At 40.8% G+C, this 1153433-nt stretch overlaps 2 protein-coding genes across 6 annotated transcripts; one reads left to right on the top strand and one right to left on the bottom strand.

Annotated features, from left to right (window-relative positions):
- Nucleotides 1-171690: 171690 nt before the first annotated feature.
- Nucleotides 171691-739298, top strand: MAST4 (microtubule associated serine/threonine kinase family member 4). 5 transcript variants are annotated; one of them, XM_030322252.1, is made up of 29 exons: nt 171691-172047; nt 318317-318470; nt 346805-346929; nt 464330-464361; nt 623886-623974; nt 662693-662762; nt 667951-668029; nt 674579-674736; nt 676731-676806; nt 678784-678993; nt 684095-684196; nt 686822-686954; nt 690904-690971; nt 693924-694009; nt 701335-701543; nt 702914-703052; nt 704629-704761; nt 705627-705792; nt 707639-707740; nt 712341-712463; nt 712887-712999; nt 715068-715195; nt 715538-715728; nt 719909-720109; nt 722401-722630; nt 723160-723282; nt 732458-732594; nt 734538-734719; nt 735062-739298. In XM_030322252.1, exons 1-29 carry the CDS (start codon nt 171691-171693, stop codon nt 738940-738942), a joined length of 7797 nt encoding a protein of 2598 aa, XP_030178112.1. In that variant the 3' UTR covers nt 738943-739298. The 5 variants fall into 5 exon arrangements, with proteins under 5 accessions (XP_030178112.1, XP_030178123.1, XP_030178118.1 ...); XM_030322263.1 differs by lacking the exons at nt 171691-172047; nt 318317-318470; nt 346805-346929 and adding an exon at nt 389004-389127; XM_030322258.1 differs by lacking the exons at nt 171691-172047; nt 318317-318470; nt 346805-346929; nt 464330-464361 and adding an exon at nt 573417-573875.
- Nucleotides 739299-746562: 7264 nt separating this feature from the next.
- On the bottom strand, nt 746563-764773 carry CD180 (CD180 molecule). Its single transcript, XM_030322284.1, has 3 exons — nt 764562-764773; nt 756517-756683; nt 746563-752332 (listed from the first exon to the last, which is right to left on the bottom strand). The coding sequence occupies exons 1-3, from the start codon at nt 764649-764651 to the stop codon at nt 750604-750606; spliced, it is 1986 nt and encodes a 661-aa protein (XP_030178144.1). The 5' UTR covers nt 764652-764773; the 3' UTR covers nt 746563-750603.
- Nucleotides 764774-1153433: the final 388660 nt, after the last annotated feature.

Raw genomic sequence — 1153433 nt, forward strand, 5'->3', positions numbered from 1 at the left:
TTGTTTCTTGTTACCTTTATGTAGGTTCCAGTTTTCATTCTTTGTGCTAATAAGTGAAAGGGATAAGTTTACACAGGAGGGAAGTAATAGGAGGAAGTCTTGAATGTTGATCTGGGGAACATCTTCTCAGAATCCTTCACAGAATTCTCTTCTTCTGCCTCAAGGTCATGTCTTTCCTCAGGTTTTTGCTCTTCCCCGTTTGCGGAGAACAGATCTCGCTGATGGAAGGTCACTCTGGCTTAAGGCAGTACTTCCAGCTCCCAACTGATTGCTTAAACATTCTGTATAATAAAAATTCAGTTGAAAAACAAACCTACCCCACACTTAACCACTTCCCTGAGGAATCTAATCTTACTGTTTGTTTTATGTCCTTCTTGATCAAGAATGTATGCATATATAACTCTATTATTCAGTTAGTAGTGTAGTATCCACATGGTTGAGTTTTCTCCCTTAACAATGTATACTGGATGTTGTTTCGTATTAGCAGATATTAATCTGCTTTACACTTGTTGATAGCTGTAGAGTATCCTTTAAGACTCACACTCAGGACACACTGAATAATTCTGGCTTTCTTAGCACATGATTCCTACTCATCATGAGGAAGTTTTTCGTTTTTTGTTTTAATTTTTTTCATTTTTGTTTCTTCCATATGTTCTCCTACCTCATGGCTCGCTTGAGTAGTCAGAATCCCCTGAAGGCCTTGTAAGGGGCAGAAGACAGCGCCAGGACTGATCCCTTTCGCTGAAGATGAAAGAGAAGGTCATAGTTCTTGCTCAGACCTCTGTCTGTCCAAGCTTAAAGTGCAGGACTGTGTGAAACATGGCTTTGATTATATGATAAAACAGATATTATAATGGGAAAGGAAGTTATGTAAGGGAAAACAGTACTCCAGACATCTTCATTTTCTCTCCAGTGCCCTTTGTACCACAGGAAATGGAAACACAGACGATACCAAAGTGTGTTTTGTTTTGGCCTACCCAGAAGGTTGGCTTATACAGCTGGCTTCACTTTGTACTTAATATGTTTTCCTTAAAAACAATATAGTTCCATCTGAGATTGGGACAAAAGATAAGTTAACAATATCAGATAGATTAAATAAATAAATTCAAGAAGAGTTGAGATAGACCATTGGAAGTTTTAACCTTAGTGAGAGAGATGGTTAAAACACAAATCTTGGATCTGATCTCCCAACTTTTATTTATTATCTTTCATTCATGAAGGCAAATAGAAACTTCTCCAGGGGGTTATTTGGAATGCTTTCCCTGGTGAGGTAAGGCTCTTTCTTCCCTGTGGTGCTTTCACATGGAGTAGGATTCAGCATAAGCAATCTCCACACAAACCTTCTACATTGTTGCCTCTACATATTGCGGATCTGTTGGTTGTAGTGGGAGTGGGGGAAGGTGGGCACTCTTATTTAAAAAGATCTTTAAAAAAATGTATTAGATGCACTTACTGTACACCTGGCACTGTGCTGAGCATTTTACCTGCATTATCTTATCTAATTTTCCCAAACATCATGATGAAATAGATAAGAGTCTAGGATCAAATTCTAATTCTGCCAGCTCTTAATTCTTGGCAAGATTGTTCAACTTCCCTGCCTGTTTTCTCATGTATGGGGGGATGGGGAGGGATAGTGCCCATCTCCTAGAACAGTGTGAGGATTAGAGGTGATGGATGGAGAGCATCCTAGTCAGCACTCATACATTGTCTGATTATATTCGTATTATTACTCTTATAAATGAAGAAACAGGGGTCCACAGAGGGAGAGTCTTTTGTCATGTCACCCAGCCATTAACGTGGAGCCTGGCCCCAGACCCTGGTCTGGCTGATTGCAGAGACTGAGCTTTTAAACACGGTGCTGTCCAGGGGCGCCTGGGTGGCGCAGTCGGTTAAGCGTCCGACTTCAGCCAGGTCACGATCTCGCGGTCCGTGAGTTCGAGCCCCGCGTCGGGCTCTGGGCTGATGGCTCAGAGCCTGGAGCCTGTTTCCGATTCTGTGTCTCCCTCTCTCTCTGCCCCTCCCCGGTTCATGCTCTGTCTCTCTCTGTCCCAAAAAATAAATAAACGTTGAAAAAAAAAAAAAATTTAAACACGGTGCTGTCTGGATTCTTCATCATGCCCAACATCAAAGCTCAAATTTGGGGCTCAAAGCTCTTTGGGATCCCATGTACTCTAACAACACAAAATGCCTTTGAACTTCCAATAAGAGATGCATTGCTAACAATTATATTCATGTGGAATCCTGGTTTTCCTGCTTTCATAATATGAATAATTTTGTGATTGTGCCTTTCTTTCCTGTTCAGTATTTTCATTCAAAGACTCATAAGCACATTTCAATCCTATTTCACTCTCTGGGATCTGTATTATTCTTTCAGAGTTCTCAACTGTTTACTATAGAATTAAGCCTCAGCTGCAGTAACTCATAGGAGGAACTCAGTAACCATTTCTTAAATATCAGTTGGAATCTCACTAATAGGTGTCCCTTCACCAATTAGTGCATTATTATTCTTATAAGTGTTTTGCTTAGAACAAAAGATTGTTTTCTGTGAGGCCAGGTTGGTATTTATGTAAGAATGTTGTTTTTGTTTTGTTTTTTTGGAAGTGTGTAGTTATATAGACAAGAATAAAGATTTTGTTATTTAAACACACTATATCTTTTAAAAAAGATAATGCTTCAAATAAAGGGAAGCACAGTTGATTCTCATTTTTGAGGTAATTATATTCTATAAAGTTGTCGCAGACACTGAATTAGTGAATACTGAACTGTCGTTCCTGGAGAAATATGGGGTAGGGTTCTTGTGAGCCTCTGGTCACATTTTCATTAATCGATCAATACATAACCTTGTTTTAGATGTCTTTCTGGTTAAAGGCACCTTATTTAATATATATTGTTGACTTACTAACGTTGAATTCATGTCCAACAGCACTGTAACTCATGCCTGAATGAAGCTTATCTAACACATGTATTTTTTCCTTAGGTCACAGCACAGCCTTCTTGTGGTTAGGAACACTGGACGGCGCTTCAGCACTTTTAAACAGTGAAGTCACCAATAGAATGCAAAAAAATGTAGCATTAAACCTTCACTTGACCCTTGAACAATGTGGGAGTTAGGGGTGGTGACCCCTCATGTAGCTGAAAATTCATATATAGTTTTTGACTTCCCCAAAACTTAAATACTTGTAGCCTACTGTTGACTAGAAGCCTTACCGATAACATAAACAGTCTTTTAGCATATGTATATTATTATATACTGTATTTTTACAATAAAGTAAGGTAGAGAAAAGAAAATGTTGTTAAGAAAGTCTTAAGGAAGAGAAAATACATTTACAGTACTGTATTCATTGAAAAAAATTTGTGTTTAAGCAGACTGCATAGTTCAAACCTGTGTTCTTCAAGGGTTAGGTGTATTATGAAAAGGACACTTGCTTGCAGTGTGACAGCTGAAACAAGAAGGCAGAGTATCACTTGTTCCATCTCAGCAGAGGGAGCGTGTGCACTGGGCAACTTAAAAATTTCACCACTCTGTGCATGTATAGGAATGACAGCATGAGTGCCCCCAGGTATTGATTTTGAGGTTATGGACAAATTTTAGCAAGTAGGCAAATTTGCAAAGATGCAATCTGCAAATAAGGAAGATCAACTTTATTTTGCTTTCATAATGTCCCTTCTTGATCAGTTCAACTTTTAATTTGGCAACTGTGGTAGATTGATTGCATTAATGGCCTCCATGTTGGTCTCCCAGTATTAGGCTCTCTGTTTCATAACCCTTGGTTCCTTCCTAGTTTAATTCTAGGCTTAGCCATGTGACTTTGCTTGGCCAATGAGATGCTCACAAACCAGGTGCAAGCAGAAGCTTGAAAAGCATATACACATTCCCTCTTTCTCCCTTGCGCCCCTGTCACCAACATGAGGACATGCTGGGCTTGCCCATAAGAGGGGTGTGAGACACACATGGAGGAGAGCAGAGTTGTCTCAGACAAGGCCATTTAGACCAGCTGGCCCACTAGCTGACTGTAGATGGAGAAGAAAGCCGAGCGAAGATCAGCCAAACTTGGCTCAGATCCACCAGCACCCAATCTGTAGACCACAAGAAATAATCAATAGTTTTTATTTTAAGCCACTATACTTGGGGCTGATTTGTCATTATCTAACTGCTGCAGGGACTTGAGTATCTTCAGTTTTATTTGCAGACTTTAGCGTTCTAGAGCTTCCAGAAGAGCATCATGCAGCCACTTCACCTGAAGATAAATCATGTGGGAGGTGAAAAACATCAGTTATTTCAACACAGACCAGAGAAGATAGAAGAGAAATACTGGTAAAGAAGGAAGGGCATTCGTCTGGGGCAGTACTCAGAGTACAGTTTTCACCTCCACTTTACCATGTCTTGATGTGTAGCTGCCCATTCTCTTCATTTAACTGTGGCTTGGTTAGAATACAACCTGTTTGCTCTCTCTCTCTCTTTTTTTCTCCCAAATTCTTCCACTGGTAAGGGTGGTTATTTTATTTACTTTACACTGAAAGAAAAAAAAAAAAGCAGCAAGGGAGAAGGAGGGGTAGAGGTGGAAAGAAGGGAGTGAATTATGTACAGAAAATAATTTCTCTTGTTTCAGCCTCAGAACATGAAGGGAAATTCACAAGGGGTGCAATACATCAATAACTACAGTATATTCCTCTCGAAAAGCTGCTGGCCCCAAGGCATAATAAAAGTTACACTTAAGAATACCATAAACCTTTTAAAAGTCACATTTTGAATCAAAATAATTTCCTTATAAAATATTAATTCTCAAAATGAGTTGTAAATTATGAACACAAAATAGCTGAGGCTATTTTTATTTTTGGCAATAAAGCAAAACTTTCTTAGAGGAAATGACAGCTACTAGAAGGTAGTTCTGAGAGTGAATGAGTGCAAATGAGTGTGAAATTCCTTGGCTTCTGTTCTCTCTTTCAGTCAACCATCCCTGAACAGGACCCAGGCTCTGCGCTAGGCCCTGCAGGGGACCAGACTTTCCAGAGGAAAGTCTTAAAATACACAAGGAACTCAAAATGCAGTGCCAGGGTAACTCATCCCTCTTGGGTTGTTCTGAACTTATTTCCCAGATCCTGGCTTTTAAATATGAAAAGATAGATCTGAGATCATGATATAAATTATAGACAATTATTTAAAAATGTAGAAAAGAATCAACTTACTTACTGAAGGACAGCTCTGAGTAGAACTGAAAATTCTGTAACTAACTGACAATTACCTTATGGAAATTTATGCTAATATAGTACTTTACAGTTAATGGTAAAAGGATCAGTTTCCTGATTTATAAATTTCACTGTTGAGATTTTTGGTATGACAGATACTGGTTTTACAGTATATTCCTATGATAGCATGGAGTCAGATTCCCTGGGTTCAAGTCTTTACCACTTAACTACCAAAATCTGTAGTTTTAGGTAAATTGTTTAAGTAAATCCTCTCTGTGCCTCAATTTCCTCATCTGTAAAATAGTGACAATATCAGCGGCTTCATATGTTTGCTGTGTGGATTGAATGAGATCGTAGGTCGGTTACTAATCAATATATATGTTAGCATCAACTAGGAAACCATCTGGCATTTCCCAAATCCATCCCCTGACCTATCTCCAGTGCTGGTTCCAGGTCTACTGACATTCATGTCCTCCTCTTCTTTTTCCCAGTAGCAGGCAAATTTCAGGTGTGATCATTAGAGTCCTTTCCCACCAGGAACACTGCTCTCCTGGAGAAAAGCAAAATCAACACAAATCCTTCCAGATCTGGCTGACTATGCCTAATGCAGCTTCTTGTGTGGGAGACTGGAGGATGCTGGTTATTGAGCAGCTATTCCCAAGCTGCTGCTGGATCCCATAACACCACTCTCCTGTTATTCGAAGCCCTCCCCATCACCTCCTGCCTTAACTTCTCTGCTCATGTGCTACAACCTAGAAATTCCCTCTGGTTCCAGATTTAAGAAATTCCTGCCTTATCAGGGCTGGGCCCTGGTGATGACATTTTCTGGGGCCATTTAAAGTATTTGCTTACATTTCTGTGCTGTACTCGAAAGTAACTGCCCCATAATGCTTCATAAATTTGTGCATTCGTATTTTCCCTACATTAAAACAACCTGCTTATTTACAACTCCAAATCTCTGGGGATTTCCTGCTCAACCCTAGGAAATCCTATGCACCTGGTAGACTTTGCCCCCCAAGTAAACTAAATTTCCATCCTTGTTTCCCTCCTACCTCTTTTTCAAATCTAAGTACAGTTCTGGCCCAGAGCCTCAGGCAACTCCCTTTCAGAGTCGTAGACCAACCTCCTGATTGACGGTCAATAGATCAATTCTCATCTCGCCTTATTTCACTCATGCTCTTTTGAGCTGTTGTTACACAAACAACACAGAGTGTGGGGGTCACCAGGGGTAAGGATAATTTAGAGTCACAGGATGAGGTGCAGCTTGGAGAGGCTAAACTTCAGCTGACCCAGCCTCCAGCCATAATTCTACGTCGCCATCCACACTGACCTTCATCAATCTTTTCTCTTCCAATTAGCCCCCTTCCCTAAAGAACAGTGACTTGCTCACAGCTACATGGTGCCCAGTACCAAAGGTGATTAGGAGTTAGGTCTCTAAGTAGTTCTTCCTTGCCCTAGGAAAAAATTCCCCGTTTCCAGAAAATGCAGTTTAAAACCAAGCAAACAGAAAAATCTAGGAGGGAACATAATGACATTGCTGTGAGACAGAGCCACACATGTAGGATGCTTGTCTGGGGGAGATAAAAAGTATAGAGGAAGACTGAGCTAGACTGCATGACATTATTTAAATAATAATAGTAACAGTGAGGGCTAACATTTACTATGCATATACAGTACACCACACATTGTGGCAAGAGGTTGCCATATTTTAGCCCATTTTGATCCCCCTGACAATCTGTTATTCATTAAAAGGCCTATATGCTTGCCATGTGCTCAAGAAATAAAAAAGAATATGGGTGTGACAGCGATAATATTTTCAACAGATTAAGCCAGTGTTTTTGAATTTTTCTCCCCATAGTGCCTGGCAGCCATTCTCTCCCCCAGTCTAGCTGAGAAATGGGGATATGGCATTGGAAAGTCAAGGATAGAAAGGAAGAGAAAGTGGAAATCCTATTCCTTCCATCCCTGGAGGCTATGGGAGGAAGAGAGGATAAAACAGGGGACTGAGTTTATAAAAATATGTGGGTCCTGACCCTGTTTCCTCTGGCCAGAGTCTGGGGGGATATCCGAATGCTTTTTTTTTTTTTTCAAGTTTATTTATTTATTTTTTAGAGAGAGAGAGAATATCCCAAGCAGGCCATGTGCTATCATTGCAGAGTCCCATGTGGGGCTTGAACTCATGAACCATGAGATCATGACCTGAGCTGAAATCAAGAGTCAGACACTTAACTGACTGAGCCACCCAGGAGCCCCTATGTGAATGCTTTTATAGGTAGGGGATGAATGTTATGTGGAGGTGCAAGTTGGTAGCAGAAGAGATGTTGCTGACATATTCTGTTTAGGACTCATGAAGAAGACTTACTTGCAGAGTCAACTACAACCTGGGGTTGCTTGGCTGTGGGGCAAAGAGAAGGCCAGGTGAGAACTCTGGAACCCTGAATAGGAAAACATGGATGCAGAAGTTTCTGTAGGTTAGTGGAGATGGCTGGCTGTCTCTCTACTTTTAATTTCTTTGTTTTCTTGAAGTAATAGAATTCCAATTTCGGAATAGAAATGCACCGAGTTGAAAGACTATATTGCAGTTAGATATGACCATAGAACTAAATTATGGACAACGAAATGTGAGCAAATGTTTAAGTGGAACTTCTGTGATGGCTTTATAAGGGAGACCAACCCAGCAGGGAGACACTCCCTGTCCTTTCTTCCATTGCTTGGGAGCTGGACACAGTGGCAGGAGCTCCAGCTGCCATCCTCTAACATGAGGTTATCTGGAGCATAGAAGCATGCTCAGCAAAGCACAAACATGCAGGAAGCCTAGGTCCCTGGTGATTTCATGGAGCTACAACCCTGGACTGTGTACTTTTAGGTTTTTTTAAGTGAGATAAGTGTAATCCTAAGAGTATTGAGAATCTACTTTGAGTAAAACTGGAGAGACTGGGAACAGGTGGGAGTGAGGAGACAGATCTACAGTGGTTATGGTGAAGCGGAAGTGCAGCTATGAAGTGTGTGACTGGCTTCTGAGTCTGTGGATGAAATGGGAGTCATAGCCAGATTTCAGGAGTTCACAGTCACAGCTCACCCAGCTGGGCTTCTCAGCAGAGAAGGTCCACCAGGCCACGATTTAGCTAAGAGACCTTAGCACAACACAAGAAATAGGCAGAAAAGGGAGACCGGAGGAATCAATAGATACAGGTTGTAGTGCAGAGACATGCACAGGTGCCTATTAATTCTCCAGAGAGCTCTCTAAAGGCCAGCTGTCATGTGGGGAGGACAAACACAAGGAAAATGAAATGCTGGAAGGCTGACTATTTATCTCTTCTAAGTGTTTAAGTGTAGGATTGAGTTGACTGTCACTAGATTGGATTACATTTTCTTTCTTTCCTTTTTTTTTTTTTGGCAATAGAAATTATGAGAAGAATCAGATCAGATTTGGGGGAAAAAAAGATACTAACTACATTTGTTTTGCAGATATGAGTGTAATGCTTGCATTGGCTTTACCACAATATGGGTACTAGTATCCCCATTTCACAGATGAGGAAACTGAAACTTGGAGCAGCTCAATGACTTTAAAGTCATATGGCTATTAATTATGTTCACATTGAATAATTCTATTTTCAACACACTTTAGGTGTAGAGCTCCATGGGCTTCAGTCCAAGAGAAGAAGGACTGATGGCTGCCACAGTCATGGTCTGCTGTTACATGCATTCCATGTCGGATGGTGGTCAAACTAGAACTCATTTTCAGAGCCTCGCCAATTTCCAAACTGTTTTTTGCTAGATCATGCAGCATGTAGGAACTGAGTGGTCTGGATCTGACTCCAAAACATACCAGCATACAGACATGAGCCTATCATTCTTGGCTACTGAGACTGTCAATGTATAATTGATTTTTGAAATGAAAGCCAAAAGCTATAGATCCACGCACAAAGTGTGAAAACTGAGTCTAATAGATTTAAAGGGTACTTATTCATCAGGGTGCAGCAGAAAGGAGGTGTTAATGGCCAAAACTAAAACACTGATCTTGGATCCTTGAGCAAGTTTTCATGGTTTGTTCAATGTTTCATTTCATTGGTTTGTTCAAATGTTTCATTCATTTGTTCAATCATTCATTCATTCATCAGATATTTTTTTGAGAGCCTATATCAAGCCAGGCTCAGAATGAATGAGGCAGAAAATAACTGGCTATGTAGAAGCTGATCTGTCAATGCTCTCCTGTGCTTTTATTAGTCTGCCACTTTTCCTACCTCAAATAACCCAGTTATTCCAGAAAATTGTATTCAACCCCCTAAAATAGAGGCCATCTAAAGCACAAACATCCTGTCAACTAAAATGTCTAGGGTAAGTGAAAAGATATGAAGAACGTATCTATAGTTCCTCCCAAAGGACTGATATTTTTCATTTCTTAATTTCTGGAGTTTAGTTCTTTAAGCCATTGATAAGATTTATATTTATCATTTATACCTAGCTGTATTTATCTACAAAATTGTTAAATGAACATACCCTTTGACCCAGCAATTCCACATCTAGGAGTTTATCCTTATGGATATACTTGACTCTGTGCTGAAATGTAGACACACACACACACACACACACACACACACACACACACACACACTGTAGTATCGCATAAAATAATAAAAGTCTGGAAAACACCTAAATGCCCATGCATATGGAACTGATGGAATAAATTATAGCATATAGTGGAATATTCTGCAGCCATTAACAAAAGTGAAGTAGAACTATAGATCTACTGCTATAAATATACCACAGCATAGTTTAAGAGATGGGAGTATGAGTACATACTATTATTTTAAATAATAGTTCACTGGGTGGAAAAATTTATAGAAGGAACCAAAAATTAAAGAGAAGATTTTTTTCCTTATAATTGTTGGAAAACATATGCTAGGTGAAAAACCATGAATTTGTGCGATATGCCCTGAAGGTGTGTCTGAAAACAAATTGGCTCCCTATAATAATACTGACAGTTACAGTCAGCCACAAGTTTTAGTGCTGATGACATGGTTGAGGTAAGCAAGGTTTAAGCCGTGAGTCCAGAGATGCGTGGCTGCTGCCATATACTGTGCTTGCTCTTCATTGGATGAGGTGGGAAGGTGTCTGGGAAAATACTGAATAGAGTTTAAAATTTGGAAACCAAGGTATGGAAGGAGACAGGGAGGCACAGTGAAAAATCATGAGTTGAAGACCCTGGACTTCATGGGGAGGGGTGGAGAGCCCCCTTTCTCACTTCTTTCTTGTTTCTTTAATTTTTTAAAAATGTTTATTTATTTTTGAGAGAGAAAGAGACAGAGTGCAAGTGGGGTAGGGGCAGAGAGAGAGGGAGACACAGAATCCAAACAAAGCAGGTTCCAGGCTCCAAGCTGTCAGCAGAGAGCCCAATGTGGGGCTTAACTCATGAACCGCGAGACTTGGACTCATGAACCACAAGATCATGACCTGAGCTGAAGTCGGACGTTAACTGACTGAACCACCCAGGTGCCCCACTTCTTTCTTGTTTCTTTTCCTGATATTCGGTCGGTAAGGAAGGCTCCCAGGAGAGAGGAGCTGCCCCATCATTCATGTTTGGAGATGAGGAGCTGAGGAAGGGGAAGGAAGAGAAGACAATAGCTCCCTTACCAGTTACCCTCTGAGAGGGCAGTCTCCCCAGTGTCCTCATGGCGCCAGCCATCTCTGTGTGCCTGACACTTAGGATTCATTAATCATTCCATTGGACAGATTCACGATGGGCCAACAGTTCAGAGTCACCATCTCTCTTATGACTAGAATGTGAACAGAATTAAATATTTGCAAAAGGCAACAGATGGCTACTTAGAATGGTCTCACTTACAGTCATTAAATGGGGTCTTTTGAAACTGAGCACCTGGAATACGGACATTCCCTTTCCAGGAAGGAATTATGAGGTTTGCCACACTATCCAGAGCCTGGTTCCCTATGTTCGTCCAGAGTCCCAAGCAATTTTTCCACAATTCTTTGCACCAGGTCCCTGTGTATCTCCTCGCTAGCATTGGTGAATCCACCACGAATCCTGCTTTCTTCCTCTCTCTGTCTCTGTAGCAAAAGGGACTCCTCTCATACGGTTGAGATGGGCTGATCTCATTGGTATGCACTAATGTGGGCTGATGCACTAATTGTGAGCTCCAGAGAGTAAAGGTAGGCATGCCAGCTGTGGGGCATCTCTAAGGGACACCTGTTTTGTGATGAGAAGCTTCGGCTGCTTTGGGTGAGCAGAACCGTGGGACACAGAGCCAGGAAAAAGGCCAGGGTTCAGAGGTTCTGCCCAATTGCTATCTTCTTAGCATCATAGAATCTTACCACAGGGAAAGATTACAGACACCAGGACTCAATCACATACTCAGTGTTTCATATCTTTGACCTACTCATTCAGTATCTGCTTGCATACTTCTAGTGATGGATATCTCACCACCTAGGAAGGAAGTCCCTTCCATTTTGGATCCCTCTCCTGCTATCATTTAAAATTCATCTCCTTGTGACTTTTAATTGATATATGTTCTATTCATGAAATAATACAGAACAGTTTTTTTTCCAGATGATAACCCTTTAGGTATACAAAAGGAAGAACAAGTTTCCTCCATCTGTCCCCACCCCTGAAGTCTCCTCTAGGCTGTGTATCTTTAGTTTCCTAGACATCTCATTTGGACACACTGCATTTATCAAGAGTATGAGGTATACCTGTGTGGCTCAGTTGGTTGAATATCTGACTCTCGATTTTGGCTTGGGTCATGATCACAGGGTAGTGGTATCGAGCCCTGCATTGGGCTCTGCACTGAGCAAGGAGCCTGCTTCAGATTCTCTCTCTCTCTCTCTCTCTCTCTCTCTCTCTCTCTTTCTCTCTCTCCTCCCTCCCTCCCTCCCTCCCCCTCCCTTTGCTCCTCTCCCCTGCTCATGCTCTCAGTCTCTCTCTAAAATAAAAAAAAAAAAGTGACAGAGTATCATATAGTGGACAAAGCATAGGCCTTGGAGTCAAACAAGGGCTCTGTAACTACATTAATTTCAGAGCTTCAGCATTAAAAAGGTCTCTCATATCCATCGTGTCTCTCAGCACTGTCTCCTTTGTGAATCTGGGACTTCACCCTTGTCTGACAACTTCCAGCCCTAGGAAGAACCTTGCTAGGGGTGATGGTTTGTTTTATGTGTCATCTTGATTGAGCCATGGATGTTGAGATATTTGGTCAAATATTATTCTGGGTGTTTCTGTGAGGGTGTTTTTGGAAGGGATTAACACTTAAATCTGTAGACTGAGCAAAGCAAATTGGTCTTCCCAATGTGAGTGGGCCTTATCCAATCGGTTGAAGGCATGAATACAACAAAAAGGCTGACCCTCCCCCCAGTAAGAGAATTATTCTTGACTAACTGCCTTTAGTAGACACAGGCTTGCTTTCTGCCTTCAGACTCCATCTGAAACATTAGCTCTTCCTGGGTCTGAAGACTGCCAGCCTGTAGACTGGACCCATACCATTGGCTTTCCTGGTCCTCAGACCTTCAGACTCTGATGAAAAGAAATCATTAGTTCTCTTGGGTCACTGACTTACAATGCAGATCATGGGATTTGTCGTTTCTATAATCATTTGGTTCAATTTCTTATAATACATCTATCTATCTATCTATCTATCTATCATCTATCTATCTATCTACTAAAATCCTGTTTGTTCTGTTTTTCTGGAGAACCCTGATTGATACCCAGGGGAAGTTGCATTCTACATTGACTGAGAATCATCATTCAATACACTAAAAGAGTGGTGAGCAAACAATGGCTGTTTTTCTTTTTTTCTTTTTTAAGAGAAAGAGAGGGGGCTGGGGGGGGGGGAGAGAGAGAGAGAGAATGAATTGGGGAGAGTCAGAGGGAGAGGGAGAGAAAATCTTAATCAGAGAATCTTAATCCATTTTGGGCATCATGACTGAGATTATGACCCAAGCCAAAATCAGGAGTCAGATGCTTAATAGACTGAGCCACCCAGGTGCCCCCACTGCCTGTTTTAAATAGAGTTTTACTGCAACACAACCATGTCTATATATCTATATATCTATGTATCTATTTATATCTGTATCTATGTATCTATATATCTATATCTATATATGTATATGTATGGCTTCTTTCACATTACAGTGGCAGAGGTGAATCATTTTGGCATAAATCATGTCTTCTGCAAAGCCTAAAATATTTATTATCTGGATTTTTCCAGAAAAAAATTTTGCTGACTTTTGTTCTACAATATAGTTGTTTGGTCTACCTTGCCCTTTCATGTTCATTTTCTCTTTTTTGACTTGCTTCTTTTCTTTATTGTCCATCTCTAAAATATGGGCATGTCCATCTCTGACCTTGGAGCATTTAGCTCCAAGCTGGTTTCTGGCATGTCACTTAGGAGTCACTGCATTAGAGAAGATGAATTATTTCTAGAACCATTTGCTTATTGGTCTAGAATTCCTAGTTCTACCACTATCAACTATAGATCAAAATATGAGGAGACAGACTTACGGTAAGCTGAGAGATTGAGGTGAGATGTAAGAAAGAACTTCTCAATGATATTGGTACCTACAGGTATCATTACCTTCTGAAATTCAGGAATTGTACCTAGACAGCTTTGAGATTGGCTCAGGAGTAATCTGCATCATTTAATTCACGTGTGATTCTGTTCTGAGCTGGAAGAATAGATTAGATCTGTGTTTTCCAAAACGTAGTATGGTTTGCATCCAACTAATAGTATATAAGATAATTTTGGATAAGTGGATCAACATTCCTTATTTTAATACTAATATCCTAATTTTAATTAATAAAGAAATATTTCAATTTTAATGTATATTAGGAAAAAGTCTAACTTGGCCATCTAAGCTTTAATTTTATGGTGATTAATGCCTAGAAGTGGACTAGATAAAAACTAATCAATATGCAATTGATTTAAAGAAAACAGTAAATAAATAAAATTATAGGTATTATGCAGAAATGGCAAAAATCATCAAGGTAGAGCACAAATGAGTGAGGCTGGGGAAATACTGGACTCAGCCAAAGGGCTCCTACACTCATCTCTTGCTTCTGTGACCTTGATAAGAGTTTCAACATAATATAGGTCTTTGAGGTCTCTTTCTTCCCCACCCCCATTGGAGTGATTGGAGAGATTTGCCTGGCTAATGTGATTTTCTGGTGTTTGGTGCTGAGGCCCTGCAGCCGACCTGGGTAATGAAGAGCTCATCTCCCTGGCAGTGGAGGCAGCTTATCATCTGCGGTAAGGCGAGTGATGCGCGGCGGCTGATGAAGATCGAATGGCCAGGCCTGCAGTGTTATTAATGCCAGCACTGGATCTGTGTGCATCTGCAAGTGGAACAAAGTGAGATGCCCTTCACTTAAGCCCACGAGGACAATGAAAGCCCGCATGCTGCTTGGATGGAAGCCAGAATGGGGCCTGTTGTCAGAGTTAAGAAATTCATCAGAGATCTCTTAGCAAGGACTGAAAAGAAAAGGAAAGATGGATGTGCATTGCTCAAGCGACAGCAAATTAAAACTTCGTCCCTTGCTCTAGAATGCACTTAGGTCCCTGCTTCTCCAGAAGATTTAGGATACAGAGGCCTGAAAGGGTCCTGTGAATGCCTGTGATTCTCTGGCCACAGCACGGCCTTTCTCCTGAGCCATGGGCCTGCTTGCATTCTAGGGTCAGACACAAGGGCTCTCAGGACATTTCTGTACAGATGTTAGAATTCTGAACGTGGGGATGTGTTGCCAAAAGAGGATCAAAGTGTGAACACCACTGACAGGGTAAAGCGATAGTGGGGATCCAGATGATAGTAAGATACCTGGTGCAAAGTTTGCAAATTTAAAGGAGTGGGGGTGGTAAGGCAGTTCACATAATTTGAAGTGGGTCAGGAGTGTGTGGCAATGGGAAGTGCTAGAGGTCATGGCATCCTGGGCGCCTGTGCCCCATTTAAAGTGGGCAGCCATTATTTTTTGTTTTTTGTTTTTATTAATTTTTAAATTTTGATTTCAGTATAGTTAATATGCAGTGTTATATTAGTTTCAGGTATACAGTGTAGTGATCCAACACTTCCATACATCACCCAGGGCTCATCATGACAAGTGTGCACCTTAATCCCCATCACTTACTTCATCCATCCCTCCACCCACCTCTGCTCTGGTAACCATCAATTTGCTCTCTATAACTGAGGTAACCATCTGTTATTTCTCTCAAGTTTTTCTCTATAGTTGAGAGTGTATTTCTTGGTTTGTGTCTCTCTCACTGTCTTTTTTCCCCCTTTGTTTGGTTTCTTAAATTCCTCAGATGAGTGAAATCGTATGTTATTTGTCTTTCTTTGACTCACTTATTTGACTTAGCATTATACTCTCTAGCTCTATCCATGTTGTTGCAAATGGTAAGACTTCATCATTTCTTATGGCTGAATAATATGCCGTTGAATATATGTATATATATATATATATATATATATATATATATATATATATATCACATCTTCTTTATCCATCTATCAGTGAACATTTGGGCTGGTTCCATATCTTGGCTGTTGTAAATAACACCAGCCCATTGTTATGAAGAGGGAATCCAGGCCCTTGTTCCTATATCTCCTGAGGTTTCAAGAGAAGCCGTATTAAAAAATATATAAAATATCTCAATTAAAAAAAATTGTTTTAAGGAGTAAAGAAAAATAAAACACAAGGCTGATGACACAAAATATGTACATGGCTTATGTATGACCTGTGGGTCTCTGTGGTAAACAGAAGGTTGGCACCCCAAGATATCTCTGTCCTAATTTCCAGGACTTGTGACTATGTTATGTTACATGGCAAAGGAGAATCAAGATTGCAGATGCAATTAAATTGCTAATCAGCTGAATTTGAGATGAGGAGATTATCTTGGAGTATCATGGTGAAGCCAGTGTCATCACAGGGGTCCTTAAAATTGGAAGAGGGAGGACAGAAGAGTTGCTGTCCAAGTGATAGGTGTGAGAAAGAACCAGTGTGATGTTGCTGGTTTTGAGGATGGAAGGAGACTAGGAGCCAAGGACTGGAGGTGGCTTCTGGAAGCTAGAAAGAGTAGATCTGAGACACACAGCTCTGTCTTGGGGGCAGTTTTGGAGCAACAACCCATAGGATTTCTGGGTCAGTAGTAATTAGCTTACCATGGTGGAGATTCCTCAGTGCTCAGCTGTATTTCTCAGTCTCCCTTGCAGCTGGGTTGGGGTCACAGGGCCAATGGGATGTACGCTCAAGTGATACAGGCTATTTCCAGGCCTGGTGCTTCAATAAACCCAAATGATGTCCAGCTCCTCTCTCTCTTTCTCCTCTTTCTCTTTCTCTCCCCCCCCCCAACCCCTGCTACTATGGTGACCCTGGAGGCTTTGCATTCTAGATGATATAGTTATGAGATGGAGGAGGGCTGTCCTTCCTGTGTTGTGAACAAGAAATACACTTTCATTTTGTTGAACCAGTAACATTTTAGGATTGTCTGTAGCAGTGTTACCTACTCATCAAGTATTAAGTCCAAATATGGACCAAATGAGATGGGGGAGTGAATGTGGACAGATAAGTGATTTGGGAACCCAGGAGGGAGTATGTGTGTGATGTTTCAGAGCATAACCCTGATTTCCAAGTGTGACCTATAAACCTCTAATAGGAACAGAGCATATGTATATGGGAAATAGAAGAACACTTTTAAACTTTAATAGGCATACATTTATTTGATTATACATTAGAAAACATTTTACCCAGTGTGTATGCCCACTCTGTAATTTCACAGATATTTTTTGCTTACGAATCAACTAGAAGTAGACTTAAAGAAAAATATTAAATAATAAATATGCAAATGATACATGGAAATGGAATAAAACTGTGAAGGTGGCATTTGAATTACTGGAATTTAGGGACTATGAAAGTAGGCCATAGGAAAACAGAGGAGGCTTGGTATATATTTCTGAAAAGAACAGGCAGCTGCCATGGTTTTTGCTATGGGTAAGTCACATATTTAGCTCTAACATTTGAGGACTTAAGGGGGACCTAAAATAACCAGCTTCTTGTTGCCTTTATAATGATGCTTAACTTCCTCAGGCTGGCATTCAAGACCTTCTAGATGTCTAGCATATAACAGTAACTTAACTTGCCAGTTTAATTTCTATTGGCCTCTGTCCATGATTCTACCACTTAATTCCACCCACCTTGCAAGCCACAGCTCAAATTCCATTTCCTCCATGAAGTTTTACCTTATTGCCCCCAAGTAAAAATGATCTCACCCTCTTTAAAAGTCTTAGGGTGCCTATTCCTGCTAACCACCAGACATACTCTCTTGAAGTAGAGTTATTTGTATAAATGTCTTGCCTTCCCATTTAAATTATAGGCTCCTGGATAAGATTGAACTTATTCTTACAATATTTCTTTGAATCTTTCACCCTTCCAGATAATTTTCAGTAACATACAATCAACATGTTTGTTGTAACTTTTTGTTGTAAAACATCTGTTTCTCATGCTTCAGAGATTTTCAGAGCACAAGCCAAAAATTGCTGGATATAGCAGAATGGAGCTGTACTATGACATGAGGGTGATTTAATGAGCTTTCTGTTTGAAGAAACTTCTAGGCTCTAATGAAGATGTCTGTTGGGAGCGCCATGACGCTTGCTAGTACCTCATTTATTCAAAGGGTCATGTTGGTGAAATGCTTTCAGGCAGGATGTTAAAGTAATGGTAAAGTAATGCTGAAACAAATAGACTTCAAAATTAAATAATAGAATTTTAATCTCACTTATATAATAGTGACAGCAAACCAGCTCCTCATCCTGGTTATCCAGGGACCAAAATTCCTTCCATTGCTTGGTTTAGCCATTCTCTCAGTCATGTAATCATCTGCATCCAGTTGGAAGATTATAAAAGAGAACGAGGGGCGCCTGGGTGGCGCAGTTGGTTCAGTGTCCGACTTCAGCCAGGTCACGATCTCGCGGTCTGTGAGTTCGAGCCCCGCGTCAGGCTCTGGGCTGATGGCTCAGAGCCTGGAGCCTGTTTCCGATTCTGTGTCTCCCTCTCTCTCTGCCCCTCCCCCATTCATGCTCTGTCTCTCTCTGTCCCAAAAATAAATAAACATTGAAAAAAAAATTAAAAAAAAAAAAGAGAACGAGAAGCAGGTACTCCCACTTTTCAAAAACTGTGGTCAGGAAATCACACACACACATGATTCAAGCTCGCACCCTCTGGGTGAAAACTTGTCACATGGTCATATCTAGATGTCAAGGGGATAGGATAGTAACCCCTAGGTACTTCTTATCAAAATCCTTAATTAAGGATTGGAGAGTCTGGGTGGATGGCTAACTATCTCTGGCACACAGCTAGGGCTAGCCCATCAGCTGTCTTCCAAGTTTGGCCACCACTTAATTTGATTTACAAGAAAATGTGGAAGAGTTTGGGAAATAACAGGAACAACAGATGAAAATGCAGTGGAATAGGATTACCTGAGAAATATGTAAAGCATAAACAAAGCCCATCTGGGTCCCTAAATTCCTGTCTTCATCTTTTACGAGATGAAGAAAGACCTAGCACCAGTCCTAGCACCCAAGTATGTTGAATTCTGGAATAGGGAAGCATGGTAGAGTGTGGCTCTTCTAACCTGTGTGCTTCTAAGAAGAGTCATTTGGGGATTTTGGCCAACTGGGAGAGCACGGTTGCCAGGCACTTCCATCTGACTGCTGGCCATGCTCCACTGCTTCTGTGACTGCTGGGTATGGGAGAGAAGAACTGATAGCATTCACTGACTTTTAGGGGGAATCCTGTATTTTTTTTATTGCATTTTCACCTGTTCTCTTATTTGAACTTGGTGATAATTTGGTTTAATAGGGAATATTACCATTTAATAGACTAGAAAAGTGAGGTGTGGAAATGACCCAAGACCTCACATGAGTGTCTGAGTCAGGACTAGACCCTAAATCTTCTGACTCTATATTCAAGGCCCATTTCATTACGACACAATCTTCCCTCTGGGAAACAGGTGACTTCTGGTAAGAATGTGAAGTAGGTCAGTTCTGTCCTTCAGTCTTCCACATTTTCTTTTCTGTGACCTTTTGCTCTCTCAAATATCAGTTCCCTAATTTTAATCAAAACTTGCTCTGATCCCTGTGTACTATGCCTCTCCTGGAGGCAGTGGCATTTTTTCCTGGGCTAAATAGAGATGTGGCTCTATTAGTGGGCATCCTGTGGGAGGACATTGGTGAGCCTGAGGGCCTGTCCCAGTGCCTAGGAAACACAATTAAACATTCGCAGGCTTCATAAAGCCACTCTGGCTTCAGCCACCATTATCGTAACCATCATTACTTGTCAGAGCATAAATCACAGAAGTCAAATTTCATAGCTGCGAAGGATTTTAGAAATTACCCAATCCAGCTTTTTATGATTGGGTAATAAATATTTGAGTACTTGAAAAAGCGCTCACTCCCAGTAGTGATCAGAGCAAAGCAATTAAAACAATAAGACAAGGTTTGTCCCTATCAGGTTGGGAAAAACAAAAACATGTCCAGTATTAGCAGGCATGTGGGAAAATTTCGCTCTCTTGTATAGTGTTGTATGAGTGTAGATTAGTAGCAACTTTTGCTGGTACAATAGCACATTTCAAGGCAAAAATTGGATCAGTGAAAAATGAAAAAGCGTAATTTTAAATAGCAAAAAAATTTAAAGCAAAATTAAATTGGCCCACCAATTACATGTGCATGAATCCCTATACCTGTGGAGGTATACAAAGTTATGTGTTCATGAATTATCAAGATTAATTGTAATAATGAAAAAATAAAGAAAATATAAATATATTTTAATAGAGGATGTGTTAAATTCATCAGTGAACATTAATATTGCTGTGCTGTGGGATATCGTGTAGTTATTAAAATTAATGAATTAATTTATTAAAAATAATGAATTAGAAATGTAAAATGGATAACACTTGGCATTTCCTCAGAAACTTGAACAAAGAGTTACCATATAACCCAGCAGGATAGACCCAAGAGTATTGAAACATATGTTCACATAGACATTCACTTGAATGTGAATGTTCACAGCAACATTATTCCTACTAGCTAAAAAGTGAAAATAACTCAAACGTCCATCAGCTGATGAATGGGAAAGCAAAAGGTGGTATATTCATACAGTGGAATATAACTCAGCCATAAAAAGGAACGAAAGCATTGATTCATGCTACGTTTATGCTAAGTAAAACATTATGCTGAGTAAAAAAAAAGCCAGACACAAAAGGCTGCATATTGTACGATTCCATTTATATGAAATGTCCAGAATAGACAAATCCACAGAGATAGAGAAGTAGAATATTCATTTTTAAGGAATGGGAAGAAGGAAGAAATGGAGAGTAACTAATAATGAATCCAGGGTTTCTTAGGGCAGTGATGAAAATGCTCTGGAATTAGGTAGTGCTGATGGCTGCAAAACCTTGTGAACAATATAGTAAAAGCCACTGAATTGTATACTTAAGAGGATGAATTTTACGTCATGTGAATTATTAAAAGAAAAAGGATGTGTTAGATCTATTCGTCTAAAATACCAGGTTGTCCTTGGGGCGCCTGGGTGGCGCAGTCGGTTGGGCGTCCGACTTCAGCCAGGTCACGATCTCGCGGTCCGTGAGTTTGAGCCCCGCGTCAGGCTCTGGGCTGATGGCTCGGAGCCTGGAGCCTGTTTCCGATTCTGTGTCTCCCTCTCTCTCTGCCCCTCCCCCGTTCATGCTCTGTCTCTCTCTGTCCCAAAAATAAATAAATGTTGAAAAAAAAAAATTTAAAATACCAGGTTGTCCTTGATACCCTGTAGGGTTAAAGAACAAGTGGTTGAACAATATATAGCTTACTTTTATGACATAATATAACATAACAAAACTATATCAGTTATTGTCCAACCAGAAAGATATAAAACTCTACAAATATTTAAAAGAGAGGGAGTTTAATATAGGGCATTTCTTACAAAGGTAAAAATCACCTTTATATTGGAGAGACAAAGTTAAGAGACTGTATTACTAGAGCCCAGGTGCTAGGTCTCTAATGTGGAGGTCTGTTCCATGGGTGGGGGCTGAAGCCATAGAGGAATTAAAACTATCAGAGATGCCAGTGGGAGCAGGGTGAGTGGGGGAAAAATACTTTGGCTTCTCTCTTCCCACCTTCCTATCTTCTCCTATCATCACCTATTGGTCATTTCTACTCAGGAACCAGGAGGAAAGAGAGCCTAAGAAATGTTGTAGCTCCAGAAGTACAGAATAGAGCAACAGAGGAACAGAGTGGATATTAAGAAAACAGGCTTAACCTGTATGGTATGTTTCTTTTACAACCTGGCATCCATCTTCTTAGATCTGACACAAGGCACGTGTCATATAAACCAAAGATGTTCTCCCTCTCTCAACAAGGGGAGACTCAAGTCCTGTCAGTTGTCATTATCCATTTCAAGTACATACGTTCTAGTTGATATTATCTTTCCCAAAGGTATTGACGTGGCTTCTCATACTCTGGTGGCTTATTGACTTAATTGTAAAGTTAAACACCACCAACAATTATCCTGAAGGATAGGAGAATATGAAAAAAAGGAGAAATAAATAAATAATATAACTAAATATTCAACCATCATTTCTGTAACTGGTCATGAGACCACCGTTGATATTTATCATGGTTGATATTTATCATTCTTCCACCACCCATACCCTCTTGACTTCCGCCTAGCTAGCACTCCACCGGATTGGGGGTCTTGTCCTATTGGGGTGACAAAAATCACAATTCCTAGTGGCTCCGACTCTTTAATGGCCACTCCTTTATTGGATTGCTGTATTCTTCTATTGGTTTTTATTTGGAAGCACTAATAGGCATCCAAGATTATCCTCTCCAGTGATGGCTTATCTGCCTCCCAATTTCCCCTTGGTTTTCGAAATCAACCCCATTCTCTGTCTGTTGACCCAGTGACAAGAGGAAATGCAAATAACTGGATGGCAGTCTCCCCTTCTTTTTCTCTGTGGAAGCCTTGGAAAAAACTCCAAGATTTCAGGGACAGGAAGAAACCTCTGGAAATGGATATAATAGTGAATGGGACCAGTCCTCACCCCTCAGTTCTCCAGCCCAAGTGTTCTGGCTACAGGGAAAGAGCATCAGCCATTTATTGCAGTGTAAAGCATAAATTGGATCCTATAGGATGGTACCCAAATTCACAGGATGCTGTCTCCCAGCTGGCACTCTGGGTCTGTAACAAACCATTCTATCTGGCCAGCTTCTTCTGGTCAATTGAATTCCATGAGTATGAAGCCATTGTTGCATCCCCTTCACTATAAAATGTATTACTTGCTCAGAATGTATGAAATACCATGTTGATAAATGAGGCATTCCCTAAATCCACGGACATTGGTTCTGACAAATATGCAAAGCTCATTACACCAGGGAAGTCCGAGCATCTTGATGTAATTGAATGTAGGCAGTTGAATCCAAGTTTCTATCAACCAATCAAGGAAACTGTTGGAACTGTTTTCTGCTACATGATTCAGATCATTAAGTCTGGAATCTTGAATAAGTGTGCTCTTATTGACAATTCAGTTTCATCTGATGTTAGTTTTTATTCCTTGGCTGTCACCCATAGAATCTGATTGCACACTTGTTCTCCAGGTTCCCACTGATAAGAATTATCAAGATCTTACTTTTCCTCTGATGTATAAAATATCTTTTCCCAGAGCATTCTTTGTGATTCTGCTCCTAGTGGGATTGATTCCCATTTATGAATCCAGAGGCAACAAGAACTAGTAGGAGTGGTGTTGAAGAGAGCAATATCCCATTGCAAGAAGCTTCCTGGGGTGAGATCATTACATTTAAGTAGGGGAAATCTTGTTTCCACAGATAGGGGAAGATGGACTGTCTCCACAGGAGAGGGAAGTTGAGAGGGTTTGATGGTTCAAGGTTCTAAGTGTGTCAACCCATCCAAATGTCACCTCTCAAGGGTCAGGATCCCAGTCATTCTCAAATAATGCTCTGACATTAACATATGAGACATGGCTAGGTTTCATGTTCAGCTTACAATGTGATTCTGCAACATGTGCAGTTAGATTCGGGCCCAAATCTTCACACATGTCTACCCAGTGGCTAACGCAAAGTAAGAGATTCTTTTAAATACACCAAAGTAGCTCATTGGTTCTGTAGCTGTGCCCGAGCTTATAGTTTCCTTCTGTAAGCTCTCAGCACCTTTGGAAGCAGAAGGCCACCTAACAGCTTGTAACCAGTTGAGTGAGGGAGTTATTTGATTTCCCAAAGCCTTGTCTTTTTAAATTTTTTTTTTCAACGTTTTTTATTTATTTTTGGGACAGAGAGAGACAGAGCATGAACGGGGGAGGGGCAGAGAGAGAGGGAGACACAGAATCGGAAACAGGCTCCAGGCTCCGAGCCATCAGCCCAGAGCCTGACGCGGGGCTCGAACTCACGACCGCGAGATCGTGACCTGGCTGAAGTCGGACCCTTAACCCACTGCGCCACCCAGGCGCCCCCCAAAGCCTTGTCTTAACTGGCATAATGTCTCAGGCAAATTTCAGTTGATAATTTAAGTAAAGATGTTGCCAAATGCATGCCACATATTACTTCCATTTGCAACGAGATCATCACTATATTCATGTTCTAACAGGTAACAATCCAAACCAGAATTCTATTATGAGAATTTGTTTCTTAAAACTACCAAGAGCTTGGGGCGCCTGGGTGGCGCAGTCGGTTAAGCGTCCGACTTCAGCCAGGTCACGATCTCGCGGTCCGTGAGTTCGAGCCCCGCGTCGGGCTCTGGGCTGATGGCTCAGAGCCTGGAGCCTGTTTCCGATTCTGTGTCTCTCTCTCTCTCTGCCCCTCCCCCGTTCATGCTCTGTCTCTCTCTGTCCCAAAAATAAATAAATGTTGAAAAAAAAATTAAAAAAAAAAAAAAAACTACCAAGAGCTACATCAGTCAGGAAAATAGAAACTTCTCGAGTTTTTAAAATAGAATGAATTTATGATAAGATAAAGTACTGAACACTGCTAAACTGTACACTTAGAAATGGTTAAGATGATTTTGTAACTGGGGGCGCCTGCGTGGCTCAGTCGGTTAGGGATCCGAATTCAGCTCAGGTCATGATCTTGAGGTCTGGGAGTTCGAGCCCTGCATCTGGCTATGCTGACAGCTCAGAGCCTGGAGCCTGCTTCGGATTTTGTGTCTCCCTCTCTCTGCCCCTTTCCACTCACACTCTGTCTCTCTCTCTCTCTCTCTTTCTCAAAATAATAAATAAACATTTAAAAAAGATGATTTTATAAGAGAATCTAATACAGAGAATTGGCTTCATGAGATGGAAGAACAGAGAAACAAAAGATTTCGAGCTCATCCAGCGATTAGCAACCATGGGAAGCTGCTACCATCTCTCTGCTAGAGAGACAAGGACAGAAGACAATATTGACAGGTCTTCAGAACTGAAGTCCTACTCTGGGAGCTGAACGTGGTGGGCTTGTCACGTGGGTCCTGAAGCTATGGTTAAGATGCCATAGGAAGCAGAGGGAGGCTTCTTCCTGCCCCCCTCCTTCCAGTCTGCCACCAGTGCCTTCCATTGGCAGAGCTGACAAGATGCCCACAAACAGAGAAGCAGAGCAGGGGAAGGACAAAGAGGCAGTTGACCTGTGTATGTGTAAATGCATAGAAAAAAGTCTGGAAGAAATATAATCCAGTAACAAACTAGACTTCATCTCTCAGAGGGGTGCAGAGACTTGAAGACAGTGCCTCTCAGAGCATCCCCGGCCTATGAAGAGAGCACCCTGTTGGAATGCCAAGGGCAGAGGCCACTCTGGGCGGGCAGACACATTTGGCCAAAAGGAGTGGTGAGTGGGCATGGGAGTCTCCAGTCAAAATGGGTCATGCATGACCCCCTGTCTTCTGTGATCTAGCTCTGGCCCAGGAGGAACAGAGAGTGATGATGGCAAGGCCAAAAGCAGAAGAGGAAGGTGGCTGTGCTTAGTGGTGAGAAGTGGTTTTATGGCTCGGAGAAGAGTGAGTCCAGGAGCGGGTGTAGGGAAGAGGGAGGAGAGGGAAGAGCCCAGTACAGATCCACCACTGTCTGTGTGTCAAATCCCAGCCCATCTGTACTGCTCAGGAAACAAGAAGCAGCGGGGGGGGGGGGGGGTCTGGACAGGAGTGTGGATGCCTCACAATATTTGGCCCTCCTTCTATTTGGCTATGTCAGTTCCAACATGTTCACGTCACTGTCTTTTACGGCAATGCAAATCAAATATTCTATTGGGTCAGTGCAGAGCAGTCATTAAGTGGCCCGCCTCGGGGGGATTGGATGCATCTCTGTCATCGAACTGGTGCTTTCCTGTCAAGCAGGCACAAGTCTGGCCACAAAGGCACAGTTATTTCATGACCTAGACTCCACCACGGGCAATGACAGAGGTGTCCTTGTAAATGCCAGTCTTTGCTCTGCATAGATCAGCACTTGGCATTAATTGAATTACGTAAACATTCTTTTTTTAAATGTAATTATGAGGCAATTGCTGATGCAGAATACATCTATTTTTTTGTGGCTCTTTGTCCTCTGTGTTTAAGGGGTCACAGCAAGGTAACCCTCAAATACTTTGCCATCTTGGGAGTGCCCTGAACAGGAAAATTGTCTGAAGAGCAGGAAGGAATCCCCTCACTTTGACAGGTCTGTGGGATCCCTCTAGGGCTTAATTACTCTTGTCCTGTGTTCCCCTGTCGCTGGCCAGGAGCTGAGGTGAGGACAGACACATGGCCTGAATGTGTGCCTTCCCATTATGGCCCCAGTTGAAGGAGAAGGAGCTCGTCCCTGGGTCCCAGGAAGACCCGGTAGGCCTGGCCCAGCCCCCACCCCCCAAACCTGGTGCGGTGGGCCACTGAGGCCTGTCCATCTGCCACACTGCCTTGGTTTTAACGACATTGGTCCATGTGCTGCTGTTGATTCCTAATGATGTGCTCGAGCCCGGCTGGCTGACGTGTTTATTCTGTGGCTGCCAGGCTGGTGGAGATGGGTCTTTCATAAAGAATCACACTCCTTTCAAGTTTAGTTTGCTTTTTGCCCATCATTTGTTTTTGCAAACATTTCGGGATTAATTGAACACTCTTCCCCCTTCCAACCAAAACACATGCTCGCCTTCCCTGTGCAATATGGCAATCTTGGCATTTGAGTATCTGCACTCTTTCATTTCTGAGTCCCCAGTGCTGACAGAAGACTGGTCTCAAGTAACCCCAGGCTGCTGTGTTGGAAAAAATGGTGTTTCATTTAAGATTAGCCTCTTCAGTTTCTATCTCTGAAAAGCTCATTTTCTATAAATCTAGGCTTGGGTATCTTCAGGCTCACCTCGAGCATGCGACTGCATATCTTTTGCTCCTCTTTTTAATTATAACTATGGGTTTGGAAGCTTCATATAACATGTCATGTTTTGAGTAAGTGAAGAAGGGGAAAAGAGTCAGCTCTGGGCATCTTTAAAAGGTGTCAAGTAAAAATTGTTCTTCTCTGACACTTTTGCTATTAAGACTTGCTGGAAAAAAGGAGCTAGGAATTGAAGTGAATTGTCTTCTTTATTTCTACTATTGCACACCCCATTTAAAAAATAAAGCAAAAAACTATCAACTCCACTATCATCCTCATTCTCCACTCCATCCTGGCTGCTCAGGAAAATCATCTGGAATGTTTAAAATTTTATGCATGTGTGGTAATCTGAATAATAGCCTCCCAAAGGTGGTCATTTCTAATCCCCAGGGCTGTTACCTTCCTGTGATTAAGTTGAAGGATCTTGAGGTGTGAAGACTGTTCTGGGTTATCCTGGTGGGCCCTACATGTAATCCTGAGGGTCTTTAAAAGTGGAAAAGGGGAGCAGAGGAAGAGAATAAGAGGGAGATATAACTATGGAAGAAAAGAACAGAGAGGTGCAACATTGCTGGTTTTGAAGATGAATAAAACAGGCCTCAAGGAGCAAGAAAACAGATTTTCTCTGAAGTCTGTAGAAAGGAAGAGAGCTGTGCTGGCATCTTGATTTTTAGCCCATTGAGGCCCATGTCAGACTTGTGACCTACGGAATTGTGAGATAAATTTGTGTTGTTTCAAGCCATTAAGTTTATGATCATTTGTCACAGCAGCAAGAGAAAACTAATGCATCATGTAAATTCATTGTGGTCTAATCAAACCTCAATTTGGAGAGGTGATCCCAGGTATCGATAAGTTTTAAAAGCTCTGCAGGTGATTCTCACATGTGGTAGGATTGAGCACCAGTGGGTTGCACTGTCTTCATGTCCTCACATTTCTTTGCTCCTCAGTCCCCTGCAATCTGGCTGATGCTCCCACCACTCATCTGAAACTCTTCTGACACAACTGTCACCTCCTTGTTGACAAATCCAGTGAACACTTCTCCCTCCTTACTTTATTCAACACTCGACACCATTGGCCATTTCCTCGTACTGAAACATGAAGATTCTACTAGAGAATCTTTGGCTTCCCTGATGCCTTTCCTGTTTGCCCTTTTACCTCTCTGGTCTTCCCTGTGATTCTCTTCGGCGACTGCTTTTCTTCAGCTCAATCCTTAAGTGTTGGTGCTGTGAGGGTTCCATCCTAAAGCCCCATCTCTTCTCACTCACTCTCACTCATGCTCTTCCCAGGGTGTTTCATTTATCACTTTGGCTTCTATAATGATGCATACCTAATCTAAATCTTTTGCCTAAATCTTGTATTTTACTTTCTAAACCATATATTCAAGAGTCTACTTCAAACTCAGTATGTCCAACACCAAACTCATTTTCCCCATCTTAATTCCCTTTCTCTGTGTGTGGCCTTCTTATCCATGCTGAAATTTAAGCCAAAAACCTGGGAACCATCCTGTCTCCTCCTTTGCCCTCACCTCTTCCTTCCCTAAGTCTAATTAATTACATCTTTCCATCGACTCAGTATCATCCTGACTCAGGCTACTTTCGTCTCTTCCTGATTATCACAACAGCCAAAGCCATCTCTCAAAAATGAAAATGTTATAACTCTACATACAACACTTTAACATCTCCCTCATCCTTAGGAATCAACTCCAAGCTTTTCACTCATCTTGGAGGCACAGTGTCACCTTGCTCCTGTTTTGCTGTCTAACATCATCTCCTCCCATTCTTGGCCTCTTTATACCTGCCCGCCATCTCTCCAACTCTATGCCACAGCCATTGGACCTACTTTAGTTGCCTAAATGCATCATGCTTCCTCTTGTCCCAGACTTTGCACATACTGGTCTTTCTGCTTTAAACATATTCTTTGCTCACTCCAAGACTAGCCAAATCTTCCTCATGTTTCAGCTTAGCTGTTGCCATGGACTTTTGTCATTTTTGGCTGTATTCAGCCTCTCTTTAGCAATCAAATTGCTTTCTGGATAAGAAACCTTATTTCCTGTGTGTCTCTTTGGTTATATGGTAAAATGAAATGTCTGCCCCCATCACAGAACCTAAAGGGAGTTAACTCCCCTCTCATGGCTGTGGTACAGTCACATAGGTGAACTCTGACCTAAGCTGGTCAATCAGATGCTTTCTTCCAGGACTGTGAATCTCGTATAAATATGAAAGAAATAGGATGAAAGAAACAGGAAGTCCTTCATGCCCCTGGCAGGGCTCTGACTGGACTGTTCTGTTCAGAGACTCTGCCTGGGTTCCTATTTCCAAACTCTTCAAAACTGCCTTGATTTGTCTCCATAAGCCTGCTATTCTAGCTGCTCCATTGATTCTGCTTGTGTTCAGTATCACGAACTGTGAGATCATGACCCGAGCCGAAGTGGGACGCTCAACCCACGGAGCCACCCAGGTGTCCCTACATTTCTTTATATTTAAGTTAAAGTTGGTTTCTGGGTTTTTTGTTTGTTTGTTTCTGTAAAGTATTTTATGTCTCCTTCGCCCTACTATGGGCTCATCTTTATTATAGTAGTTACTATAATGTATTAAAATATCACTGTACTTTTCCGTTTGGCCAAGCAGACCATAAATTTCTTGAGAGCAGGAACAATACTTTGTTCATTAACTGTACACCCAATCCAAGTGCAGTGGCTTATGTATAATAAGCATTTAATAGCAGTTGGGGAATATATGAATGCAATTCATTCTTCGATATGAACAGAATAAATGTGGAAAAGATTCATCGTCTATTGATTTCAATGTTTCCCATACAGGCTATTGCCAGCTTATATATCATCATCAGAAAGTTTAATTAAGGCTTCCTCTGCCAGGTGGCAAAAACATTCAGGTAATTGTGCATTATCTGCACAATGAAAGCCCAAAGCAAAGAAATTAAATCCAAACTAAAAAAACCAAAACAAAGACTTCCCCTTCTGGGTAGCTGGAGAAGACATACTTTTCCCTATGCTACCTACCCCTAAGTACAACACATATTTCTAGGAAAACATCACTAATCATTAGGGAAATGCAAATCAAAATCACAACAAGATATCACCTCACACCATCAACAAAAAGATAAGAAATAACAAGTGTTGGTAAGGATGTGGAGAAACTGGAATTCTTTTTTTTTTAATTTTTATTTTTTTTATTTTTTTAAATTTTTTTTTTCAACGTTTATTTATTTTTGGGACAGAGAGAGACAGAGCATGAACGGGGAAGGGGCAGAGAGAGAGGGAGACACAGAATCGGAAACAGGCTCCAGGCTCTGAGCCATCAGCCCAGAGCCCGACGCGGGGCTCGAACTCACGGAGCGCGAGACCGTGACCTGGCTGAAGTCGGACGCTTAACCGACTGTGCCACCCAGGCGCCCCGAGAAACTGGAATTCTTATGCACTGTTGGTGGGATTGTGAATGAGTGCAGCCAGTATAGAAAACATGGGGAGGTTATTCCAAAAATTGAAGTCAGAACTACCATATGACCCAGAAATTCCACTTCTGAGTATATATCCAAAGGAAACAAAATTACTATCTGAGAGAGATATCTGTACTCCCATAATCCTTGCAGTATTATTCACAATAGCCAAGATGTGAAAACAACCTACTTGTCCATTTGGAGGAATGGATAAAGAAAATGTGAGATACATGCACACACACACACACACACACACACACACACATAAGAAAAAGGACATCTTGCCATTTGTGACAACATGGATGGACCTTGAGGGCATGAGCTAAGTGAAATAAGTCACAGAAAGATACTGTATGATCTCCTTATATGTGGAATCAAAAAAACCCAAACTCATAGAAACAGAGATCAGATGTGTGTTTGCCAGGGGTGGGGGGAAGGGGGGAAGGGGAGCTGGGGGCTCAGGAAATGGGAAGGTAACCAAAAGGTACAAACTTTGAATTATAAAATAAATAAGTTCTGGGGATATACCATACACATGATGACTATATTTAACCATATTGTATTGTATAATTGAAAGTTGCTAAGAGAATAGGTCCTAAAAGTTCTGGTCACAAGAAAAAGAATTATCATATGAGGTGATTATTGTGATCATTTGACAATGTATACATATATCAAATCATTACATTGTATACCTTAAAATTATACAATGCTTTATGTCAATTATATACCAGCAAAACTGGAAAAACATAAAAATGTAATGGCATACATAAAAATAATGTGTAATTAGTTATTAGGGAAATGAAAAAATGCTGATGAGGATGTGGAGTAATTAGAATTCTTATACATTGCTGGTGGGAGGGTAAATTGCTGCAATTATGGAAAATGGGCAGCTTTAACTAAAGCTAATCATATACATATATTATGACTATAAATAAATGGAGAGACATACCATGTTTGTGGATTGGAAGAATCAACATGATAAAGATGTCAGTTCTCCTCAAACTGATACACAGATTTCAAACAATTTCTATCAAAATCCCAGAAAAACTTTTTTTTTGGTAGATATAAACGAAATTATTCTAAAGTTAATATGGGAAGGAAAAGAAATTAGAATCGCTAAAACAATTTGGAAAAGAGTAAAGTGAGAGAAAACAGTCTGCATGATTTCAAGATTTACATAACTACAGTAACCAAGATTGTGTGGTATTAGTGGAAGGATAGACCTACAGATCACAGACCCACAGAATAGAGAACTCTTAAATGGACTCACATAAACATGCTCAAATGACTTTGACAAAGTTTCAGTAGTAATTTAATGAAAGAAATATAGCCTTTTCAACAACGGCTCATTGGATCTTGGATATTCATGGGCAAAAAAAAAAAAAAAAAAAAAAAAAAAGACTTATCCCAAGTTTTCACACCTTAATATAAAACTTAACTGAAGACATGGATAAATTAAAATTGAGAGCTAGAAAAAGATATATCATGCAAACAATAACATAAAGATGGAGTGGCTTTATTAATACCAGACAAGGCAGCCTGGAGAACAAGGATTACTACAAGCAGTAATGGGTCATTATATAATGATAAAAGTATCAATTCACCATGAAGAAATAATTGTAAATGTGTGTTCGGGTTTTGTTGTATGTTGACAAAATAAGTAGTTGGTCATCATTATTAGTTTTAATAGCTTCAGCATTGTAAGCAGAATCTAAAAGAAAGCTATCTTTTGATAGCTCCTAGTTGTTTCTCAGTCAACGAAACATCTCTCGGAATCATGTATTCTTCTGCCATCATGTAGGGTAGGAATCTTGAGCAAATATGGCAAATCGCTTCTGACAGGCTGGCTCCTGATTTCTGACCCTAAAAGGTATGAGTGTTTGAAGCTATAACTCAAGCCTGGAGTGAGCAATCATAAATGACCTCACACTTATTGCCCTCAGTCCCAGTTTGCAGCATGCTTTTTGCCTTCCAACTTAATGAAAAAAAAAAATCTATCATCTCTATCTCTATCTATCTCTATCTCTATCTCTATCTCTATCTCTATCTCTATCATCTCTATCTCTATATATCTCTATCTAGAAACCAAAACAATGACCTTAGAAATTCTCTGAACTCCCTGCGTCCACAGCCCCCTCCTTATTGGCAGAAGGAGGCCTTGATGAGTGAGTCTTCACCTGATATGCTGCTAGGAGGCATTTCTTAAGTTTCCTTCCTTCATGGGATGGAGAGTCATTACCTGATTCTGATTCCTTTTGTATTTCCTCACAGGCCAGTCTATTGAGTGGCTTCTGGCCCATCTGCCAAATGTTCCTCTAAATCACAGAACGGAATATATGGAGGAATATCAGTACCAAAAAGATGTTGGTAGATCGCTGCAATAAAATGAAACCATAAGATGAAATTATTAAGAATAAACATCAAGTCAAGTATTTATATTTAAGAGATCAGTTTCTTTGTAATGAGCATATAGGAGGCCAGTGTAGGGAACCCCTGAGGAAACTGGCAACATGGTCACTATCTGAGAGGGAAGCTAGTAAAATTCAACTTAAAATGCACGAGGACAGAGATCACACATGTATCACACGTACAGACAGACCCACAGACCACCCTTACTCATGACAATCAATGCAACAACCCCCGATAAAATACATGCAAACAGACAGCATGTTAAAAGATTAATATTATGTGGTCAAAGGAATTTATTATATAAATCTAAGTCTGTTTTCATTATTTATATATTTATTAATATATTTCACATTAATTGATATAAATAGAAAAATCATATGTTTATTTATTTCTATGAGTGCTGTAAAGGCTTTTGAGAAAACTCAACATCCATTCTCCACTTTTTAAAAAAAGAGTTTAACAAAATGGGAATCAACAGATTCTCTATTATGCAAAACCCAGTATTATGCATAACAGACAGAGTGGAAGCATTCCTATTGGAATCAGAAACAAAGAAGACACTGCCACTTGTATTATTTCCCATGGTCTGGGGGTATTCTTCAGCACAATTAGAAAAGAGAAAGAAATGAGTGGTTTAAAACTCGAAATAGAGGACATAAAATTACAGTTATTATAGTTATTAGCAGATAACCTAAGTATTTGCCTCAAATATCCAAGGGAGAGTACATTGAAATTCTGTTACTCTCAGGGAATTCTGAACAAAGATAACTGAACAAAGATCACATATGGAAACCACTAGCTTTCACATGTGCAAACTATAATCAATCAGAACAAGAGACCCCAACAACAAACACAAAATATACAAAACACTTAGAAATAGCCTTAACAAGAAATGTACAAGATCTATGGAAAGAAAACTTTCAATACTAGTGAAGATCACAGTAGGACATTTGAACAAATGAACCATGTATTGAATGAATAGATAGGGAATTTTATCACCATAAAGGTATTAATTCTCCCTAAGATGTCCTAAAATTGTAATACACTGCCAATAAAATATAAATCGGAGTTTTTTTTTGGAACTAGGCAAGCTAATTCTAAAATTTATATAGAAAAATAAATAATTCAGGAAAGCCAGGAAAATTCTTTTCTTTTAAAAATTAAAAAAAATGTTTATTGGGGTGCTGGGGGGGCTCAGTCAGTTAAACCTCTGACTTCAGCTCAAGTCATGATCTCGGGGTTCACAAGTTCAAGCCCCAGATCAGGCACTGTGCTGATGGCTGGGAGCCTGGAGCCTGCATCAGATTCTATGTCTCCCTCTCTCTCTCTGCCCCCTCCCTCTCACACTCTGTCTCTCTCTCTCACACGTTTGCACATGTGAATTAATATTTATTAATGTTTATTTATTTATTTTTGGGAGAGAGAAAGAGAGAGAAAAAATGCAAGTGGGGAAGGGGCAGAGAGAGGAGGACAGAGGATGGGAAGAGGGCTCTGTGCAGATAGTAGCAAGCCCTATGTGGGGCTCCAAATCAGCAACAGGGAGATCATGACCTGAGCGGAAGTCTGACACTTAACAGACTGAGCCACCCAGGGGCCCTGCTAAGAAAATTCTGAAAAACAAAAACAATAGGAGGAGACCGTTTCTGCCAGATATGGAAACAATATTCAAAACTGACACTGAACCTTAAACAGACTAATGGAAAAAAAAAAAATAGAGAGTCTAGAAATAGACCCTCCACACATGGGGTTTATTGTGTGATAAACATGGCTTTTCCAGTCAGTGGTGGGCTGAGTGTTAGCACTCAGCTCCATTCTTAACCTTCCTTGCTCTCATGTGCTGGAAGTCAGTACCCAACATTTGCAGACTCCCTCATCATCTTCCCTTGGTTCAGTTCTGTGAATGGGTGGCATTGGTCGGGTTGAAGAGGCAAGAGTAAGAAGAAACCAATTTTGTGCTTCTAGTGCCTCTTCTGGTTGTGGTAATACCATCAATGGCAGGCAATTTGGGCTTCCTCAGTATCAGTGAGAGTGGTAGCGGTTTCAAAAACATCCTTAAAGTTTCTGGATTCCTGCTCAGTGTTTGCAGTGAGATTACAAAAACGCAAATGACTGGGTTGCCCGCAGTTCAGCAGCAAACATCGACCTGTGGTTTCCAGTCCAGGGCACTGGTGGCTTCATGACCCCTGAGTAATATCCCTTTTCCCTTTGCTTCTTCAGGCCATCAATGTCTTTGTCACTAATTCATTGCATTAAATTTCCCTCTGCTTGAAATCTCCAGGGTGCTTTTGGATTTCCTGGCAGGACACTAAGTGATACACAGAGAAAATAACAAGTATTCAATAAATGATATTGGTGAAAATAGGTAGTCAGCCTCTGAAAAAAAATAATAAATAAGTGTGGTTCCCTACATGACATCTTATCAAAATAGGTTTTAGATGAATCAAAGATTTGGATGTAAAAGAAGTTAAGTCATAAAAGTACAGAAGAAAGCCTAGTGGATTTCAAAAATAATAAACTCAGAGGGAAGATCTTTCTAAGACATTCCAAATTAGAGACATTTGAACAATTTAATTCCATAAAAGATGTTGGCATGCCAGAAAAAAAATTCCCAGCACAAAGGAAATCAAAAAACAGGAAAAATATTTGCAATGGATATCCACAGACAAACACCAGCACCCCAATAGAAAATTCAACAAAGGTCATGGACAGAAGGTTTGCAGAAAGGATAGATGAATGATTTTTAAACAAGTCAGAATTCAGTAGCGAAACCATCTGGTTCTGGGCTTCTGTTTGCATGGAGGTTTTTAATTGCTGACTCAATCTCTTCCCTCATTATCAGTGTGTTCAGATTCTTTAGTTCTTCTTGATTCAGTCTGGATAGATTGTGTGTATCCAGGAATTTATCCATTTCTTCCAGGTTGTCCAGTATGTTGGTATATAGCTGTTCACAGCAGTCTCTGATGATCCGTTTAATTTCTCTGGTGTCAGTGGTAATGTCTTCACTTTCATTTCTGATTTTATCCACTTGGGCCTTTTCCCTTTTTTTTTTTTTTTTTTTTTTTTTGTAGTTACTCTAGTTAAGATGTGATAATTTTGTTTGTCTTGGACGGGGTTTGATGTGTCTATTACCTCGATGATGGTGATGGGATCCTGAGTGTGTGCATACGACCAGGAGTGTCTGCAGATGTCCAAACTCCTCACATTGTACACATTAAATATATGCAGTCCTTTGTATATCAATCATACTTCAATGAAGCTGTTGGAAAATACTCAGTCTCATAATAAGTAAATGCACACTAAAATCACAGTAGATACCATTTCCACCTATCAGATTGGCAAAACAAACAAAAACAAAACAAAACAAAAAACAAAGCTTGATAATGCACTCTGTTGATTTTAAAATATAACCACAAATTCTTTGATACTCTTTCCCCTATAGAGAGGGAACTTAATTTTCCTCCCTCTGAGGAAAGCCCGATGTCAGCTGGTGTTAGTGACTCGCTTGTAATGAACAAAACACAGTAGACATGATGGTTTGAGACTTCTGAGACTAAGTCATGAAAGGTCATGAAAGGCTTGGCTGTTTCCTACTTGCTTTCTCTTTCTTGGGTCCTTGCTCTGGGGAAAGCCAATTGCTGTGTCATGAAGACACTCAAGGAGCCCAATGGAGAAGGTGACATGGCAGAAACTGAGGCATCCTGCCAAGCAGTCAGCAAGGAACCAAGGCTTTCTGTCCATATTCATTGAATGAGATATTTTGGAACTGGATCACTAGGCCCCATTAAGCCTTTGGATGACTGCAGCATTGGCAACAATGTTGTGAGTGGCAGCAAGGCAGAACCACTAAGCTAGGCTCTTCTTACATTTCTGTCTCATAGACACTGTGAAACAATACATGTTCTTTTAAGCCATTAGGTATTGTGGTAATTTGTTACACAGCAATTGATAACTAATGAACTCACTCCTGAGTGTGTGGGAATTGGCACCCTCATAATTTGCTGGTAGGAATATAAATTGTACAATGCTATGGAGATATGTAAGACAATACTAAGTAAAATGAAAATGTAATTTCACATTTAGAAATACATCCAGAGATATACTCACACAGGTGTGAAATGTCAAAAGTTTATTATTTAATAAATCTATGCTTATTTAAATTTAACACATTTAATAGAAGTCCCATTTATTACAGTATTGTTTGTAATGGCAAAGAGTGAAATCTACATGTATGTTGTTATTGGGACTATTTAAACATGATACATCCACATGACAGAATTCTACGCAGCTGTTAAAAGGAATAATGTAATTCTATAACAAGGAACAAAACAACACATATGGTACTATTTGTGTGATACAGAAGAAGAGAGTATGTATAGATTTTCCTTGAATGGATATGCAAGAGACTGCTAACAGTGGGGATGGGGATCAAGGAGTGTGAGAGAACTTTTTACCATAGGTTCTTTTTGGCTATCTTTAGAAAAAAAATCTTACCATGTGCATGCATTACGTATTCAAATTATTAAATAATTGGAAAACCAACATAGATGAATGGTCATCCACTTAAGAGATAGTTTCTAAATGTGTAGCTGATGTAGAACTGGAAAACCTTCTGCTACAATCATGAAAGTGGGAGAATATTTTCAAGCCTGGAATCTAACTTCAGAGAATTATAGGCTAAGCCATTGTATTTCCTTCTGTTTAGAGAAAGAATAGATTTATAGGAGGTGAGTAGTCTGCTTCAAGTCTAGCTAAAGAGAAACTGGAGAGCAAAGATTTGTCAATATTTACTCAGACCAAGGGAGAAAGGAAGTATTTAGTAGACATGCATAGTTTAATACTGGGGAGGAATATTTTATATGAGTCAAGCAGCATTCAGTTCCCTTGGTTTAGATTCTGTGCTCAATCGAGCAAACTTTCAATTACTAATAATTACTAATTAAGCTTCCCTAGGTTTTTACAAGAGATCCCTTTCATATTAGACACAAGTATTGTTATCCCTATAGCACTGTAGATCTCATTAAAAATTTTAAAAAGGCATTTTAGGTTATTGTATCAATCTTTGAAGAGTTAGATTTGTGTGAATCAGGCCCCAGAGCCTCAACAGCAATGGCTACTCTGACCTGATGAAGTTTCTTGACACACAAAATTGAGGGGAAGCATCCACTTAGGTGCCATCTTCTTCTGTGGCCAGTGGAGTGGCCAGTCTCTCTCTCTTTTGGACAGATGAGTCTCTTATTTTTAAAGATTTTATTTTTTAATTACTCTCTACATCCAACATGAGGCTCAAACTCACAACCCTGAGATCCAGAGTCACATGCTCCACCGACTGAACCAGCCAGGTGCCCCAGATGAGTCTCCCTTTTTGAAATGTAATAGGGATATACAAAGCAAAAGGGAGAGCATGCCAATAACAGTTCATATGAAAAATCCCTGTGTGATCTGATGGTATGGCCCAGCTAAGAAAAGAAGGCTGAAGGAGAGCTCAGTTCCACAGTTGTCAGAGACCAGATAATGAGAAACCATCAGCTCCTGGGATTCCTTGGTATTCATTCGGAAAACTTTCACCTTTACAATTTGAGAGGAATATGACCTAATATCCTTGCAAGTTCCCAGAATTACTGAAGCCATGATAGGATATCATTTGCGCTTTAAAACACATGCATAATAAAAGTCAAACTGAGATTTGAATACTGGAGTATCAGCTAGGCACAATCACGAGCTAAATGATTTAAATGATGTAAATGTCATACCAACCTGGTAGCATCAATCCAGATTTTTTTTTTTTTTTTTTGCCATTCCCAACGGACAAATTACTATAAGGTATGTGCCTTTACAGTCATCACGAATAGTTAAAACTGCAAGGGTCAACTTGGTGACTGTCAAAAGTCAACTGTACTTAGTCCAGGTCTGGGCACCTCACTTAAAGAGGATTGCTGACTGACCTGAGAGGGTGGGAAGGTTGGAACTGTGTCGACCCAAGCATCTACCCATCCATTCACTTACTCATTTATTTAACTCACATTTGTTGAATATCTCCTATTTGCTAAGTGCTGTAGTAGGTTTTTGGGTAGTCTGTTATGGGAACTCTAGATATACTACCAAAAGAGAAGACTTTAAGGGGACATGGAAGCTATGTGAAGAGGGACGAGGCACATCTGTGTTCTTCCAGAGGGCACAACTAGAGACAGTGAGTAGCGGATAAAGAGCGTCACACTTGGCATAAATTGCAAATGAACTTTTTGACTTTGGATTGAGGTGACCAACAACAGAATCCACTGCTTTGCAAGACAGTGATCTTCCGGCCAGTCAAGGGAACTGTCAGAGCACAGATACAGAAGGAGGGGCCTGGAAGGACTCAATGAGCTGAGCAAGATCCCAGGGCCCAGCACCCTTGGCACCCGGAATGTGAGTCAGCCCGGCCAGCCCACCCTTATCATGTAGTGATATCACTTTTAAACTCAAAGCTCCATGATAGGTTGTAATTTATAATTTTGATGAAACACATGCTTCAAGGCTGACATGTGGGAGTGAATCTCTGAGCTAGCAAGCAAATACCCACATCTGAAGGAAACTTTGAAGTTTGAGGCTGGTGGAGTGTGGTCACTGTGGTCAGTGCTTCTGGTAATGAGCAAAAAAGGGGAGGTTCCTATCAGCAATATGAGGTTTCAGATAAATTAGAGTGGCAGTTAAATTCAGGGGTGATGTGGATCCATGATATGAAATTGTTTCACTGAACATTCTACAGTTTTGGCAATCTGCCTCAGAGGTGTGTGGGGATATGTTCAAGAAGGACAAGAATATTTTATACTCATTCAACTATATTCCTCAGTGTCCCTTGATCTTTGTCTGTAAATAATTTGAGCAATACCGGTTATGAAAGAAGGAGAAGGGATCCTTAATAAAAATCTTACCACTCAGGTAAGAAGTATGGGGAAGCAATTTCACAGAGTCTCATGATCCGTGGTTTCCCTGCAGGTCTGTACAGGAAATGGAAGAATCTGGCTCCATGAGACTTGGTATTCCAGGGAGGTGTGCTACAGTACAGGCACATCCAAGCCGTTTCAGCCTTTCTTTTAAGGAACAGGCCTATTCCTGTCATCTCTAGGCCCGAGGGACTGTTTCAATGTGAACAGTTTTTCCCAGGATACCGAAAGCAGTTCAGGCTTAAATACTGAAGACATAGCCAGACTTTCAGGGGATGACCCCAACCTCTTGAGTTTCCCTTTTATAAACGTTCTTAAAGCACAATTCTTGGACCACCAGCATCTGCATCACTGGGGAACTTGTTAGAAATGCAGACTTCCAATCCTCCCCACTCTCTCCCTTCCAGATGTACTGAATCATAAACTCAGGGGGTAGGAGGGGTATTAGCAATTAGTGTTTAACAAGCCCTGCCGGTGATACTGATGAGCGCTAGAGGTGAGGAATGGTAGAAGATGTTCAAGACCAGGAAGGTTGACTTGGCTTTAATGGTTGGTTTATGTCCAACCTGGTCTGTCCAGGCTCTGTGCCGGGGAGGAGAGTGCTCAAGGAAGCCAACAGTGACCCACACCATCTCTATTTGCATCCAGAATCTACTGGGTTTTCCGGCATTTCCTGGAACACAGAACAGTAAATAGAAAATGTTGTTAGAAGCTTTCTGTTTGCAGGCTCCTGGGTGGCTCAGTCACTTAAGCATCTGACTCTTGATTTTGGCTCAGGTCATGATCTCACAGTTTGTGAGAAGGAGCCCTGCATTGGGCTCTGCACCCACAGAGCCTGCTTGGGATTCTCTCTCTCCCTCTTTCTCTGCCCCTCCCCTGCTCACACTTTCTCTCTCTCTCTCTCAAAATAAATACATGAATATTAAAAAAAAAAAAGAAGAAGAAGAAGAAGCTTTCTGTTTGGCTCCCTGTGGCCTTGCCAAGGTTGAAGTGGCACCCAGACTTTTCACAACTGGAAAATGGAGATGTCAGCACACCCATGATAAGTCCTGACCAGTGATTCAGTTTGCAGAAGTGTGCCGAGACCCCCAAGCCAGCTGCTTTTTTGCGTATTTCTACCTGTGAAGCTGTCAACACAGCACTTTTTGCCAGCTCCAGTTTTAGTTGGGAAAGCCAAAGCCCAACCCTGTATATGATTCATATCTTTTATTACTAGAATTTACCAAATTAAATGTTTCATAACTAGAATTCTCTACCTGTGTGTGTGTGTGGGGGGGTGTGAATGTTGTTCACCTAGTAAATTTTTCAATCATAGTCATTTTCCTCCTCCCTTAGACACTTCCTTCTTGTTTTTCTTCTTTATTGCAGGCTTTGTTTATGTGACAGCTGTTTTACATTGAAATAAACAAGCACCCCACTTCGGGGGGGAATAAATGTCAGGAGAACAGCAGGAAGCCTGTTTCTTCCTGTTACATCCTATCCCTGCTATAAATGTGTGTGACCACTAATGACAAGTCCACACCTGGAAGCTAAGAGGTTGCCCACATTTCCCAAAAGAGCCCAGGGATGGGGGAGGTCTGAAGTATAAACCTCCAGTGGACCTTCCATAGCAGCGATTGATTCCACCCACTCATTGTTTATGTTTTCAGTGTGTTTGTGGAGTCATAAACAGAGACTGCCCAGAGGGAAGGGCAGGCTGAGGAGGGGTGTGGAGAACAGGAGGACTTGCATTTGGGTCTGCAGCCCCTATGGCAACAGGTCCATAATAGAGTGGTTTGTGACATGGGGGAGAAGTCCCTGACACCGCTGGATCTCACCTGCTTAAAAACATAGACTATTTGTCAGTTCTCAAGTGTCATATTTCCAGGTGGTGCTCTGGTTAGCAGATGGTTAACTGCTTAATGAAGTCTGTTTCTGTTTTTATTGATGGCAGCTGATTTCAGACCTTAACCCTGTAATCTCTGCTCTCTTTCCTACAGTCTGTGGGAAGGAAATAGGAAAGGAAGGGAAAATAAAATACCAAAATGCCTAGAGTATGCTCAGAAATTCTAATTTTGGAGTCCTCAGTACATACTCTTATTAGAAAATGAACCTTAAAAATTTGGGATGTGGTTCCCTCTGGTTAGAGAGGGGTGGGGGAGGTTCCCTGGCATGCTCCCCTCCTCTTTCCTGGGTGGGGTTCTGGGGGCCAGTTGAGGAGCCGGCCCTAGTTACACTGCTTAATGGATCTGTTGTATCTGGGCTTATGGATAAAAGTGGGTCTCTTCCTATAAACCTCTGTCTGGTAGTTAAAGAAAGGGCAATCTTGCATGAATAGAACAATGTGGATTGGCCTTTACCTGGTACACCGACCTCATTCTAGTACTGTGTGTGTCTTTATACAAAACGTCTGTGCGATAAATAAAGGTCAACAGAGCAGTAGGCAGCCTGCTTCATCCCATTATGTCCTTGTCTCATCACAAACCAGTTTAGCCTCCAGACCTTCCTGACGGTACAAAGCTTTCAGGGTGGCTTTGACTCAGAACTCTGGGTGGTACGGCTGTCCCACTGCTCTATTGATAGTAATTTTCCTGAACAGCATTCAGGATCCTGGTGGGAGCTGGGGTGGGTGAGATTGTAGCTAAATAGTGGAGCAGAGGCTGACTCAAGTTCTTGAAGGGTCTTGTGCCTGCCCCTACAGGCAGCCCTAACATGGAAACTGCCCCCTTCCAAACAAAATGTGGGAGGTGTGCTGGAGGTGGGGGGTTGGGGGACGGCTGGCAGGGAGTTGGCTGGAGGAAAGATGCATGATAGTATATAGGTATGAAATGGAGGCTATTCCTAAAGAAATGGAGTCCCCAGAGCACATCAGTGTGTTATGGCTCCCAGTATTCTCCCATGTTAAATCCCATTAGGATGAATCACAGGGGTGGGTCTGAAGGTAACAGGTATTGAACCCTTGCTATGTGGTAGGCATTGTTCGTAATACATTGTGTGCATGGTCTCTTGGAGTCCCTAAAACAATGGATTCTCTCATTTCATCCTCATAATAATCCGCTGATGTAAACAGTCTTATTGTCTGAAATTTCACAGAAGAATGAGTAGAGGTTCAAGAAGGTTCCTGGAGTCACACTGGTGGTTTAAGTGGAGAACCAGGGATTCTAACTCAGATGCTATAAATCCAGACTGTACACTTAACCACCGTGAAGAATCAGTCTCAGACTTCAATGTGTATCCAGATCACTTGGAGATCTTGTTAAAAGCAGAAACTAATTCCACTGGTCTGAAGTAGGGCCTGGGATTCTGTATTTCCTTTTTTTTTTTTTTTATAACATTTATTCATTTTTGAGAGACAGAGAGTGTGTGATGGGGGGAGGAATGTGTGTGGGGGTGGGGAGGAAGAGAGGGAGATACAGAATCCAAAGCAGGCTTCAGGCTCAGAGCTGTCAGCACAGAGCCCGATGTAGCTCTAACTCACCAACAGGGAGATCATGACCTGAGCTAAAGTTGGATGCTTAACCGACTGAGCCACCCAGGTGCCCCTTCTTTTTTTTTTTTTTTTTTTTTGGATAATTTTTTTATTTTTAAGTAATTTCTACTCCCAATGTAACGCTCAGACTCACAACCCCAAGGTCAAGAGTCACATGTTCTACGGCCTGAGCCAGCAGGGCACCCCTGAGATTCTGTATTTCTTTTTTTTTCTTTTTTTTTTTTTTTTAAATTTTTTTTTCATCGTTTATTTATTTTTGGGACAGAGAGAGACAGAGCATAAACGGGGGAGGGGCAGAGAGAGAGGGAGACACAGAATCGGAAACAGGCTCCAGGCTCTGAGCCATCAGCCCAGAGCCCGACGCGGGGCTCAAACTCACGGACCGCGAGATCGTGACCTGGCTGAAGTCGGACGCTTAACTGACTGCGCCACCCAGGCGCCCCGAGATTCTGTATTTCTAACAGGCTCCCGAGTGATGCTCGTGCTTAGTGGGCTGCTCCAGGCTTTGGGCCACCCTTAGACAGGAGATAAATGATTTGCCTATGAGCCCAGGGCCTGGACTCCCGTCTCCGGGAACGGCAGCCTGTTTCACATTGCGCCACCCGCCCTGGCCACTCTCTTCTCCAGGAAGGAGACTGGAGAAGGTATTTCTGGAATTTCCACTGTGACATTCGTTCCCAGGCTGCAGAGAAAGCCTTGTATCCATGACCGTGCAGCTTCCGCCTCCCTGTTTTCATAACCGTAGGGGCCATAGTGTGCAGCAGCAAGAACATAAGAGCCATGCTGCTTAGAGCTGTAGATTCACGTCCTCGATCCCTACCCTCGGCTCTGCCCTTAGAGTCTAAATTCTGTTTTATGGCCACAGAAGACATTTTTGTGTGTCTCTTGTTTGTACTAGTGAAATGGAAACAGTCCTGGATGGGAAGGCAGCGGCTTGAGTTCCATCCCCAATTTACTTCTTCATTTGGTCAGTGATTGGAAGCTAGAAGCTTAGCCTTTCTTCGTCTTCATTTTCTATATTGCTAAATGGGGCTAATAAAACTAATGCCCAATCTGTAGTTTAGGAATACTCCAAAGATTAAGGAACTTGCATTTATAGAGCAATTTGAGCTCCCTTGGAAATAAGTTCTTATTATGGAAATGTATAAATAATAATATAATTATGGCCCAAATCTGTGAATGCTTTCTGTGGCATTCAGCCATTCATTAGGCTTAATGACCAAGCCTTTCTCTTTGGTTTTAAAAACCTCTCCTCATTACAACATTTCCCTGAAGTAGTCAAAGGAAATGGCCTGCTTGAAATTCACACTCAATTTCACCATCAGTCAAACCCCACTTAAGTGCCAAGACACTGCATTTTTAGAGGATTCCACGTCACCCATCCAGGCTGGAGCAGTGTGTGTGGCTGGGCTTCCAAATGGAAACAGTCAGAAACGGATGCACTCAATGCAGACCGGCTACAATGGAACTCAGACTGTTTCTTTGTTTCCCTGAGAATAGCCCGTCTTTTGGTCAGTTCCCGGCGGGTTCATATTTGCAATCGCCAGTTCTGCGGGCTGCATTACTTGGAACAGCCAAGAGAAAATTCTCTCGGCGGGCATCCAGAGCCTGGGAAGGACGCAGGCTGTGAGAACACGTCTGACAGGCACTTTGAATCTGTTATCCAAAGTGCCACTTCTCACTTGCTCTGCAATACACAGAGAAATTGTTCTTGTCTTAGGGCAAGATTGCTTTATTCTGAAAGGCAGAAGTTCACCTGGCGTATTGTCTGCCAGGGAATCAGGCAATCACGTTGAGACGATATTTTATCTTGTACATGGGCTGTCTTAACCATCTTTCAATCACTTCATTTTACCATCTTATGTTTTACTTCCCCTGTCTCCTGACATGCAGCATGGACTTCTCATGCCTTTTCCCATTTGATTTTCATTTGTTCCCCTGTCACATGCATTGTGAAGCGAGGGGTTCACATTGCTGGTGACCAAGATGAGGGTTCAGAAATCATTTATACTGAATGATACATTTAGTATATCATTTATCCACAGCTGGGGCAGGGCTGTGCGAATCCTAGTGCACTCAGAGACCTACAGCATGGATTGGTTTGTTTGTCTCCTGCCAAAGAGATTATCTGTGATTTTCATGTAAAGGGATGAAATGGTGAATGGAGTCCACAGCTCTCCCAGTGACACTTTGTCTAAATAGTCCTTCTCATGCGGACTATCTCCCGAGGCTGCTCATTCTGGTCTCTTGTCCCATTTGTAGTTTTAGTCTTGCCCTTCCTCTAGGTCCCTTCTGCTTCCCCTTTTCCCTACTTTCTTCTCTTTTTCTTCTTCCAAGTCTTCGCTTTGTATCTGGGAAAGCTGCCCATTTTCCTTGCCACTGTACTTAGGATTCTGGTTTCTGAACTGTCTTCCAGTAAATCCCATCACAGAAATCTAGATGAAATCCACTGTGCCATCCCAACATGGCCACCTCGATTGCCCTCCCCTCTTTTGTTTGCAATCAAATCTTGAATAGTCCAATCAAATCTTGAATAGTCAGAATTGACTGTTACTTTTCCTGGTAGGTTTGAATCCATCATGGTGCTAGAAATACGAGAATATGCCTACAGGTGCTGTGGAAATGAAATCAAACACTTTTATAAAGGGCAGAAGTATCATCGCACCCAATCTGAGTTCTGGTTCTGCCTAAATTGGCCAGTGCTGTGCTCTCCTGTTCCTGCCCTGCCCTTTCCAGGGAGGTAGACAGTGAAGGCCCATGGGGAATTTGTTTATTCCAAAGTTCAGTGTGGCCCATTCTTTTTTTTTTAAGTTTATTTATTTATTTTGAGAGAGAGAGAGAGACAGAGAGAGAGAGAGACATTGAGTGTGAGCAGGGGAGGAGCAGAGACAGGAGAGGCAGAGAATTCCAAGCAGGCTCCATGCTGCCATTGCAGAATCACATGCCAGGCCTGAACCCATGAACCATGAGATCATGACCTGAGCTGAAATCACGAGTCAGATGCTTAACTGACTGAGCCACCCAGGGGTCCTGCAGAGTGGCTCATTCTTGCTGGCTGGCCAGAATCTGACTCTTTCTTGAAAAGTTTTCTCAAGTTGCCTGCTTCCTATCACATGGAAACATGGGTTTTGCAACCAGCAGGGAGGTTCTTCTTCTTAATGGCTGTTAGACTTTGAGCTTTGTTCCCCCATCTATAAAATGGAAATGATACTATGTGCCACATGGGATTGCTGTGAGGCTAAAACAAAATAATCTATGTGAAATATTTAGTATAGAGTCTGGCATATATTACGGCAATGCTAATTTACTAGTTCAGTCATCAAGTACCTACAAAGTATGGAAATGAGTTCCATTTATGACATAAAAGTCCCCTTGCCCACCCCTCCTCCACAGCAGTCCTTCCTAACTATACTGAGCTGCATGAAGTATTCAGTTCACACATCACTCCTCCCTTCCCCATCCCCAGCTTTTGTTTCTGGTCCTGGATACTCATCTTTTCCAACAACCTAGATAGAGCTTGATTTGACTGTATATGATCCAACTCCTGCAAGAAAATATCTCTTTTTTTCTTGACAGTTTTTTTTTTTTTTTTTTGCGTGTAAAGAACCATAATAATCATCATTGTTATTATATGAACAAAAACCCTCTCAAGACTTTTGGGGAGGGCTTTGCCTATGTGGCTTTGAAATGCCACATTTATATCCACAAAGAGTTGACATCAAGCAAACAGAATATTTCACATTTTCTTCACATTAAGGGACTTTCTCTCACTTAACTAATTCAGTGCATTTGGTAAAACATATTTTCAAGAGAACTTTTCCAACACTAAAGCCAACTGCTAGATAGTTTATATTTCTTCCTAATAAAAACACGACACTGGCCTGGTTCCTCATTTATATGTTCCTGCTGGTAATATATACTTTAGAGGCACTGTTTCATTTTCAATTTAAGTGCTTTGGATTTTAGGGAATTGAGTTTTGTTTTGTTTTGTTTTGATTATTTTTTTTTTAGGTGGGGGTGGGGTGTGTGTGTGTGTGTGTGTGTGTGTGTGTGTGTGTTACTGCCTGCCAACCAGTCTGCCTTCTTCCCTGCCTCTCTCCTTTCTTCCTTTATATCCTTTTTTTCTTAAGTCTCCTGTTCCCAAATAAATGGATGGTAGTTGTATGCTTCTCAAAGCCTCAGCAAGATTCAGCATCTATTAAACTCCACAAAGTCCTTCTTATTCATTTAAAATATGGATGATTACAGCATGGTCTGATGTCAAGCAACCTGTCCTAGCTCTAAATCAGGTGATTCAGTGGTCAATATACTGACCATGTACGGGTCATTTGCCCCATAGCCACCAAACCCTTGATTTTATTTGACTTACCTAAATCAATTATTTGGCTTCAACAAAGCCAAATAATTTTTGTTTTTTCCATTGGCCATGGCTGTGGAGGCAACCATTTAGAAAACTATTGAATAGATGTACCAAGAGAATGCTTTTAAACCTGTCTGTCAAAATTAGAGTTAGTGTCAGAACAAGTCAAAATTGCTTTGAATGAAATCCCTGGGTTGGTCATTTTTTTTATTATTGATTTGACTGCTTGGCTTGATCAAAATACCTATCAAATTGACCAAGTGACCAATTTGACCAATATGGTACACATGACCCTGAATTGACACAGGAGTTTATTCAAAATGGTCACTATAGCAACTACATTTATTCATTCATTTACTCACTCATTCAACACAAGTTACTGAGCATCTTTTTTTGTTCTAGGTGTTCTGGGAACTGGGGATGTAATAAGGAACAAAACAGTCCCTGCCCTCATGGAATTACATTCAAGTGGAGATACAGACAATAAGCAAGAAAGTAAACAATCCATTTAGCAATTTTAACATAAAGAAGTGCTCTAAAGAAAAACAAATTAGGACATTAGAGAGCAGTAAAGGGGATCATTTAATATTGAGTGGTAAGGGGTAGCCAGCCTGGGAAGGTCACATTTGAGCCAGCCACCTTCAAGTATGGTGAACCCACAAGGCTGTTCTCCTCTCTCAGCCTGCCCACACTTTTCTGGAAGGAAGCCTGGAAATGTAAATTTTTAATCAATTTCTCTATCATGCAAAAGAAACTACTTCTAAGCTGGCCCACCATTACTGTTTCTCAGAGCTTTCATTTCTGTGGGTTTTTACAAATTGTAGAATATGGTATGTATGAGCAGATTTTTCTGAAAGCCACAGAAAGTATTTTGTGATCTCTTCTTTGTTCATTCAAACATGACTTCTCTCCTTTTATTCCCTTTTTGATTTAAGAGCCTCTTTCATTTTCCCACAAAATAATGGCCACTGTAAACAGAATTTAAGCAAGTACTCAGGCAAAAATCCATTTCAGGAAGTAGAGATGAAACAGTTGTACCACAAATAAAGTCTCTTCCTTCCCAAATCCCGTTTCTCAAATGGCATTTTAGTCAAATCCCCCAAACCTTGCTCCAAAAAAGCAAATGCCTTTGAAATTCTTCTAGTTCCAACCATGAAATGTGTCTTTTGTGAGTTTTTGGTTTCATTTCAAAGATTTTTTTTCCCCTCTCTCATTGAAATCCTCTAAATAAAGTATCTGAAGCAGTTGGGATTTTTTCCAGTTTGTTTAGTTGAACTGAAGATGCTAATTGAATTTAGGAGTTTTTCCAAGAAGAGATCATGGTTGCATGAATGCATCATTGCCTGCCCATGTAGATTCAACACGTCTAAAGGAGCAAGAGACTTAGTTCCATGGGTATACGGAGGTGGATTTGCCCACGGTCTGGGTTATTCTTCAGAAATAATATTAGCAAATAATATCTATTAGTGATTTTCATATGCCAGCCATTGTTCTGAAAACTTTTTAAAACTATGTTTTACAACTCTGCGATTATCCTCATTCTGTAGATAAGGAGACTGAGACACAGAAAAGTTTAGTCACCATCCCAAGATGACACACGTAGAAAGTGGCAGGACCAGGAAGGAATAAATCCCAGGAAGAATGGATGTGAAACCTACCCTCTTAACCTCTACCTTGCTCTGCTCCTCATTGGTAATCAGTGAGAGTTTTGGGAGGTAAATAATCAGCCAGTACGCACTAGTGTGAACTTGTAGGTTGATTATGTACTAGCATTCCTCCTGATTGGTTGGTTGATGTCCCATTCTGATTGGTTGGTGCCCATACTACATCGATGGTTAAAAACTTTGGTTCTATGGTGGCTTTAATCCATTTACATCATTCTCCAGATAGAGACAGAAAGGTTTTTTATTACATGATATCCCATCAAAGCATCTTGAGATATTGCCAAAATGGTTGATTTCTGTGATACTGCTTTACCTAGTGTTACTGATCAACCTTCTTTGGTCTTCGTGCATTCCCCCCCACATTTTCTCTCTCTGTGTAGATAGATAGATGTAGATACATATATAATCATATCTGTGTATCTGTCATGGAATATAATGATGCTCTCTGTGGGTCCAACCTTATCTTTTGCCTCAAAGAATACATTCAAATACAATCTCCTGGATAACTTTCAACTGAACTCTATTCATTAAAAAATTTTTTTTAATTTTTTAATGAATTAAAAACATGTTTACTTATTTATTTTGAGAGAGAGCACATGAGGGAGGGAAGGGCAAAAAAAGAAAGGGAGAGAGAGAGAATCCCAAGCTGGCTCCATGCTGTCAGTGCAGAGCCTAATGTCAGACTCCATCTGACAACTGTGAGATCATGAACTGAGCCAAAATCAAGAGTTAGACATTTAGCTGACTGAGCCACCCAGGCACCCCTTACCTCACTTCATTGACCACTGACACTGAATGATCTATAACTATTTCTATGCTTGTCTTCTCTTCTAAGATACTGACCCTTATTCCAAGCTGTCTATTGTATTGCCTCAATAGCTCAAGCTCAACAGGCCCAGAAATAAAGTTCATTATCTTTCCCCCAAATCAGTTCTTTCTATAGTATCCTTCCTCCGTAAATCTCATATTGGTTAATGCCGACATTATCAACCTGACATCCCCAACACTGATGCCTGTCTCTGTTACTCACATTCTAGTAATTATCAAGTTTTGTTAATTTTACTTCTGAAATCTCTCAAATCTGAGTTCTCCCCCCTTCAACTTTAATGCAGAGCTCCTCATACCTCCTATCTCTCCTGGATTTCTCTTTAAAATGTTTAAGTATAATACACATATAGGAAACTACACACGTCATTAGAGTACAACTGAACATACCCATGTCACCAACATCCAGGTCAAGAAGGTCACTGTTACAGCACAAACTTGCCTTCTCCATGGCTGTAGTCCCAGATTCTCCTGTTGATGTTAAATCATATCATGGCTCTGATACTTAACAAAATTCAAATATCTAAGGTTGTATAGCATTTTAAGCCATTATTAGTTTTGTATAGTGTGTGTGAATCATCTAAGAATACAGTTTAGTAAATGTGGAGAGGGGGAGTATGGGCCACTGGGATTGAGAGAAGAGAATTTATCTGAGGGGTGAATTTTCTGAGAGAGACGTGGTTGGATGCCGAACTTGTCTGCCAAAGGCAAGCTGCCTGCCCCATGGCTTTGCAGGAGATGGGCTGCTATGGGAACTAAATAGGGTAACAAGACTCTCTTCCCCTCACATGTTCTGTTCCCTGTTTGGATTCAGTTATTTGTTATAAAACTGGAAGGAGTCAGAAATAATAACAGCAGGAAAAAAAGTCAGAGTGAAACTCATGAGGCCTTCAAAGTCAGAGTAAGTGAGACCAAAGAATTGAAAACTCACTTTGGTTAGTTTATCTAATTCAGTTTAGAGCAAATTCATTCTCAGCCTCCTAACACATCAAAGTTTGATTCTCTGAATTGAACAGTTTGAGGTGAGAGCCTGAAAGGTATGTTCCTTACCCTTAATTAGGTCCACAGGAGAAACCTCTCAGAGCGAACTTTCTGTAAGTTCATCATGGCTCTTCTGGAAGGGCTCTTTCTTTAACTTTAGGATTGCAGTTTGCACCCTCTGCTGGAGTAAGGCTTTTGACGCTTACTGCTACTGTTCCACCTAGTTAAATATGTATTTGTTGAGAAAAACTCTGTCTTTCTTTATGGCCATTAGAAGAGCATTCAGATTTATTTTTGATTTCTAGAAAATAGAGTAATATTACTGGTCAAAAATTGTTTAAAAGGGCCTCCCCTAGGCTAGCTTGAATGGAGAGAACAATTGTTAAAATTGTTGCATGCCATGGAGTTATGTCATAATAATTTTTAAGCTCAGTTGAATGGTGAGAAGAGATTTTAAATTGGAATTTTGTTGCTCTCAATTCTACCAGACACTATTCAGTTGCCCTTGAACATGTCAACAAGCAACTCAATTGCCTCCGATTTCTTCAGGAACAATTAAATTGCTCCTGAGTAACTCAACTAGCTCTCACTTTCTCAGAGCTCAGTTGCACAGAAAATGAAGGACATGTGGTTAAAGAAATACTCAGTGGATGTCAGGTAAGAATTCATCAGGTGCCTTCTGCACTGCGAAGTTGTCAAGCTGGGGTTGGCAAAGAAAACACTGAAAGTGCGGTAATGCTTATATACCACTGTGCTCACCAGGTGCTGTTCTAGGGAGAAAAGGGGAGGCTAGGTATAAAGACCATAGTCTTTTACTTCCCCATCTCAATTCTTTTTGTGGTTATTGTCTCTGACTTGGGAGGTGGGGAATCCACTTTCCGTTCTGGATCTATGTAGTCTGTTGGGGGCCTGCGGGGAGGGCATTATCCCAAGTTTTAGAGGTGGAACATATGATCATGGTTTAAGCCAAATTACTGCATCACATTTCCCTGGCCAGAGTGATGGATTCAAGAGATGTATGTGATCCAATCTGATCCAATTAGAATGAAAATCAGCCTTTTAAGAGAGCTTGGCAAAAAGACTCTTGCTTTTTCTGCTATCTAAATAGACTCTTGGTTTTTGTCTACATGAGAGGTTTTAGCTGCTATGTGCACTTAACCACCATAGGGAGAGAGAGAACTCAAGCTGTCAAAGGTCATCATGCAGTTTGAGCATTAAGCCAATGCAGCAAGAGGCTCAGCCAAGGGATGGTGAAAAACAGTTGAAATGAATTATTTTATCCCTGAGTCTAATTGTACCTGAAGCCAGCTCTGTACCCCTATATCTTATAGCCCCACACCCAATTTTTTGTTAATAGATCAGGGTGAAATGCTCAGTAGATCTTGACAAAAATAAATAAATAAATAAATAAATAAATAAATAAATAAATAAAAAGGTTGAGTCTCCAATCTGAATCAAGTCAGAATGAAGAAAATTGAGGCTGGTAGAAAGAGAGCTATAGAACTAGTACAATATTTATGGGGGAAGGGGTGGTTGGATTCTTCCTGTGCATACTCTCCATTTTCAGGATGATACTCAGCTGGATGAAAATTAAAAACAAAACAAAACAGTAAAGATTTCCAACTGCTTGGCCCCAAGTAACCAACACAGTTCCCAATTTTTTAGTGAATCGATGTGCTGTGTGAGTGACCTGGTCAAATCAAGTAGAAACAGACTTAAGTCTTAAGAATGCAAAATACATAAAAGGTAACCAACAGCACTGAAGGATCTTAATGTGAAGCAATGGAATGGAATCGAGAACCCTTTATTTCAACCCAAATTGTGGCTTGCCTTGAGAAAGAAAAAGAGCAAGAATTCCATGGAATACAATTTGAAGCAGAAACAACAGAGGGCTTGGTTGCTGAGAACAGCCTGGAGAGACTGTGGGAGAGGCTGATTCTGGGATACAATGTGAGGGCCACAAAGAAAGTCCCTTCTCGGACCTTAAGGTTTTGCCAGGAATTTGGGTCTGTTGAATGTGACAGGCAAAAATGTACTACCCAATAACAATCTAATAGGAAGCATGAAATTGTGAAGCCATGTTACTTGGCTCCAAATACTGCTACATGTTTTATATGACAATGAGAACCACTAACTTGTATGTGTGTGTGTTTATCTACATACAGATATAGATCAAAATGCCCTTGTCATCATCATCTTTATCATGGTGGGCAATATGAATGATTGCACTCAAATTCTCTTTCTCTTCTTGTTTGCCTTCCGATTCTTCAGATGCTAGAAAGCTACAACCAGTGTTTTGTTAAATAATTCTTAAATTTAAGGTTTTTGAATAGAGGTAGGTTTCTTTAACTAGATGCACCCAAATGAGATTTGAAAGGCAAAAATGATGTATTGGACACCTTCTGTTTTTGCAGTATTTTGCTGATATCTACACTTGGGGAGGGACTGGATTTCTCTGCAGCAAGATTCCAGTGTCCAGTCACGGCTTCATGGGTATTGAGAGGTAGGTGATCAAATGTCTATTTTTTTTTGTTTTTGCCAGTTCAGATATAGTGGGCCTTGGTATAATCTTAGATCTTCCAGTTGCAGCAGCAGTGACAACTTCCCAATTCCTAGATCCAGTGAGGGTGCTGTTTGGGAAGTCAGCAGTTCCATTTGGAGCCTTGTGAGTCCCTGTCTTGGAGACTGAAGCAGCAACTTCCCTGATGGCTGAGTCTGCAAGGTTGTTCTTGGAGGCCCAGCCTATTCCCACTACTCTAAACTTTCTTGTTGCAAACACCTTTGACCCTCTATCATATCTGTTTCTACTTAAGATAGCTAGAGACATTTCTGTCTGCTGACCCTGATTGAGACAATCACCATGATCAAAAGCAATTATGAAGAAAAGCTTCACAAAACTCTTTCTCTTCCTTTGAAAAATTCATACTCTAAGACAAAGAACAGATACATGCCGAATTAAATGGGATGAAAAGCAAAATTGAAATATTATGTATAGATCAAGGAGGTAGAGAATCAGTGCGGAAATGCAGAGAATAGAGAAAATGTCTGAATTTGGTTTCCAGGCTGAGTGGGATGAGGAGAAATAATTATGACCAGGTAATCCACAAGAAAAAAATGAAATTAGATTCTTACCCTACAGCACATACAAAAATTAACTTGAAGTGAACCAAAGACCTACATGGAAGGCTAAAACTCTGCAGTTCTTAGAAGAAACAGGAAAAATTTTCAACATTGGATTTGACAAGGGTTTCTTAGACAAGGTACCAAAATCACAGGCAACAAAAGGAAAAATAAGTAAGTTGGATTTTATCAGAATTAAGTTTTATATGTTAATGGACATTATCCAGAGTGAAAAGGCAACCTATGGAATGGGAGAAAAAATTTGCAAGTTGTATCTAATAAGGGATCGATATTGATAATATGTAAAGAACTCCTATAATTCAATTATAAGAAAAAAACTGATTTAAAAATAGACAAAGAACTTGAATAAAATTTCTCCAGAGAAGAAGAACAAATAGGAATAAGCACATGAAAAAATGTTCAACATCACTAATCATTAGTGAATGCAAATCAAAACCACAATGAGCTATCTCCTCACACCCATTTGGCTATTATAAACAACAACAACAGAAAACAAGTATAACAAGCATATGGAGAAATTGGAACCCTTGTGCTTTGCTGGTGGGCATGTAACATGGTGAATCCCCTGTGGAGAACAGTATGGTGTTCCTCAGAAAATTAAAAATACAGTTATTATATAATGAAGTAATTCCACTTTTGGGGCATAAACTCAAAATGAATGAAAGCAGGGATTCAAACTGAGACATGCTCATAGTAGCATTATTCACAATAGCCAAAAGGTAGAAGCAACTCAAGTGTTTATTAATGAATGAGTGGATACATAAAATGTGGTACGTGCATACAATGGAATATTATTCAGCCTCAAAAAGGAAGGAAATTCTGACATACACTACAACATGGATGTACTTTGAAGACATTATGTTCAGCGAAAGAAACCAGCCATAAAGGCATGAATGTTGTATGATTCCACTCTTACCAAGTACCTAGAGGAGTCAAATTTATAGAGGCAGAAAATAGAATGGTGGTTGCTAGGGATTGAGGGGAGGGGTAATGGGAGTTCATGTTTAATGGGTACAGAAAATTCTGGAGATGGATAATGGTGATGGTAAATACAATGTGAATGTACTTAGTGCCACAGAATTGTACATATAACAATGGTGAAAATGGTAAATTTTATATGTATTTTACTACATTTTTTTAAAAAAGGAAAAATTTTAAAGATGGGTTTCATTAGAAAATTGTGGAAGAGGGAAATGCCAGGGTGGTGTGTAGAGAAAGGAAGAATTAAGAGGCAGAAAACAAAATAGTGGTAGATATATTTAGGAGGTAGCTTGGGGGTGGGTTTTATTATTTCAGAGTTGTCTTGTTTGAGACTCAATTATCACTAAACTTTCAAAAAAGCAATATATGCGTAAACTTCAGTAGTGTTTTTTTAGATGATAACTAATACATTCGCCCAATGTTGATGATACATGTTACACTCAAGGCAGAAATTCATGAATCTCTCATGTCCATTTTGAAATCTCAGGTTTAATTCCACAGTAGGACATTTTAAAATCCATTTTATAGTGTAAAGTAATAATAAGAATAACATTTGGAAACTGACTTGAAGTAATTGTCCAGGTTATCGTGTATTTTTATTGCTCTAATTTGTCTCTGGGACATCATGGTGAAAGTTTGATTCACTTATGGAAGATAATCTGTTAGGAAGAAGTGCCAATGATGTTTAAAGGAGCCGTGTGTTCAGGAATACTTTGATTTCAAAGTAATTAATTCCAAGGGGAACCTTTCTGAGATGAAATAGGGAGGTTATTTGGTCATGAGAGGTTTCATAGTCCTGAAGAAAAAAGGAAGCACAATTCTTTTATTAAATTGACATTGCACCAGGAAAACAGGCTAAAAATGATTGATTGCAAATATAATGTAGGGGATAGAAGCATCTGGTTCAGACATAAATAACAAAGGCTCTTCAACATATGGCACTAATTTGCGTTTATGCCTATGTAATCTCACCTTTTCAAATTGCTCTTTCTCAAGATGGGCTGTTCTGGGAATCAGTGTGGAGCCCTAGCAGGGGAGAACAAGTATCTCCTTGGCCTGTTTCTGAAAGGAAAAGCATTCAGTCTTATTACAGGGACTTGTGGCAAGTGTGTGTTTCTGGCTCCAATTCACCCATAATCACAGCTGCCAACCCAAGACTGGGATAGTATTAATTCTAGTGGCCTTGATTAGAAATCAGACTGCAAGTGCTAAGTGCAGAAGTGCTTCAAGGTTTAATTGAAGCTTAAACTCTCCTTATTTCTAATGCAAAACTGAAAATGGAGCTTTGGCAAAGCTTGAAAACATGGGGCTTTTTAGACCTGCATCTCCATGCCAAAGGGAGTTAGGCTGTATGTAGCTTTAAGCAAACTGCAGAGGACTCAATAGCCCTTTCAAAGTTGGTAGCATTAAGTTGGCCCTTTCATTGGTGACTCATCCAGAAAAGGGGAAGTAAGATTTCCTTACACTTTTGGGGTATGCTGGTCTTGAGGACTTTGTACTCCCAGACATCGATGTGAGCTCCAGGCCTTGGTCCTCTGCCCTCTGCTCCTAAGAGCTCACTGAATAAGGAAGCAGAAGACATACATTTGCAGAGAAGATGATAGATGTTCAGGTGACCTCAGATAATAGAAAATAATTCTGCCTTTGGATTTAACTGTTGAGAAAATGTCCCCTCACTCTTTCAGGAGATGCTACGTTTAAACCTTCCTTCTCTCACTTTTCTGAGAAAAGGGCTCTAACCCCTGCCATGATCCAGAGTGCTTCACTCTCTGCTTGACCCTGATTCAGGGCAGCTCAGTTACTCAGCCCATGGCCGTCTGCTGCCATAACCTTCTACGCCATTTCAGGTTGCATCCTTGAGAATAGCAAGTCTTGTTCTTATGAACAGCCATTCTGTTTTCTCCTGCAAGAAACTGTTCAACTTTTTGTGACCCTTTTCTCATAAATCTGATTTTTGTATTAAATTTTTCTTGATAAAAACAGTTTCTTTCTGGAGCTGAATGGTTTCTTCCTTGCCTCTAGCCAGCTGCTGACCGTTACTTGGAGTGGAAGTCTGACATGGTGCTCTAAGTGTTTAGGGATAAACATGGAGCTTTACTAACTCTAAATTGTTTTATATAGATTCCTTCTAACTTTTAAAATAAATATATTTTCATTTTTCAGCTTCCTTGCTTTACATATGAATTTTCTTGACAATAAATTTCCATGTCTTATCTCTTTGCTGGCACAGGAACTTCTATTTCATGTACTGATCTACAGAAACACAGCAATTGACTTAATAGAATTTTTCTCCCTCAGAAATGGCTTGAGTGGGTGTTTCAAGAATGTGTAGATACAACATACAGTTCCTCCATTTTTTTTTCATACTTGAGAAACCTCATTTTGGTGGCTAATAAATTTTAAAATACTGATTTTAGCTCAGATCTTCTAATTAGGTAGCTCATCCCATATTCTAAATTTATCTTCCAAAGATTTGTTATCTCCCTGAAAATCAGTCAGCTGAATAGTAGATGAAAATATGTTTTGGATCCATAACAGTTCCCTGCTGCAAAGAATACAAACAACCAACTGAAATACAAACAAACCACACTTTTATGTCCAAAATATTTTTACCTGTAAATGTGATGGTTACTAAAACAGTTTCATTCCTCCAGGACACTGCTTTTCACAAAGAGTAATACCCAATAGGGTGAGAAGGACTGGGACTGATTTAAAGAACGAAAGATGAATTAAGGAGTATTTGTGTGAAACTCTGTGTGACTAGTCTTATTCTAGAAACTGAACTATATTTACCCAATTTATAAAGTGTGGCCGTTTGCATCTATTTCTGGCAATATTTTGGAAATGCCAAATTATAGCAGCTAGAACTTTCAGACTATAGACTGAAAACACAGTCAAATGCATCTGGTAAACATAACGGCTACTTTTTGTCTCTGTGGTAGCAAAGGTTGTTGAAAAATCTGCAGGGAGACGGAAGATGGAAGGCTCTGGGCACTTAGTGTTTTCTGCAATGGAGTTGAGAAAGCCAGAAGCAGTTGTCGTCCTGGGAAAGAGGGGGAAAGTGCCTGAAATACACTCAGTCTGTGTTCTTTCATTGTGATGTTTCATGTGATTTAGCCTTATGGAATGAGTTGTTTAAAAAAAAAAATGTTTGGTGCCAAATCTTTGATTTGACATAATGAAATGAGATCTTTTTTATGTTTTAAATATTTTAATTTTATTTTTGAGAGAAAGAGAGAGAGAGAGAGACAGACAGAACATGAGCAGGGAAGGGGCAGAGAGAGGGAGACACAGAATCCGAAGCAGACTTCCAGGGTCCGAGCTGTCGGCACAGAGCCCGCCCAATGCTGGGCTCGAACTCATGAACTGTGAGATCATGACGTGAGGCAAAGTCAGATGCTTAACCGACTGAGCCACCCAGGTGCCCCGTGAAATGAGTTTTTTTTTTAAAAGTAAATGTTTTTACAGGAGTTTTAAAGGTTATAAAGATTATCCTTTACCAATGATGGCTCTTCATTCATTTAATAGTATTTGGGGGACTTTATATGTTTACTAGGAGGTAGAGAGAGCACTTTGGCTTTTGTAAGATGTCTAATTTTTTTTTTCTTGTTCTTCTTCTTGTTTTGAAAAAGAGGCACCAAACCATAAGATAGATAATGCGAGCAATACCTAGGCATAGTTTGTATATAGACAGCTTGACAATATGGGAAATACAGGTAAACAAATTAAAACACGACTTAGGTAAATAATCAGTAACAGATGAACCCTGGGGGTAAGTTCTGTTTTCTTTTGCTTTTTGCTTTCCTGCCCCTTTTTTTTTTTTTTTTTTTTTTAATTTTTTTTTCAACGTTTATTTATTTTTGGGACAGAGAGAGACAGAGCATGAACGGGGGAGGGGCAGAGAGAGAGGGAGACACAGAATCCGAAACACGCTCCAGGCTCTGAGCCATCAGCCCAGAGCCCGACGCGGGGCTCGAACTCACGGACCGCGAGATCGTGACCTGGCTGAAGTCGGACGCTTAACCGACTGCGCCACCCAGGCGCCCCAGCTCCTGCCCCTTTTTAATTCCTCCCAGATTGTCTTTTCTTCCTGTCTTTGCCTGTTAATATTACACGATAGCACAAAACATGAACCTTTAGGAGGCCATACATGATCTCCACCTCAGATCTCTGTGGAACCTAATTTCTGCCACTTATTCTACAATGGTTTGCATTAGAGTTGATGTGACCTGGGTCCTGATTTGACTGGGCTGTCCAGACTAACTGCTTTTCCTAATAGCCCTCTTTATTTAGCATTTGTCCCAGGTTTTTTGTTTTTTGTTTTTAACAAAATCTTAACAATTAATAATGGTGTTAAAATAAGCCAGGATGGGTTTGGTAGACTTCCATTTTGCACTTCCCTCTTCTTCCCAGGTCTCATCTAGTAGCGTGTGTGATATGCCTGCCCTGAACAGAGTTCTTGTTTTAACACACAGTTAAGTATGAATAGGACTAGCAGTAACCCCTCTTTTCCCGAACAGTTTTAGTTACGGTGTCAAGTAACATTTCCCTTTCAAATACAGCAAGCAGGACATTTATTGATAAAAGCAGGCGCTTGGGAATACAAGTAGTGAAGGACAGGCTTGCTCATACCAGCTCATGGTGGTAATGAAAGTGATTGGTGCTGTTGTTCTAGCTGGACACTGGTATACCAGCCAGTGGTGCCATAGCCTCTAGGAGCATGGGTCAAGGGCTCCACGCCACTGGGCAGGATGGTCAATGGGAAATTGAGAAAATTATAAGTTGTACCACAAATATGTCCAGAAAGCAAGCTGAACGATCCTGCAGAGTGCCTACAGAGAAGATTGTTGGAATGCTTTTGTTGCCATACTTCTCTCATTTGTCATACGGTACAAATCAACGTTAGTTTAGTTTATTGTTTGGGAACACTTTTCATTTTGCAAAAAAATCTTGTTATTGCGTGAGCTTTATTATTAATGAGCTAAAATCCACATGAAACTCACCATTTCAATGAATTTAAAATACCTAATTCGTTGGATTTTAGTACATGCACAACGTTGTGCAACCATAAACACCATCTAATTCCAGAACATTTCTCTCACCCCTGCTGTTGTCTGGCAGCCATCATTCTACTCTGTGTCTTTATAGATTTGCCTATTCTGGATATTTTAAATACATAGAGTCACAGAATATGAGGGATTTTGTGTCTGGCTTCTTCTATTTAGCATAATGTTTTTCAGGTTCATCCACATTGTAGTATATATCAGTACTTCATTCCTTTTTATAGTTGAATAATATTCCATGGTATAGGTTTACCACATTTTGTTTATTCATTCATCAGTTAATGAACATTTGTGTTGTTACCATTTGGGGGCCATTACAAGTAATGAGCTATGAACATTTATGTACAGGCATACCTCAGAGATATTATAGGTTCGGTTCCAGACCACTGCAGTAAAGTGAATATTACAATGAAGTGAGTCATATAAATTTTTTGGCTTCACAGTACATATAAAAGTTATGTTTACATATATTCTAATATACTCTAGTCTCTTAAGTGTTCAGTAGTACTGTGTCTAAACAAATACACCTATCTTAACTTAAAAAGTACTTAATATTAGGGTGCCTGGCTGACTCCATCAGTAGAGCATTTGACTCTTGAACTCAGGGTCATGAGTTCAAGACCCACATTGGGCATGGAGCATACTTAAAAAAATACTTTGTTATTAAAAAACACTAACTATCATCTGAGCTTTTACCCAGTTGCTATCTTTTTGTTGGTGGGGGGTTCTTGTCTCAGTGTGGATGGTTACTGACTGGTCAGGGTGGTGGTCGCTGAAGGCTGGGATGGCTGTGGGAACTTCTTAAAATAAGACAACAGTGATGTTTGCCATGTCAGTAGACGTGTCCTTTCAAAAATGATTTCTCTGTAGCTTGTGACGCTGTTTGGTAGCATTTTACCCATGGCAGAACTTCTTTGAAAATTGGAGTCAGTCCTCTCAAACTCTCTGCTGCTTTCTCAACCAAGTTTATGTCATATTCTAAATCCTTTGTTGTCATTTCAATAATCTTCACAGCACCTTGCCTGAAGTAGTTTCCACTTTAGGAAATGATTTTCTTTGGGGCACCTGGTTGGCTCAGTCGGTTAAGCGTCTGACTTCAGCTCAGTTCATGATCTCACAGTTTGTGCGTTTGAGCCCCGCATCGGGTTCTGTGCTGATGGCCCAGATCTTACTTTGGATTCTGTGTCTCCCTCTCTCTCTGCCCCTCCTCCACTCTCTCTCTGTCTCTGTCTTTCTCAAAATAAATAAACGAACTTAAGAAAAAAAAAGAAACAACTTTCTTGGCTCATCCATAAGAAGCAACTTGTCATCTACTGAGGTTGTGTCAGGAGATTGCAACAAGTCAGTCTCATCTTCAGGCTCCACTTCCAGTTCTCTTGCTGTTTCCACCACATCTGCAGTTACTCTCTTTGCAGAAGTCTTGAACTCCTTCCTCTAAGTCATCCATGAGAGTTGGAATCAACTTCTCCCAAAGTCCTGTTCATGTGGATATTTTGACCTCTCTACATTAATTGCAAATGTTCTTAATGGCATCTAGAATGGTGAATCCTTTCCAGAAGGTTTTCAACTTATTCTTCCCAGATCCATCACAGGAATCACTATGTATGGCAGCTATAGCCTTATGAAACGAATTTCTTAAATAATAAAACTTGAAAGTCAAAATGACTCCTTGATCTGCAGACTGTAGAATGGATGAAAACACCATTAATCTCCCTGTACATCTCCGTCAGAGCTCTTGGGTGACCAAGTGCATTGTGAACAAACAGTAGTATTTTTAAAGGAGTCTTTTTTTCTGAGTAGTAGGTCTCAAGAATGGGCTTAAAATATTCACTAGAACATGTTGTAAATATGCTGTCATCCAGGCATTGTTGTTCCATTTATAGAGCCCAGGCAGAGTAGATTTAGTATTACTTTTAAGAGCCCTGGGATTTTCAGAATGGTGAGTACTGGCTTCAACTTAAAGTCACCAGCTTCATAAACCCCTCACAAGAGTGTCAGCTTGTGCGTTGAATCTTTGAAGCTGGGCATTGACTTCTCTAGCTATGAAAGTCCTAGATGGCATCTTCTTCCAATCTGCTTCATCTACACCGAAAATCCGCTGTTTCCTGCGACACCTGGGTGGCCCAGTTAGTTGGGCATCTGACTCTTGTTTTTTGCTCAGTCATGATCTCAGTGTTCATGAGATTGAGTCCTGCATTGGGCTCTGCCCTGACAGCACAGATCCTGCTTGGGATTTTTCTCTCTCCTTGTCTCTCCGCCCCTCCCCTGCACACATGCCCATGCTCTCTCTCTCTCTAAACAAATAAACTTTTTTTAAAAAAATTAAAAACAAAGAAAATCTATTTAATGTAGCCACATTGGTTAATGATCTTGGCTCTACCTTTTGGATAACTTGTGCAGTCTCTACATAAACACTTTCTGCTTCACCTTGGCACTTGTATGTTTTGGACTTGGTGTCATTCCTTAAATCACATGAACCAAATTTTGCTAGCTTCAAACTTTTCTTCGGTAGCTTCTTCACCCCTTTCAGTTTTAATAGAATCGAAGAGAGGGCCTTGCTCTAGATTAGGCTTTAGTTTAAGAGAACGTTATGATTGGTTTGATCCTCTACCCAGACCACTTAAATGTTTTTCAAATCAACAGTAAGTCTGTTTGGCTTTCTTATCATTCATGTGTAAACTGGAGTTAACACTTTTAATTTCCTTCAAGGACTTTTCCTTTTCATTTACCACTTGGCTATTTGGTACAAGAAACTTAGTTTTAGGCCCATCCTAATGTTTGACATGCCTTCCTCACTAAGCTTAATCATTTCTAGTTTGTGCTTAAAAAAAATTTTTTTTTAATGTTTATTCATTTTTTTGAGAGAGTTAGAGCATGAGTGGGGGCAGGGAAGAGAGAGAAGGAGACAGAATATGAAGCAGACTCCAGGCTCTGAGCTGTCAGCACAGAGCCTGATGCGGGGCTCGAACCCACAAACTGTGAGATCATGACCTGAGCTGAAGTTGGACACTTAACCGACCAAGTCACACAGATACCCTTCTAGTCTGTGCTTTGAAGTGAGAGATGTGTAACTCTCTTTTTCCACTTGAGTACTTAGAAGCCATTGTAGGGTTATTAATGGGACTAATTTCAGTATTGTTGTGTCTCAGGGAATAGGGAGGCTTGAGGAGGAGAGAGACAGAGGAATAGCAGATTGTCGGAGCAGTTAGAACATATACAACATTTATTAATTAAGTTTACTGTCTTATATGGGTACAGTTCCTGGCACTCCCAAAACAATTACAATAGTAACAACAAAGATCACTGATTATAGATCAGCATAATAAATATAGTAACAATAAAAAGATTTGAAATCTTATGAGAATTACCAATATTTCTACCAATGCTGTTGGAAAAATGGCACCAATGGACTTACTCAAAGCAGGGTTGCCACACGCCTTTTTATCTTTTTGTAAAAAAAAAAAAATGCAGTCATCTGTACAGTGAAACTAGGTATGCCTGTACAAGTAATTGTGTACATATATTTTCTATTCTTGTGGATATATACTTAGGAGTGGAATTGCTGGATCCTATGGTTACTTTCTAAGGAGCTGCCAAACTGTTTTCCAAAGTAGCTCTGCCATTTTACATTCCCACCAGGGTTGTAAGAGAGATCCAACTTCTCCACATCCTCATCAGCATTTATTGTCTGATATTTGATTTTAGCCATCCTACTGGGTGTGAGCTGGTATTTCATTTTTTCATTTTGATTTGAATTTAGCTAATGATAATGAATTATGTTGAGCATCTTTTCATGTGCATATTGGCCATTTTTGTCTCTTTTGGAGTATTATGTATTAAAATCCTTTGCTGGTTTTTAAATTGGGTGGTTTGTCTTTCTATCATTGAACTGTAAGTGTTCATAACATGTCTGGATATTAGACCTGTAACAGATATTTATGAACATTTTCCTCCATTCTGTGGGTTGTCTTTTCACTCTCTTGATAGTGTCCTTTTGTGCACAAATGCTTTTCATTTTGATGAAGCCCATTTTATCTATTCTTTTGTTGTTGTTTTTTTGGTGTCATAGTTAAGAAACCATTGCTTAATCCAAGGTCATGAAGAATTACACATATTTTCTTATAAGCTTTTATAGTTTTAGCACTTAGATTTAAAATTTTTATCTATTTTGAGTTAATGTTTATTTATGGTGTGATATAATGAACCAAATTCATTCATTCCATGTATGGATGTCTCAGCACTGGTGGTTAAAAAAGCTGTTCTTTCTCCAGTGAATGGTCTTGACATCCTTTTCAAAAATCACTTGATCATGGTTATAAGAGTTTATTTCTTGACTCTTTCCTTGTGCCGGTACCACAGTATTTTGAATGCTATAGCTTTGTAGTCTGTTTTGAAACCAGGAAGTGTGAATTTCCTAACTTTGTTCTTTTGCATGGTTGTTTTGGCCAAAGTCCCTGAATAGCCTTTGCTTAATGTTTAGGTATTGATGGGACAGGGATTTCCTTCAATGCCTAGAACCAAAGAAATCACCTAGTCTTTGCAGAGGGGTTTTGTTTGTGTTGGGGAATGCCTTCAATACTTAGTGGGAAATTAACAACCCTGTCTCAGCGTTTACTTCTTGCTTCTGCAGAGACTCAAATTCATTCAGAGGTGAGGGCTTAGAGCCTTCTCAGGTCTTTCCTGAGCCTGAACACAGCTGAACCAGAGTGTGACCTGGGCATGCATGTGACTTCCTTAGTTCCCTGGGATATGTCAGATCTTTCCTAAGCCCTTACTTTTTTAAAAGCATCTTACTCCAAGACTTTCCTCCCAAGCTTTTTGGTTCATCTATCGTTTGCTCCAGCTGCTACTTATTGAACCAGGCAATAGAGACTAAAACATTTGCCTGTGAATATTTTCTGCAGAGTCCTTGCTTCCTTGCTTTAGCACAAGATGAGGGTTCCAGTCAGGTCAGATGAAGACAAACCTTTTGAGAAACTCCTCCAGAGAGTACCAGCTAGATCAACTAAGAACAATGTGCAGACAATGCCTGTCCATTCTCTCCTCTACTGTTACCAGGAAGGTAGAATGTTATTTTCAGGGCTACTGTTGAGCTAGTGACTAGAAAACAAGCACAAAGTGAGGTTACACAAGCTCACTGTTCTTACTGGGATTCAGATAGTTTCTTGAATAAGTGCTTCCTGGGTTGCTGAAAGCCTTTGGTTAATTTCCAATGAGCTCAAAAAGTTGGTTATGTTTTTGCCCGTATTTTTGTTGCTTTTATGGAAGAGTGAGCTTTTGGAGTTCCTTATGCCCCTATTTTTTCTAGCAATAAGCTTTTTAAGTGCACATGTTTAATGAAAAATTAAAAACTGAATTTTAGTTTCTAAAAAAAAAAATCAATGGTAAATGTGTGATGTGAGCAAAAATAATTTTCAGTTTTACCATTCACCATGGGGTCAGTGGTGACATCTTTGACCACTGAAAAACAGGAGACATGTATTTGCCAAAGAGCTATCAACCTCTACTTGAAAAGTTGATAGTTATTCCAAGAATACCATGTTTAAAGCCAGTTTAACATGTATAGCTGCAGAAAGTGTGTTTATACATCACTCTGTGAAGTGTGATTTTTCTTTGTATAAAATGACTCTTTCTATAAATTAATTTCTCTTTTTTAATTGCAAACTCTCTTATGCATATACAAAACAAATGAAGCGATAACTGTCAATGTGTCATGTCCATTAACAAAGAAAAAATTTGGAAATGGATAACTGATGCCTATTTTATGTCCATGACATCAGATGCTTCAGACAAAATCAGCTGAGTTAATACCAATAAGGCTTCATTTTTTACATAAAATTAATGGAGTAAAAGTAAAGGTTTTAGAAGGTTGAATTTGAAATATCTGACATCATAATGAATTTCACTTGTAAATACAGTTCAAAGATTTAACATTGAAGAGAATGATTTGTTTTTGTAGTCACAATACAAATACAAATTTTGGTAAGGCACAGAATCATAGCAATAACATTGTTCTTACTAAATGAGGAAACTATGGAGCAGAAATGTATTTGGAATTGGTTGTAAACATGCATAATTCATCATTGTGTATTCAAACAAGCCGCAGTGCCCTACCAATAAAAATAGAAGTTGTAGTTGTTAAGATTTACAAATATTTTTATATATGCAGAAGGAACTGAACTACAAAATTTTTTGTGACAAAGCTGGTGCTGAATTTAGAAAGATATTTTAGTCTGGTTGTATGTGTTTTCTGTCTTTATTGTCCATCATCAAAATTTTGAGCCTTTGGAGAACTGCAAATCCACATAAGTGACCTACAGTGGTATTATATTACTTTGTAAATGACTCCTTTAAATCTTGGTTGCATTTAAAATAGCATTTTTAAAATAAAATAGCTTTAATAATAAACAATGTATTTGACAAGTTTTATCCTATAAAATGGTCAAAAAAATTACTCTGAACTGAGACAAAAAGGAAACATATGTGAGAACATGGGGCTCAAATATTTATAACATTTCAATATTAAAAAGTAGAATTAAGGGGGCATCTGGATGGCTCAGTTGGTAGAATGTGTAACTCTTGATCTCACCGTTGTGAGTTCAAGAGCCATGTTGGGCATGAAGCCTAAAAATTAAAAAAAGTAGAATTGAGAATACCTTTCCTTTTAAAAGAATTTGCAGTGAGCTTCTCATCTACCTTACCCCCTGTATAGACTGTATTTTATCATGTAAAATTAAAAAAATACTTTAATGTTTATTTTTTGAGAGAGAGACATACACACAGAGTGAGAGGAGGGGTGGAGAGAGACAGAGACACAGAATACGAAGCAGGCTCCAGCCTCCGAGCTGTCAGCACAGAGCCTGATGCAGGTCTCGAACCCACGAGCCAGGAGATCATGATCTGAGCTGACATCAGAAGCTTAACTGACTGAGCCACCCAGGCACCCCTCTCATCTAAAATATTATGACCTAGAGAGAAAAGTCAGTTGATAGTGTCAACATTTTCAAATTTAGTAACTATAAATACAGTTTTGAAAATATTACAGTAAAATGTTAGGAGAATTTTAAGAATAATTATGCTAAATAATTACACTTTAAGCTAAAAAGCTTCCATACAATGAAGGAAACCATTAAAATGAAACAGCAACCTACTGAATAGGAAAAAATATTTGTAAATCGTAAATCCAATAAGGGGTTAATATCTGAAATGCATAAACAACACCTACAACTCAACAGCAAAAAAGCAAACAACTCAATTTAAAAATGAGAAGAGGATCTGAATAGACATTTTTTCAAAGAAGACATTTGAAAAGATGTTCAACCCTATGAATTACTAAGGAGATGCAACTCAGGACCACAGTGAGATATCATCTTACACCTGCCAGAATGGCTAGTATCAAAAAGACAAAAATTAACAAGTGTTGGAGAGGCTATGAAGAAAAAGGAGCCCTTGAACCAAGTTGGTGGGATTATAAATCTTTGTAACCACTATGGAAAACAGTGTAAAGAGTCTTCAAGAAATTAAAATTAGAACTACCATGTGATCTAGTTATTCTACTACTGGGTATCCAAAGAAAATGAGAATACTACTCTGAAAAAACCAGATGTTCCCCTATGTTCATGGAAGCATTATTTACAATAGTCAAGGTATAGAAACAACCTAATTATCCATTCATAGATGAATGGATAAAGAAGATGTGTGTGTGTGTGTGTTTGTGTGTATATAATAGTGGAATATTACTGAGCCATGAAAAAGAATTAAATCCTGCCCTTCGGGAAAGCATGCGTGCACCTTGAGAATATTATGCTGAGTGAATTATGTCAAAAGGAAAAAGAAAGTACCGTATGATCTCACTCATGTAGAATCTAAAAAAAACCACCCCCAAACAGGAAGCAAGCCCCCTAAAGCAAAGTAAAAACCCAAATGATCAAAACAAAACAACAAAAAGTCATAGATACAGAGAACAGATCAGTGGTTACCAAAGGGTGAGGAAGTCAGAGGGATATGCAAAAGAGGTGAAAGGGGATTCAACTGGGAGGTGATGGATAGTAACTAGACATTTGGGGATGATCACTTTGTAGCATACACAGATGTTGAATTATAATTTGTGCACCTGAAACTTATATAATAAAAAAGGTATATTCAGAAAGGTGATTGTGACATTATTAGAAACAGATAGGACTAAAAAACTGAGTAAAGTAAATGAAACTGTCCCAGAAATCCTTATGTGATTTTTTCAATATTCAGGTGATCAATATAAGGAATTGTTAAACATTTAAATTTAAATGTACATGGATATGTAATTTTATTTTGGATACATTAATCTAAATTTTCTTGAAAGTTTTTATATTGAAAAATAATTTGGTTAGATTTTTTTGTAGATCCACTACTATATCAATTTGTTAATAAACAGTGTCTAAAATTATATAATAGTAATTTTTTTAGAGACTCTTTCACTCTCAGTGATGTCCTCATTTGGATGACAAATTACATAACCCTAATTATAGTATTAATCATGTACTCACCATACCTGGACTTCTGGGTTATCATTGTAAATCGATACATTGTGTTATCTCTTATCCTATAAATTCCACCAAAATGACTGTAAGGGAATAAAATGCTTTAAAGCCAGAAAGCTAGATTAGAAGCACAGAGACACAAAAAATGTGCAATAGCAATAAATTGCTACAAGATTTAAAGTAGATGGGTGCAGATATCTGATTAAAAAGAGTCCAGAGGCTTCAGCCTAAGTGCCTACTGAGGGGCAAGCCTGTCCTGTGCAGAACCCTGACAGCTGCAGGACTCATAGGAAGATGGGGTGAGTTGTGGGGCTGAAAACCAGAAGAGAGTCTGAGAGTCTTGACATGCAGTCATTACCAGCCTTTCTCACGTAGAGTTCTGCAAGAGAATTAGGTCCTACAGAGAATAGTTTGAGTGACTAGTCTTTCAGTTCTTCCAAGAATGGCACACAGTGCTATTTAAAAAAATTTTTTAGTTGTTTATTTTTGAGAGAGACAGAGGGAGACAAAGAGCAAGCACAAGTGGGAGAGGGGCAGAGAGAGAGGGAGACACAGAATCTGAAGTAGGCTTCAGGTTCTGAACCATCAGCATAGGGCCTTGTGCGGGGCTCAAACTCAAAATCATGACCTGAGCTGAAGTCGGACACTTACTGGGAACCAGTAGCCAGGCACCCCAGTTAGTGCTATTTTTATGCATAAGACAGAAGTTCCTTCATTAACTACAACAGATGTCTTAGTGCATCAGAGCTTGAGTGTCTTGCAGTGTCCAGCTGAGAAGGAACAGCTGGACTCTCCAGGGCTTTCTGTACCCTGAGCAGTCACTACTGAAAACACTGACTTCTCAGGCCCTCTGACTCTTTCTCCACCCGTCGACCATATTTATACTTTCTGAGGCAGAAGATTAGAAGATGATTCCTTGGGGAGATTGAAAAGCCACAGAAGAAAGAACTACAAATATTGACAGTGAAACCTAGTCAACAAACCCTGTCAGACCCAGAGTATTTCCAAGCAGCATTTTTGTATCTCTTTCTCACGTAGGAGCAATTGTACTGATCAGAGCTCTCTAGAGGAACAATACCCAGAGATGTGTGTGTGTGTGTGTGTCATGTGTGTAAAGAGATGACTTAAAACAAATTAGTTGACACACACACACACACACACACACACACACACACACACACACCCCACCACAGAGATGAGCAAGTCTCAGGATCTTCAGGGGGACTTAACAAAATGGAGATCCAGAAGGACTAATGGTTTAGTTCCAGTGTGTGTCTGAAGGTCTGAGAACCACGAAAGCCAATGACATAGTTCCCAGCCACAGGCCAGCAGACTCAAAGACCCAGGGAGAACTAATATTTCAGTTGGAGCCCAAAAGCATGAAAGAATGACCTGTTACTGGAGGGAAAGTCAAGCCACTTTGTTCTACTCAAATTTTCAACCAGTTTCATACCAAAAGCATGTGATAATTCCTACGACTGAAGGACTACATCTCTAGACATAGAGGGTCCATCAAGTTCACTGCCCAAAGAATAACAATATTTTTTAAAAAGATCCACATCAGTGTATATTAAAGGAGGGAAAAAGCAGGTCACATACAAAAGATCAAGAGTCAAAATGACATCAGGTTTCACATGAGCGTCTAGAAATCTTGAAGTCACTGGAGCCAGACCTTCAAAATCCAAGTAAAAGTGACTATCAGCCTAAAATTCTTAACCCTACCAAATTACCAATCAAATGTGAGGGTAGAAGAGAGACATTTTCAGACGCTTATATTCCATGCACACTGTCTTAAAAAACAACCGGACGATGTTTTGTAGCAAAATAATGGAGCAAAATAAACAAAATCAAGACAGGAAAGGACAAGGGTCCAGGAAATGGATCCCAGGGGAACAGTGAAAGCCTGGGTGTGAACCAGCTCTGAAGGGGAAAAAACCAGGGGATGTCAGGAGGGAAGTTTCCAAGGAAGAAATGGGACCAATAGACGACATGGTGAGGTTGACCTAGTGAAGAAGAACACTGAGAATGATTCTGTAGAACTGTTAGAACTATAGGAAGTATCCGTGAAAGGTATGTGAGAAATTAAGCAAATAGAAAAACAATGAGATCAATGAAAGAAAATTAGACACATTAAGTGGCTGAGCAATACACAGGGTTTATGCATCCATAATCGTTGGCAGATGGACAGTAGAAGGGAGGAACCACAGAGAAATACATATGTTTGTAAAAGAAATATATTCAGCAGTAATTTCCCAGCTCCAGGGGTGCATCAAGCTCTGTGCTAGGCTAGAGACAGCAGGTGAGGAAGATGTGCCTGCAAGGATCGTGCAGCCCAAAGGGTTAGATGGAAAAGTAATTTTGCTAGTAGGATGTTCCCAGACTTTTCCTCAGCCCTTGCTTACAGGTGTGCCTGGTTCCTTTTTGAAAGCCTTGATCTCTTAAATGGTTGGCAATTTACACTTGAAAAATGATTCTTGGATTTTCACTGCAGGGTTCTCATCATTGGGAGCTTCCATTCTTTACCTATTTGTTTACACACCATTAAGTGTTGCGTAAAGTGAGGTATTACTGGAATTCTAAATTTCCTCCCCTGACGAGAGAGAGAGAGAGAGAGAGAGAGAGAGAGAGAGAGAGTACTATATCTTCGAATCTGTAATATGCTCCCTCAATTGTTTCACTGTCCCTTCCCTGCTCTTTACTTATCTTCTGGCAGAAGGTGAAGAAGCTCCTTCAGGCGTGCCGACTTCCTTAAGTCTCTGGGGGTACAAGCGTTCCCCCGGTATTCATTCATGTGAGGCAGTCATGATGGGTCTCACAGGGAGGCATATCTGATCCACTTGATTCAGAAACAGGATGAGTGTCCTTCTTGAATACACCATTGGGAGGAGGACTGGTGAGGCCTGACGGTGGATGACATCCTTAGCAAGAGAGAAGGACATTTGGTGAAAGGAAAACACGATAGAATAAAAGCATTCATGCTCTTCTTCAGAGAAGGAAATCTAGAATAACTCTGTCTGGTAGAACTTTCTGTGATGTTGGAAATGTTGTGTGTCATCCAATACCTTAGCGGTGGCTATTGAGTACTTGAAATAGGGCTTGTGTATGGGGCCTGGGTGGCTTGGTCAGTTAAGTGTCTGACTTTTGATTCTGGCTCAGATCTTGATCTCGTGGTTGTGGGATCGAGCCCTGAATTGGGTTCTGTGCTTACAGTGTGGAGCCTGCTTGGGACCGTCTCTCTCAAAATAAATAAATAAACCTATAAAAAATGTTCTTCAGAGAGACTAGAGATTTTATCTTTTCTCTGTCCACTCTTTCAGTTCTTATACTAGAGAATTACATGGGTCCAGGTGCCTGTATAGTCACATACTTCCGTCAGTCAGTGTCATTTGTTGGGTCTGTCCTTTGTGCCAAAGTGCAAACTGACACGGTGAGAGGGGTTCCACAGAACGCTGTGCATTCAGATCTTCCTCTCAAGGAACTGCATATGAAAAGAAATGAAAGCATATTCATAGAATAATATAGTGAGAACACATGAATAGAGTAAAATCTCTAGGTACATAATTAATGAAGGTTCATTAAGTAGAGAGATTAAGAGAATTGGGTCGCATTAATCAGGGGAAGTTTGTAGGGAATGATCCAAAGCCAGATTTGGAAGGTGAGAGAGAGTTTAATGGAATGGCATGGGAATGCCTCCCCCATGGCTTGCCCATCTTGTCTGAGGATAGGTGTGGCTGGGGCTTGTGTATCTAGTGTTACTTGCATTGGTTGTTGGTGTGACTGAAGCAAGATGGCATTACAGTGCAGGTCCTGTTGTGTTGAGTACAGGGGAGGCAGGGGGCAGGGTGGTGCTCTAGGATCCTTCTTTTTGAATGCCAGTTTCCAAGCCGACTTCAGATCAGACAAGGGTACAGATCCTTCTGCAGAACAGAGTCAGGTTGTGTGTTTTGAAACAAATGACTTGCTGAAGAGCAGGTCCCCTTGCAAGCGCCAGGAAAGGAAGCAGAGCCCTTGGGGGAGAGGGGCCCCTTGTGGACCACTGGGTGGTCAGGGAGGGTTAGGGATCCAGGCGTTGCCTACAAGGGGTGGGTGGAGGGGTGTTGCCCACAGGATGGCTGCTGCTTTCAAGGGGCGGCGATGGGGCTGGGATGGTGGGCGGTGGAGAGGGGCATGAGTTCACGCAGTTAGGACATGGTGTAGCAAGTCCTGTGGGGGGAGGGAACACACTGGGGCCCCGGTGACAAATTTTGCTGAGGGCACATGTGAAGACTTCACAGAATTGTGAGTGACATGCGACTTTTGAATTGGGTCCTGAGGACTGTGCGGTGGTTTTCTAGGTGGGAGGGCATATCAGGCAGTGGTACAAGTTGGTAAGAAAATATAGTAGCATGAAAAGGACGATGTGTCCAAGGAGGCTGAGTCTGCACTTTGGCGGAAAGGCCCTTCCTCGGGGGCTGGAGAGAGAAGGAAGACATTCTGGTTTCCAGACTCGTTTAACTTCAGGAGCAGAGAAAACCCAGATGCTGCTGCTGCTGCTGCTGCTGCTGCTGCTTCTTCTTCTTCTTCTTCTTCTTCTTCTTCTTCTTCTTCTTCTTTTTCTTCTTCTTCTTTTTCATATGAAATTTATTGTCAAATTGGTTTCCATACAACACCCAGTGCTCATCCCAACAGGTGCCCTCCTCCATACCCATCACCCACTTTCCCCTCCCTCCTACCCCGCAACAACCCTCAGTTTATTCTCAGTTTTTAAGAGTCTCTTATGATTTGGCTCCCTCCCTCTCTTTTTTTTTCTTTCCCCTCCGCTGTGGTCTTCTGTCAAGTTTCTCAGGACCCACATAAGAGTGAACACATATGGTATCTGTCTTTCTCTGTTATGACTTATTTCACTTAGCATAACCTTCTCCAGTTCCATCCACATTGCTGCAAAAGGCCATATTTCATTCTTTCTCATTGCCAAGTAGTATTCCATTGTATATATAAACCACACCTTCTTTATCCATTCATCAGTTGGTGGACATTTGGGCTCTTTCCATACTTTGGCTATTGTTGAGACTGCTGCTATAAACATTGGGGTACGAGTTTGAAAGTGCTGCTATAAACATTGGGGTACAAGTGCCCCTAGGCATCAGCACTCCTGTATCCCTTGGGTAAATTCCTAGCAGTGCTATTGCTGGGTCATAGGGTAGATATATTTTTAATTTTTTGAGGAAACTGCACACTGTTTTCCAGAGTGGCTGCAGCAGTTTTCATTCCCACCAACAGTGCAAGAGGGTGAGAGAACCCAGCTTCTAATTTGTAGGAAATCTGGCAGTGTGCTGTCAATCCAGACTGTGGCAGACTCTCCCGGCCCAAATTAGTGAGCTCTTCAATTATCGTTTATAAGGAAAAGAAAAGGATTGAGGGGGTATTTGCAGGTTTAAAGGGACTTAAATACATCTTTTTTTTTTTTTTAAATAGGCAAGACTAAACTATAGTTTTATCACATGGGTGAAAATCTGAAGGAACCAAAAAAAAGACTTCTCTAAAAATCAGAATGGTAATTACTTTGGGAGAAATCAAAGGGCTTTTGACCAAAGCTTCTGGGGTAGCTAGCACATTTCTGTCTACTGACCTGAATGGTAGTTATAATGGTGTTTGCCTTAATGATTTCACTAAGGTATACATTTATTTTGGGGGGTTTCCTGAATTCCTGGGTGAGAAGTTTTAAAAATGAGTGATGCTTCTCCAAGAGTGAACTGACTTTCCCGCCGAGGTGGGTGTTACAGATGGAAGAGATCTTGCTGGCACCAACCCCAGGTCCATCTTAACTGAGCCAAAGTGACAGGGACAGGCAAGATGGGGCATGCTGACTATGACAGGGATCAGCTGGGCGGCATCCTGGCTGCCCAGAGCTCTGGAGCTGAAGCCATAGTGTGCTTTGCCTGGGGAGCCATTACCTTCCAAACTCACCTTTCCAAAAACAGCAACTTGTATTTAAAAAAAAAAGGGGGGGGGGATAACAAACAATATCCAGGACGTCAGTTTCTCTTGGCCAAAAAGCCTCAGATCTGTGCATCCTACTTTGCATGAATAACTTAATTTTAGGTAACTTGGCTTCAAGTATATCCATTCACTCTTCAGTTTGCCTTTAAAAAAATTTTTTTAATGTTTATTTATTTTTGAGAGAGAGAGACAGAATGTGAGTGGGGGAGGGGCAGAGAGAGAGGGAGGCACAGAATTGAAAGCAGGCTCCAGGCTCCAAGCTGTCACATCAGCACAGAGCCCAACGTGGGGCTCAAACTCACGAGCTGTGAGATCATGACCTGAGCCAAAGTCGGATGCTCAACCGACAGAACCACCGAGGCGCCCCTTCAGTTTGCCTTTTAAGATGGAGATTGATGTGGTCCTGTGGCAGGAAAAAAAAAAAAAAAAAAACAACCCATCCATGCAAACCCTCTGCCTTTTTCTTTTACTAATAATCTATGCATCGTGCACGCCTGGTGTTAAGTTTCAGATCACATCTCCCAGTTCCTGAGACCCTCACATATGTTTGTTTTGTAGCAAGGAGTTAAGCATTTCACTGTGGATTCCGGCATGGAATGTACATGACCACAACTACACTACCGATATTAAACAGGAATAATAATATAGCCATAGGTAATGCGGTTAAACAAATAGGTCTCCAGTTCTTTGTCTTCTTCAAACACCTAATGCAGAGGTCTCTCTCTTTATTAGCCGAGTGCTTTGCTTCTCTGTCTGCCCTTCCCCTGGCATTAGTAGAAGCAATGTGTCTTGAAGAGTGCTTTCCCATAAGGAAGGCTGTCAGGCTCTCTTAAATATAAACAAGTGAAAGTAAGGACTGTTTTTGTGCATGTGGTGTTTTTGATACTGGTCCCTGTAGTAATTCAGGCTTACTTGTTTTAATGAGTAAGGTTTGGACCTTGCTCTCCCCATATGTATATTAACTCCTCACACAAAGGCAGGGTGGATATGGTGTGAATAACAAATCAAGGATCAGAGGCTGCAGGTCAATAGGGCCTTCACAGATGAACACTGTTCAATGTTACAGCCAAGGTCAATTGAAACCGTAATGCTGCTTGGCAGAGGAAGACAAGACCAAGAAAAGGCCTTCAAAGTTGTAAAGAGATTAGCTGTCAAGAGTTAACCAGCACGTGTTAGCTATTTTAATAAAAGAGAGCTCGCTTTGTCTCCCAGTTCATGGGTTCAAGCCCCGCATCAGGCTCTGTGCTAACAGCTCAGAGCCTAGAGCCTGCTTCAGATTCTGTGTCTTCCTCTCTCTCTGCCCCTCCCACACTCATGATCACTTGCTCTCTCTCTCTCTCAAAAATAAACATTAAAAAAGAGGGCTCACTTTGAATACTTTTCATGCAGAACTCTTATGTAGAATTTGTGGAAGACTAAAATCTCCATTTTGTAAAATCTAGTTTCTTTTGGAATGGGTCATTCCAGATAGCCAAGCATTCTGAATAGCCAGATATTCATCTAGTTAAACACAAAATATTTTTTAAACCATATTGGTTGATAAACTTTCTGGAAAATGTTTTACACAGTCTCCTGAATGGCCAATTGAAAGAATACACACTTTGGAGGGTAAAAGAGCCAGAATACTCATAGTCCCATTTACTCATTGAGTGTCCTTGGTTAATTATCCGTACTGAGTCTCATTTTCTTAATATGTGAAACGGGTATGATTGCACTATGTAGTAAGCATTAAGCTAATCGCACTACATTGTAAGTACTCTTCACTATTGGCTTCTCTGAGGCCACCAGCCTGGCTCTAATCTTCCATGTGTTAGATAAACATCTGGGAGAACACCAGTACTTAGAAGTGGCATAGAAAGTTTGAAGAATCCTTGATTTGAGAGGTTTTAGAGAAGACTGGTGTGGTTTGGTAAGCCTGGCTCTAATGACTAAGTAGGCAGCATCTCTGTGGTGTGATTGAGAAGATTGCCCTACCCCCACTCTTCCCCATCTACCTAGAATAATTCGGATGCCTCTTTTGAGATCAGATTTTGATTCTTCAGAAATTTCTTCTTAAACAGAATCTTGGAGGATGTGGCAGACATGACAAATCACCAAAGAGTTAACACTTGAAACTAGGTCTCACTGCCCAGCTTCAAGGAGTGTCATTAGTTATAGCTTCCAGCGGTTCTGAGAAAGGAATTTCTGTTGTTTGTAAGACATACAGCCTGTGGCCTTTTGTTATAGCAGTGGAACGGACTAGGACACCAAGAGTGGGGCAGAGAACTCTACCCAATTGAATGAGGACAAAAAAAAAAAAAAGTGGTGAAATTTCCAGGCAGCCAGGAGACAGTTTCAGGAATTGGAGTTGGAGGGAAGGGAGTGGTGCAGGTGAACATGCCTTCCACAGGCTGAGGACTGGAGTTTGAGGGGATCCCCTTAGGGACAGAGACAGGAACAGAAACAGAGGGAGCAAAAGAAATAGCTGAATAATGCTTTACATAGATGATCTCCAACCTTGTAACAACTCTACAAGTTTGATACAAAAAAGAAAAAAAGAATGAGCCTCACAGGAGTCAGGTAACTTGCTCAAGCTAGTGAATGGTGCAGTTCTGTCTGAAAATAGATCCCTTGCATTGAGAAGTCTCCGGAAAGAATGAGATGAAAATTTATTACTTTTTTTTTGTCTGCTTGTCATCTTTAGCCTTTGGAAATGGGCTGTCATGTAATTACCTTTCTCGTTATGGGGGTGGTGATGGGAAGGGAGGGCCGGGCTTGGGCCAGCCTATCAAGTGACTCAGAATCCTTAGGCCTAGTGAATTTTCTGGGGGGGCACGTGACCCAAGGGGACCATAGTTTTCAGTGATTGATACGGATGTTCGAGGCCTGGGGGTTCTCTTTCTTTTTACTGGGATTGGAAGCCAAAAGAGGGTGTAAACCTGGAGCTACTGGGGGCATCTTTCCCATCATATGGAGAAAGCCTGTCTGAGGATAAAGGCTTCATGATGCTAGAATTTGAGGACACTTTATTTTTATCTTTTCTAATTTGAGAACACTTTGGGTACATGAGAAAAATGTATTCTTTTTGATTCCTTGAACTATTTTTGAATCCCTTCTATTTATTATTGCTGTGTGTTTTGACTAAAACAATGCCAGTTGCCCACATCTATCCTGTTGCTAAAACTGATATTGCCTCTGAAAAGTGTTCAGCTGCTAGTTGAAAACTAATGTGATTTTTTGAAAACAAACATCTGTTTCAAGAAAAGATGGCCTAATACGGTTTACTTCTTAACGAGAGACCAATTATAAACTTGTTTGTGAGTCAAAAATAGCAATTTCTCTTCCATTTCTCAAGTTCCATAATACCTTATTCTGATGTAGGGTATTTTAAAAGAGAAATACCTAATTTTGCAAAAAGTTGAGCATTACAGAAATATAATTGCATTGTGACCATTGGGTAGCCACACCGAACAGGGTTTCTCAGGGTCTGAGAAAAAATGAAAATGAAGATGGTTTTAAATTCTAAACCTCTCCAAAATGATGTACTTATTTCTGATAAGTTAAAACCGTGTCACCCTTTGCAATTGCTCATTAAAGTTAGGGAGAAGTAGACATCTGGGCAAATCATCCCAGGAGTTGGTCTGCCTAGGAAATGATCTATTAGTGGCAGTAACACACAGACCCAGGTGTTTCCTACTTTCAGAAAGGGTTTTAGGTGATTCCCTTCAGAGGAACCTATCAATCTGATAACAGTACCTGTTGTCAACAGATACTCTGTAATTTTGACAATGGGGAGGTGCGAAGACAAGTCTTAATGACTCAATACAGAATATTACAGAAGAAAGGTGGTTGAATATTAATCTCTACATGGGATGAAGACGCTGTCTTCAAAGCATCAAACCATTTTCTGGTTTGCAGGTGGTTGCTTTTTGCAGTATGTTCACAGAGTGAAGAGAGAAAGAGAGCTAGATCTCTGGTGTCTTATAAGGGTAGTCTCCCATCATGCACACTCCACCCACACGACCTCATCTCAACCTGATTATCACCCACAGGCTCTACCTCCAAATATCATCACATTGAGGGGTGAGGTATCAACGTGTGAATTTGGAGGGGAGAGAAACACTCTGTCCATAGCACCATCTTTTGGAAATTCTAAATTTCCTTTGTATATATTGAGACTATGTTGTTAGATGCATATTAGTTAAATTTTTAAAAACATTTTATTTAATTTTTTTCTTTTATCAGAGCATAATGGCCTGTTTTATCCCTAATATTTTGCCTTATTTTGCCTTAAACTTTATTTTGTGTAAGAACAGTATTGTCACCCAACCTTTCTATTAGTATTTTCTTAGCACATCATTTCCATCTTTTTAATCTTTATTTGTTGTTAAGTTCTAGGTGTGACTCTTTCTAATAGCTTATAATTGGATTTAAATATTATATTTTTTAAAACACAACCTGAATACTCTTGTCTTTTAAACAGAGAAGTTTAACCCATCTATATTTGATGCAAATTCTTATATATTTAAATGGATTTCTGCCTCTTATTTTGTGTTTTTAATATATTATTCTTTTGCTTTTTTTGTTTCCTTTTCTGACTCCTATTGGATTTCAACTTTTAAAGCAATCAACTTTTCATCCTTTTACTCATTTCGGAAGTTAAACATTTCATTTATATTCTTGTGGGTTTTTTTTCTTTAAAGTTTTTGACATGAACACCTGACTTAAAATCTAAATTATTGTTGGCTGGTATCTTGGTTCCATTCTATTTTAAGAACAGTTAATATCATTTATTATTAAAGCATATTTTTTAAAAAAATGTTTATTTTTGAGAGCACAAGCTGGGGAAGGGAAGAGAGAGAGGGGAACAGAACATCTGAAGCAGGCTCCATGCCGACAGCACAGAGCCCAATGCAGGCTCAAACTCGTGAACCATGAAATCAAGACCTGAGCTAAAGTCAGACCCTAAAATGACTGAGCTACCCAGGCACCCCTATTAAAGCATATTTAATTTGCCTACAGAAAATGAGTCTCTGCTCATCATTGCACCCAACTCCTTCTCTGTGGATTCACTTTCCTTCTTTCTGAAGTATGCTTTCCCTTGGTCCTTTCATCGAGGGCTTGTTAGTTGAACACTTTTTCAATATTTGTTTTAAAATATCTTTATTTTGGCCTCATTCTTGAATTATAGTTCCTTTGGGTATACAATTATAGGTTGCCTGTTATTTTCCTTCAGATCTGTGATATGATCATCTTGGATTCTATGTGTTAGTGATGAGAAATGTACTATCTACTGTTCTATTATAGACCGTCTGTTCTCCCTGGTTGTTTATAAAGTTTTTCCCTTGATCCTTGCATTCTGAAATTTCATTACACCGTGATTCAGTTTACTTTATTTAAATTTATTTATATTTAATTTCCTTGGGGCTCAGTATGGTTTTTCAGCTTAAGGATCAGTAATTTAAAAATTCAGGAAAATTAGGGGTGCCTGGGTGGCTCAGTCTGTTAAGCATCCGACTTTGGCTCAGGTCATGATCTTATGGTCTGTGGGTTTGAGCCTGTGTTGGAATCTGCTGACAGCTCAGAGCCTGGAGCCTGACTCACATTCTGTGTCTTCCTCTCTCTTTGCCCCTCTCTTGCTCACACACTGCCGCTCTCTCTCAAAAATAAATAAACATTAAAATTGTTTTAAAAATCAGGAAAATTAATCTACTCTTGTCTCAGATAATGGCTTTCATCCATTATCTCTAGACAAGTGGTCAGTAAACTATGGTTCATGAACAAATCTGGCCACTGCTTGTGCTTGCCAATAAAGTTTTATTGGAATACAACTACACCTATTTGCTTACCTATTGTTTATGGCTGCTTTTGTACTACAACTGCAGGTTTGAGTACTTGTGACAGAGATTATATGGCCCACAAAGAATAAAAGATTTACCATTTGTAAAAATTTGCCAGTCTCTGCTGTAGATTTTTTTTTCTGGAGCTTATACTGGACATAAGTGGACTTTTCATTCTATCTCTTGGGTCTATTAATGTCTAGTTCTACATTTCTACAACTTTATTTCTCTGTGCTGCATTCCGGGTAATTTTTTTCGAGTTCAGTATTTTTCAGTGTGAAGTTCAGTATGTTGTATTTTGTGTAACGTTTCTGTGAATGTGTATCAGGATTCAGGGCTGGTTAGCTCAGTCTGCCAGGTTTCAAAACCAGAAGTCTGCCTAGCCTGTAAATACAACATGCTAACCCAAGCACTAGTGGCAGTCATCAACAAATAATCTATCTAATCATCTGATGTATTAGAGTTCTCCAGAGAAACAAAACCAATAGGATATTTGTTTGTTTGCTTGTTTGTTTCTTTTATAAATTGTCTCACAAAATTATGGAAGGTAGCTAGTCCAGAATCTGCAGGGTAGGCCTGCAGCCTGGAGATTTGGTGGAGAGTCAGTGTTGCAGTTCAAGTCCAAAGGCAATCTGCTGCAGAATTCCCTCTTGCTCAGGAGCAGTCAGTCTTTTGTTCTTTTCAGGCCTTTAACTGATTGCATGAGGCGCACCTACATTTTGGTGGGCAATTTGCTTTACTCAAAGTCCACCAATTTAAATGGTAATCTCGTCCAAAAACACCCTCACAGAAGCATCCATAATAATGTTTGATCAAATAGTGAGCAGCATGGTCCAGCCAACTTGACATGCAAACTTAACCATCTCAAGTCCACCTTTTGTCAACTTGGCACCCATATTCATCTTCTTAAATCATGTTTAATCTCCAAATAAAGGTAATAAGGTCAGACTTATGCTTAACATGACACAGCTATCCTGCATGCAATCAAAAATGCACTAACCCTTTCCCCAGAAAATGATGCAAAGTCCATGGTAATGTGTATTCTTCTCTTTGATAATCCATAACTGAGATATTATGATGTAAAGTTAACAATTATTAAATTCTATGATGTAAAGCCAATATATCTTATGTGATAAGGGAATAAGAGAAGAAAGGCAACAAAGACGTTTATTATACACACACACAACATTATATGTACACACAAACATATTCATAACAAAGTAAAGAAATTCTCATTTATAGTCCTTGTTTCTTTAACTGGTCACATAATTATAGCTGATATTTAGAATATTATCTTTTACTACCCATTCTATCTTCCCTTCACTCTCAGCAAATACCTCATCTAGTCATGGTTCTTGGCTTCGTGGGATGATCCAAATCTTCATTCCTGAGTGATATGAGCCATTAGTAGTCCTTCTTGGATTAGATTGTTGTAGTTTTCCATTGACTGTAATCACAACACATGGTAACTCTAAGAGATATCCTAAAGGATCTCCTGTATCCCAGGAATTCTTCCTAATCTACAATGTGGAGTAGCTGTCCAATTTCTCCTTGGTCATCAGGATCAGTTGCCCCAGTCAGATTTCTTTCTTGCTTGTTGATTTAGAGGCCAGAGTAACTGGGTGGCACTCTTCATTTCTAGTTCAGTGCCTAGATCATTATTCAGTGCACAATCATTATTGTGCTTCCTGGTGGAAGTGTTCCTCCTGTGGGAATTAAAACATCTAGATCAGCAGAGCACAAAGTTGTAGAGACAGAAATAAAAAATTTTGCTTATCATTCTCCTGGGGTAATACTAAAAGGTACCATCCCATTTCTATCCCTGATTCTTGGACCTGTGAATCTTGGTGATAGGACAAAAAAATATCATATATTGGAAACTTACACACAGCATGTACAGCCTTTTGGAGAACCTTTCCCCAGCCCCACAAGATAATGCCATCTAGCTGGTGCTGTAACTGAGTCTTCCAAAGGCCATTCCTCTGTTCTATCACACCAGGTGCTCCAGGATGGTGGGGAACATAGAGAGACGTGGATTTCATGAGGATGGGCCCATTGCTACATTTCATTTGCTGTGATGTGATTCCCTTGATCAGAAGCAGTGTTGTGTAGAATACCATGACAGTGGAAGAGGCATTCTATAAGGTCATGGGTGGTAATTTTGGAAGAAGCATTGTCAGCAGGAAGGCAAATATGTATCCAGGGTAACTGTCTCTTTTTTTTTTCCTCCTGGAACACAATGTACTAAGTCAAGTCTCCTTTCTAAAACTGTGTATAATCATAAACACAGCTGGTGGACTTGTTGCAGGTACCAGAAATAAATGGGAACTATGGGAAGCCCATGAAAGAATTAACACTATTCAAAAACCAGGAAAAATGTACTAAGTCTACATGATACCACCGAAGTCACAGAAGTATTGAAGCATTCATATTCCAAAAATCAATCTGAGCTACAGAAATGATTAAGTAAAACCTGTACAAATACATACTCATTTCCCCTTGCACTAAACATAGCCATCTTCTAAAAGGAAATACCAGTGACCCATATTTATAAATGCAAATACTACTTTTAGTCAAAAATCAAAGTCATTTAAAGCAGCTGATGAAAATGCCATTTAAGCCATTACAATGGGCAACAAGATCACAAAATCACTGTCAAAGTAGAAGCTGTGTGTGAAGCTTCTATATCATCCCAAGGACTAGTAGACTGGTCAGGCTTCATAGACATCAGATCATCATTACATCCTCACATTTCAGGGTCCTAGTTCTTTTCTGAGCAACACTGCAACAAAGAAGAAAAAGCTGTGGTAAGGAAAATATACTATACCATGATAAGGATTGGTCTAAAGTGTTAGGTGTAAAAGTTTAGTATTGCTGTATAGATGTAAGCCATTTAGGTCGAGTACCTACTGAATACTTGCATCTGTTAGTGTTTTGTGGGTGACTCTGGGGAAGGACAAGAGACATTAAATACTGTGAGATGCTTCAGCTGAAAAGATTTGGATAGCCAACCATTAAAGCCCAAGATGGTGTGCATCTCAGGGCTCAGTCATGCAGTATCAGCTAGTAAGGAGTACGTGTCTTCTACACAACAGAGCACTGATTAGCAGAAGAGGCGGTGATTGCAGCAGAAAGTGGGGAATTGTGGGGTGCTGACCAGAAGGCTCTCCACCTTTAGTAGCTCACATCCGGAGCTCATCCAGGGCTGAGCTCACATCTGGAAATATTATATATTATTTGATTCTAATTTGGATAAAATCTTTTGATCATTGAAACCACCAAGTCATTCTGCTGCCTGGAGTAAGAACTTCCTAGGAGGCCTAGCCCTCCTTCCCCTCTTCACTGATAAATGCCATGCCCCATGGGGCTCTTAATCTTTCTTTGGCTATAAGTACATACCTTTAAGGCCTGGACTGGGCACCCTGGAGAGGTGGTATAAAGGGTGTGAACGGATAGGATGACAAATAGCTTCTGCTCTGGGAGCAGCAGATTTCCTCGTGTGTCCTCCTGGCCAGTGCATTCTCCCTAAGTCTGCATTCCAGGCATCCCTGTGCCTGGGACTTTTAGCTGTGCCTCATCCTTTCTGCGTCTCCTGTTCTCTGCTTGCTACTTGCTTGACTGCTGAGGTAGGCCTTGTGCTTCCAACTCTGTCCATTGTCCTTGATGGCTTTCATGGTTTCTCTGAACTGTGATACCAACAGATCTTTCATATTAGTGGGACTTTGAATCTTAAACACCACTGACACCTGAATTCCCTGGATTATTTCACTGGGGAAACTGGCACAGGAAGATAGTCGTTGAAGTGGTGCCCTCAGGTGCATAGGGCTGGCATTCTGCTCTGCTCGGCCTTTCCATGTGGCTATTCCTCAGAGCCCTGTTCTCAGCCAACTTCTTTGTCACCTTGACCTAATTTAATCTCATTGACCCCTGTGGCCTCCACCTCCATCTTTTCTCTTATGGATCCCTAGTCCCTCCTTCAGGTTCCAGATGATGAGCTGGCCAGGGACCCAAGTTATAAGCCACACAGGCTCACTCAAGCAAAATGTAAATTACCAAAAATACATTGTGTAGCTCCCAGAGTTGTTGGAAAATCTAAAGAATAAGACTCAGCAAGTGGGCTAGAAGAAAGGGAAGCCAAAGTTGAGCAGCATTGTGAGTCTAGGGAGGTCCATGCTGCCCCAAGTACTGGACACTGCTGTTTGCACCACCAGAGAGCATTTTACCTTGGAAAATGGGAATTGTTGCTGTCTGCAGAGTGAACATCATTGTCCTTATTTCTTTAAGTTACTCATTCCTAATTCAAAGTCTCAGGTGGGTGCATTTGATTGGCCAAACCCATCATGGGTACATATCCTAGGTATAAGGGGGCTGAAAAAGCAAAATCTGACCCTTTAAGATTTTGTACTAGGATGTGAGCTGTCTCTCATTGGGACTCATACAGTGGGGAACTTACCTCTATCCAAAGTAGGAAACATGACAATAAAAATAAGGAGGAAAGGGAGAGGAAGGTACGAGAAAGGAAAAAAAAAAAAAAACCTACCACAGAGACATAGGTCCAATTGCTTTTCAACTGTTCAACTTCATTAGATCTACAAACACCGTGGATTATATTTGAGGTGAAATCTCCATCATTTATCCCAAAATACTCTCTTTCCTTCCACTGTCTTTCCTTTTTTGATATGTAATGGAAATCATTCATCTAGCCACTCAAGCCCCTATACTCAGGGTTATTCTCCCTTCTTAAACCCCCTGGTCATAAAATCCTATGGGCTATACATTACAAATGCTTCTTAAATCATTGTTTCTTGCATAGATTACACAGGCACGCCCTAACTATTCTTCCAACCTCTACCATCACATCATGGCCCTTGACACCATTGCCACCCCATTTGTGAGATTATTTACTGTCTGCTCCTCCTCATCTCTAGTTCTGCTTTGCTCTGCTCTGTTAATGCTCTCTCTTCAGTCTAAGAGTGGAACAGTGAGAGGACCATCTATAAATAAATAGAATTAAGTTGTGTGATCACAACTCACATCACCACTCTTGGCCTTTTCTCACTCTGAGGTGAGGAATGTTGGGGAGTGGCAATACTCTTCTGTAAAACCGACTCCCAGGAAAGAGTAAATTGCATAAAAAGGATGCGAGGCCAAGTACATCAAATTTCTTACCAGGCCATGCTGACTTCTCTCGGCTCTGGCATGGTGCTTATTCATATTGGTCAGCTAGGGATTTGGTAATAACCTCTTAGATAGTGCCCAGAGGACCATACCTTCTAGTATATACCCTTTTATGTCTCTAGCTCATTGAATCTTGGCTGGACTTTTGCTTCCCTTTAGCCAATAGAAGTTGGCAGAAATGACCTGATGCTAGTCCTGGGACAAAGTCTTAGAAAAACTTGGTAGCTTCTACTTCTGTGCTTTTGGGAAACCTGAGTTGCCATATTCGATCTGTGGTTACCCTACTGGAGAGACCTCGTGGAGAGGTTGTATGGGAAGAGACAGGCTTTGAGATTACTTGGGAAGTTAGAGAGTTTCCAGCTGTATCCAATCTTCCACCTGCCTCCACCAAGGCACCAGTTCTTATGAGGGAGCCAACTCGGATGATCCAGCTTCCTCTTGCCCCCAGATGACTGCAACCCCAGCTGACATCACGTAGAGCAGAACTGCCTCTGAGTCCAGTCAGCTCCCTGAATCATGAGGGCAATAAGATGATTGTTGTTTAAATCCACTGTTCTGAAGTGGTTCCTTACACAGCAATAGATAACTGAAACAGGGGTCATTGATTATGTGTGTGGTCTTGTTTAATTATTCATCTAACTGAACTCCACTTCTAGGCATTTAGTACATTTTCCTGTGGGCTAATACTAGCTCTTCAGTGCAGAACTCCTTTAGTTCACTGTCAGCACAGGGCTTTGATTTTTTAAAAGATGGACTCATTCCATGGCCCTTATCGATACTTGAAGCCCAGAAAAGCACACACATGACAAAACTACAAGCTTCAGGCTATAAATTGAATGGGCCAGTGTCCTCCTGCTCTTTTCTCCCTCAGACTTAGAATAGCACAATTACCTTGACCAGTGAAGATCGTTGTTTAAGACCCTGAAAGAGATAGATCTAAAATTCCTTTGGTGAGAAATAAGAACAATGATAGGAGATGAGGGGCGTTTTAATTTGGAGAAATTTGATGAAATAAGAGGGGAATAAAGGAAACCCTCCATGTCAAATAATGTGCGTCATGTTTAAAGATGCTATCGTAAGACCCATTGGCAGCAAGGAATGAATCCTGTATTATGTTGATATTATATTCCCCCTGACATAGAATAAGGCTGTCACTGGGGAACAGTTGTCTGACCAGGGACTGTAATTCCTAGCACTCTCTGCACCTACGTGTAGTCCTAGGGCTGGTTCTTGTGAATGGACTGCCAGCAGAAGTGATGTATTACTCTGAGCCCAGGATTTTAAGAAGTCGTTATGCCTTTTCCAGGCTCTCTTTCTACTCGTGCTAGCTGGACATGAATGGCTTCAAGGTTCCAGGGGATGAAAAAAATTCCAAATGGAAGAGACCTCGATGTATGAGTTCCATCTAGGAACACTCACTGGAAGTGTTACATGGGAGAAACAAATTTTTACTGTGTTTGGGCTTTTAAAAACTTTAGGCTTATTGTTACAATAGGTGGCATTTCCTTAGTGAATGTGGTTGTTCATTCTTTTAATTTTTTTCATAGATGAGACCATTACTAGTTTTGAAATTGTGGGGAATTTAACTCATTTTCCTTAGCCTCTGTTCTCACATCTATAAAATGGGGCTAATGCTGTGTATCTCATTGGATTATTATCATGCTAAATTAGGTATTACAATATCCCATCTATTACAAATTGTCCTGTACTAAGTGCTTTATAGTTATCAAATCCTTCCAGTAACTATGAAATAAATTCTGTTAGTATCTATGTTTCCTAGGTGAGAAAAGGGAAACTTGGAGGGCTGAAGTTTTTGTCTGATGTTACATGACTAGTGACTGCAAAACCAGGATTTCAACCAAGGCAGCCTGACTTTAGAGGCCACCTGCCTAAGCACTAGACTGCTATCATTAGGCCCAGCACAAAGCCCAACATAATAAATACACAATAAACACAATCTCATTTTCCTTCCACTTCAAGGAAAGAAGCAAGACAAAACCTAATTATCAATATGTATTGATAATATGTGTTAATACCTAATATGTATTGTCAATACATATTATTAGTGTGTATTTGTGGCTAAGTGTACAACACACACAGGCACACACAGAAACTTGTGTGACTTCGCCTTTATTCTCATTCAGTTTGGTGTGTTCAAACGGGAAGCAAACTAGAATTTCCTCGCGGTAACTGCCAATGCTGCCACTAGCACATATAGGCCCTGTCAACTGGGAATGTTATTTCGTGCTCACAGCCCAGCTGCAGCTGCATGGTCAAAAGGACCAGCAAGAACACTGAAGAAATGAATCCCAAAATGACTAATGCATTTTAAAGTTGCTTGTGAAACATTCATGCTATCGACCTGCTGGAGGAACATTGACAGAAAACCCAGCTCCGGATGAACATGACTGCAGGAAGTGGAGGGAAGGCCGGGTCCCTAAAGTCTTTCTCATTTCGCTTATTATACCACGTATTTCTTGAAGCAAACTAGTTGCAAGCATCCAATCTGAGCTATAGCTTGGAAATAGACTGACCTTCATAGTTTTGGTCAGGTGGCATTTTATATACGTGAAGTACTTTTTAAAACATTACAAACCATGATAGGAGTGCCACTGCTTTCTCTAAAGTCATATCAGCTATTATTAGATTGTCTACAGAACCAAGCTCAGAGTGCTTTTTCAAAAAGGTACAGCAATTTCCCCCATTCTAATTGCTGTACCAGGAGTAATTTGTCTTCTGGGCTTTGGAGCTACTGAACTACTTTCTTCTTTCGCCTGAAGTTTTATCAAGGCAATATGCTTAATCAATGTTTGCTGATGTTTATGGTCTAATGCTTACTGACAGCAGGTGCAAAAAAAAAAAAGTAAATTCCCATCTGCATAAAAATCTTACTTAAATTCACCCGCATGCTGTTTTGCTGTAATTTTAGCAGACAGGTGATTTTTCATGGCACCTTCATGCGTTGTATCCCCTCCGTGGCTGGCTCCATTTCCCTACCTGCTGTTCCCGGAAGCTGTGTTCTTAGCTCCTTTCAGATTGTCCAAACGGCGTGTTGATGAACTTTCCTTAGTACTTGGTGTTGATGTGCTGATCCAGGAAATAGACACCCTCCCTGAGTAATTTAATTTAGACTCTGTTGCTAATCCATCAGTTAAGCCAAGCTAGAGGTAGGCTATGGAATTGTACCTTTTGGAGAATAGCAGAAACCCTAAAATAGCTTCATTGACCCATAGGATCTATTTCCAATGGTCTACAATGGAAGGGAATTTAACCAAGGGAAGTCCATTAACCTTGATGATAGTCACTTGGCTAATTATCCATCAAGATCTTGGAAATGGGCACCTAACCACAGCTTCCTCGTCATCATTCTTTGTTTACTGAAGCAAGGGAGGTGGCTCACCTTTCTGGTCCCCATTAGAGAAGGGCAGTTTGTAAACTGAAGACAGCAAACAGTGCCCTAGGCAGGCATTTTTTCACTTTGGCGTCATTTCAGTTGGCCTTCGATTCTTTTAGGCAAAGGGAATAGTTTGTCATCCATTTCTGCTGAAGAGTAAGGAAAAGGGGGAGGGCTTGGCCTCCTGGAGAGACTCCTCTTGGCCCCTCTGGGTTATCAGTGCCCTCTATCAGCTTGCATGTCTATTCCTGTCCTACCCATATGCAGGATTGTGCTGCAAATCATGTGAGGTCCAATGTAGATCTTAAATTTTAAAGTGTTATATGAAGTTAAGGCATTATTTTACTCTGTAGAAATAAAATTTAGTGGCACCATGCAAGGACAGCCTTTGAATCTCAGGCAACTATAATAAAGACAGAAAAATGAAACCACAATACTAAGTGACTGTTTAGTTTGCTTGTTCTTAGAGAACTTACACAACTGCCCTAAACAGAAGCACTCCAAAGACTCTATGAGAATATTATAGTTATATTTAAATGTAACTGAGTTGTTAATACACCACTGCTGTTTCACTACAGCTGCTTTCCTCTCCCCACCATACATTGTTTCTAAAACTCTGCACGACAATCATGCTAAATCAGCTTTAAAAAATAAGAAAAAAAAAGGGATGAAAGAAGAAGATATCAAGCCCCTCTGGGGGTTCAAAGGCTAGACATAAAACGACAAGCAAGTGAGAATTAAACAAAGCTCTGTGAGAGAAATCTCAAAACAAGATGCATCAGAACCAATAGAAATTCAGGATCAATTGTGTCTGCAGATCAAAGACAAGACCTAGCCTAGTGAAGAGCGTTAACTATCATCAGGGGAGATGCATCCTACTTCCTAGAGTGAAATAGATACTTTCCTTCTCTATGGTGATCAGTCTGCTTTTGGGTAAAGATATCCAAATTGAGGAATGCACATACATGTACCCATAGATTGGGGTTAGAAACTGAGAAAAAGGTAAATTAGCTTTGTAAAAAGCATTCTAGAGAGCTTAGATCCTAAAGATTATAGAAGCTAGTGTTGATGTCCTTGTTAAAGGAGTTATCCTACCTAAGCAGGATGTATACCCCATCGGCAGGTATTTTGTAGGAAGCTTTCTTCTCACTGTGCTTCAATGAGTAACCCTTGCTGCTTATCTGGCAGATAAGCAAAAAACCTGTTCCTCAATTTTAATTTAGCAGACTTAAATAAATGCATTGTTGGCTGAGAATCAGGACCATGGAGTGATGGTAGCAGTCATGGTAGAAAGACTTGGCAGGAGTAAACTGCACAGATTTGTCCAGACTCTATTTAGACACCTGCATTAGATGGAGGGTGATAGACTGCCAGTACCCTGCCTGGCTGCCAGGAGTCTATATTCATCTCAGTACTGGAACATTTAAAACAATGCTCAAAATGAACCGTCCTATCCATGCAGTACGAGTGATACATATACCTACAAAAGTAAAAAGCTTACAAGTATAACTATAAAATTGAAGTCCTCTGAATGTTGATCTTTTTGGTTAAGGTAAGAAACAGTACTCTTTTATCAAGATAAGACAAGGGCCCATTTTCTTGATGGCTCATAGTCAATAGTAAAAGAATTGTTGGTTCCTAAGGCAAAGGATGGTGTAAACAGAACTAAAGCCTCATGAACAACAAGCACAATTAAAAGGGTGATTCAGACTGCAGCTAAACTTTCATATAGTGGTTATTAAGTAGAATAGAAGAAAATAGGAAAATGGGACAGATTAGCTGTCAACTGAATTTTTGTGTAAACTCTGTATGGATCGTGAGAAGGAAATAAATTATTATCACCAAGGGGTACTTGAGAAAACAGACTCCGTCCGAGAAGTAAGACCAGCTAACCTGCTCTATGGGACAGACAGGTATGTCTTGGGTGATAATTCCGTTTCTGATCGGTTGGTCACCTCATTGTAACATAGTGCCTCACTACTGTTAAATATATGTTTGGGGAAAAATTTTTTATAGAGATAGTCCTGTAAGTATGTAAATAGGTTGATGTGGAAAATTATGACATTCTAGGCAGCTAGTCTTTCCTCAGCCTTTCTAAAAAATTTCACCATCAGTAGAGTTTAAGTAGAGGATGGGTGAGAAACCCTAAGAATTCAGGTAAAACTTGGACCTCACCTTAGTGTCTCCGCCTTGAACAAAGAGCAAATGGTATTATTATCAGTTAGAATAATTTTTCCTGTAGAGAATGTATTCCATTCACAGCAAGTCACCTAACACAGTTCTTGCTGAATGAGGATATAAAAGACTTAAATGAATAAATGAGCTAACTGATTCTCAGAGAATTTTAAAATCTCCCAGTCTGATTGTGGCTTTATCTATTGCTCCTCGAAGTGCTTTAAATTTTTGCTTTATATATTTTAACACCATATTATCATATGTATACAAATTTAAAGCAATTTTTTCTTTCTGGCGAATTGAACATTTTATCACTATAAGGTGTCACCCCTTATCTCTAATAATGCTTTTTGTCTTAAGACTTACTGTCTTTGACATTAAAATAGTCATGGTATTTTTATTTTGATTAATGTTTGGATGTTCTATATTGTTCCATTGTTTTACTTTTCATATTCTTATATTTTTGATGCTATCTCTTATAAGCATCATATCCACTTGCTTTCTGTAAACCCTGACTGGTTATCTTTGTCTTTGAACTGAGACATTTGGTGAATTTAATGTAATTGTTGTTATATTGGGATTTAAATCTACCATCCTTTTATATTGTTTTTCTTCCCATTCTTTGGCCACTTTTGGGGGTTGATTTGAATAGTTTTTGTTGATTATGTTCCTCATCGTACTTCTTCTGATCATCTATTGTTACATAACAAACCACCACTAAGATTAATGCCCATTTTAGTTTGGTTATGATGTGAGTTGGGGACTCAGAAGGACTTAGGTGGGCAGCCTTTTCCTGATTTCTGAGCTGGTTGTCTGCATCTCATCCCAACTCCATATTTACTGAATAATGTTGACAGCTTGAAGTCAGTCTTGGTGGCAGTGTTTATACCATGAAAATTGGCAAATGCTACTATTCAGGGCTTCCTCCTCCTTCCACGGAGAAGTAATGTATAGAACACTATTTTGACCATCGTGTTTAGCAGAGAGACCATACAGATCCCTTTGTAGGATCCAGGGAACAATAAGTTTCCACATGGTTTCTGGTTGATGGGGTTAAGGGTCCATTATAGAGGAATCACATAGTAACTGGTTCACTTAGAAGGGTATGACAAATAAAACTGGTGTTTCCCTATATACATGTTCCTCAGTCCAGTCATATTGGGGCCAACACTAAAAAAAATTATACCTGCAGGGGAGGGAGTGTATAGCAGAAGCTGATGAACTCTTAAACACAAATGTATTTTAAGTATTCATAGAAATTAAAGTCAGGGAAGGAAAAGGTAGACAAAATATATCATTTAGAATAAGAATACTTTCATTAAAGACTTAGTAAGTCCTTAGTGTTAGTTAAGAGCCCAGAGAAATCAGTACAGTAAATGGTGAGTTCAGTTCCTATTAAAAGACTATATATGGTTTATTTATTGGCTCTAGACAAGCTTTGTATTTTTTTTTTTTTTTTTTTTTTTTTGCCTCACATACTTGCAAAGTAGGACTGAAAATAGCTTTCACCCACCTTACTGCCTCACAAGTTCCATAGCATGTTGAGGTAATAAATTAGGTTAAAATAGAAGTTCATAAGTATCTGTGAATTACTTTGATTTAGGAAGAAATACCTGTGTGTAGTATATTGTTATATGCATCCAGAGCCCTGCGTCTTCTTTGAGTGGATTCAATTCCTGTAATACCCAATTAGGGAGTCTCATAAGTATATGAAGGAAGTAGATTCTATGGAAAACCTCACTGAAGCACCATGGGAAACAGCAGAGTGGTTGACTTCCCTCACCCCAACAACATGGCTATAGTCCTAGATTATACAGAAAAAGTCCTATTTTATAGCCACTACCTGTGCAGTGTCTGTTCTGTAGTGAACTCAGGGCTTTTCCTTACTTCTCCTGGGCCTTTGTTACATTAACATTTGAAAACCTATTTTAGGAGGTTGAACTTTAAGCTGCTGTCTCAAGGAACCAGTCATATTACATGTATTCTCTGTTCTGATTCAAAATTACAGAAAAAAGCCAGTTACAAAACAGAAAATATGATCCCAAGTTTACTAAAAACATAGATGTTGTCAAAAATATGGGAGGCTAGTTTCCAAATATTTCTATGATTATTTCAGAGCAGTGGGATTATGGGTGACACTAATTTACACACACACACACACACATACACACACACACACACACACACACACACACACACACACATATATATATATATATATATATATATATATATATATATATATATATATTTGGATACCCTAAATTTCAAAAATGAAGATGTATTATCAGAAGAGAACAACGCCCACACAATGCCCCATGTTTATGCCTGGCACCTTTCAGCAGCCCCAGATGCCCTCAGATTCACAAGATAGTACCTTCAGAAAGGAGGGGTAGGCATGTGATTTGATTGTCCATCAGTAGTGTTAAAAATTTCATATCTGAAATGTATTCTGAAAGCATCTCCCATATAATACTCCTCACAGCTCTACAAGAGGCTTTCCCTGAGACGATGAAGTTTTAGGATGAACTGATGCATTGAGTCTCTGTTGACAGTACAGGTTTTCCATCTCGGTGTCTCTTACTTACTCTTCTGGTTCATGCTGCTTCTTTCCATCCTTAAAATCCTATGGCTTGTGCACACACAGCTTGCCAGCTGGACCAGAGTTATGGCAAACTAAACATTGACATCATCTGGCCAAACCCATAGCCAAGGAAATGAACATGCCTGATATATGTGTGTCCTGATTTACTTTGGAACGCCATTCCACGGCTCACAAAAAAGTCAGTTGTACTTTTTCCATATTGCATCCCAAAACCCACATACTCCTGGCCAAAGGTTAGGCTGTTTTAAGTGGTTAAGGAAAGCCAGAAAAACCTGCCACATCATATGTACTCTGAACTGTCTGATTAGGGAGAGATTATGTATTTGATGCTATGTTTTGAATATTTCAACTCCAGGATTTCCATTCTAGACTGTGTGACTTCACCTGGTTATAATTTGCATTTTACTGAAAGAGTCGGCAAAGCGCTAACCCCTTTGGAGACATTACCTCATCAATCCTCCCTTAGTCCTTGGGGAGAGATGGGGTCAAGCGTGATAGGGAAGAGAAAGCAGACATCAAGCTTTTCTCTTCACAATGTGACTCAGAGGCATGGACCCTGGTTCAGAGAGGAACGTGGACTCCTGAGTCCATGGTGGGGCTCCTGCACCTGTGAGAAGGCATTAGGGAAGTAGCTCCTTTCTTACAGTGAACCCCCTGTTTGTGATCCATACGGTGGATTCAAGGACCTTCTGGTGGTAGTTCTGTTCTTTGTCTCTCTCTTTCCCTATAATTTCTTTAATTTCCCAGCATATCCCAGATCCTTTTAGAGTTTAACTCAAACATATAAACTATCTTATTTTGTCCCCTCAATGTCATTTTGTGTTGTGCATTCTCTTTGTCTAAACTGTAAACTTTTTATGACACGGATGGTACTTTATGATTTTTGCTGCCCAGCACGGCACAACACCTACCCACCTCTCACTACCTCACCCCTCCTCCCTCTACTCAGCATGATTCTTCTGACTGCTTAGTGTGTGTCGCCCCCTGTAGATTGCAACTTCCTTAAAGGCGGGGAATTTTGGTTCATTTTTGCTTCTCAAGTGCCTTGAATGGGGTCTGGTACATAGCCTAGGAGGCCTTAGGAATGACTAAGTATTCATGGAAGGAAAGAATGAATATTTGTAGGAGGAGCTCAGTTACAGTGCAGATGTGTGCTTGCTAAGTGACCCAGCACAAGATCACAGTTGACAGCTTTTGGGTTTATAGAGATGGCGAGCCTATTTTATTTTATTTTGTTTTGTTTTATTTTTTTGTTTGTTTTTGAGAGAGAGAGAGAGAGAGACTGAGAGACAGAGCACAAGCAGGGAAGGGGCAGGGAGAGAAGGAGACACAGAATTTGAAGCAGGCTCCAGGCTCTGAGCTGTCAGCACAGAGCCCGACATGGGGCTCGAACCCATGAACCGTGAGATCATGACCCAAACCAAAGTCAGATGCTCAACTGACTGAGCCACCCAGGCGCCCCATGATGCACCCATTTTAAATAGAGAATAGATGAAGGAAGCACAGAAATATAAACTGAATGTTGCCTGGCATGGAAGAGGGCTTTTCATTCCAGATGATGTAGAAGAATGGACCATATAACAGAGGTACTAGGGAGAATGCCATTGAAATGCAAATACAGAATAGGACACTGTGCATATGCATAGACTGGAAGAGTCTCAACATTAGCAGGATTCTAGGTGAGTAAACAGGGTTTCAGAGAGATGCAGTAATTTACTTAAAGTGCCACAGCTAAATAACGTCTGAGCTGATTTCTAATCAATACAGCGTATTAAATGATCTTTAAGAAATTTTAACTCAGGGGCGCCTGGATGGCTCATTTGGTTGAGCGTTCGACTTCGGCTCAGTTGGTGATCTCGTGGTTCATGAGTTTGAGCCCTGCATTGGGCCTTGCACTGACAACATGGAGCCTGCTTGGGATTCTCTCTCTCTCTCCCTCTCTCTCTCTGCTCCTCCCCAGCTCGCATTTTCTCTTTCTCTCTCAAAATAAGTAAATAAACTTAAAAAAAAGTTTTAACTTAAAAATATATCTACTATGGCCCACATCTGGTAAGCTTCCATGGTTTCTCAGAATCCCCAAAGTATCTTAGCTAATTCTATAGTTAGTGATTGTGTAAAATCAAGTGCGGCATTTTGTACAGCTTCTGGCTGTATCCATTCGAACCAAGTTAACCTGGTTTGGGTAAACAAGGCAAACCTTACAGAAAGACAGAAGTTCCAAAAAAATAAATGAATAAAATTTAAAAAAGAAGAAGGCAGAAGTTCCTAATATTAAAGAGTACCTAGGTACCAATCCATCTGAGCCAGGAGATGCTAAGAATTGCCTACTGCCTGTGAATGCACGAATAATCACCCTGGCAGGGTGCTCTTCAGGGCCTGCTTTGTGGCTGTCTTTTGAAAAGCTGAGCAGGGATAGAATCAGGTGCTTGCTACCAGGCTGACAGCTTGAGCACTGCTTCCTGATAAGGAGCAGGGCAGGATTGCTGTGCACTTCCCCTGTGTGGGCTCTGAACTAAGGGTAATGATTTCCTTCTATACTCAGAGCTCATGGTAATCCCTGCCTGTAGCATGTCTTTCTGATCTCCTCTCCTCTAAGGCTGGTCGTGTGAACAGAAAATAACCCTGGAGTGAACCCAAGAGGTTCCCAAACAAAGTAAAACCTCCCTTTCAACAATTGGAATCAAGTTGATACTCTTTGTGTTAATACACTACTTATACTATGAAAATATTAACTTTGGTATTATAGGTTCATTCTGGAATAGAGTACTAGAAATACGTCTTTCTTAGTAGGAAAAGTTAGTGCCAAGGGACTGTTCATTACCAATGGTTCCTTGTTCCTTCTCTCTTCTCTGTATTCACCCTTTTATCCATCCTTTTCTCTTGATGCCCCTTTCCTCTTTGCCTTCCCCTCTTCCCCCCTCCCACTTTCCCTTTCCACTCCACTCTCACCTGAGTCTTAGGTCTGCCTGGGACACTCACAGCCACTTGAAGTCTGTCAGCAGCAGGCAGAGAAGTTCCTGGCTTCTCCATTTGTCACAATGTGCTTCAGTAGGGTACTTTCTCTTTATTCAGATAGAATATCCAAGGCTGTGGTCTCCTGTTGCTGCTGTCCCAAATTACTACAAACCCAGTGGTTTAAGACAACACAAATTTATTATCTTATGTGTGGAAGAAAAGAAGTCCTAAAAATCAAAGTATCACCAGGGCTGAGTTCCTTCTGGACAATCTATCCCTGTGCCTTTGCAGCTTCTAGATGAATTTCTTGCCTTGTGATCCCTTCATCTTCCAAGCCCGTAGTATAGATCTTCAAATTTCTCTCCCTCCCTCTCTCCCTCTCATTCTCTCTCTCTGCTTCCGTCATCACATGATGGCTTCTCTGGCTCTAGCCCTCCTGTTTCCTTCTTATAAGAAGGAAGAATCACATTTGTGATTCTATTGGGTCTACTCAGATAAGCCAGAATAGTCTCCCAGTCTCAAATTCCTTAATCACATCTGGAAACTCGGTTCTGCCTTGCCACATGGATATCTTTGGGGGCCATTATCTTTTCGACCACAGCTATGAAGCCAGTGGCCTCACAGGCAGGTTACTGACTTGAACATTCTCATTTAAAGAACAAGCAGCTTTACATCCTCTTGTGGGAACAAGCTCAGTTTCTGACAACAAAACAGATGAAACACATGAGTAGGGTCTTGCCAACAGACAAGACTGTAGTTGCCTGTGGGTGAATTTCAGTCTCCAGTGGTTTGGTTTGGGGAAAGATGGAGCAGCAAGTATGGTCAAGCAGAGCTTTGGAATAACCCGGGCTCCGTGTTTGAAATCTAGCTCTCTGGCATCTGCTATAGGATCTTGGGTGTGTTTTCTTAATTATAAGCAGAACTCTGCTTAATTACAAAATGGGTATGGTAATTCTTTCCTCATAGGGTTGGAAGACTAATACAATTATGTATATAATATGCCTGCTATGGCGCCTGGCACATAGAGGATGTTTCATAGAAGTTACTTCCTTTACCTCTTTCTTTGGTGATTCGATTAAAGGTCAAGAATGAAATTGCAATGTGGCCCAAAGTAATGAGGTTGAGAGTAATCAAATAGATGCTGAGCAGTGGAATTTTAAAATAAACTCAGAGGATATACTTACACAATCCAATGGGAACTGACGAAATCTATTTCTTCTCCTCTGGCTTCATTCTAATTACATTTTATGTCTCTAAATTGAATGCGGATATGTAAGGGAAGACTCGACCTGTCTCATGTCTATACCTGAAGAATTGTAGACACATAACAAGTATTTCTCACTCTCAAGTTTCACAGATACACAACATCTGAAGATTCAGTGGGTCTTTAGGAAGCATCCAGAACAACCTCTCAACAAATGTCCGCACTCTTTACTTGTCTTTATTTAAATGCTTTCTGCAATAAGAAGTTCACAACCTTTTGAGATAGTTCATTGCATTGTTGGCCAATTCTTATTAGAAAGTTCCTCTTGGGGTGCCTAGGTGGCTGAGTCGGTTCAGCGTCCAACTTCAGCCCAGTCATGATCTCACAGTTCATTGGTTCATGCCACACGTTGGGCTCCACGATGGTGGTGCTTGGGATTCTTACTCTCTCCTCTCTCTCTGCCCCTCCACCATTCATGCTTTTACTCTCTCTCAAAATAAATAAATAAACTTAATAAAATAACAGTTTGACAAAAGCATACACCATTAGCCTTGTCTTTTCTAAGTTAGAATTCCAGGGTTTCTAAAACTTACTGTCATTTACTATTCTTTTTAGGTCTTTCCAAATCTTATGGTTGCCTTTCTGTTACTGTGCCCTAGTTTATCAATGTCTCCCATAAAATAAGTCATCCAGAGCTAAACAGAGTATTCTAGATGTGGTCAAATTAGTGCACAGTGTGCTGAGACTTTCATTTTTATTGGATCTGGCTGACCTTTCCGTTGATGAATTGTAATTTCATCAGTTTTTAAAACATTAGTCTCATAGTTCTGTCATTTGCTTTATTCTGAGCTTGCAGTGAATCAATGCTCTATAAACAAGCATGTCTTTTCCCCTACCCTTACTTGCCCCATTGATTTATTATAGTGTTTGTTGTACAAACAATATTAAAGAGGGTGGGGATATATGAAATAGGTGATCCAGCATCTTACCATGCCAGCATTTGCAATTTTCAATTGTCCATACTCTTTTTTCCTTAAAATAAATTTTTTTTATTTGAGAGAGAGAGTGTGAAGAAGGACAGAGAGAGAATCTTAAGCAGCCTCCACACTCAGCATGGAACCTGATGTGGGGCTCAATCCTATGACCCTGCGATCATGACCTGAGCTGAAATGAAGGTTGGATGCTTAACCAGCTGAGCCACCCAGGTGCCCCCGTCCATATTCTTTTTAAGTCCTCACTCATAAACTTCTACAAATTTTATATAGTTTCCAACATTACCTAGAAAAATTTTTATATTCCCACTTTAAAGACTAACATGTTAACAACATTTTCCATGCCGTTACATTATTTTTATACCCAAAAATACATTAAATTCCATAGTAAGATGTACCATATTTACTCAGACATTCCCTATCTCAGACCTTGAAGTGTACATGTACATATACATAAAATGTTTTGCCTTGGCGAGATTTTAACATAGTCCTTGAAATCAATGACTTTTTGGACCCAGATCAGGATTTTATGTTTCTCTGTTTTAAATATCCTTCTTTTTAGTTTTTATTCCTTGTGCAGATCACTTCTCCAGTCCCTCTGCTCTTAATGTCACCTTTCAAGTCTAAACAAATATTTGAGAGAAGTAAGAATAAGACTTTAGGTTTTAATATCCACACTAATTCTACTATTACTTCATAACCGTCTCGACCGGCAATAGAAGCCTTTGTCAGTGCCAGCCTAAGAGCTCCTATTTCAGGGGCAGTTAGGAAAACCATCCCTACCCTTAAATGCTCTTTTCTTACTGGCCAGCTGATGCCTGTAATTAATGGAGGCTGAATGGTTAAGTTCCTTGGCCGGGCTCTGGGTTACTTTCACTTACTACATTCCAATCTTGTTATGGAAGGCTCTCAGTGAATACTTAGTAGTAGAAGGAATGAAAAAACATAATTAAAGATAAGACTTAACAATTTAAATCAGCCTGGGGAGATACCGCTTCATTCACACTAATGAGTAAATTGCTGGTATTAGATATTTCCCTGGGCACAGGTTTTACTACAAGAAAGAAAGATTGTGAAGCAGTCTAGCTCTTTTGGAGAGAAGACAGTAATGTTTTGGGACACCTCAAACAGGTACATTATAATCTTGCCCAGGGCCAACCTTGGACTTTACAAACCCAGACTATTAGGGCTGTAACTAACCACAGAGACTTGGCATTTGTAAGACTCTTGGATACTACCCTCAAATGCATGAGACGTTTCACGGCCTTTTACAATTTTTGACTTACCTGTTTCACTTGGGCTGATGCTACCAAACAAGAGAACTTGCCTTTTGTATTACTACAGAAACATCTAGTTGGGGGAGGGGAGCAGGGAGAACAATGGGAAATAGTAAAGACTTGGTAGCATCTATACTGAGCTCTGCTACATCTTTACTCAAGAGCTAACAGGGTACAGATGGTGGATAGATATCCTTTCCTGGTATTCATCATTCAAGTCAAGGCCTGACTTTTGAAAAGGAGTATTAGAGTGACCCACTGTCAGAGTTTGCCTAGGACTTTCCTGGTCCTAATCCTGAAAGTTCCACCTACCTGGAGACCCTCAGGCCTGGGCAATACTGGAACAGTAGGTCACCTTGTCTGAGAGCTACCAACAGTCCTGACTGGATTCTCTGGGAATTAACTTGAAAAAAAGCCAAACTTGCCCCATTTCTGTTGCCTGTTCTCAGCCTTCTGGCTGTGTCCCTTGGCAGTGGCCTATGGAAGCTAAAGGGAAAGTTCTTCTCTACCTCCCCTTTTCGGGTTGACTGTTAGTTTTGTATGGTGTGACCTAAGAAGTTGTGCCAAAAGAAACTTCCCTATCCAAACTTGTGTTCTCTACTGATCTGTCAACTTGACTGAGATACCTTTGGAGCCTAAATGATCATTCCTAGAAAATTATTTCTAGAGAATCGTCGAGAATCATCACAAGTGCTACTGCAGGTTAAGTCATTAGTATTCCCATTCAGATTTGTATGGGTAAGTTTTACAAACCATCACCTAAACAATGTTCTGAAATTAGGGGACAACAGATAGGAATATTTTAATGGGCCAAAGCAATTAGTAAATCAGGGAATGGTGCTCTAGTAGAGGCCTCAGTGGTACTTTCTGTCTGCCCAGGGCAAGAAGAGGCACTGGCTCTCTTGCAAGAAAGTTATCAATTAATTATAATCCAACTTATAATGTATGTTGACTCTTCTTTAAGTTACAGAATAGAGATACTCTCCATGTTACCAGCTCAGACTTTGAACATTTACATGATTAGTCAGATGGTGTTTTCCCCTCTTAGCACTGCACAGCTTCACTGCCCGCTTTGTGTGGGTCTCATTGATTAGACTAACGTCAGATAACCTCCTGGTGGCCAGCTATGTCTTTCTCTTCTTTTCTCTTTCCCTTCTGTTTTTGCTATTCGTAGACTAATTTATTTCTTCTTCCCTCTACACATACTCTTTGTAACTTCTTCTCTTTTCTTCATTGACAGTTACCTCAGAAAAGTCTTTTTTTAAATATTTTTTTTAATGCTTATTCACTTTTTGAGAGACAGAGACAGAGTGCGAGCAGGAGAAGGGCAGAGAGAGAGGGAAACCCAGAATCCAAAGCAGGCTCCAGGCTCTGAGCTGTCAGCACAGAGCCCAACACGGAGCCTGAACTCATGAACTGTGAGATCATGACCTGAGCTGAAGTTGGACACTCAACCGACTCAGCCACCCAAGTGCCCTGAAAAGTATTTTTTTCTTTTGATGTATTATTCCCTTTCCCTCCTTATGTCCCTTTACAAGCATATACATTCCTGTATATGTATGTGTAGACATGAGATTCCATACACACACACACACACACACACACACACACACACACACACACACACACATACACACAGGGATATCTATATCCTCACAGCTTGCTCATATATATCTGTTTCAAGTAAGAATGAGGGGCAGAGATTTGAAGTTAAATTCAACAAAATAAACACTCAAGCCCTTCTATTTCTAGAGTATTGGAAAGTGCTCAGGAGCTTTTCTTCACAATTTTTATGAAAATCTTCATCTGCCCCTTTATTCTCTACTATTTAACCAGCTTTTCCTCAAGCAGTAGTACTCAATAGAAATAATTTCCTACTCGTTTTTCCTTCTTTTCTTTTTTTTCCCTTTACTTAAAAAATGATAACCACCATCGTAGCAGCAACTTTTTCCTCTTTTTGTTGTAAATCTAAGGCATATGCAGCAATATTGCATGTTAAGCAAGGTTTTGTGGACTAGGTGGAGATATAAACACCATTTTATTAGGAATGCTGAGAAACAGGGAAAGCACGGGGTGAGGTGACAAATACAATGGGACAAGATGTTTGAGATACTAACAGACACATGCACATTAGGCGTTTGAGCTGCGATCCTTTGCTTTTGGAAGCACCTCAGAAATCTAGAGACCTCAAATCTGGCATGGGCTTGAAAATAGAGGGTGGAGGATTGGAGCACCTGGGTGGCTCAGTTGGTTGAGTGTCTGACTGTCGCTCAGGTCATGATCCCACGGTTTGTGGGTTCGAGCCCTGCGCCGGGCTCTGTGCTGATAGCTCAGAGCCTGGAGCCTGCTTCAGATTCTGTGTATCCCTCTCTGCACCTCCCCTCACCCCTGCCGAGCTTGTGCTCTGTCTCTCTCTCTCTCTCAAAAATACATAAACATTTAAAAATTTTAAAAAAAGAAAGAAAGAAAAGAAAATAGAAGAGAGGGCCCCAGTATGTTCTGGCAAGTTCTCTCATATTCCACTCATTCTGGCCTGAGATCATAACGTCTTCCAGACCATAAGGAAAAGGGGTATGTTGGTCTTGCCCTTCCCTGGGGCCCTGGCTGCTGGAGTGAGGAGGGCAGCTCTGGGCCATCTGGGTTCCAACCAATTGATTTAAATCACATTTGTATGCCAGAGACTTTTTGTATTTTACAAAGGTCTTTTTATTAATTCACATGGCAAACCTGTAAAATGTAGCTATTATCACTATTTTATAGATGCTAAGTAATTTGCCCAAGTTAATAGTATATTTGACTTTTCTTTCTCCCTCAGCTCCAAAGAATCAAAGCCTTGTTGATTTTTGCGTCAGCAGACCACTCATGCTCGTTGATTCCTTTTCATTCCACTGTTACCCCTCCCCCCATTCCAGGCCTGGGTCACTTCATGCCTCCACCCCTACAGCCTCCTACCCACCCACCTGTCTCCATCCTGCCTTCAGCTTCAATGTGTCTAAACACCCAAATGTTGCTGCTAGGGTTCACTGTTAGATTCATTGTCATTATACTGCTCTAGCTGTATCATTTCCCTCTTCACACATTCGAGGACATCACCATCCTGCTGCAGGATCGTGACCAGACCCTTCAGCCTGCATTCAGGGTCTCCTGCGGCATTTCCTCAGCCTACTCTTGCAGACTTTGCTCCCCACACCTGGCCTGACAGTCCAACTCTTCCGTTCTTTTTACCTGAAAACTCTTGAACTCCACATTCATACTTCTGCTTATTATGTTTCCCGGCTGAAATTCCACCTCTTCTCCCCTCTACCCATCTCAATCTGTGCAGCTCAGACCTCACCCTTCTGTAAAAAGTCACCCTTAGGGTCTATACCAGCCTCGAGTATTAATCATGTAGCTCCGACTGATATCTCTGTCATTTCTGTTTAATATTGTTACTTTCCTCTTTATGGTTATGAACTTTTCATGAATTTCCCCATTTTTCTTGTTTTTCCAGTTATATAGGCACCTTGGAGGCAAGAATTAGGTTTTCTACTGTTTTGATGTAGCAAGATAATATCTTGAAATATTAATCTTTGTGCTTTTGTTTTTCTCTTGTCCTTGCAAGTGACTTTCCCCCTCTCAGGCAGAGGCATCTACATGGCCTTGGGGAGAAAAATAGAAGCAAGAGAAAAATCCAGAAACTCTTCATGTTCCAAGTTTCCTTTTTAACTTCTGAAACAGATTTTTTGAGACTCAAAAGGGGAATGCTTTCTACTACAGCCAGAGTTTATACCATGACAGTGGAATTGGAAAGAGGGCCGGGCATATCGCCCATGGTCCACTTGGCACAAGGAGGCCTGCATCTGCCTCAAGACTCTTCTGAGACCTAGGTAAAATGCTCTGTGTAGATACCTTCTACCAATACCGCGATCTGGGACACTCCTAGAAACATGAACCCTGAAGGAGGGTGGAGAGCTTTGATACCCCGGGGGACATGGAGGTGGGAAAGGAAAAACCCAGCACGGAGACTTGGGAGGACACACATTGGGAAGCTCCTCCCTGTTACCTTGTATCCTGTATCTGTGCTCACCAAGATGGTAGCCACTAGCCACGCATGAGTGTTGGATACTTGAAATGTGGTGTGTGTGACTAAGGAATTGAATTTCAATAACCACATGTGGCTAGCGCTTACCATATTGAACAGAGCAGTTCTAGAGTGCCTGACCACAGTCTGTCTGATTCCAGTGATTCACGGTGTCTAGCACCATTCCTGATGCATAGTAGGTGCTCAATAAATATTTTTAGTAGGAATTAATGATTCACACATTTTAAAAGTAATACATACATGTTGACCACCAGTTCAAGATAGACCTAAAGTCTCTCGGCTTCAATGTTCTCTGTTCTACTGATCATACAGAAGCTCCTGTGGTTTGGTCCATTTAAAAAGCTTTATAGGAATTGATTTTTCTAGAGGTGTATAATTCCCAAACCATTGACATCAAAAGATAGCTAGCTATTTAGCCTGACAATCCCTCCACTGCTTTGAATCTGAAAGCACCTAGACCAAGCTTGCCAAAGCTTTAAATAACTCTCTCTGTACAACCCTAAAGGGAACTTGGGTAACATACTTTTTCACTCTTCCTGGTTGAGTTCAGTTTTGTTTCCTATTATATTTGTGACCTCATTGTCCCAGTTCTTCCCAGTCTGTGCATAAAGAGATAAAGTCATATTGATATTCAAGTGATAGCAGTGGCTTCAGCCCCTTGCTAGGTCTCTGTGTCCTTATCATGATTTCTACTGCCTTATATGAGAACACTCTTGAACCAGGCATAGCCACTTGGCCTCAGGACCACTTCAAGCCCCTGGGAATGTCCAGGCTCCAACATGGAACAGTGCTGATCTTTGCTTTTCTACCTGGTCTCTGAAGCAGCTGCTGATACTCCAAGTCCCAATACAGGTTTCATTTTGTTTTGTTTGTTTTGTTTCAGGGAACATATATCTTTCAGCTTCTGGCTCTTCCCACTCCTTTGGGGATCCAAACCAGTTCTTTAGGCAGAAGGATGAGAGTAAATTAAATAATCAACAAATAGCTGTGGATTCTATTATATATAAAAACTAATTTTTTTTCAGTCAGTAGATATTAAATATGCAGCATGCTGACTTCTCAGGCAAGACATCTTCCATGTCTGTCTTCTTCATGCAGGACACCAGAAACTCCAGTATGTCTCAGTTCGTGAGAAGATAGAGAGAGACCCATAAGGGTCATGCCAGCAGCCAGAGGATGAAACTTAGGTGGGGCGCATCTGGGAAGAATTACAAATCATTCCTTTAATCCAAAGGTGATCAAATCTTAGTGTGTATCAGAATCACCTGGAGGGATTATTATAACACACATTGCTGGGCTCCACCTGCAGAAGGCTCCACCTTGTTATGTAGTAGGTCTTGGGTGGGACCCAAGAATTTGAAGTTCCAACGAGTTCCCAGGTAGTACTCATGCTGGTCTGGAAAACACACTTGGACAACTACTGCCTTCATCATTTGGTGACTAGCTTTCTGGAAAATCAGCGTATGGAAGCCTGACAATTCTCCAACTTCACTTCATCTTAGTTTTCTCTTATTCTAAACCTTAGTCCATAAAGACCTTTCTTGCCTGAATCCAAGAAGACAACAACTTGGACGAGAATTCTCAGTACCTTCATTCTCAGTTCTAAAAAAATTGTCAGTTTTTTTCAGGGTTTCTTTAAGCTCTCAGACATCTTGGTTTGTAGGTGGTAGAAAGCAGTGATTCACTGACGAATCAAGGCATTGAGCAGTTTGAGTAAATCTCTGTAATCTCACGGTAAGGACTTGACTAATTAGGCAGAGCTCTGCCCTATGAGCCCACAGGAATGAGTCCACTGTCAGATGGACATTGTTATCCTAAATTATTCCAGAACAAGATTGGACAATAGGACTCCCATGCTTGTCATAATTTGGGTAAAATTTCCCAAAAGCCGCAAAACGTTTACAAGGTTTAATTAATCCATTAGAAAATTCAGTTATCTTACAGATGTTTTATCCACATGACTTTAAAGGGTCAGCTGCGTAAAATTTTCAATATCACCAAATGTTTTTGCGACAGGAAAACAAAGCTTCACTTAAAATGTTTTAAGAACCTAGATTTTTCTCTATGCCTAATCACTCTTCTGGTCAATAAATTCCACTTTCCGTGATCAAATGTCACTGTTGCAATTTAAACTCACTTCTTCTTGTTTCTATTTCGTATAGTGGGGGTGAGCACTACTGTTAATTATCTATTGGTAATTACTCTTAATTTATTTGAAGACAGCTAGTCACTCTTTATCTTTTCCTTTTTCATGCAAAATTACCTCCAACCCTTTAGAAAGCGTACCTCATAGATCCTAATTTCAATCTCCTTAATTTGTTCATAACTGTCCTCTAAACCCTATTTTTCCCAGACCTTTTTTAAAAGCCCAGACCCAGACAGTGAATCCCTGCCTCCCGACAGATGTGCCCTCTTCACATTGGCCCTGAGGAGTGAAGGTTCCTAATCCTGTGATTCCTGCACTCCCTGCCTTGTTGTGCTAAGACTCTATCCCATGCAATGGTCGAGCGTCAGGTTTGAGGATCGTGGTGATGTTGCAGAATTCTGTTTTTTTTTTCCTAGTCATTTATTTTTTTATTTATTTTTTCAATATATGAAGTTTATTGTCAAATTGGTTTCCATACAACACCCAGTGCTCATCCCAAAAGGTGCCCTCCTCAATACCCATCACCCACCCTCCCCTCCCTCCCACCCCCCCCATCAACCCTCAGTTTGTTCTCAGTTTTTAAGAGTCTCTTATGCTTTGGCTCTCTTCCACTCTAACCTCTTTTTTTTTTTCCTTCCCCTCCCCCAGAATTCTGTTTTTAATAAGTATTTTTTAAAAATACTTGAATTCAAAGAATCTTTTGGATTTATACAAATTGGTTCCATTTGCCATTAAGTAAAATTAATATTCATTTCGATTAATGAATGCAAATTTGGTGCATTTTCTTTCCTTTTTTTTTTTTTGCCGTTTATTCATTTTTGAGAGAGAGAGAGATGCTTGTGTGTGAGTAGGAGAGGAACAGAAAGAGAGAGAGAGATAGAGAATCCAAAGCAAGCTCCACACTGTCAGGGGAGAGCCTCATGAAGGACATCAACCCACAAACCATGAGATCATGACCTGAGCTGAATTCAGACACTCAACTGACTGAGCCACCCAGGCACCCCATGTCTGGTGCATTTTTTTGCTGGGTCATTCTGATTTCTTTTAAGGTGTTTTTCATAAACAAAAGTGAAGGCAGCTCTCATGGGTATATGATTTTATATATATATATATATATATATATATATATATATATATATATATTGTGAGAAACCTATTGGTCTAGGCTTTTCTCCTAGGGAAAAATCAAGATATAGGTAACAATTGCATTGTCCTTCATCCTACCCCCTAGTTACACCTCCTAAACCTCCTAGTTACACCAGCACTACCCCCTAGTTACAGCCTCCTCTCTCCAGCAGGTTCTGTGTGTTTCAAATCCATTGACAGCAGTTAACATTCTTCTGTCATTTTCCTGTTGTGAGAGAACAGGATGCAGAGGAGGTTTCTTCTCACAAGTTACACTTAGATCAACATATGGTCTAAAATGCTTACAACGGGTAACTTCATTTCTGCTTACTCATCTTTGGTGCTATTGTTTCCAATTTTTCTTCTTCATGTATGTATATATTTTGCATTTTCAGAATATATTGATATTACTGTTATTTTAAACAATTACTTTTTGAAAAAGGATTTTTTGAAAGAGAAAATAAAATCCTTTCCTTGTATCTGCATATTTACCATTTCTGGCTCTTTCTATTCCTTTATGCATTTCCATCTGCTATCATCTTCCTTCTGCCTGAACAACTTCCTGTAGCATTGCTTATAATTCGTGTTGGCTGGCAGGGAGCTCTGTTTGTCTGAAATATCTTTAGTTTGCCTTCAGATTTGAGGGTGTCTCATGGGTAACAAATTTTAGATTGCTGCTTTGTTCCTTTCATACTTTAAAGGATGACTTTCCATTGTCTTCCGACTTGCATAGATTCTGACCAGAAGCTTGCTAAAAACTCTTCCTCTTCCTCTTTACATACAATATCTTTTTCCTCTGATTTAAAAATGCATTTCTTTCTCACTGGCTTTAGCAACTTGATTACAATGTGCCTTTCTTTGTGCTTATTCTGCTCTAATTCATTGAGCTTCTTGAGTCTGAGTTTCTAGATTTTATCCGATTTGGGATTTTTTTTCCATTTTTTCTTTTAGTATTTTTTGTTCCCTCTCCCCTTTTTGTCTGAGACTCCAACTGCACATAAATTAGCCCCCTTGACAGCGTCTTGTGTGTCACAGCCGCTGTCTTTGTGTTCTTCCAGTTAGCTTTCTGTTTCATTTTGGTTATTTTATTCATAATCACTGAACTTTCCTCTTCAGTGTCTAGTCTTCTATTAATCACATGCAATGTATTTTTCATTTCACGTGTTTTTTTTTCTCCTTGAGTCTTTGGATCTTTTTTATATGTTCCTTTTTGTCCCCCATATCATGGTCATAATTTCCTTTACCTTCTTAAACATATGTAGAGTTTTACAACAGCTGTTCTAATGGGTTTTTTGTTTGTTTTTGTTTTTTTTTTTTTAGATTCTTGTCTGCTACTTCACTCTCTGTGTCATTTCTGTGTCTGTTTCTGTTGATTGAATTCTCTCCTGGCTTTAGGTCTTATTTTCTTATTTCTTTGTATGCCTGCTAATTGGTTAATGGATGCTAGATGTTGGTGAATTTTGCATTACTGATGGCTGGATTTTGTGGTATTCCTCCAAATAGTGTTGGATTTTGTTTTGGCGCCCAATTACGTTACTTGGAATTAGTTCAAAGCTTTAGAGAGTCTTCCTTTTAAATTTTATTAGGGTAAGTCCAGAACAGCTTTTAGTATAGGCTGAAGGATATCTGAGGATTCTACTGTTATGTCTTATAGGTTATGACCACTTTCCATTTTTGCCCTGTGTGAACTCTAGAAACTATTTTTCTTCCTTCTTCCTGATGGTTATTTCCCTGAATTCATGTAGTTTCTGCTCAGACATGCACAAATTAGTCCTTAGCCAAAGACTCAAGGGGAACCCTCAGATTCTGTGAGCTTTATCTTTGTGCATATAGTTCTCTGTCTCCTAAATTCTTACTGCCTTGATTTCCCAAACTGTTCTTTCTGTACCTTCACCTTGTGGAGACACTGGACTCGTTTGATTTCCCCTTTGTGCCCTGCAGCCTGGAAGTACTTCCTGGCAGTAAGTAAAACAGTTGTTTACCTGACCTTGTTTGTTTCCCTTCTGTTAGAAATCACAGTCCCTTGATATTTATTGTTTAATGCCTGCGTGGTAAGCAGCTTCTAGGGTGGCCCTCAATAATCTCCACCTTCTGGTATCATATTTTGTGCATCCCCCTTCTCATAGGTATGGGCTGGATCTGGATCTAGTGTCCAACCAATAGGATGTGATAAGTATGACAGAATGCCCCTTCTGTGATCACAGAAAGCTACAGAAGACTATGACTTCCTTCTAGCTGGCAGGCTGTCTCTTGCTTGCTTTGATGAAGCCTACATGGCAAAGAACTGAGGACAGCCTCTTGCCAGCAGCCAGAGAAATGGAGGCCCTAAGTCCACTTGTCCACAAGGAACTGAATCCTGCCGGCAAGCACATGAGCAAGCTTTGAAGTGGATCCTTCTTCCACTCTAGCATTCAGAAAAGGCCACAGCACTGGCCAATACCTCAGCTGTAGCCTGAAGAGATACCCTGAGCTAGAGGCTCATTCTTGGTGTTAGTATTGTGGTAATTTGGTAATAGTTAAACCATGACTGGATTCCTGAAACACAAAAACTGTGGGATAATAAATGTGTAGTTTTATAAAGCTGGCACATTTGGGGGATAGCTGCTCAGCCATAAATAACTAATATAGTCTGAAAATCATTGTTTCACATATACTGTTTTTGTTCTGCCTTTTAAGGCAGGAAGATAAATTAGGTCTTTGTTACTTCATTATGCTCAGAAAGAAGTACAGATTATTCAAATGAGAATCTCTAGAAGTGTGACCTAGACATCAATAGCACATAAAACTTTTCAAGTGAATATTCCATTACTCAGTATTTACCCAAAGAATATGAAAACACTAATTAATTCCAGAAGCTATAATGCACCCCCTAAATTTACTGCAGCATTATCTACAATAGCCAACTCACGGAAGTAGCCTGTGTCCATCAATCCATGAATGGATAAAGAAGATATGGTGTATATATACAATGGAATATTACTCAGCCACAAAAAGAATGAAATCTTGCCATGTTCAGCAACACAGATGCATCTAGACAGTATAACGCTAAGTGAAATAAGTCAGTCAGGGAAAGACAAATACTGTACGGTTTCATTCATATGTAGAATTTAAGAAACAAAGCAAACTAACAGAGAAAAAACCAGACAAACCAAAAGATAGACTCTTAACTGTAGAGAACAAACTGATGGTTACCAGAGGGAAAGTATGTGGGGGGGGGGGCAGGAAATTCATGAAATAGGTGAATAAAGAGCACACTGTGATGGGACACTGAGTAATATACAGAATTTTTGAGTTACTGTATTTATTATACATCAGAAACTATACTGTAATTAAAATTTAAAAAAGGAAAAAACTTCCAGGTAATTCCAGTATACAGCCAACTATGAAAGCCACTGTCTTAGATTAGTAATTTTTACCTTTTAATGTTCATGTGAATCACTTGAGGATCTTGTTAAAATCAAGTGTTTGATTTAGTAGAAATGGAATGGAACCTGGGATTCTGCCTTTGCACCAAACTCCCAGATCATGCTCCTGGTTTGTGGACTACACTTAGAATAGTAAGGACTTAGATTATTGGGTGCCTTCTGTTTATTCCATCTATGGAGAAACTTGGAACAAATTTCTAGTATCTGTACCAAAGAATATTTGAGTAGCTCTACCCTCCTGTTTAAAAACACCCCTCTTCAGGGGCACCTGGGTGGCTCAGTTGGTTAAGCATCTGACTTCAGCTCAGGTCATTATCATACAGTTTGTGAGTTCAAGCCCCGCATTGGGCTCTGTGCTGACAGCTCAGAGCCTGGAGTCTGCTTCGGATTCTGTGTCTCCCTCTCTCTCTCTGCCCCTCCCCCACTTGTGCTCTGTCTCTCTCTCTCTCTCTCAAAAATAAATAAATGTTTAAAAAAAACCCTCTTCTTTAGCTGATGTCTCATTCATAAATTCATTAATTCAACAGATATTTATTTTATATTTCTTGTATGGCAACTGCTTTGCTAGATGAATGAGACACAGCACCCTTCTTCTCCCCCCACCCCACCCCAGCTCCCTTGCAATCTGAAGCATTCTGTTTAGTGGAAGAAGTAGATAGGTGAGAAGGTATATGACAAAGCAGGTTCATAAGGGCATAGATAGAAGCACAAATTAATTACAAATTCTCTTTTAGGGTGCAGAGTTCAGGAAGACTTCTAAAAGAGGTGATATTTGAAATTTGGAGTTATGAGTGGCCTTCCATCCCTGTATGTACGTTGGGCAGCAGCTTTTGAGAGAGCGAATCCTAAAACATTTACCCCTTCCTCCTTTCTCTGCTTGAGAGCCTTTATCTTGGTATCCCTTGCTCTCATGCAAATTGGGTTCCTAGTGGTCCATGCTGAAGTCCACACCCTGAGAGAGGCATGCAGATTAAGTCCCTTCTGTAGCCCTCACTGTCTTTACCCTCTTTATTTAAGCAAACAAATTTAAGAAATATCTTTATTTTTTCCTCAAGTCAGTTTTATTATGGAAAAGTTTCAACTGCCAAAAACTACCATGTTTCATTTTTATCTCTACTCATTTCTCAGAAGGTGGGATGAGGTGTGGAGTGGATAGACAATGACATGTTTCACATTTATTTTATCCCATAGCTGAGTTCCTGACTTTTCCCTCTAGGGGAATTCCTTGTTGTAAAACTTCTTTCAATGCTCTCCTGAAATATTTCTGATTAACTAATGAAAATAACAGATGAATTTAACTATGTAGAAAACAAGGCAAAAATTTCTAAGCTTCATTCAGATGGGATCATAAGAGATTATTCGTTTATTTTTTGGAATAACCGGTGCAGTCTAGGCTTATGAACTGAAAAACAACAGAGTTTTTCCCCTTGAGGTGGAAAGATCAGTCCCTCAATATTTCTCCACAATTAAAAAAAATTTTCTTAATGTTTATTTATTTTTGAGAGAGAGAAACAGAATGTGAGGAGGGGAGAGGCAGAGAGAGAGAGGGAGACACGGAATCCGAAGCAGGCTTCAGGCTCTGAGCTGTCAACACAGAGCCTGATGCTAGGCTCAAACTCGTGAACTGAGAGATCATGATCTGAGCCAAAGTCAGATGCCACATAGGAGCCCCCACAATTTTTCAATAAATACTGGAGAGAAGAGCAAGACACCATCCTCCTCATAGAACATGAGGCCCTTTGCCATTATTTTGTATTTGAGTCTACATCAAACTCAGCATCTCCATTAAAGGTATGGCTAAGGAGACAAGAGAGCTGGTAAGTGGTCCAGCAGATTCCTTATGCCCACTCACATATTATAAGAGTATTGGAATCATAGAACCAAATAAGAAGCATCCAGGTTTGGCAGATTTATTTTTACCTAGCTGTATGCAGTCACTGGTTGACCCTCCTAAAGTCTAAAGAAAGATTACAAGTGAATAATTGCTGTTTGATGTCCATAACCCTGATTGTGATCATGATAAAGAGAATAAGTAGGGCAGTGTATCAGTTAGCGTTTGCTGTGTAACAAACCACTTCACAACTTAGTGACTTAAAGCAATAAACATTTATAATTTCTCACTACCCTGTGGTGGTTTTCTGTTTGTTTGTTTGTTTGTTTGTTTGTTTTGTTCTTTCCTTTGGGTTTTATGGGCCACTTCTTACTTAGGTCAGCTTAGCTGAGGCTGGGTAATTTAGGCTGGTGTTGGTCAGATGTCTGAATGATTTAGGAGTGGCTGGGATAGAGCCTCTGTCCATTAGGCCTCTTATCCTCCAGAAGGCTAGCTTGGGCTTGTTCATACAGAAGAGTTCCCAGAGTACAGTAAGAGATGTAAACTCCAAAATGCAAGCAGTTTTCAAGCTTCTGCTTGCATCACATTTGCTAATGACCTATTTGCTAGTTACATGGCCACGCCCTGATTCAAACAATGAAGAAATAAATCCACCCTTGATGGGAAGAACAGCAAAGTCCTATTGAAAAGGGCATGCATATAAGGAATTATAATGTATCTAAGGCAGGCACATCTTCTCCTGTTTTCAACACCCTGGTTGAATCATCCCATGCCTCAGTTAGTCCAGGCAGCCATGTAAGTACAAACTGGCCACTAATGGTAACTTTCATAGTTACTTGCTCTTAATCTCCAACCATATACCACTAGGCTTCTTTTGCACCTCTTGTCTTTTGGCAGAAACATCTAACGTCTCTGGCCTCTGCATTAGGCTGGGAAGCCCATCTACGACATAGTCATCAAATGAACCATTCATTAGTGTGTAGGCTAATCCCTAGTTTACGTATCACTGCTCTTGAATTTTTTCATGACCTCTTCAGGTGGATGTAGATGAATTCTTTGCTCTATGGTCTCAGATCTTATTGTTCATAATTCTAGGTTGCCCTGTGATGTCACATAGAAACCTTTTATCTATCACTCCCATTGAGCCATAACGGAAAGGCATCTTGTCACATTCATCTTGGTATTCCTGGTGCTTAGCCCAGGGTCTGGCTCACAGTAGGCATCCAGTAATTGTTGACTGAATATATGATACACAGCCTAAATAAGCTGTACTCGGGGAGTTTATGATTTGGTTGGAAAGACAATACATTTAACAGAAATCAAAATAGATTTCTCTCATGCTGGAAGAAAGGCCTGGGAAACATGTAGAGAATAATATAAATTATTTGCTGTAAGAATCAAGAGAAGGGGAAAAAATAGTGCCTGATTCAGTTTGTAGCCTCTTAGCCACCTTAACCCATTCCTTTCCCAACATTAATTTTTGTCTTGCTCTACCACCAGATCTCATCTGTCATCATTTTCCATGGCTCTGGAAACAGCCACTTTGTGTCCTCATCCCCACCCCAAACAAGTTACTTAATCTCTGAAAGTCTCAGTTTCCTCATCTGTTTTCTGAGGATCTGAGAGGATTGAATAAGTTAGGACACCTAAAATCCCTTGGCATGGTGCTCAATAAATGACAGTTTTATTAATGTTCATAATATTGTTACTACATTTCCATCTCTGGTCCTGCTTCTGTTAGGCCTTGCTCTTCCCTTCCTTGACTATTAAAATCACCTTCTCAAGACTTTCCCCTAATTCATCCTGTAACTTTCTCTGATTGTCTTCTCTCTCTTTTTTTTAAGACTTTATTTATTTTGATAGAGAAAAGGAGAGAGAGGAGAGAGAGAATGAGTAGGGGAGGGGCAGAGGGAGAAGAAGAGAGAGAATCTCAAGCATTCTCCATGCCCAGCATAGAGCCTCCTGCAGGGCTCAATCTCAAGACCATGAGATCATGACGTAAACTGAAATCAAAAGTCACATGCTTAAACGACTGAGCCACCCATGTGCCTGTCTTATTATCTTTTCTAAAGGATATATCTGACCCCTTCTTTTATATGCTTTGAAACTGTTTTCCCTTCCCTTTGCCTAAAGAATCAAGTTCAGACTTCTCAGCTTTCCTCCAGCAATACTAGACAATTTTCAGTTCTTTGAATATGCCCTGCTATCTTTTTTTTTTTTTTTAAAGCTTTGACATAGAGAACAATCACAAAGAGCGTGTACTTGAGAGTGTGAAACTTAGAATTTTTTTTTTCAACGTTTATTTATTTTTGGGACAGAGAGAGACAGAGCATGAACGGGGGAGGGGCAGAGAGAGAGGGAGACACAGAATCGGAAACAGGCTCCAGGCTCTGAGCCATCAGCCCATAGCCCGACGCGGGGCTCGAACTCACGGACCGCGAGATCGTGACCTGGCTGAAGTCGGACGCTCAACCGACTGCGCCACCCAGGCGCCCCTGCCCTGCTATCTTAAACACCCTTGCTTCGCACAGAGGCAGATTTGCAATGACGACATGAGGCTTATGCTCCAGCCTCTTGTTTGCACAAGTACCTTCCAAAGCTTGGAATGTTCTTCAGGCTTCGGGGAGGAAGGAGCCGCCTAGCTAGGAGCCTGAGCCAAGGAGTACTGTTGTATCAGAGGGTGGTAGTACTGGGACCACAGTAAGAGCCAGCGTGCTACTCCCCCCCCCCCCCCCCCCCCCCCCCGCCACGTCTCCATCTGCCCAGACCTCAGTGACAGTTTGCCCCTGGCAACCTCACTGCGCCTCTACCTTCTCTGTCTTTGACCCCCTGGAGAAGACCTGGACTATGAGCCACTCCACTCTGCTTGCGGGGCATTATGACTCAAGCTCCTCCTTGCATTCCTACCCCAAACCCAGGGTCACCATCAGGGAATGGGGAGCCTCTCAGGCTTTCCTCTGGTTGAGCATGAAGCCATAAAGCAAGTTACAGATGTGGCATGACTGATAACAAAGTTATGAAACCAAAAGAAACTTCTAAAACCATTAGAAACAAAAAACAGATGTCCCTCACTCATACCACAGGAAAGATTGAATTGTCTTCCCAGTCTGTCTGCAGAAAATATAAAATCAGTCAGACTAGGGGGCCAAAATATAGGGGGGAAAGTATCATAGAAGTGGGTTAGGCAGTTAATTCAGGAATAATAATAACAGCAATAGAACCACATGAATTTGTGATGTTCATGGTATTTAGCAGCTTTTGAAAATTTGAAATTTTATCTACTTTTATATTTGTGAAGTTGCTTTCCTTCTTAATAGAGAACCCAAAATGCATTATTAACTTTAGCTCCCATAAACGGAATCTGCCCCTATAGCACACATGGGTTCCTTGTTTATAAGGTACTTATTTTTTCTGAAGATACAATTCAAATGTTGTCACCTGATATCCCCTTTCCTGCACTATCACTGAACCTTGTACATGTACCATTCCTGCTATACATGCACATTCATCAAAAGTCGTTTATTCTCTCCACTTCTTCAAAGCTGGGAGGCTTCTTTGACCCAGGTTTGTGTTCCCTACGCCTAATGCTGTGTCTGTCACATAATTGCTTCATCAACGTTGAATACATGAATGAATGAATGAATAGCTGGATAGACTGGACAGGGAGTGGACATAATCACAAGGAGTTTCACAAACATCTGGAATTTGTGTGATAGATGATTACCATTTAATTTTGAAGTGAAGTATGAACATTCTAGATAGTGATGTCAGCATAAACACAAGACTTATCGGGGGTGGGGAGGGTGGCAGGAAGAAGGGATGACAATAAGGATCTTTCTGGGATGCTGGAAATGTTCTGTCTTGAGTATAGTGTTGGCTACCTGAGTCTGTACATGTGCTATCATGTGTTAACATGTGTCAACTGCATATCAAAAGAAAGAAATTTTATGAAATGATAATTTTTAAAATGAAATTTGCTAAGGCCAGACACAACTGGGTATTTGTGACAGACAATAAGGAAATTAATTTGATTCAAGTAAGTATTAAGCTTTATTATTTACATAATCCAATTTTTAAAATAGAATGAAGCAAATGATTTATATTGGGAAATGGTGGGAGAGAAAACTGAACAGGCACAATGATCGGGCCTTAAGTCAGGACTGATATCTAACTTTGATCCACTATGTAGCAGAAAGACATGCAGGTTAGGAAATCAATCAGAGATCACAATGAGCTTAGATAACAGAGATGCCATTAGCAATACAGTGAGAGTCAGAGAGCAGACACAGATTGAAGGCAAGAGCTGACAAGAATTTAAAAAGTTTTTGGATGTAGGGAATGGAGAGACAGTCAAAGAAAACTTTAAGCTTTCGGATGTGCAGAGGAGCAATGAGACTGCTCTTGGGAAACATGGTAGGATTGAAATAGAAGGTGGTTTGTGAGAAGAAGAGAAGGAAGCTGGATGGGGCACCTGGGTGATTCAGTAGGTTGAGTGACTCTTGCTCTTGGCTCAGGTCATGATGTCATGATTCATGAGATGGATGGAGCCCCGCTTCGGTCTTTGTGCTGATACCATGGAGCCTGCTTGGGATTCTGTCTCTCCCTCTCTTTCTGTCCCTTTCCCGCTCATTCTCTCTCTCTCTCTCTCTCTCTCTCTCTCTCAAAATAAATAAATAAATAACCTTAAAATAAATTTAAAAAAGCAAGTCATTCAAGACAGTTCCTTTCTCACTGGAGTACTTATTATGTGCTGGGCTGTGTGCTCAGCACCTCACCTGCCCCACACCTCCTTTAATTCTTCTCAGTAATCCCATGAGGCCCATCCTCTTGTTATCCTCATGTTGGAAATAAGGAAATTGATGCTCAGAGAACTTAAGTAATTTGCCCAAAGTTATAGCTCAAGTTTTTTTATTTTAATTTTTAAATTTACTTCTTTATTTCGAGGTGAGGGGTTGCAGAAAGAGAATCCCAAACAGGCTCTGACCTGTCAGGGCTCCAACTCATGAACCGTGAGATTATGACCTGAGCTAAAGTCAGATGCTTAACCAACTGAGCCACCCAGACACGCTTTAAACTCTTTTTTTTTTTTTAAATTGAAGTGTAGTTGATGTATGGTATTAGATTAGTTTCAGGTGTACAAGAGAGTGATTCGACATTTAAATATATTATGAAATGATCACCATAGTAGGTGTAGTTACCATCTGTCACCATACAAAGTTATGACAACCATATTGACTATACTCCTTATGCTGTACTTTACATACTTGTGACTTTTATAACTGGAAGTTCGTACCTCTTAATCCCCTTCACTTATTTCATCCATCATCCCACCCACCACCCATTCTAGAAACTACCAGTTTGTTCTCAGTATTTATAAATCTCTCTTTTGTTCTCTTTGCTCATTGTGGTTTCTAGATTCCACGCATAAGTGAAATCATGCAGTATTCATCTTTCTCTGATTTATTTCCCTTAGCATAATATTATCTAGTTCTATCTATGTTGTTGCAAATGTCAGAATTTCATTCTTTTTTAATGGCTGAATAGTATTCTGTGTGTATTTGTTTATTGATGGACACTTAGGTTGTTTCTGTATTTTGGCTATTATAAACAATGCTATAAGAAACATGAGGGTGCATATATCTTTTCAAATGAGTATTTTTTGTTCTCTTCAGATGAACATCCTGAAGTGGAACTGCTGGGTCATATGGCATTTCTACTTAATTTTTTTGAGGACCCTCCACACTGTTTTGCATATTTGCTATACTAATTTACATTTCCACCAACAGTGCACCAGGCTTTTTCTTTTCTTGACATCCTCCCCAGCACTTGTTATTTCTTATCTTTTTGATACTAGCCATTCTGACAGGTGTGAGGTGGTATCTCATATTTAGTTTTGAATACATTTTCCTCATATTTAGTGATGGTGAGCATCTTTGCATATGTCTGTTGACTCTCTGTATGTCTTTGGAGTGTCTTTTTACATCCTCTGGCCATTTGTTCATCAGATTGATTATTGGTGTTGAGTTGTATAAATTGTTCATGTATTCTGGATACTAACCTCTTATTGGATTTATCATTTGCAAATATATTCTCCCATTCAGTAGATGGCCTTTTTGTTTTGTTGATGCTTTTCTTTGCTATGGAAAAGGTTTTCAGTTGGATGTTCCCATTTGTTTATTTTTGCTTTTGTTGCCCTTGCCTGAAGAGGCAGATCCAAAAAGAGTTCTTTGAACTCTTGGAGCCTCTGGATGGCTCAGTCAGTTAAGCATACAACTTTGGCTCAGGTCATGATCTCATGGTTTGTGGGTTCCAGCGTCACATCGGGCTCTGTGCTGACAGCTCAGAGCCTGGAGCCTGCTTTGGATTCTGTGTCTCCCTCTCTCTCTGACCCTCCCCCGTTCATTCTCTGTCTCTCTCAAAAATAAATAAACATTTTTTTTAATTAAAAAAAAAGAGTTCTTTAAACTCTTAAAGTTGACTAGTACTTCTTACCTCTCTCCAATAACCTAAAACTACTTTTAGGTCCTATTTGTTTAAAAGTATTATTAAGAAAAAAATGTCTAACGTGGTATACAATGCTTAACAGCATTACTATTACATTACATTACAATTTCAAGTGGCTCTTGTTTACTCTTGTTACTCCATTTTGTACCAACCTTGCTTAGTTTAATGAAGTAGTTTTTATTGTCTTTTATACACACGGTGCATGGTGGAGTCTTTTCGCTGGAACCCAGGTGCTTACAATTTAAATCTTTCTAGAACTGTTTGCATCTCTGTCAAAAGGATCCATTTCCCAGAGTTCTCTGTCGTTGGCTCTTTGGAGATGGAATGCACATTCTGTGCGAAGTATGAATGTGCACTCTTTCTCTCTGGCCCAGGTAGGCTAACCAAAACTATGTCTTGCTTGGCTTCATTTCTCTCGGTATGTGGCTTTCTGTCTTTGCCAAAGCCAAGGATGAGTGAAGCAGTGAGTCACATGAATGATCATTAATGTTTTCTTGACACATTGGAAGGGAACTCACACATGCTTATGTTTCTTTTAGCTGATCCTTCTTACATAAAGCAAGAGATCAGGGCAAAAGGATGTGAATCACTTGGAAATGATGAACAGTGGCCTCTGGCCAAGAAAGGGGTATGTCAGGTGTGTGGTTTTTCCAAACCTAAAATATTTGCTTTCAATGCACTTAGCAGGGTTGTAATTGTAGGGTGTTAAACTCTTAGAAGTGTCATGTCTACCCAGCACTCCACTTGATGATAATAATAAAAAAAATAACAGCTTTATTGATATATAATTTACATACTTACAAAGTGTGTTATCATTATCACTAATTTAGCCAGTAGTTGTCACTTTCCATTCCTTCTTCCTCCAGCCCTGGCAACCACTAATCTACTTTTTGTCTCCATGGTTTTGCCGACTCTAGATATTTCATATAAACGGAATCATATGATATGTGTTTTTTTGTGACTGGCTTCTTTTCCTTAGCATATTGTTTTCATGTTGTAGCCTGTATCAGTAGTGCATTATTGTTTATGACAGAATAACATTCCATTGTATGGCCATACCATCTTTTGTTCATTCATTCATTCATTGATGGACATTGAGTTGTTTCCACTTTTTAGCTATTAAGAATAATGCTTCAATGAATACTCGTGTACAAGGTTTTGTGTGGAAATTCTCCTGGATGTAGACCCAAGAGTGGTATTGTTGGGTAATATGGTATCTCTGTTCAGCTGTTTGAGAAACTGGATGTATCATTTTACATTCCTACCAACAGTGTGTGAGGGCTCCAATATCTTTACATCCTTACCAGCCCTTGTTATTATTTGTCTTTTTTATTATGGTCATTCAGTAGTTGTGGAGTAGCACCTCATTATGGTTTTTAATTTTATCATGGTAAAATATACATAACATAAAATATACCGTTCTAACCATTTTTAAGTATACAGTTCAGTGGCATTAAATGCATTCACAATGTCAAGCGACCATCGTCATGGTTCATTTTCAGAACTTTTTCATCATCCCAAACAGAAACTACCCACTAAATAATAACTAATCACTTCCCTCTGTCCCTTCATCATAGTTTTTATTTTTGTTTTCCTAACAGCTAATGTTTTCCTAATGGTTGATCATCCTTTCATATGCTTATTGGCCATTTGTGTATCTTCTTTGGAGATATGTCTGTACAAATCCTTTACTCATTTGTAAGTTGGGTTATTTGTCTTTTTATTGTCAAGTTATAAGAACTCTCTTATATATTCTGGGTACAAGTCCACAAGATATATGATTTGCAATATTTTCTCTGGGCTGTCTTTTGCTTTCTTGGTGGAGAAACCACAAAAGTTTTAAATTTTGAAGAAGTCTCATTTACCTATTTTTTCTTTTGTTGCTTGTGCTTTTGGTGTGGTAGCACAGAAATCATTGCCTAATCCAAGGTCACAAAAATCTACCCTTGCGTTTTCTTCTAAGAGTTGTATAGTTTTAATTCTTACATATAGACCTATGATCCCTTTTTAGTTAATTTTTGTTTATAGTGTGAAATAGAAATCTGAGTTTATTGTTATATGTGAATATCCAGTTGTCCCGGTACCATTTGTTGAAGGCCATTCTTTCCCTTATTGAATTGTCTGACACCATTATAAAAAGTTAATTGATTATAAATGGACTTTCACAATGATTCCATTGATCTACATTCATGTTCTGCCAGGACCACACTGTCTTGATCATTGCAGCTTTGTAGTAAATGCTTAAATTGGGAAATGTGAGTCATTCAACTTTGTCCTTTTTCAAAATTGATTTGACTCTTCTGGGTTTCTTGCATTTTCACATGAATTTTATCATCAGTTTGTTAATTTCTGCAAAAAAAAAGTCAGCTGGGATTTTGATATGGATTACATTGGATCTATAGATCATTGTATGTAGTATTACCATCTTAATAATAATATGTCTTTAGATTCATGAAGGTGGGGTATCTTTTCATTTACACAGGTCTTCTTTAGTTTTTTCAGCATTATTTTATAGTTTTCAGCATAGAAATATTGTACTTCTTTTGTTACACTTATTATGAAATATTTCTTTCTCTTTGATGCTATTATAAATGTCATTGTGATCTTAATTTCATTTTTGGATTGTTCTCTGCTAGTGTAAAGAACTATAGTACCCCACCTGCCCTCTTATCTGAAGTTTCATTTTCTGCAGTCAACAGTACTCCAGAAGCAGGTGTTTCTCCTTCTGACCTATCACCAGAAGGTCAGTAGTAATGTGACACTACATCACAATGCTTTTGTCGTTCACCTCACTTCAACTAATCATGTGGGCATTTTATCATTTCACATCATCACAAGAGGAGTGTCGTACAATGTTTTGAGAGAGGCCACATTCACATCATTTTTAGTAAGCTGTATTGTTATAATTGTTCTATTTTGTTATTGTTGCTATTCTCTTACTGTGGCTAATTTATACACTTTATATGTATAGCAAAAAACAGCATATGTAGGGTTTGGTATTATCTGCAGTTTCAGGCATCCACCTGGAATGTATCCCTCTCAGATAAGGGAGGACTAGTGTACAATTAATTTTTTGAATACTGATATTGCACCCTGCAACCTTGCTGAGCTTATTTATTCTGACAGCATTTTTGGCAGATTCTTGAGGATTTTTTATGTATAAGATCAAGTCATCTACCAATAGAAACAGATCTACTTCTTTTCCAGTCAGGCTGCCTTTTATTTCTTTTTCTTAAATAATTTCACTAGCTCAATGAGTGTTTCAAATCCAATTCAAGAAGATTCAAAAGAATTTAGAATTTCTTTTGCCAGAAGAGGAAAAGATCAGGAAGGGCAAGACCAAGAATATCTAGGAACCTACTGTCTTGCTAATAAATCTATTTGTTGATCTTCCTATTTCCTCATTTCCCACTTAAGCCATTTCTTCTCTGACCTCCCCATTTAGGAAGCAAAGTATATTTGAGGCAGGGGACTTTTATCTTTTCTTTTAAAATGTGTGTTATTGGAGGGGTGTCTGGCTGGCTCAGTTGGTTAAGCATCTGACTCTTGATCTCAGCTCAGGTCCTGATCTCAGTGTTGTGAGTTCAAGCCCTGTGTTGGGCTCCATGCCCAGTACAGAGCCTACAAGAAGGAAGAAAGGAAGGAAGGAAGGAAGGAAGGAAGGAAGGAAGGAAGGAAGGAAGGAGAGAAGGAAGGAAGGAAGGAAGGGAGGAAGGAAGGAAGGAAAGACAGAAAGAAAGAGAGAGAGGAAAGAGAGAGAGAAAGAAAGGGAGAAAGAGAGAAAGAAAGAGAGGGAGGGATGGAGAAAGGGAGGAGGGGAGGCAAGAGGGAGGGAGGGAGAGAGAAAGAAAGAAAGAAAGACAAAAATGTGTGTTTTTGAATATTACCCATATCCTGGTGACCAGCATTCGTTCAGTTCTCTTTTACCCCCTATCTCCTGTCTTAACCTAAACCACCATACCGGATACAAAAGACAAGAAAATGTAAAATTTAAACAGTAGAAACCAATGACCTTGGTTGGGTTGCTTTTCATTTATATGCCTGGACTGGAATCCCCAACCATCAGAATAATGAATATCAGTTTTTCATTTTTGGGTTTCTCACCCTGATTTGGGATATCTCATTTTTTATTTATATTTATTCCCATCTATGTCAACGTTAGGAAATAAACATCCCAACTTGGAGGCTATGTTTACAATTGGGCCTCTTCCACACATACATTATTTAGCCTCCTCATTACCTGGCCAACGTAGAGGATTTAAAGCATCAACATAAATCTGATTTTAATTTTCTCCCAATAAGAGCTGAAAAATATGTCTAATTATAAGGATGCTGTAGAGTACAATGGGAGAATCCTCAATTCTTGCTAATAACCCTGACAAGTCTGAAATACTGTGTTATTTTTGGAATCACTATATTGCACTTTGAGCTAGTTTTCAGGGAAGGAGCTATACAATAAAGGCAAGAATCACCTGCTACAAGGGCAGTCCTGGGTTCTGGTTCTTCTGCACTTAGCTAGCTGCGTAGCCTTGGCTAAGGTAAGTCACTTGAGATCTCCAGGCCTGAAATGAAGGGATTAGACTCAAGAATCCCTGCAAGCTCTGACATCCTGTGAACCTTTGATTCACGTGTGCTGCACGCAAGCCGAGTACCATGTCATTTCAAGAGGTACGTGACTTTCAGAAAGCGGAGTGTGCATGTGGTGTGATCACAGCTGGCAGGGCAGCAGAGGCTCTTGAAGGAGGGCACATCTTGGGTTTGATTTTAAGTCTGTACCTACAAGTCTGTACAGGCTTTACCTTCAAAGACCACAGAGGAGGGAGTGACCATATGACAAGATGTCATGAAGTACGTTCTACATGAGAATTGTTTTTTCCAGATAATTATTGTTTTTAATTTTTAATGTTTATTTATTTTTGAGAGGGGGGGAGGGAGAGAGAGGGAGATAGAGGATTCGAAGCAGGACCAGTGATGACACTATAGTCTGGTGCTGGCCTCAAACTCGCAAACTGTGAGATCATGACCTGAGCCAAAGCTGGACACTTAATCAACTGAACCACTTGGGTGCCCCCCTTTCCAGATAATTCTTAAGAACACAGTTCATCTAAGCAGAAGGCATTGTAAACTTAAAATTTCCTGAATATTTCTGGCATACAGCCTAGAGATCTTCTCACTGATGTTCCTCAGTCTAATGACCACTCTGAAGTAGGAGCTGATGGGCCAGGTGAGGGTCGCAAGGAAGGGACCGTAGCTATGGGCTTAGAACTCCTGCTTACTGTTAGGTAATTGCACATCCCCATTTGCCCAGGACTGTCTGTTACCCCAGATAAATTATTATCTGTTACCCCAGATAAATTATTAATAGGGCCCTTTTCCTCTCTAAATTCCCCTGGTTTAGATAATAAATTATATAATCACCATAAGAGGATATTTATTCCTAGGTCCATTTGCTCATGCGGGTTTTTTAGTAGTAAAACAATTTAAATGTTATTCAATTAAGTTCCTCACTTGTTTCATTTTCTTGCCTTAATAGCCATATTAGCTTCCATTTATTCACGCAGCACACACTGAGCCAAGATTTTATGTAGGAAATCTTATCCACAGCATCTCAGTAGAGGGAGAATTATTCACCCTCATTACAAATGAGGAAACTGAGGCTCTGAGAGGAAAAGCAGCAGATCCAGGATTTGAACCAAGGTCTATTGGCATCAGAAGTCTTTTGTCATTGTGCCTCTGTGAGTTCAAACGAAAGAATATTTTTAACTTCAAGAAATGAAAATGGTCTCATTTTATTTATTTATTTACTTACTTTTTTTAGTACTATAAAATCCATTTTATAGTACTAAATCCAGGGACCTACATGGCTCAGTCAGTTAAACTTCTGACTCTTGATTTCCACTCAGTTCATGGATCTCATAGTCGTGGGATCAAGCCCACACTGTTCCACGCTGAATGTGGAACCTGCTTGAGACTCTCTCTCTCTCTCTCTCCCTCCCTCTGCCCCTACCCTTCTTCCACATATGCGTGCTCTCTCTCTCTCAAAAAAAACCCAAAAAACCCAAGTTAGTTAGATTTATAAGTGAGTTTTGTCACATTTTAAGGAACACATGGTTTCAGTTTTATATAAATTGTCCCACATGATAGTAAGGATGAAAAGCTCTCTAATTTCTGTTATAATCTTGATAACATACCTTCCACGACATGGCTGTTTTTCTACCTCTAGAGGTGCAGTTTGTTCTCTTGGTTCTCATATCAGTTTCTTGGGGGTTCAGAATGATTTGATATTTATCTAGCTGTTCGAGGGACAAGGCAAGCCTCGGATCTCCCTACTCCTCTACCATCTTAGCTCCTTCTCCTTCACTTGCAATTTTAGATTCAGAATGGTGATAATAAAATGAATGAAGCACTGCTAGGAATTTACCCAAGGGATACAGGAGTGCTGATGCATAGGGGCACTTGTACCCCAATGTTTATAGCAGCACTTTCAACAATAGCCAAATTGTGGAAAGAGACTAAATGTTCATGAACTGATGAATGGATAAAGAAGTTGTGGTTTATATATACAATGGAATACTACTTGGCAATGACGAAGAATGAAATATGGCCTTTTGTAGCAACGTGGATGGAACTGGAGAGTGTTATGCTAAGTGAAATAAGTCATACAAAGAAAGACAGATACCATATGTTTTCACTCTTATGTGGATCCTGAGAAACTTAACAGAAGACCAAGGGGGCGGGCAGGGGGGAAAAAGTTACAGAGAGGGAAGGAGGCAAACCATAAGAGACTCTTAAAAACTGAGAATAAACTGAGGGTTGATAGGGGATGAGGGAGAGGGGAAAGTGGGTGATGGGCACTGAGGAGGGCACCTGTTGGGATGAGCACTGGATGTTGTGTGGAAACCAATTTGACAATAAATTTCATATTAAAAAAAAAAAAGAATGAAGCACTTCAAATCCTGGCAACAACACTCATTGCGTATTCTCTCTGTTCCTCAGTCTCCCCTTCAGGAAAATGGGGCTGTTAATAGTTCCTACCCCATACAGGTATTGTCAGGATTAAGAGCTAATACATGTAAAGTGCTTAGAACAATGCCTGGCACCGTGAAATCTCTCAATACAAGTTAGTGATTCCATCACCATCATCATCATTATCACCATCATCATTGATAATTGAATGTCTTCGCTATTACAATTTCATTAAGTACAAAATATGTAAGAATTTTATGTTTTTACTGTGTAAACGTATGTTTTCCCTCTCCTTATGAGCTGATTTATCCTTCTTCGAAAAACTAAAGGGGTCTGTGAAAGTTATAGTCTTCCGATGAAGAATTGGTAGTTAACTATTGACTTGATTCAGCATCATAACGACTGAAAAACCTGAAAAGTCATTGAGAATCATGTAGAAAAAGATTTTCAAGTTGTTCTACTTTTTAAGTAATCTCTCTGCTCAACATGGGACTTAACTCATGACCCAGAGATCAAGAGTCGCAGGCACTATTGACTTGAGCCAGCAAGGCGCCCTGAAAAAATTTTAAAGTTAAAAATAACTTTTTCCTTATTACCCAGATGAATAACATGTTCATTGTTATATAGATTCTTTGTGTGTATTTTTTTCATATGTAGGTATACATATACGTATCAATGGAAATGAGATTAAACCAAAATAGTTTTTCAGTCTTTTCCCACTTTGCGGGGTATTTTTAACCACTTTCTGTTTCAATAGTACTCATTCCATTTCCAACTATTTTTGGCAGCAGAACTAATTTTCCAAAAGAAACTGATAAAATTGAAGCTTTTGATGTTGAAGCAGGAATGTGAGACCCAGGGCCCCACCTACTTAGGCTCCCATTGGCTTTTATCCTTTCCCACCCTTTACCCAATCACCCCTGAGGCACCACCAAGGAATCCTGAGGCTGTGCCATAATATATTTAACCAGTATCTCTTCGTTTAGATTATTTCCAACTTTTTCCTGTTATAAAACACACTGCAGTGAACATCTTTGTAGCTCATCTTGGCACATATGCTTATTTATATATGTATTTTCTTCGGGCGTTTTTTAGAAGCAGGAATTCTGGGTCAAAGGATATATGTATTTTAAATCAAATTTTTAATCACTATTGCACAAACTGTCTTTTAGAAAGTCTGTACAAATTAACAGGCTAACCATGGGTATTTTCATAAAAAGGAAAATCCAAGGAAAATCAATGTATTGATTAATGGCAAAATCAGAAAATTTACAACCCATGCCAGGTATCTTTAAATTAGTACAGGAAATTAGTACAGGAAGGAAGAAACCTCCCACTCCCAAAAGGATTTCGTTCTTAAATGCTTACAGAGAACTTAAAAGCAAAGGCCCTACCCTTATTTTATAGTGAAAATAAAAAATGGGGAAAATTTTGCTCATTCCTATGAACTGGGCTTAGGACAGTTTTAACACAGCAAACACTCTTAAAGTAGGAATCCAAAAGAGCCAAGTAGCCTGAACATCGCTGGCATTTCTATGGACATTGCTGGTAAGACCAGATACATCCTGACCATATCATGTAACTTCACCCAGCTTGATGATCATACATGATACTTACTGGGTCCTGAGCCCAGGAAGTGGTCTCACTTCAATGTAAGGGAGAGTCCTTGAAAAAGCCATCTAGGACTCCTTCCATAAAATCACTTTTGGCTACCTGAAGGTGCTGTCTTTCTTCTAGTCATCTGCCACATCATCAGCCCTTTAACCCTGAAATGCTATGGTGTTGGTGAAGTCACACTGGATGGGGACAGCAGCCTTGGGTGGTGTAGCCTTAAAGCATCATCTCATTCAAGTTGGGTAAAATTTTGGCTTGGGGCACCTGGATGGCTTCATCATTTAAGCATATTACTCTTGGTTTTGGCTCAGGTCATGATCCCAGGGTTGTGGGATTGAGCCCTGTTTGGGGTCCTGTGCTGGGTGTGGAGACTGCTTAAGATTCTGACTCTCTCTATCTTTACACCTCTCCCCTGCTCTCTCTCAAAAAAAAAAAAAAAAAAAAAAAAAAAAAAAAAAAAAAAGAAGAGATTGGAGATTGGCTTAATTTCTCCAGGAGATTCTTAAATTTGTTTGTTTGTTTGTTTGCATTGACTATCTTTAAAAACCAGTGAAATCTCTTATAGATCTCTCTGCAGAGAGAAACTAACTTGTTGAAAAAGTTGGTATGGGGTACCTTGGGTACATAGCAGTGCTATACTTTTATTTGATTCCTCTTGTTACAGTAGGTTACTAAGAGTCCTTGTATTAGCATTGTGCAAAAATTTGGAAAGTATTTTTAATTAAACCAAGTGAAAGTCTTGCCATAGATAATTTCCTAGGTATAAATGATCCTTTGGTTTCTCTTATGTCATTGCTGTAAAAGACGCCCACCTCCAGGCCCCATACTGCGCCTGGTCGGGGGTACTAAACCAACTGCCTTTCTGAAGACTCAAGGAACATCACATCAACTTGACTCTGCTCTCCTAGAGTGTCAGCCCTGGCTGCACACTGGAGTCTCTTGGAGAACTTTGCATACAGATACCTGGATCCAGTCCCAGATCTTCTGACATAGTTGGCCTGGGATAGAGCTGGGCATGGGATTATTTTAGGGGCTCCCTAGATAATTCTCATGTGCAGCCAGGATTGAGAATCCAGACTTCTCTGATTTCATAGGTTTGTCTAAGAGTTGGATTGAATGTAAGTCAGTTGGATGAAGCTGGGAAAAAGAAAAAGAAAGAGATTGGAGGAGAAATAATTTCTCTATTTTAAGAATATCTGTTTCAGGGGCACCTGGGTGGCGCAGTCGGCTAGGCGTCCGACTTCAGCCAGGTCACGATCTCGCGGTCCGTGAGTTCGAGCCCCGCGTCAGGCTCTGGGCTGATGGCTCAGAGCCTGGAGCCTGTTTCCTATTCTGTGCCTCCCTCTCTCTCTGCCCCTCCCCCGTTCATGCTCTGTCTCTCTCTGTCCCAAAAATAAATAAACGTTGAAAAAAAATTAAAAAAAAAAAAAAAGAATATCTGTTTTGCTCTCCTAAAATAAATACTGGGGCAAGATCAGGGTTCTTTGTCATCATCAACTTAACTCCCCTGGAGGGAGGTTGAACATCAGGGCAAAGACATGGGCAGTGTGGGAGGAGGTCATTTGAAATTAGTTATCAGTTTAACATAAGTAACGCCTTCTTACGGCATCATTGCTATATGGCCAGAGTGGGTAGAACTTGGAAATCATTCCAAGCTAAATTCTTGGTAATTCAGAAGAAGGCCTTTATCCTCTGAATCAAGCGCTTAATGATTTAATTTGTCTTGGATCTCATTGTGGAGCTCATTACTAAATCCATCAGGACCCAGAGGGTGTCAGAATGATTTAGCAGTCTTATAAATTTCTCTATATTCTCTGGTAATTCTCATCGTATGTTAAATGCTGCAGAATGGCAGGAAGATGTAACTTATCAAAATGACTGGGGATGACTTTGAAAACATCTTTTTTTTTTTTTCCTAGAGGAGAAAAGAGCTGTGGAAAAAAAATCTTTAAATCCCCAAATTAATATTTAACTAAGTTAGCAGTGAACCTGTTCTCATTCAAGCCCTTGATTGCTTTGTTAGAAGTAATTGCTTATCTCAGTTTGAGAAGCTTGGTTGAAGGAGGTTACTCCCTTTCATGTCCTATTCATATAAACTTTTTTGTTAAGTATTTTAAATGCACTTTAGCTCTTAAAATTTTGTGAATTAGATAGGAACCTACAGAAGGGAAGAGGTATGCTTTTTTTTTTTTTACATCAATATATTACTCCTATTAAAAATAACATTCCCACTAATGTCAAATGGTCTTTTGGTACCTAATGATCTTGACAAGAACAAATACAACTGTGCAGACTTGGAATTGGGAGAGAATATGGTCATTTATCTGTGGTGCTGTGGGAGAGGCATTTTCCTTTTCAATTTTCTCCCTCCATTTTCTTATTACAATTACTGTTTGGGTTCATTATGACAACTTCCATCATTATGACTTTCCCAGCTCACAAGCTGGAGAAAGATTAATGGTAGAAGAAAATACAGTCTTTGGCAATAGAGCTACAGCTAGCTGTTAATATAACAGAAGTACATGAAATCCATTTATAAGATTTATGCTTGTAATGGAGAAAGTGGTATAAGGTCTACCTTATGTTAAGATATAGAACCAGAACTATTGACAGAAAGCATGTACATTTCATGCATTCATTCACTCATTCATTCAACAGATCTTCAGCATCAGTCATCTGTGCATGTCACACGCTAAGATAGAAACAAACCCTAATAAGACCCAGTCTGAAAGGGATGTGAGGTGAGGAGGATGCACGGGGTCAGGGGGAGGCAGGGAGAGAGGGTTTTGCCCCTTACATGGTTTTGCCCATTCTGAAGGTTAGAATTTTGATTCTCATTATCTGGCAGGAATCCTTGGATCTAGGTCTATATTAATAGACCTAGATGTTGTTTAACACAAAGCTTAGTTGAGAATAACTCAATCTATAAATGAGACTGTGTACTAATTCATCCTATAGTACACAAGGAATAAAGACCCTACGGTGAGTCCAATAGGAGTCTCTAATTCCTTCTCACCAAAGAAATTGGTAATCCTTTTATAATTTTCGCGACAGAAGAGTTCTGGTCCAGACTGGGCTATTTTCTTCTAATGTAGATGTGTATCTATGTGGTATCTTTTTTTTTTCCTTAAATTTTTTTTTTTCAACATTTATTTATTTTTGGGACAGAGAGAGACAGAGCATGAACGGGGGAGGGGCAGAGAGAGAGGGAGACACAGAATCGGAAACAGGCTCCAGGCTCTGAGCCGTCAGCCCAGAGCTTGACGCGGGGCTCGAACTCACAGACCGCGAGATCGTGACCTGGCTGAAGTCGGACGCTTAACCGACTGCGCCACCCGGGCGCCCCTATGTGGTATCTTTTTGTGACGAGTTTGAAGGTGCTGCAGGTCTCTTATTAGTAGCCCCAGAGAGTTAGTAGATGTTGTTTCTTCACCTTGGGAGGGAGTGCTCTGGGCCTTGTTTACAAGAGCTCTCCACATGTTCCCTCTGTGGGATTTTCTTTCTCAGCCCTATGGTTTTGGGTGGGGCATTTAAAAAAAGCTTTGAAGCAGAAGAGTCATATCCTACTTTTAGGTCTCACTGTAAATGCCTATGTCATTGCTCAGCGATGGGGAGTTGGGGACAACTGTTGTGCAACGGCATTTAACACCTTCCCCGGTGGAAATACTTTGGGAGTAAGCTCAGAGATGTTGCCCTTAAATCACTTCTTGCTCAGTCTCATGTAGGTTATAGTCATTTCCAGCTGGGCCCTGGAAATGCAACAATAAACAGCAGCATCCCTGTCCCCAAGGATCTCACAGTCCAGTGAGGAAATCAGACAATTGTATAAGTGTGTGATCAGTGCTGTGATAGAGGTATGCAGGTGGTGGTGGGCTACTGTGGGATCACAGAGAAAGGTTACTTAATCCTGAAAAGCTAAAAACATTAAAAATTATGTTAAACAGCACAATTGTAAGAAAGTTGATCATTCCAAAATGATCTTTCTCCAAGATTTTATAGTTCTAGTTTAAAATATAAAACTGGTCAATCTTGTACTATGTTTGTTGAGGTCATATCTTGTTATCATTCAATTTCATTAACTCTTAAATGTGAGGTGTATTAGGAGGTAGTCAGGAATGATTTCCTACAAGAATCCTATTAAGGCAGGGGCTTAAGGAAAAAAGGACAGTAAACCAGAAAAAAACAAGAAGTGGATAGGAAATGTTCTCTGCAAAGGAAGCAGTGCTCACAAAGGCCAGGAGAGAAGAGGTGATGGGTCAGCAAAGTTGGGTCAGTGCTTCCCATGTGGCATTGGGGAAGGTAGCTTAGGGCAGAAAAAGAATGAGACTGGAAAGGGGAGCAGTGTGTGATTATGGAGAGCCTTAAGTGCTGAGTAAGGGGTTCAGAGTTTATTTTGAAGACAATGGAGGAGTGGGGGATAATAAAAGCCTTTGAACAGGAATAGGACAAGATCAGAGTTGTATGTTAAATAAAACATTCTCGCAATACCCTGGAGGAGAACTTGAAGGGACAAGGCTGGAGGCAGGAAGACCGAGGGCAGGCTGATGCTATAAACCAGGGAAGGGAAGCTGGTGGCCTAAGCTTAGGCAAGGAGAGTGGTGGAGAGAAAGAACTGAGAAACTAGGCAGATTGTTACTTGAACTAGATTTGGTGACTGGTGAATAAAGGGATGAGGGAGAGGGCAACATCCTCCTCAGGCATGGCCATCAGCCTATGGTTCCTGAATGTGACAAGAGGAACAGTAAGCATCCACTAGAAGGAAATCAACTATAACAAGCCAAATAAACAGAGATGCTCCCACCCTTTATCACGAATACCACAATTTTAATACTTCTACGTTATCCCTTGTCTTTTAAAATTTTATTTGGGGGTGCCTGGGTGGCTCAGTTGGTTAAGCATCTAACTCTTGATATTGGTTCAGCCTGTGAGCTCACTGTCATGAGACTGAGCCCTGTGTCAGACACTGCTGAGCGTGGAACCTGCTTGAAGTTCTCTCTCCCTCTCTCTCTCTCTCTCTCTCTCTGCCCCTCCCCCACTCAGGCTCTCTCTCCCTCTCTCTCTTTTTCTCTCAAAATAAATCAACTTTAAAAGTTTGTTAATTGTTTTGCACAAGTAACATAGTCGCATGGTTCAGAAATTAAAAAGCCTCAACAAGGTATACGTTGAAAAGCCTCCTTCCCTCCCTCCCTCCCATTTGCTTGTTTCTTGTGTGATCTCTCCAGGGACTTTATGCAGATGCCGGGAAGTGCAAGCAGGTATCATTCCTTTTTTCCACAAAAGCCAGCAGCATACTTTACACTGTGATCTGTACCTCGGTCTTTTGTTTTGCTTTGGTTTGCTTTGGTTTGTTTTGTTTTTTAACTGAATAGTATATCCTACATAACTTTCCATATCAATGTAAATGGAGAACAACTTTCTTATTTTTCTATTTATAGGTGTATGGTATTCATGGATATATAGTTGTTTATTAAGCCAGTTCCCTGCTGTGGACACTTGGATTGTTTTCTTGCTATTATGAAAAATGCTTCAGTAAGTATGCATTCATCATTCTGTACTTGGGTGTATGTATCTGTTGAAATGGGCTTGACATATCACAGAGAAAAAGCATTTATAAATTTGTTAATAGAACTAAATTTTTATTTTATTTTATTTAAAGGGAAACTGAAAAAAATTTTAATGTTTATTTATCTTTGAGAGAGAGAGAGAGAGAGAGAGGGACAGATGTGAGTGGGGGAGGGGAACAGAGAGGACGAGAGAGAATCCGTAACAGGCCCCAGTCTCTGAGCTGTCAGTCCAGAGCCCGACACAGGGGTCAAACTCATGAACCGTGAGATCATGACCCAAGCCAGAATCGGACACCTAACTGACTGAGCCACCCAGGCGCCCTAAAAACACTATATTTTAAAAGTTGATCACTCCAACACAGTCCGGAAACTTTCTTCAAGATACTTTGTATTCGTGTATTAAAATATAAACTTATAAATCACACACTATGTTTGGAGTGGTATCATACTGTTACTGCTCAGTTTATTAACACCAAGTGTTAATACTGCTCCACTTTAAAAAATTTTTTTTAATGTTTTTATTTATTTTTGAGACAGAGAGAGACAGAGTATGAGCAGGGGAGGGGCAGAGAGAGAGGGAGACATAGAATCCGAAGCAGGCTCCAGGCTCTGAGCTGTCAGCACAGAGCCCGACATGGGGCTCGAACTCACGGACCGCGAGATCGTGACCTGGCTGAAGTCGGACGCTTAACCGACTGCGCCACCCAGGGGCCCCTTGGTTTCATTCTTAATAGTTCCCTACTGCCACAGAATCTGAGGCAGTTTCCAGGCTCTGAGCTGTCAGTGGGGCTCAAACCCACGGACCATGAGATCGTGACCTGAGCCAAAGTCAGACGCTTAACCGACTGAGCCACCCAGGCGCCCAATACTGCTCCACTTTATTAACACAAAGTGGCACATGTGTTATAGCAAGTTGATAACATGTGAAAGTAATTTGGGATATCCAGTGCTTCACGGAACGTGGACTTGGAGTCCCTGATAGCCTATTTTTTGGTACTAATAAATGGTAGCTTTAAGTCACCATTTTAGGTTTTTTCCCTCATATTCCTTAAAACACGCAACTTTTTAAGAGATAACAGTTCCTTGATGTTTGCAAGTTGTGGGCATGTAGGAGGAGATACATTCATTATATGTTCAATATCTCAAGACTGCCTATGCTAGTATTTTTTAAACCAGGAGCTGATCAAAACAAACAGAAACAAATATAAAAAAATATTTCCTTGGATCTGGGCTGTTTTTATAGATACAAATGAGTTTTAGATAAATGTGTCTGATTTTACATATTTTTGATAAATCTTCTGTGGAGACAAGACTGCTTTTCCATTCAAATCTCTGCTGTGTGGAACCCACCTCTAGCTTAGATCTCAGAATGCAATTCCCATGAGGCATATACCTCCCCAAAAGTGTATCTGTTCTTTCTACCAGTTGGCATGAGTTTGGGATATTGATATCCTATGAAACAGTGACAGTCTGTCTGCCAGCTGAAGCCACACAACCCTTCCTTTCTGGCCATACCCAAGTCAAGGAACCTTGCCTATCTTAACTCTAAGTCTGGAATTTGAGCCTGTTGAGTCTGTGGTAGTTTCATTTGCTTTTGCTATTTAGTCAGTAGGAAAACTGAGAGGATATTGAATGTCCCTTGGTCTTACTTAGAAGCATAGATACTACTTGGGTTATGAATATTCTCAAGACTTTAACAACAGAAGGAAAATGCTGTGGCAAAAAGTCTTCCTCCATATTGTCTTGCTTATTGTTAACATAAATCCGCTGCATCCCTGCAGATCTACTCAACGTGGTGTCTATTGACCATCATTGGGTGCCAACTCGTCTTCCCCACCCCTCTTATTCCAGAAGTTCATACATGTTGTCTCTCGCTATTAAACTGTCCCCTAACTCCCTTGCTCTCCCTGCTAAACTGTCCCCTAACTCCCTTGCTCTCCCTGCCATTTTTCTGCTATTGTGTTCTCTCCACAAGACAATGACTCTGCTCTATCTTAGCAATTCACAAACCTTATTATGCTTCAGAATCACTGGGAGTGCTTGTTAAATCTCAGTCAGGGTTTATAAATCTGCATCTTAATCAGCAGGCTCCACCTGGCTCCCCAGGTGATCCCGACTTGATGAGGAGACCACACTTAGAGCAGCCCTTCACTCTACTGCAGGAGAACAGCACTGCTCTTCGGTTAAGGAGACCTGGGTTTAGGTCTACCCCTGCCAGTCCTATGGCTTTGGGTAAGTCACACCAATTCCCCGTGCTTCTACTTCCTCCTCTGTAGCATGGAGACCAAGGAGAGAAATTGCGCTGGAGTTCTTCAGCTCCTTTGCCCCATTGACCTTCCTTCTCACCTGCTTAGGAAACCCCAACTTGGAGTGGCCTTATCACCTACCTTTGCTTCTGGGCACCCTGGCTATTGAGTGAAACTTGAGAAAATCACAGATCCAGGCTGACTGGTGCTGCTCACCTGAGCTCGCCACACCTTGCAAACACCACAGTACTCCAGCCACTCTCTTGTTCTGCACAAGGACCGTTCCAAATGTACCTTTCTCTCTTCAAACTTCAGAGTGAGGAAGGGGTTATGAGCTAAGGAATGCAAGAGGCCTCCAGAAGCTAAGAAAGGCAAGGAAACAGATTCTCCTCTACAACCTCCTGAAGGAAACAGTCCTGCAAACTTGTTGGGTTATGCTTAGTGAAACTGATTTTGGACATTTGGCCTCTGCACCTACAAGAGAATAAATCTGTTTTGCTTAAAATCATTAAGTTTGTGGCAATTCATTATAGGAGCAACAGGAAACAGATGCCACAAAGTGAGATCACTTAGGAAGCATTTGTGAAGAAGTCTCTTGAAAGCTGTTGCCTCTGTGTGGTTTTGTCTTCTATGGATCTACAGACAAGGCACTGGTGCTGCATCTGAGACCACCACTGGGTTGTCCTCAAGACCGGAAACAGGAAGTGCTGGATGTTGAGAGAAGAGCTGGAACCCACTAGACAATGTGTCCTTTGCTATATCTGACCAGAAACACTTTCAGAAAGCAATGGCAGCTTTGTCACTTTTGCCTTCTGAATCTCATAGAAGTTCTTGTTTTGGCCAGCTACAACCCAGATAGGGAACAGAAATCATAGTTCTGGGACCTACAGTTCCCACCTTAACCAAGCTGGTACAACACATTCATCCTCAAATGACCTGATTTTATAGGTTTTCATCTGCGCTTTTCCTCTCACTTACGTTACGGCGAGAGCATTTTCCTGTCATTGAAAATTCTTCCAAACTAATTTGGAAGAAATTCTGATGACCCATAATTTATTTAACCATCCCTCTGTTATTGGTGACTTAGGATGTTTTCTTTTTTTTTTTATTTTTTCCTGTGTTACTAATAGTATGGCAGTAACTCTCCGTGCATACAAATCTTTGTCAGTATCTCTGATATTTCCTGGGAATGGATTCCTAGAAGGGGGATTACTGAATTAAAGGAAGTCAATTTCTACAAATTGTGATGATTCCTGCCAAACTGCTCTCCAGAAACAGTATATCAGCTTTCACTCCTATTAACTGGGCCCTGGCCAGCATCGAATATTGTGTTTTAAATCCATTCAGAGAGGCACTTCTTGACAATATCTGATGCTGGTGATCATTATAGCTCAAGACTTGGAAGTGAGGTGAGTTGGCCACAATATTCATCTGCAGCTGGCTGGAGAGGCTGGTGACACTTCCTTCCTTTACCTCTGTGGGCACCTGCATCTTCAGAAGCTAGACTCGTGGTGAAAAACAACCTGCTGCAATAGGCAATACAGCACTTTTCAGTCAACAACTTGGGGAAATATATTACTTACAATTAAGTATGACCTGAAGAAATGCTAATATAGAAGGAAAACTATTCCTTTCTCACAAATAAAGAAACACATTAAGTGAGCACCAATGATTTCTCTAGCTCTAGCAAGTCCCTAACAGATTAATAGTTAGCATTCACTTCCCTGAAGTTTTCAATCATTATTTAGGACATTTCGAAGCATATACATTGTACCAAAAACTAGATTCTGCGTCTAATATGGGAAAAGCATACTCTCTGGTTTACAGTTAAAACACTAAAACACATTACCTGGCTAATTCCCATTGCAAATATTTGAATTAATAAGGATGGTTTTATGGCATGCTATTTTAAATCCTCTTTTTGATTCTCAGCTTTACTGCAACAGAAATGAAAAATAAAACATGATTGCATATTGCTGAAGTGACCCAAGGAGAAAACCTATTACATCAGAGAATTTCGTGCAGGGAGTGATTAAACAGTCTGTCTACATGTTTTCCCAAATTTGTATTTCAGCTGAAATGTAATGGTTAGATGGATAAGCAGTAATTGGTATATTGAGAAAAGAAATTAATACTGACTTATCTTCTCTCCAAACTGCAAAGTTTATTTTTATATACAATCTCAGAATGCTAATAAAATAATCTAGTTTCCATTTTTTCAAAATTAGAGATGCCTGAATTTGTGATGACAGTTTTGCTTTATGAAAGCCTATTTTAGAGTTATCAGACTGTCTGAAATCTTTAGAGAGTCTCTGCATTAAGTAAGCCAACCAACAAATAACCTCTCAGCAGACAAAATCACAGAAAGCTGAGCTACAAGAACATGGCCGAGATGATGAGCGGTTCTCAGAGTGGTCCCTAAACCAACATCAGAATCACCTTGGAATTGATCAGAAATGCACATTCTCAGGGCCCTGCTCAGACCTATTGGATCTGAAACTCTGGGGAGTAGGACTGGGCAGTTTGTGTCTTAACAAGCCATCTGCTACATGCTGAAGTTTCTTTAAGAGCTACTGATCTACAATGTTGCTTTCGTTGGGCTGAGAAGGAAGCCAAAGCCCAGAGAGGGCTATTACTCTGTGAATCACAGGAGAAGTTAATGGCATCGTAGGACCGGACTGCCTAGTCTGTAGACAACCTCAACAGTCCTTTACAACATGTGGCTTGTCTGAGATACCCAGTGAGGATGAAAATGTATTTAGCATGCTCTGCCAGTCAGGCAAACTGTGTGGCAACTTTTTCTAGAAAGGAAAACTTAATGCTACAAGAAGCAACCTATACAAAGCTTAGCTATAAAGAAAATTTACTACTGTGAAACAGCCAACCAAGTCTTCAATGAACTAGATGCATGGACTATTACTATACCTCTTGATTGGATATTTTAATCATAAGTATTAGGGAAATTTCTCTGTTGAGATCACAAAAATTCTCATTGAAGTCTGTATAAAATCTAGCCAGTATCCATCTTGTAAAACATAAAAAATAGTGCAGCTATATGCCTTGAGGGAATTTCTCTGTTCAAATGGCCTTATTCATTGGAGGCAGATGAAAAAGTAGGGAAGGTTTGCCAAATTACATCTGCATAGTTTATCTCTGTGATTTCTAACGAAAGGGAACTTTTCTATTTCTAAAAGGAAACTCTTGATATACTATCAATGGGAAGAGAATATGATGTAACTGATTTTTGTAGTATATTAAGAAACTCATAAATGAAAAGGAAAAGATCAAATAATTTTAACTCATATTTGACCTTATTAAATAATTAAGTTTCTTTTCATTTAATCAAGTTGTGTATCACCAGATGGAAGAAAGGATTTATTTGATTGAAATTCCTTTGCAGTCAGCAAGGACATCTTCAGCATCACAAACATCAAGGATATGATACCTCCATTTCAACAAGTTCCCAGTTCAGCAAGGCTCAAATGATCCATGTGGCATTGTCTTTGCTAAAATATAGGTTTATCTGCACAACATAAACACATATTGAAAATATGCAACACATTAGCACTTTTCTTGATGTTGTGGACATGACCTATGCCTTAAGAAATATTTGGAGTGAATGCCTATGAAATTCTCATATACATTCAAGAGTACTGACACAATAATGATGAGACTATGAACAGACCATTCGCCCAGTCCAATAGAAATAGAAAGTGAAAAAGAAGGAGAAATGGAATGTGAGCCACATATGCAATTTCAAATTTTCTAGTAGCCATTTAAGTACAAAGAAACAGGTGAAATTAATTTTAATAATAGTTTCATGTAAGTCACTATATCCAAAATATTATCATTTCAACATGTAATCAATATAAACATTCCTAATGGGATTTTACATTCTTTTTTGTATTCTTTGAAATCCACTGTGTGCTTCATACATACACACGTGTCATCTTGACGAGCCACATTTTAAGTGCTCAGCTAGTCACAGGGGGCTAGTCACTACAGTATTGACGACATGGGTATAGACTCAGTAGTCAATTTACCTATTTCTAGATGCTTCCCTTAGCTTACTTTCACCCAAATCCTAACTTCCAAAGTATCAGCCTTACCCTCTGATGTCTGTAAGGGACTCTTTTGAAGTACCTCTTGGTTTCATTCTCTGTTCCTTTTTTCTCCAGTTTCTCCTTAGGTCCTCAGGCTTTAAATGCTAGCCATAAGCTGATAACTCTCACATTTGAGTCTCCACCCTAGACCTCTCTTCTGAGCTCCAGATTCTCATTTCCAACTATACACTCAACATTTCTTCTTGGATATTGAATAAACACCAAAAGTGTGATGTCACTAAAATAAGCACTGACTACCAACCCTAGCATAACCATCATATTTGCTTCCCCATAAGCTTCCCTCTTGACAGTAAATGGCACTACTACCTTCACAGTTGTTCAGTTAGATACCTCTCTGTCCCTCACACCCACACCCCACATCCAATCCTTTAGTCAACTCTGTTGGCTCCACCTCCACAATGTATATCTATTCAAACTCCTCCCTACCTCCATTGTTATAACCTGAATCCAAGACGCCATCATCTCTCTCTGGATCACTGCAACCAACTCCTAACCGGTATCTTGCCTATAGTCTAGCCACCATTAAGCCACCAGATTGAGCTTTACAGCATACATCATATCATATGTTCCCCTTGCTTACAACTTCTCCATTGCCAGAGCGCCTGGGTGGCTCAGTCAGTTAAGTATCCGACTCCTGATTTCAGCTCAGATCATGATCTTACTCTTTGTGGGTTTGAACCCCACGTTGGGCTCTGTGCTAGCGTGGAGCCTGCTTGGGATTCTCTCTCTCCCTCTCTCTCTCTCTGCTCCTCCCCCATTCATGTGGTCTCTGTCGTTCTCTCTCTCCAACTTAAAAAAAAAAAAAACTTTAAAAAAATGTTCAACGTCATTAGTCGTTAAGGAAATGCAGAGAAGCCTACAAAGGAATACTATTTCACATACTAAAAAGTGTCTATCACAAATAAAACACACAAGAGCAAATGCTGTTGAGTTTGTTGAAAAATGGGAACCCTCATGCCTTACTGTCGAGAATATAAAACGGTGCAGTCACTCTGGAAAACAGTTTGCAGTTTCTCGGAATGTTAAACATAAAACAACCATACCACCTAGCAATTCCACTTCTAGGTATCTGCCCCAGAGGAATGAGAACATTTTTCCACTAAGAGATTTGCATGCAACTGTTCACAGCACCATCATTCATAGTAGCTAAAAACTGGGACAACCTACATATTTATTTACAGGTAAATACATAAACAAATGGTAACACATGCATACAGTGGAACACTATTCAGCAATAATGAGGAGCAAACTACTGACATGTGCTATGGAACCTCAAAAACATGCCAAGTGAAACAAGCAAGACACAAGAAACTATATATTGTATGTTTCCATTTATAGGAAATTTCCAGAAAAGGCAAATTTAAAGAGGCAGAAAGTAGATTAGCAGTCGGATAGGGCTGAAGATGGGAACAGGGAATAACTATAAGTGAGCCATGAAGAATCATACTGGAAATATGGGAATGATCTGAAATTGATTTATGGCAAAAAAAAATTGATTTATGGTGATGATTGTGTCCTTCAGTTTAAACATTTAAAAATCTTTGAATTGCACCCTTGAGATAGGTGAATTTTCTGATATGCAATATATGCTTGAAAAAAAATGTTTTATAAAAACACAAAAACCTCCCCTTACACTGAGAATAAAACCCAGACTCCTTACTGTGCTCTACAAAGCTCTACGTGATTGACCACTACCCATCCCTCAGACCTCATTTCTTGCTAACCTCCTTTTTCTCATCATACCCCGTGTAAATTGGTCCTTTGTTCTACCTCTCTAACATGCCAAGTTCATTGCTGTCTTACTTAAGGTGTTTGTTGCTCTGCTATTCCCTCAGTTTACATGCCAGCTTCCTTCTCCACACTCAGGACTCAGTTCACAGCACTTCCTCATCTCCACCAGAGCCAAAGCAGAAGCCCTTACTAGTCACAGCCAGAGTTCTGTGCAACATTACTAGTTTCTTGTCTCCACGGCCATGACCAGTACCTGACATTACGTTATCTGCACTTACAGCTGTGCTCTGAATGTGCCCCTTTCCAAATTCATGTGTTGAAATCCTAACCCCCAAAGGTGAAGGTTCTAGGGAGGTGGGAACTTTGGGAGGTGCTTAAATCATGAGGGTGGAGCCCTCATGAGTGGGATTAGTGCCTTTATTGAAGAGGCTCCAGGGAGACCCTTGCCCCTTCCACTATGTGAAGGGCACAGAGAGAAGTCTGTGGTGTAGAAGACCGCAACCACACAGGCACCCTGATTTTTTCCTTCCAATCTCCAGAACTGTGAGAAGTAAATTTTAGCTGTTGATGAGCCACCCAGTCTGTGGTATTTTGTTATAGCAGCACCCACAGACTGATACATGCTTATGACACATGTTAACCACATGTCTCCCCTTGTAAGCCCCCATACTCCTAGTTGAGGGACTTGTCCGCCTTTTGGACCCTGTTCAGAACACGACATGCTGACACACAGGAGGCACTCACTAAGCCAGACCGATTGATTGACTTGCTAAATGTTTGGATGTTTCATTAAATGCTCTGATCCTCAAATTATTCTTCGGTAAAATAATAGATAATAATTGTATCTATCCTTCTTGTCTCACAAGGCTGTTTGTGAGGGTTAAATCAGAATTATGTGAAGCACTATGGACACAAACCTAACTGTTCTTATTTTTACGAGAAGATCACCTCATGATTCCTTTGGACCATCCGCCTGTTTATATAGTTTGGAGGCAGGAAACTACTGTAAGTGAAAGACTGAGTTAAACACTCTGTGTACTTCAGGGAATGGGAGATACAGCATACAAACAACCATTCTATGCAGTTATCCAAGGAAGCCAATACTCTACTGCCATGTAAGATAAACAGTGCCCTTTCCTGTCCCCTAATTCCATAAATGAAAGGCAACTTCATACAACCTCATAGGAAGCCAGCTATTCTGGTGACAATGAGGAATCTGTAGGGAAGTAGGTCTGTTTGCTTGCCCTTTGCCCTTCCCATGTAAAGGGGGACAAGGGCAGATCACTTGCCATATTAGCTAAGAGTGCAAAACCCAAAATTCCACATATAGGAAACTGGACTTCAAAACTGGCTCATTTCACATAAGTTACTAGACAGATATCGGAGGGTAATAACTTCTTGCTGCCTTTTAACTAAGCTGCTAAATATGAAGTTATCCTCAATTCCCCTTCTCTCTCTTTCAGTTTTTCATTGTTTTTCTTTTTTCTTTTCTTTTGTTTTATATATATATATATATATACACACATATAGATATATACAATGTAATACATATATACATTATATATGTATATAATAATGTTACATATAGCATTATATATTATATAGTATTACTTAATTGTGTCTATACATTATATATATAATATATATAAAGACTTGATTCACTTAGAGCAGTTTTATGTTCACAGCAAAGTTAAAAGGAAGGTCCAGAGATTTCCCATATAACCCCTGCCCCTACACATGCGTAGCTTACCCCATTATCAACACCCTCACCACAGTGGTATGGCTGTTACAACTGGTGAACCTGCACTGACACATCACAATCACCCAAGGCCACAGTTTACATTAGGTTTCACTCTTGGTGTTGTACATGCTATGAGTTCAGACAAAAGTGTAATGACCTGTATCCATCATTGTAGGATCATACACAGTATTTGCACTGCCCTAAAAATCCTTTGTGCTCTGCCTATTCATCCCCTCTGATCTTTTTACTATCTTGAAAGTTTTGCCTTTTCAGAAAGTCATCTTGTTTGAATCATACAGTATGTAAACTTTTCAGATTGGCTTCTCTTACTTAGCAATATGCTTTTACATTTCTTCCATGTCTTTTCATGGCTTGATAACTCCTTCCTTTTTATGAGTAATATCCCATTGCCTGGATGCACCAGAGTGTGCTTATACATTCCCCTGGACATTGAAGGACATCTTGGTTGCTTCCAAGATTTGGCAATTATGAAGAAAGCTGCAGTAAACATTCACATAGAGGTCTTTGTGTGAATGTAAATTTCCAACACCTTTGGGTACATATCAAGGGATGCAGTTGCTGGGTCATATGGTAAGAGTGTGTTTACTTTTGTGAGAAACCATCAAACTGTCTTCCAAAGTGTTTACCGTTTTGTATTTTCACCAGCAGTGAATGAGAGTTTCCATTGCTCCACAACCTCTCCAGCATTTGATGTTGTTACTGCTGTGGGCTTTGGGCACCTAATAGACTTCTAATGGCGTCTTCTTGTCTTTTTCATTTGTATTTCCCTGATGGCCTATGATGCGGGGGCGGGGGGCATCTTTTAACACACTGATTTTCCATCTGTGTATCTTCTTTGGTGGGGTGTCTTCTCAGGTCTTCGACTCATTTTTAAATCTGGTTGTTTTTTTGTTGTTGCTGTTGCTTTTGTTGCATTTGAAGTGTTCTTTTTACATTTTGGATAACAGACCTTTATCAGTTGTGTCTTTTTTTTTTTTTTACATTTATTTACTTTTGAAAGACAGAGGGAGACAGCCTGAGCAGGGGAGGGCAGAGAGAGAGGGAGACACAGAATTAGAAGCAGGCTCCAGGCTCCGAGCTGTCAGCACAGAGCCCAACGCGGGGCTGGAACCCACGAACCATGAGATCATGACCTGAGCCAAAGTCAGACGCTTAACCGACTGAGCCACCCAGGCACCCCTCAGATGTGTCTTTTATAAATATTTCTCCCAGTCTCAGGTTGTCTTCTTATTCTCTTGATTTTGTCTTTTGCAGAACTGCAGTGTTACATTTTAATGAAGCCCACCGTGTCAATTGTTTCTTTTGTGGATCATAGATCGTGTCTTTGGTGTTGTTACCGAAAAAGTAATGGTCATACCCAAACTCATCTAGGTTTTCTCCTGTGTTCTAGGAGTTTTATATTTTTGCATTTTACATTTAGGTCTGTGAGCCATTTTGAGTTGATTTTTGTGAAGGGTATAAGGTCTATACAAGATTCCCTTTTTCACATGTCAGTGTCTAATTGTTCCAGCACTATTTGTTGAAAAGTCTATCTTTGCTCTATTTCTTTTCCTTTCTAAAATGTACATCTTTAGTAGTTTTGTTGAAAGTTCTCTTGAGAATTATTTCAAAAGCAATCAAAATCCTTCTTTCTCTCAGACTAAATACAATTTCCCAACCACCTCAACATTTTAAAACTTTAATCCCTGTATAAATTCTTTAATGCAACAAGAGCTTCTTGCCGTTAAAATTGTCATTTTCTTGTTGCCCTTTAACTCAAATCTTAGTTTTTTAGGAACAAAATAACTCTGCTCAAAATATTTTCCCCTTAAAAATTGAGATTTTGGGGGTGCCTGGGTGGCTCAGTTGGTTGAGTGTCCAACTTCGTCTCAGGTCATGATCTCATGGTTCGTGACTTGTGCTGACAGCTTGAAGCCTGGAGACTGCTTTGGATTCTGTGTCTCCCTCTCTCTCTCTCCCCCTCCCCTGCTCACTCTCTCTCTCAAGAATAAATAAGCATTTAAAAAGTTTTTTAAAAATTGAGATTTTCTAGTGTCTTTTAGCATTCAGTGCTTCTAATGTCAATTTGATACCCAATCCATTCTCAATGTACATCATCTCACTCACTCTGGAAACTTTCTCTTGATCCCTGGTACTCTAAAATTTCATCAAGATAGATCTGTTTCAATCTGTTTAGTGTTCTGTGGGTTCATTCAGTCTGAACACATGTACTTTTATTCAGCTTTGGGAACTTTTCTTACAGTATTTATTTGATGTTTTGTCTCTGTCTTTTTATTATTTTTCCATTTTGGAGTTCCTCCTAAAGCACCCCCACTTTCTTAGTTATATTTAGTCTCCATGATGTGGGCTGTGGTTTCTTCTACCAATGAGATTACATCATCTTTGTTTTTTCAGGATTTCTTCAAAATTTCTGGAGTACAATAACATACTATTTCTACTTTCCCAGGGCTGATTGTGTGTGTGTGTGTGTGTGTGTGTGTGTTTCTTGTGATTTGAGGCTGGAGGTTAGAAATACGTGACTAATCTGTCATATCAATCTAGGCTCCCAAATGATTATTTCTATAAGGCTGGAATTTGTCTGTTCACAAGTGGAAGTTCCCTGTTGGAGATTTCACAATGCCTTCCTCAGACAAAATTTTGGAAGAAGTATAATTTTTATGGATACTGAATACAGAAGTTATTCCTTTATTTCTGTGGTTTCATGTAAGTCAGCCATGTCCGTTCTAGTCTGCCACACTCCTTCCCAGGTTCTACTTTCTGTTAATGGTTGTGAGTGCTTTCCACATTCTCTTATTTTATGTGGAATATAAATGCAGTCACCACGAGGAGGCTAGGTTCACCTTCTCATCCTGTAATTCTTAAAGATCTTGAAAAGAAACGGTCTTTAATGTGGTTCAGGGATGGAGGCTTTTTAAAACATGCTGCTTAGAGAATTAACCTTATGTCAGTGACACCTTTCCAAGTTCTGAACATTTTAAGGGGAAGAGAGATCATTAAGGAAAGAAAGAGGTCATGCTTTCTACTCCATAGTCCTGGGAACCAGTCAAAGGAATAATAATGTTCCAGCCAGAGTAATCAGAGCAGATATGGCTAATAGGTTTCAACTTGAATTGAAATAAATGATTGATAGGGGCTGCCTGGAGCACAGCTGTGTTGGAAAAGATTGTGAGGCCACATCTGGGTTCACAGGACAAAGTGTGATTAATGATGTCTGCCATGGTTATGAGAGGAGGTGGTGGTGGTAGCCATGCCATGTATATTTAATCCCTGAATAAGAGTCTTCTGATGAATAGAACTATTCATCCATGAGGGTGCCAGATTGCAGTTAGAAGATTATGGGCATGTTCTGACAGCATGGAGGTAAGATGCTAATGCTATTTGGACTGATTTTATTCAGCTTGTAGTCAGAATGATTTCCTGAGTTAGCAGTGCCAGTAAGTTGGAAAATAAACTGTGTCATATTTGTACATCTCCTGCTTAGTTAAAACTTAAGCACAGGACCATGATGCATCCCAGTACAGACAGAGATGTGATGTTACAGAAAATTGGGATAGTAAGCTACTTGAATTATCATTCTAATAAAATCTTCCTGTGTCCTAAAAGGCAGGGGTGGATCCTTTTTCCTTTTTCTTTTTTGATGTTTATTTTTCAGAGACAGAGACAGCATGAGTGGGGGAGGGGCAGAGAGAGAGAGAGAGAGAGAGAGAGAGAGAGAGAGAGAGAGAGAATCTGAAGCAGGCTCCAAGCTCTGAGCTGTCAGCAGAGAGCCCAACGCAGGGCTTGAACTCAAGAACGTCAGATCATGACCTGAGCTTAAGTCGGACGCTTAACCGATGGAGCCACCCAGGCGTCCCTGGATCCTTTTTCCATTTGCTTTATTTTATACTTCATTAAGGGGTGCCTGGGTGGCTCTGTCGGTTGAGTGTCTGACTTCGGCTCAGGTCACAGTCTCACAGTTCGTGGGTTTGAGCCCCGCATCAGGCTCTGTGCTGACCGCTTGCTTAGAGCCTGGAGCCTGCTTCAGATTCTGTGTCTCCTTCTCTCTCTGCCCCTCCCCCGCTTACGCTTTGTCTCACTCGGTTTCTTAAAAATAAATAAATGTAAAAAAAATTTATTTTATACTTCATTCAGTCATTATAGAAAGATATAAAGAGGAGAGTGGTATTTACCCATGATACTGTCAGAGATAATATTGCTACTATTTGGGTGTAGAACCTTCTAGACTCTCTTCAACGTATATGATTGAAATTAAAGGGGTCATAGTGTGCATCCTGTTTTCAGCCTAAATTTCAGCCTCTTTCTAAGTTAATATTATACCTGCATAATAGTATGTAATAGATCATTAATACTTTGTTCGATCTATGTATCATATTTATTTAATCAAGCTTCATAGGTTGTTTCTCATACTTTGGTATTGCAAATAACATTTTGGTGAATATCCTTGTACATAAATATTTGTGCACTACTTATTCCCTTAGGATAATTTTCTAGAAGAGTATTTCCTGGGCCAAATTAGTAAATTTTTGTTTTCATTTTAAGAGTTTTGTTACTGTCCTCCAAAAAGGCTAACAATATACTTAATAAATCTTGAAGAGAATGACATAGAAAGCACAATAAAGTTGTTAAGATCACTCCCCCGAATGAAGAGCCTGAACTATTCCCCACCCACACAGCCTCTTTTCCTACTTCATGGATGTTTACATCTCTTGATCATAGAGACCGTTATAGTTGGAACTACAGCAGCCGGTTCAGAAGCAGGGAGAAGCGTTCGGGGCCTGTGGAGTGGAGCCAGATATGGTCATAGGGAGGGCTTCCTTCCATCCACCAAACAGCTGCACGGTTCCAGCTGTCCCAGGACTGCTGAGCACCCGTGAAGGACTGAGCATTCTTTCCTGTACTTCCTAGAACATGCCAGGCTCATGCTGACACATTATGAAGGTCCCCAGTTACATCCTATTGATTAATCTCTGAGGTTACCTGCAGGCATGCAGAGTTTGGAAGGCTGGCAATTGGAGGGCTGGTGGAGTCTGGAGGAAGACTAGGCTGCTGTTCCTTAAGCGGGGAGGCGGAAAGCTGTCCCTCAGCTGGAGTGAATATTATAGGAAAGTTGAAGTTCATGACTTCCTTCTGAAAAGGCTTGAATTGTTAATGGGTCAGGATGGCGTTTTTTTTTTTACCTACATACATTTTCTTTCTTCATCCTGAGACACAGCTCTTTATCCCATTCCATCATCTTCTTTTTTCTTGAATTTCTTTTTGACCTTTAAGAATCCCCTTTGTCATTTGTGGCACTTGAATGAGTATTTGGTATTGTGAGGAAACACTGGAATAAATAAATCACAGTTAATGACATCAGAAATCATAGTTCAGATTATCTATAACAAGTAGGAAATTAAACTTCAAATAACCTATACCTACATGGTTTAGGGGAGAAGTTGTTTTTGTTTCATTTTCAAATAATAGCACTACTATTTAGTTATTCCAGCTTCAAAGGTTTCATTCTCCCCATAAATTGTCGTATTGGTGCCTTTTTGAAACTAGAAACCAGAGCAGCTGGGACAACTCCTTGTGCATATTGGAAAGCATAGTGAGCTAGAAGGCACAAGGGGCAGCTGCTGGCTCACAGGATGTGCAGATGTGTTTCTAAACACACCCAGTCTTAGTAGGTGGCATGAACAGCCAATATCAGTGATAACAGAGCTTAGTTTCAGACCTAGAAAATTCTAGTGGGCAAATACACACACACACACACACACACACACACACACACACACACCTCCCAGGAGACTAAAAAAAAGTCCATTTACTCACATTCCATTTGTTTTTTAAAAGCATGCTAATTGTAGAAATTTGTTCTTTCTTTCAAAAATAAAAAGTAAAGAATTTAAGAGTAGGAAAAAACCAAAACAATTGGGGAATCAGAAATATATTGAAATTTATTTCTGGAAATGTTTTGCTCTTCATTTTACTTTGAGAATTGTAAAGATTTTCCTCCATTTACAAAAGTAGTACCTATGTGTTCATTGCAGAACATTTGGAAAATATGGAAGTTTTAAAAAAAATTTTTTTTTTATGTTTTACTTTATTTTTGAGAGAGGGGGAGGAGGGGCAGAGAGAGAGAGGGAGACACAGAATGCGAAGCAGGCTCCAGGCTCTGAGCTGTCAGCACGGAGCCAGACGCGGGGCTCAAACCCACGAACCCTGAGATCATGACCTGAGTCGAAGTCAGACACTCAACAGACTGAGCCACCCAGGAAGTTTAAAATTACTTACATTCCACCCACCCAGACACCACTCACATATAGGCAGTTTTGTTTCCTCTTCTTTGTATCTAAATATGTAAATAAAATTTCTCCTCCTTCGTTATCTTCTTTTAAGTTTGATCAGATTTTTTAATGTACTTTTGATTCCTATTTTCTTCACCCCAAGTTTTATCATGAGCAGTTCCTTGACGTTTTTGGTATTTAGTTAGCAATTATTTATTGAGTGCTTACCATGAGTCAGGTATTTTTCCAGGCACTGGAGATATAGTGAAGAAGAAAAGAAACGTGGCACTTGTTGTCTTGGACTTTGTAGTCAAATGGGAAGACATGTGGGTAAAAAGCGACTATTATGGAATAAGGTAAGTATCACAATGTGGAATAGAAAATATAGGCTGGTAGCACCTAACTGGAAAGACTTTCTTGAAGAACAGAGCAGACACCTAAAGGTGGAGAAGGGTTTGCCAGCAATATGATTGCTTTTATGGCTACATAATATTCCGTAGCATGAACATGCCACTGTTTAACTAGTCTCTTATTGGACAACTAGATTGCATCTGATTCCTTGCCATTATAAATAATAATGAGAAAGTTGCATTTAAGACTTGGTCAACATTACTGATATTTCCTAGTATCAGATTTCTAGGAATTTCATTACTAGGTGGAAGAAAGCAAACCTTATGCAATTTCTTGATACGTACTGCTAAATTGCTTTTCAGAAAGACTTCTCTACACTCACACCTAGGACATGACATTACCCGTGGGACTACTCTCTCGCTGCGGTTGAATATTAACATTAGTTTAAAATACCAAATTGATAGTCGAAAAATATATTTTACTGTGCTTTATTTTTTTTAATTACCAGAAAGGTGAAACATTCTTTTCTGTATGCATTAGCCTTTTGGGTTCTCTTTTAGTATCTCTTTATGCCTTATACTCAAGTTTTCTATGGGAGGTTCATTTTTGTGTATGTTTTGATCTTTGGAAACTATTTTTATATTATGAAGTATTTGGTGTGTGTGTGTGTGTGGGGGGTGATTTTAGGAATGTTTGCTTTCCAGATGTATCATATTATTCAGATCATTTTTTTCCTGTCACCAAGAATGGAAGTTTATTTAGTGAGCATATACACAGAACAAGGTTAGTAAAAAAATATGCACTTGAGCTATCATCTTGCTTTAGATTCTCCTGTTCCAAGTGAATGACCATGGAAAGCTATCTAAATAAAATGTCAAAATTCCCATACTGGGCAAATATGAAGACAGAAAGGGATTTAAGATAAAAGTGACTCTTTATTTACTGACCTATCTAGGTCCACTGCCTATCTTTACACACATACAGGGAAAGAAAATGCCTACCTAAAAGTATCTCCCATTTCTGACGGGTCATGAGTTGCAAGCCCCAGGGCCAGGTCTCTGGGTTTGTCTCGACCACCAAGACAGAGGTTGGTAAGTTGCCCCACCTGGAAGTAGCAGCTGTGGGGCTCAAGAAAAAATTGGACATTTAAAGTAGGTCATTAAAATGTCACACATCATGAAGCTTCAGCCTGGGACTGAGGACTCAGGGTGGGGACCAAGAGAGTAATACTGGGAATTCTTTATCTACCACAGTGCCCAGGACAGATTCTGCTTTACAGCCTGGATCAGAAAGTCTAATACAATGGTGGTTTAGAAAAGAACTTAGAAATCAGCAAGAGTGCTATATAAATTTTCAATCTGTGACTTAATCCTAACCTAAGAATAACTATAACCCAGATAATTTCTTTCTGCTTCACTTGTTGGCCCTATACTCGAAATTTTGAAATTCCTTCTTACCAAGCTACACATAGATTTGAATCCTTTTTCAATAAACATGGACTATGATATATAGAGTTTGGTAATGTGCCATTTAACTTGACATCATTTTAAAAACATTTTCCAATTCATTAACTATTCTCCAAACAATGTGACTGTATAGTTTTCCACTAAATAGACCTATCACATTAAGTTGACCATTTTTATTTTATTTATTTCTTTTGTTTCAGGTTTTTATTTAATTTCTAGTTAACATACAGAAAATTGACCGCTTTTTAAACTTTAATTTTTTTGCATTCTTTTTTTTTTAATGTTTGTTTATTTTTGAGAGAGTGCAAGCAGTGGTGAGGCAGAGCGAGGAAGACAGAGTATCCAAAGGGGGCTCTGTGCTGATGACAGTGAGCCCTATGTGGGGCCTGAACTCACGAACTGAGAGATCATGTCCTGAGCAGGAGTCGAATGCTCAACCAACAGGCATCCAGGTGCCCTATCCCATTTTTTAAATTATAATAAATTCTATACTGAACATCTGTGTGAGTACTTGTTTTAAATGCATTTGTGATTATTTTGTTAGGATAAAAATTAAAATTGGGTTAACCTGGAGAATTTTATCCCAGACATTTATATTTTTAAAAAATTGGTGTTAGGGGCGCCTGGGTGGCACAGTCGGTTAAGCGTCCGACTTCAGCCAGGTCACGATCTCGCGGTCCGTGAGTTCGAGCCCCGCGTCAGGCTCTGGGCTAATGGCTCAGAGCCTGGAGCCTGTTTCCGATTCTGTGTCTCCCTCTCTCTCTGCCCCTCCCCCGTTCATGCTCTGTCTCTCTCTGTCCCAAAAATAAATAAACGTTGAAAAAAAAATTAAAAAAAAAATTGGTGTTATACTGTACATATTTATTGTCACTCAGATGTTTCACTTGGCAAATTGGGAGCATTATTCCATGACATCAAATATTCATTAAAAACATTTTTCTTTAGTGAGCCACCTTGGTGGCTCAGTGAGTTGAGTGTCCGACTCTTGGTCTCAGCTCAGGTCATGATCTCATAGTTCGTGGGTTTGAGCCCCACATCTGGCTCTGCACTGATAGTGCTGAGCCTGCTTGGAATTCTGTCTCTCCCTCTCTCTCTCTCTCCCTCCCCCCTCGCTCAAAATAAATTGATAAACTTAAAAAAATTTTTTTTTCTTTAGTGGCCGTATGATAGTTCGTTTTGTGAATATGCTATCATTTATCATTTTTTAGCCATTCCCTATTATTAAAGAATCCCATTATTTCTACTTTTTTTGGTGTTCTAACATCTTTATATATACATTTTATCTAATTAAGAAAACCGAATAGAATAATGAACTTTGTCATCCTATTATCCAGCTTCAAAGATTATCAGCACATGGCCAATCCTGTTTCACCAGTAACCTTCAAATCCCTGTTTCCCCGTGGCATATTTTAAAGCAAGTGTCCCAGAACATTTTTGTTTCAGAAGCCATAATAATAAGGGGATCATTTGTGGCAGGTAACAACTTTACAGGGGGTTTTGTTGTTGGACATTTCTCAATTTTTTAACTCAGTAACTTGTTAGAAAAAACATCAGGAGATTGACAAGAAGTAGAAAACAACATGGTTGAAAAACATGGTTCTCAACTAAACACACTGTTCTTAATTTTAGTTTAGTAAATTTGAGGTTATGCCTGAGGGCACAGGAGTCATCACTTGGATTCTCTGGCCACAGGCTGTCTGAAGTAGAGGAAGTAAGAGCTTCTCTTCCTAGATAAACAAGTGTCACCTCTGACTTTTCATTAATGGGAAAAAGAGGAAATGCTGAAAATAGCTGGAAGATGTTTTTACTTTACAACGTGTAGAAAATTTTCTGTAAATTCATGGTATGCTTTTAGCACTGAAACTAGCAAGAGAAGAGAGTGAAGGGGTGGTTCCTATGAGGAGAAAAATTGTTCACAGTAATCCTCTAGAAAGTCAGTAAGAGGCTTTTTAGAGTGTGGTATACCACATACCCACCCACTTTGAGCCATGCGGGGGAGACCAAAGCTATAAACACATCCCTAAAATGTTTTAGTACGTCATAGGTCAGATATCAGTAACAGCTCCCCTTCTTGGAATTCAGCAGAATTATCTCTGCACAGAAAATCGTCCCCTCCTTCCTTATCCACATACTTGGACTTCCTCTAAGAACCTCCTTCCTCACCTTTTGTTACTCAGCAAATATGTGTTGATTACTCATAAGAGACCCAGCAAAAGATGAACTGATTGCTTTTAAGTCATTTATTTTTTGCTGTAAATATTATAACCAAATTACTTTTAGAAGCATAGGACCAATATTTCTCTGGTTCTGTTTTTTCAATCATCCGTATGCTTCCTTCTTCCCTCATTGACTTTAAATGCTTCAATTTCTCTTGGAAGCAATCAGATTCAGTCTTCCTGTCTTCTCTTTTTCTTTTTGTTTTCTTGTTTCTGTCTCCCACCATTCATTCCTTTTCTCAACTTTGCTGTATTGTTAGGCCACCATCTAAGATGTGATTGGATCTTACCTTCTAATGAAACTCTTTAACTTCTCTTTCTTGTAAAAGTAAAAACAAAAAGCACTGTCAAGAGCGTCTTTCACCCTTGAAATTATTGCTTTGGTCTTCTGCTGGTCGAAAGTTAGCCTAACTAAGGTGACATTATTTTATCTCTTTTTTAATAATCATAGGCTCTAACTAGAAAAGGAAATTTTGATGAGCTTTGCTTTGTAAACCTAGCCCCTTTTCAAAGGAGCTTTACGTATGAAACCATGGTTCAGTATTGATTGCTAGATAGAAGCCAGATTTCCTCATAAGAGAGGGGGTTGGAGAGGTGGTAAGATGGAGAAATTTCTCCTAGATTGGGGAAGATTGTTCCCCAATGTAATTGCAGAGGTAGTACATGTCTATATATACATACATATATTTTTTTTCCTCACTCTCTCTCTCTCTCAATTTCCACTAAGATTTCTGAAAAAAGAACAGAACAGAAAAAGAACAAGGATATGCTTTAAAAAGAAGAGAGTTAGAACTTGTGGAAAATTGCTTTAGCAGTAGCCTGGAAAAATAGGCAGTTACAGGAATATTCCTTAATCAGAAATAGCCAAAGGTGTGCCAATTGGGGAAAGTGGTCCAGAAGTTTGAAGTTTGATTCTTGGGAACATAAAGAGTTAGTTAATTGTGTTTGAACTCAGGACAAACCCAGGATTAAATTAAGCACTGATTGATTAACAACAAAGATTATGAGAAGGGAGGACATAACTGTATCTAGAGTCTTATATTTCTTTAAATGGCTTCCTACTTATATGTCCTATTTAAATAGCAGTTAGTTATATTAGTAAATATGTGTGCTTGTATGGTTGAATAGTTTTACTTTCATATAAAGAAGTATAATTACTGGGGAAAATTAGTATTAATTTTTATTTCTCATTTCATAATGCCTATGGGACATTATTTTGGGGGAGTGGCAAAGTCATAACCACCAATAATTTTCTGACACCTGATCCTGTTTATAGTTTAAATGTTTATATTTTAAGTGCTATTAATGGAATAAAAAGTCCTTTAAAGATTGACCTTGGAAACCCAAAGTTACAAATGATAGCAAATGTTAGGCCGACAAAGTTGCCTTTTTCATAACAAAAATCATCAGCAATATTTTAAATTATATGATTTGATCCCATACTACGCATAGCCAACATAATTGGGTAATACTTTTGAAATATTATCTGATGCATTTTTTTGGTTCTTGGACAATCTTAGTCCTGTTTTCTTCCCATTGTATCAGTGGCATTTCTTGGTAGGAAGTATTAAATTCAGTATAGAATAAAGTAATTTTCACTTTCAAGAAAGTTATTAAAGTCCAGAGCAAAGAGAGTGGTCTGAAAGCCAAAACATTTTTGATTTTCAAGAGCTCTTAAAGCTCTTATGATAGAATAGGTTTGGAAGAGTCTGAAAATTTGGCTTTGTGTATGACGTTGATATTGTTGACATAATTGATATTGTTGACATAATAAGAAATACATAACAGTATGTGTTCTTTTTGGTATAAATTTAGAGAATTTGTACCATAAACTCTAAAATAGCTCCATGTCTACTATGGCCCCGTGGTGGTAGACCAGGAATGACCGAAGGAAATGTCCAGGGTTCTCAGGATTCTGCCTACCATAGTGGAGGATAAGTAAGCAGCTAGGTGGAGAGTAAAGGAGTGATTAGCAGATCGAGAAGGATCAGAGATATTCAGGTTATGTCGGTCAACAACTAGAGACTGTGAAGGGCTTCGGATGTTAGCAATGGATATAATGAAGGCAGAGTTTCACGTTCAAGATCGGGAAGGATGAGCTACACTTGAGCAGAATCCACTGTGAGCACTGGACACTAGAGGAAGCAGTCTCCCTGCCAGGATCACATATTAGCACCCCTGGAACCTGGACCATTTCTAAGGGAAGTCAAAGAGGAATGAGTAGAATTCTGGATTTTAGCATATACCAAAAAAAAAAAAAAAAGTTTTAAAATAGAAAAAACTACATTTACATGAATGACGGCAGATTAAATCTGCCATAAGCAGAAATGGGGACCCATCGTTCATTTCAGTTAACAAAAAAATAGTTTTCGCTTTACACATACGAATCTTATAACTATGTGAAATTCAAATTTGCAACACAAATAATCTCTGTCCACAAAGAGCTTACAACTTTAGAGAGACCTTTACACCTAAAAGTGTTCTCCAATAACAACCCAAGACCAGAGTGAAAGGGGCATCAGAGACATTCCGATTATCTACATGAATGTTATGTTTTTTTCTTATTTGGACCCTGAAGTGTTTGGCACATCTGACTCCTCCCTGTTTCTTGAAACAGCCACCGGCATTGATCTGGGGATCCAGAGATTTTGCTTTCCTTGCTTTTTCTCTGATCTTTCTTTTCTTTTGAAGGACACTCTTTCTTTGTGTTCCTGCCTGGGTTCTCTGCCTTTTCCACCCCTGTCCCTGGGGAATCTCATCCATGCTTTGGTTTTTCACTACTGTCAATGTGTTCTTGACCCTCAAAGCTCAATCCCCAACCCACTTCTCTCTCTGTTCAGAATCCCAGACATACATACTCAGTTGTCTCTAGAATAATTTTGCCTCAGTATGCCACAGCCTATGAAAATGATTATTTCCAAACTCATCTCTCTATGACAGAGTGCCTGGCACAAAATAGGTGTTCACATATTTACTGCGGACATCATGTATTATAATTGCCTGTTGTGTTGTCCTTCTCTACCAGATTCTAAATATCTTGAGAGCACAGATAATGTCTTTCTCAAAACCTGTTGCCTCCCCAGCATCCAGCACAGTGTCTATCACTTAGTAGATGCCTCAATGCTTCCTGAATGAATGAGGATAGAAAATAAATCCTTGGAATTTAAAGAGGGAGAAGTGATCCTAGGACAGAGGTCAGAGAGAATCTATGGGAGCATTCTAATTACTGTTGTTGTGTAACAAATGATCCCCAAACATAGTGGCTTAAAACAACCATTTATTTTGCTTCTGATTTGGGAATCAGGAATTGAGCAGGGCTTGGTGGGGCAGTTCTTTCCTAGGTTGACGACTAGGGCAATCATCTGCAGGTTCTGGAATGAATATCCAAGATGTCTCTCTTGACCGGTAATTATGCTAGGGCACAGGTGGGTTGTCAACCAGAGTGTCTAGACATGCCCTCTCCAGCATGGTAGTCTCAGGGTTTTGGGGCTTCTTACTTGGTGCCTGGCTGCCCCTAGAGCAACTATTCTAAGACAAGCAGGTAGAAAGTACAGGCCATTTATCACAGGGTCTTGGAAGGCATGGAGCATTCCATTCCCTGTGTTGTATTCTAATGGTTAAAAGCAAATCCCTAAAGGTCAACCTAGATTGGAGGGTAGGGGACCTCTACCCCTCCTCTCAGTGAGAGAATTGATAAGAACTAGAGGAAATGTTTTAAAGTTGCCATGAGGGAGATTGGATTTTAGTTAAGTTTGAACGTATATATAGAATTTGAGTAGTTGTTGAATTTGTATGTGTAGAAAGGAGGCTAAATAAGATTCTATGTACATAGAAACCCAAGGGGACAAGAGTGTAGTAGAGGCTGAGTTATAAACAGTGAATAATCCATTTTGGCATGAGCATAAGGTTTGTGGAAGGAGGTTTGGAAGGTGAACCTGGAAGGAAACTCGGGCCTTGCATGCTAGGCTAAGAATTTTGGCCTTTATCTTATTGACATGCAAGAGAGTGTGGCATGATCAAAGTGCTATTTCTGGAATATTAATCTGGCATGGGGATATGCACTAAGTTTGAAGGGCTATACTATAAGCTAGGAAATCACCTAGAGGGCTATTGCAGTAATCTCAGAGGTCATGAGGACCTGAGTCAAGGAAGTAGAATTTAACCTGGGAAAGAAGAGATGAATGGGAGAGTTATGGGAAAGAAAAATCAACAAGACTTGATAACCAAATGGCTATGGAAGGGTCTTGACAGCTGGAGTGTTGTGTGATTCTTATAGGGGAAATATAATGTATCTTGGGTCTCCTGTGTTGGTGTTGATGTGAAGAATTCTTTAACACCTAGGAAGGTAACTCTTGCTCCTACATTGGGCACTTAATTGAATAAGTACAATTAAGGGATACCTGGGCAGCTCAGTCAGTTAAGAGTCTGACTCTTGATCTTAGCTCAGGTCTTGATCTCAGGGTTGTAAGTTTGGGTTCTGTGCTGGGCGTGAAACTTACTTTAAAAGTAAATACATACATACATACATACATACATAAAATTAATATTCACCCAAGCAATTTAATACGCAAGATTAAGTTTTGAAATTACAAGCTACAATATTTGGGAGAAAACATCAAGCCGAGGCTTTCAAAATTTCTCCCTTATCTCTTTTCCCTCCCTGTCACCTGCTTAATAAATATCATACTGAATTCTTGTATCAGATACCACCATAACTGTGAATTCCTCATGTTTTTCTATATGAAGATCACTGAAAATAAAACCACACACACACACACACACACACACACACACACCACAACACAACAGTAACAGAAAGCATAACAATCAACAATTGAACCTCATACCATCTGGCCTTTTACCCTATTTGAGAAGAGCTGTTGACTTCCCTTGTTGACAATCTATATTTCCATTAGTATGAATGAGCTGAGCTACTGAAATCACTCAATGTTTTTATTTATGGCCTATTCTACAGCTTTCAAATTAAGCTTATATTTGGTATTAGTAGATATTCATTACCTGTCTAAAGTGCCATTTAAAAAACTGATTGCTTGGGGATTAGATGGCAAAGAAGGGAACATGTCACACTCAGATGCTTCGCCCTATTCATAAAATGTTACAGTTAGACCTTCTCCTCTATTTTGTATACTGCTGCTTCTACCAGTGGACCAGGCAAACTGTCTTTGGATCTTTCTGTTTTAAAACAGTTATCAAGGGGCACCTGGGGGGGCTCAGTCAGTTAAGTGTCCAACTCGGCTCAGGTCATGATTTCGTGGTCGGTGAGTTCAAGCCCCGTGTTGGACTTTGTGCTGACAGCTCAGAGCCTAGAGCCTGCTTCAGATTCTGTCTCCTTCTCTCTCTGCCCCTCCCCAACTCGTTCTCTCCCTCTCTCTCTTAAAAAATGAATAAACATTAAAAAATTTTAAAACAGTTGTTATCTTGTTTCTTGGGTAAAGCTTTTGCTTTCTGTAAAATAACATGCATGCTGACAGAAAGACATAAATAATGAACCACTAAAGCAACATTCTAGCTAGCTAACACAATTTAAGAGACTTATTTATGCTGGATTTTTTTATTAAAAAAACAGGCAATAAATGGAAAGGGGGAAGAAGCAACCCACTAGACATGTAAAACTAAGAAATAAACAAGTTGTTCCCCACAAAGAACGTCCTGTGTACGGATGCCTGTGAGGCTCAGAAATCACTCAGTACTGGAAGCTATAAACCAAGTCTTCTCTGAGGTGCTTTTCTTCTCCCCAAAGAAGTCATAACAGGTATATATACAGATCTATAATGCCTTTCTGTTGGGGAAATGAAAGTACTTCCAAAACAATCTCATAACGTTGTGATGGAGGAAATGATGGCAGGTTTTATATTACCCCCATCACACAGGTGATGGAGGCTCTGATAAATGGCATCAGTGACAAAGTTACAAATAGATGCTAGGTCTTCTGATGTACAGCCAGGACTTCAGAAGTTAAATGAAAAATGTGTTCCTATTTTGTTCAGCCCTTCCTCATCTTGGAGAGAGAAACTATCTCATTGGTTTTAAACCCTGCTCATTTCTACACAGATATGTATCCCCCCCCCCACCCCAAGAGATAGGCCTCCTGACTCAGATTTAAAATTTTTTTTTTTAATGTTTATTTATTTTTGAGACAGAGAGAGACAGAGCATGAACAGGGGAGGAGCAGAGAGAGAGGGAGACACAGAATCTGAAACAGGCTCCAGGCTCTGAGCTGTCAGCACAGAGCCTAACGTGGGGCCCAAACTCACGGACCATGAGATCATGGCCTGAGCCGAAGTCGGACGCTTAACCGACCAAGCCACCCAGGCGCCCCTCCTGACTCAGATTTTAAACTTGAATCTTAGATTGCAAAATGATATCACAATCAATAAATGCTAAGATAAAAAAATTAACAAATACTTGGAGGGTTCCCTCCACTTGTGTAACAACAGCTTTATGATCATGAGCTCATCTACCAAATCTTTGGGTAGTATAGTTGTTCACTCCTGCTTGGAAGTCATATACCCCTTTGGAAATCTGGTAAAAGCTGTAGGTGACCTTCCCCAGAGAAATGCACATTCACAATTACAAGAACTCTCGAAGCCAGTACTACCTTTGAAAGGTCCATGGATGCCCTGGTTAGGAACCAAATATAGTAGAAAGAGCATAACTTGACCAAGACCCCGAATTAAATCCTAGCACCACCTTACTGTGTGACTTTGAGAAATACTATTTAATTTCTCTTTACTAATTTCTTTATCTGTAAAAACAGGAATTGTACCCTCAAATTGGGCTTATTGAAGAGATTTTAAAAATAATGCATATAAAGCATTTGGTACTGTGTCTGGCATATATCGTGTGCTCAGTGCGCAATTCTTTTCCTTTACGAGATAACTAGCAGGGAGATGACTGATGTTTGGAGCAGCCATCCTGAAACTGATAGTCACGCCCACTTCTACCTGATGGCTGCAAACAGCACGCAGGGGACAGATTAGTACAATTAATCAAGAGCTTGAGAGTTTCAAAGTCTGAATCATTGTAGTTTACTCTGTTAGCCAAATCAGTTGATACTCTTCTCACATTATGATGGTTCCTCGGGGTGTGAATTTCATCTTCCCAAGAAAGAATGCACAGCCCCCACCTTTCTGTTTCTTTTGCCCTCAGGGTACAGTCATGTGACTTAGGCTCTGCTAATCAAATGTGCAGACCGAGATGTAGATGCAGAAGTGATTTATGGGAGGAAGCAAGTTGGGGCAGGGCATCCATTTTGCTGGTGCAGATGGTGGGAGAGGCAGTGTGGTTCTGAAATCATCAGGAGTGGCAATCCCCTTTCCAGCTGGTTCTGTGTTGAGGTTCTGGGGGTTGATCCTACACACTCCAGAGCCTGTTTCTTCAGTGCTTCCAAAGACTCTTTGAACATTCTGTCTTTTGAATAAGTCACTTCCTACCTTAACCAGATAGAATGGATTCTCTGGATGGCTTCTAAGAACACTGGTTTTCATATACTGCCATGTCCCACCATTTCATTTCATCTTCCTCCCTGCCTGAAGAATTCTTTTGCACAAAGTTTGCAACATGGCTAAGTGCTATAAAAGATCCTAATATTCTTACATAGGAAGGGGGTTTCCATATGAATGGAGTTTTCTATAAACAAGGCCACAGACTCTTTCCCACCATGACTAGTGCCCTGAGTCGTATTCTTGGGTTCTTGTAGCTTACATTCACCTTTCCTGCCTTGCCAACAGGCTGGACCAGTGAGAAATCTTAGGTGCTTCTCAAATGTTCCATCACCTGATTCACATCACATGCAGGTCGTTCTTATTAGTTTGGCTGTTTTAGGAAGGCAGATAGTTGGGAAGAAACTTCAGTGAGCATGACCGCGATAGCGATTTGAGCTGACGATTTTTAAGCACTTATTATTTTATTAAAATGAGGCACTTTTTAGGAATGAAGCCACCTTATTACATAAATAGATTTCTTCCCCTCCTCCTAAAATGTTTTGGCTTCTAGTCTTAGACTGAGCAAACTGTAAACACAGAATTTTAGCACAAGTGCTTTAAAGTCATGTGATAGCAACAGTCCCATGCACTTACTCATTAAGTATTTATCTTGAACCCTTCTATGTCAGACATGGTGCAAGCTGTTGGCACAAGTAAGGTGCTAGATAAATAACATTCTTTAACCCTCAAGACCCTCATAACCTAGTAGGAAGACAGACAATTCTGACATAGTATGGTGTTAGGATCTATTTCTGCCATAACTGGAAATATTATTTTTTTTTTCTGTCAGGTCACTCTTTTTCTCAAGTATTAACCTCCATTAAGAGAGACCCCTATGGCGCCTGGGTGGCGCAGTCGGTTAAGCGTCCGACTTCAGCCAGGTCACGATCTCGCGGTCCGTGAGTTCGAGCCCTGCGTCAGGCTCTGGGCTGATGGCTCGGAGCCTGGAGCCTGTTTCCGATTCTGTGTCTCCCTCTCTCTCTGCCCCTCCCCCGTTCATGCTCTCTCTCTGTCCCAAAAAAATAAATAAACGTTGAAAAAAAAAAAAAAGAGAGACCCCTATGTATACCTGCAACATTAATGGTTTCCTAAAATCTAATGGAAGGGGTACCCTTATTGAGGTCAGGAATACGTGTTGAAGTTTAGTATTACTCATCGCTTTCAATGGCATACAGATGCCTTCTTCCCACCTGGACTGGGTGACCAGAGCATTCAGATCAGCACACCTGTATTTTTTAGAGTTCTCTGGTAGCAAGGAGTAGCTAATTTTAGCTAATTCATTAAGAAGAAAGTTTTTTTTTTAAGTTTTTTTATTTGAGAGACAGAGAGAGACAGAGAGAGAGAACAAGCAGGGGGAAGGGCAGAGAGTGAGGAGAGAGAACATCCCAAGTAGTCTCTGACCTCTCGACACAGAGCCCAATGTGGGGCTTGAACTCATGAACTGTGAGATCATGACCTGAGCCAAAATCAAGACTCCAACGCTTAACTGACTGAGCTGCCCAGGTGTCCCTCAGAAAGAAAGAAGTTTTATGGGTAGTTCAGAGAATCAAAGGAAAGGCCAGAGAATAAAACTTGACAAAGTACTGGAACCCCAGCAGCTCTGGACCTAGTTAATGGGAGATAATTGAGAGCTTTCTCCAGACACCACTGTCCTTAAGTTATTCTTCTCAAGATTCAAAGTTCAAGGATATCCAACTCCAGGATTAAGGCCATCAAGGCTGCTCAAAAGGAAATAGGTGATTCTTAAAAATAAATTGGGATGCTCTTACCAAAAGGAGGCAGGAGGGGTATAGGGCAGCCAGATACCAAATATGTCTACCATTATGTTTATGTTCCAAGTATAAGGTTCCCATGGCACCAACCATGGATGTTTTCCTGGGCATAGCATTGATGTTGTTACTTACAGTTGTTGCCCTTTACCTCAGCTACCCCACACTAGTCCATTTGTTGAGGTCAAGACAGGAAAAAAACATTTCCCTTGAGTAGGGAGAAAGGGGTTCGGTGACTGAGGGCTGGAATTGTTTTCTATTTTGGCTGCGATTAGATTCTCCTAGGGACTCTTGCTTTTTAACAGTTTATTTTGTTTAATCTAATTTTAGATTTAAAGAAAAGTTGTAAAAATAGTACAAAGACTTCCCTAATGTCTCTTACCCTGCTTACCCTAAAGATAACAGCTTATATAACCATAGTAGAATTATCAAGAAGAGGCATTAACATTGGTGCAATATTATTAACTAAACTACAGACATGATTCACATTTCACCACTTTTTCCACGAATGTTCTTTTTTTTGTTCCAGGATTTTTTCCAGGATCCCACACTGTATTCAGTTGTTACTTCGTTTCTGTAACAGTTGCTCACACTTTATGTTTCATTACCTTATTTCTGTTGAAGAGTACTGATCAGTAATTCTGTACAGTGTACAAAATTGGGGCTTGCCGTATTTTCTTATGATTTGCAATTTGCATTTTTGTTAAGAGTACCACAAAAATGATGTGTATTATAGCAAGGGGTTCAGAATGTTGATATGTCTTACTATAAATGATATTTAGTGAGTAGGTTGAGGGGTGCCTGGGTGGCTCAGTCGGTTAAGCGCCCGACTTCGGCTCAGGTCATGATCTCGCGGTCCGTGAGTTTGAGCCCCGTGTCGGGCTCTGTGTTGACAGCTCAGAGCCTGGCGCCTGTTTCAGATTCTGTGTCTCCCTCTGTCTCTGACCCTCCCCCAGTCATGCTCTGTCTCTCTCTGTCTCAAAAATAAATAAACGTTAAAAAAAACCGAGTAGGTTGATGTCTGAGGGGTTTCTCCACAGCACAGTTACTATCTTTAACTTTGTATTGGTAAGTATTCCGGGGTGGGGGCAGTAGTTGGAGTCTATGCAAATCCTTTTTCTCCTCAAACTTCAGCTTGCTCATTTGAGCACACACATTTGAGTCTTACCTGCAACAGTTATTCCTTTGGTGTTTGTGTATTGGTGATCCTCTATTTCCCTCTTTGACAGTTGTTAATTGGTGCTCTATTGTGAGGTAGTACTTTTCTCTGTTCCTTCATTTAATTTTTTTATTTCATTATTTGTATGAGTTTGGACCCATGGATATTTATTTTATTCTATGGTTTATGATCCAAAACGATCATGATTTATTTTGTTGCTCAGCTTGGTCTAGGTTTTGGCTACCGGGAGCACCTGTGTTCTTCTGACAAGGTCCTATGTTTTTTTTTTTTGTTTGTTTGTTTGTTTTTCTTTTGAGCATTTTTTAAATTTGTGGGACCATGAGTTGGTTCATCTTGTATTTCCCTGTCTTGCACTTCCCACCTCGGGAACTTGTTAAATCTTAGTGTCCAAGCCCCAACCCAAACTACTTCAATCAGAAAATCTTAGGGGCGCCTGGATGGCTCAGTCGGTTAAGCGGCCGACTTTGGCTTAGGTCATGATCTTGTGGTCCGCGAGTTCGAGCCCCACGTTGGGCTCTGTGCTGACAGCTCAGAACCTGGAGCCTGTTTCAGATTCTGTGTCTGCCTCTCTCTGACCCTCCGCCATTCATGCTCTGTCTCTCTCTGTCTCAAAAATAAATAAACGTTAAAAAAAATTTAAAAAAAACATTAAAAAAAAAGAAAATCTTGGGGATGGGACACGAGTATACTTTAAAGTTCTATAGGTCATTCCAATACACAGCCAGGTTTGAGAACCACACGGGAACAGTATTTTTGTAGCTTTAATATGGCTACAAATTCCCCATGAATCTGTTAAGATTCTGATACAGTAGGCCTGGGGTGGGGCCTCAGATTCTGCATCTGTAATAACCTCCTAGGTCGTCTTATTGACAAACCACACTTGGAGGGGAGAAGGACTAGAACATACTATTTCCTCAAGTACAAAAAGCCTTCAAAGTTAACCCTAAGGTTGCAAACTGGCTCATGGCTGTGGAAGGAGTTGCTACTTCCTAGGTTAATATTCAGCATCATTTTTATTTTCTAATTAGTTGGGGTTGGTGGTGGAAGGAACTACGTGCCATGCAATGTAGACAGAGTCAAGGAAATTGCTGTAAGAATTGAAAATGGAAAACAGAACCATTTGACTCTGACAGCAAACCACTATAATGAATAAAAATGAGTAAATGTGTTTGTGTGTTTTCTGTTTCCTAAACAGGCAAAGAGTACTGAATAAATCTTTTTGAAAAATGAAGAGTGATAATAAAAGAACATTTCATGCTGAAAGCATAACAAAAAAATCCCAGATGTGAGTATCCATCTTGTCCATCTTGGAAAGACAGATGCAAAAGATTGGAGTCTTCTGTGGGAAATAGGTCACCATTTTGAATTCTGTTTAAACAGAATCCTCAAGGGAACATCATCCTCCGTTCTTTTTGTATATTAGCTCAGGTTTTCCAGCTGTTTCTGGAACATGCATATTCCTGCCCAGCTGCTGAACTGTCTTGGTCTCTCCCAAGGTAGTTGTATTCTAAGAGAAGGGGAACAAAGTGGTCCAAAGAGACGCACACTGCCATCAGTCAGGCTTGTTCTAGTCACCTTCTACAGACCCATGCATGTTTGCAGCATAAAGTGGCCCTTTGATCTCCAAGTTAGGAACATCTTCAGTAATCCTTAAGTTTTAGTGTACTTGATACTTTCTTGGAATGGAGCTGAAAAAATGCTGATTCCCCAGATCTTGGGTGGGGCCAGGGAACCAGCATCCTTTGTTCCCTTGCTTGCCTCCTGGTGATGTGATGCAAATGTTCTACATACAATGCAGTGAGAAACCTTGGTCTAAGAGATCAGATCAGCAGCATCCTCCCCTTGTGGTCCATTGTAGGCTTATTTTAACTTGCTAACATAGCTTAGTTTCCCATTCTTCTCAACCTCTAGGTCAGAAACTCCAACAGCTGCAATTCGAGTCATTACTCTTCTGCACTTACACTTTACAGCCATCATTTAAACATTTTCCTACTTATCTTCTGGAACCTTGTACTGTAGCCCTTCCTTTCCTAGAGCCTCAGACACAAATAACAGCCTTAGAAACTGTGGAGCTTTTCCTCCCAGCTGAGTGGTCAGAAACAGCCATGGTCTGTATTATGCTACACCTTCTGGTATAAATTAGAACCCCCCAGCCTAGGCCACTTCAGTACCACCTTTTCACTGGTGTTTATTTTGTCTTGAAATTGCATTTCTTTGGTCAAGGATCAGGCACATCCATCACTAATAGTGATAATTTAAAAACCTACCAAAAGTATAATACCATCATCTTCAAAACCCAAAGATAGTATGATATTTAGGAGTTTTTAGTGTCGTGAGCAGGAGCATATTTATTTGTCATTTTGCAAAAATGTTTATTTGAAGTTGGTGATGCTCTAATTTCACGTAGGTAAGACAAAGGAGAGTTGATTTCAATTTTATTAAATCCTAACCCTAATCCTTAGGAGAAAGGTCAAAACAATGAGACTGGACTATGGGTGTGATGACTTTTCCTCCAACATTCTCCATCTCAGAGAGACAGAGCTTGATATTCACATAGCCTCACCCACAGAGCAGACTGGCAGAGACAACAGAGACTCCCAGAGGCAACACCTCCTGTTACCTCAGAAAACTGAGGCAAGTTTTAATCACTGAACACAATGGACGCTTATTCAAGTGCCTGTCCTTGAACCAAGCACTTGGGATCATGTCCAGCACAATGTATGGACACTGATGACCTTGTCCTTTCTAATCTGTAGGCTGGTCTGGTTCTGTCCTAGGAAGCTACGCTATTGGCTCCCTAAGAGTTATGACTAAGTCATTTTTATTTTTCTGGCTCTTGCCTACAGTGACAGGACAGAAAAAAAAAAAAAACATACTTTTATACCTAACATTAGGAGCACTTATGAGATGTGCTTCTGGTGGGGTACTTTCTTTGCCACTGAGGATGATGATTATAATTTATCTGATAAGAAAGGTGAACCACAGGATTCTGGAAAATCAAAACTGATTTTGTTCCAGTGGTTTGGCCATACCTCAGCGTTTGTCTCTAGGTCTAATTGTGATATTTCAGGGGAATTGGCCTGACTTTCTGATCACCTTCCATTTTTAGAATCATCCTTTGAGTTTGCCCATTTCTTGTCTGGAAACTCTCAGCCTGAACCACAGTCATAGTTTCCTTGTGGGGCAGCTGTGGAGATGACTAGGTACACTGATTTCGACTGCATGTGACAGAATGGAGTGTGAAATACATTTAGCTGATCACAAGTAGCATTTTTATTTTCTTTTTTTTTTTTTTTTTTTCAACATTTATTTATTTTTTGGGGACAGAGAGAGACGGAGCATGAACAGGGGAAGGGCAGAGAGAGAGGGAGACACAGAATCGGAAACAGGCTCCAGGCTCTGAGCCATCAGCCCAGAGCCTGACACGGGGCTCGAACTCGCGGACCGCGAGATCGTGACCTGGCTGAAGTCGGACGCTTAACCGACTGCGCCACCCAGGCGCCCCAGCATTTTTATTTTCAATAATATAACAGAATTCCAGACTTCATTGCTTATAGGAACTTAGTGTAGATATTATTTTGTGGAATTTTATTTGTATTTGTACTGATATGTGTCACAAGTTACAAAACAGGTTATGCAGGGTTAAGGTTTAAAAAGTTAAATACTGATCAGCCACTTGATTTTGATCTATAGAGGCTAAAAGCACAAACGGTGGGGTCAAACTGCTCAAGTTTGAATCCTGGCTCCATCACTGGCAAGCTGTGTGATTTTGGGCAAATTACTTAACTTTTCTGGGCTATAGTTTCCATACATTTCACACATGTATTATGAGAATAATAATAGTGGCTACCTCATAGGGTTGATGTGAGGATTAAGAAAATTACCATTTGTAAAGTGCTTGAAACACATTGTAAGTGCTTTATAAATGTTTGCGGGGGAAAAACAATCTGTTCTCCACATATCCTTTCATATTCTTTTACATATTGAATCAAGACAACAACATTCCTTCTCTATGGATTTTTGTAATGTAGCATATAAATATGTACTTGAAAAAAGTGGTCTGTTCTGAATTGCATTTTACTGGAATGTGTAAGAGTTCCTCAGAAGCAGACCGCTGGGTTCAAACCCCAGTTCTGTCATTCACTTGCTGTGGGACATTTGGCAAGTTATTTGACCTTGCAGATCCTCAATTTCTTTATCAATAAAGTAGGGCCAACACAGTCTATCATCTTAGGTTGCTGCCAAGGTTAAATGAGACCATCCATAGACAGTGTTTAGGGTTCAAGCAATAATAGCTATCATCATTTCTCCTGTTAGGAATTCAGATCATGTCATTGCCTCTTCTTTCCCGATGCACTGAGAGGCACCCCCTCCTTCTCTTTCATGTGAATGGTTTGCTTAAGTCCTCATTTCACTTTGGCTGTGGTGAATCAACCACATACGGGCTCGGATAAAGACCAATACTCCCGAGTAGAAAAGCAATTGGGAGGCCCAGGGCTGGATTCTGACCACCCCACTGTGCTCTCTCTTCAGCCTTGCTGTCACAACTTAGCCAAGTCACTAGAATTGCCCTTTTGCCTCAGCAGGTACTCACATCCCCGCAGATAATCCTCAAGTGTCACAATGCAAGCCTGACAGCCAGAGTCCCGCTTTGCAGTATGGCTGTCCATGGCAATAGGGTTATGCTATATTTCTTTCCCCTTCATCTTGGGAGGAAACTGATCAGGACAAAGCTTGCTGTCCAATATAATGAAGTGCTTTGTGTGATGTATCACTTGTAAATACCGTGATAGCATAAAAGGGCTCATTAGCTGAAGGGGCTATCAACTGGAGTCCTTCAGTTCTTAAGGATATTGGGCAAAACTGTTCTGATAAAGAGAAATCTGAGATTCTTGAGGATTTGTTCACTGTTTTCCTGTAACTCCTCTCTCCTGCCATGGCACATTGTTCTCATAGCACGACTATAGCTTTACAAAATTAATAATGGAGGTATATTATGCTTCATCAATCTCTTTTTAAAAAGATTTTTTTAATGCTTTATTTATTTTTGACAGAGACAGAGCATGAGTGGGGGAGGGGTAGAGAGAGAGAGGGAGACACAGAATCCAAAGCAGGCTCCAGGCTCTGAGCTGTCAGCACAGAGCCCGACGCAGGGCTCGAACTCACAGACTGCGAGATCATGACCTGAGCCGAAGTCGGACGCTCAACCGAGCCACCAGGTGCCCTGCATCATCAATCTCTTGCTTGACCATAAGCTCCTGAAGGGCAGGGGACCTGTCTTACTCACCTTTGTACCCCCTGCAAGCACCTGGCACACATCCCAATCACTGTCTGTGGAATTTAATCAGGTTGAATTTATAGCTCAGGTTGCAGTGCCAGAGCTCAGAATAGGGCTGGAGCTGAAGGCACGTTGAGGAGTCATTTATCTACCACTGCTGCACCAAATGCTGGCTTCCAAGAAATTTAAGTCACCCAATCACCCTGCAGGATGCATTCTCCAGGTCCAGGGAGGGCCTTAAGGCAATTCTTGTGCCTTTGGTGCAAGTTCTTTCTTCTAGTTCTTAGAGGTAAGGAAAGCGAAGCACTTGTTTTTGCATCCTGCTGGTTTAGAATCCAGGGCTAGCAGACCGTCAACTGGAAATTGTAAACTCTTCATGCTGTTTAGCCGATGTGGAGAGGCAGGCAATGGTTAGCGCCACAGAGCCCTTTCTTTTTTTTTTTTATGAAATTTATTGACAAATTGGTTTCCATACAACACCCAGTGCTCATCCCAGAAGGTGCCCTCCTCAATACCCATCACCCACCCTCCCCTCCCTCCCACCCCCCATCAACCCTCAGTTTGTTTTCAGTTTTTAACAGTCTCTTATGCTTTGGCTCTCTCCCACTCTAACCTCTTTTTTTTTTTTTTTTCCTTCCCCTCCCCCATGGGTTCCTGTTAAGTTTCTCAGGATCCACATAAGAGTGAAACCATATGGTATCTGTCTTTCTCTGTATGGCTTATTTCACTTAGCATTACACTCTCCAGTTCCATCCACGTTGCTACAAAGGGCCATATTTCATTTTTTCTCATTGCCACGTAGTACTCCATTGTGTATATATACCACAATTTCTTTATCCATTCATCAGTTGATGGACATTTAGGCTCTTTCCATAATTTGGCTATTGTTGAGAGTGCTGCTATGAACATTGGGGTACAAGTGCCCCTATGCATCAGTACTCCTGTATCCCTTGGATAAATTCCTAGCAGTGCTATTGCTGGGTCATAGGGTAGGTCTATTTTTAATTTTCTGAGGAACCTCCACACTGCTTTCCAGAGCGGCTGCACCAATTTGCATTCCCACCAACAGTGCAAGAGGGTTCCCGTTTCTCCACATCCTCTCCAGCATCTATAGTCTCCTGATTTGTTCATTTTGGCCACTCTGACTGGCGTGAGGTGATACCTGAGTGTGGTTTTGATTTGGATTTCCCTGATAAGGAGCGACGCTGAACATCTTTTCATGTGCCTGTTGGCCATCTGGATGTCTTCTTTAGAGAAGTGTCTATTCATGTTTTCTGCCCATTTCTTCACTGGGTTATTTGTTTTTCGGGTGTGGAGTTTGGTGAGCTCTTTATAGATTTTAGATACTAGCCCTTTGTCCGATATGTCATTTGCAAATATCTTTTCCCATTCCGTTGGTTGCCTTTTAGTTTTGTTGGTTGTTTCCTTTGCTGTGCAGAAGCTTTTTATCTTCATAAGGTCCCAGTAATTCACTTTTGCTTTTAATTCCCTTGCCTTTGGGGATGTGTCGAGTAAGAGATTGCTACGGCACAGAGCCCTTTCTAATTCAACTTTGTGTAGGATTGGGCACAGTACTAGGCACATTCTCATTCCCAATTAAATACAGGGGCATGACTTAAACTTCAAGTTAATAGACAAAAATAAATAGTTTTTGGAAAACTAACCATGTGTCCAAGCCAGGCTCTCTGCTGAAGCTTATATACATACACATAAATATTTGCTCTAATTCTGCCTATAGCCTGACAAGACAGGTATTAATGTAATGTCTCTATTTCCAGCTGAGGAAACTGAGGCCAAACGAGTTTAAACGGAGACACCAGGATTGGAAATCAGGTCTGTTTAGATCCATCCACTCACTATACCACGAAGTTTTCCTCGTTCCCCTCCAGCAGTCTAGTGGGTGCGTGTGTGTGCGTGACTGTGTTTCCTTTTAAATTTCTACTTCTGGTCAGTTTTCTCAATTCTACTTTTTCGAAACAAAGTCCAGTTCTTCTCCAAGGTCTCACCGCCCCCTCAGCCATCTCTCCCTGGCGTTCCAAGGCCGGCCAGCTACTCCTCCGCTAAGCTCGGAGTCCAAGCCTTTGGCTCCGATTCCAAGCTCCGGGTGCCCCCTCCGCCACCGCCTCTCGCCAGTCCCGGGGGCCCCAGCGCTCCTCCGGATCCCGTAGCCCGCGCCTCGCCCCGCCTCCCCTACCTGACGCCCGTGCGGCCGGGGGCGCCGCAGCCTCCGCCCACCGGCGCGCCTGCCCTGCCATTGGCTCCCCTGGCTGCCCGTCTCCTCCGCCGGCCCCGCTCCTGCCCGGAGGCAGGTTTTGCTGGCGAAGCCGCAGTCCCGGCGGCGCGGGCGCAGCTCGCTAGGATTGTGGAGCGTGGAGCGCCGGCTCGAGCTGGCCTGTCCCCGCGCGCGGGAGCCCCGGTCGGCCGCCAAATCTGGGCGGCTGGTAACTTGGTGGCGGGCTCCCGCGGCCGTGCCGCGGCCATGTAGTCGCCGGCGGGGCTCCCCGCAGCCCGGGAGCGGCAGCGAGAGCGAGCCGGAGCCGCGCAGCCCGCAGCTTTCCCTGGAGACGCTGAGTGCCCGCCGCGTCCCCGCTGCCCCTCGGGCTGCACTTTGGGCCCGAGAGGGAAATGGGGGAGAAAGTTTCGGAGGCGCCGGAGCCGGTGCCCCGTGGCTGCAGCGGCCACGGCGCCCGGGCTCCTGCCCCTGCGGTGGCCGCCGCATCCTCGCCTGGCGCTTCCTCGGCCGAGTCCTCCTCGGGCTCAGAAACTCTGTCGGAGGAAGGGGAGCCCGGCGGCTTCTCTCGAGAGCAGCCGCAGCCACCGCCGCCGGGCGGCGCCCTAGGCGCCCCGCCGCCCGCCGCGTGGGCTCCCGCGCGCGTGGTGCTTGAGCTTGGAGTGTGTGCGCCGCCGCCGCAGCTCCGCGGAGGAACCGCGCCGCCCGCGCCGCGGGGCAGCAGCGCGTCCCAGGAGGAGCAGGACGAGGAGGTGGGCCCCGCCTTCCCCCGCTCGCCCCCCTCCGGGTCCCTGCTGTCGGGAGACCTCAGCTCTCCACTCCGCGCGCGGCCCACGGCTGGGCCGGGGCGTGGAGAGGGGGAGGGACCCCAGGTGCTCTGCCCCGAGCCCGGGGTGCTGGCAGTTAGGAGCCTCCCTGTGGGTCATTGACTTCTCATGGCTGTTACCTCCGTGTGTGTGCCTTCATGTGCGGCCTGATCGTGTGCTTTTTATGTCAAAAGAGCAAACTCCTTAATGTTTGTGTCTGCTACGGTGGCTCTGTGAATGAGTGATCTGGACGCCCGGCTGGTCCCCACAACTAAGATCTTCTTTTCCGAAGTGGGCGTTGCTTCCCGCCGAAGCTCTCGGGCGGAGAGGGAGTGTGGTGAGGGGATGGGTGTGAGGGGAAGAGACGGTGTGTCTGTCCTGGCGGAAGAGTGGGAGCGGTACCCGTGGAGTTTCACCGGGGCGTGTCAGTGACGCCGGCTCCCCGGGATCACCTGCGGGTGGTTTTGGCTGGTCCCCGCAGCGTCGGTCCTCTGAGAGAGCGGGACTCCGAGCTCTCGGTCGGCGCCACTGTCGTGCACGCCTGCATCTCTCATTCGGACTTGGTCCTGGGTGTCCAGATGCGCGCTGGTTGCCAGAGTGGATAGAGAACCCCTGATTTTCTTCCGGGAGACTGTTTCCATCCTGGTCTCCTGGAAGAACGTTCATCCAAAACTTGTTGGTCGCGTCCTGACACATTGAGTGTATGACTTTGGTGTCCTCTAGATAGCTTTCCTTGGCTTTTTTTTTTTTTTTTTTTTTTTTTTTTTTTTTTTGGCAGGGGGTATGTTGGGGGGGCTTTGGAGCACAGTTAGAGAAGCATAAGGTTCTTCATTATCTTTTAGATTGTTTGCTTTGGAGAGTTGTGCCTAAGTCATCTTGTTCAGGCAGGGCTATAAATAAAACATCGTCCTAACGTAGAGTACTTGTGAAGTTAATTCCTCAGTGCCAGAGTCCTATTTTTTCTTCTCCTGGATGGGGTTAGCTTTAGTAGGTAATTGTCTTTATCCCTCAGAATGTGCATGTTGAGGTCAGTGTCCTCATTCTGAGTGGCCCCGAGGGACCTCATTCTGGAGGCAAAGAGTGGATCTGGCACAGGGTGAGGGGAGTGATGTCCTGGCGAGGCAGAGATGGAGCAGCGCTGTTTGGTCGATGGCCAAGCTTCTGGCAGTAACCATGATCGATTTTCCAGTGCCCTGGAGAATTGCAAGGATCCTGGACAGGTGTTGGGAGACTTGCTTTCTGAGGTCTGAGTTATGAGCCTTAGGCAAGTGGTTTCATTCTCTGAGGTATGGTTTTATCTGTAGAATGAGGGGTTTGAACCAGGTAACTTCAAGTTCATTTCCACAGAAATACTCTTTTTTGCTGATCAGGAATTTAGGATGTATCAAATGTTCAGATTGATCCTAGGGACAGAATGCCAGGAGTTAAGCTGAGTGCCATACCTGCCACAGAACTGTCAGAGTCCCTCAGTGGTTGCATCTCATTTTTAAGATGTCAGGCATGTGCCAGGTGTTTATCCTGTGACATCTGCCTCAACTTTCAAGATGAGCGCACTTGTCATTGGGAAGCTGGGGGTATGCCCTAATTCACTGATTTACTAGTAGATTCTAATTTAGTGTTGTCATTGGTCGAGAAGATGCCCAGTGTTTTCTCTGTAGCTAGGAGAGGTTGCTCTGGGGTAAATGACACAGTCTTGCATATGGGTGGGGCAAGCAAGGAGCTTCTCACTTTTGATCCCAATTCTGTAGCTGATTTATTGCCTGGCCTCATGGTGACAGTGTTTTACTTCCTGGGAAGAGATATAATGATAGCTTATTTCTCAGGCAATGCAGTGAGGACTGGTTGATTGAAACACATTTTGGAAAGTGGAATGACTAAATAACATTGGTCACTATTTGTGAAATCTCAGAATTGGATGTAAACTGATACAGTATTGCAATTTATTGTGTAACTGACTCTGTGGCAGAGGTTGCTGGAAGTTATCCAGGAGTGTAAATCTTGACTTGGCTGTGAGAATTTTAAAGTGAAATTGTTAACTGTGGAGTTTTTTTTTCCTCGTCAGGAGCCGAGAAGTGGTAGTCTTGGTGAAAGGCGTTAAAGTCCAGTGTGCATTTTCTGGTTTTACCTGGGTGATGGTATGGTGCAGTGATTTTTAACCTTTTGTGGGATGGTAGGCTTCTTTGAGAATCTAATGTCAGCTCTCCACCGGCTCCTCAGAAAATGCACACAACTACGAGCGCCATTCCAGAGGGTTCAGTCAGGAACACTGGGTTGCAAACACTAAGTTTAGTGGGAAGACATGGGTGTGCTTCCCAGCTCTGCCGCATTAACTGGCTGTGGGATTGTGGACCATTCAATTAGTTGTAGCCCCAGTTTTTTCACCTTTAAATGGGAATCACAACAGTAGAGTTGTTAGGCATTTTATACCTGTGATTTTATGTAATCCTAGCACACTAATATATAGCATGAAGTGCTAAGTAAATATTAATTTTTCAAGTTCATTGGTGATGAATATCTTGTGACATGGAAGTACGAACTTGGGCTGGCTTGTTATTTTTATGCGTAATTAACCTGCTACTTTAAGAGAACCTGAGGCTGTGTCTGCTCAGGTTATTCTCATTTTATTAGCATAAGCTGGGAAACAGATTTCATTTGAATCAGGTCGTATTATGGCAAGGCACTATTAGAGTAATGTCCTACTATGGCAAGGTGCTGAGTATAATGCTTTAAAAGGCTTCAGTGCAATGCATAAAATGGAAAGAGGTTCATTTAGATCTTTAAATTGTTGTGTCTAGCTTGGGAGAGTCATTGTTTTCCAAAGTTTTTTTTTTTTTTTTCTCATAATAACTTACTGCATCACTTTTTATTTATTCATTTATTTTTATTTTTATTTTTTTCTGCATCACTTTTTAAAAAGCACCAAAATTCTAGACGCCTGTGTGGCTCAGTCGGTTAAGCACCCGGCTTCTGCTCAGGTCATGATCTCATGATTTGTGGGTTCCAGCCCCGCCACAGGCTCTGTGCTGACAGCTTAGAGCCTGGAGCCTGCTTCAAATTCTGTGTCTTCTCTCTCTGCCCCTCCCCTGCTCATGCTTGATCTCTCTCTTTCAAAAATAAACATTAAATAAAAAAAAAAAACAGCAAAATTCAAGTATGTGGTGTATAATTGCAGTGCTAACTTGTTTTTGGCAACCTTGTTGAAGCTGATTTGAGTATATCAATAGTGTTTGACCTATTATGTATTTTATCTTACTATCAATATTTGTGTGAACTTACTAGGTATCAGAGACTTAAATCAGCCCTTTACACTTTTGTTGCTTAAAAACAATAAGAAGGCAGTGTTTGCATTCTTCTGTATTTAAACACCTGGGAGTTAGAGATGGTGCATATCACTTAGTTTAATAAACTGCATCTAACTTCCTCCGCTGCTTCCCTAAGCCTGTGCATTTGGAGTCTGCGGCTGTTGAGGGTTGGTGGCTCTGTCGATCTACAGGCATCTATCTAGATTGGGGGACTGTTGCTGTGACCACATTTCTGAGATTTACTTATAGGCAACTTTGTCCTGTCTTTTCCCAAAGTACCGTGTGATGACACTAATGAAGTACTCAGGTACCGTTTGCTGTCTATCACTGACCTCCTCGGGGGCAGGGATTTTGTCCTATATGCCTAGCACAGTACCTCTAGTATATTAGTACCGACTCAGTGAGTATATATTGAATGAATGAGGAAAAAAGGACATCTTTGAAAATAGTTATGCATTTGATTGAACGGTGACTGTGTGTTTTCATTTGTTGTGTATGTTGTGAATTATGCCCAGACCTCTAGATCTCTTATCAAAAATACCTCATGGATCCAGGTAAAAAAAAATTTTTTTGATCCAGGTAAATTTTGAACAAAGCTAAATCACTGAGGATCCACTCAAAATACCTTTAAAGGGACTTGTGTATTAAGTCCGCTTTTCACTGTGTCTATTAGAACTTGAAACTTGGAAGGATTCTTAGAATTGCTGAAAAAGAAAAGGCTTAGTGGTTAAAAGGATTTTCAACTCCATATATAAAGTGGCTCATTTATACTCTGCTATACTAAAAGGTTTGTTTTATTGACGTACGTTGGGGAACAGTTTCTTGCATGACGATAGGCACAGTCATGGGATGTCTTTGAACTGTTCTATTGAATGGTGTTTGAGTGCTGCTCTTAATAATACCTGGGATGTGTTTGTGGGATTCCTGCACACAGTAGTGATGCAGTACATGAATTTCTGCTGTTCATTGTTTAAGAAAATAAATAGCGAAAAACAACTATGAATTCAGTAAAGCTTTTCATTGAGTTTGAATTTTATTTTATTATTTTATTAATGCTTATTTATTAGAGAGAGAGAGAAAGCATGAGCATGGGAGGGGTAGAGATTAGAGAGAGAGAGGGAGAAACAGAATCGGAAGCAGGCTCCAGGCTCTGAGTTGTCAGCACAGAGCCCTACAGGGGGCTTGAACTCACAAACCGTGAGATCATGACCTAAGCCGAAGTTGAACGCTCAACCGACTGAGCCACCCAGGCGCCCTGAGTTTGTATTTTATTAATCACAGCAGCTACGTAATTTGAACAAAAGCAGTGCATAAATCTTGGTGCATTTATTATTTTGTCTACTTTTTTGACTCACCATTTCGATAAGAGAGTTGAGAAAATCAGTCAACCAATATATATTGCATGAGACTCTAGTGACGCATTGGCCTCAGCATTAAGGACATGAAAGTGGATGAGACAGAGATAGTTTGGACCCTACAAAGCTTCTAGTGTAGTTGAGGGAGATGGTCACACAACACACGATTATTAATTAGCTGGTTTCAAAGGAAGTAAATGGAACAGAGGAGCAGGCTGTGAGGGAGTGTGTCTATATCATGGAGCTCTCTTAGTCTGGGAGGTGAGAACTGCCTCACTGAGGAGGTGATGTTGAGCTGAGACATAATGGATGAGCGGGGAGATAGCTGGGAGATACCATGGGTAAGAGCCATGCAGGTACCTGGACGCCCTAAAGTGGGAGAGAGTATGGTGGATCTCCGGGTCGTTTGGCATGGAGGAGGGGGGAGCATAACATCAGATGACACTTGAGAGTGATGCAGCAGCTGGTGCTGAGAGCCGTTGAAGGATTTGAATCGAGATAGTGGTATGGTGAGATTTGTGTTTGGGGAGGGCAGGAAGCACGAAGCCCACCTGTTGGGAACTGCTTGTGTAGCCTGCTTAAATGTTCCAGGATTGGAGCTGATAACCTAGAAGAAGGCATCTTAATAAATGATGTGTACATGGAACAGGGGGCTCATTCCTGGTAGTTCAAGTGCCCCAGGTAAACACATGGCAAATACTGTAGAAAAAGAATTGAGCTCTCTTCAAGAGAATACCATAGTGTGAATATTAATGCTCCTTTTCACTGTGATGTTGCCTTAAGCCTACTATTTTCTTGAAGGAAAAACTTTATTAATGGGAATGGTGACTGAGAAGAGGGCCTTGGAATAACTCATTTCCACAGTAAATTACAGAGAAATATTTACCCAAGGTGAATACAAGGGGAAATTGCCCTGAGATTGTATGAGATTCCTTGTCGGTGGGAAGTGTGGTGTTGGTGAGCTAATACACATTATGAGAATCTAGCTTGTTTGCCTGTATCTTCCTAGGGAAGGGCTGATCAGCATCAGAGAACTAAGGATTTTGCCTTTTTCACCTCTGGTCTGAGGTATTCAAGGGAAAGGTCATATTTATATTTTGCCACTGTTTTACAGTTGGTGACAAACCTATGTATTAACTATGTATTACAGTCAGTGACAAAGCTGTGTATTAGATTTAGTGGATACAGTGTATGAGTCCCATTGTTTCTCACTTTGTCCCTTGGAGGAAGGTTGTGGAAGAACTATAGTGCGGGGTGCAAACATGATACAGTGTAGAAAGAGCCTTCTCACAATGAGAAGGATCCATAATAGGGTGGCCTGGCATTGAAGAAAACTGAGTGGGTATGTGTGTGTGTGTGCGCATGCATGCACGCACATGTGTATCTTAAAAGAGATGCTTGTACTTTTTATACGAAAGAAACCTCATGTCATTTATAATCACATTCTTGTGTTCTGTAGTGTTGTCAGGAAAGGGCATGTGCTCCTCTCCTTCATCCCTTAAGGGCTAGCAGCCAGTTTTTCTCTGCCCTGGGTGAGAGTCAGTAGTGCCTGAAGGTACGGACTGATGACACTGAGCCACTTACAGGTTGTGTGACTTTGGAAAGGTTTCTAATACTGAGACTGTTTCCTCATCGGTCAAATGGACATGGCAACATTTATTGCAGAGGGTTGTTAGGAGAATTAAGAATTATACTTTATATGAAGTAGCCAGCATGATGCCTTGCACATAGTATGTATTCCGTAGCAGCATTTGTTATTACTGAGCATGAGGAGCTGGTTTATGCAGAATGGCTATGACATAGCCAGGAATAATTAGAAGCCTAGCAGTCCCTTCCCTGATGGATTATGCTACTAGCATGTTTTGTTGGTAGTCATGACAGGCCCTTTCATTCATGAGTAGGTAGATGTGTAGCACAGTTATCACTTTTAATTTCATAGAGCATTTCTTATAATGTACTAACAGGAAAGCTTTATGGTGTATGGTTCATTAACCCTTCTATTAAGATATGATCTCTCTTTTACTCATGGAACTTGCTCTTAGTGATCATTTATTAATAATATCCTAAACAACTGTATGAACATGTAAATTACTGGCTTTGCCCAGGGATTTAGTCAGAAGGCAGCATATCAGTTGTATGGTGAGGCTGGTGAGATGATGACCATGCACTTAAGTATCCAAGGTAATGATTTGGAGGCTGAGAATGGAGTAATAAGACCAATCAAATGATTTTTTGGAAGCCAGCTTTGGTTTATATATGAGTTAGGGTGGAGTGGGGCAAGGCAGGTGGTCCAAGGGCCACCCCAACTTTACAGAGAGGAAATCTATTAGAAGTGTGATTGTACTTTTAAAAGTACAAGAATTAAGATATGTAAATTGTTCCCCGCCCCCCCCCCATTCTGTTGTGTCCCTTTGGGGCAGTGTAGACATGTCAACCTTTAAGGCAAAAATAAAAACAATCTAGGAGCACTTTTGATAAAATTCAAATGCTACTGCAGGGACTGCACCTCTCACCAACCTGGTGCTCTGTCTTATGAACCTGTTCAGGCTGCTGTTTATACAACTTTGCATTGTTCAGAGATTCTTGTTCTCTTTTATGTCTCTGATATTTTGTCTGGTTTCTTGTCTGGTACTGTTCTCCTGGGTTAAAGCAGAACATAACATAAGATTCAATAGAAGTCTTATCCTCCACCAGCTTCTGTGTACTTGTCTCTTTCATTATCTGTCTCCATGAACTCTCACCTGGTTCGTAATTCCTGGGAAGGAAAGGAGAGAAAAGCCTTCCCCCAAAGGGGAAATGTTGGTTCAGGACCGTGGTCAGCGGCACACATACATCAAAGTCACATTTCAATGTATAGAACTTGTATGCAGTTTCTGGTGGTCCCTCCCACTTAATAAGGAGCATTCACTGCTAATTTAATGATTTGAATTCATAACTAGCCACATGTGTCTGTGAGACAGCCTATGAATTTGTACCCTAGACTTGTACTCTTTTGCCAGCTCATCAATTCCTCTCTTGGACACAGTCGATATAATTTTGATTATGATACTTATTTCCACTGAGCCTTTCAGCCCCAGTGGTTTGTACTGATATTGGGGGCTGGGATGAGGTGGGGATGTGTGTGAGAGAGAGGAAGTACTGTTAGATTGGCTTTCTTTTCTTAACTAATTTCATAGGCTATCATGTCGAAAATGAAAATTTAATTTTATTCTTGACACTGTAATTTAGTGGTATTTTCAGTGGCTGGCAAGCTCACAGGTGCACCCAATTTAGTTTGGGTAGTTGAATGTACGTTAATAATTGCACATTGGGTGTGGGTCCTTTGGCCTCTTAGAACTTGGTCAGCTACATTTTCGATAAGCTGAGAAGTTAGGTATGTAGGTCGCTCCTGTCTGATAATTTTGTGCCTTTCTGTGTTTTAAAAATAATGCCATCATATCTCTGACTTCTGGTGTTAACATTTGTCGTTTAGGCATTTCTTTGTGCAGAGGTGGACACACCTTCTGCGATGCGGGAAGGGACCTGGTGCATCATCGGCGGGAGGGAAGTAAAGTAAAATTGGGTTAGAATTGGTTAAAATTTTATGTCACTGAACATGTCATTGAGACGTATATTACAGAAATTAAAAATTTAAAATTGCTTCTTAGGGCAGTCATTGCTACCTAAACTACATTAAGGTGTTGAAATGAGATGCATTGATGATGAAATCTATTTCGTGTATAAAAGGTTAAAGGATTATTTTCACAAACAAGTTCATTATGAATAAATTGGCTCTGTAGGAGTGTTTATAGCCCCTACACATGTAACATAAACTCAGAAAATCTGCTTTGTTACTCCCATAGTTTTAGCTGGAGTGTTTAGTTGAAATCATCTGAAGCTTAATTGAATTTGTTTGATGCTTATTTGAAGTCATCACCTCAGGCTTGTGGTTTTATTTTTTATTTTTTGAGGTTTATTTATTTATTTTGAGAGACAGAGGAAGCGGGGGAGGGCCAGAAAGGGGGAAAGAGAATCCCTAGCAGGGTCTGAGCAGTGCAGAGCCTGATGGGGGCTTGAACTCACGAACCGCAAGATCATGAGCTGAGCCGAAACCAAGAGTTAGAGCCTTAACGGATTGAGCTGCCCAGGTGCCCCTTGTTAGGCTTGTTTTAAGAGGGCTGCTCTGGGGATTCTCAGGTGTAGCCAAGATGAGGAGAATGTTTGCTCCAGGCAGAAGGGCAGCCCAAGAAAAAGGACCATTGAGAAGTTTTACCTAGGGAGGAAAACTTCAGTCTCATCTCAAATGAATAGAGTACCTATCAGGAAGACTCAAGAAAATGCTGACCTTTCATTTTTGTGGCTCTCTTGTGACTAGTGAGTAGAAGTGCCAGGTAAATTTGGTGCAGTTTTAAAGACTAAGCGAGTGCTGTGTGAGCATGGGAGAGTGATGGAGAATGTGAGGGAAACTGCCTGTCAAATAAGAAAAGACTGTCTTCTCTTTGCCTTGTGTTATGGTACTTTAACTTATTCTTTGAAATAGTACTTTTGTAAATTTTATTTAATGTACCACTTAATTTCCTTGGAATTTCTTGGCATTTTGTTCTTCGTACACTGTTAGTTATCCGCACAAGCTGTTAACTGCTGGCTAGGAAGAGAAGTACAGGTAGAGTGGTTCTAAGATCTTTTAGACTAATTTCAGTCTGAGGTGACGGGTGGGTTTTAGGCATGGTGCAGATTCACTATTAGAAGAAAGAAAATGCAAATTACAACTTTGAACTCTTCTTTAAGAACAAACAAACCCTTTTCATGAGTTGCACTTTGGAAATTAGAACGTTTCCACCTGGAGCAAGCTGAGTGTAACGATTTTAAAATTAGGGAATGAGACCAACTGGAAGGAGTTATGCCGGTAGAGAAGCAACTTGACCATTTGGCAATTTTTTCTTCCCTTTCCTCTGTAGCTTGGCTGCTGGCATTTTAAAAAGAACATGACAAACCATGTTAGTTGGGAGATTGTAGTAAACCTTTAGTTGAACAGAATATTTGGGGGAAAGGCCTTTCTTGGTTATGGAATTGTATGACTCAAAGAATTTTAAAGCTCTTTTTGCTCTCACTTTTTCTGCTTTTCCCCCTATAACGTCCTGGTGTGGTTTTCCTGCCTTCCTATTCTGTGAACAAGGTACTTTTTTTTTTTTTTTTTTTTTAATCATTTGACATCTTGTTCTACTTTAGGGCTCTTGCTTTGGGCATCAATCATCTTTTTTTTTTTTTTTTTTTTTTTAACGTTTATTTATTTTTGGGACAGAGAGAGACAGAGCATGAACGGGGGAGGGGCAGAGAGAGAGGGAGACACAGAATCGGAAACAGGCTCCAGGCTCTGAGCCATCAGCCCAGAGCCTGACGCGGGGCTCGAACTCGCGGACCGCGAGATCGTGACCTGGCTGAAGTCGGACGCTTAACCGACTGCGCCACCCAGGCGCCCCGGGCATCAATCATCTTTGAAAACCATTGAAGATGTAAAAGTGTTTAAGCGGAGGTAGTGAGGATAAAATTGCATGTAGTCTTGATTAAAGTAGACAATATTTTTTTTAATTTTAAAAGTTGAAGATAGTGGACTATGTTGTACCTCTGAAACTAATGAAACATGTGCATCATCTCTCCTTCCATTTAGAAACAAGTGGAAGGTAGCAGCAGAAGTTCTTTTTGTGAGGATTGTGCTGCACCTCTTTGTCTTGGGTTGTGCCAGATCTCGTCTATATTGTTAATATCTGTACAGCACTTAAGTTTGGATAGCATTTTCTGCTATTTCATTGGTTTTCTCATTGTGAGTTCCTCTGAGTGGGAACAGTGTCCTGTCAACTTGAATCCCCTCAACAGGGAGAGTGAACAGTGTAGAGTGAACAATAACATGTTGCACAAAATGGTACTTGAGCCATATTATGTGTTAAGACACCATTCTGAGGGCTTTACATGCATTTATTCGCTGAACTTTAACCCAGGTCTTTTTTTTATTTTTGAGAGAGAGAGAGAGAGAGAGAGAGAGAGAGAGAGACAGAGAGAGCGTGAGCAAGCATGAGCAGGGGAGGGGCAGAGAGAGGGAGACACAGAATGTGAAGCAGGCTCCAGGCTCTGAGCTGTCCGCACAGAGCCCGATGCGGGGCTCAAACTCACGAACTGTGAGATCATGACCTGAGCTGAAATCGGACACTTAACGAACTGAGACACCTAGGTGCCTCTACCAAAGTCTTTTAAAATCTATTAATTTGGTTGGTTTGCACTACCCTGCTGTAGCTGTAGCTCAGTGACCTTCTCGATGTTAAACAAGGGAGGAAAAGGATGGAACAGGTTTGAGGAGACTGTTGAAGAACAGTGGACCCTTAAGGGTCCCTGTTTGTTCTCTGTGTATCCAAGATCCTAGCACAGAGCCTTTGATGCTCTGCCAAGAATAAATGAATGATCGTTAATGAAAATGCCACTTAGCAGCGGGGTCCCTGTGCCTTTGCCATGAAGAGTTTGGATTAAGTGTCTCTGGAAGTTAAAGTCAGGGCTAGGATTTAAAGCTATGATCTTGGGTTTTAGGTCATCAGTTAATAGGCTGGGAGAGTTTCTACAAATGAAGGTTTTAAACCATAAACCAGTTTTTATTTTCTGGTTGGCTTTGGGAAGCTGAACAATCACAGTTGCAGCAGTAAGCCATTATTGGCCACATGTTTAAAGTCATTATTTTAATTTCTGATGAAATATTGATACCAGCCTTAAAACATTAACAGTGATGCTGGGCTGTACTCACTGGTGCTTAGGCAAAAGCTGCTGTCAGTGCATATGTGTTGTAGGAATTCTGGCAATTGTATAAGTAGTGGCTGAGTGTTAGCTGAGAATTTGGGAGGTCTGAACACTGTCTTGGCTTCTTACTGGGTGGATTATAGCTTCCAAGGTTTTCATGTATGGTGAAGTAAGATGTCCTTTTTAGCTCTAATTTTTTGTTTGCCTCTAATACAGAAACATGAAAATTTTACTGTTGTCATTAGCATGTAATTTGTTCTAAAAGTATTTTTTTTTTTTTTTTTACAAACTTGGTAGGCAAATGTGTTTTCTGATCTGTGGATAGGCACATATTCTTGAAAGGAATTCTCACAAGGATGTTTGCCCATAGATCCTTCCTTTCAGATTATGCTGATTTGAACATACAGAAAAAAAAAGTTTCATGTTCCTCTTTTATTCATCTTTTAAAGTTATTTGGTATGTTTCTGTCATTCATCAGAATAAATTGAGGGTACTACCTCTTATCTCCCAGTCTTGCAGAGGAGTGTAACTCTGGATAACAAGGTCAGTTTTGTTATGTTTGGGCCATGTTTGGGCCACATGTCCCATCATAAGTTTATTATTCTGATGTCCTAGACCAGCAATTTCTGATTTGATAAAATTTTTTGATTTGAAAAGTTTGTATGGTCTCTGCCTTACCTGGCTGCCAGGGCTCTCTCCTGCACTGTTGTGGATCCTACCTGCCCAGCCTTTGGAGTAGACTATTTTTACTTACTTACTTACTTACTTATTTATTTAAAGACGGTGGTATCTCCAGCCTAAGCTGTTAGCCTTAGCTGTCAGGCCTTTTTTCTAAGTTTGTTTGGAAGTCCATTGTTTGGAACTTGAAGTGTGAAGTCCCATAGAGATGTAGTTTTAAAAGGTGATTGGGTTTCCAGCCTATAGAAGTATAATTAACCCCTAGAATGAATGGGATACTGGGGAGGGGCCTCTTTTCCCTATGGTGTTGGGGGCCGTATAGCAGCTTCTGGAGGTGGATGCCTGTGGCACAAGTAATCATTGGTGTTAATTGTCAACATCTGCCCATGTGGCTGATCAGGGCCCTAGTGAGCCAGGGGAGCACTCTCAGCCTGTGCTCTGGGGCTCCTCCTGGAGGTGTGGCAGTGACCTTACTTTGTCTTAAGGACACTGTCATGGACGCCCGAGACTCCGTCACATACCGGGAGCAAATCATCTTAACTAGAAGCAAAATGTCCCCTGGCAGTTTTCAGTTCATTTCTAAGGGGGTAGACATGTGAAGGCCGAGAATATAAGGTAGAAGGTGGTTACCTCAGAAAACCCATCAGAATACCTTTTAAAATAAGCCAAGTACTTTTAATAGAAATAAGGGAAATGGTCTTTTTTTAAAAATTCTGCTGTGCTTTTTCTTTTAGTTTAACACCCATCACAAGAATTACCTAGTTCCTGTAGATGAGGTTTTTAGTAATTGCACATATCCTCCTTCCACTGGGGAACTTGCACATAAATGTGTGATTTCTGGGGCCTCTTTCTTTTCTGAACCTGACTCTATAGTGTCTGGAAGGGTGGCTGCATCCCTGCAAGTAGAGGATGTTTGTCTTCCTAATGTCTAGAGCTGCTGGTTTTCTCTCTCCCATGTGTCCACCCTCCTCTCAGGAGAGGGTGACAGCTAGGTTCTGGAATTCATGCAGCTGGTTCATGTCAAGAGATGGAGAAGGCCCCCAAAGAATCGCTCGCAGCTGAGTTCCACCAGTGGGATGGTTCCATCAGAGATAGTCGGTGGTAATTAAAGAGAAAGTGAAACACGGACTTTAACAAATGATAAATACAGGTTTACCAAGTGATAGGAATAAGCCCTGCTGAGAAATGTCAGGGGGTGCTCACTTTATACTCTTGAAAATCCTGTGATCACGTGGGCACGGTCTTGAATTGTTCAGATACTATTACCTGCGGTTCTTAGGAATTTATTTTGACACTTAAGGACGTCTAAGAATGTAAATTTAATTACTGCTGCTGTTCTGTCTGTGGGCTTGGATGTAAAGTGGCAGGTTATGTAACAAAATTATCATGAAATTAAAAAAAAATCTTGAACAGACTAATTTGACTTTCAGGGGTGGGGCAGCTTTCCATTTGTGGGTAAAACAGCTGCTCATTTAGGATCTATTAGGAAACTAGGGCCTGTTGTAGTGGTTTGTGGAGGGAGGCTTCTTTTGTTTAATTAAAAAATTTTTTAAATGTCTTATTTATTTTTGAGAGTACAAGCAGGGGAGGGGCAGAGAGAGTGAGACAGAGGATCTGAATCTGGGTCTGCACTGATAGCAGTGAGCCCGACACAGGCTTGAATTAAAAAACCAGGAGATCATGACCTGAGCCCAAGCCAGACTTTGAACCGATTGAGCCACCCAGGTGTCGCAGGGGAGGCTTATTTTAATGTGAACTTGCAGGCTGGGGCTATATTTATTATTCAAGTATAGGAATGGTGCCTCTCTTGCTGTGGCCTATTGGCCAGAAGGGGAGGAAATACGGGGGGAGGGGGGCTGGATGAATGGATGGACATAGAATCTTGGAATGTCCAAATGTTGTCTTAGTATGTTTTGATAATAGGTGCTGGTGAAGATGCCCTTGGAGATGGGATGTAGGACTCCTGCCTGGTACCTTAGTTGCTGCTGACAATTCTTGTGGTGGGGTTGAGCTGGTGTGCAAGGAGATATTTGTTGAAGCTGCTTTTTGCAAAGCTCTGTAGGAGTTGGCAGGTGGGAGGGAAGGAAAGGATACGCAAAAGAAATGTAAAAAATCTGGTCCGTGCCCAAAGCAACACAGAGTCGATTTAGGAGACAGCATAAGTGGAGTGAGTTGGTGTGAATGTGCAGTACACTATCGACACGTGAAAATGTGGGTCAAAGTAAGTAATGTCAGTAAGGAGAGTGAAAAAGAACTACAGAATCACCCTGATGGGATTTACCCTACAGGGTTTTCCTGGTGCCTTGAAGATGGAAATAAGAAGAGGGGAGGAGAAGGTTGTACCAGATAAAATAATTTGCCCAACAGATGTGTTCACTAAGAAGGAATAGGAACTGGTAGGTGGTTTTTCCCTCTCCTATGATTCATTCCTTGTGCCCGTGTAATGTAAAATTACTAGTAAAAAACACTACCAGGATGGTAGTGTTTTCCTTAATACCAGTTTATTTATAGCTTCATAACTTTCTAATCAAGATTATTTTTGTTTTAAAGATTTATCTTTCCCTACATAATTAAGCAATGTTTGCGACTAATGCTGTTTTAGTCATTGTCTTAAGGAACTTGGTGTTTTTATTGGTGAGGACAGAGTTCAGGGAGAAAGTAGGTTTGGTAAGAATTTACCAGATAAGCCCTTTTGGGTCCTGTCTCTTGAGGATACCGCTTTATTTCCTTGCTTTGGGATATCTTTTGATTACTCTTTCCTTGAAATTTGCCAAGTGGAGAGCAATGATGTTTTTGGCTCAGCTGGAGTTTCAGACATTTCCTCAATCTTTTTTTTTTTTTTTCTTCCTCTTCAAAACGCCCTTGCAAAGCTTGAAGAAGCTCTCACCCTCTTGGTTTTTGGCAGGAATCATGGCCTGTGTGTGTGGGGCTCCTGACATAGCTGAGGATTTGTCCTGGCAACCCGTGATCCAGGAGCTTTTTGAAACTTCTGAGCTATGTGGGCTTGTTTCAGGGTCTCAGCACCCCTTGGTGAACTGGTTTTATGAGGTGGACCCTGTGATTTTATAAGGCAATTTCTGCAGGCTGGTCAGGGGAGCTAGTTGGAGGTGCGGAGGGAAGTGAATCTCCTGCGGATAAAACCTCTCTATAAAACTCAGGGGACTTGATGTCTCCTTCAGGATTCTGTAAGCATGGGAGGAAATTGCTTCTCTAAAGAGTTAGTGATTCTGGTCTACTGGTGTGGGGACCATGTGTTATATGATGGCTGCTTCCGAAAGCCACACAAACTTAGAAAGCAAGGCAGCAGGGGGGACTGGAGAAAATGAGTGGACTTCAAGACTGGGGAAAGCTTATAGGAGGTGGTATTAAAATGTGCAAACCAAGGTGGAATGATGAGGGCGGTTGTGCTTTTATAAGGAACATTAAGCTCCCAAATGAACCTTCTCTGAGCTCTGTTCTCTCTTTCCTGGCCCAGAGTATCTTCCCCTCACTCTTCCCTCAGGAAAAATACCTAAGCAAGCAGTCTGCGAGGCCCCGGGTGTGTGGCCAGTTCCACTAGACCTTCAAAGATTCTCTGTCATGGTCATTTTTAGCATAACCACAGTGTGTGCTCTGGATTTGTGAAATTTGCAATTATAGCTATGCTATTAATTTTAACTCCGAGAACCATTCACTCTCCTTGCACAGGGCTTGCAGACAGCTGGTCAATGCATGAAATGATAGAGCCAAAGCTCTTCCTCTAAGAGCCAAAGCTCTTCTTGGAGTTGTCTGGCCTGAAAAATCAAGGAGTTTATTGGCCCTTACTGAAATGATAATTTGGGATCACTGGAAGTCTTTGGCTCTTGAGGAGGGTGATGATTGGTCCCCATCTTTGTTTTCTAAGGTTAATCTGTCTTACTAGAGGTTATCTGTGTTGCAGAACAGAAACCCATTCAGGGAGCCCTGGTCTGTCCATTCTTTGAGAAGGTCCTCCTGTTTTTTTGAGCTGGCCGATTTCTTGTGGACCAAAAAGGTGTGGTACTTTGCACACCTCCCACCATGAAGGTGCTTCTTGGACAGTGTTTTGCGGAGAACGGAAACCTGATTGTCCACCCTCTGGGAGAGGTCTGCTGACCCCTCCAGGTTCGAAGTGGTGGGGTGCTTCTCCTGGGGATTCTGTGTCTGTAGCATCTTCTGCTTTGTTTGTGGGGGGCACCTGTTGCAAATTAATCTTAAAGTGATTAAAACTGTCTTGCTGTGCTTTTTCTCTCCTCTAGTATTTGAAGCAGGAACTGAGGCAGTAGTGATTTCTTGCCTTGCATGTCCTTGCCTGGGAGAAAACTGAAGCAGTTTGAAGTAGAGATGCTTCTCAGTCTGTCTATAAAAAGTCTTAATTTACAGAACAGAGAGTGTTGACATGCCTCTTGGGATAGAGGGTGCGTTCCATTGGAGAGAAGGGAGAGAGAAAACAGGCTTTCTTGGAGGGGAAGGGAGCAAGGCTGGTATCCTTGATCGTCTTGTTGGCAGCATGAGGCCAGGGAGAAGGTCACTGGCCACCGGGTGGGCCTGGGGAGGCTGGATTTTTAGACAGCGGGTTTCCTGCCTTGACAAGGATTCTGGGTGCTACCTGAGGGGCATGGAATCATGAGTGTGTTGGATTTCAGGGCCCTCAGGGTCTGGTTGGCAATGAGGATGCAGTAGCAAGCATGATAGACTTTGCTTTGTGTGACATGACTTGGAGGGACCAGTTTTTCACCAGAGGCCCTGGACTCAATTTGATTTCAAGAAAATACTTTTTTTTTTTTTTTTTTTTGGTATGTCTGACTTCGTGAGTTAAGGTTTTACACCTGCTCTACTCATCAGCAAAACGTTGGTTCCTGTAAGTGTTGTAGCCCCATAAACTTAAAATTTTGGTTCTGCCATTTGTACGATTTTACTAAATATCCCAGTATTATAGTCCAGACCAATAAGGCACCTAACACTTCCTGTCTTTTTGCTCAAAGGTCTTGTGCTTCCTTCCAGCCCTCCCCTTTGCTCATCCCCAGCAAGTCGGTGGCTTATGGCGTAGGGTATCATCCACACTGAGCGTGCACTGAGCGTGTTGCATTACAATGTCTTCCTTCGCCAGACCGGGAGCTGCGTGAGAGCAGAGACCCTGTCTTGTTCATCTACGTACTCACAGCTGCTGCATTCCAATATGTAGTAAATCTTTGAGTCAATAGGTGTGTGGGAGAAGTTGACTCTGCAGCTCAGGAGAAGTGGAAGCTCTGTGACCAGTGGCAGCAGTGAAAGACTGAATTTCAAGCTAGAGCCTCCTCAGCTTGCCTTGACGATCATGGGTGGTGTAGCGTGTCCGTCTCTCATTTATTCTCTGTCCCCATGTCGAGGTGAACAATTGAATTCAAAGAAGAGAGGACTTAAAAACAGGGTTTTTTTGTTTTTAAGTTTTAAATATTGTATGTTCAAGTTTTATGTCAGAATTCGTTTCTAGAAGTCTGGCCCTGCTGGCCGGCCAGTTGTCACTAATGAGGCAGAACTGCCTGGAATAAGACCAGTTCAGCCTGGCTGAACATCTGAGTCCATTGCCTCCGGGCTCCCGGTTTTCTCCCCTGAGAGTACTGGTCCAGGAGAGGGTGAAGACCAAGGCTTCCTTGGATGTGAACCACTTCATTTCTGGATTGACCAGTTTTGTGAAGCTCCAGGAAAGACAGGGTCTTGCTTTCTCAGGCTCCCAAGATGAGTGGCTGGCAAGGGCTTCAGTGTATTTGGGTGGGGGTGCTGTGTCTCCGTCTTCTGAATGGGCAAACGTTTAAAAATGTTTGTGGAAGCAAATTCTGGAAAGAAGACCAAGACTTGATTGTGTAAATAGTTGGTAAATACTGCTCCTTTCTTTCCTTCTACTAATTAATTTCCCTGACAGCTTTCCTGGCAGCTCTTATCCACAATTGGTTGCTGAATTGCAATGCTCAATTATCTGTGTAATAACATGCTATAAAAACATATAAAGCCAGGAAAAAATGGCTTCCACCAAAGAGGCTGAGCCTTGAAAATAGACACCTTGCACATTCACATCTGGACTGAAAAGAAAACATCAAATCTGTCGTTAATGATTTAATTGAATTTCTTCTTCCTAAAGGTAAAAGAAAACTTTAAATTTGAGTGTGAGATACTTAAGTTACCTAGAGATAAAACCAGAATCAGTAGCTCATTAAAATATGGGGTTTTCCGATGCTGTTCTGTGTATTCTATGACAATCTTGAATGTTGAGAATGTATTTCAGTCTAGTACTTATTGAAGGCCTACTAGGTGCTGGGCACTGTGCTGGTGCTTTGCATACATTACATTTTTAATTTTTTGGAATTAAATTTTTTTTAAGTAGAGAGGGATGCCTAGGTGGCTCAGTCAGTTAAGCGTCCAACTCCTGCTCAGGTCGTGATCTCATCATCCATGAATTCAAGCCCTGCATCGGGCTCTGTGCTGACAGCTCAGAACATGGAGCCTGCTTTGGATTCTCTGTCTCTCTCTCTGTCTGTTCCTACCCCGCTTGCGCTCTGTCTCTCTGAAAAATAAACATTAAGCAAATAAACAAATGAAAAAATAAAACACCGAAGCAAACTTATAAAGGGAGAAAGACCGGGGCGCCTGGGTGGCGCAGTCGGTTAAGCGTCCGACTTCAGCCAGGTCACGATCTCGCGGTCCGTGGGTTCGAGCCCCGCGTCAGGCTCTGGGCTGATGGCTCGGAGCCTGGAGCCTGTTTCCGATTCTGTGTCTCCCTCTCTCTCTGCCCCTCCCCCGTTCATGCTCTGTCTCTCTCTGTCCCAAAAATAAATAAACATTGAAAAAAAAAATTTTAAAGGGAGAAAGACCATGCTTGAAAAGTCTGGGAGCACAATAAGCAAACAGCGGTTGTGGTTGAATAGGGAAGTTGGTGCTATGGCCATATTTGTGGTCTCAACTTGGAGCACATCTGATTCCCCTGTGGAGCTTTCAGATGACAGGGTTCAACTAGGAGATGCTGATTCTGTGTGCTTGTGTCTGTTCAAGGCTGCCAGGTTGTTCTGTGAGTGGCCAGGGGTGTAGGGGCATTGGCTTTGTCCCTGTTGGCTTGTGGAGAAAGATGTGGAGACATTTCCTGAGAGCCTCTTATGAACATGAGCTGTGCTGGATGGCTTGCATGTATCATCCTTTTCATCCTCACTGGAAGTCCACAAGGTTTAGTTGCCTCATTTTACAGTGGAGGAAACAGGTGTTACAGAGAGCTCACTGTTGGAGCCTGGTCTTGTAGTTAGTGACTGGTACAATTTTTACTCCTCTGTTGCCATTCAAGTGTCTAACTTGTGGTATTTGGATTTTTACTGACCTTCAGCTTTGACCCAAGGGCTTTGCATAGAGGACACTGACCATTGTCTTCGGAATAACACCGGATTTGGCATATTTGACTCTCTTTACATTGTTCATGCATATTTTGTAACCTGAAGGTTCCAGGTTTTGTGTGTGTGTGTGTGTGTGTGTACCAATATGAATGTCTATTTACAAAAATGAACACTCCAATTAGCTGGATGTGAGTTTGGATATTTACCCTGATGATTGTTGAGTGGATCTTCAAATAGCAAGGCAGCTATTAACATGTGTAATTCCCATTAGAATGATTGTGCTTTTCATTTTGTTTAGTAGTGTAAGAATTGCTAGTGAACATTTAACAAAAAGAGAAACATTTTTTTACTTAATTTTGTTGAACTGATGACTATTTTGGACTATGAGGAGAGAGGAAATACAGAAGGAAGCATACCTGTCTGCCTTTGTAGGACATCGGTGTCTTTGTATGGTGTCCTAAGTTAGGGAAGCTTTTATGAAAGCACATTCCCTTCATGACAGTGCTCTGAGTGCCAGCCTTTCCCCCCAAGGCAGGCCTGTGACTCATGTGAAGGGTGATAGAGGTAATGAAAATAGTGGCAAGAAATGCAGAGAGGTAGAGAGTAACACTTGTCTAGTATATTTTTGTAGTCATTAACAAGTTTTTTTTTTTTTTTTTTTTTTAGTTATTTATTTTGGGGGAGACGCAGTGAGAGCATGAGCAGGGGAGGGGCAGAGAGAGAGAATCCCAGTGCAGAGCCTGACTTGGGGCTCGAACACATGAATCATGATTTCACAACCTCAGCCAAAATCCAGAGTTGCACGCTTAACCGACTGAGTCACCCATGCGCTCCAGTGTTGTGATCCTCTAACAGAAGTATGACCGTTAGGTGAGAGTAACTTTTATAGGAATAACAATAGTAGTTGGTGTTATACTTGAGAATTAATGGGGTTCCTGCTTCTGAACCTAGAGCCCCTCATTGTGACAGGGGCTCACTGGATTCTGAATTCGGGCCATGCCACCTGTGCAGCTGGGACTTGGTGAGCAGGGCCCCAGGGTGTATGTATTTCACTTCCTCAGAGCTGTCATGTCTTATCAACCTTTCGTTAGCAATATTTTTCCTCCCTGAAAACTCATAAAAATTCATGCTGTAATATCAATGCCTGCAGGATCCTGTAGAATTTCGTTGAGCTGCTTACACCCTTTTCTCCTAATAGATAATGTTGTTGTGTTCATATACAGGGATACAGATGTGTGCTTGTGAATCCATATAGGAGGCTCATGTATATGCCTGAGAATGTTTTCTGAGGGAAATAAACTCATTCCTCCCCACCGCCCCCCCCGGTTCAATGTGTCCAAGACAATTGTATGCATATTCTCAAAACATTGGATTCTGGTGAATGTTTTAAATTTCATTAACCTTATATATATTTTACCAGATAACTTTCAGCATATCTGTTTATTACCGTAATGATGCTTCGCTTACTTGTGTATCTGGAGAGAAATAAAATGAGTGTACTTAATTTTTTTAATGATAAATTTCTTTATCAAGGTCACCTTTTATGTTAGAAAAGATTTGTAAACTCTTACCAACACTGTGTACATTCTTGTGCCCTTAAATTAAAAAAAAAAAGTGTGTTGTTAGCCTACCATATTATACCAGAATTTTAGTATTTTAAATATAGGTCATAAATTGCAGGAAACATTTAGTTGATTACCGTTTTCTCCGTTTGATAGAATGAGGAGAGGGACAGTATTTAAAAAATAAATGTTACCCTGTAATTTTAGCTCACCATTACTGACATAGTTTGTGGGGAGAATCATATGCCATTATGCTTAACTGTGTAATATGAAATCTTGATGAGTATCCAGTGGGTAGCTTGTCCTTTTTTCCGATAAAATCACTTTTATTTTCAAGTGATTATATCCTGTGGGTGTGTATATTTGTGAATGGGGAAAATATGTGCAACTCAACAGTGCTAATTTTCTTCCACCCTAAAACCATATGGTTAATAGGCCTGTAAGTACATCTTAAAAGCTTAGTAAAATTTTGAATAAAGTTACATAAGCCTTAACCTTTATTATGGATAAAGAAGTTATACTGTGAAATGAGAATGGGGCAGATCAGTGTGTAATACTTGGTGTTCTAGCAGGCAGCCCTAACTAATGACCTTTGGAAAAAACAAAATCCTTTGTAGTGCTTCTGGTAATAGAGAAGGACTTAGCTCTGTGGCTAGTAATTTCATTTAGGACACATTAATGATATATAAAATGTGACAACATTTCTATGAACTTTATGACAAAATATTGTTAGTACTTTTTTCTTGAATCTTTTCTTTATGACTCTTTGTCCATTCTTTTTTCCTACCTCACATGAGGCCAGTTCTGTTTTTATGGGTCCCATTTCCCTCCCGCCTCCCCCCTCCCCCAGGACTCAACACAAGTGATAACTCATTTTGTTAGAATGGTAGTGATCTCAGAAGTGGAGGATTATGACTCTACTTGGGGCTTAATCAGCCTGAGCAGGTGCATTCTAAGGAAGAGAGATACTGTTTTTAATGCAAATGTCCCCCCTTATTCAGAGGAAGGGAGACATGGATAGGAATTGACACAGGAGTTAAGTTGGAATTGTTTCTAAATAGATTGTTTTTTTTTTTTTTTCCCCTGAATTCTCTGGACACCAGCAGCAGTTTTGTTAATAAATGGAAGTGAAATATAAAGGAAGAGAAGTTGAGGGTGACTGTCTTAATTTTTTGCTCTAAGGGATCACAAAAACTTAAGAAAAATGAAGTCAGAGGCTTACATAAATACAAGAATCCTAAGTGGCATAGCATTCATTTTAGAATGGAATTGGATTTGGGATCCTAGATAAGAGGGGATGGTTATATTAAACTGCCCAAAGCCTTTCTGGAAGGCAGCTTAACTTAAAGGGTCTGAGCCTTCACCGTGAGGGTCCAGAATTTTTCCTCTTCTTCCTTTGTCCTGAAGTGTGCTACTGTAGGAGAAGGCAGACAATTTTTTGAATAGTGTGGAGGAACTGTAGTAGGCTGAATAATCTATGGCTCTCTGTTAGGCAAATACATTAACTTTGGATTTTAGACCATATTTTTGACTGAAATGGCATTAGCCATGTTCTTGTTATTAGGAAGTGGTTACATGAATGTTTAGAATTATTTATTGCCGTCTATATTTATGTCACTGATTTTTTTTTCTGTGCATTTCAAAATAAAAATTATTCAAAGAGAAGTCACCAATGTGTCCTTCCAAACTTAACTATATCCATATATTACTCATTAATTCCTTCCTCCATCTGCTCCAGAAGTTGTTATTGAGCCCTTACTATGCCCTAGGCCCTGGTAGTGGTACTGGGAATACAGTAATAAATAAGTAAAAGTCCATGACCTCTTGCATAGAAGGGAGACCAACAAAACATTAAACAGGTGTTAGAGGGGACATCTGCAAACTTGATCTGTAAGGCTCCAGATAGTAAATATTCTAGGTTTGTGGGCCAGGTGGCTTCTGTCACAACTACTTGACTCTGGCTTTGTAGTGTGAAAGCTGCCATAGGTTATGGGTATGGGTATGGCTGTGTTCTAGCAAAATGCTATTTACAGAATGAGATGGTAGGCTAGATTTGGTCCACAGTCCCTAACTTGCAGACCCCTGTTAGAATGTAAGATGCCTTGAGAAAGAAAATGAAAGGGAATCTGGGGTATTGGGTGGGGGCAAGGAGTGTTGGCACTTTTGAGGGGTGGTCAGGGAAGGCCTGGCTGAGAAGGTTACTTAAGAATAAGATGGTGTGCTCAGGCATGTGTGTATCATGACTGTGTATCAGTCATGTCTATCTGTATCATGTGTGTGTATGTGCGGAGGATGATCCATACAGAGGGAACAGCCGGTATAAAGGCCCTGAGGTAGCAATATACTTGGAGAATTAAAGGGATGGTGAGAAGGCCAGGGTGTTTGTAGCTGAGTGAGTGAGTGAATGATAGAATGGGAGATGAGATGAGATCAGACGCAAAGGTGGGGGCTGAGGGACAGGGCCACAGTGTGATACCTCATCGGGCCTTTACAATTAAAAAACTTTTTTTGTATTTGTCACTTGGGTAGTTATTGGAGCATTTTGAGTAGAAGAGTGAGTTATGCATTTTAATTTTAGCAGGATCACTGGCTTCAGGGTAGGCAGTAGATTGTTGGGGAGCTTGAGTGGAAACCTGGCAGACCAGTTAAGAAGGTTATCAAGGTAATCCAGGTGGGAGAAGGTGGTGCTTGGACTAGGCTCCTGGTGCTGCAGGTGGTGAGAAGCAGGCAGGTCTTGGAAGTCCATTGACCCATAGACCAACAGCATTTGCTCATAGACTGGAAAAGACATACGAGAACTGGAGGAGTTGAAGACCCCACGGTTTTTGCCTAGGTAAACTGGAAGGGTGGGGTATCATTTACCGAGTGGGAAAGATGGCAGAAGGACAACCAGCTGGACAGCCAGCCTGTACAGCCTACATTCTACCTGCATAGAGTCCCTGGCCCGATGTAGCACATAGCCTGAGATTCAGGGCTAAGCATACTTAGGTTCGCATGTGCCCTGGGGGCCACCACTGTCCATTTAATAAGGATGCATTATGTGGCTGTCCATGCTAGGGTTTGCTCACAGCCTCCTGTTTGTTGAATTTGTGCTTGATGTTACTGTGGGCTCCTGAGAGTCCTCGGCTTCTAAGGGGCAGGTGAAGATTCCACATACAAATTCTTTGAACTTTTTTTTTTTTATATAATTTTTTTTTTTCAACGTTTATTCATTTTTGGGACAGAGAGACAGAGCATGAACGGGGGAGGGGCAGACAGAGAGGGAGACACAGAATCGGAAACAGGCTCCAGGCTCTGAGCCATCAGCCCAGAGCCCGACGCGGGGCTCGAACTCACGGATCGCAAGATCGTGACCTGGCCGAAGTCGGACACCTAACCGACTGCGCCACCCAGGCGCCCCTTGAACTTTTTTTGATTCATAAAGTTGGTAGAAGAAATGGTGATATCCAGTGGATCATGATGCAAGCCCTCATATACGGGAAGGTATGTGGACTGATGTTTGGTGTCTATTATCTTTGTGGATTTTGTAAAAGAGTCATGGATTCCACATAATATTGATGGTTCTCACTGTGCTGCTTGGACAGAGTGCAACACCCTCCTGCTCCACTGTTAGTGTGCATATAAATAACATGTAAAATTCGGTGCCAAGAAGCAATTGAGGACAGTCATGCCTGCTTAGAATGTTCTGTAAATTGTCTGCTGAAACATCTGCGGTTTGTTTCATGAGTGCATTGCCAAATTTATAACAGTTAAAGGGCAATAATGATTTGAAGACTGTAAGTGGTGGTTCTTGTTCCTAATAAGGCAGATGCTTTGGCGTTGATCTTATTAGGGAATTATGCCATCAATATTTAAAATGCTCTGCTGTATATTATAGAAGGTATTATGTCCTTTCGAGGGTTGGGGTTGAGATTTCTAGTAGACATAGAAGTGCCGATGTCAAGAAGGTCGTCAGATAATTGCTTCTGGAGGTGAGGAAAGATATCAGGTAGGGAAATACATTTGGGAAGTCATTCATGATCCATAAGGTTTTGGAACCAGTAGGATTCCTCAGGGAGTTAGCATAGGTAGAAGAGAACCAAATCCTGGGGTACTTTTGGAGCTTATCGGTTAAGAAGGTGAATTAAGTAGTAAAGGAGATGAAAATGAATTGCCAAAGACGAGATTGAGGAAGAAAACCAGTGTTGTCCTGGAAACCAAGACAAGATAGTGTCTTGAGGAGGAGGAAGTCTTCAGCCACATCCAGTGATGCTGAAAGATTGGGGAAGGTGAGACAGAGTGTCTTCACTGGCATGGAAATCCTTGATAACCTGCATTAGAGTAGGGTGGATAGAGTGGTATATTCATCAGCTTTTTAGATGGATGGCTGCAAGTAATTAAACTAAGCATGTACACTTTGGGCAGCTGTGACCCATATTAGTGATTGCCATTTTTTCTTCTAATCCTGTATCATCGTGATTTTAGTATTAGGTAAAGAAAAACAACTTTCTAGAGTGAAATGCAGAGCTTAGTGACTTAAAAAGCTGATCAGGAAGGTTTAAAGCTTCTTTTACAAAACCTTGGTCTTTCCCCATTGAGCCATGTGACTTGGGGGTCCTGTAGTCACTACAGTGTCAGTGATTCATACCATGCTATTGCAGATTTCCTGGTAAGTTGGACAGATTTATTAAATAACCTTCAGCTTCCCTTGGACACGGTGCCATCTGTGCATTTTTTTTTTTTTTAATGTAGACCACAGAGCTATGAAATGCGATTCTTGTCACTAGACCAAAGGTGGGGCACTTGTTGTGCATCTGTTTAATTAAAATCACATGTTGATTATGTACAGTTAGATCATAACATGGTCAGGTTGGATTTCTTCCTATTGCTCTTAGGGGAATTTTTCCATGTGCTTAGAGGGATGAGTTAATAGATCAGGAAATTGGAGCAAAGGGCAAATTAAAGGGAAAAGGGAAAAACCCTAAAAGTCACGGAGTGGTTTACTATACAAGAACGTATGATAGCAGGTCTATACAACAGCTGGAAGAGGGCCAAAACTTGATTCTGGATTTCGTAGCATTATAGCAGCCTAGGCTAAGAAAGTGGAGCCTTCCTTGGTATTGAGCTCTGAAAAATTTTCCCGTAACATAGGAAGCCTTGAATGATGAGTGCGCAAAATCTTCAACAATGTGCATACAATATATGTTCCAGTTAACTAGAATTGTATCTAACATTGAGGGAAAATGGGAAAAACACGATTACATTAGGGGCCCAAACAATGCTGTCATTGGTAGAGAAAACCTGCCTAGTGATATTCATTGTTGTTAGTTTATGTTGTCTCTGTGTGTTTTGACAATGGAATACAAGCTGAAGATTTCTTTTAGACATTAAGAAGCCTACTGGGGCATTGTATGTTTGCATGGATAACCGCCAACATGGGGGTGGTGGCAGCGGAGGGCAGGGGGTGACGCAAGAGAGGTCTGTTCTTCTTACCGGAATCCCTTTAGATAAAAACGTCCTTGGCATATAAACAAAAGCTCTCCCTTCCCTCAGATTCCGTCAGAAGGCTGGTCGAAATTCTAGTTTTGACACTGATGGTTTTGGTACAGACTCAAAGGCGAAAGTGTGAAGAAACACATGTCCAGCAAGGTCCTTCATCTGATAGCTGTGTGTTCAGCCCTGTGGTGAGTCTGGCAGAGGTCAGTTACATACCCACCTGTGGATCGGCCTCTTTGTAAGCCTTTTTTCTTTCCAGTCCTAGCTGTCTACCTTCCTTCAAGTTGTAGCAAATTACTTAAAACATTTCATATTTAACATTATGAACAGTTTCCACCTGGGCCCATTCAGATCCCCATTTATCTCAGCAAAAGAATTTCAGATAATGCTACAGTCTGTTTTACAGCATATGCAGCACCTGCTCTCTGCTGGTCTATCATTGGTTGCTTTGGGTATAACTCAATATTCCCTGTAACACTAGTAGATATTGTCACACCACTGAGAATGGTCTGCTCCCTTGTCCCTGCCTCCTGATGGTTACATTTGAATATATTTTAAAGGTTATTTATTTTGAGAGAGAGTGTGTGCAAGTGAGTGGGGGAGGGACAGAGAGAGAGAGAGGAGAGAATCCCAAGCAGGCTCCATTCTGTTAGCATGGAGCCTGATGCAGGGCTCAATCCCATGAACTGTGAGACCATGTTCTGAGCCAAAATCAAGAGTCAGATGTTCAACCAACCGAGCCACCCATGTGCCCCTAAATAGGAATATATTTTTATTTACTAACACTTGAATTATTGCCTCAAGTATCATGGATAGAATGGCAAGCCTTTTCAGAATGGGGTGGAGAAATGAACATCAATTTTTAACCTGCTAGGTATGATCTTTTAAAAAAAAATGTTTAGTTTGAGAGAGAGACATTGCGTGCACATGTATGAGTATGGGAGGGGCAGAGAGAGAGAGAGAGACAGAGAGAGAATTCCAACCAGGTTCTGCACTGTTAGTGTGGAGCCCAATGTGGGGCTTGAACCCACTAACTGGGAGATCATGACCTGAAGCAAAACCAAGAGTCAGACATTGAAATGACTGAGCCACCCAGGCGCCCTACAGTGTGATGTTTATTGATGACAAAGGACAGTTTGAGGATGGTAGCTATTCTCTCTGGCCATCATTTGAGTTTTGAGTAAAAGAATTCCCCAGCCCCACCCCATAGCAGTTAAATCCTTTCCTCTGGGGTGGATCCTGGGTACCGCTTAAGTCCCCAGATGATTCTCAAGCACAGCCGGTTTTGAGAACCGCTGCTCAGAATGTAGTGATATCGAACCATAACTGGTTATACAGAGTTGATGGACCCTTAAAGTGATCATTTTTTTTTTCTACATCCTGCATCCTGTTTCCATGAATGTACATAGGAAAAAGATAACAGCTCTACACATTAAGTGAGAAACAGTAGTAATTTGAATTTTCTTATTTTGGCGGTTTGGGTAGGCCATAGATTGACCTTTATCCCTATTCCATCTTGAAAAAGAGACTTTGATACAACATGAGCACTACCAACAAAGTTGTAGGGGGAGTTGAATATAGATGATAAAACAAATTTGTAGACACTTAGGAGCATATATTGAAATTCAAACTAAATATGGAGTTATTTGTGTATTAAATCATTTCTGTGAAGGCTCTTTGAGATTATACCTGAAGACCTCATCAACGGGTTTTTAGCACAATATACATACAAATTTGGACTATTGGGACTGTTGATTATTCCAGGATCTCTGTTTCTTCATTCGGCTCAGTTTACCTCTGTAGAGAGCATCAGAACTTAAAGGGGGAAAAAAACCTGGTTCCAGAAAGTAATCTCTCTAAACCTCTGCTTCCTTTTAGATTGCTAAGGCTGCTGACTCAGAGCCAGCATTACAGACAGAGTAACCTTGCTGGACCTTAAAGGTGTTGCATTCGGGAGCAAGAGAGAAGGTGTGTAGGGCTGTCATCCTCTTACTTAGTACTCTGAGACTCCTCTGCTTTGTTGTTCTGTATTTCTGTAGCTTTCTCCACCCCCCCCCCACTTTAATTTGTTGCTTTTAATCTGCCATAGACTTGGAAGTCAAGGGATCAAATTAGATTTGCAGATCAAATAAGAGTAAATAGATGGCCAGTAAGGACCTAAGGACCTTTCTAAAGAATAAAATCTGGGGGGCGCCTGGGTGGCTCAGTCGGTTAAGCGTCCGACTTCGGCTCAGGTCATGATCTCGCGGTCCGTGAGTTCGAGCCCCGCGTCGGGCTCTGTGCTGACGGCTCAGAGCCTGGAGCCTGTTTCAGATTCTGTGTCTCCCTCTCTCTCTGACCCTCCCCCGTTCATGCTCTGTCTCTCTCTGTCTCAAAAATAAACATTAAAAAAAAAAAAGAATAAAATCTGGGAATTGCAGGGAGTTGCATCTAGAAAGATGAGTTTGGTTAATTTCCACATGGTGTTGGGGTGGGGGTAAGGAGTATGTAAAGCATTGTAGTGGGGCCTTGGAATGAAAAACATTCTGGAATTTGGAGTTGCCATGTTTTATATATACTTGTATCTATAAATCTGAATCCTGTGTTTCAGCCTGAAGTCTTCGTGAGTGTGGGAGACCCAAGTTAGGAGAATGAGTATGAAGATTTATTTAATGACCTTTTCATGATAGGTATTGTTCTCCATGCTTCACATGTAGTAAATCCCCACCCCCATCATGTGTTCTAAAGTGTAACTTCAGATTTAAAGCCATTTGGTGATGGTTGGCAATAAGGAGCCAGACTAGTGACAAAGACTGGGAGAGGGTCCTAGAACACATCCTTCCCTGGTGCTTCCAGAGGGAACGTGGCTCTGCCATGGCTTTGATCTCAGACTTGGAGCTGCCACAACTGTGAGAGAATACATTTCTGTTGTTTAAGCCACTATTTTTGTAGTGCTTTGTTACATTGGCCTGAACAGTTTTTCCTGTATTTTTTTTTTTTAATCTGTATTAGGAAACTAAGTGTGAAGTAGTTTTTAGTGTAAAGTAGTTTTAAAGTGTAAACAGTTTTTATCTGTATTAGGAAACTAAGTATAAAGTAGCTCTGCTGGAGTGACAGAGATGTCGGAGGCATTAAAAAAAAATTTTTTTTTTAACGTTTATTTATTTTTGAGACAGAGAGAGACAGAGCGTGAATGGGGGAGGGTCAGAGAGAGGGAGACACAGAATCTGAAACAGGCTCCAGGCTCTGAGCCGTCAGCACAGAGTCCGACGCGGGGCTCGAACTCACGGACTGCGAGATCGTGACCTGAGCCGAAGTCGGCCGCTTAACCGACTGAGCCACCCAGGCGCCCCAAGGAGGCATTTTTTAAAAATACCAATGATGCCATTGATATCATTAGTACAAATGATGGTAGTATTACTGGGGGATGACAGTGGTTGTCCACTTACCAACATGTCGGTAAGTATAAAATGAGGTCTATTTTACATATACGTGTGTTTTACACATATTTTAAATTTCTGTTGTAAGTGAATTTGAATTCGTTCCCTTAACCAATAATTGATACTAAATTTCCTTGCCTTCTCTTTAGATTTCCTGAATTAGTGATCATGAATGCTAATTCCTGGGGTTTGGCAATATACTTGAAAGCTCCAGAATTTTGTTTGACAAGGTCTGTTTTTACCTCCAGGACTACATAAATTTTGCTTTCTATCATACATATAATATTTGAAAAAACTTTTGAAGGACTGTGTACTAGTCTACACTGGATGTCTTTGATGTCCCATGTTCACTGAGGCTTCCCTGTGCACATCACCTAGCACGCACCATTGGGGTTCAAGTACCTTCCTTTGAGAAGCCTGATTCTGGAGCTCTGGATTTCCATTTTCCCTTGTATGGGAAAAACCCTCCAGTTAATTTTTTTTTTTTTTGGAGGGAAATATGGCCCTGCCATTTCCATAGTGGCTATTTCCATAGCAGCTGTTTTTTAATCTTTAAAACATTTTTATTATTTCTTAAATGTTTGTTTATTTTTGAGAGGCACAGTGTGAGCTGGGGAGGGGCAGAGAGAGTCGGAGACACAGAACCCAAAGCAGGCTCCAGGTTCTGACCTGTGAGCACAGAGCCCGACTCATGAACTCTGTGAACACAGGCCTGGACTCATGAACTCTGAGATCGTGACCTGAGCCGAAGTCGGACCTTCAACCCACTGAGTTACCCAGGCGCCCCCCTCCCCCCTCCCCTGCCTCCTAGCAGCCCTTTCTGACTTCTGCAGAAAGGTGAGAATGCTTTCTGTTTAGGGACAGGCTCCTCTGTACTAGCATCTTTAACGCATCACATTTTTGTGTTTGAAGGTAATTGAGGTACCAGGTACTTAATGGAGAATACAATTAGGAATTAATAGCCATTCATTGATGTAATGCTAGATCAGGAACATAATAGTTACAGAGAATTTTTGAAGAATATGTAGTCAGTCTAGTTTTTGTAATTAAAACTCTTTTGTTATCCTCATGCCTTTTTGGCACATCATTTGCTCCAATTTACTTTATGACCAATTGAATATTGGCCTGAGTTAGATGTTTCCAAAGAGCCCTCGGACATTCTAGTGGATTTTGATGGTGAAAATGTTAAATTTTTAATAATCTAAATAATAATTTAAAAAATTTCAAATATAGTTTCATGGAATTGGAGGCTAGGTTATGTCCACCCCCCCCCCACCAGGGTATCTACTTTATTAAAATTTATTAATATGTGAATCTCTAATTCTTGTAGTCTAAAATTTGTTGCTGAATCTCTTTAGCTCACCAGACTGAGTTTCTGAAAACCTACTTTAGACCCTTGGAATTGGTTGTTTTTAATAGTCCTTTGGTTGGAAGCTGTCAGCTTATACCCAGACACACTCTTGAGAAAAGTCCCTTGAAACTCCTACTGACAGTAAGGATTGTGTTGCACAGTGGCCTCATTATGAGGACACAAGGGAGCAATTTCTCCCTGGTCTGGGTCCTGAGAGTTGTGTTGCTTTAGAGTCACCAGTTTGTTTGTTTTTTATGAACGTTGCTTTTCATGTAACTGATCTGTTGCTTCCTCGTGTTGCCTAGGAACATTGTAAAAAAGCCTAATTTGTGGCCTTGCTATCTATAGTGCGTAGAACCTCAAATCCTAGGGTGTTGTGTTTCGATTTTTTGAAAATTAAACTCAGTCTTGGCCTCATTATTTTAAAAAAAAAAAATCCTTATCTCTTTTCCCTTGAACTGATTTTTTTTTTTCTTGGAGAAAAATGTACACACGTTGTGAACTGCCTTAAAGTGCTTTTTAGGATCTACATAACCAGGGACAAAATAGTCCTAGGAAGCACGCAGCGACTGGAAGCACATTCGTTGTATTCTTCTCAGCAGTGATTAACAGATGAACAATATTTGATGGAAGCTGTTTGTCCCTCTCTTGTACCCCCTCCCCGTAGGTGAGAGTGCATCTGGGCTGGGCCCAGGGGATGGCCTGAGCAATGGACCTAGACTCTGACCTGTTATCCAGTTAGCCCAACCAAGTCCATGCTTCCGAAACCCAGCCTGAGCCTGTCTGCTTCCCTATCCTAGACGGTGCTCTTCAGTGCTCCCTCTCAGTGACCCTGCCCCCAGCAGTGGTCCACATATCGCGGGACGTGCTGAAAATCCCAGCCTACCACCAGGATGCAATCGCTGCCAGCCCAGTGTTGTCTTAGAACATCTTGGGGTCTAGGTTCATGAGTGAGAGGTCTGTAGGTTCTTACTCTTACACATCAGTCCTTTTAGGCTGGATTATGCTGTAGATAGAAGCACCACCTGGTCTTCCCAGCTTAAAGCACTGTCGGCCCGTTGCAGGGCCATGGGGACAGCCTGAGTAGCCTCTGTTTCCAGGCTTGCTTGTAATGGTTTCCAAGAGGAACAGAGCTCAGGCGGTTTCCATGGGCAGTTAAATGTGCTGATCTGCAAAATGATACATGCCACTTCTGCTCATATCTCCTTTTCTAGAACTTGTTAGCTGGCCTACAACCAGGAAGTGGAGTGCTGTTAATAAGTGCCTGGAAGAGGAGAAAACTGGAAATGTATGGTCAATCGCGTTAATGACGATCACGCTAAGTACAATCACATTAATGACTATCATGCTAAGTACAGTCACATCAATGACTGTCACACTGAGTTGTGAAATTAGTATGATGTTTTGTTTATATTCCTCTTCCTACCTTTGCTCCCCCCCGCAACCCGGCGGGGGGAACCAAATCACTTTTCTAGAATATGTGCTTCAGCAAAACAATGTAAAAAATCAGTAAAGGGATGTGAACTGGAACCAGGTGTGCAGTATTGCAAGTGTATACCAAACGAACTGTCTACTGGTTGAGGATGGGTGTTAGATGGGAAATTAAACTGGTTGAAGCCCATGTGAAACCAGACCCTGGGAAAAGGGAACTTGGTCCATAAGATGGGGGTTCTTAACCCGGAGTCTGGGGAGATGTCTGTAAACTCCCTGAAGTAACCAAAGAACAATGTGTGCCTATGGTGAAAGGAGTCAAGGCTTTCATCAAGTGTTCAAGGGCATATAGGACCATACCTCAGACATAAGGTTAAAAATCACTGCTGTAAGATAAATACAGACCTTAAGTCAGACCAAGCCCTGTGGACTTGTGATGCTAAGCCCAGGCAGGAATTCTTCCCAGGTGACCCCTCTTGCTCTCATTTGGAATGGACACAGGTGAATTTCATAGCCATGGTTATTATAACAGTGCCCAGTACAGGCTGATGGACTATTCCACCAAAGCTAATTCAGGGAAAGCAAGTCCGTGAGGGCCTGGAATGGTACTGATGTACCAGCGGTGGCTCTTTGGATGCTAGGTTATGAGCCCAAACTGCTTCTCTGTTGATCTGGCCTAATCTAGCTGCAGAACAGCAGAGAAAAGTTGTGTTTTATATCCTTGAGGTTAGGATCCCTGAACCTCGTTTTTTCTCACCCAGCTTTTGAGAAGTATTTGGTGGTAAGAGTTTTGAGATTGTAATTGATGACAGCTGGGGTACTGATTTTCTGTGTTGTATTTTTATTAAGACACGTAGGGTCAGGAAAATACTAAGCAGAAGGCTGTGCCGCCTTGATGTGGAGGTAGCTGAAAGTGTGTCTGGGGAGACACCCCCAAGATTGTTGTTAGAATTCCCACCTAGAGGTGGTAGTGCTCTGGAAATCCTGATGGCCTTCTAGATTTTGTGTACAGGTATATACTTGAAAAACAAAACAAGACGAGTCTCAGAGTAGACTTACAAATTAGTGGTTTTTCTACTTAATAAATTTTAAGCTTTTTCATGTTAGAACTACTCTACTTCTGTTTTAAGTGATTTCCCATTGTATGAATATATTATAATGAATTTCTTTTTGGATAAGTGGATTGTTTTCACTTATTAAAAAAATTATGATTGCACACCATGCTGTGATCATACTGTGACATAAATCGTGGCTCACATGTATGATCTTCCTCTCAGGACAAATTCCAAGAAGTTGCATTGCTGACATAAAGAGTAGATACATTTTGGAGATGTTGGATATGTATGCCATATTGACCTTGAGAAAAGCAATATAATGTTTGAGTATTTTTCTCATATTTTTCTTTTTTGTAATGGTATTATCTTTGTTTAGAATTTGTTAACTTCATAGATGAAAGTATTATTCCATTGTTTGAATTTGAATTTTTTTAATACTAGTGAGGTTGAAAGTTGTGTGTGTGGGCAGATGATTAGTTTTTTTCTCTAACTTGATTATTTATGTCTGTTGACATTTTAATAGGGTCTTTTTCTTACTGGTTTGTAGGAATTGCATATATGATTACAACAAGGGTCGTTTCCTGTCAGTTTTAGTGACATTAATACATTAATGGGATATATTAACAATTTTAATGTATTTTGAAAATATTTTTATTTTAAAACTTTATTACATATCTACACCTTTTCTTCTGTTTTCGTCAAATTTTTAGGGATTTTTGTTTCTATATCAAGGACTTGAAGGGGCACCTGGGTGGCTCAGTCAGTTAAGCGTCCAACGTCAGCTCAGGTCATGGTCTCACCCTTATTGGCCTTACTGCTGTCAGCACAGAGCCCGCTTCTGATCCTCTCTTCTCCTCTCTCTCTCTGCCCCTCCCCACCTCTAAATAAACAAACAAACAAACATTAACAGCCCCTTCCCCCCAAAAAGACTTGAAATTAGCTCCCTAATTAGTTTTATGAATTTTCATGTTGTCCTTACTGTTAAACTGTATGGAAGCTCCTACTCAGGGATTCTTTAACCTTCTGTGTGTCATGAGCTGCCCTGGCAGTCTGGAGAGATGAATGGGGTTCCAAGGAAGGCGTGGTGGCTGCGATTGACTTAGGGAAATGGGAATGTATGACCTGAAGAGAATTAACAACAACAACAAAAAGTTACTAAAGCTGACAAAAAGTCTGTCTCCTTTTTATTGTCACCATGTGCTGCCATTTCTGAGCAAGTCAGAGAATGAATGCTTTTCCCTACCAGGGTGGATCTCTTCTACCTCTTACCCTTTCATTATATCACTAGGATGTGGACCATTGCAAAACTTGAAATGCATAAAACAAAAGAATTACAAAGTAAACCAATTATATTGAGATACAGATGTCAAAATAGTAAAAAAGTATAATATAGGAAAAGATTTGCTTTATTAAAGCATTGACAAGTTTTAGCGGTGTGTTTAATAATTGTAATTTCAAGGTACTGAGGAGAGTAAATGAGATTTCAAGATACCAAATTATAATGAAATCTGAATATTTCTATTGGTGACAAAATCCCAGGCATTGAAACTCGTACTATAGTTTGTAGTCCACCTTGATAGTAGAAAAGCTAAATTTCAGAGGTTGATTGGGGTGGGGGGGAGGGTGGAGAAAAAAAGGTGGAGTTTTATCATCCCAGTTCATGGCTCCCTGAATTCTATATTGGGGTAGCTTGGGGGTCTACATCCTAAAAGACCCTTTTCTGAATGGGATGCTTAGTGTAGCTTTCATTATAAGGAGTATTTGTCAGCCACATGATACAGTGAAATAAGATCAAGAGTTGGGCTGAATGGTCTGTATTTTTGGTTAGAGAAGATAAAAAAATCAAAGTTGCCAAGCGAGGTAGAAAGAGATAAGAGATACTCTGTGAGGCTGGGATTCAATCTGCCCATGCCCAGTGAGTAGTGTCCTGCATACTGTGCATTATGCTAGCCAGTGCAGGGACCAGGAAGCAAGGCTCAGGGCCTATATCAAAGAGAAGTTAGTATGGTGGGAGGAGGTGACATTTAAGCAGAGACCTGAAGGGATGAGGAAGAGCCAGCCATCTAAAGAATGGGAGACAAGTTCGGTGAAGAGTTTGTAGGCACTGAGAACCACATGGGCTGAGATTATAAGGTAGAGGGAAGACATTGGCACATTTGAGGGTGGGCAGAAGGTCATTGTGGTTTAACCTTGGGGGGGGGCGGGCAGGGAGGAGGAGAATTCAATGGAAGAGAGTTGGAGAGGAGGCAGGGCTGATCACAGAGGACCTTTTGGACCTTGAGAGGATCTTTAAATTATGGAAGAAGGCCCTGGTGCATTTCACACTTGAGGGTCATGTGTTCAAATTGGTCTTGAAAAGCACCACTGTGGATTCTGGGTGATGAATTGTGTGGATGGGGGTATGAAGCTAGGAGGTCGGTGAGGAGGCCATTGAGGTGCCTAAGTGGAGGGGAGTAACACAGGAGATGCAGAAGATGGGACTCAGAGTAGAAAAAGAAGACTCACACTAACAAGACTGAGTAGCGTGTGTGAGGCAGAGGCAAAAATCAAGGATGATAATTGGTTTTCACTTGGAGCCATTGGGTGTCATTTACGGACATGGTGAAGAGGAACACTTTTAGGGGGAGCAGTAGTTCTTTAAGGTTCTGCTTTGTACATATTTAGGGCACTCGTTAGAAATTCAAGCATGGGGGCCCCAGGGTGGCTCATTCAGTTGAGTGTCCAACTCTTGATTTCAGCTTGGGTCATGATCTCATGGTTCATGACTTTGAGCCCTGCTTCAGGATCTCTGCTGACATGGAGGAGCCTGCTTGGGATTTTCTCTCCCTGTCTCTGTCTCTGTCTCTGTGTTTCGCTCTCAAAAAAAAAAAAAAAAATTCAAGAACCAAAATTCATAGATAATTGGGTACTTGAGTCTAGTGCTCAGGGGGAAAATTTCTGACTGGAGATAGAAATTTGTCACTAGCATATAAATAGTGCTGAATGGCATAAGAATAGATATGTTATGGGGCACCTGGGTGTCCCTGTCCTATGAGCTTCTGACTCTTGATTTTGGCTCAGATCATGACCAGGGTCTTGGGATCAAGCCCTGCATTGGGCTCTGTATTGAGTGGGGAGCCAGCTTAAGATCCTCTGTCTCCCTCTGCCCCTTTCCCTTGCTCATTTTCTCTTTCTCTCAAAAAAATAAAAATAAAAAACATAAAAGAAAAAGATACTTTGCTAGATAGAAGGCATAGAGGTGACAAGTGGTCCTGGTTTGAATCCAAGGACCTCCAGGAGGTACATGTTTGAGAGAAAGGAAGAGGGAGCAGAGAGATAAGGGAAACCTGGAGAAGATGATGTCTTAGGAGCCAGGGGAGGGTAGTGTTTCAAGGAGGGAATGGTCCATGGGGACTCCTACTGAGAGGCAGCTCATGTTAAAACTGGGAGGAAAAAAAAAGAGTTTGGGGTGTGAGGCAAGGGAAAGTAGAAGAAACATACATCTTGTTTTGTAGCTTTGACTTGGGAATGAGCTAAATGTTTTACATAAATGCAAAGCTAAGTTAAAATTTAAAAATGATTGTGCCTGTAGTTAATAACGTATTATGCATCTAAAAAGTTAAAAGGGTAAAAACTCATGTGTTCTTAACGCAGTAAACAACAAAAACCCTTAAAGATAGAAAAAGTAATTATGTATCCTGCCTTTACAATTGAATTGGACCTCAGGATACCCAAATGATTGATATTTTACTTTGTAAAAATATTTTAGCCTTTGAATGCGGAATAATTGCCCGATATAGAATGTGACCATTTTGCATACACTAATAAATTAAAGGATTCAGTAATTATAAATAGCTACTAACGTCACAGAGGCAGTCAGACGTTATGTACTTCTTGATGGAAGTTGATGACACCACCTAGGAGGTATTCTAGCACAAAGGAAAAAGAAAATAAAACCTTGATTCTTTTCAGCTCTGGATCTGCCATTTTATAAGAAGTACAGCGGAGAGAGGGACCTGTTAAATGACACCAGAGCAGTGCAGTCAGCAAAATCTAAACCATGGGAAACTGTATACAGGATGAATGATACTGTTTCTTCAATAAATTGCAATAAATTACAACATGGAGTAGTGAACTAAAAATTGAAGAAATATTTAAAAATGCATCAATCATTTGCAGTGTATCAATGTTATTTGCATCTTTTTCATACAAACTAAACTTTTTATGAAAACTGGGGAAATTGAGCATCCACTAGAAAGTTATTAAACAGTTGCTGTTCATTTTTTTAGATATGATGACATTGTGGTTAGGTTGAAAAAATTACCTTTTAGAGAGAGATACAGAAATTTTCATGGATGTAATGAAATGAAGCCTGGGAAGGTGGGAAGTCATCAGGGACAGAGGAAACTTGAATGACCATGAATTGATAATGGCAGCTGGATCACTGTCTTTTCTATTTTTGTCTAGATTTGGAATTTTCCATTTCTTTAAAAAATGACTATTATCTATCAAGAATTACTAGATATGATTTTGGTGTTATTATGCATAGTTCTACATTCTGAGAATAGTCAATTCTGAGAGTATTCAGATAAAATCAGTGGCAGAGCACTTAAATACTTTGAATTGCATTGCACTGTCTCTTACAGTGTCTACTCCCCACTACTCCAAGGAGTTTAGGATGGACATGGCATCACCAATACTTGAAGTACCGTGTTCTGTGGTTTCTATGTTGTTATTACTCATGTAGGTAGAAAGCTGGAAAGAGGAAACACCATGTCCGTAGTTTAAAACTGAACCTATAGATTTGTATGTAAACCATTATGTAAATGAGGATTTCTGAATGAGTACCATTTTATTTCTCTTTTAGTGGACTGAATGATTTTAAAAAATATGTATATTATTATGCACACAGACAAACACACAGTTGACATAGGTTTCCGTAGTGATTTGTGTTCTGGGAGAAAAATGGGTTTTGCTTTGGTCACATATCTGGTATTAGAAAATTAAATATGAGAACACTTAGAAAAAAAGCTACGTGGTAAGTTTTTGTTTGCTAGTCCTAAAATGTCAGGGGAAGCATATTTTCTTGGAAGAAGGTACCATTTGGACTCCTAGGAGTGCTGACTTAGGAAGTCTTTGCAGAACTTCTCTTATTATTGAGCTAGTATCTGTTGGAACTATTGATTTGCCCTATGTGAGATTGTGTGTTATGATATGCACATCTCCTGTTTACAAAGTTTGTTTCTGAACGTTAGTTACAGTCACACGTAAAGTTGAATATCGTAAAAGGAGTCAAAAGGAGTGAGAATCTAAAAAGTGAAATGAAACCAACTGGATATTTGTGGACTTGAGTGAGAAGTGTTCCTCTGTGTTAAATGTTCTGTTGTGCAGAGAACGGGTACCCCATAATCCATTACCCTCAGACCGGGCATCAGGCCATCAGGCTGCCGTGTTTTGAAATTTTTCTTCGATGATAACTGGGTCTTTTTGATGGTTGTGTTTCGTTCTTTTAAACAGATTTTCCCGGGGCGCCTGGGTGGCGCAGTCGGTTAAGCGTCCGACTTCAGCCAGGTCACGATCTCGCGGTCCGTGAGTTCGAGCCCCGCGTCAGGCTCTGGGCTGATGGCTCAGAGCCTGGAGCCTGTTTCCAATTCTGTGTCTTCCTGTCTCTCTGCCCCTCCCCCGTTCATGCTCTATCTCTCTCTGTCCCAAAAATAAATAAACGTTGAAAAAAAAATTTAAAAAAAAAAAACAACAACAACAAAAAAAAAACACAGATTTTCCCTTTTGACATACTTTTTGTTTTGCTAGTCAAAATAAGTTTTCTTTCTTTCTTTGTTTTTTTTCTAAACCTATTCCTCTGGGCTCAATCTACCTCAAAAAAATTAAATTGTATTCCTTCTGTTTAAGTCATCATTAAGTATAAATGCAAATGGAAAATCCATTTACATTCCTAAATTGTTGCTGATGTTTCTAAGGGATTTAATGGAAAAGAAAGAAGAATACGGCTTGATTTTTATCATATTCAAGAGACCCCAATAGCTTCCAGAAGTAGAAAATGAATTTCTACCAAGATTTGTAATACCCACCATTTTCCATGAGTTACTGTGTTCTGTATTCTAGAGCCCTTTATGTAAACAAAAGTGTTCATTAAGAAGACTTTTTTTAAGCTATGCATGCACTTTGATTTTTTAAAAATTTTAATGTTTATTTTTTGAGAGAGGCAGAGCGTAAACAAGGGAGGGCCAGAGAGAGAGGGAGAAACAGAACCCAGAGCAGGCTCCAGGCTTCAAGCTGTCAGTACAGAGCCTGACATGGGGCTCAAACCCACAAACCAGATCATGACCTTAGCTGAAGTCGGACGCTTAACCAACTGAGCCACCTAGGTACCCCTGCACTTTGATTTTTAGTACTTAGAGTGTAGTTAATAAACTGTCGGGGAAAACTTCAGTGTGACTTTTTCCTTTTTTCAGATTTGAAAGGAAATATTAAGATTCTGTTAGATAAATGTATGAACAATACCAATAGCTCTTAAATTGTTGGAGTAGTTGCAAACAGCTTTATGTAATAAGGATCTATTGATCAGACTCTAATTTTGCTGAGGCTTATATTTGAACAATATTTAGGAGATTATTGACTATTTATTGCCAGTTTGCATGTAGGTAGAGGAAAGGATGGAAATGGTTATTTAAAAACATTTGTTGTGTCAAAGCATTTTCTGTGGGTGGTCTCTGTTCACACATTCCTACCTTCTTAGTCTAGTCTCTTTATTAAGTTACATTATTGAGAGAGAAATCTCATGGTTCAGTTCAGTTTATGGATTGTGTCTCTCTGACAGAGGTAACTTTGTGGCTTTATTCCTGTCCAGAATGGGGACATCTTTTTGGATAGGGTTGACTTTCAGGGGCTGTAGGTAGGGATTGTCAAGCCTATAGCTGGTAGAATCGAAAGTATCCAGAATCCAGTATAGGTCTGGAGCTGTGCAAGAAGGCACGGTTCTAATGAGTTAGTATTCTTTGTTTTAGAAAGCTACATTTGAAGTAGTTGATTGCTTTTTAATTGAAATGGAGTAAGATGTCCTGTATAGGACATTCCCTAGTTCTTTGAAATGTACTTGACCATGTTCTAGCCAAGTTCTAACCTCTTAGCAGTAGGCTGGCATGGCACACTCTTCATTTTGGGAGGTGATTTATCAAAGGGTAGTACATGGATGACTGTATCAGAGGATGGGAACCAGCTGGGACCTTAGAAATCCTCCAGAACGGGGATTATAGGTGGGGATTGATGAGTGGGTTTCAGGGATGTGGGTGGTGACTCACCTCCCCATACTCACACATGAGTTGTTAAGCATGGGTCTAATTTGTTTTTTTGGCAAGAAAAGATTCTGGGTATTTCATTACAAATGTGACTAGGAAAGGTTAGAATCACTATAAACCCAGCTCTTTGGTGTTACAGATGATGAAACTAAGGCCCAGAGAGATGAGAAGCCATAGTTGAAATCATTTTTCTGAGTCATCAGAAAAATCTGGATTAGGATCTACATTTCTCTTACTCCTTGTTCATTGTTTCTACAGACACATTGACTTTATAGATCATTATGTAAAATGTGGCTTCCTAAATTTAGTTCTTTTAGACCGTCAAGTGGAAGGGAAAAAAGTTACACTAGTTTCGCAGAATGAAGAGCAAAGACCATGACTAGGCCAATGTTAGTTTAATATGATGAACACTGAGCTAGGAGTGGTGGACTGTTGGGAGTTACAGGGTATTTATTTCAGTTCGATGCTTTTCAAGTACATGTTCACTATCTCAGCCAGTGGAACATGGTTAGACAAGCTGTTTGATGCTTTCACTAACTTAGTAAATGTCTGCATGTAAAGAGAGACTTGTATGCAGTTTTTTGCCCCAAGTAGTTAAGTGTCTTTAAAAAAAAAAAAAAAGTTTTTTTTATGTTTATTTACTTTGAGAGAGAGTGCGCATGGGAGGAGCTGAGAGAGGGAAGAGAGAGGGAGAGAAGAGAGAAAGAGAATCCCATGCAGGCTCCACATTTTCATAGTGTGGAACCTGATGCAGGGCTTGAACTCATGAACCATGAGATCATGGCCTGAGCCAAAATCAAGACTCGATTGCTTAACCGACTGAGGTATGTAGGTGCCCCTAGTTAAGAGTCTTGAAAGTGCTCTTGTAATACTTGCTTAGGGGCCCCTTTATTGTTTAAAAAAGGAAAGGCAAATTAGGTCTAAAGTTATGGCATTTTGTACTAATAAGCCATTTGAAAGTGCTTGGAATTCCCTGGCAACCTTTGCAATTCTGCTTTGAATTTTTCACTTTTCAAATATTGATGACCTTTATTTTGTTCTTCAAATTCTAGTCCATTCCACCTTTCCTCCCCCCTCCTCCTCCTCCTCTGGTAGGACCTTCTTCCCAGATTTGAAATTTTCTCCAACTTGGGTTTTAAAATATTTTGCAGAGAAAAATTTTCTTTATCCTTGTAAGGCTTAACATAATTGTGTTTTTGTCCTATATTGCTAATGCTTTGGTTTTACTCCAGGTTAAAATGTTCTGGAATTGGGATTGATGGCATGGAAATTAAAAGGCATTTGCTAATAATTGAAACAATGTACCTTTTTTTTGTACATCTTCCTGCACCTCCTCCCCCTCCCCCGCCATTGTTTGATATTCATTCTCTCTACAACATGCAGTGGATAAATCTTAAAAACCCTTCTTTCTGCCATTCAATCAGATATCTGGATAAATGATCTTTTCGGTCATTAATCATTGATAAAGGATATACTTTTTAAAGTGTTCAGTGATAAATCATTTTGACGGTTTTTAGAGCCCAGGATTTATCGAGATGCCACTAGTTATAGGCAGACATCAGAAATTGAATTGTGACTGAACATACTTTTAAACTCTCAGTTATGGGCTCTGATTTTTTTTTAATATTAATTTATTTTTGAGGGAGAGAAAGAGAGCACAAGTGGGGGTGAGGGGAGAGAGAGAGAGAGAGAGGGAGGGAGGGAGAGGGAGACAGAATCTGAAGCAGGCTCTGAGCTACCCAGGTGCCCCTAGACTCTGATTTTAATCCTTTGTTTCCTTCAGGGCAGAGTCTGTGAGGGTCTCTCAGTGCCAGAAATTAGGTTCAATTGTTACCTTTAGAAATGTGACACACTGTAAGGGCACCTAGGTGGCTCCGTCGGTCGAGCATCCAACTTCGGCTCTGGTCATGATCTCACGGTTTGTGTGTTCGAGCCCCGCGTCGGGCTCTGTGCTGACAGCTCAGAGCCTGGGGCCTGCTTCGGATTCTGTGTCTTTCTCTCTGCCCCTCCCCCACTCACACTCTGTCTCTGTCTCCTTCAAAAAAGAAATAAACATTAAAAAAAATTTAAAAATGTGACATTGTGTCATTACTTGTCATTTTTGCTTATGTAGAAATAACAAAAAACATGGTGATAAAGCAGAAATCCGGGGGACTTGTTCTAAAAAGCTAGTGTTATACTACTTTAGAGAATACAGTGTTCGTTATCTATGTTCATAGAGATAATATTAATTTTTTTGTTCATCTGTTTGAGCATCAAGTATTAGTCATTCTCCCCCTTTATTTCCCTTTTAACTCCAATTCATGGTTTGCTTATTCCTGAGCTTCACTGGATGACATCATTGGTGCCGTGAGCACTTTATGAAACCATTTATCACAGCTGTAAGAACAGGCCCCATAACTCTAGGATGCTGTAGCCCCAAGCAGCTGCCCAAGCTGACAGAAGCAAATGTCAGACTTGAGATGGACGTCCCATTTATGTGTCAGGTCTAGGCCTAAAGCCTCTAACATTTGAAAGCTTAGCATTACCAATGTGATTGAAAATTCAAATGATGTTTAATAGAACCTTTAAATAAGGTGTCCAGTCTAGCTGTCTGTCTGAGTCATTCTTAGTAATGTCAAACTTGGATGTTTGCCCTCTATTTACAAATGTAATATAACATTGACTGATTTTTTCCAAGTATACTTAAACTGCCATCGTGAGACTCAGATTTGGGATTATGGATGTCAGTGCTTCCTCAACACATTTGTAAAAGATCTTCCTATACTGCATCCCTGGCCAAGTAAGCTGCCTCTTCCTAACTTGTGTCCCCCATTCGCTTCGAAAACACTTGGATGTTTTTTAACAGTTTGTTTCCAGGATCACTTTTTGGGACATCATTTAAATATTTGGTATTTTTATAACAAATTGTAAAATCTTTTTTTTTCAAGTCTATTTTTATTTTTCAGAGAGAGAGCAAGCGGGGGAGGGGTAGAGAGGGAGACAGAATCCCAAACAGGTTCTGTGCTGTCATTGCAGAGCCCAGTGCAGGGCTTGAACTCATGAACCATGCAATGATGACCTGAGCTTAAGTCAAGAGTTGGATGGTTAACCAACTGAGCCATGCAGGTGCCCTACAAATTGTAAAATCTTTAAAGAAATGGTGAGTTGGAAGAGCCCTCTCCAAAACTAGTTATTCAGACCTCTGATTCACTCTCTGTCCCCATTCCTGAACAGCTTCCCTGTGTCCTTGAGTTCAGTACCTAAACAATTTCAAAATGGCTAATAAAACATTTTTACCAAATGACTTAGCTTTTGTTTCTTTGGATTTTTAAAAAAGTTTAATATCTATTTTTTTCACTTTTATGTATACTGAAGTTTGAAAGTTACCATACATGTTTTGCATAGATCAACCATTCATGAAAGAGAAATTCCATAGAATTATCTGCATTTTTAAAATAAGGAATGAAAGTTGAAGTCGTTTACATAATCTAACTGGCCTAAATGGTATATAGTTTGAGTACTTAGTGTCTGTGTAACCAGGCAAAATTCATATGGCTTAGGGGTGATGGGTTTCAGGCTCCTTTACTGTAGCACAGGAAGCAGAGGCCCATTAGATGCTCCCACATGGCTAACTTCTGTGTCTGTTGCCACTGGTGGGCTATAATTGCTTTTTGAGAATTTACTAGACCATTCATTTTTCATGCCTCTGCCTTTGCTATCTTAAACATGAAGGGAAAAGGCTGAGTTTTTGAGTTGAACTTTAGAAATAATACAGGTCAAGGTAGGAATTTGAGCTAAGTCTAATAACCTTCACCTTAATTACACCTGCTAAGACATTTGCATATTGATGTTCTGCACTTTGAGGGAAATGTCTGCCTTTTAGTGGTTAATGTAATGTGTGTGTGTGTGTGTGTGTGTGTGTGTGTGAGAGAGAGAGAGAGAGAGAGAGAGAGAGAATTACACTTAGTATTTACATGCTGTTTCAGAGTTGGTGGCAATGTGGTGACTTTGGCCATAATATTTCTGGAAATCTTAATCCTGACGCTGCTTTTTGTTATAAGTCCATGGCATTTTAAGGAAGCTTTCCTTGGTTATTTTTACTACAGTTTGCTGTACTATGATTAGAACAAGAAGATCTGGGAAAGTTGAAGTTGACATGGCAGAGATTCAGCTAAGCGGAGAAAATATTTGGTGAAAAAAGAATCAAATATACAGGATACCCGAGAGTAAAGTCCAGCAGAAGCAAGAAAATAAAACAGGGTGCCTGTGTTATGTCTCCTCCACAGTTTATATTTTGGTTTTTATACCAGGAATGCTTTAGGTGTATATTTAAACAGGAGGAGAAAGTAACAGCTTGGTGATTTAACTTCCTTTTCTTTTAAAAAATAAAATGATTATATCCTGTCTGTGGCATTCCTATGGAGTTTTTATACAAGTCTCTGAAGAAAATGGTCTTGTTAATTTTAATATTTCATTGCAGGCTAACAATCTCAGGAGAAGAGATTGGTGCTTGATGGAAGTGTATCCTGAGATATTTTTAAATGAAAGCCTTGTCAAATATTTTATTTTCCTTCTGTGTTTCCGTATTCAAATTGTCACCTAGTGGGATGACTGTAGTGTAGTTGATTTACCAACGCGGCTAAAATGAAGTTGCTTTTTACCTTATTTGCAGGATAGTCATACATGTAGAATTAATTCTAAAGCAAAAATCTTACAGTAAGAGTTGTATGAATCGGGACAGCCGAAATTAAAAGATTAAGTTTTAGAATACCTTTATATTTCATTTTTCCAGTTAAAATTGCTTTTCTGGCTGGGTAATTTAGTCATACCTTCCAAATTGTAATAGGGTTTATACTTGGGTTTCAAAAAATATATAAAGAATGTGGTGTTCTCCACGTATGCATGTTCTCTCTGGTTGGGTGTACAGGGTGTTCTTTGCTTTTGTGATGCACTGTTTCCTGGAAGTCCTGGCTGCAATACTGTATTAATTCACTTGGATGCCATACCAGTTATATAGACGGTACTTGGGCATAGCTGCTCTTGGGAAATGCTGACTGATCTCGAGCTGCTGAGTTTTGTTTCTGGGACGTGTTCAGGGTTGTCTGGCAGGTACATGGATAAAGCATCAAGGAAGAGGTGGGGACAGTTGCAGTATCAAGGTCTGAGCACAGGTTGGAGCAGAGGCTGTGCTTATCCATGGGGTTGTATAGAATAAGATCTGTACCCTCACTGGGTATAGGGGGAGCAGCAATGGGTTGTCCCCTCACCCAGTTGGTGTTTCAGGGCCAGCTCTGCTGTATTTTGATCCAGACGCCTGGCCAGTCCTGCTCACTTTTCCTGCATAATCTTTCTTTTTCCATTCTTGCAGCTTTCCTCATTACTTAGCAGTTAGTTTCTTCTCATTGAACTGTTGGAGTCATCTCAGCTCAGAGGTCATGTCCACTGGGAAGCCTTCTTGGATCCCGTGGACTGGCCTGGGTACCTCTTTGCTGTGCCCTTGTCCCTTCCCTAGACTGTAATGGCCTGCGAGCTCCCCTGTTCCTCCCACTAGTCTTGAGGGCATCACGTGCTTCTCTCATTTTCAGTGCTAAATCCTCAGCGCCTGGGAGGGCTAAATAAATTCCTGCTCAGTGTGCTTCTCAGGCTGTCCTCCTTATGCTTTCTGAAGTCCTTAATGTTCCTGGTTCCCTGTGCTGTTGGAGCGTGTCATTTTTCTCCGTTGCTCACTGGTTGCCCATCACCATGTCACTTTCAGGGCCTGTCCCAAGTTAGTGTTTTTGTTTTGTTTTTACATGCCAGCCTTTCCTTGTCTGATAGTAGAATTGAACGAACTCTAGTTTACCATGTGTTTTAGTCACTCATTGCCACAATGATGCGGGATAAGTAATTCTCATAAATCAGCTTATTCAGTCAGGGTTTGTGCTTGGACTTGGGTTCTCTGGGGTGACTGTGGATTGGCTGGTCTAGGCTGGCGGATACTGGTGGCCCTGCCTTGAGCCGTGAGTTAGGCTTGGGTCTGCTGCATAAGTGTTCGTTTTGGGGTCCCAGGCTGAAATGGGCCAGGAAGCATTTCTAAGGGTGAGAGAATACTAACCCGCTCTCTGGAAGAGAAGATAAGCCCTGATTGGTAGCATTTGCCCATTTCTGTGGTGTATATACTCCCGTCATGGCTGATTTCAGGCACCCAGTATGACGTCACCAGGAAGAGCTGCCCAAATAGCACACCATTATATGCTATTTCTCATCATATAGGTACAGCAGACAACCTCAAAAACACATGTAATAGTAATAAAGTAATTAGGAAGTTAGGAGGTTCAGTACTTTGGTTTTTAACATAATTTATTTTTAAGTTGATATAACTTCATTTTTATTAGAGGGTTTAACAACTGACCTATAAATTTGTGTGACACAGAGTGTGAGCGTGCAAGCACCCGAGTGGGGGAGGGGCAAAGAGGAAGAGACAGAATCCCAAACAGGTTCCGCCTGCGAAAATTTAAGTTTCCCCGAGGTTAACACGAATACCTGATGTTCCAGAAAGATCAGAACTGGCACCTTGTCACTTCTCTACACATTCTGTTAGTCAAAGCAAGTCTTAGGGCAGAGCTCAAAGTCAGTGGAAGGGGCAGCACACTGTGTCTGGAGGGAGGATGTGCACAGTCACACGGGACAGGGGTGGTACGTAGGGGGCAAGAGTTGGTGCCTGTGACTCAGTCCACCACACACATTGCCTCCTGGCCATGTTACATGTGGCGATGATATCTGTGTTAACCTTCTCTTTGAAAAGTTTAAACCGTGCTTCTTATGGGAGAACCTGGGATATAAATTCTGTTAGCAGATTTGCTTAACATAATTTTAAGTGCCATACAGTCTAAGAGCTGTAACTCAGGAAAAATTTGGGATTATAAAATGAAATCTTAATTTTTTCTGTATGTTGTGAGGTTTGGTATTTCCTTGTAGATTGCTTCTTTATCATTCAGAATCTTCTATGCTTAGTTTTCTCTAAAGACCTTTGTCTGATATTATTGTTTACTCTTGATCTCCCTTTATATTTTGGCCCTGTGTGTCCCAAGTAGTACTTAAACCTTTGTAATATATTTGCTAAAGTTTTTTTCTTTTCTTTTCTTTTTTTTTCTGATGGTTGATTGACTAATTTGGGATATGAATCGTGATTTTCCACTGATGAGTTAATTACATAAATTTCAGATCACTGAAATTTATTAGATAATTATTAGATCATTGGATAAAAATAGATTACTTTTGTGTAAAACAAGGAACTTCTTAGAAGGAGTTTAAAAAAACCCTCTTTACTACTGTGCCAGGTAGAATTAAAAAAATTTTTTTTAATATTTATTTATTTTTGAGAGAGAGGGCGCAAGCACAAGTCGGGGAGGGGCAGAGATAGAAGGAGACACAGAATCTGAAGCAGGATCCTGGCTCTGAGCTGTCAGCACAGAGCCTGACAGGGGGGCTCAAATTCACGAGTCATGAGATCATGACCTGAGTCAAAGTCGGACGCGTAACCAACTGAGGCACCCAGGTGCCCCTAGAATTTTTTTAAACCTTAAATAATATATTTGATGTGCATTTACATCACTGTGTTGTCTCTTGGTGTACAACCAATTATCCCCACATTAGCAACTTAAAATTTAAGCGTTTATTATCTTACACTTTCTGGTAATCAGGAATTGGAGTGTGGCTTAGCTAGGTGCCAGGATTTTCATAAGATTACAATTGAAGTGTCAGCCAGGCCTATGATCTCACCAGAATCCTAAACTGGAAGGGGAGCCACTTTGTAGCTTATTCACGGACTTGGTGGCAGGATTCAGTACCTGGTGGTTGTTGGACTGAGGGCCTCACTTCCTCACTGGGTTTGGGCCAGAGACCCCTTTCCGTTCCTTGCTACATGGGACTTCTCCATTGGGGATGAAAGTCACAGTCTTTCTATCACATGATCTTGGAAGTGATAACCGTGATGTTTGTCACGTTGTCTTCATTAGGAGCCAGTCAGTAGGTCCAGCCCACGTTTAAGGGGATAAATTACACAAGGGGATGAATAGGAGGAGGTGGTGATTGTTGGTGGCTATTTTAGTGGTTTGCTTACAACAGCTATATTGTTGTATCTGGCACCCTGTAAAATTCGCACTTTGAAGATACAGAAGTAAGGGATTGGAGAGATTAAATTTTTTTGTTTGAAGGCCAGGATGCCAGCATACACTGCAACTGGTTCTTCAGCTTGGAATCTTTTCCCAAAAAACAATGAGGTCTAAGTGATGCTCGGATGCACACAGCATGAAGGACGTGTTCATTGTACCTTATCACCCTGTATGGTGTCATTTATAAAATCAGTATTGCATAGATATGTGTCCTGATGAATGATGGAATACTAATCTTAGTACCACATTCTTAGCTCTTTCTGGTCTTGTTTTCTTTGTATGTATTTCCTTAGCTACAAAAATAGGGTATAATATGAGAAACACATGTAAATAGTTTTCGAGTTTGGGGTGCCTGGGTGGCTCAGTTGGGTAAGCGTCCAACTCTTGATCACAGATCGAGCCCCGTATTCGGTTCCATGCTGACAGTGCGGAGCCTGCTTGGGATTCTGTCTCTTTGTCTTTGCCCCTCCCCGACTTGTGTGCTTGCACGCTCACACACTCTCTCTCTCTCTCTTTGAAAATAAATGGAAAAAAAACATAGCTTTCAAGCTTGAAAATCATCCGTCAGCTTAATTTCTATTGCTCCAAGCTTTTAAAAAATGGTTGCTCTCCGTTGCCTGAATCAGAACAATAAAGTAATAAAACTAATTTGTTGACAAAGCAGTTACAATTACATTGTCTTTATTTCCAGAAACTCTGATAAAAATCCGTAAGTATCCATTTGTCTATCTAAATATCCATGGTGCCTAAGAAACAGAATTCAGTCTTGAATGCGGCCTGAGAGATAATGACCTAGTTGTTTGGTTTTTTGACAGATAGTTGGTTCTTTGGTCCTAGTAGGTCTTAAGAGTCTACTTCCCTGAGTGTTTTTCTTTCTTTCTTTCTTTCTTTCTTTCTTTCTTTCTTTCTTTCTTTCTTTCTTTCTTTAAATGATGTGTTTACTTTTGGTGATTTGTTCATAAACTAGGACTGCTTTTCACTTTGTTTCGGTTCTTTGAAACAATTTCTTTAAGGCAAACTTTTATTTTAGGCAAGTATTACCACTGCTTGCTTCACTCTTTGGAATACCAGCTTTGTCTTGTCAGGGTGGATCCTGATGCTTTGAGAGGCCACGTGGCTCTGTTCTTTAGCACATCTTCTGGGAGTACTGTGTGTAGTACTCTATGGTTGTTCAAAGGGCAGAGCTGTGCTAGACCCATACTAGAGTCTGAGTTGCTCATTCTGAAGATCAACCTCATTGAACTGGTGTCAAGAGTTAACACTCGGTATAAGGACTTAGAGTTGTCACTAACACTCCTCTTTGTGTCTCATCTCCCAGGGATGTAGTATACATTGATCTGAGGCCAAGAATACATGTTAATTCCTAACCCCACTAAAACCCAGTGATTTCTTCCTTTTGGCTGTTGTTCTCCTTCTCTGTGGTAGAGGTGGCAGTTGTGGGAACTTGGGCGTTTTCAGTATTTGTCACTTCTCTGTTCTCACTGTTGTTGCCCTAGTGACCGACAAATCTTTGTTAGTTTCTTGTCTCTCGTCCTTGGGTTTGGTACGTCGTTGACTGTAACTAGTAGGCTCATTTTCTCCCGTTGCCAGCGTCATACTCCCCACCGAACCTGTACAGGTTTTCTTGACCATGACATCAAATATAACAACTTCTTCATTGCAGTCAGGGCCCTTCCTAACCTGGCATTTGATCCACTGTTTCCAGCTCCCTAGCCACTGTCCTGAGCAGCATGAGTCTGCGTGTCGTTTCTTCACAGGCCAGGTTTATTCACATCTCTTTCCTTGGCTTGTGCTTCGCCAGCTTCCTCTCACTGTGGCATGCCATCTGCTCTCTTTCCCAGCCCGGATTTAATCCATCCACCAAACACCAGCACGGGGGCTTCATCCATGTGACTTTGTCTGATGGCTGTGGTTGTTCATTCAGCTCTTCCAATCCTGATTCCTTTCCTATTGGGTGCTTATAATCTATAGCATGCCTTTTCTGTATTTTTCTCCTGATAGTGTGTCTTGTGCCTTGAATGAATTGTAAGTTTATGAAATTCTAACCTTCCCAAACAATATGGGTCCTAAATGGTAAGTTCCATAATGGAGGACCCTGTCTGTTGTTCCCCCCCCCCCCCCTCACCCCCATAGGGCCTGACTGAAGCACATAAGCATCTCAGGTTCCATTAAAGGATTCAGCACATGCATAGTGAATACTTTTTGTTTGGCGAGACACTGTACTAGATATTTGTCCTCCATTGATGAATGGATGAATGAAGTGTCTGTCCTCATGGGGCTTGCAGTCTGGTCAGGGAGGCAAGCATTAAATAAATAATGTGGTAAATGCTATGAAGGAAATGGTGTGCTGTGTAACAAAGAATAGGGGGACTTGGCATGGAACTGTCATGAGAGATTCTCTGGGAGATCGTGTTTAATAAAGTACTGATGTTAAAGGTCTGTATAAAAAGTAGAAATACAGGATAATTCTCCATAGGCATCCAGAAGGGAGAGTAGTATCCATCAAACATCCTGGACCGTTAACTCTTTTTGAAAAGGCAACCTGAAGGGCGCCTGGGTGGCTCAGTCGGTGGGGCATCTGACTTTAGCTCAAGTCACGATGTCACAGTTTGTGGGCTCAAGCCCTGCATCGGGCTCAGAGCTGCTGTCAGCTTGGAGCCTGGAGCCTGCTTTGGATTCTGTGTCTGCCTTTCATTCTGTCCCTCCCCAACTCATGCTGTGTTTCTCTCTCTCTCAAAAATGAATAAACATTGAAAAGATTTAAAAAAAAAATAAATAAAAAGGCAACCTGAGGTGGTTTGATTCTAAAGGACTGTGCTTGCTACGGGGTAGGTAATCTCTCAAGGACCGTGTTTGCTACGGGCTAGGTAATCTCTCAGGAACTTTGTGAAGGGACTGAGGACCCAGTAATGGTGATGGGGTGGTCAGAGAGGAGACAGGAAGGGGGCTTGAGGACAAGCGCTGCAGAAGGTGCCTCCTGGCAACTGTTGACAGAGAGAAGAGATGAAGAGGAGAGAGCAAGGTTCAGGCGGCAAGGGAGATGGGAAAAAAATTAAAGATTTAATTGTAGAATTACTCTTTCAGTACAAATTAAGTAGTAGAGGTAGAAATGGATAGAGGAAAGAATAACTTAATCATTGTATCCACATACCATTTTATTGGAACAAATACATTTTCATGTTGCTGGTAGGTGGGTTTATTCACAATTATTTATTTATTTAATTATGTATTTTTAAAGCCGGAAACCAGATTCAGCAGAGAGACGAGAGAATCACAAAATTAAGTGTGGACAGTCTGGATTGCTAGCATGTGCTTTCTCTTGATTTAAGATGTTTAGTGACTAAGTGAATACTTCATGATTTCCTTTCATTTAGTTTTTAAAGGAATTTCTAAACAAATCCTGGTCCACTCCGTTGCATTGATCTGATGGGTTTTGATGAAAATCTGTAGAATGAGTTGTAATGGTATATTTTTCAATAGCAATGATAACTGCTAGTATTTATTGAGTGCTTTACTAAATGCTAGGCCTTGAGCTAATTTGTTACTTGATTTAACCTTCACCACCAACAGTCACCCTGTGAGGCAGACAATGCTTTCAGTCCTTTGAGTCAGCTCAGACATATTGCAATATAATTGAAGTTTTGGAACGTTGTTGTTAAACAACTGAAGGCCTAAAACTGCCTTCAGTGTTAGGGTATTAATGATTTCGTTAGAAGATTGCCACGTTTTAAAAATACTTGTCTTAGGGGCGCCTGGGTGGCTCAGTCAATCGAGTGTCTGACTCCGGTTCAGGTCATGATCTCACGGTTCATGAGTTTGAGGCCCACATCGGGCTGTCAGCCCTCAGTGCAGAGCCTGCTTTGGGATCCTCTGTCTCCCTCTCTCTCTGACCCTCCCCTGCTAGTGCTTGCCCTCGCTCTTTCAAAAATAAATAAACATTAAAAAATAATAAGTAAAAATAAAAATACCTCTTAAATTTAGAAGTCACGGAACTTTGAGAGAAAAATAGGCTTGATCATATTGTAGTTGCGGGGGCTGACGGGACCGGGAAGTCAACTGGATTTATTTAAGTTCTGTAGCTAGGTGGTGGCCAAGCTGGAACTAGAATCCAGGAATTTACTTCCCAGTCCATGATAAAGAAGGTAAAGAGACCATTTTAGAAACCGGAAGTTGCTAAGAAGAGCAGTGAGCAATAAACGTGGATATGAAGAGATGCTGTTTCTAGGAGAGAAATTGCCAAAAACTTGATGTGAGGCAACCTTTGGTCCCAAGTTTACTTTTCAGGAAAGCTGCCTTGGTTTGGCTGCAGCCTGCCCTTGCAGCAAATGCTCAAACTAGGGTGTTCTGAGAGAGAATACAAAGAAAGTAGTAGTTTCTCGAATCTCAAGGACCTCGTCCCCCACGTCCCAGGTTGGGACACGGGGTGCATCACTTCCCGATTATTCCATACCTCCTCGTGTGTCATAATGCGGTGTGAAGCCCCTGTGGGGTAACATTCACACTGTGGGATTCGCTCATTAACAAACAGGCCCAGCCAGCTGAAGTGTGGTATCCCTTTGCTGAGTCCTTTTTTTTTTTTTTAACTTGGGAAATATTTGTGGAAAATTTAAGCCCTTAGAAGTTTATTGGCTTTGATAATCCACTAGTGGTGTATGAAAGTTGGGAATGCCATTTTGAAGGAGATGAGCCAAGAACCAGGTAATGATGAAAGTGGTGCCCATGGCTTATCTGAGGCAAGAAAGGCAGTCTCGGTGAAGGCGGCCACTAATGGGCCAAACGCCTGGAGGTGAGATCTCGGGAGAAGGGGCCATCTGAGGGTAGGGGCCATCTCTGCTATGTACTTAATAATGGGCCCCTGCTCAGGGTTTGTCTTTCTTTTTTTAAAAAAAACCCTGAAATATGAATGCTGTCTGTACATTATCTTTCCTAAGCTTTGTCTTCTCTAGCATATTTGCTTGCTGTTTGCTTGCTGATGAGTTTGGGAATGTTGTTAAATCCCGCTTCATTATATTCCACATTTAACCCTTTTCCATTTATTCCGTAATTGAAATAGCTTCCTGGGTATGTTCACTCTGTTTAACAGTGGAAAATAAGCTTGTGCGTATCACCCATCAGTCACAGGGTTATCTGGTCTTTTGTAATTGGGGAAGAGGAAGCCCTGAGGAATATTGATGAGAAGACAATGTGGGTGGGAGACTAGATTGGATTGAAGAAACTCTGATAACCTCGCTTGATGAGGTTCACTGGTTTTTTTCCATGTAATGGAGAGGCCATTCTCAGATAGTCTGTTTTATTAGCTAAATGAATGCTTTTTGCATTGCAAGTGCATCTTCTTGCTTATGTGACTTGACTTCATGAAAAAAGAATACCTCTCACTTTTAAAGTACTCAAATGTGTGAGGCTCACATACATTTTATAAATTACTAAATGAAATGTTTTCCTTTTCTAGTGCCTTGGAAAGGAAAAATGCTTTTGTTCACACCTGTGAGATCTAATTCTTGGTTATATAATGCATGTAAGTTCAAATATTGGATATATTGGCTTCATTTTTCCCTGAGCAAAATTGAATTTTGAGAGCTCACCTGTCTTATTTTGCATGGTGGTATCCAATATCTGTTGATTTCATGTATGTATTTTTACAGTTGTAGAGTAAATATTATTCACCATCTTTCTAAGAAGGTATGTTAAGGTAAGACCCTTAAAAGAAAAATGTTTGTTCCAGAGGTTTTATAAATTATTTCTACTTTATGGACCAGCTGCTGATCACCTGCATGGTACTGATCTGTCTTCACCTTTTATTAATGACTGAATTTATTTGCTATTCATTATTGTTTGGTATTTGGATGTCCAGCCTAAATCGATAGGCTATCTAGTTTACTGGGTGACAAGCATAGATAAAAATTATTGTTGTCTTAACTGAAGACACTGTCTTACACCAAGAAGAATATCTTCAGTGTCTCTAATAGTTTAGCAATCTGCAGACTGATCACAATCAGACAATGCCCCTATACCCCTTCCCATTCTAATTGTATCCTCATAAAATAAATATAATGCTACCCTCATATTGCCTGGAGAAGAAATTACAGATTCTGTATTAATGTGCTAATATTCTGTTTCTCTCCGATTCAGTAGCATTTTTTTTCTTGAGCATCTTATAACAAAGTGAGGTCGGTTTTTGTAGTCTAATTCCCCGTATACATTTCCAGTTAATCGAATTTTGCTTTTGTAAATGTATGGTCCGGAATGAAAGATGCATGTGTAAGTACTATCAGCAAGGGAAGTTTAATTTCCATTCAACTGGAGTTCGGCTTATTTCTATATGCTCTTTCTTCCTCCTTTGCTGCCTGTCATTTTCCTTGTTAACCATGAACGTGATGGGGAATGTGCCATGGTTACTGATGGGTATGTGGGTTCTTTGGTCTATCCCAATGTGATAGGACATAGTAACAGTTAAAAAATGGAAACCACTCCCCGCAGAAGATGGCAAAACAGAAAATAAAAGAGGAAGGTAAAAAGTTGAGGGATACTTTGTTTAAAAAAATGTCTGTAGTGCTCTTGTTTGGGGGAGTAAGTTTGTGTTAAACCAGGCAAAGAATGATTGCATTCCTATTCAGTGTCTGCCTGTGGACATTTATCTGCTGGGGACTAGAAAGCTTTGGATTATCACTTTGCATTTTCAGTGCATGGTGCTGCTGCCCTTGCTGCCCCTTGAGAACCAGCTCATCACATATGAAGAGAAGTATTTAAAAAAAAAAATTTTTTTTAGTGTTTGTTTTTGAGGGAGAGACAGAGTATAAGCGGGGGAAGGGGAGAGAGAGAGAGAGAGGGAGACACAGAATATGAAGCAGGTTCCAGGCTGTGAGCTGTCAGTACAGAGCCTGACATAGGGCTCAAACCCACAGACCACGAGATCATGACCTGAGTCGAAGCTGGACGCTCAGCTGACCGAGCCACCTAGGCGCCCCTGAAGAGAACTAGTACTTGGAATATCAATAGTGTATAGGTAGAGCCGGGGAGTAGGAATAGATGAATATAAGCTACGTTATTCCACTTTTAAAATTTGCATTATGAAACTACATAGGTTAAATGGTTGGTCTTTAGTCACAATTGTGAGCATACCCTTGATGGTCCAGCTAACGATTGCAGGTGGGCCTGTCTAGACCAAAACAAAATGTAGTTTCGTTCTGGAGAAAACAAGGGCTCACAAAGACTGGGCTGTTTCCAACAAGATTTTATGTAAGTTTAACTGTTAATTGTAGAACGGTTATGGAGGTTTTTTTTTTTTTTTTCTCTTTTTAAATCAATATCAAATTAAAGCTAAGCAAGTGGAATTGTCAAGGCAACAGCTAGCATATAGTCCTTCAAGAAAACACTGTACTGGAAGAGAACTAGTAACTGATATTTTTAAACTGTACTTGGAGAAAAGTGGTCTTTTGTTTAAAAAAAAAAAAAAAAAAGGCATTATGAACCTGCAGGGTATGGTGGGAAAAAGCCTGGCCTTTGAGTCCAGACACTGTGTCTTTTCCGGGTCCATCATTCCCTCATATTTGCATACCCCTTAGTTACCAGACAGCGTGTCCCGGCTCAGAATGGCAGTAACAAGTAGGAAATGGTACCTCGACAGCTGCATGCAAGGTAGGTAGGTGGGAAAGCTATTCCTGTCTGGTAGCTGGGGAGTAGCCAGGCGGGGACTTGAACTCAAGTCCTCCGATTTCGAATCTGTTACCTGTGATAAACCACATTGCCATGTAGTATCCATCTCATCTGGATGTTGTAGCCTAATCAGACCACGTACATGCAAGCTAATGCTAACAGGCATTTTGAATGGCCCTGACATCCAGGATTAAAAGATGTCTAGGCCAAATGGTGAGCAAAACAACTCTTTATTTTCCCATGCAGATAGTATTTAAAGTCAACTGAGCTTTATATATGTCCTATAGGTTCTAACTTAAATGTTGATTGATCTTCCTATGATATTGGTTATAGTGAATGCCATTATGTAGTCATTGAGTCATGTAGTCATTCAGAAAACTGTGATCAATTATATTTCCATGTTTTTCATAGACTCGAGGGATGCAAAGAGGAAGAAAGCATAGTCTTCATGAGTAGTTTATAGCCCGTAAGAAATACCGAACAGATGATTCTAAGGCTGTCTAGGTTATGCTGTAGTAAAGGTATAAATAAAGTCCCTTGGGATAATCTTCAGAGAGACAAGGTATTGGTTCTGGGTCTTACAGGGTCAGCAGGAGTTGGTTGGGTGGGAACTGATAGAAGGATGGCCTTGGCATATGGCACCGTGCTTGTGAAGTCAGAGACATGGTTCATCATTGTGCATTGCTCAGGGTTTGGGAATCACTGTGCAATTTGATGTGTGTGAACAGTAGCCTCTTGCTTCTCCCAAACCAAAGGGCTGTCAGATGGTAAAAGCCAAGCCTCAACTCCTTTCCTGCCTTACAGTGATGAGGACTTATTTAAAGAACATGTAAAAAAAAAAAATTGTTTTTTAATGTTTGTTTTTGAGAGAGAGACAGAGAGAGAGAGTGTGCAAGCAAGGGAAGGGCAGAGAGAGAGGGAGATGCAGAGTCCAAAGCAGGCTCCAGGCTCTGAGCTATCAACACAGAGCCCGACGTGGGTCTCGAGCCCACGAACCGTGAGATCATGACCTGAGCCAAAGTCGGAGACTTAATTGAGTGATCAACACAGGCACACCTAAAGAATATTTTTGAGTGTTTAATGAAACATCACTATGTTGTGTGCAGCACAAATGGAAATTTGTGATAAATGTAGTAAGGCTGGCCTGACTTGCTGATTGTGGTGTAGGAAATACTGTCTTCATGTCACAGGCCAATGGTTTTTGCAAGCTTTGGGAAGGATCTTAATTTTTGAAATTCAGTTGTTTTTGGATGGCAGCAAATAGGTTGGAAATACTTTTTGTAAGTAACTATTTTGTTTATTACCAGGATGGAAGGGATACCATTAAATTTTTTGATTCAGACTCTTGAGTAGTCGTGCTTGGATTTCCCACCCCCAGCATGAATTTTTTGAGTTAATTGAGTGAAAGAATATATGTTCTAAACAGTTTAATTTCTCGGGGTCCCTAGGTAGCTGAGTTGGTTAAGCATCGGACTTCGGCTCAGGTCACGATCTCACCTTTCTTGAGTTCAAGCCCCGCATCGGGCTCTGTGCTGACAGCTCGCCGCCTGAAGCCTGCTTGGGATTCTGTGCCTCCCTCTCTCTGTCCTTTCCCCGCTGGCCTTCTGTTTCTCTCCCTCTCCCTCTCCCTTTCTCTCCAAAATGAATAAACATTAAAAAAAAAAAAAAAAGAAAAAAAAAACAGTTTAATTTCTCTTAGCACCAGACAAGTAGTATCTCAGTACTGTTGCCTGGCCAGAATGTGTAAAATGAGATATTGGTATGTAGTTTGTTTTTATTTTCTAAGTATACCAAGTTATTAAGTTTAAACAAAGCCCTCCTAAAAGATACTATTTTTTTTTTAATGTTTATTTTTTAGAGAGTGCTAGTGGGGGAGGGCCAGAGAGAGAGAGGGAGACAGTGCAGGGCTCGAAGTCACAAGTCTCAAGAACATGACCAGAGCCAAAGTCTGATGCTTAACCGAATGAGCCACCCAGGTGCCCCAAGGAAAGCCCTACAAAAAGCGCTTATTTCTTAGGATCCTTTAGTCCCCACTAATAACTGTATCAATTAGGATTCAGCTTAGTGTTAAGAGATACAACCTGGAGGGGCACCTGGGTGGCTCAGTCGGTTAACATCTAAGCATCCACCTTCAACTCAGGTCATGATCTTTTGGTTGGTGAGTTCGAGCCCCGCTTTGGGCACTGTGCTGACACCTCAGAGCCTGGAGCCTGCTTTCGGTTCTGGGTCTGTCTCTTTCTCTGCCCCTCCCCTGCTTGTGCTCTCTCTCTCAAAAAATAAATAAATGTTAAAGAAAAATTAAAAAAAAAATAGAGATACAACCTGGAACCAGTGGCTTTAACCTAGAAGCTCTGTTTTTCTCCCCGACGGATAAAGCTAGGTAGGCAGTATATACTTAATACAGTGACTGTACAGGGTCAGTATATACTTAATACAGGGACTCTGGTGTTCCCTCAGGGATCCATACCTTTCTCAGCTTATTGTCCCCATCCTAGGTGTGTGCATGTGCCCTCATGGACCCTCATGGACCTAGGATGCTTGCTCTTGCTTCAGGATGCGTCTGCATTCCCAGCAGGACAAAGGATATGGGTAACACACATTCCTGCTGTCTGACTAGAACCTACCGAACCACTTGATTGTTCCTGTCACTTGACAGAAATGTTATATGGCCTTTCCTTGTTGCAAAGGAGTCCAGAGAGTGTAGATTTCTTTTTTCTTTAGTGGTGCCTATTGCTGTTCTGAGATAAATCTGGACTTGGCTAGTGAGAAAGAAAAATGACTATCTGGTTGGCAACTGTAATGTATTACCCTACCCAATCTAAGGATCTTCAAGTATGCTTATTCAGAGCCTGGATCTTGTATTCAGAGCTTAGAGATGGAATTAATATTCCTTCCAGCAAGAGGTTGGACCGAAAAAGAAAATGCAAATAAAGCTAAAGTAGACACCTGTATTTGCCTTTAATAAATTGGGAAATCAAACAGGCTACACAAAGAATTTCTTAGTATTTTTAACTGAAGGGTGTGTTCTCAAATATTTAGCAAAATGGAATTCCAAGAGCCAGTGTCAGTTTTAGGTTTACCTAGTTTTTATTTGGAAAGCAACAGCAGCAAGTAATACTCTCTTTTATAAGCTTGCTTCCCCCTGCCCACCCCCCCCCCCGCCCCCCACCGAAAATACACTGAATGGTAACTGAATCAAAAGGGAGCCCTCAGTATAGGTGATAGTTTTCATTGGTGGTGATAATCACAGTAGGTCTGTTTGCCCTATACTGTGCATGATATTCAGGGTACTATTTGACCCTTCAGGCTTTTTTTTTTTTTTCTTCTTCTTGTTTTAAACGCTTAAAATGTATCAGGCACTTTTTTTTTTTTAATTTTTTTTTTTCAACGTTTATTTATTTTTGGGACAGAGAGGGACAGAGCATGAACGGGGGAGGGGCAGAGAGAGAGGGAGACACAGAATCGGAAACAGGCTCCAGGCTCTGAGCCATCAGCCCAGAGCCAGACGCAGGGCTCAAACTCCCGGACCGCGAGATCGTGACCTGGCTGAAGTCGGACGCTTAACCGACTGCGCCACCCAGGCGCCCCTATCAGGCACTTTTTTTAGGCTCTAGGGATACAGCAGCGAAGAAAATAGACAAAATTCTCTGCCCTCAGAATTTGTAATTTAGAGTGTTATGTAAGCTCTTCATAATCTAACAATTGTTTATTTTATTTTAATTTTTTAAAATGTTTTATTTATTTTTGAGAGAGAGAGAGTGTGTGAGGAGGGGAAGAGCAGAGAGAGAGTGAGACACAGAATCCAAAGCAGGCTCCAGGCTCTGAGCTGTCAGCACAGAGCCCGAAGCAGGGCTTGTGAGACGAACTGTGAGATCATGACCCAAGCCAAAGTCGGATGCTCAACCGACTCAGGCGCCCCGAAAAGTATTTTTTTCTTCTGACATATTATTCTCTTTCCCTTCTTAGGTCCCTTTACAAGCATATACATTCCTGTATATGTATGTGTAGACATATGATTCCATATACACACAGACACATACACAGATATCTATGTCCTCACAGGTTGCTCATATATACCTATTTCAAGTAAAAATGAGATTTTGAAGGAGATTTGAAGCTAAATTCAACAAAATAAACACTCAAGCCCTTCTATTTCTAGAGTATTTGAAATACTCAACTGACTGAACCAACCAGGCGCCCCTGTTTTATTTTAGCGAGAGTATGAGCAGGGTAGAAGGGCAGTAGGAGAGAGACAGAGAGAGACGACAGAGAGAATGTGCCAGAGAGAATTCCAAGCAGGCCCCATGTCTAGCACTGAACACAATGCAGGGCTTGATCCCATGCCCTTGGGATTATGACCTGAGCTGAAATCAAGAATGGGATGTTCAAACAACTGAGGCATCAAGGTGCCCCTGTTTTTTTTTTTTTTTTTTTTTTTTTCTTTTTTCAATGTTTATTTATTTTTGGGACAGAGAGAGACAGAGCATGAACGGGGGAGGGGCAGAGTGAGAGGGAGACACAGAATCGGAAACAGGCTCCAGGCTCCGAGCCATCAGCCCGGAGCCTGACGCGGGGCTGGAACTCACGGACCGCGAGATCGTGACCTGGCTGAAGTCGGACGCTTAACCGACTGCGCCACCCAGGCGCCCCAAGGTGCCCCTGTTTTTTTACCTCCCCCCCCCTTTCTAAACAACTGGGACTTTTACTGACTTTTATTGCCCTTTCATTTTGCTTTTCTTTCTTTTTTCATGTTTGTTTATTTTTGAGAGAGAGACAGCACAAGTGGGAGAGGGACACGAAAGAGGGAGACACAGAATCCGAAGTAGGCTCCAGGCTCGAACGGTCAGCAGAGAGCTCAGCACAGGGCTTGAACCCATGAACCGTGAGATCATGACCTGAGCCAAGTCAGATGCTTAACCGACTGAGCCACTCAGGCGCCCCTCATTTTGTTTTTCTAACTTGAAACTTCTATTGGCTGTATGTGAGACATAGTGGTTAATTAACTGAGCCCTAGTCTTCAATTTCAGAAAGGGAAAACACAGGCAGTCAAAAGTTGTGAGCAGAAAGACATCTTTAGAGTCTGTCAAATCATTTCATTTTAAGCTCTTCATTTCACAGTTGTGTCATGTAAGGTACCTTAATTACAGAATCCTTTTCTTTTCCTAATTAAATATTGTAATACAGTCAAGGATCTTAATTCTTTAGGCATTTCATAATGTGTTCAAGAGCACTTAATATTTTGAACTTAGGGCATATAAAAAGTTGATTTTAAAATTAAAGGGACAGTGGTATTATATAAGAGCTGTAGTCAAGTAATGAGAACGCTGGGCATGCTGGGTGCCTTTATTGCTCCAATCTGTTGAGAGAGAATGAAAAGAAGAAATTGTGAAAAAATTTGGGAGACTGTCTATAGTTAGCTCTAGAATGTGCTTTTTAAAAGGAAGTATTTGATCTCTTAAGGATACTTAGTGATAGCTTCTTTAATAATTGTGATCTTTCATTGCTGATCTATTATGTGCCTGTACTTGGGTTCTATGCTGCTTTGGGTACTATGGATTTTCTTTTTTTGTAAATTAAGTCATCAGTCCTAACTAAGATGTGCCTTGTTTGGAATGGTCTTCATCTCTTCGTGGAATTTGGTAGGTGCAAATCAGTCCATTAACTTGGTTCTTCATGATACCTTCCTTCAAACACCTGAGTACCTACCACCTGCCAGGCTCGGATTTCTCAGCAGTAAACAAAATAAATGTAATTCCTGCTTTCATGAAGCTTGAAATCTAGAAATGGAAGACAGTTTAGTAAAATAAACACATCATAATGCCAAATGGTGATAACTGCTATGGAGAAAAATAAAGCTGCAGATGAGAAGTGACAGAGGGAGCAACTATTCTTATTTTTTGGTCACTGCTGTGAAGTCTCCATTAGCAGGTGATATTTAAATAAATACCCAAAGGGAGTGAGGGAGTGAGTCACATGGCTGTCAGGGGGATAGGATATTTAAGATGAAGGGAACAGAAAATGCAAAAATCCTGAAATGAGAGCATGTGTGACTTTCGATTTGTTCAAGGAACAGCAAGGAGGCCACCATGGCTACCATGTAGTGAGCATGTGACAAGGAGGTAGAAGATGAGCTCAGACAGATAATGTCCAATCATTTAGGGACTTAGGTCCCATTTTAAGAACTTTGCTTTGTATACTGGTTGAGACGAAAGGCTGATGGGAGGTTTTGAACAAAGGAATGGCTGATACTTTTTAAGCCTTATGGCCAAGATCATGCTCGCTACTGTGGTCATAGATTGTGGGAAGCAAGGTAGAAGCAGGAAGAGAGCAGGTGGGAAGTTATGTCAGTAACACACGTGAGAGAGGATGGTGCTGGACCAGGCTGATGGCAGAAGCCAAGGTGGCGAGTGGTGGTTGCATGCCTTTGGCAGATCCAAGGATTTGCTCATGGATTTGGATATAGGGTGTAAGGAAGAGAGGAGATAAACATGCCTCCAAAGTGTGTGGTCCAAGTGATGGAAATAGAATTGCCATTTACCAAGATGTGGAAGGTTGCTAGACGAGAAGGTAATAAAATCAAGTTTGATATTGAAGGTAGTGACTTTGAAGGCAGGCTTATGAGACAGTCAAGATGTACATACATCTTGTAGGCAGTGAGAGACAAGAATCTGAAGTTAAGAGGAGAGGTCACAGCTGGGAATACTGACTTGGGAGTTATCAGCCTGTAGGAGGCACTTAAAGACATGGGGGTGAATGATGTCATGAAGAAAGTGAGTGTAGGTAGGGGAGGGAAGGATTAGAAGAAGCTAAGACTTTTCTAAAAACCAAGGGGGAAAATGGATGCACAGGTAGTTCAGGAAGTGAACACAAACTTTACCAGTGTGTTCAAGGAATTAAAAGAGAAGATTGAGAATTATGTTAGAAAACGAGATTATAAAAACAAATGGAAATGTTATAACCGGTTAACAAAATAACCAAAATAAAGAACTTAATAGGTTTAATGGAAGATTAGGCTCATTCTAAAAGTTAACCAAACATTCTTACCATATGATCCATCATTTCACTCCTTGGCATTTTTATACAAAGGAGTTAAACTTAAATCCACACAAATCTCTGCACTTAGATGTTAATTGCAGCTTTATTCATTATTGCCAAAACTTGGAAGCAACCAGGATACACTTAAATAGGTGATAGGTAAATAAACTCTGATAGGTCCAGACAATGAAATATTAATCAGCACTACAAAGAAACTGGTTATTAAGTCATGAAAAGACATGGAGGAACCTTAAATGCATATTACTAAGTGAAAGTAACCCATCTGAAATTGTTACGGGTTGTATGATTCTAAGTATATGACATCTGGAAAAGACAAAGTGATGGAAACAATAAAAACAAAACAAGGGGTATTGTTTTGAGGGGGGGTATTAGGTGAAGCACAGAGGATTTTTAGGGTAATGAAACTACTCTGTATGATGGTATAATAATGGATACATGTCATTCTACATTAGTCCAGACCCATAGACTGTAGAATACCAAGAGTGAGCCCTGATAGAATTTGGATGACCATGATGTGCCAGTGGAGGTTTGTCATTCGTAACAGATGTACCACTCTGATGAGGGATGTTGTTAATGGGGGAGGCTGTGCATGTGTGGTGGACAGGCGCATATGGGAGATCTCTGTATTTCCTCTCAATTTTGCTGTGAACCTAAACTCTTAGAAAAAAAAAAAAGGCTCTTAAAAAAAATAAAGGTAGAGCCAGCCCTATGCAAAATTTTAAAAAGTTGACTGAAAGGTAAATCCTATGAAGGTCTTCAGACTGAAGCAGTGAAAAGAGCTGAAGACGTCTATGAAATATGGTGGAAAGGTCTAACATAGACATAAGTGGAGTTTAAAAGTAGGGAAAAGGGAAAGTAGAACAGAACAATATTTGAAGAGATACTGACTGAGCATTTTTGAAAACAGGTAAAAGGAATGGGAGAGGAATTGGATGCAATATATATAGAACATTGTTTTGAGGAGGTTTTTGTTTTTTTTTTTTTTTTTGTTTTTTGTTTTTTGTTTTTTTGTGAAAGAAGGTAGAGAAATTGGGTGAGGGCAAATGGGACAAACCTGACAAGCAGGTTTTTTCCCCTGCTAGATACTGGAGCATCCTTGTATGCTGATAGGAATGTTCCAGGAAGGAGACAGTTGGTATCAGGGAGGGGAGACAGTTGCTTGTATTGTGTCCGTTAGTGGGTAACATTGGCTGGGATCCGTGGCAAGAATAATACCAACATTTCTGAATACCTGCCCCCAAATTTCTATTTGGATTTAAATTACATGATTAACAAGGAAAGTAATCTATTGTTTCTGTAGCTCTGTCATTGATTTGGTCCAGTATGAAGAGCATATTGAAGCAAAATTCTTCTCATGCCTCGCTCTGGTGATATACCAAACACCCACACCCCAAATCCTGTTAGGTATTGAGACACCTACCTAAGATCCTGGGCCTGATCTTTAGTGGCAATATTTGAACGGTAGACTTACTAGGAGACCTCACCTGGCAAACAGACCACTGAGTCTCAAATTACATTCACATATTACTTGTAAAAAAAAAAAAAAAAAAGGGCAAGTTGTTTAACCTCTTGGATCCTCTGTTTCCTCATTGGTAAATTGTGGTGGATGGTACATTAGTATCTACTCTGTAGAGTTATTAGGATTATTGAATGAGTTAGTGCATACGCATTCCTAGAATTGCGTCTAATACGTAGGAAATACCTAATAAATGTTTCTTGCTACTGTGTCTGGTTTTAGGAAAACCTGTGGGAAGTGGAAGAATAGTTCTCACAAAAAATACCAATGTCTGGGTTTTACCTTTTATTTAAAATAATTTGACATAAAACCACAAAATAAAATAAAATAAAATAAAATAATTTGAATGTTTTTTATTTATTTTTTAGGTAGCATGAGTGGGGGAGGGGCCAAGAGACAGAGGAGGACAGAGGATCCGAAGTGGGCTTTGTGCTGGCAGTGGTGAGAGCCCCATGTGGAGTTCCAGTGAACTCCCGAACCACAAGATCATGACCTGAGCCGAAGTTGGGCCCTCAACCGACTGAGCCACCCAGGAGCCCCTGGGTTTTATCTTTTAAAGTTCTAATTTATTTGGTCTAGGGTCACTTATTCTAATTTGTAACTGGGGTTACACTAGCCCTGGAAGTCCTTCAGCATATCCCTGCCCTCAAGAAGCTTTTATTAGGCTTAAGTTTGCCAAGACATTTACATATGTGATTTTGGTTGAACTTTTAAAAACTTGGCTCCTATTTTTATTCTGCATGACTTTGACATGTCTGTGACAGTAATTAGGCTTAGCTCCACAGACCCCCAACTGGCTAGAAAAAGTATGTATCATTCTTGTTTCCCATGTCATATCTGGTAATCTATATTCTGTCTGATTCTTTCATATGGAACTTTGTAGTCTGGGAGAAATTGCAGAAATCACACCAAATGAATTGTGTGACATGCCAAAAATAAAATGGAATATTCATTCCTGCACAGTTGCTTTTTATATGACTTCAAATGTGCAGCCTTTGGGACAATGTTATCACGTTGACTCCATTATGGCAAGAAAAGCTAATTTAGTAGAGAAATTGGCTGGATTGTCTCCTCTAATAGAAATAAACACGAAACCACTTTAGTGTCTCCTCTTTTCAAGGACTGCTGTTTTTTCATAAAATTTACAAGCCCACAGATGGATACAGAAGCCCCTATAACTCATGTACCTGTGACTTCATCATTTTTGAAATTATTTCTCTGGGAATTAACAGTACTAAGAAATGTGGGGCCATTTTAAAATCACAGCTTGCAAATGAAATTTAGTATTACATTTTTGGCATAACTAGTAATAGGGCCAGATGAGTAAATAGACATTGATACTGCAGTGTGGCAAGTGGTGGGGTAAGAATAAAAGCTGGGTTGCATGGGGGAGCAGGTCAGTTCACCGGCGTCCTGCATGATGTTGAGGGTAGCACAGGGAGAGAGGCACCTTGCAGACTAACACCTGCAGGATGAGTAGAGGTAACCAGGTGCACAGGGAAGAGTGAAGTATCGGGGTGGGGGGCACCATCTTTTGGATGAAAGGGAGGAGCATATGTTGGGAGCATGAAATAGTGTGGCCTGTGTGAAGTTTGATCATTCATATTCATGCCTATGCTGTGTAACCAAGAATGGCTTCACTGTTGACTAAGAAAAATAAACTTACTTGGCTAATCTTTGTGTACAGTCTCCCTGCCCGTTAAGACTTACACAAAGGAATGGAATAAGGAAATATACAGAAGTTTTCATTCATTAGTTGCTTTCCTTTCAGATGGTTTATCTTTCGTACCTAGCTAAGTAGTCCATTGAGAAATGGTGAGTTATTCTCAATATACGGCTGTGATATTACTGCCCATGTCTTTTTCTTCTGTGGGAAACATTCCTAGTTTTGTTGTTCTTTTTTCTTTTCTTTTTCTTTTTTTTTTGAAATTCAGTCCTATTTTAGGATACATGATGATCTTTGCTTCTTACTACATTTATGTTGGCCCTTAGGCTCTTTTCTTTCAAGATGTTATGTGGCCGGCATGAGAGCCCCCAGTACTACTGCCAGCATCAGGCGACGCAGTGACCCTCAGCAGCCACAAATGAATGGTTTATCTCAGATTCTCATCTAGTCGTGCTCTGTCCTTGTTGATGTGGAGTTCCCACTTCACCACTTAAGACCGTCAGTGGATTTTATTCTGTTCCTCATTTTACTGCCCAGACTGAAATCTTGGTAACATTACCTGTTTGCCTAATACTTTGTTCTGTGAAAAGGGATTGCTGCTGCTAATAGCATCTCCAAAAAATGGTAGTTGAATATGATACTCACATTGTCAAAATGCAATTCATTATCACCTGTTTATTGTAGTTTGGAATGGTTGGGGTCACCTCCATTGTCTACCAACACAGAGACCAGTATTTGAAAGAGTTGCATTTTGAGGTTGGCTTTAACAGTCGATAACTTAATTTTTTCTAATTGAGATTGCTTACTTTATTGAATCGCTTCCTATTCACTATGTATTAAGGAAAATCTTGCACTTGAATTCAAATGAGGAAGGTACAATTCTGTGGGATCAGTGCATTGGCCCATGCCTTTGCACCAAATGCCAGACCATTCAGAGCATCATCAAAGTGGTCTAGTTTGAAACAATTGCATTTTGTCATGAACGCATTTTGGGGTTTCAAGGAAAGAGCTATAGTTAGAACTCTTATATTTTCAGCTTTATATTCTGTAATTAGACATCAATACCCATGGTCAGGAAGCTCACTGTCAATCATTCTGAAGTTTGAATGGATTTTATATTTTTATAGGTACTTCTTATCCTGAGAAAGTTTTCTTTCTTGTTCTTCTGGGTATTAATATCACCTGTATTTACTTACTTGCTTGGACATTGTAGTTCTCTTGACTGTGGCAAGTACATGAGATGTTTGAAACCCAGTCTCCAGGCTTTTTAACAAGGGTTTAAAGGATGGCTTTTCTGCTTAGGTTGGTAATTTGTACCTAGTTAAGAAGGACTGGAGTGGATTGTGGGAGATGCTGAGGGCAGGAATATTAGGGGGAACGTAGCAACTTGACCACGTGCCCCAGTAGGGTCTTCCAGAAGAGAATCATCTTCTGTAAATTGGAGGCAGTGATGGTACTGCCCCACAGGATGGTGGTGAAGTCTAAATGTTAATTCATATAAAAGGCTCAGAACAGTGTCTGGAGCATAGGAAGCATGGAAATGTTAAGGGTTATTGGTTTGGTATAATTTTGCTCGAGAGAATTGCCAGGACATCATACTTAACGTCTCAAGAAAACTGTTCATGCTTGTAAAATAGGATTTGCTTAACATTCATCGGTAATAGAAGAAAGACATCGGGAGTAGGAGGAAACCTAGCCTTAGCCCAATTAGATCTCCAGCTACTGGTTGCTCAGCAAGAAGGTACAGCGGTTCTTAGCAGAGATCTTCTGGTAGAGAGTGGAGGATTCCAGTGGGGAAGAAATAAGAAAGCTACTCTAGACATGCTGAGGAAAAAAAGAACTGGGGAAGTGTCCAAAGCTCAAAGAATCGGAGCTTAGTGGATATAGCAAGAACACAGCATCTGCAGTGTGAGTTCCTGTGCCTAATCCTCAGTCTGGTGCCTGCCCAGGAATTCAGCTGGAGGAAAGCTGTAGAAGCAGCAGGAGAGAGCTTTCCTCTCATCCAACATCGGTCACATTTCAGGCTTAGTTCTTAGTGAAACTGGTCTCAGAGATACATGGAGAGTTTTCTGAATTTCTAGCCAGGTGTGCTCTGGGACTGAGATGTTGCCTGCATACTAGCGATTGAGAAATGTGATGTAGCTTAGTGGTAGGGAGACAGGGTCCAAATTCTTGGTGATATAAAAAGAGAAGATATCAGTAGGTCTAGTGAAGGTTACCAGTTTTCAGAGGTTCTTTGTGTGCTTGGAGACTGCAAGGCTAAAGCATGCCAGAAGCCGTTTGGGGTGAGGTCACCATTGGGAATGTGGCTGTGGGAGGGAGTTGGTAGAGATAGAATACCAAGCATGGTGTACTGGGGCAGGGACTTGAGATTCTCTCCCTGGATTCAGCCCTGGGGGTGGGCATGATGAGCAAAGACCAGAAAAGCACAAGAGAGCCAAGGCTGCCTGGCAGGTTCTTGGGCTGGCAAATCCCACGGGTGAGGAGAGTATGGACTTGGGGCTCGTGGCTGAAGAGTGAAGAGAGATTGTGCATAGTGCCCAGACTGGAGAACGGGAAATTGTTGAGAGTCTGTAGGGCCCTGTGAGCACCAAGGGGAACTGTTTCTGCAGTAAGTGAGCTAGCACAGTGGGGAGCAAGGAGGAAAGAGTTACACTGGTGACCTGTGTCAGGGGGTGCTGGCATCTGAAAGAGTGTGACATTTGAGTTGCATCTTGAATGAAGCATAGAAGTTCACCAGGAGTAAAGGAGGCAGAACTGGAGGACAAGCTTATCTCTCAACTTGAACTTGAATGTTTGCCCAGCTTTTCGGCAGTAGGGAAAAGCGATAAGAGATGAGCCTGAGAAGCCAGGTTACTGCTGGGACGTGCCACGCTTTCTAATGCCTTGCTCAAGATGTGGTAGTTTACACTGCAGAATTGGGGTGATTCCCAGTGAAGGTGTGGCAATTAACCTTCTGCACTACTTGGTTAAAATTTTTGTGAGGCTAGTACAGAAGTTGACAGTTCTGTGTGCCCTGGTCTTATTCAATAGGAAGCATAAGAACAAACACTCCAAGGTCAAATATAATATAAATGGCTCTTGGAGTTACTGTTACTTTGAATTAGCCACAGCTCTATTTTTCTCCACTGGTACAAATCACCACTGCTTGGTAATGTATATGTCCAATTAAGATATTTCAATGTTTAATGTGGTGGTTGTAGTTTGTAATAATCTACCAGTCCCTAATTTTTGTCTTAATTTTTTCTTGAATGGGTCGATTCTTCGAGAGCTTGTTACAAGTCGAGACTGTGGAAGCCACTTACTGATGAGATCTTATGAACATGAGCTGTGTGATCATATCTTAGATCAAATATGCTGGTTTAAAAGGAAATTTTTGCTGGAGAAATTCTCAGAAAAACTACTTTTTATTGAAGGTATATACAAAAAGACTAAGCAAGAGATTTTCTTTTCACTGAGGATTCCAGGCAGAGTATCTCCCCAGAACTAGTGTTGTCTTCTTTATAAGGACACACACAGAATCTGTTCCAAAGATGATGAAAGGCTCCAATGAGGGGATTGGTTAGAGAAGGAAGCATGAATTTTTTTGCCCTTTTGTAATAAGAAAGGCGAGATTAAGCTGTTACTTGAAAATTTTGGAACAGACCAAAAACATGACTCATGTATTACAGCTTGCCTGGGCCAGTGTCCATTTACACTTGTGTCAGCATAATTATTAATAGTGCCCCCTTTTGCTCTAAAGTATACCACTTTGGGAAGAGAAATTATTTTGTCACCTGACCCATATATAAGCCTCCTTCCCTGCTACAACTCTTAGAACATTGTATGTTGCTGGTTTTGTTTTTTTAAATGGCTATTTATTTTGGGAGACAGAGCAGGGGAGGGGCAGAGAGAGAATCCCAAGCAGGCTCTGTGCTGTCAGCATATAGCCCAACGTGGGGCTAGATCCCATGAACCATGAGATAATGACCTGAGCCAAAATGAAAAGTTGGACACTTAACTGACTGAACCACCCAGGTGCCCATGTATGTTGCTGCTTAATCTTTGACCAAATGTATGAGGTTTTTGTTTTCTGTTTTTATATGTATATATCATTACTTTAATGGTGGGCATGCCATCTCATAGTCTTTTTCACTTAATACTCTTAGATTTTTCTGCATCACAGTTTTGCCCTTTTTCATTGCTATTGTATCAGGAATGCATTTAGCTAAATCTGAACTGATAGTGGCTTATACAATAAAGAATTTGTTGATTTCATTTAATAAGAGACCTGAAAATTGATCGTCTGGGGCTGGTGTGACTGACTGCTCAGGGATGTTCTTAAGGGTGGAGACCCTGTCTCCCCATGCTGCCATCTTTGGGGTATCGTTTTTACCATCCTATGGCACTGCAGGCATTGCCCCTGTTTTCCATTGGGAAGATGGGGGAAGGGCTAAGAGCAGAAGAGGCCCTGCCAGCCAGATTTGTCCTTTTGTAGGAATTTTTCTCGAAGACCTATCCAGTAAATTGTGCACCTGTGTTACTGGTTGGAATTGGGTCCCATGCTTACCCCTCACTGCAAGAGTTTGTGGGAAATTTTAAGTTTCTGTAATGGAGGATGACAAGGAAGATGGGACTTGCTTTTGGGTATCCTGTCTACCAAACTCTGTCATGGCTGTGGATAATTACTTGGCTGTAGGAGTCTGGTTGTTGTAATAATTTTTTTCCAAGAGTTAATTTCTGCCGCGCCACTACAAAACCATGTAACATTCATGGCTGAGCAAGGATTAGGAGAGGTTAAATTAAACTCCTTCAAAGAGTGAGGTACAGTGGATCTTACACAATGTCCAACTTAATTTCTTAATTTAATTCTGAAAATAAAGCTGATTCACCAAGTCTTTCAAGAGCGTGTATTTCATTAGCTTAGATTATGTTAAGCATGACCGATTCTACTTCATGTCATTGAAAATTGGGGAAAAAGGCTGTTCGAGTTTTAAAAGCGTCTTGTAATGTCAAATATCTTGGGTTGGCAAACCAACTTTAATGCCTGGCATTTTTAGCTGAGCTGGGAACTCACCAAAGATGTACACGAACATGCTCATTCTTTTAAATCCTTGCCAAGTGCCTTGATTTTGTTTAATGTAAATGCACAGTGTCATTTAGGTAATAACTGGTGCTGCTATGATTCCAAACCATGTTTAGTCAGTGTTGGATACAAGTGATGAAATGTAATTGACTTCCCGAGCTCCCTTTCCTTTTCTCAAAGAAAAACTGTCCCTAACCACTGCCCTTGGGGATCTATAATCTTCTTTTATAAGTTGAAAATTTTGTTGGATGATAGATCGTTCCTTTTTGTCTACTTATCCTTTTATCCCATATTCATTTGTTGTGTTCTCCCTTCTTCTGTAAGCAGTCACTTTAATGTGCATTTTTTATTTGAATGAGCTATTATGAAATATTTTGAGTGTTTGTCTATATTATATATTATATTGCTAGTATTTATATTATTTTCATTTTTAAATATTATTTATCCCCTGGATGATGGGAGAAAGTAAGAGAAAGAAGAAATATCTTAAAATGCATGTAAAATAAATATTTCCTCCTTTTTTTCACTCCACATTGTGTTTCTAAGACCATTTCCATGTTACAAACATGTACGTGGAGTCTTTGTGTCTAACTTCTCCCTGAGCTTTATCTACCTCATTTTATTCTCATTGATGGGTAGTTGGGTTGCCTCCTGACCATGTCCGGCATTTTTCTCCTCGTTTGTATTACCCCAAGATGGCATGATGGTTTTCTCGTAGGGCTTTTTTTCATGTGCCACGGACACACTGTCATAGCTTATTTCCTGGCTCATGCTGCCTTGGGAGAGGTGCATTCATCAGGAAGGCAAGCAGTGTCATCAGAATGTGGCCTCTCCCAGACCCTGGGGTGGAAAATGGTCTTGCTCCCTTTCCTGGCCACCAGAAACAAGGCTCCAATGATCATTCCTCTTTGTGTTGCCTTATAGACCTGTGTGAGAATTTCCATGGGACTTGAACAGTGGAGCAGAACTCTTGTGTCATGGGATAATTATATATGTCATTGTATTGAAAATTGTGCCTGCGTGCTCTCTCTAGTGGTCACACCACGTTCATTTCTCTCACCAATTTTGTGAGGTCTTCCCCTCCCCTTACCTAGCTGCCCTTGGTATCTTTCAGCTTCCTGCTATCTGCCAATGTGAGTGACGTAAAGTAGTATCTCCTGATTTTAATGACCGTTTCTGATTTCCATTCTGTTTGAGCGTGCCATCAAATGTGTGTTTCTCTTCAGTAAGCTGCTGGTTCACATCTTTTGCTCATTTTTCTACTGTACTTCTCTATCTTTTGTTGATTTGTGAAGGTTTCTTGCATATTGTAGAAAAAAATCCTCTGTCAGTTTTATGCCTTTAAAATATCTGTTAACACTTTCTCCGCTGTTAATTAACTTATTTTTTCTTGTTTTTGTAGATTGCTAGGCCAGCAACCTGGATCTGTGTGTGTGTGTGTGTGTGTGTGTGTGTGTGTGTGTGTGGGTGTGGGTGTGGGTGTGGGTGTGCGCGCGTGCACGCACATGCGTGTGATTTTTTCAAAAAGCTTTTATTGTATCTTAATTTTGAAGAAACATTTCTACTTTACATGTTAAGAAATCACTGTGCCAGAGACATAAATTGCTGTATTTTTATCTGTTGGAACTATAATACTTGAGGGTTTTTAAGATCTGTAGAGTAGTTTAAAACAAATTGAAATAGAAGTTGAAAGTTTAAGCTTCTTTTATAGCTTTCCAGCCTTCCGCTCATTAGCATAACAAAGCGGTCATTTACATGAAACTGTACCTTGCATTTTTAAATTTAGTTAAAACATTTAAAACAGCATTATATGGTATAAGGCTCTCTGGGATACAGTAATTCTGAAAAAAGTCATGAGATGCAAGTGTATTTATTCAGCTTTGTTTCCCCAACAGAGAACTTGGATGTATAATGTAAGAGTGAAAAGTTGACAAGAATGTGGCTAATCATCAAGTCATAGAATATATTTTGCCTTAAACATATGAATGAGTATATTGTGTGGGAATTTTGAGAGTATACACTTGGAAATAAAATTATTAACCTTTGCTGGAACAAAGTGGAATGAGTAATTTCTTTTTTTGAGGAGGGGAAAGGTAATAGCTCTGGAGACAGTAACTGACTTCCTTTTGTATATTTAAAAAGAATTTTTTTATTTTTTATTTTTAAGAGAAAGTGCTAGCAGGAGAGAGGGGCAGAGGGAGCGAGAGAGAGAGAGAAAGAAAGAGAATCTCATTCAGGTTCCATGCTCATTACAGAGCCCAATGCCTGGGCTTGGCCCCATGACCCTGGGATCATGATCTGAGCTAAAATCAAGAGTAGGATGCTCAACTGATTGAGCCATCCTAGGTGCCCCTAGCTGGCTTCTTTTAAATATAACCAGGGGCCAACCACCTACTCAGTTCCTTGAGAGAGTGTCTCTGGACCCCTTTGGGCAAAGGCATAGATTGAAAACCATTTACTGGCATGTCTGCATGGATTACAAAAGAAGGAAAAATACCAAATTTCTTGTTTGCTTTTGTTTCTTATTAAAGAGAATGATAGGATGATCAGGAAGAAATCTGAGTAAGAGGGATTAGACACCTAAGATGAGTGCAAACATAGGACGCAAGTGCCTTTTGGTCTCAATGAGTGCAGATTCTTTGTTTTGTATGAATTGCTTTCCAGCATCCTGAGAAACCCCCTAGATGGAATTGGTGAAAATAGAGTTCATCCATCTTTCAAAGCTCCTGAGGAGTGAGAATGATGCCAGAAGTAGAGACAGTGGTGTCTAGTTTCCAAAAGGGATAAGAGGTGGATTCTGCCATGTTGGCATGGATTCCAGGCAGAATTCCAGACCGATGAATGAGTAGGTGATCAGGCTGTTAACAGTCATTAAGTCCTTGGTTGTGAACAATAGAATCCAACTGGGGATAACTGAAATACCCATGGGTCTTATCACAGGATATTGGATGTCTTGAAGGGAAGACTTAGCTGGTCTCAAAATGGCAAACACCATCGGAGGGCAAACAGAAAAATACAGCTAGCCTGTGTACTGAGGGAAGGGAGTTGTTAGAGAGCTGCCACTGGGACCCCTGCTATCAGACAGTCCCTGCTGCCTGCTGGAGTCTGGACTGCCATCAGTATGCATTCTGAATTGCCATTGTTTTCTCTGCCATTTCTTGCAAGTTTCAGTCCTAGATAGGCATAGCTGTTTGCTGAACTTTGGTAATTTGTCCATGTTCTAGCTGCCTGGGTTTTGTGAGACTTTGCCTATATTTAGCTTCCTTTTTATCTTCCTTGGAAGGAGGAAGGTTCACACATCCCCACCAAGTTCGTCTCACTGCAGAACCCTCAGCCGTAGGAAGACTGTTGAGACATGGGAGAGCCAAGAGGAATGACAAATGTTCACTGGAGTAGTGATAGAGAAGGAAAGACCTTGCCCTGGGAACCAGTGTATGAACTCTGAGTTGGTTATAGCAGATGAAACCTACCTTTTTGATGAAGTTCTTTAGTTTTAATGGTACAAAAATTTGTTACTCTGAGTCTTAGGCCTTTGCTGCATGCTCTCCAGAAAAGGCTCATGTTCCAGGCATAAGTGATTGAATACCTCCTCTCTGAGAATGTTGGGTAATGGGAGTGATACCTTGAGGCATCTCAAGGGGGGAGCCTCTGGGCTTCTTCATGGCTGGGCCCAGAACATCCGGGGCTGCTCATCAAATCTGCTGTTACAGTTACACGGGAAGGGATAGTGGGTGCATTGGAACAAAGAGCTGAGTCTATCAAGGTGAAATTTAATAGGGAATAAATACTACATCTTGTTCTGATGTTCACAAAATCAACTGCATATATGTGATGAATAAAGAAGTCCACACTTGACAGCATCACATGTGAAAATGCCTGAAACTTTTTAGCCGAATAGAGGCACTATCTAGTCAATATGAGTTGGGTGTCTTTTTTTTTTTAAAAAAAAAGAAAAACGTGATCTTAAAGTGTGCTCATGGAAATAAAGGTCCTTCACAAGGGAGACATATTCCCTTTTTTTTTTTTTTTTGTGGATCTGATGACATATGAAGTATTCATTGATTTTTGCCACACACAAGAATGCTTTGGGGACAGAGACTCACCAAAGTGCAAGCAGAGGTTAAAGCATGGTGTTTGGAGGGCACTTAAGGCAGTGAGTCGTTACCTGGGAGACATAGCTGCTGCCTACAAAAGGAGGCAGGTGTCTGGAGGCACCAGTAGGTGGTATAACCACAGAGGACAGAACCGAAACCAGTGGATGTCATTTTCTTTCTAACACCAAGAGCTGGCTATCCCTTGAGAAGAAGGAAGTTGCATGTCACTTGTGACCACTAATTGTGACCAGCTAGACTGTTGGGGAAATTAAAACATTTCACCAATATATTTGCCCACATTCCTCTCACAGACCTTAGGATTCCCTGGTTGTTGAAGTTCCCCAAAGTTCTTTACTCACAATGCTATTCAACAATTTTAATATCCAAATGAGGCTAGTGAAAGACTCAGAATAGCTTTCAGACCTGGGCATATTAATTCGTCTGTAAAGCCGGAAGGGAAGGTCTTAATAAAGAGCAACATGAGACGATAAATATTTGATTTGAAAAGGTAGGATCATAAACCAATCACAGCACTTGCTGAGAGGGAGGTTTTTTCTTAATTGGCACCCGGCTGCCATAACACACGTGGCAAGCTCTTCAAGAAGCTTGTCTTTTTCAGATTTAAGGTGTTTTCCTTTCAACTTTTTATCCTCAAGATGTCAGTATGTTGGAATTGCCTGGCTGATGAAGTAAATTCTAAAGGTAATTGCGAAGGGAGTTTAACTTGCCAGACACCTAGAGACGTCTCTTTCATACTTTGAAAAATATAAACAAGGTGCAAAATAATAGTTCTGTCAAGAAAATTACATATCGATTCATCATCCAGTGTTGGGAATTGAGCTAAAGAGTTTGTTCCTGAAACATCTTTTTGAAGGTCAGTTCGTGAAGAAGCAGCTTTTAGGGTTTTGTATACTTTGTGGCAAGCGCTGATGGCCTTGTTTCTCAATGGACAATTATTGAGGGCCTCATGCAACCATTTTTGCAACTGGGGAGAGTTCTGGCATAGCTACTCGGATTGGAAATGAAAAGTTTAAGAAGTGGTATTTTCAAGGTTTTTGGCCTTTACGATGCAAACAAGTGCATGTGTCTTCCTCAGCAGTAGTATTTGTTGAGCGAGATTAGCATAAAAGTAGTTAGCTTGCAGCGTGATTTGAAAATTACAGCCTTGTAAAGGATCCCCCAGTTATGATGGCTGGAAACGTGCAATCACCAGAAATTGCACTGTAAAGTCTGTACTGATCCCTGGATGAATTGCACTCCTTTGGCACTTCTCCTCTCCATCTCTAACCTCTCTTTTCATGTATTGTTCTGGGATAATGAAAGACTGTCTGAGGGTAAACACTGCCTGCTCTCCATTTTGGATTTACTCAAAGCTTGTGCATTTGTTTATATATTCAAAATATGGCCAGCAACAGTTAGTAAGAGCTTACTCTGTGTTAGGGCAGCAGTGGTGATTAAAAAAATACCTTACCTGAAGCTCTCAGTCTGGTAGAAGAGGTGGTAAGGAAATCTGGTCTGTTACTTCTGCTGTGTGAAGGGAGCTTGGGATGCCCAGAGGAGGGGTGTGTGCTTGGGAATATGTTCCCCGGGAAGGGATGCTTGATCCTGGTCTGGAAAGGTAGGTGAAAGTTGGCCAGGCACATGTGGGGGAAGGGTAGCCGCTGGGCGGAGTTGAGAACACATCTGCAGAAGTTTGAAAGAGGAGGGAGAGAGGGCCGGCCAGGGGATATGAAGGGGAAGCCTGGGGTTTTTGAGCTTCTGGTCGGGACTCTGGTGGTATAGCTCAATCAGAGTCCCTTGATGAACTAGTTAAAAATAGAGATTCCTGGGCCCATTCCCTCCACCGTCCCCTCAGGTCAGAATCTTTGGAGGTAGGACTAGGCCTATTTGATGATGAAGTCTGCCAGAGTTTGAGAACCATCTTCTTTGAGAATTGGCAGCACTGAAAAAAGGCAAGCTGCCGAGTGCCGTGGTCATATGAGGTCTTACAAAGAGGACTGTCACGGGGGAGGCAGGCTGGAGTTTGTGATTGTTCAGGACAGAGGTGAGGGGAGAGAGAGAAGCTGCAGTGGGGGTGGGGGAAGGGGGAAGGAGACCGATTTGAATCCTATTTAGGAAATAGAATCGACCAGACCTAGTGACCCAGTGCCTATGTCTCAGTTTGGACAGCTGCTCAATTTCTGGTAGCAATCGGGGGGCTTTGTGTTCAGGAAGATACTTCAGGAGGTCTGTTCTGGAAGCATTCATGGTGGCAGATGGAGGCTCGGGGCAGCTGCTACGTGAGCATTTGACATCTGTTTTCCTACCTAAGAAAATAAGCAGGTTAGAAGCCCTCTGTGTAGTCCCCACTGAAGACGACGCTTGGTGAGGCTTCCTGTGTCCAGTCGGCATCCTCTCACATCTCTGCATCACTGCTGAAGTTCAGTCAACCTTGTAGTCTTCCAGCAAGCTTGTTGTATGAAAGGCCTCCATAGGGACACCGGTCTAGCTACTCCAAGGAGGCGGAAACTGTAGGCTTTTTGTAAGGTTCTAGGCTTTCCAAAGGTTGCCAGCATGTATACACCTTCCAGAAAATTTACGCAGCAGCTGCTTGGCCCAACTCTGGGCAGTACTGTTGCTTGTCTCTCCCCTTGACTGATGCTTTGGGGCTGGTGGTGGGATTCATCATCCTCCAAAGCCTGCATTTGGAATCACGAAGCTCAGTGCAGACGTCTGCCTTTATATTAACCACACTTGGTATTAGTTGTTACTTTTGTTATGCTTCATTGTATGAGCTCCCTGGGTGTAAATTATGTCCTTACTCCCATTTGGTGAAGAAGACTGATGACGTACACCTTGAAGAAAGAAGGGTAACCTTATGTCCTTAACGGAGAACCAGTTTTAATTGTGTGGATTGCGCCTCTGGCATTAGCTTAGAAATGGTGCACCTAAAAGGGAAGAGAAAGCTGGGGCAAGGCTGGGATACACTTGCGAACCTGGGTCACGTCCCACTTACGGTTTCCTGACTCTTTTCCTCCTGGAAAGACACACTAAATTGAGGCAGAGTTGTGTTGACTCTCTTTTCTTATAGGATTCACTGGTTGGTAATTTAATTTATTTGGTTGTCTTGGAAGGAAAGACGGGAAGAGCCCGGCAGCAGTTGCTACGCCTGTATTCGTTGCTGTCATTCATTGTCCTGCAGGACACCTCCTAACCTCATTGACAGTCCCCTCCGTGCCTGCTGCCAGCAATCCCCCCAGTAGTAATTAAAGAGTGAAGGAGAATGTCACTTCTGCTTCTCGCTGAGAGTTCGTGCTAACCACAGATCTGATTTTAGGGCAAGGCCTTTCCCCTCCAGCTTCTTTAAATCCCCTATTAATTCAGACGCTTTATTTACTGAACAAACAAGCCGCGATTTCACAGAGAGTAGTGAATAGATGCTTTACTTCTGGGGGGAGAAGCTCTTTGTGTTATTATGCTCATGCCGAAGCAGAAGACGTTTTCCTTCGTTCTATGTGGTGTCATTTTAACCACCGCCCCCCCTCAAAAAACAGCATATCTGAAGTAGAAACAAATGAAGACTGCAGTGATGTCCTGGTGGTTTTAATGGAACTTCTGTTTACCGGAATGAGATCTCAGGAGCCTTCCCTACAGAAGGGAGTCCCCTTAAGTTGGAGCAAAAGCATATGGGACCAAGCTGCTCTGGGGAGCCCCAGGGCATGAGCTTCCCTGGGGCAGTTTTTGATACCCTTCTGTGTGACAGCCGGCTCCTCTGACTCACCACTCCCGGGTTGGTTGTGCCCACAAGGTGGGGTGGGGGTGGGGGGCCTTGGCAGAGAGAGTATATATTTGGTTCCATGAAGGTGCTAACTTTGAGAGTTCATGAAACACCCTTGTATTGGGCCACCACATTTACCATCACAAAGCACTTCCCACGCTCAAAGTCTTCCAGGGCTAGAAGGGACCCTGAGAGATAATTTCCCCTTTTCTCATTTATCGGAAAATGCGAGAGATCCGGAGACATGAAATGACTTGCTCCCGTGTAGTAGTAGTTTCTGAGCCACACAGTGAGGACTTGAACCCTTTCCAGCTCTTTGCCCAGGAGTGCTGGGGCCCGTTGAGGAGCGGACTCCTGGGTCTTACCCCAGAAGACGGAGTCACCGTCCAGGAGAGGTGGGAGTCAGCAACCTGCAGTTGAATCCAGCTTGGTAGGTACTCCCAGCACACTCATGTTGGAGCGCCGGAAGAAAGGCCTCACCTGCAGACTTAAGTCCTGAATGTGCTTCTTTGGCCCTACCTGCTTTATATTTGTGCTTCTTCTCACACTACAGGGCTCGGTTTGGCTAACAAGAGGGAATTGCGCGGAGAGTCTGAATGTTCCAGGAATGCGCGGTGATGCTGACAAGTGTGATTATTTAATGCTGACCTACGTGTACCTCTGTCATCTGCCCTCTTCTCCCAAACTGCCTCTTCCTTAAGGGACAACAACAGCAAACTTATTTTCACTTGTCACTGCTTTGCTGCACATCTCTCCTCTTACTGGCATTGTCTACCCCTCCACTAGCTTTACCATCGTAAACCCTTCAGTTCAGGATCATTTTGGGGGATGGGTGATGACAGCCAGACCATCAGTTGAGGTAACTCACAAGTAAGCAAAAGGCTGGGATAGCTGGACATTCTAGTATGTGGGTGTGTGTTAACTGCTTTAATGTGTGTGCCAGTGTCTAGGCATTATGTCGTGTCATAAATGTACTTGCTCCATGACCTACATAGAAAGCATCCAGGTTGGATGGGTCTCTTGCCAGTCTCTGTGGTGAAACTTGCACATGGACAGAGTTACAAGGCTGCCCCGTAGATCAGAGCCAAGGGGCGTTGTAGATGGACCCCCACCCCAGAAATGGGTTAGAATGTGTCAGGACATGCCTGGCCTAACGTGCTTGGTGCCTAAACTGTGGGGGCACCGAGGTTAATTTCATTGGCGTTTTCATTAATCCCGTTAAAAAAATTTTTTAAGTGCCCTCATAAGCTTGTAAGTCCCTGAAGGACAGCGTGAGGAATCACCTAGACAATAAATGTCACACGTGAAAGATTCTCTTGGTGCTGACGCTGATAGCAGTGAGTCGCATCAAGAGATAAGCTAAAAACAAAGGTGGGTTCGGTTTACTCAAGGCTCTGGAGTCGACCTGGTTCAAATTCTAGATCTGTTGGATTAGCGTTACAACTGGTAACAGAGAAAATGGCAAGACCTATCTCTTAGAATTGTTAAATTAGAGAATAGATATACAGAGGTGTATGTTCAGTATAGTGGCTGACATAGAGTAATGAGGAAATAAGTGATAGGAATTGTTATTTTTGCCTGAGAGAGTGCCATTGGTAACAACCTGCTTGATGATATGAAGAGTGAAGGGGGGGTGAGGAAAAATGACAGGAGTAAACTAAAAAAAAATCTGGATTTTACTTCCTCAAAGGTTGACCTTTGAAGGGGTTGTTTGTTGATAGCTCGGTTATTCTTTGGCTGTTCTCTTGGCTGGTCGTCACAGGAAGCCCTGGATGGAATGAAAGATGTTGGAAGAGAGGTGGTGGGTTGTCAGAGGAAAAGAGTTCTTGCTACAGGAGACCCAGTGCTTACCTCAGTCAGGAAACAAGATCCTGCATGTTAGAAATGGGTATTCACTTCTGTCTAATAGATGAGCAGCTACCTCATGTCCGAAAACACAAGCTCCTTTTTTCTCTAGGGTTTTATCAGCATCGTTTGGATCCTATTTAAAAAATTAAACTCCTTGGGGCGCCTGGGTGGCGCAGTCGGTTAAGCGTCCGACTTCAGCCAGGTCACGATCTCGCGGTCCGTGAGTTCGAGCCCCGCGTCAGGCTCTGGGCTGATGGCTCAGAGCCTGGAGCCTGTTTCCGATTCTGTGTCTCCCTCTCTCTCTGCCCCTCCCCCGTTCATGCTCTGTCTCTCTCTGTCCCAAAAATAAATAAACGTTGAAAAAAAAAAATTTAAAAAATTAAACTCCTTAATTTCCCCCCAACCATAGCTCTGGAAGCTAGCGCTTTAGTATCATGTAGGTTGGAGCAAAACTACCATCAAGATAAGAACCAACATGGGGTACCTGGGTGGCTCAGTCAGTTAAATTTCTTTCTTCAGCTCAGGTCATGATATCGCGGTTCCTGAGTTCGAGCACTGCTTCAGGCTCTGTGCTGACAGCTCACAGCCTGGAGCCTGCTTCACATTCTGTGTCTCTCCCTCTCATTGCCCCTTCCCAGCTTGCACTCTGTCTCAGTCTCTCAAAAATAAATAAACATAAAAAAAAAAAAAAGATAACCAACATGAGTGCCCCATTAATGCTCCTTTCCTTTAATACTTATTCAGGTATTTTGGACACTTCGACGCTTTCTACTGCCTGTTGACCACTTATATTGAAAAAGTACATGTAGTCCTGTTTCCCAGATGGAGCTAGCATCTAGTCTCTTAATCTGATAAACACCTGTTTTCAAACTCCTGTTCTTACACGGACTATCCTGTTCTCTGTTATTTGACAAAACTTTAAGCCTTTGAGCTTATAGCATTGAGGCTGATGGGTCACCCAATAGTAAGAAAAGAATAGTGTCGCAAAGATGACTAAGTTGATACACCAGCATTTCTGGAGCAGATTTCCTTGGTCATGTTCTGGATAGATGCACATGGCCTGCCTTGGCATCATTAAGGTTGTGCATCCCCAGGGGCTCACCTGAGACTGGGTCTTGGCTTGCCACAGGGTAAGCTAGAGCCCTGTGACATATCTTCCAGCTCTCTTTTCTAGCTCTGAGGGAACCAGTGGGTGGCCTGAGATAATGTAGAAACTGGTATTCATATTGACCTGAGACCAAAATGTACTATTCATGGTGGCAGAAAAATTGGAGTGGAGGGTACAGGTTTATGTTGAGAAGACAGGTGTTTTGCCTTAGGAATCATGGAATCGGGGCATATGGGTCTTAGGTATTTTTCACTCTAAGTACTAACATGGCAGCCAGTTTTAAAAAGGCACAGTAGGGTAGTGGATACTCAAGGAAGGTCAGTGAGTTTTGTCCCGTACTTCCGAGGAAAGCCTAGGCAACTTTTGCTCTGCAGGCCAGTTGTACTGTTTTTCCATCCATCTACGGCACAGATCTGAATGGCCCTCTTCCTGCATGGCTGTCCAGGAACATGAAGGTAGACAGTGCAACTGGGGGAAAGGAGCGTATGGTACAGTTGTCATGGGAAAAACTTAGTTATTTCTTGAATCTTGCAGCTATAACAAGAGTGTTTTTTTTTTATTTTGTTTTTTTTGGTCTTTTTTAGGTTCTATTCTCGAAGAGCACTAGTTAATAATTCACACACACTTAGCAGTTAAGCAGAAATTTCATTTGAAGCAACACTAGTTTCGATTAAATGTGTTTGGAAATCAGGTTCATAAATTGCTCTGGAAGGAGAGAGGCTGAGAGAGAGAGAGAGAGAGAGAGAGAGAGAGAGAGAGAGAGAGTGTGTGTGTGTGTGTAAAACTATGTTTTATACATAAACATTTGGCTAAAAGTGAGGATTGAAAAATTTCCTAAAGGTCTGGTTGCCAGTCACCTAATTAGTCATATGTATAAAATGTAACAGTTGCTTTGTCAATTACAAGCAGGTAGAGTTTGCATTTTTATCCCAGTGTTCCTGGAACCGATGAGGTCTGGTAATTTTTGAGGGCTTACAGTAGAAGAGGAAGAGTTAGGAAGGGGGCGGTCATTTTCTTGACAGTTTAGAAATGCTACAGAGAATCCGCCTTTGGTGATGGCCGGTCAGCACCTGCTGTGCTCTTGCAGGGATGTAAAAGGGCATGCTGGGAGCCTCTAGGATTCTAGTAGCTCTTACAGTGTAAGAACAGGAACAGATGGGTGTGGGCTTGGGCACATGTAACAAAGTTACTCCACACATGGTCACATGAGTTCTATAAAGATAATCTGTTAAATTCTAAAGGACCAGAGGACATAAAACAGAAAGAGCTAAAAGCTGGACAGAGGCGTTAAGAAATAAAATATTTGCCTAGTTGTTTCACTGGACACACACATAGTTGATCACTTTGCTCTTATTTCCACAGAATTTTTTCTTAAATAAATCATTAATAAGACTAGGGAAGAAAAATCTCCCCACAGAATGGTACTGGTTACATAGATGTTTCATAGAAAGAGTCAGATTCACCATAATTTTGTCCTTTGTTGGATCTTGGGGAGCCATGTTTAAGAGATGAAGCTTATCAGACAAGGTTGGGCGTGTCCAGGGTGCTATGGCAGTAGACTGGAGGAGATAGGTCTTATTGCTGTGTTCATTACTAAAGAAAAAGGACGTACTTTTTATTGAAGTTGGCTTTGGAGGGAAGAGTGATGGTTGTTTCCACCAGAGCATAGAGGTTAAGAATATCAGCATTATTGGGGTGCCTGTCTGGCTCAGTTGGTGGAGGAGGTGACTCGTGAATGCATGGCGTTCAGTTTAAGCTCCACACTGGGTTTGAGCTTACTTAAAAAAAAAAAAAAAAATCAGGTGTTAGAGTCAGACTACCTAAATTAAAATCGTGGCTCTGACAATAGTTTTGTGACCTTAGGTTAGCATTAACCTTTTTAAACCTCAGGTTCTGTATCGATAAAATGGAGATAATAAACTTAACCTCAAAAGGTGGATTTACCATGAACTGAGTTGATACGTTTAAGTATTTAGACCAGTATCAGTAAGGTAATCCATGTTCAACAAATGTTAGCCATTATTAGTTGCTACTGTTATTGTTGTATTTTTGGTAAGGCTGTGTATACTTTGAAAAATACATGAAATTTTTATAGAAATGGTTTTTTCTAAGCAAAGCTGAAAATTCCTAATGAATTTATTAATGTGGAGATTTAAAATAAGATAAACAATTTGTCCCAGAAGTAAAACCTGTTTTATTAAGATTGAAAGGAATGTCTCCAGTTAATGTTTCTCAGCTGTCGCTTGCTAGAACAAGGTTTTTCTCCATTAGCTCCGATGCCACAGTGGAACTTAAAAACATTGTGCAGTATTTCAGGGGCACCTGGATGGCTCAGTTGGTTAAGCATCCAACTCTTGGTTTTGGCTCAGGTCATGATCTCAGGGTTTGTGGGTTCCAGACCCGTGTCCGGCTCTGCACTGACAGTGCAGATCCTGCTTGGGATTCTCTCTGCTTCTCTCTCTGCCCCTCCCTAGCTCTCTCTCTGTCATAATAAACAAACGTTAAAAAAAAGTGTATTCCACAATACCAGATTTCCACTTGTATGCCCCATGTTGGATTGCTTCCTTAGCAGCCTGCAATCAACTCCTTGCCTATGTTTCCACACCACTCCTATCCCTACATGTTAAGCTCTTTTTGAAAAAAAATAGGGGTGCCTGACTGGCTCAGTTGGTTAAGCATCTGACTTTGGCTCAGGTCATAATCTCACGGTTCGTGGGTTCGAGCCCTGCATTGGGCTCTGAGCTAACCCCTCGGAGCCTGGAGCCTGCTTTGGATTCTGCATCTGCCTCTCTCATGCCCCAGCCCTACTCAGGCTCAGTCTGTCTGTCTGTCTTTCTCTCTCAAAAAAAAATAAACACTAAAAAGTTTTGTTTGAAAATTACTTCATAAGTTTGACTTTCTCCCTACTCCATTTCACACTGCCTCTGCATCCTCCCCACAGCTTTGTAAGACTTTGTGAGCTCTATGGGCAGAGATAATAGCACATATGTTTCTGATATTGTCAAACACCTAATTTGGCACCTGATACGGAAAGCATTTAAACAAAATTGAAACAGTACAATATAGCCATCATAGTTTACTCTTATTTAGCTAACCTTTTTATTTTTAGTGGTTTTCAGTTGATTGCCATTTGTAAGGGTGAAACTCAAGTCTGCAGAGGATGTTCTATTCAAAAAAAGTTATTGGGGCACCTGGGTGGCTCAGTCAGTTAAGTGTCTGACTTCGGCTCAGTTCGTGATCTCACAGTCCGTGAGTTCAAGCCCCATGTCTGGTTCTGTGCTGACACCTCAGAGCTGGAGCATGCTTCCAATTCTGTGTCTCCCTCTCTCTCTCTGCCCCTCCCCCTCTCATGCTCTCTCTCTCTCTCTCTCTCTCTCAAAAATAAACATTAAAAAAAATTTAAAAAAAATTTTTTTAGTTGGATTGATAGGAGTCCTAACTTCAATTACCTGCCGGAAGTTGTTTGTTACAGTTCGTAACTTTGTCATAACCTTGTTTGGTTCATAACTTTCCTTCTGCTGCTTTTTTTTTTTTTTTTTTTTTTTTTTTTTTTAAGGATAAAGGTGATTTTCAGAAAGACTTTGGTCCTCAATTCAGTTGGTATTTTCTGCCATATTTTCAAGTGCTGTAGCAGTTTTCGAGGTGCATATGTACAGCACAGAACATTACCTTGTATGGCATAAGCTGTCGGACTGTCTTTATAGCCAGGTCTTACATCCATGAGAATTGTCAAATTTTTCCACTGTTGGGTAAACCTTTAGCTTGGTTTGGACATTAATGCGGTGTGACTCACGATCCTAAAGTCATGCTAAGTCCATATCCATTTTTAAGCCCAGTTCCCTCTAGGTTCAGATGCCTTTGCCTTGGAGCGCATCTATGCCAAGAAGACCAAAGGGGCCGACGCATTTTCTAAGACCTTGCTACAGTGTTAGTGACACTGGGCACATTGGTAAGGGTGGTTGCAGCTTTGACACACTTACTCAAACAGGTATGAAGTAATCTTAGGAATGTTCTGGCAGTCATACCTCCTAGTAGAGCACTCTCTGGAACCAGCTCTGTTCATGGTTTTAGACCAAGTTTTAGACCTGAGCTTTACCAGCCAGGCTAACTCCTCACTATTTTGTAGAGCTGAATTCTTCAGAGGTTAAACATGCAGGGGGCAGGACCCTGTGCTCTGGTGCAAGGGTAAGCATGAAAAGGGGTGCTGGGTCTTTATGTCTTTATCTGTTACCTCAGACAGGAAAAGTATCAGTCCTTCCACAGACTCTCTTACATGACTGGTGAGTATTGCAGAATCTTTCCCATTGCTTCTGGAATGAGACAAAGAGAAAGGAAGGATTGTTATATCGTAATAGACTACCTTATGGAAAAATGATTCCCGTTCAGGGCAGTGATTGCCTGGTCTGAGAACTAGGATGATTTCTTGGGCCCTTTTAGGTGTTGGGAGAGGTGGGAAAGGATCTTGCTTGGACCAAGACTGGCCACCGTGGCCAATAGAACAGATCGAGTGAAGACCTTCCCATGGAAGTCACTCCAGTCACTGAAGAGGAACATTTTGTAAAATTCGGTTTAAAAGGTCTACATTTAAACTTATGTCCCTAACCTTTCCTCATCAGAGTAAAACCACAAAAGAACTTAGTCCCGGCTTTTCAGGCTTCTCAACATTTATCCTGTCATTGGAAAAAAAAAATTTGAAAGGAGGATCTGAGAGTCTCTTAGTAGCAGTGTCTTTAAGAGCCAGTAACCGCTCTGCTTAAATAGTTTCTTTTTTGCAATTTAAGCTTCAGTGAAAATGAAGACAGTTGGCTACTTTGATCTTAATAAAAATGCTTCATATTCGTGGAGACCGTTAATTGTTACTTAGTATTCTTTTCTTCAGACTATCTGCTCTCATGTTGCTTCCTCATTTTATCTTAGGTCTCTGCTGAAATATCTTGTGATCTCTTAGAGGCCAGAATCGATTTGTACCCTAGACAGGATTTCTTTAGTCCCAGGGGAAGAGGAAGGTCGGTTTCCTTGAAGTACTCGAATTTAGAGCCCCCACTGACAATTCTCCCATAGTCTCCTCTTGTCTCTCCTTAAGATGAACTCCTTTTACTCTTTTTTTGCTGAGCTTTTCCATTCTCAGAGGCTTCTCTCTTACTGTGCCTTTCTTCTGAAACTTACTACTGTTCTACCTTGCCTATAAAACTTCAGCCTAGCACCTCATTGTTTGTTTGACCTGCCTGGATCTTAAAAGTTCAAACCGGTTGGGAATTCTAGATCTGCCCTTGACCAGCCTGTGCTAGTTACTTCAAGGTGCTTGTCCCTGAAGTTGATGAATAACATCTCCAGTGACTATGTAACCTTAGCTCTACATGTCTAATTAAACAGCTCACTTATTATCCTGACAGTCATTAAAAGGTACAGGGTCTGGTACTGTAGTATATTGAACATGCTTTCCTGCATGGGAAGCTTAAGTATTACAAGGGGTAACAGCATCTCAAATTATATTCTTCAGATCTTACGGACTAGTAACGTAGATATTTTGGGTTGTTTTCTCACATGATTTGAGTGCATCTAGAATTGGCCTCCTCTGTTGGAAAGCTTTACGTATATTGTAGGCATGTGATATGGAAACTTTCTGGGGCAGTCAGAATCCTGCATTAATCATTATAAGTAATAATTAATCTGTGTGGGGTGATGGAAAAGCTCTGATTTAGGGAAACACTTTTCCTGTTCCCCCACTAACTGGGCATTTGACCTTAGATGCGTCATTTAGATTTTAATGCCTCAAGTTTCCTCATTTGTAAAACGGGACCCATGATACCCACCTTGTCAACTTCACAGGGTTACTCATTTGAGGATTAAATAATGAATAAAGAAGCATTTGAAAACCTTAGGAATATTTCATTAGTATTAGGTATTTATTTAGTGCTGGTAATAAGGATGACAATTGGGGAATGAGATTAATTTTTATGTTTCTCATATTATTTCAGAAGCCACATAACCTTTGTTGAGAAACTGTAAAAGTTTTATAAATTTTTAAAAAATCTATCTATCTATTTATTTTTTGAGAGAGCAAGCATGGGAGCGAGCATGAGCAGGGGAGGGGCAGAGAAAGAGGGAGGCACAGAATCAGAAACAGGCTCCAGGCTCTGAGGTGTCAGCACAGAGCCCGACGTGGGGCTTGAACTCACGGAGCTGTGAGATCATGACCTGAGCTGAAGTTGGATGCTTAACCGACTGAGCCACCCAGGTATCCCTAAAAGTTTGTTTTCATTTTTTGAAGATGAGAAAGTAGCTGCTTTGGTTGTCTTCTGGTTTTTGCTTCCCACCCTTGAGCTAAAATGTCATATGCCATTAACTATCAGTTTTCACAAAATTTTCATACTTCCTTTTCTTTTCTTACTAGGATGTTCAGAAAGATACCTCATTGCTCCCTTCTCTTGTCTTGACTGTGATTACTTCATCCAAGCTGTTGACCCTTTCTGGGCTTTCTTCATGTGCTGGTTTGAGTTGTGAAAGAAGAAAATACAGTTAAAGAATTTCCTTTCCAGTCATGTTTCAGATGGTGACTTTTAAGGCAGGCTGAGCAATAGAACTTTTGGTGGAGTTGTTTTTACTTAAAATTTTTTTTAACGTTTATTTATTTTTGAGAGAGACAGAGACAGAATGCGAGTGGGGGACGGGCAGAGGGAGAGGGAGACACAGAAGCAGAAACAGGCTCCAGGCTCTGAGCTGCCAGCACAGAGCCCGACCTGGAGCTCGAACTCCAGGACCATGAGGTCATGACCTGAGCTGAAGTTGGACGCTTAAGCGACTGCAGCACCGTTTCTCACCACCTCCACTGTCATAACCCTCACACAGCACCACCTTGTGCACTAGGGCTCTCGGTGCTGATCTCCCTCTTCGTCCTTCCTGACATCCTTGCCTTGTTTATCAGCTTGTATCTTGTGTAAAGCATAAACTAAGTCCTGTCACTCTTCGGCTTAAATCTACCAGTGTCCTCAAAATGAAATTAGGCTAAAACCACACTTACTTTTTTTGCCGCCCCCAGGCCAGGCGTGACCCAGCCCTGTTTGCCAGTTTTTGACCCTCCCCCCACCAAAGCCTCGCCAGCTACACTCACCCTCCTGCTTCCGTCATTAGTACCTAGCTCTCGTCTTGGTTGTTTTCTCCTCATTTAATTCTCAGTCAGAGGTGGACTTCGTCAGAAAAATGTCCTCACCACCCTAGCTGAAGCAGCACCCCATCCCCCCAGCCCTGGCACTCTTGAGCACAGGCCCTACTCGATTGTCTCCAGGGAACCTCCTGTTCTCAGGGGTGTGCCTTGTTTTGGTGACGTTCCTCCATCTCCCTGTACTTGCGCTGGAGTTCTGAAGGCGCTCTGTCTCAGTCACGACTCCGTCAGCAGCACCTGTGTCACGGTAGCTGTGCCACAACTGGTTTGGTAGGAACAAACCATTGGACGGTGCAGCTGTGACTGCAGACGGTGTGTGAAGGGGCCGCCTCATTGCTGTTGTGGCGGTCCTTGGTACTGTCCGTAGCCTGGTGTCCTTAGGCCGGTATGGCTGTGACCCTACAGCCATTTCCATCCCTCCCTCGTAGCATATGGTATTAGGGCTGAAATGGAAATGGCTAAGTTTGTGTTTGCTCTAGTGGGAGCGCAGGTAATAATGAATTGTAGTTTGAAAAGGAGACTTATTTAAAACAAAAAACATTTTTAATGTTTTTATTGGTTGGAGAGAGAGCATGAGTGGGGAAGGGGCAGGGAGAGAGGGAGACATAGAATCCAAAGCAGGCTCCAGGCTCTGAGCTGAAAACAGAGAGCCAGATACAGGGCTTGAACCTATGGACTGTGAGATCGTGACCTGAGCAGAAGTCAGATGCTCAACCCACTGAGCCACCCAGGCGTCCCTGAAAAGCAGACTTAAACTGCCTTTGCATTTGTTAACACCAAGATGGTTGATAGAAATTTGTCTGCTAGTTCATGATGGAAAATCCTGGTAGTTTCTCTTTCCTTATCCTAACCTTATACAGATAGTTGTTCTTTGTTTCCTAGTTGATATTTTCCCTAATCTTGGTGAAATCCTCTAAGCCTAAGATTTCGGTGTGACCTGCATAAATGTTTTTTGACTTTTGTGTTAATGTTGTGAGAACTTGTCAAAACTGGGCAGCCTGTTAGAATTTTATCAGCCCCGAAGTCACACTGAAGTAGAAAAAAGTGGCTTATTGCAAAGCTTTATTAATAGTTCAAAATATTTATTTATTTTTCGTTTTAAACTTCCCAGTGCCATTCTTGTACAGACCATTTAGGAGTATGCCTTTCTAGTAGATTTTTCCTAAAGATTGTCCTGCGTGGAAGTGCCTTCTCCATGTGTTCTTCTGCCTCTGAATATTCAACTGTACTTATGTAAAGAAAGACTGAGAGCAAATGCTTTCCCTGTATGAAATGGGGCTGTGACATAAATATATATATATGTTGTCCCTGTATTAGGATTTCTGGATAGCATGTACAGATACTTTTGTTTTCTAAAGAAAATTGTTTAATGTGTGTTTGTGTTTTTTTTTTGTTTTGTTATTTTTTTTCTTTGTGTTTTTAGTCTTTATATATTAACTATACTGAGAAGTAGACCTTTGGAATGATTTAAGACTATAATTAGGAAATATGTTTTTATTTTCTTATTTTTTAAAATTGTTTTAGAGAGTGTGAGCAGGGCAGAGGGGAGGGTGGGGGGGAGAGAGAAAGAGAAAGAAAAAAGAGAGAAAGAAAGAAAAAGAAAAGAGAGAGAAATAGGAAAGGAAAGGAAAGGAAAGGAAAGGAAGGAAGGAAGGAAGGAAGGAAGGAAGGAGGAAAGAAAGAAGGAAAGAAAGAAGGAAAGAAAGAAGGAAAGAAAGAAGGAAAGAAAGAAGGAAAGAAAAAGAAAGAAAGTATCCCAAGTTGGCTACATGCTTAGCACAGAGCCCTATGCAGGGCTTGATCCCACATTCTTGGGATCATGACCTGAGCTGAAATCAAGAGTCAAATGCTCAACCAACTGAGCCATGCAGGTTCCTCAGGAAATAAGTTTTTAATTTTTGCTGTTAGATTGTAAATATGGTTTGCCTTTAGTATTTATAATAGAATGAAGTACATGTACTACCTTAATCATTAATGTAATCATTAATATAATTTATTATTAAAATATTGATTATCATTGCTAATGACTAGTATTATTGAAGTCACTACTCATGTGTCTTTTAATATTTCAGCAGTTGATGATTAAGTTTGAATTGTAGTAAGCAACTCACATTTGGTCAGTACTGCGTAGGTTGGATGTGGATGACTTTGGGGATAAATTACGTGGCTTGCTTTTTTATAAATGTATCTTAAATGCATTCTAAGATGGTGGCATTCATGTTGGATGTCTTGTGGTACCTGGCTGTATTTTCTTTTGGTGGTGTTTTGCCTTTGTTCCCTTTTATAATCACTAAGGTGCATTCCTAGGTCTCTCTCTGCAGACCCTCTTAGAACGAGTTATTGGTTTCACTCCATGATTTTCTTGCTGGGGTGGATCTCACGGAAGACAAGCCAGTGCACATTTACTTGCCTAGTTTCCTGTGATCCATTGGACCTTGATTTTCTGATCTTGAGTTTCTTAAGGGCTTAAGGCTACCACTATTTGAATTTAGATGTTTCTTTAGTTAGGGTTTCATTTTAAAGAAAATTTTTACTCTTTTTTTTTAGGGCTTGATTTTCAATAAACAACATAAATGTTGGAAAAAGAAATGGATTTGAAATGGAAGGAATAGGTCAAGTCCTCATGCTGGATTTCACAGCCTTGAGCAAATCGTGTAACTTAATCTCTGCACTCTTACCAGAGGGATGTGGTGGGCGTACCTACCTCATAGGTTGTTGTTAGAAAAAAAATTGTATATATGAAAATGCCCCAGAAATACTAGTTTTCACCTCTCAGAGCACCCTACTTTGCCAAAAACTGGACTTGCTCAGTTCAAAACTTTTTAAAAATTAAATTGACATATGGTTCAAAATATACCATATTTGTATTTTCAGTTTTTATTGGCTTTTGTGTTCACTGCATTTTTGTATTTTATGTATTTTTCTGTTAGTGGGGAAAAAAATTCTTGGTTTAACAAGTTTCATTAAAGGAGGGTTGTTTTCTGCAGGCAACTATGAGTCCTGAATGAGTATTGCTTTTAGGAGCAGACATTGAACTTTGGTGATTGAAAAATTAGCTCACGAAGATTTGCTCCTTGGCCTTCTGTCTTTCTTCCATCTGGAGGTCTAGCACTGTTGGCTGGATTTTCTGGGAGTGCATAGCTCTCCTGACACAGCATGGAGGTCCTTTATCCCAGGCGCTCTCTCAGCTCTCTGATGTGGGCTTGTCTTTATTGACTTACTCCCACCAAAGACTTATTTAGAATCTTGTATGAGCTGGGCTCCGTTTCAGGCTCCGGAGATAGTCTTTCCTCTCGCTGACATTCATGTATAGGGGATGAATACCCACACAATGACACATGTTGCCATTCAGGTGGAATAAGTGCTGAGGGAAACATAGGGTAGAAGGGGCAGTGAGACACCATGTGTCCATGACAGGGGATAGTTTGAGTAAGGAAGGCTTTTTGTCAGGGTAACATTTGAGTGGAGGCCAGAATGAAGTGAGCATGCCAGCTTGTAGGATATTTGTGGCAAGAGCCCTCCAGGCAGAGGAGCAGCAGGTGCAAAAGCCCTGAGGTAGGACTGTGTTTGGGGTAATGGAAGAAAAAGAGGTTGGTGTGGATGGAATAGGTGAGCAAGGAGGGACAGAATGGTAAAAAAAAAAGGAGATCAGAAAGGTATCAGGAACCAGGGATGTGGGACCTTGAGGCTACTGTCAAGATTTGGGCTCTTATATTGAGTAGAAGGGAAGCACCTGGATGGTTTTGACATGATACGACTTAAATTGTAGGAGTATCGCTCTGGCTCCTGTGTTGAGAATGGACACCAGGGAAGATGGATGGGAGCAAGGAGGCGAGTTGCAACAGTTGAAGAGAGAAAGGACCATTGGCTTTGACCAAGAGGAAGTAACATGGGGCTGGAAACTGGATGTATTCTGAGGGTAGGCCTGTCAAGATTCGTTCCGATTTGGATGCATGTTCTTGTGAGTTCCCCTCCCGACAGGGTGGCTGGCACAATACGTCACTTCATGTCTCCAGCCTTTCAGGAGAGCGTTTCTCACAGGTGGTCATAGGTCTGGTGAGGGAAGTGTCAGTAGGTCGCCAGCTCTTGAAGCAATCCTTTGGTGCTGTGAGGAAGGTGCTCAGATCCCAGCCAAGAGAGGCAGAAAGAAGATGGCATGGATGTGATCAGCGTTATCTGAAGCTCACTTTGCACAGCATTGATGCCATCAGCAACCTTAAAAATTATTCTTTTTAAAAAAAAAAGTCAATAAAATCGCTATAATACTGAAGGCATTACTTAGTATTTGAAGGAAGTATAATCATTCTTCTAATAAATGTTCTACATTTTGACAATATCTACATTTATTAGTTGGATCAGTGATGGGAGGGAGATTGAGGCGTAGGATACAGGAGCAGCAAGGTCACAACTTTTTTTTCCAACCAGCAACCATGATTTCTCAGGGGGAACTCAACAGATAGGTAGCAGTGGAGTGCTGCTGGTGTTTTAACAGCTTGATTTTTTTTTCTTTAAAAACATTTTTTTAGCATTTATTTATTATTGAGAGACAGACACAGAGCGTGACCAGGGGAGGGGTAGAGAGAGGGGGGAAACACAGAATCCGAAGCAGGCTCCAGGCTCTGAGCTGTCAGCACAGGGCCCGATGCGGGGCTCGAACTCACGGACTGTGAGATCATGACCTGAGCCAAAGTCAGTCGCTTAACCAACTGAGCCACCCAGGTGCCCCGTATACCATAAAGTCCATACAATGTAAGTGTGCAATTCAGTAAATCACAGTTGTGCAGCCATCACCATAATTTAGTTTTAGATCATTTCTGGAACATCCCTTGTGTCCCCTTGCAGTCACTTCCTGTTCCATCCATCCAGTGAAGTGGTTTTGTTATGCGTAGAAATGTCCAAAGTTCAGAAATAGCCATTCAGTTTGTATATAAAAGATCAAATCAGGAAAAAAAAAATGGTGTGTTTATCTGTGTTCCAGTTGGAACCCTGATAGCCATCAGAAAATGTGAGCTGCCTGGAAACCCAGTGATGGTAATATGTTGAGTCACAACTTTTATAGGAACTTGAAGCATTAACACATGTGAACGCTGTAAGCTTGTCCAAATTTTGTATGAAGTGTAAGAATGGTACAGGTCAATGAGGTTGGTTGCTGTGTTTTTGTAGTCTCCAGGGTGGAAGATGCCAGAAGGCCAAGTGGACTCATTTTTGCCAACACTATAATCTTGTTCCTGGGCTTTGTGATCCAGAATTGATAATTAAGACACAAATTGGAGTGCCTGATTTTTTTCTTGTAACCCTTTATATCTCTTTTATTATGCCATGTCTGTTTGGAGTGTCAGTCATTCTTTAAAAGTGCACTCATTTGGGTTGATTCATTTGTTGATGAGAAAAATAGGTGTAGTATTGAGTACTTATTTAGTGCCAAGTGTTCAACTTTAGTTTCCTCACCTGTGAAGAGGGAATCCTAACAATCATCCGCAGGTTGTTACAAAGACTACATTAAGTGATACATAAAACTTAGTCATGGTGTTTAAGAAGTAACTGTTGAGGCGGGTCTGGATGGCTCTGTCAGTTAAGCATCTGACTCTTGATTTCAGCTCAAGTCATGATCTCACGATTTGTGAGTTGAAGCCCCAAGTAGAGCTCTGTCTGTGCTGACAGTGCTGAGCCTGCTTGGGCTTTCTCTCTCTCTCTCTCTGCCCCTCTCCTGCTCACGTACACACACTCTCTCTCTCATAATAAATAAATGAACTTAAAGTAACTGTTGAGTAATAGGTTGCCAGTATTCTATTTCCTGTTAATCCTGTCTATAGTACTGTGCCCCAGTTTTGAGCTCTAGGCTGGACTGGGGATTCCCTGCAAGTTCCAGCCTTGCACCTCCTCCCCCATGCTCCCTGCTCTACTTAGCCCTTGTGAAATGCCCGCACAGGTCACCATTGTTCCCAGGCCTCTGCTTTATCCTTGCGTGTCTTTTGTGTCTTCTCTTACTATGCCTAAGAACCTGGAGCTTACTGTCCTTTAAGCAGACAGTCAGAAGTTTCATATGTTTTCGGGTACTGGGTGCCCTGGAGGAGGGGTCACTTAGCATGAGGGTGTTTCTAGGGCTTTCTAATCTGGGGCCAAGCTGTGAATGTTTGGTGTCCTCCAGGACACAGAAACTGCCCTGCATAAGCTTCATGGTTCCTCTGGGGGCCTCGTTCCTAGATGGGGATCCCTTCCAAAATTCTCCAGAAACTGTTTCTGGAGAGTGGATTACTGGGAGGGGCAGATTTCATGGTTTTTATTTATGTGTGGTAATTCGGAATTCTGCTTGCACAGATTCATTTGAGATCATCTAAAGATTAAACGTACTGTGTGCTGTCTGCATTTCCCCATAGCTTCCTTTTTTTTCCTCTCTGTTTTTAATGGGTATAGCACGAGCATGTTCAGAATGATAATGACGGAAACCTCACCGTAATTAAATACATGTGCTGCTTTAGTTCTACAAAAGTCCCAGGTGTGTTTCTAATCTCGGCTCTACTAGTATGTAGGGATTTTTTTTTAAGATGGAAACAAAAGATATAAATGATAAAAACAACATCTGAGCCAAATACATAATTATACAGTCGAATGCTGTGGTATGATTTTGGATGGCAAAGTCAAATAATGTTTCACAGGAATGGTCTCAGGTTCTCTCGAGTCTGCTCTGACACCTCCATTTAAGATGCTATGAAATGAAAACCTTGTTGACTACAGAATCCTGTTTTCAGCAAGTGTTCTTATAGCCATATGCCTGGCATTTACCATTAAACATTATTTAAAATCTGAGCACTCAGAACCTTGTGATTTACAATCAGAAGACATGTTTCCATGGTTCCCTTGGAATATTCAGTTTGTTGCAATGAGTTAATCAGTGACTCAACAAATATTAATCAGTAAATTCAAAGTCCCTTTCTATATTGTAATTACAACAGTTGACGTTTTTCGGTATGTGCTATGGGTTAGGCAGCCTGTGTACATTATTTTGTGCCCTCTTCTAGCACTTCTCAGGAGCACGTACTGTTGTCCCTAGAATACAGGTGGGGAAGTGAGATGAAGTTAACTTCCCCATGGTCACACAAGCTATAAATGGCAGTATCCAATGCCAAAGCCCCATGGCATTAGCATATACTGTACGTTGCATAACAGTCAACTGGGAAGTTGATTAATACGAAGATTTCTGGGTGCTGCCCTGAGACTAGACTAGTAAATCTAGCTGCAGCCTAGGAATCTGCATTTTTAACAGCCTCCCCTGTGATACTAGTTGAGTTGATCCAGGAACTTCCCTGAGAAACAGAAGTCCCCCAAATTGTTTCCATCTTCAATATGACAAAAGACTTTAGGGTAACAGAGAGACCCTCACAATCTAATTTATGCCAGTGATGATGACCATAATCCATTCCCCAGAGTAGAGAGGACTCACTAAAGAGGCCAAGGTGAGTTGGAAGACAGAGCCAAGCCCCAAATACCCCCCTTATTCATAACACTATGTGAAATGGGAAGGTGATTTATAATTTGAAATTTAAATTTATTGTGAAAGGAAATAGCATTTGAGGTTAATAAGACAGGTTATTTTATATATTCTTTTAAGGAATGTTAATTGTCAGGAGTCTTGTCTATAACTACTTTTTACTGAATGATATTCTGCAAACATGGAGAATTTTCTAAGAAAATGTGTATGGATGAATGGAACAGAAAAATAGTAACTTTTTGTTCTTCAAAATGATCAGATGAAGCCCTTGAACCAGTGAGTGATTCATAAACATTCTTCACCTTCTGTTAGTCCATTTCTTTCTTCAGACTAGGCATTTGAATAATTGCCATTATGTAAAAAGGGGATTTAGCTCTCTGGGGATGATCCAGCAGACTTTGGGATTTATAAATAGCCGTAGCTGAATTACTCTCTGTCTATTAGATGTTTTGATACAGAACACTTTGCACTTAGGCCTCAGCTGAACATCTAAAAATAATAGTAATAATAATGCAGTTTCTTCATCGTTTGATGTAAGTCAAAAACTACCAAGGCAGTGCTAGTCTTTGAAAACTCTTGTAATTTTTTGGTTTTACATTAAATTTTTTTTACTGGGGCATGTGGGTGGTTCAGTCTGTTAAGTGTCCAACTCCGGCTCACGTCATGATCTCACAGTTCATGAGTTCGAGCCTCGCGTCCGGCTCTGTGCTGACAGCTCAGAGCCTGGAGCCTGCTTCCGATTCTCTCTCTGCCCTAATCTGCTCATGCTTTCCTGCTTTGTCTCTCTCTCTCCCTCTCTCTGTCTCTCTCTCTCAAAAATAAATGAACATTAAAAAGAAAACTTTTTTGGGGCGCCTGGGTGGCGCAGTCGGTTAAGCGTCCGACTTCAGCCAGGTCACGATCTCGCGGTCCGTGAGTTCGAGCCCCGCGTCGGGCTCTGGGCTGATGGCTCAGAGCCCGGAGCCTGTTTCTGATTCTGTGTCTCCCTCTCTCTCTGCCCCTCCCCCGTTCATGCTCTGTCTCTCTCTGTCCCAAAAATAAATAAACGTTGAAAAAAAAAATTTAAAAAGAAAACTTTTTTTATTAATTAACTGACATACAATGCTATATGAATTTTAGGTGTAACAATGATTGGATATTTATATACGTTATGAAATAGTTGCCAGAATAAGTCTACTAACCATCTGTCACCATATAAAACTGTTACAGTATTATTGACTATATTCCCTATGATATACATTATATGCCCATGTCTTATTTAATAACTGGAATATTGTACTTCTTCATTCTCTTTACCTATTCTCTCTTCAATCCCCCCATTCCCTTCCTCTCTGGCAACAACCAGTTTCTTCTCTGTATCTAGGAGTCTGTTTCTGTTTTGTTTGTTCCTTGTTTTGTTTTTTAGATTCCACACGTAAGTGAAATCATACGGTTTTGGTCTTTCTTGGGCCGACTTATTTCACTGTGTGTAATAACCCATCCATGGTATTGCAAATGACAAGATACCATTCTCAAAGCTGCTGTAATTTGTACTTGAAATTATACCTGCCCTTATTCTGAAAGCTCTGTGGTGCTCCTGAACATTGAGACAATACGGCTTTATTTCCTGGGTCTTAATGTGTTTATTTCCCTGTAGGGAAGCCTCCACCTGAAGAGAGCTCAGTCTGTCTTAAGAAGATTCCAGTAAAGGGCCAGAGCTCTTGTGCTCCTGCATTCCGGTTCCTCCTCATGGAGTCCTATGAACTAGCCACTAATGTTGAAAATGTAGAAAAAGTTGATCTTCTGTGGACTGGAAGTAGCGAAGTGGCTTGCATCCAATAGGTTCGAGCTTACCGCTCATTTGTGCCAGTTTTCAGGCACCTCGTGTGGTGGTGGTGGGAGCTGTGTGTTCCTCATACCTGGACGGGCTGCAGGTGAGGGGGGATGGCACTGGATGGTTGTTTGAGTCTGCCAGAGCTGCCACAACTGTGTCAGGGACTCGGGGGCTCCGACAGCAGACATTTATTTCCTCACAGTTCTGGAGGCTGGAAGTTCAAGTCCAACTTGATCTTGGACTCAGATTTTATTCTGAGGGCTTGTAGGTGACCATCTTCTTCCTGTGTCTTCATGTGGTTTCTTCCTCTGTGCTTATCTGTGTCTTAACTTGCTTTTTTTTTTTTTTTCTTAAGATACCAGGCCTATTGAATTAGATGGTACCTAATGACTTCATTTCACTTTAATTGCCTCTTTGAAGACCCTGTCTCCAAATATAGTCACAGTCTCAGGTACTGGGGTTTAGGATTTCATTGTATGAATTTGATGGAGGAAACAATGAAGCTCATAACTGGAAACAAGTTGAGACCCTGGAGTGATAAACGTGGAGGGCATATACTGTGGTAAAGAGCAGTGCCTTTTAAACTCTCTTCTTTGAAGTCTTTGAACTCTTTGTGTTGACTTCAAAGGGTCGATTTCTTTGCCTAGCATGCCCTCCGTAATGCTCCATAAAATAGTTACTACAAGATCAGAGCCTTTGTTATCATTGGTAATACTAACAGGTACCATTTGAGTGCCCATAAGTGCTAGATCTTCTGTACATCTCACTGTGGTCTTCCCAGAGAAGGGGATGGTTCTGGTAGATCTATTCAACAGATGAGAAGACTGGAATTGAAAGAAATAACTTTTCTGAGTTCACACAACTACCAAGTGAGAGTCAGACCCTGCTGTGCAAAACTTGTCTGAGTTAGTGTCTTGGCTTAACCACTAGCTTGGGTCACACTTAACTTTGTCTGAACTGCAGTTTGTTTTTTCTTGAAAGGTTAATTTTTTTTTTAATGTTTATTTTTGAGACAGAGACAGAGCATGAGCCGGGGAGAGGCAGAGAGAGAGGGAGACACAGAATCAGAAGCAGGCTCCAGGCTCTGAGCTGTCAGCACAGAGCCCGACGCAGGACTTGAACTTGTCAACTGTGAGATCGTGACCCAAGCCAAAGTTGGATGCTCAACCGACTGAGCCTCCCAGGCACCCCTTGAAAGGTTAATTTTTAAGTAATCTCTACAACCAACAGAGGGCTCGCACTCACAACCCCAAGATCAAGGGTGGCTTGCTCTCTTGACTGAGCCAGTCAGATGGCCCTGCACTGAAGTTTCTTGATCGGTGAAGTGGTATGGGTGTCAATGTCTCTGTCACTGGGTGCCAAAAGATGATAAGAGTCCATGAATGGGCCTCTCAGAGTCTCAGTGAGCCGTGGCTCATGTTGTATTTTGTAGGTAAAGGCAGGATTGCATAATGACACAAACATTGTCTTGTTGGAATGCATCACACCTAATTGACTTCAGCGAGCAGCTTGAATTCTGAACTTCAGTGGCCTTTTCTATAAAAAGGACAGTAGTGACTGGCATGTGGTAGCCAATGTACCCTGTTATGACTTCCTTTTTAGGACTGACTTTGTGGTTGGCTTTCTGCATTGTCTAAACTTGGCCTTCTGTTTATAAGCGGGAAACAGTCATTCTCCCCTAGTCACAGTGAGCTGCACATTTGGCGCTTGTTATGGTCTCAGCCAGGTTTTCTGTTGTAGACCCATTTATTAGCCATTAATCATTGAAAACAGTAATGATGACATCCAAAAGAAGTGAGTTTCAGCTTCCATACGTTTCCTTTGACCATAAGTGAATTTATTTCCTGGGGTGGTGGCATTGTTTGAGAAAATAGAAATGTGTGTGTATGTGGGGGGGGGGGGACACATTTAAAAATGCTGAAATTTTAAAATAATGTGAAAATGGGATAGGTATTGATTAGAATTTACACTGAGAGATAATTATGGACTGTGCCAGTAGAAAGCATATAATTTTCTCTGTTAAGACCTCAACTGTTTTTCAAAGCTAGGGTTCTCTTTCTTTCATGTCTGTTAATCTTTTCTTTCTAAAAGCACCCACACCATTTTTTTTTACAGGTGGCTGTTCCATAGAAATTTTCCATGAAATTCTTTAATTTTTCTTTCTCATAAAACTGACACTTTGCACTTTTCCAGAAAACCACCAAGAATATCACAGACACCACCCAGACTTAGCTGTTGTTGATGTTTTGCTCTCTTTCAGATACTTTTTTTCCAGATTCTCCATATCCTGCAGCTTCAGAATCCTTCATTGTTCTGCCTTACAGGTAACAGAGGATGTATTATTTGAGCTTGACCATATTACCTTTAGGGACATTGAAGCCTCAAAGTGCATTTTCAGAGCCAACCTGACATTCTATTGATCTATTTCCTACTGAGTTTTATTTATAGAGCTCATTTTAAGCAATTATATGAACTCAATGAAAATCCAGTGAAATTCAAAAGAATTCAATGGAATTGAGTTGTACAATGTTCATTTTACATGTGAATTTTGGGTTTGAGCACAGTATTAAGTCTAGTCCCATATCAGTGTGTTGATACGAAAACTGACTCACTGGAGAATGGATGTGGGGAAAAAAAAGAATGAACAGGGTGTTGACATCTCCACTTTGTGACGTACTAGCTTTGTGATTTCTATCCTCTCCAAGCCTTTTTGGGGACCTGTGGGTATTGCAGTAAGGTGATCGTAGACTTTAGAAAATGAAGCATTTCACCAACATTTGGTACCATATAGGCGGGTGGACTGCCAGCTGTTTTAACTGTAGGACTGACTCTTAACTTCCCAAGCTGGCCACCAGATGCCTTCATACCCTTGGCTCTAATATTATAAGAGAAGGAAAAGTGCTGGCCTCTGCTACCTCCCTCCTTACGTTGTAGAAGTCAGGACTTGCCCTCTCTGGAACTGGTGGGACCTATCTCTGCTTTGGTCCTCCTTATAGTGCTTTAACTTGATCTTCTTCCATGTCTTTCCTGGATTTATTCATTTTGAATTCTAGAAACTGCGACTTCACATTCAGGTTCATTCATATCTGATATGCTTAGAGGAAGCAATGGTTGGTGTGTGTGTGTGTGTGTGTGTGTGTGTGTGTGTGTGTGTGTGAGTGAGAGAGAGAGAGAGAGAGAGAGAGAGAGAGAGATACAGACACACTCTGGATTCACTGGAACTTCTCTACGAAGTTCCTAATCTAATTTTGTTAGTAGTATAAATTAGTAGCTGGAATTGTTGGAAAACAGGAATATGAAACTGTGGACTCTTTTTAGTTGCAAAAACATCTTATTTTCCTTCTCTTAGAAACATTGATTTGTTCTTGTTTGTCAGAGACCTCATTCTTCCGGTTTCCTTACCAACTGCTTGGTTATAGCCAGTGGCCTCCTTATCTTTGTTTCTTTCCCTCACAGTGAGAGAACGGCCAAGCTCTGGAATTGCTCCCAAACAAGGCTTCCCTGAGACGGATTTATTTTATGAGTCATTGGATCTGATGATTAAAAAGAAAAAAACAAAATGTAGTTTAAAAAAAATCCACAAAACTTTTCTTGATGTCTGATATTTGGAGGGAAAAGTATACCCATTACATGTGTATAATTTGGTGAATTTTCTCAAAGTATGTAATCCCCATATACCCACAACCTGTATTAAAAAAGAGACTACTCGGGGCGCCTGGGTGGCTCAGTCAGTTAAGTGTCTGACTTCAGCTCAGGTCATGATCTCTCGCAGTCTGTGAGTTCAAGCCCTGCGTCAGGCTCTGTGCTGACAGTTCAGAGCCTGGAGCCTGCTTCTGATTCTGTGTCTCCCTCTCTCTCTGCCCCTCACCTGCTTGTTCTCTGTCCCTTTCTCTCAAAAATAATAAACATTAAAAAAGTTTAAAAACAATTAAAAAGTAAATAAAAAAGAGACTACTCTTCCAGGTGGCCCCCTGCGTCCCTTCAAGTCAGTGCCCCCTGACAGAGACACCTTGGAGCTGTAACCCTGTGCAGTAGTTTGGCTTGTTTTTGCACATCATGTAAATGCCATCACACAATATGCCCTATTGTATCTTGCTTCATTTTCCAAATGTGAAATGTGACATGTATGGGAATTATGCCTGTTGTTATATGTAACAACCATGTATCCTTTCTCCTTTCTGTGTGGTATCCTAGTGCATCAATTTCCCATTCCTGTTGTAACGAAGTATCACAGAGTTGCTTCCAGGGCACAACTTACTCTCATACAGTTCTGCACATCCTAAGTCTGCAGTTTAACTGGGCTAAATAAAGTCAAGGTGCTGGCAGAGCTTCTGGGTTTTGTAGGCTCTCAGGGGAGAATCGGCTTCTTTGTCTTTTCCAGCTTCTCATGGCCACTGGATTCCTTGGGTTGTCAAAGCATGTCACTCCAATACTTGCTTCCTCTTCCCGTCACCTCTTCTGTCATCGAATTTCCCTCTGCTTTCCTCTTAAAAGGACCTGTGTGATTACGTTTAGGGCCCATCTCCACATCCTTAACTTAATCTGCCCCTAAAACATCCTTTTGCTATGTAAGGTAGTAGTCACAGGTTCAAGGAATTAGGGTGTGGAATTTGGGGAAGGGGGCATTTTTCTGACTTTCACATCCATTATGTGAAGATACTGTCATTTATTTTTTCTTTCTGCCATTAATGACCTTTTTGTGTTGTTCATACACACACACACACACACACACACACACACACACTCCATTGTGTACGTATCTAGGAGTTGGGTGCATAGTAATGTGTAAGTTCAGCCTTAGGAATCCGAACTAATCAGTTTTTTCAAAATGCTTGTAGCAACTTAAACCCCCTTTGTTTCAGTATTTAACCGATCTGTAGCTCCCATTTTAGACCCTTTGTAAATAATCCAGGATTTTTCAAAGAGTGTTTATGTGAACAGAGTCCTGAGACGTACTGTAGGAGAAAAGAAGTACTCAAATAGATATGGGAAATACTGGATCCTGCTAGGAGATGCACTTTGCAAATGAACCATGTTAAAGATTTTAAGCCTGTCTAATTTTTGTTTGATTTGTTTCTGAAGTGGGTTTGACTTTGACTCAGTTTCCCTCTGTTGAAATCTCAAAGAAAAAGAGTTCAAGGGAATACTCTTTGAAAATTCTAAAAGAAAATCGTAATTTTTTATTAAACTTTAAAAAAAATGCTTATTTATTTTGAGAGAGCATGCATGAGCAAGGGAGGGTCAGAGAGAGAGAGAAAGTCCCAAGCAGGCTTCACGCTGTCAGCGCAGAGCCCAACAGGGCCTTATCTCATGAACCAGGAGATCATGATCTGAGCCAAAATTAAGAGTTGGCCAGTTAACTGACTGAGCCACCCAGATGCCCCTATTAACCTTTTTTTAGAGAGAAGTTTATGGTTCACAGAAGAGTTGGGAGGCAGGTACAGAGATTTCCTCTATGCACCCCGCCCTCACACATGCACATTCTCTTCCATTATCAGCATCCCCTGCCAGAGCAGTATACGTATTTGTTACCAGTGATGAACCTACGTCAATACCTCACCTCGTGGTCACACCAAATCCATGGTTTACCTTAGGTTCTGTGGGTTTGAACAAACATATCATGACATCCATCATGACAGTATCATGCGGACTGATTTCCCCTAAAAATCCTATGTTCCATCTGTTTTTCCCACCCCTGCCTTCCCCACTTCTGACAACCGCCGATCTTCTTACTGTCTCTATAGTTTAACCTTTTCCAGAATTTCTTATGGCTGGAATCATACAATATAGCCTTTTCGCATGCGTCTTTAACTTAGCAACACGCATGTAAGGTTCTTTTATGTCTTTTCATGGCTTGACAGCCCTTCGCTTTTTAGTGCCAAACAATACTGCACACTCTGGATGTATCCGTTTGCCTACTGAAGGACGTCTTGGTTGCTTCCACACTTTGGCAGTTACCGATAAAGCTGCTGTAACTTGCCATGTACAAGTCTTTGTGGGGACATAAGTTTTCAGCTCCTTTGTTTAAATACCAAGGAACATGATCGTTGGACCATATGATAAAAGTATGTTAGTTTTGTAAGATGCTGTCAAACTGTCTACCATGGGGGCTGGGCCATTTTGCATTCCTCCCAGCAACAAGTGATAATCCCTGTTGATCCACATCCTTGTCACATTTTGGTATTGTCAGTGGTTTGGGTTTGGGGCATTCGCATAGGTGTACATGGCAACTCATTTTGTTTTAATTTTCCATTTTCTGGATGGCATAGGATGTGGAGGACCTTTTCATGTGCTTATTTGTATATCTTTTTTCGTGAGGTGGCTATTCAAGTTTTGGGCTGAATTATTAATCAAGTAGTTTGGATTCATGTTGCGTTTTAAGAGTTCTTCACGTATTTTGGATAACAGTCCTCAGTCAGATATGCCTTTTGCAAATGCTTTCTCCCATTCTGTGGCTTGTCTTCTCATTCTCTTGACATTGTTTTCTTTTTTTTAATTAATTTATTTATTTGTTTTAAGAGAGGAGGGGGGATAATACAGAGACAGAGAATCCCAAGGAGGCTCCATACTGTCAGTGCAGAGCCCAACAGAGGGCTCGAACTCACAAACTGCGAGATCATGACCTGAGCCGAAACCAAGGGTTGGATGCTTAACAGACTGAGCTGCTCAGGTGCCCCTCCTGATGTTGTTCTTTGCAGAGCAGAAGTTTTTAATTTTAGTCAAGTCCAGCTTATCCCATATTTTTTTTCATGAATCACACTTTTGGTATTAAATTTAAAAAGCCATTCCTAAACCCAAGATCATCTAGGTTATCTCCTGTGTGCTAGTAGTTTTCTAGTTTTCTATTCTACAGTTAGGTCCAAGATCTGCTTTGAGTTAATTTTTTGTGATCGATGTAAGGTCTGCCTCTCAATCCAATTTCTTACGTGCAGATGTTGTTCTGGGACCATTTGCTGAAAAGACTGCCTTTGCCCCATTATGTTGTGTTCCTTTGTCAAAGGTTAATTGGCTATTTATGTGGGTCTGTTGCATCTTTTCTGTCCTGTCTCATGGACCTATTTGTCTGTCCTTTCACCAGGGTGCTATGGTCTTGATTACGGTAGCTTCATATTAAGTATGGAAGTCTGGTAGTGTCAGTCTTCCAACTTTGTTCTTAAAGTTGTGTTCATTACTTTCGATGTTTTGTCTCTCTGTAAAAAGTTTAAAATTACTTGGTCCATATCCACAAAATAATTTTCTGGGAATTTAAATTGGGACTGCCGTGAACCCATAGATCAAACTGGGGAGAACTGATGTCTTGGTAATAATGACTCAGGATGATTATCGCTAAAAAAGTAATGGGAAGTTGTTGTTACACTTTTAGGAGGTAAAACCACTAATAATATTGGAGTACTCTGTCTTTAACGTAAAGACTAGAGAAACCATCAGAAAATGGGTTTCCCTTAGTGTGGCCTGTGATTTGGGGGAAAAATTATTTGTATTAGTGTCATCTTAAGTTTTGCGTCAGGAAACTCATTATAAAAAATAATTTCTACTTCCTGGGAATATTTTTGGTGTGATTGATTCAAAAGTGTTTGTCTTGGCGTACTTCTTCTCTGTTTGAGTTTCTCCACACATTCCCCTGCCTCTTAAAGGAATATCTTGCTTCTGGTTTATTTTTTCTCTTGGTTGTGTTTTTCTTGTTTGCACCTCTGGTCTGTAGGGGGAGCCTGGCCATCAGATCCTAAGTGATAAACCCTGAGCCAGAGGGAAGTAAAGGTTTCCATGGTGTGTCGGGTTTCCTGGTGAAGCCTGTACTGAATCCTAAGCGGAGTCCTGAAGGATGAGGACCCAGGATTTGACGGGGGCTTTCTAGCCGGGTAAGGGAGGATGGACAGAAAAGATTCATTTTTGGTGGAAATGCCGCTGTTAAAGAAAGAAAGTTGGCCAGCATTGCTGCCCCCACCCTCAAAAACGAACTGCCTATTTCTGTGGTCTTTTAAACATTTCCTGTTTAAAGAAATATCTTATTAGGTAAAGGACAAAGAATTTTTAATGTTATAAAGTCACAGCTTATGCGCCTGTCCCTGAAGAAAAGCCTCCTTTGGCACTTTAAGTTTTGACTATTTTCTAACACACTGTGAGTGAGAAGCATAACCAATGTATTAGTTTTGACATATGGTTACACCCAGTACAGCCTCAGCCAAGTCGTCTCTGGGGACTACAAAGGCACAGAGTTAAATTTCCCAAGTTGGAAAAGAGGCTTTCAGAAATGAATTTCTCGCTCCACTCTGAGCAACTTCGCTGCTATTTCCCTGGGGAGGTTGCTAGGCATTTAATAGATCTCCACGTTAGAAAATTCTTCCAAGCATTTCGGTACGAGGTATTTTTTTGTGTGCGTCCTTGGCCTCTGTTTGGTGTGGTGGAGGCTGCATCTTATCTCCTTTATGCTCCTATTTATAAAAGGTTTTTAGAAGATTATCTCTCCCCATTATCATTGGGATCGACCTCAGTGTTAGTTGTCTTAGTCATTCCCAGTGAGTCTTAGTGCTGCTGAGATCGAAGGAAGCCATGTGACAGTGGAGTCTGGGACTGGTTCCCACCCACCTCCACACAGCTGTTACCCTTCCTGCGTCCCTGAGCTCTTGCTGGGGCATGAGGGACTTCGCTTCAGCTGTGACACTGTTTTGTTGTTCTTGGCCATTGCACAGAGGCTCACATCCTGTAGGCTTTAAAAAGTGTCTTTCTTTCAAAGACTCTTTTCAGTACCTGTGGGGTTTATGTGGTATGATACGTATGTTGAAAACTAGTTTTTTGTTTGCCAGGGGCATAAAGCATAAGCAAAATGATAAGGGGACATAGTAAAAGGTATTTTTTGAAAGACCTTAAAGTTCACGATTAAGTATGGGTGGTTAAATTGCCAAGTCTTCTTGCTCATGAGATCAGACACATGGCCTCTTCTGCGTCCTGGTGTGTTGTTAGTTTAGTAGAGGCTTTTCTTGGTAAAGGCTCTTTAGAAATCTGCCGGACTCGAGGGCCTAGGATGAGCTCAGGCGTCCGTCCTCGGCAGACGATTATAAGCATGACTGACTCTGTGTGTGGAGTCATGTCATTCCACACCCCTGAGGTGTGGGATCCCGGCTTTGGCAAAGTCAAATGGTGTAAACATGGCTGCCGTGTCTCCCAGCTGGCCGTTTGCAGAGAAAGGGGCTGTGGGCTTGGTGGACAACCTTAAAGATACCTACTACAGATTGTCGTATTTGGTAATAATACAGCTTAATTGTTTCCAGAAAGACCACTGTTTGAGCTTTACATGAATTCCTAATCTTCCCAAATTTACATTGACTCTACCTTGTTGCCATAATGCTTTGTTATCTTCATTTTCTCTTCCTCCTCATAATTACCCTGTATATGAGGTCTTGTTCCTTCTCTGTTACTCTCTTTGCCAGTCAGCTTTTCTTCCATGCCTCTTGCTCGACTTCCAGTCAAGTTCATCCATAAACCTTGTTTTGTTTTTAATACCTTTGTCTTTCCCACGCTTCACCCACCAGCTCTGAACAGCTTCGTCCTTCACAGCGAGTACAGTTCTATCCTGGCATTTTCTTTCTTTCTTTTTTTTTTTTTTTTGTAAATTTTTTTTTTAACATTTATTTATTTTTGAGACAGAGAGAGACAGAGCATGAACAGGGCAGGGTCAGAGAGAAGGAGACACAGAATCTGAAACAGGCTCCAGGCTCTGAGCTGTCAGCACATAGCCCGATGCGGGGCTCGAACTCACGGACTGCGAGATCACGACCTGAGCCGAAGTCGGACGCTTAACCGACTGAGCCACCCAGGCGCCCCTATCCTGGCATTTTCCAAAAAATAACTAATTTCCAGAATTTTCTGGAGGAAAAACAATGGCTCTTTCTAATACAAAATGGTTGAAGTGAGTTATGGAAGTGAACTGCATGTGTTGGGGATTTTTTTTCCTTGGGAAGCTAGGAATCCAAGTATAGTGGCTGTTGCGAGATTGCCTTCCACTAGAGTTTACTACAACCAAGCAGGTACCACCTTGGTTACTTCCTTATGCTTGGCAATTTTCAAAGCTTTCTCAAACCTCCAGAGTTTCAGGGGAGGCTGTAACTAATTCTTTTTTGGGGAAATATAAACCAACTAACTCAATTCCTAATGAGCTTTCTTCCCAGTGGGAAATCACAGTGAAATAAAGCTGGCAAGTTTTTAAAGCTTTCTTTTCCTCCTTAGGTCGGAGAACTTCTTATTTATAAACTATCAGTTCAGTAAATATTAAGACCAAATGTTCAGGGGGTTATATGTTTTCCTAAACCTTTAACAAAGTGAGCTGAAATAAAATATTCTTGCCTCACAATTTAGTGTTTTAAAATTTTGTTTTCCCTGTACCATTGAAATTAGGACTAACACCAAGATTACTACATTGTTAAAGTGTAATTAAAACACTTTTTTTCCCCTTAGAATATTTGTGTTTTATTTTAGAAAAGTTTGTTATCAAGCTGCCTGAATTTATGTGTAAGTGTTTTTAAGCATTAGCCTTACTTGTCGAATACTTAACTCCCTTGAGGACAGGAAACAGTTTCCTTTATATAGAGATGTTAAATATCAGTGGTAGGAGCAAACATTCCTGTTTTAATAGAATAATAATAATAAGTAGCTAGTGTTGGTTGATCACATAGTATGTGCTTCTGAGGCTAATGGGAAGGACTTTGGAAGTTCACTGTGAAACAGGATCTCAGATACTGGTTAGTGAAATTTGCTTTCTATTTATTTTTGAGAGAGAACGTGAGTGGGGAAGGGGCAGAAAGAGAGGGAGACAGAGGATCCAAAGCGGGTTCTGAGATGACAGCAGAGACCCCAATATGGGGCTGGGGGCTTGAGCCCATGAACCCTGAGATCATGACCCTGAGCCAGAGTTGGACAAATAACTAACTGAGCCACTTAGGCTCCCAGAAAGATGTTGTTTAATGTGAGCTTAATAACATTTTTTATCAGGAAAGATTTTTTGATTTTTTTTCTCAAATGCAATTTTGGCATCTAACAGTATGAGCACTTTGTAACTGTATATGATTTGACAATTATGTTATGATTCCTTATTTATAAATTAGATGGATTTATATTTCTTACACTATTATTTTTAGAGTTTCCATGTTAAGGTTGTGCTGGATTTTATAAAATGAAATGAGAACCATTCCTTGATTTTTATTTTTTCTGTTCCATGTAACATTTTAAAAAGCATAAAAATTCTGTCTCTTAAGGTTTGATAGTGCCCTCTTGTAAAATGGTTGTCAACATTGTCTATTTCCGTACATTTATTGAATTGTGCAGAGTCTACTTCTCGAGTCAATTTTGACAATTTATATTTTCTTAGGCATCCTCTTCTTCATTGAGCATTACCAATTTCAGCATAAAATCATATATATTCCCTTATACTTGTATTAAATCTCTTTTGTCTCTTTGACTTCTATCCATTTTCTTATTTCCAATGTTGTATAATTGTATTTTCCCTCTTAATGAGCTTTGCAAGAGGTTTCTATATTTTATTGATGTTTTCAAAGAACCAGCTGTTCCACTGCTTATATTCTAATCCCTTAATTTCTGTTTTATCTTTTTAATGTTTCTTTCTTTTGCTTCCCTTAGGTTTATTTGATTTTCTTGTAGCTTATTGAGTTGAGTAATTGAAAATTTTCTTTTCTTATTTAATAATGAAGATGCCTTTTTTAAGGTGACTTATTCTGATCACCTCTCCCCTCAGACTTTAAATCTTTCCTTCCATCTTCACTCTGAGCTGATGAACTTGATCCCTACATTGATGAGAAAATTGAAACAGAAGAGAGCTTCCAGAGAGTGCCCCACCCAGTGTCTCCACTCCTGTCGTTTCTTCCTGCTCGTTGCTTAGGTAACCATGCATGCTAGTCAGAGAATAGTCCTAATTAACTAATCATGCTCCTGTCTAAGGCCAGTCCCTGTCTAAGTGCCCCCATCCTGTCTCCTCTCACCTGGTCAGAAGAAACCACCCCAGGTGAGTGAGGGCTTTGAGGGCTTGTTGGTTAAGGGTACAAACTTGCAACTGTTGGATAAATAAGTTTTTGAGAATCCCATCCACATCACAATCCACATGATTACAGTCAATAATACTACATTATGAACTTAAAAGTTGCCAGGAGATTAGATCTTAATCATACTCGTGGCTGGAAAAAGAAATAATTATGTGTCACAATCGAGGTGTTAGGCAACAGTGGTGGTAATCATATTACACTGTATAAATGTATCACATCAACATGCTGTATACCTTACACTAGGTTAGATGTCAGTTACATCGCAATTAAAAAAAAGAAACTACCTTATGAATTCTCCGCACTCTTACACCACAGATTTTCCCTCTTCTGTATCATGCTTGACTTCACACAAGCATGCTACAATAGTTCCATCTCCATAAACCTTCTCTTGCCCTGCTTTCCCACCAGATGTTCACAGTTTCATTGCTATATTGGGCAGCCTCCTCCAAAAAAGTCATTTTTATTCATGGCCTCAAATTCATCTTTTCCTAGTCTCTTGAACCCAGTCTAGAAGGCTTTCAATCCTCTTACATCATAGAGACTATCTTGTCGAGGTTATCAGTTACCCCTGTTGGTCTTTGAGGTACAGTGGTCATTTCTTAGACCTCATATGGTATGACAAGTCCTTCCTGTTTGGTCACACATGTTTGTCACTTGCCCTCCAGGATATTTCAAACTCTCGGTGGTTCTCTTTTGATGGTTCTTGATTCTCTGACCTCTTAATGTTGGAGTACCCCAGAGAATATTCTCAGTCCTCTTCTCTTGTCTATTTTTACTCTATTCCTTGTGATCTTATGTGATATGATGACTATGACCCATAGACTCATGGCCACAGGATTTACATCTCTAGCCCTGATCTCTCCTACACTCTAGATGTGCATATCCACCTGCCTCTCTGTATGTCTGTTTGAATGTGTAATAGGCATCTCCAAGTTAATGTGTCCCAAAGCAAACTTTTCATCTGCTTCTGGATCCTGTTCCATAACTCTTCTTTATCTCACTCAATGGCTGCTTCCTCTTTCCAGTTGCTCAGGCAATGCTGAAATCGTCCTTGGCTGTTTATTTTCCTTTATGGCACGTCCATGCCATTGGACAATTCTGTTGGGTTTACCTTCAAGTACATCCAAGGCTGGTCCCTCCTCACTTTCTTTACTATCACAACCAGGTCTGAGTCACTACTGTCTGTCTCTGGATGTACTCCTGTGGTCTCTAGATGGTCTCCCAGCTGCCATCACTGCTCACTATGGTCTATCCTCAAAAGAGCAGCCAGAGTGATCCTTTTGAAATGTGAGTCAGATCAACCTGCTTTGCTGCTCACGATTCTGCACTTGACCTACCTTGCCCTCAGAGTGCAAGCCAAAGTCCTTACACATGGCGTGGCCCTCGTTAACCTCTCAGACCTCATCATTTCCTGTTTCTCCCTCCCTCCCTTCCTCCCTCCACTCCACTCCACCCATGTGGCTATCTTGCTCCTCTTGGATGTGCCAGCTGTGTCATTGCCTCGACCCCTTCTATGACTGCCGCCAGCCTCTAGGAGGCACATTCCCTTCAAGTCTTCACCAAATGTCATCTTCTTTTGAAGCTTACACTGCCCTATTTAAAATTGCCGCCCCTTCCCCCTTCTCAACCCCATTTACCTCTATTTTTTAAAATTACTGTTGACATGGTGGTTTTCATCACCTATCAAATTATATAACTTACTGTATTGGTTTATTACCTTCCTCCCTTCCTGGAATATAAATTCTGGGAGAGCAGGGGTCTTTGTCTTGGTTTTCTCCTAACATCTCCCGATCGCGTGAACGACGCATGGCACATGGTGGAAACTCTTGCATGTTTGTCAAGTGGCTGGTGAATGGAGGCTGTGATTTGGCCATGAGAAATACTGGCTGCAGTTCATAAATACTGATGTTCAATGTATTCATTGTCCTTAGTTCCTTAATAGTTTCCTGGGGTTTATAGTGTTGTTCTGAATGGAGAGAGGGAGATGGTCACACTTGAGCTAGTAAGGGGAGGTAACCAAGGAGCAGTGCCCTCCTTACATCCCAGATTAGTGTCTCAGGCACAGGACTGGACAGCTGCTATACATTTTAGCTCAAAAGGGATGTGCATAAGTCAAACAAGTGGTAGAAAAATTACAAAGCAACTTCCCAGCTTTGTTTGTTGTTTTTTAAATTTTTTTTAAGTTTATTCTTGAGAGAGAGAGAAAGAGAGAGAGAGAGAGAGAGAGAGAGAGAGAGAGAGAGAGAGAACATGCACAGAAGGAGCAGAGAGAGAGGGAGAGAGCATCCCAATCAGGCTCCATGCTGTACGCATAGAGTCCAACGTGGGGCTCGATCCCACGAACTGCGAGATCATGACCTGAGCTGAAATCAAGAGTCGGAGGCTTAACCAACTGAGCCACCCAGGTTCCCCACAAGTTCCTAGCTTTGTAAATAAAACTTATTAATGAAGTCACTTAATGATGTGATATGAGTAGAGATATGGGTATATTTCTGTTGTATCATGCTGTGACACTTTGCAGATTCTGACAGTAGTTTGTGCTTCCAGTAGGCTTCGTTTGGGGGGGTACTACGAATATTCACTTCTTTCTGAACTTCAGTGACATTGAACTAGAAGTTGAGAGAGACGGTGTCAGGAAATTATGCAAACACCATTAAAAATTTTTTTTAAATGCTTCTTTATTTTTGAAAAAGAGGGAGAGAGAGAGTGAGCACTCACACACATGAGAGCATGCAAGGGAGGGGCAGTCACAGAGGGAGACACAGAATCTGAACCTGGTTCCAGGCCCTGAGCTGTCAGCACAGAGCCTGACGCGGGGCTTGAACTCACCAACCGTGAGATCATGACCTGAGCCAAAGTCGGACCCTTAACCGACTGAGCCCCCCAGGCACCGCTCCAGACACCATTTTTAATCACGGAGTTCATGGAAGCCTTTGTCCAAAATGTTGGTTGATCATTTCTGAGTTTTAGAAGATTCTTCCTTCTCTTGCTTATCCAAATGATTTTTCTGAAACACAATGATCTCTTTTAGAATTCTTGAGGGGCGCCTGGGTGGCGCAGTCTGTTAAGCGTCCGACTTCAGCCAGGTCACGATCTCGCGGTCCGTGAGTTCGAGCCCCGCGTCAGGCTCTGGGCTGATGGCTCGGAGCCTGGAGCCTGTTTCCGATTCTGTGTCTCCCTCTCTCTCTGCCCCTCCCCCGTTCATGCTCTGTCTCTCTCTGTCCCAAAAAAATAAATAAAAAACGTTGAAAAAAAAAATTAAAAAAAAAAAAATTCTTGACTCTGGCTCTCCTATTAAGCTTGATTTATTAAGTGGATAAGAAATAGCCCAGAGCTGAGTTTGTTTCTCTTCTGTGGAAATGGCAGTGGTATATGCTAGAGTTAGTAAAAAGTTTAGCTGTGGCACTGCTGACTTTGCCCTTTCAGAGTACTTCCTTCTAGAATTCCTTAAAAAATGATGTGGAACCTTAGTGAGAAGAAAGATGCTAAATATTCTCCATTTTTGATGATGCATAGAAGCAAAAAGAATTTGATAAGGGGAAGCGCTTCATCCCTTATGAAACATTTGAGCTCTCTTTGTGGCTGGGTGACTTTAGGAAAATGGGAATCTTCAAAGGTGGTACTTGTGTGCTTTTCCCAGGAATGATCTCACATTGGTTTTTGTTTTTCCTTTTTAATTAGACATCTACAGGATACTTTTCTCAACCAGGTCATTTAAGCAGAAAGACCAAATTACTTAAAATCAAATCGGATTTTGATGAAAGCATTATGCTTTATGAGGCTGACTTCTCTTAGTCTCCTCTTTAAAAAACACAAAAAAACTTTGGGAGGAACATTTGGTGATGGTGAAATTTACACCAGGCACACTCTTCCATGAGCCATCTCTGGAACACCTCCCTGCCTTCTCCCTTTGCCAAATCCATGACTAGGCTATTTCTGGGGATGTAGGCTGAAGGGAAAAAGGGAGATTTTCAAAGTTTGACTCAAGGATATAAAATGTGTATATATCTATATTATCTTTATATTATTACTATATATATATATGCTATATATAAATTATATGTAGTATGTATATTACTATATAAATAAATATATATAGAAATTGTCACTTTTAGTGGACTTATTCTCATTTCCCATTGTGATTCCACAGTGGCCCACCTTACTAAGTAAGGTATCATTTTTCCACCTGGCAGATGAAAGAGTTCTTGTTGTTCCCTTTCTCTTTGCCTTTACAGCAGTTACATCAGTGCTTAGTTCTTGATACTTGGTTACAAGTTGTATATTTAAAGGTACACTTGCAAGGTGTGCGGCACAAAACCCAGGGCAGGGTTTTGTGTATTGAGCTGTCTCCCTGGTAAGCCAGAATGTCACAGCCAAAGCAAGTTTTAAACTCAAATATAGTAAACTATCCAGGTTGAGTTCTGATTGCTAATGATGAGGTAGGGATTTGGGTTTAGGTCATTCTTGCCGTAACTTAGAAACTGGAAAGTACATGTATGTATTAGGAAATGAAGAAACCTTTCAAGTCGTGTTACCTTCAGTAATCCCTCTGTAGGCTTATAACCATCCATTTGTTTCTCTTTAAATGTTCCATTTTCTGCTTAGAACATTGAAAAGTGGTTGTTGACTCATTTTTCATCTAAGTCCACCTTGTTCTTCATGAAATATTATGTCATTTTTAAGAAAGAGTGCTGTTTCTCTGTTAAGGATTTTACTGTTTTTCTTTTTAACTTTCTCTCAGTTTTAATTTATATCTTCAGGAGGAATTGATATGCTTCTCTTATTCAAACATCTATATTAATCTTTCATTTGATATGAAGGAATATTTTTTAAATGGCTTCATATTTCTTTTCTAGCTTCAAGTATTGGTCACAAATTTGTGTTTTAACAACAATTGCTATATAGTACATGTGTGAGCTATAGTTGTAGGCTTCAAGAACATATGCATATTTTACCATTCTCCTTACATTCTTAATCTCATTTTTAAAATGATTATAAATATTGGATGTGCCCATGACTTAGTAGCGTGTGAAAGACTCCTTCCCCGCAATGGATAAGATGCCTTATGATTCATTTCCTTCTGATGCCTTCAGAGTTTTAATGATTCTAATGTCAACAAGTCAAGAGTGCTGAAGATAAGCATAGTAGTAGATGTTCAGCTTTCTAGCTTTATGCCACTTTAGGGAAGGTATTTTTTTTTTTATAGTATTCACTTTGAAAAGACAACAGATCCCTAAAAATGTCTTAAATGCCCTGCCCACAGCCCAGGTACGGTGACACTCAAATTTCTGCCTTCCTTTCAGTCTGCTAACTGGTCTGCCTAGCCTTAAAGTTTTTTGTGTCCTTGTTTCTACTAAAAGGAAAAGAGTATGAGGCCAATAGACAATGCAGCTTATGTGAGTTTCCGTTTTCACTTTTAAAATGGGAACATTTATTGTGTACTAATTCTGTAGTGGGCACAGCTTTGTAGACGCAAAGTTGAATTTAGTTTTAGTCTTTGTTGTTCATAGTATTTGTTTATTCATTAAACAAGTATTTATTTTAACCTACAATAGGTTAAAATATGTTTTATATACTAACATTGTATATGTATGCACATATATGTAATATGTATACATATAACTTATTTATATATTGACCTACACGTGACTTAGATAGGGGTAAGGGATAAGCAAAACACCAAAGCTAGTGGAGAGAGCAATGTCAAGGAGTAAATTTAGATAAGGTGGTCAGGGAAGGCAGGGAAGCTCTCAGTGTGAGAAGGTGACATTTGAGCGAAGACCCTGAAGAAGTAGATAAAATCCATCTTGCCTAGTGGAAGAGACAGGCACGCAGGAAATCTAATTTTGATGGAGTAAGAGATCCCTCAGACATAGGTGTGTTCAATACCATTCCAAAGTTCCACGAAGACTCGTTGGGGGAGAAGGCCTCTGAGTGGGGTCTCAGAGGAAGAGCATGAGCAGAGACTCAGCGAGGTCATGTGAGATCTGATAGCTGCTTGGGGATTCCTACTGAGTAGTGAGAGAGGCTGGAGTGGTAGATGAATTTGGAAGGTGTTTCGGGTTGGTTTAAAGAGCATCAAGTATGCCATGCTGAGGGGCTTTGATTTGATTATATAGGCACTGGAGGGTTTCAAGCTGGAGAGTGACAGGATCAGATCTACATTTTGAATAGGTGATTCTGGCAAGGACTGGAGCTTGATTTATGGGGAGCATGACAAGATAATGGAGGTCAGTTTGGAGGCTTTCCTAATGATTCTGGTGAGAAATGTTGACCTCACCTGGGAAGTGGTAGGGTGGGGGTGACTGAGGCTTAGGGGTTGTAGAGGTCAGGATATATTTGCCAGGTAATCTCAGTAGAGTTTGTTAGTGGCATATGAGAGGTAAAGGTAACCTACACTAATATATTTTATAGCACAGTGTAGTACACATGGTACAAATATACACCTAATTGATTATAGAACATGTTGGTGAAAAAAGTTTCACGAGTCAGTTTTTTACCTTGGGGTGTGTGGTATATTCTGGTATTTTCCATTTCATTGTATTTTGGTATCTTTAAAATGCTGGCCTTGACTTGCTTAATTGAGTCCACTGATGGGACATGACTCACAGTGTAGAAAACACCTGCACAGGCTTCAGGTTATTTCCGAACAGACAGCTGTCTCCCCCTCCGCTCTGAATTTTTTAAGCATCATAGTGTCAGGTCTGCAGACACCTTCCACTTGGTGGAGAAGGGAGATAGTGTGCTGAGTCAATTGATGACCTCTCAATAAGACAGTAACAGAGGAACATACAATGTCACCACCAATTGCCTAGAAAATGTATCTCGGCTGAGAGGGTGGCTAGTTGTGCTGGAAACATTATATGAGTTTTTGTTATTTTAATGGGGTGAGTGGGGAAGGAAAGGGATGTGATCATTGTTTTTCTACTTTCTTTGCTGCTAACATCGGTGTCCTCATTAAATATAGAATGGCAGAATTTGGAATGCTTCATTTGTGATGTTTGCCTATGAGACCCTGAATTGAGTTCATGTTTGAAACCATTTGTTGGTTTGCACTGACTAAATAACTTGAGTTTTGAAGACTGTAAAATGGGAGATAATAGGGGCGCCTGGGTGGCGCAGTCGGTTAAGCGTCCGACTTCAGCCAGGTCACGATCTCGCGGTCCCTGAGTTCGAGCCCCGCGTCAGGCTCTGGGCTGATGGCTCAGAGCCTGGAGCCTGTTTCTGATTCTGTGTCTCCCTCTCTCTCTGCCCCTCCCCCGTTCATGCTCTGTCTCTCTCTGTCCCAAAAATAAATAAACGTTGAAAAAAAAAAATTAAAAAAAAAAAATGGGAGATAATACCACCTGCTTGATTTGTTTGTTTCATGAGGATTACATGAGATAACATGTAGAAAGTACAGAAAACCCAGGAAACATATTCTAGATAAATGGCTACTGTGATTTTCTTCATGTAACTAAAATATTATCACCACAGAACTACTTTGATCATTTTCATTAGCACTAGGAAAGATGTGGAACCTTTCTGAGCTTTATAAATAGAATAAGATAAAATTAAAGTTGGTGTATGCTGAAATTGTTAGGAATGTAAATTTCCCTGAAAAATAGAAATGCATTTCAGTTTTAGAAGGAAAGATATTAAAGTTACATCTAAGTTGAGATGATTCTATAGGTAGCTTTGGAAAGGTCTTTGTTCATTGCATTAGTGTATCCTGAATTTCTTAGAGTGAGTAGAGCTTTCGGACAGTACTAGCATATGACACATACACAGTGTTTTTATGTGTATATACATATCACATATGTGTACCTGTATGCATCTATATGTGAATGTACACACATATATGTTGTATGTCTACATGTACATGTGTATGTGTGTATATATGTATTTGCGTGTGTTTATGTATGTGTATACACCTGAATATTTCAATATCTTTGCTGCAGTCCTTTGGTAAGTTTCCATTGCATTTTGGATGACGAAGCTTAAATTTTTGAATATACAGTATCTTTAAATGATGGGAGGGTCATGGTTGTAAGACATTAGATTTCTCTAGCATAGTGAAAGAATGTAGTTCAATGAACTCACTGGTAGAAGCATGTGGACTTAGGTAGCAGAGCACATCTTCACCAGAAGAATTTTATTGAGACCAATTTTTCCAACACCTTCAAGTAAATTGGAAAAAAAGAAGCTGAAAAGAGCTCATTTCCTTTTGGAAAAAATTAGCAAAATATTCCTTCACCCCAGTCGTGATGGCTTTATTTACATCAGTAGGTGATAGATAGAACTGTCTAAAGAAATACCACCTGGAAGTCAGTCCCCAGGATTTGGGTTGAGAGGTGTGGAAAGGGTGAGCTAAGAGAGGAGGAGGAGAGAGGATTGTTGAGTGCTCCCTGGTTCCTGAGTTTCCCGGTGCACCATTTGCCTTTTTGTAGTCTTTCCTCTGTTGTGTAAACACAAGACCATATTTTGAGTGAAGTTAACTGAAGTAAAAACATAATATTTAGCTCTTAAATCTGCTTTTTGGAAAAGGGAAAGAAATGGAGCAGCACACAACCGGCCCATTGACAAAGGAGGATAAGAGGAGTGTGTGCTTTATTCCAGCGAGTCCAGTGATCATGCATTTAGGGATATTTAGTTATGCCTTTGGTGTTGCAATCTGAGTAAGAATGGGGGGTGGTGTTATCTGTTACATGAAGGAGTACGTTAAAAATCAGGTGTGAGGGGCTTGCATGTGTGTGAATGTAGATGTTTAAATCACAAAGGAAAAGTGTGAAGGAGCTTTGACTGAAATTGAAGAAATGATGACATTAATTAGCTCTATTCCTTGAAATTCTCTGTTAACAATTGGGTACATGTTTTGATTCTTTTACAGTGCATGCCCAGGCATTTGGTCTGTGTGCAGTGTCCTTTTTTTTTTTCCCCCATAATGAAACGTATATTAACTATGCAAGCCCTTCATGGAGCAGTGTTTTAATCATTCTCTATTGATTTATACATCACTTCAGTGCTGCCCATCGAGGGCCTCTTCTTCTAAGTCTGCTTTACTCAGATTCTCATTCTCTCTACCTGACTTGCATAATGCTTTGGGACTGTCTTCACATATTTTTTTTTTTTTCCTGTGGGAAGCAGTCATGATTAGGAAGCCACAAAAGGTCAGCTGTATTGTTGCTTTCTCTCAGCTTTCTGAGGTGCAGAGAACAAATAATGGCATTAGAGAAATATTGTCATTGTCCATAACTGATAATGAGTATCAGGACTTATTTAAAATTAATCAGTGCTGAGTTTCGAGCTTTGGCATGAATCTGAATGATTTATTGCAAACTGCTGATGCCAAGAGAATGTTTTGCATTTTCCAAGGAGAGGGGCAGTGACCAGAGGACTGTCCTTGTGCCTGAATTTCTTTCAAGGGGGACATTTTAGGCAGGGCCATGAGCAGCCTTATGAACAGTGTTGTCCTTTGAACCTAGGGTTGCTGCTACAAGCTGGCCAATACAGTTGGGAATATTTCTTTTTTCTTTTGTCTTAATGTTAATTTGAGTGAGAGAAGTTGTAGATCTGGCTGATATGGATGAAGGATGCCTCCATGGACTTGCATAAATAACTCGAATCCCTTGCCCTCCACCTGCAACTTTGAGAATCTCATTTGGATTGAAAGACTGGAGCTTGATTTTACATATGAAGAAAAGTCTGCTCACTTCATTATTATTCATGGTCAAATCCCCAAATCTCCTCCCTGAAGAGATGTATTCTTCCCAGCAAATTAAAACATCCTTTTTTTTTAGAGGCCAAATGATGATGGTGTCAAGTATTGATGAAGATGAATAGGTAATTCTTTTCTCAATTTATACATTCCTTCTCCCCCCCCCACCTACTGTTCAGGATGGGGCTTGCTCATTTAAACCAAGATCCAGTAATTGATTTCCTCTCCCCTCTGTAAGTTGTACGTGTTGTGTTAATCTCCTGGTTAGGTAATGGAGGAAAATATTTGAAAATGTGATAGCTCATTATAAGGGCATTTGACATAGGCATATTTGCTCATGACGGATTGCTGATCGGTGGTAATTTAAAGGGATTCTGAACAGTAGTTAAGGTAGAACATTTTCCTTGCATTAATCAGTTAAGATCAAGATAGCGTAACTTACACATACCTTTCCAATTCTCTAAGTAAAATGCAGATTTTGGAAGCTGGCTATTAAGTGGGTATACACATACCTTAGGCTTCCCTGTTGTGTTCTTTTTCCCGCTGCTTAATCAAATTATCCTGAAAGAAGACATGGGTGAACAACCTGCCATTTACTTTATGTGTCCATACACACCCTCAAAAAAGGGAATAAAGTTTTTTAAGCCCATGGTAGAAAATGAAATCTGGGACTAGACTAGGATGCTGACTTTGAAGATTGTCATGGTATTGGGAATAGAAACAGATATCACATGTTAATCTAAATAGGTATTGGAACTTTGGGATGTCTGTAGCAGTGTGATGTAGCTACACGTACGCCTTAAACTATGCGTTAACCCGCCTCTGAAAATTATTGGGGTGGTTATGTTTTCCTTTGTGGGAAAACATCGTGGATGTGCCCCTGGTGAGTAATTGTTGTTTAGAGGCATTTTGGAGCTCCCAAAGAGATGCACGATTGCATAATAACACTTCAGATTCATCATGACATGCTTTATGATAAAGCAGCATTGGGTGCAGCTTTGCAGTATCCAAAGATCAGAGCAGCTGTTATCTGCAGAGCCACTGGGGTGTATCTGTCAGGCGTTTGCATACAGAACAAGGTGTTTCAGTTAATGTGTCATGATAGTTTAATTACATCACCTTTCTTGGGAGTTTGCTTGATTCCTGGTTCAGGAGCATCCAGTGTTATGGCAACCTATCAATTTTTCTTTCTTTAACAGCCTTCACTTCTTATTGTTTGGTTAGGTTGTATCTGCTCATTTCTAAAACATACATAGGGGGGAAAAAACGTGTCCTTCATCGTACTTAACTTCCCTGTGGTATTTAACCTTGTTCTTTAAAATCACCTTGTCGTGTTGTGTGTGTGTGTGTGTGTGTGTGTGTGTGTGTGTTTAAGGTTTATTTATTTGCTTTGAGAGAGACAGAGTGTGCACACACAATTGAGAGAGGTACAAAGAGAAGGAGAGAGAGAACCCCAAGCAGATTCCACACGGACAGCATGGAGCCTGATGTGGGACTCAACCCCATGAACTGCGAGACATGACCTGAGCCAAAATTAAGGGTCAGTTACTTAACTGACTGTGTCCCCCATATGCCCCTACCCTGTCCTTCCCCCCCCCCCAACTCTTCTTAATAAGAAAGGTCAGCTTCTCCTCTGGTTTACAGTCTTGGCATTGTCCCCCCTCCTAACCGTTGGTGGTCTCTCCTTCGTCTGTATTCCCATTTCACTTATTTCTCTATTGCCAGCTTCCAAACAGATTGCTTCTGCCTGATTTCTTTCCTGTTCCTCCTAGTTGGTTATTCACCTGCTTTCTTGACATCGTCCATTAGGGTGTCCTGGAGGCATCCTCAATCCAAATTGTTTCAGACCTCTTTTCTTATCTTTCCTCCAAGCCCAAGCTGCCCCCTCTCCCCCCCCCCTCCCCCAAGTGAGAACTCTGTAGGGATCTGGAACTTCCTTTTGTCCTTTGCCTTCTTTCCAGTCAGGTACACAGACTTGCCATTTTATTTCCAAAACCTCTGCCAGCCTGCTCTTCCCCCTTTCTGCCAGTGTTGCTCTCACACAGGTCCTGCTTTGTCCACAGCCTTCCTTCCTTGCTGTCCCCCCTCATGGCTTCTTCCACCATCTAGCTTACCTCTTAGACACTGGTTGCCGTTGTCTTTCTGAAGTATGTGCTTGGTTTGTTCTCTTTTCTAAATTTTTTTTTCTGTTTTCTGATTGAAAACTACTTGGTTTCCAGTTGCCTTCACGATGCCGCTTGCCCTTGTCATCACTGCATGCAAGAGCATTCACATATGGCTCACGCCTTCTTTTCCAGCAGCAGTTTACTCTTCTCTGTCCCTACCCCACCTTCTGGCTCCTCGGTACTCCTCATTCCTCCTGCACACCATGCACTTGGAGGCTTCCCTGCTTTGCCTGCGCTGTGGCCCCTGATAGAAAAGCTTTGTTATACCTCCTCGTCCTTGAAACCCTGGCTGGGTCAAGCGGAACTCTTCACTGAATGCTGTTTATTCCTGGAGCGCTTGGCGCACTCGTCGACCATAGTTCTTGCCACTTAGTGCTGTAGTTATCTACGAAGCTGATATTTCACTGCGGTGTCTTAAAGGTGGGGACTGTGCTTGGTGGGCTTTGTACCTCTGGTGCCTGGTCCACGGCAGGTAGGCACTGTTTGATTCGTTGAATGAACAACCGAATGGATACAGGCTCTGTCGGTGATTCAGCGTCTTGGTGTGTTGGGGCCTGCGAACAGAGCTTGTCTCTTTTTCGATTTGGGTGTTGAGCCATGGCCCATTCTAGCTCAGTAGGAAAAGAAGCAGGTCACGTGGGACCGTGATGGTCTGTGGAGTGAGTTGATGAGCTTTCTTCTGTCTGCTCCCCATCTACATCTTTCCTTTAGTATTGCTGTCATTTGGTTTCAAAAGCTCGTCTTGTGTTTAAAAATGGGAGAATCATTTTTTTCTCTTCCCATTGGGAAGTCCTGCTGTTCCCCAAGAGTCCCTTCCTCTGCTTTTTCGTACTATTGTATCCAGGTCTTCGTTTCATTATGTTTATGTTTTTATGCTTCTTTCGCAGCCCTGAATGGCCTGCCAGGTCCACACTTGCTGTATCACAAGCCCATTTGCAATTCCAGTTTCTACAGAGCTGGCAAGCACATCTACCCCAGTTTTTGTTTCAGCAACAAAAAAAGTGGTCTCCTCTTGTCTGGCAAAGCTAGATAATCACATATAAAACATTTTACTAAACATGTCCTTCCACCTGTTCTCTCCTTAAAACACACACACACACACATGCACAGAGAGTTTTCTGATATTATTTTTACAAATATTAAGTCATAATTGTATTTTTAAATAAAGTTCTAAGGGGGAATAACAGAAAATGCACATTGAAATGAGGCTAAGTTAATGCTCTCTGAAATGCTTTTGTTGTATGCCTACTGGATAATAGTCTAAAATGTTTTAGTGAGATGTGTGGTCAAAATTTTCAAAGTTATTGTTATTCAAAAAAAGTTTCTTAATGTTTGTTAATTTTTGAGAGAGCACGAGCAGGGGAGGGACAGAGAGAGAGGGAAACACAGAATCTGAAGCAGGGTCCAGGCTCTGAGCTGTCAGCACAGAGCCTGATGGAGCCTGATGTGGGGCTTGAACCCACAAACATGAGATCATGACCTGAACCAAAGTCAGACACTTAACTGACCAAGCCACCCAGGTGCCCCAAAAGTTACTGTTAAATAGTAATGCAAAACAATTAGTTTCTTCAGTATTTTATGAATTGCTTACTTTGTTCATGAATCCTTTTTTTTTTTTTTAAGGGTTATTTATTTTTAAGAGACAGAGACAGAGCGTGAACAGGGGAGGGGCACAGAGAATGGGAGACATAGAATCTGAAGCAGGCTCCAGGCTCTTAGCTGTCAACATAGAGCCCGATACAGGGCTTGAACTCATGAACTGCGAGTCCATGACCTGAGCTCAAGTTGGACATTTAGCCAACTGAGCCACCAGATGTCCCATGAATCCTTTTTTCTTCTTCTTTTTTTTTTAAATAATCTCTATGCCCATCTTGGGGCTGGAACTCATGACCCCAAGACCAAGAGTCACATGCTCTACTGACTCAACTAGCCCAGTGTCTCTTGGGAACCCTTTTGTGACAAAACAACTCTATCATAGGAGCAGTGCTCTTGGCTCTCTTTTCACCAAATCTTAAAAAAAAAAAAAAAAAATACATGGTTCAAACTGCTTTTCTCCTCTCTGTATTAAGTCACCTTTTCTTAATGAAAAGCTGGGACTATGTTACCTTACATTTAGTCACACATGTTGTGTAACTCTTGTGTAGTTCCCGTGTGTGTCTTTTATAATTCCCCAATTCCCCAAATGAAAAACTTTTTCCATTTTTTAGAGCATTCTGCATGACAAGTAGAATTGTAGACTTTACAGAACCAAAAGGAGGGAGGAAGAAACAGGCTTAGATGATTTATCCAATTCCTTGAATTTTTTTTTAGGTGAAGAAGATTGGGCTTTCCAGAAAGGTCCTATTTTTAAGTAGACCTAATCTCCACTCATGAGCCAAAAGGAATTAGGAGGCATGTAATGAAAATGAGTCTCTGGAAAAGATAATATTTGAATGAAAAGCAAAATGGTACCTCATAGCAATAAAGTTATGCCTTTCCCTAAATGCTTAAGATTAAATGCCGCATGACTTTGATATGTGGCTATGGAAAATATGTGGGCTATAAATAAATGAATCATAGATATATATCAAGCACTCCCCCCTCCCCCCGCCCCCGTTTCTCTCCATTGAATTCGTGAAGCCTAAAACATGTTGTATTATTTTAGCACTCTCTTTCTCTGCAGGGCATATATAAATACTAGGAACTCAGTAAATGTTGTTATTGGCTGGTAAGGAAGAATAATCCACAGACCTTCAACTGGGTTGGCAGCTCCTGAGCCATTTGAATCTCAGATGGAGTCCAGAATGTTGGGGATTTTATTGTGTGATGGGAGACCATTTCAGCATTGCACTAAATTTCTGAATCTCAACTGTTCTGTCTCCTTTGCATCAGTTCACATTCCTTTTTAGTTAGAAGAACTTAGCTGAACATTGTTCATTGGTGAATCTCTGTGTGTTCTGGCTGAGTTTTTCCTGAGTATGTTCCTGAGTTTTTCACTTTCTGGAATAGTGCTGTCCAGTAGAGCTCACGGAGAGGGTGAAGTGTGTACTCTGCAGTGTCCCCTGTTGTAGTCATTCGTCACAGGTGGCTTTTAAACTCTTGAAATGAGGCTAGGGCAACTGAGGAACCAAATTCTTCCTTTGACTTAATTTAAGTTTAGCCAACCACATGTGGTTAGTGGCTGCTCTATTGGACAGCTCAGTTCTAGAAGCTTGAAAACACGTCAGTTCGTGTTTCTTTCTGTCCTGTTTTGTAGCTGTGTGTCCTCAGTCTCTCCCCACCCCTTGCAGGGATATGGTTTCTGTCTTTGTTCTCAGGAGTGCTCAGTTCTTTCACCAGATACATCCTGTTAGCATGTGCTTCTCCGCCCTAAAGAACATTCTCTGCCTGGATCTGAGAACTTGGCTCTTGGAAGACACTGGAGACTATGAGAAAGAAGTTTGAAACCCCCCCCCCGGTGCCTAGTTCACTCGTCATTCATGTTTTCCTTTTGACAGTATAAATGCAGTTTATATAGAGAAACTGAACTTATTTAAAAAATGAAAAATTCAAGCGAATCTTTTTTCTTACCAATATCTTAGGCAAAAATTGTTTAAACCATTGAAACTAATGACAAGTGCTCAGCTTGCACTCTTAGGACTATAGAAATGTTTCTATTCAGAATTAATCATATAAAATAACCACACTTAGTATAAGGATGAGGTTAAAACACAGGTTTGATAAACTGACGTTTCATGCCAATTTTATTTTAGTTCAGTTACTATCACCTGTAAAAAGTGATGCCAGAAATATTAGTAAATGTTACTTTTACATGCACGTATGCATTTTGTCTTCTGCAATACTGGTATTTGAGAAGACAAAGACAGAAGGTCGGTTTTCAGCTGCCTGGAAGAAAGACAAGTTTAATATCTAACCTCACATATCACATAATAAATTTATTAAAAAAAATCCTGCGTGTTTTTCTTTCCTAGTAGATCATACGGTGTTTACCCTGGGAGCCATAGGCCTGGAGGTTTTGTGGAGAACCTGAAATTATGACCAAATTTTAAAAATGGAATTGCTTATGTATTTATTTGGCGGGAGGAGTTGTAATTTTTATAGAATTCACAAATAGGTTCAGCTCATCCTGATATCACTCAGTCCAGGCCTCATTCCATAGTACCTTAACAGAGAGGAAGCCCTCCATAAATCCTTGTGGAATACCATTGGAAACCATGTCTTTCATAGGAGATACACTGCCTTTTCTCTTTATCAAGGCAGAAGAATCAATGATGACCTTCATTTTTTCACTGCTTCTGACCTTAGCTTTCCATGGTCTCCATGATAGGATGACACGGGACATTTAGTCCTGGAGGAGACAGCAGTGGGATTTGGGGGGATCTGGAGAAGGTGATTTTCCTATTTTCCCTGCTTGCTTTCTGTTGAAGCACACTCCAGTGCAAGCCTCAGCACCTTTGTATTGTCCCTTCCTTTCCAGTCCTTATCCAGGGTGTGTGACTTATGTCTTAACCTTTTCTCAGAAGTTCGACCTTGGAATGTTTAATGATATCTCCCGAGTATCACTTATACCCTCCAACTAGGAAAGGGGCGGAAGATGTAAAATGCCAGGAGATGGAGAGTTCTTTTGTAACCATGCCTTGTCTGTTTTTGTTCTTTTGTGTGTGTGAGTCTTGGCTTATGTGTGCTTCCCAGCCTGCTGGTAAACTCACGTGCACACAAGTGGAGCTGTATCTCTACTCCGGGCCAGTCACAGAATTATTGTTGAGTAAAAGATTAAATGACCCAGAGAATCAAATGTAAGTTCTGAACAGAAGTAGAAAGGCAACAATAACTACTTAGCTGTGAAATTGGCAGTGGGTTAGTGTCAGGGGAATGAATCTCTGCGAGAGTTACGCTACTAGAGCCTTTAAGTCTTGGAAAAAGCTAGAATGTGAATAAAGAAAGATGTAAGTAGCCCTCCCACCTTCCTACAGTCAGGTACTGTTAACAGTGGTCCATTCCTTTCTTGGCTGTTCTTCGAGGTTTCTGAGCTGTGCTGCAGTGAAGGGCCTGTCATGGATGGTGGGAGAAAGTAACGAAACTGGTTTTCACACGTGATGCATGGAAGATGGTTGGCAGAGATGCAGATAGCAACAGAGGGAAGTACTCTTCTTAAATATCATAAACAAGAAAACCTACGAGTAGGAACTAGGAAGTGCTATATTTGGTCAAACATGCTTGTGGCCTCTTAATTATATTTGGGCCAGCTGAATCAGTGTGGAGTTCGTTCCATGAGGTCACTGTGAACACGTCATTCTTACAGCACTTGTACATGTGTGTCCCCGTGCACGCGCACGCGCGCGCACACACACACACACACACACACACACACAGTCCCCTAAGTCAGAGGATGTATGACACTGAGTTACCTTTTGCTGTGTAAGAAGTGATTCCCCAAATTCAATTGCTTAAAGAGCAGGACAACACAAAGCCAGACCCAACAGTATTAGGATGTTAGTTAGCATTCTAAAGCTTTCTTTGTTATCCAGGAGCACCCCAGTTGGGCGTTTCTGGCTCAGGGTCATTAGTGAGATTGCAGCCAGGGTACAGTCATTGGCAAGACTGAGCATCACTGTCAGCTTGAGGGTGCTGTGACTCATGACTCAGGTCTGCCTTCTGACTTTCTGATGGTGGCAAATATTGAGCTACTTTTACGCCTTTCTCATTCGGAGCCGCGTCATCTTTGTGGGCTCTTGATAGTTCCCTTTCCTCTAACTTCTTTGACCTTTTATTTCTAACTTAATTATGTGCCATTGTTGATGATTACATTTTTGTAGTGAAGTACTGTCACTACATAAAATTCTGTAATGTAAGAATCCTGAGAAGGTTTTGTATAGATGGCTTCCCTCTCATTGAAGTCTTGAATTATTGATATCTTCATTGTCATTTTCCTTCTTCTTCTTTTTTTTTTTTTTTTACCTCTTGGTTTTAATTAGCTACAGTGATAAAAGATGCTTTATCCTCAAGTAAAAAAATGTCAATTACACTGGGTGATGCGTATAAAGTCATTTCTAAGTTTTCAGAAATGATTCTGAGAGCTGACTTTCCTGTTATTTTCCTATATTCTTAGTCATTTTGGAAATGAGGAAATGGTGCATGGCTTCCCATTCTGGGTGCAGTATCATTTATAAGCAACGTCAACGTAAAGTTAATTTTCCCTTCCAGGTAATTTGGTCTTTGCTGTCTGCTGCCAACCTGTTTATCCACATGTGTGTCCTGTTCTTGGAGTTGAGGCCAATTTTTGTTTACTTTCCTTGACTTCTATCCTTGTTGGGACAGGAATTCTTGGACTGACAAGGGGAGAGGGGTATATCCAGAAGAAAGAGCAACAGCACATACAGAATACCTGGACCCTTCCTACCCCAGCTCCATGGCATTTTTCACATAGTTCATCCTCCTATCCTATTCCACGAATGGAGGGATTTTAACCTTGCTTCACCCTCCCTTCACTTCCCTCTCAATAGTGCGTCTTTTTTTTTTTTTTAAAGTTTGTTTATTTGGAGGGAGAGAGAGAGAGAGGGAGGGAGAATCCCAAGCAGGCTCTGCACCGTCAGCGCAGAGCCCGATGTGGGGCTCGAACCCACCAACTGTGAGATCATGATCTGAGCTGAAATCAAGAGTCGGAGCTTAACCAGATGCCTGTCAGTAGTGCATCTCTTTTACTTTTTTTAATTTTTTAAAATGTTTTTATTTATTTTTGAGAGAGAGACACAGTGTGAACAGGGGAGGAGCAGAGAGAGAGGGAGACAGAATCCGAAGCAGGCTTCAGGCTCCAAGCTGTCAGCACAGAGCCGGACGCGGGGCTCGAACTCACAAACCGTGAGATCATGACCTGAGTCGAAGCCAGATGCTTACCCGACTGAGCCACCCAGGCGCCCCAGTAGTGCATCTCTTAACTCCTTAGGTTACTTACAGCTAGTAATACCCTCAGGTATAACTAAGCATTTATGTCTGTAACACATGCTATGGGTTGACTGTGTCAAGCCTTTTGCTCAGTTTTGGGGGAGCAGATAAGAGATGAGGATTCAGAGGGGCAGCAGACATAGTAACTAAGAATAGGATTATTTTCTTGTGTAAGTGCTAAAATAAAACAGTTAGCAAAGCAATCTTGTAATTGTTTTCCTTTGAGCAAGGAGAGTTAATTTCACTTACTTTGGCCATTCTTCCCATTGCGGTTTTTGTTGGTAGCATTTATGGAGGTGTCCTCCTCACTGTCTCGTGCATGCTGCTTTGGAACTTTGTTGTGAATGATTGCTAGGTTTCTTAGTAGTAGTCTCTATTGAGGGGCTACAATGGGAGCCTACACAATCCACGTATCTGTTTTGGGAATGCTTAGGCAATCCACTCCTTGCTTCCACGCCTCTGGGATCCAAGTGTGTGTTTGGGGAGATGGTTGCTTTAGGATTAATCACACGCATTGTAAATTGTAAAGCATTGTAAGTTGCATTGCATTGTAAAGCATTACAATCTGATGTAAATTCTGTTTTAAGAAATGTTTATTTTTTGAGAGAGGGAGAGAGAGCTTGGGGCTGGGGCAGAGAGGGAGGGAGGGAGAGAGAGAGGGGAAGAATGAATAAATGAATGAATGAATCAATCAATCCCAAGCAGGCTTGATGCTGTCAGCTCAGGGCCCAAAGCGGGGCTCGATCTCACAAACCGTGAGACCATGACCTGTGCTGAAATCAAGAGTTGGATGCTTAAGTGACTAAGCCACCCAGATGCCCCTGATGTAAATTCTTACAAGAGGCAGAGGAAACAAGGTGGAAGTTCTGAGAACATAATTGAGGTTGGAAAGAATAGGAAGTTGCTGTATATCTTGTCTCAGGACATTGGATAATGAATTCTGAGGAGCACAGTATAGTAATATGTGTTGATTTAAAATTTTTATTTTGTCTGTTCTGGAGACTCCTTAAGCAGGTCTTGCATTGTGGAATGCCAAAAACTGCATTGTGGAAGATGTATTTTTCTCCTTTGATATTTTCATGAGGCATCATCTCCCAGAAATAAAGTGAGCACTTTGTGCATTAGTGCCTGGCACGTAGAGACCGTCTGTAAATACTAGTTCCCTTTCTCCTTCCTTATTTTGCAAGCTATTTCCTTGCCTCTGTCAGCCTTCCATGGCTCACTGGATTTGTTTGGAGGCTTTTATAGCATTAGGAGTGGATGGGGTAGGGAAGTTCAGTGAAAACATGGACTCTAGAAACAGAGAGTGGAAAAGGAAGCAGGCTCAGTGAAGCCTCTTGCCTCCATCCAGGTGGCCCGCAGCCTGGGCCAGCTACAGCAGGAAAGTCAAGCTGCTGGTCCGTAGCTAGGTGCTAGAGCCCATGCTGTCTGTACAAAGGTGGGATGGGAAACAATATAGGAGGACCTTGGGTCTCACAGCTAGCCATGGATCTCCGTCTTCATTGGCCCCTAGCTCAATAGCTTGGCTAAGTCACTTAAGCTCCTTAAGCCTCAGTTTCCTTACCTGTAAAATGGGGATGGAAACAAGACCATGTCAGAAAGTGGTCTTGAAGGTGAAATGAGATCTGTGCTTAAAGCAGATAGCATGGTCCCTGGCATGTGGCAAGGGCTGTGCCTAGCTGGAGGAAGGGTAAGTGGATGGGGACTGTAGGGAAAGGGGACCTTGTCCCGCCACTTTGCTTGCTTTTACTCAGATGTGCTGAGCTCATTCTCACTTAGGGCCCTGATGCGGCTCCCTCCTCCTCATCCCTCAGGTTGCTGTTCATATGGGCCCCTTTCAGTGACCTCCTCCTCTCATTGCCCACATGATGCAGTGTCCCACATCCTGTCCCATATCGTGCTGCTGCTTCTTTACAGCCCTAGCCCCCCTGAAGAAGGGGACTTGGCTTTGCTTACTGTTCTCTCCACAGGGCACAAACAGTGCTTGGCACATAGTAAATGCTTGGTAAATTTATGGAAGAAATGAGGCACTGGCAAACTTGTTTGGTCAAGGGCCAGAGAGCCAATGTTTGAGGTTTTGAGGGCCACATGGTTTCTGTGGCGACTGTTCAACTCTGCTGTGCCAGGTGGAATGCAGACAGTATGTAAATGAAGCATGGCTGTAGTCCAGTTCACTTTTATTTGGCATGTGGGATATAGTTTGCTGATCCCTGGGATAGCAGTGAACGGTGAAGGGCAGGGACAGACCTTGAGGGCTGTGGTGGTTTGAGCTCGGTGAAGAGTTGGGTCCTCTCAGCAGTAGGGTGTGACTGCAGCCATTAGAGGAATATGTGAAATGGGAAGACCAAACCCATAGCCCTGGTGGGCAGGTGCAGCCCGGCTCCTGGGAGCAGGGACAGTACACATGGACGGGAGCTCCACTGATCAGATGAATCCAGTGGGTGTGGCCTTGTAAGTGAGAGTTCTGCTTCCGTTTGTTGCCAGCTGGCTTTTGTTAATCTTTCAATAAACACTTACATGGAGGAATTCATTGTTTAAAGTCCCCACGTAAGGAGAAGAAATCTAATTTACCTACCGATGAGAGCCGTAAACTTTTTTTTGAAAATTTATACAGTGTACTTTCCATGTATTAGGCATGAAGCTATTCCCATAAGCTTGTACATGTAACTTTACAAAGTTTCATCTTAGTCAAAGAACAGGTTACTTTAAAGAAGGTTTGTTCACAGTGTAGATTTGATAAGTTAAACTTGCAGGTATTCCCACCTGCTTTTAACATATATTTGCGAACACATCTTCATGAGAGAAGGTGTTACCTGAAACACGCATTATATGCTGTGCACTTTCACTGAGGTAAGAATAGGTCTATTCCCACATGCTTCTACACGTACATTTACAAACATATCAGCGAAAGAAGATGTTACTTGAATGAGGGTTTATACATAACAGTGTAGTTTCCATGAGGTAAGTGTACAGCTTTTCCCATATGCTTTTACCCATATGTGTAGAAACTTAATGAAAGAAGATGATACGAGAACTGTAGATTTTTTTGAAAGAAGGCACCGACTCCACCTGTGGAGGGGTTGCTCCATTCTCAGGTAGATTTCAAACTCAGACATGAAAGTTGCCTTAACTTAGCATGTCCTTGACTCCAGTCTTTAGATCCACGTGTGTTCAATGTAGAGCCCTTCTCCCTTCCGCCTGTGAGTCTCTGGCAAGAGTGGAGAAATAAAGACCTGGGATGTGGCAGCCAGGCTGGGTCAGATGCTGACTATGAAGTTGCTTCCTGGGTTCATTGGCCAAGTCAATTTCAGACATGGTCAGATATCCGTGTGTGCGTGCTTTCCTAGGTGGGGACCGCTTGGCACTCTAGCTTGTCAGGAGCTTCCTGGGAGTTCTTGTATATTGCCTGGTTTTGTTTTTGTTCTTTGATGGGAAGAGAGAATTGCTTCCTTTTTTTTTTTTTTTTTTTTTTTTTTTGGCTCACATTAGCTATATTTAAAATAGTAGTTTTAGAATTTTTGTTTACAGACCAGGTTAAAAAAACAAAATCTGATGAAACTCAGACCTTTGCAGCCCTTCTTGGTTGCTGTGTGGATTGTATTAGTGGAACTCTACCCAATCCTTCGGGGCTGTTTTGAGAACTCAAGGGATTCCTCTTTTGGAATTCTCTTTTGTCTGTTTTTTTTTTTTTTTTCAACGTTTATTTATTTTTGGGACAGAGAGAGACAGAGCATGAATGGGGGAGGGTCAGAGAGAGAGGGAGACACAGAATCGGAAACAGGCTCCAGGCTCTGAGCCATCAGCCCAGAGCCTGACGCGGGGCTCGAACTCACGGACCGTGAGATCGTGACCTGGCTGAAGTCGGACGCTTAACCGACTGCGCCACCCAGGCGCCCCGCTCTTTTGTCTGTTTTTATTACATGGTGGCTTCTGGTGAATGCTTCCTTTAGCAGAGTCGTGAACCTGTACCCAAAGGCAACATCTTTTCTTTCCTCGATTTCGTATAGTTGCTGGGAATCTCCTGATTTGTTTTTTGCTCTTGTAACCTGGAGAAGAGTTTTCTTCCTGGGAAGCAAGGAGGGGATCAGAGCAGAGGACTCCCATTCTTCTTTGAAGAGTAGGTACAAACATGTTAGGAGGTTTCAGAGATGGTTGGTCAGCCAGTCAGAGTTTCCGATGACAGTGTGATCCATAATCAGAGGATCGGAGTGATCAGAGGATTTCCGACCCATGTGAACAGTGGAAAAGGAAGAAAAGGTAAGATGATGCATTTTCTGCAGTATCTACCAAGCTGTTAATTGTCTCCTTTGTCCTTCTTGTGTCTCTTGTTGCATCTCCTACCCCTTTCCTTATCCCTTTATACCTCTTTCTCTGGCATTTTCTCCTTCTCCTTTGAGAACTCCAGTTCCTGTTCCCCTGGGGGGCTGGTATGTTATACCTGGCCTGACTCTTGAGGACTGGGGAGTTTAGGTTGCAGACATCGGCTTGGGGTTGAACCCTATGAAGGTGTAAACTGGACAAAGGGAATCTGGGATATTGGCCCCATTATTTAAACTTACAAAGCAAAACCTAAATCTTCCCAGTAGAGGCAGGGCCAAAGTGTCACAGTTCATCAGGCCACAGACAGGAAGCCCTGAGACCCAGTGCCGTAGTGGGATCTGGTCCCCAGTAGCCTGCATTTCAGAGGCAAGAGTCAGTCAGGGCGAAGCCCTGGGCACAAGGCAGCCCCCAGACCTTGAGTTCCAAGGGCACACACCAGGGACTAGTCACTGAGAAGCAGACTCAGCCTGCTGAGTGGGGCCGACAGGGCAGTGACTTCCCCAGAGCTCTTGCCACATCACTTGCTCCTCTTTCCAGCTTCCTCTCCCTCCCTTTCTCCCTCCATCCTTTCTTTCTCTTTCTTCTCCATTTCCCTCATGTTTCTGGGTTATTTTTTTCCCTCTTGAAGAAGAAATAAAGCTGCTAAAAATAGTTAGCATGACCTCACCACCCCCATCCCCAGAGCCCTCCTTCAAGGTCTCTATTTTCCAGTTTCTCAGTGACTGTTCTTCCATGCTTCTAAATGGTTTCTGTCTAACCAGGTGATGGAAGCCTCCTGACTTCTGAGGACTCATGACTCATGATTCTTGGGAATACTTTTCTTAACAATATTTATTTTTGCCGCTTGGGTCAGAGTTTGGTTTGCTGCTGCTATCCACGTAGACTTGCTCAAACATCCCGTTTTTCTTCTTAATGCGAAAACATGAAATGAATATTAATTTATATGTTTGTTCAGGTAAAGAGCTTAAACATTATTTTACAAGGAGAGCGTATTTTGAAGTCCTTCCCCCCCCCGCCCCAGAAACTTGTATAAAGTTTATTTTTAGCCTTAATAGATGTTACTTGAAAAGAAGTTCTAGTGCTTGATAACCTTTTTATGGTCCTCAGAAAATGAACTAGGCTAAGAGAAGGAAGGGGGAAGAGAAGAAACATTTGCGTGTCTTCTCTTGCCAGGAGCTTTCCATATTGATATGTTAACTTAATCCACAGAAATGCTGTGAGGGAGATAGAATTATCCTTATAGATGAAATTATAATTGGATCTCCCTTACGTGGCCACGTGGCTGAATGTCCTCCTGGCTGTGGGCTTGCCTCAAACTGCTGTCTTCTTCCTCCCCTCTGTTGATCCTCTCAGGAAGTAGGAAGTGACACCCTGCACTATTCCTACAGCATCTGGCCCATGGTGGGCAGTTTGTGCCTCAGGAAGGATAGATGATGAGGACCAGAAAAGTTCTAGTCATGCTGTGTGGTGCGGGTGGTGAACCTGAGGACAAGTTGGTTGAGTTTGAAAAGTCCCGACCCAAAAACAAAATTAGCAAGTGTTTACATACCACTCTGTGCTGCATCTGGACTGGCTTCTGAGTATCTGAGAAGACCATAGTCTATATGAGTATATACAAGTCACGCCCTCCTCCCACCCTGCCACATTTCAGGCAAGAAGTGGTAACAGCATTTTCAACCAACACAGAAAAGAAATAAATTAGGTGCCCAACCATAGCTCTGTTCAAAGCCACTTGTAGTCCCTAATACCCAGTCCATCCTTGTACTGGTCATGTTTTTTGATGGTTGGGTTTTTGTGTCTGCCTCCTACAGTTGGGTAGAAGTGCCCTAAGGAAGGCAACTGTCCATTCTGTTCTCAGTTTTTCAGTCCTTAGCCCAATGCCTAGTCCATAGTAGACATTTGGTTAAAACATATATTTAAAACAATCTTGGGTTAATAGAGCATGTATGAATAAAAAGCCATAGAAAATCATACAAATCAATTAGGATGGTGAATATCAGGTTGCAGGAGGCAAAGTAGGTAAGAGTGTGATAGGTAGGCTGTGATAGGCAATAGGTTGTAGGTCTGGAAATTTGGGTTCTGGTCTGCATTCATACACGATCTATCGTAAACCTGGGTGGTTGGCTTGATTTGTCAGGTCCTCAGTCTTGCAAAAAGCAGAAAATTAGACTACAGGTGATTTTTAGGTCCATTCTACTGCTAATATTTTGTGATTCTATAACTCTGACTTAAGAATTTCAGCTGCGGAAGCCCTGGAAACTGCTTTTGTAGACTGCCAATTAGGATAGAACTAGACCATTCAGATTGGTTGACATCAAAGCCTAAGATCTATTCTTCTCTAGGGAGTCTTCTTGGATCAGAGATGGAAGAGGAAATTAACCTTTACTTTCTGGGGCTTCGTGTGCTTTGCTCTGTGTGCCCCTCTCTGTGAGGCTGTTAGGAGCAGTGGAAGAAACTTGGGCTTTGGAGTCAGAAATCTTGGGCTTGATTGCTTTTGTGTACTGCCTAAGAAGTTGATTAGTGTGGAGGGGCTAATCTTACTGAGTATATTTCCTCATTGGTAAAATGGGAATAATAATAGTACCTCCTTGGAGGTCTACTCCCTCTGCCAGAGGGGAAAGTAAGCACATAATGTAAAATTTTGTGGAGTCGTGAGAATTTTCCCTCTGACTTGATTGTTTTTTAAGATTTTATTTTTAAGTAATCTCCATACCCAACATGGGGCTTCAACTTACATCCCTGAGATCAAGAGTCACATGCTCCACCAACTGAGCCAGCCAGGCGCCCCTCCCCTCTGACTTGAAATGGTGGATAGTTGAGGGTTGAGGAATGTATTCTCTTCCTGCTTTGTTAATTGTGGTCTGAATCTTGAGTTACGTCGCTGATGGAGACATGATGGTACCAGGGGAATTTAATGACTTCAGATAAGTAAACAGTTTCAGGCATAGAGCAGATCCCTAAATAAAGGTCAGAGAAGCATCGAAAATATTAAAGTGACAGGAAAACAGGTGATACATATGCAAAGTCAAATCAGTATATTCCCTGTGCTTTCCCCAATGTCATGGTTCCTAAACTGAAGTTTGCAAAGTGCAACGTTTAAAAAAACTAACATAAAATTAGATTTTTTTTTTTTATATCTGTGGGCTATTGCATTTATTGCTTAATGTAAACATCACAGTTCAATGCCGGCTGTGTGGTGCTCTGTCCTTGGGACTGATAATATTGCTGGTGAGGCGTGTGTATGTGTGTGTTTAGAGATGTTCATAAGCAAAGGAATTGACTTTCTTGAAGTTGAGTTGACAGACAAAAGTGGGATAGTGCTATCAAAGTGCTAATTTACATATTTCTCTCAGAAGAGAAAAAAGAAAATCAATTCTCATAAGAGATGAAACCAGTGGTGCGCTCTGTTTAGGTGAATGCCATTGTAGTTTGATCTAATAATGTATTTTAGGTTGTTTCTGAAACACTTTCTATTTTGCTAATTGAAGTTTGTGATTCAAAGAATTAATTAAAAACTGAAGATGGAAAATGATACTGGTATCTAGTACATCTCCCAGTTTAAATATGTTCGATTGATGTATTATTTTTCAAAACATGGTGTTCACTTGAGAAACTGAATTGCAATAAACAGCGAACTAGGTTGGGTAAATGAGAGTGGCTGGGAAAATTATTTGTTTAACAAACTTGTTGACATGATCACTTTTTGCTACGATTCCATCTGTGCTCTGCCTCTGTCCCTTTTCTTGTTCTTACAAGGTTTTAAGATGACCTGAAATAATACATCACTCAGCAAGATGAATAACTTAAAACACAGGTAAAGATGCACACATGAAAAGTGCGGATAGGACAGCATTTTTTAATGGCAACGTGATTGACATTTTATGCTGGGTAATTCTTTCTGGCTGGGGGCTCTTCTGTACCTTGTCCTGTGCTCAGTAGCACCTGTGCTCTCCAGCTAGTAGCTATCAGTGGCATCCTCTGCTCCTTTTCAGTTGAGAGAAGCTAAAATGAGACATAGCCAAATGTCCCCCTCGGTGGCACAATCACCGCCACCTGGAAAACACTGCTAAAGAGGATGTTTCAGTCCATCCCACCTACTGCAACAGCGTACCATAGACTGGTTGGCTTATAAACAACCATTTATTTCTCAGAGTTTATTTCTCATCCACCTGTATCCTCTTGGAGGCTACTGAGTCCAAGAGCAAGCCCCTGGCAGATGTGGTGTCTGATGAGGGTTTGCTTCCTGGTTTATAGAAGTTCTAGCTCTGTCGTCACTTGGTTGAGGAAGCAAGAGAGCTCTGTGAGATCTCGTGTGTAATGGGCTAATGCTATGCAAGATGACTCCACTTTCATGACCTAATCACTTCCCAGTGGTCCTGCTTCCAAACACCATCACACAGGGGTTAGTGTTCAACATATGAATTTGGGGGGAACACAAATAGTCCGCAGCAGAGGGTAAAGTGGAATCCAGAGTGAAGTTTGTGCAGCAACCGGGCCCATGAAGTCTTGATGGAGATTGGACCTACCACAGTTGGTGATGATGGGCTGCCCAGGCTTTGCCCTGTGATTTCTGGCGGTTGAATGAGGGAACTGTGATGAATTAGGTGGGGTTTCCAGGGTGCAAGCAGACTAGAAGCCAGCAGAAGCACACCTGATAGTACTGCAGAGAACCTAACAGCATTTCTCCAGGTTTCTATCACCAACCAGAAAGAAGCTTCTGGCAGGCAGGGAGTTTTGTCTGCCGTCGCACCCAGAGGCAAACTTGGCACATAACTGCTTAACAGAATTGTTTCATTAAGAGGATTCTTGACACGGAGGGCACTAATAGAGGTCCTTCCTCACTTGTTGATACATGCAGAACTTCCATGGCTGTTTCTTACAGTATCATTAAATGGAAACATGCATTCTGGGTGGCACAGTCCACAATGAGAGTCAGCAGAATAAATGGGCCCCCCTGCAGCGTGGTCCAAGATGGTAGCTCAGTCAGTGTCGACTCGGTCTGTGTAGTTAGATTTTAAGATGCTGGGGAAAGGAAGGTTGCATATTCTTCATGCGGTGGTGAGCCTGTGAAATGTTTCTTCTCGATTTGAATAGTGTAGAATAGAGGTAAGAATTCAGAGGTGCCCTTCAGAAGGGTCAGGTGAAAGCCGTATGCTTTACCAGTCAACAAGCTGAGAGAAAGTGGAACTTGAGCTGAGCTACGGTGACAGTTATGGGCAGCATTCTTAGTTAATGAGTGCTTTCATGTGCCAAGCACTGTGTTAAGCCCTTTTCATTCATCATCCACCTGTATCCTCCACACCTCTTAGGCTCATACTTGAGAGAGGAGTCAAGTAGTTTGGCCAAGGCATGGCATTGTGATGCTGCCCCTGAGAGTTCAGATTTGGGTTAGGCTCCTTCCATACAGCTGTGCCTCATGCACGCTGAACACCCTATAGCTTGAGAATCACAGCTGGAAATAATTGTAAAGCAGTACAAGCCAAGTTCTCCTCTGAGCCATAAAGAAAAGTAAGACAACTCAGTAAAATCGTAATCCGTTTAATTTCCTTGCAAACCATTTGTGATGAAGTACACATGCAGAGATGTTTGCGAATGAGGTGACTTCCTCTATGGCAGTTTCAATAACCAGCGCAGCTAACATTTATTCTACACTTACTATGTTCTGTGCATGTTTTAAGTGCGTATATGAATTCTTTTAATCTCCACAACAACCACAGGAGATATTATTACTACTAATGTTTTGTGGGTGAGGAAACGAGCATAGAAATAGTTAATTGTCTTAATTAGGATGGTAAGCGTTGACTTTTCTAACTACTGCGAAATTAGTATGAATCTGGTAATGACTGTCTTAAAGATAGAACTCTATTCTGTCAAATTTTAAAATGTTGTTTATAGGTTTTGGTTTAAAAGTAAATAAAACCCTGTGAAGTACAGTCAGTTCAGGTTGCTCATTTGATTCCTTTTTGGATGGAGGCAGTAGAACAGGTAATTAAGATTATAAGCATAGTCTATGCAATTTGTTAATTATTCATTTCATACCTTAAGTTTCTTAGAATATTTAATATCAAGAAACAGAATAACTGAACCTGGTCTTCATAACCCCATGTTACTAGTCAGTCTCTTACTCTTTTTTTCTTTTCTTTTCTTTTCTTTTTTTTTTTTTTTTAGCATAAAAAAGACTACTGGTGAGCCTCATTGTGTATGCAAGTGACATTGATGATCCAGGTGAACTAATGAACTTTGGCCTTAGGGCACATGCATTCTGGATGGGTCTTTAAAATGCATGTCCCACATCTTGGGAATGAATGGGGAATTACAGCAAAGAGAAGAGAGTGTAGGGAAAGGCTTGGATTGATAGACACAACTGAATATGCTCGTTAGGATATAGTTAAGAGGCCGAATAATTCATTATTTAGAAATCACCTTCAGAGGCAGGGGTGTTAAAAAAAATTAGCATATTAGTTTGTATATAGAAAGATTCTTTAAAAAGGTGACGTTTGCTATAACCTCAGGGTCTTTTTCATACATGAAACGTTCAATTTTGTCAAAATGCTGTGGACTGCATTTAGCATTTTCACCTTGAGTAACCTTTAATGTAATCTTATTCAGCTTTGTCCAACAGTAAAAACTGTTAATTGTACGTGATCTTTGTTTTTTGGTTATATTTTAAACGAAATACCAGAGATTGCCATTCATTTGTTCTTTCAACCAATGTTTACACGGTGCCTTTTATGTAGAGCAGTGGACAAATGGAACAGACTAGTATGTAATTTCATGCAACTTAGGATCTAGTGGGAGAAGGAAAACAAATATAGAAGATCTAACATGGGGTGAGAGATGCTAAAAAGAAACATAAAGAAGGGAATGAAGCAGTGGGCATGCTGTTTTACACAAAGCAGTTGGAGAACCTCCCCCCCCATCGAAGACTGACTATTGAATAGAGACCTGGAGGGTGGGAGTTTGATGGGGGGGGCAGAGCATGATAGCTAATATCTGGAGTGAGTCTCAAGCAGAGGCCATGCTCAAGGTAAGGGTGCTGGGTGCGAAGATGCCTGGAGCACCGAGGTGCAGTAACAGGCCAAGGTAGAGCAAGTGAAATAGTAGGTGGGATCAGAGACTTGTGAGTAGAGGTGGAAGGACCCGTAGGGCATTGCCAGGACTTTGGGTTTTGCTCTGGGTGAGGGGAAGGGGAGGCCGGAGGACCCCAGCAGACGATGTGGAGCATCTGGCTTATGTTTTAGATGGTTGCTGGCTGCTGTGCTGAGACAAGGATGGAAACAGGTCTGGATGGCAGGGATAAGCTTGGTAGCAGTAGGAATGGGGAAGTGATTGGATTCTGCATATGTGTATTTTGGAGGTTAGTTTAGAGGAATTGGATATGGAGTGAACACAGAAGTTCAGAATAATTGTAAGGTTTGTGACTTGACTAGCTAGATAAAAGGAGTTGCAATTTACTGAAAATGGAAAAACGGGTTTATGTCCATATGATCACTGTGATGGTGTAGAAACTGTGAATTAGAGAACTTGTGTGCTCCAGTGTGAGTGTATCTGGAGGGGAGGTTGGAGAAAATAGTTAAGAAGGCTGCAAGTTGAATGTTCATTGAAAGTTTGGATATGCCCTTTTAGAAAGAGATGACGGTACTCCTGGGGGCTGTAGCCATAGAAGAATAAACCCATGGTCCATTTTTGGAGATGGTGGTGATGGGGATGGCAGAGACACTAAAAATAAGATCAAGATTCCTTGGTAATTTGCCTTTACCTGTATTTTCATTCATTCATTCATTCATTTTATTTATTTAGTCATTCAATTTATTTTTTGAGAGAGAGAGAGAGAGCACGAGTGGAGGAGGGGCAGAGAGAGAGAGAGGGAGAGAGACAATCCCAAGCAGGCTCTATGCTGTCAGCACAGAGCCCTACTCGGGAATCAATTGCACCAACTGGGAGATCATGACCTGAGTTGAAATCAAGAGTCGGATGCCTAACCAACTGAACCACCAGGCGCTCCTACCTGTACTTTTAATTCATTTTCACTGATGGTAGAAGCCATATTGTGACAGTGATGGGTTCTTCTCTTTTTCTCAGCCTGAGCATTGTAAACAGCCAACAGTGAATGGAGGTGATAAACTCAAAAAACACAGATGCGGAGTTCTGGTGATAAGCTTCTCAATAGGACTGAGAATTTTGGAAACTTTGCACTAAATGTGCATCAGACTTCTAGTAGTTGTATTATAGTTTCCGTACACCCTTTGTTCTCTAAGATGCTTCCATGCTTCCTGTGATAGACTGCTAGCAACAGAAGTTGTTGACATGTATGTGGTGTGTTTGGTCCCTATCTGTCTGACTTTGACATTTAATGATACGCCACTGGACCTCTTCAAACTGTTTTGTGGTCCTTGGAACTGCAGGAGGATGAGAAAACTAAACTGGGAAGCTTTGAGCAAATGGGATCCACCACAAATCAGTATTTGCTATTGGTGAATGAGGTACGGTTGTATTTCTGCGGAATGTGTCTTTGCAGGCTAGTTTGTGGCTAGCAGCGACTAGGTAAGTATGTGACAAGGGAAGAGGGCTATCTCTTGATAGGAATGTATTGTCTGCTTGGTGACAAAAATTAGAAGTCTGTGAAGCAGGCATGATAAGTTCAGGCTTCATTGTTTGGTTTAAAGACAAGCTCTGTCGTTAGCTGAGCTTCCTGTAGTATGAGGACGTGGGGAGTTTGGAAAATTTGGAAAACATTAAACAGGAATCCTTTAAAGGGCTGTGTCTGAAGTGATAAGTTTGATGTCTACCATAAGCTCTAGGGTGTGATGAAATATTTGCCATTGGAGTATGAGTGTTTGAATCAGGACAAAAAATGAAAAAGAAATCGCAGGGCTGCAGTGGACCATTTTGAGAAGCTTTGACTAATTGTAGAAAGAACATTGAGCCCCTGACAAGCCAGCAAATTTGGAAAAATGATCTATTTAGAGAGAGCCCTGTTGGGATTGTGATTTGATGTGAAGAAGGAAATGGGATCCTGGAACATGGTGCTACGCTTACAGGTTTTTCTCCTTAGACTGTGTTTGAAATGTTGACAGCCCTCACAGTTCACTGACTCCATTTTCCCAGATTTAAAATAATACTCCCCTCTTGAGGTTGCGGTTCTGATTAGAAATGCCGGGTTATGGACTAATAGCTCATGGCTATATATGTGATGAAATAGATTTTCTGTTTTGTTTGTTTTCTTTTACTTTTTTCTTGATTTCCTTCCTCGCCTGCATTTGTTTCGTCTTCTAGGGCTTTGTTTGGAAATATGTAAGGAAATCACATAATTCTTACTTAGGAATTATCTTCCTTCTTATTTTTCCACCCTCTGTTAACTTGTGATATAACACTCTTCCCCAGAGAGAGTAATTGTAATTCTGCAAGCTGAAAAATTTAACTTTAGGTGAAAAAGAAGGAGCAGAAGTTGATGAACCCTTAAACAATAAATATTTGTATTTTATGCAGCTGCCACTAGTAATTGGGAGAAAATAACTAAGTGGAATGGACTCTAAGTCACTCAGATACTCTCAGGGGTTCTGGATGCATTTACGGGATCCAGTAGTTGGCTATTGGGGAACGTTGTGTTGAATGTCTGTGACACATTGCCACCTTGTGGCTGCAAGCTTTCCTTTTAAGGCAGAAGCAAATTCCTAGTATTGAGTCCACATGGTAGAATCTTATTTTATATTTTCCCTACTATTTATAATTCAAGGTGATAATGAAAGATTTGAGACACTTAAAAGGATACCTGTAATACAGGGTAGGAGAATTGAAGAGAATGTCCTTGTTCTCAGAAGAGGCATATTGAAGTTTTGGGGGGTGAAGATCCATAATGCGTGCAACTCTCCACTGTGTGGGGGTGGGAGAAGACAGAAGAAGAGAGAGCAAAGGTAGTATGGGAAAAGGTGGTAAAGGGAATACGGGTGCTCACTGTCATTGCCAAGAAAAAAGAAAAAAAAAACAGAGTAAAGGCATAAAATGGAGCCATGAAGGAGGCAAAAATAACTTCTACATTGTATAATGATCAGACCACATTTGAACCACTGATTGCTTTCTGCATTTTCCAGTAGCTGGTGTGTCACTGTCCAGGGTTCTCTTGCTTCAATTTTGTGTCCATAAGGTTTGAGGCCAGAGTATCTAAAATTCGATACAATTCCTTCTTAGAGGCTGTCCTAAGTAGGATGCTGTTGTAATGAACAGCAGACTCAACAAATAGCTTCCAAAAGTACAATCTGGGATCTTTTCCCTACTGATCTGGCTTGATCCTGGAGTGGAGGGCTAGTTTTTTGAGGGCCTCTCACAATAATACTAAGTGGCCATGAAATACAGTAAGAAATTGACCAGCATTGAGTTTGAGGTGGTTACTTACTGACAAGTGCTTGAAGCCCAGATGTTGGGTGTTACTAATGAATACAGTGAGCTTGGGGGAGCACACATCTTGTAAGAGCTGAGCCAGTGAGGTCTGTTCTACCCCACTGCGCTTGGGAGGAGTTACTCATAGGCAGGGTTAAATTTCTTTTTGTGCCATCGTTTTGAGTATGCTGCACCACGTAGGCAAAATAGATCCATGATAGTGCTAATCTGCAAAAATTCAGACAGATATAACCAGATAGCTGTTTCTCTACCCATGAACACAAAGCAAAGCAAATCTCAGTGAAGCATCCCTAAAAATGCTCAGATTTGAGCAGCACTACTGAAGTCTTGTCTGAATTTAAATTTCTACAAAGTTTTTTTCTGTGGCATTTGGAATTTCCACGAATACCTTTTGTACTCCTTTCTTGTTCTTAATAACCATCTGGATAGATGTATATGCAAATGAGTATTTTTGTCCTCAGTAACCATTTATATATATATATATATATATATATATATATATATATATATATTGCATATATACTCTGAAGGTGAACATTTTAGAAGATGTGGCCCTATTCAAGTTTGAAAGGTTTTCTTAGAAAAGGAGGACAGATCTTGAAATAAGTGTTGTGACACAAGGGATTCTTTTGTAGAAAGCTGTCTCTTGAAGTGATTTTAGTTTCTCTGATTCTTGTGACAGGTTTTCTTTTAAAAGGCTATAAAGTGATATAGGGATGTATTGATTTGCATTAAGGGATGTGGTGCTGAGAAATTTCCCTTCCCTGCATGTATCTGTGAGCACCAGAAGCCTGTGGATTTTCTTTTGTGAACTACTAAAGAAGTGATCTATTGATTCTCTATAGAACAATACTACTCATTTTTTAGAGACATCATGGCCCACAGAAAGACATATACCTTACACAGTGAGTAAGGACACACACACAAGTATAACTTAATCAGGCGATTCATGAAAACTGTGCTTTTCCTTTGTTGGACTCTAACAACTTCTGCTACGTTTAAACGAATCCTGGTTAGATCTACTAAATTTGGTTTCATGACCCACTAATTTGTTGGGACCCGCACTTTAAACGTCACTGCTGTTGAGATTTTGCGGTACGCCAGAATGTGCTCCAGATGTAGGACACAATAGTGAAACCCTGAATTCTCTAAAGTAACCACATTGGGAACAGGCTTGGGAAAGAGGGATTTGGAGAAGGATAAGCAAGGGGGCTGGTGGGTGTTGAGAGTGTCCTCAGCCTGTGATGCCCCTGTGTTTGTCTCTACAGCTTGACCACATACTGTCACCTCCGCCCATGCCGTTTCGGAAATGCAGCACCCCGGATGTGACTTCTGGTCCTGCAAAGTCACTGAAGTTTAGAAGACAGCTGAGTGAGGATGGGCGAGAGCTGCGGCGGGGAAGCCTGGGAGGAGCTCTCACAGGTGAGTCCTGAATGACGGATGCGCAAGAGGAGGAATTGCCTTGACTCACTGGCGGGTCCTCCCAGGTGGTGTGAAAATTGGCCTGCTTTGGAATGGGCCTGGCCCTCTGCAGACCCTTTGGTGAAATCTAATGCAATCCAGAGAGCAGTAAAATTGAGAATTTTATTGTTTCAAATTTTTATTTAAATTCCACTTAGGTAACAAACAGTGTACTCCTGGTGTCAGGCATAGAATTCAGGGGTTCATCACTCATTTACACCAGTCCTCATCCTAACAAGCTAAGTGGGTGATGGGTCTTAAGGAGGGCACGTGTTCTGAAATTGAGGATTTTACTGAGAAAGTTGACATACAACAGAAGGGACCTGCTAAAGCAGATGTGTGTACAGATTTTGGCAAATTTATTTACTTTTTTAAATGTTTATATATTTTGAGAGAGAGAGAGAGCAGGGGAGGGGCAGAGAGAGAGAGAGAGGGAGACCTCTGCAGGTCTCTTCGCTGTCACCGCAGAGCACCATGTGGGGCTTGATCTCACCAACTGTGAGATTATGGCCTCAGCCAAAATCAAGACTTGACTGACGAAGCCACCCAGGTGCCCCAACTCGGCAAATTTTATACACCAGCGTAGCTGCCACTACAGTCGAGATATAAAACCTTTCCTGTGCCCTGTTTTTGTCTTTCCTGCTCTCATCCCTCATTTCTTGGCCCCAGGCGACCAGCGATCTGCTTTTCCTCACTGCAGATTCGATTTACCTCGAGAATTTAACATTAATAGAATCAAACGGTACATGTTCTTTTGTGTCAGGCTTCTTTTGCTCAGTATGTTTTTAAGATTCATCTGTGTTGGTGCATGCATCAGTAGTGTATATTGAACTTTATAAGGAACTGCCAAACTGTTTCTAAAATTGTACCGTTTTACATTCCCACCAGCGACAGATGAGCAATCTAATTGCTCTGCATTCTTGCCAACTTGTGGTATTGCCAGGTATTGTTTTTTGATTTTAGCCATTTTAATGGATAGATAGTCATATCACATCAGGGATTTATTTTGTATGTTCTTGATGACTTAAATGGTGTTGAACATCTTTGCATGTGCTTATTGGACGTTCGTTTATCATTTGTGAAATGTCTTCACAGCTTTCATCCTTTTATTTTCCTTCTCACCCATTTTTCAATCATGTTGTTAAATTTAATTTAAACATTTTCGAATACAGAGAAAACACAAATCACTTGTATTGACTTGAAACATAGCCAGCCTAAGATAATTTAAAGTGCTTTGAAGTAACTCACCATATAAATTTTTCATATGACTCACCTTTAAATCACTGAAGGTTATTTCTTTTTCTTTCTGAGTGCTTTTTTCTGTGAATATAAATATCTTTGGACAAACTGGTTTTTATTTTATTATTCTTTATATGTTTGTTTTTGAGAGAGAGCATGCACATGTGGAGGAGGGGCAGACCAAGAGGGAGAGAGAGAATCCCAAGCAGGCTCCACACTGTCAGCACAGAGCCCGATGTGGGGCTCAGTCTCACAAACCGTGAGATCATGACCTGTGCTGAAATCAAAAATTGGATACTTAAGCGACTGAGCCACCCAGGGGCCCAAGAAACAGATTATTAAGTCCCAAAGCAGAGTTTTCTCTGTATATGACAATTTTTCTCTGCCAGTTCCTAAATGGTCTGAAAAGTAAGTTGAGTTATTCACATTTTTTGGAGAATCCTGGATTTCGACTTCCGAGAGATAAATTTCTGGTAACAGCAAGGATTCTGTCATAGGCTCAGTAGACTTTAGAACATTTGACCCATTGTGGCATACTGCAGGGTGAAATTGACCTCAGGCCGAGGGGAAGAAATTCACCAAAGACTGCTTCACTTCACTAAGTTTAGGCAAATGTTCATACTTGAGTTATACTGATATTCTTTGAACGCTTGTGAGGATATTTTTCTTTGCTTTCCTTTACAGATTGAGACTATTTGCTTTTTTAAGCGGGAGATCCTAAACATTGTTTAGTCCAACCCTTTTTTGTAAGTGGAGAAATTAAATCTTAATGGTTAAAAGACTCATCCCTTTCCTTACTCATTTCACTTAGGAAATTTACTTACTTTGGTTATACTATTTTTGACCAAAAGGAGGGGCAGTAATGATTCTCTCCAATTTTTGCTACAGGAGTACACTTAAAGCTTTAAAACAATGCAGAGGTATAGCTCTTGATGCAGATAAATGACCTGAGTCACGAAATTTGGCCTACAGCTTAAAAAAAAATCTGAAGTTGATTCCCATTTCATAATCTCAATAGCTCTAGCAATCCTACTCTTAAAAATTTAGTGTGCTATATATACAGTTTATTTTATTTTATTTTATTTTATTTTATTTTATTTTATTTTATTTTATTTTTTTAACGTTTTTATTTATTTTTGAGACAGAGAGAGACAGAGCATGAACGGGGGAGGGTCAGAGAGAGGGAGACACAGAATCTGAAACAGGCTCCAGGTTCTGAGCTGTCAGCACAGAGCCCGACACGGGGCTCGAACTCACGAACCGTGAGTTTATAACCTGAGCTGAAGTTGGCCACTTAACCGACTGAGCCACCCAGGCGCCCCTATTTTATTTTTTTATATACACCTTTACATTTTTATATATACTTCTATATGATTAAATGTCAGGTTATGTAATTTTCAAAAATGTTTATTAGCCCTTGAGAGAGAGAGAGAGAGAGAGCGCTTAAAAGAATCTCATGAATGAATAAAAACAGTTTCTTGTAAGTTTAATTAGAATATGAAGAAAACATTCTAATTGGTCCTCTAAATAGCTTAGCTAAGGATTTAATGAAAGAATTTATGCCAAGCCCTTAGCCCAGCCATGGGTGGCTATGAATATTATGTGCAGCATGGATTGAATTTGGGGTGTTTGCACTTGGTGGGGAACTTGGGCTTCTGAACATCAGCTTGGATCCTTTATCCATTGAGTTTCTATCTGTTTCAGGCACTGTGCCAGTATTGGGTTGCAGTAGAAAGAAAACATCATTTCTGATCTTGAAGAAAGAGTTTCTACTAGTAATAGGCACCTGCGAATTATCACATGTGATCTTACCTTGGGATATACTTGTTGCTAAACTTAATTAAGTCAAAGTAACTGGTTTTGCCATCAGAAATCTGTACCTGATATATTTTGTAACATCAAGACCAGCCATCCTCATGTTGCTTAGCTTTGTTTTAATCTTAAAGACTCTTTTTTTTGGCAATTTTTTACTGCTTTCTTTAAACAAAGATTCTGTGAAGGCTTAGAGCTTAAAATTTTTGCCACTCAGTTATCCTTGATAAGTTTCATTGAACTCTGCTTTTTGAGGGGAAGATCTATGATGTTTTCATCTAGTTGTCACTAATAATAATGAGAGCTAACCTTGAGAGCTTGCTATGTAGCATGCATTGTTTTTAGGGAATTATATTTATTGCCTTAATTTTTTCTTAAACATCTTTATCCCCCTATGAGGGGCAGTCTTATCCCCATGTTACAGATGAAAAACCTGAGGAACAAATAGTTTGACTGAATTGCACAAGATCATGGTGTTCACAAACAGCAGAGCCAAGATTTGAACCTGAGTGTTGTGGCTCCGAAGTCCATTCTTGTAAATACCGCACTGTTCATAATGCAGTAGGTACCCGTAGGTTTCTAGTAAACTCCAGCAGGGTTAATTGGAGTGAATGCTAGGGGGGAAAGTCTTTGCTCATTTGGAATCCAGGGCTGACTCAATCTATAGGGATCCTGGTCCCTTAATTCCAAAAGTAAATTAAAACTATACAATTAATAATTAAACAATTACGCATTTGTTAACCCAGCCATTCTATGTCTCCCATTTCATCACAAGGAAATAGTTGTGAATGGGTGCAGAGAAATAACAATAGTGATATTTAGATCAGTATCATTTATTAGAATTAAAATTGCTTATCATCTAACTACCTGGCAAAAGATATTGGCTAAACATATTATAGTATACACATAAAATGGAAAGTAATTGTAAACATTAAATATCGTGTAGTAAAAGAATATGTTGTAACATTGACATAGTCTCCCAATATGTTTTTAATATGAAATCCCATTGTTCAGTGGTCTCATGGCCTTGATTCCTTCCTAGGTCTTGCTATAAATGTAAGGAAATAATTGTATATATAACAAGGGGGAGGAAGACAGTTCCTGGGATGATTGTTGACTGGGTTCCCTTTAAAAATGGGCACGTGAAGGATGTTATGGCCTTCTTTTACACCCTGCAGTTCTATCCATGAGACACGTTTTGCCACTGAGATTTCCTGAAGCATTAAGTGGTTTATCAGTTGGTGACAATATTGTATAACTACAAACTTTCATTGGCAGACAAGTATTTCTTATTTACATGGTTGAAGGTCAGCTGGGTTTTGGATCATTTTGTCTGGGCTCTGCTAGGATTGGGTCTAGGATGCTATTTGAGTCCAGATTTGCACAATGTGTCTGTCTTCTTTCTTGGACCAGCAGCTAGGCAAGGCATCATATTCTGGTAAAAGACAGGAGCATGAGAGTGCATATCCACCAGCTCAGGCATGCTTCAAGCCTCTGGGGACATCATGTCTTCTAATTTTGTATTGGCCAAAGCAAGTCACATGGTCAAGCCCAGAGTTAAGGGGTAGAAACATGTTCTACCCACATGGTATCTAGGCCAAGACACAGATATATAACACTAATGCAGGGTAGCAAAGAATTGGGACCAATAATTCCATTTGTCATAATTAGCATCTCTTTCTCTCTTTTTTTTTCTTTTGCCTTTACCTATTTTTTAATTATTACAGTGATATCTGTTTAATGTAGACAAATGTAGACAAACTATCGGTACTTTTTCTTTTTCCAGGGCTAGCTTTTAAACAACAAACACAGAGTTGACTGTATTCAACTCTGCCTGATTTTTTTTTTTTAAATTTTATTTTGGAGGCAAAAGCTATCTTCTCTCTTTATGGCTTGCAACTTGCTAAGTAGGCAACGAGAAGCATCATGTAAACACTGAGCTTTGGGAACCCTGATGAGTAAGAGGAATGTTATTCTAATCATTATACAGACCCTTAAGTCTAGGCATAAGTATGTGGTAATGTACCTGACAGTTCACAGCAAGGGAGCTGCACAATGAAGGACAGAACCTCAGGATCTTGAGTCCTGGCTTCTTGATATGCAAAGCAGTGTCCTCAATCCAGGTCCTGAATTTCACAACTATGATACATATTGGAGCCCTAATGGTCAGAATATGAGGATTCTTTTCCTTATGAGGAAAATTGTGTTTTTCAAAACTTACTGGCTTGTTTGGAGTGTAAAACAAAGGAATCTATATATGTTTGCAAGTTGCATCTAATAATAATAAACCAACTTTGTAGATAGTATAAACTAGAATTTGTAACAGTGTCGTGGTGTTCTATCTTGGGGAAAATATTGAGACATTTTTCTTTCTTGGACTATGGAAATCAGTTTGGAATAACATCTGAAAAATTTTTAAAAGCATTTCAGAGTGAATTTTCCTTCAAGACGGAAAAGAAAAACAAACAACCCTATCCTAAAAAAAGCTTTTTTTTTTTTCTTTTCTTTAAAATTAACCTGGCGGCCATTGTGTTTTAGTGCTGTGTAGAGGTTAATGGGTTTTCCATCCTAGAGGCCTCCTTAGCTTACTGGGTGAGACCAAGAATTCAGATTAAAGTGAATTTACATAAAATAAGACCTCATTTTTTTTATGGGTAGCCTTGGTATTTAGCAAATAGTGCTCCTAAACGTTCTCCTTGATGCCCTAGATTTTTTATGTTCATAATTTCATCCAAAGAATGCCTATACAATGATGACGTGTGTTAGAATGCCATAACAGACAAACCAAAACCTATCAGTGGCTTATCACAATGCTTATTTATTTCCTACTCATGTACATGTTTTTGGTTAGCAGGCAGCTGTCTTCCTCATGCTGAGTCAGGGACCCACGCTCCTTCCATCTTCTGGTTTTGTTCTTCCCTATGGCCTTAATATACTTTGCTTCTGGATGATAGAAGTAAGAAAAAAAAAAGGAGAAAGCTTTCCGTCTTCTTAAAAGTCCCAGCCTAGAAGAGACACATTCTTCTTGTCCATTCACATTCTTTCTGTCAAGATTATGTCACATGGTCACAGCCAAATGCCAGCCTGGTGCTGCTCTTGGGAGGAGGTGAGGGGACTAGCATGGTCCTTCTGGGCCGTTGCTTATTTGTACAGCTACACAAGAGTCAATGGCAACATGGCGCTTACTGAGTTGGGGAAGCCTGAGAGAGAAATAGGTCTTACTAAAGAAATAGAATGTGGTAATTTCCCTTCACTAACTGTGTATGTCAGGACTGTGGGATCGCAAAAAGGGAGAGTTGTATTTTGAGAAGGAAAGAATTGGCTCCATGTCAGGAAGATGGCTCTAAATGGTTATTGGAATCTGCAGTATGGTCACTGATAACCTTGGGGACAGTAGTGAAGTGGGACGAAAAGCTAGAATGGAGTGGGTTAAGAGCAAACTGTAGTTAAGGAATGAGAGGTAGCTAGTGGGTAGACAGTTGAGCGTAGATAGCTCTCTTGAAAAGTGCTGCTGTGTAAGGGAGTAGACACATTGTGGGAGCTGGAAAAGTTTAAGGGGTCAAAAGGAGACCTCTTAGCGTGGGGTCCATGTGAGCATGTTTGTCAGGTGTTGAGAATGGCAGTGAAGAAAGCCAAAGTAAAGGGCTTCCGCAGGAACCTGGCAAGGTATCCAGAGCACATGTAAGAAGGTGGGCTTTTTTATGGGAGAAGGGGAACTTCCTTTCTTGTCATCAGAGGAAGGAGGCGAGAAAGGATGCAAAAGTGGATCTATATCATGGAATACTATTCAGCAGTAAAAAGGAATGAGCTATTGATGGGGATGGCGGCCTGGGTGAATCTCCGGAGAATTAGACTGCATTAAAAACAAAAAAAAAGCCTGCTGTGTAATTCCATTTGTGTATACCATTCTCAAAGTGACACGCTTGTAGGAGTGGAGACCTGGTGAGCGGTTGCCGGGGCTTTAGGAGGGGGAGATGGGAGGGGAGTAAGTGTGTCTCTAAATTGATGACATGCGGGATCCTCTGCTGATGGACATGTTCTATATCTTGACTGTGTCCAAGTTGTTATCCTGATGCTTATTGTACACTATGGTCTTGCGGAGTGTTACCGTTGAGGAAAACCCGGCAAAGCGTACCTGGGTTCTCTCTATATTATTTCTTACTACGGCATACGAATCTACATTTATCTCAAGAGAGTAAGAAGTTTCATTTTTAAATGTCCCATTTCCATATCACTGCTGTCAATAAATTTGCTTGATAAAAGGTAGGTAGTTTAATAGATTTGTAGCTTCGCTTTTCTCCATGCATGATGAGACCCCTGGGTAGCAGTTGGGAGGGTTATATGGGAGTCGAGTAGAGAGGGAAGTCACATGGCCTTGGAGAACAGGAAAGGAGCTGTAAATGTGGTAGGATTGCTTTGGAGCGTTAACAACCCATTTAAAGTCTGAGGTCATGAACTGCAAGTGAAGGCTATTGACACGTTTGAGGAAAAGGTAAGGCCCCAGTGAAATGTGTGTAGTGGGAACAGTACTTCCACAGAATATGGATAGCAGAGAACCCAGATTGAGGGTTATGTGAAGGTAGTGGTGGGGAGAGTGGGGTTGAGCTGTTTAAGAACAAGTGGAGTTTTGGTGACTTTGATGGAATTTCTCAGTGGCGGAGCCAAAGCCCATGGGAGTTTGGAAGGAGGAGTGGTAGTGGGCACTTGGGCATGTGGTTGTATTGGGGACTGAGCACTATGTGGGCTAAGTTGGGTTTACCCAGGCCCTGAAGGATGAGTGCAATGTTAGTATTTTGATATATGGCAAAATTGGAAACTCTTAGAGGGCAAAGACATTTGCAGTTGTTGTAAATGGTGCTCTTTTGTGGTACTTTGCATCTGGGTTCTTGGCTCTTGGACAACAGAGAAAAAAAATCCCGGATCCACTGAAAACTCACACTTAGGGTCGTACTGGTTTAATAACATCCTATTTCAATTTGTTTTGAGATTTGCCAATACTTTAAAAATTGCCACACTGGGGGCTCCTGGCTGGTTGGTTAAGCCTCTGACTCTTGATTTGGGCTCAGGTCATGATCTCATGGTTCATGTGTTCCAACCTACATCATGCTCCATGCTAAATGAATAAATGAACCAATGACTCATTGAGTCAATGAATCAATGAGTCAATGAGTCAGTGAATCAGTGAATATCTCTGTCTCTCTCTCTCTATCTCTGGGCTGAAGGCATGTAACTGGGAATAGGAATTTTTTTTTACATTAGTTGAGTGTTCTCTTAGAACTTATAAAATTGTATAGTTCATCAACAGTTGCTAAGGAAGTTGGAGGATGTCTACGCATTTTTCTGAGTCACCAAGCAGTCAAGAGGCAAATCCATTAGTACCTTCTTCCTGGTGAGAGTGCCTGCTTTTATTTTATTTATTTATTTTTTTTAATTTTTTTTTTAATGTTTATTTATTTTAGAGACACAGAGAGACAGAGCATGAACGGGGGAGGGCGAGAGAGAGAGGGAGACACAAAATCTGAAACAGGCTCCAGGCTCTGAGCTGTCAGCACAGAGCCCGACGCGGGGCTCGAACTCAAGAACTATGAGATCATGACCTGAGCTGAAGTCGGCCCCTTACCCGACTGAGCCACCCAGGCGCCCCGAGAGTGCCTGCTTTTAAATAGTCTTTGAAATCATTGCTGTCTTCACTGCCCCTATGTCATTCTGTGTCTGGATGTTTTGTTGGTATCTAGGTGTTCTAATTACAAGATGACTCTTGTGGTGTATTTTTGTTGTGCAATCTCTCCTTGCCAGAGTAGGCATAGCTCCAGAGACTTGAACTTAATGGGGCATGCAGCCACTTCCTTTGGCAGGTGCTGCCTCCCAGTGTCTGTCAGGTAGCCTTCTGCTGTGGCTCATCTCTCGTGCCGGTGGCCCACCAGTGTGTCATTGCTTCACCTGACAGAGTGATCACAAGGTGGTTCCCGGACCCTGGTGCCCTGCTGCCTCAAACTGATGTGTGGCCACCTTGTTCTGAGCCAGGCTGCAGAGACCTCTTTGAAAGTCAAATACATATCTCTTTCAGGCCTCTTGGACCAAGGAGGCCTTCCCAAGAGGTGAGGATGTCAGGCATGCTGGGAGAATTAATTAAGGGATGAGTCTAAATGAGGACTTGAAGAATCAAATGTGTTTTTCTTATACCGGAAATCAGATGAGAGACTAGGCTGTTTGCTTTGAAGTAGTGTGAGTTCCAGAGAGTGCTGGGAGCCATGCTAGGTCAGCAAATCTGGCTTTTCAGAAAGCCACTTGACAATTTTATACCAGATAGAAGGACTTCAAAATTAGTTCTGAGTGTTAATTAAGATGTTGAAAGGAGACTCAGTTTCCCTTAAGCCTTTTGAGGTGCCTTCTGCAGACCAAAAAGTAGCTTGGGTCTTAAATCGCTGTTGGTCTAGAATTTCAAGGTCACTAGGATAGGAAAATCAGTTGAATACTTACATAGAACTGAACCATTCTGACTTCCAAAATTGAGTTGGCCTTCTTGACCTTCAGCTGGGTGTGGTGGATGTGGCAAATCAAATGTGGTAAGGTCAGTTTTTGTTGGTATTATTTCATTTTATTTACTTTTTAAAAATCTTTTATATGTTTATTTATTTTAAGAGAGACAGAGTGAGTGGGGGAGGGGTAGAGAGAGAGAGGGAGACAGAGAATCCTAAGCAGGCTCCGCACTACCAAGCACAGAGCTGGATGTGGGACTTGAACCCACGAAACCATGAGGTCTTGACATGATCCGAACGAAGAGTCACACGCTTAACAGACCGAGCCACCCAAGTGATGGTATTATTTTAAAATAATTTGTATTTGTCTAGGCTTCTGGGTGGCTCATTTGGTTAAGTGTCTGACTCTTGACTCTTCATTTTAGCTCAGGCCATGATCTCATGTTCCATGGGTTCAAGCCCCACATCGGGCTCTGCACTGAGAGTGAGCAGCCTATTTGGGATTCTCTGTCTCTCCCCTGCCTCTGCCCCTCCCCAACTCGTGCTCTCTGTCTCTCTCTCTCTCAGAATACATAGATACACCAAAATAAAAAGTTATGTGTGTCTAAATATGTAAGGAAGCTCTCTATATCAATGAGACTAATGAAGAAACTTAACAGAAACAAACCAAAGATGCGTGAATGCTCACATGAACAAAGCACTAGGCTTCCTCATTCACCGTTTTGGTCTCTCTCTTGCTCCCTTAATGTCTTGCCCATATTTTTTGTGTTCTAATGTGGTTCTATAAATAACAGACTTGGGTTATTCCTGAGAGAAGAATGAATTTATTGAATCCATGTATCAAAAATTCAAGTTGTTTGTTCTTTTTTTTAAAAGTTTAGTTATTTATTTTTGAGAGAGCACGAGCAGGGGAGGGGCAGAGAGGGACGGAGAGAGACAGAGAGAGTGAGAGAGAGAATCTCAAGCAGGCTCCATGCTGTCAGCACAGAGCCTGATGAGGGGCTCGAATCCCTGAACTATGAGATCATGACCTGAGCCAACACCAAGAATTAGACTGTCACCCGACTGAGCCACCCAGGTGCCTGAAAAATTCAAGTTGTTTGTTCTTAAAATTTACTTTAGAAGAGAAAGTTGATTTCACTTCGAGTTGTATGGTTTGGTTTGGCATTTTTATCAAGGGGTTGACTTTTTGAAGGGGGATTATCATGTTCTTTTTTGTTTTCTCTCTGCTGATTTTATATTTTTGTACATTCCTGAAAATTTGTTTTGCCCTGATAGGGTGGACTGAGGACAAGCGTGGCTGGATGTGGTTTTCCCATCCTTTATGCCTTGTGTGCTTTCAGGTTCAGAAAGGCGTGCAGATTCTAAACTTATCTTCTCAGCCCCATGTATGTATCATCTATAAAAGATGGATTGGTTTTACTCCCTGTGACGCTTTTTGGTATATGTGAGGATGCCACAAAAGTTGAATTGACAGTATTGTAGTTAAGAGCATGAAATATAAAGTTAAATAAGAGAAAATCAGTATGGCCCATTAAATCCCACAGACAGCACTCTTAGTAGGCAGGGAGGGCGCCCGGGTGGCTCAGTCAGTTAAACGTCCAACTTCAGTTGATTAAGCATCCGACTTCAGCTCAGGTCATGATCTTGCTGTCCATGAGTTTGAGCCCCACATTGGGCTCTGTGCTGACAGCTCAGAGCCTGGAGCCTGCTTCAGATTTTGTGTCTCCCTCTCTCTCCCTGCCCCTCCCCTGCTCACACTCTGTCTGTCTGTCTCTCTCTCTCAAAAAATAATAAAAAAAAAATAATTAGTAAGGAAGGGAAGATAAGGTTGGGGAATGCAAGGGAGATGGTGGGTGCTGCCATTTCATGCCACCCTGGAGCCACATGTATGCAGTTGGATATGGGCGACTGGCTGTTCTGGTCACATTGTCTTAATGTGTGCAGTGAAACGTACCACATCTGCTCAGAAGTGCACGTGAGGTGCTAAGTGCTCATGTGCCGGAATCCTCTGGACAACACATGCGTGGTAGTGGGGTGCGATGCAGTAGCGTTTGGGGGAGGCATGGATCAGAATGGGATACATGGAGTAGACTGAATGGGGTTTCAAGATGGAAAGCAAGTGACTTGCCTGGGTGACTTGGTAGGTTATGCACTGCTCTTGCAGGGTGTTATGGGAACCATGAAATGGGGCTCAGAGGCCCAGATGCTGGTGACAAGCATACCTTTAAGTAAAGCGTGCCTCGGTTTCTGATGCCTAATTTCATCCTCTGTAAAATGAACAGGTTGGATCAGACAGCCTCCAAGTCCCTTCAAACTTGAGTAGTAAATAATTTTAGTTACCAAGATGAGATGGGGGGGGGGTCTTTGCAGAGACCGGTTTCCCTTCATTTTCTCCCTTCACACGTAAATATTTTGTCCACTGTTGAGCTCAGAAACCCACTGTCTCCCCTGGAGGAGCATTCCAGTGATGTCCTGTCACCGGCCTCTGAAACTGAGTACCCCAGGCCATCTATCTCTTGTTTAAAGCTCATTTTCAGTGGCGAATCAAAGATCAAGAATGTAGAACTGTTTTTTACTTCCTGGGTGGAAACCGAAAATGAAGCTGACTGTATGTCAACTCCATAGTAAGAGTATAAGGAAAGGAATGCAAATGCCACCAACCGGGAAGTTTAAAGATTTATAAAAATTAGTGTTCCTGATATATTAATGACTCTGGTGGTGGTAGCCTGCATTTGTCATTGTCATGTTCCATTGTCATTCAAGTATTTAATCAACGCCTATTGTCAGGGCTACATTTATTTTCTTGTGTCTGCCTCGCCAGATCATTTCTCTGTTCTTTGACAGTCCTGTGTCAGGTGCCCTGCATCACACCAGGGCCAGAAGGGAGATCTTGAGGGTAAGCCCCGTCCTTGATTTTAACCCATTGCTGACTGGCTCACTGCTGGGAGTGAGACTTTTGAAAAGAAAGTACAGTATTATTTAAATGTCTGTTTCCCTCTTTCTGAATAAGACCAAGGTGGAATCATTCCTACCCTACATGATTAATCCTGTGTCCAAATTAGGCTTGAAGGATTTTGCATAAGGTAGCAGAGTTACCATGTTCCAAATCCCTGTGAGAGAGAGGCATGTATGTATGTTAAGTAACATACATGGACGTTTGGTAAGTGTTCATATGTATGCATGCACGCACGGCTCTGTGCCCTTGATTTTTATTTAGTGTCTCATAATTTCAGACACGCCTGTAGTTTTGCCTTACATCACTCTAGAGGACAGGAACAGTTACATATGTCAGTGCCCCCTTTTTTTTTTTTTAAACCTGAAACAAATTTCGCTGGGCTCAGAACAAGGAAAAAGGGGTTAAACTAGTCTGATAAATTTAAATTCTTTCTTGAGCTAAGTACTGAGAGCTGGGTCACCCACTGTGTTTGCCTTGGTTGCCAGGAATCTCAGAGCAAAAACGTTTTGTTGCTCTATTTTTGCTCCATTGCACTAGATTGTGGCTGCAGTGGTACATATAAATAATTTTTAAAAATGGGGGGAAATAATACATGCACAAACGCATAGCACTGAGATGCCTACTTATGTGTAAAAAAAAAAAAAAAAGGGGAAGTGAAACTCAGGATCCTTAACTACATTCAGATTCCATTCCAAACACCTTCATATCACTTGCTGATTCTTCAACAGCCCTACTTTAACTCTTTCCTTCCATCGTATATTGCTTTCTTCTTAGAGTGATTAGAGAAAATCACTCTAAATTTTCTATTATTTGTGTACCTATCATCCCTTTTACTAGTTTATAAATTCCTTGACATTTTCCTTGTTTCTTCAAAGCAGAGTTTCCTGCATTGCAAATATTAAGTGCTCAGTAAATAGGATGGCCAGACAAAATGCATGACACCATTAATAATATCACATAGACAGCTAATCCTATTTTTAGTATATGTATGACCATTCTGAAATTTGGGCACTAAATTCACTAAATCCAGTACAGATTTATTTGTACTGGAATGGATTTAGGGGTCTTATATTTTTATTTGCAAAATCCGTCTGTAAATACTGGAATGGTTTTGTGTCTAGGCATCCTCAGACATACTGTCTTTTAGGTACATGCATGGTATGAAAGGCAAGAGGTTAGAGCCCTTACACATGGATATCAGTACAATATCCTTTTCTAATGTTTTCTTTGATTCTCTGGCTGCTTAGTCACCTCAGAGACAGGATTATCTCTGTGGACAACCCCAAGCAGATCTGGTATGTGATGTCCTCTGATGTATGTAAGTCTGGATGCAAATGCCCCACTGCCATTCTTTGAACAGTTATGGTCCTCTCTGTGGATTCAAATAATGGGAGGTTAAATGCATTTAATGGAACTATTAGAAGAAAATGACCAGACGCTCAATTTTTTTTTGCCTTTTTATATTTTTATTTATTTAATTTTTAAAATATAATTTATTGTCAAATTGGCTTGCATACAACCCCCAGTGCTCATCCCAACAAGTGGCCTCCTCAGTGCCCATCACCCATTTTCCCTCTTCCTCCCACCCCACCTCCCTGTCCACCTTCAGTTTTTTCTGTGTATTTAAGAGTCTCTTGTGGTTTGCTTCCCCTCCCTCTCTGATTGTATCTATTTTTCCCCCTTCCTTCCCCCATGGTCTTCTGTTAAGTTTCTCACGATCCACACTTGAGTGAAAACATATGATATCTGTCTTTCTCTGACTGACTTATTTCATTCAGCATAATACCTTCCAGTTCCATCCATGTTGCTGCAAATGGCAGGATTTCATTCATTCTTATTGCCAAGTAGTATTCCATTGTATATATAAACCACATCTTCTGTATCCATTTGTCAGTCGATGGACATTTAGGCTCTTTCCATAACTTGACTATTGTTGAAAGCGCTGTTATAAACATTGGGGTACTTGTGCCCCTATGCATCAGCACTCCTGTATCCCTTGGGTAAATTCCTAGTAGTGCTATTACTGGGTCATAGGGTAGTTCTATTTTTGATTTTTTGAGGAACCTCCACACTGTTTTCCAGAGTGGCTGCACTAGTTTGCATTCCTGCCAACAGTACAAGAGGGTTCCCGTTTCTCCACATCCTTGCCAGCATCTATAGTCTCCTGATTTGTTCATTTTAGCCACTCTGACTGGCGTGAGGTGGTATCTCAGTGTGGCTTTGATTTGTATTTCCCTAATGAGGAGTGACGTTGAGCATCTTTTCATGCAGACTCAATCTTGAGAGATGGCTGTTTAGAGGGTGACTAGGACAACCGAATGGCTACCTTCCCCCACCTCAGCACCAAGCACACTGATTTCCCCCATAATCACGGCTGAATTCTCTAAAAAGGAATGCCAACTAGTCTAGTGATACCATTATTTTAAAACATGAAGACTTGACCCTGGAGTTCAAGGCTACTTGATGTCATCTAAGCTTTCAGATGAACTCAGTGAGTAAATAATAGACCAGAAATGAAAGGGCTGAATTCCAACCCTATACCTCTCATTAATTTCTAAGCAGAGCTGAGGCAATCATGATGCTAATCTGGGCTTTAATTTTTCTCTTGTTAAAAACAAGGGCACTATTTTGTTATGTTTTGGAAATCACTTAGTGATTTCTTAGGACTTAATTCAGGGCATAGGGTTGCAGCTTGGATAATACAGGTTCTTAGATTCTGTTGCTTTTAAACCAGGTAGGATGGACATTAATTTCCCTACTTACAGAGGAAGGAGAGCAGGCTACAGAGTCCCTGATGGAAGTCTGTCTCTCCGGGAATGGGGACTTTAACAAAGTACCATTTGGAATCATGGGGAGATCTATGATATGGTATTTTTTGAAGAAATCTTTCATAGTTGTGTTCTAGACTTTTTGGTTGTTCATTAATTAGTATCAACAAACTGGAGACAAAATACTAGATTCTTCAGAAAGCATACATGGACATTGCTATTGGGGAGGAAGAATTTGAAATCTATTTGGAGTAAAAGTCAGCTTGGAACTAGAAACTGTTCCAAATAAATATATGTGGAAATACATTGTTATGAGAATTCAATTGTATATAGAAGTTTCCTTGGGTAAACAGAACTTGTTAAGAAATTTGCACTTGTCTGGAAATTTCTGCTTGGATTGTGATAATGGAGTTTGTTTTATCCCCTTCTGGCTGCCTTTGTTCTTTTTGTTTCTCTTGTAAAGTTCCTGATGGCTAGCTCCTCCTTGCTCCCTGTCGTAAGTATTTAGATGTAGGGCCATTGTCAGAAATGTCTAGCATCCAGGGCTGCTAGTGATATTTGAGTGTGTCAATAAAAGCATCTTAGTGTCCAAAAGAATGTTATTGAATAGGATCCATAATTTCTTCACAAAGCAAGATGCTAAGTACAAATTGTTATCTAGTGTTTTGAGGCTAATCAGCCTACCTTGAAACTAACCAGTATTTTGTGGAGGTGTTGGACTTTTTTGGAGATGCATTTTAGAAGTGAAAGTCAAACCCAAGAAGAGTGACATTTAAGGTTGCTGCGTCTTTGCCATTATTGTTACAAAGCAGACAACGGGACTGAGTTTCAATATATATTTTTTAAAGTTTTTTTTATTTTGAGAGAGAGAGAGTGTGAGGGCATGCATGTTGGCAGAAGAGGGGCAGAGAGAGAGGGACAGGGAGAATCCCAAGCAGGCTTTACACTGTCAGCTCAGAGTCCAACGCAGGACTCCACCTCATGAACCATGAGATCATGACCTGAACCGGAATCCGGAGTCGGATGTTGATGTGACTGAGCCACGTAGGCACCCCTGAATGTGAATATTTTTCTAGGCAGTGTGCAACCGAACAGTAATGGGAAAATAGGAACCCTGGTTGAAATATAAATGAGAGACAAAATAGAGAGTTAGTATGCACAGATATAAGCGTATAATCATGTACAAGTTCAGTAAGTTCTGTGTACTGGATGTGATGTATGGCTGAAAACACAGATGAAGTCTAGTCCCAATTGACAGAGTTTACAGTGGAGAAGAGCAGGCTACGTATAGCAATAAATGAGACTCTCTACACATGCATCCACATAGGAACAGGTAATATGATGGGGAAAGTGGAGGCCATTAGTGCCCTGGAGTATGGATTCGGTGCCTGTGATGGATGGATCAAGCATCCTGGTGGGGGACCTAAACCACCACTAAACACAAATTGTGTATTCCACACTGTGCTGGGCACTTGATGTGTGTAATTTATTGACATCAGCACTAGAGGTATGAAACTAGAGCTCAGAGAGGAAAAGGAATGTATCCAGGGTTCTCTAGTTAATAAATGGGGAAACCAGGATACAAAGCTTTTCCGACTGGTTTCCCTCTCTATGCTCCTGAGTTTACTTGATGAATGAATGAGAACTAGTTATCCCCAAAGTGCCCTGTGCTGGAGAGAATCTGGTCCAGTCTGGGGATGATGTCAGGGAGGAGTGCCCTTGGCAGGAAGAGGTGTTCAGCCCTGGAAAGAAGATGGGATAAGTCATTGTTTATCCCAAGACTTGTCTTTGTCAAATGCTAGTAGAGGCTCTCTGCTCATATACTCAGTTTGTCCTCCCAGCCACCCTGTGAGATTGGTGTCTCATCTCCATTTCACAGAACATGCACTGGGAACTGGGGGGCAGGAGATTAAGTCTGACCAAGGCATGCAGCTGCTACACGGTAATAGTCAGGCTTTGAATTTGGGATTTGAACCTTGTGACTGGAGCAAAATGGTAATGGACTTGAAGTCAACAATTTCTTGAGTTTAAACATGGAACATATTTCCAGGATCCAGAGGGGGCAGTGAACATATTTAGGTGAAAAGAAATTTTGAAAAGAATTGGACAAACTGCGTTGGGAAGTCAGGGTATGACGGGGAAGGAGGAGATGACTCCTACTCATTTGGTTGGCATTTTGAAGCGCACACGATTCTGGTCCTCCTGGGAGGTTGTAGAAAGATGTGGAGGCAGAAGGGGAAGAGGAAGGAGCAAGAGGAAGGGAGAGGGGGGGAGCTTGACAAGTAGTTTAACAGCTGCTCCACATAGCCGCAAACTGACTCTGAGAAAAAATGGTTCTATTTATTTGCCGTTTCCGTCCATATATCTTCTCAACAGCATTCATCAATATCTGTCATTTCCCAAGGGGTTTAGGCATGTCTAGCAATTCATTCTGCTGAATTATATTTCAATACGCGGATGGAGGGAGGCCAGATTGCAGATGTTAACTCTGACCTATGCCCAGTGTTGCCTAGACACAGCCAGCACCCATCTCCTGGGTGCCCCCACGCAGGCTGCCATTCCAAGCAACACTACTTGGCATCAGATTCTTTTGACCACGTTCTCATTAGAGTGGGCTGTATGTAATACTTGCTGAAAAATTAATTTTCAGTTGTCCTATTAGCCTTTGGTCTCTACAGCTGGAGCTTAGGGCAAAACTATTATGTATTTATTTTGTTTTTTTAATGTTTTTTTTATGTATTTTGGGAGAGAGGGAGTGCAAGCAGGGGAGGGGCGGAGAGAGAGAATGCACTCAGCGCAGAGCCGGAAGCGAGGTTTGAACTCACGAACCACGAGATCATGATCTGGGCTGATACCAAGAGTCGGATGCTTAAGTGACTGAGCTACCCAGGCGTTGATAAGAATTTGAAATACAGATAATCATCATCTGAATGGAGACATCTTGGTGTTCTAGGTGCAGTGAGGATTTGCTGACCAGGACTGGGTCTCACTGAAGAACAGGAGAGTTTGCTGGGCGTTGCTACACCCAGCGATGTGAGTGGTTGTAACAGCAGGAACATTGCAGTTTTGCCAAGGTCTAGCTCATGTATTAGTTCACTTGATCCTAATATCTTCCCTTATTAGAGTTTGCAAGTGGTAATCATGGTGGATGAGAAGAAATATTTCTTCTTTAAGAGCAACTTAAAGGGAAAACAAAAGGAAGGAGAAAGGCCAAATATATTTCTCTGTAAGTATGGATTCAAATTATTCCACTTAAAAATGTACTGTGTAGGGGAACCCGGGTGACTCTGTCGGTTGGGCGTCCAACTTCAGCTCAGGTCGTGATCTCGTGGTGCGTGGGTTCAAGCCCTGTCTTGGGCTCTGTGCTGACAGCTCAGAGCCTGGAGCCTGCTTCGGTTTCTGTGTCCCCTCCCCCGCTTGCGCTTTCTTTCTCTCTCTCTCTGTCTTTCTGTCTCTCTCAAAAAGGAATAAACATTAAAAAAATTTAAAAACGTACTATGTGTTGGCATTTTCCCCCTCTATCATAAAGTGACAAGGGTAAGGACGCCTGGGTGGTTCAGTTGGTGGAACGTCTGATTTCAGCTCAGGTCATGTTCTCATGGTTCTCGAGTTCGAGCCCCATATCAGACTCCGGGCTGACAGCTTGAAGCCTCGAGCCTGCTTCGGATTCTGTGTCTCCCTCTCTGTCTGCTCCTCCCCAGCTCTCTCTGTCTCTCTCAAAAATAAACATTAACAAATATTTTATAAAATGGCAAGGGTGACTGTGATTGAGGGTGAAGAGAGCACCTGTGAGTCGTGTTACTGTATGGCTTACAACTAAAGTTACTTTTGATTTAAAACTGCAGCTGCAGTTGATTGGCAATGGCAGCTAGAGTTGGCTTGTCCAGAGGCTTTGATTTCTGTAGTGCAGACATGGGTGTTGTGTTATTTTTCCATAGTCCCTGGAGCTCTCATGGTATACAACTGGCCTTTAGTGACTCCCTGAAACATGTGTCATGTACCCAGTCTGGGCTTGGTAAACTGTTACCTTATGCTAACTGCTCTTTGTGATGGCAGATTTCCTTTTAAAGCATCCCCTTAACTTTCTCACCAGGCCCTTGTGGTTAGCAATGTTGCCTTGCCATATGTTAAATATAGATTGCTGGTGAGGGAGGATATTCTACACAGTGAATTTGGGCATCTCCATTGGATTTGAGTCTTGGAGCAAAACCAAAGTTTAGCGATGGCTGCATTGTGCTGTCATTTAGGTTCAGACTTTGATGTCCTTTTGGTGTCCTGTACTTTGACTGCCAGCCTCTCAGAAGACATGCATGGTCTCTCTATTGAGCATTCAGTTGCCTTGTCAATTGGAGATCCCTGTATAGTAGGTGGTGATGTCTTTAAGGACTTAGGGTCAAGGCTGTGCTTTGGACTTTTCTTGTGTGAATGAACAACACTTTTTTTTTTTTTTTCTTTTAAGGCTAGAATAGTAGTTCAGTATAGGAGTCAATGAACTTGACTCTCTGGTCACAGGTCTGTTGGTTTCTCAAATTATATTTATTTGTGCCATTAAGAAGAATGATTTAGCAGCATTGTCGGTGATGTCTAGGTATAGTTATTCTTTTGCGGTGGGACAAGAAATTGGAAGTCAGTCACCCATGCGAGAGGGAAGATGGAAGGAACCATGTCTCTGTGTTGCAGTAGCAGTGAGCTGAAGATGAATAAAGGGAGGCTATAATTGCCTGTGAGTACGACAGTTGCTGTGATGAGGGTACCAATGTTTAGGAGTGAGCAGTGGAGCAGAGAAGAAGAATGCCTTGATGATGATGGAGTATACTTGAGGACAGAGGCTGCTGACTCATGCATTCTCCCTGATTCGGCCAGTGACTTCTCCTGACCTTTGACCTTTCTCCATTTCTAAAGTTGGGAGTGCTCTGGGAAAAACTCATTTCCTCTGACTTGCAAATGATTCCAAGGGGTTAAGTTATTTAAGTGTAATTTGCAAGAGCAGGTGCTGATGTGGTTTAATGGGGATACCTCCTGAACAGCAAAAAGGACCTTATGTTTTCTTGGGAAGGCGAATGGTTTCAGCCAAGTAAGTGAGGGTTGTTTTGTGTGTGTGTGTGTGTGTGTGTGTGTGTGTGTGTGTGTGTGAATATACATTATAAAATTTACCATTTTAACCATTTTTAAGCGGTCAGCGGTGTTAAGTACATTCACAATGTTGTGCAACTGTCCCTGCCATCCATCTCCAGAACTTTGTCCTCTTCCCAAACTGAAACTCTGTACCCATTAAATAGTTAGTCTCCATTACCTCTCTCCCCAGCCCCCAGTATCCATGGTTATACTTTCTGTCTCAATGAAATTGACCATTCCAGGAACTTCGTAGAAGTGGAATCATACGATATTTGTCCCTTTGTGCCTGACTGATTTCATTTAGCATGTCATCAAGGTTCACCCATGTGTAGCATGTATCAGAATTCCCTTCCTTTTTAAGGCTGAATCTTATTCCATTGTATGTATATAGTACAATGTTCTGTTTACGTGTTCGTCTTTCAGTGGATGTTTGGGTTGTTTCCATCTTTTGGCTATTGTGAATAATACGACTATGAACTTGGTATACACATATCTGTTCAAGTCCCTGCTTTTAGTTCTTTTCTGTGTATACCCAGAGGTGGAATTAAGCAAGGGGAGTTTTAGTAGGAGATGGGGAGGGTAACATTTTGGGATGTCCCTCTCCTGCTGAAGTGGTGCATGTGAACTTCAGGGAGCCTTCCTGGAGAGCTTCAGTAGATGCTCAGGTCAGCAGCAGGATGGTAGCCCACATGGAAAGATAAAGAATGAAAGAGCTGAATGTGTGGCCCCGTCTGCCTGCTCCTGGCACCAGCATGGTGGTCACCTACCCTTGTTCTTTTTGTCCCCAGCTCCTTTACCCCTGGATCGCCACCCCCATTCTCCTTCTCTCCCTCTCATGGCTCCCCCCACGTCACCAAAACCCTTGAGAGCCACACAGCTGCTGCCTCAGCTTCCTTTTGTTCCTGGTTGGTGCCTTAGAGGGATAAACAAACTTTTTCAGAGTTTTATGTATAACTGAGCACCGGAAGCCATATCTAAAGACTGCTTTGTTAGTAGTTACTAGCTCTTATTTTCCCTTTGATGGCTTGTTTGTAGTCCAAGAGAAATAACCCAAAATGTAAGACTGTGGACTGACGGCTAAATCTATGTTGCACTTCAGGTGATAAGGAACTTTTTTACTGGAAGCTTTTAAATCTAGTCAGGTACCATTATTCCCTGATGATAAAGTAGTTCTCCAGAGGCTATATTTAATTCTTTATATAGCCATTCTGCTAAAATTATTGCTGACCTGGTATTTTCCTACTTCAGAGGGATACTTGAAGCTTTGGGGTGCTTTGCAAGCATGTATTTCATGTTTGAAAGCATGCATTTATGGAAGTCTTCTTGTTTCTTGGGATTCAGGGTGGAAACAAAGGAAAACACTCTCCAGTAAAGAGACCATATGTAGCCTAGATAGAACTGAGGTACATTCTGGGTGTAGGCTTGGCAATCTACTTATTTTAATATATTATCTCAAAAGACTGCACATCTTCCACTGTGTTAAGTAGAGACCCAGTGACCAGAACAATAACAATAACAATAACCAATGTAAAAACCTCATTCAAGTAACTCATACCTCTGTGGGTGAAGCCTGACAAGTGCTTACATTGTTCTGGCCAATTGATCTCAGCTTTATTATGGACCTCTGTTTATTGCCTCTAAATTTCTAGTTATGTCAGTAGAATATATGTAATAAATGTTATAATAAACATACCAGAATTTTTAAAATGTGTTTCCAAAGAGCACAGGGCCAATCACAGTTCCAGTTGTAGCAAGCAAGCTCGGTTTGGTATTAAAATAAAGCGGCCAGATTGGTAGGCAAGCTCACCTCTCATACAAGAAATTAGGAATGGTATTATCCATTAATTTCCACCCTGCGCAGCTGAATAATGCAGCTGACAGATGCTAATTTTCTTAAATTGTAGGCAGCAAATGATGCATGAATACAACAGCAACATACTTTTTAGAGGCTCTTGATAGTCATCAAAAAGCGAATTTATATAAAGTTTGATGTAGCCACTACCAAGTATGGCATGATGTTAGTGCCTTCTAATGACTGTCTTAAATCCATCTGTTGTCCTCTTTTCCCTATTAACGCTAATGGGGGTCTAGGCAGGAATAAAAACCTCCCATGTGCTGTGCTAACAGACCATTCAATTTATGACATTCGTGTGATTCCTAAGGATAACACTCATGCAAGAATAATGACATCTAAAATTTAACCAGTGACAGGATTATAAATATTTTATTTTATATGTGTATAAGTGTTTCCTAATTTAATTATTTTTTTCCAGTGGCTTAATACAAGTTTATTTCTTGCCCACCTTATAATCTGCTGTGTCTTGGGTAGCTTTTCGTGTTTCTTATTTTTGAGGCTGATATTATTAAATGGCCATTATATAATGTTTTTTCTTTTCAGATTTTAGCATCACCCCATAAGTTATTTTACAGCTGAGGAAACTGAGGCTTCGAGAAGTTCATGATTAAGTGATGGAATTGCTTTTGGGGGTCAGAGTTGGCACTCAGTAATCTGACCATAGAATCAACCATAACTAGAGTAATTTTTACCATTATTGGCAAAATTTATTTTTTTATGTCCTATCGGATTTGAAGATTGTATGAGATTAATACATAGACTAAATTGAAAAATTTAGTTCAAACTGAATTCAAAAACTGATGAGTTACTGCACATCAAAATGTCTCCTTTGGGTTTGGGTCTGTTGATGTAATAAAAAGATCGAAGCCTGACAGAGAGTCTCTCCTTGACCAAAGTCTAGCCAGGCTCCTCTGAGCCCTCCTTCTCAACTAGGCTTCAACCTTAACCAATAAAGACATGAACAGACAGTAGCACAGGTTGAAGGTCAAGGTGATATCCTTAGGATGACCCTAGTCCTCTTAAAGTGCCTGCCGGAGAAAACTCAAGACTGTCAAAATTTTTGTTTGTTTGTTTGGGCTAACAGATAGGGTCTCTGTCTCTCAGCCTGCGTGGGAGGATAGAATCTGAATTTTCATTATTTGCCAGCTGGCAGACAGAGTTGGCCTGATCGCAGTTACACTGACTAACCCTTTGTAATTTTTCACTTCCCTGACTCGACTGAGCCCCTGTTGGCTCCCTGCCCCACTCCTTAATTCTTCTCTGAAAACACTCAGTTATTGTGTTCAAATGGAAGGTGAGTTCAGTTCACACTGGGCTCTTTTTCCTGTTGAGTAGTTACTACTGATTAAAATCTGTCCTTACCGCTTGAACATCACGCCTTGTTTTTCTTTGACAAGGCACACATCTGGCCTTGCTACCTACATGAGACTGACATATGGTACGGTAGCGTAAAAAATGTACGTGGTAGTAGTAGACAGAGTGACTTATGAGGAGGGGAGCACACGGGGGTCCCGTTAGCAGTGGTCTCTACTTGCTTTCAAGTGCCCTTTGAGATCTAACGAAATTGAAGGGTTTGGAGCACGCTTCCGAGTCTGTGGAGGGAAGGGAGGCGGTTCCGCTTGCCTGTGCCCCTCCCACCTGAAGCGTGCCTGGGTTCACCTAGCAGGGATCCTAGCGTGTGAATTTCCTACATTGAGGATTTATTCAAGAACTTTCCCTGCTTCCGTTCTGTTCACCCAATGGCACAAAGGGAAACTTTGCCGGTCACAGCTGCCATGACTTTCATACTGGGACCCTGTATGTGTCCTCATGGTTCCTTTTGGCTCTTTGCTTCCCCACCCAGACCCACCAGAGATTTCCTATCGTCAGCAGAGCCTCCCTGATGTGGCCCCAGCAGGGGAGGGAATGTACTCCTGGCTACTTGGCCATATTAGATTAGGGAGCACATATTTTGATAGGAATCATTAAAAGCAATGTTATATATCATGTTCAGAAATTAATAGAGAATAATTTACCAAAACACCTATACCAGCCAGCGTTAGCTTAACTTAATATTTGCCACATTCTTCAGCTGTATTAACAAAATTAAATATTAAATTTATTAAAACCACAAGTGAAAATTTAATTCTTTAAACTTTTAAGTTCAACTCATGACCCCATTATCACCTGCGTATGATTTTTAAAGCAATAAAAATATTAGAGCATACTCCTCCCTGGACCCATTCCCCATTTTCCCTGCCAGAGATTACTACAATTCCAAATTGGCTGTTTATCCTTTCCACAAAGAGATACTCTTCTTGATTTTAATATTATTAAATATTTTTCTTTTTTTGCAGCCTAAGAACACATTGCCCTGTTTTGTTGCTAGGGTGGTGGGAGATGATGTTGATGGAATTAACAAAGTTCTCATGATAATCTGAGTAGTGATAGTAGTATATTGACTATTTCCAATGCCCCAGGTTGAGTGCATTCAGTGCATTATCTCATTTAATCCAGTCTGCTACCATTTCTCATCTTTTCCGAAAAGGGGGCTGGCTGTGTGCCCTCTCTGGGTGTTATAGTTCAGGTAATATTCCCTAGTACACCATAGGGTTGTTAAGATGTTGGAAGTGCCTGGCATACAGTAAGGCCTCAATGGATTTTTAGCTATTATGCTATGCTGCGAATGAAATTAAAGAAAATGATTAGTTTAGTTTTATTCTTTCTGTTCACACTTGATCACGCATGGGTCAAATAGTGTAGTTTGGCTGAATTTCAGGCAACAAACATTTATTGAGCACTTACTAAGTGCCAGGCACTGTGCCTGGTAGTGAGGATATAGAAATAAATACATACTTTTTTCTTCTCGAGGGTTATAGGGAGATAGTCTAACAATTATTTCCTAAAAGAAAAAAAAAAGGACTGATTTATAAAATTTTTCAGTGAACTGAAATGTTTGCATTGTAAGTTTTTCTATTGCTAATTAAGTTCTTCAACTGTTTTCGTATCTACCCTTAGTTTATTTTTGTGTTTTTTTTTTAAACGAAGCACCAGGGGCAGAGCTGTGGTGAGGCCATAGTAGGTTTTCTCCATCATGTAAACCTGGACATAACGTAGCTTCTAAACCTCCTACCAGGATTCTTTTCTGAAATATGAACAAAGAAAATATAAAACCAAATATAGGAAAAGAAATACAAGGGATTGGAAGAAAAAAATCCACGTGTTCTGATTACTGGAGGTTGCTACATTATTAACAAATGATGTCTTTCAAATAGAGTTATTTCTCTCTTAAATCATTTATTCATGTAATACTGATCTTAATATTCTTTTTTTTAAAAATTTTTTTTCAACATTTATTTATTTTTTGGGACAGAGAGAGACAGAGCATGAACGGGGGAGGGGCAGAGAGAGAGGGAGACACAGAATCGGAAGCAGGCTCCAGGCTCTGAGCCATCAGCCCAGAGCCCGACGCGGGGCTCGAACTCACGGACCGCGAGATCGTGACCTGGCTGAAGTCGGATGCTTAACCGACTGCGCCACCCAGGCGCCCCTTAATATTCTTAAATGTAGTCTCTGGTTTATTATCCTTTTTTATTAATGTCCTGCCTTTGGGTCTAAAGGGGACAGATTGCCCAAAGCCCCTCATACTTCAGCTTTTAGTTCATGTTTTAAAATAAGACTAGGAAAAAAAAATTAAAAATCTGGACTTTAAATCTGTGATCTATCTTGTCTGAAAATGTACCTGAATGTTTTTGAGGTGGTGACCAGAATCACAGAGGGTAATTATGTTTGAATTTTCAGTGGTAGAGTTTGTGCTTCACTTAATGGGTGTTTGCCATATTTATTTGTTTGGAAAAGTTCATAATCTCTTATGTGGGGACAAAAATCAGTATGATCCCCTTTTTGCAAGAAAATACAGGTTGCAGAAAGAAAGCCTGGCAGAAAATCACTGAAATGTTGATAGTGATTTTCCCTGGTGCGATTTTAGGTGACTTTTTTCCTTTATATTTACGTTATCTATTTGTGAGTGAAAAGAAACCAAATCCACGTGAAAATGATACTTACCATTTTTACTACTGTTTGGACTATATAGCTAACTTTTACTGAGCGCTTTAGTTAAAAAAATTCTTTGATGCCCTCAACAATAGTCAACCGCATTCTCTCCATTTTAGAGACAGAAAAACCAAGGCCAGGAGAGGTTGAATAACGTGTTCCCTGTTGTCACTGAGGCAAGATCGGGATCTCAGAAGCAGACCTCATTTTCTGTAGGGTGTGCTTTCACTATATAATGGTGCAAAAGAGAAATTTTGGCAAAGTAAGTGTTTCCTTTGCCATTAAGATACATTTCTGGGGCGCCTGGGTGGCTCAGCTGGTTGGGCATCCAGCTTGGGCTCAGGTCATGATCTCACAGTTTGAGTTCGAGCCCCGCATCGGGCTCTGTGCTGGCAGCTCAGACCCTGGAGCCTGCTTCAGATTCTGTGTCGCTCTCCCTCTCTGCTCCTCCCCTGCTTGCAGTCTGTCTATTTCTCTCTCCAAAATAAATAGCATTAAAAAAAAAAGATACACATTTCTGAGAGTACTTGAATTCAAGAGTTAGACCTCTTAGCATGGACAGTGATGGCAGCTGCAGCTCACTACTGTACTCGGATAGTGCTGGTAGTTACCATGCACACTGCTAGTAAATCACTTTATATTGCAACACTTATTAACCAGTGGGGTAGGCTTGTGGGGTGCATGCCTGAGTAAGAGAGTGAGGCTCTACTACAAGGAACAGATCTGCCGGGGAAAATCCACATATTGCCTCGGCTTCAGGGCCATCAGCCACATGTGATGCATTCTTCCATGTATCTGAGAGGTATATGGCTGGAATGCCGATCCTCCCCTCCCCAGTCCTTGGATGAGGTTCTCCACGTTGCCTGCCATCCTTTCTTTGTGCCTGTTTGTTGTTTGAGAAAGATGTGCCCATTTGTTCTTTTATCATTCTGTGGATATTTCACGAGCACCTACTATGGCCAGTCGTTGTGCATGTATTAGGGTGAAACGGATAAAAATCAATCATGGTTTCTACTTTTAACTGAGCTCCATTACTGTGTGACTATTCACATCCATCCTAACTTCCTAAAGTCAAGAAGCCTTATTTCTTGGGGCACCTGGGTGGCTCAGTTGGTTAAGTGTCTGACTCTTGGTTTTAGCTCAGGTCATGATCTCACAGCTTCATGGGTTTGAGCCCCATATTGGGCTCTGTGCTGGCAGCCCAGAGACTGCTTGGAATTCTCTCTCTCCCTTCTTTCACTCATGCTGTCTCTGTCTCTCTCAAAATAAATAAATAAATGCTAAAAAAAAAAAAAAAAAAAGGAAGTCTTATTTCTTGGGTGTTGATAACTAGTCCAGTCCTTGTGGTGAAGAAGTAAGGCAATGTAAATTTGTTCAACTGTTGGACTTTTAAAGGCATACCAATACATTAGAGTTCAAGGTTGATGTAAATTGCTCAGTGAACCTAGACTGACATTGATGTCCTGATTTATGCAGATGAATACCATGTGTGTCCTGTGGACATGGTTGGATGACCATCAGTTCTTCAGACAGAGGAGCTTTGAGAAAGAGGCACCAGACCCATTTCACCTTGACAGAATTCCAACTCTTTGTTTTGTTGACCATGATCTCCATTTTGTTGACTTTTTTCTGGTTGATTTTGAGATCAGTTTTTTGTAGTAGATACTGAAAAAGTCCCTTTGAACGTGCTTCTGTTTCCTTCTATGATGCTAAGAATGTTTTTTGGGTTTATATGCATCCTTGGCAAGTTCCTATGGAATGGGCAGAAGTAACAAGGTGCTTTATCCTGTGCTGGCCGAAAGGTACAGATGCTGGAGGGGAGGAGGTTTACTTGGGTTCATGTGGGAAATCAGGGTCACAACTTGCCCCTGGATCTCCTGACTTAAGTAAAACAGCATTACCCTTGTTGCTGTTAATAAATGTAAGGAGTGTGACAGAAGCAGTTTAGAAGGATGGCCAAGAAGGGACTGGCCCTTGCCACAGAATTACTGATGTTTTGCCTGCCGCTTACACTGTCTTATGTTTCACCCCCACAGGGCGGTACCTGCTTCCAAACCCCGTGGCAGGGCAGGCCTGGGGCACCTCGGCGGAGACGTCCAACCTCGTGCGCATGCGCAGCCAGGCCTTGGGCCAGTCTGCGCCCTCGCTCACCGCCAGCCTGGTGAGTGTCCTCTGCCTCTTTAAGCACAGCATCGGGTGATGCCGTCTCTCCACCTCCCTGGGGACTATTTTAAGTTTATTGAGTTTAACTAGGTTTGAACTTACAACCACATTTAACGTTAAGCACAGATTTGGCAATGTGCAATATTTTGCTCTGAGTGTGCTAATTTTTTCCAAGGCTTGTCTCCATCCCTCCTGCCTAATCTGTACCGTTTGTCTCTACTTGACTGTCTCCCCTCTTCCTTCAAAAGAAATGAAAATATTTGTGAGATTTTTGTCTTAAATGCCTTATTTGAAAATAATTCCAAACTTACTAAAAGTTGCAAGAATATGAAAAATCAGTAGAACATGGTGGGTCCTTACCTTGATTCAGCTATTAATCTCTTGCCAAATTCGCTTTTTCATGTGCTTTTTCTCTTTCCTTGTATATATGTCGATGTAGATGTATACCTGTGTGTGTATATGCATATATGTGTCCACACACTCAGATAATTTTTTGAACTGTTTGGGAGTAAACTGTTTGTGTTATGGCCATTTGTTATCACAGTTACGAACAGTGGCAAATTTATGGCTGCCATAAGCCTTTTATGTATGCTCCATTCTGTATTTCAGTTTAATCAATTGGCACGATAATGTCCTGTATGGCATTTTTCTTCAGCCTCCAGGATAGGATTCAGTCTGGGGCCATATATTGCATTTAATTGTCATATCTATTTAGTCTCTATCAATCTGGAAAGTTGCCACAGCCTTTCTTTGCCTTTTATGACACAGACATTTTTGAAGACTATAGTTCTCCTCCCAATGAAAAAAAAATGTAATGTTTCTCATATTACACATGTTTGATATGTGTAATGTTTCCTCTTGGGGAAAGTCACATTTTGCATTCCAGGCCAGAATAGGACATGGGTGGTAATGTTTCCTTTCAGGGCTTGCCTCCTGCAGGCCCCTGAAGTCGGTCTGCCCTTCATTGTGATGTTAATTTTGCCACCCCCCCTCCCCCGCCCCCATCATGGCAGTGTTTAATTTCTCCACCCTAGTTTGATTTTTAACTCTTGCAAACGATAAGCATTCTGTAGAGAGATAGATTTCAGGCCATGTGAACATATTTGGTCAAAAATTTCCCCTAGATTTCTCATCCATTGGTGACACCTGTTTGTTTGTATGTTTGTTTGTTTGTTTTTGGTAGTAATTGAAAACGGTGATTATTCCAACCTCAGCACTCGATCCGCATTTACCCCTTGGCACGTGGCACCCATGTTTGTATATATGTTAGTAGTTTGGACTCCTGAATTTTTTTTCCAGGTTTTTCAGTGTTCATCTTTATTTTCCTTTAAAAAAAAATTTTTTTTTTTTTTTTTTTTTTTTTTTTTTTTTTACTGTTTATTTTGAAGAGAGAGACAGAGACAGAGCCTGAGCAGGGGAGGGACAAAGAGAGGGAGGGATACACAGAATCCAAAGTAGGCTCCAGGCTCCGGGCTGTCAGCACAGAGTCCAACGTGGGGCTTGAACTGAAGATTCGTGAGATCATGACCTGAGTCCGTCAGATGCTTAACTGACTGAGCTGCCTAGGTGCCCCTCATTTTTATTTTCAATCACAATGCTTACTAGAATTTTTTTTTTTTTCTCCTGGGTGTATTACTTCTCTACTTCAACCTTTGGCACAGCCTAGAAGTCGGTACAAGTTACTTTTGCTCTAGCGGTAGAGTTGTATGGTACGGGAATAGGTTTTTAAACATGTTTTACTGATGATAATGCAAATAATAAATGAGTGCATTGCGGTGCCTTATAATCTTATGCATTGGTAATGAATAAGTTGGATATTTGAGAATTATTCAGTAATCAGGGAGATTTGATTTAGGTTGAGATTCTAGTCTTGCTTTTGCCATTAGGTAGCTGTATAAACTTGGGCAGATCACTTAGTTTCTCAGATTGTATCAACTCAGCTGTATCTGCAAGATGAAAAGAGGTATTTAAGGAGTCTCTGGAATTCAACTTCGGGATTCCCTGATTTTGCTTCTAGAATAATAAAGATTATGAACATAGTGAATAGTTATCCCTAAAAAAGTGTCTTTCAGAAAATTTATGACTTCAAAATTGACTATGATTTTGAAATCAGAGTTCATCTTTTTCCTCTCATGAAAATTTGGAGACTTATATTTAAAGGTATGTTTACAACGATAGTAGTTAGAATTTGCCTTCGTTCCATCCCCAAGTTCAATTTTAGTTTTTCTTCTTGGGCAATTATATTAAAAGCTTATTTTACTGAAAGCATTTACTTTTTAAGGAAAGAGGGAAATTACTCAGAATTAGTGCTTTAAAATTTTTTTTTTTAATGTTTATTGTTTTGAGAGAGAGAGCGAGAGCGAGCGAGCAAGCAGGGTAGGAGCAGAGAGAGAAGGAGACACAGAATCCTAAGCAGGATCCAGGCTCCAAGCTGTCAGCACAGCGCCCAACTCAAATCCACAGGGCTCTAATCCACAAACCGCGAGATTGTGACCTGAGCTGAAGTTGGACGCTTAACCAACTGAGCCACCCAGGTGCCCCAGTGATTTTTTTTTTTTAAACAGAAGTGGTTTTTGGTCACTGCAATATTACTCTTAACACTTAGATAGTAATCTTGTATTGTTTATTGCCAAGTAAATTATTCTGATTAAAAAGCACTGTTAAAGGGAATATATCTTAGGTAATACTGGTAGTCACATAGTCAGAAACAGAAATTGATTCATTCATTCTTAAAACACATGTCAGGTGACCTAAGGCTTGGGAATAAGATAAAAAGATAAAGAGAGCTATTAATAGAAAATACAAAAGAGTACTCTCTAAAATCTGTCTGATGAGATTCTTAGCAAAGTGTCATTAAATTACTGGCTTACCTGCCCTGCAAGTTTTTCCACTGTTTGCTTGAGAGCAAAACTAGAAAAAGTGCTAAAATACCATCGAGAGCAAACTTAAAATAGTACCTGGCACATAACAAGTCTCAAATGTTAGCAGTGTAATTACTTCTGTTGCTAACCTATTATGGGTAAGCTTGAGTACAGAAGCCAGACTATGGTTAACCATTTATGCCGGACAGTGAAAGTTTAAAATGTAACTCTCATCATATCTTTCCTTTAGAGGTTTCACTGCTTCCTGATTATAGTTTAAGGAAAACTGTTTTCGGGTTGTTTGACCAAGTCATCTCCCCTTGTGCCCGCCCTCCTGTTCCATTGTCGAAAGAGCAGTGGCAGCTGGAGGAGAGCTGCCAGGCAGAGTACCATCTTATTTTCCTCATAGTTCTGCGATCTGCCCACATTTCTGGCCATATTGCTGATTTTGGTATGTCACTCAGTCCAGGTTAATGACTTTTTTGGCTTTGGATACCCTTTGCAGAACCATTACGGTTAATCTGTTTGCTATTTCTTGGATTGGATGACATCTAAATTATCTTCCTGATTACAACTATCTATCTCTGTAGTGATAGAGGATGATGCTCCGGAGGTGGAAATGTCCACTTACTAGAACTTACTTTTCCCTTTTTCCTTTTTTCCCTTTTCCTTCTCAAAAAGCGATTTTTAGCGTGGTGCACTGAACAGAACAATGTGCTTCACCCTGACCCTCTTTCCAGGCCACTATCCTCAATCCCCTTGCCACCTCCCTCCCCACACCCCATCTCAGAGCCCCCCCCCCCCCATCTCAGGGCTATAAATCACCCTTTCTCCTGACTCTTGTTTACCATTGTGCACCATCGGTTTTAGTTCTTTGTGTTGGTCCCTGATACCTGCTGCTAGACTGCAGGCTCCTTGAGGGCAGAATTCCTGTCTCCTCTGAATCTGGACCTCACTGCTCCTGGCACAACTCCTTGCACGTGGGAAGCATTCAGTAAATATGGCTGATGGAACGAGTAATTATTCCCACAAAGTGACACATGGCTTTAGTTGCAAGGCAAGAGTGATGTTGCAATGCTGTGTGCTGGAATGGGTGGCCTAATAAGACCATCCATCTAAATACCTCTTTGTTTTTGTTGTTCTCTGTGTTAGATTTGCCATTAGCCTTGAAGTCCATGAAATGAGCCAAATTCCATGTAGTTTCACACCAGCCACTCAAAAAATAGGGTGACCCAGTTCGTCAAGAGAGGATCACTGTCCACATTCAAGAAAATGTGGTTAATATGCTTGTAAGGAGACCTGATATGGTCCCGTTGATTTCACTGTTTTGTGGGTCCGTGGAAGAAGTAAGTTGAAGCAATGTGTGTCGTCAAGTGTGGAAAAATTGGAAAAACTGGAATCCAAGTGATTTATGTCCAAATGACAGCACTGCACTTGATAAAACAGAATTTCCTGTTCAACACAACAATAAACATTTCTGAAAAGTACAGACTCTCAACCTGAGAGGTATTGATATGTTAGTAAGATATAAATGAAGGCCTCGTGGTTTGGTAGGTATGAATTTTAGTAAATGCATGACCTATAGTGATTTAAATGCCATAGGCACGCTTGAGGGTAATGCTAACTACCTTCTCAAGGAGGAGATTAATTCCTAGCCTGAAGTATCTAGTTTTCCTTGGCAATGCTAAATGTAGTTGTGTTCCCTCTCCCAGACACATTGGGCATTTCAGATAAATGGCACGTTGCCAATTCATCCTAAGTAGCCTGGTAGCTGGCAGGATACATGCTTAGCCAGTGTCCGCCTGCTGGGACACCAGCCGGGAGTGCTGATGAAGTGTCAGATGTATACTTCATATACATTAATCTGAAGAGGGGAAAACTCATTTCCCCATTTGCTTCTTCCATCTTTCTGTCCCTCCCCACACACATGGGTAGTTTATCAAAGAAGTCAGAGTTGTCAAAAGCAGGGGGATTTATACAGATGCTGCTTTCTGGCAAGAAAGATGGAAATTTCAAGAGACAAAAGCAGGACCAGTGGTAACTTATTTTTCTGTAGGAAAATAAGGTTGTAAGCCTTGGTGATTACAGTTTAAAAATAATATATGTGGCCCTCAAATGAAATCCTCACTTCTTTTGTACTTTGGAGTAATGGACAGATGGTAGAAACATGGTAAAAACTAGTTTACAGTGTTTTTCCCCTGTTTTCTGTTTGATTTGAATCTTGAGCCTCCTCTGCTCATGCCCGTAATACATCTTCTCTTGTTGAGGTCTTCCTTGGCCATGTTGTTTGAAACATTTCCCCCACATTGCATGCTGGACACTCTGATTTACTCCTTAGCTTTATCCCCATTCAGTATGCTACACGATTGGCTTACCTTATTACATATCTATTAACTACTCTAATGAAAAATTAATGAGAGTAAAGAGATTTTCTGTGTTCCCAGCTGTCTTCCCAGGACATAGAATAGTGCTGGCACATAGTAGCTGCCCACTGAGGACTTGAAGAATGCAGAAGCGAAAATATTTCCTTTCTGTATGTTTTCAATGCCCTAGAATGGGTTGTTGGTTTTTTTGTTTGTTTGTTTGTGTGCTCATTTTTAATCTGCGATAAACTTTTTAGGCTTATGTTATTTTTTTGTATTTATTTATTTATTAAACTTTAAAAAAATGTTTATTTATTTTGAGAGAGGGGGTGGGGAAGGTCAGAGAGAGAGGACAGAGAGAATTCCAAGCAGGCTCTGTGCTGTCAGTGCACAGCCCGATGTAGGGCTTGAACCCTTGAACTGTGAGATCATGACCTGAGCTGAATCCAAGAGTTGGACGCTCAACGGACTGAGCCACCCAGGTGCCCCAGGTTTATATTGTTTAGCCTAATCAAGAAGCTCTTCAAGCCAGAGAGCAGTTAACCATGGAAAGTACATTCAGGAAGTAGACCTTAGTGGTTAAGTTGGAAAAAGGGAATGAGGGGGGAAAGCAGAGTGGTTAAGAGATCATCTCCACTCTCTAGTCCTTAATAGCTGTGTAAGCCTTGGTTTCCTCATCTGTGAAGAGAGGCTAATGATTGTAACCTCCTCAGGTTATTGTGAGGATTATATGAGCCAACTCACGGGCAGTCCTTTGTCTGGTGCCTGTCACTTAGGAAATGCTGATGTTGGTCTACCTGGGGTTTATCAGAAAGATGGTTCCTTGGGGTTGTCAGGCTTAGATGAGTGGTATTATCAGCAAGGAGGGAAATGAGCCCTTTCTGTCAGATCACCTGATAATGAGCCATAGTGTAACCTTTTTGTCCCTCTTGCATGTTGGTGAACCAGCTTGTTTCTTTCTTGCTCATTTTCACTTAGTATTCATCAACACGACAACCTGGGAGAAGATACTTGCTAGAATAGCTAACGGTTTTGAAAGAGGGAAGTGCTTTCAAATAATGCTCTTCAACTCTTACTGTTAGGTTCAGTGGTATAATTTTATGTTTCTTCAGTGGCCCTTTTTTTGACATAGTATCCATTTCTTTTAATGAAAAAATTACATTTCATGATGTACTATGAATATTAAGACAAAACTATTTAAACTGTAATAGATTCAAAGAGGGTTGATGAATATTCATCTTTTCCATTTGCAAAAATGCATTATGAAGAGTCAGGGAAAATTCACTAAATGTATGCAAAAGTGCATTTTTCCTTTTTAATTCATTCACAATGCACTGGCATAATGTCAGCATTTATTTAGAGTACGGACTTTATTTGCAGTCATTTAATATTATATCAATACTTCATTAGCCTTATAGCTCAAAAACAAAAACCTGAGCTGAAGTCCAATTAGTTAACTCCGAGAGAGGATCTGTTAAATATTGATGGAGGAACAATTTGAATGCCCTTGGATAGATTGCTTAACAAAAGTTGTAGAATACAACTATGAGTTAGCATTTCTCCTTACCCAGTGTGACTCAATAATTTAAAGGCTGCATAATACTTGAATGTGTGGATTTCTCAAAATTTCTCCCTTTAGGTTATTTCCAAGTTTTTCTTATTGCAGATAATGGTGCTGAACAGGCTTTTAATAAGTCCTGGTTCACCTCTAATTACGTTTCCAGGGTAACTTCTTGGAGTAGAATCACTGTGGCAAAGGATGTGAGCATTATGAAAGTTCTCTGTATTTCTGCTAAATATTGTTTCTATGAACACTGTCCAGATTTATGCATACATATATTGAGGAAGTGCATTTCACTACACCCTGGCCAGCAGTCAACATTGTCGTGTTAAAAAAAAAAAAAAAAAAAAAAAAAAGAACTTCGCTTGTTTATTTGAAAAATAACTAGTGTAAATTTGTCAGGTTTTTAGTGAAGTTGATAAGGTTATTTGGCATGTTGAACTCTTACATCAAAGCCTCTGGATAAAGCAAATGTGAAGTTAGGCTTATCCTTGCTTCTTCCTGTAACTTCCTTCCATTCCCTAAATCACCTTACCATACCAACTGTTGGTAACCTGTGTTGCTCTTGGGATATAAGAACTCCTGAGTGTGATTACAGTGTATGTGGCTGAAGGCATTATTCCATAGTTCAGAATTTTTTTCATCTGGAAAGTAGTAATCTCAATTGTGAAATAGTGCCTTCAGCTGTGGACATTATAATCAGAGTCTCAAGAGTGCTTATATTCCAGGAGTAATACATCTCCGAGTTATTACCCTCTGAGCTAGGTTCTGTTTATAGTGAAGGGATGAATTTTCATAACTCAGTGCTGAAATAGCAGTAGGGAGCCCTGAGCAGATTATTATAGGTCAGGCCTAATCCATGAAGATAAATCTCATTATAGGCTCACCTGGGCCCATCCACAGAGTGGCTGGTTTAACAGGACTCTATAAATCAAAGATCAGATTAAAATTGAACTATAAAATCCTTGTTATAATCCAACTCCTGTCCCCGTGAAGAGATACTCTAAACGTGTCTCCTTACTCTAAACGTGCTGGGGTACTCTGAGAATAATTAGCAGAAAAACATATATTGAGTGTGTTGTGATTCAGTTTATTAATGAGTGAAAAACTACTTATTTTGTCAGGTGGGGAGGCAGGGTTTTTTTTTTTCTAAAATGAAATTGCAGCCAGAAGTAGGCACTTGAAACTTCTCCTCTTAGTTTTCTCTTCCTTACATTTGCAAAGATTAAAAAATAGCCATGACTTTGTGTGTATGTTATCCTTCCTGGGAAGGACGGGATGGATGCCTGCGGAAGCGCCTCTCTATGTGGGTGTGACTGGACAGACTGGTCAAGTGTGGACTTCCTGTTATCAAAGTCATTTGAGTGGCAGTGTGATGAATGGTGCCCATAAATATCTTGTGGGATTTCAAGAGTCAGAAGGCGTGCCCTGTTTTAATTACTTAGCATCATACAGGGGATTTAAATGAATTTATAACAGTAATACCATATAATGTTTAGATATCATTGTGTATGTTAAAGCTTAGGTTTCATTTATTACCCACTTACCCAACTAGTATACCTGTTTAGGAGCTGGTTAACCTGTTCATTATGAGATGATCCAGAGAATGCCAAGTCTTGGCATCTCAGCTCTCTTCTCTGCACTGTAATTTTTAGCACCAAGGGCACTGCCTTATATATATTTAGTGCTTAGATGATAGTTGTTTATTCATAAATGTCTAGGTCCATAATTGTAAGAACTGAGAGTTTTCCGAGGCTCCTCTAGTTCTGCTTCCTGGAGCCTGGACTAGTTGAATTGCTAGGCTCTCAATGATTTGAATGGGCCCTGTGTCTTGGGAAATGACTGAGATAGAGGTGGTCAAGCAGTTCTGGCTGCCATCATGGAAGTGTTCGTTGGTGCACTGGTGGATAGATGCTGCTCTGGTGAAGTCCTGGTGTGACACAGCTTGTGCTCTTGATCCCCTGATAAAATATCAGCCCCTGACATTGCTGTCTCATTGTCACAAAGATTCTGCAACCCTGGAAAAACCCCAACAAGCTCATAGCAATTAGATAGTGGTTTCTGAGAGAGAAGGTATTGGGATGTAACATTTCCTTTCTTGGGAAAAAAATGTAAAGTTATCATTTTACTTAATAGACTTCTTGGGAGACTTTGGTTATTGGGGCTCTGGAAAAGCTTGCATGTGTTGATACTTTTCCTGCTGTATTTTTTAGATATATTTTGGTGGTTAGTGGAATGAGTGGTATTGGTGAATACATTTATTTTTTGTTCATTGACAGCTGAAGTATCAATCTAGTGTTGGATTCCAAATTTGTGTGTATTTTGTTATGCTCATTTATCAGTTAATTGACTATTAATGGAGTTCTTATTGTACAATTGGTATTAAAACCTACATAAAAAAAAAAAAAAAGGAGAGAAGAGGAAGGAAAGCTTCCAAATACTTCTATGAGGCCAGCATTACCCTGATACGAAAACAGGCAAAGACACCACAGAAAAATAAAACTATAGGCCAATATCCCCAATGAACATAGATGTAAAAATGTTCAAAAAGTAGCAAACAACATTGAGCAATACGTTAAAAGGACTATCACCATGATCAAATGGGATTTGTTCCTGGGATGCAAGGATGGTTGAATATTTGCAAATCAATCACTATGATACAGTACATCAACAAAACAAAGGATAAAAAGTAAATGATCATCTTGACAGATGTAGCAAAGGCATTCAACCAAATTTGACCTCCCTTTATGGTAAAACCTTTCAACAAAGTGGGTTTAAAGGAAACATACTTGAACACAATGAAGGCCATGTGTGAAAAACTCACAGCTAACATCATACTCAGTGGTGAAAAACTGAGACCTTTTCCCATAAGGTCAGGAACAAGACAAGGATATCTACTCTCACCACTTTTATTATATATAGTACCAGAAGTCCTAGCTACAACAAGCAGACAGGAAAAAGAAATGAGGCATCCATATTAGTAAGGAAGAAGGTAGCTGTCATTATTTGCACATGACATGATACTGCACACAGAAAATTCTGAAGACTTCACCAAAAAACTGTTAGAAGAAATAAATGAGTTCAGCAAAGTTGCAGGGTACAAAATTAATGCCCAGATATTGGTAGAATTTTTATACACTAATAACAGAATAGCAGAAAGGGGAATTGAGAAAACAATGCTATTTACAGTTGCACCAAAAAGAACAGAATACCTAGGAATAAACTTAACCATAGAGGTGAAAACCATAAAATATTGATAAAAGAAATTGAAGACAAACAAATGGAAAGATACTTCACGGATTGGAAGAAATAATATTGTTAAAATGTCTGTACTCCCCAAAGCAATCTACAGATACAACACAATCCCTGTGAAAATACCAACAGCACATTTCGTAGTACTAGAACAAGTCACAGTAACATTTGAGTAGGACCACAAAACACCCCACACAGCCAAAGCAGTCTTGAGAAAGAAGAACAAAACTGGAGATGTCACAATTTCAGATTTCAAGATATACTACAAAGCTGTAGTAATCAAAACCATATGGTACTGGCACACAAATGGACACATAGATGAGTGTAACAGTATAAAAAGCCCAGAAATAAACCCATAATTATATGGTCAATTCATCTCAGACAAGAGAGGTAAGAATTTATAATGGGTAAGACAGTCTCTTCAACAAATGGTGCTGAGAAATTTGCACCACTTTCTAACATCATACACAAAAATAAACTCAACATGAGTTACAGACCTAAATGTGAGACCCCACACTGTAAAAATTCTGGAAGAGAACACATGTAGTCATGTCGCTGACCTGGGCAATAGCAACATTTTTCTTGATTTGTCTCCTGAGGCAAGGGAAACAAAAGCAGAAACAAACCATTGGGACTCTATCAAAATAAAAAGTTTTTGTACAATGAAGGAAATCATTGGCAAAACTAAAAGGCAGCCTGTTGAATGTGAAATGATATTTGCAAAGGACTTATCTAATAAATGGTTAATATCCAAGATCCCTGAAGAACTTAACAACTCAACACCAACAAAACACAAATAATGTGATTAAAAATGAGCAGGGGGTCTGAATAGACATTTTTCCAAAGAAGATGTACAGATGGCCAACAGACAGATGAAAACATGCTCAATATCATCACTAATCATTAGGGAAATGCAAATCAAAACCACATGAGATATCACCTTATACCTGACAGAATGGTTAAAATCAAAAGCACAAAAAACCCACAAAATATTGGTGAGGATGTGAAGAAAAAGGAACCCACCTGCGCTGTTGGTAGGAATGTAAATTGGTATGGCCACTGTGGCGAACCATACGGAGGTTCCTCAAAAAATTAAAAACAGAAATACCCTATGATTCAGTAATTCCACTACTGGATATTTAGTCAAAGGAAACGAAAGCACCAGTACAAAAAGATATATGCACCCCAATGATTATTGCAGCATTATTTACAATAGCCAAGATATGGAAGCACCCCAAATGTCCATTACTAGATGAATGGGTAAAGGAGACGTGGTGTCCTCACACAAACACATACATAAGCGTGCGTGTGCACACACATAGTGGGTTATTACTCAGCCAAAAAAGGGATGACATCTTTCCATTTGTGACAGTGTGGATGCAGCTAGAGGGCATTATGCAAAGTGAAATAGAAGGAAGGGGATGGCAGGATGGGCAACATGGGTGAAGGAGATCCAGGCTTCCAGTTATGGAACGAATAAGTCATGTAAATAAAAGGCACAGCATATGGTTGATATTATAGTTGATAACAGTGTAATAGTATTTTGTGGTGACAGATGGTTGCTACACTTGTGGTGAGCATAGCAAAATGTATTGAGAAGTTGAATCGCTATGTTGTACACCCGAAGCTAAGGTAAAATTGTTTGTCAACTGTACTGAAATAAATAAATAAAACGTACCTGATAAAGATGTGATGCGTCATCATTTTTAAGGAGCTTCAAAGCTAGTTGAAATGAGACTTGAGAGAAACCAGCAAAGTGGAAGGAAATAATGTGTTGGATAGTGTGCAGTTTTGAGAATTTGTAGATCTGGAAGAAGGATGTGGGCTACAGGGCTCTAGCAAGGATCGTCAGGCAAGCCTCAAGGTGTAGTGGAATTAAGTATGTAATGAAACAGGCTGGGAGTGGTAGATACAAATGGACAGTGTGGTGTGAACAATGTTGTTTTTTCTTAGTACAGTGTTTCTAGAACAGTCACAGAGGCAAAGGACCACATGAAGAGCCAGAGGCTCATGGCTGTCAGTGACAGAATGGTTTCTGACTTAATGTGGATCTTGAAAGACCACTACTGTCTGTCTGTTAGTAAGAAGAATGTCCTGTTGACTTAGAAGATCTCCCAGCTGCAAAGTCTGTTATCTGCTGGTATTTTAGTCAAAAGGAAATAATTCTTAATTTTTGTTGGATTCCATGGCTAGACGGTTAATAATGGCTTTCTGGATTATATCTTTTCTTTGTGATCTGGTACTATTAATTTGGTTTTAAACAAAGAATGGGACACTGTGCAATTTCAACTCAGCTATTTGTGATCTAAATACTTCATTGTTCAGGGCTCTTGTTTGTATAAGTGAATGTCTTTTTTGTTTTTAATTTTTTGAAATTATTTATTTAGTTTTGGGAGACAGAGACAGCGTGAGTGGGAGAGGAGCAGGGAGACACACAGAATCTGAAGCAGGCTCCAGGTTCCAGCTGTCAGCACAGAGCCTGATGGGGAGCTTGAACTCATGAACCATGAGATCATGACCTGAGCCAAAGTCGAATGCTTAACTGACTAAGCCATCCAGCCCCCCCCCTTTTTTATTCTTAGACATAAACAGTGATAACTTTGAGCCTCTTCTTTTTACATAGCTCTGATCAAAATATTCTTAATTAAACTTTTAAAAACTTCTTTCTTTCCTCTATTTTCTGGAAAACATCTTTTGACAGATTCAGGTGATGGAAAGTCATGAGTTTCTCATCTTTAAGTGCTTCTAAGGTTTGGTGAAACAACTTTGGCAGTAGTGAACCATCTTCCATTTCCCAAGGACATCAAGTTCCTAGTCTCATGCCCATCCTTGTTCTGGAAAGAGGATAACTATGTATCTTCTTTCTTTTTGCCTGACCAATACAGCTCTGTACACATACACTGTCTCTTCCGGGAAGCCTTCCCTGACATCTCTCCCCACCCCAGCCTTCTCTGAATTGTGCATATGCAAAAACAAAACATTTATCACATGGGACTATAAGGGTGTTTTTGCTTACCTTCCCCTCCTAACCTCTTTTGTCCCCAAGTGGTCTGATTACTGAAAGGGCTGGGATAATGATCTATAGTTGATAAAGAAGTGAGCCTAGAGTATTCATGGGATGGCCTCTTAGAAATAACACTAAATGAAATATGAAATTGATATTAGGTGTGTCCATAGCACCTTTTTACATTTTAATTGACCTTCAAGACACTTGTTTCTGAAAATGAATTCTGGAATTGGAGAATCTTATGGGTAGTATATACCTTAGGTCACCCCTTTCCCCTTGCCTAGAGAGATGGTGCACTGCAGTGGCCTTTATCTAAATGGTGTTCCTTTTTTTACAAGCCCTTGATTTGGAATTTAATTCCTGTAAACAGTGTAGAGGAATGCTTAAGAGCATGAGCTCCAGAGCCACGCTGCCTAGGTTGGAATCCAGACTTGAGTACTTAATAGTTGTGTCCCTTTGACCAAGGAGCATAACCTCCCTGTGACTCTGAAAAATGGGAATATTAATGATACCTATTTCTTGTGGTTGTTGCTGACATCAGGAAGCACATGAGAAGAGCACAGTAATGTTAACTGGTACCATTTTGTTCAAGAGGAGTAAGCTCACGTATTTATTAAACCAGGGAACTTAAGTTTTATTAAATGCATGCCTGAAGTTTATGATTTAAAGAATTGATGAAAGTGGTCTTGCAAAGATAAGGTTGTCTCTGATTATTTTCAGATAGCTGTAGGCCTACTCTCTTTTCCATAGGGTAGTTTATAATACATGAAGCTTGTTTGAAATTAAAAGTTAAGAAAAAGTGTAAATTGGTATTTTTAACAGGAAGTAAACTTTTAGGGATGATATCCTGAAACAAACAAAAGTAGAAAGGCAACCAAAAAAAAAAAAAAAAAAAAAAAAGGAAACCCCAACTACTTTTTTTTTTTTTTTTTTTTTCATTTCCCTCATTAGATTACAGAAAAGGCTTACCAGGATCTTGGTCTTCAAGAGTCTTATTTTTTGTCAAATACATAAGTTGCTTTCTTTTGAGTTGACACTCTGTATGCTACTTACCACAGTGCCTTTGTATCCAGGCCTTTGAAATAGCAACATCTATTTGAATGTACTGTTAATTTTGCCTTCATTTGTGCCATGGCCAAATTTCGCTATCATTTATGAAGTTGTAACAGAGAGCCTGCCTTTGGGATTCTAACATTTTGGCTGGCTCACTCTGTCAAGTGAAGCATTTTTGAGCGCACCTCCCTACTATATGAATATATTTTAAAATTATTTACATGTACTTAGAGGAGGTATTAAAAAAAATCATCGACCTGTGAATCTTTACTAGGAAGCTGTTGGAACATTTCCTTTAGGGTTTTAGCAGGGGTCTGGAGGCAGCTCTGTTTGCCAACTTTAACCATATAGCTGTCATGTCACAGAGAAGTACAGGGAGTCCTCGGATAGGTAATGGGTAAGGTGGAGTTTATGTGGAGTGCCTGAGGCAGTGACTGTTGGCTAACTTGTGAGGAAGTATTTTAGCCATCAGAAATAGTGTGTATCTGCTGAGCGTCAGCCTGAATGTCAACTTAGGAAATGTACTAAAATCCCCAAAAAAGAAGAAACACAGAAAACGGCATCCAGTACTCTTACATTTTCCCCCTAAACCCAATTGGGTTATATCGTATACCCCTGGGGCGTCCATATTGTACTTTGTAGATTCTTGGAAATAAACCTACAAGGTCTGCCTTCTAAACCTGCTACGGGAGAGTTTTATGATTAAATGATGTTTTGAATATTCAGCGAGGCTGCCTTTCTTTTTAGGAAAAGGTTTTTTTAATTTATTGTAAATGGAAGGAGTAGCGGTCTTTGCTACACATGTCATTAACTGCTACTAAATGACACAAATGTTGACAGTTACTGTGAGAACGTTGCAGAGCTAATGATGTTAATTAGAATGTAACATGCCAGTAATGCGTGTATTCAAACATCATACCATCACTTTTGTGTTTTCTTCTCCAGATGTAAGACATTCATTCATTTGTTGCTGAAAAGCTGCAGAATTATAGCTAGATAACAAATAATTGCCTGACAAATAAAATGGTCTCTTTAGAAATATGCTCTAATTGGTTGGCTATGTAAAAGGCAGAAACAAATGTCAGCATGTTAAGCATATAAAATTAGGAACATTGCTTACGAAATCCTTAGTTTTGGCTTTTTTCATTTAAATAAGCCTTCTTATGCAATTAATATTATCGTTTGGTTTATGAACCTTAAAATATACTCCCTTTCAGCATTTTTTTTGAAGTTGTAATTTAGCTTTCTTATACATGTTAGATGCTTGCAATTTAGATTTTCAATTTGATTTCCATTCTTTAAAATACCATTTTTCTTGTATTTCATTTTTATTTAAAGCATGATTCTTTGTATTTGTGGAAGCTAGGCATAAACTACTAGAAAATCAAGCTTTTAAGCAGCCAGGAACATAAAACATTTTAATAGGAATTCACATAACTAACTAAGTATTTGAGGGTCTAGCCAAAGAATTATGTTTCTTTGGAAATAAACTTTATGGGACATAGTGTCCATATTTACTTTCTCTTATAGTTCCTTTAAAGAAATAGTGTTTCTTTTGTGATTTAAAATCCTCACCCACTTCTTAGTATGTAGAGTGTTATATATGCTTTTCCTGATGATTTTAGGGCCAATCTACTTGAAGAGAGAGTTGTGGTCTCTGTAGTTTTTTTTAAGGTTTTTTAGTATATGTATGTATGTGGATGTGTGTGTATACAATGTGTGTGTGTGTGTGTGTGTGTGTGTGTGTGTGTGTTGTGTGTATTAGAGGGAGAGAGGAGGGCACTAGTCGGGGAGGAGGGGCAGATGGGAGGGACAGAGAATCTAAGCAGTTTCCATGCTCAGCAGGAGCCCAACACAGGACTCAATCTCAGGACTGCGAGATCATGACCTGAGCCAAAATCAAGAGTCCTACGGTTAACTGGACTGAGCCACCAGGTGTCCCTATATTTTTTCCATGAAAGTTTTGATGTGAATGTTTCTGTTGTAATTGGAGTGTGTCTGGGTTCCCGCCCCCCCTCAAGTTGTGACCCACATAAATCAGCCTGTCGCTTGCGGTATCCTGACCTTAATTCTGTAGGACTTGCAGTATGTATATCCTTTCAGATATATACCCGATCCATCATCTGGCTCTATCTAGTGTGATGTGCTCAGAGGGGAAGAGTGTTTCTTTTAAACCCCTCTTATAATGATCGCTGCATAATTCTGCTGGCAGATGCTGTGTTTTTGCCTATTTTTTGCTAATATTTTGTTCAGCATTTAAGGAGCTCCTGTATCCTTAGTATATAGGTCCTGTTCTGGTTTATTTACTGACTTTAAAAATAGCAGATGATGATGAAGAAGACTGGCATGTTTAGGGTGGGAAAGTTAAGGACTGAATTCTAGTACTCAGCTCCCTATTCTGGGCAATTGTCCCTAACCTCCTTGAGCCCTGGTGTCTTCATCAGTAAAATGGGAATAGTTAATCCGCGTTTGTCATAACACTTCAAGAATATGACCTAAATACATCAGAATAACTGCTAAGTACTTGGCATTTTTGTGTATCTATTTCTGGGCTTCTCTTTCTTGCAGTGGGCATATTTGCCTGCTTCGTGCCTACATCACACTTTTTCTTATTCTGTAACTTCGAAAGTCTTATTAATAATTGGTCAAGAAAGTTTCTTCACGTCTTTATGAGTGTTGGCTGTTTTGGCATTTTTATCTTCTGTGTAATTCACTAGTGAAGTTCTGAAAGCTAATTAGATTTTGATTAGAAATACGTTAAATCCAGAGATCAATTTGGGAAATTGACATTTTATGATGTTCAATTTTACTATTCTAGAGTTAGTATATTGCTCCATTGGACTTAGGGCTTTTTAAGTGTTCTCATCTACAGAAAGAATTGTATGTCCTCCATTAGATTATTCTTAGGAATTTAAATAGCATCTTTCAAAATAAAAATGTATACATGTTTGCTAATGTATGAAAACTGAACTGGCTTTGCTATTTTAAATTAACTAAAGCTGCTAATCTTTTCTGATCTTACAGATCTGTAGATTGGTGGGACGGGGGGCTCTCTGTAGACTCTGATGATGTACAAATAATAACCGCTTTGTTTCTTCCTTTTCCAGTCTTTATAGCTTTTATTTCTCTTTTAAAATCTTACATCACTAACCAGTACTTCCAGGATTAGTGGAAAGGGAGTCATACATGCATCCTTGTCTTGTTTTTTAAATACAAAGGGAGTCGTTTTTGACTTTCATATTATGTAGATGAATGCTTTTGGAGACTTTGTTTTGTTTTTTATTTTGGAACCTCTTATCAGGTGAAGCATTTTATTTTTTTTTTGTTTTTTTTTTTAATACCAATTCTTTTTTTGTATTGTAATGTATTGATATGACACTTTTGAAAAAAATGCAATGTTGTCACGGCAAATAACTTTAAAAACTACTTCTGCACATTCAGTCTACTGTTTTGTTTAGGTTTTTGCTGTGTTTATTCATGGTATTAGCTGTGCTTTCCTTAGGTTATGTTACGCTCAACACCATGAATTAGGAATATATCCGTCATTCCTGTGTTACTACAATAAGGGTGCATACCAAGTCAATTGCTCTGTGGCACTTGTCCAGTAGTATTATTTCTTGCTGCGGGTCTGGGGTTGGCTCGGGTTTTAGACGGGATGTGTGAATTGGTTGGCTCTATATCGGTTAGGTAGAGCCCTGTCTGCTTGCATGGACTACCGTGGGACCCAGCATGAAGGGGAGCACTGCCTGGGAATGGTTTTCTCCTAATGGAAGTTGGATAAATCCTAGAGGGCGGAAGAGAAATACTGACTCCTAAGGGTTAGGCTCAAAACAGCCCAGTCTCCCTTCTACCGCTGGCGAAAAGCCAGTCACGTGAGAAATCCAGCGTCAGTAGGAGAGAGAAGTGCTTGCTAAACATAATTTTATCTATGACAGGAACAGTTCTCTTTGTCTAATCTCGAAGGAGTTTTGTTTAAGAATGGATGATTCTTTCTGGGACTGTTCTGAATGTTACCTAAAAGGAGTCTGGACCTGACTGATAATTTCTTTTCATGGGGCACTTCTGCTGATTGCATTTTTAATTAGTATTGGAACATCAGATTTTAATTCTTCTTGAGTCACTATGTATTTTTTTTTTAATTTTTTTTTAACGTTTCATTTATTTTTGAGACAGGGAGAGACAGAGCCTGAACAGGGGAGGGTCAGAGAGAGGGAGACACAGAATCTGAAAACAGGCTCCAGGCTCTGAGCGTCAGCACAGAGCCAGATGCGGGGCTCGACACTCATGACTGTGAGATCATGAACCCGAGCTGAAGTCAGCCGCTCAACTGACTGAGCCACCCAGGCGCCCCAAGTCACTATGGTATTTAATAGTTTTGTGTGTATCTGGTTATTCTATTTGCAAATGAGTGTATGGTGTGGCAGCTGTCGTTTTGATTCCTGTCCCTTCTTACTATGTTTGGTTGTGTTTTCTTTCTTACACTTTTTCCCCCTTCTGTTAGTTTTGCAGACGTTTGTCTGAATTAGTAATTTAAATGGCTCTGGAACTCGTATTGTGCCTAGATAGGTATTTTTTCTTCTCAGATTCTAACAATGTGTCTCATACTTTCTTACTTTTATGGATTAATTTTTAATGTTTAAATCTGTAATCTGGAACTTATTTTTATTGATGAGTAAAAGTGCATTTGAGTATATTATTCTGTTTCCAAGTGGGCTAGCTAGTTATTCCAGCACTATTATTGAACAGCTGCTTCCCCCCCACCCCTAATTTGTAATACCATTTTTAGCATGCACCAAATTCCTAAGTACGTTATGTGTCTATTTCTTGGCTCTGTTCTGTTCCTTTGATTTGTCTCCTTGTGTTGGTATCATACAATCTAATTCCTGAAGATTCATGCTATTTTTAACATCTAGCAGGGCTGGTAGAGGAGCCTCATAACTCTTCTAGTTACATTTATTTACAGTTACGTTTATTTAAAAAAAACTTTTGTTAACATTTATTCATTTTTGAGAGACAGCACGAGTGGGAGAGAGGCATAGAGAGAGAGAGAGAGACAGGGAGACCCAGAATCCAAAGGAGGCTCCAGGCTCTGAGCCATCAGCACAGAGCCCAATGCACAGCTCCACCTCACAGACCATGAGATCATGACCTGAGCCTAAGTCGGATGCTTAACCTACTGAGCCACCCAGGTGCCCCTATTTGCAGTTACATTTAAAAGACTGGCCCTCATTTTAGCATTTTTTCTATCTCTGGAAATAATTTCCTCATTTTCTTTGAAAGCCAGTGAGAGGAAGAAAAAAAATCATCCCTTGTGAAAATAGTAGACATCTGCTAGTCTTATAAATCATAGTTCTTTTGGGTTGCAGTGGGGAGAGAAACTGTCTTTTCTCTGGTCAGTTTCCCACATCAGCCTCCTGACCTGTGTACTACAGAGCTTTGGGGCACCATTTACTGAGACTTGTAATGTGCCAAGTTCTAGTATAGTGGTGTGATACCTAACCCTGGACCTTGGCGCTTCCTGGAGTGGGGCTCACTGATTATTTTTGCCACCAGCTTAAGAAACCAGAGCCTCCCAATAGCAGGTCTCCAAAGACTGAGGATATTTTCAGAGAATGTGCACATGTGTGGTCCAGCACTGCCTCTACATGTGGGAAACACCTCCTTTGCCAATCTCAGGGGCTCCTGCTTTGATTTCGTGAAGGGAAGTGACCAAGTTACCTTGTAGCTTGCAGTTGTGAAATCCTAATGACACCAACTACCACACTAGCTGTACAGATGTCCTGTTTCTTGGTGGCTGCATCAGAAGAGCCAACAAAAGAAGTGAAAAGGTAATGACCATACCACTTTGCTGGCATGAGCTGTTTTCCCAAAGTGTTGTTTTTCTGAATTATTCAGAACGTTCTCTGCCCCTCATGCGAGGGCAAAGGATGAGCTCCAAGGGGGATGGGTACTGATAACACACAAGGAATAATTCCCCTCATCCATCAAGCCTGACAACTCACGGATTCCTTGCTCTGTCAGAGCAGGGAGAGGCTTGAGCAGGATTGAATGGTCCCTACTTGTCTGGAATTTTAAAGAAATCTGAATTTGGTATGAAATTAACTGGATGCAGCTGAAGTTGCTGGTGGCAACAGTTCCCACTGAAGTCCTAATCCTAGAGCCTCTCCCACAAGGCAGAAGGATGTGACAAACATGTGTCTGAATTATGACCATCATCTGGGCCTGTCATTGCTGAAAGCTCTCATTAAGATGAAGAGGTTAGGAATCCAATATCAGGGCAATGATGCCACATCTTGATTGGCCAGAACTTTATTTACCTTTCCATGCTGGAGTCTTAGATCCAGTTGATCAATTAGGAAGTTCAGGATTAGATTACTTCTCTGTTCTTTATTTTTTGTTCTAAAAAGTTAAGTTTATTTTTGTATCATAAACTTATAAATCCCCATAGAACATTTAAAAAAAAATTTCTTAAAAGGTAGGGATAAAAGTCATGCATAATATGCAGCCATTCTTAACTTCTTTTCTCAAAACATAGTTTGTCTTTTCGTGCCCTCTGGTAACTTGTGGTAGCCCATAGACATTCCTCTGGGCTCACCTGTCCTGTTTCCCCCACATCCCAATTTTGGGCTAGTTACTGGTCTGATTTTTCATTTCTCCCTTTGGTTTCTTTCTGTCTGTTTTCCTTCTCTGTAGTTTGTAACTCTGACATTGGAAGTCTGAAGGTTTTTGTGTCTCAGCGGGAGCTAACCCCGTGTCCTGGGTGCCACAACTGATGGTTGGTACCCATCTTTTATTCATGTGATCTCTTCCCTTTCCTTCTCCTACTTCTTCGTGCCCCACTTTGCCATCACAGAGGGGTTTACGTCCTTACGCTCATACGAATTGTGGAGCTGAAGGCTCTCTGTCAGGCATCCCCTTTTCTCTAGACACGGGGGGGGGGTGGGGGGGGCCCCTGGTTCCCGAAAGGAAGTATTGCTCTGGCAGCTGCTCCCCTAAGACTGGAGTCCTCTGCTTCCACTGCCATCAGCCCTTTTGTGTTGGCTGCACCGCTATCAAAGCTGATATCCCTAGATATCTCTAGATGGCAGCATCTGCCTCCCTCTGCCTTGAGGCTAGAATAGAAAAGAATACTTGACTGTAGCCCCAAGGATGATGTGAGTGTTGCCGCCTGGTCTTTGTGACAAGTGTCTTTCCTTGCCTTTCCTTCTGCTTCCACGTGGGTGTTAAAGTCCACAGACAGTCATGGAGTTGGAATATCCAATATACCCTTTTCCTGTGTTCTTCAGCGGTCCACCTTGCAAAACCAGAGACTTGAATGGAGTTGTTCAGTCGTGTTTTATCCAGTGAAATTTTGTTGTGAGGAGCATTGCTTTAAAATGTAGCTAGGGGGTGGGGGGTGCCTGGGTAGCTCAGTTGGTTAAGCATCTGACTCGATCTTGGCTCAGTTCATGATCTTACAGTTCATGGGTTCGATCCCCACATCTCTGTTTCTGTCTCTCTGCCCCTTCTCCCTTCTCTCTTTTTCTCTGTGTCTCACTCAAAATAAATAAATGAAGTAAAATTTTTTTTAAATGTAGCTTGAAGTTTCTTGTTAGTTATTCTTTAAAAGGTTGCCCATGAGGGCTGGTGGGTCGGGCTGTGGGAGGGACACCAGAGCAGATGTGCTAGATGCTGGACCCGTTCTCTTAGTTCTTAGCTGGAGCTCCAGTGTGTGTGGTTCTGAGTTCATCGTGTGTGACTCTCTTGAACACTGATGTCAAATATGTCGCCCCAAATCCAATTAGTTGTTTCTGGTTCAGAGTACTTTCAAGATAATTACAATGTAGATTTGAAATCAAGTACAGGAGAGTGTTCTGCTTTTTAAAATATGTATTATTATGTAGAAATGTTTGACCAGTTGTAATTTTTTTTTTAACCTGCCCGTTCCCCAGTGAAACTTTGGCTGCTGGGGAACCCAGCAGGGCTGTGTCTCTGTGTCCTCTGTTGTCCTAGACCCAGGCCAGCACACTCAAGTTTCTCCAGAAACCTCTCCTTTACTAATAGCATCCTCTTTGCCCTACATTTGGTCGCGGTTCCCGATACCGTAGCACAAACCATTTATCTCAGAATATTTAAACACACATTCTCTCTGCCTTAACTTCTGTGTTCCGGTGGAATTGTGTTCAGTTGATTTAAACAAAATATTAAACAGCTCAGCGAGCTCTTGCATTATATTGGATGTGGTGCCTGTGTCCCGGGTCAGCCTTTTCTCTGCTGCTGTGGAAATTAAACTCAAGCAAAGAGATGAGCTAGACTCTGAATCGTAAGATGGCTTTATGTACGTTATTGTGAAATGTTCAGGTTGTAGATGTGCTCCTTTTTCTGAAGGATATTTTTTTAATGAGACCCAGAGTTTCTCCCAGGGTTAGGAGAGGTCATTTCTTTTCTTTTCTTTTCTTTTCTTTTTTTTTTCACATTATTTATTTATTTTGAGAGAGGAGAGAGAGGGAGGGATGGAGAGAGGGAGGAGAGGGAGGGAGGGAGAATGAGCAGGGGAAGGGCAGGGAGAGAGAATCTCAGTAAGCCTCTGCATTGTCTGCTCAGAGCCTGATGCAGAGCTCCAACCGAACCGTCAGATGATGGCCTGAGCGGAGATCAAGAGTCACATTTCTAACCAACTGAACCACCCAGGCTCCCCAGGAGAGGTCATTTCTAAGTGTAGCCCACCAGAGCTTCCTTGTGTGCAACTTGTCTCCTTCACTCTGCCTTCTTCCTTGGTGCCTCCGTCCATAGTTTCAAACTGAAGTGCTCCCCTCCCCACCCCCGCCCCACCACCAACAAATGTGGCATTTAGACAAAGAGCTTTGAAGTCAGGGAAAGGCACATTAATTCATCGGGAATGAATTTACGTGGAACTGGCTCTTCAGGCATTTCTTTCGAGATCACTAATCAGAAATGCTCTTGCTGCCTGTTACTTTTCTAATAAGCAGGAGAGTCTTAAGTTCCATGTAAGTAGGGGAGCCTTATGGTCACCCATGACACCAATACAAATTTAGAATTAAATTGTTACAATTGGCAGTCAGTCAGCACCAATCTCTAGTGTCCTCACTTGGGAGTTAATCTGCCTGGGAGGAGGGGAACTCTCATTCATTTTACTGATGTGATCCTTCTTTCATGCTGCTCATTTACATTTTAACAGTAACTTTTTTTTTTTTTTAATACGGGGATGTTTGGAGGGGGGAACAACTTAGTAGCCCACAGTGTCGGTATCCCTGTTGACATTTTTATAAAAAGTCATACATATATAATATTAGAGAATTTCAAGAACACAAAAAGATATGAAATTAAGAAATGATTTACTTGTCTTCCTTGTCCCTCTCCCCTAAGGTAATCATTGCTAATTGTGTCTTGTTACTTGTAGAAAAAATGACATATGTCTCCATATGTCTCCATATTTATGTCTCCATAAATATATACAATTACATTTTCTTTTTGAAATTTTGACAGAGTTTGGCTTCACTTTTTAATTTAATATGAAGCTGTGTCATATGAGCACAGAAGTCTCCTGTGCCCCCTTTTAATGGTGACACAATATATCATCGCATGGATATACCATTATGTAAATTGCCCCGACCAGTCCCAGGGTGCGGACTCTGCAACAACTTGGAGATCCCTGGAGCTCTGACCTATGTGACGTCTGCTGGGAGAGAGCTCGCACACCATTATTTGTAGCTGGAGCATGATTTGTGGTTGTTGGTGAGGTAAGTTTTCTCTCTGTTTAATCGGGATGATTTAGGAGTGCCTTGTGTTCTATTCAAGAAATGCCAGCTGTCGTAACAAATATACTCCGTTTTTGCTGATGTAGAAGTTTATTTACTATTGTTGTTGTTTACTTCTCTAAACCATAGAACTTTACTTCTCCCTCACCTGTGGGCCTTTTGGGCAGAGATGTGCGCTCTTCTACGGAGCCCTTCAGGGACTCCGGCTGATAGAAGTTCAGCTGTGTTTTTGTTCTTTCCAAGTTCCCCTGAGTGTTGACACCCCAGATAGTATATGGGGAAGGATCGCATGGGAAGTGTTAATGGTCTGGATCTTGAAGAGTGGTTCGTATCTACCCCATAGTCCATTGTCTGGAACTCAGTCTTGTAACCTCACCCAACTCTGAGAGAGGCTAGGAAATGTCTTCTAGCGGCGTACCCAGAAACAAAGATGAATGGTAAATAGACAGTTGACAAGACCAAAAGCATGAATGGGAGCACTACCAAAGCATCACCTGTCACTCGACGTGGTGCATCTGGCTGCCTGTCCTCTCTTTGGATCTTTGTGGTACAGGTGCCTCTGCTTTTCAAAAGTTCAAGTTACCACCCTTCATTTCTGCAAAGGACCTGCCTTGGTACCTGTTTTTACTAACCGAAAGAAATCTAAAGAGGATTTTCAATTTTAGGAAAACAAGCTGAAGGGGAAAAGTAGTGTTCAGCATTTGTTTTGCCCCAAGCCCTTACAGAGGCGGTGAGTGCCCCAGCCTTGAGAGTGGCGCAGCCAAGCTCCTCCCCCGGAACTACACTCCACCTGGCGGCCTCAGGCTGCCATAGCTTTGAACACCCGCCCTTTATCTTGAGCTTCTTTTAGCAAGATGTGTCCTGAGTTATCAGAAAAGCCGGAGAGTTGTTTTCTTGGGTCTGGGCATGCTCAAAAGGTTTTCCATATAAATTAATGGTAATTGCTTCTTTGCTTTACAAACCTTGTTGGCTTATGAAAGGTTTCATAGGAGCACTCTAGGACAGCTGGGGAAATCTGGATCAAGTGTGCTGGCTAGTTCATCCAGAGAGGATGCTGTCTCCTCTGCTATTCCATCCTTTTGCCTTCCCTCCCTGCCCTCCTTCCACCCTCCCAGTTCTTTACTGACTGTGATAGCATAGTGGCGATTGCAGAGGTCTTAATCCATGTGTGACAGAACTTGAAAAAAAAAGAGGGGAAGCTGAGATGGGATGGGAACGTTTTTGGCCATATTCCCCAAAAGGCTTTCCTCTGAAATCAGAAGTTAGAGGATGCTGCCGTCGCTGTATACAACAACCGTGTGTCTGTCTGTCCTTCTGAGAGTAACTAATTGCAGGATAAACATCACTGGGGGCTTTCCAGGTGATAACTTTCGGCACAGAGGAGGGCCATGCATGTACAGGATCTGGGCAGTGGCCCAGAGAATCTGCCAGGCAGAATGGCTCGTGTTGGCTTCTCTATGCTGCCACGAGGGCTCCCTGACAGTTGGTCCGCTGAACACTGGAGAGAGATGTCAGTAATGGTCTGCTGGCGAGGGCCTCTGATTGGGGTGGGGGGGGGGGGCAGTTGTCCCAGCTTGGCTGTGGGAAAAAGTGAGCAGTTAATGGCTGAGTGCAGCCTGCGTATTTGAGAACTCAAGATAACATTTTACTCTGGATCGGCACTCTTTTTTTTTTTTTTTTTAAATGATACCATTTTAGGGTAGGAGTGAAAAATAACAGCTATATTCTTGGTGTACGGATATGTTTGCAATGTGAGAAATAAGACACACTTGTCCAAACACATTGGAACTTTAACTGAGAAAATGATCCAGGAAATGTTTAAAAAAAATAGGTATGTGTCCTTCCAGCTCTCCCTCCTCTGCCACTTTTTCTTGTGTTTATTCAAGTATTTTGGATGCATACCAGAGCTTGGGCAAGCCTCAGAGTATTTCTGATGCCTTGATAGAACATACCGTACAATCTGGGTAGGTTAACATCTCTTATCTTACGCATTTGAGTAGTCAGTCTGTCCAGAATGCCTTTAATCTGGTCACCATCTTGATTTAGTCATGTGACGGGTCCTGGGGCGATAGTTTGTCAAAGAGGTAAATGGACACATTAAGAGGCATAAAAAGACGTATTTTGTTGCTCTCCATTGATGAAGTCATTGCACATCCTTAAATAATGCTACCTGTCAGGTTTTTGGACACTTTTCTAAGAAAGGAGAAAAGATGTTGAGAAGATAGCTGTGAGTGCAGCAGGGGCTGACGGAGGACCTGGTGGCTTTGGGAATCAATACCATAATTGTGTGCCTGTGCTATAATTTATTAAAGCACCTCAAAATATTTTACAAGTGAGCCCAGGAGTGCTTTAATTTTACAAATGAAGCAATTGATGGCTGACTGTAAACTGTTCCTTATACACATTCTTGATCTGTGTTTGAGTCAGGAGGCACAGAACAGCAAACAGCAAAATAAAAAAAGACCAGTGCGGGCCAGTTGGATAATGGTGTCATCTTCTGCATTAGAACACCGCCGATGAGTATGATTACAATACAGCTGGTGGGTGCCGAGCTGAGTGCGGAGCCACACCAGACCAGGAAGTATGCCAAGAAACAATCGATAGGAGATGTATTACTGAAAATTAATATTCTGCTGCTGAATTATTCTTATTGATTTAGGGATTTTGAAAGTGGCCATAGATAATTCTGTGAACAAAAGCATTTGTATTTCTGGAGCAGAACACCAAAATAACAGAGGAAATCCCATCTCTAGCACGGAGCATGGCTCAGGAAACACAAAACTTGAGTTATGTGTCCTCAGGAGGGCCTATGCCTATTCTTGATGTGAGAGGTGGTTATCTCGCAAAGCCACATGTGGTAAAGCTTCATTTTCTGTGGTCAGATCTTTAGTAGAACCTGTGTCTAATCATTAGAAGAAACATTAATAACATGAAAGGAGAAAGGAAAACTATCAGAGATTGGCAATAGAAGGTTCTGGTTTGCTCCGAAGGGCAGCTGTCCTGCTTTGCCCTTGGAGCACGGTGATGCTGAGCCACTGGGGGTGAATGTCAGTGGGTTTGGGGAGCTGCTGTCCTTGACCATGCCTGACTACCTCTCATACTCCCTTCATTCCCCCTCCTCCTGGTGTTCTGCTTGTCTTCCAATGTCCCCACCTCTCTTTCAGTGAAGGGTATTATTATAGCAGATAAAAGATGAAGCACCGTCACTGGGTCTCAGTTTTCATGTCTCTAAAATGAAGGGTTTGAAATGATTTCCAGCTCTGAACAGGAATGATTCTGAGTCCATCTAAGACTGACTGTCCTTAGCGAAGCACTTCCTGGAAAATGTTCCTGAGAACTCTCTGTAGTTATAAGAGTTTTTAAAGAAGTATAATTCCTGATAAAAAATATTCTTGAGAAATCTTGCTAGTATAGGTTATTGACCATTTACCACCTTTTTGTGTGGAGCTTTTTACCTAAAATATTTTCTATTAAGTCAGAAAAACCCACCATTTTGTCTGCACTCTATTTCCACAAATATAGCAAAAAAGTACAGAAAAGTTTTGTAATTGGTGAATTGAGGTGGAGTATAAATGCATTTGTTGTTGTATTCTTTTAAATTTTCTGTAGGGTTCAAGATTTTAAAAATAAATATGGCTAAAAAATGGAGGGTAAAAATGGGCAGGGGTATTTGCCCTTAAGGATACTAAAACAAATTACAGGAAGTGATTTATTAAATGACTTTCTCAAGGGCAATCAAGAGCTAAGTGTAAGAACCTGGAATACATTCCAGTTGTTCATCCCCATTCTTGTGCTTTTTATTTTTAGGCCTTGTTTCCTCCCTAAAATAAAGTCAGATGTAGGAAGAAGTTCCCTCCAGGTACTGCTTTTGAGCAAAAGTTTTTGAGCCTGGCAACATTGCTGTATATTTCTGCTTACAAATTATCCCAATGAGCAAAGCAGGAGATGGGTATCTGTTTTATAAAACTGCGCTTGAATGGCACTATGTAGATATTTCATCCATTGAGAAGAGGTGGGTGGTTTTAGTTCTGAAGCTAGAATTTTCATTTCTGAAAGCTTGAACCAGAAAGAGGTGTCCATGGCAAATAGTAGTTAGAAGTGAAGGAAGGAATGGTAGATACAAATCTATGCCTAGTGCACTCTTCCATTATTTCCAGAATGGAATGTTCCCTCGGAAGGGCACTGGGAACAGAAGAGTCTAGAAAGTCTTTATTAATTCTCTCGGAAATTTAGGAGAGAGGTGTTGAATACTCCGTGTGGTCTTCCTGATCCCAGGCCTTTGTGGGCTGAGACAGGGGCAGCTTTGCGTGAGCAGACAGTGGCGCTTACCTGGTTCCTTTCCTCATTTCCTCTCTCTCTTTCCTTCTGGGACTTCCGGGAAGGAGGGTCTCAGATATTTTTCAGAGTCTTAGGATGTTACCTGACCTAGTAACAAACTATGAGATGCAAATAACTGTTTATAATTAGCGCACACCTCATTGGTGTTACAGTGCTTGTCAAAAGCTGAGAATCTTTTACTCTTTGTAGTCAGTGCTGGGTGAGCACCATGTGGATCATCAGCTTGGCAGAGAGGCCATCCCTTTCATCCAGGTCTCAAGCAAGCACCGTCCTTGCTTGTGTGGACAATGACCGTGCATATTTCATGACCTTTGGTTGCCCCTTGTGCTTCATAAAGTGTGATGAGCAGCTGGAGGCATGCAAAAGACACCCACATTCTGATAATTTACAACCTGACCACCTATAGACCTCTGGCACTGTAGATGGGGCAAACTCTGTGTTTCCTCTTAGATTACCCTCCTCTGAAAAGTAGTTTCCCTGACCCTCATCTTCATGAACGCAGAGAATCTAGGGTTTTAAAAGCTCAAAGAAACAGGGTGAAGTGCACTGATGTAACTAATGGTCTATTGTCCAGTAGGTGGCGCATCAGCAAATCTCATTTGCAACTGAGAACTAAAGATGTTGAGGGTTTTTTTTTCAAAATAAGTTTTAATTATAAACTTTATATACAGATTGTTGTACAATTATTTTAATAAAGTGAAATAGTAAGTGAAAAGTACAAAAAGCAAAGCTGGCTCCTCCCCTTTAGTGAAGTATCAAAGGTTTGTTCATATCCCCCAATTAGTGATGCATGCAGTAAGTGAACAGTCCTTAAAATGGTCTCAGGGAGACTGTAAATTGCTGCACTAGAAACCAGGACACCAAACAAATCAGGCCCGAGTTACCACTGCCCAAATAATTGCCCTGCAGAGTGAACACTGAGGAGCCAGGACCTTCCAGCAAACATGGGCACCCCTAAAAACATGGTTGAAGTTATTCTAAAATAGCGTAGTGTAGCAAAATCTCTCCCACCTCCAATTAAGTAACAACAGGACGATGCGCGAACTCTAAAGCACGAAGTTAGAGCATAAATAATGGTGCATATTGCATTAGAGCAGTGAGCCCTTCTGTTTCTCTTCCAACACTCAAACTGCATTTCAGAGTACGTGTGGGGTCACTTGCTTGTGTGTGCAGAGAGCAGGTTCCACCGTCCTACACTGATGGTCCATCCCACGGGAGTTACTGGTCCCTCGAGTCATAGAGGATCCTAGGGGCCTTGTGCATTGCCGCCAGTTGACGCCATTGACTGCCTCCTGCGGGCGTTTGTGTCCTCCCGGGCCTTCAGCTTCAGGGGCGTCAGGCCCTCCGCCCCTGCTGCAAACTGCAGGGACGTGCCTTTGGCGTGTGCGTTTCCTCCTCCGGGATCTGCGCAGTCGAAATGTGCGCAACGTCAATCTCCTGGCGGCTGTCCCCATCCAGAAGGCAAGATGCATCCATAATGCATGTAAGGGAAAGGCATACCCTACATTCAAGGTGGTTTACTAAGTCAAGTGGAAAAAAGCAATTGGACTACTGAAGGCTAATTTTCTGTTAGCAAAATGGCAGGAAGAACTTTTTAAAAGCTAGTGTCTGGTTGAAATTAAAATGCTTTATCATGTCACTTGGAGACTTGTTCCACATTTGGGCTGCAGATCACTGCTGGACGTTAGAGAATATGTTAATCTTGGTAGTATCTTGAGTTCTAGGGAATAATACATGGTAGGCGTTTGGGTATCTTAGGTTTATGTATTTGAATTATGTTAAGAAAATGTTGAATGCTTGAACAGCTGGGGCCATGCTTTCCAGTGACTTTAAAAAAAAAACATTTTAGTGGAACCTGGTAGGTGTAACTTCTTGAAGAAATCAACTTCATATTACTAGAATGCATTATTAGAAACTCTACTGCATGCGCAATTAAATACCATGCTAAACGAGTAACTCCATGCTAAAAGTCTATTAGTTACAGTTTTTATACTCAAAGATGGTTAAGATGTTTCTTCACAAGCATGCAAAGGAAGTGACTTTCTCACTTCTTAAATGCAAGTATCCCCTTGTGAAACTGGTACATAGCTCTAAAACCTGTATTTCAGAAGACAAGTAAGGATTGAGAGAAAATCCTGCTTTCCTGTAACACATTAGAATTTTATTCATATTTTCCCTAAAGAAATCTATATGTTACTGATGGCTTAGACTAAAGAATCTCTGTGTATTGTTTCACAAAATGGACCCAGATTTGATCTATTAATATTTTCAGTAGGTAAAACAGTCATGATACGCAGAGGCTATATATCTACTTTTCTTTAGAGGATAGTTAATGATATAATGAATGGGCTTTTCACAGATGTCCTTTTCTCCTGTCTCAGAGGAGAGTGGTGACAGGCATTCACGGTTGTCAGGTGAGCTGTGAAATCTTCACTAGTTTGGGTAGCACTGAGAAACCTCAAGAGGAAAGCTGAAGAATCCTGTTTGCTTTTAATAATTGAGTCATGTAATGTGTTTAGTAAGGCCAAGACCGAGAGGACTTATCCCGTTCACTGAACTTCAATTCTAGAGGAAGATTGTGCAAAAAGTGCCTTGTCTTTCCATGAAAATGTTAAGGCTTTGGTGAAAAGAGATTAAAAGTCATATTCTTTATAGCTACAGGAATTGATCCTTCTTTTCCTTTACTGTTTTCCATCACTGTCTCCCCCAGCCCTTTTCTCAAGTTTTATAATCTCTTGTGCGGAAAATTATAGGAACTCATAGTAAGAAGTCCCCTACTACCCCCTGGCTTAGTACTCCTGTGCCCTTTAGACCCATGGTTGCCTGACTTCTCCGTACAGTGCAATCAATCACCTGGAGAGCTTCAGAAACTACTGTTGCCCTGGGGCCCACCCTGGAGATTGTAATTGAATTGATCTGGGTGTGACCTTAGATTTTGGAATTTATAAAAGATCTTCCAGTGATTGTAATGGGCAGATAAATTGGGAAATCTCCCTTATTCTCTGCATGCCTTTTGAGTTCATCTGTCCTTCATACTTGGGCAGAGCAGCTCCTTGAATTTATGTCTTTGTGTCTCTACTGATATCCTGTGCTTTGTTTCTGTGTCTTGGGATCCCATGACTGCGTTCGGGTGGGACTGAGTCTTTCTTTCCTTCTCGTGTTCTCAGCAATTCATCATAATGCCTGGCTTGTAGTCAATGTCCAGCAGTTGGTTTTTGAATCAGGGAATACACCACACACACCACACACACACACACACACACAAGATGTAAACAAATTGATTCACATGCTTCTGACTCAGGGCAGTTGTATTGCCCAGGTAGATATTCTCCTTTACTTGAAGAGCTCAGATTTTCTAATCTGCTTTCTTTGCTCAAAGCAATGATAAGTATATAAAATTAAAGAGGAATGTGTTCTGTTGTGTGGTATTAGCTAAAGTCACAAAGGCCAGCTTTAGATAAGAGGACAAGAAGGGCTAAGCCTGTATTCAATAAAGCTCAAGGAAATGAGTGTCAAATGTTGTCAGTTTCTAACAGAATAATTCCCCTATGGTCTTACTTACAGAATATTAATTTATCTAATTGATGATAATCTGGTCAATTTATTGTAGCATTAAAAATGCAAATTAGTTACCACACCACAATATTCACTGATGTGCCTGAGACTTTTTAAATTTTATTTTATTAGGTGATAATGGGAGGCATAATTGTTAATGTTCGATTCTGGCAAAATACAATTAGTTTCTGTGAAACACATTGTGCATTAATGATATCATTAAGATTAATGGATATAAATGGATGAGCAAAGGATCTCAAACAGAATGTAGTGACTTTATATCAGTCTGTAAAACTTGAGATAGATTCCCTTGATTTTTAAGGATAATGTGCTTGAGCTGCGTTCTTAGATAGACTACAGAGAAACTAAATCTAAGAAATTAAATCACCTCTCAGCAAGATCAGTTTTCAAACATTTACTGTCATGTTTTGGGAATATTAATTTTTGTTAAAGCTACTCCTTAGTTTACTTAAAGAACTATTTAAAGACAACTTTTAATAGCAATTTCCAGGTCCTTGTATATATAAAGGCTATGTATATTTTGTTGTTGACAAACTAAAGGTACATGTATCACTGTTCTTTGGATTAGATATGATTTCATGGTGGTCTTTGTAGAACAAGATGTTCTACAATAGAAATTTATTGCATTTATCATATTGAAATATTAAGAAAGCTAGACAAGTGTTTTGATTTTCCTTGAGCTAAGAGAAGGAGAAAGAAAAAAAATAGAGGCTGCTCATCAAACTCTTCTGGAAGAGTCACAGACTAAATGTGTGACAGAATCCCAAGAATCACATGGCATTTGATATAAATGCATGACTGTATGTTCTTGAAGGTAGGACACTTAACCCCTAAAAAAACAAACAAAAAAAGCAAAAAACAAAAAAAAGATTTTATCTGTACACCTGTACAGTTGAAATTAAACACTGTTTTCAACATCATTTTCTGATCTAGGTAGACATTAATATTGTGTGATTGGGCACTGCTTCATGTGACTTCTCCCTGAGTATTTATCCTTGGTCTGACCTTCATTTACTCTTCTGTTCGTCCCCTATATGCATATCCAACATGGGTATGCACACATTGTTTTTATTTGTGTGTCTCTTTGAAGGTCTGGCAGGGGAGCTCTTGCCCTTGGATTTCTGTTAAAGCATCCGTGGGATGAACGGGGATGGCAGACGAGGAAAGGGGAGGTGTTTTGGAGCTTAGCTGCTGTCTGGGCACTGGTCTCTGACTCAGAAGTTCCAATCCTTTGGTTTGCTCTGCCTTTTTTTTAAGCTGATTTAGGACTTTGGGCTCTTCTGTTAATCTCATTGCCTCACTTTCCTTGTTGGTAAATTGGGCCAGTCTCTTGCCTTGCTACTTTGCAAGAAACTGATGAGGATTAATGCAATAGACTCTGGAGCACATTTTGTGTTTCTCTGAAGAGCACGCTTAAAGGGAAGAGTTCGTACCGTCGAAAAGGGAGAGTTTCTCGACAGAGTTCGTACCGCCAAGAAGCAGTGTTGTATCATGTTGCTGTGTTATGCGGTCATGTCCCAAGGAGTACTCCTTGCCATTATCCGAAAAGGAGTTGCTGGAAGCAGCTCTGTGTCTGTGCCCGTTGGAGTTGAATGACGTGTTAGTGCAGGGTGATGGAAAGAAAGGCCAACCACATGTGGGTTTCAGTGGAGTCACTAACAGGTTTCACACACAACATCTGACTTAGATATGCTTGCCTGAAACAGGCTGAGGTGTTTCTTAATACCCTTTTGTGTGTACCTCTTAGCCTTACTTAGCTCCAAAGTATTTGTGGAAGAGACACCAAAAGTGCTTGGCTACGTGCACACGATGCAAACAAGACCTAGAAGAGGTTCCCATTCAAAACCTCAGGATTAATCTACGTTGGTGTCTCAAGGTAGAGTCAGGCTGTAGATATGATTGTAGGGTTTAAAGCAGTTAGCTTGCACACGGCTCTTCATGTCTGTATCGTAAGCATGTCAGTATAAACATACAGACCTAGAAAGAATGCTTCCTACTTCATGTGTGCAGTCTGGCCCTAATTTCATTGAACATGCTGTCCTTGGTCACTCAGGTTCTAAATTCCACAGTGACTAGCTTGGTTTTTCTCCTTAGAAGATTTTTCCGATCCCTCCCTCCCCCACTGCCTTGCGCTTACTTTTATTTGAGAATTGAGAATGCTTCCTACTTCATGTGTGCAGTCTGGCCCTAATTTCATTGAACATGCTGTCCTTGGTCACTCAGGTTCTAAATTCCACAGTGACTAGCTTGGTTTTTCTCCTTAGAAGATTTTTCCGATCCCTCCCTCCCCCACTGCCTTGCGCTTACTTTTATTTGAGAATTGTGCACACGATGCAAACAAGACCTAGAAGAGGTTCCCATTCAAAACCTCAGGATTAATCTACGTTGGTGTCTCAAGGTAGAGTCAGGCTGTAGATATGATTGTAGGGTTTAAAGCAGTTAGCTTGCACACGGCTCTCATGTCTGTATCGTAAGCATGTCAGTATAAACATACAGACCTAGAAAGAATGCTTCCTACTTCATGTGTGCAGTCTGGCCCTAATTTCATTGAACATGCTGTCCTTGGTCACTCAGGTTCTAAATTCCACAGTGACTAGCTTGGTTTTTCTCCTTAGAAGATTTTTCCGATCCCTCCCTCCCCCACTGCCTTGCGCTTACTTTTATTTGAGAATTGTAGCTAGGTTAACATTACATTTAACCTAGATCTTAGCTTCCTGTCAGTGTGAGATTAAGAAACAGTTTAGTGTGCGTGGTCTGAAAGTGCTGTTGTAATCTCTGATTCAGTAGCTATACTTGAAATAGGGACAAGTCAGTTCCAAATTTTTCAAAATTATCTTGCTTCATTTTTTATCTCTAGGTATATCTGGTCACTTTAGGAATAATTGTAGGACTGTCTCTTTGCTTCCAAAGCTCATGAAATATTTAGTTGATGCCAGGAGTGTTATCATTTACATATATACCTACTGACTTACTTGTTTCTAAAGTTCATCTGGTTGATAGACCTCCTGTAGAGTCAGGACTGCCAATGTCACTTCACTCATCTACTCTGATCTTGATAGATCTATTAATATTGAATACAGGAGTTGCTAACCACTGGTTTCACACTCCCAGTGTTAGCTGTGTATCATTTAGAGATGAAGGGGCATAATTGAAAAAAATATATTAGAGCTATTTCCAATTGTCAGATCTTCATAAATGCTCTTGTATGAAAAAAATGAAGTTGTATTACCCAGTTTTATTAGAAATGCTATATTTTGCTGGATCCGTGTGTTCGCAAACTAGAGAATATTTCCTGCTGTGATTGATGTTAGGGCATTTATGGGGATAGTCCTGCTATATTTCATATGTATATGAGGATGTCATTGTTAAAATGTTCAAAAGAAAATTATGTATGTGATTTATATTTTATTATTTCCTTCTAGGATGTAATTTTTCAATACCGTGATTCCTGTCATATTGTCAGTAGTGATTTGATGGGTAATATGCAGAAATAATTAGATAAAAAAAGGTGACGCAAACGTAAGACAATATAGCTTTCTTATGAAAGCCTTGAGCGAAATCATGCATGTTACATTGTAGAAATCACCAATTGCATACATTTAAAGAGGCTTCAGGATTACAGGCGGGATGGAAAATGGAGCTAATGCAGGCAGCGTGGGATGCAGCATATTTTATAGGCATATGCTTGCTGCTGACCCCCACCTGCAATTTCTGCTAAATGAAACATGTGTTTTAGAAATGCTACTCTTGGATAAATTCAGACTTTGGTGTATCGTCAGTGGGAAGGTGTTAGATCCCTCCCCTTTCCTAGGAGTAGGAAAAATTCTGTCTTTCTCTAGAAGGCAGGCAGCCCATCCTTTGTTTTAGTCCTCTTCCTTACAGGTTTGAAAATTTTGCTTTGGGGAGAAAAAGACATATAGTGTGAAGTAGTTCTTTACCTTTGTTGATTGTAGAGATTAGAACTTTATTTTAAAATTTCAAATGACGTTTAAAATCTAGGACAAGGGAATTCATGATTTCAATGTTGCCTCCTGAGCATACTATCTCCTGGGACTTGGAACAGAATGGAACCTGCATCCAGTTGTCTTTTTACTTTTTGGGCATTGATGACACTGGTGATATATATCTGGCTCACTTGCATGCTACTTTAATGAACAACAAATATTGCTAGAGATTAGACAGGAGCAACTTCAGACAAGAATCTTGTCATATTACAGTATTAATATTAGGCACAAAGGAAGATGAATGTCCTTTGGAGCCAAGTATGTAACCTGTTCTCAGAGTTGGCACGCAGACTGTGGTGTGCGTTTCGGCCCCCGCGCTTCAGCCCACCCCGGGTGTCAGCATGCTTGCTGCTTTCTGACTTGGGAGAATGGCAGTGAGAAGCAACTGCTGGGGAGCTGAGCTGTGTCCTCTGCCTCTCGCGTGTTCCTGCACAGGGCGTAGGAGCCTTAAAGCCAGAAGGTGGCTGAAGGGTATGTGTTGTTGATACTCTGCAGGCTGATGTGGCCTGAAAGATAATAGAAGAGGAAGGAAAGTGTGGACACATGGCTATGGGGCCAGGAGGCCCCGCCTGAAGGACAGTAGGGTCAACTTCCCAAACTTCCCAATTTCCTCCTTTCCCTAGCTTCCTGATCTGAAGCCTATTGTCATATCTTCAATTTATGTGATAGAAACTGAAGCTCCAGGAGGTTAAGGGACTTGCCCCAAGCTACCAGATTCCTCTTTGGCAGGGCCTGGGCAGGGACGGCTCTCAGTGCAGGGTCCTTTCTGCTGAGGATGCTGGAGAGTCATGACTTCCAGAAAATGAAGGGAAGTTTCAGTATTACTCCGAACAGGATGAACAGCCTCGCCCTGAGTCATTTCACCTAAAAGGAAAGGGAGATTTAAGGAGTGCCTTCCGTGGTAAATTCCAGAAAGATGAAGAGTATTGGACCAGGAAATTAAGAGCTGCCAGAAAGCCCCACAGGTGAATGGGAATGTGTATCATGCCTGATACAATAACTGAAAGGTTACCTTTGGTTGTGTGGAATTTACATGATTGTAAAAATATTACGCTGTATTTAGAATTGAATCGTTCTGGAGCCGCCAGAAGCGAAAAGAGTTGATCACACTCAGAGGGAGTCCCCTGAGGCACAGAGACATCTAAGAAGAAAGCAGAGCCCATCCTCCATAACTTGTCTCTGGCTGCCCTCTTCTTCCTCCTCCTTCCCCAGGGGTCCTCTCCAGCTTCTTTCCTGAAGCAGTGGAAACCCTGCTCCTTTGCTCTTTTAGAGACTCATGACCTGTGGAATCTGACCTTCCTTAATGCTCTTTCTGATGTGTTCTGACCAGTGACACCTTACAACGTGGTAGTTTTAGGAGCTAAAAATATCTGACGCCTTCCATGTGTTTTCATTCACCTTGGAAGTCCTTTTTCCTCCTTTGCGTAGACCCAAACAGGCAATAAGGTGGTTGGGAACCAAAATTGGAGAGTCAGCCTGAAAGAACCGGTGTCTCAGTCTGCCTTTCCTTGACTGTGTGATCTTAGGAAGTTACTTGACTTCTCTGGGGGTCAGTTTCCTCATCTGTAAAATGGGGATAATATCTATTTGATATAGTTGGTGTAAGGATTAAATGAGATGAACTGTGTAAAGTACTTAGAACAGAGATTGGCACATAGTGTGTGATCAATAAATGTTGACTATTATTATTTACAAGTAAAACATGGAGGAAAATAAAGTGCAAAAATTGGGGAGGAATGTAAATGTAAACACGGGAATGTATTTTTGAACAGATCTCCCAGCCACATTGGTCATTGGCATTCAGGGTTTACATTGCAGTATGATTATATTCACAATAATGGAGAGTTGTATGCATTCTCGGGAATAGCCTGTTTCTCCTTTTAAGTTTTTATGACTTTGATATTACTTTTTCTTAAATACAGACACGGTCCTTGGCCATTGACATTGACCTTATGAGTGGAAAAAGTAATCAGTTAGTGAAGAAGGATTTGTCTACTTGGCCACATACACTTAACTGGCCAATGCACATACATAAAAGATACATGCATCCTTGGTCTGTTATCTAAAAGTAACAGACAGGCTATGGTGGTTAATGCATTTTGTGGCTGTTTGTCTACCTTACTCAAGCAGAAGTAGTGATCACTGCCACACACGTACAAGAAAAGACGACGGCACGATCTCCCCACAGATTGTGCTGATAGTACTAGAAATCATGTTTGGAGTATCCTAACCACTCTTACTGATGGGATGAGGGACAGGGAACAGTGGCATTCTTCTGACACTGCTCTCTGTGGCTGATGTGAAGGGAGAAGCCTCTTCCTCCACCAGGAAACGGTTCTCTCAGTCCTATCTGATCTGGGCCTCCTTAGCTTGTGTGTAGGTGGTCCCAGGGCCAAGACTGGGAGCTGCTGGTAGGGAACGGATTAGGTCGGTGCGGTGCAATGGGCAAGGTTAAGTTTGGAAACTTCCGCTATCTTAGGAATGTATGCGTGTATATATGTATGCATGCATGTATTTATTTATTTACTTATGTAAGAGAGAGAGAGAGCATGTAGGCAGGGGAGGTGCAGAGAGAGAGAGGAGGACAGGGGATCCAAAGTGGGCTATGTGCTGGCAGCAGCGAGCCTGTTGTGGGGCCTGAACCCACCAACCAACCGTGAAATCATGACTGGGGCTGAAGTCGGACACTCAACAGACCAAGCTACCCAGGCACCCCATCTTAGGTTTTTAAAAAAACTCCTCAAAGTGTTCCTCGTGGCAGTTTTTCAGTGAACCTTAAGTTGCTGCAGAGTGGGTATAATCAGAACGAATGTTTACTTTGGGGTAACCAGTGTGAAACTAGTGAAGAGAGGTAACTTCTTTTTAAATTTGTGAAAAATTTAAAAAGTTAAATTTAAAAAGTTAACTGACAAGCTAAATCAGATAGCAAACCTGTATCCTTATACCAAACGATACAACTGTAGACAGGAATTACAAGGAATTACAAGATCTCAGTCTACCATTTTGTTGAGAATGTGTGTAACCTTATGCTGTCCCCACTCCATCCCCGCTCCCATTTTGCTCAATCAGGATTAGAATTGTTTTTGTTATTGTGAGCCATTTATTGGAATGATCACTAAAATTTGAATTTTACCCATATTGCAGTGTCCATGGATTTTGAGTGTTCTTTGGAGTAAATTATGCCTGCAATAGAGTATGCATGGGGTGTATTCATACAAATACCTTTTTAAAAAAATCAAGTACTGTGAAGCCCCTGGCTTTAGAGTATAATTAATGACAAAAGCTAAGAAATTTTATTTGAATACACATATAAGAGCATTAAACACTGAGGTTGGTACTTTTTGAAATAACTCACAATATTGTGAACAAATTCCATAAAGGTGTTAAATTGCAGGAAAGATGAGTTTATTAATGGAAATTAGGCTAGATCCTAATTATTACCTGTGAATAGTGTCATCGCTTGAAGTTTTTATTGCATTTTAACACATGGCTTATCTTGATGAGAAAATATATAGCAAAGGGTAAATGTAGCAATTTTCCTTTTACTATTCCCTCTGCTAAGCCATTATTGCTGGATGTTATTTTTCAGCAGCCTTTCATTTTTGTCCCAAATGTTTTTGCCTCTGGCTGGTTTTATTTCTTTAAAATGTATGTATCACTTCTCAAAGTGATACATTTTGACAGGTAATCGATATTTTTTCATACTAGATTTGATGCTGCAGTGGTTCTAATCTTCATCTTAGACTTAGTTAATGGTTGAATACTAAACTAGATTTTTATCTCAAAATATTCTTTTGTTAAGAAACATACTTTCCTCCCTTAACCAAATTCCTTTTTATCACTCCCACCCACCAAACATCTGTAGCTGCCTCGTGCCTGGGATACACAGAGTCAACTTATCTGGGATACACATCACTTGACTCTTTGACAGGGTGTCCTCGAAATGTCTTGAGATAGCATTTGCAGCTAGCTTACCCAATTGGTCACAGAAAAGATACTTCTGGCCTCTGCTGTTTTTTTTTTTTTCTCTCTCTCCTTCCTGGCAGCCTATATGAGCTTTATTTCAAGGGGAAAAAAATCTCTTCCCTTCCTTCTCTGTAGGGAAAACTTGCTGTACCCTCCCCTAGACCGTGTTTTCGCTAGGCTGATCAGCAGAATGAAGATGGCAGTATTCGGAGCACAGGCATGTGTAAGGACCCCGGCTTGGCTTTTGCTCTTGAAAGTTCAGGTTCTTAGGTCATGATTTTTTTTTTTTTCCTTTTCCTGAAACCAGCTAGGAGTTCCTTATGCCTCTGTGCACAGATGACAGTGACAGTCTAAGTTGGTAAATATATTCTTACCTGCTGCCAAGGCACTTTGTCTAAGATGCCACTTCAAATTTCAGGCAACTGTTCATGCTCCTCTCTCAGGAGGGTGACTTGAGGGAGAAAGGTCAACAACTGTCATACCTTTTGCTTTCATTGAAGGAAAAGGTCTCCCTTTGCAGGAAAAGATTCAAGTACAGGTGGGCCTGTCAAGAATGGGGACCTATTTCCACCAGCTTGGCAGATCTCTCACAGGTAGGAAGCAGACCTTACCCTCCAGGCTTTCAGGCTTTTTCTTTGGGTTGTTTCCTTCCTTTTGTTTGTTTGTTTCCTTTTTGTTTTGTCCTTCCATGTAAATAAACACATCCGGTTTTTTGAAATCGTTTTCAAACCACTGTTTGCAATAGAATTTTTTGGTGCCCTTTGGCTTGCCCCCGGATCAGTTTGGTGCTCGCTCTTTGCTTTTAGAGATTGCACTACTTCTGCACATGGGAAAGAGAACTAAAAACTCCCTGGGGTTTTGTTCCTTAAGTGGTGTCAAATGTGCACACGTAAGTGGAAGAGCACACTGACACCCTTCTCTGCTGATGCCTCTGCTAGTGGTGGCATTTTTTGACAAGGTTTCTCTTTGTCTGAAGATATATGCGAAGACTGTTTGGGAACATAAAATGCAATCAATTTTCCTCAGTGGTTAGATTCATAAATCCCCAAGCTATTTTTAATGACATAATCTAATCAATTGATAGCACGCCTAATAGTGTGTTGACAGCCAGAAAGAGACAGGAAGCTCCTGTAATAGCAGATGGGTGGGTAAGGAACCTCTAATACTTCCTCCCCGCCCCCCACACTTAGACGTCAGATATCTGGGCTAAGGTAAAACCCAGGAAATGAGGACTTAAAAAAAAAAATGCTCTTGTCTTACTCCCATTCATTCAAGAGAAAGTCTGTCTAATGGAGAGAGTGAAGGCGAATGTGGTTTTCAGATGAATTGCAGAGGGTCCTAGAATCTGCCTCCTCAGAACCCAACTATAATCTCAATTTCAATATCTTGAGAATAGAAGTCAAGGGAGAATAATTTATTATAAATTGGTAGTATCGTATATCGTTACTCCTGGGCCAGGCCAGTAATGAAAACTTAATATTCATCTCTTGGTTGCTTTGAATTGAAATCAGATGAGGAGGAGCGGAGTAAACAAGATGAAACAGACTGTGAAATTGCACATGATGGGAATCTTTTTTTTTTTTTTTTTTTTTTTTGCTGCTTATAGACTGTAAATAGGTTAATATTCCAACTAATGATGGCTCTTAGAATTTCTTCTGCCTTTTCACATTTTGGTCAGGTATCAACAAAACTTAAGTTACTATCAGGAGGGAAATTGTTATCGAAAATGTTTCTGTCTTTGGGCCAGGAATCCACTGGCAAAGTATTTATGTAAATGAATGGGCTTTCACCCTGGGAAGTGTGAAGTGTTTCGCCAAGGCAGGAAGAGCAGCCGCCCAGAGCCCTCTGTTTTCAGGGTTTCAGGCAGCGTGTTCTGCTCCGTTTTTTCTTTGATGCCATCAGAAAGGATGAGCGGCAGGCACAGTGGTGCTGCTTGGCTGACCAGCTGTGCCCTGGTTTTTCACCGTCCCAGTCAGTGGCTGCCTTTTACGGAGGTGTCTGTCACCCCTGATTTACTTAGCCACTTTGACCTTATCGTTGCTTCAGAAGGGGCTTGACCCACAGCCGCTGCCGAAAGCCATTTACCGGTCGCCCAGAATGCCAGAGCCAGCATTTTGAAGGAGAAGGCGAAACAGGGATCCCACGATTTCCCCTCTGATAGCAGGAGCCGACTCCGCCTGGCTAAACGCATTAGGTACCTGAGCCCACTTGCTGCGCTCTCCCAGCGAACTGCAAGCCTCCGTGATCTCCGAAGTTGCTGGAGTGCATAACTAAGTGGGACCAGCTGACTCTGGGCTCCAATCAGCTAGAGCGTGATGTAAGTGTTCAGCAGCTGCCGGGCTCTGAATTAGCGTGCCGAAGTAGAGGTAGTACAGCATGGCTAGACTGTTGTGAGGCTCAGAGAAAGCGGAGGGGGAGATGGATGAGTCCAGCATTCTAAGACGAAGAGGGCTCCAGGTAGGAGATGCTTCCGTTCTTGAAATGTAGCATCATGAGTGGTCTGCCGTTGCGGGTTTCAAAGTTCCCTTTTCATTCCTGGACTGGGCACAAATACGTGCACGGTTCTTCGTATCCACTTGGCGATGTGATGTGCTAAGTCTCTAGTTACGGGGTTCGGTGACATATCACAGGGTTCAATGAGAAAGGCTGTTTTGTCAGAGACAATAGATAGATAGGACTCGGAGTTTGGTACTTTGTGGGTTGTTTTCCTGCTGGGTGTTCAAGAATAGTTGAATTGTGGCTGGCGGTGACAGCTGATGAGCCGATTTGGCATTCTGTCAAGTGTCTGGGAAGTCTGTGGAGGGTGGCAACTCCATTCAGTTCTGGGAACACAGGACTCACTTTTGTGTCAGGATCAACCTCCGAGCCGCAGCAGCATCTGTCTGATGGCCTTGCAGATGTGTGCAGCTGCTGGGAGTTTTCTTCTGCCAGTGAGATGAAAGTTTCTGTTGGTAGTTCAATCAGAGTTGTCTATAATTTGTTTATGTTGAGATGAGGAAAAGATACGTTATCTTACTGCCTTGATGATTGTGCCCGAGTTTCTCTAATTAAATTACTCCGGCTTGAGTGTAGAAATGTATTCCAAGTTAAAACTTGGCAAATCAGACAACTTGAAAAAACAAAACAAAACATCTGCTTAGTTGTTTGTAAGTTTCAGGAAGCCAAAACGTAAGTATGTTCAAAATTAGTATGTTTAACTCCTTGATAACTTTTTCCTGTATTTAGGTGGTGTTTTTATTTTTTTTCTGAAAGCATCTAATGACTAGCCATTGTTAAACTGTCATTCATTATTTTTGAAAAAAAAAATCAAACACATGCTTGATCGTACAGAATATATAGACAGGGCATATCTAGAAATGCTTCCAGATAGTCCTTAATAGTCTTTGACTCACAGCTGGTCGAGTTGTCTGCTTTTTGTTCTCAGTGTCAATTACTAATTCAACTATAATTCATATTATAATATTGTGGGCAAATTAAAGGATTATCTGCAGGTAAACAAAAGAGGGATTAAAGAAATTGGGGTTAAATGTCATCTATTGTTCCCAACCTAAGTAAACAGACTGCCTCTTTAATGATTTTCACTGTGGTCATTGTTTGAATGTACAGTGCTGTTAGTCACTGCTGTGGATTTCCTTTTCTTTGTTTTCATCCCATCTATAAAGTTCTGGTAATGCACAGCTGTTTGTGTGGCTCCGTGTCCTCTTTGGGGTCATTGGTTAAATATGGAAAGTCTCTTTGTCAAAAAGATGATAAGCTATTAAGCTCCTAGGCATTCTGCTTATTCATCAATGGCAATTCTGCTAAGTTTTCTCTTTCCTTTAATGCATTTTAGATGATTGTTTAATGTATATTTGATAAGAAACTCCTTTTCGTGCTTCATTTCTCTAGTATACATTCTCATCACTTCGGAGGGCATGATTGAAATATGGTGCTTTAGAGGAGTCTAGATCTCACAGAACTTTTAATTTTAGAAACAAATCATTATTGTGGTTATTTAAAATACTAGAGTTACCTTTTATCTGAAAGATTTGTGACAAAACAAAGGAAACATAGCTCATTAATACAGTACTTAGAGTGCTGGCTGGTCATTGTACTTAACATACTTTTACTATATCTGCCATAATCTATGACAGAATGGATAGAATGTCTGATTTCTTTTATGAATGAGAAAAGTCTTCATGCTGTGAGGAATAACAATATAAAAGTGTCTAAAAGTTCTGCCACCTCATGGTTACAACTTAACTTTGACTAAAACCTATTTTTCTTTTACTTCCATTGTATCTAATATTTTTTAAAAGACCTCTCTTATACAGAGTAGCTATTTTAAGAAATTGCTGTATAAGGAATCTATTTACAAATACAAATTTAAGCATGTGTTTGTATTAGGAAAGATGTCACTGTGGAGTTCGTGAGAATAACGCCACCTAGTGAATTTAAGAATTAAGTTAATTTACAAATACACACTATTTGAGACATTTCAACATGCAAACGAGATACATCTGTAGTGGTGAGGCTAGGCTGAAACCTACACATTTTGTAGTCCTGATACAGACGCTGTGTTTTGTGAGGTAATTTTGAGCAAGTCCTGTACCCTCAGCATATGATTGTTTTTCCATCAAATGCACATTGTAGCATAAGACCTTGAGTGTAGTAAGTAGGACAGAAATATAAATGAGGTTTTTAAAAGTTAATGGCTATATAATAAGTACACTAGCCTATGGTAGGCACTCAATAAATACGTTGTTGAAAAGCAAGGGCTAATATTTCTTTTTATAACATATATCATAACGAGCAAGATGAAATAATTAGATCTTTACTCCATGCATACTATTTGAATTTGTTTTTAAGTGAGAAGGATCAGCAGTAAAGACAGTAAACACTATTTATTTACAAGGATCATTTTGACAGGACTATAGGATTTTGTACAATAATAAGAGTCTGTTGGTGTGCCGCACTGAATAAATGCATAGCGTGTGGAACAGACCAGTTTTTTGAATAACATAAAGCCTAGTCAAAAATCTGGAGCACACAAATACTGTAATTCCATATGATTGAATTTTATAATAATGTAGCATGTGTTTGGAGTAAAATAATGCGGTACATGTTAAGAACGTATTTTTCCAATTTCAGTACCTCTGGCTCTTAAAACACAGGAATACTAGTGGTATTTTTAATGTTTGGTCTTTGGGAAATTATTTTTGGTCAGAACATGTAATTTCTCAAGGCATGACTACCTCATAAAAGGGCAGCACAACTGAGTTGTTCATCTGAAGTGACTGCACTTTTCCGTCTTTTCTGTGGACTGTGTTAATATTTCCAGTACTACTGATAGCCCTTCAATCACGGCCTTGGAAATGAGAATGGGAGAAAGAGGCCCCAATGGCTTCCACTGTTGGAATCTGGGAAACTTTTCAGATTGCATCTCAAAACATGGGAAATTCTGACGGATGGATGGGCTTGGGCAGACCTTGGACTTGGGGCAATTTGAATTTCTAGACAGGTCTAATGCGTCAAAGGATAACTGGCTCCTTTCAGTGCTAATATTCCTCATACACGGATCATATTTTTTGGCCGTCAGGGAAATTAATTGTTTCGGTGATTTTTGTTATATGTTTCCGTTGTATTTGTTTTAATGAAAGTGTCCCTTATCCCTAATGTGATAGCTCCCAAGCCTGGAGAAAAATGAATAGGCATCGTTAAAGCAGCAAGGAATCACTAAAAGAGGGAGGGGTCTCCCAGGGAGACATCCTAGGGTTCCTCTCCTGTCATCCACTTGTGTTTTGCTTAGCCTGGTATCATCTGTTGATTTCCCTCCTCCCCAATTACACATGACTGTTTCAATCCACTTCCAGGCTCTCATGTGCAGCTAGAATGTTAAGTTGTTTTTCCTGTGTGGTGCAGTTAACAACAAAACCTTTTGAATTCAGACTTCTAGATTTTGTTAGGTTTTTTGTTTTGTTTGTCTCCCCCTACACCTGGCCTCATCTCCCAACCTTAACTGAAACAATAGCAAAAACCTAACGTTATTACTTTGGCCTAGGCTCTGATTTCCCACCAATCTTCATCTCGAGTTCAGTTTTAGTAAGCAAAGAAGCAGGTGGATTCTTGTGTTCTGACTGGGTGCCCAGCTTCCTCTGTTTCTCAGTCCTTGAATGTAGGTCATTCAAGTCCTGATGTCTGGGTGCGTCTTCTCTGTCAACTTTAATGTGATTCTGGATGTGTTTACACTTCACCTAAAGTTCCACGGCAGTATCATTGTTGGGACTATTACTCTGTCCTCATTCATTTGAAGACTCTGTATAGTTAGAGGGAGGAAGTTGAGTTAGAGGATTAATAATAGAAAGTTATGATAGTAATACTTGGGGATCAAATACTTTTGTTCTTCAGAGGTTCCAGAAAGGCAAAGAGGCTTCTTTGGGACAGGAAGAATCAGGATGGCAAATGAACTTTTGATAGTGACGAGTACTGCTTGATTAGACCAGCTGTGGCTGTATCTGAAGGGGTGTTTCTTATCCATTGAAGAAGTTCAATTTCTGTCTCTGAGATGGAGATAAAAAGTTGTAGTTTCCTGATTCACAGAGGATAAGGATAGAATGTCCTCCAGATCTCATGTTCACTCAGATTTCTATTTTATTCTCAATTTTTCTTTTTTTAAGAAAAAATTTTAAAATATTTATTTATTTTTGAGAGAGAAAGAGAGACACAGACACAGAGCATGAGTGAGGGAGGGGCAGAGAGAGAGGGAGACGGAATCAGAAGCAGGCTCCAGGCCTTGAGCTGTCAGCACAGAGGCCGACACAGGGCTCGAACTCAGGAGCTGTGAGATCATGACCTGAGCTGAAACCAGACTCTTAACGGACTGAGCCACCCAGGCGCCCCCTCAGTTGTTTTCCTTAACGCCTTTTTGTAACCGTGTAAAATAAACAGATTTGAATAGTAGTTCCTGTTTTGCCCCTCCTTATTCTCTGATGCAGCTTGACAAACCAGAAAACTGTCCTCTCAGGATTTTTGTCAGTGAAATACTAATTCTTCAAGTCATCGTGTTCCCACCCTTGGTTTCTGCCTCTGTGGCCTGCTGTCCCCAAGCCGTAATAATTCTATAAAAGTAAGTCCAGAGTGGAAGGCTACCCTCTTTTGCCTTCGAACTTCTGAGGTATCTGGTATCCCTTTGTGTTCAGGCCCTTCTCCAATCCATGCTGGTTGTCAGCTTGGATGCCCACACCAGCCGCGTGGTTTAAATTTCCCATGTGATTTATTATCGACCTCTGGATAGAGTAAAAACATATCTGACTCTTTTTAATGTAGCCTCAGTCTCCTTTTTTGGTTTCATTGCCAGCTTTTTGCCTTGGAGAACCCTTTCCCATCACCCTCTCTCTCCAGATGCCATAGGTCACCTTCCCCTAAAATGTTCTTTCCTTATTTTGCCCAACTTCCTGCTGCTCATTAAGGACTACAGCAAATTCCCACTCTTTAATGAAACTTTCCATAATTACTGCATTCCACTCTGGACTTGATAAGAGTCAGCATCTATTTTATTTGCACAGCTAGTCCTGTTGCATGATGCATTGTTTTAAGATTATTTGAGTGTCCTACACTGAAATTATAAATCCATTGGAAAAAATAAAGAAAATTCATGATTTTAGAGTAGATTATGTGTTCAGTGACAATGAATAGCTCTGTAACTTCAGACAAATTGCTAACTACCTCTGTAAAATGGCAATAATAAATAAGGTATTTGAAGGTTGGAGGAGGTTATAAATCCTGTAAGTGCAGTATCTGGCACAGGGTACTTATTTTTTAATTTTTTTTAACATTTATTTATTTTTGAGAGACAGAGACAGAGCGTGAGCAGGGGAGGGGCAGAGAGAGAGGGAGACAGAATCGGAAGCATGCTCCAGGCTCCGAGCTGTCAGCACAGAGCCCGATGTGGGGCTCGAACTCACAGACCTCGAGATCATGACCTGAGTGGAAGTCAGACACTTAACTGACTGAACCAACCAGGTACCCCTGGCACACGGTACTTATTAAGTTAACCTTAGTACACTTCCTCTGTATTGCCACAGAGCCTTGCATAGTGTGATTTTAAATAATTAAATGTGGCTATCAGGCAGGATCCAGGCAATAAAAGATGGTGTTCATGAACTGGATAATTTGTGGCGAGTTTAATGAAAAGGAGGGTGTAGGCAGGGTACAGGCAAAGTTTAAGGGATGATGGAGTGCTAGAGGCTAGAAGCAACAGGGAGCTATCACCTTCACTAGGCCTGAAGGAGGGAGGTGGGGAGCAGTTGTAGAACCTCAAGACAGAGAAGGCCGGTGACAGGTGCCTTAGGTGAAGCTGCATAGCCAGCCCATGGTGATTCTGCAGGGAGGTGCCAAAGGAACATTGCAACCTTATTTTCCCCCTTCCTTCTGAACCCTTCTGCTCCTCATTGGCAAAACCCAGTCAGAAGCCAGATGGGCAAGTGAGCCCGTGGATGTTATTCATGCAAGCAGACTGTGAGGCCCAGTACAGAGTGGGGACTGGGTCTGGATGGGCAATGGGAGTCCACGCAGCATGGCATGTATTTAGCATGTGTTGAACTGCTCCCTGCTCTTACTGGCAGCATTTTGCGAGCCACAGTCAATGTTGACATTTTATAGTGCAGATCTCTGGAGGCTGAACTGAGTTTAAGCATTTGAAAAGATTCAAAGCTGCTTTTTTGTGCAAAGCCCTCAACCATTTCCCACTTACATGTAATGATGTCTTTCTAGTCAGCTCTGGATCCTTTTGGGAAAATGTTCATCCCCTTCTGCTTGAGGATCTGAAGCACATGGGTCTCCTTTGAATCAATAATGCAGGACATCTGCTCTTGAGGTCCTGCAAGCAATCTCAATTTTGAATTGCTCAGCTCTTCAGATGGTGGCACAGAGAAGCGAGGTGTGAGAGGAATATGCCAAGAGATCTCTTCCCATTCCTCCCCCAGCTTCCCTGGAGGTCTGCCCTGTCACACTCTGTCCATCTCTGCTCTCCCCAAAATCCTTTTACAGAGTTACGACTTCACATCATGTCCTTGGCTCTTAGTGAGAGTTGCTAGAAGAAACGGCTTTGAGAGCTGGTCTCTGTGCTTTGTGTAAAACTCCCCTTGAAGTCCTATCCGTTATGATGCGCATTGTCTCTTACATTAGGCCCACATGATAAATCATCTTAGCGTTCACAACTCACAAAGGGCCTTCCTCTCCAGGTGAACCGGTTTGCCTCTTTGAATCAGATAATGAGAACTGGCTCTGTCTTGCCTCTTTCCTCCCAGTGATGAGAGCAGTTTCATACTCGGTTACAGTGGCTCTCTACATAAACATAGCCACCATTTCTCTGCCTAGTTCCCTCTTTTAGGAGTTACATGACCTTATGTATTATGTCTTTTAAAAATCCCAAGTTGCCTGAAAAGGTTTTTCTGTAAGAACTGAAAGTTTAGTACTATTGCACTTAAAACAGTGAAATCATTTCAGGAATGATTTTAGAAGAAGACAAAAGGAGATGGAAAGACCAGCTAATCAATAAACTAGGTAAACTATAAAAATTGTGAATTACGTGAACTTCCAGAGATCAGTATGCATGCAGCCACCAATCATTTTATCGCTGACACCAGAGCCTAACGAAATTAAAGTGTTTGATTTTACTTGAAACTTAAGTTGCAAATAAATTATTAGTTACGGAAGAGCTTTTTCAAGTGTCTTAGCATGTATTTGTCTTGGAAGCAAAGGCATGGAGGTTGGCAAATGACTTTTCAGACATGCATGTTAGAAGACAATATTGCCGTTAAAATCATGGCTTTGACAATTATTTCATGATGGGGGAAAACGCTGGCACTAATAATTTGAAGTGAAGAAAGGTAACTAAACCGTGTACATAATGCACGTTTAATCCCACAGACATTAGTCTGTGAGGCAGGGATGAGAAGCTGGAAGGGGGGGGGGGGAGAGAAAAAAATAACAGGTCTAACATATATGAATATACCTAACACAGGTTAAGAATGCGTTTTGTTCTTCATGTAAAACAACAGGAAGAAAAGGCCCTGAAAGGTTAATTGTATCTTGATGGTGGGATCTAAACATTTTTCTTTGAACTGGTCTATAGTAAGCATCTATTACTTTGTCATCTTTCAAAACTGTGGGATTTGGGGGCCTAGTTTTAATTCTTTGGCATTGTTGTCTAAGAAGAAGTTTTATACTACTCAACAACATCAATGAGAGAAGTTCTTCAAGACGCTTTTTTTTATTTTTTATTTTATTTTTTGCATCTTTATGGAATTGAGAAAGGTAAATCAATTCTAATGTGATACCTAGTTCCAGACCTTAGGACGGTGGTTCAACTGAATCTGTCCTTTTGAACTACCAAAGCCTGAGGCCTAGATGCAACCTGCGTGAATTAAATTAGCACCTTTCAGCTGTGTGCAGCCAGGATTGAGCCCCTCTGCCCCGAGGGGATTACTTGTCCAAGGAACCCTAAATCATGGAACCTCTACTTCTGTATCTCCAGTGCAAGGTTTGACAGACTTCAAAAGGTGTGACCTCCTTCAAAAGGTTTGGCCTCCTTTTTTCCACTGAGACGTTGGTTTGTTTTCACGGAGAAGGAGGTAGATGCACTCCGTGTATTTGTTTTTTTGACTTCCCAAGCAATAGCAAAGATTGTCATGTGCGAGCTCAAACCAGTAACAAACTCAGCTCCAGGGGGGATTTATTAGAGTGGTGCGGCTGGAGGCAGCCTTAGACCATTACCCTGAAAAGACCCAGGGCACTGGTGGTGTCCAGGCCCACTTTTCCATTTTTTTAAATTGCTGGGATATGCCCCATCATTTGCATCTAGAAACCACCTCAAGGGCCTGGTAAGACCGTTGCTTTGTCCCTTGAAGCATTGTCCTAATGCTTAGATATTACACGCCTGTGGTTTGGAACTCTTACTCTAGATGTTCTTCAGTAGTATTCTTGTTGAGTTCTGCACACATTTGCTCTTCTACTTAGATTTGAATGCAGATGCTTTTGATTCTGGCAGTCAAGCATGGAAGTCCATTCTTTGCCTTTCTTTCAATGAATGTATCGTAATAATAATGATAGCAGCAGCAGTGTATTTTGACCAGGTTGGTGTCAGATCACTGAATATTGGGTCTTGACACTATTGGACTTCCCATCCCAGGCTCCAGCGTTACAGAATGAGTGGAATATGGTACTGACCCACGAGGGGCTTATCATGGGGGAGATGCACGGCTGTTGAGGCAGCAGCCAGGGCTGGGTCCTGAGTCTGTCACAGGGCAGAGGCATACACTACGGGGCTGGCTCTGCCGTGGGAGGCACAAGGCTTTGTGCAGGTGAGGATGTTGCTGCCTGGCGGTGATGAGTTAGGAAGGGTGGTCTAGGCTGGGGAAACAGCCAGGCCTGCGAAAATTGGGCCGGGTCTACCCTTTGGAAAGAGCTGCAAGGTAGTGCGTGGGAGAGACAGGTGGTGGCAAGCCAGAGGCCCAAGAGTGGTGCCATGTTGAGGCATCTGGAGGTTACTGTCGAACAATAAGAAGCCATTGAAAGATTGTAAGCAGGGGGCAGAAATCTTTTGCCAGCTGTCAGCTGTGGTGTCACCTGTGCATGAAGAATGCCTGGGAAGAGGCCAGGAACAGCTAGGTTAGGAGCAAGGGGGTGAGGGGTGTTGCCACTGTGTGGACACTGTGTCTCTGAAAGTAGAGAAAAGGCGCTTCAGTAGAATTAATGCATGGTGACCTCTTGGGATGGATGGGGAAAGAGCTGGGAGGAGCCAGGGATGATGGCCAAGTCAGATGAAGACCAGAAATAAAAGTGATCTGGATGGTAAGAAGATGATTAGCTCCAAGCATCTGGAGTTTAAAGCAGCTGTGGAAGCCCTAGAAGCACCTTGTAGGTAGAGGTGTTCAATAAACAGCTTGGACTTATGGCCTTAGACTTCCTTCCACACGGAGGTCAAGGCTGGATATAGATTCTGAAGTCATGTGCGTTAAATAATTAATCAAAGTACAGGATGAATAATGAGAGAGTACAATTTCTCACAGCCTAATAGATTTGTTAGAATAACTTTCAAGCATTACTATATTACTATAACATGTATTTTAACACTTATTTTGCAGGGCTGGTTATAATGATAAAAACAGGAAAGCAGTTTTATGCTTTAGTGTCAGGTCTTGAAGATATATCCGTTTTGAAGATGTGGGATTTTGTGTGTGTGTGTGTGCGCGCGTGTGTTTTTGCAGATTGCTTCCAACTTTGACAACTTGCCTACGGGTCTCATTTCAATACAGTTTTGAAAAGGCAAAATGAGACATCCTAAACTAGAGGCTGTAATGGAAAAAGCAATTCATTCTTTTTTTTTTTTAATTTTATTTTTTATTTTTTAAAATTTACATCCAAATTAGTTAGCATATAGTGAAACAGTGATTTCAGGAGTAGATTCCTTAATGCCCCTTACCCATTTAGCTCATCCCCCCTCCCACAACCCCTCCAGTAACCCTCAGTTTGTTCTCCATATTTAAGAGTCTCTTCTCTTGTGTCCCCTTCCCTGTTTTTATATTGTTTTTGTTTCCCTTCCCTTATGTTCATCTGTTTTGTCTCTTAAAGTCCTCATGTGAGTGAAGTCATATGATTTTTGTCTTTCTCTGACTAATTTCACTTAGCATAATACCCTCCAGTTCTATCCGCGTAGTTGCAAATGGCAAGATTTCATTCTTTTTGATTGCTGAGTAATACTCCATTGTATATATATATACCACATCTTCTTTATCCATTCATCCATCAATGGACATTTGGGCTCTTTCCATTCTTTGGCTATTGTTGATAGTGCTGCCATAAACATGGGGGTGCATGTGTCCCTTTGTTTTTTTTTTTTAATTTTTTAAATGTTTGTTATTTATTTATTTATTTTTTAAATTTGTTTTAACATTTATTTATTTTTGAGACAGAGAGAGACAGAGCATGAACGGGGGAGGGTCAGAGAGAGGGAAACACAGAATCTGAAACAGGCTCCAGGCTCTGAGCTGTCAGCACAGAGCCCGACGCGGGGCTTGAACTCACGGACCGCGAGATCATGACCTGAGCCGAAGTCGGCCGCTCAACCGACTGAGCCACCCAGGCGCCCCTGTTATTTATTTTTGAGAGAGAGACACAGTGAGAGTGGGGGAGCAGCAGAGAGAGAGAGAGAGAAAGAGAGAGAGAGAGAGAGAGAGAGAGAGAGAGAGAGAGAATCTGAAGCAGCTCCAGGCTCCAAGCTGTTGGCACAGAGCTCAACATGGGGCTCGAACTCACGAACCGCAAGATCATGACCTGAGCTGAAGTCAGACGCTTAGCCAACTGAGCCACCCAGGCACCCTGCATGTGTCCCTTTGAAACAGCATACCTGTATCCCTTGGATAAATGCCTAGTAGTGCAATTGCTGGGTTGTAGGGTAGTTCTATTTTTAGTTTTTTGAGGAACCTCCATTCTTTTTTTTTTAATTTTTTTTTTTTTAACATTTATTTATTTTTGAGACAGAGAGAGACAGAGCATGAACGGGGGAGGGTCAGAGAAAGGGAGACACAGAATCCGAAACAGGCTCCAGGCTCTGAGCTGTCAGCACAGAGCCCGACACGGGGCTCAAACTCACGGACCGTGAGATCATGACCTGAGCCGAAGTCGGCCGCTTAACCGACTGAGCCACCCAGGCGCCCCAAGGAACCTCCATTCTTAAATGAAGATGACGAGGTTGGTACCATATTGTTTGAAACAGTGAGTGAATTTAAAACCTGAGTGAGATTACATCAGATTCAACAAAGACTTTTCCTTTTCAATGGAATATCTGTAATTGAAGATAGGGGCTTCAGCCAAGAAAGACAGATGGCATATGTACAACCTTATCAGTTTTCTGACACACTGTTGCCAATTTGTGTATGTATACACAAAGACATTAAATCACATTGATAAAAAACTGAACCCTTTTGGGAGTCATAGGTAGGATGCATTACAATGAGCATGAAATGATTATAGAAAACATGAAGTAGTTTTTAATGGATTGTTTTAGCTTAGTGATCATAGTTAGATAGCAGCTACATCTAGAAATTCATTTTATAGGATTTTCATCATAATGATGTTTTTCCTGATGAGATAGTGGTACTTCTGTATTTTCCAATTGCCTCTTCTTTCAATTTTAGCATTGTTCTGAAAGTGAAGGTGGAATTAGACCATTGATTTGACTGTTTACACTTTTCCCTTAAAACTTTATTCTAAATATAAATTATTGAGCTCACAGATTCTTTTCCCATTAACTGTTGAGCAATCCAACTAAAAGATATGGTAAATACAGATCGAATTTGGATAGTGTGGTGGATACAATTATTCTCTTAATTGTTCAGTCCTCTGTCTACATTCACTCCCCTGCCCAGGCCTCATGGCTTCATCTCAGGCAGAGGTACTTCCCCTCAGTTCACTTTGGGCTCAGCTATGTGACTTTCTGGGGCCCATGACCTGTCAGTTAATGAGTCACAAACAGAGGCTTGAAATAAGGTTGTGCTGTTGGTCCTGCCATCTTGCACTTTGGTGATTTACTGTAAGAACAACATGCACTGAGTAGCCATTGGGTCCCAGAACAAACCCTCATTGAACTGACCTACAGTAACCTGGAGCCAGGAGCCAAGCCTGGGAAACTCAGAGTCTACCTGCAGACATGCCACTGTGAGAATAAATGTTTACTGTTGTAAGCCACTAGTTTTGTATGGGTTTATTATCCAGCCTTATGGTAGCAGTGATGACAATACAGGGAACAAGCTCATGTTGTGGCAAAGACCGTCAGAGCAGTGGCACTGAAATCTAGTAGACTTCTGTGTGGATGTTGAACCAATGCCTTTTGCCTGGATTATCCTGGGCATAGTGCTGTCATCTAAACTTCAGGTTTGTCATCAGTCAAATGGGAATACTACTTACGCCCCGGGACTGCTATAAAAATAAATAAGATGTACACAAGTAAGTTACTTTGAGCAATGTCAAGCAGCTAGTAAGAAGAACATAGTAAGTGATCATGGCCATTTTCACTGTATTTCTACATAGCTGAGCCTCCCTCTTCTTCTGCTTCCCTTGTACTGTGTGACTTTGCCACATCGTAGTTGTGTGACTCTGGAGCAGGTTAAAACTATCCTGTGGCTTAGGGGTGTGTGTGTGTGTGTGTGTGTGTGTGTGTGTGTGTGTGTGTGTTTCCCTATAATGTAAGAGTACTAACACTTACCTAGCAGGATTCTTAGTGGACTACAACAAAGGTAGGTAAATATCTAATTGTCTTAGTTCAGGCTGCTATAACAAAATAAAACAGACAAGAGATCTTAAACAACAAGCATGTATTTCTCACACTTCTGGAGGCTGGGAATGTCAAGGTCAAGGTGCTGCAGATTCCATATCTGGTGAGAGCCATCTTCCTGGCTTACAGATAGCTACCTGCTGGTTCTATCCTCACACAGTGGAGACAAATCTCATTTCTCTTTCTTTTTTTTTTTTTTTTAAGGGCATTAACCCCATCATCAGGGCCCCCGCTTCATGACATAGTCTCCTCCTAGTAATCTCCCGACCTCCAAGTCAATCATATTAGGGCTTTACCATACGACTTTGCCTGGGGGCAGGACACAGGCACAAACATTCAGTCCACAGCACTAACCGTGGCTGAGTGAGAGGGCACTTAGTAAAAGTAGCTTTACTATTAAGTTTACTATCCATACATTCCCATCATTTCTTTAAACTCAGGTGTCCATTCCTAGTTCTTGAATGCCTCTTACGAGCCAAGCATAACACTCTGTACTTTGGGCTTACCTCTAAGTTTCTAGAATCTCTGTTTTTATTGAAAGGAAAGATAAAAGGGTGGAGCACAGAGAAGGAAAGAGCAGAAGTACTGCAGTTGGAAAGGCATGATATATTGGTAACATCATTCAAATATTTAATATGTGTGTATTATACCTTTGCTCCTATGAGTGTTAAAAAGTAGCTCCTTCTCTGTTGGGGGGGGCATGCCTGGGTGGCTCAGTCATTTAAGCATCCAACTTCAGCTCAAGTCATGATCTCACGGCTGTAGGATGACATCTAAAATGGGCTGGTGTTTGTAGCTCGTCTGTATTAATCAGTGTGGCAAGATGACTTCTAAAATGCCTTTGGTTTAAATGGACAAAAATAGCTAAGTTTACTTTTTGCCTATGGAAAAATGTTTTGATGTTTTGGCTCTCAGTCTACAGACTTTTGCCTGTTCTTCCCTTTTGTACAAATTTTGTGTACTGTCTTGTCTATTCCCTTTGTGTGTGTGTGTGTGTGTGTATGTGTGTGTGTGTGTGTCCACTGACCACACCAGCTGTGAGAGCCTGGTACTGCATACTTCTCTATCCAGAATTTGCTCCATAGAAAGCCTGTGTCCTCAACGTTCTTGCTTTGAAATTACTTTGATGTGTATCAGCTGGAATAGATTTTGAGATGCTGGGTTTTAACATCTGTGTGCCACTTTCTCTAGAAGCTAATTGACTGATTGGGGTTGGAGGAGACATGAGAGTCTATACATTTGACCAATTTCAGAGAGCTTACCTTGCAAGCTATTGAAATGCAAAAACAGATTACACTTAGAGACTCGGAGAACTCACAGTTGAGTTCTTTGTTTTCTTCTGAAAAAATAAGCATTCAAAATTCATGCACATTCTATTATTCATGTGGTTTATATTTAGGTTCTGCTTATATGTCTAGATAAATCTTATCACCATTATTTAAAATTTCATGAATGAAACGTTGCATCTCTAATGCCACACTAGCCTAGACACCTTTAACCAATCAAAGTAACTTGAAATGCAGCCCTTAAATGAGTTCTTGTGTGTGCCTGTGTATATGCATTTACATATGTCATTGCCTTATCTATAGCTGTTTTTTTTAAATCTACTCTGTGTAAAGTGGGTGAGAATTCAAAACAACCTTATTTTGCCCCAGAAAAACCTGAATTTTTAGTATGTGGTGCTTATAAGGCTTCTATGAAATAGAGTGTTGATGTCAAAGCACTTCTCTTTGTTTGATAGTTGTTACATTTGTGGTCCTGATACAGACAGGACACCTTTACTGTGCTATCTGTTCACCTGCCTGTTCAAGGCAGTTATTGGACACCTGTCATGTGTCAGGTGCTTGAAAAGAATCTGGCATGTCAGCAAGGCGGTTCCTCTGTTATTCAGTCTGCTCCCTAGCTTAGCTTTCCCTGAACACTTAATGCCTTCAGGAATCCCCTTTTTCCTGAGCTTTGGTCACGTCACCCATATCAGAAGAGAGTATAATTTTCCTAGCCAAGTCCAGAGCCTGTCTACTTCCTGTCTACTACCTCTTGGCACTGACACTGACTTTTCTTACCAAAGCCTCCAGGACATGAGGGGCGGACTAGCCAGTGATATATGTGTGTGAGAAGGAGCATGGAGTGCGGTAAAATCCTTTGTGTCCTCAATAGTTTTGGTGATGGTCTGAATTAAGCTTTCTGTTACCTTCTGTAAGCCATATGGAAATTTATCAGGTCTCTTTGCCCTGTTGGAGGTTCTGTAATTCCCAAGTAGGAAAAGTTGTTCTGGGGGGGAAAAACCCACAAATGTTCATGGGGATTTTGATAGAAAATAGGACCCGAGTGTATCTGGGTTCATGCTTACAGCAGAAAGGAGTTGCACAAATTATTGCGATTCGACGCTTTTTCTTTTTGGAGTTATCTCAGTTTTGAGTCTTTTCTCCTTTTCCTTCTGGGCCTTCAAATGTGTTTCAGTGGATATGATGGGGTGGGCGGTGGTGGGGCAGTGAACAGTGGCTGTATCATTTCCTGCCTCCTCATGCCAGGAGGTGTCTTTCATTATTATAGTCCTTCCTGTCATTGTCAGATGCTTTCCTTAAGTTGTTCTCAGCTGAAAACTGGTGTGAAGTCTGGCATTCATCATTAACATCTGGCCCCAGCCAGTGTGTGTTTGTGTGTGTGTGTGTGTGTGTGTGTGTGTGTGTGTGTGTGTGTATGCACATGCATGCTTCAGGGTGTATGTTGGTTATGAGCTGTTGGTTTCTGCTTTCCACCATTTACTCCCTTTGGTTTTCTCAGTTATGGACTATGACCTTTTAAACCTCCAGGCACACATTTAATCTTCTTTCTATCTTTACGGTAAAAAACAAAACAAAACAAAAAAACAAAAAAAAACACCAGCATTGCTTTGAACATAGTATAAGAATGTTGATTTGAGAAAGTATCTTTGTTTTATATATCTCTTCACTTAAAACAGTGATCAGCTACATTCTTCTGGTACTTTGTTGCTTCTGTTCCTATGATTAACTTAACAGTTACAGGAAGTGCTTTTAGGTCTTCATCATTGGCATCGTCTCATGGGAACATTCATTCCCTCACCCACTGGGTTTTTTATCCTGTGTTTTTACTTCGTACAGAGCTGGGGATAGAAGGACCAGCAAGATACACTTCTTGTCATCTTGTGGGTGCTTACAACCCAGAAGTAGAGAAGGCAAACTAGAAACTAGACAATTGAATGCAGAGTGATACATATTATGATGGTTAACCTGTCACAAAGTTGGTGCTCCGTGGATGGGTAGATGAATAGTGTAAATATGCAATAGGATGCCATAGGGGCACATAAGAAGACATTTACCCAGTGATGGAGTGATCAGAAGCATGACATCACTGATGAAGGTTGGCAATTAATTTCTGTTCATATTTTGGTCTGCTCATGTTAAGTTTCCCAAAATTCAAGGGGAGATAGACAAGAATGTATGTATGAGCTTGGAGAGATAAGGACAAGAGTGGCCTGGAGATAGATATTCAGGTGGCATGGTCCTGTGGGTGATGACCGGAGCCACGGCAGTGGATGAAATCACCCACTGAGAGTATGAGGTATGAGAAAAAAGAAGGATCTAGAAAATAACAGAATTAATCGGGTCCTACCCTGTGCTCTTAGCATAGCCGTGGTAATCGACATAAATGTGATGTTTATTGGGCTTCTGAGTGCTTTCCATGTGTCAGCTCATTTCACTTCTACAGCTGCCCCTTAAGAAAGATGGGATTATCCTTAGTTTTCAGAGGTGAAAACTGTGGGGTGAACTAACCTTTCTGGGTCTCATAATTCATTTAGTGAGCACGTAGCAGAGCCTGGCTTCAAAACCTGGATGCCTAGATTCAAATTTAGGTGGTTTAAACATATTCCTAATGGTCTTACAATTGTTTTGCTTCCCTGAATTGGGCACAACAGACAGCCTGAGTGATAACTCTCATCTATTATGATAACTCTCATCTATTATGTTGTATCCAGCATAATAAGGAAGCCCAGAGATGGGGATGCCAGTGTGTCCATGTAAAGTAAGCTAGATGGAGATGGTGATGAGTTCCCTCATCCATAGTTTTACCCTGGCCTTGAGGGGCTAAAGCTATGTTGTATTTTTGAAACAGTAGGCTTTGATATTAGTTCTCAATAGTTTATCCATTGAAGGCAGGGTGAAATAGCATCCACTGCCCTAAGAGACAGGATGGCTTGGTCTTTGGAAGTGCATCTAGTTTACTGATAACTTGGGTCCTAGAGAAGATATAGGTAATCCATAATTGTAACTCATAAATTGTGTCATTATATCAGAAAAGGTATATTGTGGCTTAAAATCCCTGGACCATTCTCTTAAAACCTGGAAGGACTTTGTAAACTAGTTGGCATATGGAAAGCCATGCTAATAAACAGAGAACAGCTAGTAAGGCAGAAGAAGAAGAAGAAGAAGAAGAAGAAGAAGAAGAAGAAGAAGAAGAAAAGAAGAAGAAGAAGAAGAAGAAGAAGAAAAGAAGAAGAAGAAGAAGAAGAAGAAGAAGAGAAGAAGAAGAAGAAGAAGAAGAAGAAGAAGAAGAAGAAGACGACGAAGAAGAAGATGAAGAAGAAGAAGACGAAGAAGAAGACGAAGACGACGAAGGAGAAGGAGGAGGAGGGGGAGGAGGAGGAGGAGGAGGAGGAGGAGGAGGAGGAGGAGAAGAAGAAGAAGAAGAAGAAGAAGAAGAAGAAGAAGAAGAAGAAGAAGAAGAAGAAGAAGAAGATTTTAAATTTTATTTGTATTTAGGGTAATTTTAGTTCTTGGAAAATGGGGTAAAGACAAACAAAGAGCTCTGGAGATCAAATAGTTTCCAGGAGTAGGTGTTACTTTTGTTATGACAAATAACTCAGTTGGAACCTATAACTGCTTGACTTAACCAAATTGAGATCCTACTGAGTTAGAAGATGTGGTCCCCTGATGCTTAATACTTTGCTGGTATCCATTCCCCCTTTGCTCCTTCTTAGCAGCCCCTGATTTCCATTTGGGGGAATCCATGTGGTTTTAGAAATGTGGACCAAGGTCTGGATCGAGAGGGGCCAGTGGTATAGATTGGGCTGATGATCCTTCCTATTCTCTCCCATTGACCACAGTGATGGCAGGGACTGATGGAGTCTGGCAGAGTGGACTTCTGTTCCTTTACTGGGAAGGCTGATGCCAAGTTGCTCTTTCTTGCTGGACATTAATTAGGAAATACATACTCTCAAAAGTAAATGCCAGGTATTTTGGAGGTGTGAAAAAGCATGCTGTAGGAAGATGGAAATCCCATGAAAAGCAGGGCCAAAGGATTCCAAGAAATCAGGTTTGTAACAACGGAAGCTGCTAAATCAACGCTTGTCTGAAGCAAAGCCTCTCACTGGACTTTTCAGTTATGCCACTGGGTGAATCTGTTATATCGTTGAACCACTTTGAATTGGGTATTTTGTTCCTTGGAACAGAAATCACCATCACTATTATGTAGTTTTCATTTGGTGATTTTCTTAAGATAGCTATTTTTCCTTTAAAATATTTAGGCATTTTTATCTTAATGCCAAAATAAATTTAGTGGGTGTTCCCCTAAAATACTTTGCATTTTTCTTCTACAAAGACATCTTTATTTTATTTTACAATGTAAGTAGGTTTTAACATTTTAGTGTTTTGTTTGTGAAGAGGTCCGAGGAAATACAAGAATGGGATTATTAAGGGATGAAAATTTATTTCAGTGACATTTGCAATGAAAATGATAAAATATTTTCTTTGAAGGATTAGTGTATTTGTGCTCTTACTCTGCTAACCTCTTAAAAGCAGGCAGACATTTGTTTGGCAAGGAGAGAATTACTAGGCTCATCTTCGTCAATGATAAGTTAGCCTCAGTTATTATAATTATATCTTAAGTGATTTGATGGTGACAAATAGCTGACGTGGCAAGTCAGCATGAAGCTTTATAGTGTTCCTGCCTTTTATCACTTCTGCTCTAAATAATCGTTCACATCTGTCGCCAATAGATGTAGCTGTGTGAGGATTTGGATGTGTGGAACAGGAAATCCTGGCTAGTGATTTTTTTTTTTATCCTTTCTTTTCTGTCTTTTTTTCCCCAGGTTTCCTCTCCTTTCCAGTGCATTGACTGTATGAAGTGTTCTCATTATGAAATGCTGTGCTTACAATGGCAGGTTGAATTCCGTAAGTGATGTGGCCAATCACGCTTTGGTCCATAGCTGCCTTTATTCACATGGCCTAGGCAGCTTGGATGCCTGGTGTGCTCATGGCAGAAAGCTGAGTCAGATACGTGGAGACAGTTGACATCCATGCTGTCCACCCCAGTGTCAAGTTCTCTTCACATAAAGCCTGGAGATAGAGTGAAGTTTGGGGGAGGGTCTCAGCCTTTGCGAAATAAGAAAACTGACTCACCGACAGTGATTGGGATGATTGGGGTGTCCTTATTCTGGGTTCCCTTGGTTATTTCGGGCATCTGTGAATTGAGATGCAGCCAAAATGGCGTTCTGTAGCCTGGAGGTTAACCATGAAGCATTCTTGGGGAAGTGGATGGAGATTGTGAGGGGTCTGTGGAAATTTGCCCAATTTGCTCCATTTTGCTTCCTGCACCATGAGGAGGCCAAGGAAGCAGGAGAAACCCCTCTCTGTCAGCTCTGTACCAAGGAAACATCTCTGCTCTCTGCCTGGAGCAGTCTATACCCTCCCACTTCGTCTGCTGCTTGAATCTTCCCCTTCTTCATCTTACTTCCTTCCCCATCTTGGCAGCTCTCCCATGACCTGGCAGTCCCTTTCTCTTTCCCTCCCTTTCTTCTCTCTTGCCCTCCTCCCTCTTCCTCTGCCCCACTTCTCTCTTTTCTTCCCCTGCCTTTTTTTCATTTACTCACCTCCTCCTGTTTCTTGAGTTTACTTGGACATACTTTTGTCCAGAGCAGCAGTTTTCTACTGTCAACCCCCAAGCCTGGGTCAGGTCCCCATCAGATCAGATGGGAATTGCCTGTTCTCTTGTCTCTCTCTATCCCAGGAGTCTGTAAGCTTCGTGAAATTTGGGAGATTGTCTTACTGCCTGTTAGATCCCAATTGCATGGTCAGATGTGATATGATCAGTAAAGCTGGTTATTGTCAAGGGCTAGGTTCCAGACGTTTTTGATTCTGTGTTTTTGAGCCATTCTGTTAGAATTTTTTTTTTTATTGTGCGTGTTTTTACAATCAGAATAGGAAGCTTAAAAAGGAAATAGAGAAAAAGCTATATGTGAAATAAGGGGACTCTCTCAAGGTCTGTTCAGTTGTTCATGGGGTCTCCAGCAAAAAGCATATTACCTCACAGGCATGAGAGAATTATTTATAGTGATTACATCAGCCAGAATAAAGATGATGAATTTAAGATTCTCGTCCCTGCACATCCTGTGAGTCACTGCAGAATTCCAGGTAGAGGATTTGCCTCATTTGCTTTTTGTTGTTGCTGTGAATCCTCCAGGGTCCAGGTTTTGAGCTTTTCTGTAAGGAAAGTGTCCCTTTTTCTTCAGTGGCTAACGTCTGAGGTCCTGAGAATGAGAGAAGCACAGAATTTTAAGTCCAAGAGAGAAACCTTAGATTTAATCTAGCTTAATTCCTTCATCTTTCAGCTAAGAACACTGAATCTCAGAGAAATAAGTGGCAGAACTGAAGTTATCAAAATAGTGGCTCTCGGAATCAGTGTTTGAATTCGTAGCCTGCTCACCCTGCCCTCTCCTGCATAGCAAATGCTTGAGTTCTTGTGTGTGGCTGTGTTGAACTTTTACATAATGACTTTGTAAATAAGAAAATAGTCCTTGCTTAATGGAAATGATCCCATTTTCAGAAAGTTTGTGAATATCCTCCAGTGAATCTTCTGATTAAATAACTAAATTGCAAAAGCCTATCCCAAGTTGTTGCCATGCGGCATTTTCTAGACTTTGAATAAATGTTTACTAACTGTTTTCATTTTATATTTTGGAAGTGTGAAGGCAAACAAAAATATCTTTAGGGGGTAGAGGCATAAGATACTTACAGAAAGCCAACCATGGGCCCTGTAGGGAGTGGTGGGGGCTCTTGGTCAAACTGGAGAGCATGGGTCCTGCTTTAAAAGGATTCAAGTTCCATTTTTATTTGGAAATCCTAAACAGAACTATGACCTTTGAACCTTGTGTTTGAGATTCCCTTCAAATCTAGGCCCTCAAAAAAATTATATAAAGAATTCATTTTAAGCCCCTTAAACAAATAAAAAAAAGGACAAAACCTTGTAAAATTGGATCCAAGTGGAAGGACTCTTCTCTTGGAATATGGGAGAGGGCTTCTCTTGCCCATAGAGGTTACTCAGGCTGTATTTATACTCGGTGCATGCTGTAAATTTCCCCATAGATGGTAATCTCCATCTTCCGTAATTGAGAATGGTTTAAAATTGTTCTAAAAACACATGAGAGATTTTAGCACAGTATTCCATCTTGGCCCTGCTTTTTCGTGTGTAAGAACCATAATCTTACCTATTTATCTCGCTATCTACCTGCGCAAAGACTCTGCAGAAAGGCTTGGAGTAGAGAAAAAGAATCTCATAGAGCATCGTCGTAAGTAGGGCTTAATTGAAGAGTGGGCAGGGGCAGCAGTGTAGTTGATAAGGCTGCCAGGCATTTTGAACGAACCCGTTAGTTACAAATTTTTGTTACGCAAAATTTAACACTCATGGCGCGAGCCACGAGGATGCCGCAAGTGGCCTCGGATGCATTCTTTTTGTGCTAGCCGTTGCTCTTAGAGGACAGTTTAATTTGTGTAAGATACTGCTCCAACTTGCTGTCTCTTTCATTCCTTGGGAAATGACTCTTGCGAGTCACCATTTTCTTAATGTGTTAAAAACCTGTGCTACATATCTAAAACCCTTTTTATTTTTATTAGCACCACACATCACTGGATTATTATAGTTGTGTGCTCCCCTTCTCTCTGTTGAGTCTCTCTTTGTGTTAGCATTATCGTGGTGCAGATTTCCTTCTGAAGATAAGCAGTAACTAATTGTGGAAAAATGCTTTGTAAGATGAGTGTCTATCTGTACCATTCTTCTGACTGTTTACAGATTTGCCACATGGTTTTGCATTGTTTATTTAGAGCTAGAGGGGCTCTAGTGGAGGTTCACTTTGGTCTCATCTTCCTATTGTAGAGCCCAATAAGGTTATCTGATGCTAGCTGAACTCCTATTATTTTAACAAATAACAGTTTCCATGAACAGTTCTAGTATTGGGCTCAATGTGGTAAAATATTTTAGAAATACATAATAATAATAACCTTCCATAGTAGAATGGATGCCTACTAAATATTAGATGCTCTAAATATTAGATGTTATGTATATTAGCCCTAATTCTCAAAATGACCTGGCTCGGCATTATTAATGCCATTTTATAGGAAAGGAAAATGAAGCTGAGACGCACAGTAAATTGCTGGGACTTCATAGGGCTTGTCTTTGTGGGTATAAACCTGTAGTTCGTTGACTTTTACAATTTGCCCTTACCCCCATACCATCATCTGGTCCTCTATTGCTCCAAAGCGATTTGGTAAGAGGGACTGGGCTGGAAGACATTTTGCGTAGCTGAAAGCCATTAATTCACACTATGTGTTTTCAGCAAATTAGAAACACGGCTATATCTTCTACATGAAAATATCATTGCAGTGCAGAGTAGCAAAGCTCATTGGTGTGTGGTAAGTTTACAAAAGTTGGACGGAGGGGCGCCTGGGTGGCTCAGTCGGTTGAACGTCCGACTTCGCTCAGGTCACGATCTCACGGTCCGTGAGTTCGAGCCCCGCATCAGGCTCTGTGCTGACAGCTCAGAGCGTGGAGCCTGCTTCAGATTCTGTGTCTCCCTCTCTCTCTGGCCCTCCCCCCATTCATGCTCTGTCTCTCTCTGTCTCAAAAATAAATAAATGTTAAAAAAAAAAAATTCAAAAGTTGGACGGATGTGTCTTGCTCTTGTTCAAAGGACACCCTAATAAAGTATAAATGATCTTCCCTCCCTAAACAGAATTCCCATCATATTCCTTTTGGCTAGTGAGGGCAGAGGTATGTGGAAAATATGGTGGGACGAAGAGTATGGTACCGTCACATTTGGAATTGAAAAACAAACCTGATTGACACCCTCTTCCTTACAGGGTCATAGTGGGTGGTGTCTCCTGGTGAAAGCCCAAAGCAAGGCTGAGAGAGGATGGTTAACAAACCTTCAGTTCTTTTGTGACCCAGCTCCACCCTCCCTGCACCTTTCTGGTTCCTTTGTTCCATGGCGTGACTCCCAAGACTGGTGGAGCTGTAATGAATCGCTTCTGCTGAAAGGTAGCATTTGTTAAAGCCATCGCTGGTTAAAGAGAGCTGTAAGAATGCAAAGGCAGTAGGCATGTTTGATAGGGCTGCATAACCAGTGTGGTAATTTAGGTCACATTCTAAAAGATGAACCTAGGGTAACTGTAAATGTTGGAGTCTTATGGGTCTGAGAGATCCCAGTGTGCCTGTGTACATTTAAAATCTTCACTGAAAAATCATTTCCCCTTCACTTTGTTTTTCTTTTTTTCCCCAGTGGTCATATTTCTATTAAGTATTCCCAGAGCTGTCTGTGATTCTTTGGGAGAGCTGATTGGATTTTTAAAAATAAACAAATAGGACTACAGAAATATCTTATGAATAAGCAAGAGAACGCGCCTGCTTTTATCAGTTCTTTCTAGTTAGTGTCACGTGAAGGGGGAAAGTTCTCTCACAAAAAGTGGACGTCTCACATATGTTAAGAAATGTTTAAATGTCTGTCCTGAGTTTGCACTGTGCTTACCAAGTCTCAACAGAGAGTAAGAGGAGAATGTAGACTTCCAAGTAGGCGATTTGGAAAATATTACAGAGTGTTTGAACATAAAGTTTTCCAGCTCACTGCTTCACGGACGTTTCTGCCTGTGGGAATAGCTTTTTGAATGAATGGAAGGAAAAGGCCTGATTCCTGTAAGAGTTTTTGTGGAGAAGAAAATCAGAACTCTTTTCTAAATATATACCTTATGTTTTGAGCGGGTGGAAGAGACCCTTAGGTATATTGCATTGAGCACAAAGTGCATTAATACAGCAAAGACATTTAATTATATATTTAATAGACTACTTACAGAGTCAGCAGAAATTAAACATTTATAGCAAGTCGTAGTTTAAAATAAGCTAGTGAAGTTGCATAAATAGGTTCACCACAAATTTTGCAAGCTTGCCTTTTCCAAGAAGGCAGGGACAGTATCTTTTTAAAGTTAATTTTGTGCCCACACGATCTAGCACATAGTAAAGGCTTATTGAGTGAATATGGGTAAGAACTAGAATTAGACATCAGACACGCTCTGTCTAGACTATATCCATATCAGTGGTCACTTGTACTTGTGGTTGGCATGTGTATTGTGGAGCCGTAGCTGCATAACAAATCATCCCAAAACGTGGCTGCTTCAAACAAACATCCTAGTTGTTGTAGGTCAGGAATTCAGATGCAGCTTAGCTGGGTGATCTGTCTCATGATCTCTCACAATAAAATTGAGGGGTTAGCTAGAGCCCCAGTTACCTCAAGGCTCCACTGAGGGAGGACCTGCCTCTAAGGTCACTCAGGTGGTGGTTGGTAAGATTAGGCTCCTTGCAGGTTGTTGGAGTGCGAGGGTCTCCATTCCTAATTGGGGGACCGTCTCTTGCTGCTTGTTACATTGTCCTCCCCATAGGGCAGCTCACAACATGACAGCTCCCTTTCATCATAGTAAGAGAGCAAAAGAGCTAGGTAGGTAGGACGGGAGTCACAGTATTCTGTAACCTAATCTCAGAAGTCATGCCTCATCCTTTTGTCATAATCCAGTCTTCAGGAGTGAATCATTAAGCTACGCACACAGAGGGAAGAGCTTACAAAATGGTATGAATACCAGGTGCTGGGATCACTGGGAGCCATTTTAGAGGCTGCCTACCAGCATCAGAAATGGGAACCAAGTGTATTCTGGGAGCACCTCTGCAGACAGAGGCAGCCTCCCCTGTTTTATAACATGGTCATCTTCTACATGCCTTGATGTTAGCTCCTGTCACATTTACTGAGTGTGCTGAGTGTCTGTGTGTGTGTTCTCCCTTACAAGCCTGTAAGTTCCTTGATGACTAGGACCTTATCTTGTTTATTTTTGTGTCTGCAGTACATGCATTTCTGGGCACTTAAATGTTTAAAAAATAGTAGAACCCATGAACTGGAGAAAATGCATGCTGAGCTGGACTAAATGGTTCTCTTAATTTGCCTTCTCCTCAGAGCAGAGCTGGATAAGGTTTTGAGGGCAGGTAGGAGGTGTGTGGAAGGAAAGCCAATCTAAGATTGCTGCAGTGGGCACTGGGAATGTCATTCTTTGGGGATCTCCTGAGGTACATGTTGAAAGAACCCCTCCTGGAATCGTCCATTTGAAGGACTCTTTAGAGGAAGCTGGAGTTTTATCAACCACCAGCTCCTGTCCCCTGTTGCTTGAAGGTTGTCCCGGAGGAATTAAGTTCCTTCTCACTCTGGACCCTACAGGCTACCAGGATCTTTTGTTTTGTTTTGTTTTGTTTTGTTTTGTTTTGTTTTGTTTTTTACAGGCTACCAGGATCTTAAAGAATGGCTGGGGCAGGAGTGCCTGAGTGGCTCATTTAGTTAAGCATCTGGCTCTTGATGGCTCAAATTGTTATCTCATGGTTTGTGGGTTTGAGCCCTGCATCAGGCTCTGCCCTGACAGCATGGAGCCTGCTTGGGATTCTTTCTCCCAAGCAGGGAGAAAGAATCTGTTCTTTCTGAAGAAAGAATCTCTCTGTTCCTCCCCAGCTCGTGCATGTGCACACTCTCTCACTCAAAAAAATAAATAAACTTAAAAAAAAATTTTTTTTTCAACGTTTATTTATTTTTGGGACAGAGAGAGACAGAGCATGAACGGGAGAGGGGCAGAGAGGGAGACACAGAATCGGAAACAGGCTCCAGGCTCTGAGCCATCAGCCCAGAGCCTGACGCGGGGCCCGAACTCCCAGACCGCGAGATCGTGACCTGGCTGAAGTCGGACGCTTAATCGACTGCGCCACCCAGGCGCCCCTTAAAAAAATTTTTAAAAGATGAAAAGAATGGCTGGGACAGAATTAGAAGGGTACACAATATGTATGTTTGAGATGAATGCTGTTAGCATCGGGTTAGTCTGAGCTGGCTGTAATCCCCACCACAGCAGAGACTAAAGTCAGAAGAGATGTAGGGGGACTCAGAGGGACACGACACAGGCCAGCTGTGGTGTCTCCTCCATGTACAATGGGGGACTGAAGCCTGGTAACAAGTAGGATCAGAGGTAGCCCTCCATGGTCAGGATGGGAAGGTGCAGGAAATGACTGTGTGACCCTTACCTAGAATTTAAATGGATAAATCCTTTGTGCAGTAGTTTTCTGAAATTCTATCCTATTTTATTTTACTATTTCCACTTGAACAAAAGGAGAAGATATTGATCTCGGTTTTGAAGGATTATTAATTGCCCTCACATGTGCCAGTCAATGTCAGTGCTGTCTGGAGGAAAAGATTAGAAATTCCTGTGTGTTGTCTTTATCAGGAGGACACATACTGACTGATTGCCTTTCTGATTTTAAATCTGATTTTCTTTTTATCTGGTTATGAATCAAATACTGTGCATTGCACAAAGGCAGTCCTTATACCCATATTATCATAGGAAGATCTTTTGATTGTGCTTTGTAGGAAATTGGAATGTCCTTGTTTTAAATACTGACCTAGACAAGAGTTACATGGCCAGTTGTTAAATGCGGTCTTTTAAAAACAAAAAGTGAAAAGTTTATAAAATACTCCAAAGGATAGAGAATGATAGAACATTCTATACTTGACATCTTGAATTAAGAAACTTTTACATTTTGTCAATTTTTTTTTCAGATAGGAGTTACAATAAAAGCAATTGAATGTTCTAACAAGAAAAATAAATGTTAAAATAAATATAACATGACCGAAAACTCCCTTCCCAGGCCTTTGTTTCTTTATCTACCCTCCTTTCCAGAATTAATACCCCATAACCCCTCAAATTGATGTATTTTCAATTTGTTTGTATTTTCCGATACATATTTTGCAAATTTTTTTCGTTCAGATTTTTTTTGATGATCTATGTTAATTCATATAGATTTAGTTCATTCATTTTATTTTATTTTTTTTTAACGTTTATTCACTTTTGAGACAGAGAGAGACAGAGCATGAATGGGGGAAGGTCAGAGAGAGAGGGAGACACAGAATCTGAAACAGGCTCCAGGCTCTGAGCTGTCAGCACAGAGCCCGACGAGGGGCTCGAACTCACGGACCGTGAGATCATGACCTGAGCTGAAGTAGGACGCCCAACCAACTGAGCCACCCAGGCGCCCCTTTAGTTCATTCGTTTTAAATACTAACTAGTATTTCATCTTCAGACTATCTCACAATTTGTTTTATCCTTTCTCTTAGTAATAGATGTGTTAGTTGTTTCTAGGTTTACCATTACAAGCATGCTTCAGTGGATCTCACTTTGTGGATTTCTTGCTTCCTGTATGTAAGGACTATCCAAGGGCACGTGCCTAGGAGCAAAAGTACTGGTTTCCAGTATATACATATTTTCACCTTGAACAGATGCTGCTAAAAATGTTGTCAAAGTGCTTGAACCAACGCACACATCTACAGCAGATTGTGATTTCCTTTCATATTCACCAGCACCTGCTATTTTGAGACTTTTTTGACTTTTGCTTTTTTCATGGATGTAAAGTGATTATTTTGCTCTTTTTAAAAGAATTACAATAAAGAGGTTGTGTATCTTTTAATAGGTCTAGTGGCCATTTTAGGTTTCACCTTCTCTAATTTGTGGGGTCATATCTTTTGTCCATTATCATTACTTGTATTAACTCCTATATTTTGTGCATTAGGAATCTTATTTTAGTCTGCTCCTGTCTTTAACACGATGTCATTTCATCATATAGAATGCTGAAATTATAATGAAGTCCAATTTATTGATATTTTTTAATGAGTTTTTCTTTGCATACACGTTTAGGAAATATATTCCTATTCATAGATTAAAAAATAGCTCATATTTCATTTTTTCTTCCAAAATATTTATAGTTGTGTATTGACATTAACTTTCTCATTCATCTGGTTTTTTTTTTCTTTTAAGTATGGTTTGTCGTATGGATTAAATTCCTATATTTTCCAGGTAGAAAGTGAGTTTTAACTGTACCATTTACTGAATTAGTTTATCTTTTCTTCATTTGGTTCTCTATCTCTATTTTTACTACATTCCCATCTGTGCAGGGGCTGTTTTTGGGTTCTCTAGGCGCCCCAATCTGTTTGTTTATTCTTTGGTGAACACCACATGATTCAATTACTATGGTTTTAAAATAAAGCGTGACTTCTGTAGGGTAAGTCCTTTATTTTTGTACTACTTTTATTCAGAACGGATTTGGATTTTTTGGCTGTTTAGGCCTTGAAGTGGATTTTAGAAACAATTTGTCTAATTCCCTAAAACAAATCTACGTGGAATGTTGATTAGAATTTTAGTGACTCCTTGGGGCGCCTAGGTGGCTAAGTCGGTTAAGCGTCCGGGTCTTGGTTTCGACTTAGGTCATGACCTTGCGGTTTGTGGAATCGAGTCCAGTGATGGGCCCTACGCTGACAGCACAGAGCCTGCTAGAGATTCTCTCTCCCTCTTTCTCTGTCCATCAATCACCCTTTTAATACATAAATACACTTAAAAAATAAAAGAATTCCAATGGCTCCTCAAATTAATTTGGGTACATATGAGTCTTCCCATGTATATATGATATGTGTCCCTTAATTCTGGTACTCATTTGTACCCATTAAACTGTTTTACAATTTTCACTGTATAGATCTGGTTCATCTTTTTTTGTTTTACATTTTTTTCTGTACATTTATTCTACTGATATGTAACACTGTATTAATTTAAGGGGTGCAACACAATGACTTGATACATGTATGTGTTGTGAGATGACCACCACAGTAAGTTTATTTAACATCTGTCACCTCATAGTATTTTTTTTCTTTTGATGCAAACTTGCAAGATCTAATCCCTTAGCAACTTTCAAATATACAATATTGTTGTTAACTTTGGTCACTATGCTATACCTTACATCCCCAGAGCTTATTTATCTTATAGCTATTAGAGCTACACCCATTTTGCCCACCCCCACACCCCCTACCTCTGACAACCGCCAAACTGTTCTATCTATGAGTTTGTTGTGGGTGTGTTTTTTTATTCCATATATAAGTTACATTATACAATATTTGTCTTTATGCCTGACTTATTTCTCTTAGCCTAATGTCCTCAAGGTCCTTCCGTGTTGTTGCAAATGGCAGGATTTCCTTCTTTTTATGGCTTAGTAATAATCCATTCCCCTTTTTTTGATTCATTCATCTGTCCCTATACCCTTAGGTGGTTTCCATGTTTTGGCTGTTATAAATAATAGTGAACGTGGAAGTCCAGATATTTCTGCAAGTTCGTGATTTTGTTTTCTGTAAATATATACCCAGAAATGGAATTGCTGGGTCATATAGTAGTGCTATTTTTTTAAGTAACAAATTTTTTTTTTTTTTAATTTGAGGAGGGGAGAGGCAGAGAGAAGGAAAGAGAGAGAATCCTACGTAGGCTCCACGCTGTCAGCACAAAGTCTGATAGACGGCTTGGTCTCACAAACTGTGAGATCGTGATCTGAGCTGAAATGGAGAGTCGGTTGCTTAACAGGCTGAGCAACCCATGTGCTCCCACTAGTGCTATTTTTAATTGCTGGGGGAACTTTCATACTGTTTTCCATAGTGGTGGCCCCAGTTTACATTCCCACCAACAGGTGCATATAGGGTCATTCTAATGAGTATGAGGTAATATCTCACTGTGGTTTTGATTTGCATTTCCTTGATAATTAGTGATGTTGAACATCTTTTCAGTTACCTTTTGGCCACTTACATGTTATTTCATCTTTTAATAGGTGTATTTATAGATACCTCACAGCTTTTATTGCCATTGTGAAGTCTCTTTTTTCCCTTTTATGTTTTCTAGTTGGTTATTGCTGGTGTGTACAAATACTCTTTATTTTTGTATGTGATCTTGTATCTAAACTCTCTTCCGAGCTCTTTTAGTTATTCAAAAAATGATGTCTGTAGAATCTCATGATATTTTAGTAGCAACATTCTGTCAGCTGCAATTAGAATAGCTTCCCAATTATTTGCTTTATCTTTTTCTAACTGCATTGGTGAGGACTTCTAGTACATTGTCAAATGATAGCAATATAACAATTCTTACTTCGTTGTTGTGCAGCTGGAGAATTCTATACAACCTCTTTTTCGTAGTCTTTAATCTTTCCTTTTGCAGTCCCTGTTAGACATACATTAAAATTTCGTATTCTGCCTTCCATACTGGTAAATACCATTCTGCTCTTTGGCATTTTGGTATTCCTTAAAACTGTGCTGTGTTTAAATATCAGAATAACGGAATTGATGTTGGTGTCCTATCTTTGACCTAAGTCATAGGTCAGTGGCTTCACTGATTCTTGGTTCTCTTTCCCAGCTGCTTGGCCCTTTTTTCCCTCCTCTCTTCCCCAATCCTGGTCCCTTCCCCATAAACCCTCATCTTCCAACAACAGTAGGACCTAATTAGAGAGCTTTGTCTCGGCTAGTTTTTAATTCATTGGCATCTCTAGACTATGTTACAGTTTTCCAAGGGGGCATCTTTATCTTACCATCTATTTTTATCAAAGATAATTGGAAAGCAGTGGTGTTAGGGAATGAACTAACTGGAGCCACTAGAAGCCAGGTGAAGGCTGGTCACTGAGCATGACATCACATGAAATTAATGATTTACAGGGAGAATATCTGTTGGTGACAGCAAGGTCCTTGACCATCTCACATCCTTCAGAGTGTGAGTGGCCTCAGTGACTGCAGGAAGAACTCTCTGCTCATACAGTCTGTTTCATATAGAATACTGTGCTGCATACAGCCTGTTGAAGCCAGGACATCGCTGAAATTGCGGGGCACGTTGTTTGAGGCTGTCCTAAATAGAACTGGACTTTCGTAGAGCCGTAAGGTTTTAGTTTTAGTAGGTGTTTGTGTGTCCTTTATAAAACGTCTCAGACTCCTTGAAGTCACTGAACTTAAAAAGCCAAACTGATTAATCAGTACTGCTTTGAATAAGTGGTTTGATACATCTGGTTACGATTGGTTGTGATCAGTGAGAGGTTCTTTGGGTGGGGGATAGTGGTAGAAAGCACAGACCCTGTGGCCCATCTGTCTGGCTTTGACTCCCAGCACCACTTCTTAGCAGGTCTCTATGACCTCAGGCATGTTATTCAACCTCTTTATACCTTATTTTCTCCTCTGTAAAATGGGGATTATCGCATTGTCCAAGTCATGAAGCTGTTATGAGGATTAAAGTAGTTAATACATGTCATCTACAAAAGAGCCTTGCACACAGTGAGTGTTACATAAAACTATTAACTACTTAAAAACTCAGGTTCAGGAGAATACTTATTCTCCACCATGGCCCTTGCACTTTGAGACAATAAAATGTGCTGTGCTGGTTTTTCTGTGGTTGTGGTTACACAAGAAGAGAGGCTGACATTTGGACAACTGTTGCTCGTGGCTCTAAGTCATGGGATAGATACTCTTGTTCCTTCAGGAGTGCTAGAGTAGATAAATACTCCTCTGGGATTAAGTGTTAAGGAGTTAAAGACAAAAGTCTTACAGTGTTTCCTTAAATATCTGTTTCAGCTGCATAAGATTAGCACATTTTTCTTGGCAAAGACCACCTTTTCCTTTCCTTGCTGGAATATTTTTTTTTTTCTTCAGTGGCCTTTAGTGTTTTTCTTCCCAAACACTTCCTCTGAGGCTTCTATGTTTCTGTCATCTGCCCTCATTCTTTTCCCCGGGCACTTCCCTCCCACTGGTTCCCATCCTCTGACTTAAATAAAATAAAATAAAGACAAACAAACAAAACACACACGCGCGTGCGCACACACACACAAACTTGTTCATTGATTGTTTAGCATGTTTCCTTCCTATTTTGGATTCCCGTGGGTGTCTGGGACAATTAGAGTGGAAATGCCCTGGCAGCATGGGAAAGTCAGTGTGTCCCTGTGGATAGACGTGGCTCTTATAATGCAGGCAGGACACGTGATTGATGGGGTAACAAGAAACAGTGCCTGAGTCTGGTGCACTGAAAGCAGGCTAGGAAGCCATCTGCTTCTGTTCTCTAGTCACTGCTCAGTATTTTCAAAGAGGTTAGTTAGCTCAGGATCTGCCTTACAGTTACATCCCTGGAGGTATGAATTGTATGCTTTTGCTTTAAGTGAGGACATTGGTGGTCTCCCCAAAGCCTGGAACTCCAGGGTCTAAGCTTTATGGCTGTATTTATTCACACATGGAGAAAGTGCTCAAAATCCTCAATCAGTGACATCAACTTTATAACTAGGAGTGAGCTGGGTCCACGTCAGAGGCCCTAGAAACCAGCGCTTGACCGGGGCCCTCTCTGTACCTTCAGTGGCCCATATTTATTGTTTACTCATGCCAGGCATGTGCTGAATACGTTCGCTCTGTTACTTTATCTCACACCCTATGGACGCAGCTCTTGTCCCCATTTTACAGATGCAGACACGTGTGGGTCTTCAGACCTTTTTCAATGTGACAGAGTGCCTTTCACATATGCTATGTGCACCTCAGAGAGCAGCATGGAACTACTAGTAAAGAATCCAAAATGCATTTTTTTTTACGTTCTCCAGATAAAAGTAGGTTTTGGTTAACAGAGTGGAAGACGGAATGGCAGCAACGAGACCTGAACTTGAGGATCGTTACATTTGTACCTGTTTAAAAGTTCATGTCTCCTAAGCATCCAGAGCCTTATTAATGAGAGCGAGTGACAAGATGACCTTTTATTCATATCCCCACTCAAGGACTCACAGCGAGTATGCTTGTGGTAAAAGACACTGTTGTCACTGTGTTATGGGTTAGCAGTGTTAGATCAGGTGTTCGGTACCGTAATTATGATCCACATGTGTATGTAGGCCCTTAATCTGTTTGACATATGAATGTTTGAAATAAGCAACTGCCAGGTGAGAGAGAGGTCACTTACACACCATCCTACCTCAGTCTGCAAAACCAGGCTGCTTTGTCCTTCCTGGGCCCCTGGCCATCCTCTCCACACCTGCTAGAACAGATGAAATAAATCCAAACAGCTTCGAGGAGTCTAGTACATCCTCCTGCTTAATTTAAACCCCAATCAAGTGTAATTATCAGAGCCCTATTACTTGCTGGCAATAATTTGCTTTGGGTACAACTCAGAGCTATGTTGAAAATTTTATTTTGCCTTCAGAAAATTGGTTTACCTTAAAAATTTCCCCCCAGATTTCCCCGTGGGAAGCTGGTTCTCTTAATTTAGGTATCTTGTAATTTTTCTCATAAAAAAATGTGTGGCATGTGATATCATTAGGTTTTTTTTCTAAATTGAAGAGACTTAAGTGGGTTGACATATGTGCTGCAATATAATTGTGCTGTGTTTTTGGAGCTCAAGACAGTAATTACATCCATAAACTTATTGTCTATGGTAAAATATGTTAACTGGTCGTTGACATAAAATTCATTAATTCGAATCAATATATAATGTTCTGAAAAGCTCTAACAAAGGATCATTGACTGATGGGTAGAATACAGTCAGAGACCCAAACATTTCTCTATGAACTGCTGTAAACATAAACATTTCTAAATAGCAAGTCAATATTGGGATTCCCAAAACACACATATCATGAAGCCTACAAGAGATTTGAACTATGACATGAGCCCATGAACTGAATTTGCTTGTTTTTAAACAGGTTGCCTGTATATTTTTGATCTATACAATATTGAGCTGACACTCTGAGAGGATCTCAGAATTTCAAACCTCCTGCTTAGTCACAGGTGTGGATGCTGAGGTCCAGCAGGGCTGAGTGACCAAGGGCCCACTTCTGTGCTTGTAGGAGACTGGCCCTCAGGTCTGCATTTCCCACTGGACCTCAGAGTGCCAAAGCTCCCTCTTCATAGCATCTTAGATTCAGTACAGACTGACTTTTGTCCTTTCCTAATGTTCAATAACTTTAAAAGGCAAATTGAAGTATACTTGGGCTGGGAAATGATGTTGAACTTCCTTAGGAATCCAATCCCAGGATTTTTCTTTTGACTGGAGACTGCAGACCTAAGAAAATCACGTTAATGTAAAACCTTGACAAAAGCACAGTGCCCATCATTAGATACGTGGTGCTTTACGGATAATACCTAATTTACCCCTTCAGTATTTCTGGGAAGCAAGAGCCAGAAGAGAGAAGGAGCACATGGCTTCTCAGCTCAAATAGTTGGCCTCTATTCCGTTTAAACAACCGGGCATTCCCATAGTGCTTCAGTGCTAATGCATGTACCATATTCGGTTCGGTAATGGCAATTTTTTTATGGGTCGTAGTCTTTTTTCTTTTTTAATTCCAGTACAGTTAACATGGAGTGTTACGTTAGTTTAGGTGTTCAGTATAGTGATTCAGCAGTTCTATACATTCCTTATTGCTCATCAGAATAAGTGTACTCTTTGTTGATCTCCTTTCCCTGTTTCACCCATCCCCTGCTCCCCCCTACTCATGTCCCCTCTAGTAACCATCAGTTTGTTCTTTATAGTTAAGAGTCTGTTTTTTGGTTTGTCTCCTTTTTCTCTGTTCTTTTGTTTTGTGTTTTAAATCCCACCTATGCATGAAATCATATGGTATTTGTCTTTCTCTGAGTGACATTTCTCTAAGCATTATGCTCTCTAGTTCTATCCATTTGTTGTAAATGGCAAGATTTTATTCTTTTTTATGGCTGAGTAATATTCCATTGTGTGTGTTCCATTGTGTGTATAGACACACACACATACACACACACACACACACACATAAATACATACCACATCTTTATCCATTCATCTATCACTGGACACTTGGGCTGCTTCCAGAATCTCACTATTGTAGATAATGTTGCCATAATCATAGGGGTACATATATCTTTTCACGTTAATGTTTATCTTTGGGTAGTTACCCAGTAGTGAAATTACTGGATCATATGGTAATTCTCTTTTTAATTTTTTGAGGAAACTCAATACTGTTGTCCACAGTGGCTGCACCGGTTTGTGTTCCCACCAGCAGTGCACGAGGGGGTGTTGAGTTGCAGAAGTTCTTTATATATTCTGGATACCAACCTTTCATTGGGATATTACTTAGAAAGGGAGATTTTAACGGTGGAACAACACATGCTGTTGAAGAGACTGGACTGGGCGGAGAAGAGAGAAGCGAAGCAGTCCCTGTGCTCGCTGGTGCCAACTTTGGATTATAGCTTCTCTTTGACCCCCAAATCAGTTTGTACCTCTCCCCCTTCCTCCATCATCTCCCTCCCCCACCTTCTTTGTCCCCACTCTGCCTTTCTTTCCACCCACTTCTTTTTACCTCCTCTCTCTTCTCCCTCCCTCCCACCATCCCTCTCTCCCTCTCCATTTTCCCACCTTCTTCCTTTCTTCTCATCTCCCTCTACCCATCTCCTCTGCAGACTTGCATCACAGGGCTCCATGCCCATTGGCGTCAGGTTGGGGTAGGCGCAATGAACAGGAACTTAGAAGCAAGGAGGGAGACTGAAGAATATGATAGAAGTCATTCTCTGGCTCCCTTCCCGTGGCATTAGCCCAGGCCGGCTGAATGCTCTTCTGAAAAGTAAGGGCACTTGTCAGTGACCCTCTATACCCAGCTCTGTCTTAAACATTCTAGAAGCAGCTCTGTTCCTTTGCCTGTTCTGGCCCAGCGGTAATGAAGCAGCGCTACTGCTTTTACTTATTTGTAAGTAATTCCACTGTAAGTTTTTTCTTCACACCACCCAGTCTGAGTTCTGCATTCCGTTTGCTGCAGGAAGCCTGGCTGAAACATTGGGTATGAACCAGCAGCTATACTTGTGCATCATGTGTGTAAATGTGCTTCATTTATTGGTACGATAATTATTTATCTAGCCTCCACCCAGTGCCAGGCAGAGAATACAGGAGTCCAAACTCCTGGCCTTGTGGAGCTTATAGGAAATAAAAGATGAGCACATACATGTACAACATAATGTCACAGCGTAGTGATTGTTAGGAAGTAAAGGAGGAGAAGGAGAAAGGGAGTGTTGATAGGGGGCTGTCTTAGGGGAGGGGACTGTGAGCTTTCCTGAATGCAGTGAATGGGCATGCTTTGCACACATACTCCTAGGAATGTTTTTTAGTGAAGAATCACAGGGAACCTGAGTTGAGAATCTGCTTGAAGAGCTCTAGAAACAGCACAGAGACTGGTGTGACCAGAGTGGAGGGAGGGATGCAGTAGGTTGGGTAGCATAGGATCCAAACAAGTCCTAGCACTGGGCTCATCAGGGCTTTGGAGGCCCTGGAAGGACTTGGTTGAGTAGAAGGGAAATATACTGGAGAGTTTGGAGGAAGGGAATATTGCATATGTTTTACAGGGTGGTTTTGTCTCCCTCTGGGAGAGTAGACTTCTAGAGACAGCAAAAGTAGCAGAAGGAATGTGAGATATTGCCGGAGTCTGGATGACTCGGATGGTGGTATGCGTTGAACTGTGTCTGCCCCCAAATAGGTTGAAGTCCTAACCGTGTATTTCAGAATGTGATGTTATTTGGAGATAAGGTCTTTACAGAGGTATTCAAGTTAAATGGAAGATGTGAGGGTGGTCCCTAATCCAGTGTAACTGGTGTCCTTATAATAAGGGGAAACTTGGAGACAGAGGCAGACTTGCCTGAAGAAAAGATAGTGTTCAAGGACACAGGGAGAGGAGGGCCATCTAGAGGCCAAAGAGACAGGCTTGGACAGATCCTTCCCTCACAGCACTCAGAAGGAAACACCCTGATTGACCTCTTGATCTTAGACTTCTGGCTTCCAGAACTATGAGAAAGTGTTGTTTAAGCTACCCAGTGTATGGTATTTTCCTGTGGCAGCCCTCGCCAACAATACAGATAAGTGGCTTGGATGAGGTAGATAATGGTAAAAGTAAGAAAGGTTGAGTTTGAAATGTATTCTGCAGTTAAAACGGATAGGATTTGCTGACAGATTAAATATGGGTGAGTGGGGGGTGGGGGTTGGTCTCTGGCCCAGGAGATCTGAGATTAAGAATGAGGCAGTAAGGTTGACCCGAGGTTGTTGGTTAGAGCAGTTGGGAGAATGTTGGAGGTGAGGAAGGCTGCAGATGAGGTGCACTGAGGAGGACAGATTTTGGGGACAGAAGTCAAGCATCGGTCATGGACTCGTCAAGTGTGCAATCCCTGCTTGATGTCTCAGAGTAGCAGTTGGGGTTCAGGGGGAGATGTTAAGGCAGAGTCATAAACACCAGTTTAGGGTCACCACCCACTCTGCCTCCAAATAACCATCACAGCAGCACCTGGGCTGCTCACTGCCACCACAGGTTTTGTGGACACCCCTGGTGGCACACAGATGACTGCTGTCAGTACGCAGATATTTTTATGTTGTATTTAATATATTTATCTTAATATACATTAGAAAAAATGATGGGGCACCTGGGTGGCTCAGTCACTCAAGCATCCTACTTTGGCTCAGGTCATGATCTCACTATTCACAAGTTCGAGCCCCGTGTCAGACTCTGTGCTGACAGCTTGGAGCCCAGAGCCTGCTTTGGATTCTGTGTCTCCGTCTCCCGCCTTGCACTCTGTCTCTCTCTCTCGAAAATGATGAAACGTTGAATGTTGAAGAACACTTTTTTTTTTTTTTGAGAGACGGGGAGGGGCAGAGAGACAGAGAGACACAGAATCCAAAGCAGGCTCCAGGCTCCTAGCTGTCAGCTCAAAGCCCGACGCGGGGCTCGAACTCACGAACTGTGAGATCATGACCTGAGCTGAAGTCGGACATTCAACTGACTGAGCCACCCAGGCACCCCTGAAAAGAAATTCTTAAGAAAAAAAGTAACTAGCGGTATAAAGCCAAAATTTCAAGATAGTATGACTTAGACCATTGTCAAAAATAGAAATATTTCATTTTTTTTTAATGGAGCCATCTTTCAAAGTAATTAAAAGAGTAGCATGCACAGTAGATGTAATAGACATCGTGCATGGGAAAAATTACTAAGTGAATGATTGGAGTTTGAGACACAACCTAAAGTGCTAGGGTCTAAAGATTCCCATCTCATCGCCATCTAAGTACCAAGTCCTTGGTGTGGTTTTGAACCGTACGTCAAATCCATCTGATTTGGTAGCTAGGGACCAGCATTTGTTTAAAAAGAAACTACACTAGATGAGAAAATAGAGTGACTTGCTGGCAGTATCGTCATGGACTGCTGAGTGACATGAAATGTATTTCTTACTGAGCATCGCAGTGACAAAAGTCACAAAGCCCCTGTGTGAGGGTTTGCTTTCACAGGTGGTAGTATCCCTTCCTTTACCCCATTTTGGCTCACCTGCTCTTGACAAGATTACTCCCCATCTTCACAAGGCAATTAATTATGGAGGTTTTCATAAATTATATTGGGATTAGTTCTATATGTTTCAGAATCCTACCACGTCGTAATCGAAAATGTGTTTCCGCTTCCAAATGGTACATTTCTTGCATTACATGTTCATTTGGGTTTTTGAACCTTATTTTGATATGCTTATAATTGTTAAATGTCCTGAGCTTGTGAATTCTTTCACTCCATTTGTTCTTGGGGAGTGTCTTGACTTTGCATGGGCTGGATTACTTTGTAGACATGCAGGGGCTCCTTCGCCAGCACCTGTTGGCTGTAACTTCACTGTATTTTGGTGGACTGTTTAGTGAGCACTTCAGATGGGAGTGAAATCTATTCATCACAGACAAAAGGATGTGTCCGAGTTCAGTGAAAAAGTTTATTAGCTGAACATGCACGTGATTCTTTCCAAAATGAAAATTGTTTTGGATGGACTTCTAAGAAGTCGTCTGGGAGCCCTTCACACAATTATGTCTATTGTGTTTGTTTTCTTATATTAAAATATCTAGTCTAGAAATGTCCCATGTACATTCTTGTTTTTACAATAATGGGGCTAATGCCAAAATTACAGATATACTTGGTTTAAAGTTTTTCTTGTGGCTCTGATTTTGAGATACAGGATCTTATACCTGGCTTAAAGAACTAGTGATTTTAGTCATGTGATGTCAGCTACTAAATTCACTGGACACCTATTATTTCACGCCTGATAAATTGTTTTCCACAGAGCATTCTTGTAAGTGTGTTTGTGTGATGCAAATTAGGCTAAAGTACTATGCCATCAGATCTGTAATGTTCAGGGAACAATAATTTCTTTAAAAAAGTATGATCTGCAGTGTTAAGGGATGTTTATAATTTCTAAAATGACTTACTTAACAGGAGAAGCCTTGATGAAAGCATTTAGCATGGAGATGAAATGTGTCTCATTAAGTTTCCAGATTATGCACATGTCAACACTTCCTTTGTCATTTTTTAATAGTTTATTTACATAACCGTGGGCTGCTACTTTTATTAGTGGTGGTTATCACAGCAAAAGGATTTTGGTTAAGTTGACCAAAGCAGTATAATATTTCCACAAAACTGATGGTGAGGTTTCTACCCCTCCTTCTCCCGCCCCCTTCCCTTGCAGTAAAGAACCCCTATTTACATATGTAAATTAAGCTGCTCGGAGAGCCCCGTGGGCCACCCAGGTCCAATCTGTTATTTTGCTGATGTTGATGGAATTAGCCAGGAGGTAAATGCTACCCAGAGACTGATGTCTCAGTCTGGAATGACAGATACTAGAGTCTGAAGGCCGTCATTTAGGAGGAAAAATGACTTGTTGGGACTCAAAGTTTGGGAAAAGAAAAGTCACAAATTTTGTCTTTAATGTTGGCCTGAATGATAGAATTCACTGTTTTCCTTGAACATGGAAAACTATACTTAGAATTTATATATATATATATAGGATGTTGGTTTCCTGTATTACTGTTAATAAGAGACCTGTTTACTTTTTTAAAAATGTCAAGTATTTCATAATTGACTTTATATAACTGCCTGTACTCAAAGACATGTTGTTTGTATTTCCCCTGGATGTGTCAGGGAATCTGGCCTGTAACAAGACTGGAAAATGGGAAAGAACAAGCTTTTAAATTAAGGTCTCCATAAAGTGAAGAAGCAGGCACGTCTAGCTTCTAATGAATTACATTCTTCTCAAAAGGTTTTATCCAAGACATGGCAATGCACATCTTTCCACAAGGCCTCAGTGTCATCAAACTAATTCCAGAATATTTGAGTAACTGACCGCCCCTATCTTCCCCCCCACCCCCGCCCCGTGATAGAATACACTGTGACTCTTCTATTGCAAATTAAGATTAGTTTAAGAAAGAAGTCACATGGAGAAAAACTTGGTGCGAGCTGTGCACATTTCCTTTATTTTCACTCCATATGCGATTCATTAAAATGACATCAATCCTCCAGGCTGTTCTTTGGTTTCTATTAAGATGTATTACTAGAATCTGTATAAATGTATTGATTATTTCATACACATATTTGTTCACTGCAAGCAGACTGTTGTCACAGATTCATCGCACTTGATGATAAATGAGATAAAATGGAAACCAGGTTTCGAAAACCCACCTACATCCTCCCCTTCCCCTCCCCCCCCCCCCCTTGAGGGATGTGGTTACTCTCTTTAAACCTTTCCACAGGGGAGGGAGTTTAAGATTCAGATTCTAGTTTTAATATCAACATCTGCCCCCTGCTGAGTTCATGGTGCAATTAGCTAATTAAAAAAAAATAACATTTTCACCTTGCAGTCAAGAGAAGAGCAATAAACCACAGGCCTAGGATTTAGTTAATTTGCACATTGACTGTAATTGTATATTTAACGCCAAGATTAATTTTTTTCCTGATGAGTGGAAGCCTGGCACTGTGCATTGGAACTCTTAAATCAGTTGTCATCGTTTCTTAGGGAGGTTAATAAGGGCACATAGATCTCCAGATATATTAATGAGGATATTTATTTATTTTTATCTAATGACTTCTTTTAGGGAGAAAAACCATTACACCACTTTCTGATAAACCATTAAATTTAAAGGAGAATTTTCAAACCCAACTAAATAATCACGTGATTTAAAAAACCTAAAACTATCTCCCCCGTGAAACCGTTGATTCCTTATGGTGGGAAATCATATTCGGGTTTTGTTTGTTCGTTTGTTTTTGTTTTGCCAAATATTCAGTGGATTAATGAGCATCATTTTTGTTGTTAAACCTTCGGTATATTTTCTAGGTCAGCTGAGATTCAAAACTATTTCCTTGGACTCCTTGAGAACAGGGTAGGGAAAGAATGCATGTTGGCAGGGCAGTGACTAGGAAAACCACAATCCTGACTAGCAGTGTGCTACTTAATGACATTTCCTTTCTGAAAGGTAAGCATTCTACTTTGGACACTGGAAATAGTGATTGTTGGCATTTCAAGTGGCTATGATTGATCCATATGTTAAAAGTAATTGAGCTGTTACTCCTAGAAGAAAAAGAATTCATAAGTATTGTAATATAGATACTGCCTTCTCGCCTAAGTAGGTCTTCTACTGGGATCTGTCAATAGGTCGGAGACAATGCTAACATTCATATGAGGGGCGTTTTGCTCCCTTCCTAGTCCCTCATTTGGAACCGGGGCTTTAAGCCCAGGGAGTCTTTGAGACCTTCTCTCTCTGTTGCTTTGATCTCATCATCACTTCAGTTGATGCTCACAGTGGATCGTGTTTGCTGCTTAAATTCCTGAAAGAATGGAGGTGTGAAACTCTATACAGTTTATGTGGACCCCGATTCTAATTTTTTTTTTTTTTTTTTTTTTTTTTGGTAAATGTGTTTGGCATAGAATAAGCAAGGGGGAAGTATTAAGTCTTCCTGTGAGATCCATGTGTCCTGTATATATACAGGGGCATTAATAGGACTGGACTAAGGAAAGACCACCCTTCTATATGGATTACATTATTAGCTTAATGCTCAATCTTGACTGGAGCCAATAAGATTTAATTGCACTCAGGGTCAGAGATTTTGGTGACTGTCAGACGCCAGGCATTCTGCCAGGATGATGCAGACAGGCCGCAGATTCTTCATGGTTTTGAAGAAGACTTGTGATTCCTGTGTCATTTTGGGGATACCCAAAGGGGTGGCAAGTCTCACTGTAAGAATGCTCCTTGAATGCCTTTTGTTATTCCAGGAAGATTGACTTCGTGCTCAGGGAAATCATATTCCAGTTTTCCTTGGTATCCTTGGAATATAATTAGAGACAGTAGCAGATAAGGGAAAAAAATGAAGATTTGGTGGGAAATGCCTGGATACTGGGCTGTGTTGATAACTTTATTACTCACATGTGTATATATATAGGGCTCATTTTAACAAAAGGACTTGAACATGGTAGGTGCTTCTGTGGGGTAAAATGTGGTGTTGTTGCTATTGGATATCAGCTAAAAGAAACAAGTACAGTGCCGTTAAACGCTGTCCCTCTCCCTTTTCTGACCATTTGCCATCATCCCACACCCCACCTTCTCCCCTTCCCATCTCTTGTTCATGCCCCATCTTCCATTCACTGTCAGGAAGGGCAGCCTCCGAAGAGCCATTTCAACTCCGCCCGACATCGGCAGAGACTAGTGGACCCAGCTGCTTCAAAAGTGAGTGTGTCCCGTTGTCCCAGGTGGCGGGTGTGCATGGTGGTGTGGTTCCTCTGTGCAAAATGAGGCTGTGGGGTTTTACATATGCTGGTGTATTTGAAGCTCTTAGAGGAAGCAAAGTCTGCTCTATGAATTCAAGACCATCCGTACCAGCGGAGTTCTGGTTTTAACAACCAGCCCTGAGAACAAACAAAACCCTGATACGTAGCATTTGCTGGTTTCTGTGGATACTCCTACCACAGCCAATTTCAAGTACTGCTGTGACAAAACTGACCTCAGAGGTGGAAAGAGATGCCTGGTAGAGCATATGCACATAGTTTTTCTACCATAGAGATGAAATTGACATAAGCCCTAGTAAAATATAACAAAATAATTAGGCAGTGAATCAGTTTAAAAAAATTTTTTTTTTTTTAATGTATGTTTACTTTTGAGAGAGAGACACTGCACGAGCGGAGGGTGGCGGGGGGGGGGGGGTTGGCGGCAGAGAGAGAGGGAGACACAGAATCTGAAGCAGGCTTCAGGCTCTGAGCTGTCAGCAAGGAGCCCAAGGCAGGGACTTGAACTCACTAACTGCAAGATCATGACCTGAGCTGAAGTCGGATGCATAACTAAGTCACCCAGGTGCCCCAAAAGTGAATCAGTTTTAAATATCTATTACCTTTGTTTTCACTATAATGTATTTAATTATGAGTTTAGATATTTTTTTAAATAATTTTTTAATGTTTGTTTATTTTTGAGAGAGAGAGAAAGAGGGCACAAGCAGGGGAGGGACAGAGAGCGGGAGACACAGAATCTGAAGCAGGCTCCAGGCTCTGAGCTGTCAACACAGAGCCCAAGGCGAGGCTCAAATTCACGAACTGCGAGATTATGACCTGAGCCGAAGTGGGACGCTTAACTGACTGAGCCACCCAGGTGCCCCTCAGTTTAGATATTATTAATTCATAAAAATGGCTGTGTTTAACGGCAGACGTGTACAACTCCTAAGGTATTGAGACTTGGTGAGGGTGGGCTCCAGGGTTACATTTCTGTGTTATATATTTTTTGAGAATACTCTTAGGACAGTTTGGTCATGCTCCAGTCTTAGGTTCTCTTTAATAAATAGCAGTAGCCACAGAAGAGTGGCTGAGGTTTGGGGTAAAGATTGCTAATCCCACACACCTCGAGTGTGCCTCCTGCACACAGACTTTCAGTAAGCAAACATGTACCAGCAAATGGGCACAAAGCATTCCTGTAGCCTGTCCTGTAAACCTGTCCTGTCCTGGTGAAATCCCTGCTGTCTGGTCTCCAGCCACATCTTTTCAGCAAATTCCACTCAAGGTCAGTGACCTAACAACTTTACAGAGGCAGGATTCTCTCGCCTTTGTAATGGGCATCTAACAACAGGGTCCCTTGACCCAGCTGCTGGATATAAGGCCATTGAGCCTTTGGTCCTCAGGTACCAGTCCTGAGAGTAGAAGTTCCAGACTTCCCTAGATTCTTTTTTTTTTTAAAGTTTACTTATTTTTTTTTAATTTTTTAAAAAATGTTTTATTTATTTTTGAGACAGAGAGAGACAGAGCAATGAATGGGGGAGGGTCAGAGAGAGAGGGAGACACAGAATCTGAAGCAGGCTCCAGGCTCTGAGCTGTCAGCACAGAGCCCGACGCGGGGCTCGAACCCACGGACCGCGAGATCATGACCTGAGCCGGTTAGATGCTTAACCGACTGAGCCACCCAGGCACCCCTAAAGTTTACTTATTTTTGAGAGACAGGGAGCACACAGGGAAGAGGCAGATAGAAATAGAGAGACAGAGAGAGAGAGAGAGAGAGAGAGAGAGAGAGAGAGAGAGAATATCCCAAGCAGGCTCTGCACTGTCAGCGTGGAGCCTGACACGGGACTTGAATTCGCAAACCGTGAGAGTATGACCTGAGCTGAAATCACGAGTCAGATGCTTAACTGAGCCACTCAGGTGCCCCAAGGCTTCCCTAGGTTCTTAAGCCCTGTTCTTGCCAGAATAAAGAATATCTCTAAATTGATTTTGCCTCCTTACCTTAAATACCACTAGTTTCAACAACGAGAGCCTGTTTATTACACCCATTATGCCAATCCGGAAGCCAATGATTTTGACTTCGGCAGTGAAAACCCATTTCGTGATGCCAATTGGCAAAACCTCTAGTGTTGACTGAAATGTGGATACCTCTGATGTAACACTAGTTGACCACTCTGGGGTAGTAAATTGTGATCAGGGCCACTGACAGTGGTTTAGGGGATAAATATAACCAATGCATAAAATTACATTGCTTATGCTGAAATATTTGGAAGTGGACTTTGTTACATTTGTTAAATGCCTAGGGCATCCCCTCCCCAAGCTCCTTCAGATGATTTGCTTTGGTTCATAACGCTTGTGATGAAGTCATGGAAGTTCTGTTGGTGTGTGAGGGGAAGAAATAAGCCAGCTTTGAGTAAGTTGGATGGTTTCATCATGTCAGAAGTGAATTTTGCTGAAGTAGAGCACAGCTCAGAATATACGAGGTCTTTCTTGGACCGCACCTAAGAGTTTTAGCTATTGAGGTACTAACGCATCATGTTATACCCAGTAGGTCCCCTTGGTCAATGGTGTTCTAAGGACTCCACTCAGCATGTGCTTTTGTTCCTCCTCTTTGTTTCTTCTCGTATTCCTTTCATTCTTCCTTGGCATTTTTAGAAATACTGTGCCTCACCATGCAATGTATTCCCTATTACACTACAGGTTACCTGATTTTCTTTTAATGGCGGCGAGACTCTTTTTGTTGTTTTGTTTTGAGCAAGAGTCATGGCTTCTTTTTCTAGATAGACTTTAAGAGGAAGTCATCAAACTATTGTAAAGAAGTTACCTGGTGCCTTAATGTGCTATGTGAGTAGGTTCAGCCATGTTGCCAAATAAAGTTTAAGGGTCGAGTCCTTTTCTCCCCCAAATGCCGCAGTACTAGAAATTTGAGAAGAGCCTAAAAATCTTTACATAGGAAGTGATGGGGGAAGGCACTGTTAGCTGTGTGGATATGTTACTTGGACAATAAATAGCAAATGGAAATGTGCATCTGTGTAGCCGGTGACCTTTCATTATAAGCACATTGCTTTAGAATCTGCACTGTATCATTTTCAATTCAGTAACCTGAGCTGTAGTAAAGAGCTCTTGCAAATTACAGGTGCCCACCTTCTGGGGGTCAGAAACAATTTATGGTAAACCAGCTGCCAGATCTCTTGAGGGCACTGATTTTGTTGGGAGTCGGTGTTGTGTAATCTTGAAGGAAGTGTGATCAGGTAGAAATGTTCAGTTTCCCTACAGCAGAGTTAGGTGGTGGAAGAATATACTCGCCTGGCCTGTGCATTGGGACTTGCCATAAACCAGCTTTTGGGGTAGTCATTTAACACTGAGCCCCCATTGCTCTAGATTTCTCATCTGTTAAATGAGAGTATATGAAATGTTCTCTTCATCAAGCCAAGCAATTATTTTTCTTTTCCCTCAAAGCTATTTATAACTAGTCACTTCACCATTTAGTCTGAGATTTTTGAATGGCATTTCTCAGTCCTAAAGCCCATCTATCTACCAATGACATCATTCCTCATTACTTGCAAAGCATTATTATTAGGAGTCTCCTATCATTGTCTTCAGTGGAAGTTAATTTTTAGAACAGAATTATGTTAAAGCTATGGGGAAAATATGGACCAGACATAAGGGGCTCATTGTCTGCTCAAGGAATTGGCTTTTTTTTTTTTTTTTTTCAGACTGGATTTTTTTTTCTCTCAGTCTTAGAAAGGCTTTTGTGCTTTAAGTATAGGAAAACAAGCTTTTAAATCTGTTTTATTTGAATAAGAGTAAAGGGGTAGGAAGAAATCAAAGGTAAGTAATGTACCTCTGATTGGCTAAGCTTGTCCTCTGGGAATATCTAAAATGTCTTTCACTTTGAGAATATGCTCACCTGTCTATCCCACAGTATGAATGCTCTAACACAGTAAATGAACAAAGAATGAAGCAAAACGAGCACTAGGAATAATAGTTCAAAGACCACAGTGCAGTTATTTGTGGAGCTGGTAAAGGCCTCTGTTAAATAAAAATCAATTTGATATGGGAGCATCAGGGACATGATCTGGGGAGACGGGAGGTCCACAAGGAAAGAACACAGGAGAAAACAGAGGATTACTTTTCAAATCCTTTGGCATTTCAGCACAAAAGGATGATGAAGAGTTATTCTCAATGAGCTGTCATTTTCTGTTGGTGGCTTTGCTGATCCAGAATAAACAGGTTCATAAAGATCGTACTTAAAATTAGAGCATGTGAGAGTAAATAGTGGTAGGCATAGCATCTAATTAATTTCAAAACCAGAAGGTATTGGAGCATTCTGTCCTCTTTTATTTTATTTTTTATTTTTTAATGTTTATTTATTTTTGACAGAGAGAGAGAGACAGAGCATGAGCGGGGGAGAGGTAGAGAGAGAGGGAGACACAGAATCCAAAGCAGTCTCTAGGCTCTGAGCTGTCAGCACAGAGCCGGACGCCGGGCTTGAATTCACAGACCACGAGATCGTGACCTGAGCCGAAGTCGGACGCTCAACCAACTGAGCCACCCAGGCGCCCCTTATTCTGTCCTCTTTTAAAAAACAAACCAAACTTACCCTGAATGCACAGATCATCCAACTACCAAAAACCCACATGTAATTCTAAAATATATTGTTTTAGTCTGCTGTCGGGCCTGAAAATACGTTATACTAATTCTCAGCAATTTCTCTACCTTTTTCTAATGAGAATAAGGTTTATAAAACCTGGGCTCCCCTGCTGGGAAAATCAGCCCAGAGCTATCTCAGAGCAGATGGTCTTCTTTTCTCATGACCATAAACATTTTAAGATTGATCCTTGTTTCACTTTTTTACCTGTCTGAAGAGTAAATGTCTTGGAGACCTTAGAAACCAGAAGAGGCAAGAAGCTATGGTGAGCAGAGTTCACGGTTGCATAGATGATGTGGAATAATGGCAATTTGAAATCAGGGCATTGTGTTTCTGTCTGTAATAGCAAAAAAAAAAAAAAAAAAAGGTTGATTGTTGAACACTAAGGGATTTGGTTTTAAAATATCTACATTTTGAGCCTTATTGTATGGAGTTGCTGGATGGTAATGAATACACATTCCTAGTCCCAGGGATTTCAAGTGTTAAAGAGTAATTTCTTTTTTGGAGGATGTAGTACTTGTTACCCTAGTTTAAGGAGGTTGGAAGATGAGGAAAGGGTTGGAGAGACCCGTTGGTGTCATGATTCTGGGAGTATTTCAGTCGCATGAAGTGTTGTATTGTGTAAACTTTTTTTACAAAGGCTTTTAGAGGTGGTAGATTTCCATCAGAAATTTTCGAGGCAGTTTATAGTTTTTGTTTGTTTTCACATCAGCCATCTACAAATTAACGTTGGTGACACTTAAAATGGGCAGGAGTCCATATGTGAAACTTACCAGCTGTGTCTTTGGACCAACCATCGAAAGAAAGCCTCAGTTTCCTCCTCTGAAAATTGAGGAACAAAATAATACCCGTCTTCTCAGATTGTTTTGAGGAGTAAATGAGATCATGGATGAAAAGTTTTTCCCACACAGGCGGTTAAGGACTGTCCAACAAATTGGAGCCATCCTTTAAGTTATGATTACTGTTATCATGGTTGTTATTTAATTATTATTCAACCAGAGTTTTTTTCTTATTTTGTAAAATAAAGGGTTATTTTACACCAGCTGATTGTCTGCATTGTTAAAAGTGTGTACTTAGGAATGCGTACCATACACTCAGCAGTCTGTTAGGTGTGGAGGAATGTACCTCACAGGACTGGCTGCTTACCTTCAGGAATGTAATATAATTAGCAAATAAATAAAGCCAAGGCAATAATAAATTGTGTGGTAAACAGTATTAGTGCGGTATTGATTTTGAATCGAAATCTGTGAGTGGCAATCAGAAAAGGCTGCCTAGAGCTCGTGAATTTTCATCTGGTCTTGAAGGAGGAACAGGACATTGTAAGCAGCATGAATGTAGACATGAACATTCCATATTGCCCACAGTTAAGTTGTCCGCCAGACCGGAATGGAGGGAGTGTGACGCAAGATTGGCATGGAAGGCATGGCCTTGAGGTGACCCTCCATCGGGGGGGGGGTGCACACAGGCTTTGAGATCAGACAGATGTGTACTGGCTAGGAGGCTGAGGGAAAGGCTCGTCTTTCCTCATCAGTACACTGGGGGAATAATACTCTCTCCCTCATCACGAAGGTTGTTGTACCAAAGTGGCCTCTTGCAGCCATCCCATAGAGTTGGAAGGCTGTTTAGGGGAGTAGACTGGCAGCTCTTAGTTAAACTGGGTGTGGTCTGCCCCACGGCCCAGCCGTCTCAATCTGGAAAAAGTGGCCTCTGTCCAAGGACATGTGCACAGATGGTTCTTGCAACACTGTCGTTCCAGAAAGTTTGGGGGCATTGTGGGTGTACACAGTTGAGAGTGTGACTGAGAAAATAGGCTGGATGCCTCTGTGTAATGCCCAGTGGTTGGAAACAGCAGCCGGGAGGCCTGTAGCAATGAGGAAAGAGCCTAAAACATGTCACTATGTGTAAACAAGTTTAAAAATTCACTTCTCTACTACTGCACTTTGATTGTCAATTAAAAATAGATGCACAGCAGGGCGCCTGGGTGGCTCAGTCGGCGCCTGGCTGCAGCATCGAACGTTGGCTCAGGTCATGATCCCATGGTTTCTGGGTTCAAGGCCCGTGTCAGGCTCTGTGCTGACTGCTCAGGGCCTGGAGCCTGCTTCGGATTCTGTGTCTCCCTCTCTCTCTGCCCCTCCCCCACTCGTGCTCGCCTCTCTCTCAAAAATAAAAAACATTAAAAAATAAAATAAATAGACACACACCATGTAATTGACATTTTTCTGGAATTCATGCAGATAGCTGAATACCAATCCAGGGCGTATGAAAGGTTGCTTGGTGTCTGGGAATGAGTGGAAAGTAGTGTCAAGTAAATAAGCTGACGGGTAACCATCAGGGGCTCTGGGCTGAGCAGAATGATAAACCCTACCCTATCTTCTCCACTTGAATGTCCGCAAGCCACCGCCATCTTAGGCCAGGAGGTAACGTTGTCACGGAGACTCGTATGCTGCGCAAGTGAAATCAGCTTGGTGTGAGGGGAGGATTGCTACCACAGATCCTGGGATAGCTCACGCTTACACAGCCCTGGCGTGTGCCCCACATGGTTCTGGGTGCTTTATACCCTGGGCTAATTCCTTCAGTCCTCACAGCAACCTTAGGAGGGTGGTACCTTAAGCACCATTTTGTGGGCAAAGAAACTGAGGCATGTTCTGAGCTTAGATTGCCTACACAAGATCCCACAGCTAATAAATAAGTCAGAATCCAGCATTCAAATCCAGTCAGTTTGGCTTGGAGTCCCAAAATTCAACGTGAGATTCTTCTTGGCCATGAAGAAAAGAATGAATCACTTGTAATGTGGGAAGACATGATGCTCTGAGTGTGAGGTCTCTTGTCATAGCTGAGGGAGGGAGGAATAGACAATTTCCCATACATGGTGCCCTAGGCACCTGTCTGGCAGTTGGAACTTTGTGGACACTTTTGTTTTTCATCGTGTATGTTGAGTGTCTCCATGTATATCATACTTTATGTTGAAATATCTTACACATTCCGAAGTATACAGCTTGATGAATTTCTACAAACTGAACAATCCTGTGCAGTGAGCATTCAGATCCGGAAACAGAACAGGATGGGCGACCCCACTAAACAAAAACTTCTGTCATTTTTACTGGGCACTAAGTTATGATGCTGGAGAACAGCCTCATGAGGACTATAAGCCTTTACAAGCAAAAACAATCGAAATATAAGACGTTCTAAAAAATTGCTGCAGTGGTTGGGTATTTCTAAAGAATAAGAAAAAAAAAACCTACTTTTCATTGATTTTCCCACAGTGAGTTTGCTTCTGTGAGGTCTGACTGAGGAGCAGAGACAACTCGTGAAGGAAAGCAGGGAGGTCTTTCAGTGAATTGCTGGCAACCTCCTGTTATTAAAGCGTACAAGAAATGGAGCAGTGGACGTTAGTTAGACATAAATAGATAAAAGCTACTATGATTTGGATCATAAGGAGGATCTTCTAATGGGCAGATCAATGATATTTTCATCTCTGCTGTCAGTTTTTTCAACTCTATTGGGCAGCCATCTTTGATGTTCACTCTCAACTCCTGAGGGCCCCATTGGTCAGCTATGACAAGAGACCTCACATTCAGAGCATCATGTCTTCCTACATTACAAGTGATTCATTCTTTTCTTCATGGCCGAGAAGAATCTCATGTTGAATTTTGGGACTTATATAGTGATCTTCTCTCCGGCAACCTGTGTGCAGTTCACTGCCTCTGGCAGGAGAGCACAGAGAAGTTAAACAACTCGTACAAGGTCACAGAGCTAGGACAAGGGGAAGCCAGGGCTCAGAAGCAATTAGTCCCTGTACTTGGCCTCCATGTTATATGCTTGGCCACCACCATCGTAGTGATGTGGTTTGAAGTGTTCGGGTTCGGAGCTGCTGGCCAAGAAAGAATTCTTCAGTGCAGAAAGGTGGTTTTATTACAGCATGGGGACAGGACCCGTGTGCAGAAAGAGCTGGCCCGGGGTTGTGAGGAGTGACTGAGGAGTTAAGATTTTCTGTCCTGTGGAGGGGAAGGTGGTGTCAGGGTCCCAGGAAATTGAGTCTCTAGGTTCCTGGAAGGTTGGCTATTGATAAAATTCCTTTTTCCCCATGTAAATCATTAAGACAGTTGCAGACTGATGGAGTCTCATGTCCTGCATGACTGTGATCTCTACGTTAACCATTTGTTTTTCCCTTTTCCTTGGTTCTTGGGCAGCCAGGAGTGCCTGAGGAATGTCACACATGTCCCGCCTTGGATGGGGCAGAGGGATAGCTTGTGCTTTGTCCTCAGCTTGCCTTTTGCTCTCTCATCATTAGGAGGGGCTCTGCCTCTTTCCCAGGGGGTGCCCTGTACCTCCCAGTATTTCTCAGGGTTCACAAGGAAGGCATCCGCTATCCTTAAGGTGTTGTTCTTTTTGCCTCAAGTGTCAGATACATCCCTTGGCCTACATACCACTCTCTTCCATCTGGTCATCCACTGCTATAAATCTCTGTATTGCTGCAAAGTGTCTGAAAAGTGTTTATGCTCCTTATCGTTGCTGTGTGTGTTTATCCCAATTTATGAGGATTTTGGCTTTGACAGAATTCCACACTCCTCTAACAATTCAGTGAAAAATCGGGTAACAGGCACCCCATATTTTTTTTTAATCCTAACATCTCTATACTTAGACACATACAAGTAATTCTGAGGGAAGTGGATTCTACTCATTCTGTAAGGTGTGATATAAAACCACTACTAAAGCATTCATATTATGGTGCTAAAACGTATCTTTTGGAATTCAATGCCAGTAGAATATGCTTAGCATCCTTTTTGTAGTTAGATATTGGGACTTCATGTTCTGATTGAAGGTTAGCACAGACTGCTGCCTTTTGAAGAAATCCTACCTAGTCTTTTAAAACATATTTTTACTGAGATATGATATATATTAAAAATTTTTTCAACGTTTATTCATTTTTGAGACAGACAGAACATGACTGGGGAGGGGCAGAGAGAGAGAGAGAGAGAGAGAGAGAGAGAGAGAATCCAAAGCAGACTCCAGGCTCCGAGCTGCCAGCACAGAGCCTGAACATGGGGCTTGAACCCACGGACTGTGAAATCATGACCTGAGCTGAAGTCAGACACCTACCCAACTGAGCCAACCAGGCGCCCCAATATGACATATATTTTAAGCTTGATATTGTCCTACAGATCTTAGACATTGATTCTTCTGTAAGAGTAACACATACCCAGAGTGGGTGGCTTAATTGGTTAAGTGTCCAACTTTGGCTTAGGTCATGATCTCCTGGTTTGTGACTTCAAGCCCTGCATCGGGCTCTCTGCTGTCAGCACTGTGAGCAGAGAGCCCACTTGGGCTCCTCTGTCTCCCTTTCTCTCCCCTTCCTCCACTTGAGCTCTCTCTCAAAAATTAACATTAAAAGAAAAGAGTAACACGTACCCAAGATGTGCAGATGTCAATGAACTTTTATAAGTGACTCTACCCATGTAACAGCCCCCCACAAAACAACAAAAACCCTAGTTTTCAGAGTTGCAGTTTTCAGAATGTTTTAAATTTCTATTGTTATTTTCAAAGTTTTATGTCTTTCCTGATACTGCTTTCCAGCACATGATTCATTATCCAGTAAAAGGTATTTGGTTTTGTTTGCCTTTGATTTTAAGAAAAGGATGGAATTGGGTTTCAAAACACTGATAAAAAGAAGAACAAACATAAAGATCATGGTCAATGTGGTTTTCAGCATTTCAGTTGCTGGAATTTTTACTTTAAGTCTGCTTGCAATGTTGCAACTGAAAACATTAAGGAGGAGAAAATACTTCCTTTGGCCCCTTGGTCTTCCTGAAAACAGGTTCTTACAGCAGTGATCTTTCTCCAGTTGTTTTTTTTTTTTTTTTTTTTTTTCCCCCAGCTGGCAAAGGTTAAGTATGTATACATAGGTGCATTGAATGGTTGTAGCTCAGCATCTTTTGTCCTTACGTGGATTTTTTCCCCCTAAAGGGCTTTAAAAAACTGGTAAATTACATTTGTTGACTTTTCTCAGAGTCATCAGAGACATGTGTGACACGTAAATGACCAAGATGAGATTACCAATTTATTTGGAGGAATGGGGTAGGAAATCTTTTTAATTTGGAGGTGAAAAGATCACAGAATGGGTTAAGTACAGGTTATCTAGTTTGGCGCTAGATTTATGACGAATTACCGAAATCGTGCTTTTGTCTTCAAGGATTTCTGTATCCTGCTTGCCTCTATATTCCTCTAGCCCTTAGGCAAAAAGAAAAGCATAAACAGCATCGCTAAAAAAGTAATTTAGACATTTAGCCAGGCTATTCTTATCCTGCCTGGGGATTCTGTGGATCCTAGTGGTGTTTTGGAAGGACTTTGTTTCGTAGAATGCTTGGAAAGAGCATCCCCAGCAGCTCAGACACACTTGCTGGCTAATGCTCGCAGCCCAGGCTATCTTGTGGTAGGTGGATCGCACATTTAGATAACCCCATTGTCTGTTTTGACACTTGTACGTGAATTTTTGAGGGGTGGCAGTGCATTGTCATTGCATCACACACTTTTTCCTGCTTCCTGCTTCCTGCCTGCAAAAGAGATTTAACAGTGATGTGCCCAAGTATGGTTTTCTTTGTATTTATTCTCCTCAGGATTCACTGAGCCACTTGAATATGTGGATGGATGCCTTGAATCATTTTTTTTTTTTTTTTTTTTTTTTGGACAGTCCTAGCCAGTGTCCTCTCAAATAAATGTCCTACCTCATTTTCTATCCGCTCCTTCTAGGACTCTGTGTATACCTACTTAAGCTGTTGGATATTGTCCCACGGGTCTTACAGGGACTTTTTAGCTTTTGGATTTGTTTTGTTTTGCTTCTCTTGGTGATTCATTTTAGAAAATACCTATCATTTTGACTTAAACTTTGCTCCGCCCACTTGGCGGTAAGTCCGTTTCATTCTGGTGTGTTATCTTTTAGTGTAGCCTTTTCCCTTTTGTTCTTCATTACATGACTGTAGTTTTTACCTCTGTATAGAAATCTCCTATATGTTTAATGATGTTGTTGTACATGTTTGCCCCTGTATCCTTTAGCATAGTTACTTTTGAGTCTTTGTCCAGTAACACCCAGATCTTGGTTATCTGCCTGTCCATTTGCATTGCCTGTTTCTCTTCTTGTCTGTGGGTCACCGCGATATCGAGACTTAGCTCAGGTGAGAGCAGAATTAACACCCCTGTCAAGGTGTGTGACATAGAAGAGACACATTTTCTCTGGACCTGTGTATTATTTACCTCAGTTTCTACTGATTTATTCAAAATGTTTGATCTACTCAAAATTATGGAGTCACAAAGCAGCAAACCTCCTATTTCTAAGGTTGACGACAGACTGTTGCTGTTCCCTTAACAGTCAAAACCAGCTAGGTCAGCTACCACATTGTAGTTTTAAAAAATCATTTAAAAAGCTGAGAGCATAAATTAACCTGAAAAGAAAAAAGTGATAAACTTTATTTTTTTCGCTCCATTATTTTTTTTGTAATTTTATTTATTTTGTTTTTAATTTACATCCAAATTAGCATATAGGGCAGTAATGATTTCAGGAGTAGGTTCCAGTGATTCATCCCCTATGTATAACACCTAGTGCCTAGCAAGTGTCTTCCTTAATGCCCCTTGCCCATTTAGCCCATCCCCCCACCCACAACCCTGAGTTTGTTCTCTGAATTTAAGAGTCTCTTATGGGGGCGCCTGGGTGGCGCAGTCGGTTGAGCGTCCGACTTCAGCCAGGTCACGATCTCACGGTCCGTGAGTTCGAGCCCCGCGTCGGGCTCTGGGCTGATGGCTCGGAGCCTGGAGCCTGTTTCCGATTCCGTGTCTCCCTCTCTCTCTGCCCCTCCCCCGTTCATGCTCTGTCTCTCTCTGTCCCAAAAATAAATAAACGTTGAAAAAAAATTAAAAAAAAAAAAAAGAGTCTCTTATGTTTTGTCACCCTCCTTGTTTTTATATTATTTTTTGCTTCCCTTCCCTTAGGTTCATCTGTTCTGTATCTTAAATTCCACATGAGTAAAGTCTTTGTCTAATTTTGCTTAGCATAATACCCTCTAGTTCCATCCACGTAGTTGCAAATGGCAGGATTTCATTCTTTTTGATGCCGAGTAATACTCCATTGTATATACATACTACATCTTCTTTATCCATTCATCTGTTGATGGACATTTGAACTCTCTCCATACTTTGTTGTCGATAGCGCTGCTATAAACATTGGGGTGCATGTGCCCCTTTGAAACATAACACCTGTATCCCTTGAATAAATACCTAGTAGTACAATTGCTGGGTAGTTGTATTTTTAACTTTCTGAGGAACCTCCATACTGTTTTCCAGAGTGGCTGCACCAGTTTGCATTCCCACCAGCAGTGCAAGAGTCCCACCTCTTTCTCCGCATCCTCGCCAACATCTGTTGTTGCTTGAGTTGTTCATGTTAGCCATTCTGACATGTGTGAGGTGGTATCTCATTCTGGTTTTGATTTGTATTTCCCTGATGATGAGTGATACTGAGCATTTTTTCAGGTGTCTGTTAGCCAGCTGGATGTCTTCTTTGGAGAAGTGTCTATTCATGTCTTTTGCCCATATCTTCACTGAATTATTTGTTTTTTGGGTGTTGAGTTTGGTAAGTTCTTTATGGATTTTGGATACTAACCCTTTATCTGATATGTCGTTTGCAAATATCTTCTCCCATTCTGTCGGCTGCCGTTTACTTTTGATGATTGTTTCCTTTGCTGTGTAGAAGCTTTTTATTTTGATGAGGTCCCAATAGTTCATTTTTGCTTTTGTTTCCCTTCCCTCCAGAGACATGTTGAATAAGAAGTCGCTGCAACCGAGGTCAAAGAGGTTTTTGTCTGCTCTCACCTCTAGGATTTTGATGTCTTCCTATCTTACATTTAGGTCTTTCATCCATTTTGAGTTTATTTTTATGTATGTTGTTAAGAAAGTGGTCCAGGGGCGCCTGGGTGGCGCAGTCGGTTAAGCGTCCGACTTCAGCCAGGTCATGATCTCGCGGTCCGTGAGTTTGAGCCCCGCGTCGGGCTCTGGGCTGATGGCTCAGAGCCTGGAGCCTGTTTCCGATTCTGTGTCTCCCTCTCTCTCTGCCCCTCCCCCGTTCATGCTCTGTCTCTCTCTGTCCCAAAAATAAATAAACGTTGAAAAAAAAAATTTTTAAAAAAAGAAAGTGGTCCAGGTTCATTCTTCTGCATGTCACTGTACAGTTTTCCCAGCAACCATTTGCTGAAGAGATGGTCTTTTTTTCCATTGGATACTCTTCCTGCTTTGTCAAAGCTTAGTTGGCCATACATTTGTGGGTCCATTTCTGGGTTCTATATTCTGTTCCATTGATGTGAGTGTCTTTTTTTGGTGCCAAGTTATAAATTCTTGAAGCAAGAGGCCCATGGCTAGCTCTCAACCATGGTGGAATGGCAGGACAGGGAGGAAACAGCCAAACTTACACTTTTCATGTCTTGTTTTTCTTCATATCTTCATTCATATTGTTGAGAGTAATGGTATCTTGTGATGGTCTACATCCTAAGTGGAAGTGCAAGTCTCATAAATAGTAAATAATGTTCAAGAAGATCAGGAAATCTGCCAGTGGTAAAAAGAGAACAAAGATAAGTTCTTGGCCATTGATAAATAGGAGACCAGCTCTGTGATTCCATTGCTGTTATAAATATAGACATAGTAATAAGGTTTTTTTATTAAAATTTTTTTTAATGTTTGTTTATTTTTGAGAGAGACAGAGCATGAGTTGAGAAGGGGATGAAAAAGAGGGAGACACAGAATTCGAAGCAGGCTCCAGGCTCTGAGCTGTCACCATGGAGCCTGACGTGGGCCTCAAACTCATGAACTGTGAGATCATGACCTGCGCTGAAGGTGGATGCTTAATCGACTGAGCCACCCAGGCACCCCAATAGTTTTTTTTTTTAATTATTTATTAACTGGGTTTATCTGTCACTTGAACTCTAGGCCTATGGAACAGTAGTGTTTTTATGCTTTGTGTTTAATTCTTTGGAGATCCGATCCCTGTGATGCACAAGGGATTTGTTTGTGTAGCTCTCGTTTTCTGTCTCCCATTGGATTAGTTGTACAGTCTTGCACGGCATAGTAGGAGACACTTGATTGAATTACAGCATCGGTCACCTAGCTGTTTCATCATAGTGCAATACAAGACTGTGAAATTCAGAGTGACTGAGTGCAGTAAGTGGCATATTGCACAGCAATAATTTTTGTCTCTGCTTTTCTTATGATTGTCCTACCATTGTACTAAAATGAGGGCTCGGTGAAACTGCCTTTCTCAGAACATGTTGGATCCCCATGCCTTGTGTGGGGTTTCCCCCCAGAGTGTGCCAGGGACCCATTATTTTGTGGAACACTGCTGACTGTGCCCCTTGACCTTGTTAGGTAAAATGCTAATAATGGCAAAAATCCTGACTTAAGTAAATGCTCCGTGCTGTATTTAATTAGGTGCTTCCCCGGCCTAATTGAATACAGAAGTCAAGGAACTTTAAGGTTTTTATTTTCAATGGATAACTGCTAGCAAAATTCTTTGGGAAATATTAAATCACGTGGACCCTGTTCCTGTTTATGTCAGGGAATATGAATAATTCACATTGACGGCCATTCTGTACACCTGGAAAACCTCCTCCCCACCGTTTTCTGATGGGGAAGCTTTGATTTTTGGAGGTAAGAAGAGCTCTAACCCAGATGCCTATCTGATGACAGCATTCCTGTTCAGTGTTTCCACTTAGAGCCGTGTTGGCATTGCAGCACTCTGTCATCGTAGGGTATATGGTCTCGGCTGCCTAACTTGTCCAAGGACTGTCCTAGTTTGCTAGTCCAGGAAAATAAGCTAGGTCAGCTGTCATATCCCTCCAAATGAAAAAAGACAGCTCGCTGCCTAGACTGCAATTGGAAGGAAAGGTCAATCAATATATTACCTTCCCTTCGGTGTGTTCCTTGCCTGCCGGCTGAGTTGTGCCTTCTCTGTAGTGGTGGTAATCTCTTCTGCTAAATTTTATTTTAACCTTGCAAATAGGTGAAAGGAAGGGCACAGTTAATAACGTCTTCTCTTATACACCTCTGAGCACATTATTTGGGCTGAACCCTGTCCTCCCGCCAACCCCCCTCGCCCAAAGCCCAGCACGGTCCAGTTTAGATGGAGAGTTATGCAAGTAGCTGGTTTTATTTATTGTGGGAATTTCTCCTAGAGCTCGGTCATGCTCTTGCACAGACAGAATGCAGACATTTTTGTGATTTTTGACAGTGGCTGGGGTCTGTGTGGAATAGGGGTTTTTCAAAACATTTCTCAGTCAATATGTTTACTCTCCTTCAGCAGCCATGCAGCGTGACATGGCGCATCACCGATACTTGAAATAGACTGCAACAGGAGGTCAGAATGGAGCATGGATTTTCCAACACAGCATGTTAGATGAAATGATTTTGTGTACTTTGAAGTGGAAAATTCAATCAGAATTTTCCACACTTTTTAGTTAAAGCAACACTGTTATTTATTGATGAAAGGTGGACTGAGAAAAATACAGAATGCATCATAAGCAACAGATCTAGCCCTGTCCGTGGTCAGAGCAAGAAATACCTTTTCACTTGCAATTTAATGAAGCCCACACATGGTAAAAAGGGTCTGGTTAAAATATGCAGGGTAGGATGCGGGGAACATATGCCGACTTGTTTAGCATGTGTGTGGATAAAAATGGAATCTGGCTTTCTTTTTAGGAAGTTTGGTTTCCATTGCGATGGACTTCATGCTTGAGGAAGGGCATATACATCCTCCTAGGTAATCTGTTTTGGCTTAGTTTCAAAGTAGCTGAGCTCATTTGGAAAGCACCTCAGAGTATCAATAGGAAATCCGAAGACAGATTCTTTAAGCTTTCGTTTAAGCAGGCTCAGAGAATATTTAAATTTATTGTTGGTTTTCATCTGTCCTTTGGTGCACAGAGGATAGATCAGCATGACTACCTATTATGTGGAGGAGCACTTTATATTTTTAAATTGCAAAACTTTTAGGTTGTAATGTCAGATTTGTGCATGAATATTTAGAATAGAATAATAACCTGGTATTGGCATGCTTGATGTATGCCAGTCACTTATCTAGGTACTTTATGTGTATTACTTCATTGAATCCTCATAATAACACTATGAGCTATTATTATCTATGACTTGCAGTGAGAGAAGAGAGCCACAGAGAAGTTAAGTACTTTGCCCAAGGCCATACTCCTAAACCAGTATTTTTTTTTTTTAAATTTAAAATTATTTATTTATTTTTGAGAGAGAGAGAGAGAGAGAGAGAGAGAGAGCGAGCAAGCATGAGCACACAAGCAGGGCAGGGGCAGAGAGACAGTGAGGAAGACACAGAATCCAAAGCAGTCTCCAGGCTCTGAGCTGTCAGCACAGAGCCCCACAGGGGCTTGAACCCACGGACTGTGAGATCATGACCTGAGCCGAAGTCAGATGCTTAACCGACTGAGCCACCCAGGCACCCCCTAAACCAGTATGCTGAGCCATTCTGCCTGGCTACCTCTCTGAGACTCTGCCACTTAAACACATTCATCCTGGTGAGCCTAGGCACGTGTGGGTTATCAATTTGATTCAGTCAGTATATAGCATTTCCCATGAAGGATGTTTATATTTACAGTTTGTCTTTAAAAGAGACGTAAAATCTCTTCTATGTGGAATCCACAAAAAAACCCAACTCAACAAAACAAAACAAAACCCAAGAGTGGTGGTTACCAGCGGGTGGGGCGTATGAAGAGATGTGGTTTAAGAGCACATCCTTGAAATCAGTAGATAAATAAGTTCTGGACTTGTAGTATACAGTACAGCACTTACAGACCAGGAAACTGTATGATAAACATGGAGCTGACTTGCTAAGAGACATGATCTTAATTGTTCCTACCACTAGAAGCAATAATAATTATGTGACACAATAGAATATGGCAACCATATTGCAACATAATGTATCAAATCAACATGTTGCACACCTTAAACTTATGCAGTGTTCTATGTCAATTATACCTCAGTTAAAAAAAAAAGATATAATTCTTTAATAGTCTTTTTTACTTAGGTACTGGCTGTTTTCTGATAAATAATTCAATTCAGTGTAATTAAGTTTACTTTCTCTTTTTTAAGGTAATATTTAAAAGGAATAGAAGCCTTTAAGAGCATTAGTGTAAATTCATCAGCTTGTCTAAATAGTGTGGCTTTGAAAGATAGTTTAGACCATCACTTTGTATTCTTTAATGATCTAAGGTTGGTTCCCCCTCTTTGTTCATGATATTTTATAGTATTGTCAGGGTTTTTTTTTTTTTAAGGTTTATTCACTATAGTTTCAATGAGATAAGCATATGGTTATTCCAATATTCTACACATATGTCTTGTCAGCGTTTACTATTAGTGTTGTTTGTTTTTATTCTATAGATAGTGAGTCCAGAATTAACTGTCAGTTTCAGGTTTCCAAGGTAATCCAGTGTAATCCATTGTGAGAACACAAAGCTTCTGTGTAATATAGTAAGCATGTCAATACAATAAGGTCTATTACGCTTTTTATTTTTTCAAAGGAAGAACCTAATTAGTGTAATAGAAACCAAAGTGGAAACCACTTAAGCTCACCCCTGAATTACAAATGGCGACATTCACATGTTATAAAGGGAAAATCTTCCTGCTTGGAAATTGCTTTATTTTTTCAGTCAACAAAAATGAGAGGCCATTTTATGAAAACTTTCTTAGGTCTCAGACTTAAACATCCACCCGTTTTGTAGTTCTTGTGATCCAAAAACATCACAAGGGATCATTTTGACTTTGAGAGAAGGATTTTGTCTTAGCAGTAAGAGCAGAATTCAGTCTTTGGGAAGAAGCAATTAAAAACCCAAAGCCTTTTATTGCTTTTGATGCTTTAAAAAAAAAAGGCAAAAACTTCACTGCACTGTAATATTTTCTGCTAATTAACTGTCACAAATGTGATGCCATTAAGTTTGGAGTCTCTTTAGTTAACTTCAAAGTCATTAACACACACTGGGCAGCCCTCCCAAATCTGTTTTGGAGAAAGGAACCGCATCGACAGATCTGTAATCAATGTTGTCAAAGTTTTGGTTTCTCATAGAATCTAATGTTAATTTAAGGAGCATTTGGTCATTTTCCTTGGGTACAAGCTCCAGCCCTTCTAATGCTTGGAGTTGATGGCAGTAGGCTGTCGTGATGCCACGTTGGCCTTTGGATACACCGCTCCAAAGGTGACTAGAAAAGGTTTGCAGGGTCCCTGGAATATATTCAGCTGCAAATACATACCAGAAAGACCAATAGTAGCTTAAACAAATAAGGATTTATTATTTCTCACATGAAAATGTTGGTTGAATGTCCATGGCCGGTGCCGTGTATGGAAACAGTGTTGGTCATCCTCCCTGAGTGTTGGCTCTGCTGTCCTTTACAGGAAGCCTCTGACTTTGAGCAAACCACAGCCTAACTTTTCCAGTACTCCGTGTCCCCATCAGAGAAAATGGTGGTAACCCTTCCTGTAACTGCAGGGCGGCATCAAATCTTTGGCAGAATCCTGTATGAGAAAACATGTAGCACAGTGCCTGGCGCTTACCAGAGCCGACCTGATTGGTGGCACTGTGGCAGCGGGCTCAGCAGTGACAGTGTTCATGGTGGTTCTAGAGGGGGAGGCACGAAGCAGGAAATAGGAGATGCCGCAACTCGTGTTTGTCCATCTTGGGATTCCCGATTCCAGCATCTTCCAGCTGGTGTTATTTGAAACAGCGCATCGGAGAAAATGATTTTAAAGAGTCAGATACCGTATCCTTTATCAACTAGGACCACTTACTAAGTAAAATATATCCCCTCCAAGCCACTTGTTTATTTTATCCTGTGACCTCTTTACAATAAATTCCAGTACCATTAAAGGCTTAAGTCACATTATTGATTATTTGAATATGTGTGTCATTAATCTTCCATCACCCTCGTACATTTTATATGTACATTTTAAGTGTTGTCTTTTGCATTTAGATGGAGGAGAGTGTCTGAAGAGAGCAGACTTGTGGGTATTAGCTCCATACAGCCCTTCAAGAGCTCCCTGGAGCTGGTTTGCCAGTAAATTTCTACACTAAAATGGGCTTTCAGAAGAGTGGCTGCTAGGTAAACTCTGAGGTGTCCTCAGTAAATAAAAATGATTAATCTCAGCTGAATAAATTCACTATCACTGGTCAAATAGTCTCATCCAATTCTGGTTCCTGTTTCTATAAAAAGCCCTTTTCTTTTTGTATTAAGGTTGTCTGTAATTTTAATGGAACATGTGAATTATTATCTGATTTCTAAAAATTGGTTCATAAAAGGATATTGATTATTTGAATTAGGGGCAGTTGAAATATTGTTTATGGGCAAACTGGTCTCCTCTGATCGAACCTGGAAGCTACCGTCAAGAAAACTTATGCTAAATCGGTGTTAAGATACACTTGTTAAAAAATGATCACAGTGCTTAATAATTGCCCCCAGATGGGACAGTGGTATCAGTGTAGGGATGCAAGGGATCCAGAAGGTAAAGGTGAAGATCTGTTAAGGCGGTGGGGGGGGGGGGGGGGTCTTTGTAATTGCTTCATTTTTATTCCCAGTCATTGACACATTGTCCTGGGTAATGAGAAGATTCTAAAATCAAATAAGGCTTTTGAACATTGAAGATGTTCGCCAGCCACTGTTCTATTGAAGAATCCTATAGAATCATACTGATCCTAAGAGGTATCTTATATCCACTATATTAACTAGCTTTTAGAAGCTTATGAACATTGTAGCTTTTATTGATTCCAGGGAATTGTACCCAACAATAAGCAATAAAAGTCGATGGTAACTTTTTTCCCATATAGGGGTGTGCAGATCAATATTTTGAATTTACTATAATTTGCAGGTAATGGATGGAAGAACTGAAAAAATTGCAAAGCCTTGTGGGGCACAGCTGTGCAGTGTTGCCTTTTTATCTAAGCTCACTGTAGGTCACAGGCTTTCCCAAGTAACAAGAAACATAGTTAAGTGGCCGGGCTGATACGTGTATTTATCAAGGTCTTCATAAGACTCTTCTAAGGGAAAAAAGAAAATCACAAAACTTGTCCACAATGACCTTAATTTTATAGTCTTGAAGGACCTCTAAACTTGCACTGTCTTCAAGGCAATTAAAATTCTAAATATCTAGCATTTGTGGTTGATCTGCTGCAGGCATTTTCGTGATGATTAGTAACAGTGTGTGATTTCACTGAAGCTTGATTTGCTTTGAATCTTCCAGGCTGTGCACAGAACTGTGTCCAGATTCCACACTGAGCGAGGAAAAGTAGGGATCCTGTGTGCTCCCTCTTTGATTTCCCCCCGTTCTGTGTTTATCAGAGCTCTTCACTTGTGCGCTGGGTACCTCATGTCGTGTGTGCCAAAATAGCCATCGTTGCCATTTAGGGCGCTTTCGTGTTTGAGAACTGGGCTAAATGCAGGACATGTGTTCTCGTGAATGTTCTCAACACCTTATGACATCGATGGTCATATCTTCATTTTATAATTCAGGAAACTGAGTCCCAGAGAAGGTAAGCAAAGTTGTTTTAGACTGTATGTGTATGTGAATCTAGATCTTGTCCATTTAATCATTCTCAGGTATACAGTTAGCTTAACTAAGGATTTTTTTTTTTTTTTCAGTCTAAAGTTTGGTCGATCTAATGTTTTCTTGTTTAGCTTCTTTTGTTTTGACAGACTGTGGCTCCTTTAACTGGATCAAAAGGAGTTTGTTTAATTTCAAAAAGGACACACTTTCTCTTGAAAGAAACAGTCCTTTGTTCTTAGAGAACAAAATAAGCACATAAAAGTTCACTTTGCTAGAAGCTACTAATCTTGAAGAAATGAATGCCCTTCGTTTAGTATATAGTAAACACTCAGTAAACTGGAGATGTTATTAATATAACAACCCATGCAGGGAAGTGTAGAAACTGACCTAGGAGGTAGATTTCCCTTATATAATACTGATTGGGGAATGCACTGTGGATGCAAATGTCTGATTCCCAGCCTTGATTTTTTTTTGAAGTCAAAGAGGTAGCTTGTTTAGAAAACTTCAGGGACGATTGAAAGCAGCTGGTAAAGGAAGCCTGTTTCATTGGTCATTTACTCGGGATTAGCTGGATATTTGACTTGTAATGCTTTTTCAACTTTAAAAGATCTGTGTTAAAAGTAACGTGTTTTCAAGGCTCTGCTTAGAATAAAATCAATCTATAAGAAATGATTTGTGTGAAATTTGCTTAGAAAGAGCCGCAGAAACGTGTTAGGACCCCTTCCTGAGAGTAATTGCCAGTGTGTTATTAACTACGAATGCAGCTCGATAGCCGACATGAGGCGGCGTCCCAGTGCAGACCCTGCAAGTCTTCCTTGGGGATGAAAAATAATTAAACTGCTCTGGACTCCGGCTGATGTGGATTCCAAGAGGCTAAGCCATTTCCCAGCTCTGTGACCTTGTGGAAGCTACTTAACCTGTCTGTGTCTCGATTCTGTAAAATGGAAATACTAGTGTGCATGAAATAAGATAATGTATGTCAGCACACAGTAAATGTGAGGGACTGTTATTAAGTGGATGAGCTTACTAAAGAAAAACCATTTCCACCCCGTGTGTACGAATCATCAAGTGGAAAAGGGGTTTGTGATGATTGATGTGTAACTTTCATGTAAGAAAGACCCAGGATGCTGACCCTTGCTCTTACCTTACTCTGGAAATTTCATCTCCTGTTCCTGCCCATCAGAGACCCTGTGGTCTAACTTGAATGGTTTTGCTATCCCCTCATCCACCTTCAGATATCTTTTAACTTCTGAAAGGTTCTCTGTGGCCCTTTTGAATGGCCCTTTTTCCTAATCTCGGCATGGCACCTTGCCCTTAGCTCCTAAGGTTTTAAACCTTCCCATTAGTTAAGCATTTATTCTCAATGCTTGTGGATCCAGCAACATTTCTCTCATGAATCTGCTCCTCCCTGCCCTCCCCACCGCCTCTTCCTTGGTCCCTACTCTACCGTGCTTTCCTGACAACTTCATAAACCACCTTATTCCTTTCCTGTTTGTCTTAAGTAAGACATTTGACACCCTTATGCCAAAGTGATCCTTTTTAAGATGTAGATTTGACCATCTTTTTCTCATATTTAAAATGGTATAGGGGCACCTGCACAGCTCACTCATTTGAGCATCCGACTTTGGCTCAGGTTCTCACGGTTCATGAGTTCGAGATCCGCACAGGGCTCACTGCAGCACAGGATCTGCTTTGGATCCTCTGGTCCCCTCTCTCTCTGCCCCTGACCTGCTCACATGCATGCACACACAAACTCTGTCTCAAAAATAAATAAACATTAAAAAAATTAATAGGGGCGCCTGGGTGGCTCAGTTGGTTAGGTGACTGACTTCAGCTCAGTTCATGATCTCACAGTTCATGAGTTTGAGCCCTGTGTCGGACTCTGTGCTGACAGCTCAGAGCCTGGAGCCTACTTCAGATTCTCTCTGCCCCTCCCCTGCTCACGCTCTGTGTCTCTCTGTCTCTCAGTAATAAATAAACGTTACAAATTTTTTTTTAACTTAATAAAATGTTGTAGGAGCTCCTCATTGCCTATAGGTTAAAGGTAGACTCTTCAGAAAACGTTGTGATTTGACTCTATTTCTGCCTCTGTTTTCTTCTCCTGTGGGTTTTTTTCTTTCTACCTTCAGTTCCAGCTTTTCCCAATTTACAAAGAGCTGTGTACTGTTTCATTCCACCCTACGTTGCTACATTAATTCCCTTTTCTGGAATACCCATTTGCCTGACTCCTGAGGTTGCCTACCCAACCCCCAGAATCTGGCTCCTGAATCATGTATGAGAGATACCACCCAAGACCCAGTTTCCGTGGTCTGTGTTGTGACTGCCATTAGCTTCCTGGGGTTAACGTTCCTTCTTTCCTGCTAGCTCTCTTGGAAGAGGTAGGGAGTTCTTTCTCAGGAGCCTGGAGCAAACACTGTTTTGCATCTCGTTTTCTCAGATTGAATCACATGCCATCTTTGAACCCACTGACTTTGGCCAAACAGTGAACTTTATCATTACCTTCACTTAACCTGAGTTAAGCCTTGAGGTTGAGAATAGTGTCTCTCGTCTACCAGATGTTGTTATCGCAAATGACAGGGAACATCGCTGACCGACAAGCAGTGCTCACCCTCCTTAAAGAAAACTGATGACCTCCCCCTCTTGGTCCTACTGCATACTATAAAAAGACCTCTATTCCAGGTTTTTCAACACTACATTTTACAGCAAATGGAATCCTTTTCCCCCCAGGAAAAGGCCCTTATTAAAAAGTGTGTGATAGAATAAAGGACACCCATTTTGCCTGCTTTAATCCCTGCACATGCCCCTTGGCTTCACCCTCGGCAGAGCATTTTGACTTAGGTGTTTCTGAAATTACAGAACTCCAAGTAAATGGCTTCACTTTGACTTCGCTCTTCTTTAAAGGCACCTGTTCACACCTGTACCTTTCTTCCTCTTTAGAGGAAAGACTGCCCTCTTTTGTTACTAATTCCAGCCCTCTCTCCATGTGTACTCATTCAGACCCCCTCTCAGCGGCTCACATCACCCCTCTGCCCACTGTCTGACATTTTCACAGTGCTTCGTAGGGGGGAAATCGGAACTGGATGACTCTGGTTTAGATTTTGCTGCCACCATCGCCTGGCTTTGTGGCTGTGGGCAATTGCAGGTCCCCCCTGGGCTTCCAAGGGGATAACTTGAGTGTCCTGTCAGACAGCCAGGTGACTTTGTTATAAAATTCTTCGCGCGTTTATTGGTAAGATCTTACAAAACCAAAAGAGACGGATAGCCATACTGTGATATCTTAGAAACTTTGTAGAACGAACCTGTAAGCCTAATGCCAAGACATGAAGATGATACCTGATTATTTGGGTTCATAGCAGAAAAAGCCAGCTTGGCAAGAAAACAAGATGATATTTACCTTCTTCTGTTATTCAGAGAAAGTGAGTATGGGGTTTTGATCAAGTAAGATTGGTATAAAAACCCAGCAAGCATTTTGTGTTTGATTTTTGTGGTGCATCTTGTTGAACTTTACTACCGCAAATAAATACATTTAAAGTGCATCATGGTTATAGATACAAAAGCAGAATGAAATAAAACCTGCAAGAAAGGGAGATCCTTTGGGATTCTCCACCCCTCTCACATTCCCACTGAGGGATTTTAGTGATTTTTTTTTTTATAGGTCGAATGTTATGAATGTCCAAGTATATCTGTGGAGGTGCACCTACTGCTTTTCCAGCTTTCCTGTACAAGTTTTTAATGCAGAAAACCAAGGACTTTATGGGCTGTTCACTAGATTTTTCAAGTGTTGTTTGAACGTAGGCTGCTGTCGGCTACTACTTTGATTCTAAACCAAGTGTCGTGTAAGATCTGTTTCTGTAGTATGAACTTCTCTGACCTGTGTGTCTGCCTTCACAAGTGACTTTCAGATATGGAGGCCAGAAAAACGGGGCCAAAATAATTTCTTTACAAGAGCCAGTTCTCGGATGAATCTGTACTTCTAGCTAGCTGTGCACCCTTCCGGATAGAGGGAGTTCCACTCGGGGTACCTTTCCTTGCCCTATAGGGCTTCCCACTTGCAAAGGAAATACCTGAAAATCTAAAAGGTGACTCTTAGTGACAGTTAGAAAACTAATATACCGGGGCGCCTGGGTGGCTCAGTCGGTTGAGCGTCTGACTTTGGCTCAGGTCATGATCTCGCGGTTCATGAGTTCGAGCCCCATGTCGGGCTCTGTGCTGACCGCTCAGAGCCTGGAGCCTGTTTTGGATTCTGTGTCTCCCTCTCTCTCTGACCCTTCCCCATTTGTGCTCTGTCTCTCTCTGTCTCAAAAATAAGTAAATGTTAAAAAAAAAAAAGAAAACTAATATACCATAAAGAAAAAAATCCAAAAGCGAATGATTTGTGCAAACTCATTGTCCTTTAGTGGAGGTTAGTTCTTTTAAGTCCCCTTAACAATTTACTCAAACAACTCCCCGTACATCTCCAGGAGTAGGGTTCAGGCCTTGGCATTTTTAAAAGCTCCCTGGATGATGTTAATGTGTAGCCTGGCTACATTCAGAACCTGTGCTTGGGGGCACCTGGGCGGCTCAGTTGGTTAAGGGTCCCACTCTAGATCTCAGCTCAGGTCTTGATCTCACTGTTCAGAAGCCTACTTAAAAACAAACAAACAAAAAACACTGCTTGAGCTGAATTACCTCATCCCCTTCTATTTTCTCTCCACCGTTAGCAGTTACACATTCAGGTTAAACTGTATAATCTCACACCTGGTGGTATCTCTTTTCACGTGTGTGCGCCCATTTCCCCAACACTGCTTTTAAATCTGCCATCTTTCGTTTCCTCCTTAGGAGCCCCTAACATTGCCTGATACGCTGCCCTGCACATCCTGGTCCTTTGAAGCCTCTCCCTAACTTAATAGTTCGTCTGTAAATGCAGAGTAGTTGTAGTAACCCATGATAAAATGGTGAGCCTACCAATGACTAATTAAGGAATGATGAAATGGGGGAAAATAAACTTTAATGATTTCTGGAGAGTAGTGAGGAAATGGTGTATGCTAGACATTGCCATTCTATTTGGGTTTTTTGTTAGTTTCTTCTTCTCCTCCTTCTCCTTCTCCTTCTCCTTCTCCTTCTCCTTCTCCTTCTTCTCCTCCTTCTCCTCCTTCTCCTCCTCCTCCTCCTCCTCCTCCTCCTCCTCCTCCTCCTCCTCCTCCTCCTCCTTCTCCTCCTCCTTCTCCTCCTCCTTCTCCTCCTCCTTCTCCTCCTCCTTCTCCTCCTTCTCCTCCTCCTCCTCCTCCTTTCCCTTCCCCTTCCCCTCCTCCTCCTCCTCCTCCTTCTCCTTCTCCTTCTTGGAGAGAGGGTAGGTTGCAGAACTTCCATGTGTCCATGTTACTTTTCTTGGAGGATATTCCTTCCAGAATACGGGTCTTGGTAGATGTGGCCCCACATCCCCCTTTGCTGGTGAAGGGAGCTAGTATTCCTTTTCTCTGTTTCTTGACAGCTGAGGCAGAGACCCAGCTGTGATGACCCTAATACTCACAGGGAATGGGAGCCCATCAGGAGCAATGCGGGAAAGGCACAGGGACAGTTAAGATGTATTCCGTGGAGGCTGGGCTTGAGTTCAGGTTCAGTTGTGGGGATGTTCTAACTGGGCTGTTTCTAGGGTTCACTTTTCTGGTTCCTGTCCATTTTCTGATCGTCTGTGATACCATCCTGTCATCAGGTGTGAGAGCTGGTATCTACCCAATAGATAGGTTTTTTTTTTTTTTTTTTTTGTAGTCTTACTCAGTTTCTTTTGTTTAGAAGAATCATAATTGCAGAGCACCTGGGTGGCTCAGTCACTTAAACATCTGTCTGTTGATTTTGGCTCAGGTAGAGATCTCAGGGTCGTGAGACGGAACCCTACCTCGTAAGATTCTCTCTCCCTCTGCTCCTTCCCCATTCGCGTGCACATTCTTTCAAACAAAAACAAAACAAAATAAAATGAACCATAGTTGCTACATAGTGCAAAGCTTCATTTAGCAACATGTAGCATGAGTCTTCCCACCTGAAGATTTTAAATGTTAAGGTGTTCCTGACAATGCATAAAGGTGTGCATCTTTCTCTGTATGTTCTCACTCCTCCTGTTGCAGCCAGCCTATGGTTTTACATACCGTCTTAGACGGTAATGACTCCAAAGGGTATCTGCAGCCCCGACCTCTTTTCTGAACCCAGGTTAATAGAAGTCCATCCACCTCTTTGGAAATCTCTATTTGGAATTCTTAGAATCATCTTGGACGAAACATGTCCAAACAAAACTGTTCTCCCCTCCAAGTATATTGGTGCAGAAAATTTTTGACTTTTCCTTGATTTCTTTCCCATTCTATATAGGTTTTTTTAAATATATAGATTCTATCAAAATGCGTCTCAAATCTGACTGCTTCTCTTCATCTTCAGGGATGGTCCTAATCACAGTCTTCTTTCACATAGATTACTTCTGTAACCTCCTAAAAACTGGGATTAAATGTTTCCTTGAAAGAAGCTTCGAGTATTGAGATTTTCATTTGTTCCTTCCATTCTGTGGCCTTTGCCTTCCCTCCCCACCAGTTTTCCTTTCTCCCTCTCTCTCTTATGTGAGAACTTTTTAAATTTTTTGAAATAATTTTAGATTTATAGAAGTTTTTTTTTTTTCCAACGTTTATGTATTTTTTTTTGGGACAGAGAGAGACAGAGCATGAACGGGGGAGGGGCAGAGAGAGAGGGAGACACAGAATCGGAAACAGGCTCCAGGCTCTGAGCCATCAGCCCAGAGCCTGACGCGGGGCTCGAACTCACGGACCGCGAGATCGTGACCTGGCTGAAGTCGGACGCTTAACCGACTGCGCCACCCAGGCGCCCCGATTTATAGAAGTTTTAAGACACTTCACTGTACTTTTCCACTACATAATTATCTTATATAGCCTTAATACACTTGGCAAAACTACGAAATTAACATTGGTACGTAATTAACGAGACTTACACTTTATTTGGATAGCAGCAGGTGTTTTGCTAATGGCCTTTTTATGATCCAGAAGCCAGCTCGGGATCCTACCCTGATTGCATTTAGTCATCCTGTCTGCCTTCTCCTTTGATCTTTGACAGTTTCTCAAATGTTCTCTGTTTTTCACAGTCCTGACAGTTTTAAAGAGTACTAGTCAGGTATTCTGTAGAATGACCCTCAACTCGGGTTTGCTTGATGTTCTTTCATGATTAGACTGGGCTTAAGGATTTTGAGAGAGAATACCACAGAGGTGAAGCCCCTTCTCATCACATCCTATCAGGGGCACATGAGAGCAAATGACTTACCAGGTGGTGTTAACCTGGATCACTTGGTTAAGACCTTGTCTGTCAGGTTTCTCCACTGAAAAGTTATTTTTCCCTTTCTCTTTTCTATTTTTGGAAGTCACTCACTAAGTCCAGGCCACTGTCAGGGGGAAGAGAATTAAGCTTCACCTGTTACACAGGGGGATATCTACATATGTTTTTGATAATATATGTAAATCTCTTTTTTCTTTTAAATCATAAACTGACCCATCAAAGAATAGTTCAAAGATCCCCTAAATATATGTAGCCATCTTGTTTTATTTGTGTATGTGTAACTATTAAATGCTTATTAAATAGCATATATTTTTAATTATTGTGGAAATTGCTTGTACATATTAAATATTTCAGTTTTCTGTATTGTTTTTATGAATAAAACAAGTTATTTTGTCCCTTTGAGGCCAAGGTTGGCCAGGGGAAAGGGTCAGAATCATTTATTTTTTTTTAAATGTTTATTTTTGAGAAAGAGCGAGAGAGACATAGCATCGGTTAGGGGAGAGGGCAGGAGGAGAGAGAGAGAGAGAGAGACACAGAATCTGAAGCTAGCTCCAGGCTCTGAGCTGTCAGCACAGAGCCTGACCTGAGCCTGAGCCAAACCCACTGAGCCACCCCGGTGCCCTGGGGCAGAATCATTTGTTAAGGCTCTTTTCTTCATGGATTCCCTGGTAATTCTTTTACTGGATTTGAGGTACCCTTGTTTGTCCTCACTCTTATCCAGGAATTACAAGAAGGTAACAGTATTGGGGCACCTATGTGTTCAGTTGGTTAAGCCTCCGACTATTGATTTCCATGATCGTGACCCAGATCAGGATTTCAAAGTTGTGAGATTGAACCCCAACTTCACCCTTATACATACATGCTGGTTAGCACATTCAGAAAGGGGGGCAAAGGAAATTGTACTGTCCAGCAAGTAATGATACACAACACTTCTAAAATATTAGAAGTCACTGAGTAATCAGTTGCAATGAAGATCTTTTTTTTTTAATGGTTTTTTTTAAATTATTTACTTTTGAAACAGAGAGAGACAGAGCCTAAGAAGGGGAGGGGCAGAGAGAGAGAGGGAAACACAGAATCTGAAGCAGGCTGCAGGCTCTGAGCTGTCAGCACAAAGCATGATGCAGGGCTCGAACTCATGGACTGTGAGATCATGACCTGAGCTGAAGTCGGACGTTCATCCGACTGAGCCACCCAGGTGCCCCGACCATTTTTTAAATTTTAATGTTCTCTCTTTTTTTTTTTTTTTTTTTTTTGAGAGAGAGAGAGAGAGGGAGAGGGAGGGAGGGAGGGAGGGAGAGAGAGAGATGTGGGCTCACCCGGGGCTCATGTTTTACCCAAAGTGGGGCTCAAGATCACCTGATGTGGGAGATCATGGCCTGAGCCAAAGTCATATGCTTAATGAATGAGCCACCAGGCGCCCCTAAAATTTTAATGTTCTTAAATGTAGTCTTAGGAATTTCTTTAATCCTGTGATGATTAATAACTCCATGCTGTTTAGTTCAGGTTCATATATCTGGTACTTTTTCCTCTTTGCCCCACTCTTCTTCCATCTCCCAATTCTTACCTGATGCTAAATTATTAACACGTGTTCCACATACACTACACAGAAACCTTTGGCTTATAGCTCCAACCAATGCCATATGTCTTATCTAATTATCGAGGCACGTGTTAGCGACGTTACCCTGACATCAAGAAAATACAATGAAGACACATACACACTGTACCACAGGGGCTGTGGCAGCCTCGATGCTGCTCTGAGTGGTGCAGACTGGTCATTGTGTGGTCCCCGCATGTTAGCCACTCGCTGCTCCGTGTGCAATTGCCTCGTGCTCCTGGTATCTGCAGCCTTTTGCAGCTCCCCTTCACAAGGTCTTGGCCACCGCACATTCGTTTCTCTCACTTTATTACCATCGCATCTGATTCCAATTTGCTGCCAAATTGAGTTTCCAGTCCCGAGTCTGACATTCAAACCGTCAGGTGGATTAGCTCCTTCGGCTTGGTTAGCGGGAAGCTTCAGGTCAGTTGACGGTGGCCTATTAAATGTCCTCTGCTCCTCATCCTGGAGCCTCGGCTGCTGTCCCGCGGAGTGGCAGTGCCGGGTTACCCACCGTAACCTTTCTTCTTGTTTAGAACTCCTCATGCCAGACCTATTGGAAAGACTTCTGATTAAAAACAGAGTTGGTTTTTATCCCTTATCCTGCTGTTTCTGCGTTTTTTCTTGGAGCAGAGCAGCTGGCTTATGGTCAGGTCATTGGATGGAATATGATTGATTGAACTATTTGGCAATAATTCATTTGGCCCTTTCCCTCTGAGTGATCTGTTTGCATGTAGAGTTGAAATAACACCTAACTTATTCTGTTATTTATGATAACACATCGACTCCGCCTCCTTTTCTTTCTGTGCCGATGTCAGATCAGCTCACAGGACCGCAGTGTTGACTGACTGGAGCTCCAGGCCTTTGCCAGGCATCAGGTTTCGGTAATTCCTTTCCAAAGGACACAGTCTGGTGAAGAATGATTTCTAGAGAGGTCTTCTCTTGCTTCTTTTCTTTCTTTTTTTTTTTTTTTTTTTAACTTGAATCCAAAACAGATTTCTCAGTGTTTGTCAAAATCAAAGATATACATATGGAGAATCACTCATTGATTATTCTATTTACATTTCAGTTCCCAAGGAAAACAGTCTTGGTCAGAGACTTTTCTCTTGTCATTAGGGGTTTTAGTAAATGAGGGTATATTTATGTTTGACAGTGAGGCATCCGAGTTGAGCAAACACTATAATTTCTTGGGGATAATCAAGGATTTGAGAAAAAAGCAAAACAAAACAAAAATACAGCATTTCACCACTAAACCCTGCGGCCTTTGAGAAGGAAACGTTAGCTGTTGAGCGGAGGAAGAAGGTCCATTGTTTCTAAAATGGTTGATTTTTTTTCTTCTTGTAATTAAACAGTGATATGATTATTGTAATTGTATCTGGATATGTTTGCCAGTTAATGAGTAAAGCGTGCTATATTTAAAGCAGCATCCTCCCCTCTGGTCTGCTGCTTCCAAGGCTATGTTCTGGAAGCTAGGCTGGAGTAACTTGTGTTGTTTAGAAGATCTGCAGGCTCTGTCCCTGACACACAGTTAGGGATCCACTAAAAATAAAGGACAGAAAGGCGAATTTGAAGCTGAGGGGATCATGTTTGAGCTCTGGGAGGCAAGAGGAAAAAAAAGTCATTATAGGAATGAAAACCCAAATTTAGTTGAGTCTTTCAAATTTATACTGTGTTCTTTTAGAGTTTAAACAGCCAGATGACTCATGGCTTCCTATTCTTTAATTACTGTCATCAAGTGATCATTCCTGAGAACCCAGGCATGGAGATATTCCTGTAACCCTTTTTTGTTTGTTTGTTTGTTTGCTTGGTTTTTTAGTTTGTTTTCACAGCTTCCCCTATAGTTAGATGGATAGTGATCCTAATTTGTGATAAGGATGAGAGCACCCTTTTTTAAAACTTAAAAGCACTCTATTAATTGTTGCTGTCTGGCATTAGACATTCATTATCCTAAGTCATAAGTCACTCTTATTTTAAAAAATAAAACCAGAAGGAAACCTTTTGCTTTATTTAAAAAATATGTACGTGTATATAATCTTTGGCGTGCCCATTGTTTTGCACGAGCTTATTTCTGCTAGGGGTAGATAGTCTGATTTAACTGCCTTTTTTTCATTTCACCTTTCATTTAATTTTAATGTATTATTTCTGCTCCTCCTCCTATCTCTTTCCTTTTGGGGTTCCTCTGATTTTGCCTTCCTCTGATTTTTCCTTATGCTCCAGTTTAGGTCCATTGAACTCAACTCAGTATTTTGCTCTCTTGCTTTGAGAGGATTAATGTCTTTTCTGTTTTGGAATTTAGATAAACTGTGTTTGTAGTTCCAACAGAGTGTATAAAGAGAGCAGTGTAAGGGATCCAGAGTAACATCATGACATTAAAATCTTCGCATTGTGGAAAACGGCAAATCAAGCATAATGAAGAATGGCACATTTTGTGCCACCCATTGGGTGCCTTGCTAGTCTAAGGTTAATGTAGCCTCTCATTTATGTTTTGTTTTGTTTTTCTTTTGCAGAAGGAGTTGAGTCTCCCCCGAAGAGGAAGTTTGTAAGTAGCCTAATTTTGTTTCCTTATTATTATTTTGTACAGTTTGTTATGTATTCTCTGACTTGTTAAGTTTGCAGTGACAAATGGAGGATAAATGATAATCAACTGAATTAAGAAAACAGACACTTTGCATTTATTTATAAATGTCAAATAATGATTTCAGTATATCTTGAAGGAAGTTGCCAGCTTTTTTCCTTATGGGCATCGTAAACCAAAAAGTTTACTTACTCCTGGGAGAATCTTAATTTAAAAAAAAAAAAAATTCTCTTATGTCATCAAGCAAAACCATTAGTTGGTCTGCAGGTAGTATGAATTGATCTGAGTCAAGAATTAGCGCCCTTCTTTGTGATCTGGAAATCTATGATTGTTTTTTATGCTATGGATTTTATGCAAAGTAAGTGATACCCTTTTGCGCTGATAAAGGCTTTGAGTCAGCTAAACTTTCTTTTAGGTCTGGATCTTACCGAATTGACTCACGTAATGGCCTTGTTTTAAAATAGCGGATTTATGAACCTTAAGTTGATTTCCTTGTAGTTTGTTTCAACCTTTTGTTTTGAAGGCTAATAATATATTTGCATAAATGCTAGTTTTTTACCATTAGCAAGTTGCAGAATGAAATGTATTGCCTTTAATGTTCCACTAAATTTAGAGATTTCTTGTCAGCTAGTACTGTGTAAGGGCTGCTCTAGAAATACTTGGACTTGGTATCTGTGCTGAAGAAATGAGTGGATGGGGCAATGTGCTTTTTATTTATTTATTTATTTATTTATTTATTTATTAATGTTTATTTTTGAGAGAGAGAGAGAGAGAGACAGAACGTGAGCGGGGGAGGGGCAGAGAGAGAGGGAAACACAGAATCCAAAGCAGGCTCCAGGCTTTGAGCTGTCAGCACAGAGCCCAACATGGGGCTTGAAGACACAACGATTGAGATCAGACCTGAGCCGAAGTTGGACCCTTAACCACCAGAGCCACCCAGGCGCCCCAAAGGGCAATGTGCCTTTTAAAGACTAACTATAATATTTCAGGTACATTTATGCAGATATCAACTTGGAGTATTGGAAATGTATGTGGTAGCTGTTGGCGGAGAGAATTCATTTTGTTGACTAACTTTTGGGTTATGTCAGCCTTTGCATCTGAGAACCAGAACTTTACCCAGTTACTTTTCAATACTGTCCATTTTGGTTCTTAATGTTTCACAGCTTTAGGCTGCCTGGAGGATGCTGGACCATTTTTCTTGAAGAATGTGTCTAGAAAATTTCACTCACTTCCAACTTCTATCTCTGTGTGCTAGAAGTTAATTGCTTAAAACTTGGCCATAGGAAATGCCCTTAGAATCAAAAACTTGCCTTCTTCTGAATCTTGATTAGGACTCTCACCTAGACTTGGACACATCCAAACATTTTGATATTTCTAATCATGATTAAAAATAAGAAATAAGAAAAACAAGTAAAACTACATGAAATAATAGAAAAAAATCTCTTTTCTCTTGTACCTTTATTTAATGCTAAAAGCATTCTAGGTTTGTCTTTAACGCTTTATCTGAAAACTTTATAACTTTAGTCAAATCTTCCTTTTAGCCTATATAAAAGATTGCATTTTTTTTCAGTTTCTCAGTATGTTTTTTGTACATTTCTATTAAGGTAATGTTAACTACAAAATGATTCCCTATGCCTATTAAAGGGCTGTATTTCCTTTTGTAAAATCTCCTTATCTCCATATTTCCTTGTCTAAGTCTGTTAATGTTAGCTGATAGCTGTATATTGAGGGGAAAATAGAAGGTAAAGAAGATATTTAAATTTCTCTACTTCAGAGCTTAGAATCTTTCATGAATGAAAAGGATGATAACATAAGTTTCTTTGGGATCCATGCTTTGAAAATTTAATGAGAGATATAGAATTACATTTAAGCCATTTAAAATCTCTTCCCTAATAAAAACCAATTGATCTATCAATCAAACGATGGGAGTAAAACATAGCATAAATCTATCCTTTTCTTTTTAGTGAATTCTGGGAAAATTAATACTTCCAAGTGAAAGAAACAAAAAATAAAGATGCTCCTTTATATTTTTTATTAAAGACAAATGTTCCCCAGAGAATTAATGGTCTATGATAGAGATGTTTTGGGACTTAACACCACTCAGCATTTTCATTGACCCCATCCCAAATGCCAGTGATCACTCTCCTCATGCAAGGTTGTTTTATGACTTTGAGAAAAAGAAAATACTTTAAAAAGTAATTGCTAGGGTGATTTTAATACAAATCTAATGAGGAAGGGCACAAGTGGTGCTGGCCAGCGTAATGACACCTAATTATTAAACCTGTTAACACTTGGTCAGTTTATTAGCTGGTTAAATGCCTCCAGCATGAATGTTTTCAGATCTTTTAGTATCTTTTCTCTGAAAGATTGAGGATTTGATCCCTCTGTTCTGTCGAATATTCTCTCCATGTTAACAGTGAGCCACTGCACAGGGTGATGTATTCCTCATGGTCTGTAGTTACAAAGCAATGTGATTGAAAGTGTCAGAGGGTGTGTACCTTCAGAAAGGCTGTGTTCTTGGAAGAAGGTGCCCGATTGTATTATATCCCCCGCCTCTTCTTTGTATGTCTTGAAGCATGATATTCTGAAAATGCATTGCCATCATTCAGGCACTTAGGGATTTATCAGATTTTTTTTTTTTTAATGTAGTATCGTCTTAAAGGTAATTTTCACACCTGGAATCATGGTAACTTATGTTTTCTATCCGTAACAGTTAACTCTTCCATAAAACAACACAGAAAATAGGCTTTTCTTTTTATTACTCATTAAAAGCCTAAAACAAGCAAGTTGTACTGTATGCTGTCTAGAAAATAATCCAGTACTCCAGTAATTTGTATTTTATGATCGTTTTCTCAAGAACTAACTTGAAATCTGTGTTGTTTCAAATATGTTTTAAGAGGTTGTGACCATTTTGTGTGTGTGTGGTACAAGGGGCATCAGAGGAGAAGTGAAAGATGCTTTCCAGGCAAGATATTCCTAAATTACCCATGACTCCAGATCAGTTTTCCAGAGGCTTTTCCAACCCTTGTTCACCTTCAGAGTCCCAGATGCCGTCTCCACTCTGGCTGTTTAGATAGCTAGACTTGAGCTAGTTGTCTTCTTCCCTTCAAAGAGTACCCATGTGCCGGTGCTTGGTCCTGGATGCTTCCGGCACTTTCCCTTCCTTTCTCCTTGGAACTGCAGCTTTCATACTCTCTGCTCTTTCTCCTCTTAGCAACCTGTCAAGATCTATATATCCTTTGACTAAATCATGATATAATCATAGAACAAAATACTGTACAGCAGGTAGAATGAATGAACTGGAGCATATGTATCAACACATGTAATTGTCAAAAACAGCATGCAGAACAAAAAGGTAAAAACAAATTGCACAGGCAAGAAAGCGTTTACATTATAAAAATTAAAAATAAGCAAGACAAGACAGTTTACTGTTTGTGGATGCAAACATGTACAATAAAAATATCAAAAAGGCATGGGCAACAGATGTACAGTAAAGCTTATCAGTGGAGGAGAAGAAAGAAATGGGATTTGAGGGGCCTCCCCAGGGGCTGTCACATATATGATTAATGTGGTATGTACATGGGTGTTTAGAGTATTCCTTCCACACTTTGATATTCTTGAAATCTTTTATTTAAAGTGTTCAGTAATTACATGAAGGTAATAGTCAAACTGTTTTATCCAGATGTAGAGATTTAAAAATAATTTGAAGAGAAAATTAAGTAACTGTTAAACTATTTTGAATGGAAGGAGAGAGCGTACCTGTATTGATTTTTGTTTTATTGTTGTGTGTGTGGTTTTTTTTTTTTTAGTTCTTTTTTTATTTATTTTTGAGAAAGATACAAAGGGAAAATGGGAGAGGAGCAGAGACAGAAGGAGACAGAATCCCTATCAGGCTCTGCCTTGTCAGTGCAGAGCCTGATGCAGGGCTCGAACTCATGAATCATGAAATCGTGACCTGAGCCGAAATAAGAGTTGGAGGCTTAACCAACTGAGCCACACAGGCACCCCCTGTTGTTGTGTGTTGTTTTTTTTTTGGTGACATGATGAAGACTGGCCCCAGTGAGTACGGTTTTACAGTGGTCAGAATATCTGTTGTGGCAGGTACTTCCTGGTTAGTGCCAGAGCAGCATGATAAATTTTGGTACTTGAGCAGGAAAGGAGGAATGTTTTGACATCTAGTTAGAGACCTAGATTTGTTGTCTTCAGTTTTTAGCCTTTTAAGAGAAGTGACTGTTCTTTAATTCCTACAAGGTGCCTAGCACAGTAAGGTGCAGAGTGTGGATGGTAGATCTCCCCAGCCAGACTGTGAGTGTCCCAGCTGAGTAAACTGTCCTGCTTTGGGACTCAGTTCCTATCACAGTGTGTTGAGGACTAACAGTGATTCCGTGGCCCATGCCAGATCTTTCTTGGTTTAAATCAGTGTGGAATACATAGGCTCTCTTGACGTTATTTTATTTTTCTGGTAACAAGGACTCTACACTGTTCATATTTATCAAAGTGCTAATAGTGCCGTGGGGTCCCTTATCTAGTCCTTACCCATATGTACATCTTGGGTCCTGAAATGACTTTTCCAAGTGGAAAAAACTCTATGGGAGGTGTTTATTTTCAGAGAGGGAAAGTGGTAAAAAGGTAAAAACCCAAGATGTGAGCTAATGGATGGTTAGGAGCAAAACCAAGGTCTCCCTGGCCGCTACCCTTTATTTTGTTTTAAAGACCCCTTTCTGTTTTGTTAATTGTCCGAATAAACAGCTCTGGGGACAGAGAGAGCTTCTTTTTACATGGAATTTCCTGGGGGGTGGGGGGGGGGTGAGGTGCTGGAGATTGGCTGGAGCCAGTTCCCTGTCCTCCAATCTTGTTTTTTTAGCTACCTTTCGTTATACAGAGAAGGAAACTGTGCTGTGTATTCTAGCAGCTGAAACGTCAGGCAGAAACTCCCCATCATGGGCACACAAGTCCTGAAAAACAGTGTTTCCGCTTGCTGAGCAGTTGGGAGTATTGAAATTCCTAAAAGACAACTTCGGGGTCTTGGTTTATTTTAATTTCTTGATCTAGCAATAATAAATACTAGTATCCAGTAACTGTTCCTCTCTGTAGAGTTTTGTCCCTTCTGCATTAACACTGTGCTTTTGAAAAACAGTTTTTTAATGTTTATCTTTTTTTGAGAGACAGAGCACGAGTGGGGAAGGAGCAGAGAGAGAGGGAGACATAGAATCCGAAGCAGGCTCCAGGCTCCGAGCTGTCAGCACAGAGCCTGACAGGGGCTCGAAACCAAGAACTGTGAGATCATGACAGTTGGCAGCCGAACCGGCTGAGCCACCCAGGCGCCCCTCACGCTTTCCTTTTGTTATGTCCTTACTCTGGAGGTAGCCAGAAATGACTAGGGCTGGGCACTGCATGCCTAGACAGTTGTCTGTTGGCCTCCCCCTTCTTCAGGTCTGCTAGGAAGCCCACCCCCCTACCTACAAAGAAGATCGGCATCTCAAATACATCTGCCACGGTGCCAGACATCCTAGTACTAGAAATCCATTCAGTTGGATCTTAAAGAGCTTTTCTTTTCAGTGTCTCGTTGACTGCTACATACCTTTGGGCAGCTTGTCACTGAGCTGTGTTTAGCACAGCAGCAGACGGTTCATTAATGGAATGTCTTTCTGGTGGACTGATGGGAGATGAGGCAACCAGAGAGGGGAGCAGCTGTCAAGAACTGTTCTGCCCCACGTGTAGGTTAATAAATGTATCAATGGGTGGCAAACTTACCTCCCTTCTTTCTAATTTTGGCTCTCTTGGGCACGGCAGGAAAGGAATGGAAGATGAGTAAGCAACAGAGGGAGAGTGTTGTCAGAGGGTGGCCAGGATGACAGAAGCCAGAGGACGCTCATGGTTGTCAGAAACTTCTGGGTGGAGCTGGGCCTGCTGGATGTAGAAGATGGTTTATCTTACTGTAGATATATTGGACTGAAGGTCCTGGACTGGTTGGAATTTATCATTTCGAGACAAGCTAGGAAGTGGCCTTCTGTGTCATTGAGTAGCCTTGGGTTGATGTCATTGGCATACATAGAAATGTGTATTTTTTTAAAGTAATTTGTAAAGTATATATTCTTGAGAGAGAGACAGACCGGCAGGGCACGAGCAGGGGAGGGGCAGGGAAAAGGGAGACACAGTATCTGAAGCGGGCTCTAGGCTCTGAGCTGTCAGCACAGAGCCTGACCAGGGGCTCAAGCCCATGAATTGTGAGATCATGACTTGAGCCGAAGTGAGATGCTTAACTGACTGAGCCACCCAGGCGCCCAAGAAATGTGTAGTTTTTAAAACAGAAGAGTTCTATTCCCCCAGTTGTATTTTAGCCAGAACATACTGCCTTCACGAACTGTTGAGAAAAGTACTCTGAGTAAAATGAGTAGTTTCAGTCTAGCATGCAAGGAAGAGGGAATCGCCTTCATTTTACAACCCAGTTGAATTAGATTTGTGGGATTTTCAGCAAGGTGAAGGCAGCATTTCCTAAAACAGACGGAAAGGGCTTACTTGGAGAAAAATAGAGGACATAGTAAAACCACACTTGTATTTGGATAACTATTAAAATAAATTTAGTTTTCTTTTCAGTACTTTCTTCCCTCCCATCCCCCACCCATATTGAAGCAAGAATTCAAAATATCCCTTGTCAAAGGCGAGTGGAAGTCCAGTGTCCTTTTGAATGTTAGAAACCCAGAAACAAAACGAAGGAAAAATAGAGTGTTGCATCTGAATTAGCATTTAAAGTGGCATGTTTATATAAAAAGAGAATGGTGTAATATATCCTGAGAGTAAAGAGAGGATTTCAGCCTGTGAAAGAATGTCAATTGCATTTATATATTCATCGAATAGCCAGTTTGGTATTTGGCATATATTTGCAGCGGCTTTTAACATGCATGTATTCATCTTCTGTGAAGTGGGTGGGAGGAGACCTACTGGATAGAAGCAACATAGGATGGATCTTCTTACCTTTGAAACCTTGAGGAAAACCTTAATTTTGCTCCAGGGCAGGAAGGGTTAGGTCCCCCAGGGAGGTTTATGCATTCACATTTCCAAAAACACTTGAGAGTGCAAATTAGAATCTGGAGGAGGGGAAGTGGGGGGGGGGGGTTGGGACAGAGCTTATGGACTTTCCACCAGCTGTCAAGGTGAACCTAAAATATCACGCCCAGTTGAGAACAACTGCTCTTAGAGCTTCAGGGTATATGGTGGCAAACTGGGTTTCTGGATGCCCATAAGGCCCAAGGGAATGTTCTCTACTTCACATTTACTAGAATAACTTTTAAGGAAAAATGAGTCAAACAGGACTTTGGAAAGAGTTTTCAGTGTGCAGTCCTTTTCACAAGGCTTGTGTAGGGTGACCCCCTAAGGCCACTTGATGGATGTTTCTCACCAAAAGCCACCTTCTCCAGTCTGTAACTCAGTAGGCATTTCAGAGCCTGGAGTTGAGTCACGTTGCCTGGGTTTCAGTCCGGTCTCCACCATTTACCCAGTGCTGTGACCTTCAAACGGTTACTGAGCTTCTAGGTGTCTTTGTTTCCTCATTTGTTTCCTTATTTGTAAAATTTTTTATTTTCATTTATTTATTTGCTTAGAGAAAGAGCACAAGCCAGGGAGGGCAGAAAGAAAAGGGGAGAGAGAGAGAATTCCAAGCAGGCTCTGCACTGTCAGAGCAGAGCCAGATGTGGGGCTTGAACTGAGGAACCATGAGATCTTGACCTGAGCCAAAACCAAGAGTCAGATGCTTAACGAACTGAGCTACCCTGGAGCCCCAGATGGAGAGTGTTTTGAAAATTAAATTAGTTAACATTTGTAAAGTGTTTAAAACAGTGTCTGTCATACTATATTATGTAAGTGTTCTGTGAAACAGAACATACTGGGAATTAAGCCCTCCCTGTACCATCCTCTCCCCCATCTCTTATTTTTGTCCTGTAGAATTAGGCCAGAGACTGCAAAGTAGGCAGAGGAAGTTCCTTTAAAGCCAGATCATTTGCCAAGCATTTTCTAAAAGACTGTTTCCACCCCCCCCCCCCCCCCAGTTTTTGTCAATGGTGACGTTTTAAAGAGGCATTTGGCCCCCATATCCTTGGGTAGGTCTTTCCCCCATATCCCATGATGGTCAAGCCTGGTAACAGAAGGTTTCCAGGTGACTGTGAGGACAGAATATATACATATTCTGGCTTTATATCATCTGGCTCTGCAGGCACTTTTTGTGCTCAGTGGCCCCTTTTCCAGAATAATCTACCTATCCTTTTTCTCAGTGTAGGATAAAGATCACTTCTTAAAATTGTGTTTTGGGATAGGCAGGTGTTGAGGAAAATGAAGTTGGGTATTATGTATGTCCATATGAAAAATTTTAGTCAGAATTTCATACCTAGAAGAAACTTGAACGGAAATATGATGGAACATGCCTTTGAGAAATGTAGAACTAACAACACAGAGGATTTGAGATTTGCTTGTATTCAGGATAGTTCTGTGAACTGGGACCAGAATTTAGAGTTCCTACACACAGGGACTGGAAGGCAACCTTTCCGTTTGAGGAGTGTAATACAGTTGAGTTGGAAAGAGATAATCATCAAGGATGTGGGTGTGCTTTCTTCTGAAAGACATGAATTTTAGCATCAACATCCACAGTGTGGTTAAAACAAATGGTAGACACCACACAGTATGCTTGACTTCACTGTGCTTGTCATGATTTCTTTGAACATTTTGGAAAGCTTAGCCCCAGCTCTTCCTGAGTGTTCATACTTATACTTAAAGCTGCAACCAAAGGGAAGACCTCCAGGCACACGCCAGATATGCCCGGATGTGAAGTTTATTCAGACTGATAAGGAGACTAGGGAGAGCCATGCTGGCGGGGTGTGGTAGGCCCAGCCACAGTAACAGGTGTGCCCATTATCCAGGCAGATATGAGTGGAGCAGCTGAGTTCTGTATTGTCCTCTCTACCCTGGGGTGTGGTAGTGAGTCAGGCCCTCTGAGGGGAGCCTTGGAGAGGTGGGTGGCAGCTGGAAGACTGGGCATGCGTCTTGGTGTTTCACCTTAGAATCTCTGCCCTTTCCTCAGCTGTTCTGACTCCCAAGAATTCAACTCCCTGCTCTTTTTTTTTTTTCTTAGCTCTTTGTGGCAGCTGACTGACCTAATCGGCTGGAGCAAAGTTATTTGAGTGGTCCCTCTGTTTTTCTGAAGTAGGGGTCCCACATGAGAGCACCTTGGTGGGTCAGTTCTTTTATTTGAACACACATGGATTGTCTTTTAACGTGTTGTTATATAAAGTCCCCTCTCCTGGGATGAGTTTGAGGGCTTCTCCATGCTCAAGTTTTGGAACCTAAGATGTGTCCATTGAACATGCCCGCCATTGTACATTTCTCTTCCCATGGTCTTCTGGGATCTTCTTCACCTCCTAAGCCACCCAAGTAACTTGTGATGGGTACCATAAGGAAATTCAATGCAGATAGTTCTGTAAGGAGGGGGGAAGGTTTCATTAAGTATATTCTATGAATTTTATTTGCATGTGAAAATAGGTGACATCAATTTGACCTAGCACAGAAGAATAAATTTTGATTTTTTCCGAAATGAATATTGTAATCATAATAAATTCAAATATGCCTATTATATGGAGGGGAAGATTTTCAAATGCCTTTTTTCTAGAACTGTAAAACCTTTCAAGATATATTTGCATATTTTGTCGATCTTTATGTGAAAGTGTTCTTATTCTGTTAGAAAATATTAGTGTGGCATATGCTTTGTGCTCTTGACTATATAGGAAAAGTGATTTCTAACTTGTGTTGTGTCATCCAGATCAATGAGATTAACATTGGGATGACATTAGCATTGAGTGCCAAACTCTTAATAAACCGTGATTTTCCAATGAAGTCTTTTTTTTTTTAGTTTATTTATTTTTGAGAGAGAGAGAGAGAGAGCACTCTCACACACAAGTGGGGGAGGGGCAGGGAGAGACAGAATCTGAAGCAGGCTGCGGGCTCTGAGCTGTCAGCACAAAGCCGGACATGGGGCTCAAACTTCCGGACCCCGAGATCATGACCTGAGCTGAAGTAAGACACTTAACCAACTGAGCCATCCAGGCGCCCTTCCACTGCAGCCTTATAATGTTATTGTTGGTGGTCGTCTGTGCTTTTCCTTAGGTCAGCTTTGAGGAAGAGCTTATCTTTGGGTTTCTTTTTATTTTTTGAAAACCATTCGCTTTGGGAAGTTGGCACCATATGACATCGTATGTAGCTGCTGTGAAACAAATGATAGCGTTTTGTTGCAGGGACAGTGAGGACCTTCCCCCTGTGCTGGCAGCAGGACAGAGCGAGGGGGTGTTCTCCGTTTCTGAGCTCTCCTTGGCCTCTCTGCTGAGGCACTAAATGGTATTTGCTCTGCATGGAGCACACGAGTGAGTTCACCAGCGGTTTTGCATTTCAGGGTATAAAGTGTAGTGTTTAGTATCTTAACAAATCAAGAATCAATTATCTGGGAGAATAAGCAGAAGGTTTTTTATGTCTAGGATAAATTAGTTTAAATGCTAAAACCAGTCCTTGTGGATTAAAGAAGCACTTGGGAGCAATGGAGTATATTTTAAAAATGCACTTGACATCATATCCTGAAAAGAAATTAATAGATCAGTACATGGGTTTCATGTCTTAAGGGAAAAATGGTGGCTTTTTCTTAGGTGGGATTCCAAAGTATTGCCAATTTGTATGTAAATGCAGTTGATTCTGATAGAATCGTAGGGAAAAATAGTGTCATCAAACATCTGGTTAAAGCTTGCTACTTAATTATTATCTTTGAGAATTCAGGCCACTTGGCTTTATTCTCATTTTTCTTTCTTTGTTTTTTTTATTGAAAGATGTGGTCAGACTTACCTTGAAAACCACAGAAGGAATAGTGATGGTGGTGATTGTCTCGGGATATAGTTAAAAAGAGAATTACAGTGAAGGTAGTGGAAATTGGTACCTCTTGAGGCTCCACGAAATCTCTCCCTGTCCAGCACATACTTTGGTCCCTGATTTAACACTACCCAGGCTGTATGATGTTAAGTACCCAGGAATTTTGAATTTTATTTGTATTACTCCACTGCACAATTTTAAACAAAACAAGCACACAAACCCTTCAAAAACACTTCTCATGAAATCCCATGTAGCATGAACCAGTTTCAGCTGTACCCAGAGCAGTAGAGGCCTACATGGTCTACCAGTTAATATTTCCCCCAACAGCTAATAATTCCCCCCTGACATCTTTCAGAAAAATAAAATAGATTTATGGAAGCATAAGTGGCATACAGTAAACTGTACTTAATTTAAGGTACACAATTTCATAAATGTCTTATGTATATACTTGTGAAACCACCACCATATCAAGGGAATGAAGTAGCCATCCTGCCCAGAAGTTTCTTTTTACTGATTTATTACTCCCTGCGTTTTCTCAAATTTTAAATAAATGGAACACTACTGGTGGTACTTTTTTTGGGGGGGAGGGAAATCTCATTTCTTTCACTCAGCTTAATTATTCTGAGATTCATCTATGTTGTAGCATATGTTAGTAGTTCATTCCTTATTGCTAAGTAATATCGTATCGAATGGGTACAGTTTGATTATTCACAGTTTGATTAGCCATCCATTTGTTGATGGACATTTGGGTTGCTTATACTTTGGGGCCTTAATAGATAAAACTGCTATATATGATTGGTAAACTTTCTCCCAACTTGTGGCTTGTGTTTTCAGTCTCTTGACAGCATCAGTTGAAGAGCAAATGTTTTCAATTTTATTAAAATTAGAATCTGTATTATCTGTATTATAATTTTTTTCCTTCGGTGAATATACTTGTGGTGTTGCATCTAAGCCATCTTTACCTGACCTAGGTCACAAAGCTTTTCTCCTGTTTTTTTTTTCCCCCCAGAATGTTTATAGTTTGGGATTTTACATTGTCTGTAATCCCTTTTGAGTTAATTTTGTATATGGGTGAAGCATGGATTGAAGCTCATATTGTTGCAAGTAGTTATCTAATTGTTCCAGCACCATTTGTTGAACAAATGAACCTTTCTCTGCTGAGTTGTTTTTTACCTTTGTTGAAAATCACTTGCTCTCACTATATGTGTGTGTCTTTTTGCAGACTTTGTTCTCTCAATGACCTATTTGTCTTTCCAGCAGTACCACAATGTTTTGATTATTATGGCTTTATAATAAGTCTAGATATTAGGTAGTGTTTGTTCTCCATCTTGATTTTTTTCCAGAGTTGTCTCGGCTATTTTAGGTTCTTTAATTTTGGAATCAGTTTGTCAGTTTCCACAAAAAGAAAAACCTGTTGAGATTTTTATTGGAATTGGATTAAATTTTTATATCAGTTTGAGAAGCTGTGAAGAGTTTTCCAGTGGTTGTTACAGTGGAACTCTAGTCTTAGAGATGGATTAGGAAGAATAAAGTATGAGTTGTTACAGTGTGGAGAGTCTGGGATGGAGTTGTCCCTCAGGATGGACTGATGGAAGAGTTGAGTGGCCCAGCTGTGAGAACTTTAATTGAGGAATGAATGGCCATAAATGAGCACATACTTTGTCGAAAAAAATCCCCTCAAAGAAGCCCGAGAGCAATGGTTGGGTGGTTGGTTCGGGGAGCAGCTCAGGTAATGATTTCAAGGTGAAGTTAGAGGGATCTAGGCACACTTCTTTTGGAAAGAAGTGTGCAATGGAGAGCTCAGGGTCAACGTAGTATGGGAGGGAAGGGGGAACACATGAACAGATGAGATTCTAGAACCTCATGTGTGCATGGAAAGCTTATGATGCAGAGGGTAGAGGAGTAGCATCATACTGTATGCTTGCTGCAATGACTGAGTCTCACAGAACAATGAAGGTCACTTGTGCACTTGAACTGGTGGTTGGTCTAGAACAGCAGTTCTCAGCCAGGGGGGATTTTGTCCTGTAAGAGGACATTTGACAGTGTGTAGTGACATTTTTGATTGTCACAACTACTGGGCGAGTGGGATTTATCATCTAGTGGGATGCTGCTAAACGTTCTGTAGTGTTCAGGAAAACAGCCCCCAACAAAGTCTTATCTCCCCAAAATATCAGTAGTGCTCAAGTTGGGGAGCCCTGGTCTAGAGGGGAAAGACTAGAAAAGAGGGTGGAATAGGAGTGGAACTGATAGATTTGTCTGGCACCTCATGTCCTTATTGTCTTGAGGAGAGGTGATCATGGACAGTTACCCAAGATGATCAGGAATTAGTCTGTGGAAGTCTTCAGAAATGTTTCCAGGAGATATCTAAAAAAAAGCTTTACCAAATAAAGCTAGTTGAACACAAGCATGCCTTGACTACAAATAAATGGAAGAAATGTTGAACATCTGAGTTAACTTGCTTAAGAAGAAAACATTTGTTTGAACATTGGCCATAGATGAATATCAATTGGGATACCTTTGATTGCAGGTAATAAAAAACCTAACTCAAAGTGGTTGGAAAAATAAAGGAACTTTACCAGCTCACGTAACTAATAGTCCAGGCTTCTGGCAGGGGTTGGTCCAGAGGTTCATGGTTGCCACAGGACCCAATTTCTCCCCCCTTGAGGCTTCCTTCATAGCTCTACGTGGCTGCCAGCAGTTTTCATACTTTTTTCTTATTCATTCCCACCAGGAGATGTTTTTTCTCCTGTCATGGTGAGCTTTTCTTGGAGTAGGCCATCCTAAACTATGTGTCCCCCTTGAATATGGTATTATTAAAACAATTCTTTCACTAGTTTAGACTGGTGCTCTCCAGTATGGTAGCCACTAGCCACATGTAGCTATTGAGATGTTGAAATGTAGCTAGTCCAAGTTGAGATATGAAAAAATGTGGAATAGCTCATTAATAATTTGTGTATTAGCTGTATGTTGAAATGGTGCTATTTGGGGATATTCCGAGTTAGAATGCTAATACATGATTAAAAATACTTTCACCTGTGTCTCTAAAGTTTTTTTACTGTGACTCCTAGAAAATTAAAATTATAGAAGTGGCTCTAAGTTGTAGTTCTTCTCAACAGAACTGGCTTAGACTATTCAGGAGTCCCTGGGAATCCGACCCACCCAAACCACATGGCTAATAGACATATGGGAGAGAGATGGGATGGATATTGGGCAAGCAATTAAACAAGAATACTGTGATGACTGGCATAAGCAAAGAAAGAAATATTTGTTTACTTGCTCCTCTTCACTGAGGATGAATGTGTGGAGACACTGCCCTACTACCGCTAATAAGAGCTAATCATTGTTCCTTAAATGTATTTTTGAAAATTACAAAATTAATAGGGTGCTCCTGGTAAATAGTGAAACAACACAGAAATACACTAAGAGGATGTAAATAATTCCCATCCCTTCTAATCCCTGCCTCCACTTACAACCCTGGGCAGGTGTTGTCAGTCTCGTCTGTATTCCTCTATTCCTTCCTTCATGTACACACGAGTGTTTTCAACTTCATTGTTGTGTTGCTGCTGTTGCTACCGTTTTAAGATGGGATTCTAGCACTTACCCTTCAGTTTGCTTTTCTTACCTCACCAATCTCCTCCAAGTCGGCATCTACAGATTTATCCTGTTCTTTTTAATAATTGCATATTATAGATACATCACATTTCATTTAATCATTTCTCCATCAGTATGCTTTCGTGCTATTTCCTGGCCCCCCTCGTCCTCTACCACACAACAAACAATGCTGCAATCAACATCTTTGTACCTGTGTCCTTACGTACTGGTCCTTTTTTTTTTTTCTTCTATAGGATAGATTCCCAGAAGTGGAATTGCTTGGTCAAACGGTATGTGTATTTTTAATTTTCACAGATAAAGCTAAATTAGTTTCCTCAAAGGAATAGCCAATCATATTTGCACGTAACAGTGCCCATTTCTGACATTCTCATCTGCATTAGATGTCACTGCTCCTTTTGATGCTTACCAATCTCATTATCCCTGGTCATTCATTTACATTTTCTTCACTCTTGTGGATGTTGAGAATATTTTCATGTGTTTAGTATCCATGTGAATTTTCCCTTTCTTCACTGCATATTCATTTCCACTGTCCATTTTTCTGCTTGGTTGTGTTTTTCTTTCCCATGTTCTGGGAGCTGCAGTGTCTTAGAAACGTTAATCGTTTGTTAGATGTGTGCAAATATATCTTTACAGTTCTTGTCTCTGTGTGTGTTGTCTTTTGCCAAATGAAAATTGTTAATTATTAATTAATCAAATATGTCTGTCTTTTTCTTTATTGCTTCTGAGATAATCTGTTTTGCTCAGGGTGGTGTATCCATCTCAAGGTCATATAAATATTTTCTTACATTTTCCCCCCAAGTTTTAAAACATTCAAGTCTTACTGCAATGTTAAGTTTTGCACATGATATGAGGTAGGATTGTCTTTATTAATTTCTCGTTATTACAAGAACCTTTATCATGGGGTTGAAATGTTATTCTTGTCACATATAAAGATGCCATATGTATTTGGATCTATTTCTGGACTCCGTGTTCTGATCCCTATCTATTTCTGGGCCAACACCGTTCTGCTTTGAATGCAGTGGCTTTCTAGTGAGTTCTAATGCCTGGTAAGTTCTTCACTGGTCTTAACACTTTTCACTGTTGTTTTTAGCCATTTTTTTTTCATATTGTGGTTAAAATAAATTTAAGACTTAATGTTGGGGGGTTTTATCTCAAATGTTTTGAATATAAAAGGTAATATAATAATATATGATAGATACAATTTAAAAATTAATAATTCTCAGTTTGTGGATCTCTTTGCTTACTGTTCCTAATTGGAAGGTATTTACTGATAAACAGAGGCCTTATTTTGTCTGTGAATTGATTCTTCGTATGTGATTTCACGTTGTCTCTCTGATATTTGTACAGCTACCATAAGATGGAGAAATGGGGGTTGTAGGCATGCTATGTTGCAATCTATCAAAAAAATAGATTGTCGCATTAAAGATAAAATGATTAATGTTTTCAGTGACTGTGACCTTATAACACTTTATATTTCTGTTTATACGCTGAACTGTAGAATACACTCATACCTGGATTGGTTGATGGGTACATCAATAATGTAAACAAAGAACTGTAGACATGCATATCAAACCATGTATTTTGTGATCTTTTGTGATTTGATTCTTCTAAAACTTTAATCTTGACATAAGAAATTGTCACACTTGAAGTGTTGGGTAATATCTCATGTTTTACATGTTTTTGATAATTCTTCGCTTTGTGTTAATGTGTTATTAACTTAATTGTGTTCACTGATATTCTCAATTGCCTTGTGGAAACTTTACTCATAATATTAAATCACTAAATACCTTTGGTTTTTCTAATGGCGTTTGAAAACATTGTAGCTAAACACTAAAACTGCCTGTGATTAAAAATAATCATAACATAGATAGATACATATACAAATACACATAAGGTTGTATTTTGCTTATGAAAGTAAAGGGACATTCCCGTATAGGTTCCATGCATGTTTACTTGGTTTATTAGAAAAAAAAAAACACATTAGTTCTGTAGCCAAAAATGAAATGGTAAAATAATTAATATATTGTGATTATTATTGAATGAAATACTTGGAAAAAATACAATTATGTTTTAAAAAAATGAGATTCCTTGTACTTTTAATGGTATTATAATTCAAATAAATGAATTGGTATGGCAATTTTTGGCATGCGTATGAATATTAAAGACAGTAATTTAGAAAAGAGAGGGGGAATTTATTTAAATTATTCACATTGAGACCAAAAAAAGGACTTAGTTTAGTTAAATTTAAACCATCTGTGTGAACTTAGACTCTTCATTAAATCATAGCCAAATATAATTTTTCCCCTCTGTTCTAAAGAAGGTAATGAACAGTTAGCTCCTGGCTTCCCTCCAGCTCAGATATCCAGTACCATCCTACACACTCCCCACGTAGCCTGATTCTGGCCACTAATATTACTTTCCACTGAAGGTCAGCAAGACTTTTCTAGGAACATAACTAGATGCCATGATTAGTAGGGAAAATTTTGTTAGTTTCAGATTGGGTTTGTTTGTTTTTGTTTTGTGCTGAAGATCAAGGATGCTTTCAATAGTGTGTGGAGCTTGAGCTGTTAAGGTCAGATGAACCAAACTCAAGGAACTCCTTCTGCAAACCCACAGTGGAAATTTAAGTGACAGAGGAAATGGTGATGACAAGCCATTGAAAAAGGTCAGCTTACCAAAAGCCAAGGGCAGATCTTGTTCTGTCATAGGTGACAAATGATAGAAACTCTGCTAAATAAAAGGCATATCATGTTTCTGGTATTTTCAAATAAGCCATATTTTGATCTGAACTCAGATTCCATTTCCTGTACTCAAGTTTTAATCAGGATCAACATTGGCAGTTGATAAACATAAATACAAAAAGATATAATTAGGGTATATTTTAAATATAATCATGTATGTAAATTCTACATTGTTAATTTTAAAATAAAATTGTTTTTAAATATATGTAGGCTATTTCAGGAACTGAAAATAACAGTAGAAAACAATAAATAAGGGTATCGTAAGAATAATAAAGGAATTTTTTTTAAACAAATAATGTCAAACATTTAAGACTTCAACTTGCTTCACAGCTGCTTGATCCTAGAGACTCTGGAAGATGTGTTTAAAATAGGAGAGAGGGGCACCTGGGTGGGTCAGTCAGTTAAATGTCCAAGTCTTGATTTTGGCTGATGTCATGATCTCACGGTTCGTGAGTTTGAGCCCCGTGGGGGGCTCTGTGCTGACAGTGAGGAGCGTGCTTGGGATTCTCTCTTTCCCTCTCTTTCTGCCCCTCCCCTGCTCTTGCACACTTGTGTATGCCTTCTCTGCCTCTAAGAATAGATAAGCATTGAAAAAAAAAAAAAGCATGACAACTTCTCTGTTTTTGTCAAACAAATAAACCTGACCATCTGTGGTCAGAGGTTGGAGTGACTACAGGAGTCCACAGGTGGTGATAAACAGAGTTTTTTGTTCTTGAAGCCAGAAAAACTGCAGTTGCTACAGTGTACTAACATGTTCAAAACACCATTGCAACCAGAGGACTTGAAGTCCTGTGCAGAGAAGAGACAGGTGTTAGAAGGGACTGGAGGAAGGTTGGGGAAGATACCCCAAATCCACCACAGGGAATAGAAATCGATGTCTGTGTTGATGTAAATGAATCAACTAAGCGTACATTGAGTCTCTGCCCTTTACATTAAAGATACTAAGGAAATGATGATATTGCCATGCTGACTCAACAACAGTAATATACCTCCCAAAATGTTTCAGGTATTAGGTTCAAAGCATTTTTCCTGAAGGCTAGGGACATCATTCCTGGCCCTGATGAGATGAGGTAAACTGGAACCCACCTTAATAGGCATTCTTAGTCTGGATCAAGCTAAAGTCAAACAGGCTTATGAGATACTACACTTTTGTAAAGTGAAAAAATCTGAACTACCAACTAAAACTGGATCAAGGTGAATATTTTGTGCAGATGATCCATTTAAGATTGGTAAAGGTTGCCTCCAAATGACCAAGGTAAACTATAACTTCACTTAACACTGTAGTAATTTAATACCAGTCCCTTGTTCTTACTGAAATTGTTACCTCACTGAATATCACTGTTGTGTGTTTGGCATCATCTGAAATTGTCTCAAAGTAGAATATCACCAATGTCTCGTCTCTGTTTTGCTTGAACGTACCACTAGAATATGTTAAGCCTTGTACACATAGAGGTCGAACAAATACCTATAGAAAAGATCCGCTGTAAGTGTGGGACTTCTGTAGTGCTTCTCTTTTTAACAGGTCTGTTGGTAGTAAAGTGTAGTATCATCAGAGAAGATTTATTTCTTTTGGAGTGAGATCCCATCCTGTCCCTGGGCTGATGGCAGAAATTATAAATCAGCTGTAATTGTGATGTAAGCCCTTGACTTTTCTGCTGTCAGGGTGTCTGTCCATTAAAAACTGTGTTGAGGCTGCTCCGTTCATTCAGGCAAAGTCACTGGGTCAGTAGTCAATGACCGTTATTCTCTGTGCCTTAAAGAGGAATATAGCTGCTTCTTTGGGGAAACCTTTTGTGAGCTGGGGATGTGTACTGCCAGCTACCTTGAACTCCCAGGTTATGTTATGGCAAAGGACAACTTTTTAAAATGATACATTAAATTTGACCCCTAGTTATTTGTTATACGTCTAAATGTTGAAATGTCAGTCTCCTTGAGTTTTTGTTGTCATTTCTGCTACCATCCAAATTCTAACAAATGAAATAACTATTTGGAAGAAAAAAAAAAGATGAAGAACCACTGGTACCCTCTCCTACTATTGGATTTTTCAAAGACCCTCTCCTACTATTGGATTTTTCTCTTACAAACGGGTAGGACTATTGAAATATATGTGTAGAAAACTTCAAAAGTGAACCTGTCAAAGCAGTAGAATGTAAGGATATTTTGAATATAATTGCAGTTGAAAAGAATATATATATAATTGCAGTTGTATTCAGTAGTAGAAAAAAAAATCAAAGCATTTCTCCTTAATGCCATCCGAGGTGTGGAATATGTTGTAAGAATGTGTAGAATATTCACACGAAGGAGCATATCTCAGCATTCTCCAATTTAAGATAGCACATGTCCCCCAACCTTTAATTTATCTGACCAGGTCTCCACCAGATCTGTTAAGGCCCCTTCATTTTCATCTTCTTAGACATCCAGCCATGGAGCATAAGATCACATTTGTAGGGACACTGTGACTGAACAAATATTTTCCTTTACATGGTGCTTTCAGAAGAATCCTTTTATCTTCTAGAGGGCTCCTTGGATGTCTGGACAATGAAGAATCTTAGCAAGCTGTTTCTATACCAGAACCGTTGGAGCTTAACTCACTTTGAACTAGATTGCTCCCCATTGCAGGGCCACAATAAAAAGTGGGGTTTTTCATAGTCCTTGCATTGATGTTTGCAAAGCCAGATGGCTTTGTAAAATGAGCCCCAAAGCAGTATAACTGATTAAAAGAAATGCCAGGTAGTTGAAGGCTTTCGTACCCAACGTGAGCCTGGCAGAAAGAATTGTTCTCTTGAGGTACATTAATATTGGGCAATCTCACTCCCATCTTTAGGGGTCAGCCAATGACAATTGAGACAGGTGTTGGCAGCAGGAGCCTTAAAAATGAAGGCTGGAAAAAATATCTCTAGCCAGCCATTGGGAGACGTGCCTCAAAAAGAAATGAAGCGGACCAGTGACGAAGTGCTTTGAGGGTTAGAGGTGCTTTGTGAGGTTGTAGCTCACCCACTTTGAGTTTTTCTCTCATTCTTGGCTTGTATGTACTGTATCCTAAATCTGCATGCGCCTGAAACCCTAAAGGTTCCATTGCCTCACATCTCAGGGCTGCTGTCATCCTGCTTCTCTGTCAATGACTCTGTTGAGGATGCCGGCGCTCCCGCTTTTTTTTTGTTGCCCGTATAGAAATCATTCTGCTCATGCCTGTAACCCTGAGCACTGACCTTAACCTAAGAGCACAGTCATCTATTTCAGGTTGTTTGGTGGAAGACTGATGGAATCTGGCCTTGTAGGTAGAGGCATTCCGGGATGTAACAAATTGTTCTCCGGCTTCATAACCCACCATCTGATGATTGGGAAATGGGGTTCAGAGCAGAAGCAAGCTCTAAGATGAGCTTTAAAAACCTGTCATAAAAAGAGGTAGCTGGCCCTGAGTCTAGTTTTTCCATCTTCAGAAAACACTTTAATCCTGCAATGTATGTTATATGATAGAGGCTTGAAAACCAGACCGTGTCGCTTTTCCATTTCCTCCCTGCCTCTCATTGACGCATCAGACTTGGTGCTGATGGGCTGACAGGGCAGCGATGGGACTGCTGTTCCATTGAAACATCTACTTTCTGAAGGGTTCGTATATTTTAATCTCTCGGAACTTCTGTGGGTCCTTTTAAAGAGGGAAATAATTCAAACCTGGAGGCGTTTTCAAGAATTGTTTTTTTGGAATGCACTGATAGGTGTATTCCTATTGTCAATTTTTTTGAGTAATAATGTATAATTTATAGTATCTGAATAAGTTGCAGCCCATTGGTTTTTGTAGAAAATAATTTAATACTTGTATCAATCACACAGGTGGCCACTGTAAAACTAGAAAGTACAGCCTGGAGAAAATGCATTCAAAATTACCCCTGATCACTTAAAGAAAAGAGATTTGAAAAAGCAGAGAATATAGCTTTTGCTTGTGTCTTTTGATGCATTAAATAATTTTTCCTGTAGGTATTTACAATGTTACAGTCTCCTAGCATTTAAGAAGTGGAGTAGCGTTTTATTTTATTGTGAAAAGTCTTAGATCACAAAGCATTTATCGTTTGTCCTCATCATTTCCATTGTAGAAAGAGAAGTATAAAGGATAAAAGTTTTCATCCATAATCTCACCATGTAAAGATAGTCCCCTTAAGCATTTTAGTATATTTCTCTTCAGGCTCTTGTTAAACTCCTCATTACTTGATGATTATTGATTCTTACTGCATGTTTTCTTTCCAGCTAGGAAGTACTTTCTGGGGCTGACCAGTTGTATATGCGCTGAGTACTCTGCCCACAATATTTGCTGTGCCTCTCAACAGAAACAGCAATGAGGGCGGAGTGCTGGACCATTTCTAATGGTCACGTATAGTCATTCAGAGAACTGAGGCATTTCCTTATTTTCAGTCATTCATTGTATAAAATTCCAAAAGCTAACATTTTTTTTTTTCCTACAGCTGTTGACAATATTTGTTTAGGCTCAAGGAAGCTTTTACTTTTTATGTGCAGCAAATCGCTTCTCACAACACATTTTAATAGGTTCCAGCAGTCAACAAAGAGATGATATATTCATTTAGGGAATAGAACAGATTTTCTTTGTTTTTCTCTAACACTTGGGGTTTTATAAGATTTTCCCAGCAACTAGCACTGGAGCCGTTTGTAGCCAAGTTGTGGTTGGTGCAGTGATTTATCGATCAGGGAGGGTTTCCCAGAGTTGGTCGGAATAGATGATTACTGTAACTCTGTACATGTTAGCCTGCTGGAACACAGGCTCCCTGGGTCCAGGAGATTTGTCTCCCTGCTGTATGCTCTGTGCCTAGAACCATGCCTGGCAGGTAACGGTTGTTCTACAAATATTTGTAGAATATTCTTTTGTGTTTTTATAGCCCACATTTCCCCTACTGCTTAACAAACCCTCTCATTGGCTAACCCATTACTTAAGTTATTCCAACTTTTAATAAGAATGTCATGTGCTCCATGTAGGATGGTAAATGTTGGGTCCTCAACTTAATGTATTTATGTCTAGTGAAATTGTCATTTCATTTTTTGCATTTAAGTCTTTTATGAAAACAGATGAAAGTGATAGATTTGTTGCTGATTGGTATTTTAATGTTTTTCTAGTCCTGTGTATAAAGAGCTACAATATAAATATTCTTTAATGTTTATTTATTTTGAGAGAGAGATAGCACACAAGTGGGGGGGAGGGGCAGAGAGACTCCCAAGCAGCCTCTGTGAAGGGCTCCATCTCACGCAAGATTAGGACCTAGGCAGAAACCAAGAGGGGGACTCTCAACTACAGAGCCACCCAGGTGCCTCCAATATAAATTTAATATTATCCTGCATTCTAATTTACCCATTTGGTTTTGTTATCAAGGAGAATTTTAAGCATAGGTGATGTACATTTCCATTTACCAATCTGAATTGAATGCCAGAAATAGATACCTATTGAAAGTATGCTTCTGTTGGTCTGCCTTGATTTCCCTGTATCACAGCTTTACTGGGGGGAGGGAACAGGTAACACAGGTGAATAAAATAGACGCTAGTTGATAGGAATAAAATAAGCTATTCACAGTCATTACTCCCATCCTTTTGAATACATTTATCTGAAGATTAATATTTTGATAGATGAGAGAAAAAACAAAAGAGATAGGAGGAAAAAAATAACCAATGGGTCTGTGGCCAAAGAGCACCATCATTTCAGGTGGGCTGCTGTGTGTGTGTGTGTGTGTGTGTGTGTGTGTGTGTGTGTGTGTTTATTTCTGAGAGAGAGAGAGAGAGAGAGAGAGGGGGGGGGGAGAGAGGGAGAGAGACAGGGGCAGAGAGAGAGAGAGGGAGACACAGAATTTGAAGCAGGCTCCAGGCTCCCAGCTGCCAGCACATAGCCCAATGCTATGGCTCAAACTCATGGACTGTGAGATCGTGACCTGAGCTGAAGTCAGACGTTCAATTGACTGAGCCACCCTGCTGCCGCTAGGTGGGCTCTTTGTGTAGTAAAAGTGCAAAGGCACATTTGAGACTGCTAAAGACTAAATTCATGGTGGTGGTTACCTCTTGGGGGAGAGAGAGGAACCAAGATCATGGAGGGGGGTGGGGGCTTCAACAGTGTTTATTTTTGACATATAAAATTGAGTACCGGATACACAGATGGGTGTTCATTTTGCTAATACCCTAGTTTTTTTTTTTTTTTTCCTAAAACAGTAAATGATGGAGAGTGGATGCACATAGAAGTGAGATTTTTCTCCAGTTCACTTTTATTTATTAAAAGGTTAGCTTTGTTTACCAGCTTTTTCAGCCTCTGCCATTTCCAGTGTCTTCCAGCCAGATCCTGTGGCACAAAGGCCAGGAGAAAGAGAGAAAGGAGAGGTGTCACCAGAAGTAGAGAAACCTATTTAAGAGATCTTGACAGCTAGAATACATTTAGATATTTGAACTTGCTGAATCATGAGAAGTGAATGATTATCATGCCTCCTCTGCATAATCATTTACTCTTATTTTTCATTGACTGAGATGCTTCTCTTTCCGCAGAAGCCTCTAGCAGCTGCCTATTGGTGTAGTTCTATCACATGCAGACTTTGAAAGAGAGGTATCTCAAGTTGGCAGTGTCTGACTTGTCGATGTCTTGGTCACAGTGGTAGATGATCCTTGTTAGGGTGGAGGGTGCTATGGCTTTCCCTCATTCTCACTCTGGCTGTTGGTGAATATTCCTGAACCACCCCTCAAACATGCTTGGCAGGAACCTCAGTTATATAAATGATGGTTATAGACAATGATGGGCCTTGAGAAGTCACTTGAGGCATTATGCTTGAAAGAAAGGGAGCTAGAGGCTAGAAGTTGGAGATGAAGAGGTCATTGGGGCTGGATCTTCATGAGGTCTGTGGGGGAGCATCTATCTGTTCCAGGACTTTCTCCCAGATTCTAGTGGTTTTCTGGCATTCTTGGGCAGTCTCTGGCTTGTAGATGCTTCACCTTGATTTCTGCCTCCATTGTCCCATGGCATTCCTCCTGTGTGCATGACTCTGTGTCCAAGCCTTGCCCTTTCATAGGGACATATTCCTTGGACTAGGGGCCCACCCTAATGACCTCATCTTAACTTGATCATCTGCAGAGACCCTATTTCCAAGTAAGGTCACATTCACAGGTACTGAGGGTTCAGACGTAAATATTTTTTGAGGTGCGTAGTTCAATTAGAAAAGCCCCTTCGTTCTCATTCCCCATGCTCAAATGTGAAAAGCAGATTCCACCTGCCAGTAGATGTTGTCCAGCTCAAGCTTGTTGTAGTCTGTGCAATGCCCCCTTCACTGAACTACTCTGGATGGACCACCACGGGGATAAGACAAGTTACTTGTTACCAAGAGAACTATTGAAAAGTGCACTTGCCAGAGAACAAAGCCAGAAAGAAATAGGAGTTGGTCCTTGCTCTTTTTCTTTCTGTCCAGGCTCTTCTGCACACCTCATTAGAGCAAAGAGTAATCTATCGAAATCTAATCAATTTCACTTTAGGTGATGGCAAATGAACACTATTTCTGCTACATTACCTGTGAAGTGGTCCTCTGTGGATAAACCTGGAAACCTCCCACTATTTTTAACATTGTTTTTTTCTGAGAGTTGTGATCTGCTGTCTTCACTTTAAAGATGCACCTTTAGATCACAGCCTCAGATGTTGTTAAGATAAACTGGGGAAATGGATCTGGCCAGGACTGGAGGCCCCAGTAGCTTTCTCCCTCCCATGTCAGAGTACTTGGAGCAAGATGCAGAGGGACGCTCAGAGCAAGTGTGCTCTTCCCTTCTAGAAGACTGCCATCCTTGGCAGTGATGTCTGGTGAGCAAGGCTGGACCTTCAGGTGCTTGAAGGATTCCCTTTAGACAAGGCTCATGCCCAGAACTGGAACGGGCAGAGACACAGAGACATCCATCTGTATACACAGTATCCATGATTCTCTTTTGGTTTACTGATAAAATTCTGATTTTTGTCATGGTTGTAATGTGCTCAATTAAAAGATATAACCTACCAGCCTTTTTCCTTCACACCTAGGTAGAGTTATGATATTACATTTTGGCCAATGAGAGCTAAGTAAAAGTTGCTCAAAGGATAGACAGTCCTGCAACCGTCGTGGTCCATGAGGTGACCATGAGGATAGACTACCAAGGATGGTTGAACTGAAAGGTAGAAGTGGCTTGAGTCTGTTGATTTGGTCCCATGACACCAAGACTAGATTCCCTGCTTCTGAACCTCTTTTACATATGAAAGCAGTAAGCTATTTTAAGGTACATTTTTGGGTTACCACTTATATGCAGCTACACCTAATTGTAACTGGTCCAGAGATCTCCACAAGAACCCCAATCACTGCCCCTTTAGAGTGTACGGTATATCAGAAAGAAAAGACTGGTGAAATGAAGTAAATGAAGTAAAATGACAAGTAAAATGAACAGAATTTCTTCCCAAGACCTAAAGATGATCTTGTCTGTTGTGCCCCATGACATTTTTTCCCCAAGGCATCTTTTATGTGACATAGAAGACTCTGAAACTGTGTCCTCTTTAACTGCTCCCTTATTTATTCAGAACTCTGTTTCCTAAGAGTGTAGACAGTGTTAGTCATTCCCATTTTTTGCCAGCCAACATTGACATGGAGCAGTACCCCCATCTCGGTGGTACTGCACTGTTTTGAGTATTACTGCTTTTACCGTTGTTTTAGAAAGTTGAATAGAAAACAGAAGAGAATGTGCTGATACCAGGGATGAGAAGTGTAGCTCTCATAAATTTAATACCCCTGATACCAGGGGGGAATTATTTGGCTTTCCAGAAAGGATCAATATTTAGATTCAATCATACATTGTACTTGGGCTGCTGGTGTGTGTAGTTGAGAGCAAACGAAGAGAACAAAATAAAAGACTGTGGACAGATTGGGAGTGTATCAATGAGGAATGATTAGACAATTTGAAACTTTTTTTTTCTCTCTCTCTCAGGTAATGAAAAATTTCCTCACAATATGTATATGACTCTTTGACATACTTTTTTTTTAGGAATGTATGAAGCAGGAAAGTAGAGAATTGCTTTTATAGGTGGGTTCATTATCTTTTTAGCATCTGATTCTCTGATAGAATGTAGTGAATTGGGAGGAAGCCGGGATGAGTGAGGCTGCTTTGGGACTTCACAATCGCCCCCTGTGAGGAGGGACAGTAGGCATTTACAGAGCTGCTATGGCAGACAGAAGGTTGAAGACCTGATGTTATGGGCCAGACCCACTCTATGCTGCTGAGTAGGATAAAGCAAGGTTTTTCCAAAGCTTTCTTTATCCATCTTGAGTTCCTCGTGTTTCTCTACATCTCTGGATTCATAGCTCTCCCCTAAACATGAAGATTTTCATGCAGGTCTGGGTTTATGGGAAACAGCTTCTACTTGATCTCTAACTAGGCAAGGTCATTTTCTGAATGTCTTCTTTAAAGTCACAATGAGGGGCGCCTGGGTGGCGCAGTCGGTTAAGCGTCCGATTTCAGCCAGGTCACGATCTCGCGGTCTGTGAGTTCGAGCCCCGCGTCAGGCTCTGGGTGGATGGCTCGGAGCCTGGAGCCTGTTTCCGATTCTGTGTCTCCCTCTCTCTCTGCCCCTCCCCCGTTCATGCTCTGTCTCTCTCTGTCCCAAAAATAAATAAAAACGTTGAAAAAAAATTAAAAAAAAAAATAAAGTCACAATGATGTGAGACCCTAGAAAGTAGCTATGACTTGAGGAACTTAGAAGACAATGCTGTCCATTTGTGCTGAAAGTATACAAAATGTCACATTTTCTCATGGAGTATGTTTTCTCTTATTTTTCTGAGGTTTCACACATTTATCAGAGCGTTTAAAGGTTCACTCTTAAATTTTTTTTGAGTCTTTATTTATTTATTTTTGAGAGACAGAGACAGAGCGTGAGCAGGGGAGGGGCAGAGAGAGAGGGAGACACAGAATACAAAGCAGGCTCCAGGCTCCAAGCTGTCAACACAGAGCCCGACGTGGGGCTTGAACTCACAAACTGTGAGATCATGACCTGAAGGGAGGTCAGATGCTTACCACACTGAGCCACCCAGGCAGCCCTAAAGGTTCATTCTTAACCTCATTTCCCCTGAAACTATTGATTTTATCAACTGAGTGTTTACCTTTGTAGCATTTATCAGGATCCTAATTCTTTGTAGTAGGAGAGGAATTTCTCCCCTGTTTTTGGATAAATGTGCTCTTTCCTTGATTGGTTGAAAGACTGGAGAGAGGTGAGGTTGGTAAAGCGAGTCTAACACTGATTCACACTTTTCTTAATGCATTCCTGATGAAGTTACTATAGTTATCAGTTGAACATAAAAAAATATTGGGCATGACATGATACTGATTTTCATTTATTAATTTCTAGTTGTTATTCCGCAGCAATGTAGAAACTTTAAAAATTGTTTTTTTTTTACTTAAAGAATTTTTAATGTTTATTTACTTTTGAGAGAGAGAGAGACGGCACCCAAGCCGGGGAGGGACCAAGAGAGAGGGAGACACAGAATCTCAAGCAGGCTCCAGGCTCCGAGCTGTCAGCACAGAGCCCGATGCAGGGTTCAAACACAAACTGTGAGATGATGACCTGAGCTGAAGTCAGATGCTTAACTGACTGAGCCACCCAGGTGCCTCTAAAATTGATTTGTATGTTATTTATCCATACTATCCCTGGCCTACATCACCAAAAATACTCAGATTATATTGAAGGTAGTGTTTGTTGCCAGGAAGGGATATATATATTTGGATGCCATGAAAAAAAAAAAAGAGGACAGCATTTGGTTTCTCAAATGCAGGACTCCGTTTCTCCCTGAAATTCCCACCCAGTGTGGGACTATTGATAACTGGTGATTGTGAAGGATAGTATTGCCACTTTTTAAAGTATCGTTGACCCTTAAACAATACAGGGGTTAAGGGTGCTGACCCCCTATGCAGTCACAAATCTGACTATAAATTTTGACTTCCCCACAAATTTAACTACTAACAGCCCACTGTTGACCAGAAGCCTTACACATAATGTATACCACGGATTAACCTGTATTTGGTATATGTATTATATACTATATTCTTAAAGTAAGCTGGAGAAAAGGTGTTAATAAGGAAATCACAAGGTAGAGAAAGTACATTTTATAGAATGGTACTAAATTTATCAAAAAAAATCCACATATAAACGGAAGCACACAGTTCAAACCTGTTTCTCAAGGGTCAGCTGTACATAGAAGAAATTTGGAAGTCATGTTATCTTCAGGAAATTATGGAAATGCTATAAAAGGAGGTTAGTCTCCAGCATTTTTTTTTTCAGGGGTCGTGATGACTTGAAGGCTTTCTTCAAAAGATAACCTAGCTGGTAGGAAATATAACTGCCTCTTCTGAATTAATGCACATAAAATCTTTTTTTTTTTAATGTTTATTTATTTTTGAGAGAGAGAGAGACAGAGCATGAACAGGGGAGGGGCAGAGAGAGAGAGGGAGACACAGAATTGGAAGCAGGCTCCAGGCTCTGAGCCATCAGCCCAGAGCCTGATGCGGGGCTCGAACTCATGGACCGCAAGATCGTGACCTGAGCTGAAGTCGGACGCTTAACTGACTGAGCCGCCCAGGCGCCCCTAACGCACATAAAATCTTAAACATCAAGGGCTTTGTAATAGCTAAGGCTATTTGTCAGATTTCAGTTTGAATTCTTATTTTTTAAAATGTTTATTTTTGTGAGAGAGAGAGAGAGCAGAGTGAGCAGGAAAGGGCCAGAGAGGGAGGGCACAGAGGATCTGAAGTGGGCTCCGTGCCACCAGCAGAGAGCCTGATGTGGGACTCAAGCTCCTAAACCATGAGACCTTGACCTGAGACGAAGTGGGACACTCAACTGACTGAGCCACCCAGATGCCCCCAGTTTGAATTCTTTGAGAGGTTTCTGGAGATGAGTAGCTTAGCAATCTTTATCAGGAAAAGCTCTTCAACCTTTCCTAGGAAAGATGGCAAAAACTCATCAGCTTTAGACAAGATTGGCCTTTTCATTGGGAATCCCTGTGCTCGGAGAGAAGCCTAGAAATGAAGGTCTTGTTTTGACCTCTGGCTTACTTAACTGGTAATTTCGTAAGATGCCTTTACTGTTTTATTATTTTATTGCAGTTAGATAGTGTGGTTTCAGAAGTGGAGGTGATAGAGACCTCTAGGCCATAACCCCGTAAGGTTGTGTATTTCAGGAATTAACATGGTTTGCTTTCTTCTGAAAATAAGAAGGGAAGAGTGGAGAAAGAAGGAGATGAAATAAACTCATGTTAAAATTGTGCTTGCACTTTGAATTAAATTCCCTGCATGACTGGTTCTTATTCAGAACAGAAATGATGAAACCTTGATGTGAGGATTGCAGTGTAAACGGAACAGGCGTTGAAGGTCTTCTCCATATTGGTTGGTAATTAGCTATGCATGGGTCATGGGTCGATGATTAGTTCTGTTCCTCAGAGCATGTCTGCAATCTTTGATATCTACTTAAGCTATGTAAATAATTTGCATGATTTTTCTATTAATCTTTGGTAGAGTGAAAGTTGAGATTTTTCTCTATGACACACCATGAAATTTAGCAATTAAAGCCGTTCATTTATTCAAATCCGCACTTGGCTAAAATAAATTTCAACAAAATGCCGTGTTGGGCCTTTGAAAATACTACTTAGTGGTTCTTTTGCATCCTGTAAACATAACTCTTCATTAATATTTCTAATTGGATGGAGATAGGCTTTTGTTCTTACAGAAGTCATATTGTGAAACCCGTAGACACCAGGAAGCCATTTGGTGCCTTTGGAACCAAGCTTTGGTTTCTCAAAACCTAACATGACTTTTACTTGTCTCAAGTTTCTTTTCATTTATTGCCACATTTAACAATCAGTGGATTGTGTCGGTATCTTAGTAACTGCAGTAGCCTGAGTACTCTTGTTTCTCATAACTCCCTATCCCTACATGGCACTTACATGCTCCCCCTATGTGGAAAAATTTCTAAGGAAAAATATTTCAGCGATGATGAAGTATTGTTTTTAATTCGACTCTTTGAAAGTACAATCATGAGATTTTGAATGGTGCCTACCTTTTTTTGAGCAAACTTTCCCCAGCCAAACCTATTAATTTTTGGTTGTTCCTAATTCCTTTCCTGATCCAGCTATTTGCAGTGGTTTGGTCCCCACGTATTTCTTTCATAGTTGCATGTCACTTCATAATTAAATAGAATAACTCACCCCTTTTAAACTATACTTATTTTCTAGCTAAGTGTTCTATTCTGGAAACTGTGGACACATGTCTGGAATCCCTGACATTGTGTGTGAATGTGTGTGTTTTATCGTAGCTTTCATATGATTCTCCAAAGCTTCCTTGGCTGCCAGAAGTTAAAGATGGTTTTTTTCCCTCATAGGGGCATTTTTTGTCTAACTAAATTTTAAGCTTCTTGGGGCACGGTGCTTTACCTCCCATTTGTTCTATATGGAGTTCACCACAGCAGAGTGGCAGTGTGTGGGAGACTGCTGATCGATTTTGGTGCTTCCCAAACCAGTGTATGCATGACCTTTGAACAGTGCAGGAGTTAGGGGTGCCCAGCCCTGGGCAGTCACAAATCCATGTAGAATTAACACCCTAAGAACTAACTGCTAATAGTCTGCTGTAGACCAGAAGCCTTACCCATAACATCAACAGTAGGTTAGCATGTATTTTGTATGAGATATGTGTGTGTGTGTGTATATGTGTGTGTGTGTATGTGTGTGTGTGTGTGTGTGTGTGTGTATAGGGTATATATAAGAATAGTGTACTCTATTCTTAATGTAAGCTAGAGAAAAGGCAATCATAAGGAAAATAAATTGACAGTGCTGTACTGTATTTATGAAAAAAACGAACAACTGTATATACGTGACCCTGTGCAGTTCAAACCCATGGTGTTCAAGGATCAATTGTCGATTGAGATGTTGCAGTTAGAGGCTCTCCTCGAATTTAAATGATGTATAAGCTTTTTTAAAAGAGAAATGTTTTCACGGTTGCAACGTTGATGTAAATATATTTTTTAAATTCTTTTTTTAAGAGTTTATTTATTTTTGGGAGAGAGAGACCCAGAGTGCGAGCGGGGAGGTACAGAGAGAGAAAGGGAGACACAGAATCCAAAGCAGGCTCCAGGCTCTGAGCTGTCAGCACAGAGCCCGGTGCAGGGCTTGAACTCACCACAAACTGCGAGACCATGACCTGAGCCAAAGTCGTACGCTTAACCGACTGAGCTACCCGGGCACCCCTGAGTATATTTTTTAAAAGATGCTTTATTAAATAGGAAGAAAAAGGCCAGATATAAACTCATGTTTAACACTTTTACCACTGCAACTAAAACAAATTAATACTAATACAACACAACTGCTGAGAATAACATTTATAAGAATATTGGTTTAATATTACATATTAATGATGATACTTTCCTACACACTAAATCATTCTTAGGAATACAAATCTGCTTTTGGCTGATAGGCCACCTGCTTACTTTTTTTTTTTTTTTTTTTTTTTTTTTTTTTGAGTTGGCTTATTTATCATATGCAGTGTAGAGCTCAGTTCTGCTGTGACTTTTCTGACAAAAAGCCTTTCATGATGGTTCCGCAGTGCTCCATGATATCATTTGGCCCTCACCTTACTTGTGTATTTAGTCCTCTGGTTTTTTCTCATTAGCTCAGGAAAATTGAAATAGTAATACTTGGCCAACTTGATCATTACCACAAATGGAAATATGGCACTGAAATCATGAAGCAGGCTGAATTTAAAAGATAGTCATTACAGAATTCATATTTTTAAGACTATTAATAAAATATAAACAAAAATTTTTTTAAATATTTTTTAATGCTAATTTATATTTCAGTGAGAGAGAGAGACAGACAGAGTGCAAGTGGGGAATGATTAGAGAGAGAGGGAGACAGAATCCAAAGCCGGCTCCAGGTTCCAGGCTCTGAGCTGTGAGCACAGAGCCTGACATGGGGCTCGAACTCGTGAACTGTGAGATCATGACCTGAGCCAAAGTCGACGCTCAACCGACTAAGCCACCCAGGTGCCCCATCAACAAAAATTTTTATTATGTATTAAATATTCCTCTCCCTAAGAATCTTTTTTTTTAAATGTTTATTTATTTTTGAGAGAACGAGAGAGACAAAGCGTGAGCCGGGGAGGGGCAGAGAGAGGGGGACACAGAAACTGAAGCAGGCCCCAAGCTCTGAGCTGTCAGCACAGATCCTGACGTGGGGCTCAAATCCACAAACCTCGAGACCTTGATCTGAGCCAAATTCGGATGCTCTACCAACTGAGCCACCCAGAGGTCCCTCACTATGAATCTTTTTTAGACTCCAGTTTGAGGAATACTGGCATGGAATATATGAAGGGCCAAAACTGGTGCAAAATATTTTTAGTACATTAATGGATGGGACTTGATTTATATAAGTAGGTTGACTTAATATTCATACTTAAAATAGATGCGCCTGGGCTTAATTAATCCTTGTCTTCATATTTTTTATTGAAATAATTATTTGTCCCTAAGCTTTGTATTTTTTCTTTTATTTGTCTTTTAGTTGTCTCTTATTCAAAACCCGCCTTGCTTTTTGTTGTATTACCTCCTGCCAGTAAACTGGCTTATCAGCAAAGGAAGGATCCCAAGGGCATGGGTGGGGAAGAATGTTAGCAAACCATGTGTTAATGAGTTAAAAGCTGGTAGACCTCTGTACTGGATAGAGATATGGTATAGTGAGTGGAAACATGGTACCCTTTAGTTAGTGATTCCATGCTTTCTCTTAAGATGTTTCCCCAAAATCTCTGTCTTTGAAAGTAGTAACTACTATAGTTAAAACCATATGCTTTTTTAGGAGGTAATGTTATCTTCTAGTCCAATTCTCCTACTTGGTAGCTATGTTACTTTGCCTCTGTTAAAATGAAGATGATGGAAATGAGACTATTATGAGGATTCAGTGAGATAATGCATCAAAAATGCTCTGCACAGTGCTTGGAACATGGTAGGTGCCAATAAATTTCTGCCCACTCCTAGTGGTAGTGCTAGGACTATAAGAAAGGGATTTGAAGCATATGATTATATTCATTTTACATGCACAGTGGACAAGTAAAGGGTTGAGAACAGGCTTCCTCATTTCTCGAGTTAGTCTTTGGATTTTGATTCTAGAAGGTGATGTACTTCTATGATCATTAGCTCTTTTGTGAGAGGAAGTAGCATCTTCCAAGGTGCTTATGGAGGCCAATTATATTGTAACCTTGCAAACCTCCTTGCTACCCAATGAATCTGCCCTTGTGCCCTTTTCCAACCTACACAACTGTCAACCCCTTTAAATTCTCTGCACCATCTTTCCAGTGCTGTCCTCTCTTCCATTTCTGTCCTAGGGGACCCCATGGTGAGCTTTGCCAACTCAGAAAATAGCTCAATGCTAATGCAGCTGTGGCTGCATTCGCTGCCATTGTTTGGAGCTGTGTGTTTCCCTCATTGCCAGGAGCCTCTCCATAGACATTTTCCTCTCAGTCCTTAATTCTGAGGCTAGGTTGTCTTATCTTCATTTAATAATGTGAAAACCAAAGCCCAGAAAGGTTATTTAACTTGGCCAGCATCTCACAGCTAGGATAGAGACTTCAAACTCAGGTTTTCCTCACTGCTTAGACTCCTTCCTTTATTTCTGAATGTTCTGTTATTCCCATCTTAAAAGAAGAAAGTGTTGGGACGCCTGGGTGGCTCAGTCATTTGAGCAGCTGACTTCAGCTCGGGTCATGGTCTCGTGGTCTGTGGGTATGAGCCCCACTTTGGGCTCTGTGCTGACAGCTTGGAGCCTGGGGCCTGCTTCCGATTCTGTGTCTCCCTCTTTGTCTCTGTCCCTCCCCTGCTTGCTCTCTGTCTCTCTGTCTCTCAAAAATAATAAACATTAAAAAAAATTTAAAAGAAGAAAGTGTTAATTTGGTGGTAATCTATTTGGGGTGAATTATATCAATGGGAACTTATTTGTAGCAGCCTGAATTTAAATCCTGGCTTTGCCACTTAATAGCTACATTACCTTGGCCAAATTACTTAACATCTCTGATCCTCTGTTCCTTCATCTATGGGAGAGAGTCATCATGGCATCCGTCTCATGAGTCGTAAAGATTAAGTGAAATAATATTTCTAAAAGCATTTGAGCAGGTCCTGGTGTATATTAAGCCTCATGTAGATATGTTAAACATATACAGTAAAGTGACAACAGGATGTAACCTCAGTGAAAAGTCTTCTTTTTAAAGAAAAGTCTTTTTTATTTCTTTTCCACCAATATCTTTTTCCTAGGTAATTCTTATCTCTGAGCTCCCCTGTTGCCAGTCTTTGCTTTTATTTATTTTTGTTTTAATGTTTGTTTATTTTTGAGAGAGAGCGCGAGCAGGGAAGGGGCAGAGAGAGAGAGGGAGACACAGAATCCGAAGCAGGCTCCAGGCTCTGAGCCGTCAGCACAGAGGCTGACTTGGGGCTCAAACTCACGACCTATGAGATCATGACCTGAGCTGAAGTCGGACACAACTGACAGAGCCACCCAGGCGCCCCAACCCGTCTTTGCTTTTAGAAAGTCATAATACTGAAATGTTTAGGTCCTTGGTTTTAAGCTCACGATCTTTAGCAATATCTTCCTTGTTATTCAAAAGTCCTTTAAATCATTTTTTACTTAGTCGCTTTTACCTGGACCACCTCTTTGACCTCTGGCCTCCTCAGTATAGCATCAGGCATAAAGTGAAAAACATGAAAAATGTTTATCTTTTTCTTCAATGAAATCTCCCTCTTCTGTCCCTCAAACTGTTCTGCGAATGACAAATTGCAATAAGCTTTCCGGCATTGGAAGTGAAAGGACAAGAGACCATACTTTTCTACAGGGAACATACACAGAAAGGCGGTCCTCTTCTTTTAAAACATTTTTCGTAACATGTTATGACATAAATATTTGAGTATCTTCTGTGTGTCGGGCATTGGATTTGAAGGCATTCAGGAGGGGCAGTGAATTAGGGCACACATAGCACTTTCCAAGTTTTCTTTTTTTTTTTTTTTTAATTTTTTAATGCTTATTTTTGAGAGAGAGAGAGGAAGAAAATGCACAAGTGGGAGGGGCAGAGAGAGGGGAACAGAGGATCTGAAGTGGGTTCCGTGTTGACAGCAGAGAGCCCGATGCAGGTTTTAAACTCGCAAACCCTGAGATCGTGACCTGAGCTGAAGTCAGGCACTTAACCAACTGAGCCACCTAGGTGCCCCTTCCAAGTTTTCTAATGAAAATTCAATTTGGGATAACACAATTTCCCAGTAGATGGGATCAGGGGCCTCTGTGCACTTTCACATGTGTTCCTTTATTTCTAAATGGCTCGAATATCTTTTCACCTTGGAATCTCTGGCACCTAGCAATATCTGGCATCTAGTGGGCACAAAATTAATGTTGTCAAAATGGATTTGTAATTAATTTCGGTACAATGGAGGATAACATTTTCTTCCCATTTTGCTAACCAGTTACTCCCTCCTGCCATTACTGAATTCTCTCCCCACTGATTTGTTAAATCTCATATGTAATATATGTCTTTTACAGTTTCTTCTGTTTCTATGATCTATATTTTCTTTAACTGGGACTATATTGTATTTAACAACTACCCATGTATCTTCATGTTTGCTCTTATTTTTCAGGGTTTTATGTGATAGGTTCCTCTGTTTATTCTTTTTTTCCCTAGGTAAATGTTAGAATCATATTTGGGGTTCACCCACCATGCCACAGTTCCCTAAGTGGAATATTAAAAGTGTACATTTAATTTAGAAGGAAGTATCGTCTTAAGCTATGTTTTATCCTTTTAGGAACATTTATTTGAATGACCCTGGTATTTCTCTTTTTGAAGTGTTTTTTTGTTTTCTTTTCCTTATGATCACATGTTTCTCCTTAAGATATCTTGAAGAATTTCTTGATTTATTTTTTAAAAAAATTTGTTTTAAATCCTATATAGTTAGCATATAGTGTTGTATTTTTTTTTTAATATTTATTTATTTATTTTTAGAGAGAAAGAGCTCATGTGGAACAGGGGCAGAGAGAGATGGTGAGAGAAAATCCCAAGCAGGCTCCGCATGGTTAGTGCAGAGCTTGACTCAGGGCTCCGTCTCACAAGCCATGAGATCATGACCTGAGCCAAAACCAAGAGTCAGACGCTTAACCAACTGAGCCACTCAGGCGCCCCAGCATATCGCGTAATATTATTTCAGGCCTACATTGTAGTGATTCAGCAGTTCCATACATCACCCAGCGCTCAGGATGAGTGTACTTGTAATCCCTTTCACCCATTTCACCCACCCCACCCCCCACGTCCTCTCAGGTAACCATTCACCTTGGGATATTTTCATTTATTTTTATGTGAATAGGGTTTGCTTATAAACCATATTTTATTCACTGATAGCAAAACTGTTGGATTTTATATTTGTGGGTTCTATCCAGGCTACTTAACTCTTTTATTTACTCCAGTAGTTTTTCAACTGCTTCTGTTTGGCTTCCTAGATAAAAAATTACATACAAATATCAGTTTTTATCGTTCTTTTACAATATTACCTGTTTGCAAGTAAACATTACATAATAGTCATGTAGGTGGTTTCTTCCTGCACTGTTTCTAGTACTTTATTAAGATAAATCTGACTGTTAGTGTGGAATATACTCTGTGATGTAAGAAGGATTACACTTAACAGAGCCATATGGTTTGGGGCACCTGGGTGGCTCAGTTGGTTAAGTGTCCAAGTTTGGCTCAGGTCATGATCTTGCAGTTCGTGAGTTCAAGCCCTGCGTCGGGCTTTGTGATGATAGCTCAGAGCCTGGAGCTTGCTTGGGATTCTGTGTCTCCCTGTCTCTCTGCCCCTCCCTCACTCACACTCAGTCTGTCATTCCTTCAAAAATAAATGAACATTAAAAAATTTTTTTAAATGGCCATATAGCTGAATTTCTTCTTTTTAATTTTTTTTAATGTTTATTTATTTTTGAGAGAGAGAGAGAGAGAGTGCGAGTAGGGGAGGGGCAGAGAGAGAGGGAGACACAGAATCCGAAGCAGGCTTCCGGCCCTGAGCTGTCAGCACAGACCCTGACGTGGGGTTCAAACTCAGGAACAGCGAGATCATGACCTAAACTGAAGTTGGACGCTTAACTGACTGAGCCACCCAGGCGCCCCTGAGTTTCTTTTAAGTTGCGTGGTAATTTTGTCACATAATGCCTTGTTCATGTTTGAGAGTTGCTTACCATCCAGAAAGAGAAAATAGCTTCCAGAGATGAATAAATTGCCTGAATGTAATGGACTGTTCCCTTTTAATATGAAAAACAATGTCTTGGTTAGTTCTACAATGAAAATGCTAATTTCTGTATTCTAGTGGTGAGTTTAGAGGGCATTTGGGCAAAGACCCACCATACTATCAGATGAATGGCCAGGAGAGCGTCTACACAGGGGAAGAAGGAAGCTTGCTAAATCCCAGCAAAACTGTAACCAACCTGGAATCCGCTGAGGCCATGACTGAATGATGGCAATTAATTCTCTATCTGCATAGAAGATGAAAAATAACACTCTCTGGTAGAAGATAGCAACATTTAGACCTTACATTTTTGGTTGGGTAATATTTCTCCCAAGGGGATAAAAATTGGTTCTTCAGGGGTGAAAAATACTAAGGTTTACAGTGTTCTGTGGGTCTGTAAGGGCCACAGTTCACAAAAAGATAATACAGTATATCTGTGTTACTAAAATGTCATGGGAGGGGTGAGAAAACATTGATGTAGAGCTTCTTCATTTTTTGATAATCGGAAGTTATAGTAAGTTATGCTATATGACCTGAAAACAACATAAAGACAATGTAATTTATAGTCACAATTTTGTTCCAGAGATTGAAGTTAGAATTTACGTACTCAAAAATAATGTGACTAGTATGTTAAAGAAAAAAGAAAATGAAAAATTGGAAAATTTCACCAGAGCATTGAAATTTGGGGGGGGGGGGGGGAATCAGCAAATAGAAAATTTGATAACTTAAAAATACAATATCCAAAATTAAGGACTCTCTGGATAGTTTTAATACAACATTAGACACAGCAGAAGACAGTATTAATAATGTGGAGGGTAGGTTAATAGAAAATACCCATACTGAATCAAAGAGAAGACATAGTATATGCTTATGTTTCTACTAGCTAAAGATTGGAGAAGCTTCACATTTTCCCAAATTCCTGGTAACAAATAGATTTTTTGACCCTGTTTATATTTCACCAATTTATGTGTAAAGTGATATTTTATTGTTAGCTTAATTCACTTTTCACAAACAAAACATTTTGTATTGTTTTCATTTATTTTGCTATTTAGATGTTCTTTTCTGATGTATCTATTGAAATGTCTATTCATATGCTTGCCATTATGTCTCTGGGGTTGTTAGTATTTCTATCAGCTTGTACATTTTTTGTACATGAGCGATATAATCTTTTGTTGTCTCCATTACAAACATATTTTGTAGATGTGTGCATAAAACTTTTACTACCATGCTGTTTTCTTTTGCAAAAAAGAATGTTGGTTTGTATGCTGAAAATTAGGCTAGACTATATAAGATGATAAAAAAAAAAAAAAGCTTTCACAACCTGATTCTAAGGTAGTTTCCTGAGAGTATAGTTATTATTTTATTTTCTGTGTTCCAGACTGTCTTACATACAACTTTGGGTGTGCATGTATCTTATAATTACATTGGTAATTTAGCTTGTTTGACATGAGCCGTTGGAGATAACTTTGTTATCAGCTCAGTTTCTTCATGATTTTGTTTTTGGTCTTGGATTAATTATGTTGGATTACTTTACACCTAGAGATTAATTAATTAATGTAACCATCCTCTGATTTGCAAGTAAGGGCTTATTTAGGTAAACTCAGTAGCTCGTGTCTTTCTTGCAGTTTGAGGTGTCACTGTTGACACTAATATGAGGATGTGTCTATGTATGATAGAATGCAAGTATTCCATGTAGATCTAAAATTGTTAGGTTATTGGCATATATATGTAGGAAAAGTTGCCATTGATTTCTCCCTGTCATGGCAAAGTAGCCATGATAGATATCAAGCCTCTGTTTCTTTAAGGGTAATTATATTATGAAAGATAGTGAACTTAAGGATACTTATTTAATTTGACTTTGAAGACTGACCATCCCAGTTCTCTCACTTACCACCCACCCTAACCTTGGGTAAGTGAAATAACCTTTTTAAGTCTTAATTTCATTATCAATGATATGAGTCTCATAAATGTGTGCTTCATGGAATTGAGTGTGGTAATGCATGTCACATGGCACGTGCTAGCCCAGAGGAAGCACTTATAAATGCAAACTGTGGTTAGCGTTTCTAGTAAAACATGTCTGTTCACATTGTGCATAACTTGTAGAGTTTTGAACAAAGAGTTATGCAACGTGAAAGTGGAGATTGGATTCCGATAGTAAGGGGTATTTAAAGATTCTTCCCTGTCCCCGCAACTTGTTACTGCCTTTAAAAAGTAAGGAGTGAGTGCAGGGAACTTCCAGGTGCCTAAATAGTTCTTGTTGTCATTATTTTGTGGAATCTGTAGCATAACAGCTGAAATATATTTATTTAAAATTAAGGTAGGAACAAATTCCAAGAGGCTTCTTAGTTTAATGGAATTGCTTGGTGAATGGACATCCTGAAGTTTTGTCTTTAAGCAAAATTATTCATGCTTAAAATTTTTTAATTTTTATTTGAGTATTTCTTATTTTATCTTTTGAAATAATGGGCTATGAATTATAGTACTGAGAAATACATGCTTACAAGAAAATCACTGTCTTTTCCCTATGGTAACATTCTGGAATGTTTTGAGGTTATGCTTGATGCATGTCTTTCTTTCCTTCCTTCTTTCTTTCTTTCTTTCTTTCTTTCTTTTGGGTTTTTTGTTAATGTGTATTTTTGAGAGAGAGAGAGAGCATGCGAGCGAGTGTGAGCGGGGGAGGGGCAGAGGGAGACACAGAATCCGAAGCCAGATGATTTTTTTTTCCCCTCCAAGGAGTGTCTATTCAGGGCGATCATAAACATCACAGCCTCTCCTCAGGAGTTAACTTAATTCCCCAGGTCCCCAGATATACCCAAGTCCTTTAGAGCTGGCACAGAGGCAGCTTGTTTGCTGTAGCATCTAAGGATGAGAGAATGACCACCCATGCAGAAGGCTGGCCTGCCTTGACTTTCCCCTGTAGTTAGGAGTCCAGGGGGATTCATCGTTCCTGGTGGGGAGAGGCTGCCTGCAAAGCACCACCCAGACAGGTGTGAGTGCCAACAGCAGAGTGAGTTGAGCCTTGTTTCCTGCACAGCTTCTTGGCTGTGGCCACTTAAGGAATGGACCCTGAAGCACGATGGGCCAGGTGGGCTCCCCCTGGCAGCTCCTTGATATCCTAGCTAGGGAAGTCCATATGTGTAGAGCCAGCACCTGGCATACTTTGGCAGGGGTGAGGTGCCGTGGCAGTGGGCCAGAGTTGGCATCCCAGTAATCTAGGATCTCGATGACCCACTCCAGATTGAGGATTGTGGCCATCTGGGAGAGCCAGGCAAACTTGTCTCGAATGGTCCAAGTGGTCACTCTGTCAGCCCAGAGCCTGACACGGGGCTCGAACTCACGATCCATGAGATCATGACCTAAGCCGAAGTCAGATGCTTAACCCACTGAGCCACCCAGCTGTCCCTCTTTCTTTCTTTCTTTCTTTCTTTCTTTCTTTCTTTCTTTCTTTCTTTCTTTCTTTCTTTCTTTCTTTCCTTCCTTCCTTCCTTCCTTCCTTCCTTCCTTCCTTCCTTCCTTCCTTCCTTTGTTTTTTTTTAAGAATCAAAGTTAGAGCATGATAAATGATAGAAATTTCAAAATAATTCTGAAGTAGCATGAGTGTGTTTTGCATTTACTAGTCTTCTCTGGAAAGTCCCTTTCAGTTTCTAAGGAACCTCAAAGGTTCTTGAGATGTTAATCTTACATATCTTACATAGATGGCGAGACTTTTTAAAAGACAGTTAATCCTTTCCCCCACTTTTTCCTCTGTGCATTTGTGTATGATTTCTATTCTTAAAACATTGTGGGATATTTTCTGATTTTTACCGCTTAAAAATAGTTCACAATTCATACATCATTCTGAATGAATGAAAGCAGCTAATTGCTTTCTGCATTGCCATATGGATTACGTCTCATTTATTTCTAAAATGAGGTGTTTTATTCCTTTTTTTTAACCAGTAGAAAAAGTTGGTTCTGAATGGCCTATGTGATAAGTGCTGGTTTATTTTGTATCGTTGTTTCAAAGGTCACAGTCACCTACTGTTTGGTGTTCTCAGTGTCTTTAAAATAAAATTCTTCAAAGCCATGTTTAGATTATACCCTTTTGCTGGCTAAAAGATTTCTATCATGATAATGAAGTTAAAACTTTTATTAAGTTGGTGGTAATTTGGCTCGAAATGGAAACTTTAGGTTAGAGTCATAGAAGACACCAGAAAATCTTTCTAAATAAAACTCTTTCTTTATAAGAGATAACATTTGTTCAGTATCTACCAGAGCATCTAGCACAATACATCTCAAATCTCTCTCCTCCCTCTTCCTTTCTCCTTCTGCTATCTGTGTACTTTGTTATTTCTGATGCCTCTTTTCCCCAGAGTTGTAGAAACACAAAAATTTATAATTTTATTCTGTTTTAGTTTTTACTGCTGTGTAATAAATTGCCATAAACTTAATGGCTTAACGCAACACCTATTTATTATCACACAGTTCTGTAGATCAGAGGTCAGGACAGGGGTCAGCTGGGTTCTCTTCCCAGCTCACACAGTTGGCAGAAATTATTTCCTTATAGTTGGAGCGCTCAGGGTGGCTTTCGTCATCTTAGAGGCAGGTAGAGGCAGTTCTCTGAGGCTGCACCATATTTTAAGGGATTTACCTGATTTGGTCAAGTCTATCCAGGATCTTCTCCTTCTGAACAGTTCAAACTCAGAGTCAGCTGATTCATAACCACATCATGGGAATAATATTCCACCGTCTTTATAGGTCTGCCCACAGTGGAGAGTGGAGGGGGATTATATAATAGTGTAAGTGGTTAGAGGCCTTTGTAGAGTTCTGCCTATCATTTCCTGGGCTAAAAAGTTAAAAAAAAAAAAAAAAACTTTTCTGTGGAGAAAGAAGAACATGAACATCTGTTGACTCCCTCCTGGTTGCTAAGGCATGGGCTTGGGATGTGACCTCCGTGTTACAAATGAGCAAAAGTTAGTTTCACAGAGACTACGTCAGTGGCCGAAGTTCTCACTGAATTCAAGAGCCACACACAAAACCATGGAGATGAAGCCTCTGAGTGACTGAGAATCTCATTTTTCGTTGTTTGTTTGTTTTTAATAAACAGCCACGAATTTTCAAATGAGCTGCTTTTCAACTGTTCAAATGTAGAGGGGTTGTCGAAAACCTATAAACACATTTCCCCAGGGAAATGGTGGCTATAAATGGTGGTGAGTTCTCAGGCCAAATCACAGAATCCAGCTTACCACGTACTCTCCGGAGGTTGTCATCAGAGCATTCCGGCACTCCTCAGGTCCTAATCCCTGAGTCCCCTGGAGGCAGTCAAAGTTCCTGGCAGTGTGCGGCTGCTGTGGCTGTCTTGTGTGGGACCACTCCTCGGAGACAGAAGTCCCCCGGGCCCTGGGCCACGCCGGGGAGGACACGAGCAAGTGCTGCCCCTACGCTGTAGGAAAAGCTTCCAGCTTGGAGAAATTGGGATCACATTTAGTTTATCGATTAGGTGATTATGTCATATGCTATATACAGAATCTTAGTAGCTGAATTACCTTTTATACCGAATCAGTTACATAGTGATAGCAAGTTTTTAAACAGTGCCATTAAACTTGCACAGTAAGTTGTGTGTGAAAGTATTTGACAATTATTTGTTTCTTTCTTTTTGTTTGTTTATTCATTTTCTTAATGTTTTTATTTATTTTTGAGACAGAGAGAGACAGAGCATGAGCAGGGGAGGGGCAGAGAGAGAGGGAGACACAGAATCCGAAGCGGGCTCCAGGCTCTGATCTGTCAGCACAGAGCCTGATGCGGGGCTCGAACCCACACACTGTGAGATCATGACCTGAGCTGAAGTCGGATGCCTAACCAACTGAGCCAACCAGGCACCCCTGTTTATTCATTTTTGAGAAGGAGAGAGAGAGAGAGAGCATTAACAGGGAAGGGGCAGAGAGAGGAGGACAGAGGATCCAAAGTGGGCTCTATGCTTAGATCACTGAGCCTGATGTGAGACTCGAACTCAGGAACCGTGAGATCATGACCTGAGTTGAAGTCGGACACTCAACCCACTGAGCTACCCAGGTGCCCCGACAATTATTTTTATCCCTCAGCTAGTTTTCTTTCACCATGTTCTTTTAAGTCTGTGCAAAAAGCTAGCTTATGAGGCTTATCTCCGACTAACATCTAGGTTAGGTAGCATAGTTTAAAAATCAGGCAGCCTCTCCTCTTCACCTGCCCATCTTGAGTTCCATCACGTTCTTCCTGTCTTTACAACGAGCTTGAGAAAAGAGGGGAGACGTGAACGGTTCCCAGGGAATCCCCACAGGAAGAGGGAGCCACGCTCAGGCTGATGTGTGCAAGAGAATTGAGGTGATGTTCATGACTGGAATACAGGAGGAGCTGTAGGTGAGGAAGGTCAGAGCGAAGGAGGCTGGGGAGGGAAAGAACAGAAGGAAGGCAGGCCGGGTTTTCTTTCTCTTGAACTTTTTATTGCTGGTGCTTCGTTTCCTACCCCAGCATCATTCCTGCCTTGTGACCTGGGATGAAATCATCCAACCTGATGAATCCAGGGAACAAAGTAGCCATGTTTGCCTAAATGTGAACTTTTTTTTTTTTTTTTTTTTTTTTTTAGATCCTCAGTCTTACCTTCTTTTCCTTCACCACCTCTGGTAAAATAAATAAATAAATGAATTCTGTTCCCTTTTGATCTTCATTTCAGGTTCTTCAACGTGTATGGCTGACAGCCTTCAAAGGCATGATGCAGACATTGGATGTTTTATTCAGTGTATTGCCGCTCTTGCCCTTTGGTGCAGCTATTCAAATTGCTTTGCAAGTGCCTGAAAGCTTGTCATGCATTTTGCCAACAGTAAATGACAAGCGGTAATATATACGGTGAATATGCCGGGTGTATAAGAAATTACTGATGCAGGCCTCTGTTTCATGGAAGTTTGTTTCTCATGTAGTGCTCCAAGTTCAATCTAAATTCCTCCGTCGGATAGATTCAGGTCTTACCTCTCAAGTAACACGTGGAGTCAAAATAATTGAGGATGCAATTATGAGTGGGAAAATATAAAAAGCACGTGGTAACTTTTTAAACAGATTGTTTTTAAGAATTCTGTGCCCTTGGGACAAATGACATCCCCTTTTTATTCCCCGCCCCCCGTCCTTTAGGATATCCACTTCCTCTTCCTTGGCTGCAAGTAAAATCTTTCGAAGATCATTACCTTAGTGCCCCCTAATGAAATGTAAATAAAATGAATGATTACAGTTTGATTATGGGTTCAGTATTTATGAGGCTCCTGGTAACTTGCTGCATAAATTTAAGTGTGCGAGTAAATTCTCTTAGGGACAGTCAGTGGGAGAGTATTTTATTTTTCTTCCCTATTTTTTATGATGTACTAATTCTTTTCACCTCTGAATTCTTTATTGTTGTTTCTGCCCTAGAAGAAGTAGGACCCTGGAAAATGGATATATTTTTTTCTGGGTGACTTTTATGGTCCCTGTAGGGTCTGGACCAGCCCTGAGTTTCTGCCTGATGCTGACGTGTCATGGGAACATTGATATAAAGGAATACAGCTTTTCTTTTAATTCCCATACTGTGTGCATCTCCACATAAAGAAAAACGTATGAACATTTCTCTCCTCTACGTTTTCTCATAAAGCACATCGAATTTCAAGCCTGTACTTTTACAGAAATCACCAGGGAATGGGTTAACACTGTTCTCTGATTACTTAGGGACATCAAGTATTTTAAGCTTTCTCCTCCACCATCTAGATATTGGAAGTTAGCCTCCCACTCACTTCATTGCTCAAGACCGCTTTACCCTGCAGTCTTTTCTTTCTGGAAGAATTATTGTACTGACACTTCCACGGGACAGACTCTTCTCTGCCATAATCGCTGCCCATCCTGCAGAGCCTTTTCTATGGCAGGAGACAGAATAACCTCTAAAGCTTGTGCGTGTTACCCAGCCCGGTTGGGTCCTGCAGTAAGAGAGAGTTGAATTGTCATTTGGATTTGAGTTCATGGGTCCATTCATGTTGTAATGCTGAGTCTCAAGAATCCTGCTGTTGGGGAGGCTTTGGCCTCTGATGTGTGGAGGGCACTTGGAATTGAATGAAATTGGTAGAAATACATGAACGCTTATTTCATTACCTTGTGCAATGTGGGGTATTTGCTTTTTCTTTCCCCTGCAAGATACAAAGGAAAATCGAATATCTGGAGGACAGGCCTGTCTTATGAAGTGACTGTCCCTCTTATCCACAAAGCAAGTGTCACAGGTCGCATGCCATTCTGAGTCCCACGTCTGTAAAGAAGGCAGTGAGCTGATGGAGGAGACCACTGGCATACAGCGCTTATAAAATGCTCGGAGACTAAGTTCCCAAGTGGGCTGAGCAGACAGAAAAGGAAAGGCAAAGGTGAGAACCCATGTTGTGTTCCAAACTGGAGTATTTGTCAAGGAACCAAAGACTAAGTTCTGTTGGAATGTGGGGATGGTAAGAGATACTTACAGCGTGATTCCAGGTTGTAGGTTTTTTGGGAAAAGGGTAAGTAAGGACTTACTGGAGTTCACTTACAAACTCTCTGTGTAGACTCCCCCGTAGTTTCTCTTGAGTAATTGTCAGCTGTTTGGTATGATGACCAGTTATCAACGTTTGTCATCTTATACTTCTTCTTTCCCACCTGCTGACATCCAAAGCCTTTTTGCTGGCTCTACCCCCTCTCCATTCCTGGTACAAGCAGAGCAAAGCCCTTGAGCCTCTCTCTGTTTACCAAGGTAGCTCTCAGCTTTCCCCCAAAAGCAGTGTCCAGGCCACAGGGTTACCGGTTGCTTTTTGTATATGATGCCTGATGTATCAGTGGCTGGAATGGAGTTGAGTACAGTGTGGTATGTTGGACTTGTCACGATAGCCTGGAGTGATCCTGATTCCTCCAACTAAGGAGGTAACTAAGCCTTCTAGAAAGAATCCCTCAGTTCAATTTGATGCCTTCCCCCGCTGTGACTATACTTGTAATAATTTTGTCAAGTAATAATTAACTCTTTGTTGTGCATTTATTGAAGGCCTCCTATGTGTAATCAAGCATTTTGTATAAAATAGTAAACCGAAAAGGCATGACCCCTGCTCTCATGTGGTTTATATTAATACATTTTATTTAAAACTGTATCCTGATGGTTAATAGATGTTCTGAAGGAAAGGAGCAGAATGTTCTAGGTGAGGATCACGGTGGCTCTAATTTAGATTGGGAGGTCAGTAGCACAAGTGATATTTGAGTTGAGTTAAATATTTTAATTTAGTAAAGTAGAAGAAAGGCATTTTGTTCTAGGATAAAATTTGCAGTTCTGTTTGATTGTAGAGATTTCAAGCAGTTGAAATCATTGATCCTTCATGTTTACTTAAATTTTAAAGTGCTAACCAAGGAATAAACTTTAGATGTTACCCAGAAAGCCAAATGGGATAATTCAAAATGTATAATGTGTTTATAGATAATAACCCATATTAAGGGGAATAATATTGGGGATGAACAATGAATATTGTGGTAAATGGTTGAATATGGAAAAAATGGGGGTTAGAAACAAATGTACCACTAGAGAATGAAGATAATTATTTTGGAAAAGGAAAAGTCTGCATTCAAATCCACAAACTTTGAGTAACTACTGTGTGACAGAGTATGTGCTAGGAGACAAGTAAGATGCTGTGACACCCTTCCATGTGTATACCATTTCAGAAACAAGTGACATCCTTCAACAATCCTGAAAGCCAAAAATGCTCCATATACTGTTATAGGAGGTATTGTTTTTTTGGAAGGGAGTACACATTTTAACACAATATTGTCAGTTTTAGGTGAAGTAAATAAAAATAAAGCTAATTAGGATCTGAATGAATCTGTATTGAATGTTATATGCTATAAATATAGATATATATTTCCATCGCACCTTCCAATACTTAAGGAACATTTGTCAAGGGGCACCTGGGTGGCTCAGTTGGTTAAGCGTCTGACTTTGGCTCAGGTCATGATCTCGCTGTTGGTGGGTTCGAGCCCCGCTTCGGGCTTTGTGCTGACAGCTCAGAGCCTGGAGCCTGCTTCAGATTCTGTGTCTCCCTCTCTCTCTGCCCCTCCCCCACTTGTGTTCTGTCTCTCTCTCAAAAGTAAATAAATGTTAAAAAAAAATTAAAAAAAAAAAAAAGACATTCGTCAAATCAATCCTCCATTAGACTACAGAAAGCAATCTCAGCAAATTATCCAGAGCATACTGTTAAAGGTTCTCTACTCTTCCTAGCTGGGTAACCTTGGACAATTTAATTACTCCCTTTCCACCTCCCTTTCCTCACTTATAAAATGGGAATAAGAATACCAGTACTTGAAGGTGTATGGAATAGAAACAAATGTGAAGCTTTTAGTGTAATACTAGAAATTAATAATGTTTTCAGGAGTTTTTGAAATAATATTCTCCTAAATATTAGCTAAAAGAAAAACAATTAGAAGGTAATGAACAACCCAAATGTTACAAATTTTTAAAATTCAAGTTCTGCTCAGGATAAAATAAATAGTTTACAAAACACTTTTGAGCATATTTTTATAGAATGTATATTTTGTGCTTTCAGGTGACCCATTTCCACATCAACCTCAGTGATCACTTGATATTCTTGCAAAGGTTTTTGCTCTTGACATTTTGTAAGATGCTGATTTCAGCAATTCCTAATGGTCCTAAAAAAGGTGCTGTATTTGCATTGAGACATTAGACTATTATTTAGCTCTTTCTGGAAGATAGGGGAATCGGAGAAGGATTTTCATGTTTCCAAAAAGTAAATTTGTGCTTTGAACTTTATTCTCTTTTTAATTTTACTTTTTGGGTTCACAGTGCCAGACAGGTCAAGTTTGATTGTACTTGGGGTACAGCTCTTACAAGTTGGGAGAAAATAGTGACAATGAGGGAGATGAGACCAGATACACTCTTCTTAAAAACCTTACAAGATATACATTGGCAAAGATGTGAAAATGCCACATTAACAACAACAGAGAAATTTCTTGGCATTGCTTGACCAATAAAAATAGGGGTAAGGCCTAATTTTCTCTTTCGCAGACACAAAATGCCTAAATTCAAGCAGATATGATGGCAAAGCAAACCTGAGTCTTTCCAGTCTTCTAGTTGATCCCTTTTATTGCTTGGTAGAATTTGGAATATCAGGATGAAAATCAATTTAAAGACTGTTGTTGGGTGCCTGGGTGACTCAGTCGGTTGAGTGTCCAACTTTGGCTCACGTTAGTGGGTTCGAGCCCCGCATCAGGCTTTGTGCTGACATCATAGAGCTTGTTCTGGATTCTCTGTCCCCCTCTCTCTCTGCCTATACCCCACTCACGCACTCTCTCAAAAATAAACATTGGGGAAAAAAAGTTGAAAGAAAAAAAGATTGTTGTTAAGGCAAATAAGTTTGGACCAAATGTCCCTACCTCCCTCTCTTCCCCAGAATATAGCCAATAATATCTTTTCTGAAAAATTCTATTTTTAAACCAAGAAAACATTTTATAATAAAGCCAAGAAATATTAATTTTCTTTATTGTGGTATTTTGACTATAGTAGGTATTCTATAAATGTCAGTTAACGGAATGATAGTTACCAAACATGTGATATAAAGAAATAACATTTCTGGGGGACCTGGGTGGCTCTGTCGGTTGAGTGTCAGGCTCTTGGTTTTGGCGCAGGTCACAATCTCATGGTTTTATGAGCTCGAGCCCCATGTCGGGCTCTGTGCTGGAAGCTCAGAGCCTGTTTGGGATTCTCCCTCTCTCCTTCTCTCTCTGCCCCTCTCCCACTCATGCTGTCTCTGTCTTCCTCAAATAAATAACTAAAAACTCAAAAAAAAAATTTAGAGGGGAATAAAAAGGAAGTAACATTCCTTTGCTCTGCTAGTCTCCATAGCATGCATTGCAGCCATTCATGTAATTCTGGTACTTTGTTAACATGATTTTGTAATTTATTTATTTATTTATTTAGCTTTTCTGTTAGCATGAGTTTAAAAAGCAGAGAAGCACACACATATGGGTCATCTCTAATGGATTCTCAGATCGCCATAACGTTTTATAACCAAACAGTGTATTTGACTTGGAATTTGCAAGATATATCAGGGAAAGAAATTTCAGAAAGATGAGCATTTGTAGAAGAATATAGAGTGACCTTCACTGATGATGCACCCATTTGTGTCCTTTCTTTATACCTTGTCTTCCCCAGGTTTCAAAACTTAATGTCCATAAATGTTGATGATAAGGTTTCCATAAAAGAACTTAGCTAAGCTCTTGTATATAGCTTTTTTTATGTTTAAAATTCGCTGCTGATCATCTGAATATTTTTTTGACTGCTTTAAATTTACCATCCTCCCTGCCTGGGTGACTGAGTCAGTTAAGCATCTGACTTCGACTCAGGTCATGATCTCACTGTTCATAAGTTTGAGCCCCTCATCAGGCTCTGTGCTGAGAGCTTGGAGCTTGGAGCCTGCTTTGGATTCTGTGTCTCCCTTCTTCTCTGGCCCTTCCCCACTTATATTCTGTCGCTCTCTCTCAAAACTAAATAAACATTAAAAAAATGTTTTCATATTTTTTTAATTCAAAGTTACCATTCTCCCCTTCCTAGTGAAAAGGTAAGATTTTTACTTGTGAATCTTCACATTACCTCTTTTAGGCGTCTGTAATTCTGACTCACCTGCCCGCTCTTGGTCCCAGATTTTAAAAAAAGAAATCCTTGGCTGTGGCTTCTTCTTAAGATCCTGTCTCTGGATCAATGAAGAAATCTTTTCCTGTCCTAGACTCAGAAATGTTGTCTGATTTCTTGCCTTTTTTCTCTTTGAAGGGGAAAAGGGACATTTCTCATCCTTAATCCACACCATAGATATCTCTTAAATTAAGGATTCAGAATGTGAGTCTGCTGTGAAGGACACAGTTAGGCTAGTGCATGGAGAATGAGCGTGAAATAGATACCACTCCGCCTTCAGTGGTCAGCCAGAATCCTGGAAGTGGAGAGATTTTTGCATCTATTTATGAAAATCTCACAGAACTTCACTTAAGAAAAGTATTTAATTGTATAATTCACAACTTGAAAATTAAAAAAAAAATTAAAAATCACCCATCGTTAGGATGGCCTATTAAAGAGGGCCTTTCTCTGAGGAAGATAAAGTTCTTCAGGCCACATATATTTAAGCAGTTAACAAAAATGGAAAATATTGAGGGTAGGGCAATTTTCCATACCGCTGATGATCCATCCAAGCAGGAGATAATCATGGTGTTGCTGAGTATGGAAATAGAAAAACTTTTTTTGTCAGTTACCTCCTCCGGGAAGTGCTTTATAGTTTGCAAAGCTTTTTCCCAAGTCCTGTGTAATTTAACTTAATATTTCTGTGTGTTGTCCGCTTTTGACGGAGTTTTTTAATGAGTACCTCCAGCTTACCTTTTGGGTTATGTGTCTAACATGTATCTAACCTGATGCAATCTGTTTCCTAAAATGCCATTGAAATCAGATTTTGGTGTGAATCAAATTTGTTGAGTATATTACCTAGAAAAATGTTCCTGGAATCATTTGGTCAAATAACTCAATGTCTGTACTTTATGATCTGGAAAAGGATGGTGCACTGTAATAAAATGAAGTAGTTGGAGTCAGAAAATCTGATTTACAGTCCTGCCTCAGTCACTTAGTAAACGCGTAATGTGAGGCAAGTAATTAATTATTTTGGTCTCAGGTAGCTCTGTAAAATTTACCCCTGTACCTAAGGATGCTGTATTTTCTGCATATTTTCCCCTGGATTTGTCATTTTATTCCATTTTCTATTTTTTTCTGGTTCTGATTTAATTTTTTTTTTTTTTTACTTCATTTGTTACTTTATTAAATGGCTATTTAGTAGTGTATGTGTGCCTTCTTATGTATTGCCTCAAATCCTGTGTGGAATGCAGCAGGGTATAAATAACTTTCTAAAAAGAGGGAGTATGTTTGAAAAGTGTGTGAGAAAGCTGTAAAACCTCTAAAATAGATTTTTTGCTTTTATGAAAGATGCAGCTTGAGACTTGTAGGAATCCCCATATTCACAAGTTTGAGGGATTTTCACAAACTGTGCACATCCATGTAACCAGCACTTAGGTCAAAAAACAGAACATGATTTGTACCTCAGAAGCCCCTTTCTTTATTTAAAAAAAAAATTCTTTAATGTTTATTTATTTTTGAGAGAGACAGAGACAGAGTGCGAGTGGGTTAGGGGCAGAGAGAGAGGGAGACACAGAAGCAGAAGCAGGCTCCAGGCTCTGAGCTGTCAGCACAGAGCCTGATGCGGGGCTCGAACTCACTAGCTGTGACATCATGACCTGAGCTGAAGTCGGACGCTCAACCAACTGAGCCACCCAGGCACCCCTGAAGCCCCTTTCTTTAAAAAAAAAAAAAAAGTTGATTTATTTTGAGAGAGAGTGAGAGAGCAAGTGGGAATGGGGGCAGAGAGAGAGATAGAGAGAATCCCAAGCAGGCTCCATGCTGTCAGTGCAGAGCCAGATGTAGGGTTCACACTCACGAACTGTGAGATCATGACCTGAGTCGAAATCAAGAACCAAATGCTTAACCGACTAAGCCACCCAAGCATCCCTCAGTACCTTTTATGTCTTAAGGTAACTTGAGCAAACTATGTAGATGACAGCGATAAACTGTAAGAAAGGGTCTTATTTTGTGGGAAAGGAAGAACAGGAGAGGGCAGGAGAGAGAAAAGGGACAGGGAGTGGAAGATGCTTCTGTCCTGATCTTCAGTCATTGTGCCCCTCTGAGACACGATCCTCTCCTAAGTCACCTTGCTTCACTAATATCACATCCATAGGAGGCATTGAATCTCTGTTCTTCAGTGAATGAACACATGCAGACACCTTCATTTTACTCTCTGAAGTTGCTCTGTGAAGTGATGGAGAATCCTTAGACGCCATTTGGCTGCATCTCGCAAAGGCCTGCTTGAAAAGTTAATTCCACTTCTTAAAGATAGCCATAACATTGAAACCTGACTCTTCATCTCCTTGGCACGCAGAACATAAAACTGGTCCCTCCTTAAACTTTTATTCTATCCTTCCCCCCGCTTCACCAAAGAATATCATTCCTAAGAACCAAACTTACCAGTGATTCATCTCTGCATCCCCTATAATGCCATGGTTTATATAAACGCTTAATAAAAATGTGTTTCATTTCTGCCTATCAGACATATGACCTTTCATGGCCATTAAATGACCTAGCCTTGACCCAGCTTCAGAGGCTTTGCACTTGCTGTTTTCCCTGCCTGTGGTGCTGTGTTGAAACTCTTCATCCTTTTCATTCTCCCTTTGAATTTTTTTTTTACATTTATTTATTTTTGAGAGGCAGAGTGAGACAAAGTGAGAGTGAGGGGAGAGGCAGAGAGAGGGGGAGACACAGGATTGGAAGCAGGCTCCAGGCTCTGAGCTGTCAGCACAGAGCCCAACATGGGGCTTGAACCCACAGACTATGAGATCATGACCTGAGCCGAAGTCTGACGCTCAGCTGACTGAGCCCCATTTTTCATTCTCCCTTTGAAGCTCCTGCATCACTATGATTTCCCCACCCTGACCTGAAGGCACTATCTACTCCCAGAGTCACTGACCGTCCTGTCACCTATGATGGCACCTGCACAGCACCTGTCCTTATCAGAAACAATCTTATTTATGTGCTTACTTTGTTTACCCATCTTAAGAGGATTCCACAGGTGGGTTTCTGTCTTACCTGCTCCTGTATCTGGTATGCTTAGAACACCGACTGCTGAGTGAAATGCGTGAAATGAATGATAGCAGAAATGAGAGAGTGAAATTGTTCATAATGTGATTTTTACTGGATTATGTGAGTGATAAAAGAAGATGACACAGGGGCACCTTGATGGCTCAGTCGGTTAAGCATCCCACTTGGGCTCAGGTCATAATCTTGTGGTTCATGAGTTCAAGCCCCTCATCGGGCTCTCTGCTGTCAGCACAGAGCCTGCTTCAGATTCTCTGTCCCCATCTCTCTCTGCCCCTCCTCTATTCGCACTCTCCCTCTCTCTCTCTCTCAAAAATGAACATTAAAAAAAAAATACACATGCACCTTTTCTGAAAGTTCTCCTCAACCATGCACAGCTTTTAGAATGTGTAAATAATTGAACATATATAGAAAAAGACGCTCTGGCCTCAGGATTATGTCCACCTTGCTTTGCAAAAGTCCCTATCTAGGTTTCTGGTCGGGTGTGGCCTGGAGACACTGTTAATTAGGTTTCTGTGACTTACAGATACTTCTGGGGCTCTAGCTATAAGAAGTCTTTCCCCCTGAAAACAGGACAGAAGCGTATACATATGCTTACCTTGGTAATATTGCTGAGAGAAGAAATAGGGAATAAAAAATGAAACAATAATACAGCATTTTTTTTCATTAGGCGAAGTGTAATGAAATCAGAACCAAAATGTTTAAAACTGGTTGATGATGCTGTGCGTCCTGCAGAAATTGGCCCTTAACTTTATAGCAGAGTTTCTAGAGCTGCACTATTGATTTGTGGTTGGTTAATTCTGGATTGTGAGGGCTATATGTGCATTGTACGATGTTTAGCAACAACCTTGGCCTCTGCACACAAGATGCCAGTAGCTGCGACCCCCTTCTCTCCAGTTGTTACAACCAAATATGTCTCCAGACATTTCCATCTCTGGTTGGGAACCACTGTTGTAGAGTTTACGTAGAAGGACCTAGCCTTGAGCCATGTCAGTGCGTTTGTGCAAAATCTAGACTTCTGCCATTAAGGAGACAGCGGTGTTCCCTCCCTGTAACTGCAGAAAGCTGCTTAGCTTCAGCCTTGTGCATATGTCTTCTCAGTTATACCAGTAAGATTTAGAACAGTGTCCTCCTCACCTCCCACCACCACGTTGCACGAGACTCTAGTGTTACTGTAGGTTCCTCCTGTGTGCGCGCAGCTAGTCCTGGGTCTCTGCCTTCCAGCTGGCAGGGGCCTTTCTGGGTCTGTATGTAGTAGCTGAACATATCCTGATTCTCCAGATTCTTGGATGCCGCTCTCTGAGCTGCAGACACAGTTCAGTTATCTAATACTGTGGAGAGCTATAGTTATAAGAGAAGGGAGGGCGAGTGTCCTCAGTCAGTAGTTTCACCAATATAGGGAGGGTCGTTCATTCATCTTTCAGCAGATTTTTTTTCTTTTTTTAAAAAAAAAATTCCTTTAACATCTGTTTATTATTGAGAAACAGAGACAGAGCATGAGCAGGGGAGGGGCAGAGAGAGGGGCAGACACAGAATGCGAAGCAGACCCCAGGCTCTGAGCTGTCAGCACAGAACCTGACGTGGGTCCCGAACCCACAAACCACAAGACCATGACCTGAACCGAAGTCACACGCCCAACCGACTGAGCCACCCAGGCGCCCCCCCTCCTTTTTTTTTTTTTTATTGATGTATAATTAACTTGCAGTATGATATTAGTTTCAGATGTATAGTATACTGATTAACCAATTCGGTACATTATGCACTGTCAAGATAAGTGTGCTCTTAATCCCCTTATCTGTTTTACCCACCCCCACCCCCACCTCCTCTTTGGCAGTCACCAGTTCTCTGTGTTTAAGATTCTCGTTTTTTTGTTTTTCTCTTACTTGTTTGTTCATTTATTTCTTAAATTCCCCATGTGAGTGAAATCATATAGTATTTGTCTTTCTCTTATCTCACGTACCCTCTAGGCCAATCCATATTGTTGAAAATGGCAAAATCTCATTCTTTTTGTAGCTTAGTAATATTCCACTGTGTGTGCATATGTACACACATAAATACGAGACCTGAAATCGTAAAACTCCCAGAAGAAAATGTAGGCAGTAATTTCTTTGACCTTGGCCTTGGCAACACTTTTCTAGATATATCTCCTCAGGCCAGGGCAACAAAAGCAAAGTTAAACAATTGCAATTATACCAAAATAAGAAGATTCTGGACAGTGAAAGAAACCATCAACAAAATGAAAAGGCTGTGTATGTATATGTGTATATATGTACATATACGTGTGTATAACACATATTTACACAGTGCATCCTCTTTATCAGTGTATTGATGGACGCTTAGATTGCTTCTATACCATAGCTATTAGAAATAATGCTACACTAAACAAAAGGGCATGTATGCCTTTTTGAAGTGGTGTTTTCATTTTCTTTCAATAAATAGCCATTAGTGGAATTATTAGATCCTATAGTAATTCTGTTTTCAATTTTTTAGGAAAACCTCCATGCTGTTTTCCACAGTCATTGGACCCACTTGCATTCCTACTAGCTGGGCGTGAGGGTTCCTTTTTTTCACACCCTTGCCAACACTTATTTCTTGTGTTTTTTATTTTCACTATCCTGGCAGGTGTGAGGTGATAATCCCATTGTGGTTTTGATTTGCATCTACCTCATGATGTTCAGCACCTTTTCAGGTGTCTGTTGGCCATCTCTATGTCTTCTTTGGAAAAATATCTATTGAGGTCCTCTGCCTACTTTTAAACGGATTATTTGTTGCATGAGTTGTATGAGTTCTTTCACCTTATGGGAGAGGTCATTTGCAAGTATCTTCTCCCATCGGTAGGTTGCCTTTTCATTTTGTTGATGGTTTCTTTCACTGTCCAAAAGCTCCTTACTTTAGTATAATCGCAATTGTTTAATTTTGCTTTTGTTGCCCTGGCCGGAGGAGATATATCTAGAAAAGTGTTGCCAAGGCCAACGTCAAAGAAATTCCTGCCTACGTTTTCTTCTGGGAGTTTTACGGTTTCAGGTCTCATAGTTAGGTCTTTAATTTTGAATTTATTTTTGTGTATGGAAGTAGAAAGTGGTCCAGTTTCATTCTTTTGCATAGAGCTGTCCAGTTTTCCCAGCGCCATTTGTTGAAGGGACTGTCTTTTCCCTGTTGTATATTCTTGCCCCTTTTGTCTTAGATTAATTGACCATATAAGTATGGGTTGATTTCCTAGCTCTCTATTCTTTTCCATTAATCTATGTGTCTGTTTTGGGGCCAGTACCATACTGTTTTAATTACTATAGCGTTGTAGTGTAGTTTGAAATTTTAGCAGATATTTATTGAATATTTGTATGGACTGCTGTTGACACTGGAGTTGCAACACACTTTCTTGGAGCCCACATTTTTATAGGGGAGAGACAATAAATGAATATAAAAATATGTCCAGTGATAGATGTTGAGGAGAAAAATATATCAGGATGAGAAGGAAACAGTAGATGGGGCGGGGGAGGGCGGTGGTGGGTCTTGGAATTTAAAAAGCCTCCTTGGGGGGATTGTAAAAGACATTCAGGAGTAGGATATTTGGAGATGTCAGGGAAAAAGAGTTGGAGGCAGAAGGAGCAGTAAACGCAGAGGCCGTGAGATAGAAATGTGTTTGGTGTACAGGAAGGACAGTGAGAAACAAAGGAGTTGCAGGGAAGGAGGCCAGGGAGGGTGGGTGTGGGTATGCCCTGTGAAACTTTGTAGGCATGGTAAGAACGCTTCAATGTTTTTAACAAACAAAATTTCAGACGTGTACTGCAGAGAACGGTATACTGAACCCTTCACATACCCATTATCCAGGTTTAATAAATGTTAATATTAGATTACTGTGTATCTAATAAATAGTAATATTAGATACAACATGGTATTTTACTCTCCATCCCCGGATTATTTTGAAGCGGAGCATAGACACTTTATTTTACCTGTGAATATTTTTATATGTATCTCTAAAAGTTAGGAAGCTAAAAGTGATCCTGATTCCAGTATTATTCTTTTTAAAAATTGTTTTAAGTTTGTTTATTTATTTTGAGAGAGCGAGCGAGCAGGGGAGGGACGGACAGAGAGAATCCCAAGCAGGCTGAGGGGCTCAGACTCACAAACCATGGGATCATGAACTGAATCCACACCCAAGAGTTGGATGCTTAACTGACTGAGCCACCCAGGTGCCACCCTCTGATATTATTCTTAAAATAATATTACCGCATATCCAGTCAGTGCGTGTGTCTGTTACACTGAGTATTTCCAGGTATTTGATTATGTGTTTGTTTGGTGTCAGGACACACAAGTTCATATGTTGCAATTCATTGATTTGTCTCTTTAGTCTCGTTTAACCCCTCTGTCTCCTTCACTCCCCGCATTGAGCATTTTGGTTTAAGATACCAGGTCCTGTGTTGTGGTTTTTGCTTTTCCCAGGCTAGCTGTTTTGCTGATCACTTCTCTTTGTCCCTATATATACTGTAAATTGATGCTTTGATGTAGTGGCTTGATTATATCCGGGTCGTGTGGCTTTTTTAGTAAGACTGCTTCGCCTATGTTGCACCAAGAGGCATAGAACAACCACTTGCCTCTCTATGGTGCTATAGTCACATCATGATCATGACCACAATCCACTGACTTATTAGGGTTTGAGAAATGATGATACTCTAATTGTAGCACTCCTTCTTTATTTACCAGTTGGAATATTTATATAAAGAATCATTTTTTCATCTGTGAGGTGCAGTTCATAGGGAAATCAAGATAAGTGGTTGATTTTTCCCTTTTCCAGCTTTCAGAATTAATGGGGTAGTTCCCTAGCATCTTCTAAAAGGGGCCCAGGCTGGCTGGTTCCTTCCTCCCTCCTTCCCCCCTTCCTCCCTTGAACTCATGGCCCTTAAACACTGGGTATGTTCTAATATGTTGCCATTGTCACAACTATTGATGCTTGGTTTTTTGAGGTTTGGGCCACGTTTGCTAGGTTTTTAGCTTTTATACAGAATGAGAGGGAAACTCTTGGAGGGTTTTCAACACAGGAGTGATATTCTGGAAAAGATCACTCTAGAATCTGTGTAGCCAACAAAGTGTAGAGAATGTCAAGGAGGAAGTGGAGAGATCAGTCACAAGGAAATTATAATGATCCAGCCTGGATAGGACCCTTGGATCAGCATGGTTCAGGGGGGAAAGAATGGTAAGAGTCAGGATATTTTACCTTGCAGGGAAACTTACTTGGCAAGGACAGGAGGATAGGGAGTTTGGGTTTGGATATTTTAAATTAAGGGTATTAAAGGGAAATTCAAGTGAAAATATTTTGTGGTCCATTGGTAATATGGAACCGATATTCACTTAAGACCTGTGTAGAGAAGTCTGTTGAATAAAATTCTAATGTGTCTCCTAAGATGAGGTACTTTAAGAGATTAAAAAATTTAGAGAATTTAGCTTTTTGGGAGGCAGAGTGGAACCAACCTGCCTGCCTGCCTGCCTGCCTGCCTTCGAGGAAGTGAGGCAGTCGCCGGTAGGGAGGCACTAGACTCCTGCGTATGCCAGGCCGGAGGAAGACTCCGGCGGAACTGACCGAAGGACGGTTTAAGACATTCCTTCACTTTCACCTTCTTTCCCTTCCGTCTCCTTCCTTCCTTCCTTCCTTCCTTCCTCTTTTCCTTCCTCCTTCCTTCCTTCCCTCTTTCCTTCCTTTCCCCTTCCTTCCTTCCTTCCTTCCTTCCTTCCTTCCTTCCTTCCTTCCTTCCTTCCTCTCTCATAACCTGGCTTGTGCCATACTTCCTTTCCGCTCTCCCTGATTTTCCTGAGTAGAGTTGATCCCCCCTTCTTTGTGTTCTATTATATCTTTATTGTTTCTTATTGTTATGCTTTTCATATTAATTTAAATGACTTATTTACATTCTGTCTGGCTGCCAATGATCATGAGCCAATGACCGTAATCCCAGCATGGATTTGTTGCCTCTGAAAGGTAGGATTGGTTAGTTTTCTGTGAGCCCCCACAGAAAGAGAAGTTGTCACCTAGTTAACAAACACCCTAGACCATGTTGGTAGGTTAGGGGTTAGAGAAGGGTTCCAGGAATATCTTAGGAACCTTCTCTGGCCCACATGTACCTTTGTAGAATTAGAAACAGGTGACCCTCTAGAGGGGTACAAAGCTGAGAGTAACTTAGTGAAAATAAAAAAAAAAAAAAAAAAAAAAAAAAAATGGGGTAGAAGCTGCCCAGAGCCATGCAGCAGGCTTGGCAAAGTAGGAAGCGGGCTGGACTTCAGCCTTCACTTACTTTTTTGCCCAGCACCTTTGTGCAGCCTTGAACAACTGCACATGGCCTCCCTGCCAGTGAAGGCCTTTGGGATAGGGAGTAAAATACACCGGAATCTAACCCTAGTACTGCCCCTAGTTGTATGTTGTTTTCTTCCTCTGTGTGAGGATGGAATTTGCCTTCATAGACTTTGAAATGTAACCGCTTGAGCACAGTCGTCTGATCACAGATTTGCGGTGTGCCTGTGGGCTAGCAGCAGTGCTTGAATATTCTTGCTAAAATAAAACTTCATTTGATCAAGTACTTCTAGGCAGACCACTGGTTACTGAATTTTAAAACACTTTAAAATACACCAGAAGAAATGAGTCAGCTATGTTCTTCCTGCACCACAATGCAAGTACACTTAGTCCCAACTTATGGATAGAACAAAACATTGTGTTGATGAAATAAATACGAGATGAAACTTTCAGGCTTCCAAAACATACGTTCTCCCTTTGCTTCCTTAATCGTATCTGATTGCTTTTGTCAAGTGTAGTAGCGCTGTGAGGTTCCTAACAATCAGTTTTCAAAAATAGAAATACAAGCTCCTATCTCTCGCATTTCCACTTGGTATTTCCCATTGTAGGGTTTTGCCTGTTCACACAAGGCTTTGCCTCACACCAGAGTTCAACATCCCCCAAATTAACACAGTTAGTTTATTCCTCTTTCTGATGATTGCCTTATATAGAAAAAAATCTAATTGTTTTCATTCGGCACCATTCTCCCATGTCTTTCTTGTGGCACATGAGTGATTCTGTTAACTCCACCAAGGAAAGAGTAAGCGGAACTTCCTCAGGGTGTCCAGATTCTCTCTGAGCGCGTCCCTGGGAGATGGGGAATGGTTGAGGTTTGCCGAGATAAACTCTTTCACAAGTACGATGCTGCTGCTTTATTGTTTTGTTCCAGTCCGCAGGATGAAAGGACTTTTCATCTCACCGAGGTGAAAACTGGGTCTGTGAGTGGAGCGACTTTGTTTAAAAAAAAAAAAAAAAAAAAAAAATCAGAAACCAATTACTTGATATGCAGAGCTGAAAGCCTCATTCCCTTAACGAAATCAGTGCTGTGTGCACTGCCGTTAACCTGAGGAAGGCGGCTGACATCTCTTGATTACGGCTAGAGGTGGAAGGACCCAAACTTGCAGGATCCCCCTCCCCCTAGAGAGATTCTTAGTCCAGTCCTTTATAGAGGTTCGTTTTGGCTCTCTGTCATCGCCGGGACGCTGGCAGGGAATGTGTGCATTGGTTACAATACAGTGTGGTAACATATAACAACCATGAAAGCCCAGCGGGAAAGGCTACAGATTCCGGGGCTGACCTTGGAGTAAGTATTGTCTGTCTTTAATATTTTAATGCTTTCTGCATGGCACTCGCTTTCCTGCGCCCAATAGCTCTTTAGCATTTGTTTGTACTGACAGCCTCAGAGCACTGCAGTGTGAGGTGAAGGAACGTGTCTTAAATGCATGGCATTTGTTTTCAGCTCATGTGGAAACCCAGACCCTGCATTTTGCACTGCAGTCAGAAGAGAAGAGGGTTTTTTGTTGTTGTTGTTGTTGTTGTTTTTTGTGTTTTTTTTTTTTTTTTTCATATTTAAAGTTACTAAACCTCAGTGCTGGAAACATCTTAACAGCTCATTGTGAAAGAATGTATCAGCAGGCCTTGGTGTAGCTGTCTTTTTCTCCTCTCTTACTGTTTGTTTATCCCCAAGCTGCCTTTTTCTAAAGAAAGGCCTCTGTCTGCATTGAATAATAGAAGACATTACAATGGATTAGAGTACAAGAGAAGGGTTATTTGTAACATTCATTAGATGTGATCCATGTTTTATTTGTGCAACAGAATATTAATGAACTGTAGTGCATTTTGAATCCTCTCTGCACTGTCTCCAGCCACCGCATGCAGTGTTTACCTAGTTGAGATATGTGTTTGCTTAGCTGTTTTTATTTTTTTTTAACCCATTAACTCATCCGACTGCCTTCTAATCTGATGTAGCCACATGAAAATGCCCACATCTAATTTGTGGCGCAGAAGTTAAACATCTGTGATGCAGGAAGCGTCAGCAAATTTTTATTTTAAATCTCTTAGTCAAAGATGCAGAAGTCTGTGCTTGGCACACTTACCATAATAAACAGTAAAATAGAAATGTGGTAGAAAAATAGAAATAGCCCTTTTTTCTAACTCCTAATAAAGGTAGAAAATTGCGTGTCAGTTGAGATTCATACAATCCAAATCATTTTATACTCGATTACTTCCAGGAAGAGCCTGCAGGAAGAGTACTGTGCCCCGTTCTGAGTACTAATTATTCTTCTTGAATTCTGGAGATGCGTCATATGAGGGAACTGACTTCATAATTAAATAATTAATAAAAAACATGGCATATCTCAAGTGATGTGAATACTTTTCTAATCAATTCTCGCACTAAAATTTGACGCTGATTTTATACTAACAAGTACTCACTTAGAAAAAGTTAGAGGGCTCTTAACAGCCTTCTTGCTAGCTGTGGCATTTTTCATAATGGACATCCAAGCGGTATTTACCTATTGCCCTGACATCTGTCCCCATCTCCACCTCCACCGTGGCATTCAGCACTCACTGTCCATATGCAATATCTCAGTGGCACGCACTCCTTCTTCCACGTACCCCTCCTCTCTCTAGTGTTCTGGAAGTGCACAGCTCCCTCAGATGCCTATGCTTCTGTGTTCAAGACCCAGGAGCTCTAACCCCCGATTCTGGTTGTGCCACTTCCTTGTTGCTGTCTTTTGGACTTAGTATGTATCATTTCACATTACGCCTTTTTCTTTCATTTTTAGCATCTTTCCATTTTAGAAGGAGACGTTTGAAAGTAACTTCTCAATATACAAATTCAGTTGTATCAAATGTTCTGCCCGTAATTTGAGAGTCTGAGGTATGCCACAAATTTTATGACTTTGTCAATGATGACACAGTGCATATGGGTCAGCCAAACACAGGGGGTTCCCTGGATTTTGTTTTGGCTCAGGCCACACCCCCTGGGTCTAGCTTCTAAATGTTACTGTGCATTTAAAATCGATTACTTCTCCCCCTAAGGAGCTTGACATAATAGAAATAGGGATCACTCTTAAATGTCCTTGTAGTGTTAGCATAACACTTTGAGCATTTCGCTTACCTTGAAATGTAAAATCACTCTTAGGTAGACATAGTTAATTTTGCATTCATTCACGGAGAAAGGTAATTCTATAGTCTTGGGGTAAATTCATTTTCTAACCACTGCATGGAAATGTTATAATGAGAAATCTTATCACTCATTTTATTAAAAGCAGATTTAATGTTTATTGTTTTAATTATCTGGGGACCTTATAATACACCACATATGTGGCATAGTTTTTGAATGTTCTCCCATGAGACTGTACTGTTTTTCTTTCAGGAGGGTGTATTCTGTAGGCCTTGCAGCGATCACTCTTACGGTAGCATATTTTATATTCTGTAGACAGAACTCGATTTCCCATCTGACTTACCAATAACACACCACGAAGCACTTTCTGATTCCCCTTTTAAAAATTGAAATTTCTGGATGTGAGACATCAAATACATATGTATTTCAGATATTAATGAGTCATTAATTTATTCAGAAATCTCTGATATTTAGATAGCAGATGTGTGGCCTTACGGTTTCTGAGAAAGTAAGTTGCTTTTTTCTTTCTTTTTCTCAATTTAAGTATAGAAATTGGAGTAAGTACAGAAATCGTTGGTAACACGTATGATACCTGTGTCAGCTTGGAGACACACAGTGGGTTCCATGCCTGTGCATGTCTATTTTTGGAACACAAGGGACAGATAAGACTGTACTTAGGTTAAATCGCGTCTGTGTCAGTAGACATTCCTGAGAGCTTTCCAATGAGCTGCTAAGTTAGAGTACAGCATGTTTAAGAGCAATGGCTTTTGAACGTGCTCTGACTGTATAAGGAAATCAATTTCTTAGTTTCTTAACTACTGCCACCAAACCAGAGAATGGCTTTAAAAGATAAAAACAAAAAACAAAAAAACAACTTTGTTGAAACATTTTATTAAATAAGTGGGAGCATTTTGAGCAGTAATTCTATGTTTCAGTTTAAGACGAATACAGCCAAGTCTCAATTATCCATATGATGGGAAACAAGGATGGAACTGAAAATGTGATAAACCCAAGTCTGATTTTAGCCACGGTTGTCATTTCTCTGTTCAGTAAAGGGGACAACCAGCTTGAATCATCCAGTGTACTGTTCCATTCCAAGACCCCTTCTCTGAGATAGGAAAACATGGTGTGGTGTAGTCATGGCCAGTACAGGGGCAGGAGAACGTTCTTTAAGAAACTCATTGCACCATAGTGTGCGTTTGTCTGCTCACTTGAGCCAGAGAGTTGGTACCAGAGTGCCTAGCTGATTCGAATTTTGATTTGGCGATGTAAAAATAATTGGAAATAATTGGATATTAGCTTCATACTTTGATCCACGGGTCAAATTTTTATAAGTAAGATATGTGACAAATGTTAAGTTTTGTGTCTTCCCTAAAACAAGAGAGAGATGAGTCCAAAAGGAAAAACAATTCAAGGAAACATAGGCTCTCCACTCTGATGAATATTTGAGAACTGGCTGGTCATTGTGCTTGGTTGTTTGGATAGGTTGGTGGGGGTGGAGACCGTAATGGTCTTTTGACAGATGAAATTGAAAAAAACCTCTCGAGAAAGTACAATAATTTATAGGTATATGTAAGAAATTTTGAAGTTCTCTATTACAAACGTAAGTGTAAGAACACTTTTTGCCTTTGCCCCCGGGGATTACAGAAAATGTTGTTGGGCGTTTTTCACTGCTAAGTGCTTAAAAACATATCTTCCTATTTGGAAATGTTTGCTGCTCTGCCTTTTAAAAACCACTGTATTTAACTTGAATTCTATTGTCTGGTAACTACTTCCCTCTAGTTCTACAGTTTTACAATTGATTGTTGGTCAGAAATAGAATATACCGAGTGAGTAAAGCAGGGCCAAGTTTTCCCAGCAAACACCACAGAAGATACCTACCACGTTAGCTTTGTGACCAAGAAAAGGCACAAATGCAAATGGCAGCAGTAGTTTTAAGGATATCAGTTTCAGCAGGAAGCCTTGCCCTTGTTCTCTATTTTAGAGCTGGAAAGAGGTAGGTGATGGATGAGCTGATTACCTAAGGGCATCGGTAGGCATGCCACCGTGGTTCTGGCCTAAAGGGAACACGGTCGCTTAGATGAGCGTTGCTATTTTACTGCCACCATTTCCCCCATTGGAATGACATTATTTTAACTTTCAGTCTCACTCCAAGGAGCCTGAGTCCAACCCCATCCAGCCCAGGCAGCCCCTGTAGTCCTCTCTTCGCTTTTCACTTCTGGAGGTAAGCGCACTCCAGTGCCACCAGCCCTTGGCTGCTGGGTCTCTCCCTTCCCTTCCCCCACACCCTGCATCAAGTATGGAACCCTTGGGACTCTGCAATTCACAGTGAACAGTCCTTTCCTAATTGTCGTCTAAGTGTTAACAGAGAGAGTGAGGAATCTGGTTGAGTCGTTTACAGATGATTTACAGGAGCACCTGGAATATGTGCTGTGCTCCTACCATTCAGTTCATCTTATTTATGCTTCTGTTAATGCCCAGTGATGAGTTGTGTAACTCCTGTGTGTGTATGATGGTTTTTCCTGTCGCTTTCTCAGGAGGTGATCTGCTAAATTGTACAAAATGTGATCCGCCTCTTATAATACAACTTATTACAATTTCTAGAAAATATTTTCTAATTGGTGTTAAAGCACCACAATATGCGTTGCCACACATTATTTTATATCCTGTTATTTGCAGGACAACTCTTTAAATTCTCTAAAAGGATTAGGATTTTTGATCTCTTGTAAAACTCCTGCTACCTCCCTACCCTCTTGCTCACTGGCTGATGTAAATGAATACTTCTCTGGTCTTTAGAGAAAGATCTCCAAAGAACTCTATCTACTTTTACTTGAGCCCAGTTTGTTAAAAGAATGCCTGTTAGAAGCTACTGTTTACATTGTATGTATAATGCTATGTTCTGTTAAGATTTTCATGAATTCAAAGCCTGGACAGAGTGAGTCTCCCACTATTTAATGAGAAGATATGCATACCGTATCCAGTAACCCCCCCCCCTTTTTTAATCCTAAGAGAGAAAACAAATGAAATTCTCAGTTGATAGAGTGACTTAAATTATTTGTTATTAGTGAATATATTTTTTTGCCTATATGCAAATGAATGAAAACACTAGCCACTCATGGCCATTTCCTTAAAAATAGTAACTCACAGGTTTTATGCTTAGATGGTATCAGTGGGTCAATTTAACATATTTGTTTCTCTCATTTTCTAAAATAAGACTGAATTAAAATCTGTGAAGAATTGACTGGGGAAATGAATTAATGACTTTGAACTTTACTTCTACTCTTCTGCTGATAGGATTAAATTTATTGTAAAAGTGACTTTCAACATGAAAGTTCCATGTAATAGCTTTCATAAAGCATATAATATATGCTCTCTGAATATAATAGATCCTGAAGCATAGGAATAGTTTTCTGACAATCCAGAGAACTCCCCTACTCATGTAAGTTGTCTATTTTTGGTGATCCAACCAAAAGTAACTTGACTCTCTACTGAATTTTTTCTTTAGTGTAACACATGTCTTCATTAAATGCTTACATTCCCTTTTCTTTTTCCTTCCTGAAGACAATAAACTATTCAGAATGCAAGTGCTATCAACAGTAGAGGAGAAAAGAGTATCAGACAAAGGTTGTGGTAGCTCAGAGGAGGGTGAAGTTTTTTTTGGAAAAGGAGAGTGTTTTTGTAGAAAGATTTATGAGACCTGGTGATATTTGAGCTGGACCTTGAGAAATAGTGGTGTTTCGGGGGCGGCGGTGGGAAGGATGGTTGTGAAGGACAAAACCAGGCTGAGAATAAGACAAAGTGAAAAAGGTGAGCAAATGTGGCACATTGGAGAAATGATGTGTGTAGCCAGGACATAGGATGGGTAAAGGAGGAGAAAATCAGGAGTTGTACAGCGCTGGATATGGACTTAAAAAAACAATGTGGGATCATGTTACTTAGAGCCTTGAACACTGAGCTAAGAAGTTTGACTTATATCTTGTAAGCGTTCCAGAGTTTTAGAAAGTTTGTTGAATAAGGAAATGACCAATCAGAGCTCAGACTGAGGAAAGTTACCTTCACTAGCTATTAAGAATAGACTGGATTTTGGGTACAAACTCGAGTGAGGCTACTGGTACACTATTTCATGAGTAACAAGTCCCAGATTAGGACAGGTGCAGTGAATTGAATTAACATGTGAAAAGTACACTATAGTTGACCACATGCTTTCATACACATTGTCTCATTCCATTTAATCCATCATGGTAAGACCGAAGGGAACATTGCTTCCATTTGCCGATGAAGATGCCACCACACAAAGAGCTTAACCAGCTTTACTAGCCTAGGATTCAAAATGAAGTCTCACATTTTTCCACCGTGACTAACCTGAGATACATACTGCTCTGAGATCATTTGTATTGAATTTTAATTTCTGGTTTACATAGTCTTTTGACCTCCTTCAGTCATTTTTATTTCCCCAGTGCTTCTTTCTGGAAGTGTTTGAGAAATGTTTATGAATAAATGAATGACTTGGAAGTAGAAGATGGATTTCTTACATCACGGCTCACACACAAACCACCAAATAAACATCAAAAAACATTTGCTCATATACAATGGGTTGTACTTGTCATTCATAGACCAGGAGTGTGAGAGACTATCTCCTCCACACGGTCATTGCGGGATCTGGGGGGCGGGTCTTCAGCACATGCCTTCAAGTTTGCCCTGGGTATCCGCATCTGGCTGGTGGAATGGGAAGGAGTGTGGGAGATGGTGGACTGCCCCACCTGAGGATGGCACACATCAGTTCCACTCACATTCCATTGCCCAGCATTTTCTATTCTGACTGCATCTATGGCAAGCAAGGCTGGAGAATACAGCTTTCTCGTGTTGTGGAAACAGAGGAAATGAGTTTGGTAAACAGCTGGCAATCCTGATCACAAAAGTCGATGAAAGAAAGGTGCCCACGGTTGCTCTTTAGTAGATAATTTTGAATCAGGGATTTGCACTGAGGTTTCTAGCATTAATTGAATGGACCCCAAGGCAGCAGAGTTGGAGAGGGAGGAAAATCGAGTCGCGGTGAGTCTGGTCTTGAACACCCTGAGACCTCCCGAGGTAGTGATATCTGGTTGGCAGCACGGGATGAAGCATCTCTAACAGTGTGCCCCCAAATAATGGCCTGGTATGAATTGTAGCGATTGCAAATACGTTCATGCTGTTACCACGGAAAGAGATTTATTGTAACCATGCACAGATTTTTTTTTTTTTCTTTGTGATGGATCACATTTCTTTTTTGTTCTCATCTTAGGAGTGGGGTTTGCCTGTCTGGGGGAGAGCGGTGGTGGTGAGCATTCACAGTGTATGTGCCCTTTAGAGGTGCTGACACATGGTTTCTAAATATGGCAATGGAAGATTCTGTTCCTTTCATAGTAAACCCCTGGAGGCAGGCGATGCTGAGACGGGATTTAGCTTTCCAGCTTAGGCTTCCTGAAGGTTGCCCAGAAACGAGAGATCTGCAGCTTCTAGGGCAGGGCAGGTGCTAAATAAAGTTCAAGTTTAGTTTGGTTCGTCTTGGGAGTAAAACCTTGCACTGCGGCCTGGAGGCCCCAAGCGGGGTGGCCTGAGGGCAGGACTTTGCTAAGGAAGTTTTCTGAATGTGGGAGAGGCTGTCTCATCAAACCTTCAGCTTCCTGCCCCTGGAAGTCTCATAGGAAGGCCAGTCTTAGCTGGAAGGATGTGAGGTCATTCCTGCAGCCAGCTGAGCAGTAGACCAAATGATTCCCAAAGGCCCTTCCATCCAGAAATTCTGACACCTTTGCTGTCCTCCAGCAGGGCTGGAGAGGGAGATACAAAATACACAATACGTCCACAAGCTGTAAAACACACACACACACACACACACACACACACACACACACACACACACTGGCCCAAATATTGGCTTATTAGTACAGATGTGACAGAGAATATCTTAAAAACCTTAAGTGGAATTTATAATATGGCTTCACTCTCCCCCTTCTGAGGCAACTATAGCCACTCAGAATTTCCACAGTCCTCAGTACTTCATAAATTGATGACAGTTTAGTGGCTCTTCATATAATGATGATGTCATTGCCTCATGAGTAATTTGGATATGACCCTTGTCAGCTCCTAATCTCGACTCTGATCAAATAGTGAGGTTCCAAGGGAAGCTGCCTCATTTTATATTCTCAGTGTCTTTCTTGACACCTGTCCTGCCTTGCCCTCAGTCGGGACACGGTTAGTAGCCGAGGGCTGGCTGTCTTTACTCAGTAGCTGCCTTTCTGTTACGATAGAGCAGTGTTCTTTTTTTAAAAAAAAAATCTTTAATGTTTATTTTTTTAATTTTTTTTTTTAACGTTTTTTATTTTATTTTTGGGACAGAGCGAGACAGAGCATGAACGGGGGAGGGGCAGAGAGAGAGGGAGACACACAGAATCGGAAACAGGCTCCAGGCTCTGAGCCATCAGCCCAGAGCCTGACGCGGGGCTTGAACCCACGGACCGCGAGATCATGACCTGGCTGAAGTCGGACGCTTAACCGACTGCGCCACCCAGGCGCCCCAAATGTTTATTTTTGAGAGAGAGAGAAAGAGAGAGCAGGCAGGGGAGGGGCAGAGAGAGGGAGACACAGAATCTGAAGCAGGCTCCAAGCTCCAAGCTGTCAGCGCAGAGCCTGACGTGGGACTCGAACTCATGAGCTTTGAGATCATGACCTCAGCTGAAGTCAGAGGCTTAACCGACTGAGCCACCCAGGTGTCTCGAGCAGCGTTCCCCTGTATTTCCATTTCATGCCCCAGCTTCTCAGTGGATGGCAAGCCCTGGAGCATCCACGGCACTCTGTACACTCCTACGTGACGTCTTCAGTCCTTTGCCCAGCTCTCCATCTGGTTCATGGAGTCTCAGGTATTGGACACACAGTCAGCGAGAAGTCAGCGAGAAGAAGGCATTCCCTTTCTTCTTAGACCTCCCGAAGCCCTCTTGCCATGTTTAAGGTGTGGCTTGAATCACACATGACACATTGCCGGTAGCCCACAGTCCTAGTTTCAGAGAAGAATATTCCCACCATATTACCACTCTCCACAAGGACAGTGTTTATGTCTATTTTTTTTTTTCACAGATGTATCCACAAATAGTGCCTGACACACACGGTAGGAGCTCCTACTGCTGGAAGAACGACCATTATCTGTGGGACTCAAGCCTGTTCTGATGTTTTGGGGTTTTTTTTAAGAATTTTTATTATTTGTTGTTTTTAATTTTTTTTAATGTTTATTTTTGAGAGAGAGAGACAGTGTGAGCAGGAGAGGTGCAAAGAGAGGGAGACACAGAATCTGAAGCAGGCTCCAGGCTCTGAGCTGTCAGCACACAGCCTGATGCAGGGCTTGAACTTGTCAACCATGAGGTCATGACCTGAGCCGAAGTTGGATGCTTAACCGACTGAGCCACCCAGGCACCCCCTATTTGTTATTATATTATATTATATTATATTATATTATATTATATTGTATTGTATTATATTATATTATATTATATTATATTATATTATATTATATTATATTTTAGAGACAGAGTGAATGTGAGCTGGGAAGAGGGACAGAGGAAGAGAGAGAGAATCCCAGGCAGGCGCTATGCTGAGCATGAACCTGATATGGGGCTCGACCCCATGACCCTGGGATCATGACTTGAGCTGAAATCAAGAGCTGGTGAATGACTGAGCCACCCAGGGGCCCCAGTTATGATGATTTTGTTTAATGTTTATTTTATTGATTTTGAGAGAGAGAAGGAGAGAGACAGAATCCCAAGCAGGCTCCACACTGTCAGCACAGAGCCAGATCCAGGGTTCAAACTCCCAAACTGTGAGATCATGACCTGAGCCAAAATCAAGAGTCAGACATTTAGCTGCCTGAGTCACCTAGATGTCCCCTCAGTTCTGATGTTTTAACCTGTGCTCCAAACATGGCATATATTTATATAGTATGTGTGTTTTAAGAATGGTGTTGACACTTTGAGAGGGAGGGCATGCATTTTGATTCATTCATAAATATTAAATGATAGCCATCAAAATGTAAAAACTGGTCAGCCATTAATTATAAATAAAACAAGGTCCAAGGCCGAAGAAGACAGGCATTATTAAAGAAAGGTGAACCTCAGAGTATATTAGAGACGTGCCTGGCTGTGGTGAGGGGCAGAGAAAATGATCTAGAAGTCATGGCAGATCCCACACTGAAGAGCTCCATCACTTGAAGGAAAAGTAGTCCGAATGTTAGCTCCATAGAGTGGGGGCCTTTTTCCTTTGCTCGTTGCCATCTCCCTGGCACCTAAGAACACTTGGTGTATAGACACATCATGAAACTAGTTACGTGTCATTGAACGTGCTTTGAAGCAGCAAGAGATTTCTCAACCGGTGACTTCGGGGGACTGCTCTGAGAAACCAAAGCCCTTCAGTCAGTCTGTATTCCCTCCTAGTGTGATTCTAGCCTCGTGTAGAGTTGGGTCCCTGCTGGCCTTCTTCTTCAGGCCTCCCGTTCCCCGGTGCCCCACATATTCCACCTGGCTAGCTTCCTTCATTGACATTATCTGTCAAGTCCTGGGGAAATGGAGTTTGGGACCCCAGCACGCTGAGTCATAGTGCCTGAGTCTTGGTCATTGCCCCTACATCTGCAAGCTCTGTGACTTTGGACAAGTCATGAACTTGATGGACCTTCATTGTCTGAACCTGCAAATGCCCTGCCTCACTGTTAAGTTCACAACAAAAATAATAAATAGCTTAGAGGTAATTTAGTGTAATAAATGTGTATTTGCAAGAATGGGATCTGTAGTGGTCCAAAGGGTAATGAGAAGGACAGGTAGACAATAGTTTAACAGACAAGGGCATCAGGGTCAAATGTCACCTAATTCAGTTTTGTTAAGAGCTTGTCCGTTTGTCCTTTTGCTACTAGAAATATTCCTGGGTACCCACAGCTGCCTAAATGCCCCTCACTTCACTTGTTGCCATGGTGAGGGATAGACATAAGCAGTATTTACCAAATACATGGCAATATGTTGTGATTTTGTGTCTTCTTTTCACAGAGAACCTGTAAGTGTGAGAAAGCCACCTGACTGCTAAACTCTTTTTGTTTCATTAACTTTGTAGCATGAGGACCGTTTCCATTTCTTTTTTATTCTAGTTTCTCCCCTTTCACTCTGTGTAGAACATTGAGAAAATCTGAAAGAAGCTGGTACCAGATGGCAATTTTTTTGTACTCTACAGATTCCAGTTCCTGTGCTTTTGTGAATGTGATGGTTTAATGAATTGCCTTATGCATCCTTGAGTTTTATTTCAGCATTGCTGTGTAGGACTGAGTCTGTCTACTGCAGACACTCCAAGCAGAGTTGAGCTTGATTATGAACACTTTGCTGGTCCTGTGGGTGTGGGTCTGGGCAGAGATGGGGAAGCTTGGCATCGGACATCGTTGATGGGGTGGGGAGGAGGTTGGCGTCAGACATCATTGATGGAGGGGGGATTGTGGGGGGAAGTGTGGACAGGCCAGTTAGCACTCCTCTGGGCCCCACCTCAGTTTCTGCTGTTACTAGTAAGTAAGGCTGCTGGAGGCTGCTGTTACTTATAAGAATCCGAAGAAGGAAGAATGTGATGATATGTCTGTTGTATGCCAGGAGGGGGTGGGTGGGCATAAACTCATGTGCAGTAATGGGGAAGGGTGGGTCTAATAAACTTGTTGCAGAAAGATGCTCTGATAGTTTTCCTTTGACTTTCTTTTACTGGAATCTGTTTATTTATTTTTTTTAACTGATACCATAAACTTAGGTGTTAAAAAGTTACCGAGTCTAGGGAATGAAGTCTTGTGAAGTCAGGTAGTTAAGCATAGCTTTCAAGTTCACTAGGGTCCCTGGAGCCCATTAGTCCTTTCACTGACAGTGGTCATGGGTCTGGGGGGGTGTACGTGTGCCAGGTCCTGGGAATGCTTCTGGAGCCTTGGTCTTTATCAGGATTATTCTCAGTTTTTTCTTTTAATTTTTTCAGTGTTTATTTAGTTCTGAGAGAGACAGAGTGCAAGTGGGAGAGGAGCAGAGAGAGAGGGAGACACAGAATCCGAAGCAGGCTCCAGGCTCTGAGCTGTCAGCACAGAGCCCGATTGGGGGCTCTAACTCACGAACGGCAAGATGACGACCTGAGCTGAAGTCGGACGCTTACCCGACTGAGCCACCCAGGCGCCCCATATTCTCAGTTTTTTCTCAAGTGTTCACTTTTTCTCTTTGGTTTACTGACTTGGATGAGAAGCCATCCTTACTGACTTAGACATTTGCATCTCTATTAGCTTCGTTTTCATTTGTCCAGAACTTGCTGCATACCCAGTGCTGTTCTTAGTCCTTCACATGTATTAATTCGCTGTCCCTGTGAGACAAGGATACTGTTGTCATTTTACAAACATGAAAACTGAGGCACAGAGAAAGTTACATGTAGTGACCACACATCTTCGTTTGCCCAGGTTCCGTTCAATTTATGCCTATTGTCCCAATGTGATTTTTGAAAGTGCCTTCCTTGACTTTCAAACCCTCCAAGTTCGGACAAGTTATACCCACCTACCAATGTCAAGAAAGAGGCCTGATCTGGTTCACAGTAAAGCATCTGGTGGGAGAGCCCACATTCTTACTCTGGCATAAGTACTCTGTCTACATTTTCCTTCAACACACTGGAGTTTGCAATCATTTTAAATTTGCATTCTGAATAGAATATTCTATTTAAAGGGGAGGGATTTTGTTACTCTGTTTGGAGCTCATCTGCTTGGTTCACTATACAAGTAAATTTTTCAGTCCTCTGTTGAGAGTGCGGTTATGGGGCTGGAGAGCACCTTCTGAGTTGCGGCGCCCTATTTTTCTCTTTTAAACAAATTTTATTTTAGACAGAGCCTAGATCATGTGATGAAGGTTAAATTGGTTTCCCTTGGAAATCAGGCCATGGGTCCCAGCGGCTCTGCCGTCTACTGCTGCTCTAACCTGAGAAGCCTGTGGAGGATTCCCTCAGCCAGGGCTGGCCTGCTTACACCCTGGGGGTGGCCCGCGTCTCACCATTGCTCTGATGGCCCCAGGCCCTTTGAGCCCTACTAGAGCCACAGCACAGCACGTCTAGCCCTACTAGAGCCACTTCCTTTGTAGCACTCACATTAAATGCTTGCCTGGACCTACCACTCCGGAGTGGTTTATTACAGTCTTTCCAGGCCAAATACTGAGACCAACTTGTTGAATTTGGGTTTTAGAATGTATTGAAATTTCTCTTTGGAGTTTTAACAGTTAGCTCTTATTTACCAGACCATCTTGGGCAAATGAAGAAATTACTTTGTGCTGTGTGTGTGTGTGTGTGTGTGTGTGTGTGTACTGCGGCAAGGGGGGAGAGGAGGGTACTGCCCTATATCCCATTTTGTTGCCGCATTGCTTTGAGACTAGAAAAAAGAAATTTCACATCGTTTTTTAAAACCTATTTCCTATACTTAAAATGCTGCTGCAGCCATTAACACCCACCCTGTTGATAAGAGAATTAAGTTGTGATATTCCTTGAAAGCATGAGATGGTGATGATAATATGAAGTACGGAGGTGTCTCTGTAAGTGAATACAAATGCGGAATTAAAACATTCTTAAGTTTCTCCAGCAGTGACATGAGGATAATAATACCTCTTGGAGGTGTTGTAAGAATTAATTAGGTGACGTTTGTGAGAAGTTCTAAGATGACTGTTCTGTTTTATTATTATTAGCTTCGTATTGTTCTTGGAAACACAGTGTAGAAAAGGAACTGCAGAACCCAACCTTTGTAAGAAGGATGTTGCATATTCTCACATGACAGTGATTGATGAGATACTATGAAACTGAGAAAGCTGTACTAATGATCCCAAGTGAATAGGAGATGAGCTAAATTTCATGGGTTCTTCTGCTTGTCTACTACTGTTCTCATGACAATATGCTCCACTGAATTATTACTGGATCCGGTGAAAACAGTAGGGAGATCCCCCAGAGTGAGAGAACATTTCTTTTCCAGCAGTGGTATCAGAATTGTTTTTTTTCTTTTCTCTTTATATAAAATATGCATTTGGCTCCATCTTAATCAAGTTCTGAGTTGCAGTCCTTTTTAATTCCTCCCCCCTCTGTGGTATGTGTGTATGGATGCGTGTGTGTGTATCGTCCATGAGGACGTCGTGTTGATTCTTTGCCATCTACTTCGCTTACTCCCTCTTTGTACCACCTTAGTCGGAGCCACTATCATTTACCCCAGGATTTGTGTAATAGCCTCCTAACTTAATGCTTCATTTCAAACTGTGCCCTCCCAACAGCCAGCTCTCTGAGTGATCTTCGTAGTGCCAGACACTCCGCTGCTCAGAGCCTTCCACTGCCCGCCCTCCCATCTCCCATGACCTCACTTCCTGCTGCCTCTCGCTTATTTCCTTCAGGCCACATTGGGCTCTGCTTTCTCTTGACCGTTGCAGTTGTGTCTTTGTCAGTGCCCATTGTCCCGTTCCTGAAATACTCCCTCCTATGGAGGAATAATACAGTCAACACCCTTGTTCACCTCGATTCACCGGTTCGCCCTTGCCACATTTGCTTTATCTTCCTGCCTCCTTCCCTCTTAGCCCCTGCATGTATTTCAATTTTTGTTCTTTTGCTGATCCATTTGAGAGTCCTTTGCAGACATTCACTTTACCCCTAAATACTTGAACATTTATCTCCGAAGAACAAGTACATTCTCTTTCATAAGCATATCATTATGTCATTATTATACTCTGAAGTTGAACATGATTATAGTGTTATCTGATATGCAGCCCATATCACATTTCTCCAGTTAGCCCCAAAAAGTTCTTGAGGGTCGTATTTTTAAATCCAGGATCCTGTTAAAGATTATATATTCTACTTAGTTGTCCTATCTCTTTAGTCTCCTTTAATTTTTAACAGTTTCCCCAGTTGGGAAGGGTCTTTTCCTAACACTGACATTTTTCAAGAGTGTAGTACAACTCTTTTGTTGACTGTCCCACAATTTCGATTTATCTGATGGTTTCTTTTTCATTAGATTCAGGTTAAACATATTTGGCAAGAACAGATGATGATGTCTTCACAAGAAAATTGTATTGGGAAGCCCACAATCCAGTATCTGCCAGATTCTCCCCTTGTGATGACACCTTTTTTGCTTTATAATGTCTGGAGTGACATTTTGAGTCCACACGGATAATATCTTCTTCTCAAGCTTTCACCGAGTGATTTTTGCATTCGTTGATGACCTGAATCAATTATGATCTTGCCGTTTATCAAAAGACAGTTTTCTATTTCCGTTATTATCTATGGGTTTTCAGTTAAGGAAGAATTTTTCTCCTTCCCCTCCTCCTACTGTTGGGAGTATTACTACTGATTCAAGCATTTCTAAAGAGTAAAATAGAAAAGAAGTATATATTTGATGTGTACTGACCCATGACCGTCATTTCCTTTTTTTTTTTTGGTCAGGTTGTCCCAAAATTCATCAGTGGAAATCCTTTCAAGCTGACTCCTGGGTCCTTTTGACATCACCCTCTTAGTTTTTAGCCTTTTTTCATTTTCCGGCACAAGTTGTGGCTGTGCAGTAAAAGAGGATCCTGATCACCAGTCACCTCATCTTTTCTTCACTTCCTTAACATCTGAACTTAAACATCACTGCAACAGAGATGCCCTCCTCAGCCCCACCTTCTCCTTTTAACCTACATCATGTACATATCCCCATTCAATATGTAACATTTTACTTGTTGTTTATCTTACCCACCTGGAATGAAACCTCAACACTGGCAGGGGCTTGCCTATTTTGCTCCCCGCTGGGTCCCCCATGACTGATACATAGAATATCCCCAACAAATAGTTGTTGGAGAAAATGAATGAATTTATCCCTATCTTGAGTCTCCATCAAGCTCTTCCAGATTAGCTGCAGCTTTTCTGTTCTTGACCCTGAGATGAATTGGGCTGCAGGGAGTCCTCACTCGTACGTCTGGATTTCATCGCAATTATCACCTGTAGTGGTCCCTCTTGCCTTTGGATTCTGGTGATACTTGAAACTCTTAGGAACAGCGCATCACAGGTGACGCTCTGGGGCAGGCACTTGGCAGTGACCATGGAAGCATTATGATGCGGCTCTCTCTTCTCCAGCTACTCTGAACAGACGGTCTGGCTATTTTAGAAATAACAAATGAAGCACTTGCCATTATGTGTTAGAATTTTTACCTGGGTACTGATGTTGGGAAATAAAAATTAAGGAGAACAAAGGTTTTATTTTCTAAATGAACAAATAGTCATTCATTCGGTTCATAATACGTTAAAAGCCTTCACGGGATTTACAAAGCCTTAAGAGTTCTTATTCTTGAAGAGTTTCTATTCTAGTGGCGATGATAAGGAATAAGAAAAGAATATGGGGCAGGAATTGCGGAATTGCGCATTAACACCTAATGTAACTGGTGGGTTGTAGTGGGCTGAACGGTGGTCCCAAAGATAGCAGAACCTAATCCCTGAAACCTGTAAATGTTATCTTAATGGAAAAAAGTCTTTGCAGATGTGATTAATTTAAGGATTTTGAGATGAAGAGATTATGCTGGATTATCCCAGTGGGTCCTAAATCCAATCATAAGAATCCTTGTGAGAGGGAGGCAGAGGGAGATGGAGCACACAGAGAAGCTGGAAGAGGTGAGGGACAGATTCTCTCCTAGAGCCTCTGGAGGGAACATAGCCTGCTGATACGTTGCTTTAGGCCCACGATACAGATTTCAGACTTATGGCCTCCAGAACTGTGAGAGAATACATTTTTGCTGCTTTAAATCAGAGGAACAAAATACGTTAAAGTGTACATTCTCTTATCTGTGTGGTGTCTGTGGAATGGCCCTGTCAGAGCTGCACGGTGAGGACTGTTACCTCTGGTCCCCTGAAGCAGGGGTGCGAGGACTGAGGGAGTCATGTGAGTAGAACCAGCTTTCTTGATTCTGAGGCCACCCAGGGCCGCTCTCACCCAGGCGTCCTACCTCCTTCCCATAACCAGCGCTGATGAACAGCACAGCCTGCTCGTAAAGATGGTTCACAAGAGACAGGCCTATGAGAGGCGGGACCCAAAGGCCTTCTTTTTTTTTTTTTTTAATTTATTTTTAAATCTTTTGTTTATTTTTGAGACAGAGAGACAGAGCATGAGCAGTGAGAGAGAGAGAGAGAGACAGAATCCTGAAGCAGGCTCTAGGCTCTGAGCTGTCAGCACAGAGCCCGACGCCGGGCTCGAACCCGTGAACTGTGAGATCATAACCTGAGCTTAAGTTGGACACTTAACCAACCGAGCCACCCAGGTGCCCCCCCCAAAGGCATTCTTCTGGGGTAAAGGTATTTGACGAGTCAGATGACCAGCCTGTTTCCCACATTCTAAGGGGCTCATTGCCTCTTCAAGTGGCTGTTATTTAAGTGGCTTCCATATTTTGGATGCCCTGGAGCCATGTGTGTGTCCGTGTGTCTGTATTTGCCTGGAACAGAGAATCCCTTGCTGTCTCATTGACAGTACCTTTTAGCCCATCTCTTGGAACCATCGTCTGTATGGTTCGGTGTGCTGGGTGGCTTCCTGGCACATTGCAGGCAGTGGGATCTGGGGAAGCCTGCACAAGCCTTCAGAGAAAAGCCACCTAATGAACTACATTTCTAGTCCTCCAGCACTCTTATGCCTCCTGGAAAATGCTTGCTGTGGCTCCCTCTTTCTCCCTGGCAGCTACTAAAATCCCCCTGTTGCAGAGTCTGCTGCAGATGTATGTTCTAGGCCTCACGGCCCTTCATGCTGCTCCCCCCTGCTTTACACCACTGATGATGACTCATGTCCCTCATCTATTCAGCAATCATTTTGCTTCTGAGAGACTGGTGTGGTGCTGGGAGAGATGAAAATAAGTGGGATTCTGTCCCTCCCCTGTGGGAGCTCTGATCTGTATGGGAACCAAACAAGGAAACAGCTGAAGTGTGACAGCAGTGATAGGGCAGTGATACTCCCTATGCGGCTCCCTCCTCACGGATATTAGGAGAACAAGCAGTGTATTTAATAGAGGGGACTCTGCAGGCTCACCCAGGAACCAGGACATGGAAGAGAATCCCTGGACCGTGGCATCCTGTGGGAGCATCTGAACAGTTAGTACCTCCACAGTGCAGATCTGGGTTTTCTGTGTTTATCCTGTCTGTACCTGTTACCTTTCTAGAACTTTCAGCATTATCTAGTTCATATGGGTTTCCTAGTTAGTTCATTGTGGAGTATGAGTAACTGAGTGCCCCTTTTATCCTTTTAATAGTCACTGACCACCATCCTCAACTCCTATGCATCTATATCCTTGTATCAATGATGGGAGGTATAAAAAGAGCTAAACTTAGTGGTACCTGGGTAGCTGAGTTGGTTATGCATCTTACTCTTGATTTTGACTCAGGTCATGATCTCATGGTTCGTGAGTTCGAGCTCCGCATCAGGCTCTGCACTGACAATGCGGAGCCTGCTTGAGATTCTCTCTCTCTTCCTCTCTGTGCCCCTCCCCTGCTCTGTCTCTCATCCTCTCTCTTTCTCTCTCTCAAAAAAAAAAAAAAAAAAAAAAGCTAAATTTTATAGACATAGCTAGAGACCAGCAGTCTGAGAGCTTGAACAAGAACCAGAATTATATGGCATTGGATGATACGTGGGGTCAGCCTCAGAGATCTGATAAAGACGGTCTCATCTTTGTGACTCTGGGGTTCCTTTTGAATGTGAGGCATTTTGTAGAACATCCACATACTCTCTTGATTGAATGTATCTCTTGAAAGAAAAGACAGAAAGCAGAAAGTGACTGTGGACTCCAAAACATTTAAAATTGTCTAATTTATTGATCGCAACAACAGCTGTAGGCATTGGGAAAAAAAATGTGCTTCTCTGCATGGCTTTGTTCATTCAGGCTCTTGGCAGTGTTGGGACTCACATACCTCATAATAGCTTCAAGAGCAAGAAGCTGCTCTTCACCTTAATGACCCATCAGGTTGTACTCTGAGCTTACACTGGCATTGTTTCCTTCCGAAGAGAAAACAAAACAAAACAAAACAAAAAACAGATAACAAGTCACCAGGGCTACAGAAATCAGTGAGATTCCATTTGATGCTATGTTGTGTGGTGAAAACAGAACTGAAGACATTTGACAAAAAAAGTAATTTATTGTTTTGTTAGTTTCCGCCTAACTTTGTGCATGCCAGTGGCATTTTGATAAAACGGTGGCGACTGCAGAGGATTTGAACTCTGTACTTGGAACTCTGTTTATCCTGTCTTCTAAAGCATTTTCATTTCTCTTCTTTACTTCTTTGGTGCTTCATAGTGGATCTTATTTTTCAGTTTGAATCTGTTGTGTAGCACTGCTATAAAATCGCATGTAAAATTTTCTATTTCTTATTTTGAGGCACTGTGTTATTCTGTCTTGAAGTTTGTAAGTTTGGTTATGAATGAACGTAAGAGAAGGTACACTTTAAAATTATTGTGATCTTGTTAGCACAGCATTAAAATAAAAAATAATTGGGGCACCTGGGTGGCTCAGTTGGTTAAGCGTCCAACTTAGGCTCAGGTCATGATCTCGCGGTTCGTGAGTTCAAGACCCACATCGGGCTCTGTGCTGACAGCTCAGAGCCTGGAGCCTGTTTCAGATTATGTCTTTCTCTCTCTCTCTCTCTCTCTCCCCCTCCCCCACTCGTGCTCTGTCTCTCAAAAATAAATAAACATTAAATTAAAAATAAATAGGGGCGCCTGGGTGGCGCAGTCGGTTAAGCGTCCGACTTCAGCCAGGTCACAATCTCGCGGTCCGGGAGTTCGAGCCCCGCGTCAGGCTCTGGGCTGATGGCTCAGAGCCTGGAGCCTGTTTCCGATTCTGTGTCTCCCTCTCTCTCTGCCCCTCCCCAGTTCATGCTCTGTCTCTCTCTGTCCCAAAAATAAATAAAAAACGTTGAAAAAAAAATAAAAAATAAATAAAAATAAATAAAAGTAAAATAAAAAAAAATCATTTCAGGAACGCAAAACACTCCTCTGGTCTCCCCTTCCTTCCAAAAATGATAGCTTCTTGGGGCGCCTGGGTGGCGCAGTCGGTTAAGCGTCCGACTTCAGCCAGGTCACGATCTCGCGGTCCGTGAGTTCGAGCCCCGTGTCGGGCTCTGGGCTGATGGCTCAGAGCCTGGAGCCTGTTTCCGATTCTGTGTCTCCCTCTCTCTCTGCCCCTCCCCAGTTCATGCTCTGTCTCTCTCTGTCCCAAAAATAAATAATAATAAAATAAAAAAAAAAACATAGAAAAAAAAAATGATAGCTTCTTAAGAGCTCCCGTATTGGGTGGCAGTTGTGTAAGTTATAATAATGAGAGTAAGATTTACTCAGTGAAGGCAAAATTTAAAATGTACCCATTCTAGTTTATTCTTTGTCTTAAAAACCAGCCCTTAGCGGGGTGCCTGGGTGGCTCAGTCTGTTAAGCATCTGACTCTTGGTTTCAGCTCAGGTCATGATCTCACAGTTCATGAGTTCGAACCCTGCATTGGGCTCTGCACTGACAGCACAGAGCCTGCCTGGGATTCTCTCTCTCCCTCTCTCTCTCTGTCCCTCCTCTGCTCTGTCTCTCAAAATAAATAAACTTTTTTTTTTTTTTAAATCAGCCTTTAGGAAAGCATCTCAAAACTTTTGGCAAGTTGTAGCATATCAACTGGTCAGTAAATACAGCCATGTATGGTTGGTTTATTCTACTAATATCAAAAATATCAAGAAAGAGATATTCTGGTTATCTGGGAACTTATTTTGGTTTTAAGTAACAATTCACTTAAACCAAGAGGTTTATTGGAGAGAGAGAGAGAGAGAGCAGGGGAGGGGAGGGACAGAGAGAGAGGAGAGAGAGAGAATCCCAAGCAGGCTCCACACTGTCAGCATAGAACCCAATGCGGGGCTCAAACTCATGAATCGTGAGTTCATGACCTGAGCCAACATCAAGAGTTGGACACTTAACCGACAGAGCCACCCAGGTACCCCGTGTCTGAGGTTTTCAACTAGGATGTTGGTCTGGTGAACTTGGTAGTTTGGTAAGAGTTTCACCCATAGCATGAATGGAGCGGAAGGTAGCAGCACAGCACAGGAAAGAGCGAATAAACGCCAGAACGGAAGGACAGCCTTGACAAGCGGAAGAATGCATAGGTGTTAGGAAAGATGAGTCAGCAGACCTTGCGAAGGATGGAGGCATTCTACAGATAGGAGGCATTGTAGTATCTCAGAAAAGGGGAAGTTATAAGAAAAGTCCATTTTCAAGAGCATCGTTTCATTTTCGCCATGTTTGTAAGGTCAGATCTGAACATGCTGCTGTAGTAGCTATGTGGAAACTTCCAGCCTGCTGCTGGAGACGGATCCCAGAGCTGGGAAGCATTGCCAAGACTTCATACATAACGTGGGTGAAGGTGTGGGAGATACCATCAGACACTGAGGACTGTTTCCAATTGCGAGTGGGGAGCAAATGATCTGCATAATCCACCTTGTTCCTTTGGTTTGGGTCCAGACTCGGGGAAAAAAAACAGGGAATAGTAACCAGTCCGGGGAACAGTGACCAGCCCTGCAGAAGCATGTCACACTGCAGATGACAACTGTGATTTCTTGAGTCCAGGTAACTGCAGAATAAGCCTAAATTTGGAGATTTGGAGAGACACTTAAGTAGTCTAAAGTTCCAGTTCCGGCCACCTAGAAATGTCCCAGAAGCCAGGCAGAACAGCCCCTCCTGCTCTTGATGTCAGGAAGGAGCCTGAGGAATTCTAACAGTGACAAAAGTCTTTGTTTTACTTGTGGAGGTGCACTGCAGGCCATTGTTTTTTTGTTTTTGTTTTTTTTTTTCCTCAAGAAAGAGCAGAACTATGCTAATGAAAACATAGCCCAGGAAGGAGATCCCTAAGCTCAGTTGCAGTCATATGTCATTGGGCCAGGAACTTCAAAGGCACGTTTTTTTTTTTGTTTTTTTTGTTTTTTGTTTGTTTGTTTGTTTTTTTTTTTTTTTTTTTTTTTTTTTTTACAAATTGCTGCCTCTTTCTTGTACCTCGCAATTTAATAGAACATGTGACTTTAAAGGAGGGGGAGAGGGGGCTTGCGTTTAAGCCTCCTAGTGCGAGGTACTTGGAAAACGTTACCTCGAATGGCTGAATATATTGATCGGGTGAATGAGATTGAATCTTGATGGTTTTATTCCTTGGAAATTATCAGTTCAAAGTAGAAATTTCCGTTTTGGAAAGCCACTGGACTCTAAGTCAGTTGCTCATTTCTGTCTTCTTTGGATGGCTAATAATAGACACTTCATTCTGACCACCCTTTTGTAAGATGGTCTCAGACCTCCATGCTGAGAAGGATTCTGAGGCTCTCTGGGAGACTTCGTGGGTAAAAACCATCATTAATCAACGAACAGTACAATGAACAATGTGGTCATAGGGATGAGGATAAAAGTGACAGCACCTGTGCCATTGACTTGCCAATGGAAACTGTGGTCCTAAATTGGCATAGTTGCATTGAATTTATTTTGACAGAAATTGGCCAGGAGCCTCACATGTTTATGAGACAAACAAATGAACCAACAAGCCAAACAGTGCCGTCCCTAACTTGTTGTACCTGGAGAGCATGCATTCCATCACCCTATAAATTGATAAATCGATTTGGTGTTGAGGGATAAGGAAGGCTAGGGCCAGCCTTATTTTTACCCCTTTTAATTTTGGGATTTCATTTTTTCAAGGGACTCTCTGACCCACTTTGATTCTGAGGGTTGCGTAGTGGTATTGCTTCTGGAGAAACATTAAACACTCAGCGTCTCTGCCAAGATCAATTTGGCTCAGTAATTGTAAAGTGCCATACACTTTAGGGGCACTTCTCACATACAAACTCTAATTGATTCCTCATAAAAACTCAGTTAGGAGGCCGTTTTTACTTTGTTTATTTGAACTTTATCCCATTATTTATTTCTTTGTAGTGTTTGAGGCAGCCCCAAATGCTCTGAGTTCTCCACTCTGTGGGAAGAGGTAGGACAGGTGGTGTAATACAGTTGTTATTCCCATTTTATAGGCAAGAAAATGAGAATTTTCAGAGATGAAGCTACTTGTCCAGAGTCTCACAAACGAGTAAGTGGCAAGGTCACTACCCACTTTCTCCTTGTATCATGGCCTTGCACACTTAGCATGGTGCCCGTGAAATGTTCTTTTTCCTTCATCATCATCTGTCTTACCCCATTCCGAACCATGACATCACTGCATGTGTGCGTCCATGTTCACGTTCACCTTTAACCTCTCTCTATTTCTTTACTTGAAAGGGCTGAATTTGATCTTAATAAGGGTTTGGTAAACCGTCGTACTTGGAGGGTCCCTCAGAGATGTAGTCAAGTGATATGAATGTGTCTGGACACTGTTACCTGCATAGACAGGAAAGTTATGTCATAAAAGAGTATTTAAGAATGACAGAAAATTTTTTATTATTTATCAAAGTGTGTATATCTCACATCATCGTGACAGTCTGTTGGAATCTCCTGTTGGTAGTCGGGGAGAGCTGGCGAGTCCTAAAAATATGACGCTGATAAAAATCACTTAGAGGGCTGACATTGGAAACAAAACTCATGTTCCTCTTGAGAATGTCATATTGCAGCTTAACCCCAAACCTCGGGCTGTGTTGGCTTAGTTACAGCATCTCGCTTTGACAACCTTTTGTTCTCCCTAGCTGATATTTTGGCACCAGATATCAGCACATCAGTTAATGTACTTTCCCTCCTGCAGGATCTCATTTGACTAGTTATGGTAGCTTATATTTTCTCCCTCATTAAAGTGCCTGTCTGCAGTTTGTTCAAAGGAGCCCGCAACCCCTGTTGGAGGGGAGTGCCCTTTTGCTGATGATTAATTTGCCCAACTACACAGACCTCATGGTCTAGTTAGATTTAGTTTTAATATCAGTCTAAAGTACACTAAAATACATACCAAGTAATGCTACCCCATCTATCAGAGAATTATAGCTTTTATTTAGTACATGGCATTTATATAGCATTTTTATTTAAGGAGCTTGATGGTGACAGTTGCTTTGTGTTGCTGCATTCATTTCATAGGGTAGATACGTAGTTTAAAGGTCTGTCCCTGGCACAAAAACAGACACTCACATCAATGGAACAGAATAGAGAACCCAGAAGTGGGCCCACAAACGTATGGCCAACTAATATTTGACATAGCAGGAAAGAGTATCTAATGGAATAAAGACAGCAAGTGGTGCTGGGAAAACTGGACAGCAACATGCAGAAAAATGAACCTGGACCACTTTCTTACACCACACACAAAAATAAACTCAAAATGGATGAAAGACCACAATGTAAGACAGGAAGCCATCAAAATCCTCGAGGAGAAAGCAGGCAAAAACCTCTTTGACCTCAGCCGCAGCAACTTCTTACTCAGCACATCTCCAAAGGCAAGGGAAACAAAAGCAAAAATGAACTATTGGGACCTCATCAAAATAAAAAGGTTCTGCACAGTGAAAGAAACAATCAGCAAAACTAAAAGGCAACCAACGGAATGGGAGAAGATATTTGCAAACAATATATCAAATAAAGGGTTAGTATCCAAAATCTATAAAGAACTTATCAAACTCAACACCCAAAAAACAAATGATCCAGTGAAGAAATGGGCAAAAGACATGAATGGACACTTCTCCAAAGAAGACATCCGGGGGCGCCTGGGTGGCTCAGTTGGTTAAGCGTCCGACTTCGGCTCAGGTCATGGTCTCACGGTCCATGGGTTCGAGCCCCGCATCGGGCTCTGGGCTGATGGCTCAGAGCCTGGAGCCTGCTTCCGATTCTGTGTCTCCCTCTCTCTGCCCCTCCCCCGTTCATGCTCTGTCTCTCTCTGTCTCAAAAATAAATACACATTAAAAAAAAATTAAAAAAAATAAAATAAAATAAAGACATCCGGATGGCCAATGGACACATGAAAAAATGCTCAACATCACTCATCATCAGGGAAATACAAATCAAAACCACAATGAGATACCTCCTCACACCTGTCAGAATGGCTAACATTAACGACTCAGGCAACAACAGTTGTTGGTGAGGATGCAGAGAAAGAGGATCTCTTTTGCATTGTTGGTGGGAATGCAAGCTGGTGCAGCCACTCTGGAAAACAGTATGGAGGTTCCTCAAAAAATTAAAAGTAGGACTACCCTACGACCCAGCAATTGCACTACTAGGTATTTATCCAAAGGATACAGGTATGCTGTTTCGAAGGGACACATGCATCCCAATGTTTATAGCAGCGCTATCAACAATAGCCAAAGTATGGGAAGAGCCCAAATGTCCATCAATGGAAGAATGGATAAAGAAGATGTGGTGTGTGTGTATGTGTGTGTATATGTGTATATATATATACACACGTATACATATACGTATATATATACATATATATGTATATATATATAGACATATATATATAGACTCTGTGTGTATGTGTGTGTATATGTGTATATATATACACACGTATACATATACGTATATATATATATAGACTCTGTGGGAGTCTATCGGAAGCAGGCTTCAGGGTCTGAGCTGCCACTACAGAGCCCGACGTGGGGCTCGAACCCACAGACTGCGAGCTGAGCTGAAGTCGGCCACCCGACCGACTGAGCCACCCAGGCACCCCATGAGATATTCTTTTTGATTGGCGAGTAATACTCCATTGTGTGTGTGTGTATGTATGCATGTATACATATATACATATATATGTATATATATATATACTGTGTCTCCTTCTCTCTCTGCCCCTCCCCTGCTTGCTGTCTGTCTGTCTGTCTGTCTCTCTCTCTCAAATAATAAACGTTAAAAAAAATTAAAAAGAAAAAAAAAATCTTGCCATTTGCAACTACGTGGTTGGAACTAAAGGGTATTATGCTAAGCAAAATTAGTCAGAGAAAGACAAATATCATATGACTTCACTCATTTGAGGACTTGAAGACACAGAACAGATGAACACAAGGGAAGGGAAGCAAAAATAATATAAAAACAGGGAGGGGGACAAAATATAAAAGACTCCCAGTTTTGGAGAACAAACAGAGGGTTACTGGAGGGGTTGTGGGGGGAATGGGCTAAATGGGTAAGGGGCACTAAGGAATCTACTCCTGAAATCATTGTTGCACTATATGCTAACTAACTTGGATATAAAATTTTTTAAAAAATCAGAATAAATAAATACATAAGTAAAAATAAATAAAGGTCCGTCCCTTTGCTGCCAGTGAGCTTGTGTGTGTGTGTGTGTGTGTGTGTGTGTGTGTGTGTGGTCTCAACATCTCTGTCGATGTAGCTTCTTGATTACGAGCATATGAAATGTCACTAGTGGTTAGTTTCTGCTGCATGGCAGCATTTGTGGGTGAGACCCTGAGTAAAGTCACCATGTCAGTTTAGTTCTGGAGGCATTAGTTGATGTCACTTACCTTCGTGTGGCTTCTTCTCCATGATAACAGATGGATACCAGTTAGCTTTGTTCCAGAAATCTCTTTGTATAACTCTGGATCTGATCATTCTCATTATCTTGGCAGACTCTGGGATTTGGGATGCTGATTAAAAGGTGAAGAGACCATTTTTCAATTCAGTATGTCTAGCCCTCGCTCTGAAATGTTTTACCCTACCAGTTTGTGAAGCACACATGCCTTTGTCACTTGCTTTAATGGACTTGGGACCAGTTACGTAGTACTTGTGAATCCCAGTTTCCTCATCTGTGTAACAGGGAAGTTAACGCATATCTTGATTGTGGACAATTGAGCACAAGGCACAGGGAAGAGGATTAGTAAATAGTAGTTATCAGGCTGTTGAGGAGATGGGCTTATAGTTACCTCATTATGTTATATTTCGTTGTAACAAAAGAAGGTCTGTTCCAGTGGTAGAAAGCCTTCTGCAAAGTCTGCAGGATGGAAGTCCTGGAGAATGTCAGGGATGTAACCTATGACATCAGGTTATAGGCATAGAGTATAGAATATCACTAACTCTAAAAAGAGGGCAGAGAAATTCTGAGCAACGTGTCTCAAAGGGTTTCAGCCATAAGTGTTGAGGGGTGACACAGGTCTGGCCTTCATTCATACCACACTCACTCATTTTGAGCATCCGCTACTGGTGAGGCTGTCTTCTAGGCTCTGAGGATATAGCAATGACCAGCTTGGAGAAGGTCTCTGCTTTCATGGAGTTTCTATCCCAGTGGGGTATGGGAGCAGGAGGAAAGAAGATCTACTATAAAACAAACCGGAAGAATGATGGAGAGTAACAAGTGATTTGCAGAGAAATTAAACAGGATGGTCTGATGGCTTCTTTTCCTCTGAGGGAGTGACCTGTAAGCTGGACCTGAGTGATCAGAAGAGGACAGCCATGAGAATACCAAATCAAAGGCATTTCAAGGGGGAAGACAAGTAGGGCAAGAGCGACTTAAAGAAGACCTGTGTGGGCAGGGGGACGACATACAGATGAGGGCATATGGATGAGATAGGAGATGGGCAGGGCCAGGACTCCAGTACTGAAGGGCTTCTGTAATCAGAGTCAGGGATTGGCTCTTCCCTAAGCCAGAGGTGGAAACATTTGAGATTTTGAGGTAGGAGAATGATGTGATATGATTGGCATTTTCAAAGTTTCCTCTGGCAGCTGGGTAGTGGGGGGGATTACACTCAGTTTTGTGGCTTAGGAAGCAATCTGGAATAAGAGATAGGGGTGACCTGGACTAGGCCTTAAATGGGGGAGTTGGAGAGAAGTAGTTGGATTCTGGCTGTTCTGATGCAGGGTGCACAGGACTTGCCAGGGGATGAGTTGGAAATAGGGGTTTTGAGGGAAAGAGCAAAATCAAGGTTAGTTTCTAGGTTGTTGGGTGGAGTGACAGAAAACATGGTAGGTCTGTTTTCCAAGGTGGGGAAGGCCTGGGAAGGAACAGTTTGTGGCGGAAAATCACGAGTTTGGGTTTGTCCATGTGAAATTTGAGATGTCTCTGTGATACCCAGGTGGAGTCTAGATTTCCCAAGAAAGGTTAAGTCTGGAGAAGCAAATTTGGGACTTGACATAAGGCCATGGGACTGGATGAAGTCAACTAATGGGAAGTGGTTCTGGGATAGATTCCCAAGACACCGCAGATACAGATGCTCCCATGAGGAGCTAAAGGACAAATGGCCAGGGATTAGAAGGGACAAGAGATGCATACTTTCACAGAAGTGAAATCAAGGAGTTTCAAGCAGAAGAGTGTTCCTCTTCAGAGTGCTGCCGAATGGTCAGGGCTGATGTGACCGTTGAATTCAGGGGCCTGTGGTGAGGAGAGCAGGTAGGTTGCAGATGCGAGAAGAAAGGCTGGACAAAGGAAAAAGACCCTTGTGATATCAGCAACATGATGGGCTCTTGATGGTCTTTCTGGGAAAATTGGGGTTCTTGGTCATTGCGTGACACCTGAGAACTATCCAGCTTGATAACCTTTTCCTTCCCTGTTAGCACATTGGGTTTATCTTCAGTGCCAGCCGTAGGTGAGCAGGAGGCCTCAATGATTTCATAAGTTTTCTTCAACCTGTAGCTTGCCTGTGCATGTCTGCATAGTTGAACAAGGCCTTTAGAGTAGGTATGATAGGAGGCCAGGCTTGAAGGAAGGGTGAGATTTGGGTCGGAGGAATAAGGGTGTGGAGGACGTGGAAGGAAACAGGAACAGTGGAGTTAGAAAATGAGCTGTGTGGGGTGCCTGGGTGGCGCAGTCGGTTAAGCGTCCGACTTCAGCCAGGTCACGATCTCGCGGTCCGTGAGTTTGAGCCCCGCGTCAGGCTCTGGGCTGATGGCTCAGAGCCTGGAGCCTGTTTCCGATTCTGTGTCTCCCTCTCTCTCTGCCCCTCCCCTGTTCATGCCCTGTCTCTCTCTGTCCCAAAAATAAATAAAAAAAAAATAAAAAAAAAATAAAAAAAAAAAAAAGAAAATGAGCTGTGTATTTAACTAGGTAGTGACAGCTCCATTATGTAGTACAGTAACAGTGGAAACCCAGGCTTCGCTTATTACTTGTGTCCCACCTACTTCTCAAAGAGATTTGAAACCACCCACATGTAGATCCACATGGGAGAACCAGTCATTCATCCTACAAACAGGTATTGATTGCCGGTAACGACCCCACAATAGAGGCTGGGCTACCAAGATGGGTGACCCATGACCTTCCCTCAGGGAAGACAGACATGAAAACAGTTAACTGTAGTATAATAACAGACAAGGGGAAAGAGGATTAATTCTGTCTGATTCAGTTTCAACAGGGAGCTCCCAGAGGAGATGCTTTTTGGCTCTAGAAGGATGAAAAGATGTCAGTATGAGAAGAGGAGCCAGCAGGGAAGCCACTCCTGGGCAGAGAGCATGGCAGGAGCACATCAATCAGGAGGCCTAGGAGCGTGTGTTGTGGTTACAGCTTGGGAGTCATGGTTCCTGGTGAGCACAGCAGTAGGTGATGGAAGGCAGGTGTTAAATGCTGAGACTGGAGAGGGTGACTGAGACCAAGCTGAGCTTTCTTTTTGTGGACAGGAGGGATTATAGGTTTTGTTTTGTTTTGTTTTGTTTTGCTTTGTTTTGTTTTGTTAAAGAATAGTTTATCAAGGGGTGCCTGGGTGGCTTAGTTGGTTAAGCATCTGACTTCACCTCAGGCCATGATCTCATGGTCCATGAGTTCAAACCTCACATCAGTTTGAAGTTCAAGCCCGCTTCGGTTTCTGTGTCTCCCTCTCTCTCTGCCCCTCTCCCCCACTTGCTCGCTCTCTCTCTCAAAAATAAATAAACACTAAAAAAAATTTTTTAAAAAAGAATAGTTTATCAGTCATCTTAGATACCTTTTGGCTTAAAATGAAAAGTTTTTTAAAAAACTTGTATTTATTTTATTTTTTTTAAGTTTATTTTGAGAGAGAGAGAGACAGAGCATGCAAAGCAGAGGAGAGGCAGAGGGAGAGAGAGAGAGAGACAGAAGAATCCCAAGGAGGCTCCACACTGCCAGCGCAGAGCCCGACGTGGGGCTCGAACCCATGAACCCGTGAGTTCATGACCTGAGCCGAAATCAAGAGTTGGACGCTTAACCGACTGAGCCACCCAGTCACCCCTAAAACCTTTTTATTTTGAATTGAATTTATTTTTTGTAAAGCACATTTAGATTCACAGCAAGATTAAGGGGAAGGTATGAAGGTTGCCCTATACCTGCCCCCCTCCACCCTGACCCCACGCATAGATACCTCCTGCCCCTCATCACCATCCGCCACCATAGCGATACCTTTGAGTAACGGGTGAATGTATGCTGACACATCGCAATCACTCAGAGTCCTTGTTGGCATTAGAATTCACTCTTGGAGTTGTACATTCTGAGAGTTTGGACAAAAGTATGATGACCGGTGTCTGCCATTAGGGTATCACACAGAATATATTCCCTGTCCTATAGTTCCCCCATTGCCTGCCCATTCCCTGGCAACCCTTGATCTCTTTACTGACTCCATAGTTTTGCTTTTTCCAGAGTGTCGTATACTTGGAATCCTACAGTATGGAGCCTTTGCACACTGGCTTCTTTTACTTAGTCATACACATTTTAAGTTCCTCCATGTCTTTTCGTGGCTGAGTACCTCGTTTCTTGTTAGCCCCCAGTAATACTCCAGTGTCTGGCTGCACCCGAGTTTGTTTATCCATTCACCTACTGAGGGACATCTTGATTGCTCCCAAGTCTGGGCAGTTATGAATAAAGCTGCATACACATCTGTCACATAAAACCTGTATGCAGGTTTTTGTGTAGACATAAATTTTCCCTTCCTTTGGGTAAATCCCAAGGAGTGCGCTTGCTGGATCACACGATAAAAGTATGGTTAGTTTTGTAAGGACCGTAGGTTTTTAAACAGAAAAATAATTGATCTTTATTATGGAAAGCGAGTTTGTAAATGGGCATTTTGCTCCCCCCCTCCCCCACTTATTTCTAGTCCTGTGTGTGCATATGCTGAGAGAAAACCACCCCATAGATGAATTGCCACCATATCAAATAAAAATATCCAAAACTCATATTCTTCCTTCCCCAACACTGTCTGTATTTTGTTTCACACAAATATGCATGTGTGTAGTAGCATTAGAGACCTCTCAATATCTTGAGTATGAAATTATATAGATATATTACATTCCTCATGGTACTTTATGTGCTAGAGAAAATATTTCTTGATATTTGTGTGTTTAATAGCATGAAAGGATAAAATGCACTTCTTAATAGGTATGTTTTAGATCACGGGTATTTTAAAGTCAAATGTGTGTATACAGTTTATGTGAAAGAAAACAACAGGAGTGCCTTCTTTAGGAAGATCTGTGTCTTGTAGATGACTCTTTTTAGCCTTCTTAAGTGAAGTTAATCTTTTTATGTTTATTTTTGAGAGAGAGAGAAAGAGAGAGAGAGCGAGCAGGGGAGGGGCAGAGAGAGAAGGAGACGCAGAATCCGAAGCAGGCTCCAGGCTCCGAGCCGACAGCACAGAGCCCAATGTGGGGCTTGAACTCTTGAACCGTGAGATCATGACCTGAGCCGAAGTTGGACGCTTAACTGACTGAGTCACCCACATGCCCCTTAAGTGAATTTATAAGTGAAAAACGAGCCACTCTTACAGTTTAGTTGGTGTAACCTTCCTTCCTCAGTATACAGCACATAGTGTATGCTGATGAATTATGTGCAGTTGATTTTAAAATCAGAACCCTTCAGAAGAGCTGGATGCCTGAGTGTCTGAAATGCTTTAGGACATGAACTGCTAAGAAATAATTTCAGTACTCTTAAACAAAATGCAGTTCTCCTTAATTATTCTATATTCCTTATGTAATACAACTGTAGTGAAAGATGTCTTTGTCGTTTTCTTTTTTCTGTCTCCCCATACCCATGCGAAGTTAATGGTTTAAGGAAAATACTCCAAGCCCAACAGATTATGTCAAATATTTGGTTTGGTAGGATTAATATTTCACTGCAGAGCGACAGTGGGAGCGCTGTCCTAGTTTTAGGGATGATTATGTAAACTAATGAGCCCCATCCGTTAAAAAACTTAGAGAAAGAGAAAGCCATTTATCATGTGGACTATACTGACTGTACTTAGAACACACTGAAGTAGGTATTAAATGCTTACGGCGGGGTTACATTTAATTAAAATTGTTCTTTTTGTGATATTAAGGTTAATAATTATGACACTGTGCAAATGTTTAGTTTTTCTTTCTTCCTTTTTTTTAAGTCTCAATGGTTTGTTATTCTGTGTCTCATTTCCCCACTGGCTTAAAATTGGCTTTTCACTTTACCATGCTTGGCATTGTTTCCATGACAAGGGATCTAAAGAATTACACTTGGCTGGGGCAGTTGTAATTGGGTATCTCAACCACTAGAGGGAAGTGACTCTGTTATTCGTTCTAGGGAGAGAAGGTGTTTAATCTCTCAAATTCACCTGTTCGTTGACCCTTAGCCCGGAAGGGGTTGTCCTTAACATTGGGACCACCTCTGCCCCTGTTCCAGAGAAGAATCTGTGGGAAGGAAAAGACAGAATTAAGGCCATTGATCTAGGACTTGGTTTATATAGTTATATCTACCCAGAGTGTGGAGTATATCCACTTCCTTCAACACAGCTCCCAGTGGATGAGGAGCTTTGCTGGGGAAAGTGAGCGGTTCTTCCAGAAGCACTTCATCTATTCGTTTTCAAGTAACAGCATGAGTAATACTTTTAAAATACCAGTCACTGCTCTCAACCCTTAAAAAATACTAACATAATCCTAGCAACTGTCCTATGAGGTAAATATTCTTATTCTAATTTTGCAGAGTAAGACACTAAAGTACTCAGGAGTTAAATAACTTACCCAAGATCCCAGAACTAGTATGAAATGCTGCTGGAATTACAACCTGAGCAGTGGCTCCAACCCATGTCATCAACCACTGTGTGATCCTGCCTCTCCATGTACACCCAGTTTTCCATGCATGAAGAGACATGCACAGAATTATGACCAGTTTGAGTCTGCAAAGGGGAAAGATATTTAGGGTCAAAAAACAGAAAAAGAAAACTGCAGAATCAAAATTTATGCCATATTTTATCTATGAAAACATATTTTTTTTTTACATTTAGCATACCTGAAATCAGGTTGTTAACTTACAGCTTTATTAGATGAAATAAGATATTTGTCTGAAAATATAACATACTGACTCCATTAATCATTGAACAATCACAAAAATGTACCTTTGGGGAACCATTTCTATTTTAGATCTTAGCACTTCATGAGAATTCCCAAGTATGTGTGCTGATTGCTTAGATAAGAACAAATAGAAAATACAACATGTTTCACAGGAAAAAAGGTTTAATGTGGGATGTGGGAGCATTTGACAGCATGTCAAATGAGACTTCCAAAGGTAAGAATCCCTAGAACCTTGACATTTTAAAAATGTCCCTGAATTCTGCTTCTCACTTCTCCAAAGCACCTTTTCACCACGTCTGTCTCTCCTCACCCCTTCTAGTGCGTAATCTGCTTGAGGGCTATTTATTTTCCCTTAAGGAAGTCAGTTATTTACATTAAAATAAAAAATCATAACAGTAAGAACATTTGGGGAGAACAGTTTGTCTTCAGAGTGATTTTGCCCAGTCATTGATCAGTCAAAGTTCCCTGTCCCATGGAAGTACGTGACAGCCCAAAATTATTCAAGCAAATGGGGCACAGTCTGTGGTATTTGAGAAAGGCACACCAGCATTGCCGGTGTATGGGTCTAGCCAAGAGCTATATTGACACACAAGTGTAGCCATGTGAAAAGACTATTTTTTATTGTAAATTGTTATTCCACCCCCCCCCACTGACATTTTGAAACCACCTCTTTTGAGGAAAGAAATAGCGTTTCAGATAAACTCTTAAGGGAGCTCCCAAGAATCTGCAATTAAATATTTACACTTGGCAAAAGTGGTTTCAACCACTGTGTTTTAAATGATATTTGTATTCTGTGTCTCATTTTCATTAATTTTTTAATCTATAGTCAGAGAATAGTCAGACTACACACACACACACACACACTGCGAATTTTGCTTTTGTAGCTTTATTCTAGATTTCTCCCTTAGGGCTTTTTTTTTTTTTTTTTTTTTTTTTTGCTCTCCACCAAGCCTGCACAGGTTTTAGAGGGAGATGTAGAAGTGGTGAAATTCAGAGTTTAAGTTTGCCTGGTGTTGACAGCGCTGTGGAAGGTTCAGTGTGACAAGAAGTTAAAATAATTAAATAAGGTGAAACGTATGGATTATCAGGGGATTGCTTTTACTCATCTCATGTTTTGCTTATTCTTTTTTAACAAAGAAATTGAAGTAAATTTTTAGATGGCCTTGGGAACCCAAGTAATTGTTTTGAAATCAATAATACATTTTATTTAGAAGTATGTTCTATTTATGAAGTCAGTTTTCATACCCAAAATTATAGAGCAGTCTGACCACAGCTATTCTGTATTACTTCATCTCAATTCATGATAAGTTTATCTGATCATATTTCTCTGTGAGATTTTCTTAAAAATTACTTAACTAGTCTTGGAAACTTGTAGATAGGAATCTAGTCTAGAGTTTCCTGAAATCGGACAAGTAGATTCGATGTGACTTGACTGGAAAACAGATGTTATTTACTTATTTTTTTATTTACTGGGCTTTTTCTAGGACTATAGTGTGTTAGGATTTAGTTATTCCCTCCTGAGATACTTATCCTTTGGGTGAAAAATAAAAATAAGCATGAGTCAGAATTGTGTCAGCGAAAACTTCTCAAGACAGGACTCTGAAATATAGGACCTTAGATTCCTACCTCACTCAAAGAAGCGTTCATGGCCTCATCTACTTTGAGGTACTGATTCAGGTGGGAGAGGGATGTTACAGATTCTAGGCATGACATTCTTCCATACTTATTATGCATTTATAAAAAAATGGCTGTCTGGGTTGCATGCTCTGGTCTGTTTATCTGTTGTTTTCCACCTGTTCTTTTATTTGCTTCCCTTGGAACTAGCACATCGAAAAAAATTCAGTAATTTATATCGTGGCTCATATTTATGAAACATGACAAAGACTTCTTTTCCCCTCCGCCTCCAAAATTCTCCTTGTTTGGGTACTTGCATTAACTGTGGGGCTCAATCCACAGACCACATGGTGAGTGATGGGTATTAGACCCATCTGGAACTTCCATTGCCTGTTCTATATTTTATAAGCATATCCTAAAATGCCCTTTGTAATTTGGTAGACTAGGCCAGAGCTCTCCAGTTAGGTAAATTACGTGCAGCAGGCTTTGCTCTCCATTAAAGTTGAAAGTAACAATGCGTCATTTTAGGTACCCGACAGACACCTGGCACGTCACTGAAGTGAAACTGTTCCCATTTCTGGGACAGGATCACTGAATGGATCTTTCTGAGCCATGAATTCCACGGTATTGTTTGTTTGTTTTTTTTAAGTTTCATTTATTTATTTTGAGAGAGAGACGGTATGAGTGGAGGAGGAGGGGAAGAGCAGAGAGAGAGGGAGAGAGAGAATCCCAAGCAGGCTCTGCGCTGTCAGCACGGAGCCCGATGCGGGGCTCGAACCCCTAAAACTGCAAGATCATGACCCGTCCACAGTATTGTTTTTAAAGCTGTGGTACTAGGCACTAACAGAGGATAAATAAAAGAAATTATTACTTTGCAGGGGAGAGAAAGGACTTTGATAATGTCACATGACACCCAAAATGCTCACTGAGGATTATGTTTATCTTTTAGCCCCTAACAATTTGCTGTCTGGTGTTTTTGAACAATTGAAATTGTCCCTCCCTGAGCTGCCACCAGAGACAGCCTGGACCGTCCCACTTCTGTGTGTTTTCTTATCAACCAGTGTTATTTGAAGGGAATTGGAAGATGAGTTGGCAAGTCTGTTTGATGTAATAATGGAAAAAGTAACTAAAGATGAGGAAATACTGTTAAAATGTATGATGTGTTTTAACGTATATTAAAACAACAATAACAGAAATGAAAGTAAAATAAATCACTTACGATGAACCGTTTCCAGTTTTGCATGACATATACACATCTTTTTCTGTATGCACACATGTTTATGTGATACATAGTTATACTGCTGGGTATGCTACAACTCCTACCATAGTTACACTACTTCTGTTTTGGTTTTGTTTTTTTCAACACAGGATATTGCCATACTGTGATATAATTTATAAGGATGACTTTTGCTGGCTGCATAGTTAGTAAATAAGCCATCTACCCTTGATGCCTGTGCGAACAATAAAACGGTGTCTACATCAGGGACTGAGAACCCTTTCTACGCGAGGTTTTGAAGCTTCACTTCTATTTTTCTTTAATAAAGAAAGAGATGACTTGGTGGCCATTACTCTCGAGGAGCCTGTTTCCACGTTCTGATTGGTATCATTCACTAAACATACCCTGTAGTTGTAAGTGGGCTCTGCCCTATTCTTCGTAACTTTCTCTAAAACTTTCAGGGTATGCTACAACTCCTACCATAGTTACACTACTTCTGTTTTGGTTTTGTTTTTTTCAACACAGGATATTGCCATACTGTGATATAATTTATAAGGATGACTTTTGCTGGCTGCATAGTTAGTAAATAAGCCATTTACCCTTGATGCCTGTGCGAACAATAAAACGGTGTCTACATCAGGGACTGAGAACCCTTTCTACGTGAGGTTTTGAAGCTTCACTTCTATTTTTCTTTAATAAAGGGGGGTGGGGAGATGACTTGGTGGCCATTACTCTCGAAGAGCCTGTTTCCACATTCTGATTGGTATCATTCACTAAACATACCCCTGTAGTTGTAAGTGGGCTCTGCCCTATTCTTCGTAACTTTCTCTAAAACTTTCAGTTCCCCTTCAAGTATGAACCCTGCTGGGTAGGAACATCATCACCATTATCCACAAAACTGTTAATTCTTCTTTTTTTTTTTTTTTCAACGTTTATTTATTTTTGGGACAGAGAGAGACAGAGCATGAACGGGGGAGGGGCAGAGAGAGAGGGAGACACAGAATCGGAAACAGGCTCCAGGCTCTGAGCCATCAGCCCAGAGCCTGACGCGGGTCTCGAACTCCTGGACCGCGAGATCGTGACCTGGCTGAAGTCGGACGCTTAACCGACTGCGCCACCCAGGCGCCCCAAAACTGTTAATTCTTAGATCCTCAGGTGGGCGTGGTTGACTGCAGAGTAAGAGCAAGATCAAGGTGTGGAAATGGGCATTTGCCAAAGAGGAAGAGAGGCACTAGGAGAAGAGACGAACAGATGAGCTGTGTCTGTTCCTTCTAAATGGGACGGAGGGTTTTGCTGGGCTAGTTGACATACCTGAGCCAGGAGCCCAGGCTGTGAGGTGGTGGCCCACAGGTTGCAGACCTTGAGCAACTCTTTCGCGGTGCTCAGAATTCTCATCTATTCACTGCGGTGGGGTGGGGAGCAGTGTGTGTTGATCATGTCCCCAGAAGGATTGAATTTCCAGCCGTGGAAAAAGATCACCCTGTCCAAGTTTGGTTTTAGTCATCTTTTCAGAGGATACAGAGTAATACTGCACTTACTTCAGCCATGTTTGTTGAAAAGGATTGTAAAAAGCTAATAGTTGTTTTTTGGTTCATTTCTTTTTTTTTTTTTTTAATTTTTCAATGTTTATTTCCCAGAGAGAGAGAGAGAGAGAGAGAGAGAGAGACAGAGCATGAGTGGAGAAAGGGCAGAGAGAGAGGGAGACACAGAACCTGAAGCAGGCTCCAGGCTCTGAGCTGTCAGCGCAGAGCCTGATGCAGGGCTTGAGCTCACAAACCGTGAGATCATGACCTGAGCCGAAGTTGGTTGCTCAACAAACTGAGCCATCCAGATGCCCCGTTTTTTGGTTCATTTCTTAATGAATCATCAAAATCTGCCTAAAAACCACAGACTTAAATATTCATTGTTCTTTTTGTTTATCATCATGAAGATTGTCAGTAATGACAGTGCTTTAAAAGAAAAATCATCCAACCAGTTGACAAAAGGCAGTATGGTTTTGGAAGCGTCCCCCTAGGGCTTGTATGTAGAAGTTAAAAAGAAATAGAAAAACAACAGGTTCATGTATGGTGGGTTTTTTTTCTTAAACCTTACAAAATAATGTGCGTGCATCCATGAAATCTGCTGAGTATCTATGATGTACTTAGAGGCATACACAGATGAATAGAAACTATCCTTGTACTCAGAGGGCTTAACGCCTAGTGGAGAATTGGACCTGTAAACAATTGTGCTCTAGTAAAAAGACTGGCATAAAAGAAGTGTTTGTATGTATAAAGTTCATTCGAGATCCAGGAGGAATAACTGTTAGGTCTGCAAGAGAAAGTCAGGCTGGCTTAGCTGGAGAGGTAACCTTACATCTCTCACTTGAAAGATGTGCAGAAGTTTTCCAGGCAGAGGAGATAGAAATTCTAAGAACAGGGAACAGGGTGTGCAAAGGCAATGAGGTATGGCACAGCTCCCGCATCTGGGGAGCTCACAGTAATTCAGTATTGCTGACATGTATGTGTTTTTTCTTTATTATTGGAGCATAAACCATAAGGGGGTGAGTGTCAAAGGATGAGGGAGGAGAGATAACAAGGGACTGTATTCATAAAGTATTCAACTTAAAGAGGTTTTGATTTCCCCATAAAGAACCTCTCAAACTCTAATGTGCATAAGATTCCTTCCCTCCCTCCCACCCCACCCCCCCTCCACACTTTGATGGAATGCAGATTCCTGGGCTTCATGCCCAGAAATCCTGAGTCACTGGGTGTGGAGAAGCCGCCTCAAATCTGCGTTTCTCATAAGCACTCCAGGTAATTAAATGATGGCCGGACAGAAACCGTACTTGAAGAAACACTGCTAGAACAGTGGGGAACCACTGAATTTTCTTTCCCAGCAGAGACAGTAAAATGATTGTGAGCACAAGTTAGTGCTGCAGCTTTGGAGGAATAGATTGGAGTGGAGAGGGTGAGGATATTTTACTAACCCAGGTAAAGGGGTGATGGAGGCCTTGACCAGGGGGCCCTTTGCAACGTGAAAATCTGCTGCTCTTTTATCATTTTATGTACTGTGAGAGCTTACCCAATTCACTTTGCTCTCATTTTCTAATTTTCCCAACTAGTGTATTTTTGTAACATTTAAGTGAGATTTTTTTTCTACTCTCTTGTGTCTTCTATTTCTGTTGAGTACATGTCATCTGGCCTTATTTTTCTGTTATCATTGATGTATTAGCATTCTTTATCATTCTATATGTCCTTCATTTCCTAAAACCCGCCTGTAGAGATCCTTCTTATTTCACATCCATAGATACTCCTCTGTCACCCATCTGCCACTATATTGGATGACATGATTGACTGTTGCTACAGCTCTTAAAACTGGAATAACTTCTTTTTATTTATTTATTTCACATTTATTTGTTTTGGAGAGATATATAGAATATATAGATATATATTATAGATCTATATTATAGAATGTGGGGGGGAGGGGCAGAGAGAGAGGGAAACAGAGGATCCAAAGTGGGCTCTTTGCTGACAGCAGAAAGCCCAATGTGGGGCTCAAACTCACTAACTGTGAGATTATGACCTGAGCCAAAATCGAGAATTGGAACCTCAGCCAACTGAGTCACCCAGGTGCCCTGGAAGTTTTTTGATAACTACTAACTGGAATATAGTTGTCTCCTCTGATGTGTCTTAACAATACATTGGTTCAAAGAATATTCCTGTGGTTGGAACCAGAAACTTGGTCTCTGCCTTTCAGCCCTCACAGTCTAGCTGAGTAAAGACAGTAAAATCTGAGTTATCTAGCCTCATGGGAAATAACAAATTTGTGTTTGTTGGGGAGAGGGGAAAGGTAGTCTTAAATTACCTCTAATAGAATATTTTGAAATTAGGAACATCGTTTTATTTTCCTGCATACGTGTGGACTAATATTAAAATAGGGCTCACTTTCTCAAAAGTAAATGATTTTTCTGAGCAATGAAAGAAGAAAGCCTTCATATACAGCACAATGAAGTAATTTTATAATTGAGAGCTGTCCCCAGAAAATGCAGTTTGACCAGTCTGCAAATAACACGTATATTCAACCAAAAACACAGCTCTGTATGGATTTATAACCCAGTCAGCTTTGAAAACACCTATTTGCCCAGTTGCCATAGACAGGTAAGGATTTATGTGTAGAAACTGTTATTTTTCATTTTTAGATTATGAAATCCTCTGAATAGGAAAGACTTCATTTTTAAAGCAATTTTAGTATTTCTAAGGTTTTAAGGCTTTTACATGTGCATTTTATTTTGTCAGAAGATGCCAATCCAATTTTAAGAAAAAGTCCTTGTCAAAGTGTATAGTTTTAAGTTTGTAAACTCTTGAAAGTATTCTAAAATTCGCAGGAACATGAAATTTCAGGCCATGGTAAAAAAAGACTGTCAAATATATGGCTTCTGGGAATGGAGTTTTTTTCCTAATTAAAAATAATAGGACTCATTGTTAAAATATGTGTGTGTGTGTGTGTGTGTGTGTGTGTGTGTGGTGTGTGTGTGTATACCCACACACATATATATATGAATAAAATCATCCATAATTCTACACTTACAGATGGCCACTAAAAAGACTTTGTTTAGTTCTTTTTTATTCATATGCACTCACATATTATGAACAAATTATATCATAACTGCTCCATTTTGGGTGGCTTTCTTTACACATATTTCAGGAGCATTGCCCATTACCTCTATTTTGCACATGTGGTCTTTGTTTCCGATGGCTACTGTAATAAATCATGACATACTAAGTGGTTTAAAACATGTATTTATTTTTGTAGAGTTCTAGAGGTCACAAGTCTGAGATAGCTTCCCTGGGCCAAGATCCAGGTATGTCCAGGGCCCAGCTTCCTCCAGAAACAGTAAGGTGGAATGTGTTTCCCTGACTTCTCCAGCTGCTTTCTAAAGCTACATTATCCGCATTGCTTCCTCCACTTTTAAAGCCAGCAGGGTAGCATCTTGCTTGTGTCACACTGCCTTCTTCTCTAGTCAAAACTCTCTCCCCTTCCCTCTTATAAAGACACTTAGGATTACTTTTAGGGCCCACTCTCGTAATTAGGATCATCTCTCCATCTCAAGACCCTTAATTGAATCACATCTTCAAAATTCCTCTTGACATACAAGGTAACATATTCACAGGTCCCGGGGATTAGAACCTGGACGTCTTTGGAATCCATTATAGTCCATCTTTATTGGTTTTATAGTGTTTCATTTTATGGCTATTTCAGTTTTTACTAGCATTTGCCTTCATAAATTAACATTTATTAACATTATCAACACCTTGTGCCTTTGGGTTTTTTTGCCCATAGTATGGTAAGGAATTCTGAGATTAATTTCCATATGCATGAATGTTTGTGTATATAGTTGATTGTATAAGTTCCAGGATGTCAGTTTATAGTTAAAATGTCTATCTGTATGTGTATATTATATGTATATTTTGTAGCAAACATATACATTTATATGTGTGTATCTGTGTATATAAGAGGTATGTATTGGTGTGTGTGTTTCCATTCTCCAGATAGCTTTCTAGATAGTTGGCAGGGAGAACTTCTCTCCTTATGCTCTTAGCAGCATTGAGTAGGATCTTTATTTTAATCTTTGCCAATTAAACGGGTAAAAAGATACGAGTGATGCTTTGAGTGCATTTTTATGATGACTTATTAGATTGAACACTTTTCATTCTAAACACTATATTCCATGAATTAATATTTATTTTAATAGCTTTATTAGCAGTGAAAATGACATATAGTAATAGATGTAGATACTAAAGTTTGCTTGAGAACTTGGCTAAAATATTTTGTGTCTTGTGTCTTAAGTTAAATAATAGCCTGTGATTTGTGGAAGAATTTGTATCAGCTTTAGCAACGGGATAAACTTTGGATTGTTAACAGAAGTGTGTGGTTTCTACCTCTGTCTGTATATGCTCCTTATGTGGTACCTTATTGGAAACTCTTAACTCTTACTTTAATGGGATAGTTTTCCATAACTTTAGATGTCTGACCTGGAAAAATATTCAAGAAAAAAAGAACTGATAAATTAACTTTAATCTTACATTACAGAAAGGTCTTAGTGTCAGCTACTAAAGGGCTAAATATAACTACCCTGACCCACTTAAACCAAATTGACACTTGTGATAATTGCACTGTAATTCATGCTCAGGAGCTGGATAAGAAATGATGAACCTTAGACCCAAGCTTCTGGGTCAAGAAACTCCAGGTCCTTGAAGTTAATTCCAGATTGAGAGACTATTACAATGATTAGTAACTGAGGGTCACTGTTACATTCAAAAAGCATTTAGCATTTCATATAATCTAATTACATATATGTATATGTATACATACATATAGCTACATATGCATGGTCTCTATTTTCTGAGATTTTGAAATCTGTGACAGTAGACCTGCTTAACTGATACAGCATATATAGATAATGAAATGGACTCATGAAATTGAATAGGAATAGATCAAAAAAGCTTTTCCAAACATAAATAAGCTGAATCTTCAAAATATCATGATTCTCTACCTGACTTTGCTATCAAATATCTTTCTAACCCTGAGCAAATCTTTTTTTCCTCTTCTCCTTTCTCTAACATTCATGTGAATGGGTGTATTGAGGATTTAAAGATGGAGGAGATACAGCCCCTTCCCTCTTACCCAAGGGCGATTGATCTGCAAATGAACAGAGATTTTGATGTGGTGGGAGAACCTTTTTTTCTGCGGAGGCTGTCAGGAACCGAGGCCATTAGAGGGATATTCAGCGTGGTGGGGTTAGGGAGCCTCAAAGGAAGGCCACCTAGAACAGGTGGCAAGAAGTTCGGTCTTAAAGTGAGATGGGAGTTAGCCTTCCGAGTTTGTCAGATGAGGGGGGGCTGATCTCCAAGACTCGTTCTCTGCTCTAAGATTGGATTGCTTAGTTCTGTTAGGGGCCAGTACTGTGTGTCAGTTTTTAGTGGATCTTCGAGCCTCTGGTTTAGGATGGAGAAGGCACACTGCTCTCTGGCTCCCTCCCACTCATCTCCTGTAGGATGACCCTTGCTGCCCTGTAAGGATGGTAGACCTTTTCTGTCCACATCTATCCTGGAGCTCTGACAGACTAAGTATGCAGCTCCTCCCAGGATTTTCTCTTGTTTGAAAGCCAGAGGATGGAGGGCAAGGGTAACACACTTGCAAGCAGTGATTATGACACCCAACCCCGTCCTCTGTGCTGGGCTGCCATCATGCATGTTCTCCTCCTCTTCTCTGTGTTACACATCAAGGAGTCCCTCGTTTGAACAGCACTTCATTGCTCATAATCATCTGTTCTCTCCTCTTGGGTTTTTGTAAGTTACTGGCTATTTCCTACATTTCCTGAGCCTGTGATTCTCCTGGGATCCAAGGAGTACCTGAGGAAAAATGTTAGGTTCTCTTCCCGTTCTAGCCACTCTTAAGCCTGTCCTTTGCTCTCTCAGACCTTGTCCTTCAACTCGCCCTTGGGGATTATGCAGTTCTCTGCCCAACCTGCCAGGAAACATAAATCAGTTTTATTGTGTTTCCTTTGGTTTATCTATTCACTTTATAAATGTCAATCTACCTTGAAATATTGTTTAAAGTTTTTTTTTTCATATTCCCAGGATAATGTAACCTTATTTATTATCTATCTCTTGGTGTTCAGCATTCAGACTTATACCTACAAGTTAATTTTCATTTACCTTTTTATCTTCTTTCATAGTTTGCTAACATGAGCAAAAAAATGGTTTAATAATACTAATAGAGTTTTCTTTCAACATACTCCACATCTCTAGCTCCACCTTTAAGTTTTATTCCTTAAGATGTGCAGTGATTACAAGGATTGCTTATTCAGGATGGGCAATTTTCTCTTCACACTTCTACCCTTAAATTCACAAGACAGCATTTAGAAGCCAAAGTAGACCTGTAGGTGTGGACAGCAGTGGGGAAGGAGTCACTTCTAGGTGTTCTAAAGATGGGGATTCATAGAGGTCAAGTTTAGTTTACAGCACAGTCCCCAGACTAGGCCAAGATCAGGCAGAATACCTTTGGAAACTCAGTATCAACACCACTTTTCATTGTGTCTTATCATTGGAATTGGCCTTGTGGCCAGAGTGTCAGTGCAGGGAGCCACTCATCTGCACTTGAAAGCTTAGTTTCCCACAGTGTTTAAGTTCAGGGGAGGCTTGAGGGATGTTATCTTCAACACTGTTCTATGTATGGTGGGAGAAAACCCTATTGCATGGACATGGGGCAGAGGGTGGGAAGCAGAAGGGAGAATTCAAGTCAATGAAAAGAACATGGAATTCTTTGTTTGGGGGGTTGGTGAACAGTGAAGAATTTGATCCATTCTTAAGTACTCATTTTATCCTAAGCCAGCATTTCAGTAGCATGACAAGGTTATTTTTCATTGTCATTTACCTTTCTTATAAAAACAATGACTGATAATATCATCTGATTAAGTGAATGAGCATTCTGGATCACAAAGCTTGTCCATTAATGTGTAGGCTTAGTTATTGTGCAATAAGTAGAAAATCTTGCTAAATATCTGTATATTGACTTAGACTGGCTGTAGTCTTAGGAATTCCCAATAATCTCAATTTCCTCTTAGTTCTTCACCCAGTTTTACTGCACTTGCAACTAAACTATACTCTAGTTTCTGCCCATGTAATTATTTTGTCTGTACAAAAATGTCAGTAGTTCTGACAATTTTAATTCTTGTGTTTGCTGACTGCATTATCTTCTGAATCATAAGTTCTCAAATCAAGTCAAACAGGTTAGAAGACAAGTTACACTTGAGCATCACACCTACTCTTATCTTAAATGAATGTGGGAATGTATCAGCCACTTTCTCTGTATTAAGTAGTTCATTTCTGGCTCCTCACGCATTTTGCCTGTTTTATTTTTTTTCATTTTGGATACAACCCACATTTTCCCAAGCCTTTTAAGTGCAAAAACTGTGTTAAAGTATATGTAGTTTAAAAAAATTATGTTTTTTTCCCATCCCTTTGAGAATTTTCAGGGTGGGTTACTCAGAATGTATAGGGTGGAGATTGTAATGACATCTGCTCATAGGCCAGGATATTTATCATTCAGTCAAGAGAAGAAAAATATGTTTTATGCATTTATTTACCCATGTTAGTTATCATTGTTGCTCAAATACCTGGGCTTTTCAGGGAGAATAGAATGCAAGAGTTGAGAAGTAGAGAATCATGAGGTCTTGCAACCATCCAGAACTTGATGTCTGTTCACTGTATCTCCTTCAGGTTACCTCTACTCAGACACCCTTATAGGAGGTCCTTTCTTGTTTTTTTCAGTCTTTTTCATCTTCAGATCCAAAGAGTCTTCTGCATTGTTAATTCAGTATTCAAGGGCAGTTGTCAAGTTCCCTAAATTTTCTTTCTGCACTTTCAACACAGTTTCTTCAACATGTAATTTATTAGTTTTTTTTTAACTTTAGAGAGAGAGATAGAGAGACAGTGTGAGTGGGGGAGAGGCAGAGAAAGGGAGAAGAGAGAATCCCAACCAGGTTCCGAACTGCCAGCATAGAGCCGGATGCAGGGTTGGAACTCAAAATCTGTGAGATCACAACCTGAGCTGAAGTCGGCTGCCCAACTGACTGAGCCACCCAGGTGCCCCTAATGATGACATTTCTTAGAGTGATGTTAAGACATAAGGAATGTTAGTACTTCTCTTTTCAGTTACAGAATATAGATAAAAATTAATAAGAGAAATTCTTTAGAGCTTCATTCTCTTAAAGTATCTTCATGGAATTCTTAAGAAGTTGAGATTCTTTGAAAAAAATCAATTGACCTGCTACCACTAATCATTTTAGGGCATCTTAAGGGAAACATAGATACCAAAGCATCTGAAGTGTCTCCATTCAAAAAGTAGTTATTAACTGCTTGTATAAATCAGGAACTGTCAGATTTTGGGAATACAGAAATCAGTAACACATGACTTCAGCCTTGAAGAATTCACAGACTCATATGGAAGATGGAAGACCGTAGTAAACAGGCACTTACCATACAATGTGACCAGCACTGCATAGAGGCATGTTCAAGCCACCACCATAACAGAGGGCATGGTGTGGGGTGTCCTCTGCTCTGTTCCCATTCCTTTTAATATTGTATTCTGTTAACTTCTGTGTATTGCTAACATTTATATACATTGTGTTCTAAACACTGCTTACAAGGCCTTATGTATGCCCTCTCATTTATGGTAATCTCAGAGGTTGTCCTATCCTGAACCCCCAAAAATGGGGACAATGGTCAGAAATTAAGTGATTTGCCTCAAGTCATAGTAGTTGTTGGATCCAGAATTCAGACCCAAAGTTGTTGCTCTTAACCAATGGTCTATCCTACCATTCTAAGAGGGAGACATAATTACAAGCTTTAGTTCTCACCCAGGGGTGATCTTGCCCCCAAAGAACATTTGGCAAAGTCTACAGACATTTTTGATTGTTACAAACTGCGAGTAGGGGGTGGAAGGCGGGATGCTGCCTAAAGTCTTCCGGTATACAACACAACCCCCCAAACAAAGAGTTATCCAGCCTAAAATGTCCAAGTACTGAGGTGGAGAAATTGCTTTGGAGCTTGGTAGTTTGTGTCAGCCTTTAAAAATACTCTTTTAGGGGTGCCTGGGTGGCTCAGTCACTTAAGCATCTGACTTTGGCTCAGTGGTTCGTGAGTTTCACCCCCCCCCCCCCCAAGTCAGGCTCTGTGCTGACAGCTCAGAGCTTGGAGCTGCTTCAGATTCTTTGTCTCCCTCTCTCTCTGCCCCTCCCACACTCGTGCTCTGTCTGTCAAATACAAATAAACATTAAAGAAATTTTTTTAAATACCCTTTTAAATCCTTAAAAGCCTGTTTTTAAAGTGTGGAGCAAAAAATACTGAATCAAGTTCCTAAGTATCTGGTGAAGTGTATTTTGTCACTTGTTAAATTGAGAAAAATATTGCCTTCTTTGTCTACCTTAGTAGATTTCAAGGGTCTGAGGAGCCTCAGTGAGAATTTCAAAAGATGATGCATAAGAAAGCCCTATACAACAATGATCAGAAATTCCTAGAGTCCTTGGGGTGAAACTTTTTCTGGGAGTCACAAGAATTACATAGGATCCCAGAGTGCACTCCTGTTGTCTGTTTACAACTCCCTTGTCAGCTGACCTCTCTTCCCTTGTCACTCTGCTATTTAGGTAAGCAAGTTTGTCTGCAACTTGCTTAACCATTTTTTGAGTCTTTTTTTTTTTTTTTTTTTTACTAAAATCTTGTTTTAAAATTTACTATCTCTCACTGTATTACGCCAATTTAAGGCAGCTAATTTAAATTCTTTTTTCTTTTTTTTTTTTTTTTCCTGTATAGACTTTTACACAAGCATTTGCCTGTTAGGGGAGTTCTTTGAACACCATGCCTTTCTTCCAGATGAACAACAGGAACGCTGATTTCATCTTCCTTTCAAGTTCTAACACATGTGGCAGGAAAATAACTCTAGCATTTGTTGACTAAGTGCCAGGGAGCGTCTGTACAGGTAGGAGCTGGCCATTCCCTGGATTTGTTGCAGTCCGCGAAGCCAACAGCTGTGCCTGTCGTAACTCATCAACTGGATGTAAACTCATAAATCCAGTTGACTGGGGTTTTAGGTGAGTGTGGCCTCCCCTTGGCGTGCTTTTCCTACAAACAGCGTCCGGGTGAAGAGTAATTACTGACTTCCTAGGAGTGTTTTCATGGTGATCCATTCTGCCGTGAATCACAGACCAGCCCTCAGGTGCGCCCAGCGCTCACCTCGGCGGGTGCGGGCCGCGGCTGGATTGATTGATTGATTTGGGGGGAATGATCCAACTGCGGCTGCGGGCCGGGGGCGCGGCGCGGGCCTGAAGATGCTGGGGTCCGGGGTGCTCCGGGGCTCGCCCACGGGTCCCCACCCCACCCCACCCCCAAGCCTGCCCCCTTTCCCATGAGGCCCAGCTCCCGGGGGAGGGTCTGCCGGTGGGGAAGGGGCCCCGGCCCAGCCCCTGCCGGCGGAGGCCGCACAAAGGTGCCCTGTTCAAGTCCGCCTATAGGCCCGCTCTCTGCAAGTGCTTTTAAGTTTCCTTTTTTTCCGAAGGGGGAGAAGAGGCGCTTTTTCCATTTCACTTCTTTTCCTTGTATGTAGATACCAAAAGGAAACACGGCACTGGGCATGTTCGGATGTTGAATGGTTTGCTGATAAGCAGCAGCCTCCCGGAACCGAAGCCTTAAAATAGTCGTCGCCCTCCCCTCCCACCCCCCGCAGGAGCTGCAAATGGTATCTGCCAAACAGATGACAAAGTACCTTGGACTGAATCACACACAGACAGCATTTTGTGCAGAACGCACGGCCCAACTCTTGTAATTACTGTTTATAGCTGCCCAGGGCTGACCAGGAGAGGGCAAACCCGAGAGGAAATAAGTTTCCTGAGCCTTGGAGAAATGGCTGTGTGTTAATTAAAGGCTAGGGGTACTTCTCAGACAGGCTCCAAGTTCTTGAGATCACAGTTCACAGCACGTTTCCTCTGGAGGGAGTGAGTAGATAATTGGGATTTTTTTTTTTTCTTTTTGTTTTTTTCTTTCTTTTTTTTTTTCTTTTTCCGTTCTCCACCCCCCGCCTCCTCCCTCCCTGGTCTGGCCTTATGGCCTTGAACCCGCAGTGAATTGAAGAGAGAACGAAATGGATATGTCTGACCCCAATTTTTGGACTGTGCTCTCAAACTTTACTTTGCCTCATTTGAGGAGTGGGAACAGGCTTCGGCGAACACAAAGGTAAAAACCACGGGGATACTTTGCCTGGAGAAGGGAGTGTGTTGGCTTTGGAGGCGGCCAGACTGCCTTAACAGCTGGGGTTCTGTTTAGACGGTGGCAGTTTGAAAAGTTTCTGCCCTGCCAGGGGGCCGCTGTTTCAGGTATTCTGTCATCCTCGTGGATTTCCTGGGTAATCCCGATGGCCTGTACTTCCAGAGTTGTTCTCCTTTTGAAATGTGGTTCAGGAGGGGAAGGGTTGTGAGTGGAGGGGAGAGAAATAGAGGAGGAAGATACTTTGTCTCTCTGATGGGATCTTTTCCAGCCCTTTCCTTCACCCAGACGTCCGAGGACGCTTCTGCTGCTTTTTGTAGAGCCTCTCAGATGTTACCTTCTAGTAAAGACTTGACCTTTATAAGGTGCAGATGTGCAATGCAAAGAAAGCTCAAGTTAGCCTGTTTCCTATTGTCTGTTTAAAAGAGACAGGTCCGCGTAACTTTGCCGTTGTTGTTTGTTTGTTTGTTCTTGTTGGTTTGCTGACATTTATTCTTAATACAGGTTGGCCTTTTCAGTTGGTAAAATACCTGACAGAAAAGGTGGAGGCAAAGACAGTTTTAAAACCAGGATGAAGCTGGTGGCAAAAGTGAAAGGCAGTTCCGACATTGAGGGAAGATGATTTTAAAGGAAGTGTTTCTCTTCTGTGCCTTGTGTCCGGCACAGAAAGGTGGCATCGTTGTGGTTTTAGAGGGGCATACCTTCTGAGTTGCTTAAATGTAGATTCTTAGTTTTTCTTCCAAACTTGACTTGGACATACACGTGCTCATATGTGCGTAAGAGCAGCGGTGCGGTCAAATAAACAGGATGCTGGCTATCAGATTTGGAGCTTCTGAATCTCTGGGCTCCAGTGTCTCAGGAACACAAGAAAATGGTGTACTCTATTGTTACATCTATAGCATCTTGTAGTATAACTTCTGGTACGTAATACTTTGGAAAACTTTGGAAGGTTCCCATGGTATTTCTCAGATTTCAGAAGCATCCTGGAATACTCACAAGTGTCATGTTTTGCATATGCGCATGCACACACACACATATAAAACACACACGTGTATGTCTGATACTGAGTAGATTTTAAAGTCATACTACCTTTAATGCAACTTGAACAGAGTTGGTACCAATAAACCGTGTGAGATTCTCAAGTTGTGCCATTTACATGAGGTAGCTGTGCTTTTCTTGTTCTGCTATATATATTCAGAGACCTTATCTTTTGGTGTTGGTCATTTTTGTTCGAGTCGTATAATCCATGCACCTCTCCCCCAGCAAAATAAACACAAGTAGTTAGTTGATGAGATAATGCTGTCTGTGAATAAGACCACCACTTTCATGGCAGTAAAGTCTGTAACTTCTTACCTTTTCAGTTTGCCGAGGGCCCTTAAGTATTCCCGAGTGGTTTAGTCCTGGCTATGATGCAATCTGTACTCTCACCTAGAGCCGCTTCTAGAGAGCAGTCTGCTCTGACGTCACACCTGTGTGTCTGAGTCTGAAAAGCAGCTGGAGCCTCTAGCCATCTACCTGTTGATAATACTATTGAGCGAATTCTCAGGCCAGTCTGACCCTGACTTTCCAGCCCAGGGGATTCTAGTTCCAGCCCAGAACATGCCAATTCAGACAGCTCACACGGGCAGAGAGCCCACATTCTGAAGTCACTTAGGTTCTTCCCAGCAAAATGGGAGAGTGTGGGAGGGCTTTCTCTACTCCTTAAGTCATAGACCTGTTTTTTTCAGTTCAGGGAAACAGAAAAGGGGACGGATTTTCTTCCCTCCCTTCTATTAGTGTAGGTTGTCACAGCCCGTCTGTTACTGGGGATTTCCAGGATTCCCAGAGTTTGCACATATGTGTCTTGAAGATCCTGTCTATACACATCTACTTATTATTGGTCTCAAAGACCGGCACTACTTTATATTTATTATGGAGATTGGCAAACTTGAAGGGCAGGTGTCTTCCGGTCCAGGGCGATGTATGTAGTTGTTGCATTCTCTTATTATACACTGATCAGTTCCAGCTCTGTGTCCTTCCCTAAGGACATGTAGCATATGCTTACAGTGGGTGGGACTCTTCCCATTCTGTGACCTCCCTTCCCTGCTCTAAATCCTGTCTCCTCCTCCAGCCCCCACATTAACCCCATTCCTCAGCTGGCTCATCAGGTTCCCTAAATCTGTCCTTTCAAAAAGACCTCGCCGTCCTCAGGTTGTCCTTTAGCCAGTCTCATTGTGGGTGCGCCTGGTGTTCAGGTGAGGACCCCTTGCCCTCAGGTCATGTGCCTTAGCCCTGGGCATATCTCTGTGGCCCAAGCCGAGCTTTTCTGAACACTTGCCGACTTGGTCTGATGGATCATTCATTTTACGTGTTTTTCCTAGCTACTTGTTCTGATTAATTTAGTAACTTCGGGAACCTCATCCTAACCTTTTCTTTAATATCAGCTTCTTGCATCTATCAAAGACTGAAATCCAGCTTGGAGCATGTGAATGAACATCTTAGAGCTCTTTGGGATGGGATGTTTATACCACTCAGACAAAAGAAGGAGAAGGCGAATGGTTTCCCATTCTCGCCTTAAGTCTGTATTGTATGGGCCGTTGTCATCATGGAAGCCTTTTTGGTTTGCTCCATCTCATTTGCCTTGCCAGTTCAGCATGGCTTGGTTTGCTCTGTCAGAGGGAAACTTTGAAGTTTTGAAACTGGGCCTGCCTGGGCCTGTAACTTCTAACTCCCGGAGTTCTTGCACACAGGATCCTGCAGACCTAATCCCGGGCCTAGATTGTTACACAGTATTGACGAACTGACAGCCTGAATTCCTTATCCTGAATCCCAAGGACAATTTACTGTTCCCTTCATTCTTTTTTGTCTTGACTGTGACGGACAGCACTTGTCTGGGTGCACACTGACTTTGTCTGTGTTTTGCCGTAAAGCTCACATGTTCCATTGGAAACTGTTTGTTTTTTTGTCATGTCATTTTCATTTTAAGGGAAATTTTCTTCTTTTAATTTTATGAAAATTTTTATAAATATTCTGTAAAGTCTTAAGCCCTTCAAAATATCTTTACTTCCTCTTGCCTTGCTGTCAAATTCTTTGAATGATCGCAAGTGACACTGTCTTAAGGTTTATACTTCTAGGGAAGTTTTGCCTGGAAAATACCTCATAGCTTCTGCCAGTAAACTACTAGCAAATCACATCTAGCACTGTATAAAAACAATTATTCATCATGACCTGTTGGTCCCAGGTCTATGCACAGGTGGTTCAACACCAGAAAATCAATCAATGGAATCCATCACATAAATAAGCTAAGTAAGCATTATCACAGGATCACAGAAAAATCCATTACTCATATGACAAAAACTCTCAGAAAACCAGGCATAGAGGGTCACTTCCTCAAGTCGATGAAGAATATCTACTTAACACAGCAGTCCGCCCTAATCTGTGGTTCCACTTGGTGCAGTTACCTGTGGTCAGCCACAGTCCCAAAGCAGATGATAGCGGCCGAACACTGGGTCACGATGCTTACATCCTTCGCCTGACTTCATCTCCTCGCATAGACACTTTGTACATCATCCCGAGAAGAAGGGTGAATACAGTGTAATAAAGTTTGAGAGACAGGCCATATTCGCCTAATGTTGATTACACTATGTTATAATTATTCTATTTTATTATTAGTTACCGTTGTTAATCTCTTACTGTGCCAAATTTATGAACTTTATTTTATTTTGGATGTGGAAGAAAATGGTGTATATAGGGTTCGGTACTCTTTGGCATCTTTTGGGCTTCTTCTGGGGGGTTTGAAACATATCCCTGTGAATAAAGGGAACGGCCATAGAGAGACACTGGAAGTTTTCCTTGCTGAGATCGGGTAGAAGGCAAAGATGTCCCATCTCATCAAGCACTCCTTTTCAACCGGATGCAGTTTCTTTTTTGATGTCTGCCTTGATCTCCTCTTTCCCTTTCTCATTTCCTCAAGGCCGACTCAGTACAGCCATTCACCTGCTGCTTTGAGGGACCGAAATCTACAGCTGCTTCATGTTACCATTGATGTCAGTGACCTTTTTCCCCTGTTGTATTAAAAACTTTTGTGGGGAAGAAGATCAGGCTTCTCTTTGATTTATATCACATATGTAAAGAGAGGGCTACCATTGATTTATAAGTATTGCTGCTCAGTTTTGAGGTGCGACTTTAGTCTTGATGATACACAGTCTAGAGAATCTAGAAGATACTCGATTTTTAACCTTAATGGTCAGAAATCTGTCATGTTTTCATTGGGCTGACCTCATGCTATCCAAATCTCAATGACACCTAAATTGAGTGTCATTTTCCATGCCAATAAGCACCTTGTGACTCAGTTTATCACTTGGAACAAGTTTCCTAATGTATTTTGCGAGAACCCATGGGCTAAAAGTTGCTTTGGGGTTTTTTTGTTTTTGTTTTTTCTTTACTTAAAAGTTGTGTACTTTATTATTTCTCAATTTTATTCTTTCATTTTTTTTTAACATACATCCAAGTTAGCGGGCATATAGTGCAACAATGATTTCAGGGGTAGATTCCTTAATGCCCCTTACCCATTTAGCCCATCCCCCCCAGCCACAACTCATCTAGTAACCCTCTTTTCTCCATATTTAAGAGTCTTTTATGTTTTGTCCCCCTCCCTGTTTTTATATTATTTTTGCTTCCCTTCCCTTATATTCATCTGTTTTGTCTCTTAAAGTCCTCATATGAGTGAAGTCATATGATATTTGTCTTTCTCTGACTAATTTCGCTTAGCATAATACCCTCTAGTTCCATCCGTGTAGTTGCAAATGGTTTTTTTTTTAATGTTTTCTTTCTTTCGTTTTATTTTTTTTCTGAATTCATATTACTCAGCAGTTGCTCCGAACAGCAGGTACATTCAGGGATCTTTAACTGCTGAATGTATTGAATTTTTATGTATGCTTCATCTTCCTTTCAGAAACATCTGTAGTGTTTGGTGAGTTTTTCTTTTTGTTTTCGTCATGAATATGTGTCTCTAAAGAGTATGAAGAATACACTTCTCTCTTGTCCTGACATGTGGGGTATTAGTGAATTTGTACCCACCCCTTTTATGGAAAGTCCCATTAAATCCACATTTACTGAGCATCTATTGTGTGCCTAGGCACTGCAGCCCAAAGCTGAGTCATAGAATTGCCTTCAGTGAGGACATGCAAATGAATCATTGCAAACCAGGGCAATAGAGAAGTATTTATAAGGTACATATAAGCCATAGGAGTGGCCAGTGGGGAAGGGAGACTTTGGTCTCAAGGAGCCAAAGGAGAAGCCATATGGAAAAGACAATACCTCAGGGAGGTTTTGAAGGATAGCTTTCTTCTATTTATCAGACCGAAGGACAGGGCCATCCCAAAGGGCAAAAGAAATGGTGTGTATGAAGGCACAGTGTCCTTAGCAACAGAGTTCAAGGGACTATACATAGCTCAATATTGCTGGAGCATAAAAAACCAGAAGCATAACTCAGTATTGTTGATGCATAAAGTTTGCAGAGGCAATACAGTATACCACAGTGGTGAAGAAGGTTGATCTAAAAGCCAGTTCACCTGGGTTTGAATGAGATTGGGTAAGTTCACTGGACTAGAGTTGCTCCATCTATAAACCAGGGACAGGTAAATTACTTACAGGATTGTTGTAAGGAGTAAAATATGCTCATATGAGTAAAATGCCTAACACAATGACTGGCACATAAAAACTATCAGTAGATACTCAGTATTCACATTGTTTCTATCGTTACAACAAGGGGATGAGTAGTGGGCGATCAGGCTAAGGATGAGAGTTGAGGCACTTGCTGTTTGTGGGAGCTTGCTTGGCCTTTACCCAAAAGGACGAAGGCCTATCTGGCAGCTTTGGGGATTTTAGGTCTGTGAGAGGAGGGTGGGACCTGGAAACCAATGAATGAGTCATTGCAGTAGCCTACCGAAAAGGTTATGCAGGCCTGAGGAAGGAATACGGTGAGGTTATGACTTTGAGAGAGACGAAGGGTATCAAGTTGATAAAAATTGATGAACCATCGGCTCTGAGAGACCAGGAAACGTTGCATAGTGGCCCTGGGGATTGTGACCTGGGAGATGAAGGAACTACCTTTACAAAGAGGCGTGGGGGAAGGGAAGACCAAAGAACTTGTACTCGTCTCTTCGATCCCCAGAAGCCTGATTAATCTAATTTATTGAGCATCTAATGTGTGCTGAATGTAAGGAAGTGTTCCTTCCTTCACTCAGCCAATATTCACAGCACCAATATCTTGGGCTGGGCAAGGACTATAGTGGTGAACAAGACAGAGTGCTTGGGCCTTGCAAATAAACAAGCATCTAAATAAATCAACTGTCCCATGGTGATCAGTGTTCCAAAGGCTTATAAGTAAGTGCTGAGAAGAGAGAGTAACAGTGTGGGGGGCTGCTTTAGATCATGTGGTCAGGGAGTGTCTTTTGAGGAGGCAGATACAACTGAACAGGAGACCTAAAAACCGTGAAGGAGCCATTGGTGGGAAGCATTTGGGATTGACATCTGGGAATGGCAAAGGCTCTGAGGCAGGAAACAAAGAGTCCTAGACAGGCCGTTGGGATTGTGGGTTCAGGGCACCAGGGAGGCTGGACCAGAAATAATAAGCTTGAGAGTCATCATTAGGGCCATCCGAAAAATACGGTAGATCAATCTGTGGGAGAATAAGGTTGCTCCATTTAAGGAGTGGGCAGAGATTCAGATAGGTACAGGTACAGAGACTTGGAGGAGAATCTGGAGTGTTCTCATGGAGCTCCAGTGAGGAGGACAGGCAGCAGTGTCACTGCACAGAGAGACAGCAGGAACATGTGCGTTGTGTCTGACAATGGGGAAGGCATGGGCAACCTCAGCACCAAGAGCAGAGGCAGTGACAGCGTGGGGGTGGGGCTGGGGCTGAGGCCCAGGAGCCAGGAAATAGTAGTCAAGTGAGGAATCGCAGACCATGGGTGGTAACCACTCTCTGCGGGTAGCTACCTACAGCAGTGACACATCATCGTGTCCCAGCTCCTGCACATTCACAGCCGGCCCGGCAGCTCTGTTCCCTGAATCATATCCCCTTACTCACTGTTGCTCATTTTATTGTCTGCCTCATCGCCCAAATGGGCAATGACAGTTTCCTTTTCACCACCTCTCTGGAAGCTCAGGCTCTGTCCACAGCCTTATGAGTACCTCGTCACTTACCACTCTTGCTTCACATCACAGGCTCTGAGTGCCCGAAGCTCCCTCCCCCGCCCCCACCACTTTGTCTTTTCCGGAGCTTGAGCTCTGACTCTCCCCGGAAGTGTGTTCCTCTGGAGGCTGAAACCTGGTTCACTCACTGGCTTCCTCTCATCCTCTCCATGCCTGACCTGCAGGTGTGGCCCCTCCCCGAGTCTCTGCACCCCTTTCCTCCCACTCGGAGCTCTGCCCAGGCCTGTTTCATCAGTGCTTCCTTTCATCCCTCTCCTTTCTTCAAGCTCCAGACTGTGTTCTCTGCCTGCTGGATGGGACTGCCTGTCACTGCAGGACTCACCCTTTGGTCTGCCCCTCAGGGTTAGCTCCCACATTGGTAGCATTCCTTGAGACCCTCCCTCGGTAGATCCTCCTCCCCCAACCTAATAAGGCATCCCCTTAGGGAAGAGCAGAAAGCCAAGTCCCCAGGCCAGGAACAGCCAGCAGCTGTCCGAGTGGTACCTGGGGAGATCCTGGCGGCCCCACGCCACAGCAGTCTGTGTGTCCTGTACTCTAGTAAAGTTTACCACGTACAAAGGACGTGAGCAGGAATATGCACATGTCGAAAATAACGCTTTTATTCTCTAGTGTGAAGCTTTCAATAGGAGATTGCAGACTGTTTTGCTCCTTGAATAGGAAGGTCTTTGGAGGTTGAGAGGGAGGGATAAAGAAGAGAGGAGGAAAGAAATGAGATGGGTGTGTGTGTGTGTGTGAGAGAGAGAGTGCAAAAGGAGGATTTAAAAATTAGTTCTTTAAAAATAAACCATTATAATATAGAGTCTGTGCTCCATGGGCAGGCATGGGCTATTCATTGCTAGAACTTGTCAGCACTGGGAGGAGTATATCACCAAGTTCACAGTGACAGGGTAGAACATTATATGCTTTTATGGCTTTGCTTGGTTCTCTTTACACTTAGATACTGTTACCAGAAGCCTAGGTGATGACTTTAAAACAAGAGAATCGTACACCTCAAGATGGAGAGTATCTGCCTTCTGGGCTAAGAACGGAGAGGTGCTGGGGTTAGGAAGTAACTTGAGTCCCTATGTGGAAATGGGTCCTAGAGGAGAAAACTTGGGATAGGACTCCTGCATAATTTGGGAGACTGGAAAGAGGCTGATTTCTCCAGGAGATTAAGACTGGAAGTCCCGAGTCCCCGCCTCACCCCCATACACACCCATCTTGTGTGAGTGAGCACGCACAAGCTATTTTAATCTGAGCTGTCTTTACGACATGTAACCTAGTCATTTGGGAGTGACGTCATGGTAACTGAGTAATCCCTTTGAAAGTTAAGTGGTAGAGCCAAGATATTAAAATAGTCCTGGGGCTACCTGGATGAAAGTGGGCACAGGGTGTGTATAAATCCACTTATTAGAGGCGCAATCTCTATCAGTGGAAGTCTTGAGTATATAATAGCAAACTGGGTTTTTGTGGTACGTGGGACATTGTGTAACTTGAAAGATCTCTAAATAGAAGTTCCCATGGTCGTTAACACTTAGGTTCTGGTACTTTATTTTCTTTTCCTCTGTCCTGGTAATCAGGAAAGTTCCCTTGTGGACTTGTTTGTAGATTCTGAAAATGTTGACCCGAAACCTCATTAATAGAACAAGAAGATCTGCAGGAGGTTTAACAACATTAATGGCCATTGGACATGCTTATTAGAGAAGGTAGTTATGCCAAAATCAGACTGAAACATCATATGGTGCTTTTGCTTTTTACTTACTTACTTACTTATTTATTTATAAGGCCTGAGCAGCATTTGAAGGTATAAACAGACTGGTAAGGAGATTAGACAGCCGTTAATGTTTATCTCTTAAGCTTCACATTGCTTGGGTTGTTACAGAACCCTGACACTTGCTACATTCCACTGACTTGGTGTTCTTAGATTTGTCAGTGGCTCAGATTGTGTTACAGTCTGGGATCCCTTAGGAAACAGTAATTGTAAGCAATATATAGGCAAAATCCAGATCGTGGTGTATGCTCGGCCACCTACCATTTGTGTTGTGAAGTTCTCAAGTAAGCTTTTAGCTCTTAAAGGTAAGAACCAGCTCCGTGTCCCTGGAAACTTTCTAGCGTGATGTGGCATTTCAAACTGCAGATATCTTTTGGAGATAACATATTAGTTTCTGAGTGAATCACCTGGGCAGAGGGAATGAGGAACTGATGACCCTTGCTGAGGTCTCCTAGGGTCATAGAATCAGAAAGAGAAGAAAACTGATGGATTCACCAGGGTCATTTTGCCATATGAGTATTTCCTAAAGCTGTCTTTGCTATGCTTTATTCTAATTTTAAACATTAGAGTGCATGTCGGTGTCTCAGGACCCTGACTTTGACCTTAGTGCATTTCTTTCTTGAGTCACTATTAGACTATTATCCAACTACTGCCAAACTGATTGGCTGCTAAATTTGAAGAAAATCACTGAATCCATAGCTTGCATAAAAATCACCTATGTCCCTTTAACATGCGTAGCTTTTCAAAAGCTAGATGATGGATATCTTTAAATTAGAAATCATAAGTATTAAATGTTCTATTTTTACATATACACGGAGGGGTTAAGAGGAAGAGGTATGTTTGTCATGGGAGAAACTGCCTGGTGAATAAAGTAGTCTAGGAAATAGGGTAAATGAAACCTTTGTTACTGTAAAACAATAGCCATTAAGTGACTATTATGTAATGTTATTTCTTACGGTTCATTTGGAATGGCTTGTTGATCTTGAAACTTGAGATAAAATTCCTGTAAAAATACTACTTACATTTGGCTGATCTCACAACTTCTGATACAAAATCAAAGACTTTTCCAAGTAGATTATCTCTGTTAGACACTGAGCTCTAGAGATACTGAAGCCATGTCAGATAGATTTTTTTTTTTCCCCACCTAAAGAGTAATTTTATCCACTTGGTGTTCTCCATTTGAGTACTCATCCAAATAAACACAAATATTTGCTAATCCAAAAAATGGTTCATTGTAAAATTAGCCTATGCTTGCTCAACCTCTCCAAAAGGGCACACAGGTGGCAAAACAGCTGATAGGCACACTCACCTAATTTGACAGTTTGAATGGATGGTGATGAATTTGCATTTTCCATAAAAGATACATTGGTTTTTTTCTTCTCAAATCTTTATTTAAATTCTAGTTAGTTTACAAACAGTGCAATATTGGTCTCAGGAGTAGAATTCAGTGATTCATCCCTTATATACATCACCTAGTGCTCATCACAGTAAGTGCCCTTCTTGGTACCCATCATCCATCTAGCCCATCCCCCACCCACCTCTCTCCATCAACCCTCAATTTGTTCTCTGTCTTTAAGAGTCTCTTAAGGTTTATGTCCCTCTCTTTCTCCCCTGTCCCATCTGTTCATATGTTTTGTTTCTTAAATTCCACATGAGTGAAATCTTTTGGTATTTCGTCTTTCTCTGAATGACTTATTTCACTTAACAGGGTCTATCTACATCGTTGCAAATGGCACGATTTCATTCTTTTTGATGCTTGACTAATATTCCATTGTATATATACACCACATCCTTTTTTTTTTTTTTTAAGTTTATTATTTATTTTGAGAGAGAGCGTGCATGTGAGCTGGGAGGGGCAGAGAGAGAATCCCAAGCAGGCTGTGCACTGGGGCTCAAACCAACTTACTGTGAGATCCTGATCTGAGCTAAAGTCAGATGCTCAAACCAAATGAATCACCCAGGCACCCCTCACCACATCTTCTTTATCCATTCATCAGTCAAGAGCCCATATGGGCTCTTTCCATAGTTTGGCTGTTGATAATGTTGCTATAAATTTCGGGGTGCATGTACCCCTTCGAATCCGTATTTTTGTACATTTTGGGTAAATACCTAGTAGTGTAATTGTAGGATAGTTCTATTTTGAACCTTTTGAGGAACCTACATACTGTGTTCCAGAGTGGCTATGCCAGTTTGCATTCCCACCAGCAGTGTGAGAGGGCTCCCCTTTCTCTGCATCCTCACCAATACCTTTTGTTTCTTGTATTGTTAATTTTAACCATTCTGACACATTCTTAAGCAAAGGAAGTTTTTATGTGAGATCTCAAATGGCCTCAGGGATCAATAGCAGAACTCAGAGGAAGGGGTAATTCAGGGGTGTTTTAAGTCATAGTTCTTATGGTAGATTCGCCAAAATGAGCTTCTATGCTTACAAATTATAATTTTCTATATGTTTTAGTATTGGATATTTGGGGTTAGATGTTTGGACCAGAGAGTTAATAAGGGATAATTATTGCCATTATTTTCACTGTGACCTATAAAATTTGTATATAGCATTCTTTTTCTTTTTTTCTTTTTAATTTTCTTTTCTTTTTTTATTTGAGAGAGAGAGACAGACAGAGAGCAAGCAGAGGAGGGGCAGAGAGACAGGGAGACACAGAATTGGAAGCAGGCTCCAGGCTCTGAGCTGTCAGCACAGAGCCAGACGCGAGGCTCGAACCCACAGACCACGAGATCATGACCTGAGCTAAAGTCAGCCGCCCAATTGACTGAGCCACCCAGGTGCCCCTATAGCATTCTTTTTCAATAGGTGTCTTCTCTTTCATTAATTTCAGATAAGTTAGCCTTGCAACTCTAGGATTTTTAAGGTGAGAAATTAATAGTGGTTTGTATAAGCCTTCTTAACAGGAATCCAGGCTCAAGAATTCTCTCTTCAGAACACTTCTTAGATCTTAGTGGTTTTGAGTTCATTTTACCAGCTTCCTCATTGCCAAGATGCCTTCTGGGTACATAGACTTCTCTTTTCTTTGAAATTGTGATTGATTACAAATCATTTGATGGCTTCTTAAAAGAAGCTCTTTAAATACTAGAGGTTGTGGTTTGCCTTACCTTTTAAGGACTTTAAAATTAGTCTGTCTTCTTATACCAGGCCTAGGGTGATTTGGGAGTCAGAAGGTACAGATAATTGAGCTGTTTGATATTAATGTGATACAGGCTTTTGATGTCATTCCTGGGAAATAGATTCCATGGAATGGGTTCCAGGTTTAAGGTCCATGAGGAAAAGGGTTCTGACTCTTGGCACCGATGGGCATATTCAGAAATGTTGTATTCAAGCCAGAGTAAATATGTAAGCCGTTTACACTTTCTTTCGGTTAGTAGAAGTCCCCTCTAAACACTTATTTTGGCATTAAGGAAGCTCGTCATGACCTGTTGTTCCAGAAAGATTATCGTTTTCAGTTTGAGCCAGTTTTCTAGTTCCCGTGTGAGTGGCATGCCCGGCCCAGAGCTGAAGAAAGTCAGGCTTGCTTTTCAGCTCTTCCATTCTTTTAGGTGTGTCCCACAGGCAGTGGCCTGTCGCTGTTTCTTCGGCCACTTAACAGGTTTGATTTCAGATCTATTTAAGAAACTAACATGTTTGGAGGGGATTCATGGCCCAACATTTATGGACTTTGTTGGGAAGCTCCAGGTGTGTATGTATCTTGAACTCTATGTTAAGGCCTGTTAGGCTAATGTGATTTCAGTTTTGTCTTCTTTGTTGTGTTTTTGCCTTCTTCACAGACTGGGTTCCTTAGGATGTCTCAGGGGTTTGATTGGGACGGGATAGGCCTCTGATACTCAAGGCCGTGCAGCTCCTCTTTCAATTTATTTTCTTTGGTGAATGTAGTACGAAAGAGGAGTCAAATGATTAGAAACTGGGCCAAAAGCTCAGAGCTGGGGGATTAACCTCTGAAACATGGGATGTTGTTTATATTTAAACATATTTGGAGGGGGTATTTATGATTTATGCTTCTCTGTGTGAGCCTTTTCCTGCTTTGTGGCTTGTGGGTCGCCTGAATCACCTCCTGATTCCTGATAACCTCATAGCCTAGTTTGACTACATTTGACTTCTGTGGACAGGGTCTGTGGAATCATCGCATTGCCTCATTTACTCACGTACGTACCAAATATTTGTTGAGTACCTTTTATGTGATGAGGGCTGTGGTTATCACCTGGGAACCAAAGATGCATGTGGCACGATCCTTCCTTCTGGTCCGGTTAGAAAGCAGTGTAACCGGGTAATTACAGCAGCGTGTAATAACCGGTAGGAGATGTACCAACATCAGCAAAGCAAGACAAAGAGGCAGAATATGTGTTGAGGAAGTTTGTCACCTCAGTTTTACCCTATCTATAATAATCTATTTTACAGAAGAAAAAATGGGGGCTTAACAAAATCAATTAACTGCCTGAATCTTGCCAGTAGTAAGAGGTTAATCTGGATAGAAATTTAACTGTATTCTTCTGTCTCCAATGGAGTATAACTCCAGCAACATTCTAATTATTGAAAATGATAATTGTAAAGTAAGATTCTAGCATCTCAGGTTTTATGGTACAGAATCCACCTGGCAATTTGAAGATAGGTGTGGGAATACAGAGCCCTTATAATTTTCATCTTTGCGATAGAAATGCCACCTGCTTGCTGTCTGAGGGAAGAGAGTGAAAAATAGAGGTAGGTTTTACTTTGTGTTAAAATGCCGCTTGCTGATTCCCTCTCCCATTAATGGAAACTGTATATGTATTCTCCTGTGCTTTCCTCATCTTAAAGTATCAGTCTATACTGCTATTTGACTGGGTTGGTAAAATTGAGGTTTTACTTATGGTATAGCTCCGAACGGCTGCTATCTCAGAGGCCTTTCGAATGAGTAACATTGCTGTCCCCAAGCTCACTTTTCTGAGATTTCTCTCTAAATATTATAAAATCCTGTGCGTTCACATGAATGTATGTATTAGGAACACATTTCACAATCCTTGCTGATCTTGTACATACAGTTCATTTCCTATAAGGACACAAGTTGACAATACGGTTTGAATGCCAAAAAACAAAAAAAGATCAGTTGGGATTTTAGAGATGAATTGCTTACAGGCTTCTTCCTCACTTTTTAACAATCTAATAATTGGTTTTGAATATGCTGGTGCTAACTACCTTTTTTCTTTTCTTTTCTTTTTTTTTTTAAAAAAGGGAGATGAATGGAAGGCACTCACTTAAATACATCTTTTCCTTGGGAAAGTCATTGTATTTAAAGAACTAAGAAGTAACTGCTTTGCTATGCATAAAACAATTATAAAAAAATAGAATAAGGAATCTGTAGCATGCAAAAGGCACAAATACTGTATCCGGGATTCTCTAAAAAACAGAAATCCTTCACTGGCCATCTTGTAGCTCTTATTGGTACAATATCTGAGCTGTATTTGAGGGAACGGCTCAGATACGGCTGAGGAGGGAGTGGAAGAAGCAAGTATTCCCTCCAGATGCTTTTTCACATGTTCCGTACCTTCGTTTTCACTGCCACTAACCCAGGCCTAGGCCTTCTCCAGATTGCTTGGGACTTTAGGTTGACCGCTGGTATTTACTTGCTCTAGAACAAGTCCAGGGCGATAGGTATGTTTTGTTTTGTTTTAATTAGGTTTATTGAGATCCAGTTTAGAGACAGTAAAGCCATTCCTTTCAGGTTTGTGGTTCCATGAATTTTGACAGACACAGTCCTGTGACCACCACCACACTTTTCCATACCCTCAAAAAGTTGTAGGTGTTTTTTAATTGTTTGATACTGCTCATATTGGATTAGAATAAGGTATTTTGTTTTTCTCACCCCTTCCTTCCCTTTTTAAAAACTTAGTTTCCATATTTTATTTTATTTATTTTTTTTTTAATTTTTTTTTTCAACGTTTATTTATTTTTGGGACAGAGAGAGACAGAGCATGAACGGGGGAGGGGCAGAGAGAGAGGGAGACACAGAATCGGAAACAGGCTCCAGGCTCTGAGCCATCAGCCCAGAGCCTGACGCGGGGCTCGAACTCACGGACCGCGAGATCATGACCTGGCTGAAGTCGGACGCTTAACCGACTGCGCCACCCAGGCGCCCCAGTTTCCGTATTTTATTAAGACTATAGGTTCTTTTTTCCCTGATGTCCTTTTTCTATTCTAGGATCCCAGCCAAGATACAGTGTTACATTATGTCACCCTTTTCAAAAATCATTTTGATGAGGAAGATGATTAACACAGAGTTTGATGACTTGGTTAATAATATTCAGGAGGTACCAGGAAAATGCATCATGAGATCCCTGAGAGGAAAGCATAAACTACCGAAATCGTGGTACATGATTAATGTATAATAGCCCCTTGATCCTACAAAGGTGAAGAAGTTGTAAGAAACCAGATTAACTATTTCCTGCTGGTCAGATTGTTTGTTTAAAACAATCTGGAGGTGTTTATTGGGCCATGAGATGGAAGGTATATAGTTTAAGACATAAATTATGAATGTTGGAAAATAAATACAGACATCCAAAAGGAATCTTGGAGTTTTTCAATGCAAGTGACAGCAAAACAAAACATACATTTTATAAAAGGTAAACTCAAGATACTTTAATTGCTTTGTAAAATAATTTATTGCTTCTTACCGGTATTTTTAATTTTTGAGAGAGAGAGACAGACTGGTGTGAGCAGGAGAGGGGCAGAGAGAGAGGGAGACACAGAATCCAATGCAGAATCTAGGCTCCGAGCTGTCAGCACAGAGCCCAACGCAGGGCTCAAACTCCTGGACCACATGATCGTGACCTGAGCTGAAGTCAAACACCTAACCAACTGAGCCACCCAGGCACCCTTAACTAAAGAACAATTTTAGTCTCAGTGGAATGTAGATAGCTTTTAAGGTGAAACGTGAACATAATGCATGCTGACGACAGATAATGGAGAAAATACCAACAACTGTAGAGTCAAAAAATTTCCCCAGATTCTAGTACTCAAATATTCCCAGTATTAAAAATATGCAGTTATCATTCCAAGTTTTCTTTTCCGAGTGCACGTGTATATACCACAAAATTCGTATTTTGTATCTCCTCTTTTATGAGGTGATTATTTTCCCTTAAAGACATTCTTTTAAATAGCCAGCTTTGGGGTGCCTGGGTGGCTCAGTCGGTTAAGCGTCTGACTTCAGCTCATGTCACGATCTCGCGGTCTGTGAGTTCGAGCCCCGTGTCGGGCTCTGGGCTGATGGCTCAGAGCCTGGAGCCTACTTCCAATTCTGTGTCTCTCTCTCTCTGCCCCTCCCCTGTTCATGCTCTGTCTCTCTCTGTCTCAAAAATAAATAAACATTAAAATAAGTAAATAAACAGCCAGCTGTACAGTGGTATAATATCCAGAAAATTTGAAAAATACCTCTAACGTACAAGAAGGTACATAGGAATTATCTATGAAGTTGTGCGGAAGCATGAAAACCATTGTCTGAAAGCCACTGAGCCAAGGCACAGCCTTACCATACGTGGGAGTGTCCATGGCCAGCTCCCTGGTGTGCAGAGTGAGGCCCAGGCCACTGACACCAGTGACGTCACCTTAGATGGTCTCACATTTTAGGTCCTGTTTTTCTCCACTTGTATTCAGACCTCTCTTGAAATGTTCCCTTTAAAAATACTAATGCTAACTCCGAAAGATTCCAATTACCATCTCCCCACAGGCTTAAATGTTAAACCTCAAGATCTAAACTTTATCCCTTATGGATGTGAGCAGGCTCGCCAGATGGCAGGCCAATTAATATATTTTTGCAAGGTGTAGAAATGTTTTTTCTCCATAGGGGAACAATGAATCCATCTGTTCCACATCTTCCTTTCCCCTCTGTCCTTTGGGGAAAATCATCATTTAATTTTCAGAAATAATTGTGCAACTCTCTAAGTGCTACTTTTGCTTTTTAAGGGAGATAGTTTTAATAATTGAAACTTTTTCTTACTGTGAGAATTTAAAGAGGCCTATGTCATGGATTAAGACATGTGGCCATCTGAGTTTCATCCAGGTTATTATTTCCTTTTTGATTGTTGGGCCTACAGAATTGTGTTGAAAAACTCATTCAGGGAAGGTGTCACTTGGAAAAGGCTTTAAGAAACATGTAGTCAGACCCCATTATTGTAAGATGACAAAACTGACGTTCAGGTACAAAACTTTGAAGCTGGTCAGCAAGTTGGAACCTGGATGGTCTTGGATCCTGGTCTTCAGGTTCTAAACTAGGACACCTGTGGTGAAAACAGAATCTTCACCTTCTCAGGAGGCATTAAAAGAGCAAGAACTTTGAAGAAGATTCAAGTGGAAGCAGGAGTGCACACACTGTTTTTGCCTCTTCCTTGATTCCCAGGCACTAAACTGTATGCATCACTCTTAAATTTTCTTTACATACTCAAGTGGCTTTTCAGATCAGCAGGTGATGATTAACTGTTTAGTGTCTGTGTATTGCCTCCAACTCTGTAAAAGTTCCTGAAGGCCAAACACCACATCCTTTTTTTTTTTTTTTTTAAAGCACTTTTATAGTGTGCTGTCTGGGCATGAAATGAATGAATTAGGAAATATATGAGTATCACTGGTAGTGTTTTACAGAGTTCTCTCTGGGAGTGTTACAGTTCTAGGAGAGTGACTACAGTATAGCTTTGTGATTATCTGACACATCATAGTACAGAATTTGGTTCCTTTTCCCTTCTGGTATAAAGACGTTCGGTATTGAATATTTCAGAAGCTTCTTTTGGGAGGAGTGCTTCATCTACATCCCTGTTTTACCAGCATTGATGATGTCTGCCATAATGTGTCATAGGTGGGCATAGATCGATTAATGTTAAGCTAGAGCAAGGATTTAGACTCATCTTTTTTTTTTTCTTTCACATTGACTTCCTTATCTGTTTTCAACCTAAGAGAACCCTTCACATGGAAACAATTTACACTTTGGCTTTAGACATACCTTGGTTGGAATTCTGACTGTAACAATCTGGACGTGTAGCAGGCAGGTCACCTTGCTTTGGATACATGGTTTCCTCATCCTTAACTAGGAAAAATAATCAGCACACTTTTTGTGCCTCATATAAAGTGAATTATGAAGCACTTAGGTCAGGGCTCTGTAGACAAACTACAGCCTACAGGCCCAGTCTGGCCCACTGCCTGTCTTTGCACATAAAGCTGTATTACAACTCATCCACATCAGTTCGTTTAGGTACTAACTATGGCTGCTGGTGCTACAGTAGCAGAATCCAGTAGTTGTAACATGAGACTCTGGCCTGCAAAGCTGAAAAATGTATATACTCTGGTCCTGTGTGGAGGATTTTGCCCACCCAGAACCTCCAGCAGGGGCTAGCGCTTGTAGGCACTCGGTCCATGTTAATCCTCCCATACCTTTAGTCTTCCCATTATTGTTTCAAGTTCCTTCTTTCTCTTTAGGCGCTCTGTAAAGAAAGATAGTTCCGGTGTGGCCTTCTCAAATAACATTCCTTCCAAAGCCCCTCTCCACCTCTGTAGTATGGCCAAAGCCTCAAGCCGTGACACAGGACAGAACACGCTGAGAGAGGTATCGACACAACTCCCACACCCTGATGTATAGCCTGTCTGGACTTGAATTGGGTATTGAGCATGTTGCAGGAATAGAAATTGCTCTAATCTAAGAGTAAATAAATACAGGCATTCTATGTACATGGCAACATGTCTCTATTTAGTATTTCTTACTCTCTTACTAGGAGTGTCCAATGTATACTTCTTCAAAACCTTCCCAGTAGAACCCCTAAAACTGGAATTTTTTTCACTTCTAAAAACAATCAAAAATTGCTACAAATTATAAATACCATGTTTAGTGCAGGACCTCCTGAAACCCTAAAGCAAGAGTTTTCTGACTGACCTCACTCTGAGCCATTGAAAAGAGGAAGTTCTCAAAGGAGCGATTAGATTTTTTTGTTGTTGGTTTATTTTGTTTTGTATTTAAGCAAAATGAACTTGGAGTTCTCAGCAATTTTGATTAGGGACGCCCTGGTGTCTAGTAGAAAACTAAGATGGGGAAAAGACTGGTAGAATGTGCCCAACAAGGATTTCATGATTGATGGGTACATGCCAACTCCCACACACGGTAGAGAGAAACATGGCCGGGTTGGGGGGGGGGGCACATCTGAGAGCTGTTAAGGGCAATTATGCATGCTTGTTATTTTTTATTTTTAAAATGTATTAGGAAAAGTCTTTTTCAGAATAATGAAGGGTTCCCCCCCCCCGTATTTTAACATTATCTGTGTCTCTAAAAAAAAATAACGTGAAGAGATGTTAAGAGCATTACCCAAAATTCTGTAAAGTCCTTCTTGCCTCTCTTTGCTCTTCTTTCCACCACATGTCAGTGTTTCTAGTGCTTCTCTACAGCCCTGTTAGCTTTTATCCCAACATGTTATAATTCTGGGTATACTTATCTGAATTCCCAGCTGATAGTAAATGTCTTGAGGCAGAGAGTTTATGCCAGCGTGGTACCTGGCACATCATAGACAGTTGATCGAGGTTTATTGAATGAAAGCACTCCACAGTGAGCATATTCATGCATATAGGCTTTTCTGTCTTTTGGAACTATTTCCCTAGGATAAATTCCCAGAATAGAGATTTCTAAGCCAAAATGACGTGCATGTATTTATGAATCTTGATATATAATGCCAAGTAGCTTTTATGTCTACTTGAGGCTCCTTCCAAGTTTGTGACTCTCCCATTGCATGGTGTGTTATTACTAGATTGGCAGTCTGGGTGTTCCACATTTTCCCTAGCAAAAGAAATAGAAGGAGTGTATAATATCGCCGCTTTTAAGTCTGGAAGGAACACTGCATATACTTTAGGGTGAAAAGCTTCTACGAGAATGAATATCCCCTCCATGGAACTTAGGAAATGGAGGGAGGGAGGCAGCAGGGGCAAGGGATAGGATAAAAGACACTGTTACAGTGACAAAGAACTCCTGGAGTTTTATAATTGCTCTGAACTTTGGCTATATTGTTATCAGTATTTGAAGAAAGCATTTGGATGAATTTTATTTGCTTCCCCCCCTCAACACATATTAAATGTTCAAATATGAAACATTACTAAAGGCAAATTGCTGTTAATGCAAATTCCAAGGCCTGCTTTTATCAAGGTTTGAAACGTTTTGTGTAATGTTTTATGCATTTCCATCTTCATTTGATCTGATTTGTGTGCGAAATAAGATTGGATCTCTGTACTGTGACACTGGGTAACCATAGCTTTTTTTGAGTTGGATATTTTGCTCTCCCTCATTTAATGTTTGACTAGCTCATAAATTCCCAACAATAAGTAGCAGTATCTCTCTCCCTAACAGGTACAAGTATGCTGTTAATGAACACCTATAGAATCACCTAAATGCCACCTTGTAGATGGCATATAAAGTTTGTAGGGGCTAAGCTGAATAGAGCTAGGGCCATGTTCAATTAAAAATGCCCTGTCCTGGGGTGCCTGGGTGGCTCAGTCGGTTAAGTGTCCGACTCAGATTCGGCTCAGATCATGATCTCACTGTTCTTGAGTCTGAGCCACACATTTGGCTCTTGGCGCTGACCGTGTGGAGCCTGCTTGGGATTCCCTCCCTCTTTCTCTCTGGGTGCCGGTCCTGCTCTTACAAGTGTGCGTTCTCTCTCTCTTTCTCTCTCAAAATAAATAAGCCTTAAAAAAAAAAAAATGCCCAGTATGGAAATTGAGGATTCTAGTGAGTAGGAGGGTTCAACAGATGTTCTAAAGAATTTATAAGTGTTCTGTGTTATATATTCCATAATATATGATATGATATATGATGTATCTGTGTGTGTGTGTGTATGTGATATATCATGTATTTGTGGGTATGTGTATATATGATTCACCTGGCTAGGAAGTAAGCAGTGAAAAATGTGCTGGTTTTTCATCACTTCCTGAGCCTGTTGCTAGTGAAGCAAGAGTGTATTAGCACTAACCACAGCCACATGAGCATGGTAGAGGCTCTTGTTACCTTGACCGTTTGCCTTTGGAAGGACCCAACAGCCAGGACTTGTGGGAATGTGGACATGTCCCCTGCTCCTTGTGTAGTAAGTTGTGTCCTTACATTGGAGGAGTCTGTGTCCCTCAGCATCTTGCCATCAGAGCAGCATGACCTCTTTGTCATAACCACATGTGCTCCCCTAATGAACGAGGGCCATGAACGTGCAGAAACCGTGAGCCAGCCACACCTCCCTACTGACCTGGCTTGAATTAGGTTGCCCAACTGGAAAATGAGGTCTTTGAAATAAAAAGAAGTTAAGGAATAGTATCAACAAAGCACTTCTCATTTGCTAGTCTTAAAGTCGGTCTTCTTTGCTAGAGTTTGTGTTTTAATGACAGAGGTCTGAGTATGTTCCAAACAAGAGGGGTAGCAAGCTGAGTTTATCCTAATCCTTTCAGAGAATGGAAGCCATTGTTTCACATTTCCTGCCTACCTCCTTCGACTTTGCATTTTCGAGAAAAGTCTTTTGGAAGAGAGAGAATTATAATGCTCTTAAATGTCATGCCATTTGACTGTTAAAACACCGTCTCACAATAGTAGCTTCTGATGGAGAGGCAGGTTCTTGTTTGGCTTTGCAGTTGTCGTATAAATGCCTCCATGTAAATCTAGATACAGACTTTTAGCCTAAGAGACCTGTGATTTGACTTGTCCATCTACTTAGGAAAGGTAATTCATGTGACTGTAAGAAGGCTTTGTAAACGTAGAATCATTTTCAGGTTGGAAGACCCTCTACCAAATTTGATAGAAGCTTGATGCATAGGCAGTAAGCAGGTTTTCCTCCCTTAGTTGCACCTATGGATCAGTATCTCTTCTTGCTTTTTCTAGAGTTTGCATGCAATTTTCTATCATGGTCATTTATGTTCATCAGTATGAAACAATCATTGTAAATCATAGCCCTTTAGGCACATTTTTTTTTTCCTTCTGTAATACTTGAGACCATGGAATCCTATTCAGAAGAGATGAAAAAACAATACATCATTTTTTTAGTGACCCACGGAACTGACATAGGTGTGGATGGCAAGGTCTCCTTGTCTCCTTATCTTTGGGCTTCATCTTATAGTTTAATTCTTTTTTTTTTTTTAACTTTTTAAAGTTTGTTTATTTATTTATTTATTTAGAGAGAGCTAGAGACAGCATGAGCAGGGGAAGGATAGAGAGCAAGAGGGAGAAGAGAGAGAATCCCAACCAAGCCCCGCACTGTCAGGACAGAGCCTAACATGGGGCTTGATCCCACACACCGTGAGACCATGACCTGAGCTGAAATCCAGAGTCAGATGCTTACCTGACTGAGCCACCAAGGTGCCCCTCATCTTATATTTTAATTCTGAATGCAAATGAAAATGAAGCTCCCTGGGGGGTGTCTGGGTGGCTCATTCGGTTGAGTGTCCAACTTCGGCTCAGGTCATGATCTCACAGTTTGTGGTATGGGTTCGAGCCCCGCGCACGGCTCTGTGCTGACATCTCAGACCCTGGAGCCTGCTTCAGAGTCTGTGTCTCCCCCTCTCCTTGACCCTCCCATGTTCATGCTTTGTCTCTCTCTGTCTCTCAATAATAAATACATGTTAAAAAAAAAAAAAAAGTTAAAAGAAAATGAAGCTGTCTGTGAAAAAAAAAAATCAGGTTTAAAGTAGCCAGTTACCTTTATTTGTGTAAGTCCAAATATATCACGTTAAATATGGGAGGTAGAATAACTATAATATATTCTATTTTAATGTTTTTACATACAATTATTAAAAGTTATCTTCATCAGGAAGGAATGTTTATGTAATTATTATAAATTGTCAGAGTTATTACTTGAGATGTATAAGTATATTTATTACCCGCATATTTAATGATATAATTCAGATAATTAGCGTAGAGACGGCAGTTTTTTACTTTAATGTTGTACTAAGATAAATGGTTTGCCTACTGTTCACATTTATCTGTAGCACAGAACTCATCAAAATATATGGTTACTACAAAAACAAAGTCAAATATATCTGTCTTGACCAGTAGCTCATGCATAAGTGTTTTATTCTCTTTAGAGTCCTAACTGTGCCACAAAAGCAAAGTGAACTCTGGCTGGGTTCCATATCCCTGTGCACACGCACAGGTGAATGCCAGTGTATTATAAGCATCTGGAGGGGCTAATGGGACCTCTTGGTTCTCCATTTAGGGTTGGAAACTTAGACATGGTGCCAAGATGTGTCGTTGCCTCTACCCATGAAACTGCATGAAAGATGGGGGAGTTTCTTTCTAGTTTTCTTTAGGTCATTCTGCATGAAAACTACCTGTCAGAATTAAAAGTGGTAAAACTGTGCATTCTGTAAGAATGGTAAGTTTCTTCCTCATGAGAGTTTTCAGTCTCAAAGCGGTTTGCCATTTGTCAACGAGTAGAGACTTGGACGAAAGAGTTGTTTGGCTCCTAGTCTGTTTTAAGCACTTCAGATAAGAAACATCCTTATTTCCCAGAAGCCACCCCCTAGGGGATGATCTCTTATGGCTACCTCCAAGTTTAAGAAGCTCTCCCTAAAGCAGGGGAGATTTCATTTGGGGGATGAGGCTTGGGAAATGGAGTTTGGTACACTCTGCCCTACCATTGTCTGCACCTGTTTGTTCATGAATTCGGTAACTATTAGCTGAACACCTTCCCTATGTTGGGCATTGTGTTGAGAAGGCAGTGGTGAAGGAGACAGATGGTTCCTGCCATTTTGAAAGCTTGCAGTTTCATGGGGAATGTCGTGAGAGTGGGTGAAGAAGACACAAAGGTTAACAGGAACTTGCAACATTGTGTGTGATTGTGCCTCTGTGTCTACCTCTCTTAGCCCTCAAGAGGGTGGGGAGTGTGGGAATACAAAACAGTTTTGAGAGCATCCCGTGGCCATGTGACAGAAAGTGAGTTATCGGGGAAGTAAACCAGGTTGGTGACTGAGAGAGGAGCCAGCGAATGGTGGAGACTATTCCAGGCACAGAACCCTGGCAATGAGACCTGAAGAAATTGTATTAGGGTGCCAGAGGCCTGAAATTTACTCCCCTGGCGGGAGGTGCTGATGAAGGGTTTTACCTAGGGCAGTGAGTGATTAGATCCCATTTGCCCATTGGAAAGATTCCTGGCAGTGGAGGAGGAAGTGGAATGGGACAAGGAGGAGGCCAGGCTTCCAGGCCAGAGATAGTGGCAATACGACTGCCAAGTTGGTGGCAGTGAGCGTGAAGGGAGATGGAATCCACAGGACTGGATGACCAGTTGGATGATTATAGTGAGGAAGGGTGAAACCGGAAACACAGGAAACAGGACAGCAAAAGTAATAAATAATTTTGGTTTACTCCTATAGACACCCAAGTTGCAGTGTGCAGCTGACTATCGGAATGCAAGAATCTGGAACATAGGAACAAGTTCCAGGTTGAGGATTAAGAGGCATCCACATAAAGATCAATGTTTGCTTGTTTGTTTGTTTGTTTGTTTGTTTGTTGAGAGAGGAAGCATGAGCAGGGGAGGGACAGAGGGAGAGGGAAAGAATCTGAAGCGGGCTCCACACCCAGCATGGAGGCCAGTGCGGGGGCCCCATCTCACAACTGTGAGATCATGACCTGATCTGAAATCAACAGTCAGACGCTCAACCAGCTGAACCACCCAGGCACCCCACATAAGGATTAATGAATAGTGTCAAAGTTGATTACTGTTGAATATTTCTCTTCCTGGAGTCTTCAGTATTTAGGGCTGCCTAGATCCAGGGCAGAATCTTTTGTGCCTTGTGTGTTCCCAAGTGAGATGGAGGTGAGGATAGGAGATGATTTTCACATAATCTATGTAGTGAAACATATACTTAACCTTTTTCATAGGTGTGTGTGTTTTCTTTTTCTTGGGGGTTAACATTTAGGGTTTAACCATCTTTGATCACAGAATCCTCCAGCTACTGAAGTTTCATGGTACTGCTGGCATTTTCCTCACAGTTAAAAGTATATTGGGGAACCCCACCATCATGTATAGTCTGTCTCTAAGGAAAAAGAAATGAGTATGGAAAGAGATGATAGGAGTTGATTAAGACATCGGGGTTGCAGAATTCTGTGGCATAGTCATAGTGTTCTTTGTTGTTTTGTTTGTTTTACTTTTTTCACCCTCTTTTTCTTGACCAGCACAGAAAGCATTTTGTATTCAGAAGTCCTCAGTTGGGAGCGTGATTTCTGGGTCCACAAAGAGGGAAAATGAGGTGGACAGAATGGTAGTTTTAGAAGGAGAACATGTTTGCTTATGTGGGCAAAAGGGTAGGAGGAAGCGAAATAGAAATTCATTCTTGTTGAGTTGATAATCTCATGTTAATCACATCATTGAAATGGTTGGCTGTGTTTTGTACGGTCTATACAGAGTTGGTCCTAATTCATATGAAAGAAAGACTTAGACATTATTTTTATTCATTTTGAACTCTGAATTACATACTGCAGAATTTCGTGTAATAAAATCTGTTGAAGGTGAAAAAATGTAGATATGTTACAAAGTTGAAAGTCACCACAATTTCATAGTTAAATGTGAAATGTTATGTATATTTAGGAATATGTAGAGAATTAAAAATCCAAATTCCAAATTAAGTACCTATTTTTTATTACCTAAATGTTTCATATATATGTGAATAAATATCACTCTTTCACATTTTTGTAGGTCATTAACAAATAATTTCTCAGGGCAATATGATATAAAAGCTCTGTAATTAATTCAATAATTCCATGATACGATACCTCTATTCCGTATCGCATTCATTTTATGGTCTCGGGCAGTATTTGACGGTTTAAGGTTGTTTTCCTTTAAAACTGTGGCTTGAACCAGGTTAGTATGAGTGAAAACTCTGAGTTGACCATCTGATGGTTATTGGATAGCTCTTGTAAAATGACATATTCATCAGTTTGGTTTTTGGAAAGGTAACCATAACCCTAGTAGCAGAAATAGATCATCTGAGTGACATTTTAAGTCAGAAAAAAAAAAAAAAAAAGCTTTTCGTTTCTGTCATTCATCATTGCAGAGCACTCCTGAGGCAAATCAGTAAGACTCCCAGAGGTAATGTTCGGAAGAAGACCTGTTTTGTATATAGTAATGAGATTGTGGTTTTAAACCCATCCATTCTATTTTGTAGTTTTAAGTGGCTTTAGTTCAAAACATTAAAACCAGATAAGCTTTGTGTGTTTGGAGCTCCCCATGTTTTGTAAATGTTCTTTGCCTCAGCACTTTCCTATCTTGAGTCCTAGTGTCACTTTCTTACAATGTCTCATTGTGGAGAGCCTTGGGTGTGTCTCAGTGGCTATATTTTTATTTAGTATCTTGGTTCACTAGAGCATTGTGCTAAGGAGGCCAAGGTTATGAGTGTTGATTCCATCCCAGTCAACCTTTAAAGTGAAAAGTATTTTCCCTGTAGGTTCAACTGGTGCTTCAGAACTGGCTGAAAATATTTGACTATTTTTGTTCAAAGTATGGATGAGGCTGCCCCATTCATTAACTACACTGGAGAAAATAAAACTGATGTCCATCGGGTGAAATCTTTCCAAATGGGGACAGTAATTTTTTCTTGGGTGAAAGAAAGCATTTACTCTTATCTGTGGGGGAAAACACATGCATTTCAGCAGACTTGTTTTAATGTAAGTTCCAAGAGAATGGAGACCATCAGTCTTCGTAGTACTACCCCATCCTGATGTGCTCGGCATAGACAGAAATGATCAGCTCTCAACGTCTCCTGCAGCGGAGAACGCTGGGCATTTTGTGGAGTAGATGGCAGAGGGGGGTCATCTCTTCCACCTATTTAACCTGATTTATTGCCTTTGAATTTTTTAATAAGGACATATTTTAAGCTCTGTCTGGGGACTGAGAGCTCTGATCATTCATGCAGTGAACTTTGAATAAGTTGATAAGATTGGCTGGACCCTATTACCATAATGGATGGTGACTATTTGACATTTACAATGGAATGCTCCATTTGCACTAAAATAAGTGAATTTGTATTTAAAAATAATTTACCAGTTGTTTTTTTTTCCCCCTACCAGACCTAAAATAGAGGTCATTTACATTCAAAGCTAGAAAATAATAACTGCATTCGGACTTAGTGAAATTTGTTGAATACATGTTAATTCGTGCGGCCCCATTAAACCAGATTGTGTTGATCTGTTAGCTGGAGAAAGAACAGGAGTCCTCTTACTCTCATGGACCTCAACTCTAAGTTACTAGATTTTCTGAATACACAAGGATTTTTACTAAGTGCACATTGTTTGTCAGGCCTTGTGACCTTCCTGCCAACTGAACTGCTTATAGGTTAGATGGTGGTTGTCTGTGCTGTTCCAGTTTTAATTGCAACTTCTCTGGTTTGAAAACTGATTTGTGTAGCTCTTCCTGGTGGAGCATTAGGTCACTGGTATCCTTTGCTGCCCATGATGCATGGAAGTGAGTCAGTGGAAAATTCACTTACTCATCATGACCTACTTCTGTCACTTGCGTTGAAGGTGCGCTTATTTGTCAAAAGCCATCTGTCCCCCTTCCAGAAACTCTTGCTCAATTGCTACTTTAACCCCTTAGCCTATAGGTTCTTTTAGAATTTTCACAGTTACTTGAATATGTCTATCAGCTACACTGTAGTAGGTGTAACCTGTTTTAAATCGACGCTCGGAAGTCAGAGACAGTCTGATCTTGTATGGCTCTTAGCACATTGCACCCCCCCCCCCCCCCAATCCCCAGTCACTGCTTTCCTAATGAAGATTCTAGGCCTTCGAGGAGAAACTGTAAAATGGTAAGTTTCAGGATTTATTAGGAGCACACTCTCCCCTCCCTCATTTTCAGTAGAACTTTCCCTTTCTCATGTTTATTAGCTTATTCTTGGGTTCATTGATCCAGCAAGGTTTAGTCAAGGGTGGCTTTGTGCCTGGTCAGTAGGGTCACAAGAAAAATAAGATCTGTGCTTCTTGCCTGCATGCAGGTTATACTCCCCACTAGGAGAGTTGCAAAGAGTCATTTTAAAGTAAGACCAATTTTAAATTCCATTTTAAATGTGGGGAAGTGCGGAATATTCCACTCGGAGACCAAAACAAGGATTACTTCTTCATTTTGTTGTCAGATCTGTCCTGCCTCTCTTTGACGAGAAGGTTCACCCTTTTCACACAGTCATACATGTCAGTGTGTGAAATTGTGTACCATCGACCTTTATGCAAGTAGGAGAGGCTTTCTTGAGAACAGAATTCTAAACTGCACAAAAGGAAGTGATGTGTTAATTTATATATTTTATTAAGTACACATACACACATACATATGTGTGTGTATGGCAACTGTAACCATATAAACATATAGTAACAGATGTATTGCTGTTTCTTTCATGTCCAATATTCACACCACAGAGGATTAGAAATTATATGCCATATTTACACATGAAACAAGGTAAAGTTCAATTCAGCATTATTTAAGGTATAACTATTTCATCTCAGAATAATATAAAAATACTTGTTTCCCTGATCTAATCAGTTTAAAGACTCTCAAGTCAGGAATGAATTATTATACCTAAACTAAATGTATAGAGGAAGTGAATGGAAACCAGCATTTGATGATAGAATAGTATTCTTCTTGAAATCCATGTCATTCTTGGCTCTTAATGACTGCTTACTGTGAACAACTCCTCTTAAAAAAAAAACAAAAACAAAAAACACTTTTGCCTACTTGATAGCACTTAAAAAAAAAGCAGCACCTGTTTCCATTAAAATAACCAAGTGGAATTTTGTTTTCTGCTAACTGATGAAGTTGTGAATATTAATGTATTTGGATCTTAATTTCCTTGTGCTGTTTTCAGATTGTTACTGATACCTCTCCTTTTGGAGGAGACTTTGTAGAGAAAGCATTCAGGTTCAGACCGAGCTCATTGGTTCACATTTATTACAACATAGGCATGGTTTATATTGCTGAAAATGTTCTTTGCTTTTAGACAAAGAACCACAAGGTTCTGCTCAAAGACATAAGTGAAACGGCCAATTCGAAAGTAAATAAGAGCTAGTTAAGCTGAGTTAACAATGGAGAAACAGTGATGTGTGGTGCCCTGTGAATTTTGTCGCGTTAGAATGATCTAGATTTTGCAACATGATAACTGATTAACTTTGACCATACTGTGGGAAGACAGTCGGCTTGTGTTCATTTGCTCCTTGCAGCTTTATCTTTGCTTTTGGAACCATTTTCTGTGATAAGCAAAATAAATTAAAGTTTCAAAGGAATCCGTTTGTCAAGTAATACGGCATTGTGAATCTCCATCTACATACACAATCTATCTGGAGGTCCATATAAACAATGAAGTCTAAGAACAGGTTTTTACACTGTATTACATTTCATTATAGGCATAACCCTGTTGATCTGTTTGGTTCTCAATGAAAGAGCCCTTCACGGCAGCTTACTTTTCATAACAGACCCCATTTCAAACAAGAGATTAGAGATTAAGCCAGTTGGCCAGTGACTTAAGTATAAAATATCTTATCTGGGCTTTGCGCAATCTCTTCATTTAAAACTACTTACCTAAAAGGCTTATTTCTTTTGTTGTGGTGTCATCACAGGCCACACCTAGAGAATTTAGAATTGTTTCTTAGAGCTTATTCAGATGTTTTCTGCTAAGCTGTCTTTAAGTAAGGTATTGAGAAGCAACATAACCTTTCTGGGCCATAACCTCCAGTGTGATGGGAATGCTCTCTGTCACCACAAAAGCATGGCATTTCTGCAGCCTTTGGAAAAGTCTGAGGAGGGAAATGGATGGGGTCCCTGCCAAGTGGTACTTGTGGGCATTTGAGTGGGTCGTGGGGAGCTCTGTAATAGTGATTCCAAAACCACAAGGTCTCCCTGTTCTCCCTTTGGTGCTAGATTCCTAAGTTATGCCCCGCCCCCCCGCCCCACCCCTACTGTCTGTTCTATAGCCACTTGTTCTGTTGTGGGGACCAAGGGTAGGTAATAACAGATGATTCATTCCATATGACTAACCTCCAGCACTGGGGCTTTCTTAACGTGTGACAGTGTGATTCTAGTTAGCTTCTGCATTGCAGCCTCAACTTCTGTACGTGTTTGGCACATGGAATGTGAGACACTTTATGTTCCAATGCAATATGGTAATCACCACCTGAATATAAATTCAGTAATTAAAGCTCCAAAAGAAGCGACGATATTTAACAAGAAATGCTGGGAAGAGTTGATGTTTATAGAGCTGTTTGTTGTTTCCGAATAGCTGGCTTTGTCTTCCACTGTATCAGTAGCGTGTTGTACGTGGCTATTCTAAAAGGATGGTCTTGATTTATGGAGTGTGTTTACGTAATTGAGGGGGTTAGCTGAGAAACAAAAAAAGTTCCCTTGAAGGACTGAAGGACTGCTCGTTTAGAGGGAGCCACTGAGGTGACCTGCTTTTACTTTGAAATCTGCGCAACCACAGAGTCATATTTGGTGTTTTCATTGACATTTTAGGTCCAGGAGACCTGTTTTCCTTCTGGCTTTGCTATTGGCTGAGTTGACCAAGCCTGCCAAAGTCTGGCTATGTCTCCCGCACATCATTAATAACTATTAGAATTGTCTTGCCCTGGCTTTGATTAGCACTACTGTGACTACACTACCAAAAGCAATTGGATGGCAATTAATTAAAGGGGTGCCGACGATTCCTTCCCTTTGCAAACATGTGGTCAGCATTCTGTGCTGGCTTTCTCTTTTCATGTTTTAATCCTGGCTCTGACAAGAGATGAGCTTTTGCTAAAATACCAAAACGACACTTATTAATGATTTCTCTGAGAGAGACACTTTACTGGTATTCTTCATCGCTGTGAGTGAGTTGACGTTGGCTGGTACATCACAACCAAGGTGATCCGGTATGTCCTTTTTTTTCCCACTGTGAACGCTTTCTTTTTTAAAAATGACTTTATTGAGGTATGGTTGACATAGCAAACGCTGGACATATTTAATGTATACCACTTGATGAGTTTGGAGATAAGTATATATATTCGTGCAACCGTCACCACAACCTGTGCCCTACTACGGCTCCTTGATGTAGCCCTTCTGAGATGGTGAAGGGAAGTGGAAACCAGCAGTGGCTTCCTCACCACTTGAGTTGTTTACAGTCGAAGCCTATGTGGGATAATGAGGCCTGATCTAAGCTGGGGTGTGGTATTCCTGGATGCCTGCAGTGGGCATAAACATCTGTAACTGGCACTTGCCAAGCAAGCATGGCTCTTGTGCTCAACTCTGTCCTGCTTCCCTTTATCCCCAGCCACATACTTGCTCACCACAGGGTCTGTCATATTGTACCTCTTGGAGCCCTGCATTGGAACAGAGGAGACACAGGTCCTGGCCACTCACAAGTCGCATGAAGAAACAGGAACCTCTGCCTACTCAGGATCGCTCAGCCCTTCTTCTAGGCTTGGGCCCTCCCCTTCTATTCCCTGGAGGAACAGGGCCCACAGGCTCTTTTGTCCTCAGGGCAGGGTCTGGGTGGCAAATTGCCTCCAGGCCGCCTCCTGCTTCTACTCCGGAAACCAGAACTCAGGACAGGCCCTCTAAGTCCCAGGAACCGGACTCTGCACACAAAGATTTCTTCTCCTTTATACTTGGCATTGTCCTCTAGGGGAAGGAATACTACAAATTATTATCTTAATAAACTATCATGTCAAGGACACATACGTCTTCACTTTCTACCACCCTCCATTCCTCTTGGGAATCCTGGCTAGCAGTATTAAAAAAGCCATCTGCTTTTCTTTTCAAATCACACACACATTTTTCCAGATGAAGAGGTTACAACATTCAGGATTGGAATTTTGTGGAAACACGTGCACGCACATTTAAACTCCCATACTCCCGCTGCTGACGAGTAACCGCCATTATTGTTTATGTACATTTCCTGCCAGTCCTTTTTCTTTTTTTTTTTGCCTTTCCTTCCAGTCCTTTTTCTTTTTTTTTTTGCCTTTTCTATACTTTAAACATGTTTGACGGCAGGTTTTGGACTCTACGTTTGTTTTTCACCTTTGTCTTTGTAAGCATTTTTGGAATAATGTCCCATCTTGTGGTCGTGGCGTGGTTTATTTCACTACTTCAGGGTTTTTAGGAGATAAGACTGATTGTCATCAGTTCTCTGCCATCTCAGAAAAATGTCCAAAAAAGGGATGTGTACATAGAGTGGATGGTAAAACAGCTAGATTACATAAAAACAAACAAACAAACAAACAAACAAACAAACAAAAAAAAACCTTCCCCAGAGAGGAGACAGTTAATTCTAGGTAATTGTTGAGTGATCTTGAAAAGAGAAAAGTGAGGGAGCCCTTGGGTGGCTCAGTCGGTGAAGCATCTGACTTCAGCTCAGGTCATGATCTCAGGTTTGTGAGTTCAAGCCTGCATTGGGCTCTTTCCCTCTCTCTCTTACCTCCCCCTCTCATGCTCTCACACTGATCGTCATTTTTTTTTTTTTAAAGAGAAAAGTGAGTGGGCAAGCTCAACGGTCTTGCTCCAAGTTCCAGCTCTTCTTACCTGAGGGGGGGACGGGCGGGGGGAGAGGGGAGACCTTCCTGGCTCAGCCTCTGTCTTTGAGCCGCCTGGGACCAGCCTTTCCTTGCTCAGTTTGGGACTTTTTCAAACCATTTGATTTCAGGCCACCGTGACTCAGACAGAACTAGGTCTTTATTGTGGGGAAGATTTTTAAAAATAGATATTTCATTTAGTACATAAGAAGCATTTACAGGACAGAATGACCAAAAAAGGAGCTATATCCTAAGAAAAGTTGCCAACTCTTATTTCTATTCCTGAACCTTATCAATTTTTAAAAAACCTGTTAGAAAGGGAAGTAGTTTTCTTCATTTCTCTACAAATTGATGAACTTTTTCATAGATGAGTTAGAGATTAATCTTGTTGAGGTAAAATCGTATCTTGCAAGAGGAGGTAGAAAACTAATCAAAGTTCTTTGTCTAAGAGGAAGTTTTCACAGTTGAAAAATGACTCATCTCTGAAGCCGGGCTGTGATGATGAGGGCCAGGAGGATTTGGGGGGATAGAGTTATCATTCATAATTAATACATCATTAATTCTTCCTAACGATGATGTGAGACTCATTGCTGATTCTTTGTTGTTGTTGCTTTTGACTAGAACACAAACATTAATTATTGGTTCCACTGGCATTTGCTGTAATATAATAATTACATTAAAATTATTTTATGAATGGAATTATATGTCTTAGTTTCATAGTGTATTATGGGCACATTAACCATCTTGGGACCTCTCCTCCCCCCCTCATTACCTGTTTTATATTTCTCAATGCTAAAATGATTCCCATGTTAGGTATCTTTACTTTATATTGTACTTCACTTGAGAAAATGCCTTAACCTGACTCAGATGAGAATCACTTGCCTACCTGGATACTGAAAGCTTTAGCCATTGTCTGTCTTCCTTCCTTCCTTCCTTCCTTCCTTCCTTCCTTCCTTCCTTCCTTCCCTCCTCCTTCTTCTTCTTCTTCCTCTCCTTCTCCTCCTCCTCCTCCTCCTCCTCCTTCTTCTTCTTCTTTTAATCTTTATTTATTTATTCAGAGACCGAGAGAGTGAGAGAGGGAGGGAGAGAAAGAATCCCAAGCAAGCTCTGTGCTCTCTTCTCAAAACCTGCCACAGGGTCTGATCTCATAAGCTGTAAGATCACAACCTGAACTAATCAAGAGTTGATGCTTAACTGATTGAGCCACCCAGGCGCCCCTAACAGTTACATTTCTAATTTAGATGATTATGTGTTGATTTGTTTCATTTTATTTTACTTTGATTTTTTTTTTTCATCATGGCTACCTAGTTTCTGTCAAACCTTGGGTAGGCGGGGGTGGGGGGGGGGTTGTTGGTCGCTATTTTTTTTTTTTTCCTCAAATACACAGTGTGGCCTAACTAAACAATGGAGCTATTTTAAAACTCTGGGAAATGTCTCCCTCCCCAGATTTCCTGATTGCAAACTCATATGCACATCTCTTGAGTCCTGGTACCAGTGCTCCCTTTGCCTGAGGCAAAGACATTTTTGAAAAAATGCTGGGGGATTTTTGGTGGAGTTGTAAAGCTGCCTACAAGACAAAGGAGTTAACACAGGAAAACCCACATTGAGGGATATAACCATGGAGGGAATTAGAAGATAACTTGATCTACTGAGAATTTATCACCAGGTGCCAGTCTCCAGATTGTAGAAAGGGGACATGACCTGTCGCTACCCACTCTTCTGTTTTCTTTTACACTATTTTAAAATATTGAAACTTTCAGATGCAAAAATAAACCTAAGTTTCTAAATGTATTCTGTTTACAAATCTAAATAAATTTGTGTAATTTTTTTAAGTAAAAAGAAATGATTTTTGTCATTTGAAAAACATACCATCAAATATTTGGTATACTGTCCTCAAGGCACATTAGCTAATGGCACAAAGTGTTTTTGCTCGTTACCATATAATTGTGTGAGTTCAGCAACTTTGGTGCCTACTGTTAACAGTCAGTGTAGCTAATATCTGAAGACCCAGGCAGAAAACACTCTGTTAACATAAGTGAGCCCTGTAATTTTATGATTATACTGTGAATGAAAATATGATGTGACCACAAAGCCAAAGGAATGACTCACTTGGTAGCTATTGACAGATTTTATTTTCAAGATGGTTTAGGTGTATTGTTGTTTTCATGAGTGTTACGTTCTTTCCACAGGGTGTAGGGTCTCTTTAGGAAAACAATAAGTAAAAGTAGCCAGTGAAAAATTTCACCTTCACTTCTTTCATCCAGTCTGCGATTTATTCTCAGTAAGTTGAAGCATCTGAATTCTTGTCTTGATGTGCAGTTTAATTTCATGTGAGCAGATCACTAAGGATCCTTTTCAGTGTGGTAATGTTGCACAGGGAGCTGCTATCTCTCCGTACCATTGAATTTCTACTTAGAAATGTTGCCATGTGAAGGTCAGATTCCCTAACTGTAATCAACAGGAATCCAGGAACACAATGGACAGGAACTCTGTGAGTCACTGCAGGGAATGCAGAATGAGTTTGGGTTGGTTGCCTGGTGAATATGGTGAAGAGGCAGAGTGGGTGTGTTACTCAGGAGCTCAGGGTACTTACTTATAAGGACCAAACCAGGCTAGGGACGAATGAGGTCACCTCTTTGAACACAGGGCTGGCCTTATGAGAAATAGATGGCCGTGCCTGTCAGAGGCATGCCGGTGGTTTCAAGGTGAGTGAAGCCAGCCTTCAACTTTTCCTTGGTAACTGACGCTTTCATGGCATGCCAGTTTGTCTGAAACCCTGCCGTAGCTCTAACATTTTCTACGGTGCAGTGAAAGCTCTTTCTACACACAAACACATTCTCATACATGATCTCTTAAAGTCTCAGAGGTTATTCGGGAGCAAGAATGGGGGCAGATGCCAGACTAAAGGAATGACATCTTGAAAGAATAAATGGAACAGAGAAATCCAAGATTCGGGTTCACAAGCTTCTGGAAGTTGTAAATATATACATTTTATAATGAGGAGTTTGTTTTATTTTGAGACCTGTCATTTGTAACTATTTCAACTTAAAAAGAAGTTTGTCTCAATAGTACATGCAATATACCCTTTTATGCTTTGTGTCTTCTGGCCAAATTCCAAATGCATATTACAACATGGGCCATTCCTTTTCTCCAGAGCCACTGCTCATAAACATGCTTCACATCGCAAATCTGATTTCCGTATTCTCCAATACTGAAAGAGTCAGAGTTCTAGAAATAGGGAAAGGAAAAAAAAAAAAAAACATATGGAGCATGATCCAGAAATTTAGGTTTAATTTCAAAATCTATTAAGAAACAGTGGAACAAAAAAGTTTGATTCATACACGCTTAAGCACAATTCTTTTCTCTAGTTGGGTCTGTCTAGACCAGCTGGTTTGGGCAGGGATAAGTAGAAAGTAAGTGCCTGTTTGGCGTGGCTGATCTATGTGTTGGGTCATCTGCCTTTGGATCCTCCACAATGCCCTGTGGAGATGGAAATGTCCATATCAGGACCTCTCACATGTCTGTTCACCATGAGCCTGAGCACTATATGGAAGTATATCCCAGGATAAAAAGCATGCTCCATGTGGTGACATCGGTATGTCTGTCCATCCGGGTCAGGCTCACTGCCTCCAGAAAACTCTCACTGTCTGGTGTGAAACTTGATGAGCTGATCTCCCTCCTGTGTTTGAATGTTGGGCTGTAGGTGCAAAGATCTGCTACCCCCAAGATCACCTACCTCCGTCTCTTTGGCGTGCGTCTGTAGTTACCAAGCTCACTGATGTATGCGTAGGACCAGAGCGCTGAGATACTAATTTACAGGGATAAATATAGTTATTATTGAGCTGCGCTCAATAATACTGTTCTAATTCTCTGTCTTAGAGACACTTTAACATAATGACTGAAAGCACAGGTTCTGAAGGCAGACTGTCTGGATTTGGATTCCCCTTCACCACATACTCTTTGTGTGATGTTGCCAGACAAGCCTCTAGACTTCTCACTTCTTCGGTTTTTCACATCTGTTCGATATGGATAAAAATAAGTCCTACCTCAGAGGATTGTCACGAAAATTAAACCATTTCTTGGCACAGAGTAAACACTTGTCAAAGTTAGCAGTTATTGTTATTGCTGTTTTTTGTCATTCACGTTTGGGCACACCTCTCCGCAAAGCTAGCTTCCCCTGTATGCTTGGGGGAATATTAGCAGAGCAAGGCGTGTTAGTTAGGTGACTTAAATGATTCATGGCATCGGGCGAAAGTGGACTGATGCACATGGTTTTGACAGTTGGTCTGAAACAGCGAAGTCTGTTGGGTAGAGTCCCTTGTATGTCCCTCTACCTTGCCGTTGCCAGTTTGAAGCCCTTGGCTTGATTGGCCCAGTGCTTGGATTGACACTTGAACCTGTGGTTTTGCAGCTTTTGTTTTTCTTCTTTCTTCTTCTTTCTTTCTTCTTTCTTTCTTTCTTTCTTCTTTCTTTCTTCCTTCCTTCTTTCCTTCTTTCCTTCTTTTCTTTCTTTCTTCTTTCTTTCTTTCTTTCTTTTCTTATTTTCTTTTTTAAATGATTATTATTTTTGAGAGGATAGAGCTGGGGAGGGGCCGAGAGGAGAGCGTAAAGAGAGAATCCAAGCAGGCTTCGTGGCATCAGTGCAGAGCCAGACGCAGGCTCCCAGCCCATGAACGCAGTAGATCATGACCTAGGCCGAACCCAAGAGTCACATGCTCAACCAACTGAGCACCTAGGCGCCCCATGTTTTTCTGTGTTCCTAAAATGCAACCCAATAGCCCTTCGTGTTGTTACTTTTTTTTTTTCTGTAACTGTGTAATATGTTCATTTACTCTCACGTCTTGTTGCTTTAGAACTAGCCCCTTTAGCTCTTGAATAATTCATTGTATTGCCTTAAAAGTTAATTCTGTAGGTAATCTTAGGCTTCTTGTTCTAAGATCCTTGAGGGAAAGCCTTAGTGTAACATTCGAAATATTAAAACATTTATGCACGAAAGAAGGTATGCAAGAGAGGAAGACCGAAATGTTTTATTTTGATAACTAATGTTTATGAAGCACTTGCTGTGTGCCAGGTACTATGATATTTCTTTACATGAGTTACCTCATTTAGTTTCTACATAGCCCTCTGAGGTAGTTCATATTCTTATCCCTATTCTACAGAATGGTAAATCGACGCTTAAGGGGGTTGGAATTGGAAACAAGATCTACCAAGGATAAGTCCTTACATTTGATAGCCATCCCATGAAATCTAAAAAGTAGCTAGCTCTCTATGCAAAAGAATTACTCCACACTCATAAGTAGTAGTTACGTGTATCTCTGTGTCTAATGCAGATTTCTAACTTTGATGGTGCCCTGCTTGTAAGAGCCCCGTAACCTCCCTAGTGGCCCCGTTTGCCACTAGTTATTACTGCGGCCTTGGCACACACCACACCACCTTCCGGAGCTACATTGCTGTTTCTCAGCTCCCAAACGACAAGAGCAAGGTGAATTTGCTACCCAGACTGAATACCGAGCAGCTAACTTACTGGCCAGCATCTTCTGGTATCTCCCTAGCCCTCCTGTCTTTAGCAACCGAATTGATTCCTTGTGGCCAATTTCATCTTTGCAAAATGAGAGACCCACTAAGAAAACATCAGTGGATACAAATGAGAGAGAAGGAGAAAAAAATTGTCCAGTTAAGGAAAACCTGACTTTTTACTGTACTTTTCGCCAGAGTAGTCTGTTCTTCCTTCCTTTAGAGGGCTGTATCCTTTTCATATGGGAAACAAACAGCAGGGGCGGGGTGTACGTGCTTTAAGTATGGGATTAGCAAACAACTCCTGTTAATATCCATTGGCAGTTTCCTGTTGTTGTTCCATCTAGGAAACATTTTCTTCTACTTCTGCCCATTATCATAGTTTTGACACTCCTGTCATTAACAGAATGTCATTTTGCGAGATACTGAATTAGGCACAGCTAGCAACAAAGCATACTGAACAGAAAGATAATGGCTTTTTGCCACATGACTTTTCCTCGCAGAAAAGCACAGAGTGGAGCTCTCCTGTCAGCTGTGCCTGTGTGTGTTTGTGTTCTGACTGGGGGCACAGTGGAACCAGGGGGCAGGTTCACTTGTGGGAAAGCGCTGTGCCAAATTTTGGTAACTGAAATGATTAGAGCCGGAATCATGTTAAATAGTCCCGAAGCTCATTCTGTGCTTGACATACATTTCTGTTGAGTGCCGTAAAAGGAGGTCGGGTATTTACAGAAGCAAACTCCTCTGCCTTTTATGGGTCAGAACCGAGTGGCTCCAGTGTCCTCTGAACCAGAAAGAAGGAACGAGCTTTTGATTTTTATGGGTAGCTTGAGCTCTGTAGCTAAAAGGACCCTACCAGACTAAAATTATCCACCAAATTAAGTGTTTCTGGATGTAGCAAGTTATACAGATTTAATTTCTATATGGAGAAGTCTGGAACAGGTAAAACATAGTCATCAGTTCAGCTGGTCTATATATGTCCAAATGAAATTTGGATATAAGAAAATCTTACCAGCAAGGTGCGCCTGGGTGGCTCAATCAGTTAAGCTCTGACTTTGACCCTGGTCATGATCTCACAGTTCATGGGTTCGAGCTCTGTGTCGGGCTCTGTGCTGACAGCTCAGCTGCTTTGAATTCTGTGTCTCCTTCTTTTTCAGCCCCTACCCCTCTCACAGTCTCTCTCTCTCTAAATAAATAAATAAATAAACATTAAAAAAGGCGGGGGGGGGTGTAGAAAGTCTTACCATCGAGCTTTATGAAGGTGTTGAGCATTTCTTAAAAGCAGCAAAAGTGGAGACTGTAGGTACAGGAGAAAGAAGTTAATAGTATAACTTTATTACAGTATTTCCAAAAAGGCAGATCAGAGCAGATTTATTAAGTCTATACTGTGGTTTGGTGCTGCTACCCTTTCTAAGGTTTTTTAAAGATTTTACTTCCTCATCACTGGCCAACTGAGAAAAGTTCAATGTTATTCAATTAAATTGATGAAAAGTAATTTTTATAGTTGGACTTTGAGTTTGGTTTTCTGCTTCTTAGAAAAAAATGTATCGTTATGATTTTTATGTATATCCAGTATGAAACATGAGAGCTTAAACACACACACACACACGCTGGAAGTTCAGGAAAACATTAGTTTGTATTTGTATTTTGTTTATTCTTAACTCCCCAACACATTGTAGGCTTACCTTCAGTCCCTGTCTACCGCTGCCCTGAGCACAACCAAAGACTTTAAGTGTCAGTCTCTGAAGGATTTGACCCTGACCTTTTACCCAGTTACACAACCTGAAGTATTTGACCCTGAGCCTTTACCCAGTTACAAAACCAGAACTACCACCCGCACCGATCCCCCACCTGTCTCTCATTGCCACTCAGCCTAGGGGATATCAGCTCTTCAAGCCTTGCAGAATAGATTAGACCATGGTTTTGGATGACTCCATAAGGTGTTTTGGCAAGATCAGCCCTTGGAACAGTTTCCCAAGATCTAGCACATGCCCTTCCGCTCTTAGATCAAAATTAATCACCCCATTTCCCCAGCTTTGTCTTCACACCATCATACCAAGGAGGAGCAGTCTTTATTTTGTGTCTTCTGTGTACGGTTTGAGCTATTGTGTCCTGCAGGAAGAATCTTAAGTTTACAAGTCGTCTGTATCTCCTCCTTGACTTTTCTAGCCCTCAGGTGTCCTTCAAATCCATCACCTGTCCTCAAGTCTTAGCATTCCTGAGGGGCAAATGGGCTAGGTATTTCCTATGATTTTGTTGCAGGTAAATTGTCCTAAACAAATTTCTCAGGTACTGAGACACTCCTCGCCTGAATCACTTTTTACTTCTAACGTTTTTAGCAGTTGAGCTTTGCTTGCTGCTGTAAATATCCCTGTCATTACCAAACTCCTGCTCAACTTTAACCTTCATATTATGCCTCTCTTTTAATCCCACTGACTATCCCTTTGTAATTTTACTCAGAACAACGTGTATGTAGGTTTTTCCAGTAAGGTGTGTCGCACCATACATCCAGCCCCACAACACTGTCAGTTCTTTGTGTTTTCTCAGTTATACGTGACCTTGATCAATGTATATTAGTATTAGACAATGCAGTAGTATTCTAATATCATCTTGGATCAGCTGTATCTTATAAGTTACACAATGTTGGGGCCCCTGGGTGGTTCAGTCGGTTAAGCGTCCGACTTGGGCACAGGTCATGATCTCGCAGTTTGTGAGTTCGAGCCCCGCATTGGGCTCTGTGCTGACAGCTCAGGGCCTGAAACCTGCTTCGGATTCTGTGTCTCCCTCTCTCTCTGCCCCTCCCCTGCTCATTCTCTGTCTCTCAATAATAAACAAACATTAAAAAAATTAAAAAAAATAAGTTACACTATGTTTGTGGCACAAATTAAAAACTTCTTAAAAACTCAAACTGTATTAAGTTATTCAAAAATAGTTACTGAATCTTGAGTGAAATTATTATTTTCTATATTTTTCCCCGTGTCCAAAGAGATTGACCATTACATAAAATGTAGTCTTTGGCGTCAAGGAGCTCGTCCCCCCTCCTAGATTATAACGTCCACGTAGAATCCCTGGTTATGTTTCCTAAATGATGAGTGACTCCACAATGGGTGCTGTGCTTGCCAGTGTCTCTGTGGAACAATGTGGTGAATGTGAGCCACCCATCAGCCCTGTGGCTGACAAAGGACATTAGAGTTCACCATACCAGCCACATTGCTACGTCTTGTTCTGAAATAGCCACAAAAGGGACTAAGAAGAAATAGGATTAGAAAATGTTTTATGTCAGGCTGATCTCTGAGGTGAAGGGATTATTTAGGGAAAACCTATGAATGGAAGGATAATTTGCCATGCACAGTATATACTGTGAAATTCTAGTGCTTACTATTTATGAAAATAGGTTTCAAAGCTGATTGGGATTCTGTCTCATGCTTTAAACAGCAACAGATTTTGGATGGTACCTTTCCTCCAGATTCTGCCATAGAAGGCAGTTATCTGTGAAGTATTCTTATCTCTTTTATACCTTAAACACTTGGAGACTGTTTTCTTCGTGTTCTTATCTCCCCTAGTACTTTATACATAGGAAAAGACATTCCATTAATATCTGTTACACTGAATAGTGTCTTGCTAATATCTGTGTGTTCAGCCATCCCTCCCTTCCTCTATGAAGACAGAAAATTGGGCCAGACTTCACTATGGGTTATCTTAATGGATTAGATATATTTCCAAGAAGTACCGTGAACAGTAATATGTATTTTTTCCTATTGATTTGCCTCAGAATTTTTGAAAGCTTGGAGACCTATGCCTTGCTGTAGGTATGTAATTAGCCAAAATTTTTTACTCATAGGTGAAAACAGTGTGAGCAGCTGTTCATTTCCATTATAATGAATGCCTTTAGAAAGGAATTTTTTCCACTAATGGAAAAGTTAAGTTCAAGTATGAAGCCAATGATATCCATAATAAGCATTCATAATTACATACCCTACATAGCTGTGAACTAGGGTCATTACATAGGTGCAGGAGTGAAGAGGCCTGTGGCACTCAGGTTTGGTTGTCACCACACTGTCACTGCTTGCTACTTCTCCTTTTTTTTGTTTTTGTTTTTGTTTTTTTTTTTTTTGGTGGTGTACAGAAGAACATGGACTGGTATAATGCATTGAATTTGGGAGCCATTAGTTATTCAAACAAAATACTTAAAGTACAATCACAAAGAGTGGGATAGATTAGCCCATCAGCTTAACCTCCTAACTGGCCTCCCTACTTCCTCCTTTGATCATTTCCATCTGGTAGCCTGAACCCTTCTTCTCTTTAGACAAAAGTCAGATGATGTTCAAAACCTTCCAACGGCTTTTCTTTTCCCCCAGGCTAGAGACTGGTGTCCATGCTGTGGCCTCTCAAGATGCTACAGATATGCCCGTGCTCTTTCTCCACTGTCTCCCTGGTGCCTTTGGCTCACTCTACACTTGTGTCAGGCCTTTTGCTCTTTCTGAATGCTGGATGCCTCATCCTTCTGTCCTCATTCACTTCTTACCTCCCCAGTAAGTCCTTTCCTGACCGCCTCTTTACAGGTGTGATTCGTTACATCTGCCCTCCCCGTCCTACCTTCTGAACTATATTTTCTTTCTTTCTTTTTTTTTTAAACTTTTATTTATTTATTTTGAGAGAGAGCATGAGTGCCCAAGCAGGGGAGGGGTAGATGGGAAGGGAGAGAGAGAGAGAGAGAGAGAGAGAGAGAGAGAGAGAGAATCCCAGGTTCTGAGCCATTAGCAAAGAGCCTGATGTGGGACTTGAACTCACGCACCCTGGGATCATGATCTGAGCTGAACCCAAGAGTTGTACCTTTAACTGACTAAGTCACCTAGGCACCCTTCTGCACTATTTATCTCTATCACCATCTCCTACCATATATATCATAGTATAGTATAAACTTTATAAAGTTTACTCATTTTTGTGTTTACTATCTGCTTCTTTCTCCAGCATGTAAGCCCCTTGAGGGCAGCAGGGATTTTTACTGTTTAGAGTATACCTAGCATATATTAGGGACTCTGCAAGCAATTTGTTGAATGAATTATAGAAAGCCTAGGTGGAGCCTTGATTTCAAAGACCATAGTGGGATGCCAACAGTGCTTGGCTTTACCTTGTATCACAGAGACACAAACACTCATGCGTGGATCTCTGCCACTTTCTAAACTGTTCAGGAAAGGGGGTGCATCTGTATCCTTGAAGAAGCCTCAAGAAAGGGGAGATTGATTTACATCAGAAAAGCAAAAAAGTTCTTGGGAGAAGACAGTGGTATGAAGGTAGAAATGGAGAGAAAGACAAAGCAGTCTCTGAAAGAATAAGTAGGATTTGGGGGGAAGGTGTCTACACATTTTTAAGGAAGATTTTCTTTATGTTGCTTACTATAATTTTTCTTTCAAAATACAGCTCGAGTATACTTTCTAAGGCTTTTGCATGCGATTTGCAAACATGCAGAGGCCTAGATCGTTCCTGTTGCAGAAAAGGAAAAAGAAATGTCCATGATATATATAATTTTAGTGCATTTAAGAATTCTAAAATTTGCTTCAAATGAATAACCTAAAACAGGAATGAATTAGACCCATATTTATGTTGCCATGGTTAAATCTCAAAAAATATAATGTTGAGAGGGAAAAAAGTAGGTTGCACAATACCTATAATTTGTAGTGTGTACTAAAGTATAATTTCTGCAAAAGTCAAAAAGTGTGACTGCCACAGAAATATAAAATGACCATGTTAAAGCTTTTGTTATTAATTAATGAGGGTAGTTGTAATATATTAAAAAAGATGAAAAGATTTTGAAACTCAGATGCGTATCTACATATATATACGTGTATATGTATATATATATATTTTTTTTTTTTTTTTAAATCAGGAATGGTGCCATGAATTTGCTAGTAGATGTGCAAAACGGGTTATTATGTTGTAGGACAATGTTATTAAGTGCTAGGGATCATCCTTCCCTAGAGATTAGCACTTGTATCTCTGCCATACAAAATTTGTTTGCATTTTTGTGGGCAAGAATCATTCGGCCTACTACCAGTTTTCTACATTTTGTCTTCTACCCCTACAGAGTTTTAAAATAGCCTAGTCAGGAAAAAGACCATGGAAGCTGTCCACCCTTGGACATCCCCTGGGGAGCCCACCGTGTAAAGCCTAATGAGCCATTGAAAGGAAAGCCGTCCATCTCTTTTGCACATTTGCACATGTTTATCAGTTTTGCCTGGTACGTGATATCATTAGTGAAACTGTAAACACGGACACACGTGTTGTTAGATGCACGTAAGTGTGCTCAAGTACCAAAATGAATGGGAAGGCTCCAGGCCACACTTTTTTCAGTAGTTGTCTTGTTGAGAAGTGGAACATGTTGATTGGTTTGCATGTAAAAGGGTACCCTTCCCCCTGTCTCTGCTCTATGATTGGAAACAAATATGACAAGGTGATACTGTTCATTCCCAGCGGTAGAAATTGTTATTTTTCTGTATTTTCTGTATTTTTAAAGCATCTTGGACATTAGGACAGTAAACTTCCAACTGTTTTTCTCATGTGGCTGTAGCTCATTCATTGTACAGACATGGAAACTACAGCCTGCTTGGTTTATAACAGGTATTCGGGACTCCCACCTGAGTTAGACAGTCTCTGTCTCCCAGTCATGCCCACCTTCCTCCACTTGGGCTTTCCCTTTTGTTGAAGGAATATTCAAATAGTCTGATTCTGTTAAGGTATTCACAATAACACATGTCCACATCCAGTGAAGCTTTGGTCTGTAATTGGTCTACCGCAAATTTATCGAATTGTTCAAGACGAACTAATAAATTGGAGCCTAGCATCTCTAAATTCCTGGGGCCCTCCTCCCACAGGTCACCGTGCCATCACTGCCTCTTAGCCGTGGCCAGTCATATGTTACACTAAGCCTTTCAAGTCAGCTGTGAATGTTAGAGATTACTGCCTATTGTGGTTTCCCCTCTGCAGCATGTCTTACTGTGGTCAGACGTGATGAGTATTCATGTCTCAAAAAGAATGTCATTTAAAATTAAGCTGGATCGCAGCTACTCAGACCAGTTGCAAAAGGCCACAGTCTGGTAGGCCTTGCAGCTTTTACAGACCTTGTAGGGCATAATTAACAGGTTTCTTCAGCCAGGAGAGATGTGACAGATTCCGATGTGAAATATTTACAGGTCCTACCAAGGCCTTCATGTCCTTAGCATAAGGACAACCTGGGCAGATAGAGAATATGGTTGCTTTGGACCAAAAATATGTACACCACATTCCCCTCTCCCCCTTCAGCCGGGTAGCCTACATACCTCTTTTCCCTCACACTTTTTTTTTAAAGATGACTTAATTTTTTTAATGTTTATTTTTGAGAAAGAGTCAGCGCACGAGCAGGGGAGGGGCAGAGAGAGAGGGAGACAGAGAATCTAAAGCAGGCTCCAGGCTCCGTGCTGTCAGCACAAAGCCCGATGGCCCGATGTGGGGCTTAAACTCAAGAATCCCAAGATCATGACCTGAGTTGAAGTTGGACGCTTGACCGAGTGAGCTACCCAGGCACCCCACCTCACACTAAGTCAGCCCTGACTTCGATGATGAAATGTAGGATCTGTCTCTTTATCTTCCTAGCAAACAGAAGGCACTGTTTGCAGTCACTAGGAAATCCAGCAGTTCCTTGCGGAATGCTTTGGTGATGGGAACAATGAGCTCAGAGCAGCAGGAGGGGTGCCCTGGGCAATCCTCAGATCACCTGCCTGAGCCAAAACCATGCAGACAAACACTTCCTTGTGCTGGCCTTGTGTCACTCTAAAGCATCTCCGCCCCTTTGCACATCCAGCTGCGACATTCTTCAAGAGTGTTCTGTCCCTCCCTGCCTTGCCTCCCAGCACCCAGGGGCTGGCCAGTCCCACTGACTGACAAGTGCTATCATTGCGTTTCCACCTTCCATTCTCCTCAGATCCCAGGTCCACCCAGTCAGCAGTACTTGTGTGTGTGTGTGTGTGGTGTGTGTGTGTGGTGTGTGGTGTGTAGTTGGTCCATGGGGGGAGGAACCAAAGGAATGAGGTAAAAAGAAATACTTACTTGGCATCATTATACTCTGTCCTGACCCACTATTTGTTTTTTCCTTTGTCGCAAGTTGTCTGTGGCTGTCTTCTTGGGCTAAACTCAGATTTTGCAAGTAAAGAATTTGTGCCAGTGTGTCACCTTCCAAACTGATAGAACAAACTGAGATGTTATCCAGAAGCAGCGTGTCTCCATGTGTTGCTTCAGGTGGTGAACCGGAGAGGAGGTGGTACCTAGTGGGGAGTGGACATTCCTGTGCTTGGCTTTCAGATCCGAGCACGGGCAGGGGGAATGGCTTCCATTCCTTTTTAAAGAGTGAAGCAGAAAGAATGCATTATGGGACGAGTAGCTGAAACTTGAATTACTAAGTGTTTTACTTGGCAATCATGGATCTTTGTTCCAAAGGCTGAAAACTGGAGAAGACTTTTTACAAGCTCAAAAATTAAACGAGGATAAATTTTAAGCAGGCTAAGATTTCGGCTTCACTAGAGGTGACATTCCTATTTTACCTGGTAAGACAGCCCCTGTTTCTCCCTTGGGTGACCCTGCTTGAGAAAAAGCAAGCAAGCTGAATCAACTTAGTCATGCTGGTGGTAGGGAATGAACCTTGATTTGTCTTAGTGGCGATGTATCTACTCTTTCTTCACTTTATGAATTAAATGAGTGTGGCACAGTCACCACCACAAGGGGAACCTGCTTCTTACTTGGATGCCGTGAGCTTCTCCTTACATCTTCAGGAAAGAGTGTGATAACCTGGATGAATACATGATGACCCGAGAGGTCAGCTCAGCATTTTGTACCAGCGTCATGTGTGGGCAGTGCCAGGTGCTGTGGCAGTGTGGGTAGCAAACATTCATAGGTCCTGCCAACTAGGAGTTGTTTTACTCTGGGTTAAAATCAGCTTTTAATTCATTTATTGGGAATCAGGTACCTAGAGCAATGAAGTTAGGTGACTGTCTTCCCTACCATTAGAAAATTGTCTGCAGAATATCTCAGGGTCCCAGGTCTGTAAAAGTGCTAATGTACATATCAAGAATTGATATTTTGGGGCTAAATACAGTATAAAATATCCCTTTATCCTTAAGAATATTAGCAGCAAATAAATGAATTTGCGAAGCCAAGTCCCTAGTTCGTGACTGTATTTATTTTGTGTATGCATAGGAATCTGTCTTGGCCTGTATTGTGTAAAGTCTGGTTTTGTGTATACATAGGAGTCTTTCTTGGCCTGTATTTTATAACGGCTGGATTTGTGTTTGTTTAAAAGCTTCCTGTTTGATTGTGGAGAGATTCAGGAACGTTTCAAGTCTGTTATAATTTTAATACTGTCTGTACCTTCATGCTTACGATCCATATAGAGGTTAGAGAAGACCCTTTCAGCTTTGATTGTTTATAGCATTTGTCAATAAGATATGCCTCTGATTATTTAAGGTTTTGTGTAAAATATTCCCAGTATCTTAATTATGGTAAACTACTGAAATTCTGAAACAATTTGCTTTTAACTTTTTTCTTGCACACATACTCCTAAATGAAGAATCCTTTTTTCTTTTACTCAAAATTGCATTCGTGATCACTATTTTGTAAAGACTACAAGTCTTTACAGAGAGTAGGCAAACACAGGATGAATGTCATATAAACTTTTATTGTATTTTTATATTTTTGATAGTGACCAAACAAGTATATTCCATTTGCCAGTTTTATTTAGACATTCTTTTTAAGATTTTTTTTGAGTCAGTTTTGTTTTTTTTTTTTTTTTTTTTTTTCCCTGAGAGAGAGCGCATGTGGGGGAGAGGGGTAGAGAGAGAGAGAGACAAAGAATTTTAAGCAGGTTCCATGCTTAGTGCATAGCCTGACACGGGGCTCGATCCCATGACCCTGGGATCATGACCTGACCTGAAATCAAGAGTCAGACACTCAGTCGACTAAGCCACCTGGGTGCCCCTGAATCACATTTTTAAAATCAGTACTTTTCAGCCTTTCCTGGTAGACTTTAAATAACTGAAATAGTTTTGAAATTTTCTTCTGTTTTTGTGTTAAATTTAAATTGATTTTGCTTATAGTAGTATATTAGTCATTCTGTGTATTTGTTAGGAAAACTCTGGTGTGTTTTTTTTTTCATTTTCTTCAAGAAATACCATTTTCTAGTTTTTCTTTAAGTTCACATATTTCACCAGTATCCCTATTTAAGATAATCATTAGGTTAATATTTCTGTTGATAGACATTTATTATTCAAAATTTTCTTTACATACATAAACACCAATAATTGAGTGTCAAGAGAAAATCTTCATAAGTGATTTAAATCAAATGCTAAATGTAAAAAATAATACAGGTGGCCAGTTTTCTGGCAGTTAAATCATATTTCAGTTAATTTGCTCAAATTAACAAATGACTTTGCTGAGATTTCCAGCGTATAAATCTGTCATTTATAATTTCTGTTATTAATGTTAGCAAGTTGGTGTGTTTAATATTCCTGTATTAAAATGAAAGAAGACATTCATTTGAATTAACACTAAATAAATTATACAGTGTCTTTTTAAAACAATCATGCTATCTGATTTAATGATTGTGAATTTAATAGGTCAAATACGGTTCTTAATAGACGAGTTGATAATATCACAATCCACCTTTATAATTATCAAGAGTCTGTTCTTAATCAGCAACTTCTTTAAGGCTGAGTAAACATGATCTTAATTAAACTCCCAGATAATGCTAAGGGATGTTGATTGTTCCAGTAAGGAAAATAAAATGATGCAGCCTGACCTTAACAAATTATAAATATGGGAATGTTGATAAATGATAATGAGCAGCAAACATTGAAGAGAGAGGATTGGTTCCCAAGTCAATATTGTTGAAAGGAATTGAGTTTGGTTCTGAAATGTGTTATTTGAATATTTAGAAACGTTCCTTTCTGTGTCCACAACCCCCAATTTAGAAGTCAGGTGAAAATTTCTCTTTGAAGAGCCTGTTATAACAGGTATATTCTGAGTTAAAGAAGACATTACACTAAACGTTTAATGGTGGTGGAGGGCAGCCCTAGTGTAGAAGGGTAGAATCACAGTGCCCTGAACCTGCTGGGTTTTATTCTCCTTTTTCTCACTACTAAACTGATAATAGAGAGTGAAGCATCAGTCTGTACTAAAGGAGAGGCAGGTGAAAGGGAGATAATATTCTCCTCATCAACCAGTTTTGCATGTGTCTTATTCTTTGCTGCTTCTGAGACTTACTTTGGAATCAAGATAAGCATTTTATAACTTTGCCCTGGCAGAAACAGGAAAAAGTAGCTGCCGTGTGCCTATAGGTAGCAGTTTATTGAGTGGGTACCGGGATCAAAACAGTGGGTCATGTGCCTCTGGCAAAACACTTTCACTTTTACTTTAATACCAAGTGGAATCTGTTTTTATGATTCCAAAGTGTTTTTACCTTAATAAGGAATTTGAATATAGTATACAAGATGAAAAATGAATCAGTAGTGAAATACCTATCTCTTCGGCATCAGCTGTTCTGTTGACAAAAGGCACAAATAGGAAATTTGTCTAAATAATTAGATTTTTAATTAGTGCATCATTGTAAGATTAATGTCATCGCGCTTCATTGCATGTAATTTTGTATTAGGAATTTCATGTCAACAAAGACGCTACCTGTGGTTTGCTGATTTGAATCCTTAATTTATCACTTGGGTGTATGGCATGTCAGCTATTTGCAGTCAGGAGTGGAAAGACGGCATTTGATTATAACCTCACTGGTGGTGCGGAATATTGATGGTGTTATGCTATATGAATACATTATATTTTCTAATATTCAAGAGGCAGCCACCCATCAAATATTAGTGAGTGTATATTAACTTGCAGAAGTTGGAGCAACAGCAGGAGCAGACAGGTTGCTCAACCTCTGGTGTATGTTGAATATACCTGGACATCGCTGATCTATTTGCTGTTTGAAACTTTGTTTTTGTTTTTCCTTTCTGACAGTTGCCGAACAAGCAACCGGAAAAGCTTGATAGGCAATGGACAGTCACCAGCATTGCCTCGACCACACTCACCTCTCTCTGCTCATGCAGGTAATTAATTACCCTTTCTTAAGTTTTGTTTTACTTCTTTTTGCTGGCTCTTAAAATAATCCAAGCATTTTGAAATTCAAGTGTGCCTTTATATCATACTTTGGTTTTCCTGTTGCTTTACCATTACGTTATTCTCACTGCTAAGTGAGCCTAAGCCTCATCCTCTCTTGCAAAGTGTTTGGACTCTGAAATTGAGAATGTCTTTGTATATGGGATCCTTTTTGAGTTATTCATTTCTCCATTTCTAACTGGATGTGGATGATGCAAGCCATGTTTCCATGTTGGGACTGTCTTTGTGGAATGCATGTGTGTTCATTCACATGAAGAGAATTAGCATTAAGAACTATAGAGGAGGAAAAATAACTTTTTCCCTACCTTTCTAAGTTCTCCCCTGGGAATCTCATAACCAAAGACAGATTAACCAGAGAAGAGCAAACACATTTACTTAATAGAAGATTTCCATGACACAGGCATAGAGGTGACTAACTTGAGTCAATTAATGCTAGGTCTGATGAAGAGTAAAACGTGCAAAGATAGGACAGAAGTGAACTAGGTCTAGTAAACTGGGGCACATTTAGCAAGGGCTCTGTGTTCACAGTCTTCTGTGTCCCTTGTCTGCTCCTTTGTTCAGGGTATAGGGAGGACACCTCTCACATGAGGACTTGATGATGTGCTTTCGGTCCAGGTACAAAGAGCCTTGCTGCACATGCCATTTCTAATGTTTGTTTATTTTTGAGACAGAGAGAGACAGAGAGCATGTGCGCGTGCGTGCGAGCGGGGGAGGGGCAGAGAGAGAGGGAGACACAGAGTCTGAAGCAGGCTCCAGGCTCTGAGCTGTCAGCATACAGCCTGATGCGGGGCTGGAACTCACAAACTGTTAGGTCATGATCTGAGCCCAAGTCAGATGCCTAACCGACTGAGCTCCCCAGGCGCCCCTGCATATGCCATTTCTTGTATTTCTTCAGCTTAAAATATTTAGTTTGTCAAGATGCCCTATTTTGATACCATGGGTCTTAACCTCCAACAGAACTGTTCAGCATGTTTTCTCCCTAAAGTTGAACTTATGTATTACTTACATTTGCTCTTATAAACAATGCTGCTGTAAGCAGTCTAGAATGTACCTTGTATGTGTACAAGAGTTTGTCTAAAGTTTCATCTGGCAGTGGCATATATAACTTATTTGTTACATCTATAATCTTTATAGGTACCATGAAGATTTAAGAGGCGAGACCCTTTGCCACAAGTACTAATTTTTTTAAGTTTATTTATTTATTTTGAGGTGGGGGCGGGGGAGAAGAGAGAGCTCGAGATTGAGAATCCCAAACAGGCTCTGCACTGCTAGCACAGAGCCCACCGTGGGGCTGGAACTCACAAACCGTGAGACCATGACCTGAGCTGAAATCAAGAGTCAGACACTTAACCAACTGAGCTACCCGGGTGCCCCTGCAAATACTAATTACAAGGAAGGTATACCCATATTTGAAAAACCATGCAGTGAAGAGTTATTGGTATTGTTGTGGGGTTTTGTTTGTTTCTGCTTTTTTTTTTTTTTTAATTTTTTTAAAGTTATGTCCATGATGGTGCAAGGACGAGAAGGGTTAATTCCAACCAGGAAAGTATGGGAGAGTGTGAAGGAGCCACTTGATTGAGATGTTAAAAGCCGGACAAGACTTGGGCTGGCAGAAATGGGGTGAGAGAAGGGGAATTACCAGTGTGGCTGCTGTGGGGTAATGTGTGTGTTTGATTGTAAGAGAATATAAAGGTGGAAAGGGATCAAAGTCAGAGAGTATAAGGGATTCTGATTTTGAGTGCCTTTCAAGGACTTTGGGGAGGATCTGTGTTTTGGGAAGCTGTCTTCAGGATTGTGAAGAATGATGGGTGCAAATGATGAGTGATTAAGCCTTAAGTCATTGCCCTCTGGTGGGACCTCTAACCCTTCTGGGCTTTCCGATGATACTCATTTCCTATTTAAAAGGAGGACTGTAACTCTTTCCTAGAGGCAGTCCTTTTGCTCAGGGATGGTTTCTAGTCAAGAGTAGGAGTTACCTATAGCATGTTTGGGAGAAGAAAGGAGAGAGAGAGATGGTCGACCCTTTGGAATGAAATTTGTTTTCCCTTTAGTAATAAATAAAAGATGGCAAAGTAAAAAAGGCGAAACATGTACTGATAAAATGGTGATCCTGGAGCAAAATCACTGAGGTCCAGAAATGCCACTCTAGACAGTCCTAGAAAGCATATTCTAGACTGTTCACAGCAACGTTGTTTGGAATAGCTGAACATCGGAAGCAACCTAAATCGCCGTCAGTTGGAAAACGGATAAATGAGTTGTGGCATACTCGTCCCAGGACATCGTGCATGCGTATCCACATGGCCGAAGCTCAGAGGGCTGGGCAGAAAGAGCAGAGGTCGCAAAAGAAAATTGGTGAAAACATTCCTGAAGGTTGGCATCAGGCTACAAAGAATATTTTGTTTAAGGATACACACACACACACACACACACACACACACACACACACGTATGTGTATGTATATATACCTTTCTTGTAAGAGTCTAAAGGAAAATGTGATAAGTTTAAAGGCCACTTTCATGACAGTAGTTACTTCTGAGAAGGTGCAAGGAGGGTATCATTGGGGGGACAGATAAACAGTTGGTCATACTGTATTTCCAAAGCTGCTTGAGGGCTACCCAGCTATATATATCAGTACCATTTATACCTTGGAGATTTCTATTACATTATTGTCCTCACAGCACAAGGTGACAGAGAGGCAGGCAAGGCCCAGTACCTACCTGGAGGCTGGACTTGGGTCTCTACATTCCTCGTGCACGGTGCCTGGCAGTGTATACAAGTGCTAAGTATATCACAAATTTTATTTCTGCATAGAATTCACTGGTGATGAAAAAATTGAATCCTGCTCCTCTTGGTAGTGTTCTGTCATCATTGTACCCTACGTTATGGGCCTGTTGATTGGTCTCTTATTGCTGTGATTTTCTTCATTGCTAATATTGAGATTCGAGAATACGTGGTGAAGACTTTAATGATCCTTTTAATTATTCTTTTTCACTGTGTAGACTTGGCGTGAATTCTTTTCTCTTCAAACATCGTTTTAGTATTAAATCAGAGGAGTGGGCAGAGAGAAGCCTGTCTTTCAGGTTCTGAGAGCATTTTTCCTTAGGTTGTAGAGCCAGTAGGCTTTTATTTGCTCAGAATGAGCTCTGTCAGACTTGTTTTGTGAGAAATGGCATTTATGCAGACTGCTAGTTTCCTATTTATGTATAATAAGGGGAGAAAATATAAATTTGTTTTAAAGCTTATTTATTTTGAGAGACAGACAGAGAGTGAGCACAGGAGGGGCAGAAAGAGGGAGAGACAGAGGTGCCTGGGTGGCTCAGTTGGCTAAGCGTCTGACTTTGGCTTATGTCATGATCTCGTGGTCTGTGAGTTCAGACCTTGTGTCGGGCTCTCTGCTGACTCCTCAGAGTCCAGAGTCTGCTTTGGGTTCTGCATCTTCCTCCCTGTCTCTCTGCCCCTTGCCTGCTTGTGCTCTGCCTATCTCTCAAAACTAAGAAGAAAGAAAGAAAAGAAGAAAGAAAGAAAGAAAGAAAGAAAGAAAGAAAGAAAGAAAGAAAGAAGAAAGAAAGAAAAGAGAGAGAGAGGGAGGGAGGGAGGGAGAAGAGAGAGAGGAGGGAGGGAGAAGAAGAGAGAGAGAGAGAGAGAGAGAGAAGAGAAAGAAAGAAAGAAAGAAAGAGAGAGAAAGGAAGGGAGGGAGGGAGGAAGGAAGGAATCCCAAGCAGACTCCACACTGTCAACACAGAGCCTGACACAGGGCTTGAACTCACAGACCCTGAGATCATGACCTGAGGTCAAGAGTCAGACACTTAACCGACTGAGCCACCCAGGTGCCCCGAAAATGTACGTAAAATAAAGACCTCCTGTCTTGATGATATGAATGCCTGCCGATTTACCATGCCTTTTATCTCTTATTGCTACCTCCTGTGTCATGTGTTTAATACACAGAATGCCAGGTGAGAGTTCCTAAATGTCTTTAGGAAAAAAAAAAAAAAAAAACAAGAGAAATTAAAAAAAAAAAAAAAACAGTAAAGAAAAGAAAAAATGCCATCTCTCTGTGCTTTCTGACCCAAAAGATAAAGTTACACTTTCTCTCTCTTTTTTTTTTTAAAAAGGTTGGTATTATGTGAATGAGGCCACTCATCACTGGCACATGAATTAATACAGATGAATTGGTAGAGAAGAGAACATGAATTTATTCGTGTGGCAGTGTCATTTGTGCTCTAGGGAAAAAGATACTGGCATGGTCTTCTGGAGCTTATCTCTAGAAACAAAATAGTATTTGTTGAGAGCCAGGGATTCCTAAAAGAGCAGTGAATGGGAGTCCCATTAAAAAAAGAAAGGTAGAAAATCACAGGCTTCTCGTTCCAGGAAGATTCTAAGTATGAAATATAATCCAGAAGCCCCAAAGGAAAAGACTCATGTATCTCTCCTAACATGAAAATTTCTCTGTAATAAACAAAATCAAAAGAAAACAAAGTGTGAAAAATATTTTGGTGCCCATAATTGATGAATATCTGATTGCCTTCATGCACAAAGAGCTTGTATAAATTGATGTGAAATGGCAAATGCACCAGGAGAAAAATGGGCAAAAGATGTAAACGGCATGTCACAGAAAAAAATTGAAATGTCTCCCCCCAAAATATGAAATGATGATTTGTGGCAATCATAAGAGAAATGTGAACCAGAATAATTAGAGTACCATTCACTTAGCATACTGTCAAAAATTTTATAAAATGGATAGAATCCAGTGATGGCAAGGTTGTGGAGAAGCAAGCCCTTCCACATGACTTAAGTGTTGATGTGAATCGGTGCAGCCATTTTGGTTAGCAGTTTGACCTGTTGGTAAAAACTACAATTGCATTTACCTTTTGTCCTAGCACATTCATTTCTAGGAATTTATCTACTGATATTCTCACAAAATAACAGGCAATCACAAGTCTGGCTACTTGTAAATAGCAAATGGAAAGTTAAGTTGTTACCACTTTATCATTTCACATGTTCTTCAGTAGGGCACCAGTTTTGTAGAAAATGATTGAGGCACATAATGCAGTGGTTTATATGGTTGTTACAAAGAATGAGATAGACTTTTTTGTTCTGATACTACAATGATGCCCAAACCTGGGGGCGCCTGGGTGGCTCATTTGGTTAAGCAGGTCTGACTCTTGATTTCGGCTCACATCACAATCTGATGGTTCATGAGATCGAGCCCCACTTCAGGCTCTGGGCTGACAGCATGGAGCCAGCTTGGGATTCTCTCTCTCAAAATAAATACATAAAATTAACCTTTCAGAAAAAAGAATGATGCCCAAGACAGATAATTGAAGAAATACATTCTGTAATTTTATATGTGTATGTGTGTTTTAGACTGCATATATGCATACATACACAATTTATATATCATGCATATTCATAGGAAATTTTTGGAAGGAGAAAGGAAAAACTTAACATCGTTTATCTTTGGGTAATAGGAAGGTAGGGAAATTAGCTTATAGTGGGTTTATAATCAAGCCTCTAAAAATAAAGCCAATAAAGAAAACAAAAGAACCACCTGCCTTGGCTTTCTATTGCTGTGTAATAAATTACCAAAGGTTTAGTGGTTTAAAACAATATCCAGTTCTTAATTTTATGGTTCCGTAGGGCAGAAGTCCAGGTACACTTGAATTGTTTGAGCTCAGGGAGCTCTCAGGGTATCATAAGGCCCAAATCAAAGCGAGGTGGCAAATCACAAGCACTTAGTTTCCTAGGAACCCTTACCTGGTTTTTCTGGACATCATAAGACCAAACTCACAGTGTCTTGTGGGCTGGGCTCTCGTCTGTAGACAAAGAAGGCGACTCCTTCCAAGCTCATGCAGGTTTTGGACAGATTCAGATCCCCGCGGGTGTAGGAATGAGATCCCTATCTCCTCTGCACCATCAACCAGAGGCCACTTTCATCCTCTCCAGGCCACTTTCCCCCATCTTCAAGCCTACAATGACACATCCAGCCATTCTCATGCTTCAGATCTTTAACTTCTCCTGCCATCAACCAGAGAACATTCTTTCTTTGAAAGGCCTTATCTGATTGGGTAGTGGCTCCAGGCTTTTTACATTCTAAGAGCAAATGTTGCCCTCTTGCCAAAATACCTAACCTTTTGTGTCTTCAAAAATTATTTCAATGGGAATTTGCAGGTGACTGCTTAGATTCATTTATAAGAATGTGTCTGGAAGGAAAGATGAAAAGGAATCTCATGTTCCTGCTCGATAATGCTAGGAATTATTGCAGAAGGGAAATTTTCCATAGGTACATATATGGTTAGTATGTTGTTAGAAAAACCTTCATAAAATATTTTAGAATTATATGGGTACCTCATTTCTGAAGGATGGGTCATCGTTTTTTGCTGCTGGTCTGTTCACCAAGCTCCTCTTCAAGGCTTCCTCCTAAAGGAGGCCCATGGGGGTAAAAATAAACAGAAAACTGGACAGATTATAGGAAAACCATATAGTTCCAAGTAGAAGCTTACATGTGAGACACATTAGGATAGGCACATGGAGGTTGGGCAGCACAACAGAACCTCTCACATCCCACTCTTTTTCTTTTTTCTTTTTTTTTTTTAAACATTTATTTGTTTATTTTGAGAAGGAGAGAGCACAAGCAGGGAGGGGCAGAGAGAGAGAGGGAAAGTGAGAATCCCAGGCAGGCTCCATGCTCAGTGCAGAGCTCGATGCAAGGCTCCATCCCATGTCCTCAGGATCATGACTTGAGCGGAAATCAAGAGTCAGAGGCTCAATTGACTGAGGCACCTGGGTGCCCCACATCCCACACGTGTAAAGAAGTCCTTGTGAACGTTGTGGTCCACGTTTCATTATCTTCCTTCCTCCCTGCCACTGGGGGGTAAGGGGGGTATTGACTTAACAAATACAAGTCATTGCACAAAGTAAGGTAGAAAGTGTGGGATACCATGTACATTTTTTTTTAGTAAATTTTTCTTATTTCAGAAAATTGTGAGGACCTTCCTCTTGTGGACTTGTTTGGAGTCTCTCTTTGAGCCCCACACGAAAACTGGTGTCACCACTTGACAACATGCTCGCCCTGCATTTACGCTGTATCAGTGTTCTCATTCATTAGCCGTGACACTGAATTGGATGGGATACACACAGTGGTTTTTGCATACAGGCATTGCTGATGCAAAGAATTGGGAGTAAATAGTCTGGCAATGAGCTAGAGACAGGGAAAAAAAAAAAAAAAAAACACTGTGGACGTGCCTAGGTGGCTCAGTCTGTTGAGCATCTAACTTTGGCTCAGGCCATGATCTTGCAGTTCATGAGTTTGAGCCCTGTGTCGAGCTCTGTGCTGACAGCTCAGAGCCTGGAGCCTGCTTCAGATTCTGTGTCTCCCTCTCTCTGCCCCTCCCCTGCTCATGCTCTGTCTCTCTCTGTGTCTCAGAGATGAATAAACGTTAAAAAAAAATAAAAATAAGAAACACTGAAGTAAAGTTCAGAGAAGATGGTCTGGAGTAGACGAAGGGGAACGGGCATTCCAGGGTGCCAGGCATGGATTTGAGCATCCCTGATGTTGGTGAGGAACTTCTTAATAACCCCCTGTGCTGAGACGGGAACCCCAAACTTGGAATATGTGTAGCTGGGCAGTAAGGGATTTGGTAAAACCTGAAATGTTGGCCCTGGGTGCCAACCAAGGGTACCAACATCCACATGACTGTGCCATTTTAGAAAAATGGTAAAATCTCGTAAGAAATTTTGCAGGCCTTGTGTCTGTGACTCTGATCTTCCAGGCTGGTATGGTTAAAAAAACAAAAGGTACAAAGTGAAACTGATAGTTTGTGGAAAATAGAAATTACATGGAAAACATGAATCTCCTATAAACTCACTCCTCAGAGATAATCCCTGCTAACATTCATTGTGTCTCTTGTCCTTTTTTCCTATATGTGTGTGCACGTATGTGTCAATACATGTATACATGTATGTTGAAACTGCCATGTTCATATGCTGCAACTTTCTATTTTAGTCCACCCTTGTCAACACTCATGGTATAGTTTTTTAGGTTCTATTAATACAAGCCAAACAATATCATAGTATTTTTTACCAATTTTATTGAGATATAATTGACATATAACAGTGTATTTGTTTAAGACATACAACATAATGACTTGATCTTTGTATATGTTGGGAAATAAGCGTAGTTAACATCCATCACCTCACATAGGTGATACGTTTTTTGTGTGTGATAAAAACTTCTTAAGATTTACTCTTTTAGCAACTTTAAATATGCAATACAGTATTATTAACTATAGTCTCCAGGCTGCACATTTACATTCCAGAAATTATAGTTGGAAGTTTGGGCCTTTTGACCACTTTCATCCATTACACTTACCCAGCCCCCACCTCCACCCCTACTCCCCCCCCCCCCCATCTCTGGCAACCACCAATCTTGTGTGGGTTTTTTCCTTTGATTTTGTTCTCTTGATGAGTTTTTTAAGAATTACGTTTTTCTAAAGTCCACATATTTCTGAGATCATACAGCATTTGTACTTCTCTGTCTGACTTACTTCCCTTAGTATGCTCTCCCCAAGATCCGCCCATGGTGTTGCACATGACAGGATTTCCTTCTTGTGTTATGGCTCATATTATTCCTGTATATGTATACCACATTTTCTTTACACATTTATCTCTTCATGGGCACTTGAGTCGTTTCTGTGTTTCAGCTATTGTAAAGAATGCTACAGTCAACATGGGCTGCTCATATCTTTTTGAGAGGGTGGTTTCATTACCTTCGGATATATACTCAGAAGTGGAATTACTGGATCATAGCTATTTCTATTTTCAGTTTTTTGAAGAACTTCCATCCTGTTCTTCGTAATGGCTGCACCAATCCACATTCCCACCAACCGCGCCAAGGGTTCCCTTTCTTCCACACCCTCACCAGCACTCATTATTTCTTTTTGATAATAGCCGTTCTAACAGGTGTGATGTAAATATCTTCACATTTTTATGTGCATATTTTATTAATCTTTTGTAATATCACTGATTTTTTTTTAGATCGTGCCTTTTGAGTAGTATATAAGGCATTTCTCTTATTTTTAATTTTTTTGTGGTCCGTTCTGTCAGTCTTTTTCTTTCTGATTTCTTCCACTTTTGTTGCCGTCATGTCTAGTTGGTGTAGAGTTTCATTTTTTTTTAACAAGGCTGGTCTTGCTCTAAGAATTGTCTCCTCTGACCTCACTGTTTGTTTTTTTTTCAAGTTTTATTTATTTTTTTTTTTTTAATTTTTTTTTCAACGTTTATTTTTTGGGACAGAGAGAGACAGAGCATGAACGGGGGAGGGGCAGAGAGAGAGAGAGAGACACAGAATCGGAAACAGGCTCCAGGCTCTGAGCCATCAGCCCAGAGCCTGACGCGGGGCTCGAACTCACAGACCGCAAGATCGTGACCTGGCTGAAGTCGGACGCTTAACCGACTGCGCCACCCAGGCGCCCCAAGTTTTATTTATTTTTGAGAGACAGAGAGACAGAGCACGAGCGGGGAATGGGCAGAAAGAGAGGGAGACACAGAATCAGAAGCAGGCTCCAGACTCTGAGCTGCCAGCACAGAGCCTGACGTGGGGCTTGAACCCCTGAACCGTGAGATCATGACCTGAGCCGAAGTCAGACGCTTAACCAACTGAGCCACCGAGGCACCCCTGACCTTACTGTTTCTCCTGCTCTCTTCATACTTCACAAGTTTAGTATCAGTTACGTGTTTCTTTACCCTCTCAAACTCCTCATCGATTGTAGACAGTGATGGTTTTCCTGAGAGGGAGTGGGTTTTTGAGCAACAGGAAGATACACTTATGTATTTCTCTTCGGGTACTTGTGGTACCAGGTTCGTAGGTTGCATACCAAGGGAAAGCTGTTACTTGTGAATTTTAGTTGACTGGTGGGAACAACTTAGAAATCAGTCATCTTTAGGTATCAGTGAAAATTTTCTCCTTAGATAAAGTGAGACTAGGGAGCTTGCTCTGAGTGTGATAGTACATCTGTTGCATTTATTTTGTGACTTTCCTGCACAAGGCTTCAGCAGGTTTCCCATGTTTGAAACAGTATTTGCCAAATTGTTTAAATCAGCTTTGTACATCTTGAATAAAAATGGTCATTCGGCAAGGTATTCACCTCCTTTGGCCATACACACATGATGGTACGAGACAAATGGTCCCCTTGCTTCTTTATATTTGGGGAATAGGACAGAACAAGATTATGTGCCCACAGAGTCATAGCAAATTGATTGTTAGCCCTAATGGAAATGGTTTCATGATGCCCCATATAACCACTCTTTGTTTAAAATGATAGAAACTTTCTTTCTTTTTTTTTTTTTTTTTTTTTTTTACTCAAAAGGAATCTCTGATATGGTCACTCATTACCTTGTTTACCTAATTTTAAGCAAATCTCAATTATACCAGCTTAAACTTGTAAAAACCTTGTGTTCAGTCTAGAGCATCTGATGTCATCAGAATTTCATTTTATGGAGGTTAAAATCGGCAAATCGTACAGTCAAGTGAAACATCACCTTGGAATCATCTGGTTTTATTAAAATCCTCAAAGGCCTCAAGACCAGATTTCCTAATCTAGTACATTTGTCCAAGCTATGTAATTTCACAATTCATCTATTCTGTGATTTCAAGTACTTCATAAATCAGTTTCTCTGAATTGTGGAGAATACTGCCTTTCTTATTCCATGCTGCATTCACAGTTCTCTGTTTGAATTCTTAGCCTTTGTGTAATTTTCAATTGTTGGCTTGAGTAACGACACATACTGCCCTTCCTGCTTAAGGAAGAGTATGATAAAATCAGATGGACTGACGTCAGTCAGTGTATTTTCCTAGGTTTTGGTATTGCTTTGTGTTGAATCACTAATTGGAGGTGTATACCAACATCGTTAATATTTCTTAATTCCTTCATGCAGACCTGTGACTTGAGTTTATCCTTTTGGTCCTTTGAGAAGACTGTAATGTGTATATGGAATCTGTTCCTAGTATTAATATAATGATTGACATCTTTCATATACTCCTAATCTCTAAATGTAGAATTTAATCTGAATGGCCTTGGATTTAGCTTTTTTTCTCTCCTTCATCATAAATTGAAGCTTTTGAAAGCTCCCTTTTAAATTTAATTTTAAACCTCCCCTGTGTTAAGATAAGTGATATTAGTTATTTATTTTTTTTTTACAGAACATGGCAGCCCCTCAGAAAGATTCAACTCCCTCATCCATTGGGGACGGTTCTTCATTTTTTTAAATCAGAATTGTATAACTTTTTTGTGTTTATGAATTAACTGTGGATTTTCTTTGTTTTGGTTTAGTTGGTAAAGTACCAGTTGGATCTTAATTACCTATTTTTCAAGTTAGAATTGATAGTGTTTAGTGGTATATCAGGTGTGGGGTGAGAGGGAGTTGATCAAATGTGGCGTGCATGTGTCTTGCTGAGAATATGGATGGCCAGAAGGGGCATTTCCTGAGATGGAAAGGATAAAAAGAATAGGTTTGAGGTATTGCTGAAAAATTCACTTTGCTACATATTGGGTTTAAGATGCCCGTAATCCATTTGCTTGACCTAAAGAAAATTATTTTATGGGTCTGTAACTCAGAGGATGAGTGTGTCCATAATACCAGTTTGTAAGCCATTCATTCATTCATTAACAGTATTTAAAACCTTGGGAGGGAGTGAAATCAGTGAGGGAGAGAGTTTGGAGTGAAAAGAATACAGAACCCGGCAGGGTGGGGGTGCTGAGTCTACATTTAGAGGTTCTGAGAGGACGAGTCACCAGCAGGAAACTGAGAGGCAGCAACCTGAGAGGCAGGAGAGAAAGAGGAGAAGGTAGTATCTGAGAATTAAAGAGAAGACAGAGCGCCCAGAAAGAGAGAGTGGTGGATTTTAATATCAAGACCTCAGTTTCTACAAGGCACTTAACAAATATTTGTTGAAAGAATAAAGAACTTCATAAAGAAATGCACAGAGCTTCATGTGACTTTGATGACCAAAAACGTAGCATACTCCAGACTGAAAGCAAGATTTATTCCCCCCTTCCCACCCCCACGCAAAGAGAAAGTCCTCTGAAGTACCTGATTACTTAAAAAGCCCTACAGATTTTAGTGTGTTGTCTTAGGAACTTTATTTTGAAAGCAGTTTTAGCAAATCTTTCATTTCCCTTTTCCATAATATAATCTGTTTTAACCATTGCTAAAAGCTGAGATGGACCTCCTGCCTTTCATAATAGTTTGGATGTTGGGGCGCCTGGGTGGCTCAGTTGGTTGAGTGCCCACCTCTTGGTTTCAGCTCATGTCGTGATCCAAGGGTTGTGGGATTGAGCCCCAAGTCGGGCTCCACACTGAGCGTGAAGCCCGCTTGGGATTCTCTCCCTCTTTCCCTCTGCTCCTCTCCTCTGCTCATGCACTCTCACTCTCTCTAAAATTTAAAAAAAAAAAAAAATGAGAAATAAATTTTTTTATCAAAACAAAATAGTTCGGATGTTAAGGTGCTGTACTACCTCCCAAATCCACAGAGCAGTCAAACCAAGGCAGTGTTTGACCAAGATGAAGGAAATCTGAACTGTAGAAAATAGACGTTGGAAACTCTTGAAGTTATTTTTTCTGTGAGGAGAAAGATTTTTACAAATTTTGGAGAGGAGAGGATTCTTGAAACACAAAAATCTCAAAATAGCCTGTTTTCTTGAAAGTTAGCGAAGTAGAAAAATCTTTTTAATTTAGATTTTATAAATATTACAATTAGAAATTAAAATAATTATCAACAGTGTTTACTTTGGGATTAGATATTTTCAGATTTAAACCTTACACAATGTGGTAATTAAACACTTCACTGTTTTAAAATAGATAAGTGACATGTATTATTAGGTCTTCTAAATCTCTGGAAGTTTATGTATTCACACTGGCTAAAAAAACATTCTTTTTTTATCTATCCATTGAAAAAGAGGAGATTGCTGAATGTTTAGGGTTGCTTTCATATCAACGTATATATTTAGGGGATCAAATAAATGATCACCTAGAACATAAAAAGGTACATTTAAAATCCTTGCTTAAATCACTGCTCTCCTCACCCTCACGGTTTTCAGAAGTTGATGGTCTCAGACTGGACAGCTTTGGTGGTGGTCACAGTGACTATGGTGCTTCTGACACTCTCTTCACCAGCTAATCCCCGAATTATCTCTGAGCTTATGTGTATATACAGACTGTCTTCTTCAGCCCATTAGCTAGCTAAGAGTGTCTGCATTTGTATCACAGAAGAACAGACTGTTCCATAGAGACCAAAGAACTTGAGTCAGGGGTCCCATTAGTTCGGGATCAGCCAGCTGTCTACATTCAGTGCCAATGCCCCTGGTAGGAGGTGAGATGCTCAACGTGACCTAAGTGGCCTGTACCTATCAGGCAACCTTAAGTAAGGGAGGCTTATAAGTCTATATTTTAAATTCAAGTGTCTGTGTTAAAGAGCATTTTCTTAAATACGCACGATAATGCCATCTCTGTCTTTGAACTTACTCTGGCATAATTATAATTTCTGCTTTCATGATGCTTTAATGCAGATTTTTGTATTTATGGCAGCAGTGTGTGAGTACTCCTCCAGAAAGCTGTGCAAATTGCAGGCTTTTGAAGTTCTAAGCTTTTTTGTTAGGGGTAACAGGGGTAATGATGGATCTTGTCATGAAATGTTAAAGGTGTACATATACTGTGGCAGGCATCTCAAGTTAAGAGGGTTCAGCTGGGGCGAAGATGAGCCCATCAACACTCTTGCATTGCAGTCGATAGCAGATTCGGTAGCGGTGGAGAAAATTTAGAAGAACATACATAACAGAAGAGTCATACAGTGTTTGGGAAAAGAAATGATCTTCGCTGTTAAGTAAAGAAATCATTTATATTTTATAAAACTGTCTTCAAAAAATTTTTGTTCTGTTTACAAAAGCTGTGCGTGTTTATTATAGAAAATTTGGAAAATACAACAAAGTATGAAAAAGAATACTCAGAATTAAATTAGAGAAGAACCACTCAGAATTAACTGCTTAACATTTTGGGTATTTGTCTAAATTTATTTATTTTATATGTGTACATCTGTTGTAATATTGATGGCACTTTTGTCTACATAAATTTGTGCATAAAATATAAACTTAGATATACACACACACATACATTTGTGTATCCATGTGTAAGTAAGGGATCCTAGGTACAATTTGGTGTCTAGATCATTTTTCTTTCTTGTTTTGAGATTTTTACATATTATTAAGTGTCCTTTTTTTTCAAATACTTGGTTTTAAAAAGTACAAAATATTCCATTTCATGAATATGCCATGGTTACCTTCCCCTAATGAATATTTTGGCTGTTTTCCTGTTTTTTGTTCTTATAAGTATGCTATAGTGAATAACATTACACGTAAATTGTTGTGATCAACCCTGATTAGTTTCTCAGCTCAATCTGGGAGGGTATTCTTTAAAGTGGTGGCCTTCTATTGTCTTGTATTTGCATGGTTGGGCCATTCGTTATTGTCTTTGGTTGGGCCATTCGTTATTGTCTGCTGTAACTTTCTGAGGCCCTCGAGTCACAGATTGTGTCCACAGGAAATGCTCTTTAATGCTTGCTGCAAATGACTTTTAATAAGCATCAAGAATGTGTTGTGTAGGCACCAAAATAACTTTATATGTATCTAAGTACATCTCAAGTGTGTTCCCTCTCGGTGAAACAATAGCTAGTTCTGTTGAACTTCCGGGAACTTTGTGCCCAGTGACATCATGGTGGCCGGGCAAAGTTAGTGAAGTAAATGAAGAAGGAACCATAGCACAGAGCTACAGAGCCCTTCACACTTCATGCTGTGTCCCTGCTTCCCCAGACTCTCAATGTAAAAAGCCCCAGCTGCTATGTAACTCTGATCCTGCCACCCGAACCCTTTTAATTTTGAGATCTCAGACAACCAATAAAGTATTAAATGGTATATGTAATAAACACTGGACCTTGGGGTTAAGATCTGGATTTTAGCTCATCTCTTCCATGTATCAGCATTGCTACTTTGGGCAAATCACTCCCAAGATCTCAACTTCCTTCTATATGAAATGTAACTAAGAGAACTTGCCCTTGCTACCTCATTTAATTGCTTAAATGTGACTATATTTACAGTATTGTAAAGTGCCACACCAGTGTTAGGTTTTCAGAAACTATTACGATATTATTTTATGACCAACCTGAATTCATAATGATGTTAAAATGAAGGATACCATGGTGTGTAAATACAGAGCAACCTAGAACACAGGCTTGCTGCAGTCTTCAGGTGGGTTGCTGACAGGGGAATGTGGCGTCCTTATTACAGACCCCGTTGGGATGCATTTGTCCTAGTCTTTGATTATTTGCATTTTGGCATTCAGCCTTTGGAAGTCTCTCAGCTGTGTACTTACTCTGGTTTAGAGCTGGACTTGGGAAATGAATAGCATTTTTTTGAAAAGTCAAACTCATTGGATCAGAACCACCGTGGTTCCAGAGGGGCTGCGCAGGGATAGGGAATGGGAAGGGGTATTTAGGAGTGTGGCTCACTGCCTCCTATTCCACCTTTGCTTCAACCAGAGAAGATCAACCTATGTCACATTTTGGGGTACAGACTCGTCTTTTGCCTGAGCAAAAGGTTTAGTGTGTGTACATGCATGCGCGCACACATGGCATGTTTAAAAACCATTTTAGTAAACTGAGACCCAGTGCAGGCAAGTGTTAAGGATCCCATGGCTTGATGGTGTCAGAGCTAAGTCTGGCACCCTGCTTCCCAGTTAGCACCCTTCCCAGAGGGACCTTGTAATTTGACCCTGAAGATTTCTTTTGGAGGGATCAGGGAAGAACGGTAACATCCCCGGAGTGAACTTTGATTCATTTTTCTTCCTTGCTACTGACAGAGTGTCTAGATCAGTGGTTTTCTTCTTTTGTGTTTCTTTTGTACTAGACCTTGGGTCCCACACCTGAAGTAGGAGGAGAAAAGGTCACTTTCTACACATAAACACATAGGTTTATAGGCATCTTGTTATTATAGCTACCATTTATGGTGTGTTTTAAGGATAGAGAAAGTTTTCAAATTATTTTAGGAATGAATTAAGTTGCCATAAGACATTAAATGAATAACTGGTAGGAGATGAGCGTGTCAATAGCATACTAAATTTAGACCCCACATGACTAAATCAAGTGAAGGATGGTCAACAGGAAATGGCACCTGGCTGGTAAACAAGTAGACTGAGAGAGAGAAAGTTTCATTTTCAAGAAAACTGTGCATCCCCTAACTCCATCGCTGCCGACTCTGCTGTCGCCGTCCCCTTACTGGTGGAGAATCTCTCATATAGGTGCACCTAAGAATTTCCCCCAAAGCATAAACATTCCAGACTGGTCCATCTATTAAGGTATCTGATGTCAGTAAATGAAAAACAGAATTTAATAACATGGACTATGTTCACCTTTTTTTCATTAAGATACAAAGAAGTTATATTTCAGATTAATTTTCTTGTAGTTCTATGGCTAAAAGTTCTGTGGTTTGCTATTAATCAAGTATGACTTTGAACAGTTTTTCTCATTTTCACTTAGCTTTAATTTCCTTTTCTGTTAAAGGAAGAGATTGGATTATATGCATTTATTCTAATACTCTTTCTCAATATTTATTCCAAGGCTGTAACTCCATATTTCTAGTTCTTTTGTTTTAAAGAATTTTTTTTTTCACGCATTGTTATCAAGATGAATTCATACTGGACTTCAGTTTTTCATTGGGGGCGTGCTTTTAGTATTCTATGGTTTGGTGAAAAATAGTCTCTCAGCGTCTAAAATATTAAGGAAAAGATTTAGGGTAGGAGAGTAGATTGGACTCTCCAGACTTAAGACGGATAGGGGGCATGGCTGAGTGACCCAAAAGCATGTTCTTTATATGGTCACAGATATCATCTGAGGATGGATATTCCATTTGGAAGGACTTACAATGGGAGAACTGGTTGTCCTCTGGTCTAGGCCTCCCAGGCACACTTTGAGAGCCGTCCCTGTGTTTATCTGGCTGGAGTAGCAATACCTCTCAGTTTGTGGTTTGTCTATGAACTGGAGCAATTGGGCCTAAAAGTCTTGTTTTGCACATGTGGATATGTTCTAAGAATTCTACAGTAGTTACCAGAGTGACCCCTCCAATCATTAAAGGAATGAATTTAGTTTTGAAGGATTTGAGAGTGAGGGAGCAGTCGGGTGGTTGTGTGTGTGTGTGTGTGTGTGTGTGAAAAAGAGATCCTCAGGCAGAGAATAAGCCCCAGTTCAAGGTTTACAGATGTAAATCGTTTTAAATTGGCCAAATGTAGGAATTGAAGCAAGTTCCTTGATTGGTATAAAGCCCACTTCCTTGTAGGATCAGTAATTTGGTGTGGGAATGGACACAGTCTAGCATCCTTGAAATTGAAACAAAAAGAATATGAATTAGCTCGTATTTGGTGCTTTTGTGTCATTATTTCAGTAGGAAATGTGGGTTTTAAGCTTATCACAAGTCATTTCATTTGACAGCTTTGATTTTCAAAAGAGAAAGGCCAAATGTAAATTCTTCTCCTTTCTCCGGAGACCCAGGCAGACTTTTAACATCAAGAGATGTACATACTTCCCCTGACAACAAATTTCCCATAAGCAGTAGCAGTCTGCTTTGTCAGGGGCTCTGTGAAGCTGTCGTAATTCACTTCTCCTGTTCTCATTGTTGACATAAATGATGGATGTTCATTTCTTCTGGTGATGTGAGGCCTTAACTATTTCTGTCATGATTATGTGCCTATCTAACCTGACTCCTGCTTAACATTTCATTTCCTGAAATTGTCCTCACTAGCAAGATAGAAGTTACAATACCTAAATTTTAGTTGCTGACATTAACATACCTCAGTGAGTGCCTGACTTACATGTTATGTGTTTGTTAGTCATGCTTTCCATTGAAATATCTATAACATCCCGCCATCCCTAATTTGTAAAAGTGAAGTAACACGGGAGATAAAGCACATATCAATGATTGGTCACTTATTTAGGAAGAATTACCCTTACGTATGACATAGAATCTTGTGATTCAAAAACAGTCAACACATGGCTAGACTCAGAAAAGGTATCACAGCCTGATGGGCAGAGACAGAGCATTTCCACAAGACTGTGGATTTCACTTTCCTGTACTACATACCCTGATATTAGAGACTTTGTACCTAAGCCAACAAGCAAAATATTTAGCAGTCACCTTCTACCACCGAAAGCTGCTTTTTGAGCTTCCATAGACATCCATTGTCCTCCCAACAGCTTAATCTTTCTCTATTTTATTTGAGAAACTACACTTAATAGTATTAAACATCTACCTCAGATAAGCTGAGGATTCATTAATTAATTTATAACAATCTATCTTTTTGGTGGGGAACTAGATGAATGGAACAAAAGCAATAATCAAAGATACTATTAATGAAGATTTTCCATGTGAGAAGGAGAGATCAAGTAAAAAAAAAAAAAAAAAATAAGGACCAAAAATTAAACTCTGCCCTGGATATAGGGCAGGGTTTTATACGCAACAATGGGAAATACACCAGCCCACTTCCGAGCAGAAAAGAATAAACTGATTGCTTATAAAGGAATAAAATGTATGCTGGCCTCAGACTTCCCTTCCACAAATTGCCAGATAATGATGTTGGGGCCAAAGAACTTTATTTGCTAAGATATTATATGTATATATGTATGAATGTGTTATCATTCTTTTGGGGCCACATAAAATTCACATTTCATGTCTTTCCTGAGAAACTCACTTGAAGATATTAGCTAAAAGTTAAAGAACTGAAGAATTGGAAAGATGGGGTATAAAAGCAGTATGTTGAACGTTAATAGAAAAGTGAAAGTTTGAAAAGATAGTTTAAAAATATAACAGTGTTGGGGCACCTGGGTGGCTCCATTGGTTAAGCGCCCGACGCTTGATTTGGGCTCAGGTCATGGTCTTGTGGTTTGTGCGTTCGACCCCACATTGGACTCTGTGCTGGCAGTGCAAAGACTGCTTTGGGTTCTTTCTCTCTCCCCGTCTCTCTCTGCCCCTCACCAGCTTGTTCTCTCTCTCTCTCTCTCTCTCTCTCTCTCTCTCTCTCTCTGTCTCCCCCCACCCCCCGTAAATAAATAAATAAACAAATAAACATAACAGGGTAAAAAATGGTTCTCTAATAACAGGCTAGATCTATAACTCATATCAGCCAAGATGAAAGACGGAGGTATGACAGAAGTACACATATGCCACGTTCCTTGGCTTACTTTGGGGAGTGGGGCAGGGAACTAGAGTTATACTTAATCCTTTTGCATCTATTAGTTAGCAAGATAGGCATTCAGGTGTGTTTTTTAAACATTTAAAGAAGATAACGTAGTAGTGTGAAAAGCAGTGATTTCCTCATATGTCACAGATGGGAAAAAGAAAGTAGTCCTACAACGCAGAGTAGGCTCATCCAAGAATGCTGATTGATTTAATGTTATAAGCAGTACTAATACATCTGAGCAGTGGGTCAGATGTTCATCTGAATTGATGTTGAAAGAGCACTTAATAAAACACCACCTCCATTTTTCCTGAAAATGCTTTGGAAATGAGAATGCACAGAGGATCCTGTAATATAGTAAGACATATCTAATGTAGATGAATAGCTGGTATCTTACTTTTGCAAAATACCAGCAGCATTTTATTGAAATATCTCCCCATTAATATTTAACTTTATTCTGGAGGTTCTTTGTAGTCAAGCAACACACGAAACTGAAAATCTCGAACTCAAAGCTCATAAAATGTGTTGTATTTAGATGACATAAATAATCTACAATACCCAAGAGCATTAAGTGTGTAAGTATTAAAATTAATAAAAGTATTCATTAAATGGATTGTATCCAAGATGAATATATAGCAATTACTCTTGTATATTACCAGCTGTAATCAGAAATGATAAAGAAAGGAATCAATTTGTGATAGCATTCCACTCTCTTTTCTCATACCCCCTTTCCCACCCAAAGAATGGGGCATAAATACCATGCCTTTGAAGTAACCATAGAGACACTATTCATTGGGGAAGAAGCTAAATATCCTAATTTCCCCTAATTAAATTACAGTTCTGAAGCAATTCTGATCCACATCCTCTTGATTATGCACGTGTATAACTATTTTATTGGAAGCATCACATTCACTCTGTAGTTTAAGCAGAAGAGGAGTTTATTAAGGTATATTAGGTGGCTCACAGAATTTTCAGGAGGGCCAGAGAGTGAGCATTGAAGGTCACATAGCCTGGAAAAACACGCAGACTGCATCATGGTACTGTGCAGGGCAAGCCCTGGCTACTGGTGTCCCTGGTTCCTGAATTCCAGAAACTCAGACACTGTTGCCTGCACCCCCTGTGAAGAGGGGTGCCCCTGCCACCACTTTTGCCACAAAAAGTAGTTACTTTGTCACCAACTTCCTCATATTGTCTTCTTTTGAGCCAAAGTTGAGTTTACCAATGAGAGCAAATGGGCAAAGCTTCGCCTTTGCTCTCATTGCAAGGACCAATTGACTTAATTGGCAAAGCTTGGCCTTCGCTCTCATTGCAAGGAAAGCTGAGAGTGTGGGTGGTGGCACAATCTTGGGAGGCAGCCCTGGTGATATGGGAAATCCCTCTTTTATAGGAAGGCTTCTCAGAAGATACTGGGTGAACATACCAATGACACATACTTACCATGGTAACTGGACGTAATGACTCTAAAGTACATTTGGAAGACTGTGTAGATACAGTTGGCCACGTAAATTCAGGGAGCTGGACCTGACTCCCTGAGATTAGCACACATCACAGGGTGATGACAATGCAAGCAGTCATTCACACATGAAATAAAAATTGACAGGGATTGATAATGATATGCTGAGGGGGAACATCACACACCCCTGAGAGAGTTTAACCAGCAAATGTTACTGGGAAAATTGGCCATCTCTATGAAAATACGTGAGGTGAGCTTCCTTCATATGCCGTACTAAAATGATTTTCATACAGATATTAAGTGACCTATAAAAATTAAACCCTCAAAAGTAACATTAATATGTACATGAGTATTTTGCTTAGGATGAGGAAACAATTTCTTAGCATGAAAAAGTGGAAGAAATTGCTAAGGAAAAGATTGATAATACAAGTATACTGAAAGCTTAAAATTCTTGAAAAAAAAAGCTTAAAATTCTGTAAGTTAAAACCACTATAAAAAGTTAAAACAACAGTAAGTGAGCAGATGTCTCCAGCAAATATAATGGGCAGAAGTTGAATATTATCAAGTCATAAAAAGCTCTCTTTAAATGGATGAAGGAAAAAATTGTAATACCCACCTACATAGGCAAAGGACATGGACAGCTCACAAAAGAGGAAGTAGAAATGACAAGTAAACACATGAAAAGTTTGATCTGACACTAATCAAATAAATGCAAATCAAAACAATGAAGTACTAGTTTCACCTGATTTGCAAATATAAAAAAAGCATAGACACAGTGATAATAATCGTATCTGGTGATGGTATAGCTAGATGGGTATGCCTAGCACACTAATGTAAGTTCATAATTTTTTTAGCAAGCAGTGTGGTATTTTGTCAAGAACACTCAAAACCGTTTCTATCACTTGAAATATTATTTGCACTTCATGAAATATAATTGGAGTTAATCAGAAAAATACTCAGAAATACATATTTAAGGATATTAATTGTAGCATTACTTATAATAGCACAAAAAAAATGGGAAACACCCTAAATATTAAGTAGTAAGAGGACTAACGCTTACCTTGTAGTCCATCTGTATAACGAATAATTTGTAGCCATTGAAAAATCATCACAGCGGGGAAAAAAATTTAATGGCGTGTGAAAATTATAATTACAACCTAGTCATTAAAGAACAGGATACAAAAACTGAATACGGTTTGTGATCCTATTTAAAAGTACATTTGTGGGGCACCTGGCTGGCTCGGTTGGTGCAGAATGCGACTCTTGATCTAGGGGTCATGAATTCGAGCTCCACACAGGGCATAGAGATTTCTAAAAAAAAATAATAATAACAAAAGTATGTTGTGATGTACACACTATCAAAAGAACAGACTAAACAAAAAGAACCACATTACATTAGTAGGATTACCAGTTTCACTTTTATGTTTTATTTTCTAAGCCCTCTACCATGAGCACCTTTAGAATCAGGTTTTTAAAAGCTATTTTAAAACTGAGCAGTTCCTTTTCTGTGGATTTTAAACATTCCACGAGCAAAATCTCATGTGCATATTGCTTCTACTGTCACCATCTGCCTTGAGTTTAAAGCAGTTAAACAGTTATATGTTTAGTATTTTCCAATATTAGTAGCAGTGCTAAAGTTACCCCCTCAGTCTAATTTATCCTTAGTCAGCCCCACAGCGGTGATGTGCATATGCTTCTGTGTTCCACCTAAATTCACCTAGAAAAGCATGTATCTGCCACAGAACAGCATAGGATCTGTGTGAAGATTGGAGTGTTGTTTTTTTTTTTATGACAAATATTGTTAAATAAAAATGGCTTCGGGACAAGGGTGCGTGTTCTGTGCTTTAATTGCCGTTGGAAAACATTATGAAACTATTTAGCAGAACTTCTTCATTTTCTAGTTAAAAACATGTTCATTAGAAGTATCCTCAGTAAAACTGGTTTGTGCTAAGAATCAAAAGATTGTAAACCCTCTAGCCTGTGATGGAGAAAACAGTTTTGTCCTGTTGTAGCTTCTTGTCATAAAACGGGAAACCTACCCCTTACTTACGCATTGTCTTTGATCTCATCCATATTCCACCTGAGAGCACATTTTTAACTAGGAGGCTTTTAAGTCATTCTATGAAGTTATGAGCTATTATAACATTTAAAATTTCTTCCTTTTAGAATTATAACTTGACTTGAGTTAATAAACCAAGTGTGGATGTTGTTATTCATGTTTATTTTATGTCTCAGGGAGACAGAGTCAGCAAATCTTACTCCGTTTCTCTTGGGAAACTAGTTCAGGTCCAACGTTGGCTGAGATTCACTGATGATGTACTGGGCATGACACACTCCCGTCCCGCTCCACTAAAACCATCATTTCCCAGGGTCAAATCCAATGATTGCTTTTGTAAAATAGTGTCATTCAGCCTGAGCGTCCTGCACAATTTAATGTCAGGAACCGTTTCCTACTTCTTGAATATTTCCCTTCCCTTGAGTCCTCTAATTCTTCTGTGTTTCCATTCTTCTTGTTGGCTCCTTTTTTGTGTCCTCATCCATTTTAACTGTTGGAATCCCCTGGGTTACATCTTTTTTGTCACCCTTGTGACAAGTGCTCCCTTTACCAAGGTCTGCTGCTTTGTGCATGTGGTGATTTTTCCTGCAGTTTTATCTTGAGCCTGAACATTGCTTCCGAACACAGATGCCTGTTTCTGTTTGCTGGAGCTTTCTCCATATGAACATGTCCCACCAGCACCTCAAATCCAACTGTTACTCAATAAGTAACTTTATTATCGTCAATTCTGTTCTCACTTCTGGCCATGTCATCATACCTGGCCACCCAAGCTACTAGTCTCATAAGCATCTTTTGTTACATCTTTCCTGCTAAGTCTTCCTTTCCCCCTGAAATGGGTTTCACCTCTGACACTTCTCCTCACCCACTAGTTCAGGACTTTTGCAGTGGAGCAAGGACTGGGCTCCCCCTTTCTGCCTGCTCTCACTGCCTGTGTCCACCTCCATGAAATTTCTCTTCTCTGTTGAATTTTTTTTTTTTTTTAGGCTCATGAACATAATTAGTTCTTTCAAGAAAAACATTGATGGTTGGTCATGACATACACGAGGGTAGTGGTTTCCAAGCGTGGTCCCCAGAGCAGCGGCAGCTCCTGGAACTAGTTATAAATACAAAGTCTAAGGCACCAACCCATACCTACTGATCGAGTAACTACGATGGTGGAGCCCAGTAATCTGTGGTCTAATTCTCAAGGTGATTCTGGTACACTGTGCAGTTGAGAATTACAGCTCCATAAGTTCTGAAGCCTGACTGCACAGAATCACCTGCAGAGCTTTAAAAAAATACCAGGTCCCAGACCAATTAAATCAGAAACTCCATGTGTCTGACCTGCCATCAGTATGTATCTTTTTGAAAGTTCCCCAGGGGATTTTGATACATAGTAAGGTTAGAGAACAACTTAATCTATAAAATCCACTTTCTTTGGCAGAATCTAAAGCAGTGTTTCTCAAACTTGAATGCACATTGGAATCATCGGAGAAACTTTAAAAATGATCCTGCCCCTGGGGCGCCTGGGTGGCTCGGTCGGTTGAGCGTCCGACTTCTGCTCAGGTCACGCGTGCTCTCACAGTTCGTGAGTTTGAGCCCTGCGTCAGGCTCTGTGCTGACAGCTCAGAGCCTGGAGCCTGCTTCAGATTCTGTGTGTCTCTCTCTCTCTCTCATGTTGTGTCTCTCTGCTCATGTTGTGTCTCTCTCTCTCTCAAAAATGAATAAACTTAAAAAAAAAATTAAAAATCCTGCCCCATCCCCAACCCCCATTCTGATTTAATTGGACTGATATCTGCTTTGTCATTGGCAGGTTGATTTGTTTGTTTTAATGTTCCCTGGACTATTTTAATATCAATCCAAGGTTAAGAATCACTGTTCTAAAGTCAGGATTCTGAAACTTTAGTGTGCCTGATAATCACCTGGAGTACTTGTCAAAAATAGGGACTCCAGGGGTCCAACCAGATGCAGAATCACCTGGAATACTAATTAATTAATACTACTATTAATTAATTAATACTACTTACAAGTATTAATCTTCATCCATTCTCTATGTTCCCCACCATTCACTGCCCTGCCCTGCCCTGCCCTAATTTCCTGCAACTTTCCTTTTATGACATCAAACTACTTGGCATTCTTTAAATGTGCTTTGCTTAAATCACTGGGGAAAAAATGTAGTTTGTTAAAGCTAGTAAATGGTCTTTAATCAGTTGATTAGTCATTTAGAAAGGAAATAAACTGGACTGTTCTCTCAATCCATACACCAAATAAATCCTATATAGATATAGAAAAAAAAATTAAAAAGAAACCATAAAGCACTAGAAGAAAGTATGGCTGCATTGAGGGAATAATTTCGAAGTGGGGAAGGCTTTTCCAAACAAGGTACAAAAGTTAAGTCATAAAGGAAGATGGTTGATAAATGTGATTAAAAAAAGATTTCTCCTTGAAAAAGTTAACCATTACCAACATTAAAACATAAGAACTGAGGCACCTGGGTGGCTCAGTCGGTTAAGCTTCTGAGTCTTAATTTTGACTCAGGTCATGATCTCGTGGTTCGTGGGTTCGAGCCCCACATCAGGCTCTGTACTGGAAGTGTAGGATCTGCTTGGGATTATCTCTCTCTTTCTCTCTCTCTGTCTCTCTTTCTGTCTCTCTCTGTTCTTCCCTGTGTGCATGTGTGCATGCTCTCTTTATAAATAAATAAGAACGAATGGAAGAAACATCTTCAGTGTATTGACACAGTTGCCTCAGTGTGTATAAATACAATAAAACAAGACAAATCAATAAAAAAAAAAAAAAGACTAACAGAACAATTCAGAAGAATGAAGTAAGAGCCAGGTAATTTGTACAGAATGAAACACAAATGGTTAGCTAACATAATTAAAAAATGCTCAGGTTCACTCATAACGTAAAGAAATGCATATCAAAACTACGATGCCACTAAAATCTTAAAAACAATTCAGCATTGGCAAGATTGAGAGGATGTGGTGCCCCATATGCTACTAGTGAGAGCATACATTAGTGCAGTGTCTGTGGAGAGCAATTTAGCCATCACACCAAAGTGGGAAATGGACACACGTTTGGACCCAGCAGTTCTGCTTTTAGGAATTTAGTCTTGGAAATAATCACTTAAGTGTTGTTGCCTCACAAACTGTAGGCCCCCCTGCAAAGAGGGGAAGGAGAAACTGAAGAAAGAGGCCACTGCACATCAGTAAGTGGCAGCTTTAAAAAGCCAGGGAACTTCCTTACAAGGCTGGCTAGAGGGGCCTCAAGATGGGTAGTTCTGTGCGTCACAATCAGAATCTTACAAGCTTATCTGGATGACTTATGGGTTCAATCACGAATTGAGTCCAGTCATTCTCAACGCCTTACTCTGTCTCAAGGCTGTATCCTCAGAACAGCTTCCCCTGTGCAAAGTGTACATTCCTAGGATAGGGGAGGGAATAAGGAGCCTCCGATTACCTGGGTCTAGTTTCCAGGTCACATGGCGGTCACATCCTCAGAATGACCTCTGTAGAAAGTATTCACAAGATACTCCCTGAATCATCAAAACACTGATATCAGTCTAAATATCCATTAATAGGAAACTAAGTAAATTATGGTTCAGGGCATACTGGAGTTTTATTTGATGATAAAGCTGATGACAGAGATTTAGGTGTGGTGACATAGAAAGATGTAGATAGATTATTAAGAAAAGCAAATTAGAACTATACATATATCTGGCATGGTATTATATTGGGGGATTTTTTTTTAATATTCATAATGCATGCTTGCACATCTATATGTGTTTCTGGATAGATCCATACCCTGTCAAAAGAGGTTGCAACTGAAGAGTAAAATGGTGGGGGGGGGGGGAGGGGGCGGGGCGGAGATAATGAGTTCATAATACATGTTTGAATGAATCCATGAATGAGAGTCAGAAGTTGGGACCTATTTTTGGTCTTTATTGTATACCTCCCTGAACTTTTTTTTTTTTTTTTTACCATGTGTATATAATTGCTTTTATAATAAAACTAAACTAGGTAAAATTAAGCTGTTCTCTTTGGTACCCTGTCCCTTTGTTCAGTTTCCTCTGAACTTAGACTTAAAAGTGTCCTTTAAGTCCTTCATCTACTACTTGCTCTGGAGGTTCAGCTCAAAGGTCTCCTCTGTGTGGCCACCCATCCATCTTCTGAATTCATGGCTTCCTCAGTTTATAACACATAAGTACAGTATCTTACTATGTTATGTTCCGTGTTTCTTCCCTGCCTGATGGGTGAGAGCATTGTGGTCAGGGATGGTCTGATTCATCTAACTTTCTCCAAAAGCCACCAAGAGTCTTCTTCTGATAAACGTCTCAGTCTTGTCTTTTCTTTATACATATATATGTTTTTAATGTTTTATTCATTCTTTGAGAGAGAGAAAGAGAGAGAGAGGGCACGAATAGGGGAGGAGCAGAGAGAGAGGTAAACAGAGAACCCGAAGTAGGCTCCAGGCTCTGAGCTGTCAGTACAGAGCCCGATGTAGGGCTCGAACCCGGGGACCACAAGATCAAGACCTGAGCCAAAGTCAGACGCTTAATCTTCTGAGCCACCCAGGCACCCCCCACCTTTTTCTTTTTAGTTTATTTGTTTATTTTGAGAGAGAGAAAATGTGTGTACAAAAGCAGGAGAGGGGCAGAAAAAGAGGGAGAGAGAGAATCCCCAGCAGGGTCCACAGAGCCTGACACCCAACTCGATCCCATGACCATGAGATCGTAACCTGGCCCAAAATCAAGTTGGTTGCTTAACTGATTGAGCCACCCAGGTGCCCCGTGTCTCAGTATTTTCCTCTGGAGCCGCTAAGCACTGGTCTGCGTTACAGTCACACTTGGTCTGACACTTGAAGTGATTGGCCATTTCCAACCCCTCAGGTATTCTCAGAACACGAAGCTCTAATTTCACCGCAATCTCCAGAATTGCCAATAATCCATTTCATCCGTCATCACTGCCAACATCAGTTGAAGGAAGTCACTGGTATCAATTACCTTAGACTTAATGAATCTAATGAAGGATCCAGCATATAGTGGCCTTTTCCCCCGCTGAACTTTATGGAGATGTTATTGATAGATAACCTACATAACTTTAAGGTGTACACCATAATAATTTGATATGTGAATATATTATAAGATGATTACCACAATAAGGTTAGTTAATATCTTCATTCCCTCACATAATTATCTTTTTCTTTTTTCTTTTCTTTTCTTTTCTTTTCTTTTTTTTTTTTTTTTTTTTTTGGTGTGTGGGGATAACATCTCAGATCTGTTCTCTAAACTTTCAAGTATATAATGCATTATGTTAATTACAGTCAATACACTGTACATTAAATCCTCCGAGCTTACTCATAACTAGAAATTCATACCCTTTGAACAACATCTGAGCATTTTCCCCAGCCCCTAGTAGCCACCATTCTACTCTGTGCTTTTATGAATTGAGGTTTTCTAGACTCTACATATAAGTGAGAAAGTACAGTATTTGTCTTTCTCTGGCTTATTTCACTTAGCATAATGCCCTCAAGTTTCATTTTTGTTGTTGCAATAGACAGGGTACCCTTTTTTATGATTGAATAGTATTCCTATATATATAAACCGCAGCTTCTTCGTCCACCAGTGGGCACTTAGGTTGTTACCATATGTTGACTATTGTAAATAATGCGACAGTGAACATGGGGTGCAGATACATTTTTGAGATAGTGATTTCATTATCTTTGGGTAAATACCCAGAAGTAGTGATTTCATTACCTTTGGATAAATACCCAAAGGTGGAAATTTTGGTTAGTGTGCTATTTGTATTTTTAATTTTTTGAGGAACCTCCATACTGTTTTCCATAATGGCTGCACCAGTTTACATTCCCACCACCTAGGCACAAAGGTTTCTTATTTTCCAAATCCTTGCCAACCCTTGTCTCTTGTCTTTTTCCTGGTAGTTACTGCAAAACACGCGAATGATATCTCACTGTGATTTTGGTTTGTGTTTCCCCGATAATGAGTGATGTTGAGCATTTTTTCATGTATCTGTTAGCCATCTATATGTATTTTTTGGAAAAAAGGTCATTTAAGGTATTTGCACATTTGTTAATTGGGTTGCTTGTGTTTTTTGTTACTGAGTTGTATGATCTCCTTATATATTTTGGGTGTTAATTTCTTATCATTTAGATGGTTTGCAAATATTTTCTTCCATTTGGTAAGTTGCCTTTTCGTTGTGCTGATTGTTTCTTTTGCTATGTAGGAGTTTTTTAGTTTGATGTAGTCCTATTTATTTCCTTTTGATTTTGTTGTTTGTACCTTTGGTGTCATATTCCGAAAATTGTTGCCAAGCTGATATCAAGGGGCTATTCCGTGTTTTCTTCTAGCACTTTTACATTTTGTGGTGTTGCATTTAGTTAGGTAAGGATTTGGCACGTGATTTAATATTCCAAAGTTTATACCTGTTATGTAGCTCATTTTTCCTTCAGAGGGCCATAGAGACCCTGTCGTGCTGTTGAAGAAGACTGATCACTTTTTCCCCTACCTCAATACACTTCAACATACCTGAAGGGTTCGACACATTGTAATTAGTAACTGTGGCCCCTTAAGATAGTGACTGTCTAAAGGTTGGCACTTGTGCAGAGAGAATCAATGAGTTGTGTGTGGTTTGAAGCAGGCTCCCCTCACCCTACCCATCAATAACTTATGAATGTATGCTAAAAGTACCATGGATGCGTATATACAACACGAATAAGGACCTGAATGGACACATCTCTGTCATGGAGAAGGCCAAATCATGTTTTTCTGTAAGGAGGAATGATAAGAATAATTGGAGTGGTCTTATTTTTGTTTCTGATAATTACGTGTTGCCTCGAGGCCCCTGTGCATTGATTTCAATTGTTCTAATAATTGTAAATGTTCCAGTATTACATGACCCGAATACTGGTGTTCTGCCTATGAAAAATGAAAGGAGATAGATAGTTTTAAGGCTAATATCTCATTCATATACTGTTAGGTGGTGATTGAAATGAAACCTGCGTTCTAGCTTTGAACAATCAAAAGATTAAAGTTGATAGTGAACGTGAAACAAGATTATGGTTAACGAAGGGTTTTTTTCCTTACATTCTATGGAGACTTCTGGTCTTAATCTGGGAACATACGAATGATACACAGCTAAGCCTGGGGTGGAGGGAGTGTTTCTGTTTGAGAAGAAGGGAGAAATTGTGGAAGTAATTGAGTGTAGAGGAGGGTAGCAGTAGGATTTGGGTACAGGAAGTATATGATTTCTTTGATAAACCTAAAAGGAAACCTGTGGGCAGGTGGGATTTCCAGAGTGTTGACATGGTAGGATGCTCTTTGTTTGGTTTGATAGAGAAAGAATTTCAAATCTTACTCCTTGGAGTGAATCTGTAAAAGGGACATTGAACTAGTGTACATGAAACAAGAAAGAGGGAGGTTGCCTTATGGAAAGAAATGGAGAAGTGGAAAAAAATGCAAAGCTTCCTGGTTAAGAGCTCTAAAGGGCAAATGGAAGTTTTGGATCTGATTTATATATCGTATGAGCAAATTCTAAGCTCATGGTTCCCAATTCTGGCAACATCGTACAATCACTTCGTTAAAAAAAAAAAAAAAAAAAAAAAAAGCATTAGGACCTGGATATCAGCATTTTTAAAGCTTCCCAAGTGATTGTCTTATGCACCCCAAGTTGAGAACTGTTTATTGATCTAAGGATATGAAAGAGGAGAGTGGAAGAAAAAAATACTAAGGCAAAGTCTCAGGACCAGGGAATTTCCAACATTGGGATGGTTTCTGGGAACTGAGCGTCACAATTCTGATTTGTTAGATACTTGGCACATTGCATATTGTTTTATAATGAATCAATAGAATTGAATGTCTTTGATTCTTTGAAGTCTGAACCTGTTTCTGGAGTTAGAAACTGAAAATGCTTAGGTAACTCTTAAAAGAAAACACTAAACATATTTTGCTTCTTTCCCATAGACTTCCTGTGTACGAGAAGCCAAAGAAGCACTTAGAATTTGTTAAATGGGGCCACCTTAAATTGCACATGTATTTTTTAACTGTAAGAGCTGAAAAGAAAAAGTTTATAATAGAGAATACATTTAGATTATATTTAGCAAATTACATGGATGTGCACACCATGCCATTTAATACTTCCTCTTTGACTAGAAATTACTAAGCAGTTGAAGCAAACAATCTGAGAGGAACCAATTTCCTGATAGCACCCTCCTCTCTTTTGTAGGTAAAAAGGGAAGAAATGCTTTGTATCTAATTATGTTAAAGAATTGAAATCCTTTCATGTAAAATAGAAAAAAAATGCACACCGTAGGTTACATTCTTTAACTCCATCTTTTATCCCGATTCAGATATGAATTAATTATCTAAGATGAAGGAATGCATCAAGTTTCGTAAAATTGCATGAACCTTCAGAATATCTGTTGCACTGGCTATGTTCTTAACTTCCCTTTTTTTAACCTTAAAAATGCTACTCAGTAACTTTAAACAACGGCTAAAAATAATCTCTATTGTGGGAAGATGAATTACTGTAGATGGGAGGAAAACATAAAGTATCAACTTTCTTCATCACTCTTGACATTCACCAGTCTTTACTCGGGATCACCTTGAGATGTGACATCAATTCAGAGTAATAAGGAAGGGTCAATGAAAAGCTAAAACATTCTCAAGAACCCATTATAACACATCTCCAAGGGCTTTGTGTCAATGCCGCAGCATTTCAAATAGAGTACACGAATTCCAGAGAACAGCTTCATGAAATGGAGACAATAGGCATCTGCAAGAGTCTTATGACATAGAAGTTGACCTGTTACTGGATCTCTCTTTTACTCCCTACATGTTTCCCATGCTGCACCCTCATCACTTATTCCTTAGAAAGCGTAAGGAATGTGTACATTGGGCAAGAATCTGTTGTGACACAGTATATTCTCCACAAGGTTTCATTGTTGAGAGCTCACTTTTAGTAAGTAATTTTGATACATTTAAGGACTTTGGTTTAAGAAAGTGTTTTTTGTTTTTTTTTTCACATGAATTTGGATGCAGAATTGGTTTTTCAAGATGAGTCTAGAGCTGGGTGATGTATAGAGTTAGCTGCCTCTATCAGATTTTTGGCTCTTTAGGTCTTGTTGGCCTCTTTATCTATTGTAGCAGGTAGCTCCAAGCTCTGTGCTTAAAAAAACCTAATACATAATCATTGAGTTTAAAAAAAACTGTGTGTTTCTAGTTTTCTATATTGTAAGGACTAGGTTAGGCACTGAGAATCCAAAATACACTTTCTGTGTATCTACATGTATAACTAGAGTTCATCGTCCACCAACATTTAGAATTAGCAATTAGAAGAAGAGAGAAAGGGAATAGAGTACATGTTGTTAGATTCCATTTAGTTTCACCCCATGGTGACAAGTAACAGAATGATTGAAGTTATCATTACTCAGACTTCATTGTTTAGCCTGTAGAATTTTTCTTCTCTATAAACCCTTCACCAGCACTGAGATTTGAGTGTCTGAAACAGATTAAGACTATTCAGTCTGGTAGGCACTAAATAATGTGAACTGGAAGGGCACCTGGGTGGCTTGGTCCGTTGAGTGTCTGACTTTGGGTCAGGTCATGATCTCAGTTTGTGGGTTCGAGCCCCATCAGGCTCTGTGCTGACAGCTCAGAGCCTGGAGCCTGCTTTGGATTCTGTGTCTCCCTCTCTCTCTGCCCCTCTACCGCTCACACTCTGTCTCCTGTATGTCTCAAAAATAAATAAACGTTAAAAAAATTTTTTTAAGAAATGTGAACTGGAAAAATGTTACTTGCTTTCAATAACAAAAACTATTAGAGAATTTTTAAATATTTAATCAATATAAATGTTATGTGAGAACTGCAACTAAATATAAATTGCATATAATATAGAACATGAGTACATTTTGATAGATTTGAAATTATTTGAGGTGATGTCTCTGTAAGTAAAAGAGCCTAAAGCCTACCCACGTAGTCTGTCTTATACTCCCAAGCTCTTTCCTCCCTTGGTTTTCCTCATCTCAGTAAATGCCACCATCTACTCTTTTGCTTAGTCTTGAAATTTAGGAGTCCTCTTTGTTTCTTCTCTTTCCCTCATCATCCCACTCAATCCACATTTTCAGCCAGTCCTATTCATTGTCCTGCTAGACACAGCTAGGATCTGCAGTTACCCTGTCCAAATTGCCATCATTCTTACCTTATCTGTGCGAGTAGCTCCCTAACTGATCTCCCTGGTCCGCTCATGCCTGCTTAGAGCCATCGGTCACAGAACACTAGAAGGATCTTTCTAAAATGTAAATTAAATCTTATTATTCCCTTCTATGTAGTAGAGGATTGATAAATATTTATTGAATGAATTAATCAGGGAGATGCTAGTGAATAGTGATACTGGCTACTGGAAGATCAATAAGCAGGAAGGGACAGGGAAAAGCAAAACAGGTTGAGAGAGCCCATATTTTATGAAAACTTTGGTTCATTGTCTATAATGCTCTGTTTACTTGAGAACACAGAGAAGTCTACTTTCCATTTGTTGGCCTGCTGTGGACACTTCACCAGAGATACCCAGAGATAATGCCACTGACGGCCAATCAAGGTTTTTCTGTGTCCACTTAGATTCTAAACAGCTGCCCAGCTTTAATTAATATCCCACAATTTTATCTGGAGAGGAGCCAGTTGCTGAGACAGCTGTCTAAGTGAAGGGAAGATCTTTTTTTTTTTTTTTTTTTAATTTTCTTGTGTTAGCTGGGTCTGGTAGGATGGAGTCAAAGTTCTCAGATGATTGGAACTATTGTTTCTGAAAGTTCACTCAGCCTAAGGTTCCTGCATAACTGTTCCAGTGCCCATCTTATCTGTTGGCATCCGTGTTGGAAGGAGATCCTAGGTTGGATTCTTTCCAGTTTGCTCTTAGGGCTTACTTTATTGTGTGTGTGTGTGTGTGTGTGTGTGTGTGTGTGTGTGTGTGTGTGTTTAAAGTTTATTTTTGAGAAAGATAGAGACAGAGCACAAGCAGGGGAGGGGCGGAGAGAGAGACAGAGACACAGAATCCGAAGCAGGCTCCAGGCTCCGAGCTGTCAGCACAGAGCCCAACATGGGGCTTGAATCCACAGACCACGAGATCATGACCTGAGCTGAAGTCAGTCGCTCAACCAACTGAGCCACCCAGGCGCCCCCTGGTCTTAGGGTTTAAAGCAGTGGCAGTGTGTTGCTGAGAATCTCCTGTGGAGCGATAGGAAACATGGTACTGATTGTTGTAGTATAAAACGGCACAAGTCATTTAAGCTGATCATCAAGTAATGACAACAAGGACTCAAATGGGGGCTTACTCTTTGATCCACCAGGAGTTTCAAATGGCAATTATCATTAATTCTTGGATTCCCTCAGTCCTGATAGAAAATCAAGGCAACCAGAAACTATCATTTTGTGAACAGGCAGCTATTAAAAGCACATTAATAATCTGTAGTGGGTATAGCATATGCCTTTTAAAAAGATTTGCAGCTTGTTTCTCTGTGGTGAAGACACAGGACTTCTCCAACCTAATTACAAAGCAATCAAACAATTTAATTAATCTGGAAATCACTTTCTTAACAATAACTGCCTCTAAAATGAGGCACCCTGTGCAGAACCGTTAGGTAAAGCCCCAATTTGTTATATTGCTTGTATGTTGGCCATTCTAGCCCTCCCCCCAACCCCACCCCCGGGATCAGAGAGTTAATTACCTACCAAATGCCTGACCACTACTAAGGTTTACTTTACCAGGTCAAAAACATCAGCGGCAATAACAACATCCTATAAAGTGTCCTAGTGCTCAGACATCCAAGAGCCAGCAAATCCCTGGGAGCAGCAGGATTTGAGTTATAAGCAAGTGCTGCACATATGGGCAGAGAATTAACTGGCACCAGTTTTCGCTTGAGAGTCTCTCAGGTATTGCTTTGCAGATGGGGGGATGAATTCAGAGAGCAGTGCTGTGAGGAGTGAAGGTCATGTGTAGGACGCCGGTTTAAGTCCGTCTTGCTTTTTTATCCTAGGGACTCGGTGTGCACATCCCTGGCAGCCTGGTCCTCATTACATGAGTTAAGAATACATATATAAGATGTGCTTTTTTTGTGTGTTCTAGGTTAGTGGTATTTTGAGCACTGTAAGGCTTTAGGGACTGAGTAGGTAACCTGGAAATCAATTTTTTAAAGTTTGTTTATTCATTTATTTCAAGAGAAAGAGTGCATGCACAACTGAGGGAGGAGCAGAGGGAGAGGAAGAAATCCCAAGCTGACAGCACAGAGCCTGATGTGGGGCTTGAACCCATGAACTGTGTGCTCATGACCTGAGCCGAAATCAAGAGCCAGATGCTTAACTGACTGAGCCACCCAGAAGCCCCAGAAATCAATTTTTATTCAAATAAGAACACAGACTTCACAGTTTGACTCCTACCTTTCTAATCTGCTAATCTTGTTATTTCTCCCTAAGGAACATTAAGGAATATTCTGTAATAATATCTACAGGATAATCTACCGAATACTCATCTGCCCTTTTCATCTCCTAGTAGTACCATGCCACTTCCCTCTCCAAATTCCCTACTAATGGGCAGTCGTTGTCCCACAGTGGGTAGTCAGTCACCCATAGTCTACCCATATTGGAAATGTTTGGTCACTTGTAGTCTGTAATATTTTCATTGCTTCATTTCTAGTCCATCACCAATTATGCTAGGTTTGCTCACCAAAATATTTTTTCTGTTGGCCTTTCAGGTCCTAATCCCAGCACCTCAGCTCCTCTTCTTTGGCCGCTCCTCTGTCCGCCTAACACATTTATGCCATCTATTGAGACATCTGTTGAGGTTAAGACATCTATTGAGGCCCTCCTCTGGTTAATACCAATAAACGTAGTTCACAACTCATTGGCTCTACCAGTCTGACTCCCCTACTGCCAGAATATCTGTCTCTACTGCATTGCCCTACTCCCTTTGTGTCGTTTCTGTCTCCTTCCTGAGGTTCTTCCATTTCTTCTCTTGAGCTTCCGGAACCGTCTTCAAATTAAGCTGTAGTCTCTTGTCTTTAATGAATTGTCAGATATTCTAGTTCAGGCCACCATCATTTTCTCTAATATCCCATACATTTAAGAGCCTTTGTGATAGTATGTGGGAGGTGTGTGTGTATACACCTTGGCACTTAAATCTAGATCTGCCATAAAACAGGAAGAAAGATCTGTTATTAGCAAGATTTTGCAGATGGCTTTGTAGTCTTAAGTTTTGGAATTTGCGTTTGATTTTACAGCAATGTAGTGGATGAGAAGAAAATGAGGAATATTTTCAATCGATTGGCTTAGAAAGGCAGCACAAGATGCAGAGGCAAAACCCAAAGATTGAAAATGGTTAATGGTTGGGGTGCCTGGGTGGCTCAGTTAAGCATCCGACTTCAGCTCAGGTCGCAATCTCACGGTTTGTGGGTTGGAGCCCCGCCTTGGTCCCTGGGCTGACAGCTCAGAGCCTGGATCCTGCTTCAGATCCCGTGTCTCCCTCTCTCTCTGCCTCTCCCCCACTCGTGCTCTGTCTCTTTGTCTCTCAAAAATAAATGAACATTAAAGAAAAATAACAATAAAAACAGAACTATTTAATGGTAGCCTTGATTTTTTTTCATTAAGAGCAAAAAATTAACCTATCTCTTTATATCTCTGTCTCTACCTGCTCATCTTCAAAGTGAGGGTGTTGCCATGTATTGTAGGATGTTACATGGCTTCCTAGGGACCGCTCATTAAAATCTCTAAAAGTGAGAAGAATTTTAAGTTAATTCCTTGTTTTTCCCTTCTTTAGATTCTTAAAAATATTTAATAAGCTCTCTCTAGTTCTAGTTGATCTCATTATAATTTCCAGATGTAGTGTTCCCTTTACAAAGAACATGGGGCTAAGAATTTGGTGCCAGGTTTCATTATTTATTCTCAATGAATTGGGTAGCAGAGATTGTTAAACCTCTCATACCTTGGCTTCCAACAATTAACTGTTTTGTTTTTCCTAATGATTTAGGAAATCTATATGGGGTGTGAGCAAAGTGAACATTTTTTTTAAATAAAATCTACACTAAGATTTTTGGCATTAGATTCATTTCTCTTTAGGAAACAAAACTTTTAGCCATGTTGAATTTTTCAAGATCTTTCAAGGCTGTGAAGAGTGATATATAAGCTAAGTTGGGAAGAGATGGGGCAGGGAGAATCAAGGCTGTTGGGAGAAGTTGACGGAACTTAATTTAGCTGTGTAGATAAATGGACGGAAAGAGTCCTGGCTTACTTGATGGCAAAGGCAGAATCCATTTCTCCAGGGGCCCAAGGAACAACAGATGCAAAGACATGATAAATTTCATTGCAGCAGAGGGAAAAATGCTTCTAGATTCTCTGTCCATAAAGAAATGGGCTTTTCAGCGCTTCCTATTCAAATGGCTTTAATTGTGCTGTCTGTCATAAAGTAAATGGCGTCTGTTGGAGACATCACTGTAAACTTTGCAACCTTAAGTTAATTGAAAAATTTCAGTAGGGGTATAACCAGTCCAGAAGTCCTTAAGGTAACACTAAACTTATCCTCTTTAATGGGTTAGTCTGTTCTTTTTTGCACACAGGTTATAAATTGTTTACAGCTAGGTACTGACTGGAACATGCAATCTTGTATGCCTCACACCTAACTACAGTTGTCACTTCCGTTATAAAATCAGTAATGTGGGAACTGGCTGGCTGTGAAGGATTAAACAGATCTTCCTGATTTATTTTCCGTGTTTCAAGATCGTACAAGCTTAGTTTGCAGCTTTCCCTCACCTCCTTATTTAAACCAGCTACAATTCCATCCGGTCCTCAGATAATTCTGCCAGTCTAATTAAACATGCAGAGGGAAGCCGGGTGGTCTGGAGTGTCCTGAACTGCCCCTCACCAGCTGCCTGCCAAGCTTTCTCAATGATCAGCAGCAGGTTGAGTGTTCTGATGGAGAAAGTAACAAGCCCCCAAGGAGCTGCTCTCTTTACAGTGAGCGGTCTGTGCCCCCCCCCCCCCGCCCCCCACGGAAGGATTTAAGAACACCCCCTGCCAGCCTTTGTGTGATAGTGGCTTTTAAAGCCTGCCTGGCCAGTCACAGCCCAGATGCTTAGGAGCAGGGGGACTGTTGAATAAAATATTGATAAGGGCTAATCCTGCTGGGCCACTTGGGCCATGCTGAGAGCAAGCTAGGTCATTTGGCGGGTGAGAATTCTACCACTGAACCACCCATGCACCGAGCTGGGTCGTTTGGGAAACAGGTCCAGACTGCTGGGTTCTTCCCAGGATTTTATGATCAGTTCTGACATTTCCACCTTTAAAATATGTACCCTGGAATACAAGGATTCATTTTCCAGAATTCAGACATGTACTCGGTTTCTGTTAATAAAAAAATACTAAGGCTGCTTTTTCTAAAGTAGAGAGCCCCCACCCATTTCTAAAGTAGAGACCCCCCCCCCCCCGCCACACACACACAAGTTGGAGCATACACTTCTACTTCCATCGCCTGTTTAAAATGTTAACATCTGCAAGACTAAGAATTAAGACACGCGTATATACGTTATTCTATAGTCCTGAAATACTGAGGTTATTAATCTGTGGAAGGCTGCTGCTTGGTGATGGGTGAATGTGCTTATTTATATACCTGCGCACTTGGAACGCTGTGCTGGGACTCAAGCCCATTTGCTCTCCCGCCCCCGGCATACACACACACACCCCCACCCCCCCAGCCCTGCTGCCAGCAAAACTAAAACATTCTTGGAGATGGACGTTTGACAAAAATGTACAGAAATGCATTACTTGCAAGAAGATGATTCTGGATGTGGGATAGGAATCATGTTGTGATTTTTCCGTCTGTTTCTCTTTACAGGAAACAGCCCTCAAGATAGTCCAAGAAATTTCTCCCCCAGTGCCTCAGCCCATTTCTCATTTGCACGGAGGTAAGGACTTCCTTTGAGTTGAATAGAAAAGTGTTTTGTAGAAGATCCTGTCTCCCGAACCTCATTCTTCCTCATTCCCTGCTGTTCCCTCCTGTACCTCTGCCTTCTGCCTGTGTGATCCTACCCATCGTCATATATGGCTTTCTCTGAAGCTCCCTGCCCAAAGATAGCTTTGGACCACTGCAAAACTTCGTTGTAAACACTCCTGCTTTAAAAGTTTAATAATGATATCTGACTCATGCTGGAGTTACATGGACCTCTCTTGGTCCTTTCCTAGATGGCGGATTCCCATTGAGGGCAAAAAATGACTGTTTCCATTTCTTTCTCTTATCGCCGGTGCAATGCCTTGTGCTTGATGTTCAACAGATTATTACTGAGTTATCTGAGCTTACATTATAAGGATTTGATTGATTTACATGTCCTGGTGCAACTGTTTTTTGTTATTGTTGAAATACTTTTTTTTTTTTAAATGACCTTTCTTGGGGTCGCAGAGTATTAAAGTCTAAGATGGCTCTTTATGTGATAGAGTGAAGCCACCAATTTAGTAATCCCCCTATGAACTATAGGACATTTTATGTTTTCTCTTCCTATCTTAGTTAGAATTTGACACCAAGTATTGAAGATACATGTTATTTCTGGGTCATTCAGTCACAAGAAAGTCTTGTTGTTCAGAGGATCATGGGCATGTGATGTAACATCACACCTTTTTTGTTCTGGATCTTCTACTGGAAAAACACAGAGAACAAAATGCCCCTTCAGCTATAGGTCTCTGAATATTCAGGACAGATTCAGTTTATGGTCTGATTGTCCTGCATATTTGCTCATTTTTCTCAGAGACCTAACTATACCATGAAGTAGATTAACATAGCACTAATAAAGACTTGTGTGTAGGTTAAAAAAAAAATGGTTTTAACACATGTTACTAAGCAGCAAAACCTGGAGTGTCCTCACTGCCATTTGTCAGCACGTAATGCATTTACATTACTAAATCCAGAGAAAAGGATCTGTTGGCAGTATTTTCAGAATTCTCTGTAATTAAGATTCCCTTGTAAATGTCACACATTCCCCACTATGTGGTAAATGCCTGTGTGTGTAAGGTTCCAGGCTTCACTGTGGGCAGGACACAAGAGTATAAGACATGCTCTCTAAGGAGCTTGAGACCCCCCCTCCCCGCCCAACTTTTGGCCCTTTTCCAGCTTTTCTTCTTTTAGCAACTTGTTTTAAGCACTTAAAAAAAAATGCGAAAATTAACAGGTCCCGCAAAGCCTGTGTTTGCCCAGTGAATATTAATTCATGATAATGCTGCTACTCTAAGTGGAAAAAAAACCTTACAAAAAATTAATAAACAAGAACCCACCATAGCCTTTAAAACATAGCTCTTAAAAGAATGCATTTCATCACATTAAGTAGTAAGAAAAATGCAAATCTCATTACAACGTGCATTTAAGCATGACAGAAATCATAGTGTCTTCATCCTGCCTTATTTATAAAAATGAAGAAAACCTGATAATTAAGTGGGTGACTAGAGGATAGGTCAGTTTGGTTTCTATGCTATTTAACAAAATACACAACCCCCCAGGCATATGCTAGTTTTTGACCAGTAAGCCTTCAACCATGACACAAGACGAGCACAGAACTCTAGCCCATTTTGCATGAATTTACAGATGGACCTCCCTCTACAGTCTTCAAAAACTATTAATTTCAGTTAGGACATGAGTGATCATCTTTTTAAACTTTTATTCAAGTAAACAGAATCCTACATTTGCTATGAAAACTCAAATTGGTGTATTTTTATATAACCTCTGGTGTGTCTGTCTTCCATCTTAAAGTTGATTTTTATTAAGGAGACATGGAACTCGTGGGTCTCCATTCCCTTCCATTTGGTATGCATTTTTGAGCCTTTAAGAAATAATACCATTTTTGAGGGTCTCACATTTTATTATTTTGTATATTCAGTTCAGCAGAGAAGAGATTGCTGTATTTTTTAAAACTATTCTTGAGTGAAGGGATAAAGATCAGGTTTATTAATGTTTTCTCATCTTATATATGTAATAATAACCCACCAGTAGACATCCCCTGTGATGTAATAGTTTAATTTCAGGCTGGAAAATATGACACTCGCTTGCTTTCTGCATCATCTAATACATATATTAAAGGTAAAATTCTCATACTGATTTTTTTTTTTTACCACTGTGCTAAAAGGCTGAAAATGAGCATTGTAGTATACCAAATATTTTTATTTTGCTAATAACTGTGATACTGATTTACAATCCATCCGATTACGGAATTAACATTTTTTTTCCTGGGTGAGAAGATGGAGGTAATAACATTGTTCTGCCTTTCCCGGAAGGTGTGGGACTTACTTGGGAACTGCTTTTACTTAGGTTGGAAACATGGAGCCCTGAATACATGCCATAGGTGTTTCCTAGTTGGCTTGTTGTTGCTTACCAGAGTAAATCTCAGAATGTATTTGCACAAGCAAATTACTAGAACTCAGCAATTGCCTGCTGAGTTCAGGTCATAAGACTCTTGTTGAGTGCTGGCATAGTTCACCTTGTTCCAGGATCAACCATAATGTCAAATGTGTCACTCCAGGTGACTTATAACAGTTAAATAAATAAATCTTCTTCCTCTTCATACAATTATAATAGCCAGGTTGATACTGGGACTTTTCATTCTTTATTGTACACTGTATTAATCTAAATTTTTGTGAGTCACGTTGAAATGCTGGGTTTTTGTGCCAATCTTTTTGTATTCTGTGTTCTCATCTGATGTTTTTCACTTCTTACTTTTTCACTTAGTTTAACATTGAGAGATTTTTACCCACAGGAGAAAAAAAAAAAGAAAAGAAAAAAAATTACTCTTTAAAAAAGCCTTGTTGCTTTGGCAAGGGTGAAGTCTGTCTTCCGATAACATTTTATTGGTAGCTACTGCAAAGAAAAGACAACATTGTTAGCAGGATCCAAATTGCACTTGTGTGATAGCCTTCTTGAAAAAAGAGGGCATGCCCTCTCTTAAGTACTATATGTAGCGTATATAGTAACAGCTGATGTGCGGTTGTCATGGTAATGAAAACGCAATGGTCTTTTCTGCTCCATTTGAGTAAATAGACACAGAGAACTTGGGGAACTTCATGAGACATAAATTATTTCTGGTCCGTGGATGCACAGGGTAGTAAGTACAGTCTTGTTTAAACATCTTTTAGTTGTGTATTTTCCAGAGTAAGCAAATGTAATTTATGCTTCAAAACTAATAAGAACATGTCTTTTCTTGGAATTGTTCATTCATGTGAAATATGCTTATTGATACCTGAGGGAAAGGAGAGTTAATGAATCACAAAACAAAATCATGGTGGGGGAAATGGTGTCCCTCGTTCTTTCCAGAGACTAGATTCTGATAATTGCTATTAAATGGACTGAATAATTCTTTTAAAAATCATATCATTTTTTACTTTTAAAAATAGGAGGTGTTTAAAATATAAAGTACACCATGGAATTTTAAGTCTTCAATAAGTAGCCAAATAAAATAGGACTCACCTGTGTCCATCTTGAGAACCATGTTGTTATAATTATTGTCTTTTTAAACCTTTAACATTTTTAATTGCTTAAAAATATTTTGAAAGAATGTATGACTTAATTGTTCCCATTCCTTGTATGTGGTATATTTACAAACACTTTATTTTGCTTCTTTTTTAAAAAAAAAAAAACATACTTGATTCATTTGTACTCCAATCATGGTCACAGAAATGACAGGTAAATTTTACTGAAATTTTAACATTGTAGTATTTCTGTGATTCGTCCCCTTCAATTTCTCCATTTTGTCTTTGTGGACCATTTGCATTTATTGGAGGCAACATCCATGGTAGCCTGTGATTATATTTTCCCTTGAATGTAATTTAGTCTCAGATGTCAGTTTTTGTTGTTTTTTTTTTTTAACATAAACATCTAACTGTGACATTTCTGAAATTCAAGTCTAGTGCTGTTGAATCCTCTGACTTCAGCTTACTGTGAATTGTGTCTGTGGTAAATTTGGTCCGCTCTTATCTCTCATTTGGTAAATTGGTATAATCACGCATTACAGAAAGTCTACATATGATATTCCCATCTAAAGAATGCAGTAAGGCTCTTTATAATGTGTGTTTTTCCTGTTTTTCCCTTGGCAAATGTGCATGTGTTTGTTTTCACAGTGGTATATGGTTTTGAAGTCACAGTCTTACTCAGAATGAATAATAAAGTAATGATTCCAGGAAACCAGAGATTTCAGAAAGTTCGCTTTTGGGTGTTCCCTTGCAATAGTATTGTCTCTGCTGCTTCATTAACTCATCTGAGACCCTTGTAATGACCCTCACTCATCACCAGAATCTACCCCGGAGGTTACCCTATGACCATTTGGAGAGAAGAATCACTCTCTTCAAGGACTCCTGACAGTTTTGCCTCTGTGACGGGGCCACGGTTGTACTCGGTGCATTAGGTTCTGTCACTAGTGGAGAATTTTCATTCTGCCCCTGCCATCACTGGCCAGAATGGGGTGCATACTCAAAACCTGTGCAAGGGGCTTTGGTTCCAACACTTTATGAAGCCAGGTCATGCCAGAAGGCAGTAACTCTTAAGAGATTCTAAGTATAGGGTCAGTCCCTTTTTTAGTGTGAAAGTAATTTGCTACTTAAGGCTTGAACCAGCCCGGAGCCTCACTAATCCCTTCCCTAGATGTGATGAGTAGGATACTTGCCTTGAAAACAAGTGGAGCATCTTTAGGCTGTAATGGAAGTCCCCACAGGCTCTTGTACCTTGCTGGAATTCAGGTACAAATTCCAAAAGATCCATGGCCTCGGTTATCAGTTTCCAGCTACGAGTATTTTTCCTCCTCCCTTTCTGTTTTTATTCATTTGAATCTGCTGAGTCTGACCATTGTAATTATCCCTGGTATTCATTTTGTCAAAGTGCGTTAGTGAGAGATCAATAATATGGATCAACCCATTCACTTTCTCCTTGTTTGGGTGTATTGATTCAGTTTAAATAAAAGTCAACCTGCTGTATAATGTTTGTTTACTCTGGTCCTTGCTGAACATTTCCTCATCCTCACTGACTGTATTTGTGTCATTCGTTTGGCTGAAAATACTCGGTTTCCCTGGAGTTCCCATGCAATGGTACTCCATTGTTGGCCAAAGCTAATCTCCCTTTCTCACTAGGACTGATGGACGCCGCTGGTCCTTGGCTTCTCTCCCTTCTTCTGGCTATGGGACAAACACCCCCAGCTCCACAGTCTCTGTAAGTGCCTAACTTGTCTCATCCTCCTCACGGCCACACGGCTCTCTTACTCTGTTACATGGGAGATGTTTTCTCTGGGTGTTTCCTGGTAGGAGGGAGAAGATAAATTCTGCATGTCTGCCACTGTGAATGGGTTACTTCTCACTTGATGAGCTGACAAATATAAAAAGGACAAACTCTCTGCTACAAGCTTTTAAACCATGGTGCATAAATTGAGTTAAGTCAGTCCCAGGATCGCAAGTTTGGAGGAGATTGGGAGCTTTCATTTTAATACCATTTGGTGTAGTTTGGGGGTGGAAATGCAATCTGGTTTTATTGCTTTGGTTCCACACCAGCGATGTGTGTACTGAAAATGCCATTAAACTTTGATGGCCTGGGTCTTATTTTCTTGTGTGCCTTAAATGGAGGGATTTTTGTTTGTTTGTTTGTTTTTGTTGTTTTGTTTCTTTGTTTTTCTCCTCCAGAGAAAAAAATTGGCAAGCCTTAAATGTGTACCTTCTAGGTAAGGTGTTTTTTAAAGAGGAGATTAAAAGAATTTAGTTGTAAGTTAAGACAAGGAGACAAAATGAAACCATGAAGATGGAATAGAGGAAGAAGGATACCCTTCCCCCAAACTGTAACATTTCAACAAGAGCCCTAGCAATTAATGGAAACAATTCAGTAAGTTAGATAGATGCTTTCTCAGGTTAAATTAGTGGTGTTGTGGGATATCTGTCTTTGCCAAGCTTCAGAAGCTGGTGGTCATTTAGAAAGACCAGGTATGTTGTAGGTAGGTATTCAGTGAATACCTAATGGAGTAGTCTGAACGCCCTTGAACCAGCCGGAATGTGGACTTGATGATTTCAGATTTCCCTCTAATCTAATACATTTCCATCTTCATTTTGTCAAAATCCATGGTCTTTTGTTTAGGGTTTTCATCCGTGGTTTTGTTGCAGTGGTGCTGGTTATTCACAAACCCCAACACTGTGCTAAGCATATAGATTCAGCCATGTAATAGTACTTGCATTGCAAAGACACTACAATTAAGTTTATAAACTAACTGGTGTCACCACTGCTTTATATTATGTGTTTCCAGAATTCCGTATGTAGTATAATGTGAGTTTTCTGGAGCACCTTTAATACTGCCGTGTTAAAATCTGATGGATTCTCTTTACCATCTCCTTGGTCATTTTTTGAGGAGAGGTAATTTATTTTCCTATCCTCTGTTCCATTTTGCTGTGGTATGTGAGCTTATTGTCCATTTAGATAATTTTGGTGAAGCGTCCTGACAGTCTTGAGTAGTTTCAGTGACAAAGAAGGCTCACATCAGGAAAATGTGCTTCAAATTTGTAAATGGTTTCAGTGGATAAAACTGTCACTAAAAAACAGTGAAGTCACCCTTGGCTGCTGTGTCCATAACCATCAATTTTTTGTTAAGGTTTTTTATTTTTTTTTGATAGAGAAAGGAAGGGGGATGCCTGTGAGCAGTGGAGGGGCAGAGAGAGAGAGAGAGAGAGAGGGAAGGGGGGGAGAGAGAGAGAGAGAGAGAGAGAGAGAGAGAGAGAGAGAATGAGAATCCCAAGAAGGCTCCGTGCCGTCAGCCCCAAGCCCAACATGGGGCTTAATCCCATGAACCATGAGATCATGACCTGAACTGAAATTAAGTCAGATGCTCAACTGACTGAGCCACCCAGGTGCTCCTGGTTATTGGTTATTTTAGAGGTTAAAAAGTTGGATAACGGGGCGCCTGGGTGGCGCAGTCGGTTAAGCGTCCGACTTCAGCCAGGTCACGATCTCGCGGTCCGTGAGTTCGAGCCCCGCGTCAGGCTCTGGGCTGATGGCTCAGAGCCTGGAGCCTGCTTCCGATTCTGTGTCTCCCTCTCTCTCTGCCCCTCCCCCGTTCATGCTCTGTCTCTCTCTGTCCCAAAAATAAATAAACGTTGAAAAAAAAAAATTAAAAAAAAAAAAAAGTTGGATAACTCCAGTGTGAAAATGAATGCCAAAACTGATCGACCAAGGAAAAAAAAGGGTAATTAACTGAAATTTAAGTATTGTTCTTCTACAGAATTTTTGGCAAGTCTCTTGTCTCCAAATTCTTCATTTCAGCTATATGACCTTGCTTTGCCCTTCAGTCAAGTTTTATTGTGGTTTGGATGCAGAGATATGTTGCTTGTAGGAAAAATAGGGGAGAGTGCAAGATCTTTCATCGTTCCATCTCTAGTAAATCATACACCATTTTAAAGAGCAAATCTCTTTAAAAAGGGGGGAATTAACATAGAATTAGACCTTGTTTGGTACAAATAAAAAAAAACAGTTGTTTGTAAGCGCTTATTACGTGCTGGGCATTAGTCTAACTACTTAGAATGCATTATAATCCTTGTTTAATCCCAGCAACAGACCCTGTCGTATAGTTGATGTTATTCTCTTCATTTTATGGATCAGAAACTTTGAGGCACAAAGAATGAACTGAGGGGCTTTAAACAACCCCCTTGTTTATTAGTAAGAGTACCCAGTAAATGGTCTAGACTCTGGGCTCATGGCTCTTTTGAAGGAATTTACATGGTGTTTCTTAAAATAAACCTTTTAATTAATGAACATGACCTGGCCATCTGTCATAATGGAATTATCACCATCCTTGACTTCCATATGTAGTCTAAAGAAGAAACCACCTGAGACAGTTTATAGTTACACACACACACACACACACACACACACACACACACACACACTCACACACACACACACTCTTTCTGTTTCTAACCAACAGCTTCCAACCAGAGGTAACACAGTTTTTCTCTTACATGTTTATTAAAGAAGGTGGCACATATAATTATTAACCTCATATTCCCAGTTTTTCTTTCAAGATAGAATTTTAACTTTCAAAATTACTTTTTGCCAAACGATGTAAGGAACTGTTAAATCTGTGAAGTGTAGGTTTTGCACACCTAACAAAAGTTCAATTATCTCTTTTCCCTATTGTTGGTAAAAGTAATGAGTAAAAAAAAAAAAAAAAAAAAAAAGTAATGAGTGAAGATTTGACAAGCTCTTTCTCATTTCTCTTATTTGGGGGGGGGGGCTTGTCCTTTAAATTTTGGGGCAAAAATTGTGCAAAACTGCTTAGTAGTTTCATTTCCTTTTCTTTCTTTTTTTTTTTTCAAAATATGTGTTTTACTTTATTTTTAAATAATCTCTGTACCTAGTGTGGGGTTGGAACTCATGACCCTGGGATCAAAAGTTGTATGCTCTGCTGACTGAACCAGCCAGGTGCCCCTCTTCTTTTCTAAATCTGATCCGAGTCTCTCAGATTTTCACTTTCTGGGTTAACTGTTAGTCACTTAGTCAATCAGAAATGCACTTTAGTTATTGTTTTGAATAGAAAGATAGAACACAAAATTACACTTTGAATATATAGCTTCAGTTTGACATATGATTGTGTTGTTAGCTGAATTCCAGAACTACTTAAGCTGAAGTGTAAACATCAAATCTTTATCCTTTGGGTATTATAGCAACTGTAAAACTGGCAAGTGTTAAAAATGCTGTATTCTGAAATTGAGAAGATTTGGTCATAGGAAATTAATCAGTCCTTCCAAAGAATATTTAGTATTGTAACTTCTTTTAACTTCCAATTTTGCCATTAAAATTAATTTGTGGAAGTTTTCCAAGATAATATTAAGATCATAAGTTTTAATTTTAAAATAAGTAATAGGGAACCACAGCAGTAGGAAGACATTCCCCCATATATTTGACAGATAACTCATTTTCTACAGAAGGGAAAGAACGGAAATAAGAATATAAATACCTGTAAATATATGAGGTATGACTATAAAATGGTATTCCTTTTAATAAATAACAAGTAAAAAATGACACATGCTTGTGAATACTGTCCTTTGCAAAACGGTTATCTGGAGAGACAAAATGATACCATTATTCAGAACATTTTGGGGGAAGTCTTCTGCAGCTTTTTTATGTAACTCGTTACTCTTGGAAAGTAGGTTTGATTTAGGACACTACTAGAGTCATACGCAAACTAACTGGGTGATGAGACCCACTGATACCACATTTAGAGAATATGCGAGAAATACAAAGTGATGAGACACAATATATTGGGAAACCCCCAGACAAATGATTGAAGCTGTCCTCACAGCAGTGCCCCCCGGGTTGCTTAGACCAGTGGAGGCATCTTCTCAACAAAGTGTGCAATCTTGAGAGCGACCTCTGCGTCTCTGCTGTCCTGCAGCTCTCACTGACTTTGAAAGTTCTCCACTGAGCGAGTCCCTGGTCTCTGCAGAAACCTATCCTTGGACTTGTCCGTTGTCAAGTATCAACTCCCTTTTAGGGCTGTATTTGGTATCTTTGGAACCCCTGGGGCCATTTTGCTGGCCTACGGTTGTCCCCACTGCCATAAACCCATCCTGTGTCACTTGGATTTGGTGATACCCTCGTCCCATTTGGACACTGCTGTTCCACCTGAGATGAAACAGGCTTTCTTCCCGGAGGACCTCCCTGCCTCCTCACTTTCTTAATAGTGTTCAGGTTATAACCCTCGCTCACGCCACCGCATCGTTCATTTTGCCATATTCTGTAAACCCAGTGCACATAACTTACGGAGTTCAGCTCGGTGGCTGGGTATTTGATATGACCACAAAATTTTCCTCTCAGAGTCAACACTTGTTAACAGCTTGTTATGTTTGCTATGGCTATTTTTAAAATAAATTGTTATTTTGTTTAATAAATGTTAAAGATACAAAGAAAGCCTTTCCCATCCAATCCCTTTCTCCTCCTTGCCTCCCCAGAGGGAACTAACTCTCCTGAAGTTGATTTGTGTGGTTTCCATGCAAGTACAGGCCCTAGATACTTTATGTGAAACTCTAGAGCCCAGTGAGTCTTGGAATTAATTTTCATGTTTTAGAAAGGTAGCATGATCCCTGTGCTGTACACAGCAGCCCAATAACACCTGGCCAGCAGTGCATAATCAAATATATTAATATTTCTGCAGCAGCCTTGAATCAACAGTCACACTAAGTGGATTAAATACATATTTTAAATAGCTTTCCAATCAGTCCGGTCGATGTCATGCCATCACAAGGATTACTGTAAACTTATGAATAACCTTCAGGGTTTTAGGGTTTTGAAATCTTGGATACAGAATTGCGCATATCGATTTACCTCTGAGACCTATGTATAGATTTTTAATTCTCTTTTTTTATTTGCTACTTTCCTTATCTTCACTTTATCATTAGTGCATCTCTCCTGCTTGCAGTGATTTCATAATTCTTTTCCTGATTGTTGGAGTTGATTTGGTTTGTGTTTTATTTGTTTCTTCCTACTGAAAAGTGTTTAAGACTGTGCCTGTTCTTTCTGAGTGGAGATTTGGTTTATCTCATTACTCTTTCTAGTAGCGTTCTCATTTTTATGGCTTATAAAACAGTCTCATTACATTATAAAAATTCCTCTTTGTCTCAGTATGTACTTATAAGGTGTTTTATAATTTCAAGGTATGAGGGCATTTTTAAGCTTTAGTCATTAATTTCTAGGGTTGCTTCATTGTGATGCTTCAGTGTTTATGAAGTGTATTATTAACCTAATGACAGGTTTAAAAAAAAACCTGCTAGAACTGAGATTTCAAATGAGTGTTACCTTTACAAATATGCTTTTTCTAATCATGGTTCTGTTGCTCAAAAACTTCTCCATTTTGTTTTGTTTTGTTTTGCTTTGCTTTGTTTTGAGAAGTGCTTGTAGAGTTTAACTCTCAGGAAAAACAAAAAGAAAAGTCTGTTTGCTTTAGAGTTAAAATTCTCATATTGATTAAAAACTGTTATTTAGCTATTCACTTTTTCTACATTACGTTGTCCTCATAACTATTGAGTGACGTTCTTCAAAAAGCAAATCTATATGCAAGGGACCAAAAAAACTCACCACTACTGAAGCTACTTTAAAATGTTTGTTTTGTAACAAACAAAAAAAAACGTGTCAGCCAGAGAAAAAAGGGCAGAGAAATCTGATTTTTAAAACAATGACATTGGTGAGAAAAGTACATTCTTCATCTCTTCCCCTTTTTACGCAGGGCACATATTGATGTGTCAAAGGGCAGCATGCTTTGTAAAGGAAGGTCTCTCATTACTTTATTTGTGATCACACATCCTAACATTCATTTTATGTTACTCACCTGAAAGTCACAGTGTTTGATTGTGAGTAGCGATAGGAGCGAGGTACCATACTCAGTTGAGAACTAATCTGTCATTTCATGCGCCCAGGTTCTCTGGTTGTCACTTTCTTACAGTGGCTTTGAGTAGATCCTGCCCATTTTCAGAGCCTGAGTTTCCTACAAGAGAGGAAGCTATCTTCTGGGAAATGGTCTTATAGACAGCTGAGATGAAATATAGAAGGCATTTTGACCTCTCAGAGAAAGCAGCAAGGGTACACATTTAGACACTAATTATTATAGTTCTAACATGAAAAGGCAATAGTATGAAATGGTGATGTCCCTCCCCTAGGTTCACTGCTTTGCTCGCAGATTCACTTGTCTTTCTTTCTGAGGTGGTCTCCTAACCTCACTGTGGTTTCTCGTAGTCCTCCTCTTCCTCCCAGGAGAAGCTGCATCAGTTACCATACCAACCAACGCCAGATGAATTGCACTTCCTGTCAAAACATTTTTGTACTACTGAAAGCATTGCCACGGAAAACAGATGCAGGAACACCCCCATGCGCCCCCGTTCCCGAAGTCTGAGGTGTGTGGACCTGATTGAAAAATGTTACTTAACTGGATTATCTGTTTTTAACCATTTCTAGGGAAGCCTTTGGGTGGTCCCATTCATCTCAGTGTTAATTGATTTGTGAACTTCTCTAAATAGAGAGTGATTTTCCCATCTCTACGTGATGTTGTTAATTACCACTGAAAGGCATCTCACTGTTTTTCTTTCAATTTCTCTCAATTTGCTAATTGCTATAGTAGCAGTAATCATGATGGACCAAAGGGACCTCCTATAAAGCCTTCTTGCCATTGGAAATTCCAAGACAATCTAATTGTGGTGTAGGAGCACTTAATGCTCTTATTTTAGGAGAGTTAAGCTTGGCTAAAAAGGAAGGACAGCAAAAATAGAAGGATTTTCGTTCAGATTCCACATTATAAAAGTTCACCCCTATTTTTCATTTTTTCTTCGCATCATGAGTTTTACTTTTTTCCAGGATCATGAATGCATTGTTAGGAGTTTGTCTCCCTTGAATTTTGACATTTGGTATCTCTTACAGTTTTGTTTTTTAGGAAGCAGACCCTAAAACAGATTTGTGTTCAGGATGCTTAGTAGGGCGTGCTCAGGATTTATACTTGTAGAAAGAAGGCAAGCAAGCAAAATGGGGCAGAGGCAAATGAAGCCGTCACACAGCTGACTCCACAGGGGACTCCGGGGATGGCATGACCTGTCAGAGTTGTGCTTCTGGGCCAAGTGGACTTTTTTTTTTTTTTTTTTTATCCCTACCTCAGTCCCTGGGTGCAGCACCCTGGCAAGGACGTGGCTTGGATGGGGTGGCTGCGTCTGAGGCCATCTTTGAAGGGATTGATGGCTGAAGGCTTCTACAGTCCCAGCAGCTGGGTGACAGGTCCTTCTCTGCCGGACGCTCAAGGCAGTTTGTCTCCACGGTGTGATATCTTGACGCTAGAGTCGGAATACTTTCCTGTTTAAGATTTTATTATGAAAATAGTTTGTCAGGTGTTCAGTTGAACATCTGAGATTCCTGAGGAGGGTTTTCCCCTTTGTATTTTTTTCAAAGTAAGCTCTACACCCAACATGGGGTTCTAATTCAAAACCCTAAAACCAAGAATCCTATGCTTTATTGACCAAGCCAGCCAGGTACCCTCCCCCCGCTTTGTAGTTTTTTTATTTAGCATCATAAACTGATAGTAAATGTAGCCACGCTGAATAATTTGGGAATGAGTTATTATTTTGAGTTAGGGAATAAAAGACCAATTTTACGAATTCATTTAAAGGTGTTGTATTTTACCACATGGGTGCCCATTTTATGGTTTTATGAAAGGAGCTCCTTGGGTATCTGGTGCAGGCTATGTTCTCCCTGGAATGTAAATACTCGCACTGACGTTGCACGACTGTATACCACGAGGAACAAACACGAACTGCTATTAAAATAATGAAAGCACACAACAGTTCTCTGCCTCTCTTTCATATTGTCCAAAGTGCTTACCTCAGCATCCCAAATAGGTATTTGCTAGGCCAGAAAATGGATTTCAGTGGCGACACCTGTGCCACAGAAGACTCTGAGACCTTTTCAGTGGTACACGGCAGAGCTCAGGTGTACAATAAAAGTGTGAAATTACCCTGTTCGTTGTGTCCTAGATGTTGCTGTTCATAATGATCCTATTTTGTTTTATATTGTAATTCATTAATTGGTTTCCAGAACGACACAAATGCATCCTACATACAGAATATAAGCTCAATTTAAGAACGTTTCTGAACTAGTTTTGCATCGTAGCTGTAATTATTTTGTGGCATTCCATTTCTTAGTCTTCCTTTCTGAAATCCTCTCCAGGGTGTCACCATGTGTGGGTATGTATGTACGTACTAATGACTGATTTTGTAGTTTATCGCCTAATATACTTCTCTTACGAAGGTTGTATAGTCCTTTTGATCCAACCAATTGTTTATAAATAAAAAGCTTATTTTCATTTCATGCTGAGGCAAGTTAAAAGGGTAATTTGCTTTGCTTGCAGCCCCGGACGTTCTCCCGCCTGCTGTGACCATGAAATAATTATGATGAACCATGTCTACAAAGAAAGGTTCCCAAAGGTAATGAATTGAATCGAAGATGCCTAGCATCAACGAACAGGCAACCTGGGTGTAGCATGTGTAAGATGGTTTTGTTACGGGAAGCAATGGTCCAGTCTAGTAGTAACGAGCTGGGCTTGTGTAAAACAGCACCATAGCTTCTGAAAAAGGTAAAATCACTCAATATTTTTTAAAAATGGCTGAGGACTAGCCATATTTGCTGTGTGAGCTGCCTCTAAAATGAATCCTGCTGCTTGTCCCACCCACTGGGTGGGCCTGATGAGGCACCCCACGGAGAATGAGCCTCTAGACCCTCATGTTCCCTCTGCCCTAATCTGGGCCCCGTTCCTGAATCCTCAGGCAGCAACTGTTTTACTTCGTTAGAAACCTATAGAGTAGTATGTGGTGACTGTCTTTTGTTTTGTTTGTTTGTTTTTGAGAGAGAGAGAGAGAGAGAGAGAGAGAGAGAGAGAGAGAGAGAGAATATATTCCAAGCAGGCTCCACGCTGTCAGCCCAGAGCTCTTGTAGGGCTTGAGCCCACGAACTGTGGGATCATGACCTGAGCCAAAATCGAGTCGGACGTTTAACTGACTGAGCCATGGAGGCGCCCCAACCTCATTTGTCTTTTCTGGGACTTCCTATCTCTTGAGCAAGTTGATGTCTTCCCCTATTAATTTAGAAGGGAGGGTATAGTTGCAGTGTTCCCCACTGGGCTTGCAAAAGGAATTCGAATTGAGCCAGGGAGGACTTGTCGAAGAGTTGTTGCCAGACGTCCTGGCTGCAAAAGCCTGCTGTTTGATAGTTCCTGTCACCTAGTATCCACGGCCTTTGCACTAGTATTCCTGCACATTTGGGAGAAGACTGTCTTTCCATTGTGTTCCTGTTCCTCCCCCACTACTTGTGTAGCCCCAGGCAAGAAAACGAAAGGAAATCTCTGGTTTCATAAATCAGTAGCAAAATGCTTATTATTTGCAATGAACCCGACATTGATGTCATTGATTAAAGCTGTCTTAGCTATTAATTACATGTCACTTGTTCACCGGGGAAATAGGTCCTGACTCACGTAGTTAATGCTAGTTAGGATTTTAGAAGGGGAGCAGGAGGCCAAGAGAAACCCCCACCTCCTCATAGACAATATAAGCAAAGGATACTGATTAGGCAGTAGGGCGTCACAGAATGAAATGAAAGTTGGAAAGGAAATTTTCTATTTATGTTACCTGGGGAATCTCCTTGGCTTTTTACATGTGATACAGCTTTTTGAGAGAAGGATAAGGATAATATAAGATGCTTGTTCCTGGTACATTATAACCTACTGAACAAAACAACTCTTGCCTATCCTGTGGAATTCTAGCAGCAGTCTGAGTTTTGAATAGGTAAAAACATAACCTGATATTTTTGAGCATCCATCTGAAAGAAATAGCCCAAGATCTAAAACGAAAGCATGACAATTCACGGTATTGTTTGACTTGCAGAAGCCTTTATAGACCATCTTATATTTGATAGGACAGAAAAAATAATTATCACCCTAGGGTAGTCAGTTTCCCTTGTATACCTCAAATCTTTCTTCCATGTAATGAGGCTGCTGTTGCTGCTTTAAAAAAAAATAGATTTATTTTTTCACAACAGTTTTAGGATCACATCAGAATTGAACAGAAAGTACCAAGAATTCCTGTATACTCTGATGCCCCCCCAGCCCCCTCCCCGACATTCACACCCTCCTCCCTTCAGCATCCCTCACCAGTTAAGAGTCGATGTGAACCTGCAGTGACACATCATCATCACCCAGAGTCCATAGTTAACATTAAGGTTCACTCCCGGTGGTGCGTATTATGTGGGTTTTGACAAGTATGTAATGATGTTATGTATATACACCAGTAGTTTCTAGAAACTAACAATTTGTGGAGGTGTCTGAAGATGCTCACTAAACGTGATGATTGAATTGTCCACTTGTGTGTTTTGTCATCTTACATCTGTGTGTGCGTGTCTTTTCTAAATAGGCCACGGCTCAGATGGAAGAACGTCTGAAGGAAATAATCACCAGCTACTCTCCTGACCACGTTCTTCCTCTAGCAGATGGAGTGCTCAGTTTCACTCACCATCAGATTATTGAACTGGCTCGAGATTGCTTGGATAAATCCCACCAGGGTCTCATCACCTCACGATACTTCCTTGAATTACAACACAAATTAGATAAATTGCTGCAAGAGGTATGAACCACCATATAAAGTTTTCGGATTTGTTTTGCTTTTCCCCTGAAAAAAGAAAAATTTCATGAGTGCATTTGCTTACACACTGTAACCATGAGATAGAGTTCATATTCCAGGGAAGCAAAGAAGAAAAAACTGATTGCTACTTGCTATAAATTGATTCTCGTCATCATTTATAGTAGTAATAGAAAGTTAATGTAATAACCTTTACAGGAACCTTGGGACCCAACAATCTATGGCTCTGGGATAAGTGGATTGTAAGGGATTTTCAGGCAGTGATTTTCCCCCCACCCCCACCCATAAAGTTATAAATTGCCTGAGTGCATGTGCGTTATTTGATGATGCTATCTAGTTCTAATATCTGGAAAAGCTAAATGGAAAATTGCTGGCTCCTTTCAGGCCATGTGTCCTATTAATTAACCCGCACATGGTATTGGGTAGTAAATGGCAACTTAAATTCTCATTAGTGTCAGTTCCTCTTCTAACAAAATATCCAATTTCCAAAAGACAGATAAACACAGGTACCTGTCTAGGTCTAATACTTGAATGCGTAACTCCTGATAACACCCAGGGCAGGAAGGAATGTGTATGGTAGAATGGAATTAATGCGTATACTGCTCTTGTGACTGAAATTGATCAGCCACAGCCTACAAGTAAAACCTATTTCGTCTCTATATTTAGATATATTGTATTTCTCTACCCCATAGGGCATAAGTTATGCCCATGTCAGCAAAAACCATAGATTGTTTTTCTAAGCATGAATATGTAAATAATTGCATGGAACTGGAAGAAAATATTAGCATCCTAGTTTTCTAGAAATTCATCTGTATTTGCCCCTACTGAATTGAGTTCTGGCAAGATGAGAAGATGCCTCTCTGACTAGAAGTCACTATTTTTCTTTCCCATCCAGACATCCCAACAGAGTTTTCTGTACTCTGTGCCCATTTCTCATATTTCACCCTATTGTAGTTCATTAAGGCAGTGTTTCTCAGAGTGTTTTAGGGGGCTGAATACCTTGTTTTTGTTTTTCATTGTTAATTTCCAATTTGTCTTGCGCTAATTCTCCTATGAATTAAAATGAAAATAAATTTATAGGAACATGCATTTGGGTGTACAAGAAATGTTAAAAATGTAAGAGCTGCTAAATGCTTGCACTCAATTATTTTACCCGTGTCATCACGGATTGGTAATAGCTCAGGGACCAGTCCCAGCATAGGTGTCTGTGTGAGCAGGGATTTTGTCTGTTTTGTTCATCTAGTGTGGTGTCTAGCATATAGAAGAACTCTTGAATGAATGGCTTCTGACCTCCCCTCATTTAACTCACTGAAGTCCACTGTCCTCTTTACTGTCTTGTCCTCTGGACATTTTACTGGAACAGTTCTCTTTTACTGGAATATTATTATATTCAGCAATATTAATATCTTCCTTTTCTCTCTTCATAACACCCCTCCTTTTCAATTATTCTTCTGTTGTTGTTGTTTATTTATTTTGAGAGAGAGTAAGGAAGGGGACAGGGAGGGTGAGGGAATCCCAAGCAGGCTCCATACTGTCAGCACAGAGACCGACATGGGGCTCGAACCCACAAACCATGAGATCATCACCTCAGATTTCACCTGACCTGAAATCAAAAGTCAGAAGCTCAACCTACTGAGCCACCCAAGAGCCCCAAGATATTTTTAGTGCTTGTGTTTTTTCTCTGCTTCTTCCAAGAGCTCTTCCTCTAACTTGTGTTTTCTGAAAGTTAGTTTTCCCATCATCTGATTTGTGGCCCACTGCTCCTCCCTCTGTTCTGGTGATCTTGTTGGCTCTCTCTTTTTTTTTTTTTTTTTTTTAATTTTTTTTTTTCAACGTTTATTTATTTTTGGGACAGAGAGAGACAGAGCATGAACGGGGGAGGGGCAGAGAGAGAGGGAGACACAGAATCGGAAACAGGCTCCAGGCTCTGAGCCATCAGCCCAGAGCCTGACGCGGGGCTCGAACTCCCGGACCGCGAGATCGTGACCTGGCTGAAGTCGGACGCTTAACCGACTGCGCCACCCAGGCGCCCCTTGTTGGCTCTCTTAAAGACCGATGAACTCTAATGGCTTCCTGTTTGTATCTCCGACCAGCAGCTCTTAGCTTTCAGATTCATGTGTCTGCCTGGCTAATGAGTATCTTTCCACGTGGACAGTTCACTGAGACTGTAGTCCTGACTCCCAAATTCTTAATTCTCTGTGGCTGTAAGAACATTTATCCAATAACATTCCTCACTGGCTCCTTTCTGCCTATAAGTAAAAACCCTAAGATGGCACATTGACCATAGTGCAGTTTCATGCTCTGTTTTGGGTTTTCAAAGAGGGCTCTTTGAAGAACATGGATCACATCCCAATCGTCTTCAACCCCCTAGTGCCTAGCACTGTGGCTGATACTTGCTTCCTCAGTAACTATGGAAGGAAGGGAAGGAGGGAAGGAGAAAAGAAGATATGTATATATGCATGTCAAAATGCTTGGTTTATTACAATTTATTGTCAAATAATTCACTTCTGCTGTTCCTTTTAATCAAACAGCTCCCCCAAAAAAGGCTAGGAATGCAATGCATATTACTTGCTATGAGAATATCTTGAAAATGATATTTGTTAAATGGTGCGTTTTGAAACAGAAGAGGCAGGGGCGCCTGGGTGGCGCAGTCGGTTAAGCGTCCGACTTCAGCCAGGTCACGATCTCGCGGTCCGTGGGTTCGAGCCCCGCGTCAGGCTCTGGGCTGATGGCTCAGAGCCTGGAGCCTGTTTCCGATTCTGTGTCTCCCTCTCTCTCTGCCCCTCCCCCGTTCATGCTCTGTCTCTCTCTGTCCCAAAAATAAATAAACGTTGAAAAAAAATTAAAAAAAAAAAAAAAAAAGAAACAGAAGAGGCAGATAAGAGAGTAACTCTGTAGTCAGTCTCTGTGAGATGCTCCTTCCTTAATTCCACAGTTCTGTCCCAGGATGTTACCATAATTACTAGTTTCGTCCTGTGTTTTGTTTTTTTTTTTTTCCTTCAGAGGCTTTCCCTGAAAGGGATAGAATCAATATCCAAAGCTGTTTACATTGAAATCCTGCCACCCCCTTCCCCCCCCCACACACACATTTAATTTTGTTTCTGTCTAATAGACCTGGCAGATTGTTTCATGGCAATTACAAAAAGAAAAATTTGGGTTTCAAAAATCATCTGAATATGCCATATAGCATAATATAATTGTTGATATTTAGAGAATTTGTCTTTTGAGCAGAGAAACGTGTTTACTTGTGGTATGAAGAGCATTGTTGGGTTGTCTTATTTATCTTCACGGATAAACATTTTCTTCAGTCCTTGTGTGAAAATTAAAACTATCTTCAGAATGACATTGACAGTGTCCTTCCAGAGTTTGGAGCTAAAGAGTCACAGGGAAGCTTGTGCCTTTCAGATGGAGTCCTTATTGTGGGAATTTCCTTTACCTTCCACAGGATGCAATTGTTGTTAGTTCCCAGCTGTGACTTTGTGTGCCTGGTATCTCCTGGCCGCTTTCCCCATTGTCAGTCTTTTGTAGACCCAGGCAAGGTCCCCCTGTGGTTTTGAGCAGGTTGATTTAACTGATGGCTTTTTAAAGTCCTGAGGTCTAGGTCTGTTCCAGATGAAATGCTTGATGTCTCCATTTGTTTTCTCACTTAGGTGTATTTAGCCAAAGAAAATAATATCCATAGGAAACTATAACCTACTTTCAAATATGGGTCTTAGTATTTTTTGTAGCGGCCAATACTTAAAATATAAACACAGGGTATCCATTAGTGTTGGTGCTTGCTCTTGGCAGCCTGGAAACTTTCTTCTCATGCTGTGTGATTTTGTTTGGTGTTGTCTTAACAGAATTCCTCCCTCCCCAATAATGTTAGTATATAAAATATTATTTGAGTTAATACAACCCATTGTATGTTCTGGCTTTGGTTATAGCTGATAATTCTTAGAAGTAAGAAGTAGGGGGGCGCCTGGGTGGCGCAGTCGGTTAAGTGTCCGACTTCAGCCAGGTCACGATCTCGCGGTCCGTGAGTTCGAGCCCCGCGTCGGGCTCTGGGCTGATGCCTCAGAGCCTGGAGCCTGTTTCCGATTCTGTGTCTCCCTCTCTGCCCCTCGCCCTTTCATGCTCTGTCTCTCTCTGTCCCAAAAAATAAATAAACGTTGAAAAAAAAAATTAAAAAAAAAAAGAAGAAAAAGTAAGAAGTAGGAATGAACTGATTATTTTTAGTTTAAAAAAATTTTTTTTAATGTTTATTCTTGAGAGAGAGAGCATGAGTGAGCTTGAGTGGCCGGGGGGGCTGGGGGGGCAGAGAGAGAGGGAGACGCAGAATCCGAAGCAGGCTCCAGGCTCTGAGCTGTCAGCACAGAGTCTGACGTGGGGCTCGAACTCGTCAACCACAAGATCATGACCTGAGCCGAAGTCAGATGCTCAATGAACTGAGCCACCCAGGCACATGATAACATAAAATTTAAAAAGATTTAAAGTCAGATTTTACTGAGTTGAGTGCCTAGGTATAATTTATTCAATATGCGAAATCAAATTGGTATGAATATATCCACGTATAAACATTATCTCCCTCACATTTGAAATCAGCAGTGCACACTTCTTACAGGTCGTAAAATAACAAATTTGTAGGCTACTCATGGTGCACGTGTAAAATATATTTCATGACTGTGTTAAATGTCCAGGATAACAAAAGCAGCCCTTCACTGTGTTAGCCATTTCATAGCTAACGTTGCTGTATCTGGTAAATCAAGGTCCCTTATCAGCCTCGCACTCCACTTGTATCATGTACTTAATGCATTATAATCTCTTAATCTCTCCATCATTCATGGTTCACATTAAGAGTTTTAACATTTGATTTTTAACACCGAATAGATCAAAGTTATGCAATTGAAATTTAGCTAATAGAGCCATTTTGTAGGTAAAGAATTTTAACAGTGTCCATTTATGAAGAGATAATGTCCGCTTATCTGTCTGTGAAAGGTATTTTCTAAATCACTTAATTTTCAGAGATTTGTAATTATCTAATTAGCGTGCTTTGCTGATTTCCTTTTCCACTGAATAGAGCAACTCTGTATCATCTTTCTTGTAGGCTCATGATCGTTCAGAAAGTGGAGAATTGGCATTTATTAAACAACTGGTTCGAAAGATCCTAATTGTTATTGCCCGCCCAGCTCGATTATTAGAGTGTCTGGTAAGTTGCCCCTAGATGTGACTCCATTATTTACTGTTAACTGTGGGAAAGCAGTGACCATCAGAAACTTTCAGTTTCTTTGGCTTCAAAGACCAGAGTTAAATGGAAAGAGTCAGCAGGAACTACAACTTGTGAATGTTTATGAGGACATCCTGATGTGATTTTTGTTTTCTGGTTTTAAGTCAGAGTTCTAGGATTTGTGCTGTATTCAGTGATAATCACATCCCATTCTGGTCAAACGTGAAAGATAATCATGAACTAATGTGCTTGTTAACCTTAGCATAGATACTAGGTGGCAGTTAATTTAAAACACTTTGAGCCTTACTTTTTTGGTGTTGGCAAGATGCAGAGAAAGGGACACCAGCAATATGATATATAATAATCTGTAGTTATTATCATCTGTTTTTAAAATGCGGCATGTTAGAAATAAATGCTAGGCAGCAACCAGCTTGGGCAAGTACCCCAGCGTCTCATACAGACCTCAAGAAGTGAGACTTTCAGAGATTAGTTCATTTTGTCAATCATTTTCCTATTTAAAAATTTTTGTTTTCTGTAACTCTGGTTGAAATTTCAGTCCACACTGTGAACACACATGAAGCTTTGAGCCTGAGAATAGTTTTAAGGGGCTTAGCACTGTATCAACACTCACTTTTAAGTTCTGCTAGTCACTAAAGTATTTGCAACACTTCAGAAATATTTGTACCCCGTGCAGTACAGCTTTGCGGTATTACACATGCACACACATACATATAGGGTGGGATTGCTAGGGTTTTGCCCTTATTTTGATTAAAATTCATAGCTTTTTTGTAATAGTGGAATGTTCACTGGCCCCTAAGAAATATACCAGTGCATTGAGAGTCACAGGAGAAGGGAAATCTTGAGGAGACAGGGCGGGGCATGGTGGAGTAGGTCTTTCCATCAGTGGCCAGGACCCTTAGAACCACAGAATCAAAAGCACCATTTGGCTTTGTCTCTGGAAGGATAAAGGGGGAAAAATACTCTCAATGCTTCTGGGAGGAGAACTGTGTGACTGACAAATGCCAGGAAAAGGAAATCTGATTTTGTACTGCGTCTCCCATTGTACTTTTTGAATTATGCACCACATGCGTGGACTTCCTGTATTTGCTTCATTTGAGGGAAAATACCACTTAGCATTCTAACCTGTTTCTCTGGACAACAGCAGATACGCGAATAGACAATCTTGTCTTAAAAGAGGAAGTGAATTTTTTCAGTCATTGCTCCACACCAGAAGAGAAAAAGTAAAAGTATAGCCTCTCAAAGATAGAAACGAGTGAGCTCAGAAGTAGAATTGAAAATGTTGCTGTTTTCAGCACTATTTGAAGCTCTGTTGAAACTGGAGCTTTAGAGTTTTAGGGAACATTCCCCAACCACTGGTCTTATACCTACTGTTTCAGGCTTGTGCTGTGTATCATTGTAAGTTTACAGAAAGGGCACTGAGTGTATACGCTCCTTTGGCTTTACTCTCTTTACAGCGAGCTTTCTTTATACATAATCTTTAGAAACCCTTGAGTAATTCAGGTGAAATGCTGATATTCTAAAGTTGCCTATTTGGGGCATTAATCAAAATGGGTAACATCCTGGGGGGATAACATTTAGGAAATACAACTGAAAGTAGCAACTGTCATTTAAATCCGTAAACATAATTGTTTACGACACATAAACCCATGGCATCCATCTAGAGTGATGGAATCCTAAAGATTTTTATTACATCCTAGAAGTAACAGCCAAAGGGAGTAAAAGACGTGAGTAAAATGTGCTACCAAATTTTTAAAATAGGCACTGGTAATCGAAAACATTAATTTCATATTTTTCTTTCTTCATCGTCACATTATGGGAATATTAACTTTAGGATATACTGACGAAATGGTAATACTGAGATTTAAAAAAAATATTTTTGGATACCTCTGTACTAATGGAGTTTCGTGCAAAACGTTTGAGAATATATATTCTAGCATTACTCCTTTTGTGGCTGTTTATGGAGAAGGAGAAACTGAATCTTCTGGATGAGATTTCTGGATTTTATTGTATTTTATTTATTTTACTTTTTTAATTTTACTTTTTTAATTTATTTATTTTGAGAGACAAAGAGAGCAAGAGGGGGAGGAGCAGAGAGAGAAGAGAGAGAATTCCATGCAGGCTCTGTGATGTTAGCGCAGAGCCCGATGCAGGGCTTGACCTTACGAACCTTGAAATCATGATCTGAGCTAAAATCAAGAGTTGAATGCTCAACCCACTGAGCCACCCAGGCGCCCCCTGGATTTTAAAGTTTTACTCAAAAAGCATAATTAAAATGTTAGACTTGTTTCATTTTCAATGAGATAGATTTCTTAAACGGAGTATATACAGAACCTCCAAAGTTACATTACGAGGAATTTGGAAGTGGTCGTTCTGTGAGTTACCAAGGACTTAAATGTACTGCCTCAGAATATGAAAGGCTTCAAATACAAGGTGAGAATTATATACTTTTTAAAATCATTTGCTTCCTTTCTGCACAAACCACAGCCATGTATATCCAGCAAATGTTACTGTGAAAGGAAATGATGCACTAAAACCTCAGAGAATTTTGGCTTAAGTTAGTTTCCATCTGTGTTTGTCTTCTGCTAGGAATTTGATCCTGAAGAATTTTACTACCTGTTGGAAGCAGCCGAAGGCCATGCCAAAGAAGGACAGGGTATTAAAACTGACATTCCCAGGTACATCATTAGCCAGCTGGGGCTCAATAAGGATCCTTTGGAAGGTGAGTCCCTGGGTTGGGCTGGCCTTTTACTTGCCTACGCTCTGTGACTTCATACAGGAACTTAGCAGCTCTTTACTTTTGCCACAAGAAAAGGTGAACATGACCTATTTTGTGTTGTACGTGCAGTATAGGGATAGGCCTTGAAATCCTAGAGGCCTGTCAGCCTGACAATGCCAGAGTGTCCTGAAAGGGTTTCGGTTTCAGCTTTCTCTGTTTTTTCTCCAGCAAAGCTCCGTTGGGTTCTCCTCAAGTGCACTTGTACTTTTGAAGATGTTGCTAAAGAAATTAATTATAATTAAATTAAAAGTGACATTTAAAGGAATTGGGGAGTAATGTAACTGATGATAGATATAGATCGGGCGCAGTGTTGATAGATCTATTTTTGCATGTAACAAAAAAAATTACGAAAAAAATGATAATATACAGGAATGTCCTTGGGGGGGGGGAATGTTTTTTAAAGCGTATGAAAGCATTTCTGGTCGGTTCAGATGAAAAAATACATCTGATGCTATTAAATACACACAAGACTAAGCACCCTGTTAGCGGTTCTTTAAAAAATCTAATACTGGTAAATGACCCCCCCCCCACCGCCCCAGCCCCCTACCTTTTCCTACTCGTTACTGTCGGGGTGGTCATTTAAAACACTTGAGTTACATACTGCCTAAAAAGAGTCAAAAACAATCATAGGCTCCTCTATTCAAAATTGTCTTCCTGGTTCATTAAATTGAATTTGCAAACAGTGTTTATCTTGCTAAATTGTTTGTAATGATGGTGACTGTTGGCACAGATATTTTCCCATCTAAAGCCAGGGAACCTGCTGCTCTCTGCCCTGCTCTCCTATTTCCCCTGCTTTGTTTGCTCTTACGGCCATCCGATCTTTGCTTCCAGTGAAATGATGCATGCATTACTGGGAGATAATGCCAGATAAATTTATACTGTACTGAAAGCAATACCACAACAGATTCATCACTTATCAGAGACTGGTGGCTGCTTTTCTGAAAAGTTCCCTGGGGAGAGATTTTTCCCCATGGCTTTTAAATTACCATCTTTACCTTTTTGAATCATGAGTCTTCAGAAATGGTTTAAATCAATGAAATAAAAAGGGCAGATGTTTAATGGTATTTAGATGAGTTTTAAAAATCTCTTCAGGCATTACAAAATGATGCCTTAGCTTCCTGCTTCAAAAGCTGACTCTTGGTTCCATTCCATTACTACCCACTGCTTGCAAATAATATGTATTTCTCAGATAATAGTTATTTAGCAGAAATCCTATTTAAAACAGAACCATCTTTTAATTTGTTTTTTTATGAAAATAATTGGAGTGGGGAGGCTGTCAAAGTATATTATAGTGACTGTTCACGCTGGTAGAGTTAAGGTGGTTTCAGCCCTTGAATTATAGAGCGAGTGAGCACTTCACACTTTTCTTACCTGGAGGGAAATGACACTGTAGGCTAAACTTCGGTAGATGAATAATCTGAGGCCCATTTGTGTACCTTTATAGAGACTCTAAATAAATTTTAATAGTGATCTTGAACCAGTTTTATGTTTAGTAATGCAAATTTATCACTGGGAGTTGTGTTTTTAACTCTTGACACTTTGTTTTCTTGATTCAGATCTGAGGATCATTTTTAATCGATTTAATATCACTTAGCCTGCTGTTATTACAAAATCTGGTCTCCATTTGTTTCCCTTCTTGTCAGCATCTGCACTTACAGGCCTACAGCCTGACCTTTGAAAGTCTGGAGTGAGGGTATGGAGTGGGAATGCCCCGGTCTGCACCCCGGGACCAGCCCTGCAGGCTGTGACCTTGACCATGCAGTTGATGGGCCTTTTTGTGCCTCAGTGTTCTTTCCCTAAGACCAGGGTAGTGGTACCTATTCATAGAGATGTTTTTAGGATTATGTGAGTTATTTCTCTACCCAGGATACAGTAATGCTTAATAAATGTTAGCTACTATTGCCTTTTTATTCAAACAATATTCAAGTCAGTCTCTTCCTTGAGAATCCCTCCAACTGAACACATTTTGGTTCACCTACCAGTCCAACAATCTAAGGTCCTAGTCAGAGAGGATGTTGACATCACTGGAATGACACCACGGAAGCATGTAGTTAGTACTGAGCTCATTTTCAGTCTTGAATTTCGGCTACTGGTAGACCGGGAAAGTTAGTGACAGTTTTCACTTACTGTAGATTCTGGAGTTTGTTAATTTTTATCTGGAGACAACACTCCATTGTTGTTTTGCTTCCTATCTTTTATGTGTAATCTCTCCCAAAAAGGATGATTATAATTATAAGACTATGAATACATGAAATGAGAGCCTAAGGACTCCTTTTAGATGCATACAAAAATAGGTAACTAAAAACTATAACTTATGTATAAGTTATTTTATATATATATATATGTAACTTAGCATACACGTTCAATTTTGAAAAATTAGAAAATGCAGGGGCGCCTGGGTGGCGCAGTCGGTTAAGCGTCCGACTTCAGCCAGGTCACGATCTCGCGGTCCATGAGTTCGAGCCCCGCGTCGGGCTCTGGGCTGATGGCTCAGAGCCTGGAGCCTGTTTCCGATTCTGTGTCTCCCTCTCTCTCTGCCCCTCCCCCATTCATGCTCTGTCTCTCTCTGTCCCAAAAATAAATAAATAAATTAAAAAAAAAAATGCAAATTACCTGTGGTCTTACCACTCAGAGATAACTACCTATCAAAGTTTTGGAGGGAATTCCTTCATGTTTTTGGGGGTTTTTTTAATTAAACATTTTTAGGTGTAGAAATTAAAATGAACATAAAATGAATTTGGTTTCTTCGTTTACTTAGGTAGACTCAGAGATGTGTTCCATTGTGGATTGAGCGGTTAAATGCCTGTGTCTTTTTGTTTGTTTCTGTTTTCCTTTTTTGTTTTTGTGTCTTTTAAGCAGACCACCAAGGTATTACTTTGTCAGGCATGTGGCATCCAGCCCATGCTGGATTGTAATAAATAACAATCAGTGTTCAGTGAACACTTAATTTTTGTTAGTCAACATGCTAAGAGCCTTACACGAGTATCCTATATCGTACTTATAAGAAACTAGTAAAAGATGAATACATTGTTCCCATCTTACAGAGGAAGAGCCTGAGGTTAAAAGGTCCCTAGTAAGTGCTGACTGTGGTGACCCAAGCCTTCTCATCATCAAGCGTCTCTTAACAACTGTTACTTCCTTTGTGACAAATTGCAAATTCTTAGTGTACCAGGAAGGGGATATTGCTCAGTGTATGTGAAAGAAATGGAGCAAGGAATGCTCAGCCACAAGTTGAGAATCATCTCTGAGCTGTGGTCAGTGTATCTTTGATGCCTTTCAGAGCCTGGGAAGACTTGCCTGTCTTGAGAATCCTATCATAAGAATAATCATTGACACACACACCTGCCCCAACCCCACCCCATGGTGATTGTGTCGACTACTGAATCCTGCTAGCTGAAGCAGAAGCCCAGCTCTCAAGTACCCGTGTCTAGGTGTTCATAAGAAATAGGGTTCTATAGAAGGGCATGTAATGAACAATTTCAAAAACAGCAGCTGGTGGCTCTTACCATTTTTGATTAAGATTTTCCCATGGGTATATTGAAGTAGAGAGTAAATTGTTATTAATATCAAAGATATTACTTCTTTTTTTTTTTTTATTTTTTTTTTCAACGTTTTTTATTTATTTTTGGGACAGAGAGAGACAGAGCATGAATGGGGGAGGGGCAGAGAGAGAGGGAGACACAGAATCGGAAACAGGCTCCAGGCTCTGAGCCATCAGCCCAGAGCCCGACGCGGGGCTCGAACCCACGGACTGCGAGATCGTGACCTGGCTGAAGTCGGACGCTTAACCGACTGTGCCACCCAGGCGCCCCAAAGATATTACTTCTTATCTAGTTATAATTGTTGTATTTTTCTTAAACTTTGCTTTTTTTTTGTTTTGTTTTTAATTTAGAAATGGCTCAGTTGGGAAACTATGACAGTGGGACAGCAGAAACACCAGAAACAGATGAATCAGTGAGTGTAAGTGTCTTTCTTGATGAAATACGTTGGTTTTTCTCTTTATCAACATCTGGAGATTTGGAGTGTGTTACTTACTTTGTCTCTTCGCTAAGCATGTATTGTGCTTCTATGTGCAAGGCAGTAAGCATATAATTTTAGTCCTTTTTTTCAAAGAGAAATTAATAAAAAGAAATCATGCATGAAAAAAGAAAAATGCTAAACTTGTATATAAGATCAATGATGAAAAAGAGCCATATGCTACTAAACATACAGAAATTGACCTTAGTCTTGCCAGTCCAATAAGATCTCCCAAGGAAATGGCACAGGAGATGTGGCATGAGAAGTTGCTAGGATAAGAAGGGGCAGAGGGAACATTCCAAGCCCAGGGAACATCCTGGGCAAAAACTGTGCCACAAGGGAGCAGAGTGCATCTGAGAGCAAGGGCAAGGAGACCACAAAGATTGGAGAGCTTGGGTAAAAACCTGACATACAGGTCCTTGTTGCTCATCTTTGTCAAATCTTTTCTTTCAAGGAACAATGGGAAGCAGTTGAACTTTGGAGGAAATGGGTGTGTTTGTGGGGTGGAGACAAGTAGACAGGAGGATGACCCAGTAAGAGTCATGGCTTCCAGTCTTCTGACTACAGTCCAGACAGTAGATGGGGTGAGGGGAACACACAGGGGTGACCACGGGGAAGCCACTCAGGAGACTATGCAGTGGCACAGGTGACAGTTTCAGGATGCCGTCATCCTGGGAACCAGCCTGGAGCGAGTTGGGGGTGGTCAGAAAAGAGAGGTAGCTGTATTGCCTGGGGGCTAAGAACCCAGGCTCTGGAGTAACATTGCCTGGATTTGAAAGCTGGCCGTACCTCTTGCTAGCTGTGGGAATCTCTGTGCCTAGTTTCCTCTTGTGTAAAAAAAAGATAAAAGATTAAATGAGATAGTTTGTGTTAGATGGTTAGGTCAGCACACTACTAAATGCTAAATAAATGATAGTTGGCGGGTGTTTTGTTTGTTTTTTGAGAGAGACAGAAAGTGCCTATGGGCTGGGGACAGGGGCAGAGAGAGAGAGGGAGGGAGGGAGAGAGGGAATCTTAAGCAGGGAGCCCTACTTGGGGCTCAGTCTCACAAGTGTGAGATGAAATCACCACTTAAAAGCTCAACCATTTAAGCCATCCAGGGGTCCCAATAGTTATTTTTGTTAATTCTATCATATTTATTACAATTTTGAATGTGTTTAGATTTAAGTTTTTTTGGGGGGGATAGTCACGAAGAGCCATCAAACTAGCAACTATATATACGGTGTGGAATTTTGGAGCGCTCAGAGGGATAGTTTTGGGTGGAGTTCTGAATGACATAGGAATCATCCGTGGGCATGAATGAGGTCACCTGGGTGCGGAAGAGTTAGTGAGACAGGTGGGCTTTGAACAGCCCAAAGCTTGGGGACCCATTAGAGTGGAATAGTGGAACAAGTGCATGGTCCTTGTCCCGAATTACATTTTCTGTGATGGGGTGTTAACAGTGATGAGTGGACCTAAGACTTGTGCCAAAGGCCAAGGGGAAATAGAGGACAGAAACAGTTGTTGGGTTGAGCAACTAAAGTAGCCCAGAGGCCAGGGTGTTGGGTAAGTTACCTGTGGGACACGGAAGTCATCCAGGATGGTGAGAGAACTCGACCAGAGAGGAAGGTGGAAAGCTAGGTACCTAAGTCTCCAAAAGATGAGTGGGACAGCATGTTAGTGCATGACAGCCTCGGTTTGGAGAGGGTGACACGTACCTCAGACTCATAGGATTTCTTCTAAAGTAATAGGAAGGGAATCCTGGGCTCCGCAGCAGACGCAAAGAGGCTGTCACTGCTCACCCTCTCAATGCTCAGATACATGGAGTATGAGAGAATTAAAGCATAACACTTTGCTTATTATTTTCCTTTGAGCTCAACTTTTTATTTTATGTTTTTCCTAAAGTTTATTTACTTGTTTTGAGAGAGACAGAGAGGGAGAGAGAATCCCAAGCAGGCTCCACACTTACAGCTCAGAGCCCAGTGAGGGGCTCGAACCCACAAACCAGGAGGAGATCATGACTTGAGCTGAAATTGAGAGTTTGATGCTTAACTGTCTGAGCCACCCAGGTGCCCCTGAGCTCAACATTTAAAGAGCTATCTTTTTGAAAATAGATATTTAAAGCCTCGTAAGAATAATGATAGGGAAGTAAAGAAAGGCACACGGATTGTCTGTTCGAGCGTCTTTGTTGCCGACTATCTTTTCCAAACAAAAGGTACCGCAGAAAGGACACAGACATTCTCTGGCCAGGGACAGACCAGAGTTCGTGTATCCATCAGCTCATCTAGAGCCACAACAGCCCGTTCTTTCCTGGCTGACTGAAACCTGAATTAAGGCTTGACGTTTTGGACTTAAGTCTCAAAACATGAAAACACCAGGATGAGGCTAACAAGAATAGTTTACAAAGGTAAATCAAACTTGGAAATTTTCAAAAGCTTGGTGCCTTCATCTCCCGGAAAAGGGGGTTCACGTACATGAGACTGAGGCTCTGTCATGAGAAGTAGTGGATCAGTACTGCTGTGCGACGTTGATCTTTAAAGTTGTCTCTCAGGTTCCTTTGGCTGCCAATACTGCGCTTCAGCATATTAAACAGCAGAGCAAGAGCATAGGGGTGCCTGGGTGGCTCAGTCAGTTGAGCGTCGGACTTCGGCTCAGGTCATGATCTCATGGCTTGTGAGTCTGAGCCCCACGTCAGGCTCTGTGCTGAGAGCTCAGAGCCTGGAGCCTGCTTCAGATTCTGTCTCCCTGTCTCTCTGCCCCTCCCCTGCTCACGCTGTCTCTCAAAAATAAATAAATGTTAAAAAAAAAGTTAAAAAAAAAAACTGGAGCATATCACGCTAATATTATTTATGTTGCTGTTAAAGCCATTGTCTGGAGTTTTCAGCTATTTTCTAACTTCCATATTTTGTTTCCAAGAGCTCCAATGCTTCCTTGAAACTTCAAAGGAAACCTCGGGAAAGTGATTTTGAAACGATTAAATTGATTAGCAATGGAGCCTATGGGTGAGTAATTCAAGAAAACTCTCTATTGTATCTTAACACACCTGAGTAATATATTCTTCACATTTATTTTAGGCCAAATAGATGTCATTAGGGACTTGAATTTTCAGATTACCGCTCCTTCACTGGTGGCTATAATGTGCGGCCAAAATCATTTTTCATTTGGATACTCCATCAAGAAAACGTATCAAGTGACCTGGAGTTATTTTAGAGGTATGGAGAAGGAGGCTTTATGAAGTCATGGAAGGTTTTTATATAAATCCGTTTCTGCCTCCTTTATTCCACTGTTTTGAGTGCCATAGTGCCTACTCCTGGTTGTAAATATGCATCCACACGCATCTACCTCTGGATATATATAATCTTTATCTCTAAACATATTTACACTCCTATGTAGCATTACTACTTAAGAATTAACCAGTACTTTGCAGTCTCACCACCAGTCAACCTTGTGAGACAAGTACTGCAGTAAAAAGACTGCTTGAAAACTTAGAGCAGTTCATTTCCTTTAGTCTTTATATCACACCAAGGTTTTTTTTTTTTTCAGTTGATGTCCGTACTCTGATCACATTAGTGGTGCCCCTTTCTTTTTTTTAATTCTTTTTATGTTTTATTTACTTGTTTTTGAGAGAGAGAGAGAAAGAGAGAAAGAGAGACAGGAAGGGAGGGGCAGAGAGAGAAAGGGAGAGAGAGAATTCTAAGCATACTCCAGGCTGTCAGCGTAGAACCCAATGTGGGGCTCAAACTCACGAACCGTGAGATCATGACCTCACTGAAACCAAGAGTCAGACGCTTAACCAACTGAGCCACCCAGGTGCCCCTGTGGTGCCCCTTTCTTGATTCATTTTCATAGACATAAGCTTTTCTTCTCACAGTGTAGGGTCAATGGTGACAAGATCCTTCTGAGTTCCTTAGAAACAGGAAGGGTAATTAATACACATATTGTGTCCTGATCCATCTTAGACAGCCCAAGAGCTCTGGTTTAATTAAGTATTAATCTCAATTCCATCTGTATTTGGAGAGCAATAAACAATCCCATAGACATTTATTGCCATTTGTCACACATATGAGCAGATGAGATAAAAGCGATTTCTGTTACGCCACAAGGGATGTATCTCCTTACAATTTTTTTTTTTTTTTTACCTAATATTTTCCACACCATTAACTTAGTGAAGAGCTTAAATATTTGTGAGTCCTTCCTGTGCTTCACTGATTTATTTTCAGGATTATGGCAAATGGTATATTTCCTGATGTAGCTTATAAATGTTTTCTGATATTTTATTTTTAGAATATTTTATTTTGTTCAACGGTCCTTTGAAACTTGTCCCCCTAAGGAAATTATTTGGGTATAGAGTTGTTTGTCAGTTTCATTTGTTTGTTATTTGGTTTTAGTTCGTTTTAGTTTTCAAGATCATGTGAGGATTTCTTCCTTCATTAGGGAAAAGACTGAACTTAGATTTAATGAGTCTATGGGTTTGAGCCCTGGTAGACTTTATTGGCAGTGGAATTCTAGAATAAGATGATCTGTGAAGCACCACTTGTATAAAATTTGGGCATATATCTTAGCACTATTTGGAGTTCTAATTGGTTGAGTAAACTCATTTGTAGTGCAATTAAACCACTGTATAGTAGATGAGGTATATCACACTTCAGGGAATGGCTGGGAATATACAAGAAGTTAAACAAGCTGTGAATCACTAAACACCCAGGATGCAGGCCAAGCCATTAATGAATGGGCTTACAAGCTGCCTGTGGGAACTTCTGCCCATCAGCCAAAACTTTTTTCCTCTTTTGCTCTTCTCAGATTTAATCTCTCATTACATCTCTGACAGATTTCCCCTTCATTTTAATTATTTTTAGTTCAAAATTTGAATGGGGCTCTACCCATTGGTCCACCCAGTCAGGAGGCTGATTGTAAGCTTATGTGTTCCAGTGGAACACTGGGTAGATGATCTGGGGCTGTTGGAAGTTTCCTTGACATGTGTCACAGTCTGCCACTCAGTATCCATGGCTCAGAGTGACACCGATGCCTCGACTTTGTGAAAATTGCCCGGCCTGGGAACTAACCCTCTCATTAGGAGGGGCTCTAAGACATCAGCGTTTTCTCCGCATCATACTTAGTGATGGTTCATGTTATGAAGCCAACCTGCTAATTTGATACCACCCAATTTCCTTCTCTCCACGTTACGTGTTTCGGATCCCTGACTGGAAGTTAGATGTCCCTTCACGCCAACTTAACACTTCGTAGAGAGCTAACACTTGCCGTGTGCCTGGCACCGTGTTGGTTTATATATACTGTCTTCTCTCAAGAACCCTGGGTGGTGTCGATATTATTTCCATTTAGATGTGGGGAAAGAGAGGCTTGGATGCATGGATGGCCACAGGTGTGCTAATTCTAAACAGTGCTCTTTCCTTCTCTCAGTATTCTTGTTACAACTTGGAGCCATGTTCATTGGGTATAGAAGGCCTTCTTCTCGTGATTCCACCTGGATTTTTCAATTACGGCTTTGAATATTTTCAAAGTGAAAGAATAAAATTGACTTAAAAGATTTTTAAAAACGAGGTCCAAACCTGGGTGGCTCAGTTGGTTAAGCATCTGACTTCGGCTGAGGTCATGACCTTGCATTTCGTGGGTTCAAACCCCACTTGGGGCTCTGTGCTGACAGCTCAGAGCCTAGACCCTAGACCCTGGTTTGGATTCTGTGTCTTCTTCTCTCTCTGTCTTTCCCCTGCTCGTGCTTTGTCTGTCTCAAAAATAAATGAAACATTTAAACAAAATTTTTTTAAAGACTAAATTTGAAAGGCATGACATCTCCCACTTTGCTTTACTTTCTGGCTTTGCTGCGCATCAGTCTGTTTTACTCCTCAAAAGATGGGGTCATTTACCTAAGAGACCCGTGAGACCCATGTGTGCGGGTTGATGGCCACCCCTCTCTCCTTGTAGCCTTTTTTCTAACACATGCATTCTTGTTCCCACGTACAGATCTGCTCGCACGGATTCACGTATTGCCTCTCAGACTTAAGCATAATTTTATACGCATCAGACATTCACACTCCCGAGAGGACTGATTCATTCTGCTCTAGATCCCATCAGCTTCTGATTCCATTTCTCCCCACCCTCTCACTACTCAGTTCTGCATGGGTGGAATGAGTAAAGCTTGGCTCACAGAGGACAGTTGCCTCACCCCCTTGGGTTTTCTTGCTTTAAAAGCAGGTCGGTGTAGGAAAAGAGACCCAGAAGCAGCCTTTTCAAAGAAAGTGAGGAAATGTGGGGCTGAATCAGTTCAGTCCAGTGTTAGAATTTGTCTGGTTTACACCTGTGCTTAGCGGCATTAGATGTCTGTCAGCTGGCTGCTGTTTGTCTCTTTCAGTCTCCGTCTCTCCTCTCCACTGACTTAAGTAGATCTGGAATATGAACTTACAGGAAAGGCGGAAAGGTATATGAGAGACAACAGTTATTACTAAACAAAGAGATTTATAGATTTCAGCATTAAGAGTAATAGTCCTAAAGCAGTATGGTATTATAAAAACTGAATAAGAGAAGCAGAAATCCAGCCACAGCAAATTCTAATTAAGAAGCCTAGTTGACTTTTGCAACTTGATCAAGATATGTGTGTCCTGAGGCAGTGATGTCTCAAGCTACCTATAGGATTAATTTCAGTTGATTTAGGTAAATTCCCCTAGGGATTAACTGATTGTTTTAAGTACATCATAGCAAGGGAAAGCAAAAAGATCAAGTTTTACAAATTGCAAATCTGAGAATAAAGATACGAGTCCTTTTTCACATCAGACCACTGAGAAACCTGGTCTGGATGCTGGTCAAATTAGACCTGAGGCATCTTGCTTCTTTGTTCTTTCATTAAGTCTTAGACAGTTCTGTTCTTCCTTCTCCACTTCCTACTGTTCATAAACATATTGCTGAGCAGTTGTTTATGGAAGAAATGGTGATGGTTGATTAAAAATCTAATGTCAGCTATGTGACAGTCTAAAGTGAAGTTCATAGTATCATGTCTGAGGACCCTCAGCACTATAGCTACTCAATAGTAAATACTCGAAGAAGAAAGGGAAAGTAAGCTGTCTTCCACTTGACTGTCAGTCATAGGCAAGTGCTTATCTAAACATACTATTTGTTTCAACATTTCAAATTCTAATTTTCATTTTAAAAAGTAAATTCTGTTTCAAAAATTCCTCCTCATGACAGTATGTGTTCACCATTGCTTGTCTTCTATTTCTGAGGAAACCAGGTTATTTTCTGTGCTCCCTTATATCTGATTCAGTATCTGTCCTCCTTCCAGCTTTTCTGTACGAGAAGCTCAAGGTTTGGGGAGGGTGAGGAGGATCTTGATTTTATCCAATCAGTATTGGGAAAAGAAAAATACTGTAAAAGCCTTTAGTCTGACCTAGAAAGAATGAGTCGTTGGTTAGTTAATTTAGAAGTCAGTCAGAGTAGGAAATCATTTTAAAAAGATGCATATTGTAGGGGAACCTGGCTGGCTTAGTTGGTTAGGCGTCCGACTTCAGCTTAGTTCATGATCTCATGGTTCATGAGTTTGAGCCCCACATCAGGCTCTGTGCTGACAAGAGCCTGGAGCCTGCTTCGGATTCTGTGTCTCCTTCTCTCTCTACCTCTCCTCCACTCATGCCTGTCTCTCTCTGTCTCAAAAATAAATAAACACTAAAAAATTAAAAAGATGCACTCTGGGGCGCCTGGGTGGCGCAGTCGGTTAAGCGTCCGACTTCAGCCAGGTCACGATCTCGCAGTCCGTGAGTTCGAGCCCCGCGTCAGGCTCTGGGCTGATGGCTCGGAGCCTGGAGCCTGTTTCCGATTCTGTGTCTCCCTCTCTCTGTGGCCCTCCCCCGTTCATGCTCTGTCTCTCTCTGTCCCAAAAATAAATAAACGTTGAAAAAAAAATTAAAAAAAAAAAAAAAAAGATGCACTCTGTAAACATTTTAATTTAATGTAATCTCAATATGTAAATTAACTAGTATTTTTTTTTAATTTTAGAGTGCGTGTACACAAGTGGGAGGGGCAGAAGGAGAGAGAATCTCTCTTTTTTTAAAAATGTTTACTTAGTTTTGAGAGAGAGAGAGTGTATAAGCAGGGCAGAGGGAGAGGGAGACACAGGATCCAAAGCAGGACCCAGGTTCCAAGCTACCAGCAGAGTTCAAACTCAGAAACTGTGAGATCATGACCTGAGCCAAAGTTGGACACTTAATCCATTGAGCCCCAAGAGAGAGAGACAGAGAGAGAGAGAGAGAATCTTAAGCTCTACACTCAATGTGGAGCCCAACACAGGGCTCGATCCCATGACCCGGGGAGCATGACCTGAGCTAAAATCCAGAGTTGAACACTCAACCAACTGAGCCACCCAGACACGCCTACTAGTCTTTTGATATAAGGCCTTTTTAAGATAGCCTACATAAACCACACTTGTAATACATCATTTTTGTTTTCCACTTTTCACTGCTTTTAAAGGTAACATAAGAACTTGAAGCAATCTGAATGTAGGAATCTAGATTTGTATTATTTTGTCAACTTTAGAAAACCTTCTCACCCGTACTAAAATAGGAATTTTATTTGGAAACTCACGTTTAACACATTTATCAGTACTTTCCAAAGCATCCCACTTGTGTGTGTGTGTTTTTTTTTTTTTTAATGAACAACAAAGCTTTTCCTTTTCACACTCATGTTTCATCAGTTTAAATATTTGTTGAAATTAGTTAATCCTGATATGAGGCCTCACCAGAAAAACAAGTGTGGAGATAAACCCAGCTGATGGGAGCCCCAGCATTTGGCGTCCTGAACAAGACCCATGGCCCCTGTGGAAGGTGTTAGCTGCCCAGCTCCCTTGTCAGTTTGTTGTACAGCGGGAATAACAGCACTAGATTGTTCCTTGGGTTGGTTATCTAATGTGTGGATAAAAGAGATTTTCTGTATATGGTGAAGGAAGGAAGAGAAGACCAAAGAAATTATGAGGGGGAAATAAAAGTAAAGAAAAAAAAATTGAACAGAGACAAAATGATGTGTGATTTTGCAAGTGAAGGAGAAAGATGGATACAATAAGACAAAGATACACGTACACATACTTGACAGAAAAGCGATTTGCTAGTTGAACACTTGAGCGAAATGCATGAATACCAGTTAAACTGAGATTGAATATACTAAGATTTACAGAAGTGGATTACCCTAACATCTTGGTTCAGCAGGGAGTTAGGGTGTTCTAGTCGCCCTTACATTCTCTTTTTAGGAACAATGAAAATAGTGGGATAGGCATCTCAGAATAATCCCTCATTTTAGGAGGCAAACGTTGGAATACTTTACTGTGAATGATTGCTGTTTGGGTAAATTATTACTTATTTGAGCATTTCCTAACAGTTCAAATCTATTCTCCCACAATAATGACAAGTGAGGAGTAACTTAAGAGAAAATGAGCTGATTGAAGACATTTTCCTTGTTGCTCATCATTTCCAGGTGAGGTTTTAAGCCTCCTCCTCTCTTTTTACTTGTTTGTTCCACATCAAGGTTCAGGGAGTCCATTGTCTTTCCCCAGCCAGAATTGGTTCTCTAGAGTGTTTGAGTGAGTCTTGCAGCAGAAATTCGGTGCAACGTCATTTTACAGTAAAGTTGGCTGTCACCTTGGCCATGGGTTGGATGGAAAGGAAATGCAGTGTATTATTGGTCCCCTTTTATGTTGGGAGAGGAATTTTCTGTTAAAACAGGCATAGGTGTAAATCATGCTGAGGTCTCTTCATTGTAGGACAGCCTCTTTATGACCTAGTACACACTTATCATTTATCTGGAAATGTCATGGGGAGTAAATTACCTTCAAACTGGAAGCCACCTACCCTAAGAAGCTTTGGTCCTTTTTTCAGATATCATTGGTATCATATAGAAAATTATTGTTTTAGTCATATAGTCAGTGACATATATCTAACGCCAAAAAAGATGTAGGTCATGGTATGTGTGTACTTTTGTTAATTCTTTTCCTGTTCTGACTTAAATACTGAATTTTGTTTGTAGAAAAACTGAAAACGTCAGCTACCTATTGGGAAATAGCTCACTCTGGAAACTGTCCATTTCCATCCTTGCCATGAAGATGAATTTGGTGCCTTATGTACAGCCGATTACCTTTATTGAAAGACTAAGAAATAAATAAACCTAGCTGTAAGCTTTTGCCTTGGAATGGAATGTATGTAGCTGCTAGGATAGCTTGTGTGAGCTGAATTCCAACTTCCTTGTGAATGTAAAAAAATGTTGACGATCACGTGGTTTCCTGTACCCAGAAGCATCCTCACCTCCCGTGAACTCCAACTCTTATGCTCCTTTTCAGGGCAGTCTACTTTGTTCGGCATAAGGAATCCCGGCAGAGGTTTGCTATGAAGAAGATCAATAAACAGAACCTCATCCTCCGAAACCAGATCCAGCAGGCCTTTGTGGAACGGGATATCCTGACTTTTGCAGAGAATCCCTTTGTTGTCAGCATGTACTGCTCCTTTGAAACAAGGCGCCACCTTTGCATGGTCATGGAATATGTGGAAGGTACATCAGCCTCTGACACACAGAACGTGACCCCTGTATCCAGAAGCTGCTTGCTCCTTTGTGCAGCTGAGGCTTTCCCTGTTGTGCTACCCAATGGTTGTACCCACCTAGGAACTGAAGCCGGGCACTGAGATGGCTGTCTTCCCTGTCATTATCTTCTGTTAATTGCTTGTAAAGTGCCTGCTCTACTATAACAAAGGGAAAATTAGTGCTTTTTGGAAAACAGTGGTTTTGCTTTTTTAATAGCTTTTAATCCTAACTACCTCCTCTCAATTGGTCATTACAGTTAGGATATAGGTGATGGAATTTTTCCTACCTACTTTCATTACATAACATAAAATCATTTGTGACACTGAGTTTCTTAAAGAATGAATTAAAAATGCATTCTTTGTGGTCTACGGTATGAAATTAAAAATGAGTTTAGGGGAAAAGGAGATACACGTCAAGAAAATCTAGCGCTCCTTTTTTTGACATTTATGGTTTACTTTTTAAATGTTCTTCTTTCCATCAGTTTTACATTCAATTTCTGCATGTTTGGCCATGACTTATTGAGATAAACAAAGTTAATAAAAGGCAGAGATGAGGAAAGGCCAAAACAATCTTCAAAAGCATCTAATTTAAGCTCTTGTAATTGTTTGAGCAGAATCCCAAAACTATAAAATTCTAAGAAACATTAAATATCATCTAGTTCGACCTTTTCATTTTGCGGATGAGTGAACTGAAACCCAAGAGGTGGGAGACTTACTAGATACTTTACTAGTAGACACAAGACAAAAGCGTAGTGTGCCTGATTTCCACCTGTTTCCCCCACCCCCACACACACCAGCACTTGGCCTTACTAACCTTTGTTGTGGTTATGATAACTAACATTTATCACACATTTAATAAGTGTTGGTAATGTCCTCAATTCGTTGCATATATCACCTCGTGTAATCTACTTAATAATCTTACAAGGGATGACAGTCTTACTGTCATGATATTAGAGAAGGGTGCCAGGACTAGCTTCCCTAAGATCTCTCCACCCGTAACGGAGCCAGGATTTGAACTCCAGGAGCCTAATTCCAGAACCCATGCTTTATACTGGTGTATTTTGTTCTTCAAATTTCATTTCCACTTTGAAGCCAGATCTGCTCTTAGGAGAACTGCTGCCTTAAAAAATATATATATGTTTATGTTTATGCTTATGTTTATGTTTATGTTTTTTATCCACACCACATCTTAGTTAAAAATGGGGATACTCTGCACAGTCCCCACTTAGGAACTTGGTATACTGTGTCTGTGGGTAGATGCTATTTTATAATCTGCATCGATGGTCATCTTCAATCCTGGCTGATACTATACCTGCTAAGTCTTGTGTCTGTGTTTTATAGGAGGCGACTGTGCTACCTTGATGAAGAATATGGGTCCTCTCCCTGTTGACATGGCAAGGATGTACTTTGCGGAGACAGTCTTGGCCTTGGAATATCTACATAATTATGGAATTGTACACAGGGATTTGAAACCAGACAAGTATGCACACTGAGGAAACAGATCTTTTTTTTCACACCATGCAGAAAGTTTTCTTATGTCTATAAAAATGTTTTCTTTTAATGCTGCTTTGCGCATTTTAAAATTGTCCTGTAATGTTCCCATATGACTTATTTTGGCAGTATATATGGTAATGTTTATATAGTACTTTAAAGGTTCTGGGGCTTATAATAATAGCTTCTAAGGAACAAAAGAAAAAGATGATGATAAAGCCAGGGTTAATTAAATTTTTAAAAGTTTGATTTTTATTATGTTAAGTTTTGAATCATAGAATGCTACTAGTTGCTTTCTGGATGGTTTTTGCATGTGGTATTATATACTTAGATAACCCTTCCCTACTCCAAGATGATATATTTGATATTATATACTATCTCACCATTTAATGTAAAAGTTTTAAACCTATGTGACGTTCATTTTAGTGTCTGATTTGAGATACACATAGACTTTTTCCCCCAAATGACTATTATTCATCTTGACACCATTTATTAAATTTTTTATGCTTTCTCCGCTAATTTCAGACGGCTCTATAAGCATTACGTGTAATATGTAAAGATTCTAAGTGTGCTGAGAACTATATAAAATTAACTCATGCTCATTCCAGAAAATTTGGAAGTACCGAAAAAGATTTTTAAAAATTCATTCATGGAGCGCCTGGGTGGCTCAGTAGGTTAAGCGTCTGACTCTTGATCTTGGCACAGGTCATGATCTCACGGTTCATGGGTTCAAGCCCCACGTTGGACTTTGTGCTGACAGTGCAGAGCCTGCTTGGAATTCTCTCTCCCTCTCTCTCTGCCCCTATCCCATTTGTGTTCACACTCTCTCTGTCTCTCTCAAGACAAATAAAAACAATTTTTTTAATAAAATAAAATTTAAAAATTCATTCATGACATTACCAAAGACAACTATTAGAACTTTGGAATATTTCTTTCCAGTAGATATTCTTTCTCTTTACACTTCCTCTATCTCTTTAATTTTTTAAATTAATTAAAATTTTGGTTTTTCCCCTTAAAATGAAATTTTTTTTAATTTAAATTCATAAAGCTGTCAAATGTGAATCCTTTGCATACATAAGAAATTTACATTTTGTGCTTAATAAGTAGAAATTTAAATTCGAGCCATAAGTTGAAATCTTAAACAATAGTACGTTTTTCTGTCCAAGTTCTTTATCTTATGTCTCACTTAAACCTTGGACAGATTGACGTGGGATTATTGGTAATCAATCCTTTATTGTTTTATTATGCTGAAAATAGGTGTCAGAGTCCCACACTAGAATTTTTCTAAGAGTTCAGACCTATAAATGAAACTGTATGTGGCCGCTCCCAACAAAGATTAGCTGGACCCAGTGTCTGGCCCTCCCTTGTGAATTACACTCATGAGCCAGATACCCCTGTGTAATATGTTCTTGTGATTTCATCTCTTCCCGGGCTGGGTTCTATATTGAGATTGATACCTCTACACTAAATAGACTTAGGAATTGATAGGGGAAGGAGAAAGCTAAAAAAAGAAAAGAAAAGAACTTAAAAGCAAATGTTATAACATGTGTCCTTCTGCTTCATAGTTTGTTGGTCACCTCCATGGGGCACATAAAGCTGACAGATTTTGGATTATCCAAGGTGGGACTGATGAGCATGACTACCAATCTTTATGAAGGTCATATCGAGAAGGATGCTCGAGAGTTCCTGGACAAACAGGTAAGCTTGCACGCAGCCCAGTTCTAGAGGGAAATACAAAGTACGATATTGCCAGCGACATTCCGAATCAACTTGTATAAGCCAGCTTCACATTAGTGCTGGGCGTCTAGATGTCTGTATAAGCCTTACGTTTAATAAAGTGCAAATTGCCTCCATTTTTCTCCCTGGGCCTCTCTGAACTGTCCGTTCCTCCGCATTCCTCCCCCAGCATTATGGTCTATTAGCAAGACGAACGATGTAATTGCGCACAAGTGAGAATGTGAGAGAGACAAATGGAAAACTGTTTTTGTAAGGAATTCAGGAGTCTCAGTAGAGTACTCATGAAACTCATGATGCATTGTACAATCCCGGGTGCTAAAATCCCAGCCATGGCCCATTTCCCTTTAAGCATGCCTCATTACCATGTGCCCACAATCTGTTCATTGTAAAGTTACTTAAGGTAAACACATCTCAACTGTCAGGCTTTGATAAAGTAACCAGGATGTGAATATATTTTGGTCATACAAATATTAAAACTATCTCTGGTGGCAACAGATGAAGAATGCATCATTCTTTTAAGCGTTAAAAATGTTTTTAATATTGTGGAATAAGTAGAACCACCAAACAGGGTCAGACCCTCAATTTGAAATTGCACGTTATGCATAGTTTAACATTAAAGCGGCATTTAAATTTCCCTTTTTTGCTGTTTAAATATTTCATTGCCTTTGGGGTTATGGATGCTGACTTAATAATTGCTGTTCTTAAGTTCTCTGCCCATGTGGTTGAGCAGGTGCACTCTGGGCAACCTAATTGGTGTTTAGCCATCGTGTTCATTTTGATTCATGTCTAATATTCCAATTATTCTAATATTGCAATCATCTTTTAGGTCTGTGGCACGCCTGAATACATTGCACCAGAAGTGATTTTGAGGCAGGGCTATGGGAAGCCAGTGGACTGGTGGGCCATGGGGATTATCCTCTATGAATTTCTGGTTGGATGCGTGCCATTCTTTGGGGACACTCCAGAAGAGCTGTTTGGACAAGTCATCAGTGGTAAGTATCTTCAAGCGACTATTGGAAAGCAGCTCTTTAATGTAATCCTGCGGAGTATTGCCGTCTTCGCCACTAAAATGTCAACCTTTACCAAACAGTTTAGCCAACACATTAAAAGAACTCACTCATCATAGCCCATAACTGACTGACAAATCTCAGGAGATCAATTTGTGTTGAAAATTGATCTGAGGAAGTTTCGTTAACATGGAATCTGGCACGGCGCTGGCGGTGTAACCGATTTTTATGGTGTGCTTTTTCTGCAAAAGAAATTCACGTGGGATTTGCAAATTATTTCCTTGCCGTCCAGTCTTCCTTTCCATCATAGGAACGTGGCACCAGGGAAGAAAAGGTTAATGTGGGTCACATTTACATAAATGGGGGGAAAATAGCTAATGGCACAGTGAAGAAATTAACAAAAATGTAATAAACCCTAAAACAAATGTCTACCACATAATAAATAATGAGGATGGGAAGGAAGCAAATTTAATTCACAGACTGTTAATGATTTCATTGGTGGTTGTTATGGTGTAATGTTATTTCTGTAACAGCTGTTCATCTTTCATTTAAAATTCAATAACCTTTAGATCTTAACCTGCACGCTGACCCTCGCTATTGTTACGCGGCTTGTGGCAAAACTAAATGATAATTAAATAGGCCCTATTAGTACCCTACCTGCTGTTTTTATAAATTTCCCCGAAGCATATCAAAAAGGCCTCTCCTCCTCAGAGTTTTATCAGTCATCACCGACACCTCCATCACCCACTCGGATACCGTCTGGACTGTGCTACAGGGCCCAACAGTGGAAAGAGAGGGAAAATGCGAGTCGGTACGAGGAGTCCCTTAATCACAGCGTTATTCTCTATCGTTGACTTTGCAAGCCAGGCATATTTGTAAACTTTAACAAAGTAGATTTGTGCGTTGCCTGCAGTGTATAACCCTTTTCTACAATATCTGAGCTGTTTATGGATTTATAACTAGGCTGTTTGCTGATATACCAAGGCCTGAATGGCAGGAGGAATCAACTGTTTAATTAACACAAGCAGCAAATGCTGGCTTTGTTCTCGATGCCTTACGGCTCAGATGCATATTCATGTTTTATTTTCCAAATCAGATTTAAACTGCAGCAGAGGAAGCTGGAGGCAGGCACACACAGAAATAACTCATGTTTTTATTGCATTTCCATACACACAAGCACACACACCTTATCTTCAGGCAAACTCCTGTGGAATGTAGAACATGTTCTCATATTTATGGCAGATTTTGAATACTTCCATTACTATGATTACTTTGGATTTCTTTGTCTTCAAGCTTAACACTTTGGCCTTTCATTTGTCTTTAGACATAGTTATTTTTGCAAAATTAACTCGTGCTTCTCAAAGCTGAAGAACTCTATGGCTGTGGCCAAATTCTCATTTGAAGGACAGTAGGAGAGAAAAATCTTACTGTCTTGATTCCCTGTACAAGCAATCACCTGAAACAGAGGTGTTTAGGGGTTCCCTCATATTAAGTCCTCTTAGTGACTAGAAGGAACAATTTGTGGTGAGCCAGTTCGGCCGCACAGAAAAAAAAGATACAAAGAATCAAAAAAGGAAATGGAAGGTGCTGCTTGTTGAAATATTCTCTCCCTGTCTTGTTGACAGCTGTGCTGTTTTATATCTCATGAAACAGTACTTCTCAAACTTGCTTATGCCCAACTGACATCCCTGTCAAAATGCAGATTCTGATTCAGTCTGGGATGGGGCCTGAAATTCTGTCTTTCTCACAAACTCCCAGGCCACATCCAGGCTGTAGGTACCCGGACTGCCATTTGAACAATGACATTGTAAGCTCTGTGTCTCCTTTCTAGATGAGATCAACTGGCCGGAAAAGGATGAGGCACCACCCCCCGATGCCCAGGATCTGATTACCTTGCTTCTTAGGCAGAATCCCCTGGAGAGACTGGGAACAGGTTAGAGCACATATGTTTTAATTTCGCTAATATGCAAGAAATAATGTCTTTGTGGAACATTAAGAGGTTCTTGTTTGTGTTTTGGTTTTTTTTTTTTTTTTTTTTTTTTGCCTAGGAAACATCTGTTGGTTGATGTAGGACATGACTACAACACATTATAACAATCATATTTTGTGTTTATTTTTTTTCTGGTTCAGAGCAATATGTATGCTAGGAAGGTTGGTGGTTGTGTGTCTTTGATTTTTTTTTCTCATTGTTTTTTGGTTTTTTGGGTTTTTTTTGCAAAGCAAAAGTTATTTGTTTCAATAAATAAAATTGTCTGGAAGAAAACCTCAAGGGCACATGTAACTCTTCTATCCTGAAAAGCATGCATCTTAAATAATTTAAAATAGATGATTCGAGATGTACAGCTAGAAGGATTTGACCCAGCACGTTCCGTCTATAGGCTTTAAAATGGGTTATCAGTCCTTGAACTAATTAGTTTCTGGAAATGAGTGTCAGAGGTTTGAACCATGCTGTCTCATCATGGTGATCATACCATAGCCCAAGAAAGAGGATTAAAACTATTGGCTTTCAAGATTAAGGAGATAATAGATTTGTTTCTTGCCGATTATTTTTTCCCAGCTGTTCCCCATACAGGTTATGTTTCTGCCACTCATTTTCCTTTTCTAATATTCTGAATGGACAGTGATCCCAGTATAGAGTCCCAACCTGCCCTAGTATGTAAATTTATCTAGATGGGACTAAATATTAAATATAAGTACAAAACACAGTAGACCATTCCCATAATTTTCACCTGTGAAAATTTTTGTCTTGATGGGTTTTTTACTCTGAACTGTTGCATTCTACCTCATTGTAATAGAAATATCAGAAAATACTGAAGAAATCATTCTCTCCCTCAATTTTCCCAAGTCAAAAATAATTTGCAGCAGCTCCAAATACATATCTTCTATTATTCCCCATTTTTGCCCACAGCTTCCCCAGTTGGAGGGCTCCATTCTTGCTTAAATATGCTCTGCTACTAGAGTTTATGATAATGCATTGAAGCCCGTGGGCCATATTTTTGTCTTGGAAATAAAGTTTGATTGAAACACAGCATTGCCATTCACATGCATTGTTTATGGCTACCTTCATGGTAGAGTACCAGAGTTGACTCATCAAACCTGCCCACAAAGCCTAAAGTATTTACTATTCGGCTTTTTGCAGAAACATCTCTCATGGTCTGCATTAGAGAATCAAACATGATTCAAACTGCAGGCTCACTTGGGAAGACTTCTTTGAGTTGAGCCTCTTACCGGAGGACCATGTGCATTTTTGCCTTTTGCAGTGGATGAGTGGGCCTTCGAGTAGGAAAGACAATACAAACGGAAGTTAAGGGCACAAACTCCACGGTCAGATTGCGTGCATTTAAGTCTCTGCTGTGTGACTGTGGGCAGGATGTTTCCCTTTCTGTGCCTCATTTCCCCGTCTGTATAATGGAGCTTAGAGAAGTACCCGCCTTTTCATGAGGATAAAAGATCATCCACTGTGGCTCTTAAAACCAGGTGTGACACTGCTGGCCCCAGTATTGCCATTTTCATGTTCTGCCCGTATGATCTCACACTTTCCCCCTTTGGACATACGAGATACAGAAATGGCGGTGGTGCCCCTGTCTTTGAGCTGGTTGAACTCTTTGAACAGAGTGCTTTATATTTCTTCCCTCCCCCCTATTTCATTTTCCTTTGTCTGGAGTAACTAGCAAACTCGTTGCTCCCTGCCCTCTGTGACCTGCAGTCACATTTGCTTTCTGGCTCCAGGGATGTGAGTAGGTGTCAAAGAATGGGTGTCAAGGCCCCGTGCAGGGCAGAGTTCTGAGGCGTGATTTCCGCTCGAGCCAAATAGGAGAAGCGGCAGCATTTTCAGACAGCCTGCAACACCGCAAATATCTGTTTACGTGTGCTTGTCAGCTGTCCCGGGGACGCGTTGGCCTGAGATACGTCTAAAGATGACTTTAGAATCGGCACATCCCTTCCAAAGAGCCCACTTATCTTCTGTGTTCTTGGGTCGGCTTGGAGAGTGTCCTCACGGAGTCTTCTGCCTGCTGCCCTCCTCTGAGAATACTTGGGAACTTGACTGGGCTGGATTTGACAAAACAGGGTTATGGTGATGGTCCACACATCCATGTTTATATGTGATATGCTGTGCGTTACCTCTCTGCTCATTTTTCTCCCTGCTACTGCTACTTGGGTTCTTTTCGGGGTTTGACAATTTGAGAAGCGAATCTCCTAACAGAAGCTCAAAAGAGACATTTAAAAGGCCCTGACCCAGCTCTTGGTATTGTCGAGAAGTACGTGCCAAACAGACAGGTCCCATGTGACAGATCCCGTAGGGTCCAGAGAACGAGGCTGAGGATCCCGCAGGCCTGCCATGCTGCTTCCAATGACAGCATTTTGGATTTAATGCATATTTAGCGGGCAAAATAATGCACCATGAAAATGTGTGAATTCACATTTGCCCGAGAGACTAGAGAGGCTGAGAAAAAGAGTGTGAAGAACATAATGGATGTTTAAGAAACTTCCATGAAAGGAGAGAGAACCTCAAGGGAGAACATTAGGGCAAGGGATAACTTGCAGTTGGGAAACTTGTCCTCCAACTAGACTTTTGAACTCGTGAAGTACTGAACGGCAGCCTGGTTTGTCAGACTTTACTGCTGCTCAGATGCGACGGACTTCCACCCGTGTACCAGCTGGGAGGTCTTGAGTGGTTTCTTCTTCACTTGGGTCACAATTTCCTAATCTAGGAAGGTGGGCATGCTATGTACCTCACAAGATTATGGCGAGGACTGAAATTCAGTATGTTCATGAAGACACCAAGTACATTAACGTAATATGTAACAGGAGCTCCAGATACGATCAGTGCTCTTTCTTTCCCTTTCCCCATCCAAGCATGGAATTGATGCAATGCCTGCTTTGTGGGGTTGCTTTCTGTGATTTAATTGAAGAGAACTGGATGCTTCTAGTGTCTCGGGCAGTACTTGTCCAAGTCAGCCCTCCTCTGTCCGCTGCCATTCCTATTGCTGTTGTGGTCAACATCAGACTCCACTGTGTGCCAGAAACACAGAGAATGCCTATGTAGCATCCTGGATAAAGATTCCAATCAAATGCTTAGTAAAGAAGAATCTGTTCTTCCTTTTTGGGGGTGACTTTCCCACTTTGCTCTTGCCCTGGCTGGGTTTGGGGCTCCAGTCTGCACCCTGTGCTGCAGTAACCTGACCGGCAGAGCCACGTCTCTGGGCCACACAGACAGGTCCCCCACCCCAACACTCAGGCCCTTTTCTCCTTCAGTTTGCATTTCTCATCCTGGTGTTTTGTTTTGTTTTGTTTTGTTTTGTTTTTTGGTACCACACTGAGGACAGAGTGGGAAGCATGGTGACAACTTCACAAGAAAGGCATTTACGTCACACCTACAGGGCATCTCCTGGCAGGGAGGTGATGAGAGCCTGTGTTAGTCTTGTGAGAAATACTCCTTTGTGGTATTTTTTGGGGACTGATTCTTCCTTACCTCCCTCCTCGACAGTGTGTGTGTGTGTGTGTGTGTGTGTGTAAGGGCAGAGGCCTGATTCTCACACTTTGATTGTCTAACCTGTGTACCTGTTTCCCTTTACCTGGGGCATGATATATTTTGATGGGGCCTGCCCTTTCAAACCCTCAATAAAATCATGAACTAAATTAGGGGCGCCTGGGTGGCTCATTCGGTTAAGCGTCTGACTCTTGACTTTGGCTCAGGTTATGATCTCATGGTTCAGGAGTCTGAGCCCCATGTCAAGTTCCGCACTGAGAGTACAGAGCCTGCTTGGGATTCTCTCTCTGCCCTTCCCCCACTCGTGCACGCACTCACTCTCTTGCAAAACAAATGAATAAACTTTAAAAAAAATAAAATCATGAACTAAATAACTATGCTGATTGGCAAAAAAAAAAAAAAAAAAAAAAAAAGCCTAAAACTTAGGAATGGTACCTGATTTTCATCACATGCTTTATAAATCTATGAAACAGGCTTGCCAGTTTCTTACCTAAGAATCTGTGATCCACAGAATCGAAGTCCTACCTATGTTAATGAGCAATCCAATAAAACTGAATGGAAACCATTATATACTATTCAGGAAAAATTCATCTTTATTAACCTTATCTCCGGCGGAAATGTTGCTGTGAACACATTTTGTGCCTTGTTAGAATTTCTTTCTTTTTTTTTTTTTTTTTTTTTTGTAATGAGCAAGTCTCCTTTGGGCCAACGTGTGTGCACATCCCCAGGTTCAGCATAATGTGATTTTAAATGTCCGCATCATTAACCTTTGAAAAATGGAGGAAGTCATAGAAAAATTAACAAAGGAAAACTGTGCCATGGCAACTGCTGTTAGCAAAATCAAATCGTCTTCCGATGAATTATGGGAAAATTTGGGTTGGGAGGGGTTGTTGTAGAATGAAAAAGTAAGATTTGCATGATTCTTTAATTTGTTTCTCTATTGATTTGAAGTGTTGGCAGGGGGAGGTGTTGTCAAAAGCTTTGCTGTGAGGGTAGTTTAATATTTTCCTCTCTGTTCTTTCCCTCTCCTCTGCACCCCAAGGTGGCGCCTATGAAGTCAAACAGCATCGATTCTTCCGTTCTTTAGACTGGAACAGTTTGCTGAGACAGAAGGCAGAATTTATTCCCCAACTGGAATCTGAGGATGACACAAGTTATTTTGATAGTACGTGAATTATCTGACATAAAACGTTGTTTGACCTTTACTTTGTAGAAAATTATCTCTGCTCGTGATAGAAGTTTCTAGTCTTGAGCCTATGAGTTCTTTTTTTTTTTTAACATTTATTTATTTTTGAGACAGAGACAGAGCATGAACGGGGGAGGGTCAGAGAGAGAGGGGGACACAGAATCTGAAACAGGCTCCAGGCTCTGAGCTGTCAGCACAGAGCCCGACGCAGGGTTTGAACTCACGGACCGTGAGAAGATGACCCGAGCTGAAGTCGGATGCTTAAGCAACTGAACCACCCAGGCGCCCCGAGCCTATGAGTTCTTAAACATAATGCTTTGATATAGAAACTCTTAGTAACATATCTAAATTAAAAGCTGAAATTCTGAGTGATTGGAACTGTTACCAAACATTTCTCTGCAGCTCGGTCAGAGAAATATCATCACATGGAGACTGAGGAAGAAGATGACACAAATGATGAAGACTTTACTGTGGAAATAAGGCAGTTTTCCTCCTGTTCACACAGGTTTTCAAAAGTAAGTGAAATATGGCAGAAACCTACAGAGTCTTTCTGGAGAATCTCCCTCAGGCCAGATAGTTGGCATTTCTAAATAGGTGAACAAGATTGTAAAAATCACCTCTGTAGTGTTTTAGTGCTTGGGGTCTCCTGTGCTTAAAATTCCTTTTAGCCTAGGAACAGTGACCCCACCATCTTGATAATCCAGAGTCCCTACCTGCCTGTCTCACTCTCCACAAATGGATATCTTTTTTCTTGGAGACGCAGACTTGCACTCACAATATTATCTATGGAGAACACGAGAGCCATATATGTTGACCTCACCCTGTGTGACTAGGTTTAGTTCATTGCCAGACTGTGGAGGCATCCTCCCCTTTCTCTGACCCTTTTTGTTTGTTTGTTTGTTTATTTGGTTTGACAGAGAGAGAAAGAGCATGTGCGGGGGAGGGGCAGAGAGAGAGGGAGAGATTCCCAAACAGCCTCCAACAGTGCACAGCCTGACAGCAGGGCTCGATCTCACAAACTGAGTCCATGATCTGAGCCAAAATCAAGAGTTGGACGCTTAACCAACTGAACCACCTAGGCTCTCCTCTCTCATCTTTTAATGAAGAACATTGAGCTTGAGGTCATTGTGTGCATAGCCCCCTCCTAGTATCACATGGAATACAACACAAAGGAGCAGTCTGAGTCCCTGACATCAGGTAGGACCCTTGGGGATTAGTTGATGCAGAATAAGAAAGTCTGGTAACCAATGACAGAGAACATAAGTTATATGAAAAAGCCTGTAGGAAGCCAAGCTCGAATTTTGGAAGTGGGAGAAGGTAATAAAATCGATGTCTGAAATGGATGCTTTTTACTGATAGTGGTAAGATTAAAACACACACACACACACACACACACACACACACACACACACACAGGCAAATAAAACGAAGAAACCTGATAGTCCTGAGACTGGAAGAGCCCTAGGAAAATGGAAACAAACCTAAAGGGCCCCCCGCCTGCCTCCCTTGTGATATTTTCAGTAGCTATGCATTTTCTGTTGCCATGGCATTTTGCATGATGATGTTCAGCTTTTCTGTAACACATAGGGTTGATAAAGTGTTCATACCTTTTTCTATGTGGCTCCCTAGATACAGCACATCTGCATGTGGGCTGGCACTGACCGCCCTGTTTATAGGAAGGCCATGGAGAGGTGAGGTTTCCCTGGAGGAGGTGGTGGCCGGCCTACCCAGAGCCAGCACTGAAGCTTTGATCACACTGAGTGCAGGCTTTCCCCAGTGCCTGTTCTCTGGCCCATCCAAGCCAGGCCCTGGACTCCATTTCCTTCCTGTTAGCCAGCCTGGTCCTCACCCTAGTAGACCAATGGGCCATCTAAGGGCACCCCACCCATGAGAGCAGTGAGTGGCTGCATGGCACGGTAAGGATTGCTTCCTGCACTGGGCTCCCAGCTCTGTATTTTCCCTTCCACCTTTCCTGTGGGACCACAGAGGTCTCAGGCTTGCCTGAGCTCTGATCCCTTTCAGAAACGCCAGTGCCAAGCTGCGTGTCTGTATATGTGATTTATAAGCCAGAGACCTCTGACTCATAACCACATACGTACTGCATCCCCCCACACACTTCTTGAACCAGGTAATTTATTCTTCTGTTTGCACTCAATTCCAATTCATTTTTCTCCTTCCCACCCCTGACTGGTGGCCATTAAAGCTTTCTCTCTGTGATTTTCTTTTTCTGATAGACATCATGGTTAAAAAGTAATCTAAGGTGTGCATTGATCCCCGGCGTAGAAACCCCAACGCGTCTATGGATTTTGTTTGCAGATACAAAGTCCATAACAAGACAGGGCAAGAGGGTGATGAATTCATAGCTTTTGCTCCAAGAAGAAAAAAAAATACATACATTGACCATACATCTCAGGACTCAAGTAAACAGTATCGGAAAGTACCTTCTAAATACACGGTCCCAACTGAAACTTTAGTTATACTCTTGGTCTTTACTCCCAGGGTTTGGGTTTTTTTTTTTTTTTTTTTTTTTCTGACAGACTCTTTCAAGAAGATATTAATAAACCCTATTGCTTCACCTCGCAGGTTTTCAGCAGCATAGACCGAATAACTCAGAATCCAGGAGAAGAGAAGGAAGAGCCTGGAGACAAAACCAAAAGCACAACATTGCCATCCACAGAAACATTCAGCTGGAGTTCGGAATATTCGGAAATGTATGTGAAACGTCTGTTAAGGGTCATGTGCAGTTGCTGCTAGAGCAGTGATTCTTAAGCTTGAGTGTGCATCAGAATGTCCCAGAAGCCCTGTAAAAACACAGGTTGCTGGGCCCATTCCAGCGTGTGTGATCCACTAGATCTGGGATGGAGGCTTTGTAATAAGTTCCAGGAGATGCTCTTGCTGCTGGCCCAGGGACCACACTGTAAGAACCAGTGTGCTAGACATGTGTTGGTTGGGTGTATCCAAGTTCCGTTTTTACCTCATTTCCTCCAAAATTCTCCTTGAACACCGTTTCCTAGTATGTATGTATACATGACTTTGTTTTGTTTTTAATTAAGGCAACAGTTATCCACATCCAACTCTTCAGATACTGAAAGCAACAGACATAAACTCAGTTCTGGCCCACTTCCCAAACTGGCTATTTCAACAGAGGCAGAAAAAGATGAAGGTGCTCCCTGCTCCAGAGACCTGCACGAGGAGCCCGAGGTCACCACTCCCGCCAGTACAATCAGCAGCTCCACCCTGTCAGGTAAGCGCCCCTGTGCGGTGCCTGCTGTCCACACGTCACCCACCACGTTGACAAGTGGTGGCTGGTGTTCTGAGTCCCGGGCTGGCCTAACCAGGTGGTGGCAATGGCTATTTTGTGCTGCTAGACTCCATCCATGGCCCCACGTCGAAGGCTCGGGGGATCAGCTCTTACAAACTGAGGTCCAGTGTCTCAGACCCCTCCTTATTGTGTCCCCATACAGTAAACCCTTCTTGTTTCAGTTTGACCCAAGAGCCAGCCTTAGCTTTCATGACTGGGTTTCAGTAGGATTCTTTGTCAGCAACCAGAACCACACTAAGGACCACTTTCTCTGTTGTTGGTGCAAAAGCAGGTCTCACAGTGTAGTGTCTAACTGAAAGTTAGGAGTAAGGAACTGTACCAAATAGTGACACGCTCGAATTACCCTCAAAAATGGCTTAAATCACCCACAAGGTACAGCGTAAGGCCAGCTCTCCTTCTTGTGTCAAAATGGATGGTGGTTTCTTCAAAGGTGGTGGTTTTTGTTATGGGGCCATGTTGTGCCAAACAACTTACCTCTTCACGCTGGACTCTTAGTGAGTGCAGCACGATGCTTATTTTGTGAGATTCCCAGATGCTGTCTGTGCATCCAGGACTGAGGGGAGGAGTGAGTGAGAAATACCAGCACAATTCAGATTGGTATTTTACGTGCATATGAGGCGCCTCCACTATAGACATGTTACCTTTCCAGTCTCTGGGTAACTGGAGTACAGAAACTCCTGAGACCTCTTTCACTGTTTGGGAGGCAGTTAAACGGATTAGACCTCTCTCTCTTTTTTTTTTTTTTTTCTTTAATTTTTTTTTCTCTTTTGAGAGAGAGAGGAAAAGCACGAGCCCGGGGAGGGTCAGAGAGAGAGAGAGGGAGACACAGAATCTGAAACAGGCTCCAGGCTCCCAGCTGTCAGCACAGAGCCCAACGCAGGGCTCGAATCCACAAGACATGAGATCATGACCTGAGGTAAAGTCCGACGCTCAATCAACTGAGCCACCCAGGTGCCCCTGGATTAGGCCTCTTCTTTGAGAGCACTTTATAATGTCACTTTTGTGTAAAAGTAACTTTCCTGACAGGAGTGACAGTATCTTCACAGGTTTTTAAAAAGGCTTAATGTATCATGGATATTTTCTGGCCTTTAATCATGGAGGTGTCCTCATTAGGTGATCAAACTTGAATTTCCCTCAGACCAAGCCAAGTGCACTTAGAATATTACTTGGTTTATAACAGTTTTATGCATAGCATATCCTTCTACAGAGAAATGTTCATGTATGCTTTTTAAAAAAAAAATGAAACATGGATATGGCTTAGGGTTGCTGCGATAAATGTCATCATTAAGCTCTCTTCGATATGCTATATTGATAATGTTGAACTATTCCAGGAATTTTTATGAACATTTTTTTAACTAACTGAATATTCATAGTGTAACTTTTTAAAAATCATTTCAAGGAAACACATTTTACAGGCTAGGTTTATTTCAGCCTCACTAAAAAGTTTGCCTCTATGGAAATAATGGGTTTTTTTTTTTTTCTTTCTCTCTCTTCTTCTAAGTTCCGTTGCCATGTAGGATAATTGCCCTTATCCTTCCTTTTTTCTAAAACCAAGAGAATAGCAATGTGGAAGTAGTGTAGAAACAACCTAGTGGTACAAAATTCTTAATTATGTTTAGTTCATCTTGATAAATCAAATGGAAGTATCTCAGTATTTTATTTTTCTCGTTACTAAGGTGTCTGTTTCCTAGTTTATTATGCTCTAAATAAAATATACTCACCTCTATTTAAAATTTTTTTTTTTAATATGGTGAGTCATTGGTGATCACTTAGTCTCTTTGCCCTGGTCCCCATCAGCAGTGTCAGAGGGAAATGGTATCTAAGCAGTTGATTGATTACTTTCATAATTAAAAAAAAAAAAAAAAAAAAAAAACTGCTTAGGTCCTGCCATGCATTTTGATTAATTGATTCAAACCACCTTTCTGTCTCCCCCATATACACACTAAAAATAATCAAAGACCTTGGGGGCTGCACAGAATAGAGAGATGAACTGATTTGCTTACGGCCAAGGGTAATTAGGAAATCTGAAAACCGTGACTGTAGTAAAATTAAATTTGTTGATTTTTATATTGCTCCGCCATCAAAAAGAAAGAACCCTTGACATTTACAGAACATTAAGGTGACATTATCCACTATTGGCAGAACAGAAACGCACACTTCTATCCATTGCTCTGAAAGGAGGTGGCAGAGGCAAGGGGGCAGGGATGCTAAAAAAGAACAGTACCTATTCGCACTCGGGCATTTAGGGAAGTACAGTTTCATACCTCTTTCTCTTTTTTCACGATCGTGTTGCATTTGAATCGGTGAAAAGTAAAAAGTCTTGAAGTCTTAGGTGTAGTGCTCGAGTCAACCAATTATTCGTTGTGAAGAGATTCGGCTTTTCATTTGTCAGGGAGCCCATCCTACCAGATTAGCAAGGAGAAGAGTGTGTAACTTAGCCCAAAGTAAGCTTAAGGTTTTGGAGATGAGGTGTCTGAGTCGCAAAGCAGTTTTTATCAAGTCCTTGAGCTGTTGATTTCTTGATTTAGAGGGAATTGAGTAGATGGAGTTAAGTGAGGTTGAGTTTGGAATATAGGAGTAGGAAGGCTGCTGATACTTCATTTAGGATTGTCTTCCTGGGTCTCATGGGTGTCGCGTGGAGGTCCAGCTCTTTTCCTGTACCCATAGCGCTCTCTCAAGTCCTAAGCTTCCTTTAGCGAGGACCCCGCCTGTAGGGTCTCTGTCACCTCCTAGGCACAGAGGCCAAACTTGAGCTGTGAAGTTGAGTAGTGGATTCAGCAGCAGAACAGGATTGTGAATTAAGTCCTATCCAGCCTATTTCCTAGGCTTTAAAATGTGCTGGTTGGTCTTTCAAAGGATCATTTATAATGGTATTAAATTCTCTGCATGGATTGTATATCTTAAGGTGATGATAGTGTTGATGGTTTCTAAAGCACAGGGGGCTTGTAACAGCATTTAGAAGTCAAAATGAGATGAGCATCACTTTTTCCGGATGGACAAAGATAAACTGTCAGTGATTACAAAAAGAAAGAAAGAGAACTGATAGCCTGTGAAAGAGTAGGAAAAACCCGAAGTGGGTGGCTGTTCCCCTTTCCTCTGGGGGACTCCACATGTTATTTCCGCTCAGAAGCGTTATTTATTCTTGGTCTGTGTGGTCACCCAGGCAGACATCACTGATTTTCCATTTTTGCATCCTCCCACGTGATTCTCTTGTGATCCTCTGCTGAGGGGAGTCCTAATTTTTTTAAAACAAACAAGCAAACAAACAAAAACCCACCTTTCTGTTAAGGGCTAATAAACTTAAAAATAAAGAAGGCGTGGCTGGCTGAGACAGGAAAGGATCTTACCGCTGGTCCAGTAACCTCAGGGCAGATCAGGAGATGATACACTGTCTAGAGAAAAAACCAGGAAGATGCAGCAAGCCATTGTGGAATGCAGTGAGTACTGTCCTTTGTTGTCCTGGGAGATTTGCAAGGAGACTTAGGGCATGAGAAGTCACAGGTGATGCTTGAGGCACTCTCCTGTGAGTTACATACGTGAACCTCGTGCAGTCTAGTGCAGTCCAGGAAGACACTAGGAGATGACACAGTCCCAAGTCTATGTGAAGAAATGAGATGATGTCCACCTGTCCCAAACAGCATTATCCACATGTCCACATTATTCACAGCATTGCTAACGATGACCATTAATATCACAGGATAATTTTAGTATACAGTGGGTGGTCATGGTGTTCATAAGGTGGTGTTTGCTTCAGAGCCTTCCGTGGTTGGAAGCAGTGGGGAGGAGTTGTCGCTACAAGCGTTCTAAAATCGAAATTCTGTAAAGTTGTGACTCTTGTAGTTAAGCGGAGTCATTGAGAATTAGCAGACTTAGGTACAAGGAGAATGAAACCTGGATGGACATGTCTTTCATCCCCTTCTCTTCCCCATCACCTTTCTGAAAGCAGTCATGTGTGTTTAATGCTCGCCTGGCGCCATATGGATTGTTGAGCCACATGGGAGTACGTTTCCCAGGTTGTTCTTCCTTCTTTCTCTCTCTTTCCCTCTTTCCATCTCTCCTTTCCGATTTCCCTGAACGTGTTTATCCCTTCTTGTTTGTACAGTTGGCAGTTTTTCAGAGCACTTGGATCAGATAAATGGACGAAGCGAGTGTGTGGACAGTACAGATAATTCCTCAAAGCCACCCAGTGAACCCGCTTCTCACATGGCTCGGCAGCGATTAGAAAGCACAGAAAAAAAGAAAATCTCGGGGAAAGTCACAAAGTCCCTTTCTGCCAGTGCTCTGTCCCTCATGATCCCAGGAGGTAGAGAGACATCTACTCGCATGAAATTGTGTGGTTTTGTGCATGTGTCCCCCTCTCCCCAGTTTGGAATGCTGATCGAGATGCAAGATTGCTAGAAGCAGTAACGGGCGGTGCCCAGCGCATCTCTCCGGAGTTTCTCCCTGCGGGAGCTCCGGAGCTCCCAGACAGCATGTGTCACTGATTTCTTCTTGCTTCTTTCTGCATCAGGAGATGAGGCAGGCTTCCTTCCCACACAGCCTGATTTCTTTTATTTGTTTTCTTTCCTTTTCTGCTCCCCCCTCCTCAAATTAACTGGTAAATTTATCTCCTCTGAATCATTTTTCTTCCCTAGACTATGCATCATTTATGTACTTTACTGAGTTGTTTATAGCATATGTGTTGGAAAGCTAAGTACAGTTTTTCCTCTTCTAATTAATGAGGAGAGAGATATGGAGAACATAAGTTTTTCATTTCTGGGGATGCAGAGAGTCACAGACAGCCCTGAAATTTACAAATTTTCCCAACCCTGTCTGTTGAGCTATGCTTCCTCCTACTGGTAGTCATTTTCTCCCCTGTATTGGAAGACTGGGCTTAATTATGGTTTTGTGGAATTGCAGTATTTTTATACACCAGGGCTTTGCCTCTAGAAATCACTAAGTCTACGCAATTCCCCCAGAAGTGAGAAAACATACACCCTGGTGTTTGTGACTTAACACTCAAATGACAGCCCGAGAGTGGAAGTGGCAATTGAATTATATTGCAGATGGCTTGCATTTGGAGGAATACAGACCTTGTATAAAAGGAATTGTTTACAGTTTCAAAATTTCCTGTTTGTGCAGAAAGAAATTTGATACAAACAAATGCTCATTTGGGGGTATTGCTCACTCTAGCCCACTCTGTTTTCTGGGAGGCGTCCCATTCAGCACCATAAAGTAACCATCTATCTCCTTAGTTTGAATGACTATTCATAACTCCAAATCAGCGGCAGTTGGAAAGGTAAGTCCACTTTTGAAAGCTGGTGAGAAAGCCCACGTCTTGGTAAGGTAGAGCAATTGTTTAATACAGGGAGATAAGGGAAACTGTCATGCCACAAAGGATGGGGACTTGGCTTTCCAGCACTTTGGATGTGTGTATGTGTTTCCACTCTGTCCAGTTCCCGCTCGCATGGTTACAAGTTCCCTGCCCACCAGCGTGTGTCTCTTCACTTGGCCTTGTGATCTTTAGACAAAAGGTAGCCAGTGAAAGAGTACCAAGAGTGCCACACGCAGTCCCAAAGTGAAAGAACATCGCTAGTGATCCACCTAGCTTTGTTCCACTTTGACAGACATAAATAAGACTCGGAAGAAATGATAGTGTGGGCACTGGCAGTTTGCTGTGGCTCCCCTGGCGCTCACTGAACCTGGTGAGTCTTCAGTAACGCTGGGCACATAGTAGCCTGCCTCTGACTCAGCTCACATTTAAACTTCAGCATCTTTAGTGGATCATTCTTTTTGTCAAACACACACACAATTTCACGTGACCAGTTAATTAAGATCTGTTTAGACTCACATGGATGGAACAGTGATATCAACAATAAAAGCGTGTTTGCTTTTAAAACAAAAACAATAGAATTGGTATTGTGGTATTAAGTTTTCTTAAAATTTCTCTATTTCACCTGTATTATCTTTGAGAATCATTGTTAGAATTGTAGGTACTGTAGGAAGCGATCAGTTGTATTCATAATAATTAGGAGTGATTGTTTCATAAAGAAATTGACATTTCACTGTTGTCTTGATCGAAATCACTTGAGTACTAGTTCAGTAGTACTGTAAAAAGGAACTGGTAACTTGATGGATTGTTTTCCTGACCACGTATGTTTGAAAAGGACCATGTTAAATTTGTTGATTTGGAGCCTGAGAATCTTTTACTATAGTCTCCACAGTCTTCTCTGTGTAAAGGCATACTTGAAATTTGTGCATCTCTGATTTGTTTAAGGACAACAAAATATACCAACTAAAGCTATCCCAGCCAGGTAGGGACTAAGTTTTGTGTGTGTTTTAATTAGCATAGAGAATGAAGAAATTCTAACCTCACAGAATTCACTGAAAAATTAGTTGCAGTACAGACACTTTTGAAGTCTTCTTAATATCCCCTGTTTGGAAAGCCATCCTAGTTAGCAATATAAATATTTTTATATTATTTCTTGATGAGAAATGAATGGATTTATTGTGTGGCTGAGCTCCCCATCATTGCAGGGCTCATGCAGTGCGGGCTGGCTGCATGGATGTTTGTGTGATCAGCATCGGCTCTAATGACTGGCTTCTGTGTTGCAGATATGTTTGCCGTTTCTCCACTGGGAAGTCCAATGTCCCCCCATTCCCTGTCCTCGGACCCTTCTTCTTCACGAGATTCTTCTCCCAGCCGAGATTCTTCAGGAGCTTCTGGCAGTCCACATCAGCCCATTGTGATCCACAGTTCAGGGAAAAACTACGGTTTTACCATCCGAGCCATCCGGGTGTATGTGGGAGACAGCGACATCTATACAGTGCACCATATTGTTTGGGTGAGATCAACAGCCTCTCATCCTTGTTACTTTTCATTCCCAGCCAAACTGGACAATGAATAAGTTGGCTGAGGCATATTTATAAGCAAACAGTTTTTCTGCTAAGCTGGCTTTTGGGACCTGTTTCATGCCCTTTCCCTTTATATGGTGGCATTGAATTGAGCGAAAACTAATAACTTCTCATAATTCTGTCCAGTTTTCATATTTGATTGTCCACTTTGCATACCAGCATGGTAGAAATTGTCAAAGATGGTCCTATTGTCACCTTTCTTTTTAATTTTTTCCTGGGCTTCTTTTATTAAAAAACCAACAAAACTAACTACCTTTCCCACTCACCTGAAATTTTGTAAGTAAGTGTCCTATTTTAGGATGCTGTCAGAAAAGGAGTAATAACCATGCCTTATTGATTTCCTCTTAGAAGCTTAGGATCATTTGCTAATTCACCCAGAATATTGTCCCAGAAGAAACAGTAGATGTTAAGGTTGCCATTTGTTGGCTGATCAATCTATACTCTTTTCTTGGACTTCAGAATGTTGAAGAAGGAAGTCCAGCATGCCAAGCAGGACTGAAGGCTGGGGATCTGATCACACACATCAATGGAGAACCAGTGCATGGACTTGTCCACACGGAAGTTATAGAGCTTTTGCTAAAGGTATTATCTTTTTTATGCCCATGCCACACAAGTAAAGGTCATCAGAAAGAACTGGTACCAAGAGTTCTCTCCTTAAGTTCTAGAATTCTCTATGATGCATGCATAAACAGTCTTATTACTGAGGAAGTATTCAGTGGTTTAAAGTCTGATAAAAGGTGAAGAAACAGATAATATGAATTTGCTGGTTCTATATATCATGAAAAAACATGGCCTTCTATCTGCACAATCACTTCTGAATTTAACTTCTTATTCTAAATTACGAATAACAAGAGTTCTTTTTCACTTTATGAGCCTTACATAGTAAAAGCTGTTGGGAAGTCACCTGTCCTAAAGATGGTTTTCTTCAGGGCCATTCAGCAAGTTTTATTCCAGTACAATGGAAGATGAAGTGGTATGAAAATGAGGTCAGATTTGAAGGTTCAGTCTAAGAGTTGGATTTCCTTTGAAAAATAGAAATGGAAATATATACACATACACTGTAGATGTCAGAAGTAAGTAGCAATGGAGGAAGGGGTTCTAGTAATCATTAGGCCCTCACACAAATGAGTTTGAACATAGAACATTTTCTGTTTTGAATGTAAGCTGAATAAAGCCCATGGAGTTAAGATCACAAGAAGCGTGAATATGAGTGGAGAGAGAAAATCTACACTGATCCTTCAGTTCTCTTATTTGCTGTGTCACCTGCTGATGGTAGAATATAAAGTTATAGCTCCAAATATGGCTCTTGTAAAAACAAAGACGAATTTGTACTTGATTTTAAATTTGTTCAGAAAAAGAAGTCAGTGATCAGAAATAGAGTCTCTAGTTGTAAGATTATTTTACAAATCAGCAGGTTTATGGATGACCTCTTGCTTTTTGGGCACTGAAAGGGGCTGTAAGGGAGTTGTATACAGAGAGGTGTGAGCCATGGTTTCAGATAAACTACAGTCTGTTGAGAGACAGAACATAAATATGTACCTGCCATTTAGATAATGTACATTCAGACTCTTTTCAGAGCACTCGCACTGAGCCCAGTGCCATAGCACATATTAGTAACACAGGAATGAAGGTATAGTCCTTGCCTTTGAGAAATATGGGAGATATAGGAGATGTATGGAAGCAGATGAAGTTTAACTTAGGACTGTCGCAGAGGGAGGAATGTTATACTTTTGGAGAGAATATTCTATGAGTGGGGAGAGACATCACAGAGAAATTTCATTGAATTGAAACAGGAAAGAAAATTAGAAATTTAGAAGGCACTACAAAGAAGTGGGTGTGCTAAGCCTTCCAAAAATAAGTGCAGTTAAATGACTTTTCTCCTTTTCTGTCATTCCCCAAGCTAATATGAGCGTATTCTTCAAAAGATTAGGGTTGGCTTAGGTTCTGAGAGTAGTAATAGCAGGCATATTCAGAGGTCCATTGCGAAGTAGCAGGTTGTAGGAAAGTTATTGCCACTGATTAATTCACATTATTAATTAAATTTTGGTCTTGGGCTCAAAACCAAAGTCTGTAGGGGGTGGCGCCTGACTTTGCTGTCATTCATACCTACCGGTTGATGATGCAGGGGACATCTTCCCATGTAGTTCCAGCATTTACCCAATACCTAGGATATACAGGTGGGTACGCAATAAATGTTCGTGGAATTGAGGTGAATGCTGGGGTCCTCTTTTGCTTTCTTTCCGAAAGTTACCATGGAGGGGGTCAAATACCCCACTTCTACTTTTGTTGGTCTTGACTCATGTCTTAATATGCAGGCCATTCAGTTTGTCAGTCAGCTTGAAAGGGCTGGGGTTAGTCTATACTTTCAAGTATGGCTATTGAACAGAAAGAGTTGACACCGTGGGTACAACCTGAGGTTTTCAGTTTAGATCACCATCTGTCCCTGGTAATATTCTTTGTCCACTTGGTATGCAACAACTCTCTCATAGTAAGAATCCAAGAAATGGGAGGCAGGGCATTGGGATCCCTTGTCTGTGAAAGTCGCCTGATAGGACTTCGGGCTTTGCAAGACAAAATTCTGGACGGGATATAAAGACTCATGCGTCTGACCAGCAGATTCTCTCACAGTACCTGCTCCTATGGTCCAGGGGTGCCCCATTGCTGGCTCACAGATAGACCCTGTTGTTGTTGTTGTTGTTGTTGTTGTTGTTGTTGTTGTTGTGAATAAAGTTTATTCACTTATTCTGAGAGAGCATGAGATCTGGGGAGGGCCAGAGAGAGAGGGAGAGAGTGTCCTGTGCTGACAGCATGAAGCCTCACACAGGGCTTGAAACTACAGACCGTGAGATGATGACCTGAATCGAAACCAAGAGTCGGATGCTTAACTGGCTGAACCACCCAGGTGCCCCTTGACCTTTTGTGAGTAAGAGTCCAGAAAGTTTGTTTTGGATTTTTCCCTCCCTCTGTCTTCATATCCAATACACATGCCTTAGGCTTCTCCGAAGTAGGTTAGGCTCCTCCGAAGTAGGCAGACAGAAGTGTTGTATGTCTCTAAAATGCTCCTTGATCTGTTCTAGGAGCTCACCCTTTCTTTTGGATAATAAGTCTGTGTATTACAGTGAGGTTTTCTTAGTTGTTATTCATCCTGCTAGAGCTTTTTCCAGTCTTCGCATTAGCATTTAAAAGAAGGTCAGGGGATTTTCATTGGTAACATCAGCTTGGCTCTCTACCTTCTTTGTAACAGTATTATGTTACATGCAACATCACTTCATCCACAACCTATCTTCCTATCACTTCCTGGGTCTGCTCACAAAATCAGAAGAAAAAATAATAAACTGAAGTGTATATATCTTTAGAAAATAGGCATTTGTTTATCTTGCTGAGACATTTGGTTATTTCCATAATTTATTTTATGGAGTGTTAGATATGATCGTGGATTTTAAAGCCTGCTTCTGTGAAATTTGAATGTATATTTCTCCTGAAGGTGTCTGGCAAAGTGTCTTAGCCAAATCCAATCCCATTCATACAGTTTTGTCCTCCTCTGGTTAGGGAGCACCTTGATTCCTGGATGTAGTCAGTGTGTCTCTGAAACTGTGTAAACAAGCCGTATTGGAGAGCCTTGGCACCCTCCGGAGCCATGGCCTGCTCTGTCGCAGAGCCAAGCAGAGGGTCCTGCCTCTGCTTCATAAAGGAAGCACTCGAGAGGAGCGACCAATGTAATGAAACAAAAAGGATACGAGGGATTTAATTATCTTTCCAGTGAACTGTGTAATCATGCAGCTTTCTTCCAAATTTAAACAGCGGTTCTTGGACAGCGTGTAAAGGGAGTAGGATCAACACTGGGCATCCTCGTGACATCACTCATGGAACATCAGGGTAGTGGCTATATTTTGGTATTCTCGGGTACTGTTTACTTGATGTTCTTTTTTTTTTTTTTTTTAATGTTTATTTATTTTTGAGAGAGGGCGAGCAAGCATGAGCACACAAGCAGGGCAGGGGCAGAGAGAAAGTGAGGAAGACACAGAATCCGAAGCAGGCTCCAGGCTCTGAGCTGTCAGCACAGAGCCCAACGTTGGGCTCAAACTACGAACTGTGAGATCATGACCTGAGCTGAAGTCAGACGCTCAACCGACTGAGCCACCCAAGCACCCCTCTTGATTTCGTGTTCTATACTTGCGAACTACTTCATGAAATGTCATGGCACCTTAGGAAAAAGGTGGAAGAGCCACCACTTGAGGCTGCTATATATCTGTTTAGAAGTTCGTATGCAGTACAATATCTTTCAGATTGCAAACGGAGTAAGCATTTTCCACATTTGATGTCTTCACATGTGGTCTCGTTTACTCTCACACCTTCCAAGCAGACCTGCTATGGGAGCACTAACTCATATCCACAGGGAAGCTTGTCCAAAGTCACTTCTCATCATAGATCTATGGAATTACAGAATCAATGTGTTTTCTCCAGTTCACTTCCCCATTGGCTCTGTGAATCCCTTCCCGCGTGCTCCTTCAGCTTTGCCTCACACTGGTCCTGCCGCAAGGAAGTAATCCCCTCCTTTCTGCTTTTGGGTAGCTTTCTAAAAGAACTTTGTAAGAGCAGTGAAATCTCTGTGCACTCACTGCAGCGATGGATGGAGTCCGTATTGACGCACATGATAACATGCCCGGCTTAACCTCTCTAATCTGGGAAACTCTCAAGTAAACCAGATTGTTTTTTGGGGATAGTATTAGTTTAAATACCCAGCACATAAAAGCAGCCCTAAAACTTCATTAGTCCCTGCTTCAAGAGTTTCCTTTCTATGAACTCTGGGGAGCCTTTAGATGTGAAAATGGAGGCCATCAAATAGTGTCATTATGACCATCCTTACATATTCGCCACGTCCTAAAAACGTGCAGAGCATTGTGTTAGATACTGAAGGGTCAGTCGCACAAGAGACAACACATAAGAATATTAGGTAATAGTGCTTTATGTAGCTGAACCCCTATAATCCTCACTTGCTGTGGAGCAGGTCCTGTAAACAACATTGTTCCCATTTTACGGATGAAGAAATGAAAGCAGCAGAAATTTAACAAAGCAGCCCAAGGCTACCCGCTAGGAAGGAGCAGAAAAGAGGATTTGCACCCCCACAGTGTGGCTTTGGAGCACGTGCTTGGCATGAGTCCACCAGAGTACGTGGAAAACCAGTGGCGAAACCAAGTCTACAAAGTGTTAAACATAAGGAGCCGACTGTAAATCTAGCCCACATTCTGAAGGAGAGATGGCTTTCCAGGGGGGATGAAACAGGGGTTATCTGTTCAGGGCTGTGAAGGATGGGTGGAGAGTTAGTGTATGGGAAGGGAGTGCAGGGTGGGCTCAGCAGAACAAAGAGGGTGTGTGCAAATGCAAGGCCAAGAAAGCTCAGAGTGCTTGAGGTACACAAATCAAGCGACTGGAGCCTGGGTTTGTATATGGGATGGAGTGTGCAGGCTGGCTGGGGCTGGATTGTGGAGGATGTGAGTCACAGCAAAGACCTAGGCCTGCAGAAAGCGTGACATTCCCCATGTGCATGTCGCAGAGAAAGGAATGTAAAAATAGTCTATCCAAGGCCAACTGAGAAGTTAACCTGGAGCCAGACTGAGGAGAAGAGATGGTTAGCCTGCCATTGTATTCAGTTCAGCCAGCTTAAAATAATTTCCCTCGCACCGTGCACAGTTTATACCAAGTTTACAGTAAAAGTGAACAAATTGAACATTTAACAATCCGCCGGCACCATTTTTTGTTGTTTTTTTTAAACAAGTGCCACAGAATTTCTCTTACAAGAGTTCGCTCCTTCAGAAGAATGTATTGAGGATAAATTGACCCAGTAAGACACATTGCACTGAGTTCAGGCAGCCCTCCATGTAGCTGATGGATCCACCAGGTGGCAGGCTTTACGATTCTCACCCTATTGTGGATTAAGTTATTTTTCCCGTCATTTACCATTTGCATGATCGTTAATGCTCCCAGTGAAATATTTGCACTCTGCATCTTGAGTGTCTGTAGTTCCTCCTTAGGGAAGTTTTCTGAGTGTATAGGTCAAGCAAACTGTCCTCTGCCATATATAGAAACAAGAAAAAGAAAACTGGGTTTGGTTTTTAATAGGGGAAGGGAACATTTGTACAGAACGCAGTGATGTGCTCTGATTTAAGAACCCTGGCTGTAACTTTTCTGATGAGATTTGTTCATCATTTATTTTTATTTCATACAACGTTTATGCTATTTTTATATGTCTTCCATTTCTTCTTGACAGTCTGATGCATCGATCATTCCCTATATTGTCCAGAGCCTGGTTCCTTCGCCACCACCTGTTAAGTCTAAGCCATCTACTCTGCCAGGGGCAGGAAAGGTGGAGGACGATCAGGTCATGCCATGCCTGTGAGGAGCGGGCAGTGGGGGTGAGGGGCAGAGAGCCAGGTGTGGGCTCTTAAGACGGGCTCTGTGACCTTGAGAAAGAAGGAAACTCAGCATCCCTGAATCTGTTTCCCTCATCTATAATGAAGGGTAACAATCCATTCGCACCTCACAAGGTTGTATTAGAAAAAAAAAAAAGACAAAAACAAAACAAAACAGCCCTCATAATTTGGTGGTGAAAATAAAGTGACAGAATATATGGAAATAATGCTTTAATGCTCAAAATGTGCTTTAAAAAGGCTGAATGGCCTTGTTAGCCTCTTACAGATAAAGATAGAAAAACCAGTGGGGAATTATGCTAGAAAGGGTGGAATTGGATTCAGGCTCAGTGACGTGCACAGTGGGACAGCCCCAGTGGACATATGATGGCTGTCTGTGTCTACTCTGCGTATGAATGTGGAAAAGGATTGAAAGAATTGCAGTGAAAGATGAACTCCAGCCATATTTGTTACTTTTTCATTCACTTAAGGCATATAGGAGAAACTGAAATTGTAGTATGGCCTCCCTCAATTTGTGCAGAGAAGATCTCCTTCCACACAACCTCTGTTCATAGGCCTTTCATGCTTTTAAGCTGAATGTTCTGTTTAAACAAGAAATAGAATCAATCTTTGTCAGATAAGGGTTTATTTTTGAACTTTCGGCATTTGCATATAGAATGTACAGTTTGTTCTTGCAGAATATTTTTTTTCTTTTGTTCCAGTTCAAATCTTATTTTTTTTTTTACAATTACGACATTAGGTGTGAGATTACATGTTCTTAAATACACACACAAAAAAAACCTCCAAAATCATTCATAAAATACTAAAGTTACTGACACGAAAGTGGATGTAAGACATGAACAGGTCATTTCCTAAAAAAAATAGGAATGACCAAAATAAATGAGACAATGTCAAAGAATGAAGATTAAAACTCGTTGCAGTTTATTCGTATAAAATTGACAATGTGTTTAACATTAATACTCAGTTCTGACAAACCTGTGGTAAGAAAAGTCTTTATGTGCTGCCAGCAAAAGTATGTATTGACATAAACTTTATGGAAAATAGTGTATTAGTATATACGAAGAGTCTTTAAGAGGTTTAGGGCACCTGGATGGCTCAGTCCGTTGAGCGTCCAACTCTTTTTTTTTTTTTTTTTTTTTTTTCAACGTTTATTTATTTTTGCGACAGAGAGAGACAGAGCATGAACGGGGGAGGGGCAGAGAGAGAGGGAGACACAGAATCTGAAACAGGCTCCAGGCTCTGAGCCATCAGCCCAGAGCCCGACGCGGGGCTCGAACTCACGGACCGCGAGATCGTGACCTGGCTGAAGTCGGACGCTTAACCGACTGCGCCACCCAGGCGCCCCGAGCGTCCAACTCTTGATAGCAGCTCAGGTCATGATCCCAGGGTCATGGGATTGAACCCTACATTAGGTTCTGCACTGGGTGTGGAGCCTGCTTGGAATTCTCTGTCTCTCTCTGTCTCTCACTGTCTCTCTTTCTTTCTGTCTTTCTCTCCCTCTCCCCGCCCACACCACCCCTCTTTCCCTTTCATGCACTTTCTGTCTCTAAAATAAAAAATTAAAAAGTTTGGATAGACCCTTTGATTCACATATGTAATCTAAGGGAAATGACAGAGACTAGGACAATGATTTATGGAGGATGATATTTATGGCAAGTCTTAAAAGAACTGAAACGTAGGAAATAATAGCAGTAGGAAAATAGTTGAATTTTGGTTCACCCATCTCATGGAATATTATACAGCAAATAAAAATTAAGTTTTTTAAAAATTTTTAATGTTTTTGAGAGAGAGAGAGAGAGAGCACTAATGGTGGGGGGGGGGGGAGGTGGAGAGAGGGAAACACAAAACCTGAAGCAGGCTCCATGCTCCGATCTGTCAGCACAGAGCCCTGCATGGGCCTTGAACCCACAAACTATGAGAACATGACCTGAGCCAAAGTTGGATGCTTAACCAACTGAGCCACCCTGATGCCCCCAAAATTATGTTCTTAATGACTATTCAGTGATGTGGGGAAGGTTTTTCAAGTTCTATAATGAGAAATGGAAAAACAACATAAAACTAAATATTAGATTAATTAAGATTAAAGTTGTTGACAACGTATGTCTGTGTGCATGCGTAATTCATACATGCCTAAAAAAAGATTAGGAAATATACTGAAGTATTACCAGTGTTAGCTGGCAGTAAGTTTCTCAATGATTTTTTTTTTTATTTTACAATTTCTTCTTATAATGTCATGTATTACTTCCCAAACTGGAGCAGCGGGAGCTGGTGGTGTGGGTAGATGTTAACATTAAAACAATCAATCCCCATTGGTTTGGTCCCTGCCCCCACCATACTTAACTCCCCATCTCTTAGTACCACTTACAGCTGAATTGCTAGGCGTTTTGGGGGCATAGACCTTTTAAAAGACCCTGCTCCTTATACTTCTTATCTTTTTGAGGTAATCAGGGCCATCTGTGACTTTGAAAGGACATGTTTTTCCCCTGGTTATTAAGAAATTCAAGAAGAAGTCATTAATGCTGGAGCAAAGGGGATCAGTTCTACCATCTGCCCAGGGCGCCCCTCAGCCTAGCTTCTGACTCCACTCTTCTGTCGACCCCCAGGGCCTGCCCGGCAAGCCCTGTCCCAGCAGTGAGTGAAAGTGCCAGAATTCTACCAGGAGTTACCTCCCCATACATGACCTGGTTAAAGAAAGGCTGTTTTGTACTCGCTGGCGTAAACTTCCCAGCTCTGCAAGCTGACAGGTTCTATGATGCCAGCAAAGGAATCTTTTAAAATAATTAAAAATAAAAGTCTCATTCAGTTTTGCTGGTCTATGATTTCGAGGTCAAAGGAAAAACACAAAAAGGAGAAAAAAGAAAAATAAATCAACCAACAACAGACAGCCCCTGGGCTCATTTATACTTACTACATATGGATGAAGATCACTGTTGTTTATAGAGTCCTTTGCCTGTGTCATACTTGGTGCTGCAGGCTTTACAAACTCCATCCCGGGTAATGCACACATGAGCCCCTGTGAGATAGGTGTGATTCTGCTGCTGGATAGTGCACGTGTTTGAGGCACAGAGAGGAGAAGGAACCTGCTCAGGGCATGCATAGAACTTGGATTGAACTCACATCTGTGGAGTCCAGAGCCTGCCCTCTCAAAGAAACCGGACATTTTGCCTTCGTGTTCTGTCAGGGTGCCACTGCTTAAAAGGCTATTTAGACATGGAAGGCTCTTGTATGTACGTCCTTACGTATCTTTGTTTTTGAACGTACTTTCCCACTTCTGATCCTGTGTGCTCCCAGATTTTCCCTTTAATACCACCCCATTTTTTTTTTTATAGAGTGGAAATAAGGTCTCAATCACCACCACCCCATTTGAAAACACGTCCATCAAGACGGGACCAGCCAGGAGAAACAGCTGTAAGAGCCGGATGGTGAGGCGGAGCAAGAAATCAAAGAAGAAAGAAAGTCTAGAAAGGTTAGTTAAAGCAGGATTTTCGTGGGGTTTTAATGTGCCTGTGTTGGACGAAAGTTACTCCCTAATTTAAACAATTATATATGGGAAAGACTCATTTTTCTGTGAGAAATTTGGTGCTGTGGTTCAAATATTAATACATTAAAGTTCACATTCATAACAGCATTTTTCACAGTGAAAAGATTTCCATAGTTAGATCGCAGAAGAATTCAGATCGCATTTTTTTTTTCCTGTATGAGTACCATGACCAGTGCTTTGCTGTTTGTTGGATTTCAGGTGAGTTGAATGTGAGGCCCCAGACCTTCAGGCAGTTTTTAGCATTAAATGTACACTCAGTAATGTCTTTTACATTATCTGAGAACAAACGATTGCTTTTTTTTTTTTTTTAACAATTGCTATTTTTTTAAATGCCAGATACTCTAAAATAACTATATCTAAAAAGCATCCACATAAGCTTAAAAATAAAGGTTTTTGTTTTACTGACTGCCGATGTAACTGGCTTACACATTTGCGATCTGGGAGGCGCTGTGAGTCCTTTTGTATTCTCTGCAGACGCCGGCAAGATGCGTGTGTGTGTGTTTCTGGTGGGGACATTTCTTGCCAGGCACCTGTCTGGATGGGCTCCCCATGTGACACCACAGCAGCATCCCCGTTTGGCCCGCTTGGATCTAATGTGTCTGATTGTAGTAAGAGGGGTCTTGATGACAGAAATGTGGAGAAAGAAGCAAATGAAAAAGGGGTACTTATTCACTCCAGGAAAGACAAAGTCCTGCAAGAAAGGAAATGGAATGATGCTTCGCTGGCCTAGCTGTGAACAGTGTTTAGAATATAAAAGAAAAGCTCCGCCTCTTTTCTAACTGAAAGTTTTGTTTTAGCTCTAGAGGGAGGCGTAGAAAAGGGGGAAGTGTATTTGGTCAGAAGGTGGAAGGGGGTTGTGTAAGAGCCTAACTCTCATCTTCTGTCCTAGGAAATCAGTAGATCGTTTCTAAAATTGAAAAACGAAAACTTAACGAGATTACTTAGCAATATGCAGACAAATAGGAGAAGTAGCTAAAGGAGTAGAAAGCGGTTTCTCTGGGGAGTGGGCCAAGGGCGGAGCAGGGGAGTTGCTGTCTGTCATTAGGAACTTGATAAAATGATTTCATTGTTTAACCCAAGTACATTTATTGCATTTATTAAACTCAAATAAAACACACACACGAATTCTGAGATGCGGTCTTTTGTATTAATGACTGATTCATACGCTTTTCTTAAAGTGTGCTTTAGATTTTGATTGTGCTTTAAGTTAAACAGAACACAGTGTTTCAAAGGGGTGCAGCAGCATGTAAACCTTTGCTTAAGCTCACTGGCGGGGAGTGAGGCTTGCCTGACCTTAAAGGTGAAAGAGCTCTCTACAGCCACGTGTACTTCTAAGTCATCAGAATCTTTTTGTTTCCCCCCTTTAAGATATGCTTGTTGAGCACTAAATACTCATTTGCTTCTGCTGCAGCTATATAGTGTGTGGTGCCCTGCTGATATGATAAGCTTCAGTTCACCTTTGTCGCTTTTTCTATGTAAATGTACCGCCTACATGGTCATTAGGAATATTCAAGAGCCCACAGTGGAATAAGCACAGCAAACAGCTGTGGGTACAAAACACCCTCCTCATAACCCTGACAGATAAATAAATGAATATATATTTCCTATGTTTTCTATTCTTCCTATTTTGTCGCTTCTTCTTAAAGTATTCGGAATTAAGAGAACTTCCGTTGTACATTAGCAAAGACCCTTCTTTTCTGAGTCATAAGGTTTTTAATATGGGAGTGGGAACCTACACCTTAGTGTGGGGTCTGACACCGTGTCGCTGTGCTGGCACAGAGGTGTGAAACTGAGCACACCCATATTGTGGGGAGACAGAGGGGACCTCTATGTAGAATCTGATTCCTTTGTTTTTGTTTCCGCTCTAGGAGGAGATCCCTTTTTAAAAAACTAGCCAAGCAGCCTTCTCCTTTACTCCATACCAGCCGAAGCTTCTCCTGTTTGAACCGGTCCCTGTCATCAGGGGAGAGCCTCCCAGGCTCCCCAACGCACAGCTTGTCTCCCCGGTCCCCCACACCCAGCTATCGCTCCACCCCTGACTTCCCATCAGGTGAGTGAGTCTCCTGGCCCAGACAGTAGGGGAGAGGTGGGAGGAGGTCAGAGTCACTATCTGAGCTCCTGAGGGATGGGAGGCTTATTCCAGCGTAATGAAAGAAGGTGTAAGTGAAAGGATAGTCATAAGATACGTCTATTTAGACCATTAAGGCAGAAAATACGGGGTTGAACCCTGATGTGGGGGGAGGTTTACCTGAAAAGCATTTTTTCAATAGAGTTAGATGCTAGGACAATTTGCTGACCTTGATCTGACCCGACCTACAACCATTTGGGTTGGAAGCATGGATAGAAAAGGGATGGAGCCCATTGCTCATGGCTTTTTGTTTTCCACCCCCAGGTACTAACTCCTCTCAGAGCAGCTCCCCAAGCTCTAGTGCCCCCAATTCCCCAGCGGGGTCAGGACACATCCGGCCCAGCACCCTACATGGTCTGGCCCCCAAACTCAGCGGACAGCGCTACCGTTCTGGAAGGCGGAAGTCGGCTGGCAGCATCCCCCTCTCCCCACTGGCCCGGACCCCCTCTCCAACACCACAGCCCACCTCCCCTCAGCGGTCACCATCCCCTCTGTTGGGACACTCGCTTGGCAATTCCAAGATCGCTCAAGCTTTTCCCAGCAAAATGCACTCCCCTCCCACCATCGTCAGACATATCGTGAGGCCCAAGAGTGCAGAGCCCCCGAGGTCCCCACTGCTCAAGCGCGTGCAGTCAGAGGAGAAGTTGTCTCCCTCCTATGGCAGTGACAAGAAGCACCTGTGTTCCCGCAAACACAGCCTGGAGGTGACCCAGGAGGAGGTGCCAAGGGAACAGCCTCCACGGGAAGTGACCTTGCAGAGCCTGGAGGAGAATGTGTGTGACGCCCCTTCCCTGAGCCGCGCCAGGCCTGTGGAGCAAGGCTGCCTGAAGCGTCCTGTCTCCCGGAAGCTGGGGAGACAGGAGTCTGTGGATGAGCTGGACCGAGAGAAGCTCAAGGCCAAGGTGGTGGTGAAGAAGCCAGATGGTCTCCCAGAGAAACAAGAACCCCACCAGAAATCCCATGGACTTGGGAGTGATTTAGAAAACCTCTCTACTTTTAGGCTGGAAGAGAGAGAGAAGAAAATCTATCCAAAGGCTTTAGAAAGGTCAAGTCATTTTGATAACAAAGTGGCCTTGCAGGAGGCCCCATCCGTGGGCAGCCTGCTGAAAGGGGCTCTTCACAAGCAGGCCAGCATTCGGGCCAGCGAAGGAGTGACCTCGGAAGGGGCAGCGGCTGGCCATGGCCCGGCACCTGGGGACCACAGCCAGGGCATCTGTGACTTCAAGCGCACCTCTGCTCCTGGCACCCTCCAGGACACTCTCTGCCACTCGGCTGATAGGTCCAGCTCTGGGAAGGGTGAAAACACGGAGAAGGCCTCCCAGGCCAAGGAGTATCTCCGATGTGAGAAGTTAGACAGCAAACTGGCCAACATCGATTACCTCCGAAAGAAAATGTCACTTGAAGACAAAGATGACGGCCTGTGCACTGTGCTCAAGCCCAAGATGCCGTCTAGTGCCCACGAAAGCCTCCCCGGGAACCCCGTCCGGTCCATGGGTGGACAGCAGGAGGCCCCAGTGGCCTCTGAGAGCCGAGCATTCATGAGCAGTGCCCACACGGCTCAGATCAGCACTGTCTCCTTTGTCCCTCTCAAGGCGCTAGCTGGGCGGGTGGACGGTGGAGTAGAGAAGCCGGGCTTGGTTGCTCCTGAGTCACCCGTCCGGAAAAGCCCTTCTGAGTATAAACTGGAAGGTAGGTCTGTGTCCTGCCTGAAACCAATTGAGGGCACTTTGGATATTGCTCTCCTGTCTGGACCTCAGGCCTCCAAGACAGAGCTGCCTTCCCCGGAGCCTGCACAGAGCCCCAGCCCGGCCAGTGATGTGAGGCCCTCTGTGCCACCGGCTCTCCCCAGCACCGGGGGCAAGAAGGGTGAGACGGCGGGTCAGAGGGAGCCTTCCCCTGCTGGCTTCAGGATTAATAAGTCCTACCTGCTGGAGCCCCGGTTCCCACCCCCCAGCCGGGGTCTCCAGAATTCACCAGCAGCTCCCGTGCCTTGCTCTGACCCAGAGCTAAAGCGGGATAGGAAAGCTTCCCATGCAGCCAAGAGCACAGTGACGGTCATGGAAAGCGATCCCCAGCGGAGAGAGGGGGGCCCCAGCAAACACCAAAACCATAGCCCTGACACCAAACTCCTCCCCTCCCTGGGATTGAACCCCCACAGCACGGACCCATCCAGGTCACGCAGCCTGCTGCTGCCTGAAGGTACCGCCTCAAGAGAGAAGCCAAGTGGGAGGGAATCCTCTGAAAGGGGCCCTTCCACGGCCAGAAGTGAGCGGTCCGCTGTGAGACCTGACTCCCACAGGGATCCCTCTGTGGAGTTGTATCCCCCAGAAGCTGCTAAAACCAGTGACAATTCCAGAAATCTCCCCTCCGGGGAAAGGACCCGTCCAGATTCCTACACTCAGACCCGAGCCCTGGAGAAAGCATGGGCACCTTGTGGGAAAACAAACCACAGAGATGGCCAAGATGAGGTGAGGCCCCTGGCGAGGGAGGACTCCTCTTTGCAGTCAGCAGGGACTCCTCGTGAGAGGGAGCTGGGCAGAGGAAGAGGTGGCCCGGAACCCCAGCCAGAAGCTCCTCCCAGCCGGTGGTCCCTGCAGCCACCAGGCACTGAACGTGGGAAGGAAGCCCAGCTCTCTGCTTTCCCATCCTTGCCGAAAGACGGTCCCAAGGAACCAGAAAGGAAAGAACAGCCTCTACAAAAGCACGTCAGCAGTAGCTCTCAGCCCCCGCTGGTCACCAAAGAACTGCCCAGCCTGGCCACTCAGCAGCACTGCAGCTCCCCAAGCCACTCCTCAGGCAGAGAGCCGGGGGGCAAGCCCTGTACTACAGAGCCCAGCCTGGGCCTCCAGGGCCCTCCCAGGCCCGCTGCAGTGCATGGTGAAAGCAGCAGCCCCAAGTCTGGGCCTGGCCCCGACTCTATCCCCGCAAAGTCTAAGCACCCTGACAGGGCCCTCTCCTCCCAGAAGCCAAGCGTTGGGCCTGCAGCAGGCAGAGAGGCTGCAGCCCAGCCGCAGGTCGGCCCCAGCCGAGAAGGGAAGGACAGCAGTAAGGGTGTGCCGGAGGCCTTCCCTGCCCTCCCAGGCTCCCAGAACACAGCCACCAATGCGATTAGCCAGGGAGGAAGTGGACCCTCAGTTCCGCTGCTCACCGAAGGGGGTCCTCTAGACCCTAAGCTAAAAGCCACCGGTGGCAGGCGGTCCCCGGAGGCACCAGAGAAGCCCACGCATCAGCCGCAGCAAGGACACCCAGGAGGGGGTGAATCGGCGGACCAGAAAGTTGCCCCTGTCAGTGAAAAGCAAAATGTGTCTCCAAAGCACCCCAAACCATCCACTGTGAAAGATTGCCCCGCTGTGTGCAGACAGACAGACAGGAGTCCAAGTTCACAGGCTGCCACCGCCACGGACAGGAAGTCTGAGGGGAAGAAATGCACTGAAGCACTTTACGTTCCAGCAGACAGTGGGAAGCTTGAGGCCAGCCTTTCCCTGGCACCCGGCGAGGCCCGGCCAAAAGGCCCAGAGAGGCCGGCAGCTGCTGTGGGGAAAGGCTTGCCAGAGGCCAAGGGGAAAGTGCTGAGTCCCCAGAAGCCGCTGACTGAGGCAGGCAAGCCCAGCGGCATGAAACGGTCGCCCTCGGCCACCGGACAGAGTTCTTTTCGATCCACTGCCCTCCCAGAAAAGTCTCTGAGCTCCTCCTCCAGCTTTCCTGAGGCCAGACCGGGGGCTCGAGAGGCTGCTGCAACTAGCGGTGACGCATCTTTGGCCAAGGCCAGCGGGGCTGCAGCTAAGACCCTGCCCGGGGGAGATGGCAGAACCCACATGACAAAGAGCGACTCTCTGCCATCCTTTCGGAGCTCCACCGTCACCCTGGAATTGCACCACCCCAGCCCGCTCGTGGCAGGGGGAGCCGGCCACCGGGACAGGGCCCTGTCGGTATCTGCCACCACAGGAGAAACCAAAGGCAAAGAGCCTGTCGCAGCCCCGCCCTCTCAGACTAGGAAACAGAGCGTGGGCAGAGAAGTGACCAAGGCATCCCCAGCTCCAAACCCTGACCGGCCCATCGCCCTTTCTTCTGAGAAGGACTTTGTGGTGCGGCAGAGGCGGGGGAAAGAGAGTTTGCGTAGCAGCCCGCACAAAAAGGCCTCGTAACGGGGCAGGCCCCAGGCCGGACTGGGGAGACCCGACCTGAATGTGTACCTGAGTCTTGACTACCTTGTGAAGCCAGCACTGTGTGGGAACGCCCGCTGGGCAGAGCCTGGAGCCCCTAGGCAGAGGGGGAGAGGGAGAGAGAGACAGAAAGAGGGGACCTTCTTCCAATTGCCTTCCCAATTGTAACCCATAACACTGTTACCAGAGAGGGTTTGTACGAAAAACGAAAACAACAACAATAAAGAAACACCTTTACAGTGGAGGGTTGTTGAGGATAAAGATTTTCTCTGTAAATACCTAGCAATGTGTTTGGTTTGGGATGTAGAGTGATACCTTGCTGCTGATGGCGTTGTTTACCACAGCTTTTTCTTTTCTTCTCTTTTCTTTTTTTTTTTTTCCAGTAGGATTTTTGCTTTACCACTTATCATCACTTAGTAATGAAGCAAAATGGTTAAAACCGGGTGTATGTAAAAGTATAGATACACTCATACTCGTGTGTATATACACATCCACCCACATGTTTTGGTCTATGGTTTCAGAGAATATTTCAAGACTACATTTTTCTAAGTTAACACATTGTGAGTAGAGTTCAAGATGAAAGAAAGCCCTAAATACAGTAGATGGTGAGTTTGTGTGTGTCTTTTTAACCCAAGATTTTGAGAGTACTGTATCTGCCTACCTAGACTTCCAGATCTTAAAGCAAGAACTACTCTAATCACTGCATTTGGACTCTTCCTCCATTAGGAATGGCCGGAACAAGCAGAGCTAACCATATTCATGTTACAGTCATCGCAGTGGACACTTGATCTTGGGTCCAACTGTCTGAAAGGCCAGTTATCCTTGTCTGTGGGTGTATATGTCGGGTCTTCACCCTGGGTGTAGTGGAGGCTATAAACACACGTCAGCTTTATTTCTCTCACTTTCCCTTCTTTTCACGCTCTTAAACTCAGGCCTTGATGCTATGAGTCACTAGTCCAAGAAGCACACATTTTGTAGTAGTCTTGTGCCAGCCCTGCTCTTGAACAAAAAGGAAAATTACTGGCCACACGCAGATCCAATAGTACTTAAGTTGAGTAATAAGCATCAGGCATTGGAAGAGGTTTTAAATTTGCATTTTTGAGGGAAAGGGGGGGTGGATTTTGGCATCATAGCATATATATTAATGAATAATCAGGACATCAGATACATTTTAATACATAGCTGGGGCCTTATGTTGTAGATGAAGCTTGCTGTTTTTAGCAAGTTCCTGGGTTTCACATTCATTTCTGATGCATCGAGTAGCTCCATACATTTCATAACATGATCTCTTTATTTGTATGCAAAAAAAAAAAAATACCGTATTAATAAAGAGCAGCGTTTTTTAACAAAAAGACTTGGTGGAGCTATTTGGTGCTTGAATGTGACTGTCCTTTTTACTTTTGCTAAGCCTTATTTAAATTTTGTATACCATGGAATATGTAGACTTCGTCAAATCATTTTAGTGCTGAGGGGGTTTTTGTTTGTTTTTGTTGCAGTTGTCCTGGAGGCTTGTTTTGTATTGTAAGATGGCACTTGCTGACCTAAGTACTAAGGCACTAAGAGAAAATACACACAGATAAGTATTTATAAGATGTTTGGGATCCATAGCAGGATTTTCTGTTTTGTTTTTCAAGAGGGAAAACAATTACCAATAAATACAAATTCAGCACCCAAACCCCCTCGGATGTCTTAGTATCTAAATCATTCATCTAAAGCACAGCCTGTGGATTGTAAATTATTTAGCAGGGCTGTAAACCCTGCTCCAAAAACAAAGGCATCACTTAACTGACTGCTGGGTTGTCCTTCCTTGTAAAATGAGTTGGCAAACAGAACAAAAAGTCCCCCCCTTGCCCCTGTTTTCCGCCCCCCGCCCCCATGTAGTTTTAGCCATTCCCCATCACTACGTTGTGAAATGGTAGAAGAAACGCATATTTTAGAAGAACTTAAATGGGTTTCCAAAGTGGTCTCAACATTTATAATTCATATCTGTGTTTGGCAGTTGTCATAACCCAATCATCTGTACTCAGACATCACGACAGGTGTGTTGGGGAGGGAGTTCATGGTTTACAGCCTTTGCTTTTTAACTGTCCAGTTTCCTTTAAAGCACAACTAGCTGCTTGTTTACAAATGATATTTTTATGTATATTTTGTATAGTGTATTATCATTTTGGCCAAATATGTTTTTGCATTTTGGATGGGTAAAGAGTACTTAAGGTTGCATTCATGTAATACCTGTCTGTTGTTGTAAACCTCTCCAATCAGCTGGTAGAAATTCTCCTGTGTTCTATTTGGTCAGTCTCCTGTGATTGTAAGATGTGCTCCTTGGTAGTACTCCCAGCTGTAGATTTACCAGCTTAAAAGTTTGTTAGGATCTGTGCAATAAAGTGTTTGCAGTCTTATTTTCTCTAAGAAATTCCCTATGGATGTCATAATTGTTGTATATTGAACAAATATTTATACTTATGCAGTTGCATAACATTGAAATAAAAATTTAGCATGAAAAGATAATGACTGATGTTTTTCTTACATCTACACATACATCTCTAAAGTGTTACTGAATATTACTGTGTATTATGGGAAGCATGGGTTTTTTGCAGGTTGCTTTTTGTTAATTGGACTGGTTTGCTTTTTTTTTTTTTTTTTTTTTTTTTTTTTTTAGCTTACACAAACATGTTCTATTCTTGAAGATTAAGCCTTCCTATAATGCCTTCCTACGTTTTGTACCAACCTTATTCCTTGGCCGCAGAAGTTACCAGCTTCCACACCAAGGTCGCTATCTTTTTTACGGTCTCTTCCTCAGTGAAACCATCTCCTTCAATTCCCCTGTTATCTCCTATTACCTTCCTCCATCAGTTACCAATCAGTTACCACTGTGCCCTTTCATCTTGCATTTCCTCCTTTCCTGCGTGTTTTCTCGTCATCAAAAATCACCGAAACTGGCAGAAAAGAAAGAAGCAGCCTAACATTTATTTTCTGCCTTATATATATAAATATGTGCATAGTGCTGGCCAAGACGCTTTTCATCTACCTTCTCATTTGAGCCCCAAACCAGATGAAAGTGGCATCCCCATTTTACAGATGAGGAAGCAGGCCCAGACAGGCTCTGCTGTTTGTTTAATATACACCCTGTAAAGAGAATTTGGATTAGAATCCAGATTTTTTCTGGCTCCAAAGCTCTTGACCTTTCTAAACATTACCAGGTGTCATGTAATTGAATTCAGATCTAGGCTCCTCTGTGAATGATCTAAGCCATCTCATTGTCTCTTTCTTTACATGCAGAAAAATCATATGGTGCAAAATTACACGTTTGGTGATCGGTGGGAAACCACGAGCCAAGGAAGCTAATTATTCTCTGTAGTAGGGCTCCTTTATTAATCTAATTAATCAGCAGGCAATTTTCCATCTAGCATCTGGGGATTCATAACACAAATGTAACATGAAAAAGTGCAGCTTTATTAACTATAGAAATTTTCTTCCTCTGGTATCAGCCAGGCCTTAAGGAACTCAGTGGTCAGGCAACACTCTAAATCTATTTACCCGTCTATCGGTATGGTTTGAACTCATGGCTCACAGTGATCATTTGTGTTCCTCCTGTCTTCTACCTCTACCCCAGTGAATATTACATCTTCTGTATCTACAAAAGCTAGAAATGCCCAAAATGCGTTGTTGAAAGTCAGTTTCATGACTTTTTGCATATGGAAAGTCAGTCAGTCTGGCTCAGGTTCAAGTTCTCTGACAGTTCTGACTCCTTGGACCTGGGACGGGAATCAGCAGCAATCCTCACAGAAAAGCAGCATCCTCCTACTGCTGGGATGTGTGTTCCAAAAGACAAGACAAGATGGCCATCTCTTGTCACAGGCTGGCCGCGGGACTCTGTCCCAACACGTGGATGCAGGCAAGCACGTCAAAAAGGGAACCTGCTCCCAAATCTGTCGTTCCCTATGTATTTGGTGACCTGCCAGTCAAGTCTGTTCAGACACAAAGAAAGATATGTTGTATGTGATTATAGGTACTGCCCCATACCGCTTTACAGAAAGTCTGGTAACATTGTAAAGCTGAAAGCCTCTCACAAATACTCATCTGCTGTTTCATTACCCACTGCCCGGAGATGGCTGTCAGTAGCCAGGAGGTGAAGAATGGAGATGCTTACGATGCCTGAAGCAAGCATGTTGCATTTACTGCGTCTTCATATGTCAGGCTGGCATCACCATATCCTCCAGCTCTAACCTGTCTCTAGAAAAATCCTTTGCCTGAAAATTCTGCCCCTTTGGAATACACGTGCTGTGTTACACAGTGCTGTGCCAAAGTGACTTTCCCAGGCTGGAGACAGATTTCTTCTTTTTGGGACTAGGTGCCCATCCACATCCATCCGTGTGATGCTGTCCCTGTAGTGCAAGTCCCAGCTCCTCGGCCTGCTGCTCTCTTCACACAGACATCCTTAGAACAAGCATGGCTGTCTGACCTCAAAGAAAAAGAGCAACTGGTGAAGCTTGGGCTTGACCGTTTGGATTTAAAAACGCAAAGCCTTGGGGCACCTGAGTGGGTCAGTGGTTAAGCGTCCTGATTCATGGTTTCAGCTCTTGTCATGATCTCCCAGTTGATAAGTTCGAACTGCACTGCAGCATATAGCCTGCTGGGGAGTCTCTTTTTGCCTTTCTCTCTGCCCTTCACCTGCTGGCTTTCCCAATCAATCATTCTCTCTCTCTCTCTCTCTCTCTCAAAATGGATAAATTAAAAAATGTATATTTTAAATTTTTTTTTAACATTTATTTTTGAGAGAATGAGACAGAGCAAAGAATGGGAGAGGGGCAAAGAAAGAGGAAGACACAGAATCCGAAGCAGGCTCCAGGCTCCAAGCTGTCAGCACAGAGCCCCATGCGGGGCTCAAACTCACAGACCGTGAGATCAAGACCTGACCCAAAGTTGGACACCCAACCAACTGAGCCACCCGGGCACCCCTAAAAAATTATTTTAATAAAATAAAAACACAAAGCTTTAGAAAAAGATTGCCTCCTTTTTTGCTATCTGTAAATTCTCACATCCAGTGACCTCTTTATTCTTCTTGCACCTTTGTGAAAAAGCAAAAAAGTCTTAAAAAACAGCAAAACTCATTGCATAACATGGTCATTGAAGGCAAATTAGAAATACAGAAGAGAAGAAAAATGAATCCCTGCCATCCAACCAGCTGCTCATCATTCTTCAATTTATATAGGTTTTTAATTTTTTCAAAAACCTGAAATAATAGTGGAGGTGAGGTTTGCTGACCTCTTCTGTTTAGTATTGAATCACAAATATATTTCAATGTCTATAAATATACTGTGCAATATTGTTCATAATGGCTACATGGCATTTCACTTTATGGGTGTGCTATATTGCTTTCATTCACGTGCACGTGCATAGATAGCCGAGAGCCTCTGATGCAGACGATTGGGTCGTCCCACCACTTCTCAGCCGGCTTATGCCTGAGTTCATTTAATTTATCCCCACACTTCCTTTTATTCCCCCTCCCACCCTCTAGGCAGCCATGTTAATTCATGGGTTATCTTTTTGTGCTCTTAGAAAATACTGGTATATTGTTTTGTATGCGTGTATTTTTAATTTATAAAAGCTATGTTAATATGTCATTTGGGGTTGGTTTTTTTTTTCCCCATCAAGCTCTCTCTCTTGGCCCACAAACTGGCCCCTGTACCTGAAGGGGGAGGAGAGACCGAAGACAGTTGGCAGACCACTCCAGATTGGTAGGTGGCAGGTTTAATAAGCAAGGAAACTTACATATGAGGCTTGCCTTGGGTGGCCCCAAGACAAGTAGATCGCTACACCCATGTGCTAGAATCTTAACAGTTTATATATAGAGGCCATAACTGGGTTCAGTCACGTGTACCATCCAGATCAACAGAATGTTGCTTTCTTAAGGCTGCTTCTGGAAACCAGCTCCCACTGTGGGAATGGGGGGTAGAGTGTACATTCCAAGGACAGGGGAGGGCATGAGGAGCCTCTGATTGCCCAGATCCTGCTCATGTGTCAACCAGTAGTCCTGTCCTCTTGATGACCTCCTCCAACACTGTATGTTTAAGATTCAAGTACATTGCCATAGCTGTATCTAATCCATTGCTTGTGACTACTGTATCATACCCATGGTGGGCATCTTCTACACTTATTTACCCATTTTCCTAGTGATGAACACTCAAACTGCTTTGAACTTCCCCCTCCATAAATAATGTTGCACTAAATATCATTGTGGAGATGTGAAATTTTCTTGGGAAATATACCCTAGCAGAATTCGTGGGCCACATACTTAATTGGACTAATTGTTGTCAGAGGGTCCTAGAATGGCTACACTAGTCTGTCTATAAGCCATGCATGCAGTTCCTACAACCCCACATCCCACTGGTGCTTTTATCCAGCTCTTCCTTTTTTGCCAGACTAACAGATTGAAACCTTTATCTCATTTTAAGTTCTACTTCTTGATTTCCTAGTGACACCAACAGGTTTCTAATATTGTTATCCCACCCAAGAATATAGAATATCTCTGCATTTGTTTAGATCATCCCCTAATTTATTTGGTCATGTGTCTATTCAACAATAGTTGGCTATTTAGGTTGTTTCCAAAGACCAGATAAAGAGAAAAAGGGAGACCCAACCTGTTTATAAAGCCCATGAAAGAACATGAAGGGAGAAAGAGTAGACAGATGGCTACACCAATGGCCACCTGTCTTCTTACCTTTGTGGCTCTAATACCTTGTCTTGAACAGTCAAATGCTTAGAGGATATTATCAAAATTTGGGGGGATGAGAGGAGGAAGTTCAATGAAGTTCACTGTTTAATCTTTCATGAACAGTCTTTCATAATGGCTTTTAAAAATAGTCTGTGTAGATTAGTTCTTTCCTTTTTTAAGATACGCATTATCCAGTAAATGATTTCATATCGTAAGTAATGGGATGGAATGGGAGTGGGGGACAGGGCATAGGTGGGAGAGCAGGGGAGGTTAGCAGCAGAATCTTGTGGCCTGGAAGTTGTGGCAGGAGACTAACAGGCTTTCTGCCCGGGATGTCTCACCCTTGGATTTGAAGGCTTCTTAGCCCCTTATTCCCATTTTGTTACAAAATTTCCTCTTATAGAAAATGGAGCAGTTCTTCAACTCATTTGTTGCATGGAGCCTTATATATGACTCTGCCATTGGTTGATAACACTGAGTTTAAGGAAGTATATTTTGCATGAAATCATTTGGCGTAGAATCCAGTGCCAACCCCAGTCTAACCAAATTCCAATATCTGGGGATGGGGCAGGGGGGTGGGTAGAGGAATCTGTTTGGTAATGAATGCCCAGATGTTTCTGGTGATAAACCAGTATCTAGGAGCCACACCTGCCTGTCCAATTCTTCTGTAGCCTTCAAGCTTACTCCCCCACCCCCTATCAGACATTCTAACTCTTAATATTCCAGGCGACTGATTCTAGTGAAATACCCAGTTTCCCCACTTGTGACTTACTTAGAACCAATCCCTTCTTTCTTGCCATAACTCGAGTTAATTTTTTCTTTAGCATTCAAGACAGATAGAAACAAGGTCAACCACCCCTCTTGCATCTTATAATAATACACAAAAACATTGAAAAGCCATTTATTTCATACTTTTGTAAGCTTCAAAATTACAAATGACACTTCTTGAGGAATTGGACAAGTAGGAATGGTATGACAGCTTCCTGTCTTGAAATTTTACTGATCGTGCCTGTGTTTGTGTCTGTGCTATGTTCAGTTAGCAGTGATGGCTGCTGGCTCTGGGGAAAGGTATAATTTGCTATCAGATTGTGGGAATTGCAGCTCACGCAGAGAGTCCTCTGTGATGGAGGCCAGTCAACTTTTATGGACTTCAATGCTATTTGCTTCAGTACACTTTGAAATGCAGGGTCAGCTCACTGAGCTACAACATGCAATAATAACACATTTTTATAGGAATAGCTTGTCAGAGCAGTAACAACATACGATACATAAAACCAATAAACACACCATGTCTACAGATTCTATCCTAGTAACCAGGATAAAGCAATAAAATTGACAGCAGCTATCAAAAAGCTGCCTTTCTGACTTTGTAGGGTGAATTTACTGTTGCTTAAAACAGAGGAGCTGTCACAAAGCCTTAGATCAGTGTGCAGTTACAGAATAGCAAGTTGCATTACAGGGAAGGGGCACACCCCTGATAAATGAAAGCAAGATGGGCAATTACATTTTGCTAGGGCTTAGGACCCTCCCATCTATCATGTGATGCAATCTGCATCACAGATATTCCACAGAATACTTTTGTTTCTGTTTTAACACATTAACCATTACGGAGAACCATGTGGCTATAGAGTGGTAAGACAGCGATTAGTATATCATCTCTACGGCTTAAATCCTGCAGTCAAGAAAGAGCTTAAATTTGCTAGAATGCGAGGGAACTCAGTGCATTCTGGTTCTGTCTTAGACTGGATTCATAGAGTGTTGAGTTCCATCCTGTCTGATATGGATGAAAGAAGGAAGGAAAGCATGAAACCAGTAGAGAAGGAGGGAAGCACAGAGAGAAAAGGAGAAAAGGAGAGAAGGGAAGGAACAGCAAAGAAAAAGGAAAGAGAAATAAAAAGAAAAGGCAGAGAAGGAGGAAACAGTGAGCATGGTTTTTGCATCTTTGTGGTCACTACCAGGAATAGTTCCCAGAGTTTCCAGAGGTGATCATTTAATTTGGTACAAGCAAATTAATGAAATCAACAAAACAAATGAACTATGTGTCCTGCTACCTTCCTGCCTGAATCCTCAAAGGTGAATGGCTCTTGCACAAGAGTGAGCAGCATGGGGTGGTGTAGTTGGCAGGGATGCTCTCTCTCTTGACTCAGGAGGGTTGGCTGCCTGAACTTATAAACTAACACTGCCTTCACGTCCCTAGAAAGAGGGGTCTTTAGTGTAGCACCAGTTAGGAAGCTGCCTGTTCCACACACTGACAGAGGCTGGCCAAGGCAGCCATGCCCGCTTCTGCCTTAGGTCCCTTCTGAGCCCAAAATTCAATGAAAAAAGTCTTGGTCATTGCCACACTCAAGGCCAATACCAATACAGCAGTGGCTCAAACTGGGCTTCTTGGAATGTTGTTCCACCCTCCTTAGGGCCAGGGAAGGAAGAAAGGGGGATGATGGGTGTGTCCCCATTCCTCATATTTCTAGCACTTACTTCTTCCATGCACATCTTTAAGTGACTGCCTCTCCAGGGCTCCCTCAGGAAAGCTGAGGAAAACTTCCTTTTCAGGCACCTGTTTTCCCAAACACTGATACTCAAGGTAATTAAAGCAGCTAATTGTGTGCTGTTTCATTGCATTAGCAGAGTGGTGCTCTGCCCGTGCCCACTCACCAGGTCCCCAGGCCACCTAGAGCTCAAGGGGATATAGTACCCTTTCATCTCTGCTACCTCTCTCCACTTTGAAGGAAGGATGCCTTTGAGTTGGGAGTTACCTGAGGATGCGGAAGAAGGTGAAGAAGGTGTAAGCTCTCGGACACTTTGACCTGCTTCCAGAAAGTAAGGGGGAAGGGAAAGGCCCTTCAGAATAACTTTGAGATAATATGCTTGCTAATAGGCCCTGGGTAAACTGTGGCCTGGGAGTTAACTGGGGTACCTCCTTCTTAGTATTTCTCACAGTAGGAATAGGGTGAGACCAGTGAGACACCCACCTTGGGTGCTAAATTTAAGGGTGCACCAAAGAAATCAGTAATGAAGATAATATTTTAATGCAATATTAAATTAAAAAAGACTAATGCAAAATATCAACCATGAACAAAATACCAAAATTTTAAACAGAGGCAGGATCAGTATTACTGATTTTTCCTTTTGTCTCAGGCCCTAACATGGTTCAGCATGGGACTATTTTGGATGCCATTTTTAAAAATTTTGTTGTTTTATTTATCACAGATTTTTTTCATTAATCAAAAGTTTTTAAAATATTGCGTTAAAATATTTTTGTCTTGATTACTGAGGTTTTTTGGTTTCCCCTTAGATTCTGTGCCCAAGGCAAGCACCTCTGTCCCTTTACCTTGTGTTGTTAACCAAGATTTTCTGGGAAAACTTGGCCTCCCACCTAGTACTACGCCCAAAAAATCCCCCAAGACTCCAAGACAAGCAGAGCAACTGCAGGAGAGGTTTATGGCATTTCTTCACTATTTCCTGTCTTTTTTGCCATTCTTGGGGGATATAGCGGTAAAGAGAGGTTGGTTCCCAAGTTTCCACTCTGTTAATATGTCCCACTGTTAGACCCCCAACATAAGGGCTAATAAATTCTGATTGGATATGAAAGTTAATTTTTTTTTGATATTCCAATCAGATTTCCATAACTCGAGTTACCACCTCTAGCCTAAAATTTGTTACAGAACTTAAGGTCCTATGAATGCAACACCCTGAATACAAGAGATTTCAGCTCTTGTCCACCATTCCAGACCACAGAAAATCAAGCCTTATAGGAATGGACCCTTTGGGTCATGCAAGGCCTAAATCCTAACACTTTCTGCTTCTCTGTCCTTTCTCTCTCTCTCTACATTCAATGGTCCTGTCTAATCTTTTCCACTGGTACAATCATTGCTGACACCCTCAGACTCAACAGAAACTCACTGAGCCAGAGTATTGTGTTGTGGACAGCTAGAGCACAGTGATGCTTTCTTCCACTGGTTTTCATTGCAAATGCACTAGCTCAATTGCTATCCCAGGTGAATAGACTTTTGAGAGATGCCCTGGGAACCAAACCACCATTTATCTCATAGTTCCTGTGGGAAAAAAGCTTCTAAGGACCAGACATTCAAATGAGAAGAGCATTTGGGCCACAGCCATGTGTAAAGTAGGATTTGTAATATAAGACCAAGCACACAAGATCGGTAGGAAACTTCCGTGGTTCTGAAGTGAGAGTGGCCAATGTAGCAAAAATCCTAGATTGAGGGTTGGGGAACTGGTGGGGTGGTTTTTGCTTCTTGGTTGTTTTGTTTTGTTTTGTTTTGTTTTGTTTGTTTTGTTTTTTTGTACCTATTTACACCCTAGTGGAATTGTAGAGACCTTAGAGACTTAGAATTAAGGAGATAAATGAAGTTGATGTCACAATTCATTTCTCAGCCTCTTCTTTTAAATTCCCTTGTGTATTCCCTTTTTCATTAAAAAAAAAAAGCATTGAGACTTTATCCTCAACATGTTTCTCAAATGACTGTCTTATTGAGGACTCAGAGCCAAGCACGATGCCCAAGCCACAGGAGACAGAGTTTGGACTGGGTTCACCAGTGCCGCCAAGTTGTGGTTGTTGGTCTCCTTTTAGGGTCAGGGTGGGTGCTGCTTCGGGAAGTGTCCGTGAGTGGAAGGAAGATCACCTCCTCGAACATTCCTCTCCTGGCCTTTCCCTGCCACGGGTCCTCCAACCACCTTTCATGTGAGCAAATGGCTCTGTGTCTCTCACAGCTGTTGTTTGGTCCCCTGGTCCTAGTCAGTTTACATTCCAGGAAGGTTCATTAGCTCTGGGACTCAGAAAAGCACAACAAGTCCTGTCCAGCTGCAGGAACCAATCTGAAAATTCTGACAGCCAACAACAGACAACAGTTCCTTTACTTGGGGCAGTTTCCCTAAACACATTCATTTGCCATATCCAGAAAGCTTCAGCACTAAATGTGCTCATATTTCCACCTGAGGAGGAATTTAACTGAAAAAACGAGCAGAATGGCAATGAAGAGTAAAAATACTATAAGAAAGAAAATGCCCACAGCCGTAATCCCACAGGACAGTTCGACATCATACAGTTTAACTCCCCTTAAAGATGGAGGGTTTGCACACATGGTTTCCTCCACACCCTCAATTTTCTGCAGGTTTTCTTTGTACCATGTTATAAAATGTATGTTCGAACAAGTGCAGTCCAGGGGATTGTGGCTTAAGTTAATGGTGTTCTGCTGGGACAGGGTGTGGAGGAGAAGAGGTGGGATGGCGTGGATGCTGTTGACAGCCAGATTGAGGTAGATCCCCTGAAGATGGCTAAGAGCATCGATGCTATCGCCCGTCAGGCTGTTGTAGCTTAAGTCTATGTGACTCATTTTTCCAAGGCTCTGGAATGCTTGCTTGTCTATGGAAAGGAGGTCACAGGAGGATAAACTAAGAATCTCCAAGCTGTTCAAGGGCTGAAGTAGGTTGGTCTTTGAGATGCGCCTATCTTGAAAGTGATTCCCCTGTAAATTTAGATGGCGGAGATCCACCAGGCCTGCTAGAAGGTGCTGATTGCTGGTATCCAGGAGACAGTGAGAAAGATTCAGAACCTGTAGGAGACGGAGGTTTTGAAAAGGACTTTGTGGAGCCTTAATGCGCAAGTGGGTAAATGCCAAATCTAGATGTTCTAACTGAGGACATTCTTTGAATGCCTGACTCTGAAGACCAAGAGGCTCATTGTAGCTCAGGTTTAGGTATTGTAAGTGGGGCAGGTTTTTGAGTTGCAGATTGCAGCAGTCGGAAGCTTCTATATCATTGTGGCTTAAATCAAGTTTCTGAAGATTTTCTAGTTTTTCCAAACACCCAGCACCGAAGTCAAGTGTTTTCATGTTGCCTTTGATAGAGAGGTCTGTGAGGGATGGAAAACTGGCAGCATTGATCTGACACAATTGGTCAAAATTATTTACATTGAGAACTAATTTCTTGAGAGCATTCATACTCTCAATCCCGGCGGGCAATGCTTTCAGGTGAGTTGCCGTCAGATCCAATTCCTTAAGTTGAGTGAAGCAGCGAAATGTGGTAGATGAGATATTAGAGAAATGGTGCTTCTGTAGATTGATGCTTTCCACAGACATTTCACAAAGTCCCTCAAGCATGGCTGGAGTAAGGTCTTGGTCATCAGAGTCTTCGAATGTCCCCAGCCAGAGAGACTGAGTAGTGGAGTTCTGTAGACCTTTTAATATAACAGACAAGTTAAGAATCCCTCCAAATTTCAAACTTTGGAAGCTTTTTGAATGGAAAGCTCCAGGCTCAATGGCTTTAATGTCATTGCCATTGAAATTAAGGCTTAGGTTGTTGGCCTTCTCCAGAGCATTCATGTCTTCACTCGAGATATAGTATATAGCGTTATTCTGAAAATCCAGGACTTTCAAATTCTGTGTTGGGAAGTTCTCTGGGAACTTAATGGAGGAAATATGGTTGCTTCCAAGATGCAAACTTTCCAACTGTTCCAGATTATACACTGGGATAAACTCGAGATTGGATATTCCTGTTTGGATTAAGGAAAGATGCTTCAGCGATTTGGGCCCATTAAATGCTGTTTCTGCCATGAATATCAGGGGATTTCCAGTCAATACAATTGTGTTCAACTGATGCTGGTATTGAAAAGTGTCTTCATGTACCCAGTTAATTTGGCACCTTAAAAATTATTTAAAAATAATTAATTAGAAAAAAGAAAAACTCTGTCACAGTGACTAGTATTAACAAAGCCATCTTTTGTGTAGAGTAAAAACAGTATATATCATTATTTGAGGTAAAACATTAAAAATTTTCTGCAGCACCAACAGATTACCTGTCGAATTAATGACTAGCCTCAGTTCTGCACACTCTGATTTAGAATATTTTCCAGAAATCTTATCCCTTTGGATTGAACTCTCAGAGCTTTGTTTATAGAATCTAGGGAACAGTTAGTCATTTGACTTTAGGGAAAATGGAGGTATTATTTACTGTTGTAAGTAATATACAATATGTAGTATATAATGTATACTATAGAACAAATGATATGTAATATATGTATCTGTGTCACCCTGAATAAGTCACAAATTTTCTCAAACTTTTGTTCCATCTATAAAGTAGAGAAGTGATGAGTGCTTTAGGCAATGGCTGTTAACCAAATGATACATATGAAAATGCTCCATAGAAATATGGAGCAGTACAGGTGTCATCCTGGTAATGCACCTGAAAATACTGGATTACGCATGTGTGAGCACATGTGTGCGCACGTGCGCACACACACACACACACACACACACAGCTACCCTGGAAGTCACTTAGGGAGTTCCTTAGAAACACACTAAAGGAGCTGTGAAAAAGAAGCTGGAATCCCTAGGACCAAGTGAGCCCTGGTCACTTGTCATATTTGCCAACATCTGCCAGTCTTTGATGGCCTAAAGCCTGAGTTAAAATGAGCCACATGTACCATGGCAGGAAACAAAGCTTGGGGTCCAAGCAGAGTAGGAGGTCCTATCAAAAACCTACAGACCACCAAGATCTTCAGAAGGGATCCTTTCAGTGGATCACCTTAAAAAAAGAAAGCTCATAGAGGGTGACCTTGAGGATATGTGTTTATCTTGGCCCATGGCTTTAGATGGAGCAACAAGGATAACAACGAGAAAAGTCTCCCCCTGGGATTCTCGAACTATAAGTTTCCACTCACGAGGGCTGGGGTCTGAACTGACACTACCTCTGTGGACCTCCCAAAAGGAGCCCAGGTAGAAAATTGAGGCTAAAATGGCTCCAGAATGGTAGTGACTTCAGAGAGCAGCAGAAGTGAATAGAAATTTCTTTTTGAGTGATATACCTATTTAATTAATTTGTAATAAAAAATACTTGCAAACCTAAAGTAAAGATAGTAGTACAATGAACTTTCATATACCACACGGATGCAGCAGTTCTCAAGATTTTGCCAGATATACTTCCTTGCTTCTATTCCCTCCTCTCCCTCCTGAAGTGGTTTAAATCAAATCCTAGACATCCCGAACATTTTTCACTATGCATCTCCAGAAATGTTTAGGCTTATTGTCTGTAGCCATAATGCCATGGTCTAATCCCAGGAAAGTATTTTAAACAAAGATTTACATCAAGTTCCAAAAGATAAATGAGCTCAAAATAAAACTTCACTGAATACATAAGGGCAATTCATTAGCCAAAATCAGTTTAAAAAAAAAATGTTCTATGGGAACACCTGAGTGGTTTAGTCGGTCAAATGTCCAGCTCTTGATTTTAGCTCAGGTCATGATCTCACGGTTCTTGGCATAGAGCCCTGGGGCGGGCTGCACTGTGGCAGCATGAGCCTGCTTGGGATTCTCTGTCTCTCTCTGACCCTTCCCTGCTTGCCTGTGTGCACATGTGCTCTCTGAAAATAAATAAATAAACTTAAAAAGAATTATAAGTATATTCTGCATAATTAAGTGCAAGAAACAACAGATACCAGAATTATCAGATATATCTCATAATACATATATGATTTGGAAAGAATATGTGATATTCCTGATACATATTATCAGAATATATCATATATTTAGATCAAACGTGCATTTGATATGTTTAAAGAAAACAGTGTGAATGGGGCACCTGGGTGGCGCAGTTGGTTAAGCGTCCGACTTCAGCCAGGTCACGATCTCGCGGTCCGTGAGTTCGAGCCCCGCGTCAGGCTCTGGGCTGATGGCTCAGAGCCTGGAGCCTGTTTCCGATTCTGTGTCTCCCTCTCTCTCTGCCCCTCCCCCGTTCATGCTCTGTCTCTCTCTGTCCCAAAAATAAATAAACGTTGAAAAAAAAAATTAAAAAAAAAAAAGAAAACAGTGTGAATAATAGGGAGAAGGAAAAACTTATTAAAGCTGATCTGATGTATCTGAAATGAAAAGTCATTGAAATTTATTGAAATAGGAAGTTAATGAAATTGAAAAGCCAATGGATAGTTTATACAAGAGATTAGCTGAAGAGGGTATTAATGGACTAAAAGGGGATATGAGAAAATTACCTAGAATATAGTCCAAAACACCAAAGAGGTGGAAAACAAGAAAGATATATTGATGTTACAAAGGATGGATGAGAAGACGCAATGTAAATCTAATCAGAGATCAAGAAGAAATAAAAGAGTGACCAGGAGCAAGCCAAGTTTCAAACAAATAATGGCTAGACTATTTTAGAATTGATGAAAGGCACTAATCACAGATTCAGGGAGCCCAAGCATCTACACAGTGCAGCCCTGTGATATTACAGAATGCCAAAGACAAAGAGAAACCATTGAAAACACCCAGAGAGAAAAGATCACCTACGTGTGCACAATGATTAGACAGACAGGTGACTATCTAACAGCAAGAAGGCACAAAGCGAATGGTAGCATCAAAGGGCTAACTAAGAACAAAAAACCGTCACTTGCAATCATGCCAGAAAAGACTGTCTTTCAAGAAAGAGAGTAAAATAAAGACATTTTCGGAAAAACAAAAACTGAGGGAGTTTAATCCTAAGAGACTTTCACCAAAGACATTTTGGGGGATGTACTTCAGGAAAAAAGAAAAATTATTCCAGAGAGAAAGTCTGAAAAGCAAGATGGAAGAATGAGCAAAAAACCCCAGAAAACATGTTGGTAGAGCTAAAGAAATGTGGCTGTTTAAAAGAATAAAAATTGTATCTGATTGGTGGCCAGATGAAAGGCAGGGGCACAAGGAACAAGGAGAAGGATTTTAGGAAGTATGAGGTCATATTTTTTATCATCTTTCAAAAATCACAAGAGGAAACTTAGAGTCTTCTATCTAGAGAAGCTGTCATGGCCCCATGCACTCCTTCAAAATGTGGTCAAATCCATTTCATCTAAAAATGAGAAGTGGTAAAGCAGAGGGCAAGTAAATGTCCTGGGGGTATACTAGGTAGGTAGCAGAGTAATCTCTGTCCCTATCTGCAAGGGCAAGACTTTGTCTCAGTGAAGTGTTGCTAGGCAATAAGTGGAATCTTGGCTGTGGAGGTGGCCTGGGGTCATTTGGGGGACTCTGGACTGAGAGTCAGGAGAGCAGAGACGCAGTTGCTTTACTCTGTGACCTTAACCAAACTCACAAAATCTCCTTGAGCTTTCATTTCCTCTTCGAACATGAGTTGGACTGTAATATACAGCATGCCTACCTCCCAGGGGTGGTTATAAAGATGAGTATAGTCTTACGGATGTGAATGTTCTGCTACCCTGGGCAGAAGCTGAAACTGAACCACCTAAGAAATAGAGCTGCTGCAAGGGATACACGCCTCATACACATGCAAAGCCCTTTCCCCTCTTACACACACACACACACACACACACACACACACACAATCATGTTGCAATTCCCTTCTGGTGTCTTCTCTTATTTTCTTGTAATACTTCTGCCTTCTGGTTCACAAACACTGGTTCAGTATTTGGAATCCTGACTCTGCTTCTAAAATTAAATGATGGAACTATTTTCCCAACTTACAGGGGAAAAAGTTAGTGGCTTATGTGTTTCTTCTGTAAATTTTTCTTAAAATGTTATCACCCAATAATAAACTACGCTAACATGTAGTATAATACGGCATCTGACTGAACGAAAGATTTGTCTTTAGTAGTCCTTAAAACTTCTTAAACAACACTGTTGATGCAGCATCGTTTGAAAACAATCCACTCTTCTGTTCACTTATTGGGTTTCATTAATACAACATTTCACCTGCATAAAAATATTTCATGGGGAAGAGTAAACACACAGTATAGGTAGAACGCCCCTGTGCTCCCAAAAGAAGGTCCTGGAAACAAGTTGAATGCAAGTTGTATTATTCCATAAGTAAAACATCAGCCACGCACAAGGAACTCAGATACATACCTGGTTAAGTCCAAAAACATAAGATCTATGAGTCTGGTGAAAGTTGTATTTTCAATTACAGGCAAGAAATTAAAGCCAAATTCTAAAAATTCTGTTGTGTTTGGTAGAGTGTCAGGAACTTCTGTGAGACCTAAATTTTCACAGTTATATGTTTTGTTGGCTTCTTTCTGACAAAAGAAACAACGGAAATTAATATCAGAGTTAGTAATTTGATTGATTAGTAAAATTACACATATTTTATCCTTTGCACAGCAATCCCACTTTTAGGAATCTTACCAAATACACACCTGCAAATTCCCAAAGTGACTTGTGCATAAGATTATTTATTTTAGTATATTTTTGTAATACCAAAAGGTAGGCAGTCACCAGATTATTCATCACTGTAGGACTAGTTGAACAAAATATGGCCCATTCACAAGATGGAATCTTCTGCAGTTGAAAATGGAATGAGTAAGGTCTTCACATGTTAATATGGAGTGACATCCAGGCATATTGTAAGGTGTAAAAAGCAAGGTGCAGAATGAGCTTATAGTATATACAGTATATGGTATGTCACATATAGCATACTGTATGTGTATTTCTTACATTTGCAAAGAGAAGCCATGGGGAAAGGCCCCACACTCATTGCCTTGAAGGGGAAAAAAGGAACCAGATAGAGAAGCAGGGAAGGAAGACTTATCTTGATTATACTTACACTGTTCTGATTTAGGATGCATGGAAATGTTTTATTTCATTTTGAAAACAGATCAACTCTGCGTTAGCATCAACAGAACAAGACAATCAGACATTTCACACTTTCTGATGGAGACAGATTCCTGCCCCCCAGAAATTAAATTTGAATACAAGACTTTAGGCTTAATTTACAGCCTACAAATGAAACGAGAGGTTTAAGTTAAAACAGCCTGCACGGTAGCTGTCAGCCAAATGCCCAAGGCGGAACATCCTGTAGAATAACTGACTTTGTTTTGTTGACATGTGAATGGTGTTGGAGAAGTAGAGAGGAAGGTGGATGGGGCAAGAGGAGACTGCTCCTGTTAAGAGACAGCAATAGAAGCTCTTTAAGAGATACAACCAACAACAGAGTAGCCCTCGTTTTGATTCTGATTCACATGAAGCATCAGGAAAAGACATTTTATAGACTATCAAGAAACTTTGAGGACACGATATTAGAGAAAAATAAGGAATTAGGAATTTTTGAATGATAACAGCAATGTTCTTATTCTTTTGAAATGCATTTTGAAGTATTTCTGCATAAAAGGACTTGACGTTTGGGATTTCTTTTAAAATATTCTGGGCATGAAGGAGGGGAGGAAGGGATACGTGAAATCAGTAGGCAAAATATCAGCGATTGTCGAACGTCGATATATACATGGAGGCTCCTTGTAACTACTTCTGTATCTGTTTCAAAATGTTCTGTCCCCATCCTCAGTTGCAGAAAGCCCTGCTTAGCTGGGAACAGAAGACTGAGCACGTTCTCCTTTACTATGAAGCCTGATGTTTTAGAGATGTCACATTTTAATTGCTTTCTGCTTTACTCCATCTTCTGCGTAGTGGTGCATTTTTTGTGGGTACCGCGAGTGTATGCATGCTCACCTACTGGATATCACGTTTTCTTCTATATTGTGATAATATTATCAGTGTTACTGATGAAAATGCCATATTTTTATTTCCTTGTAATTCATTCCTCATTTTATAGACCCAACGTCCTCCAGGCACTGCCACAAATCCACCTAATGTCCTTGAAATTCACACTTCGCCTTTAAAACTTAGGATGTAGCTGACTGGTGGGAAAAACACATGTTGCCAGACCCCCCTTGCGCCCATGCACATGGATGGCCCCAAGAGGAAATGAATGTAACTTCCCCAGTAGCTGCTAAGGTTTGGAGGAGCTTTGAGAAGACATTTCCCTTTTTCTGGCGTGCACTGGCGTAACTGATGTCACATATACTTGGAGAAAGGGACCTTTCCTCAATTTGTCTTGAGCTATTCTGGTCCTACAGCAAAAGGCACCACGCTGGCAATTCCCTCCTTCTCCTGAATATATAAGCGCCCGTGACACCTAAATTAGTCCTCTTCTGTGCTTTACTAAGCACTTTTACTGCATTAATGCGATTCGGAAAGTTGAGAATCCAGCAGGAGCTCTATGGAGCCAGTGGCCTGAGGGAGCTTCTAGCAAATGGAAAGGCAGATAAATGAAATAGCTCAGTTTTATCCCGGTGAAAAACAGAACTCGTGGATAACATTCCCACAGAGTTCTGAGAAACCCACCATGAGCCGGTGTCATACATTAATCTCTACTTAGGTATAAAGTACAGTGAACTCTCTGCCCTTGATTCCTGGGAGAACGAGGCAAATGACAAGCATTGCAGCTTATAAGAGAATTTAAAAAGCAAGCACATTTTGGAGAATGTCCTGAGCTCCACACACGCGACCCTTCCCCTTTGGCTTTCGTATTCACATTCTTGTACACTCACAGTTACTATTACAGATGGTGACACGAAGCGTCCCCTGCTCTGGAATCACTCAAGCAGCATTAAACTGTTTCCAGTCTCTCGAATTTTTTTTTAATTTTTAAAAATGTTTTTTATTTATTATTGAGAGACAGAGAGAGAGCATGAGCATGGGAGAGGCAGCGAGAGGGGGAGACACAGAATCTGAAGCAGGCTCCAGGCTCTGAGCTGTCAGCACAGAGCCTGACGTGGGGCTCAAACTCACAAACTGTGAGATCATGACCTGAGCCGAAGCCGGACGCTCAACCGACTGAGCCACCCAGGGGCCCCACCCCCTTAAAAAATTTTTTTTAATAGTCTCTCAAATTTTTTAAGGCAGGAAGTATACACACACACACACACACACACACACACACACTGTTGTTCTCATTCCTTTTTTGTTGAGAGTAAATTGTAGACATCATGACCCATTACCCATAAGTCTCCTGAGAACAAGGACATCTCTTCTATAACCACAGTGCCAATGCCTAATTGAGAATATTGAACATTGATACAATGTTATTATACAGTGTACACATTTTGGCAATTGTCTTAATATTATCCTTTATAGTAATTTTGTTTTTTCTAGTCCACGTTCCCACATTGCATTTAGTTTTTGTGTGTCTTTAGTTTGAGGCAATTCCTTAGCCTTTTGTTGTCTCTCACGGCATTGATATATTTATCAATAGCACACACACACACACACACACACAGTGTCCCTCACTTGAAGCATCTTTCCTCATGATTTGATTCAGGTTATACAGTTTTGGTAGAAATACTACATGAGTGAGGTTGTGTCTTTCTCATTGCCAGGATCCTCACAAAACTTTTTGAGAGGGAGTCGTGATGAGTAGAGCACAGGATTCTAGGACTGCAGCATGACCCTGCAATGGAGAAGGGACAGGATGCAGAGAAGGAATATGGGACTGGGCTGGCTGCCAGGGTCACATGTATAGTTGCTCCTCCAGGCAGATACCCACCCCTGCTTCTGCAGCCCCCGTGGGTCCTCTGAGCGCCACGTGACTACTTCCTGTCAAAGCAGCCTTCATTCTCTAGCCCTCAGTGTGGGGTTATTGTCGAAAATCACCTTCTCCCACTCCTACTTTTGCAGGTCCCTTCTTGATGTGAACCCGTGCAGCCAGGAGGGCTGTGCAAGGAGACACGGCATTCACAACAACCCCATGCCTACCCCCGGTCCTAAGTCATGGGCCATTTCCTCAGGACCTGCTGTGCACTGGGACCTGCACCAACCACTTTGTCTCCAGCTTCATATCAGAGCCGTCCCTTTTCCACAGAGCGGGACTCGTAAGTGTTAAATCTGTGTTTGTAATCCCTTTTCCTTCCAGGTAATTCATTTGCATTTTTTCAATCAGGATCTTATTTTGCTTCCTTCTGCTGTAACTCTAACTCTCTGCTATCCCATTGTATTTTCTCGTCTCGAAAGTGTTGAAATCATTTTCTAATTTTGAACCTTTTGAGTTTAACCAAGTGCTGATTCCCACCTTTCCAACGTCTCCTCTGCATTCAGCATACACCGTAGCCAGCGACCCCATGCACAGAGTCTGGCATGCAGAACACTGAGCCTCCCTCCAGAGTTAGCAGTGTGACTGCATCAAATCCCAGAGTAACAATTACTCTCTGAAAATAAAACAAAATATTCCCAAGAGGGCACAGTCCTAAAATTTCATTGTTAACCTGATTCCTACAGGCAAAGGGCATCCCAATTATATGCAGTTCATTTTCTATGTATCTTGAGTCAGACTGCTTGGGTTCAGATCCCAGCTTTCAACCACTAAACTGTATTCTCTGAGCCTTCTTTTTCGCCACCTATAGATGGGGGATAACCTTCTTTGTGGGCCAACTCGGAGGATTAATGAGGCCATGTACGTTGAGCACTCATAAGGGGAGTTTGTGTTTTACTGGTTCATCACAATATCATGTCATTGTTTAGAGCTCTTCAGAAGCCTCTGTATCCGTGAATTTGTGAACTTGGAGTTCTTCCAAAAAAGAGCTCCACTAGGCATTTCCCACCCCTACCTAGGACTGAAGAAGGACTGTCTTCCTCCCATAGGTTTGAGCGGACAGGATAGCCACCATTGAGCCCATCTGAAATGAAGAGGCATGTCTACACTCCAGTGTAATTATTCAAGAGTATATCTAAAGTGTTACCAGAATTCACATCACAGAACACTGTATTTCACTTATGCTTTGCACATCTGTCAGCCTCCAAAGACCTGGTCCTGGCTCTAATTTTGTTACTTATGGTTCACATGCATACAGAGAAAACAATAGAAGAATATAACACAAGAAACACACACATACAGAAGAAAACAACAGTTGAATATAACAGTGGAAGATTCCACATGGAGTGTTTATGGAGGCTCATTATATTTTTAGAGCTTGTCTACCTTAGAAATATTTTTCAAACAAAAAGTTTTACTAAAAATTCATCTTGACTCCCACTTCACATTGTATGCAGAAAACAATTCCAGTCAGCTATAGCTCTAAATGTGAAACCTAACAATAGAGATAAATACAAAGTCAACTTCCAGAAAAGAGAGGATGATAATACTGTCATGGCCTCAAGGTCGGCAAATTTTTTTAAACAGGACAGAAATGCGCTGAGAATAAAGGAACAATTATAAATCAAGCTGCATTAAAGTTAAGAACTGTCTGTGTCTCTCTCATATACACATGCACACGTAGATATGCAAATGGCTAACAAAGCTGAAAATATCCTCAGTCATCAGGAAAGTAAAAATTAAATCCCAATGAATTATCATTATTCACCCATCAGAATTGTTAACATTCTTAAACAAACAATAGCAAATATTAAGATGGGGAGTAATCAGAATTCACATACATTGCCAATGAGTATAAATGGGTACTAACCCTTTGGAAAATAGGTTGGCGATACCTACTGAAATTAAATATATGCATACCCTATGACCCAATACATCCCCGCCCTGGCAAACACCTAATAAAGATTTGCATATTTGTTCGCTAGAGACAGAGATATGAATGTCCAAAGCAGCAGCGTTTATAATAGCCAAGAAATGGACAACAGTGCAAATGGCCACTAACAGTAGGATGAATAAATAAATAGTGGTTCGCTAGTACAACCGAATACCATTCAGCAATGAAAATAAACAAATGATTGCTGTATGCAGCATCTTTGGTAAATGTCCCATATTTACTGCTTTGCGAAAGAAGCCAGACACAAAAGACTATACAGCAGGTGGTCTCTGGTATATAAAATTCACAAAGAGGCAAAATCTTTCTTTGATGATAGAAGTTAAGAGTACCGGGTGCCCCTGGGGGCTACTGACTGGGAATATGCACGAGGGGGGCTTCTGAGTTGCTGAGAAGGTGCTATTTCTTGATCTGTGCGCTGGGCACACGGATGTGCTCGCTTTGGTAAAGACTCATTAAACTGTACATTTAGGATTGGGGAACCTTCTGTATGTATGTTTTACTTCATTAAAAGGTTTACTAAACTCAAAGCAAAAAAAAAAACAACAAAAAAAACCCACAAACAAACAAACCCACCTTTGTTTTCAAGAGAGGGCCTGATAAGCTAATGGGGGCCACATGAGCACACAGACAGTATGTGGTTAATTCTGCTTCAACTGGAGGAGAGAACAAAAGAGGGAAAGGAAAGCCAGCATGAGGGCCAGGCAGGCTAGAGTAATGTCCACTTGAAAAGGGGCCAGACCCTTCAACCCAAAGCTTCCTCTTCCGCCACTTCCATTTTTATTCCACTTTCTGCAGCCCAGAAGTTCCTTACCTTCAGGAACAAACTCTCATTCATCTTGGTAACCCCCAGGAACTTCCCAGTACACACAAAGAGTGATGGCTGGTAAACAGCCTGAGAATCCTGCTGCTGAGAACTCAGACACGATAGAGGATATAAACGCAAGTATAGATCCAATGTTAATTGCCTTGGTTCCAAGGCATTTAAAATCAGTCCTTTCAGAGGGAGGGCTGCAGTCTCACCTGCAGAGGTTTCAGTCTCACCTGACTTAACCAAAAAGGAAAGCTCTTACTGCCACATAGGGACAGGCCTGGAGATCCTGGGACCCTCAGCATCACTTTTGCCACCTGAGTGTCAGGGAGGCCTCAGAAACAGGCAACAAAAAGACTAGGGCGCGGTCCCTGTTTCTCTCCCCTCTACTCTGCCAAAGCAGGAGCCACTTGCAAAAAGCAACGGGCAACTCTGGAACCTAATGTCTTCAGTAGGAAGCTACACTGGTCCAGCATTTCCATGGGCTTTCCAGAATCTCCCAGGACTCCCATGTGGGCTTCTGAAGGGCTGTGCGGGCTTTGCAGCAACGCAGGGATTTAAGAGTTGAACTGGTAAGCTTCAGAGTGGGGTATTTAAAATAGCCTGGTTCCCAATAAGCTGGGAATTGGAATTTAAGTGTGATATTATCCTACCTGAGGATGTTGGCAGATGGTGGGTAGCATACCTACCTGGTCACTGAGGAGGTGGTGTTCCCACTCCTACCCTCTTATCATGTCACCTACACGTATGTGTGTAATTGACCTTCTGACCTGAGTGTTGAAGAGAGAGCCTTCTGGGGCTGATAAAACCTCTTACTTGACCCCTTCTGTTGCGGGCTGCTTTGTGTCATTCCCAAATTCCTATGCTGAAGTCTTAACCCGAGTACTCAGGAGGTGACTTTATTTGGAAAAAAGAGTCTTTAAAGAGGTAATTAAGTTGAACTGAGATCATTAGGATGGGCCCTAATATAGTATGACTGGTGTCCTTATGAGAAGAATAAATTAGACACATACAAAGGGAAGATGATGCGAAGACACAGAAGATGGCCGTCTACACAGGGAGAGCCAATGAACGAGGTCTCCGAGAAACTAACCTTGCTGACACCTGATCTTAGACGTCTAGCCCCCAGAATTATGAGCAGTTTCTCAGTGGGAGGAAGGTTGCAGCATTTTAGAAGATGGCAAGGGACCCCCTCCAAGAACTTCCCACGAGTTGGTAAATATTGTTAAGGCCAAAACAGAAGATGCAGCTTGGCTCTGTTCTCCAATGTTACTCCTGTGGGTCAGTAAAACAGATGGAGGGCTGTCCAATTGGAGGAGAAAGCCAGACTCATTCAGAGTGATCTCTATATGCTCTAAAACCTGGCACAGGCCATCTTCGCTAATCTCCAGGAAACCAAAAAACTGTTTGTGGAGTAGTGGCCATATGCTGGGATGTTGGACAAACAGCACCTCCATTCTGGAAGCACATTTGGAAGGCTGCTCTTTGTACCGAGACCCTGTTAGTATCGCATGTCTCAATTAGGATCATTTCGAGGGAATTGTTTGTAGAGGAGGAAAACTCTCACTTCTTCCAACGGATAATTTTTGAGATCATCCCCTGGCTGAGCTCTATGGCTTCTTCTTCATTCTGAAGAAGAACCTTTCTCCATACCTTGTCACCCTTTTAAAGACAGTGAATATAGGGAGGCCAAGGCTCAGATAGGACTGCGTGCTGAATCTCAAAATTTCCAGGCAGTTTAATCTGGATAAAGAGAAACAGTTTGGACTCACCTCAGTGCACATCTGATCTGAGGAGGTGATGGCTTTACAGCTGGCAGAAAACATCACTGCCAACAGGAAGCAGCCGGCACAGGGAGCCATCACCCGAATGAGGCCACCCCAGCTTGGTGGGCTTATCTTGTGCCTGGAGCAGAGAAATGGAATCAAACTCTAATGGCCTCAGTTATTCGGCGGGCAGAGAAGTGCTCAGAAGGGTGATCTGGGACCAAGAAATGCTGTTGATTGCTCAGCTGGTTCTGTGCTGCAAAAAAAAAAAAAAAAAAAAAAAAAAAAAAGGAAGTCCCTTTTGCATACTACCAATCCTCCTTGCCAAAAATAGCTGAGAACCCAGCCTCAGCATGGCCCAGTGTGTTTCCTGGCAAATATGAATCAGTTGAGCACCCCTCTGGGGCCGGTCACCCGGACTCTCAATGAGATGGTTTCTATGGACATTAGGCCAGCTTCAAGAGTTTGTTTGGCTAATTCGAACAGCTTCTGATCTCTTCGGCGAGACAGACTATAGAAGCAGGAAGCTGTCCTCACAAAGGAGGCCACTTTGTTAGTTGTGCTAGGTGAGTGACCTGGACAGGTGCAGTGGCGTGCCTTGGGGGCAGATGGAAGGACCGGGTTCTGCAGTGGCACCTGCTGAGGTGGGTACTGGAGCAGGAGGGAAAGGGCCATCCCCAGAAAGGGGCTGTACCCGCTCTTTGTACCTCCCCTGCTGCCTCGGCCACCCGGTTCGTATTGCCTCTGGTCTTGGTCCAGAAGGAAGACACATCCATCCTCAGATCCTGTGATTCAGGCCGGCTAAATCAGCTGGGGTGGAGTCTCCTCTTTTTCCCTTTGAACCCGACCCAGGGAAGCAGGGGACACTGCTGTATCCAGAGCATTCTGGCTGAGAGAGCAGAGTTAAGGATGTCAGCCTTGGCTCTCTTTCTTCTTGGAAATAGCTTGAAGCAGGATTGCACTTGCCCTCATCATGGTGCAAGATGTGGTAGTTATTAAAAAAGGTCAAATTTCAAACATTCTTCCCTGGGCTGAATTTAGCTACTTCAGATGTTGTTTCCCAACCTTCTGGCATAGAGGGCCTGCTTGGCATTGCTTTTCTTCCACTTCATTTCCAAGAGTCCCGTTCTTAGCATCAGAGTTGAGAACAACTTGAGATACTGCTACCACTACTGTATTACTTCTGCTAATAAAGTCATTGTAGGACCTACCATTTATCGAGCACTTATTGTACGTCAGACCCCAGGTGGGATTCTTTTGTATGTATTTATACCCTTATCACATTTTCTACCAGAGAGATGCTATTATTTCACCCACTTCATAGATGTAAAAACTGGTGTGGAGAGAAATTCAATGACCTCTCCAAGGCCACATGACTAGAAAATGGTGGATGAAGGCTTCAGATCCACTGTCTCACTGTGGAGACTGTGCCATTACCCTCCATAGTTTTAGAAAGAGTTTTGCTTCCTGCAGGAGAGAAGAATGGGTGGGATAAAGAAAGTTCTTCATCTGAAGGTTTCAGAGCAGATGCTAAAAAGCCGAGCGGGTTGGAGAAACTATGGCCCAAGCACTGTGCTAGGGCTTTCCTAGTCTCCCCTGAAACGCCATCCTTATCAACAGAAGCAGTTCCAAAGATGCTTTTGGCAAAACATGGTTCAAGCAAACCCAGGCTGATGACAGCCCGTCTTGCTTTAAAGGCCTGAATCACGACGAGAAGCAAGAGCTGGTCTTGAAGCAGGGGAGTTTTTAGCCTCAGATCCAGTGGTTGTTAACTGAGTGAACTTGGGCAAGTCATGTCACTTAAGTGAGTCTGCTTCCCATCTGAAAACTAGAACAGGAAGTGCAGTTCCTGTTCTGCCAATCCCACAGGGTAATTATGAGGATCAAATGGGATCATACATGTGGAAATGCTCTCTTGACCTTTAATCCTTACATAAATACGAAGAAGGTGTTACTCCTCTGATTAACCAGTTCCAATGTCATGTAAATACCTCTATCAGGAAATTGTCTCCTGCCCCAGAGATGTTGAAAAGGTATATTACTTTTCTTTTCAAAAAAAAAAAAAAAAGGTTTGATGGCTCAGTTAAGGCCATAGGATTTTGTCATTTTCCAAGGCCACACTATTTGCATATGATTTGCATGTGTTTGCATAATGGATTCAGAAGACTCACTGCAAGTGTATAAGACTAAAAGAAAATAAATGAATATGAGTGACCTTCTGCCACAGCATTCAAATCAAATATTCGGGGCATAATACCCTGAAATATGAAACAGATTAAAATTTAAACTATTGCAAACAGATGGGAAGATAGGTTTTAGAGTTCAAAGGCAAGAGTGAAACCCTGATTTGGTGCCAGGTTGTAAAGAATCACATACTCTTAAAGGTCATCCCATCCAATGATTTTCATGCCTGAATTCTTTCCTCCACACCCCTTGCCCCACCACTTTCCATAGACAAAACATACCCACTACATACTATGTTACATTCCAGTCTATTTTTTTTTTAATGTTTATTTTTGAGAGAGAGGGAGTATGAGCAAGAGAGGTGCAGAGAGCGGGAGGACAGAGGGTCCGAAGCAGGCTCCACGCTTACAACAGTGAACCTGACGCGAGGCTCAAACCAAGGAACCATGAGATCACATGACCTGAGCCAAGGTCACATACTCAAACGACTGAGCCCCCCAGGAGCCCCCCTTCTGGTGTATTCTGAAAAGCTTCAGGTGACAGAAAATTTGCTGTCCCCCAAGAAATTGTTTTGGCAAAATTTAACTGTATAAAACTGAAACCCTTAAACTTCTCTCCAATGATCCTCCTTTCCTCAGGCCAAAAGAACAAGTTCCAGCCCTTATCTATCTGCTGGTCCTTGAGCTACTTGGCAGTAGTTAGGATGCCCCTGAATCATCCCTTTTCCAGATTAAAATTTTCTTGTTCCTCCAACTGTGATATACGTTCATGCATCATAAATCCCTAACAATCTCTCTGAATATGTTCCAAATCTCCCAAGAAGAGCAGTGACTTGATTCTAGCTCTAGGTTTGCCATTAATTCGTGTGTCTCAATGTCCTCCTCTGTAAAGTGGAGTTGGACTGTAAGGCACTTCGTCATCTTCATCTAAAAATCCCATTTCTCTGTTTCAAAACAGTGATTTCCATTTTACTTACATAACAATGATTGGCGTGAGCCAATAAAATGGAGTTACACTTGCTCCAGGTGGACTTGCTCCTTGGCAAACATGAAACACAGACAGCTTTGGCTGGAACAATGGACATCACGATTGCTGCTTTTCTGGTTAATTGCATTGCCATTAAAGGATGGTCACCTGTTTTAAGAACCAGTTCTGGGGCATCTGGGTGGCTCGGTCCGTTAAGTGTCTGACTTCGGCTTAGGTCATGATTTCACTGTTAGTGAGTTCGAGCCCCACATCGGGCTCCCTGCTGTCAGCGCAGAGCCTGCTTCAGATCCTCTATCCTCTTTCTCTGCCCTTCTCCCATGGGTTCTCTCCCTCTCTCAAAATAAATAAATAAACCTAAAAAAAAAAGACCCAATTTGTGCAGAGATCTGGAAAGAGAAAGCAGATGGTGAGAAAAGGCACTAGAAACTCATTTATTTCTACTGGCCAGTAACCAGGTCAGTTATTATGCTTTTATTCCACCACATTTCCATGCAGTTCATCCCTTGGGTCAGCTGCCACCCCATAGGTAGCTCCATTAACCTGCCCACTTTCATGTCTGGGAGCCCCATGCCTTCACTTGCATGTGTTTCCATTTGATTATAGCCTGGGGAGGGACTTGGGGTCCTGGGATACCATGTTTGGGCCTTCAAGCCATTTCTTAGCGACAACCCATAAGCTAATATACTTTCTTTCAAGGGTTTGCAAGCCCAGAGATGCTTTTGTGATCCAACTTTAGCAAAGAACTAGATGTTTAATTTCCATTGTGGCTCATGGACACCAGGTGGAGTACAACTGTCCTTTTCCATTTTTCTCTTGTACCTATGTTTAGTTTTTGTTCTGCTTTTGGGTCATGCCTGCCCTTCCCCCTGGTTCCTCTCCCACCCCCAGGTGGTTAAATCAACTTGCGTCTAAAATTCTACTTACATATGAATATTCTAATGCATTTTTATGATCAATTTTATCCTTTGTTGTTATGTTTCTCCATAGTTGTTTATTCATTTTACTAAACTATTAAGGCTTAGAGTGGCAAAGGCCTGGAGTAAAGTCCTCTTTAAGTCATCCCCACCTCTCTTCCAGGGTTTCCTGGGGTGCTGCCTTGTGGGCGCGTCAGAACAGAGTCCTCAGGGCTTCGTGTCATGCTCTACGCTGCTGCCTTTCAGTTGATGGCTCTTGTGAAGTCACCAGGCTAGCCAGAGCAAGCACTGCTGATGCTCTTTTCCCACCTGGAGAGGAGACCTGACTCTCCTCACATTCTGCTTGAGTTCAAGCTCATTTGTGTTGCTGGTTTCACAATGCCACCCTTGATCTTACTGTTCAGAACTGCCTTTTTCTGTGCACTGTTGTTGATGATGCTGTCGCCATCCTCACCACCACCAGTGACAAAGCAGACACAGTTATCCTCATATGGCCTGTGAAGCTGACCTCCCGGGGCATCCCATCTCCTCCACAGAAACACCCCAGGCCTTCTTGGCTGCTATACTCAGAGGTAAAGGGGGAGTTCTTCTTGCCCAGTCCAGGGACAGTTTGCATTTCCTGCCCCAGGGTTCACTCCTTTCTGAGATGACCGATAGTGGAAATATCCACCCCCTGGAATTACAACCACTTAAACTGATTTAAAGGTTATAACATTTTAAGTTTATAGCAGTTTAAAAACTGATGTTTTAAACTGGCATTTCCCCAAATCTATGTTTCGTTATTATCGGTGGTCATCTGGTTACACATGCAGTTCATGGTTCTGGAAATATGTGTAACATATTAGAATATTTGTCAAGTTTTAACTTCCAATTAACCGTAAGTTCAGTGCCATTTACTAAGTTTTCTTTTGTCTGGTGTGTTTTAGAAAGGCATACGTGTTAAAGGCATCCTTAGGGTTTTCCTCTCCAGCTTTAAATGAATATATTAACAGGCACTGGGATACAGGGACTAGAGAATAGGACTGGGAATTGGGATTCTGAGATAAACCTTTAACTCTGAAAGAAAGTGGTCTTAATAGTGGTACATTAACATCAGGCATTTAAAGCTAAAAATAAGCTTTAACATAATCTAATCCAACCCTGTCATTTTTTCTTTTAAATCTAAGATTGTAAAAGAACATGAGTGGGACATTCCCAAGAGTTGAGATTATTCATATTATTGTTCAACCATTTACTTTTAGCCCTTCTGGAACATTTTTCACATCCTGTCTCTTGTCAGGCTTTTTACTATGAGCACCATATTAGATTACATTCCCATAGCCCTTTGCAGTGAAGCATTGGAGGAACAGATTTGCTGAATGAGAGGCGAGAGGCAATTTCTATAAATGGCAAGATGGCACTCTTTCCTCATTCTAGTGGACCCTAGAAAAGTCCTGTTTGTATGAGGATAAGCATTTGTTGAGGGCGGGATGGTGGTGGTTTGAGGGAAGCTTTGGTTCATTCCTCTGAACCATGTGCAACACTGACTTCCTCACGGAGTGGGATTAGCAGCAGATCAGAGTTCCGCAGCCTTGACGGGTTTCCAACTTTGGACTCGGCTACCTTTGTGACCTTCGACAAGTCATTAGCCTTTCAGGGTCTCAGCTTCTTCTATAAAAGCAGCGTGCTTGTGAAAAAAAGACTAACCCATAAAGAACTATGAGGCATCATTTATTATTTCCAGCTTAAGGCATGCATGGGTGCCCACCTTGGTCCCTTGCCCCCATTCAGGTCTCTGTTTCTAAGAAGCAGGTCCTCTGAAGGCAAAGTAAAGTGAGGGACGAAACTAAAGAAGACTCCTTATAAAATATATGCAAGGAAACCTTACTAGGAAGGTGCCGCCTACTCTTGTAAGCACTTGACATGCATTATGTCAAAAAATCTTTGACACAACAACTTGTCAAAGAAGGTCCTGTTGTTATCCTAGATTTATGGGTGAGTAAACTGAGGCCAGAGTGGTTCAGGGATACGCTCAAGGTCACAGGTCAGAATTTGGAGGATCCATACTCCTAATTGGCTCCGTGTGATGCCAGCATCATGATCTTGCACCTCACCACACTGCCTTTCCAGAAATTCCCTTGCTTGTAACAGAAAGAATTCCAGAACCCCAGCCATGTGGCAGGAAATTTGCACAGTGTGTATGTCTCAGACAGTCAGGTTCCAATTCAAGCCCTCCTAGTTTGTTGTTGTGTGCAGGGATTCTCCTGGCACTTATTTGACAACCACGTTTTCATAGGACGGAGAGTGTATTTGGAAGAGACGTCAGCCCTAGAAATTAAATCAGCTGGGCTAAAAGCAATCAAGACGCCATCTGGACACACTCTGACTTCCTGCCCAGAAGATAAAGACATCTGGACCTAGTAAATGCCAAGGACATGCTGACTTGGTCCCCAGGCCTGTGGGCAGCTCCTTGCTCCACACAGATGCATTTTCTTAATTGTGCAGAATCCACGGCTCTGAGCTACTGCTGGGGCTGCTGAAGGCTTGGTGCGGTTGACTACTAAGGGCTTCCCTGCTCACAACCAGTGACTACTTGGAGAGGCAGTGACTTTCCACTGCTAAGGAGATTAATTGACTGCAAAGGCCACTGTAAATAGTCCTCTTTAATGATGGAGTGGGAGGTGACTGCCCCAGACCCAATCTATTGTTGTCATTAGGGCACATCATGGCTGCCGATTGGTAAGTAGGGCCGAGGGGAAATATTTATACAAACAAAGAGGCTAATTAAGGGGGCTCCCCAGGTTTGCCTACCCAGTCTATGCTTACTGCTGCCTCTTCCTGTGAGGGAGGCTGTCTGTAATCACATGAGGTCTTGAGCCATCAGCCTGCCTGTGGGTGCCCTGGGTGGAGGACAGAGAGGGCTTCGGGGAGGAACCGAAGAAATAGAAGTGAAAGGTTAAGATTCTGCACAGAGAGCTTTTCTTGTGGCAACATCTGAACACTTGCACATGTTTTTCAAGGGATGAATCTCACACACCAGCTTCTATTTTAAAGCACAGCTTGACTCTCTCCAATACATGCCCAAAGCTGCCGAATTTGGCAGGGCTGGGACAAACCTCGCCCCTTTTACTCCCCCAGAGAAGCAATATTGGCCCCAGTTAGACTCCCTAGTTAGACTCCAAATAGGTCTCTTTTAGGTCTTGCATAGATGGAACATATTGAAGATGGTTGGTTTTGGGGGAAAGATTTGCTAGTCTAGGACAGTTTACATTTGGGAAGCTTTTTATTTCTTTTTTTTTTTTAATGTTTATGTTCTTCATTTATTTTTTAATGTTTATTTATTTTTGAGACAGAGAGAGACAGAGCAAGAGTGGGGGAGGGGGAGAGAGAGAGAGGGAGACACAGAATCTGAAGCAGGCTCCAGGCTCTCAGTTGTCAGCACAGAGCCTGACATGGGCCTTGAACTCACAGTTCGTGAGTTCAAGGCCTGAGCCGAAGTCAGTTGCTTAACCTACTGAGCCACCCAGGTGCCCTGGGAGTTTTTCATTTCAAAATAATGAAAAATGTCGTGTTTCTAAGTGTTTACCAAGCTACTATTGGCTGTGACCTAAAAAAGAAGACAAAACCACACCCAGTAGTAGAAGAATATCAGTTCAGATAGAGAGTCGTCCAAGCCTTGTGTCCCTCTGGCCTCTGTAGTCAGGAGAAGGGCCTTGCGATTATTTTCTTACCTGTCTCCCACTTCATTTCTGTTGTACTCCCTTTCTGAAAATCTTTTTTTTGTAAGGTTTGTCAGTTTTGTTAGCATTCCATTCTTGCTTCAATCATCTTGACCTCTAACTTTTCTTCCTCTTGGATTTTATATTTCTTATTTTTCAAGCTCATCTTTACTTACAGCTTTTCATCATCCTAGCACCCCACGTAGCCCTTACTCTTAAGCCCTTACTCTTAAGACCTTTTTTTCCTGTGGGATCATCATGTTTCTTGGTGTCTGGAAGGCCGAGACAGCGCCCATTTGCTTTCTCTCCGTAGGCCCCATTCTTCCATGACCTTGCAGGATTGCCCAGATGCCTGATCAGGTCAGCAGCCAGCACAGTGGAAAGGAAAGCCGCCTTACATCTCAGCTCTGAGCTTCCTCCACTTTTGAGGCTGGGACCCACTGGTCACCTGAGCCTGGCCAATGGGATGTGTGCCTGGTTGGAGATAAATCAAGGCATAGAGGGTCCTGAATACCTGAGAGGCACCATGCTCCACAGCCCTGACATTGACTAGCATGGTAGATGGTTCACCTCCAAGATGGTACAAATTCAGCTTTTGGCCTTTTCTTTTTCAAATGAGACACAAACATGAGGAGCCTGTGGGGAAGAAAATAAGAAGTCAAGATCTGGTCTTGGGATTTTCAACAAGAGAGAGAAAATCCATATTATATTTCTTCTGTTTATTTTTAATGTTTATTTTTGAGAGAGAGAGAGAGAGAGAGAACGTGAGCGTGGGAGAGACAGAGAGAGAGAGGGAGGCATAGAATCCGAAGCAGGCTCCAGGCTCTGAGTTGTCAGCCCAGACCCCCACATGGGGCTCGAACTCCCTAAAAGTGAGATCATGACCTGAGCCAAAGTCAGATGCTTAACCAACTGAGCCACCCAGGCAACCCCGTATTGTATTTCTGCATAAACATATATTGTGATAAGATCAGCCATAAATAAACATCAATGCTATACAAAAAAATGTCTTCACATGGAGATACAATCAGTATCCACAAAACAGTGGCCAAGAATGAGAAAATTATGATAGCTTCTGTTTTAATATAGTCTTCCTCTTTGGAACACAATTCCTTCCTGTGGCAGTCTATTATTAACAATCAAACCAAAAAATAAAAAAATAAAAGAAGAAGAAGAAGAAGAAAAAGAGGAAATTCTAAAACTTCCCCTTCACTTTCTAAATCGGTTTAATTCATTTTAAACGTATCATATCTACCAGGACAATTGAAATTGTTACACTGATAATATAGAGAGGTTTATTTGAACAAAGGACCCAGTTTATCCATGAGTGCACTGCCCATTCCTTTAAACTGTAACCAAATCTAGTATGTTTTTTGATGACCTGATTTTTCAAAAATTAACAATACATGTGTCTGCTGTGTAAAGTGTAGCTGACTTGTAGCTTTGAAATATATGCCCATTAAGTATGCAAGAGCCAGCAATAAACCAAACAAATGATCAAAAAAATGTTTGCTTCATGAGTCAATAATGTCACAGCCACTGTTGGAATTATTGTAGAGCTATCCCAAGCTATGGTTTTCTAAGAAAGATATAGGGCCTGGCCAGGGGCAATGCAGTTTTGTAATGTCTGGAGAAGTCAGCTGTGATGTCACCATGTGTGCTGATATGAATGACTGAACTACTGCCCCCATCAAGACCCAGGACAGGTTGTTCTGCACATGCTGGTTGAGCGTCAGGCTGTTTTTCTGTAGGAGATGGAGGAGGAATCTGGATCCCTGATGAACTGGGTGCTTTCCAGGGCAGGAGGTGGCTCATTCCCAATGTAGAAATCTACCAGGACAATAGCCTGACCATTGTTCACAGTTCCAGAATCGATGTACCTTTTGATGGCTTGTCAATATTTTCTTTACACTTGCAACTGCAAAATTGGGATTGGAAATATTTTTGTTTTTCAGTGTTTTTTAAAGTTATGATTTAGAATGCTAACTCTTTATCCCTTTCATAAGGAAGTTTGAAGAAAAGTTACAAGAAAATAGTAATAATATCTAGCACATAGTGTTTATTTTTGCCAGGTACTGGTTTAAGTGCTTTACAGATATTTTTTTCCTTGAATCGTCATGACTACTCTCTGAGTAGAGAGTGGGTAAAGAAACACAAGGAAGGTAAATAAATGGCTCAAGGTCATTCAGTGATGTGTATGAGACGGGGCTTGAACCTAGGGAGTCTGGTGCCAGAGATAAAACAGGAGAAGTAAAGTGACAGGGAAATCTGAAGATGAGAAAAAAAGAAACAAACAAAAACCAAAAAACTGAGCCATTGAATTTTCCTAATGCTTTATAGAAAGCTTTGAACTTTGTTCTCTAACCCTGCTCCCAAACCACTTGGAAAAATCTCTTAGGACAGGATCTGAACTGAGACCAGTGCCTCTAAGAACAGAGAGAGATCCAGCTTTCCAGTGAGGAATTGTATATGGAGAAGGATTGGGGTGAAATTCAAAAGACTCTGCCTAGCCACCCTGTCGCCCCAGGACTTGGATCCACTGTCCCTTTGGGCTAGAAATGAAAAATGCCCATTTGATCACGGTCTCATGCTCAAGAGCAGAGCAAGGGGGGGTGGACCCCAGCCCACTCCTCTGTGACCCCAGGTCAGCCTTGTTCCCTAGCCACTTTATTGTCCTGTGCTCTCCCAATCCCATGCTATCTCATTAAACAAAAGTCCCGTTGCTTAGGCTGACTCTACACATCCTTCTGAACAACAGTGCCTTAGAGAAATGATCGGAGCCGTGCAAGAGTTTTAGATTTTCTTGTAGCCTACTGCAAGAGACCGAATGCTGGTGTCTCCTTAAATTTATGATAGTATTTGTAGGTGGGGATTTTGAGAAGTAATTAGGTCATGAAGATGGACCCCTTGTGAAGTGATTTGTGTCATTCTAAGAGACACAAGTGAGATGATCTCTCTCTGCACCAAGTGAAAATAGCCTAAGAAGGTAGTCCTCTCCAAACCAGGAAGAGAGCCTTCACCAGACACTGCATCTGTCAGCCCCTTGATTTTAGAGTTCCCAGGCTCTGGAGTTGTGAGAAGTAAATGTTTGTTGTTTAACCAGTTAGTTGATGGTATTCTGTTATAGCAGACTAAGACACCCACGTTAAAAATTTTTTAAATGTAGGTGACATTAATTTTAATAATGTATTTTATTTAGTCTGACAAATCAAAATATTAGAGTTCCATGCATCGTATACATCCTTGTAGTCATTGTAAAATGATAATGAGATACTTACCTTTTATTTTTCATAGTGTGTATTTTACACATATACCACATCGCAATTTCACAGTACATTTTCATTTGAAATTCTTGGTCTGTATGTAGATTTCACAAAATTTATAGTTGAAAAGGGAGATTGACATACCCAACGTGTTCCAAGCATAGTTGAAAGCTTTTCAATAATTGAATAGAGTATGAGCTTTTGTATTTACATGAATTAAAGAAAATAAATATTACTTTCTCATTTGCACTAGTCACACTTCAAGTGCTCAAGAGATCCATGTGACTAGTGTCTACTGTATTGGACAGCATAGTTTTAGAGGCTAGAGATACACAACACTAAATAACCATGGGTTCATCAGTTCACATTAAATACGACCTAATACCATCATTAGTTACTGTTCCTCTCTTCGCTGGTCGCATTGGGCCAGCAAACGTGGAAACTTCTTGGGCAGGCCAGAAGTTTGGTTTTGGGCACCAGATGGTATCTCGTTAGTTCCTACATAGTATCCGGCTATTGGCAGTTATTTTGCAAATGTTAATCCTGCCACCTAGTGACCACTTTCTGAATGCCACGTTGAGATTACCGTGTAGAAAATTCCATGTTGACCTCTGCATTGGCGCCCCTTCTGACAGCTCTGAGACTTTGCCCTGCCTGGAGATACACCATGTGACACTGTGCAGTTTTGCCGCGACTTTAGTTGTGCCTGGAGAATGAAAGCTGAAATGTCATTTCATGTTAATTTCATGTCTTCTCTTCCCCCACAACATTTTATAAAGTTCTTGGAGTACAGTGAACATGGCTCAGGAGCATCCTATGTGCCAAGTATTGTGATGGAAGGAGATGACTGCTGTCCCCATAAGGGTTAGAGTCCTCACTCTCCTTTTGGTTTTGTGTTATAGTTCCTCAATATTCTGTTTACTGATATGCCTCCCTTCACTGAATTGTGAAATCTGTGAGGACCATGTCTTGCTTGTTTTATCCTTACTGCCTAGTTTGGTGTCTTTCTGACAGATGGCAGTTGGATGGATGGATGGATGGATGGTAGAGCTATAAATTCACAGCCCTTTTCAGCGCTCTTACCGAATTTACCCAGTCGGGGTATTTTACCTTTTCCACTCTCAGTATGAACTATGTTGTCTTTTTTCCCCTTTTCCTCAGCTTCCAGTCTCCCCTTTATTCCATTCTATGTTTAGCACATACTTAGCACATGACATTGTCTTGTGCATTCATTGCATTGAATTTTGAAAATACAAAGATGAAGTTGGCAACTCCCTAACATTTACTCACCAAACTTTCAAAGCTACTTGCACCTGTGTATGATCCCCCTTGGACTCACTTCCAGGTATGGTCCGAAGCCCCTGGACCATGCACTCGAATCACCTGGGAAGCACTGACAAAGACTGATGTCTGGGTCCCAGCTCAGGAAATCTGACATCATTTGTCTTGGGTGAAGGCTGGTTATCGAGATCTTAAAATTATCCCCAGGAAATCCTAAATGACAGCCCCGATTGAGACCTGCTTTCTGCATGCTTCCCCTGTCAGCCGTGTCAGGCTTCAGCCAGCAACTGCACCCTCACTTGCATTTCTGATTTTTCTATTCTATTGGCTCATTTTCTAAGTCACACACAATGCCCTACGCTCTGCTACTTAAGAACAAAAAAGTCCTCCCTGGAACCAATATTCCCAGCAGCTATCTACTCTATTTACTTTCCAAGCCAAGCACACTTCAAGAGTAAGTTGTCCACACAGGCTATTTCTGTCTTCACTCTTTTTTTTTTTTTAAGTTTATTCATTTATTTCGAGAGAGAGAGAGAATGAATAGGGAAGGGGCAGAGAGAGGCGGGACAGAGGATCCAAAACATGCTTCTTGCTGACAGCAGAGAGTCTGATGTGGGGCTTAAACTCACAAACCCTGAGATCATGACTTGAGCTGAAGTTGGACACCTGACTGAGCCACCCAGGCACCCCTCACTCTTAAGTCTTCTCCACGCTGGGTTCTGCTCCCCAGTTGATAACAATGTAGTTCAAAAACACTCACCTCCCTTGACCTCCAAGACCCCATCGTCTCCTGTTTCTTTCTTAAGCTATCTTTCTTCCTGACCTCTCACTGTTTAGAGTTCCTCAGGATGTGGTACTCAGCTGTCTTCCTTTTCACTCCACTTTTATTTCTTTTCTTTTCTTCTTTTCTTTTCTTGTCTTTTGTTTTATGAAAGAGAGAGAGTGTGTGAGTGTGTGAGCTGGGAGAGGGGCAGAGGGAGAGGGGGGGGGAGAATCTTAAGCACAGAGCTTAGATGCTTAGCATCCATGCTTAGCACAGAGCCCAACGTGGGTCCCATTTCTACAACCACAGGATCATGACCAGAGCTGAAATCAAGAGTCAGATGCCCAAATGACTGAGCCATCTAGGTGCTCCAATTCACTCCCTTTCTTAAACTTTCCAGTCTCTGGGACCCCTGGGGTTTATACCTGCTCAGACCATTCCCTCAGTTCCATACCTGCATGTCTAAATCCCACTTTGGCCCGCCTCTCCCTCAGGTGTGTGATAGGTCTCTCAGATTACATGTTCCAAACTGAATCTTTTCTTATAGTGGTTCCCATTGCATCAGTGCCCTGTGGCTTTTGTAACAAATCACTATGGTCAGATTGGCTTAAAGCAGTACGCATTTATACTCTCACAGTCCTGGAGGCCAGAAATCTAAAATCACTTTCACTGGGCTGAAATCAAGGTGTCAGTAAGAATGTATCTCCTCTGGATGTTTTAGAAGTGAATCTGTTTCTCGACCCTTTCAGTTTCTGGTGACTTGTAGCATTCCTTGGTGTATTCATGAGGGTTTTCCGGAGAAACAAAAGCAATAGTGTGTGTGTGTGTGTGTGTGTGTGTGTGTGTTTTGAGAGAGAGAGAGAGAGAGAGAGGGCACAAGTCAGCAGGGCACAGAGATAGAGAGAGAGAGAGAAAGAAAGAGAAGTGGGGCTCACCTGAAGCAGGCTCAATCTCACCCGATGAGCTCACTTGAACTCACGAACCATGAGATCATGACGTGAGCCAAAGTCAGATGCTTAACTGACTGAGCCACCCAGGCGCCCTGTGTGTAGTTTTATTATAAGGAACCGGCTTATGCAACTATAGTGGGTGAGAAGCTGCAAGATGTGTGAGCTAGAGACTCAGGAGGCCCTATGATGTAAGTTCCAAGTCTGAGGGCAGGAGAAGACAAATGTTTTAGTTCAATTACTCAGGCAGGAGAAATTCCCTCTTACTATGTCTTTTTGTTCCATTCGAGTCTTCCCTTGATTGACTGAGGCCCACCAAATTAGAGAGGCAATCTGCTTTACTCATTCTTCCAATTCAAATATTAATCTCATCCAGAAACACCCTCACTGATACACCCATAATGATGTTTGGCCAAATGTCTGGGCACCCTGTGCCTGGTCAAGGTGACGCATAAAATTAGCCATCACATGGGGCGCCTGGGTGGCGCAGTTGGTTAAGCGTCCGACTTCAGCCAGGTCACGATCTCGCGGTCCGTGAGTTCGAGCCCCGCGTCAGGCTCTGGGCTGATGGCTCAGAGCCTGGAGCCTGTTTCCGATTCTGTGTCTCCCTCTCTCTCTGCCCCTCGCCCGTTCATGCTCTGTCTCTCTCTGTCCCAAAAATAAATAAATGTTGAAAAAACAAAATTAAAAAAAAATTAGCCATCACAGTTGGCTTGTGACCCCATCACTCCAGTCTTCAAGGCCAGCATCTTTAGCTTCAAATCTCTCTCAGTTCCATTTTCTTATTGCCTTCTCCTGTGTGTGTGTGTGTGTGTGTGTGTGTCTTTTGATCTTATAAGGACACGTGTGTTATATGGATACATGTGATTACATGTGATTGCGCTTAGGGCCCACCCAGATAACCCAGAATAATCTCCTGTTGTCAAGATCCTTAAATTATCATGCCTGCAAATATCCTTTTTTCCCAGATAAGATAGCATTTACAAGTTCCAGAGATTTGTACATGGATATCTTTGGGGGGCCATTATTCAGCCTACTATACTACATTAGCAAAGGGCACGTTAATCCACTCGGTTTCTTAAACCAGAACTTTAGGACTTAACCTTTGTCATAAATTCTCCCCAACGCCATCTAATCCATTTACAACTCCTATTATGTTCTATTTTCTAAATAATCTTTAATCTGCTCAGCTCTTTCCATCTCCTCTGCCACCAACCCAATATAAAACATAAAGTTTTTTCCTATTTTAATGGCAGACTATATCAATTGTAATTGTGTGCATGTGCATAATTTCCATTATTTATGAATTTTCATAAATTTTATAAATAACTCATGTGTGCAGTTTTTTGCAGAGAATCTGTCAACAGTCACTAATTTATAAGTTCCATGAAGGCGGGAGCTTGTACATGTTTGTCCATCATTGAATTCTATTCTATTCTATTATATTCATTTAGTGTTTATTTTTGAGAGAGAGAGAGAGAGACAGCATAGGTAAGGGAGGGGCAGAAAGAGAGAGAGAGAGAGAGAGAGAGAGAGGATCTGAAATGGGCTCCATGATTACAGCAGAGAGCCCAATGCAGGGTTTGAACTCACAAACTGTGAGATCATGACCTGAACTGATGTCAGCCGCTTAACTGAGCCACCCTCCCTGTTCATCATTATATTTTAGACTCTAGCATAGTGTGTGGTATAGATCAAGTGCTCAGTAAATACCTATCACATGTGTGAATGAATGGATGCCACATTTCCTGCCATGGAGGAGCTCTGAATCCAGCAAAGGAGCCATTCAATGGCTCTTGATCTAAATGAATGTATTTGTTTGTTCAGATTATTTGTATCGAGAGCCCTCTATATGCCAGACAATCCAGAAAGAATCCACAAGTTAACAAATTATGTAAAACTCCTTGTGCTCATGGAACTTTGCATTTTAGTGTGGGGAAAGACAGATAGGAAGTGTAATAAATATATAATAAATGCATTCGATATATGTAAATGTGCTCATATATAACATTAGAAAGTGATAAATGATAAGAAAATAAATAGAGCAGCTTAAGGGGGATTTGCATGCCCTTGCAATTTTACAAGGGGTAGAGCTTCATGAGAAGTTGATATTTGAGAAAAGGCCTCAAGGACCTGAAGGAATGAGTCATGAATATATCTGGGGCAACAGCTTCCCAGACGGAACTGCATTTGAGGAGGTCTCTGAGGCAGGAGTGGTCCTGGTTAGTTCTGGGTGGGGGAGGAGGCCAGTGTGGCTGTGCTGAGTGAGTGCAGCCGAGAGGAGACGGAGGTGAGGGCAACTGCTATGGGGACCACACTACATGGGACCTGTAAAACCATGGAAGGACTTCAGATTTTCCTCTGAGTGCAAAGGGAGCTATCACAGGATGTCCAGCAGAGAAGGGACACTTGCATTTGACTGACATTTTGTTTATTCTTGCTACTCAAATATTTATTTTTTTTCTTTGTGTTTTTATTTAAATTCCAGTTAGTTAACAGACAGCATAATAGGGGCTCCTGGGTGGCTCAGTTGGTTAAGCATCCAACTCTTGATTTCGGCTCAGGTAATGATCTCATGGTTCCCGAGATCGAGTCGCATGTTGAGCTTTGTGCTGACAGCATGGAGCCTGTTTGGGATTCTCTCTCTCTCTCCCTTTATCTCTGTCCCTCCCTCACTCACTCTCTCTCTCTCTCACACACACACACAATAAATAAACTTAAAAAAAATCCATACAGTGTAGTGTTTCAGGTGTAGAATTTAGTGATTCATCACTTAAAAAAGTATCCCTCTGCTGTGTGCACTGTAGGTGAGCAAGGAAGCAAACACAAACCTTGGGGGAAGTTATTTCAGTAATCAAGGTGAGAGATAATGGTGACTTGGACCAGGGTGATAGGTAGCAGCAGAGGTGGTGAGAAATGGGCAGAAATGGCTATATTGAGAAAATAAGGCCCATAGGATTTCTGGATAGACTGGATGTTGGCGGGAGGGTGGGGGACGGGGGAGATGTGTGTCAAAAATGACACCAACATTCTTGGTCTGAGCAACTGGAAGCTAGACTAAATTCAGAGTTTTGTCTGGAACTCCTACCCCAAACATCTTAATTCCCTAAAGTCACTGGAACAGCTCAACAGCCCTGAACTTTCCAGACAGCTGCACGGAGTTGTCATCCATCCTTCCCTGGAGAGTGTCTGATCCCTTCCCTAGACTTACGTCCTACTCCTCTTTCTGTCACATCTGTGCACAGGGGACTCGGTCAATTTGCCATCAGCACAATGCTCAGCCCACATTCCAGCTGTAACACATTGTTGCAGTGCATCCTGGGACTTCCTCTTGAGGTTGGTCTGACATTGTGGTGTTCCTTTGACCCTGGGCTCTGTGTTCACACCCAAGGCTCCAGGAGGTTGGCCTGATTATTATTTTGCAAAGAAAAGTTTCTCCTTGTTCTGTTCCAGAACAGTTGAGGTCATTCAGTAGCCCCCGAAACTCTCTGCTGGCCCAGGTGGCCTGGCCAAGTGCCATTTGAGGTAACTATGCCCTGTTTACTCAACTTCTTCCTGGACTTTTAATATTCTTATTGATGGGGCTTTGGACTAGTTTATATGACAGGCTCGGTGAAAAGACCATTCCGTTAAGAAGCTGCAGCTGTTAAGAGAGAAGGCTCATTTTCCCTGCATATGTGCAGTTATGTGGGTATGGGTATCGGGTGCTATAGGGCTTTGGGAAATGTTTTGGAGAGTCAGTGGCAAGAACAGTTGTCTAAGACCTTGTTTTGACCCAGTCGCTCACCCTACATAAGCCTCTCGGCAAGTAACACGAAGGGGTCAAGCATCTACTGTGTCTTCCCCCATGAGACTCAGGAGTGTCACTGTTTCTCCCACTTTTCAGTTGGCAAGAGGATCCTGTTTGTGTGTGCACCTGTGTCCATGAGCCCATATGTACACGTTCTTGGAAAGAAGTCTCTGGGGGGACTAAACTGAACTGACTCCCAACTGTTTGTTCAGGAGCAGTGTTTAATTTGCCAGCTTCCCCTTAATCGCACCCACAAGCTCTTCCAAATTCCATCCTGCCCCCCATATCTCAGTATTCACCCAACACTTGCCTGCCCTGCTCCCATGGCCCTTGCCCCTCCTCCACCTGGTGCCCAGTCTGACAAAATGCATTCTGGGTACGCTGTGGAAAGATCCTGGAAGGGGGAGCGGAAGGCCCCTCGGGTATGCAAATGAACCGGAAGTGCTGCAGTCGTCTGCTTAGGGAGCTGAAAATGGCGAAAAGAGGTGTGTGTTCCTTAGAGCTTTCAAAGTTACCTGACTCGAAAACTGCTCATGAGGGGGACCGAGAGGTCTTTGGGCATGTCTCGAAACCTCTGGACATGTGGCCTTGCGCTCCCCAGAGTAACATCTGAATTCACACCTCCTGTGAGTTGTGCTCTTACTGGGGGACTCAAGAAGGGTTGGGACTGGAGCCAAATGCAAGGGATTCCACCTTCTAGAAACATCCCGTGAACTAATGCAGAGCTGAGCCAGCTTGGGCCAAACTGTTGGGGCGCTGATTCAACACAGCTCATCGTATCTGGCTGAATTTAGCTTTGCTTAGCATGTAATCAAATTAAAGTGTGAGAAGATGTTTTTCTCTTTGTTTTGAAAGTGATTGCAGCAAAACCCTTTATGAAGCCTTTACTCTTCTGTGTATTATTTAGACTTGGTGGGGTCAGTGGGAGGTAGGTGTGATTTTATTTAGGAGAGTGTGGGTTCTGGTGACACCATTTCTTCCAAATACCACACAACAGGGAGAGGTAACAGCCAAGTCTGCAGGGAGCTTGTCTCTGGGAATGCGAGTGGGGAGAAACACTTCTGAGCTCTCGTACAGCAGAACCCCAGCGTTTTGTGTGTGTGTGTGTGTGTGTGTGTGCACGCGCGTGCGCGTGTGCTCCTGGGGTCTAGTTGATATAAAACTCTTGAATGCTGGAATGTCCTCTGATAAACTCCATGTCAACAGTTGTTTATTTAGCATTTGCTTTGGGCCAGGAACCATTCTCAGGGCTTTGCATGTATTAGCTTAGATTTAGAAGTTACTATGTTAACAAAAAGCAAGTTGCCCAAGAGTATTCATTGTGTTCTTTTGTTCCTATAAGAAATGATTATATTGTATATATATTTGCAGGGGAGGGAAATCTACCGGAAGGGTATCTCCTAAAATGGTATAGTGGTTGCCTTTTAGGAGACTGAGAGAGACTCCTCAACTGAGAACTTGGGGTGTGGGAGGGAGAGTTTTCATTCAGTACTTTTTTCAGAACTTTTGGTCTGTTTGAATTATTTTTAATCATGTGTGATGTATTCTTGTTTCAATAAAAAATACATTTATTTTGAAGGAGAATGAAATGAAACTTTATAGTCCAAGTCAACTTTGTGGATCAGACGCTAGGGCTAAATCCTGGCGATGGACAAGTGCAAGGTAGTACAATGGCTACAGTACCAGGGGCAGGTTGCAGGGGAGAGGTTTGTGGAGGATGGTTTTGACACAAAGAAGCCTGTAAGCAATAGCTCCGAAGTCAAATTGGAGGGAGAATTGGAAATAGCAGTTAAAGTTCACTTGACATGAATCACTGTCAAACTTAAATGTGCAATTTTGCACCTGTAACTCTCCTGCGATGTATATATTGTTCTGATTCCAAGATTGCCTCAGCCTGCAAGATTAGCCCGCCTCACTTTGTCATATGACTAGACTGAACCCCACTATGATGTGATTGTTACCACTTCTACAGATAGTCAGAAGTTTGGCCCAGTCATCTGATCCTCACATACATAGATGGACATTATGGTGCAAGTGTTTTGAGAGGTTCAAGGCAAATGAGACCCAAGCCTGCCACTCTGAGGAGTCCACTGTCTTAGAGACAACACATGCACCATGAACTCTAACAGAGGCTCCAGTGTTATAACTTCGGCCAGAGGGATATATACAGGATTATGAGGTTTCAGAGAAGAGAAGTGTTGCATTAGTCAGGAGGCATTTGGGGACTTTTAAAAAGTGCTTTGCTTTGCTTGCCATTTGGGATTTTGATAGAGGGAAGGGAAGATAGTTCATGCAGGAGAGTGGCTTCAGGAATTTGAGCATGAAACATGGTTAGGAAACCGATAAGGAAGTTTGGTTGAAATGCTAGGCATTTGTTTTTTTTTTTTTAATGAAATTTATTGTCAAATTGGTTTCCATACAACACCCACTGCTCATCCCAAAAAATGCCCTCTTCAATACCCATCACCCACCCTCCGCTCCCTCCCACCCCCCCATCAACCCTCAGTTTGTTCTCAGTTTTTAGGAGTCTCTTATGCTTTGGCTCTCTCCCACACTAACCTCTTTTTTTGTTTTTTCCTTCCCCTCCCCCATGGGATGGGATGTAGCTGAAATGGCCTTTTGCCTCACGTATTTTTTGTAGTGATAGGTACTAAGTATGGGAAAAACTACATGAATAGGTGTAAACTTTTGTTCAAAATGTATTAAAAGTTGTTTCCTGACCTCCATGGTAGAAAAATTTCCCATTTCCCCTTACTTCTCTATTTCTCTTTTTTTTTAAGCTTTTTTTTTTTTTCTGAAGTAGTCAACTTCATAGAAGTCTTAGGTGAGTGCTTCAAATTGAGATAATAATGTGAGTCTCTTGTTACTGGTAAATAATACTACATGCTGCACCCCTATTTCCTGCTTTTCATTCGTCCCTCAGTGCTGATCATAGCTGTTTGGTCAGCTGGTCTCAAGATCTTACAGTCTGTGGGTGCCCCATCCATTTTGCTAGGGTACACTGAAGGGAAAGGTGGTACTAGGTGGGATGCTTTTAAATATATACGTTGGTGGGGGGGTCAGGAATGGGTTTAGTTTGGCCAGTGTATGAATTTTACGTAGAAAGCTGAGTTCCCTGGCAACACATTGCCAGATGTGTTCCCCTGTTGCTTTAGCGCACCTATTTAATAAATCGATACCTATAGAAGGTGTTTGGATGGCTCACTCCTTTGCGTAGATTTGGGTAGGGTTTAGGTTGCAATGCGCAGTTTGCTTTCGCTGTTACAGAGGATGTGAAAGTAAGTGTATTCAAGGCAAACAAAAGGACCGGTAAGCCTCAGGGAGGGACTTGCTGGTTTGTGGCAGAGAGACAAAGGAGAGACCAGAATGATTTTGTCCAGAGGCCAACAGGGTGAGCACTGAAATGGTGGGTTTTGTAGGCTCATGACGGGCTAGGGGAGCAAGAGTCCAGTGTGGATTTATGGTGGTGGCTTGCAGCGTGAGAGAAAAGAGAAGAAGGAGAGAAGCGCTACTCAGGTTTCAGACTTCTGGTCATTCTGTGAAATGTTCATTTTACTGAAAAATTTTTAGTATTCTTTAAAAGTTTTTATTTTTTTTGAGAGAGAGAGACAGACAGACAGACAGGGAGGGGCAGAGTGTCGGTGTGGAGCTGGACACAGGGCTTGATCCCCTAACTGTGAGATCATGACCTGAGCCGAAATCAAGAGCCAGAAGCTTAACCGACTGAGCCACCCAGGGGCCCGTTAGTGAAAAAATTTTTAAATTGTTTTAAAAATACAGCCCTATAAAAGTGATAATGAAATAAATGCTTCTCTGTGAATTACTTGGAGGGCCATCACTATAAGCTTTGTGTGACTGAACATGCTTCCTTTTTCCAAATTGTCTCTGGTCCGAGGTAAACATCCAACTTGTAGTACGTTTGTGGCAACCTTCCAGAGAATAGATTTCTCATGTGATGGAACATGACACATCACTTTAACTTTCATTTTAGTGTTTCTGTCAATCCTGACTGAGTAGCATTGACTACTCATACATGCTGGGGAGGAGTAACCTCTGTGGATGTTGTTAAGTCTCATTAAAATGATTTGGTCAGCATTCATGGAAGGAAGGATAAACATTAGTATGTCCAAGATTAGTTATGATCTTGAACATCCCTCAACCTCCCTGAGTCTTAGTTCCCTTCTTTTAAATGGTCATGGGGTGAGAGTGGTGATGGGGTGGGCCAGATGGTCTCTAAGACATCTTCCTTTTTTCAATGTCAGAGAACATGACACTAAGCTAGGATAGTATTTGGGACTGAGTATTTGGGACTGAGTATAGGATAGTATTTGGGATAGTATTTGGGAACGTGCTAAAAGATAAACTGAGGCATATGTTTACTTGAGCAAACAGGGGCAGAGACACAGGCCAGAGTAGTCAGGAGCCAGGGGAAAGCCATTCATAGAGAAGACTTGGAAGCCAGCAAAGAAATGATTTTATTGGTTGTAGCTTAAGCCGTTGCCTTGTTTGGGAAGCCTAGTTGGCTGTGATTGCTGTCCTGAGGTTTCAGTTTCTTAACCGTGAGGCATTTGCAGGCTTAGGTGTTTGGGTTTCCTCGCTAGGCTACTAAGGCATTAAAGCCACTTCAGTCTCCTGGCTTCCTTGTTTAATTAATTTAACAAATGTGACCAGAATAAGAAGGCAGCTGAGTGGCGCCTGGGTGGCTCAGTTGGTTGAGTGTCTGACTCTTGATTTCGGTTCAGGTCACGATCCCAGGGCCATGGGTTCTGTGCTAAGCATGGAGACTGCTTGGGATTCTCTCTCTCTCTTTCTCTCTCTCTGCCCACTCCCCTGCTTGCACACACACTGCATAAAGTTCTTGGGTCAGAGTTATTGTTTGTTTGGTTTGTGTTAAGAGAGCTAGGCCATTTGTAGCACTGTCTCAAAAACTCGTCTCTCTTTTTTTTTAATGTTTATTTTTGAGAGAGGGTGGGGGGAGGGGCAGAGAGAGAGAGGGACAGAGGATCTGAGGCAGACTCTGTGCTGACAGTGGAGGGCCCCATGTGAGGCTCAAACTCAAAACCCTGAGGTCATCACTCGAGCCGAAGTTGGATGTTCAACTGACTGAGCCAGCCAGATGCCTCTCAAAAAACTCTTCTGGATTTCAAGAAGATAATTATTTGTCACTTACATGTTGAAAACCTCTTATATCTAGGATATACATTTGTAGTGCTAAATACAGTAGAACTGCTAAGAGAACACAGGGAGACTTTGTATTGTCCACACATAAGGTATTTTATTCTTGTTTTGTGGAATTTAGGAGATGGGGTTACTACTTGAAATGATTTCACTCTGGTGTGTTGCTCTGTGTTGTAGGATGCTGCTGCTCTCCAGGATCTGGCATCCAGGACCCACGAACAAGATGTGTCTTTCCTGCAGTGATCCCACTCTTCAGCCCCTGCAGGAAGTGAAAGTTTTGCAGAGAACTTCTTAAAGAATATTGTGGGCCCCAGTTGTTCCAGTTTTACCTCTTCTTCTCGTCTTTTTGGAGCAGTCTGTAAGCACCGCCTCACTGTTGGACAGTGGGCCATCATGGGGGGGCTCCTCTGTGACACCGCCCGGACTTCCCTTTCCCTGGCCAGGGTCCCACCTCTCAAGTCAGCATATTAATGTTCTCCGCAGAAAGGGTGTCATCCATTGCTCTTCTATCAGATACATAATGAATTCCTTCATTGCCTGTCTGAAGTTTTAATTTGGCAGTCCAGCTTTCTCTCTGTGTGGTTCCCCTGGGCACCTTTGCTTTGGAACACGGCTGCACTTACCGAAGGTCATAAGGTCTAGCCTGTGAACTCTGATTTCCTGATACTTAGCTACCAGGTCCCGCAAAACTTCATTCCTTGTGGGTACATCAAAATGTTTTCCCCTAATATTCCAATATTATCCTTCCTTCCTTCCTTCCTTCCTTCCTTCCTTCCTTCCTTCCTTTTTCTTCCTTCCTTCCTTCCTTCCTTCCTTCCTTCCTTCCTTCTTTTCTTTCTTTCTTTCTTTCTTTCTTTCTTTCCCTTGGTTGATCTTGCTGTGGCCACAAAAATATATATATTTTTTTCTTGTCCAGGGTCTGTTTTCTAGCTCAGTGTCTGCTCCTGTTTTGGCTGGACAGTTGGCTAGTTTTAGTTTGTTAGGGATCTACTTCACACTGCTATCGGGATTACAATAGCTAATGATAACTAAGAGGTAATGATAAGGTATTTTTTAAACATCCTTGTGGACAAGACGTTGTGTTATGCACTTTCCATAGATTATCTCCAGTCTTCCGTGCTGGGTAGGTATTATTCACCGATTTTGTGGTGATGAGGTAGAGGTTCCCAAAGGTGACATGCCTTGTCCAGGGCCACACAACTATCAGTGGCTGACCGGGAATTTGGAACCAGCTGATTGTCATACTTGTGACCTTTTCGCTATACCATGCTGTCTCTTTGCAGGGACTTGAGGGTTTCTATTGCGTTGTTAGATATGATGTCTCTTGTCACTAGCTTTTTTCCTGTCCTTCCCATCTCACTCATTTGTTCCTCATGTCCTCTCCATTCCCTCTGTCAGAACATACTCCTCCTAATTTAAACCTCCATCAAACCCACAGCTCCCCTTCAAAGCTATTACTCACTAACCATTACCTGACTTTGGATAACCTGTCCTATTGCAGGTGTTCTGGTTATCACAAGTCTCTAGATGAGACCTGAGAGCACAACTTCATCCTTAAAGATAGTACAGTTAATTAATAAACACTTATTAACTTAAAAATTTTTTAATTCGAGTGTAGTTAACATACAGTGTTGTATTAGTTTCAGCTACATAACATAGTACAACTTTTCTATACATTGCTCAGTGCTCATCAGGGTAAGTGTGCTCTTAATCCTCTTCACCTCTTTCACCCATCCCCCACCCACCTCCCCTCTGGCAGCCACGAGTTTGTTCTCTGTAGTTAAGAGTCTGGTTTTTGGTTGGTCTCTTTTTTCTTTGTTTATTTTGTTTCTAAAATTGCACCTATGAGTGAAATCATATGGCATTTTTCTTTCTCTGACTGACGTATTTCCCTTAGCCTTTTACTCTCTAGATATATCCATGTTGCTGCATATCTTAAGATTTAGTCTTTTTAATGGCTTAGTAATATTCCATTGTATATATATACATCACATCTTTTTTTTACATATATATATTTTTATAATTTAACTTTATTTTTTATTTTCAAAATTTACATCCGAATTAGTTAGTATATAGTGAAACAATGATTTCAGGAGTAGATTCCTTAATGCCCCTTACCCATTTAGCCCATCCCCCCTCCCACAACCCCTCCAGCCATCCTCAGTTTGTTCTCCATATTTATGAGTCTCTTTTGTTTTGTCCCCCTCCCTGTTTTTATATTATTTTTGTTTCCCTTCCCTTATGTTCCTCTGTTTTGTCTCTTAAAGTCCTCATATGAGTGAAGTCATATGATTTTTGTCTTTCTCTCACTGACCAATTTCACTTAGCATAATAACCTCCAGTTACATCCACGTAGTTGCAAATGGCAAGATTTCATTCTTTTTGATTGCCGAGTAATACTCCATTGTATATATATACCACATCTTCTTTTTCCATTCATCCATAGATGGACATTTGGGCTCTTTCCACACTTTGGCTATTGTTGATAGTGCTGCTGTGAACATGGGGGTGCATGTGTCCCTTCAAAACAGCATACTTGTATCCCTTGGATAAATACCTAGTAGTGCAATTGCTGGGTCATAGGGTAGTTCTATTTTTAGTTTTTTGAGGAATCTCCATACTATTTTCCAGAGTGGCTGCACCAGCTTGCATTCCCACGAACAATGCAAAAGACATCCTCTTTCCCCACATCCTCGCCAACATCTCTTGTTGCCTGAGTTGTTAATGTTAGCCATTCTGACAGGTGTAAGGTGGTATCTCATTGTGGTTTTGATTTTTATTTCCCTGATGATGAGTGATGTGGAGGGAGCATTGTTTCATGTGTTGGTTGGCCATCTGGATGTCTTCTTTGGAGAAGTGTCTACTCATGTCTTTTGCCCATTTCTTCACTGGACTATTTGTTTTTTGGGTGTTGAGTTTGATATCCAAACCAGATAAAGGGTTTGGATACTAACCCTTTATTTGATATATTGTTTGTAAATATCTTTTCCCATTCTGTCAGTTGCCTTTTATTTTTGCTGATTGTTTCCTTCTCTGTGCAGAAGCTTTTTATTTTGATGAGGTCCCAGTAGTTCATTTTTGCTTTTGTTTCCCTTACCTCCGGAGACGTGTTGAGTAAGAAATTGCTGTGGGCAAGATCAAAGAGGTTTTTGACGACGGCTTTCTCCTTGAGGATTTTGACGGCTTCCTGTCTTACATTGAGGTCTTTCATCCACTTTGAGTTTATTTTTGTGATTGGTGTAAGAAAGTGATCCAGGTTCATTCTTCTGCATGTTGCTGTCCAGTTTTCCCAGCACCACTTGCTGAAGAGACTGTCTTTATTCCATTGGGTATTCTTTCCTGCTTTGTCAAAGATTAGTTGCCTATACGTTTGTGGGTCCATTTCTGGGTTCTCTATTCTGTTCCATTGGTCTGAGTGTCTGTTCTTGTGCCAGTACCATACTGTCTTGATGATTACAGCTTTGTAGTATAGCTTGAAGTCTGGGATTGTGATGCCTCCTGCTTTGGTTTTCTTTTTCAAGATCGCTTTGACTATTCGGGGTCTTTTCTGGTTCCATACAAATTTTAGGATTATTTGTTCTAGGTCTGTGAAGAATGCTGGTGTTACTTTGATAGGGATCACGTTCAATATGTAGATTGCTTTGGGTAGTATCGACATTTTAACAATATTTGTTCTTCCTATCCAGGAGCATGGAATCTTTTTCCATTTCTTTGTGTCTTCTTCAATTTCTTTCATAAGGTTTCTATAGTTTTCAGTGTATAGATTTTTCACCTCTTTGGTTAGATTTATTCCTAGGTATTTTATGGTTTTTTGTGCAACTGTAAATGGGATAGATTCCTTGATTTCTCTGTCGCTTCATTGTTGGTGTATAGGAATGCAACCGATTTCTGTGCATTGGTTTTATATCCTGCAATTTTGCTGAATTCTTGAATCAGTTCTAGCAGTTTTTTGGTGGAATCTTTTGGGTTTTCCATATACAGTATCATGTCATCTGCGAAGAGTGAATGTTTGACCTCCTCCTGGCTGATTTGGATGCTTTTTATTTCTTTGTGTTGTCTGATTGCAGAGGCTAAGACTTCCAATACTATGTTGAATTACAGTGGCAAGAGTGGACATCCCTGTCTTGTTCCTGACCTTAGGGGGAGAGCTCTCGGTTTTTCCCCATTGAGGATATTAGCATTGGGTCACTCGTATATGGCTTTTATCATCTCGAGGTATGATCCTCTATCCCTACTTTCTTGAGGGTTTTTATCAAGAAAGGATGTTGTATTTTATAAAATGCTTTCTCTGCATCTATTGAGAGGATCATATGGTTCTTGTCCTTTCTTTTATTGATGTGATAAATCACGTTGTTTTGTGGATATTGAACCACCCTGCATCCCAGGTATAAATCCCACTTGGTCATGGTGAATATTTTTTTAAATTTATTGTTGGATCCGGTTGGCTAATATCTTGTTGAGGATTTTTGCATCCATGTTCATCAGGGAAATTGGTCTATAGTTCTCCTTTTTAGTGGGGTCTCTGTCTGGTTTTGGAATCAGGGTAATGCTGGCTTCATAGAAAGAGTTTGGAAGTTTTCCTTCCATTTCTATTTTTTGGAACAGTTTCAAGAGAATAGGTGTTAACTCTTCCTTAAATGTTTGGTAGAATTCCCCTGGAAAGCCATCTGGCCCTGGACTCTTGTTTTTTGGCAGATTTTTTATTACTAATTCGATTTCCTTACTGGTTATGGGTCTGTGCAAATTTTCTATTTCTTCCTGTTTCAGATTTGGTAGTGTATATGTTTCTAGGAATTTGTCCATTTCTTCCAGATTGCCCATTTTATTGGCATATAATTGCTCATAATATTCTCTTATTATTGTTTTTATTTCTGTTGTGTTGGTTGTGATTTCTCCTCTTTTGTTCTTGGTTTTATTTGGGTCCTTTCCTTTTCCTTTTTGATCAAACTGGCTAGTGGTTTATCAATTTTGTTAATTCTTTCAAAGAACCAGCTTCTGGTTTCATTGATCTGTTCTGTTTTTTTGGTTTCGATAGCATTAATTTCTGCTCTAATGTTTATTATTTCCTGACTTCTGCTGTTTTGGGGTTTGTTTTTACTGTTCTTTTTCCAGCTCCTTAAGGCGTAGGTTAGGTTGTGTATCTGAGATCTTTCTTCCTTCTTTAGGAAGGCCTGGATTGCTATATACGTAGCCTTTGCTGCATCCCAGAGGTTTTGGGTTGTGGTGATATCATTTTCATTGACTTCCATATACTTTTCAATTTCTTCTTTAACTGCTTGGTTAGCCCATTCATTCCTTAGTAGGATGTTCTTCAGTCTCCAAGTATTTGTTACCTTTCCAAATTTTTTCTTGTGGTTGATTTTGAATTTCATAGCATCGTGGTCTGAAAATATGCACGGTATGATCTCGATCTTTTTGTACTTACTTAGGGCTGATTTGTGTCCTAGTATATGGTCTATTCTGGAGAACGTTCCATGTGCACTGGAGAAGAATGTATATTCTGCTGCTTTAGGATGAAATGTTCTGAATATATCTGTTAAGTCCATCTGGTTCAATGTGTCATTCAAAGCCATTGTTTCCTTGTTGATTTTTTGATTAGATGATCTGTCCATTGCTGTGAGTGGGGTGTTGAAGTCTCCTACTATCGATGAGTTTCTTGATGTTTGTGATTAATTGATTTATATATTTGGGTGCTTCCACATTTGGCGCATAAATGTTTACAATTGTTAGGTCTTCTTGGTCTATAGAACCCTCGATTATGATATAATGCCCTTCTGCATCTCTTGATACAGTCTTTACTTTAAAGTCTAGATTGTCTGATATCAGTATGGCTACTCCGGCTTTCTTTTGTTGACCATTAGCATGACAGATGGTTCTCCATCCCCTTATTTCCAATCTGTAGGTGTCTTTAGGTCTAAAGTGGGTCTCTTGTAAACAGCATATGGATGGGTCTTGTTTTCTTATCCATTCTGTTACCCTATGTCTTTTAATTGGAGCATTGAGTCCATTGACGTTTAGAGTGAGTACTGAAAGATATGAATTTATTGCCATTATGATGCTTGTAGAATTGGAGTTTCTGGTGGTGTTCTCTGGTCCTTTCTAATCTTTTGTTGCTTTTGTATACACACACACACACACATTACATATATATATATATATATATATACACATATACATATACATATATACATATATAAATTTTCATCTTTTTTCCCCTCAGAGAGTCCCCCTTAATATTTCTTGCAGGGCTGTTTTAGGGGTCCCAAACTCCTTTAATTTTTGTTTGCCTGGGAAACTTTTTATCTCTCCTTCTATTTTGAATGACAGCCTTGCTGGATAAAGAATTCTTGGCTGCATATTTTTCTGATTCAGCACACTGAGTATATCCTGCCATTCCTTTCTGGCCTGCCAAGTTTCTGTGGATAGGTCTGCTGCAAATCTGATCTGTCTTCCCTTGTAGGTTAGGGACTTTTTTTCCCTTGCTGCTTTCATGATTCTCTCCTTGCCTGAGTATTTTGTGAATTTGACTATGATAAGCCTTGTTGATGGTCCGTTTTTGTTGAATCTAATTGCAGTCCTCTGTGCTTCCTGGATTTTGATGTCTGTGTCTTTCCCCAGGTTAGGAAAGTTTTCCACTATGATTTGCTCACATAACCCTTCTACCCCTACTTCTCTGTCTTCCTCCTCTGGGACCCCTATGATTCTCATGTTGTTCCTTTTTAATGGGTCACTGATTTCTCTAATTCTTAAATCATGCTCTTTTGCCTTAACCTCCCTCTTTTTCTCTGCTTTGTTATTCTCTATAAGTTTGTCCTCTATATTGCTGATTCTCTATTTTGCCTCATCCATCCTTGCTGCTGCTGCATCCATCCATGAATGCAGCTCAGTTATAACATTTTTAATTTCATTCTGGCTATTTTTTACTTCTTTTATCTCTGCAGAAAGGGATTCTAATCTATTTTCGACTCCAACTAGTATTCTTATTATTGTGATTCTAAATTTTGGTTCAGACATCTTGCTTGTGTCTGTGTTGGTTAAATCCCTGGCTGTTGTTTCTTCGTGCTCTTTCTTTTGGGGTGAATTCCTTTGTTTTGTCATTTTGAAGGGAGAAAAGGAATTAATGAGGTAGAAAAATTGAAAATAAAAAAAATTAAAATTAAAAAAAATTAAAATTAAAAATTAAAAACACACCCACACAAAAATCAAATAGATGATGCTAGATCCTAGGTGTGTTTTGGTCTGGGTATAGAAAGTGGTTTGACAGGTTAGAGAAACAAACAAACATAAAAAGGGGGGGGGAAGAAAAAAAAAGGAAATCGTTTGAGAATTTGAAAAAATGAATACACTAAAGTAGACTAAAATACACAAAAGTAGAGAATATAGTAGAAAAAATTATAGAAAAATATTTTTAATAAAAATTAAAAAGAAATATGAATTTTTCCATTTTCTGTATGTAAGAAAAAAGAAAAGAAATGAAAAAGAGAAAAAAGATTAAAAAAGAAAAGACAAAAAAAGAAATCATTTGAAAATTTGAAAAAGTGAATACACTGTATTAGACTGAAATAAAATGATGGGAGTAAGATAGAATTTGAAAAAATTTACATAAAAGCAAAAAATATAGTAATAAAAATTAAATAAAAATATTTTTAAAATAAATTGAAAGTAAAAATGAAGTTTTTCTCTTTCTGCATTCAAGAAAAAGAAAAGAAACGAAAAGGAGAGAAAAAGGGAAAGAAAGAAAAAAAGGGAATTGTTTGAAAATTTGAAAAGGTGAGTACACTGAGACTAAAATAAAATGATGGAAGTAAAGTAGAATTTGAAAAAATTTACACAAAAGTAAAAAATATAGTAATAAAAATTAAAGACATATTTTTAATAAAAATTGAAAATAAAAATGAGTTTTTTCTCTTTCTGTATTCAAGAAAAAGAAAAGAATTGTAAAAGAGAAAAAGGAAAAAGAGGAAAACAAAAATTGAATAGATGAACCTGCTAACAGATTGAAGTAGGACTGAAATTGCTTCTTTTTCCCCTAGAGGTTAGTCCAGGTAGCTCTTTATAGTCCATAAATTAAGCCTGCGGTGAGGTTTGTGTTCTTGAAGAGCGAAGTTGGCCCAGTTGGGCAGGGCTCGGTGTAATAGCTCCGCTGTCCCCTAGATGGCGCTGCTAGCCTACTGGGGTGGATTGTTGCGATGCTCCTCGGTGCGCGTGCGCATGCGCGGGAGCGGTGAAAAATGGCGTCACCCAGCCACTCCGTTTGTTCTCCTGGATCAGCAATCGTGCACCAGTCCTCCGTCTTCAGCTCTCGTCTACTCCCCAGTTTTCCATTCTCCGTGACCAGGCCCCAGGCAGTACCTCCCTCCCAAGTTTTGTCTCAGATGCGGTTGTTTTCCCCGGCCCCTTACTTCCAAAGGACTGCGGCTTTGACCCGCTCCGCTCCTCTGCGGGAGGGTCTCACGGAGCAATGGCCGAATGTCGGCTGCACCCAGGAATGTCTGCTGGACCCTGCTTTTGCCGGTGCCCCGAGACTGCGGCCAGGTGACAGCCCACCCCCCAAAAAAATCGCAAGACAGTGTAGCCTCAGCATTTCAGGGACCATGAAAAATTGCAATCCACATCTGGCACCAGGCTTCACCCTCAACAACCTTTTCCCAGCACCAGCGAATGTGGCTGCCTTGCAGGGTCTGCTGGGACCAGGTGGCTTCAACAGTCTCTACCAAATGTTCTTCCTGCAGTGGAACCACTTTTCCCCGTGTGGCCCGAGAACCTCCCAGACCCCACTCTGTTCCTGGGGATTCACCTTTCCCACCAGAGCACCGCCAGGTATGGAGCTGCGGAGTTGCAGCCTTTGCGCTCCCCTTGTTTACAGTCTTAATGGAACTTAAACCCTCTCCTTTCTCCCTTTTTAGTTTAGTCACTGTGGCTGTTTCCAATTTTCCACTTTCTCTCCAGCTGCTTTTGGGGAGGGGTGCTTTTCCCATATGCTCCCCCCCTCCAGTCTCTGTCCTCTCTCCACCCACAAAAGGGGTTTCCTAACTTTCGGGGCTTCTTGCTCCCCAAGTTCAGCACTTCGTGTCGCGTACCTGCTGAATTCTGTGGTTCAGGTTGTGCAGATTGTTGTGTTAATCTTCCAATCGGTTTTCTAGGTGTGTAGGATGGGTTAGTGTTGGTCTGGCTGTATTTCATGGACGCAAGACCCACAAAAAGCTTCCATGCTGTTCCACCATCATTCCACATCTTCTTTATCCATTCGTTTAACACTGGACACCTGGGCTGCTTTCCTAATTTGTGTATTGTAAATAATGCTGTAGTAAACTTGGGGTGCATATATCTTTTTGATTTAGTGTTTTTGTATTCTTTGGGTAAATACCCAGTAATGGAATTACTGGATTATATGATCATTCTGTTTTTAAGTTTTTGAGAAACCTCCATCCTATTTTCCCCAGGGGCAATTCAAGTTTGCATTCCCACCAACAGTACAAGAGCGACTTTTTTTTCCCTCCACATCCTCACCAACACTTCCTCTTTCTTGTGTCTTTGAAAACACTAACTTTTAAAAACGCAGTTATTATGGTTTTTAATAATTTGTATCTAATTCCCAAAATATACCAGGCAGCTTAAAATAGCATATGTAACACTGTGCTATATCTCTTGCGAACATTAATATGTTCCCCATTATAAAAACCTGTGAGATAAGGATTATTACTCTTTTCCAAGTTCACATAATGAGAAAGGAGCAGGTTCAAATTAATGCCTTTTCTTCTCAGATACCCAAGCCCTTTCTACCACACCTACCTACCTCCTTACTGAATTGTTTATAATATTAATTACCATATATCTCTGTTATATTAGTGTTTGGAGATAAGCATTATCATTTGAATTTGTCTGAGTTTCCTGGTAGAAGAGAAACATGGAAAGGTAGGTAGGTAGGTAGATAGATATGGAGAGATTGGCACAGACTGAGAGGTGAATAGCTTATGTTAATACATATTTTTATGTATTTAAGCAAAAATTTTAAATGGTAAATTTGATGAGTTTTCCACTAAAAAAGTCAAATTGGGATAAGGTGAAAAATATTTGAAGTCACCGTAATTGAATTCCAAAATGTTTTAAAATATCTTGAAGGTGGATTAATTAAAGCACTGAATCCAATTGCCCCCACCTCTGCTTCCTTTATGGACAGGTCTTGTGATTCTGAAGGTGATCTCACTCATTGAAGAAAAACTTATTGATCAAAAGGCCCTTCTATGTGTGTACAATACAGTAATCCCATCTCTCTCTTCCATGCTCAATGTTGGTGTATTTTTTGTCTACACCTCCGGATTATAAACTCCTTGGGAGTGAAGACTCTTCTTGTTCTCTCCTATCTTTTTGGGAAACTGATCAGGGTCAGGCCCATCGTGTGCTCACTGATTCATGCCAGACAGTCAGACGTGCTTTCAGGCCATGAGAGGAGACATCCATGAGTAAACGGGGAAAAAAGAAGACAACATGGGTGCCTGGTGGGAGAGGCTGGTTGTGTAAGAGGGTAACCAGCTCTGTATCCTCACTGTCTGCTTATAGGACCTCTTGTTTATTACCTAAGTTCAAACTTTGCTGGAGATGCCAGCACCTAATGTCATTACCCTTCCCCTCCAGTGCAGACTAGGGACACAGGTGGGGTTATATGGCATCAGTGATCTGCCTGATATCAGATTGGGGTGGATGTGCAAGCAGATGTTTGTTTTTGAATGACCAGACAGGCTGTCTCCTGAGATCTGACCAAAACTGGAACTTGGAGGAGATTCAGCTGGCTTTGGTTCAAACCAGACAAACTAAAACAATGCTAACAGCCAGGGAAGGAGTCTCAAGACCCCGCCGGAAATGCCTACTCACCTTCAGCCTGAAGTCCATAAAGTATAAACACAAGTATGTGAGCAGTCTTTGAGTCCTTGTGCCCTCCGTCACTGCTTAGAACCATGCAGAACTGTTCTTCTATGGGGTAGAATGATGGCTGCAAATTTATAAATAATAACATTAAGTGGTATTGCAGCTAGGTGAACATGTGGTAGATAGAAATGACAGAAGCAGGGGCACCTGGGTGGCCCAGTAGGTTGAGTGTCTGGCTTTGGCTCAGGTCATGGTCTCACAGGTTCCTGAGTTTGAGCCCCCTGTCCGACTCGGCTGGGTGCTGTCAGCAGGGAGCCTGCTGCTTCTCCTCTGTCCCCCTCTCTTTCTGCCCCTCCCTGCTAGTGCTGTCAAAAATAAATAAGCATTTTTTAAAAATGAGAGAAGCATATTCACAATATAGAAGATTCTTAGGTTGTGGAAAATTAGTCTAAAATTAGAGAAATCCTAACACTCCCATTTATTGTCTATTGACCCTGACCATAATGTTAGGTACATATAATTGTGTGGACTCAGGTGGGTGAAAAAAATAATATCTCTAAGACGGAAATAAAATGGAGTGGAGAACTGGCAAGGATGTTGTCCATATTTGTTAACACTTTGGAAGCAGGTGGTCTGCTAAGTCTAGTGACAAGCCACTATGGTGCCTTTGGACCTGATGCCTCATCCCATGTGCTTTAGACAATCCTCCTTTTGGGTTACAGCATAAGAGTTAGCTTGAAGTGTAGCTGCCAGGCCCATTTCATGGCTTTCTGTCTCTCTTACACACACACACACACACACACACACACACACACACACACACAGTTTCATATTTGTCTGAGGGAGGGCACTATGGAACATCCAATGTGGTTTAGCTTTCAGGACTGTAAATGAGAGCCTCTTTGTCAGTGAAAAGCAAACAAAACAAACTGGCCTGGGGTCAGCATGCTCTGGAATGCAGAATTGTTTGTCGCCAGTCAAACAGCCGCCTGATGTTGGGTTTACATAATGTTTCAGCAAACCGAAACAATGAGGACATTTACCATTAACTCTTGGCCTGAGCCATAAAATCAGAATGGGGAAGATCAGGGTCATTAGCTCTGATTCTTAAGACCCTGAAAACATAGCTCTGCCCAGGTCAAAACAGCTACTTACAACAAGTCATACAAATTTATTTAACACCTAGTATTATGCCACAGACTGTCTGGATAGGATGATGCAAAGGCCCAAGCCCTTTCGTAGGGTCGGATTTCCAGGCCTGCACTGAGATCTACCTAGCAGGTAGAGAAACTAGTAATGGTGGGGTGTCATTGTTAACGTGATTTTCTATTTAGACAAAATGCCCTGGGTGAGTATAAACAAAAGAGAGTGTTCAAGTTCACCTATGGAGTCAGAAAAATTTCCAAGAGGTGGTAGCATTTGAGATGAAGGGTAGACGTTTGCTGGGACCACAAACTGGTGGTGATGGGGTGGGCACAGAGGTGCATGCTGGACACCAGGATAAATAAGGGCATGGTGTAAAGAGCATGGATATTCCAGAAACTACTAAAAATAACATAGTGGTGTCAAATGTTGTGGTCAGAAAAAGCATGCTCTTGTGTGTATATCAGGTCAGGTGCTGATATTTTATCCTGGGCAAGGAGGAATGCCAGTGGAATATTTTGAGCTGAGGTAATGATTTGGCCGTGTTTTGTGTCTTAGATCAGTGCAGTGGCCTCAAGGCGGACAAGTGGGAGGATGGGTGACTGGAGCGGGTGAAGTGGTCCTTTGGGCTTGGGTTTGGGCAAGTTTTCCTGTCCGGAACACACTGTGGAGTTGTTAGGCGCAGGTGAATCATCAGAGGCCTGCATAGGCAGCCATGGGATCTATGAGGGGAGCAGTGGGACATCAGGAACCAGCTGTATGGTCAGCCCTCGCTCCACGCAAATGGCAGGGTTCAGGAATTGCTCTGTGCAGCCCCCGGGCCTCACCTGACTTCTGAGAGCTGTCCTCAGTGCTGGGCAGTGGGTTCACCACTGCTCTGGGGCGTCAGGGCCTGGAGAGCCAGGCTGTGTCAGCTTTGAGCAGTGCATCTGAGGTCCTGCTGCCCTGCCAGTGTCTGGAGCATAGCAGTGGGTCTTAATAAAAGATTTGTTGATCGAGCAGAACCCAACACTAATATAGGAGCCGGGGGTGCCACAATGACCATATCACACAAAGCCCCTGTCTTGGAGGGGCATGTATTCCAGGTGGTGAGACCAGCAGTCAGCAAAAGAAACAAAATGCGTAAAAAGCTGGATGGTGAAATACACTGGAAAGAAAAAATACGGTGGTGAGGGTGGTTTGGAGTTTTAATGAAGATGTTTAAGAAAGGTTTTACTGAGCAAAGACCTGCAGGATGTTGGAGGGCACCCATTAGGACATATGGGAGAAGAGCCACCCAAGGGAAGAGTCTGGGCCGAGATGTCGAATGGGGCGTGTTGGCACGTTGGGAGCAGCAAGGGGACCAGCGTGGCCCCAGAGAAGTGACTGAGGGTTTAGCGGGGTGGGAGGACAAAGCTGGGAGTTTGTCCTCTGCTCTGAGTGTGATGGAAAGTTCAGTTTGCTGTCCTTGCTAGACATGGGCAGCAGGAGCCAATGTCCTTGAAATAAGAAGTAGGAGGACTGCTATGTGTTAGAAGGGCCTACAGATAGCAGCCACAGTGCCTTAATTCTTGGGATGCAGAGGGAGATGGGAATATGGACTAATATTAGATATCATGGAGTTACTCTTAATTTGCTTAGGTGTGATTATTCTATCAATAGAATGGGAGAATATGTAGGAGAATGTCCTCATTCTGAAAAGAGGCAGTAGTTATGGGTGAATTGTCATGATACCAGGAACTTACTTTTTTTTTTCAAGTTTGTTTGTTTGTGTGTTTAGAGAGAGCATGAGTCAGGGAGGACCAGAGAGAGAGGGAGAGAGAGAATCCCAAGGAGGTTCCCTACTGGCAGTGCAGAACATAACTGGGGACTTGAACCCACAAACCATGAGATCATGACCTTAGCTGAAGTCAGATGTTTAACCGACTGAGCTACTGAGGTGCCTCAGGAACTTACTTTGAAATGATTCAACACACACACATACACACACACACGCACACGCACACAATTGAATGGATACATATATACATAGATAATACCAAAATATAAACCATTGTTGCATCTGTGTGGTCTGTACATACATTCTGGTTGTACTAGTCTGTCAACTTTCATTTTAGAAAATTTTGATTTTGAAAAGTTGGGAAAAACCCTTTCTGCTATTGTCCATTTTTCTTGGCTCTGCTTTTGGTTGCACTCATTCTCATGAGATTCTGCCTAGCCCCGTAGGCAATTTATTTACTTTGGATCAGAAATGTTTACCTCTGGAGGCTTATAGGAGACACAGAGCGTAGGGATTTGGATGGGATATCTTGTGGGTGGTACTCCAAACACTTGGCTGGCGATCCTGAACAAGATAGGACTCTCAGTGGACAGATCGTGCGTGCCTCCCAATTTTAAGACACTTCTATGCATGGGGAGGACAAAGAAGAAATGTAGCTTTGGGGAGACTGATTCCTCTCTGGAGTGCGTGTTTTCCCTGATGTTGTGGTTCTAAATTATTCTGCTGTTTACCTGCTGTGTGGCCCGACAAGAGGGTAATGTGATTTAGAAACTCAGCAGTCATCCAGAAAGTCTGTTTCCAGTCAGGCACTAACCAGGCACTGTCAGGGGATTGGCCTGTGGTATATTAAATCCCAAATTTAGTCCAGAGGCCAATATATCTGCAAATGTTAGAAAAGTTCAATTGCCCTTTGCATGGGTCTCATCAATTCCATGTGGTATTTTCCATGTGAAAGTAAGAGGTAGTGCATCCAGAAAGCTGGGATTAGCACCTCAGGTCTCCCGATAAGATGTCAGCATATGGTTAAGATGTGAACATTTATATACACACACACTCTGTGTCAGCCACACAAGACAAAAAAAAAATAACTCTGGGAAAATAACTTAGATCTCAGAGAAAAGAAGAATATAGGTGGTAATGTATAAAGGACTTCCTAAAAATGAAGTTTTTCACAGTCTTTGATTTAAAAAAGTCTTTTGTTCGCTGTAGGAATAACAATAAAAGAGAAAAGTCATTTGAAGCTAAGTGGGGAAGTAGAAAAATGAATTGTAGTTCTGTGTATTCTCAGTCCAGTAATAATAATAATACTAGCAACTGTAATGCCAGTTAACATTTATTGAGTGCTTACTGTGTGCCAGGCATGGTAAGCACTTTTTACATTTAACTTATTGAATTCTCATAATGACCTAGGAGGTAACTATTAATATTATCCTAAGTTTTTGAAAGCTGAGGTCCAGAGAAGTGAAATAACTTGTGTGAGGTCCTATGATGAGTTATTACCAGGTAAGATCTATCAAGTGGTAGATCTTTTGAGGCAAGCTAAATAAAACTGTATTGCATTTTTGTAGAGTCCCATTTTTACTTCCTCCTCTTGCCATGGTAAGGCTCGTCTGATCCCTCTTCAGGAGGGAAAAATGCTTTCATGACTCACTGTTAAAAAATTAATGTTGTACAGCAGGACTTATATATTTGGAATAAAACTTTCACAAAACACTTTTACTATATGTGATACACTTTGCTATTTTCCATTATATTCTATTTCATTTTAAAAATGCTGATTGGGACATGCTCATGGATTTTATGTCTTGCTTAATGATTTAGAACCCATTGTTTAGAAAAACTCTTCTTTAGTTCACTTCACTTTTCATAGTCATCTTATGAAGTTGGTATAATTTTAACACCCGTTTTACAGATGAGAGAACTGAGTGAGTATGTTCAGGGTTTATGCAAAGAAGCCAAAGTCTATACCTTATACTTGAGATTATATATTTTTCAAAACAGACCTTAGTTATGTTAAAACACAGCTTTGTAAATTCTTATGAGCTTAATACATTGTCTGTAGCCTGAATAAATACACAGTCTTGTACATCTGGGTATATGGGCACTGTTCTAGATCTAATACAAGAAGATGGGCCTGTAGTTTATCAAAGGTAAAGTAACTAAAGTTGTGGTAGCTTTTAGTTATACCTGTTTCATCATTTGATTAAATAATTACAACTTTTGTCATATGGAGATCTGAGCAATTCTTTGAGATCAGAGTTGCTTATTTTCTAGGAAAAGGATTGAAACACAGAGGCCACACCTTCAGAAGTGTGGTTAGCAGACTCATCTGGGGATTTGTGAATTATATATTTCGTTTTGTCAGCCTCCAGTGAAATTTCAGCGTATGTATCAATCATTAGTAGGCGATGGACCACACAGCATGACACATTACACTTGTGCTCTCACACAGCACACGAGAGTTTGTCACCAACAGAAATTATCAATATTTCGTATCACCTCACAGTATTACAGACATTTCAAAATATCATTCATGCTCATCAACTAAACTGAAGTCATGCTAGTTACCAGAGCCACCATTAGATCTTGGTATTGAATGTGCTGATGGAGAAGCACACGTATTAGTGTATCACAAATGTTGTTCTTAATATTTTGGTCATTGCGTTTCAGTATAATTTTATGTTTTCGAGTACATTAGAAAATAGAAATAAGAAAGGGTCCATAGGTCTTACCAGATTGTCCGAGTGGGCCATGGCTCCGAAATGCATTAAGGCCTTGGCTAAAGGACGGGGGTGGAGGAGTTTGAACATTAGCTGATGGTTCCTGGAGACCTCTTTAGAAACAGGGCCTATTTCTAGCCCCTCAGCATCAACATCATTTATTGTGATAGTTTGGCATATGGAGAAGTGGACTACCTGCTCTTTCTAGGCAATGTGGAAACTGATGGGAGCGAGTTCTTTGGTCCTTTAAGTTTTTTCCTCTGGTCTCTGAGTCTGTCCCTTATGTTCACTTTCCTGTTTTTGCCTTCTTCATTGATAGGACTCTGCCTCTTATATTTGGCACACAGAGGCATGAAGGAGCTTTAGAGCTACGTTTTGCTGAATTTCAGTGGAGGAAGTCACCTTTGTTTAGCAGATACCCATTGTTTATGGTTTCAACAACAACAACAAAAAACCCAGCTGACTGATTTTCTTGTCCCAGTAGTGGGAAAAACCTACATTTCTGGGCTGAGTCCTGGTGTTAGTCTTCCTAAATATTCATGTTGCTTTGCAGAAGTTAAGGGCCAGGGAAATGACCAGTGATTTAAATTATTGCTAGACCTGCATTACAGTGCTGGGAACATTAAATAATAAGTAACACACCTACTCTCTCTCAAAAGTCTCTGCTTTGATGAAGGGTCGCAATGGTTTTCATTAAGTCTTGTGTTAAATTTAGCCATAAAAATGTTCTGTATATTTACAGGAAAATAGGTTATTGTGTGTTCTATGAATTGACATGTTTGACAAAGCTGAATTATTCTAATCTTGGGATCATCAGGATACACAAAGTTTAATTTACCTCTGAAATTCCTTTGAGATGATATATACTCCCTTCTATGATGTTATCAGAGTTACCTCTGATTGAATAACTCTATTCCTTTTTCACAATCTTAGCATGTTCCCTCTGTTGTCAGTAGAATGATGGAGTTCAAGATGCTTAAGAGGGGGCCCAGGGTTTCATGGTCTGGGCCCTGCTACTTCTTTATGGCTGACCATCTTCCCCCATGTTATATAAATTTCATCCTTTCTAAGGTCCTTGTATTTTCCTGCACTCATTCTGACTTCAACTACCATGACTCTGCATAGGTGATTCTTTCTCTTGCTCTATTTGCTTCCTGGAAAACTCCTATTGGTCCTTTCAAATCTCTTGGGCATCACTCTCTTTATGAAGACTTCCCTTTAAAAAAAGTGGTTTTAGGGGCACCTGGGTGGCTCAGTCGGTTAAGCATCCGACTTGGGCTCAGGTCATGATCTCATGGTCTGTGAGTTTGAACCCTGCGTCAGGCTCTGTGCTGACAGCTCAGAGCCTGGAGCCTGCTTCAGATTCTGTGTTTCCCTCTCTCTCTGACCCTCCCCCATTCATGCTCTCTCTCTCTCTATCTCAAAAATAAATAAACATTAAAAAGAATTAAAAAAATGGTTTTAATTCCAGTATTGCTAACATACAGTGTACTATTAGTTTCAGGTGTACAATATAGTGATTCAACAATTTCATCCTTCACCCAGTGCTCATCACCACAAGTACCCTCCTTAATCCCCAAGAAGACTTCCCTTGTATTGACCTCCACTCATTGCTACCCATCCAATAGAGGCTGGAGGATCTTTGTTGGCATATTAACTGGTGGTATTGCTCTGAATGCATTAAAATGGCTTATTTTCAGAGTAGTATCCTCCTTTAAAATGGAATTCTCCTTGAGGAGAAAGAGAGTGTCTTTATCTCTTTATTACAGGTGTCTAGCATGAGACAGGTACTCTTCTGATTTTGGATGAAAAAATATAATGATCATGCTAACCTAACTGATGGTGTGTTGAGAGGATGGAGTAGTAAAATTCAAGCATTACATATTACATACCATATGGGTCACTTCTTGTGTCCTTCCTTATGTACTCGTAGCCTAACTTTTGACTCCAGCCGTTGCTGTGACAACTGTGTGCACTTGTGACCCATCAACTCCTTGTCTCACTTGCACCACTTAATTCTTGCTTCCTGACCTAGGGCTTCTCTGATGCTTCTGCTTGCAGAGGCCAGGCCACTCATTCTACCCTATGCTCACACTGGAAGTGGGAGTGATCTAAACCCTATGGGGCAATGGTGGTAATTGCTGGGTAAATATTACCCAGTCCCCACATTCCTCAGGAAGACACTGGGGGCTCATTCTGCAAGACAGTTCAAAGTATCCCAGGAGGAAGGAGCCTCATTTGCCCATCCCAGTGACTATTTCAGTAAAATGTCCGTGTATTGGCTTCCCCTCCTTCCCTGTTTCAATCCGCCTTGTTCTTTACTCCTGTACCTTGGAATCACTTCCCAAAAAAATGATCTTGTCTGAGGCTCTGCTTTTGAGGAAACCAGACTAAGTCAGAGCCCTGATTTAAAACCAGCCTCACTATGTTATATTTTTCTTAGCTTGAGCGATGTTTGGAGACTATTTGCAAGTCTCATAAAGTAGCCAGATGGTATGGAATACAAATAAATAGGATAGCATCCCCTGAATTTTGTATAAATGTGCTATAAAGTATGTGATGTTTTGTGAGTTAGGGATTCTTATTTCCTTCAATCAGGAGACAGACTCAGACAGTTGTTCAGTTTTGTAAAAACACTTCTCCGTAATTCTACAGCTGTGTCTTAGGTGGTAACTGATAGTGATGTTTTGATCACAGCTTTACAGATGGTGAGGTCCTAGACACAGCAGCTTTCTCTGAGCAAGTGTGAGGCCCTGGAAGACACACGCCTTTCCCATAGGTCAGCGTAAGGAACTTGGATGTGAAACTCTATGCTAATACCAGTAGGCTGGATGGCTTGCTCTGGTGTGTGCGTGTGTGTGTGTATGTGTTCGTATGTATTTCTTTTTTAAGCACAAGGTATGGATTCCAACCTCATATTTTAAATATCACAATCCTTGGATTACAAATAGAAAAAATACTTTTTTTTTTGAAAAATGCAAATTATTAACCAGTAAAATTGGCATCTGAAACCCTGTGCATTACCAAGTGGGTAAATTACAGAATTATTGTATCCTTTGCAGCTTAGAAGAGACACTCAGCGTTACTCAGAGCTGGAGACCCAAGTAATTTCTAACACAGCCTAGGCCTTTGGAGTCCCCTTCTCCTGGTCCTGTGGTACACCACACTGCCTTTTCTCGAGGATCTTTCTTTTATTTTTTTAATTTTTAAGAATTTTTAACGTTTATTCACTTTTGCGAAACGGAGCAAGACTGAGTGTGTGGAAGCAGCCATAGAGAATACTGAAATGAATGAGCATGCCCGTGTTCCAATAACGCTTTATCTACAAACATAATGGCAGGCCTGATTTGGCCTGAGGGCTATCATTTGCTGTCCCTTGTTTTACACCATTGGAGTTACAGTGATTTCTACTTGTTGGTCGTAAAAAGGCTAATGGGTTCGGGAGAGTTAAAACCACCGCCCCGCCTGGTGGTGAGCTGGGCTGTTGCATCACAGCACACACGTGATTGGGCTTCCTTCCAGGTCTGTGTATGGTCAGACTCTGAGCCAGCAGCCAAGACAGTGAGCCTGGCACCCACGGTGCTCCGATTTCCAGAAAGAATCACGAATACCCTTCCTGTGCAGATAAAGGAACAATTGTACTACAGGAGAACTTACTGGAAAGTAACGTGGGGTCACCAGGAAGGAAAAGGAATTCACTCCTCAGTCACAGTCTTCAGTCTGGTTGGGAGTCACTCAGACTTGGAAAGGTCAGTTAGGATGCATGTCTGATTTTGGCAGGCCTCCAGGGCTCTGCACTCACAGAATAATACCTTGGCTTTGGTGATTACAATGGCACACTCAGAGCTTCCTTTGGCTGCTCCGGCCATCCCTTCCTCCTCACAGTCAAGTACATGATTCCTTCCAGTATTTCACCCTCATGTGTCATCTGCCGATGCTAAGATTTATTTCTGTCAAACAAAATCTCCAATAGACTCAGTTTGCCTTCTTTCAGTTTTATCTTTCACAAACCTTGACAACATGGCTTTTGAGTCTCATACCCTGTGCTTCCCATCCCTGGGATCTGGTCCCAGGTTTGAGGCCCTGGAAGACAAATGTCTTTACAGAAGTCGATGCAAGGAGCTGGGATTGAACCCTATTATGCCAGTGGACTGGATGAGTGTCCCTGTGTGTGCACATGGGTACGTGCATCTGACTTCAACCTTCAGATCATAAGATCACCTTCCCCTTGGGCCTCTCTGCTCAGCGAAGCTCCTTCAGCAGCCTTGGTGCCCTCAGTTAGATTCATGAGTGGGTATTCTCTGGCTGTCATTCTCTAGTCATCTCTTCTTCTCATTTTTTTGTCAGGTGGATCCACATCATGGTCTGTTTCAAAGTTGAAGGAGAGGCTTTCAGAGGCTGGATGACTTTTTCAACGGATTTAATGATCTAATACTAAAGAAAAGTACATGCATTACCTGTTTTGATGATCAGTTGGCCACACTGGATACTGGTCATAAAAGCTCTTAATGGAGGTCTACATTTTTAGTGTTGAAGTGTTTTAGGGGAAAAAAAAATCACACATTATTATTATTTTCTCCAAGTAGCACTCTGGCCCTTAGGGAAAGGGATGTTGGTCGTTATGTGAGAGGAAGCAGAAATGAAGAGGAAGGAAGGAAGGCAGGAATTTGATTATTTCTTCATAAACAGCTGATTCCTTTAGCACCTGGCTGTGGCTCCTGCTGCTGTGAGAAGAATATCAATGGCTTTAATATTCCATTGTTTGTGGCTGGAAAGCATTTGCTTGCTGTTCTAAGCTGCTTGGCTCTCAGGCTGGCAACGGGGCAGAAAATGTGGTGGATATAAGAAGAAAACAAGCCAAAGTGCTTTAAGTCAGGTTAGCTTCCCCTTTAAAGCCCATCTGGGATTTCTTTCTCTCTCCCTTCTTAATAAATCTGTTTGATTTGTAGCTATATTTCTTACCCTGAGGAGTGGCATATTCTTCAGTGTACAGGTTCTATTGTTCTGCTCACGTTATGGCTTTTTTGTTAGTATTTTTAATGGCCTACTTTGTTTTGACGAAATCCTATCTTCTTCAGTAACACCAACGTTGACGAATGATTAATGAATACAAATGAAAAAACCCCTCTCAAAACAGAAGCTAGAAAAGGTGGGGGAAGAGCCAGTGGGCAGATGAATTTGAAATGGCTCATTACCACAAGGTGGCGCTGTTAAAACACCTCATTTTAAAGTCCTAAAAACAGGTTGCAAATAAAGAAGGAAAACACAAAATTAAAGACCCTTTCATAAGAAAATACTTAGTATCACAAGAGTGGAGTGAGCGTGTGTGATGTTATTTGTGTGTGCATGTGTATTGAAGATATAATCGTTATGGGGAGAAGTGATAGAATTGTGTTTGTTTTTTGAGAGAGGTGTTTAATGATTGATACTCTCATAATTCAAATAGTAAATATTTTTATTGGGTTTTTTAAGTATGTTTAATTACAACTGGATCCTTCCTGGAGTTTTCTGAAGCATGACATTGTGGACATCAGAATGATAGGTTAAATTTACCATTGCTTAATCTACTTGCTTTCTACATAGAGAGCTTGCACACTAAGGGCATTTATTTGAAAACAATTAGTGCTCCATTAGGGGAAACATGAGGCTAGCAGGGTCTCAAATGTTCTTGACTGCTGTGGGAACTTGGTGTGTGGAAAGATGGTAAGTTAATACAGTACTTGGAAAATACTTCCTTACTTTAAAACGTGTTGTCTATTATGCGACTCCCTTGATGCCACTACTATTGTTGTTAAAAGTGAATGTTTTCATGTTCGTGCATTCTTTGTTTGTCTAGAGTATCATTTACTGATGGACAGAGAGATGAAAAGCTGATATTTTTCAAGGTTGTACTTTGAAGGAAAGGTGTTCATATAATGGTCCAGATCATCTTACTCTTGAGCAAAGGCAGGAGTGGAAAGTTATCTAACACAAGTGAGTAGAAGCACCCTAACTATACATGGATGTTCCCTTACTCCATCCTCATAGCAATTCTCTGAATCAGATGATGTTAATATCTCCATTCTCAAGAGAGGTTCTGAGAAGTTAAGTAACCTGTCAACTGTCACAAAGCCACCGTGTGGCACAATCAGGAGTTGAGTTCAGAAATTATTCAAGGGAGGAAATGCAAGGAAATGAAAAGGAAAAGGTCTAGGCTGTCTTGCAATTTGTATTTAGACAAAGCCTGATCACATAATGTGGATCTCTTTGAAAGAAAAATAAACCTGCTTTCCCTACAGCCAGATGAGGGCTATAGGTAGAGTAATACACACATGCATGTACATACATATATATATATATATTTTTTTTCTACTTCTCATATGCAATTTTCATCTCTGTCTTAGCATAACTATAACATTTCCCACCATCCACAAAGCATGTTCCGTGAATTTTTACCATAGCTGGGGGAAGCACTACAAGTTGATCATGAAAGCTGTAGCTGTGATATCTCCCAGATAACTCATACTACAGAGGCACTGACCCAGCTGGAAATGCAATTCATGATAGAGAACTCAACTGATTTCTGCTTCAGGAAAAATTACGTTAATGGGAGTATGAAACTCTTACGACAGTGATACATGGTAGATACTCCATATGCTGGCAGAATCTGAGCCTATAGTAATATAAAAAATCCTCTTTATTGTTTTGAAGTATCTGAAAGAATTATATGTCTATAATTAGACTTTATAATTGAATTCTATTTAGGGTAGTAGTATTAAGCCTATATTTTGCAGAGATACCTGTGTGTCCATCTGGGAAATTGTGTGGAAGGAGATAGTTTGTATGGGGTGGGGGTGATGGTGGGTGTGAAGGGAGTGTGATGGAGGAGGTGGACTTTGGTCATCTATCTGAGCGTTTTCTGGAGCAGGTGGGCGATTTCTTATACATATAGTATTTTGTATATGTGGGATATTTGATTTTGGTGTCAAGTCCCATAGTATATTGGGAATCTAAGTGATTTATTTAGGTTTGTTTGTCTATGTATGTATGTATGTATTTATTATTTTTATTATTTATTTATGTATTCATCACACAATCATGCTTAAAATATTCAAATATTTTGACGATTTGTTTTTAAAAATGAGAAAAGATGCCCTGTGACCTCTGGCTTTCAGGATTGAATGTGACACAGTATTTGGAAAGAAAAAAATCATTATAGATCTCAGAGGGGTGCATCACAAAGGATTTAAATTCTTAGTTTGATATATATAAGAACAGGAAAGAATCTCGTTCTGTGATGACAAATCTTGAACCAGCCCGAGGCTGACTAATACAGAAGTAAAAGCAAGCAGGAAGCATTTTGACAAGCCGCAGACCTGGGGTTTATGCAGCAGTTTTGAATGGTGTCCTCTAGTGGTTCGGAAACAGTGACAGGAGTGTCATTTATTTGGCTGTTTCTTGGCTCGTTTTTCATTCCTCTGTGTTACAAAGGGATCTCACATGCCCACTGTAGAGAAGGGAATCAGAAGACCTGGATCAGCAGGCAGCTTGGAGACTTTTTTTTTGTTTCTGAGAAAGGTATGTGGTTTATCTTCTAGCGTACTACTAGCTGTGTTTTCAGGATAATATTTTTGATGTCGAAAAAGTGCTTCCTGCCTGGCATTGCACTTGCACTGTTGCCATTTGTGTTTTGCTGCAGTTGAAACATGGTGTGACTTGGTCTAGTTCCCAGCTCCTGGAGACCACAGGAAGCACAGACAGGTACCTGCTTGATTCTCCACGGCTGCAGACATTCCCCAGGGTGCATCAGGTAGCACACACTGCACTTCCTGTGTCATGCCCACGTCCAGCTGTCAGGCCCTCACCCAGAGGGCTGGGGGAGTACTTGGGAGTATTTTGTTGATTTGGACTCAAGGTTAAGCAATCTGTTTTAGATCTGAGGAAACTTACCTTAAGGAATATTAAAAGGTCTTATGAAAAGGTTGGAAGGATTGGCTACATGTCGGTTTGTTAATGAGACTTGAGTCATACTTATCTTGGTAGTTAATCAGTTACTAAATGATTTCGATATGATATTTCCTTTTCTTCTTAAAAGTTTTTCCCTGGCCGTAAAGGGTTGCCAAGGATATGGCGGTCTTTGGTGATTTCCTGTGCACCTTTCGCATTTCTTTTTTTAATGACACCTCCCCAGTATGGAGAAGCAATAGAGGAAAAAGGAAATTTAGGGAAAATAACCAAATGCAGGATCAGGAATCAAGCTGAGATTTTTGCATTCCATGTTCTGTATACTGCTTTGGCATCGTTAATAGCAAGCTAAGTATTTAATAGCTAAGCAACAAGAACTTGAGACTCAAGCCCCATTTTTGAGATTCACATACACCAAAAACTATTGGGAAGCAACACCCGAAATGTATATTTATTACTAATTTATTTACACAAGACCTCATTCTGTAAAGGAAGTTAGTGGTTTGCAGCAATAACATGTACAATAAATAATAGCAAAATATGAAACAGAGGAGCTGGAATATGTATATCAGGACAAAAAGCCAATATGAACTTAACCAAAGGACTTCAAGAATGTTCCATGAGGGCTCATCAGCTGTTACAGTCCTGCCTCCTGTCTGGCAGCAAGCCAAGATGAGGCCAAGTGTAAAAAGGACCACAGGCAGAAAGTAAGGAACATGGAAGCCTTCCCTGACAAACACATCCTCTCTGAGTGCCCGCAATTCTCATCATTCCTTAATCACTCATTGCGCCAAACACTAGATCATGGAGAAGCTTAAGAGGGTTGATTTATCTGCATATCAAATCACTATTAATTGTTACAGAATGGGGCCTGAAGCAGGTACATTTTGTTGGCAAAAGGGGGTTGGGTCAGGAGCTTAGCACCCTCAGGCCAAGTCCCAGGTGGGCATGCACCCCAAGGGTCTCGTACATGGTGGGGGACAGGCAGTATGAGAGTCAGGAGCTCTGATTACAAACAGGATCTATACTGTAGCTTTCTTTTTTCCTTTAATTGGCACTGGTATAATAGGATTACAAAATAAAAGGAAGCCAAGGATTTATAATTGCTTTGTAGAGAAATATTTACCCTTATTTCTAGGAAATGAAAGAAACGTGGGTAGGGATGTCCTCTTCTTATAGGAAGATACAGATTGCTTGCTTTATTTGGCATCAGCTACAACCTGTTGGCCGAATTATAATTTGGCCAAGTCAAGAAGACACAGGGAAGCAAAGGATTCAGGCTAGCAAAATTTTATTTTGGTCTTTTACAGACTTTTGTGGGTCACGCTGTGATGCAAGGAACAGGTATCTGCAAATGACCTTTGATGCCTTCTCTTCTCTGGGTTGCCTAGACAGTGATTCAGCTGGTCTGGGGGACTTCCCTGTGCCAGGGGGAGATGTTGTGCCCAAGCTCAGCTTCTCACAGGGTGGGTGACTTTTCTCGCAGCAGGAAGGCCTGCAATTCCACATGGGCCTCAAGATCTCTGGATGCTGGGTGGCTGGCTTTCCTGGACAATTCTGATAAAGTTAGCATCTAAACACAGCCCACCTAGCAACAGGAATCTGTTTGCACTTCCTACAACAAGGCCACTTTCTCCTGCATATCCTTAACAAAGGTACAGAGGAAAGGGGGTTGGGTTTCTTTACTGCACAAATAAGCCACAGTGCTTGTCTAGCAGAGTGCCCCGGCCACTCTCTATGGGGCGAAGAGTGACCCCACCTTCTCTCCTCTCCTCTTGCCTAACTGTGCAAGCCTCCACTTTCCTCAATAAAGCCCTTTCTTTAACCCATATTCTGTGATGTTGCAGTTCCTCTAAGGTCCATGCGTGACAGGTTGCAATCCATGAGACTCACCTTTAGAACAGTTGTTGTAAAGGCAACAGGAACGATAGCCTTTGTAGCCCACATTTAAATTGTGACCCGGAGGTCACTAGAATAACATAGCAAAATGGCATTTTCTTCATGATTAAAAATCCTCAGAGTGCCTGGGTGGCTCATTCAGTTGAATGTCTGACTCTTGGGTTTGTATTGGGTCATGGTCTTATGGTTCTTGAGATCAAGCTCTGGGTCAGGCTCTGTGCTGTTGGTGCAGAGCCTTGGGATTCTCTCTCTCCCCTATCTCTGCCCAGCTCCCCCCCCCCCCCACCCTGCCCTGCTGCCGCTGCCTTTAAAACAAAACAAAACAGCTCTCTTAGGTTCAAGGTTAGTTCTGGACCTGGAGTTAATTGACTCTGCTTAGGCACCATTTATAGCCTCACAGGGAAGCTTCCCTCTACTTAAATTCTAACTTCATTCCTGTTAATTGTGTTGCTCTCTGTAGGTAAGTATTAAGCAGACCATAAAATGCAGCGTTTGTGGTCAGATTTCATATGGGGACCTGAGTGAATGATGTACAACACTAGATAGTTTCATTAACATGATCACTCTCACTAATGAATATTTACCCACCTCACACTGGGTGCTCTGCTCTGCTGACTGCATGCTGAATGATCCTAGCATTGGTAACAAATACAGGTTCCAACGTTGTGGAAACAGTAAAGCCTTATGCAAGTGTAAAGTCGTCACTCAGTTTTATTCATTTTATTGTTGTTATTGTCGTTGGAACACTGGTTAATTCAATTCTGTCCCCTGAATTCAACTTTAACCAGGATTAGTTTTTATGACAACTAAGGGCATTGTTCACCAACGAAGGAAAATAAGGATTGAATTGCTTTTCACACGTCCTTTTAAACCTTCTGTCTGAATATCATAGAACTCTGCTATTTTATTTATTAATTTATTTTTAACATAGTTTATTGTGTAGATTCAAATAGGTCTTGAGACTATAGTGTTCCCTAAAACAGAACATCTGCTTGTAATTAAAGTATTATGTCACATGTTCAGCTCACTTATGGTTATAGAGTGCTATCTACCACTTTCCATATTAACAAAGGACTTTATTAAACTGTAGACAAAAATCTAAATCATTACATGAAATAGAACAATGAGTGCTATTTAAGTTGAAGTGCCATCCAAAGGTAGAGAATTACAGTAATAGATTGGGAATTATGCATTGTAGGAAGATTTGTGCTCTTTATTTCTTATTTTATCACAGAATTTTATTGATCATTGATCACAATCTTTAGTTGAAGACATGTGGTTTAGTATTTTTAATAGAATAATGAACACCTGTGAAGTCCCTGTCCAACCCCAGAACAAGGCCACCACCAGAAAAACAAACAAACAAAAAAACCCCTACTCTTGGGGTGCCTGGGTGGCTCAGTTGGTTATATGTCTGACTTCAGCTCAGGTCATGATCTTATGGTTCGTGGGTTCAAGCCTCACATTGGGCTCTGTGCTGACAGCTGGAGCCTGGAGCCTGGAGCCCGCTTCAGATTCTGTGTCTCCCTTTCTCTCTTCCCCTCCCCCACTTGTGTGTGCGCTCTCTCTCTCTCTCTCTCTGTTAAAAATAAACATTAAAACCTACTCTTACCGCTACTCATAAATGGTGAGTTAACCTATAGCGCCCCTTCCTGGCTGTTTCCTTACCATCAGCAGCAGCATCATTATTATTTCATTGAACTGATATAGTGGCTATTAAATTTTGCCCCCATAGGCCGTGTAAACTGCATGCCATAGAAGGGTAAGCTAATATAACCAACCAATACTGGGTACTTCGGTTAATCAAACATGACCACGCTCCTTTGGCAGTACTGTTTTTGCAGTTGTAGTGTCAACTGCGTACCTACTGAGAGAATTGTACTTCTAGCAGGCACATCCCATGTTCCTGAGGCTTCTTGGCCATTCGAGTATCATCCTTGGTTGATTAGTTCGTTCATCCATTCATATATTCAGAGAACATTTCCTGAGAGCTAGGTGCTGGGCTTGGTGCCAGGGCTTCAAAAGCCAAACTGGGGAGGGAGAGTTGCAGAGAGGTCATTGTAATTGGAAGTGAGAAGTGAAAGAAAGCTGTGTGCAAAGGGGGTTGCTTGGGTAGGAGAAGGTGAGGGCCACTCTCTCCGTTCTGATAGAGCTAGTGGAGGCCACCTAAGGAGGTGATGTGTGTCGTGGGGATTTTCCTGATGAACAAGAGATGGAGGTTTACGGCAACACTGAATAAAGTTACTCTAACGAAACAGAGGGAGATAGCTGCCCCTCCCTCCTCTGAAAGCCTGCTGGCTTTGTCAAATTGTTCATACCCGCCACTAGCCAGAAAATGAAAGTATAAAACTACTTGGAGACCTAGTTCTAGGCTGGGGTTTATTTCGTGCATACACTATTAGAAGTAAACTTTGTGAACAAATGGAATGGTGTACTTGCACGGTCTCAGAACGTGCGGTGGGCAGATATAACCAGCATGCAAGCACATCATTGTGAGAAGATAGGTGATTGCAACATCTTTACTAACCCCAAAGATAAAAAGGTGTGTGGTAATTCAGTAATATCACAGTGCTATCCCGGAAGTACTTGTCTTCTTGTCTGTTATACAGGCACTCAATTCTGTGTCTTTTCTACCACAGAAATACAAAATGCATTTGGAAAAAACCCAGAACCAAACAGAATACAGTGTCTCCTGAGGTTTCTCCTTTATCTGTTCCCTGGAGGTAATGGGGAAAGACTAGTAAACCAAGATAAGAACAGCATCATTTGGGTGTACAATCCATATAATGATGCCGTGGCAATAATTCTTTGTTTCTTACACTAATCGAGTCAAAGGCTTATAATAATATGATTCTGAAGCCAGAGCAGACAGCAGATTTCTGTGGCCCATAGTCTCTCAATTAGATTTCTGTGGCTTAGCTACAGGAAGCCATCAGAAGTTAAAGACTTAATTTTTCTCATGGTGTTTCCTAAAGAAACATGAGCAGTATGCAGTTTTCCTAACCACCTCTCCATCTTGAAACATTTTGTTCTCTCTGCTTTCTGCTGCCATTGTCAATATGGCAATTCATTATTGCAGTCATGATGAATGGGCTGATGCTGTCTTTGTTCTCACTTTCCTGAATTATCCTCTAGTTAGGGAGAACCTGCACTGGTCTTGGGAGACCCATAGCTTATCTGGACTGGCCTGATACCTGTGAACAGCCCTCTTTGGTGAGCACCTGGACTAGGTTCCAGTTCTCCCTCCAAACTTCAGATTTAAAAGCACTCCCATATCACGGTTAAAAAAAAAAAAAAGCCATTTCAGTAAAATTTTTTTCTGAGCTGATGGGCTGCTCTCGTGGCATGTCCTGGAAGTTATTGTCAGATTTCAAAGAGATCATTTAGTACTCAGGGGGCAAAGGTGGGACAGTGTGGTAGTGAGTAGTTAAATACAGGGCAAAGTGACCCTCTGAAGATTTTTGAAGAGTCATCTTTCATGCCACAGCTGTATATTCTTGGCAGCATTAGGATGGTATTGTCTTTTTTTTACTTATTTTGACTCTGGGGGCCGTCGGAAGGTGGACATTTTGATATTCTGTACTTGGCCAAGCAGTGGCTACTTACCTTCAGCATCGGTGCCCCGAGAATAGGTCACAGTTTGTTATGACACCGGTAGGATGTGGCAGGAAGGCCTGGAAATCTGACAAGCTAGGGTTCAATTTCTGTATCCTCCTTTGATTTTTAAGACCAGTGGGATTCGATTTTTTGTTCATTTCACTGATGTCACGTTTTCACTGATAAAAGTGAGTGGACATGTCATGTTTACCTCTTCCACCTTGTGGGACAAAGTAGGAACAAGCGGGTGGGGGGGCAAGGTGAAGAGAGTCCGTGTTCATCACTCCACTAAGGCCATGGGGAGGGATGTATCCCTTCTTTTCTCGCTGAGGACACAAGTCCATAGAACAAAAACATTAAAGTTCTCCCTTGAGTTGTAACTGGGTTATATAAGGCCTTTAATAGGCTTTACTGAGTTCTGTGCAAATACTGACTCATTAAAACCCATGATATAGGCACTATTATTATCCTTCTCATTTCACAGAAAAGAAAGTAACTTGCCCAAGGTCACACAGCTAGTAAGATGTGGAACAGGGATTCAAACCCAGCAGTATATTCTGGAATCTGCACTCTCAATTGCCATGCTTGGTTGCTACTCCTCCTACCTGGTGCTGGCTGGTTCTTCTCTAGTACCTCTTGGGAAAGCATATGTTCCATGTTTGTTTAAAAAAAAAAAGGGGGGGGCTTATATAACCTCTTCATAATAGGATGTGATGTCATTTTGTGCCCACTGCTTTCCAGGTAGTATTTCAAGTGGAGTGAGTCCTGAGCCTAAGAAGGGCTACTCACGGTTGGAAGGGTACCACCGACAGGGATTGTTGGCCTTCTCAATGACAAGCCTGCCCTTCCTAAGATTTAGGAAACTTGTATCCATGGGCTTTAACCCCAAAAGTATAAACAAAAGAGGAAACAAAGTGAGTTGGCTTCTCAATTGTAAACTCCAAAGGAAAGTATAAAAAAAAAAAAAATCAGTGGTGGTGTTTTGATAGTCAAGGTCAAAGAATTCATTTCGCTTTTCAGAATGAAACCACTTTTACTGTGTCAGACTTTATGGCCTTATATAATTTATGTACTCCCCTAATGTTGGTGGCTCATGGAAACTCAGTAAAGTTGCTCTAGGAAACCATAATCATCGATTTATTTGAATTCTGGATCCTCCTCTGGGGAGTATGTTTATTGCCCCCTTTTATACTCCCAGTGTGCCCTATGACATCTGAGCAGTGAGTATTTTCCCCTGATGTGGCATTAAGATTAAAGACCCTAACTGTGTTGATTTGTAGCAAAATGAAGTTTGTTGTTGACTTGTTTGACTGTCCTTGTCTTTCATTTTATGTTGCAATTTAGGGTAGGAAATAATTTGCTAAAATGTCTTGTCTAATCCTTCTGAATTTCAGAAAGCAGATTGAAACAAAGACCTATCTCAGATGGTGGTGCTTCCTGTTTTGTACCTACTTTGAAAGTCTCATTTAACCTAATATTGAGACTCTCTGAGCACTCAATTCCCTAGTTTCCCTGGTGCAACCTAGGTAAACATGCTGGTTGGTGAGTAAAAGTTGAGGAATGGGCAAAGAACAACCCTATCTTGAATACCTATTATGTGCTAAGAATTATACTAGTGTTTACACACGTTTTCTCATTAAATGCTCAAATTAATCCTATGATGCAGTTCCAAATCACCCCATTTTATGACTTAAAAAAGCAATATTCCAAGATTTTCAGTATTTTTCCCAGGACCTCAGCTAACTATGACTGAGATGCAAACACAGGTCTGCCTGGTTGCACAATGCATGTTGCTTCCACCCAGCAGGGCTCACCGTGAGTCAGAAAAATGTGAGTTTGTCCATCTATTCATTCATTGCACAGATTTTTACTGAGCCTCTGCTATGTACCAGGTACTTACCTAGTCTCTGGCAGTCCAGTAGTGTTCAAGACAGAAAGAATGACTATTCTGAGACTTTGCCTTCAAGGTAGAGATGGTGGAGACAGGTTGAGAGATCATACATAGTACATAAATTAAAATTTCATAATCAGTGTTTTTATAAAAATAAAGCAGGAAGATATAAGACAGCAATGGATGATCAGGGACAGTGTTGTTGAGCAGGTGACACTTGAGTTGAGCTTTGGATGGCCAGAGGAGCAGCCGTCTGGAGCAAGAGCTCCTAGGTTGAGGGATGGTGGGGGTTGCTGACTGAAAGCAAAGGTGGTGGAGACACCGGGAAGGGAGAGCAGGTAGGAGGTGTGGTTGGGAAGGCACTTGGGGCCAGGATCATGTACAGCCTCGTTGATCAGAGAAGACATTTGGATTTAAGAGTTCCCTCAGAGTATTAAGTGGGGGAGTGATATGATTTGTTCATTTTTGAAATTCAAGGAATCGATTAAAGGGAGTGTCCTGGAGACAGTCAACGGGACGAGCTGCTGCCTCTAATATACCATGTTGTATTGCATATGAAATGGGTGCCTTTGCATATCAGTTTTACCCTTGATAGAATGAGGGCAACTTGGATTCCATGTTTATGTCTAAATATCTTAATAGTTGTAAAATGTAAGAGAGAAGATCATTTTATTCACAAAATAGCACACATGATAATATATATGAAGAAAGTGAATGCATTATTGAGAAAAATAAAACTTGAATAGACATGCCTTGCTTGTTCCTAGAAGGAACAGTTTACTCAAATTGTAAGGCTATCAGTTTTTTTCCAAATGATTCTAATAATTTAACACAATTCTAATAATAATGCCATTTTTTTTGGAGGGAGAACTGATAAAATAATTATGAAATGCATTTGAAAGAATAAACAGTGGTAATAATGATGGGAAAATTGCCTCCTGAGACATTAATATGGCTTATAAAGCTGTCATAATTAAAAGAGATAATAGTAGCATAGGAATCAGGAAGAAAATCTGTGGAGTAGAGCAATGATGCTAGAAATGACCATAAGTGAATATACAGTTTGGGTATAAAATCGATAAGTAATCTAAAAAATGAGTTATGAATTTACAGAGTGCTTTGTAAATGGTGTTTGGACATTTGATTTAACAAATTATAAGAAATAAAGTACATATTACACCAATGAGTGCTAGATAAATGAAATATTGAAATGTAAAAAATACTTTGATGTACAAGAAGAAAACTTAGATATTTTTAAAACCTTAGAGAGAGATTCTTTTTATGGATAATGATGATGACATTTTTAAAAATTAAAAAAAGGAAAAAATTTTAAAAATTAAAAAAATGAAAAAATTGGGAGAAATATATTTAATACATTATTTTGGCAAGTGATTACTATATAATGAGCCCTGAAAGAAAATCAGCTATGGACAGGAGTAGAGATTTTATAAAAGCACTAATGAAAATACCAAAACATGAAAAATGCCCTGCCTTGGTGCTAACTAAGGAAGAACAAATAAAAGATCAGTGAGATATTATTATTTCCCCTTTAAAATTGGCAGAGATGATCAAATGCTAACACCCAGTGCTGGTGTGGGGTAAAGGACACTCTTTAATACGTTGCTGATGGGAATGAAAATTCACACTTGTCAAGGCAATTTAGTAATACGTGGAAAATCTATGCCTTGTTTCTAGTAATTTATCTTAAGGATGTAAAAATATGTGTAAGAAGTCAGCTATTAGGATATTTATCTCAGCACTCTGTGTAAGAACCAAAGTGCCCAAAGGAGGATTGATTGTACATTATGGTGTAGGGATAACAACGGAAAACAGTAATTAAATATAATGTGGTAGACATGTATAGATGGGAAAGACCTCCACAAAGCATTTCAAGTGAAAATACAAAGCTTATACAACAATATGTTAAGCATGATCTCTGCTCCCTTTTTTGTTAAACTGTGGGTGTATGTGTATTAATGTGTATAGAACAGGTTTTGTCAAGTTGTCTCTGAGTGAATGTGATTGTAATTCGTTTTGCTATCCTTTTTACATATCTAATTTAAAATGTTTCTATTGTGAATGTATTTTAAAACATTGTAGCTAAGAACGTGGGCTCAGATGTTCAGATGGACCTGTGCACATCTGTCTAGTGTCCTTTGATACTGGTTAACTATAAAATGCACCTCATACTAATACCTACCTCATAGATGGTTGTGTTAAAATAATGCATGAAAAGCACATAGCATATTTTTGTCATGGCTAGTCCTGTTAATTATTTATTTTTACTTTTTACTATTACTATTTTCTCAATAATTTGAAAATATTCTTTTAAAATAGAATGTATTGGCTCTATAATTCAAAGAGGATTGGATAAGCATCAGCTCATCTTCTTAGATGGTCAAAACCTATCTATTCGCTTATTTCTCACTTGTCCCAAATGTTATCTCTACATTGTGCAATGCAAGTTCCACCAGCCAGGACAAGGCAGTTACCACTTCTCGCCAGGATTATAAAACCCCCTGGACGTGACTGTTTCTGGGTGCAGTCCTTGAGAATCCCGCTGCTCTACAGTTTCAGTTTGTAAATTGTCAGATTACTTGATTTTGGAAAAAAAAAAATAGACAAAGAATGGTAGCTGAAAACACCCCTATGTGTTTCCCTAAATAATGGATAAGCAAGATAGACTGTACTAAAGCAATAATGGGGCGTCTCGGTGGCTCAGTCGGTTAGGTATCTGACTTCAGCCCAGATCATGATCCCGCGCTTCGTGGGTTCAAGCTCCACGTTGGGCTCTGTGCTGACAGCTTGGAGCCTGGAGCCTGCTTCAGATTCTGTGTCTCCATCTCTCTCTGCCTGCCTGCCCTGCCCCCCCCCCACTTGCACTCTTTCTGTCTCCCCAAAATAAATAAATATTAAAAAAAATAAAGCAATATTTTATTTTATTTTATTTTATTTTATATATTATATATACATTATTTTATTTTATTTTATTATTTTATTTTATATATTATATATACATTAATAATTTATTGTCAAGTTAGCTAACAGTGTATACAGTGTAGTCTTGGCTTCGGGTGTAGATTCCCATGATTCATCACTTACATACAACACCCTGTGCTCATCCCAACAAGTGGCCTCCTCAACACCCATCTCCCATTTTCCCGTTCCCCCAACTCCCCACCCCTATCAACCCTCAGTTTGTTCTCTGTATTTAAGAGTCTCTTATGGTTTGCCTCCCTCTGTGTTTGGAGCTTATTTTTCATTCCTTTTCCCCATGGTCTTCTTTTAAGTGTCTCAAATTCCACATATGAGTGAAAACATATGATAGCTGTCTTTTTCTGACTGACTTATTTCACTTAGCATAATACCCTCCAGTTCCATCCATGTTGTTACAAATGACAAGATTTCATTCTTTGTCATTGCCGAGTAGTATTCTGTTGTATATATGTATGTATATATATATATATATATATATATATATATATATATGTATATATATATATACATATATATATATATACACACACACACATCTTCTTTATCCATTCATCAGTTGATGGACATTTTTTAAAGTTTGTTTATTTTGAGAGAGAGGGAGAGAGAGAGCATGGAGGAGAGGCACAGAGAGAGAGGGAGAGGGAGAGAATCCTAAGCAGGCTCCATGCTGTCAGCAGGAGGCCAATTTGGGACTCTACCTCAGGAACTGTGAGGATGACCTGAGCTGAAATCAAGAGTCAGATGCTTAACTGACTAATCCACTTAGGTGCTCCAATAGTGAGAGCCTTGAAAAGTTTGGTTTGGTGCAAAGATTTTGTGGTACAAACACGGTACATTTGCTTCCTTGTGAAACATGTCCAGAAAGGGGTGGGGGACCAGTCCATGGGTTATCTATCACATGTCCTTGTTCAAACCTATGGTCATGCCATGTATGTTTCAAGAAATATTTCCCAAAGCAGTGCTTCTTAGGCTTTTGGTCAGTCTGGGGCTTACCTGGGGCTTCAGATAAGGCTTAAGATAAGGAGGAAGGAAGAGTTATGCCTTTTAGATGAGTGCCTAATTGTTAAATTCTTCATTCCTCATTCTTCTTTTCTCCTCTTGTTCAATTACTCCTTCTTCCTCCTTATCTGTGAAACACATTCATCAACTGTTAGCACTTCTTCATTCAGGAATGGATAGATTTAACAGTTGTAAGGAGAGCTTGAGAGCTTTATCTACACACATTTCATAGTTTTGATATATTTAAACACACTGGTCGGTCTGAAGGCAGCAGGGAGTAGGTGGGTAATGAGTTACAGCACTGCTTTGCCTTGTTAAGGAACATCACCAGAATGTTTAAATGGGGTTTCCATCTAGTCCTATATGCTGTAAGTTAAGAAAGTGGATAAATCTCTATAACTGGCTGGTAGAATTTTTTTTTTCCATCAGGCATTCATTTGAGTCACAAAAGAAGAACTGGATCCAATAAGATATATGCAGGTTGACAAGTGGCTTATTTAACTTAATACAGGAAAATATAAAATAATGGAAACTAGGTCAAAAATGGCAAAAAGGATTAGGGCTTGAATAGAGACAGGCTTCCAGACAATGAAGGGAAGGGGATCTGGCAGTAATAGTGTCTGTAAAGCCCAACCCATCAGCTTCATGTCTGGCAGTAATTAGGAGGCCGAAGGAATACTGTAATGAATCAACTGAGGACAAGAATGGAAAAGAGAAAGGGTTGATAGGCTCTGTGAAGCTGGATGGCCTTACAGAGGAAGGGGAGGACTTGCAGGAGGCAGTCCCCTGAGTTAGAAAGAGACCGCAGGAGAGCCTCTTCTCTGTCTTCTTTGTGGGTGGTCGGGTGACGGACATACCGGAGAGAGGAGACAGAGTGGTCAAAAGAGGAAGTGTTGAGAGGGGCAGGAGGTTACCTATCACGATGACCTGTGGGGAGTTCAGGTGCTACCACTCATGACTTCCTCAGGTTCCCTGGCTTGCCCCCTGTGGGCCTTGTGGCCCACCTGTCACTGTTAATTTCCATCCATCTCTTTGAAACTAGACTCGAAGGAAGAGTTAGCTCCTTACTAGGGTCCGTCTTAGTTAGGACCCCTCCATCTTTTCTAACATGCTGCTACTGAATCCTTTCTCCCCCCAGCCTCCTGCTTCCCAGGGAGGGCAAGCACACTCAGACATGACAGCTTTTTGGACTTCAGCACTGGGTTCTCCAAGACTTGCCAGTCTGTTCCGTTATTTAACCAGGACGCATACCAGCTGGGTTGAAGAGTGCAGCTGGATGTCTTTCAAGGCTCATCTGAGCTTCAGCTGCAGTGTATTTTTTGTGTTTGTCTACATCAGGGTTGCCAGTTCATGCTGGGAAGCTGCGCAGGAATCCTTTCTCTTCCATTTGCTCTGCAGAACACCATGTGCAAGGCGGTGTCCAGTCCACACTCTGAGGCAGTTAGGATGGCTACAGAAACAGGGGAATGAACTGTGCGAAAAGAACCATAGGCTCAAATAGACTTGCTGAGCTCTGGAATCTGAATTCAAATATGGCTCTTCCCTGGCATTTGAAACAAACACAATATCCCAGGAGGATGAGAAAAGCATGGTCCACATGGTGTCTTTGTTGAGTCAGTCCTCAGCGGGGTGGGGGTGGGGGGTGGGGGGTGGGTGCGGTGAGGCTCTGAGGCCTCTTGGGGTATGAGAGGAAATATCAAAGAGCCTGGCTTAGCAAGGAGGGAAATTAACTCTCATGGGTCACCTGGCATGCCTATAGTATCCTCCACCAGGAAGGACTTAGGCAATGGCCTACAGTTGTCTTACTGTGAGGACAATCAAGTGGTTCACATGGATGCTGTCTCCTAACAGGCCTGCGTGACAGCTAAATGCCCAGCTATAGGATAGCGGATGCTGTGATTCAGAGATTTTTTCCGTGTTTGTGTTTTCAGGACATTTCCTAGCTACCAAGACATGTGTATGCAAGCTCAGCCATTACTTTGAAAACCAAAGCTAATTCGCTCTATCAGAAATAAGCATTGTTTGGGGCATGAGAGGTATAGCCACGAACAAAAGAGATACCAATTCTTGCCCTCCAAGCTCATACATTCTTGTGGGTAGTCAGGGAAAACACAAAATAGGGTATTACTTATAGAGTATAATGGGTGGTGATAAGTGGTATTTAAAAGAAAGATGAGGGGGGTATAGGGAGTGTCAGGGAAAGGGTTGAATTTGATGGTCTTGAAATATCCAGGTGACTGGCAATACACAGACGTAATTTTAAATATCCAGGAATTTATTTTCAGTTCTCTTGTAGGTATTCATATTGTGTTAATAGCAATGTTTTTCTATAGTGCATTGTAATTTTTAAAGCACTCTCATACCTATTATTTCCACAGTGGAAAGTGAGTGCCTCTGCCAGTTTCACGTACATAAGTACTTAGCTCCGTTCAGGACTGGATTTGAGCTCTATTGCACTGGACTTAACAACACATTTAGGTGACTTACTGGAAAAGTGCTCCTTAAAGTTCTCACATTGAACTTTATCAATCACTCCATCGGGAAGCCAAAGGGCAAGACGCCTCCCCAGTGGCCTGGAGGACTCTTGAGAAGCTCTGGAATGAGGAGTCCTTGAACACAGCAGCATGCTAGTGTACTCTACCACTGTCTGGGATAGGTTTCTCTGTCATGGAAGCAACAGAGAGCCTTTGTAAACCATCACCGTCATGTACACAGGGACACTCTGCAGTCATTGTCACGCCCAGGTGCTAACACCCCATCTCCAACTCAGCTGTGCATTTTTCCTTGGGCATCCTACTTTCACACCAAAGTCATTTTGTCTAAATGAAGCTCACCCTCCTTGCTTGCCCCTTCCATTCTGGCTTCTTCTCTTGAGTCTTAAATCTTTGAGCACTCCTTAGATACCCCTTTGTGTTCCCCCTCCATGTAGGAGCTTGTCCATTCTTCACATCCTTTCTTCCAGTCACCTCTGGGCCAGGTCAGGACTTACAAACTCTGAACAAATTTCTGAATAATTACAACGCCCTCCTCTTTGGTCACTTCAATTTCGGTGTCATTTTGAATGTTCAGCTGCTCACCCTTCCTGAGCACAGACATCATCCCCTTGCCAGACCCATCTGCAAATTCCTTGCAGGTTTTCGTTCTCTGTGCTTGCTGCTCATTGCCCCTCCCACCAGTCTCCAATGAGAAGAACCAGTCCCTTCTCTCTTTGCCCTCTCTAAATCTGACTCATTCATCACATTCTTGCTCAGAGGCAGCCTCCTCAAAGATAGGCTTGCAGATAAAATACAGGACACCCAGATAAATGTGCACTTCAGGTAAACAAATACTTTTTTACCATAAGCATTTATCAAATATTGCATGGGATATACTTATTCTAAAAAGATTATTCATCGTTTATGTAAAATTCAAATTTAACTGGACATCCTTTATTTTAATTTGTTAAAACTGGCAACTCTACTGCAATAAGTATTCCTTGGCTACTCTGTGTAGTTCCCTGGGCTTGATGCCTGCGGAAAGCCTATAGCACTCACATCGTTGAATCTTTGTACAAGAGGGTAGGGTATAGGTGGTAAATCAAAAACTACTGCTTGCATTCTTGGAATCAGTGATCACTCAATACATACTATGTTTTAGGAAATGTGTAAGGCATCCTGGGTGCAAAAATAAACATAATGCCTGTTCTCAATGATGCCTGGCTAGAGCAGCAGGCCTCCCTAGCGCACAATTACAGTGCAGCATTTTGATGGCCACTATACTTGCTATGAGCTGACTTCTTGGAGGAGACAGGTCTTGAAGGATGACTAGGGAGGTAGGAAGAGGGTGTCTCTGGACAGAGAGAGAAAGATAGGCAGAGACCTAGGTGAGAGAGAGATTAGGGTATGACCAGGAAGTTGGTAGAAAGTTCATTGTTGTTCTCGAGGAAGTGTGTCTATAAGTAACACGTGGTGTTGTCTGGAGGTTTGGTCAGTATACATTTCTCAGCATACCACTGAGGATGAAGTTTGGAAGGTTGGACAAAGACCAGATCATGAAGATTTTGTAGCTCACACTTAAGAGGCTGAGCGTTATCCTGAAAGCTGTGGAGAACCACTGCACCTTTTAGAGAAATGACACACTCAAATGTATATTTCAAGGAGGAACTCAGAGAATTGCTTCAAGGGGCACGACTGCCAGAAGGGATACCAATGTGGTGGCAGCTACAGTGGTTCCAGGTAGAGATGCCAAGGGTGCTGGGATTTAGGGGTGGACATGTTCAGGTGATCTGAAGAGCGTAAAACATCAACGGGACCTGTGGCCAAATTGGACACGTTAGGTGATGGACGGGGGAGGAGTGAACATTTCTGGCATGGGCACCTGTGGGGATGACAGAGATATCTATCTAGGTAGAGGGTATAGAAAGTTAAGCAGGTTTGAGGGGGTGAGGATTATAAGGAGATCTGTCTGAACGTGTTTTATGTCACACTTGGCATTTATTATATTTGGTTGTATTTTGTTCCTCATCTTTTCATGTGCTCTGTTGTCTCCCCAGGTGGACTCTGATCCTTCTGAGGTCTTGGACTGCATTAACCAACCTGGGGATGCCCCGGAGCCTTTAACTCGTTACTACCCCTTGCAAGTTCATCTCACCACACGCAACTATGTGAAGCCCCAAGCTAAGGCTGCCAGCAGCTGTAAGCAATATGGTCTGCGTCGTTGCTCATGGCAGGAACTTTGAGCTGGGACACAGTTTCACTCCATAGATGTATTTCTCCTCTGAGGGAAGCCTAACACCCGAGCTGACCTTGCCCCCTTCTGAAAGGGAGGACCATATCTCACAGTGGCAACAGGAGGCTGCAGGTCAGTGGGGTGATGACCGGGCCCTCAGAGACCCTGCTCTCTCTCTTTACAAAACCCCATAAATCCTTCCAAAGGGAGTAATTCCCTCAGGATCAAGAGAGTCCTCCACATTCCTAAAATCAGTGAAGGCAAAATGTACAGGGATTTCTGAGAAAAGTAAATGTGGTGTGAGCATGATCCCTGGGTGTTACTGTGCTGCAGAGAAGGCCCCCCCCCTTCTCCCCCCTGAATGGTGTTCTTTGCTCTCAAGTTAACTCACGCACTGGACTTGGTCCAAGTACATTTTGTTTCTTGATTTCTAGCCAGGCTTCTCTCAGTTGTGGTGCATTCTCCTCTTTGCTCCCCTCCCTCCCCCGCCCCCTTCTCTCTTTTTATAATTATTTCAGCTTTTCCATGTGACTGAACTGATACAGAGGAAAACCCACCAGCTTAGGTAGGGCTTCCACCAGAGTGGGGCCAGAGGGACTCTGTGAACGGCCGGCCCCTCACTCAGCAATGGCCTGCATGGCAAGGTATGTCTAAGAGCAGCTGAAGCAGAAAGCGTTTGAACTCTGCCCCTGCCAAATGACTTCCAGATGTGTAAACTCCAGCCTCCCTCTGCTCTCTGACTGTAGCCCTGCCAACATACATCTGCAGATTTCTGGTGCACAGGAAACATGAAAGAGTATCTTCTACAACATCTGTTCTCTTTCCCCAGCTCCCCACTCTGTCTTCTCGGACTTTGCCCTATATTTCATCTCCTCCTAAACAAAGTCATTAAGGAATCACCGCACAACTCGCCTTGGCCCATAGATGCCATCTCCCCCCTTCTCCCCCCAGAGCCTGTTCTTGGCTCTCTGGACGTTTGGCCAAAGCAACACTAGAATCATTAAAGACACGTATTGACTTGCTGCAGGAGACAAGAACCAAGTTTTCTCTCCTGGGCAGGTGCCACTCCATAAGCTGCAAAGGGAGATTTTGGCCACAAGGAGGACCGAGCAGAGACCTGAAGATGAAAACACGGGTCTCCATGAAGAGTGTGCCCGCTTGCACACCCTTAGGAGAAGGTGAGATCTTCAGGAAGAATTTTTTTCTATGGACATTCAGTTTCTTGGAAAAAACCAAGCAGGCTTCTCTAAAATTGGAAGCATTTATGTGCAGAATGGGTTCTTTGCCTCTCCCCCAGCCCCTGGGGTATGGCACCTATCAGGCTAAGAGGATAGAAGAGGACCAGTTCCTAAAGTAACTCAAAGGGGGATGAAAAAAATCAGAAACACTTTTAGCAAAATGGAGCAGGAGATTTTTATGGAGGCATTTACTCTCATTAAGAAAATGATTTGACTGCTGTGTAAATAAATGCTTGACCTTCATTCTGCCCTTCATCCATATGGACCTGAAACTCTCTCCGGCCCCATCCCAGGGGACATGGAATGGAGCCAAGTGACCAAATCTGGGACAGGGAACTAGGGTGCACTACAAAAGGGAGCAGAGAGTTGAAGCGGCCTTTGGGCTCCAGGGCCCGAGAAAGGAGCAGTTGTAGGTGAGAGGTCCTTGTTGCCCCAGGTCCCGTGTCATAGGCATGCAGGTCCACCTGGGAGCCTGTGGGGATCGCAGAGGTTAAGGAGATCTGCTCCTGATTATGCACCCAGGGTGAGCCTCCCAGGAGGCTCCAGCGGTGACTTCCTGGGCCCTGGATAAGACTGCCCTGCCCTGTAATCTGTAGGGCAGAGTGGAGAGTGGGTAAGATGTACGTCCTGCTGTAATAGTCCCGAGCACCTCCGTCTCTGGCTCTCGGATGGAGCCCTAAGATTTGGCTGGATTTTGCTACAGTAGCCTCCCTATTTGAAACAAACAAACAAACAAACAAACAAGCAAATAACCAGTCAATACAAACCACACATTGGTCTCATACTTCAAGTAGAACTTGTTGCAGAAAAACAAGTGGAAGAGATAAAGCTCTCCCTCCATCTGTGTCTTTCCATGCAACTTCCCCAGAGACATTGGATTACCTCAGTAGTTAGAGTACTCCTTCCTAAAGAAGAGCAGAATCTGTAAACTCTTTCATATAAGGATGGATGGGTAAAAAGGGTAAACAAGCCTTTTTATTCTGCCTGAGAACTGATCTTCGTTTAACTGTGTAGCTCTATTACTTTGGCAACCTCTTTGGGAATGCAAACTATACCACATTGCTGAGGATAAAAAAGATCCCTGACTGGACTGGGGAGCTATATCTGGAGTGGGTGGAATTATAAAGAACCACAAATTTCTGCTAAGGACACCATGTTTTAGGCTTTCCTAAGTGTGGTGACATTTGTGATGGGCACCCTGTAGGGAAGTTGGGAGCTATGCCTGGGACTTGTTACAGGAGGTAATGGCCCCTTTGAGGAGTGAGGATTTTAAGTCAGGTTAGCTCCCATACTTGCCCACTGTAGATCTCATCCCTTGTGCCTGAGTTGTCCCTGGGGAGAAGTCCGTGGTGAATGGCTGTGTGGGCTGATATATGGGCTTTCAATGAAGGAAACCACTGATGCTGTCCTGCTACTTGACCTGTGGTCCTGCCTCACATCCTTCTGGGTACACCACTTGTGGCCTGTGATCGTCTTGTGGGTGAGAGTGTCTAGTTGAGGCTAAGAAAATGCTGTTGGGTGGTTTGGAGAGTATAACTTGTTGCCTGTTAAATTGTCTCCCGTCTCCTTTGCAAAGATAGACTAGTGGGTGGAAGACATACTTAGGGGGCCAGAAACCTGCGGAACATGCCTCAGATCACACTCAGAGGACATACTCTGTCTTTAGGACTTTCAGCCTCACCTCAAATGATGCCCAGGAAGAAAATGGTTGTTATCTGATTTTGCTTTGCATGTACCTATCACCCAAAGCTGTTGGAACTATAAATATCACAATGACCTCCCACCTGGCCCCTATTATAAAGGCTCTAACTTCAGAACCCGGGGAACAGGTGTGAAAGTTTCCATCTTCTAAGTTTATCTATTCCAATTATAAACTCAGTTAGTAGAGAAATAACTAATGATTCTACTGTGAAATGCATATGGACCAGAATTTCATTTGTCACCTATTCTATGTACTTTTCTCTAACCAGAGAACAGTAACAAATGACATTTATGATTTCTTGGTAGCAGTGTAAGGTTAAAACATCTCTGTATTACCCTATCTTCCATACAGTTGCCCTGGTAAACAGCCACAGGTCACTTTGGGGAAGGAGGGAAGCAATGTTTATTGTATATATTTGTAATAGGCTTGTGGGGCTTTTCTTCAAGGAAGACTGCTTCTCCTTCATTCAACATAGACATACCTTAGACATACCTTGCCATGGGCTTACTTAGCCCATATGTGTATGTGTCTGTCTGTGTCTCCTTTAAAAATTTTTAAAATTTTTTTTTATTTATGAGAGAGAGAGTGTGAGCTGGGGAAGGACAGAGAGAGAGGGAGACAACAGAATCTGAAGCAGGCTCCAGGCTCTGAGCCGTCATCACAGAGCCCCACGTGGGGCTTGAACCCACAAACAGCGAGATCATGATCTGAGTCGAAGTGGGATACCTAACCAACTGAGCCACCCAAGCACCCCTGTCTGTCTGTCTGTGTCTCCTTGACCTCCCTCCCCCATTGCTTGACTTCATGTAATTGATTGACTAACCTTTCAATTTCAAATATAATCTATTGATGTGTCATCGATGAGTAGAATTAGCCCAAATGGCATGTTTAACTTCACTACTTGACTAGGGTACCAAAAGAACATGTGATGTGGTAGAGGGAAGAAAATATGGTGGTTTGAGTGAATACCTTTGTGATTGCTAACACATTTGGCAGGTTGAAATGTTTATGTTGTCAGGCAGTTAACTCCTGAGAATCAACATGGTTGGATTATGAAGCCATTGAGCTGTATAGCCCCTGTGTAAACAATCATCTCCAGCAGTTATGTGACCATGGAGGAATGCAGGCCCAGTGTTACCATTACAGGTTTTCAAGATAAACTGAGGGTTCATTTCTGGGTTTTCTATTCTGTTCTATTGATCTGTGTGCCTATTTTTATGGCAGTAGAATTATGTCTTGATCACTACAGACAGCCTAGGAAGCCATATGGAGGTTCCTCCTAAAGTTAAAAAAAGAATGATCCAGCAATGCACTACTAGGTATTTACCTAAAGGATACAAAAGTACAAATTCAAAGGTATCCATGCACCCTGGTGTTGATAGCTTTGCCAACAATAGCCAAATTATGGAAAGAATCCAGATGTTCATTGACTAAGGAATGGTTAAAGAAGATGTGGTATGTATATACAATGGAATATTACTCGGCCAGCAAAAAGAATGAAATCTTGCCATTCATAATGGTGTGGATGGAGCTAGAGAGTATTACTCTAAGCAAACTAAGTCAGAGAAAGACAAGTACCATATGATTTTACTCATAGGTGGAATTTAAGAAATTAAAAAAATGATCGTAGGGGAATAAAAGAGTGAGGCAAACCAAGAAACAGACTCCTAACCATAGAGAATAAACCAATGGTTATGAGAGGAGGTGGGTAGCGGGGGGAGGGATGGGTGAAATAGGTGATTAGGAGTGCGCTTGTTGTGATGAGCTCCTGGTGTGGTATATAAGTGATGGATCACTACGTTGTATACCTGAAACACTGTATGTTAACTAACTGGAATTGAAATAAAAACTGAAAAAAAAATTTAATTGTGGCTCCTTAAACACACACATAGAATTCCACCCCCCCCCCCCCAAAAAAAAAAAATGTCTTTGGGCCAGCTTTGCTCTGCAGGCTGCCAGTTTGGGGCTATTGGCATATATAGAAGAAGGGGAAGATGAATCAGCCTTTACTGAGCACCTACAGGCCATTGTTTTTGACCTCATCCTGGGATAAATGTATTGTCAATGTAATTTTCTTTATGAAGAAACTGAAACTCAGGAAGGTTAAGTAATCTAAGGTTGAACAAGAAAATTGTGGCAGATTCAGGTAGAAGTCTTCAGATGCCTGAACCTTGACTCTTTCCACACTATCAAGCCAAAGTCACTGCTCTCCATGCTGTGAATGAGCTTTCAGTTTTCTTCAGAAAGTTTCCGAGCTAAAATTGAAGTATGATTGAAGTGACTCTTTTCCTCTCAACTTGGCTACCCAGTGGTGTAAACAAGACAGACACAGTGACGTTTGCAGTTGTTGGGGAAGCATCCTTGGTGTGGCTCCTTGGGGAGTGCTCCATGGTGTCTCATCCTTGTGTGCACAGTAGCTTCCTTTCAACTGCAAGTGCACCCCACACAAACTCTTCACTTCTGCTTTCCCCCACAATGGCTTGAACACCCCTGTTAAGAAACATTATGGGGGTGAAGGAAATTCAAATGAGGATAACATTAGGTTGGGAGCCCAGGATAGATGAACTTTTCTGCCTTGTGTCTTACACCTGGCAGTGCCTATGATCTTGTTTGGTATGCTCTCTGTCCATAGTCCTGCTCCCCAATTTGCTCCCCCAGGACAGTGAGATTGTGTGAATGGGGGATTTGTGAAGTGGTGTGAATGGGGCTCTTAGAAATGAGGCCAAGAAGGCTTAGTTAGACCCACAGGCAATCAGTCACACCAGCTGCTTGTCCCCTTCTAGTTTGTAACCTGAAGAGGCTTTTTTGTTATTATTCTTATCATTTATTCTAGCTGTTCTTTTATAAGTCTTTTCTTAATCGCTTCAGTCCGCATTTCTCCCTATTCTTTTCTCTTACTTGGGGCTTTATTTTTTTTTTTTTTAATGAATCTTAAGAATTTAAAACTTGTATGTCTTATACCTGGTTTGTAGATTGAATTATGTTTTTCATGATCAAAACAACATTGCCTGAATTCTTCAGAGTCAAAATAAATCTGCCTCTACAAAATGGAAAATTACATAGTTAAGTGTTTTGATGGTCTTTGTGTCATTGAGAATTAATATAAGAAGATGGCAGAGTTAGTAATTTGGCAGGTAAGGTAACTTTGTCCTCATTTTGGAACAAGTAACAGGCTTGGGTACTTTTTTTCATGCAGTTCTGGGCACACAGAAATGTATGACATAACATATATTTCTATTCATTTTCATTTTAACTGAAAAAAAAGAGCAAACATTATGGATTAAACTAATAGAAATTGTTTATGAGATCTGCAAATTGGTTCTCAGAAAGCTAAACCAGGAGAGAAATCAAGCTATCAACAATTATTATTTTTAACCTTCTTTTTCTAGTTTTCAGTATCATATTATAAAGTTAATTAGAACCTTGAATCCTTTAGGAATTGCTTTTGACTGCTACTAATAGAGGCTCAAAATAACAGTGGCTTAAACAAAATAAGACCCCTTTTTCCCTTTTATGTAAAACAGAAGCAAGCAATCCAGGACTAGTACAGGGCTCCATGGTCATTAGGAAACCAGGCTCGGCTCCTTCTATCTTTTTGTTCCTCCACCTTTAGTCTGTGTCTTCTATCTTCGAGGTTACCTCACTGTCACTAGATGATTGTTGGAGCTCCATCCATCACTTTGGCTTGTAGACACGAGGAAGAAGGAAAGGAGGTGGGTAAAGGCACCTGTAATGAACTCTTTTCAACATCTTTCCCTGAAACCATCCTGAATAACTTTTCCTTAAATCTTACTGCCTGCCTGTATCTGTAAGGGAGGTTTGTAAATGGGCACATCGTAGTGTTTAACTGTGTATGTGTCTTCGACTAAGGAAGAAGGGAGAATGGTTCTTGAGTGGGCAAATAGCAGGCTCTGATGGCACTTGGTGTGGTTCTGCTTCCGTCGCTGTGTGGGCTCACCCCTGGGTGTGGTGGTGAGGGGCAGGGAACAACCCAAGCAACAGACTACCTTGGGGGAGGCCCTGAAGCTCAGAGGGAACTCATTTGTTTGGTAAGAGATGGTAAGGTGAGAAGGGTGTCTCACCCCAGGTCTGTCTGGCTTCAAAGAGTCTGAACTTGGAAGTTGGATGTTATGTTGCTACAGACCAGGTTGGCAAAGAAGGGGCAAAAATGGGGAGATATAGAGAAAAGAGGTGATAGAATTTTTTTAAAGCTTAGGTTAGTACATTGCCATAAAAATAGGAGACTTTCGTACCTTGCTTCTTTCAGTTAAAGTAATGCTTTTGAGATTCATCCATGTCGTTTTATGTATTGGTAGTTTTTTTTTTTCCTTATGTTAGAATAGTGTTCCACAATTAATCTACCTTCCAGTTGATATTCACTTGGGTTGTTTCTAGCTTTTGACAATTGTTAATAAACATGCCGTAAGCATTTATAGTTTTTTTGTGTGAATGTATTTAAATTTTTTTTTTTTTTTGCCTAAGTACCTAGGAAATGGGTATTAATGAGTTGTATGGGGAATATAAATTTAACTTTCTAAGAAATTGTTGAAGAGTTTTCCAAAGTGGCTGTACCACTTGCTAAGTTTACTGGCAATGTAAGCCATTTCCAGGGGCTATACATCCTTGCCAGCTCTTGGTAAGGCCAGGTTTTTGTTTTGTTTTGTTTTGTTTACATTCTAATAGGCATTTCGTGGTATTTCAATGTGACTTTCAGGTACATTTCCCTAATGATGAATGGTTTTAAGAGTCTTGGTATTTATTTGCCCTCCGTGTCTCTTTGATGAAGTATCTTCAAACCTTTTGCCCATTTTTAATTAAGGTTTGTTTTCTTACTGAGTTATGAGGGTTCTTTATGTACTCTGGATACCAGTCTATTATAAGGTAAGCATTTTGTGCATATTTTCTCACAGTATGTGGCAACTGTTTTATGCAACAGAAACTTTTAATTTTGGTAATGTCTGACCAGTTTCTTTTTTCTTTTTTTCATGCTTTTTGTCTCATATCAAAGAAATCTTTGTTTAACCTAATGTCTAGAAGATTTTCTGTGGTGTTTTCTTAGAAATTTTATAGAATTGGGATTTGTCACTTAGATCTGTGATCTGTTGAGAGTCATTTTTTATAGGTGGTATGAGGTATGGATTGGAGTTCATTTTTTACATAACTATTTCAGAAGCGTTTCAGAATCATTTGTTGAGAATCCTTTCTTCCTACCTTGACACCTTTGTCAAAAATCAGTTGACCAAATATGTGTAGGTCTATTGCTGAACTTGATCCTATTCCCTTGAGTGCATTTATCCTTTTGCCAGTAACACAGTATCTTGGGCATTGTAGCTTTATAGGAAGTCTTGAAATTAGACATGACAATTCTTTATTGTGAAATAGTAAAAATACACAACACACACACAGATACATACATACATATGTACATACATACATATATGCATACATATTGGTCTCTGCCCCTGGATCCTAGCATACCGCTCCTAAAACCCTTGTAATTTTTTTATTAAGATGATTTATTGTCAGATTGGTTTCCACACAACACCCACTGCTCATCTCAACAAGTGCCCTCCTCAATTCTCATCACCTCTTTTCCCTCTCCCCCACCCCCCAACCACCCTCAGTGTGTTCTCTGCATTCAAGAGCCTCTTGTGGTTTGTGTCCCTCCCTCTCTGTTTGTAACTATTTTTTCCCCTTCCTTCCCCCATGGTCTTCTGTTAAGTTTCTCAAGATCCACATATGAGTGAAAACATATGATATCTGTCCTTCTCTGACTGACTTATTTTATTCAGCATAATACCTTCCAGTTCCATCCACGTTACTGCAAACGGCAGGATTTCATTCTTTCTCATTGCCGAGTGAGTAGTATTCCATTGCATATATAAACCACATCTTCCTTATCCATTCATTAGTTGATAGACATTTAGGCTCTTTCCATAATTTGGCTATTGTTGAAAGTGCTGCTGTAAACACTGGGGTACATGTGCCCTGTACATTAGCACTCCTGTATCCCTTGAAACCCTTATAATTTTGTAAGTGATAAGAGCACTAGGAGCATCTTTTGTTCTAATATTTGGTCTTTAACCCTGGTTCCAGACCTGAGCCCCTAAATCCCTTGTAATTTCCTAGGAGTGTCTTTTGTTCTGATGAGGCGACTCTGGGTAGGCTCCTGGATTGGGTCTGGTCACCAGAAAGACCAAGTCATGATCAGAAGTGTGGAATTTTCTGTTCCACCCCTTATTCTTCAGACAGGGGAGAGGGGCTGGAAATAGAGTTAATGATCCATCATGCCGTCGAGATACAGCCTCCATAAAATCCCCTGCTGCGAGAGTGGTGCACCTGGACAGGGTATGCAGTTCCACACCCCTTCCTGCACACCTTGTCCTGTGTATGTCTTCATCTGGGTGTTCTTTTGTATCATTTATCATATTATTTTATTTTTATTTGTTTATTGGTTAAGTTGATTTGAGAGAGATAGGGAGAGGGAGGAGGGAAGGTGGGGAGGGGAAGGGGCAGAGTGAGAGGGTGAGAGAGAATTCCAAGCAGGCTCTGTGTCTTCAGCACAAAGTCCAAGGGAGGCCTCCATCCCATGAACCGTGAGATCCTGACCTGAGCCAAAATCAAGAGTCCGATGCTTAAGCAACTGAGATACCCAGGTGCCCCTAGAAACTGTGTTTAAATATACTTGATACATTTTGCCTCATAGTCCTTCTCATACCATCTATATAAAGAGTTTGTACTTTTTCAGTAAAAGGTGAGTAAATCAAAGTTTAGATGAATGAAGTAGCTTGTCCAAAATAATGCTGTAAGGAGGGATTTGAAGCAGGCATGGTGGGGGGCAGCTTCACCTGACCACGGACTTCGGACCTCACTAGTCTCTTGATGTGTCAAGTCTGGGTGAGGCCTGGTGTAGCTTTCCCCATAATACCTTTTTGCTGGCACTCAGTGGCATGGGAAAAGGTCCCACCCAGTGTGGGCAGAGTTGTAAAGTGGATGGTAGAATCTTTTCACTTTGTACTTGGCTTGTAGACCTGGAAGGTTAAGCTCCCTTAGGTTGACTGAGCAGTATCTATGGGCTGGTAGAGCTTGCAGCTAAGAATCCTATGAAGTACTTAGTAGAGGACCCACACCCCCAACCCATACATACTTTAGGTCACAGGAGGGATAGAGAGCCAGGGGCACAAAGTGGTGGAAAGGGAAGAATGAAGTAGCGAAAAGGCAAGCAGCACATCAGTGGGTGGAGAAGGGACTAGTGAGGAGGTGTGTCTGAGAGACAAGAGCTTTGAGTAGTCTCCTTCTCTCAGGTGTCTCTTACACAGAATGTGTAGCCTGGAGGCCTAGGAGCATGAGTATCTTTCTGGGAGTCATCTCCTGGGGAAAGTCTGGGGTTTAGGGAACGGTGGCTGCAGAGCGGGGCCTCTGTGGGGCTTGGAAAAGCTGAGTAGGGTAGAGCTGTTCAAGGAGACTCCCTCTGTTTCTCCACTTGCCGTTCCCTGTACTTTTTTCTGAAAACTGACTTGATGGTGTCCATAGGTTATGCTCGGTTCAGACTCAGGAAAGCCTAGGGATCGTATAGCTTCCCTTTCCTGGCTCATCCCACTGACTGTCTCTGATTGCATTTCCATGGCCTGTGTACTGGGCTGGCCTGGAGGCAGGCAGGGGACTGACTCCCTCCTCCCACTCTCTCTGTCCTAGCAGCGCCCATCCCGCAATCACTGCTTATTACCCACGGCCCGGGAGGTAAAGCCTCTCATCCGAATGTCATCTCTGCCGTTTCTTATCACAGAACATCCTTATTGCCACAATTTCACTTGCTGGGAATTGTTGGTACTCAAGATCCTAGTGGTCAGCCCCAGCCACCATTCTGATTTCAGTGGGAAAAAGGGACTATTTCCTGATCACAGGAAGATTTGAAAATAAAGAAAAGAATAAAGGGAAATAAAAGTCACCTATAACATGTCACCCAAACATCACTACCGCTAACATTTTGTTGTATTTCTTTGTTCCTTATTTTTAAAAATGCGGTCTACACCCAAGGTTCGTATCCTATTTTGTCAGTTAATATTTTATCAAGAGCTTTTTTATTCTGTCTTTAAACATCATTTGCAGATAAATTATTAACGGCTACAGACTACTGTATTGTATGGATGCAGAAGTTGGCCCACCGTTGTTGGACATTGGATTGCATATAGGAAAGGTTCCTAGAGTTGGCGTGTGGGGGAAAATTGGGATGTTTTAAAGACTTGTATACACTGCTGAATTCTTTTACAGAGAGGGTCGCTGTGTGTGCTGGGAGCAGAAGTACCTGGGATTGCACATCTAACCATACAAGCAAAGTGTTTGTATTTTTATCCTTGCCAATTACACAGGTAACAACAATTCATTGAATCAATCAATTCATTAATCAATCAATGAGTGTTTATGAGTTTCAGCTCTGTCACTTACTATTAATATATCCTTTGACATTCCAGCCCCTTTTCTGTAATGGCAAAATGGGGAATTTAATAGCACTTCCAGAAAACAGGTAGAGTCGTAACAGCTTCTTTGCTTTCATTTCAAGGCACTTCTGATGATTAAATGAAAAAAGTAATGTAAAAATATTTTGTAAACCTTCCAAGCGTATCAAGCCCTGCTGTATGGCCAGTAATATTTGAGGCCCTGGAGGGAGGAGTGATGTGAGGAATAAATGGAACAGAATTCTTACAAGTCAAGAACTTTAAAAATTGGTGCTATTCTACATGTGGCGTCATTACAGCAGCCTTGTGTCCAGGGTTTCCTGGAACTGTCTTCCTTTTCCCTGCACATTCCACCTGTCAGATGTAGTGTCTTGATTTTTGGTTCACAAACAGACATAATGCCTGTTTTATAGGAAAGTTCATAAGCTTCATTGAGGTTAATGGGTTTAGGTATATCTGTAATTATGTTAACATTTTTTTAGTTTTAAAAGATGAGAAAGGCTAGTTGTTTGAACATGGTACTTTTTTCACTTCTGGTAAGCTTGGCACATAGGGTGTGTGTATGTGTGTGTGTGTGAGAGAGAGAGAGAGAGAGAGAGAATACATATATATTCTCTCTCTCACACACACATATATATGTATATATATATATATATATATATATATATACATATATACAGTAAAATTTTTTTAAGTATATTTATTTTGAGAGAAGAGAAAGCACACATGCAAGTGGGGGGAGGAGCAGAGAGAGAGAAGAGAGAGAATCCCAAGCAGGCTCTGTGTGCTGTCAGCACTCAAAACCCAATGTGGGCTCTAACCCACAAACTGTGAGATCATAACCTGAGCCAAAATCAAGAGTCAAGCGCTTAATCAACTGAACCACCCAGGGGCCTCTACATACATATTTTTAATTGGCAAAATCTTCTCTCTCCTTTCAGGAATAGTATTTACATGATCAGTTTAATTTCTCCCTCCTTTGAGATAAAGTTGATTTTGAATCAACTAAACACAAAGGAGTGCCTTGCCTCAGATAAGCTTGCTTGCTTGCTTGCTTTCTTTTCTTTTCTTTTCTTTTCTTTTCTTTTCTTTTCTTTTCTTTTCTTTTCTTTCTCTTTATTTCGTAAAGTATACTTTCTGGAAACTTGATCCAGCCAAGCAAAAAACTTCAATCCTAGCCAAAAGTTTGTTCTCAATTATAAATTGATATTATCCTATAGTCTTGTCCCCAAAGGAATACTTTTTGCTGAAGATAAAGATTCTGTTAAAGAAAGCATTTTCACAAGGAAAATATAACGATATTGTTTATATAGTGTTTTGAGTAGGGCAGCACGTTTAGCCCATTGGCGTCCACACACACAGGGATCCTGAAAGAAGAACATGTGTTATTCCCGGTGATTACTATGTCAGCTGCAATCCTGTGCTTTCTCTCATGCAGAACCATAGGGTTAATGGATTTTGATAGGCAATGTGTGCCCTGTGTCTTATCATGCGTAAGAGTTTAAATGAGTGCTTCATTAAAAACACACTACTTGTGTGGCAAATTATTCTTGGTCTTTTCTGACCTAAACAGTAAGCAGAAACCTCCTAAATTGTGTTTCCAAGGGTCTGCTGATCTGACTGTACCTGACATGAGCATAAAACCAAACACCAGCGTTTCTAGCTTCACAGGCCTGCACCTGGATTCTGAGGCCTCCCTGGATGGATGGGCCTTCTGGAAAGTAGATGGGGAAGCTGAAAGAAATGGGGCTCTTCTTCATGCTTGGTCGTCCCTCTCCCTCCTCTTATCCTCCTCCTCTTCTACCACTGAGGGGCCCTCTTTGTCCTTCTCTCGGGAACCAGAGGATTCCAGGATGGGCTGCTGTTGATGGCCAGGCACCATGGTTGGTGCCACCTGGTTGGTGAGGCCTAACCATTCCTGTTCGCATGCTGGAAGTGAGGAAAATTCCTGTTCACATGCTGGAAGTGTCAAGTTTCTGCAGTAGCCCTCTGCTGACTGCCTGACTGAAAAGTGTAGCCTGAGTGAGCAATGATTTTGATAGGAAAGTGATAGGGCACCTGGGTGGCTCGGTCGTTAAGTGTCCAACTGCTGGTTTCAGCTCAGGTCATGATCTTTTGGGTCGTGAGTTCAAGCTCCATGCTGGGCTCTGCGCTGACCGTGTGGAGCCTGCTTGGGATTCTCTGTCTCCCTCTCTTTCTGCTCCTCCCTTGCTAGTGTGCTCTCTCTGTCTCTCTCTCAATAAATACATAAACTTAAAAAAAAGTGTTAGACCCCTTAGATAGGGTGGGGGTGAAAAAAAATGACGAACAACTTTGCTGGTGGACTTTATAATGCCACAGGTCTATGATCTTGTGCTGATTTGCATAGCCAGACTGGCTTGCCCTCTGTATGAGTCAGGTTTTATCAGAAGAGCAGAACTGGTAGGAGACAGATATTACCAGAAGGGATTGGTTTAACTCTTGTGGAACCTGAAGTCCATGAGGAGGTGGTCTGGGAGGAAAGATCAAGAACAGGTTGGAATCTCCCAGGTACAGGCTGAAGCCGTTAAAGGGAGGCAAGGAGGGAAGCTTCTGTGAAGGGAGGGCAATCATAGATCAGATGCAGCTTGGAATAGGGTTCAGGGAGTGCCCGAGTCTTTCTTACAGGGCTTCCACTGATTAGGCCAGACCCACCAAGATAATCTTACTTAAAGTCATTGGGTTAGGGATTTTAATTCGATGTACAAACCCCTTCATGGCAGTGCCTAGATTAGTGTTTGATTGAATAACTAGGAAAAGGGGTGTGCATGCCACAAATGGCTGCCCCCTCATCTGTCCTCATTATCTAGCCTACCCATTCTGACATACCAAAAAACCATCACTTCCTCCCCCCTCCCTCCATCCTTCCCTTCCTTCGTTCCCAAAAAGATTCAGAACTTTTTGAGACTTAGAATTTGAGCGTTTCCAAAGTGCAGAGTGGAATTTTTAGATTGCTTTTCATTGGAACAATTCACGCCTTAAGGTAGGACCGTGTCAGCGTATGTTCTCCACATCCACGTGCCCTTTGGCCTTTTCCCTCCATCTCAAGATGACTGTTCATCCTCAGACTCAAGGCACTGGCCACTCTATGTGCTATCCCAATCCCCAGATCATTCCAAGCTGGGCTGTCAAGTCCAGGAGCGTGGTAGGCAAAGAGAGATTTATGTAACTAGGGAATCAAACAGCCAACACTCAGAAGAATGACTTTTAATATGGAAATCTCTCCCCTGGCCAAATCTGTGCACATGGAACACCCACAACAAACAGGGCTATAAACAATGGCAATTGTGCTGACTTCACAGCACACACAGATGCGGCAGCTTTTTAGATGCATTTGAACAAAGGGATGAATCAAACTTGTTGTTGGCAAACAATCTCACATTGTCTTCCCCTCTGTCCTCTCAAATGGGGCAACATTCTCTGGACTCTGAGAAGCACTGAAGGCTTGGGTGTGAAGCTCTTTGGGGCAGTCAGTAGATAAATGCCAACTCTCCTAAGATCCAGACTTACTTGACACTTGATCTGAACAGTATGAAAAGCCTTAAATGTGATCCAAAGAATTTTCATCTTGGGAAGGTTCTTTCATCAATACGGCAAGTCTAGAAGTCTGATCTGGGGGACGTGTGAAACGTCTGACACATTACTCAGCCCAGTGCCTCACACCGGGAGACCATCCACCTTTTTTCCCCCTCCTCAGTGTCTAGCTGATGTAATGACACGTTTGTGTGATTACAGTCTGTTATTTACCATAAGATGACAGTGTCGGGGGTGGGGGCTGAGCGACTTAAGTGCAGGAGCTGAGAATGCACAAATCATTTACTATAATGACTGCACAACCTTGGAAATGATCGGCGGGATCAGAATGCCATGACAGAGTCTTTTGTCTTAGGCCCTCAGCGTCTAATAGCAAGGTGGTGTTCAGGTTCCTGCCTTGGTAAGAGAATCTTTAATAGGGAATCCTTCATGGTCCTGGGAAGAGATACTCAGAATGCTCCCTCTTCTTTACTCTTTCCTTCCTGTGATCTTAGATAGATATGGGCAACTTTTTTTTGATAGAGCCAGATAGTAAATATGTTAGCCTCTCTGGGCCACGAGATCTCTCTTGCAACTATTCAACTCTGCCACTGTAACATAAAACTCAGCCACAGCCGACATGTTAATGAACAAGTGGGGCTGTGTTCCAATAAAACTTTATTTATGGACACTGAAACATTTGAATTTCATGTTATTTTTACTGTTGATAAGATAATCTTTTGATTTTAAAAACCATTCTTGGCTAGTAAGCTGTATTTAGCCCACGGGCTGTAGGTGTTAAACTTTGTCTAAGAGCATCTGTGCATGTCACTTGGAATTTGGTAGGGGAGGTAGCTTCAGGGTTCCTTCCAGATAAAAGGTCCTGACATTTGGTCAGAATCGCTAGACCTGGTCTTAGTTTTCTCATCTGTTCTCTGAAGCCGTCCTTATTTCCCTAGCATCCTGTTGGTGGAATGAACAACTGGTTGCAAAGTCTGCAGAGAACCACGTATTCAAGTTAAAACATCTTTTTTTTTTTTTGACTGCCATTTTTCTCATGTTCATTGTGGTTTTAAGGCATTTTGTTCCTTCTTAGCCACCTGTACTGAGAGTTTTGTTGGTTTCGAGGATTGTAGTGGTTTGAATGAGATAAGCATGTCATAGATTTTGGGGTGTGAAAAGTCACTGAATGTCAACATGCTGACGGGGCCATGTGAGGTTTTGCCCGTGCTACTTCAGCCAGGCTGGGCGCCCAGCGGAGTCCACTTAAAAGCTTTGTCTTGTCCGTTACTCTGCTCTTATCTCTGCATAGAAGGAAACCTTTCTCTGATGTCTTTTCATTTTCACTGTCATATATTGCTTTTGTGAAACTTTAAATGAAAGAAAGACTTTTGAACATCTTTGTGTCAGACATGGTTCCATACTTGAAAATATAATAAGGTCTTTGGATAACATTTCTTGTGAGAATTTAACCACAATTTGTCATTTTTGTTTTCCTTAGGTCTTAGCCACCTTTAACATGCTTTTCATTTTGCTACCTCTGCTCAGAGGATTGCAGGCCCCCTGACCTCAAATAAAAGACCAATATTGAGGGGTAAAGAAAAGTGAGAGTGGTCACAAAGGGCTCCCTTCGCCTTTGTCTGCACGGATCCTGTCCTTACAAAAAGAGCTGGGAGATAAGCTTGCAACACTTTGTTGTCCTTTTAGCAGAGAAGAGGACTACACCAGCAGTGGCCTCTCCCTGATGGTCTTGGGCAGAGGAAGACAGAAGGAAATAATTTTGTCCATTTTCATGCATGGAGGTTTGTGAAGGATTTCGAAGTACAGTTGATAGTAAATTAGGTCGAAAATCATAGTGTCGTTCTCCAGTCAGATGGCACCTGGCCTCTGATAATGCTCAGAAGCTTTATCATTCACATGCAGAACTTCAGCAGGCAAGGCCCCAGCCTGCTCTGCTCAGACACACAGCAGAACCCAGGGCCGTGTTGAGCCTCCAGTAGTCTGGGAAGCAATCAGCAGCCCCAAAGAGAGTTCAGCGCCTGTGCTGTTCTTGCTATTACCGGTTGTTATCTGTTCAGGGTCATTTTCAACACAAGGGAAACAGCTTTTGTGTGTTCCACACACTCACAGGTGGGTGGAGACAGCCTTGAGTGAGGCACAGGTTTTTCTTTTTTTTTTTTTTTTTTTAATTTTTTTTTTCAACGTTTATTTATTTTTGGGACAGAGAGAGACAGAGCATGAACAGGGGAGGGGCAGAGAGAGAGGGAGACAGAATCGGAAACAGGCTCCAGGCTCTGAGCCATCAGCCCAGAGCCCGACGCGGGGCTCAAACTCCCGGACCGCGAGATCGTGACCTGGCTGAAGTCGGACGCTTAACTGACTGCGCCACCCAGGCGCCCCGAGGCACAGGTTTTTCATAGTCCAGAGTGTAGGGATATTGAGGGGGTTCGGGATTTCTTCACAGTGACTAAGAATTTTCTCTTCTTCAATTCCACTGTCACCTGCAAACGTGGCATGATGGCTTATGCCACACTACTTGCCACAGAGGGACTTGGTGGCATGGGGAGCGTGGTTCTGGGCACATGCCCCTGTTCTTTCTCCCCACCTGCTGCACCCACCTGCAAAAGTTAGTCCCTGCATGTTTGTCCTACCTTGTCTCTTCAACACATCCACGCACACACACGTGTGCATGCACACACATAATTGATAATTTCCCACCCAAGATCAAAGGCCAGCCATGATGCTCATCCACAAACTACACAGCGTGATTGCACGTAGACAAACATGTGATAGGAAAGGCAACTGTCATACTGAGATCAAGTGCACCTCTCAGAACGTGAAGCCCCACACACTTGTTCCTCTCATTTGCTGGTCAAGTGATCAAACAGTAATCAAAACAGTTTGCATTTCCGTTCCGTATCTTACCTTGCATCAAGAAGCAGAGTGATTGGTGCCATGCAAAATATGATAAGTGTTCAGTTATTATATCAAATAGTGATTGAGTGACTAACATTCAGACACAGAGCTAGAGATAAGGGATAGAATGATGGGAATAAATAATGTGCCATGAACTAGGTGAGTCAGTAATTAAGTCCTGGGCAAGCTACTGAACTTCTCTGGGACTGGACCAAATCTCTGGTATTGGCTCTTGCTCTGATAGTGTAAGAATTCAACAGACATGGGGGAGAGGGATGGAAGGATAGCTTGGGGGTCAGTGGCAAAAATGACTCCTGAAAGGATGTTCTGTTGGGTGGCACTACTATCCAGAGGGAAGAGTAAGAAGACATAAATAAGACATTGTCCACCTGGACACCAGGAGAAAGCAGCCCATTGTCAGGGGGAACTAACTAGGAGTGGAAGTTTTCTTCGAAAAGCGGTCATTTATTTCTTTCACGGTAAGATGCTCTTCTGTCATGCAGGTCATTTACAGGAGGGGAAGAAAGGCACTTTCCTCTTGGGCTGGCTGTTGTCTTGGCCATGTGTCCCTTCGCTGAATAGCCAAGGGGTCTAAGTACCTTTCAGCAAATGGGTGTTGCTTGAATTTTGAGGATTTAGAATGTAAGCAAAACAGAGGAGGAAAAGCAAATCTTGCAGCCACTAAAAGCAGCCTTGAATCACACTCTTTAACGTCTTGATGTGTCTGTCTCTGTTTCTTTGTGCCTGAAAAGGGGACTGATCACATTCTGCATGTGTGTGTAATGACCTGTATTCTTCGGAGTGGCCTCATAGACCTGCTTATTTCACTCCACCGGGGAGGAAGGTAGGAAGGAAGGCAGGTGCTAATTTGCACCCATCCTTTGGTAATGGGCTGTCTTGTGAAAAGCCTATCGGTGAGAAGCTTTTGGCCTATGGTCCTAGTCCATCTAGGGTGACTTCTGCTTCATCTTTGAGGAGTCTTTCAGCCTTGAGGTCCTTCAAACTTTCAGCAGTATAAGGTGGTCATTATAAATATCACTGGGCCTACTCACTGCAACATTCTGCATGTATGAGCTGGACCTATCTCTAAGGAATGGGTCACTCATTACTGGCATGACAAGCTCTTAGACACATTAAACATCACTGAAGCAGGCCTGGTGGGGGCAGTTCTAGATGCATAGAGTTAGTGCTTCCCAGGTGGGGGGCTTTGCAGATAAAGAACCTAGTGTATATAAGTGGTTGGTTCTGACATCTAGTTATCTGTGACCTTTTCAGGATGAACTTAAGAATGAAACAGCAGTTGTTGTTTTTTTTAAATTTTTTTTTATTCTTGATCCCAGTAGAATGTTGAAGGAGTCTTGCTGTATTGTGCATTGAAAGCCCTCATTAGCAATGCAAGCACTTCAGAAGGCAGTGAGTGACTCATATAAGGTCCAGAAATAGTACTGAGGAAAATTGCTTTTATGTAATTTTTTCTCAGAATATCACGCTGTGAATACTTACCATTTCAGCAGAAACACGTGGAAAAGATGACATCTTCCAGGGTCTGCAGGGATGCTCTGGGTCCCAGAGCCATGTCACTGACTCCATGGCCTTCGGATCCCCCAGAAGCTTCAGGGCATCTGTTGAGGCACAGCGGGGCAGAGAACAGGAAAGGAAAGCCTAAGAAGTGACGTCTGTCTTCAAGTTCATTAGTCCTACGTTCAGCACACAAACCCCAAAGTGGTGACACTTAGGTTTATTTTTTATCAGTTTTGTTATGCTTCCAAAAAAAGACGCTTGAAAAAAAATTTAACTGGGGGGTAAAATACATATAGAATGTACCATTTTAAGCATTTGGCAGTATATGGTTCAGTGCCATTAAATATATTCACAGTATTCTGCAACCATTACCACCGTCCATCTCCAGAACTTTTTCATCTTTCCAAACTGACACTCTTTACTCATCAAATAATAACCCCCCACTTCCCTCACCCCCTCAGCCCCTGACAGCCGCCATTCTGCTTTCTATCTCTACGAATTTGACGACTGTAAATAACTCACATAAGTGGAATCATACAGTATTTGTTCTTTTGTGTCTTGGCTTATATCACTTAACATAATGTCCTCAAGAGTCTTCCATGTCGTAGCCATGTTTCAGAATGTCTTTTCTTTTTAAGGTGGAATAATAATCCTTTGGATGTATATATATCATATTTTGTTATGGGCTGCTTCTTCCTTTTGGCTATTGTGAATAATACTGCTGTGAACACGGGTGTATAAATACCTGTTTGAGTCCCTGCTTCTAATTCTTTTAGGCTTCTGTCCAGAAGTGGAATTGCCAAAAGTGGACTCTTAAGGATGAAAAGGGAACAGGGGAGCTTGAGTGGCTCAGTCGGTTAAGCACCTGGCTCTTGATTTCGGCTCAAGTCATGATCTCATGGTTTGTGAGTTCGAGCCCCATGTTGGACTCTGTGCTGACAGCGTGGAGCCTGCTTGGGATTTTCTGTGTGTGTGTGTGTGTGTGTGTGTGTGTGTGTGTGTGTGTGTGTATGTGTGTGTGTGTGTCCCTCCACTACTTGTGCTCTCTTTCTCTCTCAAAATAAATAAATAAACATGAAAAACAAGCTAAAAAAGAATGAAAAGGGAAGGTCCTGAAGGGAGTAGGTCATACGATTTGTACTATATGAACACACTGGGAGAGCACTGGCAGAGGTAGGTAGTCCACGAGTTTGAACCTAGAGGGACTACTGGAGGTGGTTGCCCAGGCAGAGTGGGGAAGGCAAGAGGGGGTGGGGGTTGATCTTCAAGGAGGTCAAGCTCTCTATGACTTGAGGATTAGATCTTTTTTTAAAAAATGTTTGTTTATTTATTTTGAGAGCGGGTGCAGAGAGAGAGGGAGAGAGAGAATCCCAAGCAGTCTCCACACTGTCAGTGCAGAGCCTGCATGGGGCTTGATCCCATGAATTGCGGGATCATGACCTGAGCCAAAATCAAGAGTTGGACACTTAGCCGACTAAGCCAACCAGGTGCCCCAGATTAGATCTTTAAGAAGTCCTTCGTGAGGTTGTGGCCAGCTTAGTGAGAGCTCCAGAGAGATGAGCCAGGGTCAGCACCTACAGGAGCCATTCGAATGCACACCGCCAGGTCTCCTTGCAGAGCAACCACACTAGCTCTTCTCCCTTGTGCTGCTGGGAAAGCCCTGCCACAGATACCTTTGGCCCTTGCCCAGAGACGGTCCAATGCCATGGTGTCTCCTGGTTCTTCCGTATCAGAAGTGAGGATGATGTCAGAGTGTTTTGGTCTTTAAGCTGTTCTGAGGTGGTAAGGACGGGCATGTCTCCTGCCCCTTTGGAGCCAAATCTGACTCTGGAGTTGAACACATGTCTCCTCAGGGGTCCCCAAAAGGGGGCTCTGCTGTGTGCCACCTCCCAGCTGTGAAAAGCCACCGGGTCAGAGGGCACATGAAATGGGCGCAAGCTTGCAAGTTAGGGCAAAGGCTTAGGATAGTCAGCGTTGGTGGCCTGGAATGATCCGACCTGGCACCAGGACACTCCCTCTTTGGGACAGACCCAGCCAGTGCCTCAAGGAGCTGCATTCTTTTTCTGTGCTGCCTGTCCCATTAGGCAATGACTACAGCACCCGAGATAATGAACAATCTTGGGAAGATTAGCATTCTGCATACTTGGTTAAAACATTTTTTTATGCAACTGGTGTTCTGCTTTTTCCTAGAATCTTTGCCTCTCTAAGGACTAGTCCTTCCTCTTACAAAGTGAAGAAAGAAAGGGATCCAAAGGAAAAAAAAATGTGGTCCATAGTAACTTTGAATTAACACCCCAAGCCAAGTGATAAAGATATATTCTAGGCTTCAGAGTTCTGTGTGAGAGCCCACCCAGATCTTTGCTTCATTGCCTAAAGGGGCCCTTTGCTTTAAAATAGCTTACACTTCAGGCCTGGGTTTCAAGAGGATTTATTAGTCAGTGGCAAGTGGGGGGTTTGGCCCCATGACAACTTGGAAGGTTTGCCTTTGATTTGGAAAGAAGGACAGCCCATGTTCTGAATAGAGAGAGGGGAAAGGGGACAGAGTTCTCAGCTGAACACTAATGAAAATAAGATGAAGCTACTTCATAAAGATGTCCAGCCAACAGTCAATGAGTACACTTGTGTGTGTGGCAGACGGTTCGAGCACGGTCACATACGGGAGTGGACTGACCGGGACAAATGTGATGCTCTCTTTGAGAGTATCAAGGCAGCTCTTAACAAAATATTTTTTCCCTCAGAATTAAAAACGAAACACAAGAGACAATGCAATCTGTATATAAAGACAAGGATGTTCCTGTTGAAATGTCTAGACCGCTTATATTTTGCCCTGTGGCCCCATTAGATTTGAGAACAGGAAAAAGTACAGATTTTTATGGAAGTTACATTGGGGGTCAGATACTAAAAAAAAAGAATAGAAATTTGTTTTCATGGTTCACAAAGCAGTAGGGAGAAGTGTGCTGTAGGAATTGAGGGAAATGGGACTAGCTTTGGCCCTGTGGCAATTTTGGCTACTCAAAATTAGAGGTATTGTTTTACCCATTGAGCTACTGCTTTCTCATTTTATGATGGGGTAGCAGTGGGTGGGAGGTGGCAGGGCCAGATGTCTTCTGCTCCTGATTCAGAGGGCTTCAGAGATCTTCTGAAACCTCCAAAGTAGTTGGCAGTGTGTTATGTCTTTGTGCATATGGATGTTTTTCTGAAGAAGGCTCATTGCTTTTGTCATATTCCCTAAAGTGGTCTACAGCTCTCTAAATGTTAAGAACTCCTGAATGGGGTCCCCAAATATCTTAACAGTCTGTGAGCATGCTGTGGCACATCTGTGATTTAAAGATTATTCTGGTTTATTCTGAGAGGGGTCTGTGATGGTGTTTTCCCTAAACCTGTTATGTTTTCAATGTAACTTCAGAAGAGTTGTAGGTACATGCCGGGGTCCACCCTTGTTGCCTGGTCTCTGTTGGGCTCTCTGGGGAAGCATAATTAAGAAGTAAGAGGGGCGCCTGGGTGGCTCAGTCGGTAAAGCGTCTGACTTCAGCTCAGGTCACGATCTCCTAGTTAGTGTGTTCAAGCCCCGCATTGGGCTTTGCACCTGACAATTCAGATCCTAGAGCCTGCTTCAGATTCTGTGTCTCCCTCTCTCTTGGCCCCTCCCTGGCTCACACTCTTTCTCTCTCTCAAAAATAAAGAAACGTTAAAAAAAAAAAAAGTAGAAAATGGGAGTCTTGAGCCCCTGTAATCTTCCCAGTTTCTGATTGTGTCCCTTCATCCCAGCCCAGCAGGGGGCTCAGACGGACCCCACTGTGCAGCCCTGTGGTCCTGCTCTATACCTGCTGCTGCTGGGTCCCTTTCACCCTCTTTCCTGTCCTGCACCCATATCTGCCCATTCCACGTTCCCTTCTTCAAATGACTGACTGCATTTGAAAAGGCAAATGGGGAGTAATCTTGGGGCAGGCGAGCATTTTAATACGTCTAGGTCACCCTCCGCCTCTGGTGAAGGAACATCTGCTGAGTTATTTCTACGCATAGAAAAAGGTGGAGAGGGAGCGGTGTGTTCTTTTTGAAGAGGAGAGTTCCTGGGGCAGATTTTCACCCTGGGTGAACTTGCTGGGAACGCCCACAGGAGTGGCACACCAGACTGTTCTGCCCACAAGCATTTGAAGAAACAAAATGCAATCAAATGATCCTCTGTTCGGCATACACAAAATTCACTGTTTCAAAACACTTTCAACGTGACTTTTGTGCCTTAGGTTTCTTGTTCCAAGGATTTTGCCCCGCCCAGCAGGGGATTGCTGAGTATTCTGAGAACTGTGTCTTCTGCCCTGAGTGTGACCTTCTCAGTGCAATACCAGGCTCCAGGGATGTTCACAGACAGAGTGCAGGCTTCTTCATAGGAGTAAGAGTGTGGGGTTGTTGGGGGGGGGGAGATAATTCTGCCTGTATTACCAACTGCTGTTTGTTAGGTGACATTGACAGCTTTGCTTTTCTTCATTTGTGGGGAAAATGTTTCCCTGAAATGGCACCTGGGATTGTCCGGTTCTAAGGCACAGGGTCAGGTGAGCTGACGTAGAAGCTTCTAGATCAGTGCTGTTAAAACTTAGCTTGTCTGTGCTCGACACAGGTTGCTAAAAGCATGAGCGAGGGTGTGATAGACATTCCTGTGTCTCTTATGAGCCACTGTCATTTTGTTTTTGGAGGATAGCAAGTTGAATGTAAGCCAGTTGGAATTCTGAAAACCGTGGAATTTCTTTTCTCTCCTTCCTCCTTCCTTCCCTCCCTCCCTTCCCTGAAGTTCTTCTCCATCTAAGACATGTCAAATGCATTTTTTTAAAAGGAATTATTTGTGGCTACAAATTCGTGGATTCCATCTTACACTTCTTATCCTTAGTGTTTCAGGTACATATCAACATGAACGTGTGTGGCCCCACAGTTCAGTTCACTATTTATGAAGGATGCATTTCAATGAGTTTTGAAAGTCGGGACTGTTCATTATTTCCCTTCCGCTTCATGATCCTCTTTTACCAGTTTTAGCATTTTCTCTAGAGTATTTTAAGAAAAAAAATGTATAGAAACATTTCCATTCACATCACATGTTATCAAAGCCCTCTTGTGGGACGAGGTTTAACTCTTGAAAGGGGCTCTTTGATAGCTAAAAATTTGGTGTTCAGCGATTACTGCTTTTTGAGAACTCCAAGTACACCCAGCATTGCAGTTTTTGAAACAATCATCTCTTTTCTCTGGCTTCTCATCTCACTTGGCTCCTATAGAGAACTGAGACAGGCCCTCTGTTTCTGTTGAAGTAGAACAACTCACATTTATGGTCTAGCCGGAAGTACAGAGGTAGGTTGGCTGATCCAGGCTTTCTTTTTTTTCTCTTTTTCCCCCCAGCTGAAAATGTGATATGGGTTTGTTATATGTTTGTTTAATCTTAATTCAGGCTCATCTATAAAAATCCTGGTGGGAGACAGAAAGCAAAGCTTTAACATATGTGTTGAACTTGGAATAAGAAACTTTAATCGTTAGAAAAACAGTACTGTGTAAATTTCAGATTGCAAGTAATCACAATATATTCAGACAGTGGCAGGAACATTTTAGTTTCCATTTTAATATTCAGTTCACACAGGCATGCATTAAAGTGACCTTTTGGATGCATGTTTTTCTCAAAAATTTTTAGGCTTATGTTTATTTTCTTTGACTGAAACCCTAGTGGCCTATATGAAGTCAAGCAGATGTTTTCCATTTCCAGAAGGTGCACCTGACTGTCTGCATAGGTTTGTTCCTGGCCAGCTGTTTGCTCGCAGCATCAGTGTAGATTTTAACTGCAGAGAACAAGTAAAAGGCTCTGTTTATTGGGCTCTAATGTGCTGGGCTCTCAGCGAAGTGCTTTAGTTTCATTAACTGATTTATTAGTTACATGATCTTATGAGGCAGGTCTTCTTACTAGGCCATTACTTTATTGGAGAGGAAACCGCGGATCAGAGAAGGCAACTTTACACAGTCACAGACATTGAAGTTAGAAAGCAAAACTGGGGTTTGTGACTACAAATTATTACTATGTTCTATTGCCTTAATGCATGTGTCAGTTGGACCCCTTCTGCCACTTCAGATATGAATAAACAAGATTGCCTTGAAACTCACCCCTACCCAAAGATGTAAGGAAAAGTCCAGTAGAGTTATTAACTTCCTGGAGGCGTATCTTGTTTTCAGGAGAGGTAGCTCAGATTGGTGATTCTGAGTGTGGGCTGTGGAGCATTTCATCAACCTGTCCTTGCCTTCTCTTCTCTGTGTCCAGTGTGGCGATAAGAGAGGTTCTTCCCTTCAGAGGGTGGTTATGAGGATTAAATGGTTTCATCCATGTAGCATAGGGCAGCTTTGCAGATCAGCCCTTAGGATTGCTGTGGATGTTACTTCTGGATCCATGGTCCGGCTTCTGCTAAATGTATTCGATTTATGGAAGGTCTCATCCTCGCATACCTGGGTCCCACCCCCATGCCAACTCCAATGCAGAACTCATCCTTTTTCAATTCCATAAACCTGCCAATACTTCTCCAGGCCTGTGTGTGTGTGTGTGTGTGTGGTGTGTGTGTATGTGTGTGTATTCAGTAGGTTTTTCCAGGGGTTTTGGGAAACGAGGGGTGTTTAAATCTTCACTTCCATGACCCAGACTGATCATGGAGCTGTCATCTGATAGCAAGCTGCTTCCCTCGAAGACATGCTTGTTGTGCATCCCCCCAAGGGTTCCATCTTTCTTCCTGGCTCTGTGGTCCCTGCAACAGGACAATTGGTGGCCTCACAATGCTTCTCTTCACTGCTGCTTCCCCCCGCTCAAGGTAGGAGCTCATTTTCTCAGGGAAAAGAAGCAGGGAATGAGCAAAAAGGTGGCAAGAGCTAGAGAAGAGGAGAAGGCAGGCAAAGAAGAGAGGAATCCATTAAAGCTGACCTGACCCGTCAGATGAAGTTTGGTTAATATAATTGGTATGTGTGTGCGTGCGTGCCTGTGTGTGTGTATGTGCGCACATGCACACACATAATTGCTTATATAATGACTTTTGTTGCATAATTAATGAATATGAAATAATTGTGGTTGGGAAATGTGGAAAATACGGACAAATCCAAAGGAGATAAATAAAATATTCATAATCTTATGATACAGAGAAGTCCTTGCTAAAATATTGCTGTGTCTCTCCACTCGTCTTTGTGTGGCTACACACATACCTGTATAACATGGTTTAGACCACAAATGACCATATGCCTGCCCATTGTTGATACCTCTGCTTAGGCTAAAGTGAAGCATGTGTGTGTGTGTGTGTGTGTGTGTGTGTGTGTGTGTATTTTTCCTTCTGACAGAGTGAACTTAGTTGGTATCTTTCTCTGGTCTTTCCAATGTTCTCAGAGCCTATGCACCTTTGCGGTGATGTCACTGTTTTTCTCAGCTTGGACATGTGCCTCTCAGTATTTGCATCCCTACTTACTCTCTTTCAGGATGCCTTCTTGACCAGTTACTTAAGTGGAAACCGCCTCAATTCTCTGTGCCTCACCTGGCCCCACTGGGAGCTTCTCAGACAGGAGGGCCCGTTTGCAAAAGTTTTGATATGTGGATAAGCAGCAGCAGGAGACCCCTCCTGTTCCTTCACAGGTGCCTGTGAAATGGATCATTTCAACATTCAAAAACAAAGCAGCATAATATTAGGCTTGGAGATAAAAGCATAGGTTCAGGTCCATTTCTTTAGCCACGGTTTTTTGCATCTACTAGATAGGATATTAAAAGCAAGACCTTGGCTCAGGATTATTGTAAAGATTCAATGCGATAAATAGGGAAGTGTGCTTAGCATAGTGCATGTGATACTGAGAGTACCCGCTTTATGAATGCAATGGTTCACCAACTGTAAGACCATAGAACCAAGTAATATGCAGTATTCAAAGGATATTCTCCCAAGGTGAACCATAAAGGTAGAACTCTCCTGCAAAGAATAACTGACCTGACAATGAATTGAAGTGGAATTCATAGACCAATCCAATAGTAGCAGTATCTGTATGAGTACTTCCTCTATCCTGAGCATTTCACAGGGTTTCATTTAATTTTTGCTACAATCCTGTGAAGTGGACACCATCGCTTTGTCACTCTGAATAATTGAAATCCCAAAGGCTTAAATGATAAAAAAAAATTCATTTTCTCTCATGATAGGAAGTTCATGAATTAGAGCAGTCTGCAAAGTTGGTTGACACACTGACCCAGAATGTCAAGTGCAGCCCTGACTCTTTGCCTCTCAACTGCCATCCTGTACGTTGGCTTCAGTCTCAAGCTAGAAGCAAGATGGTGGCAGGAGTCCCACACATCACAGTCAAAGACCACAAAGTCCAGAGTGAGATTGTGTCTTTGTGTGGCTCTCTCTCAGAAGTGAGAATTATTCCCCTAAGTGTCTATAGTGGGTTTTCTTTTACATTTTATTCTTCAGAATTTTGCCCCTTTCTGAACCAATCATTGAAAAAAACAAATGGAATTACTCTTAGCTCAGTCAGGTTCACTCTTGGAGTTAAGAGTGGCATTAGCTGCCATGCTTGATGAGAGTGGGTGGATACCTGGCAAAACTGGGGTCTTATTAAGAAGGAAGAATGGAAGCAGGTTTGGCACCCAGTAGCATCCAGTGAAAGGATCATCCCTATTTTTCAGATGAGGAAACTGGCAATCACAAAATTTAAGTAAAGTGTCTGATGTCCTGTGGCTAGCAAGGGGCAGAGGCAAAATTGTAACTATGATTCATGTGACTCCAATGATTACACATTTCTGAAACCGCTAAATACATAGTTGGCCTGGTCTTTTGCAAATATTCTGGTCATGAAGGTATGGTTTGAGCAAGATTCTTTCAGAAGATTGTAAAGGCTTATGGATCTTTTGAAACCCAACACGTGGCAGTGTGGAGTGCTGAGAATACCGTGTGTAGCCAACGTGATCTGGCACAGAGCCAGAAGTGGGGTGGCACTTCTGGGGACACAGTGGGGGTGAAAAGGCTAATGCTTCAATGGAGACATATTGTACAAAGGGTGTGTACGGTTTTGTGCCAGAGTCCAAGCTGTCAAAAGGATAGGGAGACAGAAAGCAGTGTCCGCATTAGACATCAGTAATTTTTCCAGTGCCAGAAACTTCCAGGCTCTGTATTCTTCACCAATGTCTACTTAGTTGTTCATCATGAGATCAGATAGGGGTAAACACTCCTCTCATCTATATACATAATGAAAAGGAGAATCTCGGGGAGTCAGTTTAGCCTGAGACCCCACAGCTAGAATCCGAGTTTTTCCACAATCGGGCCCATGGATTCCATCCTTGACCTTCCCCTTGCTTCACTTGCACTCCTTGACTGTGTCTTCAATGACAGCCCGAATGCCAATGGTGTTTAAGTCTAGGTTTCAGACTCCTGCCTTTTGCCATAAACTCCAGGACTTGGTCCCAACTACCTGTGGACACTTTCATTGATTACCTCAGAGGCTTCTCAAATTCAGCCTGCCCAAATGAATTTATATCTGCTCCCATCAAAGCCAAAACCAGAACATTTGTTTGTACTTCATAGTCTTTTGAGTCAGACACCACCATCCAGCTGATAGTGCAAAATAGAGCCCTTGGAATAATGTTGACGTGTGGCATCTAAATGACATCCACACGGTCTCCATGTCCTGCTATTCCTACTTCCCTTTATTTAGCCATCTTCCAGCTCTCCATCCCTGTTGACTTTGTCCTACTTCAGGATTTCATGCTTGGGCTTTTTCAATAGTTTTTGCCTGTCCTCTCTCGTCACGCCCCTTCTCTCCCCCATCAAACTTGTCCTCCACATTGCCCTTGAAGGTATCTTTCTGAAACACAGACATAGTCATACCACTTTCCTGAGTGACGTCTTGACAGGTTCCCCAGTATCTGCTGGATAAAGTTCATCCTCTTCAGAGTCTCTCATAAAGCCTTTCATAGTCTTGTCCCAGTTTGCCCTTGGCGGACTTTCTTGTACCTAGAGAACTAATGCCTGTCTTTCAGGACCCAGCACATGTATTCCTCCTGGTTCCCTGTGCTTGTGGCATTACGTTGTGATGCATCTTTTCTTTTTTAGGCTGTGCCTTTCTATACTGTGAGGATCACGATTTTCTTTCTATTTGTGTCTCCTATTCAGCTAGTAGGGCCTGGAAGATAAGTGTTGTTGGAAATGAAATAACTTCTTTCTGCTTTGTATCTTTGCATGGTTAACATTCATGGTTAAATGCTAAACTAATGAATGCCTATGTTTTGGTTTCTGGGTTTTTTTTTCTTTGTTTGTTGTTTTTAAACCTTCACACCATTCACATAGGTACACATGTCCCTTTTAGCAGTTCCTATTTTGGGTAATGATGCTCTCACCCTCAGACAACAGTATGGATGATAGTGACCTTTGTGGTCCCTGTTCCTTGAAAATCTATCCCTATATAAATATGTTGGATGTCATGAGAACTATCAGCCTCAAGTTTATACTATGTCCCTCATTGCTGCATATGTATTGAACCATTTATTTTAATTATTTCAACAACAGAGTAATCTTTGTACTACTTTTTCCCCAACTTATTTATACATGAGGAAACTGAAGCACAGAGGTTAGGTACCTTGGCCAAGATCATACCACTCAGTAAGTGATGGAGCAGGGGTGGGAAGCAGCTGGGTCAGATGTCTTTTGCTCATGATCGAGAGAACTTGGTCTGTCCTGTTCCAGAGCTCATGATCATGACCACTAATGGGCTCTGGAACCACTAGCAATGGCCTTGTTTTCATGTGATAGTTACAGTTAATCATTTGTTTTTACAAGAGAAGGAAAGAGGGAGCGAGAAAAGGGAGAGAACAGAGAGGAAAAGAGAAAGACCTATAGCTATACATCAGTTTATACTATATTTCAAATGACAAGGTCCTTTTTCTTTCCAAAGTATAAGCAGAATGATGACTATACCCTGATGTTGGTCAACCCTGATGTTGAAAGTGGATTTGAGGGCACCAGGGTGGCTCAGTCGGTTAAGCGTCCGACTCTTGGTTTCTGCTTAGCTCATGATCTCCTGATCCCTGAGTTCAAGCCCCTTGTAGGGCTCTGTGCTGACAGCTTGGAGCCTGCTTGGGATTCTCTCTTTCCCTCTCTCTTTGTCTCTGCCCCTTCCCCATTCATGGTCCCTACCTCTCTCTCTCTCTTTCAAACTAAATAAACTTAAAAAAAAAGAAAGTGGATTTGATTTTATTCCTTTTCTTCTACGCTACTTACCTAGGCATCCCCTCTCCCCCATACACAGCAAAAGTTTAGTGCTTTTCTGCCTGAGGGTTTGAAATGCTCTGACTCCCTAGAAACCCAGGTTCAAATCCTAGCAGAATGCTTATACTTTGGAGAGAAGAAAAAGGATCTTGTCATTTGAAATATAGCATAAACTGATGTATAGCTATAGGTCTTTCTCTTGACTCTCTTCCTGTCTGTTCTCTCCCTTTTCTCCTTCCCTCTTTATATACATTTAACCTCGAGTTCTCTCTATGTCACTGCTATTGTTCATTGGGTTTACAGACCTGTGCTTTTGCTCTGGGATCATTTTTTCCACGTTGTGTATTCTCTCCTCACCGAGAAGGCATGCCCCTTATATCCATGCCTGCGAGTTTTCTCTCACACTACTACTTAGGATACAATGTTTGATACGAAATATGTGCTAAACAGTGGCTTGGGGACAGGCTTCCTGGTGGATAGGAAACTGTTTTCTCCAGCCAGCCTTCCATGGTCCCCTGTTTGTTAGAGGGATGATGAAGTCCTTCCTGGTTCTGTGGATCTGCGTTTTTGCTTCCAATCAAATGTCCCTACTTAAAATCAGTGATACTATGTCAAGGTTGCTCCTGAGAAGTAGGACAGTACCCTGGGATGGAGGAAGTCATTACTTTGTAGAACTGGAGGAGTCCTAGGACTGATGTGTTCAGATTATAGAAGATAATGCCCAGCGGGTCTTGCGAGGAGAGGGTGGGCATATTTAGGGACTCAGCAATGATATTTCTCTTCTTTTAATTACTCTCTAACTTATTTTTCTCCACACACGCTTAAGGCCTGTTCAGGCTTCCCTGGTGGAAGGAGTGCTTGAAGATGGCATAGGGAGGGAGGTAGATTACAAACTGTGTGAACTCAATCTCACTAGAATCCACTTGGTGACAGAATATTGTTTGCTAGATTCTGTGCTGGAAGGTTCTCTTTTTACTATGCATTGTGATTGATACTGAGTTAGTTAAATCTCGTCTCTGATTGTGGGAGGCAGAGAGGGACAGGGAACAAAGAAACACATGCATACATACAAATTTCTGATGATTCATTGTTCCACCGTGTGCAAAGGGAACCACGTTTTTGAATTCCCAGCCTGGCGCACATGTGTTCCTCACGTGCTCCCCTGCACCCCCCTTCCCTGTCTGCTGCAGGCCTGTTGTGGAATCCTGAATCCTGGGGGACCTTTGTAGTGCTGCCCTCAGGAGAGAGAAATCCTGCTGCAGGCTACCTCCCTGAGGCTGGAAAAAATGGAAACTCCATCTCTGGCCAACTGAAGCACGGAATGATTCATTTCCTGTCATTAACAGAGTGAGAAAGATGTCGTTCACAGAGTTCTTTAAGCTGGAAAAGCACATTATGCTAAATACTCAATTTCCTGATGGATGGCATCAGCCCTCCTAATTTCCTCTCAGCAGCAGCGCTGCTTTTGGATGTTTGAGATTCTGGAGGCCGATGGAGCACATACTAAGTGGTTCAGGTGCTCTGTGTGCAGTCAGAGGGGAGAGAGGATATTACGCTACCTCAGCCCTGGATTAACATCGTGACGTCAGCTTTTCCCTGAGAGCTGTAGCGATGTTTAATCCTCAGGTTGCTATAGAATCTTTCTAAATATTTAGGCATTGGATCTCAGGTTAAAACTGGAAGGTACAGGCTTACCAGGGCGTAAATCAACTGAAACAAAACCGGTACCAAAAACCAAACTCCCACTTAACATTGCAGTGGGTGTGTGACACCTGGGTGGCTCAGTCCGTTGAATGTCTGACTTTGGCTCAGGTCACGATGTGGTTTGTGAGTTTGAGTCCTGCATTGGGCTCTGTAGTGACAGCTTGGAGCTTTCTTGGGATTCCCTCTCCCCCCTCTCTGTCCCTACCCCTCCTGCACTCTCTACCTCTCTCAAAAGTAAGTAAACGTTTAAAAAAATGTTTAAAAAATCCTAACCCTTCTTAGGATACGAATCTTTCACCTAGAAAAACAAGTTTGTGTCAAATAGTCCATTTACTTCCTTCCCTTTTTTGATACGATAGGATTATATGGTCATAGATTTGAATATTTAAGATACTTCTTTACACAAAGTTCAAAGAATTTCATCTTCTTTCCTATCTAGTTGCAGAATGCCTTCAGAAGAAACAAGATGGTAACTCAATTTCCCTTGTTATAGGTGGCCAAGGCCCTGAAGTTAGAGATTAAGTGATTTGTTGGGGGTACCACAACTACAGTTGGGATCTGGTGTAAAAACACACATTCTCATGCACTGTTCAGTGCAGATGGTACTTGACATTGATAATGCATCTCAAGTGACTCCTAATCTCTGTGTATGGTATACCTAAAGAATACACCCCAGGCTGCAGATTGGGGCTCAGCCTTTTTATGCTTGGGGCTTCTGCATGGCTGATTTCACCCCCGTGAGAGTGTCATGATGTTGGCTATCACTAATGGCTATCCCCATTTTGCCAATGAGAAAACCGAGACCCAAGGTCTTACAGCTGCCAGAGACTGCAGTAGGCTTTGGACACAACTCTACCTGACCCATCCTGTATTAGCTGCCTGTGGCACATAGACAAACAGATATATGAACGTGAAACAGATACAGCAGGCGTGTGTTCATCATTCACCAACATTGACGGGGAGTCAGTATTCTCAGAAAAACTGAAGAGTAAACATTTAGGATCAAATTTGATTTGCTGGTTCCTAGTTACAGTAAAATTGTTAGCGTCTATTTCCTTTTGGCCAGAGTTAACATTCTGAAAGAAAGAGAGGGTTGTTGTACACAGGGGTTTTCTATGAGTGACGAAAGGATGGGAGCCCCAAGGGAGAGGAGGCTGGTTGAAGAGGACTTCCCCACAGTGTGGCCTCAGTGGCCTTGATTGTCTTAGGAGAGATCTGATTTTGGGCAAGGACACTGGGCAGAGTGAGAGAAGGGGCCCTAGGCAGCTGTTAACAAGATGTAATTAGCCTTGAAGGGCCCAGGAACCTCCTGACCTCGGGAGGATACCATCTGAAAGCCAGAATCTCAGCAGGGGAGCTGAAATCTGAGAGAGGGCAGAGAAAGCCTTCTGACATGACAAGCTGGGAAAGGGGGAGAGTTACTCTGGGTTCAGGCCATCTTTGCCGATCTGGTAAGAAAAACTCTAGCTTGGGAATCAGAATGCTCTCCTGGTATCAGCATCACTTGGGAACTTCTCAGAAATCGCCTGCTCAGACCTTCTACCACATCTACTAAATCAGAAGTGCTGGGCTGGGGACTAACCAAACAGGTTTTAGCAAGCTGTCCAGGTTTTGCATGCACCTAATCTTTAATCTTTGAGAAGCATGGCTGTAAAATAGACAGGGCCATATAGGTTATCTCTGCTAACAGAATGAGAAAGAAGCTTGTCATAGGTAAAATTTTTACATTTGTTAGTGTGATTGTTTGACTAATAGCCATGTACTAGGCTTTAAATGCACGCCACGTGCCAAGGATGGCTAGATGTTTACCGGGCACAGAGGAAGACTATGTTTCCCAGCCTTTCTTGAAGTGTAGTTGGCTATACGGTTGGGTTTTGGCCAATGGGATGTCATGGAATCCATGTTAAAGCATGGATCCTGAGAGAGACACTGCCAGCCTGTATGAGACTATGAGAACAAACCTGTATTGTATTAAGTACCTAAGATTTGGGGATTGTTTCTCGCAGCAGCTTCTATTAACTAGCCTGATTAATAGAGACTGTAAGCAAAAGAGCGGGAACTAACTGGTCCAGTGTTGGCTCGCTGTTATATCCAGGTTTGATATTCAGAATGTTAACCATTGCTGTGGCCCAATGAATCCACACGGACACTGCCTTGAGCACTGGGTAGGATCCTGGAGACCCTCTGCATTTGTACATTAACTCTTTAGTTCAATGGTTTGGGGGAAATCCAAGGGTTCCAGAGGGAGGAGACATTGCATGGGAGAGTATGGAAGAGCTTCAATATTTTAATAGCGTACACACCTGTGGTGGTGCATGCCAATTATATCACTGATGCTTAGCACAATCCTGGCACAAGTAGGTGTCCAATAAATCCTTTTATTTTTTGAGTTTAAACCAGATAATTTGAATTTAATGCAGCCAAGGTCCTAATTGAGCATTGAAGGTACAAATTGCAGACATCTGTTTAGAGTCTCTCCTGATGTAAATAATCCATGGAACCTAGGGACGTCTATATGGGCTCCATTCGATTTATTTGCCCTAAAGGATGAACGAGGACCTCCTTTTACAATTGTGAGTCCTCGATCTTCGTTGGGTTTCCAAATCCTTTTGGCGTTTGATGAAATTTACAAGTTCCCTTCCTAAAGGAATGTAGATATACACATAAATGCAAGGATGTGGATTCTTTTCAGGGCATTCATGTGTCATTTGAGCTCCATTTCCAGGCACGAACAGTAAAACATGGAGAAATGCGGTTTCTGGAAGTCGCTAAGTGTGCACCAGGACTTGCTTGCCTTTGAGCAAAGAATACAGATAACTCATAAAAACAGGACTTGGGAGGTTTCTGTGGCATCTGTCAATTCACTGATGTTTGCTTTTTCTCAGTTCCTGTCTTGTAGCCTGTAGTGAATAGTGTCATAAACTTAAAAAACAAAACAAAACAAAAGGGTTTATGGCTTTGTATAGAAACAGGTATTAGCATTCACGTCATAATTTGTAAGTGGGTTTTGACTTACACACTAGGGCAGTGTATAAAAACCCACACGTCATGTCCACACACTTTCTTCTCTGTCTCCGATTCTTCTTAGAGAAACAAGAGGTTCTTCGCACTGCCAGAGCCTGTTTATTTGAACACCCACCATTGGGGGACTACCTTCCTGTTCTCCCACTGGATATAAAAACTGTTGGATGGTGAGCCCTGCCGATCTGAAGGGAGGAATTTGTGGCAGGTGGGCAGTTGAATGACTCACTTCCTGACATTGGTACAGTGCGAAAAGTCTCATTCATAAATGTTCTCTCACTTGCAGCCACTTTAGCTTTAGGAGGTTTTTATTACTGGGTCATTCCAGACCCTAAAGAGTCTTTGGCATGATCTCAAGGGATGTGAGGACACTTGTTATTCCACAGTGTAGAGCCACTTCAGGGGCCAGAGATAGACATTCATCCTGAAACAGAGGTTGACGTGGTGCCAGAAAAAATGAAGTGGCAGTTTTTTAAGGTAATGCAAACTCAAAGTAACCCTTAGCAAGGTTTAAAAAAAAAAAAAAACTGTTATGGCTGCCTAGACCTGTTGCTGTGAAATGAGCCCCTACATTTTCATGTCTGGGGATTAGGTATTTTAGGGAAAGGGATTTAGAGAACCTCTGTAGTTGGCCACAAGCAGATAGGGCATGCTGTGTAGACGTGCTATCCAGACAGGGGCTGGCAGTGCTTCTGCTTGGCTGCAGCAGGTCTCTGTGGACAGGTGCAGCGAGAATAAAGCCAAAGGTGGGTCGAGGAAAAGGCTGGGGGCACTTGGGAGCGCCTCAGCAAGAATTTGAGCTTCATTCCATGAGCCATAAAATATTATTCAACATCTCAGCATGTGAGAGTGAGGGAAGCAGTGGCATGATTTGTCCAGGAGAGAAGCCAGGAGTGGCACAGACTGGACACATTGGGTGTGTGTGCCCAAACAGATCACCTACCCGGGTCACTTTGCCTTGAATCTGCTGTGAGTTTGCTCCTCAGACACTTGGTGGTTGTCACCCTTGTGCCCTGGAGGAGCCCCATACACATACACATGTGATAGGCTGGCAAGGCTGAGCCATGGGCAGAGGTTGATTGGGGAGGGAGAACGTGGTACCAGGAGTAAGGAAGGTAAAACAAAGGTCGGGGATGAGGTTACAGACAAAACTGGAACCAGAGAGAATGTGAGCGGTCACAGAGTCAGAACCAGTCAGGAACCATGGATCCTGTGCGTTTTGGAGAGCCTTATGGTGGGGCTCCCTAGAACCAGGCCATGAGGGCAGAGCAGCGGTCTCCAGATAAAGAAGCATCCCGTGTTGGGCCTGTTACAGGGCTTGTGCTCTAGCCCATGGGTTCCATGCAGGCCTCAAGCAGCTTGATCACCATGTCACCAAGCCTCAGAGAGCTTTGGTCCCTTGCCCTGAACCACACACATCCTGACTCTACCAAGCTTGGAGCTCAGACTCATTCTTGGATCTGTTTAGTGGTCATGTGGGAACTTAGGTAGAACTGGCTTTGGTGTTCATCTTGGTATAACATGAAATGGGGGCTGGTCTTTCCCTTGGGGTGCAAGCCTACCTATGTGCTAAATGGAGACCCCGACAGGTCCCAGAGAACCCCGAGACTGTGAAGGCTGGAGGTTTTCTGCCTTCTTTTCACCCTGATGGCGGATGCGAATCTGATAGACAGACTTTGTATGGAAGTCCGGGATATGCCGGCCTTGAAGCTGGGCTGCCTTCTCCCTCACTGAGATCCCTGGCATTCTTTGAAGCAGATGAGTGCTTTCATTCCTCAGAAAGAAAGAAGGAGAAAGCAAAAATTGGGTGGAGCACAGGTCATGAGAGCATCTTTTTCTGGGGAGATGTGTTTTGTGTTTTTCTCTGGAGCAACTTTGAAAGACTGCTGATCCGAGAAGGGGTTCTGGAGTCAGAATGTCTGAGTTTTATCCTGGCTGTATTGCTACCTGCATGCCTGAACTTGGGTAAGTTATCAACTTTCCCTGACCCTCAGTGTCCTCATCTCTAAAAAGGGCTAATGATAATAGTTTCTACTTCATGCATTTGTTTTTAGGTTTGAATGAGATGATACAGGAAGAGGACTCTACTAGTCCCTGACATAGAGTATGCCCTCAGAAATGTTAGTCGCCAACAGGATGGTGATAATGACCTCAGAGTCTATACCCAGTTTCACATTAGCAAAGAGGCATTTCTCATAAGCAACTGGGAAGGTGACACCGAAGAGGGTTATGTTGGTGGGAGCTGATCTTATAAAGAGCAAGAACTTGCCTGGAGGGGTGAGGGTGTACCACTCCTGAAAAATTACTTCCTAGCTGGTGAACCTCATGCTCTTGGATGACTCATTGGCAGAAGTGAGCTGCACGGTCCATAACGAGGAGCAGTTTCGTCCCCTCCTGTGGGACTGGTAAAGCTATAGACCTAGTGTCAGGGGAAGGAGGTAAGGGGCTGGCACGGAGGGGGAAAGGGGGGGGCAGGTGGGAGAGAGAAGCCCTGGCTAGAAACCGAACCAGAAGCCTATCTCAAACAGAAGACAGCTCATGAATCAACATGAAAAGTCCCCCCAAAAGGCCAGATGTGCGACCCCATGAGAAAGTTTATCCTCCAGATGTGACATTTTAATGCGATTAAAACAAGCCTTGACAAAGTTGAGCCAGACAGGGGGCAGAGGGTAGGGGTGGTCTGTGAACTACAGATTCTTTGTGAGGTGAAGAAAATGTATAGGAATTCTCTCCAAAGCCTCAGCAGACTTAGTATAGACGAGTAATTGCAGACTTAGTATAGTTCTAATGAGAAAGCGTTTTAGTTTGGCAAACACATCTGTGCTGCGTGTCCCAAAGCCCAGCAGTATTCCCCTGCTTGCCTTTTGAACTCTAAGAAGTGGCACAGCAAACTCCAGTAATCACAGGAGATTTCAGATTGCCAGTGGGTTTATACCAGAAACATCTTAGCACAGGGCTTAAGAAAACCTCACACTCCAATTATGTGCTGAGAAAGGTCCCTGGGTGGAATTTCCTTAAGAAGAATTCCAGTGTTTCGTACAGAGAGTTCAGCAAGCAGAGGCCATTTTGACATCCTGCTCTAAAGCCAGTGTTTTTTGCACAATTTCCATGGAAAAGTGGTGAAAAGTTCTGTAGCCATTAAGTTTCTGTGATTTTGGACCGCTTTGCCTTCTAGCAGAGGGGCACTGGTAAAGAGGATTCTAAGACAGTGAGCTATGTGGAAAAAGCAGGCAGATTTTGAAAATTTGAAAATAACACGCATTCTTGGGGTACATGTGACTAGAACTCTATTGTGTGGTTTGAAGTGCTGGGTTCTTGGACTGAATTTTCAGCCTCTTCTTACTGTGGCCTTTGTGAACAGATCACTAAGTCTTTGTCATGGTTCTTGCAGCAGCAAAAGAGAACAGAAGATAATTCTATTCCTCGATAGTAGCACTAGGATTGGACGAGAGAGGGTGAGCTCTCACTTGAGAAGCTGTGTGTATGAGTGTATGTCCGTGGCATTTTTCTGTGGCTTGTAGCAGATGCAGCAGTCCTGCAGTCATCTCAGGTTGTACAAGATCACCAAGGCCAGGAGAGGCAGTAGGTATAGACGAAGTGAGCTGCCGGTGCTGAGGTATACACAGACAGCACGTCTGTGTATGCCTACTTCTAAGGCAGGGTCTAGTTGGTATGAGCATGCAGGTAGGTATTGTTTCGGTATTTATTGTTCTAGACACTGTGCAGGCCTGAGTTTACCTGTTGGGATAGCCTTACCAGGCAAAGGTAAAAGCTCTAGAAGTTTTGAGGTGAACAGATTCTGTGTTAGAGCCAAGACTCTCTTCAGGAGCCAGCTCACCACTGAAGCTGTCTTCCAAAACAACATGAAGACTTACTACTAACTGTGTATTAAGACACAGGGTTCCTATTGAGGGTTCCTATTGCTAATTGGACAGAGTGTCTTAGATCCAGGGTCCAGAGCCCTGAGAGCCCCAGGAACTGACTTCCAGCTTTTAGCATGGCATGCTTCCTCCTCCGCCAACCACACTTTTCCCATCCCTCCTACTGTTGACAGTAACACTGAGTGATTGCCTCTTGGGTATGTCTCTCCTCATCCTGTTTTCTGGTTGCTTTCATTCTGGGTAGAGCCTCAGCAATTCTGGGGCAGAAGAAGAAAGAACCGTCACTTGGTCCTGTGGGGTTCTGTTTGCTGGCACAGCCTGTAGCACAGTGAACACTGTGTTCAGTCATAAGCGCACTTTGCCCAATGCTTCTCATTCTCTGTCCTGGGTATGTGTGTAGGCTGCTTGTCCTAGCTCCCTGATGGTCGGGAGAGAACATTTGAGTAGACCTGGCAAATGAGTTGTGAGTAAAGGGACACGTATCACCTCCCAGTTGGAAGACCTCAGTGCCAATGTGAGACATTCCAGAGCTCTCCCTTCTGGGAAGCACCCAAGATGGTAACTTGACTCTGATAAAGGGACCCTTTCTGCTCACCTGTGACAGAGACCTGCATTGCTTGTAAGTGGCTCAGATTTTGGAGTTTACTTGTTAGGGCATCATAACCTGGCCTATCCTGACCAAGGAAGGCAGTTACCTTTTATGAGAATCCAGGGTCTTCTTTCCCTGTATTCTGTGTTTTTAGAGTTTCTAGAAAGGCAATTCTAGTTTAGAATATCACTACCTCACCATAGCCCCCACCCTGCTCCCAAGCTTTCCACACCTGGCTGAGGCCATGCCACTTAGGGCAATTTGCCTTTGTATTTTGGGGCCTTTGCTCTCTAATTTTAAAACAAGGGATTGGGTGAGATGGCCTCAGGGCCACAGCTGGCCCTCTGCTCTGCATCTCAAAGGAGAGCTGGTGTCCTAGGTACCTATTCTGGTAAGGCTAACATCCTGAGATGGTGATGGTAGAGTTCATGGATCTTTCTCTAAGGCCACAAGCACTTCTGCCATCTACCCATTCTGTCTCCATAGTCTTTGTGCATTTTATTCCTTCTGCCTTCATCACTGGGTTTCAAGAAGCTCCATTGTCATGTCCCCAGACAGGACTTCCTTCAAGTCCAGTGTAACACAGTTTGCTCACTCTCATGTCATCTACTTTCACCTTCACTAGGGCCCTAATCGTGCTTGCAATGGTCACATTTCTTTATTAGTTTACTGTTTATTGTCTGTTTCCCCTTCCAGAAAATAAACCGCCCTGGAGAAAGGACCTTGTCTTTGTCGTTCATTCTTTTAGCTCCCATGCTTAAAACCAAGCCTGACACATGGTTCTCAATAAATACTGGTTGAATTATTGCCTTCTATACGAGGGTCCATGGAAGGTAAAGGGAACAGCAGCCTGGGCATCCATGAGCCGTACCCAATGCCATAGTAAGCAATCAGCTGCCCATGCACCTGCCCTTCTGGGCACAGTATGCTTTCAGGAGCTGGTTTGTTGGGAGCCTAATCAAATTAGAGGCATTTCCCCTATTGGTTCCTACATCTGGAGGATGAAACTCATAGAATGAATTCAGGAATACATTCAAGGTAAAGTCAAGGTAAAGTTTGGGGGATTTTCCAGCAGTAAATTCACAGTCTGCCTGTGAGCAGCAGGGCAGCAAACAGGAGACAGGATGAGCTGGCGTAGGACCCCAGGAGCATAGGCAGTCTTTGTGCCTCTCTGCCTCTGGATGTAGACATGGCTCAGAGTAAATGATGCTTTATTTAATTGCATAGAATGGGGGCGCCTGGGTGGCGCAGTCGGTTAAGCGTCCGACTTCAGCCAGGTCACGATCTCGCGGTCCGTGAGTTCGAGCCCCGCGTCGGGCTCTGTGCCGACGGCTCAGAGCCTGGAGCCTGTTTCCGATTCTGTGTCTCCCTCTCTCTCTGCCCCTCCCCCGTTCATGCTCTGTCTCTCTCTGTCCCAAAAATAAATAAACGTTGAAAAAAAATTTTTTTTAATTGCATAGAATGATTACAACACTTGGGGTGCCTGGATGGCTCAGTTGGTTATGTGTCTGATTCTTGATCTGGGCTCACATCATGACCACATGGTTCATGGGTTTGAGCCCCATCTTGGACTCTGCAATGATAGTGCAGAACCAGAACCTGCTTGGGATTCTCTGTCTCCTTCTCTCTCTGCCCCTTCCTTGCTCATGCTCTCTAAATACATAAAATAAAATAAAATAAAATAAAATAAAATAAAATAAAATAAAATAAAATAAAATAATCTTTTTTTTTAAAAAAAGGAATGATTACAACACTTAAAAGGAAGGGCTTTTGGGGCGCCTGGGTGGCGCAGTCGGTTAAGCGTCCGACTTCAGCCAGGTCACGATCTCGCGGTCCGTGAGTTCGAGCCCCGCGTCAGGCTCTGGGCTGATGGCTCAGAGCCTGGAGCCTGCTTCCATTCTGTGTCTCCCCCTCTCTCTGCCCCTCCCCCATTCATGCTCTGTCTCTCTCTGTCTCAAAAATAAATAAAACGTTAAAAAAAAAATTTAAAAGGAAGGGCTTTTAAAGAGATGCTTCCATTCACAAGATGCCCACAGTATACACTTGGCAGTAAATTTCCAAGGGAGTGTGTGAACATTGGTTTCATAAAATCTTGGTCTTCTTTCCATTATCCATTATCCCTTTAAAAAAATATATCTATTCAGTAATAGCCAGAAAGTGAAATGAAACCCTGACAATAGAATCTCATTTAGTTTTAAATGGGAGAATAGACTAGCATCCAAACTGCCTTGCAGTGAGTTGGAAAGAGTCAGTTTGGGAGCAGACCGGTCTGCCTTCTTTTCTCACTTCCAGGTGATATGAAATGTAAAAGTCAGAACATTGAAGAACTGGTTTTCAGAGTTTCCAGCTTTTTAAGAAAATGTTCCTTTATTGCCAAACACCTGGTCTGCTGGGTACCAGTAATGTCATTGTACAGCCTACATGGATGTTAGGCACAAAGTTGGTTAGGCAAATTGAGGGGTCTGCGAAATTGACCAGGTGTTTTGATACTATCCTTAAGCTTCTGGAGAATCACTAAATCCGAATGTCTAATTCAGAAATTAGAACAAATGTACTCTTAAAAAAAATGGGCTTTTATGCATTGTGCATTCTTCCTTTTCTTCTTTCAGAACATGAAGGGAATGGCCAAGCAACTGGCTCCCCTTTTTATACCAAGCCATTCCTGGTTACACAAGAGGGCTTCCTACCACCCAGGGGATCCAACCTGCATGTGATTCGACCTGCGAGCTTGTTGGGCGGCGCTTGGCTCGATTCAGAGAATCAGGCTCAGCCTACTCTCCACACAAGGGCCAGTTTATTCGGCTCCCACTGTTGGCAAAGCAGCAAATTGCTCTTTTGTGGAAGTTGGGGAGGTCACAATTGGCTGTCTGTTTCTTGACGGACACGCTAAGGAGGCAGGGTGGCCTCTTTACCCCAAGCCCAGGACAAGCATTCAGGAGCTTTGCCTCCTGCTGTCAGCTCTCCCACTAAAAGGCCTTGGCCCTTCTGAGTAGGGCAGCTAAACCGCCTGTGACTCAGCTCTTTTCTTTGCAAGTTGAGGGTGGTCAGATTAATGTGGGAGCTTTGAGGCTCGTTTGAAAAGTCCTTTGCAAATGCCAGCTCGTGTAAAATGGCTGTCTAGTGTATGGTTTGGGGACTGACACAGATGTTGGGGAATTTCCCTTTCTTGGCTGGAGTGGTCTTCCATGTAGAAGGCAGGGCTGGCCTGCTACAGAATTCCCCTCTTCTTTTCCGCTTCCTCTTGGGACCTGACCCCCATGGTTTGGACTCTACCATTGCCACTCAGAGCCCACGAGCCCTACCATGTCCTAAGTCTCTTCTCACTCCTCTTTCAGATAAAAACTCACTTTTTCTAAGTGTGAAAGAATTTGAACACACAGTTTACCTAGAAGAAAATTTAGTAAGTCAAACATCACATGGAATAAATGCAGAGCTTTGAAAATAATTGAGGAAATGAAAATGCAGACAGCTTAAGTTAGCAGAAATAACTTCTCACCCGTAGTGGGCTAAGGAGACACACACACACACACACACACACACACACACACACACACTAATAATAGTTACACTCTTGCTTTGAGTAATAGGCTCCCCTCAAAAGAAAGAATGGTTTGTTAAAAAAAAAATTCCATAGCAGTGAAGTATATCAATAAATATGTACAAAAGACAACAACCATCCAAATGATGATCGGTAGAGTAATATAACTCTGGTTCCCCATCACTGTGAAATGTTAAATTCTGGTGAGGCTCAGAATAGGGAGCCAGATTGAGGGCCTGCTTGGCCACTACTCTAACAAGCCATTGACCCTGGTAGGTGGCTGTCACCTTAATAAGGCATATTGTAACAGAAAGATTAAAAATTACTGTTATAAACAACTATTGAAATGTTAATACTTAGGTTCATGCAAACATATGATATACGTGACATAATCTTTATTGAAAAATATAAGCAATGATTATAACTGTGTAAACAGATATTTATCATGTCTATATGACTCTCCAGAATGCACTCAGAGTGATGAACAATGATGTGAATTTGTTTCCATATTTATTATAGAACAGGAAGCTTTATGATGACATTGGTAATAACAAAGCAAACAAAACAAGACACCACTGCTTTCCAGTATGTCTCTCCAGGATAGAGAGAGGGATTTTTACTTCTCTCTTTGCCTAGCACGTGGAAGATAGTAAGTGCTCAGCATACGTTGGCTAAAAGTCTAATGAAATCCAGTCACATTAGGAGCAGGCTTTGTGCCATTGAAGCTGTGCCAAGTATATTGACCAACTAATATACAGCCACACCACTCCCTACCTTCCCTACTTAATACTTTTATCCATGTTGGATTCAGATACATCTACAAGGCTCTTAAGAAAGGAATTAAAAACAATATGTCAAGAGTGGAAAAAGGGCCTGGCTGGTTTTGGTGAGAAAGTCCTTTATTTGCCGTTCAAATTATATAGTGAAGTCAACTGAGTAAATGTCTTCTAGTGGGCCTCGTACTAGTAGAGCCTAGACAAGTCTAGACAAGTCTAGTAGACTTGTCATGATGTCCTGTCATGGCATCTCTTTGTCATGATCTGCCTTGTGATGTCCTGTTATGACTCACAGGGAAGGGAGAGCCATGCCATTGTCTAACTCAGACTTCTGAATGAGCATGATTTTCTCATAACCTCATGTGATAAGCTGAGAGTTTCTTGAAGAAGAAAAAAAAAAGGCATTCATTTTAAAGCAGGAAATAGGATGGCTCTTGAGACTAGAAGAGGGAGGGAGAGATTTTGTCTCTTCTAGGCTCAGAGGTGACATCAACATTTTGGGGTTGGAGGGGATTGCACTTCTCAACATAATACGGTTAAGGATTGAAGTTCCTTCTGTCCCAGCTACTCTGGCATTGGGGTGAAGGTGTCCTATTTTCTTGGAAATGGTATGAGTGTGTGCAGGTGTGCATGCACAGGTGCATTGTGTGTGGGTGTGTGTGTGTGCGTGTACTGAAAGTATAGTGTAACACATTACAGTAGTGTTGGGAGCCCTGGTTACAATGATGTAGAGTAAACAGAGCTGGTGTAGCATGTAGGGAGAGAGATTTCCTCCATTTACTGAGAAACCAAGATGTTTCACCTCCACTCAGCGGAGGTGGAATCTTAGCCCAGATTTACTAGAAATTAGCTTGAGGGAAAAGTTTTGTGCTTTATGGGCAGGGCACCATTTCAGGGAAGCAAGAGTGAGGACCTAAGAAGTTGTGAGGCAGGGAGGGAGGGAGAGAAAGATACAAGGGGCTGTGTTACAGAGCAGAGAGCAGCTCCAAGCACTAAGCTCCAAGCACAGGTGACTTCTCCAACACATGTGATGTCTTCAAAGCAACCTTATGAATAGGCATCTCAGAACTGCCCACCCCCTGCACTTCTTGTGTAACTGGTCATGATGGGAAACAGCTGGAGCAGCCAGTGCTTCTGGGGGTACAGCCATCCAGTGCAGGAGTCTCTCCTTGCTGGTTTTGGCATGGAGGCCCGTTGGTCATGGTGGTGACAATAGCACCAGTAGGGGTAGATGTTGCACTTATGGGGACATGGCTGAGGCTCTGTGGCTAGAAACCAATGGACAAGACATGTGTCTAAGACCTCAGACTTGAGCGGCACAGACAGGCTAGCGCTGGTGGGCACATGTTTGGATTACTGCAGCTCCTCAAGACCTTTATCTTGCATCAAGCTGTCGGGATGCCCATTGTCATGCTTAGTTCTGGCATTGTTATAGCATTTGGCAGAGATTGTGCTGAGCTATTTCAATAACACCAAGTAATGGTTCCGGCAATGGCAGCGGCAGACAAGTTGGCCATTCCATGGAGGATGCAAAGATTGATTTGGGGATTTTCTTTCCATGGGGTGATTATCAGGACTGATTCCCTGCTGGGTAAGCTTTCTTAGCATTTTGGGCTTATCCCAGGTAGAGGAGACAGTCACTCATTCCTCATAAGGAAACTTGAAGTCATTCAATTAGAATACTTAAAGATAAGTGATCTGGTTTCTATCTCCCCACACAGTGGAAAGGGACCTATCCAAGATTAGCAATCATCCCCAGAGCTTGATCACATTCGTCTTGAAGAGGAATTCCCTTGTCAAGGTAAAAAGAGGGAATATAGAAGGTGGAAGAATAAAGGAAAGGGGACTTACTATTTAAATGTTCCATGGTAGCAGGGGCACCTGGGTGGCCCAGTTGGTTTAGTGTCTGACTCTTGACTTTGGCTCAGTTCTTGATCTCAGGGTCCTGGGATCGAGCCCCGTGTCATACTCCCTGCTGAGCATGCAGCCTGCTTGAAATTCTCCTTCTCCTTCCCTCTGCCATCTCCCCTGCTCAGATGCTCATTCTGTCTAAAAAAAAAAAAAAAAAAAAAAAGTCAGTGTTCCTTGGTAGTGATTGTGTTTACATCAGTACAAATGTGATAGCACAAGTGAGTTATAAGTTGTGAGGGCTCAGCACATGTATTGAGACATAGACGTTCCAAGTGTTCAGCTTTTAGCAGCAGCACACGCAATATATCTGAGTCAGGAGCCCTGGGATCCATACCCTTCCCATCTGTAATGTCTTAGTTCACATGTACCATGCTATTTTTGGGGATAAGTAATAATTGACTGTGGAAAACTTGAATGACAAAATATCATATGTGAATGACAATGACCTTTTCTCAGTCACCAATAAATATTTACTAAGCACTAAATTCAGGTTTTTTTAACTATCTTTCTTTTTTTTTTTTTTTACTTTTTTTTTAACGTTTATTTATTTTTGAGAAGAGAGAGACAGAGCATGAGTGGGGGAGGAGAGAGAAAGAGGGAGACACAGAATCCGAAACAGGCTGCAGGCTCTGAGCTGTCAGCGCAGAGCCTGAAGCAGGGCTTGAACTCACAGACCGCGAGATCATGACCTGAGATGAAGTCGGATACTTAACTGACTGAGCCACCCAGACGCCCTGCACTAAATTCAGTTTTAAATGGCCTTCGGTTTTAGACCCAAACCAGGGGTTTCATCTTGGTGTTATATTTTTAAACTTTGAGGTTAGATTCAATCAATGAACTTTTCATTTAGAGAATCTGACATTTCTCTCATGAGCACAATCAGTTAAATATAAGATAGCAAAATTAAATTCTTACATGTCAGATGCTTTCCATCTTGAAGACTAGGTTCGCTTTCTTGGTTTATGAGGCCACCAGATCTTCTCATCTATTTAACTGGCCTAGTCATCTTGGTGAATTTATAGCTGTGGCTACTTGAGAAAATGATAGCATTAGGCCACAAAATGAATAATTGATATGAAATGTGTATTGATTAAGACCCAATCAATGAAGAATGAGAAAATTTATGTTTTTGTGTGCGTAGAAGGAATTTCATATTATTTGGAGATGGAATAATATATCTCTGGGTTTTGTTTGCTTTCTTATTTTTCCATGCCTACATATGATCAGCACTTATTTTCTTAGTATCCTATGGTTATTTATCACATCCTGTTTCATTTTAAGGCTGTTCATTTTACATCACTCATTTTTTTCTCCTAGGTTTTAAGCTCTAAGAGGTCCATGATTATAGCCCAATTTCCGCTGTAGCCCTCACACAGTTCTAAATTTAATAATTTGAGAGTTTTGGTTGTATAAGAACTGACATTTCTAGTAAATTCTCCAGAATTGGCTAAGGACGTGTTTAAATCACCACAGAACTCTGTAGCCTTTTAAAAGTATTCTGACACCTTGCCTTGAATCACATCTCATTGAAGATTCTTATAAATTATTTCCGAGCAGGTGAACATTTTTGAGTGTCACATGTGAGGAATCATCTGGGAAAGACATTGACTTAGCACTTCTCAGTGCTCCCAGAGGTACATTCCCAGGTTGCCTCATTCCAGAGCACATTGATAATGTCTGCTGATGTCTTAGATCTTTGAGGAAAGCATAACCCCGTGCATACCTGCTTCCTCTGAGCAGACTTCTTTATTTGCTTGGCAAACACTGGTTCTTGTGCTACCCTGAAAACTAGGCTGAGCCCAGGTATCTGACAGAGAGGGTTCAGAAATGCTTCTGGAAAGAAAAACAGGATATCCAGATGGCCTGGAGCCAAGTTTTAGGTTGAGAAGTACTGCTACTCTTTTGATCTTGCATGTTCAGCACCAGCTTTTCTATGGTAGGCTTCTGGTAAAGGTCCTGGGTACTGTTAGCGCCTGTGACCTTCCAAAGTCATGGTAAGAGATAAGACTTTGTAGAGAGACAGTGTTGTGGAATTCAGACCGAAGACTTTTAAAGTAGTTCTTACATGTTCTGGGCAGTCATCTCTGTTTGTTTGGTTTTGTTTCTCGTGGTTGTTTTGAGCCATGAGTCCCCAGATACTCAGCTAAGCATTAAAGGTGGTACTGGACAAGGTAGAATTGGACACCCAGGTGACCTCTCAGCCCACTGGAGTCTTGGATGGGCAGGAAGAAGGTGGCTGTATTATCACCAACAGATCCAACCTCTAGGGGGGTGGTGGTATAGGGATATGTGTGACCACATGGTACTACTTTTCTTCTTCTTTCAACTTTGAGCTCTCCAAACCCTTTTGAAGCATAGCCCAGTGAGTTCCTCTCTAGGGTTTTGAGAAAAGCGTCCCAGAGGAAACTGTGCACTTCAACCATGCCCCCTTGAAGAAAAGAAAAATGTACCCTCCAGCAGTGGCAGCAGCGTGAGCACTTACCACAGCAGCCTTTGCAGGGGTCTTAATCAGCACTCCCCATTTGGGTAACCCGCCCCTGCAAGTAGGCTCCCCCCTCACCCTGCCGTGTCATGAATATGAATGAATTTGGCTATAATTAGGTCACAAAGCAGATGTTATTAATCATATCATTACCAGGGGAAATGATCTATGGTACCATATAACTACTGTACAAGGTCTTATCCGCACTTGGAGCTTCTTGCTTTCATTTACAAAGAGATTGTAAAGGAAAGCCTAGTATGAAAGCTAAAATACCTGCTTTCTCTTTAAAACAGGGTTCTCGCAGGAGCAGACGTTATCTGGCACGGGAGGGCTTGCTTTCTCGTGCCAACGATGATTAAACAGCAGCAGCTAGAAAACAGCGCTGATACCCAGTGCCCACTGCCGTTTCTCATTATTGTCGGAATGTCTTCAATTGCCCAGGGGTGTATTTTTTTCCTTGTTGCTATTGGTTTAATTATGGCAATGCCATCCTATGGGAGAGAACTAATTAACCTTCTGTCAAGAAATCAACTCTCCTATATTGTATGTGACATTAATGGCTCTGTGTGTTTCAGAGCAATTTTTTAAAGGTACTTTTCTGTTTTGTTGTTACTGTTGACACCTTGAGAGCAAACAGTTTTCTAGCAAATACAAATGTATGCAACTCTCTGAACTTTCTGTGGGTATTGTATTGCTGTTAATAATTAGAAGTAAAATGATGGCACACAGAGGGTAATTTAGTAAACCAGAAAAAATTTCTCACAGGAGCATTTACTACCTGAAGTAAGTAGAAAGGAGAACTGGAAGTGAGGAGGGAGAGGGAGGGGATAAGAAGGGGCAGGAAGCTAACATTCACTGGGTCCCTGACACATATAAGGCAGTTCAGAGCTCCCCAAAGTGGGATTTATTCTTCTCGTTGTAGTGATGAGAAAAGTCAAGGTTCTCAGAGGTTGTAAAAGTAAAACAGAGCCAGGGGTCATACTGAGATTGGCATGATTTCAAAGCCTGGGCTTTTTGTAGAGAAGCAAGGAACAGTCCTGCCGCGCATGATACCTTCCCAGGCATTTTTCTGTCTGTGATAGCCCTCACTGTTCCCAGCCGTCCAGTGTGTGGCTTCCCTTATTGTAGCAAATATTGAGGTCTTTATGTGATGAACTGTTTTAACTTTATTCCCAAATCTATTTGATATCACGTCTTGTTTTTTTTCTGTCTTTTCTCAGTCCCATTTCTTATGCCATCTTTACATTCACAGTGGTTGTCTTAACTCCTTTCTGAAAGAGCATGAGATGTAAGGAAATAAAAATAATGCTTACAGTTACCCACCATGGTAAATGTAGTCATTCTCTTTATCTGAGAGAAGTCAGTTGCCTAGATCCCACACCTAGAGGAATTGGGCTCTGACCCTAGTTCTTTTGGTCCCATGCTTGTTTCACCACACTGTGTGGCTGATTTTTAAACTTACTGATGATGGAGGAGGTAGCACCAGAATCAAGGCTATATTGAATACATAGCTTATACTGAGGGGTGGAAGAATAATGCAGTCTTTGATGAAAAAGAAAACAAACCAGAAGGAGCATTTTTCACCTGTGTGGTGAACCAAAAGCTAAACTGGACATAGACTATTATTAGAATGTTTCTGTAGATCCAAATACATTAATTTTTGTGAACTAGTTTTGTTGTTTGAGTCTATTAATTCACACAAGTATAGGAATAGTTTACATACCCGAGTTGGTGACCAAGATCTTTCTTTAGTAGACTCTTGAGTGTGACTCCGTCCCCATGAGAACCATTACTAAATATTTACCTTGGATCTTCTGAATACAAGGCGCTTTATATAATTTAGAGACACAGCGTCTTCTCTGTTGAGGTTAAAAAATAACAGTAGATTTGCATCTGTTGTTGAGCAAGGTAATGCACAAATAAGTGCTACTTCTTAACAGGTAACACTTGAACCCACATCTGTATATAAATAGCCTTCCTTTTCAATGTTTGAGACCTCTGGAAAAAACCTCAGAGATAAAGTCAATCCCACCTCCTCCTGCTGTGTACATGAGAAAACTAAAGCAGAGAGAAGGAAGGTGTTTTGTGTAGAGTTACCCACTAGGCGATAGCCTCTTGTGAAGACTGGACTTACCTTGTAGACATTTTTCAACAAATTCCTACGCTACAAATCCATATGGATCTTGTCAGTTGCTTCACTGTGGGAAAATCAAGGAGAGCTGACCTGCTGCTTAAGGTGACATTTCTCTAGCAGTGTCCCCAGCTAGTCCTTGGGTGACTTTTCGTGTCCTAGTTCAGTCATAAAACAAATGTCACTCGTCCCTCCCACCTAAGAAGCTGAAAGCTGTGGAAGAAGTAGCTTCTGAGTCTTGGAGGCGATGCCTGATAATCATGTATCTCCCTTTCTAAGAGGAAGTAATGCTGAAGTGACTCGGTCAGATTTCAGGACATTGAAGGAGCCACGTTTTCTAGTGGGTAAAGCATCACACGTGGGCATAGCTGTCTGCTGCTTCCTCCGTGTGAATGATGTTTAGAACAAGAGCTTATTCCTAGATTTGTTTCTCTTGCTCTTCTGTCACCATGTTGCCAGGTAAGTGGGATCTTTTCCCTCTTCTCACAGAAACGTTTAAGTATTAGAAAGTTTTCATTACATTTAACCTGGTGGCTGGCACGGAAAGGCCATCCTGCAGTCTTCAGACTCTGTTACGAGTCTTGTCATGTCTACCAGGGGACTCTGTGGGTAATGTGCACCTGGCAAGTAGTAAGGTGGAGTTTTATTTCCAGTTTTCCATTGTCCTATGTGCACATCTGCCATAGGAAAGCACAGAGCTGGAGGTAAGGGATAGGGTGGGGTGGGGGATGAGAATGAGGAGCAGTGCTTACTGGGCCAAGGCGGTATTGGAATCTTTCTGTATTATTCTGGCTATATTGCCATGTCACTGTCTCATCTTGCTCTCTCACATAGCTCCCCTTGGATGCAAATTAGGAAGCATTTCTCCTGGGGAACTGCACTCAGAAAGGGCAGTCTCAGGATGGAGACAGCAGTGAGAATGTGAAAAAAAAAAAAGAAAGAAAGAAAAGAAATGAGAGACCAGAGAGAGACCCCTCTGTATGAGCCCAGGATAGACACTGGTTTGAAATCTGCCCCATTTCTGGATCTTCTAGTAATTGATTTAAAAAATGGCCTCTCTCAGCCATTTTGGGCTGGGGTTGCTGTTAACTGCACCTGAAATGACTGTAAACCTGTCGACGTGATTTCCAAGGTAGGGAAGTGTGGAGGAGGAGAGGAAAGGAGGAGGGCAAAGCACGTGCTCAGTGCATGGCCAGACACAGAGAAACTTTGCTCATTTCACATTCTGTCTACAGATGATCTTCATTCCAACTGGCCCGCTCTCCCACCCCTCTCTCTTCTTCCTCCTTATCTCTCCCTCCTTTCATGTTCTCTGTCCCTTTCACTTTCCCTCTCTCACTCTTCTGTCTTCCAAAGTGTTTTCAGGGGCAGTATGGGTTAATGACAGTGTCTTTCACTTTCATGGAAAACAGTGCTGAGTTCAGGTCCCTATGTTAGCAGTCCTGGGATGTGACCTTTTATCTATGACACTGAAGCACTCACAATCTTGGTTACCTGTGTGTAAAAGAAAGATAATCCCTGTCTCACAGAAAAAGTGGGGAGTTGAATAAAACAAGCACATGCAATTCGTAGCCCCTAGCCTGTGCTCAGCACACACGTATGTTCTCTTTTTCTTGCTTTGGTGACTGAGAAAGTACGGTTTAGCAAGTCCTAGATGGATGTTGAAACATTTATTCAAAAGTAGCTAATCTTATGTAAATGGTGTTTCTAAATTGCTGCCACATTTTGGAAGGCCTAGAGTTTTTCTACAATTAATGAAAACACTTTCTCAAACAACTTCTGAGTAGTAAGAATCCCAGTGAAAGAGAAAAATTTGGCTTTCGAAAGAGATACTGATGAATTTCCTGATAGTGTCTTTTCAAGTAGAGCAGCTGTGATACAGTGACATGATTTTGCTCCCCTAAAACATAGGGGGCTAATTGGAGGGTACCTAAGTTAATTCCAAAAGATATCATTATTTTGCCTGGAGCAAGTTTAAAACTGTGGAAAATACTTGAAATCATATGTTTTATTCAGTATCAAATTCTTTACGTTTATGGTGAGGAGACTCAACAGGTTTTCTTCTGGACCTTTGAGAAAATGGACCTGGGTACATGGCAAGATCTAGGTCTTTGTGCTGCTTTCCCATGATAACCAGATGCTTTTCTTAGAAATAGTTGACCTGTCGCGTTTTGGCAAACTCATAATATCCCCTCCTTAGCAGTAGAGGCAGGTTAAAGCATATGTTTATAGTTGATTTTATTTTGAATCAGTTGGGCAGTGCCTACTGTGTGCATGCCAGAGGGAGGTTTCACAGCTGAATGTTCTATTCCGGTGTGTTAAGTAAGGTCTCTGTGGTCTGTTTTAGGATTCCTTCTCAAGTTTATTAACAGTTTTATATATGTCATTTGTTTCCCATTTTATGCTGTTCCAAATTTTAAACATGCCACAAGTAATTTCCTTTTCTCTTCTTCTTTTCAACCTTATTTATTTTCTTTGGAATGCTCACAGACACGTCTTATGTTCTGAGGAGCTGTCGGTTTGTGCCCCTCTGGGATCAGAGTGATTTTGACCATGAGAATGGGCATCTTTGAGATCTCATGGAAAATGGCTCTACATCAGCCGTCTGGACCTGGGAAATGCCATCCCATTGTTCCACTGAGTGAATGTAGGCCACACAGAGACAGGATGATGGATATGCCGTGATTCTTTGATGCTACGGAGGAACAGTTTTTAAAAATAACTTTGTATTTTGGAAGAATGTTAGATTTGTAGAAACCTACAACTGCCAAGAGAACACACAGAGTTTCCAAACATTCCTCACTCATTTTTTCCTCCATTGTTAACATTTTACGTCACCACAGTACATTTGTCACAACTAACAAATCACCATTGTTACAGTACTATTAAGTAAACTCCAGATTTTATTTGTATTTCACAAGTTTCCACATTCATGTTCTTTTTCTGTGCCAGGATCCAGTCCGGGGCACCACGCTGGAATTGGTTTTCACCTCTTCTTAGTCTGTGCTCTGTGACAGTTTCTCAGTCTCTCTGTGGTGTTTAGGACCTTGCTGGTCTTGGGTTCATGGCCAGGCACTTTGTTGATGCTCTTTATTTTGCATGTGTTTGATGTGTTTCTCATGCTTAGACTGTGATTATGGGTTTGGGGAAGAAAACCACAGAGAAGGGCCCTCCTCATCCACTTGACATGTTATTGGGGGCACATTGTATCTACATGATTTTCACTGATGAGGTTAAGCTTGATCATTCTGTTACAGTAGGTTTTGCGAGCTTCTCCACTGTAAGGTTATTATTTTTCCTTGTCTATACTCTTTTTTTATGCAAATCACTGAGTCCAGCTCATGCTCAGGGTGTGATTTAAGCTCTACTTCCCAGAGAGGGGAATATCTCCTTACAGTGTTTTGAATTCCTCTACGAGAAAGATTTGTCCCCTCTCTCCTAAGTGATTTTTTGAGGTGTGGATGTAATGGAAATCCTCTGAGTCAGTAAGAGGTCCATTGTTCTTTGCTTGGTATAAGTAGAAACTTGGATTTTTCTTTGGGGTTCTTTGGGATCATTAAGAGACAGGAGGAAATTTCTGAGGTAGTCATTTCTGCACCACTGAGACAAAAGGGGCATATTTTTTAGATCCTCTCTGGCCTTTGTTCAAGCATGTTTTCCCCATGTACCCACCTAGAGCCTGTACCACTCCTTCAAGATCATACCTTCTGGTATCCAGGACCCTGGAATTCTCTGCCCAGATGGCCCCGAACCCACTTCCAGGACCTCTGTGGTCCTCTTCTTCAGGTCTGTCTCCAGAAGGAAGACTGGGCCACTGATAGGCAAATTTCTAGGCCTAGGGATAATTAATGGCTACTGTGGACAGAATCTGGATATGCAGTCTGGGTGTCTACATATGTGTGGATAGATGTGCAGGAGCAAGCTAGGTTTGGGAAGGCAAGGGGACAGTCCACAGCTCAGAGGCTGGGATTGCTTCTCCCGTTGAGGCCACTCACTGATGTCATGTTCTGGTCCAATTCTGAGAATTCTCATTTTGAGTCTGGCTATTCAGGTTGTTGGAAAGGTGTAGCTGTTAAGAAAGGAGAATAGAACATAGTTGAAGAGTTTGCTGGGCTTTATAATTGAGATATATGACATGGGACCTCTATTTATACTCTTGCCCTGGGCTCTGAAAATATTTCAGATAGCCGAAAATATCTGTTTATGCACAAAACTAGGTGGAGAAAATGTTGGGGCTTTTGGCCATATCTGCTTCTCACCTCCAGCACTCTGGAATGCCATGCCCTCCAGATGACAGCTATGGCCATGCGTATGCTGACTCTTCTTGGGACACAGAGTGTCTTTTAAATTCCTTGAGAGGTCTGAGTAGAGGGACTTCTCTGCTGTCAAAATAGAGGCCTTGTCTTTGCTCTTGTCTACCTAGAATTCCCTTTTATTCACTTAAATCTGTTTTTACCACTCTACCTATCCAACCCTCCATTACCTGAAATTCTCCTTTTCCCATGAAGTTTTCCTTAGTTATACAAATCTCTTCTTCAGAAAAGTGATACTATTACTTATTTGTAGATGTGGCTCCCTCCAGGTCACTCTTCTTTTCCTGTGCACACTTGGAATGCAGTGGCCCCAGACTCTAGGCTATCCCAAAGCATAGTGAGCTGAGAATTTAGCATGGCTTTATACTCAGTGTGGCTAAGTATAACTATTCTACTTTAAAATCTATTTAAATCAGAAATATTTTGGAGCAAGGCTGAGAGAAATGCTTAAAAACGGGTACAAATTGATGGTTATTCACTAATCATTATTGATTCCTTAATCAAATCATGATTTTCTCCCAGGATTATTAGCATGTTTCTTGTAATTCCTCTACAGTCATGTGTCTGATTCAAAAGTTATTTTGGGGAAAGATGAGGACCTGTAGGATTTCAGGTAACCCTGGGAGGTGGCAAAACCCTGTGGTCAGATCTGAATCAAAGAGTTTTATTGGCTCTTAATGGTGACTTTTTTTTCCAGCCTTGCCTGGGGCCTCAGTTCTTCTCTTTCTTATAGTCTCTTAGTGTTTTTTTTTTTGTTTTTTTTTTTAAGTACTTATGAGAGAATTGCCTTTTTGTTTTGGGGGCTAAGCCAAAATCCATAGGAGGTAATGTAACCAGAGAATGATGTCCAGATTAGAAGGAACTCTTCCGTCTTTCTTGCCTCTCCTAATGCTTTTATTCAGTAAATTATTAAAGGTATATTATTCTTACTATTTTTTAACAGTTTTGCTTCTTGAAAGACAATAGATTCCTCTTCTGTGTTTGCTAATTATTTGTTTTGAAAATAGGGCCAGTGGCTATGATAAAAGGTACCAAGGTTTAAATATAGAGTTATTAAGTGATTTCAGGGAAAAAACTGAGGGTTGATGAGGGAGGTGGGGAAAATGGGTGATGGGCATTGAGGAGGGCACTTGTTGGGCTGAACACTTGGTGTTGTATGTAAGCGATGAATCATGGGAATCTAAGAAGCGTGAGCACACTGTATACCATCTATGTTACCTAACTTGACAATAAATTTTATTAAAAAAGCTATGAAGTGATTTTGCTATGAAACTTATACAGCGTATGTTTTCAATTTTATGTAATTTAACATTTAGTTATATTCCATCTTGCATTGACTTGTTGCTTTCATTCATTCAACAAATCTGTATTAAACATCTACTGTTAGGCTGTGTTCTAGGTGCTAGGAATATAGTAGTGAACACATAGGTAAAAATTATTGCTCTTGTGAAGCTTCTATTTTAAGGACCCAAGACAGTAAAAAGAAGTAATATAAACACTTTTTTGGATGGTGTTAAGTGTTAAAGAGAAAAATAAAACAGGAAAGAGGGCTAGGATGTGCGGGTGGGGGGTTGCAGTTTAAATAGGATCATTTGGGAAGGCCTTACAGCAAAGACTGATGGAGGTGGGGGGGAGCAGGACACTTGGATCTGGGAGAAAAGGCATAGGAAATAGCAAGTTCAGAGTCATCTAGGGAGCAGGCCTGGTGTGTTTGCCAAGCAGGGAGGAAGCAGGTGCTGACAGCAGTGAATGATGGGGGTTACAGAAGATAACACTGGGGTGCCAAGTGGGGGCCAGTTTGTGTGGGACCCACTTTGGCTTTCACGCCAGTGTGATGGGTGCCATTGTAAGGGCTGGAGAAGAGCAGTAATGTAATCTGACTTAATTTTCAAAGTGTCACTGTGGCTGTGTGTGGAGAAGGTTCCAGGTTGAGCAGCAAGAGAAACCAGTGGCCTGTCTGGTCTAGAGGCTGCTGTGATACTTTGGGGGCGGGGTGATGGTTTGGGCCAGGGTTGGACAATTGAACAGATACTGAGAAGAGTTCGGGGTGTAGAGATATTGTATATGTATGCTTTTTAAAGAAATAACAGGTTTATTTAGATATACTATCCACGACACCCAGTTAAAGTGTACAACTCACTGGTTTTTAGTATATTCACAGATTTGTGCAATCATTACCATGACCAGTTTTAGAACATTTTCATCACCTTAAAGTATCCCTTAGCCGTCACTGCTCAATCTCCTTTCAGTTGGGCAACCGAGATGGGGAAAACTGTAGAAAGTACAGGTTTGGGGAATTATCGGGAGTTTCCTTTTAGGAGCACCTGGGTGGCTCAGGTCATGATCTTGCGGTTCGTGGGTTCAAGCTCCACGTCGGGCTCTGTGCTGGCAGCTCAGAGCCTGGAGTCTGCTTCAGATTCTGTGTCTCCCTCTCTCTCTGCCCCTCCCCCACTTACATTGTGTCTCTTTCTCTCTCTCAAAAATAAATAGACATTAAAAAAATTGGAAAAAAAATATTTTTAGAAATGCTAATTTGAGATGCCTATTAGATATTTAAGTAGAGAAGGGAAGTTGGCATTTGATACGTGCTGTTGAAGTTCAGGGGAGGAGGTGTGGCTAAAGATGAAAATTTGGGAGTCATCAGCATATATCTGTGAATTTTTTCTGAGTGAGATTATTAGTTCCTGGAGGTCATTTCATACAGTGTTGCCCACCAGGTTGCAAGGACCTTCCCTACAGACATCCCATGTTCATATAAATGAGTTCCTGCATAGAAGTTGGCCCAGTCCCCACTTCTGCCAAGCTTGAAGCCCAACCAAGATGTCAGGCCCCACATGAAGGAAGCTGGTGACCAGTCTCATCCAGCTCTCGTAAACTCTCCTGTCTCCTTCCACAGCATCACAGCCGCTCAGTCTGGAACTACTCCTTGGCCCACTCTTTGCATTTTGTTTCTCCCTTCCCACCTCTCTCCCAACAATTGGATCTTTTCTGCATTTGTCTCCTTTTTAGTATGTGACCTAAAATATTATCTCCTCAACTCTGCTGACCCTTGGGTTGTCAGATCAGACACTCTGATCCTCTCCCCCTTAATCTTGCTGTAGAAGTGTCTGAGGAATGCCTGTCCCTATTCAGCCAGAGCATGATCGTTTCACCTGCTGTGCAGTACCTCCCAGGCAGTTTCGTGGTCTCAGCACCACTGACATTTTGGGCTGCACAAGCCTTTGTTCGGGGGCTCCCCTGTGCACTGTAGGGTGCTTAGCCCCGCTCCTGGCCCCAGATGTCTCCAGATGTCAGTAATATTCCCCCACCAGTTGTGAAAAACAAAAATGTTTCCAGACACTGCCCAATGCCCGCTGTCCCTGGGGGGGTTAAGTCCCTTCTTCCCCCATTTGAAAAATAGTGCCCTAAGGGAAAATGTGGTAATTGTGAATGTGGTCCCTTCCACCTCTAAAATTTGGTTATTTTATATCTATTCAAGCAGTCCTTCTCTCATTAATATACCTAACCTTTTCATTCTGTTTGCTTTGTTTGACTCTCTACACCGTGATCCCATTCACTTTTCTTTCCCTCTTTTACTTTTTCTTTTTTCCCCCCCTTCTTCTCAGCTCATCTAAGAGCCATCTGTGAGTCACAGAATGGTGATGCTCCTGGAAAATAAGTGCAAAAATTAAGGCACATCTACATGTTGTGCAAGAAAAAGGAAAAACAAAAGTTTTAATAAAAAAAAAAAATTTGCCCTGAAAAATTAATCTTAGTCATCCTTAAAGCTCTTACCAGAATCTGTAACGTCATCTATTCAGTTCCGGTAGTCTTCAGATTCAAAATCTTCCTTAGGCGCCAACATCAAGTGAATGAAAGCACTTTTGGATTTAATTTAACGTTGTTGCCATTGATTAATAGTATTGTAAGAGTATGGCTTCCCACACCCAGGGTCCACCTTGGCTGTGAAGGGATTGTTTTGGGATAATACACTTGAAGTTCCAATAAATGACTTTGAAATGAATTCTTGGGAATAGCTTCTAAGCTGGTGGCAGCATCTGCTTTTCATGATTGAATTACAATATAGAATCGGCACATGGAGGCAAGTGGTGGGTTTTGTGGGACTGAGGGTATTCCAATGTGGCTTGTTTTTTTTTTTTTTTTTTTTTACATTTATTTATTTTTGAGAGATAGAGTGCAGGCAGGGGAGGGGCAGAGAGAGAGGAAGACACAGAATCAGAAGCAGGCTCTTGGCTCTAAGCTGTCAGCACAGCCCCTGACGCGGGGCTCGAACCCACCATCTGTGAGATCATGCCCTGAGCCGAGGCAGGATGCTCAATCGACTGAGCCACCCAGGCTGCCCCAATTTTGCTTGCTTTTTTAAAGAAAAACAAGAGAGAGCACAAGCAGGGGAGGGTTAAAGAGAGAGAGAGAGAGAGAGCAAGAGAGACAGAATCCAAAGCAGAATCCAGACTGAGCTGTCAGCAGAGAGATGGACATGGGGCCTGAAATCACAAACTGCACGATCACGACCTGAGCTGAAGTTGGACCCTTAACGGACTGAGCCACGCAGGGGCTCCTCCAGTGAGGTTTTAAAACAATTTTGTTTCTATCTCAGGAGATGAAACATTGAGATGAACAGTGTTACAAATGCTTCCTGGCCTCACCCAGAAGCGTCAGTTACATTTTTCACTAAGTGCTCCTTTGCTAGGTATTGTGAGGAGTTAAAAAAGCAATCATGGTCCTTAAGTAATGTTCTATCTATGGAGGCAGGCAAGAAAAATAGAAAAATGTATAAAAAATGCAAGTAGGTATAACTGCGCCAACATTTCTGTCATCCTTAGGGCTAAATAATTGTTCCTACTGGGAAAAAGATGAATAATGAGAGCCAAGTGGGGTCAGTCAATAACCCCCCAGAATAAATTGCTAATCAGAAGTGGAGCTAGCACAGGCTGATGAATAACAAGGTTACTTGATCTGAAGAAAGAACCTGCTTCCCCTCATGTTCGTAATTATATCAATATAGGGAAAGAGACAACTTGGCTTTCACTGGGTTACAGCCAGATGATGTTGTAAATCAATTACCGGTTCACAGGCACCCTCTCCTATGGTCGCCTGGTGGGGATATACGCAACAGCTGACCCCACTGTGAATTGCTTCTGCAGCTTAATGATTGCCTTTGTACCTAGCATATGTCTATGCACAAGAGCTTGGGCTCAGATCCACGGAGAGCCCTGCTTTCAGAGCTTACCCTGCCCACTGATTACCTGGGGATCTTGTTAAAATGCAGATTCTGGTTCAGTAGGTCTGGGGAGGGGCTTGGCATTCTGTTTCTAATAAGCTCCAGGTGTTGCTGGTGCTGCTGATCGATCCATGGAACACGTTTTGATTGGCAGAATATTGGGAAGAAGAGTCTCACAATGGGAGAAACAAGTGGAATTTGAAAGGACTGGGAATTGAAGTGAGAAATGAGTGGATTTCATCTTTCTCTCCAGTCCCTCTTGTTCTGGATTTTTCTCTTCTTTCACTTCAGGGCTGTCCACCTCTTCGCTCCCCTCCCCCCGACTCCCTTTATACACACACGGCCAAGAGATCTGGATTCAGTAATCATGGTCCAGAACCTGGACGGAGGTCTTTGTCACCATTCTCCAGATGTTTCTCACATGCAAATCAACTTGAGATTCACTCGTTTATCATCTTGTATTTTTTATTTTTTCAAAAATATAATTTATTGTCAAGTTGGCTAACAGTGTATACAGTGTGCTCTTGGTTTTGGGGGTAGATTTGCATGATTCATCGCTTGCATACAACATCCAGTGCTCATCCCAACAAGTACCCATCACCCCATTTCCCCGTCTCCCCAACCCCCCATCCACCCTCAGTTTGTTTTCTGTATTTAAGAGTCTCTTACGGTTTACCTCTGTCCCTCTCTTCTTGAAACTATTTTCTCCCCCTTCCCTCCCCCCATGGTCTTCTGTTAAGTTTCTTAAGATCCACATATGAGTGAAAACGTATGATATCTTTCTCTTACTGACTTACTTCACTCAGCATAATACCCTCCAGTTCCATCCACATTGTTGCAAATGGCAGGATTTCATTCTTTCTTGTTGCCAAGTAGTTTTCCATTGTATATATAAACCACATCTTCTTTATCCCTTCATCAGTTGATGGACATTTGGGTTCTTTCTATAATTTGGCTATTCTTGAAAGTGCTGCTATAAACAATGGGGTACATGTGCCCCTCTGCATCAGCACTCCTGTGTCCTTTGGATAAATTCCTAGTAGTGCTATTGCTGGGTTGTAGAGTAATCCCATTGTTGTTTTTTTAAGGAACCTCCATATTGTTGTCCGGAGCGGCTGCACAGGTTTGCCTTCCAACCAGCAGTACAAGAGGGTTCCCGTTTCTCCACATCCTTGCCAGCATCTGTCGTTTCCCGAGTTGTTAATTTTAGCCACTCTGACCGGTGTGAGGTGGTATTGCAGTGTGGTTTTGATTTGTATTTCCCTGATGAGGAGTGTAGTTTATCATTTTTTAAAAATGACTTCATAGTTATCTTTGATCCTGTCTTAATTCAACACATAGAATTGTTACATGCTTGTGAATTATTCATGAATTATTTTTGTTGAAGAGAGACTGTATCTAACAAGATGGCTATTCTACGAGAAGTGGAGTAAAACTGCTTTTTTTTTTAAAGGTTTTTAATTTTTTTTTAATATTTGTTTATTTTTGAGTGAGAGAGAGGGAGGGAGAAAACGAGTGAGAGGGGAGGGGCAGAGAGAGGGAGACAGAGGATCTGAAGCAGGCTCCACACTGTGAGCGTAGAGCCCCATATGGGGCTCAAACTCATGAACCTGTGAGATTATAATCTGAGCTGAAATCGAGAGCTGGCTGCTCAACTGACTGAACCACCCCAGAGTGGAACTGCTTTTTACCTGGACACCCAGGCACTTGTAGAGGCCTCTGAACTGGACCCCTCCCTCCCTCAGTCCCTTCGCACACAGCAGCTCGTTCTCCAGGTCCTAGACAGCCTGTGGGTGTCTCTGGGAGCTTGTTCCAGATGCAGAGTTCTAGGGCCCTGTCCCAGACCTATGGAACCAGAATCTGCATTTTAATGAGATCCTCCCTTTCACTTCTGAGTATGTCACTCTCCAAGAACCACATCTGTCATGCCCTCGCCGTGTGTGTAGAGGCTCAGAACTCAGGGCCCCAGTGTCCCTGTTGAGGAGAACAGACGTGCCTGCTGCCCTCTTACTTGCCTTTCCTCTCTGTCCTCATGCTGCAAGTTTCATTCTGTCAGATGGTGGGGTAGCATGATTCATCCTGTGAAACCACACACTTGTTGGGTGGAAATTTTTCTCTTGCGAAGCCACGTTCTGCTTAAATGAATGTGCTTTTGGGTCTGCACTGATTCCCGAGTGCCAGGTGCGGTGACGGGGGGGGGGGGGGGGCAGCCCCGGACTCTCGCTCCGGTCGGCGTGCAGGGTCTGGCTCACTGTGGCTCTGGTGTGGTATCTCGCATTCTTGTCCTCGGGTTTCTGCTCTGAGATGGCCGCGTGATTACCACGCTTTGGCTCTCTGTTGCTTCTTTCTGGAATATCATCTTGACAGCCCAGATTTCATGAATGTCCCCATTGATGAGTGGAAGTATCTGTAGTCAGAAATGAACATGCCAAAGGCCGCTCAGACTATTTTTCCCCCTGCAGCTTCCTGTCATTTGTGGTGTTCTCTTCATAAACCACAGGGCTCGGCAGTAACTAGCGGCTGTTTACAGAGCTCTGGCGGTAATTAAGTCAAATTGGATCTGCTCTCTTAGTATGGTGAGGGCATATACTGACATCCATTATGTACCGGCGGGGTGCGGGGAGAAAAGCAATTCTTGTCAGTTTTGATACATGTTCAAGCTGGGGAGCATGTGAAGGAAGAAGGAGTTCTGTGGGTGAAATCAGAGTGCTGTGTGGGAAGCAGACCTGCCTTTGTGACTCCCAGGGGCTAAGCTGAAAAGTGGGGAGGAAAGGCCGGATGTCTGGTTGGCATGAGAGGAACATGCTGGGGTGAAGGGGGACACCCTCCCTGGAAAGTGCTGGCTGGATTGGAGAGGGACGTCGTGGGCAGTGTCAACACCATCTGTGCGAGCGTCCCAGAAACATCCCATGGCAAGAGGCAGCATCGCCCCAACTCCAGCCTGGTCATGCCTTGTCACTTAATTAATTTTTGTTTTTTCATAGAATTCATCACCTTCTGGAGTAACCCTATTTATTTCGTTACTCGCTTAGTGTTTGTCTCCTCCACCAGAACTTTAGCTGCATGAGAACAGGGACCTAACTTGTCCTGTGCATTTGTATACTTTTTGTGCTTGGTACTGTGACTGCAAAATACCAGCAGCTATAACAAGTTGGCCGCCGTAACGAGTTACCACAAATGGGTGGCTTCACACAGCAGGAATTTATTCTCTCCCAGTTCAGGAGGCCAGAAGTCAGAAGTCAAGGTGTGGGCAGCGTCGGATCCTTGTGGAGACTCTCTGGCACACTTCCGTCCATGCCTCTCACCTCCGGTGGTCGCTGGCATTACCTGGAGTTAGCTCCGTGGCTTGTGGCTGTGTCACTCCAGTCTCTCCCTCCAGTGTCACATGGCCTTCTTCCCCATGTGTATCTCTGTGTGTCCTCTTCTCTTTTTATAAGGACATCAGTCATTGGACTTAGAGTCTACCCTATTCCAGCATGACCTCATCTTAACTAATTACATTTGCAAAGACCCTATTTTCAAATAAATTTGTATTCTGTCGTTCTGGGTGGAGGTGGATTCTTTTTTTTTTAATGTTTATTTACGTAGAGAGAGAGTGAGCGAGCACAGGGGAGGGGGCAGAGAGAGAGAGAAAAAAAAAAATCCCCAGCAGGCATTGCACCATTGCACTGTCAGCATGGAGCCTGATGTGGAGCTCGAGCTCATGACCCTGTGAGATCATCACCTCGGGTGAAATCAAGAGTCAAACACTTAACCAATTGAGCCACCCAGGGGCACCAATGGATGAATGTGGATTCTGGGGGAAGTGCTGTTCAACCTACTACAGACTCTCAACAAACATTGTTGAATAAGTGAGTCCTATGAGATTTCCTTTGACCTTCAGGTTTAAGCCCCAGAACAAATAGAGGACAGAAAGAAAGAGAGCAGCTACCTATGGTTCTAAATAATCTTGGGGCAGTTCATTCTGTCTGCTGAGTGCAAAAGCCCATTGTTCTCAGGAATACTCTAGTAGAAAGACTTTGGAGAAGGAGCGCTGTGTTTTACTATAGGAAGATGTATAGATTTTTAAGCACAAGTAGCTCTGATGTCAGCAGGGCTCTGGGATTAGCTCCCCATGTGCAGCTGTGGTGGGGGTGGGGTGCTCTGATGCTGGACCTAGTGGTGGGATTCCCAAAAAGCTGAGTGAGCTGGGGGTACCAACAAGGAAGGATTCGAAAGAAAATGAGAGCATCTTTGCCCTAAAAAATTATTTGAAAAAAGCTCCCAAATCATCAGAGGGGGGAAAAAGGAGAATTCAGTCAGATTTCTTAGTACTTAAGCAATGGTTTTGGATTGTGTTCATTTTGAATTTTGTACGGGTTGGGGGGTACTATAATGTCATCAGTGCTCTCCAACAGTTCAATCCAGGCCTCTTCAAATCCCTATATTTCTGAACCCTCAATCAGAATAAAGTATGGGCCTGGAGACATAGCTGCTCTTGGTAAGCTGTTGGTAGTTTCTGTTTAGTGAGAGGTTTTAGTAAACTCTTCAAGTTTGAAACTGGTTTATGCAAGATAAAGCCCAAAATAAGTATAGGACAATGAAAAGTCAAGAAGCTCTGCCTGACGATATGGAAGTCACCTTTCTTGAGACCAGAGTTGCATTTCTGAGGGATTGGCCAACCAATGACCAAGGGCAAAAAGGAAGCCGTGTTCTGGTGGAGATGCCCAGGGGGCTTGTAGTATTTGAAATTCGGTCAGAGGAGAGTATGATAGCCTTTTCTTCTCCCACAACATTTTGGCAAGCCTGAGAGGACCAGGAGGCAAGCAGGTCACACCACCTAAGGAGTGGCCTGGCCTGTGCACCCTTGGATGGGTGATGTCTAGTAGCCAACTGGAAATTTTCTCTCTGCATTCTTTTTCCCTTGAGTATCCCCTAGCCTCTTTATCGTTAGACATTATATTCTGGTCTCAGCCACTCTTGAGGAGGTGTTCATGTTCAGGGAAAAAGAGACCAGAAAAACTAGCTGTGAGGCAGCAAGTAATGACCCACAGAAGGGCTAAGTCGCTGAGAACAGCATGGCTCATAGAGGTGGCAGGTGACAGTCACGACAGACTCATGTGGATGTATCTCCAGAAAGATTCAGAAATAGTTGAGGGAGGAAAATTGTCCAAAGAGTGGGCTTCTTGAAGTTCTGCAAAAGGGGATCTCAGATGGGGTGATGAAGGCAGGAATGAGTCATGACAACTCAAGAGATAGGAAACCTGGAGTGCACACTCATTCATATTCTTCCAGAGCTGCTGGGTTTTCACGTTCAGTGTATCCTGATTCCCATTGTCTGCTGTTGCATTTTCCCCCTCAATTACCGCTCTTCACTGACCAAGGCTAATTGGCTTCTCCACCTGATCTGCGTGTTGCTCCTAAAGTGCCACAGGAAAAAGCACTGCACCAGCAGCGCTCAGCTCAGCTGCTGAGGTCTGGCAGCCAGCTTCACCACCACTGTGTGTGGGACTCGTGTGGGACTGGGGCTTTGCCAAGTCCCGCAAGGCAGTCGGTGATGTTCCCTAGCACAAGTGCCGGCCGTGGCAAGGCATTGCCTAGAAGGGTAATTAGCATGCGAGTTTTTAAAGTGTTCTTTAATTCAGAGTAGCTGTATTGGCTTTCATGTAAATAACTGACAATGTCCTGTTGAGTGGACTCTGCAAATGAATGTTTTAAAGCATGTGTCCTCTTAGAAAATAACTGGAAATTTGCACACATTTGCATCGCGTGATTATCATACGTGAGAGGAAAGTGCAAACATGGTCAACTCTGGTGACTGACCTGTACCCTCCCCTTCACGTGAAGAGGTTTGCTCTGTTCCAGGGTGAGGGGGGCCCAGGGTTGCATGAGCTACTTGGACGTGCAAAGGCCTCTGTGGGCACCTACTTGATCCCCAGGACCCCCTCTGCTTCGGAGTCAGTGAGATCTTCTGCTCTGCAGTAGAAGTTGAGTTTGAACTTTTTATGGGTTCTGATAACAGCTGGGGATTCCTTTCCCCTTCTGTTTTCCTGCCACCCACAGCCTCCCAAGAGGCAGGATAAAAGAGAATGTCATTGCTTTTCCTTTCTTCTCTGGCTTTGATTTCCTCCTCTTGTGTTTCTGAAAACTTTAAAACAACCAAACAAATAAAATACTACAGGTCATCTCCTTGTGATCCTTCCCCTCCTTCTGGTGTTTCCCCCCTTTTTCTTGCTGACTTTCTTCTTAGCTCCTCATTCTCTTTTCTCTCTTTTTAGGAGTTAGGACTTGGGTTGGCTGTCTCAGAGTAGAACAAAGACGTGGCTCAAAGTAGATATATGTTTCTCTCTCAAATGACAGTATGTGCCGGTGGGTGATGAGGAGGAATGGTCAGGTCAGCTCCGTGTGGCAGGCTGGGGACTCAAGCTTCTTCTAGTTTGTCTTGCTGTATCTGTGTTCTTGGCCAGTGTTGACATTCCATGCCCCCCTACGTCTGATTTCTCTCCCAAAGGAAGGGGCAAGGATGATGTGGAGATAAAGCACAAGCAGGTAGGTCCTGAGATTTATCTTCAGCACTTCCACTCACATCCTTGTGGCCACATCTAGCTGCAGGTCAGGTTGGGAGAGCTGGTGTCTAGCTAAGTAGCCAAGGGTTCAGTTAAAACTAAAGGGCTCTGTTATTAAAGGAAAGGAGTAGTGAGCGATGTGAGGAGATAAATACCCATTCCTGCCACACCACTTATGCTGTTAAACTCTGTGTTGAAAATGATTGAATGCTGGGGCAAAGCAGACCAGACTGCAAGTTGCAAATGGGGAAGAATAAGGAAGGGAAGAAACTTTCAGTAAGTCCCAAGTTATCAGTTGCCTAATGCATATGTATACATATACTGACCCCAGAACTAACACTCACCAGGTTCTGTGGGGAGCGTGAGGAATTAAGCATCATGGACATTGATGCCAAACCAACATGGCTGCCAACCCCTCTCCCTAGCACTTGCTGTTAGATTTTGACAAGTGACGTAACTTCCTTGAACTTGGATTTCCACACGTCTTGAGGGGGAACGATAATACTGCCTACTTTATTGTGATGGTTTGACATAGTACGTGAGAACTGATTTTTATGATGTGTGGTACAAGGTGAGCTCTCAAGAAACACTGACCAGGGTCGTTTCCCACAAAAGTTGTTTTGAAAGCTCTGTATGATGTTCCTAAATCACAAATCCACAAGTAGAAATGGCAGTTGCAATAATGCCCATGATGGAATGGGGTGGTACTGAGGAGCTGCAGGAGCTCCCGGTGGACCCAGAAAGAAGGAACTGTTTTGGAGGTTTAGACCGGAGAAGACTCTGAGGACAAGTAGCCTGTTTGGGAGGTGATCCTGAAAAATACCGGTAGAAAGTGGGGAAGTGAGAGAAGAGAAGGAAGCCAATGAGGGTGTTATTGAGCAGGTTACTGGGATGCATAGCCAATCCTCCTGAGGAGTTCTGGGAGACCACATGGAAATGTCTCAGGTTGTTCCATTCAAGGAGATAGCAATCCACCAACTTCTACCAGTTATTGGTAGAGGTATGCTCCAGGAGATGTTAACTCCCTGGCATTTCTTCCTGCCCCACCTTCTACTGAGTGGGCCAGAGAAAGTCATCAGCCCAACAGCCGTGGTTCATGCAGCTGGAAGTACTGGGTTGGTTAGTGCCAAGGGGACATAGGTGAGGTGCCCACAGGGTGGCCTCAGCTCTACTGGGTGGCCTAATACAGGGCACTGACCTTCCAGCTATGGTCTGGGGTTGGTGCCTCTGGAAGAATGCCCACACACTTGCATTTTACAGCTATGCTGCAGCTTTATGCATTTGAGGATGATTCAATCATTTGCATTTTTTCATAACAACCAGATCCCATTGGTAACTGCCATAAATCAATGCCCAAGACCTTTAAAAAAATTTTTTTTAAGTTATTTTATTTGTTTTGAGAGACAGAGAGAGAGAGAGAGAGAGAAAGCCAGTGAGCAAGTACGAGCAGGGGAGGGGCAGAGAGAGGGAGAGAGAGAGCATCCCAAGCAGGTTCCACACTGTTAGTGCAGAGCCCAATGGGGGGCTTGAACTCAGAAGCCGTGAGATCATGACCTGAGCCAAAACCAAGAGTTGGTCGCTTAACCCCCTGAGCCACACAGGCGCCCAATGCCCAAGACTTCACATGGAGGTTGACGTGATAGCAACCTTGTATCTCATGGGTCCAGATAATGTGCCAGTTTATCTTACAACGTAAAGGCAAGATTCCTACTGTACTTAGTCATAATTTTGATCACACTGGATTGAGTGTTTTCCGGGAACCATGCCAAACAAATTGCTTGGTGATCTTATTTAATCCTTAGCACTTTCCCATAATCTATATGTTATTCCCATTTTCCAGATGCAGAAGTTGAGGCTTAAAAGGTGGGACAAAATGTCAGGTGATTGCTTCCTTGCTTTCGCAAAGCAAAAACAAATGCCTATCTCATGAATATATTGGGGAGCATAAGTGAGTTTGTACGTCTCCTTCACTCTCCAGAACGGAGATGTCACACCCACCCACATGGAGACCTCTATCCTGTCCTGCTCACCCTCTAACTTTGCCTCATTGCTCACTCTTTTCCTTTTGTCCTTTTCTTTCTTTTCTTTTTTTTTTTTTCTTGTCAAATCTCTTAAGCCTGGCAGAAGAGAGAACCTTGCTAGAGGTTAGCTTGTCAAAGTGCTGGCGTGTGCAGTGAGAAGGAGAGCAAAATGAAGCACCTGGGATTTCAGAAGAGATGTCTCCACCGAACGGTGCCAGTCTTAGTGTGTGGCCATCGCTATAATTGAGGTGGGGACTGCTCTGTGTAGAGGGCCAGCCTTTCAATTTACTTGGAAAAGTAAATCTACTACTTCCAAAAGGTCTTCTTCCTGTTGAGTCAAATCAGAGAGCTCAGATCAGTAATGGCTTTCTGGTCAGTCTGCCGTAACCCCGTCAGAGCTGGCCCACCTGGGATGCCACTAAGTGGCTGTGATGTGTTTTACCTTCCTGGCCCTTTTTCTAGGCTGCCATTATGTGCGCCAGTGGGGAGAGCAAATTGTGTTACGTGGACATATTTCCAATCTGTTAGCTCATCAGTTTAACTCCTTTTGTACAGACTGGTAAATAGCCCTCAGATGGTAATGACTTCTAATTGTAGCCAAGGAGGAGAAAAAAAAAAAAATAATGGAGCCAGTTATTTCGACGTACAAAACTTCATCGCTGCAATCCTTGGAGCAGTCTGGTTCTTCGGAACAGTCTGCCATCAGGATGCATAAATGAAAGGTCTGATTGAATTTGCACTGGGCAGCTCTGGGGAGTGAATATATTGGTACAAATCCCCGGATGTTCTGGGGGTTGCTTGTTAGCAACTGGTTACTCCCTGTGGTTTCTCTCCTATAATTGTGCACTGCAGGCTGGCATGAGGGGTGTAACCTTCTTTTGAGGTGTGAAAAAGCACTAAGTTGTGCCATTATTTTGAAGTCATGACTAACACCGAAGTGAGCAAGATGGAGTTAAATATACTCAGGCCAGTGTGCACTAAAAGCTTTTGCAGTCACTTCTTTTTTCCATTTCCCAAAGCACCCTTGCAATTGCTTCTTTATGTTTATTTTTATTAAAAAATTTTTTTAATGTTTATTTATTTTTGAGAGACAGAGGGAGACAGCTTAAGCAGGGCAGGGGCAGAGAAAGAGGGAGACATGAATGCGTAGCAGGCTCTGGGCTCTGAGTTGTCAGCACAGAGCCTGACACAGGGCTCAACTCACGAACTGTGAGATCACGCGTGACCTGAGCAGAAGTCGGACGCTTAACCGAGTAAGCCGCCCAGGTGTCTCACATTTGCTTCTTTATAGGCTTTCAGTAATAAAGTCTGCATGGCAGTTTATATATGTATACAGATACATTCAAAAAATTTTGGTGGTGGTACAGGTCAGAATAAAGCACCAACTTTTTTTCAGAATTACACTTCATTTGTTTATTAAACCTTAATTGAGCAGTGACACTTTGCTGGGTCCTGTGCTGAATACAAGTACATAAAGACAAACAAGACATAGACTCATATTATTACTCGTAAAATAATTTAATATTGGCATATTGCATGATTTCTTGGGTGTAAATAAAGTTTACAATTCATACAACTTACTCACATACAAATGACAACCCCTTCCAAAGCACTAATTGTATATAAGATCTTCCACAAACACAAGGAGAGGATGTTTTTATTGTAGATATTAATATTGAAACTCCAAATTCCTCCACTATAGGCTTGCAGTGTAGAATTTTATTATATTTTTCTTGGGCCCAGAGAAATTTCTGGAGCATAGGCCACTGGTGCATATGAATGTTGGCAACCTGACAGACTTAACTGTGTTGTCTTCACGCTTTGCTTTTCACGTTCTTTGCAGTGAGAGAGATGCCTCTCCTACTGTCCAGGCTTACCTCCTGTGCCTTTTCTCCAAGTCCCATCCCTTCTGACCCCTCTGAGTTGTCTGTCTTCAGTGTTTGCACCCCTTTCTGCTTCTGCGCAAGCTCCCTTCAGATTGAAGTGAGTTTCAAGATATCACGGGATTCTCAATTCTCCATAGTAAAATCCCCCTTCCTGACCCCCAGTCCCCACTTGTTAACTGCCATATTTCTTCCTTTCTCTTATAACCAGTCTTCTAGATTGAATTATCTACACAGATTTTCTCCTCTTCTTCTCCCATTTTAAGGCCACCATCTGTAAATGTATTTCCATCATTTCACTAAGAAGACTCCCACCAACTCACTAATGATCTCCTTGTTGCAAAGCTAATGAATGGCTTACATTTTGATTTTACTTTCTCTGACCCATTGATACCATCAGCCATGCTCACCCTTTTCAACTGACTTGAACTTACTTACAAATACAAGACATACTCGAGGTGCAGTGTTCCATCACTGAGTGGTGATTCAGTCACCTCCTGCTGTCTGTGACTCTCCAGGATCACTTTCTTTCTTTTTTTTTTTTTAATGTTTTTATTTACTTTTGAGTCAGAGAGAGACAGAGCATGAGTAGGGGAGGGACAGAGAGAGAGGGAGACACAGAATCTGAAGCAGGCTCCAGGCTCTGAGCTGTCAGCACAGAGCCCGATGTGGGGCTCGAACCCACGGACCGTGAGATCATGACCTGAGCTGAAGTCAGACGCCCACCCGACTGAGCCACCCAGGCACCCCCAGGATCACTTTCTTAAGGACCTCTTTTTGATAGTTTCTTGTTTGTCCTTGCAGAAATATTCAATTCAATATGGAAAAAAAAAAACCCACACCCAAGGAGATTATGCCTCACATACTGTTCTTCAACCCGCTCTTGTCATGTGATTTATGTTGAACATCCTCACCTCTCAGTACATGTAGATTCTGGATTTTGAAAATTCAAGTGTCTTGTTGAAAATTCCCTCCTTCTGACAGGTTTTGCTCTCTAGACCACAGCACTCCCCTTCTTCCTCTGAAGGCATCTCCTCAGTCCCCTTGGCAAGGCCCACTCCTAGCCCCGTTTAAGGGGTCAGAGTCTCAGCCCTCCCCTTCTCCATGGTAGGTGTCCTCTCCCATGCACTGTCATGTGCTATTGATTGATCCATGTTTACCTTTTGTCCACTTGTCTTTCCTGACATCCATACTTACGTGTCTACTGCACACTTCCACAAGAATGTCCTGCCCAATGTGCAAGTTAGCACATCAAAAACTCTGCTGCTGCTGCTTCTGCTGCTGCTGCTGCTGCTGCTGCTGCTGCTTCTTCTTCTTCTTCTTCTTCTTCTTCTTCTTCTTCTTCTTCTCATTCCCTAAATTTTCTTTTCTCTCTAGTTTCCTATCGTAGCAGATATGATTCCCTCCCGACAAATTGCTAAGCACAGATGTTTGGAGTCACCCTTCATTTCTCTTTTCAGCTTTCACATGTACTCATCAATTCTTAGATTTCAGCTCCTAAATATCTTTTAAACATAGTGACTCACTTACATCCTTGTTGTTATTCCCCTAATGGAAGTCATCATGATTTCTCCTCCAAGTTTCTGTAGTAAACCTCCTAATAAATAACCCTTCTCCACTGTAATCCATTCTCCCCACTGAAGAGGGATATTTCTCTGACACAAAGCATGACAAAGTTGAAATTTCTTCATGTGGCTAATAAGAGACATTAAAGCCCAAACCTTGTTTGTCTGGTATCCTGTCTCATTTTGTTGTGTCTGAATTTTACACCAGCCAGTTTGAACTTCTTTTGGAGGCTGAACCAAGCTGCTTCTCATCTCTGGGCCTTTGCTCATACTGTTCCCTTCTTCCAGAGCCTTTCATCCCCATCCATATTCCTCTTGCTGCACCATGATTAACTGTTAAGCACCTTCTGGTTTCAACTTAGAGATCATTTCCTTTAGCAAGATTTTCTTCATTCTCTCCTAAATCCATTTCTGTACCCATTTTATATGTCCACATATAATCTCCTTCTCACTTCCCCTACATCTCACTTATTACATTTCTAATGACAATGCTTTGTGTTTGTTTCCTTATTTTTAGCTACCTTTATGCTGTAAACCTGTTGATGACAGCAATCATGGTTATCTTATTTGCAGCTCTATCCATCTATCCTATTGCCTAGCCAGAGTAGATTCTCATTAAAAATACATAGAATAATTCATGAGATTATGCCTCAGCTTCATGAGAGTTGACAATTCTTTCTAGATTTTATTTCTGTTGATTGGGATGGAGATGTACTTACGCTGTAGCCTTCCTTTTTCCCAACCCCTGACTATCCTTAAATTCGACATCTTTTTATTTCTTTGGAGAACTCAAATGGAAACTGGACTCCTAGGTCCTTCCTTAATCAAATTAGGAAATGCCTAATAACCTGTTCCAGTGTTTGCCCTAGTTTATATGCACATCTCTTCTGTGGTCCTGTCCTCCCAAGAGACAGAGGGCCCAAGGCCATATCTGCCCTTGGTGTTGGAAACCTCTGCAAGTACGACTTGTCATAGTCCTGGAGCTGCAGTATCATTTTGCTTCTCAGGAGACCCTTTCACCATAGCTCATAGATGATGATGGCATTGGCCTAGCAAAGACCCGAATCCTAGAATTCTCAAGAGACGATTACATGCCAAAAGGGAAATTGGGAGGGTAAGAAGAATACAAGATGTCAGGGAAAATTAAAACTGCCTGGCAATTTACTACAGGGGTAGAAACTAATGACTGAAAGAAAAAAATGTGTGCGGCCAGAAGGGTAATGTGTCCGTTGAGCTCTCCTTAAAGGACACCGTCAGGTCCTCTGTATCCTGGATTTAATCACTAGAGCTGGCCTGGGGCCAGATCAGCACAGCTTATGGAACTTCATGCTGCTTTTACTTGGTGTTGGAAAGTTGTGATGGACCCACAAAACATTTTGGATGCAGCATTTATAAGATTTCTGATTGGATTTAGGGAATAAGAGTGGGGGAGATTGGGAATAGGTTTCTACCTTGGATAACTAGGTAAATGGTGGTCCCCAAAAAAGTGCAAAAAAAAAAAAAACCCAAAAACAATGAGAAGTTCATTTGAAATTAGAAGGTGAATAATGTGATTTTAGACATTTTTGGTTGGAGTTCCCTGAAGGATATTCAGGTGGAGATACAAGGTTGTAAAGCTTGTGAGAAATATTGTGCTGGAGATAGAGGTCTGAGGATTCCTCACCAAAGAAGTGGTAAATGAAGTCAGAACAACAGAAAAATTGGCTCTTAATTTTCTTTATAGCTGGTAGTACAGGCACAAGTCCCCCATTCAACTCTGCTACCCCTTTGCTTCAAAGTTTCAAGCCAGGTCTTTCTGGTCCCAGGGTCCAGCATCATCTCCTGAAACCCCAGCACAGACAGATGTGGTACCCAGGTGCCTCTTTGTGCCTAGAAAGGGAATCCAAGAGTGAGCATGTGTAGCGTGAGAAAAGTAGAATAGCCCTCACCTTTTAGAGGCAGCTGGAGGCAGAGGAACTCACTGGGGAAACAGAAAAGGACCTTTCAGAAAAGCAGGGGGAGCTCCAGAAGAACATTGTCACAGAAGCTAAGGTAGGAGAGCTTCAGGAACAAGAGGGTGTTCAAGAAACAACTGTGAATTTCTTTCAGAGCTGGTAAAATGAGGGTTGCCTTGGATATGTTCTCACAGAAGACAGTGACCATAATTGCCCTATTGCTTGTTGTTTTCTAGGTTATTTATTTTTAATGAAGTTTCTAGAAGGAGGTAGTGTAAAGTAAGATGGAAGGTTTTCCTTGGGGAAGTCTAACACATGGGGGAGTTGGCTACTTGGAGAAACTGCATTTAACGTGATTCACATACCAAGTTTTATCTGTGTATGGGAGGCTCAGTCAGCTCCTCTCACACCTTCATACCTGGGGATATTATTTCATTGGCTTTCTACCTTGAGCAAGACAGCTTCCTTAAGTTTGGCTCCATATTTGAGAACTCTTTCCTTCTATCATTGAGCCTCCTACTGACCACAAAGATGGGTACATGTTTCTTCAAGGTGACTTTTTTTTAAAAATAATGTTTCTGAATATAATTTGTTTTGCTTTTAAAATCTTTAGGTGGATTTTATTTGTTAGCTCAGTTTTAGGTTCACAGCAAAATTAAGAGGAAGGTACGGAGGTTTCTCATATGTACCCTGCCTCACACATCCAACAGCCTCCCCCACTATCAGCGTCCCCTACAGCGTGATATATTTGTTATAATTGATGAACACTGGCACCAATTTTCACCCAAAGTCCATGGTTTACATGAGGGTTCACTCTTGGTGTCGTGCGTTCATATAGGTTTGCACAAATGTATAATACTTTTTGACCTGTATGTTTGGACTAGGTTACAAAGCTAAGCACTAAATTTTCAGTTTAGAAAACCTCAAATAATGTGGGAAATAGCTATCCTTAATCCATCTCTTGAGGAAGAGCTTCAGAGTCATGGTGAAAGTCATGGATGGGCTAGAAGGTCAATGATATCTGCTTTGCATGTTACTTCGTAATTTTTTAAAAAGTCATTTCTACATTTTGTCCATAGGAGTTTTGATGAGGCTGTGTCCCTAATATTCTCTGCAAATAAACAACTGAGTCAGAATATTCCGCTTGGGTGAAAACCCTCCCAAGTACATCTTCTCTTGCAAGCACTGTCAACCGCGGTTCTTGAAAGTATGAAGTGGTCATTACAAGCTACTTGGGGCCATGTTTGTTTCCAGGACAATGGAAAGGGAGCCTTGAGTATCCAGCATTATGTTAGGTGCCTCCCACACACACATTATTGCATAGGTATCATTATCCTCATTTTAGCCGGGAAGAAACAAATGATCAGAGAGAGGAGCCAGTCCAAGGGCATACCGTGCAGGTTGCAAACATTTACGACGCATGAAGTCCCCAGTGCAGAAAGATTTCTTTAGAAAAAGATGAGGCATACGCTTGGTTTGGGGAACACGGTGCCTTTATCTGAGTGTTATTTTTGTTTCAGTACCATTAACCACAGTATTTTTCCAGCGAGATACTGATGTTTTGTCTTTTTTTCCCCACTTGCTCAAATGAGTCAGAGACTTTTAAAAGCTTAAAGGTAATTGATTAAACTGTCCTTGTAAAAGTGCTGTGAGATCAAGAAGGTTTGACTGTTCCAGCTTATTTTAAAGACGAAGAATTACATTTTTAAGATGATTACATGTTCCTTTTGATAAAGCAAAAACATTCACAAACGCAGGTGTGGTTTCAGACTGGTGTGTTGAACTGGCTGCCAGCTGTGGTTAGCTTGTGGTAACAACTCTTCTACTCCCTAGGGAGAAGCAAGTCCTGAGGGATCTTAGTGGGTGAAGGAAGAGAAGGTGAGCTTAGTGGGCCACCCTTCACATGCAGCTCAACACTGCCTGAACTTACAAGGCTGTAAGTAAAGACTTTGTTAATCACTGATGGCTAAGAAAGGACTTAGGAGGCCCTGGGAAACATCAACTGAAGTTGTATAGCTACTTGCAGTCTTGTCTTGTCTTGTCTGTCTGTCTTTCTTTCTTTCTTTCTTCTTTCTTTCTTTCTTTCTTTCTTTCTTTCTTTCTTTCTTTCTTTTTTCTTTCTTTCTTTCTTTCTTTCTTTCTTTCTTTCTTCTTTCTTTCTCTTTCTTTTTTTTCTTTCTTTCTTTCTCTTCCTTTTTCTTCTTTCTTTCTTTCTTTCTTTCTTTCTTTCTTTCTTTCTTTCTGTTTATTTTTTAGAGAGAGAGACAGACAGAGCGTGAGTAGGGTAGGGGTAGAGAGAGACAGACACAGAATCTGAAGCAGGCTGCAGGGCTGCGAGCTGTCAGCACAGAGCCCGATGTGGGGCTCAAACCCACGAACCATAAGATCATGACCTGAGCCTAAGTTGGACGCCCAGCTGACTCAGCCACCCAGGCACCCCTGCAGTGTATTACTTCAACTCTCTGAAGGCATCCATAATTTGTATTGAACTAATAATATTCACTGACTCTTTTTTCTCTGTGTCCTTTGCTGCTTCCCTCACATCATCCAGACTCTACACTTCCTAAGGTCAGGACCCACTTCTTCCATCTGCATTCACTATTTTACACCAACTCAGCAAGTACTGTCTGGAAGCTGATGACTTACAAAGCTGTCTTCAGCCCAACTCCTCCCCCAAGCTACAGATGAGTTCTAATGGCCTCTTTGACATTTCCTCTTGATGTCTAATAGAATCCCAAACTCATCATGTCCAAAATGGACTGATTTCCTCATCTCCAACCTGCTGCTTTTCATCAGCTCATTTGTTCTTTTTCTATCTCAGTGAAAATCTGTCTTTCCAGTGACTCAAGCTAAAGAATTTTTGAGTCATTCTTGACTCCTCTCTTTTTCTTACTTTCTACATCTAAACTTTCAACAACAAACCTATTGGCTCTGGCTCCAAAATATAGCTAGAAGCCCACCACCTCTTAACATGTATATTTCTATCATCCTGTTCTCTTACCAGCTGTCTTCTCTTACTACCCTGGTACCTACTATCTGTTCTCAACATAGCAATCAGAACAGTCCTTTAAAGTGAGATTTAAAAGACGTGTTCTTCTGCTTGCAACTTTCTGGTTGTTTCCTTATCACTGGTACTCAAGTAAAAATCTTTAAAGTGTTCTGTAGCCCTCACTACCACCGTCCTCTTACCACTCTCTGTGTGGCTTACTTGGCCCCAGCCACACTGACCTGCCTGCGAGTTATTTAACATGCCACATACAACTGTCCCTTAGAAGGGGTTATTAAAGCACATTTCTTTGCCCCACACCCAGAGTTTGGGCTTTGTTAGGACTGAGGTGTGACTGGATAATTTGCATGTCCAAAAGATTCCAGGTAATGTGGTTGCTGATGTTTTAGGATCATACCTTGACAACCACTGGTAGTATGTTGATAAACCAGATATCTGGCTAGGTGGATGGAAAGCCTGATTTACAGTGTCTACCTATTTCTGCACTGTGAATACTCCCACTGTGGCTGTTGTTAAGCTCCCAACATGCATCATCTGGCTCACAAAATTCCTGGAATTAAACAATTGGCTCTCTTGAGCATGCCACCAGAATGGGGACCATTGGTCTATAATGGCTCTCTAGGTCCTGCCTGGGGGAGAGGTCGGGGAAGAGAGTGATCACTTATTCTGCACTTACAATATGCCAGTCATATAGTATGCTGATGTGGTCCTTGATAGATAATGTTTCATTTGGCCCTTATAACAAACCTATGACATTACGCCTTCCTATTTCCATTTTTTTAGGTGAGGAAGTTGAGAAATGAAATGACTTTTTTCTGAGTCACACAACAGATTTGAATTCAGGACTGCCAGAACCCTCAATCTCTCCCCTTCTAACAAAACAAAACCAAAAAAAAAAAAATAGTACCTTGATGCTTTGGGTGGCATCTTTTCATGGGGGCTAGGAGATGAAAGATGTGGGAAGCTAAAAGTAACGCACAGCATAGGTATAGATGTAGTCTGAACTTCAGGTGACTAAAATCTCTTCAGTTGACTCTTTGGAAGGGGGCCCTGATGAGTAAGCCTGTACATGAAGCAGGCTAACTACGTGGTACCTGCAGCCCTCATTGCTGATCACAGCCCATGGGCCAAGTGCAGCTAGACAACATGTTCTTTCCCTTAGTTACTGCCTGATAATCCAGGAACTAGTAAGTGCAGATCAAAGGAGACTGTAGAGCTCATATATTGAGAATTCTGGTGCCAGGTGCTGAAATAACCTTCCTTTGAGGGCAAGTAAATTCTCTCAATTGATGGGACAGAAGTTGCTCCAGGCAAAGGCCCCACTTGTTCCCCTTGCTTAATTGCCTCACTACCCTCATTCTGGATCGAGCTTCAATCATTTTACTTTCTAAGCTTGGAAACCCCTGGGACAGGTTTCCACTGGCATGCTTTGCAAGCAACGGGGGCGATTATCCAGGCATCAAAATTGCTTTTCTCAGGTCTTTTCTAGCCAAGCTCAGTCTCTCTTCCTCCAAATTGCCTGGAACACTGCCCTCTCCCTCACCATCCTGTGCCGGTAGAGACCTGGTCTCAGGCTGGGCGGTCCAGCTGTCTTGCTCCATTGAAAATACTTGAAACCTAAATATGACAGACCTTATGCTAACCCCAATGTCCAAGGCATTGCAGAACAAAGTCCAGTGTGATGAAAATCAAGTTTCATGTTCTTCACACTTTTTATTAGGTTATCAAATGAGTAGTTTCTGGGTTCCAGCTGCCCCAGAGGCATTTCATTAGGGCAGAAAAGTAATCCTGAGGAAGAGCAGAGAAGTTTCCATCTTTTACAGATGGGTAAGCAAGGGAGAGTCCATTTCTTTTATCATTATTCATTCATTCATTCATTCATTCATTCATTCAAATGCCTTTATACAAGGCACAGTGGAAAACTAAAGAGTAACATCATTCTGGCTGTCAGAGACCAGAGCACACTTCTTGGGAAGCTTAGGAAGGATTTTTGGAGATACAGTTATGGGAACATGGCAGGTAGAAGGAAGGAGAAGGCCCAAGACAGTTGTGAACTCAGAATGTCTGAATGTCAGAATGCTTTTTACCTATCTTTAAGGACAAGAGTCAAGTGAAGGCCATCAAAAAGTAGAGTTTTCCCAACTTGTTCTGCTCTATTTTAGGGCTTTCTTATCAATCCTCATGGTGGATTGAGAAATCTGCTGCCATTTCCCTTTCTCCTAGTAAGGCCTTCTATACTTCAAGGGCAAAGAACAGAAAGTAACACGATGCTTTCTGTCAAATGAAAATCACCTCTGAAAAAGTGAAGACTATTTTTTGGAGTTCACGTCATTACTTCTTATCTGCCAGGGGTCTTTGAAAGAAACTTCTAGCAGATAGAGTGCCAAAATGTCACCTCTACTCTGTTAAAACGGTTTGGACAGTGGTTGTAGGTGTCTAGGCAAGATGGCTAACTGATGCTTAGCAGACTAAGCGGACTCACCCACCCAGGTGCTGGCATGGAGAAGCAGTGGTGTGAAAGCTCCTAGTGTGAGAAGCTCCTAGTGTGAAAGAAGCAGGGTGCTGGGAGAAACAGGCTAAGTTTATTTTTTTCCCTGAGGTAGAGTAAGAAAACAAGGGGAGATAGACCAGGATTGCTGTCTCAGTGGAGCCCCCTCCACTTAGGATGTTAGAAGTGATGAAGAAGCAATTGTCCTCTTATGCACTGGTCAGAGAAAGAAAAGCTGGCAATGTCCTCAACAGAGACTGGGTGAACTTCTTCTACCAAGAAGAACCATTATAAAACATTTCAAGCTGGGCATTTCTTTTTTTCCCTTCTGTGAGATGTTGAGATGGGAACAACTTACCTCACAGAAACTTGAGTCCCTGGCAGGCCAACCCTGAGTGGGTTCCACTGACATTCGTTTCTGGGAGTCATGAATAAGAAGAGGTAAAAGAGAAAAGGCCTGACTCAGTGAGAGGCAGGGCTCTAGGACCTCTCAGGCTTTGGGATAAAGTGGATTTAACTTGGTTCCATCTCTCCAGCACATTCTTAAAAGAAGAAAGGACAATGGGGATTTTGTGCGACAAGAGTAGAATAAGGCTGGGTTTGTACTCTCTTATGCATTCAAAAGAGAAAGAAGGAAAGAAGGACCAAATATGGAATTGGACTTCATTTCCAAGCGGGAACCTTCATCACTTTCATCAGTAGCCATCTGGCACGCAGTGTTCTGTGGCGTTTCTCTAAAATGACTGGCAACCTCCAACAGTTTCCTTGGCACTGCCACTGAAAAGCCTCAGTTCTTAGCAATGTGCTAGAAATAGTCAAAGCTCAGTACCGGCAGGTAATGGTGCTTATGTAATCAGCATCGTCTTCAATCCCAGAACAATGAAGCCCTTGCCCCGTGTGCTACCTCCAGACGCATATTCAGAACTTGTTTGTTTTGCCTCTGTCTCATGAGGCTTCCTGAAAGAGATGCCAGCAATAGGGAAAAATTACACACACACACACACACACACACACACACACACAAATCCTCTGCTTCTTTGGGTTCCACTTCACTATATTCACATATCCTTGTAGCACGTATGACATAGTACTGTAATTATCTATTTATATAGCTGTCTCTTCCAGTACATTTTAGCACTTAGAGGGGAGAAAATACATCCATTTCATCTGTTTATCCTCATCACAGAGCACAGACGCTCAAAGAAGATTTAGATGGACAAATGTTTCGGCTTCATGCTACAAAGCATAACACTTTGTACAAACCTTTTGTACAACTGGTTTACAACAGTTGAACCAGTCACCCCTTTTCAGAATATAAATGATACTCTTCACTTTTTAAGGAATAGGTGGTTCTGAAAAGGACTTTTTCCCCTCCTAACAAGTATCGACCTTTCCCAAGGTGCTAGGCGAGGAACCAGCTGAACACCCAAAGCGAGTCTGACCAATAACCCAGGATGCTTTCTCCAAGCGAAGATATGTTCTGGAGCTCTAGGCAACATTTGGAACTGGCAGTTTGATCTGATTCAATCCAAGAATTTATTCAGTTTTTCAGGAGACCAAACGGAATCTCTTAGCATTTTGGAAGCGAAAAAAAATATACACATGAACAGAAACACACACAAATTTGAGAGACCCATGAAAGTTTCTGATGATTATGTAATAAGAAGTTTACTCTGTGCTGGAGAGAATGGGAAACACATAGAATGAAGGTTTGGACAGATCTAAGATCTCTGAGGAGAGGAGCCCTTAGAATGGAAAGCTTCCGTAACATTTTATGGGAAAAAAAACTCTGAGTGAGCAAATAACATTCATTATTTGATTTGTATATCCAAAGAGAGCTCTAGATACTTGCTTTATGTTACCCCTGGTTTCTAAAGCTGCTGTTCCGTGTGTATGTCTGTGGGCGCATTAATACCCAATGAAGTTGAATGCCTTGCTGAACAAAACTAGTACTTCTCTAAAGTGTGTCTCTGAACCCCAGGTGATGGCTGAATTCTGTGTAATAGTGTTTGATACAGCAAAATTTGCGGGGCGGGGGAGGGAGTGAAGAACTTGGGCTTTTAACTTAGAGACTGTCGTCATAGTTTTTGACCTGTTATAGAATTTTCTTGTATACATTTTCACACTGAATACTCTAGTGTGGAGTAACTTCTTCAGTAGGCAGTGCTTGCCGAAACGATGTAGGCTCTGATAATATTTGTTTGTGTTGGCATTTGGATATCCTCCTCCAGACTCTACCTGTGGAAATTTCATCATTAAAATGTACATGTAAATCTCAAGATAATTTGGAATATCTGCACAAAACTTGCATTTCCCACTTTATTGCCCCCAAAATAACAAAGATGTTCGGTGTGTTAAATTTGCTAGTTTGGAAATCATTAAGCTTGGAAATCATTAAGGCTTCTTTTAAAAGCAAAAGAGAATTCCTCAGTATTCCCATGGAGATCCCCAGAACCCAGTTTGATGGACATTGACTTAAGAAATTAAAGTTTTAGGGACACCTAGATGGTTCAGTTGGTTGAGCATCCAACTCTTGGTCTCAGCTCAGGTCATCATCTCATGGTTCGTGAGTTTGAGTCCTGCATTGGGCTCCACCCTGTCAGTGTGGAGCCTGCTTGGGATTCTCTCTCTCTCTCTCTCTCTCCCCCTTTTTCTGGCCCTCCCCTGCTTGTACTTTCCATCTCTCTCAAAATAAATAAATAAGGTTAAAAAAAGGAATTGAAGTTTTAACTAATGAAAATATCTTTAAAAAGGGAATATCAAGGACCCATGCTTCCTCTGATGATCAGTTGAGGAAACATCTAGCAATTGTGTGGTAGTTCTTTATAATCAAAGTTATGAAGGAAGTGGAGAACAAAGTTTATACCTCTAAATGAGTTCTGTTGAACTCTACCCTCCAAAAGGGAATGTTTTGAATCTCAATTAAGTAAATGGTGGGAAAGAACTAATGGTTTCTCATCTGAAAGACTTAAAGATTAAAGAGAAGTAAGTAAGCTTTTGAATTATACACAGATAATTATTTTAAGCCTCACTTTAAAAGTATCTTACAGAGTCCTGTATAGGCATTTCTCTTAAAGCGTGAGCTTCCATAATGCAAGTTGTTACCTTGCAAATCATTTATAATGTCAATTAATTAAAAGACAGAAATTGAATGATGTGGACCCATCGTCTGGAATGTGTGTGAAATTTGTAACCAGCATCCCCAAATAAATCAAAGCTCTCCAGAAAAAGTTGAAGTACTTTGTTGAATAGCTGATCTGGGTTTCTCTGTTTCACATTGGTGTTTGTGATGGAATTGCCAGCTACATTGTCGAGGGCAGAGGTGACAGAGATGATATGGAGTCCTCTGAGTGTGTGGAAGGAAAGGCTGATAAGAAAGTATTTACCTTTGTTCAACCAACTTATTTGTAGCTTGCAATAACAAAATATACACAGAAGATGCTTTGTTTATTGAACCATAAAAACATTTTATTATGCAAATGTGAATGTCTCTTGCCTTTAACAGATTTTTCCTCCTTTAAAACAAATACCATTTTAAACATTTTATGATAACCTGATCCTTTTTAAAATTGGAATGATCACATTACTCATGGACAGGCTGATTTTAATATTGTTATATTTTTGAAATTAGGAGCTTTCTATTCCCTTGTAAATGCTGATTGAATGGAAAAGTGTTAGTAATTCAGTAGAATAATAACTATAGTTGAATCCTGGCTGTTCAGACTATGTTATCATTATGACAGGATGCCATCCACATTGCAATGGCAAACTAATAAAAAAAATTTGTTTTTTACGTGAGAGAGAGTATGTATGTGCCTACACGTGTGTGAGCAGGGAGGAGGGTGGAGGAAGGGAGGAAGGGAGAGAGAAAGAGAGAGAGAGAATCCCAAGCATTCTTCATGCTCAGCGTGGAGCCCTGTCCAGGGCTCCATCTCACAACTCTAGGGTCATGATCTGAGCCGAAATCAAAAGCCAGATGCTCAAATGACTGAGCCACCCAGGTGCCCCTCTGATGGCAAAGTCCTAATTTAAAAGACCCCATACCTGCAGAGAAAAATCTGTATTCAAGGCTTGATACTTCTGAGCACCATCTCCGAATTCTTCTTTATGTCCCTACATTCTGTATAGCAGTCTTCCCTTGGTAACAGAAAAACAGACACTTTCATTTTACCATACCAGTTTTTATGCTGTTAGGTATATTTAGAATACTCCTTCTTAATTCATTATGGCAAAATTTTGCCCATTTGGGCCGGTTTAAATGTCATGTTCTCCAAATCAATCATCCTTGTGTTTTTTCTTCATGCCGTGTTGACTATGGTATGATTATTGGACTTCTATTGACCAATATAGTTCCATAGTAGCATGAGAATGTAGATTTTGGAGACAGAAATATGCTATAGTATATTTACAGCTCACTCTTGGAAACTGGCTCTGAAGTCTTAAGCAAGAAATGGAAACACTAAGGCTCAGTGTTCTCAAAGTAAAGTGGGATTTACTAGCCTTCAGGAAGTTTGTGAGGCCTAGAAGAAAATAATATACAGCGTGGTCACTATCATACAGTAGACACTCAGTAAATGGTTAGGGTGATTTTTTCCATATGTATGTTTTTTTCTCATTATATCTGACCCACGTGAGGTCAGAGACTGTCTTACCCATGTTAATAAGCCTAGCACATTAAACCTAGAGTACGGTAGTAGCTTAACAGAAGTTAAGTGATGATTAAGTGATTGAATGGCAGAGAAAGTGAAAGTACCTCCCGAATCCTCAGCTTACAACCTATACATTTAAAGTAATGAGAAAACCTTATACCCATTCCTAAAGCCTATGGTGCTCTTTTTCTTTATAATATTAGCTTATCCAATTAATTAGAGCCTGATACTAAGGAATTTGAAGGCTTTGATTCCTAAACGAAGAAGTTAACTGAGGATATCGTTAGCCACACTGAGTTATTTAGAAGCGTTGAGTACTGTTCTCCTGGCAATTTGGAGTGGGGGTGGGGGAGAGTATGATCAGTGCAGTAACACTTAAAAATAGTCAATCAGTGTATTTGCCTATTAAAGGTGGGAATTTTACTTTAGAAGTTATATCCTAAAGATTGTACTAAGGCTGGAAAACTGACAAATCATATAATTAGAGAGGTACAGGATTATGACCCAGGACTCCCAAATCTTAGTCCCTTGTTTTGGATACTCTTACTGTGATGGTTAATTTTATGTATCAACTTGACTAGACCTCAGTACCCAGATATTTGGTAAAACATTGTTCTGGATGTTTCTGTGAGGATTTTTTTAGATGAGATTTACGTTTAAATTGGTGGACTTTGAGTAAACCTTATTGTACTCTCTGATGTGGGTGAGCCTCATCCAAACAGTTGAACACTTGAAGAAAACAAAAGGTAACCTTACCTGACCAAGAGAGAATTCTTCTTCAGACTACCTTCAGACTTTATATGCTACATTGGCTTTTCTGGTTCTACAGTGGGCTATCTCTGGACTCAGACTGCAGCTCCTTGAGTCTCCAGCTGCCAGACTCTCCATTTGATTGTGGACTTGCCACACCTCCACAATTCCATGAGCCAGTTCCTTGGGATAAATCTCTGTCTATATATATATACATCCTGTTGGTTCCCCCACCCCCGGAGAACCCCAAATAAGACCTATAATTTTACAAACTGATGATTATTATGTTACTCTCATCTTGTGGCATCATTAAGCAAACTCACCCCAACATTTATCCAATGATTTTTAGAGTGTTTCCCAAAGGATCCTAACCTGTTAGACTATGGACCTGTCCAGTGGATTGTCTGCATGAGTTACTCGGGGAAGTTGCTAAAATTCACATTTCCGGACTTGACTTGAGACATTTTGAATCAAATCTGGGGCTAGCTAATCTGTATCTTTGACTAGTTCTTCTGATTCTAGGGCACATAAAACTTTGAGAACCACTGATTTCTATGATGTTTTTTATTTGCCTACACAGTGAAAGTACTAGCGAAGAGCCTCTTTTTTAAAATTAAAAAAAAGTTTTAAATTCTTGTTTATTTTTGAGAGAGAGGGGATGCAGAGGGGCAGAAGGAGAGGGAGACATAGAATCTGAAGCAGGCTCCAGGCTCTGAGCTGTCAGCACAGAGCCCGATGCGGTGCACAAACCCTTGAACTGCGAGATCACAACCTGAGCTGAAGTCAGACACGTAACCTACCGAGCCACACAGGTGCCCCAAGAAGAGCCTCTTATAACTAAAACCCCCAATAGCTACCAAAAAAGAATTCAGCAGTAGGAGTAACATACTTAGATGATAATTTCTGTATTATACATTTTCTTTTCAATATGACTTATAGGTAGACTTTATTTCTTTTAAATAGGGAATCTGGTTGTTTTCATTGGATTGGAGTGTATGAAAGATTCAAATTTAAAACATCATAGAAAATAGCCCAAAGTATAATTTAAAAAAAAATTCTAAGGTTATAATTGACATATAACATTATTTTAGCTTCAGGTGTACAACATAGTGATTCGATAATTGTATATATTGCAAGTCGATCACCGCAGTAAATCTGGTGTACATCCCATACTTGGTTACAACTCTTTTCCTGTGATGATTTTTTAAGGTAAACTCTCAGCACCTTTCAAATATGCAGTACAATATTATTAACTATAGTCACCATGCTGTACATTACATCCCCATGACATATTTTATAGATGGAAGTTTGTACTATAATTCTTTTAAGGCAATGAGGAAAATACTAAGGAAATGTATAAAGATGCAAAAGAGATTGGAGGGTGACCCTGAAGGCCATGAAGAAGAAACAGGTGGCTGTGTAGAACAGCAGGCAAAGACTGACTGTAACCTGGGGCCTGGGTTAGAAGTGCTCTTGCAGGAACTGATGGAGCACACACAGTTTCCAGCTTCTGGCTGTTGCCAATCCTTAATTTTCTAAAGGAAGGTGGAGGGAAGGAGGAGCGGGATGGACCCTGACTCTTGTATAGATGCCAGTTGTGTAATGTATAACATATGGGGTATGCTTTTCATCAATACTACGCCAAAAAAATTCTGACCCACCTGGCTGAGAAACGAGTGGGTTTGCGAAACAATTAGCATATGGAATAGATTATGAAGAAAGTCATCTTAGCATCTGGTTTACTGAAACCCCACATTTCCTATAATTCTAGGACATAAGAAGAACAATTCCCATAACAGATTAAGGCCAATAACATTTGAAGAATGACTTATTTTGACCCAGGGTGACCCTTGTATTTATTAACATGGTATTGATTTCCTGTTTGCTTTTTCTGAGTCAACATGGAAAATGATCTTTAACCCCTAAAAAAGTTACGAGGACTAGTCAGACAAATGAATGTGGATGAAAAGACTCTGATTCTCTATATTCATTTCGACTTCTCTGTGTGCTATTCATACTGGTTGATGAATTTTTCAGAGAGAGACTCACTGGTTAAGTACAGAGTGCTGACAATTAGTAAAGTTTATCTTAAGAAGCTCAAAAGCCCCATTATCTCCCCCTTTTATATCCAGAAATTTTTGGAAATCACACTGTAAAAGCTTTGGAAGTTTAGCCTATTTAAGATATTTTTTTTTTTTTTACGTTTTTTTTTTTTTTTTTTTTTTTTTTTTTGGGACAGAGAGAGACAGAGCATGAACGGGGGAGGGGCAGAGAGAGAGGGAGACACAGAATTGGAAACAGGCTCCAGGCTCTGAGCCATCAGCCTAGAGCCCGACGCGGGGCTCGAACTCACGGACCGCGAGATCGTGACCTGGCTGAAGTCGGACGCGTAACCGACTGCGCCACCCCGGCGCCCCTGTTTAAGATATTTTTAAATCAAAGGGGTCAGACTCACAATTTTTACTCTTCATAGAAATCTAGACAAATTATTTAGAAATTTATGCAGAAGTATGTTAGTTTAGAGACCTATAAATTCTAAATTTAGTCTTAGAACCTTTGGGAAGAGAGTTAACTATGAAAAAAGAACCCCAAATCCTGTAATTGCTATTGAACAAACAAAAAAATACCACCTCCCCTAAACAAAAACAAAAACTAGTTGTAAAATCTGAAGGCACTTTTAATTTTGTCTGGTTCATGGGACAGGGTAAAAACTAAAATGCAAATAATTCATCAGCAAAGTTGTTCTAGTCCAGAGGTTGACACACTGTGGGCTGCGGACCACATCCAGCCCATGTTTTAATATGGCATGTGAGCTATGGTTTTTACATTCATAAAGTGTTGTAAAAATACGATAAAGAAGACTATGCAACAGAGGGCATGTGTGGTTGCAAAGCCTAAAATATTTACTATCTTTCTCCTTCTAGAAGAATTTTGCTGACTCCAATCTAGTCTAAGTAAGGAAGGATATAGAGCGGTTCCATCATCTCTGTGATCCCAGGCAAACTGCATGTCTGCTCGGAGCCTGCTTTCTTCTCTGTGACTTTGGGGTGTTTAGACCTGGCAGTCTCACAAATAAAAGCAAATGGGGGGAAGGTCTGAAAACCAGCACCTGCAAATAGACATTAGTTGGTGGTATCATCAAAAAATTTTTCCATTGAAAAATAAGGGTTTTGATGGGGCTGCTTTTAAATTTGACACAGGCTTTTATTTTGTAGTGATCTTATTTTAGGGACAGCCCTCTTCATCACATTATTTGCTTTGAGCGCATATTGGACATCACCCCCAAATTAGACTGTGGTATTTTGGACCACGTCTGAGCTATGGCTTTTCTTTGTTGGGCACATGAAGCCTTCCTTCGTAGATTGTGCCGGTTATGCATGGAAAAGTAACTGTGCTTCTGAGTGAAGGAAGGGGAGATTCTTTAGGATACTTGAAATTAAACTCCTTTTAAGTAAGTACCCTCACTTTGGAGAATATGAAGGTGCCACGAGGTCCTAGGCGCTGGGAAACCACAAAGGTTGAGACACAAGTGACATGGCCAATGTTTAGAACAGAAGACGAGTGGAAGTTAAGATTTACTTCCTCCTGAATGCTGAGAAAGGGGAAAGGGTACCCACAGCCTAGGCAAATAGAGCCATGGATGTCTAGTGTTATGGGACAAGCAGAATGCGCCATTTCAATTCTCAGCAAATCTAACTCATGAAAAGGATTATGAGTTAACACCTCACACACTCCGGATCTGGGCTAACCACTTGATGTGCTTTATCTCATTTATATCTTCACACCCACGTTGTGAGGTAGACATAATTCTGTCCATTTCATAGGTGAAGACATGGACCAAGGTTACAGAGAAGTTAAGTAATTTGTTGAAGGTCAAGCTCGACAAGAGAAACCAGGAAGTTCTCAGGAAGAGAAGAAGCAGAGGCTGAGCAGGCAGGAAAACAAGCAACTAGCCGAGGCCCTCAAACCTCAGCCTTGACCCATAAACATCTGGATTTTATCCTCCTGGTTACATGTGTCACCCTGGCGATACCCTGTCTTAGACTAAGAGCCCCGCTGGTGGTGATTACAAACCTGACTGAGTAGTGTATTTGAGGCAGAGGTTGAGAGAGTTGTTGCTTTGTGTTTTAGTTGCTGGAGTGCAAATCAGTGACATGAAAAATAAACACATTTTTCTCTCTTGATTAAAGTAGGTTCTTAACCAGTCATTAGCTTTGTTTACTTGAGAGTAACAAAGCCTCAAATATTTTACTTCTCAGATTGTTGTGAATTTCTGCCCATACACTTCTCCCCAGTAAGTAGTAATTCAGGTAATTCAGGGGAGGGCTTGCTGTGTATGGATTCATGGTTAGACAACCACCCCATCCCTGTTTAGCAATATGTCAGATGAGCATGTCCTAGTAGTTTATAGTGTTGGGCATGGAAGGAATTTCAGGGAACGTTTAGCCCAGTCTCCCTTATTACTCACAAAAGGAGGCTGAGATGCAGAGAGGCCATGTGATTTGTCCAAGGTAGTGCAATGCGTTTGGCAGTGTAGACCAAGTAGTGACCATGAGCTGTGCGCCATTATATGTAGCCCTTGCTGCCTCTACATGCCCTCCCTGTCTGCAAGAGAACCAGATCAGAGCCCCTATAACAAGGTATCTTTTGAGGAGTCTATCTGGCCACTTGGTGGCAAAGTGGCTACGTGGGCCTGTCCTTGAAAGGCCAGTGGCTCATCCTCACAGGGTAGATATCGACTCTAGGTATATATTTGCTTTTCCTGTCTGCACAATCTCAGGCAGCACCATTAACCAGAGACTCACAAAAAAGCTTGAATGATAAGGATACTATTTTGGATCCAACTTTATAGCAAAGGAGGAGTGGGAGTGGGATTAGGGCCACAGTTTCTGCCAATCTTCCTGCATACTACACCATCCATCATTCAGAAGGAGCTGACCTCAGAAAGTCAGGCAATCATTCAAAGGCATGGCCGATGCACTGGAGGCAGCTCTTTGAAAGGCTGGAGGGCTATCCTTTAAGTTGCAGTTCAGACATTAAATCACAGCCCTCTCTACGATATTGTGTCTCCAATAGGAAAAACATGTGAGTCTGGGAAATATGAGTAGGTCAGTGGGAAATCACTCCCAATGACCCTGTGGAGATTTTGTGCTTTCTGTCCTTGTAACTCTGGGCCTGAAGGCTTACAGATCATAAGCTTTTGTCAGAGGCCACCATCATGTCCTCTTGAAGTCCAAGATACCTCTGCTGCCAAGCACTTTAGACGATTTGTGTCCAGGAGCCAGCAGGCAAGAAGAGGTCACCACCCTGGCAGCAGGGTCAGTAGAGCTGTTTGCACCCTGGGGCCAGGAAGAAACGTGCACTCAACCTTCTGATCCACTTTGACATCTGCCAGCATACCCTTACCCCGCTAGAGCTGTGAACAGATAGGGGCAGTCGTTTACTGCCCAGAAGGGTGTGATTTCCCAGAAGGAATGAAAGTTTGGGTCGCACTGCCAGAAAAGTCACCAAGATCTGCCACAATGATAGTGGAGGGTGAGGGAGTTTTGAATGGATAGTGGAGGAGAGAGAGGGTAAGAACCAGCTATGGCCCTGAGACCACCAACTCTGAGTAAGAGATGCATTCCAAGAGCCATGGAGGAGCATGTCCCAGGCCCGTGTACAGAATAAACTTCTACAGCACAGGTGGAGTGTGGTGGCTATGAAAATGAACTCTCAGACTTCCTGCTGTAGGAGCGTACATGACTGAAGCCTCCAGCTGCTGACCCACCACCCTATTCCTCCTGGACCCTTGCTTCCACAGGCTGTTTTCAGCCAGTGACCAGTGCAGTGGGACTAATGCAAGCCCTTTCCCTATAAGGTACGGGAATCCTTTGATGGGCAACTTTGGCTTTAGTACTTCCCATTGGCCCATCCAAGACTTTCTTGTATTTTCTGAGGCTCTGCCTGCCCAAACTTCTTCCCCCCTCTCCTTCATAGGACTCAGAACTGCATTACAGTTTAAGGTTCTTCTCTACCTTCTCTGGCTCCCTTCCTTGTTTCCTTTACAAGTGCTTCCTCCAAAAGATCTCTTGTGTATCTAAGCCTCTCTTGGTTTCTACTTCTCAGAGGCCCTGAATTAACACAGAAGTGCTCTTGACCCTCTCACTGAGTCTTCTGTCACTGATCCTGGGTGTGGGCTACCATCTGGCCTGTGTCTTCCTCTCTGGCCCCCAACCCCCAAACAGCATTTCTCATTTGTCCTTACGGAGTGGACATCTCCTGAAGGCCCCCTTGTTGCTGTTTTTTCTACTATCACCTGCTCAGATTTTTATGTTCAAAACGTTGAATTAAAGCCCATAAATCCTGCTCAGTGGACTACATGCTACCCTCAGTCTCTTTACTTGAAGTGCCTGCTCTGTGTCATAGTGAATCCCGCATCACTGAGGGACATCTTCAGAGGTAGTGGCCAGTCCTGTTCGGCAGACACGTGGAGATCTAGGCTTACCATGGCCTTGTAGTGTTCCTCATGAGTTCAGCACTCTTTTCAGGTACACATTTAATCCCTACAACAGTTCCATGAGGTATGGACTCTTAGTATCCTCTTTTTACAGAGGAGGAAATAAGAGAAGATCCTTTAACTAACTTGCCTCTGAACCTACAGTTAGTAAATCCTATGGAGGCAGGATCTGAACCAAGGCAGGAGGTGGAAGAGAGAAAGGAGATGATAATTGGAGAAGGAGATTAGGTCAAAGGAAGACCTCTTTTGGGGTCCTCCTTAACTTACCAGTCACAGTTCTGGACCTACATTTTTGGTTTGTTTTTGTTTTTGTTTTTATTTTTTTAAATTTTTTTTTTTTTTTTTTTTCAATGTTTATTTATTTTTGGGACAGAGAGAGACAGAGCATGAACGGGGGAGGGGCAGAGAGAGAGGGAGACACAGAATCGGAAACAGGCTCCAGGCTCCGAGCCATCAGCCCGGAGCCTGACGCGGGGCTCGAAACTCACGGACCGCGAGATCGTGACCTGGCTGAAGTCGGACGCTTAACGACTGCGCCACCCAGGCGCCCCTTGTTTTTGTTTTTAAATCAAGAAAATGCATGTGTTACACCAAATGATTGCTGCTTGCTTATTCATTTGTTTTCTTTCTTGCTTGTTGGTTTGTATAGTGATAGCAAAACACCCACAGAGCTGTGAATTCTCTGTGACTCTTAGTCTCTCTTGCCTTGTCTCCTCTCAGCTTTTCTAGGGTTGGCACCTAGGGCGCCTTAGCTCTGGACATTCTTAGTTGCAGATATATCGGCCACTCCTATAACCCTGATACTGTAATAATCTGATTACTTTCTCTCATTCTTTGTTTTTAAACAAGAATGAGGAGGATATACAAATTCTTGTAAGACCCTGCACAACACAAAGCAAGGACAGATGGATGATTTTTGCATCTGAGTTTCTGGACACCATGTGTGAACCCTCTGGCAGTAGCATGTGTGTGCAGGGTAGCAACTGGGATGGAACCTTCTCAGTGAGGTCCCTTCATGTCACCAGCCTGGGGCCCTTGTGACACCCAGCATGTTGGAGCAGAGTTAGATGGAGCCTGGGGGATTTGAGCAGGTGGGACAGAACAAAAGGACAGAACAGAGCTGATCAGCTTTTAATGTCTAGGCGGCTAAATCAGGATTAACCTTTTTTGCCTTTTGTGCTGATGAGATTCAGAGAGCCCTGCACGTCGCCCAGCTTACAAGCAGACTTTCTGCTAAATAAGATTTGGGTCATAAACAGTAGCCTAGATATGCACCACTAGTTACAAAGTAATGATGCCCTGGAATTGAAATCTATATGTTAATTTCAAATTCCGTTTGAATTAATTGGACTGATATTAGGGGAATAAAAACCTTTGTCAGTTTGTTTCAAGCTTTGTCTTAATGGGAACGGTAAAACACCACGTTTTTTTTCCAACCTCATTTTTCACTGTATCTATTGATGGTGCCATCTTTATTCCCACAGAATATTTAAGTACTCGATGCCACCTGTTTGTCCATTGTCTTATGTGCAGTAGGTGCTTAAAATAGGTATCAAAAACAAGTCTCTATAATTGTACCAAATGGCTAACAATGAATCTACCTCAGGGGATGTAATATTTGTGATGTTTTACTACATGTCAGGCACTTTATTTTCTATGTAAAACTTTTTGCTTCTTTAAAAAAATTATTTATTGATTTATTTTGAGGTAGAGAGAGCGAGCATGTACAAGGGGGGGCAGGCAGAGAGAAAGGGGGGGGAGAGAGAGAGAGAGAGAGGGAGAGAATCCCAAGCAGGCTCTGCACTGTCAGTACAGAGCCTGATGTGGGGCTTGAACTCACAAACCGTGAGATCATGACCTGAAATCAAGAGTCAGATCCCCAACTGACTGAGCCACCCAGCCGCCCCAACCTTTTTGCTTCTTAAAACATCCCATGTTTGGGGCGCCTGGGTGGCTCAGTCGGTTGAGTGGCCGACTTCGGCTCAGGTCATGATCTCGCGGTCTGTGAGTTCGAGCCCTGCGTCGGGCCCTGTGCTGACAGCTCGGAGCCTGGAGCCTGTTTCGGATTCTGTGTCTCCCTCTCTCTGACCCTCCCCCGTTCATGCTCTGTCTCTCTCTGTCTCAAAAATAAATAACGTTAAAAAATTTTTTTTTAAAAAATAAAACATCCCATGTTCAAATGAGGACTCTGCCATTCAGAGATGTTAAATAACTTGCTTGTGGCAGACGGTAGAACCAGCATTCAGATTCACATATTGTGACTTTAAATCCAGTGCTTTATTTCTCCCTTGCGTTTGTGTGTTTACTGTAGAGACTCTGTGGGAAAGGGCGAAAAGACGATGGCTCTGATAGCAGAAAAACCCATGATCAATAGGCATCTCTGTGGCTACTGTGGTTGTATGACCCTTGGAAGCCTCTTAATCTCTCTCTGTCTCTATTTCTTTATCTTTAATATGGTGATCATTTTTAACACACTGAGCTGTTTTAGTGATTACTAATGTGTAGTCCTGAGATAGTATGGGTGAAACCATTAACATGTTGTTGCCTGTTCATAGTTAGCTCTCCTTCCCTGGCACTGGTTCCTAGCTCTTTTTGTTGCGATGGCCCTTCCTGTTTTGAGCCAGGACATTGTACATTGTTAGCAGAGTGTCTTTATGGGGAATAAACTTTTAAATATCACCCTTTTGAAGCATGTTTCAAACCTCCTCATATTGTTTTAACATATCTCCTCTTGTGGTGGAGTTGCACTATATACAAGCGAGGTTTCATATGAAAAGAGAAATAAAGTTGATTGTGGGCTGGTGGCTTCCTGATCGATATTCACTAACAATAAGGCCCTGGAACTTGACTAATGGCCTTGTATCTTATCACCAGCTAAACTCTCCTAATCATTGTTCAGTTATTAAGGATTCTTTTTGTTCCAGTTTTTCTGCAGATCTGGCCAGAGTGTCCAAAAGGCTTGGGCCAAGTTAAAAACCCTGTTAGTGTTAGGTTTGGGATATTTGTGAGGGTAGGATGTAGGATGAGATCTCAAGGTTAACTTAGAAGGCTTGACCCCACTTCTGATAACCCAGTGCCTTGCGTTGGGGGTTGTGCCATCAAAGAAAAGCGCTCCATCAGGAAGGGTTTTCAGCCTTTCACCTCACACCTTGGAAGGGCCCTAGATGGACCCATCAAATTCCTGTCTGTAGGAAAAAAGGTACAGCCAGTTTTCAGGCCATGTATAATACCACATGAGCTAATTTGAATATCTAATGTAATAACTGTGCATATTAGTGGCTCCAGAATTAGACTTGTCTCATACTAAGGAATCCAGGTATCAGCAGAGTTGATGAGTTCATCATTTAACGCACACCTTTATCTCTCATTCCTGTTAACATTATCTTAACTTTCCTTCAGCTTTATCTTCTTTTGATTATTCCAGCTACCTGTTGTTGTAGGATAGGCTGTACTTTTATTTCCTACAAAGCAGTTATTCCTTTTTACTTACATAATTATAATCTCCCCTGTAGATGCCTAAACAGTACAAGATGTTCACATAGAAAAAACTTGCGAATATATAACAGAACATTTCTTCGCTTTGTAGCATTACATTTGACCTTAGGGGCAAATCATGCTTACAGTGTCCCTTTGTCCTCTGAATCAAGCCATATAATTTTCATCACTGTCAATCCTACCCAGTTGTAAATGAAGAAAGAAAATAACACAATGCACTGATTGATTACATAAACATTGGGTTCTAGCATATCACACACACATACCATCATGTGAAATATATCATACACGAAGGCCTTAAACCTTTGTAACCTGAGGATTTATTCTGTGCCACTTTATTCATCTTTGTTTCATTAGTTGGAGGTTGGTGATTGTGCACAGATTACTGTGAAAATGCCCATTAGCACCTAGGGAATCTGAGAAATGACTTGGGGCGGATGTAAGCAGCTGATGCTGATTTGGGTTAACAGCCTCTGTGGTTCCATGCCACATTCTAGAGTTGATTGAAAATAAGGTTGTTTGTTTCCATTACCCAGAACTTATCATTTATGTGCATATTATATTTTGTGTAAGGATATATGAACCTAGACAGCGATGTAGGTTACACAGTTAACTTGTAACATTGATTTTCACAGGTGGCCAGGGTGGGGAGTGATGTTAACCTTTATACTTAAAATTGTATATGTTTGAATTGGTATAGCATAGTACTTTTAAAAAAAATCCAAAAAAAAAAAAAAAGAAAAGTGCAAAATATGATTTATAAGGAAAAAAAGTAATGAACTAAATCAGTGCTTAAAATCGTGCATATAGTTCACCTGTGGATTTTGGTTCAACTACATTCTGATTCACTTGGTCACGGGGGAGCCTGCGTTCTAATTGATGTGTTCTAATAAGATGCAGGTGACACCAATGCCATGTACCCTTCCATGGATCACAGTTAGAAGAGCAAGGACTTAGAACTGGAAATAGATAACCAGACTTGGTCTTCACATGAAAACAAGAAGGAAAGTAGTGTTGTTTTTTAGTTTCTATATCAGTTCCTCCTACAAAAGGAGGGAACTTTCCAGAAATTTCTCAAGTCCAGATTAAATCCTTTTTCAGACCAGAGCAGTAGCTTATCGGGAGGTTGGTTCCTTCAGTACAGTGCTCACACAGAGTAGGTATCCCATATAAACAATGACGGTGAAATCACTCTAGCATCCATTTCCTCTGAAAGCATTTGCTTTAGAAGAATTCATTGCAGCCTGTTTCCTCAAAGATTTATGCTCCTGTTGTAGAAATAAGACTTAAAAGTCACCTGTGCCTGGTGGAAAGTAGTGCTGTTTGTAGGAAAGTGGAAGATAGGGCAGCTTGAAGGCAAGTGTGAGGTAAATACAAGACACATGCAAAGAGCTTTTGCATTCAGAGGCTGAATTTGGACTAAACTTACAGACCCAAAAGGGTGGGTCATGCAGAGAGTAAAGTAAAGGTTGACTCTCTAGATGCATTAGTTGTTTCTAGAAGGTGACTCTTGGGTGCTTGAGAGAAGCTGAGAGTTTACTAGCTTCAGGTTTCATGCAGCCCAAGTGGGATTAGCCACTGATTAGCTAGGAATTGCTGACCAGGATCAGTTCTGTTGAGCGAAATCTCATTCTCCTCATCACATCCTCATATTCAATTACTCTGACTAAAATAAGTATTTGAGTCGTGTCTGCCAGATGGTCAGCTTTCTTTGCTCTAGAAGAGCTGTTCATTAAAGTGGATTAAGGAGAAAAATACTTGGTAGAAAATGTATAAATAAATGAATTGCTTATTATATCTTTGTACTATTATTCGAAAATTCCATAAGGGACGTGGAAAAGGACAGAAATACTGTTCAAGTCAAATACCTAATGTTCTCAAAGTAGATGAGGCAGACAGTGGGCCAGAATGTCTGCATCTTCAGATTTCCACATGGCAAGCATGGCTTAGGGCATGCTAAGTTGGTGACTTATTTGGAGTATAGACTTGTTAGTAGTATTTTATCCATTGTCATTCACATGGGTAGCTTTTTTAAAAAATTAATTAATTAATTAATTAATTAATTAATTTATGAGACAGAGACAGAGCATGAGCAGGGGAGGGGCAGAGAGAGAGGGAGACACAGAATCGAAAGCAGGCTCCAGGCTCTGTGAGCTGTCAGCACAGAGCCCAGCACGGGGCTCAAACTCACAGACTGTGAGATCATGACCTGAGCTGAAGTCGGACGCCAACTGACTGAGCCACCCAGGCATCCCTGGGTAGCTTTTTATAAATATCATCATTCTCGTTTGATTTTACAATGTGCAATTTTTTTGCACATGACTTTTCATTGGGAGACCCTTGTTTTTCCAGTGGGGAGGCAACGTGTAATTGTATGCAGTCTGGTGAGATGAAAGGACCACCATAATGGAAATTGGATTTAAAGCTGTTTTTCAGAATTGTGTTCATGGTGTTAGGTTCAGGCTACTCACATTACCATATGCAATTGCAATGTAGCTGATTGTCCAACAAAGAAGAAATGGATTTTCCACATTTCCAGTTAGCTGAGGTGAATCGGTGACAACTTCATTCATTGACCCAGTCAGGTCTGTAACCAGTGACTGTATGAACAGGAAAGTGTCACTATGTGAGCATTTGAGAATTAATGCTAACCTTACAAAAAATCAGTAAATTCAAAGCTACTTGAATTTTCTTTGAGTTAAGGATTTTGATTAACCGTATTAGTAATTCTATTATGCAGACTTACCTCTTAGATTGTATATAGGTAACAGCGTTTGGGAACATGGGAGGGATGAGATTGAGGATGGAGGTACAGACCCTAGGAGAAACAGAACTGTCCAGAGGCTATGGACTCAGCCCTGGAGACAGAATTCAGTTCCAGATTCAGATCCTAGTCCTTTAGCTTAACCATCTCCGTGATGTTGGGTGAGTCGCTTAACTGAATTTCTTCATCATCAAATGATAATCGAACAACTAACATTTTGAGAACAATTACTGGCATGAGATAGGGCTCTAAGCACTTGCTGTGGATTATTCATTTAATTATTACCAATAGGAGCAACTTCACAGAGGTGTGGGGGAGGAGGGTAACTGAAACAGCGCATATAAAGCACCCCATCTATGCAGTGGTTGCTGCTGATGGTTGTGACTTTTGCTGCCCTTATCATCATCATCTTCACCACTAGCTCGAAGGAAAGTCTACATGTAAAGGAGGGTGACACTTTGCTTCTCATTGAGCAGAGTCTGTCACTGGCTGTATTAGGGCTAGCAGTTAAAAAAAATTTTTTTAATGTTTATTTGTTTTTGAGACATTGCAAGAGACAGAGTGTATGCAGCAGAGGGTCAGACAGAAGGAGACACAGAATCAGAAGCAGGGTCCAGGCCCTGAGCTGTCAGTCCAGAGCCCGACGTGGGGCTTGAACTCACGAGCTGTGTGATCATGACCTGAGCCAAAGTCAGACGCTTAACCACCTAAGCCACTCAGGTACTGCTCAGAGCTAGTAGTTTATAAAGTGCCAACTGAGAGGCACCGGATACACTGGATATATTTGAAAGATGTCAATGATGCTTTTCATTCTTCCATAGATAATTTAGAACTAAATGCCTCCTGAACTTGTTTGTATAACCACTTCGTCCAGAACCTTCCCCAAATATCCACTGGTTCATTGTACATTTTGAGTCCTGAAGTAATGATGTGTTTGACAGTTAGTTACTTAGCATGAATAACACGTATCTTCAAATGAAGAAGCATTCATTGGTAAGAAGAAAGATGACCATAGCTCCCTGGAGCTCGTATAGCGTTTGATTATGACCATTCACCTCACTATACAGTCTAGTTACCTAAAAGAAGCAAACTATTCTGATGGTACTAAATAAAAATGAGCATTATCTTCACATTCACTTCACACATATTTACTAGTGCCTCTGTATGGCAGGCACAGTTGTAGGTTTTGGGAATATAGCAGTGAATGCCACAGACAAAAATTACTGTACTCTGGAACTCACGTTCCAGTAGAGACACACTTGCACAGACAGCAAACACATACACACGTACATAAATATGTACATACATATGTGTAGGGTGTGTGTGAGTGTGAGAGAGAGAAAGAGAGGAGAGCACAGCTAGAATGGAAGGCCCAGGATTAAAGTTTTAAATGGGGTCCCAGGGAGGGACGCTCTGAGGAGGTGCATTTGCACACTGATAAACTCAATCATGTGGATTGTTAGAGATACAGCTTTTGCTCTCCGCCAAGATAAATGACACCCACGGTGTATTTTTGGGTGCCCTGAAATACTTACCATTAGATGTGTTTCCCAGTGTATTAATACCGTGTGAATGTGAGTTAGCCGGGATAAATGACCCACAGGGGCAGATGACAGAGTACCTCATGGGACTGCAGATCTCTAACTCAGCAGCAGTGGCAGGCAGCCAGCCCTGGACAGTGCTGAGGAGTGAGTCTCAGGGTGCTAGGGCTCAGCCAGCACATGCTTAACATTTCAACCATCTAGGAAGACTTCTTCTTCGTTTTTATATCTGCCCTCCTTGGTTCCAAACAGTGTTAGGCACCTTTCTCCCAGCTTTGTAGACTTGCCTGCTCCAGAAGGCCCTGGAACGTCTGCCAGATGGGGCACTTGAATTGAGCAAGGTGGTGGGAGAGAAATGGCCTATTAACTCTGCCTATTAAGAAATGGCACTGTGAGCATATGTCCTACTTCCTTAAGGAAGTAATCTAAGTTTGTCAGCTGTACTTAAATTTTATATTCATTCTACTTGTTGATGCCTCAAGTTAGTAAGCATTTTACCTTTGTTTTGCTATATCCCATTTTAGGATTTTTGAAAGCAGAAAAAAGAACTGTTACCAACTGTAGATGTTCCATTTTCACTTTGTAAAAAAAAAAGACTCCTAATTCATGGCAAATGTATTTATTGTCTCAATTTCAGTTCTTTTAATTGTAGATAAGGAAAGTCCTGATGATAGAGTAAACCTAATTTAGGGTAAGGAAAGGGATGGGAGGAAGGGCTGTGGCCTCTTGAGACATTTTACGGTACAAAAGGGTGTTTTTATTATAGCACAGAGACAGGACCCGTGGAGAGACAGCTGCGTTGCGAGTGGAAGGAGTGGCTGATTATATAGGGTTTTCGATCCTCTGGAAGTGAAGGTGATGTTAGGGCTCCTGGCAATTGAGTCTATAGGTTCCTGGAGGCCTATTATTAAGATTGTGCTTTTCTTGTAAATCATTAAGACAGTTAGAAACTAGAGAGGAGTTTCATATCCTGCATGACTGTGATCTTTATCAGTTGACCATTTGTTTCCCCCTGACTTTGTTCTTAGACAGTCATGAGTGCCCTACGAATGTTACATGTAGCCCACCTTAAGGGGGCCCTGGGGGGATGGCAGCTCAGTTTGCCCTCAGCTAGCCTTTTGCTCTTTCATCGGCTTCCGTTCTTACCTCTTCTCCCACTATGGTCTACATGGGAAATTAACCCTATGAAAGCCTCTCACTCAGTCTTTCCTGTTGCTGACCTAACAGTCTCAAGGGGTTAAAGTGTTTTATACACACACACACACACACACACACACACACACACACACCACTTAGCCCTTTAAAATACAGAATTAATTTTAGAATCTCTTAAGTAAGTTTTCTCAAATGGAAAAGCTAATATTTCTAGGAAGAGAAAATGACCAGCATCGAGAGTCTCATATTTGGGTTCAGCAAACTGTATTCTGAATAGTGGAAAACTTATAAAAGACAGTGAAAGCTTTAAAAAAAATCCCTTTTACCCATTCATTTCAAAAATGTTTTAGTTTTTTTTTTTTGAAATTTACAATGGCCCTGATACTACTTGCAAATTTCATTTTGCAATTAGTTGTTCTTGTGCCTCACTTATTTTCATTTAGTCTCCTTCATTTTGAAGTTCTACCGGTAGAATTTGTTTGTAGCTGCTTTTTAATATAGAGTGATGGGCTTGAAGTGTTTGTATGTGTGTAGTGAAGAAGAGATGAGCCTATACTTCTTCGATAAGGGATCTTTTATGTCCAATCGACTTCTGTTTGCTGCCCGTTAAGGTAATGGGTTCACTTAGCTGTATCAGAAGGAAACTTGTGCCCTTTTTCCTCTTCATTCCTGCCCCCATCCTGTTTATCCATTGTTGATGTGACCATCTCATTTACAGAGAGTCTTATGTATCTCCCTCTCTGAGCCCGACTTCTCTCCTGAGCTCTAATTTCATTTCCCTCTCTGATAACTTGGCAGTCCTATGCATATCCCACTCGAGTGCATCTAAAACTGTGCTCATCTTTCTCTAAAGTCCCACTCTAGATTTTCCTGTTTCCTTCAGTGTGCCTCCAGTCTCACTGCAGCTGAAAACTTCTGTCTGCTTTTGTTTTCCTTCCCCTTCCATCCCTAACATACACAGCCATCAATCAGAGCCCCATGCCATTGACTCCTCCATTCTGTGTCTTCCCCTCATCTCATTTTTGTGCCTGACCGCCAGCACCCCAGATGTTGACCCTATTTTCTTCATGCCTGGATTATAGCAAAGACTGTTGGACTCATCTTCCCTTTTGCCCCCACTCACCTCTCTTTTCTCGTTTATTACCATCTGGTTAATATGTATGTTAAGGATGGGACTCTACCTTAGAGCTCTTGTATCCCCAGAGGAGAAATTTTCACAACACAGCATTTGAATTCGTTTTTTTTCAAAAAGACAAAAGGTCATTTCTGATATTTGCCATATGTCTCTGGTTCGAAATTTGAAACTGAACACTGTGCAGACTTCAGGAAGTAATGTTATGCAGATAGGTTTATTTTCTGTGACTATTAGTTGACTGTGGTGATTTCTAAGGTTTTTCTCAACTTGTAAATTTCTCAGCTCTAAATTTCCATGATAATGGTACTGTAAGAAAATTTATTACATGTGCAGTGCAGTGTGGGAAAATGTGTAATTAGGGTGCTAATACACGTTTTTATTTAAAAAATACTTATTTAAATTTTGTAAGAACATCTTTTTGTCTTAGTTTTTCTAGTTAGTGAAAATTAAAGATTTTAAATTTAAAGTTGTACATTCAACTGGATAGAGAAAAAATAGATTATGAAATACCTATTTTAAGCAAATATTCAAACTCAAGAAAAAATATTCCAGTCTGCCAAATGGTCTTTTAAAGAAACCAGAGTAGGAATGCCTGAAGTTAACTAACAGTAGTTCTTAGTCATAGTAGGATGCAAATCATTGACTTTGAGGAAAGTCTTAATTTATTTAACCTTTCTCTTTTTGATGTGAAGAACTTGGGAGCATATCACATGTATCTTTTAAAATGTTTGCCTCGATGGAGCACCTGGGTGGCTCAGTCAGTTAAGCATCTGACTCTTGGTTTTGTCTCAGGTCATGATTTCATGGTTTGTGGGTTCAAGCCCCACATTGGGCTCTGTGCTGACAATGCAGAGTCTGCCTGTGATCCTCTGTCTCCCTCTCTCTCTCTCTCTGTCTCTTTCTCTCTCTGTCTCTCTCAAAAGTAAATAAACCTTAAAATGTTTGCCTAGAAGTATGACACCAATACTTTGGATGGAAAACAATAGGTTTTTCCTATGTCACAGTTCCATATGGACTTAGTTTTAAAACATCATTGTATCTAATAGCAAGTAATGACAACAATAACAAAACAACAAAATCCATCATCATTACCACAGAACCAACAAATGAGAACCCCTGTACCTTTCTTGGACTAACTTAGATCCAGTGTTTTCTATTGCTGCTCAACTGGTAAAGGGAAGGCAATGCTGTCTTATTTCTTAACTGACTTCTTTTCTCTATCTACCTCTTGTCTGCACATATCACCCATTGTGAAAGGATCCCTGAGAACACTACTCGACTTTTGTCTCCAGAGATGATTCATTATTCATTTCTGCACTGTTGTTGAAATTATAATTGCTTCTTCTCTGCAGGATGTTCAAATCTGCATCAGGACTGTAGTCTGCCCTGAGAAGGTAAATTCCTATGTCTTTATGGTGGGTATCACATATGGCCCTTTGAATCATGTAATTGAACAAATCCTCAAGAAATCCAGACCATCTTAGTGGCCTGATTTTACATTCAAAAGTAGAGGAATCATGTGGTAGAATGATTCTCTGTCCAAGCCACTGACGCCTGGATTGTACCCCAATCCCTTCCCAGAAACAATTTTTACTGAAGTTACCAATGACTTCCCAAATTGCTAAATCCATTGGACATTTTACCCATCTTCTGTGACCTCTCAGTGGTCAACTGTTCCCTCTCTGAAAAATGTTATCTCTTGATTTTCATGATATCACGTGCTTTGGAATTCTTCCTTCTCCTCTGGCAGCTCTTTCTCAGGCTCTTTGAAGGTATCTCCATTTCTTAGCACCCATTAATTGTTGGAACCAAAGGGCTCAGTCTTGGGCCCTTTTCTGGCCTTCCTTTATGCTTTCCCTCTAAGCACTTTCATCTACATCATGGTTTAAGTCCCAGCTAGACAGAGACAAGGCCAGAAATTCAGCCTCAAGCTCACTTGAAGACCAGAACCACATATACGAACAGATGTTGTAACATTCATTTAGGTGTACCATCGATACCTCAGTCTTTCCCCACAGGTGTTCTTCCCAGTTTTCCTCCTTGACAGTATGTGGCACTTGTATCAGCCCATGGGTATGAGCCAGAAACGGAAAGTCATCTGTGACTTCTGCCTCTCATTCACTCCCCACATCCTGGTGGCTCTTGGTCATCGCATATCTTCAATCTCTCTGTCTCCCTCTCTTTGCCTGCCCCATCCTGGATCACCCCCAAATCACATTTGTCCTGAAAGTGCTTCTGTAGCTTCCCGCCTTGAGCTTCCTAGTTGTTCTTCATCTTCTTACCAGCTCTTCAATTCTCATGCCTTTGTCCTCTGTATCCACAATGACCTTTAACACTTCAAATAACCTTTTATTCCCTTATTTACATCTTGCAGTGCCTTCTCATTGCACTTAGGGTGGAACACAAGGTCTTCAATGTGGTTGGTATGCAAGGCACCATGGGATCTGGCCCCTGCCTGCTTCGCTGGTGGTAGGTGGTACTTCTGTCTTCTTGGCTCAGGATAAGTTCTTAGTTACTCTTTTTTGTTGTTGCTAAATCTGCCCCCTCCCCTGCTTTATTGAGATAAAATTGACATAAAACATTGTATAAGTTCAAGGTGAACAGTGGGATGATTTGATAAACTTATATATTGTGAAATAATTATCACAACAAAGTTAGTTCACACATTCTTCACGTCACATAATTACCTTTTTTTGTTTTTGTTAAGGTGAGAGCATTTAAGATCTATCCTCATAGCAGCTTTCAAGTATGCAATAGTGTGTTGTTAATTGTGGTCACCAAGCTGTACATTAGATCTCTGGAATTTGCTTTATAGCTGCAAGTTTGTACTCTATGACCAGTATGTCGCATATTCCCCACCCCCTGGTAACTATCAATCTGCTATTTCTATGAGTTTGATATTTTAAGATTCTCTTTGTGAATGAGATCATACAGTATTTATCTTTCTCTGGTTTATTTTACTTAGCATAATGTCTCATGGTTCATTCATGTTGCTACAAATAGCAAGATTTTCTTCTTTTTTAAAAATTTTTTGATGTTTATTTATTTTTGAGAGAGAGAGAGAGAGAGAGACAGAAACAGAGACAGAGCATCAGTGGGGGAGGGGCGGAGAGAAAGGGAGACACAGAATCCAAAGCAGACTCCAGGCTCTGAGCTGTCAGCACAGAGCCCAATGCAGGGCTTGAACCCATGAACTGTGAGATCATGACCCGAACCAAAGTCAGATGCTCAACTGACTGAGCCATCCAGGCGCCCCAAGATTTTCTTCTTCTTATTGGATGAATAATATTCCTCTGTGTGCATATGTGCGTGTGTGTTTGTATTACATTTTCTTTACCTATCCTATCTATAGACATATAGGTTATTTCCATGTCTTGGCTATTATGAATAATGCTGCAGTGAACATGGGGATGTGCATATCTCTTTGAGACAGTGATTTCATTTCCTTCAGGTAGATACCCCAAAGAGGGGTTTCCGATCATATCGAAGTCCTATTTTTAATTTTTTGAGGAATCTCTGTACTGTTTTCCATAGTAGTTGTACCAATACACATTCCCACCAGCAGTGTACCCGGTTTACTTCTTCTCCATTTATTCACCAGCATTTGTTAATATTTAAAAAATCATTTTATTTAATAGCAAATGACAACAGTAGCCATTTGTCTTGTGTTTTTGATAATAGCCATTCTAACAGGTGTGTGGTAATACATCATTATGGTTTTGATATGCATTTCCCTGAGGCTTAGTGATATTGAACACCTTTTCATATACTTGTTGGCCATTTGTATGTCTTGTTGGAAAAACGTCTCTTTAAGTCCTTTGCCCATTTTTAAAAACTAGATTTTAATTTTTATGTATATGTTGCTATTCAGTTGTATGAGTTCCTTTTATGTTTGGATATATATTTGGTCTGCGTATAATTTTTCCTAAGTTGCCTTTTAATTTATTGATTGTTTTGTTTATTGTGCAGAAGCTTTCTAGTTTTAGGTAGCCCCTCTTGTTGATGTTTGCTTTTATTGCTTGGGCTGTTGTTTTCTTACCCAAAAAATCATTGTCAAGACTGATGTCAAGGAGCTTCTTCCCTATGTTTTCCTCTAGGAGTTCTATGGTTTCAAGTCTTAATTTATTTTTAGTCAATTTTTTGTAGTGGTATAAAATAGGGTCTGTTTTCATTCTTTACCACACGAATATCTAGTTTCCCCAGTACCATTTATTGAAGAGTTTATGTTTACCCCATTGAGTAGTCTTGATTCCCTTGTCAAATTAGTTGACCATATATGTGTAGGTTAATTTCTGGGCTCTCAATTCTGTTCCATTGGTCTGTGTGTCTGCTTTTATGCCAGTACCATATTGTAGCTTTGTAGTAGAGTCTGAAATAAGGAAATGTGATGCTTCTAGCTTTGTTCTTAAGATTGCTTTGGCTATGTGGGGTCTTTTGTGGTATCATGTGAATGTTAGGATTGTGTTTCTTTGAAAAATGAGATTGAGATTTTGATAGGGATTACATTGAATCTGTAGATGGCTTTGGATAATGTGGACATTTTAACATATTAACTCTGATTCATTTACATAAAATATCTTTCTATCTTCTGTCTTCAGTTTTTTTCATCAGTGTCTTACAGTTTACATTGTATAAATCATTCATTTCCTTTGTTGCATGCATTCCGAAGTATTTTATAGTTTTTGATTCTCTTCAAATGGTGTTGGTTTTTAAATATCTTTTTTAGATAGATGATTGTTAGAGAATAGCCAGAAAACAGATTTTTGTATGTTTATTTTGTATCCTAAAACTTCCCTGAATTCGTTTATTCTAACAGTTGTTTTTGTGGAGTCCAGAATTTTCTATATACAAGGTCATGTCATCAGCAAACAGACACAATTTTATATCTTCCTTTCCTCTTTGGATGCCTTTTATTTCTTTTTCTTGTCTGACTGTTTGGCCAGGACTTCTAGTACTGTGTTGATGAGGGGGTGAGAGTGGGCACCCTTCTCTTGTTCTTGATCTCAGAGGCAAAACAAGTGCCTGTGTTGTGGCAGGGGCCAGCTGCAGACATACAGTTAGTGGTGAGGACCAGGCTCAGCCACAAAGGCTAGAGCGCACTGGGAGCTGCCGGGGCTCCAGCTGTTGGACGGTACTCCTCTGCCTGCGGAGTTTCCCCACAGGTGTTTTCAGCAGTGAAGCCCGGGGCTGAGAATTGGGCCAGCAGGGTGCAGGTGTGCAGCTGGAGGAACCAGCTGCAGGTAAACCAAGCAGTGCAGGCCAGTGACAGGAGTCAGGGCCAGGTCTGAGCCCACAGCAGCTGTGAAGGTCCTGGTTGTCGCATGCACCGCCGTGGCTCCAGGCTCTTGATCTGATTCCCACAGTAAATGCATGAGAAAAATCCCTTTCTAGTTCTTAAAACATACTTTCCCCATCCCATGGGGCTTGGATTCCAGTTCCTGGAACACCTTCCCCCAAGTTTTGCTGGCAATACCTCTTCATTCTTTAGTAATCAGCCTAAAAGTCTTGTCATCAACAATTTTTTTTACCCAGGTCTCCTTGTTATAATCCCTTACTAATACTTTTTTTTTTTTTTCCACTCCTAGGACTTTTCTCATCCTGTATATATTTGAGAAATCAGCTGTCTCATATCTCACTCCCTTGGAAACTTCAAGCTCTAAAGGTTCTCTCTCATTCACTCTAGTTTTCGTTTTCTCTTTTCTTAAAGTGCATGTAAACACCATGGGGCCCTGGTCGTGCCCATGTCTTACAAGCCCCCACAGTAGTGAAATCATGTTGGTAGCTTGCAATAACCCATGGTGAGAGTATTTACCCTGTGGAAATTAGTAACTATTATGATGAGGCACCCCTCTCCCCAGTTAGTTGTTAAGCTTTTACCACCAAACCACTATACGCGCGTGCGCGCGCGCACAACACCACACACACACACACACACAGTTTATTGACCTATTGAATTAATTGAGGTTTGTGCTAACTAGCTTATGCTTTATCTCAGTTACTATCATTATGTCACAGATATTGTTATACAGGTAAGAAAATAACTTAGGCATTGCCAGACTCTCATCACTTGTAGCACATATGTAACATAGTTGGCACAAAACACATATTTGTATACAACTGAAAGCATAACTTGGGGAAGGTAGGTCCTCAAAGGAAATGTTGCTTATCCTTCTATTCTCTTCAATAAATAAAATCCTGTTGATGACCTCTTGGAACAATCTGAATGTTAATCATCTGTTTTAAATGTTTTTAAATCATAGGACATATTCATGTTTTCTTAGCATCCTAAACCCTAATACCTTTCCCACAGCAGCAATAAATAATATAAGACAGCTGAATATTATGTAGACAGATTAATGGGAATAATATGAGTGAAAAGTGTGTACCAGCCCAAATTGTCTCTCAAGTGTAAAGGCAGCAGACTGACGTTGTCAACATGATTCCTTCAGAGAAATAGAGTTCTTTTAAATATCTCACCTTCCTATGAAATTCAGCCAACCAAGAGGTGAAATCAAATCAAGAGCACATGGGAAAGATGTTGTAAAAGAAGTGATATTCATCTTCAAATCTTTTTAAGTTTAAAACTTGAAACCACTATGAGAACTTTGATGGTAGAGTTGAATCTAAATATTATAGGCATTGGGGCACCTGGGTGACTCAGTCAGTTAAGTGTCTGGCTCTTGACTTCAGCTCAGGTCATGATCTTATGGTTCATGGGTTCGAGTTCCACATCAGGCTCTGTGCTAGCAGGGTGGAGCCTGCTTTGGACTCTCTCTTTCTCTCTTTCTCTCTGCCCTGCCCCCACTCATGGGCTCTGTCTCTGTCTCTGTCTCTCTCAAAATAAATAAACTATTAAAATATTACAGGCATTGTGCACATAAAATGATATAACTAACAAAAGGGATGTGCAGGAAGGTTAAATGGGAAGGAATGTAAAATTAATACATTTTCTATAGGGCATCCATGGATATTGCCTAAAGTTAAAGAAAATTGTTCTTTCCTTAAAAGATTTTTAATGTATAATCATATTTTATTTTATTTTTACTTTTTTATTTTATTTTATTTTTTATTTTTTAAAATTTACATCCAAATTAGTTAGCATATAGTAAAACAATGATTTCAGGAGTAGATTCCTTAGTGCCCCTTACCCATTTAGCCCATCCGCCCTTCCACAACCCCTCCAGCAACCCTCAGTTTGTTCTCCATATTTATGAGTCTCTTTGTTTGGTCCCCCTCCCTGTTTTATATTATTTTCTTTCCCTGCCCTTATGTTCATCTGTTTTTTTCTCTTAAAGTCCTCAGATGAGTGAAGTCATATGGTTTTTGGTCTTTCTCTGACTAATTTCACTTAGCATAATACCCTCCAGGTTCCATCCGCGTAGTTGCCAATGGCAAGATTTCATTCTTTTTGATTGCGTGAGTAATACTCCGTGTGTGTGTGTGTGTGTGTGTGTGTGTGTGTATTCATACATATCTATAGGTACACACACACATATATACACACACATATATACATATACTACATCTTCTTTATCCATTTATCCATCAATGGACATGTGGGCTCTTTCCATACTTTGGCTATTGTTGATAGTGCTGCTATAAACATTGGGTGATGTGTCCCTTTGAAACAGCACACCTGTATCCTGTGGATAAATGCCTAGTAGTACAATTGCTGGGTCATAGGGTAGTTCTATTTTTAGTTTTTTGAGGAACCTCCATACTATTTTCCAGAGTGGCTGCACCAGTTTGCATTCCCACCAGCAGTGCAAAAGAGATCCTCTTTCTCCACATCCTCGCCAACATCTGTTGTTGCCTGAGTTGTTATTGTTAGCCATTCTGACAGGTGTAAGGTGGTATCTCATTGTGGTTTTGATTTGTATTTACCTAATGATGAGTGATGTTGAGCATTTTTTCATGTGTCAGTTGGCCATCTGGATGTCTTCCTTGGAGAAGTGTCTATTCATGTCTTTTGTCCATTTCTTCACTGGATTATTTGTTTTTTGGGTGTTGAGTTTGATAAGTTCTTTGTAGATTTTGTATACTAACCCTTTATCTGATAGGTCATTTGAAAATATCTTCTCCCATTCTGCCAGTTGCCTTTTAGTTTTGCTGATTGTTTCCTTTGCTGTGTAGAAGCTTTTTATTTTGATGAGGTCCAGTAGTTCATTTTTTGCTTTTGTTTCCCTTGCCTCCAGAGACGTGTTGAGTAAGAAGTTGCTGCGGCAAGATCAAAGAGGTTTTTGCCTGCTTCCTCCTCAAGGATTTTGATGGCTCCTGTCTTACATTGAGGTCTTTCATCCACTTGAGTTTATTTTGTGTGTATGGTGTAAGAAAGTGGTCCAGGTTCATATCTTCTGCATGTCGCTGTCCAGTTTTCCCCAGCACCACTTGCTGAAGAGACTGTCTTTATTCCACTGAATATTCTTTCTGCTTTGTCAAAGGTTTATTTTTAAGTAATCTGTACACCCAGTGTGGGTCTTAAGCTCACAACCCTGAGATCAGGAGTCACATGCTTTACTAAGTCAGCCAGGCTCCCCCTAAGAAAATTGTTCTGATTTCTTAAAGGTTTTATATGTTATATTTTTAACATTGGAAGAATCTGTCTAAAATTTTAGCTTATTTTTTTAATTTCACTATTTCATCTGTTAAATTCAACTAAAAATTAACTCAAGCTTTTTATTCCAAAGTAGAGTATGTAATACAGATGCATTTTAATAAATGACCCATAAATATCTGTCTATCCATAAGTTTATCTACTCACCTTTTATTTATCATATTCATAAAGAGATGTGTAGAAAGTTGTCTATCAAACATCTCTGGTAATTGCGACATTGAAGTGAATTTTTATTCCTGTTATTGATTCTTGGTGAGCAGGCATCACTTTGATAAGACAATATATCCTTTAGGCTCAAATAATCACCACTTTTATTTTTGCCCAAATCTGATTATGAAGAATTCAGACTAGATAAAATATCATCTAAGCAGTAGTTTGTTTGTGTGATTTAAGTAAACATATTGGTGAATATGGAGTCAGTTCTGAAGTAGTCTTAAAGTGTAAGTAATTTGAATATTGGAAATGAACTCTCTGCTTTGAGTTCAATTGAGTCAAAAGTTTACCCGTCTTTGCTCTCTCCATAGTGAAAAACACGAGGTGAGGCATCCCAGGGCATGTTCCTGAGAAGCAAATGATAGGATTTCCCCATTTAGCCACCTTTGACTAATTATGCTAATTATAGAACAAGCTGCAGGAGCAGGCAAGGATAATGCCTTGAATTTACTCTAAGATTAGTTATGAGTTGCTAAACAGAGGCCCAGGATGGACTGTTTAAAACCGTTTCTGTATCTGTAATAAGTACCTGAGCAAGGAGAAGAGAAGAATGGAGAGCTTCTTTTAACAAAAAGCTTTAGAATAAGGCCTAAAACCACTGTGAACTCAAGTACCTATACTTGACATATTTTAACTTTTTTTAAATGTTTTATTTAGTTTTGAGAGCAGAGAGAGAGACGAGGTGAGTGGGGGGTGGTGGGCAGAGGAGAGAGGGGAGAATCTGAAGCATGGGCTCCAGGCTCTGAGCTGTCGCACAGAGCCCGACTGGGCTCAAACCCATGAACTGTGAGATTGTGACCTGAGCCGAAGTCTGACGCTTAACTGACGAGCCCCCAGACGCCCCTATACTTGATATATTTTAACAGGTAAGCAATACCTTGAGAAACATTGTCCTCTTTCGTTGGAAAATCATAATAGTGTTCCTCATCTTGCGCATGCCCCCACCCTCCACCTCATGACATATTTTTTCCCTTTCTCCAGGGCAACTGGCGTGGGAAGATTTCTTTGCAAATGAGTCATGAAAATGAAAATATAATATATTTGAACTGGTAACAGTATTAAATTGCTTGGTGCTGTTTTCACTTTTCAGTGTGTGCTGACACTCAAAAAGCCAGATAAGGAATTTTTGGCTACTGTTGATTTTGAAATAGGATGGCATTTTGGGTTAGGATCTGTGTTCTCTGGCTGCAATGCTTTCACTTTTGGAGTAACTCCTTGCCATGACTACTGAGTGCTTTTACTTTCCAAGGGCCCCCATGATGATTGAAATCACAGATTCTAAAGCATCATTGCAGTCTTCTTTTAGTATGGTTTTCCTGTTGCCTTTGTGGTGAAGGTAAACTATGTTAGCTGTTTATTTGTTAAGAATCTTTCATGCACTAAAGACCTAACTACTATCTTTAACATTTGTTTTATTTAAAAACATTTTTAAAATGTTTATTTATTTTTGAGAGAGAGCGCTGCAAGTGAGCATGAGGGGCAGAAGGGACAGGAGAGAGGGAGACACAGAATCTGAAGCAGGCTTCAGGCTCTGAGCTGTCAGCCAGAGCCCGATGCAGGGCTAGAACTCATGAATTGTGATATCATGACCTGAGCCAAAGGCGGATGCCCAATCTACTGAAACACCTAGGTGCCCCAACATTTGTTTTAATGGGAAGCATTGACTTGAACACTCAAGAAGTAAAATTTTTAGACCACAAGTCCTTTAAAACAGTGGGTTGCTAAAAAGGTAGAGCTCTTGACTAGTTTATAGTGAACACCTATTATGGGCAGGGTTATCAGGAGAAACAAAGTAACCTACCCCCGTGGGGGTGGTGACATACAATATGTCAAGGACATATAAGTGAAACTATTAATAAGATACAACAGTGGATGTTTGAGAACGGAATGGTTGTATCACATATCATGTCACTGAGGGTCTAAATCCTTAAATTATTCCACTGAAAGACTATACTTAGGTCTGTCCAGACTGTCTTTACTTAATCATTTGTCATGTACTCTCACGTATCAGAAAGGAGATATACATAGGGAATGTATAAAAACTATTTCTCATATTGAGATTTTGAAGAGTCTTCCTGTGAAGGGGAAACACATGCACTGCATATCTAAATTGTTTATGCTATTACAGTTTTCTCTTTTAACACATTGCACATAACAAGTATTATTGATTAGTGGTGGTTGGAACGGATCCCATATAAACCCTTTTCCAACAATGGTTTTTAGAAGTTATTTGGGCCTGCACCGAAGACTTACATCACATATAAGTGCCTTATAGTTATTAAGCAAAAAATGGTCAGGGAATTACTTTCAGAGAGTTTTCTCCAGGAGAACCGCACTGTTGGTTCTTCTCTTCTTGCCCTCTTCCAGGGAGCGGATAACTCACATTTTTATAGTAGAGCCATGTGAACACTAAGGCATTCATTGTTTTGGATCATGGTGAGGCTAGTTGTAGAAAACCTCAATATGGGTGACAGGTCTTCCCTCGCTAGTTCCTCTCTAGGATTTTCTTCATGTCCTCCTGTATCATTCCTGTTAGTATTCTCCCCTGTGGTTATCCGGGTCAAACTCAGTTCCTCTACCTTTTGTCTAATTCATCCCTTAAGTATTATTCCACATTCATTCTCCTTGCCATCCTCTGTCCCCAGAGAGTCCTGATTTGGTTTAGACATCCACCCTCTCCCCCATGGCCACGCCCTTCAGGAGGGGCTGACCCATCCCCACTCCCATAGACTGGATTCTGATTGGTGGTTTCAGTTTGCTTGCCAGTGATTGGTTCTAGCATGGCTTGTGATAGGTTTAGGGCAATGCTACATGAAAAAAAGTGTTCTGTGGGAGTAAAAGCTTTCTTATCCTTACAAAGGATAGAAGGAAAATGTGGCTTTCTTTCTGCTTGGGAACATTGCCATACTTGGGTATGATACCTGGAATATCTACCTTTTGACCTAGGTAGGCAGAGTCTGAGCATAGAATCAATACCTGGAAGAGAGCAGATCCTAGAGAATTATAAGAAGGTAGAGATAGAGCAGAGGTCAGACACCTGTTTACCATAGGGCCAGATAACAAATATTTTAGGCTTTGTGCCTATGGTGTGTGTTATAACTACTCACCCCTCCTATTGCTGCACAAAATGGCCATAGACAATACATACATGAATGGCCAAGGCTATGTTCTAATAAAACTTTATTTACAAAAAAAAAAGGCAAAATAAACAGGCCAGATTTGGTCTGTGGGCTGTAGTTGCTAAGCCCTCAACTAGAACCTACCTTGGTATGTATTATAGTCCATTTCTACTCACAGTGCTTCTGACACCAAATATGTGGAGGATTTCTCTCACGCAGTCATTTCTCCAACTCTTCACTTACAACTAGGTGTTCTATAATTCAGTTGAATTCAGACACTAACCACTGGGACTTAGCACAGACCACACAGGTTGGGGGCTCTGTCCCATAAAATTGCCTCCACTTTGGATGCCAGTCACAAATCCCAGACCACCATTACTTCTCGCCACCTGGCTATAAGTCAGGGGATTCCCACAACCCTGTTGTCCAGTTCAGTCATTTGCTGAATTGTGTAATGGAACTATTGGTTCCCAACCTTCTCAGGAACTTTCTTGGAGTAATCTGAAACAGACCCCTGTATACAGAGGGCAGGAGAGACCTAAGAAAGGGTCAGGCCATTCCACATTGGTAGGTGGTAGTTTTAATAAGCACAGGGAACTTACCTACAGGGCTTGTCTTGGGTGGCAGCGAGATGAATGGATCCCCGCACCTGCCTAGTAAATCTTAGAAGTTTATCAAGAGGCTGTACCAGGTCTAGTCACATGTAGGTAACTTTAATACCACATCACCATCTCAAGGCTCTGTCCTTGGAGTAACCTCTGGAAGGAGGAAGGCAAATGGAACCCACATCCCAAGGACAGGGGGAGGGGTGAGGAGGCTCCAAGTGTCTGGCTCCAGCTCATGGGTCATTTGGAGGTCATGTCTTTTGGATGACCTTCCCCACTGAGAACTCAGGAGAACACTTTACTTACTATTATGGGTTTATTATAAAACAGTCAGTTTTGGAACACATAAATGGAAGAAATACATAGTGTCAAGGTATGGAGGAGAGGTGTTCAAGAATTTATATCATTCATGAGTTTCTTTAGAGCTTGATCTCTATCCCTCTATCCTTTTCTGGAGGCTTGTAGGTAGGGCTGGAAGTTCTAATCGTCTTGTCACTTCGTCTTTCTGGTGACCAGCCCTATCATAGGGCTATTTGCCCCCCTTCCCACCACCACCCCCAGGGCCAGGTCACCTCATTAGCATAAACCCCAAGTGTGATAGAACAGGGCTCGTAATGAGTAACAAAAGATACCCCAATCACTCAGGAAGCATTGAGTGTTTTAGGAGCTTTTTGCCAGCAACCAGGGACACAAGACCAAATATATTTCTTAATACACCACAGTGTGTGTCTAGAGCTTCCCTATATTTGTACTTCTTTGTATGTGAGACCATGCATTTTCTTTCTTTTTTTTTTTTTAATTTTTTTAACGTTTATTTATTTTTGAGACAGAGAGAGACAGAGCATGAACAGGGGGAGGGGCAGAGAGAGAGGGAGACACAGAATCGGAAGCAGGCTCCAGGCTCTGAGCCATCAGCCCAGAGCCCGACGCGGGGCTCGAACTCACGGACCGTGAGATCGTGACCTGAGCTGAAGTCGGACACTTAACCGACTGAGCCACCCAGGCGCCCCGAGACCATGCATTTTCTAATTGATTGAAAACTCTAATTGATTTTCTAGTTTCTAATTGAGTCTGTGTTTTTTTTTTTCCTTATAACCATAAGCATCCTCATAATCTTAACTTGAGATAGTAGGATAAGACTCATCTTGTCTGCTCCTAAGTAGTGCCTATATTGCAAAAGAAGCCTTTCGAAAACAATATCCCTGTCTCTGTTGCTTAATCTACTCTTGTTTCTAATGACCCAAATCTTAGGCTTGAACTTAAACAGAACTCAAGTTAGTAGGAGGTGAGTTATTCTAGGACAAACGAGGTCTCACGGAGCATCCTAAATGCCATTGTGTTAGAAGTTGCCCACCTTACAAGTAGCACTGGACAGAGTGTGCTTTGTTGTTGTTTACTTTGATTGGTGGGGTGATGACTGCTGACCATTCTAGACGTGGATGCTCCTATTAACTTTTCTCGCCAAAGGTCTGGTTCTGATATCTTTGCTGTTCCCCATCAGTGCCACTTGTGAGCTTCACAGGGCAACAGAAACAGTCGGTGTGACTGCTCTTCAGAAACAGTGACAAACAATTCTGTGAGAGAAGAGACCAGTGGTTTCCTGAGAGAGACGTAATGAAGATGCTCTGTGATTAAGTCCTTCCAGGCTTGGACACTTCTTGCTTCTAGCCTTGGTATAAATCTTTATAATGTAACTATGAAGTTTGTAATTAAATTCTTCTGGCTACTTTGGAGTATACCAGGAATGTTTTAATTACTTTTCATGGGTTATTGTCATTTATTTCCCCAGGGGGTGCCTCATTTGAGTAATTCCATTCTTTTGGATTACATGTTACTATTCCTAAAATAGTTATTCTCAACACATTTCTTTACCTCTCATATTGTATTTTTAACTAAACTCGGTGCACAATCTCTTTGAGGATCGTTGTGTAGGAGGTTCAAATACTGTTAATTCTTTTGAAATAGATGAAAGCTACAAGTAAGCAAAAGGACACATGAGAAAGAAAACTTAATGGCAGAGGCAATGAAAGGAAGCTGTTAAACCTTTCAAAACTCAAAAAAGCCTGCCGAATAATAGATTTGATGAATATATTAAGTCCCTGACCAACACATCTTCAAGAGACTAGAGGCTAACTTACTCCATCTGCATTCAGGTTTGGACTTGGTATTCTAATTGCCCTTAATTTGCTCTTTAGTTCTACCTTTGTCCTCCAGATATTCAGTTAAATTGTTTTTCTTGGATACAGGATATCTCAGATGATGAAAAACAAAGTAAATGATGTTACTATCTGCGTGTGTTAGCAAGTAACACATCCTCTTATCAGGATGATGGTTTTACCATGCCATGTGTTCTGTGACCTGCAAAATTACAGTCAACAGCCCCTGGAAGACCAGTAACAACAATCACAAACGGAATTCCTGGAGAACAACTAGCTTATCTTTCTGTAGAAGGAAGTCCTTAGGAGGGCCCTATCTATATATCTGCATAGTGAAATTTAGAATTCTTTATCTCTTCCATCGATTTGAAGCTTTAGTGTTGTCATCTCTGCCTGTATCCATGCTGGAAACACTTGGATTTCTCAGTTGACCAGAGAGTAGGGATAGTTTGTGGTCCAGGGAATGACTCAAGAATCCAAACACAAAAACAAAACTTTCAGTCTTATGCAGTACCTGGTTCCATCTTCATATCCGCAGGAGAGTCCGTTTGATGAGTTTCAGTTAGAGTTTCATGAGTGGATGTGGTCTGCATATGGAAGGTGGAAAAAAAAAAATAAAAGGTCAAATGAAACATCAGAGAGCAAGAGGCAGCCTTGTCTGACTGCCATCCTTTTTTCTGCCAAGTCAAAATACTGTCTCGATGCTCCTTGGCTTGGAAGGGTATCCAGGGAAGAATCTTTCTTCCATAGCTCCTTATTTTACATTTCACTACTTTTTGAAGTTTCCAGGGCTGTGAGGTTTGGATTATTTAAACTGAGCAAATAATAAAGATGCTTTGGGTCTTTAGTTTTTTTTTGTTTTGTTTTGTTTTTTTTTTTTTTAGAAATCATAACAGAAATTTCTGAATTTCTGCCCTTAGGGGCAGTGAACAGGTTCTGATATGTTTGCTGTTCTCCATCAGTGCCACTTGTGAGCTTCACAGAAGTGAATTGTTCACATAACTTAGGTTATATGAACAGTTTTTATTTTCTCTAAGCACAGAGAGCAGCAGAGGCTGGGGTGGACAGGGAAGGAAATGGTGGTAGCCCTGGGTGTTGTATTTTACCTGAAGTCAGAGCATCTCTGCTTTGTCAATAAAGGACAGCTTGCAGTTAGACCTCCCCTCTTTTTTTTTCTTGGTAAGCACAGTGAGAAATTGAAAGTGAAATATTCTTTTTCTGTTATCTTAAGGAGAATTAAGCATAATGATTTTTTAAAAATTTATTTTTAATTTACATCCAAGTTAGTTAGCATATGGTGCAAGAATGATTTCAGGAGTAGATTCCAGTGGTTCATCCCAACAAGTATCTTCCTCAATGCCCCTTACCCATTTAGACCATCCTCCTTTCCATAATCCCTCCAGCAACCTTCCGTTTGTTCTCTATATTTAAGAGTCTCTTATGTTTTGTCCTGCTCCCTGTTTTTATATTATTTTTCTTCTCTTCCCTTATGTTCATCTCTTTTGTATCTTAAATTTTTCATATGAGTGAAGTCGAATGTAACTTTCTCTGACTTACTTAATTTTACTAGCATAATACCCTCTAGTTCCATCCATGTAGTTGCAAATGGCAAGATTTCCTTCTTTTTGACTGCCAAGTAATACTCCATTGTATATATAAATGACATCTTCTTTATCCATTCATCCGTCAGTGGACGTTTGGGCTCTTTCCATACTTTGGCTATTGTTGATAGTGCTGCTATAAACATGGGGGTGCATGTGTCCCTTTGAAACAGCACACCTGTATCCCTTGGATAAATATCTAGTAGTGCAATTGCTGGGTTGTAGGGTAGTTCTATTTTTAATTTTTTGAGGAACCTCCCTACTGTTTCCCAGAGTACCTGCTCCAGTTGCATTCCCACCAGCAGTGCAAAAGAGATCCTCTTTCTCCACATCCTTGCCAACATCCTTGCCAACATCCTTGTTTCCTGAGTTGTTAATGTTAGCTATTCTGACAGGTGTGAGGTGGTATCTCATTGTAGTTTTGATTTGTATTTCCCTGATGATGAGTGATGTTGAGCATCTTTTCATGTGTCGGTTGGCCATCTGGATATCTTCTTTGGAGAAGTGTCCATTCATGTCTTTTGCCCATTCTTCACTGGATTATTTGTTTTTTGGGTGTTGGGTTTAGTAAGTTCTTTACAGATTTTGTATACTAACCCTTTATCTGATAGGTCATTTGCAAATATTTTCTCCCATTCTGTCGGTTGCCTTTCAGTTTTGCTAATTGTTTCCTTTGCTATGTAGAAGCTTTTTATTTTGATGAGGTTAAATTTTGCTTTTGTTTCCCTTGCCTCCGGAGATGTGTTGAGTAAGAAGTTGCTGTGGTCGAGGTGAAAGAGGTTTTTGCCCACTTTCTCCTCGAGGATTTGATGGCTTCCTGTCTTACGTTTAGGTCTTTGATCCACTTTAAGTTTATTTTGCGTATCATGTAAGACAGTAGTGTTCCAGGTTCATTTTTTCTGCATGTCGCTGTCCAGTTTTCCCCAGCACCACTTGCTGAAGAGACTGTCTTTATTCCACTGGATGTTCTTTCCTGCTTTGTCAAAGATTAGTTGGCCATACGTTTGTGGGTCCATTTCTGGGTTCTCCTGTTTCATTGATCTGAGTGTCTGTTTTTGTGCCAGTACCATACTGTGCTGAGGATTACAGCTTTGTATACATTTTGAAGTACAGGATTGTGATGCCTTCAGCTTTGTTTTTCTTTTTCAGGATAAGCATAATGATTTTTTTAATTGCTTAAAATAGCATTTAAATACACTGTGATGGGAAATAGAGATACATTTTCCAAGGTGAAGGAACTATCTTCCAAGACTTGTTCCACTCCTCCTTGCATTCCTGCCTGTCCCAGTTGCCTACTATTTCTTATCAAGCATAGCAAAATGTAGGGACCATGTATCCCCTGAAAAGAGTTAGGTATGTGTTTTGTATAGATACAAAGTGTATAAATATATTTGAGAACCCAATGAAATAGTTCTTGATTGGATCCAAGATGGAGTCGACATTGTAAATGCACATCCTGTCAGTCCCTGGAGAGAAATGAATCTCTGGTTGCTGAAGATGCTGGCTTATTTTCGTCTGACCCAATTGGAAAATTGAGAGTAGAGTATAAAATTATAAAAAGAAAGAGGATGGAGACTTTCAGAGAACAAAGTCTACTGCCCGTTCCTTAATATTGATCTTCCCCAAAGCTGCACTTTCTCTTTTTCTTTCTTAATCTAAGGACTCTCCATGGGCTTTCTCACTTACTCCCATAGTCTCAGTTTTCTACTGTATATGCTTCTAATTCCATAGTCAGGATCTGCAACCAAGATCTCTCTTCTGAAATTAAGCACTATATTTGCAACTGTTTCTTCACCTTGTTATCAGATGCCTCAAAGGACATGTTTACAACTCAAATTATTATCTTACTCCTCAGACATTTCTATCTTTCTTAATGCTGTTGATAGTCACACCATATACCCCATTGCACAATGGTTCATTCAACCTCAGAAGGGAACCTCATATTTATTTATTCTCTTCATTCTCAAAGTCACCCTTCTAACTCTGGTCTTAATCCTTTGTCCACTTGTCTGTTGTTCTTATCTCCTAGATGAATTTCTGCCGTTGCATCTGAACCCTGATCATCATCATTTTTTTTTTTTGGACTTACTGATATGTGTAATTCACTGGCAATAAACCATATAAATCTGAAGTCTGTAACTGGAGAAGTTTTCAAACCATTGCCATAATAGGGTAATGAAAATACCCTTTGTCCTCAGAAGTTTCCACATGCTCCTTTGTAATATCTCCCTCGCTTTCCTCCCCCACATACCTCTTTTTTTGGGTAGTCATTCTTCTACTTGCTGTTGTTATAGGTCAGTTAGCATTTCGGAGAATTTGATGTAAGTAGAATATTCTTTTAATATATATTTTTAATATACATTTTTAGTACAGGTCTGCTGGCTCTGAATTCTTCAGCTTCTGTATGTTCTGAATAAGTTTGTATTTAATCTTGGTTTGGGAAAGATTTTACCTGGGTATGAAAGTCTACATAGACAATTTGTCTTTTCTTTCAGTCTTTCAAAGATGTGCTCAATGCCTTCTGCCTTACATTTTTTCCAAGGAAAACCCTGCTGCCATTCTTGTCTTTGTTTCCTTGTATGTAATGTTTCCCCTCCCTTCACTTTTATGATTTTGTATTTATCACTTGTTTTTAACCAATTAGGTTATGATGAACCTTGGTGTCATTACATGTATGTTTCTTGTGTTTGTGGTTCATGTATCTCTTTGAATCTGTGTGTTTATTGTTTATAAGCATCTTTGAAAATTTTTCTCGATTATTTATTCAAAATTGTCTTTTGTCCAACTTCTGTTTCTTTCTTCAGGGACTCAATGCATCCCACAGATCACTCATACTCATTTCAGGTTGTTTTGGGGGGGGGCTTTTTTTTTTCCTCTGTGTGTGTCATTTTGGATAGTTTCTATTACTATGTTTTTGGGTTCATTGATCCTTTTTTCAGTAGTGTCTAATATTCTGTAATTCTATCCAGTTTATTTTTCATTTTAGGCATTGTATTTTTGTTGTTGTTTCTAGGAGTTCAATTTAGGTGTTCTAAAAATATATTTTATATCTCTATTTAACATGCTCAAATATTCCTCTACTTTGACATTTGGGCATTTGGATTATAGTTATAACTTTCAAGATACTTGTTTAACAATTCTGTAATCTCTGCCATTTCTCAGTGTGTTTCTGTTGATTGATTTTTGTCCTTATTATACACTTTATTCCCCTCCCCCTCCTATTCTGAAGCTTAGAACCTCTCTCCATGCAGGAATCTGGGTAATCAAGGTTCCCTTCATTTCTACCCTTTCTTTCAGGAGTCAGAATCTGACACTGCCTCTTCCAGTGTCTGAAAACCTAGTTTCATGTATCTTGTCTAGTTCTTTTTAGCTGTTTCAAGCAGAAGGTTGAAGCTGGTTCCTCCTATTCCACCTTGGTCCCAACCCAGTGTTTCTTTTATATAATTTAGGTTTCTACTATTGCTTGAATTAATTGTTTTGAATCTCTAATCTAATTGTGTCATTCTCCTACTTAAAAATCTTTGGTGATAATCTTTTACTTTCAAGTAAAAGTTCTAACCTGTAGTAGAGCATCTAAAGCCCTTCATATAATGTCTCTTTCCACATTCGTTTTAGGCCATTACTTTTTCCTTTCCTCATGCTGCCTTCTAGACACATAGACACCCTATAATCAAACACACTCAGTTAACCACAATTCCTGAAATATACCATCCTAGTTTTTTTATTTTGTTTTTTTCTTTGTGCATACCCCTTTATCTTCTCAGGCTGTTGAGATCTTACCTACTCTAACAATACATGTGTCCTAGTTCAAATATAACCACTACTGCAAGGCCTTCTATGACTTTCTCCTGACTGTCCTCAGCAAGATTGTTAGTCTGTTGTTCCCTCTCCAGATATTTTCTGTTCCTTATGGAGCACTTATTGTAGTACTTACTAGTTTGTCTCACTAGACTGAGAATGCTTCCTGAGTAGAACTTGGTAAATTTATTCTGTAGAGGGCCAGATGATAATTAATTAATTTTAATTTTTAAATTTATTTTTGAGAGAGAGAGGGAGGGGCAGAGAGAGAGGGAGATAGAGAATCTAAAGCAGTCTCTGTGCTGTCAGTGCGAAGCCTGACATGGGGCTTGAACCCATGAACCGTGAGATCATGACCTGAGCTGAAGTCATATGCTCAACTGACAAAACCACCTAGGTACACCCAGGTAGTAAATATTTTAAAGTTTGAGGGCCCTACAGGTCTTTGCTGCATATTATTCTTTGTTTTTCTTTACAAACCTTTGAAAATACAAGATTTGTTCATAGATTAGCAGCCAAGCAAAAACTTTCTTCTGTAGGCTGTAGTCTGCTTAGGAAAGAGAGGTTATTCCGTTGGTCTATGTGTCTGTTTCTGTGCCAATACCATGCTGTCTTGATGATTAGAGCTTTGTAGCAGAGGCTAAAGTCTGGAATTGTGATGCCTCCTGCTTTGGTCTTCTTCAAAATTACTTTGGCTATTCGGGGTCTTTTGTGGTTCCACACAAATATTAGGATTGCTTGTTCTAGCTTCGAGAAGAATGCTGGTGCAATTTTGATTGGGATTGCATTGAATGTGTAGATAGCTTTGGGTAGTATTGACATTTTAACAATATTTATTCTTCCACTCCATGAGCATGGAATGTTTTTCCATTTCTTTATGTCTTCTTCAATTTCTTTCATAAGCTTTCTATAGTTTTCAGCATACAGATCTTTTACATCTTTGGTTAGGTTTATTCCTAGGTATTTTATGCTTCTTGGTTCAGTTGTGAATGGGATCAGTTTCTTTATTTGTCTTTCTGTTGGTTCATTATTAGTGTGTAAGAATGCAACTGATTGCTGTACATTGATTTTGTATCCTGCGACTTTGCTGCATTCATGTATCAGTTCTAGCAGACTTTTGGTGGAGTCTATTGGGTTTTCCACGTATAATATCATGTCATATGCAAAAAGTGAAAGCTTGACATCATCATTGCCAATATGGATGCCTTTGATTTCCTTTTGTTGTGTGATTGCTGATGCTGGAACTTCCAACACTATGTTAAACAACAGTGGTGAGAGTGGACATCCGTGTCGTGTTCCTGATCTCAGGAGGAAAGCTCTCAGTTTTTCCCCACTGAGGATGATATTAGCTGTGGGCTTTTCATAAATGGCTTTTATGATGTTTAAGTATGTTCCTTCTATCCTGACTTTCTTGAGGGTTTTTATTAAGAAAGGATGCTGAATTTTGTCAAGTGCTATTTCTGCATTGATTGACAGGATCATATGGTTCTTATCTTTTATTAATGTGATGGATCACATTGATTGATTTGCAAATGTTGAACCAGCCCTCCAACCCAGGAATGAATTCCACTTGATCATGGTGTATAATTTTTTTTATATGCTGTTGAATTCGATTTGCTAGTATCTTATTGAGAATTTCTGCATCCATATTCATCAGGGATATTGGCCTGTAGTTCTCTTTTTTTTGCTAGGTTTCTGTCTGGTTTAGGAATCAAAGTAATGCTGGCTTCATAGAATGAGTCTGGAAGTTTTTCTTCCCTTTCTATTTTTTGGAACAGCTTGAGAAGGATAGGTATTATCTCTGCTTTAAATGTCTGGTAGAATTCCCCAGGGAGGCCACCTGGTCCTGGACTCTTATTTGTTGGGAGATTTTTGATAGCTGATTCAATTTCTTCGCTGGTTATGGGTCTGTTCAAGTTTTCTATTTCTTTCTGTTTGAGTTTTGGAAGTGCATGGGTGCTTAGGAATTTGTCCATTTCTTCCAGGTTGTGCAGTTTGTTGGCATATAATTTTTCATAGTATTCCCTGATAATTGCTTGTATTTCTGAGGGATAGAAACCCCAGAAGTAGACCCACAAAAGTATGGCCAACTAATCTTTGACAGAGCAGGAAAGAATATCCAATGGAAAAAAGACAGTCTCTTTAACAAATGGTGCTGGGAGAACTGGACAGCAACATGCAGAAGGATGCAACTAGACCACTTTCTTACACCATTCACAAAAATAAACTCAAAATGGACAAAGGACCTGAATGTGAGACAGGAAACCATCAAAACCCTAGAGGAGAAAGCAGGAAAAAACTTCTCTGACCTCAGCCACAGCCATTTCTTACTTGACACATCCCCAAAGGCAAGGGAATTAAAAGCAAAAATGAACTATTGGGACCTCATGAAGATAAAGAGCTTCTGCACAGCAAAGGAAACAATCAACAAAACTAAAAGACAACCAACAGAATGGGAAAAGAGATTTGTGAATGACATATCGGACAAAGGGCTAGTGTCCAAAATCTATAAAGAGCTCAACAAACTCCACACCCGAAAAACAAATAATCCAGTGAAGAAATGGGCAGAAAACATGAACAGACACTTCTCTAAAGAAGACATCCAAATGGCCAACAGGCACATGAAAAGATGCTCAACATCGCTCCTCATCAGGGAAATACAAGTCAAAACCACACTCAGATATCACCTCACGCCAGTCAGAGTGGCCAAAATGAACAAATCAGGAGACTATAGATGCTGGAGAGGATGTGGAGAAATGGGAACGCTCTTGCACTGCTGGTGGGAATACAAACTGGGGCAGCCACTCTGGAAAACAGTGTGGAGGTTCCTCAAAAAATTAAAAACAGATCTACCCTATGACCCAGCAATAGCACTGCTAGAAGTTTACCCAAGGGATACAGGAGTGCTGATACATAGGGGCACTTTTACCCCAATGTTTATAGCAGCACTTTCAACAATCACCAAATTATGGAAAGAGCCTAAATGTCCATCAACTGATGAATGGATAAAGAGACTGTGGTTTATACACACAATGGAATACTACGTGGCAATGAGAAAGAATGAAATATGGCCTTTTGTAGCAACGTGGATGGAACTGGAGAGTGTGATGCTAAGTGAAATAAGTCATAGAGAGAAAGACAGATACCATATGTTTTCACTCTTATGTGGATCCTCAGAAACTTAACAGAAGACCATGGGGGAGGGGAAAGAAAAAAAAAAAAGAAGAACTTAGGGAGGGAGCCAAAGCATAAGAGACTGTTAAAAACTGAGAACAAACTGAGGGTTGATGGGGGGTGGGAGGGAGGGGAGGGTGGGTGATGGGTATTGAGGAGGGCACCTATTGGAATGAGCACTGGGTGTTGTATGGAAACCAATTTGATAATAAATTTCATATTAAAAAAATAATTTTAGAAGATGGATTCTAAACTGAACACATAAACACATTTAAGATGGTAAAATATTTGTTATATGTATTTTACCATAACTAAAACTTAAGACAATAAAGAAAAACAGGAACAAAAAAGAGAGGTTATATTTCATTCTTTTACCCAGTAGAATGTCTGACCCTGAGAAGAAGCTCCATAAAAACATATAGTTCTTTAATAATGACTGTAAAATCTCCTGTAATATTTATTTTAAATTTTTAATGTTTTTTTTTTGAGAGAGCAAGATAGAGAGACAGAGCTCGAGTGGGGGAGGGGCAGAGAGAGAGAGAGAGAGAGAGAGAGAGAGAGAATCCGAAGCAGGCTCCAGGCTCCAGGCTCCAAGCCATCAGCACAGAGCCCGATGCGGGGCTCGAACCCACGAACTGTGAGATCATGACCCTAACCGAAGTGGGACGCTCAACCCACTGGGCCACCCAGGCACCCCTCTCCTGTGATATTTAAATACTTCATATGTGACAGTAACTCTTCTAAGAACATAGGTTTTACCATTTGGTTTGTGCAACATCAGGTCATACTGTAAGCATCATTTTATAGATTAGGCAATGTTGCCATGAAGAAGTTTAGGAATTTGCCTAAGAAGTTAGAAAAGGAGTAGTAGGGGGACAGAGGCAGTGAAGTTAGAAAGGGAGTAGTTTAGGGACAGTGACAATTGTATATGCTCTTGCTATATTGGTCTTAGCTCCCAAAGAGGACAAAATGTCCCTGCTGAATTTGATGTATTCAATCTCTCTCTCTGTCTCTCTCTGTCTCTCCCTCTCTGATGGAAAACAAATGTAGATTCACAAATGTAGATTGTAGAGTCTTTGACCTAAGTATTCATCAGTTTCAAGGATAAGTAACCACATCTGCTCAGTTTTATGTTTATCATATATAGTTTGGACAAAATATCAAAATTGGGTTTCTAGGAATATAGGCATTACTTTTTAAAAATATGAAAAGTCTGGTGTCCCTAGGTGGGTTAGTCAGTTAAGCACCCAACTTCAGTTTAGGTCATGATCTTGTGGTTCATGAGTTCGAGCCCCCATTGGGCTCTGTGCTGACAGCTCAGAGCCTGGAGCCTGCTTCGGATTCTGTGTCTCCCTCTCTCTCTGCCCCTCCCCTACTGTCTCTTTGTCTCTTGCTCTCTCTCTCTCTCAAAAATAAAAATAAAACATTAAAAAAATGTATATAAAAATATGAAAAGTCTCAGATGTATTACCATCACCATTTTCTCCTTAAATTCTAGAAACTCCTATTCCTCCTTAAATATAATAATATCCTTCAAATAAAACACTTTGTCTAAATTGGTTTTCTGCAATATCTGATTTAGAAGCTGAAGAAACATATTATTTGAAAGCCCACACACAAATGTTTTATTTTTTTTAATTTCTTGACCAAAAAGGAAAGGATAATTGTCTTTGTGTTTTATATAAAACATTACCTCATAGCTGTCAGTTTGTGACAGAGTGAACTTATGTGTGCTGATACTAAGAATCTTGATGATGCTTTTTGGGAATCCCAACAGGCTAGACTCATTAACATTGTGGAACTGAAACTCCAATAATCAATCAAACCATCGTCATGAACCAAAACACCCTCAATGCAGCTGCCATTTATAATTAAGTGGTAATGATCTTTATAGGAAAGATTACAGTGGCATAAAAAGCACCTGCTGTCACAATTAGCTTTTCAAAAAGCAAAGGCTGTTTCACTGCCATATCTTTAAATAATAATTATTATTAGGCCAATTTAAAGCAAATTAGTAGGCGGTTTAGCATTAAATATACAATATATTTATGTCAAGAGCACTATTGTAAAGACAGTTAATTTTCCTCACTGGAAATTCAGTGTGTTTTATCAGATGACGGCTATGCTCCTTCCTGAGTTGAATTCTGCCACCCAGAAGACAGACAGAAGAGGGTCTTGGGGGAACAGAGGCTCTGAACCTGAGGTGGGCTCCTGCCCAGGCAGGGGACCATTCTAGGGAATTATGTAACTGGTGTTTATTTCATTTTCTAAACATGAATCTCTTTGGCTTTTAATCACTGACATTTCTCCTTCCTTCCAGCATTTTATGTTGGTTATATCATTGTATTCCTGAAAATTGTTATTGACACCCCAACAAAAAACAATAAAAAAATGATGCAATAGCAGCATAAATACGGAGTATAGATGGGTTGTTACAGGGTGGTCACTGCCAGTTCTCACAAATGTCAGGGTGACCTCTGAGAATTAGGGAAAATTGGAGTTATAAATGTAGTTTGACATGCCTGTAAAGCAGACTCCTGTATTGTGTTCTTGTCTGAGGACACATCATTTCTAATCACTGGTCCAGTTTAAGTCAGGTTTTGAGGCTGAGAACTGAGAAGACTAGGGCTGTGTCAGCTTGGCTTATCAGGGAAAACTTGGGAGGGGACAGTTATTGAGTCCCTACCCTTGGCTTACTTGACATAAAGCCATACACCTTCCCATAGGATAATTAACCATCAGGTGATGGGGTTGGGGGTGGGAGTTCCTGTACTTGACTCAATTCAAAAATGAATTCACACATATTTTATGTGGGGTGCAATAGCATATGCCGTGGCAAGTGGGGCTGAGAGGTTCACAGTTTGTTTTATCTAGCAAATGAGGTCTTTGGATTACCGTTTAGTTGGTGAAATTGATCACTTGGTAATGCATTTCTAAAGAGTTGAGCAGGTGCCATAGGTAAGTTGGGAATGTTTATTTTGCTCATCACGTATTATAGTTATCTACCTATTTTATTTTTCACACATACAAAAAATGGCTTCCTGAGAGAAACAGTATCTAGGTAATGATTTGCCCATTTCTGCCTCTTTAGCGTGAGTTGCATTCAATGACGAAATAGATTTTCTCCATGTCATTGATCATGGGTTAAATTTCTGTGGAAATGACATTGCTTCTTTGAGATCCTATGGAATCTCAAACTCACTGGAAAGAGGCTCCTTAGATGCTCTCTAATGCCATTGATATCTTTATGTGTTCCCACTTGGAGACATTTTTCTTTAGTTTCCATAGCATTTGCTCTCCAGTCTTATTCCTTTTCTCTGTGAACAGTGTTGGATTTGAACCCCTTCTGTTCACTTCTTTTCCATTTAAAGGCTCCCCTAGCGCCTGTCCTAAGATTTCCCTCACCACACTCTCTGCTTGGAGAGGGTCTTGGTATCAACTTTCACCCGCTAAGTTTATCCTTGACCTCAACTCTCGTTCAAGTTCCTGGCTTCCATTTATTGTTGCTATTTACCTTCATTCACAGCAGCCATTTCAGAGCAACATGCCCTAAACTTGCCATCTTTCTTCCCAACCTGCCTGCCTCTCTCCTCCTCCTTCCTTTGACAACTGCTCCTGTCCCTTCCCAGCAGCCAGGCATGAAGTCTCAGCATCAACCTGGATCCCCCTTCCTCCTTCCTATCATCCTCCCTCAGTGACCCTGCCGTGTCACCCTCACTTCTGCAAGGACATGGTGTACCAGAATGGTTAAAAACAGTGTTCTGGAACCAGAGGTTGGATTCCTTAATGGGTGCCCTGAGGTAATCTTTAACCTTTCTGTGCCTCAGTGTCTGCATCTGTAAAACTAAGATAAAAGAACTTACCTCAAAGCACTCTTGTGAGGATGAAATGAGTTCCTTACTTATTCTCAGAGCACAGCAACATGCACAGGAAACACCCAAAAGATGTAAGCTGTCATGATTGTTATTAGTTGTTGCGGGTGCCCCCTCCAGTTCTCCCTGTGATGATGTTGATCCAGGCACTTGTCATTTCTTGGTTGGACACTGGAATAATTCCTGAATGACCTCCTCATTCCCAGGATCTTGTCAGTCCATTTCACCTTACATTCTGCTGCCAGAAATATCTGGCAGATGGCCAAGATTTTTACTCTCCTGCTCAGAAAGATTTAACTTAGACAATAAGGTCTTTAACTCCTTTGTTTGTCCTTGAAGATTCTGTACGATTTTCCACCGCCATTGACCAGTATTCCCTTGCAGGGCCCTTTCAGCCCAGCCAAGGTGAATGTTATACTTTTCTCCATTTTTGTTCTGCCCACCTCCTTGCCCATCTTGCCCACCTCCTTGCCTTTGCTCACAGGGATCATCAGCCTGGATCCCCTTCCTCTTCACACTCTTCCCTATGTGGCCAAGGATTCTTTGTTTCTGAAGGCCTGCTCACAAGGCTCTACCCATGGAAACTTCTTTTATCATCTCCATGGCCCCACAAAAGGTATGTGTCCTTCGTTTTATCTCCCATAGCAACTTATTTATATAGCTCTTATGATTCTTTTTACTTTCTGATACGTATTTTAGTTATGTAAGTACCTTGATTATTCCTAGGTTTAGAGCACATTTATACTTGGCGCAATTTTAAATTCCTCTCATAGGTACATAATGCCTTACTCATAGGCAGTGGTCAGTACATAAACATGGCATGAGTGAGTGATTCCCCCTGAGTCTGTGTGTCCAGCAAAGGGCATTCAGGTAGGAGATGCCCAATATGTCTTAAAAAAGGAACAGAAAAAATATATATATTCTTTATTCCCAGGCAAAATTATTTATTTATTTAATTTATTTTTTAAATTTAAATTCCAGTTAACATGTAGTGTAATAATGGTTTCAGGGGCAGAACCCAGTGGTTAATAACTTCCATATAACATGTAGTGCTCATCTCAACAAATGTCCTCCTTAATGTCCGTCACCCACTTAGCCCATCCTCCCTCCCCTCCAGCAACTCTCAGTTCTCTATATTTAAGAGTTTCTTAAGGTTTGTCCCCTTCTCTGTTTTTATCTTACTGTTCCTTCCCTTCCCTTATGTTTGTCTGTTTTGTTTCTTAAATTCCACATGACTGAAATCATGTGATATTTGTCTTTCTCTGACTGGCTTATTTCACTTAGCATAATACACTCTACTTCCGTCCATATTGTTGCAAATGGCAAGATTTCATTCTTTTTGATCACTGAGTAATATTCCGTTGTATATAGGTATATACCACATCTTCTTTATACATCGGTTGATGGACGTATGGGCTCTTCCCATAATTTGGCTATTGTCGATAGTGCTGCTATATAAACATTGGGGTGCATGTGCCCCTTCGAATCAGCATTTTTGTATCCTTTGGATAAATACCTAGTAGTGCAATTGCTGGATCATACTGTAGTTCTATTTTTAATTTTGTGAGGACCCTTCATACTGTTTTCCAGAGTGTCTGCACCAGTTTGCATTCCCACCAACAGTGCAGAAGTGTTCCCCTGTCTCTGCATCCTCACCAACATCTGTTGTTGCCTGAGTTGTTCATTTTAGCCATTCTGATCGGTGTGAGGTGGTACCTAATTGTGGTTTTAATGACAAAATTATTCATTATTCACAGCAAAGCCTCTCTGACTCTTTCTAGTAAGAGTTGCATTTGAACTTACAGAAGCCACAGCATTTGGGAGTCTACATAGACCTTATAAGGAGTGGTCCAATCCCCTGTGGGAAAAAAGAGGCCCAAAGGGGAGAGTGGCTAATCCAAGATGGCAGATCCAGTTATCAGTAGCAGAGTATCTCAGTGGCTAAGACTGCTGGTGAGTTCTGTACTCTTTGGCTCATTGGCTTCCCTTTCGATTGTTCTAAAATAATCTTTTTGTGGTCTAGGAGTAGTAATCAGAGAGTTTGAGTCAAGTTTCTTTCCAACTAAAATAATTTCCAAAGGGAAAAATTATTCACCATTTATAAAGAAGTTATAATTAGCATAATGGTACATCTTGAATAATGAGACAATTTAGACTGCTGAATATTTGTGCTACTTAAATATAAGAAGTGTTGGAAACACTGCAAGCAATGTGGTAGGGAGACATTAGTGTACATGACTTCTTACTGAAGTTCACAAAAACTTTTCATATGCAGGTCTGGTTATTTGTACACACCTTCCTTTCTCTTCTGTCTATTACAAAGTTTTGTTTCTTTCCTTCTTTTTCAAAGTGTCACTTAGAGAATGATTTCCTCATCTATTTAGTGTAGATATAGTGTTAACCTCATTGGATCTATGAGAATTTAGTAAGAGAATGTGCATAAAAGCACCTGATGCAAAACAAGTACTCAGTTACTATGATTCTCCATTTCTTCTTTGTCTCCATAGAATATATGTTGCCATTCCCTACCTAGTAGTTTTCAGTTGCCCCCAAGCAGAGCCTTAGAATCCCTTTGAGCACTACCCTCCAGGCGGTACTATCAATCAGATGGGGTTCACACGAGATAAAACTTATTTGTCGTCCTGTCCTGGTTAATGAGAGATGATTTTTCCCCCACTTCTGATTATGGTTCAACTACATTGGTCTGCTTGTTTCTACCCCATCTCAGTCTAGAAGTTTGCCTTCTGACTTTGGTTTAGTTTACGTTCTAGTCATATTCTCTCTTGGTTTCTATTTCTTTTTCCATATTCTAAAAATATTTCAAAGAAACAAAAAATATGACTTAACTGGGCTTGGATATATAAAGTTATGCTATGTTGCATTGATTGTCGTAACTTTATTAGTTTGGTTACTCCTCCATTCTCTCAAAGAAAAGTATTTCCCTTTTTTTTTTTACCAAAAAATATGAAAGATTATAGCCCAAAACGCATTTTTTGAAAATTTGAAGACCAGGGTGAAAAACCAGAAGTGAAAGAATCGGAATGTAATATTATGTAGACAATTCCTATAAATCAGAGAGACCTTGGTTTGAACTTATACTCGTTTTGAATTTTGGAATACCTCGAGTACTTTCTAGTCATTAACTATAATCTGTGGAATCAGAATAAAACTTTCTCCTGGTTATGAGGACTTACAAGAGGTGGGTCATGAAGAGTGCTTTCTTAACACAGAGCCTGTCACTGAAAAGGATTCAAACAATCACAGAAATTATCATTAATTTATCCAAGTGTATTTTCAGTGTCAAAAACAAGGAAAGTAACTCTGTAAATTTTCCACTGGAAAAATTGCATCTTATTTCCTTCTTGTGAAAGAATGCATGACCTTTGACAAAAATCTCAAACTTTTAAAAAGCAAAAAAAAAAATTGCTTAATGAGCTAGTTTGCCAGGCATTGAGAGACCAAGTGGAAGATCTTTAACATGTGGATCCGCTTTCTTTCTTTCTTTCTTTCTTTCTTTCTTTCTTTCTTTCTTTCTTTCTTTCTTTCTTTCTTTCTTTTTTCTTTCTTTCTTTCTTTCTTTCTTTCTTTCTTTCTTTCTTTCTTCTCTCTCTCTCTCTCTCTCTCTCTCTCCCTCTCTCTCTCTTCTTTCTTTTAGTAAAATAATTACCTTCAAATAGTCTACAGAAGCTAGGATGATCTTGTGGAAAATAACCTTAATGGTATAATGGAGCTGAGTGTTAAAGCTGAGCTCAGTTAGCATTAGAAGTATACTTTCAACTGAAATGTATTTCAGTGGAAGGATGTACTAAACTGTTAAAGGAATATGTCTTGAGTGGGACAGAACAGAGCCAGAGGTGAAGATTCCTTTTTTAATCTATATTTTTGTATTACTTGAATTTTTGCAATAAACATGGACTATTATTTTTTGATAGTGAATTTTTAAAATGCCATTACATTTTAATTTTTTAAATGTTTTTATTTCTTTTTGAGAGAGAGAGAGAGAGAGAGAGAGACAGAGCACAAGTGGGGGAGGGGCAGAGAGAGAGAGGGGGAGACACAGAATCCCAAGCAGGCTCCAGGCTCTGAGCTGTCAGCACAGGGCTCGAACTCACAGACTGAGACATCATGACCTGAGCTAAACCGACACTAAACCGACTGAGCCACCCAGGCGCCCCTAAAATGCCATTACGTTGTAAATGCAAGTCATTTTTACTTTTGGCCCAGGGTAGAAAAATGACACAGCTGAAATTTGTGGTCTGGGTTTTCTGCCTCTTTATTCTCTACAGTTTGATTCCATTTCCTTCTCTCCATAGTGAAACATCCATATTATTTTTCTATCATAATTTAATGCCAAAAATGACATCAGAAATGTATACATTCTTTAACATAAATAATTTCTAAGAGCACACATGTTTTGTCCTTCTGAAATATATTTGTTGTTTAATGAAGATCAAAGTCATAGGTCAGACATGTAAACCCCTCTACTTGAATTTCTATTATCTATCAGCAAGAGAGAGGTTTTTTTTTTTTTTTTTTTGACATTTTCAAATGTTTATTTTTGAGAGAGAGAGAGAGAGGGAGAAAGAAAGAGCATTGCAAGGTAGAGGAGGGGCAGAGAGAGGGAGACAGGATCTGAAGCAGGCTCTGAGCTGACAGCAGAAAGCCCAACGGGGGGCTCAAACTCATCAACCAAACCGTGAGATATGAAGTCAGATGCTTAACTGGCTGAGCTACCCAGGCGTCCCAAGAGAGGGTTTTTAAAGTGACGACTTTCTGGATTCATAAAGTCATATCATTAATACGTTGGATGCAGTCTATTCTGCCTTGTAGGATTATCTGCCTTGATGCTTGGTGATACTGCACCAGTATGTGTAGATCATGTACATGATTATAAGAAATATAATGTTGTTGTTCTAGTGAAGAGCTCTTCAAGAATTTAGAGCAAATGAATAACAGTATCTACCTTAATTTTAAAATGATTGCTCCTGGGGCGCCTGGGTGGCTCAGTCGGTTAGGCGTCCGACTTCAGCTCAGGTCATGATCTCGCAGTCCGTGAGTTCAAGCCCCGCGTCGGGCTCTGTGCTGACAGCTCAGAGCCTGGAGCTTGTTTCAGATTCTGTGTCTCCCTCTCTCTCTGACCTTCCCTCATTCATGCTCTCTCTCTGTCTCAAAAATGAATAAACGTTAAAAAAAAATTAAAAAAAAAAAGATTGCTCCTCCTGGGGCGCCTGGGTGACTCAGTCGGTTAGGCATCCAACTTCGGCTCAGGTCATGATTACACACTTCATGGGTTCAAGCCCTCCGTTGGGTTCTGATGACAGCTCATAGCCTGGAGCCTGCTTTGGATTCTGTGTCTCCCTCTCCCTCTGCCCCTACCCTGCTCGCTCTCTGTCTCTCTCTCCCAAAAATAAATAATCATTAAAAAAAAAATTAAAATGATTGCTCCTAAGATAAAATAAAATAAAAAAGAAAGGAAAAGAAAATGATTCCTTCAGCTATTTGATTGAAAGTAGGCCTTAGGCAAGCCAGAACTGGAAACAGACCCCTTAGGAGACTACTGCAATAATTGAGTTGGGAAAGTATGGTAGCTTGGGTAGGGTAGGGGAAGTGATGCTAGTAAGAATTTGTCAGATGCTGGATACATTTGAAGATAGAGCCATTAAGATTTCCTGATGGACTGGCTATAAGATGCAAGAATCAATGGTGACTCCCAAGGACTTTGGCCCCCACAGTTGGAAGGGTGAAGTTGCCATCAAGTGTGATGGGAGTGGGATTTCACGCTGATTCTCCTCACAAGGTTCAGGTGAAAGTTTTCTAGGAGGGGCTAAGGGGAAGTGTTGGTCCTCATCTTGATGGTCTCTCTCTGTTCATCTCCTGTGTCTGAGTTCTCCAGCTGTTTTTAATTTGTATCTGACTTAGGTCAAATGAGCAACATTTTTGTGTCAGGATGAGTACACTAACCGAAGAGAATTCTTTATCACTTTCTTCACTTGCTGAAAGATCAGATTTTAGGTTCAGAATCTTCATAAACTGTCCTAATAGAGCTATGATGATTTATGTTCTGATTAGTATTAATGCATCTGTAGAGTACTAGAATTTAAGAACATGCACCTCTTGTAACTGCCCTGGAAATAAATATGTGCTGCAGGACTGTGGAAATATTTGAGGAGGGTCTGTTCTCATCACTGCAATGCTCCAGTGTTACTGTGTTAAATGCTACTCTCAGCCCAAACTGCATTAGAAATTTTCTTTCTTTCTTTTTTAATGTTTATTTACTTAGGGAGAGAGAAAGCACTAGCAGGGTAAGGGCAGAGAGAGAAAGGAGAGAGACAGAAAATGAATGAATGAATGAATGAATGAATGAATGAATCCCAAGCAGGCTCCACACTGTCAGCACAGACACTGATACAGGGTTCAAACTCCTGAACCGGGAGATCATTACCTGAGCTGAAACAAAGAGTCAGATGCTTAACTGACTGAGCCACCCCAGAAATTTTCCTTCTGTTTAAGTATCTCTTGCCCACTTATGTATGGATGACATCAGACCAATAAAGCCACTGAGAAATCTGCCAATTGTACGTTATAATTTACTTATATTACCCATACCAAGAATGTTGCCTGTTTCTTATCCATCCATCTAATAAAGACGAAATAATAGAGAAGACATTTGTTCATTTCTCCTTTAAAAATGTTTCGTATCTAGCCTAGACTATAGGGCAAATAAGGTTTTCATTTTTGCAAGAACACTATTATACATTCTCCTTGAACCCCAAATGGCATGAGAACATTTTGTGATTATGTTTTCTGAGCACAGTTAAAGAAATCAATGGAAACCAAGCTGAATGGCTATAAAATGTTCTGGAACAAGTGTTAAATAGAATCAAGGGACTAAAGAGAAGGACTGGGGATGTTTTATGCTGCAAGCCTTTTAAAAAAGGATATGGATAGAATAGTTTTCAAGGACTAGAATAAAGCTGTTCCCTTTACCAAACTATTTATTTTAGTCCTTGCATGATCTTTCCTTTTCTTCTTTGGCTGATTAGTATTCCCACTAATCACAATGAGGTAAACAGTCTTTAACAAAGAAAGATTTTTACTTTGATGCATCACACAAGGGTTCTTAATGAAGACAATACAACAAATGATGTAAGTGGTCTGAATAGGACCTGAATACCGTTTCTCCAACTTTCGACAGGAAGGATAAAAGCAACTTAATGCACCCCTCAAGAAAAATAGCAAAACATATTTTCTCATTCTCACTTGTTCCTCTATCCTTCTTATCCCCTTGTACACACAAGCAGGATGTGCACAGTGGTAATTATTTCAGTTAGAGTGAAGTGGTCTTTCAAAACCTGACAGGAAATGTAATGAAAGAAAGGTTGGGACTGGCTACTTGAAACTAGTGGATGTGTAACCCTCCTCAGTCCTCTGTTTCTTCAAAAAGAAAAGTGAGTAACAGACTTTCCCGTAAGTTGCAGAGTATAAGTAGTTAAAAGAACTCCTATACCCACCTTCCTTTCTTATCTCCACAGCAAAGGCAAGACACCGTTTGAATATAATCATCAGAGTGACCATATGTTCCAGTCATGGTGTATGACTCTTGTCCTTGTATATTTATTAAAATTGTCAATTCTTCTCAGGTTGAATAATTAATTATATGATCATCTGAGCCATAAGAGGTTCTGATCTCTAGAGAAGCTTCTCTTTGACTAAATGAATGGGCTGAATGTTCCTTTCAAGGTTATGAGAGATTCATGTGTGTAGAGCTGATAATCACGCATAGGAACAAATTTAGACTGGTTCAGCTTCAGGAAGTAAACTCCTGTAGTCCTTTGTCATATGTGGCTAACTTTTCAGGTATGTTTTGGCTTTTCTTTCCCATCTCCCTAAAAGGGGTAGAGTTTAATCATGATTAAAGTGCACTGGTCCCAAATTTCAGAGGTTGGAAAGTTTCAGGTATTTAAGAGTTTCTGTTGAGCTGTAACTGATGAAGTGTGTGTGCACACACCCTCTACTTGGGATAAGAGGAGTTTATAACCTCTAGTAATGGTCTTATTGTTCCATCCATTAGAGAAAAAAATTATTATTAGACTTACCTTCCCTCCGTTAGCAAATATAAAACTAGATGAAAGATTTGAAGCAACCTTTTTTAAGGCACAGATCTGTGATCCTTAAAAGAAGGGAAATAAACAAGATGAGCTCCCTATGCACTCTGGCTTTTTCATGTGAGGGCACTTCCCAAGTGATGACATGTGGAAGAAGAACCTGCATGGAAAATAGCTCTCTTGCTGGACAAAGGAAGTAGACTGCAAAATTTATAGGGTGTTGAAACTTGCAAGGTAGGATACTAGAGTGTAGGATGCTATGTAGAGAAGAAATATCAGAAATCTGATTTTGTGTTTCTTTGAGTCTTTAGCTGACTATGCATATATAGTGAAACTCTGCCAGTTCTGGGAGAAAATAGTTACTGATGGCTTTTAGCTGAATGGATATTCTGAAGATAGCATAGGGTTGGGAAAAGTTGGAAATCCCAATATTCAGAGGGAAGATACCTCAGTGAACATATTAGGTGTTTAGTTGAGATGCCATAAAGGCCATGCATTAGGAATAAGCTACTTTAACCCTATAGGCAGGGTTACTGTATCCCTGCCCTAACAAAGCCTTCAGCAAATCCTTCTACTAATCAACTTAGTGCCTCCCAGGAAAAGAAAAGTTAACTAGCTTTAAGAGAAAAGAACAAGTTCTAGACTTGCAGCGATGTAGCACTCAACAGCATCCAAGTGATAACAAAACATTATTAGACAAATGAAGAAACAGGAAAATGTAAACCATAATAAGGAGAAAAACAGTCAATAAAACAGACCCAGAGATGACATAGATATTTGAATTGTGAGACAACATTTTGAAAAACTCTTATAGATGTTAGATGATTTAAAAGAGCTTAATGAGCCAACCCAGGGAAAATCTCAGCAGAGAAACAAATTATAAAAATAACCAATGAAAGCACTTGTGCTAAAAAAGACATCATTTACAAGGAAAAATTCACTGAGTCAGCTTATTATCTGTTTGGCAACAGCAGGAGAAAAATCACTGAATTTTATGTTTGGACACTAGAAATGATATAAATGGAAGCATAACAAAGAAAAAACTTTAAAAATGGACTTAACCACGTTTAGGGCAATATCAAACAATATAACAATGTGAGTTGGACTTTTGGTAAAAGAATATGGAGAGATTGGGAAAGGAAGATATTTGAAGATGTATTATCAAAACTCTTTCAAATTTCATGAAAAATACCAATCAACAGATCTATGAATATCTGCAAACCCCAAGTAAAATAAACATAAAGAAAATAACATGTGGGTACAGCATAGTCAAGTTTCTGAAAGTCAAACGTAAAGAAAATATCTACAGGAGAAAAGACATATAAAGGAGAACTATGTTCAGAAATACTGTTGACTTCATGGAAAACAGTGCATGCCAGAAGACAGTTAGTGACATCTTTAAAGTACTGAAAGAAAAAGGTCAACCTAGAATTCTCACCTCAATGAAAATATCCTTCAGAACGTAAGGTGAAATACCAACTTTAAAAACAAGCAAAAGCAGAGTTAACCAGCAATGTTAAAGGTAGTTATTCAGACCCAAGGGAAATGATATCGGGTGGAGTCACAGATCCACATGAAGAAACATAGGATGCCAAAAAAGTAAATACTTGGATAATGGGAACTACTTGGTATGAGTAATTCCTTAACTTCTTTACAAGATTCCTAAAGTATATGATAGTAGCACACAGAAATCGTATATGTGTATTTGCATGTTTTGAATGAAACTACCAACCCACTTAGCCAAATTGGTATTTATGGATCACTTCAGCTAAAGACTCACAATACAGGTGCTTTTTCATGGTACATAGAACATTCATCAAGCTAGATCATAGGATGAGCCGTAAAATTATTACCAATAAGTTCCAAAAAATTGAAACCTTGGTGACTACAGTAGAATCATACTAGAAATCAACAACTAGTCATATGGGATGACTCCATTTTTCTGAAATTCTAGTACAGCCAAAACTATTCTATGGAGGAAGAGATCAGTGCTGTTGTTGCTTCTTTGGGGGATGTGTAGGAACTGACTGGGAAGAGGCATTCAGGGAAAGTTCTCAGGCGATGGAAATGTTCTCACATTGTGACCTAGGTAATGGCTATACAATATCAATAAAAAAAATACATAGTCTGGCAGAAAATATTTACAAAACATAAATCTGACAAGTTCTTACATCAAGAGTATATAAAGAATTCCTATGGTTCAATAGAAATAAGACAAATTTCCCTATTAAAAATTGGGCAAAAGACTTGAAACAGACATTTCACAAAGGGAAATGTATGAATGGCCTGTATAAATACGAAAAAGTCATCAGTGCAGGTAATCATCAGGGAAATGCAGAGTAAAACCACAATGAGATAAGACTACATCCTGACTTAGTTGGCCAAAATTAAAAAGACTGATCACAGCTACTTGTGCTGAGGATGTGGAATAATAATACATTGCTAGTGAGGAGGGTAGAATGTTGTACTACCCAAAGAAAAAGGTTTTGCAGATTAGAAAAAAATTTTTTTACAGAGTTAAACCTGTACCTGTTCTGTAAACCTCTCCAGTATTTACTCAAGATGAACGAAAACATTTGTCCCCCCACAAAAGATTTCTTAAGGTATGTTTATTCCAGATGTATTCTTAACAGCCTGTAACTGAAAACAATCTAAATGTCCATCAACGGGATAATGGACAGACAGTTGTGCTGCATTCATGTAATGTAATGCTACTCAGCAATAAAAAGGAACAAAGTACCAATATGCACAATGACATGGCGGAATCTCAAATAGGTGCTGAGTAAAAGAAGCCAGACACACACCAAAAGAACAGATGGGATGACTCCATTTTTATGAAGTTCTAGTACAGCCAAAACTTCTATGGAGGAAGAGAGCAGTGCTGTTGTTGCCTCTTTGGGGGATGGGCAGGAGCTGACTGGGAAGGGGCATTCAGGGAAAGCCCTCAGGCGATGGAAATGTTCTCATATGGCAATGGTTATACAAATTATACATTTGTCAGAATTCACCAACCTGTAAAATTAAGAATCAAAAAATGAATTCGTTTGAACTAATAATAGAAAAAAGTTAATGGCCCCAAAAGAAAAGTCTACTCTTCCCCAGAGAATGCAGCAGAAGGAAAGGGCAGTTGGCATTGTGAAGGGTGGGAAGAGAGGGAAGGGGGAATTCTCAGCACTTCCAAGCAGAAATACACAGTTTCAGCATGAAAGATACAAGATCTATGAGATTTCTTGGCCCTCAGTCACTCTAAGTTGGAGGGTGTGGTGGCACTGAATTGAGGTGTTTTGGATCAGTTACGAGGTGACTCAGAGTTCATTTCCTTTCTGATTTATAGCTCATTTTTTAGAGTGTTGTCCAGAGCTAGTTTGGAAGTAGAATGGTAAATTGAGCACTGAGCCTTAAATTCAGCACCGTCTCTGCACTCTGAGTTAATGTATTTGTGTGGAATTCTTAACCCCTGTAGACTTCAGCTGTGGAATAATACGAATTTTATCAGATGATATTTGTCAAGGATGTTGGGATGTAGGAATGAAAAAGTGATGAGGAAAATACTGGTCATTATTTTATGACTATAAAAGTGCTTTCTCTCTCTCTCTCTCTCTCTCTCTCTCTCTCTCTCTCTCTCTCTCTGTATGTCAATGAAACTGGGCTGTTTCAGTAACTGATTCCTGTTGTTTGCCCTTATGTAAATGCCTGTTTTGTTGGTAATTCTGCAAGTGTTTGCTCAGGTAATTGTGTGAACAATTAAAGCTCTGTTTATACTCTGGTCCTTCATTCTGAAAGACATGCTTTTAATAAACAGCACTTTTAGGGGCGCCTGGGTGGCTCAGTTGATTAAGCATCTGACTTCAGCTCACGTCATGATCTCATGGTTCATGGGTTTGAGCCTCACGTTGGGCTCTGTGCTGACAGTTGAGAGCCTGGAGCCTACTTCAGATTCTGTGTCTCCCTCTCTCTCTCTGCCCCTCTCCTGCCTGTGCTCTCTCCCTTTCTCTCTCTCTCTCTCTCTCTCTCTCTCTCTCTCAAAAATAAATAAACATTAAAATAAACAGCACTTTTAGAAATCTTGCAGCTCAGACTGAAGATGGGACTGTTAGTAGGATTTTATTTAGAGAGAAACAAAGTCCTTTCAATGTGTTTTTACTTTTAGACTGTTCTAAAATTCACTTAGGGTAAAAAAATCTCATTAATTAATATTTGATTAAACCAAGCTCTAAACAGGAAAGTTCCTTCATTGCTCTCCCATTAGCCTCTGGGTTTCTTCCTTCAGCTGTTATCTTGGCCTGTTGTGCCTATGGCCACCTTCTGGGCCCAGTAATGGCTGTTGTGTTCCTTTAAGGCCCACCTCCATTGAGGTGATGCTTAAACTTTGGGTGTTGATTACTCCATCTTCTGTGCTTTGAAAGCTAGGCTGTGAGCACCCTGAGGGCAGGGGCTGTGCTTTATTCCTCTTAAACTCCAAGTGTAGTGTCTAGTGTACCATGCCAAATTTGTGCTGAATATATGGACAAATGTATATGAATACATGAACAAATGAGATATGAATGATAGTGAATAAATGAAGTAGACTTCTTAATTTCTTAAAGTTCATTTAGGCTTTCAGAAAAAGGTAAGGGTTGTTTTTTTTTTATATAAAGAAAATGTACCATACAGATTTTATAAAGGAATCTCCATTTTATTTTATACAGAGCTGTAATATATTTAAAACTGAAAGTGAGCTTGTTTTTATATTTGGAATAAATCACCAAGGATGGATATATGAATACTCTTGCATATCTGAAATGAAAGAAGTACCTTCTTTACCTATAATCTTATGGCTATGTCCTAGCTGAGTTGTCTCAGTGACCCAACACAAGGCTGTTTTCACCAACAGGGTAAGGGGCTTGGTATAAACACACTAATCAGGCTTTTGTGATGAGGATTATCCTGTCTAATTGAGGAACATTACCTCGTATTTCATCTTCAGTTACATTCATGGTCAGCTGAGTGGCCAACATATGTTTGCCCTAATTATTTGCCCCCAAATGACTGCCCTAATTGTTTTTCTGAGTAGAGATGGGATTCTTGGGAGATTGAATACAAATGCTGTCTGTGATTCATAAATGGATTTTTGCTAGGTAGACATTTTAAACCCCACAGACATCTTGAGGGCTTCCTGGCTGAGAAAGGGGAGCACCATGATAACTTACGGGGCATGGTGTGGAAGAGACAAGATTGCTTGGATATTGTCGAGTTAAAAAGTCTAGCATATTGTTTTGGTGACTGTATTCTTACAATTACTGTGCTTTGCTGATGAGACTCTGAGCTACACAGTGGCTGGGTCACTTTGTTTTTTCACTCTGTATCCTCCACACCTTTTGCTGAGCACGTGGAACAACAGTACATTGCTGGTGAGAAGGTAAAATGTTGTAACTCCCAAAGAAAAGGGATTTGCAGGTTAAAAGTTTTTTTTTCCCCCAATTTGTACTTTCTGAGCAGGTAATAAGTAATTGTCAAATGAATAAATTGGGATATGCATTGCAGATCAAATGCTCCTTAAAAGCAATCTCTCCACTCTGATATTTAGAAAGCTAGATGTGTAGTAATTTATCTGGGCAGTTCTTGCATCACTTACTTTCCACTTATATGGTAGTTATTTAAGTGCATACTTAATCTTACTACTAGCTTCTCACTTTCTTGTCCGGAGGAAATATTTCTAACTTACCTTTACATTTTCTACAGTGCCTACACTGTTTAGCATTCAATTAGGTCATTTGTTGAATGAATGAATCATAAGGAACCCTGTAAAACTTAAAGTGATGTTTATTGCTACTTACTTATTAACACTCAATAAATATTTTGTTGGAAAGCAAGGGATTTTATCTCCATTTGTATCAAATCAATCAAGCATGGAGTCAGTGACAAGTACTCTTCTTCCTGGGCATGTGACATGCGGAAGCTCTTGAGGATGCCTTGTTTGAGTAGAATATACTGTGGGAGCACATCCTTCTGTGAGTTCCTAATTCTTTTATTCAGAATTTCTTTAGTTATATCATGCTTCTATTAGACAAATGTGCTGGTTCTCACAGAGTGCAGACAGGTAAAAGATGCTTTTAACTACATATCAGTTTAGCTATGACCAGCAACAAGATTCTAGTTATCAGAGAATCAAATTAACTTTGTAGCCCTTGTGCTGTGGACCTTGTATCCTTGATATCTGGCCTATAATGATGAAGGTAAAAAGTTTCACTCTTTGCTCCTACCTTGGGCAACCCTTTGGCAGAGAGGTCTGTGAGCTTTCACCAACTCCTTAGACATACTTATTCACCCTGAGCTGATGTATGTATTTCCCAACCCAAGGAAAATTTAGTGGTGTCTCATGCTTCCCTCCAGCCTCTTTTCTGAGCTAAAGTCTTGAAACACTTTATATTTGCAAGTAGGAGCAAGCAACCTATCTCTCATATGGATTGAGGTTGACCCATAGGCTTTGAATCCTTTTTGTTGTGGCAATAGGAATGGGGAAAACAGCAAAATGGAATGACGGACAGGGATTAGCAGGATGTTCTATAAGCAGAACCAGAGAATCAAAGAGAAAATAGCAAGTGGAAAAATGGGGAAGATCCAGGATCTTGATATGTTCCAAAGTCCAGTGGTATGGGAAGTTTGAAGAAGGGACAGTGAACAGAGTTGATTACCTAGAGAATGTAGAAAAGAAGAAGTGAGAAAAGAAGTAATTTCATTCGTCAGGAAGGCTATTGGAGACTTTAAATTGTGCCATTTTAGGACAGGTCACATGGAAATAAGCAGTGAAGAAACGGAAGCAATGACTGTAATCCACTTATTCTAGAAAGGTAGCCGGGTTCTCTGGAAGTCACGTTTCATGTATGTTACCTTTACTTTTCCTTTCTGTTGGCTTAGCTTGAGTTATAAAAACTTTTCATTTGAGTCAGAGCAGGAGAAGAATTTCCTGTAGCTGGGGAATTTGGGCAGAGTTGGCAAGGTCATCCCGTTGGCCATCTTCACATTCAGTTTCTTTCTCTATTTTAATAACATTGGGTGATGATGATGAGTGGTTCTGTTGTGACATTAGAACTGTTTTCACGGTTTCCACATACCGTGAAATGAGATCTGAGTTACCAAAAGGTTACATTTATTGGAATACAGAAATGACAGTGGAAAGGGGGTAGAAAAGAGGAAGCTGTGGAAGATGGTTGAGAACACTAAGATTTGGGGGAAGTGGTGATGGAGGCTGAGGGCAACACATTTATCACAGAGGCAGAGATTCAGGGGCTCAGTGCTTGGTGTTGACCTCGGTTAGACAGATGGGCTTTGTTGGTGTTCTCATAATGAAACTCAAGAGAAAAGATCCCTAGTGGTTTTGCTCCTTCTGAGTTCCTGTGCCTGGGTGTGGCTCTGGCTTAACCTGGGATGGGTCCAGAGACGTTTTTATAGACACTAGTGTTATGTTGTTGAAGTAAGGTCTGTTTACCACTTGCCACTTACTGCTCTAAGGAATGGAGGAAGGGGGGACACTTACTGGGTCACCTAAAGGAAAGAAAGCCTGAGTTCTGGTGCCTGTTCTGTCTGGTGTTTGCCTAATACACACACACCTTTGCCTTTCACCAAACATCTCTACCCAGCATCTCGAATCTTAGCTTTCTTGCCTGTAAAATGGCTTTACTAATAGCCTATCTCCCAGGGTATTTGTAGGTCCAGAAGAAATGTGTTAAAAAGGAATTTAAAACCAAAAAGTTGCATTACAAATAAAATGCAGTATTACTAAGCAAGGAGAGAAGATAAATAGAAGACAGTAAAGAATTGAGTCAGGGCTAAATATTTCTTCTTATTCCCATTACCCACACTCCTATGGGGGAGGTAACTGAGACCCAGCTTCCTTTGTGGGCTCCATAATTCATTACAACCAGAATGTGAGGGTATGAGCTACAAAGCAAGAAATCAAAGCTCTCGGATTCTGTGGAAGCTTTAGTTTGTATAAAATGCCTTTCATTGGATCTACCATATAGTTAGCACTCAGAAAATGTTTATATCATTCTCTCTTTTCAGTTCCTCTCCCTCCAGCCAAACAATGGCCTTATTAAAGCTTCTCAGCAGTAGATACATGTCGGTGAGATCAAAAGCATACACAACATTGGGCCATTTTTTAAGTAGAAAAATCACAGCAACATCTACAGATTTTATCAACATATGGTCATTTAAACAGATTACTAGAGGTATCTCAGACTCCTTCTTTAAACCTCCATAGTCTGCTTCCCCATTGTGTTTGTCTTCAGTGAAATTGACAGAGCCTTCCAACTTAGGTCACACCATTGACAGTTTTTAGTTACTGGAATCATGTGTATCATCTAGCATGCACAAGCTTTACGATGAAGATGCATAATGGAAAGACTGTTTGCTAGAGACTTGATGGCAGAATACTGTGCAGTTGATGAAAGACCTCAAAGTGTGGTTTGGCTTTAAACTATTTTGACCTGTATTATAAAAACTCTGGAAAACTTAGAAAGTGAATAAATATAGAAAGAAAACAGCAATCACCAATATTTTACAACCCAGATGTAACAACTATTAATATTGTGATGTGTTTTCTTCTCTTTTCCTATTTATGGATGTGCATAGATATTTACAACAGCTAGCACATTTTAGCTACCTTTTTTTCTTTGCTTAGTAATATATAATGAACAGTTTCCCATAGCACTAAAATTTATCAAAGCATTAATAGGTATATGATACTTCATCTTATGGATATAGTTTTGTTCATTGCTACTTTTTCTTTGATCTTGTTTTTGTTTATGTTGGATTTGTAGAAGATTAATAATAGTTTCATGTATTTTTGAAATTAAATAAAGTAATACACCAATGTATTTTCATGTTAAAAGTCTCAATTACATAAAGCTCTCCAATATATCCCATCCTCAGATGTAACTGTTACTATTTTGTATGTATCTTTCCGGACTTTTTCTATGCATTTGCATTTACATATGTGAACATTTAGAAAATAGTTCCTTACGGCTGATGCTTCTTTATAATTTATTTAACAAATCTTTCACTATTAATTATTTAGATAGGGTCTAATTTTTGTTGTAAAAAGTAACTCATAGCTTTGCACATAAAAGTTGAATGCTTCTATGATCATTTCTTTGGAATAAATTTATAGAATTATTGGGTTTGAGCATATGCTCCTGTGGATATTATCTTAAGAAGATAGTATACACTAGTATATACTTTTCATTATTACAAACCTGGAGCTTTTTTGGTGCTGAGTGAATATACCCATCTGTCTAATGGACAAGAAAAAAAAAAGTCATTGGAAGTCTGGGGGAAAAGTTATAGAAGAAAACCAAGGAGCAGGCTAAAATGTAGTACTCTGAGTAATTTATTATGTGTAGGACAGTGGTTGCTTCAACTACAAAGCCAAATATTCACTGGACAGATAATTCAGGAAGGAGAAAGACTGATAATCTGAATACATGAGTAACTTATTTGTATTTAAAATTGCTATAATCACCACTCGCTTCAGCCCCGTATAGTTTTTTTCTTTCATCTTGTATATTGCTTGTAGCTTAGCATTCCGTTATTATTTTTTTCTTGAAAACTCATCTTCCAGTAGGCTTATGTTTTACAGTGTTTTGTGTGTATAGAAAATAGGATGGGACACTTGTGGTTGGTTATGAGTTTGTTCAGACTGATGTCTTTTATCATAGAGTTGACTGAATTTTATTCCTTGAAAATTGAAGTTTATTCTTATTAATAAATATTGAAATACACATTTAGACACATAACAATCCGATAATATTCAGAATATTTTACCTAATATTTTAAATTTGGTAAAATCTCTTGAGAAATAATATTGCTTGCTGTAATGAGACTTACTGGATTTAAATTTTAAATACCAAGCGTGTATCATTTTTACAAAACTATTAAGTGATTTTTAAAAGTTCCGCATCAATTTACACTTCTGGCATCCTTGTATGGGAATATAAGTCTTATTATATTTTCTACCACATCTTTTTTATTTTATTGTTAACTCTTGATAGGTGAAAATAATGTTTAAATCTGTTCATTTATGTCTCTCTCACTATTGGCTAGATTGGATATTTTTTATTAATCATTCCTTGCTGGGAAATATGCTCTTTATCAATTTTTCAGCATTTGTCTTGTCAATATCTGCATCATGCATGCAATTTTGAAGACTGTCTTTCCATTAAGCACTTTTTCTTCAATTGAAATTTTTATCAAGACAATTGTAGATTCACACACAATTGTAAGAAATAATACAGAGTAATCAACCCCTTGTACACTTTGCCCAGTTCCCTCAACCAGGGCGTCATATTGATAGAGTTCAGAAATCCTAAGATTTCCTCACTTTTACTTGCGTTGTGTGTGTGTGTGTGTGTGTGTGTGTGTGAAATCTGACACAGCTTTGTCACCTGTGTAAATTCGCATGTTCCCCTCCTCAGTCAAGATTCTGGACAATTCCCACAGGCACCACAAGGATCCCTCATGCCTCTCTTTTATAATGGCAACCACCTCCTTCCAGTGCTCCCCCCACAGACCTTTGCAGCCCCACGTCTGCCCTTCATTTCTAAACACTATCCTTTCAAAGATGTTATAAAAATAGAATCGTACAGTATGTAACACGAACACTTTGTAAAGTTGAAGAAAACGTGGATGTCCCATCCCCATGTTTTCTTTTTTTTCCTCTCATAGCCAAGAGCAATTATCCAGCCTCCCTTGGCTTGGCTTTTCTCTTCTAAAGTTTTTGGGGTCTAGAGACCCTCTACTTTTCAAAGACTCTTCATTCTCATCTCAAGTGATTCCTGGCTGTTAGAAATAGGTTTTGAAGTATAGTAAGAGCATGGAATGGCTGAGGCCAATGTTGAGAAGGAAATGAAATTTATCTTAAATTTTGAGAGTGAGAAACCCCCAGAGCAGTATTTCACGACTGTCATAGTTTCTTTCCGTTATATGTGCCCAGAGAGAAACTATAGCAGAAATCCAGAGTTCCGCCTTAGACTCAGTTAACAACACAGCAAAATTGTCAGAAACTTGAAGGGAAGAAGAGACTCCTTTTTCTTTGCTATTCTGTATCAAGGCAAGAAACACCAGGGCCATAAAGATTTCCCAAATTTGCTAGTCGGCCACCATGTCCAGAATTCTGGTACCCCTTGGGCTCCACAAGTCCTATGATGGAACAGGCCCAGGGAAAGGGCTCCCTGCCTCTGATGTCCACCTTTTTCAAGGCTCTAGAGGTTTATTTCGGTATGATTGTTCTGACTTGATAAACTATTTTACCTTTGCTGGAGTTGGAGCTCTGAAATATAATCAAGCTTCAATAAATTCATAAGAAATACTTGTAAAATGCAATTCAAATATATCTTATAGGAGAAAAATAGATATTTTATAGGAGAAAAATAGAAAAATAGAGTGGGTATTTATATTAGGGTATTGCTATTATAGTGGGTAGCAACTGGGCCATGGATGGAATACAGCTTATTTTTTCTAATGACATCATTTGAGCCCTCATTTATCTGGGAAGTGAAAATCAATCCCAATTATTGCTGGATCTCTCAATTTCCCATTTTCTCTCAAGTTGCATTCAAGTCCTAGGTTTTACCTGGTACCATGGGTGCATCAGTACAGGAATTTAGGGGAGAGGGTGGGGTAAGCATTGATGAGACTTAAGACCTTAAGACCTGATAATTTAAGAAATGTTTTCCCTCCTCTTGTAGGGTTATCAAGACTGACATTAATTCAAAGGTCCCTTAGAAGCCACATGCACTTCTAGCAAGACTGCCTTCTGCTCTGTTTCCATGCCTGGAGGCAATGGGGGCTGGTGGTGAGTTATGGGAAGGAGGAGACCCTTCTAGCTTGCTTTCGGAAACCTCACGATGCCTCTTCAGACAACCAACCTGGCAGGTCTTTGTGCCCACGCCCATGCTCTGATCTCTCCCTATCAGTCATCCTTCTTCCTCCTTTTCAGCAGCACTTTATTTCAAGGATCTATTAGGAAGGAAGTAACAGAAGGAAGCTAACATGTATAGAACATATGCTGATAGTAGATTTTGTTCTCTCATTTATGCCTTCAACACATCACCTGGTCCTGCCCTCTCAACCTTGACGGTATCCCCAGAATCTAGCTGCTGCTGCCCAACTCCCACCACCTCCAGGCCAAGCCACTACCACCTCCCTCCTGGATTAGTGCCTTAGCCTCCTTAATGGACTCCCTGGTTCTGTCCTTGCCTTTGCAGTTTAGTCACAGCACGAGAGCTAGGGTGATTCTTTTACAACAGAACTCAGACCATGTCTTGCCTTTGCTTAGGGTGTAAAGAAGGTCCATCTCATGCAGAGTAAAGCCTGAAACCCTTCTTTCCACTGGCTTACAAGACCCTACATGATTCTCAGCTGTCTGGACAGTCTGACCTTATCCCCCATCACCCACTCCCTTCCTCAGTCTGCTCCAGCCACTTTGGTATCTTCACCGTCATGTGAAAAAGCAAACGCATTCCTGCCTCAGAACGTTTCCACCTGCTGTTCCCTCTGCCAGAAAGGCTGTTCTATCAAATACCTGTGTGACCAGCTGGAGGACATTGCTAATCACTTTATATAGAAATGGAATGCCCGATGACACTTATGGGCATTTACTTACTTACTTATTTACTTACTTACTTACTTACTTATTGTCTGTCTGTCTCCTTGAACCTTGCTTCCTCTCAGGCTGTTGTCTGCACCAAGAGAGCAATGGCTATTACCCATATTGTACACTGCTGTGTCCCCAACTCCTGGAAGAGGGTCTGACACAAAGTTGTCAATAAATGTTTTGGAATGAATCAATGAATGAATCTACACAGTGGTCTGGGAAGATAAATACTTTCCCTTATTTTTCTGAATGAAGCCAACGGTGCTCAGAAAAATAAAGTAAGTCGTGAACACTCACACAGCTACTAGGAGGTGGAAACAAATACCCCAGGAACCTTTTCTAGTCAGAATAGAAAAGAGACAGGCCGATATTTCCAAAATGGTCTTGCAGATAAATAATATGTTATTGCATTATCTTTCCTAACATTTGGATTAATTTATAAAGAGGTTACTTAGGAACAGGCAATGTCTTAACCTGAGGAAATGTGTTTTTGATGGAATCTCAGACGCACTGGCAGGGTCTGCTGGGTGTTGTCTTGGCGCCAGGGGACAGCTATGCTGCTGGTCCTGTGATGAGGCCATGTGCTGGCATCTTCCTAGGAACTCTGAAAGAATAGATTGTTGGCCAAGCTCACTTTAATATAAAATATGCTTTTGTGGCATTCTGGCCCTGGCTCAGTGGAACTTTTTAAAGTTTCTTTCATTCAACTTTGGAAAGAAGATTTGATGTGAGCATTTAGTAGACACCCTCTTTGCTATGTCTGATCTGCTAGTTAAGCTGTTTCTGTATAGGAAAAGGGGAATATGGTGGGTCATTTAATGTGTCTTTTGGAAATAGGAGAATTGAGGGCAAAAGTCAAGAACAGTTAAGTTCTTAGAAATGAAGAAACATTATAGATCTCTAATTTTATAGATAATTTTATAAAATGATCTAATTATAAAAGTTTTCATAAGTCTATTAAATTTTCCCTAGAAGTATGACCAAGGAATATACAGTCTGTTATTTTAATAGTTATAGATTAATAACCCCTTCCCTCTGGTATCTTTTCTTGAATAAAGAGATACTTAAATAAAGAACTCTAAACTCAGTATGTATGTCCACATATACTCTTTAGAAAACTAATTGTTTATTCCACTGTAGAAAAGATGTCAAGGACAGCAATGCAATTTCAACTGAGTAAATTCTACTATAGCCAATCAGTTGAAATGACGGCTAATCATCCCTGAAGTTGAAAACTGTTTTATGGTAAGAAGAAGAAGGTAAAGATATCATTGTAAAAACTGAGGGCTATGAAACCTCAGAACCTTGTCTCAAGTATATCTGTAAACATTATAAAACTTTTCTGCCATTGTTTCAGCCATTGGCTCTCTACAGGTTTTGTTCCAGCCGGCAGAAGTGGGTGGGACAAGCCACGTTATTACTCTACCATTTGGGGTCAGGGCAGGTGGTGGACAAAGGTAAAGTCCTAAGTCAAAATGCAAATACCATGGTGGAGCCAAGCCAAACATTAGTTGTAGGGAGAAAATTCATCACAAACTTCACCACTATCCTCTGGTCAGTAATGTTATTAAAGTCACAGGAGGGGCGCCTGGGTGGCGCAGTCGGTTAAGCGTCCGACTTCAGCCAGGTCACGATCTCGCGGTCCATGAGTTAGAGCCCCGCATCGGGCTCTGGGCTGATGGCTCAGAGCCTGGAGCCTGTTTCCGATTCTGTGTCTCCCTCTCTCTCTGCCCCTCCCCCGTTCATGCTCTGTCTCTCTCTGTCCCAAAAATAAATAAAAGTTGAAAAAAAAAAATTTAAAGTCACAGGAGAAGTAGAAAAGAAGAGAATAGGTCTGTTAGTATAGTAGTTTCTTTCTCTGTCAATCTCTTTTCTTTTTCTTGCTTTCTCTTAGTTTTTCTCTCTTTTTCCCATTACTCTTTCTTCCATTTCCCCACCTTGGATTTCACCCACTTGGCCCTGGCTTCCTTGGGAGGCTCTCTCTTTGAAATTTATTATCCACCTGTGGTCAGAGCCTCATCATTAACTGTTTCCCCTTCTCTGAGTCACTCTCACCCTTTTTTATACTCTTGGAATCTCTTCCTCCAGCTGAACTCAGGAAGTTATACAGTTCTGAGTGAAGAAAACTTGGGCCTGGGTGGGACTTGAGCAGGAGGTAAGGGGAAGGTCATGGGTTGAACTCCTTCGCTAATTCCTCTTCTGTCCTCTGTTCCCTTGATGTATCTGAGGCTCCAAAGTCAATTAAGTCCTTACAGAGTAGAGTGGGTGTCTTTGCAGGAAAATGGAGGAGGTAGGAAACTGCATTGAACAATGATAGGAGAGATTGTATACGACTGGTGCGATATTAACAGTGATTTAGATCTTATTTAAACTTTTTAACTCATTGATTTTAGTTAAGTTAAATTCATTCAAGTTAAGTTTATTTTCGTTTTCCAGTTTTGCCTCAGAGCATATTTTTAAAACAGAAAAAATAGCCTTATGTTATACTGTTACGTGAAAATGAGGATTCTGCATTATGTATATAATCTAGCTACAAATACATTAAAAAACTCTGGCAGAGAAATAAAGCTAGAAAGAAATATATGAACCCATTAAGAGCAGCTGTGCTTGGATGGTGGGTCTAATGCTTATTTTGATTTTGTTATTGATCGGATATTTTTATTCTCATTTTGGTCTCGTATCATCTGATTTTGCTCAAATGCATGTGTTTTACTTTTAGAATAGAAAATACAAAGCATATTTCACTAAAATTTCCCTTCTTTTCATTTTAATTAATGACAAGAGTTACAAAAATATATATGTATTTAATTAAAATATTGTATATAAGTTGTAATTTTACTCCTTGTTTTCTTATATAAAAGCATTGTGGAGCAGTGTAAAACCAGTAATAGACCAGAATTGGGCAATTCAAACCTCAGTTCCACATGTGCCCCCAGTCATCTAGGTGACCCTGGGAGGCAGGTTCCTCTCCCTGTCCACGGTTGATCCTGAGAAGATTGGGCCAGCTGATGCCTTCTGGTCCCTTCTGCCTCTAGAATACCCTTGCAGTATCTTCTCTGGCTTTATAATTTCCCTGGTGTCTCTCCCGCCACTCTCTTCTCTAAGAGGATATGGTGACAGTGGTCCAAGGTGGTGTAGCCTTGGAAATTTTGGCAGCATATGAGAATTTTCTTTTTTAACATAAGCAACATTACATATGAGACTCAGTTTTTGTGACATTTATGCGTCTGTGGTGTGACTGTATTTTTTGCTCATGCATATAGCACCATTCTACTTCTGTTTTCCAACTCAAGAACCAAAGATATTTTAAAGTTTAGCAATATGTTCTTAAAGAAATTCTTTTTATAGCCCAGCTATAAAATAATTAACCATGAATGGAAACAGTACTGTTATACATTCACTGCTGCTTCCAGGGAGACACTGGATGGGATTACACAGTCTTGGTGGTGGGCATATTTTCTCAACTCCTAATCCAAGCCACTAGTCAGCATGGTTGAAAGAACATCCTGGTACAACCTTGATGAGGTCCTTTTGGATTTTTGATGCTCACTTGGCCTTATCTGATTAGTCCATTTGGCCACCGCTGACATATGTGGATATACACTTATTAAAAGTACAGAAGTTACAAACTGTGTAATGGAAGAATGACTGGAATTGTAGAGTGAGTTGGTTTGCATTATCTGTAAGAAAAAGAGTTCCCTCCAGGGAAGACTCGGTCAGGCCAGGGATAGCAGGACAAATAAATAATAATGTTACAGATGATGGTAATAGTAGTAGCTAACACTTAGCACTTACCATCTTCCTGGCATTAAAAAAAATTTTTTTTTAAGGTTTTAACTCATTCACATCTGACTCTAGAAGCTGTGCTCTTAGTCACCTGACTATTTCCTCTCTACTAGTCAGTATTTGGAAATCTCTGCAGAATCCAGATTTGAGTCAGGAGCCTGCCAAGCTTCATGGATTATGTATGCTCCTCACTTTCCATTCTCTGTTTCTGAGGCGTTGGCTTGCTGTGTCTCTGCTTATAGGCCACATGGCGTCATCACCCTCCTAATCATATATTGGCTGGGTCTGTAGGTAGAGGTTTAGAAAAAAATCTAACTTGAGGCACATGTATGGGCTCCAAACTTTGAGGATAAACAATAAAGCCACTATATATATATATATATATATATATATATATATATATATACACACACACACACACACACACACACACACGTGTGTGTGTGTGTGTGTGTATGTGTATATATATATATATATATATATGTGTGTATATACATCTACATGTATATATAGAATGCCTACCTAAGAGTAGGGGAACTTGGGTCTAATTTCAGATACCCTCCAAGGGAGGAGACTGTGACAAGACTCTGATCTGGTCAGAGTTTGAGGGATTGAGCCTTATAACTGCATATTTAAAAAGGTTTCCCCAAATAATTTTGGCATTCATCCTGGGTTTGAGAATTCCTAAACTAGAGCTTGGAGAATGTAGAAAATTCTAAGATAACAAAGAGTATGAATGGTCACTGTCTGTTGATTAGATAAGGCGATAGAGTACATTGACAGCCAAATCCTGGGGGGCAAGAGGGAAAAATCAGGATCTAGAGCTGATTTACCCTTTAACTCCTGTACTTAAAGATAGGGTGAATAGCTCCCCAATATCACGTGATTATATCCTCCCCTAACACCCTCCCATGGGTTGCTGTTGTAGTCTGATGAACTTGGAGAGGAGGCCTGAGGAGCCAAGAAAGATTTCTCAGAGGAGGTGATTTTATTTATTTTTATTTTTTTATTTTTTCATATTAAATATAATTTGTCAAATTGGTTTCCATACAACACACAGTGCTCATCCCAACAGGTGCCAAGGAGGTGATTTTAGATAGAAAGAATTTACACATTGGGTTCTTATTCACCCCCAAATCTTTGAGGATTTTAGAGCCAGAACATAAAGAAATTTATTTGGGAAAAAATTAAAACCATTCAGTTAACAGCTCATTTTATTCTATCTGATCAGGATTCCACCCATAGATAGTGACACCACTTCCTTCACCTCACTGCCCCACACTAACCTGGCCTCTTTGTGTTTCCCTCTTTCTGTGTAGATCCAATCCCTTCAGTTGAGAACATATGACTAGAAACTGAAGTAGAAATTTTACATGTCAGTATATTTCTATGTATTTTTTAAAAAAACATTTATGTATTTATTTTTGGGAGAGAGAGAGAGAGAACACAGGCAGGGGAGGGGCAGAAGGAGGGAGACAGAGGGTAACATAATTCCCATTTGGACTTTCAGAGTTTGTCATGTCTCCTGAACGTGTCTACCCAACTCTATTGCCACTGCACTTGGGTTAATTCAGGCCCTGTTAACTCTGGATAATAGCAGTAGTCACTTTGCAGGCTTCCCTGCTTCCCAGCTTACTCACTTCTTATCAAACATCTGGGTGTCCTCAAGCCTTTTTTTTTTCCTGAGATATCATTGACATATAATATTAAATCTTTTTCGAGCTCATTGGTGTACCCATCTCCATGCAGGTTGTGGTAAGGAGTCTCAGATGACAAAGAGATTCTAGAGTCTGAGAGCATCATCAACATCATCTGAAACATTTATTGAAGGTTTTTCTGTCTGCCAAGAATTAGGTTATAAACTTTACATGAATGAATTCTTTAAGTTCTCATAGCATCTCGCTGACACCAGTTCTGTGATTACCCCTGTTTTAGGCGCAAAGAGGCTTAGGCACTAAAAGAGTAAGTGGCTTGCTCCAGTTTTTCTAATTAACATGTGGCAACGCTCAAATCTGGATGTAAGCCATCTGACTCCAAAGCCTGCGTTCTTCACCACCTTCGTCCCCTGGCCTTTCAGTGTAGCTCTTGATGGTAGTGAGTGGAAGAGCAAGTCCATTTGGGAGGTTTAATATTTTTTTCAGTCCTTAATGGCTACTGCACTTTGTCAGATTTTTCAGAAGTTAGTGTTTTGCTTCTCTTGAAGGAGTTCTGTTTGGCAGTTATTTTGAAGTCGAAGTATCTGGAACACCAATATGCTTTCTCTTTCGGAACAAGGTAACCAAGAGTAGCTGAGTTGTCAGACAAATCCACAGTATATTTAAGCCACGAGATAGCTTAAATATGCCCGTTTGCCATAAAAATTAAAGAAAAACAACAATGCTCTCACAATATTAGTGAAATGAGAAAGCCAAATGTTCGATTTTATGTTTAGATGATTGTTTTAAGGGAAAGGAGGAAGAAGAAATAGAAACTTGGAGAAGATGTTAGATTTATGAATTCTTTCAGGGCCTTTGGAGGTAGATGCTCATTGTATCTAATTGCACTTAAGGGGCGCCTGGGTGGCGCAGTCGGTTAAGCGTCCGACTTCAGCCAGGTCACGATCTCACGGTCCGTGAGTTCGAGCCCCGCATCAGGCTCTGGGCTGATGGCTCGGAGCCTGGAGCCTGTTTCCGATTCTGTGTCTCCCTCTCTCTCTGCCCCTCCCCCGTTCATGCTCTGTCTCTCTCTGTCCCAGAAATAAAAAAAAAAAAAAAAAAAAAAAAAAAAAAAACTTAAAGGTTTTCCTTTTGTTTGATGCAGTTGTGCTAGTAATGTTTTGTTATATCTAGGACTCTGAAACAACAAGAACTTTTTGTTGTTTGCATCTAAAGAGAAAATGAGAGATTTTGCTGAAGTAATCAGGCAAAAGTTAGAAAGAAAAGGAGAAGAGGAAAGGACTTATAGAGAATATACATGCTTGTTTCGTAAAGAGGGACCATTTGAGCTGTAATTAGCTTCAAAAATAGGAGTAGGTAGTGTACATGCCTTCCAAGTGAGAAGATGATTGTGAGGAAAAGATTCTGTGTGACACAGTCCCTTCTGCCATCAACAGTGGCACCATTGACTCAAATCAATATGGCAGATGAAAGGAGGAATAAACTGTGCAACCCGCTGCTGAAACCTGGTGTGCCCTGAGGGAATTTGTAACTTAACATGTTCTTTGTATTTCTCTGATGGATTAGGCACGGGCCCCTGCATGGCTCAGTTGGTTAAGCCTCGGACTTCGGCTCAGGTCATGATCTCATGGTTGGTTGGTTTGAGCCGCGTATCGGGCTCTGTGCTGAGAGCTCAGCGCCTGGAGCCTGCTTCAGATTCTGTGTCTCCCTCTCTCTCTGACCCTCCACCACTCACACTCTGTCTCTGTCTCTCAAAAATGAATAAAAATGTTAAAAAAATTTTTTTTAAATGGATTAGCCATGATTTTGAGAAAATGTCAGTAGAACTGTTACATAGAACACAAAAACAAATGCATTGTGTGATTATCATTGTTGTTTTCTACGAGGACTATTTTCCCTCCTCTTTTCTCTGTGTTTGGTGGCACTGCCAGTGGTACCTGTAGGCCCTCTTCTAAGTCTAGTTGTTCCTGAGTTCTCATTATGAAGGATATAAGGAGCGTTGCAAGAGTGGCTTCAAATAATCTGCTTTAGTTGTGGCGAGCCAAGCTCGCTGAGTTATTTACGCTCAGCACTCTTCCTCTTCTGTTTTCCTAGATCTTGTTTCTTTGTTTCATGACACCATTAGTCACAGGGATGGACACATGTGTTTTAGCCACCACATCAGAAAGCTTGTCTCCTTATTATCCGTAGAGTTGAAGTTTCAGCTCAACCTTGGCTTTAGTGAGAAGGAAGTCCTGGATTGGACATTGCTAAGGGACTGGGAAATATGGCTCTTTTCAAAACATGTCACCATGTCATTAATTAAACACTAAAGTAAGTGCCTTAAACTGAATCGGTTCAAAGAGAACTCTTCTCCCCTGACTACTCCAATATAAAATAAACATGATTTAAATCTTGCTGAAAATTTCTCAGGGTGCCAATCTTAATAGTTAGAATCTGAAATAATAATATAACTTTTCTCCTATTTGTGAAAGGAGAAATAATAGACTTGAAAAATCAGATTATTTTCGCTTGCATTAATTACCTAGCTAATGATATCAGCATACTCGATTTAAGATATTTACTGATTTTAGGTGTTTGTCGTATAAAGCTTTATAAGTCCTGCTTATGTGATTCCCTTTGAAATTAGTCCTGGAAACGATTTGTTCTTAGAAGATGCTGGAACGAGCTCTAACAGGGAAATCATTCCCTAGAGGGTCTAAAATATGACTTGTCTAAAGGTCTTGGAGAAGTTAGAAATACCATGGGATCCTATCTGTTTCTCCCTTTCTACTTAGAACTGTAGCTCTGAAATCTTCCAATGAAATTCTCCAGTTGCATCACCCAACTCCAATCAGTGGATGCAAAGCTCTTCCTCCTAATTTCTGAATTTGTAGGTCCCATGGGAACTGAAACTGGTGATTTCTTTCTACTGAGTAACAGTTTACAAAGGCTCCTTGTGAAATTTTGTCAAAGTAAAATTCCAGAAAAGTGCCTTCGATCTTTTTCCTGGGATAGAACCGGGAAAAAAGCGACTAGGTTCACAGTCCTTTTGCTGGAGAAGTATTCAAACACCCTAATTCCACATTGATGTTCCTGAAAGTTTTTAATGCAAGAATCTAGAAAAATACTACACATGCACACATTTTCTACCCCACCTCCTTTTTGTTATTCAAGACAGGATTGAAGATTTTTAATCCTCCGTAGTAGTAAAGTATATTTTACTAGTGAAAGTAAAATTAATGAAGACAGTTTTTCTCTTTCCTTTTCTACTTGCAACCATCCTAGTGAGTAGGTATAGAAATAAAAGTTTAGTCACCCAGGGGTGCCTGGATGACTCTGTCGGTTAAGTGTCTGACTTCAGCTCAGGTCATGATCTTGTGGTTCAAGAGTTCATGCCCTATGTAGGGCTCAGTGCTGACAGCTCAGAGCCTGGAGCCTGCTTCAGATTCTTTGTCTCCCTCTCTCTCTCTGCCCATCCCCTCACTTCTCAAAAATAAACATTAAAAGCATTTAAAAAAATTTTAGTCACTCATAAGAGAAAGTTTATCTTTAAAAATCTCTCCAATAATAATTATTTAATCATACTTCACTGCTTTCCACTAAATGTTCCATTTAGTATTCACTGAGAAGTCACTTAAAAAATACTTTGTGCTATGTGGGGGGACCTTCATCATAGAGTTAAAGAGGTTCTGGTGGATTGGATGTATGTCCTGCTCACATACGGTACATCCAGATACAGGAACAATAGGTTGTGTTTTGGCAGATGGCTCAGTGGGGACACATTTGATTAGTAGTATCACATGACTTTTTTCAAAGAAAAGTAGAAATAACACAAGCTGAGTGTCAATTAGCAGAGATGGAAGGGTACAGAGGAAGGGCTGTATACTAAGATTCAGTATGGTTCCTAGAAATACCAGAATGATCCAACATCTCTGAACCTCTTGTTTCAGCTATAACATGCAGATGACTATTTACTGTGAAAATTAAATGAGATAGTCTATAAAAGTGTTTGGCAGACTATAACATCCTGTATAATTTCAGCATGCCTTGTAATGTCATGACTTCTTTTTTTGAGATATAATTGTCATATAACATTATATTAGCTTCAAATGCATAACATAGTGATTTGATATTTGTATGCAGTATGAAATGCTACTACAATAAGTCTGATTAATATCCATCACCATACATACTTACAAATTTTATTCTATGACTTTTTCAACTTTGGTCAATACCAATATCTGTAAGAAACTGTGTGGAAAAAATAAACTTTTATGTGAATAATTATAGGTTTGTGGAATTGAAGCCTGAAATGTGGGACCATGTTTGTAAGGATAACCTACAGCAGCCATTTTGACTACCCCACTCTCTCTCCAGGTGGAAGTATCAAAGACACTTCCATCCACGAGATGAGGCTGTAGCTTGACTGTGCCATTTATTATCTGTGCGATCTGAGGCTAATTACTTCTCTGAGGTTTTATTCCTTTCCAGTAGGTGTAATGATCCATGTCTCTCAGGGTTGTTTTGTGAATTGGAAAGGACCCCAATGTATCTAAGTGTATAATGCTTGGCAGAGGGACATAGTGATAACTTATACATGTAGGTCTTACTACGTATCAGGATGGTGGCTGAACACATTAAGGACGTTAACTCATTAAATCCTCACAGTATCCCAATGGTATAATAATATTTGATCTCCTTTTTATAGGTGAGAAAACAGAGGTAAAGATTAAGTAAGTTAGTGAGCATCAGATATATAGTAAGTGTCAGAATCAAGCTTTAAATTCAGGGAAGGCTGTCTGTGTCTGTGTGCTCAAACATCACACTGCCCTATCTCTCAACAGGAAAGGTCTTTTCTATTAAGGAATCCAAATCTTTGATTTGAATTTGTGGATTACTTGCAACTTCCTTGCATACAGGATAACTTGAATTCTACAGAAACTTGTTTGAGAAACTTTTTTCCTCAAATAGTTTCTTATGAATGGTATAATTTTGGGGTAGTATTAAGATTCAGTGGATTCAGTGTATGCATATTTTCAAATACTTATATTTGTTTTTTACATATACAAACCGAGAGAAGCAAAATGTATTTGCATTACTTGCCAATACTGTGCCTATATTAGCATATTCTTAATTATCTATTTTCTTGTAAATTTCTTAAGTACTATAGTATTTAATGATTTGAAATAAAAGTTAATAAGTGTTTTTGTACATTTGCGAAAATAGATTGGTATTAGAGGAATTTGGTGGTGTGACTTTCGGCAACTCCCATAAATTTTCTGCGTTTTGCTACGCTTCTAACCTGAAAAGTATTAAAAATAATCCCTCTTGTGTTTGCTGTGAGAATCAGATGAGAACACTGATGTAAATAGCCTTGGCGAGCTCTCAAGTGTGATCTAAATGCAAGGATTGTGATTGGTATCAGGAGAGTTCCAGGATTTCATGTGATTGCTCACTCAAGTGCCTGGAGAGCTAGGATGTGAAATCTGCACTTCTCACTCTGAAACCTTGGCCAGTCATCTGAGATATCACCTCATTGGCAATACATGGGGCTGAGACCGCATTGCTTAAGTGAGTCCCAAGGGAGGTGTTGACTCATCAAGGAGATGGTCTCTCTGAATCAGATAAGAGCTGGCCTGGTTGCCTTCCACGGTTCCCAACTCTGAGAATTTAGAAACCTAAAACAGGAAAAGCTCTTCTGTAGCTTAACTGAGCTTGAAAGTGAGAACTTCGAGGTGATTTAGTATTAGCATTTTATGATAGAGTATTTGCAGAGGAAACCCAATGTGATCAATCCCAGTGTTTTGAGCAGGCTCTGCTTTTTCCACAGGAAATCGTTTTCATTTTAGCCGTAGGAACTGGTACTCTTTATTTCCTCATCCATATGTTTGTGTCTGGAAATGTCTTGAGCTCCTCAAGCCCACCAGATCATCCTGACCCCTCCCACTTATACCCTTGAAGCATGCTCTTACCCTTCTCTTTACAGTACCTCCAGTGTCTCAATCTTTCTCCTTCTCTTATTTGTTCTCCTTTCTTACATTTTCCCTGCCCTCATCTCCCAGTACTCCCTCCTCTGTGTCTTTTGCTGGCTTTTAATTGTGTGTATCCAAACACATTGAAAATTAAGGGCAACACCTTGACCATTTTTCCTTTCAGTACTAAACTGTACCTGGGTTAGTGGGAGAGTTGGGGAAGGGAGGGATGAGCCTGTGATCAGAGACCAGCCCTTTTGTCTAGAACAAACAACTTTCTCTTTTAAACAAGGGCAGCTTCCTGCTCTGGGCCCCTTTGGAAGAGCCCTTTCCCATCATGCCTTGCCCTTTTCTCCCAGAGCAGTTGTGGCTTTCCTTCTTCCACCCTTTGCGGCTGTGCCCTGGCAGTCCTTCAGTCCTTTCTGCTCCCTTCTCTTTGAGGCATCGGTGCTGGCTGCACTGCTCTCCCTGTGCCTTTCCAAATTCTTCACACTTCTGCTGCCAGTTTTGGAATGATTCATGATCTCTGCATCCAAAATATTAGTTCTAGAAAAAGATCTCCCTGGTTTCCTGGTCTCATTTGGCTGAGGTGTTCACCATGCTAAGCCAGAGAGTGGGGCAGAAGCAAAGTTGAGATTGTTGCTGGCTCTTAGCCTGCTTCACTCGTCAGTTGTCATGTTTCCTGAGGTTTCCCAGCCTGATGTGAAAGTCATGGTCTGAAATAAAAATGTTCTCTTTTGGTTATTCTGTTCATTTTGCATTCAAAATAAAGCAAATGTGTGCTATTATTTATTTTACGATATTGTTGCTTTCAGCTAAAATTTGCATTAATGGTGTTTGAGAAATTCATATTCTTCATTTGGCCTCATCAAATTATTTTGTGTCATTGGTCTTTTTCACTTTCCTTTGGATACTTAATATCGTGTTGGCTCTTGGTGTGGTTAGAAAAGTTGTTTTCTCAGATTAAAGTCTGCCTTTCTTTGCTTTGCTGTGTCATTCCTAATTAAGTCCCCTTTCGCCTTACCAAGACCACCCAGAAATATTTCTCCCTGTCAGGTGTTTACAACCTCCAAAATCTTGCACATCATAAATGAAAAACGGCTGGGTATTTGAACTTTGCACGTACAAATCATTAACAGAGTCAATACAGTGTATGACTTTGATGAATGAAACTGTGTTTTTGACATGACTGTTTGCTCTGATAAATTTAAATGATTCTTGATCCACTAGTGCTATAGGCTGAACTATCAGACATCCCCTAAATGTTTTGGTACTCCCAAATGTTTTGGTACTTCCATCACATTTGCTGTAGGACCTGACAATGACGATCGATGCGTGGAATCTGTTATTCAAATTCATGAATTTCTTCTCTGCTTACTTTTTAACAAATGGAAAAGGCACTTCCACTGAAAATATTTTGGTTAAATGATAGCCTTGTAAATTTCTCATTTAAATGAAGACCTTGGCATATAGGTTTCCCAGAACATCACAGTTTGTTCAGATCTAGTATGATGGGTCTATAATTAACTTCAACTGAAGAAAAGTAATAACAGCAAGTTGGCAGAACTACAGAAAATGTGACAGGTAGAGAACAATAAAACCCTATCTTCACATAAAATGTAAATACATTTGTTTGAGCACCTAGGTACAGCCTTACTCTTAGTTGCCAATAACTGTTCCAAATTTACTAGGCTTTACAAACATTTCTTAGTCCTAAGGCTTCGTGTGGAAAATAATAACAAATTAATCATGCTTTTTAAAATGTTTACTATATGTCAAGTGCTGTATTAAATCCCTACATGTGTTACCTCATTTAATTCTCAGAAAAACTCACCGCAGTCGATATTAGTTTCATCCTTATTTTATATCTTTGTGCCTCTGGTTAGAGAGATTAGATAACTCGCTTAAGTTACATAGGGGATGAAGTAAGAATTTGAGTACATTCTCGTAGGCCTCCCAGCCCTCAAAAGCACTTTGCCAACCTGGAGGAAAACTCACCTTCAGGGAAGCTGATACCCTCTTGTAGCCAGGGCCCTGTTACCCTGTGGCAGGTGGATTTCTCTTCCTTCTTTCTGTTCTTGTCAAAGATGTTAACCTGGCTCTTTCAGGGAAGGATGATCTATCCCTTTACAAACCTATCCTAAATACATCTCTTTTTCTTGACCAAACTGGAATTTACCACTTCCCCTTTTGTTATAAAGTCTTTAATGATCATGTTCTTTTCTTTTGTATCCCAGTGAGGCCCAATCAAATTTCTCCTCTAGCTGTGGGTGAAAGAAAAAGATAGGCAGAAGTCTCCAGTTTGGGGCAGCAGTTAGTCTGAGATAGGTCAGAGTCATAAAAGAGAGGAGACCAACGTAGAGCGGTGAAACAACAGTGCTATTCTTCTACAGTCTGGTTATGTCAATACTTGGGGCTGAAGGAAAGCCAAGATTTTGGTTGAGCACCCTACTTAAGTTGTTAGTGGAGTGGCTGCAGTCTATAATGTAAGAATCTAAAACACCAGATTTTTGTTCCGTAAAACTTTGAAAATTATGTCTTATATGGAGTTTTACAGGACCACAAGGATAGAGGAGAGGAGTGGGATCTTTAAATGGGAAAGAAACGGAGAGAATTATTGCGCCAAAGTCAACTAACAATTTAAGATTGATTCAGTTGAGGGCAACAGTTATCCATTTGATTAATTTTAGCAAAAAAAGAGAGCCAGCTTAAGTAGGTTTTTCTTGGTTAATTACCTAATGTTTCAGTCTGTCTCAGGGAAATAAAGTCAGAGATTACTTACACACTGACAAAGAAAAGAGTTTTAACTTGACAAAATTCTGGTAATTTACTCATTTTCTGAACAGGTCCAGTAAATGATTTGGAAAACAGTAGAATAAACTGGTGCTTTGTTACATTATCTCCCACGTGTAAAAATTAAGGAACATTGTATTACTTTGCCTTCGTTCAGTATACCATATGATCTTTTTAAATATAGAAATAGTCAAAACCTATTTTGTTTCTTTGAAAAACACTCCTAGAATGGAGCTCATTCACACACCCACAAGCCATAAGCTCAAAGTGTTGAAGAAAGTTGCATGCTAGTAAATGTCATGCCAAAACCTTTGGGTCCATAAAATTAACTACATGTTGATTAGACCATCTTTGGAAAGGTGGAAAGAAGTGTAATTGGTTGGAGCCTCTGTATTACTAACTTATCCTACACATGCTACAAGATTAAAAGTTTTTTTTTTTTTTACAGATTCCTTTTGGAAACTTCATTAATAAGTGAAAAAGTTTAAGGTTTTGAAGTTAAAAGGACCTAGTTTAAACTATAGCTTTGTCACTAATTAGTCATGTACCCAAACTCCAGGGGTTCACCACTTGAAGTACATAAAATTGAACATAACCTAACCAAGTGTTGAAGGCTAAGAACTTTCTATTACTTGCTACAAGTAAGGAGACAGGGGGCTATCTCTCAAGGCACTCTCTTCCAGTGGGTTTAATACAGAGAGGTTTTATTCAGTGTATCAGGGGGCAGGGACCAGAAGCTCCCATAGGCACTTCAGTTCACCTGCGCATGCCTAGTATGTCAACATCCTTGCTAGGGCACACATCGTCTGTTCAAAAACTGCTAGAAAACTCTGCCCCTAGGAGTTGACCTTAGTATTATACTGATCTAAATGTAACTTCAGGACAATTCAGGGAGGCTTCTGTGCATGTCCTCAGCTCCAAACCAGCTTCAACGCTCATGTAAGGGGCCGTCAGGTGGGACAAACCTAACCTAGCAAGGGGCTTTCACGTGCAACACTGGTTGGATGTCTCCTTGGCTGGAATTGCTGTTTCTGCAAAGCCAAACACATTCTTTCCCTGCTTTTGTGCCCTTCCCTTGTCTCTTTTGCCGATAACTTTCATCCCTCTTATTTGAGTAACTTGCCACTGCGTCCTAGGTAGCAGTCTTTTCTCTCGAAGGGAATTGCGTAACTTATTTATCTTTTCACTTATCTGTTTTCAGTTTTTCTCATCTGTATAATGGACTTAAAAGCAGAATTCCCCTTGCAGGGTGATTGTGGAAGCTCCCATTGCCTAGCTAATGCATACGAGTTTCTTAACAAATGGGTTGTATGTAGTGTTCAAAAACAAAATTCAGCTGAGTAAATTTGAACTGGTTTTTATTCAGTGATTCCTAAATCAGGCAGTATCTCATCTAGCAAATAGAAAGGAAGAGCTGCGTTTTGTTTTTTATTTTTTTAAGGCAGGACAAGAAAAGTATGGATTATTTTAGACAAAGTCACTATCCTTTTCATTTAGGGAATGAAAACAGTATATCAGGTAGATTGCCTCACTAGTGCTGACCAGGACATTCCAGACTGATCAGTTTAGATTACATTTCTGGAAGGGGCTGAAACTTCAGATAGGTTAGGTAGTAACTATTGGTTTACTGACACGAAGTTTAGCACAAGTGACTCCGCTGTGGGCTTGTTGTGTCTCTTAAATAGTAGGAACTCTTACTTTAAACAAGATAGCACATCTTTCATCATCATCATCATCATCATCATCATCATCATCAACATTAATAAATTCTGTTAGAGGTATAATTTGCGTTATATAAATACTGACCTAAGATGTGTTATATTTTCAGATGTGCGCTGAGAATTAGACCACTCTTTGGGGTCTTTAATTTTAATCTCAAGGTGTATGGAGGGAGTGAAACCCACACTGATGCAACATGGCATATGGTGTAGTGTCTTGCAGACAGTTCTTGGTTTTGGCTAGATACCAGAGTGAACTGATGTCCCGAGAGGAGAAGGGCTGCAAGTGGACCAACGGCATCTGTCAGCCTCTCAGAATTCCTCCAGGCTGGCCCCCCTGTGTGTTGTTTCGCTGTGGTGCTTCTCAATGCCCCATCTCTTCTTCAGCTCCAAAGGTTAGCTGCGGTTTTTATTTCACCCTTGGAGACCTAACCCCTGACTCACTCTTCTAACCTCTCTTGGACCAAATGCTCTTCACTTTTACAAACTTGTGGTAAGAGGTCTCCGATCCCTGTACTGCTGTGACCCTGAGGTATCCCTTGGCAATAGAGGACAGATCAGAGTTTTGGTCAGTAGCAGTCCAAGGGTTCACACAGAGTCTGGAACCATCTCCTTCAGAAGGGTGCGTGGCTTCATAATGATCCGGAAAACAGATCTTTCAGAATAGCAAGCTTAAATAACTCGGCCCCCACATGCTATTTTTAGGTACTTAGTATATACTCTGATTCAGGGTTGGGCCCTGTTTTCAGAGTCAGAAAGCCCTGCCATGTAGGTGGTCTTGGGGGTTCCAGTTGAGGATGGGAAACCTGTCAGTCTGCATTTCTGTGAGTTTTTGTTGTTGTTGTTCCTCACTCTCTTTTGGTTGGAACTGCACCCTGCATTTTCCTCCCTGACATTTCCGTGGTAGCCAGGCATGGGATTAAAGGGTGATCGAACATGTGGATGTGGGTTTACTACTGTCTGGATAGTAAAAAGGATAAAGTAGTAGAAAGGATAAAACTCCTTTTTATTTGTAAGTTTATTTGTTTTGAGAGGGAGAGAGAGAGAGAGCACCCGAGTAGCCTGCCCAAGCAGCCTCTGCACTGTCAGCTTGGAGCCTGATGTGGGGCTCCAACTCATAAACCATGAGATTGTGACCTGAGCTGAAATCAAAAGTCAGACACTTAATTGACTGAGCTACCCAGGCCCCAGGATAAAGCTCCTTTTACGACCTTTTTTTTTTTTTAAACCCATCTACCAAATGGTCATAAATAACATTCTATGATAGTTCACATGGAGCCATAATGCAACACAAATGATTTCAATTTATATTTGGTCCACAGGTTATATGTGATAATTTACACTGCATTTCAAATGCACAAGACTTAGTCGGGTGAGTGTCTGACTTTGGCTCAGGTCATGATCTCAAAGTGCTTGAGTTTGAGCCCTGCCTCAGTCTCTGTGCCATCAGCACAGAGTCTGGAGCCTGCTTCAGATTCTGTGTCTCCCTCTCTCTCTGCCCCTCCTCTGCTCATGCTCTGTCTCTCTCTCTCTCTCTTAATAATAAATAAACATTTAAAAAATTATAAACACGCAAGACTTATTTTTATATTGAATAGGTATAATCAAGTGAACTAAATTTCAGTGGTATAGTAAAGGTAATAGAATAGCCGTCTACATTCAATCACTTTCCACTATTTGCATCCTTCTAGTGGTTTTGCCATGAGCATAGTGGCTAACCAGTTGCTTGATGGACTGGCAGAAGAGCCCCTAGCCATCACCACTAGTAGCTTTATAATCCCTTGTCAAAAGTCAGCAGAGCCCTGTGGACATTCCAAATAACATTGGAACTGAACAAATTCTTACACAAAGCTGTTTTCCTGTAGAAAATGGCAAGAGCAATGTAATAGAACTAAAGATTTCCCTTAAAGAATGAGGGCAATTTAGAACTTAAGCCCATATTTTAAAATCAAACTGTGTGAAAGGTGATCATATGTCTCAGTATATACTTATTGTCCTAGTGTAATTATTAGGGGTACTTCTTATTACTCTCAAAACTGCGTGGGCTTGGTTGGACCCTTAATGTTATGGTCACTGGAATAATGAGGCACATGGGAATTTGGAGCCTGAGTACTGCCTATGTAATCTTAATATCAAAATTAGAGTACCGACAAGATGTCACTTGGCAGCAAATTTGACTTGCAGAATCATTGATGTTCTTAAAAGTTCTATGGTAATAAATGCTCTTTCATAGATGTGCATGATCTTAACATTTAATTATGTCCCTTGTGCAAGGTTTGAAATAATCACAGACTATTATGTTTATTCTTTATACAATTTCTCCTTTTTAAAAATTTTTTTAAAAAATGTTTATTTATTTTTGAGAGAGACAGAGCACGAGTGGGTTAGGGACAGAGATAGAGGGGGACACAGAATCCAAAGCACGCTCCAGGCTCTGAGCTGTCAGCACAGAGCCTCATGTGGGGCTCGAACTCATGAGCTCTGAGATCATGACATGAGCTGAAGTCGGACGCTCAACCTACTGAGCCACCCAGGTGCCCCTGAACATTCTCCTTTTTAAAGAAGGTAGAAATGTCTTGCAAAATCAAACGTAAAGGAAAAAAAAATAAGTGGCAAAAATTGGTGAAAGTAAGAAATAAGGTTAGTAAAAGTAAAATGAAACCAGGACATCATTAGTACTCCAAATGTATGCTTTCAAGTCTTGTAGTGGCAAATCAAACTTCCGTTTTGAGCTTCCTGGCAGCCAATGAAAAGAAAAATGATCAGTTACGTGATTTACATTATGCATACAAAAGAAAAAAGAATGGTAGGTATATGAGAGACATTGATGCTGCTCAATTCCAATAATGATTACAACAGAAACTTCAAGGTGCTTAGAAAACTCTATCCCCCACGCTCACCTCAAACTCCTTTTTGTCCTTTTCTTTCCTTTGGCAACTCTGCCATGGGAATTCCCCTCAACTGTTTCCCCCCCAAAACTCAACTCTCAAATATTTCCTTGAACTTTTTATCCACCTGGCCACTAACTAAGCCAGAGGGCAATAGACAGTTTCCTTAGGTAAGCCTCAACAGTCACTGAAATAACTGACCAACCAGTGTTCCATTTGCATCTAAATTAATCTTGGCTACTTCTGTTTTACACCTGAAACTAATAGGTTAACTAACTGGAATTTAAATAAAATCTTTAAAAAAAAAATGGTTCAGGGGCACCTGGGTGACTCAATCAGTTGAGTGCCCAACTCTTGATTTTGGCTCAGATTATGATCCCAGGGTTTTGGGAACAAGCCCTGCATTGGGTTCTGCACTGAGATTGGAGCCTACTTAAGATCCTCTCTCTCTCTCTCTCTCTCTCTCTCTCTCTCTGTCCCTCCCCTGCTCACACACGTGCACTCTTGCTCTTTCTAAAAAAAAAAAAAATTTACAAAATTTCTCACAAAAAATTTTAATCTTGGCCACTTCCCAAAACACCAGGTTCTCTAGGAATCTATCCTTTGATTGTGTCTCTTATTGCTTTGTGTTTTCTTCTTCTCATCCTTTTTTCTACTGCATTGCCTTCTTGTCCTTCCCACCAACCTTCCCTTCACTGGTCTCCCCAATATCCTCTTCCCTGAATTTTCCTTCTGTGTATTGCCATAATGGAAACCTGAGTGCTCTTTGAAAATACCACTCTTTACTTCATCCTATTTGTTCCTCCGGTGTTTCACTCTCTTACATGCCACAGGCCATCAAATCAAGATTGAATTGGATTTCTCTAAATGCCTATTTCTATCTCCAGGTCAATACATACATTCCTGTGTGAAAGTGCTTCTCTTTTGTGGTCCGTGCCATTGTGATCATCCATTTCTTGACCCACCTCTTGCACATGAGTCACACTGAAGCTCATCACTCCAAAATTCAGGTGGCTCACACTCTTAGTACCTTTGCCTCTACATTTCTTAATCTCATCACTTCTGCCTCTGCTTCGGCTACTTACTTCCATTTTATCTTCTGAATTCTTAGCTGCACCCTCCTGTTTTGAAGAAAACCTCCTATCTGCCTTATCAATCTTACCTTTTTGCCTCCCTCAACATTCCCTTGAAGTTCACTGAAACCTTGAGTGTTTTGAATGCTCTGTTATGTCTGGGTGTGTTACCATTCTAGAGGCTGTGTTTCCTCCTCTATTTAAATACCTCCCTGCTTCACTGTTGCCTTACTCTCCTATTCTGTCACCAATGTTCTCTTTCCCTCTTGACTTTCTGCTGTATGCTCCTCACAGTATCCACCTTGGGACCCATGTAAATATTTGCATTTTACTTTTACACTAGCTTTAGGCACAGCCAGAGAAAATCTCATTCCATCCAAGTTTTCATGTTGATGCCATTAGCAGTGTCCAGTCTCTAGCCTGGTTGGGGTTATCCTGTAAGTCTGTAACCAGTCAGTTCTTGATGGTGGCTGATCTAGAACTTTTTCCTGCCATGCATCTGTGAGCAACTTGAATTCAGTTTTTGGCCCTGGCTGGCACACTGTAAATATTGAGTAAATGTTTGTTGAATGAATGAAACCTTCATACTAGTCTCATTTTTCTTATCTTACTTCCTCCCCATTCACTGGCAACCAATAATCTTGCCTCTTTTTCATGGACAACAGAGAATCCATCCCGGAGAGATCTCTCTCAACTTCCTGTACCTCCCCTCTCCTTTATTTCTAACTCATTGAAAGAGGTATTCACTCATATGTCCAGGGCTCATCCCTTCAACTGTGCTCTGAATCCTTTTGCTGATTGTAATTCCCAACTAGCTCCAAACGCACTCACTCTGGGAATCCTTTGAAGCTACTCTTGCCAATATACCAAAGTTGTCAAATCTGGTGGAAAATCTTCCATATTGTTTCCTCAATCTTCTTTGTCTCTTATTCTTTCCTTCTTGCCACTGTCCTGCCTTGGTTTGTTTGACACTTTGCTCCTGTGTCTTGTTGTTGCTTCTCAGAAGCCTTCATGGATACCTTCCTATTTATCCACACTTCTGATGGATGTGTCTCCCAGAGTTAAATTCTCCTTACTCTCTTGCTTCAAACTATACCATCTCCTTTGGTGACATCGGTCATGTTCAGTTTTTATCATGGACACTGTGATGATCCCAAGGCTGCATTTCCAATCAAGAACTCTCCCTTGGAGTTTCTGATTACTGTAGATTATTCACTTTTGGATGATCCATGGACACTTCACAACTAAACATGGCTAAAAACAAACTCATCACCTTTCAAAGCCTTCCGACATTCAATATTTGGGATTGATGCTGCTGTCCGTCTTCTCATTAATCCTGGAAACAGCCAAGTCCTCTTTTCTTGCTCCCTGCTATATCTGGTCCATCTTCAAGACCTTTCAATTCTGCCTTCTCATTATTTTCTATTTTCATGCTCTTCCTTCCGTTTCTATTGTCCCTGTTTTAGTTCGGGCCCTCATCATTTCTTATCTGAATCCCTGCAACAGATTCTTTTTTTAAATTAAATTTTTAATTTTAATTCCAGTATAGCTAACATATAGTGTTATATTGGTTTCAGGTGTACAATATAATGATTCAACAATTCTATACATTACTCAGTGCTCATCGTGATAAGTGTACTTTTAATCCCCTTCACCTATCTCATCCCATTCCTTTATCTACCTCCCCTTTGGTAACCAACAATTTGTTCACTATAGTTAAGAGCCTGTTTCTTGGTTTCTCTCTCTCTCTCTCTCTCTTTCTATTTCTTTTACTTTGGCCATTTGTTTTGTTTCTTAAATTCCACATATCAGTAAAATCTTATGGTATTTGTTTTTCTCTGACTGCCTTCTTTTGCTTAGCATTATACTGTTTAGTTCCATCCGTGTCATTGCAAATTGCAAGATTTATTTCCTTTTTTAATGAATGATATTCCATTGTGTGTGTATGTATGTATATCTGTATCTGTATATCTACCACATTTTCTTTATCCATTCATCTATAGATGGACTTTTGAGCTACTTCCATAATTTAGCTACTGTAAATAATGCTGCAATAAACAAAGGGGTGCATGTACCCCTTTGAATTGGCATTTTTGTATTTTTGGTGTGGTTTCTGGGTTGTAGGGTAGTTCTTTTTTTAACTTCTGGAGGAATTTCCATAATGTCTTCCACAATGGCTGCATCAATTTGTGTTTCCACTAAGAGACTACAAGGGTTTCTTTTTCTCGATATCCTCATCAACACTTGTTTCCTCTTTTTGATTTTAGTCATTCTGACAGGTTTGAGGTGATACCTCATTGTAGTTTTGATTTGCATTTCCCTGATGATGAGTGATGTTGAGCATATTTTCATGTGTCTTTTGGCCACCTGGATGTCTTCTTTGGAGAAATGTCTGTTCATGTCTTCTGCCCATTTTTAATAGGATTATTTGTGGTTTTAGTGTTGAGTTATATAAGTTCTTGGTATATCATGTAACAGATTATTAACTGGTCTCATAGTAAGGTAAATTCATCTATTGTATGACTGGCAGTGTGATTTTTCTGAAAGGGAAATCTTAACACATTACACCCATGCTTAAAATCCTTCCATGTCTCCTCTCCTTTTTAGGATCAAGTTCAAAATTCCTATTAGGGTGCATGAAGTTCATGTTGATGTGATCGCCATCTGTTTTATAGCATCATCACTCAACCATAGCAATATTATGCACAAGCCACTTCTCTTAGTGTGCCTTTTGCTCTTTTTTTTTTAAAGTTTGTTTTTTTTATTTTGAGAGAGAGCGAACATGGGTGGGGAGGGGCAGAGAGAGAAGACAAGGGAGAGAATCCCAAGGGAGAGAATCTGCACTGTTAATGCAGAGCCTGATGTGGGGCTTGGACTGACAAACCCTGAGATCATGACCAGAGCCGAAATCAAGAGTTGGATGCTTAACCGACTGAGCCACCCAGGTTCCCCTGCCTTATGGTTTTTGCCTCGCACCTTGGTACAAGCTGTTCCTCTGTCCAGCGTACTTTGTTTCTGTTTCTCCCTCCTGGCTCAGATCCCTCTTTCTGGAAAGCCTCTTCTAAACTTCTAGAGCATGCACCTTAAGCCTGTATCTTCAGGTTGTGCTATTTTTCTGTGTCCTACAAAACTGTGGGGACCTCAAGTAGGAATTATTTCTCTCTTACTTTTAATACTTATACCACCCCACCTCTTACCCTCACTTACCAGTTTTCACAAATGGCATTTTCTACTCTAAGTAGATTCTAGAAACGAGCTTAAATTTTATCCAATAAAAGCACAGTCTTAAGGCAATAGTTTGTCATTGCTACTATGCATAAAGGTATACAGGAAAGCCCAGAGGGCCACACCTGTGTAGCTTTTGCACCAAAGCAACGTTAGAATATCTGTATGATTTTGATGTATCTATTTGTAGCAGCAGCTAAGATAATTAAAGTTTGGGAATACTACAAAAAGTGTGTAAGTTCACTTTTCAATTATGCATTATATATAGAAAGATAAAATGTAATTTTATAGAAAGAGCTGTGTAATGTCATATTTACCCACAAGATTTTGGAAATTGTTCTTTATGGAAGGTTCAGCTTAACTTTCCACACTGCCACTGTACAACCTCTAGCAATAGCACAATTTGCTGTGTCATTAAATTCTGTTCAATTTCTCACTTCCTAAATGTATTTGGCTTGTGTCAGATGATACTTCCACTTCCCTAGCCCTTTAGTGTTTGCAGGGCGTACCTATCAGGAGAGGATGTGATCCAGGCAGATGGAAATCTTGTTTCTCGTGTCTGTAATAGGGCACTGCACCCCGTTTAACTTTGGACTTATGAACTTCCCATCTGGGACTTCGAGGCCCCTGGTTTGCATCAACTTATATACAATCTCAAGCTCTTTGGCAGTCCAGAATCACATGATCTTGGGGGAAGGAAATTTAGCATTATGCTGATTTTTCATTGTACATTGTACCTGTAGTGTTTAGTTTGCTCCAGCTTTCTCTTTCCTTTTCTTCTTTACTTGGAATTGTGTTTCCTGTTTATATGAACTGGGGTGATATGGAGACCTCAACAGACAATAAATCCTGCAGGGCAAAGGCAGACTGAGATAGGAAAACATTCTTTCCCTCGGCACAATGGACAAGGCAGCTCTGGAGCTGCTGTATGGCTTTTATGGTTTTTGTTTTTTTGGTTTTTTTTTGTTTTTTGTTTTTTGTTTTTTTCAATTCCCAGTGTGGGTTGTGCACAAGGAAGGACCAAGAGCAGCATACTATTTGTCTCTATTCCGATTCTCACTCAGAAAAAGCTCTAGGAAACAGAGATAGTGGACAAGAGTAGAATCATATTTGATCTGATGACTACAGTTTAATTATGAATAGAATCAGGGAGAAACTGATTTCTGAACTCTCTCTTTGCTTCCTATCTTTAGATTCTCCAAGACAAAATACAAGAAAATGTTAATGTTTGATCTACAGAATGAGCTCCATTTGGAGATGTGATTCTCTCTGCTTCTGGGTTATTTGCTTAATTTATTAGAGTGGTTCAAATAATAGGATATTATTGTATTGGGCTTTCCAGTCAAAACTCCCATTTTATAGTTGAAAAAACTGAAGCCAAGAAAGATGATAGATCTTGTTTTCTTTTATTTCTTTCTTTTTGAGACAGCATAAGTGGGGGAGGGCAGAGAGAGAGAGAGAGAGAATCCGAAGCAGGCTCCAGGTTCCAGGCTCCAACCTGTCAGCATAGAGCCCAATGCTTGAACCCACAAGCTGTGAGATTATGACCTGAGCCAAAGTCGGACGCCTAACTGACTGAGCCACCCAGACGCCACTAGATCTTCTTTTCTTAAGGTACAGGATTCCCTCTGTCCCTGCTCATGTCTATTTCTTCTCAGTACATACTTGCCTCCTTTGTCTGGCCCCAGTTCCACAAACACATGTGCATGTTAGCAATCCTGGTTGCATTCAGGGTTCACTGGCAGCAGTAGGCTGAGTGTAAAGCTGCAGTTCCTGAAAGCGCCATCAAATCGAAAATGGGAAATTACAACTCAGTCACTTACTCGGCGCTCATTTCAGAAGAGAAGAAAGAGAGCAGGCATGTGTTTCTCAAGCTCTTTGGAGAAGGAGCAATTTATAGGAAATAACATCTCAAATCCTTGAGACCATCTGTGATACTCTGTGAAGGCTGTCCAATATCAAATTTCTGGACAAAAACACAGGAACTCCTGAGAAGTTTGGATTGTTTTTAGCAAGGAAAGAGGTGAGAGGAGCTATGAAGATGTGGAGGAGAGCAAGCACGTCTGTACAGAGAAGGGTTAAAAGACAGGCAACCCCCTCAGGTGACCAGTTGGTCTAGATCTGTGCAATAAATCTCTGGACAGTTGTTCAAAGTCTGAGAAATCTGTGTTTATAAGTCATCTGAAACACCTGCTCAGATTTCACTTTTGGGTTGCTTATGTCCTGCAGAATTTAGCTTTAGTTTTAAAAGGTGACGAGTGATTAGTGAGGCTGACCCTGATCCCTTTTGAATGTCTCACATTAAATGAATCGTATCTTGCGGAGACAACGTGTGTGTGGGTAAAGCATCAGCTGTCAGTGTATCTGAAGAGGAATAAACAATAGGCTGAACTCTTAACCATTCCTTTAACTCTTTATTTTAAACTACGCATAGACTTTCAAGATGTTGCAAAATATAACAGAGAGAGGTTCTACATGCTCTTCACTCAGCTAACCTCCTCCTTCAAGTAACATCTCAACATAGCTAATTTATTATCAAAGCCAGGAAATTGATGCTGACATAAGACAATTCCCTAGATTTACAAATCTTGATCATATTTCACCAGTTTATAGAAGGACCCATTTGGTGTGTCTGTGGCTCCCAGGAATTTTATCATATGTCTAGACATGTACCCACCAACACAACCAAGATACAGAACTGTTCTGTGACTATAAGGGGACCCCTTTATACTACTCTTCTGTACTCCCTCCCATTGTTTACAGAGTAGTCCCATATACTACTCTTCTGTACTCCCTGCCATTGTGAGTGACAGGTTGGTAAGGACTAAGAAGATACTGTGTCAAATACAATGAAGGCTGCTCTCCTTGGTCTTACTGAATGAGGCTTTTGCCCAAACCATGTGCTATTTTTCTTGTGTATAGAGCTGAAATTGATGTTCCAACATTTCATCCTTCTTATTATATATCATGGATAAACTGAAGAGTGTTTTAAAGGTGCATTCTTCTTTCAGGATGAAAAGAAAAGACGTTTTCAGAAATGTTTTAACTTACGTTAAAAAGCAGATGGTCTTAATGGAATAGAATAGAAACCCCAGAATTAGACCCACAAAAGCATGGCCAACTATTCTTTGACAGAGCAGGAAAGAATATCCAATGGAAAAAAAGACAGTCTCTTTAACAAATGGTGCTGGGAGAACTGGACAGCAACATGCAGAAGGTTGAAACTAGACCACTTTCTCACACCATTCACAAAAATAAACTCAAAATGGATAAAGGACATGAATGTGAGACAGGAAACCATCAAAACCCTAGAGGAGAAAGCAGGAAAAAACCTCTCTGACCTCAGCCGTAGCCATTTCTTACTTGACACATCCCCAAAGGCAAGGGAATTAAAAGCAAAAATGAACAACTGGGACCTCATGAAGATAAAAAGCTTCTGCACAGCAAAGGAAACAATCAACAAAACTAAAAGGCAACTGATGGAATGGGAAAAGATATTTGCGAATGACATATTGGACAAAGGGCTAGTAACCAAAATCTATAAAGAGCTCACCAAACTCCACACCCGAAAAACAAATAATCCAGTGAAGAAATGGGAAGAAAACATGAATAGACACTTCTCTCAAGAAGACATCCAGATGGCCAACAGGCACATGAAAAGATGCTCCACGTTGCTCCTTATCAGGGAAATACAAACCAAAACCACACTCAGATACCACATCATGCCAGTCAGAGTGGCTAAAATGAACAAATCAGGAGACTATAGATGCTGGCGAGGATGTGGAGAAACGGGAACCCTCTTGCACTGTTGGTGGGAATGCAAACTGGTGCAGCCGCTCTGGAAAACAGTGTGGAGGTTCCTCAAAAAATTAAAAACAGGTCTACCCTATGACCCAGCAATAGCACTGCTAGGAATTTACCCAAGGAATACAGGAGTGCTGATACATAGGGGCACTTGTACCCCAATGTTTATAGCAGCACTCTCAACAATAGCCAAAGTATGGAAAGAGCCTAAATGTCCATTAACTGATGAATGGATAAAGAAATTGTGGTTTATATACACAGTGGACTACTATGTGGCAATGAGAAAGAATGAAATATGGCCTTTTGTAGCAACGTGGATGGAACTGGAGAGTGTTATGCTAAGTGAAATAAGTCATAGAGAGAAAGACAGATACCATATGTTTTCACTCTTATGTGGATCCTGAGAATCTTAACAGAAGACCATGGGGGAGGGGAAGGAAAAAAAAAAAAAGAGGTTAGAGTGGGAGACAGCCAAAGCATAAGAGACTCTTAAAAACTGAGAACAAACTGAGGGTTGATGGGGGGGTGGGAGGGAGGGGAGGGTGGGTGATGGGTATTGAGAAGGGCACTTGTTGGAATGAGCACTGGATGTTGTATGGAAACTAATTTGACAATAAATTTCATATTAAAAAAAAAAAGCAGATGGTCTTTAGAGCAGGGCTTTAATAAAAACCTCTGTGTCGTGTTGGATCAGAAATGTTTCTGCAAACTTCCACGAAGTAAAAGAATATGCCAGTCTATCCTAATAATTAATTAAATTCTACTTGATAAGGTTTCAATACCTCTGAGGCCACACATTCTCATCATATTTCTTGTAGTTGGCCCCTGGGAAAAGCTGTTCCAGTTTATACAGGAAAATGCTCAGGCCTTTCTTTTCCAAGATCAATGTTTGGTAGATGGGATGACACCACCGTAGATGCCTTTTTTCACTGTGCCACCCTGGACTGCAGAGAGAAGCTCTCCATGGCTCTTCTCAACATGTGCTGAGGGAAAGTGTTAGGTAAGGCTGAGTTGGCTCCCCTCAGGAAGTCTTCTGTGGAACCATTAGTTAAGAAGAATGACAAGGCTTGAATCTCTTCTTTGAAGCCAAGGATACCAGGAGGTCATCAGTTGCTGATCTTGGAACACTGGCTTTCAAACTTAAGCATGGACAGTGATGGCTGGGGTGTATATTAAAAATGTCTCAAAGGAAATTTCTGTTTAGTGAGGCCTGGGATGGTACCTACTCCATTCTCACTAAGTTGCCTCAGGAATTCTGGTGCAGATGTTCTTTTCCATAGTCTGCATTTGGAGAAATGTGCCGAAAGATCGTGTGCCTTGCCATCTTCATTTTGGTGGTAATGGAAACTGAACCCAGAGCGGTGATAAATGCCATCTAAAAAATCCCAGTCTACGGTCATACCACCCTGAATGCGCCCCATCTCGTCTGATCTCGGAGGCTAAGCAGGGTTGGGCCTGGTTAGTTCTTAGATGGGAAACAATCCCAGTGTCTAGAATTTATCTTCTGACTTCCAAATTAGAAGCTAGTATTGAAACGACAACCAAGAACCTTGGTTTTTTAAAGAAAAGGAAAAATGCATGATTATGGGCATAGGAAAATTTTCTCTTAAACCAAAAAAAACAAATTGGCTGGAAATTGTAAAACCTTGGACTGGCATGTCCAAACATCAAACAGGAAAAGCTGCCCATGTGGAAAGAATGCACAGGCAACATGGCACTGGGAACCACAGAGATCCAAGGACAAGGTCTCAGCACACAAATGATAAACTATGTTTACACAGTTTCCCAGGAGCTCAGACCACTTGGTAGACTCTTTTTTTTTTCTTGTGAATAATTCTAACACTGAACTCATTATTATTGATTCTCTCTTGCCGCCATGGAGACTAAAACACAAAGGGAAGTGACTGGTTCATAGTAATGAGGATGACAGTGCATAAAGCTAAGTGGATGGTAACTGCCCTAACCTCTCTTCAGATGGATGCCAGCCCATAATTAGATGAGCCCAGTGCTGCTTTATGGCTCCATTTGGCATCAGAGAATACCTTTTCAACATGATTTGAGGATACACCTTGAGCATAATGTTTTAAGCATTATTTAGGTATAATGTTTTAAGGCATTGCTTACGGTACCGTTTTAAGGACAGCTGTGAAACTGAATACCTAAGCAGATTGGCTCTGCCTTAGAAAAACAGTGCTCAAGGCTGGGGTTCGTGAAGGTAGAATCAAGAAGGAGAAGAAGTTTCATATACTTATTAACTCTGCCCAGCGCTCCCGTGTTTGAAGTTCAGGATGGTGCTTAAAATAACTACCTGTAGGACCACAGAAAAATGATTGGGACCCTTGGTCTCAGTATAGAAAATGTTTCCTTATTTTGTGGGTTAATTCTTAGGTTTAAATTGGGCACCACAGTATGAGGCTTACTTTCTGCTTTTGTTTTTGGTAGCTGGGAACAAAGAAAATTACTGTATAGGGCTGACACAGTCAGTACATTGGAGTACCTGAAAATAACTTTTTAGATAAGTTGCATGCTTTGCCAATGTGAGTTATAAATTTCTTGGATTTGCTTACTTTTCTATAATCTTAAAATAAATTCCCAGAACTATGCATTTATTTATTCTGCGTTGAGAACCTGTTATATGCCACCCAAACAGTGGTGATATTACTCAAAGTGAATAACCTGTTTCCATGTCTTATACAAAGTATTATATCATATGTTAACCTTTTCTAGTTATAGGCTATTAATTATTGCTTTGTTTTATAACTGTTAAGGACATGGTCTCATTGGAAGGATTGGCTTAACCACTATGAAGAATTAAAGCCAAATAGTGATTGTTTGGTGAACTAAGAAAGTGAACAAAATTTGTCCAAATATTTTCTTGCTCTAAGAAATGGATCTTTTATATTTTACAATAAACATATTATTTAGCCATGTGTTTTTATAGTCCTGGTATTTAATATTGGACTCAATTATCTTACTAAGTGCAACTTCTCTGCATAATTTTATTGCTTTCTCATAAGCCATAAGGATTTTTATTTTGCTAAAGGAAAGAATAAAAGGAAGAATGATTTATGACTCCTATTTATCTTAAAAATGGAAAGAATTAATGCCAGATTTCCTTCTGTTTCCAGCTTTAATTTTTCATTGTAGTGTCCCAGGGGGAAATTTGTGCAGCAGTAATTTCGTATTATAAAAAGTACAATTTAAAAATGTATGTAGAGTATTTGCTTCGTGAGAACAACTTCCTGTTCTTTCTTAATCCCACCAAGTTGTTTGGTAGTTTAGATAATAATTCAATTTGGAAATGGAGAAACTCAGGCTTAGAGACATATTGAATGACATCCTCAAGCTAGTACATCCAGTTTGCGACCCAGATGTGACCAGAATAGGTGGTGATTTTTCCACCAACTCACATAACCATCTGATAGGTAAAATACAGAATATTCATAATGCCTAAATGTTCTCTTAATTATATACTGGTGCACAATCTTTGTAAGGCCTTTGCTAGTCATACCACATGGAGACAATACTTCCAGTAGACCATGAGTATTTGTATGCATCTGTAATTAGTCATAAAATATTACTTTTTGTGATTACATTGGAAAGAATGGAGCACATTCTTTTATTGCTATCCTGAATGTCAATTTGCAGATTTGTTGCCTGGAATGTATTTACTTGTTCTTTGCAACATCTGCTAAGCCTGTTGATGGCTTATTAAAATAGCAGATCTAAGTTTAAAATGATATCATTGGATATCACGCTTGGGTTCATCAGACATGTTTAATATGGGTAAAGGTTATGTGTGAAACATGTAATACTCCCTGCCTTTAGGGGTTGGATTCTGCTCATTTCAGTAACAGAGTTGTTCTGATAATAGCTATTGAGTATTTGGGGAGGAATGCCCCTTGACCTCTACCCCATACAAATTAATAATGATATGATTAACTGTTTGCATTATTGATGTCTCATAAAGCAGGTGGATATGTAAGACAAATTAGTGAAGTGGCGGCTACCAAGCATCCATAATTCCTCACCTTGAGCAGCTTTTGCACTAGGTCTTGATACTTTTTTCATTTTGGAGGCAGCTGGAAGACTTGGAAGTTTCCTTCCTGTCTATCCTGTTTCCAGCCTCTATCAATCCTATCACTTTTTCAGTGTTCAGTTCAAGCCTCTCCTCTAAACAAATGCCCCTGTTTTTTTTTTGTTTTTTGTTTTTTTTCCCAGTCCATTTCTCCTTCTCATTCTGGTCTCCTAAAGCATTTGTAGTCAGTATCTCATTCTTTTTATACTTGAATGTATACTTCCTTGTTATGTAATGTTTATAAAGTCATCATGCACATGGTTGGATCCAGAGGATGTCGTAGGCAAATGTACACAGTCTATAAAAAGCCTTTTATTTGAAGGGAGCATATAGTTACCAGCTCATCTTCACGTTCTCTGTTTTCTTGCACCCTCACACATAATTGTTCCAATGTCTCTCTCCTCAGTGGCCTTTCCATTACATATCCACACACAGAAATAATCATCTAGGGTAAATGTGCTTCTGGGCCTGGCAGAGCAACTAGTAAAGGGCTTTTTCTTCTATAACTAGGAACCTGGATAAAAAATACAAAGCAAGTGGTTTCAGACATCAGACAGTAGGCAGATAGGATTGTGTCTCATGAGAGAAGAGAACCATACAAGATGGCCGTATGACCTACCCAGCTTTCTGCCTGTAGGTCTTCAATGGGCCCTGGCCCAAAGGCAGAAAATTCAAGTAGAGAATCCAGTGGTTTCACCGAATTGAGGTGACAGAGATCAGAGTTCATGGAAATGGAGGCAGCTGGACTTGATGGGGCAGAGTGTCTGAAACTTGTCAGAAAAAGGGTTCCAAATTCCTTCTTGGGGCTGGAGGGTATGAAGGATGGGAAGGGGCTATCTTTTGAGTTTTAAAGTGAAAACTAAACTGTCTGTGTACAGGGTAAGACTCCAGGAGGACAGGGATGACCAAAGAGTTATAAGCCAAACAATTCTAAGAGGTCATATTGGGCTAGGTGATCCCCTGGTTTTAACCAAGCAGAATGGAGAGACTTGACACATATCATTTAGTAGAGAGTCCTAAAAGGTTAAAACTTTATAAGGATGGCCAAATTAGATCTTCCCTAACAAAGCTTAGAAACAAACCTTTAAAAGATCAAGTTGATCCTTTTAAATGCCTGACAAACTGAAAGGCAGCATTCTTTAAAGGAAGACAGCATAATTCATAAGCTCAGCAACATAGAATTCATAATGCAGCATCTAATCCAAAATCATTAGAGATTGGAAGATGCACAAACATGTAACCAGAAACCCAGAGAAAATTCAGGCATAATAAATATACCCAGAAATGACAGGACAGAATTAGCAGATGAAATCTTTAAGAGATTTTTAAAGTCTCTTTTAAATATTTGATAATTTAAAGTAAATATGATATGGAGAAAAATGGAAAATATATAAAAAAGAACTATGTGGAACTTCCAGAGGTGAAAAATTAAATACATGAATTGAAAAACTCACAGGATAGGCTTACTATATCAGACACTAAAGAAAAAAAAAAGATCAATGAAATTTAAGGAAAAATGACAATACCATCCAGAATGAAGTACTTGTATCTAGAATATAGATAACTCTATAGAAAAGAATATTTATAGAGTATAAATAACTCCAATAATGCAATAGTAAGTTAAGCAAATATATTAAAAATGGGCAAAAATTTGAAAAGAAATTTTACAAAAGAAGATCTATAAATGGCCAATTAGACATGAAAAGATACTGTTTTTAGTCATCAGAAAAATATAAATCAAACCACCATGAGATACCACTGTTTATCACCACAGTGGCTAGAAACCAAACTGACAATACCAAGTGTGTCCCTCATTCATTGCTGCTGGTACTAAAATGTAGAACCACCGCTTTGGAAAACAGTCTGGCAGTTTCTGAAAAAGCTAAATCACCTTACAAGGTGATTGAGAGAAATGGATTTTAAACCTTTGGAAACAGCTGTTGGAACATTGAGAAGAGAATATTCCTCCAGCCTTTGCCACTGTGTGTCCCTCGCCTTGTTGAACGCTTACTCTTTCATTTATTTTTCATGCTCTTGCAAAAGTCTGATAAAAGACAAACTGAAGCATATTAAACATTTTAAGAGTTTATTTAAATAAATTTCTTCAAACTGGGTAGCTCCAAGCTGCAAGTTGTTAGAAGCACTGAGGGTGGGAACTGGGAGGGAGTTTCATTAGGGAAAGAGGCAGAAATGAGTAAGGGAGCTGGTGATTGGCTGTAGCTTAAAGCCTAGATGGCTGCCTGTGATTGGTTGTCCTCAGGTTTTGAATTCTTAAACTTGAGGCATTACAGGCTTGGATTTTGTGTTGCTCCTGTAGGCTGTCTGGGCATTAAAGCCACCTCAGCCTATTGGCCTCTTGTTCGATTAATTTAACAAGCCCATGCACTTAGGTGATTAAACAGGAGCTTCTTAGATTCAAGGGGTGGAGAAGACACAGAGTAGACCAAGCGTGAATCGTGTCTAGCTGTCAGAGGTAAGCAGTATGCCATGAAAACTCACATTCCTCCTTATCACTGTGTCATAGTTGCCATGTTTGTGTCGATGACTCAGGTTATGAATTAGACACATTTTTCTTTCAAGGATTATTCAGCCTTTATAAGAGGGAAAAGTCCTGTGGAAAGTAGCATTATAACAGAAGTACCGAGTGTTATGTGAGTTCATATGTATTTCTGACATAAATTTTGAAACTTGATCATGTTCACCGTCAGCCTTAATTCCCCAAGTTTTAAATGAGAAGGCAAGGACAACATCCTGAATGTCTACTGTATTAATGTAAGCATGCCCTACACCCCCCTCCCCCAATGTTGAGATCACAGATAGTGCTCCATAAACGTAGATGATTGCTTCATGAGTTTGTTAGTATTAGACTTGGCAGAATCCTGGAACAGGAAATCCAAATAATTGACATTAAAAAGATACAGGTTTCCTTTTCTTCTTTCTCCTATGAGCAGGAAGATCTCCAGGGCTGCCAAATCAGGGTCAGACTTATCAGGGACCCAGGATCCTCTTCTTTCTGCTTCCTTCACACCTCTCATTCACCTGCAGAATGGTCAAGAATGACGGCTAGAGTACTGCTGTCCATCCTGTTCATATTCTAGTCAGAAGGACAGCGATGTGTAGTGGTGGAGAGGATTGCACATGAGCCCCTCCTGGAGAATCAGATACCTTTAAAGAGCTTTCCCAGAAGCCCCACCCAATTAATTCCACTTAAATCTCACTAGACACTAGTCATTACTAGTTGCAGGAAGAGTAGGAGATACACTTCTAGATGGGCATACTGCCTCCCTGAAAGCAGTCAGATTCTGTAAGTAAGGAAGAGGGGGAAATGCAAATTGGGTGATTAAACAGCCATGATCCATTTCTTGGCGATCTCAGGCTTGTGAAAGCTGATATGGCTGTTGCCAACTAGGTGATTATGTTTTTCCTTTTTTTTTTTTTTCTCTAGTCCATGTGAGGGAAACTGTCAATTCATCCATTAGGCACAAAAATCCCTTGAACCCCTAAACTGGCCGTATCAAAGAAAGACCCTGTTCAGTAAGGCTGATGAATAAATATGTTTCCTAAGAATTTGCCTTTTTTTTTTTTTTTAAGTTTATTTGTTTTTTTGAGACAGAGAGCACACACAGGCAGGGAAGGGGAGGGAGAGGGAGAGAGAGAAGCCCAGGCAGGCTCCACACTGTCAGCACAGAGCCCGACACTGGGCTTGAACCCACAAACCATGAGATCATGACCAGAGACAAACCTTAAGAGTTGGGCACTCAACTGACTGAGCCACCCAGACACTCCAAGAATTTGTATTTTTATAAAATTATTACAAATTTGGTAATCCTCTGATCATTTTTTTTGGTTATAGCAACTGATCCCCATTCCACCACAAAATATTCATAGCTGCCTGTTCTAGTTATTAAGCTTCCATTTGTGCTTCTCTTCTGTAGTGTTGAGATCTATGTTTGGCACACAGCAGAAATAGCTTTCATGAAGTGAAAGAAACATAGAGAGGCAGAGTAGCCTCTGTAATAAAGAGATGGCATGTGGGCTATTATGGGTGAGGCAAAGGTAAACTGATTACAAATCATCCTTCAGGATTTTTATGCCAATTGGTTAATGTTGAAGGAGAAAGTTAGGGTTCTTTAAAGTACCTGACACAAGTGTCTGTGAGTCACATGAGCCACACTGGGCCTCTTCCCAGAAGTTGGAACAGGGTTATTCCCCTACAAATAAAAATAGACAAATGCTGTTTGTTTTAATTTAGAAGTCATTTCACTAGTTCCCACTGGCTAGAGATAATAATTAATATTAGCTGCCAAGGTCTCAGCAAAACTGAGGAAATTGAATTATTACTTTATTCATCTCTCAAATAAGATGATGGGATATTTTTCTAAATCCTTTTGATCTGCAGCAGGAGGAATGTTCCATTTGAAAGCACTGCTATTATCAACAATAAAGGAAAGGACAGTAAATGGCATCCAGACATCAGCTCTGTGGCAGGTGCTGTATGCTGGATGAAGTTTAAGTATGGTTTCTGCCCTGTGGTCCAGATCAATTTTGTAGTCATTATTCTGTTTCATATAGTTTCAGGACTAAATGGCCAATTGTATAGTTAGGTTCTTGCCAGTGCATTTGTCTATAGAAGCAGCATCCATTTTGTGATGAGTCATAAGTACAAAATTGAACAGGAAGAGGAAAAATAAATGAATCATAAAGCCTGTTAGAAGTCCTTGAAAAGCCAGCCCAAGTGCTAGTAAATGCTAAAGGGGAACATATTTACTGTAGTTGAGATAGCTTAAATGGATTAAATTGGTAGATAATTGGGCAAGGTATGTGGGAAAATTGAATGAGTGTAATGGGTAAATAGCATAGTACAAATGGACAAGTTTCTCGTGTCTAAACTGGGTACAGCCAAGGCTAGTGCACACATCACCCGAATGAAGAGGCTGTAGTTTGCTGGGCCAGAATGTTTCTGTGTGCCACACACATGTGACTTGAAGCATCTTTAACTTAGTGTTGGTTTCTAGAAGGAATGCTTTAATCAGGCAGAGAAATGGGGTACAGTGCAAGATGGGGTACAGTTTGTGATGAGAGGGCTCAGAGACCACAGCTTCATCTTTTTATCCCAGAGGAAAGCTGCTGAAGAAGGTGGGGTCTGTGTACATACCCTTAGCCCTGTGGAATGCCGCTCATGATGAACATCCTCCCTGGCATCACTGGGTAGAATTGTTATACTGCTTTTGTTCATGGTGGTTTGTTCTTGCATTCTTTCCTTCCTTCATTCACTCAACAATTATTCAATAGTTGATTTCTACACACATAATACTGGAAAATAGATCATATTTTTTAAAAGTCATAGTTACTGTATGAAGTGTAAAGACATTGAATTTGGGAGGATAAAATATGAAGAGCATTTGTTATGTACGCCCTTCAAAGAAATTGGGATGATAAATAGTAGTTTTGGGGGAGTATGAGTTATTTGAATCTTTTTCCTAGGAGATTGTAAAATGTCCTTTGAGGAATTAAACAAAGTATAGGACCTTAAGATTAAGAATTGCAGTCTTCAGGGGGCACCTGGGTGGCTCACTCAGTTGAGCGTCCGATTTCGGCTCAGGTCATGATCTCGTGGCCTGTGAGTTCGAGCCCTGCGTTGGGCTCTGTGCTGACAGCTCAGAGGCTGGAGCCTGCTTTGGATTCTGTGTCTCCCTCTCTCTCTGCCCCTCCCTTGCTCATGCTCTGTCTCTTTCTCTGCCAAAAATAAATAAACATTAAAAAAAAAAAAAAAGAATTCCAGTCTTCAACCTTCCTTTTTTGTGGTTCATAAATACCCATTAATTTTTTTTTTTCAATTATGTGGCTGACCAAGAAATGACATCACTGCATATTCTTTATAGTTTAGCACTAGTGGACTTTTCTCATTTTGCAAGTTTTTTTTTTTTTTTATCCAGTGGGACTGACTTGTAGTTGAGTGAATTTTCTGATTGAATATTTGATGTATGCATTTGAATTTAATACAGTGCACTTAGCAATAACAGCATCCCAGAAATGATTTAATCTTATTTGAATCTGTAGATACTTCAGGAATTTCTAAATTGAAACACAAAACAAAAACCACTAAGATAAATCCAGAAATTATTGTGCAGGACCACATATATGGAAGTTATGGGATGGAGAGTTGAGCCCATAGGAAGCCTAGGGCATATTCATAGGAATTCTTTTGATATAAATTTCTGATAGTGGCTTATCACTTACATCTCTTTTCCATAGAAGTAGAATATATACAAAAGAAAGGGATATAAGAGGCAAAAATCAGATGAAAGATAATGGTGATGTTGAGATGTTAGAAACATCTAGAAAAACTGAGCTGGGATTGTGTATACATAAGCTTTTATGAAGACTTGAGAACAAGGGAACTTCCTGTTTCTTTCTTTTGTTTAAACATACTGCTTTGCTACCATGGCAACCTTCCCCCTAACTCTTGCCTTCAAAAATATTATCATGGTCTGTAAAATGGCATCTTCTCTCTTCTTCCAGTCTTCTTGATAATGGTGATAGTAACAGTCCTGTCTTGTGTTATCTGTGGTATAGCCAATATGGCACTTGGGCCAAGGACTGCCCAAGAAGAGACTGAGGCAATACCCGAAACCAATCTTTTGCATAGTAGTTGCACTTGTGGCAGCTGCTAACTGCGAGGGAATGGTGCTTGGAGAATTCACCCACTCTGAGTTGGAGCTGTTGCCTCCATCTTTAATTGGAGATTTAAAACTTAGATTTTAAATAATAGGGGCACAGTGTAAATTCCAGGGATGGCTGAAACAATTTCTGAAATTGCAATGCCAAATGTAGAGGGTTTTTTTTTTTTAAGTTTATTTATTTATTTTGAGAGGGGGGGTGGTGGAGAGAATCCCAAGCAGACTCTGAGCTGTCAACACAGAGCTCATGGGGCTTGAACTCACAGACTGTGAGATTGTGACCTGAGCTAAAATCAAGAGTCAGAAGCTTAACTGACTGAACCACCAGGCACTCTCCAAATGTAGTTTTATGTATTTTTAAATTTGTCATATAGTAAAACTGACCTTTTTGGTATACTGTTGTGAATTTTAACACCTGTATAGATTTGTATGGTCACTATTGTAATGAGTATACAGAACAGTTTGATCAACCCAACAAAAATGCCCCCAATACCATCTGTGTCTTATCACACCCTCCCCAGTGTCCCAACCAAGACTTGTGGCAACCACTGGCTTATTTTAGTCATTTTATTATTATCCATTTTATTGTATGTATCAATAGTCCATTGCTTTTTACTGTGAATATTATGCCATTCTATAGATGTACTATATTTTATATCCATTCGCTTGTTGAAGGACATCTGAGTTTCCAGTTTTTGCTGTCACATATAAAGCTGGTATGAACAATCATGTACATGTTTTTAGGTGAACGTAGTATGTTCATAGTTTACATAGTTTGTAAACATTGTATGTTTAACTGCCAAACTCTTTTCCAGAGTGGGTATGCCGATATGTATGAGAGTTGCAGTTGTCACAAATCCTTAATAGCAGTTGGTATTATCTGTATCCTTTGTTTTAATCATTCTAATAAATGTGTAGTGGTATCTCATTGTGATTGTAATTTGTTTGCATTTTCCTATGGCCAGTGGTGGTACACCTCTTCCCATGTGCTTAACTGCCAGCTTTCCATCTTCCTTGGTCCTTGGCTTATTTTTAAATTGGGTTGTTTGTTTTATTGTTGGATTTTGAAAATTCTTCATATTCCAGGTGCAAGTCCTTTGTTAGGTATGTGGTTTGTAAATATTTTCTCCTGGTCTTCAGCTTGTCTCTTTATTCTCCTAACAGTGTCTTTGGCAGAGCAAGTTTTTAATACTAATCCTAGCCTTGCCAGGAAAGTATACACATTATGAGTGCAAGTTTCAATAGAGTACTAATCAGACTGTTATATTCCAAGTATTTCTGTAGAACATGATATCACAAATTAAGTCATTAATTTCAAGAAAAAACAGTTTATTAACAAAAAAGTACAAAGAAGTACAAATGGATATCCTCCTTTCCCCCATTATGGTTCATCTGTCTATCTCCCTTTCAGTCCATGGCACAGCCTTCTTGAGCTAAAAGAATAGGTAAAATATTTCTCTTTCCAATGGGCCTAATGACCATCCCCAAACAAATCATTACGTATTTAAGTTCTACCATCCATGTCAATTAAAAAAAATGTTTTATCTATATGTGTTGCTCTAAAAGCCTCTTCCCTTGCAATATATCATGTACCTAAATTGAATTATCAATTCCCATTTTTATGGACTGTGCTATTGGTGTCTCTTCTGATAACGGTCTGTTTAGCTACAGGTCAGGACAATTTTTCCTGTGTTTTATTCTAGAAGTGTTATAGTTTTACATTTAGATTTATGTGCATTTTAAGTTAATCTGTGTATAAATTATGAAGTTTAGATATAGGTTAAGTTTTTTCTTATGGATATTGGTCCAATATTTGCTGGAAAAACAACTATTCTTATCCACTGAATTGCTTTGCACTTTTGTCAAAATCAAATGTTCATATTTGACCAATACCATATTTCCTTGATTATTATAGCTTTCTAACAAGCCTTAATATCGGATAGTGGGATTCCTATAACTTTGTTCTTATTTCTCAGAATGGTTTCAGATATTGTAGTTCCTTTGCCCTTTTATATAAATTTTAGAATCAGCTTATCTATATCTACTTAAAATCCTGCTGGGATTTTGGTAGGCATCTCATTAATTTACAGATCACGTTGGGGAAAACTTACATCTTTATTATGTTAAGATTTCTAGTCTATGAACCTGGTATGACTTTCCATTTATATAGGTTTTCCTTGATGATTTCTTTCCTCAGTATTTTGCGGTTTTGAATATACAGGTCCTATACATGTTTTTTAAGTTTTATATTTAAGTATTGCTTATTTTGGTTCTATTGCAAATGGTAATGTAATTTTGGTTTCTGACTTTTCACTGCTTGTATATGGAAATACCATAGATTTTTGTCTCTACCTCATATCTAACAACCTTACTAAACTTATTAGTGTACATCAGGACTTTTTAAAGGAATTTCATGAATTAGCATAGAAAGACATTCCCAGAAAAGAAATAAGAGAGGTATTTGTTCAGAGGAATTGAAACTCTTAGTAGCAAAATCTCACTGAGTATTCTTTAGAAACAAAAGATTGGAGATCTCCAGAGGGACAGGATTATCTAAGCAGAGAATGCCTGTTTTCCTATTTCCATGAATTCTCTCCGTTTCTTTGCTCTTAAGTGGCTGTAGTTATATAAATGGTCATTTCTACAGCATACATTGGAATTATATAAAAATGTTTTTCCTTTTTCTTTTTCTAAGAATATTGGCTTATAATGATTTAAGATTAGACTTGATTCTTAGAGTAGATTCACCATTCAATTAACAAACAGAGTGTGGGTGAAGGAGAGTACAAGTAGCCCCACCTCTACCATCCAGATCTCCACAGCTTCTTTTCCTGGGTTTTTATTATATGTTAATGGTCCTATTCTCCCTTTTGTCTCTAAGGGATTTCATTTAATAATGTCACACCAGTTTTAGTATCTTGCAGTACAGCATTTCGTTTGTGTGAGAAAGGAATTATAAAGAACCAAAAAATGATCTTGGAAGGGCAGTAAATAATTAAGGCAGACTCAGTCACTTAGGGGCACAGAGTGACACTCCTTATATGTAGCAGGTGCAGATGTTGTCATTTGGGAGACAGAAAGCTTTGCTAAAGATAGGGTGAATAGAGGCATCTGGATGCAATGATATTTCAGAAAAGAAGCATTTATGTCTTTGAAAATTTTCCTGAAAAGAGGTACATTTCAATCTCTCCCTTCCATACATGCACACACTATTAAAATCTTGAGGCAATTATATAAATGAAAGAAATGCATTTCTGAGAGGTGTCATATTGTTAAGGACAGTTAAAAATCCCATCATCATATGTATAGCTCCTAAGCTAAGATGTATCCTGTCAGTCTGCTCCCAAATATTCACTAGTTAAGTCACTTCTTTCAAAGATGTTCCCATAGAACATTGGATAGGTCTTGTGCTCCAACAAGAACTATTGAGTTACTTTACTCTGATGTAGGAGAAAGCAAAAGCAATAAATGTTATTTGTAAGGGAGAAAATGGATCCCCAAAAAGTGGTCATTGAGAATTAAATTAAAAATACTGACCGAGATGGGTGTCTGGGTGGCTCAGTTGGTTAAGCGTCCAGTTTGGCTCAGGTCATGATCACACAGTTCGTGGGTTTGCGCCCCACGTCGGGCTCTGTGCTGAAAGTTCAGAGCCTGAAACCTGCTTCAGATTCTGTGTCTCCCTCGCTCTCTCTGCCCCTCCCCTCTCTCAAAATAAATAAATATTAAAAAAAGTTTTTTTTAAATACTGACCAAGAATTGACATTGACATCAATGCACTTAAAAATTTAGGATTCAGGTAGATAAAAAGAAGATTTGGCAGGATTGAAGCTGATATATTTGAAATTCTGGGATACTGTTTGTATTTTATGGTGAGCTACAATGAATTTCCATTCTTGGGATGTGCTGTCATGGAAACAAATTCTATATTTAAAGTTTTTCATTTTATGTCCACTTTGTGTTTGGATGTATGTGTGTGTTTGCATGATTTTTATTGTCAGTTAAAGCCTCAACAATTTGAAAAGTGAAATCCAAGGATTAGAAAGATCATCACCATACCATTTAGCTTCTTGCCCCAACTCCCATTGGGTCAGGGAAACATCACCATTACATTGAAGTAGCCTGTCCTCCTTTCTTCTTCTCTCCCTTCCTCCTTCCCTTCCTTCATTCTCTCTCTTTCTTTTCTTAACAATCTCCAGTAAAGTTCATTCCTGATTGATGTGTTCCAGTGTCTAAAGACCCACTCAGTAAAAGAAGAAAAGATGCTCATTCTGCCAAAACATTAGCTTTATGAGAAGATAGATTGTTATAGGTGTTTGTACCACCACCACAGTTAACTCTCAAGTGTGTATTGTGGCTTTTATTGGACTCCATCAAGTACATTTCACATTAAAATACTGTAAGGTTTATGGGGCGCCTGGGTGGCTCAGTCGGTTAAGCGTCCGACCTCGGCTCAGGTCATGATCTCGCGGCCCAAGAGTTAGAGCCCTGCGTCAGGCTCTGTGCTGACAGCTCAGAGCCTGGAGCCTGTTTCAGATTCTGTGTCTCCCTCTCTCTCTGGCCCTCCCCCGTTCATGCTCTGTCTCTGTCTCAAAAATAAGTAAACGTTAAAAAAATTTTTTAAAAAATAAAATACTGTAAGGTTTAATAAAAGTTAAACTACACAGGTATTACTGGAAAAAAAAAAAAACCTGCAGAACATTACCAGATGTAATTAAAGGATTCATAGGAAATAAATGTGTTGTAATCAGGATGAAATTAGCATTTTAATTTAATCAAATTCTATACAAACATTTGATTCTGGAAGCTATAAAATTTTAATTTTTTTCTGTTGGAATACAAAGGGGATACAGGAGCTGTTGTATTCCAACAGAAAAAATTAAAATTCTATAGCTTTACATGAATGTATTGTTTCCCATCTAACAGCATGTTTTGTGTAGTTGGTGCTCTTTACAGTTATTCCCTCGTCTTTGTGTGTTTTATTTGTGAAGGGATATTTTCCATCACCATCATATGTCTAAAATTAGAAAACCAAACCAGGCTCCAAACCCAACTTTACCCTATAATAATATCTTATTAAACAGTTGTAGTTCTTAATGAATACTTGAAGATGTCAGATTTGATGGAACAATACTGACTTTACTTCAAGTGTCAAGGGATAATTAAATAGTCAGACTTAAATTTCATTACACATCACTAACAATACCTTCATATTTATTGCTTTGTTTGCTAGGTAGAGAACTTTAATATCGAGCACCAAAGTAGCTTGGACAAGTTTAACTAAATTTCATTCATTAGTACAACAGTTTATTTGCCAACAACTGTGTAATTGGCACTGGTATATGTACTTCAGTGACCAAAGGTAGAGTATTACTTCTCTCTCCAAGAAGGCGTACAGTTGTGTACAAGCGATAGAACCAGTAGCCAAATGAGTACTGTATATGTAAAAATACTAGTTCACAGTTGTTGAACCATTACTATGAACTGTGGTTCATGTGTTTCAAATCATTTAACATCGTGAAGAGTTTACATGGTAGAGACGATTCGTGTTTGAATCTTTGTAGGTGAAAAATCTGAGTCTTAAGATGTGCAATAACTTGCTCGTGGTCATGTAACTAGAAGTCCAGAAATTCAGCCCCATGCCATCTGACTTCTCTGTTCCTGATCTGACTCTTTAAGTATAAACCTTTTAGCTTATAAACCTTTTTTAGTTTGTAAACTAAATATGCTTAATCAAACATCACAAAGTGGGTGTAAGTGCCTGATAGGACATCAGGCGTTGTGTAGGAGTTCAAATGTTGTCATTATTAGTCTCTCAGAATGTATAGATTTTTATAATTCTTAGTTGCTTAATTAAACTCTACCTCCTGACAGCCTTGTCCTTGAAAAGAAGTTAGTAATTTTTTTCTCTGTAGCTTTGAGTGGAATGTTTACTGTCACTTTCTTCCATTTTAATTTTGTCTTTAATTGGGGAGTTATTTAGGAGTGCATTTTGGGTTTTCAAAGATATTTATAAATTACCTTTTAATTGTTATTTTTATCTAAATCATATTATCACTTAGCATCTTTATTATATAGATTATTTCACATTTGTTTTGTGGCCTCGTATGGGATCAATTTTTGTAAGGTTTCTGTAAGAACTGGAAAAAAAAAGAGTACTGTGTTTATTGGGTGTATTGTACTACAGATAAAATTTCTTATTTAAATTTGTCTAGTCCGGGTTGTTTCTTAGTTTGATAGAGGACTATTAAAATATCCTACTCTGATGCTGTGGATTGGTTAATTCCTCTTTATTATTCTGTCAGTTTTTATTCTATTTATGTTGAGATTCTATTTTTATTTGTAGCAAATAAGTTCATACTTTTTAAAATTTATTGGTGGAATAATTCATTTTTATTAGAAAGTATTCCTCCTTATCTCTATTAATAGTTTTCCCTAAATACTACTTTATCTTCCATATTTTTCCATAGCAGCTGTTTGCCCAGTGGAACTTTGGTATATCTTTGCTTTCAGCATTTTTTTTATAAACAGAATTTAGCTGCCTTTCAGTCTGCCTGTGTCTTTTGGAAGGTTATCTTTGTCTGCTTTCCTTATCGTTGCTATGTGTTAGAAGCAGGAGGTTTGCATCGGAGGGCTGACTTTCTGCCCATCTTGGTTAGAATTTCTCTGCTGGGCTTTGGATAGGAGCTGGAAGTAAAGGTCAGAGTGCTGGTATTCTGTGTTACCGATCCCTGTGAATGTAACCCTATGATCTCACGGTACGATTGAACAGAAGGTGACCCTACCTCTTCATGGCACTGGCTTGGTAGATGGCTCTTATAGGTAGAGCCAGGACTTTCCTCAAGATGCAGGGGCTTGAATTTGTCAAGTGTGGGTGACAGAATGTAGCTACTAAATCTTCTACTCTAATAAAGATGAGGAAAACCAGTGACCTAAAATGAAGGAAAAACTCTAGCTGGACATGTCACAAAAAGTAATTTTTTTCCAAAAATCAAGAATCATACAATCTGGAAACAAATATAGAATTAGCTTACTTGAGGTAAGCTGAAGAACCAATAGAGAAAACAAATTGGTTAGAACCAGGATTAACTTACCTCAGAAGACAATTTGAGATCATTTTAGGTACCTGTGCCTTGAGTGCTTTTCTCAGGAAGTACAGAAAGTAAAATGTTAGTGGTCTCTAAAATTCCGCCTAATGGTCTGGCATCTTGGGAATTTACCCTGACATCTGCTTGATAGAAGCTGTCCAACCCTGGTGATCACTTCTCTTCAACCTATTTTGTGATGGTTACACTTTTAGTACTTAAGTATATCTGCCTTCTAATTATAGCCTCTGGGTTGATGGATTCGGGAGTTACAGAAGTAAATCAAGTCAGCATGATAACTCAATTCCAGCGCGTGCTTAACTGAAACTATCTTGTGAAGAACACGGTGTTCTCTTCTGTCGCGTGTGCAACAGGGTATGTGAAATAGGGCAACAGTTAATGAGTTGAAAAGTTTGTTTATTAAATATGAGTCTCATTTTAAATATGGCAGGAGACCTAGGAAGGGTTTAGGTTTTCAATATCAATATCTTGTGTACATACTTGTCTGATATTAATTCTGGGTCAAATTAGTAGATGCTTGGTAATATGGAGGTTCTGTGTGTGCTTTTTTAAAGACCAGCCAGACCAGGGCCTCCTGGGTGGCTCAGTGGGTTAAGCATCTGACTTTCAGCTTCAGCTCAGGTCATGATGTCATGGGTCATGAGTTTGAGTCCCATATTGGGCTGTACATTGACAGTGTGGAGCCTGCTTGGGATTCTGTCTCTTTGCCCTTCCCCTGCTTGTGCTCTTGCTCTGTCTCCCTGTCTTTCTGTCTCTCTCTGTCTCTCTCTCAAAATAAATAAACCTAAAAAAAAAAGACCATTGTAAATGCCATTAAACAAAACAGAAAAGAAAAGGCACATCTCTGTAATGATTGTCAATCGTCTAGACAATTCTCAGTTGTCTGATGTTTGTTTCTCATTCTCTTTTCCAACAAAATCTTCAGAAGTATAATAGTCTATCCACACCATTATCTTCCTAGCTTTGTGCTTTTGTACTTTATCTGTGAGGGACCTCTTCTCACTTTAGTTTGAATCAGTGAGTCTTAACATGGCTTGAATGGTCTTAAATGACAAATGCAGTAAAGTTAAGAAAATGTAGTGAGTTTTTCTAATTCTAAATTATCTTCTTGTTTGTATGTTCAGGTTATATCCTTTTTTTGGGTTTAAAATGAAAAATAATAAAATGGGGATAGTAACTGGGAAATTTTAAATGTGCTTATTATTACTTAGGAAAATAAATTGATAATTTAAGTAGCTCCCCTGACTATTTTTTCAAATTTTACAGTATTGTGAAATTTAAAGCTCTGGAAATTATTGACTCATGCCATTCACTGGGAGTTCTTTTAAAAACTAAGAAGATTAAGTGGTATTTTTAAAACTAGAAAGAATATTCCTAGAATTCATGTGGAGTGGATGGAAATATCTGATTTACATAAAACATACTTGATTTGAAGTCATCGAAAGTGTTTTTAGACATTCCCTGATCTACCCACTAGTTGTGTTCCTACCTAATAGAAATGGGTACATGGACCTGAGAGGCACTGAGACCAAAGCAAGGCCCCTCAGTCTTGAAAAAGAGCCTGTGCTTGGCATTTTCCAAGGAAGTGAAAATGGAAAACCTGTAAAATTGCTATGTCCTTGGGTACTTCTTGAACTTGTTTAGACCATGGGTGGTCTCTCTGACATGATTTGGTTTGCTAGATGAGAGGAATACGTATGCAAAGTTGGAAACACTTGTCCAAGTTGACAAACTCATTGTTTTCAGAGAAATCCAGAAGAGCCCTTAAGCCAGTATTTAGGAGCCATTCCCCCTCCCTCACCCCCCACTCCCACACTTAGCCTATATTTAGGAGCTATCTATACACACATACCCAGAACCAGTTTATTTTGTGTTTTTTTTTTTTCCCCAATAAATTAAACATGACTATAAATGAATGGGCACATGATTAAGCATATTATGCAGATGCATTCTCTTTCAACTTGAGTTTCTCCCCATGGATTGGCAAAAATCCTCGACCCATAGGTGTAAGAAGCAGGATCCCAGCTTCGGTGCTGATCATGCTCTGGGGTGTCCTTTGCCTCACTGGTTCTCACTAGATTGGCTCCTTTGTAGTGATGCCTCTTGTATTAAGATGATTGGAGCTTTTCAATTTATTGCTTTCCATTTTGGCTACTGTGGCTGTTTGAATTCTATTTTTTGTATCATTCCTTTTCCTGTTTGCATCTCATACATTTGTATGTTGGAAATACAACAGACAACATCTTGGGTAGTTAGAAAAAGACATGATAATCTTTTGCCAGATAGAATTTACATCAGCAATTGGTGCTGGGCTCACTCACCTTCCTGTGTGTTACTAACCAATACTCTCTTCTTGGGTTGTCCCAGGAATCTGTTTCCCTAAGTCATGTTTTCTCTCTAGCTTCTTGGGTCTTTGGCTGAAAAGGTCACAGATCTCTTCTAAGATATGACACCCTCCTTGGCTACATTTTTTAAGGGGATCTTCTTGACCAGTTTTATGATTCCTCCCCCTTTGTTGGGAGCTGTTTAGACAATATTGCATGTCACCCTACAGATAGTTATCTAGACTTGAATGTCTTTATAACCCCTCTGGGACCTGATACTTATTTATCACTGAGATTTGAGAAAGGAAAGACTGTGGTAAGATGCTTCTGAAAAGACTGTCTTTAGGAGCAACAGATTTCCTTAGCACTGTGTTCGTGCTGTTCCTCCTTCATCCCCACAGCTGCCGGCGGAGAGCTGTAACTTCTGTTTGAATTCTGCTGTCCCAGGAGAAAAGCCATTTTCTGTGCTTCTAGTTCTTTGCTGTTGTCTTAAGACTGATAAGACAAGAAAAAGGGATACTTTAGGGGCAGAAGGGAGTCCTAAGACCCTGTAATGGTTATCCTACAGATGATAATAAAAAAAATTGATTAAACAATTATCACTTGCAAACTCTTTAGGGAATCATATATATAAACTTAAGAAACAGGCTCTATAACGTTAGGATGACCTTAAAGTATGTTTACACACTAAACTGAGCTTGTATTGCTTTATTCTTTTAATATTTACAGAACACCTCTGCTGGATACTGTACTAACTTCTAGGGATCTAACAGTGAAATACATATGGTCTCTGCCCCCATTGCAGAATTTCCAAACTTTTGGGAAATAACCATTGTTTGAACCCAGGACCTGGATGTTGTAACACAGGCTGTTGATTGATACCTCATTAATAAGAGACATAAACGTGGGGTGCCTCGGTGACTCAGTTGAGCATCCGACTCTCAATCTCAGCTCAGGTCATGATCTCATAGTTCATGGGTTCAAGCCTCACATCGGGCTCTGCGCTGGCAGTGCAGAACCTGCTTGGGATTCTCTGTCTTCCTCTCTCTCTGCCCACCCCACCTCAAAAGTAAATAAACATTAAAAATAATAAGAGACATAAAGGTGTCATTCAATATGATTTCATTTACTTTCTGCCTGCCCACATGGTAGTTAGTTATTTTGGATAACTTTCACTGTTGTGCAGTTAGAAACTAATGAAGCCAAAGGAAACACTGTAGTTTTTGATTCTTGTATTTTATCCTGAAGCTACCTCAACTTGAAATCCTTGAGCAAGTTTTCTTGCAGAGATATAATGAAAATAACCTCTGTACTATGAACTTTCTTAACCTAATGTCCATGGCTTGGTTGACACCCCAGCCAGGGTTGGCTGGTCGAGCTAGGAGGAACCACAGCGCCAGGAGAAGGGTCTTGTGTTAAACAAGGCACCCTGGTGTTAAATCCATGGGCCAGCCTGCCTACCAGGGATTGGGTTTTAATCCACCCAGCACAGGGTACAGGGCTGTGAGAACACAAGGCAGGCCACACCAGCCATAACAGGCTTCTTAGACACCTGAAAGCTTTTCACCCAGTTTACTTTATAAACTTCCTTTTTGGTCACTCAGACAGATGTTCCAAATTTATCACTTCATTTTGTGCTAGGTAATGAGGAAGAGGCCAGTAACAATAAATGATCCTAAGAGCTTTTTGGGCAAGTAGATGATAAAGCCTGTAGAACATCACTAATGCTCAAAGTCAACTTTCTCAGTTGGAAGTGTGCTTAAAATGACAAATGTGGTTGGTGATTGGCAGGGGTCTGCTTCATGGGAATGCTGTACCTTTTATTTGAAAAGCCCTATTGTTGAGAAAAAGAGAGGAGCTCCTTTATGAATACAGATGATGACTTGGTTTTGTTTCACAAAATGTTGAGAGATGGTGTTAGGTATTATTGTCAAATATCTGTGCATACGCATATGCATGTACAAGTGTGGTCTGTATATTTGTGAGTAAGTCAGGGACGTGTATCTTATAAACTTGGCTATTGAGTGCTTACAGGTTTGTGGAGACTGAAGAAAATAAAAGTTTTTCTAAAGTGAGAGATTTCATAATTGGTGATTTTGGACATCAGAGTTAAGAACTGACCTTCTGATCTTTTAGGCATTCCAGGTAAATAGGGAATCAGGCTTTGCTTTTACCTATGTGATATACCCTTTATTTATGGCCCTAGACCAGTGCATTGAGGATCCTGCACCTTCCCATGTGTGCAAAGTATATACACCTTGCAGGTTAAAAGCAAGACCTTGGCTTTATTTTCAAAATCGCATGTACTAGTTTCCTTATTTTAATGTTTCACATTTTCCATTTTATCATAACCTGTTTGGGGCTTTATTTTCAGACTAAGAAAAGTTTTATGAATGGTATGAAAGCTTTACTTCTGATCACTTAATGATCCGAATCCATGTTCCTGATAGAAAACTCACAAATAAGTTAATAGACAGTTGGGTAAGGTGTTTTAATGGAAGTGGCATTGTTAGGGCTCCTTTATTTGCCAGGCAACTGGGCTAGATCTATAGAAGGCAAAGTTTCTCAATCAACAGAAATTTGGGGTAGACTTTTAAAAAAACTTTTTTTTTAACGTTTATTTATTTTTGAGACAGGGAGAGACAGAGCATGAACGGGGGAGGGCCAGAGAGAGAGGGAGACAAAGAATCTGAAACAGGCTCCAGGCCCTGAGGTGTCAGCACAGAGCCCAACGCAGGGCTCGAACTCATGGACCACGAGATCATGACCTGAGCCAAAGTTGGACACTTAACCGACTGAGCCACCCAGGCACCCCTGGGGTAGACTTTCTTGCCACAGCTTCCCTGCATACTCAGATAAAGGAAATATGAAATCCTGAGCAAGCAAATTAATTTTACAAAGCCCTGAGAAGCTGAATTTAACGTTCCAGTGGAGACCATTGGAAAACTATGCTGAGTGCTTTCAGTGAAAATTCTACTTACTGCCCAGCTGTAACCGACAGATGTGGTGTTATAACTGGCAGGAAATCAGATTGTTAAGAGACAGCTAACAGAGTGTAACATGATGAATCCAGGGCAACCATGATTCACATGTCTTGATTCCAGATTGGGACTCTCTGTTAGGATGTAAAGTACGTTACCCAGATTCATTCCCTTAGAAATTGTTCCAGAGATTTGTCTAGAGACATCAGAACATCCCACAAACCCACAAGTTATTTTCTGAACACGTTACTTGTAATATAATGACCACATGAGTTATCATTCAAAATTCTGTTGGGGAAGAATGTGAATTCAGATGGAATGGTGAGATTCTGCCGGGCACAGTGAGAAGTGTAGTCACTGTATTTATGAAGAACTTGCCCATTGGGCCAAGTGTTTGATCAGAGAGAGAGAGAGTGACTGGTGGTTTCTCCACCTTCTTGCAGCATGAACAGGAAAACTTGCTTGTTGATAATGCTTCCATGATTGACCAGCAGTGTTACCATAGGTTAACTATTTTTGAAAGATAGAAATAACTAAATTCAGGTTTTCAGTTAATTTATTAATTTTGTAGCCACTTGTTAAGCTTCTTTTGAAGCAACTTCACCCCTAAGAGTGTCTAGGACATTGGCTTCCAACCTGCTTCTTGTTGTAACATGCCAGAGTGTGATCAGTCATGAGGTATGTTACAAATGATAGGTAAGGTGTCAAAATTTGCAACATTATTTTTATATAAACTTAGATGAAATCAGGGTTACCACAACAATGATATAACTCCCACTTAACCTGTATTCTAAAATGCTTTTTGGAAAAAAAAAATCCCAAATGAATTAGACAGAGATGGAGAACCAGCCTCTTATTTTAAATACCTGCTTGAACAGTGTCTCTTATGGCAATGGTTTTCTCACCTGTGTTTAGCCAGGGGAAAATGTTGAGAATCTGTGTTATCTATACTTAACTAGGTAAGAAACCAATCCAAACTATAATGGCTTAAAACAAAAACAACATTTACTTTGGTCATACATTTGCAGTTTGGGCAGGACTCATTAGGGATAGCTTTCTTTTGTCCCACTCAGAATCAGCTGGGTCAGCTCCAAGACTAGAGACTAGAATCATCCAAGGAGTTTCTTACTCTGTTGTCTAGGGAAGGAAGGTGAATTGTTGTGGCCTAGGACTATGGCACATTGGATTTTGCAAAAGTGGCCACAGTTAGCTATGTATCTGGTCTTCTGTTCTCTGCAGAACCTCGGCACTCACCCACACATCAAGAAGTGGAGTTTGTGTTCATTTCCCTTGATCCTGGGGAGGATGGTGAATTCTCTGAGTATTAGAATATGGCAGAAGTCTTGCCAGCCTTAACTTTAGAGGCTGGGCATACGCGTAATTGCAGTTAAATCTTGAATCAACGGTGAGGATCAGTCTTATCAGATCTGTGAGTAAATGAGTCTCCCCTCACCCCAGCTCCCAGGTTTCAAGCCATGCTAGCTGATCCCATGCAGAACAGAGATGAGCTGGCCCCACAATGTCTTGTCCAAATTGTAGATTTGTGAGTAAAATAAATAGGTAGTCATGACAGATAACTGAAGCACTTTTCTTTAAAGATGAAAAAGATGATGTATTCAAAAAAATTTTTAAAGAGCCCAGAGATCACTCTGGAACAATAATAGCTCTATTCATCTTTCCTGCTGATACATTTTTTCTGTATGATTAAATTGACGTGAATCTCTTGTCAAATTTCACATCTTTCCACTACAGTGTATACTCTGATTCTCTTTTCTAGAAAGTATCCTTGCTGTAGAATGTAGAGTCAGTACAGCTAAATTGATAATTTGCAGATTTCTATTATCTTTGGCAACGTGTGCCCCCATATTCTTCACCTCTATCCTCTTATTTCCGAGTTGCTTAATGTGATCATCTTAAAGTCTAATTTTTGAGCTGCGTGGTAATGATAGAAAATTCTTATTATATCAATGTTGGTGAATGCCAAGGTTTCAGAGCTTTGGTGTTAGGGTGAGTCCAACTTAATGAATGTACATAGGGACATTATGTGACAGTGTGTAATGGAAGATAAATAAGGCCAAGTTTCTTTTAATAGGATTTTTCTGTCTTCACCTTGTTCCATATTAAATAGGAACACATTGACGTATGGTTTTGCTTCTGAAATGTCACTATGCTGTTTATTTATCGTAAGAATTCTGATAAATGTCAGCATTTTCACTTTTCAGAGATAATAAATGATAAACAGTGCTTTAAAATTTACACAAATTTATCATGCAAGTTTTTTCCTTCAGATGTGAGCCATGCTGTCGTTCTGTTCTTTGAGAATCTGCATCAGAGACCATCTAGTGCAGAAATATTCAAACTTTATATGCATAGGAATCACCTAGGTGGCTTGTTAAATAACTGATTGCTGTGCCCGGGTCCCAGAATCTGGTATTCAGTAGTAGAGTGGAGCCCAAGAATTTGCATTTGTAACAGTACGGCTGCTCCAGGGATCACGCTTTGAAAACTATTGATCTAGAGAAACAAGATAAAGGCCTATTGTGTGTGTAGAGCTTTTTCTAAAAGCCACTCTCTGGAATAAACTCTAAATGTAAAACAGCTCTCAAGTCACCACCTGACAAAATAATTTTCATTCATCCAGAGGTTAGATAAGCCATTTCTCTGTGCCACATTTCATCACACATTGGGGTAAAGTTAAGAGAGGAAACAAATTGGTTCTTTCAGTCTGAATGTCATCGAGTTCTAAATGGATTCCAAAATTGAGGATGTGTCATGAGAAAGTTAATGCCGGCATTTCTCACAGATGCACAACTGGAGGATTTAGTTAGTTTTGATGATTTGGTTTTAAAATAGCCAGAAGTCTGCCTCAAAAATATCAGTAATAAAAGATGCAGAAGACACTTCAGATTGTTCCTGTGAGCTCAAAGACGGAACCAGTTCTGGTCCAGATGCCGTGGGTATCTGAGTCTCGAGAAAGGGGCAGAGTCCTCACGGAAAGAATGATAGGGTTTCTTTTCCAAACTTCTGAGAGAGGAACATCTGCAACCCTAAAGACTTTTTTTCAGTCTTCTAAATATTTTCAACGAACTGGACCTAGTCACATTATTCAAAGAGATGGCCTATTCAAAGAGATGTGCTCTAGGCCAGCCCTGGAATCATTGCGTCATTATTACGGTAGTTACTGTGAAAATTTTCTTCTAACTCCTTTTTTCTCTATATGTGCTCATTTAAATAGGTTTATAATTTTCAAAAATATAAATTGAGCATCATATTATAGAATTTTAAAGAAGTCAAATGGTTTTTAAAAATTAAAGCATGTAAATAGGAAAAAAAAGGAAGACAATTATAACTTACATATACCCTTCCCACCCCAGGTATTACCTTTATTTACATTTCAGTTTGATCTCTTCAGATATTTTTATATGTATATAAATGCATTTGTCTGAAAGTGGAATTTTCTGTTTTGCCTCTTTTTTTACTTATAAGATCATTATAGTAAATATTGATGTATTTTTTTTTGTTTTTTCTTAAATTTTTTTTAATCTTTATTTTGAGAGAGAGACAGAGTGTGAGCAGGGGAGGAGCTGAGGGGAGAAAGACACAGAATCAGAAGCAGGCTCCAGGCCCTGAGCTGTCAGTACAGAGCCGGACACGGGGCTCAAACTCACGAACTGTGAGGTCATGACCTGAGCCGAAGTCTGATGCTCACCGGACTGAGCCACCCAGGCACCCCGATGTATTTTTTTTCTTAGATAAATTCCCATAAAAATGATTTACATATTAAAATGAGTAGATTTTTTTTAGGCTTTGTTAAATTAATTTTCAGAAAGCTGTACCAGTTTATTCTCTGATAAACACTAAGAGTACTTTATTCCCTGACTCTCTTTTTTTAATTTTAATTTTTATTTATTTATTTATTTATTTATTTTTCAACATTTATTTATTTTTGGGACAGAGAGAGACAGAGCATGAACGGGGGAGGGGCAGAGAGAGAGGGAGACACAGAATCGGAAACAGGCTCCAGGCTCTGAGCCATCAGCCCAGACAGAGCCCGACGTGGGGCTCGAACTCCCAGACCGCGAGATCGTGACCTGGCTGAAGTCGGACGCTTAACCGACTGCGCCACCCAGGCACCCCTCTTTTTTTAATTTTTAAATTATTTTTCATTTTAGAGAGAGTGGGCGCACAAGTGGGAAAGAAGGGTGGAGAGGGAGAGAGAGAATCTTAAGCAGACTTGATGCTCAGCAGGGAGCCCAGGGTGGGGCTCAGTCCCATGATCTTAGGGTCATGACCTGAACCAAAACCAAGAATCGGGTGCTCAACAGAGTCACCCAGGTGCGTCTATGCCCTCATTCTTAAAGATACTATTATCTTGAAAATATCTTCAGCATTTCGATGGGTCAAAAATGGTGCCCATTATGTTTTGTAATGCATTCCTTTTTTTATAAACAAAATTTTCATAGGTTGGTTGACTAGTTGTATTCCTTATATTCTGAATTATCTGGCCATAGCTGATATGTATTTTTCTATTTTCATTTTTTTCTTTATTTGTAGGACCTTTTGTTAGATCTTAAGGATATGTTGTAATTTTTAAAACCAGTGTGTCATTTGCCTTTTCAGGTTTTCAGAGTATTTTTTTTTACGTATAGAAGTTACAGTTTTTGTGGTGCCTGATACAAAAGTTAGCTGTTGTTGTTTTAAAATTTATGGTGCCTGAAAAGGCCAGAGATTTTTGTTTTTTTTTTTTCACTTATGAAAAATACCCATTTATTTTTTATTGTTGCTAATATTAGTGAATTTATTCTTTGTTCCTTTTGTTTATGCGTTTTTATAATCATCACCCCAATCAAGATATACACATTACTAGGGCTCTTAGAATAATCTTTTGTGCTTTCACTCAGGTATTTCCTAACTCCTAAAGGTAACCAGACTCTGCTTTTCCATCAAAATAAACTATTTTCTTGATTTTAGATTCATAGAATTGGAGTAAAACTATATATGCTTTTTTTTTGTGTATGGAATACTTCACTCAACATTAAGTTCGTGAGAGTCATCCTTTTTGTAACTAATGAGAGTAGCTTATTCTTTTATTTTTCATTGACATAAAATACATAATTGCTTAAATATACCAAAATTTGTTATTCCTCCTGCTGTTATTGAACATTTGGTAATTTACAGTTCAGGGCTATTGCAAATAGTGACATTCTTGGACTTGTTTTTTGATGCACATATGTATGTGCTTTTGTTGGATTGAAGAATTCCAAAGGGTATGTGAATAAATATTTAGGCATTTTTATTATTACTTAAATAAATGTACAAGGTAATTGACAGTTCAGACAATAATAATTATAATGTATGGGGCCTATGAGATAAGTTATTAGTAATATGTATGAAGAAAGCACAAATATTGGAAGGGGAGAAATGAAAATAGAGAGTGATAAAGTTTTTGGACTGTGTACGTAAATGGTCTAATATCACATGAAAGCAGACTATGGCAAGCTAAAGAGGTATAGTATAAACTTAAATCAAGTTTTAAAATAAAAAACAAAAAGTTCTTGCTAATAATACAACAGAGAAAACTGGAGTCTGTAAAAAAAATCCAAAAGTAAACAGAAAAATATAAGGGAACAAAGAAGAGATGAGATAAATGTAAAACAAATATCATGATGGTATATTTAAATACAACCATATAAATAATCTTTTTAAATTTATATAACCTAGATACTACATTTAGAAGGCAGAGATTGGCAGATTAAATGAAAAAAATAAATAAAAGACTCAACTATATGCTGTCTACTTTAAAGAAACCCACTTTAAAAATTTTTTTATAAGGTTTATTTATTATTGAGAGACAGAGACAGACCATGAGCATGGGAGGGACTGAGAGACAGGGAGTCACAGAATCCGAAGTAGGCTGCAGGCTCTGAGCTGTCAGCACAGAGCCCAACGCAGGGCTTGAACTTACAAACCGCTAGATCATGACCTGAGCTGAAGTCGGACGCTCAACCGACTGAGCCACCCAGGTGTCCCCCCATTTTTAAAAAAGATTTTTTTAAATAAAGAAACCCACTTTAAATGTAAAGATAAAATTGATTTAAAGAGAGAAGCTTGAACAAAGTTATACCATGCTAACACTAATCAAAAGGAAACTAGATTGGCTCTGTTAATATTAGACAAAGTATATTTCAGAGCAAAGACTATTAGTGGGGATAAAAGTCATTTTAGAATGATTGAAAGGTTAATTCATTAAGAGGACATAGAAATCAAAAACATTTATTTACTTGTGAACATAGTTTCAAAATACACAAAGCAAAACCTGATAGAATTGTAAGGATAAAGAGCCAACTCCACACAATGGGAATTAGATATTTCAATACCCCCTTAGTACATGATAGAACAGACAGGAAATCACTAATAGAGAAAACTCAAACAACACTATAAATCTAATACATTCTCATAGTACATTGCATTCAACATTAGCAAAATGCAGTCCCTTCAAGTATACACAATCCATGTAATAAGATTATATATATATATATATATATATATATATATATATATATTTTAAATTTTTTTTAATGTTTATTTTGAGACAGAGAGAGAGACAGAGACAAGTGGGGGAGGGTCAGAGAGAGAGGGAGACAGGATCTGATGCAGGCTCCAGGCTTTGAGCTGTCAGCACAGAGCCCAGAGCGGGGTGTGAACCCACAAGCTATAACATCATGACCTGAACCAAAGTCAGATGCTCAACTAATTGCACCACCCAGGTGCCCCTAAGATATATATTATTTTATGCCACAGAACAACTCTAAATACATTTAAAAGGATTCAAGATGTATATTGTATGTACAAAGGAATTAAATTAGAAATCAGTAACAGACAGCTACCCAAAGTCCCAATATGTATCGACTAAGTAACACTTTTTTTTAACACTTTTTTTTAATGTTAATTTCTTTACTTTTGAGAGAGAGGGGGAGTATGCTCATGCACATAAACAGGTGAAGGGCAGAAAGAGAGGGAGAGAGAATCCCCATGAAGGGTTAGAACTCACAAACCATGAGATAATGACATGAGCTGAAATCAAGAGTAGAGTGCTTAACCAACTGAGCCACCCAGGTTCCCCTAAATAACATGTTTCTAAATAACCTATGGATTGAATAAGAAATCAGAAAGGCAACTAGAAAGTATTCGGAACTGAAAAAAGCAGTGGGGGGGGGGTATATTAAACACAAAGTAAACAGTGGAAGGAAGTAATGTATATCAGAGAAGAAATCAATAAAATAGAAAAGAAATACAATGAAGACTACCAAACCCAAAAGCTGATTTTTCAAGAATATAAAATTGCTAAAACTCTAGACAACTAAACAGGAAAAAAAAAATGAGAAAGGATTCAAACTGCCAGTATCAGAAATGAAGAAAAGGAACATCATTACAGATTCCACAGATAGTCAAAAAATAAGGGACTACTATTAAAAAACTTTATTCCAATAGATTTGACAAAGGCATGAAATGGTCAAATTCCGTAAAGGCGCTAAATACCCAGGCACCCTCAAAAAGAAATAGAGAGCGTCAATAGCTATATATAACAGAAAAAGAAACTGAAATTTTAGTTAGGAATCTTTTCACAAAGAAAATTCCAGGCAACATGGCTTCACTGGTGAATTCTACCAAACACCTAAGGGATAAATAACACCAGTTTTTCGCAAACTCTTCCAAACAATTGAAGAGGAGGAAATAATTGCAAACTCATGCTATGAAGCCAGCATTACCTTGATAGCAAAACAAGACAGACATGACAAGAAAAGAAAACCACAGACCAATATTCCAAATAAACATAGCTGTAAAAATTCTAAACAGAAATTTAGCTAAATGAATGTAACCACTTGTAAAAAGGATGCTACATAGTGACCAGGAATGGTTGATTCCAGGAATGCAAGGTTAGTTCACATTGAAAAATCAAAAAAACAAAAAGAAGTTCAGAGATACAAAGAACAGATTGATGGTTGCCAGAGGCGAGTTGGGGATTGGGAGAATTGGGTGAAGGGGGTCAAAAGCTAAAAAGGAAAACATAAATAAGTAAATATGGAAAAAATCAGCGTGACTCACTACATTAACTAAAACCCAAAACCACATGATTATTTGTGGAAAAATATCTGGCAAAATTCAACATATATCCATAAGTTCCAATGTTGCTGCATTCTCTGCAAAAGTTCTATGAGACACACTTAATGGATAGGTAGAACTAACCTGTATTTGGGGCTCCTATAGATTCTAATCTAATGCAAGCCCTGGAGGTCAATAAAAGTGCCCCTCATTTCTTTGCTTAAATAGAGCTTCTCTGCCTCTGCCAGGTCTCTTCTTTCCCATGCCCATTCATTTCTAGGAAGGGACAGTTCGTCACTTGTTTCTGCTCATGTGGAAATGTCTTGTTCCTCTCTGGAAAATAGTTTCTTTAGCTTGCTTTGTGCCCATAGTTCTCTAGTGTTTTTAATAAAATACATATTTTTTAAATAAAATACACAACTTTAATGCATTATTTTTTTCCCAGTTGTTATGGCAGGAGGAATGGTCTATCACTACCTTCTACATCCTACCAGGGAGAGGAGATCTGTTTTAAAGGAATTAAAAGTAACCAGACAAGCATGAAGGAACTTACAAAGGAATATATAAAGAATTGTCAATATATATATATATATATATATATATATATATATATATATATATGAAAGCCAGCAGCTCAATTAAAAAAAATAAGCAAAAGATATTTACAGAAACTTTACCAAAGAAGATACAGAGGTGGCAAATAAATACATTGAAAGATGTTCATCATCATTAGTCACTAGGAAAATGCAAATTAAGACCACAGTGAGATACCTTTACATGTTTATTAGAATGGCTAAAAGTAAAAAGTCTGATTATAGCAAATGTTGACAAGGAATAGGAATAGGAAGGGCTAGGATTCTCATATACGCCTCATGAGAATAGCCAATTAGAATAACAGTTTGGCAGTTTCTTAAAAAGTTAAATATACACTTACCATATGGTTGGTATATATGATCCATCCATTTCACAGCTAGATATTTACACAAGAGAAGAGAACACATATGTCCATGCAAAGACTTGTACACAAGTGTTCATACCAGCTTTATTTGTAATAGCTTCAAAAGTGGAAGCAATCACATGTTCAACAACAGGTGAATGGGTAAACAAATGTAGTGTATCTATACCCTGGAAAGCTATCCAGCAGTAAAACACAGGAACTGTCGATCATGTAACAACATGAATGAATCCCAAAATAATAATGCAGAGTAAAAGAATCCAGACACAGAAAGACTATATGTTGTATTTTTCGTCATAGATAAAATTCTAGAAAGCAAGCTGTCTTTAGTGACAAGAAAGCAAATCAGTTGTTGACTCAGAACGTAAAAAGCAGGGAGAAGTAGCAGGGATTGACTATAAAAGAGCCCAGCAGCATTTTGGGGCATGTCTATATTCATTGTCTCGACTGATATATATTATGATGTGTGATAATGTCAAAACTTGCCAAGTTGTGCATTTTAAGTATTTGCAATGTGTTGTGCATCAATTACACCTTAAGGAAGCTGCATTTTTTTTTTTTTTCAAAAAAGGAAACTTGGGCATATTTTTGGCCTCAATTTTGGGATATGGGTCCACTCTACATGCATGACTGTTGCTATTTCAGTAGTGTAACAACTGAGGAATGGCATTATAAGTATATGAGGATGAAATAATTTTATGTAAGCTTATAACACAGCATCAGTGGAGAAGAGAGAATGGGATTCAGGTGGCAGAACTGACTTTTGTCAAATGACAATAGTAGCTCTTTTATGTTTCGGGATTCTTGGAGAAGTAAGATTTCATTCCCACACCACCTCCCACCCCCCGCCTGTATTTGACATCCTAGCAGCCAGTGTTTATTTAGACTATGATTTCTCTACTCCCACATCCTATTTCCCCACATAGGAGGCAGGACATAATAACTGACGTTGGGACAAAAACTGAGAAAGACAGCTTTTGGGGTATCCTCCAAGCCTTGGTTCACATTTACTTGCTACCTGTGATGTATATTTGCTATCTTTTATGTCCCTCTAATGTACATGTGGCAGAAACACACAGAAACTAGTTTCTGTCTTTCTAGTTAGCTCAGGGATAGATATATAAATAATGTTAATTGATATGCGCATCTAGAGCTCTTTGAGCACAATCCTGTCAGCGATAGAGGGGAGGAGAGGCTTTTGTACCCAGCCAACTATGCCAGATTAGCAAATTTGTGGGCAAATTGAAAGTACTTTACCATAAGAAATATGTACTTTATTTCTTAAACATTCCCATTTCCAATTGACTCTGCTTCCCCCTGATTTTAAGAAATTTCCTTTAGTAAATACCAAACTTACTTAAATAGAAAATAGTTAAAGTGAGATTTTACTTTCAAGTTTAGCAGAAATATTCAGGGAGATCAGCAAAGCCTCAAGATTAGAAGGTATATGCCTGTCTCTCTCTCTCTCTCTCTCTCTCTCTCTCTCTCTCTGTCAAAAATAAATAAAGCTTAAAAAAAGGGGGTGGGTGCCTGGGTGGCTCAGTCAGTTCTGCATCCAACTTTGACTCAGGTCATGATCTCGCAGTTCGTGAGTTCAAGCCCCACATCGGGCTCTGTGCTGACAGCTCGGAGCTGGGAGCCTGCTTTGGATTCTGTGTCTCCCTCTCTCTGCTCCTTCTCCACTCATGCTCTGTCTCTGTCTCTGTCTCTCTGTCTCTCTGTCTCTCAAAAATAAATAAAGCTTAAAAAAATAAAATAAAAAATAAGGTATATGTCACAGTAGCTGTTGATTCATTCAGCCACTCAGTTAACAGATATTTTCTATACTTTCATTAAATAACATTTTTATATGGCTAATCTTTTATGGATGGGGTTTTAAGTTGTTTCCAATTTTTTATGATTGCAAACAAATACAAAAGACATGTGCATGTGTCTGTGCTTATATAATCTTAGGTTGTATGTGCAACTTTTTCCATTAAACCTATTCCTAAAAGTGGAATTGCTGGGTCAATGGTATAAGTATTTTAAATTTGTGCAGATATTGCCAAGTTTATTTTCTGTGTTGAGAGAATTTAGCTGTGGATTTTATCTTTGACCTTGGCTAGAGTATTTTTGCAGATACGTAGTCGGAAGCCAGATTCTAGGAATGCAGGGAAGGGAAGAAAAAGATGCAGCCAGTGGAAAAACTTTCTTCAAAATTTGGTGATGATACTGGGGTTTAAAGGCCAGTCCCCTTCTCCCATTTGAAGACAACTTTGCGGGGCATTGTCAGCTTCTGAGTTCTCATAGTGATCATCTGAAGCCTCTGTTGTGATATTGTAACTGAATTACAGCTCAGTTTCTCCTTCTACACCATCGATATCCCTTCATCCTCCCAAAGGTGTTGATCTGGGAGATAAAGTTCCTGGAAACTAATCTCTACCTCAGTCGTCTTCTCAGGCTTCACACACACATTTGCCAATCTCGTATTCTATTCCAAGTAAATTATATCTTTGAAAACTAAAGTATAAATCAATCCTTTTTTGGGCAATCAAAAACTAAGAGGATTCTTTGCAATAGGCCTACCCTACAAGAACTCAAAAGAATTTCTTCAAACAAAGGGAAATGATCACATATGGAAGCACAGATTTTCAGGGAGAAAGGAAGAGTACTAAAAAGGATATACAGGTGGGTGAATATAAAAGTAAGTTAAAAAAAAAGGCAAACAAAAAAGTAGCAGTGCATGATGAGGTTTATAACATGTGTAGAAGTAAAATATATGACAACAATAACAAAACGCAGAGTGAGTGGTAAAAATAACATTTGTGATATCTTAAAATATTCAAGGTAAACTATAATTTTGGCACATATATTAACTTCCATTCCAACTATTAAAAATAGTACAAAAAGGTATAGCTAAAAATCCAGCCAAAGAAATACAATGAATAACAAAAAACATTTGTTTGACTAGAAGTAAGGAAGAGAAGAACGAAAGATGAGACAACAGCAAATGGAAGACAATTTCAACTATGTCAGTAATTACATTTGACAATAAATGGGCTAAACATTCTAGTTGAAAGAAATGATTAGAATGGAGGAAGACACATTCACACGCACTCTCTCCGGATTGGCCTCAAAATAGTGAGACACTTTGTAGGGGTTTGAAACTATCCTTACAGTGGAATTTTGCCTATAGAATGTTCACACACACGTGCATGCAGGCACACATGCATATATTTATATATGCTATTTACAAGAGGCATACTTCACATAATACATCACACATAACACTTGAAGGATGCTGTGACCATTCTTTCTTTACAAAGGTGTGATTGCCTCACTGGGCTTCAGGAAGGGGAAGGAAAAACAGAAATTAAAGGAGAAAATAACAAAAGAAAAGACGGGAGAGAGACATAGGAAATGAGAGGGGGGAAAAAATGGAGAAGAGGAAGAAGGGAGAGAGGGAAGATCTGGAAATCTAGAGGAGAAAAAATAGTGGAGGGAGGAGAAGGGAAGGAATAAGGAGGTAGGACAAATCAGATGGAAAAAATTGCTACCATCAATTTTGTAAGGAATTTCTCCTTGGGCCCCAAATTTATGGCAAACGCAGTTCCCAATTCTTGGCAGTCCCTTCTAGTATGAACCACTCCTTAACCTGTTTCTTTTCACTTTTCTATACGTTACATTTTTAAATGCCTAACTTTTTTTTTTTTTTTTAATATCACGAAAAGGAAATAGAGCAAAATACTTTCAGTGTACAAGTGCCACTAATGACTTCAATCACCTGCATTCTCCTTAGCCACTGCTTGGGAATGCTAAGTACTCCATTCCAGACCTCATAGCCAACACTCTGTCCTCTGAGGGAGTGATTTAATAGGTGACTTCTCCACTAGAGGGATTTTGAGACAAATTTTATGAGAAGACTTTATATTTGAAAGGACTATGGAACTGTGAACACTGGCAGCCCAAAACTGCAAAAATAGTTGCAAGATTGGAAGCAGCTCTTTCCAGGACAGTGGGGTCTCAGTAGGGCCTTAGGTGAGCTTTTTTTTTTTTTTTTAATAATTAACATTTCTATGGAAGAAGAGAAATTGTTTGTTTCAAATTGTTATTCTTAGATTGCCCTCAAAAGAGAGAGGCATTTTAAAACTCTCCTTACAATGGAATTATCTGCATGAATTTTGCCTGTAGGGTAATCAGCACTAGTGAACTCAAAAGGAATCAGCATTTTCTTATGACTCAACCCTGCTGCAGCTTACTGTTTTTCCCCCACAAATATGTAAATATTACCCAAAGGTGTTGGAGTCAGGAATAGCAAATACATGGTACCCATTCCTGTATTTTCCCCTCCACACACAGCCAGCCTTGATAACTAAACATGACACTCTTTTCCCTGGTTTCTTTGAATCCTTCTCTGTGTATCTTCTGGGCTACACCCTCAATCATATATAGAGTTGGCACGTGATTTCTTAGCGTGTGTGTGTGTGTGTGTGTGTGTGTGTGTGCATGCCACAGTCTCCTTTAGCAGTATGGAATGCCTGTGGATTCTTATTATAATAAAACTAATAATCTATTTCATTTGTCAAAAAAAAATTTGTGCATGAAACAAAATACTTAGGAATATTGTGACATGCAGAGACCAAAATATTTTTTATTTAAAATACAGTAATAAATTTGCTTTTTAATAAGCACACTAAAAACACCATGTGCCAGTGGGTTTTTATAAAAATTACCTGATTTGAACACAGCAATGAGTATAAATAATTCATCTGTATTATGTCCAGTTAGAACATGATATAAACATTTCTGTAATTTGTACTGTTGACAGAGTCACAGATGGCACTACTAATTTTTTTCCCATCCAAGTGAACCCTAAGTTAAGCATCCTGGGTGTGAGGGATCATGAAATTTGGAACCTCCTGATTTTTAGCAAAAGAAATGTTTAGACCAGATACAATGAAAGAGAATTCAGTGATTGTTTTCCTTATGGCATAAGAATTTCTCATAATAAGAAATAGGGAAAAACTCTGAAGCTCAATATTAAAGGTTAGTAGAAACTATTAGTAAAATTAGCATTCATAATGTATTTTATTATTTCTTTTTTATTTAGGAGAGAGAGCGCAGGCATAAGCTGGAGAGGGGCAGAGGGAGAGAGAATCCCAAGCAGGCTCCATGCTCAGCACCAGCCTTGTAGCAGGATTCTCGCACAGAAAGTCATGACCCTGAGGCTTTTCTTTCTGGGAAGCAATTTCATTTCTGCTGGCGCTGGTCAGTTGGGTTCCTACCCGAAGAACTGAGGCCCGAATGCCACGTGGCGTAGTTTTTTATACATTTTCTATTTCTTTGTCTCCCTATGTGGTAGCACACAAACATGTAGTCTGATTAAGTGGTCTCATGTTACAAGTTCATGAGGGATGTTGTCACGTAAGCGCATAGCCAGGTTGCCATGAGGATTTTTTTTCTCGTCTCCTTAGGGAGGGGACCCTACCACAGCCTGATGCCCCAGGGCTAGATCCCAGGACTCTGGGATCACGACCTGAGCCAAAATCAAGAGTCAGATGCTCAACCAACTAAGCCACCCAAGCACCCATATTCATAATATATTTTAGGCCTCTGTTGCCTTTTATCGTTCTTTATCTTGGTTTTTGAAAAGAGCCAGATCTTTCTAAAGTTGTAGTCTTTTTTTTTTCTTTAAAAAATCATTTTTAAGAGAGAGGCAGAGAGAGTGAGACACAGAATCCGAAGCAGGCTCTGTTCTGTCAGCGTGGGGATCGAACCCACAAACTGAGATCATGACCTGAGCTGATGTCCAACGTTCAACTGACTAAGCCACCCAGGCGCCCTGCCAAAGCTGTGGTCTTAATACCAGCCAAAATCTCGATATGGAACATACTTTGTGATTTGTGGATATCCGGAATATGGCAATAAAAATGACATATATCCTAGTAAATGTTGGCTATGTAGTTCTATATTAAAAAAAAAAAAATTCTTTCCCTTACTCGTCCTGGAAGATGGCTTCTATATTTGGATTTCAGTCTAGGCCAATAGGGAGTTGGATGTGACAAGCCCTGGAATGTGAGGTCCTCTCCGCTGAGCATAAATAGTCAACTCTCAGGAAGATGGATGTGTGGCCCTTGGGTTTGTAGCTGATCTGGGCCTTTTTAAGAAAAATCAAGGGATTGGAGGCCTCAGACGAAAATGCAGGGCTTAGGTCAGACCTGCTCTGACATCATACTCCCTTTCCTTCTCTAGTAAATTGTTACTAAGGAAGCACCTTCTCCTTGTGAAATTGACCTTTTTCTGTCCACCATTCAGATGTGAAAATTAATGAGCAGGAAAGGCAGGAGCTGTGAGGTTCTTTGAGAACATCTAGCTATTAAGAAAGTTGTGCCAAGCAAGGTAATAGCCCTTTAAGGAGGAAACAACAGCAACAACAAAAAAGCAACCTTTCAGAGGAAAGAAATTCAGAAGAGGACATAGTAATGTAACCAAACAAGTCTTGTCAAGTTTTAAAAAGTACAATTTAGAAAATGAATGGTTAGAAATGCAGTGGGGGCATGTTCATCAGCAAAATGCTATAATGTTTGAAACACTATCCACCATCACAGCCAGCCAGGGGCCTATCATTGTGCCAACTCTATATATGATTGAGGGTGTAGCCCAGAAGATACACAGAGAAGGATTCAATGTCTAGCAGGGCATACTTTGTTGGCTATCCTAATTTTCTTAAAAATCATTTGTTTTCCACTTTTGCTTTTCTTTCCCTATTGAAACTGAAAAGAGAGTAAATGGAAAATGAGTGGAATAAATTAATTTTCTTTATCTGAGAGAAAAGTTTTTCGTCATTATATACTTTGAGCCATAATAAATAGCATATGTAATATGGGGAATTTTACCTGATTACTGGCATAGTTCATCATCTTCCAAGAGCAACCTGGCTCTCGAAATGCAAAATATGTATCTTTAATAAGCCATTTGGGAAATTCTGCTGGAAGGTATTTGTTAAGCTGACTGGTGTGACAGTTAGGCAGTTGATTCATACACAGGGTCGCCTGGCCAAGGAAACCGCATTTTACCAGCCCACAGAAGTCTTCACGAGCCTGAGCACTTTTTTTGCCAGCCCATTTAATCCTGGAGGAGGCCCATGTGTAGACTACAGAAGCCCTCTCTGCTCCCAGATTGCAGGCTCACCACAGGCACACAGGACTCTGGAAGCAGTGTGGCACGATTATCTGCGAGGCAGCACCAGCCGGGTGTCTGTGCATACCGACATGGGTGGTTCTCTCTCTTCAGTGACCCCAGAAAGGCAGGAGGAACCAGGGCCATCCCCAGAACGTGGCTTTTCCAACACAGCAGAATCTCTCTCCACCTGATGTCCAAACCATCCATTTTTGCTCAAGCGATTGCCCAGACACTAGGTGTTCCTATATTCCCTGCCAGTCTCCCAGAGGGCTTTTACTCAACCGTCTTGGTTTCTATACAGAAGCGAAATTTTCCCTGTGATAGAAAAAACAGAAACACTTTTTGCCAGTCTTGGCTCATCCTTTGCTTCCAGTGATGCCCATCACATGGATCTGGAAGACCCACCGCAGAAGCTCCTGCCAACTAGTATCATTTTTGTCCCATTAACGGAAGTTGCAGGCCTGCTCTGAGTTATTCACGTTTGGGTCAGCCACGTGGGCCTCAAACAGGGTAACCTTGGGCTGGAATTCGGCGTCACAATCTGCAGCTCCTCTGTATGATTTCTGAGTGGAGGGGACATGCCCTGCATGCGTGTACAGTCTTTCATGAGTCATCCTTTTGTATTGTGCTGGTTAGACCTTGTCTTGCTAAGCACCACTTAGAGCTTCTGTTGGTGAGTCGTGTTGCCTTCGCTTGAAGCATGTGATGTGCTTAAGGATCATATATCCAAGCAACATGGCCTCTCTTCGCTGAGGCCACCGAGCCTCTTATATTTCAGTAACTCTCTCAGTGAAAAACAAGCCCTTCTGCAGGGCCTGTGTCCTTAGAGCAGGGAGCTTCACTGCTCTGCGGGCTCGGTGGAGACCATAGAGGGAATGAACAGAATCCGGGTGGCATTGTTACTGGCCTTGGCACAGGCCCCCGGTGTAATGTGATAATCCCAACCCTCCAGCCCTGGGGAGGAGGCCACGGCGTACCTTACTCAGGAATCAACTTCTGACCTCCTGGCTTTTCTACACACACCCCCCTTCGCGTCCCCAAAACAATTTTCTTTAAAACGCTAGCTGCTCTGTCATAAATTATCCTTTACTTAAGGGGTTTGGCTCCTGTGTGAGTTACTGTGGTTTGAAAAGAAGAAGAAAAGAATCGGAACATCTTGGTTTAGCCAAGATCCAACCCCTAACCAAGGAGAAGTGAAAACAGGCTAGAAAAGGCAAAGTGAAAGGGCAGGGAGAGGAGGTTTACTCACATGCTGTTTTCAGCTGGAGGCTCATAACTAGCTGCTGGTATACTTTTTTACAAGTATCTTCTGTACCTGCATTTCTCTGGGGAGGGGGCTGAGAAGAAGAATGTGCCTGTCGGCAATAGTTCGCATTGTATTTTTCACATTTTCAGATGTGTTGGGAGCCCTGGAGCTGCTTCTCTGCCGTGTGCTTGACAGTCGTGTGCTTGAGGGAAGCAGGCCAGGGAGCAGAGCCTTGCGGGCGGAGGTCTCCGAGACCCACGGGGGTGATGTCGTGTCGGCCAGCGGCACAGGAGCGAGTGAATGCACCAACAGTGTGCCAGCCAAGAGCTTTTCCCTTGCACCACCGCCTGGTTTCACAGAGGAAATGAGCTCCTTTTGTGTGTGATTTAGGAGCGTTTCTGTGTGCTGTCCCTGGCTGTTGAGCAGGGAAACCGAAATGAACTACATGCCCGCTGCAGTTTAATGGTTTACTTTGATCCCAGTTGTTTCAGTCCTCTTTTCAGGAGCATAAGTCTCTTTAGGAAAATTTTTTTTTAATGTTTGTTTGTTTACTTATTTATTTATTTATTATTGAGAGAAAGAGCATGAGTTGCGGGAGGGGCAGAGAGAGTGAAAGAGAGAGACGCAGAATCCAATGCAGGCTTCAGGCACAGAGCCGTCAGCAAAGAGCCCAGCACAGAGCCAGCACGGGGCTGGCTGCTAGCACCTCTCTCCCAGGCACTGTCCCCTGACCCCCTGAGTGGTGGTGTCTGTACCGGCTCCATGTGTGCAGCCAGTAAGTGTGTGGCTTAGGATGGGGCCTCGGCCACCTCCTCCTTGTGGATTCGGCCTCTCGGTAGCACTCAGCGGCTGCAGACCATCGCCCTCCTGTGTCAGCCTTCCCTGTCTTTTCAGGGTCACCTAGCCTTGCTCTGTGAAGTGCTGGGCCCACTCTCCCCCTCCTTAGCCTGTGGGCCACCTAGGGAGTGAGATCAGCTTGAGCACAACGCTCAAGGCTTCTTCATTGCCTGTGATGCCCTGTCTTGTTGGGGTCCAGCCCAGATGGGTGTCTGGCAGCCTGAGAGGCAGCACCTTGACTTCTAGGGTCCTTCTCAGGTCTCCCACCCTTGGGACAAAAACCCAGAGAGGGACAGTCAGGAAACACATGTCCACTTGATGTGCCTTCCCGCCTTGGTGTCCCTTGATTTTCTTCAGGAAAACGATGAAGGGATGGGATTTTCCTTCACCTCCTTCTTCCTTCAACAAGAGCACTTGGGGTATCATCTCCAGAACACCACAGAAGTCAATTAGCTGGGCCTTCCAGGATTGCTTTTAATGTGCTAAAGAGCGCACAGAGGAATTTAGCAAAGCCTCTCTTTCCACGAAGCCTAAAATCTCCCCAAGAAATGAAATTCCCGCCCTTGACCTCCGAGATAAGAAAATGCCACAGAGTATGCATTCAAAGAGAAAGTAAAAATCATCAGTTTAATATTTTCTGAGGTATTTTCAGTATTTAAACCTTAAGTGGCCAGGACTGCCACAGTGCACATCTCCTGCGGGGTGCGATCCACGTTCCCTGGAACGGAGCTGTGTGTCACTGTCATCTGTTCTTACCTTTAAATGCATGTGTCCATCTGTAGTGGATCTGTGAGGGAAAGAAGAGGATGCCAGGAGGTAGAAAATCTTTCTAGAGTGAGTTGTCAATCATATTCTTAGCCGTGGTTTTGTAATAATGTGTGCTCTGGTAATGGGATAATAATCAGGAAAGAGTTTCATTTAAGTTATTAAGCACCAAGACACTCTACGTGAAATATATTTTGACTTTACTGTTCCTTGACTTTCTTTACCAAGAATGCTTCTACTTGGCACCAGAAACCAGGGATGTTTAGTGTTTAATCTTTCAACTATGCCTGTGCTTCAAGAAGCTCCTGACCCTTCTGTGTGTCTGTCCTCAGCTTGGGTAGACAGTATGTGCTCTAGGCTTCCTTTGGTAGGTTTCTAAGGCAGTTTAAATGAATATAAAAATAAATGACACGCTAAATTGTACCTGATGAGACAGTGAATTATGTCAGAGGTGTTATTTTTAAAAAGAAAAAAAAAACATAACCATACACAATATTATTTTTTCTCATTAAAAATGAAAAGGTCATATCACATAAGCTTCTCTGAATCTTGATTTCCTTACTGAACCACACTGGAGAAACACCTTCAAATTAACAAGCATATCTCTAATGCGTTCCTTTAAATGCTGTGTAATACATTTTATGAATGTAACGATACTTTCAAGAATTCCTCTTTTGATAAACATTCCCTTTATTTCTGTTTTTTCTCACTGGCATAATCCTTCATTCAAATACTTTGTAAATATATCCTTTTATATCTTAGTGCCATTCTTTCTGTAGAATAAATTCGTAGCAGTGGGATTATGTGGATTACAGTACATGTATTTTTAAATTGATGAATATTGCAGATTGCTTTCCAACAACAACAAAAAAAGAAAACTCTAACAATTCACATTTCTAAAAGCAATATAGTAGAATTTTTCCTGGATCCCTGCCAAAAATAGGCATTCTCACTCTTTCTTTTTGACAATCTGATGGCTGTAAATTACCTCATTGTGGCCTTAACAGGATTGAATGCTTTTTGGTATTCTGCTTTCAGAGGACTCTTTATGTATTTTACCCCGGCATCTGTTGGGTTGTTTGCTTTTGTTGTTGTTGTTGTTGTTGTTGTTAATTTATAAGACCTATTTGTGTAATGAAAATATGAATCATTTACCTGTTGGGTTTGTTGTAAATATTTTTTTGCCAGTGTGGTCTTTTTTCCCAACAAAATTTTTAATTTTGAATATTTAGATAGCTCCGTAATTTCTTAGTGTGTCTGGGCTCCCAGAATTGGTAGAGCATTCTCTCCTGCCTCTAGGATTGTACATGAAGCATTTTGAAAGGCTTTGATTGTTTTAATTTTTATACCTAAGTGTTTAATCCATCTGGAATTTGTTTCTGCATTTGGTGTGAACTAAGGATCCAACTTAATTTTTTTTACGGATGGACAACCAGTTGTTCCAGCTCCATTCATGAAATAAATGACCTCTTCCCACTGAATGAAATATCACCTTTGTCCTACATTAAGCTCCAATTTATATTGGGTTTTATGTCTCTTCACCCCTTTTTTTAAAAAATGGTTTTTTATTTATTTTGAGAGAGAGAGAGAGAGAGAGACAGACAGAGAGAGTGGGGGAGGGAGGGAGAGATTCCCAAGCAGCCTCCATGCTCAGCATGGAGCCCATTGTGGGCTTGTTTCCACAACCCTGGGATCATCACCTGAGCCAAAACCAAGAGTCGGATGCTCAACCAACGGAGCCACCCAGGAGCCCCTCTTCCCTCTCTTTTATTCCACTAACTTACTTATCTATTCCTGTGCCACAGATATTTCTGACAAGGCAAGTTCTCCCTTCATTAGTCTCAGCGACCAAGAAGAAATGTAGGGAAGAATATCCACCAGGTTGCTTAATTGGTTCACGAGAGGTGAGATGAAGAGGTAATGGAGAGTTTGTACAGGATAAAGAGACAAAGGGCAGAGACAAGGCAAAGGAAAAAAAAAAGACTACAGAATAAAAGCTGTCCATAAAAAAATAGTATGTTAGATAAAATTCCACCCACCTTTTTCTTCCTCCCATTCTGTAATGATGTTGTGAATATTAGCAGTGAGATACATGACCACCATCGTGATCACGTCCAAATGAGCATCACTGTGTTTCTGCCAACTGCTGTGCTTGGTGAGGCCCGTGAGAAAATGCCTGAGATCTCTTGCCTATGACGAGCTTTGAAGTGAGTTTGAACAGTGAATTCAGAGATGAACACAGTTGATAAAAAATGGCCCTCTGAAAGGCGAATCTTCTTTTCTACAAAATGATCAACCATAACAACTTATTAACAGCAGACCTGGACGTTGCCTTGGAAGGTTGAATATCATGATGGATCCAACTCATTATTGCACATTTGTATTGCACTCTTTAAATAGCTAAGTGCACAAAGAGAAAATTGTTTCAGTTTGAAAAAGCTTGGATTTTTCCCTTGAGTGAACGGATTCTTTCTGCCTCAGGAGGTTTTATTTACACCAGCTCTCCCAAGGGTCTCTCCATCTGCTCATTCTTCCTCCCGGCCTCAGTTAGTGTTCTGTGTGAAGAGTACAGATTTACATAATTGGCTATTCCTTATTGGAAGGGATGTATTTTAACCCATTTTGGGAAGTAGATAGTAAAAAACCCACACTGTAGATTTTTGGAAGCCTCATTGTTTATTTCTTTTCTTTCACATTCTTTATTTTTTTTTTTAATTTTTGTTGCTTCTTCAGTCTGTATGATTTTTTCCCCTTATTTAGTTAACCCTGATTATATTCTTTATGAAACTGTTATAGACAGACCCTTCATGTTCTCGTCAATGAGAATGTATTATTAGAATCCTTATTTAGTGTTTAGGTTTTGTGTTAAAGGAATGGTGTGGGGAAAATTTAACAAAGTCATTTTAGTAAAGCAATTAGCAGTCATTTCATTTGTGATCGTTAATTGGGGCAAATGAGTTATCTGTAGAATTAAGAGGGCATAGAAAAATCCAAATGCCCACTTTCTCTTTTTCTGCTTTGTATTACCTATCGATACAGGGTTTTTATATTTCTCCTACTTGGGTGATTTATATATAATTTCCCTTGAACAAAGGTAGATATTACAGATTATATTTCTTTATAATGATCTTTTTTGAATGTTTAAATTAGAATCATCAGAAAGATCTGTATGAACCAGAGCTCTGGATTGTTAATAGGAAAAAAATATGTTAAGAATGGTATATGGCATGAAGGTTTCAAATTAAATACATTTTGTTTTGAAGAAAAGCTGCCATTGCCTCTGCAACTACATCACAAGATAGATTTCAACCCCCCTTGCCAGCTCTTCTGTGGAATTTTCAGACAAAGACCTCTTAATTGGCTGTCAGTGAGTAACACCTCATTCTTTTCCATCCAGATGATGTGGAAGAAAGAAGGCATAAACTGCACAATGGAATATCGTTGGAAATTTTCTCATGGACACAAGCTTTGATTCCACATCTGTAGACCTGACAGTAAAGGAGAAGATTCCCCTCCCTTCCTCTCACCATTCTTCTAAAGCTGGTCTCAATTCAAGATAAAAAGCAAGTTCTAAAATTTAAGATTATTTTAATATCAAAGGGAGGCCATGAAAACTGCATTTTCATCAGAATTACAGGCTCATGTTTTCTTTTTAAATTACGCCTTAAAAAGCCAACTCCCAAATTTTAGCATAGAAGCTCACCAAGGGTAGGGCCAATGTTTAGTTAGCCAAGGGTATTAATAATGAAGTGTGAACCTGACCTTGTTAGTATTTTAATACAAAAAGAATATTATTGTAAACCAAAAGAAGAAAATGTTTCTAAAACTCTTAAAAATAAAAAAAAAATCAAAATTAAAAGCAACCTTTTGAATTTAGTTCAAAAATTTCTGAAATGAGTAAGACATAGTGAGAAAAGGGACTACATACTAGGAACATATTTTTGAAATTAGTATCCAATATTTTTTTCTCCAAATATTTCCCATTTTCTCTCCTTTCTTTCTGTTTGCTAGTTGGTCAGGGCTCATTGTTTTCTAAACAGTTTTTGAACTGAAAAGCCAAAGGCCCAAGATTTAAGCTAAACAGGTGGCATGGATTTGAGGAGAGTGGAGCTTTCTTTGGAAAACAGAAAAGATTTCCTTGGGCTAAGAATGAGAGAGGCTCTGCCTCCTGGAAGACAGGTCCTGGATCCTTCTTCCAGGATAGACCCATGAAGGTAGTCAAACACCAGTCGGACTGGGAGACACTGGAGAAGAGTTTGAAATCCATTACGGTGACATTCCAGTAGGATTCTAAATGGCTACCTCTGCACAGAACCACCAGAATGGTCCCCATGTCTTAGAGTACAGATTCTTTGGAAGTAGCAGAGAAGACCTGTCTTAAAAAAGCCAAACAGACAGAAAAGAGGGCTGTCTAACGTGCTTCAAGGATCACAGTGAGTGTCCAAGAAGATAATAGATCCATACATACCTATGTGGACATCAGGCTTCAAGAATCAAAAGAATGTTGCATACTCTACTACACTGTCATACTTGGTCAGCCCCTGAGAACTTAGACTCCATGCAGAAAATAAAAGGGAGAGAGGGCCCAAGCATACTGATGGGAATTAGCTTCTGTCATCTGACATGGGGGTTCAAAATGGAAATTCAGTTAATTTACAGACAGTGAAGTGATAAAGTCTCACTCAAGAGTTGGTAGAGATTCGAAGTGGAATGGCGAGTATTAAAAAGATGTCCTAAGGTCTCCTCCGTGTTCTGCTATGAGATAGCCTGCACCTAGAAGTCTGCCTTCAGTGAGGTGTCAATCTTTTTACTTCTATTTCATTTTCTTTGCTCTCTTTTCTTATGTATTTAAAAGTGTCTGCTATTTTTCTGCTCGGAAAATAGTAGTATTTTAATATGTATCTTTGCTATGATATGATCTGTGTAATACTTGAAAGTGTTTGCTTTAGTTTACTTGTCCTATTTTAAATTTCTTTGTTTTCTTATTTAAAAAAAATTTAAGTTTGTTTTCAGAGAGAGAGAGAGAGAGAGAGAGAGCGCGCGCGCGCGCGTGCGCGGGGGGGAGGGGCAGAGAGAGAGAGGGAGAGAGAAAGAATCCTAAGCAGGCTCCCACACTGTCAGCATGCAGCCCTATGCGGGGCTCAAACTCACAAACCATGAGATTATGAGCTGAGCTGAAATCAAGAGCTGGAGGCTTAATGGACTGAGTCACGCAGGTGCCCTTCTTTGTATTCTTCAATGTTTCTCTTTGCCTTATGGTTTTCTTGTCAATGACATTTTTCTTTTTCCTTTGTTCTTTCAGATTTCTTTTCACTTTACCTGATGTTATTAATTTCATTAACATCTTTCTGGTTTTGTGTTTTGAATATATTGGTAGTTTTTTCATTTATCTTAAATTTTCTTTTGCTGTTATTTATATATTATTTTTCCTCCCCAAATATTTTATCTTGCTGATGTGTCTGCTTTTTCTGGGTTTTAAGACATAATCCTCTTACTCTTGTACCTTTTCTATGTTCTGTTGCTTTGTTTTTACTTCCTTTATCTTGAGGGAGTGTGACTTATTTTCTAAATAGCAAACAAGAAGCAAAGTTCAAAGCATGGTAGCAGTGGAGTGGACCCACACACTGAACAGAGAAGACTAGAAGGGTTAAGTTGAATGGAGGGTGATACCATCTGGTCAAGTACAGGCTTGCTGATGTTGATAGGACATTTTGTCAAGTTAAAATTATTGTAGCCTTGGCGTGTCACTTATGATTTTTAAAGTAATCAGTTGTCTATCTGTCCATGAGTTGGGGAAACCCTCAAAGTTCTTTTGAGGAAAAGCTTAGACCTGTTCATGGGTTGATCTTTGACTCACTTCCATTCTACAACACAGAGCCCTATATGTATGTTTGTTGCACTTCCCAGTTCTCAGAAAAGAGTAGCAGTGCTAGACTGAGAATAAAAATGTACATCTTTCTTATACCTTCTTTCAAGAGCAGTTTGAAAATTGAGGCCAAAATTTGAAATATGCACCAAGCAATTCTACAATGAAGAATGAAGAATACATTCTATGGAAATATTCACAAAAGTACTCAAGGATGTCGGTAAAACATTGTAAGTCATAGATACAGAAAACAGTCTAAATTCTCACTTAGTAAGATGTTTTATTTTATTAAGTATATACTACATATATGTTAAAAAACAATAACCAAGAAATTGGTCCTTTGGGTCTAGCAACATTAAAGATTGAATTTCTGAGGGTCCCTGCTCTTGCAAATAGAAAACATTCATAATAAAATATGTATTTTAAAATGATTTCAAAATATACCCAGAAAAAAATATGTAGGAGCCAAAAATAAATTTCAAAAAAGCCATAATGGTTAAGTATAATGTGATGACATGGTGGCCTTGGGAGGATTTCAGTCCAAGATCTAGGACCAAACAGTTGAGAATAACAATTTAAAAACGCTTAGAAAAAGGAATTTTACTCTTGAAACCTTTACCTATAGAAGTCATCTGACAGATTTTTTTTTAAGGAGAAAAAATGTAATGCAGATTTAGTAATAATTTCTGGGGGAAAATGAGTATAAAAGGTCACAATTGCAAGTGTTGGTTGTCATCATATATAAGCTTTTTAAATATCACTTGAAAAAGTTAGATAAGGATTTTGAGAAAATTATGGAAGTGGTATAATTTTTGAATATTTTTGAACCTGTCTACAAATGCAGACAAACAATCAGGCTGTCACTTTGGGGGGGAAAAAGGGGGCACTATCTACAATAGAGCTAGCAGGCAAGGTATTCCTAACACTACAATTCACAGGAGGTAAAGACAAATCAGGACATTGTATAAACTGATGGTAGGCAAATAATAAGAAGCAAAAAATCAGGAGTATTTAAAAATAAGCAGGTACTTACTGGAAAATATTAGAGGCCAATTTGAAAACAGCAGCTAAAATAGGGAAAAGTTTTTATATACCAGCTTGAGAATGAGTGCAAGGTATATGGTAAGGTCCAGAAAGTCCAGAGCAACACTATCAACTCTCAAAACGAAACACAAACCTATGAGAAACTGACATGAATGTAATGTAAATTAGGCAGAACCCTGTCAGTAGGAGCAGAAATAAATTTATATAAAACTGGAGGAGGGGCACAGAGCCAAGGGATTGTCAGAAAGTAAGATAGTATAGCTTCTAACACTTCGTTAGAACTCTACTACAAGTAGATGCTAAGTGATGTTAGAAAAGCTATTACAACCCATCCATCCTTCCTGCAAGTTAAGGAAAACTAAATTGAATTCCATGTCTAGTAATTATGGGAAAGCAAGAATAAGGAGCATAATAATGTTTCTACAGAAAGTTGAAGCCAGGAAGACATGCCCATAAAACAAAAAGTATAGCCTGATAACATAACATTTCAAAATGAGCTAAAAATTAAAAGTTGTAGGTGATATGAAAGAACAGCATAAATGAGACTAAAACAAGAATAAATATAAAGCATAAAATTATTTCAGGGGTGCCTGGGTGGCTCAGTTGGTTAAGCATCTGACTCAGTTTCAGCTCAGGTCATGATCTCACAGTTCATGAGTTCAAGTGCCACATTAGGCTCTGTGCTGGCAGTGTGGAGTCTGCTTTGGATTCTCTCTCTCTCCCTCTCTCTCTCTCTCTCTCTCTCTCTCTCTCTGCCCCACCCTGCTCACTCTGTCTCTTAAGTAAATAAATTTTAAAACCTTTAAAAAAGAAAATTATTTGACAAATAAAGTCTAGAATAAACATGAAAATAAATGAATAGCACCAATAACACCTGAAAGTAAATAGCAAGCAAAAAGAAAACAAAATGTAGGATGACACAAGAATTCAAGAAAAAGTGCAAGATGAAGATAGGCAAAGAAGGTCCAATATACATATGATTAGGGATCCTTGAATAAGAAAACTGCAACAATGGAAAAGAACAAGTACTAAAAACTGTAACTCTTGAAAATGCTTTTGAAATAAAAAGACAACTGTACATTGAAAGAAATCACCATTTATCTTGAAATTTGGCCTAGAATTATGTCACTTAAAACATGAGCAGAACTGTTAGCTATAGTGAAATTACTGGACTTTAAAGAAAGAGAAAAATGAGCACTAAGAAAAAAGACCAAGACATTTATCAAGAAAAGAAAATTTCATGTCATCAGACTTTTGATAGTAATGCTTTATGCTAAAAGATAATAGTCTTTACTCAATAAAAGAAAATGTGAGCCAATCACTTTATAATCAGCTAAACTGACTTCCTGATAGAACTATTGCACACAGTTATGAACATGCAGTAATTCAGGGAGTATTTTTTTCTGAGGAATTTACTAGAGAATGAGCTTTAGGCAGTAATAAAGAACAAAAAAGTTGACACAATACTGATAATGAGAATTAAACATATATTTACATATATGGTAAAATCATATGGTAGTTTTATAAGAAAACATATAGTGCCTAATAGCTACACACTCTAAAAATGATAACATGTTAAAACTATCAAAACATTAGGGAAGAATAAAAACTTTAAAAGTTTAAGAAGCTTACTGATTACTTCATAGTTATTATTGGGAGTACACTAATATTGTTTCAACTTAGATGTTCAAGGAGATGCAGGGAAAAGAAAAAAAATAGTATCTTGTAATATTGTTCTATTTTCTTTCTTTTTTTACAAAATGTTTTATTTATTTTTGAGACAGAGAGAAACAGAGCATGAGCAGGGGAGGGGCAGAGAGAGGGAGACACAGAATCCGAAGCAGACTCCAGGCTCTGAGCTGTCAGCACAGAGCCCGACATGGGGCTCGAACTCACAAACTGTGAGATCATGACCCGAGCCAAAGTCGGATGCTCAACCGACTGAGCCACCCAGGTGTCCCTATTGTTCTATTTTCAAATAGAAAATAACCAAATGTAGGGAGGGTGCTAAGTATTTTATATAACATAAAACAGTATGGCAGAGTTGAAGCCAAAATATGGATCATATCAAAGAAGTAAAAGAGATTAATTGACCTATTAAACATTTTCTGATTGGTGAACAAAGCAACATCCAAAACTACATTATATATAAGACAGACCCAAATGAAAGAGATTCAGAATGCAAAATGAACTATTGGGACCTCATCAAGATAAAAAGCTTCTGCACATGAAGGAAGGAATCAGCAAAACTAAAAGGCAACCGTGAGAATGAAAGAAGATATTTGCAAATGACATATCTGCTAAAGGGTTGGTATCCAAAATATGTAAAGAACTTATAAAACGCAACACTCCAAAAACAATCCAGTTAAAAAATGGGCAGAAGATAATAGACCTTTTTCCCAAGAAGACACAGAGATGGCTATAACAGACATGCTCAACATCATTCAACATCGCTCAACATTAGGGAAATACAAATAAAAACCACGATGAGATATCACCTCACACCTATCAGAATAGCTAAAATCAACAACACAAGAAACAGGTGTTGGCAAGGATGTGGAGAAGGGAACTGCTGTTGGTGGGAATGCAAACTGGTGCAGCCGCTCTGGAGGATTCTCAATATATGGAGGTTTCTCAATAATAATAGAACTCCTATCAGCAATTGAACTGCTAGGTATTTACCCAAAGGGTAAAAAATACTGATTTGAAGGGATACATGCACTCCAATGGTTATAGCAGCACTGTCAACAATAGCCATATTATGAAAAGAGCCCAAATATCCCATGACTGATGAATAGATAAAGGTGTGACATATATATATACACACACACATATATAATGGATATATGAATATTGCTCCACCATCAGAAAGAGTGAAATCTTACCATTTGCAATGATGTGGGTGGAGCTAGAGTGTATTATGCTCAGTGAAATAAGTCAGAGAAAGACAAATACCATATGATTTCACTCATATGTGGACTTTGAGAAACAAAACAGATTACTATAGGGGGGCATAAAAAGGCAAACTAGAAAACAGATTTTAACTATAGACAACAAACTGAGAGTTGCTGGAGGGGAGGTGGGCCGGGGAGGATGGGTTAAATGAGCAATGGGTCTTAAGGAGGGAACTTGTGGTAAGCACTGGGTGTTGTATCTACACTAGGTTCTGCACCTGAAACTAATATTGCACTTTTTATTAACTAACTAGAATTTAAATAAAAACTTGAAAAAGAAAAGAATTGCTGTATGAAGACCATAGAAAAACAAACAAAACAAACATGAAAATAAAAAGACATAAATGTACTTTATAAAACTTAAGGCTAAAATTCACAATGAAAATAAAAAATTACCTGTATTTGCACAATCACAGAAGCATCTTTTTTTTTTAATATATATATATATATATATATGAAATTTATTGACAAATTGGTTTCCATACAACACCCAGTGCTCATCCCAAAAGGTGCCCTCCTCAATACCCATCACCCACCCTCCCCTCCCTCCCACCCCCCATCAACCCTCAGTTTGTTCTCAGTTTTTAACAGTCTCTTATGCTTTGGCTCTCTCCCACTCTAACCTCTTTTTTTTTTTTTTCCTTCCCCTCCCCCATGGGTTCCTGTGAAGTTTCTCAGGATCCACATAAGAGTGAAAACATATGGTATCTGTCTTTCTCTGTATGGCTTATTTCACTTAGCATAACACTCTCCAGTTCCATCCACGTTGCTACAAAAGGCCATATTTCATTTTTTCTCATTGCCACGTAGTATTCCATTGTGTATATATACCACAATTTCTTTATCCATTCATCAGTTGATGGACATTTAGGCTCTTTCCATAATTTGGCTATTGTTGAGAGTGCTGCTATAAACATTGGGGTACAAGTGCCCCTATGCATCAGTACTCCTGTATCCCTTGGATAAATTCCTAGCAGTGCTATTGCTGGGTCATAGGGTAGGTCTATTTTTAATTTTCTGAGGAACCTCCACACTGCTTTCCAGAGCGGCTGCACCAATTTGCATTCCCACCAACAGTGCAAGAGGGTTCCCGTTTCTCCACATCCTCTCCAGCATCTATAGTCTCCTGATTTGTTCATTTTGGCCACTCTGACTGGCGTGAGGTGATACCTGAGGGTGGTTTTGATTTGTATTTCCCTGATAAGGAGCGACGCTGAACATCTTTTCATGTGCCTGTTGGCCATCTGGATGTCTTCTTTAGAGAAGTGTCTATTCATGTTTTCTGCCCATTTCTTCACTGGGTTATTTGTTTTTCGGGTGTGGAGTTTGGTGAGCTCTTTATAGATTTTAGATACTAGCCCTTTGTCCGATATGTCATTTGCAAATATCTTTTCCCATTCCGTTGGTTGCCTTTTAGTTTTGTTGGTTGTTTCCTTTGCCGTGCAGAAGCTTTTTATCTTCATAAGGTCCCAGTAATTCACTTTTGCTTTTAATTCCCTTGCCTTTGGGGATGTGTCGAGTAAGAGATTGCTACGGCTGAGGTCAGAGAGGTCTTTTCCTGCTTTCTCCTCTAAGGTTTTGATGGTTTCCTGTCTCACATTTAGGTCCTTTATCCAAAGCAGGAGGCATCACAATCCCAGACTTTAGCCTCTACTACAAAGCTGTAATCATCAAGACAGCATGGTATTGGCACAAAAACAGACACACAGACCAATGGAATAGAATAGAAACCCCAGAACTAGACCCACAAACGTATGGCCAACTCATCTTTGACAAAGCAGGAAAGAACATCCAATGGAAAAAAGACAGCCTCTTTAACAAATGGTGCTGGGAGAACTGGACAGCAACATGCAGAAGGTTGAAACTAGACCACTTTCTCACACCATTTACAAAAATAAACTCAAAATGGATAAAGAAGCATCTTTTATACAATAGGAGATTGAATGGGAAATAGACAAAAGGTTAATAATATAAAAAAATTTTAATAATGTTTAAAATCCAAAACAGATGAATTAGACAGAAAATTAATGATGATATAGAACCAAGCCAGCAAATATTTTAAGAGGCCAAACAGTAAGTATTTTGGAATTTGTGGACCATACTGTCCCTGTTGTAAGGACTCAATTCTGATATAGTACAGAAACAGCCAGAGACTATACTTAAATGAATAGGTGTAGCTATTTTCCACTAAAACTTTATTCACACAAACAGGTTGGGCCAGTCTATAGTTTGCTAACTAACTGTAATATTATTAAGGGTTCCTATGTGAGGAACTGCATGTAGGAACCCTTAATAATATTATACACAAACACACACACGTATGTTTGCATATATATCTTTCTGTGCAATTAAATAGATCAAATATAGCTACCTAATCAAAAAACATATAACAAATATATATATATATATATATATATATATATATATATATATATACACACACACACACACATATACATATATATTTTTTTGGTGTATTTTTATGTATTTATATATGTATAAGGAACAGTCAAAAATTGACCCTAATGTAGGCCATAGAAAAATCCATTAATCCCAAGTATTAAATATGGTACAGGAGCATTTTCTTTCTATAATGCAATTAAACTAAAATTAAACTAAAATTAATTTCAAAAACAACCCCACAAAACATTCTCACACTTGGAAACATTCCATTAAATCCTATATCCATAAGACTAAAAGATGGGAAATAAAGAATTTAAAAATCAAATTTAAAAAGTTAAAAACTAAAACAAATAAACCAAAATAATCAAAAGAAATTAACTAACAGTATAATTAAAATGTGAGCAAACAAAAATACCTTAAAACCAAAAGCTGTGTCTTTAAAAAAAAAAAAAATGATGTCACTAGCTAACCTGATCAAGTAAAAGGGGATAAAGTATAATTTGTACACAATCAGGAAGCCAAAAAGATAAATCAGCCTAAAAAGAGAAAATTTTTAAATATTTTAAGAGACTACACAACTTTGTACAAATACTTTGAAATCCTAAACTAAGGGATACATTTTAGACTAAATGAAAATGACCAAAATAGAAAGTACCTAAGTCCACCCCTACAAAAGACACCATCTTCCAATGGTCTCATGCAAGAATTCAACTAAGACTTTTATGGATGACATGACTATTAGGCTCCTTAATTATTTGGGAGATTTTGTGCTCTACAAGGGAAGAAAAAATTCAAGTTTACTTTTATGAAGTGGGTATTATATTTTAAAAAGTACTTACAAGATTGTACCAGAAAAGAAACAACAGCCTAATGTTACTTATAAATATTGATACAGAGGTCTCAACTAAATGTATATTAGTGTATTAATACTTGTCATTATGTTACCAGATCCTTTTCATTATGTTGCCTTGGTTAAGTCCACATGGCTTCCTGCTTGTAACCCCCTGTCTGATCTTCCTGATTCTTGCCCGTTTCTTCTTATCAAAGGTTTTCCAGATTCCACTGGTACATTAAAAAAGAAATATGAGCAGGTAGGGTTTTGCAAAGATGGTTTAATATTAGAATAAAAAACATTAAAACCTATCATACTAGTGGAAATGCATTGGAAAATCATATGATCATTTCCACAGATGCAGAAAATTCCTAGGGAAAAATCCAACTACTCATGTTCAAAACCCTCAATAAAATGGAATTGATGGAGACTTCCTAATACAAATAAAATAGCTCTATAACACAATCCCATCTTATGATCCAGGAATTCACTTCACAGTAACATAGGCCCAATATTATATATATGGTAGCATTGTTTAGAAAAGCAAAAAGCTGGAAATAATCTAAGTAGTCATCAGGAGGTACTGAAATATTTTCATTCATCAGACTGTTGTATGGTAGTTGAGTATGAATAAACTGGCACTAGAAATATTGGCTATATACTAATTTAATATATGTCTGTGTGACTTTGAACGAGCTACCCAGTTTCCCTGGGCTTTTGGTATTGTTGTCTGTAAAATGGAGACAGCAGTATCCACCCTGCAGTGTGGCGATCAAAATCAGAGTCAATATATGTGTAAAGCTCTTTGCACAGTGTGAAACATGGCAGACACTCAGATGATGACTATCTCAGAAGTGCTCTCATGCTGCCAAGTTACTTCACTAGGTTAGAGCAAGAGAAACAAATAGAGCTTTATTAATAAGGCAAAAGTTACCACATCCTTCATTGTGTTGCCTTAGTTAAGTCCACATCTCTTACTGCTTGAATTACTACGGTAACCTCCTGTCTGATCTTCCCGACTCTGGTTTATTTCTTCTTATCAAGGGTTTTTCAAAGTTTGGGTCACATCCCATTTGAGGGTTGTGAAATCAATTTGGTAGGCCAAGGCCAGAATTTTAAACAATTAAACAATAGAAAATATCAGCGTATCACATGCTGTACAACTCTATTTTGTTTTGTGAAGTTATTCTTAATTCTGCTTCTGTGTTTCAAGGGCACTAGGTTGTTATGTAAGAGCATTTACCATGGGTGGCAGAGTTTGATATTTCTCTGCATATGATCCATTCTGTACAAGTCAGCCAGAGTGATCTACTGAGATGCAGATCTGGTTATGTCACTTTCTTATTTATTCATAAATGGCTGTCAGTAGCTGTCAAGAAAATGTTTAAGTGGCTCCTGGGTGGCTCAGTTGGTTAAGCATCCAACTCTTGATTCGGCTCAGGTCACGATCTCAGGTTCGTGGGTTCGAGCTCTATGTCAGTCTCCATGTTGACAGTGCGGAGCCTGCTTGAGATTCTCTCTCTCTGCCTCTCTGTCTGTCCCTCTCCCACTTGCAGTAAATGAATGAATCAAGCAACCAATGAATGGGAATGCTTAAGTTCCTTACATGCAAGACCCTTCAAGATCTTAAGCTATTTTCCAAGCCCTGTCTCCTCTCCATGGTCTCTGGATTACTCCATACGGCACTATAATGATCTATTTGTAGCTCACTGGTGAAGTTATACTGTTGGCATTCACACCTTTGCACAAACAGTCCCTCCCCCTGGTTACTTCTTTCCTCCTTGAGTGACTAATGTTTCCTGTTCATGCTTTAAAATTGAACTTATGCCTCTTTTTTCAGGAAGCCTTTCATGGTTCTCTGTCTCATCTGGGATCCACAAGCACCATATCATTAACTTTACAATGATACTTGTTACAAAGTATGATAATTTTAATTTCTTAGTCTGTGTTATCCACGAGAACATAAGTTTCTTGAAAGTAGGGTGTTTTATTTACCTACAAATCTTCAGGTAACAGCAAACTGGTGCCTTCCAGGTCTTCAGTATGTTTGTTGATTGACTTATTGATTATGCCTTCGTGGGTAGCAAATGAGAGATCTTGGTATACTTGATGGAAATATTAGGAATACATTTGTTTTGTTTTTTAAGTTTAAAATTTGGCCTGTAATTGATGTCGGGTATATTATTTTTTATTGTAAGGCAAAGAAAAAAGAAAGAGAATCATTCTGAGTCATTGATACAAAAGCTGATATAGATATGGTTACTCTTTGATGTATTATAGTCTTTTGTCTATTAATTTTAACTAGACTACTATAGTTACGAAACCAAGGCTTTAGTGCCTTTGATATATATACATATACATATTATATAGATATATAATATGTGTGTGTATATATATGTATATATATATATAATATGTATGTCTTTTACATATGTATATTAAAGATCATTCCCTAATGTCTGAAAGCAGCAAGTTAAACAAAGTTTATTTGCAGAACTGCTTTCGTGGCAGCTGTCCCAGTAAACACATATCATACTTTACAAGGTGATAAGTCTTTTGAGCCAAAAGATATGTCAAAGCATTAGTTATCAAAGATGAAGTGACACGTGGGTAGTGAAAATTCCTTTAGATAGCCTGTGGATATGATATTAATAAAATATATTGTTACTCTTCAAAGATGTATTTTCTGGATTTTAGGCCATTTTGATTTTACATTTTCCCTCTCATTTCCTGTCTTTTGATCAGTTCTTTATGGCTAACAGCTTTGTATGAGCAGGGGTATGGGGAGAATAGGGGAAAATCAAAATGTGATGCTAAGTTCCTGATATTCATAAAAATGACAGTTGAGTACTATTTACCACTCACTGTCTGTCAGGCGCTATAATAGGGGCTGTTAGATGTGCTGTGCATGACCCCAGTGAATCCACACACCATCCCTACAAGCCTTAGTTGAGCAAATTAAAGTTTGGCAAGGTAAAGTAAGCTGGATAGTTATGCAATTAGAGTTGGTTTCTTATTCTTTGTATTTCTTAAACTTTTTTTAATGTTAATATCTGAAGGGGAGAGATACAGGGTATGAGTGGCGAGGGGCAGAGAGAGAGAGACACACACACAGAATCCAAAGCAGGCTCTGTGAGCCCAGAGCCCGATGCGGGGCTTGAACTCACGAACCGTGAGGTCATGACCTAAGCCGATGTCAGATGCCCAACTGAGTGAGCCACCCAGGCACCCCGTTATTCTTTGTATTTTAAAATGGTAAAAAAATGATCAGAGAGAAGACAGAAATGAGAATTTGAGTTTAGTTTTGTCTTTGGTTTCTTCAGAAAAAACCTTCCTGTTCATGTATTATAGGGAGTATGCTGGACAATGGATGGCATACTGTACTTCGTAGAGTTTTTGCTTATTTGGTGCATTTTGCTGTACCATTAAGAAATTAATAAAAATCAAACTGTGAATTTCATTCATTCATAGACTCTAGAGACATAAGCACAAGTAGGAAATAGTAGAATCAGTGAATTAAGGATCTAGACATGGATGTAAATTAGAGCATTGTAACCAGAGGTATGATTGATATGTACCTGTAACAATAAGAGAAAAAACAAAATGGCTATTTTAATTCTTAACTCGTACTGTAGAAATGAGAGAACTTTCTGAAGACGTGACACTTGAACTGAGTAATGAAGGATGAATGGGGGTTGCCAGTTGATTGCGAGTTGATTCACTAAAAGCGTGTTAACAAATATGGAGTGGGTGGCAGCAGTGGCCTGAAAAACTGCACAGAACAAACATCTAGAGAGCTGATAAAAGCAGTAGCCAAGTGATCAGAGAACACTACAACTTCCAGGACGTTTTCTGTCCTGCAGGCTTTAAAGTCTGCTGAGATGACCTGTGACAAGTAAACCTGCTTGATGAATATTTGACGGCAGTCCAATGATGGGGAGTGAAGGAAATAATGGGAATAAAGAAGTTGACAACTGTTCTAAAACACGAGGTGCCTTATCATTTTTATTTTTTCGCATAACGATGCAGTTTCCCTGAACATTTGCGGTTCATTACCAGGTAATGGGACAAAGATGGTCCTCCTTCTGTCCTTCATCCCTCCCCACTTGCTTCTGTACTCTTGACAATGACATTATTTAGAAAGACCAAAGAAATATAACTCATGACTATGGAACTTCTTGGAAATGCCAGTTTTAGGGAAAGCCCCCAAGGATCTAGGATCTTTCAGCTCTTTCTTTCTCTCTTTCTGCACATGCAAAATGATGGAAAACGTAAAATCAAGTAAAGAACATTTTTTGCTTTTCCACATCTGCATGGTGCAAGTGCAAAAGAGACCACAGATGGAAGCCTGCTGCTCATACAGCTGTGTCTTTGTTGGTACGAAAAAACCAATTGTGGGTGGGAGCAATGGAGGACGAGACAATATTAGAATGCAGTGGCATTTTCATTATACCTACCATAATTCCAGTGTTCTGTTCTGTGGTGAATTGTTTGGGGAGTTGTCTTGAAATTAGAATCCCATCCCGCAAACTTGAATCAATTAAAACAGTACTATTTGGAAATAAACAGAGAAGCGAGTTTGCAAAAGATTTTCCAGTAATGTTTAGACTTCCTCTGACGATTCTCGGGTTGAGAGGAGAGGGAAAGGAGAAGGCCAAGATTTCAAGTGCCCTCTTTCTGTTCCCTAGGGACATCCATCGGAGAACATCTCTAACTCCTTGAACTGTTTGAACTGTTTCTGAATACACTTACCAGAAGCCACCTTGCTGGCAGTGAATCCAACTTGCCTAAAAGAGGTAACGTTTTTCTAAACTTGTGCCACCGTCCCAATATTCCAGGAATGGAGACTTGAAAGCCAATGAAGTAGGCTACTCACTAAACGTCATACCAAGTTTCATTTCATAAGTTGCTACAAGCCTTCTATGTTCCAGGCACAGGGATAAGTGAGACAGACACTGTCCTTACCCTCCTGTAGCTTATTGTCTGGTAGAGAAAACATGTATACATCAGTATATTCTTTAGTGATGAAAGCAAGTACCAAATGGTATGAGAATATAGTAGAGTAGTACAAGAAATACATAAAGAGGGCAGTAGAGGCTCACCCGGGCAACTTGAGGCTTGTATACTGAAAAGACTACTGTTGGTTAAGAAGGAGGGGAACAGAACTCCAAACAGAGGGAAGAGCATGTGTGAAGATTCTGTGGGTGAAAGGAAGATGACTTATTTGAGGAACTAAGAGAAGATCAGTGTGACTGGGGTAGAGATACCTTTAGGAAAGGAGGCAGAGGTTGGACTGAAGAGGGCCTTGGAAGCCATACTAATGATATTTCACTTGATTCTAAAAGCAATAGGGAAACGAAAGACTTTAAAGAGGGGAGGGGCATGCCCCAATGTGAGCATTCTTTGAAGGTCCATTTGGTGATTGTGTGCAGGTTGATTTAAAAGATGTCAAGTCTGGAAGCAGATTTAGTCAAGAGGTGGTGATAGAATCTCACACATCCGAGAGAGATTTAGGAACCACCTCAGCAAAGTTTGGTGACCGATTAGTTGTGGATTAGGAAGGAGGAAGGGGTGTTAAGGATAACCTCAGGTTATCTCAGTGAACACATGGGTATTTGGTGTGTCATTTGCTAGCATTAAGAGCCACCAGAAGGACTAGGCTTGGTGAGTGGGTACAAGGTAGAAACATTGTGAGTTCAAGTTTGGACAGTTGAATTTGGGATGCCTTCTGAGAGATGCCCAGGTGAAGTAACAGAATAAAAATGAAATAGTGGAGGGCACCTGGGTGGCTCAGTCAGTTAAGCGTCCGACTTTGGCTCAGGTCATGATCTTGCGGTTCGTGGGTTCAAGCCCTGCGTTGGGCTCTTTGCTGACAACTCAGAGCCGGGAGCCTGCTTCGAGTTCTGTGTCTCCCTCTCTCTCCGCCCCTTCCCTACTCACACTCTGTCTTTCTCTAAAAAATAAATAAACGTTAAAAAACAATTAAAACTAAAATAAATCGTGAAGGTGTTGGAGTAAGATGAATCTGAATGTGTAATCCATCTTCTGCCACTTACTATCCAAGAGACCTTGGACAAGTTTTTAAATCTTCTTATGCCTCACTTTCTTCATCTGTAAAATGGAGATAACAGTCACACTACCTCTACTGAGTTGTTGTGAAGATTGAGAGTTCATACTTGATGGTGTGGGCATGAGATGAGGTGGTATAGGAAGCAGAATTGTAGGTGAGCTGAGATGACTCGTCATCTTTTTTTTTAATCCCTTAAAGTTTTATAGGAATGTGTATGTTACATGTATACTTAGAAACAAAGCAAATAGTAAAATATGAAAATGTATAAAAGACTAAATTAAAAATATGCATGTACAGCACTTGGCATAACATTTGGTGAGCAATCCATGAATGTTAGCGGTCTGTAGACATAGGGACCTAGAGATCAGAGAGAGGTCTGATCTAGAGATTTATAACTTTAGTAGTCCCTGCTGTTCTGACAGTAACCAAAGTAATGAGTTGAGGAAATCATCTGGAGAGAAAATGTTGAGTAAAAGAGGGCCAAATGTTGAACTTTGAACAATCCCAACTGGTAAAGATCAAGTAGAGGAGAATGAATCAGCAAAGGAACTTTAGAATGGGGCAGCCAGTATAGGAGGAGGAAAACTCTGCCCATGTCGGTAAGGTGAGCTTGCATTTGGAGGAAGACTCAAGTGATATGGCATGTTGCTGCAAGCTATAATGAGGGGGAAAACAACAAAGTGTGCTTTGGGTAAACTAAACCAGAGACTGGAGAAGGCTTTTTGGATTACCAGGCAGAAACCTTTGTTGAGAAACTATCTGGTTCTTTATATTAAAGCAAAACTTGGCTTCTATTCTGGAAATGGAGCCAGTCAGTTGGTCACTTGGAAGTTGAATCCATTATGTCTTATGAGATTCTCCATCTTCAGGGAGGTGCTACTTCAAACTTGGTCAATTTCTATAAAATACAGAAAAAATATCACCATGTCAGAGAGGAAAGCAAAAACGTACAAAGAAAGGAAATTTCACTCATTTGTTCTGTTCATTCATGGTTCTGGCTGACGAATAACCTTTAATTTTTTTTAAGAAAAATTCTTTTATTTTCTTGAATTACAATCCCATAGATACCCATCCCTCATTCCCATTTTCTTTTTTATAAAAGCTGACACTTTTATATTTGGAAAAAATGAGGATTGTCTGATCGCTTCATTTCAGATAAGTGGAAAATTTCCAAAGGGAGAGATGTGTTTAATTCTATGCCCTGTTTTTTACTTGCATAGCGTTTTACTGTAAGACCCTGAAACATGCTAGTTTTACTGGGAAGTAAAGTAATTAGCCCTAATCACACCACGGAGAGAGTGGAAATGAAAGAAGTAAATGGGTTGTGATGAATTTGTAGTTTCAGATGGCATTCTGAAGGGGTTGGGTCCTAGCTCTTGATTGAGCTTGGATTCTGAGCCAAGGCAGATGAGGAAGGAAGAGGAGGGTACTTTAAATCACCCCTCCTAGTTTGCATCTGTTCGTTGCACTAAGGGTGCAGTATAGCACAGAGTTTGATGCAGTGTTTGGCACTCTTAACTTCCTACTAGCCCAGTTCTGAATTCCAGGCACGTTATTGACTTCTATGACCATGACTCTTCTAATCTGTGGCTTGGAGATAATAGCCCTGCCATCCTCACAGAGCTTTAGGAGGAGCGTATCGGTTAAGGTAGGCAAAGCTCTTGGCGTACGGGAAACTGTCATGTGTAGCATGGCCAGTTCTCTGAATCATGAGAATTCTCTCAGTAGGGTTGTTGGTTTGCTTATCTTCATTTGTCCTGAGTTCATTTAGGAAATGTCTTTCTGTTTTCCTTATTCGCCTTCTCCCAACTTCATGATTGGCTTTGTAAAAGTTAAAGGCATGACCCTCAATCAGCAAACTCATTTACACAAAATGAAGTTTTTATTTCCTTCAAGCTCAATCTGATTTTTATTTTGAGACCAGTTCTGCCAAGTAGGGTAGCAATAACCTCCATCAATTTGAAGGTCTCTCTTCCACCTCTACCTGCTTCTTTCTCCAGAGTTTTATGTAAATGTAGGAATCATAAATGATGTGAAAGCTTGTTCTGGAAGGGAACTTGTCCTTCACTGTGCAGGAAGTGGCTGTATTGTCCATGCTCTGGCCTGGCCCTCCCTGAGTCATCCATCATCATTCGTCCCACTGGCAGGTCGCGGTTCTTACGTACATGGTGCCATCTTGTCTGATGTCTCCCTAATTGCATGTGTGCCAGGATATGGGACTCTTTCCCTAGATCTTTCTTCCCAGATTCTACCAGATATTTGGTCTATACACTGAGCCACTAGGTTTTCTTGCAGATTATTTCTGCTCTCCCACTGGTCACATCTATCATTTGGAGCACCAGATGCATAGCCGGTTACCTTCTTAGTGAGGGAAAAGGAAGGGGACCACAAGAGAGGGAAGGACCAAAGTCCACTATCTCAAACATACTACTCTGCCCTTTAAGTTACAGACATGTTATGGAAGTTAATGCTTCCAACCATGGAACACACTGAGGTGAAATGTAGTATTTCAAACTATACTGAGGTGAAATGTAGTATTTGAAATGTCATGCAGAATTTATTGTGTATACCCAACTCAGCAGAAAGACATTTTACAAGTGCAAGTTTTGTTTTTTTTAGAATGGACCATGACTGTATATAGTGACATAATTGATTTAAAAATCTCCTGTAAGTCAGAGAAGAAGGCTCATTACACAGCCTAGTGAGGGGAATCTTGATGTCAAAATCGTTACACCTATATCAATAAGGTAGACAAGGTCTGAAACATTACATATGCTTTGAAAAAACAAGCTTGTTTTTTCTGGTGTTTGTGCTTTGACTGAAGGCCTGATTCTGTGCTTTGGGGCATTTTCCTTGACTTCTTCTGGACCCAATCATTCTGCATAATTTAGCAAAAGGAAGAAAAATGTTGGTGTTCACCCCCTCTGGTCCACTCGTAAATGGAGCTTTCTGTTGCCCTTGGTTACTTCCTACATTAGCAGAAATAGGAAGGAAAATAATTGAAAATTTGGTTTTCAGAGGGACAAAGGGATTGCGAAGCATTATTTACCTACTAGACTGAAGCAGACCTCAGTGGCCATCTGGTGCACCATGTTTTTGGGTAATTAACATGCATCCACACTTCTATTTCGTTTCTTTTCTGAAGTAAATCTGAAAATGTGTGCTAACAGACTGTCTTTAACACAAAGGAGCCAATGTTAAAAAATGATTATACTCCTCTCCTTTCAAAAAACAATGAAAGAAAAAAAAAAGCCCAAACTTTGTTTTGCCACCAAAGGCAGAAACTACCCTGAGAGCTGCCAAAGACTCTGGGTCCCAGACGGAATCGCTCATTCTCTTTAGTCAGCACATTTGGTGAGCAGTGTTGTAGGCCCAGTGTTCCCCCTGCCTTTCCATCAGGCTTGTCATTCGCAGCCTTCAGGGGAACATGTACATGATCAAATGTTCACGGCCACAGTGGTGTAGCCCCATTCACGAACTGGATTTTGAATTTGGGATTAGTTCTCACTGGTTAACAGCTTGAGTTTGTTTTTCCAAATGACTTTATGATAACTATAAATTCAAGTGAGTCAACCTACTGGATGGTGGCTCTGTGTCTATGTGTTGGCAACATATATTTGATTTAATCTGTAGGGAGAAAAAAATTCTTCTTCCTGGCATAGAGCCTTCCAGGAGAATTCAACAAATAGGTCACATACACAAGTCTAAACAGTCTCTTTCTGGGAGATTTTACTTTATAATGTCAGTGCAATTACTTCACCCACAAAATATCTAGATGTATTTGAAGTCAACCTGAACGAATAGTTGAGAAAACTCAGGCTGTCATGGTGAACATAAATGCAAACATTTATTATATAAATAAAAATCTACAGCTAAAATAAAGTGCTTGAGGGGTAAGGGTGAGAATGAAATGGAATTTCATTGTGGATCATGCATCCCACAGTATGAGCCTTTAAAGCAAAACGGATTGCTTTTAACACAAACGGATATTTAATACTTACTTCTAGGAAGGTTAGCCTGTTTTGGCTGAAAACCCATTGTTTTCTGATTTAAGAATAATTCTCATTTTAGATTTTATACAGAGTTTTATACAATAGAAAATAAATATTCTAAAGGCATTATTATATTTCCCTTTTACAGATGAGAAAACTGAGGTTTAGAAACATTAAATTACTTGTGCACATTTACTTGCATAATTAGATCTTAAACATACCCTAGATTGATTTAGTTCCTCCCTCTCTTCCTTTCTCCTAGAATATTTTATGCCTACCATGATTCTGCTGTTGAGATAGGTACCTAGGGTACAAAAATGCATAAGACCAAAGACCACAGTAATCAATCTAAAAGTGGTTAGAGTTTGCCTGGGTAGAGACAAGACAATATAAGAGTCACACAGGTGTGGGTATGGGGAACTTTTAGAAGAGAGAAGGGGGCCCAAGATATGTGTATGTGTGTGCCTGTGTGGTGTGTTGGGGGAAAGGGATCTAGGGAGTTCCAAAATCCAGAGGGTTAGAGAATGCTTTAAGTATTTTTAACAGGCAAAAGGAGATGTACCTGCTGCATTGTTTTGCTCAGTGGGCTCCCTTTCATCATTTCCAATGGCACCAGAGAAAAAGCCACACTTGAGGCTAATTCTGACTTCAAGATTTCTACAAGTAGATCTAAGAGTAGCCATGGGTGAGTAGGCAATCAGAATGCAAAATTATAGCTCCTGGGGTGATTAACCTTAAATCTCAAGGTATTATTATTATTATTATTATTATTATTATTATTATTAATGCATAGCAGTGAAAAATAAGAGTCAGAAAGTAGAGACAGGCAAATGAATAGGGCAGGAAATAAACCATCCACATTTCAATGTTCAATGAAGCCAGAGTTGGAAGAGGTGGAGTTTGAACTGGACCGTGTCAATTGAGATGATTTGTCATTGCTCCTCCAAACTTGATGACTGTCTAGGTAAACACACTGTCATTTATCAAATTCTAAAATCAGAAGCTATCTGCCAACGCCATCCCGGGCAGTGGGGTGTGACACATACTAAAGCTACCAACACAGTGGACCAGAGGGACTAGCACAGTTCCAGGGAGAGCAGGGAGGCCAAGAAGACAGACAAATAACACTGAACAACCAGGAGCCAGAAACATGCTTATTCAGAGGAAGCCTGCACAAGGTGATTTCCACTCCTAGCTAACGGCTAGCAACGACAGCACTTCAGATGAAAGAGAATACGGTCCTATCTCTCAGAAGAGTAAGCATCAGTGAGTCTTGATTACCCCAGAGTGGGACTTTTCTGATACTTCTCTGGAAAAAGGATATCTCAGGAAGGTAAAAGAAGCTGATGGAATGAGACAGGTAGTCACTGGGTGCAGCAAGACTACCAGGGTCAGAAGCTCAGCAGGAACAAATGATGAGATATTCTTCGACAGTCCTCTCTAGGAGTGCTTCCACTCTCCCTATTGCTTCTTTCTCCCAACCTCTGATAAAGAGTGAGAGAGGGACGTCTGGGTGGCTCAGTCGGTGAAGCGTCAGACTTCGGCTCAGGTCGTGATCTCGCAGTCCGTAAGTTCAAGCCCCGCGTTGGGCTCTGTGCTGACAGCTTAGAGCTTGGAACCTGCTTTGATTCTGTGTCTCCCTCTCTCTCTGTCCCTGCCCCACTCCTGCATGCGTATGTGGGTTGGCTCTCTCTCTCTCTCTCTCAAAAATAAATAAACATTAAAAAAAAAAAGAGAGAGGGAGATTTTTAAGGTCTCCTGTACTTCTTATTCCCCTTTTCTCTAAATCTTATAAAGAACGGAGAAGTTATAAATGGGGTGGAGTGAACAGGACCCTTTCCAGATTATTTCTGCACAAGAACCATTTTGTGGGGCTGTTAAGTTTTCCTACACCAGTCTGTTTTTTCCCTTCAATCTAACTTGCATATATCATGATGAAGGACATTAACTTTCTTCTTTTCTGCAACTGCATAATATGCAGTGTCCTTTTCCTTAGGAAAGGAAAAAAACACAGACTGCCGTGATCAGAGCCTCTCTGCCCTTCTTTGTCAGATGGGTCTTCTGGGATAATAACATGGAATTCACAGTGCCTGAGATTTATTGGGGATAATGGTAATGAAAGATGAAAAGAAGAAGCAACAAGAATAAGCAGTGAAAACCTTTAGGCCATGATGTAGGTCTGTTACCTATAAAAGGAGAAAGGTAGGGAAGGAGGTTTAGGCAGGAAGGACTTCAGACTTCACTGTGGCTCTAGAGAGTCTTAGCCAGGCCCACAGGTGCCATGGCACAAAAATTCCCCACGGAGGCATCCCACATCATCAGAAAGGGTGACCTGATCCTGTGGTGCTGAGATTTGGCTACATCCTGCCAAGGAAGAGCATGACCTTGGCTCAAGTGCTCCTGTTCACAGCTAACTGGCAAGTTCTTTCTTGAAAGCCGGTGTGGATGGTGCACCTCCTTGGCTGCCACATGGGACTGGGAGTAGGCGAGGTGGGTCCTGTGGCTGCACCCCCGTGGCAACCTGAATCTTACAGATCCGCATAAAATGCCCCTGAAGAAAGTGTTCTGTGCTTCCAGTTACTATGAAAGTCCCAAAGGAATCTATCCTATTTTACAAACCATCAGATAAAAGAATTTTGGAATCTTCCCTAAAAGAGGTGATATATTTTACTTCTACATTTGACACTCATAATATGGGGAGGTTCTTCTGATAGGTGGTGTTTTAAATCTTTCACCTTGCTCTGTTCAACCTATTTCGTCTTGGTTTGCCTTGGTAGAGAAGAAACAAATCTGATTTTCACCCACCCTGTGAATGCTTCCCTTTGTTTGCTTTTCTCATTAAGGTTAAAGTGGCCAACTGATTTTAATTTTATACAGTGGCCTTATTTTTTGTGGATACATATATACATAAATACGCATTAGAATATGTATTTTATATGTGTGATATATAGTATATATGTATATTTATTAATGCACACATACACATACATCTATATACATCTGCGTAAAGTTGGTTTATTGCTGAAGCATTGCTGATAGAACTAGCTGTTATAAGAGCATTTCTGGAAGAGGCGCCTGGTTCAGGTAAGCATCTGACTCTCGACTTCAGGTCAGGTCACGATATCAGGGTCATGCAATCCAGCCCTGCATTGGGCTCCAAGCTGAGCGTGGAGCCTGCTTAAGTTTGTCTCCCTCTCTCTCTCCCTCTGCCCCTCTCCGCCACTCATGTGCATTCTCTCTCCCTCTCTCTCTCTGTAAAAAAGAAGAGAAAAATTCTGGAAGACATTAGAAATAGCAGATGAGTGACTCTCAGTGCTACTTCACTGAAACACTAAGCTGTGAAAATAAATGTACTGCCAATGATCAAATCTGGCTTTAAACCCAGCTCTGCCATAAACTGGATGGATGGCCTGGGGCATGTGTAAAGCCCTCTGTAAACTGAAGAGATGAAGTTAGATGAAACCCAGGGTTTTTTCCTGCACCAACAGTCTTTAATAGTGGTTTCCAAACTCTTCATGCCCTGGAGTTGTAGGGCTTCATGAAGGTGTTACTGGTTTGGGTAATGGGATGTGCAAGGGAGATACTTGAGTAAACTATGATCCCTGTCTCTCATCCTTCATTTCAAACAGAACAGCTCGGTCTGACCCATTTTCTCGGTGAAATTTCAGTGCCAAATTCCCATTTGAAAACTTCACATTTTTTTCTAAGCTTCAAATTTTGTAAACATCAATCTCTGATAAGAAGCAAGATTAGGTAAGTCAGAGGCAGGTGTAAGGTAATCAGGGGAAAGCAATGTGTTTATTTATCGACTTAAACCTTTTTATTATAAAATGTGGCATGCAGAAAATTGTGTAAGGTCGTAGGCGCTTGGAAACATTTGTCTGTGAAGCAAACACCCATATAACCGTGTCAGTTCGTGAGCTAGAACGTTTACTGGAACCACAGAATTTCACTTACATCCTTTAATTCTCTCTCTTCACTGTGTCATCATAAAATGACTTTTGGCATCTTACGGTAACTCTGACCCTGACTGACTTTTCCAGTACTTTTTTCTTTGTTTATATTTTTTTACTACCTGTATACGCATTCTTCAAAATTACATTAGTACTGCCTCCTCTTGAACTATATGTAAATTGAATAATGTAATTGCCCTTTATGACTTGCCTTTTCCTGCACACACATTTGTAAGTTTATCTACATACCTGTGACAAATTCAGATCTGTTTCAATGTAGCGTCCCATTGTAAGAACATAAAACATTTTATATGTGCGTTCTACTAAGGGTAAATATATGGTTCTTCCAAGAATTTGGTAACTATGAGGAGTATGGCCATGAGCATTTTTAAACATGAATCTTTGTATCTAGAAGCAACATATCTTTAAGGTATATATGTATAAAAGTGGGATTACTGGATCACTGTGTTTGCACACTTCAGTTTTACCAGGAAATCATAAACACTTTTTTAAAGTTGCCATAACAATTTATACTCCTGTCACTAAGATAGCTACTGATGCATTTGTCTTTGCCTATGTTAAGTACTGTCAGACTTTTATTCTTTTCCAACTTGACAAGTGAGTAGTGGTAATCTTCTCATGCCTCTAAGTTTTTTTCTTTTTTATTCACCATCTTTTAATTGGGTTAATGGCTATTTGGGTTTCTTCCTTTGAGAAGTACCTGCTGAAATCATTTGCTCATTTTTCTATTGAATTGTCTACGCTTTTCTATTTGCATTATATAAACTTCTTGTATATTATGGAAAGTAGCCATGTTTTGGTTAACAAATGTTTCAAATATTTTAAACTCCATGATTCTTATTTTTGTTCTTTATATCTGATGTCTGTCAATGAACAGAAGTTTTAATTTTAATGTGGTCAAATTGATGAATCTCCTACTGTACTAAAATTTGTGTCTACTTCACGAATCCTTCTGTGGATCTTTCACAAAGTAGGAATGCAGTGCATGTACAAAAACCCATAGCTAGCCTCACATTTAATGGTGAAAGACTGAATGCTTTCTCCCTAAGGCCCGGAACAAAACAAGGATGTCTTTTTTTGCCACTTCTATTCAACATTGTATTGGCGATTCTAGTCAGGGAAATTAGGCAAGAAAAAGAAGTGAAACATTTTTTTTTCCCCTAGCACTACCAAAGAAGATGACATTAAGAAAACACTTCCACCCACAAGAGCACCAAAATAAATACATACATAAAATTCTTAAGAATAAATTTAACAAAAGAAAAACAAGTTGTATAATTTCAAAACCTTATTAGAAGAAATTGATTAAGACATAAATAAATGGAAGGATGTTCCATGTGCATGGATCGAAAGATTTAACGTTGTTAAGACGATAGGACTTTGTAAAATGATCTACGTATGTAGTGCAATCCCCATCAAAATCCAAGCTGCATTTTTAGCAATAATTGACAAGCTTGTCTTAAAACTGATGTGAAATTTCAAGGAACCCAGAAGAGCCAAACAATTTTGAAACAGAAGAACATAGTTGGCAGCCTCACACTTCCTATTTTTATTTTTATTTTTTTATTTTAATAAAAATTTTTGTTTACCGTTTATTCAGTTTTGAGAGAGAGAGAGAGCGTGAGCATGGTAGGGGCAGAGCGAGAGGGAGACACAGAATCCGAAGCAGACATCAGGCTCTGAGCTGATGCGGGGCTCGAACTCACAAACCATGAGATCATGACCTGTGCTGAAGTCAGACGCTCGAACTCACAAACCATGAGATCATGACCTGTGCTGAAGTCAGACGCTTAACTGACTGAGCCACCCAGGCGCCCCTCACACTTCCTATTTTTAAAACTTATTACAGAGTTGTAGTAATTGAGCCGGTACTGCACGGCCATAAGAATAGACATACAGATCACTGGGATGGAATTGAGAGTGCAGAAATAAATCCTAATATGTATGGTCAGTTGGTTTTTAGCAGATGTGCTAAGACCAATTAATGGGGAAAGAACAGTGTTTTCAACAAATGGTGCTGGAAAACTGGATATTCACATTCAAAAGAATGAATTTGAATTCCTACCTCACACTATACATAAAAATGAGCTCAAAATAGAGCAGGATTCTAACTGTAAGTGCTAAACTATAAAGCTCTCAGAAGAAAGCAAGAGAACAAATCTTTCTGAACTTTGGTTAGACCATGGTTTCTTAGATATAACACCAAAAAACACAAGTGACCAAAGGAAAGAAAAAGATATTGTGTTTCATCAAAATTAAAAAAAAAATCTGCTTCAAAGGACACCAGCATGAAAATAGAAAGACAACCCACAGAATGGGAGAAAACATTTGCAAATTATATATTTGATAAGAAGCTTATATCCAGAATACATAAAAGACTTTTATAAGTCAACAATAAAAAAAAAAAATTAAAAATATGACCAAAGGATTTGAAGAAAACATTTGTTCAGAGAAGATATACAACTGGCCAATAAAAACTTGAAAATGCTCAACATTATTAGTTATTAGAAAAATGCAAATCACAACCACAATGACATAGCACTTCACAATCACTAAGATGGCTAAAATTTTTTGAAAGACAATAACAAATGTTGCAGGTTTATGGAAAAAGTGAAATGCTCATATATTGCTAGTTGGAACTTAAAATGATGTAGCCACAATGGAAAAGAAGTTGGTGGTTCTTCCCAGTGTTAAACATGGTGTTATCAAGTAACATACCCATTCCACTCATAAGTAATGAAGACACAAGAGAAATGAAAACATGTACATACAAAAAGTTATACAGGAATTTTCATAAGCCAAAAGTGGAAACCACCAAAATCTCCATCAACTAATGAGTGAATAAACAAAATGTGGTATATCCATATAGTAAAATGTTATTCGCTTGTAACAAAGAATAGATTACTGATACATGATTTTTACAATATGGATGAATCTTGAAAACATTATGCTGTGTTAAAGAAGACAGTCCAAAGACCAAATCTTGTATGATTCCTTTTATTTTTTTAAGTTTTAAATTTTAAATTTTTATTTTTAGAAAACATTTATTTATTTTAAGAGAAAAAGAGAGAGTGAGGGCATAAGCAGGGGAGGGGCAGAGGGACAGAGAGAGAGAGAGAGAGAGAGAGAGAGAGAGAGAAAGAGACAGAGAGAGAGAATCCCAAGCAGGCTCTGTGCTGTCAGCCCAGAGCCCCATGCAGGGCTTGACCTGAGCCAAAATCAAGAGTCATTTCCTTAACTGACTAAGCCATGAGTGCCCCCCCCCATTTCCTTTTAAATGAGATGTCCAGAGAAATCAAATCGCAAAGACATAAAGTAAATTAGTGGCTGCCAAGAGCTGGAAGGAAGAGAGAATGGGGTGATGACTAATGGGTAAAGGGGATTTTGGGGGGTGGAATTTAAAATATTTTAAAACTGAATAGTGGGATGGTTGTACAACTCTGAATATACTAAAAGTAGCTGATTTGTCTACTTTAAAAGAATGTTTTTTATGGTGTCTTGTTTATATCTTAATAAAGATGTTATAGGAAAAGAGAATTATTTTTATACCCCAAGGTTGAAAGACAATTCTCTTACAGTTTCTTCTCAAAGTTTTATAGATTTGGGGCACCTGGGTGGCTCAGTCAGTTGAGTGTCTGACTTTGGCCCAGGTCATGATCTTGTGGTTTATGAGTTTGAGCCCCATCTCAGCCTCACTGCTATCAGCGCAGAGCCTGCTTTGGATCCTCTGTTCCCCCCCTTTCTCTCTCTGCCCCTCCCCAGCTTGCACTCTCTCTTTCTCAAAAATAAACCAACATTTAACAGTTTTATGGATTTGCTCTTCATAGCTCTTTTATCCAGCTGAAATTGATCTTTGTATATAGTATGAGGTAGGTGCTCAATTTAAATAATTTTTCATACAGATAGTTGTTCTGGAAACATTTATTGTGAAGTTCATCTTTTCTCACTGATCTTTGGTGCCAAGTCTCTCATGAACCAAACATTTATATTTCATGAGTCTTTTTCTGGGCTCTCTACCTTGTTCTTTTATCGAGCTGCCATTTTCTCTGCTGATACCACAATGTCCTTATTTAAAATATTTTTAAGTATTTTAAAATACCCTAAAATAGGTCCTCCTGTATTGTTCTTTTGTATTCAGGAGTATCATTTTTAGTCTTGGTATTTCTATATTGTATGCATTTCTAAATAAATTTTAAAAGTAACTGATCAAATTAAAAAAGGAAACACACACATCTGAGCTCTCTGGTATTTTTAAAAGTGCATTGCACTTTCAAATCAATTTGGGGAGAATTGACATCTTTTCAAAGTCTTCCAAATTATGAATGTGGTGAATCTCTTGTTTCTTTATGTCTTAGTATTTCCCAGTAAAGTTTCATAATTTCTTGTCTATAGATGTCTTATAGACCTTGAATAAGATTTATTTCTGGATTCTTGCTATCTTTTTATACTATGATAAATGAATTCTTTTTTAAAGTTGTGTTTTCTCATACGGAAAAACAACTGACTTTTGTATATTGAATTTTTATCCAGTGACCTTGATAAATCTCCTATTAATGTTAAGGTTGACATATACATGCTTTGGATTTTCTGTGTGCTTAATCCTATTATCTGCCAACAGCCACCATTTTTCCTCAAATTCTTTTATCCTTTTAAAATTTCTTAAATCACTGGACAGGATCAAAGTTTCATAGAAGTGACGATAAGCGGAAAACCTTGTCATATTCCTAATAGCAAAAGGAAAATTCCCAGTTTTCACCATTATATATGGCATTGGCTAGAGTTTCTATAGTTGTTCTTTATCAGATTAAGAAAGTTTTCCCCTATAGCATACTGGATCATTGTTTCTAATTCTTTACTCCCTCTCTATGTGAGAAACATACAGTTAGATACACTGCCATGTACATGCTTACTGCTTTCCAGTATTGGTGAAGTATATTTCCCTATCTCTTAATGTTGGACTTGGCCATGTGACCTTTCTTTGACCAATGGGATGTCAGTGAATGTGATATCGACCAATATTTTAAGTGTGTTTGCATGGTTCACTTATCTTTAGAGCCTTCTGTATCTACTATAAGAAACACATACCCTGGGTAGCTTCAAGGAGAACACACAGAGTGCTCCCAGACACAACACTCAGCCTTGGTCAAGTTCGTCAAACATTGCTGAGCCCATCAGAGCCACAATGTACTCACTGACTAGTAATTATTGTTGTGATCTACCAGGCTTTGCAGTTGTGTATTATACAGGATTACAATAGTAAAAACCTCCTGGTGTTTCTTCTCAGCTAGTTTACTGGAACAATCCCTAGTTTATTATAAATGGACTTTGAACTTTATCAGATACTTTATCTGCATGTATTGAGATGATAATAATTTCCCCTCTTATTCTATTTATGTGGTAATTTAGGTTGTTGGATTTTGTGCATGTTAGACAGATTTTGCCTTCCTGGATTAAAAAAAAAACCCAGCTTAGTACTAAGGTATTATTCCTTTTAGAATCTGCTGGATTTCACTTGCTTTATCTATCTGTCTGTGTATCTATTTAATTTTTGCATTTATGTTTATGAAAAAGATTAGCTTGCCAACTTTCTGTGTCATACTGTGCTTATCTTGTTTTGTTATTATTATTATGTCACTCTTTGGAAGAGGTTGGGTAAAACTGGAATTGTTTCTCCCTTGAATAGCATTGATAGAATTCTTTCATGAAAACATGTATGCCTAGGGTTTTCTTTGAGGAAATATTTATGAGTAGTTATCCATTTTTTAAGGTATTATTATGGACTAAGAAAAATTTCTATTTTTTTTTTGAGTGAATTTAGTTAAAGAGAATTTGTCTTTGCATTTGTGAGACACCTGAGGTTCTATTATTTGGGTGGCCTCAAAATGAGTGCAGGGTTTCTGAATGGCTTCATTGGCGTACCCTAGGTCCAGACTTGTGCTAGGGTTGTTCTGAAGAAATAGCCACTCAGAAACAGCTTCCTTTCCTTTTCCTCTTCATTTGCATGTGACCCTGAGAGAGCCCTCTCCACAGTCCACCATGATTGAGAAGAGGTGGGTCAAGTCTAGGTCTTTACTCTAAATCTAAGGTAGTAGGTCCTGGGGGCTCCATATCAGGGGAGAGAACTTCTCTTAAAAAGTCTTGCCACTCTGGACAGAGCCTGGGCCTCTGAACTCTGTCTCTGTGGAGCACCAGAAAGCAGGGTTAAATGCTTTATTTTCAGACAAAAGCAGCCATGAAACTTCAACATTCTTATGTTTCTGACTATAGACTTTCAACCAAAAATCAACCAAGAAGTTCCTCTATGTCCTTTAAGATTTGTATTGGGAAAGAGTCAGAGTCAAGTCAAGATAACACATGGGGAAGTTGACAAAACCTATGAATATTTTAATAAGAATTAGGCTCATGTTATTCTCTGATAATAATAAATGGAAGACACTTTGGGTTTCTGCTTTGTTTTTATTTCTTTAAATGACGTATGTTCCATATTCTGTTTTCTGACCCACCGTCAGCTAAAATACTGAGAATCCTTCCTTTCTAGGACAGACTTTCCTTCCAAGCTGGGGATGTAATACATGCAGTAAAGAACCATCCCTCTGGCTACAATTCCCTGTGAGATCCATTAGAATTTTCTAGATTAACTCTTCACATGTTATGAAGGAATAAGGAGGTCTAACTATGCATTTAGCTTTTCTTTCAGTCTCTTTTTTTTTTAATTAAGCTTGCTGGCAGTGACAGAAGTCAAATCCTTCCAGAAAAAAAAAAATTGCGTACGGCCACTGTGTAAGACAAAATACTGAGCTGGATAAATCTTTGGGCTATCTGAGAATGGTATTTCTTATTAAAATCTAGCCAGGTAATCACCTCCAAGGCTGTCATATTTTTCTCCAAATGAATACATCTCTTTCTGAGCACTGCCTGTCCTGGCTGCATTTTTTGGCTTTTTAGTCTTGCATGTCTATTCATATTTTGCCTTTTCACAAAGGGCTCCTATATGCTTATTCCCTCTACTTGAGAGAGGCTTTTTTCATGTCTCTACAGAAGCAGCTGTGGTATTTGGGATGCATGGTTTGACATTACAGATGAAAAAAGTAAACCAGTTTAATAAACAGAGTTAGTAATAGTTTTCCAGTAACTTGGGAATTTCTTCTTCCATCTAACCTCCATAGTCATGCCAGGAGGCACCTCTAAATAACAATGATAATGACTGATCTCACAGTGCTTCGGGGGCCCCATCCATCACGTGGGAAGTCAGTTAAGTGCTGCTTCACTTGTGCTTGATGTGGCCTCTGAGATTGGAGTTTGGCTGTGCTCCAGGGCCTCTTTCTGGCTTCTGTCCTGGTGTTTTTATGTATGATAAGCAGGTGTTACTGATACAATTTGTCCAGGAGTTGTATATGATGTCATGCGTACTAACCTACATTTTCCCGTGGTCACTATAGCACAAGAGAACCCCTAAAAATGGAATCACCGGTAATTACATAATAGAATAACATCCTAGAAATAGCTTTATGTGCCTGTTACTGAGATGAGAGCATATGGTTATCTCTGATTTAGATTTGCTTATGAAAGTTAATTTAATTTGGAAGGAGAGATCAAGGCCAATATTTAGAATCAAACATATGATTATAATTTTAGAATTATGAAGAGAGATGATACAATCTGTTTTATGGATGTTAGAGATAAGGTGTTTGAAAGGACCTAAAGGAGTGGCTTGACTTGAGATGGTCTGATAGGAGCAGATGGTATGGACTCAAATTAAGAGTGGGTTGCAAGCATGCCGAATAAAAGTGCATTTTCCGTAGCTGTTGTATTGATTTGTGCCATTCGTTCCAAGTACTTTGAACATCTACTCTTTTTACTTTGCTCTTCTGAGACCCTTTAGGTAGGAGGAACACACCAAACGACCTATCAGTAAAGAAGAGTCTTTTCTGGGAATATGACTGTAAAATAGCTTTACTTGGGGATTTTATTGTTTCCAGGTTTATAATAAGAAGAATGTCAAAGAAAAACAACAACTGACCTAAATATAAATTTTAAGTCCATGCCTTCCATGATTTGCATATAACCAAAGCAAAAACGAGAGGAGAAAAGACGTTTGGGATCCTTAGGATTAAGAAGATGTGTGACAGTCCCTGGTTATATAATAACCTTGCTCCTTCCAAAGAGCTATGAGGAGTCTGGTGAAAAACTCAAGAAGGCTGAATTAAATGAAATGTTCTAGAAAATGAGCCAGGACATTAGACTGGATGTGGATGCTTTCTGTCCCTAAAATATCTCATCTTTGTTTTTATTCCTCTCATTTTTCATCTAGCTTGTAGATGAAAATATTTCTTGATACAAATGGTTTTTATCACTAAAAATTTTTGGCTATTCTCAATTGTAGCATTAATAATGAAGTTAATACTGTATAATATTTGTCAAGAATCTTCTATATACTAGATACTACATGTTTTACATACATGATTATGAAACCTCATAACAAATATTAGGCTAGCTGGTATTTTTTCTGTCTTACACATTTGAGAGAACTGAGGTTCAGGGACATTAATGGTCTCGCTCAAGTTCTCACAGCTCATCAGTGGTAAGGTGGAGATTTGAATACAGATCTGACTGGTTCTAATTCTATAATGCTGTACTCCCTCTCCTAATAATATGTAATATTCTTTTGTGTATTTACAGAGAACAGGTATGTCACACTATCTCAGTTGCCTGAATAACAATCCTGTAGATGTATTTTTGTTTTATAGTTGAGGAGTTGAGAAACAAAAGTTCAGAAAATAGAGTCTACTCAGCTAGATAGAGGCACAATTCAGACTGAACTTAAATCAACTGGATCTTCATCCATGTTGCTTCTACTGTGCAAACTGAGCTTGGCCACAGGGCTGCAGATTGGTGGGCTCCATGAGATATTAATGCAATTTCCAGGTGGTAAAAGTTGCTCTTTTTTCAGAAGTACTCAAAACAATTAAAAAGGAGTAACCACTTAGTAAATAAGTACTACTGACCTGTTTATTCACTTTGTAGTCAGTAGAATTTAGTTCTTGACTCTGGTCAAAAATCACATCTGATGTCCATTTAAGAGAAGTCTTTCCTCAGAGGCTATATTGCTGCAGCAATGGATTAGCAAAAAAGCAAACAACAACGAAGAGGAGTTCATGGCTCTGGAGAAATTGAGAAGTCCTGGGATGCAGCATACAATAAAACCTGGACTTGACACATCTGAATTTGGAAAATCACCTCCTTAGAGTAGGCGACACAACTACACAGGTGTGTAACTGCAGAGATTCGTAATTTTTGGTTGAATGACAGTGGTGTGGCAGTGAATTCTGTTCTAGAGACTTAGTTCAGATGATCAGTATAGACATAGATGTATACTGATAATCACTGTTTGTTGAATGCCCATTTTTCTCTGAATACCACTGTTGGTAATTGTGTCTGTGTATGGGGGTAAGGACATCTAGAGGGAAGAAGGGAGGAAATGAATAGAGTGCCACTATTAAGTGAGAGAGAAGAGAGCAGGATCTCTTAAAGAAGATAATATGCCTTATTTTCAGGTGATTGTACCTCCCATTTTTTCCTCAGCTTGCTGAAAATGTAAGGCCATGATTGACCTAGGAACTGTTAAAGCCATCACTTTACTTGATTTCTCTGTAGCTTTTTGAGTTTGTTGATGATCTTTCATCTTTTGATCAAATGCTTTTTTCCTGGTTGTCTGATATCCTGTTTCTCCAGGCTACTTTAATCTTTGTGTTCCTTAAATGTTCTAGTTTCCCCAAATTAATCAGCAGCATAAAAAAAAAACTCTGTGTACCTATGACTTAAATAAGTCCAAATATCATTTGTAATAAAATTGTGAATGGAATTAACTCTGCTGTTAAATGACACAGGATCTCATAATACAATGCAACAAAAACATTTAGAAAAAAAGGAAGGACAGGGGCACCTGGGTGGCTCAGTTTGTTGATTTAGGCTTAGATCATGATCCTTGGGTAGTGAGATTTAATCCCATGTCAGGCTCCACGCTGAGCGTAGAGTCTGCTTAAGATTCTCTCTCTCTCTCTCTCTCTCTCTCTCTCTCTCTCTCTCTCTCTCTTTCTCCCTCTCCCTCCCTCTCTCTCTCTTTCCCTTTCTCTCTGGCTCTCTGTCTCCCTCTGCCCCTCCCCTGCTCTCCCTCTGTCTCTTAAAAAAACAAAAACAAAAACAAGCATTGTAAAAACGAAGGACAGAGTTGTATTAGGCACATGCTAACAATTAGAATTAGAATTGGCATGCTAGAATAAACACAGGTTTAAATAGACATTATTACAAAACATGAAGAGGGATATACTTTTATATTGATTGAGGATAAAACATAGGTTGAAACACAGCACTTAGTGCTAACAAATATATCTTTGTGTATTTACTTGCTTATTGTATATGCAGACCTGCCTGATTATAATGCAAGCTTTACAGGGGCAGAGACACTGGAAGAGGTTCATGAGAAGTTGCCAAGCCCAATGGAACTTAACCAGTCTTTGATTATGAAGCCAAAAAACCCAAAAAACAGAAAACAAAAACAAAAAACAAAAAAAAACTAACTAAAGAGATAGAATGATAAAAATAACAAAGTTGGTTTACCAGATGTATCTTGAAGCTTGTCTCTTGCAGCAAAGAATTAGCTAATTTGTTTAACAAGTACTTATTAAGTACCTGCTAGTGCATGTGGTTCTTAATATCACAATTTGTGGTTTGTCTACTATAATTCTCTAGAAGCATTTCCCTTTCTGATAACTGTCCTCTACTGCGCAGGCTTTTGAAGAAGAGGCTGAGCATCTGAGAACAAAATGTCTCCTGCATCCAGTCATAATCATTCACTGCCAGACGTGAGTTCTGACCATATTATTAACTGATTATTTGCTTCATATGCAAAGACCGATAAAAATGGATAAGCCTTAAAGTTTAGTGTCTGGATACAGAAAACATGTGAAACACACTGGTCTGAGACTCTACAAAAACTTGAAAAATGAGGGAGAGAAAAGGAACATTTTAAAATCAAACATTTAAAGGTTGGGGGAACATGAGAAACCAGTAAAAAAATGATAAAGTATTCATGAGGGGATGACGTCAGTCATCACCTCAACACTTGGCCGATTCTGTGAACAACCCATTTTTTAATAGAAATTTTAAAATTTGACATAGTTTACACTTAGATGTTTAAAACTGTGCCCAGGAGGAAATATTTGGCATGCTTTCCTTCCATGTTCTTTTTAAATGGGTGTAAGATGATTAAAAATTAATTTGATTGCCTAGAGTTTTGTTGCATAACTGAAAAAAAAAAGAATTTCATCTCAGATTGGGGAGCAGGCTATCAAATCATAAAATTATGAGCTCACTTTCTATTTGATGTGAAATCACTCGGATCCAGTCCCTGTTCTGACCAGTTCCTGGATGCATAAGAGGAAATGTGTACCAGAGCTACAGTCACCAGTAAAACCCCAGGCCCCCAACAAAGACGAGACTCATGCTCTTTTCTTTCCTGAATCTTCCAGATGCTCTGTCTGTATCTCTCTCTAGATGATATAGATATAGATATAGATATAGATATAGATATAGCTTCAATAAACTCTGCTTGCATTTAAAAAATTAATTTGATTAATTCAATTCAGTTTAGTAAGAAGAAAATACCTAGAAAAGAGATAAGACAAACATAAAGGTAGCAGTAGACATTTGGTGTGGATCCTGTGATTCAAGGTAAACAGTATTATGATAATAACCAAAGATCTTTGAACCACAGATTATCATATTCATTGGCAATATTAAGCACACATTTGTTGGATGATAAGTACAATAAATATTGTTCACAAAAGGATTTCTGAAATTATGCAGAGAAAAGATTCATGACCCAAAGAAATAACTTTACACACAGAAGAAAAGAGAATTTTGCGAGGCCTTTTTTTTAATTATCAAAAAAAAATTGAGTTAGAAATGATTTCTCATCTGATAGTGAGTTCATAACCTTATGATATGATACCTCAATCCCCAATTTGAGATGAAATTTTTTTTTTCAGTTATGCAACAAAGCTCTATGTATAGCAGTGCTTGGGCTAAGTTTCAATACTATATGAAATATTGATTACTGCTTTCCTGCATTGTGTATCTAAGGGTCTTTAAAAAGCTACCTGTGAGGGCGCCTGGGTGGTTCATTCGGTTAAGCATCTGACTTTGGCTCAGGTCATGATCTCACAGCTCGTGGGTTTGAGCCCCACGTCAGGCTCTGTGCTGACAGCTGGGAACCTGGAGCCTGCTTCAGATTCTGTGTCTCCCTCTCTGCCCCTCCGCCGCTCATGCTCTGTCTCTCTCTGTCTCAAAAATAAACAAAACATTAAAAAAAATTATAAAAGATAAGTAAAGGGGCGCCTGGGTGGCGCTGTCGGTTAAGCGTCCGACTTCAGCCAGGTCACGATCTCGCGGTCCGTGAGTTCGAGCCCCGCGTCAGGCTCTGGGCTGATGGCTCAGAGCCTGGAGCCTGTTTCCGATTCTGTGTCTCCCTCTCTCTCTGCCCCTCCCCCGTTCATGCTCTGTCTCTCTCTGTCCCAAAAATAAATAAATGTTGACAAAAAAAAAAAAAAAAAAAAAAAAAAAGATAAGTAAAAAAATAAAAACCTGCCCTGCCTTTGGTCAAAGTTATTGCAGAAAATTATATTAAAATTATTGGTGGGACACAAAAGTAACACATTATTATAAAAAAATCAAATACCAGGAAAACTGACCTACTCTGGAAAAGATCAAAATTTTTTTCTGAGGAAATGAGTTTTTAATATGAGGTCTGAAGGATGAGTTGGAGTTCATGTGAAGAGCGAGAGAAAATTCTTTCAGAAAGGGGGAATAGTGTGTGCAAACGACCCAGTACAGAAAGGATTGAGGTGTATTTCTATAAATTCAGGGGAAGATCAAGAATGCTTTTTACCAAACTGTCAACACTAATTACTTTGGGAAAAGGGTTCTTTCATTTACTATACCATATAATTAAGTGGTAGGATTGTGATGAATTCAAGTATTATTCAAAGTAAAGAGATTCAAAGTCCTCTCAACACATACACAAATTTAGGAGTGACGACAGGTGGAAAATGGTACTCGAATGTCATTTCATGAGAGGTATCCATTTTAGAAGGCCTAACCAAAGGTGCCTCTCAAAGGTGCTTCTTTACATTTGACAGGGCTGCAAATTATCCTCAAATCATATTAAAATCCAGATTCAAGTCTAATAGGTCCAGGCCTTGGCTTGAAGTTCTGCATTTTGAGCAGACTCTCAACTCATGGCAATGCTTGGCATCCTTGAGGAGCAAAGTCCCAGGTGATTATATAGACTGTCAGAGTTGGAAATGTTGAACTACAATTGTTGGCTGTTAAGGTCATCCTGTCCTTCCTCTCTTGTCTGTCTTTTCCACCTGACAAACCACTTTTTCTCCAAGTCTCAGTGTAGGGGAGCCATACACATCGGTCAGCTGTAGAGATTCCTCCAATGAGTCTCAAGAGCAGAGTTCTTCAAACAAGTGTGTAAAAGAATCCCCTGAGGGGATTACCAGATATGCAGCTTCCTGACCCCCATTCCAAAGGATAAGAAGCAGCTTGGTCTACAGCGGTGTAGAAATTCATGATTTTCACATATAGTCTTTCCAGAAGACTCTGATGCAAGTGGTTCTGAGATTTAATTGAGAAACCCTCTGTATGTTTATTGTCAAGCATGGTGCTCCCCAAATATTTGCTATATAAATGAATGAATTAGTATAGGTTCCCTTCCTCTTTTTCTTTTGTGATTATAAAAGTTAAAAATGCTCAGTCTAGAAAATCAAGAGATACTAAAAAAATAGAAATGTAGAAAAATTTCACTGGTCATCCTCCCACTGAAAAGCAAACTTTGTTTTTGTTTTTGTTTTTTTACTTTTTACATATTTTTTTGGTGCCCTTTTCTATACATTTTGTTTCATTTGACTCAGAACATATTGTATATATCCCACCCTACATTCTTTGCGGACGAAGAGAATGTTAGTGTTTTCCATGGCATTGTTCACATAAACACATTATTTCAAAGGTTGAATTGGACAGCCCTTTAAACATTTACATTTCGATTACTGTCTCATTCTTTGACAGCAGACTAATTTACCAAAGGGGGAAAAATCATTACCTGAATTTTGGGATTCTAAATTTTATTTTCTCAGTTCATGTTTCATCTCTTAAAAGATGATTCCAAAATAAAAGAAGTTCTCATTTCCCAGAAATTTGCAACTGAAGTGCTTCTACAAGTTGCCACATTTCTTTCCTATAATTAAGTCGCAAGGATTTTTATGTGTTAGATACATGTCACCTTTTTGATTTCTAGCCAGAAAACTGGGACTTAATTATTAGCTTTTTAGTGACCTGCCATTTATTTGAGGATGTTGACATTTGCACAGCAGTATTGTGAGAAAGGTGCCTGAATATTTAACAACCCAGTATTACCTCTCGTGTCCTTGAAAAACCAGCCAAAGGCATCATCTTAACTTTTCACTGTTCAGATCATGTGGTTTTCTGTCACTTAGCACAGTGAGAAGACAGGTAACGTTCAATTCTTCCTATCAACAGTGTTCTGCTTTACTCTTGATTTTTTTCTCAATAGTATATTGGATAATGTATCTCTTTATTCCTCTGTTTTTGTTGTTGCTGTTGCTGTTGGTTTTTCCTAAAGGAGACTTAAAATTGGATAGTAATCTAGCCCTAAGTAGCCCAGAAGATTTACATCAGTTTTTTCGTTGATCTGTACTACCTTCCAAGAAGTAAATTACCTTCCAGTGAGTAAATTAATCAGGAGAAAAATGACTCAGTGAAACAGGAGTGTAACAAAATATGAAATATGTCCCCCCATTCTCAGGGAAGTTTCTTGACCCTTGTGATCAGAGGTATTCATTGTTTTTAAACTTTGATAGTCGTGATGATGCATTTTTTTTCCCACAAGGAAATCGTATAGGAAGTAGAAAAGTAAACTGCAACATATATTCAGGTTTGTTGTGCTCAGTTAGAACTCTGAGTATTCTGGAATATACTATAATCAAATTCTGCATAGTCACAATAGCATGGAATAATCCTGAAGTAAAAACAGGACTTGGTGGGTGTTCATTCTGGATGATTCATTCAGGCCTAAGGTGAGAGGTAGTAAGCACAATCAGCGTTTACTGAGTTTTCTTCATCTTCAGGTGTCACTGTGCCAGATTAGCTGAAATGACTTAACACTACCCTGAACTCATGTTTCTGCATAACTCATGCATATTCAAAACTTCAGTTTTCTTGGGCCATCTGGGGGCTTCAGTCAGTTAAGTGTCTGACTCTGGATTTTAGCTCAGGTCATGATCTCACAGTTCATGGGATCGAGTCTTTTGTTGAGTGTGTGGAGCCTGCTTGGGATTCTCTCTCTCTCTCTCTCTCTCTCTCTCTCTCTCTCCCTCCCTCCCTCCCTCCCTCTCTCTCCTCTCTCTCTCTTTCTCTCCTTCTCTCTCTGCCCCTCCCCTGCTCTCTCTTTCTCCCTCTCTCAAAATAAATAAACATAAAAAAAAACCCACAAAACAAACAAAAAACTTCAATTTTCTTAACTTTAATGTCTAGAGAGGGATTACACATAACGATTTAATCAATTGAGAACTGAGCAGCGTAACATTATAAGTTACTTGCTATTGATCTCCTCTTGTGGATAACTATATTTGGGATCATTAATTTATAATCTAGTGGCCAGATTGACCATAATTGAAAAAAAAAAAAAAGAAAAAACATTACACAGAGAGAGAGTTAGAGAGAGAGAGAGAGGGATGTATGTGCTTAAATACTTCTAGTAACTCTCAAGACAAAAAAAAGATAAGAAAATTAGTCTTTAATAGTAAAACTTTACATATTGGAAGATTGCATTTCATAGACTTAGGACTCAGTTTCTTTTGTCAGAGTTCAAGGCTCATAAATATATTCAATTCTGTGGCAGGAATGATGTATTTCTCTAGGTTATACATTGCATAGAAAAGGTTTTCAAAGCCTAAATGTACTCATCAGCTTTATGTTTGTAAAATACTGGTAAAAGAAATGTGTTTTTAATTTTTTTTGGATGTTCCCAGGAGGCAAAGACCCTTCAGCTTCTCATTTCAGATTCATTGGAAAGAGAAATTGGAGTCAATCATTTCCAGGAACCAGGCATCTCTATTTTTAGCCTCTGCTGATTAAGACCATGTTATCTAATAGGAAGAATGTGAACCGAATGTACCTTTTTACTCCCGAACAATACTTATGGGGTTTTCATGATACTAACAGGGTATGTTCTTGAATAGATACATGGGCAGTAAATCGCTCTTATTTGAGTTCACCGAGGAATGTTGTTGGATCCAGTTGGGTCAACTCTGGTGCTTCTATTTTGTGCTTTTCAAGGGAAATTCAGTTAAAATCAAGTCTTGTGTCTTTGTTTTGCTAATGTGGATCTTTCAAATTTATTCAAGTAGTAAGATGGGGATAGAGAAGAAAGTTAGTTAAGGCTAAAAAGAGAAAAACAGGAAATCATAACCGATGCTTGGAATGAAGATATCAGCATCATGACCAAAGCAGATGAGCTGCAGAGAGTGAGAAATAATAAATGTGGTAGGTGGGTGCTGAAGAGGGCGACAGAAGGAAAGTAATGGTGAAATTTCAGTCAAGAGCCTTGTAGAAGTAGGGAGGAGAGGGTACAGAAACAGAGGGAGATCTTCTTTTAGGGAAGGGATCAGAAGTATAAATGTATCAGAAATGAAAAGCAGAGAAGTTACCATTAGTAAAATAGTGATGTGCCAGAATTTGGTAACAGAGACTTTGAAGAGTAAAAATTACCTTGTTGCAAATTCAGAACTGGATTTGGCAGCAGAGACCCATGACAGTAGGAGAAAAACTAAAGGAGAAACAGCTGTTGTATAGATTTAAATGACAAGACAGAATTAGGGGGGATGAGAGGACCCCAGGTCTTTCAAAGAAAAAGCAAAGCAGACCGCCACTTCTCTCTACATCAAGGCAGGTGGTATTCTTAGAGGAAGAACCGTCTGGGAGAGGGTAGCTGAGTCATTAGGCGAAAGGCAGGTAATGGCCAAAGCACTTGGAGGAGACAGTACCTGGATCTTTCACATCTGTTGGCTACCTTAAATCTTATTTCTTCCTTTTCTCCTGAGACTCAAATTGCTCTCTCCCTTCTCTGCAGGTTCTTTAAACAATGACAACTTTAAAAGACTCCAGATGGTTTTGAAAATACTTGAAAGTCATCCAAGGTGCACTGTAGGCCTTTGTAGACACTCCATGTGGAGCCAGTCTGAAAACCCTATAGTTTTTCTGTTTGGATTATGTTTTGGGGCTGAGCTGAAGTTGCCAGAACACACACAAAAAAGTTAAGAATTAAAAATAAGCCAGCCCCAGCCCATGTGCACTCAGCAACAAAAAGACAACATGAGTTCTTATAGTCCCATTGATTTTGGTTATGCTGTGGTCCCATTGGCTTTGTGTATCGCTCTGTACTCTACCTGGTCTTGTTGTGAGCAGAAGGCAGAGGACATAGTGACCAGTGGAATAACTCATTCCGTACTTCTTAGATATCAGTGTATCACGCACTCCTTCAGTGGATTTACTGTGCTTGCATAGGAACTTTAACCCACAATGGCTTCACTGGGAATATATTAGATTCATACACTCAACCAATTTTGCCTAGTTTTTTCCAGGACTGTTGTATAGAAAGCCAATCTCAAGAATGAGCTGTGTTGAAATGACTTTAAAAACAACCAACAAGTGTAAGCAGGTATGTTTAGAAGATGGGAAGAGTGCAGAAAGCTAAATTTTAAATTCTGTTTTTCAAGGAATTAAGTGATGAAGCACTGAAAAAGCAGTGTAAGGATTGTTTAGATGTACTGGTTTCTTGGGAAGAAATAATCCAAAGTTTTAAGGTAATACCAAAACATGAGAACTCTGAAGTATAAAATTCACATGTGGATTTACATTCTGGGTAAGGGGTGTGTGTGTGTGTGTGTGTGTGTGTGTGTGCATGTGTGTGTATGTGTGTATGTTTGAAAGACGGAAAGAGAGGGAAAGGGAAAAGAGAAGAAGAATAAAATGTCTGTTCTCTTGATGTGTTGACTGATTTATAACAAGATGATTTGTGCTAAAAATATATTTTCTAGGCTCTCCAGCCCCTCTATCTGCAGACAGCTTGGCAGGAAGAACATGTGGGGTGGTTCTGGAAGGAGAAGGGGTGGTTAGAAAGGTCTAGGTGTTACATGAGTGTTATTTTGACTGTGCCTAAACTTATGGGGAGGTGTTTTATTTTTAACACCATTGCAACATCAGTGTGTCTTGTAGCCAATATGTGGACAAGAGACATGAAGGATGGATGGATACTTAAAAAAACTTGTTCCATTGGCAAGGTTGACCCAGTTGAAATATACCTGGTTTAGGGTGAATTTTCAACTCCTTCCAGAGTACTAATGACAAATACCAAGATTTTAAAAATAATTCTATTCATTTAATTAGGCAAAAAATTTCACTTACATCCTCACATCACCAAGGAGGCTCTTTGCACTAAGAGATGTCATAAGAACTCCTTGCAAGAGTTGTCCGTGCATTACAGAGAGAAGGGTATTCATGATTGTGGACTATTTCTCTCCAAACCCACATCAAGAAGATTTTCAAGGGATCAAGGGCAGCTTGCAGGTTCAAAGAGAACTGAAATCACATACTGGTTATTGATAGGATACTATTATTCATCAAGAAAGTGTTTCGACACGGAGAGTTCTGTGTGTTACACGGTCGTAAAAGTCACCAGTGACTGTGCCTTTCTGAGCAACGTACTATCTAATGGTTTGTGAATCTAAGAGTAAGAGGAAACACCACAAATTTGCTTTCAGCTTTGGTGAGGCAGGGACAGTGTTTCTCTTGCTTCAGTCGCTCGTGCTCCAACTTCGCTGTTTTTGCAAACTCTAAAATCACTTGTATTTACTGTTTACTAAATATTTGCTTTAAATGGACTCAGCTGTGCTTAAATAAACTGATTTTAAGCAAAATTAGAAACAAGGAAAATAAATCAGTGTCATTAAACTCTGGCTATGTACTGCTCTTGTCCTCAGCTCAGTTGTGTTCTCTTCCTGTTACAAAAAAGAAAACTAGCAGTGTTAGAAAGTGCTCGCCACTTTCTCTGAACTGAGATCTTCCTCTTGGAGGGAGTCTGAAGGACTAAGGGAGAATTACAAGGCACTAAAAGTGTTATTTAAGGTGAAAATCCTGAATCTCTTCTAAGATTTGTAGGACGCCCAACTCTTGTCTTGTCCTGACCCCCCTGGGCAGGTCTTCCATCTCTGTATGACTCTGGATGGAAGGGAGTGGGCTCATCACTGTGATCCCAGTTTACATGATCACGAGTCCCTGCTAAAGTGAGATGGGTAGCCCTGCATCGGCCACCCAACCGGAACCTGCCACAGAGGTCACCACAGCAGAATGGAAAAGGGTGGCAACTGGCATGAGGCTGCCATCTTTTCCTACTTTTGCAAACTTCCTCTCCCACAGGAGTTTAGGGAAGCTTGGTTAGGATGAGATGGTCAGGAGATGAAGAAAACTGCTGATTCTTTTATGTAACATGTCTGACACCTTCCCTGACTTCTTTGTTTTAAAATAAATACCCCCCCCCCACGGCCATCATATTCCCTATCACTTTTTCTTGCTTTATTTGACAATGTCGCTCTTATTACCACTTAGCATCATTGTATGTTACTACCCATGGTACCTAATAATAAGTTTACATTTGTTTCTCTCTTTGGTTTTTTGATTAATTGATTGTCTCCACCACTAGAACATAAGCCTAGAGTATAGGTATCATTGGCCTCTTTTGTTTACAGCCATATCTGCAGCTGCTGGGACAGTATCTGGCATATCGTAGTTGGTAAATAAATATTTGTTTAATGAATATGAATGAATGAAAGAACTGGCCTTCAGAAAGGAGTTAGTGAAAAAGGATTTCAGGTCACCTATAAACATTGATAGTTGTAAAGATCAGTTGAATTATGTATGATACAAAGTGAAAAATGTTGCCTAAAGAAACACAAACATTGGCATAGAGTTTGAGGTGACATTTTATGTGGGGGAGAGGGGGCGTCAGGCTGGTGTTTTTTTCTCCTGCCACAGCCTACTGATGAAGTTTAGCAGCAGGTCTTCTAACAAGTATCATTGACTTTTCATGGGTCATGGTAGTTGATATTCCGGATCATCTGCAATAAAGTGTTGAAATGAATCCGCTCATCAGACATGAAGTCGGCATACCTGTGTGCCGAGGAAGAGCCCGGACCCTTCTGGGAAGGCTCACCTGAAGCAGTGAGGCGGGCAGCAGACATTCCTTAGTGTAAGATGCACTAGATGTGATCCTCAGAATGTGACCCTGTGGGATAAATAACGGGTAAATAGAAGGAAACATAAAGGAGAGGGGAAAGTGTGGTCCAACTAGTTGGAGAGACCCAGATTCAACAAGGTCAGGTGGCCTATGGTAAGGCATTGCGAGGCCAGTGTGCTACTTTTCCCAAGTGTATTTCATGGCCCTCTAGCCCCGGGATCCCACAGGACTGGTGATCCAACAGCCTCACTTGGGAAGCCTTGGAGTATCTCTGTGGGCCGTCAGGGAGTGCTCCTGATGGCTTTTCCAGAATTAAACACAGATTGCTGGCTCTTTCTGGGCGAAGACAGAGTCAGAAAAGTCAAGGGCTGTTGCTCCATTTGCTGACAGACTCCACGCAAGAGCAGATATTTTGTGTAAGCAATACATTCTTTACTGTTGCCTGATAAAATGACTGATGTAGTAAAAAGAATAATGAGCCATGTTGCAAGCCCCACCTTTCTGTGACCTTCAAGAGGTATTGATACTTTTCTGGGTCTCAGTTTCCTTCTTGTAAACAGAGTTAGTTAAGAGGTCTTTGAAGTCCCTTTCTCCACCAGCACTCAGTAATTAAATGGCTTTTGGATGTCTGTTCCAGCCCTTAGCACTGTTTTATTCTAAAGGACAGACAGATAAGACCCAGATGAGGGAAGAAGAGCTAATGATTTGAAGCTTGGAAGTTACTGGCTGAATAATGATTTTCATACCTAGGATGTGAAACCGTTAAAAAGCCACCTTCCCTAATGAGTCTGTAAATAGACATCTGCAGACAAAATTCAAACACCTCTGGCTTAGGGCCCAGCATATGAGAGCAGAGCTCCATGGTACTTGTTTGTGATGTTTTAATTTTTGTACTAATTTTTTGGTTCTTTAGTGAGGACAAAAAAGAAGTTTTAATTTTTCTTGTTTCTGTGTTACTTGAAATAGCATCCTTGGTCTAGAGCCAACAGGATTCTTGAATTTTAAATCGAACCTCCGAGTGACTCAGACTTAATTGGACACACCTCTTGGCTCAGACTATTGATAATTAGTCCATTAAACATTAGGGAACTATATACCCTCAAGTTCCCCAAATAAATGTTCCAGCAGTGGTGGGGAAGATGTAATTTATTATAATAGCTCTCCTACAGTTACCCAAGTACAGGGATAACGATTTGCAGTGCTTTTCTCTGTATCCTTTCATTCCTGCTCTTTATCCCGCATCTCCCTATGCTTCAAACTACAAAATTCCAAGGACTGAGGGTGTCTTAAAGGAGGACTGCCTCATCCCCCTCATAGGACAATGACCAAACTAGAGGTGAATTCAGGGTTGGTTTTGTGACTCAAACTAGAATTGGAATTTTACGTTCTGGGTGCTACTTCTGGATTAACTGCTAATTAACAGAAGGATATAACTTGCCTGTGCCTTGGCTTTCTGGTGTAAAATAAAGGTATTAGCGTAGAAAATCTGGGACATCTCCTCCTGTTAAGAACAAACAACAACAACAAGACACCTTTCTTTTTGTGTCCTGGGAATGAGATTAGGAGGGGAAGGAAAGAGTCTATGAAAGACACACAGGGAAGCAGGGAGTGGGAAGAACATGGGTTTAGTGTGGGCTCAGCTCCTTAATGGTTACTTCTGAGCAGGAAGGTAAGGGCAGGGTCCTGGGAGAGATGATAGTAACATTCCTTTCCTAAAACCACGTAAATGGGCATCACTTGCATTGTTATTTATACATGCCTTACCTTACAGGCTCTTTTTTGTCTAGCCACTACTTGGAACACATTAAAACCAAATTAAAAATGGATAAATATGAAGAATAAATAGAACAGGCTCATTAAAAACAAAAGAAATGAAGCATGCCTTACCTTTATGACTGCACTGAATATTTTTTAGTGTGTGTGTGTGTGTGTGTGTGTGTGTGTCTATAGTATTCTCTACCATTATGACTTCTTCTTTTTGGTCCCCCATGAAGTGGCCACTGCTTGGCCATCAGGCTTCATGTCCCACCTCTCTTCCCCCAGCCCTCCTCTCTGCAATTTCAGATTCTCACACACGCTCATGGTTGTCTTTCCACATGCAGTCATTGTGTCTGAAATGCCTCCTCTCGACCTCCTCCAAGAATCCTACCTCTTCTTTCAGTTTTATCTCAAATGCTTCTGGGAAGCTTTCTTCATCTTCCTGTGGCCAACGTGGGTGCCCCTTTACCCCTACGTTAGTAGACATTATGAATCTCTGTATTGAAGTGGCTGTGTATTATACTGATTTGCATATCAGGTTCCTGCTGGACTATACACTCTTGAAGGGAAGAAATTGGAATTTTTGTGTATTTGCAATCAGCTTGCTTCCACCTATCCATATTCATCTGCCTCATCTGTTTCTCCATCCTTCCTCTTCATCTTTTTCAGGCATACTGTAGGTCATTTACAAGTATGGCCGGTAACTGAAACGTAGCCCGTACGGAACAGGTCTTCACTAGTGCCAAGGAAAGAGAAGGCAGCGAGGATTTGAGCAGTGGCTGGGAAACGTACCGTATAAGCGGAGGTAAAACCTTTTGTTAATGGGACCTGGGCTTGACGTTAGGGGTGCTGAGGCCGGTGGGGGATTGGGGCAGCCAGCTTAGTCACCACTATTGTTTGGGGATGGTCAAGGTTTGTTCAGAAAGTTTCTCAAAGTTGTTCCTTGGTCACTTTGGCTTTAGCTGTCACTCTCTTTTGATGGAGAAAACCCTGTTTGTTGTTACTTGTGGTTACATTGAGTCAAGTATAAAATTATTCCCATAGCACATATTCAAGTGTAGATTTACCAAGGCTATTGGTTAACATTTAAAGTAGCTTTACCTTTCAGATTTCAGGAAAAATACACACACACACACACGCACACACACACACACAAACCAAAGCACACCTGATTTGTTGTTAAAGCGTTGCTTCTCTTTTTTTTCCTGAGTACTCTCCCACATTTATTTTTCTTTTTTTTTTTTTTTAATTTTTTTAACGTTTTATTTATTCTTGAGACAGAGAGAGACAGAGCATGAACGGGGGAGGGGCAGAGAGAGAGGGAGACACAGAATCGGAAGCAGGCTCCAGGCTCTGGGCCATCAGCCCAGAGCCCGACGCGGGGCCCGAACCCACGGACCGCGAGATCGTGACCTGAGCTGAAGTCGGACGCTTAACCGACTGAGCCACCCAGGCGCCCCTCCCACATTTATTTTTCATTGCTTCTCTCGATTTTAAGTCCTTTAAACCTAAAACAGTTTGCTCCTGGTGCCGTTCTTTGATTCATACTATGCTATACTCTGAGAATTTCCTACGACTTCTGTGTACAAATCCTATGTATCTTTCAAGGGCTAGACTTCCTTCTCCTATCGAGTTATCCCTGGTCACTGTGGTCCTTATTGAGTTTCTATCAGTGTTAATGACATCTAGACTGCACACACTGACTTTGCTCTCTTTCCATTCATCCTGTTCCAGTTGTCCCTGGCTCATTGATGTGGGTTCACTGGGGAGCAAGCACATTGAAACCAAGGTCCATCTCCCACATATATAGCTTCTGTACCTTTGAGCCTCAGTGTTTTGTTAAAACATGTAGTCTTCACTTAGTAAAATATACTTGATGATGTAGTTGATAACAGGAAAATCACCCACCAAGATTAATTGCCGCTAGGATACCCAAGTTCTGGTTCAGAGTCTTAGTTTACAAAGTACATTTTGTATCTTGTCCTCAGAGGCAAGCAAAGAGAAAAAATATGAGCATGGCTCAACTTCTAAAATTCTCAACTTGGAAAAGTTTATATTCTTAAAGAAAAAGGTTAAAGATGAGCTGTAAGATACTCCCCTAGGCTTGCACTCTGAGATCCACTCTTTCAATGCGGAGTTCTATGAAGAACCAGCCAGTGGGTAGAGGTTTACTTTGGCAGTTGAGGTGAGTTGATCATAGTGTTGCATTTCTTGGAATCACTACTCGAATTTTATATACTATTATTTTTCCTCCCCATTTAGAAAAAAGTTAGTTGCATTTCTTACTAATACTTATAAGCTTTTAAAAAGCCGTCACATCGGGGCGCCTGGGTGGTGCAGTCGGTTAAGCGTCCGACTTCAGCCAGGTCACGATCTCGCGGTCCGTGAGTTTGAGCCCCGCGTCGGGCTCTGGGCTGATGGCTCAGAGCCTGGAGCCTGTTTCCGATTCTGTGTCTCCCTCTCTCTCTGCCCCTCCCCCGTTCATGCTCTGTCTGTCTCTGTCCCAAAAATAAGTAAACGTTGAAAAAAAAAATTTTAAAAAGCCATCACATCAATATTATTAACTATGTAGTGAATATGCTTTGCTTATATATTTCCATGCACATCTTTAGTCATTTTTCTAGGGTTAGACTGCTAGAGGCAGAATTTCTGGGTCAGAGCACACAGACCTGCTTCAAGTGCATGTTTTGGAAAAAGTAAAGAAAATTATGATTTGGCATCTGATGCTGAGGAAGAGGAACATTATGGCTTGATTTTTATAGATTTTTAACCCCTCCACCCCCGACTCCTTTCTCTTCCTTTTTTGAACTTAATTTCCTCATTGGGTCAGTTTCCTTCACCATCCACCATAAAAGGATGTGTGTGTAGTATACTGGACCAGCCCTGTCAGGATGCCATTTTGAATGGGATACTTTATAACTCTTGTTGATCTTTCACAATAATATTCAGGTCAGTTCAACCCAAACTGCCTTTAACATTTTCTAGAATGGTTCTTCAATTCAGGATTTCATGAAGACAGAAGTAGGATTAGTTGATGATGAATAAACCCACAATCTCATGAGAACTGCAAACTTAAGCATAGCTATTCAGAATAATTCACAATTTACATCTATATACACAGACACACAGCTATTAATTAATAGCATACACTGCTATTAATATACATTCCATTCTCACTAAAGACCTCAGTGAAAAACCCTAGTTCTATGTTTCTAAAAAAAAGTAGTCTCGATTGTATTCCCAGCCTGAGTGCCTCTTGCTTTGCACACTCCACAATTTGCTGATTGTCCTGTGTGAACCCAACACAGTTTTCTCCCTTGAGGTCCCTGAAGTTATGGAGAATCCATCTCTGCACACATATTTGCTCAAAGTTCACTTTAGCCAGGTTTGGGCATCATCAGTTCCATTGCTCGGGAGCTTTTACTGTTTTCTGTGAACTCTGTGAAAATTCCTGTCTCTAATTACTTCCTAGTGAGATGTGACTTCTTGTCTTTGCGGCGGGGCTCTGCACTTCTCTGGTTCTTTAATCTGAGTACACTGTGTTCTCTGGCTTGCTTCTCCTGGGTTCTGCCTGTGTGTGTTCTGGAGCAAATTTTGCTTTGGTTAATCAAGAGCATAACTTTCTGATGAGATTTTGAGCTGAAAATGGGTTTTGCCATGATGTATAAACTTGGATACCCTGACATTTACCCCTCCTCTGTGGTCCCGCAGAACCCAGGGCACATTTCTACTGTCATATTTGCTTGAATATCTGCCTCATCCACAGATTAAATTGCAAAATGTTGTGTTTTTCTTTTATCCATCCAGTATCTTGCTCAGCGGGTGTAAGATTTTGTGAAAGTATTTGTTGTTAAGATGTTGTGAAACAGTTGAAATATCTACTTAGTTATTTCTGGTCAGCATTTTTCTATTTAATCAACTCACCTCCCTTTTGTAGATTACACTTATTCAAACAATACTAAGTCTTGACTCATTGCCCAGAATGAGTTTCGGTGTGCTTGTCTCAGCCCACGGAATGCTGTCCCTGATTTGCATGTAGAAACTGTGTTTTCAGAACTAATTTAGCAACATGATGGGGCCGTAATGTTTTTTTTTTTTTTTTCAATTAGGAAATTTAATTTCTGTAAATAGACTTACAAAGATATAAGGATCAATTCCAATTTGGATTTCCATTCATTGTATTGTTACGATTGAGTAAATGCATATAACGCCATGGGAATTGTGTCCATAAGGATGGATGCAGTTATGCAATGATAACAAACAAACACACAAACAAATTTAGTGGTTTAAAACAGCAGCATTTATTTCTCATTCATGTTACGTGTCCATTTGGCTTGCCAGGACTCTGTTTTGTATTGTTTTCACTTAAGTTTGTAGGCTGATGAAGGCTCTACCATCTGGACCATCACCAATTCATACAGGGAAGCAGTGGTAAAGCACTAGAGGTCCTAAAGACTTCCAGAAAAAGAAACACATTATTTCAGCTTTTTGGTTAGTAGTCAAAGCAAGTCACATGGTTTTCTCAACTCCAAAGGGGTGGGGTAGCATAATTCATGTGCCCAGAAAGAGAAGAAATATTTGGTATTCAGAACTAATGACTCCCTCAGTTTGTATTCTAGTATTAGATATTCAGCTCACTTTCCCTCCCTCTGCCAAGTGACCTAATAATACCATTTCCAGGGAAAGGAAGACCAACCATGGAAGTGTCATAATTTCACAAAAGGGTGTGGATGAGGCAAGTGCAGGCTGGCTGGCGAAGGCTGGGATTCTAGATTAGGAGCATCTGCTAGTAGAGCAGACGAGGGACTGAATTCCAAAGACGCACTTGGAAGTGGTAGGTCTTAAATCACTGGGCTGGTCCCTTGGGTTCAGATAGACTAGAGGTTTAAGCCAGGGATACAAGTCACATAAGCATCAATCCATCATAACCATTACCATAAATCAGAACAGAAGGAGTGTCACACACCTATAAACATGACCAAGGAAAATTTCAGATCTGAAAAGATGCTCATTTGCTTTTATTCAAATGTTTATTTATTTATTTTGAGAGAAGGAGAGAGAGAACAAGTGAGTGAGCACGAGCAGGGGAGGGGCAGAGAGAGAGAGGGAAATAAAGAATCCCCAGCAGGCTCCACACTGCTAGTGCAGGGCCCAACTCAGGGCTCCATCTCACGAATTGTGGGATCATGACCTGCACCAAAACCAAGAGTCAGATTCTTTTTTTTTTTTCAACGTTTATTTATTTTTGGGACAGAGAGAGACAGAGCATGAATGGGGGAGGGGCAGAGAGAGAGGGAGACACAGAATCGGAAACAGGCTCCAGGCTCCGAGCCGTCAGCCCAGAGCCTGACGCCGGGCTCAAACTCACAGACCGTGAGATTGTGACCTGGCTGAAGTCGGACGCTTAACCGACTGCGCCACCCAGGCGCCCCCCAAGAGTCAGATTCTTAACCGATTGAGCTGTTCAGGTACCCCACTCATTTGTTCTTTTTTATCCTCAGCTAAGGAGGATAGAAGAGGGTTCATGTACATTGTTTGAAGGCAGAACATAGAACAGACTCACAGTGTGCTTGTTTTTCCTTAATAAAATCTAAGAATCTTCATGGAGGCTCTTTTTATGTAAAATAATTATTCTTAACCTTTTGTGACTCAAATATCCCATTTAGAATCTGATAATGCAATTTAATGCAGGAAGGACAGCCTTCCTTGACCTAAACTTAATACTTTATACAAAAATTAACTCAAAGTGGTTCACGTAGTTATGAGTAGAGTAAAGCTATAAAACTTGTAGGAAAAAAGGTAAGTCTTTAGGATCTAGGATTAAGCGAAGAGTTCTTAAACTTGACATCAAAAGCACGATCCATAAAAGGAAAAGTTGAAAACTTGGAGCTCATCAAAATTAAAATATTTTACTCTGCAAAAGAGTCAATTACGAGAATGAAAAGACAAGCTACAGACAAAGATAAAATATTTTTGCAAACCACATATCCAAAAAAGGATCAATATCTAGACTGTATAACAAATTCCCAAAATTTAACAGTGAAAACAAGCAAAAAATCCAATTAGCACATGGGCAGAAGATATGAAGACATATTTTATGAAGAGGGTGGAAAAGAAGCTCGTGAAAAGATGTTCAACATAGTTGCTTGGGAAATGCAAATTAAAACAACAATGAGATACCACGTATCAGTCAGAATGGCTAAAATAAAAAATAATGGCAACGTCAGATGCTGGAGTGGGTTCAGAGACCCTGATCCCCACACACGGATGGTGGGCACAGGGCAGCAGCTCTGATACACAGTTTGGCATTTTCTTATAAACACTAGCCATGTGTGTTACTCAGCTTGGGCCTCCATAACAAAATAGCACAGGTAAAGTGGCTCAAACAACAGAAATGTATCTTCTCATAGTGCTGGAGACCAGAAATCCAAGATAAAGTTGTCACCTTTTGAGGCCTCTGTCCTTGGCTTGCAAATGGCTGTGTTTTCGTTGTGCGCTCACATTGTTGTACCTTGGTCTCTTTGTTATCTGTATCTTAGTCCCCTCTTCTTAGAAGGACACCCGTCGTATTGGGTTAAGGCCCACCGGTGTGACCTCATTTTACCTTACTTACCTCTTTAAAACCCTATTTCCAACTACAGTCATATTCTGAGGTACTGGAAGTTAAGGCTCCAAATGTGAATTTTAAGGAGATATGGTACCACCCAAAGTATCCTGCAAGTACCCTCTAACCTAGCAATTGCACTCGAGCATTTATCTCAGAAAAAGTAAGATTTGTTTTTAAAAATTGGTACGCAAATGGTCATATCAGCTGTTTTCTATTATGAGTCAGATGGCCTTCAATGGGTAAATGGTTAAATATGGTATATCCATACCATAAACACTACTCAGCAATAAAAAGGAATGAATTATTATTATTATTTTATTTTATTTTATTTTATTTAAATTGTAGTCAACATATAGTGCAATATTGGTTTCAGGAGTAGAATTCAGTGATTGAACACCCTGTGCTCATCCCGACAAGTGCCCTCATTAATACCCATCCCCCATCTCACCCATTCCCCCACTCACTTCCCTCCATCAACCCTCCGTTTGTTCTCTATCATAGAGTCTCTTGTGGTTTATTTCCCTCTCACCTCTTTTTTCCTCCCTTCCCTGTTTTCTTTCTTAAATTCCACTTATGGGTGAAATCAGGTGGTATTTGTCTTTCTCTGAGTGACTTATTTCACTGAGCATAATACACTCTAGCTCTATCTACATCATTGCAAATGGCAAGATTTCATTCTTTTTGATGGTGATGTGTATCACATCTTCTTTATCCATTCATCAACTGATGGACGTTTGGGCTCTTTCTATAGTTTGGCTGTTGTAAATAATACTGCTGTAAATATCGGAGTGCATGTATTTGTTTGAATTAGTGCTTTTGCATCCTTTGGGTGAATACCTAATACTGCAATTGCTGGATTGTGGGGTAGTTCTATTTTCAGTTTTTTTTGAGGAACCTCCATACTGTTCTCCAGAGTAGTTGCACCAATTTGCATTCCCACCAACAGTGCAAGAGGGTTCCACTTTCTTCACATCCTCACCAACACCTGTTGTTTCTTATGTTGTTAATTTTAGCCATTTTGACGTCTGACATGTGAAGTGATACCTCATCATAGTTTTGAGTGTATTTCCCTGATAATGAGTGATATTGAGTATATTTTTATGTGTCTGTTAGCCAGACAAAATTCAATAACAAAAACCATACTATATCATTTCATAGGTGTGTGTGTGTATGTGTGTATATATATATATATATATATATATATATATATATATATATATCTCCTTGAAAAGATAAAATTATAGGATGGAGGATAGTGATTTCCAAAGATTAGGGATTGGGCAATAAGGGGAGGGAGGTGGTTAGGTCTATAGAAGAACAACAACATGAGGGATTCATGTGGTGATGGGAATGTTCTCTACCTTAACTGTATCAGTGTCAAATGAGCAATTTTTATTGAGCATTTTTGTTTGCTTTTTTGTTTGTTTTTTAATTGCAGAGGGAGAAAGAGAGTGTGTGTGAGCGGGGGAGGGGGAGGGGGAGAGGGAGAGAGAAAGAGAGAGAGAGAGAGAGAGAGAGTGAGAGAGAGAGAGAATCGCAAGCAGGCTCCTTGCCCAGCATGGAACCTGATGCTGGACTCAGTCCCATGAACTATGAGATCATGACCTGAGGTGAAATCAGAAGTTGGCTACTCAACTGACTGAGCCTCCCAGGCACCCCTTTCTTTGTTCTTAATCAGTCTTGCTCTGTGTTTATTAATGTTATTGATCTTTCAAAGAACCAATTTTTAGTTTAGCTTTGTTGATTTTCTGTAATTTTGGGTCTATTTTGTTTTCCATTGATTTCTGCTTCTATTATTATTCTTTTGAAAATCTGTCTCTTACAGTAGACCCTGTGATAGAGTTTGCCATGCAGGGGATTTATTAGATTAAAAAAAATTTTTTAAGTGTATTTATCCTGAGAGAGACAGAGACAGCATGAGTGAGGGAGGGGCAGAGATAGGGGGAGACGGATAATCCCAAGCAGGCTCCACATTACCAGTACAGAGCCCCATGCGGGGTTCAAACTCATGAAACCACAAGATCACGACCTGAGTCAAAACCAAGCTTCAGACACTTAACCAACTGAACCACCCAGGAACCCAAATGGACTTATTAGAGGTTAATTCCTATGGCAGGGAGGAAGAACTGTGATCTAGCCTGAAAAAGCTCAGGCAACCCTATAGGGAGCTTGATGGGTATATTGGCTGTCAGGAGCATCTTGCATTGATTGGTCTCTGATGTCTGGGACTTCCTATCTCTACCTCAATCAGTCACTGGACTTCTACTGCCCAAGAAGGGTATGCCCTTGTGTGAGGAGCTTCCCTGTAATTGAAGTAGCTGGACAGCCTGAGGCTATCTGCTGATAGCTGGGGCAGTATATCTAAATTGATACTGATGGGTGATCCGAGTGCCACACTCCTAGGTTCACCACAGTTTCTTTTCTTTTTTTCTTTGAGGTTACCTTTTTCTTTTATTAGACACTTGAGTTGTTCGCTTAGATTATTATTGTTTTAGCCCTTATTATTTTCTGATATAAGCATTTAAAGTCAGTACATTTTCTTCCAGGTACCACTTCTTCATCATCATCATCATCATCATCATCATCATCATCATCTCACAGATCTGATACATTGTGTTTTCATTATTTCTTCTTCAAAATATTTTCTGATACCCATTTGTATTTCTTCTATGACCCAGGGGCTATATTTAACATTATGTACTTAATCTCCAAACCTTGGGGACTTCCTAGGTAACTTTTTGTTACTGAATTCTAGCTAATTTTCATTGGGGTTAGAGAACACACTCTGAATTTGCATCCTACTAAGGATTAGCTCAAGGACACACATCTGGTTTACATTGTTATTTCGTGTATATTTGAAAACGGTATGTATTCTCCATTTGTTAGTTGTTGTGTTATAGAAATATACATTGGGTCGAGTCTTCTAATAGAGTTTTTCAGATCTTCTACAATGAACTATTTTATATAACTTGCTTCATCTCTGACTGGGGGGTATATGTGAAAATCTCTAATTATGATTGTGGATCAGTCTCTTCGCCCTTTTAGTTCCGTTAGTCTTGCATCATATATTTTAAGCTAGGACATGAGTTGCATATACATTTAGGCTTGCCACATCTTCCTGGTAAATTAATCCTTTAATCATTGTGAACTATCTCTCTTGAATGTCACTGCCTGTGTGGCATGACTTTTCCCACCCATCTCCTTTTTTTCTATCTGTGTCCTTATACTGAAGGTGTCCTTTGAAGATAGCACATACTGAATCATGGTTGTTTAAAAAATCTATTCTTGTAAACTCTATCTTTTAATTGGAGTTTTTAGGTTTCTTTGCTAGTTTTCCAATGTAATTGCCAGTATGGTTAAGTTTAAGCCTACAGTTTTGTTTTCTGTTTTCCCCATCATTTTTGGTTGCTTTGTTACTTCTGTCATGGTTTCCTTTGGATTATTCAAGAACGTTTACTGTATTTTATGTTTTGTTGTCTTTTTATTAGTATGGTTTTGTATTTCCCATTAGTGTTTATGCTCTATATTAAAGTAGGCATTGTGTATAAAGTAGGCATTAATAAACCTTGAATTAAAATTTTACCATTTCACAAATAATGTAAGAAGCTTTCAGCTCTGCCTGCTATTATTGCCACTGTTCTCAAGTGGTTTATTTTTATGTATGCTATAAATCCCTTAAAACGTTGTTACTTTTGCTTTAAACAGTCTTTTTTTCTTTTTTTAAGTTTATTTATTTATTTAGAGACAAAGAGCACAAGCAGGGAGAGGGGAAGAGAGAGGCAGAGAGAGAGACTCCCAAGTAGGTTTAGCATTGTCAGTGCAGAGCCCTGTGTGGGGCTTGATCCCACAGACTGTGAGATCATGACCCAAGCCAAAATCAAGAGACAGATGATTAACTGACTGAGCCACCCGGGTGTCCCTAAACAGTCTTTTCCCAAAGTAAAATATTTTATTTCATATTTACCTATACATTTGCTCTCTTCGGTTCTGTGCGTCTCTGTCTGCAATTCTCTGCTTCCATGTGCAACAATTTCCTTTCAGTCTGAAGAAAGTCACTTAGTAGGTCTTGTGGTATGGTTCTGCTGGCAACAAATATGCTCATCTTGTCTGAAAATATCTTTAGCTCTTATTTTTAAAGAATTTTTTTTTCTAGAAAATAATATCTGACAGGTTTTTTTTTTCTCTTTTACCACCTTGAAACTGCTGTTTCATTGACTTATCTCTCCCACTGTTTATGTTAAAACATGAGGTCTGGGGCGCCTGGGTGGCGCAGTCGGTTGGGCGTCCGACTTCAGCCAGGTCACGATCTCGCGGTCCGTGAGTTCGAGCCCCGCGTCGGGCTCTGGGCTGACGGCTCAGAGCCTGGAGCCTGTTTCCGGTTCTGTGTCTCCCTCTCTCTCTGCCCCTCCCCCATTCATGCTCTGTCTCTCTCTGTCCCAAAAAAATAAATAAACGTTGAAAAAAAAAAAATTAAAAAAAAAAAAAAAACATGAGGTCTAATTTTTCTTGTTGTTCCCCTAAAGATAATATTTGTCTTCAGCTATCTGCTGGGGGTAGTGGCTATGGTGTTGGAGGGAAGAAGAAATTTTATTGAGCAACCACTGTTTCCTCTTGGTAGAAGAGAAAAAAGTACCACTGACTAGGGCCAGTTGCTGGTGTCGTCTCGTTGGCAATAGGGAAGCATCTGGGAAGGTAATAAGAGTGATGGACTACTGGGCATGGGATAAGTTTGTTTTGGGGAATTCCCACGAGTAGTAAGAAAAACCAAGAGGAGCAGATTCATAGGTCCCTTTGGTCTGCAGAGATGGTGAAGGCAGTAGTGACCTACCTATATGACCTTAGGAATAATATAAGCTTTTTCTAGGCCTGTTCCATAAGGGAAGCAGGTCAGTATATGGATCTGAGTAGGCACATAACCTTATTCTGGAACAATATATTAGGAAGATACTCCCCTTTTCTGTGATATGAGTTTCTTTTGTTTTAAATATAACTTATTGTCAAATTGGTTTCCATTCAACACCCAGTGCTCATCCCAACAGGTGCCCTCCTCCATGCCCATCACCCACTTTCCCCTTTCTCCCACCTCCCATCAACCCTCAGTTTATTCTCAGTATTTAAGAGTCTCTTATGGTTTGCCTCCCTCCCTCTCTGTAACTTTTTTCCCCTTCCCCTCCCCCATGTCTTCTGTTAAGTTTCTCAAGATCCACATATGAGTGAAAACATATGGTATCTGTCTTTCTCTGACTGACTTATTTCACTTAGCATGATCCCCTCCAGTTCCATCCACATTGCTGCAAATGGCCAGATTTCATTCTTTCTCATTGCCAAGTAGTATTCCATTGTATGAGTTTCAAATGTGTCCCCCTTCTGTTGGTTTTACATAGTCTTACTATACATGGAACTACCCAGACCACAGCCAGACCCTTATTTCAGGAGACATCCTGTGAAGGCAAACTAAATATAAACAGTGTGTCACAAGACATGAAGCTGAGTGTGGAAAAAAGGGTGTATTCATGTGGTTTGTCACATGGGTGAAGAATATACTTATTCTATATGGAATCATAGATCAGAGCCAGAATATAGGGTTAATCCTGCAATGAGAAATATTTTTATTTAAGAGAAGGAAGACATTTCCATATTTGAAGATAGTGCTTTCCCAATAATAGAAGTAAACACAGACTGGATGACTATCTCTTTGGGATATTAGTGGGGGGTGGTAGCTATATTTGATGGTTTCTCTTACCTCTTCCTGTTGCCAAGCTCTGTGATTGGAAGCTATTAGGAGTAGACATGTAAGGCTACCTTTGAATAATAAGGATACAAAAAAGGTAATGGTAGGTATAGTGATAGAAAAATATTCCTTTAGGCAGTACACTAATGAAAGAAGAGATTTTGAGTCACTTGAGTGCCATCTATGTTGGCTCATCGAGACTTTATTCCTAGAAATAGGAAACATTTTAATTGAGTCATAAAACATTAAGGGCTAACAGTATCCCCAGCTGTTATCTAATCCAGCTCCCTCATTTTACAGATGTGGCAATTGAAGCCCAGAGGAGTTGGCTTGCCTGAGGCAGTAATTCTCAAAGTGTAGTCAGAACAGTTCCTGGGGAACTTCCTTAATATGCAGATTTATGGTCCCCACTCTAGAGCTACTAACAATAAAGCTGTAGAAGTAGAGTCCCATAATCTGCATTTCAACAATCTCAGACCATTCTGTGCACATTGAAAAACCATTGGCCTCCATCACAATGTTGGTTACTTACAGAGCTTTGAGGAAGACCCAGCACTCTGAACTCCAATCCATTATTCCCGTTATGCTAATTTACCTATCCTTGGGGCTCCTGGGTGGTTCATTCCCTTAAACATCTGACCCTTGATTTTGGCTCAGGTCATGATCTTATGCTTCCTGGGATTGAGCCCTATGTGAGCTCCACTCAGTGTGGAGCCTGCTTTAGATTCTCTCTCTGCTCCTCCCCATACTGCTCATTCATGCATGCATGCATGCCCACGCATGTGCTCTCTCTTCCCCCCCCAAAATAAATAAAATAAATTGCTTATCCTTAAAGTGAAATCTGTTACAATGTCCTATAAACTAATTTCCAAGCTTAGAGACAGGCCTAGAAATGAAATTGTGCTACTATTATGAAACTGTAACTCTTTTACAAAATGCAGAAGAATGGTTTGGAAAATATTAACTAAGTCACTAAAAAATCAGGATGAGGGGACCTGCTGGCTCAGTCAGTTAAGCATCTGATTCTTGATTTAGGCTCAGGTCATGATCTCATACTTGTGAGATCTAGCTCACATCAAGCTCTGCTCTGGGTGTGGGGCCTGCTTAAGATTCTCTCTCCCCCCACCTCCTCTGCTTATGCTCTCTTGCTCTCTCTAAAAAAAAAAAAAAAGAAAGAAAAAAATCAGGATGAACCCCAGGATCAGAGGCCATGAACATTTTTTTTTTATTAGAAATTTAGAAAATCTGGGGCGCCTGGGTGGCGCAGTCGGTTAAGCGTCCGACTTCAGCCAGGTCACGATCTCGCGGTCCGTGAGTTCGAGCCCCGCGTCAGGCTCTGGGCTGATGGCTCGGAGCCTGGAGCCTGTTTCCGATTCTGTGTCTCCCTCTCTCTCTGCCCCTCCCCCGTTCATGCTCTGTCTCTCTCTGTCCCAAAATAAATAAAAAACGTTGAAAAAAAAATTTAAAAAAAAATATAAAAAAAGAAATTTAGAAAATCTTGGAGCAATCTTCTCCATCCTTGACAATGGAACTTAGAGAGCTTGTCTTCTTGATTTGATCTAGTCAAAGACTGGGACCTGAGTCCAAAGATTTCCACTCACGTCATGATCTCACAGTTTGTGGGATCGAGCCCCAGGTAGCACTCTGCACTGACAGCATGGAGCTTGCTTGGGATTCTTTCTCTCCTCTCGCTCTCTCTCTCTGCCCTTCCCCTGCTCTTTGTTTCTCTCAAAATAAATAAACTTAAAAAAAAATCAATAAAAATGTTGCTCTGCTGTCATCTGGTTTGCACTATTTCTGACTAGAAGTGTGCCATTATTTTTGTTATTCTATAATGTATCTGATTTTCCTCTGACTGCTTTTAAGATGGCCTTTCTAGCAGCTTTTCAGCAACTGATCATAAAGTAGTTAGGTGTGCTTTTCTTAATATTCCTTTTGCTGGGAATTTGTGGCTCTTCTTAGATCTGTGTGGTCTACAGATTACATCAAATTTGGAAAATTAGCAGCCATTATTTTTTTAAATACTTTTTCTGCCCGTCCCTTCTTCTGGGGTGGTCATTTGATGTCTTCACAGATCACTGATGTTCTTTTAACTCTTTTTCCTCTCTCTATTACATTTTGGGTAGTTTCTGTTATTATATCTTTAGTAATCTTTCTTCTGGAAAATATAATTGCTTGTTAATACCATTCAGTGTGGTTTTCATCTCTAGAAGTGTGATTTGGCATTTTAAATAACATTTCTCTTCTCATCAGGCCCATACTCTCTTCTACCTTCCTGAACATGTAAAGTATATTTATAATAGTTGTAGCTTTATATTTTCAGATACTATATTTTATCTTTCTGTCTTTCTAAAAAGTTTTGTATTTTGTTAAAAATAAGGGGTTTTGTTCTGAGATGAGAGTAAGTTACTTGGAATCCACTTGATCCCTGGTTTTGAGCTTCATTAGGGCTTTCCAGAACAGACTTCATTTATCCCTCACTCTGGAGGCAATACCTTTATGAGGACACTGCTCACTGTCCTGTGTGTTAGGAGATCTTTAGTCTCTGGAAGTTGGAGAAACAAACTACTCCCAGTTTTGTGTAAATTGCAGGGATTTTTTTATCTACCTCCTGCTGGTGATTTTCCCTTAGCCTCCATAGTTTCCCCACACTTCATGTTCCCCACAATTCAGGTAAAGACTTGACTTTTACCCTCTGTAGATCTCTGCAGCTCTTTCTCTCTCTGTGCAACTCTTTCCTCTCTGGGACTTTACCTTGCAAATTCTAAACATCTATTAAATTCTGGACGCTGTCTCCGCAATACAAGGAACTGCTGAAAACTGATTGGGTTTATTCTCCTGTTCTGCAGTCAATGAATATTCTCAAGGTTGTGATGGGGGACATTCACAGTACTCACTTTCTGTTTCCTTCTTCCTTGTCTTCATAGTTCTGTATGGCCTGTTGTCCAAATGGTTGAAAACTGGTCCACTTTTCTAGGTATTTAAGATAGAAAGGTATACCTGCTAGCTTACCATTGCTATAATCAGAAGTACTTCCATACTTTGCTTGCATGGAATGCATGAACCCCTCCCATGGGTGGTGATCACCAAAATCTCATGCATTTAATGCATCCAACTTGAAGCTCACCATCTCTGGGTGATAGACAGTTCTCTGTATCATGTCTGTGTATAGCTTCTCAAAGTCGAATAACTAATAAGCTAAAATAAAAAGTTTTACTTCCTTCTGGCCTGCTGAGAATAGAGGCATAGTAACAGGATTGCACATTAAGAAAACTAACGAAGATTTACACTAGCCGCCCTGTGGGGTGTCCCCGAGAAGTAATAAGAAATTCGTAATGTAGTTATTACATAGCTGTTCTAGGCAACCTTAGAAAAGCCTTTGATTAAAATACTCTTTTTTAATGTGTATTTATTTTGAGAGAGAGAGCATGTGTACATGCACATGTGAGAGTGGAAGAGAGAGAGGGGGAGAGAGAGAATCCCAAGCAGGCTCCATGCTCAGCACAAAGCCTGATGCAGGGCTCCATCCCATGACCGTGAAATTATCATCTGATCTGGTATCAAGAGTGAGACACCCAACTAACTGAGCCATCCAGACCACCCTAAAATACTCTCAGCTGAGAGAAAAGAATGTATTTATTCAGAGCATATTTTATGTTAGACAAGGAGTCTCTTCAGACTAGTGCTATGTTTACATATGCTTCAACAGAAAAATAGAACTTTAATTTTCAAATTAATCTTGCAGTAGAGTTGAATGTTAGAGTTGGCTGTAAAGGACCATTATTGAATTCAAAGTGCCCCACCATGTAATTTACTACAAATACCCTTTCAAGCTTCCAAAGGGAGATCACCTTGGCTTTTTGAAGGATGTAAATTAGAAATGGCACGTGGTGGGTTCCTAATAAAATATTGTTGACTGATGGCCTTAGTCACCTTGATACTGTGAAACACTGAACGACCCAGGATTTTATCCAAAGTATTTACATTGAAATGGCTGGCTAAGGTGGAAAGCTAGTCTTAAGTACACAATCGCTGTGGGTTAAGGATGAGTGACATGAGTGGAAATATAAAGAAATGCACATGTTTTTTTCTGTCCATTTTAGAGCTGATCTGGAAAACATAATGATGACTTTAATTATTCTTTAGTTTTCAAGCCAGCACGTTTTCAAATAACTCACTCTTGCTCTCAAAGTGAATTATTTTGAACTTTTAAGAGAAAAAAAAAATCCTCAAATCCAAACAGGCTTAGCTGTATGGATTGGGGGCAAGTTAAGAGGCTATTTCTACAGAATATACTGTCCATGCTAATCTGCCAAAGTTGGGAAGTCTGATGGGAGCCTAAGAAAATCTAAAACCTTGTGACACGGAACTGGAAGTGAAATTCATTGAATTTGAACTTGAGGTCCACATGTTTCCATTGCTCGCAGTCATTGCTCACATTTATTTACTTAATATTAAAATTGAACGAACATTGTTGGATTACAGCTGTTTAGATTTTGATAAATGACAAACAGAATTTTCTCCTTCCAAACAGTGCAAGACATCAAATTCATACTTTAGAGGAATGAAAAGGAGATTGAGAGAGACTAACAGGAAGTGGGCTCATTCACTTTGGAATTCTAGTTATAAACAGACCAAATCAGATGGACCCTAAGCCAGAGGGTGGCCACATCTTGATCCTATAAACACACAAATTCTAATCACCTTTAGACAACATCTTTTTGGCTTTTGTTTGGCTTTATGCATGGTAAAGTGCATCAGCTATTTATATTCCTGCCTGTTGGAAATGATCGGCCTGTTTTTTTTTTTTTTTTTTTTTTTTTGGTAGGGCTTTTTATTTTTAACTAAAATGTTGAAGTAGATCCACATCGCCCTGATCCTGCTGTCAAAAAGTTGTAATTACTGCAATTTCTGGCTATATGAAGTCCCAGGGACTTTGCTGCCTAAAAATATAAAAAAAGAAAAGAAAGTATTTTAATTCCTTTATTAGAAGCAGTTTATGAAAACATCAAATTCTTAATAAAGTGAAGGTAGAATAATACACTATCCAAAAGGTGCTTTCTATGTTCAAGCTATTTGATTTTTGTTAAGAGAAATAAGTAAAATTATTTTTCTTTATTACTGGACATGATAGACACTTACCTGTTTTTTTAATTAATCTCAGGATTGTCACTTCAGATATGCCTTTTCTTTATACTCCAGCTGGTGGTTCAGATGGAGCCCCCATATTTTGACATGAGTCTATCCCTCTGCCCTCAGATCCTGAGGCTTGAAAGGTTAAATTACCTGCCCTAGGGCACCTATATGGAGCTGATAAACCAGAGGCTTCCTCAGGATTTTTCCAAACTGTGCAACTTGGGTGCAGTTGATGGCCATGTATCCTGCCCTTTATAGACAAATAGGCTCTCGTGAGTGAGATGAAAGTCAACATGTAGTGAGAGACGGGCTGATCCAGCACTTCGTATTTGGGACCAACTATGTTTTGAATCCAGTGGACTGTAGCCAGCCCCTGTACTCCATCATCCTATAGTGTACATAATGAACCTATGGAAGAATTAACTATGGGAAAGAAATGGAGGCTACACATGGGCCTAAGAGCAAGGATCCCCTTGCACCAAGAGTAATCTAGTTACCATTGTTGATGAATGTCCAACCTGTAGGCAGCTGAGATAAACTCTGAGCCTATGGTATATGGCTCCATACCTCAAGGAGACTAACCAGTTACCTGATAACAAGTTGACCATATGAGACTCCTACCCTGGTAAAGGCTATGAATTGTCCAACAGGATACCTAATTTCTGGTTAGAGGTTGTCTTCACTGCCTGTGGGGCCTAAGCTAGCATCACTACCAAAAGGCACACAGAATGTCTGATTTACTGACATTGCCTCAGATCAAGAGAGTCGTTTTATGGTGAAGGAGATAGCCAAAGGGCACATGACCGTTTGATCCACTTGTCCTACCTCATATAAGATAGCCCAGAAATGGTCAGCCTGAGAGGACATTAGAATTGCCTTCTTGAAAGCATCACCTAAGTGCTTACTTAGAGATGACACCCTGATATTGAGGTGCCATCGATATATATATTTATATACATAAAATTTAGGATAAATATGTATCAATAGCCATTATGTTACTGTGTCCCCAATTATAAAATATATGAGTGTAGAGTAGTACTTTCTGATAGAATTTTCTGCAATGATAAAAATGTTTTGTAGTTTCTAATATAACCAGTAACCACATGTGGCTGTAATGTAGATGAAATGTAGCTAGTGTGACTGAGGAATTTAATTTTAATTTAAGATGAAATATCTACACATGGCTCATGGTTCCCACATTGGAAAGCATAGGTCTAAAGGTCTTATTTCCAAGAGAGGCCATGTATCACAAAAGAATCCCACTAAACATAAAACTACAGATACTAACTGGCAAACTCTCCTTCCCCCATTACAACTTGGGTAATTTGGAGTTTCTCATATTGATAAGCAAAGGAAGGAGCTACCATCTTGGCAGGGGCAATTGATCCTGATTATCAAGGGGAGATAAATTTTGCTGTTACATAGTGGTAGAGAGGCTCCATTTTGGAACTGAAGAGATCCAGTGGGTCATTTCATGGATGTCCCATGCTCAGTTTACCTGTAAGTGAGAAATCACAACAGTGGACTGACAATCATGGTAATCAGTGAGCCTCAGGCAAATCAATTAGGCTGACAGTTTTCACTAGCTGAAAGGGAAGAGTATTTGTGACTTTGTCATAAAGGATGAAGATGATGAATTCCATTACACCATTGTGAGCAAGTGTAGCATTGGGGTTGTCATTGGTCCTACCAATTTGCCTCTTTTAAGATCCTTCCCTTCCGCCCCCTCCTCATATATTGTGCCCAACCACCATTTCAAAGAAGTTATGATAGTACATAGTGAACTGAATATAATTGCCAGCAAATTCTTAGTAGTGTTCTATTTCATGGTCTAGATCGTTGGTACATGAGTAAAAGCTCGGAAAAATTTATCGCGCTGTACATTTATCTAGCAATGAGTATACATCCATCCTCATTTACTCTGCTTTCTCAAGCACACATCTGTCATGCACCAAAATACATCACATTCTGGGTTACAAAATATACTCCAGCAAATTTAAAATAATAGAAATTATACAAAGTATTCCTTCAGACCACAATGAAATTGAATTAGATCACTAACAGAAAGATAGCTGGAAAATCCCCAAACGCTTGGAGATTAAACAACATATTCTACATAACACTTGAATCAAAGAAAGAGTTTCAAGGGAAATTTAAAAAAATTGATCTAAATGAAATTTAAAATACAATTTATCAAAATTTGTGGGATGCAGTGAAAGCAGTCTTAGAGGAAAATTTACAGCATCACATGCATGTGTTAGAAAGGAAGAAAAATCTAAAATCAATAATCTAAGCTTTCATAATAGGAAACGAGAAAATAAAAGCGTATTGAATTTAGCATAAACAAAAGGAAAGAAATAATAAATATTAGAGCAAAAATCAATGAAATTGAAACAGGAAATTAATGGAGAAAATCAACAAAGCCAAAGTTGATTCTTTGAAAAGATCAATAAAATTGATGTCTCTCACCAAGATAACTAAGGGAAAAAAAAGGAGGAGGAAAGATTACTAATAACATAAATGAAAGAGGTTGGTAAGGTTAGAAAGATTTAATGTCACATATTACTGAGGATTCCATAGACATTAAAAGATAATAAAAGAATATAATGAACAACTCTATGCTCACACATTTGATAATCTAGATGAAATGGATCAACTCCTTGAAAGAGACAATTTACAGAAACTTAAAGAGGAAGAGATAGATCATTTGAATAGGCTGTATCCAAGAAATTAAATCAATAATAGTAACTTGCCAATACAGAAAGTATTTAGTTCAGATGTGTTCACTAGTGAATTCTACCAAACATTTTAAAAAGAAAGTAGTCCATTTCTCTACAATATCTCCGAGAAAATGGAAGCAGAGGGGACACTTCCTAACTTATTCTATGAGGCCAGCATTAATCTGATACCCAAACCAAACACATTACAAGAAAGGAAAATAACACAGTGACCTCTCTCATGAACATAGATGCCAAAATCCTCAACAAAATATTAACAAACCAAATTCAACATGGTATAAAAATAATTATACACCATGACCAAGTAGAATTTATTCCAGATTTTCAAGGCTGGTTAAGTATCCAAAAAGCAACTAATGTAATCCATCATATCAACAGGTTAAAGAAAAAAAATCATATGATTATATCCATGGATGCAAAAAAAAGCATTTGATAAAATTCAATACCCATTCATGATTGAAACACATACACACACACACACACACACACACACACACACAGCCTCTCAGCAAACTAGAAATGGAGGGGGATTTCTTCAGCCTGATAAAGACCATCTACAAAGAAATTTAAAACATACTTAAAGTGTAAAAAACTAGATGCTTTCTGCTAAGATCAGACAAGGCAAAGATTTTTCTCTGGCCACTCCTACTCAACATCATACCAGAAGTTCTAGGTAAGGCAATAAGACAGAAAAGGAATAAAAGATATACAAATCGGGAAAGAAGAAATAAAATTGTCTTTGTTTGCAGAGGACATTATTATTTTTTTTTTAATATATATATGAAATTTATTGACAAATTGGTTTCCATACAACACCCAGTGCTCATCCCAAAAGGTGCCGGAGGACATTATTATCTATGTAGAAAATCCCAAATAATCACACACAAAAAATCTTTTTCAGAACTAATAATTATAGAAAGGTTCCATTCAGGTTATTAAGGTTAATATATAAAAGTCAGTTGGTTTTTTATGTAACCACCAAAAAAATGGGAATTTGAAATTAAAAATATAATGCCATTTATAGTAGAGACCACAACAACAAAAATGAAATACTTGCATATAAATTTAACAAAATACTTACATGATCTATGTGAGGGAAACTAAAACTGAAGATCTGAATAAAGGGAGATATATTCCATGTACATGGATAGAAAGATTCCATATTATCAAGATGTTATTTATTTCCAAGTTGATCTATAAGTTCATTCAAATCTTATAAAAATCTCAGCAAGTTATTTTGTGAATATCTTCAAACTGAATCTAAATTTTATATGGAAAGGCAGAAGATCCAACAGATAATTGGAAAAGAAATCAGGAGAAAAAGAATCTGAAGACTGGCATTACTTGACTCCGAGACTTACTCTTAAGGTACAGTAATGAAGGCAGTGTAGTATTGGTGAAAGAACAGACAAATACATCAATAGTGAGCCCAGAAGTAGACCTATACAAAGTCAACTGATCTTTAACAGAGGAGCAAAAGCAATTCAGTGAAGGAAGGATAGTGTTTTCAACAAATGGTACAGGAACAACTGGACAGCCACATGCAAAAAATGAATCTAAACATATCTTACACCTTTCACAGAAGTTAACTCAGAATTGATCACAGACTTAAATGAAAAATGGAAAACTATAAAACTCTTAGAAGATAACACAGTAGAAAATCCAGATGACCTTTGGTTTAGTGATGACTTTTTAGTCACAACATCAAATGCACAGTCCATGAAAGAAAAATAAAAAATGGGACTCCATTAAAATTCACAAGTGTTGCTCTGTAAAGACGTTGTTAATTAAAGAATGAAAAGATAAGCCACAAGAAATAAATAAAATAGAAATTAAAAAAAAAACAATAGAACAGATTAATGAAACCAGGAGCTGGTTCTTTGAAAAGAGCAACAAAACTGATAAACTTTTAGCCAGAGTCATAAACAACAACAACAACAACTCGGATAAACAAAATCAGAAATGAAAGAGAAAAAACAGCCGATACCACAGAAGTTTGTACTTTGTAGTATTGTAAGAGAATATTATGAAATATTGAACAAATTGGACAACCTAGAAAAAATAAATGGATACCGTCCTAGAAACATGTAATCTCCCAAAATTGAATCAGGAAGAAACAGAAAATTTGAGCAGACCAATTACTAGCAATGAAATTGAATCAGTCCTAAAAAAATTCCCAACAAATAAAAGTCCAGGACTAGATGTCCTCACAGGTGAATTTATGAAACATTTAAAGAAGAGTTGATACCTATCCTTCTCAAACTATTCCAAAAAACAGAAGAGGAAGAAAAGCTTCCAAATTCATTCTTTGGAGGCAACATTATCCTGACACCAAAACCACTTAAAGACATTGCAAAAAAAGAGAACTACAAGCCAATATCTCTGATGAACATAGATGCAAAAATCCTCAAAAAAATTATTAGCAAAGCAAATCCAAGGATACATTAAAAAAGTCATTCAGCATGATCAAGTGCAATTTATTTCTGGCAGGTGAGGGTGGTCCATTATTCACAAGTTAATCCATGTGCTACATCAATCAATAAGAGAAAAGATAAAAACCATATGATCACTTCAATAGGTGAAGAAAAAGATTTGACAAAGTATAATGTCCATTCATGATAAAAACCCTCAACAAAGTAGGGGTAAATAATAAAGGCCATAGGGGCACCTGGGTGGCTCAGCCGGTTGAGCGTCCGACTTCAGCTCAGGTCATGATCTCACGGTCCATGAGTTCGAGCCCCGCATCAGGCTCTGTGCTGACAGCTCCGAGCCTGGAGCCTGCTTCGGATTCTGGGTCTCCCTCTCTCTCTGCCCCTCCCCTGCTCATGCTCTGTCTCTCTCTGTCTCAAAAATAAATAAAAACATTAAAATAATAATAATAATAATAATAAAGGCCATATATTAAAAACCCACAGATAAGATCATACTCAATGGTGAAAAACAGAGCTTTGAACAAGACAAAGATATCTGCTCTCACTACTTTTATTCAACATAGTACTGGAAGGCCTAGCCACAACAATCTGATAAGAAAAATAAAAGACATCCACATTGGTAAGAAAGAAGTAAAAATTTCATTCTTTGCAGGTGACATGATACTGTGTATAGAAAATCCTAGAGATTCTACCAAAAACTGCTAGAATTCAGTAAAGGCACAAGATACAAAATCAATATACAGAAATCTATTGCATTTCTGTATACTAATAATGAATAGTAGAAAGAGAAATTAAGAAATCAATCCCATTTACAAATGCACCAAAAATAATAAAATGCCTAGGAATTAACTTTAACCAAGGAGGTGAACGACCAGAACTCTGAAAACTATGGAAAGAAATTGAAGACAACACAAGGAAATGTCAATACATTCCATGCTCATGAATTGGAAGAATAAATATTGTTAAAATGTCCATACTACTCAAAGCGATTTAATGCAATCCCTGTGAAAACACAAACAGTATTTTTAACAGAACTGGAACAAAGAATCCTAAAATGTGTGGAACCATGAAATACCTCAAATACCCAAACAATCCTGAAAGAGAACAAACCTAGAGGTACATAATCCCAGATTTCAAGATGTGCCGCAAAGATGGTACACAACAGTGTGGTACTGGTACAAAAATAGAAAGATGGATCAATAGAACAGAATGGAGAGCCCAGAAATAAACCCACAATTATATGGTCAATTAATCTTCAACAAAGGAAGCAAGAATGTGCACTGGGAAAAAGTCTCTTCAACAGTGGTGTTGGGAAAACTGGACAGTTACATTCAAAAGAATGAAAATGGACTACTTTCATATATCATACATAAAAATAAACTCAAAATGGATTAAGCCCCTAAATAGGAGACCTGAAAACTTAAAGATCCTGGAAGAAAGCACAAGTAGCAATTTCTCTAACATCAGCTATAGCAACATTTTCCTGAATGTTTCCTGAGGCAAGGGAAACAAAAGCAAAAATAAACCATTGGGACTACATCAAAATTAAAAGCTTCTGCACAGCAAAGGAAACAATCAACAAAACAGAAAGACAACCTACTGAGTGGGAGAAGATATTTGCAAATGACATATCGGATAAAGGGTTAGTATCAAAAATATATAAAGAACTCGGTGCACCTGGGTAGCTCAGTTTTTGAGTGTCTGACTCTTGATTTTGGCTCAGGTCATGATCTCAGGGTCATGGAATCTGGCCCCCATGTAGACTCCATGCTGAGCATGGGGCCTGCTTGAGATTCTGTCTCTCCCTCTGCCCCTCTCCCACTTGTTCTCTCTCTCTCAAAAAAATTTTTTTAATTAAAAAAAAAAATATATATATATAACTTACACAATTCAACACCAAAAAAGAACACCAAAAAAACAAAAAACAATCCCATTAAAAATGGGTAGAAGACATAGACATTTTTCCAAAGAAGACATCCAGGTGGCCAATATACATATAGAAAAATGTTCAATATCACTAATAATCAGGGAAATTCAAATCAAAATCACAGTGAGATAAAAACCTCATACTTGTCAGAATGACTAAAATCAACAACCCAAGAAACAACAGGTGTTGGTCAGGATGTAGAGAAAAAAACCCTCATGTACTGTATAGATATACATATACATATATATATGTATATGTATATGTGTGTGTGTGTGTGTGTGTGTGTGTGTGTATTACTCAGCCATAATAGAGAGTGAAATGTTTGCCAATTGCAACAGGATAGATGGATATAAAGGTTATAAGGCCAAGAGAAATAAGTCACTGAGAGAAACACAAATACCATATTGTGTGGAATTTAAGAAACAAACATACAAAGAAAAAAAAGAAACCCCAAAACAGACTTTTAACTATAGAGAACTGATGGTTCTATAACTGATGGTTACCAGAGGGGAGATGGGTGGAGGAATGGATGAAATAGGTGAAGGGGGATTAAGAGCACATGTATTATGATAAGCACTGAGTAATGGATATGAAACTAATATAACACTATTTATTAATTATACTGAATTTTTTTCAAAATGAAAAAAAGACAAGCCACATACTAAGAGAAAATCTTTGCAAAACACATATCTGATAAAGGACTGGTATTCAAAATATACAAAGAAAACTTAAAACTTAGCAATAAAACAACCTAATTAAAAATGAGGAAAATATCTGGGGTGCCTGGGTGGCTCAGTTGGTTAAGTGTCTGACTTCGGCTCAGGTCATGATCTTGTGGTTTGCGGATTCGAGCCCCACGTCGGGCTCTGTGCTGGCAGCTGGAGCCTGAAACCTGCTTCAGATTCTGTGTCTCCCTCTCTCTCTGCCCCTCCCATGCTCATGCTCTGTCTCTCTCTGTCTCTCAGTAATAAACATTAAAAAAATTTTTTAAATAAAAATGAGGAAAATATCTGAACAGACACCTCACCAAAGATGTTAAACAGATGGCAAATAACCATATTAAAAGATGCTCAACATCATATATCAACAGGGAATTTTAAATTAAAATGACAGATACCACTGTTAACCTATATCATGGCTAAAATCCAGAATATCAGGAATACCTAATACTGGTGAGGATGTCGGACAACAGGAATATTGATTCACTCCTGGTGGGAATGGAAAATGATACAAATATTTTGGAAGATAGTATAGCATATTTTTCAAAGCTAATAGTGCTTACCATGTAATCTATCATTTGCACTCTTTGGTATTTAATCATATGAGTTACAAACTTATGCCTAAACAAAAACATGCATACAAATGCTTATAGCAGTTTTGTTAATAATTGTCAAACTTTGGTAGCAACCAAGAAGTCCTCTAAGTTAATGGATAAACAAACCATGGTACATCTATACATGGAATATTGTTTAGCAATAAAGAACAGTATACTATCAACCGTGAAAACCCATGGAGGACGCTTACATGAATATTGCTAAGTGAAAGAAGCCAATCTTGAGAAAAGTCTGCATATTCCATATTTTCAATGATATAACATTTTGGATAAATCAAAACTATGGAGACAGAAAAAAAAAATCCTTGTTTTCCAGGGTTTGGGGAAGAGTTGAGGAAGGATGAATAGGTACAACATGGGGAAATTTTTTTAGGGCAGGGAAACTATTCTGTATGATACCAGTAGGTAGATATGTCATTATACATTTGTCAAAACCTATGGGTTATACAACACAAAGATTGAACCCTAACATAAACTAGGACTTTGGTTAATAATACTGCATCAATATTGGCACACTAATGCAAGATATCAAGAATAGGGGAAACGAGGATGGTGGACGTGGTGAGGGAGTATATGGAAACTCTGGACTTTCTCCTAAATTTTTCTTTAAACATGAAGCTGCTCTTTTAAGAAAGCCTCTTGGGGCGCCTGGGTGGCTCAGTCTGTTAAGCCTCTGACTTCAGCTCAGGTCACGATCTCATGGTCCGTGAGTTCCAGCCCCGCGTCGGGCTCTGGGCTGATGGCTCAGAGCCTGAAGCCTGCTTCCGATTCTGTGTCTCCCTCTCTCTCTCTGCCCCTCCCCCGTTCATGCTCTGTCTCTCTCTGTCCCAAAAATAAATAAACGTTAAAAAAAAATTAAAAAAAAAAGAAAGCCTCTTAATTTAAAACAACAAATAAAAAGTCTCCCCACAACTTTTTTTAAAAAAGAAAAAAGGTCAGTATCATTTGACATTGCAAATTACATATGGAATTAAAATTTGTATATGGAATGCAAATTACATATGGAATTAAAAACCACAGGGAGTGGGGCGCCTGGGTGGCTCAGTCAGTTGAGCGTCCGACTTCAGCTCAGGTCACAATCTCACGGACCGTGAGTTCGAGCCCCGTGTCAGGCTCTGGGCTGATGGCTCAGAGCCTGGAGCCTGCTTCCAGTTCTGTGTCTCCCTCTCTCGCTGCCCCTCCCCCGTTCATGCTCTGTCTCTCTCTGTCTCAAAAATAAATAAACGTTAAAAAAAAAATTAAAAAAAAAGAATTTGTAATTCTTAAAAAAAAAAAAAAAACCACAAGGAGATACTACCATAGATATGTACCAGAATGGCTAAAATCATAAAGACTAAAAACACTGAGTGCGGACGAGGAGCTATCAAGACATGAATTATTTTATAGTCATACGTTGCTGATGGGAGTGCAAAATGAGACCACTTTGAAAACCAGCTTGTGTCTTATTAAGATCAACCTACACTATGGTACGTTGCAATAGTTCTAAACAAAAATGTATACAAGAATGTTTCAAGTAGCTTTATTCATAATTGCCCCAAACTGGAAACAACCCAAATGTTTATCAACTAGTGAATGGCCAAACAAATCACAGTATATCCTTCCAATGGAATACTACTCAACACTTCGCAGGAATGCAACAACATGAGGGAATTTCCAAAGCATTCTACAATGTGAAAGAAGTCAGATAAAAGGCTGTAAAAAAGACAATCCAACTGATCTGTAAATGAGTGGTACAGCCACTTTGGAAAATAGGTTGGCAGTTGCTCAGGAAGGTAAACATAGAGTTACTGCCTGAGCCAGAAAGCCCATGTGTAGGTATGTACCCAAACTAATTTAAAATTTTTTAATATATATTTATTTTTGAGAGAGAGAGAGACAGAGCATGAGTGGAGGAGGGGCAGAGGGAGAGAGAGAGACAGAATCCTAAGCAAGCTCCAGGCTCCGAGCTGTCAGCACAGAGCCCGATGTGGGGCTCGAGCTCACAGACAGTGAGATCATGACCTGAGATGAAGTCGGACGCTTAACTGACTGAGCCACCCAGGTGCCTCTATACCCAAATTAATTTAAAACATGTTTATGCAAAAATTTTTACCTGTATGTTCATATCAGCATTGTTTAGAATAGCCAAAAAATTTTAGAAACAATCCAAATGTTCATTGGCTGATGAATAAAGAAACAAATTGTGGAATATCCATACAATGGGATGTCATTGAAGGAATAAAAGGGAGTAAGTACTGATACACGCCACAACATGGATAAACCCTGAAAACATGCTCAGTGAAAGAAGACAGACACAAAAGGCCACATATTGTATGATTCAACTTATAAGAAATATCCAGAATAGGGAAATCTATATGATAAAAAGTAGACTAGTGGTTTGGGGGTCCTGGAAGGAAGGGAGGAATGAACAGTGAATGCTAATGGGCATAAGGTTTGTTTGGTTGGTTGGGTTTTTTGTTTTGTTTTGTTTTGTTTTTTAACTGATGAAAATGTTCTGGAGTTAGACACTTGTGATACAACCTTGCAAATGTGCTTAAAGACCACTGAACTATATACTGAAAAGGGTAAATTTGTGGCATATGAATTAGATCTCAAATTTTAAAAAGGCTGTATATCATGTGATTCCACTTATACAAAATTCTGGAAGAAATAAAACCATAATAATAGAAATCCAGTCCCACAGCCTAGGGGTTGGAGGAGGGCATTAGCTAAAAAGGGGTAGGGAGAGACTCTGGGATGATGGCAAGTTTTATATTGATTTATTGATTGTGGTGTTAGTTATACAACCATACAGATTGGCAGACCCATAAGACTGTACACTTAATATGACTCAAATTTAGTGTAACTTATAGTTCAGTAAACCTTACCAAAACAAAGAGTGAGAAACACAATGAATAAGAATGAGAGATCATCTGAATCATATATCACAGATGAACTTTACTTTGGATCATATTTTTGGAAGCAGCTTTGCCCAGTAGAAACAACAGGAACTTAGGCTTCCCTCAGTCCTGTTTATCTCATAGGACTGATCCTTTTAGATCTGTGTCTTTGGCAAGATTCTTTTTTTTTTTTTTTAATATAATTTATTGTCAGATCGGTTTCCATACAACACCCAGTGCTCATCCCAACAAGTGCCCTCCTCAATGCCCATCAACCACTTTCCCCTCTCCCTCACCCCCCATTAACCCTCAGTTTGTTCTCAGTATTTAAGAGTCTCTTATGGTTTGCCTCCCTCCCTCTCTGTAACTTTTTTTCCCCCTTTTCCCTCCCCCATGATCTTCTGTTAAGTTTCTCAGGATCCACACATGAGTGAAAACATATGGTGTCTGTCTTTCTCTGCCTAACTTATTTCACGTAGCATAATCCCCTCCAGTTCCATCCACATTGCTGCAAATGGCCAGAATTCATTCTTTCTCATTGCCAAGTAGTATTCCATCTCTTTGAGCTTCAGTTTCTTTATCTGTAAATTGCAAGAGAAAGAGAGAAGAAGAGAGACTAATGGTTATTAGTTAACTACTACATACGGAGACTAATCTTAATATTTTAAGTTTTTGTTTGTTTTTGAGAGAGACAGCAAGTGAGGGAGGGGCAGAGAGAGAGGGAGGCAGAATCCCAAGCAGGCTCTGTGCTGTCAGCACAGCACCAGTTGCCAGTCTTGAACTCACCAACCCTGAGATCATGATCTGAGCCGAAATCAAGAATTGTGATGGATTAAATGGGTGATGGACATTAAGGAGGGCACTTTTCGGGATGAACACTGGGTGTGTTATGTAAGAGATGAATCACTAGGTTCTACTCCTGAAGCCAAGACTACACTGTATGTTAACTAACTTGAGAATTAAAAAAAAAAAAAAAAAGTTAAAAATTTAAAAAAGTAATAAAAAAAAGAGTGGAATGCTTAAGTGACTGAGCCACCCAGGTGGCCCCTAAGCTGAACATGTTAAAACAATATTGTAATGTTGGGGCGCCTGGGTGGCTCAGTCAGTTGAGCATCCGACTTCGGCTCAGGTCACGATCTCAGGGTCCATGAGTTCGAGCCCCGCATCGGGCTCTGGGCTGATGGCTCAGAGCCTGGAGCCTGCTTCCAGTTCTGTGTCTCTCTCTCTCTCTCTGCCCATCCCCTGTTCATGCTCTGTCTCTCTCTGTCTCAAAAATAAATAAATAAATAAATAAATAAATAAATAAATAAACAAACAAACAATATTGTAATGCTAAAAAAATGTTTATTTAGGGCAGAACAGTCATAAAAATGTATAAGGTTAAAAAATGCTTGAATAGTTAATAAATATACTCTACCAGAACATTTGAAAGCATCATACAAAAACAGCTGACTCAGAAGACCCTGTTTGAGGGTGGAGAATAGTTTAATGACAAAAGTGTGGTGGCCAGAGAAGCATTTATCTGATGGAAAGATGACCGATGCTGGGCTGTGCTGGGGATTGGGGTGGGGGGGGGGTGGGTGGAAAGGGGTGGACTGTGAATAGGTAAGTAGCCTAATATATGCCGATTTTCTGTTTCAGGGCAGCCCAGGTCATGCAGGTCAAATGTATAGCAATGTAACACTGAGTATCTAGCCTCCTATCTTGAGCTGAGCTCAGTTAGCAGCGGCCTGATGGAGTTGGCACATCCACCATCTGCCTCTTTGGGTTTGCCAGCTGAGTTGCCTTAGAGCAGCCTGGGTTAGCTCCCCAGACTCACAGGGAACCCTCTTCTCCTCGGCACTAGGTGACAGCCTGGGAAGGTTTCTCCTCTGTGCAGAAGGGGGAAAGCCAGGATTTGGTTCAGCAGCAACCAGTTGAAATTTGGTCTGAAAAACCTTTTGCTCTCTTCTCCCATCATTGAAATGACCTTGAGTTTCACAGGCCCCTCTGTTCCCTCTTTCTTCCTGAAATCAAAGCCATGGCTCTGGCCCTCTTTAACACCTTTTGTCTGCCACACGGTTTTGCACTTTGTGAATATACTGTCCTGTACCTTTTGTATCTGCTTCTCTTTTTCCCAGGCTCATTTTGTCTGGTAGATGAAATGTATATTCCTGAGGGCACAGGGATGTCCTCATGTACCTGTGTTTTATCTTTGTAAGCACCTGGGATATCAGGTTTAAACCAACTCCTTATGAACGGACCAGATTTGCTTGAACTCTTAAATCATCTAGTCTCAACCCTCAGATAATTTTCCCTTTAACTCTTAGCAGGGCCCAAGTTCTTTTTCATACCATTTTTGTTGAGATAAAACCACGTACAGAAAGAGATAGGGGGTCTTTAGCCAGCTACAAGCTCTCTTAGCCTCAGTTTCCCACTATAAAATGGGCTAGAGTTTTTTTCTAGATTGCTGTAGAAAAGTAGCGATAATGTAGTACAGCACCACATAGTATCTACTCAATAAATGTGTGTAGTGTTGCTTGCCATTTCCTCTTTTAGAGATAACCATTCACGAACAGCTGTAAACAAAAATAGCATGGGGAAAGTAAGTGGGAAAAGGAAGATTCCTCTTCTATGAAAGTGTCGCCATGAAAACTTTGCAGGATGACTGTGGGGGAAGAAGCCCTATCCACAAACGCTGAGAAAGAAGAACCCCTGATGGAGTCTGTCACACGGTATTTGAGGGATGTCTGTAGAGTCGGATGTGGAAGGAGACAGATTCTCCTATCTGTGCACTGGAACCTCTCAGTTTGTTTGGCATTTCTGTGTAAGGAAATCAAGTATTCCCTCTAAATAAATTACAGCATTTTGGAAGCTACTGATTAAAGATTTGTACTCGTGAAATTACTTTAAAAGCACAAGTTTTCAGACTTCTCCTTGTTTCACGCATTACTTAATTTTCTAGTTGCAAGTTGGCAACTTGCCCTTTGGAGCAAGAACAGGTGCTTTGGGGAAGTGGGGAGGATTCAGAATTAATGGCATGCAGATCTATTCTGTGTCTAAAAACAGGCTAGGTACCTAAAGCCTTTCTCTGTGTCTGTGTCATTTAAGTGCTGGAATCATAAAACACAGGATGAGACAGAACAGTTGTGCGATTGTTTTAACATCCTAAAAGAGGATTTCAGGGTACCATAAGCTGCTAATCATTTTCAGGAGGCAGGTGCAATTACTTTTCCACTTCCATCCCTTTTTATCATTTGAGAGCACTTAGAGATTATTCACTGATTTCCATGGCAGAGGATTTTGGTGAAAAAGAAATATTCCATCAGAAAATAGCAGTTAAACATTGTTCAGGATGTCTGTATTTAGAAAGAAAATAAGAAAGACAATTAAAAAAATGACAACTTCTCAAATTTAAAAAATCTCAAGCAGTTCTCGTTAAGTTTTAAATGGTCATTTTATTTCACTTTACTAAGACGCTGGGTTACTAAGACTCGTGAATGGGACTCCATCCAGTTTTTCTCCAAGGAAATCACATGCTTTACTCTTCCACGTGAATCCCAGTTATCTTGAACCTTGGTTATCATTGCCTCGTTTTTATCTGCTCCCCGTTCATTGTCTCTGTCTCTGTCTCTGTCTTCCTGGGTTTTAACTCCCTGGTACTGAAGGTTAGGCCTTCATGTCCAACTGTAAACTAAGTTGGAAGCACAACTCTGAGACAGCTTTAGGGCTTCAGAAAGAGTATTATTTTATGGTTTTGCAGAAGGCACGTTCATGAGCGCAGGTTAGCAGCTTCTCATGGAATTTCCTAGAGGTCAACCCTGCCACTTTCCCATCTACCATCAGTAACTACTTTAGCTTTGACATTTTGAAGAATGTAAAAGGTATCATTGTGGGTCGCCTGGGTGGCGCTTAGTTGGTTGAGGGTCCGACTTCGGCTCAGGTCATGATCTCACAGTTCGTGAGTTCGAGCCCTGCGTCGGGCTCTGTGCTGTTAGCCTGTCAGTGCAGAGCCTACCTCACGTCCTCTGTCCCCCACTTTTTGCCCCTCCCCTGCTTCTGCTCTCTCCCAAATAAATAAATAGTTAAAACATAAATAAATAAAAGTATCACTGTTTAATTATAACAGGCTGTGGAAATGCATTTTCTTGTGTTCCCAGCATTGTGGCTAAGGCCCAAAGTAGACATTAAAACCACCAAGAAGCCAATTTACAAGGTCTGGAGGGCAGCCAGCATGGACAGCTGTCCTCCTGAGTCTGAAAGGCTTATCAGGGGGTCCCAGAATCAGCTCTGTTACTCCAGCCGCTCTTCCCTCTCTGCACCTGATCGTTATGGCAAGAGGACTGGGTGGTCACATTTACAAAGCCTAGTCTTCTTGGAGAGAAGCTCTCTTTTACTTTCACACCGGGGTAGTAAGATGGGAGCTTCAGCTTCCCTGAAGCCAGTGCGGCAAGGTCACCAGAGACTCACCCGTTCAACTGGGAATGCTGCCATTTCATTACCCTGTTAGGCAATGGGGTAGCAGAAGACAACTGGAGAGTAACCATGGAGCCAGGAGAAGAGGCAGAGACCGAGAAGCCTGTACTCCAACCACCCAGTGTGGTGAGAATGTGTGAGCTGTTTTTAAAAAAAAATTTTTTTTCAACGTTTATTTATTTTTGGGACAGAGAGAGAGCATGAACGGGGGAGGGGCAGAGAGAGAGGGAGACACAGAATCCGAAACAGGCTCCAGGCTCCGAGCCATCAGCCCAGAGCCTGACGCGGGGCTCGAACTCACAGACCGCGAGATCGTGACCTGGCTGAAGTCGGACGCTTAACCGACTGCGCCACCCAGGCGCCCCGAGTGTGAGCTGTTTTTAGACCAAGCACACCAACAAAAGATAGTATGCTGGAGTCCCACCAAAGAGGGCAGTGTGAGAGGCCAGAGAGGATCACCAGTGGACGGTGGATCCCCCCAGTTGGGGGCTGAAGGAAGGGTTAATGAGAAAGGTTAAGTCCCAGTTGAATCTTCTCACCAGAAACCAGACATTGAGGAGACCCCTCTGTTTCCTTGAGGAACATACATGCTTGGTTTGGGAGACAGGCATCAGCCATGGACGGACACCTTGTGAAGACACTGCTGATTGGTCAGTACTGGCAAGAGAGGCAGCAGGAATCTTCCCACAAGAGGACTTCAGCTCTCCCAGAGCAGTCCCCTAGGGAAAACCGCCTCCTGTTTTTCCTCTCCTGGCCCCTAGACTTAATGGAAAGAGCTGGGGAGAGGAAGCAGAAGTGTGTTAACAGAATAGTTTGTTTCTCATGGCCCAGACAAGCCTGGCCAGTGCTAGCCGGGAGGAAGAATGCACCCCTTCAATGAGCTTGACACTTTAGTTTTAAGAGGAAAGGAGTGAATATTATATGCAAGAAAGCATTCATTCATTGCATGAGTATTTATTGATCACCTACTATATGCTAATACTGCTCTGGGTGTATAGGATTAGTAAGCAAAATAAAAGCTTCAGAGGAGACTGGCACAGTCTAATACTGAAAATGATAGGAAAACTAAAAAACCTGGAAAAGATAACCTAAAAGGAACCACCAACTGGTGGGGAAAGAGACAACAAAGCACATTTGATGGATCGTTGTTTGAAAAAAAATCAAAGCCATCTCATGGTTCCATTCCAAGGAGTAGAGACTGTACAAAATGCTATTTGCCTATTTTACCTATTTGACATCTGCATTTAATGGGCACAGGGTGGATGCCAGAGGGAATGAGGTTCAGACGGGAAGAAGACTGGCAGCAAGGACAGAGTAGGGAATGAGGCAGTCGAGGAAGCAAGAAAGCTAGGATCACTTCTCATTTTTTTGTTAGCCTAACCTTGCAGTCATTGCTGAGAAACCAGATTAGCTGTTAGAGCTTGAAGAAGCACATCCTTGCCATCCAGCCTTCGTGCCACAGTAGCATCATGAGGACCACCTGCATGCAGGATGCTAACCGTGAGGGAGGCAAATGTAAAGGAGGTGTGGATCCTGTCCCGAGAGAGTCTAGCAGCGAAAGAAGATCTACACATAAATTATAATTGCGTTATCACATATTTGCATAATGCTTCATAATTTACAAGGTGTTTTCACATATGTTTGATTTTAGAACATCGCTCTCGGGTGGGCCACTCTTTTTTTAGACGAGCAAATTCAAGTTCAGCAAGGTTATGTAAGTTGACCAAGATGCATAGCTAGCAAGTAGATGTCAAACCACATCTTTGAGTTACAGGTATTATTTCCATGACATCTCACTTCATTCTCAGATTCATAAAAAACAGTGTGTGGTAGGTCGTAAATATACAATATTGTCCTAGAGAATGTCGGGAAACTTTTTCACTGAAGTCCAGATAGGAAGTATTTCAGACATTGTGGGCCAGAGAGTCTCTGTTACAACTACTCCTAGCTTAGTGTGGAAGAAGTTGTAGACAGCACATCAAGGAATGGGTGTAGCTGTGTGCCAGCGATACATTATATATAAAAACAGGTAGTGGTTCAAATTTGTCCTGTAGTTTATCTGTCTCTGCTCTAGAGGGTGATATGAAGACCGGCCCATCTCTCCTTGGCACCGGTGTACTTGTAAATATTTAATAAGTAGATCTCTGGGGGAGGTAGACCTGATTTATAATGTTTGCCCATCTCTGTGTTGTAAATACTCCCTGCATGGCTCATTTCAAGCTGCCAGCATGAAGCTACTGCATGATGAATTGGGAAGAGGCATATATAAGCCAGCCTCAGCACATCATTGCCTGAGAGTGTCTCTGAAGACTTCTGGGCTTTGGGTAGGACATCAAAGTGGGTAGGTCATCAGGTGAAGACAGAGTACAGATGGAGGAGAACAAGAGGAACATCGTAAGAATAGGCAAGTGTCAAGCAGGATCTGAAAATGATGGCCATTTCATTTGGGCTGAAGCACAGGTTAGGAGTAAGGGGTAAAGGCAGGTGGATGATTGGCCCCACCAGGTCTAGAGTGCTCATATGCTTGAGTGCCAGCCAAAGAGCTTGGACTTCTTGAGTGGGCCCCTGTGGTCTCTGAAGCTTTGTAACCTGAGGACAGTCATGGTCAGAGCTGTATTTTATAAAAGATGTCTGTAGCAGTGGTCTGAAATGAGCACCAGAGAAATTGGAGGAAGGGAGGCCTATTAAAACAAAGAACCATCACTGAGGTTCAAAACAGGTCAGATAGAAGTGATAGCTTAAAACAGTCAACCAGTTTGGTGAGCAAAGTAGGAGAAAGTAGAATAATTTCCTACCCAGAGTAGTGCAGGGTCTGGTATATTCTTTGTCCTGCTTTCTCTCTTGCCTCCAGCCCTTTCTTATTCCTGTTCTTCATAGATTTGCAATAGTCCAGTGCATCTCAAATTTGAGAAGGCATCAGAATCACCTGGAAGCCTTGTTAAAGGAGGGCTTTGTGATTTGAACCCGCATCTTCTGAATTCCAAGTGTTGTTAGTTCCATGACATCTCACTGCATCCTACTCTTTATGAAAATCAATGTGTGGTAGTGGGTTTTAAGTAGAAGAACACTGGGCTATGGAGCGGGGGCCCCACCCCTAGAGTTTCTGCTTCAGTAAGTCTGGGGTGAGACCTGAAAATGTGCATTTATAACAAGTTCCTGGTGCTGTTGAAACTGCTGTCTCTGTAACTGCACTTTGAGAACCACTGTTGTGGAAAATACTCTGACTCTTTGAATATACACATTACTCAGTCACCTCTAACCCAAGTATGAGATTATTATTCACTCCTTACACTTGTCAGACTGCCCAGTTTTTCCTCATCGTAATAAATCGCATCACATCTCACCAAGTTTTTTTGGCAAGAAGCCTCAAAGTCTTCTTTTTCCCTTCTCCTTTATTCCCCTCCCCTAACTCGGTGAATCATGAAGCTCTTGCTTCTGTTTACTAAGTGTGTCTTCAGTTTATATACTGTGTTGCCACCTTAGTTCAGACACCAGCATCTGATGTTTCATAGGGACCTTCTGGATAGAGCCCTACATGCCTACATGTCCTTCTCTGATGTTCTCCACACTGTGGGCAAGGTGATTTTATAAAACACAAGTCTAATCATGTGACTCCTCAGTATAAAGAACTTGTTTTCACTTGCCTTGGTATAAAGCCCCAAATCTGTAACATGGTCTACAAAGCTCTGGGTGACCTGCATGGCCTGTTTCTCCACACTCGCTTCAGAGCACATCCCCTACACTCCCATCACAGTGATAGCCCGTCACCTTTGGAGCCTGTCATTCTTTCTTTGGAAGCTGGGCCTTTGGCATGCAACCTAGAACACTATTTATTTTTCTTCACCTTTTGTTTGTACAACCCCTGGCTGTTCTTCAAATCTGCTTGGGGGTCCTTCCTTAACAAAGGGTTGATTTACCCACTAGATGAGGTTAAATAGACTCACTTTACTTGTCTGTGGCAACTATACTTCACTTCCTGATATCCTTGTCAAAATAAAATTACTTCTCTGAGTGTATGGATTCCCAACTAGAGTCCAAGGTATCTGGAGAGAGAAACCATTTGTCTTGTACATCACCTTATCCCTAGTACTTAGCGCTATGCCCGCTGCATAACAGAACTCCAGATTTGAGGAATGCAGTCCTTCCTTCCTTCCTTGCTTCCTCCCTTTATCTTCGTTCCCTCTCTTGAATTAACATTAGTAGTTTCTTACCCAACATTCTTTTCCCAGCCTTATTTGCTAACAGAGCCTTGATTTGTTCAAGTCATTATCTAAAATGTGGCCAGACATGATGAGACACCCCCCCTTTGGAGAAATTCATTGAGGAGAAAGTTCTTTTATTTTCAGTCTTTGATGTGGGATTAAAAACAAAGCAAACAGCAACTAAAATAAAAGAGTTAAAAGGAACAAAACTATTGACTCTCTAATATGAAAGAAACTCACCCATTCATCCATCTACTCATCCAACAGGGACTGCCTCATGTGAAGCAGTGTTTTAGGCATTGGATACTAGTGTTGAGGAAAAAAAATAGGATCCTTTCCCTTATAACAAGTAGGAATTGCCCGTGTGTGTGTGTGTGTGTGTGTGTGTGTGTGTGTGTGTATTGAGAGTGGGCACTGGTATTCCAGACAGAGGGAGAACTGTGTGTAAAAACCTGGAATTGAGAGTCTTCATGATTTGTTGGAAGAACTGAAAACTCTTCACCTTGGTCAGAGCAGAAAATGAAGTGGGAAATGGTGAGACATGTGGCTTAAAAAGTGCATAGAAGAAAATCATGAGGGATTTTTTTGGCCATATTAAAGGGATTTATCCTAAGAACAGTGGGAAATTTTGGAAGGATTTGAACCAAGTCAAGGAATTGTACGTAATATCCAGGTGGATCCTGTTAGAGATTAACCTGAAGGATGAGAGAGGAAACAGTGAAAATAGAGGAAATTATGGAAGATCATTCGTCTGGTTGTCCTTAAAGTTTTTTCACCATGGAACACAGGAAAAAATGATTTTTTTTCTTTTTTGTAAGTTCTTTATTTTGAGAGAGAGAGAGAGAGAGAGTGCATGCACCTATGCACTCGAGCAAGGGAGGGGCAGAGAGAGAGGGAGAGAGAATCCCAAGCAGGCTGCATACTGTCAGCACGGAGCTCAAGCTCACAAACCATCAGATCATGACCTGAGCTGAAACCAAGAGTTGGACACTTAACCAACTGAACTACCCAGGTGCCCCCCCTCCAAAAGTGATGTTTTTCTACATATGGTTTAAACTGGAGGGAATTTGAAGCCTCCAATTAGGTCTCCAGCTGTTGGAGGGGACAGGCTTGAGGATAGGTTCTAGTAGACCAGTAGTTTGTTCAACTGACTGAAGAGTATCCAGTATCTAGGCCTTTCTGCACACCTGTAAGCCATTTTCTGCACATCTGTTGGAAAGCCTCTCTCTCTTAAGACCACCAATGTGAAATACAAGTAATCTCAAAGACTAGGAGGTGATTTGGCTGATCTGCCACCAATTGCTTTTCAACTTCCTCCTACCTTTCTCTCTCTGCCTGGTCCATTCCTTGTGGCTTCTAGATGACTCAAGGCTTCCAGATACTTGTGACTTTTACATCACTTTCTCTACCTCGTTTCAACTCTACACAGCCAAACCTCCAGGTACATTCCTTCAGAGTTCTACGTCAAGAAGATGACAGTGGGTACAACAGTGATAAAGCCAATTAGTTCAGTCACATTAATGTGTAAGACAATACAGTCTTACCCCACCAGAATACCAACACACAGGTGTCAAGAAGGTCATTAACGGGAGATTATACCGGTGGGATTTTCTGACAGGAACACACTGAAACAATTGAGGTGAAAAGTAGAGAGGAATTGGGAGGAAGTAGCAAGGATACCCACAGAGCCCCTGACTAAACCTTGCTGATAGCATAGTAATTTGCCAGGTGGATTATGGTGGTGCTTAATTTGCATAAAAAAGGAGCTAGGCCTTGTAGGAGAGTGCGGTGTCTCCAGGCTGTACCTCCATATTAAACAACACTTTGTAGTCAGAGCATTTGTTTCATCAAAAGCCTTCCTGGAGAGCTTTAACAAGCGTTTAGTAATTAAATTTCAAAATATCCCTATGAAGCAGGCAGCGCACTATTTTTCTGCCTTGTTCAGAAGGAAACCTACTGAGATAGGAAGAGGTCAAAAGACTTGTGACAGAGGATGTCACCAGAAGGCTGGCTTCTTCATCTCTGGGTTTCACACACATCTGATGGGAGGTGATGATTCAGTTCGGTAAATGCCTCCATGAAAGTCAATAATGCATCTGAAAAGATTAAGGACATCAGTTGGGTGAGCAGACTGATGTTTCACTAATTCTGTACACCAGTGAATCTCTGACTTCAGTGACATTAGATCCATCACTAGCCGCCTGCAAAGTTTTTACATAGCCAGGGCCCTGATATGTGGACAATCTCAGTCAATTTGCCTGACTCGGACCAGGCATTTTCTCCCCTGGAGCTCCATTTCATTTCTTGGAGATATTTTCCTCCATAAAAGCAGACAGCAGAACTTCCCTTGACCAGAATCACTAAGAGAGGGGTGTTTTTAGTCTTCTCCTCAACTTTCTCAGCACACGTTCCCCAACTTGTGCCATTGGCTTGATGAGCAATGTATAAGCTAAACAGCAGCATGTATGGCTTGTCCAGGGTCAGGGGAAGATTCCTAATCCTACTTTTATGTGTTACTGAGGTGGAGAAACTCTCTGTAGCTTTGCTACTGAAGGCGCCCCACGTGTGAAGAAAATTGTGCCCAGTACTCACTGCTACCAATCATGTTGTGGCAACAGGAGCTATTGATGAGGGATTTGAAGGAGATAGCTCCTTATCTCCTTCACAAAGCAGTCTGTTTCCCTGAGCTTACACCTGGAAATGGCAAACTTACTGTTCTTACCAGTATGATTCAGAAGCCAGGGTTTCTAGAATCTCCAGTTTGTTTAACTCTTGCCATCTCTATCCCATAGAACTTCCTTGAGAACACAGAGACTAAGCATACTTGTTCTCTGGGCTGGGTGACCACACTCCCCATTCCATGGCACGTGACAGGTCGCGATGGGGTTTTGAAGAGGCTTTGAGGACCCACCTTGTGGAAGGGGGTGCTCCCCTGTAGCCTTTTCCTGTGCAATTTTAAAAGCATCTGTAGTAATTTACTATAAACTTCCCACAGGGCTTTTGAACCTCAGTAGTAGATTGCATGATTTTACAAGAGCAGGGATGTGTCGCCTCTGAAACTCACCTACCATAGCATATGTAATAGTGATGGGGATTTTGCGAGATTCATGTCTGCCTCTCCAGAAAGGCAGTGAATTGTTCTAACCAGGCCATATGACCTTGCTGCTTTGAGATTGCTTAAGAGGGAGCGAGGTTTTTCTAATGGGATTTAACTCCTTCTCCACCTTCTATAACTCATGCCTCGGTGTTTATACAGTTTTCTGCACACACACATTCCTCTTTCTCCCATGTGGACTCACCCCTTGGAGGTTTGAGGCCTCTGGAACATGGGAGCCCCTTCCTCACCTTGGTGCCTCCACCCAGTCTCTCTAACCCAGTGGTTGTCCACCAAGGGCGATTTTGGCCATATTCCTCAGAAGACGTTGGTAATGTCTGGAGACGTTTTGATTGTTGCACCTGCTACTAGCATCCAACAGGTAGGGGTCAGGGTAACACCCTGGTTAACACCCTGAACAGGACAGCTGCCCACACAAAGAATCATCTAGCCCAACATGCTCACAATGCTGAGGTTGAGAGACCATGGTGTGAGCAATGACCGCCTCCTTACTCTGTCCACAGTCCGTGATGTAGACTTTCTCGTGCTGTCCCCCACTTCTCCTGTTTCAGATGAGGTGATCCCCTGCACCCCTCCCCACCTCATGAGCCCTTCTTTCTCAGTGCTCCATTCCTTTGTGCATACTCCTTTTTCTCTTGCATTCTTCATTGTTTCTTCTGTAATTCCTCCTTTCCTTTGTCTATAAATATGGAGCAGGTTTTCCTAACTTAGTAGGAATCCACAAAATAGGTAGTAGATGACGGATGATGCAAAAACCCTTCTCTAAACCCCCTGAAGTACACCCTCTTTCTTTTTTACTGCAAGATTTCTCATATGACTAGACACGCCTTCTTCCCTCTGTTCTTCCCCGTCCCTGTTTTTTATTCTGGATTCTTCTACCTCTGTCCTTTATAAGGCTTTAACTTCAATTTCAGGCTTCTCTGGATTCAGCATTGTTAACCACTCACTTTTTCATGAAGTTCTCTTCTTCCTTATTTGCAGCGCGTGCATTTACCTACATCTGAAGCCGCTCTGCTGTCTCTCTTTAATAATTGGTAATGGATGATACACTTGCAAAATTCAGAATTTTTTTAAACTGAATTTTCTTGCCACATGGTGTCAATAACACAACTCTCAGCATCTGATGTGTGAATAGTGAGTTGGCAACAGGTTTTGGGTAGCATTAAAAATCTCTTTCAACAACATCTCTGTAAATCACAAAATGCTGTCCCTGCCTTTGAGCCTCACTTTCTACAGCAAAATGGGGTAGTAAAAGCTTACCATGGTCACCTCTCCACCTTTTACAGCCACATACCTTCTTCACATCTGATTGGCTCATATTATACTACCCATTCATTCATTAGTATGACTTCAGCTTTCACTTTTTAAAAAATGTTTATTTATTTTTGAGAGAGAGAGGGAGAGAGAGAGGAGGGGAGGGGCAAAGAGAGAGACAGAGAATCCCAAGCAGGCTCCAAGCTGTCAGCACAGAGCCTGGCCCAGGGCTTGAATTCACAAACCATGAAATCATCACCTGAGAAGAAGTTGGACGTTTAACTGACTGAGACACCAGGTGCCCCTTTAGTTTTTACTTTTATATGGATGAATCCCATAACCAAATACCCAACTATAGAATTTCTAGAAATTACCTGACCTAACAGACTTGTGGTGTGATCTTTGGATTTTTGCTGGCCTCTGTAGTAGGCAGAGCCAGACTGGTCTACCCATTGGATGGGCTCCTGCTGAGGTATGACTGGTCCCTTCAGTTTTTTGGAGTGTCCTTCTAACATTCAAGGTCCTGGATGCACTGTGGATTTTCTGTCCGCAGAGGCCTCTTCCGTCCTTCCCTGAACCTTCACCATTGTCTAGTTTCTCTCAGAGCATCTGCGTCTCCTCATGGAGCACACAGGGACTTCTGAGGCTCCTTCACATCCCACACAGAGTGTGGTCTGCTGAAATGCTCTTGCATCATTTTCCCTTCTGTTGCCTTCTCCAATATTGTCACTTCTGTGTTAGCTTTTTGTTGGTGCCAAACTGTAGGCTGGGGTTCCTCTAGGGGTTACACACGACTCTTCACTGTGACTAGGAAGGCCGGCCAGGAACTCCCAATGTCAATCATCTTCTGTTTCTTTTTTTTAAGTTTATATATTTATTTTGAGAGAGAGAGAGAAACAAAGCATGGAGCAGGGGAGGGGCGGGGAGAGAGAGAGAATCCCAAGCAGGTTCTATGCTGTCAGCACAGAACCCAAGGTGATCCCACAAATTGTGAGATCATAACCTGACCCAAAAGCAAGAGTCAGACACTTAACTGACTGAGCCACCTGGATACCCCGGTCTTCTACTGTTTCTTAAGTTTCTTCCCCTACCTCCCTTTCACCCCTGAATCCCCAACATTGAGGCACAGAGGAGGGATGGGAAGGAGGAAATCCAGTCATGCAGTTCCATTCCTAACTTTACTTTCTCCTTTTCCATACTGTTCCTCAGATAAAATAAAAACAAACCAAACTAAACTAAGCTTCCAGGATTTTCTTTTTGTGTCTCTTTGCCTTTCCTGACATGGAGTAAGTACAATAGCCTCCACACTGCCTGGGAGGTTGGTTTGGCCCAGGCTATTCTTGCCCTTGGTAATTGAACTCTCTTTTCTGAATGCCTATAACACTTTTAGCCTGTAACACTCACAGATGATGCATTGTTGTATTGTTAATTACATCATGTCCCATCTCCTACATCCACAGCTTGGTTGCAAGACTTTCAAGGTCTCTGACCCTCGTGATATTATATAGTGAGATATCTGGCCTTTGTCCCAGTTGCTGGCACAGAACTCCTAAAATGCTTGAAGTTTTCTAAGTGCTAAGGGTGATGGGAGCACCTTTTGTTCTCAGGAACTATAGATTGAGTTAATCACCAATGACCAATAATTTAATCAGTCATGCCTACATAAGGAGACCTTTTTAAAAAACCCTAAATGATGAGATTTGGGAGCTTCCGGGTTGGTGAACACATTGAAGTGCTGGTGGATGGCACACCTCCATGCCTTGCCATATAAGTCTCTTCCATTTGGCTCTTCCTGAGTTGTACCTTTTACTAAAAACTGGTAAATGTTAGCAAAGTGTGTTCCTGCATTCTGTAAACCATTCTAGCAAACTCAATAATTGAACCTGAGGGAAGAGGTTGTGGGAAATCCCAATTTGTAACCATTTGGTCTGAAATATGGAAGTTCTGGGATTTGCACCTGGCATCCGAAGTAGGGGGACGATCTTGTTGGACTGAGCCCTTAACATGTGGAATCTGTGCTAACTCTGGATGGGTAGTGTCAGAATTTAATTGAAATGTTGGACACCCAGTTGGTGTCTGGAGAATCAGAGAATTGGTTGCTGTGAGGGGAAGAAAGAAGACCCTCTTGTTCAGTGTGAGAAGTGTAAAAATGAGTAAAATAGCTCACTGTCACATCTGTCTTTGCTTTCCCCAGGCCAAGGAGTATACTGTGTGTTTCAGTAGTTTTGATAGATTCTCTCGTAGTGTCAAAGAAAATGCTTTGAATCAGTGGGGGCAAGTGGTCATATTGTGATTCATTTTGAGTTGAAACTCAAGGAAAAGGGTCAGAAACTACTAGTCAGATTCTCACATGGGGTTCCTTCCTCCTCTACTGATGGAGGTTGTTGCATTTCATTTAAATCCAGGTGCTTAGTTCCTCACTAAGTGGAGGTCTTAATTCCTTTTTAATTCTTCAGTAAGTAAAGGTCATGGTATTTTTGGGTTCAGTTGGCTCATGCAGGATTCATGAGTAAGATATTGAACCTCTGTTTTATAAGTTCAGTACCCTGCAAATGTGGATTAGAAGGACCATATATGGGGAGATGGGAGATATCCTAATAATGTGTAAGTGATGAGTCCAAACCATGATTTTGAGTGAAACTCTCTCTGACATGGTAAGTTACACGTTGTTTAAAGACTATTATTGCCTTAGTTTATGACAAAACTGGTTTTAAAAACTGTTGAAGCTGTTGGCTGATGATGCATTCCTTCCAGAGATGAAATTTACCCCCAGAGTGAATTGCAATAAAGACACAGTACCAGCCATTTGATGTATAGCTAGTGAACTGGCAGTAAGCTGGATGTCACTTGAAACCTCTTCCATGGGAACCACATGAGCTATTGATTGTTTACCTCTGCCATACCTCTAACAGTTAGATATTTCCTTGATTGCCCAAAGAGGAAGATGTGGAGATAAATAGTCCTGTCTGTTTACTGAGATATATAAAACTAATATTCTCTCTTTCCTTGTCCTTGCTTCTGCCATCCAGCTATATGTTCCTGTGAGGTCTCCCCACCAATAATTCCATGTATGGAAGGAAGACAGATAAGGGTAACTGGATTTGGTGTAAGTAATTGCATTTCACTTTCTTCTCTGAGTCCCTCTCTATCAGTTGGATCCAAATGAATATAAAGTCTGTGAATTCATTAGAAACCCCACGTGGTGGCCATCTGTTAACAGATATAATGATTGGCTCACTCAGTAGTGTCAGTACGACCGTGGTCTCCAGAACAGCCGCTTCGGTATCATCCAAGAGCTGGTTAGGAATTCAGAGTCTCAGGCCCCATTTCACACCGACTGAGTCATAAAGTCTTAGCCGTCAGTGTTGTAACAAACTCTGTGGGCAATTCTGATTCACACTAACATTTGAGGACTCCTGCACTACATCTCTGCTACTCAAAGTGTCATCAGCAGAAGCATTGACATCACCCGACGACTTGTACAACTGCAGAATCTTGGACCCCAAGTCAGACCAATGGAATCCAATTCTGCATTTTTATAAAATACCCAGAATGTTCATATGTACAGTGAAGCTTGAGAAACCATGCCCGGTGTCTGGTTCAACACTGCACATTGGAATCACCTGTGGTGTTTTTGTGACCAAACCAAAAACAAAACATAGGAAGCCCCAGAGATTTACATTTACTTGATATGAGGAACAGTCTGGGTATTTGGACTCTTAAAGCTCCCCACATTGTTCTCATATGCAGCAAAGTTTGAGAACCATGGCCTTATGTCATACTAGCGCCTGGGAAACCAAATATCATATGTTTCAACTATTTTATGTTTTCAGATGACCTAACTTCCACCAAGTAATGGTATTTGAATATGATTTGGAAGGCATGTGTGAAGCAGAATCAGACTCTGTGTTAGCATGCAGTTATTACGTTTTTCCTGTGGAAGCAGTTAAGGGACCCCACTGTTCATCTTTAATTTCCCAGACATCAAGAGGTGGGGGATCCATTTTCCTGGGGTGGAGCTGAGAAGAGAACAGTTGAATTAGAGCTTGCATTCAGAACAGAAGCTCCCTGATTTTCTGGATGCCTGGGGGTGGAGGGAGGAGATGGGGAATAGTTGTCCTGGTGAACAGCTTCGTCGGTGTCATTCCACAAGTCATCCATGCAAATGTCAGCTTAGAGCCCTTCTACCCACTTTGTGACGATGTAATTCCGTTTAAATCCTTTAACAGAATTCACCAGCTAGAGTGGTTTCATTATCTGCTGGTGACTTCTGACTGATCCATCCATGTAAGGTATATATTCATCATTGTGGCTGAATTGAGCCATGTTTTGTTTAACCTGAGCCCCTATCTTTCAATTTAAAAAACTGGATTTTTGTCTATGAGGAAAAAAGAAGTTAATCCTGAGAAAACTACTCTACAGTCCAAACTTATGATCCTAGTTAAGAACAGCTCTCTTTCTCATTGTTACCCCCACCCTTCCTACCCATATGCATTCCTCCCAAGCTTGAGTGCTCAAGTCGTATTTGTGATGATCATAAATGATGATAACATCTTGTGTACTGACACTGCCCCATCCATGTCTCAAAATCCCTTCCCCTTTGGAAAGGCAAGAGTGATTCCTCTACTGCCTGGCCAATAAATAAGAAACGATTTTTTTTTTTTCATTTCTTTCAGGAGTCAAAACCAAACAAGAGTTTTATGATATAAATTCACAGATTGGCTTATAGCTACCAAAGAAAGAAAGAGAACCAAATGTACTAAGAAACACAATTTTGTTTTCACATAATATTTGTGATGACTACAGTTTTTTATATTAGGCATCTCTGATTTTTCAGGAGTATTTTCTACACACAAAGGGTTACAATTGCTTTTGGTGTTGGAAACTGATGGTCCAGTCAGGGGACAGATGGGAAGATAAAAAGCAGGAAAAGGGGAGGGTGAAGAAGAGGAAGTGCCCAGCATGGCCAAAGCGGCCACAGATTCCCTGCACATGTAAGATTGAAGTTGCTTCGAGGTCCCTACCCTGTGTTTTAAATATAATTTTGAATTTTCCAAGTGTTTTTAGATGTTTCCTTCTAGGTTGGTCGTTGGAAGATATTAAACCTTTCCCCAGAAGCTGTTGAGATGGCATCTCTTACAGAGGGATGAATGGCCGTTCTCTATAGGATTTTTACACAGTGACTTTTATTCTAAGGAAGCAGAGTAGCCAGAGTCTCCATCCTCCGCAAAACCATCTCAAGTGCTTTTTGTAGATTATCTCGTTGCTTTTCCCCAAACGGGTTCTATTTAGCAGAGTAGGGGGGGTCATGACAGTTTTTTTCTTTTTTTCTTTTTTAACTTGGGCTCTCCAACTAAGGAGGCTTCCTTCCTCATTACCTTTGATCTTTCTTTGAAAATCATCTCAAAGAGTAGCCCCCAGTATACAGCAGCTTCACTCCCAGATGGTGCGGGGATATGTACCGTTAGGCTTGCACTTTCAAGGGAGGTGGAAGGAGAGACCTGGCAGCCTAAACTAGACCAAGACAAATGTGATCTTTGTAAAGGCAGGAACATTAAAGATTATCTTCATATACAGTGAGCCGAACCTAAATCCCACATGGAGATTGATAGACTTAGAGACACAAGCTTTGTTTACACCCTCCTTCCTATTCAGTGTGTGTTTATCATGTTTAATTTATTGCTGGTTTTATGCATTTTTCTTTCACTGGTTATGGAGGTTTGTGGCTTGCCTTTTAACTTTGCAAAAGTTTGGTACAATGGAAATTTAGAACACCAAAACATTTTCCAAACAATTGCAAAATGAACTATGTCCCCAACTAATTTGATTTGGAGGAAAGAAAGAACAAAGTCTTGTTAACAGAGAGCCCTAAAATATAATTACTCACACGTGCAAACATGTTTAAGTGTGGGTTCTCAGCGAATGCTTATCATGCAGCACTTTCTTGCTCTAACTGTTGCCCATTAAAAACCTCCTGTGCCATATGCAGGTGTGATTATACAGCCAACTGCCAATTCTCACTGGCTCAAGGATCCTTTTGAAAATGTCCAGATGGATATGAATGTCGGATTTGGCAGTTAAATTATAGAGCCCAATATATCTCTTCTAAGTACTAAGGCACTGAAGCAGACTATCGATGTTTTCCCCCACTCCTAACTAGATTTCAAAAGAACAGTTTGGTTTTTTTAAGCTGGGAATTATATTTCCTCATTTCTTCTGAATCTCAGGATAAACTTTGTTATAGCTTTTATCACTTCTTCAGTCCACATATCTTAGGAACAACATCAAAAGCTTTTTTTTTTTTTTTTTTTTTTTTTTTGGTAAGCCAAAAGTCAGTCAGAAATTGGCTTTTGAGGTGACCTGGTGTATTTAAACAAGTGCAGAGAGAAGGGGGGAGTAAAGCAGTGGTATTATAGCTCCCTAGAGCCTGCCATCTGCCCTCCAGAGAAATGAAATGGTTTACGGGAGAAGGACAAGAGAACAGAGTGACAGAAAGGCATCTCCTTGGTTCTTGACGATATGAATCACAAATGCAAACATCTGTCACCCCCAGGACAACAAGGCTCAGCAGCAGGTTGTTATCAGCTGCTGTGGGAATGCGCCACAAATGTCGTCGTTACAATTTCTCCTTGCCCAGATTGGAAGTCCTCAGTGGTAGTCCAGAAACTCTGGGGAGTGGTCATCTTTTCACATAATTTGTGTGACTGATGGGATGTGGGTTTGCTTCATCTAATGTGCTGTGCATCCCCAGAGCAGTGCTTAAGGTAGGATTGTTGAGTGGGGTGCTGTCCCATGACAGACCCAGCACAGCATATGTAGGGGACATGGCAAGAGGAGGCATGAGGAGTTTTAAAGAGCAAGACATGGGGAGTGGGGAGAAGAAAGGACATGGTGCGTATTTTTTATGTTTATTTATTATTTGTGAGAGAGAGAAAGAGTGGGGAGGGGCAGAGAGGGGAAAACAGAGGATCCAAAGCAGGCTTTGCACTGTCAATGCAGAGTCCAGTGTGAGGCTCGAACTCAAGAACTGCGAGATCATGACCTAAGCTGATGTTGGACACTTAAGCGGCTAAGTCACCCAGGCACACCAGAAATGGTGTTTTTATACAGTGCCTGGCTCAGTCTAGGTATAGAGCAACTGCATGACAGCATTTGTATGGCGGGTTACAGCACATTGATGGCTTGAAGCACAGTTGGGGTGCGGGTCTAGGGGTAAGCTGTCAAGAGGTCTAAGATTCCTATTGTCAACCAGCCAGATGACAGCCAAACTTCATGCTCACATATTTTATATTAGGAATATAGGTCGGAATAAACATTTTAGATAAAATATATAGGTAAAGTAGAAAAAAATTGGGGAGTCATGTAACTTCATGTAACATTTAAAGTGCTTTTTTTTGAGGATTAAAATTTTTTTTAATTTTTATTTTTGAGAAAGAGAGAGAGAGAGAGAGTGAGCACGCATGAGTGGGGGAGGGGCAGAGAGGTGGGGGGAGACACAGAATCCGAAGCAGGCTCCAAGCTCTGAGCTGTCAGCACAGAGCCTGAACATGGGGCTCGAACTCACAAACCATGAGATCAGGACGTGAGCCGCAGTTGGACACTTAACCGACTGAGCCACCCAGGAGCCCCTAAAATACTTTTAAGTGTAAACAGTGAGGGTAGGCAGAGGAAGCAGGTAATAAACAAAATTAAAGCAGTGGCCTCACATTTTCTAGCCTGAGGGTACATTCCTTTCAGGCCAAGTCTCTCTGAACGACCTACGTTATCTACTCATTCCTTATGTAGATACAGCTTAAGGGTTTGTCCAAATTGCATACTTCACTTCATTTGAACGTCACAGAAATGTATACTCATGACTCATAGACATCTCAAATGCAGCATGCCTCAAGTTGAACTCCAGGTCCGGCCCTAAAACCTGTGTTCTGTCTCATTGATGGCAAGTCCAGCCCTCCCATTACTCAGGCTGAAAACCTCAGTGTCACCCTGATTCTTCACTTGCTCTCAACACCCTACATCCAATGGTTCCAAATATCCTCGTGCTTCTGCCTTCAAAATACTTTCCATCACTTCTGCTGTGGCTGCAGTGGGACTGAGCACATATCCCATCCTCTGTTTTTACTGTAATAGTCTCCTTCTGTTTTTACTGTAACAGTCTTCTTACCAGCACCTTTGTGATGAGCATTATTCACAGTCAGAGGAAACTTGCAGACATAAATCAGATGGATCATCACTCCTTTACCCCAGACTTCCCAATGGCTTCCTATTTCATTCAAAGTAAAAGCCCACATCCTCATCAGGCCCCCAGAATGCTAACGACCTGGCTGGTAACCTCATGCCTTACCTGCCTCCCCCTCGCACCCAACTCCTTGTTCTTTAAACACTCCAGACATGCTACCACCACCTTAGGGCCTTGCCCTGCTGTTCCCTCCACCTAGCACGCTCTCCCCACATGACTGACTGCCTTGTTCTCCTACTTGATCTTTGCTCAGAAGTTACCTTCGCCCCGCCCATTCCATTTATTGTAACCGAGCCTCTCCAGCCTCTGGAACAGCTTACTTGCTTTATTTCCTTGCCCCTAAATAATTTACACATTTAATCATACTCTACCATATAGTCATTTGCTATGTTCACAGTCTGTCACCCCCAGTAGACTATAAGCACCATGAAGGCAGGTTTTTTTCCCCCTCTGGTTTGATCACTAATGTGCCCTAACTGCTTGGAACAGTGCTGGCACATAGTGGGTGCTCAGTAAATATTTGTTGAATGAATGAATGAAGTCATCTCAGTCATAATGTTATCAGATCATACTTTAGTTAGTTAGTTAGTTAGTTAGTTAGTTAGTTATTTTTAAATGTTTATTTGTGAGAGAGAGGGAGCCTGAGCAGGGGAGTGGTAGTGGGAGCAGAGGATGTGAAGCGGGCTGTGCACTGACAGCAGCAAACCTGACGTGGGGCTCGGACTCACGAACTGTGAGATCGTGACCTGAGCCTTAATTGGACACTCAACTGACTGAGCCACCCAGGCAACCCTAGATTATACTCTTACATTCCAGAAATATTTATAAGGAGTTTTCACCTTTGTGTGGCATTATATAAACCTGTGTGGCAGGCATTACCATAATCCCAATTTAAAGAGTGAGAACCAAAGGCAAGAGAACTGAAGAATCTAATTTAACACAACAAGGAAGTGCTAGAGCCAGAATGGAAACCTATGTCTCTCCTACTGCAGAACCCAGACTCCTCACCCCTGCTTACAATAGCAAGAAAACAGAAGACCTGGTTACAAAGTGGGCAAAAGATATGAACAGACACTTCACCAAAGAAGGTATATGGAGATAAACACATGAAAGAGATACTCAGCATCATTTATTACTAGGGAAATGTCAATTAAAAACAAGACAATATCAGTCCACACCTGTTAGAGTGACTAAACTTGAAAAGACTAACCATACGGAGTGTTGGTGAGGATGTGGAGAAACTGGAATCTCACACACTACTGGTGGGGATGTAAGATGTTGCAACTGCTTTGGAAAAGTTTAAGGGTTTCTTTAAAATTTAAACAAACTTGTCATTTGCTCAATCTTCTTCTCTGTGTCTCCGCAGGAGAAATGAAAGCATATGTCCTACAAAGATTTGGGCATGAGCTGTCATAGCCGCAAACTGGATGGAAGTGACTGAAATTTTTACAGGTTTCAACTGATTTCACTCTTCTTATTTCCACCCCATTGTTTTCATTTCCCTCTTCTCTTTTTCCATGGTAAGGCTATTGCTTTACACACTCTAAATTCATTCTGTCCCTGCTAGCTTCTTCCAGAAGATTGTTGAGTCTCCTTGCCTTCTTGCAGACATTAGAGGAATTGCCTTTTCACAGAGTCATGACATATTCCTTGGGGATTCTCAGGAAGAAACAAAATGAACCGGATCCTTCTCATCGCGTGTGAGGACACGCCAAGGACAAGCCCTGTAGATGTTTCCTTACTTTTCTTCCACCAAACTGCTGGACTCTAAGAAAGACAAGGTCTTGGTGAGAGGCTTTCTTGCATTTGCTGCTGCTCGTGGAAAGGGAGCCAACCTGTCACCCTTCTCTGGTCTCTGTTTTTAATGCCTCGTACCTTTATGTCACCAGTGGGTGAGGTGGTGTGAACAAGTAAGAGTTCGCAGTTTCTTCCATCAAGTCCCTCCAGAAAGTCTTTGCAGAGTTCTGTGTCTCAGCTATCTGAGTGGTTTGGGAATTAGCAAAAGAAGTTTTAAAAGAGGAACTGGCATTTAAAAGAAAAGCCATGCTAAAAAGGAAGACTAGGTCAGATTTTTACTTTAGGAACACACTTCTCTACCCCTTCCTATGTAGGCTGGGAACAAGCTAGAGAGTTCATACAGATGGTACCATATCACACTAAAGGAACACATCTTATATTTTTTGGGTCTGTTTTAATGTGAAAGCTATACAAAGAAACACAATGCCAATTTTGCATGTAAAATTCCACCGTTTTTTTTTTTTTTTTTAATTATCTGGCTGCTGATTTTTATTGTAGAGTTAAAGGTGAAAGGACAAGATAATTTACAGTATTCTTTCATCACTTAAGGAATCCAACAGTTATTATGTTTCTTAATGTGTCTTAAAAATAATAGCAGTTTTTCATGGCTCATCTTTCTCAGCTTGCGATGTGCCACATGTGTGATATGCTTTGGAGGAAGCTGGGGTATTACTCTTGAATAGATGCATGTTTATGTGTTGGCCCTGCCAGTCAGTAGCTGGGTGGCACTGAGCCTTCTTCACAGATGTCATGCACATCAGGGGTTGACTAACATTTTCTATAAGAGCCAAATAATAATAGTTTGGGCTTTGTAGGAAAAAAAAAATGTCTCTGTTGCACCTACTACTCACTTCTGCCATCGTGGCTGGAAAACAGCCATAGACAATAAACAAATAGGTGTGGCTGTATTCCAATAAAACTTTATTCACAGTCACAAGCTTCAGCCATATTTGGCCCATGGACTGCAGTTTGCTAATCCCTGATACAGATAACGGTACCTTTCTCCCAGGGTTGCCCTGTGGGCTGTATGCCCTATGTCAAGTGATTAGAGCAGGGCCTGGTTTGACATCAGCTCTAAAACAGAGTCAGCTCCCTTATCCAGTGCCTCCGTCAGTCCCGGTGCTTCCATCTGTCATCTCAGTTACAATGTGCTCAGGTGAGGGGATGTGTGTGTCAGCACAGTATCAGACTGTTCAGGGAAGAGTTTCTCTTTGCATCCTTCTTACTACGTGTGAAAGTACTTTTAAATCTCTGAGCACAGAACGAATGCCACTTGTTCTTGTTTTTGGTTTTGGTTTTCCTTCCCGGTGTCAGGGCAAGGAGAGAGAAAAGCATTCCCAGAGGAAGTGACCCATTGGCCCAAAGAAGCCTCTTTATTAAATCTTCCTGTAGAGTTTTGAGAAAAAGCAGAACCGATTGGACAGTACATTTCCCCCCTTCTGGATAGGTTTTCTGATTTTGTGATAAAGAAGGTCAATGTGTATGTAAGATTTGAGTTTGAGAAAAGGTGGCATGTTTCAACAATTTCTGTTTGAGCCTCATTCCAACACAGAAAGATAAAGAAGATTTACAGGAAAATTGCCACTGCTTTTGAGTTAGTAGCAAGAAATAGAGTCTGCCCTATCACTGGTTTAGGCAATAACCCTAAAAGTTAAATTTGTTGGGAGTCTTTTAAATTTTTTTTAGAAAGTGATACATTTCTACTTTACAATATTTGGAAAATGTAGGAAAGTATGTAGGCAACATACAAAGAAACAAAACCCAACAAAGCTTTACTCTCCCCATCTCATGTTGACAATCGGTCTTTTACTCCTTCTCATCTCTTACAATAGATGGAGACCCTCTCCATTGTTTTAGTTTACAAAATTGGAGTCATACACCATGTTCATAGGGTTACATCTGTAAGTTGCTCTTTTCACAATAATGGCATGAAGGGAACACATTCCCATGTCTTTAAAAACTGTGTACGACATGGTTTTAAATGGCTGCAGAGGATTCCAAATGTTGAGATAACACATTTGGAGGCTGACCTTTCGAGACTGCCTTTAGGAACTTTGACTCCTCCTCAGCACCTTTGTCAGAATTCAGAAAAGGAAAAGAAAGAGACAGAGAGACAGAGAAAGAGAGGCAGGCAGGGAGGGATGGATTAAGACTCAAATCAGTTCATTTGTCTCCTTTTTAAAGCAGCGAAAGGTTTGGTGCAGGAGAATCCTAAACCAACACGATTGTCCTTTCCAGCAGTCAGAGCTGCAGTGAGGCAAGTGGGCAGGAGTCTGATGTGGCAAGAGGTTAGCAGGAGCCCCACGTCAGCGGCCAACCTGTACGAGCTGGGATATTGCCCCAGCCACAGGGCTGCATGGTGACACTTCGGGAGTTGACAGCATCTTCTCCTATGCAGAACCAGCACATGCCTGCCCCATCTTGATTAATTTTGTTGTTTCATCTTAGACATTCTCCTGTCACAGAACATTCCATGCTTGTGTGGAGCCATAATGAGTTACCCCAGGGATAACCTCTTTAGAACTAATAAGTCTGTTACTCTTAGAGTAGTGAATTGTCTAAAGATACAAAGCGATACGTTAATAACACTTAATATTATAACATTTGTGTCTGGATGGGTATGAAACATTGTATGTTAGCAATTAACCCCTTTGTTTGTGGCATTGATGAATGAGATTAGAGTTGGATTTAAGGATTTGTTAGATGACAAAGTCCAGTGACCTTAATTACTCTAATCTTATCTGACCTAGATGAATGAAATGCGTTTCCTGCACATAAAATGGTAAGCATTGTTACCTTATCATGTGTAGCTGCTGGTCAAATCTCTGATGTTAAAAACAAGAGTGGAATGAGAAATAATGAAGCAAAGACTAATTTATCCATAAATCTCCAAAAACAAAATTAAAGGTACCTCAGTTCTGGGCCCCATAACATATCCCTTCAATCCTTTTCTAATTTCTACCTAAAAATTTCTTTCTTGCTCCCAATTGTAAGAGTTTTACCTACACATTGTGGAAACAAAAACTTGCAGAGAGAACGTTAAAAAACAAAAAACAAAAAACAAACAAAAAACCATGATCTGATTATACAGATATAACCAATGTTTACATTTTGGTCTGTACCCTTCTAACAAATTTTCTTCCATGCATATGTACATAGAAATGAACATTTATTTTCCTAATATATACGAATGGGAACATATTATACATATTGTTTAATAACATTCTCTTTTTTATGGTAAACAGTATGTCTTGGGCCAATATTGTTCCTCTTCATTCAGAACACAGAGACTTAATTGTCTTTGTTCCTCTTCAGAGCAGCTACTCCCACCCCCCCACCCCCCACTTCTAAAGGTCTGTCCCCCACACTCACTGCAGAAGACAATACGGCCTTCCCAGATTCTACTTCCCTCACTGTGCACAAAGCTCACCACACAGGCCGTTGTTAAGGATTTCACTGCTAATTGAGTAGGAAAGCAGATGATAGAAAAATAACCACCATGGTAGGTTCTATAGATTTGACGTGCTTAGACCTTCCTGGTTCCCTAGCTGGGTGGTCCCTGGGTGGCATGAAAGGCTGTTGTTTGTCATCTCTGATCATGAGTAGAAAGCACATCAAATTTCCCCTCACTTAGGCCTTTTCCTACCTTCACCCTCTGTAGGTCAGTGATTCTCAAGCTATCCGGGAGAAGATTCAGTTGCTTTTTGTTGTGTTTTCCTTCTAAGCGTTCTTTTGTTGTGTGTGGTAGAATACACATCATATAAAGTTTACTCTTTTGCTGCATGTAAGTGTGCAGTTCCGGGTCATGAAGTACATTCATTGTATGTTCAAATACACTCAGTGTGTATTCATACATTGTTGTGCCACTGTTACTACCGCTGTCCATCTCTAGAACATTTTTCATCTTCCCAAACTGAAGCTCCATGCTTGTTAAATGGTAATTCTCCATTCTCCTCTTCCCCCTGCCCCTGGCACCATAGTTCTACTTTTTGACCCAAAGTCAATCTGACTGTTCTCGGTACCTCAGGTACCGATTGGAATCATAGTATTTGTCTTTGTGTGACTGGCTTATTTCACTTAGCATAATGTGTTCAAGGTTCATTCAAGTTGTGGCATATGCCAGAATTCCCTTCCTTTTAAGGCTGGGTGGCATTCCCGTATATCAAATATACCACTTTTTTAATCCATTCACTCTGCCTCTTGGCTCTTGTGAATAATACTGCTTTGAGTATGACTGTACAAATACCCGTTTGAGCCACTGTTTCAATGATTTCAAACCAGTGAAATTGTCAGATCATGTGCTAATTCTGTCTCTAATTTTGGGGGGAACCACCATACTGTTTTCTACCGAGTCTGTACTATTTTATAGTCCCATGATGGACAAGGCTTCCAATCTTCCCCTTGCCAAGACTTGTTGTTTTCTGGGCACTTATTGTTGCTGTTGTCTGATAGTAGCCATCCTAATGAGTATGAGGTGGGCATCTTATTGTGGTTTTGATTTGTGTTTTTCTAATAATTAGTGATTTTGAGCATCTTTTCATGTGCTTATTGGCCATTTGGGTATCTTCTTTGGTGAAATGTCTATTCAAGTCATTTGCTCATTTTTTAATTGAATTGTTTGGGTTTTTGTTGTTTTGCTTTGTTTTTGACCTCACTTACATTGTAAATTAATACTTTTAGAAAATACAGTAAAATTACTATCACTGAATTACTGGATACCAAGATGAAGGATGTTGAGTCCCAGGACATCTTTTTCTAGACATAATGAAGTAAAAGGGATCCATTTACCCTCCCACCTTAAATGATTAGGAAACCAGCAAAATACATAAAACAATGGTTTTCAGATATTGGACAAGAGTCCCTTTAGCAGTATGATCCTTCCGGAGAAGGAAAGAAACAAGATGTCTCAGCTTACTGCTTGGAGGCAGGCCAAAAGCATACCTAGGGGAGATCAGACTGATCCATGGTAACATACCTGTATTTCAGAACAAAGTTGACTACTCTGTAAAGAAATACAGCTAAATCCAGGACCCTGCAGTAGGAATTCACAGTCACCACAATCCAGTCAAAAAATTGCCAGCTATGCAGAGAAGCAGGGTATATGATCTATAAGCAGAAAGAAAAATTAACTGTTAGAAGATGAACTGTAATAAAAATGAAACAGAAATAAAAGACATAAAATATAAGCCCCATTTTAAAAAATATTAGGTTTAATAGATAAAAAATTATTCTCTCAGGTTGCTATAATGGCTTCTAAATGTTTACTCCCAGCTTCTATTTTTATAACTCCATGGGCTGGTAACAATTCACAGGCCATCACCCCATCAATAGACAACATTTGCTGTAGCCCTGCTTAGACCAGTTTTGTTTTTAATTCCCGGCAGATTGACTTGGATACTTGGTAAGGGCACAATCTGCTTTTGACTACATTGCCATACAAAAGTCTAGTGTCTCTAAGTGAATTTCATATCTCATGGAATTCCAGACAGAGTGGATCCCACCTCAATTGGTGTTCAGCACCATGCCAGACCCTGAGGGAACACCTGAAGTGTGGTCCTCAGAGTGAAGTGTGGCTGGGATGTTTAGGAGAAGCCTAATTAGCAATGTCATTTTAGATAAG

This window comes from Lynx canadensis, chromosome A1 (assembly GCF_007474595.2).
Source record: "Lynx canadensis isolate LIC74 chromosome A1, mLynCan4.pri.v2, whole genome shotgun sequence".
NCBI classification, from domain to species: Eukaryota; Metazoa; Chordata; class Mammalia; order Carnivora; family Felidae; genus Lynx; species Lynx canadensis.

Coding starts and splice junctions, on each gene's coding strand:
- CD180 (XM_030322284.1), bottom strand. CDS start 764,651: ATGGCTCCCTGTGCCGGCTGCTTCCTGTTGGCAGTGATGTTTTCTGCC. Junction 756,684..764,561: donor CAGATCAGATGTGCACTGAG/GTGAGTCCAAAC, acceptor TTCTTTTGTCAG/AAAGAAGCCAACAAAACATA. Junction 752,333..756,516: donor ATGTTTTTGGACTTAACCAG/GTATGTATCTGA, acceptor ATAATTTTTAAG/GTGCCAAATTAACTGGGTAC.
- MAST4 (XM_030322252.1), top strand. CDS start 171,691: ATGGGGGAGAAAGTTTCGGAGGCGCCGGAGCCGGTGCCCCGTGGCTGC. Junction 678,994..684,094: donor TAGATAAATTGCTGCAAGAG/GTATGAACCACC, acceptor TCTTTCTTGTAG/GCTCATGATCGTTCAGAAAG. Junction 707,741..712,340: donor CCTGGAGAGACTGGGAACAG/GTTAGAGCACAT, acceptor CTGCACCCCAAG/GTGGCGCCTATGAAGTCAAA.